Here is a 1,042,302-nt window from a genome sequence, read left to right as displayed (position 1 = left end):
TTTTCTCAGACAATTTATTGCTTTCAATGCGGATTTAGATTTTAGAAACTTAACTACACTATATCGTTAATATTTATGTATGAAAATCATGAAATAAAGAGACTTACCTAGTGAAGGTACTCATTGGACTGACTGCACAGATCAGAATGGACTGCTTCAAATAAATTAGTTACGCGATTAGACCTTTTAGGGAAAGGTTCATGAATTAATTTATTAAGGATGCAGATTTTACAATCAAAATTAGAAGGTCATTTTAATATTTTTAAGCCTTTAATATTACGCCTTTTAATAAAGTCCTTTATATTTTTCATATTTAAATGATCCAATATGCAATGCCATTTTTCAATATCGACACAGTTATTTTTCGAAGTATCCAGTGATACACTAACATGGCTAGCTAACATCTCGATTCAGATCGCTATCATTTCCATACAAATAAAGGATATCTTTTCTTTCTACTGTTCATTGCACTTTGATTGTTTCATTATTTAGAGTTGCAATGTCACTTTAAAAGTCATAGTACATCCAAGTTATTTTACATCCAAGCACATAGTTTGGCTATTAAGAGCAAATTAGTTCTCAATTCGGTCACATATAAAGCGTCTTTCACTTTGGCTTTGATTACCGCTTTACCAGTCTTTCACATCTGTTCCACTGGTGGCCAAATTCAACAATGTAATGTCCGTCTTCAATTGTGACAAATATGGATTCGTTGTTGCAAAGATGTCGTGTACATCTGCTATCGAGACCCTATTTATCCTAATTAGACGCAAGGAGTGCATCGTCTTAATTATTCCATTTCATGCTTGTCAGCAGATCAGCATTTTCTTGCTTACATTCGGCTGTTTCATTGTACTGTTTTCAGATTACCCCATTGCTTTCATTTGAAGCATTGAATTTTGAATTTTTTCCAAGGTTTCGTTTTGCTGATATGTCCTATCTTTTCTATACTGTATTCCTGCTTTTGTGATGACTCGTTGTAAACTCGTCAGAAGCAGCAGATGGGCCGGCGTCATGTCGGCTGGCTTTGCTCTTTTATTCAGAGACCATCTGCTGGAATCTCATCATGCGATTCGATTGCGCATAAGAAATTTTTGAACCTCGATGGTAAAGTGTACAGCAACATTTTCGACAATATATCTTCATTAATCTTGATTACCATTTCAGACAGTTAATCTTTTATATCAGATAATTTCCTTAAATGACCTCAAATACCTCCATCAGCTTTAGTGTCCTGCATTTTGTACTGGATAATATATTTCAAAAGTGTTGCTTTTTCGGACAGAGCCTTAAGTTAAATTTCCTCCAATTTAATCCACACGTCCCAAGATGGTGCATAATTTTTTAATTTTAGTTCTGTTGGTGATATACTCAAAATTTCCGCTTTCCTTTCTCGCCCACTTCTATCAACGTACTGCATCCTTCTACGGACTCTGCATCTCCATCAATGGGCTCTGCTTTTATTTTAATTCCTCACACAAAAGCCCACAAATCGTTTTTTTTTAACAAACAGATTTCATTTAAATTTTCGTATGTTTAGTAATTGCTTCTATTTAGCATTTCCATTGTCATTTTTCCAAACAATGCCACCTTTGATGCTTTCATGTCCACACCAGTTAAGAGTTCTACGCCGATAACCTGTTGATTATTGCAGAAACATTTATGAATTGATAAGAAACTTTGCAGGAAATTCATGTCCTAATCAGTGGACACGGACAAAGAAAAACATCCCATTATCCGAGTTGAATATCATTCGTAGGTAGGCTGAATATTTTTTCTGTCCAGTTCTACCAATACTACCTACGAAATATATTCAGCCCATATAATACTTTATACATGGATTCCATGTAATTTTTTTCATTAATTGGGCTCTAATTATAGTTGTAATTTAAAGATTCAGCCATTTGTTAGGGGTTTAATATTGTTGCACATATGCAACACCGACAGGATTCAGGGATATTTTATTTAAACTAGTTTTTAAATTAACACGCGAGAAAACGCGCATCAATCGAGAATATGAAGTTGAAAGGAAAATTAAAATTTTAGAATGGGTAACATGGATACTTAGAAAGATTTATGAAGCTCTGAAGAAATTAAAGACCCATATTGTTAAGCCAAGCTGCTTTACAACTGCTTATATTAGACATAGCTCTTTATATAACGAGCCGATTGGACACCTTCCAACGCCAGCATGTTTTTTTTATCCGATGTCATCTTGATAACACTCCTCTTAAGAGACATGCAAGATGTTTCTCTCACACCTCCATACTTAGTTACGACAAAACGATATAAAACTCCAATACAATTTCTGTCTCAAAAATGGCGATACCTAAAACTATTTAAACTCGTTTACATTCCAGAGGCACTGCATGTATACAACGCGAGTATTCCAACCTTAAGGACCATTAAAAAGGGCAACACTGTAGGAAAAGCAATAATTGCATTTGAAAACTTCCATTCAATACACTTACAAGTGTTCAGTATAAGCAAATATTGATCCTACAAACTTAAAACTAACCAACTTAAGACAGGCATACTTACAGATCTAAGAGTCGCATGACATCTGCCTAGAAAGTTTGAGACGAGTTACCATCTTCCTATCCGTAAAGATTCGAGTTGAATATAATCAAATAGAATTTAAACTTCCGATTGTTTTGATTTTCGATGAACAAGCTTATGTTGTTTCAATAGACCTAAAAAGTTGGGTTATTGCTTTATGTACGTCCTACATGAACATTGCCCAAATCTACCAGTACATAATCGGCAAATACAATTCTACTCCAATAACACATAAATCAGAGGCTAACGATGTCCTAAATAGGAAGCATCACGCAATTAGAATGCCAAATTCGTAACCCAAAGAATTAGATATCATTGCCTTAATTAGGTACGTTTAGTAAACACCGAAAGGAACTTGAAAGCATAAAAAGATCTAAAAACACCTTTTTATTTACTACCCATACAAATTCGATGTTCAACATCATTACAAATAATAGCAGCACTAAAAGCCAGTTTAGTATACAATAAAATATTTTTATGCAATTCAGAAAAAATTGCCATGTCACAAAATGCGTCTACAGAGGCATTGGCCGAGTATTCATAATACTCTAGCGTTACTTGGGAGTAGAGTCATGGAGTAAGAAATCCTTACCAGTCAGTTTTCAGAAGTCTTGTTAAAAGCCTCTGGAGATTTGTGCTGCGACAAACTCTGGGTAGTCTATGAAACCATCCATGTTCCTGTCATCCGAAGAGAGGATGGGGTCAATCATGAAGGCTAGTTCTTCGTGTCCGAAGATCCTGGTCGTGCCGTGGTGCTCGTGATCCTGTCCCATGGCCTTGCACTCCTCGACGTGCCAGTGGAGGAGGGACTTGACCAGCTCGCATCCGTCCAGCTTGTTATTGTCGCTGTCGTGCATCTTGAAGTAGAGGAACCTCAGCTCGTCTTCGGCCATCTGGTTGACGTCCACCTCGCGATCCATATGTTGCCCGATGTGCTGGCGCTCGTCTACGTGCGAACGGGCCGTCATCAGCTGGGGTTCGTTATGATCATGACTATGGTGGTGCGTGGTCTCGTAAGAGCACACATATCCCAAAAATGTCATAAAAGCGAAGACAGATACACAAATGTTGGCGTACATAACTGAGAGTTAAAATCGAAGCAGTTATCCAAAACAAGCTAAAATGAAACAAATAATGTTAAAAGAGCACGTCGAGAGATAACTCGTGGCATATATGCTTGAGATTTTATACTCATGCTTTGATGACGTGTCTTTCCGTTTTAAATTTAGTTTCAGACGTATGACTTAAATAATATTTATTAAATTATCCAAAAAATTAGAATATATTTTCTATCTTGCAGAATTACTTAATTTTTTTAAAATACAATCAAAATTTTATTTTGTCTAATTAAATTTGCATATTTAAGAACTTAGAATCGACGCGAAAATGTGCAGTAAAGATTTCCTACAACAAATGTTTAAAAGTATTGCAATGACGCTGACGTTCTGGCTCGCCACTTGAATGCTGCGTTGGATATTTTCTTCACATGCGATTGGTTCTTGGTTCGTATCTGAACTGAAGTAGGTAGGCGAATGATGTTCCACAGTAGGGAGAAATGATTGAACTAATTTTCACTTCTAAAACCAAGCGCTAAGACTTTTGAATCTCAAAAAATGAACTTGGTTTAAAAAGTCAAAATCCTAGAAATCAAAACAGGAGCAGACAGATTACAAGAACCGAATTTAAAAGGCGATGTTTCTGTTATTATTAATCTTCTAGTTTCAATCTATTTAGAAATCGCATTACACTTATTTTATACTTTTATGGACGATGTTATAATAATATTCTGTTGAAATAGCCACTTGTTTGCAGAAATATTTTGATTGATTCACAAGTGTTACTTTTTAAATAATAATTAAAAGTAATCTGCAATTTCAATCAGAATTTTAAAAAAAAAAATATCGCCTGATGTTAGTAGTTTAATTTATCGACAACTGATATTTGCCGTAACATAGTTTACATATTATATTAAGTAATAATTTTCATACAAATATCATAAAATAAGATTTTAGACAGTTTTAGCTAACTTCTCACTTCAAGTAGACATAGATGGCATTTTGTGTATTTGGAGTACATACTTCAAGTACATAAAGATGGAATTTTGTATTGGGATTCGCACTATCTTCGTAATATGCTAGAGGGTTAAAATTCTGCATCGTTTATTTTCGATGACAATATACTGCTTTCATTGTTCGAAACTGAATTATCAGTTAATCATTAATTAGATAAAATCTTGATTATGTATCCGTGGCGCCACCTGGTAATGATATTAAGAAGCTGTAGATTTAAAGACCCTGCTGCTTAGTTCAATGAAAAAAGTATATATATTTTTAAGATGTCTTTTTTTTTCAAATGAATTTATTAAAAAAATATTTAACAAACACGAGATGATTAAAGGACATAGAAATTATATTTCTATATCACTAAAATTTTTATTTTATATCACTTTATGTAATTAAACTTTTATTTTTATTTTATTATATAAATATATACTTTTGAAAATGTTAAAATAAATACAAAGTGTTTATAGATGTTTCATTGCATTAATTTAAATATTAACATATATAATTAATTAGAAAAATATTGAGAATTTTATAGTGTGAATATTAAAACTATATATGTACATGATTAGTGATGATGGAAGTTAGCTTGCCAAATCCCGCTTTAAAGAGACGTCAATTTTCAAAATTATAAGGCGTAAATTAGAGAACAAATGACTTTTTTGCTTTGATCCTCAATCATTACCAAGTATACATTTTTGTTGGTAGTATTTTGTTTATTTGATAAGTAGGCAATCTAATTCTGGTCTTAAAATTAAGGGAACCAACTAAAGAATATTAGAAAAACCCAACAACAAAAATCATTTAAACGAAGGGAAAAAATCCTTTATAGCAACATAAAAACTGCATAATTAAAGATAAACCTTCGTTTAATCCTTGAAAAGAAGATTCTTTCCCTTAATTTACGCCAAAGATTATCCAACGAAGACTGATACAGTAAGAAAATGCGTACATCGCACAATTTTTCTCGTTCTTCTACTTTTCTTCCTTATTGCTGTTTTCTTAATTAAAGTTTCTTCATAAAATTTACTATATCACATTCTTTATAAAAATAGCTGTTTACTTAATATGTGATTTTATTTTATTAATGCAAAAAAAGTTGTAAGTCATGATGCTGGAGATCTTCATAATTATAGGCACTAGTTCTTGCTTCTATATAAAGAAACCAGCAAAAATAATTATTTAAATTCTGTAATCTATAGTGGCCTTATTTGATCAAATTAACCAAATATAGGGGGAAACAATCATCTAGGAACATTGTCTTATAATGAGATGTGTTAATCAATTGCTCGCCCACTGTACTTTAAAAGAAATTACATATAGTGTGATACAGTACAGCACGTGCAGTACAATTTGACAGCCATGTAATTAGAAGCAAACTATCATTCTGTGGACTTTAGGTTAACTATTTTAAACTGTATTTGAATACAGAGATGGTTCGTCCAGCAGAGTTGCTGAATTGCTGCATCCAATGAAAGAGCTTCAAAACTATGTTTTGTCATTATCTTTGCTTACATTTCCACATTGAATGTACGATGTTCAGTGAATATGGGAAAAAGGATAGAAAATTAATCCACTAGTAAGAGAGATACAGGTTGGGGCTGCAAAACGAATAGCTTTAGAGAAAGAATCAAAATTCTATCATTATACAGTTCCAGGATGAATTAGAAAACGAAAAGAAAGCTTTTCTCTCGAGAACTGTGCTTTCTACGTCAATAGTTTGGCACGTGGCCAATTGAGATTCTCTCTCTCTTTCCCCCTTTTCTTAATGTTGATTCTAAGATGACTCTTATTCCATCAATATATTTTTCCTTCGCTTTCTCTTAATGATTGATTTCGGTTTTCGGCTTCGTTTCAGTTTGTTTCGGCGAAATATTCGTTTGTCATCTTTAGAAGTCTGCCTTCGAGAAAAGATGCGCAGATAATTTTTTCAAATATTCTAAAAATAAACGTTTTTCTAAGGAGAGATCAATTGTAATTATTAGTGGTAGAAAAAAGATAAATGCTGAAAATCTTTTTAAAAAATCATAATTTCACAATTTTTGCTGAGAGAAAAATTTAATATTAAAAAAATTGTAAGTCTTTCTATTCCGGTTGGATTGAAAAAAAAAAATGCCCATTTCGGTGGATGAATTTCAAAATCTTTTAGAATAACACTTTAAGTACTACTGTTCGTGATAAATATTTAAAAAGACATGTGAAAAGATTTCAATGATTTTAGTTTTCTATTTTAAATAACGCTTAAACTTTTTTTTCGTCTCTTTTTTTTTTTTTTTTTTGTATGTGCGTTTTACCATATTTATACATTTTGGAATTTTAATTTCGGATCTTTTTTTACCACTTGAATAAATCTATAGAACCACTGTTATTTTTGTTTTTCCTTTTACTGGAGTTTGACTCATTTTAGACATGCAAAATGTTGATTTGCAAGAATGTAATAATTTTATTGTGCGATTTTATCAAACACTGTTCATGCAAATATATTGTAAATGCTTTTTTTTGTTTGATTTTTAACTGCTGAATTCCCTACCGTATACCCACGCAATTTAGTCACAAATGGCTCATGCTCTTGCAAACCGAAATTATCACCTATTCATCCGGATTGGAATATTGCATTCTATAGGAAGATTACATATTGCAACGATTTTCATGACAAGTCTTCCTGAATCTTTCATGGTACCTAGAAACCAAAAACCAAAACCACTCTTCTTTCAAAAGTACGCACACACACACACATGTGACTAAACCTCATAATTTGTACTGCGTAGTATGTACAAATTACACGTAATATGTATCGCGTAATTTGTGACTAAATTACGCGGACACACACACACACACACACACACACACACACACACACACACACACACACACACATATATATATATATGTGTGTGTGTGTGTGTGTGTGTGTGTGAGAGAGAGAGAGAGAGAGAGAGGCGCTTTGCCCTTGTTATCTTGTAAACAGGAAAATTAGAGTAATTTTATTTGCATTTTAACTGACTTGGAATATGCTGTTAGAAATGTAAAAATCTCGGACGAGTTCATAAATGGCTCATCTACCTGAAAGAGGCTGGGAAAAATGGTATGAGATTGAAATCTTCATTTCGCTATAACTTCCTTGATATTAAAGATAAAAAAATAAATCGAAATAGCCAAATTAGCTCTATATTAAGACGAACAACTTTTGTATTTAAATTGTTTTGATAACTGAATTATCTTAAAAGTTAGGTGCTCAAAAGTGATTGTCACGCCCTCATTTTGACTGTTTCTAATACCAACAACTTCTGTTGCCAAATAATAACTCAGACGTGAAGGAATCTACCTTTGCTTTCCAGCTTGTCACGAGGAATTTTTGCAGTACTTCTTGCTTCAGAGCTGACAAACCACCAAAATTTGAGACAATAGTTCGTATTATACATAAATATACTTCGCAAACTATGCAGCAGATTATTTATAATGCAATAATTAATTTCAAAACAATACAGAACTTGCCTTTTTTTAATAGAATGGAATGTTGCATTAAAACTGTTATATCTTGGAATGTTCGGTTTGAAGTTAGTTCCTAGTTGCATAACAACGTCTGCCTTACGTCTTTCTGTCAACTTTAGTGTCATTGCATTTTAAACAGAAACGGGAGTAACCTCGTTTAATGGGAGTAAATGCGGATGGATGCATTAAGTTTTTTCCCATCTACACAATAATGGCTTTTCCCAGAAGCGGGAGAAGCGAAACTTCTGGGAACAATAACCCTGTGCATGACGAGGCAAGAAGAAAAGAAGAGAGAATATGAATTGCATTTCCGATTTCAGCGGCAGTTTTATTGGACATTTTCATTTTCAGCTACGAGACGGGATATCCCATCTTATTACCGGATGTCAAAGGAGAAGCGCTATTTAAGTAACAATCAATCGGTTACATAAAATATTCTTTCATTAGACCAGAAACGGACGCAGGAAAATGATGTTAAATGCTCTAGTTAAGTCCAGGATTCTGTGTTCGTAAACAAAAACAATCGTTCTCTTTGTCTTTTTTTCTATTGTGCTGCCAAGATTCATAACAAAAAGATATTCGATAATTATTTATTTTGTTGTGGATATTGATAATAAATCGCTCAGCTTTACTAGCAGACGATATTTGGATATTGATAATAAATCAGGCAACTTTATTCTCAGGCGTTTTTCTACATTAAGGTAAGAAATTGAAAATTTTGAATTCTTTTTTAAATAATAAAAGTCATTATTTTTATACAATATTTCCAAAAATGTACCATTTGAAAATTTAGAATTTGCAGCGTAATTTTTAATGGAATTTTTAGTAGTAATATAACATATAAATAATGATTTTTCTTACTTTCTTACTAGACTTTTATTTGTTAGACACAAATTGTCATCTGGAAAATAGAAGTCTATTTTATATGCAAAGTTTTCAGAGTTATTCATTGCTTTTTTTAAATTTAAAATGAACGATTTGTTTATAAGAATTGTTACAGAAATTCAAAATCAAGAAATAAATTAAATCGCTATTTGAATCACATACTTAACTCTTCTATTCTCTAAACCAGTGGTTCTTAACCTTTTTAAGCCGCGACCCAAATTTGAGAAATATGTTCATGTCGCGACTCAAAAAAAAGTCAAAATTTTTTCATTGCTTTATTTTAGATCGTATTTTTAAAAAATCTTCAATCCTACGATGATGATTTTTTTTAACTTACAAATTTTTTATTTATTTTTTTAATAATAAAGATAAACAAAAGTACTTTTCGATCCAAGGAAAATTTAACTAATAATCAAGTTTTTTTAATAATTTTTATTGACCAAATTAAAATATATTTATAACTTTTTGAAAATAATTGACATTTTAACTTATTCCTAAAAAAAAAAAAATATCAATACATATGTTAAGTCTTTTAAATTTTAAATGCAAGTCATACAGTTTTAATGAGAACCTTGTGCTTGAATACATTTTGAAAGATCTTCAAACTTTCTGTGGTACGCCCTCGCCAGCTTTGCTCCATTTAGTTCTCACCGTTATTATCATCACACGTACTTTTTTTGCTCTCGCTTTTTAATCAGCTGATATTTTTTGATCTTGTTAATCACATTCATTTTCGAATGTTGATATTTATTCAAGTCGTCATTTCTAAAATGTCTGAAATTTGGTGTATTACTAACTTTTTTGGTTCGACTCAGCGCGACCCAAGAAATATGCTTCGCGACCCATAGGTTAAGAACCGCTGCTCTAAACAGATGAAATTAAAGACATTGACGAACTTTGAAGAAAATAATTTAATTATTAAAGTTACAACAAGAGAATTTGACAGTTTTAAAATAAGTTATTCTTTCATTAAATTCGGACAGACCGTATCTAATTATTCTGGTTTTAATTGAAGCACTGAACATCTATTAAAAGAAAACAAGGCTTCTCAATTTGCTCACATTTTGTACTAGTTTGTAATCTTGTGAGTTTATTCTCAATTTCTAATTTCAGATTTTTTTGAATTTTGAATCGTGTCTCACGATGATTAAGAATCATGAGAAAAAAAGGACCCTACGCAATTATTCTGATTTCTAAACTTTTATAATTCATCTAACACTTCTTTGAAATTTAGCGTGGAGACGCTTGAATCTCTTAATTGTAATTGTTAAAGGCAATTGTAAATGCCTTTAGCAAAGTTTGCATAACGGATTTTTGTAAACATCACAAAAACTTCGCTGTAATGTAAACTTTGAAGATTTAGTTCATTGATTAAGCCGGCAAACTTATAAAATACTAGCCGCCTTTAACGATCAGTTGCTTCACCTGGATGTACCAGGTGAAGCAACTGATATATTCCCGTTTTTACTTAATATTACTGTTACTTAAATATTCCCTGTTTTTAAAAAAATTAACGGTAAATTATGTAAACAGAGGTAGGCTCCCAGCGCCATCTATTGAGTGATCCAATATGCAAGGAAAGTTCTATTTTTATTTAAGCCAAAGGATTAATCCCAAACCATACCTTGTTCGTAATTAATCTTTGTGCGAGCGATTTTTTTTATTTATTAAAATTTTTAAAAATTCCTCTTAAATGCATATTTTTATCCTCCAAGGTATATCTGTACCAAATTTTCTAGTTTTATATCAAATGGTTTATCCTATAGAGCGCAAACATACACATACACATGTGCACACATGCACACATTCATCTTCATTATAAGTGCAGACAAAAGTGTTAATTAAACACAGATTATGCTGTATATTTTATTTCTTAAATATAATTAGCTGATAAATTTTAAATATTTATCTTTTCTTATTTGGTATTGTTGTACAGTGTGCTTTATCTTCAGTCTGTTAGAGGCTACAATTTTATTCTTAAATATTCAGCATTTTGAAGTAAGCTTTCTTATTGCTCTTGACTCCAGAGTAGGCTTGCTCATTAATTTATTTAATTATTTTATTTTTGTCAAATAAATTACAATATATGCTCTTTATTATCTTCCATCCTTTTGTGATGTAATGTTTGTAAATTTGTAATGCGATGCTTGTAAGTCTTTCATTAATGAAATAATTTTTCTCTTCTCAGCGACCTTTAAGCTGTTACACATTTTCGAATAGGTGGTTGTCATGAAATAGACAAAGATGACGATCCTTTTCCATTAGGATCTAATCGGCTTCTTCCTTGATCTTTCTGTTGATAGTTTTTCTTTCTAATTCTATTGTCTCTTACGATTTTCGATTTCAAGATTTTTTTGCTGACGAAGAAAGTCAAGATCAATCAACAAGCAGTCAAAAAGAACAGCAGACCTCATCTTACAGTAATCTGAAAACTAGATAAAGAAAGTACCTGTTTCTAAAATAAATGCAATTTTAATTTTTAACTCAATGCAAATCTGTAAGCTACTTGTCTAATCGTATACACGGAGCCACAGTGGCCTGTTGCTAAGGTATCGTCGTCGGTATGGATGGACGACAGGTTCGAAAACCAATATCGCCCAAATTCTGTAAGGTTAAACCGCATCCAAAATCTGAAGGCAAAGGTCAAACATCTATAGTATGTTGATGTTGCACGAAGGTTTGGTGAAGGAATGCCAATTGGGATGTCACCCTACTTCTTGTGTACAGCCGACCACCCCGCCACCACTGAACGTAGCAGTATCGACAGGATTTGTTGTGGCCGACTGCTATCTTGAGCATTGTCCATCCTTGCATTGACCGATTTGTCAAGCTGACATTCTCCTCGAGGTAATTGGCCACAAAGTGGTCAATTACTGTCCTTCTTCCTTATCTACAAACTCTCAAATAGTTGGTAAAAAACTGACAATTTTTGATTTCATGTCCTTCAGAGTGTTAAGATTACCTGGTACCATCAGTACAGTACTTAAGTCATTATTTATAATTTTCAGATTTTTTCTTAACTCCGAAATTTCAATACATTCCTTTAAATAGTGGTAAACAGTGCCAATTCCTCCACAAATGTATTTATTTTCCTACATTCTTCCAAAGGGGGGGGGGATGTCACCCTGATAGCCTCGCGACGGTTCAAAATTATAAAGCCGGTTCCAAAATTACCTTTATATTTCCTGAAGAAAGGGAATAAATCGAACTAAAGAAAGCTGATTCAATAAATAATGTTTGTTTCGCACATTTTGTTCTCATTATTATACTGTCAATGTTCTAAAATTAATGACACTGAAAAAAAATATCATTAAAAAGATACTAGACTTTAAAATAAGTAAAAATGGATGAAAGAATGAAATTTTTTTAGCACCAAAATATGTTTTTATATTGAACTAACGTAGCATCATTAAATGTATTGTTCAATAAAATGAATGTGGGAAGGACCTAGAGAAAAAAAATATTTTAATGACTTTTTCTGAAAACGATGCTCTAAGATTTAAATATCTTTGATATGTTCCATGTATCTTAATTTTTGAGGAAATCAAATGATAATGATGATCCCGTTAAACATTTAAAGAAAACTAGGTATGCATTTTATGTTTCGAGGTTGTTGTTTTTTTAGATAGTTGAAAATCAAATTTTGTTTAGCAAAACAAAAAAAAACAAAAAATCCTACGGAAATTCAGAGCGTGTGCACAAAAGTATTTCTAAAAAATAACATTTAATTGGAATTGCTAAGTAATACACAGAAGGAAAAAATAATAAAAAAATTAAAAATTAAATCACCTGGAACATTTAAAAAAATTTTAAATTATGTATCTTTTGATTTAAAAAAAAACATGCACCGTTTTAAAGAATTTTTCAAAGATATTGCTCGTATTTATATTTGAGCACATATGCTTAAAAAATTTCATAATCCTAAGCGAATAATTCGCTGAAGTTCAGAGTTCAATATTCCTTTAAACTGATGTTTTTTGGGAAAGGTATTCAAATTTCAATTAACCCCTTAACTGATTGATTTTCTGTACTCTCTAATTAGATAACATTTTCCATTTTAAGGGTGTTTAGTTGTTTTAATTCAAATTAGAATCCAAAGAATACATAAGATATTTATGTATTCTATGTAATTTTCATATTATAACATTTATTTGTGACTTTATTGTTGTTTAAAAGCATAAAAATGCAATAAATCGATGTGCGTGCAACATATGGGCAAACTAGTGAAAGGGTTAATCCCGCAACAGTTTTGTTTTTCTTCTTTTTAATTAGGCTGACAACTTTCTTTTGGGGATTATGCTGTTATACGGATTTAACTAAAAATAAAAAGAATGCTTGCTAAGTTTGAGAATTATTTTTAATTTTTGTATCGAATTACAGCATCTTTGAATGATTTAATTTTATTACATAAAACTGAAAAGTGATCATTTGATGTTCGTACGAGGCGTTTAAAGAGTTAAAATTGTATTCTCTTTCTTATATAAATCTGTATGAAACACCTTTAACCTTCTTCTCATATTTAATGCGTCGTATTTTTTTTAAAAAAATTATCTCCATTAATTAAAAAATGCCAAACTATCGTATCAATTGTTTCGCATAACATGAAAAATCTGGCCGTTTCCGCAATTGCGTTTCCTGCTTACGCAAGGTCGTCTTTTTTTATGTACACGTGACCCCTGTTTTTGTTTGTGTGGCTAAATTAGATAAAGAATAGAAACGAGCTTTGGCGGGCGCTTCCAAAGACTTTTGTCGTGGCGAAGGAAAAGTTGTATTTCATCTTTTTACCTGTGTCTGCACCATTCAAGATTGGAATCTCTCGGCAACGAACAACTCGGTTCGTTGGCTTTGATTATTTTTATGTAAATATTGTTCTGAATGCTTTTACACTTGAATGACGAATTTCAAGGCCACTTCATTAAAGTGTGTTTCAACAAAGAAATGAACGAGAGAGTTTTTTTACAAAGCAAATATCGAATTTGCACTCGTAAGTTTTCAAACAAAATCACAATACCTCAAAAACTATTCCAAATAATATGTAAATCTATAACGAATTATATTTTATAGAAGTTCATGAACACAAATATCAAATTTCAATTAATTTAATGTGAAACAACAAAGACGTACTTAATTAAAATTGGTATGAGGAAATAAAGGATGTTCCAAAACTAACGCAGGATTTGAATTTGCCACCATTCGTGCAGAAAAGTGTTGACAATTCTATTAAAAAAAACATTTGACAACTAATAGTTTAGTGTTAGTAAAAATGAAGCATTCTATAATATAAGAATGTGTTAACGCAAGATTTGAATTAAATAAAAAAAAAAATTTTTTTTTAAACATTTGACAACTAATAGTTTAGTGTTAGTAAAAATGAAGCATTCTATAATATAAGAATGTGTTAACGCAAGATTTGAATTAAATAAAAAAAAATTTTTTTTAAACATTTGACAACTAATAGTTTAGTGTTAGTAAAAATGAAGCATTCTATAATATAAGAATGTGTTAACGCAAGATTTGAATTAAATAAAAAAAAAATGAAGCATTCTATAATATAAGAATGTGTTAACGCAAGATTTGAATTAAATAAAAAAATTTTTTAAAAAAAAACAGTTTTTGTTTCTTAAATTGCTATTTTTTATTGAATTGTAAAGTACACAGGATAGGGTTATGTATGGAATAAAAAATAGGGCAAATGACCTCCATCGCTTTGCTGGCACTTAACGAACTTTTTTGTTGAAATTTCCCATGGCCATTTTGCATAAATGTGGCTGAATTTCGTTGACGCAGTGTTGAATTTCCTCTTTCAATGCACGCATGCTTGAGGTTTTGTTGGCATTTACTTTTGACTTCAAATAACTCTATAAAAAGAAATTCAATGATGTTAAATCTCACGATCTAGGGGGCCAATCCTCAAATTTTTGAACTGTGGCCGCCAGACTTTCATTATTTTTGAAATATTGTTCCTCAATGAAAACACGTTGTTCTATCGTGTAACTCTCCATTTTTCAAACTCTGAGCTATCAGCTGTCAAATGTTTTTTTTTTTTTTTTTTTTTTTTTTTTTTTTTTTTTAAATAGGGTTTCCTACATTTTACCGCGCGAATAGTGACAAATTCAAATCTTGCATTAATTTTGGGATACCCTTCAGAAAAATAACAAAATTGCAAAGCTTGGGAGGAAAACAAAAACGATTTATTGCTTACATTTTATCGAAATTATGAAATTTAGCATATTATGAACATATTATGAAAATTAGCATTGAAACAATAATGGAAGAAGAGAGATGTTCGATCGTTTTATTTATTCCACCTGACTTGATCTTAGAAAACACTCTTTATTTCCGAGCAAATGTAGAATGCATATATAAATTTTCTTTAGTAAATTTAATATTACGACTTTTTTACAAGCATATATTGCAAAAATATTTAATCCGATTTTGATTAAAACACCAAATTTCATACCGATGTTTTAATTGTTGTATGCCAAAGAAAAGTCTTTAACTTCATAAAATGCAAACGATAATTTCTAATTTATGGAGAAATCTAAACTTATCCACTGCACTGACAAATCAAAATCGTGTGGAAGTTACATGTTGATATGGTTCTTTTCAGAATTTCAAAACCTGTCATTCTTGGATGATTTTTATCTTCAGTTTTATCGTTGTTATTTGTTTTCTTTTAATTTTTCTTCACTAGTATTGATTCTCATTTTTTTTTTTACTTTCTTGTGTGTGCAGCATAGAGGAAATATAGCAATAATCAAATATTTGAATTCGATGAACACCAAATTCGATGAATTCAACAAATCTCCACGTTTTAGACTTCCCTGAACTGGAAAAACAGATTTTCAGAAAATGTCCGTCTGTCTGTGACAAAGACAACTCTAAAACGCTTTGATCTATATGGTTGAAATTTGGTATATGATTTTAACACCAAATTTAGAGATTACTAAGAAATTTTGAGCAAACTCTGTTTAGAGGAAGTATGGGTATACGAATATAAATATCATAATAACTACAAAACGAAAAGAGCTGGATATATAAGATCTGATACGCAGATTTAACATCTATAGTGTAGATGTAGGAAAATTTTGAGATATATCCAACAGCAGGTTGAAATCTCTCCATCTGTACTCTCAGAAACATGTAAATGCGACGATTCAAAAATGCAATTATATTAATATTGTCGCATTGAAAATAGGTAGTCGACTCTCCATGGCCGAATGGTCATAGCACTGGCTTCTTAATCAAGAGATCGTAAGTTCGAATCCCGCTAGAGACAATGAGATTTACAATCTGTGTAAATATTTAATTCCTTGATTTTATGTTTCCCTTTATTTCATGTTCCAGAAAATTCTGGACATTTCTTTAGTTTACCAGACAAGTGTTCTGGACTTTTCTTACTGTCTCCAGAAAAGTATTCTGGAACTTTCCCTGTCAGTACAAAAGCAAAAGATCTGTCAGTCACTGTGTTCTCAGTTCTGAGTTCAGTTAATAAATTGGTTTAGCTCTATTTCTTGTGTGTGTCATTGAGTTCCACTCTAAAACACCTACGTGACAATATATCAAATTTGATATGGGATTTTGAGACTACAAGTGCAGTTTCCTGTCAATTTTTGTTTCAATCGGTTGCGAAAAACGTGTTTAAAAGAGAAATTCGTTTTTCGGATACTATTAACATACCAGGGATTAATTGCCAAAAATCTCGCCAAGGGTGACAGGGTAGATTCAATAGAAATGATAAATTCATGCCGAAAGCTAATATTTCTTAACTTTCCAGAGAACGCCAATGCCATTGTAAGGCGTTATCTGGCATGGCAAGTTTAATGCGAGAAAGTTCCGAGGAGACCACTCCTGCTATTAAATCATACTTTTTGTTTAAGTATGAAACTTGTATAATATTTCTGTATTTTAATTTAAAAGAATAATAATTTTCTCTTCCTTCTTTTATTTCGCCCTTATTCAGGTAGAATCAAAACAGACTGACTCATTCCAGAAAGGGAAGAGAGTTACTGCGTCCTTTAATATTATTAAATGACTATTATTTACTCAAAATAAAAAAATTGTTTTAATTAATTTAAATTTTAACATTGTAATATTTCTAGGTTGATATACTTACTGTAAATGTGAGATGAAATCGTACACTATTCATATAAACTGGAACGTTCTAAATTGAGCCGATTGAACCTAGAACTATCAAATCTAGAATATAGTTACTTTTTAGGGTTGCACGTGCCCACTAAAAATGTTTTTGAATAAAAATTTTAATTAGATTTTTAATTTAAATAAATTTAATTGAAATTTTAATGTTCTCTTTCAATAACTCACAAGCTTGTTATAGCACAAAAGCATCGTTCTTACACTGGTATAAAAATTTAAACAAGTGAGAATGGTCTTCCAGTAATGCTATCGCTAGTTCTTTAATAAAAATGCTATTTTCTCTTCTTTAATAAAAGTTCTATTCCCCTTTCTTTAACCCTTTAAAGGGCCCTTTTTTTCTAGCCATGTTATGTTAAAATATTTTTAGGCTTGAAATTAGAATAAGAAAAGGGATTCATTTGGCTTATTAGATAAATTTAATTTGATTCATTAATTAATTTGGTTCATTAATAATTAAGTGACAAACCAAGACACGTCATTTTGTGTAAGATAAAAAACTGAAGCCTCTAAGTTTCTGTCTTTCTAAAAAAAATTTGTCAGAACTGATGCCAACCTACATAAATTCATACAAAGATTGATAAATTTGGTGGGAAGCCTACTTCCCACGGCCCTAGAAAGGGTTAATAAAAGTGCTATCCCCCAACCACACAAAACTGTCGACGAAAGGCAAGACCGTGAACACCTCGAGTGCTCCAATTTTTATTTTCAGAGTCCCAAATACAAGAGGTCCTTCGTAGTAGGGCAAAGAAAGCCGGCGCTTGCGCTATAATTATATTCTTGAACAATAATAACAAGAGATCAATCTTTATCGCAAATCTAGCGTTTTTACTGAATCTAGCATTGGATTTTTTTTGGTAATTGTTTTCCCACTAATAGTTGGTATGTTTTTAATATATAAGTACCAGACAATCGAATATGTATTTTGCCCATCTTTTTTCTGACCATTTAAAACCAAATTGTTGTTCAATGACATAGAACTACAATTGCAATCACAAGATTAAATTTTATTTATTTAAGTCAATACGTTTTTCAGTTATTGCTTTTACATACATGAGAAAGTACAGACAAGCACTTGGTCAGAGTCTGGACGGATATGGCTCCAAATCTGATAAACATTTTAGATGCTTAATATATGTATCAAATTTAATCTTTCTAGCTTTCTATGTTTTCTAATTAGTGTGTTCTCTTATTTGTGATCAGTCAGACTCCTTTTGAGTGGAATTCCTACAGAATTTCATATAAATCTAAGAATTTAATGTTAATTACACCAAATTTCATGCGTCTAGCTCAAAGCCTTTTTGAATTATCGTGTTCACAGGCAGGCATAATTCCGACAATGTGTTTATCATACAGGACTGAAACGCGGAGATTCCCTTAGAATCTTGAGTTCGAATTTTTTTGACATTCTTTTTGTATATTTCTTATACGAGAAAGTAAAAATTAGCTTTACAGCCCTTGTTTTTATTTTGAGCCGGTTTCATCTCTGTGCAATTTATTCTTTAATTTCGTTAAATTTTCAAAATCGAGCCCAATTTCAGCCCAATTTGTAACAATGCCTTTTTCTATTATAATGGCATTTGTGTTGAAAGCTTATAAGCTAGTTAACAATTACGCTAAATGAGCAATTGCTTTTGTATTGTGGTTATGTTACTCGGCTGCGAACCACAAGGTCCCAGGTTCTATCCTCGCTCTTCACACTCGCTACATTGGTGACCTCGGACAATGATCCTTCAATCTTCGTACAGCTGCTGTGGCGTCATCTACCCACAGCAAACCAAAGTCGTCAGACTTGACGCAGCAACAGCAACCACCCACACGCGCTCGCCATAACGCTTGGCGCTGCTGAAATGGGTACAGGCATATTAGAATCAACAGCTAAAACATCCACACTCAACAGCCATATCGTTCGACTCACTGGAGGGAGAGTCTATGGTGAAAGCTTATAAGACAATTAACAGCTACGCTACACGAGCAATTGCTTTTGTATTGTGGTCATGTTACTGGGCTACGAACCACAAGGTCCCAAGTTCTATCCTCGCTCATACCAATTCGCCACACATTCATGGCAGATATGTTGTTTCATAAATTTCTCACATGTGCGGCTGATATTAAAGATAAAAAAAAATAGTCCTCTTTGGTCATTAATTCAAAAGAAGAATTTTCCCTTTCGATTTTATTAATATACTAGTTCTTTTATGTTGTAGTATATTAATTCTTTCTGTAGATAGCATCTTGGTGAAACTGATTTCTCTGAATCCAACAGCTGATGTAATCAAGCTAAAAAAATAGAAAACACATGAAGCATATCTTAAATAATATCATCTATAACATTTTAAATTGAGGGAGAGTTTCCAAAAATAAAACTTATCATGCATTTGTAAATTAATATTGATTACTATCCGCTTTTGGCGACCAGCTGGTTTCGCTGAAATATTTTTTTTCTCTGAGATATCTTGTAGATAATTTGATGCTTTTGACTCCCTCAACAAAGTGTTTTTCAAAGCATCAAACTCCGACAGATTAAAGCCATATTTTTTAATAGCCTTGCACCTGTTCTCTTTATTATGCACATGAACGTTTCTAGTAGAATCAAGTTCCATGACATCCAAGTGCCAATAGAACTTTAATGGTAATCTGTTTCAAACTGCACATGGTCTTCTGTAATGTAATTTCAATTTTCAATTTTTCATATAAGCTACTCAGTGGTATCAGGTATCAACGTCGTTATCTGACCAGGTTCAAAATTACTCTCCTTAACAACAATTACTTGTTATTGTTTAGGGGCGGCAATTGCTTCAATATTGGAGCAATTTAGCAATCTGATTTGTTTGTAATTTTTTATAAAATCAATTTTATAGCAAAATATGTATTTTAGAACAAATTTTAAATTGTATGAAGCTCTAAACTTATCTAATGTGACAATGTTTTTCTTATATTTAAAGTTAGTTTTTAATTAAAAATATGGAAACATGAAAACATTATGGAATTTGTATCTTTTATGGGGTATATATTGTAATTCCTACATAATTTGATAATATAAAGATCTCCTCGCATTTTGACATTTCTTGTATTTCTCTGTTTTAAAAGTGAAAACTATTCTAAATTACAAAAAAAAAAAAAAAAAAAAAGATTGTGAATTTAATTTAAAACTTTTGTGAATATAAATTTCATTTAGTCCCATTTGGTTCTTTCATAACAGTTCGGTAAATTTTCTAATTTTCTTAATTTCATATATAAAAATTGCATTTCAGTTTCATCTTCTAAGTTGTAAATTAAAGCCTGGGTAAGTCCAATTAACTATTTTTGTACATTTTATGGCGCCCAGGTACAACATTCTTTAAAAACCGCAACACTAATGTTTAAAGTGGGAGGCCAAACCTTGACATTTGATGAAAACGAGTTCAAACCTCCGTTTATATCACCTACTCAATAACTATTTACCGTGCCATTAAAAAAAATTAAAAAAATATTTTAGGGTAGTGGTTTATCTTTCTACCAAATATAACCACAAAAATCAATCTATTGTGCGGTTAATAAATAAAAGTTGCTCACGTCAAACATATACTCCCAAACAAAAAAAAATCGCTACACCCCTCTACTTAAATACAAGAATAGCCAGTAATCAAAACAGGTGTTTAGCATAATAATGGACTACTCATTCTCTAGAAGGACATACAGAATCCGCTCATTTATCAGTCGAATAACTACTCATTTAAACCCAAAATTTTGCTAAGTATGCAAAACACGTGTATGGGTATTTCCTACTACGCTTAAGTGGTTCTGCATGCTCATATATCAGAGGCGAGCCAAGAGGTCAATACTGTTCCATAATCTTGAAAGTTATCTGTGACGTTCTAGGGTGGAAATACGTGACACAGGAACGGCAGACAAGATAGTGATTTCGGAACTCTTACAATGAATGCGTTTTCAGATTTTCTCCGAAACTTTTTGACGTTTGATGCCGTCGGATGGTTCTTATATTACTTCGAGTAACAACGTTCGCCAATTTCAGTTAGTCTGCTGGGTGATGAGTAGCTCGGAGTAGATAATTGGAGAATTTTTGTAAAAACGTTTTAGACAGGTGAGAAATTCTTGAATTTTTTGAAAACTATTTGTATAACTTTCAGTGGCGTATTTAGAAAATTTGCGGGTCTATTCAGGAGGCCCTTCTTTTAATAATTGTCCCCAGATTTTACATTTGAATTCATTTTTAACTTAATCAACATGTTAAAAGTTTATTTTAGTTTAAACATTTTTTTTTAAAATTTTAGTAGCTGAATGAAAATATGTTTATATTATTTATTATATATTTATCATGAAAAAAAAAAATGCTTTCTTGAAAAGTTAACTATAATTATTCACTAATGATTTTTCTTACTTGCAAGTAAAAGCGTTTGACTATTATGAATGAATTAAAAAGAGGCATGCAAATTAGTTTTAACTAATGTAATGTAATAAATTATTTTGCAGAACCTACCAAAAAATGTAATATAAAAAGTTAACGAATTAATATTCCAATACATTAAAAATAGGTAGTTAATTAATCACTTTAATTAGTGATTTTTATAACTAATTGTGAATTGTAATCTCAATATTTTATAATTAAAATAATTTGTATTTTTTAAAAAAAATTTATTTGACAATCAAGCTGATCTGATAGAAAACTCTCATGAAGACCTGCCCACCGTTTATTTCAATTTAGCTGCCCTAGGTAGCTGCCTATTTTGCTTAGGTAGAAATCCACAACTGATAGCTTTTTGATATATTTTATGTAAGTGATTAATGTTGTTTGCTAGCTTATATTCCTTTATTAATTTAGTATTATTTGCAATATTTATAATATAATTGCTAAGTTTTATTTTAGAAATAAAACAATTATCGCAATCTCAATTTTTAAAAAATAATTTCATTTTTAAATTTAGATTTGGTGAGACAGTAGAATTATGAAATATTTTATCAATTATCGTTTTGTTTTGCAAAATTAAATTAGATTACTTAAATTAGGTAGTTACAAATATAAATTTTTTACAACGTTTGCACTCCACGGCATTTGTTCTCAACTATGTGGTTTTTTTAAATTATTTTTTCATTCCAAGTCTAACTTTTAATTACTTTTAATTTCGTTGTTTTCTATGCTTTTTTATGATGTTTTTTTCTTCTTTTTCCTTTATTATTGTACTCAAGATGAAAATAGAATTGTGAACAAATTACTAATTATTTATTTAGCTTGTACATTCAAATGATAGGTCAGAATTCTTAATTAAATTACTTGAATTTGATATTTTCAAAGCAGTCATTCAACTGCGATTGTTTTTTATTATTGTTTTTCGTTGCATGATTTTTAATACTTTTCTTTCCCTCTCAATATATTTTCTTATCAATCACAATCCCAGGTATTGCGATTTTTTTTAATAGCTGGTCAATTTAATTATGTATTTCAACGTATTTTTAATTTTATCAGTATTGGAATGATTTATTTAATTTAATTATTTTTATTTTGATAACTTTGTAAAAATGTATAGTTTTTTATATGTTTTTATCTACATTTTCTGGAAAAATTGTCAAAAGAATAATTCGTTCCTCAAAAATTAGCCATAGTTATTAGCTAACGATTTCCTTATTTCCATAACAAAGAATTTAATTATTATAATAGATTATAAGGATCTAATAATTTTAAAAAAATGTTAGATTAAAAATTATAGTTTTACAGGATTTGTCAAATGGAATACAGCTTAATCAGTTAAATGAATAATTGACATCGAAAATATATTATAAATAAGTATTTAATTATACCTTTATTTATTTGTCAAATTATTTTAATAAATTATTATAAACTGATAGTCTTGATATTTTATAACTCGTAGAATTTGTATTGTTTACAGATTATTCACTTGACGACTAAGTTGATAAATTTTTTTATAGATTTTATTGCGGCACTCCTCAGGTCAACATGTCCATGATGCTTCCTTATCTTGCTTATTTATTACAACATAATTTTTCATTTATTATAATACTAAATAAAAAATAATACATGAATAATTCATTAATTATATGCTTAATTTGCAAATTGAAATCGTGAATTAAACTAGATTAATTGGATTGCAAGAAATTTATTTTTTCAGCATTTGCATTCAGCCATCATTGTCTGCAATGAAACTTTTATGTGAAACACATGTGAAACTTTTATTACTTCCCTTTATTTCATTAATACAACTTCTTTCATGAAGTCTTTTATTTTATTATCATACGCACGAAATAAACAGAAATTAGAATAAATTACTTATCATCTATTAGCTTTACCAGTTCCAAAAATGGATGTTTCATGAATTGGATAGTATAGTTCATTTCAGTATCCCGAGACTAATATTTTCAGATGTTGTATTGCACAAAAGCATGATACGCATTAAGATGGATGCATTTCCAGAATTTTTTATTTAAGCTTCAATCTTGATTCTTGTTCCATTAAAGGCATTTTATTCGTTTTTTAATCCGTTTGTCATTTTGGCAGGTATTATTTTATTTTAATTCAAAACTTGTATATGTATTGCTCATATGTCTAGTCATTGTTAGATGTAAACATCTCTTCTCTATTTTGACGAAATCAACGCTTCTTGACGCATGCACAAAAGCCCGGAAGGTTTCTATATCTGTGAATTGACTGTATATATTTGATTTTTTAGGAATTTGTTCAAAATGAAGGGTTTTTTTTTTTTTTCATTTTTAACTTTTATTACATCTTATCTAGCTTTCTTAGTGCATCTTCTCTAGACGCGTCTTTTAATTTATAATTGGTTTGTATTCAAAATTTGTTGATGTATGGCTTCAATAGTATTCAAATATGATTCTGACCACTAATGAAATAAATTAAATCTACAAAATTGTTTTATAGAAATGGCAATGAAACATAAAGCTCTTTTTCACAGATATTTGTGGTTTCGAAATTGAATGGGTAACATAAATTTATTGCAAATTTTATTTACATTCTTTTTCTTTGTAAAAGTTTAGTTCTTCTATGTTTTTTTGTCTTTTTCATTTAAGACTTTATAAGAGCTGGTTCCTCAATAAAACAACTTACTTTTTAAAAAAGTGCATTTTGTTATAACAGCAAAAAAGATTTCAGGAGAAATATTTCTGAAATAAAAAGTCAATTTAATTCCTGTTCTTGCTGATTAATGTTGTTCAAGATATCCACATGTTCAACTCGCATGATCTTGCTACAAAATGGTTTATAACTCCGTAATTGGTGGAACTGATTAAAAGGTATATACTAACAACATTTGTATATAAAATTGAAAACAGGAATTTTCAAAGCTACATAAAATTTACAACCATTTCTGAACACTGATAATGCAGTTATTTTTATTTGTTACCGAATTCAGTTAATTAAATAATTAATAATTTACTTTCCGCGAATGTTAGACACTTTCCTAAATTTTATGACCAGTTGTTTGTGAATATGTTTCGTATCCTAAATTCACTGCGCGCTAATTTATGATCCAGCATTGCTTAAACTTCTAAGTTCATATAAGGAGTAATAAAGGAAATCCATTTAAAATACAAGGAAAGATTTTAATTTGATTATAATCAGGTTTGTTGCAACAGTCAAATCATAGCTTCAATATTTTTGAAAAAGAATTTGTCTTTTGCAATAACGGAAATTCATTTTGCAACAAAGTAAGATTTAAAATTTAATTAGCCTATTACATCGGCAGACGATAGCTTCCTTATTTTTGAAACGTATTTTGTTTTTTGTAATAATGGAGATCCATTTTGCAAACGAGATGGGATTATAAGTTCAGCCTGTTATGTTACCAAACGATTTGAAACATAGTTATCATTTGTGATGATTTTTATATAATGGCAACTCGAAACGCTACATCTTGTAGAAATTGTCACTGTCAGTAGATTTTTTTTCTTTCAAATTTTATTAACTTATACTTTTAAATTTGATAGATTTGAATCTGGCATCTTTACTAGGCGCTCTAAGTAGATGTAAAATGCCACTCTAAAAAGGAAAAAGAGTCGTATAAAGATATAGCGAACGAGGACAGTTTAAATAAAAATAAATGCTTAGCTTGCCCTTTTCTTTTCTTTCTTAAATCGAATTAAAGTGCACGTTGTTAGCACGAGCTTTTAAGATTTTGATCAGAGAGAACTATGAAATCAGAATTACATAACACAAGCTTCCGATAATATAAACCAATTTCTTATCGTGAACTAAAAAAAAAGTATTTTTTAAACAAATTCTGATGAAATTGGGTTGATCGCCTCCTTCATTTTTCCAAATAATTTCTTAAATTATGTCAAGAATAAAAAAGCTTTTATTTATCAGAATGTTTAATTTACCTCATATGCAATGTAGATAAAGAAGTGGCTATCTTACAAAATAGAATCTCTTTAGAATGTCAGGCTGGAATAGAAGAATCGATCTTAATTTCCAGAAATGTATCATTGAGATATATTCCTAGAACAGAAAAGGTTTCGTTAAGTATCATTCTTTAAGTTCTGAACAATTCAAATCCTCTTCATATGTTGAAACTGCAAGTAAATATTTATTTTTGTCAATGGGTAAAGTACTATTACTATTAGCTAGTATTATTAAAAGTTGCTTAATAACACCTATAGGTTTCAGTCTTGTATTAAAATTTGATTCAAAATTACTGTTATATATTTACTTTTTTTAGTTGAATTTGTATTGTTTTAAAACGTTTAAAAATTATGTATTATCTCTTAATTTCTTTAAATATTAATTTTCATGGTGATTTAGAAATACAGAACTAATCACAATTTGTAAACAAACCAAGACAGGGAAGCTCAAAGAGTACTAAAAAAATCAAAATGAAACCAGATTTTTTTACTTATGAACCTAGAATTTCATAATTTAAATCACCAAATTGTTAGGCTTAGTTAGTTACATAAGATAAAACATTGGTCGGAATAACAATTTAGAAATGTTCAATGCATTGTTCATCATTCAAGAATATATTTGTAAGATGAGAATCCACAATTGTTTTTATAGAATTAAAATATATTTATGTTACTCCTGTCCGTTATACCAACAGAAATGGCGGTAAATACAATGAAAAATATGTGTAGTCATCTGATAATTGTGCTTCTGAATAGTGGCCACACTGAATATTTTTAAATCGTTATTCCTCTCAGTATATTTTTCCCATTTAAATTCTAGATTAAATTTAAAAAGGCTGTTAATTAAGATTCTAAACTATATTATCAGTAGTATTGGTTCCGAGAAAAAATGTAAGTTTCATTTTCATTCATTTTTTACAAATGGTTTCATTCTACCGTCATTCTTTTGCGAATTGTAAATTTCTGAATTTGTTCTGAACTTTTCAAACACCCTGTATTAATTATTAAATAACGTTATTTTCTATATATTACTGATTTTCAATATATATAATTTCTATATATTACTGATCATTATATTCTGTCCCTTAAAGTAGAATCGTTGTAACTGAAAAAAGACACAGAAGTAAATTCATCGAAAAAGAAATTTCCATTGACAAAATTTTTGTAATAGTATCTGAAAAACACAGAAATCTTGCAAACGTTTGCAATTCCTACGAAGTATATACAAAAACATACATATTTACCTAAAAAATTTTCATTGGTTGCATAAGTTATTGATATAAAATCATTTCTATTTTGTATTGTATTGACACTTATAAAATCTTGTCTATTGAAGATTTCATTTCTCAATTCTTAGGTGCTCTAAGGCAGCATGGAATGCAGCCTAATCAGTCTTGCACGTTTTATCTACATAATTCTGTGCGTAGCTGTTGCAGTTCTTCGAGTGTCTTCAGAAACAGACAGTTTTGAAATATGGTCAAATGACAATGACACTTCAAATGCGTTTTACCATTCTTTACCATCACTGAGTGACTTGCAAAATGCAACGACGAGTGAAAGTGAAGTTCCATCGACTGACACTAACCAAAACTTTACAAATGTTGAAAATACAGATGCCAACATAAAAAAGCAAGACATTGAAACAAATGATGAGAGTTTCAATCATCACCAACGAGGAGCATTCTATTATGCTTCAAGCAGCGACGCGCGCCAAGAAAATACTAGTGTACATATATTTATAAAAAGTGACGAATCTTCTGAAAAAAGTAACACTAAAGTGAATTCTGCAAAGAACACAAATAATTTAACAACTAAAGATGGTAAATTATGTGTTGGAGAGTGTTTGGAGAAGACAGTTAAGTATTCTAAGAAAGATTCTCTACTTAATAATAGAATATCGAAAGTGGACCAAAAAGATGTCAACAAAAGGATCAACGATCGACCTGTTGATATGGAATCATCACAGAAACGCTTCTCTGTAACTGAATCAAGCAACGATTCATCTGTCATACACGAAGATTATTATGACCAGATATATTCCGATAATTCTAGTGATAAAAAACTGACAGATGATTCATTTCAAAATGATTCAGTGCAATTATCTAAACAAAACTCATCAGAAACATTCACTGGTGGTTCCGGGCCTATAATGTTCAGAAGTCGATCTTTCAACGAAGAAGATGATTTTCTAGAAATGTCTTCCGTGGAAAGCAAACCCCAACCATCACACATGAAAAACTCTTTTGAAAGATTTAGTGACAGTGGTACAGATTCTGAATCATATTATCCGCCATCTGGCATCCAAGGAAGGCGTTCGCGTTCAGATGGGAGTTCTGAAAATATTCCACCACCAACAGCCAATGGTATCAACAGGAGAACTGGTGGTGCATCTCGAGTTCCTCTCCTCCCCGTGTTTCCGATACCTCAAAATAATACTTCCAAAGAGAACATTGAAGAAAAGAATGCAACAGCTAATCAGTTGACAGAAATCATTAACCAATTAAGGCAAGCACGAGGTAAGTCAAGTTCAGTTTTTACTTTCACATATACATAGTGTAATGTCTTGATCTAGACTGATCAAATAACGAAGCAGAATTTCCAGACAATTCTTTATTTCCAGACAATTCAATATTTTACAGCCCTATATATACAAAAGAACAACTTGTTCTAATCTTGGTTAAATAAATACTTATTTACACCTGTAGTAGGAGGCACAACAGTCGAAATCGAAGGTTTTGTTGGAACTCAGTTCTCCATCAATACGGAGAAAAAACACCACAGGGAACTCACAGCTTGTTAGTCAACAAGACAACTCCAGGGGTAGTTCTCCGGACTCTGAACTCGTGGGCGTAGTCCAACAGTCTGCCTGCAATTCGTTTCTTCTCTTCTCTAAAAAAAAAAAAAAATATTCGCACTTTATTTCGGCGACAGTCTCCGCCTTTTAATTTACATTGATAATCTGAGCTCTCTTTCGGCCAATCGGGATTCAGCAATATGCTCTCTCAGCGGCGCCAGTCAGTCGTGGGAGGGTCCTTTGTGTGACGCACCTTTCACAACTCACTAATCTGGAACAAGGAGTTATCATAGTCCTTTCACAATGAGAAACATTTAGCATCCAGTTGTTTGGACACCCCTTTCTCTTCGAAGGTACGATCAATACCACTTCGACGAGGAATTCCACATGTGGTCTTTCACTGTAGTCGCTAATGAACAGATGCGAGACCACCGAGGTGAAAAGATCCACCATCTGGCTATCTCGAGGAGTTTAGTATTTAACAGCGTCGACACAGCTGGCTGTAAATGTCTTATCAGTACTGGGAAACGGGGAATGTTACAATAGTATACAGGAAATATAGTAAACGTTAAAAAATTCGAACTCTAGATTTTGACGAATCTCCACGTTTTAGACTTCACTGAATTGAAAATACATACTTACTGAAAATATACGTCTGTTTGTAGGTGACAAAGATAACTCAAAAACGCTTTGCGCTAGACGGATGAAATTTGGTATGTGGTCTTTACACTAAGTTTGCATATTTGTGCCAAATTTTGAGTAAAATCTGTTCAGAGTAAGTGCGTCTATATGTGTGTTTGAATGTACGTTAACACGATAATTACAAATCGAAGAAAGCTATATGGATAAAATTCGATGCACAGATTTAATATCTATAATGTAGACACTAAATTTGCAGCCAAATCCAACCACGGGTTGATTGACTGTCAGTCTGTACGGCCAAAAATATGGAAACATCTTAATTCAAAAACGCAATGACTTAAATATATCAAATACGGTATAGTATTTTGTGGCTGCAAGTACAGTTTTGTGTTACATTTTTGTTTCAATTGTTTGAGAAAAACGTATCAAAAATACAAATTCGATTTTTGGATACTATTAACGCAGGCCAGCGATTAATCGCCAAATATCTCGCCAAGGATAACACGATAGATTCAGTACAAATATTACATTCATACCAAAAGTTAGTATTTCGTACTTATTGTACGCCATTGCCATGTAAGGCTTTCTCTTGCATGACAAGTTCATTTGAGTGTATGCGAGAAAATTTTGGGGAGACCACTCTGGCTGGTTTTAAATGTGATACTATTTTTTTAATGTAGCATCTTTCAGATTTGTTATTTTTACTTTCTCATATATGAAATATATAGAATTTATTGTAATCGTCAAAAAACTGAAACTCGAGAATTACCGAATCTTCAAGTTTTAGACCTCTCCGAGTCCGAGAAACACATTATTTGCATTACGCTTGTCTATCTGCCTGTCTCTGAATATGATACTTCTTTAGCGGTATTGGGATGTGCTAGGACCTGGGACCTTGTGGTTCGCAATCCAGTAACATAACCAGGATACAAAAGCGTACGCTCGTGTAGCGTAGTTGTTAACTGGATTATATGCTATTCACCACAGTACTCTCCCTCCAGTGAGTCGGAGGTGAAACGAAAGATATGGCTGTTGAGTGGTGATGTATTGAGTTATTAGCTGTTGTCTAATGGGCCTGTACCCTATTTGAGTAGCGCCACGCGTTATGGCGAGCGTGTGTGGGTGAGTAGTTGCTGATGCTGCTGCGCCAAGTGAGTCTGACGGCTTTGATTGCTGCGTCAAGTGAGTCTGACGACTTTGGTTGCGGGTAGATGGCGCCACAACAGCTGTATGAAGGTTGAAGGTTCATCGTCCAAGGTCACTAATTTAGCGGTCTTGGGATGTACTAGGATAGAACCTGGAACCTTGTGGTTCGCAATCCAGTAACATAACCGCGATACAAAAGCGTACACTCGTGTAGTGTAGTTGTTAACTGGTTTATACGCTATTCACCACACTTCAAAAACGCTTTGAACTAGAAGATAAAATTTGTATCTGGTCTTTACATCAAATTTGTGACTTCTGTCGCATTTTGAATGAAATCTATTTAGAGAAAATCTGTTTATCCGGTTGTCCGATTACAAATGATCTCGATAATTATAAAACGAAAAACGCTCAATAGTTAAAATTTTGTGCATAAATTTAGACTCTAAAATATAGATTCTTACACCAGATCTGTCAAAGGGTTGACCTGTCTGTCGGTCCTTACTTTCGCATGCATATAAATGCAAGAAATCATAAAACTCACTGATTTGAATCAATGAAATATCGCTGTGGTTTTGTGTCAAATTTTTATGTCGATCGGTTGGCAAAATGAAATCCAAAATACATATTCTCGCGATAAATTTAGTAAAAATGCTAGATTCACATTTCTTAACTATGGTTCACCATGCAATTCAATAAAATGCAAGAAATTCGTGGTTTTACTCAAGGTTCACAATTGTATGCAAAGGAAGGGGGATGAAATCTTTATTAGAGAGTATGTGGGAAAGTTTCAGGGGGAACACCCTCGCTGGTTCCAGTGGAAATAACCAGAGGGAAATACTCTCTCCTTAAATTGTTATGAACTTTGGTGAGTTATGTACATATGTATATTATCACTAAGATGTAAATAACTACGACGTTAGTTTAAACAGACAATTAAATTTATTAGAATGAAACAATTCCTTACAGCAAGAGTTCTGACACGGCCGGCGTCCTGGCATAGGAGTAACGCGTCTTCCCCGTGACCTGGGCGTCCTGGGTTCGAGTCCCATTTTGGGCATGGTTGTTCTCTCTGTGAGGTGAGTGAATGAGCCCCCCCCCCCGCCTGTAAAAAGGGGTTGTGCAAGCGAGTGTGTGTGTGTGTGTCTGCTATCTACATTTGAGCTAGAAGTCAGATTTCTGCTCTCGGGTGCTTAGGGGTCTTTACCCTCAGAAGCTACTGCGCAAAAATTTGGCTTAAATAGTCACATGGCAGAAAAGAAAAAGAGACTGACAACTTGCCTATCACAGATGAGATTCAGTTTTCATACACATATAGTGTTCGTCAACGGATTCTAAAACCCTCCGCACTTTTGCGCATGCGTTAGGATGGGTTTAATTCATCAAAATAAGGATGAGAGGAAGGGTGAAATGTTTACATCTAATAATAAAGTAAATTCGGATTACTCGGAGACTAAATTAAAATAAAATAATACGGTCAGAAACGACGCGATGCTCATATACAAGTGAAGAAAAATAGGGCGTTATCAAGGTCAAAGAATGACGAAGAGTTCAGAAATGCGCTTATCCTTCCGCGTCTCACCCCTTAGTGAGATACAATCGCCGAAAAGTGGTCGTCTTAGGATATTGAAACTAACAGTAAAATGTTCGAAAACGACACAATTTGAATATTTAAGAAAGATCTAGAACCTTCCAGATCTTAAACAATAGAAAGCAATTTAAATAAAAGAATTCTAGACTTCGGATAAAACACAGTGGCTTGGATTCGAACCATGGACTAACCAATCTTAAACGAGATGCTGCGGCGACTGAGCCACGGCGATACGAGTTGTTAGTGTTAATACAGCAATATACATTAATTTTTATGAACATTTTAGCTGCTGGCGTGAAGTTCACAGATGAAAATTCAAATCAACAGGATTGCCGGACTCCCGACGGATCTGCAGGAACATGCACACCTTTACCGGAATGTCGACCTGTTATGGAAACTATTAGGTCGCAGATGCCTGTAATTTGCCGTTGGATAAGAGACATGCCAGTTGTTTGTTGCCCTAACCCGACTCTCTCTAGAAAATTCGATATTCCAGGTAAATGAATTTTACTTCCATTTACTAATTAGATTAGAGTTTTTTTAGATTTTGAGAGAGTTGGTGTTATGTTCTTGAAGCTCTTCTTTATTTTTTTATTTTTATTTATTTATTTATTATTATTATTATTATTTTACTAACCGTTTTGGTAATTAGTTGTTTCGCTTGAATTATTGATAGCGAAAAATTTCAATAAAATCTTTGAAGTATAGCCTAGTTTTAATGATCTTCTCAGCAAAGTGTTATCTGTTTCAAATTTTGATAAATATATAATTTATACCTTGCATCTGTTCTACTCATTGTGTTATGCATCTTCCTGTTCTCCTTATCCATTATCTCATCTAAAATGTAAACTTGAATCTGAAGCGGAAATGGTAATACTCCAATAAACTCAATAACTTGCTTGTTACTTGAAAAATAAATATAAATCAGGAAAACTAATTAAGGTTTTTTGTTGTTGTTGTTGTTGTTGTGTGTAGTACTGAATATGTTTCATAAATTTTGTAATATTAAAAAAAGTTTTTGCTAACATTTTTAATAAAAGATTTAATGGATTAAAATTAAAAATAAATAAAAGTTTAAGTTGAAAGATTGATCGTATATATATTTATATATTGTTTGACAACGGATTCTAAAATCCTCCGCGTTTTTGCGCATGAATTAAGACGGGTTTAATTCTTCAAAATAGGGGCGAGAGGAAAGATTAAAGAAGGAGATGTTTATATTTAACAATAAAATAAATTCGGATTACTCGCGGACTGAATTAAAATAACGTGAAAAAAATTGAATAAAAAGATATTTAATAAAACGAAAATCAAGGTCAAAGAATGACGAAAAATTCCGGAAATGCCCTCATCCTTCCACGTCTCTCCCCTTAATAAGATAGAATCGTCGAAAAGTAGTCGTCTTAGAATACTGAAACGAACAGTATCCAGTTATATTTTAGAAAGAAAGCAGCAGTGTTTAAAAATATATATGCTATCAAAATTTTCATAATTGCTTACTTTTGAAGTTAAGTCTTATCTGTAATTGCAACAAACCTAACCAAAAATAAAAAAATATATTAAAGTCATGCTTTAAAAGGAAATATTATGCTAAAAAATTGGGCCAAGGCTTCATGACTTGGCTTCTAAATACCGAAAGAAAAATTCAGAATAGAATATTTGTAGTCATATTGAAAATGATTTGCAATGAAATGATACAGTAACAGAAAAAAAATATTGTTGTAAAAGTAACTAAATATATTTTTAAATTATTTAAAATTTATTAAAATTAAAGGAAACGCACAGCAAATAAATTATTGTCACAGGTAGAAAAAGTGGTGTTGTTGGAAAAATTAATAATGTTTGGAATTTTGACACGGTATAAAAATCTTTTTTTGTGGTATAAGATTTTCCGAAATTATCAAAGAAAAACTATAAAATTTTCGTTACTTTTTTAAATAAATGATATTTTTAAAAATGTCCTTATTCCGACCCGGCAAATTATGTTTATGCAAAATTTCATAGCTCTAAATTCAGCTACCTTCCCTTTAAAATGCCAATACACATAGATACATTAAGTTTTATTAATAGTAATGATAGAGCTGAAATTTAGCGATTATTCTTAGAAGATTAAAAGAATGGTCTTTTTTCTTTTATTTTCTCAAAGAAGAGTCCTTTTTTGTCAATTTTCCTAAAACATATCATGAATTTTCTCCACCAACACAAAACATAATGCTTAAAATAAATTGGCAATGATGTTTTAAATAATATTAATATAAATTTAAAAATCGTCTGCAATAATGCAATGAATTGAGTGATTCAAAAAAATGAATAAACAATAAAAATGTATATATTTACCTGCATATTAAGAGGGTTTCTTCTTCCAAGAATATATTTAGGCTGTATGACCTGTTACGTGTGTCATATGACTGTGACGTCATATGAATTGACTATAATATGATGATTTTTCTTTGCACATCTTAATGAATGTGAAAATAGTTCTCAGACAGAAATATATGGAATAATTTTTGGGAAAACGTAACAAAGAATTAAAAAGTGCCAAAAGTGGTCTTCAAATATATTTTTGGAAATCTACAATATCTTTCTGAAATAAAAATTTTATGCGTTTGCATCTCTTTCTAGTAACAAAAGTGAAAATATCTTCTTTTGGTGTTTTACAAGATAGACTGTTTGGGAAAAATCGAATTTGACACTAATGTTCATTGGGAAGTGAAAATCCGCTCCTCGCATCGATTTTTTTTTCGGAATTTTAATTAAAATTTTGATTAATTGAAAATTAAGTCGCATATTGACATTTTTTTACTGTAACTTCCGTAAATATTATTAAACCAAAATAATTTTTACACTTTCATAAAATCCAAAAAAAATCAATCAACAAATTTAGCTGTTATACAGCTTTTATAAAAAATTTATTTTAACAATTTGTTAAAAACTTCAGTATTATTTGCATCAGTATTTTTCATTGTTATAATAAGAATCAAACCAATATAATTGCTTCATTAAATTTTTCAAAACTCTTTTTTTTTTACATAAGGCCCTCAAAAACGTAATAGCTTTTTAAAATACAAATTTTATAAATATTTTTTGCCTAATTTTAGCAAAAATCAAATCTGAAATATAACTTGTAACAATAAATTTATCTGCTGCAATGATTTCTATTTCCCCAAGATTACTTATCATAATTAAATTACAATTATTAATATGATGGGCTAACTAACTGGAATCTGAAAGCAATTACTATTTAATAAAAGTAAACAAACTAACAAAAAGGAATGCTTAAAATTCTTATTTTTTTACAACTCTAATTCTAATAACGATGTTATCAAATTATCATATAAACACACTAGAATCGTAAAAATGAAAATAAAAAGGAATTCGAATTTCTAATCCGAAACCTTGTTGCGTGATAATCTTTTAGGCTTAATTTTACGTCTAGTCTTCATCTGACTTGTTTGAATTAACAGCTACAATTTAAGAGCAACAATTTTTACAGAATCATGCAATATGCAAAAAAGAATACCGTGCTAGAAACATTATCAGTATACATTATCATCCACCGCCTTCTATAACACGGGCGGAGTTAAAAATAACCCCGCCCTGTTGGTCTGTGCCATTATCGGATATGGAATCCCAGGTGGCAACTAAGTCAGTGTTTTAATTTTTTTATTGTTCAAATTTATTGTTTATCGGCGTGCGGATAAACATAAGCGAGAATAAATAGGAAAGATGATTGAGCTGAGGTCTGCAATTTTTATTATTTTATATTAAGGCTGATTCATTATATTCTTCCTTCGTGGATCAAATTGAAGGTTATTTCTAATGTTTAATTTTAGCATTTTTGAAATTTTGTATTCGCTATTGCATTTCCTTGTTTTAGTGGATCATTTATTTCAATTCGATTTAAATGATTAATTTTGATTTAAGTTTTCTTGAACATTCTGCATTAAGAAGAGCCCTCTGCAAGAAAACAAAACTTTTAATGCTAAAAAGTTTTACAATATTACATATACATATTTACTACTAATTGTTATTAAAATAATATTTTTTTTATTTTATTTTTTAAGTACTCTACCAGTGTGTGTGAGTTTTTCTACTACAAGTTTCGTTAATTAATCTGTGACAAACATATCCGAGATATTGTTGAAAGGATAATAGACCGTCTAGACGGGCACATATTCTAGTTTTATTAATAAAAGTGAAAGTGAAAATTCTGTTGTGAAGTGACAGCACAAAGAAAGTTATTATCGTGAAATTAATGCACGTAAAATTACATAACGAAGATTTGATAAAATAATGATATTGGTTTGAATTGAATTAATAATGAAAATGATTGTAGTAACATTATTTTTGAAACTAATTCTAATTTAAAATTGGCATCACTGAAAATTACTTTTTTTTAGAATTTTAAAGTTTTTTTTTTTTAATAATATATGTTATTAAGGAAAAAGAACTTTATAAAATGTCTATTAATTCTTAATTAAATAAAATTTTGAGTTAATTCCCAGAGAACACATGCTACCCAAGAAGTAACAGTAATTTAGAAATATTCAATTTTAAAGCGTTCAAAACAATTTTTGTATCATGTTGCAATTTTTGCATGATCTAAATAATTTTGCATCGTCGAAAGTATAGCAGCTTAACAACATTTCCATGTTAAAATTTAATATTAACATGAAAAAATATTGTGTTTATGAAATTTGAGGAACGTTGATATTCCTTTTTATTTCTCATTTACTCAGTGTAGAGGAAGTAATATAATTGTCAAAAAATTCGAGGTCGAGATTTTGATGAATTTCCACATTTTAGTCCTCCCTCAGCACGAAAAATACATTTTTCGAAAAAAGGCTGTCTGTCTGTGACAAAGATAACTCAAAAACGGTTTGAGCTAGATGGTTGAAATTTGGTATACGGTCTTTACATCGAATTTGTAGATTTTTATCAAATTTCGAGTAAAATCTGTTTAGAGAAACTACGTCTGTCCATCTGTTCGAATATAAATTAACACGATAACTACAAAATAAAGAGAGCTAGATAGATACGATTCGGTGCACAGATTTAATATCTATAATATAGACATATGTCGAATTTTCAGCCAAATCCAACAATGGGTTGATTGTCTATACTCTCAGAAACATGTAAACGTGATAATTCAAAAACGCAAAGACTTAAATATATCAAATTTGGTATGGGATTTTGTGACTATAAGTACAGTTTTGTGTCAATTTTTTGGTTCAATTGGTTGAAAAAAACATATCTGAAACACAAATTAAATTTTTGGATAATCTTAACACGTGCCAGGGATTAATCGCCAAATAACTCGCCAAGAATGTCACGACAGATTCAATAAAGATTCTAAATTCAGACCAGAAGTTAGTAGTTCGTAACTATTGTACGCCAATGCCATGTAAGACGTTTCCTGGCATGACTAGTTTATTAGGGAGTATGCGAGAAAGTTTTGGGGAGACCATTCCAATTGTTTGTTTTTTACCAATGAAAATTTGTTTAAGCTTCCATTTCATAAAGTATTTTTTTTTTTAAATTTTAACTGTAAATAAATATTACACTTTTGTGGTATTACTCTTATGAATGTGGTATTCTAACATGTGGACAAACTCTTATCACAGTTCTTTCAATAGAAAAAATGATATTCCACCTGTTTTTTAGATTATATTGTGTTTTTCTTTATATCGACTTTCTTATCTGATTATAGATTCATATTTGAATCAATATTATTAAAGTTAGTTTTTATATGATTTGAAGATTTATACCTGGTGATTTTATATTCATATTCAGAATGCTTAAATTCCATTTAAGTTGGAGTTATCTGTAAATGACTCATTTCTTAAAATAGGCTGCGGTACTAGAACAATTCGAGGATTAAATCGAATAGCGAGGCAAGTTGCACGAACAATTCCTCTCGAATTCGGCGTCTCATCCGATAAAAGACCTTCGGTTGCTGGAGGAGAGGAATCCCAACTTGGAGCATGGCCTTGGATGGTAAGTTTGACGATTTTTTCATAAGAAAATTTTAAAAATTAACCCTAATGCAGAAATTACAAACTATCTTTATATATCCAACATCTATTTGCTAATTGCATCTGAATATTTCAGGCCGGCATTTACACAAGGAATTTTGGCATCGAAAACTTTTTATGTGGAGCTGCCATCATTAATAAGTGGCATGTAGTGACTGCAGCGCATTGTTTCCGTACAAGAGGAGGCGCGTAAGTGTTTTTTTTTTTTACTTGTAAAATTTTATAAAACATACAGACTTTTTTAAATGCAGTAGTAAGTGCGCTAAACTATCAAACTTTTGATCGGAACTTTTTTTATCAATAGCATTTTGAATAGAAGGAGTTTATACTTTTTATTATACTCTGTTTCACCCTAACTTGGCAGTATTGTAAAAGGCAGAAAATGTGACGCTCCGCGTTGGAAAAGAGTTCCCCATCAATTCCGCCTTTAAAATAGTTAAAATGCTCAGAAAGTTATCAAATAATATCATAAATTACAGAAATCCTTTTTTTTATCAGTATGTATTTAAAATTATTCTCAAGTTAGAAGTGTTTATCTGTTAAGTTACCAGGTTGCGAACGAATAAAACGAAACGATTGACATAATGAATTCCACTTTCGCTAGAACCGGTCTTCAAGGTCAAATATTTGGCGCACTTTTCTTTTACGTCTCCGCCAACTCAGCTTCATTTAGTTCCCAACCATTATCATCTTTCGTACTTTCTTATTCTCGCTTTTTTACCAGCTGATATTTTTGATACTATTAATCACATTAGTAGTTATTAGTTTTGATTGTTGAATATTTATTCGATTCGTCATTTCTATTCACTTCTAAAATGTCTGAAAAAGAAAAAGTGTTATCACCGAATACGCTTTGCACATCTTTAAGACGAGTGAAATCAACAAAAAGTGCAACATGAAAACAGAAATAAAGGCATCCAGTCCTTTAAGTACCCCTGGAAAGAAGCAACTTGGCTCAGTAGGTAAACATTCAGGTCATCTTATGAAAAAGTAAATATGATGATGTAAAAATGATGATTTTACATTATCCTGTATCTGACGAAAAATCCATGCATTTATTCGTAGAAATGAGATCCCAGCAATAGATAAAGTTTTAAAAGATGTGAACGATGATACAGATATCTTTTCTGAAAACATTAACCGAACTAAGCTTTACAGAATATTGAAAGATTTAGGGTTTTCTTTTGAGAAACGATGAAACGAAATGAAATAACTTTAATGATTTATTAAAATAATGCATCAATAATATTGAAAAAAAATAATGAAAATAAGGAAAAAATTAATTCTCTGGTTTAAAATGATAATATAATAAAGTAAATAAATATTTACTATTTGGCGAAAAATTGGCGAGATAAAGTTCCGCCAGCGATCTGCATTTCTAGTAACTTTATAGTTTAAAGTAACCCAGTGCCTCTCACAGCGACTGTGATTCGGCATACCTAGAATATACACTACTGCCAAGTTAGGGTGAAACAGAGTATAGCATTAAAATTTATACAATTACACGAATAAAATATAGTTGAGCGTATTATTTAATTAAATGTTGCGCTTTATGACATAATGTGCTTGGGTCTATCATCTAATGTACTATGAATGCCATTTGTGCTATGAGGTAATTAATCTCTCCCCCCCAAAAAAGCGCAAACTTAAAAAAAAAAAAAGCAGTGTTAAAAATTGTTTCTTTCTATCATTATAATGCTAAAAATAATAATAAAAAATTGCAATAATTATGTCAAAATGTTACAAGTTTCCTGCAATAATATTACATGATTAAAAAAAAAAAATTGTGAAAATTCGAAGTAAAATTTTTTAGATAATATCATACTTACTATCATGTTCTTTTCTGCATAAAGTTTTCTTAATTTATTGATATGCTTATTTATAAAATAGTTCATTAAAAATTAAAGTAATTTAATTAATTTTCAAATATTATAAATTAAAAAAAATCAGTGCAATTTTAAATAAACGCTTATAATGCCAATGTGTGTAAATGATTCTAGTGTGGATAGCACAAGAATTTAAGAAACCTAAACAAAACGTTTAGGAGATGAAAAATAATGAAATTCTTGATTAAAATTATAATCTTAAAACTAGAACTAAAATAAGTACAAAATAAAGAATAAGCATTTATTTTTGAAAGAATTATTCTTAAAGTGGGTTTACACCCTAGCAGATACAGATCATCCAGTAAGTCCACGCATACGCAGATGCTTGAATAGTAGCAAGTACTTGTCCCGTCGAGACAAGAACTTGCTATTACTTGCTCTCTCAGCGCATGCGCAATCTTCCTTCTGCTCATGCGTGACATACTGGAATCTTATAACTAGCTGAGTGTAAACCCATCTTACGAATCTTACGAATAATAGATGGACGATCGCTACAATGTTTTCTATGTGACCAGAAACAGCCACGTATAGAGTAATTATTACATTCAAATTAAATTTCCTACTTTATTGAGTTATTGTATTTTACTATTGTTTACAAGGAAATTACAGCTTTGTTATTCTGAGCAATTGTTTTGAATTATCCTGTATTTAATATGAGTGGTTTAATGTACCATAAAAATAAGTAAAAAAAAGGAAATTTATTTTGCAGCCGTGTTCTTCCAACCCGCTATACAGTCCGAGTGGGTAGCATCAAAGTTCTGGAAGGAACTCAGCATCTCATTGACTCCATCATCATTCATCCGCAATATTTGCCTCGAGAACATTACAATGACATCGCTGTCGTCCGACTCAAGGAGCCCATCAACTTCGAAAGCAATGTCCGGCCCATCTGCCTGCCCACTTCACCGGAAATCCGACGCAAGCAGTTGCTGGGCAAAGAGGTCACTGTCACTGGATGGGGAGATCAGGATTTTGGTAAGAAACAATCAAAACGAATTGAAAAGAATAGCAACCTTATTAACACAAAATGCCGAACAACATTGTTATGATATCTTTCCGACATCGACCGATATTCAAAACATTAAGGAAATATCGTACATTACCTTGTGCTAATGGGGAATATTATTTATGTAGGACTGGGTGGGACAAAATGCCCATTCAATCCCATTTGGATCAGTGTCTAGGGTACTGATTAAGAAACTTTTAAAGAAAAACAAATAGTTTATTTACAGTAAACAAAATTAAAAGGACATTAACAATTAGGACGGGAAACATTATTTACATTAAAGTTAGAAGTAAAATATTTAGATGGCACCAAGGGCGAAGCCTAACAAGATGTCTGCTCATAGCTAAGCTATGTAACGCCTCTCCTTCTCCGCTCTGCTCTGCTCTCGAGCTAATGCCAACAGCTCGCTTTTTCAAATTTATGGTCACGTGACCTAGCACCTTCGATTAGTAGAACCCGTGGTGCCATCTATTACAATACAATAAAACTAAATTGAATTGGATGCATTCAGTATAACAGTGGAATGGTAATGGCCACTAATTAAAACTCTACATTTATATATCCATATTTTCTCTGAGCCATACATCCATCAAATAATCATTCTGAATGACATAAATCTATGTGAACACATTCCTACTCAATTCCTTCACATCTATGTGAACTTATTCCTACTCAAATATTAACTCGATACTTCAATTTTGTAATTATTCGTGCATATTGCTTCTTATATTGTGCTGTTTTGATTTGAAAATACGATGCTTAAATGGTTCCAAACAGCTCTAAGAAAAGAACTTTACGCCTCTTGGAGCTACTTGAATGAAGATGACTATTTGCCGAGTTTCTTCTTGTTTTTAATTATACCTAAAGAAATACAATCAAAAAAGTTATAAGGGCATATAAACCAAACTGCTTAAGGTCATTTTGGACAATTTGTATCAACGCATCTTTTTTTAAAGATTTTTTTTCGTTTGATGGGTTTTTATGATATCAGATAAAGATGCTATGGTATATGTAAGATTACAGCCTGAACTTGTCCCGACATATTCAATAGTTTGGAATTTCCAAACACCTAGCGAAATCTTAAAGAAATTTTCGACTTATTTTTGTAGTTGACCCTTTGAAGTTGACCAAGTATTTACCCAAGTAATTCTGACAAATCATAATGTTAAGGCATTCCCCGAAATCGTTTTGGGGAAAAAAACTCCAACGAGCCTAATTCTGTGCAAACCAACAGGCGTTATCTTAATGTAAATTGAAAATGAGCTCAGTTGAATAGGAGATCAGTTGGATCTATAGGACAGTTCTTTATAGCTGAACTTAATTTTGAATTATTATTTTAAAATCCAAGTTTCCGTTAACACGATTTAATTGCCTACTTTTCTTTCGACAGGAGGAAAACGTGCCACAATCCTTCGTGAAGTGACTGTCAAAGTTATAAATATATCGTCATGTGACAAATCATACGAGCCGGTAAGAGGATCTACACTCCCAAGGGGAATCACACGTCAGTTCATTTGTGCTGGAGTACCAGAAGGCGGGAAAGATGCGTGCCAGGTAATTTTTAAAAAAAGTTTCTTGTTAAGACATAGTCACACTGGTTATGTAACTATGTCACACTATGTAAAGAGTATGGAGAGGCATTTTTTTAAATTTAGGAAACTGGGATATGGTTTCACTTCGCTATATCGAAAAGAGCATCCTCAGAGACATTCTCAAAATAGTATTTTGTTTTTGATTACTGGATTTAAATGGATTACTGGATCACTTTTACATTGCAGTGGAAAAATAAACTGAGTAGCTTAATTATTAGGGGCATCATTTGTTCAGAATCATCTTTGCAGCATGTGCCCAGATGAAATAAACTTCAGATGTTATATATTATAATGGATATAAACTTCGCTGTTAAAAAGCATATCCTTAACAAAAACACCAGCTAATGAATGCTCTGTTCACAGAGAAAATAATACAAATGAAGGGCTTTCAAAGCGATAGGTGTGTGGTCGCAAAAAGGGCCGATACCAGCATTTCGGAAATCTTCAAACTTCTTTTATCGCACAAAATGAATCAAATCTTTAGTCAATTAAGTCAAAATTTCAAATAAAACGTGAAACAAAGGGTAGAAATCATATGAGAATGAAAGAAATCTGAATCGGTCGAACGCGATATATGTAGAGCAACAACGAAACAAATTATAGCTCAATAAAACTCAAGGCTATCGCAAAATTAAGAGACGATTCTTTCAAATAATCCATCTAAATAGCCGGTGCCCAACAGAATTTCCTTTGATTTTGCTATGAAACAAACAAAAAATGATTGATTTGTGGATTGATAAGCACCAACATTTGATGAGTAGAAAAGGGAAGTCTGGTCTATCAGTTAACGTATGGCTAGGTCTATATGGCACATTTGTGGAAGAAATTGGGAAAATTCTGTTCATAGTTTTTCGAAACAACATCATTAAATTAGTTCAGAAAAAAACTAAGAATTTTGCTAGCATGGACTAATACGGTTTTAGCAGTTTATAGAGTGCTCCTTAAAAGAATATATGCTGTCATAAATGCCGAAAGATGGTTCAACAAGATATTAGTATTATGTAACAGCATGGTTTCTCATATTTTGACTTGCTGGTATATAAACAAAAACTGATTAAAAAATATGGATTTTTTTCCCCATTTCATCTTATTAAATGTTTTTGGTTTAAAGTACGGTTAAATATACATGTCTTTTCATTAATTGGAAAACCAAATAAAACCAACCAATATTTTAAGAATCAAGAAATTAAAAAAAAAAAGTGAGATTTTAATGTAGCATTCAGCCTTTTTTAAATAGTTAATTATGTTAAATTATCTCTTCGAATCAAATCTGCCATTTTGAAATTCGAATTAATGTATATTTAAACAAACATCGTACATCGATAGAAAATGCATAATATGAAGGATATTCGATAAAAACGCGCATCACCTTGCTGTAGACGGTTAAATAAATAATAATAATAATAATAAAAGGTCATTTTGCTTCGAATCGGAAAAGAAAGAAACTGTGCACATGTTTTGAAGCACTACTGGAGGCTATGTTCTTTTGAAAATAAACTTTTGAATATCCTCCTCCCCCACTTGAATGAAATTTATGTGTTAATTTTTAAGGGGGAATTCAGAATTCAAATTTTGAAATAATTTATAATAAATGGTTAACACTTCCAGCAACATAAATAAAACATTAAACTTCGACATCAAATTAGGCAATTCGACATAACCAGTCAATTCGACTTCGACATTAAATTATACCCATTTTAAATTTCTTGGGATATAAATATTGCCTAAACGAAATTTAATCACTCAAACAAAATCTTAAAAGTTATGCATTATTTCTTTTTCACAAAATAAATTTTTTTAAATATTAATCTTAGTGTAAATCAACCAGTGTAAAATGCATTTTTAGAGAATTCTTCACTTTAGTAAAATAATGCACACGAATTACAAATGAAATTCTAAATAATTTATTTTCAGTTCCATATTTTCTGTTTGAAAAAAAATCAAGATTTTATCTGATTAATTAATCGACATTATAAATCGGCATTTTTGTGAATTCCATAATTTTTAATTTTAGCTTTGCTTAATTTGTATTCCATACTCGTTAAAATAGACTAATACTCTTTATTTATATTATTAATATTAGAATTAATTTATATTAGAATTAAAGCTCCTTAATTATTTTTTGAATATTTTAATTTTTTTTTACTAATCACAGAACTAATGAAATAATTATTGTTTCAGCGTGATTCTGGAGGTCCATTGATGCTGCTAGAAAATTCCGTATGGATTTTAGTAGGTGTTGTTTCTTTTGGATTTCAGTGTGCTAAAGCAGAATATCCTGGAGTTTACACAAGGGTGACCGATTATTTGGACTGGTTGGAAGAAGTGGCTTCTGAGACTTAATAATGTGCAACAACCATGGTGTTTGAAACAGAAGAGAAGATTTTCAAAAAGAATTCATTTGGCAACTAATTCTGCTGAAAAGAAAATCAAGTTAACAGGGTGCGTAGTGAGAAACTGCTGCAAAAATTAAGTACTTTTAAGCACTTTTTAAGCATCTTAGGCTCCAAAATTAAGCACCTTTGTATAAGTATGCATGTATAAACTGCATATTTTCTAAGCATAGTATTTTTTTTTTTCTGTTTAAATGCATAATTTTTATCAAAAAAAAATTCTTAAAAATTAATTTTAAATGCTTATTTTTTGGCGCGTCAAATTCGTCCTGCTCTTTTCATATTTTCCGTTGATCGGACCATATCTCATATTCTTCTTTCGGAACACATAAATATTTAAATATATTCCTATCAAGCATAACTTAAATAAATTCTTCAACGTCTAAAACATTAAGAATCGAATGTTTTCCGATTTGCAATAGATATGACATTTTGTAATGCCCCTTCCAGATAACTATTCCAGTATTTTCATAAATGGCAATCCACATTGTTGAAGAAAAAGGGGGGGGGAGGAAAGAAAGAAAAGAAGGGAGGGGACATTAACCGTCATCTTACTACGTGCTGGAAACCTTAGAATGCTTCCCCTTTGTTGGTTTTCTTTTTTGATACATCTAGTAAACAAGCCTTTATGATCATGATTTCGAAATATCATATTCAAATTATGGTTAATAAAAACAAAAACAAAAGCTTTCTTCGTCTTCACGGGAAAATTAAGCACTTTTAAGTTGCTTAAAAATAGTTTTCAAATTTAAGCACTTTTCATGACGCTACGCACCTTGTAGTACTAATAAAAGCTAGTTTTCCAAATACAAGATCTTAAGGAGAATTATTGGAATGTTTTGCTTATAGTTTTAATTCAAACTGAAATAATTATATATTAGTCATTTGAAGTAAAAATATGAATCTTTGCAAATGATTCATTCCAAGTATACAAGTTGAATGTTTTTATATCTATCGATTTTCAGTGACAATAATTAGAAAAATAAAAACTGATCACTAAAATTAAAAATATCCAACATTATAATTTTTTATTAATTTGTCTCAACTAGATAATAATGTAGTGAAAACATGTTTACTGAAATTAAAGGATTATTTAAAATTAATGTTACAAATTGAAATTAAGCCATTTATTTAACACTAATTACATGAAATAATTAACTTAGTCTGAAAATTATGAGGGCACTAATTAGCTTTTGTAATTGTAATTGAATAAAATTGCATACTTCACATAAACAAAATCTCATTTCATTCTACCATTTTATTAACTATTATAGATATAATTATCATTCTTATTTCTTGAGTTTGCAATGATAGTAAGAGCTTCTGCAAAAGACAACCTCAACAAATAATCATTCATCTAGCATAGCAGTAGTTGTTACAACATTCGTATAACTCAATCCAACAATTATGCTATATTACCTCCAAACTTCTTTTTATAAGATATCTATTTTTCTTATAATAATGAAATGTTAAATTTAATGCAAGTTATCATACTCATCAAATCTCTGTAAATTCTCATGACATTGTTTATGTATATTTTTGATTTGTAAATAAATTTGTTTCACCTTATTTTGTGTATTTTTTTCTCCTAACAAAATATTGGTTTCAATACATTATTTACCATGTTTTGTAACATGGAAGGCTATGCCAAAATTTATTCAACTTCTTTCAACAGAAGAAAAATGAATTTAAGAAATATGAAGTCAAATATTGATTCTCTTATGGAGAAGCAGTTCTGAATTACTTGTTACTCATATAATAAATTACCTTTTTATTAGCATATTTTAATGAATATAACTTGGAGAAATTACTAATCTAATATAAATTATTGAAACAAAACTAATTTCCTAATCAGATATCATCATTCAAAATTTTTATTCAAGGAAAACTTACCTCTTGGGAAAAATGTCAATACAGCAGCACTTTAATGTTGAACCTAATAGTATCTTTAATTACACGATTTTCTTTCTTTTTATATTCCATATTATAAACATACTATATATAACTTAATGATAATATGAATGATCAAGAAATCTCTTGCTCTTAGCTGAAAAATATTTTGAACATTTAAGCAAAAAATTGTTCCATCATAGATCAAAAATATCCTCGCTTTTAATGGTCTTTCTAAAATGCACAACTTCATTTACAGCCTTTATCATTGTTCATTCCCAAAATATACATCTATAATGCTTATTTTATTACATCAGATAAATGAATAGAACAATATAAATTTTTTATCTTCATATATGTAATTCCTACTACTGAAAATTGTACCCGTTTTATTAAACACTAATTATGATCAGGCCTTGCTTTATATTATTTTTTTAATCGTGCTAGTTTCAACAATTTAATTTTTATACCCAGATATCTTTTCTATATTAAAATATATAGAAACATTTTTAAACCAAGAAAAACCTATTCTCGGCTTACATAATAATTATAAATTTTTAACAAAAACTCTTACCTAGATATAAGAGTAGTTAAAATGTATAATAAATTTTAACTCAATTTCAGTAATTTTAATTAAATACATGTGGTTAAAGAAAAGACAACAATTAAAATCAAAATCGGATTTATTTAGTTCAAAATTTCACAATTTTCTAGTAAAAAAAATTGGAATGAACACTTTAATGACAACGCATTAAGATTTCAAATTCCAGCTTGAAATCAAAAGAATTAAAATTCTTCATCTCCTTCATCTTCTCCACCTTCAGCAGAATCGATTCCAACCTCTTCATAATCTTTTTCCAGAGCAGCCAAATCTTCTCTGGCTTCAGAGAATTCACCTTCTTCCATACCTTCACCAACATACCAGTGGACAAAAGCCCTCTTGGCATACATAAGATCAAATTTATGGTCTAAACGAGCCCAGGCTTCAGCAATGGCTGTTGTGTTTGAAAGCATGCACACAGCTCTCTGAACTTTAGCAAGATCTCCACCAGGGACAACAGTTGGTGGTTGGTAGTTGATTCCCACCTGAAATAATAAAATGCAATTCTCAATTAGAACATTAAAAATTTTTTAAACTTAGAAACACCATTTAATCTTTCTGATCAAATTAAAATTGGATTACAGATGCAGTCACTTAAAACGTATCAAAATGACTAAAATATATTTTAGAATTGCAAGATTACAAAATCTTTCTTTAATGGAAACTATTTGCAGAAATATATAAATAATTTCATATATAAATTTAATATATTATATCTCTTATTAAGATGAAAAAACGTACCTTGAAACCAGTAGGACACCAGTCTACAAATTGAATTGTTCGTTTAGTCTTGATGGCAGCAATAGCAGCATTTACATCCTTTGGTACAACATCACCTCTGTACAAGAGACAGCAAGCCATATATTTTCCATGTCTGGGATCACATTTTACCATCTGGTTGGCAGGCTCGAAGCAGGCATTAGTGATTTCAGAAACAGTCAGTTGCTCATGATAAGCCTTCTCAGCAGAAATAACAGGAGCATAGGTAACCAGGGGGAAATGAATTCTAGGATAGGGCACAAGATTTGTTTGGAATTCAGTAAGATCTACATTAAGAGCACCATCAAACCTCAAGGAAGCAGTAATAGATGAAACAATCTGTCCAATAAGCCTGTTAAGGTTTGTGTAAGTAGGACGCTCAATGTCAAGATTTCTTCGGCAGATGTCATAAATAGCTTCATTGTCAACCATGAAAGCGCAATCAGAATGTTCCAAGGTAGTATGAGTAGTAAGAATGGAGTTGTAAGGCTCAACAACTGCTGTGGATATCTGTAAAAAATTGACAAAAATTTTAAATTTAATACACAGAATACATAAATAATAAACCTTTCAACCATTAAAATTATTTTTACCTGAGGAGCTGGATAAATAGCAAATTCCAATTTTGATTTCTTGCCATAATCAACTGATAATCTTTCCATCAACAAAGAAGTGAAACCTGATCCAGTTCCACCACCAAAACTGTGGAAAATCAAGAAACCTTGAAGACCAGTGCATTGATCAGCCAGTTTACGGATTCTATCCAATACTAGATCAACAATTTCTTTTCCAATTGTATAATGGCCTCTTGCGTAATTGTTAGCAGCATCTTCTTTACCAGTAATCAGTTGTTCAGGATGGAACAACTGCCTGTAAGTGCCAGTACGGACTTCATCAACAACAGTTGGTTCCAAATCCACGTAAACAGCTCTAGGAACATGTTTACCAGCTCCAGTTTCACTGAAGAAGGTATTGAAGGAATCGTCACCGCCACCTATTGTTTTATCACTAGGCATTTGACCATCAGGTTGGATTCCATGCTCCAAACAATAAAGCTCCCAGCAGGCATTACCAATCTGGACACCAGCTTGGCCAACATGTACACTGATACACTCTCGCATTTTTATCAAATATTAAGTATCTGAAAGAAAGAAAATTTTGAAATCAATTTCTAAAAAAAAGCAGTTCTTAGCACAGTATACATTTCCTGTAATAGTCATGTCATTTAATTAAAATACTTAATTGCAACTATTCAGATTTAAACCTAGTTTTAAAATTTTTAGTGTAATAACATTAAAAGCTAGCAAAAGATAAAAACTAATAAAGGAAGTTCCCAACAATCATACTTAAAAAGTATGAAGGATTTGCATAATAATCGACGCTCTAACAATATTTTAACAATACGAGAATTTTTTTAAACAAGTCTTATTAATAATAGAAAAAAACTTTCATACTAAATATTACCTAATTAGTCGAAAAACATTTTGTTTCACGATTAGATTATATTACAACATATATCTTTAAATAAAAAAAAATATGTCGAGTTTATTACAAGTCAACATGTAATTGATCAGAAATAAGACAGTACACATGCGGAATACTAAACTATTTACTACCTAAAATATAACGGCAGATGAAAAAAAAAAAAAAAAAAACTACATAAATTTGTGAGTATATATATATATATATATATTTAAGAGAAATTTGCTTTATTGAACGAAAAACAAAAATTCAATTCCCTGACCACACCTTAGAATTCAGAAACAAATTTAAAAGCCCGTTAGCTTTTGAACTTAGACAAAATAATCAATTAATTTTAAAAAAAGTACATTTTAAATAATCGAGGGAAGAATAATGAAATCAAAAAACGAAATTTAAATAAGCAAATTTTGAGCTTTAAATAAGCATTCGGATGGGATGACTCATTGTAGTTTTAAGTTGTTTCCCATTTTGCACTAAAAAGTCATACTCGCTGACTTGACAGATAAGTTTGTATTGATTTAATTCAAAAATAGTAGGCTAAATATTATTAAGAAAATATGGTACTAAAATTTTCTGAAGATAAATCTACTTGCAGGTTTTTACTGGTATTGTTCAAGGTGATTCACCTTGTGAACTAACATTAATGAATAAAATTTTTAAATATTTTAATTAGTACGTCATTAAAATACTCAAAAAGTTATAACTATCAATATATATCAGTAATATAAGAAAAATTTTAAAAAGAAAATTGACTTACATTCAGAGAATTACAAAAATGACAACAGATATTACTCGTCCGTCGATTGTTGCAATAGCTTCCGGAAATAAAAAGTAAAACCGTTTATAAAGCGGGAAACGCCTAAAAAGTCAGTTATGGTTACAGGCTTATTAACTTTGAAAGTTTCTTTGTTTTTCAAGGATAATCATTAAAAAGAAATCAAGCATCCTTTAAGAAAAAAATAGAAAAGGAAAAAGAAAAATACTTAAAAAAATTATCCTACATTAGCAAATTTTAAAACAAAACATTTTCAAATATGTAGCAGAAAAGTGAAATGGAATGAAGCTGTCAGTCACATGCTTATGTTTAAAGTTTGTTATGACTGTGAGTGTTCATAACGGTAGGATGTCAAAATTGCGAGACTATTAAATTGTTTTCTTTTGCTTTCAGTAGTAGTTATGAAGCTTTGATTTTCTGGACGTTATGGCTTTAGAAAAGTTGTTAGTCAAAAATTTTCCTGAAATAGGTGATAATATTGATTCAATTATTGCAACATCTGATTTAAATCTTCTCAGCATTCACTCTGTAGAAAAAACACTTTTAATCTCACTTCTTAAAAGACCAGGACATTACTTGACTTTTAACAATGTGGAAAAGTAAGTTGGAAATCCGATGAATAATATCTCAAGCTAAATATATCAATAGTATTTATTCATTTAGCTTTGAATTTTACTTCAAATAATATATTTTCGAATAAACCTAAATTCTTTTCTCTCATATACTCATATATTCACAAATTAGCAATGAGGAATCAAACAGTAAAAATTGAAAAAGTATATTATTCATTTATGTATTATAAAGGCTGCTATTATTCATTTGTAAATCATATCTTCTTTCCAAACTTTTATCGTTAGTCACGAAAAAGTAAAGATTTCTGAAAAACTTTAAGAAGAATCGCGGCAATAAAAACTTGATGAATCCAAAAAATATAATGAATATTGAAAAATATCTTTTGTAATATAATTTTGACATTTAGAAAGTATGTAGATACTTCATAAATATAATTCATCGATTAAGTAACTCCAATATTCAGCAAAACAAACATATTTTATAAAAATTTAATCATAATTAGTTCCACTTCAGAGTTATATAAAGTCTATTAACCAGTGAATTTATTTCCTAAAACATATCTTAGTAAAATTTATGGTTGGTTCATCAAATTGTTTAAATTCATTTCATTGCATAATGTTGGGCACTACTGGATATTTGTGAGTTCTAACTATAGGGATTATTTAAATATTAAAAATTAATTGTTTGCAACATTTTGATTTTACAGATTTGCATGGCAAGAAGATAATTACAGCCAAGAAGATTACAGACTGCTTGTAGTTAATGATCAAAAAGAGATCTGTTATCATTCAGTAGAAGTGAAATTCTGTTGTGATCAAGAGCCACCTGTACAGTTTTCCAAAAAACAGCTGGCAAAATGGAATTTGAAAACTGTCTTCCAATCTTTTCAAGAAATAGCAAAAAGTAATATGCTGTTTGAAGAAAAAAAAAAAATAATAATAATAAAATTTATTTATTTTGGAAAATAAATTGCAGTTTAAATTAATAACCCAGCCTCTTACATATAGTTTGTACCTTGTTGCAGGTCTTGCTGATGTATCTAATATTACCATTCTCAAATTTGAAGCCAAGGAAGCTGTGTTTCTGTTTGATGGAAAAGTTGTTGCATCTTTTTTTCCATCATCTGAAACTTATCCTCATATAATGTCAATTGTTGATTTACGTGATGATAATCCTTCTCATAAGAAAGTTTTACTTTCAAAAGAGAAACTGTTTGCTCTTAATGATTCTGGAACAAAATTAAGTATCCTTTTTTCTGTTATTTGTTTGAAGAAATTAATTTTCTCAAATCTGCATGTTCTCTAAATATATTTTTCATTTTACTCTTGCTTTTGATTAGTCTTGGCCTAATTAGTTTCAGTTTGCCTTGAATTGTTTTGTGCTTAGTATAAATATTAGCTCAAAATGTTATTTTGTATTAGACTGGCAACTCTATTATACTATATACAAATGCTTCATATAAATACTGCAAATTTATCAAAAAATAGCATATTTATTGAAATTGTCTTACATTTTTGCATACTGTTTGTCTTATAAAAATTATTAGTACTCATAGAACTAAGGTAAATTTGTTTTTAATGTTTATACCATTTGCTTATGGAAATGAGATCATAGTTGCCTGGTGGTAAGTTTAATTTTTTGTCCAAAAGTTTCTGATTCAAAACCTAATTTCATTGAAGAACAGCATAAATCCATTGGTGCTAAATGTTTTATTTCTGGTGTGACATGGAAGCTTGGAGAGAAGTGTGCCAGCTTGGGTTCAATTCTGATATTTTAATAGCTCAAAATTATAAGGTCTTTCCCTAATGGTTCTTGTCCTACTTTTAAATACAACATAAATGTATCTAAACCAAACCAAACCAAACCGTTTGTTGAAATGTTTAACAATTTTTCACAAGAAAAGAGGGGGAAGGGAGGACATTTTTGTTATCTTGAAATTGCATGAACTATATTTAAATCTATTGTTTCTGTTTCTGATATACTAAGTAGTAAATTAGTAATTTTTTACCTTCTATTCCTCATTGTAGTGTAATGACATAAGGACAGAATTGCAATTTCAATGAAATAATTGCTATTTATTGGAAAGTTGAAAAATTTCATATAAGTTGTGGAATGTGCATTAATACTATAAAATATTTATAAGATATAGGTATTAAAACCTCCAAAAATTACTTGTTTTGATAATGTAATTAAAATTTGTAAAATGAATGTCCATATGTTAAAACATTGAGAATACTATCGTAAATAATGTACATTATTAAGAATATAGTGTAATAATTTTCTTTGATGAAAGTATTTGACTTTTCTGTTTTTATTCCTAATTCAACTTTGCCAATATACTGTTAAGAGTAAATCTGCGAGAGTAAATAATCCCAGTAAGAAAAATGAAAACTTTTCTTTCTGTTAGAATTTTTTTATTATTATTAAATTTTGGCAATTTGGTTTTAATTATCTTTTACTTGTGATTCTAGTATAAGAACATTTTAAAACTTATTTAATTGGATTTTTTTTCTTGTAATTGCAAAAATGCAAAATCTCTTATCTTACTTCATTTAGTAAATCTCCCATCTGATATAATTTGAAAATCACTTGTCTTTCTCTAATAATTTAACGGTCATATATTTTTTTTAAAAAATTATCAAATGCTTTTGTATATTAAAAATGCTAATAATAAGTAAATTATTTTAGTTTTTTTAAATCCAATAAGTTTTTTTGCTTAAATACTTTATTTATTTACTTTATTACTTTTTTACGCTTATACAAATGTTTGTTCTTCTAAATATGAATTTTTAAGAATAAAATGATATAATGTATCGTAATGAACTGTTTTCACTCTGTAATAATGATTAGCAGTCATTTGTCACCTAAAATCAATAATTGTTACATAATAAAATGTAAAAATTGTTTTAACATTTATTTTAAAAATAAATCTTCTCTCAATAGTATATCTCCTTTATAATAAAGTTAGCCTTAAAATGATTCCATTGAATTAAAAAAAAAAATGTGGTTAATGAAATCCTAAATAATCATAATAAGATATCATTTTCATAAGTGTCATTTTGAGTTTGTTGTGTGTTAGTCATTTAAATTTGAATGCTTCATAAAAATTTTAAAATATTAATATTTGTCTTTGCATATTTATTTTACTTGTTTCTCAGAGAACATCCTTAACTTCTTCTTTAGCTATTTATTCTTTTCTGAACAACTCGAAATTATTTGAATTTGGATTCTCTGACTATGGCCTTAAACATGTGAATGGTGGAGCTGTGAAAAATTTCACTGTTAATTTGACTATGGATTTATTAATTTTTTATACAGAAGATGGACAAATATATTCTATGCCTTTAAATATATCTAGTCAATCATCAAAGACTTCTGCTGCTTATTCAACAGGAATAGTGACAGCCTTCACAAAGCACTTCCCATCTGTAAAAAGATTAAATAGTCCTAGACGTTACTCAACATCATCTGGATCTCTACTGCCATTAAGTTTTACTTGTAATACCGAAGGTTTAATATTGAAAGATTTGTTTGTAATAGAAAATAAATTATGCTTTTCATACTACAGTGATTCTGAATGTCTTGTAGGAGTTCACACATTTGATTCTGATCGATCAACTATGAGCGAAAGGTAACCATAAAATATTTTTTAAATATATAAAAATTTCTTTTTACTATTTTCTTTTTGATAGTAGCTTGTTTTGTGAAATGCTTTTTTATTCATAATTAGACAAAAGCTTTTGGAAGATTTTTTTCACCATCACCATTTGGAAGATTTTTTTTATGTTAAGTTTTCTTTAAGTTATTAAATTCTCACTTAATAGAAAATTAAGGGAAAAAAAAAAAAAAAAAAAAAAACTCATCATTTCAGAAATTTATTGTATATTCTTTTTCTCATATTGGCAAAATTTAAATTATCATACCTGTTTTAAAGCATATTTTAAAAAATCTTTTAGGAAGTAATTTTTATAAAGATTATTAAATATTTTTGCTATATTTTTATGTTATTATTAATTAATTAAACTCAATTTCTTATTGTCTAGATTTAACAAACCAGCTTTTTTTGTGAAAAGTGGATCTGAAGAAATTCCTTTCCCTTTATTGCTTTTTAATGAGAATAAAATTTTCTTATTACTCTATGATATTGAACAAGACAAACTTGTGAATGAGGTATGTTTCAAAGACTAATGCTCCATATACACTATGTATATATCTTATTCTCAGTATGTATTATGATTTGTCCTTACCTACTAGTAACTAGTAAAAAATGAATTAAAAAATAACTAGTAAAAAATGTGATTCATTACTGAAATAGATGTTTGTATCCCAGTATTCTGAAATTTTTAGAGCGATTGTAAAAATAAGTTACGTTTTATGATATTTTTTTTAAAATTGCATCCTGTTCTATTGTTAGTTAAATACAAATTTAAAATCAATGTCAGTTGCTTTGATTAATATTTAATATTTCAGAAAGTGTCCATTTAACATGACCTTTATATACTCAAAGTAATTCCTTCATTTATAACAATATTTTACTATATCTATTAACAAGTGCTATTTCTTTTATGAATGTATTCCATACAATACCTCATACTAATGCTATTAAAACATTTTAATGAACTGATTTTCTTAAAAATTTAAAAAAAATTATAGTGTGTCAGTAAATTACTTCAAAGTATTAAAATATTTGTAACATGTGATATTGACTTTTATTAAATTTAGCATTAGAAAATTTTTACTTAGTACATATAAAATTGTTTTAATTTTTTATCATAACTGGCAATTGAGTTTTTTTTTTATAAAAATACTATTATGCATCTGTAGAGTTATTAATATTTTGTATAATTACTATAAGGAATTTAAAAATTTAATGCCTAAAATTGTATTTCATATTAACATCTGAACAACAACAAAAAGAAGAGAGAAAAAAACCCATTTTTATTTTTTAATCATTGGAATAATCTGATTTTCATATATAATAGGATACTATGCTGTATTTAATTGAAAAGTGGGGGGGAGGATAGTATATATCTTTTTTTTTTTTTTCTTGTTTCCTACTATCATGCAATTCAATGGAATTCAGAGTGCAAACCTTCTAATTATTTTGTTAATTTTACTTATTGTTTCAAACTGTACTTTCCAAAAATTTAATAATTGTAATCATTTTGGTACTTTAAATAAAAATCAATTTACTAAGAGAGAAAAAAAAATAACTAAGCCATTGATTTTCAAAGTTTATTAATCATAAAATCATAGTAAAGAAATGACAAGTATACAAAAAAATAAAATAAGTATTGGGTGGAAATTGTATTTGACTTAAATAAAAAGCTAAATAGTGTGAATTGATGTGACTGATGAATAGATCTTTAATTTACATATGGTTTTCATTCATAAAGGATAATGCTTCTTCCTACAATATTTTTTATATAATTTTGCCCCCCCCCCCCCGATAAAAACAACTCATCATATGAGCCACATTGCTTTGGTGTTAAGATATCAGCCCTAAAGCCAGAGAATTCCATGTCTAAAACTTAATTCCATGAAAGACATATTGTTTTAGCAGATCTGATGCATGCTAGATACTTTGGGACCAAATATTTTTCTGCTTTTATGATGCAGTCTGATGCATGTTAGATTGATTAGTCCTAATGCTGGCTTGGCACAGGAGTTTGAAACGGGAGGGTTATCAGCTCAGATGTCGTCCTCGTTATCCACCCTAATTTAAAATTGAGGTCCATTCTAATGTGGTTTCAAAATAGAATCTTAATGTAATTATACTAAAATCGTCTGATTGAAACGAAAATTGAAATTAATCAATGCTCATAATGTTCTAGATATTTGCTGAAAACAGCTGATATATATCAAAATCAATTCTTAAAGTTCTGAAATCTTCTAATAAAGAATAAAATTCATAGATTTTATTATTTTTCTAGTTAATGATTTATCCAAGTAGTGGAACAGTAGAAATACTATCATCATTAAACAATTGGAGTAATATTCATATGGATATTGAAGTCCTCAAACTTGGTCTAAGTAACAGACAATTGTATACTGTTGAATTTTTTCTTAGAACTTTATTTGAAGGTAAGCTATATCTCTTATTCTTTTTCAACTATAATTATTTGTCTAAGCCAATTGTAATTATTAAGTATATCTTAATATCTCTTTTTAATGGATGTCTTTGATTACATGTTTACTAAAATTTCCATGATTTTCAAATTTGTTAATTTTATATCTCGCCTGCGATTTCATAGGTTGCATGTTTCTTTGTTGCTTTTGTTGTGTGTTGCTTTATAGAAACATCTTTCAATTTGATTAAAATTTTCAAAATACTTCATTTGATATGAATCCCAAATATTTAAATATGTTTAATGATATTACTGAGTTATTTTTTACTGTCCCTGTATAGAATTTTTTCCATCAAATATATTCTTTATTTTGTAATTCTTTGAGACATTCTTGAAATCAGACTAAAAGAAGTCTTTTGGTTTACTAATACAATTGATAAATTAATGCAATATAGTTTTTTTTATTTTATTCTATTATGATAACATTTTTTTTTATCTGTATATCTTTAGGATTCCATCAGTTGTGGAAGTCTTCATTTACAAAGCAGTGGATTTCAAAAATCGAGAAAGAATGTGTTCTCTGGAATGATATTCTAAATTTAGTTTTAGAAAATGTTAGTTCAAATTTAAAAGATAATTATTCTTGTCAGTATGCTGAGCAACTTCTTCAGGTAAATATGAGTTTTTTTAAAAATATAAATTGTAAATTACAAAAATAAATTTAAGTAATAAAATAAGCCATGAAATTATTACTGACTTGCTTGAATTATTAATTGATTTGAATTGCATTTTAGGTAGTTATTGCAATGGTAATTCAGATAATAGCGGTGATTGATAGCAAGGAGATAGATGTCTATTTTAATCAAGAGAACAAAAATGTATTTTTATCCTCATTTTCAAACATTCTTTTGAAAATGCGGGAATTTCTTCGTGATCCAGATTCTGATAGTCCCGCCTCATCAGATGACAAAGATATTGGTAATTTCAATGAAAATTATAGTCCTGAAGTTTTAAATCAATGGAAAAAATGGAAAAAACTCTCACCTGAGGTATGTAATAGTATAAATGTATTTCATTTTATTTTCTTGCTAAATATTTTTCTGAATATATTTATTACTTTTTTATTGATTTCTAAAAAAACAGATGGAGAATTAAAAAATGATTAACATTCAAAAAAGGATTTATGATTACATATTAGTGACTAATTACTATGTCAAAAAATGTAATTAAAAGTCTTACTTCTTTAGCTAATTTATTATGCTATTTTGCATTTGAAGGTGCTTATAAATTGAGTTGGATTTTTTTTTTATCTATGATGTTGAAATTCTAAACTGAGCAGAAGTGAGTTTTCATACAAAAAATAGGGAGCAATTTCTATTTGGCTCATCTTCAAACAAAATTGTAAGATATCAGAATTTTCAATTTAATAAAAAAATTTTACCTTCAGATATATTACAAATACAAATTTTACTTGTTTTCTTAAAATGTCCTCTATTCTTTCAGTTTTATTTAATGCTAACAATTTTTTTAGTCTATACAATTTAATATGTAGATTTAAAATTAATAATACAATTTAATCTTAAAGAGTGGTTAAATACTGTCTTTAATATTATTCAAAATTAAAATTTATTTAGAATAAACAAATTAAAATGAATGAAATAAATAATCTGAAATATGTAATTAAGGGAAAATTAACTCTCAGTAATCTGGCCACTCTTTATAGACCCAACATTTTTACTATCTTGAGTAGGAAATATGAAAAGGAAAATGCTACTGCATGTCGATATTAATGATCTTTTGAGATGTAAACAATAAGTTGCAGACCACATTTTAAATTATATTTGGTTTACAATAAATGTAAGATTTACCATTAAAATGATTTTTCATTGAATCTTCATTAACCTGTCACTTTCATTATTCAGATGGTTTTCTAATTTAATGTCCGCTAAATTATTGAGAATCTATAATGCATTATTGAATATTGTTTCAGAATTCTGAAAAAAAATCAATTTACCTGCTTAAAATTCTTGTTTGTGCTGCATAACTTATCCTCTTCAATTATTTATGAAATATCTTTTAATTAGAATAATTAGGAAGTTAATGAAATATTGTTGACAAGTACAAATATTTCATTAACTTCCTAAAGTAAACAAAGTCTTAGAATTTTGTAGATTCATAAAATTCTGTTTCTTTCTAATATAGTATTCAATATAATTATGTTAAACCTAAGCCCTTTATTTCTTTGGAAGTATAGGAAGTGATTCAGGATTCTATCTTGAATAATACAATTCCAATGGCCCAATCATTCTTTTCATGCTACTGTAAAGATGGATCAAATAGTTCTTACTCAGAATTTATAAACATTGCTGAAGACTTAGTTTTGCACTATTTGCATCAAGGATTGATGGAAGAAACTCTTACCATCTTAGTGAATATGGTAAATATGCTTTATTTTGTTATTGTCTTACTATCTATTACATAGATTTGTTTTGTTAATAAAACCAAGTACATGAGATAAAATATTTCTAAGATTCCAATAGCTGTGAAATGAGTTGTCAAATTTATCATTTTTGTATCTATAGAAGTCTTAATTTATGTTATAGTTTATATTCTTATTTTTCAAATACTTTTTTATTTAAACAAATTATATATAAAATATGTATTAAAAGAGTTTTTACTGATTTTATACAGTTACAATTTAAATTTAAGTGTTTCAAGCAGTGTTTGGTCATTAATTATTTTTTTATTCATAATGTGTCATTTATTTGATATATTATTATTCAATAAAATTTCATGATTAAAGAAAGCCACTTTTTTTTTTTTTGGCAGTAAAATAATTTTGAATGCTATTTTTTTATTTTAAGGTTTAATATATTTGTGTATGTATACTTGTAGAGTTTGTGAATGTGAGAAGTATACAATTAAAGGACTGAGTGTTGGAGAAAAAAATATTTTATTATTCCTTTTTAAATGAAAAAATGCTTATAATATCATTTGCTCCAAGACTATATGTACTTGAAGTAAAGTAATTATTTCCATATTTTAACTTATTGCTGAATTTTGAGAAGAATTTTGATAATTTAACTTGTTTAAAGTCATATAATTTAAGGATGGAAATGATAAAACTGAAAGTTTTATGTTTTATATATGGCTGTAAAATTTCTAATTTATGATAAATAATTGATTTAAATTTTAACTTTTAATCTTTTAGAATATTAGAATTTATATGAAATTGAAATTTCAATGGAAATATTTTACAAATATCACTAATTTTAAATGAAGTCTACACACTGGCAATATGAAATAATAAATGAAAATATGAAATTATTATAATCATTTCCTTCATCTCATGATTGTAATATTGCTTCTAAATGCTATATTTTCAACAATTTCTTGTTAATATCACGAGAGAATATTTTTGAGACTGATATTTTGAAACATGATTGAAATCATAAGATATCGGCAACACTAAAACATTAAATTTTTTTTTTTCTTTTTACAGGGCATTGATATAAGTTTTAAGCTATTAGATATTTTTAAGTCAACTTCTGAGAAAGATATTAGAGCTCTCATGGAAAAAGAACTTTTAAATCGAAATTTATTGACAGAGAGTGACCGGCACTCGCTACTGTTTGTATCACTTTTAGAGAAATTATACCCATGTACTTCCTTTGAACATGCTAGGCTTTTGTTGGATGAAAAACGGTAAGAATTTATTTGAAATATTTTCATTTTAAAATTAATATTTGAAATCTAAAATGTATGAAGAAATCTCTTATTTATCAAGATTGATTTTAAGTATAATATTACTGTATGTTGCATTATCTTTCATTTATTCTTTATTTTCTTTCTTAGCCATTCTAAGATAATTTAAAGGAACAACTAGATATTTAGAAATCACAGATTTAAATATATTATAATTTTACGGTAATTTATAATGAAGTGCAGAAAAAAAGGACTGAAATTAAACTATAATAAGGTTAAACTTTTTGTAGTATTCTTTCTATAGACTTTAATTGATTTTTTTACTTTAAAATAACTTTTCGTGTTAAATCAGTTGTTGTTGTTACTTTTGTTGTATAATAGTTTTTCTGCTGACATGATATTTGAATTTCTATAAGTAATTTACTGTTTATTAAATGATTTCTATTGATAAATATTACATGCTTTTTCAAATCATTTTTGTTGAAGTTTTTTTTTTTAAATGTTCTTTTATTTTTTTTTTATTTTTTGTAGATTCTAAATTTCTAGATTATTTACCATAGATTTATTTTTATCATGTGATAGCATAATGTTGGTTGGAGAGTGAATTGTGATCCAGAAAAAATGTGGGCATATATGTTAAACATGGATCATTGGAAGTTATAGACAATGGTGATTGGCTTTAAATCAGGATCATACGAAAAAATATCATAAAACATTCCAAATTCAAAATATCCAAATTTAAATGGTAAATTTCATTATTTTTATTTCTCATTGTAGCAGGAGTTGTGTAGGAATATAATAGAAAGAAGCTGAATCTACTTTTTTTTTTCTTTCAAAATATTTTATATGGTCAGTTTATCAATGTATTTTGTATAACCAAATATGGTTTGAAAATTCAACTGTCAATAAATTGTTAAAAATTTATTTTTAAAATAAAAATGTATTCCTAGTTACTTGAAATTTATGATAACAAATTTCAAAAGATTCTAAACAAGAGTCTATCTGTTTAGACATAAAAATTATTACTTTCAATGTGAGAAGACTCTTGGTAGAATTATTGTCAGTCACTTCAGACTCTCGGCTATCTGCGATATGTCTTGCATTAGAATTATTAATTTTAAGACCATAATTCAAGGAACTTGCATCATTTATGGCATTTGATCATTTGTATATATAAACTTAAAAATTGTATAGAAAAGACTTTTTGTATGACTATTTTAGACAATAGTTTAAAAGCAATGTCTGCCTTTGTGAAAACATGTTAAGATAAAGTGGATTTATTACATTTCTATACATATATATTTGCATTTAAAAAAATTATTAATTATCTAATTTCTTAAATTCGAACTTAAAAAGCATGTATTCTTCTAAGTTAATAGGTTTCAGTTTTCCCTCTCTATATCTTTGAGTGCCTAATTTCTATAACTTTGATTATCTAACATTTATCTGCTATGTCATATTGCAATCACATTCTTATAAAAAAATGCTGGGGGTACTATTTTTTAACAAAAGCCCTTTCATGAAAGTGTAGAAACTTTCTTTGCTCTCTGCTGTCTTGCTACTCAGGTTACTGCTCATGGTTTAGCAAAAGAATTCATAAAATCATATTAGAAGACAAAACTTTTCATTGGCAAGAAAAAATATAAAATTTTTATTTAAAGGATAATACTCCTTTCAATCTTTTAACGGTCTATATTTCACATATACAAGATGTGTTCATAACATTCAAAAATAAAATTTTATATGTCATTTTTGAGAATCATTATAAGGAAGGCTTCATATTTATTTATTAAAGGCATGAACAATTTGCCTTTTTTCTTTGTTAGGAACATCGTTACATACAGAAAAATGATATCTGATTATGTATATTTTTTATTTTAGAATGCTTAAAGAAGATACAATATGTGCAGTTACTGATTCCGAAGACAAATTAGAGGTGGGAGATTACATGGAGTTTAATCAAGACAACAGTGAAAGTGGTTCTTATTGCCGCATTGTCTTAAAATGGTTATCATCATGGGATAGTGATATTAAAGGAAGGATATTAGCACCACATTATCTGAAAAATTCCCCCATACTTGATTATTTTATGAAAGAAGGTAATTTTATGAAAATAATAATTTCTCACTCTTGTATTTGCTTAACTTAAAGTTGGAAATTATTATTATTATTATTTCAGGTAATGGAATTGAAATAGACAAATCGTCTGTTTGGACCTATTTACTTGAGCATGGAAACCTGTCTTATCTCATAAATTGGATTGATATTTGGTTGGGTGTTCATCCTCAAAATTCTGGGAGTGTTTCATCTTTGGATAAATGGCCTTTGTCTCAAGAAATGATTAATTCCATCCCGGAAAAGGCCACTATTTATGTAGCTGAAGCATTATTAAATGAATTGGCAAGGTGATGTCTTCTTTAAATGATTATAAATTAAATAAAAATTATGATATTGCTTAACATTTTGTGAATAGTTTTATATTCTGTATATTGAATTACTGATTTTATGTTTATAGTGTCTTCCACTTATTTTTCCATCTTACATTTATTCAAATTTAATATATATGTATGTATGTAATGGTGTTTCTTAATTTATTTTAAATCTTAGTTAATTTTTAAATTTTTATCTTAAATTAGCCCATTTTACTTTATGCAAAAATTTTCTTTTTTACTCATGATCCAAACCTCACTTTTTAATTTAATTATTTCTAACACACGTTGCAAAAAAATTGTTCACTCTCTGGTTCCCATGCTCCAAACGAAGAGATAAAAATCTGTAACACACATGGCAGTCTTTTAAAGATACCTAAGATACTTTTTCCTAAGTTGGCATGTGACAAAAAAAAATCCGTATCAGAATCTCTTGGTAAAATTACTTAATGGAAAAATTTATTGCCTTTTTCTCTTTAGTTCTGGTGCAAATATATGTGTTCCACCTTTCGTCCCATGTATGAAATATGTCACATATGGTAAAATAAGTTGTAAATTAATTTCAAAGGTTTCTTCCTTTTTGTCATGCATCTGCCAAAATTTTGTTACATGCATGTTATCTATTTCTGTTTAAAAGTTCAACATATTTTGATGTGTAAGTTTACTATATAATATTTCAGTAAAATCATTTTGGGATTCACTGTTTAGATGAAACTGATATTTAAAAAGATAATTAATCTCTGAGATATGAATATACAGATTTTACTACAATCTCCTCAGCAAAATGCAATCTTGACAAAAATTTTAAATTTGAACATTTATTTTTTTTAATTGATAATAAATTGCTTTAGTTTTTGCTTGAATAGTTAAGTGCTTGAAGTTGTTCAAAATTGCTGATGTAAATGTTAATTAAATTTCAGACATTCATTGTTTAATTTTTCAAACAAAATATTACAGAAGTTTTATTTTTAATGAAAATGTTTTGATTATATTTAAATATTTTAGTATAGTTTATTATTATGAAAATGCAAATTAAAGAAAGTCAATATCTTCATTTAATAACAAAACATTTTTTTTTATAGACATGGTATCTTTTGTGATGAAGAATTGGAAAATTTTCCATCGTTTCTCACTCGCATAGGACAGTCTCAGTGTGATGTAAATGATATATCAGTATTTTCATCTGACAAATCTTCTTTGTCATTTCATGATTTGTGTCACAGATTAGTTCATTACTGCTTGAAGCATAATTTGAATAACTTTCTTTATTCTTTTATGGCCAAAAATTTTAGCAAGTAAGTATACATTCTTTTAAACATTAGTATTGTTGCTAAAGAGATACTTTTATCTCTTAACTGATTTGATAAAGTACATTAATATCTTAAACACTTCAATCAGGATATCACATATTTCATCTCCTTAATTAACATTCTTTTTGAACAAAGTAATAAAAAAGAAGTGAAATTGTATTATCCAAGTTTGTTCCTTGAATATATTTATGAATAGGAAATAAACTGCAAAATATAAGAAAGGTATCTATAAAATTTACATAAGAGATCATTGTAATTTGCTATATGAATAGCAAAATTGGATGATTCTTAAATATTCTTTACAAAACAAATATGAAGTATTCCAAAGGTATTACATATAAAAAATATATAAAAATCTTATTGATATCGTACTAATATATGCAATGGACATTTAAAAATTTAGAGTTTGTTTTTGGAGACAAATACTTCAATATAAGTGTGAAGTTATTCTATTCTTTGTAGCTGTAGTTATATTGAAACTTATTTCATTCAACTTCTCTGGAAAGTATATTAAAAAAAAAGTCTATCAATTAAATTTTTTTGAAAACTGCCTCTTTATGCACTCTTTGTTATGATATTTTCTTGAAAGAGTTTTTCAAGAAAATATCGTAATGTTATTAATTGATATTGTCAAATAATAATTTATGATATTTTCAGATTAAGTGCCATATTAAAATTTTAAATACAGTGCACATTTTACATTATTCTGTCTTTTATTTGTAGCTGTATATTTTTCATTTTGATCTTAATTGCAAATTAGTTTTCTTGCTAATCTATATCTTTTATGATGAATAAATTTTTTAAGTGCCATTTTTGTGCATTTTGCATTAATTTGTAAATGAACATTTTGAAAAGTTTTGTACAAAACAAAAAATCTTAGTTATAATTACTCCTCATATTTAGCAGCAAATGGAATTTAAGTGGAATTGATAAAACAGAAATTTAAAAGATAGTGCATTTTTTAATGTGATTTTTAATTTTTTATTTTCCAGATTTTCTGTATGGCCATCTTGTCACTTATGCAATGTTCCCCTTTTAAATCTCACAAAGTCATTTTATAAATGGTCACAGAATCATAATGGTAAGAATAAAGTTAGATTTGATAATTCCTTTGACGAGCTATATAGTTATAAGTAGCTTCAATTGAAAAATTATTTCCTTTTTAGAATTTTAAACAGTTTTTTTTTTCAGTTTTAGTATTTGATTTGATTCTCAAATATCTAATTCAAAGATTATAAAAATGTCTTGATCAGGACTTATTTTTTGCTGAAAATTATTTCCAATATTTTTTTATTGAGTTACTAACTTGTTTTTCACTTAATTTGCTGTCTTTTACATATCCAAAAATTACCCCCCCCCCTTCCACAAACATAAAAATGCTTATTTTGGCATGGTAGGAATTATAATCTGTATGAATAATTAAAAACTGAAGTGCGTTATTAGAGGGTGAATAACAAGAAAAATATATTAAATGATCTAGTTGCAGCTGTGATTTAGTGCATATTTAGGCAGTATAATATATGATTAAAAAATTACAATAATAAAGCTAAGTAACTCCAACCTAATATTAAAATAAATCGTTGCTTAGTTTATTGTTTTTACTTATGAAATCTTTTCCAATCATGCTTTAGTATACTTTTAATTTTGGAATTTGAGATAAGAATAATGAATAATTAATCGTAAAATTAATTCTTGTATTCCTATGTAATTTAAACAAAAATTCTGTTCTTAATAGAAATTCTAAATATGAAATATTATTTATTTTATTATGAATGTATATGTATTATGATAAAAAAAATAAACATATTTTTTGATCAGTAATTACCAGAATAATGGATATTTTATCCCAACTTCTAATTGTGCAAAAATATATTTACAGTTTGACTAAATTTTTACAGCTGTAAATTATTGTCATGGATTTTAAGATTTTGTATCTGAAGTTTGAATTATCAAAATGAGATAGTTAATTAAAAATTTGCATTATTGGAATGACTTTTTTCGGAGAGAGAGGAAATTTCATCTACGTAATGCACTCAATATTAAACTTCTGTGAACACTTCTAGGAATGTTAAATCTTTTTGGAAGCAAAATTGTAATTCTGAAAATAAAATGTTAGTTTTTACTAGCAAAATTTTATAAGAGAAGGCCATTTTATTTAAAATATGCAAGTACTTTAAATTTTTAGGAATATTTTATGCTTCTAATAAATAAAGCAACATTTTTTTTTTCACTCTTAGTTGTAAGGAAGTCACTTATTTTTATAATTTTTGACAGAAATTAAAAAATAATAATTGCTAAACTACATATTCTACTAAAAGCAAGGAATACATTTTGCACCAATTTTGGTATTTTTTATTTTGCTCTCCAGATTCAGTAGTACTTACTTTGTGGTCTATTCCCATTCAATTTTTGTTATATTTCCAATCTTTTCTTTCTCTTCATTCTTCATAAATATGTGTATAAATATATACACATATGTGTATAAATACATATACACATTAATACATTTTATAGTGATGTTCATTTTGTTCTATTCAATGTGTCTATTTCAAAATATGTTTTGTAATATACTGACAGAGCCAGATTAAATTCTGTAATGCTGAAAGTTGCAGGGCATCTGAGAAGATGTCTATTTGATAATCTATTCTTGTATATTGAATGCACTCAATAACAAACTTAGTAACTGATACAATGAAAATGGTCACAAAGTTAATTGTGGCACTTACATCATTTCCTGACCACTTATTACAATACTCATGTTACTGGTGACTTGTATTTTACAAGTGTCTGGAACGTGTTGATCATTTAATATCATTTCTGATGTTTGGAATCATGTTACTGACTCTATTTTGATGAATATTTTTTTTTAACTTGCTGTATTTTCCATTTTGGTTTTTAGGTGAAGATAATACATAAAATCATTTTTTTAAAATTTAAAGTTTTTTTGTTTTTTTTTTAGATCCCCAGATTGCATATGATGCCATTGCAGGGGTTGCTCAATATATTTTCAGACTTCAAAACACATCTTCCACTGAATTGCTCATCAACTTGCCTCTTTCATTGGCACTTGGAATTTTATTGTTTAAGCCTCAGTCAATGTCTGAATCGATTTCTGAATTGATGAATTGCTCTGAAGAAAGTGTACAACTTGTTCGTGAAAAATTCTTGTCATATTCTATACTGTTTAATTTTTTGTTTAAAGTTCCAGAAGAAAGAACTCATCCTGATGTAACTGTCTATGAATTGTTGAAGGTAGTTTTCTTTGCTCAATTTTCTAACCAATTAGTTGGTCTTATATTAATTTTAACTCATAAAAATAATTTTTGCAACTAAATAGTTTCTATTAAGTGCAACAAGTTATTTTACAATATTCTTAAGATGCTATATAACTGAAGTTCATACAAATCTAACATTCAGTTTTAAATTATTACTAATCGTCTTTAGCAATCAGCTGTTCATTTTCTATTTATATGTGTCAAATAATTGACAAAAGTAAACAACCATCTCCCAGCCTCAAATACTGAATTGATTTCTCTAATTTTTATTTTATTTGGAAATTTATGATTCCTGGATGTTTTATTAATAGTCGCTTTGCTTCCTATGAGTTCTATCAATAGTCACATTTTTGAGAGAAATTTTTAAAAAGACTACTCCAGTAATTACATTAATACTGTTAATGTGGTGGGTGAATAGCTGGTTTCCAAAGGTGGCTTGTGTGAATAAGATTAATTTAGGTATAACTAACGAATTTTGCTGATTACAACAAAAACTATCAATTTAGGTTTTAATTGTATAATAACGTCAGAGCATTTTGATTGGTAGTTATGCCAGCTAAGTGATAAATTAATTGGCAAAGAAAATTTACTTACTTTTGAGGATATGTATCTATTAAATTTATAGTTTCTTTTGCGCCAATATTTGAAAATCGAAGTTTAAGTAAGATGACCATTGATATAGATGTTAAAAAATTCGATATTTAAAAAAAATCGCAAAATCGGATTAGTGTTTGGGACTGGTGGGACTTTTTCTTAAGTTTTCCTAATTACTTTAAATATATAGAAATTAAACTTGGAACTGTCTAGTGAGTTAGCTAAGCTTTCTATATGGTAAAATAAATTATTGAAATATGTCAAATTTCTGACAATGGCCTTTTTTTTTTTTTTTTTTTTTTTTTTTTTAATTGAAGGTGATAGACAACTGGTAACTGTTGATGCCTTATGTAAGGCTTGTAAGTTTTTATATGATATAAAAATTGAGAAAATTGGTCCAGTGGTTGGAGATTGGGAGGTTGTTTAATTTTGCCAATTATTTTGTTTTTATATTATTTTTTATCTAAAATAAAGATGACTAATAATTTTTTCACTTGATTGCTTTGATATTTCTCAATGTTAAATTACAGTAATTGCCACTTACTGCAATTACTTCGGAATTTGATTAGAATTATTCAACTCAGAATTCTTCAAAATTTTACAATAAAGTAGCTGTGAAATTTTCAACAGTGCCACAGCATTGCATTGACTCATTATAAGTAGATTTTCAGAATTGTTAAGAATTTTAATATTTAAAATTCAAAACAGTACTTTTCAAATTTCACTCACATTTAACTGTGGTTTATAGATGTTCAACAGATTTCAAACCAAACATGGTAGCATATCTCCCACTTTAAATCAATCTAGATCTTAATCCAGATGAAAGGATGTGAACTCTACATGATGAGAAACAGGATTTGCAGATATCTCCTTATAATTGGTGTAAGGAATTCCATCCATCAATCAATAATTCCTTGTAGTTGAAGCATCAAATGGCCTCTATTTCAAATCCCATAACATTAAATATATCAGTTTAGGAATAGAAGATTTTAATTATAAAATGAATAATAGCATTAACTTCGATTTGCATTAAATGGCTTATGCTGCACAAAGGATTTGTTTTTGAAAAGTTATAAAGTAATTTTGTAAACTGAAAATTTTATACATTTTTATGAAATGAAACATCTTAATTTCAAATATCTCTATTAAAATAAATGCTTACAAAGATGATTTCCAAATTAAAATGATTTACTTGTTTATTTAATCTTGATAATTATAAGCTGTAAATTAGCTTATATTGTTGATTTATGGTGCTTTGTTATCTTAGGGTAGTACAGTTTTTGATAGCTCCCAACTTTTTGGATGGCAATCCATGAACACATTGAAATCTGAAGGTAATTAAATTTCTTTATAATTTTTTTTATTTTATAAAATTTTCCCTTATAATTTATTTTTTCTCTGAGCAAAAATGACACAAATCACAAGAAATTATATTTTATTAAATTTTCTTAATGCAATATTCATAATATTAATCTATACTTATAATAAAGCTCAATGTGTGTGTGTGTGTTTTGGCGCTCTACAGGCCATACCATTCAACCTACAGCTACCAAATTTGGCGCGTGTACACCTTGGAGGCCGGGAATGTGCACCTGGGGGTTATTTTTTCGAATTTTTAATTAGAATTTTATTTATTTAAAAATTAAGCGAAATTTTGGCGTGTTTCTGCTATAACTTCCGAAAATATTACCGCACAAAAAAGATTTTTACATAAAGTTAAAGATCAAAAATTTATCTTTTAAATGATACCAATGTTTTAACCTTAAAATTAAATTTCTATTTTTAATGAATTTTTAAATAAATATTTTAACTATATTTTTCAACAATTTTTTTCGTACAAAATAAAAATAAAATTTAAGCTGCACGAGCACGTTTCGCATTCATGGGGAAAAATTAGCTTTTTTCAAAGTGTTGCCATTACATTGATTAAAGCTCCAACTAAAAATAAATTAAATCTTTTTGGAAATGAAATCTTCAAAAATATAATTTTCGGCACGTGTCTGTAGGAAATGAAACAAATATGAAATATTATTTTTTCTAAAAAATTAATTCAAGAAAAATTATTTTATGATCTTTTACATTCTCTATATTATTAATCCAATAAATCAGTTTTATTTTAAGGCAAGTTTTGTTTAATATGAACAGGATATCCAGTCAAATCAGGCCCACACAGCTAATTTGTAAACCTTTAGTAAGACACAGATCTGCTAAAATGGTCTAAATGGAAAATGATTATATTTTATGTAACTTGATTCAATAAATGCTCTAATAAATAACGAATTTTTGATTTTACATAAAGCTTCTGCTGTGAAAATCTCGAATAACAAAATGTTCTTGAAACACTAATATTTTAAATAAAAAGAGTTAATTTCCAATTAACTAAATCAATCACTTAAACTGACTGATTTATGAAAATTTGAATATCACTATTCAATAAAAAAAAAGGATAATTTTAGATTTTCCATCTGTAGAAGAAAATACGCCAATCAGCACACAGGTTTCTCAAGATTAATTATTCTAAGGTTATGAAAATGTTGAGTTTTTCTAAATTTTTAACATTCAAAACTTCATAAATAAGTCTTAGTTGATCGTGGAAAATAGAAACATTCATTCATTTATTTAAAATTTGGTGTGTCCAGAATATTTCTTAGAATATGATACCTTACTGCATTAAATTTAGACTTCATAATTTTTTAAATATATTTATAGGCCGGAACAAAATATTATTATTGATTTCATTTCAATCCTTTTGAAAACTAAACTAAAAACTGAATTTTATGCTGAATCTGAGAAATTTTTGTGGAATTATTGTTTGAGATATTACATAAATTATGAAAAATATTTTGTAGTTCACATAAGACTTAAATACCGAGCGATTCTGTTTGCAGTACTCATATTCAATAATAATAATAATAAATAAATAACAATAAAAATGATAAATAAAATAAAACGCTTTCTTTCATTAAAAAATATCTTTATATTAATTGCAATCTCAGCATTTCCACTTTAAATTAAAGTTGAAGTTTTACCGGAAATGACAACAAATTAGCAAAATATATATAATAAATTGAACGAAACGATCTAAACAACAGTATAAGTTTGGTATGACTATCAAAATTTCAAGATTGAAAATGTTTTGCTTGAGAATCTATTAAGAGACCAGTTACTTAAAATACTTAATTGAAAATTGTAGCGAGCGATAATACTGGCGAGCCGGCTGGTCGCCAAAGGCGGTTAGTAATGAAATAAAATACACATTAAAATAAGTACAAAAATCAAATATTATTTAATTATAATACCAATTTTATTGTTTAAATCATTTTGAATTAGGTTTTTTTTTTTTAATAATATTTAATTTTTTTTCCCTTCTTGTAAAGCTGTTGCCTAGAGAATCTATTTTCTTTTTTAAATAAAACGAAATATGTTCAACTTATGAATATGCATTAAAGAGAAATACAAAATATGTACTTACATATTATGAGAGAAAAAAAATCAAAATGAAAAACATAACAAACAGTATTTATAATGTCTAGTTAAATACATTTAACTGTGTATTACATTTTTATTTTTTATTGTTGTTGGAGAGGGAAAGAATTATTAAAACATTTTTAAAGGATTATTTTAGGATTCAATTTGATGTGAATTGTAAAAAATATTTTCTGTATTTGATAATTCTAAATATTAAAAATTTTTAGTTCAAAAGAAATACAAAAATTATAGAATTAATTCTAAGGACTTTTGAGAAATGAAGTAACAATTTTATAAAACTTAATTCTTTATAGTATTAACTAAAAAACTTCTATGCATATAATATGTAATTGTTGCATTTAATTTAGATTCCCAAAATGAACTTCCTCACTTTTCTCTGCAAAGTTTATCTGAGCAGTATGGACTCAAAAAAGAACTTACATATTTATATTACTTAATGGAAGGCAGACCAAATTATTCATATCTGAAATTCATTGCTCAAGAAGTTATTTTGGAAACTGGTCTATCTCTCTCCAGGTGAATGTAATTCTTTTTACTCTATTTTAATTTTTGTAACTTTATTATCATTTGGTTTTAAAAGATGTAGTGTGCTTATAAAATAGATTAAGTTTTAACTGCAGATAATCAGTTTTATATCTGAATTCGTATTGATATTATAATTATTATTTAAACATAGAATAATTATAAGTAAAGTTATAAATGTTAGAGTTAAATTCTACTTTCTATTATTACTACTAAATTTCTAAATTCTTTCTCAAAGGAACAATGTAAAAAATGTGTTTAAAAAAATTTATATATGTTTGTTTTTTTTATGTTTTTTTTAAATAAAGTAAATGTATGTTTCTTGAAAATCATAGACTTCTTTCCACAATGTTTTGAATTTTTGCTTTAAGACACAAAATGTATGTTTATTTCAAATTATTATATATAGATGAGAATAAGCATATTAAAGAGGAGATTTTTTCTTTGAACTTTCCTTATTTCTGAGCAGTATGGCAAAATGTTACATCTTTGGAACAATTTTGAAATTAATTATAAATATATTTTGTGCAACTATGACCAATAACCAGAGATATTTATTCTCATTAAAAACACCTAAGACAAAAAGAGACATTAGCATGGTCTAGGCTTTTATGCATTCAGGAGGGAATTTCTCCCCATTTGGAAACTGTAATTATGGAATAATTACTAAAATTACACCCAAAATAGAAAGTTGTAGCAAAAATATAATCTCCTAAAGTACATCCTATTTTAAATTTTCATTTTTGGTGGATTTTCCCATTCTGATTTGCCTCTTTTTGCATAGATTTTTACATAATTTATGAATTTTTTAATTATTGTAAGACATAATCTTTGACAATCATCACAAAATATTATTTAAAACTTTTACTGATTTTTTTAATGTACATTAATATATAACTGTTCAGTTTTTTAAAATTAAAATACATTTTTTGGTAGCATGATTTTATAATTTCATTTTTAGGATATTAATGTTTTTCACATACACTGTACTTTTCACATGCACTTTATTTTTCATATGTTTTTTATTATTCATATGTTAATTTATTTTAGTGTAAAGTTTTTGAAGCAAGTGAGTTTTGATTCTAAGTGTCTAATTCTTTGATTCTAAAAATTTTTATTTTAAATAATTATAGAAAGTAGAATAATCAATATTCATGTAAAATATCATATTAGTAAAAAAAAAAAAAAAAAAAATATTTTTGTTTATCATAAACACTGCCCTTTCCTTTCCAATTGTATGCTCATTTATGGTGATGGAAAATTTTCTTTTTCTTTCTTTCTTTCTTTTTTTTTTTTTTGTATTTGTTATTAATAATTTAAGGATATTTTATGATTGCAAGGACAAAAAAAAATCTGAGAGACCCTGTTCTAGTTTAATTTTGGTTTGAGTCAAAACTATAATTAATATATATATATATTTTATTTACTGAAAAGGAAATCTATCACTGTATTACAAAAAGTAGAAAATTGAATGAAATTTATTTTATGTGTATTTAATTTCATTTTTTAAAACTTTTGTAATTTTAATATTATATAATTTTCTTTGTTTTTCAAAATTTTTTAATCAATAATAATTTTTAGTGGTTTTAATTTATTACTTATAATTGTTTTAATATATGTTTTGTTTCCTTGTAGGGTGAGATCAGCTTGCAGAGATGTGACTGACTATGCTTTGTCTAACTACAGAAGTTCTGACATTAGTGCTGCATGCATTTGCTTTATTGAACTTCTAGGACAAGATTCTTTGCCTCTTAGAGCATGCTTAATTGCAGCCAACAAGCTTCATGAATCTCAGGTTGTGGAAGAGGATAAACTATTTAACCAAAGCTTGCCAGAAATTGGTTGGTTTTAATTATACATATTTTCTGTTTTGTTTATTTTGTTCTTAAGTTCTTACTCTGTTTTTACTTCCCAATAGTTTTTATTTTTTTCCATTTGTTTACGGAACATTTTCCTGTCATTGCATTTATTCTATTTAAGTCATGGTTTGAGATTATAATATAAGCATATATAGTATGTACCTTTTTAAAAATATATTCTCTTTAAACCTGTGTGTTATTTTTTACCTTCTAAATTTGTTACTTCTAAAATTGTTACTTTTTTAAATTTAGAATTTTTTTAAATACCTTTTTTTATATGTAAATTCTTTAAAGCCTGATATTCCTATGATTATACTTCAAATGAATTTTTTTCATTAACAATATGATTTTCATAAAAAAAAAAAAATGTAAAATTTCTGTTTAATGGAAAAAAAAACAACATATTTTCGAAATTATGTTTCAGAAGTTACAATGGAAATAATTGTATGGAAAATTATAAGAAACTTACATGGGCCTGACTTTCAAAACTACAGTTATAAATGTTACAATTAAGTGTGATATATTTTTAACTATTAAATATCAACTGAAATTTAATCCCTTCATATAATAAATCAGCTTACAATATATTTATTGAAAATTTTGAAGCTTTATCTGACTGAAAATATTTTTCACAAGCCTATATAAATAATGACTCTTATGTTTTATTACTTATGATTATTTTTCAGTAAAATAATTTTTGTAAAATGGAAAAAAGTTCTATGTTTAAAAAACTATATCTTTATTAAAACTTTCAATTTGTTCCATGTGAGACTGCATAAACAAGTGGCTAGTTATTTTATATTTCAATCTTTAAAATAATGATAGATAGGATTTTTTTGTATAATTAAGAATAAAAGGCAATTAGTCTCTTCATGGCTTGAATTTTAGAATTATTATATGATTTTTAGTAATGAAAAAATTAGTTTTCCCCCATTTTGCATATATTTAATATATTTACCAAAAAACAACTTTATTTTTGTCATGCAAATTATAATGTATATATGATAATCATAATGTATCTTTTATTTATATTAGGAAGGAAATTTCAACAAGCATATTTAAGTAAAGATTCTGCTGCATCCTTGATTGCTGAACTGGAAAGCATCACTTTTAACTCGTGGAACCCATATAACAATGATCTAAAGTAAGAATATGCAAAGGTGTTTTTTTTCTCTTTCATATATTATTTCTATTTTTTAAATTTTTCTGTGTTAATATTATGAAATTTCAGCATTTTGGTTCAGAGTCTACACTTTACATATGATACTTTATTTCTGTTGGAACTATATTCCACCAGCATATTTTTGTGCCAAAAAGTAAACTTTGTAAAATATACTTGAAAATTGGAAATTTATTAAAGTTATGAAAGTTTATACAATTATAATGACTTTTTTTGTAGAAAAATTTAATTTGTTTTTGATTAAATAACTTATAGTATCTTTATTGAGAAATTAATGTCTATTGATATGTCTATAAATAAATATATTGGAATATAATGAATTTAATTTTCTAGTGCATTATTTAAGGATATAATTTTGTGGATGCCTGTGATGACATTAAGTCATTTACATGAAGTTGAAGCTGGAAATCAATATTTGAATGAATGTGCCAGTCAGAATGATTGGTTGAAATTCCTTGTGTTCTCACAGATTTTCCAGATTCCTAAAGATCAAGTGAGTAAAATAAATAAAAATATTTGATGCATTTAGATTAACAAAATGTATTTAACACAAGACAATTTATGATGTTTTCAGTTCAGTTTATTTTAGAATAATTGATTCGAGTGACCTGTTGATTTTTTGGATTATTGATTATATGTGATTTCAAATAATAAAAGATATAACCATATCCATGATTCTGCCAAATTGTCTGCCTTCAAAGCTGTGTTATTTCAGTTGTATTACTGAAGTTCTGTTTATTATTGTACATGGATCTTTCTAAAGTAGATAATCCCATGATATCATAATATTATTATACAATGTAATTATTTGGTTATTTATCTTCAAAATTTTGCTATATTGGAACTTTACTTGTAAAATTTTTCTTGTAAATTCCGTAGATACCAAATAGAGTTCTTTTACTTTAATTTTAAACTCTAAAAGAAAATCACATTATTAAATATCTAATGAAACAATGAAAACAGTTTGAATTTCAGTTCAACAGTGTAATGTATTGCTGAAGTTTAATCAAAAAAAAAAAAAATATTTTTTAAAAATACTAAAGTTCTGGAAAAATTTAACTGATATCAATGCAAAGGCAGTTTTTTTAAAAATTTTGCAACATTGTAAAATTCTTTCTTGACCAATAATATCTAAAATTATCATGGGAAAATGATAAAATTCGATTATTTGATTGATTAAATTTTATAAAAGTTACACCGGGATGTTCCTTCCAACCTTCAAAAGTGTATATATACTAAATATGGCAGCTGCAAGTCAAATAGTTTTTCCTCTAAAGCACATATATGCATATATATTCATCTTTATTAATTGTAGAAACTAGCTGCCTTGGTGAATAGCTAGTTCACCAAGGATACTGGTTATATTTCTGTTGTATAGCTTGGATCTAAATTCATGAGCTTAATTCTATCAAAATGTCAAACTTTATGTTAATTATTATATGTATGTTGTGTTCATTGTGGACATGAAAATGTTTCTAATGGAGATCAGTCCCATGACATCATAGTGCTATTAAAAACATAAGTGTATGGTTAATTAATCTTCTAATTTCTATAGTATTTTAACTTCACTTTTTTTTATTTGTTTTTGTAAGCTACTTATATATTAAATATTTATACTTCCTTTTTCAATAATAGAAAACAATCGTGGGATTAAATATTTGATGAAACGATGAAAACAGCTTGAATTTCTGGGCAGAATGTAATCTTGTATTAGAAATTAGGAAAGAAAATTTTTATTGCCAACATTCATGACTATTAAATTGGAATCATTAAAAATTCATTTTCTTACATTTTGAAATACTGTAAAAATCATTTTTACAGAGTAATATTTTTGGAAGTTATAGTGACCTCCCCAAATTCATCTTAAATTTTAATAATTAAAATTAAAAAAAAAAACTTCCTCAGGTGCATGTTACTACCCTACAGAATGTATATATATATACCACAATCTAAAATTACCAACTTCAACAATAATATATATATATATATATATATATATATATATATATATATATATATATATATATATATATATATATATATATATATATATATATATATATATATATATATATATATATATTGCTAAAGTTGGTGCTTTTAGATTAAACAATATGGCCTGTTAAGAACTAACTTACATTACGAACACTCACACATACACTCATTTTTAAATATTAGTAGAAATATATTTCATCAAATGCTACATAAACAAAAGTTTTTGTTGTTGCTGGTAATAAATTTTTTTGTAAAATAAATTATTGCTGATTTATTTTTTATATCAAAATTTTGATATCTAATTCTGATTCTTCGATATGCTTTTAAAGAATTAACTTATTTTTTTGTGAAGTTAGTTTTTGTTATTGTAAGTTAAAACTAAATTTTATTTTTAAATGTTTTACTTTAATATTTGAAAAATCTTGTTAATTTTTGTGTTCATTTGCTCTTAAGTAAAATTTTTAAATTTGCCTTCATGTTTTTAGTATAAAAATATTAACTTGCATTTTATTTTAAAAATGAATTTTTGAATAGTTTATTTTATAGTGCTAAATATGTTTTTTTCAGTAATATAATTTTTGAAAACATTTAGGTTTTAAAAGCAGCATCTAGATTTGCCAATTCCTGCATATCTTATCATATATTGCATTCTCTTCATCGAAAATCATCTCTTTTGTATGATGTTGCATATGAGACCAAAAATATACCTCCTCTGAAAAGCCAAAAGAGGGACATGAGGAAATCTTGGTATTCACGTATTGGTGTTATTAAAGGATCACCACCAGCTGATACTAGTAAGTTTTGCCATCCTATTTTTTTTATTTTTATTTTTTTGAAATTGGTAATTCCGTAAAATTAAATTTTTATGACATTTATTTAAAATTTGGGCAATCAGTATATATTTATATTTATTAATTATGAAATTTTTAAATGATTAAAGTATTTTTAATTCTTTTTTTTTAAGAGAAAGAATCAAGTCGAGATGAGGATTCTGCTTCAATAACAAGTGAAGAAACAACTGCTTCATCAGATGTAGATTTAAGTGAGTATAACTTTTACTTATTGATTAAACTTTTAATTTTTAATTTAGTTTAAATCTTGTCAAACAATATACTTATCTAGAATTCAAAAGTATTGCATTGTTTATATTTTCTTTATTTTTTAAGGATCATTTGTTCTAAAAGATCTGTTCAGTCAGTTACTATTAGCTAATAGTTCAGATTGTCCATGGGATTGTTTGTTGCACACAAGCTATGAAATCAAAAACCCTGTTCTAGCACTTCTAGCAGCATCTTATCCAGTGAGTTTGTTTATTTGCTATGCATGAATTGTCTTTTTCATTCATAAAATGTATTTTTGGCTTTATATCTTTTGTGCATTACTTTGAGTTCAATTTTGATTGAAAACTTTTATCAAAGAAACAATTTTTGATTCATTTCTTTCTTTAACATTGTAACTTTCTTCAGTAATTAATTCCATGTGATTTTATTTATTTATCTTGCTATAAATTCCTGTAAATTCAAAAGTAAAAGTAATTATCCTAGGTTAATAACTTAGTTTTTTTCAACTTTTCATTTTAATTTATCACTTTTGGTTATTTAAATTATTTAACATTGGGATTTTTTGTAATAAAATTTTTTTTCACGTAAGTTAGCACAATATTATCCAGAATTTATACTTTTCAAGAAATCAGGGAAATAGAAGTCGTGGGAAGTATAAATTATAAGGAGCTACTTATATAAATAGGGCAAAAAAAAAGTAGATATTTCACTATTTATGAATATCAAAGTATATTATATTTTTATTCTTAGTACTTACCTCAAAGAAATATCTATTATAAAGTAATTGCTTATAGTAATACTTTGCCTTTGTGATTTTGCTTATCCAGTGGTTGAACGAATAGTAGCTAAATTATTGTCAATATATTCTTTTAATTTGGTTATCTTTAATAGTATGAATATGGAATTACCTAATATACAATAAATGTTCTTTTTTTACACGGAATAAACTAATTATGGCTCATAATTACTACTTCATACAGATATATGAATTAAAAACTGGACTCCGGTTTTCAAAGCATTTTTTTTTTTTTTAATCTTCAATTGGTCTTTCTAGCCCATAGAAATTACCAAAATAATTTACCTCAGTCCCCCTCTTCTAGCTCCAACGGTGCTAGAAGGGGGGTTGGAGCTAGAATTGGAGCACCGTTTTACTTCAATGTTTTCCTTTTGGAACTGTTTGATATATAATTTTATGCTTTCCTGGCAAACAATATAAAATTTCATTTATGTAATTTTGGGGATTTTAATACGTTGTGCACTGTATATACACTGTACATTCACACTGCATATGAAGTAAATTTATTATTTGAAAAATCAAAGCATAATAATTGTTTAAATCTTAATATTTGGATCATTATTAATTTTTACAATTACATCAATTAAAAAGACTTTTAACTTTTATTCATTCTTTACTTCTGTGATAATTTGTTATTAATTTTTCTTATCAGGAATAACCGTACAGTTCATATTCTTTTATGAAATGATTAATTTTTTTCTGATTCTTTTACAGGATGCTGGTCTTGAAAAATGTTTCTTTATGTGGCTGTATACGAACCTATATCGTAGTGAAAAAGTGCAAAAAGAGCTCGAAACAACTTTTGTAAATCTGAACATAACAAATATTATAAGTACTGATGATTTAGAGAATCTCATCATTTTAGCTGTTCGCAATCTTAAAATGCTGACTTTGTGGCAAGGAGCTCACTTGTTTCTCCCAGTAAGATTAGTTTATATTTTCCTTTTTATCATTCATTCCTTGTAATAATGATAAAAAAATACTTTAATAAAAGAAGGCAAACTGTTTATGAAATGTCTTCATATATATTCATTTTCCTTTGCTTTTATTCATTTTTATTGTCTTACTTTCTGAAAAGTTTGTTTTGCTATATTTTTGACAGAAGGATAGAATATGTTTTGCATATGACAAAAATAACACTTTTCACTTCGTTATGTGAAAAGCTTTGATATGATGTTATTCATGACTAATATTATGGTTTTTTAATATTATTTTTTTTTATGTCAGGACACTCCACTCCCTGATCTCATGGGTTTCTTGAGGAGCTTCATGATTTACAAGAAATTTAATTCAAGTATTGAATCTTTTCAGAATCAACTATGGGATGTAAGTTTTTTTTTTTTTTTCATTTATTGCTTTTGTTTATATGGCTTCCAATTTATAAAAGATTCCACAACCATAAAGTTACTAAAACATTTCTTTTTTAAGTTATCTAAGGAGTTAAAAAAAAAGGAACATTTTAAAATTATAATCTAAAAAATTTATTCATTTGCTCCCTTTAGCTGATTTTCTTATTGAATTTTTTTTTATAAAAATTCAGTATTTAGTTGCTAGTTAATAATTTTTAATAAGCTGATGGTTCTGTCATGGAATTTCATATGGACAAAAATAGAATGTAATTCAGAATAGTTATTATATAATATAATTTTTGATAAAAAAAAATCCTATTCTAGTTGTATTTAGAAATATTTCGAAAACATTACAATTTTTATCATTGCCAAATTGCTTTTTTAGTTTAATAATCATGTTGAAAATGGAAGATAATGTTTTAAATGTATTTAAAAAATTAAATGCATATTGCCCCTGTCATTAATTTTGATTATTTTGTTTTTATTGAAATGTTTAGAAACATACTGTGTTTCACAACTTTAAAAATCTTTTGATGTTTTTCATTTTAAAATCTTTTTAGTATCCCAAGCATTCTGAGAAACCATCTGTACTTCATTCACTACATTGGCTAGAAAATGTATCTGTATGTATTTTAAAAGAAGCTGCTATTGCCTGTTCTACACATTACGAGAGGCTTATCATGCTTCAACATTTTCATCACACCAAACTGGAAAAAACGTTTTCAAAAGATGGTATGGGAATTTCCTTTTGAGTTTTATGTATTATCTTTTAAAAAACAATAAGTTGATAGTAAAAACTTTTGTGCAAATAGAATATAAAATTAAATAAAGATTATTGTCAAATGTCAATTTTTTTAAATATAAAACATTATGGATTAATACATCTATTTGTACATTAATTGTTGAACAAAGCAAATTTTAACATTATTGATATCCATATGCCTTAATAATTTGCTACATAAAAGTACTATATTTTCTAATTTTAAATTTAATTTTAATTTAATTTAATATTTAATCTCTCTCTCTCTCTCTCTCTATATATATATATATATATATATTTATTTATTTACAGAGTGGTATATATTATTGTTAAATTTTGAGGTATTTACTAATTCAGAATAAGTGCCGATAAATGATATTTTAAAAATAATTTTGCAGTTGTAGTGCCTGAATTCACAAAAGTCTACAAAATGGTACACTGTCTTAGTGAATCAGATCTAGATATTGATATCCGGAGTCTCTTTCTGCCAGAAGATGAACCACTTTATGTAAATACTTGTTGGCATGCAATTAAAAAGTTACTTGAATCTTATTTGTATGATGAGGCTCAAATGTTTTCCAATGCTGCAAATCTTCCACAGGAGGATATGTTGATGCTGCAAGTAAGTTTTGAAAAATATGGATGTCATTTCAACTTCTTATCTTTGCTCAAAAAAAATAAATTACAAGTGTTTTCTGTTTAAATAGCTTATGACTTGCATTTTCTTATTCCAAATATTTAGATATAAAGAATAGTATACCATGATGTTTTATACTTTTTTCCATCTATAATTCTTTTAACATAAAATTTATAAAAAAAATTAAGATGTATTGATAGTCAGTTCCATTAAATAATATTTAATATATCTTTTCCATATGGAAGATGTTGATGTTGTACCAGCATAAATTGTTTTCTTTGCTTAAAGATGGATACATATATCATATGAGAAAAAAATTGTCTGCTCATTAAACAAACCTCTTTTCGCTCTAATAATTTAATTGCATGTTTTATCATCTTGATGTTTTTAGTTTCTATTTGTGAAATCTTATGTTTGTAATAGATCCTCAGCTAGGCAAACCTATATTACAAAATCAATTTATGTTTTTCATTTTTTTTATGAAGTTATTGATTTTTTTTTTTTTTTAAGAAAAGGGTGTCAGGAGTTAGTTATTTGGAAATGACAATTCCATTTTAATTCATTTTATTAGTTATTTGATCAAATTCTATGTCTTTTAATGAAAAAAAAAAAAAAAACCACTGCAAAGCATCCAAAAGTGTTGAATAGTTGAGCAGATGTTATTCTTTTAGGAGTGCTTTTTAGGAAACCTGGGAAAATACAATGAAAACAACGAAAATTGTGACATTTGAAAATCCTTATATTGAAACTAGTCTACAATATTTAATTAATGTTTCAAAAAATTCATATAACTATTAAGACATTTGAAATGTTAATATGTGGTGGTAAGAAAGTTCAACAAAAAGAAATCATAATTTAAATTTAGTTTCTATTTACTAAATTTTTCTAATGATTATTGTCCCACTCAGCTTGGATAATTAATGCTTTTACTACTAAGAGATAATAAGAAGAGAAACTTTATGAGAATTAAAAACACAGGTGATGGAAAGGTTTATCTGAGATATATTCATCAAAAATCCAGTAAATAATAGAAGATTTAGCTTTCCATTAGGCTGTAAACAAGAAATTAATATTTTCCACTGTTTGATTTCAATATGTTTGAAAACAAAATAATTATAATTAATAAAGGAATTTTTAGCTCTACAGGATTAAGTTATTAGTATATCATTATCGATCTGACTCTTTTTTTCTTATTTATTTATTTATTTTTACTTCAGAAAAAGCAAATATGTTTTATTTCTAGAATAGCCAATTGATAACAAATAAGTAACATCATTCCTATACAATTTGTTTTCATTAGAAGTCTTCATTCATTTTTTAAAGAAAACTTTTTAAGAAATCATAAAAATTTTAATATTATTTCATCAGAAGGTAATCTGTTTGTGTGCAATAAGTACAATTAGATTTAAATTAAACATGCACTTTACTTCAATTAATTTAGCACTTTGAGTGATTTTATATTCAGAATTTTTTTTCTTAGATAATTTTTTCCCTTTTGATTTAGATCAATCATGAAGTTAGTGAATCATGTAAAAGCCAGAATTGGAGCCATTTATCATACAGAGTAGAATTTTGGAAGGACATACTTTTAAGGCTAAAAGTTCTTAAACTTCACACTATCATTGATTTTCTTGAAGTAAGTAAAGACTATATTTTTCAAAGGATTATCTTTCAAATTTATTTATTTTATTGTTACATGTATAATTTTCTTCTTCAGGTTCAGTGCGAAATATCAGATAAGTATGGGGAGAAATATTTCCTGATGAAATCCATCATAGACATTCTCAAAGAGAATAAAAAGAGAGGAAATCCAGATGTCAATTCCTATGACATTGAAGCTCTTAATAAGAAGATGTGGCTTTGGTGTATTAAAGCAGAAGTCAATAGTGAGGTAATGGGTTTTTATTTTTAAATAGAGCTTTAAGTGAAAATATGCACATTTCTTATGAAAATAGTTTTTTTTCTTCTTTTCTTTTCTGAAGCTATATATTTTTAATGTGGCTGAGTTTAATCGAGAAAACTTAAAAAAAAAAAAAAAATGACTCTCTTAAAATGTGGATAAAGTTAATATTTATTAATAATAAATTAATTAATATTTATTAATAATTGTGGATAAAGTTAATATTAAGCTCTATATTTATTGTTAAAAAATTTATAAAAATTCAAATTAATAAATGCAATCATTGTCTTTGAGAGTGTTGATATATGGATTCATCCTATAAATTCAATTAAACAATAGCAATCTTTTGTACTATTATTAGTTTTGATCTTAGATCCATTATTTTGATTTTATAGATCAAAGCTTTCAATGAATTCATCACGCATATTGTTTTTAATTTGAGAATTTCTACTTTAAAAAAGCAGTATTTTAATAATTGGCCAAAATTCTTGGATCTGATATTTAAAAAATTCAGGAATCAATCGAAAGGAAATTCCTTTTGAATCAGATTCTGATCGAATGCTGAAATGAATGTCTTATTTAGTACGATTTATGATTTTTTAAAAAATAAAATAATTTAATATACTAAATAATAATAAAATAATAATAATATAATAAATAATAATATAAAGTAATAATAAAATAATAATAATAATATAAAATAATAATAAAATAATTTATTTTATTATTTTTAAAAAAATAATTTAAAATATATTTCCAATTGTTGATGCCTTTTCTATAGTTTAAGCATTATATTTCAGAGAAAATCCATGATACCATTTTATTGGGAATTCTGTGTCTGTGGTTGCTTTTTTTCTTTTTTAAATTAAAAAATAAATCATTTTTATTCTAAGTAAACAAAAAGATCAATGATTTTTAACTAGTTACAAAAATAAATATGCAATTTTAATAGATGATTATTTTGCAAATTAGCAATCTATTTCTGTTATCTAATTCTTGTTTTTGACTGTTTCAAAGTTTTATATTATATCTATCTTTGAATGTTAAAAATATCTTATAAAGCTGTTTTTTACAGAGAATTTTCATCAAATCAAGCGTTTAAATATGAAATATATAGAAAAATAAAAATATATCTTTGTTTTATTTAAATATAAACAAAACTGAGATCTATAATCTCAAGTGGGAAAAAAAATGATATCTGTTTATCAGAAGAAGTATGTTTTTATTTGCATTGTAACCTAAAAATAATAATAAATTAAATTCAGGGTACAACTTAACGACTAAATTCTAGTCACAATTTGTGACTTGGTATAATGTAATATCTAAGTAGGTTTTAATATTATAATTTAATTTCTGAGGTACCTAGGAGGGAATTTATTTATAGTATAATGATTTTACTATCTTAATTTTTGTAGTTACTTCCTGAGATTTTTGATGTTAAGAAAGTCCATGACTTTGATATACACAATGCCTTTTCCGATTCTTCTGCTGCTACAAATTTACAGCATCTTGAAAATGACAGTGTAAGTTATATTTATTTAATAATGTTTTTGTTTGTATAGTATTATCTATTATTGGATTACTTTTAGATATTTTAGTTTTTTTTGTAAAATTAAAATTCCTTAATAATTAATGCTTATAAAACAGATGATTTTTTTAAAAAATTTCTATTAAATCACTTATGTTGTTTATGATCCAAAACTAAATGCATATTTAATCAAAATATCATATTTATTAAAATTTATGGCATTGTGTAAGTATTTGTTTATTAAAGCATGCAGAAAATATTCAGTATATGAAAATCTATTTGTCAAAAAGAGGTTCTGCAAGAGAATAGAAGTTTAACTTAAATACAATACTTACATTAATTCAATTCATTTGAAAAAAAATGAATTTATTATTTTTGAAATTATAAAATTTTGCAGGAAATATTGATGTTTTGTCAAGTCCAAGGTAAAAATATAATCAATAGTTTATATCGTGAAATGTGTCCGGAGATATCTTTTTTAAAAATTTTAAATTCAATGAATCCAAATCAATCTTAGTAAGAAATCCTTTCTTATCAAGAATTTTTATGACAAAAAAATTATTCAAGAAGCAGTAAGTATTTAAGAAATGAAGATAATCACCAAAGAGAAGTTAACAGGTTACTATTTTTTTTAATTCCTTAATGGTTGTGACAATAATTCATAGACTCACATGTTTAGTCTTTTTAGGCTGTTGATTGCATTTGATGGACTATAATTTGACTACTTATATGACAAAACATATATGAAAGATGTACTATTAATAAGTAATTTTATCTAATAGTTTTTTAAGCTCTTATACACTATATGCAATTCATTTTCTTATGAATGTTTTGTAGGAAAAAGAAGCTCTGGGCTCTATAATTGGGCAGTTTTTGCTCAAGAAAGATGTACCAAAAGCATTTGAATTGGCTACAACATTTGGGTATCATTGCAGTGATTTGAAAATTATAAAGGTATATTATTACATTTTATAAATGTTAATTATTAAGAACTTATTTATTTATTTAATCCATTTTCTTTTCTCCATTATTTTATAATGAATATATCTTTGTTGATTTAGTTATTTATTTTGGTTTGTTTGTTTATATTTTGGGTTGATAACTTTCTAATTAGAGATTATTCTTTCTTATTCATTAACCAGTTTGTATCTTAGTCTGCTTATTAAGTAGTTTTTCTTTGTCATTTTTTGATTCAAAACTATTAAGTTCTTTGACAGGTTTAGAAAATTAACTTAATTCCAGTCTCATACCATTAAACAAATTATGACTCAAATTTTTACTACCAGCTGTTTTATAAACTTTTGTTTGTATGTGAAGCTGCTGCTGAGATTTTTTGGTTATATATAATCCGATAAATCTGGCAATTACTTTAGTTATAATACTTATGCATTTAAAATAAACACTGTTTATTTATTTATTTGTAAATTCTTATAATCAGGTTTCCTGTCATTTTCATCGATTTATAGCATATTAGAATGGTCTATTTTTAGAAGAGGAAGTGAAAGTTATGGTTTAGCTATCTATTAATAGATTCTTTTAAACAATTGCAAAAATGTTTGAGTTCTAAATGTTTTTATCCTTCCTTTCTACTATTTTTATACATTAACTACAATAACATGAATCATTTAGCCTTATGAAGTATCTTTGATATAAAGAAGCACATTATGTGCTCTAAAGTAATATTAAGATTTTCTGTATTAAATATTGAATTTAAGTATTTACTGTGATGTGATTACTACTAAGTATTTACTGTAAATAGAAATAAATGTAAATAAATATCTTTGAAATAAATATTTACAAAACTATTAGACATTGAATGCCACTTAATGTAATCACAGGTAATGTTATTATTTACTTTGTTATCAAAATCTTTGTGCCTGAACTGATATATTCAAATGTTCACTAAAATATTAGTTTAGTTTGTTCACTATCATTTTATCAGTTTTGAAATTAAAAATTGATTGTTCCTTCATTTTGCTATGGGACTTGTCATCCTTAGCAAATGACGGTCAAGGAATTTCTCGCTCAATTTGTAAGAAAATTATAGGTTTCTTTTTTTCCTCATTATCACAACACAGCATGTCAAGAATTTTGAGTTGGGAAAGTTCTTTCGTTATTGCTATTTTGACATTCTTTCATTCAATGGGAAGGAATGAGTATCATATTTGCTGTTATTGAAGTGGTCCAAACTGGTTTGCCAATGAATACCTTAAGAGTATGCTAAAGAAGAAGTGTGAAGAATAGATGCCCATTGATGAAACCGTTCTAGTAGTTGCTTCACTGATTAACTTAGAAATTTACCAAGCTGTTTATGAGCAAGACCAAGTGATAAACATAAATGGCTTGGACAGCAGCAATGTGTTAGAGAAAATTCTCCGATTTACACATAATTCAGGAAAGCTTTTTGTTATGTTGATTTGTAGTGTTCAGTTAATTTAGAAACAATTAGGAGTCTGAACAGTGAATAAATGATCTGTTAAGAAATAACTCTGGACAAACAACACTTAAGAATTTTTTGTTATATTTAAAATAAATTATAGAAAGCCCTCAAGTAAGTGTTTTCTTCCTATTTCCTTTCATTTGATAAAAATCTAGTTGAATTTAACTTATTTGGTTATTGTTATCAATCTATTAATGTTATAAAAATTATACAAAGTGGCTACTGTAATTAAATATTTTAATTTTTGTTTTCTTGTGATAAATGGAATTTATAAACATGTAAGAAATAAATAAAAAAAAAAACCATGGAACGAAGATAATTTTTTAATATTGTTTATGAAGATGTTTTTCTAAAAATATAATCTTTAAGATTATTTGTAAGAATTTATAAAAATGCAAAATCATTGTGTTTTGAAATATTGAAAACATTTTGGAAGCTAAGCTATGTTTGATATTTATGTGTGTTCTAATTGTTTTACTGTTTCCTTACAGATGTGCCTTGACTTAGCAAGAGGGGAAATTGATTTAAGCATGATTGACATGTCCTTGCCCAACTGTAATTCTGAAGTTCCTACATCCCGAATAATCAGGTCCTTACTTCTCTGGGTTACTAGCTCAAAAGGTTAATACCTACTTTTTTTATTTTATCAAATACAAAGTAATCAAAGACAAAATATTGTAAATGCAAAATTTCTTTTTGAGATATTATTTGGTTTTATATATTATTATTTATATTGTAATATTTATGTTGTTCTTTTTAGCCACACAAGATTTATTTAATTAATAACAGTTTCGATTTAATAAGGCATTTTTTTTGTAATTAAATTTTGTAAGAAGAGTATTTTTTAATTGTGTTCCAAAATAAATTACTTGGCCATTTATTATTTCTTCTAATAGGATTTACAATTTTTCAGTGCACTGAGTTTGAAATTTGTATGATGACTAGCTGATTCTGTGGCTATTAATTTATTAATAATTTGATCCTGAGTAACATGAGATGTTTTGGTGAATATACATCTTTATAGCTTCCATATAAAGACAACATCTCAAAAATTTAAGATATTTCATTTGTTGCAATCAAATAAGTTTTCTTATTTTATTTATCATTTATTTCAGCTTATCACTTTTTAATCAAATTGTATTTTTCTTTACTGCTGTAAATTTTTATTACACATAAGCTGTAAATAATGAAGTTCTCAAGCAATTTCTACTTTTTCAGTTTCTGGTGTTATGTTTATTTTGTAATTGAAAGTAATATCTCTTCAGCCAATTTTATCATTTTTTTGCTTAACAAGCAACACTACCTACTGCAAATGTTCGTCTACTAATCTTATTACATCTTATTTTAGTTGAATCTTTTTTTTTAAATACAGTTGTTTAAATATGATAAAATAAATTGCTCAAGAAGAATCATGTAGTTTTCGATTTGTTATTAATTTGTAGAACTATGAATTTTATGATTAAGGAAAATTGATTATCATATTGCAATTCAGTTTTGAAAATTATTGAAGTGGAGTTTTTCTTTTATCTAATATCTTTGTTTTAAATGAGAAATAGGATTGATTTTTTAAAATTTGTTTTTATTCATATTTACCTTTATTGTCTTAAACATATGTTTCTTTTTTCTTTAAATATTTATTTTGCGATTATCAATGAACAAATTTGGCATGAATTATTTCTTATTTTTTTCCTATTACAGTTATATCAGCTTATGAAAAAGATGTCATTCACTGCATGAATAACCTGAGCAAAAAATGCACTATTGCTGCTCCAATATGTCATCAAATTTTAGTGCATTATACTATTGCTGCTGTAAGTTTATTAAAATATATTATTTACAGTGTGCAACAGAAATGTTTGTCCTGTTTTCAAAATCTGATGAAGTCTAAACAAATGAAAATACAAGATATTTGAAAAATGATTTAAGAGATATTCTAAATTTCATCACTGAAGTAAATTGTGCACTATCATTGATTTCATACATTATTGCTGTCTTTCTATTTTCTAAAGCTGCTGACCAGTGTTGATACACTCATTTTGTTGGGAGGATAACTACATACAAAAAAATTACTCCTTGATAAATCCAATAATCATGGAAAGGACACCCAGTCTTGCCTCGTAGGAAAACAAAATAATTCTAAAGATTACTAGTGAAAACATTTTTAAATGTGAAATATAGAATGTATGTAGTAGTGTTTTAGTAGAAGAGATTGTTCAAATTTCGATCATTGAAGGATTCAAGAACTGCAGGATGAAGAAAATCTTCTAACTGTTCATAATAACATTCCAATTACATCATCCAAGAACATATTTTCTAAGCCCAGAAAATGCATTGTCTTATTGGGAAAAATGACTATGGAGTAATTCATGCTTCTTCTCTGCCTTAGTTTCCAAAAACCACAATTGTCCTATTCCCAGTACAAGCTGAGAAACCCCTCCATCAAATCAGGACAAACTTTTTGCTGCATCTGTTATTATTTTCATATGTATAAAGTAAAATGACTGTAATTTTTATTCACAAAAGAAATTAATAGTTTTCTAATTTACAGCTATGGAATATTGAATGTTTTCGTATTTTTTATTTCATTAGTTAATTAAAGATCAATTTACTATTCAAATTATATATTGTTGAGCCTCTTTATAATTAACTCGTAAATTTCTGGGAAAGTATGGATTTGATAAAAAATTTTAATATGCAGAAATATATATTGCAATTTTTTCAATATTTTCTTATTAAAAATAAATATGTATGGCTAATTTTTGAGGATTAAAGATGAATTAAAAGAAACAATTAAAGAGTTATTTTTAAAAGCCACAAATAAAGAATTTTCAAAATTGTTGATAATGTATGTGTTGATATTTTTTGCTTTTTTTGTTGCATTTTTAATCAAAGAAAGTGAGATGAAAAATAATCTAAACTTCTCATTACCCTTTAAGGTTTCCATTTAGAAGCTATATATGCTATAGGAAATCTAAAGCTAAACTGAATTTAAAATAAAAATTTATATCTGAATTAGGAGAGATATACTTAAAATTGAAGCTAAGAATGACATATATTGACATAACACTGGCAAATATTGTTTTTCATGAATGTGTTTCTGACTACTGTAAATATTTATTATTTTATGCATTAACTTAAGCTATCTTTTAAAAAGTATTCAATTTGCAAAAATTATTTTCTACATATTGTTCTATTTTCAGTGAAATTGCACAGTATCCTAGGTCCCCAAAAAGTTCTATATAATTAGATTTACAATACTTTAAAATTCAATATGTGGAAGTTCCACTATGTCACTTTTTCTGAGAAAATCTGCAATTTGCTGCAGAATGCTGCACACTTTTTAATAGTAGTGGAATTTAAAAATTAGTTTGCTTCTATGATCAATAGAGACTCTTTAAAAGATCTTAGCAGAAAATGGAATTTTCTTTGTGTAAATGAAACTGTGTTTTGTTTAAGATAGGAAAGGTAACATATGCTATATTTTGTTTAGGAAGAAACAATAATTGTGTTTTTGTTTCTTATATGCAAAGTATAGAGAAAGTAGTGCAGTCATTAAAAAAAAATCTCCACATATAGACTTTCTTTAGTTCGAAAAATACAGTTTTTGCATAATGTCTGTCTGTTTTCTTTTGAACACTATAAATCAATCAAGCTTTGAGCCAGATGTAAGATATTTGGTGTATGGACTTGTAGTCACATTTTGAATGAAATCAATAAGTCTGTCTGTTCTAGTACAAGTGAACTCAATAGTTACAAAATGCAAAGAGCCAGGTAAAGGATTGTTAAGCAGATTTAGATCTAAATTATCAATAGCAAATTTTGAATCAAATCCATCCACTGTCTGTCGATCTGTATTTCCACATGCATATAAACGCAATAACTCGTAAATACAATGACTTAACTCAGTGAATTTCGGCATTTCATCTTGTGACTGAAACTGTAATTTCATGTTAAGCCTTGATGTTAATAAGCTAGAAATAGATGCCAAAAATTAAACATTTTTCACCATAAATTCAGTGAAAATGTATTCTATGAGTTAGATTTGTGCAAAAGACATATATTTCTTAGCTATAGTTCACCAATGGCATGTAAGGCGTTTGAGGTCCATAATCTTATGCAGATGAAGGGGAGACAAGACACATATTGGATAATATGTGAGAAAGTTTCAGGAAGGCCACTTCAGCTGGTTAAAGAATAATAAACTGCAGTTTTTAGAAGGGAACAGTTCAACTATCAGATTTAAATTTTTTTATACTCTTAATATTCCTTTCTAACAATTAGAATAAAATTAGTTACAATATTTCAACAGTTTAATTATTAGTTCCATATAATAAATTTATATTAATAAACATTGCCAGAATCATATTTTTAAAAAAAATTTCAGACCATGTCCACAAATTATGCCTTAGATATGAAACATGGCTATTTTTTTAAACCAACAAAACAAAATTTGATGCAGCTAATTTATTTGAGCTATTTTATGAACTAAAAACATGTTTTAGCAGTATGATATCATGACTGAGGTAGATAAATCCTGGATGTTTATTTGTTTTATTATGCTTTTTTGTTGTTGTAATGTTATCATATTATACATATAAATTAAACCTTTGTAATGTAGGTGTTGGAAATGGGCTATATGAGTGTTGCTATGGAAAAGGAACCTTTCAATCTTCTGAAAAATATTCTAGTCAGCAAAGTTGATGATGAACATATTTTAGCTAAAAGTCTGATTATAGTGCATGATTTGGCTGATGCAGAAGTTGCCAAGTTCTTAAGTGAGGAAATTCATAGGTCATTGATAACTCTAATTGATTCAGATTTAGGTAAGACTCACACATTTAATTCTGTTTTATTTTACATTCAAAAACATTTTTAGTTTTATATTAATATATTCCATTTGTATTACAGTTATGATCCCAGAAGAAAAGAATGCATTTTCGGAGGGAGTAATCTATGATCCTTTGCGTACTAATGAAGGATTTCAGTTAATTGTCAAACTGTGCCAAGATCCATCATTATTGGGATATGCTTTGATGAATATCTTTGCTGCAGAATGTTCAGAATTAAATGACAAAAGTCCAGATAAGAGTAATTCTGAAAGTCTTTTAGTTCCATTACATAAAATCTGTTATCTATGGTTTTAGTCCCAAATGTTATTATTATTTAGTCCCAAATGTAATTAATGTTATTAAGAACCCAATCATTTATTAAAAAAAAAAAAAAAAAAAAAAACAGAATATCTTAATGACATTTTAATGAATCAAATATCTGTATTTTTTCTGTAAAAAAAAATTAACAGAAACCTATCATTTATTATATCATAATATTATATGTCTCTGAGTTATATGAAAATAATCCTACATCCATAGCAAAACTGCCAAATCTGTGCTTCACTTCCTTTACATGTACACTTTTTTGTAACATTTTTATTCAATTTTCTTCCTCTACGGGAAAACTACCTTTTGGTAATGTTCTTTCTGCCCAGATATAGAAAATTCTATAATTTTTTTAATAGATTTAATTAAAATGATATATTTCTGAAAAATAATTTAAGGAACTATATTGATGAAAAATATTATAAACAATCAGTTAAATCCATCACTACCATAAATTAATTATGTATTAAGATTTTTGATTTATACATAATTTTTAATCAGCCATAGAAGGCTTATTCGGAAAATAATTTTTATTTAAACCACAAATCTTGCCATTCTGCCTCAAGACTTTTTTTTAAAATCATTTTCACAGAGGCAAATCTTGCTACCTCCTTGACTTGATATATAGACTTGGTACAATAAATAAGCGCTGCACAAAAGCAGGTTTGGGTTGATTTGTGCCCTTCTTTGTTCACTTTGCAGATTATCTGTGAAACTCATTTTGCTCTATGCCACCTAGTTCCACAGATAATCTGAGTCTTGTGTATTTCAAGTAGGGATTTATGAAAATATCTCTCAATTAAATAACTGTTATACTTTAAAATATTGTTCATAACTTTTTATTAGAGTCACATTTGAATAAAAGGTATTTTTATAAATGTATTTATTAGCCAGTAAAGGAATGTTAGTATAAATTAAGTTAATTTTAAAATAATTACTAAATTAAAAGGCTCTTTTATTTATAAATTGCTACCTCTACTTCTGAAATCCCCTGGTGGGATTTTATTTTTTACCTTACTATATTTTAATCAGTTTATACATAATTATCTATCATCATCTGTAACACTGGGTGGAGTTAAAAATAACTTCACCCCGTCTATGTTAATCACCCTTTCACTCTATTTTACTATTGAAGGCTAAATGCCAACTCCTCTTTTGTTTTCTAGCAATTGAGATTTATTTCTTATGTTTAAATTGGTAGATTTATTAGTGTACGAATAAAACTAAGCAAGAATAAAAGTTAGTTATGGAATCATATAATTCACATTCTTTTTATTCTGGAGCAATGTTAATGAGGAGATCTGCAATTTTCATTATTTTTGTCAGCATTATAGATAGAGAAGATCTCACTATAAAGGAACAAAGCTTTTAATATTACTTTATATTTGTAAATAAAGTATTCTGCAAATTATATATATTTTTTCTTAAATACTCTGCCAATGCGCATGAGATTTTTCTCTTACAACTTTCATTATTTAATCTGTAACAATCATTCCAGGATATTTTTTACACAATAACAGCCTGTCTAGATGATTACATCTTTTAATGTTATAATAATTAGCAGAGGTTTATTGAATTTTTTCCCAACATAGCTTAAAATATAATCAGAATTATCAAAAAAAAAAATAATAAATAAGATCTCACTTTAATTATAAATGAGTGAGTCATTCATTTAGTGACAGCAGTTATATGTTAATTAATTAAAATTTGCTACAGTGAAATGTGAATTTAAAATAAATCTGAATTTATGAACACATTTTCAAAAAGTTTTGTGACTAAAATTACTACAATTTTAAAAATACTTATTTTATTCTTTATAAATCTGTTCCATACATTTTATTTAAGTGTCTATCATCACAGCAAGACAAAGTAATTTCTTAAAAAAAATTTTAATTGGAAAAGAATTTTGTGAAATATTTCTTTTATGTATCAATAATTTAACTCTTAAAACACTAGTATTTATTTATTTTCATAATGAGGCATTGTTTTACTTTAATTTACTGTTCATAAATTATATATATCTTTAATATATAAATTTCTTTTATGTGTATATAGGTTTTTCATTGGTAGTTGAGCTTTGTATTTGTGCCCATGAATGCTTCACAGCTGGATGCAACATGGATGGAATATCGCAAATACTTCATAATGCCCAAGCTCTAGTGACGCTTTTAGAGGAAGCAGATCAATTTCCTATCATGGTTTGATATTCTTGAATTTTTTAAAAAAAATTCTCTAATTATTGCATTATTTATCATGTGCATAATGTATTAAATCTTGAACTTTTTAAAGCATTTAATAAAAGGCACAAAAAGACTTTATAGAGTAATTTAATAATTTTTTTCTTTTGATTTTTTTTAATTATTTGAATTGCTTAAATGAATGTTAAGCAAACATTATTATATTTCAACAGCATTTGAAATGGAATAAATTTACATTGTTAGTTGTAATTTTTGAATTATGAAAATTCACAATTTTTTATTATTATAATCTATAATTGTATTGAAGAATTCTGAATGCAATAGTTTTTTTATGCATCATTTGGTATGCATAAATTTAAAAATTAAATAATAAAATAAATGGTAAATAAGTTTTTAAAAATATTTATAGAAAATGCTGCAACTTTGAAATCTCAAGGAACAATCTGTCACTTCTTACAGGATTCAAATTTCAAACTATGAATGAACGTCAGTAATGCTTATCAAATATTCAGCAGGCTTTTAATATGATGGTGTTTATAATTGTGTTAGCCGAAACTTTGATAAGTTATTTATTTTTATGCTTACATGTATATGTTATATAATACAGTATTTGATGTATGAGTTTTGAATTTCATATTTTGCACCTGAAATAAAAATTGGGAGAGAAAAATTAAAACATTAAATGTAATGTAAATATAAAATTCAAGACATTTAGAATAACAAAACTTGCTGCTATTACTTTTACTTTGCTTGCGGCTACTTTTCATTGTATATGTATTAATTTGCAGTATAGATACATATGTTATTTATTAAGAACTATATATTAAAACATGATTATGGCTGTAAGGAAAGTGTCATTACAAATTTAGTAATCTAATTATTTAGGTAGTGCCACCTTAAAACTTTGACATTTTTAAACAATTTATAATTTATTCTAATATGTATTTTAATTTGTACATGTTAGAATAATACTTTTGGGAAATAATGTTATTAATAATTTAACTATATTTTCTTATCTTTCTTTTTGTTTATCTTATTATTAACTGTTATCTTTATTAGCTGTATTATCTTGTATTAAGGATTTTTCTTCTATGTTTAAAAAAAAAATGTAACAATTTTTTGATTTTTTTTCATTTACAAATTGTGCTGGAGACTTTTTTTAATATTAGATTGTTTCTTTCAGGTCCATCTTTTAACTGGACTTGGAAGATACAGTGAGATGATGTATGTGTTTGATATATTAAAATCAAATGAGAAGCTGACTATGCTTTTCGAGAAAAAGATGGAGAATGTGAGTAATAGATTCTTATCTATTTGAAAATATACACATTAATGAAATTCTTCTACTAAATTCATATTTTTTATTGAATTATCACTGTGAAAAATCATCATTTTAAAATTGTGTTGCAGTAACTCTCTATTATATTGTGTTCATGTTTAGTTGTTATTATTTCAAGAGATGTTAATAATGCCAGTATTTTTTTCTAATATATACTTTATAATTTTTCATTGCAATTTTTTTTTATGTTTATGGATTGATCAAAGAAATAAATTCAAAGAAATAAGATGATAATATAAAAAGTAAAAAAAAAAATCCTTTAAAGAAAAAAAAAGTCATATGATATATAACAAACATATTCCATATATTAATTTGTTTTAGAATTCAGTTTTTTATCACTACTAATGAAATTTTATTGAGTGGTATTTTATTGATCTTATTTGGTCTGCTTCCAATAGTATATGATATCCTTTGACTCAGTAAAAGATCTGTGTAAGAAAATAAGTATATAAATTTATTCTGTAAAATAGATGACTCACAAACTGTAGAAATTCACTTTTTTAACACAATAAAAGTAAATAGCTAAGAGATGATTTCCGAAATATTTGATAATAATTTTCAAGAAATTAGCTTCTGAAAGCTATTCCTAATTTAGTGAAATGAATATCCCATTTTAAAGCTATGAGATAACTACATTGAGACAGATCTCGCAATTGTAGTCCGCAGTCAGATGCTAGGAATGGTATTTAAATTTGCATCTCCAATAAACTCTTCAATACTCATCATTCCAGCAGGATGATTCCCAGTGAATTTAATCTGATCCATGTATATAGAAAATCTTGGGTGAAATTAGTTCTCATATCTATGACAAGTTTTTGCAACTTGGTGGTAAAATCTTGGATGTAGAGAATGTAAGTTTGAAGCTGGATTCCATTATAAAACTATTATATAAGGGGTGGTGGGTCTGGTATATATTAAATCCATTAGGGACAAATGTCCTTCCACTGATACTGTGCAGAATTTTGAAAAGGGATTGCTGACTCAGATGTCATCTGACCACAGTTCAAAATTAAGTTTCTGTCCTATAATAGTCTTTGTATTGCTTCTAAATGGGATGTAAATATGATTTAATTGAACTCATATCTATGCTCTCAGTTCATGATTTTGAGATTCTATCAGCTAGACGTTGCTGTCTTGAATGCTAAACATTTGAAAGTCTGATTATCAATTCATGTCTAACATCTTTATCTGTCATTTAAAAAGCATAAAGTCTTTAGAAATAATTATTGATTTATTTTGTTTATAAAGAGAAACAGCATCAATCTGCATATCAAAAATGATGAATTATATAAGACAAAATACTATTAGTAGTTGAATTCTGTATAATATGAATACTGGAAATGGAATAAAATCATTGAATTGAATCAATCATATTTTGAAAGAGCATAAGAATTAGTCATTATTATCCTTTTATTCCAGTCAGTGATTTAATATATAAAACCATTATAAATATTTCTTGCAGCTTCCAAATCTGAAATTGGCATTGATGGATTACTTGACCAGATGTTCTCAATCTGAAGGAGACTATTTCTATGCTCTTGCAAGTCGATTTGGAATGCATAGGGAGAAAGCTCAAATTCTTGAAATGTCTGTACAAAAAAAACTGTCCCAGTTGTGTAAAAGAAACACAGGTATATAATTTTTTCGCCTTCTTCACAAATTCAATAAAAAGATTTTTTTTTATTTCTTTTAATACTCATTTGAAAATTTTAAAAAAATTTAATTGATTCAAAATATACAGATACATCTCGATTTTTTTATAAATTTATTTCTGAGCATTTCTTTAGTTTATTGTTAAAAATGAAAAGGTAATATGCCAGTTGTTATACAAACCTTCTTTTTATAAAATAAAAGAAGAAAATTTTAGTTCTGCATTGTAATAAATATAAAATTATTTTAATGAAGCTTTATTTCAAATTACTGTTAATGATGAATAAGTTTAAAGTATTTTCATTAAAAAATAAATGTATTAATTGAATTTTCTTTTTGTATGAGTTTTTAATATAGTGCTATTATATCTCGTATGAATGAAATAAACAGAAATCTATACCTACTTGTACTTGCATGTATTTGAGTAAAAACTTTGTAGCTTTTCATGTATTATTTTAAAAATCACTTTAGTTTTTATAAAAAAAATATTGCCTTAAAACTTTTTACATTTTTCATTTTTAAATTATTTTTTTATTATTATTATATGATAATATTTTTGGGATGTTCCTGGATTGCTGTTTAAATATTTTTATCCATCTAACTGCACATTTTTAATTCTAGATAATGATTTGAAAGAGGAATTAGAAAAAGCACTCCAGTTACTTTCAGAAGCTGCGAAAAGTTACTGCAAAGTAAAACTTTATTTATTTTCTTCTTAAAAAGATTTATGAATTTTTTTCCAAGTGCTCTAAGTGTATATTTCTTATTTTTTTTCATCTTGTTTCATAATGTATCAAACTCTACTGCCTGAATTCATTTGATATGATACAGTCAGTGTTATCAATTGATTTTTTTCTACCAATAATAAAAGTGTCTGTGCATGCGCATGTTGGTGCACCGTCACCTAAAGATACGAAATTTAGTACAAATCTGCTTTAAAAACTGAAAATCCATTAAAAAATCATTAAAATTTCATTTAATTTAAAACTAAGCTAGCTTTTTACTCCCTCCCCCCACCTACTCATAATACTTAAGTTTTATACCATTTTAAGTTAATAGAATTTTTTTTCAATGGTATCAATTTAATTGTTGTTTAGTATTTTGTCTAATTTTAATTATTTTTTAAGAACATTTTTAAGCTCATTTACAGTATGTTTCATAGTTGCTGCAAATATTCCACACTGGATTTTTTTAAAAAAATTCTTGATGTCAAATATATGAAGAAAGTTTTACATTTTTTGATGAGTAAATTTGTAAACCATGAAAAAGGTTTTATGGTCTAGAAATCTTTTTTCTTTGGGGGGAGGAGAGCAGTTTTTTAAGGAATTCTTTTAATAAGCTTTAGAAATTTTCTTATATTGATTATGTGAATTTTTACAAGTAAGTGATGAAGAGTTTTCAAAATGCATTCATTATTAAATGGTTTCAGCCTGGAACTTTTTGTTTTAATCACTTCTTATGCATATTAAATTCCAAAATTTTTAGCAAAATGCTAGAACATTAGTAAGATACAGAACACAACGAACAGAATGATGTTAGGCTTCTAAAACTGTCATTTTACATGTTTATCATAATTTGAAATTTAAAAATGCTTTACTGGTAAACATTAAAAGCAAATTACATAAAATATTTAATTTAAAATTGTAGCGACCAACAATCCTGGTAAAATAGCTTGCTGCTAAATGCAATTAATTATGCTAGCTAACATTACTTTTAAATGATTTAATATGAATAATAACTGCTTGTTATTTTTAATTCTAATTATATTTATTACATTAATCATAACAGGTGTATGATGATAAAGAATCATCCTTTTAAATGTATCTAATCTCCCCTTTGTGTGCAAACCACATGATAGGATGCTTTTCTTAATATTTTATATGTGATTAATGTCTTATATGTGTGTAAAAAAACAAAAGCAATTCTCATTGAACGATTTTTATCAGTGGGTTTTTATTTTTGCAATCGTTCAGACTCTTCAAATTTTTAGCAAAATGAAACTTTATCACAGCACTTTCTAGAATACTAGATCAACAAATTTGATTCTTTGTGGTGTCCTGTCTGTAGATATTGCCCTTTTTTGTAGAAAGTTGCTGTTATCATATGTCTAAATAAAACAGTTTTTGAGATTCAGTTGAAGATTGGTCGCCATTCGTATTAACAGTGGTTTCCATTAAATATGTGAATGTATTGACCATCTTAAGTTAATTTCTATTCTGATGATATTAGTGTATGGAAAATAAAATATTGCATATGTTATTTGGTTTTATTTATTTCCCAGTAAAAGATTTTTCAGCTTCAAATTTTGATAGATGTATAATTCATACTATTTTAAGAAGCCTTGCACTTGTGATGTTCATTATGTTATGCATTTGCTTAATTCTCTAGTCATTTCACTTGCAACTTCAGCATTGATCTAAAAATGGAAAACGATAAAGCTTCAATAAACCCAATACTTTGCATTCTATATCAACTATGCTCATGAAATATGTAAGGATAAGTTAATTCATTTTCAATCGGATTTTTTATGAATACTCTGTGAGAAAATATTGTAGGATTACTCAGAATTTTGACAAATCTTCCAATATCCAGATTCCCTAAGTCTGAAAAACATATTTTTGGAATAATGTATGTCTGTAAATATGATAACTCAAAAGCGTCTTGGGCTAGAGAGATGAAATTTTGTATACGGTCTTTAGGCCAATTTTGTAGATTTCTATCAAATTTTGAAAGAAATCCATTCAGTCCAATTAATAGAATGTAAGATAATATGATTACTACCAAACAGAAAAGGTCAAATAGATCAAATTCGGTATATAGATCTAGCATCTTAAATTTGATAAACAACAAAAATCGGCACCAAGTGCTGCAAGTTTGAATGTCTTTGAAAGATGTTACAAAATACAGTAGTAGTGAATATATATATATATATATATATATAATATAAATTTTTGTTGTTGCTTCCTTTGAGCTCTACCATTATCTCTATGGTTAATAAAATCTACATCTAGGTTAAAATCTATCATAAATTGGCAACATGTCTAAAAAATTGTACTATAATTGATTTACATGATAAATTTACTTATTTCATAGTTAAAACTTCTAATAGATCCAAAACTGGTATGTTTGCTGCTTCCAAATCTTTTTATCTATAGAAATTGATTTGCATTAATCACTTATTAAATTTCTTTCTAGGCTGATTGTCTTCACCAGGCTCAAACATGTACTCGCCTAGCTCAACTTGTTGCATTACAGATTTACTTTATTCCTTCGGGAGTTTGGATCATTGGACTCGATGAATCTTCTGTCTCAAGATTCATTACGGATCATGATAAATTTCCCCAAGTAAGACAATTAACTGTAACTGTATTTACATATTTGTTTTTATACACTAATTTGCATTTTAAGTATGTTTTAATAAACATTTCAACTATTAAAGTTCAAAAGAATGCTGCTGTTTAAAAAATAAATCAAGAAGAAGAAAAAATCTTTGAGCATTTGAATTAATTAAGATTGAAAACAAATTCTGTTACATATTTCTACATTACTTATTTAAATACTGACATAAAATATGAAAACAATAGAAACTAAATCTGATATAATTAAGATAAAGCTTGGAATGAAGGGTAAGACATTAATTATTAATTTAATAGTTAATAATTATTGTATTAATAGACATTTAGTTAAAATCATTAATTTTGTGAGAACAATGCTGTGGAAAACCATCATGTAATCAGAGATAAATGCATTAATTCCTCCCGCCTTTAAACATTTAGTAAATCTGCCATACAAAGAAAAGGGGATTCAAATTTTAAATTAAGCTTTTTTTTTATGATTGAATTTTTTTATAATGAAAATGATTATGAAATTCCTTGAAGTGATTTTCTTGATTAACAAAGTTATGTTAATATAATACTTGGAAATTTGTATTTTCTACAAAGCTGTGATGCAATTTTTAACTGTAAATGAATTAGGAAGGGAATTATCTATTAGGAATTAATATCCTTTCCTTCTGTTTGTAATGTTGGGAGTATCACTTGATTTCCAATTATCATGTATTTCTAAATTATTATTTTTATATATTTATTAAATTTAATATCTTATTATTATATCCTCTAAGATTTTATGGCAATAAAAAAAACCTATTTCTTACAGAATAATTTCATGGAATTAAATACTGTAGTTACAATGGAGAATCTTCACAATGTTTTGAAATGAAATTATCTTTAAGAACATTTTTTTTCTAGTGACTAATAAAAGTTTAGCTGTAATAATTATCAAAGTAATCTGAACTTTATGGTCATGGTTAAATAAAAATATAGATATAAGCCTAAAAATTTATATTTGTATGCAGTTTTATAAAAAAAATTCTGAGTTTACCTTATTAACCAAATACTCAGCACTTTTGGATGATTGCATTCCGCAACAGAGCGATGCATGCGAAGAACACATTTCCGAGATTCTTCGTTAAATCTCAGTCTTGACTTTCATCTTGCTTGACGCATTTTATTTCATCTCACTTCTATTTTTACAAAATAAAAGCCCCCTTGGTGCAAGTGCAAAACAGTAACAAATTTTAAAATGGATAATTGCTTAGGGTCACAAGTGGAGCAGTTAAAAATTTCATTTTCCAGTTTCAAATAAATAAATTTGTGAAAAAAATGCAAATTTCATAAATTTTAAAATATTAGAATCCTATTAAAATTTCATGAAATATGATTGACCAGGTTCCTATATGTTTTCTTACATTCACGTAGTTATTAAAAATTTGTAAACTCTGAATTTTGGTTTAATAATATTAAATACAAACGTGGATGCTAGGAAGAATGAAGTCATAATGTCCTCTCTATGTCCTCTTTTAATAAAGATGAATATGTGTGTGTTGGCACTGTAAAATCAAGTCGTTTGACCTACGGCTTCAAAATTTAGCATATATATCTCTTAGAGGTTGAAAATGTGTACATCTTGGCGAATTTTTTAAAATTGTAATTAGAATTTTAATTAATTAAAAATCAAGTTGAATTTTGGCATTTTAATTCGTTAACTTCCAAAAATATTATTGCAAAAAATGAGTATTACATCATTCCATAATTTTCAAAAATGTGTTTTTAATAATACCATTTTAATAGTCATGCAAATTTTTTTTTTTTTTTTTAAAAATTGTATGCCTAATTTTAAACAACAGATAATATTGGTATCCTGAAATGCAAATCGTATGTCTTTTGATTCCATAATTCAGTATGTAATTCAAAAGAAAATCAATAATTTTTGTTTTGCAGTCACATTTTTTCACTCCAGTACTTTTTAAAACAATATCATTTTGATGTTTTCTCAGTAATTAAAAATAAATGAATGAAATAAATAATTATGCATTTAATTATTTTTACAAATTAAACCAAACTTTAAAAGATGCTGATCAGTTACCTTATTTTAATCAAATATAAATAATCTAACAATTGCTGATTATTTTTATTTTTTGTCAAATAAATACAACAATGGAATTAACGTTCCTCCATGTGAAAAAAATTGAATGTAACGATTGAATGATATTGATAAACTTTATTTAAATTAACCGCTTTGTTTCTCACTAGGCCTATATTGTTGCTGAAGAATATGGGAACCATCAACTATGGAGTCAAGCATTATTGCATAATGTTGTTCTAAGAGGTGACAAAGAATATTTGAGAGAATTCCAGAGTTACATGGGTCTTAGTACATCACTTATTACAGATGTTGTTAAAAGGTAAAATGCCCCATTCATTTAAACTATGCTTTTAGCATAAAAGCATTACTTAATTATAGTTGCATTATAGTAATCGTCTTAAAGCTCTGTTAAAATTTGAATTATAATTTTTTACATGTTACATAAACATTATTACATGTCATCTGTTAACATAAAAAATGTTGTCAGCCATTTATCTGTTTAACTGTTTAAGAAGTGACTATCAAAAATCAATTCCTATCAGCAATTATTGGGGAAAATCATTCCAAGGTGATCAGTATAAAATGATTCGATCAGAATCCTATGTTGGTTTATTTTCGAAGAATCGTGATCAGTTATATCATTATAAAAGAGAAGAAAGAATAATAGGAATTTCTTAGCTTTGCTGTGTCCAAAATGCCTTCTACACGAGCCAAGGTTAAAAGAAGATGGGGGGTGGGGACAACAGAAATAGCAAGACGTTAGTGTTATAGAAATTATTTTAATGACAAGTTTTGCATGAGCAAAAAGATACATATTACTGAACGTTTTCTAAATTTGGATCAGAGGCAGTCACAATGACTCTACAATGGAATTCCTAACGTTCTAGAAGGTTATTGGTATATCTCGTATCTCCCCAGCATTTAGAGTGATCCGAACGACGAGATCTTCAACTGAAACCAGGGGATTTTTTCATCCCAATATCTTCATTTGATTCTAGGAGAAGTCAAGGTATGATAGGTCCGGCGATCTAGCTGGCCGATGAATTGGACTGTCACGACCTATTCAGCGCTGTCTAAATGTAAAGTTTAGCTGTTGGCGGATGTCAATAGTGCATGTAGGGGAGTACCATTATGATGGTTGACATTTAATGGCAACATGATTGAAGAAGATATTCTTTTTAGATATACTCTGGTAGGACCTGTTGTAGAAAATTTACGAATATCCTACTATCTAGACAAAGCAGCAGAAGGTACGATCTAATGAGATGGTCTCCAATGACGTCGGCACAGATACTGACAGGTAAAAGGTGTTGAGTTGCATATGATAACATATCATGGGAATTCTCCAAAGCTCACAGATGGGTGTCGTGTTGATTAAAAATCTCCCTTTTGAAATCTGAATCAATACAGACTTGGTAACTGCACTATCCATCGAACTTTATTGGAAAAAAAACCATGTAATAAAAAACCTTCGGGGTTGATAATCCGCTATTTCCGGTTTGTTGATAATATCTTATGCATACATATAGCCGATTGAAAAATAAATAGTCGTTGCCCTGTAGCTCAAGTACTTGTACTATCAAGGCTTGCAAGGCTTAGGACATTTTTCTCAATATCTTGCATCTTCTTTGTTCGTTCTCGTGAAACAAGCAATCTCGTTTAATTTTCTGTACACATGTGCGAAGATTGTAAGATGAGCACACCTGTTCAGGAAATATTCCTGGTACAAGCGCAAAGCAGCGCACTCGTTAATCGGTAGTTCCAAACGCGAAGTGCATGTCAGCCAGTTCAACATTTGAATAGTCGTCCATCTTGTTGCTTAAGGAACTAGTTCGTAAATACAGTAACTCCCGAGTTTCCGGCTCGCGATTATCAAGCTTCTGTATATACGGTCTAGTTTTCCCTAATTAAATGAAAAATTCAAGGTGTTCCAAAAGTAACACTCACTGTCAAGGCATTAGAAGCGGGAGTCTACTACGATTCTCCTACGTATGCAAAATACAAATCGTAACTGGAAAAATGCAGCGTTCTGCTCGTTGTTCATTGTTTCGTTAGCGTGTAACGGACTTCTTATATAATTATTCTTAGAATATTCTTAATGTTTGTTTGTTTTTGTTGTTGTTTTTTGTTACAGTGACGATTTCAAAATGGGTGATAGACGAAAACAGTTGTCTACTGCATTTAAGTTAGGCATTACAGAATTTATGTTAAAATGTGAACAATTTATACTCTTTAACTTACTTTTTCTTTTATAAATTCTTGAAATGTCAATTTATTGTATAAACTATCAGTATAGAGCCTTCTATTTTAACTCGACACGTTATAGGCAACTACTTCTATGATTCACCGAGACGCGTTCACATTCTACGTGACTTGAAATAAATGGAGGTCTTAGTACTCAATAAGAAGTGAGAAAAAACTTACTATAACAATGAGTTTTTGTATAAAAACTATGCTTTCTGGTATTGGTGGGCAGAGAAATGCGTTCATAAAACTGGCATCTCCTGCTTTTTTGTTATCCGGTCTGCCCTTCCGCCACATTACTCGATAGTGTGGATACTCGGGAGTGTACTGTACTTACCTCCAGCTTAATTGATGTTCATGTGATGGAGCCATTCGGACTCATCAAAGTTATGTGATTTCGATTTGTCTTTTTGCCCCTTACATCTCTTGCAAGTTTGTCGCTGTAGTAATGAATCAGCCTCATGTTTGAAATAAAGAAATAACTAAACTTTCAATCTTTTTTTCATCACGAACAGAATATTGTATATGGTTATTACTTTTTGTTTAAAAATATTTATATGCATACAATCTAATTTCCATCACATTATTTTCTGCATATATTTCCAGGTATCAGAAACTGGACGACAAAACTAAATCAGCGAATACAAGAGAAAACATTAAATTGTTGCTGACTTTGTGTTCCAATGCAAGAGCAAAGTATACATTAGCTCAAGAGTTAGAATTATCTCTTATGTTAGGTGAAATATTAATGGGTGAAGCATCTTCATATCTTCAAGACTTGATGGCAAACAATACACTCAAATAAGCTTTCTGATAAAGCTAAGATATTCATCAAATTTATATTAAATGTACAAATTAAATTGTAAATTATTTCTGTAATAAATATTTTTAATAATTTATTTGGTTTCATAATGATAAAAACATACATGAGGCATCCACATTATACTTAAGATTTCTTCATATTGGTACAACTTATTTTAAGTAAATGTTATCTAATTGTGAGTTAATATACAATAATACTTATTGTTGTTTATTGAACAAGGTTATTCTGGTGTGGTGCGGAAGTTTGGTGAAGGAGGGGGAGGGTGCCGGCTCAGGTGTCGTCCTCATCATCTGACCGTGGTTGAAAATTAGGAAGTCCGTCCAAAATAGCCCTATTGTTGCTTTAAAAATGGGGCGTTTAATATAACTAAACTAAAATCAATGAGATTATTTTCGACATTGCATTGCCATGTGATTCCTATTTGTCTTTCTTTTTAATGCAAGTTTGTTGCTTTGGTCGTGAATCACTCTATAATTGTTTCTTAATTACAAATTTCAAATGTAATTGTTCAGCTTCGTTTTCATCACAAAAAAGAGTATTGTATATGATGATTTAAAAAAAAAATTTATGCAATAATCTAATTTCCATCAAATTATTATCCAAATATTTCTAGGTATCAGAAACTGGATGAGAGAACTAAATCACCAAATACAAAAGAAAATATTAAATTGTTGCTGACTTGGTGTTCCAACTCCAAAGCAAAGTACATATTAGCTAAAGAGTTAGAATTAAATCATCTGGCAGAAGAAATATTAAAGGGAGACGAATCTGCATATCTTCATGACTTGATTGCAAACAATGCTCTCAAATAAATTGGTTGATAAAACTATATACTTATCAAATTTATATTAAATGTACATATTAAACTGTAAATTATTTCTATAATAAATATTTTTAGTAATTTATTTCGTTTCATAATAATGAAAACATAACACATAAGATATCCATAATTTACTTAGATTCCTCATATCTGTTCAAATGTTTTCTAATTTTAAGTTTGTATTGTAATAATACTTTCTTTGTTTGCTTTCTACTAACTCAAAGAAGTTTAAATTTTTCAATTATGAATATTTACTCTCTCGTAATCAATAAAAGGCTTTAGTTCTCAGTAAATATTTTAAGCATAAATAAGTTTAAAAGTTGGTGGTTGCAGTCTTTCAGCTAAATGGTGTGAATATAAAAAATAGTGATAAATCTTGAAATAGTACTATATTCCATTACCTTAGCATTAAACACATGAAGCATCCATTATTAGACTTAAGGGGATGTTAAAAATACACTGTTTGGTTAGAAAGTTGTATGAGTTTAAGAAAACAACTCACACACATACAAAAATAGAATAATATTGAATTACTCTACTTAACTCTGTGGTGCTCAAATGTATGTTAAATAACCATGTTTCTTAATTAAGTTACGATTAAATATTTCACATATATTACAATAAAATAGACAAATTATTTGAAACCTATAAACATTATTCTTAATTGAATTAATTAGACAGTTGAAAAAAATGTACAGTGAAGGTTTACAATTCAATGCATATTACAAATTTTTATCTTTTAATTTAGAAATTATACTAGCAGTAGTTATGAAGAATTTTCTAAATTCTTCACTAGAGAACTTTTCATTCATTAACATTTTGAAAAATAAAGGATATATGTTATCTGATACTGTTGCCAATCATTTTCTGAAAGTTATTGAAATTGATACAGAATGATCATTGATTTTAAGTATCCAAAATGCATAATCATATTTTTTTAACATATTTTCAAATAAAAGTAATTTCTTATTTCACAAGGTTTTATTTAGATGAATTAAAAAAACGTTTTAACTAGTTTCTTGAAACTTAACTTTAAAAAATAAATACTTCATACCTATATATATATTGAACTAGGCATACCTATACTTATTTTGGCAACCAACTGGTTTAAAAAGAATATTGGTTGTATTTACTTTCAATTCAATCTCATGTATGACTTGATTCATTCAAGAAAATATTTTTAAGCAACAAATTTTGACAGAATTTGAAACTGTGCCCATTTAATAGACTTATGCTCAGTATGTTTATAAACCATCTTAATACCCAAGGCATCGTAGCATTTAAAAATATTTTGGTCTAATTATGTCTCCTAACTTTCACAGCACTATACTTTCTTAATCTTCATATAAGCTATAATCATATTAAATAGAATCCTTTTCCCTTAGCTTTCAAAAATGGAAGAGCATCGCATGATTAAATATATAAAAATATACCAAAATCTCTCACAATTTTTAAATCAAGGTAATTTTATTAAAAAGGTTTAAAAATCATTCCAAGGTGCAGATCTTTATCTACCAAAATATATTTATGCTGAATTTAGCATTTCTGGTGTAATGATCTCTTCTATAAAGTTCCAACACATAATTTCTTCTTCATTATTAAATAAATACCAATGATTGACATAAGATATTAAAAAAAATTTCATGTATGAAAAGATTAAAAATACAACTTACTGATACTTTTTAAAGAAAGTGCCAATATAATTGATATCTGATTAAGACGGCGTACATATTTAAACTATTAAAATTTTTATACTCTTTTGTCAAAGCATTATTAAAAACTCAGAATCAAACTCACACTTTGTTTGGAAATATTTTTACAAATTTATTATTTCTTTTGTATAAGAAGTGTTTTGTGGATTATTTATATAAAAATATCACTCATAAATTGATATTAGCGTATTGAGAACAAAGAAGATGCAACACTACATTTGTTGTTCTGTTTTCAAAAACATCTGTCAATGTTGAGCAAATCATAGTTTCCCTGTTAGATTGATTTTTAGCCTATATAGCCTAACCTATATAAAGATAACTTCTGTGAAATTTCTAATTTTTTTAAACAACCAAACAGAATACCCCCCCCTCTTCCCATCTCATTTTAAAGTAAGTCTTAATCACCGATTTCTCCCAATTAAAAATTTAAAAAGGATTGACAGAAGTCTTTTTTTTTTTTTTTTTTTTTTTTTGACATCTTGGGGGATGGCAATGAAATATTTTCTAATATAGTCAATGCATGCCAAATGTACAACTATTTGAAAGAAAGACTTAATATTCTTTAAAAAAATTTCTGAAAAAGAAATGCCTCAGCAGGTAAATACCAGTATTATCTGCTTTTAAAAATAAAGACCTAAGTTCTATAATTCAAAATTAATTAAATATAAATTCTTAATTTTTAAAAAATTAATCAAAAATACCTTATTATTCATCAAATTAGCTTCATTTAAAATAACTTCTTAAAAATCATATGTCCTAGGACTACAATGTTGCTTTAAATAATTTTTAGAACTTAATATAATAAAATGGAATAATAATTCTCTAAATTAATTGCTCTTCCAATAATACTAATGAAGTTAATAAAAATTATCATAATTTGCACTTTTTTAACTCTTCTAATTAAAAGCATTGAAACTAGTAAGTTTATTGTACACATGCTTATACTATAATCTAATGAAAGACATTTTTATTAAGATCAGATTTTTTACAAATTTATTGAAAATTTACAAGCACAGTTTTTTGAGAGACAGATAACTCTACTATTAACAGTTAAATAGATAATAGAGAATCAAATGCAGTCTTCAAATTCATCTGCGTAATCTACTATTGTAAAGTCATCTCTACCTATATTTAGAGATGCCTTTTTAGAAGACTTCTTTTTGCCAGCTTTAGCCTGAAAGAAAAATTAAAATTCATAAGTGAAACAAATAATTATGTACAGAAACTTGTTCAATTTAGTATAACACCTTTAGGAGGAAAAATTTAATAAAGAACAAATTTATTCTAAATACAAGCATTTTCAATCAAACAGCATTCCTCAAAAATAAACTTTGATATTTCTATTGATTTAGAATAATTTGGCAGATTATCAAATAATTCCAACTCTTAGAATATAATCTGTATTTGATAACAATGAATGAAAATTTTTGACAATTATTTGCTAAAAACTTATGTCTTGTATATAAGACAAGATACATTTCATTTATGCAGTTATATAAAACATGCTTGACAGGTGTGCTTTTCCTAAAAAGCCATATTTTCCCAAACTTCTTATTAATTTTCAATCAGCATATGCTAAAACAATAGAATATTTAAATAAAAGGTATTATCATTTTGAAATTTGTTTATTGCTTTATTTTTGAGATGATGGAAAAAATTTAGAAATAATCTTTATTTTTAAAAACAACTTTTAAATTGTTAATCCTTAAAAAAAAAAAAAAAAAAAAAAAAAAAAACACTTTTAGGAGGTTGGGGGGGGGGGGGTAATTTTATGTCACTATTATTTCGATTTTGGTATTTTCAACTTTTAAAAAATTGCTGCAATCTCTTTAGTTTGGGCAGTGAGGAAATTAATTTGTGCTTATAAAGTAAAGGAAGCTTCACATTTTGCATAAAGCAAATTATTTTATAGCAGCAAATGTAAATTATAGAAACTGTAGATACTTTATTTATATTATAAGTATTCCAACAAGCAAATATTAGAGCTATACATGAGAAAAGAAAAAAAAAATATTGCACAGAACTATCATATTTTTAAACGTAAATAAAATTTACCTTTTGAGCTTTTACTTTTTCGTTAGCTAATGCATTAAGAGCGCTTGTTATTTTCTTTATATCATCTGGGGAAACTGAAAGAGAGAAAAAAAACATATTAGCAAAATACTTTACATAAATTGATTGGATTAATTTTTATTCAAGTTAAAATTCACTAGCAGAAATTGGCAATAATAATAAAAAAAGTTCTTACGATTTATACATAGGTCTCTACATAGATCTTCCAGGAAAATAATAAAATGTGGTGAGCTCTACAGGGAGAAGAAGAAGAAAAAAAAAAAAACACTTTTATTACAAATACGAAAAAAAAAATTAAATTTGATTAAATATGAATAAAAACAAAATAATTAACAATATAAAAAAGTTAATAAAAATGATAACAAAATAAATAACATTTTGATAGTTTTGGCAAAGGTTTGGAAACTTTAAGGCTGAAGAGCATGATTACCTCACTCTGTGTAATTTTTTCTACAAGAAGTTTCCTATAATTATCGAAATCTTCTTTTGAAGAAGGATTCATTTGGTCTATACTTGTGACTGTGTCTGTTGTTACACCTAAGAAATGAAAAAAGAAAAAAAAAAGTTATTTTACAATACTAATTTACAATAAAGATTTTGCTCTGTAATAAAAATATTCATTCTAAAAATTTTAACAAGAATACGAAAAAATGTAGAAATGAAGTAATACTGAATAGCATTGCATGATAGGAGAAAAATGAAAATATTACTATTAAATATTACTTATACATATTGAATGTATGCATTCAACAAAATTCTTACATAGAGAGCAGTAATACATCAAACTAATTTCATGCACATAAATGAATCAAATGTTTGCACAACAACCTTTATGTTAAGAGAAATTAAGAATTATTATAACGTTATGCTAACCTATAAAATAAACATCCCCCCCCCTTCATAGTAACTCGTTATATACAAATTTTTTTAACCTTAGGAATCTGCTAGAAAAGATCTTTATTTATTTATTTTTTTTTTAATTTTAGAAATCTTACTAAATCTTTTTTTTTTTTTTTCAAAATTAAGAGTTTTTTTGGAATTTGATTAGTTTGTTATTTATTTCTGAGTATATTGCAGAAAAGATGGAGACAATTTTAAATGGTAATTAGATAATAGATATAAATAACAATAAAGGACTATATGGATACACACTAGATCAGCATGAGAGTATTTGATCCACAATCAAATTTTGCATAAACAAGACTTAAATGAAATTAAGTTTTGACTTCAAGGTATTTCAATGATGAATCTAATCTGCCACCAGTATGATACAACTCTAAGAAAGTAAAATGAATTTAATGGTTCAATTAAGTTAGGTTATACTTGATAATTACTTCAAGCAGTTTTGCAACAAATAATTGTATAAAATTTGTAAGAAATGTAACTCTTAAATTAAGAAAAATCAAGAAAGGATGCATGAATTTATGTAGCAGACCACCCTTCCTTAAATAGTTAAAAGTATAAATATATAATTGTTACAGAGATAATTTAAAAACTGAAAAGAATCACACTTGTACTGTTTATTTTTCCAGCACGTAAACACTACCTACCTTCAGTTAGAAATTTAATTAAGGCCAAATATTACAATCAAGCTAAATAAAAAATCATAATTATAGAAATATTTTCAATAAAGAACCAAATTCTATTAGAGATAGACTTAAGATACAGTAAACAGCAAAACTTTTTTAAGTTGACCTTTAAAATAAAATGATTTGCTGTTACTGGCTTTCCAATAGTTGTCTTAGATACCTGAGATGTAAAGTGAGTAAGTACTCTCAGCACAGTTTGAAAAAAAATTTCATGTTCTGCACAACCAGATTGTAGAAATGCTATATCTGATTTCTATGCTCTATGTCACAAAGGGCACAGAACATGGGGGTCACTCCAACTCACTTAATGAAAATTTTACTTAATGATTATATTTTTAAAAATTATCTGATTTATTTTATTTCATTCTGTAGACCTATCTCTTATTTAAATGTATTGCCATATGTTTGATCGCTAGCTCTTTTTACAAAGGAAGGGGGAAAAAACAGATAAATATAAATGACTCCTAATATCATGAAAATAGAGAGGAGCATTTTACAGAAGTCATGTCATGTTTCCTCTTTATATAAAAAATTTGTAACTTCTTCATGTAGAAAACATAATTCCACAAAATAATTACAGCTCACTTACCAATTCAAATATAAGCAATCACAGGTATTTTAATTATACTCTTAAATATTAAAATCAATTCCTTAACACACTAACTGATATATAAAAAAATTAAGTGTTTTTCAAAATGAGATTAAATTTTCTCAAATCGGGATTATTTCTGTGATGAATACCAACTTATGGAAATTAACAAAATAATGCATTAACTTAAAATTTAAATGCTAATTTGCTTCCTCAAACATATATTCAGATACAAAAGCTAAGAATTCATATCTATAACATAATCAATAGGAAAATTGCTTTTATAAGAATCCTCATAATTTTGAGAACTAAATTTCATTATCAACAAAAGAATAGACTATCTATACTATCAAAAAGCTTTTTAAATTTGCCTCTTTGAAAACAATTTATTGTTTTCATACCCCCCTTCCCCCTATCTTTTAAAATCTGGAATGTTACACAAACCTTCATCTAAAACAGAAATAAATTAATTTGCTGGAATATATTAAATTTGAAGAATGTATCCTTAATACCATGAAGTTTCAATATTGTAAAATTTTATCATCAATATCAAACAATATATCAATCAGCAAATTTAAATAATTATTGTTTGTTAGTAAATAAAAATTCCAATGTTAGAATTTGAAAGTTCAAGAGATGTATAACACCAACTGTTCTGATTAGTTGTCCATTGTCTGCTAAATATCCTTTAAATTAATACAGGTTAATGGAAGATTCAGTTATTACAAATCCAAGAAATTTTGAATAAGTTTACAATACCAGACTATCGGATACAATGTTAATAGAATGAAAATATATTAAATTAATGAAAAAGTATTAAAATTAATCCTTTGCCACAGATCTTGACTTTTAACATATCCGAGTATTTCGAATAACCCATCACTATTGATGATTTTTTTTTATATGCAAGCTTTTGTAATTGAAAAGAAATGAAAAAGTAACTCATTAAATTTTTACCAAGTTTATATATTTATGAGTATAAGCTTTGTATAAACATACCAAACACATGACTTGCATATTTTCTATTGAAAGATGATGCAAGTGTAGTAAAAAAAATCACATTACTAACCAATTAAAGAATGGCATCCATTAATATAAGCTTTTCAATTGTAAATTGGTACTAAAGGTATGCAATTGTAGATATACCAAATAAAATATGCTATTGTAGATGCATAGTAATTTGGTAAAAACAATCCAAGTTCAAAATGAACATTTTAATAAGTTTATAAAAATAACTCAAATAATCTGTGTCCTTTTCCCACTCTGTAATTTGCATTCCTCTTAAAATAATTTAAAATATAAATTATTAAATGAACTTAATAATAATAAAAAAATTCCATAGTATAATACAATGAATATCAAACAGGGATGAATCAAATATACTCCAGATCAGAATAATTTATTTAATTAGATAGTAAAAAAAAATTTATTCACAATATAGCGCATTTGTGGAGAGTGCGTGTGAGGGGGGCTAAAGAGAAAATGAAAAACTTGTTGCAACAGGATTTTATATTAAGAGAAAAATTCTCTTTTTTCTGTGGAATTTGCCATTTAGTTACAATTTTCTTTTCTTTCTAATTAACAACCCAACTACCCATTGCACATTAGATGACTGAATGGGACACGAGAGAAATTATTGACAAATGATTAATACAGTGACAGATTAGTTCAAAAGGGGGCTGAAATGCATGTCTATTGAACATGCTATTGAAATGTCCATAACTTAATCAATGAATTATTCATTCCATTTCAATTTGATTATGGTTAGAAATTTTAATCGCATGAAACTTGCCTTCATTAACTCAAAAACTTATGAGTATAAATATGTAAATTACAACCATAAATTTATTTGTAAAACATTTTTTTTTAATATTGCAAATTATTTTCGTTTTGCAACAAAAATTTGAAAAAAAAAAAAAAAAACATGTGATTGAACATGTGAACATTTGATTAAAAGTAAACAGGTATCAATCAACCTAAACAAAATTTGTATGAACTTTGAATTTCACTGATTATTTTTTTAGCAAAAATAGTTTAAAATAAAATTGAAATATAATAATTCAAACTAGTATTTGATTAACTTTTTTTAATACTGAATTTTTAAAAATCAATTCAATATTGTAATAATGTGTACTTCTTCATTTCCTTATTAAACAGATTTTTTTTTCAATGTCACCTTTAGATAACTTTACATTTTGAAAAACCTTAGATAATATAACTGGTATGTTCTTTGGATATTTTTAAATTAAAATTTTAATATTTTGTGAAAAACAGTAAATTTTATTATAAACAAATTTAGAAAAAATTTATTTGTAGTTTCCTGGAAATGAATGTTAGAAGAAAGATTTCTTCAGATTTTATGATAGTTTGAAAAGGTAAATAAGTATTCATAATCGAGTATTTATAAAGAAAATGTATAAAAGTTTTAATACCTGAGAAACAGTTACATTAATCAAGTAAACGATAATATAATTTTGGCAAAGACAGTGCTTTTGCTGAAGAAGTGCTTGTGTTGAATGTCCCACACTTCCTTAAAAATTTACTAAACTTTTGTATTAATAATTTGACACAGAACCACATTAGTAGAAAAAAGATTTTAATGAGTTTACATATGAATGATACTTACATACATGAATATTAAATATAACAAAGCACTTCAACAGCAGAAAACATAGTCCTTATGTGACACATTTGTTTTTTAAGTATACAAAGTCAGAAGAAAACTAACCAAATGTCTCTTTTGCTAGTTGTAGATCAGCCTCTTCTTGGAGTTTTTGTTGCTTCAGTTTGTGCGCCACCCTTTCTTCTGGCGTTAATTCTTTCTTATTTACTTCTAACTGTAAAACAAATGAGAACTGTTTTTAAAGCTTGGATATGTTTAGCATAGCAATTGATAACACATATACATTGATAAATAGAAAGATATTTGCACTATACTTTAATTTTCAAATATCATAGCAGATTATTAGAATATATGATAGTTCTTACTAGGACAATTTTTATCCCCTCCCATTATCAATGAAAGTAAGGGCTTAAATCATAGCTTGTATAGTTTATATATAACTCTAGTTCTGCACAAAACATGGAGCAACAGAAATGGGAAACCGTCATTAAAATAAAGATTTTGACATAGTGTTACAGAAAAATGTTATGACCCCCCCCCCCATTTTTCTAACATACTATTGCATTATAAGCAATTATTGTGCAATGGATTAAAAGTGAAATTTTATATATTTGCTCAGAAATTGTTTGCAATAGCAAACTAAATACAAAAAAAATCATAATTGCTTTCAAATAACATCATACTTTCTAACATTGGTTACCTAGTCATCAGTAGCATTTCTTCCTGATATATTACACACAACATAATGTCAACAAATTATTGCAGAATAGATATTTCCAAAGAATTCTAACATGTTAAAACAAATAGTATTCAAAATTATTTAAAACATTTATCATGACTAAACACACAAAATATTTTTTTTAACAACACAAAATTTTGTTGATCAACAATTTATTAGATATTTACAATTTTTTTTATTAAGTAGATAGCATTTTTGCTTTTCTTAAGTTATCATTGGTCAATTTAACAGCATAACAAATTACCATATTTATTTTTATTATGAGAAGCAACCCAGAAGTTTTGTATTCCTGATAGAATAAGCTTCCATTTCCTCTCTACCCACAGTCATGCTAAAAATACTTTCACTATCTGCATTGCTATGAGCTGAAGATTCAGGAAAAAGATTTTTTTAAGTGTATTTTGCAATTTTTTGTATATATGCTTTTTTCCAGTTAACCAAAATTTTTTTATTATATATCTGAAATTTTATAGTTTTTCCCTAATTCCTGTAGCAACTATGGAAAATTCTGCAGCTGTTGGAGGGTATGTAACATTACTGTTCACACAATTTCTCATAATTACTCACTCACCTTCTACAAATGCAATTTTATGTTTTTTAAAGGAATAAAAAAAATTAAAAAAACTTCCTATAATTAACTACTTTATTAAATATTTATTAAGATGAACAAGTACTATTATCAACACTTTTGCTTTGATAGGCATAATATATCACTGCTAACTTGTATTTTACAAATTTTTTAAATGGTTCATTTCTAGGAATCACCAAGAATTTCAGTATTATTTGAAATTGAAGATTTGTACACCACATCAAGATGCCATTAATCATCTTGTTTATCCTAGATGCAACACCAAACAGAAATTATAATTACCAGTTTCATTTTCTCCTCCATTTCTTTTCTCTTTTTCTCTTCTTTTTCTGCTATTATTTGAGCTAAAGATTTCTTTTTCTTAGCCTGTACAGCAACCACTAGAAAATAAATAAAATAAACTTATTTATTTTCTATATAAATACATATATTTATTTATATCTTGGGCTTTAAGATATAGAACCTTATATATCATAAAGCCCAAGCCAGAAGCATTGTTTTCCAGAACAATACAATTTCAATTTACTATGCTTCAGATTTATGAAACTTGACATACATCAGACAAAATAAGTGATTTAAAGAAAAAATGTACTATTTGAGGCATTTATATGAAGAGAAAAAAAAGCATTAATAACTTCAATACAATCAATATACAGTAATGCTGAATTATCATTAGTAATTGATTCCATAATGTTGATTTGAAAAAAATATATACATTTTAAAACACACCCAACTTAAGACTGAATTCATACGCATAAAAAGTAAATCAAGAAATTCTATGTATAGAAATCAATTGTTTATTAAGCCATAATTGTGCTAATAAATACCCAGCTGTAAATAAAGATTTCAAAAGCATTTTCATGTTGATATGCACCCATTTTTGTACATTCTACAGATTATCAATAGAATTTATTTATCTGCAATTGCTGTGCTAGCCAATGTACAGATAACTGTAATTATAAAATTAAGAAAAAGGAAAAGCAATACAAATCTAATGATTTGAAATTAGTTATAAATAATCTTAAAGTATATAAAGGAATTTAACTTATATGCCAAGTAATAGATAAAATAATAAATTTAAACAATGAATTCAAATGTCACATGAGTCTTAATAAAGTACTGTCAGCTTAGTATAAATAACATACATTTTATTTAACCTTTACTAAATAAAATGCTCACCCTTTTCCAAAATAAAACTCTTAATAATTTTTTGTCACTTTTTTAGCAAACAATTTGAAGTGAAAATATTTGTATTTTATTATTAATTTTTTTTTTCTACTCAAAATTTTATTTTTAAAAAAAAGGAAATTCCAAAAAAATGCAAAATTTGTTTTTAAAAAATCCTTTTTTTTCTATGTTAAAACATACACTCTTTAATAATCATACATAAATTAGATTAAAATTTATGTACCTCAGATTCTTTAAAATCAACAAATTTGATAATAAAAATATTCAAAACTGAGCAATATAGACATCATATATTCTATTTCTAGATGATGTACACTAGATGATCATAATTAAAGTATTGGTGATTAAGATTCAATTACAAACTTTTAAGCAGTGGGATAAACAGAATACCATTTCATATATAAACTATTCAAATAAAAAAAAATCAATTTATAAAAAGGGAAGAATTCACATTTTTTCCGCAGAGGGCAAGAGTGGCAGTGCAAGCTGAATTTATATAGAAAATAGGCTGAATTAGACAGATGTCCTAAAAATGGGAGATTTTAAGTAACTGATTAACAATTAAAGGACACAAAAGTATATTTTTGATGATTAGATAAGATTTTTTAAATTTAAAATTTACCTTCCACAATCAGTTGTGTGGATATGAATTTTGTATTTTTTTTTATCCATATTACTCCATGTAATTTTTTATATATGGAGTCCTTTAAACTGACTTGAACATTCTGTAAATGTACATATTTGGCTGAATTAAAGGGCAATACAACATATTAGACAGATCAACGGACATGATGCTTTCTACAATCAACTGTGTCATTTTCCAAACCACCACAGTATGTATTCAAAGGAAATAAACTGAAGATATTTTGTAAATTCAGACATGACATTGACTTGAAAAAAATAATAATGGATTTCATAAAATGATGAATTGTACTAAAAAGAAATACTGAAAAGTAAAATAAGTATGAATGACTGGACAATAAAATGAATAAATTCATAAAAATAAATGTTTAAGATATTAAAAATATTCTAGGATTATTAGTTAAATGAAAATTAACCGAGCTCAAGAATGATACAATTTAATTTCAAAAATGCTGAAATTCACTCTTCTGTGGAAATGTGTCATATTTGCAAATTATAAGATAATAGAAACAAATTTTTAAAAAATGAATTACATAGTCAACAAGACAGTTAACAGCAAAGTAAAAAGTTAGCTGAATACCAAAAATGTAATGTAACTGTCTAAAATTGCTTTTATTTTATTTTGTCTACTTAGGAATCATATAAAAGAATTTTTCTATTTGGTTTTTAGATCTATTTTTATAACACAAATCCAGCCTGCAGAACCATTTTTATTTTTTTGTAAGTGTGCAAAAACTCTCATCTCTCAATATATATGGAATAATTCCAATTGATCTGTGCTCTTAAAACAATTATTTTTAGCACTTACATAATATAGCAGACCCTGATTTTACTTCATGATGTTAGGATTGCCTCAAACTCCATCATTATACATAATACAATCATGCAGCCCCTAGTTCTACTTGATGATGTTAGGATTGCATCCATCATTATACATAATGCAATAATCTTGGTGATATGTCTTATTTGCTAGGTAATTGAATCCAGAGGCAGCTACATTATATCAGCAACTTATTTTCTAATCACATTAATTCAAATTTCACTTTAACTTCTGAATTGTACGCATTTTTGATATTGATGCTTCATACATGTGACAAAAATAAATACTATGCCAACAAAAATTTAGGAAAAATTCCTTTCTGAAACTATATAAGCTCTGAATGCCTTTCCCCACACTGTCAGTTTTCTTATTTAGACTGCATCATTACTTGAATATGACAGGTTTTAAGAAAGAAATTTCAAATTTCTAAAAATTGATTCCCATGGTCTAAATTGTATAAATATGAAATAATGTTGCATTTATCCGAGCTTTTTCTTTACAAGTAAATTCTAAACATCTACACTTAAATCATGATCATATATATTTTTATGTGCGGGCATAACACATTGGGATCAACATTGTATTCAAGTATAGGAGAAAAAAATACAAAATAATGCTAAGCACAATAAATATAAATGAATTTCTCAGTTACTCAATGAAACCTTGAATTGTCACATTTATAAACAAATAGTAAGAAAAGGGTGAATGAGTCAGATCACTGTCATTTTTCTGCATTAATTTAAACCATTAATTGCTCAACTAAAAAAAAAAAAATTATAACACATGTTTACTTACTACCTATGAAAAAAATTATTTAAATTCTGAAATCATAGTAAAAAAAGGTCTATAGATTTGAGAAAATAATTAAATAATAGTCATATTACAGAAATAGAAAATAGTCATCTTACAGAAATAGATGTCCCAAGTTAAAATGATTAATGTTCAATGACTTTACGTGATTAAAATAACTTCAAATTTAAATTCATGCAAGAATTAAACTGATGATAAGAATTGTTAAGAAATTTCATCTTTATGGTTAGGAAATAAATAATCTTCGGTCACACAGCACTAAATGAGTTTTTTCCAGTCTAGTTTGTTATTTGTATTAAAAGCAAATTATGAATTTTGGTAGTAATATAGTATTTTCTTAAACACTTACTCTTTATATATTGCACGAGGTTTAATTATATTAAATAAGTATATGAACTTACAATAAGACAACTAATAATTTTAAAGAACACATGTGATATATGGTAGGATATACTCCCGAATTCCTTGGGCAGAGAGCTAAATTCGTTCAGGATGGTATAATCAAATGCTTTTTTTATACTAAAATGTACTACACAATAAAGATATTTTACAGATCTGAAAAGCTTAATTTAAAGCAAAATAACATAAAATTTCTCAAAAATGGTATTACTAAAGAAAAATAAATTTTTAAAAAATACTAAATTCATGAACAATATCAAAAAAAAAAAAAAAAAAAGGATGAAGGAATTGTTACAGTTCCAGTATCATAGTGGGCCACATCCTGTTTGGTTAAGATAACTCTTTAACTCAGCAATCTCAATGGATAAATAACTTTTAAAACTAGAATGACAAGAAACTATAAAATTTCAATTCACATTCTTATTATTTACTTATTTATTTTGTAACAATCATATCAAAAGCAGTACATGTCTAATCGAGCCAAATATTGCAACTTAATTTATACACAACCATGAAAAAGTTAAATTCAAATTAAAGTGATTGCTCATTTCAAACTTACTGTTTTGTTCAGGTTTTTCTTCTTTTCCTTCTTCTTCTTCATCGTCCCAGTTATCCTATAGTAAAAAGTAATAATAATAAATGAAAAAGTGGAAAAATCTTTACACAAAAAATAACTTGTCACAAAGAGGAATTTTTAATTATTAAAAATGGAAACTGATAAGCTTGAAAAAGCCACTCAAAATTCAATACAGAATTTTTATTTTTACAAAATGAAGTTTTCAGTAATTGTAAGTTTGTATATGACCTATACAACTTTACAATCACAAAATCTTCAATTACGAGATCATGACCAATTTTGAAAATGACAAGAAATTCAAGTAGCTTCATTTACAAAATTATTTCAAACAAAATTTAATAGGCAAGAATGGATTTCAACATGCTAGTTATAACAATTTAACATTTCATATAAAATATTTTAAATACTTGTAACCCCCCCCCCAAAAAAAACCCTTTAATTCTTAACAACTGAAAACATAGAGCTCTTTTTTAAAATTTTAAATGTATTTTTATTTAGGACAAATAATTTAGATGTAATTGAAAATTTAGACATTTACTATTAAAGTTAAATTTATAATAAGAGTTTTCAAACTTTTTCATATATCTTATATATAAGAACCTAAAATATGTGAATATATTAAAAATATGTACTATAAAACTATATATTAATAAATGTTACCAATTTTCATTCATTTTAATCTTTTATGTAAAAACTATATCACCAAAAATAATGTAATATAATATTTGTTCCACAATTTGAGAGAATTTGGTTTATCATATATTTTATATAATCCAAAACCACACTAAACATGCATATTTTAGATAAACCACAGTAAAATGACTGGTTCTGAATAAGCAACAATAAAATAAATTATTTGGGATAATTTTTAACCGGTCAGTTGCAACTTTTGCCATGTTTAAATTATAGCTATATTCTGTTACTAAATTATCTGAAAAGCTATTACTAGGGGACTTCAAATGGGATTTAAGAATTACACCATCAGTACATTTTATTCATTAATTCCAGTATTTCTTAAATGTTAAAGATAACAAATTTAAATTAAAGAATTTTAATGTAATTTAAATTTCTCATACAAGGTTCTATTTTCCAAAGTTTAAATAGGAATAAAGCAAATGTTATTTCAAACATTTTTTTTTTAATCTATCAAATATTTGTAGTATTTATTATCAAAAAAAGACAAACCAAGAGACAAGGACATCTATCATGAACTTTAAGAAATAATAAATAGAACTCATGAAATCTGAACAAATCATGTTGGACAATAATGAGCAGCATTTCAATTTAAATTGCAAGCATTTTCAATACAAGTTTTTTGTCTGACAGAAAAACTTCTAACTTATATGAAACAAATAAAACATTTACATATAATTAAGATTCTTTTATATATACTTGTTTTAATTGAGAATGCTTTTTGACATTTCTTTGTTTTAATGCAAATATACAGAGAAAAAAAAATACAATTTATCAGCATTTTTTAGCATGATAGCTAGAAATGTAATAAACAATTTTAATATTAATACAAGAAAAATTTATCTTTATAAACAAATAAATTTCCAGTAGATCATATAGAAACTTTCATCCTTCATTTTATTTAAACCTAAATTCTTACAAGAGGAATTATTAAACTTAATAAAAGCAATTAATAATTTTATGCCAAAATAAAATAATTTATATGGTAGAAATTAATATTTCAACATCTGTCAATTTATAGGTAAAAGATAATCTCCTTACCATTTTTTTATCCTTCAAATATTTCCTATCTTATACATTTAATAGAATAAATACATCTTCATTTACAATTTATTGAGCATCCATATCTTAAAAGTTAATAAAAAATATTTTCAAAATAAATCAGAACTGAAATTTGGCCAGAATTAATATATGCCATTTCATGACAAAGAAATGAAATATGCATGAGATCTATTTTTTAAGATCAACTGTTTAACAAGTATTTCTCACATTAAGTTTACAAAGAGAAAGAAAAAAAAAAAATCGGAATACAAATCTGGCATATTTTTCACGATTAAATTGTTACCGTAATAGGTTATAGGGTCACTGATTTCAAACATGAGTCATGGATTCTGAACTATCAAATTTCACAAGCATTAAGATTAAAGTAAAGATCAAAATAAACTTTTGCTTGGGTATATTAAATTTTGCACACAACGCTTAATTTATTAATTGACGGATAGCATATGACAAAGATTTGCGGTGCAAGTTGAATTTGCGCATTAATAATAACATCATTAGACAGATCTGAAATCGGAAAAGCCTAAAGCATTAAAATAATTTTTCAAATGTCACTTCATCAAAGCAGTTAAATAAACAGTATTGTCAGTGATCATTACCATATGAATTTGAATAAACAAGCAATGAAACATACCTTTACATCATCATCTTCGTCTTCACCTTCCCATTTGTCAGAGATTACTGGCTTTTTTAACACGGGCTCGAAATCCTCATTTTCTGAAACAAAAGAAATAGAGATGTCATTCAAAAGAAGTAAAAAAATTATTAACAAATTTTACAGATATAATTTTTAACTTATAATATACCCCAGTCAGCATCGGCGTCCGCCATGTTTGCAGAGATGAAAATAGAAAACCTGTAGCAGTTACAACTAACTTAACTGAAATATTGAACGTGCACGTTGCTGAGGCCTAGAAACTGGGTCAGCAATGAATAAAGTGAAATGAACTAATTTTAATGTTATTATTCGAATATTTTCCCGCTAGAACCGAGGAAAAAGGAAAAAAATTGTGATTAAATCCAAACAACTGAATACAAAGAAGATTAATTATTTATTCCATGGTTTACTTTTAAACCAATATCCGAGACCAGACCAAATGATGATAGCAATTCTCATTTTTAAGTGCTTCCTAATCTTGAATATCTTGCACGCTCTATGAATTACAATTTTCATTTTCTGAAGCTCATATGGAAATAATAATGTTTCAATTTTAAATATACCCATCAATGTAAATTTGAAATACCAGTATTCCTGTAAAAATAATAAAGTTTTGAAATCCTTTTTAAAATGGTCTACCATTCTAGTAGTATGGTGGATAATAAAAATTGCTATTCTTTGAGGTTAATATAAACAGTCTGGATTTGTTATTAAATTCTTAATTAACTTTGTATCAAAGCGGGTATCACTAAAATCGCAACACTCTGCATTCATTAGATCAACTCAAGATCTCATTTTATTTTTTAAATCTATCATTCTATATGGCACCCCCAGTTCTAGAGTCAATCCATATAATAACTCCACTCTTTTATAATCCAATGTATTAAAAATAAAGAAATTTTACAATATCCTTAATACCAAAAAAAAAAATCTCATAAGTTTTTAAAAAAAAAACTTAGGCATCTACAACCGTGTGGCGGATGGAGATAAGCGAAGATATAACCTGGGGCCTTGTGGTTTGTGGTGAATTGCATATAAACCAGTAATAGCGCTTCTACCCGGACAGCTGTTTTTGTATAATCGGTTAGTTACTGGACTGCTAACCAAAAGGTCCCAGGTTCTATCTTCACTCAACTCTTATCGCCAATGGTTCGTAGCCCAATAACATGACCATAATACAAAAGCAATTGTCGTGCAGCGTAGCTGTAAACTGGCTTATAAGCTTTCACCACAACCGTTACGAGCAAATATCCTAGGAAGGATGCGCAGAACCGTCGAAATTTCGTTTGGAGAGTGTTATCTGGTAATTGTTCAGGTTAGTTTGAATAGACCCTATTAAAAATGTCCCATTTTAATTTTCTAAATATCCAGTAAGAAATTAGAAATTTCTGACCTGCACTCTCAGACCGTAAATCTTTTAGGGTCCGCCTACTTCGAAACTTTGTTTTACAAATTTTGCAATCCGAAACCATCGTTGAATTATATCAGTGTCTGTGTAATAATCTGTGTAAGGCCTTTAATCAATGTAAGATACGGGGCTCCCTTTCACCATTAAAACTTCCAAACCAGACAGTTTTTTGCTCATTCCAATTTTGAGTCTATGTAAATGGGGTTTTAAGGAGCAAATGGTAAGGTAATCAGAAACGAGAAAAATCAAAAATGAAAGAAAAATTGATATCTGCTATCAGAAATTTGAAGTTATCGTGTGAAAACATCATTTTTTTAAATCACGTATCATCAATCCAACTGAAACACATCATGCTCTCACATGACTCATATTTCGCAAACACCAACATTTAGAAAAGCGATGGTTTTTCCACCATCTCAAAATCAATCGAGTTCAAAAATCTTTTCCTCGAAGTCAGAATATTTTTTCGTGAAAAACAAGTTTAAACCGGTTTTAAACAATCACGTGAAGCATGCGTCTATATTTAGATAACGATGTTTTTTTATGCCCCCCCCCCTCTCAAAATCGTTAGAGCTCCAAAACTTTTTTTTGCCAGATAGAAAAATCAAAAAAATTTTTAAAAAATGTATATATCTTTCGATACCTTCCCATGCTGCCTGGCACTAATTCCCATTTTCTTCTCTGTGCTTCTTCGGGCGACAACTTCTTACGACCATGCCCTTTATTGGCTGGACAGGAGAATCGAGTACATATCAAGGTGTAACTTTTTGCTGGCGATAAGTCGCCGAATGTGACAGCCTTATTTATCATTTATGAATAACCCTAAAACGAAAAATGGATGCCACGAAAACGGTAAATCACCAATCTTCTGCCCGTGCATTTTGTGGCTTCAAAAACCTTAAAACAAAACGCTTCATCTTGAGCAACTTTTATAAGAATCAATTAATATATGATGCATATAATTTAAAAAAAATTTAGATGTAATTTCAATCAAAATGCTTTTAAAAGCTACAGATCTTTTTAATGTATTTTAAATTCTCAAATTCAGAGTTTATCGAAATTGTTGAAATTATTCCATGAAAAAAAAAAAATTCAAGTTAATTTGGAAACGTGACAAAATATTGAGTAAAATTATCTGAAACTGTTAGAAGAGACAAGTTCCTAATTTGACATGGCCATTTTGAATCAAATGAAAGCAAACTATATATATATATTAGTTGACCCAGCAAATGTTGTTCTGCCATATAAATTATTTCTAGTGAATACTTTGGTGGTTAATTAAAAAATAACGAATGTATTGTAAGTGTGTGGGGATGGGATCTATGACAAAAAAGAGGAAGGAAACGCTGTGGACGATGATCGCCGATAAAAAAAAAAAAAAAAAAGCACCAACCATTTATTTTTTTTAATTTAATGTATTTTGTTAACGTAACGAACATATACATTGTTTGATATCTTAAAAGTTAAACGTAAAGCTATAAAAGTAATATATTTTTTATTCTAAAGTATAAAAATGAAATAAAGAAAATCAATATTCATTTCGAAGAGCAATTGAGTGTACGATATTTTTTGTCAGTCCGTCTTTAGACAATACAAATAAGCTGGATGGTTTGCCCACGCAAGAACATACCACGTTTAATTGTCCGTGTGAAAAACATGGTGTGCCCAAATCTAAGCCGCAAACATACATCGTTTGGCCTTGCGACTTATTGATTGTCATTGCGAATGCCAATCTAATAGGAAATTGAACGCGTTTGAATTCAATTGGCACGTCTGTGAGAATCATTGGAATTCGTGGCAGCAAAACATTTTCGGCTCGGAATTTGCCATTCAAAATGCTGGCTTCGATAAAGTTTTTCATCAGTTTTTTAATGACCAATCGCGTGCCATTGAACAGCCGTGGTGTGTTCAAATTCCCAAGTAAAATAACTGGAGATCCAGCCTTCAGTCGTTGAAGGTGTGGTGACATGCCTGGCAAATCCAGTCAGTTCAAAAACTCTGTTAGATAATTTACAGCTTCGTTAGCATCGCAAACTGTATCGATCGATTTGTATGATACCAAGTTGCCTGCCAAAGGTTGCTGTATCTTGAAGTTTAAATCGTTGACATCCACATTTTTTGCCGCCAAGATGGCTCTTTCTGCCAGTCACGCATGATTTATGTATTGTGTCCTTACATCGGGAAATATACGGTCAATGAGAGCATTTTGCGAATCAACGGCAGTGTAGAAATTAGTGGACAATTTTATGCATACAGTATTTTCATAGACAGCAACTTTTCCATCACCGATATCTAACAATTGGTCGGAGAATGTGTCAGCAGATGGATCTTGTAGCATTTGGAAGCGCATGTTTATTTTTAGCTGGATTTTTTCAACATTACGCCACAGTGGCGATGATTTCAAGCAAGTGTTGATCTCATCACCGTACCGTGAACGTGGATAGGGACACCCAAATTACCTAGCGTTATGAAATATACTTTACGACACCTATTCTCATACCTCCAAAATACACATAAAAAATTTCATAAAAATTGGTTGAGCCGTTTCGGAGGAATACGAACACAAACACCGTGACTTGAAATTTTTATATATTAGATGAAAAATCGCAAAAGGTGTTATCCTGGAAATACTTCAAAGATATCTCTAAGCCTTAGGACCCCTTATATTTGTGGATCTGATAGGCAGTTGTCAACTTCGTCTATTTAATAATATGATCCTATGCCAAACCCAAATAATTCTAATATGGATAACAAATGTTATTAGATAAATTAGACATAGTTGATGAACTAATAAGAAACACCTAATAGTTAATTAAACTTCTAATTGAGATTTAGTGTTAGAACTATGATTATTAAACTTATGAAAAAAAAATTAAAATCCAAGAATAAAAATTTATATTATCAAAGAAAATATAAATAATTATTTCAGACTGTTAAAGAATTATTCTTAACTCTGTGAGTAACAACTTGCAGGCTACGTCACATATTCCAAATATGAAACAGCTAGGCAATTTCTATGTGAATGCGAATTTCCATTTCGAAATTATGTTGTTGTTGTTGCTTATCCCCCTTGGATCGAACACATTTCGAATATATAGAACATATGTGCAAAATACTCCTTAAAAAATGAAAAGATTAATATAAACTTTTAAAACAAATAAATATTAATTTTTTTGAATGCATAAGCTACGTTTGTGCTTCCTCTCTTCCACTTATAAACATACTGAAGTGTATTATAAGCGTTTGCCATTATGAATAATAGATGGCGACACCAACAATTTTAGAATCCAGTTTAAAACTTTAAATTCTATGTAAAGATATTGCGACACATATAATATAAAAAGTCTTCTAAAATTAGAAGTTGATGTATAAAATGGGTTCACACAAATCAAGTTCAAAGTCATGGTGACTTTTGCAATACATTTTTTTTAAAGATTTTTTAACATTTATAAGTAAAAACATATTAGATCTCACCATGCATTAAAACATTTCAATACTTTATTAAATAATTGCTTGAGATTAATTTATATTTGCATTTATCATTAGTCAATGCTTATTTACATAATAGTGTTACATTTTCCATAGAACGAAAATGAAAATAGAATTGGGAGAAGAAAAGCTCAAAAATTTATATTGCGAAATAATGGTAAAAATGGGAAAAGGGAATGGACTTCATTTTATTGTAGGAATTGCAGGCGGTTTCTTCTCTTGACGGTTTGAATTTTTTTGTTTCAAAATTCTTAAATGGTTTATAAGACTGGAATAATTTTTCCCGTCCTTTTAAATTTTATTCGTAAGATAGAAAAAGCATAAAAGGACAAATAGCAAACAACTTTATAAAGTGCGTTACATAATAATTAAAAGTGTTATTAAATATCCATTGTATTTTTAGAATAAATCACTTGTATACTTTGCTTTGTTTCGAGTACAATTTTAGATTCATTTCATTATGCCACCAACTGCCTATTTACCAAGTCCTTCCACTTTAGTAAACTCAATCAGGATCTCGAACTAATCTGGCGGGACAGTGAGATGACAATCAAACTGTCCAATATCAATAAATAATAGAAATAAAAAAAAGCCTTTTGAGATTCTTAAAGAATAATAAAGGTTTGCATTTACGTATCCGCTAAATGAAAAAAAAAAAACTATTCTAAAAGTATTATTTTATGATTTCCTACAGTGTCGTAGTGATCAATATCTAAATAAACAAATCAGTAGGAAGTTAACAATTTCGCTCACATACTAGACCAATTTCGGAGGACTGTTTTGCTAGCGAACATTACTTTTTTTTTCAGAATAAAAAAAAAAAGTAATGCTATGAAGTAAGATTTTCTTTCCTTTCCCGAAGTTTAATTTCCATCATCTTTTTTTTAAAAATCAAACTGGACCATCATGATACATTTTGAAATCATTTAATAGCACTTTTAGAATAGGATTTTCTTTCATACCGCGAATTCTGACTTTACAGGCAGAAAAGTATTTTTTTCTCTCTTTTTTTTCCTACAAAGCAAACTTTTCTACAAAGAAAAAAAATATCTGGATATTAGTTTGAAATTACTGCATTAAAAGAGAAGCTAATGTTTCCTTTTAAATAGCAAGTATTTAAGTGGAATTTAAAAATTTTCGATTAAAACAAAGCATAAAAAATAGTTAGCCTTTTTTAAAATTAACTCCTGTTCAACTAAATTATAACATTTTATAACTTATTGTATAAATCTTTTTAATACTAGTAACTTTTTAAAGTTGTTGACTTCGTAGAAAAGTAGATTTTTTATGCGAAATTATAAATTTTTTTAAATTTAGTATTCTCAATGTTTCTGCAAATTTCTTTATAAAACCGTTAAAATTTTGTTCATTTTTTGGGAAGTTACACTGATTTTTTTATATTTGCATTTACATAGTTTTAACTCTATTTTACATCTTTAGATTCTATTTTCCCAAATTCTAATCTTTGGTTGAATTTTCTTATTGAAAAACCTCAACAATTAAAATCTAATGCCTATTTTGGTATTTAACGTTAGTATAATAATTTCTTAATATGTTCTGCAGTTCTTGAACGAAAGAATATGTAATTTCTTCATTTAGAAATATTTTATAGCTGTTTTAGTGCTTCACAACGCGAAAAACATAGAAATTTTTTTGTTATTAATCAGTCGAACATCAGTAATTAAAGAATGGTTTGAAATATAGCTTACTTTTTTAGTTCAAGGACTGGGTAATACATTTCTTAAGCTATCAGCAAAATTTTAAGCAAATAATTTAATAAACCACTAAACTAGAAGATAATTCCTTTATACATCTTTTTAGACAAAAAAAAAAAAAAAAAAAAAGGACTCTTTCCTTTATTTTTTTTTTTAAATTGCCACTTAACTGGTACATTTTGGTTCCACAGCCTTTTTTTTAATCTTTTTTTATGAAATTACATAAAAACATAACTATTTTCGGACGTTTTTAAAAAAAATTCATCTCGAAACTTAATTTAAAACACAGGTAAGGTAACAATCCTAAAATAAACTTTCCTTCTCAGATTAATAGCCTTTTACTGAAACGCAAAAAACCAACGTCAAAACCCTACTCCCTTCTCGAACCCGTATTTGGTTACATATCCGGGTGAAAGAGAGAGGAATGTCTTACCTGGATACTTAATCCCCCCGGGCGGGCACTTCGAAATGAGGATGAGATGCTTCCGGCATGGAGGTTGGATCTCGCCACCTGGAGGGTACACAAATAGGTGGGGGATCTGACTCCTCCCATCGATGACGGGACGTACTTCCTTCGGGGAGGGTTGTACCGTGGCCGGTGATGGCCCTTAGGACTCAACCACAATTCCCGCCAGTGTTGCTGTTGCGGCGGTCCGGTCATTCAGCCTTATGGTTTAAATCCGTGTGCCTTCGTGGAGGGTCGGAGAGTCAGTTGGTTGACTTACCCGGATACTTAGAGGCCTGCTTTGAATAGCCAGCCCAACAATTTATGCCAATAAAATAGTTGTTACCTATTTTTTTCCACATTCTGATGTTTTTCATGATAATTTGACTGAACTATGATTTATAGGTGCAATAGAGCTTTGTTATGAGAACATGATGTTAGAAAACAAGCCTGTTTCAGTCAAGTAGGTTCTTCTCCCTGATTAAGCATGCAACGCTCCAGAAATTGGCTACTTTGCATCTACTGTTTAGGTACTGTGTAGGAAGAGCAACAACGATAGTAGTGATGTATACGTGGAAAATGGTAATGCACTTGTTATTAACTTTCATATGAAACAAAATTTTTCGAAATTAGCACAGTGGTTTTGGTTGCAGAACTTTATCACATTTTTTTTTTTTAATTAAGAATGTAATATGAAACAGCGCTTGGTCCTTTGGCGAGTTCGAACCCAGTCAGCCGAAGACTCTCTCTCTCTCTGTGTGTTGGTACGGCTGGCGCACGTATAAATCTGTCGTGGTCACAAAGTACTCCATGTCGAGAGTAATACCGTACTGGATCAGGGGTGATCATTCTCTGATTCAGGTCTAAATTACCATCTGTGGATGAGTGAATGAAATGCATGAATGAAGTCCGTCCCGTAAAAAGGGTTGTGACGTGTGTAGCTAAGTTGTACTCTTGGCCCTAGATGGCGCTACTGAAAAAACAAGAGACCCACCCTTGGCTTAAAATCACTGACTTCTAAAGTCAGTGGACTTGTCTATGGCAAGGGCCATTAGAAACAACAACAACTACTACTACTAATTAGTGAGAATAAAATTACTTTTTAATAAAACTATCGATGACCCCGACCCTTGAATCCAATAGTGGATCTTGTATAAGGTTGCAAATGCCTTTCATAGCATTGGCAAACAATAGTTATAAAACACTGATCTTTGGCGAGAATTTTACTGGATCTATCGTACGATCCTCTGTAATTTTTTAGTGGTTAATCTCTGACACGCAATTAATACTTAAGAACCCAAAAATCGAACATATTTTAGATGCTTTGTTTTCCAGATAGACAGAAACCAAAATTTGACACAAAGCTACAAATGTAGCAATTATATCACGAATTAAATTTTATTTATTTGTTACTGCATTTTTGAGTTATTGCATTTATATGCATGCAGAAGTGCTTTGCACGATACACGATCAATCTTTTGACAAATCAGATTTTTAATTTAATAAGAAACAACACTTTTGATGCTAAAGCTGAGGACCAAAATTCATATCTCTAAGCTGTTATGTTTATTACGTTTATATTATCACCTTTACATGCGTGCAAAATTAGAGAAGCCGGCGTCCTTGCATAGGGGTAGCGCATCTTCCCCTTGATCTGGGCGTCCCGGGTTCGAATCCCGGTTCGGGCCTGGTTGTTCTTCATCTGCGTTCTATCTGTGAGGTGTGTGAATGTGCCCCCCTGTAAAAAGGCGTTGTGCAAGCTAATGTATGGGTTTCATCTTCATATGAGCTAGATGTCAGACTTCTGCCCTCGGGTGCTGAGGGGTCTTTACCTTCAGAAGCTACTGCACCCACTTTCCGTGGTAACGCAAGCAGGGCATCATTAAAATTAGAGAAAGTCAGATGGTCAATCCCTTGGCGGATTTGGTTTCCAAATCTGTGAACCAAATTTTCAAGATCTAGCTATTTCTGTTTTGTAGCTACTTTCATAACTTATATTCAAACAATCGGACAGCTAGATTTACTCTGAATGGATTTTGTTAAAAATTTAGTAATTACTCTTAAAATTTGGTATAAAGAGCATGTACCATATTTCACCAACCGAGCTCAAAACTTTTTTTGAGTTAACATGTTCGCAGGCAGACACAATTCCAAAAATTTGTTTTGATATCTGAAACTCAGTTATTAGCCAGAATCTCGAGTTTGAATTTTTTTTTACCGTTACAATACTTTTCCTTTGTTTCCTTCGTCTATAGGAAAGTAAAAGTAAAATGAAAAAAAAGCAATAAAAACGCCTATTTGCATTCCATTAACTGTAGGTCCTTAACATTATCTTAAACTTGAAGTTCGCTTTTAGAATCGGTTTCCATGGAAACAATGCAGTCTATCTTTTGTACAAAGAGATAAGAAGCTATTATTTGAAATTAAATACAATAGATATTGGGTTTCATGTATTCTGAATTGATCTTCTATGCATTTATTATTTTTTTCATTTCGATAAAAATTCTATGAAATATTATAAATATCGATAATTGATGGATTATCGATTCAATTGCTTATATATTGAATTATCAAAGGTTAATCGATTAAAAACTGTAAACAATGAATCTTCTTTACTAATAAGTTATGCAAAAAAATTTTCTAGATATATTTAAACACTTGATTCTTTTGTTGTTTCAATCGGAAACTTTTAATTTAATTTCGGAATTTTTTCATTTGCTGTTTCTTTTCTTTTGGTTAGATCATTAATGGAAATTATTCTTTTGTTGCAATGATTTTTTTATTGACATATAGCATATCTGTTCTAGAAGCAAGTGAACACGGTAAATAAAAAACATCCAGACTTAGATACATAAAATTCAAATGCGATAATTCAAAAAATAACAACTAGGCAAATGAAATTTGGTTCACAGTTCTCTTCAGACCAACGCCATAAAGTTGCTTCACTATTAATGTCTTTTTTTTTTTTTTTTTTTTTTTTTTTTAACTTTACTACGCAGCGTAGAACTCTCACCTGCGAGGCCCTAAAAATAAAAATTTGAATACTCGTGACACTCTGCTCATAATACTCGTGACTGCCTTACCCAAGATTCCAGTTTTACGCAGAGGGAGGGAAGATGAGACCTTCATGAGAGAATATGCAACCACTCCCCCTATTTTTTTACAAAATATATTATACTTTTCAATATATTATATGGAAACTATAAAAGCATTTTTTTTTTGTATATAAATATAAAAATACTTTCGATTTTTTACAGAACTGTGTATTAAATGAGCCACTCATTAAGGTAGAGAAATAACCATTGCAAACTATTAACAAAAATGAAATATCAATTAAAGATAAATCAGCCATCTAACTCTCCGACCCGCCACGAAGGCACACAGATTTAAACCATAAAAACTGAATGACCGGGCCGCCTCAACAGCAACATTGGCGGGAACTGTGGTTGAGTCCTAAGGGCCGTCACCGGGCACGGTACAATCCTCCCCGAAGGAAGTACGTCCCGTCATCGATGGGAGGAGTCAGATCTCCCACCTATTATACTCTGTTTCACCCTAACTTGGCAGTAGTGTATATTCTAGTCGTTGTCAGGGGAACTGGGTTACTTTAAAGTACAAAGTTATTAGAAATGCAGATCGCTGGCAAAACTTTATCTCGCAAATTTTTCGCCAAATAGTAAATATTTATTTACTTTATTATATTATTACTTTATCGGAGAATTAATTGTTTCCTTATTTTTTCAATATTATTGATACATTATTTTAATAAATCATTAAAGTTATTTCATATCGTTTCTCCAAAGAAAACACTAAATCTTTCAATATTCTGTAAAGCGTAGTTCAGCTAATGTTTTTCGAAAAGATATCTGTATCATCGTTCACATCTTTTAAAACTTTTATCTAATGTTGGGATCTCATTTCTACGAAAAAATGCATGGATTTTTCGTCAAATACAGGATAATGTAAAATCATCATATTTTACAAGACCTGAATGTTTGCCTACTGAGCCTGGGCGCTTCTTTCCAGGAGTACTTAAAGGACTGGATCCTTTATTTCTTTTTTTCAAAAGGAGAAACTGTTCATTGCGAAACACCCATAAGGTGCGAAACTTTATCGACGATTTGATTGATGGAATCTTGAGGGTTTTCTCGAAGTCGAGAATAAACATTTATGTTTCTGCATGCTGCACTTTTTGTTGATTTCACTCGTCTTGAAGGTGTGCACAGCGTAGTCGGTGATAACACTTTCTCTTTTTCAGACATTTTAGAAGTGAATAGAAATGACGAATCGAATAAATATTCAACAATCAAAACTAATAACTACTAATGTGATTAATAGTATCAAAAATATCAGCTGGTAAAAAAGCGTGAATAAAAGAGTACGAAAGATGATAATGGTTGCGAACTGAATGAAGCTGAGTTGGCGGAGACGTAAAAGAAAAGCGCGCCAAATATTTGACCTTGAAGACCGGTTCTAGCCAAAGTGGATTTCATTATGTCAATCTTTTAGTTTTATTCGTTCGCTTTATTTACAAAATAGTTAACAGATAAGCACTTCTAATTTGAAAATAATTTTAAATACATACTGATAAAAAGGATTTCTGTAATTAATGATATTATTTGATAAATTTCTGCGCATTTTAACTATTTTAAAGTCGGAATTGATGGGGAACTTTTTCCCAACGCGGAGCGTCACATTATCTACCTTTTACAATACTGCCAAGTTAGGGTGAAACAGAGTATAGTGTACCCTCCATACCCTATACGAGATCCACCCACCATGCCGGAAGCATCTCATCCTCATTTCGAGGTGCCCCCCGGGGGGAATTAATTAAAGATAAACCACCGAGAGTTATTCTTTCAACTTTTTCATACATTTGCATAATATGGGACATTTGTTTATCTTTGAAGTATTGTAAAGAGAATATACAATATGCATTTGGATCACTTTCTTTTGCCTATTTGTGTTCAACATTTGTCATACATATGCAATTTTGGTGTTCGAAATCCATACTTTTTTTTATCTCACCTGTTGGCCTTTTTCAGTTATTGTGTTCACGTATATAAGAATAAAAAGATGAACAAATAAAATTTAGATCTATGCCGGATTCGATCCAAATTTCGATGTAGATCGTATACTTCCAGTGATACTGTGCCAAATTTCATCTATCTGTCTCGTTGAGGTTTTAATTTAAAGCGTTCATGTCCACGAGTATGGACGGACAGACTTCCGATTGATGAATCTTCGATTTTGAAAGAAGAAGGTTAAGGATGTGAATTTGTTGTTTTAAATTTCCTACATTTCGTTTGATTGGCTCTTTCTTGTTCACAAACGAACTTGAAGAGAATAATGTGGAATCGTCAAGAAATCTGAGGTTGAGATTTTTGACAACTATATATATATACAAAAGTCATCAGTTTTCTAGAGCGCGTATTAGAATTAAATAGTAAAAAAGCGGGAATTGGATCAAGAAATAAGAGAACATTTAAGAATGAAGTTGACATGGGTTAAATTAACGTAAAAATTAAGAAAAGAAAATAATTAATTAAATTAACACACACATACGTATGTATACACACCGCTTTATGTATCGTAGAATAATGAAGAAAACAGATTATGAATTTTGGATGCTTTCTTCAAAGAATTGATTCCAAATTTCAATGTAGATCTACAATTTGGGTCACAAAACGGTATAAGAAATTTCATTTACCTAAGTTATTGCTTGGTTGAGCTATTGTGTAAATATAATTATGAATGAAAAGGTAGACAGACGGTCATTAAGTCGAGAAATTTCGTGCAAAATTTCATTCACATCTTCATTTCTGGTAATAAAATTATCTACCAAATTTCTTCAATAAAGTTCTTTACAGTTTTGGGTTATCATGCTCATATGTGCATGGATTATCATGCTCATATGTGCATGGGTTATCATGCTCGTATGTGCATGGGTTGTCATGCTCATATGTGCATGGGTTGTCATGCTCATATGTGCATGGGTTATCATGCTCATATGTGCACGGGTTATCATGCTCACATGTGCATGGGTTATCATGCTCATTATCATGCTCATATGTGCATACAAACTTCTCCACAACAGTTTTCTAATTAGGTTTAGAAACGATATTGCCGGCGTCCTGGCATAGGGGTAGCGCATGTGAGCCCGTGATCTGGGCGTCCCGGGCTCGAGTCCCGGTTTGGGCATGGTTGTTCTTCTGTTGTTCTATCTGTGAGATGTGTGAATGTGCCCTCCTGTAAAAAGGGGTTGTGCAAGCGAATGAGTGATGCGTGAGTAGCAAAGTCGTACTCTTGGCCCTAGTTGGCGCTGCTATAAAAAAAAATAAGAGACGTCCCCCTCAGGCTTAAATCGCTGTCTTCGTAACAGCGGGCTTGTCAGTGGCAAGTGCCATAAGAAACAAACAAACAACAAACAGAAACGATATTGGAGGAACATATTATTTACACATTTATTGTTGGAGCCATATTATAAGTTTTATCGCTTTATTCCAATGCATTTTTAAGTATCCTGTTCACAGACAGGCGGAAGGGTAAATTTAACTCTAAAAATGTGTTTTTCGGACTCAGGTAGGTCTGAAATGAGAAATGTGATCAAAATTTTGAGTTTGAGGATTACAATTGTTTTTCTTTGTATAATGTATTCTAAAAATTAAAAAGTTGTCTTTAAATCTCTTTTAGGAGAATTTGAATATTAACCGTTTTTCCTTTTTAAATTCTGTCTGCTAAGTTAGAATTTTTTGTATTTTTGTTTTTTCATCTGTGAAAGAAATTATGTTTCTTTATTTTACTTTATTTTTAAGTTTGTAAAAAATATATGCGATTTTATATAAAAAAAATACCAGACGGAAATTTTGGATCAATAGATGCTTTCATTTATTAAATATTTAGCGAATTGCTTCTTTGTTAAATTTATCTTTTACAAGCTTCAATATTTCTTTGTTTTTAATCAAAAATATATTTTAAATTAAAGGAGAAGAAATTTAATCATTTATTAATAAATTACTGAAAATATTACAAAATGTGTATTGGGGGAAAAAAAAGTAATTTTTATACTAAAAATATAAGTGGAAGTTTCTTTGTAAAAACAGTTTGATTTATTATGATTAATCTACTCTCAAAAAAAAATCTATTGCGTGTATTATAGTTTTCACAAAATAAATTTGGAAATTCCCTCTTAATTCCTAGTTAATAAAAGAATCAAGAACTCTGTTAGTTGGTTTTTAATTTTAGTATTGGAAACAATACTTTCCTACGAATTATAAAAGAAAAATCGAAGCTTCGCTATAAAGATGATACGAAAACGCTAATTAAATTTCTAAGCCTTTTGTTTATCATTTGTAACCAAAATATTCGAAAAATGCACACTAATTTTAATTGGAGATTAAATATTAGTTGTCATATATTGGGTAGTTACTAATTTTAATGCTAAATTTCATAAAATACAGAACAATTAAAATATAACTTTCTATTATACAATTAATGCTTTTCGTTAAAAAAAATAGCTAAAATTTTAAAATTAAATGATCAATAATCATAATTAGTTAATTTTAAAATTATTTATCAAGCATGGGTTTGTTTTAAATTATCATTATCTTTTAATGAAATAAAAAAAGAAAGTGATTATTATCTAAATACAAATTGGGAAAATAAATAAAAAAATTTTTAATTCACAACAAAAACAAATACATTTAATATTTTCAACATCTTTGTTTTTTAAATTCTAATCTTTATAAGAGTTAACATAATAAGAAATGATATGCTCAAAGCAGCGGGTCAGTTGTCATCGCTATGACTCGGCTAAATGTTGTTTCCATGTTATTTTTTAATAACACCTGCCACTTCGCAGTGTATTTAATTTATATTTACCAAAAGAATGAGAAATGGAATGAATTTCTAGTGAATTTGTTGATTTAGTACCTCGTTAAATAATATTGAAATTCTGGTTGCAATTCAGAAAGCAATTAAGTTTGCAATGAAAAATCTAATAAACATGTAGCTGTGAAAACGCAAGTTCGAAATCAGAATATTTAAGGTTTTTGTGTAAATGTATGATCTGTTGACATTTCCATTTTAACACAATCCAGTAACATTTTTGTTCATTTCAATAAGTTAAAAGGTATTTTCTTTCATTATATTTTTTGAGTTATTTTCGTTATATTAACACTAAAGTAGCGTTTAAGTCGATTCCAGCTTCGATTTGAAGAAAATTGCTCTTAAATTATAATTATTTCGATACTAAAATGAAAAATTGAAAATTTTCTAACTTATATCAAAGTACGTCACACATTTTGCTAACATTATGATAACTATTTCAAAAATAGAATTGTTTGGATTTCTATAAAATAATGACATCTTTGCAATTGCTTGCAAAACCAGCTGGAGTGGTCTTCCCACAGATTTCTCGCATATTGTCTAATAAATTTGTCATGCCAGAGAACGCCTTACATGGCACTGGTGTGCAATAGTTACGAAATATTAACTTTTAGCGTGGATTTAGCATTTTTACAGAATCTATCGTGTCACCTTTGGCAATTAATCCCTGACATGCCTTTATAGTATCCAAAAATCGAATTTGTGTTTTCGAGAAATTTTTCTCAACCAATCGAAACAAAAATTTGACACAAAACTACAGTCACAAAATGCCATATCTAATTTAATATAAGTCATTGTGTTTTTGAATTATCGCGTTTACATGCTTCTGAGATTAAAAACCGACAGATAGTTAACCCCTTGTTTGATTTGGCTCAAAATTTCGTAGGTGTCTACACTATAGATGTTAAATATATATACCGAATTTTATCTATCTAGCTCTTTTCTTTTTGTAATTATCGTGATTGCTTATATTCGAACAGCCGGACAGACGGATTTTCTCTGAACAGATTTAACACAAAATTTGATACAAATCTGCAAATTTGTTGTAAAGACCATATACCAAATTTCACCCATCTAGCTCGAAGTGTTTTTGAGTTATCTTTGTCCCAGACATACAGATGGACATTTTCCAAAAATTGTGTTTTTCGAACTTAGGGAGGACTGAAACGTGGAAATTTGTCACGATCTCGAGTTCGAATTTTTTTTTGACAATTGCTATACTTTCTCCATAATACTTATACCAGAAAGTGAAAAGCAAATACTTGTATTGTGAAAAATGAGCAAATGAGAAAAATGTGATATTTTAAGGAAATTATCAATTGTTTATAAACTTCCCCGTTATTTTTTATCTGTCATGCAAAAAGGAAGAATTGTAATAATTAAAAAAAAAATCGATCTTGAAATTGCGATGAATTTTTATGCTTCAGATCTTTCACATGCAACAAAAAAAAATTAAAATTTTATTTGTCCTTGAGCTCATTAATTCAAAAGCTTAACAAGTTACATGGAAGGAAGTTTATACAATCTTTGTAGATTCTTGTTCTATTTAAAAAAAGAAAAAAAAAAACCTGCCTTTCTCGAAGTCTGTCTATATGTCCGTGGATTTCAAAAACATAATAATTATATATCTTATTAAATATTATTATATTTCCGTACTAAATTATATATTATCTGTCTGTCATCTAAATTATATTTTAAGAAAACAGACAAATTTCCTCTGAGCCGATTTTGCTGAAAATGTGGCAGAAATTTATAAATTTGGTATAAAGGCCGTATGCCAAATTTCACCCGTCTAGATCAAAGCGTTTTTGAGCTATCTTTGTCATAGAGGAAACAAACGGACATTTTCCAAAAAAATTTATTTTCCGAACTCGGAGAGGTCTAAAACGTGTGGATTGGTCAGAATCTCGAATTCGATTTTTTTAAAATTTACTATACTTTCTCTATACTATGTATACGAGAAAGTAGAAAAATGTTTAAAAATTTGCATTGATTTTCTTTTCTCTATGCTGTAATTATGGTTACCGATATATTTAAAAACTTCTTTTTTTTTCGATAGAGATTTTTTTTAAAGCAAATGTTTTGGAATAAAAATTTCTGGTAACAATTTATTATTTGAAATGAGGAATATCGTCTGCTATTTTAAAACTTATTTTTCTTTCAAAATATTGTATGTAAACAAGCTGTGGATGGAAAGATACGTTTTTTGGACTTTCCGTAGATAATTATTCCTATTTTAAAATTCAAAAATGTTATGAAGTGCATGGTATTAAAATTTCTAAGTGTAAAATATGATACTTTATTAATCTTTTAGGGAAAAACTGTCAATCATTACTTCTACATAGAAAGAAAAGAATACTCGAAAAAGATATGTGCTGTTTCAAATATTTCTAAAGTGTAATCGTTTATAACAAGAAAAATAAATCCGCTGAAGCAGAAATCAACAGCAATAGTATAACTATATATCTGCAATAATAATAAATTAAGATTTACAACTTAAAATAGTAAAAAAACATAATGTTTTCCAGCTTTTGACGAAGCATGTAACTAAATGCAAAACAATTTGTATACAACCCTGTATGTATGAAAATTGTTTAATAGGAGATAAATGTAAATACATCGTGGCACTTGATGAAGCATAGATTTACCTAAATTATTGCAACAAAAACAGGTCCATTTAGAATCGAAAACGAAGAGAAAAGTATGTATAACCCTGCTGTATCAAGTAGTTTCACTAAAGAGGTTTATGATTGTTGCAGGGTTCTTTTACAGAGAGAAATCAAAAATGAGAAAAGTGAAAAAAAAAAAAATGTTAAAATTAACTCATTGTGATATCGAGAGAAAGTTTTACACCTGATATTTAGGGGGGAAATTCCATTTCTTTATATCAATGAATTTCAAAAAAGTGAAATTTCATAAAGCTACAAGTCATATTTTGAAAAGTGGATTCCTTAAATAATGATGTGTGACACAAATATTCCAAATATAACTTTATTATATATATACCTACAGAGATCTTTGACGTTTCACCAATGAACTATCGAACCCTTTTTCCAAACGCAAACTTTATCATGATTGGAAAGAATTAGAAATGGGATGGAAATCAATACTCCAAGAAATTTTACAAAAAGACTTCTATCATGGAAATCATGATGCTATTTATCACCTAGAAAAAAAGCTCTTTGTCGAGTAAAAGTCGAAAACGCATGTGATACGTGATACTCTAAACCATTAACAAATTAGCGATGAAATAAAAGCCCTTCCTTTTGTATTTTCTACTTCTGATCAGCATAGAAAATCTTTGAACTCATCAGAAAAGCAATTGATAAAAAAAATTCAATAAAGAAAATGTTTCGACCGTTTTTGTTTTAAATTAGAGCTAAGAATTCTAGTTTTAACTTTTATAAAAATTTGAAAAAGGTGGCAAAATTAGAATGCCGGAAGCAGGAGTTTTTATTTTAGTTGTAACGGATAATGCTGTAAAATCTAGTAAAATATAACAGATATTCAAACATAATTTTATTAGACCAACAATTATTTGTTTTATTCTATGGAATATCCTTTTTTTATCCTTCAGAAATGATTCTGTGGGCAAATATGTAAGAAAATAAATGTAAAAATATTAACTTGAAAATTTTAGTTACTAAATTTCAAAATTCGGACTTTGAGAGGCATCTAATCGCTTTTAAGACAATCTATGGCCAAATTCCATAGCCATAAGTGCCAGAATATTTCTGTACACCGTACACATACACCAAACACTTCCTTTTGTAAATATAGATTTCAGCTGCAAAATTAAGGACCAAAGAAAATGTCCCTTACTGTACGTTATATATACTGTACTTCCTTAAAGTTGGGCATGCGAAGTCCTTGAAGTATTCAATACAAGACTCCTTTCTTGTGCTTTGCCTTTGAGGAAAAAATTAGCAGATACATAAAAATTTCCCATAAATTTCCTTGAAAACTATTCATGCAAAACTGCTTCTTTTTATTCTAAAGAAAGAATCGTCTGCAATATACGTCAGCTTTTGTTCTGTCTCGAACAGTGGCAGGTGAAAAAGATTAATTTTTTTTCAAAGTGATAAAATCAGCCGACTTTTTTGACAGTTTTTTTGCACAATAATGCTTTATGGATAGTTCTGCTGTTAGAAATGTTACGCAAGAAATGAAACGCAGCTTTTAGTTCATTCAATTTTCCGATGTTTTTTTAATACTATTGCTACAGAAACTCACTCAAATTGCCAAAAGCAGCGCAAGTTAATTAAGTAGTAAATTAATACGTGGATACCTGATAAGTAATTAGAGAAATACAGTAATACTGCATTGCATCCGATTGTAAACGTTGCTATGACATTTGAGGTTTTGACGTTTCCTTTTCTATTCTCCTATGTTCTTTTGGAATATGCAAAATATTAAAGGAAGAATTGAAAAGATAATGTTAAATCATCTAAGTATATGATATTAAATATATGAGACGAGGGGGAAATATTACCAATGGCTAGTTCTGTTTGTTGAGACACACTGGCTCACTGGAAATGGATAGCAGGACTGCCAAAATTTCAGTTCCAGGTTAATTTTTATTCCACGTTGTTTATTATACCAAGGAATTTCGAAATTTTAACTTGAAAGAATTTTACTTAGTCTTGCGCAACATGGCCAAATCTATGGCCCTTGTGCCAATAAACCAAACCAAACCAGCCAAAATTTAATTAGTCTTCTGTAATTGGGAATTCAACCAGCTTTTGGACGACGATGAAAAAAATCTTGGTTTATTACGGAATTTTCATAACCACTTTATATATACAGTGGCTCAAACAATTGAGAGTACACCTTACTTTTACTTTATAAATCCAAATTTCAATGTAAATAACACATTACCGAGAAGTGCAAGCATGCTTTTATTTTTACAGATAAAAAATGGTTTAATTTAAAGAAAAAAATAAAGAACAAGCAACGAAAATTTTCTAAATTGAAAAGTTTCAGAAGCATTTTAAATTAACATATGCAAATTTTTGCCTCAAAAAATTGAGAATACAACCAATGAAATTCTTGTAATATCTCGCATAGAAAGAACGTGTCAGTATTTAGTTGCATGTCTTTTGGCTTTTATTATGGCCTCTAAACGTAGTGGTACCGATTTGACCAACCTTTTAGTGATATCTGAAGATATTTTACCCCATTCTATTTGCAACACGATTTAAATGGGATTTGTTTCTATTTTTGTGTTTTTGGACCGCTGTTTCGAGTATGGCCCACGAATATTCAATGGTATTGATGTCAGGGTACTGTGGTGGTGTGTGTAACTGCTGTTTACAAGGAAAAAGACACCACATTTTGACTTCACGTGCAGTGTGTTTAGGGTAGTTATCCTGCTGGGAAATTGAAATTTCCATCTAAATCCAAACTTTTAGCACCTCCCTTTAGATTGCTGCTACGTATATCCAAATAAACCATATGGCTCATAATGCCATCTATAAAAACTAAATTTGTTACCCCGGATGAAGCCATACAACCCCAAACCATGACGGAGTCACCACCATGTTTAACTGTGTGACATAAATTTTTTTGGATCCAAAGCATTATTGGACATTCTCCATACGATGCAACGGGTGTCACTGCCAAAAATGTTGAATTTTTTTTCATCACTAAATATAATTTCTTTCAAAAGTTATTGGTCTTCAATCGATGAGTTTTTGTAAACTCCAAACGCTTTTTCTGATTTTACAAGCTGATGAACGGTTCTTTCTAACAATTCGACTTTTATATTCAGCTTGTCTAACAACATTTTGCACAGTTTCAGCACTTACACTTCTTCCTATGATTTGAGAAATTTCTGCAGCAAGATTGATGTTCCATACGGTTTACTTGGATAAAACTTCACAGTAATCTAAAGTAAAGTGCTAAAAATTTGGGTTTAGATGGAAATTTCGTTTCCAGAAGAACAACGACCACAAATAAACGGCACGTAACGTCAACAGCAGTTTCACACACCACCACACTCTACCGACATCAGTGTCATTGAAACTCTGTGGGTCATACTCTTAATAGAGGTCCAAAAACACAAAAATAGAAACAAATCCTGTTTTAAACAAGTATTGCAAGAAGAATGGGGTAAAATATCTTCAGATACCACCAAAAATTGGTCAAATCGGTAGCATGACGTTTAGAGGCCATTATAAGAGCCAAAAGACATACAATTTAATAGTGACGCTTTGTTTCTATGCGTGATATTGCAAAAATTTCATTGGTGTATTCTCAATTTTTTGAGGCAAAATTCTGAGTATGTTTATTTAAAATGCTCCTGAAACTTTTCAATTTAGAAGTTTTTCGTTGATTTTTCTTTATTTTTACTTTAAATGAAACCATTTGTTATGTGTAAAAATAAAAACATATTTGCACTTCCCAGTAATGTGTTATTTATATTGAAATTCGGATTTATCAAATAAAAGTAAGGTGTACTCTCAATTGTTTGAGCCACTTTTATATATTAAAGTTACAGTTAATGTGATTAACCTGCTGATTATTCATAATCACCTAATAATAATCACCTAATTTCATAATTGACGATTATGAATATTCAATTGTTCATACATGCATACTTACATACATACATATAATTTAGCAGATGCGTGACCAAAAAAGAGGAAATTGTTGAAATTTCAATTTCTTTCACCACGGGAGTTATAATTTGTACAGGAGAGAAGCGAAGCGATGATCAAATGACGTCTGCTTACATCGCGATCTAAGTGCAGAGTGACAGAAATTTTTCCCTTCATTGATTTTACTATGAGATTTTGATAGAGATATCTTTCTCACGAGTCGACTTGGGAAAGTGAATATTAGGTATCTTTTTAAAAAGATGTACTGGTATTAAGTAGTTTTATCCCTTTTTCTCCTGGAGTGAGAAAATGGAGTCAGCGATTTTATTAATAGTGTGTTAGAATTAATTAAATAAAAAAAGTGGCAATTAGATCAGAAAATAAAGAGAACATTTTCGAATTAAGTTAACTTGGGGTAAATTATGATGAAAATTAGAAAATTAATTAGGATTTAAATTAACACACACACACACACACACACACACACACACACACACACACACACACACACACACACACACACACACGTGACTTCTATCTAATGTTTTCTATTTCAATATATTTTTAAAATATATTTCAAGCTCATTTTATCACAAGATATACAGTACACTCCCGATTATCCGCGGAATTGGGTGGCGCGGCCGCCGCGGATAATCCGAAAAAAGCTAAAAACGGATATAGCAAAAGAGAAAACAGTCATTCCAACTTTGAAAAATCGTTTTATGTACAATAAACCGTAAAATAAACAGCAGGAAATGTTTAACTAACGCTTAATATTTTAGTATATCACTCAAAACGAACCTAAAATGCATTTTGTTAATGAAAATAGAAAAGTGCTTTGTACTTACGAGAGGCGTCAAGGATACACAGAAAAATGAATACATATGTACTGTTTTAATACTGTAATGTATTATGTAATTACAAAAGCATAATTGTAAAACTGCACCTTTTTGAAGAAATCAGTCATTTGTGTTTGCTTCTTGCTTTGGAAGCATTTTCTCTTTGCTTGGAAGTAAAAACAAACACTTAGTGCGGCAGGCGCGGATAATCGGGAGTCTACTGTATCATTATTGATGTGAAATCGTCTTCAGCGTTGCTACTAATATTTCATGTAATATTCATAGCCCAATTTTTTCAATAGTTCATAATCAAGATATATTGATATTCTATATTCAGTAGACTTTACTATGAGTTATGCTTTTAATAAATTTTTGGAAATTTTGTTTTATTTTCTTGGAACATTTGTATTATTATGGTTTTATTTTCAGATTCAAGCAATGTTTAAAATTTTTTAAAAATGTGATTATTTAGCTTTGTTACTTTCTCTTTTGATATGACTGACGTATAAAGATATAGATGGAAAATTAAGGAATTGCGTAGTACAAAGTGCAGAAAAGCGTAAGGCTTTCAAAACAGTTTGAGTTATATGCCTATGAAAATGTGAAGTCAAAAAATATTTTACTGAATATGTTATTAAGATATAGTTACACAAAATATTGAATTGAAATTTTTAGCTGCCAAAGATTACGGTGAATCGGCAGGTCTTTGTAAAGATGAATGTTATTGTATATGTCTTTCATACAAATTCACGATTTTTGTACGATCGTCTTGAACTTTGACCATATATTCGTCAAAACAATAGATAGGTATAGTCGATTTTTTGAAAATTAGAATTAAAAAAACAAACAAATTAAATTAAAAATTAAGCATGTCCTTGGAGTTTTTTTTCTTTGTTATATTTTTTGAAAATAACGTCTAAAAATTTTTTTTTTCGTTCTCTTAAGAAATTATCTTATTAATGATATAAATTCCATTTCTGTACTTTTTCCAAATTTTCATAAATTGTTAATATGATTCTTATAATGATTATCATAAATTGTTAATATGATTCTTATAATGATTATCATAAATTGTTAATATGATTCTTATAATGATTATCATAAATTGTTAATATGATTCTTATAATGATTATCATAAATTGTTAATATGATTCTTATAATGATTATCATAAATTGTTAATATTATTGTTAATAACTTTTATAAAAATCCAAACTCATTCCATTGTTCTACTAAAACTATGCAACGCATGTTTTTACCAGTGCTATAATTTAAAAAAAAAATTGCTTTAATTGAACATTAACTTTAAAGCGGAACTTTCACTTAACGTTTTTCTAATGTTTGATAATGAAATGTTAATAATGAATGTTTTTTAATTTCTTATTTCTAACACTTTTTAATTTTCACTTGCGGTAGTCTGTAGAAGGTTTAACCCTTTCTAGGGCCATGGGAAGTGTGGTTCTCACCAAATTTATCAATCTTTGTATGAATTTATGTAGGCTGGCATAAGTTCTGACAAATTTTTTTAGAAAGACAGAAACTTAGATGCTTCACTTCTTTATCTCACACAAAATGATGTATCTTGATTTGTTACTTAATTATTAATTAACCAAATTAATTAATCAAATTAAATTTATCTAATAAGCTAAATGAATCTCTTTTCTTATTCTAATTTCAAGCCTAAAAATATTTTAATATAATATGACTAAAAAAAAATGGCCCTTTAAAGGGTTAATAAACCCATGGAATACTTTAATAATCAATGATATTAACAGGATTCCTTTTCTATGGATAACCTCAACATTTATTGAAAGCCCCTTACTGTCTAGTTATGCCATTAAAAAAATACTCATACATGTTATAATTAAGATTATAAACTTTTCAAAACGATATGAAATTGATGTAGGTCACTAACGATTCCCAACTATTAATGGTCGAAAAAATACCAACAATTCATAAAAAAATGTTTCTAGAGATTGAAAATAATAATTATTTTTGTTTTCTTACAACAAAAGAAAGATAACTGGCTTGAGTTTGATATTCGACTTTCTGAGGTTGTGTTCTCATTAATGAACTAGGAAGCATTCTCACAACTATGGTTTGTATTCAGTTATTTGAATTCTGTTCAGAGCCCCGTTCCGGGAATCGAGAGGGAGTCCGTAATCTTTACATCCGTTCGTTGCTCGTGGCTTTCGGAGTTCAGTGACATGGGAAATATAAGGTTTTTTACCAAAAGAAAAAGACGTCTCGGTCTCCACTTTTAATAAAAAAGTTTTATGCTTCTTATCGTTTTAAATGTTTCTTATTTTCGTTTGTTTATGAATGATACCGATTTTAAAATTCGAAGTAACATGTGAGTGAATACTATTTATATGCATCTTTAAAATAAAATCTTTTAATTCTGTTTAAGTTTTAAAAATAAATCGTTCCTAATTACATTTATGAGTCTTGAGAACCTTTCATCTTTCTTATGTCTCTCAAAATCTAATGACAATAATTTTCAAAGTCTGACATAGTTCAGAGTTGCTCGTTTTTAAAGCAACTCTAGGGCTATTTTGGAACGGACCTCGTAATTTTGAACAATGACCAGATGACGAGGATGGCCCCTAAGTTAGCACTCCCCTCTCCAACCGCCTAACATAGAATTCCAATGGTAATAGCATCCCGAATTCCATAAAGATGCTTATCTTGCAAAAATGAGGAGAATTGCCTTTTTGAAAACTTAAAAATCGTCTGCTTTTCCCTTTTGGCTATTTGTCGGTAATTAGCGTCATTCTATGAGAAGCATTTCTAAAATGCTCATGACTTAAAAACATTTAAAAATGTTTCATAAAATTCTTCAATTATCTTTCATCAAGTCAAGCAATGTTTGAAAATTAGTATAAAAATATTTCTGGATTTGACTATGACATCAATCTTCATTCAAATGTATTTATACTTCAAGTATAGATCTTTTACATGCATATATTTTTTCTCTTAATTTATTGGAATTTTCATTTTTCAAATTAGAAACTCTTTATGAAACCACGTGTACATTTCCTGTTTTCACACAATAGTCATGGCTCATGCTTCATTCGATAGAGGCGCTCATCTAGAAGAGTTTCAGGGACATTTGAATACAGCCAGCCACCCCTTACCACAGAACTTTGCCTTATAAACAGTATTAATTGTGACTGACTGTTAATATATTCACTATCTAGCTAAGCCGGCAGCCATTTCCCCAGAAATGACAATTTCTTTGAATGGATTGGACTCCATCAAACTTCTCCATAGGTACACTATGCCGAAACAATCGTATGCCCGAAGTCATCAACCACTACTTGCCGATGTCTTGTCAGCAGCGGTTGACCCCTAGCTACAAGTGTCAAATGAAGCCCTAAACTCCTCATCTCCCCTAAACCTGTCATTCCAGAAAACTGAAGCCAGACCCTGCCAAACTTCTCTTAATTATTTATACTCCAGATCTTACCAACAATTAACTTACTTAAACACTTGTTATACTTTCCTGTGTTGTTATCGACCACAGCCAATCTACAAAACTAAATTTTTATAAACGAACTAACTCCAACTAATTTATTCTATCCACCAAATTCATTTTCATCAATTTCTTTATGCCTGTCAAAACACATGGCTTTATTGCCAATCGGCCATCGCCACTCATGACTTTCAACGCTGCTTCAAGCAGAAGATTCACACCAAAATTCACTTTCCACTTACGCAGCAAAAATGTATTTTACCCATCCACAAGGGTCTCTAAATCCTTTTCTGTGGATTATTCGGCCCACCTACTTCCATTCTAACTTATTTTTACGACATACAAGACGTTCCCAACAATAAACTAACTTAACTAGTTGTTAAGCTATCCTCCAAAATAAATTTTCACGTTCTCCAACTAATTCTTTTCTACCATCAAACTAAGTTTATCAAAATCTCCCTACCTGTCTAGACACAAGCTCACCACTTACAACTATCAATGCTTCATTACGCAGGAAATTCAAGCCAAAGTAGAACACAACCTTTTAGTTCACTTCCCACTTATGTGGCAAAAATATACTTCCCCATTTTCATGGCTCTTTGTAATCTTTTCTGTGGGTGGATTGGGTCCAATTATTTACCAGAAAAACCACAAACTTCAAATGACATTCCGTACTGCCGAAATAGCGTAAAAGCTCTCTTTTTACCTATCAGAACTACAACACACTTTCTGCTCCGCAACTGATATCAACCATACAGTCGCCACTCATTCCACAACTTCTGCTGTAATTCCACATCATAGACCCACAATTTATTACATACCACATACGTGGTCAAACATTCACTTTCCACATCAATATGAGGTTTTTTAAGTCTGAAAGAATGGGTGAGTCCTACCAGCACCATCCAAAAGAAGAAAAGAGAACAGATCCCAGAGTACCTCGGGATTGGGACGCCCGTACTTACCATCCAGTCTCCAACTACTCCACAATTTCAGCTGTAATTTCATATTGTGGACCCACAATTTACTACATACCACATACGTGGTCAAAAAATTTTCTCTCCCCATCAGGGATTTGAAACATTCATGAATGGATGGGTCCTACTTACATCATCCAAAAGAAGAAAAGTGAAAAGATATCTGAGTACCTTGAAATTGGGAGGCCCGTACTCATCTAAATGAGTTTCAGTAACAAGGAGGGTTTCTGAGAACTTTCAAAGAATTTCTGAGCATACTGCTGAGCTGTATCTATTTCGCATACCGACCTGTTAAGAATGCGGGCTGTCTTTGGGATTTTTTTTAGAAGGATAGGGATTTTTTTCTTATTTCTTGCTTTCAAGTATCTGATTTCAAATGATCTTAGAAATGAGAGGGTTAATGACAAATCGACTTTGAGCAAATAATTTTCGCCTCGATGTGTCATATCACTGAAATGTTAACAACCTCCCCAAAGCATATCAGGTAGCTCATCTCCATTGCAAAGCATGACAGAGGCAAATAACTCTCATGATATTTCAAAAGTATAGATAAATTTCTAAAAATTTCATTTCTTTGAAATAAATAGATGCATTGAACTTTCATGATGTATTCATCCGATGATACTGTTTTAAAGATAGTATATTTGAAAGTCATCACATATTATGATCACTGATGAGAAAATCTTTGAAATTTATCATTCTCGTTAAAATGTCTTTGCACTTTTTCATAGATTATTTATTACTAGCCGCATATGTCGACTAGTTTGTTCGCCAAAATGAATGGTTGCTAAAAACTTCAATAAAATATTTTATGCATCTATGTCTTAATGGTTTCCTTAGCAAAATATTTCGGTAAACACATATCTCAAACTATTTTAGAAATCTTACATAATTTCATTATTTTTGTGTTTCGTATTTCCCTGATTTTCTCGCTATATCTTTACATATCAGTTATATCACAAAAAAAAGCAGCTATATAAAAAATTAAGTATACATCAAAAATTTTTTCGCCATCGCATGATTCTGAAGCTAAGCCTTAATTGTAAATACAATAACATTTCATAGTTTTTATTAAAAGATAACTTTATGTTGAAATCTATTTAGCATGGAAAAATAAACCGAATCTTCATATCTTGATTTAACTAACAATTAAAAATAGTTAGGATAAACACTAAAAATTTAAAAAAGTTAGGAAAAAGTATGAGTAGCAACAATGAAAACGATTTGAGTTTCATTTAAGCTATGGAATATAATGCTGTAAAATGTGCTTAAAATTTTTTTAAAAAATACTTAAATATAGAAAAAAAATCAAACAACAATTTATGTTATTGAAAATATGTATTTGTATTTAAAGATGATGTAAAAATCCTTTTTGTGACGTAATAATTGCTGTTTTCCCGGAAAAATGCCAAAAATTCTTTTAATTCTTACAAAATTAAATAGGGCCGAGATAGCCTAGTTGGTAGGGCGTTGGATTCACGTCCCTTGGGTTGCGAGCTCAAACCCCACCGACCGAAGACTCTCCGTGTGTGTGGTGGCTGGCGCATGAATAGATCTGTCGTTGTCGCAAAGTCCGTCGTGTCGAGATTAGTACCATTGGGGGTACTGGTTCAGAGGTGATCGTTCTATGATTCAGATCTAGATTATGATCTCTGAATGAAATACATGAATGAAGTCCGCCCCGTATAAACGGTTGAGATGTTTGAATAGCCACGTCGTACTCTTGGCCCTAGTTGGCTCTGCTGAAAAAACAAGAGAGGCTCACTTGGCTTAAATCGCTGACAGATAACTGCAAACGGGCCTGTAAAGTGCCATAAGTCACAACAGCTAAATTAAATTTTTATCAAAATTAAAAAAAACAGACAAACGATTCGTGTTGCCTATTTCATTTTCCAAAATAAATATTCAAGCAACTTGGCCTATTAATTGCCAATATACACATTATACGTACACTCATCTTTATTATTAGTGGAGGTAGAGACTGAGATTGAAAGACTGCATTAATGCAAGAAAGCTACCTTTCCGACTGCTCCAATGTTATTGCGATAAGTGAATTATAACAGTATTTGGCTATATCAAAAGCTTTCTTAGTGGACCCTTTCGGCTTCTTTATTGGGTAGTTTAAAATTTTAATGTTTGCCAATATTTATCGTTGTTTTGCATAAAAGCTAATTGTTAATGAGTAGTGGATCGTTCGTACAATGCGTGTAACTCCATAAGATTGCATAAATAAATCTTTATAATTTAGAAATTAATTTACTTTGCGAGCGGAATTTACTAAACAAAGCATATTTATAGTATACTGCTTCTCATCTATATCTAAACTTATAATGAAGAAGAAGAAAGTGTGTGTGTGTGTGTGTGTGTGTGTGTGTGTGTGTGTGTGTGTGTGTGTGTGTGTGTGTGTGTGTTTATTAAAGTTCTATAAGACAGACCATTTGATTTACAGATACTAAATTTGGCACATATATTTTGGAGGTCGGAATGCGCACCTCGGAACGATTTTTTCGAATTTTTAATCATAATTTTAATTAAACGCAAATTGCGCGAAATTTCGGAGTTTCTTAGCGATAACTTCCTAAAGCATTATCGCTCAAAATATATTTTTTGCATCAAGTTAAAATTCGAAATATTATCTTTTTAATTATATCAATGTGCAAACTTATTAATCAAGTTTCTATTTTCAATGAATTTTTTAAAAAGTATTTTAATTATATTTTTTTAACGATTTATTTCGCTCAAAATGAAAATAAAATTTAACCTGCACGAGCACGTTATGAATATGTCGAAAAAATTAGCTTTTATGGGCGCGTTGCCACTATGTTGTCAAAAACTGAAACTGATAGATTATATTGATTCTTAGTGCAAACAAAACCAAGGAAAATGTAATGTTCAGCTCATGCTTGTATTTTACAGTAACATTATGATGAAAACGAAGAAATGAAATGTCAAACGTGGGTCAGTAAGTTAAATTTGACTTTTTTGGTATCGTAAAACGCTATTCTAGGTTCATATTATGCGTAGGATATATTATTATTAGAGATATGTTATGTTATATTGGAATTTAGAAACTCAGCTCAGAAAAAAAATTTAATATAAACATTCAGTCAGTTACAGTTATGTAACTTGTTTAGTACAATAAAACTTTCTACAATGACTTGAGAGAATTTAAATGATGAAATGCCTAATGGAAAGCTACAATTATTGATAAAATGCCAACATTAATTGCCTTCAATGAAATAATTAACAAAATAAAAAAATATCGCAATTAAATGAGTAATTTAACTAAGGTATGAATTTTCATCCAAGTCCTTTTTCATAAGAATAGAAAGCATAAGTCCTTTCTTTTTCATAGCTACAGAGAGCAAATTTTTTACGATTGCAAAATATTGTCCCGATGTGCCTTTTATTTTCTACGACAAAATTCTTTTATATTGAATTTTAAAAGACTCCTAGGCGTTGAGATGAAAAAAGTGCAATTAAATAGAAATTGAATCAAAATATAAAATTAAGTAATATAAGGAGAACTTTTAAAAGTCACTAAAGTGAATATTCGCGTTTTATAGATCATATCTAGGCATACCGAATACCGGTATTTTGAGCCATTTGCACAATTTCGTAATACCGGTATTCACAAGTTTAAGTACCGATTTTTCGGTATTTACTAGAAATTTTTAAATTTGTCTTCACTGTATGTTCAGGGATCACCAACATAGTAAAATAGTATACGTTTTTGTTTTTATGTCTCCCTAACTGGCGAAATTAATTAGCTAATTAATGACTTAATTGCTTAAATCTAAATGAGAGAAACATGGATTATCCCTGAAAGAAGATATTGCATCCATAACGACTGATGTAGCAACAATTATGAAAAAAGTTGGAAAGTTGATTGGTGCAAATCAGCAGTTGTGCTATGCACATGGAATTCAATTAGGAGTAATAGATGTATTATACCAAAAAAATAAAGAACAGAAGAATCCAAATACTGTGGATATAGAAACTTCGGATTCCGACATTGAAGAGAGTGAGAGTGATATTGACAATGAAAATAATGACAATGTAATTGTTGAAGAAGATATTGCGAATGAGAATGAAATATTAACTCATCAAGAATTGCTTCCTATAATTTATAAAGTTCGAAAAATCGTCTAGATATTTAAACGTTCCGCTATAAAAAAATGACATATTACTAAAATATATATTAACTGAAAATAAAACAGAATATATGTTAATAATAGATTCTAAGACACGTTGGAACAGTTTACTCCTAATGATGAAAAGATTTTTGAAATTTAGAAATCCAATCCAAAATGCAATAATCGACTTAAACCTGTAAATTAATTTTTCGGATAGTGAATTCGACTTAATATTCAGAACTATATCAGCTCTACTTCCAATAAAACAGACTATAGAGGCATTATGTCGAAGAGATTTTAATTTATTAACAGCTAATGCAACAATACATTTCATCGTGCAATCATGAAAGAACAGCACACATCACTATCTGAAGAATTATATATTACATTGAAAAATCGCACAAAAGAAAGACATACCGAAATAGAATATGTCTTATGGTATTAACATAATTATAATGATTTTAAAAATGGAAATGAAAAAGAAGAAAAGAAAATAATCAATTCAAATCTGATCAAGTTTATAGTAAATTTTCTTACAATTTTTTACCCACAAACCTATCAACATTCAGAAGAATTCGGTTCAGGTATCGGAGATTATGATGACACTAATGTCGATAGTGAAAAGGAATTGTCTCTTGAACAAAAATTAGAATGAGCGATAAATAAAAAAAATTCAACGAACCAAAATACAATACAGAAATCAGCTATATCCAAAACCATCCGACGAGAAATCGATTTATTTGAAGATGAGGGATTTAGAGGTAAATACTTGGAAAAAGTATATCACGCATTGCTAACAGTATCACCAACTAGGGTAGATGCCGAAAGAGCGTTTTCGACAGCTAGTAATTTTTACACAAAATTACTTTTCAGGCTTAATGACAGTTACAATTGATCACATTTTAAAAATTTGTAATAGTACCACAGACTGAATAGTGATATTTACACTTTTTTGTGATTTAAATAAATAAGTTTTTCCTTTGCTTTTTTGTGATTCTTTATATAGTGTTATAATTTATAAGTTACATATTATTTTTTGTGGTATTTACACTTCCTTATAAAACTGGCAAAAAAAAAAAAAAAAAACTGTGTTTTCTTTTTTTTTCTAAAATTTTTAATACCGGTATTAAAACCGGTATCCCGGTATTAAGATCTAAAAAATACCGAATACCGGTATTGAAATTTTGGTCCGGTATTGCAATCCCTAATCATATCGAATGACTTAGAACTGCCAAAGTTGACGCACATATACTTTGGATGGTGGGAATGTACATTGAAATGCGATTTTTTTTTTGCAATTTTAATTACAATTTAATATAAAATAATAGGCGAAATTTTAAGTTTCCGAGATAATTTTCCAAAAAATTTAATTTTTACTTCATCTTAAAATGAAAAAAAATTTTTTTTTTCAATGATAACAAATTTTGTGTTTTATACGTCTTCTTTCTTTTAATTAATTTTTAAAAAAATAATTTGAAAGTAATTTATAACAATATATTTCATTGCTGAAGTGAAACTCAAATTGTTTTCATTATTGATACTAATATTTCATCCTACCTTCTTTCTATTGTTCATGATCAAGATATTAAGATTCAGTTAACTCTTCTTATTGTGAGTAGGTTTCAGTACAGGTAGTCTTCTAATAAAATTTTTGAAATGTTGTCGCATTTACAATGAAAGTTAACTTCCGAATTAGGAAATGTAACAAATTTTAAAATGCGCCAATTTGACTCATTACTGCTTTTATTGCAATTTGTTCACAATTCTAAATTTTAAAATATTCTGCCGAGGAAGTTATTAAGATAAAGTTACATAAAATCTTAAAGTAAAATTTTTAGCAATCATTGATCCGGCGAATCAAATGGTCATCAAAGGCGGCTAGTTGTTAAACTTAAAGATGGGAGTATGTTAATGAGGATATATGAATCCTTCTTCCGTATTTGAAGTTTGAGATAATTTTCCTTCACATTTGACATTGATGCCCAAAATGCAGTGAACATTATCAAATTATTGTTTCTGTATAAACAGTTCATATTGACTTAAATAATTTTTAGAGGCATTTTAACTTTCCCCTCAGCTAAGTAGAGCAAGATATATGGCGATTGAAATTGGTAGTGAATTTATAGAAGAGAATATTTAGAATGTAATATTGCTTCTTTTTGCAATTAGTTTCTTAGTAAGGAAGAGATATTTGCAGATATAAGAGCAGTTAATGCTCGTAACTGTAAACTCAGAGGTTCGCATTTTAATGGATCCTTTGTCACTCATTTCCACCTTGGGAATAAACTTGGTGATTTGGCGATGAAAATGATGATAATAGAAAATACAAACTTTACGGCGATATCTCTATTAGAAGAGAAGTTTCGAAGAAACTTCTAAATTTTTCGATGCCCTGTCGGAAAATCAATAAAAAAGCGAGAGGCAAAAGCCAGTCAAGTGGATTTTCTATCTAAAGTGTTAATCGCAGAGCGAGCTCTCTGGTTGTATTTTGGGCTTACTATTACTGTTTTGAATTAATGTTACTGTTAAGCTGTCACAGCGCTTCGACTGTGATTTATTATTTGTTTATTTTTGTGTGTATGTGTGGAATAAAGTGCCGTTACCCGTTATCGAAACTGTCGGACGTACCTTACACCCAGTGGACAATTTATTTAACAAAAGAAATATTATTTGGTTCACAACCTGTAGAATAAAATCGCTTCAAAAATACTTGTCGTCACCATCTCACACTGCTTAAGAAAACTTATAAAAATATAACGTTCCATCGTACCATAAAATTAATAGTACTAATTCGGTACATGTTATTTCCATTGTGTCGAAATTTTTTGATTTGTATTTTAAGCAGTTAGGTGCTCAAGGGCAGAGAAAAACTACCTAACGATCAGAATTTTTCAGTTATATTTATATAAGAACTATTAAAAAAACTGTAATATTATGACGGCAAAACTTTTTCTAGCATGTCAGAATGTAGTCTTGAATATACTGCATTTTAAAGAATACCTTGCAATGCGTGGAGGCATTCGAACTTAAACAGTGACTAGATAATATGTAAATTGTGATATGCAGGAAACAATGATAGTTTAAAACGCTTTACTTTGCAGAGGAGGGCACCTCGAAATGAGGATAAGAAGCTTCCTGCATAGTGGAGGGTACACGAAAAGAGGTGGGGGTCTGGATCCTCCCATCGATGACGGGATGTATTTCCTTAGGGAAGGGTTTTACCGTGACCGGTGAATGCCTTTAGGACTCAACCATAGTTTCCACCAGAGTTGCTGTCGCGGTTATCCTGTTATTCAGAATTTTCCATGCGCTTCAGAGCGGGTTGGAGTAGCCATTTTATAATTATTTTTCACACCTTTGAATTTAGAGCTATCAAATTTGCACATAGTTACTACTTGAGTTATAGGTGTGTTATAGGTGTTAATAAATGTATTTGTTCAAGTTTTAAACATTTTATATGGATTTTTTTTAGATAAAAAATGTTATCAAAGTGCTAAAGTTTTTTTTTTTTTTTTTTTTTTGAGTATGCAATTGTATAAAAACTATTTTTACAGTACTTTGTTATAAAAAAACCTTTCAGTAATATCAATTTTAATTCGAAACAACATTTTCTGTTATTTTAATATATAATTATCAAAATCATTTTTTTACAACAAAACTCTTAATTGTTTTAATTGCTGCATTTATATACAAGTACGTTGCCATAGCATTAAATACATTTTTGATGTAGATATTAATACAATAAGTATATAATTAAGACTGAATTTTAAAAGTAAAATAAACGCAGACGAATAAATCCTAAAACATTATTGTGCTTCGATATAGCTTTCTAAAAATTCGAATTTTCTTCAACATTTTTTTTTTTTCCCAATTCATTCTTCGTACTCAAAGTTAATAATGTGTGACCGCTACCGTGAAGTTTATTGCATTGTCCTCATCTTTTTTTCCAAGATAAAGAATTTCGAAATTTATTCCGTTAGTTCATCGAATAACATCAAAACAAGTCGTTAATCTGGAAAAACAAATCAAAATTGCGAAAACAAAAAAAAGTTCTTCTTCACAGAAGAAAAGAATTTGCTGTTTCATTATCGGAAATGAGATGAAATAAAAGATTTAAAAAATATATTTCGAAATATCGATTTTTACGGATATTTGCAAAATTCAGAAGCTTTAATTATTTGGTACTTATAAAAATTAATTTATTTTAGAAGCCTTAGTTATTTGTTACTTTTGAAAATTCATTTAGTTTAGAAGCTTTAGTTATGTGTTACTTGTGAAAGTTCATTAATTTTAGAAGCTTTAATTCTTTGGTACTTGTAAAAATTCATTAATTTTAGAAGCTTTAGTTATTTGGTATTTGTGAAAATCCATTTAGCTTAGAAACTTTAGTTATTTGGTGTTTGTGAAAATTCATTTATTTAGTAGCTTTAGTTATTTGGTACTTGTGAACATTAATTTTTTAAAGATAATTTTAGAAGCTTTAGTTAATTGGTGCTTGCGAGAGTTCATTTATTTTAGAAGCTTTAATTCTTTGGTACTTGTAAAAATTCATTAATTTTAGAAGCTTTAGTTATTTGGTATTTGTGAAAATCCATTTAGCTTAGAAACTTTAGTTATTTGGTGCTTGTGAAAATTCATTTATTTAGTAGCTTTAGTTATTTGGTACTTGTGAACATTAATTTTTTAAGATAATTTTAGAAGCTTTAGTTAATTAGTGCTTGTGAAAATCCATTTATTTTAGAAGCTCTAGTTATTTGGAGCTTATGATAATTAATTTATTTTAGAAGCTCTAGTTATTTTTTGCTTGTGAAAATTCATTTATTTTATACCAATTCACTTGAACAATAGTGTTTTTTTTTTAAAGGGAAAACAATTTGATGACTTCTTTTTCGACATAACTTTTTATCGCTGTGATTGGAAATAACAGAAAGAAGGAAACCCATTTGAAGCAATATCCATTAAATTAAAAAAAAATTAAAACAAAGAATTTATTAATTAATTCTAATTAAAAACTGAAGCATTGAGAACTATTAATTAAAATTATTTATTACTTCGACATTTCAAAATATGATATTATATTAAAAGCTTAAAAAAAACTTTGAAAATTCGACTGGTTTTGAAGGTAATCGCTCAATTTTCGAATCGTTTTGATTGGCTCGAATTTTACAATTGCACTTTCCTCATACATACAGAGGGAAGAAAATAAAGATTTTCGGAATTTTTCGTTCTTAGAACCAACGCAGAATGTTCCGTGAGTAACTTTTCAGCCGTCTTTCAAAACGAATCGCTAACAAACATAACAGTCGATTGCCAAATTTCTCGTTCGCCGCTGAGTCACCTGACGTTCCACGAAAACGGGGAAAAATACAGGGAAAAACTGTGAAGCGACGGCAGTTTGTCATCGTTTGGAACCAGCGAGACAGTTTGTCTATTGGCTCAGGTCCGAGTCGTTTGCACCTATAAAAATCAGAAAAACGAGAAGTAGAAAGAAAGAATTGCACGCGCTTCGAACTTCCGGTCTCATGTCATCCAGCAGAAACAAAAGCAAAAAATAATAAACCGCTACGTCCTGACTAATTCTGACGCTTCCGCTCTGAACGGGGAAATGGAGCGGAGAGGTTCCTAGGCTGAGTGGAGAATTATCGTCTGCTTTTTCAGTCGAGTAAAAGCATGGAGTGGAGAGAGTGGTGTGAATGAGTTGAAGGGGTTTTATTTACAGTTTTGTGAGTGTTTTTTTCATCTATGGATTTACAGTTCTCATGATTGGAAATCTTGTGCAAGTTTGTTTGTGCAACTGGGATTCTAAAATGGTAGGCTTATTGAATTTTAGGAAGACATTTTCTCATTTTATTTTATTTATTTTTTTAAAAAATTAAATGTTTTTTCAAGTTATTTTTTATTTCTTTATTGTGACTTGAATATTAATAATACAATTAAGCTGTGCTATTCATATTTATTTCTGTATTTTTATATGCATTTTGTCATAAGCTTAACAAATCAAAATATGTCTTTCTTATTTTAAAGAAAGCAAAGGGAGAAAGAGACAGAAAGTAGAACTATTTGCAGAATTTTTTTTGGTTCAGTTTCTTGTAATTATTTTCTTTAAAAAACTTTTTGTAAAGTCAACAATGGCTATAATTTATGTATATAATTTATTACAAGTTAATAATTCCTGCATTTGTTTACAACATTTTTAATAGTGAACTGAATATAAAATTGTAATCAACAATTCCTTTTATCTCTTTTTTATTCTTTTTATTCTGAAAAAAAAAAAAACTTGAGCAAATCGAAATATATTTTTTTATTTCATTAGGGGAAAAAAAAAAGTACTCTCGGAAAATTATTTTTCTTCTTAATGTTTATTTTACTTTTTAGTTTATTAACTGTTTTTCATTCAGTTACAATTTATTATTATTATTGTAATGCATTTTTTAAAAATAATTCTCCATTTTATATAGATTATTAATTTCCAATTGTTTCCTGGAAAAAAATCATTTAAAATGGTTTGCAAGGTTGTGAGTCACATGCTAATTTTACAATTTTTTTCCTATGCGTTTGAAAATCGTAACATTTCAATGTATATTTTTTGCATTAAATGAAAATGTATAAATATATATCATTATAATCAGAAGGAAAAAAAGAAGGAAAGAAAAGTTGCTATCGTAAATTCGAAAATTGCTCTCAGAATGCAAAAATGAAAAAAATGTGTGTTCTTTTGCCAATCGTTTTAAAATTTCGTGCTTTTTTTCCTTCACTTCAGTTGAACCATGACAATAGTGGACATTATATATTGCAAAATAATAGGGAAGTGCAAAGCAGTGCGTGACGAAACTTTAGAGCATGTTATTTAAGAGCTAACTGGAAACGCCAGGAAAAAATGCTAAATTGTTCATATACACCAAATTTAGAATTAAACACCTTGTACAAAAAGCAATAATTCGAAATTCTAACTTGGCATTTTTTTCGCAAACAAAGGTGTTTTTTAAAGTACTTTTTATAACAAAAAGGCAGATTGAATGCACATTGAAGTCATCACTGATTTCAAGATTAAATCGATTAAATATTGCAAATCTGGTTGGGTTTCGAAGGTTGAAGAAAACGATTTTATCATGTTTCTTACTTTAATCATTTGGATACATGAACGATTACAAGCGAAAGACGTTATCTAGGGATTGAGATTCAATCTCTTGTCAAGATGTGACACATTGTTAAGATGTCAATTTTTTTCTTATCTTGTCAAATTGTAAAATGCTCGAGGCATCGCTGGAATTTGTTGAAGAATTTTTCCCTCACCATGATAACCGGTTACAGATATTGGTTTTACGATTGATAAGTCTTTTGTGTATTTCCTGAATCATAGTATCTTTTAACATTTAATTTTCAGAGATTTCCTTTTTTCAAATTTTTCTTACCTTCATGGAGACTTATTGTTTAAAATTGAATTCTAAACACAAAATGCAAGGAAATGACAATAAAAATAGTTTATATAATCTTTTGGATTGGCCCCCTTCCTTTTTTTAAGTTTTCCCTCTTAAGAAGTATAGAGAAAGGATTGTAATTTTTAAAATATTTGAACAGATTTTGACTAATCTCCACGTTTCAAGCCTCCATGACTTCAAAAAACATATATCTGTAATTATGACTGTTAATCTGTCTGTGAATGTATTATTCAAAAACGCTTTGAGCTCGATGGATAAAATTTGGTATATTTAATATCCACCGAATTTGTAAATGTATATCAAATTTTGAACAAAATCCATTCACAGGAAGTCTGTCTGTCTGTTTAGTTGTTCGAATACAAGAGCTATCTATATAAAATTTAATACAAGGTTTAGCATCTAAAGTAAAGATAATTATCAAATTTTGAATAAAATTTGTCGAACGGTTGACCATCTGTCGGTTTGTATTTTTGCATGTATGTAAACGAAATAACTCATACACACAGTGACTTAATGGCATTCAGTATGTGATCTTGAGATTTCAGTTGATATTTTGGTGTCAGTCGATAGGTAAAAAGACGTCGAAAATACATGTTCTCGCAATAGATTAAGTAAAAATGCTAGGTTCACGCCAAAGATCTATATTTCGTAATTATCATTTGTTGATGCCTCTCAAGGCATTCGCTGTCTTACCAAAAGCTCATGATTTTATGCGGGGATAAAACCTTAAATAGAAAGAATACGAGAAAGTTTCAGGGACACCACTTCCGTTGGTTAGTATGAAATATTAACAGAGAAAGTATTATAATCGCGTAATATTTAATTTCAAGATTCTGAGGGATTTTCGGACTGGGAAGAAAACATTTTTAGTATTATATCTGTTTGTTCGGTATTTGTAGACACGATGCCTCAAAATGCAATGAGGGATCAATGAGATTTTGAACCTTGCATTAAATCTTTAGATCTATATCAATATTTGGATAAAATAAGCCAGCGGAAAAAGTTTTTTTCTTCCTCGTATACGTAAGTAAGCATAATAATCGTCAAAAAAAAAAAAAAAAAAAACACCTCGAACTCGAGATTTTGACAAATCTTCACGTTTTAGATCTACTTGAGTTCGAGAAACAGACTTTTGAAAACTGTCCGTATGCCTGTCTGTTGTTGTATGTCAAAGATAACTCAAAAACGCTTAGATCTATGCTGTTGAAATTTGATATATGATCTTCACACTAAATTTGCAGATTTCTATCAAATTTTGGTTCAGATCTGTTCAGAGAAATTTCGTCTGTCCGACTGCTCGAATATAAATTAACTGAATAACTGTGAAACGGATTCAGTACACATATTTAACATCTATAGTGTATAACCAGTCAGATTTTGAGCCAAATCCAATGACTGGTTGATTGTCTATCTGTCTGTACTTTCATAAACACGTAAACGCGATAATTCAAAAATGCATTGATTTAAATATCTCAAATTTGGTACGGAATTATACTAGAAGTGCAATTTTGCGTTAAATCTTTGATACAATCGGTTGAGAAAAACGTGTTTAAAGCACAAATTCAGTTTTTGGATACTATTAACGGTATGTCAGAGATGAATCGCCAAATAACTCGCCAAGGATGGCACGATAGATTCAATGAAAATGCTAAATTCTCGCCAGTGGTTAATATTTCGTAACTATTGTACGCCAATGCCATGCAAGGCATTCTCTGGCGTAATTATTAGAGAGTATGAGAGAAAGTTTAGAAGGATCACTCTAGCTGATTTTTAAATATTTTCTTTTCTAAATGAAGGACATTATTTATAGTTTTTCTTTTTAACACGCATGCTACGATTTTACCATCGAAAATATTTACATTTTTTTTGTTTGTAAGTTAACAATAACTAATAATTAATAATAGGCAATATTAATTATTAAGGCAATAACTAATAGGCAATAATTAATTTGTTTTTTGTTTTTTTATTTTGAAAATCAAAGAAAAATAGCATGGCTGTCAAAATGATGAAGTTTTAATTTATAGTTTTTTTAATGTTAGGAGAGCGGAAATACGCTTTTTCTTAAGTATGATTTCCAAATAAAATACTGAGTGCAATTTTAATTATCATACTTTTGCGCTTTGCCTTTCCACTCAGTGAAAGTATTTAAATACATGTATTATTTATTTGAAATTTACCTATTAATAAAAACAAGTTTTTTTAACAAATTTGGGAATAAAAAAGCGATTACGGCAATCAAACTGATAACATCTGAAGAAATATATTTTTTAATTAAAAAAAAAATTTCGTCATTTTTTAATGACTATTTCCAATGGTACCGTCGGAAAAAAAGCAGCAAATACGATAGCTTCTAAAATCTTTTGAATAACTATTTAGAATACTGACATATTTGGAAGTAATAACATGTAATTAATTTCATATCTGCGTGACTAATCCATTTAATTAAAATGTGAAAAATACATAGTTATTTCATTAAAAAATGACGAATATTATTGCTAATACTTTTCGTGTTTTAAAGAAAGGACATTTTTTTAAAACTTTTTTTTTCTTCCTTTTTGTTAGAGATCCTGCATTTGTAACTTTTTCACTGTTTCAAATATTTTATGAAAAAAGTCTTATGCTCATTCATATTATAGCAATCGAATGGCTGAAGTTTTATAGTATTATTTTTAATCAGAAATCATAGATAAAAGAGCTACTCTGTAAATATTTAATGAACTTTTTTTTCCACCGAAATTCCATTAGACTAAGAAAGCATTTTCGAGATAGCTATTAAAAATATTTCTACGAACTTGAAGGAATGAAGAGAAAAGATTTGATTACCCTAAAATAGAAAAATAAAATCTTTATATATATGCGGATTAAGAACGGATTCTTTTAAAGAATTAATTTATTCCCTTGAAAATTTGTTATTTATTAAATTTCTTCACATTTATTATTCCTTTAGTTATTTCAATTTCATTCTTTTTCGTTATACCTTAAGGCATGAAGAAATTCGATTTTCATTTTAGAGAGTTCTTTTTTTCTCCATGAAAGCTTATTTATTGAATTTCTTTATTTTTATTATTCTTTAGTCATCTTATTTTTACTTATTTATTTATTTTTCTCTCTGCGTTTTTTATGTATTTACCCCGAAAACAACTCAACTCTACACGTAATGAGGAAACTGACAAAGTAATTGAAATATTGATTACAAACAAACAAATAAATGGATAAAAGATGATATAGTTATTTAATAATATATGAAATTTGCAAGAAATATTTTAATTATTTTTCTGAAATAAGATTGTTTCTAATATTAATCTTTCAACAATGTCGTATTTTTAAATTATAATTTATTCGGATCTTATGAATATGTTATTATTTTTCTCAAGAAATGAATTGTTTCATACAAATGCTGCAGTAGTATAAAAGAATATAATGATGTCCTAATACGAAATACTAATGTGGTGTTATTAAATGATTGATAAAAACGCGATTTCTGCATTGTTCCTGTCAAAAGGGTATTAAAAAAATTGCAAAAAGAAAGCATTCTTCTGAAAAAAAAGTGTTTTCTCTTTATTCCATTATTTATTAGTATAGAAATATTTTTGTGAGAGCTTAGCATTGAAAAAATTTGTCTTTATTTCATCATAATTGATGGTCTGATGCAATTCGAAATTGTCACTGAAATTCCTGAAAATCCTGTTAAATGCAAGAATTTTCAAATTTTATTAAACTGTGGAAGTTTTTTTTCTCTTTGTTATCTTCTAGATTTTTTTCTTTTAAAAACTTGTTCAAAAGTACTTTAAAAAGTGTTTCCTAGAAGTTTGCATTTAGATTTGAGAAATGTTACTTTGTTTCATGATTTGTTTTTTAGTTTAAACAAATTGATTCGATGAAATTAATTAATCCGATGATATATTTTTCTTTTGAAAAATCATTATTTATACAAAAACCATATTTTAACAGTCTACTGATCCATTTTTCACATTGCGACTAAATTAATTTAAATGGAAGTCCGAAAACATGCCGCTTCTGCGTTTCAATTATGTAATGTTGAAGATTTCTGCTAGATTTAATCATAAAATTCAAACCTTCGAATTAATTTTCAGGAGAAAGTATATCATGTATAGGATGAAACACTTTAACATGCTGTAAAAGAAATATAAGATATCGAATGATTTTTAATTACCTTAAAATTTTTATTAATGTTGATTAGCAGTGAAATATTTTAAAATAAAATAAATCCACTATAGTTGTATTAAATTGTCATACATCATTGTTCAATGAAATAATACTTTTTGTACTGAATTATCTAGAAAAATGTATTTGCGACATTTTATCATGAATATGATCTACAATATTTGTATCGCTAACGTTTATTTTCTTTTTCGTTACAAAATTATCCTTTCAAAATACTGGATAAAATCTATACAATGGAACTCAGCTAACTCCATTTTCTTGGTAATTTCATTTCAATTCACATTCGGAAGTAACTCAATTTTTTCTTTATCTTTTAAATTTTTCATTAAATAACATTAATATATGATATATATTTCGAAATTATTACATTTAATACGAAGTTAAAATTAAAAATATTTAAAAAAAAAAGAATTCTAGAATTATTTTTGAAAATTAAGCACGTTTGCATGCAGTTTGTACAGTAGCCATTGGGGAATAAATTTTTATAACTTTACTTGAAAATAAGCATAAAAAAGTTTATCATTTTCTAAAAATCTTTAAACACATTAATTGTGAATAGCACAGTTTAATTTGAAGTTTTATTGTAATTTCCTAAGTGCTTTAAAACTATTTACTAAAATTATTTGCTTATTTAATCAAAATATTTTTTAAATTACTAAAATTTTAACTAAAATAATTATTATTTTATTTATTAAACTTACAATATTCTTTTGTTAATTCTATAAATTGTGAAATTTTGAAAAAAAAAAAGCATCACTATGAGTTTTGGTAAATATTAAACATCATATTCTTTTATTTTACTTTTTAAAAATCTACTCTTTCTTAATTCGAGGTTTTAAATTAACCGAATTTTCACTTGAATTTTTATATTCAAATTTCTGAATCAATCAAATTTTTACAAAAGTCTCGCTAATTTCAAATCAGACAAGATACATTTCATATGATAAGCTCTTCCTTTCCAATTTTACAACGAATAAAGGTTTTATATGATATTTTAAAAGATTTCATTATTTCATGCTATTGAATACTTTTTTAAAAATTTCTATAATAAGTCACAAAATATAAGAGTCGATATCTGACTGTCTGAACACTTCACGTATTTGTTAAAATATTTATTTTAGTTTATGATTACTTGATTACCATCGAATTATTTTAACATTTAATAACATTTTTTTGCGTTCTAGATAATAATAATTTTGTTCCAAAACACTAGGTCATAAATAAAATACGCACGTGAGCAATTCGTAAGTAACCGTAAATTTATCTTTTGTTCATGGCAATACCAATGAAATGTGAAATTGTCCTTTTGAATTTATTTAAATAAACTTTTTCCTCTCGCCTGTGTTATTTTATTTTTTATTACTTACGTATTGATGATGTCTGTTCATGCTGACGTCATCATTTGTTGCTTCAAATGGTGACGTCATAAGCGCTGTTCGAATTTATTTCCGAAATCTAAGGAGAAAAGACAGCGTAGTGTAAAATAACTTAAAATTAAATGGTTGATGGCTTTTGCAATTTCGATTGTCATGTGATCATGATGCCATCTAGATTGACTCATTTTTAAATTTCAAATCTCTACAATTGTGTGATTCTTGTTCAAAATGTGTAATTCGATTTCTTTATTTAATAATCGAAATTATAAAACATTTATTTTGCTTATAAAACAACTTTTCTAGCAATTATGCAATTAACAGCAAACGATATTTCCCAACAGCGTTGATATTCATAACCAAAGGATAATATAATGAAAGAATGATACCACCAAACTATAATATAATAAAAAGCAAAATGTAATTGTAATACGAATAAGTATAATTCTTCATGGATATACGTATATTTAATTTTGCTTGGCGTCTATTTTTACAAAAATTCTTTCTTCTTTGCAAGAATAAAAAAAAATTAAATAAATAAGGATCATATTGAAATGTTTTATGTGATGCTGCGCTAATAGATGCAACAAAACTTTGCTATTTCATCATACAATTTTATCCACATTTTATTTACTCATCTGCTTATATTTTTATTAAATATTGCATTTTTGTCATAGTTCCTTATTTTTAATTTCGTAAAGGTCATTTAACGGCGGTGCAATATTCAGAAATATACGAGTTTACGCTGGATATTGAATATTAATGTTGTAATATGCTGAACTGCGAAGTATTTGACGTTATGTTTCTTCAGCTGTTCATTTCTAAATATCTTTACTGAATCAGGTATTTCTTCCTGAAGCTTTTGTGCTGAGAAACGAGTTCGAAAACCTCGTGTCTTATTCGAAAATATTTCTGTTCGTGGCAGGTGAGAATTTTGCCTGACATTCTTTTTGCGACCTTTAATTTTTCTGTGAATAGTTCTTCAACCACCTGCTAATACGATATATAAAGAAAGAAGGCGACCGTGTATGTGTTGCAAAAATAACATGATGTTAAAATTGAGACCTTAATATGTTTGTCAATAATATTTAATGTAATTTCTATGAATCTGATTGATAAAAAAAACATGATAGACCCTTAAAGACCACTTCTTGTGATAGGTTATTACCGATGAAGATAGATACAGATTATGTATTTTAAAGGCTTTAGTATTAGTGAAACAAATCGCGAAAAAGATGGCGTACAATGATTTCTGTTCTAAGAAAATAAATTAAACTATTCTTCTCGTAAATTCTTATTCGTATTACAACTACATTTTGCTTTTTATTATATTATCGTTTGGTGGTATTCTTTCATTATATTATCCTTTGGTTATGAATATCAACGCTGTTGGGAAATATCGTTTGCTGTTAATTGCATAATTGCTAGAAAAGTTGTTTTATAAGCAAAATAAATGTTTTATAATTTCGATTATTAAATAAAGAAATCGAATTACACATTTTGAACAAGAATCACACACTTCTGATTTAGAAAAAAAAAGAAGTTTACTTAATAAGAATGTGTACGTTTGATTATGTTCTTACAGCAAAAAACATTCCAGTGAGTGCATGTTTCAAATTTGTCTTGAAAACAGTAAAAAACTAATTTTATACTTACATACTTACACAATATTGTGCATCTTGCATCCTTTATTCTTAGTATTTCTTTGGGCGTTTGAAATATTTCTTTTGTTTCTGTTTTGCTTAAGTTTTCAGCACTTGTCGGTTGTAACGGAAACCAAAAAGCGCCAAGAAAAAATTTCTCTAAATTATAAAAATATACTCAAGTGCCTTATTATTTATTACAGAAATTTTTGAACTTGTGAATCACATGCTATATAGTTTGACGATTAAAATAACCTAATTGGCAAAATTTTTTCTTGGCGCCTTTTAGTCGCTGTTATAACAGAAATGTACCATTTTTTCTTTTGTAATAAAATTTGGTGTGCAATATTTGTTATTACATATGTGGTTATACAGTTTAATCTAAAATTTGGCTGTATAAATAATTTGTTTAATGATGATGGTCAACATTATATGACCATTACAGTATAGAGAAAGTCCAGTTTCTTCAACCTCTTTTTAGTAATAACGGAAACGGAGTGTTCTGTGATTGATTAAAGGGATATCTATTGTAATTTTTTTGCTTTTGTAAATGTATAGGTTCATTCCGACCCTCCATATTTTTGTGAGATTTGGTTGAGGCGGATATTTGTAGGTTGAAGTCTTGAAGGAATACCCATTATGATTTCAAATGATGTCTAAATAATAAATTTACAGCCCACATAATTGAGAATTTTTCTGAGTGTTAAGTGTAAGAGTCAAGTGAAATAGGGTTAAAAGAATTGTCGAATACAACAGAGTTTTTTTCATTAGAATTTAAATGAAATTGCCTATTTTTTTCACTAGTTTTTATTTATCCAGTTAGTTTAATTTTTCGTTTTTGATTCACATCATTTTCATTACAATTAAATTCATCATTATTAAATTAAATCGATTCGAAATTGTGTTGTTTTTCAAATTTATAATGCATTTCATTAATCTAACTCAAATTATTTATCAGTTTTTTAAAAAAGAATTTATGAAGCGTTTTTGGTTTTTGAAAATTAATTATTAAATATGTGTAATGGGGTTTTGAAAAATAATTTTTATGTCTGCATGTATGTACTATACAATATGATGCTGGTTTTAAAAAAAATGGAGAAATTTTCCTATTTTTTTATATTAAAATCACTGTGAAAACATTTTTAAAAGTAGATCTATATAATTACGGTTATATACGGTTAAAATAAGTAGTTTATGGTGTTCTATTTAATATCTACATATTTCGTTCCTTTAAAAAAATATGTTCAATTTCCTAAAATAGAAAATATGTATTTATTTTTGAGATATCATGTATTTCGAGTTCGATCTGGGTGAGCTCTAGCGAAAAATTTTCATTTCTGACTTGAGGTCAAATTTCAAAATTCTGGTTTCAGTACATTTGAGCATCACTCAATACACGTGCAGTAACATCTGCCCTTGAGAAGAGATTGTTTTCAACCATTCTCTTTGTTCTCCAAAATTTAACTTTTTTAACTTACTAATGACTATTTCATTCTGAAATCTCTTACCAAATATTAAATTTCTGTTTACTTTCTAAAGGGAGCAATTAAATTATTCTGAGAACTACTTGCGCTCAAAACGCACCTTAAATGATCTACTAGTTTATTTATTTTTTTCTTTCATTGCTTTCCAAAACATTTTTAACTGAAATTGGCATATCTATAATTCCAGTTAATTGAATTTTTGTATTTATAAACATATTAAGAGAAATAAAATCATTAATTCTGAATACCTGATTGGAGAATTTCTGAGAATAATAGATGATAGTAAAATATTTTTTAAAAAGAAATTATCAATTTTTGTGGCATTTCCTAGATCAAACATTTATTTAAACAGATATGTCCTTCATTTTGTTCCGTAAAAAAGCAATTAGTCTTAATCAATTACAGGTTTTTCTTACGGTTGTTGCTTAAAACTAAAATAATTCTTTCCTGGAATGGTTCATGCACTTACAGTCGCTACAAGCCAAACTCGGACACCAAACAAAAGATACTAATACAAGCAAAATTTTTTAACTAATAACGATAGAAGCATAGTTAAAGGAATTTTCATATATATTTATTGCAATTATAAAAACAAATAATAAATATTATAAATTAATTTATTTTAATCAGAAATTATGTCAAAAACCAAAATAAAAATAATGCACAATCTAAATTCGACAGATACGAAGATTTTAAAAATTAATTAATACTTGAAATGAATGAATATTTTATATACAAACCTTTGTTTTTTATGATCACTTTAAGATATTTAGACATACATTGTATAAATTTTTCACAAGAATTATATTTAATATTTTCCTATTCCTGGAGCAATACTCTATCTCTACTGGTAACGACGTGTTATCGGGTTTAATTTCTTAAGGTATTTCTATGAATTTTCAATGGAATTTCTCGGGGCTTTGGTATGGTGTGTCCATGACGTGAGGACCATTATATAAAAGCCAGGAACGCGCTCAATTAACTTTATGTCTCGGATCATTATCCTGATAAAATCGCCAGTTGTTGCCAAGAGAACGTTTCTGCACACATTGTGACAAATTTTCTTTAAAATGTTGAGGTATACACCCTGATACATTCTCCTATCAATTAAATGCAGGGTTCTTGGGCCAATATCTGAAAACAACCCTTCAGACCATTACTGATCCAGCGTCATGCTTCATAATTGTTTTCAAATTTTTTATGCGCAATTCCTTTTTCGATTTCTCCAGATATAAGGCTTACCATCGGATCCAAAAATGTCGAATTTGCTCTCATCAGTAAAAAAGACATTTTAACAATAAGAAAAATCCTTGTTTTGACGTTTTCTGACGAATTTAAGTCTAAGATTTGATTTCGCTTATTTATGAAAGGCTTTTTGTCTCACTTTTCTTCCATTGAAATCTACTTTATGGAGCCAATTTCTTATTATTGATAGGCTGGCTTTTTTTCCTAATTCCTTTTCAACAATAATAGCTAGCTTTGATGTACTAAAGAATGGATTTGCTTTCATTTTTTTTTTTATTAAATGTCGCAGATATATTTCAATAAAAATTTTATTTCTGACTTTCTATCTTCAGCAGGCTTAATAATCAATTTTCTTAACTCAAGGTTCGTTTTGCCCCTTTGTCTTGACATTTTAATTAAAATAGTGTTTACTTTCACAGTAAATGAAAATAAAACTATTAGGAATTTCCCTAGAACAATTACAATGTTAACCATAAAACTATCAGTAATTTTTACACAGAGTTGCAATTATTTCGTACTTAATTGTGAGATGTTCGAGTTTGGCTTACGAGTTCTTTTTCACAAATTTTACTTTTAAGTCTAAATTGTTAGTTATAATTTATGAATGGCGCTATTTGATTTTGTTTTTAGCTGTGCAATAATTTACTATTTAAAAAAAAAAACCTTTTCGCTTTTTTTCCAATCCATTTTAATTAAAATATTTTGGTAGAACAAGTTTTATTTTCCCATGGTGCCCGAGTTTGGCTAGTAGCGATGTATATCTATCGCCAGATTTTGTTTAACTTATTTTATGCACAATTTGTCACAGATTCTCTTTTTCGCATATTTACTGATTATTTCATAATCTATTATTATATTTCTTAATATCTGATATTGAAAGTTAGATGATCTGAAGTAAATTTGAAACAATTAATATCAGCTTCGTCCCGTAACCGCATTGTGAAGTGAAAAGTCGACAATCGCTTGACATCAGAGGACAATAAAAAAGAAAAATTATTTGAATTGCAAGATTTCCAACACGAGAATGACGTAATATATCAGACAACAGACGCATGCGCATGATGCCAGATTGTGCAAGCTTCACTTACAGCTTTAGCTGATATCTGCATTTATATCATGTGACAGGTCACATGAGCATACTTCATTGTGCTTCTAATAATATTTGCTTTTTGTGTGTGATGGAGAAATTTCACAAAAGCAACACGTATTTTAATCCAAAGCATGATGCAATTCCGAAGTTAGCTAGTAGAGGCAAAGCCGACTTTTAAAAAATTTCGAATTGCTCTTGCTGTTTTTTCAGGAAATTCACACGGAAACAACGGATTGAAAAGAAATGAAATCAGATTCAAAACAGTAAACGATTCTTCCTCTGACACACACGCAAGCCTTTGTTCACGCAAAATAAATTTGGAATGACTAATGACATATAAAATCCCCTGTTTTGGAGAGTGAAACATGTAATAATTTTATTTTATAACAATCTCTTCCTTTACAGAGGTCAAATACCTCCGCTAAAAATCCGAAACATGCTTTTATTGACTGGATTCAGATTTATTCTATTCCATGAGTCATTTTGTACGTGTGCATATGCTAACATTATTTAAATGACAATTCTTCAATATTGATCATGTTTTGCTGGACGATAGTAAATATTTTCTGTCTTTATAACATACGAATAATTAACTAATTGATTGATACTATCTTACTACTATGTAATATTAAGGAATGAAAATTACATTTTTCTGAAAAAAACATTTTAAAAAATCGCTTGGTATTTAAATAAAATTAAATATATTTTCGTTACTTAAAATTATTCTGAAATTTAAGGTATGAAACTGAATTTTTATTGAATTCAATTACAATGTATAACTAAAAATTATTTTGAAGCAAGTTTATATTAAAGAATGAGCGCACAAATTTTTTTTTGTTAAGATTATATAAAAGTATGAATATCAAAAATTGGTAATTCATATTTTTAAGCATGTAAGCTACTTTTAATGCTTAAGAGAATGTTTATATATTAATAATAGTTCTGTGGTTCCAGTTGATGAAAGATGACAAGTTCTTCATCTCTTCTCTAGACTCGGAATATACAGGATGATCATAAAAAATCTCTGTCGATATGTGGACCTCTTGTGGCCGGTCCGTTCACCGAGCGAGATGAAATTTCAAATAGAGTTATTTAGAGGCGTGAGCTAGGGATTTTGTGAACGGCAACACAGTGGCATTTACGATTACGGTTATAAGTATAGAAATTCGAAATTTTCAAATGGCCATATTCACTTTTTTTCCTTTGCAAAATGTTCAGCGCATGCCAATACCCTAAAGATCTATGGACGGATATGCGTATCATTAAAAATGGATGTGCACAAAAAACGCACAAAAAAAAAAAAAAAAATCTGCGAAAGCTTTTTTGTATTTGTATTTCTTTTTTTTTTCACTTCCTACTATTAGCTCACACTCTCCCTATATATATTTATACATCTTGTTCAAATTTTCAATCGTTAATCAAATACTTTTTATTCATCCACTCAAGTTCAAATACATTTTTTTAAACTTGTAGTGGATGACACTTGATGTTAACACAGTTTTTTCAAATATTAATTCATTAATTATTAAATTTAATTCATTTTTAATACTTTAAATAAAGTTTTAGCAGTTTGTAATGAAAATTGAAGTTAACAGACAGTAGCTCAATCGGTAAAATGCAAGGATTTCAGTATTTTTCACGTGAAGGTGACATGCGAATTCAATTCGTGTGAAAGTAGGAATTGACTTAAATTTTTTTTATTTTTTTATATTACTTGTTTCAGCTTTTTTGTATACCAAGTGAGCGTTCTAACTATCTAAAAAGTCTACCTCGAGGAATTTCTTTGTTTCATCCCCTATCAAAATCCTCCTCCTCAAAAGAAAGCCCATTTTGGAATTATATCTGTTTATGAAAGCTGGAACGGAACGAACTATGCAAATGCAATTTAGAATCCTTTCTTTATACAAAAACTGTACATTTCATTTCTTATAAAATTTTGCTTGTGATTGAAAGTCTATCTATGTAAATATTTGCCTATGTATATGTGAACGGAGTACCTTACAACCACAATATGGTGCATATAATTTTTAAAAAATGGTTGCTAAAATTGTAAACTTATATCAAATTTTGAATAAAACTTTTCAATAAGAGAGAGAGAGAGGCAAGAGGCTAATTAAATGGAATTTAGTAATTGATCTTAGCAATATTATTATAAATCCGAATTAAATTTAGAGAGAAGTAGTGAGAGAGTAAGTTATTCTAAGAGAAGAAGAGACAAAAAGTGTCTATCTATTCCCTTCATTATATTATTGGAAGTTACGGCGGAAATATATGCGAGGAAGTTGAGGGTAGAGCACCACTGCTGGTATTCTTCATTGATATTTCTTTAATCAAACAAGTTAGATGATGGCTACTAAGTATGGATTATTTGATCAGGTATCAAAGAGGGCGTCAACGTGATTGTGCTGATTCATAGGAACCTTTAGCAATTTGAGATCAAAAGATGTATGAGCTGTATCAAGGAATTAGAATCGTCAGCATTATACAGCATGTACAAAAGGAAAAAAAAAATGTAACATTGCCATCCATAAGCTCCACAAGTCGGAAGATTATGTTGATTGCTTTCTCAGACGCGTTCCATGTGGGATCCAAAAAGTATAGATAGGTTTAGTTAGTTATATTAACGTACCGTTTTAAGCAACACTAGGGCTATTTTGGGACGGACCTCGTAATTTTGAACCGCGGTCAGATGACGTGGACGGCACCTGAGCTGGCACCCCTCCTCCCTCTCCATACCACGCCACACCAGCGGGAGGACGTTTGGCCTTGACGGATTTAACGTGCAACAGACCCCCTTACACGACGGTTCCTCGGTGGAATCGGGTCTCGAACATAAAACCCTACGGCTTATGAGCCGAGACCTTACCACCAGGCCACCGCGGCCCTTTAGTGTAGATAAATATAGTTCGTCAACGGATTCTGAAATGACTACATTTCGACGACTCCATCTCATTAAGGGGTGAGACACAGAACGATTAGTGCATTTCCGGTATTCCCTTTGACCTTGGATTTCGCCTATTAGATACTAGTAAATGTAAACATCTCCTTCTTTCATCTTTCCTTTCACCCCTATTTTGAAGAATTAAACCCATCCTAACGCATGCGCAAAAAAATGGAGGGTTTTATAATCCGTTGCTGAATTATACTGGCTTCCATTAACCACATGTGGATATTGGCGAACTGAATGTGTACATGGAATTTCTAAGAAAATTGCAGGTTTTGTTATCTGTGATTACAACCTTCACATAATATCAATATTTCAATGTGATCTTTGAAGAAACTCTGACCAGATACACGTCCAATGGACATTCAGCGGCGAAATTTCTGAGTTTTCAAATCCATGATCTGTCACCACTCATTGGGAGGAACGTATGTTGAGAACTGTAAATAGTATGTAATTTTATGTCAATAGATATTTACTTTAGACTCCTAAATATCTATTGTAGCTGAGTAGCAAAATTATTTTATTGTTATCTGTGGACAGTGGCATAGTATCGTTACGAAATTAATACTTTTATTTATGCTATGATTTCCATATCAAATACTTTTGTAGCACTTTAAATTTGCAAAATTTTTGCTGAGTATTCAAATAATGGTGTAGCCATAGGCAATCAAAAGGGGAGGGGGGGTATAAATGTTCGCGACGCCAGCTAAAAAGGTACCATGGATACCCTTTTAAGCTGGTGTCATGGTAAGTAAGTTCTTAAGAGCAATATAAGTTGGCGAAAAATTAAGGCCAAGCCTCAGTCGCCATCTACCTTCTCTATGCCACTGTACACAGAAAACGATAAAACCATTTTGCAACTCATCTATAGCAAATAAGAATCTGGAGTAAATATTTATTTACATAGCATACAGGGGTATTATTCAAAGTACTAAGCTTAGAGTTCATTATATTCCGGGTTTTATAAAACATAGAAAATTTTGCGGCTGAATGGTCGCTGTACATACCTTAAAACGTATCAACGTGAAATCTAGATATCCTATTTACAATTATAATCCCAGTTAGCAAAGTCTTCATTTTTTCATTATTTTCACTCAGCACCAATGTATCACCTACCTTTTATGATTGCTTGGCTGCCAATGGCCACTTGTACATTTGAATCGCATCTGGAACATATCTAAGAAAGCAAACGACTTATATTTCCCACTTATGGATTTCCGTTAAATGAATATGTTATAAATTTCTCTACCTGTATGATAAATAGTGGTGATGGTCCTAATACTTTGTCCCTATAAATCTGACTAAATTTAACAGCCAAGAATTCACGAACTTGGAAACTGTGGAACCAATTGCTATTCAAAGTGACCTGGGAGAACCTAAATGTAACTTGAGCTAAAAGCCTTACATAGTTCCGTAATATTGACTGTCTTTTGGTTGTTAAAATAAAACTGATTAACATATGTAATTGGTATGAAGGAAAATTGAAAAGTACTTAAGTAGTCTGTCAACTTTTAGCGAACAATCCATGATTAAAGCGTAGGTAGCTCTACTTTTTCGTATACGTAGTATAGAAGAAATTACAGTAATTGTCAAAGAATTCGAACTCCAGAATTTCAAAGAATTTCCACGTCGTAGACTTACCTCACTGTAACAAAGATAATTCAAAAACGCTTTGGGAAAAACGGTTGAAATTTGGTATTCGATCTTTACGCCAAATTTGTAGATTTCTATCAAATTTTCAGCAAAATCCGCTAACAGGAAGTCTGTCTGTCGGGCTACTCGAATATAAGATAACAAAATAATTCCAAAACGAAGAGAGCTAGATGTATAAAATTCGGCACTCATATTTAACATGTATAGTGTAGATACCAGTTAAAGTTTGAATCAAATCCAACTACGGGTTAATAGTCAGTAGTTGGTCTGTATGCTCAGAAACATGTAACCGCAAAACATTCAAAAACGTAATGACTTGTTGTTGTTGTTTATAATGGCACTTGCCATGGACAAGCTCGCTGACGATATCAGCGATTTTAAGCCAAGGGAGAGTCTCTTGTTTTAGTAGCACCAACTAGGCCAAGAGTACGTCTTAGCTATTCACGCATCACATTTGATTGCACAACCCCTTTTTACAGGGGGGGGGGCACATTTACACATCTCACAGATAGGACAGATGAAGAACAACCATGCCCAAACCGGGACTCGACGCCCAGGTCATGGGGAAGACGCGCTACCCCTATGCCAGGACGTCGGCACGTAATGACTTAAATATAGCAAATTTAGTATGTGATTTTATGACTTAAATTCTTTCTCAGTGTTAAATTTTGGTTTCATTTGGTTGGGGAAAGAAAACGCCTCTAAAACAAAAATTCGAATTTTGGATACTATTAACCACATTCCAGAAAGTAATTGTCAAAACAATTCACCAAAGGTGACACGATAGATTCAGTAGAAGTACTGAATTCACGCCAAAAGTTAATATTTCGTAACTATTGTACGCCAATGCCATGCAAGGTTTTCTCTGACGTGACAAGTTTTTAAGAGAGTATACGACAAAGTTTTGGGAAATCACTCCCGTTGGTAAATAATTTTAGTGGAACAACCAAAATATACACGTTTCTTCCTTAGATTCTTGTTATTCAACCATGATGCCTTAATCCTCTATTAAACAAGTGGACAACCATGGTTAATATAATCAACTTGCCTTATTACAAACCGCGTGAAATGGCTGAAAAATTTGTAACATTGGAAGTTCGTAAATGGAAATATCGTTACCATTAAAACTAGTTTCAGGTTACTAGGAATTTGTTCATACAGTGCGCATTTACTTTTATGAGTATTTCATGAGTCACTGTCGAGGTTGCTTTATATTGCTTAATTCTTTCTTTCATAATAATAATAATAATAATAATTCGAGTACTATGAACTCAATATCCCGGGACTATTTGTAAACAACTGCTAGTTTTGAAATGCCCATTGTTTCGCATTTAGTATTCATTTCACGCGTTTCATTGCATCGAAAGGATGTAAACGTAGAATCAAAGAACATCCGATCATTTGTAGCAAACGGCATCATTCGACTACGTAGCAATTAATGGAATTGCAAAAAGAGAAAGTCTTTTCTGCTTCCCGTATTCTTTTTTCCACCTCGGCAACACTTCCCGTGTTTTTCACCGTTTTCGTTACGTCAACTAGAGGAGTGCCAAAAAAACTCTTTTTTTTCTTTATTTATATTCATTGTGGTTGATTTTTTTTTGCTCTGTGTACGTGATCTGATGCACCCGTTTTTCTTCGGGATATTACCTTCCTCGCATACCTTAAAATAGGAGCCACAAACCTTCGTTTTTACAGCCTGCGTTGCCACCAAATGAAAGAATTTCGGGTGAGTGATTTTTACATTTAAATTGTGCGACATCAAAATGTTATCATTCGGTGTAAATTATTTGTTCAATTTGAGCTTACTGTTTTTACTTTTGCTATGCCGGCATCCTGGCCTAGGGGTGGCGCGTCCCCCCCGTGATTTGGGTGTCTCGGATTCGAGTCCTGGTTCGGGCATGGTTGTTTACCCTGTGTTCTATCAGTGAGGTGTATGAAAGAGCCTCCTGTAAAATGAGGTTGTGCAAGCGAGCGTGTAAGTGTCATCTTCATGTGAGCTAGAAATCAGAATTCTGCCTTCTGGTGCTCAGGGGTCTTTACCCTCAGAAGCAACTGCACCCCTTTCTCCTGTCTTGGTTTGAATTGGTGTTCAATCCAAGGGGGGATAAGCAACAAGAACAACTTTTTCTATATGCTTCGTCCTGTTAATTTACATGCTTGGTATTCCTTTGTTAATAAAATCACGTTTGTGGAATGATGTACACGTCTCTTGTGGCTTTTTTGTCTGTAATTTAAACAATTAAAAGACATTGGGCTGGATGAATATCATTTGATACTAACCACTTTTGACGACTAGCTGCTCTCCCACCTTATTAATAGCAGAATCTTTTATCTTAATCAAGTATATACTAGCCATGGTATATTTTCTGTGCTTTAAGTTCTTTGACCAAAGTTCGACTTGTTAATGTTGCACCGAAGAAGGATCTATAAATCACGTGATCAAAGCCTGTGCACTATAGCGTGAACACAGACTCAGATGGCCAAGAAATTGGATGTCTTTTGACGTCGAAGAACTCATAAAAATTCCAGTCATTAAATCTTCTATTAGGGACATTATGTCAATGCTTTTGTCTTTAGCTCTCTCTAATGTAAAAAGTTTACGCCCATTTAATGTATTTTAATTAAATAATTAATTAAATTGTATTAATTAATTTTTTACATAAAAAATGTAATATGTAATTTTTTTTTCTATCCTTTTTCTGTGCCAATATGCTTTTTCTCTAGAAGGTTCTTAATTGTTTGCAACAGTCCAATGTCATCAAGTGTAATTTGTCCCTTCGTGCTAGCGGGGTTGCTCTTCGGCGGCCCCATCTAGTTTCCCGCATGGCTTCTGGCTCGGTCTGGGTATCACACATAGGGATTGCAATACCGGACCAAAATTTCAATACCGGTATTCGGAATTTTTTAAATCTTAATACCGGGATACCGGTTTTAATACCGGTATTAGAGATTTTAGAAAAAGAAAGAAAACACAGGTGTTTTTTTGTTTTATTTGAAAGTTTTGTTAGAGAGTGTAAATATCACAAACAATAATTTGTAACTTATAAATTATAACAGTATATAAACACAAAAAAGTAAAGGAACATCTTATTTATTTAAATCACAAAAAAAAGTGTAAATATCACTATTCAGTCTCTGGTACTATTACAAATTTTTGAAATGTGATCTTAAAAATACATAGTGCATCAATTGTACTGTCATTAAGCCTGAAAAGTAATTTTGTGTAAAATTTACCAGCTGTCGAAAACGCTCTTTCGGCATCTACGCTAGCTGGTGGTACTGTTAGCAATGCGCGATATATTTTTTTCAAGTATTTACCTCTATATTCCTCATCGTCAAATAAATCGATTTCTAGTCGGATGGTTTTGGATATAGCTGATTTCTGTATTGTATTTTGGTTCGTTGAATTTTTTTTTTTTTTATTTATCGCTAATTCTAATTTTTGTTCAAGAGACAATTCCTTTTCACTATCGACAGTAGTGACATTATAATCATCCATAATTGAACCGAATTCTTCTGAATGTCTGAAGCAATTCTTGATGGGTTAATGTTTAATCCTCATTAGCAATATCTTCTTCAACAATTACGTTGTCATTATCTTCATTGTCAATATCACTTACACTCTTACTCTCTTCAAAGTTGGAATCCGAAGTTTCTATATCCACAGTATTTGGATTCTTCTTTATTTTTTTGGTATAATACATCTATTACTCCTAATTGAATTCCATGAGCATAGCACAATTGCTGATTTGCACCAATCAACTTGCCAACTTTTTTCATAACTGTTGCTCCATCAGTCGTTATGGATAGAATATTTTCTTTCAGGGATAATCCATGTTTCGCTAATTTAGATTTAAACAATTAATTAAGCCATTAATTAGCTAATTAATTTTGCCCGTTAGGGAGACATAAAAACAAAAATGTATACTATTTTGCTATGTTCGCGATTCCTGAACATATAGTGGACCATTTTAAAAATTTCTAGTAATACCGAAAAACCGGTATTTAAACTTGTGAATACCGGTATTACAAAATTGTACAAATGGCTCAAAATACCGGTATCCCGGTATACCGGTATTGCAATCCCTAATCACACAGTATATTATAGCAGAAATCAAACTAACTATAATGAATTACATTTTTCATCATTTCAACTGAAAGTACATTTTAAAATTATTATAGCTCACTAAATATACAGCATTCTGATTGGTAAGTTGTGCATGATGAAATCAATTGATGAAGTCGCTCTAGCTGTTGTGCAGGTGATTCTGACATAGTTTTATTTTGTGATATCTCTTGAAAATGAAGATCAGAGGGAGGAAGATGACGTATTTAGATGTGTTATGAGCTTTTCAAATGATAATTAAAAGAACAGGTGCTGCACTTCGCATGGAGGACTCTTTCGAAGTTTGTTTACGACAAACACAGAACAATACGTTTGTTTACGAATACATAATAAAGTAGTGCTTTTGTTTTTTCTCAAAAAATGATGATAATAGACGATAGGTAATAATTGATGAGATATCTAGATGCTGTAAGTAATAAGAAAGAATACCCTCTAATACAGGTATTAACCCAGAAAACGTCTTGCATGGCTTTCTCGTTCAATAGTTACGAAATATCAATCTTTGGTTTGAATTTAGCATTTTTATTGAATCTATTGCATGATCCTTTGGCGATTAATCCCTGGCATACGATTAATAGGATCCGAAAATCGAATTTGCGTTTTAAACACTTTTTTCTCAAAAGATTGAAATGAAAGTTTGACACAAAATTGTATTTGCAATCTTAAAATCTCATACTTGATGTATTTAAGTCGATGCGTTTTTCAATTATTGCATTTTCATGTATAAACCGAAAAACAGTCAAACAGTTCTCTGTTCCGGCTCAAAATTTGATAAGCATTGTATAGATTTTAAATCTGTGTATTGAATATTATATAGTTAGCTCTTTTCATTTTGTAAATCGTGTTAACTTATATTCGAACAGGCGGACAAACAGACTTCGTCTAAATGGATCTTGCTGAAAATTTGACAGAAATCTATAAATTTAGTATAAATGTCATATAACAAATATTTTTCTTCTAGCTAAAAATGTTTTTGAGTTATCTTTGTCATAGACTGACAGAAGGACATTTTCCAAAAAATGTCAAAATCATAGAAGTCTAAAAAGTGGAAATTCGTCAAATTTTCGTGTTCGAATTTTTTGACGATTAAAATACTTTCTCGATAATACGTATACGAGAAAGCAATAATATTTAGACGATCATGATTAATAGCAAATTTCAAGTGGTATAAGTATATCTGGAGATATTAAATCCACAAACATAAATTTAAATAATGCGCATAAAAAAGAAATTCTCAGGGTGGGAAAAAAAATCACCCTTTTTGCCATATGCTTCTAAATTTCATCACTTCCTTTTGTGTTTATGTGTCATTTTTTTCCCCCATATGCTGAAACACACGCCATCGTGGTTTTAGCATTTTCCTGCTACATTGCTCAGAACTGAGACGCCGGCTTTATGAAAAAGAGAAAATAATAATAATAACGGTGCTTTGTACAATAGGGTGTAAGACATCGTTTTTGATAAACAGCTGTTTCCCTCCTCAGAACAAAGGAAGTCCTGCGATCTATGGACAGTTTCAGGAAATAAACATCGGATATTGGCTTCTGAACCAGTGGGGCAGTAACCTTGAGTTCCAGAGTCGGTGTTTTTTTTTTGGGTTTGCAATGAATGAAGATTATGGGGCATATGTGTCACATTCCTATAATTTAATTCACTTAGGTTGGGAGGTATTAAACAAAGCTACTGATTATCTTGAAAAATCTGTTTAGTCTTATGTGTGTGAAATGATGCATTCGATTTTCAACAAACTTCTCGATGAACCTGACGACTTCTCATGGTGCCATCTGTTGGTAAAGAAAGTTTTTAATCGATTACAAAATTTGTACCGAATAGATAAACAAACACACAAACAAGAAAGTGATTTAATATTGTAATGCCATACAGTTCTGAAATATCTTTAAAGTTTCAAGTCTCTAGTTCATCGGGAAGTTAATTTAAAATCGATTGTAGCATTTGTACCGAACAGAGAGAAAAGAATGTAAATAAATGAAAACGTCTTAAAATCTATCTTCCTTAGCTTTCAACATTGAAAAAGAAATCAAGCAATTAAATATTTGATGACACAATGAAAATAGTTTGAATTTCATTGCAACAATAAATTCTATTTTTGAAAATTGTGCAAAATGCTTATTTAAAAAAAATTGTCAAAATTCAGAAAAATGGGCATTATTAAGATAGGATATGATTAATTAAGATATGATAAAATTTAAAAAAGAATTGTTCCAAGATATTGGCTCCCAAAATATATATTTATGCTATTTTGTAATTTAATGTCAAACGATTTATTCTGTGAAGCACTAACACAAATATACATTCACTGTTATCCTTTGCAGAAATAATGATTAACATTTATATAAATAACTGATTCTGGGCAACTGATACATTTATCATATTACTTTTTCGTTTCAGGAAATCCCATCAAGCGACTCGTTCGCGAACCCCGTCAAGAAAGGCCACCTGTTGAAACTGACGGGCCGTGGATGGTTGTACTCGGGGTCCTGGAAAAAGCGGTACTGTATCCTAGAAGGGTCTAAGTTTTACTTCTATGAAAATGAAGTAAGTGACTTACATTAATGTTACTTTCATAGCACAGTTTCTTATATTTTTTTGTAATCCACAATCTTTGTCTCATAATAGCTCTTTTGGAATAAAATGTTCGGGGAGATGCCAGAATTCGTAGAAATTTCTATTACATCAAAATACTAATTAAACATACACATTTCGTTAAAAAAAATCTATTCATTCCGTCCCACACTATTAGCTTTTACTCTTTTGCAAATATTTTACATTCAGGTTGTATATGTTCTTTTATATGGATTAGATGATGAAACGCTAATGTCTATACAGTACAACTTGCCATCAGTATATTTAAATTGGATATTGTGCTTCGGTGGTAATGGGTCATATTATCTGGGTGTGCATTGTTATAATTCCACATTACCCTTAAAAGTTTCTAAAAAAATAAATAAAAAGAAAAGAAAAATGTAAAATTAAAAAAAATTATATGAGTAAAAAGCTCATTGCTTTCCGCGTTTTAAATTATAAGTTGCTACTTTTGAATCAGATCGTTTACATCCCATTTTTACTATGGATTGCTGAAAAGAAATATTCTTAGTAAAATATTTCAATTAAATTTCTCGAATGGATGCTTTAAAATGATATTCTTTTTGTATATAATAACTATCGGTTTCCTGATTTATTTTTCTGTATCTAAGTAACAAAAGTTTTCTGGATTGTTATGGTGTTGAGATTATAAAACGGACAGTGATCTTTGAATCCATTACCCCATGTTTCAAATTTTTTAAAATATGTGTATATTTTCTTTTATGTCCATGCTTTTTTAAAACTGTTGTTGTAGCTTCTTCAAGAAATTTATTGTAGCCCCTTGTTACTGAAATTTCTCTCTGCCACAGTTTAAATCTAACACAGTTTGCAAGTACTTAACTTTATCTCGGCCCATATCCAATGAAATTTATCACATGGTGATTTTTGCTCGCATCGATATTTATCAAAAAGTTCCAGATTTGATGTGTTTATTAATAAGAAGGATTGAAGAAAATAATGAACTAAATCCAGAAATTCTTATAGCTAAAATTCATTGTTGGATATAGCTGGCGATTTGAAATTCGTAGCCATAAAACTTAAAATTTTGCAAAAAAAGGGGGAAGGGCGATGTTTTCTCTGAACCTTTCCTGCATATTCTTTAATGAACTAGTCATGCCAGAGAACGCCTTGGATGGCATTGGCGTACAATAATTACGAAATATTAATTTTTGCCGTGTATTTAGCAATTTCACTGATTTAATCGTGTCATCCTTGGCGAATTTTTTGGCGATTAAATACTGTCATGCCGTTAATAATATCTGAAAATCGAATTTGTGCATTAGAGACATTTATCTCGAACGGTTGAAACAAAGATCTGACACAAAACTGTACTGATTTAATCGTGTCATCCTTGGCGAATTTTTTGGCGATTAAATACTGTCATGCCGTTAATAATATCCGAAAATCGAATTTGTGCATTAAACACATTTTTCTCCACCGGTTGAAACAAAGATCTGACACAAAACTGTATTCGTAATCACAAAATCCCATTCCAAATTTGATGCATTTAAGTCATTGTGTTTTTGAATTATTGAATTTACATGTTTCTAAAATTACAGACCAACAAGCAATCAACCCGCTATTGAGTTGGTTCAAAATTTCGCAGGTATCTAAACTATAGATGTTAAATCTATGTACCAAATCTTATCCACCTGGCTCTCTTGGTTTTGTAGTTTGTGTGTTAACTTATATTAGAACAATCGAACAGATGGACTTCCACTGAACAAATTTTACTTAAAATGTGATAGAATAGATAGATAGAATAGAATAGAATCTCCAAATTTGATGTAAAATTAGTATATCAAATTTCATTCGTCGACCTCAAAGCGTTTTTAGGTTATCTTTGTCACAGACCGACAGATAGACAAACGGACGTTTTCTAAAAATGTGTTTTTTGTACTCAGACCTACTTGAGCACTTTGTATCTCAAGTTGGAATTTTTTGACGATAATTATACTTTTTCTATACTACGCATACGAGAATTTTTCCTGCTGCATTACTTAGTTTATATGTAAATTAATATTTATCGTCTATTTTTTGAGTTAGTAACCACATTATCAACTTTTATATATTATCTTAAGTTTTATTTGTTCAAGAATATAAAACTCACTCTTATAAAGTCATCATATAAAGTAAAACTCTCTCATACAAAGTTCATTCTTTTCGTCTTTAAGGTCCAAATAACATTTTGACTTTATCCTAATGTCTAGAAAATATTATTCAGAAGAGGATTTTAGAATTGATCAATCGTATATTTTTACCGAAAATTTGATAAAAAAATCTTTGGAAATTTAAATTCTAAATTCTTTGAGAGAAAAAAAGAGTAAAAAGGTCAATAGCTTTTATTTATAAATATTTGTTGATTAACTGTTAAAAACCGACAAAAAACACATAACATTATTTAGCGTTACTGAGAAACGACACTGAAGAAGAAATTTTGAGAAACATCTGTAACAATAAATGGCTGGTAATAATTGCAATATTTTTGCCATATTAAACTTAAATGAGCGATTTCTTTCGATATTCTTTGAATTCATTCGCCCATGAAATCCTTTTTTCCTGAAAACAGCGAGTTCTGAGATCTTTGTTGTTCAAATAGATGTAACCAGTTGACCGTGTCTGTCAAAACAAATAAATCTGACGTTTTGATGGGGAAAATGTTAGGGAAAAAACAAGTACATCTGCGTCATTTGCAAACATATTTTGTATTCTGTGCGTTGACTTTAAGAACAGTTAGCTGGCTGAAAATAATATGAAATATCTTCTTAGAACAATTTGGAAGTTGAGAAGATTATTTTCTAAAAGTTCAAAACTTTTTTAATTTAAATTTGGATTTAGTTTTACCGTACAGAATTAAATTATGTATTAAAATAGTTTTTGGAGTTACCAGTAAAATCTGGAAAAACAACAGTGCCTGTGGTATGATTGCTTTTTGATTTTTAAAAATTTCAAATAATATATATTTTAATAATGTTCGAAATCTTAATCATCTGAAATTGCTAATAACTTAAGTTAGTTGTCAGGGAAGTGCAATTTGAAAATTTGGTTTAGAAAAGAAACTGGAAGCTAGTTTAACATGTATAAATTGAATAAAAAAATTCTGCATAGTCATGGAAGATCAGAAACAAACGTGATGATGATGAAATAACAGCCAAAAGTTGCATTTTAAATTCGTTTTTTTTTTTTTTGTTTGTTTGTTTGTTCTGTAGTTTGCCTTGAATTTGTAGTTGTATAACTTTTGAAGTTTTAATGAGATCAATTAAAGGTGTTTTTTTTTGTAAAAAATTTGAAATCTTGTATTTCTGTACTGAATAATTTTAATTAACCTTGAAACATTTTAACATCTTTTTTAATATCAAATCTCCACGTCAGTATCTTGGTAGAATAGGGAAGGAAAAAAAATTTTAGGTTTACCTGCATAACAATCTCCTCTACATAGAAGGGCGCATTATCCTACCCCCTACAAGTCCTACCCCCTCTCCGATTGCAAAATATAGCACATATTATTTATATATTCGTCGTTTTTAGGGAAGACAATCTAGAATGTATTTTGAACCCTTTTTTCTCGTATATATAATATAAAGAACTTAGATAGTTTGGTTAGTTATATTAACGTCCCGTTTTAAAGTAACACTAGGGCTATTTTGGGACGGACCCCGTAATTTTGAACCGCGGTCAGATGACGAGAACGATACCTGAGCTGGCACCCCCCTCTCCACACCACGCCACACCAGCGGGAGGACGTTTAATGTGCATCAGACCCGCTTACACGGCGGTTCTTCGGTGGAATCGAGTCTCGAACATGAAACTCTCCAGTTCCGAAGCCGAGACCTAACCACCAGACCACCGCGGCCCATAATATAAAGAAATCGTAGCAATCGTCAAAGAATTAGAACTCAAGATTTTGGCGAATCTCAACGTTTTAGACCCCCCCCCCCTCCCTGAGTTTCAAAAAAATACATTTTTGGAAAATGTTCGTCTGTCTGTAACAAAGATAACTTAAAAACGCTTTGATGGTTGAAATTCGGTAGATCGTCTTAACGCTAAATTTGTAGATTTCAGTCAAATTTTGAATAAAATCTGTACGGATGAAGCCCCAAGTATCAAAATTTGAGCCAAAATTAACAACGGGTTTACTGTGAGTCGGACTGTTTTTTCAGAAACATGTAAACACTGTAATTCAAAAACGCATTGACTTAAATATATCAAATTTGATACAGGATTTTGTGATTACAAGGTAGTTTTGAATCAATTCATTATTTCAATTGATTGAGAAAAACGTGTCTAAAACACAAAATCGATTTTAACTGCATGAAAGAGATTAATCGCCAAAAAATTCGCCAAGGAAGTTACGGCAGATTCAGGAAAAATGCCCAAAAATTAATATCTCGTATCTGTTGTACGCCATTGTCATGCAAGGCGTTCTCTGGTATGACATCTTTGTTACAGAGTATGCGAGAAAGTTTTGGGGAAACTACTCACGCTGGTTCTATTCACTTATTGGATCCAAAATTTGGCACAGGATTTGTAGTAAAACCTTATTCGAAATTTCATTCAAAAAATTGTTACACTTTTGATTTATTGGAATATACAAACTAATGGACAGGATCGTGTTATACATTAATGGACAGAGATAGGCATATGCTTTGGCGAATTTTATCTAATGTTTGAATGTAATTTTACAAATTTCGTGTCAATAACACTTATGAAATTTCAATTGTCTGGCTTATTGTACTCCTAAATTTTATTCATAGTTAGAAAGACATATATAATTCCAAATGTAAACCAAGAAGTGTAAACCAGGAAACCTCATCACAAGAAATCAAATAATAATATTTTAATAAGATATTATTAATTGATATCTATAAGATATCAATTAATAAGATCTACAGATCACATATTCTTTTGACGATTACATTATTTTCTTCTTTTTCTCTTTTCTTCTCGACGAACTTAAAAAATAATTGATGTATCTAAACAGAATTAAGTTTTAAATACTAAGTTATCGAAAGAAATCGATACCAAATAAAAGAAAATAGTTAATTTATTGAGATATGTCCTAAGTTTTATGATTTGTAAAAAAATTATATCGTACAATGTGGACGGAGCAGAAGTTTGTTTTCTACATAAGTACTTCATTGGTATCATTGACTACATATTCACAACCTCATTAATGTCATTGACTACAGAGATTCACTTAACAGAAAAATCATCTTAACTTCTACTGATTTGTAAAATTTCAAATTACATCGTGTAAAGTGGCGCAGCAGAAGTTTGTTTTCTATATACTGACTTCATTGATATCATTGACTACAGATATTAATACTACATATTAATGTCATCCACTACAGATTCACAACCTCATTAATGTCAACCACTACAGTTTTACAAACTCATTAATGTCGTTGACTACAGATTCACAACCTCATTAATGCCATTTACAGATTCACAATCTCATTAATATCATTGACTACAGATATTCACGTAACAGAAAAATCGCCTTAATTTGTACTGACTTGTAAAAATTCAAATCACATCGTATAAAGTGACGCAGCAGAAGTTTGTTTTATATATACTGACTTCATTGATGTCATTGACTACAAATTTACAACCTCATTAATGTCATTGACTACAGAGATTCACTTAACGGAAAAATCGCCTTAACTTGTACTGATTTGTAAAAATTCAAATTACCTCGTGTAAAGTGACGCAGCAGAAGTTTGTTTTCTATATACTGACTTCATTGATATCATTGACTATAGATATTAATACTACATATTAATGTCATCCACTACAGATTCACAACTTCATTAATGTCATCCACTAGTTTCACAAACTCATTAATACCGTTGACTACAGATTCACAACCTCATTAATGCCATTTACAGATTCACAATCCCATTAATATCATTGACTACAGAGATTCACGTAAAAGAAAAATCATCTTATTCTTGTACTGATTTGTAAAAATTCAAATTACATCGTGTAAAGTGATGCAGCAGAAGTTTGTTTTCTATATACTGACTTCATTGATGTCATTGGCTACAAATTTACAACCTCCTTAATGTCATTCACTACAGATTCACAATCTCATTAATGTCATCCACTACAAATTCACAACCTCATTAATGCCATTTACAGATTCACAACCTCATTAATACCATTTACAGATTCACAACCCCATTAATGCCATTTACAGATTCACAATCCCATTAATATAATTGACTACAGAGATTCACGTAACAGAAAAATCATCTTAACTTCTACTGATTTGTAAAAATTCAAATTACATCGTGTAAAGTGACGCAGGAAAAGTTTGTTTTCTATATACTGACTTCATTGATGTCATTGACTAAAATTTACAACCTCATTAATATCACTGATTACGGATTCACAATCTCATCAATGTCATCCACTAGATTCACAACCTCATTAATGCCATTTACAGATTCATAATCTTATTAATGCCATTGACTACAGAGATTCACATAATGGAAAAATCACCTTAACTTTGCTGTTACTGTTGCTCTCACTCACTGTTTGCCTTGCCAAGCTTACCACGCATTCAACAAGGCCAATCACAGTTACAGTGACTTTCAAAACTGCACCTGCTAACTAATTGAAAAAAAAAAAACACTCGATTGCACGATAAGTAAGTTCATCGTACCCACACACTGAAATGACAATGCAAACTTCATGGAAGCAAGTGAACTATCTCTAAGAGGGAAGACGTCTCAAAAATCCCACCAGTATTGCATGCAGTATGTGTAGGGTGAGGCGACGTCCTAAAAATAGCGGGGGCGTCGGGGATATCTGCAATGGTATGTGGGGTGTCTCGAGTGGCATCTTGTTACCCAGACAGTGGCGTAAGGAAGCGGAGATTTTCAGAGCGATTTTATCTTTTCCGCCCGCGGAAGGACAAGGTCGCTTAAGTGCCGGCAGCACATCTCCATAAATTACTGCCTACTTAATTTTCGTTTGGCTACTGGATGGAAATCGCCCTGGCTGCCTATGGGATTGTTTTGGCTTGATAAGAGAGAGATACATCAGATGAGTGGTTGTTTGTTGGCGCGAATAAAGAAAAAAAAAGTTTTAAAAGCTCATTTTTATTTTTCTTGTTTTAAAATATATGCAAGGAAAGTTGTAATCTAAAAAAAAAAAAAAAAAATTGATATCATAGTTTCGCACCTCCTCGAATCAGGGGCGGTTATCAAAGACGTAAAACTAGCAACTGTTTAGGGGCTTTGATTCTTTTTTCTTTGCTATATTTTTTTGATAATTTTCGCCTTTATTTTTGATTTATAAGATTAAGCAACCGAATTTATTCAAATTAAAATCACATATCGTTTATTTAATCAGGATTTTTTTCTTGTTTTCAAACTCATTTGCTGATTAATGCGGACAAGTTTTTATTTTTAAAGTTGGCTGACCAAATCACAAATTAGAAGTCAATTCAACGTTTTCTTACTGTCATACAAATAAGGAAAGGAAAAAAATGTAACAATAATAAGGTAAAAAAATTTTGAGTTGTAGAGATTTACAAACAGTTGTTGAAAAACAAATGCTTTTTTGTTTTTTTAAAAATTTATATTGTAAAAATACTTACATATTTTTAAATTAAAATCGTTGTAAAAATTAATAAAATCAATTAATTGTCTGACTGATTCACAAATTAACAACTAATGCAAAAAAAAAAAAAAAACTGTAACAGCAATAGGGTAAAAAATATTCAGTTGTTGAGATTTACTTCTTTCACACGAAGGAAAAATTGTTCTTTTTTTTTTTTTTTTGCCTTCTTGCTTTTAATTATTAATATTTATATTTTAATTTTAGAATTTTTACGAATTGTGCATGCAAATTAACTTTATTGAATGAAACAATTGCTTTATAATTTTAATCTGTAGGAAAATTTATACTTTTAAAAATACTTCTATAGAATTTAAATTAAAATCGGAAGAAAAAAAAAAAGATATCGGAAGGAAAGGGGAACTTTTGAAACTCACATTATTTATGATCGCCTACCAGAACTAATCCAATCTTGTCCCGAGTAGAACACTAGTCCCCCCAAAACTTTCTCGCATACTCTCTAATAAACTTGTGAAGCTAGAGAACATCTTGCACGGCATTGGCTTGCAATAGTTACGAAATATTAACTTTTGGCCTTAGTTTAGAATTTTTACTGAATCTATTGTGTCACCCTTGGCGAGTGTTTTGACAATTAATCCCTGGCATGCCTTTAAGAGTATCTGAAAATCTAAATTGTGCTTTAGACACGTTTTTCTCCACCGAATGGAACAAAGTTTGACACAAAACTGATTTTGTAATGACAAAATCCCATAATTAATTTGATATATTTAAGTCATTGTGTTTTCGTATTATCGTGTTTACATATTTCTGAAAGTACAAACCGACAGACGGTCAACCCTTTGGGGGCTTTAGTTCAAAATTTGAACCGTTGTCTACACTACAAATATTAAATATGTGTACCGAATCTTATTTATCTAGCTCTCTTCACTTTGTTATCATCGTGTTAATTTATATTCGAACAGCCGGACTTTGTCTGAAAGGACTTGACTCAAAATTTGATAGAAATTTGCAAATTTGATGTAAAGATCGTTTACCAAATTTCACCCATCTAGCTAAAATCATTTTTTGAATTATCTTTCCCACAGACTGATAGACAGATAGACATTTTATTTTTTTTGAACTCAGAGAGGTCTAAAACGCAAAGATTCGTCAAAATCTGGGTTTCGATTTTTTTGACAAATACTATACTTTCTCTATAACACGTATATAAGAAAGTAAAGAAAAAAAAAAAGCCAAATTTTAGAAATCTGCCTGTCTGTTTGAAACGGTACTTAACAGATGTGTTACACATTATTTTCCTAAGGATGTATTTATTCCTAAATTCCATATAAAAGACAAAAATAAAATATTTCTCTTCAAAAAATGATACGCAATTTAAGTGAGGAACATGACAAATCTAAATTGCTTTCGAAACTTTATGAGGATGTTTTTATTTCTTAACACCATAACTAATGGATGTTTTGCTGAAATATCAAGCTTCGTTCTATGAGTCACAGTGAGAGGAATGTTTATGTTTCATTTGCCGCAACAGCCGTAGTCAACATTATTGGCACTTTTTGAAATATCTTTTCATAAATTAATTTATAAGCTTTTGCTTTATTAGTTTTAAATGTTGCCATTTCAAAATACCTTAAAATGGTTAGTTAAGAGCGGAAACTTCTGTAATGCTGAAAAATGATTTGTTTATTTTAGTAAGGAAAAATTTAAGTGCGACTTAGCTATGAATCTGTACGTAAAGTAAATAAATAACAATAAAAACATCCAAGTCACTTACAGACATTTTCGGCGCGTGTCACATTAGATAAACATTTACTGATTCCATTAAATATCTACATACTATTCTTTTATTGCACTTCTATTTATTACTGAGAAATATCATTGTAAAAAAATTATTAATGTTGTTCCAAATTCTGAAAATTTTAATAAATTATTCATTTTTTTATCTATGCATTCACTGTATATGCAAGGGGAAATTTTTTTAAATATAAAAGCAGTTTTAACAGAATATTTTATTTCAAAATACGGATATCAGTGTTTCATGTGTCTCCTGCTCGTCTGTATATTTTTGGTATCCTGCAATTATATTTTGTATCCTTTTTTTCAAAAAAAAAAAAAAAAGGTTAGGTTGCACATAAAGAAACGTACATTTTACCAACCCCGACCCAGCCTACCCGTCAGGGTATAAGACCTGAAAAAGTCGAAAACGGGAGAGAATTACCCATAGCACTATGAGGATAACGAGTACGCTAGCCTCGCTGGCAGGAAAGACACAATGAAAATATTGTGACATACTTCACCCATGGACAGCAGTGAAATTTAGCAAACCAATTTTTAAAAAATCCCAAGTATCAAATAGAAAGAATTTTGACAATTACTTATTTGGTACCTTGGGGAAATATAGTTCTTTTATTCCTGTTATAGTATACGAAAGTTTTTCTCAAAGCCACATCTGCTCGTATTTTTTTCGTATACTTAGTATAGAGAAAATACAGTAAACGTCAAAAATTTCTAACTCGAGATTTTGACGAATCGCCACGTTTTAGACAACCCTGAGTTAGAAAAAACACATTCTTGGAAATTTGCTGTCTGTTTATAAATTTGATATATGATGTTTACATCAAATTTGCACATTCCTATTAAAATTTTGTGTAAAATCGGTTCAGAGGAAGGCCGTCTGTCCGGCTGTTCGAATATAAGTTAACATGATAATTACAAAACGAAGAGAGTTAGATAGATAAAATTCGATACACAGATTTAACATCTATAGTGTATACACCTGTCAAATGTTGAGCCAAATCTAACTGCGGGTTGACTGTCTGTCGGTCTGTACCTTCAGAAACATGTAAACGCGATAATTCAAAAACTAGATGACTTAAGTATATCAAATTTGGTATGGGATTTTGTGACTGACTACAAGTACAGTTTTGTGTTAAATTTTTGTTTCTATCGATTGAGGAAAAACATGTCTAAAACACGGATTCTATTTTCTGGCACTATTAATCGCCAAATAACTCGCCAAAGATGGCACGATAGTTTCAGTAAAATTGCTAAATCCCCTCCAAAAGCTAATGTTTCGTAACTATTGTACTCTAGTGCCATGTAAGGCGTTCTTCGGCGTGATAAGTTTATTGGAGAGCATGCCAGAAAGTTTGAGGGAGATCACTGGCGCTGGTTTCTGAAAAATACTCCCCAAAAAAACATAACTATGATCGAAAAAATCGTAGATCTTCTTCTTTGCTATTTCTTTGCTTTCATTCCTTCAGTAGACTAGCAACGATGCAACTATTTCTTAACATTGCTCCTATAGCAAAGTATCTGTGGATTGTACGCGGAACTTTTCTTTAAAGGTTTCAAAAATTTCTTCTGTAATTATTTTGTGTACATTTTTTCATTTATATTTGATTTTATTTAAACTGCATGACAAATTTATCTGTAAATATTTATCGCCCCAGTTTCAGGAGGAAATTTAGGTTGTAAACAGTGGGCGGGTGAGGTAAACACAACTACATGATTAATTGCATATGCCAAACCTGTCTGCGTTGTGCATTTTTGCTGACATCTTTTTGCGACCGATCAATCACACGAAAGTGTTTCCCTTTTTCCCGTTCGTCTTTTTTATTTCCAAAACAGATCGTGTTCACATCTGCCTAGAAAGTTTAAAAACTGCCTTGAAAAAGACTCATTCTTTAGATTAGGAAAAGGATTAATGATGTTTCTTGAACTAATTGGAAGCGAAATATGCGCTGTTAAATAGCATTGGAGATAAATAAAAATACCAATTAAATAGAGCTAGACGAATGAAATTTAGTATGTGGCCTTTACAAAAAATGTGTAGATTTCTGTCAAATTTTGGGTAAAATCTGTTAAAAGAAATTTCTTTTGTCCGGCTGTTCGAATGGTTGTCTGAGGTGAAAACGATAACTAGAAACACAAAGTGAGCTAGATGTAAAACATTTGGTGCACAGATTTAACACTCATAGTATAGGCACATTTCAAATTTTGAGCGAAATCCAAGAAGGCATTGACCGTCTGTCAATCTGTGCTCTTAGAAACATGTAAATTTAATAAGTCAAAGTTGCAAGGACTTAAATATATGAAATCTGGTACGGAATCGTATGATTACAAGTGTAATTCTTTGCCAAATTTTCATTTCAATCAGTTAGGAAAAACGTGTTTAAAACACAAATTCGTTTTTCGGATACTATAAATTGCGTGCCAAGGATGAATGATAGATTCAGTAAAAATGCTAAATTCATGCCAAAGGTTAATATTTCATAACTTTTGTACGCCAATGCCGTATAAGACGTTCTCTGGTACGACAAATTTATTAGAAAGTATGCGAGAAAGTTTCGGGGAGACCATACCCGCTTATCATTAATTTGCATATTGTATTGCATTTTTTCTATTAATGGATCACTTTTTCTTTCAATCCGATTTCAGTGATTAGTTTTGACTTGAGTATTCGTAAACATTATCAATAGAGAATTAAACTTAAAACAAAACTTTTAAAGTTATTATTATATAGTTATATTCGAAATACATTGCAAATATTTTTTTTATCTCTTAAGCTCTCTGACAATGCGCATGAAATTTCTTATTATAGTTTCCGCTAGTTAATCAAATTTCATATATTATTAATAAGCTTGTCTAGACGGACAAAATATTTCTAATTTAACTGAAAATATTTTGTTGATAGCACGATCGATTAATTTATGAATAAATATCTGTTAAAACAATTATTCTACTGATTTTACTAGCAATGAATGAGCTAGATACTCTTTTCTGTGCAGCAACGAAAAAGCGATCAAAAACAGTGGAAGAGAAAATACGGAAGGGATTTTCCCTTATAGGGAAAATTGCGGGATTTTGTTTAAGCAGAGACGTAACTTTTGATCAAGACGGATGTTGATTCAGCGACTACTGATTGATTCATGCCCCGGGTTTGAAATATAAATTGTAAAAAGGTCAACGAAACGCGTTCGACTGAAGCACTTTATGGGAAAACGTTCGATTTTATAGTACTCAAAAGCAGACGTAAATTCATTCTATCGCCCGGAAAAAACGATCAAGGTGAGGTCACATTTCTGCTCGAACTTTTTTATGAATGGCATGTTAAGTTTCTTAATATTTTTGCCATTTGACAAATAAATATTACGTTTTATTCAGAATCAATTGACAAATAAAATGTTATAGTATTAACATAAAAGAACATATAAATTGTGTGTTATATATTGAGTTTTGAAATCAAATTTAGGAATTCAAAGCAGTTTTTTTTTTGTCTGATTAAAATATAGTTACACTAGTATTTTTTTTGCTACTTATTAGTGAGAAGATATTCGCCTTTTGTTTATAGTTGAAGAAATGAATGCGAAAGCTATCAGTGCAACAAAAAAATTTTTAAAAACTTTTTTTAAATGTCTGTTGAATCAATTCAATGTCAAACAATAATTTCCCCCTCTTTTTTTTGCAATTTTTAACATTATCATTTGAAACACAGAATTTATTTTTGCTTTATTTGTTCCATTTCCAATTAACATAGGAAAGCTGGTCTAAAAATGTATTCCAAAACAATATTTTTCTTTTCTGTAAAATAATGATCTTTATTCAAATAATCTATTTATAAAAAATTAAGAACAATTTAAATAATACATTTAGGAAGTGCAATCTTTCTGCGAATACTAAAGTAAAATGATTAAAGAATAAAAGAACAATCGGAGAAACCAAACGATTTTTTCTTAGTAATTCCGAAAACAAACTTTTCTTAGAAATCTATAACAGCTATAAAAAAATGTAAGAAATTACAGTTTTGTTGATTAAATCAGTCTATTATTTGCCCAATATGTTTTTATCCGGATACGAAATAATCTCTGTATTAAAGATGTTTTTTATTTTATAATATTTTTCATTATGAATTAAAGGGAAGAAAAATATCTATCTGTTTTTTTTTCTGGAAATCTAAATATTTTCTAATTGGCGAATAATTTTTTAATTCATTATTTTGTTTATTTGACATTTTCTTTTGTTACAAATCATTTTTATTTTTTATTTTTTTTATTTCTGCCTTATAGCAAATGTTGATGCGTAATTATGAGAAAAATATGTATTCAATGCGAATTTCTTTGCATATGGCGTTTATTCTTTGTTTTTAAAACAAAATGTTACATAATACAATAAAATTGAATTGTTTTAATATACAAAAATAAATCTTAATTGCTTGCGACAAATTTCACGAATCATCAATTATTTTTAGATTAATTTACAATTATTTTTGCAAATTTGCGTATGAAATTTTTTTATATATATAAAGATGCAATATATGTTAAATTTAAATCTAGATTTAAAATTCTTGTACTGCATTTTTGTACGCAAAATTCTTTCTGATTTTGTACAATGTTTGGAAGTTTTAAAAATTTTCTTTTTTTTTTATGCAATATTATTTACCCTCGAAATCTTTATGTAAAAGATTGTAATGATTATTTAGCAATAATGTTGAAATGAAATTCATATATTTATGTGTCACGGAAAATTAATTTTAGATAAAATGATTAAATATTCCTGATTAGATTAGGCGATTCCTGCTTTTGACTTTTTGCTCAGACTCAGATGTTTAAGGTTCAAAATCGCTTGCTCCTTCTTTATAATTAAACAACTTATTTAAAAAAAATGTTTTAAAGAATCAAGTATTTTTAATTTAAAATTTTAATGTCAAAAGCGGCATTCCAACTTATTCAGAAATATAAAATTTATTTTATATTAATCATACGGCATTTTATTTATAATTTATTATAAATTTTAAATTCTATGGCTATTGCATTATCACTATTAATATCCAATATTTCATTTAATAGTGGCTATTCAATTTGATTATTTCTTTGTATATTATTCATATCGTAGATATAATCGTCCAACGACGTCTGTAACGATGGACGATTCATACGCAGACTATTGTTGCATTATCGTATGCGGCGAAATGCCAACTTCTATTTAGGTGTCTAGCAAATGTGAGTTTTTATTTTTTTAAATTGGCAGATTTGTCGGCGCAAATAAACGTAAACTTGAATAAATAGTAAAGATAAATGAACTGAGGCCTGCAATTTTTCAATTCTCCCTTCAGGGACCAAACTGAATGTTACTGCTAATATTTTCTTTCAGAATTTTTTTGAATTTTTTTTATTTGGAATTACATGTTTTTTTATATGTGGATTTGTATTTGTTTCAATATGATTTTAATAATTAATTTAGATTTGAGTATAATAGATAAAGAAAATCCAATTCAAGATGCAAAACTTCTAATACTGTTATATATTGAAATTTAAAGAACTATTGCGAATAATAATCATTTTTTTTTATTTCTTTCAATGTACACGTGACTTTTTACAATAACGTTGGTTAATCAATCTATGACAATCATATCGGAGACATTCTTAACTAGGTAACAGCCCGTCTAGACTCTAAAGACAATGGATTCGTTGTTAATAAATATGCAGACATCCTCAAAATACTTGAACTGTATTTTAGAGTTTAATTATCCTTAAAGTTTCTTGCCTATCTTAGGTTAAAGATAGAAAAGTTGAACACTTTAGCATTGCATGAAAGATTTTTTAAATCATAATTTTTATTGCATTGAAGTGAAAAAAGGCAAAGATCTTATAAAATATGAATACATTTCTTTTTGTAGTGATATTTTCACACACAGAGAGAAAGCAACAACAATAACAAAACAAAAAAGCATGAAAAGTTAGTGCTACACGACAAATGTCTTGTATTTGTTAAGTTGTGAAAAGGGGGAACATTGTTATGGTGGAAATATGTTAGATTTTTACACATTTTTTTCGCCATTTGAACATCTTAATGCCTTTTTTTTCTTAGCGTGGGGTAGGGGCGCTGATTTGAAAAGAAAAAAAAAATCGGATTTTTTGAAAAGTGAAATTTTCGATTAGCTTCGGTTATCTGAGCTTATTAATAACAAAATGCAGTTAAAGAACTTCAAACAAAGAAAAAGAGAAAAATGAAAAGAATGATTTTAGCACACACGCACAAAAAAATCCCCAAAAAATAAGAAGAGAAAATGGATTTTTTTAAAGAATAAGCGAACTATTAAATTTATAAAACTACTTACACGCACACACGCACAAAAAAAAATGGATTTGTTTTAAAAAGAAACAAATTATTAAATTTTTAAAGCTACTACACACGCACAAAAAAAATCTTTAAAAAAAAGAAACAAATTATTAAATTTATAAAGCTACTGTTTATTTAATCATAATTTTTTATATAGATTCTTATCGTAAATAAAAATATTCAAATGCATTTCCGTACATTGTGTCATTTTTCGGTCATTTTGTAGATTATTTACGGAATTGCATCTCCACCGTCCCCATATTATGCAACTGAGTAAATAATTACTATATATCAGTTTTAAAACATATTTCTAGACTCGATTTGACTGAACTCAACTTTAACCCTTTTTCCCCTAACTTTGAATTTTTTTTTTACTCTCTTCATAAAGATGTCAGCTTGCAATATTTTCCTTCCACTCTTTATTTACGGTCAAGTTAAATTGACCAACACTCATTTTACGATGAGCCATGCTCAATTACAGATACCGTAAATAATCGAATCACGTCATTGCCATGACAACCGTCAGTTTTCTGGCAGTTCCGCGAACTCGAATGACTCAAGTCAGTGACGAATCGACTTGGAGCAAATAATTTTCGACGCGATCAAATGTTATTAACCCCAAAAAACACATCATCTCCTTCTCATTTGCATTGTAAAAGATGACTGGGGAAAATAGCTCTTACCATATTTCAAAAGTATAGATAAATTTCTGAAAAGTGCTCTTATTTGAAGTAAATAAATGCATTGAACTTATATGAAGTCTTCGTCTGGTTATACTTTTTTAAAAAAAATAGCATATTTGAAAGTCATCACAGATTAAGCTGCGATAACGAGTAAATCATAAAAAATCTTCATTCTTGTTAAAATGTCACTGCATTTGTTGGACAGATTATAAAGGGTGTCTCAAACTTAACGCAGAATTTGAATTTGCAAACATTTATGCTGTAAAGTGTTGAAACTATTAAAAAAACATTTGACAGCTGATAGTTTAGAATTAGTAAAAATGGAGTATTACAAGATAGAACAACGTATTAACGCTAGATTTGAATTAAATAAAAAAATAGGTTTTTTTTTCTTAAAATTGTTATATTTTTATTGAATTGTAAAGTACACAGGATAGGTTATGTTCGGAATAACACATAAGGCAAATGGCCTCCATGGCTTTGCTGCCACATATGCACTCTTTTGTCGACATTTTCATCGACCATTTTGGCTGAATTTCGTTGTTGCAGCGTTTAATTTTCCTCCTTCAATGCTTGTGGACTTGTTGGCATTCACCTTTGACTTCAAATAACCCTATAAAAAGAAATCCGATGGTGTTAAATCACACGATCTAGGTTGCCAGTTCTCAAATTTTCGAACTGTGGCCACCAGACTTTCATTATTTTTGAAATATTGCTCTTGAATGAAAACAGGTTTTTCTATCGGTTTACGCTCCATTTTTACTAACCCTAAACTCTTAACTGTCTAATGGTTTTTTTTATAGGATTGCGAACACTTTACTGCACGAACGGAGGAAAATTAAAATCTTGCGTTAATTTTAGGACACCCTTCATATAACTAATCGTATCTGGTGAACAATCGAATCAAAAGGATAACTAGTTGTTAAAAATTTCAATTAAATATTATAACTAAATCTTAATGCTTCTTCAGCGAAATTTTTTAAACGCCAACTTTTGTTAAATGTATAACTCATACTATTTTAGAAAGTTTGCATCTTTCTGTTTGTGTTACACATTTCCTAATTTTCTGTCTGTATCTTTAAACATCAATTGTATCACAAGAAAGAATAGCAGCGGACACACTTTAAAATTTTTAAAATTGCTTGATTCTAAAGTCAAATCTTAATTGTTAGTACAAACTCAGTTTTATTACGAGTTTAATCAATAATTTTATTAAAAATTTCTCGTATATTTAAAATTATTCAATAAGAGAAAATAAGCTGAATCATCATGTTCTGATTATCAACAGTTATAAAATGGGAATGCAGATATATAAATTACTTATTTGGAAAATATAACTAATTAATTAATTTATATAATAAATAGTTTTAAAAAATTAATTTAAATAATTATATATAAAATTGGCTTCTAACCAACGTTAATTATTGTACCATGTTTTAAAATTTATTTTCCAACTTTCAGCTTTGAGCTCAATTCTTCTCTCATTCAATGGATCTCGAGAAACAAAAATCTAAAAGAAATTCGAATTTCTAGTCTGAAATATCATAATATGTTAAGTGCTTCGACTTGATCTTTCTATCTTTATTTTATTTTTTAAAATTCACTCAAAATTATAGAATAACGATAAAAAAAAGTCACAGAAAATAATTTAATATAACCAGTGAACGTGAGTATAAATCCTGTAATAAAAAATGAAAAGCATTATTACAAAATATACTTAAAATTATTTTTAAAAAAACTATTAAAATTAAAGAAAAAATTATTTGAAACTAACCAGAATTTGAAAAAAAAAAAAAATTTATTCGAAAATAACCAGAATTTGAAAAAAAATTATTCGAAAATAACCAGAATTTGGGGAAAAAAATTATTCGAAAATAACCAGAATTTGAGAAAAAAAAATTATTCGAAAATAATCAGAATTTGAAAAAAAAAAAAAAAAAATTATTCGAAATTAACCAAACTTTGAAAAAAAAATTATTCGAAAATAACCAGAGAATTGGAGTGGATTCATAGAACATTTTTACATACTCTCTAATAAAGGTAATTGAGCACTTATAGCCTTATACCATTAGCGAAAGGTAGTTACGAAAGAGCTTGTAAGAGAGCGATCTTTAGCGGTTAACCGCTAGCATGCGGTTAATACAAAAGTATGTGTGTTTTGGATACTTTTTATTTTGCTACTGTTTAAAACCAAAATTTGACACAGAATTACAATTGTAAGCATGGAATCACATATCAAGTTCCATATATTTAAGATATTGCGTTTTTTAATAATCTGTATGCGAAATGTAATTTAATGCGTGCGAAAGTACAGGCCGACATATGGTTTAAACCCTTGATTGATTTGGTCCCAAATTTTATACATACCTACAGCTTATCATCCAATTCTCTTAGTTTTTTTACTTATCATTTTAACTTATATTCGGACAGCCGAGCAGTCAGACTGGAGGGATTTCAAGGAAATGCATCCAGAGATGATGGATTATGGATTTTCTTATGGATTTCTTTGAAATCCATACGAAAAACAACAACAACAATTTAAGTAATAAAGACCATATTCTACGTTTTATTCATTCTAGCTCAAAGCATTTTTGAACATATATGTTCACTGACAGACAGATTCAGGGAGATTTGGAATATGGAGATTCGCCAAGTCAAAGCGTTTTTGAATAAATGTGTTCACTGATAGACAAACAGAATTCAATGCTTTTCACGATCAGGGAGATTTGAAATACGGAGATTTGTCGACTCAAAACGTTTTTTAATAAATATATTCACTGATAGATAGGCAGAATTCAATGCTTTTCACGATCAGGGAGATTTGAAATATAAAGATTCGTCGACACAAAATTTTTTTGAATAAATATGTTCACTGATAGATAAGCGGAATTCAATGCTTTTCGCGATCAGGAAGATTTGAAATATGGAGATTCGTCGACTCAAAACGTTTTTGAATAAATATGTTCACTGATAGATAGGCAGAATTCAATGCTTTTCACGATCAGGAAGATTTGAAATATGGAGATTCGTCGACTCAAAACGTTTTTGAATAAATATGTTCACTGATAGATAGGCAGAATTTAATGCTTTTCACGATCAGGGAGATTTGAAATATGGAGATTCGTCGACTCAAAATGTTTTTGAATAAATATGTTCACTGATAGATGGGCGGAATTCAATGCTTTTCACGATCAGGAAGATTTGAAATATGGAGATTCGTCGACTCAAAATTTTTTTGAATAAATATGTTCACTGATAGATAGGCAGAATACAATGCTTTTCATGATCAGGGAGATTTGAAATATGGAGATTCGTCGACTCAAAACGTTTTTGAATAAATATGTTCACTGATAGATAGGCAGAATTCAATGCTTTTCACGATCAGGGAGATTTGAAATATGGAGATTCGTCGACTCAAAATGTTTTTGAATAAATATGTTCACTGATAGATAGGCGGAATTCAATGCTTTTCACGATCAGGGAGATTTGAAATATGGAGATTCGTCGACTCAAAACGTTTTTGAATAAATATGTCCACTGATAGATAGGCAGAATTCAATGCTTTTCACGATCAGGGAGATTTGAAATATGGAGATTCGGCGACTCAAAACGTTTTTGAATAAATATGTTCACTGATAGATAGGCGGAATTCAATGCTTTTCACGATCAGGGAGATTTGAAACATAGAGATTCGTCGACTCAAAACGTTTTTGAATAAATATGTTCACTGATAGATAGGCAGAATACAATGCTTTTCACGATCAGGGAGATTTGAAACATAGAGATTCGTCGACTCAAAACGTTTTTGAATAAATATGTTCACTGATAGATAGGCAGAATACAATGCTTTTCATGATCAGGGAGATTTGAAATATGGAGATTCGTCGACTCAAAACGTTTTTGAATAAATATGTTCACTGATAGATAGGCAAAATACAATGCTTTTCATGATCAGGGAGATTTGAAATATGGAGATTCGTCGACTCAAAACGTTTTTGAATAAATATGTTCACTGATAGATAGGCAGAATTCAATGCTTTTCACGATCAGGGAGATTTGAAATATGGAGATTCGTCGACTCAAAATGTTTTTGAATAAATATGTTCACTGATAGATAGGCGGAATTCAATGCTTTTCACGATCAGGGAGATTTGAAACATAGAGATTCGTCGACTCAAAGCGTTTTTGATCAAACGTGTTCACTGACAGACAAACAAAATCATATGCTTTTCACGTTCAGGGAGATTTGAAATATGGAGATTCGTCAAAAGCTCAGGTTCGATTTTTTTTACAGTAGTATCTCTTTTTGTGCTTCGTATACGAGAAATTAAAAACTGATATCTCTGAATAGTTTATTTTTAAAATTTAAAATGGTGTACAAACGTTGCTTATGCTATAATGTACTCCAAATTATTGAAAGGCATTAACATCTCAACGCAATTAAAAATTGAACTAAAATTTTGAAAAACCATTTCTTAGTGAATATTATTATACAAGAAATAACTGAAGATAACTTTGATATATCTAAGTCCAACTGTATGCTCTGTATTGCGTTTTTAGAAATATTTGGTTCATGTATGTGTATGATGCATTACAGAATTTATAGATAGTATTCAGGTAACAGCATTATCATGTAAAATGTCTTTGTTAAGAAAGTAGAAAAATAAAAAGCTTCCTAAAAACGAATGCCGCAAAAAAGGAATGCCCAAGAGGGATGAGGAATTGTGTCTAGACGGTCGCATGAGCACAACTTTGTTAACTGCGAACGCAAGAAAGTATGTTTGTGATTCTTTTCAAAGAAAGGAACAAAATACTTCGGCTGAAATACGTTGCGCCATTTTCTTTAAAAAATGTAAAAATAAACAAACAAAAAAAATGTTTTTTTTTGCGGTTTTGAAATTATTTGTCAAAGTTTCCGTCCTTTAAAAATCTAGCTTAAACAATTTTTTTTTTTTCATATTCAAAGAGAAAATATTATAATCGTCAAAAAGTATTTGCTTAGATATAAGTAATTATATTACTTAAAATTTTGACAAGTTTGCATGTTTCAAACCTCCTCGAGAAAAAAGAAAATCATTTTTCGAATTATGATTGTCTGTGGATACAATAACTAAAGAATAATTTGTGCTAGATGCATGAAATTTAGTACGTCATTTTTAAAAAGAAATTGAAACTTTTGCCAAATTTTGAATGAAACACACAGGAAGTTGTCGATCCGTCTAAATACAAGTAAACACCATAATTAAAAAAAACACAAAACGCTAAAGGGATAAAACTTGGTACACAGTTTTACATCTAAAATTAATTTCCTTATCAAATTTTAAAGCGAATCCATCAAATGATTGACCGTCTGCCCGTCTGTGCATTCGAATGCGTGCAAACATGAGTATTCAAAATTGTAAAGATTTAAATAAATTAAATTTAACATACGATTTTGTTACCAAAGTTGTAGCTTTAAATCAAATTTTAGACCAAGTCGATCAACAAAAGGCTTCCAGAATAGGTTCTGTTTGCTGTTTACTGTATTACGAAGCACAAAATGCTCATGTGCATGACTAGGAAAATAAAAATATGAGCCTTGTGACATACATGGCTTTGCTCAAAGTACGCAATTTTTATGTTGAGAAAAGGGAAAACAGCATCCTTATTAGGAAGTGTGCGAGGAAATTTATAGGAGAACTCTTATCCACTAGTTAGGATTCAAAAGTTCATGTCACGATAAATCAAATGCATACTGATGTCTGTTGATCCAATGGGCAGTACTGCTAGTTTGGCATCATTAATTGAAAAATTACTTTTTATTATATCGATAAATTGTTTGGCATTATTTTGAAAAGTATTAATATACTAATGTTTATAGGTTGGCATACTATTTGTAAATTGAAGCATGCATGTTTGAAAACCATGCTAAGTCTTCGCTGAGATGAACTAGAATACTAAATTTGGAATGCAGTTTACATCTTAGGTAGCAGGTGCTCACTAAGAAAGGGTTTTCGGAAATTTATTTAAATTTTTAATTAAAAATAAATCGAAATAACATTTTTACTCAACCCTTCGAAGCATATGATTGCTCAAAATCTGTTTATATTCTTTTTACGGTTAAAACAATTAGCTTTTCATTGACACCAATTTTATTTCTATAAAATTTTGTTTCCCTTATTTAATAATTAAAAAGAGAATTCTTATATTTTGTTATATTTTAAGCCGATACTTTTCATTGTTTTAATTGCTGCATTTATGCGATGTTAAATGTATTTTTTGTGTGCATGTTGTGTGCCGTTTGCTGTAGTTATGATTTTTAATAATATTATAAAGGCAAACAAATGAATCCTAAAATATTATCTTAAAATATATCGGGCAATTGATTCGAATTTGATAAATTTTTTCTTCTGGATATGAAATTAGAATACCAAAGGAATAGACATCCGTATTTCATATATGTAGCTTGTGATGTTTTTGAATTATCTTTTACGCATACATATGGTCAGACAAACAAACAATCAATCCATTGATGTGTTTTATTCCTATATTAGACACATAATTACAGTTTGGTTCAAATATCACATTCATTTAGCTTTTGACGTATTTCTATGACATAACTTAAATATTCATAATGATTAAGTCTACCCCTTGACGGATTGGCCCCAAATTTGGCACATTTCTAAAAATAAAACCTTAAGCTAAATTTCATTTCTCTAGCTCCTTAAGTTTTATAATTTTTGTCTTAAGATACAAAGTGAATTTGAAACGTGAAGATTGACCAAAATCCAGTATTTTATAAATATCTCTTTTTTTGCATACTTCATATGAGAGAAAGTTTAATACTCAAAAGTACTATCGTTAAAATAGTTATCGTCCGTTTCATGTAACCATTTTGTACTGCTAGTTATATTCATTCCCATGTAAAGCACAAGTGCACTGCTCCAATTTAATTTTAGAATCCCTTGTGCATTTTTGAATTTTGGAAGAGGAGAAAAAGGAACGTATTATCACAGCTCGTTATCGGACAATATATAACGAATTAGAAAACGGTTATGAAGTTTATCACATGACTTGGTCACACCCCCCCGGAGGGCACCTTAAAAATGGGCGTGAGAGACTACTGATGTGATTATTAGTTCTAAAGTGATTTGTTGGTACATAAATGGTGTAGAGTTGGCTATAGACTGCCTATGACAGACGTGCCTCCTACTGGCTGGGTTGTACCGTGGTCAGTGATGGTGCTTAGGATTTAACCATAGTTCCTGCCAATGCAGTCGCCGTATTCCAGTCATTCAGACTTATTCTTCGTTAAAATGTTTCCAGCGTCCATTTAATTTTGTATTATAATAATTATATTTAATTATGTATCATAATTAATATATTTTTCTTTTTTTTTTACAGCAAAGCAAAGGCAATGAGAAGACCTGCGGGGTGGTCAATCTGGACTACTACGACGTGTGCGAGGAGAACAACCCCAAAGACAAAAAGAACCCGTACGTCTTCATCATTGGGACTTCCGTCAGAGGATTCTTTGATGTAAGCTCAAACACATCTTTTTCAATTTGCTTTGTCTCTTCAATCTCTATTTCAAGTGACACGGAAGTTTATTTCACTCGGTTATGAGCCGTTAAGTGACTGTAATGAATTTCGGAAAATCTCTATTGAAATCAAAAGTGCTTTCATAATAATTTTTTTTTTAATATGCTACGAGGCTAGCCGTTTTTTAAATACTTTTATATTTTATTTATATTGGTGTATAAAAATGCAGAATACGAGATTTCGTTTCATTTTCATATTTAGATCCTAGGTCTAATTTATAAGTGTTTGTTGAAAAAGAAAACTACCTTGTCTGCTTTATACATGTTTAAAAACGGTCTAAAGGCCAGAAATAATAATAACATTTTATTAATGGGATGCAATATTTAATTCGATTCAGTTGCAATAGTTATTTTCTAAAGTACACAATCTTATTAGAATTCGAAACTGAATTCATTAAATAAGAATGGCTTTCTTCAAGCGCTGGTAATGCGCAGCTTCCTGTGTGGTGGTTGGTTCTCGCTTCCCTTACGAATACAGAAAGAAGGGGGGTTAGATACTTCCCATCGATGAAAGGACGTACTTCCCTAGGGAAGAGTTGTGCCGTGGCCGGTGATGATCCTTACGACACAACCACCGTTTTCACCAGTGTTGCTATCGGGATGGTCCAGTCAATTTAGATTAATCCGTTTACCTAAGGGCGGGTCGGAATAGTCAGTTAATGGTTATGGTTATTAATAATTTCCACAAAGGAGATATGAGAATGTGAGTCCGATTTCATGACTGACTCTCGCTTCTTGGATGGTAAATTAAAGCTGTGAAGTTGAATTATCTTCATTTCCATTACGGGTAGATCTGATAGAAGGAGTTATACCTTGTATGGTTATAACCATTAAGATTGAACCAAAGTTTCCCGCTTCCATGATGTTGTGACGATTCCCTGTCAGATTACTCAGGATGTTTAGGCAGGGCGGGAGTAATTTCGACATGATTATGATTATGGATTTTCAAATATTCTCTTTGGCTTCTTTATCTATATTCATAAGAAATGTTATTAACAGATTTTGCTCCACTCTACCGCATTTAAAATAGAAAAATGCTTATAAGATATTATCTTTTTTTCTATTTTACTCTCTAACTGTTTCTGTTACGAATTGATTTGATGCGATTTATCCGATTAACATCCAGTTTAAAAGTCTCGTAAGAACTATTGATAATTGATACCATAATTTTGAATCATTTTCAAAGACGATATCAGCATAAACGAAAATCTCATTTCCCTCATCCCTTGTGGCGAATTGAAATGAGCGAGGAAAGAACCTGGGATCTTGTGGTTCGTAACCGAGTAACATGCCCACAATACAAATGCAATTGCCCGTGCAGCGTAGCTGTTAACTGGCTTATAAGCTTTTAACCACAAACTCTCTCTCCAGTGAATCAGAGGTGAAACAAACGATATGATTGTTGAGTGGTGATGTATTTAGCTGTTCAGTCTAATGCGCTTGTACTCATTTGAGTTGGCGCGCGCGCGTGTGTGTGTGTTTGCGGTTGCGCCAAGTGAATCTGACGGCTGTGTGTTGCTGCGTCTAGTAAATCTAACGACTTTGGATTGCTGCACCAAGTGAATCTGACGAAGGTTGAAGAATCACGCCCGGGTCACCAATGTGACGAATTGAAATGAGCGAGGATAGAACTTGTGGTTCGCAGCCGAGTAACATGACCACAATACAAAAGCAATTGCCCGTGTGTAGCGTAGCTGTTAACTGGCTTATAAGCTGTCACCACATCCTATTTTGCACTAATATAAGAGCCTTCAGTGTTAAAGCATGAAATGGCAGATAAATACGATTAAGAAGAAGAAGTTATTGATTCTGTCCTCTACTATGGTCTTTATCGATATTCTATGAAACCTAATAGAAATACTTTATACGCTTTAGAATCGAATTACTCGTTGCTATTTAGTTATTTATATTTATGTCACATTTCGAAGCAATGGAAGTGTAGCTGATTAAGATTTTTATCCAATAAACAATGCTTGGTTGCCCTTTGGTTTTTATTTTTACAATTTGACATCACGCACACACATAAAATATGAACGAAAAGCACATAATAATTAGAATAACACAATGCATTTCAGATGCAATATTGCTGCTAACTAAGAGCGAGGTGTGCCAAATTCCATCAATATATTCCAAAACAGACACGGAAGTGACATACATGTGCCCGCCACTCACTCTCAAACTATATAGTTTAGAGAATATATGCAGCGCCATCTATTAATAACATTAATGAACCTATTTAGCATATAAAGTGCCCAAGAAACCTTTCCTCTACAATAGCTAGGATTTTATACTGGACATTTCAAAGGCATGAAGATCTCAGAAACCAATATAAAATCCTATCCCATCTGCAAGTACTGTCCCCATTCGCAACTCACTCCAGATCATGTTTTTGACTGCCAGGCCATTATCGGTTCCCTCTTTCAACTTTGAGCATCCCCAATCGAAATCCTCCATAGCCATCGGGCTCCAGAACTTGCAGATCTTGTCACCAAGGCTTTTGGAGGACTCTAATCTTTTGCACTAGCACTGGATGCATAGACACTGCTACAACAACAGCATGTAAATATTTACACAATAAAAATAAAAATTATAAGTAACATAATTACGTGAACAAAAAAAAAGTTCGAACAATGGCCAAATGCCACCTGAGCCAGCATCCTCCTCTCCTTAACTTCCGCTCTACACCAGTGCAAGGACATTTGGCCTGGCGGATTTAGTGTTCAAGAACCACGCTTACAGGTGGTTTTTCGATGGATTAAATTGTTGAATTGGAACCTAAATAACCGAAATTTATCACCAGGTCATTACTATCTCCTTGTTGTTTTTAGAGGTTTTCCTCCCCCCTCCCCTGGAGAAAAATACCTGTTCGTAACCTAGGGCTCACTTTGACCAACTGAAAATGCCAACTGAAGATTATAAATACGTTTCTGATTATATGATTAGATCATATGGACTTAGAGCCACTAACTACATCACTCCGTTTGAAACTGACGCATAACCAGGATTATATTCCAGCATACATAGTTGTTTTATATATGATTGATGAAATATCACATGATCATTCTTCTTCGAATTTTAAAGAACACCAAAAGGAACCTGCCATTTCACAGCTTAAATTTAGGGGATGTTCTAAAAGCATTATAATAAGGTCATAAAAATGATTTATGATCATACGACATAATTTCTTACATCGGTGATTTGAAATTCATAAATAAATTGATTGTATAAGCTTTGACTGATTTGTTAAATTATTGTCCATTTTGAAGCTACGTGAGAATCATTGGAGATGAGGCTTGCACTTTGAAACCTTGGTTAGATAATGACACATCGGAATTACTCCAGCCTTGCACAAGCATTCGGGTTAGTCAAAAAGCTGCTGTTCCGACAACAAGGAGTTTGTGATGAATACCTTATAAACAAGTTAACAGGTACGCTACCTGAGCAATTGCTTTTGTATTGTGGCCATGTTACTGGGCTGCAAACCACAAGGTCCCAGGTTCTATCCTCGCTCATTCCAATCCCCCGCATTAGTGACCTCGGAAGATGAACCTTCAACCTTCGTACAGCTGTTGTGACGCCGTCTACCCACAGCAACCCAAAGTCGTCAGATTCACTTGACGTAGCGACACAAAAGGGCTGCAGCAACTCAATGTCGTCAGACTCACTTAATGCAGCAACAGCATCAGTAACCACACACGCTCGTCATAACGCTTGGCGCTACTCAAATGGGTACAGGCGCATTAGAATCAACAGCTAATACATCACCACTCAACAGCCATATCGTTCGTCTCACTTCCGACTCACTAGAGGGAGAGTCTGTGGTGAATAGCTTATAAGCCAGTTAACAGCTACACTACCCGAGCAATTGCTTTTGTATTGTGGTCATGTTACTGGGCTGAAAATCACAAAGTCCAAGGTTCTATCCTCGCTCATATCAATTCGCTACAAGTTTAAAAACTAAGATTGTGTTTGAATGACCGTAACTGGCCCCAATACAGCCATCCTTCCCATAGAAGGTAATTTCAGCCATGGAAATGGAGGTAGTTTCGTCTCCGTTGCCTTTAATGTAACCATTTCAGGAAACATGAACAAAGTACCATACCGTAGATTCTCATTCCCATATTAATGGTAATTCTCGGTGTAAAACCTTGTTTAGATAATGAAACCGTAAGTTCTACCTTTCCATATGACATTTGACTTCCAAATGTTGTTGACTCGAACTCGTAATAAAATATTTTTCGATCTCAAAAGATGTTGCTTTATGAATTATTTTTTCTGCAGTTTCTGACATGGAACTATTTATGGAATGATAATTTTAAATACTGAAATAGTCTTCGAAAGAGTTTTGAATAATCCTGAAATGTGAGGATGTCTTATAATTTTAATTAACACGGACGAAATTATCTTAAGCTAAATATACCTATAAATTCAAACGAGTGCGATTCTGATAAGAGTAGCGGTCGTGCAAGTAACATAATTAGATATTGTCAGGAAAAATTAAAATTTTAAACCTGATGCCATTATTTTTTAAAATTTTTTTTCATTCTTAAGATTTTTTCTTTCTTTCTTTTTTTTTTTTGCAATTATTCCATCCATTTCTATTTATAGATGTTCTTCACCGAGCATATTATAATTCATATGCATGCCACATACAATATGCCACATTATTTCCATATGATATTGGCAATTTTGTTAATGGTGTTAATAGGAATGTCTTTACATAATGTCATTTTGTTTCTAGTCTAATATGACGAAACGCAAAGGGAAAAAAATGACTGAAGTTATTTAACTCTTTGTAAATACATTTATATGCAAAACAAACACAAACATACACACGTGTATGTGTGTATATATATACATATATCTGTGTGTGTGTGTATATATATATGTGTGTGTGTGTGTGTGTGTATTTGTGTATGTGTGTGCGTGTGTGTGTATGTATATGTGTGTGCGTATGTGTGTATGTGTGTGCGTGTATGTGTATGTATATGTGTGTATGTGTATGTGTATGTGTATGCGTGTATCTGTATGTATATGTGTGTGCGTGTGTATGTACATGTGTGTGTGTGTATGCGTGTATCTGTATCTATATGTGTGTGCGTGTATGTGTATGCGTGTATCTGTATGTATATGTGTGTTCGTGCGTATGTATATGTGTGTGTGTATGCGTGTATCTGTATGTATATGTGTATATGTATGTGCGTGTTTGTTTATGTATATGTGTGTATGTATATGCGTGTGTGTGTATGTATATGTATGTATGTGCGTGTGCAACTTTGTAGATAAGTGGCCGAAAAGAAAAAAACTTTTGAAATTTTAGCTCCGATTTATTTCACCATAGAAATCATAATTTGTACAGAGAAAAAGCGATAAGCGATGCATCAGTCTACAACGACACAAGAACAAAAGAGACTGAAATTTGTCCTTTCAGTTATTTTACTATGAATTTTGATAGGGATTTATTTGCCAAGTGTGGATTTAAGCAAGGGAATCTTAGGTATTTTTAAAATAATGTGGTAAATATTAGCAATTTTTATCCCTTCGCTCTGAGTGGGGGAAATGCTTAAGTCATCAGTTTTCCAGAGCGCGTGTAGAATTATTTATTTTAAAAAGTAGGAATTAAATAAAGTAATAAGAGAACATTTTTAGAATGAAATTAACATAAAATAATTTAAGATAAAAATTTGTAAATTAATTAGAATTTAAATTAAAATATATCAATCTAGAGAAAATGGAAATACCTATCTATTGTTTTAAATTGAGTTTCCCTGAAAAATTAATCTACATTTTCTTACCACTTTGTTGGTATTTTTAACAATCAGATTTAAAACAATAATTAAATAAAACGTCAAAATGATGCACCGTCTTCAATGGTGTCTGAGAGGAACCATCCGGGTACAAAAGGTTAATATAAGGCATTCTTTTATTTCCCACTCTCAATCTAAAACAGAAAAAAAAAAAAAAACCCTAATTGTTCTCTTCAGAAGAAATTTAAATTCGAATGATTGCCTCAAACGATAATTTTCCTTAAATGAAAAAAATAAAAATGTAATTGCCTTGTTATAAAGCTATAAATTAATCTAAAAACTATTCTAAGGAACATCCCACGCCTTGAGACAAAACAAAATGCATTCTTTTGCTCATTCTTACTTGTGAGTGAAGTCTTCACAATGAAGTTTAATTGCCACACTTCAAGAAATGAGACTGCTTGTAGGAGGCAATTCATCACAATTGTCGTTTTGTTGTGTTTTTCAGAATCGGCATCAGTTCGCCGCCGAATCGGCCGACGACATGCAGTCTTGGATTCGAGCCATCCAGACTGCCATTGCGGAAGCGCGGGTCAGCCGCCGGAAGCCGAGCAGGAAGCGCCACCTGGAGGGGAAATCTCCGGACCTCAGCACTTCCTCGCAGGTGAGGCGCCATCTTTGTTTTGAATGTCAAGATAATTAAAAGTTGCACTTTCGTTTTTGATATACTGAAAAATACAATAAATATTTTACAGATTTCTTTTTCTGATGTAAAAAAAGTTATAATTAAATGCATTGAAGGAAATGCATGAATTTTAAGCATCCTGTAGAATGCTTAGATAAAAATGTAAAACATTGATTTAATTCAAGACATTTGTATTAAAAGTAGCAGCAAATAAAATAGATAGCATCTTTGATAAGTTGTACAAAAAAAGAACTCAACCTTTTATTAAAAGGGTGCATTTGAAACAAATAAAATTTGCACAAAGAAAAATGTGAAATTCCTTATTATCGGAACGACAGTAAGGCCTTTTTGTTATTATTTATTGCTAAAAAGTAAACAGTAATGCTATTTTAAATTGCTGTTGAAATCATTCAATATTGGATTTGATGAGATCTTAAACTATGTAAGATATTGTGTCCTTTATACATTTAATATATTTGGACATTTTTTTTTGGAAGGGGGTCCCCTAAAAATGGCAGCTGTTAGCTATAACCAGTATAGCTTATACGTAAATCTAGCATTGAGATCAATACACTTCGACGATACATATAACCACACCAATTAAATTTTGGAATCCACTGGATTTAACTAGCAAGAATATTCTGCCCTAGCCTTGTTTACAAATATTCACTATGAACCGCGACAACTTGATCGTAAAGTCTTGTTTTCGGGACTAGAGGATTCCAGAAGAACAAACACAATTATGTATAAGTATATCTGGGGTATGCTAAGTCCGTCGGGGATCCAATGTCCTCCCGTTGAAATGATGCAGAAGTTTGGAGAAGGGGAATGCCTTATCAGATGTCGTCCTCGTTATCTGGTCGCGTTTCAAAATGACAAGATCAATCCCAAAGTAGCCCTGGTGTTGTTTAAAATGGAACGTGAAAGTCATACGTGCAAAATAAATTTCGAAAGACAGCAGTTGTTTGTTTACATGCAAAAAATCATCCAAAATAAAGCAAAACACTAAATAAAATCTTTTTTCAACAAATTTTAAAATTTTAGCTCCGAGGTGCATTGGGTCACTATTAAGATTACTGTGTGAGAAATTTCTTGACTTTAAGTGCTATTGATTTGTCTGGACATCGCAGGCACACACACGCTCATATGCTAAAGCACGGTTTATTTTATATAGATTATTCAACGTTTTATTTTATAAATATAGATAAAGTTTTCTCAGATAATTGTTAATTAATGTCAAGAATTGTTAATTAAAGCTTTGTTTTTTACTATAATAAATAAAAACCGCATGACATATTTCAAAGAAATGTTATTATAAATCTTCTTAACTTAGAACTTATGGAAAGTACATATTAACTTCAATATAAAGAGTTTGCATAGTTTAAGAAAATTTTGTTCAATTACTGCAGCAATGCCTTTGGTTTGAACATCTAAGAAATATATTCCTATAAATATACATCTAAGAAATATATTCCTATAAATATACATCTAAGAAATATATTCCTATAAATATACATCTAAGAAATATATTCCTATAAATATACATCTAAGAAATATATATATGAAATAGGCCTTTTTCTTTCATCATAATCTTAGACTTTCAACCTTTTTAATGATTCGAAAAAGAACCTTCGCTGCAGTGAAATTTTTACCTTTTATCCATGACGATTATTAATTTCAAAATCTTTTTTTATAGATTTTTATTTTATTTTCTTTTATAATTCCTGATTTCAAGTTGAAATTAAGAATAATTTAGGATAAAGCAACAAAAGAGAATGCATCTGGTGCAATTTCGTCATCATTAATAGAAGTGTACACTAAAACTGTATTATTTTTTTAGATTAATTATTTTAAAAAATTTTTTTTTTCTTCTTTAGATGTAAGCAGGTCTAAAACATTCAAATTCTTATTAACACCTTGAATTCTTCGGGAAAATAAAAAATTTAGAAGCAATTTTTATTGAATTTCTTCTTTATCGGTGAATGACTGACATGTAGGCCATTTATTAAAAAACAATGTTATAAGGACATAGAATTAAAAAACAATTATTCAGTATTTCTGTGTTGCATGAACTTGTGCCATTTTTGCTATAATACATTCAACCACTCGTGAACTCGTTCGTATCAAAAGAAAAAGGACACTGCTTTGTTTACACAACAATCTTTGCGGTCGAGTGCATGATTTCAAGAGAACGCGTTCATGACCGAACTAATTTAGGTGTCAAAAGATCGTTACTTTTTATCTTTCAGCTTGTTTCCGCTTAGTTCAGTGAGGCTTGAAATGGTCTCAGTGGGTAATGAACTTAACTAGAATGAAACATGATTAAAAAAGTATACTCCGTTAACTCTGCATACATGTGGAGGTGAACGCAAAACATGTTGACACGAATCAAGTTCACTTTATGAGGCGTTCTTGTGGAAGAAAGAGTTTAAATTTGAAATAAATACAATCCTTTCAGTAACGTTTCATGGGCATTGTTTCTAAAGTCATGGGAAGGGTAGCCAAGTGTATAGGAGCAAGTTATTTTCACAACAGAACGTGAGATTTGAAAACCAGAAGGGGTTTTCAGGTATCAATTATTTCTCTTTAACTGAATGCCGAAATTATAACTTAACAGCTACAATGAAACAAATAGATGCATTGTCAAAATTAGAATCAATTAACGATTTTAAATCAAATCAGAATTTCAAATTATTAAAGAACATAATTCCATACTAATTACGAAAGATTTGAAAGCACTTAATTTTTAAACAAACAAGAAAGTCAGCCATCTAACTCTCCGACCCGCCACGAAGGTACACGGATTTAAACCATAAAAACTGAATGACCAGACCGCCGCAACAGCAACATTGGCGGGAACTGTGGTTGAGTCTTAAGGGCCGACACCGGCCACGGTACAACCCTCCCCGAAGGAAGTATGTCCCGTCATCGATGGGAGGAGTCAGATCCCCCACCTATTAGTGTACCCTCCAGGGTGGCGAGATCCAACCACCATGCCGGAAGTATCTCATCCTCATTTCGAGGTGCCCCCCGGGGGTTAAACAGACAAGAAAGAATTACTTCAGATTAATTGAATTTGTCTTGTGTAGGCCTTGGATATTTCTTCAGAATTTAACTTATTCATCATGGTCAATATTATCAATTCACGTGATTTCAAAATCAGATGACCACTGTCACTACAAAGTCTTCAAACTATATGTGATCTTACGTTGTATACTAAAACTAGGCTTACACTCGGACAGTTATAAGACGGCCAGTAGGCAACGCATGCGTAGAAAGGCTGAAAAATGTTGTTCGGTCCATGGCAAGTACTTGTCCCGACCGGACACCAACATGCGGCTGTATTGTATTTTTTTTTTTTTTTTTTTCTTACTGAGCATGCATTTGTAGATTTTTTAATTTTTTTGGCGAGAAAAAAACTGATTACTTATCATGGATTAATTCCGATATTTTTTGCCCTTTTTTGTTTCTGATGCGAGGTTGTGTTTTTTTTCATTTTATTTGCCATTTCTTTTCTATAATATTCCACATTTATGTATGTTTACCTTTTTATTTTATTTTACCATGTTTCTTTGTGTAAATATCCATCATTTTAATATCCATCATTAAAAAGAAACACGCAGGGACGCCAAAACGGCAGTTTATAGCCAAGCATGAAATGCCTGAATCTATCTTATGAAATTGTGGCAAACATCAATCAGTCTCTTTCTGCGCATGCGCTGCCTACTGCCTTTGTATGCGCTGACCCGGCATAACACCAAGTGATTCTTTTTATTTCAGCAAAAAGCGCTGTGGATTCAAAATTAGACTGACATTGCGCATTTGACTTGTATCAGGTAACCATTTTGTACATTGATGACTTGATATATCCACGTAGAGTCAGCAGAACATCCATCCGAAATTTCAGTCAAACTATTTAAATTTTAAATCCCTCTGTATGATATCCTCTTACAACTCACTGATGGCCTTGATTTTGCTTCAAAATTATTATATAATGATGTAGAACACTTAATAATAATCAAAAAAGACAATCGAATTCAAAATAATAATCAAGAAGACATATTCACCAAAGCATGAATTCAAGTGTGTCATTATTTTACAATCCTGCGTTCAAATTTCCTTTATTAAAAGCTTTCAAGCACTATCGCTGTGCCGGGTTTCATTAATCACTTTGATACTGAGGCGGCCGTTTCAAGTGGATCCCGAAATAAACAATGAATGAAAAAAAGAGCAAAACCTTGGACAAAAGAGCGTGCTTCTCGTTTAACACATTCAAACGCAAAAACTGTTCTGTCATCAACTGATATCAAGTTGGTTGTTTCCATTTTTACACTGCACCGCCCTTTTTCTTAATTAACTCTCGTTGGCGAACATTTACATTGATAAAAAAAAAACATAAAATCTTCGAATTCCGGCGATATCGAACCTTTCTTCTCCTGACCCTTCATCTGTGGCTGACAAATCGGTTTTTTGTTTATCAGTAGTTCTCTAATAGAGATAAGGCCTGGTGGCGGTTTTATCTGATCGCCGCTGCGAGAATTCATGCGAGACTGGCAGCGTTAAGTCTTTATTTGTTGTGTTGTGTTTGTGTGTGTATTTGACCATGGAATCTTCGACTCTTGATCAGGAATCCGAGGGAACCAGCACTGCCTGCCTAGTCAATGCAACAAAGGATAGAGCACGGGGACCCCAAGGACGAAGATTACCTCAGAGGAAATCCATGATGCCTGCAGTGAGTAAATTCAGTTTTTTTACTTAACCCTTCAATGCCAAGAGTTGCTTTTCAGCTGCGTATCCCGTTTTGTCTTCTAAAACATGAGAATGAATTTTAAAACTTTAATGTTTGTTGTTGCCAATAGGATGTTAAATCAAGAGGTTGTAAACGTTAAATCAATTTACAGCATGTACGCGGCAGTGCTGACGGGAAAAATAAGTAAATAAATAATTTTTTTTCTGTAATTGCATGCCCCTTTTTGTTTTGTACTATTGAGAAGATCATATTTAATTCTATAAAGTTTAATTAAAAACTGCTATTTGAAAAAAAAAGTGTTTAAATCTATATTTGCTATTTTTATGATTTTTTTTTTAATTTATACAAATTCCAAGATTTCTTAGCCTAAATCATATTTTAAAACAAAATATAATTTTTAAAGTATTTTTCTCATGATTTATTTAAAAATGAAAATTTAAAAAAAGTTAAAATCACTTTTTTAAAAATCGGGTATTTAAGGGTTAATATAATGAAATATAGATTGTAATGATAATTGAAAAGAAAAAAAACATTATAACTTCCTGAATAAGAAATATGTGTTTTTGTCCTGTAAATTCTACTATTATGTCTGTAGATCAGATTTTCTTAAATTTTGACATGATAATATTATAAATTAACAAATTGATGTAATTAGCGGCTAGCATGATTAAAAAAGTTTCAATCTAAAATACTAGATGGATTGTTGTACTTAGAGTTGCCAAATTTGGCTCGTAGTTATTACTCCTTGGGTGCTACGTGTTCACTATAAAGAGGATTTTTTTCAAAAATTTAATTAGATTTTAAATTAATGAGCTATCGTTTGTTAATATTTTACTTTAATAGTTTCGAGACATATTATGATATTTAAAATAAAGAAATTCGGCTATTCCATAGTGGATATGCGAGTATATTACATTATGGTGTTTGTTATAATAAATAATATAAACTTAGTATTACTTAACCATAAGGAGGGTTTTTTTAGTTACAATAATTTTATTTTCATAAAACATTTAAATTTTTTTAAACTTTAGAAATATTGTGAATTTTTTTTTAGAACGGTAGTTTTAATTCTTTTACTGTACATTATTTACGCACATTATATGACGCTCAATAATTTTTCCGTATTCGCATTATCGTCGCTATGTAATTTAGCGTCAATTTTAAAAACAAAATAGAGATAATCGAATCATTCCTAAAAATTATTGTACTACGGTGTTCCGAATTAAAAGCTCGAATCGCCTTCAATTTTTATTTATTTATTGCAATCGTGGTTGTGTTTTTGCCTGTGAAACTTTGCCACGATTCGAAAGGTGGAAAATCAATAAGAAAGTGATATGCTGTACTAATTTTGACATAATACCTTAAAGCTAAAATCAAATTCCTAACAGTTTTTGATTTTTAAAAAAATTACCACTCTCGCCAACCAGCTTATCCTAAGGCCAGTTGGTAAAAGCATTAAAAAAATTAAAATATAAAATAATCGTGTATATAAAAAAATTAAAATATAAAATAATCGTAAATATAAAAATCTCCTCATTTAGGAGATGTTCTATATATTATCGTTATTTCTCCTTGTTAAACGCAATCCGAACACAAAAATCAACAATATATATATCAACGTTTAATACTAGATTAAAGAAAAGTTTTTCAAGCAGCTAAAAATAAAAGTAAAAATATCCATAATTATAATCAAATCTCACGAGACAGCGTCCTGTACTGGGATAGTTCATTGCTTACCCTATCACAGTTTAAAAATAATAGATGCATTTATTAACTACTTTTGACGTACTATCTTAAAGCTAAATTGCATTATTTTTTTATTAAAGTTTTAAATTATTCTTTTTAAAATTCTTCTGCTGGTCTATTAAATGAAGCTTTGCTTGCAAAGGGTAAAGACTCCCCCCCCCCAATGATAACTCCCTTAAGAGTGTTTGAGAAGACCCCGCAAATTTAATATACGACCCCATTTATGGCCAGGTTTGGACTGATATGCTAAATCGCAACTGGTGTGTGTGTGTGTGTCTTTAACAGATGTTTTACGCACTTTCACATTCAAATGGACTCCTTATTTACATATTATCGATGCTTCATTTTATTTTATAGCCAATAGCTTAGTTTGTTCTTTACATATTTTTGGTTAAAGCAATGCTTATTATTCGGTTTGACTAATCAACAATATCTGGAATTGTATTTTTTTATCCACTTGTTGCTACTGTAATCAATGTGGTTCGACTCTCATCTAGTGCTGTTGTTATTTTTGTCTTAATTTGCGATTGAGGAGTTTCTTCCTTGGATTAAGATTGGACTGAATTGAAAAAAAAAATTAAATATTCAGTTATTTTTGTGTTTTACTCTTTATTTACTAACTCTTTTATTTACTCTAAATCAGTTCATGGTAATTCTATCAATTTGTCTTCTTTTTGAATCGTATTAGAAGTGTCTACCAAAACCTTGGGATTCTATTAGAGGCATTTGAAATTCACATTTAACAATTTTAAAAACAATAATCTCAATAAATTCTATAGCTCCTGGGCAGCCAGGTGAACATGGAGTGAGTAGATCATTAATATTAGGATCAGATCGAGAATGGTGGTAAGAATTCTCATAGTCTTACACGGGAAATCAAGCGTTTGCAATCCCATCTGCATAGGAGAGGCTTTACAATTTTATTTTCATGGATACCAGCGCATGTCGGCATAACAGGTAATGAACAGGCAGATACTGCAGCTAAATTTGCTACTACATATCGCCCGCAGCCTCTTCATTACACTGATATAAAGAGCACAATACGTAAGTGGATGCTGGAGACTTGGCAAAATGACTGGAATCAAGAAGTAAATAATAAACTCCACGAAGTAAAACCGTATATTACGACATGGACTTCAACTTTCAACAGAAAATTTGATGTCATTTTAACTCGACTGTGTATCGGCCATTCACGTATCACACACAGACACTTACTATTCGGTGAATCTCCACCTGTGTGCGGTTCATGCAATGCTCCTTTGACTATACGTCATATTTTAATTGAGTGTTCGGACTTTTATAGAGACCGTATTAACTTTAACTCCTCTGATTTTAACTTGTCTTTCCTTATAGGAGAAAGACCCCATAAAAATTTATTTCCGTTCTTGAAGAAAATCGGAATTTTTAGTGAAATTTAAATTTACTATTATAGTACTTTTACCTACTGTTTTACCAGTTTTTTACGTTGGAACTTAAGGAATTAAATAGAAACTCGATTAGTGAACTGTGTTTTCGGTGCGGTTTCGATTTCCAGAGAATTATTACATCCAATCCAATCTCAATAAATTAAATGTTTATAAAAACAGGATTGCTGCACTTTGAATTTAATAAATAATAATCGCAATAAAGCTTCAAAATAAACAATACAATTCACATCTCGTGCATTCAAAGCTTTAACTAGTATATTTATTATTGTATATTATATACAATTATTACGAATTATTGATTTACGATATTAAGATTTTAGTATTATACAATATTATTATTATTATAAATATGTATTGATTTTTTTATTGGAAATATTGTTCACTTGTAAAATATGCGAGAGTTTGAAGAGCCTAGAAAAGGTACAGAGGCGTTTAATTAACAAAAATAATTTACAAATAAAAAATACAATTTTAATTTTGCGTTCGAATTAACGAAAATAAAACAAAATGTAGATCATATTTTATTATTTTCTTAATAAAAAAAATCCAACAATAAAAGAAAAAAAAATTAAAAAAATCTGGCATTTCTGATGAATTCGAATCAAAAACTAATCAAATCTATAAAAAAAAAATCCTAGGTTTGGATCCGAGTTTTTTGACGATTAGTGCCTGCCATGAAACTAATAGTATCCGAAAAAAGAATTTGTATTTTAGACGCGTTTTTCCCAGCTCGGGTGTCGTCCTCGTCATCTGACCGCGGTTCAAAATGACGAGGTTCGTCCCAAAATAGCTCTAGTGTTGCTTTACAACGTAACTTTAATATAACTAAACTAAACGCAATCAACTGAAACAAAAATTTGACACAGAACTAAAATTGTAATCACAAAGTCGCAACCAAAATTGATATATTTTAGTCATTGCGATTTTGAGTCATCACGTTTGCATGGTTGTAAGAGTACAGACCGACATAGATCTACTTCTTGTTGGATTTAGTTCAAAATTTGTAAGGTGTCTACACAATAGAAATTAAATCTGTTGTTCCGAATTTTATTTATCGAGCGCTTTTCGTTTTGTAGCTATTTTGTGAAATTACATTCGAACAGTGGGGCAAACAGACTTCCTCTGAATGGATTTTCCTGAAAATCTGATAAAAATCTGCCCATTTCACGTAAAAACCGTATACTAAATTTCATCTGTCTAGCTCAAAGTGTTTTTGAGTTATCTGTCTCAGAAAGACAGATATTTTTCAAACTCAAAGAGGTCTAAAATATGAATATTCTTCAAAATCTCGAGTTCAAACTTTTTTAACGATTTCAATACTTTCTCTATGCTTCGTTTATGAGAAAATAAAAAAGAGGCATATATATTTTTATTTTCTCTCTACTATTATTTCTAGAAGTATTACCACATCATTACATTTTGCGAAAGGTCGTTATCAAACAAAACGCGTTCCGTCAGCCCGGTGTGTTATCGAACGTTTAAACAATGCTATTTATTTTTCGAATGCAGTTTGTCATGTTGCACCGGTTGTTGATAAGGGACTTAAAAGCGACTTCGTGGGATTGTTTCATCGCTGATTGCTCTTCAAGGAAATGTGGGTTGGTTGAGTTCGAATTAAAAAATCGAAAACAAACATTTCATAACTTGATTCTTTGGAATAAGTTTAATGACTTCTTTTGTTGAATAAAACGATAAAGTAAAATGAGTTATATTTGTCTAAACATCTGAATGATAACAAATGCATCGCCGATTTTTGCGGTTTGTAAATTATTGTGATAAAGTGAAGTCGTATTATTTTTATCGCCTACATGAGAAACTTACCCCTTTGGTGACCAGTTGATTCGCTAAGGATATTGGCTGCATTTTTATTTTAAATGAAATATATTATGTATTATTTGATGTTTATGTTCCTCACAACCAAAGGGGTGTTTAACTATTGAAGTCGAGTCCCATAAAATCATAGTGATGTGGAAAACTTGCACGTATTTCAAATTGCACATTGTCTTTTACGGTAATGTAATTTCATCTTCAGATTTCTCAGGTAAAAACTGCTTCAAAAATTATCAGAATCTCTCTTTTTTTTTTTTTTTTGCTTAGTTTTCAGTAATGAAGAAAATGACGTGTTTAAGTATCTGATGAAACAATGAAAACTGTTAGAATTTCATTGCAACATTGTGATTTATTATTGAAAAATATGCCAAAAAATATTTTTTAATGGCAAAATTGAGGAAGAAAGTATTGATACTATTAAGAGACTTTTTACTTTCTTGTATAAATATAGAAAAAATGTTATAATTGTCAAAAAATTCGAACCCGAGATTTTGACGAATCTCCGCGTTTTAGACTTTCCTGAGTTTGGAAAATAAGTTTTCAAAAATGTCCATCTCTCTGTGACAAAAACGCTTTGAGCTAAACAGCTCAAATTTGGTATATGGTTTTTACATCAAATTTGTAGATTTCTATCCAATTTTGAGTAAAATCTGTTCAGAGGGAATCTGTCCGGTTGTTAGAATATAAATTAACACATATCTTCAACACGAAAAGAGCTTTGGGTTAAAGTTTGCGCATGAATTTAACTTCTATATCGTAAACACCTATCGAATTTTGAGTCGAATCCCATAAGAATTTGACCGTTTGTCGGGGCCGTGATGGTCTGGTGGTAAGGTCTTGGCTTCGGAACCGGAGGGTTTTAAGTTCAAGATCCGTACGGAATAAAAAAATGAACCCGTACATAGATTTGGCGCTGTATTTAACAGGTGTCTCCACTATAGATGTTAAATATGCGTACCGAATTTTACCCATCTAGATCTCTTCTTTTTCTAATTATCATGTTAACTTATATTCGGACAGACAGACTTTCTCTGAACAGGTTTTGCTCACTATTTGCCAGAAATCTGCAAATTTGGTGTAAAGACCTAATACCAAAATTCAATTGTCTAGCTCAAAGCGCTTTTGAGTTATCTTTGTCGCAGACAGACGGACATTTTCCAAATATGTGTTTTTCGAACTGAGGGAGGCCGTGGTAGCCTGGTGGTAAGGTCGCGGCTTGATTCGAGACCCGATTCCACCGATGAACCGTCGTGTAAGGGGATCTGTTGCACGTTAAATCCGACATGCCAAACGTCCTCCCGCTGGTGTGGTGTGGTGTGGAGAGGGGGTGCCAGCTCAGGCGTCATCCTCGTCATCTGACCGCGGTTCAAAATGACGAGGTCTGTCCCAAAATAGCCCTAGTGTTGCTTTACAACGGGACGTTAATATAACTAAACTAAACTTCGAACTGAGGGAGATTTAAAACGCGAAGATTCGTCGAAATCTTGAGTTCGATTTTTTTGGCGATTACAATATTTTATACTTCGTATACTCGAAACTGAAAAAGTGAGTTTATATCAATATATAAAATAAATTTTTAGCATTACTGCTTTCCATTTTGCTAAACTCCTTTATTTCATGTGTTTCACATAATAATATATTTAATTATAAACTTGAAAGTAAATATCCATATAATCTAATTCTTTGTTTTCATTTTATTTTAATCTTTTATTTAATCTGGCAGTTGAAAATTACTTGATTATCAATGTTTATTATCACCAATACAATAGGGAGCGCTAGAACAAAGCTATAATCATTTCATTCTAATTTTTGAAATTCTAGAATTAAAAATATTTCAGAATTTTTAATAATTATTCTAGCATTTTGACCAGTTTTCTTTTATTTAAATATTCTGTTATTGTTTAAAGCAAATAAATTATTTTAGATAAATAAGTTCCCAAGAAATTTGGAAAAATAGACACCTGTCTAACCTGTTAAATTTCGCTCTCAAATAACCCATTCATTATTATTCAGCTGTGACTACAAGACAAAAAAACGCGTTCCAAAAATTGGACATTTTCACAGTTGCCAGATTCTGTAATGGAATTCAATCCCTCGCCAAACGATTAAGTGGAGAGAAAAAAAATTCATTCTGATGTCATTGACGTCGTCACGTATTCTATAATTACACTTAAAGAGCGCAATTGTGATTGTTACGTACTAAATTAGCAAATTGAAATGCTGGAATTGTTCCAAAACCACCCTCACGGTTTTTTTCCCCCTCTCATTATTTCTTTCACTTCAATTCATATTTTATTTTTTTGTCGTATAGCAGGAATTCTCGCCGCTCTGTTTACGGTCATGAACTTTGTTGTCAACGCTCTTTATATTTCTTGAGACTCTAGATCCCTTTTAATTGCTACGTAATTTACTGAAATGCTTTCTGGAGAAAAAAAGGAAAAGAATGTCCACGTTGTTTTAATGATATAATTATTATCTTCTTTTCTTTGTACTTAATTTTTTACAGATTTCTAATTAATTTAGTCTTTTAAGTACTTAATGAATAAGAGAGGTCAAATCAAGGAGACGAAATCTTCGAAATGATATAATAGTGAAATAGATTACGAATAGAATAAAAATTGCAAATAAGTAAGATTTTAAATCTGCGAAGGATGCTCGCTTTGTTAGATTTATTTAGGTTTTTAACTTTCTCGTGTACGAATGAAATATAAAAAGATAAAAAATTGTAATCGTGGAAAAAAAAATCGAATTCAAGATGCCGATTCTTGATCTCCTTCACTCCGAAAAATATATTTTTGGAATTGTCTGTCGGTCTATTTGTACCTCAAAAACGCTTTCAGCTAGATGGAGGAAATCTTATATATTTTTACACTAAATTTATGGATTTCTATCACATTTTGAACTAAATCCATTCTGTGGAATTTTCATTTTATCCGAGTACAAGTGAATTCGATTACTTGTTGTAATCGAATTCAGTTGTACTCGAATAACCGAGCTTAAAGAATTAGTAGATAAAATTTGATGCACAGATTTAATATCTAATACGCAGAGGCGTATCAAATTTGAAACCATATCTGCCAAAGGGGTTAACTGACTTTCAGTCTGTGCTTCTGCAAGCACACAACTGCGATAACTAAAAACGGCAACGCTTCTAACAAAAAAAAAAAAAAATTATTATGTGATATTTTTATTAATATTGTAATTTCTGTGCTAGATTTTAATTTTTGATTTTTCGGGGAAAATAAATAACATATAAAACAAATTTTTTAAGTCAATTCCTTCTTAGATCAGCATTTTTTTTATTTTATTTTAGTTACTTTTTATTAAATAGTTACAAAATTGGTGACAAACTTGGCGATCATTTGGCGACAGGGCGATGGATTTGACGACCAAATAGAAATTACTGGATAAATTTAATTAATTAATATTTGAAAAAAACTGTATTAACATCAAGTGTCATCCACTACAAGTTTAAAAAAATGTATTTGAACTTGAGTGGATGAATAAAAAGTATTTTATTAACGATTGAAAATTTGAACAAGATATATATATAGAGAGAGAGAGTGTGTGAGCTAATAGTAGGAACTGAAAAAGGTAATCAAAATGAATATTTGGCTTTCTTTGCTATACTATAAATCATACAACTCTCATCTGCGTGTCTCTGAAAATAAAAATCCGAAACTCGTGCTGTTCAAGGTCATGTAAAGGCTCATAATTTTTATTCTTTTGGGGGGATATTACCTTTGTTAAGGATTATGCAAGAAAATTGCATGAAAGCCACTCCCGCTGGATTGGTAAATGATAATATAATCGACATAAACACATTGTCCATCTTTTATATATATATATATATATATATATATATATATATAAAAATCAGACCTTCAAACATTTTTCAAGAAAGTTCTCTGAATTTGTTCAATTTCTTTGCTTACAATGACGAGTCTAACTGAATTACAGAATTTTTAATTTTAAATCTGCAAGTAAGTAAAAGTTTTAAGTAATTTAAAATGCAAAAATCACTTAAAAGCGCTTCAGCACCTCAAATGTTTTTATATTATTATAGGAATTCAAATAATAATAAATGTCCAAAATAAGATGTGTCATCTAATTAGGAAGTTAAGTGGATTCGTAGGTCAAAAGGTTAAGCTTATAACCTAATATGGGCTTAGTTCCACATTTATCCTTGGATATTATTTTTCTGATGACGTAATTAACGTAGTCGTTTGGTATGCAACGAAATATCGTGACATACTTTAAAATATTACGATGCAATTCAGATCAAGTTACAAGGCCGTAGTTAGTTGATCGCATTTCGACTTAATTTCTAAATACAGTCATAATGAAAGGTTCAAACTTCAAAGGATGCATCATAATTTATGCGTACAGTATACCATTATCGGCTGCATTGTCTGAGAAATATGAAACTCACATACTTTCGTTTATTCTTTTGTATTTATAAAAAGTGTCCCAAAATTAACGTAAGATTGGCATTGGCCACCATTCGGCCAGTAAAGTGTTAGAAACCCTATTAAAAAAGCATATAACAATTGATTGTTTAGGATTAGTATAAATGGAGTGTTACACGATAGAACAACATGTTTTCATCACTGAACAAGATTTCAAAAATATTAAAAACTTCGAAATTGGCCCCTTAGATCGCGTGATTTAACACCATTGAATTTCTTTTCATGGGGTTATTTGCAGTCAAAGGTCTATGCCAACAAGTCCACAAGCACATCTCCATTGAAGGAGGAAATTCAACGCTGCATCCACGAAATTCAGCCAATTTATGCAAAATGGCCATGGTAAATGTCGACAAAAGAATGCGTATGTGCCAGCAAAGCCGTAGAGGCCATTTTCTCTATGTGTTATTTCATACATAATCCTATCCTGTGTACTTTACGATTCAATAAAAATATAACAATTGAAAGGAAAAAAATTTGTGAGCTTGTTGGTATAGACCTTTGGCTTCAAATAAGTCCATAAAAAGAAATCCAATGGTGTTAAATCAAACGATCTAGGGGGCCGATTCTCAAATTTTCGAACTGTGGCAGCCAGATTTTCACTATTTTTGAAATATTGCTCAACAATGAAGACACGTTGTTCTATCTTGTAACGCTCCATTTTTACTAACCCTAAACCATCAACTGACAAATGAAGTTTTTTTAATAAGGTTGCGAACACTTTATTGCACGAATGGTGGTAAATTCAAATGCGTTAATTTTGGAACATCCTTTAGCTCTTGAAAGGAATGGAAATTTGAATCATGCTCTGACATCTGACGAAAAAAGTTAATAAATGAGAAAAATAATTTTTTTCTTTGTTAAGAAGATTTCGAAGCAAATAAGGCTTGAAATGACCTATCCAATTATAATATAATTTTACAGCCTACTTGGCATGCGACAAAATAACTGGGAGCTTTCACGGTTTCTTAGCATTTGTCCTTTGTTTCATTTCGTCATATTCCTGACCGCAAAGCAGACCAGAAATGAGATACCACTAAATGCATGATCACATGTTGTAGGCGAACGTGTGATCACGCGCTGTTATAAACCACTAATCTTGTAGTTAGTAATGCAAATAGGAAAGCTGGAAAAATAAATAGTTTGGATTAGTGGAGTGTAGCTTGTTGAATCTATTCTTATTAACTTGTGCAATAGTGTAAAAACCAGGAAGTTCTTTTTAATTAATTTAAAGTATTCAACTTAAATGTGTTTGTTATAAATCTCGTTGAATTATTATAAACTAGCTACCTTTAGCGACTAGTTTGCTCGCCTAGATTATTGAGTTTTTAGGTTGTTAATTATCAATATAAGATGCATTTCTTAAAAAGACATTTCGCTTTATAATTTGATATGACAAAAACACATGAGTTTAATTAACCCTTTCTAGGGCCGTGGGAAGTATGCTTCCCACCAAATTTATCAATCTTTGTTTGAAATTATGTAGGTTGGCATAAGTTCTGACACATTTTTTTAGTAAGTCAGAAATTTAGATGCTTCAGTTCTTTATCTCACACAAAATGTCTTTATTTGTTACTTAATTATTAATTAACCAAATTAATTAATCAATCAAATTAAATTTATCTAATAAGCTAAATAAATCCCTTTTCTTAATCTAATTTCAAGCCTAAAATTATTTTAACATAATATGACTAGAAAAAAATTTCCCTTTAAAGGGTTAAAGTAGTTTACTACAAATTACAAAGTGTATATATAACGAAATAAAAAAGGAAGTGAAAATCCTGCAACTAATTTAATGATTGGCAAAAGCACGTGTTTGAATGTTTTGATGGAGAGTTTGAATTCCATCATAGCATTTAAAAACATTGCTTCAGATAATGTATCGAATTGAATTACTTTATTGCAGTTATAAGATTTCTTCATTCATGCTAGTCATTGCGGTCTTCATTTATTGTGTTTACATACAAGCGAGAGTAGATTCTGCCAGGCGGTCAACCCCTTGATGGAATTTATTCAAGATTTGATACGAAATTGCATTTTAGATGCTAAACCTGAATACCAAACTTTATCTATCTAGATCTTTATATTTTGTAGCTATCATATTTATTTCGAACAACCGGTTATATCTTTCTCTGCATAGACTTCTTTTAAAATTTGATAAAAAATCTACAAATGTGGTGCGGGGACGATGTATCGAATTTAATCCTTCTAGAAAAACTGCTTTTGAGTTAAAGGGCTTACAGGCAGATATAATTCCAAAAATGTGCTTTTCGGATTCAGGAGATCTTAGGCGTGGAGCTTCGTCAAAATCTAAAGGTCCAATTTTATGAGGATTACAGTACTTTTTCTTTGTACGCGAGAAAGTAAAAACAAAGCCACTTTACGTAAGCTATCGTGACATCTGAATATATACACATGCGATTAAGGACTGCGTATTTCGTAGTCTAATGTACTACTCTGTTAAAGAACACGTCATGGGAAATCCTGTAACCATAGTGCAAGTATTTCATTCATTAAAGGTGTCTGCCTACATTCATACATGCGAGTATAGATTAGTTCGGCTGGAGCGCAAAATGGCCGTCGGCGCCAGACTTTGGGCGTTTGGATATGAAAATGACAGGTGGGGCGCCCTAACAGCTTTGTGTCGGAAATAATTCTGTGGTCTATGTTAGGGACATCACGCCCTGGAATAGACAAAAGAATGAACTTGTTATAGGAGAAAATATCTTAGGTTAAATTTATATGTAAAAATTCCATTATTGGATGATATATGAAGATTAATTACTACAGAGAAAATTACGATATCAGTGAAAACCTTGCAAAATGGTCTGATTGATTAACAGTAAATTTACTAGTAAACATTTAATTTATAGAGTAGGCAATTTTTATTTTCCTGTATAAGAACAAAGAGAGAGAGAGAGAGATTTTTGGAAAATGTCTGTTAGTTTGTCTATCCTTTTTGTATCTGTGGGTTTGTGATAAAGATAGCTCAAACACTTTGAGCTAGACGGATGAAGTTTGGTGCATGGTAGTTACACAAATGTATAGATTTCTATGAAATTTTGCGTAAATTCCGTACACTGTCCGGCTCTTTGAATATAAGTTAACACGACAATTACAAAACGAACAGAGCCAAATGGATAAAATTCGGTACACATATTTAACATTTATAGTATTAGCGCCTATTAAATTTTGAGTGAATTCCAAGAGGTTGACCGTCTGTACTTTCAGAAGCATGCAAATGCGAGATTTCAAAAGCGCAGTGATTTAAATATACAGTGGCTCAAAAAATTGAGAGTAAACCTTGCTTTTACTTGATAAATCCGACTTTCAATATAAAAAACACATTACCGGGACGTGCAAACATGTTTTTATTTTTACCCATATCAAATGGTATAATTTAGAGTAAAAATAAAGAAAAATCAACCAAAAATTTCTAAATTGTAAAGTTTCAGAAGCATTTTAAATGGACATACGCAGATTTTTGCCTCAAAAAAAATGAGAATACACCAATGAAATATTTGCAATATCACGCATAGAAACAAAGTGCCACTATTAAGTTGCATGTCTTTTGGCTGTTAAAATGGTCTCTAAATGTCATGGTACCGATTCGACCCATTGTTGGTGGTATTTGAAGATATTTTACCCCATTATTCTTGCAACACTTGTTTTAAATGGATTTTGTTTCTAATTTTGTGTTTTTGAACCACCTTTTCGAGTATGACCAACGAATATTCAATGGCATTGATGTCGGGGTACTGTGGTGGTGTGTGTAACTGCTGCTTGCAATGAAAAAGACACCATATTTTGAGGTTACGTGCATTCTGTTTGGGGTCGTTGTCCTGCTGGAAAACGGAATTTCCATCCAATCCCAAGTTTTTAATACTTTCCTTTAGATTGCTGCTATCATATGGTTCATCAATCGATTAGGAAAAACTTGTTTGAAATACAAATTCGATTTTCGGATACTATTCATTTTACTCCTGGGATCATCACCAAGGATCACGCAATAGTTCTGTAAAAAAAATGCTACATTCACACCAAATGTTAATACTTTGTAACTATTGTACAACATTGCCATGCAATGTGTAAGGAACAAAAGCAAATCTAAATTCTGGAGCTGCATCTAACAGATGCCGGGCGCTGTTGGTAGTAATTCAGTCTTCAACCAGTAAATGAAAGCATATTTATTCAGAACAACCGCCGAGCATTCACACGTGATTGTTTCACTCTATCTATATGTAAATAATGACGTCACGCAGTAACGTCACAGTTACAGTTAAACAAACATGGTGGCATCCAGCGCCTTCCATTTACAAGAAACATTTTTCTTCAACACAAGCCGTTCTTTGGGTTAATATTTTTATTAGAGGATATGCCAGAAAGTGTTGAGGAAACTTCTCCCGCTGATTTTATTGTACTATTTTACATAAAAAGCGCCATTTTGTATTAACCCTTTCTAGGACTGTGGGAAGTATGCTTCCCACCAAATTTTTCAATCTTTGTATGAAATTATGTAGTTTGGCATAAGTTCTGACAAATTTTTTTAGTAAATCAAAAACTAAGATACTTCGGTTCTTTATCTCACACAAAATGTGTCTTGATTTGTTACTTAATTATTAATGAACCAAATTAGTTAATGAATCAAATTAAATGTATCTAATAAGCTAACTGAATCCCTTTTCTTATTCTAATTTCAAGCTTAAAAATATTTAAACATAATGACTAGAAAAAAATGGCCGTTTAAAGGGTTAATATAATTGAAAGTTGAGAGGGAAGCCTTTTCTGATCATTTGAACAGTTAAAACTATTTGAATTTCGTGTTTTCAGAACAGAAAACACTACGATCGCCAGAGAATTTTTGTTAAAAGCACATGCAGTTAGTTCATTTAGCAAAATTATCTAAATATTATCTTTTGCACTGTGGTTAATATAATTGAACAAATTGTGGTGTGATCCGAAATTCATCGCCTGACGCAGAAAAATTTTATCAGTTTAAACTTGATTTGTATGTTTTCTCAATCAGTATTGATTTGTTTGCACAAGTTAGAATTGTGAATAAATCTAATTTTAAAAATTGCCTTTCCATTCGAACCCTGTATATACTTGTTTAATTCACCTTTATTCATTTTCACACTCATTTTTTATGTGATAATTGTAAAAATATTTGAATAGATTTGAACAAAGTAATTAATTGGATTTCAACAAAATTGTGAAAAAAGTGCTGTATTTTATCAGTTAATCACGGAGTTGTTTAACGGAATTTTGAACCGCTTGATACTAGCAGATCTTCAGTTTCCAAGTTTCCTTTAATGCATTTATTGGTTATTAAAATTCCAAAATGTTTCTTTGGCATTTTTTCTTCTTCCTTTGCATTTAAATCACGTGAATTTCCACTTACAAAATAATAAATAAATAATAAATAAAATCTTCTCTAAGTGAACCTGACTTATTTATACAATATAACACATTTTGTATTTGGTATCATCGAATAAAAAAGAAAATCGGGCATGTATTTTGGAAGCGATAATACTTCCAGTTGATGGTTTCGAACAAAAATTGGATAGCGATATGAAAATTTCATAGAAAGATCCATTCATCGAATTTCATTTGTTTCAGGCATTGTGTTTTTTAGTTATTACTCAGATATGTACAGACAGAGAGACATACTACTTCCAGTAATGCGTTTTGAGATTCAGTGAGATCAGAATATGGAAATTCAAAAGTTTCGGAATTATATTGTTACGAAATTTCCGGGGGTTCGTTTGGATAGTGGGAGTTATATGGTGTGGAGAACGCTCAATCAGCAGTAGAAAATAAACAATGAAGTTTATTTACACGAGGACACACAGGACAGCACAAAGACGACACTATATACAGCACAGAAGACGATTATCTTCAGCCGGGACGTGCAGCATACAACAGTATACACAGCAGCTCTACTTCGTCGCTGCTCCGCTAGTCCCTGGAAGATGAGTTCTTCACCGTCGCTTCCGACTACTCTTCGACTCCACTGGTTCACCCTACTCTGTTCTGCTCTGCCGCTTCCGACTTCTTCTCAATTTACCGCTGCTCAGCAGGAGTGGTAGAGGTTAAAGGAGAGCCCGCTTCCAACAGAAGCTATCTCCTGTAGATGGCTGGAAGTTGATGAAAGTTGACTTGGCTTCACATGATTGCCGTGGTCTTTCAATGTCCCTTAGCGTGTGATGGTAGCACTGGAACTGGCGCTACTCTGCGAAGCAGAGTAGTCCCCTGATGGAGAGGGAGAGGAGGGTGGAACGCCGTCCAATAGGAAGTCAGCAGCAGTGGGGAGGGTGCGTTGGGTTGCAGTGCGGATCGGAGTGTGTAGCCGGCAGAGAGATTTGTTTACACTGTGAGATATACTATTATTTGTTCAGAGCCAGCCGCTGCGCAGCAGCTGCGGGTGCTTCCTTTTATAGGTCTCGGGGGGAGGGACTAGAAGCCTCTCAACCAATCAGGGACGTTCGAGGCGTATCTCCCCGTTCCTGCTGGACGGCTCGGGAAGATTCTCGATGTTTCGGGTATAATCTATTTTGGCGCCAAAGTCGCCAAATTCGTCGCCAAACTCTGGGATCTCCTATGGAACCCACTATGCTGGGAAGCCGCATCAAGGAATCGTAACAATACTTTTCATGATTGCTGTATTTTCTCCTTGCATAGCTCGTATTAAAGAATACCAGCAGGAGTTGTCTTTCCAAAACTTTCTCGCATGCTCTATAATAAATTTTCTATCCTTCTCCCCAGTATAAATTTGTGGGCATTTGTTCAAGGCTTGAATTCTTTGCATGGCATTGGCGAACCGTGAATTTAATATATAACTGAATCTGTTGTGATAATCACGTGATATTTGGGACATGTTATTGCCCACATATTGACACCAAAATTTCCCAAGAAACTACAACTGTAGTCACAAGATAGCATACCGAATTTCATTTTTTTTTAAATCACTGTATTTATGAATTAAGACGTTTTTATGCATGCAAAAACATAGATAGATAAACAATCAACCGCTTCGTAGATTTGGTTGAAAATTTAATATGTATCTATATTTTAGATGCTAAACCTATGCACCAAATCTTATTTGCCTAGGTCTTTGCGTTTTGTAACTATCAAGTTAACTTATATTTGAACAGCAGGACAGCCAGGTTTCTTGTGAATGAATTTCATCTAAAATTTGTTAAAAATCTATAAATTTGTTATCGTGAATTCATACAGCAAATCTCATCCTTCAAGTTCAAAGCGCTTTTGAGCTTTCGTGTTCACAGACACGTAGACATAATGCCAAAAATGTGTTTTTCAGACTTAGGAAGGTCTGGAACATGGAGATTCATCAAAAGTTCTAGCTCGAATTTTTCAATTATTACAATTTTTCCTCTATATTTCGTACAAGAGAAAGTAGAAAAAAAAAATGATATGGAGGAATATTGTTAAATAGTTGAGAGTTTAATACTTTGACTGCCGTGGGACTCACGGGCTTTTAGAAATTACATTGTAAGAAACTCAGTGCGGCAGTCAAAGAATTCAAATTGCAACTTGCTTTTGGTAAAAGTATTATTGAGTGGCTCATTTAATGACTATTGTTCTTGCATTGCTATACAGTATTATTCTAATTTTTATGCATTTCTGCTCATTTCCAGAGTCGTTCCGTAGAGGAAGCCGATATTCGGCAGAGGTCCATCAGTCTCTCGGATGCACAGAGGCCGAATGCGGCCGGCGAGGGCGATTCAAGTCCTTCATCCAAGTCGCCGCCGTGAGTTTCAGTTCATTCTCTTCTCATCTAATCTTCTAAATAGTTCGACAAAACTGTAAATGAAAAATGGTTTTGCTTCTGATTTATTCAAATAAAACGGATTTTTTTTATTAAAAATGTTTTTTTTTTCAATTTGTATTTTTGTTGATAATTGTAGAAAAGTTTTAATTTTACTATAAACCTCAATTTTTGAAACACTTTTCATTTCCAACCTTTTGGTAATGGCGTAGTGGCCAGTGGTTGTGGGTGGAAGGTTTAATTGTTCCAGGCGCCATGATACATTGGATCAGTGTGTTTGTCATATTTTAAAGTGAAATATTATAAGTGGGCGTGGAAATGCTATATTTACATTTGCTAAATCGCTGATAACAGCTGGTCGTAAAAAATCATATGTCCCAGGCGCCAGTTATTGTTTTTGTTGACTGGGGAAACAAAATTCGTAAGATGAGTTAATCATCGAAATTCAATCATCATTAAATGGATTTCTGGTTTAACCCTTTCTAGGGCCATGGGAAGTATGCTTCCCACCATTCATCAATCTTTGTATGGAATTATGCAGTTTTGCGTAAGTTCTCACAAATATTTCAATCAGACGGAAACTTAGATGCTTCATTTCCTTATGTCACACAAAATGGTGTGCCTTGATTTGTTACTTAATTATTAATGAACCAAATTAATTCATGAATCAAAAGAAATTTATCTAATAAGCTAAAAGAGTCACTTTTCTTAAGCCAATCACAATCCTAAAAATAGTTTAATATATCATGACTAGAAAAAAATAGCCCTTTAAAGTGTTAATGCTGTAAAATCTTACGTGTGCGGAACTTGCGGTACAAAATCGAACCAACTCCATCTTTTGCACAACAGGTAAATTATGATGTAATGATTCGTTTTAGAAGAAAGAATTATGTTCTGTAAAGTTTAGTATAAAATATGTAATTTGAAAATGCTATGCATAACCGTCACTGTATAACTGTTTTCAATTACTAATGAATGAATTTATTTGGATAGAAGTTTATTGAAAATAATGAATGAAATGTTTCCTATGAAAAATGACTTACTTGAATACCTATGCTTATTTGTAGCAAAGAATCGGAGAAAAACACACTTTGCCATTGTTTACGCAATTTTAAAACGATTCTTGTGATTACATAATTCTAAAACTATTCTTCTAAATGAGTAATTCATTACTGCTATGACCGTATGATCCAACCCTAATAATAACTATCCCTACTTAGATATAAGGGACGCGGTGGTCTGGTGGTAAGGTCTCGGTTTCGGAACCGGAGGGTTTCAGGTTCGAGACCCGATTCCACCGAAGAACCGTCATGTAAGCGGGTCTGGTGCACGTTAAACGTCCCGGCCAACATCCTCCCACTGGTGTGGAGTGGTGTGGAAGAGGGAGGGGTGCCAGCTCAGGTGTCGTCCTCGTCATCTGACCGCGGTTCAAAATGACGAGGACCGTCCCAAAATGGCCCTAGTGTTGCTTTTAAACGGGATGTTAATATAACTAAACTAAACTACAATTAAAACCCTACTTATATTTGCTAACAGTGAAGAACTAAAAGAACACTCTGTGTAACTGTTTGCTCAACTCTAAATTCAGGAACATTATTGAAATCAAAATCCAAAATCATCAAATTCATACGATCTAATCTTTGCCTAATATAATATCATTCATAGTTCATATCTTCTGTCAAATGGATGCGTGCCTTGGTGTTTGAATACATGATTTTTTTTAAAAAAAAATTACAGAAAAAATGTGTGATTTGATAGCTGTATATAATTTAGGAAAATTATGAAAAAACTGAATTATTTTTTTCATAAAATTTAAAAATATTACATGTCTCCTCAACGGGCCAACGGGCCAAATGACTATATTATAAATCAAACATTATGCTAGTGACACAAATCCCATTATAATAACTCTATAAAAATAAGTCCCTTGTTACCAATATGTTTTTTTTACAAGACGAGAAAAAATATTTTGTTAGAATTGTTCATACAACAGCCATCTTGGTGTTTTCCCAAGTTTCTAGTTTAATTCTAAGACCGCTCTTGTCACATATCGGTCTTTTCTACGAAAGTTTATCAAAAAGCGTTTAAAAAGAGATTTCCAAACATTCACTGTTGCTCTTTGGAACATGAAATGAGCATTTATGTGAAGTCTATAAATGGAAATAAAAATCTGTAGCCAATTGGCTATACGATGCATTGTAGGGTAAATATATTGACCTTCTTTTGTATTGCAGGGACGGCAAGTGGTTGAGTTTATCTATGGAAGAGGTGGACCGGGACAAGGAGAGTGGGTCGGACAACCAGAGGAGTAGTTCCGCTTTCGATCTGCCCCAACACAAGGAGGAGATCACACCCCCGAAACCTTACAAGAGGGTGGGCAACCTGCTGGGCCAGCACGCAGCCCTCACCAAGGAGCTGGAGATGAGGCTCAAGTCCGGAAGGACGCCGGCCCATGTCAGAGCTCCTTCGGAGGTGAGTCCGAGATTTCAATATCGGATTGTTTTTCAAATTTGAATTCACAAAGTTCAATGGGAATATGGAAAATCGAAATAAGTTTGTTCAGTGACAAGTTCAATAAAATATTAAATTTTGATGTAAGCCATAAGATTAATTGGAATTTCCATAATTTGTTATATTGCTTACATTAAAAACAATTTTAAGTTCTTTTACTTCATAAAAACAATTTATGAATCTCATAATTTTAAACGAGCAATTCTCGTGCATCTCGGAAACGATTCTAACGATTCGGAACAAATTTTAGATTTAGATAAGATTTTGTTTTTTAAGTTTATCTATATATGTGTCTATCCTGAGAAAAAAAAAAGCACGATTTTACACACGCACGCATACGCACACACACACACACACACGAAAAAACAATATTTTTTTATAACTAAACTATTAGAGCTTTTTTCTATCTGCTCTCATGCTGACAATGTCATATAGCACCATCTCGTAAATTTTTGTGGTACTGGCAGTGTTGCCATAGGATGATAAACTACTGATACACACGCACGCATACGCACACATACACAAAAAAAAACAATATTTTTTCATAACTAAACTATTAGAGCTTTTTTCTATCTGCTCTCATGCTGACAATGTCATATAGCACCATCTCGTAAATTTTTGTGGTACTGGCAGTGTTGCCATAGGATGATAAACTACTGATACACACGCACGCATACGCACACACACACACACAAAAAAAAAACAATATTTTTTTATAACTAAACTATTAGAGCTTTTTTCTATCTGCTCTCATGCTGACAATGTCATATAGCACCATCTCGTAAATTTTTGTGGTACTGGCAGTGTTGCCATAGGATGATAAACTACTGATACACACGCACGCATACGCACACACACACAAAAAAAAAACAATATTTTTTTATAACTAAACTATTAGAGCTTTTTTCTATCTGCTCTCATGCTGACAATGTCATATAGCACCATCTCGTAAATTTTTGTGGTACTGGCAGTGTTGCCATAGGATGATAAACTACTGATACACACGCACGCATACGCACACACACACAAAAAAAAAACAATATTTTTTTATAACTAAACTATTAGAGCTTTTTTCTATCTGCTCTCATGCTGACAATGTCATATAGCACCATCTCGTAAATTTTTGTGGTACTGGCAGTGTTGCCATAGGATGATAAACTACTGATACTTCAAAATTTTGTGAGATGTCGTTATATGACATTATCTGAATACGAATACGTTCGGTTCGCATCTAATAGCAGCAATGCAATTATTGTGTTAACCAATTCGAATAGCATGTTAAACTAAGTGCATTCATGATTTTTTCTTTATATGACCAGTTCTTTTGTAGGTAAGATGGGAAAATATTCACATGTAATCAGTATATGATTCATATCTAAATAATTTCTTCGAAAAAAAACAAGATTTTACAAAAAAAAAAAAAAATACTGCATGGCAAAGCTTGGTTTTCCTGATACTATTAATTTATATGTAACGAATTTGAAACGAATCAACTGTCTTAATTTTTACTCAAAATCAATATGAATACCAATAAACGAGAATTTAAGAAACAAAATGTGAAAAATTATAGAAATGATTGGATTGTTTCTGAAAAGTATGGATATTCGTCAAGAGATGAGCCTGTGTTACGCGAGTTGATTGTTTCTTTTTTGCAGGAGTTTGTGATAATCATTATTCCATATTATGTGTTGTTGTTTCTAATGGCACTCGTCATAGACAAGCTCACTGACTTCAGAAGGCAGTGATTTTAAGCCAAGGGTGCGCCTCTTGTTTCTATAGTAGCGCCATCTAGGGCCAAGAGTAGGACTTAGCTACACACACGTCACAGCCCTTTTTTACGGGGCGGACGGACTTCATTCACGCATTTCATTCATTCATCCACAGATCGTAATTTAGACCTGAATCAGAGAACGATCACCCCTGATCCAGTACCCCCAGTGGTATTACTCTCGACATGGAAGACTTTGACCTTCGTGTGCGCCAGCCATCACACGGAGAGTATTCAGCCGGCGGGGTTCGAACTCGCAACCCAAGGGACATGAATCCGACGCCCTACCAACCAGGCTATCTCGGCCCACATTATCTGTAAAATGGATATAAATAACAGAATCAGCATGCTAATCATGAATGGATAAACTTTTTTTTTATTTTCTGGTATAGTTACCGTCAAAAAATTCGAACTTGAGATGTTGACGAATTTTCACTTTTTAGACCACCCTGAGTTGGATAAACACATTTTTGGAAAATGTCCATCTGTCTGTCTGTGACAGAGATAGCTCAAAGGCGCTTTGAGTTAGTCGTCTACGGTCTACGTCTACGGTTAGTAATATACGGTCTTTACACATAATTGGCAGATTTCTATCAAATTTTGAATAAAATCCGCTCAGAGGAAGTCTATCTGTGCGATTGTTGGAATATAAATTAAAGCGGAACTATAAAACAAAATGAGCTAGATAAATGAAATACAGTACACAGATTTAATATTTATAGTGTAAACACCTATGAAAATTTGAGTCAAGTCCAAAAAGGTTTGACCCTCAATCGGTCTGTACTTTTCAGAAACATGTGAATGCGATAATTCAATAACACAATGACTTAAATGTATCAAATTTAGTATGGTATATTGTGACTACAAGGGTAGTTTTGTGTCAAAAAGTGTGTCTAAAGCACAAATTTGATTTTAGGATACGATTAACGCATACCAAAGATAAATCGCCAAAACACTCGCCAAGGATGGTACGATAGATTCAGTATAATTCACGCCAAGTGTTAATATTTCGTAATTATTGTACGCCAGTCCATGCAAGGCGTTCTCTGGCATGACAAGTTTATAAAAGAGTGTGCGAGAAAGTTTTGGGGTGACCACTTCCTCTAGTTTCAGGAGAAATATAATCCATCAAAATAATAAATGACTTATATTTCTACTAATCATCAAATATAAATCACTTATATAAATTACTATATTAAAATATAAATAATAAATGACTTAATATTACTTTTTATTTTAGAATGTACGTTTGGGCACAAATAGTACATAGAACACAAAAAGACAAATGCATTTAAATTCATTTCTTTCAGAGCGAAGAAGAGGAACCTGCAGAAGTAAGGATAGGCGCGAAGATGGAACAACTAGCCACGAGGGTGACCTCTGCCAACGAGAGTCTGAGCAACCTGGAGGAGAAGGTGGGTCTTCTCAACAGAAAAGTGGAGGCGACACAGGAGAAGAACGAGAAAGTGGCGTCTCAGATGGGCGACGCCATGCTTCAGGTCACAGTCACATTACAGGTGAGGATCGTATTGCTTGAGATTTATCACAAAGTTCGGATTTTAAAAGAAGAAAAACTGGGAATATCTGTTTCGAAACAGGAATTCTGGGAAAAAGTAGTGGGAAAGCATTTTTTTTTTTTTTTTTTTTTTTTTTAAGTTACTGAATGATCTGTGGCCCATTTCCACTGTCCACCAACTTATCTTTCTTGTATATCTCGCAAAAGAAAGAAAAAAAAATCTATCTGTCGTTCATGAAGAATCCCGATTGTATATGTAGTTTAAATTTGTGTGCAAGTAGTCAGTCTTCTGACAAACCTGTAACGATATTGTTACGAAATTTCCGGGGTTCGTTTGGATAGTGGGTGTTATATGGTGTGGAGAACGCTCAATCACCAGGCGGCAGTAAAAGATAAAACAACGACGTTTATTTACACGAAGACATACAGGACAGCACAAAGACGACAACTGTATACAGCACAGAAGACGATTATCTTCAGCCGAGACGTGCAGCATACAACAGCAGCATACAAAACTCCATTACAGACAGTAGCACATAGCTTAGTTCAGCACTAGCTTCACTCCGTCGCTGCTCCGGTTATCTCTGGAATGCCAGTTCTTTATCGTCCGTTCCGACTACCCTGCCCTAGCAGCTGCGGCCTCCTTCTTTTATAGGTCCCAGGAGGCGGGGCTTAGAAGCCTCTCAACCAATTAGGAACGTTCGAGGCGTATCTCGGTTCCTACTGGACGGTTCGGGAAAATTCTCGATGTTTCGGGTATAATCTATTTTGGCGCCAAAGTCGCCAAATTCGTCGCCAAATCGCCAAGCTCTGGAACCTCCGACGCGACACCGGGCTCCGTCCAGTACAGATGACTGTAAAACATTCTTTCCAATGGGGGAACCAACTATGCTGGGAAGCAGCATTACAGATTCGTAACAATATATAAATTATTTCTGCGGGAAGAATGGAATCTTTTATTGATAACCTGGTTGGATTTTTTCTATATTTATTGAAAGCAAAAAGTAGCTAGTATTACATTAATATTGATCTTTATGATAAAGTAAAATTTTGTTTTGAAGTATCCTCATCGTATCCATGTTTTCTGTTTCTATTAGTTAGTTCTCAGTCTTTTTGTTCTCAGTATCTTTTATTCAAAATTATATGAATTATCATTCTTCCACCAAATCCAATAAAATAATCTTCATTGCTTGCGATTCTAATTTATCTCACAATCCAGAAGGTGGTTAATTTACAGTTTTATGTACTTGCAGAAGTAAAGAATTAAGAATTAAAAAAAAAAAGATTCGAATCTTTAATCCGAAACATTGTAGCTCCATAATATTTAATTCCTCTGTTTTAATATTATTTTTAAATACAAATTTTTAGTTTTAACTACAATTACAAGCGCACAAAAAATGTATTCAATATCGTAGTAACAGTGTATATATGAATACAATTACTAAAACAATATTGTAAAATTTAATAATTTTTTAAAAAAAATATTATTCAAATTTCTGAAAAATTTGGACAAAATTAGAATTGATTTCTCGGAAAATTTAAAATGGCTAATAAATGATTTTACTGCAATAATATGCTTCGAAATTATTGAAAAATAACTTTAGCGTTTTCCATTAATCTTATTTACAAGAAATATGAAAATCCTTTACTCAGTGTATGCCCTTACTATACAAGAACTAACTACGTGCCAAATTTGGTAGCTCTAAATACAATGCTTTTGTCCTGTGGCATGTTTTGAATGATTTTTACTTTCTCTATAGATAGTATAGAGAAAGTATAGTCATTGTCAAAATATTTGAATGCCAGATTTCGACGAATCTTCGCGTTTTAGACCGCCTTCGAAACGCACATTTTTGAAAAATGTTCGTTTATCTATCTGTGACAAAGATAATTCAACACTTTGAGCTGGAAGGATGAAATTCGGTATACGGTCTTCATATCAAATTGGTAGATTTTTAGCAAAACCCATTCAGAGGAAGTCTGTCTGTCCGGATGTTCGAAGAGAACTAGATAGATGAAATTTTGTAGACAGATTTAACATCTGTAGTGTAAACACTAATCAAATTTCGAGCTGAATCCAATAAGGGGTTGACTGTCTGTTACCTCATGAACATGCAAACGCGATAACTCAAAAATGCAATGATTTAAATGTATCAAATTTGGTATGTCGTTTTGTGATTGTAAGTGTAGTTCTGAGTCGAATTTTTGTTTCAATCGGTTGGGAAAAGTGTGTAAAATCAAAAGGTAATTTTCGGTCAACAGTAATAGCAAACCAGGAATGAATCGCCAAATAATTCGCAAAGGATCCCACGATAGATTCAGTGAAATTGCTAAATTCACATCAAAGGTTAATATTTCATAATTATTGTACGCTAATACAATACAAAGCGTTTTCTGTGATAACACTTATTAGAGAGTATGCGAGAAAGCTTTGGGGTGACCGCTGGTTATATGATGTGTATCGCAATTTACAATAATATTCATTAAAAAGAATTTATTATTACATTTTAAACTGAATTTCGATTCTTAGAGCTACATTCTGTATAATACCATTCAATACTTGAATCCAAAGTAGTTTAATTTTTTTGGATAATCTTTAAAGGATGCTTAGAAACATAGAATACATCTGTGGTGAAAGCTTATAAGCCAGTTAACATCTACGCTACACGGGCAATTGCTTTTGTATCGTGGTCATGTTACTCGGCTGCGAACCACAAGGTCCCAGGTTTTATCCTCGCTCATATCAATCCGCTCACATTATTCTCTTTAAAAGTGGATTTTCTTAGTAAGAATCATGTAATTTCAACGCCAATTATCACTAACTGACATACTAATACTTGTTCTCAGTGAAAAACTATACTTTAGTTTTTTGACCTAACAGTGTGAATAATTTTTATATTCTAAAGTAATTAATATCTGGCAAATGCTAATTTCTTAATGCCATTTTTTTTAAATTTTTACAGGAGGCCGAGAGAATAAACGCCGAATGCAAGCGAGTCTTGGCAGATGCGAACAAGGCCAAAAGCGAATACCAGCTGTTGGCGAGAGAGTGCAGGGAAACTCTCGCCAAGCTTAACAGTGCCGAAACTCAGCAAAATGGTGCCTAAAACTCCACAACGTGAAAAAAGTGCCTTGATTATACAATATTTGAAACATTTTTTCATACTGTTCCTTTGAATGTTATTTGGAAAAGTTCTGGAACACTTCCATTCTAAGTGAGGGCAGACAGATTTATAGTTTTTATTCATATTTATTAAAGGATAGTATGTATTGTGTCGGTCACGTTTTGTTGCCACCCGTTTTGGCAGCCAAATTATGCATGTTGAAAATGGGAAAATATAGCTTTTTTTCCACGTCACGCATTTGACAATGAGTGATAAATGCACAATGATTTTCTACTTTTTCAGCAAAAGGTTGCAGAATAGCCATCCCTTAGATGTGCTATTTGACATTTCTTGGAAAAAGCTTATGAACTATAATACACTGTTGCGTGTTAACTACGCAGCAGCAAGAACACAGCAAAGCGCTTTGACCACAAGGACTGGGCCTCTTTGATAATTATATCTAGACAAATGTAAAAAAAATGCATTTTGTTATGAGAATTTAAAGAAAACGACTTGCTATTTTTTATTTATGCATACATATTTTCGCAGTTTTTTTTCATGTCTAGTCAGTGCCTTATCGTTTGCCATATCTGTGTGTGTTGCCACTTTGATAAAACTATTAAATGAATGCTTGTGTGAACTTTTTTACGGAATATTTGTGAAAAGATTACAGAAATTATTTAGTCAATATAAAACGATAGTTACTTAAACCTACGAATGATATATTTGTAATTTTACCCAATTTTTCATACTCTTTCACTATTATCAATAGAAGGGCCCTATAAAGAAAGGGAATTTAAGTTATATTTCATGCCCGAAAATTCATCTAGATATAATCTCTGCATATTTTAAGCAGAGATACATATTTCAAATTTGACTTTAAGCTTAGGAAGTTTTCGAGGTAATGAGTATTACTATATCTTATAAATCTATTCCAGTGTTTTTGGAAGATTAAAAAGCAACAAAAGTAATTTCTTTAGCAAGAAAATTAATCGAAGTACATGTTTATATATATATATATATATATATATATTTGAAGTATTATGGAATATTCCTGAAAAGATTACAAAAAATATTTTACCTTTTTTTTTTTTTTTTTTCTTCCCAAAAACTATATAAATCAGATAAAACTGTTTGTAAAACTTGCTTCAAGAAAGATGCTCAGTCAGTTTTCAAGCAGAAAATAAAACTAAAATTGTTTAAACATTGAGACTTCTATAATTTTCAAGAAATAAGAATTATGCGACTAGATGATGGGGGAGTGACCAAAATTGAAAATTTACCATAATTCAGTTGAATCATCTCAGTTTCTCCAAAATTAGACTAAATATGGCAACTTTTAACAGGGCATGCCTGCATTTAAAGCAATGAAGTTTTATAAAAGCCATTTTGATTGCATTTCCTTACATACTGAAATACAAACCAAACTGTATTTTTAAATACATATAAATAACGTTAATATTTCTTTTCTGCAACAAATCATATCATTTTCAAATTGTATTTAAAAAAATGTTTCTATCTAGTAAAAGGCTGAATAATTTCTGTATTCATGAAATTTATATGTAAAGCAAAAATAAAAAATGAGATGTAAATAAAATTTATAAAAGTTTTTCTTAAATTTGTAAAAAAAAATGTGTGATTGTGTTGTATAATAAAAGAATAATTCAAAACTGCCAACTCCATTCATATTTTACAAGATATAATTACAACATTTTATTAATATTTTTTTTGGAAATTATATTTACACAAAACATTCATTTTTTAAAATAATCCCATATTAAATTTTAGAATAGCAAACAAACATCTTTCAGAAAACATTTTTATTTTTTTACAGTTTATAACATTAAAATGTTTCTACTATATTTAATCAGCAAGGTAACTTTCACCATTATAACTCACAACTTTGCTACATTGACAGAATAAGAACTTTTTTTTTACGATTATGTACAAATTATACTTTTTAACTAAAATATATTGTGCATTCAAAAGCCAGTTCTCTCAAAAGATTTTTTTTTTGAGTTAATTTTTTTTCTGTACAATATTTGCTCTTTTTTTTTTTTTTTGAGGTAAAAAACATAAAACACTTTGTAGCACAATGGTATGAGTTACTATACAAATGACACTGATACACAATTCCAGCAATATAGGCGAAAAAATACATTTACGAAAAAACGTTTTAAAATGTGAAATAGGTGTACAATACATAAAAATTCACAAAGTCTTGGCCGTAAATGGAATACTGTATAAATGCGTCTCGGGTTGTATTTGATTTTACAACCAGGACTTTTAGAGTTGCCGCTGCCAAAAATTGGCTGCATAGTTTCTCTCTGTTTTTTTTAACTTATAAAAGTACTCAAGGCAACATTTTAAGCCAACATACATTTTTCAAGGCTCTGTTATTCCTACGAGTACAAAAAGCACACAGATCTAAGCCTGAAGCTCATGGTCACTAACTTGTACATGGTATTCAATATGCTTGGTAGTGACGATAAAAAAAAGGTAGTGCTTTAGCATAAAAAGCATGAAATACAATTATTTTGATGGATCAGTAAAGTCTCATGATATGAAAATGGACATTTTGTGATGGTAAGCAAGTACACATGGGTATTTCCATACTACAAATAAATAGGATTCTTCATGGTAAATAAGATCGTGTCTTACGATTTAAAAAATGAAACACAACCTTTAAAGAATTCACTGAAACTTAACAGTCGATGCACTTTTTTATAACAAGTTTCCCAGATTTCTTAAACAAGGAAATAAGACGGAGTTAATTTTAGTATTTCTGATGAAAATCAACGACGATCAAAACAGAATCCTTTTTTCAAATTATATATCTTTCATTTAAAAATAGATTTTTTTTTTGTTTGGAGATAATTATTTTTACTTTTCAGTATTTTCATTTCTATTCGTTTCGGAAATAAGTTATCTATATGATTCCAAGACCAACTTTATGACATAAGTCATATTATAAAATAATATTTTAAGCAGTTTAGGCTATGAAATATTCTTATTATTAAGAAATGAACATTTTGATACAATTTTAAGCAATCACAATTTATCAGATATATATAAACTACTTTAAGATAATATAAATTATAGGTTGTAAGAAATTTATTACTTGATACAAGTAAATAAACAAAAATAACATCACAGCATAATGAACCAATATGCAAAAATGAACTAAACTAATTTTTTTTTAAGTGCAAATACATTCAACTACATTGGCAAGAGCTGACAAAATTGTCAAAACCAAAATTCAGAGACAAATTCAATTCTTATGAATTAAGAAACCACAAACAATTTTTGTTCAGCAAAATAAAATTTCACATCATTCATAAGTTTCAAAATGATATGAAGACAAGATTTTTCAACACACTGGTAAGAAAACTTTTAAGTCCTAAATTTAATTACCATGAATTCAGAAACAAAATGCCCCCCCCCCCCCCCTCAATCCAGAAGTCTTTAAAATTTTCAAACTTTCATAAAAAAAATGTCACAACTGTGTGACTAAATAAAAATTAAATCCACGAGTACTTCTTTTATACCATGTTTAAAGAAACTGGGAATCCTCTGATGATGACATTCAGATCACTTATATGGCAAAAGTCTTGCACCAAACGAGAAATAAAAGTATTGGCAAACATGAAAGTAGAATTTAGATGGGTATTAGACTTCAACAGTCGAAGGACTCCCCCTATCTCTACCATTGTTCGATCTGCTATTCCAGTGGTTCTGCTTGGGCGTGGCGTGCAGATTGTTCGTGAAGTTACTGGATTTGCTCTTTTTCATGATCTTGCCGCTCATGATCAGCCTGCCGAAGCCTTCTTGGTGGGCGAAGGCGTAACCGGACCTCACTGACCGCCTGCTGCTGCGTCGGACGCTGGAGATTCTGAGCGTGGGCTCGGATGGCCGCGTCCTGAGGTGCGACAGCCTCTGTCGTAGTCTTACCCTGTCCGAAAGTGTCGGGTGGGTGTCTACATAGTAGAAGCGGATGGCCACGATGGGCACCAGGAGGATGACTATGGTGAGGAAGAGGGTGAACCAGAAGTGGGCCGTGCTCAAGGTCATGCGGAAGGTGCCGACGTAGGGATTACCGAAGAAGTTCATGTTGATGAGAATGGTCATGCCCAGGTAGAACAAGGCGCTGCCCCAGATGACGACGTGGTTGAAATTGGTCCAGTAGGCAGTGTCGATGGCGATCTGAAGAGGAATACAAAGATGTGTTTTCATATTTTATTCCTCGACAACCTTAGTTTTATAATATTATTCATGCAAAAATAAATGAATAAATTATGATAATAATAAGAAAAAAAAAATATATCTTCAGGAAATTTAAATATTACACACCAAAAAAAGATTATTTGTTTTTGTAAAAGAATTCGATCAAATAGTATTGCAAACATATTTGCGCATGGTCTCTAAATATATAATTAGATATCGATCTGTAAGACATAATAAGAAAATAGCCATGCCCTTTGAATATCATTATTTTAGAGTATTTCAATGATCGCCTAGAGAAAAATCCGTCAATTAAGGCATATCAATTTCTCGAGACAGTAGTTAATTGACACAAAATAATGAAATTCAAAATTTCACAACTTGGTTATTTTCTGCACTCCCCTAGCACAATCAGGTTGCTGAAGATATAATTTTTTTTCTCTTTAAAATTTTCGTGTATCAAAAATATTTTTCTAAACATAAATAACAAAATAAAGGGATTGAATAAAAATTTAGATTTTATAATTTTTGTCCTGCTGTACATTTATTGACTCAAACAACCTAAAATATCATTCTTTACTTCGTTTAGAATGTTCCAGGGCAAACTTCTCCTATATGACCTTCAAAAGTCAAACACTCAATTTTAAGATAGCTAAATGCTTAATTTTCTAGTGAGCCTATAAAATAAATTTCAGTCCAGTAAGGTAAAGGCACATAAGATAATATTTTTGCTCGGAGGTATTATAAAAACATAGTCCTAAAACACGTCCCCATGACAAACTTCAAATATGGTCAGTCTTACCGATTTTGGGACTTTTTTGGATAATAACTAACAAACTTCTAAGACACACAAACATTGACACGAAACTAAGACATTTCTACATTACAGATTTCGAAACTACCATCACACTAAATTATTATCCCATTATGTATATTATATATATAACATTCATACGCAACTGTACTCAGAATTTGATTACTTTCAAAGGACAATGGGTTAAATACATCTTTGTAGGGATTAGTTCTTTTTAATAACCACAGATGGCAGCGCATTGCCGTTGCCTTGAAAGTTGTGCAGAAAAGATTTCTTATTTGCTTGGTAGTCAAGAAAAGTAAACGTCCAAGAGAAGTGTGAGCGATCAGTAGCTCGAAAGGAAAAGAAGAGCAAAGTTATTTTAACGATCACGCGAAAACCCAGCGAGTTTCTTCTGAAATTAGTAGTTAATGAAGAAAAAAGTTTTTATTGTCTTGAAGAAATATTCGTAAGCGTGATATGGAATTGCTTATCGGAAATTGTATAAAAATACGTGAGTGGCTCGATGTGAATAAATAGATGACTAGTCAAGAAAATTATTTCCTGATTTTTCTTGCGTAGAATCTTCTATTTTTTGCAAACAGGAGCGCAGGATATGTGCTCACGAACAACGCAGAAATACTTCGTCAGGGAAATGTCCCCTATATTCGACAATGTTTAAAGTTTATTTTGAATTTTAAAAAATATTTTGTACGCATTTTTTCTTCTTTTTTTGGATCCGCGCCTTTTTATAGAGATAAGAGCTGGATATGCACTCGAATGAGATGATTTACCTGGGCAGTGACGACCAAGACGAGGATAGTGGAGACAGTGGTTCCGAAGAGCTGGTGGTCATCTATGTTGAGACCGTTGGGATCGACGGCGTAGCTGAAGGCGCCGTAAGGAATAAAGAACAGGATGAAGGATGAGAGTAGCCCGTGGGCTACTGACTTGAGGAAGATCATCTTATTGAAGAGCAGGTTCATGAGGCCGGGGGTATAGAGTTTCGGATACCGCAGAGAATTTTTGTCGCTCACATCCTGAAAATAGGTACAGGTTCATCGATTATTATACATAAACAAAGCTGGAAATAATCTATATATTTAGTATAAAAATGACAAATAATAAAATAAAGAGGATGTAACTGAATATAAGATCAAAAGATGTTTGAGAGTTATAAGAAATATGAAAAGCATGCACATTTGGTACGACCGGAGCTTAACCCCCTGCTTGGCGCAATTTTCAAAAATCGCCAACAACGGTTTTGCGCCATGTTTTGCGAAATGTTCAAAAGCGAGGAAGCAGATGTCCAATCATACCGCGTAATAAAGGCGAAAGATAATAGGTTTGCTAGTCTAGAGAAAACGTATTGCAACTTGGCGAGAAGGGAGTTAAACTCCGGTTCAACCGCACATTTTAATAATGGACTGTTATATACAGATGATTGATTTGGCTTAATAGTATAGGAGTCATATTTTTCCGCGCTGTGCCAAAATATATATTATGTATAGACAATGATGCTAAAATTATGCTATGATATTGTAGATATTATTGACAGTCTACAATGGGATGGTTGTTAATCCTTTAATTACATCAGCAGTTACTGGAACTACATCTCATTTTTTAGATTTAGTTTAGTTTAGTTATATTAACGTCCCGTTGTAAAGCAACACTAGGGCTATTTTGGGACGGGCCTCGTCATTTTCAACCGCGATCAAATGACGAGGACGACACCTGAGCTGGCACCTCCCTCTCCACGCCAAACCACACCAGCGGGAGGACGTTTGGCATGACGGATTTAACGTGCAACAGACCCCCTTACACGACGGTTCTTCGGTGGAATCGGGTCTCGAACCTGAAACCCTACGGCTCACAAGCCGAGACCTTACCACCAGGCCACCGCAGCCCCCCCTAATTTTTTAGAAATATAAAAAGATCAAATCTAGATTTTCGATTTGAAGTATATATAATTTCAATTTATTATGTTTTAAAAATAATATATATTTTTTAATCTTTTAACTCAGGCATTTCTTAAACTTCTGAGTTGTGCGGGCTTTCATATCACCACCCTGATTCTAGCATATGTTGAACTTAAAATGCTACTTCAACGAATTCCCTTCTAGAACTGTAAAAGTTCAAAATTCTTTCACAAGTCTCTTTTACCTGTTTTTTGATTTCCTTTTGGTTTTCTCACTAAATCAGATTTCTTACACAGAAATCTTAATAATGGAACAAAAATTGCACTGTTTACATAACTATATGAATATTTAAATATATTGCTAAAGAATTTCAAGCCTGCTTTTTCTGAAATCATTTTTTTTATATAGAGTATACTGATAGTATAATTGTCAAGGGATCATAAATTAAGTAATAATCCTTCGTTAATTTTCTAAGAAAAAAAATCTATACCATATTGTTATGATAAGAACCAGGCAACAAAAAGTTGAGCGAATTCAATTCTTCAAATATTGTTTGTCAAAGGATTCTAAAACCCTACGCACCTTTGAGCATGCATTAGAATGAGTTTAATTCGACAAAATAGGGGTGAGAAGAAAGATGAAAGGAGGAGATGTTTACATTTAGCAATAAAATTAATTCCGGAAATGGGCCCATCCTTCCACGTCTCACCCCTTTGCAAGATAGAATCGTCGAAAAGTAGTCGTCTTAGACTACTGAAACAAACAGTATTTGAGCGTGGGTAACTAATAAACTACAATTAGTATTAAAACTTTATTATTCTAGACATTTTCTAATCGTAATCTTATTTAAAAAATGATTTAAACTTACAGAAAATTTAGATAAACCTTTCCGAATATTTCAATACATAAAATCATTGAAAAAAACTCACCTGATCGAAAACTCCGAGCGCAAGAACAGGCAGCGAAGTGTAAAATACATTGTAGAAGGAGATGAATACAGGGTCATACAAAGTCTAAAATATGTAAATAAATAAAAGAGCAAATAAAAATTTGAGCACAAATGAAACATATTACTCGAATAAAGTTCTTGTTTTTTTAATTCGCAAAATACAACATTAAGTTTAGGACTACAACCAAAAATGGAAGATTATATAGTGTTCGGGATATGGATATTGCTTCACAACTTTTTCTTCTTGAAATTAAATACGACATATATCTTATTTGGTACCTTACAAGTTATTGGTACTTTTCCGTTAGCCGGGCGCAAATATCGCCAAATTGTGAACCAAACGCGATTTTGGCGTACAAAATTTGGCGGAATTATACATTATTTGGCGATTTTTCGCTTGCGCCCGGCTAACGGAAAAGTACCTTCTTAAGTTTTTCTAGTGAAATATTCAACCAAAATAATAATTTTTTTCAGTTATTCATATAATTTTATAGCTTGGTGCACTTATATAAAAATCATAATCCAGCATTACTATTAGATTAAATAAACTTTTAGAACTACAACAAAAATCTGCTACGGTTAATACTCGCCACCTCTGGCGGCCAGCATTACCTTAATTGTGAGTATAATAAAATTTTCTAAAAATGTAAGCGTGCTTGTACTAAAAACCTGTTCAACTTGAAAAAAAATGAGGGAAGAAATAGAAAGACAAACTACAATGGAAAAAAATTCAGTATAAAATATTAATAGCACCACTGAAAACGATTTTAATGTCACTTAAACAATGTAATGTCTCATTGTAAAATACGTTCAAAATATATTTTCAGCATTAATTATAAACAGAAAAAAAAGTTACCAGGTAAAAAAAAAAAAAAAAAAAAAAATTGGCATCTTTGGGAAAAATAATTTTTTGAATTCTAAGAACGACGAAAAAATCATTTTTTGCGCTATAATATTTTCCAAAGTTATTTCAGGGAAAAAAAAAAAAAAAAAAAGCTCCGAGATGCACATTTTCATTTACCAAAGTATATATATGCCAAGTTTGATATTCTAAGGTTCTGTCTTATAGAAAGCCAACACTCTCATACATTCATTTTTAACATTAGACGAAGATATGTAAACAATTTAACACGAATTTTAATAAGATAGCTACTTTTTTATAGATTCATTTTTCAAATATTCAAAAAACATTCTTTTTGTTAATAGAAGATTAAAAACATGGAAGAAACTATTTTGAATTAGGCATAATATAATACAATGGTTGATATTTAATAAAAACAATGATAAATAAGCATTACAATAATATAAATTTCCTATGGCATTCTTGCAAGTCAGTTTGCCAAGCAGACAGTACCATGGCAATAGCTTCATCTTCAAGTTAATAAACACAATTAAATCAAAATCCAATTTTTTAAAAATGAAATGCTACTTATAAAAAGAAAGAGCTTACCTGAGCAGAAAATCCGCAGAAGAATGCAAACCAGAAGTGGCAGAGAGTAAATGCAAAATTCTTGTAGAAAAAGTAGCGAAGAAACTTGGACATGCGAAAGTAAGACCAACGGCCATGAACTAGAAGCAGTCGTTCTAAGTATCGGAATTGGGCGAGAGAAAAGTCGCTTGCTAAGACAGCTTGCATGCCCTCCTGACCGCTAATGCCCACACCAATGTGGGCCACTGTAAGGGGAAAGGAATACATAAATTTTAAAACAAATTAACTCAAATTATTTAGTGTAATTTCATTAAATACTAATTAGTATGTTGCATATGCGAAATCCATAGGTGATATTGGTAAGTGCCCTTAGACGTAACTTATTTTAAAGAAGAATTTTTTTAGTAGCCTCCTCCCCCCCCCAAAAAAAAACTTTATCTGGTCAATATGCTTTACTTTTAAATTCCTTAGAGTTTAAAACTCAATAAAAATAATTTTTATAAATAATATAATGAATAAAATGGCTTTATTGAATTTTATTCATTATCAATTGCCAACTCAATTTTATAAATAATAAAAAAATAGCATTTCTAAAATTTAGTCACTATGTGCTAGTTACTTTATTATTTTTAAAGCTAACTGGAAAAATTTTCTAAGTAGGGCGTATCTACACAAATCTGTAGGTCAAAGTTTGTGTCTCACTGGCCAAGATGATTAATATATAATTACATGACTGATACATATATATCATGATAAATATTTAATTTAAAACCTAGTATAAAGCAAATATATTACACAAAAAGTTTCTTTCTTATTCTGCAATACAAGATTTTCGTTCTTCTGGCATCATAAATCAGAAGAAGAAAAAAATTAAAAGTTGTTTAAAGATAGTTAGAAAATTCCATTTTGTTTTCCTTCGCAAAAATTAAAAACATGGAACAACAGTAACTTCGAAGTTGATAATGTGACATTTTATAAAAATAAATAAATAAGTAAAATTATATATATATATATATATATATATATATATATATATATATATATATATATATATAATGTGCTGCTTCATGCAATTTTGAGAAAAGTGTGTTATTGATTGTCAAGGGGAAATGACAGAATGCTGCCCTACAAATTGTTTGAGCATAATATTATGTAATAGTCAGTGGTGGATTATTTTGTGGCTTTAGGTAGCATACATTATGAGGTCCCTCCTTTAATAAGATGGTCAATTTAGTTTTATATTTTTCGCAAGTCAAAGAACTATTTCAGGTTTAATCTCTTCTCTTATTTTATTAACTTTGTCTTTATATATATATAGTTTTAAAATATATTGTGTCTGCTGCTTAAAAATATTTTGCTTATAAATATTCTATCAATTAAATGAACATTATGAACCTGGCCAATTATAAATGATTAAGTGTTAATATCATCTTAATATTTTATCATTCACAAAATTTATATTTTCGCACAAAACTTATTTATTTGAAAATCAGGAAAACACATTTTTAAATTGATATAAATGTGACCTCTTTCTCAACCTAGTGATCCTAAGCAACTGTCTAATTAGAAATCTGGCAAAGGTAATAGCTAGATTAATACAAAAAATAAAATTTAATCCTTAATCATCTTATATTTATCCATTCATGTATAGAGTTTTAATTTTTCTGTAAATAATATATTATTTCTTATAAAAAAATACTACATTAAAGGAGGGGAAAAAAAGCAGCATATTTATCCTTCGTACTTTTGATCATGCTCACATCATTGGCCCCATCTCCAATGGCAAGAGTGACAGCATTTTTATGTCTCTTCACCAAATCTACGACCAAAGCTTTCTGCAAAGGTGTAACACGACAGCAGATGACTGATTTGCAGGCAGATGCCACATCCAAGAACAAAGTTTCCATCGATGACTGCAAAGCATAAACCTACAAAATCAAATCAAAAGAGAGGCTTTACTACGTGATATGGAAGTCCTTGTTCAAATTTACTTACATTTCAAACATAGTAAAATTTCATAAGCAGTTTTGTTTTTATGAGCATAAAAGAAAGATAATAAATACTCTTTGATTCGAAGGCAAACAATATAGAAATTGATAACCAAGTGTAGAAAGAATGATAGTGTTGCAGCAAAATAAATGCAATAGGTGTTTTGATCAAAACCAGCAGTAGTGGTCTCTCCAACATTTTATTTCACACTCTTCAATTAAAATTAAATAATTCAAATAGCTCAAAAAATAAAGATCATCCATATAGTCCAAATAGAAAAATGTACACTATACTAAAATAAAAGTACAGGAAAATATATCTTGGAGTCATTTATAACATTGACAGAAATATTATTGATTCAAATTATATGTTTTCCAGGATTTGAAAAAAGGGTTCACTCTAAAATTGAAAAAAGTTTCCCCAAACTCTGAATGCATTTATCAGTAAAATTTCATAACTTGATAATTTTGAAAATAATAATCATTTAGTAAAATCAAAATATTATGTAAAAAAATTAAACTTAAATATAATAAAAAAATGAGGATTGTTCAGATAATATGCTGAGGATGTGTATCTTTGAAGGTTAAAAACACATGAAGGAATATTTAAGTGCTACATTTAATTAAAAAAATATTAACAGTAGAGAATCCTTATCTCAAAGTTAATGTGTCTTAGAAAGAGCAAAATACATACACACACATCCATCAAATCTTTTTAGCCACTTACTTTGCAAAATTCATCAAAATGATGCAAAAATATAACAATAATTAAAATCACAGTAAAATAAAGTGATTGAAACTTTCAGCTGGAGTAAAGCCCTATTGATTTAAAAATACTTAATTTTTTCTAAACAATTTTAGGAAAGTGAAATATCAATTACTAAATATAATCATATATTCTATGAAACTTTTAAATGTATTTTTGAATCAAATTTACTCAATCAATTTCTGTGGAATCTATTATATGATTATCAAAATGCATTTCCATATAAAATGTTTTTTTTGTAGATAAGGTTTCATAAAAATAATATCTTAAGAAAGTTCAAGAAATTAAATATAATAACACAATGGTTTTGCAGGAATATGATCTTTTTTACTCACCAAACTGTGCCCATTAACAATTAAGGCATAACCAGATCCTTCAGGATTCTCAGACAAGGAATTCAAATCATCCAAGTAAGGATGGATCATGGCATCAGGCTGGACTCTGCTTTGCAAGCGAATGGTTTCCAGATATTTGTTCAGTTGCTGCTCTACCTCATTGTAATTCATGCCATCCACGACAAAGATGTCGATTAATTCATCGGTCAAGAGTTGACAGGAGTAACCAATGTTAATGGCAGTTTCTGCAACAAAAGAAATGAAAAATGGAGAGAAGGACTTGGAGGTAACAATTTGTAAATCCAGAAATTCGAGGTTTTAATATTGCACGATGTCTTGTTGAAAATTAAACAAGTTAAAAAGACAAATAGAAATCAATTTTTCAAATATTATGATATATCTTTTAAAATAAATGATTTGCAAGTTAAGATTTTTAAAACAAAAAAGAAAATTTACTGTATTTAGTTCTTATGTAATTTCAAAAACTGAGAAAATTATATAACCTACAGACAGAATATAGTAAAAATTTGCATAATATCAAGAAATGATAGTAGAAATGATGTAGATGCATACCGATGCTTGAAAAAATATCTTTCACAAAGACCATCATTATTCCAAGCAAAACAGGCCAGTAGCAAAGCTATTACTCTTTGTAATGTTATAAAAAGTGTTTTAATGAAACTTTTGCTCAGACTGATATATTTTCTAAAATGTGAACAATAATTCCTACTCTGCTTGAAATTTTCCAATAATAAAAATAAAGACATGAGCAAAAATTATAAATCTGGTCATATATTTTTTATGACATACTAGCTGGTAACCAGCATGTTGTTATCTCAGAAAAAATAATTTTGGAAATATCGTTTGAAATTTGAAATTGCTGTCTTACTTAACCCTTTCTAGGGCCGTGGGAAGTATGCTTCCCACCAAATTTATCAATCTTTGTATGAAATTATGCATGTTGGCATAAGTTCTGACAATTTTTTTTTACAAAGACAGAAACTCAGATGCTTCAGTTCTTTATCTTACACAAAATGATGTGTCTTGATTTGTTACTTAATTATTAATTAACCAAATTAATCAAATTAAATTTATCTAATAAGCTAAATGAATCCCTTTTCTTATTCTTAATTTCAAGCCTAAAAATATTTTAACATAATATGACTAGAAAAAAATGGTCCTTTAAAGGGTTAATTAGGAATGATAGAAAGAATGATATTTATTTTCTTGTCGACGATGAATACATTTATTGAAGCTGAATGATTTATAAAGGAGAAGTATACAGAAATTTTTTTATTTTTACTTTAGATATAATAACTGTACTATGCCTATAACCTTCATGTAAGTGCAAGCAATAAGTTGGCAAAGTTTTATTGCTGCTGGATGAATGGTACTGCATCACATAAAATATGAACACACAAAAATTCAATTATATATATTAGATTACTTGGCATACTTGGTATTTTGATATATTAGTACAAGTATACGTGTTGTGCCAAATACTCAACTATTATGAATCACATAGGATCCATAAATCAAAAATTTAATTTTAAAACCAAAAATAAAGAGTATAATATTTTCTCACACGCTTCATAATATTAATGTCATTATGGTTAATTAGTGCACCCACCTTGTTTGTCTCCAGTCAGAACCCAAAGTTTGATACCAGCTATTGCTAAATTGGCGATCGTCTGAGGCACACCATCTTGAAGTTTGTCTTCAATAGCAGTAGCTCCAACAAGGGTCATGTTCTGTTCGAGGTCTTCATATAATGCATTCATTCTTTCTTCTCGGTGCTCCATGGCAACACTGAAAGGCAAATACAACAAAACAGAAAATGTCAGCATGACTTTGTATTTAACTTCTTCATTCTAGTACATTTCTTATAGCACAGAAGCAAAATTCTATAGATTTCTATGGAATTCTATAATACGAAATTATATAAAAATAAGTAAATTTAAGAAAAACACACAAATGTTATTTTATTTCAAAAACTTTCATTTGATTTATCATTTCTCATAAACATGATGAATTTTTAATTTGGACAGATTACATTTCGTATTGAAACTAAAAAAATCTTTCATTTATAGAGTTACATATTGTAAATGATACATTTTATTTCTTCATTTTTAATTTACTAGAACATGTGTCCCTCTAGATGAGTTGTCTTGCTAACAATGTCTCAGATGTAACTATCACAGATTGATTTAGGTAAGCAATAGCAGAAAATCTCATGCAGACCAGCAGAGTGCTTAAGAAATAAAAATGAATAATATTATTTGCAGTATATTTTAAATGCAAATATAGAATATAACATTAGTTCTGTTTCCTTGTAATGAAATTTTCTCTATCTATAATGCTCATAAACACTTAAATCAAAACTAATTACTAAAATCGGAATGAAACAAATAGTAATTCAATAATAATAAAAAAAATGTTATATTAAATACAAAAAAAAAAAAAAAGCCAGAGCTCAGCTTATTGACTTTTGCTATTCATCTATTTATTCACACACTGATAAGTCACAGAATTTAAAATAAAACAAAACCTGTCTCAAATATTAAATGCCAAAACGTCGAAGCTGGAATTTTGTGCGATGTAAAGCAAAGCAACAGACAATTTTTAACTTCGCCCAACATTGCGGACAGTAGTGTACGATTATAAATAATGATAAATGAAATAAATATACTCAACAGTAAGCACAACGATTTGATCTAAAAATATTTCAATAAAGTTTTACTTACTATACAGCCACTAACAACAAAATTGTGCAGAAATAATAGTACTATGTTTCTATATAACAATAAAAAGAACAAATACTTACGATGCTTCATGAAATTTTTCGTTCCAACTGTTGTAAGTATTTTCATCTAAATCTTTAGAAGCTAAGCATAATGTTCTTAAACCTTCACTAGCAAATTTCTAAAAATAAAAAAGTTGAAAAACATTCAAAGAAAAAATTAACCCTCTCTCATACAATACGTATCTGATTCATGATGAATCGCAGCATCTTTGATATTTAAATCTGTAATTAAATCAAAGTAGCAATTCATTTAGAAAATAAAAATTAAATGAATACACATATTTTTATCCCTTTACGTTTTTAAATGGGTTGAATTAAAAATAAATGTGCCTTACAGCATGTGGAAGTATAAATAAATGTGCAGTTTGGTAGTTTAAACCATAAGAAATTGAGAAATGCATATTTATAAAAGAAAACATTCCTTAAAATATTATTTAAGGATAGTCTTTCAATGTAAGGTATTTATAAAAATAAGAATTTCTGAAAAAGTTATAATTTTTTAAATAAAAAATAAAATGTTGCGATATTTTAAAAACTAAAATGCTCTAATAAATAAGCAATACCCATCAATTTAATTAAATTTAATACTATTAAAACAAAATACAATTACAAATGTACAAAACTATGTACAATGAAACAATACAACACACTAATAGTAAATTATTGTATTGTATTGTATTATTTAAATTGAGTACTATTATTGAGTAAAGTATTTTAAAAGAAAAACACGAGAAAAATGCATCAAACTCCCATAAAAAGACATCTTTTTATATAAAATAAAATATCAATAAGCAAGATTTGAAATAATATCTTAAACTTTACGTATGAATTTATAAACCATTTTGATACAATATCTAAATCAGGAAAGATTCAACATTTGTCCCAAATTTAAACTTAAAGAGTTTTTAATTTATTTAATATATAAAATTCCAAGTACGAATATCTGAGCTTTTTTTAATAGAGATGGTTCAAGAAACTGAAAATTCATTCTTGCTTATTTTTCTATAGTCGCCAAATTTTTCAGGAAAATTGGTAGTGAAGCTATATTTATATATATATAATGTGAAGAATTGTATTATACTGTTTCAGGAAAGTGATCTTTTATAACCGAAGAAATTATTTATAAAAAAAAACGGCGCATTCTTAAGTGGTTCAATGATAATGCCTGAAAATTCACAAAACATGATAGTTTTTATATATTTATTTTCATAATTTCAAGCCTACAATGTTGAGAAACCTTGTTGTAAGAAAAGAAATCATAAGCATCTTTTATCCAGACTCATATAAGAGAAGATTCAATAGAGGCTAAAATGTAACCTATATTAAGTGTATTATCTTTTGATACCTGTTCCATTTATCTAGGAGTTTATAGTTGAAAATTCGGTTAAAAGTAATCAAATTTTGATTTTTTTATAACAAGATTTTCTAAAATTATGTAGTTAATATTCCTTACACAATAAGTAATAAATTATTTATTAATTAATTTTATCAGATAAACATTTATGCTAGTATACATATATCTAAAATATATATATCTAAAATATATACATCTAAAATATACCAAAGTAAAATTGCTCACATTTAAATGATCTGATGTTTTATTCTTTAAATCAGTTGAACTAGCTCCTAATCTCTCAAATATCACAGAATCAGCACCTTTGGAATATAATTTGATTTTTCCATTTTTTCTAATTATCACCTAAAATCAAAAGGAAAAAAATTGCAATAAAATGTAAGATATTTATTTATAAATTATACAAGTATATAAAAATATCATGATTTAGAACTATTCAAATACAAATAAAAAAATCAATTTATTTTATTTTCCTAAATTTTTACAAAATTAAATCATGGAAAAACTTACAGACATGCGTTTACGGACGTTATTGAAATCAAAGATGGAAAGCAGATCATAGGTTTCAATTGTTCCCATTACTTCTATCGTTATGCTAGTTGGTGTGCGAGACTAAAAAGAAGAGCAATACAAATGTTTAGTTCAAAAAAATCCCTTTATGAAGTTATATAAAAGTAAACTAATAGCAAGGCAAAAAATTTTAAGATTAAACTGTTACTGCCAAAATAAATAAATAAATGAAATAAAATAAAACAAATTATAAATTAAATTATGAGGTTGCATATTTCAGAAAGTAATTACTCCATTATTAATATTCTGCTGCGCAATGGATTGCACCTATTTCTTTTTTGTTATTGATTACACACATTTGAGAAGAGTTTTCAATAGCAAACTCTGAATTAATTATATGGTAGTTGGTTCTCAATGTAAAGATTGGTTTTTAATCTCAATTTTATGATTAAATTTCCAAAGATGTTAACAAGAAATCTACAATCTTAATAAATCTAAAACTGCTACATAATTTCTTTTACTAAACATGTTTTACATTTATTTTTAGCAAGCATGTTTCAGACTTATTTATAATAAACATATTTTAGAGTAGAAGAATTGATTCCTTCAAAAGTATATCTAAAATAAAATAATAAAATGGACATGAAGGCATATTGAACATTAAATAAATATCAGCATGAAGCTTAATTTCATTAAGAAATGTGCAGCTTTTTTAATGCATAAAGTCAATACATATAAAACCAGAATTATCACTTTTGTAGATTACAAATCATCCAATGAATACAAAATGTTTTAAATAAAATTTAAATTTAAAATTAAGAAAAAAATTATTATTTAGGTGTAGTGTTATCCAATAAAAAATTACATGCATAAAACTAATCACTTTGAACACAATACAAGAATACTAAATCATTGAAACAGAGGAATATATAAAGTATACAGTACAGTAACAGTTATAAAAGCAAAATGCATGAATATTTTACAGTAAATTACATGAGCAGCAGGAGTTTATGACTTAATACTTTAAAGAGAAATAATTTTATAATACTCTACCCGAAAGACAAAGCCGAAATTTCTGGCTGCAGAGGTGAGTGCAGCCTCATCAGGAGATTGGGCCTGATATTCCAATCGTCCTGAAAAAAATCAGAGTAATTGTTTTTCAGTTATGAAACATTACAGTTGTGATTATGCTCAGAGAAAAAAAAAATGAAATTTTTTTAACCCATTATTTTACTTCCCTATCATTTAGAACATTTCATCATCATAATTACACATTAATTTTTAATGATTAGTTATTTTTAACTCATTACTTTACTTCCCTATTATTTAGAACATCTTGCCATCATAATCATCTACTGATTTTTAATGTTTTAAAATTTCATGACAAAGTCATTATTTGATTTTATTATAATATTCAGCCGAATTACGTCTTCTTTCAGTACAGAATATAATGAGGTACAAGCAATTAAATCAGTCATATTTATTTTAATGTCGTTGTTCCTATTTGTAATTTGAATCAACAAAATAAAATTTGGCTGAATCTATTTCCTGGTACAATTGGTGAGGATGCTAATATCAAGAAGTAATATTAGCTATTAATGCAAACAATGCTTGGGTTAAGTTTTTAATATATTGTAATTGTAAAGATTCATGGCAATGCAACAATATTGGAAAATAGTTCGAACAAGAATTTTCATGTTTACTTCTTAATATTTTTAGCAAATGCAAAAAGGCAAACAAAATGATTTTTCTGGAATTTAGTTGAAGAGTATCCAGACTGTATGTATCATCATCATACAATAATATCAACATTTTAGCTTGATACATGTCTAAGTCTAAGTTTTTATGCAATATTATGAAAGTAATGGTTATTGAGTTATAAAAGTTCAATTTCATTTTTTTCCAATAATGTTAACAAATAACAGAGCATGTATTGCTTCATTCAGAAACCAATGATATTGAATAAAGCTAAAATAAGTTATATTATTATATTTAAAAAAATCAGGAAGTTATTTTATTACAACGGAATGACATAAACATTTTTTTAAGTGTGTTAGAAAATATTAAAATTATGATTCCAGAACTTCTGGAATATAGTGATATTTACTATCCATTTTCTCTAGATTAATTTTTTAATTAAAATATATTTATCATACGATGAATTAAGGTTTGAAATTTGTTCAGAAGGTACTCACCATCTTTTTCATCACACATAACAGTGTGGCATAAGGCCAAAATCCTGAAAAACTCATGCACATGTGGGTCGCCATTTCTTACTTGTTCTAAAAGGCTCTTATCATAGAACCTAAAACCAGGTTCATAGACAGGATTCAAAGAAAAATCTACAGCTTTGGTATCCTGGAAGAGTGAATGCAAGAAATAACTTTATATAAAAGACATGATAAATGTTTTTTTAAATAAAAAATATTATTAAATAAAATTTTCTAAAAATAATACATTTAAAATAATAATAGACAGCACAATTAAAAAAATGTAATTAAATTTCTCCAAAAAATTATTGATAAATTAGAAAAACTTAGGATGCCCCAAATTAAATTGAAAAGCATTTTTAATGTGTATTAAAAAAAAAAAGACAATTCTTGTATTAGAATATAATATGAAAAAAATAACGACATCAAAGCATATATAAAGAATGAGAGATTGTTAAAATAAACATGCTGAAAATATTAGAAAATGTTGAATATATGTTGAAAAATGATCGTGTTCATAAACAATAAATATATACCTGTCTCTTTTAGATGTAATTCATATATAACTATAACTTTTTAATGAAGAAATTTAAAATCAAACGATACAATTCAAGAATTTCATAACATTATTATAAATAATAAAATAATTTTAAAAATATTAATGATAAAATGCTAACACTTTTCTTCCAATATTAAAATAAATTTAAAAAAAAAACATTATTTGAACACTTAAAACTGAATGCTTTTAATTGCCAAGCAAAAACGGAACCAGTAAATTTAATTTAATCAATGCCTCGTTTGACGCTACAAGATGTTTAATCTGGAATATTCAAAAATTTAAAACCCAGCTAGATGGCGAAGTCTACATCAGCCACGTGCGCACCTTTTTCAATTTCGAACTTACAATCACATCTGCGGGAAGTCGATTGACCCCTATGGACTTAATGTGCACCACGCTAGCATACATGCAGGGTCATATTATTAAACAGACAATGTGGGCTAATAACTAAGGGCCCAACAACTTAAGAGACCTCAAGCCTTCGTGATTGTTTAGCGGTATTTTGAAAGATATTTAATTCGGCGCTTTCATTTAATTACAAAGGCCACGCAATCGAACCCTTTCTAGGGCCGTGGGAAGTATGCTTCCCACCAAATTTATCAATCTTTGTATGAAATTATGTAGGTTGGCATAAGTTCTGATACATTTTTTTTGTAAGTCAGAAACTTAGAGGCTTCAGTTCTTTATCTCAGACAAAATGATGTGTCTTGATTTGTTACTTAATTATTAATGAACCAAATCAATTAATGAATCAAATTAAATTTATCTAATAAGCTAAATGAATCCCTTTTCTTATTCTCATTTCAAGCCTAAAAATATTTTAACATAATATGACTAGAAAAAATGACCCTTTAAAGGGTTAAATCAAATATCGTTTAAATTGATCCCAGAACCTTATTCTACTAATATTTTTATTCTTTCGCAAGATTTATATTATTTTATTATAACATAAATAAATTTTAAAACATAAATTTTATTATAACATAAATGTGGTGCTTTATAACTTTAACAAAGGTTCGGTCCTATTAGTAAATAGCATTCAGAATGAGTTAAGAACTTTTTTCTTTCTTTTTACTATTTTATTTAAAATTACTTTTAATTTTCGAGTTGTCACATTTTTTTAATGTGATACACTGGAACTAACTTTATAGAGAGCGAACAATAATTAAGAGTTTCGCCCTTCCAGCTTGCAGAAAGTTGATACTAAAAATTATTTATATAAAATTAAATTAAACTGATAAAAGAATTAGGTTTGGAAAATTTGGTAGGAAAAGGGGACCCTGAGATTTGCATTGCCGAACGGCAAATAGAAGGTTTCATCAAGCCCTTTATACAAGGCAAATCTTAAGCCCAGTTCCGACTTCCAGTGCCAGGCTTGAGTTTGGCACATTTTATTCTATTTTCCCTCTCTTGTGGTTTTACGAGGTTCGTTGATACCTGTTCATTTTAACGATAATTTGCGTTAAGCTCCCGACCGACGTCCACAAGCGGGGCTGTTCAGACAATGAATCAGTTGGCAATGCCATATCCGTAAAGGAAAGGGTTGTCGGAATGGAGCTTTAGGTAGAATCCCGTCTCGAAACCGCGCATTTCTGCATGTGCAGATAATATACAATCACACCTGCCAACTGTTGGGGCGGGAATTCCTCGTGGATATGCCGGTTCGGCAGACAGAGGAAAGAATAGTTTCTCAAGAAGTGATGGGTATGCTGAGATGCAACATGCTAATATTTTACCCCCCCCCCTCATCTCAGAGGCATAAGGGTGGTATAGATGATCCGGGCGCCGTCTAGGACCGTCATGGTGACAAATCATATATGTAGAGGTAATGAAAAAATAATTACTTGCCCAGGGCTTCTTCTGCTTTAAAGCCACTGATGGCAAATGGGAGGGAAAGACGTAAAAAAATTCTTGACTCTCACTAATCTAACCCCCTTGGGCTCAAGGCCTTCTACTCAGTAACCAAACTATAGTGGAAACGTGACAACAGTAAAATAATTTTCAACCATTTCATACAAAATAAAATCCTATATGATCTCCCGCTGAACTTTGTATAAATAGTTTTTAAACATCAGGATTGTACTCACATCGCTGATTTCTATGGGCTCCCTGGTGACCTCGTCGAGCACTTCTCCGTAGACGCGCCCGTTGATGGAGCACTTGTTGAAGGTCATGATGTTCTGGGTGAGAGTGCCCGTTTTATCGGAAAATATGTACTCTATTTGTCCAAGCTCTTCGTTGAGGGTGGTGGTCCGCGCACGGGCAGGGGCGTCTTTAGGGGCGTAGTACATCTTCTCGTCCCAGTTGATCCACAGGCTGTGGCAGAAACGAATCACTTCCACGCTAAGGGAAAGAAAAGAATGGTTCGTTAAAAAGCTCCATGCATGTTACAAAAAATGTGAATCAATGTCATTTGGTTTCATTGCAGCCAAATGAATAGAATGAGTGAGAAATGAAAAGCGCTTATTTAGTATCAAAATTATGTCGAATTATGCAATTCTCGCAAGTTTATATCGTTTTTCATTAATTTCTATAGTTTACCAGATGGTTTCACACACTTTCTACGGTAACTATTAATTCCTTTTTCACAATAAATAAACAGCAAATTTTATTCGTAATTATTAATTTTAATTATTATAACAAGAAATTGAAAGACATTTTTACTTTCGCATATATATAGTATAGAGAAAGTATAGTAATCATAAAAAAAAAGTCGAACTGAGATTTTGATAATGTCTGCCTATCAGTCTATGAAATTTGGTATACTGTTTCTAGACAAAATTCGCAGATTTCTATCACATTTTGAGCTCAAGAGTATAATAATCGTAAAAAAAATTCCAACTTGAGGTACAAAGTACTCAAGTAGGTCTGAGTACAAAAAACACATTTTTAGAAAATGTCTGTTTGTCTGTCGGTCGGTCTGTGACAAAGATAACCTAAAAACGCCTTGAGGTCGACGGATGAAATTTGATATACCATTTTTACATCAAATTTGCAGATTTATATCACATTTTAAGTAAAATTCGCTCAAAGGAAGTTATACGCTCGACTGTTTGAATGTAATTTAACACAATAACTACAAAACGAAGAGAGCTAGATAGATGAGATTCCCTACACAGAATTAACATTTATAGTCTAGACGTCTACCAAATTTTGAGCCAGATCGAGCACGAAACTGACTATCTGTCAATCTGTACTTTCAGAAACATGCAAACGTGATAACTCAAAGGTGCAGTGACTTAAATGTATCAAATTTGTATAAATGTATTTAAATGATCAAAAACTATACTTATAGTTACAAAATCTTAAACAGATAAGTGTAGTTTTGTGTCAATCGGTTAGGAAAAACGTTTTTAAAACACACATTCGATTTTTGGATTCTATCAACCGCATGTCAGGGGTTAATCGCCAAATAATTCGCCAAGGATGACACGATAGATTCAGTAAAAATGCTAAATCCAAGCTTAAAGGTTAATATTTCGTAACTATTGTACGCCAATGTTATACAAAGTCTTCTCTGGGAAAACAGTTTTATTAGAGAATATGAGAGAAAGTTTTGAGATGACCACTCCTTCTGGTTTCATAATATTTTTAACAGCATAAGTCATTTTTCAATTATAAAATATTCACAAGAACAAATCATTCACATTCTTCAAGTCGCTTCTAGAATCAAAGTATTCTAAGTTTCGAATTATCAAAGGCAAAGTAAGCAACTGCGTAAGGGCTTTACGGCTGACCACAGGAGCCTCGAAATCCTTTGCCGAGCAATCCTATTTTGCGCTTTTATTTGCACACAAAGGCATTGTATTCAAACATATGCAAATTAAAATCAAGTGCCATTTCAATTTAAAAATATTACTTTAAGACTTTTTTTTCCATGTTTTCTAACCTGCTTTCAATTTGTTTTTTCAGTTGATTGAACAACTAACAAATCAATAGACCTAATAAACACTGGGCTAACATTCTTTGCAACTTCTTTACAATTTTATTTAGAATTTATTTTAATTTAAATTTGTTTTTTATATGCCAGATGCTGAAATTAACTTAGTTGTAGGTGGTCGGTAATTAAATGTTTGATTATTTCAGTAAGTTGTAATATTTGCTATTTAAAAACTGCTAATATAAATATTAAATTGAAATAAACAAAAATGATCTTGCTTCGGACTACGCAAGAAAGTGCCAAAGTTGCAATCCTAAATCCTGTTACAGGTTGTTACTGCTGAGAACTTGTAATAGTAATGGCAATATGGCTCTCTTGTTAAACCACCAACATTGCCATTACAATTACAAATACAGTAAACTCCCGAGAATCCGGTTCGCGACTATCCGGCCAAGTTTTCTTTTATCGTAATTGAATGAGGAAGGCAAGGCGTTGCATTGGAAACATTACCAAAGCGGGTGTCTGCAGCGATCCTCTTACGCGTTGTGTACAAAATACAAGTTGTGACAGGAAAAGAGTAAGGTGCTCGTTCGTCTGTGTGTAATGGACGTCTATTAAGGGCCTTTTCAAAAACTGAAAACAGTAAGTTTTCCCGCTTATCTCTTTGAGACAATTTTTTTAAGAATTAGGCCTACGATTTACATTAATGTCTTGTTTATGTTTCCTGCATTTAAGTTGGGCATTATAGATTTTATTTTAAAATGTGAACAGTCTATATCCTTTAATTTACTTTTTTTTAAAAAAAAACAAACTCTTGAAACGTGCAGTGCAGTATATAAGCATATATAAATTACCAGTACAGAACCTTCTATTTTAACTGAACACGTTACCGGCAACTGCTTTTATGATTCACCGAGCCGCGGCTGCGTTCACATTGAGATAAATGAAAGGCTTAGTACTCAATAAGAAGTGAGAAAATATGTATTATAACAGAGAGTTTTGGATAAAAACTTTGTCTTCTGGTATTTGTGGGCAAAAAAATGAATTCATAGAACTCTGCCCTATCCGGCTTTTTTATCTGGCCAGCCCCCATTAGGCCGGTTATTCGGGAGTATACTATAATAGCAATCTTTTTTAAAAATAATATTTGTTACTTAAAAACCGCTTATATAAATATTAAACTGAAATAAATAAAAACTACCTTGCTTCAGAATGGTCAAGAAAGAGTAAAGGGTGCAATCCTAAATCTCGTTACAGGCTGTTACTGTTAAGTACTTGCGATTGTAATGGCAATATGGCTCTATTTCTAAACCACCAGCAATGCCATTAAAAGTACAAATACTTATGAAAGAAATCGAAAGAAGAGAGGTCTTACCTGACATATAGGGAGATGGGTACTACAGTGTTGAGGACGATGGCGTACGAAAAGAAGACGAGCAAGGCAATGACAGTGGCTCCGCTCGTCACGTTGTTTGTAGGCACTGGTTGATCCCATGGGAGGTACATGCGGAAATGCTGGCCCGTCACCGTCTCCCACACGCCACACGCGATCGTACAAAAGAGGCACATGCTCAGCAGGAAGAAGACGATCTAGAAACACGCAGGGATATAGAAAATGATATATTAAAACAAATAGCTCAATATATTACAAAATGAAATAATACTGACGATGATGAATTCATGTGAAACATGATGGGTAAAAAAAGGGAATTTAAAACATATGAGAAGGGAAGATAATTGATATGTTAAAATTGGGTTGAACTCTTTTTTTTTATTTTCTCGTAAATGAGGTTTATAAAGCAGGGATGTGATTGACCCCCTTTTTTTTTTATTGACCAAAAGGCAAAAAAGAAGAGATCCAAAGAGGTGATATGAAACAATGTGCGAAGGAAAAACATGCAAAAAAGTATAAAATAAATAATAAATGTACAGAAAAAAATTATCAAAACTGTAGCTAAATTGCATTTTATGCTCATTCCAAATATGTATAAAAATAAGAAATCAGTAGCATACGATTTTCTCAAAGACATTTTAAGTATATTGTCTAAGACAAATTTAAATGCATCACAAATTGACTAATTCGACCTGTCCTGAGGTACACGGAAAAACGCCTGAATGATCGGACCGCCGCTACAGCATTGGCAGGAGCTACAGTTGAGTCCTAAGGGCTATCACTGGCCATGGTACAGTCCTTCCTGTGGGAAGCGCGTCCCGTCATCGGTGGATGTATTCGTCCCCACACCATTCTTGTACCCAGAGGGTGGCAAGAACCAAACACCAAGCCGGAAGCTTCTCAACCTCATATCTGGGCTACCCCCTGGTAGTATAAATTTAAATGTATATAGGACAACAAAAATAAAAGGAAAACCAATACTTTATAGTAAATATGCCTCACTGGCATATTTTAGTAAACATTTTTTTAATGCGCAATGCAATTTTATGGCATATCGCGGATGCATTACTGAATTTTTGCATTTTTGACATATCTTTAAATGACATAACTGAGTTGGCGTTTCATAGTTAGCTTTTTGAGCATCAGTTACAATGGCATATCTAGCAGCTTCATTTTATGTAAAAGATTCAAATGTGGAAGAAATTTTTGAAACCTGCGACCTTATTTTTTTTCAGATGAATATTTCTGGGCAATTTGGCAGCTTTGCAAGAAATTTTCTTTGTAGTTTCCTTTGACACTAATTTCTTTATTAAACTTGATTATTTGTTACAAACCTTTATTTATTTATTATTATTATTTGTCAAGAACTTCAGCTCGATAATTCCTTGCTACCCATGTTTCTACAGAGAATTCTACCCTCTTTATCTATAAGAGAGTACTTCTTTTTATAACAATTCAACTTCAGATTCCTTTCGAAGCCTAAATCCATATTTCAAAGTCTGAATGGCATCCAACAACTCTACATTTAGTCTATTTGCTTCAGAAGGGACGACTGAATCCATGATAATAAACACAAACTCAACTTTAGGCCAATGAAACAGGTGAGTATGATACATGCCCTTTAAAACACCAATGGAAAATGTCTGGAATTTTCATCTTCAATCCACTAGCTCCTTTTGCTGTGGTTGCTGTAAATTGGCAGTAGGATGCTTGTGTATCTATATCCAAGTCTTAAACACTTCTTTTGCATTATTAATGACATTACTTATCAATCCAGGAAGTTTTTTTTTCATTAATGTCAAAGAGAATGCTTCTGACAAATAGGATCAACTACCAACGCAGATTGAAACAGTAAATTATCTGCCTTGTGCAAAAGGAACCGACGGTTCATTCAAGTTGCGGGCATATGGTCAAAAAACCAAGAAAGAAAACCAAGGAGCCAAAATCTAAAAAGGAAGCATCTGTTTCACAGAAGAAAACAAAAAACCATGCTAAGAAAACGCCCAAATCGAAGGAGAAGACAGAGAAAAAGTAGATGCCTGCTGCTAAGAAAAACCACTGTTGGGACTAAGAAAGTAGCAAGATCAAAATCTCTAATGAAAGCAGACTACAAAGCTAAAAGCCCTCCCAAATTAAAAATTCCCAAGAAAGCCGAAAAACACTGAAAGAAAAAAGCTTCAAAGCTTTTAAAAAAAAAAGCTTCAAAGAAATAAAGGGACTGAAAAAAAATCATTAAAAAAATTCTGGAACGTTTGTAGGCATTCAACATATACTTTCAATATATTTTTTTGGAATTTCTTCACTATATCCAATTTTGATTTGGGGTATGAAATGAAAAGCATTTTAACACCACCACCACCCAAAGAAGTGGAAAGTGTGGGAAGATTTTTTGTCTAATAAGTTAGAGAATTTTTTTTTGTTAAAAAAAGCCGAAAAAAGATGGAATTTCACTGATCTGTGGAAGAATCATATCTCTGATAAAGAGAAAGTATTGCAATCGTCAAAAAAAAAAAAAAAAAAAAAAAAAAAAAAAAACGCGAACTTAACAATAATGATTTGACTTATGTTTCATATCTTTCTGAAATTAAAAACATTTTTAAAATTATGTCCGTCTGCTGCTATGTCTCTTTAGAAACATAATAATTAAAAAATTTTGAGCTAGACGCATGAAATATGGAATATGGTCTTTATATTAAATTTGTAAATTTCTGTCAAATTTTGAACGAAATCTTTCAAATAGAGGTCTGTTTGTCCGGTCATCCGAACAGAAGTTAACAGGATAACTACAAAACAAAAAAGAGCAAGATGTACACAATTTATCATCTAAAAAGTAAATCCGTAGAGCATTTTGAACCGAATCTGACAAGGGATGGACAGGTCTGTCGGTTTATAACTTCTCATGCATGCAAATGCAATAACTTAAAAATGCAAAAATTTGCATAAATTACTGATACACAGTTTTAGCATCTAAATTGTAGCTTCTTTAAAATTTAAGTCAAATCCATCCAAAGGTTGGGCACTTATATATCAGCATTTTTCACGTAAATGTAAAAACTATAACTCAAAAAAACGCATTGACTAAGAAAAATGAAATTTGTTATGTGATCTTGTCTACATCTGTGGTTCTGAGACAAACTTTGGTTAAAATCGGTCAGAAAAAAAAGGCCCGGATACACATTCGATTTCTTTTCTATTTGTGTATTAACCGCTCCCCAGCGATTAATCGCTAAAAAAATTACATACTGCTGATTCTTTTGTAGATATTGCTATCCAATGGCATGTCGTTAATAATAAACAAGTAACACTTTTTTTTCTTCTTTTTATTATACTAAAGTGCATGCAATTCTCTTATGCGGGTAACTCAACTCTCTTACTCGAGAAAATACAAAATTTGAGCCTTCGTTGATGCTCAAGGTTTTTCTCAATGATCCATAATTTTATGCGAGAGAGAGTAGGGGTTAATACATTTCTTAAAGAAACATAAGAAAGTATCCAGGATATCATTCTTGCTGGTTCTTACTGGTTGCAGGAGGGATTTACTAATAAGTCGTTAAAACATCAAGATAAAATTAGATTTATGATATCGAAGAATATGTAATGATATTTTAAACTCTGATTTCAATTCTAATTAATTCAATTGAAGCTTTGTAAAAATGATTACGTCAGCGGTTCCACGTGCCGAGTGAAGGGATAAAGTATCGCCGATGTAAACAGATTCTTCTAAAGGATCCCTTTGTTTCTCTTGTCAAGGTCGCGAGGTGTGAGAAATTATAATCATAATCGACACGTGTCTGAAATTTCATGTTATATAAGACCAGGTATAAAATGTTCATCAGCTTTCGATCAATTCTTCTTTTCGCTCAGTGTTGTTGTGTGTGCTCGTAGCTCCTGCTTGTAAATAATTATGCCTTCCCGGGATGGATTAAAGAGAATTCAAAAGTCCAAAGTGTCTTCACTATGGTCGAACCTACCTTCTGCCTCAAAATTTTATTATGAATATATTATATATATATATATATATATATATATATATATATATATATATATATATATATATATATATATATTTGAAAACTCTCGAAACCCGGTGTTTAACGTAGTATACTGATTATCTACCTGGTAAGTCAACCATCTAACTCTCCGACCCGCCCTAAGGCACACGGATTTAAACCATAAAACTGAATGACCGGACCGCCGCAACAGCAATTGTGGAACTGTGGTTGAGTCCTAAGAGTCGTCACCGGCCACGGTACAACCCTCCCCGAAGGAAGTACGTCCCGTCATCGATGGGAGGAGCCAGATCCCCCACCTATTAGTGTACCCTCCAGGGTGGCGAGATCCAACCACCATGCCGGAAGCATCTCATTCTCATTTCGAGGTGCCCCCCCCCTAGGGTATAAGGAGCGAAAAGAAGACGGCGAAAATGTATACTCGGTCCCCCCCCCCATTATATTTCGAAATACAAAACTTAGCATTTCATGCATTTACAAGCAAAAATAGATGGGGGGGGGGTTGCTCTATCTTGGGGACATCCAGTTTGAAAGTTTGTGCGCCCTATTTACCACCCCTAGCAATATGTTCTGTGGGCACAACTCTAGTAGGCAGAATTGAAAAGACTAGGCTACTATTTTGAATTTGTACATAAAGTAGAAGAGAGAATATTCCCACTGGTTTGTTGTGATCAGCAGTATGACGTTTCTTATAAATGAAAAACCAATAATCCAGTATAGAGCAGGTGAAATCTCATTTCATTTGGATCAGCAACTCTTTTGGATTTAATCCAATCACTCACATTTATGAAGGTCACCCAGAAAGTAAGTTTCCTACATTGTCAAAACACAGCAAAAAAAGCACGAAATGCGAAGATAGCTAGATTGCGAGTGTGGAGATCATATATTGCTGTTGTAACTTCCCGATCACTTACACTAACGTCGTTCTAATGAGCGCAGATGTTGGTTCTCATTTCTTTTCCTATCGACCGCGAGGTTAGAACTCAACTCTGAACTTTATTTTGCACCTCCGTAGATTAAGAACTAGATGCGTGGGGTGTTCAATATGTGTTGTGTTGATCTAAGATCCAAACTCTTCCGACAAATTAAAAAAAATGGCTATAGAAAATTTAGCGGGAGCAGTTTGATCATCCAACAATAGTTCCGATCTTGTTTCTAACGAATTCTACCGGTTCTTATACCAGAACAAATTCTTATTTGGACAGATGATTTTCCTTCAGATGAAAGTTTGCAAACAACTGTGACACGTTGGTACCATTTCCAAGCGGCAAACTTCCATGACATTGGACTTCAAAAACTTTTCCCATGGTTTGACAGATGTTACAACTCAATGGTTATTCGTTGAGAAGTAGCTGAAGTATTGCTGACCTTTTGCAATAAATGTTTCTAGGTAATTTTATCTTGCTTTCTTTTACGGGACATGACAAACTTACTTTTTTGTATGATCACCCTATTATAAGACTTATTCCATAAAAGATAATAAAAGAATATTGATAGAAAAATAGTTACCCCTATAATCAGCAAATTGAGAAGGCGGTCTAAACTGGTTCTCTTAAAAATGGTCTTTCCACTGTTCTGCATTAGTTTGGTGTCCCTGCCCGCAAAAATAACAACCCCGTAGCACCACTTGGTATTCCTCAGCACACAACCACGCAGGAGCATGTTGTCGTTGTCCAGCATGAGGCTTTTGCCTTTCCAGTTGAGGGTGCCTTCAAATTTGCTAAGGTTGTTGTTAGGGGCTTCACATACTATCTCCCCTGAAATAAAATAAATAACACGCTTAATATTTTTCTCATCAAAAATTCATTTTGTATACAAAAACAACATTAAAAAACAAATCTAAAAAAATATCTCGTTTTGTTGTTGTTGTTCCTTATGGCACTTGCCATGGACAAGCCCGCTGTTACGAAGACAGCGATTTTAAGCCGGTTGGGGAGCGTCTCTTGTTTTTATAGTAGCGCCATCTAGGGCCAAGAGAACGACTTAGCTACACACACGTCACAACCCTTTTTACGGGGCGGACTTCATTTACGCATTTCATTCACTCATCCACAGATCGTAATTTAGACCTGAATCAAAAAACGATCACCTCTGATCCAGTTCCCCCAGTGGTATTACTCTCGACATGGAGGGCTTTGTGATCGCGACAGATTTAAATGCGCGTCAGTCACCAAGCACGCGGGGAACCTTCGGCCGGCGGGGTTCGAACTCGCAATCAAAGGGAATATTTCGTTTCAAAAGCTTTTGGAATAGTTTCACATATAGTGCTTAGTTTCAATTACCATATCACATGAAATTAACAACTTGTGCATACACTCAATTTTTCATTACTTTTCCAAAGAATAATGTTATAAATTAACAAATTTCCAATTTATTAAATAAATTAAAATAGAAAACATTCAAAAATACAGAAAATTCTTCCTATATAAAATATTTTCACTTTTAAGAATGAAAAAAAAAATTAATGTAAAGATGGAACAGCATGATGAAAAAGCTACTATTTAAACAATTACTAAAAACATACCATCGAAATTTCCCATCTTTACGTTATCATCTCCCAAGTCAGCCGTTTCAACTAAAGCTTGTCGACATTTCAAATTCGTTTCGCTAAAATAAAAATATTGAAATTAACTTATACCCATAAAGAAGTACAAATATTTCTTGACATTTAAAAGAAACACCTTTTTTGGAATCAAGTTTTGATGTAATAAATGTACAATTTTTATAATATGAAATAATATCAATTAAATACACTATTTGCAATGTTTTTTTGTTACGTATCCACATAAAACTTTGTGGTGCTTTACACTAACGTATCAAAAGAGCATTTTTCATAAATTGACGAAAAATGAAAACGACATAAATTACAAGTAAACAATAAAAATGTGAGTATAAGAGTTTCTGATGTTTTCATCTGCTTAATCGTACAATTCTAAAAACAGGAAGAACAAACCAATAGTGAATAGTATACCAGGATAATATTCTTTTCTAAAATATTGCTAATATTTAAATTAAAAATTAAAGTTATGAAATTATTCATTAAAAATAAGTTAAATGGGAGCAGAAGATTTTTAATTTCGATATTAGATTAGATTAATTAAATTTTTTTTTCATTTTCTTTACATTTATGTTTTTGGCAATAAAATTTCCAAACGATTGTAAATGTATGGTGAATGTGCAATTTATTAACACATTCATTCTAGTGCCAAAATATTGGACTCATTTTTTTATTCGTTCAAACAAATTTTCATTTCTTTATTTTTCTGCAGATAATTTTAAAATAGGGGCGTTTCATTCCAAACAAAATGTATTCCAAGTCAGTAAACTTATATATTAGCAAATTTGTCATAGGATGGTAAAAGGTAATATACAGTTTCTGCGAAATTATAAAAAAAAGTCATTCATCATATTTTACCCATCTAATTCCGCTGTTTCTATGTAACACAATCCATTCGGTTCACTAGATGACAGTAATAACAAGTCGGCCTGAAAAAGATATTTCAATAATGTATTTAAAACAATTTCACTTCGAATAAAAATTGGTAATTGAAAATTTAAAGTTATATGAATATTTAAATATTCAATGAACGAAAATTTAATATGAAACTTATTTTCATGATAAACTGAAGGTCCTTTTCATGAAAAAAAAAAAATGTTTATCATGTGAATGAAGCATTCCCACACTTCTTCAATAAAATATATAAAAAAATAATAATAGAAAAAAAATACAATATCATAAAAAAATTGCACTTTAAATCTCCAATTTAGAATTTTTTTTTAAACTGCTATTTAGATGCAGCACTAGCAGATATTTTTGCAATGAAAGAATCTGTTATTAAGAAGTATAATGTATAATACAATTCGAAATTATAGTATCATAAATTGAATTCTTAAAAACAACAACAAAAAAAAAACAGTCAAATGCACAGTTACTGGATTTAAATAAATCACAAAAAAAAAAAAAAAATACAATGAAACAAATACATTTTTTGAAAGAAGTTATAGTACAAATAAATGAATGGCAACAAACACAAAAATCTAAACGAAATCTGTAATGAATTATAAAATACATCACAATATGAGAGATTCAGAAATAGATTTTTACCTCCCATCCAAGTTTATAAATTGCATAGATTTTACGAAAATTATTTAACCAAACGATTTCAAGAAAAATAAAATGTCATCAATTAATCTGAATAAATAAGAATTGAGTAAAAGAATCAAGCTTCTTTGTTTCATTTGTTTTCCTCCAAACAGTCGTTTTAAATAAGTTGGAAATTAAAAGCATATAAATTGAATAAAAATACCATCGCATGCGATTTCTAATTCGTGTTTGTGCTATATAAATAAGAAATCGAAATAGCCATTTTCAGTTCTGTGCCGCATTCTTTATACGAAAAGAAATCAACTACAACAATAAATTTAAAAATAAAAATTAATAAAGCATAAAAAACTCATGATAACAAGACCATTCGCGCTCATATTTCAGATAAACCGAATTCATTTTAAATCGAACTTTTTACTGATCTGGGTAAGTGTTTTCTTCGTCTAGATAGTACCATTGCAGTGAAAAAACCTTTACAGATTGTCACCCCCCCCTTTTAGTTTCTAATTTCTCGGATTTGCTTTATAGAATGTTATCTTTGGAAAATTTATGGAAGAGATCATTAGAAAGATTAAAAATTGTCTCATTCTTTCGATCAAGAAACACAGGAGAAAAAATTGGTGGTGTAAATGGATGTTTATGGATGCGTTTGCTTCATTTTGCATTTTCAAATTCTTATTTATCTTTTTCGATTGATTAACCACATTACATTAAAAGAAATGCAACATCTGAGTAAGATATAAATACTTATTTTATATCCCTTCGTATAAAGAAGATGACACAAAATAAATTCAATTATTTAACACATATTCAAAGAACTACAACATAAATGTAAAACTGAAGTTGCAAACTAAGATAACAGAGGAACAAAGCGCTAAAAAAATACTCACCGCTACAAACTGGTCATTTTCCATGCGGATAATGTCTCCCACCTGCACTTTGTGCCATCGCTCATCAATGAGCTTCCCTCCCCTCAGCACACGGGACAGACGGTTATTCACTTGACTATCACTGCGATGACGTTGCTGGAAAGGAATTGACAAATTGTTACATTTTTTGTATGTGTCAGAAACAGAATAATATTAAAAAATTGTCAATGGATTGATTTAAAATTATTTTTGTTTTAATCGTTATTTACTATAAATTGGCTTTCTTCACTTTCATAGGGACATAGGTAAAATATTTTGTTTCCCCCATTGTCATACGGACATACGTAAAGATTTTGTGTTTCCTACAGGGAACGTTTCCTAGACTTTCATAGGGACACACGTAAAGATTTTGTGTTTCCTACAGGGCACGTTTCCTCCACTTTCATAGGAACATAAGTAAAAGATTTTGTGTTTCCTACAGGGCACGTTTCCTCCACTTTCATAGGAACATAAGTAAAAGATTTTGTGTTTCCTGCAGGGCACGTTTCCTCCACTTTCATAGGAACATAAGTAAAAGATTTTGCGTTTCCTACAGGGCACGTTTCCTCCACTTTCATAGGAACATAAGTAAAAGATTTTGTGTTTCCTGCAGGGCATGGTTCCTCCACTTTCATAGGAACATAAGTAAAAGATTGTACGTTTCCTACAGGGCACGTTTCCTCCACTTTCACAAAGACAAAAGTAAAAGATTTTGTGTTTCCTACAGTGCTCATGCACTGTTACCCACAGAAAACAAAAACTTGAAGCTTGCTGAAATAAAAAAAATGGTTTTAAACTGGATGATATTACCCTTCATGACATATGCTTTTTATGAAATAAATAATTTCTGTTGGAAAGCAAATTTTACAGTGTTGGTCAATTTTCTACATCATAAATGAAAGAAGTTAGTCTATTTTTAAAGCTCAAAAATAATATTGACTTAGTTTTCTCCCTCAAACTGACTCCACAGGAAGAACTTAATACAAGACGAAGAAAACAAATGATTTATCTTCCATATTTTAGAATTTTAAGCAATTAATGTGTTAAGCAATTAAACTAGTCAGTCTAGAGATGTACGCCGGTACAAGCGGGCGCACACAATACGACGAAACACTGTTTCATACATTTCTCCGGCTCGACGGACCAGCGTTGTGTCATACTATGTGTGCCCGCTTGTCCTGGAGTACAGTTCTCGACTCGGAGTACAACTCTTTATTACAAACTTTTTTACAAAAAGCGCTTCAGGCCGCTTTTGCAATAATTCCATAATATAATATTCAGAATAACGAGGTAACATTGCTATTTTTGTTATTATATTCGAAACAATGAGCCTGATAAGAAAATATAAATGAAATGAGCTAACTATATAATTTATATCGATATATAGCTATATAGTTCAGGACGATATCGAGTTCGTCAGTGACGAGCACATCTGGATACACATTTTCAACACATTCCGATCGAAGTTCGGAACTTTGCTGTTGATTTCTTATTATTCTTGACTTTGTCAATGGGCATAAATGCCCAACAGCACTATTACGATATCATCACGATTTTTCCTGGCAATTAGAACATTGTGGAGACATCTACAATATCTTGTGTTAACCCCTTCAGGTGACATTTAACTCAATGAAATTCGGACTTTGGTAGGAGATGACGCGTGGCAAAGAGATCATACTGATTCTTTATCATTGCTTACATGTACACGTTTCACATCAGCCATTTCGTACAGGTTAAGTACATTTTAAATCAAAAATTTAAGTACAAATGTACTAGAACATTTGATTTGTAACACAGATTATAGGAATCGTGACCATATCTCGTGGCGTACTGGTAAGAACTAAAGCACGACTGTAACTGGCAAAAAAAAAAAAAAAAAAAAAAAAAAAAATCATTCCACGAGTCTGACTCGATCTATATATCTTTGACCCAAAATCTCCATCACGAATCGCATTCGTTAAGATACTTAAGGGAGTTAATAAGGTTTATTCATGTTTGTTAAAAAAAGAATACATGCATTATCTTTTTTTTTTAATGAATAGCTTGTAAACATCTACATGTTCTGTTAAATTCACATTTGCATTTTATCAATTAGTTTTTATTTGAAATGAACTCTGAACGTTAGTAAATTTTCAGTTACTGAAAAAAATTAAGAAACACATTGTGCATGATGCATACAAGCGTTTGGTGTATTTACTAGATTCACTTTATATTCTTAAGCAGTAGAAAAGGTTCGATGGTATCCTTTAAACATAATAAAGTACAAAATGCATTTTAAATATATACCATTCATACTTTTGGTAAATAATATTTTTTCGAAGATTTTATTTTGATTTATTTCCAGAGATAGTGAATAAAAGATAAAAATTATTTATTTATTTCTTAAATTTAAGGGTTTTGCCTAGATTTATTTCCAAGATAGTGAATATAAGATGAAAGCTATTTATTAAAGTCATTTATTTATTTTAATGCTTTGCCTAGATTTATTTCCAATTAAAGTTATTAAATTTGAGAAATGAGATTTACTAGAAATATTTTAAATTGAAAAAAAAATTCAAAATGGAATAATACCATACCATATCGGAATACCAAATGGAATACTACCATATAGTCAATAATAAAACAAGGATTTTACCAATCAGCTAAAGTATGATATTGTTATACGATTTATTGGTTTTAATTTGAAACGCAGAAATTTTCTAAATTCATTAAAAAGAAAGGCAACGATTAAAACCCTTTCATGTTACAATGAAAAAATTAGAAATAACAATGAAAAATTTAATAGTTTTAACTACACAATCGTTAAAACAAAAACTCAGTATTTAAAACTTCAAGAAATGTCAGAATTTCCGCGCTATGAGGAGAAGAAAAAAGCCTTTCTAAAGCACATTGAACCCTCAAAATCTTTAAATTAGTCAAAAATTCGAAAGTCATTTCTAATTATGGTAGGAAGAGAAAACAGTCAGTTTTGGTATCTAAAAAAATTGTTTTCTCAGATAAAACTAAGTTTTAAAAAGCGTCGAAACTTTCGCAACTATGATATTTCAAAAAAATAATTAATATCTAACAAAATATATTTCTTAAGTTATGAAACATCGAAGTACTTTTTTCTGAATTTTAGCTCTTTCCGATGAATTTCGTATATATAAAATAACGTATTAAATCAGAGTATTACTGAAAAGCAAGGCCATTTTTTGGTACATAATCATATGTGGCTTTTTTTTAATGCACTGAATTTGGTACTGTTGATAGCAGTACCAATGTACCGGGAAAATTTTAAAGGGAGGACACGGGTTGAAAAATTAAGTTCGGGATGAGATTTAATATAATGATAGTATACCTTCAGGATGTTCATTCATTAATACATTAAAGAGTAATAGGCTGCCCGATTCCGAGAAAACAGACTTCAAATTTTTGGCATAGGTAAGTAATCCTATTAAGTTTATATAGGTAAGTAATGCAAAAACTAATGCTAGTTTTTGCATTCAATGCATTCCCTATAGCAAGGGAATGCATTGAATGCAAAACAATGTGATTATCCTTAACAAAGCCAGTGTGGTAACAAAGTGATTATCCTTAAGATAATCACTTTGTTACCACACTGGCTACTCCGCCCCGTCTAAGTAAAGCATTCGGATTAAATTTGAATGAGATTAAATTGAATTCGGATTAAATTTGAATTAAATTTAACCGCCACAACAGCATTGGCGGGAACTAAGATTGAGTCCTAAGGGCCATCACCGGGTACAGTACAACCCTTCCCGTAGGAAGCATGTCCCGTCATCGACAGGAGGTAGCCATTTCTGCACTCAACAGGGTGGCGAGAACCAACCACCATACTGAACTTCTCATCCCCATTTCTAAGGTATCCCACAAATGGGAGTAATCGCTTTGTAAATGTGAAGCCAGGGTTCGTCCCATCTGCAATTTTCTCCTTCCTTTTAATCTTTTAAGAATTATTCAAATTAAATTAACAATTTACAAATAGTTTTTATCAAGATGTTTTTCCTTTTTTAAGTCAAATTAACCCATTAACTGTTTTTGACGAGTATACACATCAAGGAAAAAATACAACATTTTGCGTTATTGCGAGTTTATTCAATGGCGATTATTATATTTCTATAAAAATTGTTTATTATTAATTATTATATTTCTATAAAATTGATTATTATATTTCTATAAATTGATTATTATATTTCTATAAATTGATTATTATATTTCTATAAATTGATTATTATATTTCTATAAAAATTGTTTAATTATTATATTTAAATTAATTATTTATTACATATGTTTGTGACAATTTAGATACGCATTCTCAAAAGAGATCGAAACAGTTCACTGTTTAAATGCTTGCATTTTATTACTTGATAAATTTTTTTTTACTACTTGAATCATAATTAAATTTTTAAAAACAAAATAATTACAAATGTAGCTTTAATCATCATAAATATTTTAAATTACTATTATCATCCAAAATAGTTAAAAGTTTCACATTTTGGATTTTAATAATGAAAAATTATTTGTTTTAACTCAACGAAACTGTAAGGTATTGATTGTTCCCCTGGCAAGACAAATTTAAAATAAGTGAATCTTGTTATTTTATTTTTAATATGAATTTATGAAAAATAAAACTGTTTAAGGATTCTAACGATTTATACGTAAGAAACCATGAAAATTCATTTGAAATTTTTTGCCATAAAACGACAAAAGAGAAAGTTCGTAAAATTTCAGTCACAAACACCTTTTAGAGTTTTCCAACACATTTTAGATCTGCAAAAAATATGCTAAATATAAAAAGATCTAACAAAATTTGGGATGTTCGTTTTTTGAATTGTTTCCTTTGAAACATACACACGCACACACACGCGCGCGCGCGCACATTGTTAAACAAAGAATTTTGAAATAAGGAGGGGGATGGAGGGGGATCAAGTAACGCATTCTAGGAATTTTCATTCGCATTTCGATTCTATTTTTCATTTTCCCTTCAAGGGGGAAAAAAAAAAAACATTTCCTTTTATTATTCATATCGTTTGAAACCTGGCATCGGTAACAGCACATTTTATATTCTTTTGCGATTTTGCTGATATGACTTACACCCCTTGTATTGTTTTCATCGCACGCAGACTATATTTTCATTTTACAAGCGAGATGTTTCTACAGGTAGGTCATAAACCTTCCATTCGCTTGACAACCTGCCAAAATACATTTGATATGTAATACAAAAGAAAAGAAATACATCATCCTTAGCATGCCAGAACATTTTATTTCCCTTTTTTTCATAAATTCTACATCGTTTGTTTAAATCTTCAAACATATATTTTGTTTTGGTTAAATGCATGCAGAGAAATCTCACAAAGAAATATCTGATAGTATAGAAGGTAATGTTTGTAAATTAAATAAAGTTTCTCTACATAATTTTTTTTCTTAATTTATTAATTTAGAGGTTTTCAGAGTATTAAATAAATTTCAAACTTAGAATCTCTATCACAACGAAATAATTTTAGAATTTAAGCAATTTCAATTAATTAATGGTGTTTTTATAAGTTAGAACGAGTTTAACAAAGAAATCAATGCTTTCGTCCGTAATTGATTTATAGTATTATATTGAGATTCAAGCATAAAAATAATATAAAATGCAAACAAACATAACCCTCATTAAAATTTTGAGCATGATATTCAAAAGTTATGCTCTTATTTCAAAAATAACGACAGGAGAGAAAAAAAACTAAATTATTCAATTGAATTTGTTTCACAGGATTTAAATTAGAAACAAATAAGCAAATACATTTTCATACTATGCAGTGGTAAGGGCTCGCGTACGCACTCACACAAAAAAACATTAATTACAGTCGTATCCTAGAAAAACTTCAAGCGTAAATAAGTTTTGGAATGCCACAGAACAAATATTGTCGTGTACCTGTACTGAAACTTTTTTAGTCATTTGCATTTAAACTAAAATTGGTATGGAACAATCAAATATTTAGCTCAAATTTTTCTAAGGAAACACAGATCTTTTTTGTTGATAAAAATTAATTATTTAATTATTGTCACGAATCCTTGTTCAATACTTCTTAACGAAGAATGAATTTCAACACCTTATAACATAACACATACTTATTAAGTATAAAAGATGACAATTATCATACATCAAATCAGCTGTTGATGGATACGAGATATAAATTTTATAAGCGAGAAATATATTTAATATTAGTATCAATACCATTCGTACCTAAATAAATAAGTTTTCTTTTTTTTAAATATCCATATATATAAAATAATAATAGAAATCGCTCTTCTTATTTACTGTCGAATGGCAACAATCAGATGTATGACCACCGTATGAATTTCATATAATTCCATTGAATGCTTTTATTGCTACATTTAAAAGATAGTATTTTTTAGTTAATTAATGCTATAAATGGAAATAATGGCAAAACTTATTATAAATGTTTTGGTGAGATTCGCCGTGCAACTAAAAAGTCTATCCAATCAAAGTAAAGAAGACATAAAAGAAACAAGAAACAGGATTCAAACAGAAAGTTTAACAGAACGATAAAACAGGCTTACCCGTCGCTAAATAGGTAACGCAATGATTTGTCTATGGAAATTGATGTTCATATCTTCCAAAACAATTATCTTGTTAATTATCTATGTATTATCGTAGGACTAAAAGAAATTATCTTTTTAATGAGATAATTTCCATTTCCAAGGGATGTTTACTCTTTATTTTAATTATATATATATATATATATATATATATATATATATATATATATATATATATATATATATATATATATATATATATATATATTTAATTCGATACACAATTTGACACAATGTTCGCAATTCAATTTGATATACAACTGATTTGATACAAAGTTTTTAAATGTTATGATGGAATTCATACTTTTATTTCGTAATACGTATTCTTTACGAAATAATAAATTTAATTGAATAATAAACTTTAATAAATAGCAAATTTAATTGAATTTCTTTTTAATTTGCAGTAAAGTGACTCAATTCAATTCATGTTCTTCAGTATCCTCAAATAACAAGACGAAATTAAAAAAGAAGTGCATTCGATATTAAACATTTACTAGTCTGCAAATTCTATAATCTGAACATACAAACAGGTTGCTAAAAGAGGGTAGTATCTAATATTTTTATTAAAATATTAGGGGTTTTGCCCGTTGCACGCCAACCCCCATGTTGTACGAACAGTACCCGATGTTCGTCAATTCTAGTTAGCAAGTTTTTAAACTCCAGTGACCATTCGTTTAACGTTGGAAGCTCAACGATGACTTCATGACTACGATGTCCATGATGACTTCATACATATGCCAATCGGCCTATTTCCGGTATTCAAAACTAAAAGTCCCACAATAAGGTCATTCTTTGTTAATATCTCTAATACATAAATAATGATTCAGTTTTTCACGTCTTGCTGCCAATGTAGCAACTTTACGATCAGCCTTTCTTTTTAATTAGCAGATTCTCGCCCGAACTTTTCTTTGCATTTTTTTTTCTTTATATGATATCTTTGGACTCCTCATTACCGTTTAAAAAAACAATGCAGTGTTAGCATGTGTATTGTTTAGGTATTCAGACTGTTGTCAGTCGGGAGATAACATATTTACATTATTCGGTAAACAATCCGGAAAACTATTCATTAGTATTGCCACAAACGAGGTATTTAAAAGTAGAATTTACAAATAAAATTGTTTTGAACTCATTTGCTATTAATTTGGTGATGTTAAAGTTTTACTGTTCCTTTTTTCTTACCATTTCACCGTCAAAAGCTATATAAATATTTGCTTCGTTTTAATAATAATTTTCATTAAATATTTCAAACAATACTGGCAAAATAAACCTCATATGTTGGTCAGGTGACTTGTTGTCTACCAATCACAATGCCAATAAAACGCAATGTTTATATATATATATATATATATATATATATATATATATATATATATATATATATATATATATATATATATTATATAATAGATAGATAACAAGTGTTTTAATAAAAATATTATCATCAAAATCTAAATTTACAAAATCTGTGAACCGTTCATTATCTGAACACGAGTTCGCTGAACCGCTCTTCAATCGATTAACGTGTACATTAAAAAGTTTTGGAATTCTGACCGATAATTCATAATGATGCATAACAATCATAATATATGCTCTAAATGCTTTAGAAAAATTGAAATAAATAAATAATGCAGCGACATATTTCAGTCAAACTGTATAGAGCCAACAGATTTATACACTTACTACTTACAAATACAAATTACTACTTACAAAATCATCAATAGCATCTTTCAGTGCAGTAATGGACAATACAACAATCAAAGGCACAGCTGTAGTAATAGGAGTTAATGATGATATTTGAGGTATAAGCTGAAAGTACAAAATAAATTCGATTTTAAAGAAGTTATTATAAATAAACTTCAATAAACAAAACAAAGATTTTGTAATCAAAAACAACTAATACCGGAATATTCTTTGATAGTTTAATAAGCACGTATAAGCAGTTTTGATCGAAATGGGATTTTAAATTAAGGTACCTGAAAGTAATACGTCGACTTTTATTTCAAGCTAAAGTTGCGAAGATTGTGATAATGTTGAAAAAAATAAAAAAGCGCACATGGTATAAGAGCTATTTGCGTTCTACAAGTTTTTAAAAGAATTATTATTTTCACATATAATTTTCTTTTCCTTTTAAACTTAAAATTTCAAAAATGTTCTTATTTAGATAAATAAATGGTCAATGATTGTCATTCGGACACTTTGCAGTTTTTCTTAATAAATCCATTTGTACTTAGTTTAATCTAAATAAAGTAAAAAAAAGATAAAAAATACAGTTTCATCGTTTTTATGAACATTATTTATTCGATTTGAAATTCGAATGTAAATGAAAAAAAAAATCGAAAATAATCAAAAGGCTTGAAATTATCGTGACAGATATGGTGGTACATCAGAATAAAGAATTAAACAAAAGAAAAGTTATTGCTTTTCAAGGATTAAATAGCACATAAGTACTACAACTACTAACGACTTTGTTCTTAAACTATCGGTTTATGAAATCTCTTATGATTCAAGCAAGAAATATATTTATCATATTTCTTCAATTCAATAACTATTCCAAAACAGGAAAAACATACGAAATCAAAATCACTAAGAACGCTCTAGAATATAGATTTTTTCATCCGCATTCCTATGGTTCAGTGGTCGGCAAGCTCATTAGTCAACAGAGCCAATTATCTACAGCTCAAATATTTAAATTTCTTTTGAGGGCCACATTTCAAAAACTTAAATTATATAGGTATATATATATATATTGTTTTTCACTTAATTAGGGTATTCTTACGCTGACTTTTACTAAAAAAACTAAACTAAAGCTTAATTAAAATGGCTTGCGATCATTGATGCGGTTCACTCAGATTCAACCCATTCGCTCCTTTAATATTTTTTTCGATTTGTTTTCAAGATTGTAGAACTTTTTTTTTTGGCAAAAAATTTTAACTAACAATGTGAAAGTCAAGTGACCATTATTGCAGAAATGGCTGTATTGCCTTCTGATACTTTATTATTTCATTAACGTATTTAATTTTCTTATCAAATAGTAACAAATTAATAGCTGAATTCTATAAAGTTATTCGCATCACAAAAAATTAATGAACTAAATTTTATTTGTAAATATTATATAAATATCATTTTAACAGTACAAACGATAAAAAAAAATATGTTTTGAAAATCATACAGTTTAAAATTAAATATAAAGTGTTCATAGGAATTTTTCAGAAAGAAACATGTTATAAAGCGTGTCTTTGTTTAAAATAATACTTATTTTTTCAGTTTGCGAAAGTGAAAAAATAAATAAATAAACGTATTTATGAAGGGGGAAAAATAAACGTAATGAAAAAATAAGCAATTTATGGAAAAAAATAAACGTATTTATAAAAAAAATGAACGTATTTATATATAAAAAAAACCGAACGTATTTATGAAAAAATAAATAAACGTATTTATGAAGAAAAAACAAACACATATTTAAGAAGAAAAAAACGTATTTATGAAAGGGGAAAAAAAACCGTATTTACGAAAAAAATAAATAAGTAAACATATTTTTGAAAAAAATAAATAAACATATTTATGAACAAATAAATAAATGAATTTATGAAAAAAATACTTATGGAAAAAATAAATAAACGTATTTTCTGAAAAGTTTTCACATTAAGCACGAAACCCACTCACCTGGAGGACTAATAGGCAAAGGAAGTAAAAATTTGCCAATCTCTGAAACTGCTCGAAAAGATTTAGAGGAGCAAATGTCAGGAAGGTGTACTTTGATGTTTTGATGTAATTATTCTGAAAAGAAGCAAAATAAAAATATAAGTAAAAAACTCAATAAACTGAAAATAAATATTTTTTTTAAAAAATTTCATGGCACTCACCGCATAGTTAAACAAAGAATTGTAGGCAGGATCATTCGCACGGATCCGTCTGAGTTCATAATCTGAAAAGAAAAAGCAGATAATTTAGTTTAAAATACACAAATCATTTTGAATTGCATAAAAAATAATTTTTTAATTAAGTGCAATAGATAAATGCAATAAATAGATGTGAGATATGAATATATATATAATGCAGAATTGTAGACAATAACATTCATAGTAACATAAAAGTTCGTATTTTCTTTTTATTATTATTTTTCTTATTTAGGATTTATATTAAAATAGTCATTTGCTACCATTTGGTTTTCAGGGGTTAATAGTAGTTAAAAATTTCTATTAATATTTTTTGTAGATTAGTCTTAATGGCTACCTCAGAAAAATATAAACTTCACATTTCTTCAGACATATAATTCAGACATTTTAGATACCTAACACCGCACTTTTCATTGTACATCCCTAAATTTGTTTCCATGTCTTTATACATCCAATTATATCACGGGAAAGGACAGCAATGTTTAACATGTCGGACATGAAGTTGAACCTTAATGATAAGTACAACAAAACCTAAAAAAAAATCACTAAAAGATTCTTAACAAAGAAACGTACTTAGCATGGAAAAATAAGTCGAATATTCCCATACTGATCATCAAACACTAAGGAAAAGAGCCATAAAAGAATACCAATATAAAAAAGAATACGATTTGAATTTTGCATCAACAAGAAAATATTGCTGTAAAATATGAATTTTTAAAAATTAATTAAAAATAGAAAGAATTACACTGCAAAAAATTGATGTTGCATATAATTAAATTTTAAGATGTTGTAAGAATTCATTTTAATATCGATCAATGAAAAGTATTTTCGGAAACGGTCGCAGATAAAGGCCGAAATTTTGCTCACCTTTTAATTAATTAAAATTTTAACTAAAACTCCAAAAACAATCACTTTGACATGCGCAATCATAACCTTTATGGCATATATTTGGCAAATCTAATAGTTGCAGATAAACAATCTGGATAATAGAGCGAAATACTCCATTTTCAAGCATTCATCTTTATTATAAGTAAAGATAAAGAGTGGTAGTTAGAAAATTACTTTAAAAATTCACTTCAAATACAAAATACTACGAGCTTATACACTCAATTATGACTAATTATCCATATTTCATTTAAAGGGAAGTATCATGTGATATAAATCAGAAGGCAATAACATAAATCATTGATAGGAAAATAGAGAATGCATGTTCTAAATCTTCCTCCTCCCATTCCTCCTTCGAAAATAGGAGATCCCCCCCTTTTTTTTTGTATTTTACAATTATAAACCTTTATAGTTATTTCTAAACATTCTAATCATTTATCACACCAAAAAAATAAAAACCAGTTAAACTTCGTAAAATTGAGTAAAAACTCATTATAAGGAAAGGATGAAATTAATTGTCGGAAACAAGAATAAAACCTTATCTTCGCATTCATCATATCTGTTTCAGAATTCATACAGGCCTTGACATACATAAAAACGAGCAAGTTTTAATTTCTGTGTCAATAAAGCAACCATTTTCCTTTTCTTCATTCATCTATAAAACTGAATAATACCAAAAACAGCTAAAAATAAATGTATAAAAAAACAAATTATCGCTTAGTAATAATAATAATAAGAAAAATTAGCTAGAATGTTCCACTTTTAAATGAGAAGAATCTCATCAAAGTTGAAGATGACAAGTAAAAATGAAAAGAGCCAAACGATTTTTCATAGAACAAAATACATTTTTCTGAAGAGTTTTTTTAATTCGTCAGAAAATTCCAAACGAATCTAAAATACATGAACAACTCATTAATTGCCTATTTACGCTTGTTTTCAACGGATACGATCATTAAGTTTAATAGCAAAGGCAGTTTCTCCATCAAGGTTTGGTGTTTTATGCAAATGCTTACAACTTTTACAAGTCATAAAAATTGTGACTGTTTATAACATAATTTTTTACGAGCTTTTTGAATGGAGATTTGAGAGGTACCTCTTAACATTAACTTTAGTCTCAGTCAGAAAACATTTTTCAGCGTTTGTTGGGTTTTAAGTGTCTTCATAATTGTTCTTGCTTTTTCTAGTTATAGGAATTGTTAGAATTTTTTAAAAATATTTCCGTCGCTTATATTTATGTGTTTTAGTAACAGCATAACTATCTCTTCTTGCAGTAACAATTTTTTAAGAGCACAATAAAATACACTGGGTAAGCTAGAACGCCAATTATGAAGCTACAGACAAAATTTGTGGATGATAAATTTGCTTCATAATAGCACTTCTTTGAAAACTGAAAATTATAGCCTGAAGTTTTTCTAGAAAAGTAACGGATAATATACCAAAATAACAAGAATTTTCCTTTAATAATTCTTTGTTTCATTCCACAAAGGGAAGGATGTTATATTCTGATGTTGTTGGAAATTTATAGCAACACTAATAATCATTTAAATAAATGAAAATGAGAATAATTCATAGATTTATTTTAGTGATATTTATTTTTAGTTGATTCAATTTAAAAGTACTAGGTTGCTTGTGGAAATTCAAATAATTCATAGCATCATGTTTCTAATAATGAAAATAACCATTCCGCAGTTTCTCATATAGATTCTGCAGTTTTTACAGGCTTCTGGTAAATAAAATGCAAGGAAAGTTCTATTTTAGAACTTTTTACTTTCACATCAAGTTATTTAAAATGTATAATACAAAATCAAAGGATTTTAATTACATATTATACAAATTTCCACAAACGAATCAATAAAGTAATTTAATGCTATCCAAAATTCCCTCATCTTTGCTGATATATTACAACTATTAACTTCTTTTGGAACTAACTTGGTAAATTAATATCTGAAGAAAAAATTTACATTCCAATGAAATCAGTTTCATTGTATTATTATTATTATTTCATTTTTCTATCAATTAAAAAAATATATATTTTCACTTCTGGCTAGGCTAATTTGTACAGATATAAATGTTAATTTAATGTATCACTCAAATGAAATAATTCAAAATGTATAAAAAAAGGAATTGAAGAATTCGAAATGTATTAAGAAAAAGGAATTGAAGAATTCAAAATGTATTAAGAAAAAGGAATTGAAGAATTAAAAATGTATTAAAAAAGGAATTTTCATTGGAAATTGTCGACAATATGCGGATAAACAATCGTAATAACTTAAAATACGCATAATATTTCTATTTAACAAAGCGATTGCTAAAATTTCTATAAATGTACTGATTTTTTTTGTTTAGATTTATAGAAAATAGAAGAAATTGATCACTCATTTAAAAAAATTAGTTAGTTCCTTTTGACTTAAAAAAAAAGCCAAATTCCTAAAATTACAGTGTAGAAATGATGATAAGTTGAAAAAAAGAATGCTATGATCGAAAAAGTAACATTTCCATGATATTAATTAAGTTAATTGTAACAATACCAAAGTTCTCAAGTTTCCTGAAGCAAAAACATTTATGTTTTTGAATGGCAAAATCAATTTTCCAAGCGTCTTTTGTTAAATTAATTCCAGTTCTTTAAACACACTTATGAATTAGATTTTCTTTTTTCATTCTTCGAATAAATTTGTTCTTTTAGCTTTCCTTAAAAAAATAACAATGTCATAATTTTTTTCTTATTTCGAGATTAAACATTTAAATAACGGTTATTACAACCACATAACTTCCTCTTAAGATTTTTTATTTTTTTTTATTTTTAAAAAAAATTAAAAAAAAGATACGATACCTGTATCTGCTGAGAAAATTACAAATTAGTTTTTTTTTTCAATTCAAAAGGCCTGAAGCACAAAAATCATATCAATCATGCGAAAACTTTGATAAAAGTTTTAAATAAAACCTTTTTTATTACCGGAGGCTTATTTAGTTTATAAAAAGAATTCTTTTTCCTTATTACAGAATGGAAATAATTAAAAAAATTCAATAAGATGAAGTGATAAGAAAAGAGAGGTATTCAGTGTATATGAAAATATTACAAAATATTGCGGACAAAATTGGGAAATCTCAATACATTATCATCAGCATTTTTTAAAAATTAAAATACATATAAAAATGCTATGAGAAACAGAAAAGTAGAAATTGCCGACACAGTTTATTATGTATAAAAAATGTTGAAAGAAATAGAACTTTTACAAACGCGATTCATAAATTTTCTTCTTTGTATTTCGCTTTGATATTATGGCATTCGAATTCGCATTTTTTGTTTAGTATGATCAAGCAAACTGTGAAAACAATATTTGAATTTTAACTAATCACCATTAGATAAATTAAAATATAAATATAGTTAAGTAAAACAGAAAACACAAAATTTGGTAAGTATGGAAATTTTTTCCTACTCTGCAGATTTTCAATACATTTATTTATTTATTATTATTATTAATTAGTTAATTACTTCATTTTTCACTAAAACATGAATGGGATAAACTAGATAGGTACCATTTGAGAAAACTGATGAAGACTGAATTAATAGGTTTAATAAAAACAAGCGGCTTCCAAGGTAAAGGTTTTCATAAATTTGGAAGAACTTTCCGTGTAAAAATTTGCTTCCAAAGTTTGCATAAATTTCATCCTAATAAATATAGTTTTTATGTAATATTAATTTTTCATCAAAACATAACACTACAAACATTTTGAATAAGGAAGAAATGGTGACTAATCCACATAAAATGTACCGAACAGTACCGTCTAAAATGGGGAATCTATCTTTTGATGGAATGCATTCTAATGTGCATTTTCAGAATATGTAGAGATGATTCTGATGAAATCCTATCTCTTCCAGAGATCCTTTAGATTCTAAGAGCGTTCGTTCTTCATAGAGCATTATTTTCATTCTATAACGAACACTTTTAGAATCAACGTAATTAAAAAATTCAAAACCAATTGAATTAAAATTTTGAAACCGTAAGAAAAAATATTTATCATATTAACGGTTCCCGGAAGAAGTTCTTTGGAAAACTTCTTTATAATTTCAGCCCACTGTTAATTTATTCGTTAAATACTGGATTGCGTGACACCAGACGATAAAAAAAAATATGAACAGAGTTCAGACGACTGCAAAGCAGCTAAATTGCATGTTCTAGTATGAATTTTTTAAATAATTAATTAGAATATTTTTAGAGAAAATGATTCCCGACTTAGATTTTGAGCAGAACTTTTATTTAAAGTGTTGAAACGTATTATTTAAGGTAGAGATATTTTTACATATTGTCATATTCTTACTAGGAAAAACATCGCAGCTCAAAACTTTAAAAATATCTAATACCAGAAGTTTGTTATTGGATTAGTTCAAAAAAAGCAAGTTACAATAGATGTGAGATACAAAAAAGTATTTCATTTCGAATGTCTTTTTAGAAAATATTATTCAGTTCCTAAAGAAAGAAAGAAATCGATATAAATTAATTAATTATCGAATTAAATAATATAAATCGATATAAATAATTGCTTTAACTAGTATAACAATTAATTGTTGAAATACAGTTGCTTACATGCATTTCGCAATAATCGTATAAAACATGGTTCAATGGATATTTCACATTTTAAATACAATTAGAGCAAATTGTATTTTATTTGCATCTGTGATTTAAATAAATAATATAATTTGGTTAAAATCATAACCTCAAAAATTTTTGGTAAAGTTTCTATTAAATTAAATAAGGATTATTTATTGATGCCATAATGTCTATAATTGATACTGATAGAGGACAAATTATTTTTCAGTTGAAAAAGTTAGAATATTTTTCCTTTAGAATTTTCTTTGGATAATTAGCCATTTTTTTCATTCAAAAATCGAAACAGAGTTTAACGACACGATTAGGAAACTAAGAATAAGAATAAATGGCGACATATAATTTCAAAAACTACTAAACTATTACTTTAATACTTATTATTTAAAAAATGAATGAATTTTTAGTTGTTTTTCAAATTCGAATTCCTTTAAAATATATAAAAATGCTCCAACATTAAAAATACTATTTTTATAATCTCATATTAATATAAAATAATTCATATCTAAATAGAATAAATTTATTTTTACTCAATATACTGAACGTGCAGTATAAATTTAACTTAGAAATTCCTTTCGCATTTTGAAAGGAAGTAAAAATGATGTTGCGTCACATAACAGTATAAAATAATCAGTTAAATACTAAACGATAATTTTCAGTTTCGTTTGCTAGATAATGACTCATGATATGTGAATCGATTCCATTATTTCTCCACCAAAAAATGTTATTTTCGCTAAGCATGGGAAAAGGGAATAAAAAAAATCCCTAGTCTAATGAATGATTGCATTTGAGATAAAAACTTCTATTCGAAAAGCAAGAAAAAAAACTATATCAGACAAGTGATTTAAAAATAAATCTCATTTCTGAGAAGAACATCGAAATTCTCTGAACATGAAAAAATAGATCAGTAAATAATATACCGAGAAGAGTTAACAAACTGAAAATCAGTTAATTTCGAATTCAAGACATGTAGTGTGAAGGGAATTGACAACAAGGGGAAAAAAAGGAGAGGATTTTTCCATCAACATCAAACGTGTGGGTGACAACGATATCGATGTTTTCCTGAATCTAGAATAAAAGCCATAAAATAAGTTTGTAGAAAGAATTTTTTTTTTAGTATATACTTTATTGGAAATCATTATTTAGGGGAAAGCATGGAAATTCTGACTATTTAGAGAAGCTAAAAATATCGAAATATAACATTTAATGATAGAAACTTAATATTCTTTCCTCGAAGAAAAATAAATAAAAAAAATGAAGAAGAAAATGCACAAAGAAATTTTATTAATAAAAAGAACAGTCGATTCGGAATTTGTTAAGTTTATTTTTTCATAGATAGAAATTTTAGCTTAAAAATTAGATGGAAGATATGTTGGGTAAAAGATTGAATAAAATAAATTCTTTAATCTGTGGGGGTAATTTAATCCTATTTCGTAAGCATATCTAACCCATATATCTATATCCATGAAGAGGAGTTAAATCTAGTATTGGTGAAAGCAACCTTAGAACATCAGAAGTAAATGCCTAAATTAATTCCAATGCATGAGAAGGATTTTTTCCCCCTGAAGGAATATAAAGTGAAACCAGCCCACATTTGTGTTTCTCTTGAAACAAAAAAATGTCGACAGTCATTCCGATTGGCAGCGAGCAATAAGTATCCAGTTGTTGAGTAATAACGTAAATAATACTGGTAAGTATACGTATATAAATATACAATAAACACCACAGCAAGGAAAAAAAAGTCAAATCTTCTTCCTCATCCTCAATCATGTCATGCAATTCATACAATTGCAAGATATTCTTAAATAATACTGGTAAGTGTACAGATATAAATATATAATTAAGACAACAGCAAGGAGATTCAAGTCAAATCTTCCTCCTCGTTCTCAATCATGTTATGCAATCCATACGATTGCAAGATATTCTTAAAAATTACTGGTAAGTATACAGATATATATGGATACAATAAAGAACACAGCAAGGAGAAATAAATCAATTGTTCTTTTTTTATCCTCAATCATGTCATACACTCCATACAATTGCAAGATAAATAATACTGGTAACTATACAGATATAAATATACAATAAAGACCACAGCAAAGATATAGAAGCCTCATCCTCAATCATGTCATGCAATCCATTCGATTGCCAGATTTCTTAAATAATACTAGTAAATATTGATACTTTCTTATCTATACGAACCATTCACTTCCAACCTTTTACTTGGAATTCATACAGATTAGCAGCATAGAAATATTGAATGAATGTACTCTTCTCAAATGAGAAGATAATACCACACATAATATGTTATCTCTTTGATACAAATTGTATGCATTCTAGACAGGGATTAACTGATTTTATAAAGGATAATCTTCCAACACTAACACTTTAGTTCAGTCCTGCTTATAATTAACTGACTACTTCTTCAGCCACGGTAGAGTTTCTCCTCACCCATTTAATTCACAAACTAATTGGTTTCATTCTCAAAGAAGTTTCATCATTCCATTTTGTTGTCACAAGCAGTCATGATCCGCGCTCTAGATTCATTTTAAACCAGCAATTTAATATTCTAGATTAACGAATCCATTATGCTCCTCCCCATTTAATATGCTATTTATCTATGCGAATATGCTGTTAAGGCACCATAGCGTCTCATATATAATGCCCATGGATTATCTTCTTTCCGAAATGTTTAATATGAAATGTTGTTAAGATAATGAAGCAACCATTTGAATTTTGAACATGAGTTAAATATGTAATGAATATGCAAATTTATATTTTAGAAAAATTAATTTAATGCAAGTAAAGGTTCTGATTAATTATCTGTAATAATTCTTCCATAAAAATTACAAAATATGCTGCTGATACCATGAGAGTTACTGAACATATAATTTTATTTGGGTTTGGTATTTATGGTGAGAAAGGCAAGGAACATGTCCATGGAGAGTCATAACTTGGGAAATACATATAAAAATAATTTAAACATGATTATGTAGTTTCATAGTACAATGAATAAAAATCACGTAAGTTTAGAAAATTCTAAAACAAATTTAAAAACTTAAAATTCCAAAAATATGATTTTTGAATTCAATAAAGTCTAAAATGTTAAAATTTGTCAAAATTTCGAATTATAATTCTTTTTTTTTAAACTATTATTATACTTCTAAGTACATTAACGAAATAAAAGTATTTCTAAGTATACAAACGAAATAAAAGAAAAAAAAAATGCAATATCGTTATCTCCCTCGCAGATGTTTTATGTATGGTTTTGTTTACGAATAATATTCAATCGATTTTTAAAACTACTGAATAATCCAAGTTCTTCTGAATCACGAATTTTAATTATCACAAAAGAACAGTTAAATCTTCAGGAACAAAATAGGAAGTTACTGATTCTTAAGCCTTCCATACATACAGTTTCTAATACAAAATTAATAAAGAGAAAAATAGCGGTAAAAATGTTTTTTTTTTACAAATTCGGAAGTAATTAAAACAGATGTTCTGACAATTTGTGATCTAACATATTTATATTATGAAAGAATTATCAAAAAATTCATTAATTAAAAAAAATCGTTTGCAAAAAAAAAAAAAAAACGATGGCGTTATTGTTATCTTCAATGTTTATTTTAAAAATTTTGTATACTTTCAAACTCAACACGAAATAAAATTTGAAATTATTTAGACAATACCTGAAAAAAAAATACTAAGCATTATTGCACAAAAATTTAATAAATTTTACTTCTTTATGGTCTAACTTTTTTACTGAAGGACTAAAATAAAATTAAATTGCAATAATCGACATACATTTCTTCTATAAAACCAGCTGTTCTATGAATGGCAAATATTTTATGAGCCATTTTGGTTACACTGTCCTACGAAATGTCATATTGTCCTTTATGCCTTATCCATCATATTTTTGACAGTCACACTGTCGTTTGACCTTGGAGAAAAAAGTACTTTGAATTTTATTTGAAGAGCTTTTGTCATTAAACTGTCACTATGAACGTGGAATTTCACGATGAATTACTGGATCGCATGCGCAGAGAGTTTTTGGTATTGACACATTTAAAGAAAAAAAGACACCGGGAAAAAAAGAAGGAATTTATTAAAAATTTATAAGGCTCGCGTGGACGGGTAGTATAGAGATGGTTTTAATTCTTTTTTTTATGGATTTGGAAAATGTTTGATTTTATTATAGATAGGAAAAAGGTTAGTTTGCTTTTATCTTAGGAGCACTTTTTTATTATATCTTTCGTACGATAAAAGCCTTAAGATATAATCAGATAGAAGTTTTTTAAAAGAATTAATTATCTTCAAATCATAGTTTATGCATATGAAGCAAAGTAAAGGGAATTGGACAATAGAAAATTCACTACAGCATTATCACTTTTTAACCTCTTAAAAATGTAAAACCATTAAAAAAAAAAGCAGTAAAAAGATTTTTGGGAATGTGAAACGATCATAAAATTTTATAACATATTATAAATGATTATCAGTATCTTCTTCGGGTGATATATTTTTTTTACGTCTCAAATTAATATGCATCAATTGGTCTTCAAACTAGGGATATTAAATTTGTATTCCCGCTCTTTATTGTAGTTATGTAATTTTAAGAAATTGCCGTCTTTGCAGTAATTGATTCAATAATTGTTGTCTTTGCAGTAATTGATTGATAATTGTAATTGCAGAACAATCCATTTAAGTAATAGCGTCTCAAATCTTTAAAAACAATGGACCGTCGAAATCGATCCACCTAATGCCACAGTCACATGATGAATGCAACTATAGATGTCATTTAAGTGCGCATTGTTTTACGCTGCAATGTGAAATATCTTTTTTTTAATTTTTTTTTTATTTTCGTTCTAAAAGTTGGGTAATGAATTCGAAAATGAAATCAGGATGGCGCAACCTGAATCCGTAACATGTGAGAAAGAATATATCTCTTTGAGATACCATGCAAATTCAATATTCTTATAGCTGATGTCGGGGACAAATATCCATACTTCAAGAAATATACGATTTCCAAATTGACTCTTGATACTGATGAGTTAGTTTTACTATTAAAAATGATTCATTAAAAAACAATAATTGTTGTGATTAACTAACTAAAGGCAGGAATTCATGTTCTAAAACATGCGAGGAATTCTCGTTTCTAAAACTAATAGCGAAGCACTGTATTTATATTAATTTTAAATATCTTACATCTTGCAAATTATGGTTAATTTTTGGACATGGTCGTAGATACAGCCCATACAATCTCTGGCAATACTAATTTTATTTGTAACTAATGACAACTAATGACAAATTACAACTATAATAATAAATGGTAAGCAATAGCGAATTCCCAAATTGGATTGAAATGGCGATACGAAATGAGATGAATTAAGAAAATAATGTTATGAGCTGGTTGTGAAATAAATATGCAAAAAATTCTATATATAAATTCTATGATTTAAAATATTAAGATAATATTAACCCTTTATCAAATATAAACTGCTCAGGTTTCAATCTTTTTCAGTACGTTCATTTGGCTATTAGAGGCTTCTAAACACCGAACGACTTTTAAATATTAATGAGTACAGATGTGGTTGTCGCGCAGTCACGGATAATAATAAAAAATAAAAGAATATGACTTTTGAAAAAATTATTCAAATAAAAATAATAAATTAATAATAAAAAAAAATTAAAATAAATGAAATCATTAACATTTTAACTGAGCAAACAATTTGTTGAGATATGAAACAAAATAGCCCAGTTTATTTAAAGGCGGAGAGGGAGGGGCGTGTACTCATAATGGGTAATGCCAAAGCTACAAAATGCCTAAATTCACTCTAAGGTCAATAATTTTGTTATTCCATTTCGACACATTACACCACCTATTTTATGTATCCGAGAGCTATAATTAATCAGAAATCCGCATGTTGTCTGACATCAGATGACAATGAAAAATCACTAGTAAACAAACCACGCAACCTTTCTATTCTTAACTCACACTGTAGTAAATGATAAAAAAAAAAAAAAAAAAAAAACACGAGTAACTCGATAAAGCACCTAATCAGCAGAACTTTAGTTCGTTAAAAAAACGTCCTAAAGTACAAGTGCACTTAAAACTTAATGCCAAGTTGATTAAATTCTAAAACACGCTGTTAAGGCGAATTGCGCATATTAAGAACATCATTTTAGCGCATATTATTTTTTCCCCACATCAGTTGGCATAACGTTTAAAAGCGCAGGAAATAAGATTTTAATAGTTTGAGAGCTGGCATTTATTAAATGCATTTCAAAGTTTAGAGTTGTATCTTGAGAGGTGGAAAGATTACTTTTCCTGCATCCAAGCTACTTAAGACAATTATTTTTAAACGAAAATGAAAGCAGTTGCTTTTCTTTCAAAGGCTTTTAACAAATCTCACTCACGTGTAATGTCACTGATGAAGAACGTAAGCACATTTTGATTTTCTAAATGCCTTTCTTAACTTTAATTAAAATTCTGATAAGTTGCAGGATTTTTAAGTTAAAATAACGCGTTAAGTGAGTAAAAATTGTTTTGCCAAATCATCTTTTCGTAAATTATATGTTTTTTTTTTCAGAAATGTTGGAAAGGTACATTTAAAAGCGATGCCTTTGATTACGTTTCTTTTCTTGTTTATATATGTTTCAGGAAAAGTCAAGTATATTATATATATATTAAAATTTATGAATCGGAATCTATCAGAAAGCTGTTCAGATAAATAAAAGTAGAGCAATTCAAATTTGATTCATTTCTCGTAAATTATGAATAAAATTTATTTAGTCTTAAAGATCGTTGAATCATTTTATAAACAAAAATATATTTATTGTATCAAGAATTCTATTTCATTGTACCATAGTTCAATAGAACTTTTTAATAAAAAAGGAACTAATTTTCAATAGCCGAATGAAAACAAAACAAAACTATCACTCAAATAAAATATTTTAAAAGAAAAGCTCCTGAAAAACTATTATAAATAAAATATATTTATTGTATCAAGAATTCTGTTTCATCGTATACTAGTTTCATTAAAAAGAACTAATTTTCAATAGCGTACGAAAAAAAAAATCACTTCAATAAAATATTTTAAAAGTAAATCTGCTGGAAAACTAATATCAAGTTCAAATTTCAGATAGAACTGAAAACAATGAAGTATCCGTATCCATGTAGAATTTTCCTTTTATATATTGCAAGAAATTATCAAACCGACATTGAAAGTATGCAGTATATAACCTTGCTTATTAATGATTTAATTAAATAAATATCTATGGATTCACTCGATAAAAATTTTATTTTTGTATCGTTTAATAAAATTAGATTTGCATGCAAACATCATTAAGCAGTTAAATGAAAAACAAAAATTTACATTTTTAGCCCTTTTGCATTAAATTATCTTTAATTTCAAGAATCTAGTTCATTACCATGTTTATTTAGCTAATCTCATCAATGTAAATCACTAGTTCAAAAATAAAAATTGCATGCACCATCATTTTACTCTTGCAAGTCAGATTAAACACGATTTACTCGAAGATTGCGCTTTTTAAAATAAAAGTATTAGATTTTTAAATGTTATTTTTTTCAAATCAATTATGCAATGATTTCGTCTGTTTCAATGTTTCAAACGAAAACGAATTCTGAATAAAAATTATTTTTTATATTTTTATGTTTCGTAATCGTTTCAAAATTATTTAATTATCGTTTGGTATAAGAGAAAATAACTTGAATAACTTGAAAAAATAGGCAATATAGTTATTTGAAATTTAAAAAAAAAAAAATCTAAAACTGAGAACATTTTATGTGTGAAAAGAATACTTTTAAATCTATATCCAACTAAATAAAAATAATTAAATTAGTCTATATTTCAACATTACCATTGTTCTTCATTATAGCAACGTCAATGTTCAAGTAAAAAAATTAATTATTATCATTACAATGCGCATGCGTATAAATCCAATAACTAAAACAATGAAAATTATTGTTGTAACATACACATACTTAAAAAAATTTATTAAAATCAAAGAAAAACTTCTATTAGAAAATAAGATTGGTGTTCTTGAAAAACTTTTCGTTTAATTTTAAAATAATATGAAATTGAGTTTTTTTTTTTTTGCAATAATAAGCTTCGAAATTATTGATGATTATTTGATTAATTCTTCATTAAAAATCTATTTGAGACTTTGTAAAGCGCCTTCAGAGTACACATCATTATGTCTAATAAATAACTACTTGCCAAATTTAACAGATGGACGGTCTACCCTTTAAAACGTTTCATACGAGTTTTAAATCATACAATTATTATCACACACTTTATTGAAGGTAATCAGTCTTTTAACATCATTATGTAAAAAAAAAAAAAAACTTAGTGAATATAACTAGTGCAAGTTCGATTCAAATAATTACAACTCAATTCTTTTTTTCTGAGAATCTCGATATTTAAAAATTCAAAACACGATTAACTACGGCGACTACCTTCAATTCTTAAAATCTCAGATGGCTTCCAAGAATTTATTTACTATCATTCCTAAAAGATGTTAGGCTCTTGGAAATTTCGTTTATTTTATTCAACAAAATTGTTACATAAGAATTTAATTTCTGCTTTATCTAATTCTATAGTTGATACGAATATAAGAACAAACATAATTACAAACATCAACCAATTTATTTTGAAGTTTTCATTTGTTCTTGAAAATTACCATGCTTCGAATATAATTATGCTAACAAGTAAATTTTTCTAGACTTTCAACATTTTGTCGGATCTTATTCAAGAATCTGTGTTTGAAAATTCTAAACAGAACGAAAAGTTTTAAAAATTCTAATTTACCTAATTGAATCCAAGCTTAATGTAGGGATTCATATTTTGATAATGCTTTGACTATTAAAAGAGAACTAATATAAAAGTTAATTTTATATGGTCCAAGAAAGGAAGATCAGAAATCTAATAAATTCTTACTCATACTTCCACCGAGTTATTTGGTAATATTTAATGTACGTCTCGGATTCCTCTCCAGTTCATTTATCTCATTTTCTGTCTCCAGTCACCCTGGCAACGACACTTGGCTGTCAACCTCACCTATTCATTACGGCATTCATCCAAATTATTTGGCAACGAAAGCTCTCCTTTCTTTGAAGAGTGTTCTCGGTTCCATAGTATTAACTCTCGTTCTCAGCATGGCAAATATCTACTTTCAGATTATCTAGAGCAATCATTGTTTTGCTTAAATCTTCATCAGATACCGCTGTGATATGATAATGTTACATAGATGGAAATAAGATAATACATTTTCTGTTCGTCGGAAATATTTCAGGGTTTATGTTCTACTTGATTCAGTCAGCGATTTTATTTTATTTAGGATATGTTTACGTAACGTTGGTATTATATGATTCGTACGAATAGCTTTTCGTATTCGTATAGTTCTTATAGGGAATTGTAAATATACTGAATTAATCAAATTGTTCTTCTAAAAATAAAATAAACATATTTTACTAACAAAATAAAGTATTAAGCATTTCTTTAAAAAATAATTCATTCCGAAATTTTTTATTTATAAAATACCTTTTTTATTATTGTAGATACATACTGGAAATGAATAAAACAAAAGCCTTATGAAACGATTCCACGACCACAAAATTGGTCTAATGAAACAAAAAAACAACTTTTTCAGATGGATAAAAAAAAAAGAAAAAGAAAATCCATATATTTACTATTATAGAGTCTTTCCACAGCAATCAAATAAAATTAAAAATATAAAAAAATAAAAGAATAAAAAGATTAAGAATAAAAAAAATATAACTTCAATTTTTTCTTTCACAACCACAATATAGTTTGTTTTATTCTTAGCTACGTAATATAGTGAATTTTGCAAATGTTTTTTTTTTTCTGCTCACTTTTTTCCGGTCCAAAATTCGCAGCAGACTGCAATGTTGGAGTATCGATCAAAGATAATATTGCTACGAAAAAATCGGCAGGTGGATTATGGTAAAGCCCGACAAGTTCAATAACGGGTAATGGCGTTTTATTCTACATGAAACACAGCTAACAATACAAACGAAGCCAACTCAAAATAAACAACACAAAAACAGTAAATCGTTATTAAACAATCGCAACAACAAGAAGAGAGAGAGAGAGAATTCACTCAAATATTACTACTTTTTATAAGACTACTCCTCTGAGCTCTATCTCTCAAGTTTTTATAATTTCCATAATAGGGCATCGAATACTCTAGAGCAAATATTGGAATTCAATTCCCAATGGAGATATCGCCAAAATTTGAGTTGTTTCGGATATTTTCGTTTTTGTCGCAAAATTCGTCGCCAAGTAGTTAAATGATCACCAAGTATGTCGCCAAGGCCGGGGAAAATTAACCCGGAATCCATCCTAAAGCACTATCTATAAAATTTTCCGTTTTTCCATGAAACTAAGTACACAGGGAACTAAAATTATAAATACATAATATCCTTCACTTAATTAGTATCGATTTTCAGTTATCATATTTTCAGAAAGACAAAAAGATATTTTTTTTTGGGGGGGGACTTCATTTAAAAACACGATTTTTTTAACAAAATCTTGAGATTTTTGAATGAATACTACATCTTTTCTATAGACTCTTTTATTTCTCCTCTTATATATGAATATACACACGTTTAAATCCTTATTTTAATCCTCAATTATGAATTTATCTGTGAATTATTATTTTTAAAAAATCTGCAATTCAATATTTTTTTATATTTAATTAAATAATTTTGATGAATTTACAGTGTTCGATTTAATCAAATTATTTCAGACACGCCATAAAATTATTAATTATTCAGCGTACGTGAAAGAGGAGAAATTCTTTTAGTTTTCTGATTTGAGCAAAACAAAATAAAACAGTTGTAAAACTAGAGAAAATATAAAAGGAAAATTTGTAACTTATGCGAATAAAAAAAGCAGGATATTCCAAAATATTCTTAACAACTTAAGGCGGACTAATTGAAGGTAAATTAATATTACTGACACTTGAATGCTCTATTATAAATGCTTTAAAAGACAAACATAGATTTCCATAATAATGTACACTATTCTATCAACGAAAATAATTGCTATATAACAGGAAGCTAAATCAAAAATGGTTTTACTACAGCAAAATACGGCATCGAATATCGTAGCATCTTCATTCCTGTTTATAACACATATTAATTAAATAAATATGGAATATGTTTGCTCGGTAAAGAAAAAGAACTATTTGGGAAAAATAGTATGTTAATTCGCTCATTAATTATTCAATGTTCTGTGAGGTAATGTTATTACAGATGGTAATTAGTTATCTTCAGAAAATGCAATATCTAAAATAAAGCTGTGCTTATGAACGTTCATTAAATATCGCAGGATAACAATATAAGATTATGTTATGCTATGTATAATTATTACTAAATTAGTAACGTAATTATTAAACTACATGAGCTATTGTTTTCAGAGAGGAAAATAGAAAAAGGGAAGACAAAGAGCTAATCCATGTTACAGTTATTACTTTGAACATGCTATCATTATTTCAACCGCGGAACGTAAAAGATTGTAGATTTTTATGGCAGATCAAATTTGGCTGAAGTACACTCAGCAAACAATAAAAATTAAATTACGTTAAATTAAAATTCAGTAATTAAACGTTCGAAAACGAGATTGCTATATACAAAAGAATAAATTATCAGACGTCTCAAGGCAAGTAAGTTAAAGTACTAACGCCAAAACTGGTAAAATGTGAGCTTCATCAGCGAAATGTTATGAAATCAGCAGTCAGCTTTCCTGTGTGAGAAAAACGCAACTTAAACAATCAAACGATTTTTTAAATATTGAGATTATTAAGTCACGAACGTGGGAAGAATGAAATTATAAACAAAAATTCAATAATAGTTATTTGCAGAACGACTGAGTTGTATTAATTTGGAAGCAAACGATTTCAAGGTGAACCAGTTTACCACAGAGACATAAAATATCCGCTACAATCATCTCAACGTAAAATGTATGAAGTAGAACTTATGAATGATATATTTTATTAGTTAAACAAACTATAGGAATTAGAAATTTTTAAATATAAATTTATTTTAATTAATTATTTTAACACATATCACATTTTATTAGTTGATATCATTTATTCATTTCATGTGTCAAATAAAAGAAACAAGATTATTAATTGGAATTTTATGCGGAATGTTGGCCGCAAATGCAAGTCTCAGCAATACTCAATTTATCAAACTTCCATACCAAACTAATGTGAAAATACTCCATTTTCAAAAATATATTTAAGGTATCTGACTATGTTAAAAACATGAATTTGGATGAAAATTCGCATTTTTATTTATTTATTTATTTTGCAGTTTAAAAAAATAGATGCTCTAGACGTAGATTTAAGATTGTTTAGTTTAAATATTTTCGAAAAATAAGCAAAATATCATAAAGAATTTTAGATAGTAAGCACCAAAATTTTATTTTTGAATATAATTCTTTGATAATAGTTAGTTACACACTAAAATATGTCACAAAAATAATGCTACAAAGAGAAATGAAAAACAAATAATTTTTTTTCCTGTAAAGTATAATAGATTTTATAATTAAAAGCTAAATTTCACATCAAAATATGCTTTTTTTTCAAAAGACAAATACATATTTAAATAATTTCACTTTAATTCATCATTTTATCCTTATATTAATAAAAAAATTCATATAAACATTAAAATATTTGTTGTTTTCAAAAATCCCCTCCGAACCTAATTGGATACCTTAATGTACTCGTTAGTTTTTGGAGCTTCCTGCCTCGTTTGCTTGCTGAAGAGCTACTTGAACTTAATATTAATATGAAATCTTTAATATAATTTATAAAAACTTCTTTGTGCAAAGGAGAACTGGAGGATGTATGGTACGACAGTACGCCGTACTAAAAATAAATAAATAAAAAATAAAGATTACAGAGACAAAAGGCAGACAACAGCTATACTATACAATCGCATATAAACACATGTGTTTCATATAAAAACAGACGATATATCATCGATTAATTTCCTGTGTCAAATAAATGGAGCATGATAAAGAAAAGGAACCTAAGACAATGCGTTGCACTTAGGCCACAAGAAGAAGTCTCAACAATTACCCAATTCATCAAATTTCCACACCAAATCAATGTGAAAATGCCCGATTTCCAAAAATATATTTAATGTACTCGTAGAATGTTTAATTCTTTAAACGGTCATTTTTTTGTAGTCATATTATGTTAAAATATTTTTAGGCTTGAAATTAGAATAAGAAAAGGGATTCATTTAGCTTATTAGATAAATTTAATTTGATTCATTAATTAATTTGGTTCATTAATAATTAAGTAACAAATCAAGACACATCATTTTGATTGAGATAAAGAACTGAAGCATCTAAATTTCAGACTTACTAAAAAAATTGTCAGAACTTATGACAAAATTTCATACAAAGATTGATAAATTTGGTGGGAAGCATACTTCCGAAGGCCCTAGAAAGGGTTAATGCATTGCACACATTACACACTGTAAAATACTTTACTGATTTGTCAATATCGTTTATTAATTTCATGTGCCAAATAAAAGGAACATGATAATTAGAATCTGTACAGTACGTTGAACTGTGGCCACAAGAGAAAGTTCCAGCAACAACTCAATTTATCAAATTTCTACACCAAACCAAAGTGAAAATGCTTGATTCTAAAAGTATATTTAATGTACTCGCCAGATTTTTGGTGGTTTTCTGTCTCGTTTGTTTCCTCAACACGTATTTGACTCTACAATTAATATTAAATCTTTAACAATATTCATAAAAATTTCTTTATGTAAAGGGAGGATGAAGGATACGACAGTAAGGCGTACCCTCAAAAAAAAATAATAATTAGATTGATTAATGATTACGGAGGCAATAAAGGCAGGAAACCGCTGCACTATGCAAAAGCATATAAACACACCTGTTTCTCATAACAACAGATGGCATAATGCTATCAATGAAATATTAACCAAGTACTAACTATCGCGATGAGCTGTTATTAAATTAATTTTGTTTCTGAATTAATAGTATCGCGACAAGGTTTTAAATATTTATTAATGACTAGTAACCTGGATTATCCCCAGTCAAAGCAGGTTCCATCATAATTACGGCTTCGATAATGAGTTTACTAATTGCCATCTGTACTACTACGTGCTTAGTTGATAATTAAAGCAAGCAAACAAGAGCGGCGTTCATTCAATTTGTCAACTTGTTCGCTTCAATCGACCCATTCCTTTAATCTAATATTATAACGCATAGCAATCAAGTAATAATAATTTACAAGTTGCTACATTAAAGGCACTAAGTTTAAGCTGGCGGTGTTAAAATGGAACAATTCGTTTCGAAGAATTTGAAAAATAGAGGATTTCAAACGGTTTCGGTAAAACAAACAAACGACAAAAAATTAAATCTGCTATCGCAAATTTCAAATTATCATGTGAGAACATTATTTTTTTAAAGTCATATGGTATCAATCTGAAAGAACATCATCATGTTCCCATATGACTCATATTTCGTAATCACCAATATTTAGAAAAAGAATGTTTTAACCAGCTAAAAAAATAAAAATTTTAAAAATTTGTATAATTTTCGATACCTTTCCTCACTTTTTCGCGTCCATTCCCATTTTCCTTTGCGTGCTTCTTCGGGTGATAACTTCTTACAGCCCTGTCCTTTATTGGCTAGACAGGAGAATCGGGTACATGGCGGACATTCGCGTCAAGTTTTAACTATTTGCTCGCGATAAGTCACCTAATGTGACAATCTTTTTTATCATTTTTTCATAACCATAAAAGCGAAAAATTGATGCCTCAAATGCGATAAATTGCCAATTTTCTGCCCTGCATTTTGTGGCTTCGAAAACCCAAACCCAAACAACATCATGTTCTCACATGATAAAAAAAAGAAATAGATTGTATTAAAAGTAAGAATAAAAAATTCATTTTTAAAAAGTTCAACCAAATTTTGATGAAAATATTATCTACCAGATCCCTTTTTTTTATCGAACAAAATTAGACACAGATATTTGAACGAAAAAAGCTCAGTTTAACAACTGAAGTTAAAATGTTAAAAAATAGATGCTACTTCTCAAAAGTGTGACTAAATAACAGCTGAAATATTTCGAAAACTAAAAGTGCATTAAAATAAAAATAGTTTTCCACTTCATGTCGGAGTACTATGTTACAAATTTTATACCTTGCGAAAATAGTTTTTAAATATTTTTATAAAATATTCGAAAGAAATACACCAAATACATTGACATACCAAAAAATAACATTGGCTTTATTTTAGGTATTTCCAAAGCCTGTGAACAACTAAAAATATATTTCTTATTTTAAAAAAGAAAATGCAGGGTTAAAATATTAATGCAATAAAATAAAGTGAAAAAAAAAACAATGTGTAATAAATAAATATAAAGCTACAAATATTTAAGAGCGTGCCATTTCCACAATTCAAAATAAAATACAAAGAAAGAAAAATATGTTACACATAAAGCGAAATAACAAAGGATTTTTCATATAGAAGTTTCATTACATTGTTTTTTTTTTAATTTCTTATGGAACAATATCGAAAGTAAAATTTCCTATATATAGGAAAAATATTTCCATCTATAAGGTTTCTTTAATATTTAAATAAAATAGAAAAGTTTGATGCTACTTCCTTGTTTTTCGTGTTAATCATAATTCTAATTGTAATAAATATATTTATTTCATAAATAATTTTTAAACTGATTTGAAATATTTGATTTAGAAAATAAATATGGATCTCCAAATCTTGTATAAATGGACAGTGAATGGTAAAACAAATTAAAATGCATTGTTAAATATTGTCCTCAAGATGAAATGATTAAAAATTTCGAAGAAAATGATTTTGTCATTTTGGAGGGAAAAAACAATATGTAATAAATAAATATGAAGCTACAAATATTTAAGAGAGATATTTCCAAAAATCAGAATAAAATATTTTTTTTTTATTTATTTTATTATTAAATTTTTTTAACTTCTTTATTTTTTCCTTCTTTTTTCTTTTATTTTTAAAACAAATTAAGTAGGATTGTTAAAAATTGCCCTAAAGATGAGATGATTAAAAATTTCGAAGAAAATGATCTTGAAATTATGGAGAGAAAAAACAATATGTAATAAATAAAAGCTACAAATATTTAAAAAGCTAAAAATATTTTTAAAGCTACAAATAAAAAAGTTGCAAATATTTAAGTGCGATACATTTCTGCAACTCAGAATAAAATCCACAGAAAAAGATTATTTTACACAATGTACGAAATATATATATAAAAAAAAATAGATTTTTCATACAAAAGTTTCATTATATTGTTTCATTTCTATTTCTAATGGAACAATATCGAAAATAAAATTCACAACATAAGAGGAAAATATTTTCATCTACTGAGTTTCTTTAATATCTAAATAAAGGCAACCGAATTCCAATATTAAAGACAAAAGAATGCAATATGAAAAATAAGTTAAAAGTAATACAAGATGAAAAAGGAGTATTAAGAATCGTTTGGCATATTCTTGGAATATTCTTTTTGATATTCGCAATAAAAAAGAAAAAAACAGAACTTCCGAACTCGATTCACCTTATTAATTCACGAGAAAAGTAAAAATAGAATTTCCAACGAATACCTGACGTGTAATTCTTTCCATTAAATAAAAGATTACTTCTGTTTTGGGGCGATAACTCCGTAAGTCGACACAACTTCACAGTATTATCGTCAGCAGAGCCGTTAAAGAAAAACTAACGCTTAAAAAAAAGAGAAAGGGCATTTATTAAAAGATTCTTTCTAACACGGAAGCCGCATCATGAATATTCATTATAAAGGGTATCGATAGGATGTTGGAAATAAATTTATTTTGGTGAAAAAAAAATTATGAATTCACAAAGGCATCTTTTTCGAATTAGACGGCACTTGGGAAACAACAACAACAAAAAAGCAAGTTCGAAAAAGAATATGAAACAAGATGTTACACTATAATTAATTTAGAATTCTAATATAGAAAAAAATTAAGTAGGATTTATTCAGTTTCATTTAATTACATTCATTAAGATAGATTTATTAAATTACAAATTTCATTATAATTTATGAATATAATGAAATTTGTAATTATTTGTGAATAATGAAAATAAAAAAAAAGTCATGGAAGAACAATTTAATTAAATATTATTAACACCCAATTCTGATACCACAATTTTGAAACGCAATCAGATTACGAGGGCAACACACGAACCACTCCTCTCCTTTCAACTTATATGCCACAACGAAATAATGTCTCATACATCTATTTCTGCAACTATGATGGCTAATCAACTAACGTGAGCAGGATATGAGACTCTATACCACATTAACGAATGGATGTTTGATCCCACAGAGAAGAAACTAAACATTTTCTAAACAGACACCCATTTTGAATTCGAATTGTTCATGTAGCTAACTACCGCACTCATAATACCTTCTTAACTAGTAAAAATAAGTCACCTGAAAGTGATAAACACAGCTGTTCACTTATTACTTTTTAAGATTTGATGTAATCTTCTTTTAACAATCGAATGTTGAAAGAAAATATGCAGCTGTTTTTCAATAATTGCAATATTTTAGATGTTAGGGCTTAAAAATGATTTTAACATCCTAATTTTGACTGTTTGCAACCAACAATTTATTTGCCAGATAGTAACTTAGATGGGAAAAAAAATCTACTTTTGCCTTTCAGCTTGTTTTAGTATCTACCAAGATGGCAAACATTAATATTTACCATTTTTCTATTTATTTATTCAAAATAATATACTTCCCTTAAGTAATTCTCATTTGTTTGAATTAAATAAAAGAAATATGAAACAATATATGTTTTTTTTATTCGAAACTTATAAGTGTTAGTTATTTAGATTTAGAAAAAACGTGGCCCACGCATAATGGAATAGGTTTTGCAGCAAAAGCAGCAACTGACATTAATCAATCATGGCCGCTATGAACAGCTGTAATAAGTACTTTATATAAATTTCAAACAATACCATATTTTATTCAGAATGGATCTCACAATTCCGATGCACACTTAGAATTATGTGCTACTTACCAATATCTATATTTATGACAGTGCAAGATTTATCCGAACCTCCGCAGATTTTAAGTTAACTACCACCACGGTAGAAAAATTTTTTTTAATAGAAACCAAAATCAAATATATGATTTATAGCTCTCGAAACAAGGACTTTATTGAGTCTCGACTTCGGTTTAGTTAAATTGCGATAAACTGGATTGGGAATTTTTTTAAAGCAAATTTAACATGAAATTCAATTAATTTATTATTCTACAACCCTACAAAATATAAAATAATTTAAAACAAAATTCTACATTTTTTACGCAGACGATATTTTAAAAAAAATATTTTTTATTTTAAGCAGACGGTATTTTTTTAATATTATTAACTTTAGGCAAACGATGTTTTTCTTCTTCTAAGCATTAAGCATCTGGTATTAAAAAATACGAATTATGATTAAGATCCAAAGCAGTATAATTGTGACAAAAAAGAAATGCATCACAATCCTTGGCTTACAATTTTATTAAAAGCTTTTATTTAATAAAATTCAGTATTACCTTAAAATTTTAAATTAATATACCGATTTTCTTTCCTAATTTAATTTGATAATATTACATTTATTTACATTAATTTCATCGATTTTATATGTGTAGATTTTTTTTTTCAAAGTCTCTCTTTCTCTGCTTCTCTCTCTATATGTGCGTTGCGTGTGTAAACATAATTTTGCACAGGTGTGGCAAAAAAGAAGAAACTTTTGAAATTTTAACTTCGATTTATTTCACCCGGGAAACATAATTTGTACAAGGAAAAAAAAACCTATGTTAAAAAGACGTCTGTTTACATCGCGGTACAAGAGCAAAATGCCTGAATTTTTTTCCCTTTAGTGGTTTTATTACAAGACTACGATAAGGATTTCGTTGACAAGCGCCGACTTAAGAATGGTAATCTTAGATATCTTTGAAATACCTGATTAGGTGCTAGCGATTCTTATCCATTCAGTCGTGGAGTGAAAGACAAAGAAAAAGGAATTTTTAGAGCGTAAGTTGGCAATAATTAATTGAAAAAGTAGGATTTGGAACAGGAGATAAAAGAAAATTTTAGAATAAAGTAATATGAGCTAATTTAGGATACAAATTAGGAAACTAATTAAGCTTTAAAAATACCATTAAATGTAATGCATGTGTGTTCGTTTGTGAGTAGTAATTTTAAATCAATTATGTTTTTAAAATAATTCCCCAATCGCACGAACTCCATGTCTCACACACACCTATACATATATGCGCACGTAACAATGATATATTAAGTTTAAATTGTTCATTCTTTTGAGTATTTACAAAAAAAAAAAAAAAAAAATCAACAATAGATATACTCGCGTTGTTGATCTAACATTCATTTTTTAAACATTTATATAAACAATTTTTCCAGAGTATAATCAAAAGTCGAATTACTTTGCTTCATAAACCCTTCTATTTTAACGTCAAAGCCAAACACATTGAAAAAAAAAAAATAAAAAAAGAGCGCATACACTTGAAAAATTATCTACGACATTCAGCCGCAAAAATATTTACATTCGAATGATATTACAACCTTCTTAAGCAATTTAAAGACAACAACAAAGGAAAAGCTCCGACGGAATTCATAATTTCGTTTTTAGCTAATGCACACAAATAAAAGAAAAAAGAATAGAAAAATCGAATTTGAGCTTTTATTTTAAAGTATCGTGCCCCCCCCCCTCCACCACCACAAAAAAAAAAGACAATGAGATTAGAGTAAGCTCGAGAGAAACAAAGCTCATGCGAGGGATTTTAAGAATCCAATAACATAAGGTTAGAAACAGAGTTTTGCCGCCAGAAAAGACTTTCCTCGTCATTAAGGTGGGGTTCGAGAGCAACAAGACTTCCCAATTGGTTTTCCCCACTCTTAACTATCTCCTCCAAAAAAGTTGCTCATTAAACGAAGTTTATTTTTTCCCTTCCTTACTTTCTTTTACCCAGATAGAGTGTCTAAAAGGTGTTTCGGAGAGAATTTAATCCCAAAGAAACAAACCACTGTGCTTCAAGCCAGGAACTTCGAGATCTGCCTTAAGAGGATATAACTCATACTTAAGCAAAAGCTATTACATAAAAACTGTGTTAAAGGTTATAAGAAGTAAATAGCTTAGAGAATCTAGAATATTTCTAATATGGGAAATAAAATAAATTTCATATTTTATCAGCTTCCAAAAAATGCTTATTATGTGATAATCATATTATGATTATATCACAATCTATTTGTTTGGTTACATGTCGATTTACTGCTTGGAGAATATGAATGAACTAGAATGTTATACCTTTCAATCGTTTCGGTCACCAACTCCCAAAAATCACGCTGCGATTTTTTTTTTTGGGGGGGGGGATCTTTATGTGAAGTCATTTCGTTGCATTTCCTTCTTTTCTTTGTTGTTTTATAAAATAAAATAGCAGCTGTTAAACAAAATGTAACAGCTACATTATTCGCTTGCCAAACAATAAAGAAAAGCTACTTAGATGAAAATATTTAAAAGTGCTGGCACAAATGCTAACTACTTTACAAAGTAGCTAAAACTAAAAGTATAAAAAAAAAGAAAAGAAAAGAAATGCAGAACTAAGTTTGAAGAAATGAGCGGTATAGCATCGAAAAAAAGATGCAAATTTGCCAAAACGACAAGCACAATAGAATCACAAGGTTTAGTTGTGAGAGTTTCCAGAAATGTATATATTCAGAACATACTTCCTCGAACTATAACGATGCAATGAGATAAACATTAACAAGACTTCTTGTTTTTTTTACAATAAAATTTCAATTGCATTTTTCATTTTCTACAGTTTTGCATTATAGATATAAATATTTCAATGGAAATTTGGCATTTTTTTAAATGCTATTTCTTTAATTCTTTGGCTATTTTATATTGTTTTTGTGCTTTATGATTACAATGTTTCCATTCCTTTTATTGTTTAAAATATTTGTACTTATTAACTTTAATCCAATTACAATACAATTTTAATAATCACTCTCCTAAAAAAATTATATTTTATGATTATGTATCTGAGAAATACTCGCGAACTTCCATGTTGTTATAAAGAGTGCGTCCGCTATAAGGTTAAATAATAAACAATTTCTCATATTTGATCGAATTGTATTCAATATGATATGAAATTAAACTTTTAATTCAAATCCCTGGTGCTACTCTACGCCGTTGTACGATGCACAGATACATTTGAATGGAAAATAAGGAAAACTCTTAGTAGTACCAGAAACATCTAAAAAAATTCTTCAATTTTACAAATTAAGTGGTTTATTTTTTACCACCTGGATATCCTCAAATATTGCTTCATTCCTGCATTTCGTGCCTTTAACCAGAAAAGTGAGTTTGTCGTGTATATGTTACCTGCAAAGTATGAAACGCCGGCATTCTATAGAATGCTTAAGCATTGTATACAATGCCGGACGTTTTTTAAGCAAAGTATAAAATAAGAGAATTATTTCATATTTTCCCTAGGCATTGTATATAATGATAAATGCTACGGCAAAATATGAAAAATGTTTCTGATAAAGCTGTTATATAAATGGCGTGCGTTCTTCAAAATTCAAATTGCGGAAAAATAGTGAGAATGGCATTAAAAAGTTATTCAAAATGCGTAAAGAAAAATGAAAGTTGTACAAAACAAAATTTATGCCTTTCTTATTAAAGGAAACAGAATTTTCATATAAAAATTAAGAAATTAAAATTAAACTACTTGTTGCAACATAGTAGGCTTGAATGACATTATGAACTACATTCTTCGGGAAAAGACATTTCATATTTTGGCACTTTGTTTTACACATACATTTGAACGAATGCTTGGCCGCTACCACTGGAACCAGCAATTGCAACTGACAATCACTTTTTTTCTCTTCAATTCTAAGCAAGTTCTTAGAGCATAAAGTGAATTGTGATGTCGCATATACTTGTTTTAAAATTCCTTCAGAGGTTCCAAGTCGATCTTATGTCACACTCGTTACAACTGCCAATATACTGTGAGAATCAAATCTTCCCTTGCCGACGACAGGAATGGGAACTCGTACAGCAGTTCCCAAAGAAGCAGTGGTGTGCCACCCCCTTCCCCGAGTTCATTCTCATTTTCTCGGCTTGTGTTTCATGAATTCATTTGGATGTATTTTATACTTTACCGGTTTCTCATTTGGTATTCTATACAATGTCTAGGAAATGTATGAAACATGAATCTTTTCATACACTTCCGGCTAGTCTTAGGCATTATATTCAATACCTAAGCATTCTATAGAATTCCGGATTTCCAACTTTGACGGCAACATATATACATCAATCTAAATCTTCATTTTGGCGCTGTCGATGTGTAATATTTTATTTAATAAAAATATAATCTTTTTTTTTCGATTTATTATATATTTTTTGAAACATGTACAATGCAACAATTTGTATTGTATTCGACGTGTATATGCGTCATCGTTTTACTTTAAAAAAAGGGAACTAGAGGGACTATATCTTTCTAAAAATAAATGCGGAAGGTAATAAATGTAGGCAATAAATGATTCACTTAACAAATCCACACAATTGCCATTGATTTTCAATTTATGTGTGAAATGAAATAACGAAGTTTAACATATATTACATATAATAAATAAAATACATATAATACATATACATATAATAAATAAAACAAACAATTCCTTGTTATAGAGATGCCTATATTACCATAAAACTGCAGAAATTTCTATACTTTTAGTTTACTGCCTTTTATGAATTTTTTTCAACGAATGCCAGTAAAGGAGTTATTAGGCATGATTCAGCTCTTTTTTGATGCCAATAAATTACAGATAAGCATAACGCAATTCAAATAGAAAGGGGAAAAAAAGAAAATTTCCAAAACAATCCGAAAAAATACAAAGTTTATTTTGCCACATTTGACAATATACGATGCAGCATATAACACACTCGTTTATTTATGTTCGAACTTGCACTCAATAAAAAGATGAAATAACGTAAGCGTTGCTTTTAAAACTTCGAGCAGCTGCTAAAACTTTACTTAAGGCAGCACATTTTGATGCACAAACAATAGGCAAGACCTTTTTCCATATGCGGCAAGCTTTGAATTACGTCAGCAAAGATGGCTTTTTTATTGATGTTGTAGTATTGTTTGAGTTCGTTTATTATCCATTCATTTATTCAGAATCAGACGATATTTTATTTCAAGTAACATTCGAGAAAAAAATCATTACATAGAGTTTTAAGAATATTATCTCTCGTTTTTTTTCTTTTTTTTTTAAATTCAGAAAATGAATAGATGTTTCAGTAAACTTCAGTAGAAAATCAGCAGTAGATAAAAATGTTCCATTATTACACAAAATCAATCTTATTTTAAGAGATTATTGTATCAAATGCAAGATAGTTTTTTCATTAAGCAGTCGTTCAAACGCGAGAATTGCCAAATAAAAATGAAAAGAAATTCTAAAATCAAATGTGTACCAAACATTTTCTGAAACCACATTTAAAATACGCTTAAAATAAGAATGCATTTCTTACTAGATTAAAAAAAAGAAGAAAAGATTTCCATTTGGAATGAAATGGGAAAGGAACCCAATTTATTCGAAATTCCGAAGGAATGATACTTGAAGCATGTTACAGTAAAAAAAACCTACATTTCAGGTCTCTAGAAAAAACTAGGAAGACTAAGTTAAAAAAAAAGTATAAAAAAATAATTCGATATGCGGAGGGGAAAAAATTTATTCCAAATAAGGAAAAATGTGTAAGAATGGGCATTAAAACAGCAGCAAAAACGTTTGGTGTAACATTTTCACAAAGGATTAAATATTCTTTTGAAAACCTGTTAAATCCTTGCTTTCGGTATGACATGTTGAAATAATCTTAAGAGAGAGAGAGAAAAAAAAAAGAAGATTTTAAACCAGTTTTACAATAGAAAAAGAAATTCTGTTTTAAAGGTTCGTTATTATAATCCGATTAATCTAGCTATGGAAAAATCAAGAACAAAATTTTCATTAAGATGAAAAAAATGTAAAATATAACATCTGCTTTCAAGATTTTTCATTTTTAATCTCATTAGATTTCTTTATTTTTCTTATTTTCAACGTGAAGAAAACTTCATCTCATTGATATTCCATTTATTACAGATTAATTATTAATACTAAATGAGTTGCTTAATAAAACACGACACTTCAACATCTGTGGGAACTGCTGTTTCACTACCCACTATGTAATCTGGCCGGCAAGAACTTAATATTTCTTTCACTGCTCGAAAGAGCTACTTCAACTTCTTCTGTTATCTTTTCATGTTTTGTTCTTGTATAAAATAAGTAAAAACTTGTTCTTGTTAAAAATACCGTAGCTTTTCTTGAAGCACTGAACATTTTAAGTGGAGGAATCATTCCATACCTCTACACATCTATGTAAACTTATAATACAACAATTCCATTCTCCTTTGATTTTTTAATTTTAACGTAGACATAACACTGCTAATTATTACATACAATAAAAAAATATGAGAAGCGATAATGATATTTTAGGTACATGAAGATATATTTATTCAAAATCAAATTTCAGGTAGGTTTTTAAAGTAATAAAATATAAATCTTTTCCAAATTCTATATAAATTGTTAGCAGAAATCTGTAAATAACTTTTTTTTTTTTTTTTTTTTTGCAAAACAGTAACAGCGGCAAAACTCAAGAAAATGCAGGGATATTTGCAGAAAATGAATAAACGTATCACACAAATAGAAAGCAAATTCGGCTAAACGGGTAAAACGAAATTTCACGATAATTGTTAAAATTTTAATCGATTTTAAAAAGAAGTATAGTCTTCGTTATAAATCTAAGGTAATAAGAATATATCGAGATGACATTTGCATTATTTAGAAATTTGACAGAAAAAGTGTTTTAAAAAAATTCTTCTCGGCAAGGTGGAAGACAAAAACATTTCTTTTCATCTAAGTTAATATTTCATGAATTTAATTTTAGGCAAAATCAATTCTTGAAAATCTGTTTTTAGCCCCTAACTTCTAAGATATTGCATATCAAAATTTCTTCTTTTAAGATAATTTCTTCTTCTGTATTGACATCTTCTAAGATATCAATACAGAAGGTTTTCGTCTTAATGAAGCGCTAATTTGGGTAATTGGATTTATTCTTCTTTCTTCAATATTAAGGAAATTATAGCGAAATGAAAATTTCAAAACCTCCCCCCACCATTTCTACCCCTTTTTCTAACAACACATTCCAAACCGGTAACAATACAAACGAAATTACTGCAGTCATCTTGTTCACAAGATATTATATATATATATATTCGAATTTTAAGCTTCTCTTTTATTCCATCCCGGGAGGCATAATTTATGTACAAGAGGCACGTCCGCTCACAGCGAGGCACGAGCGAAAGAAGCGTAAAAGAGGCAAGAGAGAGAAAGTATTTTCCCCAGTGTTTATATATTGTGAGATTTTGATAGGGATTTCTTTACATGTGTCGATTCAGATAGGTGAATTTAAGTATCTTTTAAAAGGAATTCGCTTAGCCGGACAATTTTTTATGTCTTCACTCGAAGCATGTGAACTGCTGCTGACTTAAGCATTTTCACAAATCTTTAGTTGAATTAATTACATAGAAAAAGGGGAATGGGATCAGGAAATAAGAGAATATTTTAGAACGAAGTTAATATGGGTTGAATTAAGATAAAACTTTGAAAATTAATTAGGATTAAATTAAATTTATATATATATATATATATATATATATATATATATATATATATATATATATATATATATATATATATATATATATTGTTAAAAACTTGAAATGGCCCATCTAGCACAAAGGGGGGGGGATTGAAATTTTCATTTCGTTATAAGTTTCTTAATATTGAAGATAAGAAAATAAATCCAATTAGCCAAATGAGCGCCTCATTAAGACGAACAGATTATGTGGTTGAAGTTTTTCGTTAACTGCAATATCTTAGAAGTTAGGGGCTAAAAAGTGATTTTCAAGCCGCAATTTTGATTGTTTCTAACTTCAACAATTTATGTTATCAGATAGTAATTTAGATACACATGAATCTGCTTTTGCTTTCCAGCTTCTTAAGATGATTTTTTTAAAAAAAATATTATTGTGACATCTAAGAGAAATTTGAGCAGAGCCCGAATTTAAGAAATGTTTTCATATTTTCTTCAATGCCATGTTGGCAAATATGTATTCATTTCAGATCACACACAAAATGCGTATGGCAATCAAAAGGTGGTTCAATCTCTGATTAAAACATTTTCACTTTTTCACAGACATTCGTATAATTCTGTTTGTTCTAGAGAATATCAAGAAAAATTTTTCTAGTTCTTAAACCATTGATGTAATGACACATGAATACAATTTTCCATATCATTTTTGTATTATTTTTCCAGACACGGTTATTTCGAGAAGATTTAAGAATAATCCTTCATAAGCAATTTCTAAAAAAGCTATCTCGCAATATTCAACAATATTTTTTTCAAATCTAAATCGTTTGATAGAGAAAAGAAAAAGAAATGCCTTTCATTTTGAAATCAACGAAGATTTTATTTTTTTAGATGATTTCTTTTGGTTGTAAAATTTCTATTTCATTATGGTAAAAAATATTATTGCCATTTTATTATGATTCGTTATTGGAAAAATACTAATTCGTACTTTATTTTTTGAAACTACTAATTCGTACCTTGTTTTTCAAACTACTACTCTCCCATACTCTCTAATAAACTCATACCCTCTACTTTAATTTCTCCCACACTCTCTAATAAACTCACACTCTTTACTTTAGTTTCTCCCATACTCTCTAATAAACTTGTCATGCCAGAGAACGCCTTACATGACATTGGCGTACAATATTTACGAAACATTAACTTTTGGCGTGGATTTAGCCTTTTTACTGAATCTGCCGTGTCATCCTTGGCGAGTTATTTGGCGATTAATCTCTAGAATGCGTTAATGGTATCCGAAAATCGAATCTACTACTAATTCGTACTTTGTTTTTCATTGAAACACTTTCTTTCATCGTAGAAAAATATTTCGGTGATATAATAACTATTTTTTATTATTATTTCATTCATATATAGCATTTATACTACAAAATATGGAATAATAGTTTTCCAATAACTTTTGATGTATTGTTTCATGACAAACCCCAGTTAACTGAATATGCGGTTACAAGATGCTTATTCGTACGCGAAAACAATAATTTAAACTTCAAAATGGGATATAAATGACTGTTTTGATAAATATTAAATAGGGACTTTCATGTTTTCCTGAACAATGACCACTTCTATGTTACAACCGGATATACTTGATTGGGAGCTGAACAACTTTCTTAACAAATGTTTAGCTAAGAATGAAATGACCTCGCAGGTTTCATTTCACTCTACTTTTCATTTACCCAGGCATTCTGCCAAGTCCTCCTCCATAACATGAGATAAAATAGATAACTGCACGTGCATGCTTGACGTCAGAGCTCTTTTTTTATTATTTAAGTATCACAACAAAAGGGGAAAGTGGTGGTTGTACAAGTGGCAGTTTATTCAACAAATATGTAGTAGCAAATAGACTAGGTAGAGAGCAAAACATACACGAAATGTGCTTCTAGAATTGATATCGTATTTTAATCACGTGGTGTTATAGCCCGTATGAAAGCTCAAAACAAAAGTTTAAGTGCAAACCAAATGAGTAGGTAAAAACAAATTCGAACTAAGATATTTTCAACTATATACAATTTTGTTTTTCATTTAAATCGAATTTCATAAAGAAAAATAACTATTTAAAAATTAAATTTTTCTGAAATAATTTCATCGTGTCATTTATTTAAAGATAAATTTTGCTATCCATGCAAAAAGATATCTTTTATGTCAATATCTGTTTTTAGTCACTTGACTGATTTCTCAACATATAGGTAAGAAGCAGAATAAAATTGACTGTTTTTGCAATTCCATGAAAGGATGAGTTTCACGGTTACGCTCTTTTAATTTTTTTCTATTTCATATAAAAAAAAATTCAGATTACATCATGATTGGTGAAAATAAGTGATACAATTTACTTATTTAACCCTTTAAAGGGCCATTTTTTTCTAGTCATATTATGTTAAAATATTTTTAGGCTTGAAATAAGAGTAAGAAAAGAAATTAATTTAGCTTATTAGATAAATTTAAGTTGATTAATTAATTAATTTGGTTAATTAATAATTAAGTAACAAATCAAGACACATCATTTTGTCTGAGATAAAGCCTCAGCCTCTAAGTTTCTGACTTACTAAAAAAATGTGTCAGAACTGATGTCAACCTACATAATTTCATACAAAGATTGATAAATTTGGTGGGAAACATACTTCCCACGGCCTTAGAAAGGGTTAAACTAGCGGGAGTGGTCTCCTTAAAACTTTCTCGCATACTCTCCAATAAACTTGTCAGGCCATAGAACGCCTTACATGACATTCGAGTACAATAGTTACGAAATATTAACCTTTGGCGTGAATTCAGCATTCTTATTGAATCTATCGCCATGCTCGACAAGTTTTTTGGCGATTAATCCCTGGCATGCTAGTATTCGAAATCGAATTATTCCAAATTTGATATTATTCATTACGTTTTTGAACTATGGTGATTATATGCTTCTAAAAGAGCAAACTGACAGACAGACAACTTTCATTTGAATTTGGTTCAAAATTTGAAAGGTGCCTACACTATAGATGTTAAATCTGTGAACCAAATTTTATCTATCCAGTTGTCTTCACTTTGTAGTTATCGTGTTGACTTATATTCAAACAGCTGGACAGACGGACATCCTCTAAAGAGATTTTTATTCAAAATTTGATAGAAATATGCAAAGACCACATACCAAATTTCAACCATCTAGCTCAAATCGTTTTTGAGTCATCTTTGTTACAGACAGGCAGACGATCATTTTCCGAAAATGTGCTTTTCGAACTCGGGTAAGACTGAAAAGCGGAGATCCGTCAAAATCTCGAATTCGATTTTTTTTTTTTTTTTTTTTTTTTTGACGATTACTATACTTTCTCTACACTTCTTATACGAGAAAGTAAAAATAATTATAAAATATTTTATTTTGTGTCGTTAATATATTATAATGTTAGAGACTGGTAAAAGTAAACATTGTAAAAACAAATAACATTTGGAACTTTAGCGTAAGCGAGTGCAATTGATCTGATTCTAAAAAATTATGATTGTGTATTATAATAAAATATGTTTATATTAGCCAGATGGCTTACATTCGGTTTCAAAGAAAAATATTCTTGGTTTTTCTTTATATATTGCACTTTTCAGCACTCTCCAGAGTCTATTTTTGAACTTTTTAGTAGCACGCGCCAAGTAAAAAAGCAAGGCCATGTGTGATTATTATAATGCCTCCTTTCATAATACCGCCAGATTTATTATTATTATTTTACTGAGATTGCGGAACTAAATAAATATTTATTTCTCATTACATTTTTAGCTTAATGCGAAAAGGCTCGAGGTAGTTTTTCTTCGAAGTCTTTGAATGTAATCTTTCAGCAATATTACAGGAAAATGTATCAATTTTAAATGGCGACAAATAAGATTTGTATAAATGTTAATATTCTTGTCGAAAATATAAAATAATTTACATCTATTACGCAAAATAGTTTATCGTTTACATTTATAAAGACATAGTGATTGAAATGGTGAAAAGAATTTCGATTGAATGGAAATTTGAAAATAGCAATCTCCTTCGAAAGACAAGGATTTCAATTTTGCGTTTGAAAAATATGCATTATGCATATATTGAAGAAAATACATTTAATTTGAAAATTGTCAGATAAAAAACAAACAGAATCTATGAATTTATTTTATAGATCATTCCGAAATCTAATATTCTATCAGCATCACAAGCAGTATTCTATACATGTAAGTTAAGAAAAATTGAGCAAATCCAGGATTACGATAAAATTGAAAATCATCAAAGTATTTGCTTAACAAGAAGTATAAGATTCCATTTAAATTATAGGAATATTGCAACAAACGTTTCATCAAAATCGAAACTGTTTTCCTTTCGAATACTTTAAATACATTTCGATATTTTATTTTAAAGTAGTAACAAAAAGCGATAGGAATGTAACGTTTTTCTTTCATGATCAAATCCAGCAGAAAGAATTTTGCAATGGTAAACAAAGGCCAATTAATGAGATAATTACGTTTCAGGGCTGGAATAAATTAAAATAATTTTTATTTTTTCGTATACGTGCTATAGAGAAAGTATCGTAATCGTTAAAAAAATTCTGACACGATCTTTTGAAGAATCTCAGAAGTTTTAAGACATCACAGAGTTCGAAAAACACATTTCTAATAAATGTCCGTCTGTCTGTTTGCGACAAAGATAACTGAAAAACACTTTGAGCTAGATGGTTGAAATTTGGTATACGGTTTTTACATCAAATTGACAGAATTTTATCAAATTTTGAGCAAAATTCAACTACGGATAGACTGTCTGTCAACTCATTCTTTTAGAAATATGCGAACGCGATAACTGAAAAACGCAATAATTGAATACATCAATTTTGATACGTGATTTTGTGACTACAAGAGCAGTTTTGTCTCAAATTTTTGTTTCAATCGGCTGAGAAAAATATGTCTAAAGCATAAATTTGATTTTCGGATACTATTAACGCATGTCAAGGATTAATCGCCAAATAACTCGCCAAGGATAATACGATAGATTCAGTAGAAATGCTAAATTAACGCCAAAAGTTAATATTCCGTAACTATTGTACGCCAATACCGCGTAAGGCGTACTCTGGCATGACAAGTTTATTAGAGAGTATGGGTGAAAATAGAAAGTATGAGTTTATTAGAGAGTATGGGAGAAAGTAGAGAGTATGAGAGAAAGTAGATATTATGAGTTTATTAGAGAGTATGGGAGAGAGTACAGAGTATGAGTTTATTAGAGAGTATGCGAGAAAGTAGAGATTATGAGTTTATTAGAGAGTATGGGAGAAAGTAGAGAGTATGAGTTTATTAGAGAGTATGGGAGAAAGTAGAGTATGAGTTTGTTAGAGAGTATGGGAGAAAGTAGAGTATGAGTTTATTAGAGAGTATGGGAGAAAGTAGAGAGTATGAGAGAAAGTAGAGATTATGAGCTTATTAGAGAGTATGGGAGAAAGTAGAGTATGAGTTTGTTAGAGAGTATGGGAGAAAGTAGAGTATGAGTTTATTAGAGAGTATGGGAGAAAGTAGAGAGTATGAGTTTATTAGAGAGTATGGGAGAAAGTAGAGAGTATGAGAGAAAGTAGATATTATGAGTTTATTAGAGAGTATGGGAGAGAGTACAGAGTATGAGTTTATTAGAGAGTATGCGAGAAAGTAGAGATTATGAGTTTATTAGAGAGTATGGGAGAAAGTAGAGAGTATGAGTTTATTAGAGAGTATGGGAGAAAGTAGATAGTATGAGAGAAAGTAGAGATTATGAGTTTATTAGAGAGTATGGGAGAAAGTAGAGTATGAGTTTGTTAGAGAGTATGGGAGAAAGTAGAGTATGAGTTTATTAGAGAGTATGGGAGAAAGTAGAGAGTATGAGAGAAAGTAGAGATTATGAGCTTATTAGAGAGTATGGGAGAAAGTAGAGTATGAGTTTGTTAGAGAGTATGGGAGAAAGTAGAGTATGAGTTTATTAGAGAGTATGGGAGAAAGTAGAGAGTATGAGTTTATTAGAGAGTATGGGAGAAAGTAGAGAGTATGAGTTTATTAGAGAATATGGGTTTCGGAGCGACCACTCCCGCTGGTTTATTATTTCAAGTTCAAATATCGAAAAATCAATAGAAAATATTCAAAATTTATTTTTTTCATTCGCTAGAATTCAACTCTTAATAAGACACAATAAAAATCACATATCTGCATCAGAAGATCTGCACGTTTAAGAGTTAAGATTATATCACCAATTAATTTCAAGTAAAATTATTTCATTATTCGTATGATTTAAGATAAATTCATTTAAGTCATTAGACAGCAATTTGTCAGCGAGACAAAGAAAGATCTAGTTCTACTGAGTCATCGCTGTATTATTTATTTTTGCGCAACTGGTATCTGTGTTTTGTTCAAAACGCTGTCTCAATTAAATTTGATGATTACGGAAATTTCTATATTTAATCATATGTCAAACCGAAATTAACTGTACTGGACCGGTTTAAATTTTGAAACACGTTGTGATGAAACTATATTAATACTTGCTCCTGTCTGGTATTCGTTATGCTGACTATGGAATCTACATATGTTTTTAAGCTCATAATCATGCTAAAATTTTTTTCAATTATTTTAATTTCAAGTTCGAATAAATGTAGAGAAACAACAGAAAAGTTTTAAGCTACTCAGAACTTAAAAAGAGATTTTGAATAGCAATAATGGTGTGAATTTGTTTATGTCAAAATTTGAAAAAATCTAATTTTATGTTTGTTTCCGAATTTTGATAGTACGCATTATATTATATTACAAAAAAAAATCTATATTTCTGTCAATATTATTAGCCACTGAGTTTATTTAACGAATTTCCTGCTACTTAAAAAAATGTTACAAAATTGTTTTTAGTGAAATAAGGTATGTTTATATTATTCCCAATAACAAAGTACAAAAAGATTCTGTTTTGGAGAAGTTTGAACAGCTGAAAATACATAAAATTAAAACAATATTTTCAGTTTCAGTTCCATAATTATACAGGGTGTTCATTTATTATTCTCGGGGTTTCCGTACCTCATAACTTTCGAATAAAAATTATTACGCAAAAACCGATTAAGTATTCGTAAATTACAACTCAAAGAATTTTATTAATGATATTAAAATGTAAAGCAAATGCGCTAAGATCGCTTTGTCGCCAAGTAAAATTCTTTGAGTTGTAATTTACGAATACATAATCGCCTTCACCTGAATGCCTAAAAAGTACAAATTGTGCAAGCGTTACACTTTAATATCACTAATAAAATTCTTTGAGTTGTAATTTACGAATACGTAATCGGTTTTTGCGTAATATTTTTTATTCGAAAGTTATGAGGTACGGAAACCCCGACAATAATTAATGAACACCCTGTATTTATTTATTTACTCAGTTAATTCATAAGAAAAGTATCGTTTAAATATTGGTACTTATTCCGATAATTTCTCGTCAATATCTTAGTTTATACATATAATAGTTCATACATATTTAGTACGTAAAAAAGCCATCATGCTTTATCACTCTCTTTACACTACCAATAATGGACGATTCTAGCGTTGCTACATTTCATCATCGTAGCAAAATCAAAAGATTATGTTTTTTACATTTGGTGAATCGTAGGTCAATTTTCTATAAGATAAAGCTTGGTTTTCACTTATTCAAAGCCACCTTGAATTGGTTCACACATTTTAAAATATATCTTTGTATTTTTTTAAAAATCAATCTTTGACTTGTCTGTCGGATTATAGTCTTTAAAAGAGGGGAAAAAATCACAAGCAATCGATAAAAATTAATGAATTGTTTTCGAAACATATCTTGAATAAAATTAAAAGAATATTAAACCGAAACAAATTTATTATATTCACCAAAGTTTCTGACAATTTTTATTCTGAACATGAGCATGCGATACCTTAGATTAACTGATATGTAACTGATAGACGACGAAACCTTTCAACAGTAAATGAATAGAAACCCTTTTTTGAACAAATAAATTCGAGATAACTTCAGAATAGCTTATTGTTTAAAGTAAGGGAAATTTAAGAAATACAGATATTATTCGTTGCCAGCTTATTTTAGGATTCTTTGGTTTATCCAATGTCATTCCATTAAATGTGTTCTTTGGTAGAAAAGTAGGATGACGTATCAATAACGTATGTTTTCAAATTAATGTAAGTTCAAAAAAGTTGATAAAAAATATCACATAACTTCGTTCTTATATCACTAGGCAATCCATAAAGATTCAGCATTCTTTACGTAGGTTAGTTAACAATTCATAAAGCATGCTGCTGGCGTTTAATTAAAATTTAGAAAGCATAGCCTGAACTTTAAAAATTCGAAAATTATTTTTCTAAACTATTTTATGAACACATAGCAAACATCGGATCAATATAATAGAAATAATAAAACTATAAAATATTAAAAATCATAAGACACTAAAAAGAGAAATGCATATTATGTAAGTTTAGTTATATTACTGTCCCGTTTTAAAAGAAACATTAGGGTTATTGTGAAACGGACCGCAATTCTGAACACGGTCAGATGAAGAGGACGACACCTGAGCTGTCATCCCCTTTCCAAACTTCCACACAACACAAAGCGGGAGGACATTTGGCCCTGACCGATTTAGAGTGCACCAGACTTTCTTACACAACGGTTCTTCAGTGGAATCGGGTCTTGAACCTGAAATCCTCCGGTTCCGAAGCCGAAGTCTTACCACCAAGCCACCACAACCCCATATTATATAAGAAATTCCTTAACAACTAATGTAGGCGATTTATAAGGGTTTATAATTTTATATGGATGGACAAATCACAGATTTTCGTATATCACTGATCTTATAAAGATCTAGTATTTCTTCTGTTAGACTAGATTTTAAATATGTAACAAAATAAAAATAAAATAAAATTACAGATTGTGAAGCCACCCCAAAAATGATTACTGAAATGCCGACTCTTCTCCGAGTGAGTAGCCACAAGTCATCTGACCTAAATTGCACATAGCTGGATTAGCTGCTTCAGTCTGAACATAAATACGTAACAGAGACACCGTTCCACATCGCTTCCCAACACTAACGGCTAGCGACAGAAATAATCCCAGTAATAAAAGACTTCAGTGAAGCATGATTATCCAAGTTGCCATCCTCAATATCAGTAAGAAGCAGGAAAATTTTGCCAATGAAGTTCAGCCTAAACCGACCCACTCTTAGCATCAGGGTTCTTATAATAATTTTTCAAGAGATACGCATTTTGGTTTTTATATTCTCATTTATTAAGTTTGAAGTTCAATCACTGGAATTCACAGGCAGACAAGCACATTTTTAAAACATTGGAGAAAGTATAAAAACATTTAAACTAAACGAGCATCTTGTAGAAATAATATTAACTAAACACTAAAACTACCGATGTTAAATATTTATCTAGTTTTACCATACCCGTCAAATTGATTAGCTTTTGATCATCATGACTTTTCCTTTAACTTTTTGCTTAAATTATATAAATAAAAGAATATAATTAAAGAAAAGCAACATTTAATGTAATAATTCATTAATTATTAATAAAAAAAACCCCAAGAAACGTAGTTTGTATTTGCATTTATAAGATACCCAGTTAGAATTTTTAATTCTAAACTTAATTATAATCGGAATAAAATAGATTCTACTATAAAGGCTGCCGAACACTTTGGATCAATTTATATAATTTCATAAGAAATATATAATTCAAATTTTTCCAGGAAATGTCTGAAAACGATGTAGAAATGAATGTAAATACGTAATGATGTCTATCATTGCATAAATGATCCATAAAATATAACCTTTAAAATTGCTACAGCCGTCATTTTGAAAAGGGAATACGAATTTCGAAATTTTTTTGCGATAACAAACATAAGTATAGAAAGATCAACAAATAGTTGGCTAGTGGACATGGAATTATAAATTATGGCAATAAAATCATAACAAATTTCATACATCAAATTATTATGGTTTTATTTTTTTATTTATCATGTTCATATACATACAAATAAAGAGCAGACAGGCTTCAAGCGGAATTAAATCAAAATTTGACACAATTGTGTAATTTGGGTGAAAAAAATCACATACTGAATTGAACCTTTTTCGTGCCGGCGTCCTGGCCTAGAGGTAGCTCGTCTTTCCCGTGGTCTGGGAAAGACGAGCTGACCCGGGTTGAAGTCCTGGGTTGAAGTCCTGGTTCGGTTTACATGATTGTTCTTTACTCTATGTTCTATCTGTGAGGTGTGTGACAGAGCCCCCCCCCTAAAAAGGGGTTGTGCAAGCGAATGTGTGAGTATGTGTGTCATCTTCATTTGAGCTAGAAGTCAGACATATGCCCTCGGGTGCCCAGGGGCCTTTACCTTCAGAAGCTACTGTACAAACTCGGCTTAAAATCGCTAACTTCATCAGCTGGCTCGTCAATGACAAGTGCCATAAGTAACAACAACCCTTTTCGTTCGTTTCTGCTTCGAATCATCATGTTCACAAGCAAACCGACAACAACATATAATTACAAAAACGGCCTCTTCGGCAGTCTTAAATCATATAGATTCATCCAAATATTGAGGTCAGATTTTTGATGTTATAATACTTTTGCTTTGTATAACTTCGTATTTGAAAAGAGAAAATATAATTCATATAATTTTAAAATGATGTAGATTGCACCTTGTTCGAGCTTTAATTTACCTAACAACATATTGTGACTTAATAATCCCCGATTGTTCTTTGCATGATTTGTTTACACGCATTATTTTTGTCCCAGTTATGAATGGCGTGCAACCAAGACCTTCGAAATACACACTCCTTGACAATCGAGGGAGAAAAAAAGCGTTGTTTTCATATTGAGTAATGTCACAACACTTCAACTTATCCCTGGTATTGACTTAACACAAAACGGACAAAAATTTGGGTGATAAGTCTAAACGTTACACATTCGAAATCGATGAATTCTGTATAAATTGTCAATATTTGCTGTTGCCATGAGCGCTTGTCACAAGACTGTTTGATTTTAAGCATCAGTTAAAAACGAAATTTGCAATTCAGAGTAATTTTCCTCACAGTGGAACATGAAATAGCAATCCATTATTTGAATATATATATATATTTTTTTTTGTAGAACAATTTCAGCTTTGGACTAGTCTTAATTAGAACGCATTAATCGATTTCCTATAACCAAAGATAATGAACAGGAAAGCTAACATCTAATTACAGAACAATGGTTGTTTGAAAAGCATGTAAAAATACAGTGAAATATCTCTAGAATTATGCACTAGGTGATTATTTGAATACCAGATATTCCTAATACAATTATAAAAGCCTTTTCTCTGCCTCCTTTTAAACAGGTATAAAAAAAGTCGAAAATTCAACGCTGAAATTATAATGTTTATCATTTTTAAGAAAAGTCCTTTATATATTTCTTTTACACGAATTTTTTTAATTCGTACTTTAGTTAAATTTAGCTTTTTTATAAGAGTAGTTGCTATCAAATAACAATAAGCCAATAAAAAAAATTTTTAAAGCTAATTATATAAATATTAATATTTTAATTATAAAATCAAAAATTAAAATTCTATTGCATACATAGTTTAGTTTTATACATGAAGTTATCTTTATTGCATCCAACAAGTCACTGCATCGAGCGAGGAATATTAAATAGCTCGAAAAATGAATTTCTTGGAAAAAATAATGCTAACATATTTTTCCGTTTTTCTAAAAATGCAAGATAAGGGTTGGAGATTAATTAATTAATCCTTTAACTCAGTCATATAAAAAAAAAAAGAAAGAAAGAAAGGATAGAGTATATTTCCGTCTTTTCTCTTCCTTTTTTAATATTTTATTCTATGAAGTTACACATCAATTATTACTGACTGACTGTAGAAATAATTAAGCATAGAATAGATTAAGCGCAGATAAAAACTTTTTGTCAGGAGAAATTTAAATTAATATCAGCGGATGATGATATTTAATATTAAATATGAATAGATATGATTATAACAGCCATCGTCTAAAAATTAAGACTTTATTATTCTGCAGAATTTATGGCTAGCATTAATGAATCAAATTAGATGAAATGCAATATGCAACTCAAATTAATGCTTAAAATCTGTTGAAACTCATTAAAAAAAAGTCATAGTAATTTAGGGTTTTGTACTTTTCGACATATTATTTTTAATGCTGCCATAAAAAGAACTCAATAAAGATAAATACAAAATATCTCTGTGAAATACATTTCTTTTATACGAAAACTCTTTTTTAAAACATTAATTGAAAAAGGTACATTATCCCTCTTTCATACATTATCCATTGTTAATTAAAATAAAGAATCCAATTCATTTTAAACAAAGACAAATAAAATGAAATTAATTTACATCAGAGATGGTTTTCTAAGGAGAATAGTTTTAGAAATATTTAAATATTAAATAAAAAATAAATGCAAAAATTAATTAAAATTTAAGTCAATATTTCACCGAGTAAATAACAATCTATTTCAGTTTCGTACATTTATTTGCTCAGAAAATGGAAATATATAATTCATTTCACCTTTTAACATCAGCGTAATAGGCAAACCTATTTAATAATAGCAATTCCTGCCGTAATTTTATTTCTTGCGAATATGGTTCCAAAGCAAATAAGCTGAACAGTGATAATTTATTCTATTACAAAATCATTTGGCGCGTTTTCTCAGAAATTCTGAAAACGTCTGGGGAGTCGTACAGCAGTTTAAATGAAAGAATATGCTAACATTTTCGGTTGTGTAATTTTAATACCTTATTAATACATTGAAATACGACGACGTTGCATGGTGTAGCAAATATTTAAGAAGTTTTCGTTCTCAAGTAGGAATAGCAAATAATTATACATTTTGAACGAAATTATTTTCACGTCAAAAGTTTTCTGAAATTTAATAATTGAGAAATTAACGAATGCATTTTGTTCGAAAACTCTGTATTTCCTCTCTAGGGGGGGGGGGAACTAGATGTCGAATGATAAAAGACTGTTTTATGAGAACTGGAATATCATTATTAATTATGCATATATAGGTCAATTAGTTAATGGATCCTTCATCGGTGTTGATAGGCCTATTAACAAGTGCTATTTTGTATGTAAATCTAAAATTCGTGTTTGTAATACGAAACGGTCGGTCATTTAAGTTCTGCATATTTTTATTTTGAATGGGCAGAATAGTTTTTCTGATTTAGGATAAAATTCTATTGTATGTTTAGTTTAGTTATATTAAAGTCCCGTTTGAAGCAACACTAGGGCTCTTTTGGGACGGACCTCGTCATTTTGAACCGCGGTCAGATGACGAGAACGACGCCTGAGCTGGCACCCGCCTCTCCACACCACACCACACCAGCGGGAGGACGTTTGGTCAGGACGGATTTAACGTGCAACAGACCCCCTTACACGACGGCTCTTCGGTAGAATCGGGTCTCGAACATGAAACCCTCCGGTTCCGAAGACGAGACCTTACCACCAGGCCACCGCGGCCCTACAATTCTAATGTATGTGTTACCAGTAAAGAATGAAAAGTCGGCATTCTATAGAATGCCTAGGCATTGTATGTTATGCCGGACGTTTTTAGGCAAAGTATGAAACTTCAGAATTATTACATATTTTCCCTAGGCATTTTTTATAATACCTAGGCATTCTATAGAATGACAAATTCTCTTTAAGGAAAGTATGATAAAAGGTTCTTTTAAGGCTTTGATATATGTGACGTGCATTCCTTAAAGATACGAATGTTATTGTAAAAAAATAATGAAAGTGCCATTAAAAATGTATTCAAAATACGTAAAGAAAAATGAAAGTTGTACAAAACAAAATTTATACCTTTCTTATTGGGGAAAACAACATTTTCATATGAAAAAATAAATAATTAAAATTAGCCTACTTGTTGGAACATGATAATCTTGAATGGCATTTTTCGCGCAAAGACATCCAATTTAATTTTTGGCATTCAATAGAATGCCTAGGAAATGCTTGAAATATGAATAGGTTCATTCATTTCCAGCTAGTTTCAGGCATTGTATACATTGCCTTGGCATTCAACAGGATGCCGGATTTCATACTTTGCCCGTAACACATGAATGACAATAATAGATTAATCATAAAGGATCTGAAAGTTGAATTGATCTAAGATAACCTTTCTTTGCATGATGATGGAAATTTACATCATAACATTTAGTGAACAAAAAATTGTTCTCAAAACAGGTGTACTGTAAATGGGTTGTTGTTGGCAACTTTTTTCACGACTATTACATAATAAGGAACGTATCTGTTAAAATATAAAATCAAATGCCACAATCATTATAGCGGATTTGAATTGTCACGCCGCTGTTTGCTGTGGTCGGAAGAAACGTGCGATTTCTAGATTATTTTTTTAATAACTAATCTGAGATTTCTTTTGCTAATAAAAGCGATAATGAGTGGAGAAAAGATTTGTTCCTTGTGTTTCTGTTATTATCTGTGCAATTCATATCGAATGCCCCAAATAATCTTTCCAAAACCATGTGACAGGAATTTACATCATTATGTAATTGTTTCACTTCTAACGTATGACGAAAATGTTTTTTACTATATATTTATTTTGTTATTTTTGTAGAGAAATAGAAGAGAGGGAAATTGAAGATTAACCAAAAGTAGGTAGGTCACTCCGGTGAAACACCCTACATGCAAAGAGTACAATCTCATGCAGTAAATGTGGAATTAATTTGTGCCTAAAGAATAATAATTGTTTTTTAATTATTACCAGGAATAAAAATGATACAAAGACATATTATATATATATATATATATATATATATATATATATATATATATATTGTCACGTAGGTACTCTAGTGTGGAACTCAATGACACACACAAGAAGTAGAGCTAAACCAATTTATTAACTCAACTCTGAACTGAGAACACAGTGACTGACAGATCTTTTGCTTTTGTATTAACAGGGAAAGTTCCAGAATACTTTTCTGGAGACAGTAAGAAAAGTCCAGAACACTTGTCTGGTAAACTAAAGAAAGGTCCAGAATCTTCTGGAACATGAAATAAAGGAAAACATAAAATCAAGGAATTAAATATTTCACAGACTGTGAATCGCATTGTCTCTAGCGGGATTCGAACTTACGATCTCTTCATTAAGAGACCAGTGCTATGACCATTCGGCCACGAAGAGTCGACTGCCTCGTTCCAATGCGGCAATATATATTATTTATTTTGTACTAAGCTTAACATGTAAATTTGCATGATGATGGATATTTCCATCATACTGTTCTTTTTAATTATTTAATATTGTAAATTTATACTAGGATTCTTTTTAAACATTTTTTCTTTAATCTAGAGCATGAGTCATATCACCCTGATTTATTTCATAAAAAAAGAAGAAAAAATCAGGCAAAGAAGGGATAAATAATAATCTTACAAACTGTACCTTCACCCTTAACACAAATATTCATAAAGAAATCTGAATAAGAATTTGTTGTTATATAAATAGCAGCAATTTATTATATAACATTGTTGTTATATAATAAATTGCAGCACATGTAATCGCATTCCTACAGTTGAAACGCGATTGGGACAATTTTTACAGCTTCTATTTTAATGAAATCACTCTTCCAGACAGATAAAAGATGATTTCAAACTAAAATATTAAAAAAAAAATGATGACGCGACCGGGTATACTTTTTTGTTTCGTTATCTTTCTGGGTTTCCGAAAGATAAAGCACAAAAGAGGAGAGATGCTTTTGGTTTTTGACTAATACCACAATATGCAAGCATCGTGTTTTTTACAATTAAGTAATTTTTCGTATTTATAAAATATCTTCCATTTTTCACAAATTGAAAAAGGTTCTACAGAAGAAAAAAATACATTTAAATTTAAAGAAAGAACGAAGGTTGCATTTGCGAAAAATTTCCAAGAGCAATGTTGATGTCGAAGTTGAAGTAGCAAATGAGATGACAAGAGTCCAACTTCTGGCGGGTAAGATAACCGTGTGAAAAAATGTTTATCGAGATTTCATGTTAGATGCACAAATAAACAATATGTTATTTGGCTATTATGCAATAGATCAATGGCTTTACCGACTTTATGTTTTGATCTTATAATTAATAGAAACTTTTCTTTTTTTAAATAAAATTATGAGTCTGAAAGTATAAAAAGTTTTGTTTTACAATACTTAAACATTTTAATGATGCTATTTTATATATATATATATATATATATATATATATATATATATATATATATAATGTAGAAACAAGGAACGAACAGCGAATGAAAATTCTCAAGAGACAGATAAAATATTCTATGGTGATAACGAAGAGTTGGTAATGATTTATAAGAAAAGGTAAGTTTAAGATGTTGAATTGCAATTGTGACTATATAAATAAACGCACATGCTTCATTTTCTATTGAGAAATGCAATGAATAAAAATTCTCAAGAGCCAGATATAGAATTCTATGTTAATAATTTTTTACAAAAATATTCAGACAATTACAAAGGTGATATTGATAATGAAGAGCTGGTCATAATGTATAACAAAAGATAAGTTTAAGATGCTCAGCTGCAAAGTTGACTATATAATTAAAAGCACACGCTTCATTTTCTATTGAAAAATGTTAATTTTTATAAGAAGTTTAAAGCAAACAGCGGGTAAACAAACCTGAATTTGTTGAAAAAATATAAAATTGAAGAAAGGAAGACATTATTTAAAGGACGATATTTTTTGCATTGCTCGTTACTAATACGATGCTTTTCAAAATGATAAGAAAACAACGTTTTCTTATCATTTTTGCTTTATGATATCGTTTTTAAATTTTCCACAGATATCAAAGAATGGCACTGCCAGCAAAAGATTATAAATTTATTCAAATTATTTATTTAAATCTTTACTTACTTATAAGCAAACAGTTGGGGGGGGGGGGGAGGGAGGGATCCTACAGATTCCTATTCATCGACTTTAAAACTTAAATTTAATAATTTTGCTAGACCGTATTTGATTACTATAAAAATTTATTGTCAAAGTATAAGTAGAAAGAATATTACTTCAAGAAAACGCAAATATTGGTCTCTCCGCTTTCTTGATTAATTCGTTCTACCTATTCGTTCCACCATTTTTTAAAGTAAATGGCATGGATGACTAGAAGAAATATTGAAATCTAATATGATGTTACAAGCATATAGTTGGAAAACCATCTCCTGTCTGAACGGCGAAAGCTTTTTGCAATGTTACGACGTGCTGAAAAGTAATTTTGCGAAAACGTATTATTTGGTTTGCTCGTAGGAGATCTAAAGAAGTCATATTTTTTAAATTGTATCAAAATAATTTTTCTCGTGAAATAAAGCCTATCTGAAGAGTAATCGTCTCGAATGAGTTCATTTTGATAACTGATATAAATTGAAGATTAAAGATAATAACTTTTCGTCCAAAGATAAAATACATAATAAAAAATAGATATGAAGTACAAAAGTTTTGGATGTTGTGAAATATCATAGAAAAATGATAATTTATTTTGAAATATACGGAAATCTTAGTTTTTTTAAAAAAAATAATATTATTCTTCAAAACCAGAATAAAATACACTTGCTATAGTTAAAAATTTATATTTTCTCAATACACGATAAGAAATGTGAAACTGTAATATGTAAATTACGATTATATATATTATATATATATATATATATATATATATATATATATATATATATATATATATATATATATATATATATATATATATATATATATATATATATATATATATATATAAAACGCTAACGTACGTGGTACGGAAATCGTTCTTATTACTTATTGCCGAATGGCAACAATCAAATGTAACGCTCAGATTGATTCATTGAATGTTTTTACAGTTGCACTGAATTCAATGCATCGTTTAATAATGAATGGAATTGCAAAATATTATTAAAATTTCTCGAGTAAAAATTCGATTCAGTCAGAGGAAAGAAAATATAAAAGAACTCAAGATACAGACGTCAAACAAAGTTTAATCGAGCGCGAAGGTAGGCTTAACAGTTAGCAGATGAACTTGCCTATGGAAACTGTTGTCCATATCTTTCAAAACTATTAACTCACAAAATAATTTTTATTTTATTTTAAAATTAAAAAAACTCTTTTTAATGATATTAATTTCATTTCCATATATTTTTTTAACACATATATATCTTTTAATTTACTTTGACTTCAGTCTGAAACAATGCTATAATGAAATTCAAAGGCATCTATCAAAACCCTCAATCGCATGCTTAAGCCAGTAAATAAAATTAAGATTAAAACAATTGTCTTCTTTTGACATTACTTTGAAGTGGGATTTTCACTTCCGTTTTCATTTTGTAGCTTATGCATTTTTTTTCTTCAAAATTTATACACCGGTAATTTGTAACAAACTGATTCAATTAAATTCACGTCTTTTCTTTGTCTCAAATAATAAAATAAAATTTAAAAAAATACATTCTATATTATTCGCTTTTCTGTCAAAAAAGTCTATAGTCTGGGCGAACAAGCTGGTCGCCTAAGCCGGCTAGTATAACGATAAATCTAATAAATGCGGCATTTTGAATTAAAAATAAACGCTTTCTTTAATACTATGGTAATGTATAGCTTTTTTTAACAAGGCTATTTTTAAAATGGAAAAATAAAAGAATATCAACAAAAATTACAATAAAAAAACTTCATAAAACTAAATAAATAGTAAATAGGTGATGTAGTCAGCTGTTATCCCATGAAATGATGAATATCATCACAAGGAATCATGAAATAATGAATATTATCACAAGGAAATTTTTTTTTTTTTTTTTGTCCATTCGCTTTATAAACCCCTTCCGGTAAAAAAGATGAGTATAGCTCGTCACTGGTTTTTCATACCATACAGCACAATGACGTGCAATACTCGTCATGTGGCTTCAGTTACTGTTGAATGTGATAATAAATTTGGTTTAAGATTCCTAGTATACTGAATCCGGCAGCATTTTTATTATCTACATTGATATCATAGATCACAATCAGGTACTGTTTACCGTTATATTCACTTGATACAATATACGGCCAAATTGTTGTTAGTGAGTGGACTTCATTCTTATAAACATTCAGCGTGAACGTATGCCTTACTACATGCTGTGAAATAAACACCGTAAAACTAGGTACTGGTCCGAAGTCATTGGTGGCTTTTGAAAGAGTTTTGAATATGAACTTCCGAATTACAGTTATATCCATATCAATAATATAATTTTAATTAGCAATAAGTAAGAATTATAAAATGAACTAAATCTTTCCAATAAAAATTAAAAGGTTATTTCATGCACAATTGTTCATTATTAAATCTTACTGGAAGGGATTAATAAAACTAATATAGCCTAATCCTGAATACAATTTTGTTTGTTGAGATTATTGGATAACACATAACAGGCAGATCAACTCACCTTTTTGCTTGCGGTTGGGCAAGATACTTTGATACTTAGTTCCTTTCATGAGCACAAACACAGGTGCGCAGAAACAAAGTGCGCAGGTGCCACAAACGATAAGGAAACCGTAAAAATATCCGAAGGTATTCCAGATGTCTATATTTCAGGTCCAGTTACGACATTTCCCGTTGCATTAAAAACCGGCGAGAAAATCGAGCGTGTTTCAGACCAACGCGCACTTGATCTTTGCATCGTCGGGGCTGAAAGTGCAAAATCATAACCGGGACCGTAATCTTATCGGAATGCTTACGACATATTTAACATTGGAGATATCAATGTCGGGAGAAAAAAAAATAATAAAAAAGGTTTTACACCATAAAAATGTTCCGAGTTATCAACATTAGAGAATAAATATACTGAAAGATGGCGAGAGCTGTTGTGGATATATTTGACAATATAAGTGGCAATGCGTCCTTGCTAGATTTTTACGTTGCTGAACAACGTTGAATTCGAACATATAAAATCTCTTTTAATGGATCAAATAACGGATCAAATTTATAACATAAAAATCTCTATAAGTAATAAATTAGAATAAGTGTGTGAGTGTACATTGGCGCTTTACAAACCAGATTGTTTGATTTTGAGGACATAAATATGGTGCAAATATACTTTTGGGGGCATATTTTTTAAGGGCACTATTTGTGGGCATATTTTAATACTAAATATGCCCACAAAGCAATTCTTAAAAAAAAAAAAAAGTAAAACCATTAATTAAAAAATTAAGCGCTAAAAATATATTAATTTAGAATTTTAATTTTTTTAATTATTTAATTTGGCGCTTTTCCACGATTACTTCGAAAATTAAATGCACAAAAATGATTTTTACGCTGCTGAACAACGATTCGTGCATCTCGAATTTAAAATTTTACAAACTAAAATTTAATTAAAATTTTTTGAATAAGAAATCAAAATTATATCGATGCAATCTCAATAAATAATAAAGGAGAAGTTGTAGAACGCCAATGTGCGAGTACACATTGGCGCTCTATAAACTAGATAGTTTGATTTTGAGGATCTAAATATGGTACAAATGTATTTTTAAAGTATTAAAATACGCACCACAAAGCAATTTTTAAACAAACAAATAAAAAAGGTTAAAAGCGTTAATTGAAAAACCAAGCACTATAAATACATTAATTTAGAATTTTAATTTTTTTAATTATTTAATTTGGCGCTTTTTCACGATTACTTCGAAAATTAAATGCACAAAAATGATTTTTACGCTGCTGAACAACGACTCGTATATCTCGAATTTTTTCTGATTTAAAATTTTACAAAGTAACTAACTAACATAACTAAATTTTTTTGAATAACGAACCAAAATTATGTGATTACAATCTTCATTAATAATAAAGGCGAATATATGTAACATAACTAAACATAACTAAACGAATATATGAATATGAAGCGAATATATGAACATAACTAAATTTTTTTGAATAACGAACCAAAATTATATGATTACAATCTTCATTAATAATAAAGGCGAATATATGTGTGAGCGTACATTGGCGCTCTACAAACTAAATTGTTTGATCTTGAGGATATAAATAAGGTGCAAAAGTAATTTGAGAGGATGAAAAGGTGCACCTCAAATCGTTTTTGTAACTTTTTTTTAATTATTTAAAATCGAGCGCTAAAATTAATTAATTTGGCATTTTAAAATTTTGTATTTAATTTGGTGCTTTTTCACAATAATTTCTGAAAATATAATTGTACAAAAATCATTTTTATTCTAAATTTCAAAAAAGTTTTATTTAAGTAATTGTTTACCCACATCATCAGAATATACAGATGTATTCGCCCAATGATTAATACAATCGAATAGCAAGTTGCCACAAGCTAATTAGCAATTAATTCTCTGTTATGCAACAGCTGCAAATGTAAATATCTTCATAGTAAATTCTTTTGTTTTCATTTATTTTTATAATTTAATATGGAAATTATTTGTAAAAAATCGTAAGTTGAATTGCAGTATGGTAGTGAAGCAAAGCATCGAGGATTAATTTTTCTTTGAAAGGTAATCGAATGCTAGTATCTTCATTGAAGGCTGAATTTTCCTTATGGAACATTGTAAAACAGGTGAAAACTTTATAGAATTATTCTATAGGTGCTTACCAATCAAGAATAAAAGAACTGTCAACAATGAAACACTCCAATTGATTAAGAAATTTGAGAAAACTAATAGTTGTAGAAGTCTCAAATTTTTTTTTTAACTAGAAGTTATCGCAAAGACATAATTAAAGACCGTAACTACAGGCAATGACAATTTTATTTGCGTAATCCTTAGGTCTAATAGGAGTTGAATTCTTCTATCGTTTAGTGTTAGTACCAGGGATACCAAGCTCAGCTCGGCAGTTTTTCTTTTTCTTCCTTTCTTATTTTGTTTTGTAAAATCGAGTTTTTTCGATGAAAATATTTAAATACGAATCACATACTGATTACATACGGATATCTTTCAATCTTATCTATATATGAACACGTCATTTAAATAAATAAAAAAAAATCACGAATGCACTTAGTTTAACATGTGAGTTGAAAAATCTGCTACTTTATAGTATTCGTTTTACAGTTTATCTATCATTATTTATATTTTTGAACTTACACTCAGTTTTACCATGTGAATCGGGTCCGGTGATGTCCATACCATGTGAATCGTGTATATGATAATGTCAACATGACAGCAGATACAAAAGGGCTCTAATAGTTAGTTATAAAAAAATGATAGAGATTTTCCCAGATACGTGAAATCAATAATTTTTTATATATACAGGAATTATTTGTTTAAAGTTGTAAGATTTTTACTGAAGCACGGATGGTTGCTCTTGTTACTTTGGTTTGTTTAGATTCAGTTTAGTTTAGTTCTATTAACGTCCTGTTTTTAAAGCAACACTAGGGCTAATTTGGGACGGACCTCGTAATTTTGAACCGCGGTCATGACGAGGACGACACCTGAGCTGGTACTTTTTCTCCATACCACGCCACACCAGCGGGAAGTCGTTCAGCCCGGACGGTTTTAACGTGTACACAGCTTCGCTTACACGACAGTTCTTCGGTGGAATCGGGTCACGAACCTGAAACCCTCCGGTTCCGAGGCCGAGATCTTACCACCAGGCCACCGCGGCCTTTGTTTAGATTCAGCTGGGACTGGTAGTGTCATCTTTTGGATTATAATAGTAAGTTATAAAAAATGTTTTTGTGTAAAATCGCGTTTTATTAGGAAAGACACTTCAATAGATAAACTTAAAAAGCAAAACTTTATCTAAATATAAAATTTGATCCAAACCGTTAGAGCCATTTCCGAGATACACGAAATAAATATATATACAAGAATTGCACATTTAAAGATCTAAGATAAAAATAAAATTTTGAACATATAAACAAGTGCTGCAACCGGATATAACAATTCTTCTTCCTCTTTCTTAATGCAGATTTCTATACAATAATATCAACATCCCTTTTCTATTATGTTACCGCAACTGGAACCCTCCTTCAAAAGACTTCATCAACGTCCAAAATAAACCATCACACATTACCGGTTTCTGTTCCCTGAGTCATCCGAGCCACATTAACCGCTCGTGACAGACGAACCCATTCACAATATACAAGAGTGCGTAGAAAATAGAGGGAACACAAAACTTCCTGGCAGCATGCCCGGGTATGGCTCAGGCGACATCTCGTCAGCTGGCATGTTTCAGTCAGTTGTTTGGATTCTTCGTGAAAAACCCCTTTCTAATAATTACACAGGATTCCTCTGTAGGACGATGCAGATTTCTTTGGAAAATAATCTTGGTCGAACATAAGTAAGAAAAGGGAAATCTAGGTTTGTAAACCGCTCATCCTGATCTTTTGATAACGGGGATTAAAAGGCGATTAGTTGGGCTTTTTTTTTTATGTTTTTGGTTTCACTTCGGATGGAAGCTTTTGATGAGGACAATAGGATTCTATTAAAAAAAATGCATTCTTTTTTCCCTCTTATTCGAATGAGTGGAATTCCAGGAGTGCTTATTTTTCAAAAGATGCCAGATTAGAAGAAACAGAAAGAAATAATAAAATTACTTTATATCAGTAAGGATTAACTCCTCATACAATGTAGTCATTTCGTATAAGCGTAATGAATCGCACAAATTAAAAAAAAAAAACCCATAGGATATTGTTAGAGGAAAATCAAGAGACAATTTGCAGTTAAGCTTGTATCATAATTTTGATGCCATTAAGCGCACTCTGTTGCTGCAAATATACACTGAGGTGATAAAAAGTTACGGAATACCTCTTAATAACGTATCGGACCTCCTTTGGCCCATCGAAGTGCAGCAACTCGACATCGCATGGACTCAACAAATCCTTGGAAGTCCCCAGCAGAAATATAGAGCCATGCTGCCACTACAGACATCCATAATTGAGGAAGTGTTGTTGGTGCAGTGTTTTCTGTATGCACTGATCTCTCTATTATGCCCCATGGAAATGTTCGAAGGGATTCATGTAGGGCGATCTAGGTACCCAAATCTTCTCTGGGATTGTCCAAAACGTTTTTGAAACCGATCGCGAACACTTGCGGCCTAGTGACATGGCATATTGTCATAAAAAAAATTCATTGTTGTTTCTGTGCATGAAGTCCATGAATGGCTGCAAGCGATCTTAAAATAGATGAGCACAACCTTTTCTGATCAATGATCAGATGGACCTGAGGACCTAGTCCATTTCCATGTGAAAACAGCCCACACCATATGGAGCTACCAACAGCTTGCATAGTGCCTTGTTGACAATCTGGCTCCATGGCTTCATGGAGTATGCGCCTTACCTTCAACTTTTTCCGACTGAAAGCGTGACTCACGTGACGAAGTCACAGTTTTCCAGTCGTCTAGGGTCCAACCGATATGGTCATGAGTCCAGGAGACACACTACAGGCAATCTCGTGCTGTTAGTAAAGGCACACGAGTCGGTCTTTTATCCAATGCCATAGCCATTTAAAGCCATATTTCAAAGTACTGTCCAAACGGACATGTCTGTTACTGATTCCTGCGCCGCTAGTCTTCGACATTAAGTGCAGGCAGTCGGCCACTGCGTAGTCCATAATGGGAAGTTATGCTTGAAATTAGGTATTCTCGGTACATTCTTAATATTGTGGATCTCGGAATGTTGAATTCCCTAACAATTTCATAAATGGAATGTCCCATGCATCTAGCTCCAACTACCATTCCACGTTCAAAGTCTGTTAATTCCCATCGTGCGGCCGAAATCACATCAGAAATCTTTTCGCATGAATCATTTGAGTAAAAATGAACACGATGCTACTGCTGTTTGCAGATGAATCCCGTGAATTTTGTCACCTCAATGCATATATCCATATAAGCAAATTTTTTTAAAAAATGACGCCATTGTTGCTGACAGGAATGAAAAATGACATTCGAATCCAATTTTAAAATGCTATTTTGAGAAAGAATATTTTTTGAAATAGTAGCATTGCCATCATGAATATTTTCATCGCTAATCATGTCTCATTTAGAAAAATAAAAACACTTTTCTAAAAAAAATAATATTTCGAAACAAAAATATACAATTAAAAATATGAATTCCATTGATATTTTAATTATGTAGTTTAAGTCAAAGTATTATATTTCATATTCGACAGTTAAATAGGAAAACTTTTATAATTTTTTAAAGTCACTACTTTTGTCACATAATGGTGACTGTTATAAAGTTCTATTTGCGTCTGATTTATTACCTTTTTATAATTTCAACAGGCGCCGTTTAGTTTAAATGTATGTAACTGAAATTTCCCATTTCGGAAAATTAACAAGGAAACAATAGCTGAATTTCTCAAAACTTGAGACTTTGGAAAAAAAAGAAAAAGGAAAACGCAAACTTCATTTTACAAACAGAAAGCGAACAGTTTCCTGTTGACTAAATCATCCCATAACATCAAGACAAAAAAGAATATCGTCCATTTAAAGGTAAACTAAACGCAATGCATACAAACAAAAGAATGTCAATCATTCAAGGCCATTTCCTCGATAAAAAACCGACTCGCACAACACAAAAGAGAGATCTCCAATAATCTAGAGCCCACGCGCCGTGTCTCGCAAAACACGCACTTCCAAATATTCGATTGGCACATTCCAATCGATGACGCCAAGAAGAACCACCCCTCCCTTCTGCCTCGGACCAGCAATTAAAAACGAAGCGGCACTTAATAAAAGGTTGGCGGAAATGCCGGCACTAAATTGGAAATTTAATTGGAGCACTCAATAGTGGAGAAGTAAGGCGCAGACATCGTTAATTTAACGTTAAAAGTTACAAACCCTTAAAAGTTGGAGAGGACGGAATAATGAAGTGAATGGCTTTCGTCAGGAAGAACTGTAATGGAAACCAAATTATTCATTCCGATTCCTGACTTGAAGGTGAATCTCCTGATGGATAACAGAATATTTATTTTGAGAATTACTCAAACAACCCCTTTTGTTACGTTGTAGAGTAATGATGATGAACATTCCTAATGGATTAAAAAGCACCGACGGGACATCATCCTTAGAGTTACCAAACCATTTTCAATATTGACTCTGCTTTAAATAGACTATCTGAGTTAAATGATACATGCCGAAATTTCATAACTTCAGAAATCATTGGGATTATGTAATGACTTAAGTACCACTGATGTTATCAGGTTGGTATGATATATTCCTCTAGCATATGAAAATTTTATAATGTACATGATAACCACGAGTTATTCATTTGATTAAAACTTTACTATAAACAAAACAGAATAAGAGCTCAAGAAAAATGTATTGAATTCTATTTAGGAATTCAAAAATATTTTACATTGATACACTTTGAAAAGAGTATCATGAGTTGCGAGGGCAATAACAAAATGGAACAAAATAGGCCATACTTTGCACTTAAGCACCAGGTATATTGCCTAGGTATTCTTTACAAATTTGCTTTTCATATATTGTTGCTAATATTGCAAGTAAACATACAGTAAAGTAAAAATGGCATTTCTTGTCAAGTATGTCTATGCATAAGGACAAAACATAGATTTTGGTAAACATCGTTTGTCACCTGGAGCAGCTCAAATCTTGATATTAATATAAGGTTTTTGATACTAAATTTCGCATATTGCTTTCTAAATCTAGAACAGCTAGACAGCAGCCATAAATTTTGCAATAGTCATTTCCCCTCAAATCTATTACCTACACTATTCTGTGCTTGTAGGCATTTTTAAATTCCATCTTGTCTAGGAACAACACATCTAAAAATCATTTATAAACTGTATTTAATGTCATACTTTAGGCTTGATAGAGAAAAAGAAAATTATTCTTCATAAGACCATTTTGCCAATACAAATCTTAAAGAAATACAAAGCTGAAAGATTTCATGTATCAGTTATATGGCATCATAAGATTTATAATAAATTATATATTGTGAAGAGAAAGTTATTTCTAATAAGGCTTTTCCAAACGGAATTGAGGCTCAGTTGTGTTAAAGAAAATACTAACACGATTGCCGACAAAGCTCTGATAAAAAAAAAAGACATAACAATAAGCACATTAACGGTCTTTTTAGTTTTGTTTGTAATAATAATAAGAATTTTAGCTTAATAAAAATAAATGAAGTATTGATTGTTTTCCCACGGTAATTCCCTAAACATTACTACATAAAATTGATTTTCCCATTTTAAAATTAAAATTTTTTTTTCAATGAAACCAATTTAATTGCCGCACATTTTTTTCTCATGAATCCTGCCAGGCAAAAATGTTTTTGCGTAATTTTTAATAATTTATCTGAGTGTTGCAATGAAATTCAAATCATTAGTTAATCAAATATTTAATCGCACCATTTTCTTCCATTGTTATACAATAAGAAAGAAAGATTTTGCTAATTATCTGCTCAATTTACATAAGGAACCAGGAAGTGAAATCATACCGCAGCAAAACAGGAAGTGAATTTTGACATAAATTAAGTTTTTAATGCCACTAATATAATCACAGCACGCGCCTCTGCTAGGATGCTTTGTGTACACAATAAACAGAAAAGATGTAAAGTTACTGTGGTGGATTGGAATGCGCGAGGATAGAACCTGGGACCTTGTGGTTCGCAGTCCAGTAACATGACCACGATACAAAAGCAATTGCTCGGGTAGCGTAGCTGTTAACTGGCTTATAAGCTTTCACAACAGACTCTCCCTCCAGTCAGTCGAAGGTGAGACGAACGATATGGCTGTTGAGTGGTGATGTATTAGCTGTTGATTCAAATGCCTGTACCCATTTGAGTAGCGCCAAGCGTTATGGCGAGCGGTTGCTGCGTCAAGTGAGCCTGACGACTTTTGGGTTGCTGCGCCAAGTGAATCTAACGACTTTGGATTTGCTGTGGGTAGATGGAGCCACGACAGCTGTACGAAGGTTGAAGGTTCATTGTCCGAAGTCACCAATGTGGTGGATTGGTATGAGCGAGGATAGAACCTAGGACCTTGTGGTTCGCAGTCGAGTAACATGACCACGATACAAAAGCAATTGCTCGGGTAGCGTAGTTGTTAACTGGCTTATAAGATTTGATTACACTACCAAAACAAAGCGGTTTTAATGCCTATCGCAATTTGATGCTTAAATGTACAGCATACTCCAGAGTGTACGGCCTAATGTGGTGGAAGGGTAGGCCGGATTACAAAAAAGCCGGACAGGCCTGAGTTCAATAATTCATTTCTTTGCCCCCCCCATACCAGTTTTTTTTTTTTTTTAACCAAAACTCACTGTTATAATATGTATTTCCTCACATTTTTTGAGTACTAAGTCCACCATTTATCTGAAGCCACGTAAAATGTGAACGCGGTCTGGTGAATCATAAATGCATTTGCCGATTTTTGCAGTTACACCAGAGTCTAGTCTCTGTATAGAGCGTAATTTCTCCTCCATGATCACTACACCTTTTTTTCGGTTATCACCTATTTTGAAATCGTCACTGTGGCATTCTTAAAAAAAATATTAAGCATACCCAAAGAACAATTTACGAATACTGCATGTACTATGCAGTGGCAATAACTGAGGTCCGTTACACACTTACGAAACAATGAAGAATGTAACATTCTCCGTTTCCCAGTACTGACAAGACATTTACAGTCAGCTGTGTCGTCACTGTTACTTACTAAACTCCTCGATATAGCCAGATGGTGAATCTTTTAACCTGGGTGGTCGCATCTGTTCATTAGCAATTACAGTGAAAGACCACTTGTGGGAATTCCTCGTCCAAGAGATATTGTTAGTACCTTCAAAGCGAAAGGGGTGTCCAAACATCTGGAAGCTAAATGTTTCTCATTGTGAAAGAACTATGATAACTCCGTGTTCCAGAATAGTCAGTTATGAAAGGTGCATCACTAAAAGGACCTTCCCACGACCTACTGGTGCCGTTGAGGGAGTATATTGCTAACCCGATTAGCCGAAAGCGAGCTTAAATGACCAATGTAAATTAAAAGGCGGAGATTGTCGCGGAAATAAAGTGCGGTGATTTTTCTTTCTTTCTTTTTTTTTTTTTTTTGAGAGAGAGAGAGGAGAAGAAACGAATTGCAGGAGACTGTTGGACTACGCCCACGAGTTCGGAGTCCGAGAACTACCCCTGGAGTGGTCGTGTTTACTATCAACCTGTCAGTTGCCTGTGGTGTTGGTTCTCCGTATTGATGGAGAACTGAGTTTCAAGATAAACCTTCGACTTCGACTGTTGTGTCTTCTACTACAGGTGTAAATAACTAATTATTTAACCAAGATTATAACAAGTTGTTATTTTTTATATATAGGGCTGTAAAATAAAGAATTGTCTGGAAATTCTGCTTCGCTATTTGATCAGTCTAGATGAAGACTTGACAACAACAAACAGAACGCAGCTCTACTCTTATCACAATTTGTATTTTGCACACAACACGTAGGATGATCGTAGCAAACGCCCGTATCCAATGCCTCGGCAATGTTGCCAATGCAACGCCTGCCTTTCTCATTTAATTAGGACAAAGAAAGCTGGGCCGGATAGTACGGAAGCCGGATAATCTCGAGCCAGATACTCAGTATACTGTATTTAGAATTAAACAAAAGAGAAATGCTAAAGGACGAGGAAATTATAAAAAGTAAGTTATACGTAGGAGATTTAATTGAAATGAAACACACCTAATATCTCCAGCAAACCAACGAGTCATCAAAAAGTCCGTAAAAAAAGAAAACACGATGATGAGAAAGTATTTACTAAATAATTCCACATAGTGCAGGCAATGTTTTAAAATTACCTCGGTTCTCTAATAAAATTTTCCGATTGAGAAATACTATCATTAATAAATATCAAGTGCAAAACAAGCTTATTTTTAACAGTACCAAACAACAGATCTAAATGTCAAACGGAAGAATTTAAAACTCCAGTTTCGAATGAATCCATGGGAGTATCATTAAATCACAGACTGTCCAACTTCTTTCTTTTTATACGAAATAGAATGCTAAGGTCAGATTATCGTAAGTCACACCGGATTCTCAATTTACGCTCCAAGGTTTTCAAGGATTTCACTGGTTCATTAACCAAAATAAATGAACTAATAAAAATAATACCTAATACGAAATGCTTCTATTTTTTTAAATGGAATTCTTGGTTAAATATCGATTGCTGCCTGTTTCTCCACAGGAAGTAAAAAGTTTCTACTTTCTCATGCAAAAGAGGGCAAATAAAGGTAATTACTGAATTCAAATTCGAGATTTTCATGAAAAAAATCTTGCAGTTTTAAAGAAAACAAAGTATGTCTGTGTTTAATACTTGTCCATTGCATAGGGGAATGATAATTAAAGAGAACGAATTGGAAGATGTTTGAAATCTTCTCATGAGGCACTAAAATAGTTCAATATATATCGTTCGATATATTCACAATTGACATATCGTTCGATATATTCTTGCACTAAAATTGTTTGATATCAAATTTTGTACTGATTTTATAAATTGGAAAAAGTGCTTTGATGACTTTTATTGGTAATTGGCATTTTGAGTTCGAATTAAATTTCGTGATTTTTTTATACCTTCTTCCCTTTGACTGAATGGGCTTTTTGGTGACACTATAAGCGTTCATTCTCTACCAGCTGTGTTCAAAGAAGCAGTCTCATATTTGTATGACAGTTTGTTTACATTTGATAGTTGCCATTCGACATCTATACTTATAATAAAGCTCAATGTGTGTGTGTGTGCGTGTTGGCGTTCTACAGACCAGACCGTTCGACCTACAGCTACCAAATTTGGCACATGCATACCCTGGAGGTCGGGAATGTGCTTCTGGGGTCCCTTTTTTGAATTTTTAATTAGAATTTTAAATATTAATTAAAAACTAATTTTCCCGCCAAAAAATCCTTTTATTTCCCCACCGCCAAATGAGTAAGGCTTCAGATTTTTCCCCACGGTAAAGAGGTTAGGCTTAACAAATTTTTGGTCGTTTATTCGTTTATTTCAAACGATTCTGTTTATTTTCTTAATGTTTGATGCATTTAAAATTAAACAATGTTAATTAATAGATCCAACCTTCAGATTCATTCTGAAGTACTTTTAAATTAAAATAAAACAGTATAAAGGATATTAAAAATTTCGAATCTGCATAGCGTTACCATAATTGGCGTTGAAAATTCACGCATGCGCATTGTGTTCTGATTGTTGACAACTAATTACAACGGATACGGACTTGGTTTTTGAAGGTTTAATATGTTTTCAACAGATTATTTCAAACGACTCAGTTTATTTTTTAAGTGTTTGATGAATTTAAAATGAAACATTGTTAATGAATCGATCTGCTCATAATGAATCTAAGAAAATTTTGTTGACCAACTCTTGAGATATTACATAAATTAAGGAAGATATTCTTTATTGCCCATAAGGTTTAAATACTAAGCGACTCTGTCTTCAGTACTCATATTAAAAAAAAAAAAAATGCTTCGTTTCTGTAAAAGTTCTTATATTAATTGCACTTTAATCATTTCTACTTTAACTTATAGCATAAATTCGACGGGAGCTAACAGAAAATAAGAGAAATACATATTACGTTACGGCTGAAGACCTTTATAATATTATGAGTGAATTATATGACTATTAAAATTTGAAGCTTTAAAATATTTTGATGAAGAAGCTATTAAAATAGGAGTTACATAAAATATTTAATTATTAAAATTTTAACGAGCATTAAAATTGGCGAATCGGCTGGTCGCCAAAGGCAGCTAGTTAAGAAAGAAGAGCGATTACCATGCCACGTACATTAGCGTTTTATCTGATAGGAAATCTTAATTTAAAACTGATTAAAATGTTATTTTTCTTCAATAAATCATTGCATAAAATTCATTTTACACTACTTTAAAATTCCAAAAATTTATTTTGAAACTGTTATTTATTTTTAAATTTTATATTTTATTTTCATGCAATTTTTTTCCTACTTTAATAAATTGCTTAAAACATTTTGAAATGTATTTAACAATTTTTTTTTTCTTTTTCTTATTGTTTAATGGATTTATAAACACGTGCGTTGCAACGATATTTAATTCTTTTTCTTTTTTTTTTTTTTTTGCGAATGCGTTGTTATTGCAACATTATTAAAAGCAATTTCTAAAAATAAAATTAAGATGAATCAAACCTACAATATAATCACGTTTCGCTGTTTGGATCAAAGATTTCAATAACCTTTAATTCCCCTTTTCTCTCTTTTTCTTCTTCTTCTCTATGTGTGAACTGCATTTCATTTATAAGAATTAATCTATATATGTCAAGGAATTTTAATAAATCTTTACAAGAAAAAAAAGAATCCTCTAAAAAGAAACTAATAGAAATCAAAATTTAACGGAACACATTTTTAAATTAACTTCATTAAATCTATAAAACCCTCTAATCTTTATAATTTTCTCTTTCATCACTCTTTCAGTATCTCGTTTATATCACTTTTTCAATTAACTTTTTCATATTATGTAATGTTTTCAATAGCAGAAATATCATTATGCCATTATACTTTATTTCACGCGTCAACAGTAATACTTATTTACATCTTCTAACACAACTCTTTTAAAACCATTTTATAATCTTTTTTTTTAAATTCAATTTCTAAAGCGTGCGTTCGAAAATTGAATTTTTTATATCTCTAGTCAATAACATAGTATCCGCTACGGTATTCATTGTTAATAATTCAAATTACAAGCATTCCCATCGAATAATAGGCAAGCATTATTGATCGAGGATAAGACCAAACACGGGAATTTTCTTTCCTGTCTTCGAAATATTCCGTGTGCGAAATTCTTTCAACAATTTAATTGGGTTACAAGCGAACAGTAACTCCGTGGCAACCTTATTCAATGATATATTTCGAAGCTAAATTAACAATAACAAAGAAAAAGCTGTTTATTTGAAAACAAGACAGAATGACGATATACTTTTAGTCAGTTGTTTCGTTCCAAATTTTAATTTCCGTTACATTTTTTTAAATTTTTTTTAACAAATTTTAATTTTTTAAATTTCGTTACAATTTTTGGAATGTAGTTATCGTGGAAGGTTTAAAAACTAGCGATAGAAGAACCTTGCTTTTCATAATGATTAACATATTTCTCCTGTTCTCCGCATATAATGTTTTTTTTAAACAAATAAGACTTAACAAGCCAAATTAGTGAATGGTCATTTAAGTTGTTATAATAATTATGAGATAAATAAAATGTTTATTGTTCTGAAATTGAGAAAAGGTGGAAGCTTTTAAAAAATAGTAAAATATAAAATCATGCACGAATTTTCTTCTCTAGAATTCACTGCTTATTTCCACTCATGCATGTCTTCACTTCATTTCGTTACTTTTTTGCGTGTGTTTGAAAACTACGTGTTCTCTATTGATATTATGATATCAACGAAAATTCTCATAAAAACAAATACAGCACCTGTAGACAGATTTAGTAGTTAATTAAAAAAATGAAAACTAACATTAGGTATAAAGATCATATATTAAAAATAACCCATATAGCTTGTTGCGATTTTGAATAAATGTGTTTTAGTTTAGTTATATTAACGTCCGTTGTAAAGCAACACTAGGGCTATTTTGGGACGGACCTCGTAATTTTTGAACCGCGGTCAGATGACGAGGACGACACCTGAGCTGGAACTCCCCTCTCACCACACCAGCGGGAGGATGTTTGGCATGACGGATTTAACGTGCAACAGACCCCCTTACACGACGGTTCTTCAGTGGAATCGGGTCTCGAACCTGAAACCTTACAGCTCACGAGCCGACACCTTGCCACTAGGCCACCGCGGCCCGAATAAATGTGTTAACACAAGTATGAATAATAGATAGACAGACAGACAGACAACTTTTTGTTAGATTTGATCTAAAAAATCTAATACAAATCTACAATTCTAGCAATGAAACAGTGAAATAAGTCCTGGGGAGTGCGTATTATTAAGCTCTTTAATTAATAAACTGGCCAATATAATTTAGCATTTCAACACATTTTACACATAATAATCCGTTTATGATTTATTTTAGATTATTTTTTATTCTACTAATTTTTGAAATGTTTTCAATTTATTCACAACTAGCTTTTACCCGCGACTTCGTACGCATGGAAATAAATTGGAATTTATAGCATCAATTGCTTTATTTTTTGTTACTCCTGCGCATGCGTGAATTTTCAACGCCAATTGGGGAAACACAAATGCGTGAATTTTCTACGCCAGTTGGGGTAACGCAATATAGATTATAAATTTTTAATTTCCTTTATTCTGTTTTATTTTAATTCAAAAGTACATCAGAATGAATCCGAAAGATCGATTCATTAACAATGTTTCATTTTAAATCTATCGAAAACTAAGAAAATAAACAAAAGCGTTTGAAATGGTAGTCAAAATCATGTTAAGCCCAATCTCATTGGCGTGGGGGGAAGAAACCCTGAAGCTTTACTCACTTGGCGATTTTTGGCGGGAAAGCTAGTTTTTAATTAATAAACAATTAACCACTCAATGAAACGGAATAAATAGTAGCCTGTGTCCTATTCCAAACTATAATCTATCTCTCAGCTAAATTTCATCCAATTCTGTTCCGCCGTTCTAGCGTGATTGACTAACAAACATCCATCCAAACTTTCACATTTATAATAGTAGTATAGATGAGATAAGAGCTGCGTGGCATTGAAGTTCATACATAACCATATTTAAACAGACACCTGGTAACGCATTGGACATTTATAAATACTGTAATGACTAAATGAACGTAATCACGCTGATAGGAATCAATTATAACTAACCTGATCAACTATACTTGACAAAGTACAAGCATTATTCCAATATGATATAGCACATAGAGTTGGTAATTTCTATAAATGTGTTTACGTGGTAGTTAGACTACTAAACATTTTTAATCAATTCCCTTTGTCCAGCAGCCCTTGACAGCTGCTCCATAAGAAATCCGTTTCTGGGAAGGATTGTGGAAATGGATGACGGAAGAGCTATATTTTATTATTCTGTGCCATACATATTGGTATGGCACACGAGTATGACGACGAATATCATACTAGAACGAGACATATTTCAGTGGGTGTTCTGACTTCCATGTCACCTTATCAAGAGGACATTTGCCGCAAGAGAGTTTTAACGCGTAATATGATGGCAAGCATGACGGATCTTTGTGCAATTAGGATAATAGTAAATTTCTAATTTTCAATTCCAGAGAAAGATTTCCATATGGAAATGTTACAGTGAAAACCTGAAATCAGTCAAAACGCGAATTAACTAGAATTCAACTAATAGCGCAAGAAAGAACTCGAATTAACTAGGGAAAACGCGTTCTAATTGACAGCTCTAGGATGATCCGATTTTCTCTAGTTATTTCCAGTTTTGTCCAGTTAAAACAATATGAATCTAGATTTGTTGCATGCGATTTTTTTTAAAAGCAAGTGCAATCGTCTAGCTGCAGTGGCTGGACATGGGTTCATCAACAGTTCTTGTAAAAAAGATTGTTCTTCAAAGAGATGTTTCTGTATGAAAAATTTTTCTCTTTGCAATTCTAAGTGTCATAGTAAATTGTCTAGTCGAAATAAGTAATTTGTAATAACGGTACTGTGTTAAATAATATCCAAATAAAGTATTTTTTTTCCTTCAATGATAGGTGCTTTCCTCAAACACTGTTTCACTAAGTATAGTTTAATTCTTTGGCTACATTTGACATATAAATACGTTATGCATTTGTTTGGACAAGACGTGCATGACGTTCTGATACTTCATAAAATCTACTGCGCTTACTTGGCCACAAAATTAAATACGCTCCAAGTGCAAAAAAATTGTTCAAATATATGTGTACCCAAAGGGATAATACAATAATTTTGGACAGATACAAATAATAATGTCTAACACATCAGTCAAAACACGAATAAAACGGGTTCTCCCTAGCACTGTTAGTGAAAACGTGCTTTCCCTAGTTAATTCGCGCTTTGACTGATTTCGGGTTTTCACTGTAACAAATATTAATAGTTTTTTTTTTAGTTGTTTTCCACTAATATGGTATTTTTATAATAAACTTTTATATATATAGCTTTTATACCATTCCATACCTAAAGAGGCTGTTCCTTTTTAGTGCACAAAATATTTCAAAGTACTTGACAAAATAGTAAATAAACAATCTATATTTTGATAAATGTCTAACTCAGTTTATGACATTTAAAATTCAAACACTCGAGATATTTTCAATTCCAGAATTCATTTTCGTGCTCGATTGGCGATCAACAACACATGGCAAAGTCAATCGACCCAACCCCATCGGAGTAGCTGGTATATGAATTTGCAAGCTGTTTACGCCGGCGAAATGGCTCGGAAACCCAGTGTATGGAAAAGGAAAGTATATTTATTCTCTAAGTGGCATTTTATCGCACGAAAACAGATCAATGCCATATTTCAGCTTCGAGGAGCAGGTGTACGAGGGGTGAAAGGCGAAATCGATATACACTTTTGGTTCAGAGGGTGTTCGAAAAACTCATATATTGGAAGAAACGTTCGATCTAAAGGCAATGAAGAAGAAAAATGAACCAAATAAAGTGCCAGGCCAGAAATATTCATTATTAAATATTGCAGCGAGTTTGGCGTCTTTGGTATATTGTTAAGGGAGCCAGTAAAGAACTTGGCAGGTGTTTTGAAATAAGCATAAATTATTTGAAGAAGCAGGTTGGAGAAAAGATATTTTCGTCAGCCACACTAGTATTACACTTAAGAATAGACACCAAGAGTGGAAAAACAATGATATATGTTACCTTCACTTAAAAAAAAAAAAAAAAAAAAAAAATTGAATGGTCTACCCAAAACTTTCTCGCAAACTCTTTAATAAAAGTGAGTGTTATCCTAGAGAACGCCTTTCATAACCAGGCGTACAACAGTTACAAAATAATAACATTAATTTAGCATTTTTACTGGATCTATTGTGTCACCGTTGGCGAGTTATTTGGCGATTAAACCCTGGTATGCGGTCAATAGTATTCGAAAATCGAATTTGTGTTTTAGTGAACCAATTGAAACAATAATTTGACACACAACCACACTTGTTGTCACAAAATAACTTACCAAATTTGATATAACAGTCACAAAATAATAACATTAATTTAGCATTTTTACTAGATCTATTGTGTCACCTTTGGCGAGTTATTTGGCGATTAAACCCTGGTATGCGGTCAATAGTATTCGAAAATCGAATTTGTGTTTTAGTGAACCAATTGAAACAATAATTTGACACACAACCACACTTGTTGTCACAAAATAACTTACCAAATTTGATATAACAGTCACAAAATAATAACATTAATTTAGCATTTTTACTAGATCTATTGTGTCACCTTTGGCGAGTTATTTGGCGATTAAACCCTGGTATGCGGTCAATAGTATTCGAAAATCGAATTTGTGTTTCAGTTGAACTAATTGAATTTTGTGAGCCAATTGAAACAATAATTTGACACAAAACCACACTTGTAGTCACAAAATAACTTACCAAATTCGGTATATTTAAGTCACTGTGTCTCTGAATTATCACTACATGTTTGTCAGATAACACATCGACCCGTTGCTGGATTTTGATATGTGTCTAGATTTTAGATGTTAATTCTGTGCATCAAATTTTATCCATCTAGCTCTCTTCCATTTGTAGTTATCGTGTTAAATTATATCCGGACAGATGGTCTTACTCTGAGCGAAGTTTGTTCAAAATTTGATTTAAATCTACACATTTAGTATAAAAACTATATACCAAATTTCATCCGTCTAGATTAAAGCGTTTTTTAATTATCTTTATCACAGACAAACGGACATTTTCTAAAAATGTGTTTTTCGAACTCAGGTACGTTTAAAACGTGGAGATTCGTCAAAATCACGCGTTCGAATTTTTTGGCGATTACTTATGAGAAAAAGTAAAAAAATATTTGGCCCCTTTTAAGGATTTATATTTTAGAAGACAAAATAATTATTAAAATCAGTTCTAATGCATTAAACTTGACACAAAGAATTTTAAAGTTATCTAAAAAAATTACATTGATCAAAGGTTTCAAAATTAATTTCTTGATAAAAAAAAGCCATTCGGTTTTCTTAAGACTTTCAGTTTGTTTGGTGGAAACTTTGTATATTGAACTAAATAAGTTTGATTTGTAATTGGAAAAATAAATTCCAAGTCGATTTGTTTGCAAAATTAGAGGAATGATCAAAAACATCATCAGCGCCTCCCCCTCCCCAAGTTTCATGTAAAGTTCCACTCTTCAACGCTACGTCATGTGACGGCATATGCTAATGGCAGAAAGATTTATAAATTTCTACTCAATTTTAGGCCTACTAAGATTTTATTCAGTTCTTCGCGAATACGGCCATATTTTATTTTGAATATGGAAAATAGGATGTCGTAATGAATAAATGATTGTAAAATTAACAATTCAGCATTTTCCGATTTCAAAAGCTACACAGTTTCATTTAAGTTGCATCGATTGCCTGAATCAAATTAAAATCAAAACTGCTTTCCCATCTTTACAAACTACAAGTTCTCACGGTTAGGTTAAGTTAGTTATATTAACGTCCCGTTTTTAAAGCAGCACTAGGGCTATTTGGGGACGGACCTCGTCATTTTGAACTGCGGTCAGATGACGAGGATGACATAATAGCTAGTACCTCCCTCTACAAACTTCCACACCACACCAGCCCGACGGAATTAACATGCACCAGAACCGCTCACACGACGGTTCTTTGATGGAAACGGGTCTCGAACCTGAAGCCCTCCGGTTCCGAAGCCGAGACTTTACCGCCAAGCCACTACAGTCCTTAGAAGCTCTTACAGCATCGTTTCAAATAATAATAAATAGCTTTGACAAAAACAAAAATGATCTTATTACAGTTAACTGATACCTGAAATGGCCATAAACTAATTAAAACCATATAGTATTCGATTATAAAAAAACATCATTAACATAATCAAATTAATTTTTTTATCTAGAATTAACTAAAACTCCACTAATAGACGAAAAATCTCACCAACTATCAAAACAACGATGAATCAAATGTAATGTTTTACGTCTCTCATACTAAGGCGTGGCTAAACTATTCGGATTCAGAAGAACAAAGCTTTTTCTTTTCTTTTTCTTTTATCCCAACGTAAAAAAACTTATTTAATAAGGTGCCGTCAATAATATTAGATAGAAAATGATGCCTCTTATTCAACGTCAACGTTAAAAGCAAAACTAAAATGAATATAAGAAAAATAACCCGATCGATATCATGGGTATATTACCAGCGCTATGGATTAAAAAAAATAGAATGCCCAAGAATAAGAAGGGATATTTGTCATCCAAGAATTCGTCATTAGGCGGTGAATGAACTTCCCGGGTCAAAGAGTAGGCAGTCAGAAATCCTTTTTAAATTCAAATAAGTGGAAGCGGCGTGTTGAGAGGATTTTTGCGTGGAAGTGCCCTCTTTCCATGCAAATTTAGAAGTACAAAGACCTCCGCGAAGCTATTCTTGGAAAATAATTGGATCTTGGAGGAGACAAAGACCAAACGGATTTCAACAAGTGATTTACAAGCATATGCGGAGACGAATTCTTGACTAATATGCGAGTTTTATTTAAAGAAAAATCGAATAGGAGTTATCTGTGTGTCTTGGAATATTGATCGAGATAGAAGAAAACATTTTTGGTTAAGTGAATTCATTACGTAGGTCGCTAGCATTAGGAGCAGGAAATGGGTATTAAACTTTATCGATTTAAATAAGTCAGAAGGAAACAATGAAATAAAATGAAAATAATAACTTCGCAGAGAAGTACAATGTGGATTTAGAATTGAAATTTATTTATTTTATTTAAATTTTATAACATAAATGTCTTAGGCTCTGAATTTGGCACGACAATTGACCAAATTATTTCAAAGTTTTCCAAAACAACATCACTTTGAACAACTGTTTAGAACTTTCAACTCTTTATATGCAAAGAGTTTTGGTATCTCTTATCTTGTGAACTGCATTGCAACTAACTGGTAACATCAAAAACTTCAGCTCAACAAGTAAACAAGTTTTAAGAGTGTTATTAAGAAACTAAGCATGTTTATATAAAAAAGTTTTTTTTTAAGGTATGTTTATTTCATATCTCCATTATATATTTAAAACAAAGGAGCGCTTTCCTTTATTTTCTCAGAATAATACCGAGCGATCAGTTCATTTTGCATTGTCAGAGTATCTTAACGTACTGTACTTCGTAAGAGTATCTTAACGTACTGTACTTCGTAAGAGTATCTTAACGAAGTGTTACTGGACACAAGTATGTCATAAGCTAGAATGATTGCAACATGCCAGCAATGCAAATCGACACTATAATTTTGGGATTTGTAGTACAATAAAGGAAATCTAGTATTCATTTTGCTCGTGTTTCTTTCGACCATTTAAGTCGAATATTTGATTTAGGAGGATATAATTTATTTTTTTCCCAACTAATTTTTTAAAAAAAAGTGCAGAGAACAAAATGAATTTATTATCATAAGTTCTGAACAAACGAAGTTATTTTTGGAAGTAATTGTTGTGATAGATAGGATTGTGGGGTTTATTGGCGCAAGAGCCATATCTGACTATACTGCGCCAGACATATGGTTAAAAGATATATTTTAGCTTTATTTAAACAACTGTAAGATGTAGCAACTGATAAAATTGCGATGCAGTAATTGTTGTGATGATTCTGGTATTTACCATACCGATGGATTCAAATTTCCAATTCCCTTTTCAAAATAAAAAAAATGATGTAATGATGATGTAAGATAAATCTTAACGTCCCTTTGATGCTCCTCATTAGAGTGGACGTTCTTTGAATTTTATTTTTTTCCTAGGAAAGAATATGAACGAGACAGAAATGTCAAAAACATTCACACTCCAAAGTTGCATTTTTGGTATGCTGACCGATTTAGATCGTCTGTTGGGATTCAATTTATTAAGAACCACTTGATTAATTCGTTAAGCAAGACCTTCTATTGCGACTTTCTTACACACTAATCCCCCTTCCAAGGAGAAAGCGGTTTAGAGCCGAGTGGTTTCTATCTCTTCCAAGAATTGACGAACTGACTAGGATACTAAAATAATGAATCCAGGCTAATGAGGAACATCAAAGAAACGGTAAGACCTATCTCACATCATTAGCGGCAGCGTTTTTTTTAAAACGAGAATCGGAAATTTGTTCTACCCATATGACAAATGCCAGAATCTTCATGGCGATTATGTCGAACATTAATCATGTTTGAACGTAACTTTTGACAATAAATTCATTTTTAATGATCCATACGGAGTTTAGGAGAAAAAAAAGCTCTCGTATATTTATACATGTATTTACAATTCGGCATACCAAATTCGCTGCGTTTTCGTGTTATTGAGTAATAGAGATGACCGACAGATGCTCTACATTTAATAGGATTTGGTTCAAATCCATCCCCATCTATAATTCTGAAGATCCTGTAACTCTTTGTGTTTTTTAATCGCCATATTTGAACGCACAAGGGTGGTCAGATGTGCTTACCGCTAAAAGAATTCGTACAATATTTGCCAGAATTTTACAAGTTTTATGCTAAAATGATATACTAAATTTATTCCGTTCCAATTCGTCACATTTTTGAGTTACCAAGTTTAGAAACAGATATAAGCAGAAACTTTTTTCGGACTCATTGAGGGTTGAAACGTGTAAATTCATCAAAATCTCGAGGTCATTTTTTTTTTTAACGATTAGGATTTTTTTTCTTTATATAACATTTCGCATACAAGAAAGTACAAAATAGCTCTAAGGAGCTTTCCATCAAAAAAAAAAAAAAATGTCACTAAAAGTTACTTTGTAAAGGATTTGTTACTAAAGGATTTACTTTTTGATGTAACCTTCAACTGTCACCTGTCGCAAAGTAAACTGTAAAGCGAAGAATCACAAATATAATAACGAGTCTAGAATATGTGATCGTCATTATAATGAAGGGTGCTGTGATCTTTCATCGTCTGTAGCACAAATAATAAAACTATCTTTAAGAAATAATATATACAATTTTTGGTTTAATGGACATTTATTGACTGTAATTATACTAAACTGGAAAATAGAAAATCAGTTGAATAGGAACAAAAAATAACAGGTTTATAAATGGAAATTACATTTTACTGCTTTTATTTTAGTGTTTTATATCAACATCAACCATTGAAGAGTATGTCTAACGGCACACAACGGCGTTTACCAAAATACTTAATTTTGCACAATATATAAAATGTTATTTTATCTTCATATGAAGATTTCGCTAATAAATTTCATTGTAACACTTTTTACAAATTAAATAATTTTTTTAAATCTCAGTATAGGCAGTAGATACACAAGTGATGGATATATGTGCATTAAACAGAATTTTCTCATATATTTAGGCTTTTAATCAATCAAAACCACAGTTTCATTATCCATAATAAAATATTTATACAGACAAGTTTCAAACATATCCAACAATTTTTTTTAATGGCTTGCATAATCAACTTTTCAAAAGCTGAAACACTTAAAACAGAGTTAAATATATTACTTAAACATACCTTTTACTATATCTACTGCCGTAGCAGATTGAAAAACCCCGACAATTTTCTCTTAAAGGTTAAATAACAGATGCGTTCCAATTTACACGACTCATTAAATTAAAAACACTAATAACACACCTGCCGCCGGTAAGCGTTTTTCCTGTTTATGGCTTCTAGGTTCATAATTTATTCATTGGCAAGCCTTTTCACTCTCAACTCTAATAATAACCCCTCGATACTTTGTTTCTCGTGAGAGATAAGAATAAAGCGATCTAATGACATTGTAGTCTCTGAAGATTTTAAACAAGAATAACTGAGGACTAAATCTTCTAATTATGAGTTACTTGATTTAATAACAAGTTAAACTAAAGATAATTAAATAAAATAAGGCGATAAGGATTTTAATACGGATTATAAGAGATTAATTTGGGCGTAAAAGCTTGTATTTTAAATGAAATTTGTTTTACTACATCATAAATCAAGATTAGTTGCTTCGTAAATTAATATATTTTTCTTTACGGAAGAGTTCACGCCACATTAATCATACAGTTGACAAAACTAAGCTTTTCAGACAGACGATAATTTTCAGCTCGGTTCTAAGAAACATTTAAATTATGGAGGCAAAATCATTTTAAGAACTGATGAAAATTCGATGTGACAAAATCAAAAACTCTAGCTTCAAAATTAATATGAAATGAAATATTTATTACAGGAAAAGAAAAAGTAATCCTCAACTTTTAGTTATATTAAAATAGTTAATGATTTTAGTTCAGCGATAATTTAGTTTCAGCAATTCCATTGAAAAGTAGAAAGTTCTTGGTTTGTATTAATTTTCAACATAAAAAAAACTCCCCTTTTAATTTTTAACTAATATATTTTGGCTTTACAGATTTTTTAAAATTCAAAAATATTATATAGCGTTTTTTCTTAAATCATCCACAATATAATCACATGGCTTAAGTGAACGTTTTGTTTTGAAGCAAAATACAGGCTACCATAATACAGATCTTGTATTTTTAATCGAAATCAGACGACGAGGACGATATCTAAGTTAGCAACCACCTTCTATCAATTCACGCCACACCAGCAAGAATAAGATAGGTCCATATAGGTATAATTTATGTCAGGTTTGTGCACATTAAGGGTCATATGCGCAATTCGGTTTATAGCTAACAGTCTTCAGATCCCAAAACCGAGGAACCATTACGGTCAAATGAAAGTAATATATATATATATATATATATATGTATTCTTTAAAAATATTTTTACTTCATCTTTCAGTTTATGATTACTACTTACATATGTTTTTATAGTGAAACTCATATACATAACGCTTAATGCTTTTATTTCAGTGTTAATCAAACAGTATAAAAATTTGAAAGCATTATAATTAACGGAAAAGGTTTCATGCACGCGATATCTACTAAGCAATTTCCAGGAAAACTGATGAGAAATTACTATCTTAGTTTGGGTTATTATAAGTACAGATTACGATCTAATTCTGACAAAAAATTTACCAAGAATAAAGAAAGTTCAATAGATTTTATTTCGCATGTAACCACTTGATGAAGACAAAAAATCCAGATATTGCCAAGTCTTTTAACTGGAACGGAGTATCACTTATCTCCACTCTAGGCTTAGACCTCCCAATTTTTATTTATCCTTATCCATAAAAAAGAATCACTTTTATCTAGGGTTGTCTCGTCTCATCTCATCTCATCTCTAAAGCCCGAGGTCGTATTAGACAGTAGAAGATTTCGGAATCTACCAATGGCGGGTATACTTCGGGTAAATACTAAAATTTCACGGGGAAACCAGACCACTTGAAAGCCCCAAGCGCAACAATGTATCTTTCAGATTTTATGGCGAGAAATATGGCGCATTTATGGCCAGATCTATCGCACCATCAGCCATGAAAATACAAACCTTCAGTAAACTATTCAGCTAACTATTTTTTGAGTCTCAAACAATTCCAACTTTCCTAAGATACCTGACCAAAGCTCTCATTATGCAGGGACTGGGGAAGTTTAAGTGAATATCTATTTAATATAAATCTATTTTATACGCAATTTAACATTTAAAATTCCCATTAGTTTATTTAATAGATATCAACTAACACACGTTGCTGAAAAATGAATGGCAATGGATCACTTCGGGTGCTGGGAATAATGGCAATTGTGATGATTTGAATGCATTATAATGTATTAAATCGATGATTATATTTGAAAGCAAATAAAAAAAGAAAATTAGTTTTCGGATGAAAAAAGTTATACTGCTATATATATATAAGGTGACCATTTTTTTTAAAACCTGAAACCGGGACAACATGAATTTTGACCAGCCACGCTCAAATTTTATAAATTTTTATCAAAAATTCACCCAACGGCCAACCTGCATACCTAAGTAAATAAAAAACTTATAAAAACTAAGTAAGAAAATGTACTTCTACATTTTTCACAATATACTTCACTAGGATCAATATTATTACTTTCTTTAATAAATGTATACTTTAATTTTAAATCATCATTAAATACGCACTTTCGTCGTTTTGCCGCCATGATAATAATAATGTAGGTACATCACAGTAGTTAGTACATCAGACCACCACTGGCTTGTATGACGTCGTGGCGGTCCTGCTCATGCGACACCTGACGATATCACATGGAATGATCAGGGTTGCTAGTTCTAATTTTATTATTTTTATTTTATTACTTTTTTTGTTTTAATGTTTTCTAATCTAAAACCAGTACTTTTCGTGTACTGGTTTTGTTTAATGACTAACCAGGACTTATGTCCCGAAAACCAGTACTGTACTGGTAAAATCAGTACGAATGGTCACCTTATATATATAACATTGTTATTTAAGAATATATATAATTACATTTTTGAAATATAATTACTATGCACTTTATAAATAAAGTTGACCCATTGCGATTGAAAGTTTTATTAACTTTCATGTTTCCCAAGTTTCCATTCACCATCAACTCGAGATTGACTATCTAAATTGAGTCACATAATAAATTACTCCTTTTAGAAAACAGTTTCTCTCTTGTATTTCTAATTCAATATTAGATAATATTAAAAGATTATTTCGAAAAGCCCACAATAATTATAAGAAAATCATATTACAGACACATGGAGTGATTTTGCGTAGCAAATACACAGTTTCGCGCGAAATAATAATAAAAATTCTAATTCATCAATTTAAGTGAAAGTTTCTCTGACTAAAGAATGCAATTAAACAATTGGTAGCAATCGTAGACAGGGAATCTTTTTTCTCAAAAATATCATGCATTCATTAAAACAGAATGGATGAAAGAACGAATTTTCATATTCATGTTTTTATTTAATAATGAAATTTGAAAATGTGAGGGATAAGAGTTATGATAAAATACACGCATTATAAACAATCAAAAAATTTTCCCCAAACAACAGACAGCTAACTGAATTTTTGATACGCAGCTGATAAAGAATAATTCCTTTATGTCACACCCAGGAAATTGACAGAGTCTAATAAAGCTGCATCTCTTTGTAGCGACTGTTGAAGTTTAAAAGATTTAGAATCGATATGTTTAAATACAAAGTTCAATTGTAAATGGAATGCGATGTCACGGTGAAACCATTTACTCTAAGGATAATTAGACAAGGTTATCTTAAAAGATAACAAAATGCTTAGTTAGCGGAATTAAAAGCTACAAGAACAATTAGTTTTACTACTAGCTGATATTATGGTAGATAAAAGTACTGGAACATAAAGAAAGAATTTATCATGTATAATTAATGACATGATTTCATTTAAAAGATTCTTTTATGCAAATTTTTAAAAACATATTTTGATCCATTATATCAAGTTAATCGAAATAATCCCGGATATAACGATATAAAATGATTTAAATGAAATTTATTTTCATGTTAAAAAGAAATCCAATTAGCTCGGATAACACAGGATATAAAATAATCAGAATATTTTAAAATAAAACTTAATTAAACTTCTAATTCAATTATTTCATATTTCAATAAAAAATATAATAGAAATTACGGAATAAAGACGCCAAACGATAAATAAAATACTGCCAGCTTCCGCAAACAAATTGTCTGACAATTACGACAAATCTTCATTAAAATCACGTAGAATAAATAATTTTAAAATTCAATACGAACAGCCTTTTCCGAGCTACAGAACAGAATTTAATATCCTTAAGCAAACAACAGCTGACAGCTGGAAAATCATGAGCAAACAATTATTCGGAAGTTCGAAGGGAAAGTTCTAGAATTTGTTGACAGTAATTAATGATTTTTGCTTCTGAAGTTTAAATAGAGAGCCGGATGCGTCAATAAAATTTGACATGAAATCGATAAATACAACCTTAGAGAGGAATTTTCAACAGACGACTTTGAAAGCGAAAACTGAATTGTTCTAAATGAATAATTCTAAAAGTAATGTTTGACTGGACAAGTTTTCATTAGTTGTATTAAATAATATAATTTTAAAGTTTCTTTAATTTATTCATTTTTTTATCCATTAAAAATTTTATCGATTTTTGTAGCAATATGTCGTAATTAAAAAAAAAATAACACAATAAAATTGATTTGATCGAAAAAAAGAAATCAGAAAAGTTTTCCTAATTTCCTCTTATAAGAACATAACATTCAATATGATGCGCATTAATATTTTTCAGGCTTATGCAACAAAACAAATAAGGTGAGCGTTGATTTTAATGCAATAAATACCAAAGCTGTCAATAGCTTCATGAATAAATAATGGATAAATGTTACTAGAGCATATTCTCAGCTCAGTTTCCAAGCAACCATTGTGAAGAACCAAACTTTACATAAGTTATTATGAGCGATGAAACAGCAACTTTTTTCGTAGATTAACAGGCAGGTAAAAGTATAAATATCTCGCAGTAAAAATCAATAACATGCAATCAGAGTTCTAACCATTTTCTACATAAAAATATTAAGAATCACTGTGTATATGTGAAAGTATTAATTAATCATTACACATTCATTTTTTCATTTAATACTATTATTTAATGCTTAAAATTTGATTATATTTTTTCCCAACTCTACCACTTTGAAGTAAATTTAATATCTATGGTTAGTTGGTTCATTTTAATTATATTAACTAATTATTAGAAGAAAAACGAATATTATATTTTGAAAGACGTCATAACTTTGAACCGCGGTCAAACGACAAGGACGTTATATGAGTTGGCATTCTCTTTTCTTTGGGAGGACTTAGCACTTGCAAGAAACTACTGGAACAGAAGGTTCCAGTTTTGAAACTGAATATGTCTCAAGATAATTTTAAACCAGCAACTCCGACCCGCCCGAAAGTGCACGGAAAAACCTGAATGCCGCAACAGCAACACTGGTGGTAACTGTGGTTAAGTCCTAATAGCCATCACCAACCCTTCCCTTGGGAAGTACGTCTCGTCATCGGTGAGAACAGCCAAACCCTACCCTTTTCTATACCCACCAGGATGGCCACAACCTGGACTAACCACAATGCCGGAAGCTTCTCATTGCCAATTGCAAGATGCTCCGCGGAGGGGGGGGGGGTATGTGTCCGAAGATAAATCGTGCATGTAAGTTTGATGCCCATTTAAATTTATGTCAAAGGTGAAGTACCCCTCCGGCTAATGTGGCATGAAAGTTGGACAGAGCAGAGTCGGCTCAGTGGTCGTCCTCTGCATCTGAATATGGTTGAAAATTGCGTTCATTAAATCAATTAATCACTGCAAGTTAAATTAGTTATTAAATAAAAAAAATTAAGGTCACATTTTTCAGAGTTATCTAAAATTATGCTATTTATGAATAAGTTTAGCAAATGAAAATTATTCGAATAACCACGAACTTTATTTAGCTTTGTTAAAATGTTTTAAAAGAAAACTATCATGTTTTAAAACAAACGATCATTCAACTATCAATTTCAAACGTATTTTGATTTAATACAAGTTATAAAAATAACTTATTATATTAGACTTCAACGCGAAATAGACAAATTTATATAGGAGTATATAATTAATAGACATTCAAAATCTATTTCGTATATTTCATACTCTGCTTGAACAAGATAATTTTTGTACAATTATGACATGAATTAAAACGAAAGAGCAGATTCATTTAAATACAAAATGGCATAACGGCAAAGATGCAGGCTTAAAACAGATTCGTTTAAATGCAAAATGGCATAACGGCAAAGGTGAAGGCTTAACACAGATTCCTTTAAATACAAAATGACATAATAGCAAAAGCGAAGGCTTAAAACAGATTCATTTAAATACAAAATGACATAGTAGCAAAGGTGCAGGTTTAAAGCAATACATAATCCCGAAATCCTTCGCATGATGAATTACTTTGCCATTTCACAGTAAATAAACAATACATCTCCACTGTTTCCCTTATGTCTCACACATAGTTTGGGAAAGAAATACACACAACTAGATTTAAAAATCAAAAATTTTAAAATGCTTATGAGTGGCCTTGGTTACTTCCTTGTCTGTACATCTTGCCATAACAAGTTCAAGAAGTCTGCGTGGCCAGCAAGTGTATTATTTCACATGACCATGTATGTTTGATCACTTCTTTTATTATTTAACTGTTTTGTCTCTTCCTTGTTCTCAATCTGTATTCGGTTTTGTGTAAGTATCGATTTGTGGCAAGAGTAATTTTATCTTATTATCGTGAGAATTCTTTTCCTAAGTATCAAAGGATGTCTACGAATTATTCTTCTGAGGTTCTAAAGCAAAAGCGATGTTGCCAAAATCGACAGAACAATTTAATAATTTTTGTAATAGTTTTGCTTTGGCATTCTCTAGAGATTTATGCAGACAAAAACATGAGTGATTTTATATAATGAAATCTAGTGAGAATGTTTTCATTACGAGACTGCCAATCAGAATAAAGAGATATATAACTTAAAATTCAATATTTCGATACAAAAAAAAAGCACACACTTTCATACATAAAACGTTTTTAACCAGTTAAGTGTTTCCATTTCTTCGGAAAATGCGTATCTAAATTGTTCGAAATACATATATATATATATATATATATATATATATAATAAATAATTATAAATCTAATAATTAAACAATTATTATATAAATATAATATTTGTCACTGAATAAACTCGCCATAATGCAAAATGTTGTACTTTTTCTATGACGAGTATACTCGTCAAAAACAGTTAACTAGTTGATATTAGCTCTATGATTCCTACAGTCCAGACTACTGAACCGCGCAAGTCTCTCTCAGAAATAATAGAATCTTCTTATTGCTTAACTTCTCTTTCTCAAAAACGGCAAGGACAATTCGTACAACTGAAGACTTTGCTTAGCCAATGAATAGTAGGGAATTTGCACAAGGAAAGGGTTCGGAATTTCAGACGTGCCACTCTTTGGAACAAAGTATATGCTTTTGGTATATGATCAATCTATTATGCTTACCGACAGGAACCTTTTTAAAATATATGATCAAAAATGTATTATAGATTTGTAAAGGATGTCCTAAAATTGATGCAAGATTTCAATTTGCCACCATTCGTGTAGTGAAGTGCTGGCAACCCTATTTAAAAAAACCATTTTATAGCTGATAGTTTAGGGTTAATAAAAATAGAGCTTTACACGATAGAACAACGTATTAATGCAAGATTTGAATTAAATAAAACACAGTTTTTTTTCTTTAAATTGTTATATTTTTATTGAATTGTAAAGTACACAGAATAGGGTTATGTATTGAATAACCCAGAAGGCAAATGGTTTTGCTGTAACAAACACTCTTTTGTCGAAATTTTCCATGACTTTTTTGCATAAATGTTGCTGAATTTCGTTGATGCAGCGTTGAATTTCCCCCTTCAATGCACGCGTGCATGTGGGCTTGTTGGTATAGATCTTTGACTTCAAATAAGCGCATAAAAAGAAATCCAATGGTGTTAAATCACACGATCTAGGGGGTAGATTCTCAATTTTCACACTGTTGCAGCTAGATTTTTATTATTTTTGAAATATAGTTCAACAATGATGACACGTTGTTGTATCGTGTAACGCTCCATTTTTACTAACCCTAAACTATCAGCTGTCAAATGGTTTTTTCGATAGGGTTGTCAACACTTTACTGAACGATTGGTGGTAAATTTAAATCTTGCGTTAATTTTGAGACACCCTTTATTAACGATAGTTAATAAAGGGTGCCCCAATTAAATGCAAATGTTTATAATGTCTGAACAGACATCTTATGAATAAATCGTTTTTCGCCTTTATTAATGGAACTTCTGTCTTCTGATGAAAACATCAACAAATTTACGCCAGGAAAGTTCGGAACAAATCAATTACCAACAACTCAGCGCACATCCAGGTAAGGAACGCAAAATGGAGCAAGAAAACAAAAGCGGCGAGCGTACCGTTTCATTCATCATTATGTTCCTCACGTACGAAGAACGAAAATACCTTTCGGAATTCTCACGATCCAAATCGGGTGTCAGTCATCACGATGACGGGGTGGAGGGAGGGAGGGGGGCAATGTAGGCCAGGAGAGAAAGCAGGTCACAGAGATATGCCGCTCAATCCTTTACTCTCTATTATCCGAACTTTCTCAAAGTTTTTGATATCGAAAGCCTCTAAAATAGTACTGAGAGTGAAAGATATTTTTTTTCTTCCACTTTTGCTTTTTTAGTGAGTCAGTGTTATAATATCATTGTTACCCATGGGAATGTTATTATTTCTTAAATATCGTCACGTTTTTCTCACTAGCCGCCTATTCAATTCAACTATTCAATACTAGCCGCCTTCGGCGACCAGCCGGTTCGCCAATCTCAATGCACGTTAAAATTTTAATAATTAAATATTTTATGGAACTCCCATTTTAATTAATTTTTCATTAAAATATTTTAAAACTTCAAATTTTAATAATCATATAATTCACTCATAATATTATAAAGGCCTTCAGCCATAACATAATATGTATCTCTCTAATTTTCTGTTAGCTCCTGTAGAATTTATGCTTTAAATTAAAGTGGAAATGATTAAACTGCAATAAATATATTTTTTTTACTGAAACGAAGCATTTTTTTTAAAAATATGAATACTGAAAACAGAGTCGCTAAGTATTTAAACCTTATGGGCACTAAAGAATATTTTTCTTAATTTATATAATATCTCAAGAATTTGTCAACAAAATTTTCTCAGATTCAACATGAACAGATCGATTCATTAACAATGTTTAGTTTTAAATGCATCAAACATTAAGAAAATAAACTGAATCGTTTGAAATAATCAGCCGAAAAATCTTAGAAATGAATAGATTTTTTTTGGCGGGAAAGTTAGTTTTTAATGAATAATTAAAATTCTAATTCAAAATTCAAAAAAAGGGACCGCAGGTGCACATTCCCGCATCCAAGGTATGCATGTGCCAAATTTGGTAGCTGTAGGTCGAACGGTCTTGCCTGTAGAGCGCCAAGACACACACACACACACACGCGCGCGCGCACGCACGCACACACACACACGCACGCACACACACACACACATACACACTGAGCTTTATTATAAGTATAGACAAAATACAATTTCAGGAAAAAAATTATTTCAGATTAATTAAAATTAAAAATTATAGGCAGATTCCTTTTAGGCAGTTTATCTATTGCAAGATTGTCACGAAAATACAAATTCATTTCTAGCACCAAAATTCTTCCACACTCAAACATTTATAAATATGGAATAAATTCAATTTTTCAGCTTTCTTATAAAAAATTATTTTCTAACCACTTGAATTTAAACTTTATTTTAGCATCTGAATTGTATGGGCTTCCATATATTTTTCCCATTTCTCAAGGGTTTATTTTCCATACTTTCAACTGAGAAATGTTAACTGTGATAACAGTATTATGCGATCATCGCACGGCTGAATTTCAGTAAAATTCCCTTTTGAAGAAATATAAGTTTCGAATGCGTTCCTACATCCTCGTTTTCTCATTTCTGGGTTGCAATATTGAAAAAGTTGTTCTTTGTTTATGGATTAAAAAAAAAAAAAAAAAAGAAAAAAATTATAAAATCTGCAAAAAATTGAAAAATCGACAGTGATGTTGTGTGATGCGACATGAAAATGTGATGAGAAATCCTTCTCTGTTCATTATCATAAATTTTATTTCACACACATGCACATAACGTTCTGCCCATGTTATTTCTAAAACTGGAATCATTTTGACTGGATTTAAAGCGGCGAGGGACAAGTTACGAAGAGGGCGAAAGTCTTGAACGAGTTCGTAGATGAATCATCCAGTTCAAAAAATATGGGGGGGGGGAATTGAAATTGTGATTTTTTTATAATTCCTTGACTATTAACGATAAAACTAGGCAAATAATTGCCTGATCATTTTGAACAATTTTAGAATTAAGAAGTGTTAATTAAATAGCATTCAATATTAATTTCTTTGAATACTACTACTCCTTAGAAGTTAAGAACCAATAACCGTATTCGTAGAAATATATATTTATGCTTTCTTGCTCTTAGTCCGTCGTATAATGGTCTAGTGATAGTCCTGCCCTCGATATTGGAGATTTCAAGTTCGAAGATGGATATCGGGGAAGATCCGTAGTATTCTGTATACCCTGTTTAAACTCACTTGCAGAGCCAGCCCCCTGGGGCGGAGAAAGAGGGAAGCGTTCAGTTCAGACTGGGTTCTCGTGCGAGATGGATCAAGATGTTCCTTTACTAAGAAGGAAACGAAATCCTCTGATTTTTTATTGCTCACATTTACTTCCCATTAAACGAGGGTGTGATATAATATTGCAATTTTATAATGCTTTTTAATAATTTAATTAGCATTAATCAAATCATAATTTTATATATACGCTACTGGTCAAAAGTATTGCAAGTTTGAGAAATTTCCCGTTTTTCAATAATAAACTCCCCAAAGGTAATATTTTTTTTTCATGTAAAGTGATATTTTCTAGTATAAATGTGATGGAGAAGTTTCAAGATATTGCGTCATCCATTGTGAAGTAATCATCTGCAACGATTGTGCCATTCCGGTAGTTTATTAAAAAATCGCTCCGACTGCAAAGAATTTCATACGTTTGGTGAGCTGTCGAAGCGCGTTCGCTGTGCATTGCTTTTCCATTTAAGCTGTTTATTTCTTTTTAAACTGTGTGAATTAACTCATGAGAAGCGCCAGTCTGTTATTTTAATGCATCATGGAAACATTTCAAATGTTAGGATTGCTCATCGGTGAGACTGCAATTTGCCGACTGTTTCACGCCTCATAAAGTTATTCAAAACCGATAGAACCGTAGATTAAAAACCTGGAATGGATTTTCCGAGGTTATCTTCTAAACGTGCTGATGCTACATTGATACGATCATGCCATAAAAATAGATTTGCAAGTTCTACTACACTTGCAAGAAAAAGGAACGAGTCCACTTCTGTCATTGCCAGTCCCAGAAAAGTTCGCAGGAGGCTCTGTGAAGCTGTTACAAGATACAAGTACCTAGAAAAGCCTAATACTGACGAAAGCAATGTGGAAAAAAAACGATTGGATGGGCCAAGGTGTACAAAAATTGTATTTCGGAATGGAGACAAGCTGTATTCAGCTACGAAAGTCGTCTTTTTTTAATGTCTGGCAAGCTTGACCACGTTTGGCTTAAAGCAAAGAAGAGCATGAGGCCAGAATGTCTGGTTAGTGCATCCAAACCCCCAAAAGCTTAATGGTTTGGGAGAGTATGTCATATCAGTCAGCTGGCCGTCTTCAATTTGTACAGGGAACCATGAATGATGACAAGTATGTTAGTGTTCTGAAGGATTAATTCTTTCTTAGTGCTCGTGACATGTTCTCAAGGAAGAAATAGATATTTCAGCAAGATCTAGTACCCTTCCATGCATCAAAAAAGGTAAGACGAACTTTACAATTAATTTTTAATTTCATTTCAGTTCAATTTTGACCTCTATATCGAAACATTCGTTATTTTAAGTTAAGGCTGCATCTGCAAAACATGGTATTAACATTCTCGCATAGCCAGGAAATTCGAAAGATTTAAACCTCATTGTGAATTTATGGAGTATAATGCGAAAAAGAAAAAAAATAAAAAAAAAAAAAAAAAACTGAGAATCATCCCAGAACAAAACGAGAACTTCAAGACACAATGATCAAAGTTTGGAACCCTGAAAAACCCAAAGACGTGACAAAACCTTGTGGATTCCAAGCCTAACAGAGTGGCTGCTGTGATCGAAGCCAGAGGCGGCCCAACCAAATATTAAATGCTTTTCAGTTAACTTAAACTCTTTTATTATCTTTTCTGGTCAAAATAACTTGAATTTTTTTTCTTTATTTCATTTTATTCTGCGGAATCAAAATGGATTCCGATAATAATAGCCTGTGCATTTTGTTTGCATTTTATTCTTTTTGAAATAAAATAATTTTTTTGTTCAATAACTTAATTATATCTCCACTTTAGACTAATTTAACATATTGATATAAAAAAATATTACTTTAGATGAAAAAATATTATTTTGGGAAGGCTTATTCTTGAAAAAAAAAAACGTGAAATTTCTCAAACTTGCAATACTTTTGACCAGTAGTGTATTCGCTCAGTTTCACACTAACCAGTTTAAAAACTACAGTCCACTTCATTTTATTGAGCTATAGACACACCCTATAGTATATAAAATAGTAGCATTCTATATGCTATTCTAAATACACAAAAAGAAATCTATCTTCACCTCCTGGGTTGTCGACAGGAATTTTTATTTTTTTAATGAAACTACCAGTGTCCCCTTTTTATATGAATATTACCATTATTCGTAGGTTTTACAGACTACATAATTTTTATGCAGCAGAAAAAAAATTAATATATCTCTTTAATATTTAATAAGTATTTAAATATAGTTAGCGATGAAAAAAATACATTAAAAGTTCTTTAACATTGAAAAAATAACTTGAAAAGGAGAAAAAGTTCCAATTGTTCGAAAAATTTCGAATTCATTGTCAAAAATTCGGAAAAAAAAAAGCATGCAAAACAGAAGTGTAGTAAAGAAATTCAGTTGACATTTCGGAAACACACATTTACAATCCCCTGTATTTCATATACATGATTCACTATAACGAAATTTAGCTATATTTTGAATAAATAATTTATTGATATTCTTAAATCAAAATCTAAGAATATCAATTCGTTTCAAACCATATACAAGAGGGGATCTGCAGATCAGGCCTGTGTAGAATTCAATTGCAAAGAAAATTGTTTTTCCACACAATACTTTGAAAAATGAAACTGGCATTTCGAATGCCAGAGTGAAATGAAAATATTCTATCTTCTAAAAAGAAATATGAAGCTACTGTCAATTTTCTAAGGCACAAGAGAAAGGGGGAAAAAAAAAAAAAAAAAAAAAAAAAAGATTTCGCTGTCTTTGGTCTAGACATTTTGAACAACCGTCAGATCCAGAGTCGAAACAATAAATTGAGGAAAATATAAAAGCCGGAATGTGTATCTATCATCATAAGATTCTAACAAATAAGCAAATAAATAAATACCTGAAATTATTTTTATAGCTAAAATTTCTAAGGTTAGAAAAGCTGAAAAGGGTTTAAAAAAGGATTTATTAAGAAAAATACAGGATGGTTATAATTAAACTTCCCCTATAAACAGCATCATACAACACAAACGGATGAACGGATTGCAGCGAAATTTGGTAAACAGACTATACACAAGATGCGCTCACGTAATTTCAAAAAAAAAAAAAAAAAAAAAAAAAATTGTTCCAAAATGTCTACTAGAAAGCGCCTTTTCCGGAAAAATCTTAAATTTAACACAATAAACGTCCAAAACGGAATACAGAAACAATATTAACAATCCAGAACACGAATCATGAGTAATAAAATGTAAAACTGGGAAAAGCTGCCAATTCTAGAAAAAAAAAAAAAAAAAAAAAGTCGAGATTTGCAAGCTTGCGAAGAGAAAGCTTTACGCAAAACTGGATAAGAAAAGAAACGTTTGCAGTCGTTGTCGTGCTTTATGTCGATGTTTCCGACTGTAATGATGACGGTATGTGACAATGAATGACTTAAAGAACTCCATAATGCTTCATGAGCGAAGCATCACAACTGATCAGTTACGATCTGCTATTGAACACACTGTCCACCGACTTGACATTTTGCAGGCGAGTGAGGGTGGTCACATGGAGCACCTTTCCCTTCATCGTCCTGGACATGATTAACAACTGCTCCTCTTGTGCAATTTCGTCCTAATCTGTTCTTGTTTCTGCAGACTTAACTGTTTTTCTCAAACTGCGTACTGTTGTTTTTTCCTTGCCTTTACTTAATGTGGTTCGATGACAAGGTGATCAGAAACTAGTCACTAAATGTTAATATTGTTTCTGTATTCCGTTTTGGTCGTTTATTGTGTTAAATTTAATGTTTTTTCCGGAAAAGGCGCCCTCTGGTGGACATTTTGGAACTCCCCCCCCCCAAATTCCGTGAGCGCATCTCGTGTGTAGTCTAAACACCAAATTTCATTGCAATCCGTTCATCCGTTTGCGTTGTAGGGTGCTGTTTATAGGGGAAGTTTAATAATAACCACCCTGTATATAAAATCGTATATATATATTATATATATATATATAAAAAAAAGAAAGGTTCGGTTGAAATCTTAAACTCTTATTTTTAGCAATTAATTTTTTAAATGTAAGTACAATTTCAAATAATTTATAAAAAAATGTCAGTATAAATTGTGTTTTAAAATACATCGTAGAAATTTTCGAATTATGACTGAAAATCTAATTTTAAAAGGGTAGTCAATAGGACTTTAAGCCGAAGAATTTTAAGGTTCTACTTATAACTAAAGGCTATTTTTGTAATTCGTTCATGAAGTGAAGTCGCAAAGAAAAAAAAAAAATGTAAAACTTTTTCTTAACATAAAAAATGATAGTAGAAAGAAATTGAATCATGAATTCGGACCACGGAGATTTCTACTTAAGCATTTTTCTTTTCTTCCTTAAATTCGTAACATTAATTCAAATAAGAAATTTGGCGAAAACTGATAAATTATTTCATTTTTCTTTTAATCTAAAGAATGTTTTTAGAATTTCAACACTATTTTAAATAAGTTAGCGATAAACTAATTTTCCAAATTAAATATTTCGCTTTTTTTTCTTCTAAATATTAGCAAGATATTTATGAGAATTATTTTCAGAAAGTATAATTATACGCAGAATATTAAATTTACATAAAGGAAGGAAAATATGAAGAATATTTCGAAAAGCGAAAAAAACTTTCTTCAAACAGACTATTACTTTATTGGCCTTAAAGCATCTTCATAAGATTTGAGGTGGCTGTTAGATCAACATTTTAATTTGAAATTAGCGTCATCAAAAATTTTTTGTTATAATTTAGAAATTAAAGGCAAATAATAAGAGTGATACATGAATTCATACTCCAAGCTATACTATCTAAACTATCATATATACTAACGATGATAATCTACGAGCTCATAAACCTTTAGTTAGAGTAGAAATAATTAGATTCAGACTCGAATCCACGATCGTCTGCCACACGAAGCTGCAAATATACTGTTCGTTTCAGTATCCTGAGACGATCCCTTTTCGATTATTCTATCTCACGCGGAAGAATGTACGCATTTCCGGAATTTACTTTATTGTTAAATTTAAACATCTCCTCCTTTCCTCTTTCCTTTCACCCCTATTTTGCCGAATTAAACCCATCCTAACGCATGCGCAAAAGCGCGGAGGATTTTAGAATCCGTTGGCAAACAATACACAAATGATTTCTGCAGCTGAAATAGATAATAAAGCACACTGAAAACCTCTGTGTTATGTTTCTATTATGTTTCATTAGATTTTTAAAAATTATATCACAGATAAATGAGGAAAATTTAAAAGCGAATTTACATGCAAAATATTAATTTTTGAAGTTAAAATTGATATAAATGTTAAAACTGAAAAAAAAAAGAATAATTTGAATAATATCTAAAAAAATCCTAGTACGCAAACATTTAACATTATATACATATTATTTTAAAAAAATACTTTAAATTGGTAATAAAGAATTACAATTATATAATTTTAAATAAAAATGTGATTACATTTCTGCATTGAATGCTATAACCCCTAAAACTTTAAGATGAACAATCAGATGAAGAAAAGCAAATTGACTTTAAATAACATTTCAACCCTTACAAACCCACATTTGAAACTCATGTAATATTCATCGAAGAAAATTCGAAACTGCACAAAGCGACAGAGATTGCGAACTCACGTTAACAAAGAGTTCACTATTTGGCATTTGAGAATTGCCATTTGGCATTTCAATAGAGTCGTGTGTCGAGATTTCTGTCGAATAAAACGATTAAATCCCGTCACTGGCCACGCATTTTAATATCTGTTTTCGTAGGAAAGGTATTCTTGTTGCAACAGAGCTAGCGGAACGCCTCTTCGTGTCCAAAGGGGAGCTCCAAAAGATTTACCTACCCTTTCTCTCCCACTCTCTCTCTTTTTTTGTAGTTGATCAATTCCAATTTTACATAAAAGGAGAGGGGAAAATAATATCTAAGTATGTCTAGTGTAAGTTCTTCATTTTTTTTAAAAACTCCGATATTAATAGCCAAAAAGGATAATAAAAACCTTTATTTTGAGTTTCAAAAATCGTTCACCACTTTTGCTAATTGGCTTAGTTTGTCTGATTAGAGGGAGGGGGGGGGGTATTAAAGAGAAAAGATTTTAATCTCAACCATCATGGATATAGAGTACTTAACAAGTTGCTATAGTAACTGGATGATGCGTTTTCACTGGTTGCCTTATATTATTATTATTTAATTTCTGCGCCTGATTTCCAACGTCTTCAATTATCTATCAAACATACTCTCCTCAAAGGATGCATTTTTAGATAAGAAAATTGCACTAAAAATAGGATTTTTACTAATAATATATTAATTTGTATCAAAAAAGAATACATGAAAAATAATAATATTTTAATAAATAACTAATATTTGTTAAATTTTTAGTTTTGTTTATTTGGCGTATTCGTAAAATTGTTACCTTACTAAAGCAATCGTTTCAGCATATATGCAACAAAAACTGATAAAGAATATGGTGGTACTACGCATAAGGGAAAAAAAAATTAGAAGTTCTAAAATATGATGAATCACTCAAATATAATTTTATGAATAATTTCCGTTATAATGGATACCATTTGCTGTGATGAAATTGGCTATAAATTTTGTCCCTGATCTTTCAGATTCGAAACCCAATTCTACTGAAGAATATTCGTATTATGAAGTCTGGAACACGTCATCCATTGATGTGGTGTGGAAATTTTCAGACAAAAGAGCCGGTTCAGATGACGTAGTAGTCATTAGACCATTATTGAAAATTATATAGTCGATTCCAAAATATTTTACTTCAAATCGGGGCGTAAATATAAATTCTTATCTCCAAAAATAGCAGCTAATTCACTTTCATATATATACTTATGAGACCGATTTTATTACTTTCACATATACGCAGTATAGAGAAAGTATAGTAATCGTCAAAAAATTCCAACTCCAGATTTCGATTAATCTCCACGTTTAAGACCTTCTTGAGCTCGAAAAAGACATTTTTGAAAAATGTCTGGGACAGATAACTCCAAAACGATTTAAACTAAACAGTTGAAATTTGATTTATGGTCTTTAAACGAAATTTGCAGATTTCTATAAAATTTTCAGTAAAATCCGTTCTGTGGAAGTCCATTTATATGACTGTTTGAATATCAGTCAACACGATAATCACAAAATGATGAGAGCTAGATAGATGAAATTTGGAGCACAGATTTAAGATCTATAGTGTAGAGATCTGTCGAGTTTTTATCCAAATCCAAGGATGGGTTGACTGTCTGTCGGTCTGTCCTTTCAGAAATATGTAAATGCGATAATTCAAGAACGCAATGGCTTAAATATATCAAATTTGGTATCAGATTTTGTGACTACAAGTGCAGTTTTGTATCAAATCATTGTACCAATCGGTTAATAAAAACGTGTTTAAAACACAAATTCGATTGTCGGATACTAATAACTGCATGCCAAGGATGGCACGATAGATTCAGTAAAAATGCTAAAATCACGCCAAAAGTAAATATTTTGTAACTGCTGTACACCTATGCAATATAAGGCGTTCTCTGGCATAAAAATTTATTAGAAAGTATACCAGAAAGTATTTTTTGATCAATCCCACTGGTTAAAATAGCTAGAAATGCTTTCTCTAATTAATCCAGATGTTCTTTAAAAATTATAATTGATTCATAAATATAAACTATGATCACAAAATCGTTCTGAAGCTTTTGGGACCTCTTATCATTTAATGATGAATCTTTTATTTCTGATCGAATGATTCCAAAATCGATTTACAATACAAATGATATAAATTCATTTTTTTACACCTACTTGCGTTTTTTTTTTCTTTTTCTTGTTCATGTGCACATGGACGAATAGACAAAATTCTTATTGATGGATTTTGACCAAATGTAAAAACTTATCTACTATGTCCATGTACAGATCACATTCCGAATTTCATTCACCTAGCATGTTTAGTTTTTGAATAATTGTGGTTAAAAATATCTTTCAGTACGTTTTATGTCTCCATCAGTACATTTTTTACCCTCTGAACTCGAGGAGTTCCAAAAGCCACCATCAAATCAAATCAAATATCTATCAAAAAATCAAAGATCTATCATAAATATCTATCAAATCAAATCAAAAATCTATGAAAATATCTATCAACACAAATCAAACATCTATAAAAAATGTCTATCAACACAAATCAAATATCTACAAAAAATATCTATCACAACAAATCAAAGATATGTCAAAAATCTCAATCAAATCACATCAAAGATCTATCGAAAATCTCCATCAAATCAAATCAAATCAAAGATCTATCAAAAATCTCAATCAAATCACATCAAAGATCTATCGAAAATCTCCATCAAATCAAATCAAATCAAATCAAAGATCTATCAAAAACTCCATCAAATCAAATCAAAGATACCAAAGATCTATCAAAAATCTCCATTAAATCAAATCAACCAAAGATCTATCAAAAATCTCCATCAAATCAAATCAAAGATACCAAAGATCTATCAAAAATCCCCATCAAATCAAATCAAATCAAATCAAAGATCTATCAAAAACTCCATCAAATCAAATCAAAGATACCAAAGATCTATCAAAAATCTCCATTAAATCAAATCAAAGATACCAAAGATCTATCAAAACTGTCCAGAACGAATTTCCTGATGATTGCAATGTTTTGTATACAGATGAAAAATCGAAAAAAATCGAGAGGGAATTTAAAAAATCTACTCCATACTAAAACAATATTAGATGCCCTCTTATTGTACTTTCATGTAAAAAGAGAAATCAACTTCTAAAGCTTTAAAAAATTCTTTATAATAAATTAAAAATAAACATTTTTTTTATCCTTTAGTGACAAACATGCGGGCAAGCTGCCAAACTGCTGACCCATATTTAATGAATTTCCATTGTCAACCACAGCGCTAAGAGAGTAAGTACTACAGACGCTTGAACAAGAAATTTAACGAGAACGTTTTAATTTCTTCCGAAATACCCTTAAGTCCATAGCAGCATTTTATTAAAATACCATCACCCAAGCACGGGGAAGAAAAGAAAAAAAAAAAAAAAAAAAAAAAGCAAACCACTAGAAGTTTGCATTTTCTGGACTGAACTAACGCAAACAGGCCGTGGCGACGTTTTTTTATCGCCCCTTGGCGAGTTGACGCTCTTCCACCAGAACCAAACATCTAATTTCCGCTCTGCCGCGTCAAAGGGGCTCTTTTACATGACAGGCAATATCCGTCGAGTTGTTCGCTGTCAAAGCGAGCAGTTGTAACTCTTTTGTTTTGGGGCGGGATTACATTACTATTTAACTTACCTCGCTAACAAAGTTTAACATTTATATAATGAATTAAGAGATGAGTTTGGTTTAGAGGTCAAAAGATGATGAGTTTATTTGCATCAATTTGAAAGGTTTCCAAAAGAGATTTATTATTATTAGCAGGGTGTATGGGTGATAATTTGAAGGGAAATTATGTTTAGTATTTTTTAAAGCCAGAATGTATCTTTATATTATATTTAATACTAAATAAAAATGAAATGTCAAAGCATCATATTGTAATTATACATTCACAGCGATCCTGAAAAGCTACTTATTAAGCCCCCTTCCGAAGGGACCGTGTGAGTCTTGAGACAGGCGCATTTCCCCCTCTTTCCCCTCTCTTGTGGTTTTCCGGGGTTCTTTGATGTCTTTACATTTTACCGACAATTTGCGGGAAGCTACCAATCGACGCCAACAGATGGGGGTGGCCTAGAATGGTTCAGTTGGCAGATTTATGATTATATTCGTAAAGGCAACAGGTCGACGAAACGGAGCTTTAGAAGAGAATAATCGGTCGGTATTCGAAAAGCTATTTTGGAATTCATTCATTTTATTTAGTTAATCTCGAATAGATATTGCAAGTAGAGTTAGAAACTGTTTTACTTTTTTTAATAATAATTAAGAAAGGAAGACTTTATAATATCATTGAATAATTTATTTTAACTTAATAACTGTATTTTCAATCGAGAGAAACGTTCTAATAATTATGATACAAAATTAGGTCCTTCAAATTTATTATGAAATTAGTTTTAAAAAACAATTTAAAAACATATTTGTTACTGTATTTAGATGTAAAAATATTTTTCCAATTATTTTCCACTTTTTAGTCTTTGATTTATCATTCATTATTTCAAATATAAAATCTCTAAGTCACTTTTTTTTCTTTTGATATTTACAGCCAGTGAGTGGCTTTAATATGGAATAAAAATTTAAATAAAATAACTGATTAAGTGATAACTAATAGCTGAAAGTGTTAATATAGAATGCACTTATGAAAAAGAAAAAATTCTAAGCTTTGCGTAGCAAGAAGTGGGTAAAAATTCGAAACGAAAATTCAATCAATACAAACACAAATCAAGTGAAGTTAAATAAAACTGTGTAAAGAGTAAAAGTTTCAAAATCAGAAACTCAAATTTGTGAAATCTTTTCTTTCAAAAACGACTTATTGGTTTAACCCTTTAACGGACCATTTTTTAGTCATGGTAAATTAAAATTTTTTTAGGACTAAAACTGGTTTTAGAAAAGTGATTCATTTAACTTATTAAGTAAATTTAGTTTGATTATTAATAAATTTGGTTAATTAATAATTTTGGCACAAAATTTTGTGCGAGATAAGGAACTGAACATCTAATTGCTAACTTGACCCAAAGGCCGCTATATGATTATAAATTATTTGATAAAACGGTAAATGTAAACTATTTTAACCCCGTAAAAGACCATTTTTTTCTAGTCATGGTATATTTTTAAAGTTGAGATTGGCTTACGTAAAGTCATTCATTTAGTTTATTAGATAAATTTTATTTCATTAATTAGTTAATTTGGTCAATTAATAATTAAGTAACAAATCAAAACACACAATTTTATGTGAGTGAAGGAACAGCAGCATCTATCTTACAAAAAAATGTGTCAGAACTTATGCCAACCTATGTAACTTCATGCAAAGATTGAAACATATTTCCCATCGTCCTAGAATGGGTTAAAAATGGAATACTTCAGAGGTTCAGAATAATTCAAGAAAATTTGTATTCTCTTTTCCTAATTAAAATTGCAAGTTTTTATCTCTTTAGTGAATATATTTTTTCCATTAGGAAATACACATACAAAAAGAGAGAGAGAAGAACAAGCAAACACATAAAAAGTGATTTAAGCTTGAGAGTTAAACATAAGTTTTCAGTTCACTTTTGCTGTTGCAATATTACTTTCATTTAAATTTTTATTCAGGATTTTCAGAACATATTTGAAAATCATTTTTCATTGAAAACAAATATAAGTTGACATCAAGACATATCGAATATAGAGACACATTGTGCGTAAGTTACCGTAACTATTAGTAATAGTTATACTCCTCAAAAGCAATTAAATGAATATCAAAATTATGCTTATTCATATAACTTTTGAAATAGAATATAATACTGATATATTAATTCACATGAGAAAAATGGGTGGAAAAAAAAACATCTCTAGTGTTAATCAAAATTTAGAAATTGAAAATCATCACCGAAACTTTAATCTATACTTATTTATAAAGCTCAATGTGTGTGTGTGTGTGTGTGTGTTGGCGCTGTACAGAAAAGACCATTCAACCTACAGCTACCAAATTTGGTACATGTATACCTTGGAGGTCGGGAATGTGCACCTGGGGTCCCTTTTTTTGAATTTTTTATTAGAATTTTAATTATTAATTAAAAACTAACTTTCCCGCCAAAAAATCTTTTCATTTTCCCCAACGCCAAATGAGTAGGGCTTTAGTTTTTTCCCCCAACAGTAATGAGGCTAGGCTTAAGATTTTTCGGCTGATTATTTCAAACGATTCTGTTTATTTTCTTAATGCTTGATGCATTTAAAATTAAACATGGTTAATGAATCGATCTTTCAGATTCATTCTGAAGTACTTTTGAATTAAAATAAAACAGAATATAGGAAATTAAAAATGTCTAATCCGCATAGCGTTACACCAATTGGCGTAGAAAAGCTCACGCATTTGCGTTCCCGTAACTGGCGTTGGAAATTCACGCATGCACACTGTGTTCTGATTGTTGACAACCATTATCAACGGATGATTTAAATTATTTTTAGATTAGTTGCATGCTTTTGTAATTAAAGTGTATTTATGTCAGTTATATATTTTTTTGTATATGTTTATGGTTTTAAGTCCATAGTTTTTTAAGTAGTTTTATTTAAACCTATTATTTAAAACGATTCGTTTTATTTTCTTAGTGTTTGATGCATTTAAAATGAAACATTGTTAATGAATCGATCTGGTCATGATGAATCTGAGAAAATTTTGTTGAAAAATTCTTGAAATATTACATAAATTAAGAAAGATATTTTTTAGTGCCCATAAAGTTTAAACGCTCAGTGACTGTTTTCAGTAATCATATTACAAAAAAAATACTTTGTTTCAGTAAAAAATATTATTATATTAATTGCAGATTAATCCTTTCCACTTTAATTTAAAGTATAAATTCTACGGGAGCTAAAAGAAAATGAGAGAGATACATATTACGTTATGACTGAAGACCTTTATAATATTATGAGTGAATTATATGACTATCAAAATTTGAAGTTTTAAAATATTTTGATGAAGAAGCTATTAAAGTAGGAATTACATAAAATATTTAATTATTATAATTTTTAACTAGCATTAAGATTGGTGAACCGGCTGGTCGCCACAGGCGGCTAGTATAAAATAAACATAATAAGCAAGCAACAGATTTGCTGAGTTAGTTCATCAAGTTTCGTATGCTAAAGTAATTATTTTTCAATATATTTTTACGCACATATACTGATACACGACCTTTTCTGGCATTAGTTTCATATGTAGTTCAAAATATCTTAATACTGCCTCTTAATATTCAAAATTTAATATTCCAAATATCTTAATACTGCAAACTCTAACATAAAATAAAGATAATAAACAAGCGACCTATTTATTCAGTTCATAAGCTAAAATAATTATTTTTCTCTATATTTTTACCTAGAAATACTGATACATGGCCTTTTCTGGCATTAGTTTCATATATAGTTCAAAATATCTTAAAGCTGCCTCTTAATATTCAAAATATCTTAATAGTGCTCTTAATATTCCAAACATTTTAATACTGCAAACTCTAACACAAAATAAAGATAATAAACAAGCGACCTATTTATTCAGTTCATAAGCTAAAATAATTATTTTTCTCTATATTTTTACCTAGAAATACTGATACATGGCCTTTTCTGGCATTAGTTTCATATATAGTTCAAAGTATCTTATATTGCCTCAATATAGCAGAAACTTAAATCGCACTTACTTTTTTTTTTCTGCAATCTACAGAGAAATTAAACGAAAAACTTTCAAAAGCAATAAAAAAAAAAGTAAGAAATTAAAAAAGAAAATTGGACGAACTATATTTCCCGAAGATGTACTCTAGAATCGTAAAGACCAAGCTGAAAAAGTGATGAATTTTAAAAGAACTTATTAAAACTCCGGAAAAGAAAGTCAGAAACTTTCCGAAGTGAGATAGAGCGCTTTTCAAAGAAAATAGGACATCCTAAAAATCCATCACACGGTAAAGTGAATATTCTTCACGGTAGCCGTAACTGTAATCCGAACCTAATGGATCCTTTCACGTGGGGAAATACGACGTACATCATATCCGGAAAGCATCTCGAAGTTGCCATGGCAACGTTCTCAACAATCTCATCCTATTATATAAAAAAAAGAGGGAAAAAAATTCCATAGAAGGCTATGATTTCAAGTATGACAGATATGCTATACAAGATTTTGCTAAATTTGCTGAAAACATAGAGATAAAAGGTTCTTGTTCCCAAAATCATTTTTGTTTTGCGATTCTATCTGAAGATAAATGAAATAGGATGCCCCGTTTTATGCAGGATATCTGACCGATCGAACCATTTTCAATTGTTTGCAGAGGAATTTCAGTTTAGGATTCTATAATAATGGAACAAAGACAAATGCGATATGTCAGGAAAAGCGAAACATTGTATAAGAAAGCTTTTAACTAGGACATAAATACGTATCATTCGTCACATAAGACCATGTATAAGACTTTAAATAAGAAAATGTATACTATTTCATAAAATACGAATGGCACAGATGGAATAGATGAAAGCATTATTACATTTACTGCTCATCTATCTATAAATTATTTTACAGACATAAAATACTGCAGACATAAAGAGATTTCTAGAGTACCAGAATTCCTTGGTTTGAATTAGAATAGGACAATAGGAAAAATTCATCCAAAAACGACATCTTTTTTTTAAATTAACCTTTGAAACTTAAATATAAACACCTTTTAACTCTTTTCATACCCATGTCTCTGACCGCCATGGAATTGCCGCATTTTTTTTTAGATCGAAAACTACATTTTCGTATTCATAAGAATTTTAAACCTTCCAAGTCCCATGTCCCTGACCGCCATGGAATTGCCGCATTTTTTTTTTAGATCGAAAACTACATTTTCGTATTCATAAGAATTTTAAACCTTCCAAGTCCCATATTCCTGACCATCATGGAATTGCCGTATTTTTTTTTATATCGAAAACTACATTTTAGTATTTATAAGAATTTTAAACATTCCAAGTCACATATTCCTGACCATCATGGAATTGCCGTATTTTTTTAGATCGAAAACTACATTTTAGTATTTATAAGAATTTTAAACCTTCCAAGTCCCATATTCCTGACCACCATGGAATTGCCGCATTTTTTTTTAGATCGAAAACTACATTTTCGTATTTATAAGAATTTTAAACCTTCCAAGTCCCATATTCCTGACCATCATGGAATTGCCGTATTTTTTTTATATCGAAAACTACATTTTAGTATTTATAAGAATTTTAAACATTCCAAGTCACATATTCCTGACCATCATGGAATTGCCGTATTTTTTTAGATCGAAAACTACATTTTAGTATTTATAAGAATTTTAAACCTTCCAAGTCCCATATTCCTGACCACCATGGAATTGCCGCATTTTTTTTAGATCGAAAACTACATTTTAGTATTCATAAGAATTTTAAACCTTCCAAGTCCCATGTCCCTGACCGCCATGGAATTGCCGCATTTTTTTTTAGATCGAAAACTACATTTTAGTATTTATAAGAATTTTAAACATTCCAAGTCCCATATTCCTGACCATCATGGAATTGCCGTATTTTTTTAGATCGAAAACTACATTTTAGTATTTATAAGAATTTTAAACCTTCCAAGTCCCATATTCCTGACCACCATGGAATTGCCGCATTTTTTTTAGATCGAAAACTACATATTAGTATTCATAAGAATTTTAAACATTCCAAGTCCCATATTCCTGACCGCCATGGAATTGCCGCATTTTTTTTTAGATCGAAAACTACATTTTAGTATTTATAAGAATTTTAAACCTTCCAAGTCCCATATTCCTGACCGCCATGGAATTGCCGCATTTTTTTTAGATCGAAAACTACATTTTAGTATTCATAAGAATTTTAAACCTTCCAAGTCCCATATTCCTGACCGCCATGGAATTGCCGCATTTTTTTTTAGATCGAAAACTACATTTTAGTATTTATAAGAATTTTAAACCTTCCAAGTCCCATATTCCTGACCACCATGGAATTGCCGCATTTTTTTTTAGATCGAAAACTACATTTTAGTATTTATAAGAATTTTAAACATTCCAAGTCACATATTCCTGACCATCATGGAATTGCCGTATTTTTTTAGATCGAAAACTACATTTTAGTATTTATAAGAATTTTAAACCTTCCAAGTCCCATATTCCTGACCACCATGGAATTGCCGCATTTTTTTTAGATCGAAAACTACATTTTAGTATTCATAAGAATTTTAAACCTTCCAAGTCCCATGTCCCTGACCGCCATGGAATTGCCGCATTTTTTTTTAGATCGAAAACTACATTTTAGTATTTATAAGAATTTTAAACATTCCAAGTCCCATATTCCTGACCATCATGGAATTGCCGTATTTTTTTTATATCGAAAACTACATTTTAGTATTCATAAGAATTTTAAACATTCCAAGTCCCATGTCCCTGACCGCCATGGAATTGCCGCATTTTTTTTATATCGAAAACTACATTTTAGTATTCATAAGAATTTTAAACCTTCCAAGTCCCATATTCCTGACCACCATGGAATTGCCGCATTTTTTTTAGATCGAAAACTACATTTTCGTATTCATAAGAATTTTAAACCATCCAAGTCCCATATTCCTGACCATCATGGAATTGCCGCATTTTTTTTAGATCGAAAACTACATTTTCGTATTCATAAGAATTTTAAACCATCCAAGTCCCATATTCCTGACCATCATGGAATTGCCGTATTTTTTTTATATCGAAAACTAAATTTTCGTATTCATAAGAATTTTAAACCTTCCAAGTCCCATATTCCTGACCACCATGGAATTGCCGCATTTTTTTTATATCGAAAACTACATTTTAGTATTCATAAGAATTTTAAACCATCCAAGTCCCATATTCCTGACCACCATGGAATTGCCGCATTTTTTTTATATCGAAAACTACATTTTAGTATTTATAAGAATTTTAAACCATCCAAGTCCCATATTCCTGACCATCATGGAATTGCCGCATTTTTTTTAGATCGAAAACTACATTTTAGTATTCATAAGAATTTTAAACCATCCAAGTCCCATATTCCTGACCACCATGGAATTGCCGCATTTTTTTTATATCGAAAACTACATTTTAGTATTCATAAGAATTTTAAACCATCCAAGTCCCATATTCCTGACCATCATGGAATTGCCGCATTTTTTTTATATCGAAAACTACATTTTAGTATTTATAAGAATTTTAAACAATCCAAGTCACATATTCCTGACCATCATGGAATTGCCGTATTTTTTTATATCGAAAACTACATTTTAGTATTTATAAGAATTTTAAACATTCCAAGTCACATATTCCTGACCATCATGGAATTGCCGTATTTTTTTAGATCGAAAACTACATTTTAGTATTTATAAGAATTTTAAACATTCCAAGTCACATATTCCTGACCATCATGGAATTGCCGTATTTTTTTAGATCGAAAACTACATTTTAGTATTTATAAGAATTTTAAACCTTCCAAGTCCCATATTCCTGACCACCATGGAATTGCCGCATTTTTTTTAGATCGAAAACTACATTTTAGTATTCATAAGAATTTTAAACCTTCCAAGTCCCATATTCCTGACCACCATGGAATTGCCGCATTTTTTTTAGATCGAAAACTACATTTTAGTATTCATAAGAATTTTAAACCTTCCAAGTCCCATATTCCTGACCACCATGGAATTGCCGCATTTTTTTTAGATCGAAAACTACATTTTCGTATTCATAAGAATTTTAAACCATCCAAGTCCCATATTCCTGACCATCATGGAATTGCCGCATTTTTTTTATATCGAAAACTACATTTTAGTATTTATAAGAATTTTAAACATTCCAAGTCACATATTCCTGACCATCATGGAATTGCCGTATTTTTTTTATATCGAAAACTACATTTTAGTATTTATAAGAATTTTAAACATTCCAAGTCACATATTCCTGACCATCATGGAATTGCCGTATTTTTTTAGATCGAAAACTACATTTTAGTATTTATAAGAATTTTAAACATTCCAAGTCACATATTCCTGACCATCATGGAATTGCCGTATTTTTTTAGATCGAAAACTACATTTTAGTATTCATAAGAATTTTAAACCTTCCAAGTCCCATATTCCTGACCACCATGGAATTGCCGCATTTTTTTTAGATCGAAAACTACATTTTAGTATTTATTCATAAGAATTTTAAACCTTCCAAGTCCCATATTCCTGACCGCCATGGAATTGCCGCATTTTTTTTTAGATCGAAAACTACATTTTAGTATTCATAAGAATTTTAAACCTTCCAAGTCCCATATTCCTGACCACCATGGAATTGCCGCATTTTTTTTAGATCGAAAACTACATTTTAGTATTCATAAGAATTTTAAACCTTCCAAGTCCCATATTCCTGACCGCCATGGAATTGCCGCATTTTTTTTTAGATCGAAAACTACATTTTAGTATTTATAAGAATTTTAAACATTCCAAGTCACATATTCCTGACCATCATGAAATTGCCGCATTTTTTTTTAGATCGAAAACTACATTTTAGTATTCATAAGAATTTTAAACCTTCCAAGTCCCATATTCCTGACCGCCATGGAATTGCCGCATTTTTTTTTAGATCGAAAACTACATTTTAGTATTTATAAGAATTTTAAACCTTCCAAGTCCCATATTCCTGACCGCCATGGAATTGCCGCATTTTTTTTTTAGATCGAAAACTACATTTTAGTATTCATAAGAATTTTAAACCTTCCAAGTCCCATATTCCTGACCGCCATGGAATTGCCGCATTTTTTTTTAGATCGAAAACTACATTTTAGTATTTATAAGAATTTTAAACATTCCAAGTCACATATTCCTGACCATCATGAAATTGCCGCATTTTTTTTTAGATCGAAAACTACATTTTAGTATTTATAAGAATTTTAAACCTTCCAAGTCCCATATTCCTGACCGCCATGGAATTGCCGCATTTTTTTTTAGATCGAAAACTACATTTTAGTATTTATAAGAATTTTAAACCTTCCAAGTCCCATATTCCTGACCGCCATGGAATTGCCGCATTTTTTTTTAGATCGAAAACTACATTTTAGTATTTATAAGAATTTTAAACATTCCAAGTCACATATTCCTGACCATCATGAAATTGCCGTATTTTTTTATATCGAAAACTACAACATTCATCAACAAATCACTACAACGTTTATGGAAAACTAGCTGGCGTGTACCCGGTGTGTTTTGCCATAAAAGAAATAATTTCGGATATAAAAATGAAATTTGAAACAGCAGTCTTGTTCAATTAGGAATGATAGAAAGAATGATACTTATTTTCTTGTCAACAATGAATACACTCATTGAAGTTGAATGATATATAAATGAGAAATATAAATAATATTTATTCTATTTTTTGACTTTATTATTCAAGTATACTTAATGGGAGACCATATTTTTTTGTTTTTCCATTTTCAGCAAAAACAAATACATTTTCTGGCTGCCCGAGTCGCGAGAATCCAACATACAACTGGTCATTTGAAAGACATGGATTTTCTAAGTTCAAAGTAATAAGTTGCAAAATTTTATTGCCATCGGATGTATGATACGGCAGCGTATAAAGTACAAACAAACAAAAATTCATTTTATATGTTAGATGTAATAATGTACTATGCCTATGACCTTTGCGCAAGTGCAAGCAATAAGCTGGCAAAGTTTTATCGCAATCGGATGAACGGTACGGCAGCGCGTAAAATACGAAAAAACAAAAATGAATATTTAAATTTCGTTCATCAAAATAGCATTTCTCGTAGATGTGCATAGTCGCAGCAAATATGCAAAAGCCTTGCTTTTTGTTAATGCAATAGAATGAAGGATCAATAACTAATGCAATAGTCTTTACTACGACTACAACATACACAAAAGGCATAATTTTAAGCTTTTAAATCTATATTAACTGTTAGTCGCTCAGTAAATCTAATATTAATTGCATTCGGATTTATGAATTTCCTTTCTGACTTTACGAATTATCTGAATCGTCGAAAAGAATCCAAATGTGATCGAATAAATCAAATATCGCTTTTGCCTTTAGCAAGAATCAGTAACAGTACAACGGGGAAAACTTTATTTCACAAGATTCAGCTTCTTCCCGAGTCACTGAAAGTCATCAATACTCCCTGTGGACAATTTCTATGTGGGTCAAAAATATCTGCAGGCATCAAAAATGAATCGGAGAAGGGGGAAAAAAAGATACAGAAACTTGGAAACTCATAACATGGAAAATTGGGAGAGTCCAGCTTTTCAAGGGGGGAAACATGACCAGAAGGCACTAAAAGTAGAAAGGAAGGAAAATGATGATCTTCATCATTAGCTTGGATATCGAAATTTTAGAATTGAATACAAATAGCTTATTTGTTCGATATAATTTTTCTATTTATGAGCAGAATTCTGAAAAAAATAAAACGCAGCAACCTAATTATTTCTAATTAAATTCCAATTTCATGATTAATAACTGACAAAATAAAACGGAAGGAATATAGCATTTCTTCTTCTTTTTTTTTTTTTTTTTTTTTTATAAATTGTAGTGAATATTGTTGGAAATAAAATAATTCGAAAATGAAATTTTAAAATGAAAAAGGTTCTTCATCAACAAGAATGAATGGAAGGAAATTATTAAACTCACGCTATAATTTCGCATTGTTTAGACCAACAACTGTTTGAAGCTATACTAAATTTTCAAAATGTTTACTATCGACTGTCCGAAATTATACTACAAATAAAGACGCAGTAATTTAGTTAAGTGCCTCTGGCGCTGAAAGTTTAGAAAAGCTCATTTAGAACATCATAATATAATTCTCAATTTCGAATTGTAAGTCATTATTCGTTAATATATTATAATTTCTAGCACATTGAATTAATGTAAATACATTATAATAGGTGCAATAATAATAATTGGATTTTATACATACTATTGATCTTTAATAAATAGCTTCAATTAATTCTTTGTTGTTAATGAACATACTTTGAATTCATTCATTTGAATTATTTTTAATTTTAAAATGTTAGTTTAATTTTTATAAATTTAATATTTTAAATTTTATTCAATTATATAAAATTTAAAATATTTATAACTTTAATATTTTAAATTTTATTTAATTATATAAAAATATTAATGTATAAAAATCGTATAGATTAATATTTAAGAGAACATTATCGAAATAACTTAAAAGATTTATTGAGTAAAAAATTAAACATTTATTTTTTCCCTTAGCAAAATGTTTTTAAATATTATTTTTGAAAAATCAATTCATATCTTCAAAACTTCTTTAAATGATTCTTCCATTTCATATATAGTACCAAATTAAATATCGTAAAGGGACAAAGTATGAAAGGTAAAAATAAGAAAAGTGATGTTTCATTTTAAATTAAATATTATTATAAACTTGTATTATAAACTTAAATATTATTATAATCAAAATCGAATTTCCTAAATAATTTCTCAATTTAGCCCATATTAACTTGATTCTAATTTTTGTTTCTTATTTCCTGATCCAATTCCATCTTTATTTATTTAATTAATTCGATACGCGCTCTATAAAACTGATGACTTCAGCATTTTCTCACGCTCCGAGTGATGAGATAAAAATCCTTAATACTTACAACATTCTTTTAAAGATACTTAAATTTTCCTAAATCGATACGTGTAAAAAAAAAAAAGCCTATCAAAATCTAATTGTAAAATCACTGAAGGGAAAAATTTATCTTTCTTTTGCTCTTGTGTCGCGATGCAGACTAACTTATTTCTTACCGCTTATTCTTCGTACGTAAATTATGCCCCAGCGGATGAAATATATTAAAGTTTTGAAATTTCAAAAATTTCTTCTTCTCGGCCACGCATCTGTTCAAATATGTTTACATATATGTATGAAAGAAAAAAGCAACACACACATAAGCAATTTCACATCATACAGTTCTCAAGTTCTTCTATTCGATCCTTTAAGAGGTTGCGCAAATTTCAATCTTAATTAATAATACCTTGTTAATTAGTTCTCTAAGGCTTTCGGATGAAAGACATTTATAGTCTCATCGTTTGAAGCGTGTACTTGGGGTTTTCTCTCAAATATTTGACGATATATGAGCCGTGGGACAAACAAGAAATTTCTAGTTGATGTATGCAATTTTGAAGAGACTGCTAGCTTTAAAAGAAGATAACTTAAAAGGTTCTATAATCTTGGATACATAATATTTCCTTGATTTAATATTTGATACAATAATATATGCTGATATCAGTTGCTATTAAATTTAGTATTCCAATAAATACAAAATTTATATAACTAGCAAGAAAATAATATTCTTCCAGGAAGATATGCATTGTGAATGTGACGGAATGCCAACGTGTATGATAATAAACATATTTTTTTATTATTATTAACTGAGTATATTTTTCTATTGAAAAATAAATTCTATGCTCTATTTTAGGTTTTGTACAAATTTTGTGATATACATTCACACACGTATCATTTTACCAACCTTGATGCTTAATGAAAATATTCAAAATGTAATGTTTCGACTTTGAGCCCTGATTAGACGAAAGTAATGACTAACAGGAAAATATAAATGAATCAATTTTTGGCTACTAAGAAGCTAAAAAAAAAGAGGCCAACAATCTGTAGTTAGAAAATGAAAAGCTAAAAGGAATGTAAAGTAAAATGGTTTTAAAAAATGTCTAAGTCAGCGCAGTAAAATGTATAGCAATACAACAAAAGCGGACAAACTTATTGAATGAAATAAATCTTAATCAATGAACTCCAGCTTTAAAAAACAAACAAAGATATAAGGAACACAAACTGGCAAACTTCATTATGCTAAAGTATGAGAAATTAAATTAAAAATAAAATAAACCGCAACAATTTAACGTTATGTATACTATGAAATCAAAATGAAAGGGAAAACGTTAAAAGAAAACAACTTAACTTTAACATTATCAAAAGCTCCTGAAATAAATGCAATTAAACAGAAATAAATGTAGTATTATATAAAACATTGGTATAAATAATTATAATTTATTTGGAAAATTTGGTTAAAAATGAAATAATAGAATGAATGAGCAATTGGTGTTATTGAAAAGCTAATTTCTTCCTCGTATAGGAAGTATATAAAGAGAAAGTAAGTAATCGTCAACAAATTCACACTCGAAATTTTAACGCGCATCTCCACGTTTCAGTCCTGATTCCGAAAAATAATTTTTTGGAATTATGTCTGCTTCCTTTGAATTCGATAGCTAAAAAACACTTTAAACGAGATCGTTAAAATTTCATAGGTCTTTACACCAAATAAGTACGATGTTTATCAAATTTTGAAGGAAATCCATTCTGGGAAAATCCAACTACAAATGAACACAATAAATACCAATTGTAAAGAATTAAATGAAGGAAATTTGGTGACAGATTTGACTGTTTATTGGTTTGTACATTCTCAGGTATGCAAACACGATAATTCAAAAAACGCAACGGCACAGAGAAAAATGAAATTTGGTACATAATCTTGCCATTAAAATTGAAGTTTGAATGCCAAATTTTAATTTCATTCAATCGGAAAAAAAAAACCACACAAAATACATAATCAAGTTTTCTTCACTCTACTCCGAAGTATTGAGCACTCATGCGCGGGACTTTTTTGAACATTCGTGGCATTAACGATTTTGCACAGGAGTCCAATTTTTATGGTTTCGGTGGGGGATAACAATTTTAAAAGGGAGTATGGAAGAAGGCTTCGCAAAGTCCATTCCCGTTGATTTTAATTTTCAGCTGGTATAAAAATAATTGGCTGTGATGATATGTTCCGAAGATATGACATAAAATCCTTATAAATTACCCTCTTCGTCCCCATTTCACCCTCTTCCCTGACTTTAAGAAGGGCAGTGACTTTTTAATAGGTAGTTACTCCTTCAAGGCGCTAGAACATATGTGGCAATTCCATTCGAATCTGAAAAGAGGTATCGAAATGTATCGAGTTGGAACAAATATCAAGTTGGGTGAATTGTATCGAGTTGCAACAAATATCAAGTTGGGTGGATTGTGTTGAGTTGGAACAAATATCAAGTTGGGTGAAATGTATCGAGTTGGAAAAAATATCAAGTTGTGTCGAGTTGGAAAAATATCGCTGGGTAAATTGTGTCGAGTTGCAACAAATATCAAGTTGTATGAATTGTATCGAATTGGAACAAATATCAAGTTGGGTGGATTGTATCGAATTGGAACAAATATCAAGTTGTGTGAATTGTATCGAATTGGAACAAATATCAAGTTGGGTGAATTGCATCGAGTTGGAACAAATATCAAGTTGGGTGAATTGTATCGAATTGGAACAAATATCAAGTTGGGTGGATTGTGTTGAGTTGGAACAAATATCAAGTTGTGTGAATTGTGTCGAGTTGGAACAAATATCAAGTTGGGTGGATTGTGTTGAGTTGGAACAAATATCAAGTTGGATGAAAGGTATCGAGTTGGAACAAATATCATATTGGATGAATTGTGTCGAGTTGGAACAAATATCAAGTTGGGTGAATTGTATCGAATTGGAACAAATATCAAGTTGAGTGAATTGTGTCGAGTTGGAACAAATATCAAGTTGGGTGAATTGTATCGAATTGGAAACAAATATCAAGTTGGGTGAAATGTGTCGATTTGGAACAAATATCAAGTTGTGTCGAGTTGGAACAAATAAAGAAATTTATTCCAATGTATTAAAAGAATCATCATTTTTAGGAAAGCATCTGGAATATATTTAGGTTTTATTACGTTAATCACAATAAACACTCTATTATGACGTCATGGTAACTCCACTAAAGGGATGCAATAAAATCTGGGATATATTATAGAAAAAAAAGCACTATAATCCTATAGTTAAATTATTAATGCTGAATAGAAGATTCAAATAATTTCTTTTATATGGTAAAAAAATCCCTTTCTAATCAATATTAAATTGGATAACCAGAGTTTCAATGGCCCACACAACTTTCAAGTCTTTTAACCTGAACTTATCTGTCATCACATTTTGCCCCCGCATTATCTGGCTTCTCCTACGATTCGGCATCGAAGTATAGCTTTAACTACCCTTGTGGGCAGCTATTTTATGGGATGACGATCATACAACCACTTTGGGATGTGAAGTGAACAGTTTTAGACACTTGCCATCGCAATCCGCGCGCGTAAGCCCTAACTATAGAACAAACCATTGAGGAAGAATCTCCTCGCCTACGCTCTATGACGTCATCCTGTCCATTAGTAGTAAGAGCACGAATGCGGAAATCCCGTCTTGGGGCAGTGTGCCAGAACTCTCGGAGACCGGCTTCTAAGAAAGTCGAACGCCGGCACCGGTCCAGAAGAGTGCCTCAGCACTCCACGGCGTTTGTCGACAAGATATTTATTTATCGTCTGGTTGGTTTCTAATTATTTTACCATTTGTATAAGAAAACAAGCGAAATCATTATAAACCCATTGATTTTTTTCATGCACATGGAAATTACAAAGTTACAAAAGCAAATGCCAATTCTATCAACTATTTCAGATTGGTTACACATCACCACTTTTTGGCATTACTAGTGTTCAATAGGTTTGAACTTATAAATAAAACTTTGTTAATAGTAGTCATTTGAACAATTTGTCTGTTCAGCCATAAAGATGTAATTTTTTTTTTTAAATAATACAAAGCATAATAATACAAGATATAAAACAATTCTTCAGAATATCCAAACTTAACCCCTTCGCATACAATGATGATTTGACTCGCTCATCGAATAACTGAATTTAAATTTTAAATCTGTGATAAAGTAAAAGTATCAAGTAATTTAGAATGAAAAAAATAATGCTTCAACATTTCAAATGCCCTTATATTATTACAGAAAGTAAAATAATAATAAATGTCCCAAATAAGAGGTGTCACCTAACTAGGAAGTTAAGTAATTTCGTAGGTCAAGGGGTTAAATGTGATCTACATCTGAATATTGTATAATTGTAATATAAAAAAATAATATATGACAGTGTATATTGCATATTAATATACTAGTACCAGGAATTAATGTCTGTTTTCACATGTCCGAGGTCATTCTGGCATTTTAGGGAATGAAAGAGCCGATTGGCTTGCAAAGCAAGCTACAGAGCTAAACACCATTGATCCTCTGAGCATCCCCAAATCTCACATTCGTAATGAGAATCACAAAAAGACCAAACTCTTATGGAATGAACTGTACCAGAATTCGTCAACTGCCTCTTTAACTAAAGTATTTTTGCCCACAATTTCTCAAAGGTTAAATAACAAGCATTTCTTCAGTGATTTTAACTTAACAGAATTTCTTACTGGACACAGTCATTTCAATTACTATCTCAAGAAATTTGGATTATAGGACACTTATATGTGCTCTTGCAGCGTGGGTGGAGTTCAAAATATCGAACACTTGCTTTTTGACTGCTCCAAACTTACTGAAGGGAGAAGGGATTTTATTGTGGATCTCGATGCCTGTAATATTAAGTTTCCACCTCCGCTTCATGTTTTGGTCGACCACATAATGGCTTTTTTCTCATTCTGTAAATTTATTGCCTTTGCTGCTTCAATTTTTAATTAGTCGTTGTTTACTTTTTCCTGTTGTTTTTATCCTTATCTTTATCTATGTATGTAGTTGTTTCTACTTACTTCTGTAAGCCTTGTGCTGTACTTTGTGGTTCACAGGAATTGACTTATTATTAATAAAAAAATATATATACTAGTACCGGAAAGACAAGGTGTAAAAGGTGTATAAGTACAAGGTGTAAAATAGGAGAAAAAAAAAGACAAACAGTTTTCAAAATTAAGGACTTTCGAAGCCTTAAAAAAACTCCATTTTATAGGAATGAAAAGTGTTACTTATAATTATTTTCCCATCATCCGGTGGCATATGCATATAGTTGTATAACATCTCTTAAGAAACTGATGATATTTTTGCTGATGGCTATCGATTGCAATTATATCTAATGCAGTTTAAGTAATTTATAATGCAGTTTAAGTAAATGCATGTATGGATTTATATTCCATACATATTAAGTATATGTATGGAATATCTAAGTATACGTCTTTAGCAGATGAAAGATGAAGAGACGGAAGTAATTTTATGCATTGTCATTATGCTTTTTTTCTTTTCTTCAATCCCAATTAAGTAAACAAAAGAAAATTCCACATAATAATTGTTTCCATGAAATTAAAAAATCAGTATATAAACAGCGTCTTTAAGTATATTTCTATACTAACGTTTTTAACAGATGCTACGATTTCAACACTTTAAAAGCACAATTAGTTGAGACCATAGGAGGTCGGCGATTTTCTTATACCTATAGGGTTTTCTTTTCCTGTTAATGGCATTTTTCTATGACAAAAGACTTAGAATGTGAAATAATAATAACAAATAAAGAAAATAAACTAAGAAATAAATTCATTTTAAATAAATTTATCCAACACAATTGTATTCACCATTCATTAATATTTCCGGACTAAAATTTGTCGACTTATTTTTCCGCAAACGTCTTATATTTTCTTCTTCAAATATTTTATTCATACAGAAATAAATCTAGTCAAAAGAAAAAAAAAAGTCCAACACAAAAATTTTTTACTTCAAATTATAAGATATAGAAGCAACAAGGTATTTCAAAAGCCAATAGTTGAAATAAGATAATTAGTTTCTTGTCATTTATTATACGGTTATTAAAATCTAATGAATAAAATCTTTTATGCTTTCAATAAAATAATACCTAACAGGGATAGTACGAAGCAATTATCCTAGAAAAATCTTAAAGGAAAGATTTTTTCGTAGTTACTGAAATTGAAAATATAATAGTAAGTATTTATAACTATAAAGGAAAAAAAAACAGAAAACGGAAGAAGTAAACATTTACTTATGTTCGGTGAATGTAATTCCATGTACTTTCATAAACAGGAAAAAATGAAGATGGACCCCCCCCCCCCCCCAACACCACAACCAAGTTGTTCCAAATAAGTTCAAAAATGAAACAATCTTTTCGTGGGGTAAGAAAAAACATATCAAAGAACCCTTTTGAACAGTTTTTATTTTTATTTTAATAAATCAGACACACGGGGGCGTAATATAAGCTCTAAGAATTCCCTCCCCTTCGATCTCGCGAAACTCCAATCAATAAGGAGAAATAAAAATTGTACTCTCGAAAAAAAAAAGGATCAGTAAAATACCTACATCGATACAAAATCGATAATGACCGTACAGATAATGTAAAAATCGATACCGATATCGCTAGAAGTGTACTCCTAGATGAGTTTCAGGAAGAAAAGGGTAAAAAAAGAATGAAAAAAAAAATTACCCAGAATTTGTCACTGGTTCTATACCTTTGCCACTTTATAAAAAGAATGTATTAAGTTACCATAGGTGGGTGGTGAATTAGTTATACAAAATTTTATACTGGCGATGGTGATAAATATATATCTATAGTAATAATAAAGATAAATGCGTATATGTGTATGTGTGTTGACAGTCTACAGCCAGGCCGTTTGAACTAAAGCTACAAAATGTGGCGACTACAAATATACTTTGGCGACTGGTAACGTGTACCTCGGAGTGACTGAAATTTTAATTAGAATTATAATTAATTAAAAATGAAGCGAAATGTCGCCGTTTTTTTTACGATAGCTTCCGAAAATATTAAATGAATTTTACATCGTTATAAAATTTAAAATATATATATATTTTTAATGATGCTCATTTAATAGTTGAGCAAATTTTTTGGACATGTTTAAATTTTTTTTGACAGATTTTCAAGGCGTATAAAATTAACGTTTCAACATCACTAAATTTAGAAGATAATTGATCCAAACATTTAAGTTTTTAATAGTGCCTTGATGCCAAAGGATTAATTTTTATTCAAAAGATTTATGTCCACAGTGAGAGAAGCATGTGTAAGATAATTAAAATAATACGGCTTTAATGTCTGATAATTTGCCGGAATCATGGACATGTAGTTATGTTTATACGATTTAAATAAAATTAAATATAACCAATATTTCCAGCAAACCAGCTGGTCGTCAGAGGCGAATAGATCCCCCACAGCATTAGCCGGATTCAATAATGTCACGTTACATTACGAAAGACGATTTAAAAATGTTTGAAAATGAAACGATACACCATATAATATTTAAACTAGCATCTTTGAAAAAATAAGTATCTGCATTTTAAACTGACATATAAAACAGTTTTGTGTGATTACTACTTTGAAAGATGAAAGCTTTTATTGGAAAAGCTCATGTACGAAAGGGATACAAAATTACTTAAAATAATTCTTTTTAAATATCTGACAATTTAAAAGAATCTCAAACATGAAGTTATATCTAAGATTTAACTAAAATGAAATTAAATACAACAAATATCGCCGGCGAACCAGTTAATCGCCATAGTCGACTAGATCTTCCTTATCAACATAAAAGGGACTCAGTATTACATAACCTTATATTCATTTGGAGGATTTGAAAATCAGTGAAAATGAAACGATGTAATCTAAGTATATTTAAATCAAAGACTTTGGGAAGATAAGTATTTACACTTTAAGTTGCAATATAAAGCCCTTTATTTCCAAAAATTATTTCAGAGATTGCAAGATGAAGTGTAGTTAAAGTCGAGAAAAAGTATGACAATTTGACAAACAGTTTTATTGTTTAGTTAAATATTTTAAGTAATAATTAATAGAAATATCACTGTTACTCAGAAATGGACCGCAGATTGGCATGTGGACATTTCATGTCTTAAATGTTTAATGATGAAGTATATTATTGAAGAAACCATTAAGATACAGTTTCACTAAGTATTTAATTTTTAGCAACCATTCATTCCGGCGAACCAGGTGGTCGTCAAAGGCGGCTAGTAGCATATAATGACTTTTACCAATTAGCAATTGTTGAAGATGGTATATACTAATCATGGTGATTTAGTATAATGCGATTCAGTAAAGTTCTAGCTTCCATATAAATCTATAAGTTAGGTTTTTTATCAATAAGTTTTTAATTGAGGAGAACAGGCTGAAATAAATACAGAATGTCCTTCATCAAATGCTAATGTATGTTTTAAAGCTATTTCTGAAGAGAGCAGTCCAGCTAAGTATTAGGTACACATTAAGTTTAGAAAACGACTCGAAAAAAAAAATCTATGCCCCCCCCCGTTTGAACAAAGATCTTTTAATTTGAAGATTCATTCTTGTATTTGCTTTACTCCGTTATTTCCTCCTTTTGTCAAGTTGTCAAGACGCATAAAGCCAAAGGAAACATAATAGGGAAAAAATATCACACGATCAACTATAAACAACATAGGCGAATTCGCATACTAGCAACAGAAAAACACAATGCTGGGAGAAAACTTTGCTACTTTAAAATAATGGAGACTCAAAAAAAAAAAAAAAAAAAAAAAAAAAAAAAAAAGAAGAAGAAGAAGAAGAAGAAAGAAATCTTAATAGCCAGCAGGAAATCAGACTGCCACAGTCCAAAAAAAAAGTAATTTAAAAAAATAATTTTTTATATATATTCTAGCTGACCAAAAAAGTTTTTGAGATCAAAAGATTTTAAAATATATATTAAAAAAAAACAAAAAACAAAAAACATCGCTTTATTAAAAGTTGACGATTGCGTAATAGAATAGTCAGGTGATCATCCAAATCGGTTCAAACGGGATTTTCGAGGGGGGGGGGGATTTACCATAGATATAAAGTTCTGGAGCTCGAACGATTTTAAGATGGGGGAAAAAAAAAAAAAAACCATCACTCTTTAAATATCGATATATGCGTAATCTGATAATCACGTGATTGTTTACAACTGGTTTTTCACGAAAAAAAATTCTGGCTTCAGGAAAAAAATTTCAGAACTCGATTGATTTTGAAATGTTCAAAAATCCTCGCTTTTCTAAATATTGGTGATTGCGAAATATAAGCCACGTGAGAACATGATGTTTTTCAATCGGATTGATAACACGCGACTTAAAAAAAATAATGCTCTGACATGATAATTTGAAATTTCCGATAGCAAATTTCAATCTAAAAAAAAAAAAAATCTTTTTTCTAATTTAAGTAACATAGGTCAACAGCACTCATTAAGAAATTCATCACGTAATTAGCAGGAAGTAATGCACATTGCAGTAAAAAGACAACTTGTAAAGAAATATAAGACAGATAGCATGAACAATGACATAAGTTAGCCACATGATTCCTAAGTCATATGAAATAACTCCATTGTTTGTGAATTTCATTTCCTCTCATTGTGATGTCACAATGACGTCCAAATGAATGGTTACACTGACTTTCAGCGAGATAAAACTTTTGCTTGAAAGAAGAAATACTTTCAGTTTCAATTCCCGCTTTTTAACTGATTAAACAACATTACAACTGCCTGAAAAAAAAATAATAAAAACTATCAACCAAAAATTAAAGCAATCTTAAAGAAAATAACCTTAAAAGTAAATATTTCCAGAGCTAAAACTAATAAAAGATATATTGTATTTAGAGAGCGCTAATGCTGCTACAACTAAAGCACAAATGAGCTTAACCAAATTAGAAATAAATATTGTTTAATGTAAAAAGAACCAAAAAGGACATATGATGAATCCGGTCTGAAGACTTTTCAAGGGTCACCCTCAGGCAGGTATTCAATCCAGGGATTTTCCTGTGAGGGTCTGACTTTCGACCCCTCGTGACCCGAGAATCCCAAGGAGTTGAGGGTTTTGAAGTTAGAATTAATAATTAATATAAAAAAAATCAAATTGATATTAATTATTGATAAGTATTGACCCCTCGTGACCCAAAAGTCTAAAGAAATTGAGGTTTTTGAAGATAAAAATTTAATATCAATAAATCAAATTGATATTAATTCTTATCTTCATAAAATTTCTCGGGATTTTTCGTGTCACCAGGGGTCAATATTTGGACGAAAATCAAACCCCACACAGAAAAAAAATCCCTGGTTTGAATCCCCGCCTTCGGTGATCTTTGCAAAAGTCTTCAGGCCGGATTCATCATTTTTCTTTTTTTGTTGTTCCATTTAATTTATTTTTGCATTTAAATTTAATATTTATATCTAATTTGGTCTGCAAATAAAAAAAATATGCTTATTCTCAAATTATTATGATTTTAATCAAATCGCCTATATCAATATTTTTAAAAGCTCCAGTGAATTGGGAACTCGAAACCAACCAATGAGGTTGAAAATTTTTGCTAATCTTGAACGAAATTTAATCTTGCAAATTGTAGTAAACAAAAGTATTACGCCCACTTCATATTTTCTTTCTATTTCCTCTACTCTTAATTATTTTTATTGTTGTTGCTGATGTAAGCGCTTAGGTATAGCTGCCTCTGCTCTTCTGCTTTTTGCTTTGTGGACTCTTTTCTCATGTTCTGTCTCCTATTAATGCCAAAGTGTATTAGATTCCTCACAGAAAAATAATACTTCTCTGGCAAAGCGACAAAAATATTAAAAGTCATTTCACTAGACAAAGAAGAAAAAAAATTAAAATCTTCGGTAACATTAGATATCTTACTTTTTGCGGTTACAACAAAATATTAAATAGTAATAATATTCATTTATTTATCACCCAATTTATTCAGTAGTAGTTGGTGTAAACAAGTCTAAATCGCATTTTTTTAAAGATACTTGATACGGAAAAGATTTTCACAATTTTTCAGAAATAATCTCCGTGTGATTTCCCCAATGGTTACATTCGCAAGTCGTCTCCATTTTCCATAAAAGAAACCGAAAACTTGGATGGGTTCAGCGTATCATTTTTCAAAATGACGAGTCAGGGCGAGGAATAAATCCATATTGGGATGGGATGAAAAGAGAATACTGTTTACTCACATTTTAATGTTTAAACTGCAAATCTAGGAAACCAGAGACGCTTTTCCCAATATCACGTTTAACCCATGAAGCTCTCCGGTTTATTTCGAACGGAATCCTTACTATGCTGTTAAAGACTGTCGGTGCATTAGGCTTCAAAGCTTTGATCTGCAATTCCTTTGACAGTTTTTGAAGAAATAAGGATTCTTTCTTTGTTAATCCCTTGTAATCACATTCCAGAATGTTCAGCACTTTTTTTTTATTTTTCAGATTACAATAAAAATCAGTTAATATAATGGCTAACATAACGCTTACCATTTTTTTTTCTTTCATAAAGTTGTAAGTTTTGCGAATTTTGCTGACAATAAAGATTTGTCTATGTATGTATTTTTACAAATAAAACAAATATATATGAAGTGATTACCAGCAACGATAATTGAGGAATCTAGAATTCTTAAGCATACGAAGTTTAAAAACAGGATCTTCCATTTTCATAAGATATAATAATTGCAAATCAGTTGCCATTGTATGAGACGCAGGATAATATTTTTCAACGTACTTTTATTTTAAGTTTCAATTATCAATAACAACGTGGAATTATATTTCCAGAACTTATTTTAATAACAGATGAAATTATTAAATTTATCAAAATAAATTGTCGTCGAATTCTAACTTCCGACAATATCAGCGAAGAAATGTCAAGATTATGGAAGTAATGGATATATCGATACTACAATCAACGAAATTTCATAAACAATCAATAATAGGCAACTAGAATGTAATAAGAAAAACAAAGAGTAACATTATATATAAGTTAATGCTCTTATTTCTACTTAATAATATTTATCATGCAACAAAATAATATATATATAGATATATATATCAGTTTTTTTTCCCACGCTAAAGAGGATAGGTTTAAGAAATTTTCGACAGATTATTTCAAAGGATTCTATTTATTTTCTTAAGGTTTGATGCAATGAAAGTTAAACATTGTTAATGAATCGATCTTTCAGATTCATTCTGAAGTACTTTTGAATAAAAATAAAACAGAATAAAGGAAATTAAAAATTTCTAATCTGCATAGCGTTACTCCAACTGGCGTAGAAAATTCACGCATTTGCGTTACCATAACTGGCGTTGAAAATTCACGCATGCACACTGTGTTCTGATTGTTGACAACGGATACGGACTTGGTTTTGAAGGCTTAATATGTTTTCGACAGATTATTTCAAACGATTCTGTTTATTTTTTTAGTGTATGATGTATTTAAAACTAAACATTGTTAATGAATCGATCTGTTCATGATGAATCTGAGAAAATTTGGTTTAAATCTTTTTGAGATATTATATAAATTAAGAAAAATATTCTTTAGTGCCTATAAGGTTTAAATATTCAGCGACTCTGTTTTCAGTACTCATATTTTAAAAAAAAATGCTTCGTTTCAGTAAAAAAAAATATTATTATATTTATTGCAGTTCAATCATTTCCACTTTAATTTAAAGTATAAATTCTACGACAGCTAATAGAAAATGAGAGAGATTCATATTACGTTATGGCTGAAGGCCTTTATAATATTATGAGTGAATTGAAATTTGAAGTTTTAAAATATTTTAATGAAGAAGCTATTAAAGTAGAAATTACATAAAATATTTAATTATTAAAATTTAAACGAACATTAAGATTGGCGAACCATCTGGTCGCCAAAGGCGGCTAGTAATAAATAAATGCGCTTAATGGCATAGCTGAAACCCGCGTGAATGGTCTCTTCGAAACTTGCTCGCTTACTTTCTAATAAGATGTTATCCCAAAGAACGGCTTCTATAGCCCAGAGGCACAATAGTCATGAATTATTAACCTTTGGCGAGGATTTAGCATTTTCACTAAAACTATCGTATCATCCTATGGCGATTAATCTATGGTATGTGTTTAACAGAATTCAAAAACTACCCTATCAACCTATGGCGATTAATCTATGGTATGTGTTTAACAGAATTCGAAAACTATCGTATCAACCTATGACAATTAATCTATGCTATGTGTTTAACAGAATTCGAAAAATATTCGATCAACCTATGGCGATTTATCTATGGTATGTGTTTAACAGAATTCGAAAACTATCCTATCAACCTATGGCGATTAATCTATGGTATGTGTTTAACAGAATTCGAAAACTATCGTATCAACCTATGACGATTAATCTATGGTATGCGTTTAATAGAATTCGAAAACTGAGTTTGTGTTTTAGACGCGTTTCTTCCAACTGATTGAAACAAAAATTTGTCACAAAACTGCAGAAAATCCCATATCAAATTTGATATATTTAAGTCATTGCGTTTTTGAATGATCGCGATTACATGTTTCTGAAAGTACTGACAGAAAAGATGACCAACCTATTGTTGGATTTGGCACAAAATTTGATAGGGCCAATAATTTGATAGTTTCATTTGATGACACAATAGTTATTAAATACCTACATGTCGAATTTCATGTATCAAGTTTTCTTGCTTTTGTAATGATCGTATTAACATATATTCGAACAGCCGGACAGACAGACTTCTGAAAAGAATTTGCTCAATATTTGATAGAAATCTATGAATTTGATATAAAGACCATATACCAAATTTCACCCGTCCAGCTTAAAGCGGTATGTAGTTATCTTTTGTTGCAGACGGACATTTCCAAAAAAAGGGATATTCGAACACAGCGAGATCTGAAAAGTAAAGATTCCTCAAAATCTCGAGTTCGAATTTTTTAACGATTACAATATTTTCTGAGCAATACGCATATGAGAAAGTAAAAAAATAATTCGACAGTAAAATAAACTTTTATTCTTAATGACGAATTCTAAAATAAACTTTTTATTCTCAAAGTACCATTCATTTACTAGTTTGTATAAGTGCGCATTTATACCGCGTCCGTCACTTAATGAAATAAAAAGTTATTTTTTATGTCAGTAGAATAATAACATGATACAATTCGATGGTGAACACGCATTACACGTGTCAACTATTGCAATAACAAACATTTTCGTAACTATTGAGGATAGATATCATGGATAAAGAAACATGGAAGCATTTGGAAAATTATTATGCATAATTAGAATACAGGCTACTATTTTATGATGCGTGGGTAAAAAAATGACTCAACAGAATACTCATTGAGATGGTGAAATAATAAGATATCGTATATGATGAAGCAATATGCTTCAATTTAGAATTAATTTAATAAGTAGAAAGAAAAAACACAAAAACATAGACACTATTATTGATATAATTTTGAAAAAAGGGCATAATTTTATTTCGATAGTAATATTAAAAGACAGGAGAATAAAGAAAAACCTTAAGAATTAATTTTCATTGAAACGGACTTTATTGTTTTTATTAAGTAGAAGAAGAAGAAAAACACACACACACAATATATATATATATATATATATATATATATATATATATATATATACTATTATTGATATAATTTTGAAAAAGGGATTAATTTTATTTTGACTACAATATCTGAAGTCAGAAGAATAAAGAAACATCTTATTAAGAATTAATTTTCATTGAAACGAACGAAATTCTTTTTAATAAGTAGAAGGGGGGGGGACACAAAAATACAGATACTATTATTGATATATTTTTGAAAAAGGGATTAATTTTATTTCGACTATAATATCAGAAATCAGAAGAATGTAGAAACATCTTATTAAGAATTAATTTTCATTTAAACGGACTAATTTAATTTCTTCTTTAATTCTTCTATTTCTTAAAATTCTTTTTAAGAAGTAGAAGGTGAAAAACACAACAATATAGATACTATTATTTATACAATTTTGAAAAAAAGAATTAATTTTATTTTGACAATAATATTAAAATACAGGAGATTGAAGAAAAACCTTAGTAAGAATTAATTTTCATTGAAATGAACTTAATTCTTTTCCATAAGTAGAAGGAAAGGAACCCTACAAAAATATAGATACTATTTTTGATATAAGGATTTTTATGAAGAATTAATTTTCATTGAAGCGGACTAAATTCTTCTTAATAAGTAGAAAGAAAAAAATACAATAATATAGATATATTATTGATATAATTTAAAAAAGGGCTCCATTTTAATGCGACAATAATATTAAAAGGCAAGATAAGGAAGAAAAATGACTAAAAATTAATTTTCTTTTAAACAGACTACTTGCTCGATTTTTTCTGAAATAAACGTTTCAGCTTATCCATGAAATTAATATGTGCAGACGTCAAACGTTTTCTCAATTAAATTTTTGTAAAGAAAATGGACTGGCCATTTTTTTTTAGGAATTAGTTGAAAAATTTAACTATCGGTAAATAAATAACCGAAATTAATATATCTCTATAAACTAAATTCTAGCTCAAATGGCATACATCAAGTGCGTCATACTAATTAATTTCGGAATCCGTCGCGCATAAAAGGAGCCTGACTTCAGAGCACATGTAAGAAATCGTCCTGCAATAATTAAATGACATATCTATATGTTTGGCATGCGACTGTGATATCACGGAATCGACTCTATCAGCCAATTAAATAGCTAATTAAAGAGACTAAAATATTTTCGAGAACCTTCAGACGACAGTAGTACAGATTCAAAATTTTAAGGTTATGTTAACATTATTTTACTTCGTGACAAATTTCTATTGTTAGGACAAAATCAGAATTTCACATCATTAGCCTTAACCGCAACTTTTTCAAACTCTAACGATCAATGCTAATTTTTCCCCTTGTTAAAGTACATTTCAAAGAACTCCAAACCCAAAACACTCATTAAAATGAATTTTGAAACGGAGTTGGTTTCCATTATAGTAAGTACCCTAAGCAAACACAAAGTAAAAGAAATCCGGTTTTTTTCGACAATTCCCTTTTTGCATTTTAAAACGTAGCGTGGTTACAGTTGACCTTCAAACACGAACGGCGGATACAAAAGAAAACTTTTATCGTCGTCCCTTTTATTGTACTGATTTCCTATTAAAGACAGCTGTTTAACCATGCGCCACACGATTGAGGAAAAATATCCTAATGGATGGCATGATATTTGGAAAAATGTAATGATGAGAGAGCTTTTAAAGATAAGACATAAAGCGTTTTAAGGAATTCTTTAAAGTGAGCTTAGCGATTTATCAAAAGAAACATTAGACTTCTGGAGTATTTCTCCTACTGAATTTTGGACGAGGGAATTTTTTTAATAAATATATTCAAAATATAGGTCACTTTTTTTTTTTATCATTATTCTTTTTAGAATGTCATATCCCGCAGATGAGAAATATCTAGGTTAATATAATTTATCTGGACATTTAAGAGTAATGTTACTACATAAAATTCGGATTATTTTTAAAAGAAACGGGAGAAATAGCGAATAAGAAAATATTTCAGCTTTTTTTTTCTTTTAATGGGAAAAGAATTTATAATCCGTCATTCAATTAATGAAACAAAACAAAGAAATAAAAAACTTTCACAAATGTTGTTTATGAAAGCTAGTAAGCTTCGCACTTTCTTTTATTAACAAAAATGGACAAAAACATGAAATTTTATTTTTATCTTTTCATCACCAAAATATATGTTTATATTCAACTAAAACAGTGTTATAAAATGCACTGCACAATAAAATAAATATTTGAAGGACCTAGAGGAATCAAAAAGCACATCTTAATGATTTTTCTCAAAATGGTATTATAATTAGATTTAAACAATCTTTGGAAAGTTCCAGGTGTCTTAAGTTTTGAAGAAATTAAAAAGAATTTTTAATAAAGATTTCTTTTAAACATTAAAAGAAAAATGGGGTATTTATTTTATATTTCGAATTATTTTACATAGTTAAAAAATCAATTTTAGTTCAGAAAAAAATAAAATTCTTATGAAAATTCAGTAAGTGTACATAAAAATATTTCTAAAAAAAACAGCATTTAATTGGAATTAGAAATTTATACACAGTTTTATTCTAAAAAAAAAATTATATTGGGTAAAAAGGAGAAAAGAAAAGAAAAATTAAACACCTGGAATATTTTGAAATTTCTAAAAAATGTATATTTTTTAATTAAAAAAATATATTACGTTTGAAAAGTTTTTAAAGAAATTTGAAGTATTTATATTTTAATATTTATGCATAAAATATTCATAAACCAAAATGAATAATTCTCAAAAGTACCTAATACAATTCCATCATCCCATTAAAGATTGAAAGGAATTATTTACCATTTTAATACAGCGATTGATAAATTTTAAAGAAATGATCGCGTTTTCTTTTTTGCTTTTTTATGACGTAGAATGCCATGTAGGTCACCGGTGACGACCCCTGAGTTTGTTCGTTGGTCACCGGTGACCTTAGTAAAATAAATACATTACGAATGATTATACAAATTAATTTTTCTGTTGTGATTCATGTTTCACTAAAATATTCACCGCATAATGACAAATTCTGTTGGTAGACATGCCATGTGAAATTAGCTTAGCATTCTTTTTAGTAAATTGATAATTCTTTAAATATTATAAAGATATGATTGCATGAAATTGTAATGGCATGAATTAATATCTTTGAGAAATTATGATCAGAACATTTCATAAAGATGACATTATTTGTTACATTAAATTTATAGAAATCACACGGAAATTACTTCTTTGCTCTAACTCCTCTCTTCCTTTTAGTTTTAAATCACACGTGAGAGTGAATACATTTGCCCAAGATGAGATTAATTAATGTTTAGTTCTATTAAGATAATCAAGCATTCAAGAATCTTTTGTATGAGGTAGAATTTCGCGAGCTTTAATGTGACAAGTATAAATTTGAAGAATGTAAATATGGAACTCAAAGCGATTCTTTTAAAATTTAATTAAAATTTTGATTAATTAAAATTTAAGCTGAATGTTGGACTTTTTTACATAATAATCTCAGGAAATATAATTGCACAAAAAGGAATTTTACATCAGTTCAAAATTTTAAAAAGTATCTTTTTAATGATATCAACTTAACAGTCGTGTAAATTTTCCCTGATTTTTGGCAACTTTAAAAAAAAATATTTGTTTGCCAAATTTCCAACACTAGATTAAATTGTTTCATCAAATATTTAATCGTGTGATTTATTTCCATTTTTGAACACTGAACAAGAAGAATTCTACTTAATATATGAGCAGTTAATAAAATGAATAAAAAAATGAAGTTACAATACTATAAAATTTCGAAGACAGGTGAATCGCACATTTCAGTTTTTAATAGAGCTATGACGTCATGGGACTAGTCTCCATTAGAAAGGTTTTCGTGTACACAATGAACAGAGTATATATAAGACAATTAAAGTAACATATCTTTTATGTCTGCCAGTTTTATTGTATCATGGATATGAAGTTATATCTAAACAATTTCATTAAAATTAAATATAAAAAATAATTCAGATACACCAATTAGTTGCTAAAGTGTATATATGATATAGTCAATGATAACCTAATAACAAGCAGCAAGATTGTATCATCCATATACTTTACGTTTTTATATCGAATAAAAACATCGTGAAATAATTCTTAAATACATGAAATAATTCTTAATACATAATAATTCTTAAATACAATATTGACCAGTAATGTTGAGAACAAAATAAAATGTGATGCAGCATTATAATGATTTTACATCCCATCGTTTACAATGTTTTTCATTCGTTCTTTCAAAAATGCTTTTGACCATAATGCAAATCCAAAAGTCACCTTTAATGAAATTTTATGCTCCCCATCATTTACACTAAACCAGGGAATTCGGGTCACGATAAATCGAAGTTAAATGGCATAACAAACTAAATACGTTTCGAGTCCCTGCGGCGTTATGGCGCTCGAAGATATATGGCAGAATGGGTGACATAAATTCCAATAATCTTTATTAACATGAAAAGATAATGGTGGAAATAGGAATAATAAATGTAAGCAGAAATCTATTTTTCCATAAGAAGTTGCAATTGTGTGTTAGTATCGAATAAAGGTACGGTTATCATCATTGCGTTCTTCTTAAAAGAGGGAACTGAATATCTAGATTATTTTTATTTCATTTAATATTTTAGAACTGGCATCATTTAAGTTATTATTGAAGAATCTATCGAACGATTAATATATCGATATATCAAGTTTTAAGTGCGTTATAATATATATATACATGCCAGCTAGAATATTATAAATGCCCATGCTAAACATATAATAAATAGATGTTTATTAGGTTTCATCCATTCAAAATATGAGAGCTGCCACATCAAATTCATAACAATATGATATATTACTAGTTAATAAACTTTAAATGTTTCACGACGTGAAAGAACATTAATCGTACCTCAGATAACTTCATACCATTACTAAGAAAGAATCAAATTAAAAGGATATACTTCACAACATTTCATCTTCACTTATTCCTTGGATAAGAGTAGAATTATTGGCTCATTTGCATTGGATATTTATTTGAGGTAAGATGTGGGAAAAGAACGAGATATAATTAATGTTAATAATGAGCACTTGTGGAACGTTACTTCCTTCTTTTTCTGAGACTTATAAACATATGTTAAATGTTTACTCGGAGCTTATATTTTCTGGCATCTACAAAAATGTTCTCTGGTCTTTTAAAAAGTGTAAAAGCGGAATAAAACTGTAGTTATTTCAAAACACATAAGTATCATTATTTAGAATTAGCATAGCGGTATACCACCTTATTACTAAGGTGCTGCCACTTTAAATAGTCACTGATTTTATCAAAAGAATTTTGATTTAAAATAGTTGTATCAAATATTAACGTTGAATTTTCTTATAATTATTTATTATAAGTAATAAAGGTAACATTACGCTAATTATAAATTTCAGAAATTAAACATAATTTAAAAAGAGAAAAAGCATCTGAAAAAAAAAAAAAGCGTAAATATTTAAAATAGAATTAAAAAAAATAACTTTTCAAAATTTTATAAATGCTAAATGATGGATAATTTTGTATAAATAATTTAATAATAGCTTTAAAAGCTATAAATAAATAAGAACTATAAATAATCTTAAGTATACACTTAAGAAAATGTTATCACTACCTTCCTTTCGTTAATTGAAAATATCTAATAATTAGAATATACAAAACAATACTTCCAAGCTTTCAGAATAGCAGCAAAACCAAAAAAAGTAAATTTCATAGCACAAAAAAAAAAAAAAAAAAAAAAAAAAGTAAAAATTTTACATCGATAATGATGTAAAAATACATAGTTCAAATTCGATACATTAAATTCATTGACGATTATAAAAAAGAATTCTAATGGAAACAATATCAAATTAATGTTGAAACTAAGAATATAAACAAAGCAGCATGTTCTTAAAGAACTTGGTTTAAGAACATTCCATTAAATGTTCCTTAATTTAAAAATTAATAATAACTTCTTAATTAAAAAAAATTATCGCAATAAAATGGAATACCAGTTCGTTTAACGAAATATTATTTAAAAAATAAAGAAGGCAAATTAAATAAATTAAAAAATAATGGAAACAATATCAAATTAATGTTGAAACTAAGAATATAAACAAAGCAGCATGTTCTTAAAGAACTTGGTTTAAGAACATTCCATTAAATGTTCCTTAATTTAAAAATTAATCATAACTTCTTAATTAAAAAAATTATCGCAATAAAATGGAATACCAGTTCGTTTAACGAAATATTATTTAAAAAATAAAGAAGGCAAATTAAATATATTAAAAAATAATGGAAACAATATCAAATTAATGTTGAAACTAAGAATATAAACAAAGCAGCATGTTCTTAAAGAACTTGGTTTAAGAACATTCCATTAAATGTTCCTTAATTTAAAAATTAATCATAACTTCTTAATTAAAAAAAATTATCGCAATAAAATGGAATACCAGTTCGTTTAACGAAATATTATTTAAAAAATAAAGAAGGCAAATTAAATATATTAAAAAATAATGGAAACAATATCAAATTAATGTTGAAACTAAGAATATAAACAAAGCAGCATGCTCTTAAAGAACTTGGTTTAAGAACATTCCATTAAATGTTCCTTAATTTAAAAATTAATCATAACTTCTTAATTAAAAAAAATTATCGCAATAAAATGGAATACCAGTTCGTTTAACGAAATATTATTTAAAAAAATAAAGAAGGCAAATTAAATATATAAAAAATAAAATCTTTAAAAAAATTATATTCAACACATTTTTTTTAATTTGTTGTCTTCATTAATTAACCATTAATTTGTTCATTAATAAAGTTCATTAATTAACATTAATTTGTTATCTTCATTAATTAATAAAGTTACAATACGAATGTCAAATCCTGACATACAAAAAAAAACGAGAAGAACCGAACAATCATAATCAAATAATTTTACTGCAGATAAAGTACGTCAACATTCATTCATTGGTGAGTCACACAAAATCTTTTTCTTTCTTCTGGGCGTAGCACTCTTAAAAACGGAAATGTGACAAAAGCGGAAGACGTTCATCACTCGACCTTTGCTCGCGGACACACGCCAACATTCCGCAACTTCCAGGCGGCTGACAACAATCGCTGCCCATAATATTATTCATACGATTGTATGTTTTGATTTCATCAGAAGAACTGTTTGCAGTGAAGAAATAAATGACAACAACAAAAGCTCACTCTATGAGCATAACAAAGGAATTTCTAAAGTGACATCAGACACTTTATACTAAGCCGAAAAATTAATCATAAGATAGTACCTACAAAAGTACTTTCCTAACTACAATAATAATAAATAACATCTTTTCCAAAACAGATGATTATTAGAATGGAATAATTTTTGAAATTGATTGTTTTAATTTATTTACTAAGTTGGCAACCCGACATACTAAAGAAATGATAAATATAAGACTATACAACACAAATAGCACTATTTTACCTGGTTTGCTGTTTAAAATAATATAAAATCATCAAAAAGAAACAATAGCTTATAATAGAAGAATGATTATCTTAGAAATATGCTACTAATAATTATAATGTCAGTAAAAGAATATATTTTTCTATCACATCAAGCCGTGTTCCAACGACCCGCGATTCTTCAGATTTGGCACGCTTTACAATGTTTCCCCTCTCTTGCGGTTTCTTTGGGTTCTTTGATGCCTGTCTAGTTTACCGACAAATTATCGGTGAACTGAACAAGCACAAAGCAACCTAGAAAACCGCAAGAGAGGGTCAAGGGGAGAACGCGTGCTACGTGTTTACAGGCGGACAGGTTACAGGAACGCGGCTTTACAAGAATTAAGCTTCAGTTTAATTGCTCATAAACTGAGCACTCCAACCCGCTTGAAGGCACACGGAAAACTGGAATGACCGGACCGCCGCGACAGCAACACTGTGGTTAGTACTAAGGGTCATCACCGGCCACGGTACAACTCTATCTTACGGAAGTATGTCCCGTCATCGATGAGAAGTAGCCACCCCCACTCTTTCGTATATCCTGAAGGGTGGCGAGAACGAACCACCATACCCAAAGCTTCTCGTCCTCAATCACGAGGTGCCCCCTCCCAGAGGAACTTCAGTTTAATGATACAACTTCACTTGACCCATTCAAAGCTGTTAATTCATCTAATGTTTGATGATTATTTAAAAAAAAAATATTGCAACATTTGATACAAAACGGACACTTTTTCAATTATGGCAGCATTTCAAAAAAATACATTCTTCTTAAATTCGCAGTAAGTTATATTTTAAAGACGATAAGGGTGATAAGAGCACTCACCAATGGTCTCTGCTTCATCCCTGCAGCAGGGCTTGATGCCAGCCTCCATGGTCCCTCCTCAGCCATACATCGCATGCACGCACCCAGTGCTTACCTGCAATTAAAAAGAGAGAAAATCATACATCAGATTCTATGATGAATATTAAATCCGACATAATACATTAGTATCCGTTAACATAAATTGGAAAAAAAAAATAAAACATTCAACAATCAGCGATATGTTTCAACGAAATTAGAAATATAAAGCACATTGATGATACTGAGAAAGAGAATTTTTTACACCTTTTTGAAATAGCGAAATCAAGCGGAATTTCGTGTTTCGTGAGATCATAAAAAAATGTTTTAGCATATGATATAGTGACAAAAGGAAAAAAAATGATGAAAAGCCTTTAGCTCTCCAGTATATTTTGATTTTATAATATTTTCAGTTTTTTATATAATTGCTTTTTATCTATTATATTTTTAAGAATCTTGCATAAGTCTGCATCTCCTTTGCCCCTTGGTAAATAAATTAGCTTTTTTCCCTTTTGAAATTGGCATTCTTCTGAGTTTCTATTAAGAAAACATAAGATAGCATACTTTTTTTTTTACTACTTACATACTGTCACAAAAATTAAGAGTATCAAGTCATCTACCTGTTCATTTAACAAATAAAGTTTACTTAAATATAGAGAAATTAAACTGCTTCAATACTCAAATGTACTAGTTTCTAAAGTTGAGCATCCTTTTTCTTGAACAAATTTTGTCAACCAAACACTTCTAATAAAGATAAAAGTTCCGTAACAAATAAAGATAATTTGAGTTCCGTAACAAATGCTAACGGAAGATAAGTGACAAATAGATACCTCCAGAATGTTCTAATTCTGTAGTGTTTATGATCTCCGTAAAGCAATATAAGCGCCATTTAACGAGGTTCCAAAACTCATTTTGAGCATTAATGTAAAATTAGATGCATATGCACGAAAATAAGAGAGAGTATTTAAGTATTTAGAGTTGCAGTAATTCATCTAAGGCCCTTTATTAGCATACATAAATTCCATGGGGTTAACAAGTAGGAAGACATTTCATTATAAATGGCAATAATGTATTATTGCTACATCATGCAATTTATATTATTAGGGTTTCACATTTGTTTCATATAATGTAGCAATATTAAAGATGAGATGAAAAATTGTGACTTCACTTCAAATGAAAGTACATATGTTGATAAAAATTGCAAATTCGCCAAGCTAACTAATTATAAACGCAAATGTGGATACCTGTGAGTTTGTTGGCATTTTAAAAGGACATACCGTTTGGCTTAGATATACACCGAATTGGATACTAATACTTGATTGATAAGAATATGTGCATCACAGCAGTATGTTTTAAAAATTTAATAAGTTGCAATTAAATGAAGTGTTGGTTTCCTTATGCCATAATTTCAAAAAATCTCACTGACAAAAATTAACTTCATATCATCTTTAAAAAAAAAAATTTATATATTTTTAATAATGTAAATGTAGTTACGGAGCAATTTCTTCTTAATTTTAATAAATTAATTTCTTAAATAGAATTTGTAGCAATATTTCTATTGTTGCAATAAAAATTAAATTTAATTCATTGTTTTATCAAACCATGTTTTTTCCATGTTGAAAAGATCATTATTTCTCAGACTTTATTTTAGTTAAAAATACCACTTCACATATACATTACAATTTTATAGCTATGTTAATATCTTTTTCTGTCTCAAAAACTGCCTTGCCTACCTACTTATACAAATTAAATTACAGCAAGAAGTGGGAAATTGGGAACTTAAAATTAATACTAAATAGTGCGCTTTAGCTCATATTTATAGATAAATAGTTTTATTTCCTTTTTTATGAAACTTCCGCGAAGAAATTAAATTAAAAATCAAAGGGTCCAATTCTAATGGTCTAAATAAATTGGGAATATTTCAGATTCTATAAAAACAAAAAAAGAAAATGAAGTTTTGGGTTTGGCCAACGTTTCAATTATCAAGCTGCAAATGAACATGTATTATCAAAGTAGTGTTTCCAGAAACAGTATATATAAAATGAGAGCAAACATTTTTTAGATTATTACAGTAAAATAATCAAACCAAGCCTTTATTAACACGTACTCCAAATTTAAACAAAAGCGCTAATCTAAAGGTCTAATTCTAAGTTCTAAATAAATTGGAAATATTCTAGATTCTATAAAAATGAAAGAGTTTTGGGCTTCGCCAGCATTTTAGTTATCAAGCTGCAAATGAGAATGTATTGTCAAGGAATGATCCAGCAATTATACACAAATGAGAGCATATAGATTATTGCAGGAAAAAGAAGCCAAGCCTTTTATTAACTAACAAGGACTCTCAAATTAGAAAAAGCGAGTTTTCTTTTTCTTAGAAATGAATTCTCGCAACACTTGTGGTTTGCCTCAGGTTAAATTGCAGCAACAATGGTATAGACACTAAATACCAAGAAAGAAAGAAAGAAAAAAAAAAAAAAAAACTTTCTGCTTGAGTAGGTAAAGCCGTCGTCGTACATTCGGCTTAACACCAACTGGATCAGGGTTTACAGCCTCGGTTCGACAAAAGCACTTTGTTACTGTTTTCGATAACAGTATAACTGCAATTTGTGGCTTTTACTGACGGCGCCCGACAGCGATCTAGCAGCCCATAAATGTCTTTCTTGATCGTTTACAACGAAGCGAGGCCAAAATCGACACCAAAAATCTTTAAGAGAATGTTCACCGAACCTAATCTCTTCAACAACATTGGGTAAAAAAAGAAATCAGACTTCTTATCTGTTAAATAAAATCTTATCATTTAAAATGTCAATAGTTAGTTGGCATTTTCTTTTAAAAAAATCATCATAAATAACTTGCATTTGCAGAATATTTGACTATTCCTCTACCATACCCAACAAATTTGTCCCAAATTAAAAAAAGAATTTAAAATAGAATGCACAAATGTAACAATCCATCCAATTTCAAGCGTTATTTATATATTCATTAAAACTTTCAAAAAATATTTTTCTATGTATTGAACGGCTTTTTACGACTCAGAACATTCAGCAGTACTTAGTTCAATGCTATAACAAAATACAAACAGTTATTAAGAATTTTGAAAAGCAAAATTAAAACCAGAGGGAGTGGTTTAACCGAAACACTCTCGCGTACTCTCCAATACACTTTTGTAATATTCATTGAAAGGCATCGGGTGAGCAATAGAACGAAGGAGCGCATTAATATAGGATCTTCGGAGATTAATTGTTGGGATGTGGTTAATACAGAAGTATAAGAAAACCAAATGTATTCTGTAGGCCTTTCTAACTACTGATTAGAACTAAAATTTGATACCGAAATAGGAAACTGATAAAAAATTTTACATACTAAATTTCATATATCTAAATCATTCCGTTTTAAGCGGTGTTTCTACGACCTGTCCGCCTGCAGATGAGGCAAGATTTCCCGTTTTTCCTCTCTTGCGGTTTTCTTGGGTTCTTTGATGCCTGTGCAATTTACCGACAATTTGTCGGTAAATTGGACAGGCATCAAAGGGCTCATGAAAATCACAAGTAAGGGTCAAAGGGTGAACGCGTGCCTCGTCTGCAAGCGGACAGGTCGTAGAAACGCCGCTTTAGATTTATCTCATTTATATGCGTGTGAAAATACAGATCGAGAGGCCCCTTGATGGACTTGGTGCCAAATTTGATAAAGATGTACATTTTAGATGTTAAATCTGTGCACCAATTTGATTCATGTAGCTCTCCTTGGTTTGTAATTATCGATAGCCAAACTTCTTTTATAAATTTATTTCTATAAAAATTATACAGAAATCTAAAAATCTGGAATAAAGACTATATACCAAATTTCATCAGTCAAGTTCAACGATTTTTCGATTAATGTGTTTACAGACAAACAGAATGCCCCCGCCCACAAAAAAAAAAAAAAATTCGGATTCAGACAGGTCTAAAATCTGGATAATTTCGAGATTACAGTGCTTTCTCTTTATATACTTGGAATACGAAAAAGTAAAAATAATCAACTAAAAGAATGTTACATTAATTCTTTTAGATTTTGAACGTTTATTTTATAAAGGAATCACATGCCGCTCAAAAGAAAGGGTTCAATGAGGCATTCAAATAGCTACAATCCGACAAAACAAAAATTCGAAGTATTGAGTTGCTTTCATTTAGAAAAGGCAAAAAGAAAAACATTCACAGGCAAAAAATTGAATTGCAAGAAAAAATATCACTAAATACAATGCATAACTGTGGTGCCAGACTGCATGATTTAAAATACGGAATATTTAAAAGATTGCCATTTTTTTTTAAGACTATAGATTTTTATTATTCTGTAAGAAGTGGAGAAGACAGTAAATCTATGCAAATATTTTGAAATATGAGAGAATTTGTAAACATTTCAAAACACCGAAACAAAAAAAAAAAAAAAAACCGATGCCCGTGAATACGCTATTTTGAATGGAAGTGCTCCCCTATCTTTTGCAAGCATTCAAAAGAAAATTGCTGGTAACTGCCGTTTCGCAAGTTTTCTTCCCTGTGTTTACTGCGAGGATTGTTTACTGTTTGCTTTGAAGACCCTCCACCCCCAATAACAGATCCGCTCTTAACACATTCAGAGAGAAATACGTGAACAGAAGCTTGCGAGGCGCGCGAGCGAGCTATTTTTAAACTCGAGTCAGCTCGAGCTAAATTTAGACAAGCTACTGGGAGAAGATACTTTACAAAATCGACTACTGTGCGTACCAAACCTCGTAGTTATTTAACTTGCAAATTATAAGCGAATCCCGCGATACTTTTCGATTGCAAACCATTTTGGAATGAAATCACATATCGAAAAATAAAGCGCAGGTAAATAACAGAGGAATTCAATTTCACTTTTTTATCTGATGAATTTTAAAGAAATATTTCAAATCAATGCAAAAGAACTTTACTTTTGGAACTATATCACAGATGTTAACAGATGCTTGAATAGTAACCAATAGATTAAATTATCCAAACAATTTATTAGCAAATAATGCGTAAATTATTTATTAACAATTTATTGGCAAATTATTTATAGCAAATAAATCAGCAATTTATTTTCATGACATTATCCAAAACAATTTTCCCCCCATTTTTTTTTCTTTTTTTTTTGTAAATTCATTTACAAACGATATATTTAAAATTCATTTACAAAAGATATATTTAAAATTCATTTACAAACGATTTAAATTCATTTACAAACGATATATTTAAAATTCATTTACAAACGATATATTTAAAATTCATTTACAAACGATATATTTAAAATTCATTTACAAACGATTTAAATTCATTTACAAACGATATATATAACTCTGCACAAATGCAGTAATAACAGAAAAAAAAAGTATTCAATTAAATCCATAATAAGTAAACCAAAATTAAAGGAAACAAAAGTAGGAAATAAAAGCACTTCAAACATTTTAACAGCAAACATGGCAAATAGAATTACGGCATCATGCAACTAGGTAGATAATAATTTAGGCTTTTTCAATGCTATGAGTATTTCAATATTATTCAAAAAAAGGGGAATATTTTAACTTACAAGAGGGTTGTTTAAATTTGTTAAAATTTTGACTAAATTCTCAAATGATAAGTAGTCGTTCAAATTCTGTCTTCAAAGTTTGTGATCTTGGTTCAAAGATGATCCAAATGGAAAGTTCAATATTCTTTTCCTTATCTTTTTTTTATTCCTAAAGGGTAAATGACTTGATTTTGATTTTGAGTATAAAAAAATATATATATATTAGTGCACGTGTTTGGCATACAAAGCATTGTTAATAAATTAATATCTTTTATTATGAAAACTAATTTGTGATTTTACTTGGTATTTTATGGCGCAAAAACCTGGACTGCGCCTTAAAATTATGTATATCGCCAAGTGCATATTTATTCTTCACTTTGCTGAAACATTTACTACTTGATTAAAGACAAAAATCCAAGATATCTTAAAGGTTTAAAATGCGCTAAACAAATTAAAGGAATAATTAAATTTTTAATCATCACATAATTAAAAGCTGTAGAAAATTTCATTTAGGGAAATATCATTATTAACCAAAGGTTGCCACTCAAATCTGAAAGAAAAAAAAAAGGTTCGGGAATCTTATGGGTAAAGATCAATTGTCATCTATACAGAAGAAAAAAAGGGAGAGAATAGAAAAGGTGCGAGTTTCCGCATTACACAATCGTGAATGGTATTGCACCATTTTTGCAAGCGATGATTGCGATCTTTTAATTCTTGCAATCTTTAGAGATCTTTTATTCTTTCAAATTTCCCTGATTTTTTCCCAGTTTTTTTTTTTTAGTCAATTTTTAAATTTCCTGCGTCTTTCCGGTTTTCCAGGTTCTCCTAGTGTCCTATAATTTTCTACAGTTTAAAGTCAAGTAAATAAAAATCGGTATCGTTAAAAAAATCGGTAATAAAAATCTTTCAATACATACTGCAATAATGAAGGCACTAAAGTAATAAAAGTTGTAAAATCCCATTGTCATGGTAACGACGCAACAAAATTCTACATTCACGAAATAAAATTATTTAGGATCAAAACTTAGAAAAACACATCAAATACCAACTTATCAAACAAGAAGATATCGTCTTTCCGTGACTGTTCATTTCTTGGGAAAACAAGCACACGACCGGATATTTGTTGCTTATCTGCTCAAACAGTAATTCCCCAAAACTGAAAACTCAATTTTCCATCCCAACAAGCTTATCTACGCTTCCTTTTTACGAAACCTGAGCAAGAAATCTTCCAAAAATCCGATAATCAAGAAACGTGATGGATGTAAGCAAACTCTGGCTGTTGTCGCAGCCATAACCATCAGGCGGAATGTGCTGTCTCATCACGGCCACATCATTAAAATGCATGGAGACAACATAAATGGATATTTTTCATTCTGGTCGGATGAAATCGTGATGTGGAAATTCTTGTTGAAGACATTTGTTTGATGAGACAGATCGTATGAGATATTAAAACTGCAATGCAGTATGAGATGTTTTCATTTTGAGATAAAATGAGATCCGATCTAACAAAACTGTTTTGACCTTGACGGCCAAGGTCAACATTAAAATTTTTATGTGTGTGGTATTTTCAAGAGATCATATTTATGGGTAGATTCTGATGGGGATTTCTGATGCATGTCAATCACATGTAAGGGAAACAAAGGGATATTTTTTAAAAAAATGTGCTTACTGGACATTTTCCTATTCCTCCAAGCGGACCGTGAGAATGTGTCGGCGTTTAGCCGATTCAGCAATTTTCTAAAGTCTCTCCTGAATTAATTAAGTAGAGAAAGTGGAATCGGATTAAGAAATAAGAGAATCAACTTACTATGGGCTAAATTAAGATAAAATCTTGGAAATTAATTAAATTGAAATTAAGAAATTAAAATATCATTACATATATGTAAGCATATAATTTTTGAAGCAGAAGGCAGTTTCGAAGACAATGGACAGACTTTCGATTTTTTTAACTTCGTTTTATTTCCGTTCCGAGAGAATGATTTTTTTGCACAAGCAGAAGCGACGAGAACACAGAACGAAACAATACGACATGAGGAAAAGCTGATGAAAATTTTATCCCTGTGAATATATATTGTGATATTTTAATAGGGATTTCTAACACGTGTCAATCACAAGTAAGGGAATCATAGGGATGTTTCAAAAGAATATGCTTAGCTGAACAGTATTTTATCCCTTCACTCGGAGTGTGGGAACCGCTAAAGCATTTTCACAGAGCTTTTGTTGCATTCATTAAATAGAAAAAGTGGAATGGGATCAGGAAATAAGAAAATATTTTAGAATGAAGTTAATATGAGCTAATTTAAGACAAAACATTGGAAATTAATTAAGTTTAAATTAGATTTTTTGACCAATTACAATACACTTTCTCTATATTTCGTATACGAGAAAGTAATAAAGATGATATCAAAATATTTCCCTTTTCAAATAAGCTCTAAAAATAAAACAAAAATTCACTTTTTTTTTTTTCTAAAACTTTCTATAAAAGAATTTATTCTGATATAGGTAAGAGATTAAAAAGTTCGGCCAGTAACGTTTATTTCTGAATATAGTTCCAATTTAAGAAATCCATATTTATACATCTGTCTCAACTTCTTCTTCTTCTTCCTATGCTAATAACGGGATATATCTCTAACCCTTTTTTAAGATAAAATTCTTTTAAACCACCTTTATCACAAGCAAGCTAGACAAAAAATATTACCTATTCCCAAGTTGAATTGCAAATCGGTTTTAGCAAAGAAGTTTGCTTTTGTTGGGGGGTGATGGCATCATATTTTAAGGCGCATTTGAAAGAAGAAAAAAACGAAAAATGTATTTTTTTTTTCTCGTTGCATCAACAATGCAGTATCAGAAGTGAACAAACAAACCAGCTATGAAAGAAAGCTCAACAAGCGAAATCATATTCAACGAAAATCCGAAAGAATCGATTTCGCTTTCGGCGATGAGTACCTCAACTTGTCAAATCTGAAGTCGGGACCCATAAAAAATCGATGCCACAGAAACGCTAGAATCCTATCAAGGCCGACGGCTCAGGTGAATAAATCCCTTTGGGCAGTGCGCCACCGGCAGTAAATTTTACTCGCGACACTTAGTACTCGGACGGCGGAAAAAAGTCAAAAACCAATTGCACAAAATCGGAAAGATTTATTTTCTTTCTTTTTTTTATGTACCGTCTCCTTTTTCTCTGATGCATTTAGGAATTCTGCTAAAAGACAGAGACTAACCACGATAAATCAGCTCTCTCTGTAGTGGATGTGCTTAAATCAGGTTTAGTTTATTTATATTGACGTCCCGTTTTAAAGTAGCTTTAGGGCTACTTTAAACTATTTTGGGACGGAACTCGTAATCTTCAACCGCTGTCGGATGATGAGAACGACACCTGAACTTCCCCCAACACCAAACTTCCACACCACACTAGAGGGCCTCAAATCAGAATACGTTTCAATAGATGTATTGGATATGTTTCAATTTATACTACGATCAGCGGTATAAATTGAAATAAAAAGAATTAAGTGTAACACACCGTTAATAAAACGCATCGTTATATTAAAAAAAAATTAGGAAAATCAAAATGAGTACCTCATTTTAATTAATTTTTACAGTCTTTGCTTTATATGAAAGCTCATTGACCAAGATATGATGTTATTTGCTATATGATTTCCAGATTCTTACTTTCGAGAGAAATTACAAAAATACTAATTTATTGCACATTCTGTATTTAAAAAAAACGATGGTATGGCTTACCCAGCGACAACGATTGTAACGATTCCACGGATTCTCATTTCATATGATAGCTCATGACCTGATCTTAAAACACATCTTCCATGCTTGTCTATTCTCTAACCCAACCCCCTTTTTAAGGAAATACTAGAAACAATGCAAATTCCCCACCATCAAATTCTACGACATTCACCAGCTAAACTACTGCACCGATTTCATTAATTTTTATTTCGTTTTAAAGTTCTTGATGGTAAGATACGTCATTAATAGTGATATATCCTCCTTCGTCGTCCATATCCGAGATATTTCGAAAAAGAGATCTTGACACAGTCCTCAGTTCAATAGCTGAATCGATTTCGTCATTTTACATGCATAGTTTATCAATCAGAATAGTGTACGCTTATTATGCAAATATAGTTTTAAAATGCTCATCAAGTGTTTTAAGATATAGTGCATCAAAATTGGTTGAAATTATTAAATGAGTGCTATTAATATCACGGGCGAACAGCTGATGGCTGCAGGCGGATAGCAGCATTCTTCTATAAAAATTTCTCTCTCTTTTTTTTATGCGCCGTTTCTTTTTTCTCTGATGCGTTGAGGAATTCTATTAACAAGATCGGGACAAACCACGATCAATCTGCCTCTCTTTGTAATGGCTATGCTTAAATGAGGATATGCTTCAATGGATGTAGTGAACATGCTTCAATCAACACTAGTAATTGAAAAAAAAAATAATAACATATACTGTGAGATGCCATTGCTGTTAAAAAACATCCATATATTTAATATAATTAGAAAACCAAAAACATCGAGCTTCAAAACTCAATTAATTTTTAGTTTAGTTTAATTATATTAAAGTCCCGTTTTAAAGCAACACTAGGGCTATTTTGAACTGCAGTCAGATGACAAGGACGACACCTGAGATGGCAACCACTTCTCCAAACTTTCCCATCACGTCAGCGGGAGTGCATTTGGCTCCGACGAATTTAATGTCCACCAGATCCGCTGACACGACGGTTCTTCGGTGGAATAGGGTCTCGAACCAGAAACCCTCCAGTTCCAAAGCCGAGGCCTTAAGACTAAGCTACCCCGGTCTCAACTAGTTTTTACAATATTTACCTTAAATGAAAGTTCATACACCTATATATGTCGTTAATGGTTATCTGATTCCCCGATGCTTACATTTGAGAGAAATTACAAGAATACTATTTCATTTCACATTCCCTAAAACCCCGTTCCAACGACCTGTGCGCACCTGGCGACAGGCACACTTTCCTCTCTTGTAGTTTTCCAGGGTTCTTTGATGTCTATTCCTTTTACCATCAATTTTCGGGAGGCTTCCGACCGATGTCCAGAGGAAAGGAGGGTTATACAATAGGTCAGTTGGAAGATTTACCACCACATCCGTAAAAACGACAGGCCGTTGGAGCGCGGCTTAAGAGAGAGAGAGAAAACAGAGAAAACCTTAGGGCTTAACCAGTCACAACCATTATAACAATTCCACATATTCTCATTTCATTTGAAAGATCTGTCCCACGGGGGGCATCTCATAATTGAGGATGAGAAGCTTCTGGCATGGTGGTTGATTCTCATCAGCCTTGTGGGAACAAGAAAAGGTGGGAGTTTGGCACTTCCCATCGATGGCGGGACGTTCTTCCATAGGGAAGCGTTGTACCGTGGCCAGTGATAACCCTTAGGATTCAATCACAGTTTCAGCCCGTGTTGCTGTCGCGCCGGTCCGGTCATTCAGTGGTCAGTTTGTGATTTATTTGCAACCATGACGTTATGCTTCCAAACTTAGTCACATAGAAACAAATATCAAGGAAAGAGGGGGGGGGCAGGTAAGAAAAGGAAGTCAAAATATAAGGCAAAATGATCTCACATTTTATTTAATGTTATTATATTTATAAATAACTTAAACAAATGATTTTGATGCACTGAAATATTACAAATTCTCCCAAATCCGAAAATAATTTAGATGTAAAAAAAATCCCAAGGTAACGTGAGAAATAGCATACGTATATAGTATTATAAATGGCAGACCATCACAAAAAAAAAAAAAAAAAAAAAAAAAGAACGCTATAAAAATTTCATCCGACCTTCAACAGCTGGTAGGTTATTAGGTCACTAAATCCTTGATAAAAGATTTTGACAAAGTATCCATAAAAAATTTAATACTTTTGTCTATGATTTTTTTCTCTCTAAATTTTCACTAGTTATTACAATGGAGCCAAATGTTTATAAGCAATACTAAATTCAAAAAACAATAAAGATTTATTAGTTTTTGATGTTTTTATAATAAAGTTCAATGTGTGTGTGTGTGTGTGTGTGTGTGTGTGTGTGTGTGTTGGCGCTCTACAGGCCAGGTCATTTGACCTACAGCTATCAAATTTGGTACATGTATACCTTAGAGGTCGGGAATGTGCATCTGGGGTCCCTTTTTTTGAAATTTTAATTAGAATTTTAATTATTAATTAAAAACTAACTTTCCCGCCAAAACAATCTTCCATTTTCCCCACCGCCAACTTTTCCGCCAAAAAAAATCTTCCATTTTCCTCACCGCCAAATGAGTAAGGCTTTATTTTATATATTTTTTTCTCCCAACAGTAATGAGGCTAGGGTTAACATTTTTCGGCGGATTATTTCAAACGATTCTGTTTATTTCCTTAATGTTTTATGCATTTAAAATGAAACATTGTTAATTAATCCATGTTTCAGATTCATTCTGAAGTACTTTTGAATTAAATAACACAGAATAAAGGAAATTAAAAATGTATAATCTGCATAGCGTTACCCCAATTGACGTAGAAAAATTCACGCGTTTGCGTTACCGTAAGTGGCGAAGAAAATTCACGCATGCACATTATGTTCTGATTGTTGCCATGACAACCAACGGATGATTTAAATTAATTTTAGGTTAGTTGCATGCTTTTGTAAGTAAATTGTATTTATGTTAGTTATATATATTTTTGTATATGCTTATAGTTTTAAGTACATCATTTTTTAGGTAGTTTTTTTAAACCTGTTTTCGACCGATTATTTTAAACGATTCATTTTATTTTCTTAGTGTTTGATGCATTTAAAATGAAACATTGTTAATGAATCGATCTTTTCATGATGAATCTGAGAAATTTTTGTTGACAAATTCTTGAGATATTATATAAATTAAGAAAGATATTCTTTAGTGCCCATAAAGTTTAAACGCTCAGTGACTCTATTATCAGTAATCATATTATTAAAAAAAATGCTTTGTTTCTGTAAAAAAATATTATTATATTAATTGCAGATTAATCATTTACACTTTAATTTAAAGCATAATTTCTACGAGGGGTAACAGAAAATTAGAGAGATGCATATACGCTATGACTGAAGGCCTTTATAATATTATGAGTGAATTATATGACTATCAAAATTTGAAGTTTTAAAATATTTTGCTGAAGAATCTATTAAAGTTGGAATCGCGTAAAATATTTAATGGTGCGACCGGAGTATTCCGGTTCAACCTATTTAATTATTAAAACTTAAACGAACATTAAGATTGGCGAACCGGCCGGTCGCCAAAGGCGGCTAGTAAGAAATAAAGCTGAGGTAATCAAAAAATCGGTTTTCCAATATTATAAATTTGCTGATGCTTAATTTTACAGCATTTCCTATTATCATTCATTTAAAAGATAGGTGAACCGCAAAATATGAATAATTAAAAAAATATATCAGTCTTTCTGATTTGTAGCTGCTCTTGTAACACTAACCATAACTGACGGATGACGTCGAGACAGCACCGATGTCTTCTTGCGCTTTGACTCAGTTCAAATCTAGCGGTGGCATGTGCTGCATGATTTGATCCATACTCTTATATAGATATCTTAAAATTATTTTAAATTTTTGAATGTAAATTGTCTGTACATAAAGTAACCTGTAAATAAATAACTGCTACATTAATTCGGACATTATACTGAATCCCTTAACGGCCTCCACAGATTCACAAAGATATGTGATATTCACAAAGATATTGGTATTCACCTATTAACAATGGCCCTTCTTTATTTCTTCTGTAATAAAGGCTTTAGAATTTCCCAATTCACCTGATTTTTTTTTTTTTCCTTTTACCCCCTTTTTTGTAGTTTTTACAGAAATTTTGTATTTTGACGTATTAGTTTAAAATCCAAAATTTATTTCAAATTTCCTTGCAGAAATTCGTTCTAAAAAATCCATTTAAAATTAATTTTATCATATTTATCTCTATATTAATTTAAATTAAAATGTTTATAATTGAATTAATTTATCTTTCTTTGATTTTTTAGTAATTATTTGAACATTTTTAATATATTATTATTATTAGTGCCTGTACTTATAATGCTTGTATTCTTATTTATAATACTTGATATTATCATATATACTTAGATATAATTCAATTAATTAATCTTTGATTTTTTTTTGGAATCATTTGAATGTTTTTAATATATCATTATTAATACTGCTTGTATTTATAATTTTTACTTATAATACTTATATTCTTACTTATAATATTTAATATTATTAAATACATTTACTACTTATAATTCAATCAATTGATCTTTCTTCGATTTTTTTGTAATTATTTGAGAATTTTTAATATATCATTATTATACCTATACTTATAATTCTTACTTATAGTACTTAATATTATTATATATATTTACTTACTTATAATTCAATTAATTGGTCTTTTTTGTAACAATTTTAATATTTTAAATATATTTTTTATAAATATTCAAGAACTATATAAACAGGTTTCTTTCCAAATCAAATTAAACATTTGAGAACAGCGTTTTCTAATTTTAGAATTTAATCATAAACACGCCTAAAAATTTAACGCATGCCTTCTGAGTGATGAATGAATAAGAGATTTTAATATTTCTACTAAATTTCCAATAGAAAACCGTTACTCTACAAACAGATACATCTTTCGTAACAAATCACAAGCAAGAGACACTAAAGACGTGATTAGAATATCTGTAACATCCATCATGATAACAGATGGCATGTCAGGCATAGCTATCGGCTGAATTAGTCAGTCAGTACAGTGAGTAGCGCTTAGTATGTGAATTAATGGCATATTGCATTCGAAACACCTGTGGTATCTGCCAACATTCCGTTCTGATAAGGGGAAGATAACACTTTTGATACAGTATGTAAATGAATAAAATAATTATTGTTCTAACTTTCTCGTACAGGGAATACGAACATATAGTTATTATAATCAGGAAAAAGTCAGCATATTTTAATTCATTATAACAATTTCATCTCTAAAAGACCAAAATCAAAATTTAGACGAATTGAATTTTGTATGAGATACTAATATTTTAAATGTCTGTTAGATTTTAGAAGAATGAAAAACACATTAAGCTGGATCATTGCAATTAAGCATATTCTTTTATCACTAGAATTACAGATGGGTAATATTGATCGGTCTATCCGCAAATATGTGATGATTTAAAATCGTTCCAAACCAGATAAATTAACCCTTCTCTGCCTGATGACGGAAATTTTCATCATCACATATAATGAAGAAAAAATTGCATTCGAAACAGATGTAAGTCAACCAACTGACTCTCCGACCAGCCACGAAGGCACACGGATTTAAATCATAAGGCTGAATGACCGAACCGCCGCAACAGCAACACTGGCGGGAACTGTGGTTGAGTCCTAAGGGCCTTAACACCTTAACACCTCTCCATGCCCCTGCGAAAGAAGTCCTAAGGGCCATCACCGGTCACGGTACAACTTTCCCCGAAGGAAGTACGTCCCGTCATCGATGGGAGGAGTCAGATCCCCCACCTATTTGTGTACCCTCCAGGGTGGCAAGAACCAACCACCATGCCGGAAGCATCTCATCCTCATTTCGTGGTGACCCCCTGAGAGACAAAACAGGTGTATAATAAATTGGTTGTTGCTGGCAACTATTATCACGACTAGTGTGTAATAAGGAAATCAGCTATATATATATATATATATCCCAATCACTATAGCGGATTTGAGTTTGTCATTCCGCTGTTTGTTGTGGTTGGAAGAAGCGTGAATATTTTTCTTGAATATTTTTTTATAACTAATCTGAGATTATTTTTTTTGGTAATAAAAGCGATAATGAGGGAAGAAATTTAAAGGGATTTATTTAGAGGAGATTAGCATTGAATTAGATTTAGAGGAGAGAGGCATTGCAGAAGAGGAGAGGGGCATTGAAGATTGTGTGCTGAGCTTAACCTGTAAATTTGCATGATGATAGATATTTCCATCACACCGTTTTTGAATTTTTTATATTATATATTTATAATAGGAATTTTTTAAAAAACAGTTTTCCTTTAATCTAGAGCATGGATTACTTCACCCTGATTTATTTCACAAAAAAAAAAAAAAAAAAAAATCAAGCAAAGAAGGATTAAGTACGAAGTTCTAACACTAAAACTGTAATTGATGTAGGTCCCTTTGATCAGATCCATAATTTAGAGGTTAAGATTTCTAATAAAATTTTCATTTACCTATCTACCTGAATTTTAAATTTATAGCACTGACATACATGCATGAATTAATAAGCAAACAAACAATCCGTTAGCCGATTTGATACAAAATTTGATAAAGACCAACAATTCTGATTAGCATCAAATTTTATGTAGCTTATAACTTATGTAGCTTGATTTATTATATTCCAACACCAAAGACCAAGCAGATTTTACTTGAGATTAAACATATCTTGCAGTTTCTGTGGTACGATTGCATATCAACCTTCGTTTGTTTAGTATGTACCATTTTTGAGTTATAATGATCACATGCAGATAAATTTCATTCCAATTTTTTTTTCAACACTCAGGAAGATCTAATATGTGAATATTTCATCAAATCACGTCGCAACCCCCCCCCCTCGCTTTTACAACACTTTCGCTAGCAAAGAAGAAAATAACAAATATTAAGTCTGAATCATGAATTTCTTTATTTATTTCATATCGCAAATTTCTTTCAGCGTTGAAATAGTTAGCTGAGTACTATGATTCGAAGGATACAAAAATCACGAAAAACTGGAGCGACGACATTACCCAGATTTAACAAAGCGATATTTAGATTTTTGGCACATGGAGAAAAAACAAAAAAACGCGCATCACACATCATAAGCCATTACAGCAAGTAGTAATAACAGGGTAGCGAAAATAACAGGCTGTATACGGGAAAAAGATTACTAAGGATACTAGGGGCGGCGCTTCCTGGGTAGAATAGGCGAGCAACTCCAAGGTTAAAGGCATCACGAACTTCATTCTCCGAACAGCCAAGTAAAAAAGGCGCACTTCTAATAAACATTTAAAAATTAGTTATGTGAAGGGAAAAAAATTAGTTTTAGTTTTTCAACACGTTAAAATATTTAATTAAAAATGTCACCAACTTACTATTAAATTGGATTGTGTGTGTGTGTGTGTGTGTGTGTGTGTGTGTGTGTGTGTGCGTGTGTGTGTATAAAATTATTTTGGTTGAAGCAGAGTACAGGTTTGAAGACATAGACGAGACGTTGTATTTTTAATTTCGTTTTATTCTCTCTTTAATAGCCATCTTGAGAAAACAATTTATTTACAAGCAGACGCAGCGCGGCAGAAAATCAGAAGTAAGAAAGAAGCAAAAAAAAAAAAAAAAAAAAAAAGAAGGACGAACAGATGCTTACTAGTCTTATATAAGATGGGATTTCCGGCCACGAGCCGATGAAATACATGTCTTGACCTCAGACAAGGGCAACAAAAGTATCACTTTCATTTGATACTTAGTTTAACACGTTATTCGAAAAAATCCGCTATATTACAGTATTCATCTTGCAGCTTATCTATCATTTCTTACATTTTTGAACTTAGTTTTACCATAATAAAATCGGGTCCGAGATAGCGCTATATGACTTTGTCAGCATGGAAGCAGATAGAAATAGGCTCTAATAGTTAGTTATAAAAATGTCTTTTTGTGTGCGTAAAATTGCGTTATTTCAGGAAAGATGCCTATGCGGATAAAAAGCAAAACTTTATCTAAATATAAAATTTGTCCCAAGTCGATACAGCCGTTTCCGAGAAACATAATATATATAAAAATATATACTAGAATTGCTCATTTAAAGATATAAGATTTGCGAAAGTGGCACTCGTATGAGAAAATTCAATCAAATCAATCGATTAATTGATAGTAAAGATCTAAAAATATTAAAATAGTGTATTATCAAAGAAAACCCACAAGTTCACAAATTTGGAGAGCAGCAAATCAAGAAATCAGTGAACAATCGATTTCAAAGTTTCATAATAGAAACTCGGAACAGTTCACATTAAATAAAAGAATGTAAAAACCAGTGATGAATGGCAATGCAGAGATATCCATCACTAATATTGAGTATCTGACTAAATAAACACATTGACTAAATTTTCAGATCATGAAAAAAAAAAAAGCCTTACATTTTTTCTATGTAACTATTATTTCGCAAAGTATTCTTATCAGAAACACTTTAAACCGGATCTACTGAATCGGAAGTGGAAAAGAGTAGTCTGAAAAAGAAAAGGATGGATGTTACAATGGAGGAAGCATTGTCTCGTTTAAAAGAATGTTATTTTTCCACTGGATTCCCTCAGTAAAAAGGAAAGGAAAGGAAACTTGCATCGCATTTAGATAGCGGTAGTTGCTACGAAGTTACATGCCAAACATATTAAGCGAGAGGGAATAAGAATTCAAGGAAGCATAGCATAAAAAGCAAACGAAAATCATTTGTTTACTCTTATACAAATGTATTTTAGATTAAAAAAATTTACAGAGCTAATATTTCTTTCAAATTAGTAAATTATCAATAATTGAACAATACTGTTATAGCATCATTCTCTCAAGCAGAATATATAATTCTTCAAAGGTATTGAGTTTAAAAATAAAAATAACGCAATTTTTTAATAATAAAAGAGAATACCTAAGTACATATATGCGAATGCTTCAGCGCTCTAGAAAACATAGTTAGACCTAGAGATATCAAATTCGGCAAATTTATACTTCAGAGGATGGGTGAGTGCACCTCAGAGAAATTTTTTTAATACTATAATTAGAATTTTAAATAAATATTAATTAATATTTATGGCATTATGAAGTTTGAAAATTGATTTTTTTTTTACCCGGAAACTAGCCGATAAGATCACAGCACAAGCATAATTTCATGCCATTTTGAAATTCAAAATTTTTTTTTTCAAAGACACATATTTGCTATAAAATCTTAGCCTAATTTTATATAACATTTAAAGATATTTTAAAAGGGAATTTTACGACAATATTTTCATTATGGCAATCAAATTGTCTTCATTGTTGCTTTAAATGCTTTATCTACGATTTTCCTTTTATAGTTTACTAGCCGCCTTTGGCGACCAGCCGGTACGGCAATCTTTATGTACGTTAAAATTTTAATAATTAAATATTTTATAGAACTCCCGTTTTAATTGCTTCTTCATTAAAATATTTTAAAACTTCCAATTTTAATAGTCATATAATTCACTCATAATATTATAAAGGCCTTCAGCCATAACGTAATATGTATCTCTCTAATTTTCTATTAGCTCCCGTAGAATTTATGCTTTAAATTAAAATGGAAATGATTAAACTGCAATAAATATAATATATTTTTATTTTTTATTGAAACGAAGCATTTTTTTTTTTCAAATATGAGTACTGAAAACAGAGTCGCTGAGTATTTAAACCTTATGGGCACTAAAGAATATTTTTCTTAATTTATATAATATCTCAAGAAGTTTTCAACAAAATTTTCTCAGATTCATCATGAACAGATCGATTCATTAACAATGTTTAGTTTTAAATGCATCAAACACTAAAAAAAAATAAACAGAATCGTTTGAAATAATCTTTCGAAAACATATTAAGTCTTTAAAACCAAGTCCGTATCCGTTGTCAATAATCAGAACACAATGCGCATGCGTTAATTTTCAACGCCAATTATGGTAACGCAAATGCGTGTATTTTCTACGCCAGTTGGGGTAATGCTATGCAGATTAGACATTTTTAATATTCTGTTTTATTTTAATTCAAAAGTACTTCAGAATGAATCTGAAAGATCGATTCATTAACAATGTTTAACTTTAAATGCATCAAAGCTTAAGAAAATAAACAGAATCCTTTCAAATAATCTGCCAAAATTTTCTTAAGCCTATCCTCTTTAGCGTGGGGGAAAAAAACTGAAGCCTTACTCATTTGGCGGTGGGGAAATGAAAAGATGTTTTTGGCGGGAAAGTTAGTTTTTAATTAATAATTAAAATTCTAATTAAAAATTCAAAAAAAAGGAACCCTAGGTGCACATTTCCGACCTCCAAGGTATGCATGTGCCAAATTTGGTAGCTGTAGGTCGAACGGTCTGGCCTGTAGAGCGTCAACACACACACACACATTGAGCTTTATAATATAGATAATCAATAAGATTCAACCTATTTTTAAATATTGAATGGTTCTTATTTAAAGCTATTACTCAATAATTTTTTTAATTTTTAAAATTCTGAGGAAATTAATTTAAAAACAAAAACACGCAATGAAGATCTTTTAAAGTTCGTCCATTTTAAAACAATGTTGCTCAGTAATGTAATATCCTGTAAAAAATATATATTATCAAGTTTTGTTTTCTTATTGCAGTACACTAAATTTTTTATTGAATGTGGGAGATTTTAATTGAATAATCCTGTAAGATATTATGCAAATCATGAAATATATTATGATGTACATGTAAAATTTCGAAGCTAAATGATTATCTTTATTGTTCATATATTTTTGATCAACACGTTTCGATTCAGCTAGTAACTATAAGCATTTTCCATTAAAAGTCCATCTTTTAAATGAAATGATAGTGAATTAGATTGGCTTTCAGAACTATGAATACGTCTTTGGAAGGATTTTAAAATAATATATGTTTACAGTCTATCAAAATTGGAATTTAAAAAAACTTTCAAGAAAAAAAGTTATTAAGACTAAGTTGCGTATATATGATTTAAAGTTTTCCCAACTTGGTGAAAACTTGATTGCTAAAGTAGGCTAGTTAAAATAAAACTTTAACCTAAAATCAAGAAAAACAAACAAAAACTTGTATGCGGCAATTCCATGAATATGCAAAATGTTCTTTTTTACTCCCTTTGCAAGTAAAATAATTCCTATCAAAATTTAACAGTATAAAGCACAGATAAAAAAGATTCTGCCATCTCTTACATTTTAAGCAGTTGCACAATTTGATTACCAAGAAGCAAATTAAAAAAATCAAAGAGAAAAAAAATCAGATTATCAGAAAGCTTGATGTCTCTGCCTTTGGATATTTTGCTTTATTTAATTATTGTTTTTTTATTCATTATTAAAGCTCAGAATAAAAAAGCTTAAAAAGAAAAATGACAATTGAAAATTATTAAATTTCCTTTTCGAAAATTAAATTTTTTAAGATTTCCCTTTTTCAATTTTCATTACACATTGAATATGTCATCTTAATATAACTATTATGGAGGGGCTAATCTGAAAAAAGGAGTAATAAATTATACTATGATCTAACTTATTCTCTTTTTTCTTTAAAAATAAAATAAAATAGCATTTTCTTATTTCATAGGGTTCTGAATTCTATTTTTTATACTTAGTCCAATTTTGAACATATATCCTACATCTATATCTAGTCTACTGGGGAGAAATTCTAACGGACGATATGTGATTAGGTGAATTCAAGAGAAAAACTTTGCTGATACTTTTACACTAAAGGGGTCATATAAAAAGTTTATTTATATCTTTTAATTCTTAAAAAATCTTTTTAAAATCGCCATAGAAGCAAAAGCGTTTTCTTAAATTTGTCCACCTTATTGAATGAAACGTTTTAATTAAAATTATATGTCCAGAACAGTATTTAAGAAAATAGATACTTATTTGACTTCTCTTTAAATAACCTGTACTTTATTATATACGTAATGATACCTTTTAATTTAAGTCTTAATTAATTTCCAAATTTTTATCTTAAATTAATCCATAGTCATACTAAAATGGTCTATTATTTCCTGGTCCAATTCCCACTTTTTATTTCATTAATTATACATGCACTCTATAAAACTGCTCACTTCAGCAATTCCTGACGCTCCACAAGGGGCTAAGGGATAAAAAATCCATAATTCTCGCATCTTCCTTTTAAAGATGCCTAAATTTCCCTTTCCTAAGATAACACGTGCCAAAGAAATCCCAGTCAGAATCTCATTCTAAAATCACCGAAGAGAAAAATATGATTTATTTTGCACTTGTATCGCGATGTAAAGGGACGTCAGTTTTATCATCGCTTCTTGTACATAAAATGCCACCCGTAGTAAATTAAACAAAAGTATATATATTGCAGACAAAAAAATTTAAATGTACTTTAGGGTGGAAATATCCTTCTGAAAAAAATACACATGAAATGAAAAGGAGAAGCAAATTGTCCGCAAACAATATAAAAAATGACAGATCTGAATACAAAAGAAATGAATTTTCAAAAAATCATTCTTCAGCAAGAATAGTTCCATTCTATTTCTTCAGCTCCATAAAGAAATAATTTCTATAGCATTCCATATACATAGTCATGCACTGCAAACACAAAAGTGGCTTCCTATTCTAAACGCCGCGACCAGATAAACACGAGAACATGCTATAAAATATTCCCCGCCCGCACAGGGCTTGAGATGAATCCATATAAAATATGGACAGATAACTTACAAAACGCTGCAACGCAATGTCAGAGCGGACTTCTCTTACTGATTGTCCGCACGCAACGCAAATGCTGGAATTGTTTGACAACAGAACATTGACCTCTAAACCTCAAGTTCGTTAACCAAAGTTTGGGCAATACGAAATTGCGCCAGTTTGATATATATTCAGAAATATTGCAGTAACTTCTCAATGCTTCTCTTTTATCTTTTAAGAGCAGAATAATCCTTCATTAAAAGTTAACATTTCGCATTTATTATTCATATAACGATGAATATGTAAATCTAACTTTTCTGGGAGAAAAAATAATAATTAAAACTTTTTACTACTATTCGAAAATATAAATTACGAAAGGAATAGAAAATTAAATTTTCAGGCAAATCAATCTGAGCAATGATTTATTAACCCTTTTCACTCGTAAAAGTAATTATTCTATGCATAATTATTCACCAAATACAAAGATTTGTTGATTGTTCCGAAAAATAAATATACATAATTGTTTTAAGTTGAATTTCTTTGAAAAATGAATCCACATCTTTTTACCATTCTGCAAGCGTTTTTAGAAACAAATTGAAGAATAAATAAATAAAACGTCAAAATGATACACCGTTTTGAATGGTGAGTGAGAGACACCATCCGAGTTCAAAGGGTTAATTTTTCGGAAATTAAGTACATTGCTTTCATAAGTTCTAATTTAAAGCATGTAACCCACAAGAATAATGCAATTAAAAAACCATTACGAAATTTCTTTTCTCTAAGAAAATATAGGATAATGATTTTTAATTAATGCATGATTTTAAACATAATAACGATAAACATAATACTATTTGCAAGATTTTTAAACAGTATTATACTATTGTAAGTTTCAATAAAAATAATATTATAGAAATAAACAAAGGAGGGAAAATGTTTCATGGCACATTAGTGTCTCACGTTTTTCATGCTTGGCATCCAAATGCTTCTAAAAAATGAATGAAATAATGCAAAAGAACACTAATTAAAACAAAAAGGGGGACGTTACTTAAGTGAATACAAACAGTTTCTATAGTTTACATAAATTTATCACGTATTCGAATTAAAGATGCAGTTACAGAATAGTTCCGTAGAATATATTTTAAAATCTGATAAATCATTTATGGATGCAAGTTAAAGATTTAATTTTAAAGGAAAAATCACAGATTAGCCTGTTTCCGTATATTTTCATTTTTAAAAAAATCAAATTCGGAATATCTGTTCAAAATAACAATTAGAAATCAAGTTAACTCTGTAAAAGTGGTTCCTCAGCAAAGAGTAATCCACTGCAGGAAAGCGACATTTATAAAAGCAGTTGATATTTAACAGTGCAGCAAAAGATAACAAGAAAAATCAAGAACGGTAATAAAAGATATCGCAAAATAACATATTCACGTTCAAAAAAATACGTTATTCAGTATTACAAATCTAAAGAGGATTCAAGATAATAACTACAGTTATCAACTACAGATTCAAGATACAATTTACCCTCAGATATTAACTGTCTAAGATGAGGGAACATTTTAAAAGTCACAATAAAACCATACTGAGCTTATCTCAATCCAAATAACTAAAATAAAAGTTATTACATAATGAAAATAAATTATGGACAATGCTACTGAATAAGAGATTAGCTGGTTACAAAGCATATGCAATTAATGTATGTTAAATCTTATTTGAAATAATCTACGGTATTCAAATTAATATAGAATTTGTTTATACTTCGGACATACTCAGTAAATAATATTAAGTAAGGAATAGTAAATTAGTATTTCCTCGAAGAATTTCTCCGACATTTTCCTGCCAAAAAAACACACACTAGATTTTTACATATAGGATAATATAAAAGAGCAAACGATATTTAAACAATATACACATATTTATTAAGCTTAAATTTTCTTTTTACCATAAAAAGGAAAAAGAAAAGAACATTCTGAGGTCTAAAAAACATCTGTTTAAAAATGTCACCATTCAAAACATTAGAGGATTTTTGTAACTCGGAAAATGTTATAAAACAAATAATAAATCATTAATACCTCAGAATCAGGACAAATCATGGCAATATCTCGAAAGTACAATTAAAATAGGAAAGAAAATTTCTGCCCTATATTTCATTATAAGGAATTTATAATAATAATAATTACCAACAAATAATCTAAAGTTTAATACTGTTTTCATATCATTTCACAAATGGTCTATAGTATTCACACAAAAAGAGAGGAGGTGTGGGGAGGAGGAGGGCGTCTGTACCAATTACAAAGGATGAGCGTTTCTTATTGTAAATGTCTGCAACCTTTTGCATTCTACTTAATATCATTCAGTATTAATTTTACATAAAAGCATACAAATAAATGAACAGATTTCTTTTATAATTAATGTTTTTATATAACTATCAGCTTTCATGAATAGGGTTTACAGCTGATTTAACACAGGGCGTAGATTCTAAACATACCTCAATAACTACTAACTAAATTGTTAAAAATAGACATATTCTTCCAACTAGAATTATATTCCAAATTGCGTTAAGGTATATATAGCTTAAAAGTAATGATGAAAATATGAAGAAATTAAAATTTCTATTCGGTTTCCCGGTCCTATTAGCTATATTTTGTAAAATATTCTTGAGACACTAACATTTTAATCAAGAGAAATTCTTCTCTTTTGTGACTAAAACTGACCGAATTATGAAGCTTCGAATTTAAGCATTGGAGCCATTGAATTGCTACCTAGCAAAGAAAGCCGTGTATTATCTAGACTGCCGGATGTTCTTCAAATGAGTCGAAAAAGTTGTTTAAAATTATAATATGAATATAAGGATACATAAATTGTTAAGTTATATTTGCAGATGAAATTATCAATTTTTGTTTAAAATATAAGTGTATCAGGAATATTTTACTAAATATAATTGATTGAATAGAGGATAAAAATTTAGATTTCTTAATATTTTCAGCGAACTTTTTCAAAACTAAACAACATTTTTTTTTTTTTTTTACACATTATTCAAAACAATTTTCTAATTGGAAGCACATGCCTACTTCTGAAAATTTAGAAATTAGGCATTCGGCAACAATTAAAATAAACATAATCAAATTATAATGTATAATACAATAAATAATTTCATGACCAAAATTTAAATTCCAAAATTCGATTTCCATCAAAACTTTTAGAGACAAATTAAAATCTGAAATTTCTACTTGTCAATTACAATATTATTTCTCTTATATTTTTAAAATCTTATTATTAATTGATTCGCCGATTTAAGTTTTAAATAAAAAAGATTTAATCGTTTTCGATATCGTCATATAAAAGACGATATATTGTCATTTCGATATCATCATATAAAAGACGATATATTGTCATTTCGATATCATCGTATAAAAGTTGATGTTATTTCGATATCGTCATATAAAACACAATATATTGTCATTTCGATATCGCCATATAAAAGACAATATATTGTCATTTCGATATCTTCATATAAAAGACAATATATTGTCATTTCGATATCTTCATATAAAAGACAATATATTGTCATTTCGATATCTTCATATAAAAGACAATATATTGTCATTTCGATATCGTCATATAAAAGGCGATATATTATTTCGATATCGTCATATAAAGATATGTCGTTATTTCGATATCGTCATATAAAGATATATCGTTATTTCGATATCGTCATATAAAGATATATCGTTATTTCGATATCAGCAGTTCCTATAAAACAAAGATATCGATGCAAAATAATCAAAAGCAAGTTCATATAATGACAAATTCAGCCCATTCCCGCCATAGACACTTCCCATTCCTGATACTATATTCAAAAATATTCCTAAGAAACCTTTTCAGAATTTTCTCCAGCTAAGCATTTCTCTTCACTGTTATTATCGATTGCTTCGTTCATTGTTAAACAGGACGAGGGTTGATGAAGATTATACCAACCGATGAAAGGAAGACAAATATTTTCTTCCGTTTATATCGAGAAGGTCACTGCACTGCCGCAGACTGCAGGTTCCCGGGGAAGTTTATAAGAAAAGTATTCTCCGAATAAAGACTACGGAAATTTAATAGGATTTTAAAACCGCAACGTTATCAAGAGAAAATTCATTTGGAAGCAATGATCTCATAGTAAATGCCGGAGGGAATGCCGTGATGGGGAAATTACAGGGCTCACGCAATAGCTAGAGTTTCGCCATTCCAAAGAAATTATAGTTTTGCAGTTGGTTTCGATGGTCAGGAAGTAATGATGAAGAATGTTATATTATTTAAAAGCATTATGTAGATGGCAATTAATGAAAAATATTTAATATTCGAAAAGTAAAATTCAAGGAAGTCAAACTAGTTCTAGATGGCTATTGATTAATGACAACAATTAAAATAAATAGAAGGCAGATAACTTAAGATGGAATTAGATTAGATTAAATACATTAACGTTCAGTTTTTAAAGCAACACTAGGGCTATTTTGGGACGGACCTGGTAATATTGAACCGCGGTCAGGTGACAAGGACGACACCTAAGCTGGCACCCTCCTCTCCAAATTTCCGTACTACACCAGCGGGAAGATGTTTGGCCCCAATGGATTTAACGTGCACCAGACCCACCTACACGATATATATATATATATATATATATATATATATATATATATAATGATATTTTAACTCTAATTTCAATTTAATTCATTTTCAAGATTTTATCTTAATTTAGCCCATAGTAACTTCATTCTAAAATATTCTCTTATTTCGTGATCCAATTCTACTGTAGCTAATTAATTAATTCAAGAGAAGCTTTGTTAAACTGCTGAATCAGCTAAAACTAACTTTCCCACACTGCGCGTGAAGAGATAAAATACCGCTGATCAGGCAAATTCTTTTTTAAAATCTCCCTGTGTTTCCCCTACCTTGTTCACGCATGTAACGAAAATCCCTATCGAAATCTCGTAATATATTAGTACTATGAAGAAATGTTTTCCCTATCAAAATCATAGGTTATATTAGACCAGGATAAAATGTCCAAGAGCTTTTCCCCTCATTCTTTTTCTGTGTCGTTCTGTGTGCTCATCGCTTGTACATATGCTTGCTTCTTCAAAATGAAATAAAACGATGTCACAAAAATTAAAAGTATCTTCACTGTCTTCAAACTGCACCATGCTTCACAACAAATAATGTTACATATATATATATATATATATATATATATATATATATATATATATATATATATATATATATATATAAGCATTTAAAATTTATTTTCTGAAGTAAACGAATAATCTTCAATTAACTACACAAAATTAGTTGGTGAATTTTCTTTGACAACTTAATGCTCCTTTATACTTTCTTCTATAATATAAAATATATAAAGTATAGTAAATGAGGTATAGTAAAGTATATAAAGTATAGTAAGCGTCAAAAAATTCGAACCCGAGATTTTGACGAATCTCAACATTTTAGATCTCCCTGAATTCGAAAAATAAATTTTTAGAAAATGTCTGTCTGCCTGCGACAAAGTTAACTCAAAAATGATTTAAGCTAGACAGTTGAAATTTGGTATATGGCCTTTACACCAAAATTGAATATTTCTATCAAATTTTGTGTAAAATCTATTTAGAGCAAGTCCAGCAGTTAGAATATAGGTTAACACGATAATTAGAAAACAAAGAGAGCTAGATGGATAAAATTTGGAACATCGCGTGAACATCTATATGGTACACACCTGTCAATAACCACATCCAACTAAGAGTTGGTTATCTGTTGGACCGTACTTTCAGAAACATGTACGCGATAGTTCAAAAATACAATGACTTAAATGTATCAAATTTGGCACGTGGTTTTGTGACTACAAGCGTAGTTTTGTGTAATTTTTGTTTCAATCGGTTGAGGAAAAAAGTGTCTAAATAACAAATTCGATTTTTGGGTAATATTAACACATTCCTGGGATTAATCGCCAAATAACTAACCAAGGATGAGACGATAGATTCAGCAAAAAGGCCAAATTCACGCCAAAGGTTAATATTTTGTAACGATTGTGCGCCAATATCATATAAGGTGGCATGGCGATTTTATTAGAAAGTATGCGGGAAAGTTTCGTGAAGACCCTTCTCATTGGTTTTGAAGTGAATGAGATTTATTGAGGAAGGACAATGCAATTTTAAGTTAAAAGATGGCTTTTTTAAAAAATAAGAAATGTGATATGAATTTAAAAATGGAATTATGAAGCACGTGGCTCAAAAAAAAAATCCTAAATAAAAAATAAGGTGTAAAGCATAAAAAAAATGTGTTACAACATATTTAATAAAAAAATTTGAGAAGCGATCAAAAACTAATAAAGTTGAAATTGAGTAAACTTACATATCTAACTAAGGCTTCAAAGTAATCGAAAATCAGCTTTATCCGATCAATAGCCAATAAAGTATAAAATCTCAAACTAACTCCTCTGTAAAATTTAGTAATTACAGAAAACAGCATGGTATTTTGATATTGGCTCATTGTTAGATGTTGTAGAAATGAATTTCATTTCTTTGACGGCTATCAGTTGAAATGAGATTTCCTACTAAAAAAAAAAGATTCTTCAAATGATTAAGCATGTATCTCTACCTAGCAATTTGATAAATAACCATTGAATGCTTACAAAAAGTCATGCGGATACAGAATGTTTATAATAGCTAGATATGAAATTTTAATTTAAAAAAATTAATTCAGCATCGTTTATTTCTGTTTTGTTCTTCGGTGATATCACATAATTCATTTTACTCTGAAGTCAAACATTCACTTATCTGACGTGATTAGGACTATAACGTCCTTCATTTCATTTAAATATGAAAATTTTAGTTAATAAAAGTGCGAGCGGATTAGCGAAGTGCCCGAATTCAAGAGTTCCTAATCTCCAAGCACAATTATTGTTTAACTAGCCGCCTTTGGCGATCAGCCGGTTCGCCAATCTTAATGTTCGTTTAAATTTTAATAATTAAATAGGTTGAACCCCCCCCCTTTTTCGCCAAGTTGCGATAACGCGCCAAAGCTGGCAATCTTTATTATGCACTATAATTGAACATCTGCTCCTTTGCTTTTGAACATTTCGCAAGGCCGTTGTTGGCGATTTTTAAAAATTGCACAAAGCAGGGGGTTAAACACCGATCGTACCATTAAATATTTTACGCAATTCCAACTTTAATAGATTCTTCATCAAAATATTTTAAAGCTTCAAATTTTGAGAGTCATATAATTCACTCATAATATTATAAAGGCCTTCAATCATAACGTAATATGTATCTCCCTAATGTTCTGTTACCTCCCGTAGAATTTATGCTTTAAATTAAATTGTAAATGATTAATCTGCAATTAATATAATGATGATGATAATAATAGCATAACGATACCAATATATTAAGAATGTTGAATGCGATTGAAAATACTTTAGAAGTATTACAACATGCAATCTGAAAAAAAAAAAAAAAAAAAAAAAAAAAAAACCAAAAAAAAAAAAAAAAAAAAAAAAAACACCATCATTTATTTGTATAAGAGTTGTGACATGCAACAACATAATGGTAATGTAAATAATAATTAGAACAGAAAGCTGCGAATTCTTTATGCTAAGCAAAGAATCAATTTTAAAATGAATGAAAGAAGCATTAAAGATTCTAGGTAACGGAAAATACAATTTCCTGCCACTCTCAAAAATAATTAAGGAATACCCAACCATCCTTGAAATATCTCCTCATTAGCGAAAAATAAGCAGAAGGTTGGCTTTTAAATGGAAGCTGTGACTTCGATGCGTTTTGAAAAACAGATTTTCTAAGCGTTTAAATTAACATTCCATAATGAGATTACAAAATGCGAAGTTAATAAAACTAAGCATGTTAATGAAGGCCCTCCTATGAATTAAACAACTAACACTTTTAATTATTTAGACAATGGAAGCTTTGCTTTCGCTGCAAACTAAAAAGTTGTGGAAATACGGCCACGGAAGAGAAGGTCAAGTAACGCTGATAAAACAGATACTGAAAACAAATGATTATTTTTATTTAAAAAAATAGGTAATAGTGCAAACCAAAATTAAATTTTAAAAATAATACATTATGGTGGAATGAAGACCATTATGATCCGTGCAGTGTAAGCAAGAGGATGTATGTTTTCGGGAACATTTCTTTAAAAATCATATTTCACAGAAAACAAACACAAATACGAAATGAAAGACAAGACATTAACGCACGCACACCTTAGCAGAACAGCATCTCATCTCATTATAATTACAATCGCAATGCACTATGGGATGCGTGCCTAATCAGACATCGCCATCTATTATCCAAAAGAAGATAGAGTAATGACATTTTGATATATTTTGCTCGAATTTCCTTCTCATGTCACTTTAATTAACAAGAAAAGGGGGGCTATGGAATTAATTCAGACATCGTAATTCATTGAGTAATTTCTGGTTCGAACATAAATGCATGGGAAATTAAAAATGATTTCTGCCATCAATGTTGTTCAGTTCTTTCACCTAAATTCAATACCTACTGATTTGTCAGCTCATTTAGTACAATTAAATTCGTTTTCTAAAAATAATTTTCAATTTGCTAGTTTGGTGTTTACTCATTCAAGAATTAGATTTAGTTATAGCGCGCCGAAACTAGTTCAAAATTGGCTATGATACCAAATTTGTTTGCCCTACATTCGACAGATTTAAGTATCAATTTATTTACTGGTAATTCTTTTACTTGCAGTGGAACCTACATCAAATCTCAAGATGAAGAAGTAAAAAGACAGTAGAGAAATCCCGAATTCTGCTCTGTTTTTCGTTGCGAGTTTTTTGCCGTCAATGAAGGATTGTAATTGCTCATGTTGCTCACTCATAAAGATGAAATCTGGATTCTGTAAGATAGTAAAAGCTTAATTTAACATTTCGCCAACTGGCATAGTATGAGGTATATTGTGGGAGTGAATATACTCAAAAATCTAAAGCGACTTTCCTTGTCAAAACAGATCCACCTACAATGGATACCCTCTCATCGAAGATAATGAGATTGCTGACACCCTGACTAAAGCGGGAGCTAGTGATGCATCCGTGCCTTCTGAAACTCTTTACCCATTCTCGAGAGCTATATGCCAAAATAAAAATACTTGGCTTATCCCACCAGTGCATTACTGGTATAAGAGCAGTCGTCCAGGGTGCTCTGACTTTTGTTTGTAATAGACAGAATCGGACAACTCATACTCGCTTTCTCAGGGGGAACCTTAGAACTATGAAATATTTTGAGGGTTCTAAGCGCTTTGAAGTCTGTCTGAAGTGTTTTACGAAAGAAGCTTCTCCTAATCACATTCTTATTTGACTGGGCCTCTCCAGGCAGAATCTTATTGGCAAACCATTAGTAGTATTGGATTTCTTCTGGTTGCACAATTTCATAGATTTGATATAACTCTGCTGTTCTTGGGGATATGCAGCAACAACAAATATAAATTTGACAAAAGCATCATCATATGACGTGAAAAATATTAAAAGCCGTTTTTAGGATGGAAAAATTTTAATACGTTAAATTGCATTTAAAATTTTCAAGTTTACAGCCATCTAGGATACAACTGTATGTAAATTTATTGCAATCGAAATTCTGTTATATAACGGAATTTTTATGAAACAATTAACCAAATTAAAATTGATCATTAAATGCATATAGAACATATCAAATGAAGCAGAACTTAATACATGAAAAAAAAAGCAAATATAAAAGCATCCGGAATGACACAGGTGAGTCACTTCCTCAATCCGAACATCGCTGTTCCGATTTATAAAAACGGACGTCAGTTTCATAGGGAAATACGTAACCTTCCACTAAAGACGGATATTCAAAACGGAAATTTCACAACAAATATTCTCCTAGAATTACAAAGAATCCTCACAAAGCAGAAATAAAATTATTGTTATATTTGCTGAAATGGAAATAAAATAAAATAAACAATAAAACACATGCTTTCAACTCTCGACCTGATTGGTTCCCGTAAATAGGGCTTCAAATCCGCAGACGATAAATTCAAATTTCTGAAATGTTATTAACAATGAAAAATTATTAACAATTTTATTTTAGCATTTCTGAAAATATAAATTTGATCTTTCCCCAAATAGTGAATTGTATTGTTTAAATCCGAATAAAACTGAAGCAGTAAAAGAAAATAATTTTACTAACAAAGAAAATTGTTTTTATCTTTTAAATAAAAGTAAAAAAACTGAAAAGTAAGAAGAAAGACATTACATTTTTTAAAATATTTGATATCAAAAAAATTCTATCATGCAATTAAATAAATTTAACAAAATTAGTTTTCAAAACATATATAGAAGTGTATTAAAATTAATCATTTTATTATCATTTGAGCACATGATAATGTTTTGGTTAAGGGTTTTTGAAGCTCGAAATCCGCACAGGCAATGAATAAAGCATAAATGGCTAATTTCATCTTCACCTTTCAATCGCATATATTTTTTTACCTGCTTTTACCAGTATTGCATTATTTATTGTGTATGCTTATTTGAAAGTAGATGCGTTTTTAAAAGGTTGACTTGCTTTTACCAGTATTGCTTTATTATTACGTATGCTTCTTTGACAGCAGATGCGTTTTTAAAAGGTTGACGTAGAATTATAACACCATAGCAGTTATTTCATCTCAAAATCAGTTATCTGTGTTACAGACAGACAGATGGTCATTTTTCAAAAATGTGTGTGTGAGTTTTTTTTAACTTATTGAGGTTTAAAACATGAAGATTCGTCAAAAACTAAAGTTCGAATTTTTTGACGATCTACACTTTCTCCATACAACATCTACAAGAAAGTAAAAACATGGAATCTTCAAATAAATTATATTTGAATATTAATCAATTAATTCTTTGAAAATATTACGGGGATGTAGTACCCTCAAATATACACAAAAATACAAATTTGCAGTCTCTAATACATTAGATCATGTGTAAAAAAATTGATTGTATATCATTTTTAAAAGCATGAGATAATTTAAGTAAAAATACTTAAGAAAGATCCTTATTTAAGTTTTGATAATAGGTGTTAGTCACGGACTTCCAAAGATTCATGACCGTTTTGCATTAACGTTTCTTCGCTTCTGCATTTCCATTTTTAAAAAAATGGTAAAAATTTGTTATCTTGAAGTTACCTTTTTGTTTGGGAACAAAATAATTCCAGCAATATTCAACTATATCTAGTTATATTCAACTCTTTCGAAAATCAGTGAAAGTCACAGAATAATTTTAGAATCTCTTTGTAACAAACAGGAGATCCCCGTCTTACAACTATAAAATTTCATATCTTTTTAAATTTTATGATAAAAACGAATAAATCTTCACGCTGACTACAAGATCTTGGTTTTCGGAGAGCGTATTACCGGAATAATGAAGAGCTAATCTGAAAGTCAAATTTCAAAATAAAGCAAGAAAAGATAGATTGTCGGCATTTCACTGCAGAATGATTGATGAATGGCTACCCACAATAATTCTATTGCTACTTTCGATTTCATTTCATCAAAGTAAAATGATATAATTAATTACAAAGAAAATTATAAAGTATTATTTTCGGCTTTACAAGTTTCGTTTATTATTTTGTAACAAATAAATATAGCATTTAAAGGTATTTAAAAATGTTAGCTAAATTGCGGATTTTAGTTTCATCCTCTGTATAAGGATGATGCAATAAACTACCAATTAATACTACTAACCAGCCGCTTTCGGCGACTAGCAGTTCGTCAACTATTTAACAGTACTAATCCATGTCAATCAGCTTTCATGAATTACATTTCATTTCAACAAAAGAAAGTACTGTATTTAATTCAAATTCAACAAAACAATAATCTCTAATTAATCTATAATTTGGATGGTAAAACCTTTTATTACAGTCAGATGGCGACGTGACAATTCATAGCAATATTTATCTTTTTTACTTTATTATTATTATTATTATTAATCTTAACACATTAACTTCCTTTCTTGTCAGTTTGTTTGTTTGTTAGATCGGTGCAAATTTTTCAATCGATTTTAAACTAAATTCCTGATGAGGTTGAGGGAACTTTAAAAATAAGAAATGGATAATAAAGCAATATTAACTCGCTTTTTTTTTGTCTGTTTTGTATTGTCTGTTTGTATATTCTGTTCAGTGTAATTCTTCGGGAAGTTAGCTTAAAAATGATTGCAAAATCTTAGACACACCCAAGACTAAAAATTTAACTACAAAAATTAATAAACCACGTTTTTAAAAATGGACTAAAAAGCATAAAATAATTTCTCCTAGCCTCATACAAATTATCCTGAAAAATTTCAAAACTTCATAATCATTAATAATAATTTTTTTGAGTTTTTAAATTTGTATGGGACTAACAGAAATTATTTTATACTTTTAAGTCCGTTTAAAAACCTGGTACATTTATTACTTTTTTATTTAACCCTTTAAAGGGCCATTTTTTTCTAGTCATATTATGTTCAAATATTTTTAGGCTTGAAATGAGAATAAGAAAAGGGATTCATTTAGCTTATTAGATAAATTTATTTTGAATAATTAATTAATTTGGTTCATTAATAATTAAGTAACAAATCAAGACACATCATTTTGTGTGAGATAAAGAACTGAAGCATCTAAGTTTCTTACTTACTAAAAAAATTTGTCAGAACTGATGCCATCCTACATAATTTCATACAAAGATTGAAAAATTTAAGGGAAGCATACTTCCCACGGCCCTAGAAAGGGTTAAATAATTATTCTCCATTGAGAAAATACGTGAATTAGCATTTCTGAAACTTCTCTCCAAAATGAAGGATGGTTGAGGGTAGCCAAAAATTAATGGTGTTCCTACAAGTCATAAATGAAATAGAAATTATCGAAATCCAATCAATGGTTGAGGGTTGGATGATGGTTTTTTAGTTTTCCAGATTATTTTTAATCTATTGATAATTAACTTCTGTATATACCTGACGAGCAAATAGCAGAAAGGGGTTTAACGAGTTGTAACTTAAGCTTTTCACGAGCATTTTGTATACGTACAGCACTGTTTAAGAGTTAAAAATATATTAATCATTCGCATCCTTTAATGAAGATTGCGAGATGGATGAGTGCCTGCGTGACCTCTTTTTTTGGCTATTTAATTACATGTCTAATCCTCAACCGCTCAACCATCCATTAATCACTTAGGTCCTCTTAAAAGCCCGAACCTCATCCATCACATACAGAATAGGAAGCCGATACAGATACTGGAAGTTTTTAAGGGCTCCATTAAAACTAATTAGGAAAATCCATTTTCAGCAGATGGAAAACTGATTAAACCCTATCGCATGAAAATATCTTTTAAAAATTTTAATTGCCTGTTTCAAAAAATAAATTCTTAGCTTTAAAGATTGCTTTTATAATATACGAGGCTCGATCTAAAACCATCTACCGCTAAGTTTTTTTTGCGTAAACAAATGTAGTTACGAGGGCGTGGTTTTAATATAGGTGTTAAGGAAAAGCGTAAACAAATGTAGTTAGTGAAGCGTGGTTTTTGATACAGGTATTAAGGAAACCTATAATGTATACACCTGATTTTTTTTTATATGTCTGAAGCAGCTGCCAATCGGTATGCACTGTCATTAATTAAATGAATGAAAGTGCATGACGTCAAATTTTCATCTGTGGAATATATGAATGAAAAACTTGAATTACTCTACTTTATTAACACGTGAGAAAATGATATTGTTTTGGTTTGGGGTTTTTGAAGCTTAAAAATGCACGGGCTGAGAAAGTTGGAGATTAATCACTTTGCGACATCACTTTTTCTCTTTTTAAGGTTTATTAGAAAATGATAAAGGTTGTCACATTTGGCGACTTATCGCCAACAAAATGTTACAGCTTGGCGCGAATGCCCACCATGTTGGCCAATAAAGGGAAAGATCGTAAAAAGATATCGCCCGACGAAGCACAAAAAAGAAAATGGGAATGAACGCGAAACAGCGAATCCCTAATAAAACAGGAATAAATGGCAAAGAAATTTAGCATATTTGCTCCCTAATAATAGGACTATTAATAAACTTTTAAATAGCAAAGATATGATTTTTTTCGTTCAAATCTTTATATCTAACGAAACTGAGTTCCCTTGAAAGCAATCCTTCAGAATACTTCTAAAACTAAGTCAATCCTCATCCGCATTAGGTTCTGGATAACAAGAAGCAAGAACAAAAGAATGATTCTCAGTCTTTTCGAGAAATAAGCAGGTTTCGTGAGCTTAGCATTACTATCAGGCAGTCGCCTGGGACCATATAAACAAGGGAAACTGATGAAGAGAGTAATCCAATGTTATTTGACCAATGCGCCAACTTCCTTCCATAAGAACATAGAAATTTTCTGCTAATGGAACAAAAATTCATAGGGTAAATAAAAGATACGATATGTTCCAGCGCGGATTATACGCCCAGGAATTTATCACCCACATTTTTGTCAGCGAAATCAATCGGCATTATTTTTGATATACGACGAACGGAATTTGAACGACAGAATGCATTTATTTTACTTACAAAAATAAATAATCGTGAATTATACGCACAGCAAATTATTAGTAGGATTCTTGTTATTAAAAAAAATCCGCAAGATTTTCAAATACACTTTAACGGTAGAAATCATAACTTAATAAAACATATTTTATATGACTATTTCCATAAATGAAAAAAATATATATATCATAGTCAACATAATCAGACTAACACACACGAGGGGGAAATTTGTAAGCAAATATTTGTACTTACACGAAAAAAGTAAAATATGTTATGTGAAATGATTTGTATATTATACCGGAAAATACAAATCCGCCAGTGTGTTATTCAATGAAAAAGTCCAAATCGTTCAATCACAAACATCGATACTTATTCTACATGAATACACAGAAGCAAAACACAAACGAAGAATAGAACGGCAAACTGCTAGTAAACAGGAGCACACAAGTAGTAAATTACAATTAGAAACAATAACATCACAAAATGATCAAAGAAAACTTGCTGGAGAAACTTCGCTCAACTACTCTCTTGAGCCCAACTCAACTGATAACGCGTGTCTCTTGAATTGTCTACTTTAGTTCTGATTAACTCCTGTCGGTGAGCCGTTTTCACGACAAGATATCGAATGTTTTAGAATAAAAGGTGGGAATACAGACCTGATGGATCTATCGGTAAGATTCTTAACTATTCTGCATCCATCATTTCTGTCGCCAAATTGTCGGATTCGAACAAAGGTTTGTCGTCAAGACTGGGGATCATTGATTAGGCATTTATTCACAGTTATATTACATCTATAAAACAGAAGACTTACTGAACAGGGAATCAATGTTACAAATCCGTAACACACACACACACACACACACACACACACACACACACACACACACACACACACACATACATATATTTTAGGCAGTTTCGTGGCCGAAGAGAGAAAACACTTTTGAAACCTTTAAAAACTTCGCTTTTATTCCATGAGCCATGATTTAAGTATATGAAAAAAGCGACGAGGTACGTCAATGCACACAAGAGTGAAAAAGCGTAAAGAGAACGAAATAGTTTTCCCCGATCATTATATACTATGCGATTTTGATAGGGATTTCTTTACACGTGTCAATTTAGGCAAGGGAATTAATTATAGGTATATATTTTAAAAGAGTTTAGATCGGCAGATTTTTATCCCTTCACTCGGAGGTGTGACAGTGCAGGTTTAAGAATTTTTAGTGCTTGTGCAGCATGAATTAAATTTGGATCAGGAAATAAGAGAAACATTTTAGAGTGAAGTTAATATGGACAGAATTAAGATAAAATTTTGAATTTAATTAGGGTTTAATTTATATTTAAAAATATCACTACATATAAATGTAAACATAATTTTTTAAAGACAGAATCATGATCGAAGACACTTTCGAATTTTAAACTTCGCTTTTGTTTCATCTCGGAAGGCATAATTTATGTACAAGCAGAAGCGACGAGGCACATCAACACAGAACGACACAAGAGCGAAAAGCTAATGAAATATTTATCTCCGTGATTATATACTGTGAGATTTTGATAGGGATTTCTTTACACGTGTCAATTTCGGTAAGGAAATTATGGGGATTTTTATAAAGAATGTGTTTAGATCAACACATTTTTATCCTTTCACTCGGAGTGTGGGAACTTGTCGACTTCAGCAATTTTAGAACTCGCGTTGAAATTAATTAAATAAAAAAGGTGGAACTGGATCAGGAAACAAGAGAACATTCCAGAATGAAGCCAGCATGGGCCGATTAAGATAAAACTCCGGAAACCAAACAGGATCAAATTAAATTTCAAAATATCATTACACATATATATTTAAAAAAAAGAATCAGTGTTATTTGCATTTTCCCTATTTATTTTTTGGAAGAAAAAAAAAGAAGTGAATGCCCTACGACAGCAAGCGTAAAAAAAAATCTGAGAACATCACTTTCACTTTGAGAGAGTTCGTTATCTAATAATCAATCGATTGGACCTCGGCTGTCATTCGACGAGAGATGAACGAGGGATAAGAAATCGAAACAAAGGAAGTGGCAACATCTGAGAAAGAAAACAACAAGGAAGCAGATAAGTGTGGGCGTAGTTAACGATTTCAGAGATTCTTAAATCATTTCCGATTGCTGCATCAAGAGTGTAAAAGTGATAAATTATTTCTAAAAATAAATGCTGTGATTCAATTTTTTATTGCTGATTCATTATTCATATTCAGCATTTTGAGACATTTCTGCTGAAACACATATTCATCATGCAATGAGAATCGGAATTATAAATGAAACTGGTTGTCATTCAGAAACTCATAACTGTTACATAAACTTCAGATATATATACCTCGAGAAATGAAATGGTTTCTTCTTTCCATTTCTGATGTTCGAAAAATTCGAATGAAATTAAATCAAGAAACTGGCACATTTTTTTTTAATTTGGTTTATGATATTAATAACAGAGCTTTGAAAATTTCCATCCATTTGTTTCACTAGTGCGCAATGTAATAGAAAAAAAATTTTAAGACGCAGTTTTTTTTTTAAATTTTTATTATTATTAATGATGAATGAAAAGAATTTTATTTGAATCAACTTTCTCTGAAAATATTTATAAATGTTTTGATAAAAGTAAAACCTTTCTGATGATAGATAGGATACTATAAAGGTTGCCAAATGAAAAGTGGACACTTGCATTTGCATCAGAATAATTGCAGTTATAGCAGCATTACCAACATAAATAGAAAGGGTGGTGGGAAGTGCACACTGCATATGGCGTTCAATTGTTCGTGGTAGAGGAAACTGATCGAAAGTAAAGTCATGTTATACATGGATTCGGCCAGATCGGAACAATGCGTGGTAGTATGGTTCCTGATTCTCCGATTGCCGTGGCACTATTTGATTGATTTCCTGCCCAAAGGAGCACTATCAATTCAACACAATACTGCGGTATTCTGAAGAAAATACTGAAAGCAATGAAAAGCAAACGTCAGGCATTCTCACGCAAGTGATCCTTCTCTATGACAGCGGCCGCCCACACGTCTCCCGTGAAACTCAGACGACTTTTAAAGAATTCCATTGGGAAGTGTTGGAACATCCACCGTACAGTCTGTATTTGTTACCCTATGATTTTCACATCTTTGATTCACTTAAGAGAGCATTATAGAGGACACGTTTCCATTCGGACGACGAAGTGAAGGAAGCTGTGAAGAACTTCCTCAAGAATCAACCGCTATCTTTTCAACAGCAAAAGCATAGACCTGCTACCTAAATGATGGGATCTGTGTTACAATGCCCATACGATGTCTTTTGATTTCCAATAAAGATACGCTTTTCATTCAATTAGTTAATTTTTCATTTTGGAAAACCTTATATATATGGTTCATGATTTCAAAATTTGAACAGAAACCAAATAAATCCTTTCAAAGTTTTTTAATTTTAAGGCATTAACATATAGAATTTTTGAATTAAAAATTACTGAGCAGAAATTCCGTCTATTACTTTTATCTTTTAATCAAAATAAAAAAGCTCAAAACTATGTCTGATAAAATTACCTCGTATATGTTCGTGAAACCAAATATTGCCAATATTTTCATTCATAACATCAGGAGAAAATAAGAGTGTTTTTAATCGTCATTGTCCATTATAATTTACATTATGCACAAAACTGTGTTCCACAATAAATGGTTTAAAACTGAGAATAAACACATTTCAAAATTTAAAGCATGAAAAAAATGTAAACCCATCAAATTTCTAAAAGAATAGATTTTAAAAAGAGATTATATTTTTTTCGAGAAAGTATCCGAAATACAACAACAACAATAAAAAAAAAAGAAATGTTTCAGAACTCGTTGGGAAAAGAAAAGAAGAGTCACGACTTCCCAGCAAAATAAAAAGTTTTCTCAGCTCCGAAACAAAGTATAAGATTCGTTGCCAAGATAAAAAGTAAAAATTCCATATATAGTGTCTTTAAGCACATGTAAAGTGGCCAAGAAACTAGAGCAAAACAAATCGAACCCTCGGCAAAACGATACGGTGAGTAAAAGCGTGCCGAGAAAAGATATTTCGTCTTTTTTCTCGGGAAAGCAGCCAAAAAGTAAATATTTATCAAAGAAAGTATTCCTTAAATAGTAGAAAGGCAAAGCAATTTGGCAAGTTAATTTCATTTACCGAGATCAACGTTCTGTTTTGAAACTACAAAAGAGATATTTATAGAGTCGATTTCATAATCATGAAACACCGAATAAGGACACTCCATTCTCCAAACTTTGAAATCACATGGGTAGACGTTTAATGCAAGTTAACATGCATTAAGCCTAATTATATGATTGATTTTGAGTTGTGCAAAAATATTTGCAATGAGACACATGGCCATACTAGTATATCAAATGCAACTAAAATTAAAAGCATCGTTAATTACATGATAATTATTTTCTTTAGTCTAATCTGTAGTCAACACCTACATCTTTAGTCGATACTTATATAATCTTATATAATTATATACCATTATACGATACTTATCTTGTTTAAAGAAAATTGGGAAATTATTACTAATGGAATTATGTTTTCCAGATCCGAAAACAAATCTCCTTTTCAAGGTCACCACTGTTAAAAGTTTGGCAGGAAGTGATAATCTATCTTTGTTCTTTAGATTAACCCTAATTCTTTCTTCAGCAATTTCTAGTCCGTCTTCAAAATGCCCTCTTTATAGAATTTCCGCAGTAAAATATAAGTTTAAACATATTATTTAAATGGTCATAATTCAAAAGTATTTCATATAGCATTTCTGAAAAAAGTCGAAAAAAATGTGTAAATCCGATAGCGTCCAGATACCTTTGATTAAACGATATACTGTTCATAATTTCATTGATAACTTATAAAAGAAATGTTAAATAATTTCTTCACAGAAAAATAATCTCCTGGCTTTATTATAGTTATTAATATTAAAACAACTAACAGTGGCCTATTAACGCTTTCACAATTCTTAATCAGTAAGCATGGTCTCCTCAAACCTTTCTCACATATTCTCTAATAAATGTACTTGTATATTATTAACTGCACGCCACAGTCGAAAGTTATAAAGGAATCTATTAGTGTGAGAGCTTTGGTAATTTCTTTTGGAGATTAATACACAAGTATCAGGAAACCGAATATGCAATTTGGATCTTTTTCTTTTCCTCTTCACTGATTAAACTCAAAAATTAATAAAGAACAGCAATTGTAGTCACAAGGTCACATACTAAATTTCATTCATTTAAGTAATTACATATTTCCGTTATTGCGTTTACATAAATGCGAAAGTACCAGCCAATAGATGGTCGATCCTTTGACACAATTGATTCAAAATTTGATAGGATATTTTGGATACTAAACCTGTGTAACTAATTTTATTCATTTCACTTTTTGTAATTATATAGTTACGAATCTGCGATGCGGCTTCCCAGCATAGTGGGTTCCATAGGAGGTCCCGAGCTTGGCGACAAACTTGGCGACCGTTTGGCGACTTTGCAACGAAAGAAATGTATTAATTTTTTTTTAATATTTTCGTTTCAAGTCAGTGTCCCATTATAATGAAAGTTCGAGGTGTTCTCGGAAATTCCTTAGAGAGGCACTCAAATCCTCATTATGGGAAATCGATCCGGCGATGCGCCCTCCATGGGCACGTCGCTCAAAAATAAATCCAGCACCCATTTCCATTACACGATGAGATTATCTACTTTAATTCAGCAAATGCTTCTTTTTGCGAGAGAATCAAGTAGAAATAGAAAGCAATAGCAATTACTTTTTTCTGAAGATCACAGCTCCTCGACACCTTCCGCCAGTTTTGATTTAGGGTAATATGCTTTTTTTTTGTAATTTTATTGATGAATAAAAACATGTGGGTTGTACTCAAATGAAAAATGTGATTGACAGAAAAAAATAATATTAAAAAGAAAGGGAAATTGAAAAAAAATTGATTATAAAGGAAATTTATAGAATTTTATTCTTATAGCTAAATACTCTTACGAATCTGTGATGCTGCTTCCCAACATAGTTGCTTCCATCATCAGAAAAACTGTTTTAAAGTCATCGGTATTGGACGGAGTCCGGGCGTCGCGTCGGAGGTCCCAGTGCTTGGAGACAAACTTGGTGACCATTTGGCGACTTTGGCGCCAAAATAGATTATACCCGAAACATCGAGAATTTTTCCGACCCATCCAGTAGGAACCGAGATACGCCTCGAGGGTTCCTGATTGGTTGAGAGGCTTCTAGCCCCGCCTCCTGAGACCTATAAAAGTAGGCAGTCTGCAGCTGCCGGAGGTCAGAGTAGTCTGACTCTACTGCAGCTGTCAGAGTAGTCTGAATCGACGGTAAAAAGCGAGTCTTCCAGAGATTAGCAGAGCAGCGACGGAATCAAGCTAGTGCTGAACTAAGCTTTGCGCTACTGTCTGCAGTAGAGTCTTGTTGTGTGCTGCTGTGTGCACGTCTAGCGGCTAAAGATATTTGTCTTCTCTATGCTGCATATAGTTGTCGTCTTTGTGCTGTCCTGTGTGTCTTCGTGTAAATAAACGTTTTTTTTTTTTTTTTGTTTTTTTTTTTCCTACTGCCGTCTGCTGATTGAGTGTTCTCCACGCCATATAACTTCCCCTATCTAAACGAGCCCGGAAATTTCGTAACAATACAGTTTTGTATTAATGCGCACATACATCAATGCATACGAATCAATATATCGACAATCTACTCATTATTGCATTGATTCGAAATTTTCACACAGATCAATAATGTGAGTGTGAAGATGTAAATACGTTTATCTAGTTTAATACATTTTACGATATTGATATGCAAAAGACCTAGAAGCTGGATAACGTTCAAAATTCATATAGATCTATAAATTAAGTGCATCGACTTAATAGATGTATAGAAATTATTCATTTAAACACAAGAATTTAAACTTAAAAAAATAAAACAAAATACTATGAACGTTACTACTTAGCAAATCCAGTCGATTTGACAACAACAATTACACTTTTAAATAACTCCATAGCATTTTATTTTATTAGTCCTAAATACCCTATCATACAATTTTGTTTCTTGTGCGTGCGTGCGTGCGTGCGTGTGTGCGAATCTGCTTTTTCAACAGAGAATATACTTTTAATAAGACAACATATTGTTCCGTCACATAACTATAATATTAATATAATTCAGATATACTGTGCCCATCACAGAAACGACTACTTAGAATCCAGTGCAAGATTAGCAGTGAATAATTATGTACCGAGATATACAAGATTGGCGGGCAGTATGCAGACTAAATCTTCTACAAACTATATATACGAAAACTAACTTTAGATGAAAATGATTTATTTTTTAATGCATTTTGAATTGTTTGACATTAAATGCATCATTTCATATTATTATATTACACGCTTATTATGAGCTTATTACAAGCTTATTATGTATTAAGCTTGTAATATAATAATATGAAATGATGCATTATTATGTTTGTATCTTGCCATTATTTTTAAGTTTATAGTTAAATACGGAATATGTGCTTACCTATATATTATAAACTTTTAATAAATATTGTAGATGTTTTTTTTTAATTCATCATACCTACGCTACCTCATATTATATTATATATATATATATATATATATATATATATATATATATATATATATATATATATATATATATATATATATATATATATATATATATATATATATATATATATAACGGAGGGTGGTTTCGGATTCTAGAGACCATAATCGTTAAAGTATTGAACAATTTTTCCCGAAGTCTTGTCATCAGAACGATTGCAATAGGTAGTTTTGCTATAGGAATACACCTAAAATAAGAATTATGGGCCTATATATTGCAATCGATAAATATTATTCCAAACATTGCGTTTTCAAGGAGTCTTCTTTAGATGCTTCTGAAATTCAACAACAAAACAAAATCCACGTCTTTTGTTATATCCCAAAATTATTTGCAACCTAATCAAAACTGGCTGGAACAAAATAGATGGAGTATTAGACCGGGAAAGTCTTTTGGAGATAAATACATTTTTCATTTAGCTCAGAAATTCTCATGAAAAAAAAAATATATATTTCCAGGGCAGAAAAAAAAAATTACTTTCTCAATTCCCAGAGTATCCGTGACCAGACTGGATAAAACACAGAAAACCGATTTTAACCACTGAATAAACGGAGCAAATTCCGGTCGACTTTTCCAGATCCAGATGGTTGAATATGACATCCGGCTTCAGTCGGGCAGAAAAACGGATCAACCGGCTTAACCTTTTTGCTCCGCTCTGACGGAATTCATAACACAAGAGCACCCGAAGCGAAGATGAAGGCTTGGACAGGGGCAGATCCCGGTGAAAATAGAACGGAAATCGATTTCTGATGGAAGAAAGTTCCCAAAGATAAAATGTTCGACCAGACAGGTCAAATTCTGATTTTTTAAATTTTTTTTTGAGAGCGAAAACATTGGAAACAAAGTATAGTTCAGTCCCGAATATCCGGCGTCTATACTATCCGGCCTAGTTTTCTTTTATCTATACATAGTATAAAACGAAGTCTCCGGAAAGCTTCTGAAGTTTGAAACACAAGAAATACATTGAAGATATTTGTACCATTTTGAAAGGCATTTATTGGAGAAGGTTTAGTATATGGAAGGCATATCAAAATTAAAAAAAAAGGAATTCTATATTGCGATTTTAATTATTTTCCTACTACGATTCGCGCATGCGTAAAACAGCAGTATCTGCGCTTTACACTTATCCGCCCATGTTTGATAACCTCAAACTGCGCATGCGCAAATGGCAAGAGCTGTGGTATACATGTGTGATACATTTCTTGGTTTACATCTGATTTTAAACAGCTAGTCAACACTCATTATTCCCAAAAGAAGGAAATGCAACCTTGGCCGGAACACATTAAATGCCAAAACGCTTCGTTTGTTGCGCGATAATGAAAATGTAGAGGAAAGAAACGTTCGGTTAGCGAATATCAGAGAAAGAATGTTCACACTTAGGCAAGGAGAATCTTCTGTTGAGCGAAGTAACCGTCTCCCTTTAAATCGCACTACAATTCAATTACAGAGATAGAATGTATCAGACTTAAATTTAAAGCTAATTTTTCCTTTTGGATGTTATGCCACGGGTAACGCTGTGCGGGTACTGGTAGTCGTAATTAAACGAGGAAGGCAAGGCGCAGCATTGGCATATTGCAAGACATTGTGGGCATCTGTTACAAGCTAAAATGCAGAAGCAGTCATCTATTAAGAATTTTTTCAAAGCCTAAAAACTTTAAATTTTGACCCTTATCATTGGGTTACCTTTTCATATCTGTGTAATCATTTATCAGTAAAAAATAGAATCAGTTTCAGTCAATATTCTTAAGAAGTAGACCAACAATTCATATTCATGTTTTGTTTATGAATTTAAATTAATTATTACAGAATTTATGTTAAAATGTGAGCAGTCTATATCCTTTAATTTACTTTTCCTCTAATAAATTCTTAAAACGTGCAGTACAGTATATAAACATATATAAACTACCAGTACAAAGCCTTCTATTTTAACACGACACGTTACCGCCAATTGCTTCTATGATTCGTCGGACAGTGGCTGCGTTTACATTGAGATAAATGAAAGGTTTAGTACTCAATAAGAAGTGAGAAAATACGTTTTATAACCGTCAGCTTTGGCATAAAAATTTTGTCTTCTGGTATTGGTGCGCAAATAAATGAGTTCATAGGACTCCGCCGTATCCAGCTTGCCCTCCGCCACATTAGGACGGATAGTCGGGACTGTACTGCATTATCTTAGAAAAGGACTTCTAATTTTCAAAAAAAAAAAAAAATCTACTCGAATTTTAATTGAAATGAACCATAATAAGTGAACTGACATATTCATCGAATTGCCAGACCAACGTCATCTTTCAATTTACAATAACACCAGTTAAAGATGGTTAAATCACAGAAGTCGAATCTTTTGTAATTTTGAACCGAACTTTGCAATTCAAATTCCAACGTGGAATCAATAAACGCGAGGCACCAGATAAGCAGATTCAATTTGCATCGAATTTTGGTGGAATCGCAGTTCAAATCTGCAGTCCTTTTGTCAAGAAAATGAGATTCAACTAAACAAGACGCCTTCAGTCTTTCTCTAGCAGAAGGGTCAAAATTTAATCAGCAATAAAATTTTTGTGATTTTTAATATATTCTGTAATTTCACATCTTGGAAATTAATCAAGCATAGCCACGTGTCACAGATATTCAGTATATCTGAAAAGAATAGTAATAAGATAAGTTTCATGCAAAGTTGGCAAATATATAAGGAACAAGCAGCTTTTGGCAACAAGTTGAAGAGAATGGAATATTAAATATGTTAAATTTCAATAAAATCTTTTCTACATAAATCTACGTTCTTGACACTCCCAATAAATTATTTTTAAAAATTAATTAATTTTTTATTTTTTATTAACTATGACAAATCCTCTTCTTATAATATTCTTCGTAGCGATACTGTTTCTTGTCTATGTAATACAAAGTTTCTTGTGTACGTAATATAATCGATTCCATCTAATGCCATTAAAAATGAAATTTTCCGGGAAATCCATTTTATAATTGCGCATTATGTTTCAAGGTGTTGTAACTTCATTTTCTTAACCCTGAACAGCAAAAAAGAAACAGAATCTTTCTTCCTTGTCTTTCAAGAGTGGAAAAAAAATTGCACAGTTAAATATTTGACACAGTGACGATTTCCTTCAAAAAATAAAATGCATTGTTAAAAATTATATAAAAATATTTTTTTTTAAAAAAATTGTCAACGTTTTGGATGAACTTACCTGATATCTTAATTGGCACAACTAAGAATTCATTTTTGAAATTTTAAAATGAAACGAAATTCGTTGCTGTTCAATTATATTCCCGGAAATTATGGAGGAAAAATGTAAGTTTTGTTTAATTTACTTAAACGAATACACATATAACAAATACACAGCCGGGCCGTACATACGTAATACACAGCAGCCCACTACAACAAACAGTATCCCACAAGTAATAATCGGTAGTAATAACAACCATAGCACACAAAGCGGCCAAACAGAATTCAGCAGGAGAAGAGAATCTTCGTAGCTACCACTCTTCGGTCTCTCCAAACGTCTGCAATTTTCTACTGTCTCCTCGCTTTAGCTGTATCCAACCACCAACTCGCTAATACACGACTGGTTACTCCATACTCAACTCGATGCTGCTTCTATAATGAACTCCAGGATTCGGCACGTAGCTCAATTCAGCAAACGCTTGAGCTCCACACAACGCTTGTGCTTCGCTGAAGTGATACAACTATTCTGCCGTTGACTCGCTATGGGACTCTAAACCTCTCGACGATTTTTTTCCACGATTGTCTTTTATAGTTCCTGGAGCAGGGCAGAGAACGCTCTAGAAGAAGCAAGCATATCTCAGTTCTAATTGGCTCTATCGTCAAAATTCTGGAAGATTCCAGTATTATCCATTTTGTTGTCAAAGTTTCCAAATTCGTTACCAAGTCGCCAAATGATTGCCAATTTTGTCGCCAAGCCCTGAGATCACTGATTCGGCATCCGATCAGCATTCAACAGAGCTCATCGTAAAACGGTCTTTCCAGTGATTGAACTGATCATGCTGGGAAGCAACATTACATATTTGTAACACTATATATCCATATTAGCCAGAATTAATCCATCCATAATTATCCACATTAATATCCATTATGATCCATCTATATTTGACCGTTATTCATAGAACTTTATTCTATTATCACATTTGAATAAAGCTGCATTTATGAGCGAACATTAATTCATAATTCCTTACATACCCCCTTAAGATAATGCGCAAAAGTTATTTCAAAATAACATGAGTTAAAGAGAGAAATTTTGGAATGCAAATATTGGAAAGATAATTCATTATCCATTTGAGAAATTTGTAGAATACCATATTTTTCTTTAATCACCCTAAACTTAGATTCCCAACTGCATCCAAATTTCTAGGATCACTATAAACCAGACTAAGATTTAATTTCCTAATAGTTTCAAGGAGCTTAGCATCATGTGATGCGTTATAAACATTCCTTAATATCACATTATACGCCTCAGAGGATGGAATTTAATACAGAGAATAATTTAATCCGTCATTAGTCAAGGCCGACAGCGTAGTAATGGAATTTCTATTCGCTCGTAGCATAGCGTTGGGGAAAGCTAGTGCCTCGCGGCGAAGTACACATAGTTCGATTAGTTTAATAGAAATAAAGATTTAATGAAGATGTCATGTAAGCGAATCGGCTTGAGGATTGGCAATTAGTAATATTAAAAATCCCACACCATCAGTCTTGTCACGTAATTTCATAGAAAGCTGCAATAAAGGAAGCCTTCAAGCTGCTTATTTCTAATTCCATAAGATAAATATAATATTTGATTGAGTACTTTCTACAATACACCAAGATGTTATTCAAAATCATATATAACGATTATAACATTTGCTCGTAATATAAAACCAAACTGAAGAAACTATATACTATAATATTCCCAGGCAAATTAGCGGGAGTAGTATCCCTCAAATTTCTTCTTATATTCTCAGATACTAATAAACTCCCGGGGGGGGGCACCTCGAAATAAGAATGAGATGCTTCCGGCATGGTGGTTGGATCTCACCACCCTGGAGGGTACACTAATAGGTGGGGCAGCTGACTCCTCCCATCGATGACGGGACGTACTTCCTTCGGGGAGGGTTGTGCCGTGGCCGGTGACGGCCCTTAGGACTCAACCACAGTTCCCGCCAATGTTGCTGTTGCGGCGGTCCGGTCATTCAGTTTTTATGGTTTAAATACGTGTGCCTTAGTGGCGGGTCGGAGAGTTAGATGGTTGACTTATATTCTCTAATAAAGGTGTTATACCAGAAGACGCCTTGCATGGCATTGGCGTACAATAGTTACAAAATATGACTCTTTGGCGTGAATTTAGAATTTTTAATGAATCTATCATATCATCCTTGGAGAGTTATTTGGCGATTAAGTCCTGGCATGCAGTTAACAGCATATGAAAATCGAATTTGCATTTTAGATACGTTTTTCTCAAACGATTGAAAAAATAATTGTTAAAAAGCTGCACTTGTAATCACAAAATCCCATACCAAATTTAATATATTTAACTCATCGCGTTTTAGAATTATTGCGATTGTATGTTTCTGAAAGTACAGATCGACAGACGGTCAACCCCTAGTTGGAGTTGTCTGAAAAACTGATAGGTGTCTAAACTATGGATGTTAAATATATGCACCTAATTTTATCCATCTAGCTCTCTTTGTTTTGTAATTATCGTGTTAACTTATATCCGAACAGCCAGACAGATATACAGACTTCCTTTGGAAGAGTTTTGTACAAAATTTGATATCTACAATTTTGGTGTAAAGACCATATACCACATTTCATCTATCTAACTCAAAGCGTTTTTGAGTTATGTTTGTCAATAATAGACAGGCATTTTTCGAAAATGCACTTTTTGAACTCAGGCAAATCTAAAATCGAATTTTCCAAAGATTTCTATACCTTCTGTACGTACACAATAAAGTTAAAACGTTAATTTCTTTTTGCGCGAAAAAATACTATTGTCCCTCCCTTCATTTCTACAAAGGTTAAGTAATTCAAGAATAAACGGTATCTAAGAAAATTCTACCACAATTTTATTTTATGATTTTTTTAATTCGGGAATTTTAAATATTCTCTAAAAAGATCCTAGTTTATGTTTTCTTTGAATGCAAGCGTCTCTGAAAAACTTTATTCTAAACGCGTTGAAATTAATTACAATACTGAATTTCAAAACAAATAATGACAAGAAGGAAACTATTATTGAAAAATCAACGTTGTTTTTCAGAAACAGTCATTATCAAGCTTCCTTGTATAGCTTTCAAAAGAAATTATTTTTTCAGATTTGTATAAAAGAAATTTTCAGCCAGAAAAAAAAAATGTAAAAAGAAAAAAATCTGGTATTTAGAAAACGTCTAAATTTTCCTCAAGTAATTTATATAAAAGCTTCCTTTCGGCTTATAATGTTTTAGACTCTTATGTATCCGGAAAAAAACAGCAATTTTTGGTAATACCTATTCAAAATATACAATAACATATTGCATTAATATAAAGATCAACAACATATTTCAAATATGCAAAAAGAATCCGAGATAATTAGAAATATGCAAAAAGAATCCAGGATAATTAGAAATATGCAAAAAGAATCCAGGATAATTAGAAATATGCAAAAAGAATCCAAGATAATTAGAAATATGCAAAAAGAATCCGAGATAATTAGAAATATGCAAAAAGAATCCGAGATAATTAGAAATATGCAAAAAGAATCCACGATAATTTTAGATTTTATTTCTTTCTAATTATACATATATCAAAAGTTTAAGATCAGGTCAAGAAAAAAGACAAACTATTTAATTTTTTTTCAATTAGCAAAAATAAAATAAATCTATGAGAATTGAATTTTTAATAGACCTTGAAAAGTTAAAAAAAAAAAAAAAACAATAGTGTGACAAAATATCAAAAATTCCTGAAAAAACATCGAAGACGAATTTTACTGGGAAAAAAATACACCCGATAAATAATAATTGTTAATTAACAGAATTTAATATCTGTGTCAAATTAATAATACAAAATACACTACAAAAGTGTAATTAAACTAGCAAACTATATAAAAAATATTAAAAAAAAAAGAAAAAAAAAAAGAAAAAAAGAAAAAAGAAAACTGATTTCATTCAATCACTAAATTTAGAAAATTAGTTTAAAAGACTGGTTTCATAAAATCACTAAAAATAATTTTAAAAGTGGGAGCTGAAAGTGAGACCAATTTATATTTTTGGAACAGAATAGTTTAGTCTGCAAAGATTAAATTAGTTACAATGAAGTAATATACATTTCATTTTCACCGTATAATGGCTTCCGACATCGGCTGACGTCAAATGAAAGAGAAAAAAAAAATTAACAGACTTCAAATAACATTTCTCTTTCTATAACGCACTAACTCGATCGTTTGCTCTTCCAAAATAAATAGTTTTTCCAACGGATGAAAATAAATGAAACAAGACAAACTAATTATGATATGATATATAACGGTAAAGTTATTAAAATTGTAATAAATGCATTTATTACAATTTGTCTGCATTCTAAATATAAATATTTTTCAATCATTTGAATTCATGTTTCACTTTAATTTCTGAGTTGCGCGATTTCTATTTTCAAACGTTGAGTCTAATACTTGCAGAGATCAAAGTAACAAATAAGTTCAGATTATTATCATACGATTTCTTTTTTCCTGCTTTCTGCTTTACTATTTTGTAACACTACGTCAGTATTTGATCATTGTTCTAAGAATTTTACAAACGCATCTTAATGAATGAAGTCTTTTTTCATAATAAAGAAGAAAATTAATAAATTTGCGATCTCCAGTTAATCATGTCTGTTCCTTTTTCCCAAGAGCATCTTTTTTCAGGTATATGCCGATACCTAGATGCCAAAGATGATTTAAAAAATGAAAAAACATGGTAAACACTTTACAGGAGTTAGAGAAGTGCTAGAACCATATCAAATAACAGATTTTCGACTAACATTTCAGAAGTGAATTCTTGAATTATAATATTTCTTTATAAATTTTTTATTATAAATAATTCATCCATAATGAAATGATTAATGATTTGAGAAAAGAAAATAATATAAAAAATACTTCAGATTATAAGGAATTTCGAAATACATTCTTAAAATTTCTTACCAGAATCGAAATTTATTACGGAATTTTTATTTATTTATATTGAATGTATCTTAATTAGAAAATAGTAAAATAAGACTATTCCATACTGAGACGATATAATGAAATTGTAAAATCAAGTTCGAATATAAATCGATTGATTAAATGTTAATCGATAAGCTGACTACATTTCATAAAATTAAGATATCTGACTAATTTCGGAGACGATTTTTTTTTAAAAAAAATTATACATAAACATTTTTTATTGTACCAAATAGCTAAAACAGACTTGAAAAGTTACTATTAGAAGAAAGAAATACATTCATTGCCTTTAGAATTTGAAAAAAAATTTGCTTATTTAATGAAAATTTTGAAAAATTTTCAATGTTAGGAAAAACAGAGTAAGTTAAAAAAATAATGAGAATAATATGTCACCTATATATAACTCAAATTACACAAAATGTAACAGATTATAAAATAAAAATTATTTTAATAAATAAAAATTTTATGAGCATTTGAAGTTGCCATTAATGATTTTAATATTTTGAACTTAAAGTGTCTGTAAAACATGTCTAAATGAAGCCATCTTAAAATCTGCGGTCAATTACACCCACAAAGGTATACAATACACGCATACCAAATTTCATGAAATTTCATTGAATTGATTTTGAGTTTTCATGTTTTCCGTGAATTAATCACAATGAAATATTCATTCTTCTAAAAATGCCTTTAGATATTTGACTTATAAATGAGCTCACCTCTACACGCTGTAAACAAATGTAGTTTTCACACTTTTTTAACCCTTTCTAGGGCCGTGGGAGGTATGCTTCCCACCAAATTTATTAATGTTTGTATAAAATTATGTAAGTTGGCCTAAGTTCTGACAAATTTTTTTAGAAAGACAGAAACTTAGATGCTTCAGTTCTTTATCTTACACAAAATGATGCGTCTTGATTTGTTACTTAATTATTAACCAAATTAATTAATTAATCAAATTCAATTTATCTAATAAGGTAAATGAATCCCTTTTCTTATTCTAATTCCAAGCCTAAAAGTATTTTAACATAATATGACTGGAAAAAAATGGCCCTTTAAAGGGTTAACAGAAATGCCAAAAATAAGCAAACTACGGCTGAGTAGGTAGAGAATTAATATAAACATATCAAATATTGCTTTGGAGAATTTTACGGTAAAAATAAAATAAACATTCATTTTCGGTTAAAAATACATTTAATATTTATTATTTCGGTTGAAATCATTTTTATTTGTTGTGTATTATTGAAACTACTGTATCTATACTACTGTATCTATCTTACAAACAATAATATATTAAAAACAATGTCTTTTAATATATATTAAATTAATATCTATTAAAAACAATGTCTGTTTTAGAATCTACGAAGTTTGGACTTTTTCCGATCATTAAAAAAAATCGAATTTTTCTTGAAAAAGCATATTTACGACCTAGTCGGATATCTTAAAATAAAAATTATTATGCCTAGTAACAAATCGAATTTTTGCACTTTGCTTTCAAAAGTAAACACTTTTTGATAAAAGTTGAGCAATAAAACGAGCATTTTTAAATAAAAATTTCCTAATAAATAAACATATTAAAAAAATTTCAAACAAAAAAGGCATATCTTGTTCTCAGTAAATTAATCAATTAATGCAACAACAAAAAATGTGCAGTTAATGCTTTTCAAATACAGTCAAGCATGAAATGTACTCCACAAAAGTTCCAAACGATAAAATTTTAAAAACATAACAACCGCGCCCACTTCACACTAAGCCCCAGAGGCACAGGAACTCTCTATCTAAACACCACTCCCTTATCACCTGCATGGTAATTTCCCAAGGTTACTTTTAAACCCGTTAAGGCATATTCCTGATGTTGACATCTGCCTTTGTTTCCCAAATGTCACGCCTCACGGGGCACCGTCAAAGCAGTCCTCGTTTCCAGTACCAGAAGCAGCCATTCAGCTCCTTCTGGACGGCTGCAGGAAAGAAAACATTGTGTCAGCGGGACGGAGGAGTTCGAAAATTCCATTGTTCTACAAGCGACCTTGAAGATGAGACGGAAGCGTCTCCGTTAAGTGTGCCAGTACTTTGTGTTCCTGGCACACTTAGTCGCACCGCGTACGCCACCCACGATGGAGGTTGAACGAACCGCGATTCCGTTCCGCTAAAGGGTTTATTGTAGAAACAAAAAACGCCTGATGTCGCCAGGTTTCGTTCGGAAGTTAGTTGGAAATGGAAAAATTAAAAGGACAATTCATTAATTGCCCAGTATTATTTTTCTCCCATTTTTATCTTACAGAGTATCGAGCAGCCATTTTATTACACGTTTTTAATTCCACTTATCAGTTTCACATGGATGTCACAAAGAGTAACAATAAGAGTTTAGAAATACTTTTTGAAAAATATTTGGAGAGAAGACCGATATCTGGCAATAGCGGTACTAGAATGATATTTAAACTAGAAACTTGAGAAAATTCCAAGATGGTTGTTCTATGAATGGTTCTACCATTAATAATACATTCAAAGTGTATGTGTTTTGCATTTAAAAAATATAATGGTAAAAAGGGATTTTTACTTTTATTGCAGAATTGTTATAATGTGATTTGTGTCACCGAAACATTGTTTAATTCATAATGCATCCATTTAGAACATTGTTATTTTTTTTTTTTTAATTTCACGAAAAAATAATTAAAAAATTTGTTTAGTAATTTTCCTAAATTATATGCAGTTATTCAAATCATATATTTTTTTTTTGGGGGGGGGGCTAAAAAGTCATGCATTCTAGTTTATGGGTTCATATTATTCTTCTAAATACGAAGCATTTTTCAACTTCATATCGAAATGCTGTTTGCTTTAATGTCATCTTAAACAATATCCTTGTTATCTAGGATCACTTCGAAATTTTTAGAATATACTCATGAGCAAATTTACATATTTTGAGACCATAAGCAATGTACACAATAAAGACCCTCTTTTAATAACTTAATCAATTTCGCTTCGCATTTCAACATATTTTTAACTTATTATGCTAATGCTTTAAATTTAGATTAATTTCTAATTTAAATAATTTCTGATAAAAAAACTTATATATAAGGTTATTTTGGTTGAAGAAAACATAAAAGGTTCGAAGCAGTGAAGAGACTTTGTATCTTTAATTTCGTTTTATTCTCTCATGGGAGACAAGCATGATTATTTATAAGCAGACGCATCGCGGCACAAAAGCAGAAGTAAGAAAGAAGGGCAAAATGGCAGAAACAAATGATCACTAGCCTTATATAATCATCCAACGATGTTTTCCTAAAACTTTCTTGCATATTCGCTGATAAAGACCCTATCCCAGTGGAGGTCTTGCATGGCATTGGCGTACAATAGTTACGAAATATTAACTTGCATCGTGAATTTAGCAATTCTCCTGAATCTATCGTGTGTCCCTTGGCGAGTGTTTTGGCGACTCATTCCTTGGTATCCAGAAAATAGCATTCGAAAATCAAATTTGTGTTTCAGACGCGTTTCTTCCAAATGATTCAAATAAAAATTTCACACAAAACTTCAATTGTAGTAACAAAATCACAAACCAAATTTTATATATTTAAGTCATTGCATCTTTAAATTATCGCTTTTATATGTTTCTGAAAGTACAGACTGAGTGATGGGCAATCCCTTTTTGGATTTGGCTTAAAATCTGATAGTTGTCTAGATTATAGATATGAATTTTGTGTATCTAATTCTGTCAATCTAGCTCTATTTCTTATTGCAATTATTGAGCAAACTTATATTCGCACAGCCAGATAGAGAGACTTCCTCTGAATAGAATTTACTCGAAATTTAATAAAAATCCAAAAATTTTAAGCCTATATACTAAATTTCATCTATCTTGCTCAAAGTGTTTTTGAGTTATCTTTGTCACAGACAGAGGTGTTACGTAAGCATGTTGGCCCGCCTCTCACTTGTAACGCCCTCTAGCGGTATATGTAAAAAACCATCAGGCTTTGTTAATGTCATCGACGTAGCAGCACGCCGAAAGGCAAAGCTCAAAGAAACTCCCGAAAGCGGAGAAACAATAAAATCTCTAAAAAAACAAAAAAGGTTCGTCATCATTATTGAATCTCTCCAAGAGGTACATTTTCCAAAAGTGTGTTTTTCGAAATCAGAGATTTCTAAAATATGGAGATTCTTCAAATACTCGAATATACTTACTTCTTCAAATATACTTAATATAGAGAAAGTAAAAACTAGTCTATAATGGCATGTTTGAAGAGCAACTGAAAAAGAGCAGCCAGCTCGGTTTCAAAGTATGAAATTATCAAAAATTGTCACTTCTATTCAATGATTTTATTGCTTATTCCGAGTCTTGCAATTGACATCAACACAAATGATTGTACTTTTAGACATAAGTCTTATCTACATTAATAAAATAGTTGGACCGAATCTATATCCTTAATACGGAATATTTTTCAGAGAAAATAATTTTGTATCTTTGCCCTTTTCAATCTCTCTCTTGATACGACAATCTTTCCTCGAGATGAAAAAAATTTTGAATTCACAAGAGATCCCGCGAAATAAACTCTGGCACATTTTATTATAAGAATATTACATATATTAGCATTTATTCTTTATGATTATCGATCCTTCACTCAAGTAATTCTGAAATAGAATTTTGCAAAATAAAAGTAAAGCATAAAGTAAGAGACGGTGATTAAATGACAGAATAAATATTGCGAACATTTTTCAAAAGCCTTGAATAAATATGACAGTTCAAGAACTAACCAATTCTTGTTGGTGATTATATGGCAGATTAAATATCGCATTTCTCAAAGCCATGAAAAATATTACAGTTCAAAATTTAATTAATTGCTGTTGAATATTTCAAACATTAACAGTAGTAAAGAAAAAACAAATATCTGACAAAATATAAATGTCAGGTTTTTCCTTTTGCTTCATTGAAATAAAAGAGTATCTAATCTTTCTTTTATATGAGAGCAGTAGAGTGTAGAATCAGTAGAGTGACACTCGGAATAAGGATTTCGTGAATTTTACTAAATGAAAATATTCGACTGAGAAAATATGAAAATAAAGAAGTTCTAGTAAATGATTTTGTCATTAGGTTTTGTGAGGGGGAGAGAGAGAGAGAGAAGAATATTTCTAAATGCCCAATTTGAATAAAAACTATCTATCAAAGTAGAATTTCAAGCGCTGCCTCTTTAATTTTTCAGCTAAATCCTAGTGACGGGTACCGCCAAATTTGGCGCCAAACTTTAAAGATAAAGTCGCCAGCGTCTCTTGAAAGTAGTCATAATGTTGAAAAAAAAAATTCTGAAGATTACAGCGTCCGCGGGGCTTGGCGAGAAAATTTGGTCGAATTGGTAGAGAAAAAATATCGCCAAATGGTACCAATCCCTAGAACTGTACTAATTTTTCAGATACAAAATAAATGAGATTTTCCATTTTTTTCTAAAAGCACATTAAATGCAACAGAAGGAAATAGTTCGGTTTAGTTATATTAACGTCCCGTTTAAAAGCAACACTAAGGCCATTTTGGAACGGACCTGTTAATTTTGAACCGTGGTCAGATGACGAGGAGAAACCTGAGTTGGCATCCCCCCTCTCCAGACTTTCACACCACACCAGTGGGAGGACGTTTGGCCCCTAAGGAAGGCACCAGACCAGCTTACACGACGAGCTTACATTCTTTGATGGAATCGGGTCTCGAGCCTGAAAACATCCAGTTCCATAGTCAAAATATTACCACCAGGCCACCACGGCCTCAACAGAATATATCCACACATATTTTCCAGATTAACGTACAATTTTGAATAAACGCGAGATCAACTTTGGGACATGCCTTAAAATTTTCAACCGCGGTCAGATCACGAAAATACCTGAACCTATAAGATAACGAAAATACCTGAACCCATAAGATCACGAAAATACCCGAACCTATAAGGTCACGAAAATACCTGAACCTATAAGGTCACGAAAATACCTGAACCTATAAGGTCACGAAAATACCTGAACCTATAAGATCACGAAAATACCCGAACCTATAAAGTCACGAAAATACCCGAACCTATAAGGTCACGAAAATACCCGAACCTATAAGGTCACGAAAATGCCTGAACCCATAAGATCACGAAAATACCTGAACCCATAAGATCACGAAAATACCTGAACCCATAAGATCACGAAAATACCCGAACCTATAAGATCACGAAAATACCTGAACCTATAAGGTCACGAAAATACCCGAACCTATAAGGTCACGAAAATGCCTGAACCCATAAGATCACGAAAATACCCGAACCCATAAGGTCACGAAAATACCCGAACCCATAAGGTCACGAAAATACCCGAACCCATAAGGTCACGAAAATGCCTGAACCTATAAGGTCACGAAAATGCCTGAACCTATAAGATCACGAAAATGCCTGAACCCATAAGATCACGAAAATACCTGAACCCATAAGATCACGAAAATACCCGAACCCATAAGATCACGAAAATACCCGAACCTATAAGGTCACGAAAATACCTGAACCTATAAGGTCACGAAAATATCTGAACCTATAAGGTCACGAAAATGCCTGAACCTATAAGGTCACGAAAATGCCTGAACCTATAAGATCACGAAAATACCTGAACCTATAAGGTCACGAAAATAGTGACATGAGGAATGACATGACATGAAAAAAACAACATGAGGAATATGTGTCAACAAATGCACCAGGTCGACATAAGCAGTGGATCTTTAGCGAAATTTAGACTCGAATCTGAAAAATTGGAATTTTTGGAACTGAATAAAAATTTAGCAGCATATTTTTAGGTAAATCATATTACCAATTTGAAAATCTACTACCAGTTCACTGAAAATGCATACAAATTCGCAACTGTAAAGGTATTTAAATATTTTTTCTGCTGAAAATTGAGAAACTCACTGAAAATTACCACAAAGTAATATTAAATACTAAACATAAAATAATTCCTGGGCAACTTTCATATTCAAACGCCTTCGAAAAATCTTGGCAGATATATTTCTGAAGTATATTACAAGAAAGGTATTTTATATTCTAAACATGTGTATTCAGTAAGCCGAAAAATCCACTAAGTTATACAACGAAAAAAATATTTTCTATCCAGTTTTTACTATAAAGATACTTAAAAAAAATTTTTTTTAGAAAGAAAGACAACCGGAAAGAAAACGAAGTGACAGACTATTTTGAAAAAGAAATGCCCCAGCTGCGCAAGGCGGCGTTTCGAATCTCAAACGAGTTTGCAATTCTTACTTCCTACATCGATTTGGGAATTTACGTCCTGACCAGAGAAAAGAGTTCACAGAATTTGAATAGCTGTTGCCAACATTTATTTTGTAATTTCATCTGAAGAGGAAAGACCTATGAAATAAAGTTCGACTTTCAAAACATAACTGGGAGAATTCTGAAGCTATGACCATCGTTTCTTTGAAAAAAATTCGAATAATGAAAACATCTGAAAACGCCAGTAAAATACAAAATAAAGTATAATAAAAATTGTTAAACCATTCAAAAAGTTTCTTAAAAATCTTTTGTAAACGTATATTGTAAAGAACAGAAACGTTCGTTCAAATAAGTTTCAACTATAAAAACTTCAGGAATGACAATAAAATACGAAATAAAGTATATAAAAAATTTTTAAACAATTAAAAATGTATCTTAAAAGTATTTGTAAACATATATTGTAAAAACCAGAGTCGTTTCTCTCAATAATAAAAACATCCTAGAAAGCAAATAAAATATGAAATAAAGTATATTCAAAATTATTAAACCATCCAAAAAATTGCTTCAAAATCTTTACAAAAATATATTGTAAAATACAGCGTTTTTCAAAAATTTGATTGTGATACGCAGTTATAAATAATTTATTTTGAGTGTGCTGTAATTAAAGATATAGTAATCTTGACAAAACTTTATTTGTTACTAGCCGCCTTTGGCGATCAGCCGGTTTGCCAATCTTAATGCTCGTTAAAATTTTAATAATTAAATATTTTATGTAATTCCTACTTTTAATAGCTTCTTCATTAAATTATTTTAAAGCTTCAAATTTCAATCCACATATTTTTTACTAAAGAAAAGCATATTTTTTTTTTTTGTAATATAATTACTGAAAACAAAGTCACTGAACAATTAAACCTTATGGGCACTAAAGAATCTCAAGAATTTGTCAACAAAATTTTTTCAGATTCATTATGAGCAGGTTTATTAATTAAGAATGTTTAATTTTAAATTCATCAGACACTCAGAAAATAAACAGAATCGTTTAAAATAATCGGTCGAAAACAGGTTAAAAAAATTACTTAAAAAACGATGAACTTAAATTAACATAAATACAATTTAATTACAAAAGCATGCAACTAACCTAAAAATAATTTAAATCTAGTCAGCTTCCGTTAAAAATAGATGCAAACAATCAGAACACAATGCGCATGCGTGAATTTTTCTACGCCAGTTGGGGTAACGCTATGCAGATTATACATTTTTAATTTCCTTTATTCTGTGTTATTTTAATTCAAAATTACTTCAGAATGAATCTGAAACATGGATTCATTAACAATGTTTAATTTTAAATGCATCAAACATTAAGAAAATAAACAGAATCGTTTGAAATAATCAGCCGAAAAATCTTAAGCCTAGCCTCATTACTGTTGGGGAAAAAACTAAAGCCCTACTCATTTGGCGGTGGGGAAAATGGAAGATTTTTTGGCGGGAAAGTTAATTTTTAATTAATAATTAAAATTCTAATTAAAATTTCAAAAAAAGGGACCCCAGGTGCACATTTCCGACCTCTAAGGTATACATGTACCAAATTTGGTAGCTGTATGTGAAAAGACCTGGCCTGTAGAGAGCCAACACACACACACACACACACACACACACACACACACACATTGAGCTTTATTTATAAGTATAGATATAGATGTTAATGAAAAAGTTGACAACATTTACTAAAACTACGACATAGTTAAATTAAACAACTGTATTAAAATCTAGCCACCATACGTGTGCATTAGATTCCCCTATTATATGTACAGTTGGGTATGATTTCATTCCTTTATGAATAATTAGGTATTCACTGATCTTTTAGCAAAGTATTTTTAACCCTTCTTTGCATGATGATAGAAATTTCCATCATAACATTTAGTGAAAAAAAAAAAATTGCACTCAAAACAGGTGCATTGTAAATGGGTTGTTGCTGGCAACTGTTTTCACGACTATTGCGTAATAAGGAACGTAGCTGCCAAAAAAAATCAAATGCCACAATCATTATAGCAGGTTTGAACTTGTCATTCCGCTGTTTTTTGTGGTTGGAAGAAAAACGTGCGATTTGCTGAATATTTTTTATAACTAATCTGAGATTTTTTTGCTAATAAAAGCGATAATGAGTGGAGAAATTTAAAAGAGAGGGACATTGAAGATTTTGTATCGAGCTTAATATGTAAATTTGTAGGATGATGGATATTTCCATTATACTGTTTTTTAATTATTTTACATTATATATTCACACTAGGATTTTTTCAAACATTTTTTCTTTAATCTAGACTATGAATTATATCACCCTGATCTATTTCATAAAAAAAGAAGAAAATATCAGGCAAAGAAAGGTTATATTTCAAACTGAGATAGAAATTTAAGTAGCATTATTTTAGTTGTCTTACATATACTCTACTATTTTTTTTTCTGAAACTCCTTAAAGAAGTTAACAAAACACCAAAACTACATAAAAATTATAATTATCGGCAATATCGGACACCTAGTTGCACGTTGTAATTTTAACTCTTTCGCGGCGAACAGCGGCTTTAGGCGCTCAGCTATAGACGTTCACTCTGAGAGAACAGCACCTGCAGGCGCTCAGGCAGAGTTGCTATCTCCGAACGTACAGCGCCTTTTGGTGCCGCTCATTTGTGACATATCCCACAAATAGGTTTCTAAAAGGTTTTTATAGGTAGTTTTTTGACTTATATTATTGTTTGATCGGCATGCCGGCCAGCTGCCTCAGGAAAATGACCAGCAAAATCAGATTCGCACACCACGTTCAGAACACTCGCGCATCGAGTTATCTGCGCGGTAGATCTTCCACCGTTACGTCGGCCGCCTAAAGCGCAATTCCTGAGCTCTCCGTCGCGAAAGGGTTAACTTACGGCTCGTGCGCTGCTAATATATACGCATTATAAATACATTAGATATTTATAACTAAGTCAATATTCCAGGCGAATAAGCTGGTCCCTAAAAGCAGCGCACCATATAAATAGTTTATGAGCCAATATTCTGAATGGACAAGTTGGTCGTTTTAACCCTTCGATAATTTATAATAAAAATGCATGGTAAAAACAGTGCAAAATCAATTTTATAAATATTAGTTCAAATAAAAGAATATATATTTAGGTTTCAAACACATGAATGACATATTTTCTCAATTTATTTATTTAACCTTCATGCGTACAATTGAATTATGCCCATATAAATTATTAATACTAGTACAAGAAAAAAAAATACAATAAAGTAATATGTTAATAAATAAAACCAACGGACACGCACGCATAAATCCATTTCGGTTATTTTAATATCGACTAAAGAACCAATTTAACTCAGAGTTAATAATTCTTTACTTATAAATTAATCATGTTGTGCCATGAAGTATTATCTAATACACACACATTATATCCACTAAAACCAGGTACACACGTGAGCAGGATAAATTGAACACGCAAATATTTTGTAACTTTCAAAAAAGTTATTTGTCCACCCAGCAAGCTTGGTGAGCAGTCAACACTTCATAACTTATCCAGCTGAAATTCATTGCAAAAACAACAAATTCTTCAGAAATATTAAGTCTATTTCAATTATGAATTAGGATGAATTGAAAAAAAAAATGATTTCATTTTAATTTATTGTTTCTTACTTACATCAATTAGTCCCAAATATTTTAAAAAAAATAAATATAGTTTATGAAATATCTAATATCGGAAGTCCAATTTCTACAATTAAGCAAGGTAATAACAAGAATTGTATAAGATTGATTTATTGTGCTCTGGAATTCGGCAATTTAGAGAACTATTATTAAAAAACCAAAAAGATTAAAGTAATGGAACACTTTTCACAGTATTTCATTAATTCCTGCACATTGCTTTTTACTTTCTGATATACCTAGTATAGAGAAAGCATAGTAAGCGTCAAACAAATTTGAACTCCAGATTTTGACGATATCTCCAAGTTTCAAATCTGCCTGAGTTCGAGAAAGACATTTTTAGAACATGCCCGTCCGTCTGTCTGTGACAAATATAACTAAAAACCCCTTTAATCAAGATGTATGAAATTTGGTGCATAGGTATTTATATTAAATTTGTAGATTTCTATCCAATTGTGAGCAAAATCCGCTTAGAAGAAGTCTGTCTGTCTGTCCGGCTGTTCGAATATAAGTTAGCACAATAACAACAAAACGAAGAGAGCTAAATGGTTAAAATTCGGTACACACATTTAACATCTGTAATGTAGACATACATATCAAATTTTGCGCCAGATCCAATGAGCGGTTGTACGTCTGTCGGTCTGTACATTCAAAAACATGTAAACGCTATAGCTCAAAGACGCAGTGACTTAAATATATCAAATTTGGTACGTCATTTTCTGACTACAAGGGTAGTTATGTGTCAAATTTTGATTTTAATCGGTTGGATAAAACGCATTTAAAATACAAATACGAATTTCGGATACTGTTAATAACATGCTAGGGATTAATCGGCAAATAATTCGCCAAGCATGATATGACAGATACAATAAAAATGCTAAATTCACGCCAAAGATTAATATTTTTTAAATTTTCTACGCCAATGCCGTTCAAGGTGTTCTCTAGGATAACACTTTTATTACAGAGTATGTTAGAAAGTTTTGTGGGAAATCACTCACACTGGTTAGGAAATAAGATCAGACTAATTTCGTATACCGAAACCTAAATAAAAATACATTTGGATTTGGACCTAAATAAAATCTGGTTACTCCGAATTAAAAATGGCATCATAACAAAAAGAGCACATTCCGAAATTTGACACAACACCAAATCGAGCAAGTTAGAGCGTAATTCTAACTTAAAACAATTAAAATTAATTAATTAGGTATAGATGAATTTTTTCGTTGTTCTGCTTAAATGAATTCCAGAGAGTTGCACCATCTCAAAATGGAACAGATTTAATTTGGAACACCACTTTTCGAACTCTGACACCGTCAAATAAAAACGGCTGAACTTAAATATTAACATTTAACGTTCTCTTACAATCTAAAAAACTAATAAAAGTTTATAATGATTTTCTGGTCGCATTCGCCACTTAAAATTATTTAAAAGACAACGCAATTATTTTAATTATTGGTCAAAATACAAAACTGGTCGTCTATCTATATTGCTTGAAAAAAAAATTGTGAGACTGATTAAGTTCAATAGTTATTTAATCTATAGTTCATCAAATATAAATAACTAAGCAAGACTTTAGCAATGCAAAGAATTCCATCGCTCTTCTATTACCCCTTCGAAATAGATTGAACCTAGAGGTTTAATTTCCGAATTTCAAATTTCCACCAACTAAAAATGACTGAACCTAAATCTTAAATGTAGAGGAAACAAATCAATTCTTTCAATTTATAAATTTCTTAACTAGGAATTTATTTAACTAAAGAGGGTCTTCATAATTTAAACGCTGACGTCGTTAATATTAGAACATACCACAGGCGTAGCGACCAGGGGTCAAGGGGACGGGGTATTGATGTCTCGGCGGAAGGATAAGGAGACGCCAAGGAGAAAAATCATTAAAGCCACTTTATGAAGAGTCAGGAATATCAAGAGGGTAAAAAAAAAAATCTAAAAAATAATACCATACCCCAGGAACTATTTATCCTTGTTAAACCATTGATGGGTGCGAAAAAAAATCGTGTTATATCCCTGAAGGCACTTACCCTCAATACACCACTCTTTAATCATACGTAAAAGACACTATTAAGCAGTGATGTAGAAAAGGGGGAAAGAATTAATAGATGCCTAAGACATTAATCAAAAGGAAAAGGGACGTAAAAACGAAATTGATACATTTGCTTTAAATTTTAAAGCTAAGTGATAAATATTTCTTCATCCTGGGAATGATTTTTTAGATATATTCCTTATAAGAAGACTATCTATTGCAAAGGTTCGCATGACAAGACTCCTGAAAAATTTCTTCAGTTCTTTAACGATTATGGTCCCTAGAGCCTCAAATCGACCTTCGTTCAAAAGTTATATTATATATATACAGGGTGTTCATTAATTATTGTCGGGGTTTCCGTACCTCATAACTTTCGAATAAAAAATATTACGCAAAACCCGATTACGTATTCGTAAATTACAACTCAAAGAATTTTATTAATGATATTAAAGCGTAAAGCTTGCACAATTTGCACTTTGTAGGCATTCAGCTGAAGGCGATTCTTTGAGTTGTACTTTACGAATACATAATTCTTTGAGTTGTAATTTACGAATACATAATTCTTTGGGTTGTAATTTACGAATACATAATTTTTTTTTAGTAGTAATTTACGAATACATAATTTTTTTGAGTTGTAATTTACGAATACATAATCGCCTTCAGCTGAATGCCTACAAAGTGTAAATTGTGCAAGCTTTACACTTTAATATAATTTACAACTCAAAATACAAATTACAACTCAAAGAATTTTACTTGGCAACAAAGCGATCTTAGCGCATTTGCTTTACATTTTAATATCATTAATAAAATTCTTTGAGTTGTAATTTACGAATACGTAATCGATTTTTGCGTAATATTTTTTATTCGAAAGTTATGAGGTATGGAAACCCCGACAATAATTAATGAACACCCTGTATATTATTAGTGAATTTTATCTGGCTTAGAATATGTTGTTAGAAATGTAAGTCGGATGACTTCATGAATGGCCCATCTAGCTCAAAAAGGGTGGAAATGGTGGGAGTGACATTTTCATTTCCATATAACTTTCATAATATTGAAAATAGAAAAACAAATTAAATTATCCAAATTAGCCCCATTAAGAGGAACAACTTTTGTATTTAATTTTTTTCGATAACTGCACTATCTTAGAAGTTAGTGATTTTTAAACCTTCATTTTGACTGTTATGCCTAACATCAACAAATTATGTAGTCAGATAATAACTTAGATGTAAAGGAACCTTCTTTGTCTTCCAGCATGCTCTAGATGAATTTTTTCCCCTTGCTACAACTGCGCCAAAAAGAGCAATTTTTTTTTAAATCTTGATATATATTAAACCCTATAAGATGCTATTCATTCCTAAACAGAAGACGAGTAAAATGACATAACTGAGAGATGGGATCATAAAAATTCATTCTTACTTATAATAAAATTAAAATGAATAAATCCCAAATTTTATTTGAATGATTTTTTTAGCAAAAAATATATTTCTGTGTGTCAGAAATGTAATTAGGATTGATATTATTAGAATATATTTTTGGCTAATTATTAAATGATTCAAAATAAATTTTTAAAAGGCAAGAATGTAATACGCATGATTTCACATAATATGGTTAACACCTGTGCAAGTCTTTTAAATGCATTTAAACACAATTGCTTTTAACAGAAATACACCACTCACCCGATCCATTACTAAATACAACAGAAAAGAAACTTTTATCGGAAATTCTATTACTGCTTATGAATTATGGAAAACCTTTACATTATCACGATATGATAATAACATGTCCTTGCAAACAAGTAGGTTTCAAAAAGTGACCCACATTCTAACTGTCGCTGACAGTTCCATCTCCATTATTTGTAAAACACACACACAAAAAAATTATCTAACAGTGTTTCAGCGAATTGGAGGACAGCAACATTTCAACTACGCAAGACGCTATAATATAAATTACTAACAATCCACATCTAAGTCATAGTAACAGACGCAGCATTTAATGAAACACTATAGCGCGGCGAATAAAGCATTCACGCTTGAAGCATTTCCGCTCTTTTTTGACACCCCAGACAAAAGATGATTTCCATAAAAGCACCAGTGCTTCGAACAAAGGGAAAGGGGATTACCAAACACGAACAGAAAAGCAGAAAAACGGAGACAATGGTCTTCCGAATATAAGTGCCGCTTTTCCTTTTAAAATAAGAACGCGAGAATTAGGGTTGGAGCACGCATTCCAGCGATTTATCTTCGCTAGATGTGTTCCAGCGAGTGGTGGAGTTCGAGAATCGAGGGCTGAGTTATCTTCAGAGCAGAGGATAACAGACAATAAAGTGATTAAACAATGAGGAAGGTTAATTGGCGAACACTGAGGAGGAAAAAATGCTCAGTTGAACAACTAGTTAGAAAAGACAAATGTTTTGTTTGAATGAATGAAGACACACAAGCAGAAAGAACTTACACAAAAATAATAAATGGAAACAATTAGAAGTTGTTTGGGTAAATTTGGAATAATAAAATTTTTCCAAATACAATAGAATTAAATAACATCGAGACATCGGGGGGAAAAATACAATTTGAAAATAAGAATTATTTATATATTTTAAAAATATTTTATCCATACCAATTTCAGCGTTCATTTGATATTCGTAAATAAAACATTATCACTATCTATCTTCCCTTTATACTTGTAACAACAAAATACTCTCTGATTTCAGCTGGTTGCATTACCAGTAGCGGATTGCTGATTATGATTTGCTGACTAGACATTGTTGCTGACTAGACAGCTGCCTTGGGCCATTGGACTGAAAGAGATCGCAGGCAGATAATTTAAAAATACTTTTAGCTTAATTTCCAATTAAATATCTTTTATTTTTAAAAAAATGCAAATTCCATGAATTATAAAATGACTACAATGTCTTCCCATATTAAATAATTCACATTATTATTAAATAAAGCATAGGAATTACTTAAAAAAAATTTAGAATGTTATTTATAAATTGATTATCTTATACTTCAATTAACAGCCTCTGTAAAACAATAATTTGTAATGTTGCATCAAAAACATCGAGGTATCATTGGAAAGAAATACAATTTAGAAATAAGAAATATTTTTTATATTTTTTTAAATATTTAATTATTATTGGCATTTTCAGTGTAGTGGCCCAAGGCAGTTGACTAGTCAGACTAATCAGCAATCCGCTACTGGCAGAAATCGGAGAGCATTTTGTTGTTACAAATATAAAGGGGGGAGGGGAAATCAATAATAATGTTTTCGTTATAAATATGAAATGAATCCCTTAAATTTGGAATAACAACATTTTTCAGAATAGAATAGCATTAAGTAAAATTGAGGCAGCAGGAAAAAAAAAAAAAATTGGAAATAAGAAATATTTTTATGTTTTTTAAATATTTAATTACTATCGTGTATCGCATTCATTTGATATTTATAACTAAAATATTATTATTAACTTTTCCCCTTTATATTTGTAACAACAAAATGCTACCAAATTTCTGTTGGATGCATTTACCAGTAGCATATTGTTCATTATAACATGCTGACTAGACAGCTGTCTTTGGCCACTGGACTGAAGGAGATCTCAGACAAATTAATTTTAAAATATTTTTTAGCTTTTTTTTAGCTTAGTAATGCGGAAAAAATGTGCATTTTATTGCATGGCAATTTTTTGAAATGTTTCATACTTTATAAGTTGTTTATTTCAAATAAAGAAAAAGACTATTAAAAGTCAATTTTAAAATTAGAAATTAAAAATAACTCACTAGTGCAATTCTCTGTGGATAAATGTGAAACATTATATATAATTAAGAAAACTGAACCAAAAGCTCATCAAATGAATTTGAAAATGAGTGGGAGTTATAAACAACTTCCTTGAAATACGTTCTAAGTCCATGAGAAAAACTGTCTAAAATATTATATCCACGTCTTCCCTATCTCCAAAGGAATGGCAAAAGTCGGCAAACGGGTTGGTTGTTTGGATTCACAGAGAAAGCCAAGGTCAAGCATTTATCATTACAGCCTTCGTCATAAAGAAAGAGTAGGGCAGTGACAAAAATCATTTCATGCCCCAAAGACTTTTATTTTTTTCTCCCATTAGTCCAAACACTTCAGCACTCACTTCAACCAAGGAAAACGACAGAGAAAGGCTCAGACATACATCTAAAAGCACTTAAAAGGAATACAGAAGAGCTTAAATAAGATTATTGCTTTTATACGACAGAAATATAGTTGGAGCTTCATGTATCGAACTTGATAATCCAGGAAAAAGATTCGATATAGAGAATTTTCGATATATAGAAACTTTAGTATCTAGAAATATTCATTAAAAATTCTTCGGAGCGGACAGCGATTAACAATTTTATTACTAAAGACAATTATGCATAGTTAATTTTTCCAAGATTAAAAAAAAAAACCTTAAAGGCAACTAAAGTTTCAAAGGAATTAAATTAACAAGAAATTAACTCTAAATAACAAACAAATAATTTAAGTTAAATTGTTAAAGTAGAATTTCATACCTATGCTATCTTTAATTCTAATTCTTTAATTCTGCTTTCTATGTCTTTTATTAAGCTAAATCTTGCTTTCAAACTTAAAAAATGTCATTTTTAACATCACACTCAAAATAAATTTAAATTAAATTTAAAGTTAAAATTTCGCTATACTTAGGAAACGGATTCATAAAGAAGAAACGAAAAATAAGACATGACTGTTGCTTTTTTAAGGATAAGTCCAGGTGTTATGGAAATTTCTATAGCAATAAGAATCGATGGGGGGGGGGATTTCCTTTTCAAGTCATATATCTTATAAATGAAATAAACTTTTGAAATTTTATATTATATATATATATATATATATATATATATATATATATATATATATATATATATATATATATATATATATATATATATATATAAGCAGTTACATGGCCGAATGGAAGAAACTTTTGAAATTTTATAACTTCGATTTACTCTATCCCGGGAGACATAATTAGTATACAAAACAATCATAAAAGATCGCATCTTATGATCTACCTCGCGTCACAAGAACAAAAGAGGCCGAAATTTTTCCTTTCAGTGGTTTTATAATGAGATTTTCATAGGGATTTCTTTGACACGTGCATACTTAGGAAAGGGAAATTTAGGTAGCTTTAAGCAAATGTGGCAAGCATTAGAGATTTCTACTCCTTCTCTCTGAGTGTTTGCACCTGCTCAATTCAGCAGTTTTATACAGCGTGTGTAAGATTAATTAAATAAATAAAAAAATTGGGAATTGGATAAAAAAATAAGAGAACATTTTAGAATGAAATTAAGATGAATTTAAGATAAAAATGAGGAAATTAATTAGGATTTAAATTAGATTAAAAGATATAATTACACACACACACATATATATGTAGAGAGAAGGGGGGGGGGGTTCGGTATATAAAGAGTTTAAGACACCATTCTGTATGATGGTTCTACATCATAAATTGGCACGATTCTTTCACACACACACACACACTTTCTTACAGTTGATAATGATTTCAAATGCACGAAATATGAATTCAGTGCAATCAGTCATACTGTAGGACGTATGTAAAATATTAGCGTGCTAATTTACTTTAATTTTTAAATCCAATATGCCATAGAACAAGTAAGGAAAGGTGCAGTAATGTGGGTGGTTAAAAGTTATAGTTATACATATATATTACCTTAAAAAATCGAAAGTAATGCACAAATTTAAATTTATTCACCCCCTAGATAAAATTTAGATCCAATAAACTTCTAAAAGGCTAACACTACAATAGTTTTGAACCCGAATAAAGCAGCACTTTTCGACACAATTTTATAAAGAAAATGCGATTTGTATCAATGCAATTTGAAATCATTCATTTTTTAGATTATTTACTCAGTCATCTTTGATATGAGACTACTATATCAATGTTTGAATTTACTCCAACCTGTTACTCATTAATTTGACAGAGAGAACTCGATACACAATTAGATGCATTATCAGAACAAAATGCAAGCAGTTATTCTATAATTATTTTCTTCATCAATTATTAATTCAACCGGCACGAGTGGTCTCTCCGAAACTTTCTCGGATACTCTCTAAAACACTTGTTATGCCAGACAACATCATGCATGGAATGGGCGTAAAACAGTTACGAAATATTAACTTTTGGCGTGAATTTAACCTCTTCAGCGAATAAAATGATTCTTGGTAATTTTTTTTGGCGATTAATACCTGGCAGTTAATAGTAATCGAAAACAGAATTTGTGCTTTAAACACATTTTTCTCAACCGCCTGAAACAAAGATTTGATACAAAAATAGTTACAAAATTACATACCAGATTTCATATGTTTAAGTCATTCTGTTTTTGAATTATAGCGTTTACATGCTTCTGAAAGTACAAATCGATAAATAGTCAACCCGTAGTTGATTTTGATTCAAAATTTTACAGGAGTCTGGACTACAGATGTTAAATCTATTTACCGAATCTTATCTGTCTAGCTTTCTACATTTTATAATTATCATGTAAACTAATATACGAATAGCCGTACAAACGAAATTCCTCTGAACAGATATTACTCAAAATTTGAGATAAAAATCTACAAATTTGGTGTAAAGACCATATACGAAATTTCAATCATCTAGCTCAAAACGTTTTTGAGTTATCTTTGTCACAGACGATGGACATTTTCCGCAAATGTGTTTTTCGAACTCAGAATGATTTAAAACATGGGGATTTGTCAAAATTTCGAGTTCGAATTTTTGGAGGATTATTTTACATTCCCTATACTATGTATACCAGAAAGTAAAAGTCAAACTTTCTTTCTTTCTTTTTTCTGCAAATTATTAGAAAAATGATTATAACATAAAGCCATGAAACTTGTCAGCAACTCAGAATTAGAGCAAAGTTCATCGAGACTGATAAACTAGTGACTTTCATAATCAGTATCGTCTTTCCAGAACATATTTGATGACTTTTGCGATTAGTTCAGATCCTTACATTTGATATCTATTTACTCTTTATTTTTATTGAAAAATACTAATATTCAAACAACATTATATTTCACCTTATGGCAACGAACTAAAATTGTTATCTTTTAAAAGATAATAAATATATATTAAAATAACAAATTAATGAAAACGAAGTTATTTTTGAACGAGAAACTAAAATCAACCTCCACAATCTAAAAATAAACAGAATTACCTAAACAGAAAAGATAATTTTCCATACAAAGATAAAAGACTGCAAACTAAAATCTGCACAAGCAGCAAGGGAAGAATTTAATACCTGGGATTTTAATACGGACTACACTAGCCTCTGAGAAAATCCTCAAAAATATATGACAAGATAATGAACATGCCAATCAACAATAAATACTTTAGCGTTCTTTTCAAAAGTTAATGAAAATTAATGTTCTAAAAATATACTAAACGAAAGCGATGTTAAGCCTAATAAAAGAATAATTTTACCTTAACTTCCGTCTCTATGTCACAAACTAAATAATTTAAGCGATATTCAAGTGTTAAAGCAAAAAATATGCATAATTTTTTTTTAATTAGAATAAAGAAAATCACTTTAAAAAAACGAGCGCCAAACTTTTAAAATGGCTGAAAGGTCACGTCATAAGCTTGTTGACATCTAAAGAATAAATTATGAGCCAGTAAATATAATTTTCAAAATTAATGTTGGAAGTAAGCTATTGAGATGGTAAACTCTGTAGTAAATAAATTCTTATTAAAAAAGATCAGACGATAAAAATATCGAGGAAAGTTTCCGGAAATTCCACGGTATTTTAATTGATAATTGCATTTAAAGTTTTATTTCTGTAATCAAAATAATCAAATGTGTAATATATTATATATACATGGATAGATATCGAAAAAAAATATTTCTGTCCACTTATTATTATTTTTCTAACTCAAGAATTTTCGCTACAGACGGATTACTATATATTTTAACAGTTCAAACTGGGTGCATGCAGACAATATTTTTTTTAAAAAAGGCTGTTTTGATGAAAAAAATAATTATAATGTTCCATAAACTGATGAATAATTTTAATTTATTAAATATTTTTATCAATAAAATTCGTTATCTACAATTAAACGAAAATCATAACTGTAAGTAGATATTGTTTATCTGACAACAGTTGGATATTCATAAAGAATTTGCAAAAGTTTACTTCCCCTTTCTTTTCCTTCTTTCCTTTTGTCAATGAAAGAATATGTTTTATTACATTCATAAAGGTTGAATAAAATAATATACATTTTGTACAAAAAAGGTTTTTAAAATAAAGGATCTATTCATTCTATAGTTATTATGGACTTCAATATTTTTTATGGTCAAGTATCTAAATAATGATTTTTACGATTGTACTTGCCATACTTAAAATACGTAATACCAAACTTATTACGTAACAATACCAAAACATAAATACGTAAAGAAGCGTAATTAAAATGTACTTACACATTCTTTAAAACACATTGTGTGTGTGTGTGTGTGTGTGTGTGTGTGTGTGTGTGTGTGTGTGTGTGTGTGTGTGTGTGTGTGTGTGTGTGTGTGTGCGTGCGTGCGTGCGTGCGTGCGTGTTACTTTTAATCATAAAATTTCACAGTAATTTGATTCGTTTCATAAAATTTGTATAAGTTTTTTTTTTTTTTTTTTTTTTTGGAATTTTAACTCTTATAAACATTGTTTGTTTTGTTTTTTTCCCCTTCTTTAAAATTTTTATCAAAAAATCCTATAAAAGAATTATCTTCTTTTCCACGAAAATTCGCAGAGAAAATATACCCATTGTATTATATTGACTAAAAACGACAAAGTTACAGAGGCATTTTTTTTTGTGTGTGTGTGATGAATAAAACGATATTACTCGCCCGATTCGAGTCGATGTAAAGGCAACCGATAAAATCGGAAAGGATGATTCATTGTGATTCGTTAGAAATAAAATTTAATACACGTCACTTTCTCTAAGTGCTGAAATGAAAGAGTTTATGACCAGATAAAGATTACGCAGCACAGTCCGGAATGAGGAAGTTATTTAGGATAGAATAACTCCCACAGTTTCAAAACTTAAAATCTAATTAAAAAATTTATAACTTATACTACAAACATAATTTACTTGTAGACAAATTCAATTAAATTCAAGTTTTTCAATCTTATCAAACAATAAGAAAAAAAATTGCTTGCATACATTCCATATTAATAAATTTAACATCCTAAAAAGTCATTCTGGAACTGATTGGTGTCCAAAAGCAGTTCTTTATTATTATATTAATTTTTTTTTAAATATGCGTTATATATTAAAAAGTATACCCCCTTCCTGCATCACGTGCAGAATTTAAATTATTTCAATACTTTCATAATCAATCCAATAACAGCATACGTTCTAAAATAAAAGCAGCGGCTAAAGTAAAATGCCCATGCTGCTCTTGGATATATCAAATTGAGGGGAATGTCATGGAGTGCTTGAAATCAAGGTTCTTAACCTGCAGACATAACAGGAGAATAGACTAATGGCATGGCAATGAGATTATTTAGTAAGCGGTTGTGCTCTTTGAAGTCGTGATGGGCACGTTGCAATCTTTTCCAACACTGGAAACGAAAGAAAATGTATTTCAAAATGTCTCTAGCGATGATCGCCCTGGGGCACATCAAATATGTTGGTGAAAAAGAGGATCGCCAACTCAGATGATGTCAAAGTCTTCTGACAATGTTAAAAAAAAAGTAATGATAATTATTTCAAAAAAGTCTAACTGTATCTTCAATAATGTATGTTATTTAAATATAAGTTTAAACAAAACTAAAGGTTTTGGAAAATTTTCTGTTATTTCTTTCTGTACTTATGAAACTGGTGCATAATGGCAACCATTTTATAAATAAGAATAATTGGGAATTTTTATGTATTTTTATCAAGGAACAAACTTTATGCTAACCTGATACTTAAAAAAACATCCTTAAAAGATCTTAGCGATAATTTTCGAAGAATATTTGACGAGTACGTGAATTCGAATATTCTGAAGAGATAAAAATCACACGTAAAGATTAAGAGCCAACGCCATAAACTCGAGGTTTAGAGGCAATAAAAATGCCGCAAGGGGGAATTCTCATCCTTTACTTTAAGATATGTTGATGGAAATTTAACCTTTAAAAGTCATGTTGCTTTCAATTAATTTTTTTGGCATGAAAGTCGTGGATAAGTATTCTGCATTATCGAATATTAAACTGTAATCAAATGATAGATACATTTAGCACAGGCATTAGTCTGATCATTGGTATACGGAAACACAATTAAGTATCCTAACAGTTTACCCGACACAATATGAATTGCGGAAGACGACTTTGATCCTCATCGTAATGTCAAGTTTTCATTTTCCTAAAATGCAATTTGATAACCGCGCCACAGCACTGATTACCCACAATCAAGCACATGGCTTAGTTCGTTTTGATGATGTTTATAGGTGCAAAAGCCATATTTGACCATACGGTACCACATAGTTAAAATCGTTAAGTTAATAGCCACATAGTTAAGGCCACTGTTCATTTCAGATGAAGAATAGTTATCAGTGCGCAAATGCATTAGAAATTTTGTAGAATGTCTTTGTGTCACATCACTGTTGGGTACAGAGGAGTATAGAGGATATTTTCTTACGATTTCTTCTATATTTCCATTGATTGACACGTTTTGAAGTTTAAAGAGGTATTTGTAGGTAACATTTTATAAAAATACTAAATCCTATTTTCAAATGTTATTGTTTACTGTTAAATGCGTAAACGCAAATTCACAGTTAACCCTTTCTAGGGCCGTGGGAAGTATGCTTCCCACCAAATTTATCAATCTTTGTATGAAATTATGTAGGTTGGCATAAGTTCTGACAAATTTTTTTTTAGTAAAACAGAAACTAACATACTTCAGTTCTCTATCTCAGACTAAATGATGTGTCTTGATTTGTTTTTAATTATTAATGAACCAAATGAATTAATGAATCAAATTAAATTTTATCTCATAAGCTAAATGAATCCCTTTTCTTATTCTAATTTCAAGCCTAAAAATATTTTAACATAATATGACTAGAAAAAAATGGACCTTTAAAGGGTTAAACAGGTTTTTTTAATGAAACTGAAACGATAAGATTAGTAAAAGTTGATGTTATTTTATTCATATCATTTTTAGAGACGATAAATATTTGTTCCTAATACAGAAAAAAAAAATCAAAATACTAATTGAGCACAGTAGAAGCTAAAAAAGTAAATAAAAAAGACTAGCGGAAGTGGTCTTCCTAAAACTTTCTCGCATACTCTCTAATAAAGGTGTTATTCTAGAAGATCCTTATACAGTATTTGCTTACAATAGTTACGAAATATTAGACTTTGGCGTGAATTCAGCAATTTTACTCAATCTATCGTGTTATCCTTGGCGAGTTATTTGACGATTAATCACTGGCTTGCGGTCGGTAATATCCGAAAATCGAATTTGTGTTTTAGACAAGTTTTTCCCCAAAACGATTGAACTAAAAATTTGGCATAAAACGACGCTTGTAGACATAAGATCACATGACATATTAGACATATTTAAGTCACTGCGACTTTGAGTTATCGTGTTTACATGTTTCTAAAAGTACTGACCGATTGATGGTCAGTACTTCTGGCTGGATTTGGCTCAAAATTTGACTATGGATGTTGATTCTCTGCTCGAATTTTATCCATCTAGCTACCTTCGTTTTGTAGTATCGAGTTTTTTCAGACAGATAATTTTTTTTCTGAGCGGATTTTGGACAAATTTGATAGAAATCTACATATTTGGTATAAGAACCGTATACCAAATTTCATAAATCTAGCTCAAAGCATTTTTGAGTTACCTTCGTCACAGACTGACTGATAAACGGCCGCACATTTTCTAAAAATGTACTTTTCGAACTCAGGGTGGCCTAGAGCGTGAAGATTTGTCAAAAAATTACCGGCTCGAAGTTTTGGACGATTATTATACTTTCTCTATACTACGTATACGAGAAAGTAAAAAAGTAATGCAATCATATTTGTAAAATTACGTTAAAATGCTTTAATTTTGTACAATGTTATTAATTATTTTCGTTTACGCATGCAGAATAATTCAACTAAAGCAATTACCTTTTACATAAACTATAAAATAAAAGCTAATTGCACGTGAAACTTTCTATTCCCACACTGGTTTAGAATGTAACAGTAGCGGAACGATTGCAGGACAGACAACAGAAAAGTACATCAGTAGCAATGACAATAATTGAGAAATATTTACATGAAAATACATTTCACAGGGAGACAGCTATCTAAATCGCAAGCTGAAGAGAGCTTAGAAAAGTTTAAATCTAAACTTTGGCCATAAAGAAGCGTCTGAACTGTGTTCGCAGAGCTCCAAGGCAGATTTTATGAGTCTGGAACGGCGATCAAAGGTCGTAAAATTGACCCTAAAAATCGGTCAATAGGGTAGTTGCAAAATCTATGCGGAGAGAGCTTAAGTGAAGGAAATCTCCGAGGGTTTTCAAAGGATTTCTCAACCTGAAAGAGGAAACAAAGAAAAACAGGAAATGAGTGTCAGCGGAAGTTAATCATTCTATTATACAGGCTTCTTGAACAGTAAGGAAGTCCAAATGAAGTTTTTCAGCATAATTTTCAGTGTAAAATTGCATGCTTTTTTGTCAATCTGAATTTATATATATATATATATATATATATATAATATTACTTGTTGTGAAGCATGATGCAGTTTGAAGACAATGAAGATACTTTTAATTTTGTGACGTCGTTTTATTTCATTTTGAAGAAGCAAGCATATGTACAAGCGATGAGCACACAGAGCGACACAGAAAAGGAATGAGGGAAAAGCTCTAGGACATTTTATCTCTTCACGCGCAGTGTGGGAAGTTAGATTTTAGCTGATTAGACAATTTAACAAAGTTTCTCTTGAATTAATTAAGTAGAGACAGTGGAATTGGATCACGAAATAAGAGAATATTTTAGAATGAAGTTACTATGGGCTAAATTAAGATAAAATCTTGAAAATGAATTAAATTGAAATTAGAGTTAAAATATCATTACATATTATATATATATATATATATATATATATATATATATATATATATATATATATATATAATAATTTCTCTTAATTTCATTTCAATTTTAATAAACTTCCTTTTTTTGATTTTACATTAACAAATGTTATTTTATTCTAAATTTTTCTCTTATATCTTGATCAAATCCCATTTTTTTATTTAATTATTTACAACAAGTTTTATCAAAAATGGATGACAAAAGCTCTTAAAAATCAAGAAGGGATAAAATCTCCAACTACAAACGATTTTTTTCAAACATGCCTAAGATTCCCTTTCCTAAATTGACACGTGTCAAAGAAATCCCTAAAAGCATCTCTTAGTATGAGTACTAAGGAGAAAAACTTCGCTCATTTTCCTCATGTGTAACGATGTAGATAGACGCGTCGTATTATTGTTCTTCCGCATGTACAAACTAAGCCTCCCGTGGAAAAATAAATTGCAACTTGTACATTTAATTTCAGTTTCTACAAGGGGTGTTCAAATGAAAAGGTACGAAACAACACTGTTGGCATAAATGAAGACTTTATTCAAAGTCTACACCATAGGCCTGAGCACAACGATCCCATTGATTAACGAGCCGAAGGATTCCTTGTTCCCAGAATTCCTCTGTCCGTGACGGGACCCAATCCTTCACAACGTCCATGAGTTCGCCATCCGAGTTGAAGCAATTCCCTTTCAGATGTATTTTCAGGGAACCAAACACATGAAAATCGCAGGGCGACATTCCGAGCTGCTCCCACTTGAACTCGGCCAATTCCACGTGTGTGACCCTGGAGACGTGTGGACGCGCGTTATCATGAAGCAGAACTACACAGTCCGTGAGTAGCCCCGGTCTTTTGTTCTTGATGGACCGGCGTAGACTTCGGAGTGTCTCACACTAAACATCGGAGTTAATGGTTCTTCTGTGCCACGTCAATTGGACGGCGCTCTTTATATGAGCCTCTGCTCCCTCCTGCACATGCGGGCGCCCGCGCACGCTCCGATCTACGCCGGAGATTCCAATCTATCCCTAGATGTCTTACTACGATCTCCCATAGGGACATAGGCAAATATGTTAACGGTTACGTTCTTACGACGTTTCATACCTTTTCATTTGAATATCCCTTGTACTTAGATTACAATTCTGTTTTGAAGCAATATGTGGGGTGTTTGGAAATGGATCTCGTAATTTGTACTGTGTTGCAATGAAGAGCACGATACCAGAGTCAGCACCTATTCTCCAAACTTCAACGGCAAAGGAAACATTGGTATCTTATACAAAACAACAAATTTAATGTGCTCTAGGATCCACGGTAAAACTTAGAAAAAAGCGAATTTTGAATCTGTAATCCCCGAAGTCCGAAGCCAAGTTTAGTTTAGTTTAGTTATATTAACGTCCCGTTTGAAGCAACACTTGGGCTATTTTGGGACGGACCTCGTCATTTTAAACCGCGGTCAGATGACGAGGACGACACCTGAACTGGCACCCCCCTCTCAACACCCCACCAGCGGGAGGACGTTTGGTCAGGGCGGATTTAACGTGCAACAGGCCCCCTTACACGGCGGTTCTTCGGTGGAATTAGGTCTCGAACCTGAAACCCTCCGGTTCCGAAGCCGAGACCTTACCAACAGGCCACCGCGGCCTAAGTCCGAAGGCAAGCTCTACTACCAAGCTACACTGAATATTTTTCTTTCTCCTACATTTATATTAATTTATGCTTCTTGACATGTTTAATTTTCTCTTACATGTTTATATTTGAAGGACACATTTTCTGCATTTTTTTTGGTGCAATTCTTTTTTAAAAAATCTAAATCATCACACTTTTGACTTTTATAAATCTTAATTAGTCCTAATTTCTCCGCGTAGTAAATATGTTTATCTTGAAACTTTCTAAAAAGGGAACAACAATTTTGTTTACAAAACAAACTGCGTACAAAAAAAAAAAAAAAAAAAAAAAAAGACTGATAGTGAGTTTTTTTGGGGCAAGCTTTTCACAAGAATAATCAATCAGTATTTACTAATTTTTTTATTAGCTTCCTGAAAATGAGCTACTTAAAAACAACATACAACAGAAGTAAACACCACAACAGTGTAACAAGAGTCAATGGCGTCAAGGACACAGAATTTACTTTTCGTCGCTCTCCGTATTCATACGTTGACTTAATTAAGTTTTAAATTAAAGGAAAAATTAAAGCATAATAGATACTATGACATCACAAATAAACAATTTCGTCACAACTTTTAAAAAATAAAAAATTTACAAAGTTGATCTATATTAATAACGTAATTTAACTTTATTTCGACTAACTTAAATGTTTCATTTCAGAAATCTTACAAATAATAAATATATCATGAATGTTTTGTGGGCGAGGATGTGCGAAAGGTTTCGCACGGGTTTACTAGTATACAGAATTTACTATATCACGTTTTATTGCTGCAATGAGAAAGATGGCAAGAAACTTACAGATATCATTAGAGATAGTGTCTTTCGCCGCCAAGAAAATATTTTTGCTTTAATTTACAATTTTAATAGCTCTACACAAGTTTTGTTTACTGAATATCCAAGCCTCCCTTAGCGTAAAGAGTCTTATGACATTACATATCCATCAAAAACTTAAAAGTCTAAGTAATATATTTCAAACTGGAAGTTGTCTATATTTCAAACTGCAGGCAAACAATAAAAATGGTTTGAACTTTTTTACAACAAAGTAATTTACCTCTGAAAATTAAAACTTGTCTAGGAAAAGAAAAAAGAAACTGTATGGCAATTAAATTAATATATATATATATATATATATATATATATATATATATATATATATATATATATATATATATATATATATATATATATATATATATATAAATTTCAAACAACGTACAAATTATTTTTATGTAATATTAACACGAAAAAGTGCCAAAATGCTTAATCAAAATTTAATCGCCCTAATGCTTAATCAAAATATAAAAAAATAAACGTCCCGCGAACATATTTGCATCCTCCAATGTATGTTCCAAATTTGGTATTTCTAATAGAATGGTCTCAGCTGTAGGTTGTCAACGCATAGAGAGATACATCTCCTTTATTATTTCGAGTAAGACAGAGATTACTTTAACATGCACTTTCTTAACCGCTTAACTGTTTTGCCCGAGTGCCATATGTGCATCGATTTATCGAATTTTGATAGTTGTAAGCAAAAGACAAACCATTCATACTCCATTATAACTCAATATTAAAATGACTTCGAATACATAGATAAGTCAAGTATTCAATGGATTTCCATTTGAATCAAAATAATAAAATATTCCCAAAATGGAAGGTGTCATCTTATTAGATAGTAAAGAAAATAAAACAGTTAAGAGGTTCAGTTATATTCAATGCTTCATTAGTAACCGAACACATAAGATATTTGATCATTCTATGTCTTGTTTAACACACAAATTCTGTCAAAGATACTGGAATGTATCACTGTACATCTTTGCATATATTAACACATAAATATGAAACAATCAAATAATTTCCTAAGTTTAACACATTTCATACACGGCCGACATTTTTCCGACTTAATAAAATGTAAAGCAGTATCATTTTATTTGGTTGAATATGACAAATATGTAATTTAATACGGGTAAGGTGGGTATAAAGTTATAAGATAAATTCCGAAACAAAGATTAACCAGCATGGGTTACAAGATCTTTCTATGTGCGATTTAAATGTGACAAAAGTAAACTCAGATTTCACATTTAGAGACTACCACATTGATAGCCCCAAAATTTTATATAAAAATTGGTTGAAACATTAATATTGATTTTGAGACTTGTTCTGTGAAGATATATATTAGTATTTCATTATTTTGGTGTATTTTTTATAACAAAGTTTAACTTCTTTATGTGCGGTCACCAACGCCCATCAAGGCGTTAATTAATTAATGAGTAATTACTATAAATGATATAATGTGTATATACTCTTTCAAATAACAAATTTCAGGCTATATCACAGCAATATGCAGAAAGAAAACGCAATGAAATATACACAGAGATGTCCCATTAGCGCTGTGCGGTAGCTCAAAGATAGCACTTACGATCCCATGGCGCTATGAGATAAACTGATGACTGACTCCCTTGACGTTGACTGTAATCGTCACAAAAATATATAAAAGTTCCTATGACAAGGTTCGCGTGAGATTAAAGTGTAAAATTAATTAAGAACTGAAAAATTAATTATTAGTAAAAGATAAGACTTACAGAATTTTTCCGCTCACTGAACCTGTGAATTTTTTAACGAGGTAAACAATATGAGGAATTATTAAAAAGATCTGTCATGAAATTAATTTACTCAGATCTTTTTAGAATAAGCACAGCTAATAGAATAAAAAAAATAACAATAGTGCCTCAAATAAATTTCACAGAACTTTCCTATTTAAAATTCTTTCTTATGCATTTTCAAAAACAGTCGAAGTCACCTTGACTTAAAGTATTTCGTCAGAACTTGCTGACTAACTAGTTAAAATTTAGTTGAAGCAATTAACACTAATTAAAGCTTAATTTTCCAATTTTTTTTGGTCATGACAAAAAAAAAATTTCGAATGAAAACAATAGTGCGATAAATCAAAATAATAATTATAATAATAATAAACACTGAGTTAAGTAAAATATAAAAAAAAAAAATATCGCATCCATCTTATCTTAAAATAGTAAAGACAATCAACCAAATAGTTATAATACACGTAACGTTCATGTCAAGATCTAGAGCAATTAATAATCTGAATTAATAACACAAGCGATTCCATGTGTTCATGTGCTGATGTTCAACAGGTTAAACGTAGGCCTGCAGCTTTCTAAGTCAATGAAAACTTTAGGGGCATGCTGGATTTAAGCATCCTATGGTCTTGGGTAATTTTATGAAATTTCTTTTCAATAAACATGCAACTTTTTTTATATATATAATTTTGCTCAATTTGGTTTCGCATATTAACCTGATTAATATAAAATTTGATTAATAACAAATTTTGTTAGATGATTTTAGATTGTTAATTTTTAGTTTAGTAACTGTCAAATGTGCATGTGTAATGTTTATTTACTTATTTATTACGACACATGATTGGATGCAGTATTAATTAAGTAGAAGATTGGTGTTTTTATAAAGATATAAACGTAATAAAGCAGGCAGGAATCTGGTCAAACATTTCACTTAGTCGCCTTTAGCGATCAATTGGTTCGCCGGGGATATTAATTATATTTAATTCCAGTCAAACCGTTTAGATATAACTTCATGTCCATGATTTCGCCAAATTGCTAGACGTTAAATTTGTTAGTTTAATTGTTACATGATGTTGTTGCTAAGTTATTTTAATTATCTTACATATTTCTCTTCATGAACCTTTTTAATGAAGATTAGTCTTCTAACATCATAGCGCTATTAAAAACGTAAATGCCCGGTTCATTTATTTTTTAAATTTCGCGACATAGCAATTTCATTTTTTCTTTATTTATTCTAGTAAACTATACACGTATTCAACAGAATTCTTCTTCTTTAGCTTTTAATAAAGGAATAAAATCCCAAGGTTAAATATTTAATGAATTAACGAAAACACTTTAAATTTCAAGGTAATAATGTCATTGCTAAAAATTAAGCAAAAAAATAATAATTAAAAATAATTATTTTAAAACCATTGTCACGATTGAAGAAAAACTTACTTACTAAACTGGCATCAATTTTAAATTAATTTTTTAAATTTTGCTTGCTAAATATTGCCGTTTTTTTAATAACTAGTTGGTCGATTTAGTTAGAAATCTTTCACTGTTATGAAGATGAGAGCGTGTACCTCGTTACGATATTTTTGAAATTTTTAATAAATTTTTTAAATGTTTGCAGTAAAATTTACAGTAATCATTTTCATTGGTGCAATGAAACTCAATTTCTATTCATTATCGTTATATATTTCATCCGAGTATTTTTTTCTTCCATTGTCATTCAAGATATCAAGATTCTGCTTAGTTTTTCCCTTCTGAATAGTTCTTTTTCTTTTTTTTAATTTTTACCGAAATGTTTGAACTTTTTTTGTTGTTGTTTTAGTAATTTTAGTTTATTTTATTTAATTTTTATCTAATTTTTTTAGTTTTAGTAGGTTTAGTAATTAAAATTGTTATTAATTATTAATTATTTAGTACTTAAAATTGTTAAAATTTAACTTCCGAAGTAAAAAGCATACGTAACACAAACTTTAAAAAAAAAGGGGGGGAAAGGAACTGAACTTCATAAAACAATAATTTGTGCCAAATCTAAACATTTAGAAGTGAAATAAGTATGATAAATTGAACAATAAAATGAATACATTTATACAAAAAAGCTGAGATATTAAAAATAAATATAGAATGATTGCATAAAAGAAGACGAATCAATTTCAAAAATGATAAAATTCGATTTCGAAAAACCTGAAATCCGCATTTGCACAAAAATATGTTATGTCTGAATGAATATTAATTAAAAAAAAAAAGAAAAAGAATCTGACCCATCTTTGTATACACTGCTCTTTCCTATAATATAATTCAATATATAAAAAAAAATATAATATCGCTATTTAGTTTGAAGTTTCGATTTTCTATTTCACTACTAATTTTTTTTACTGACTTAGTAAATAAATATTCCTCGATATATAACGTAAACCACGAGGTTAAATATTTGATAAATTAATGAAAAAAATTCAAATTTCAATAAATAATGTAACAGCTAAAAATCAGAGGCAAACAAAAATATTATTTAAAAATAATTATTTTAAAACAATTGTCACAATTCAGGAAAAACTCATTTACTATATTAATATCAATTTTAAATTTCTTTTTTTTTTTTTTTTTTTTTTTTTTTTTTTGCAAGCTAAATGCCGAATTATTACTTGAAAGCTGAATTATTTAATTTACTCTTCTTTTTCTATGAGCATGTTTCGCTTTAATAGTCAAATTTATAGGTTAGTCTAAGTTGAATAGTTTTCATTTTCAAATTCTAAATACTAAATCTAAAGTTTAGTTCAATATTTAGGTCATAGAATATAACGGACGTACAAAGCACAATAGTCAAAGTAATAAGTCTTCTAAAAGTAGAACAAATTAAATGTCTTTTAAAGTATTTAAATTTTAAAAATATTTCGCCGAAGAAGTCATAGACTAAATGTATGAGAAATAACTGAAGTTTTTTCGCAACCAATCCTCCAGGCGAACAACTGGTGGCAAAAAAAGTTATTTTAAATTTTCTTAGCCATCAAAACAGTATTAATGGCAGAGTAGTTGCCGACCTTAGATGACGATAAAAATAAAAATTGCTTACAGGATGCCGGTATTGCCATTATAAACAAAAGTTTTGCACATGCATTGCACATTCTTGCATAGATGCCAAGAAAGACTTGGAAGTTTCAAAAGTCATTTGGTAAAACATTCTTAGACAAAACGATGATGTTCTATTCGTGGAGAATAGTGATAAAAAAAGATGGAGCGAAAAACAAATATAGTGAAACAAATAACTAAATAACGAAATGGCAAAATGTATGCACACATTTTAAAAATATCACATAACTTACTTTTACAGTTGTCACTTTGTTTTTATCTTCCCAACATTTGGGTGTTAAAGTATATATCCACAAAATATCCAATCACACTTTGAAGAAAAAAAAGCACACCACCAAAGAAAACAAATATCGATGGTTGCTACAGCAAAAAAATTCTCATCTCCGATGCACACGCGAACACCAACAGCACTTCACAACAATGCTTCTCTCTAAAATGTAGAGGAGAAAACAACAAACAAAAATAAAAAAGGAACTAAATAGCAGGTTGTTGTGAACTTTCACTCTACTTTCGTATGCCGCAGAACCGGCTTCGCACGCATAACAACTTGGAATGAGGACATGTTGGAAGTCGGCCGGTAGGTTGAGGCGAGTTGGCGGGAAGCTTGAACGCCAAGGCGATCGCCAAATCGATCAAATTTTCGCGCCCTACAATCAAATAGAAATGTTCTGTTGCGTAATGGAGAGAAACAAATGCAGGTGCTATTGATGAAAATGAGACTGAATTGGTCTATTCAGGGAAATGAATTCCAATACACGAAATAAACAGCAATTTTGGAATATTTCACAATGACAGCTGGTATCTCTTTCGTGTCGCTTTTCCTTTCAGCGCACGTGTCGTCAGTTGGGTAACACTTTCGATAGTACTCAAAACTGAGAACTTTTATGGATTTCTTTAAATTTTGAAATAAACAAATGAAAGAGATATCAAATGAATAAACATAGCATATAATGAAATTCCATAAATTGAAATTAAATTCCAGATACCATTTAAATTTTTTTTTAATTTTTTAATACGCTATTTCAAAGGTAATTTTCTTATATGCAACAGTGCTTATTTATATTAAAAAATTTTAATCATAATATGATAATATCTCGATTTTACAGTTATCAAAATAATAGAGGATTATTGATACAAATAGCGGCAAAGTGCAAATCAGCTATCACTTACATGGGTAAGAATGCTCAAGAAAAAAGAACTAGACGTTTCAAGAATGTTTATTATAAATATTTTATAAAATTCAGTTTTTATTCTGAATATGTACCTCAAATACCCAATGTAAATTAATAACAGATACTAATTTGCGCTTGCCAATTTGCTTATCCTCTAGTAAACAAAGAGTAATTAGAAATATTGTGTAATTTATTCTTCTGATTTGATTATCTTTTATAGCAAGGAATTATATATAATGAATGTGCTTTCTTTTCATAAAATATTTAAATCTTAATAACCAGTATTACGTTTATAATATTGACAGGCATTTATTCTAAATGAAACACATAATTACTCTCTCCATTAAAATATGTAATTCAAAATTTCTATTTGAATATCTTCTTCTAAATCTTTCAAATTTACATAAATTACTGAAATTATTTTTCATTTCTATTACGTGATGCCATAATTAATCGAAGCGTTTTTAATTATTATTTTACTTTATAGGAAATTCATTACTGCTTATAATGCAATAGCACAGTATTTTCCCGTAATATCTAAGAAAAATAGTTAAAACTCAGAATGCATTTGGTTTCTATTCGCACTGCTGTGTCAAATGAATTCAAACAAAATAGTAAATAGCACAAAAAAATCTAAAATTTAATTAAAAAGCTCATATTATTTTAACAGAAAAATCTTTAAAAAACACATACTTAAATTAAATAATAAATAAATTATTTAAATACAAACGATCAATAAATCATTCGAATGCAGAAAAAAATCGACTCGTTATAATAAAGAATGCAATATACCGATCAAAATCTTTTTGCACAAGTGAAAAAATAAATATTTAAGATTTATAATTCAATTCTAGAATTTCACGATTTCATTACACAAATAAACACAATTCATCAACCAATTAAAGCTTGAAATGATAATTAATTTACGGCAGTTAAATGCATAGACAGTCAAAACAAATATTTATGATAGCAAGATTTAACAGACGATACATTGAACGTTTTCACTGTTTTTAATATTTACATAAAACTTTTAATAATAAAAAAAAAGAAGAAGAAGAAGCTTCAAATATTTACTCCACCAGCTTATTTGATAAAATATTTTAAAAGGAAATCGAATTATTGAAAGAATATTTTCTGCATCACTAAAAATTGGAACTCATTTTTTTTTTTTCACTTGAAAAGGATAAATTCGATCTCCTGAAAGTATTTCTTTGCAAATAAGGAATTAAGGCTAGAAAGGAACATTCCTTTGGAAGAAATTTCTTTTTACCGTCAGCAAGAAATAATGTTTTGAAAAAATATAGGAATTCCGAATAACTTATTTTATACGCTTTTATTTAATTTCGTTTATTTCATGTTTGCAGAGATGGAATCTTGTAGTTGAAACAACATAATATTTTAAATTTTCAAAATTTAACTATCCAATTTTATTTCTCCATGATTCTGCATGAGAAATATCATACACACGTTAATTTGGAGGGTAAAAAATGCATCAAAAATTAAACGAAGTAATAAAGAACAGTGACACATATTTAAAAAATAAAGATAAATAATAATTTTTAAAGTACAATTTTATTAGTGTATAGAAATAGAGAAAACTGCACAATTCTTCTCCCCCTCCCCACCATTTTTGGTAAAAAGCAAGAGATCAAAACAAAAATCGTAAAAACGTGAGTTGCTGAAAACAAAACCATTAAAAAATTAATACGCAGTGAATATATAAAAAAGTAACTCCCAAATAATCATTAAAAATTGCAATATATTATAAATTGTGGTTAAAATTTAAATTTACTTACAGTGGCTCAAAAAATTGAGAGTACACCTTACTTTCACTTCATAAATCCGACTTTCAATATAAATAACACATTACCGGGAAGTGCAAACATGTTTTCATTTTTACACATAACAAATGGTATAATTTAGAGTCAAAATAAAGAAAAATCAACCAAAAATTTCTAAATTGTAAAGTTTCAGAAGCATTTTAAATAAACATACGCAGAATTTTGCCTCAAAAAATTGAGAATACACCAATGAAATTTTTGCAATATCACACATAGAAATAAAGTGTCACTATTAAATTGCATGTCTTTTGGCTCTTATAATGGCCTCTAAACATCATGCTACCGATTTGACCCATTTTTGGTGGTATCTGAAGATATTTTACCCCATTCTTCTTGCACCACTTGTTTTAAATGGATTTTGTTTCTAATTTTGTGTTTTTGAATCACTTTTTCGGGTATGGCCCACGAATATTCAATGGAATTGATGTCGGGGTACTGTGGTGGTGTGTGTAACTGCTATTTACAATGAAAAAGACACCATACTTTGAAGTTACGTGTATTCTGTTTGGGGTCGTTGTCTTACTGAAAAATTAAATTTCCATCTAAACCCAAATTTTTAGCAATTTTCTTTAGATTGCTGAGAAGTATATCCAAGTAAACCATATCATTTATAATGCCATCTATAAAAATTAAATTTCCTACACCGGATGAAGCCATGTAACCTCAAATCATCACGGAATCACCATCATGTTTAACTGTAGGACGTACATTTTTTGGATACAAAGCAGTATTAGGCTTTCTCCATACAGTAAGATGGTTGCCACTGCCAAAAGTGTTGAGGTTTTTTTCATTACTAAATATAGATTTCTTCCAAAGGTTATTGGTCTTCAATTGATGAGTTTTTGCAAACTTCAAATGCTTTTTTCTGGATTTGCAAGCTGATGAACGGTTTCTATCTAACAATGCGACTTTTATATCCAGCTTGTCTAATGGCATTTAGCACAGTTTCAGCGCTTACACTTCTGCCTATGATTTGGAAAGTTTCTGCAACAAGTTGGATGAACCATATGGTAGCAGCAATCAAAAGGAAAGTGTTAAAAATTTGGGTTTAGATGGAAATTCCATTTTCCAGCAGTACAACGACCCCAAACAAAATGCACGTAACGTCAAAATATGATGTCTTTTTCATTGTAAACAACAGTTACAAACACCACCACAATACTCTGACATCAATGCCATTGGATATTCGTGGGCCATACTCGAAAAAGTGGTTCAAAAATACAAAATTAGAAACAAAACCCATTTAAAACAAGTGGTGCAAGAAGAATGGGGTAAAATATCTTCAGATACCATCAAAAATTGGTCGAATCGGTACCATGACGTTTAGAGACTATTATAAGAGCCAAAAGACATGCAATTTAATAGTGACACTTAGTTTCTATGCGTGATATTGCAAAAATTTCACTGATGTATTCTCAATTTTTTGAGGCAAAATTCTGCGTATGTTTATTTAAAATGCTTCTTAAAATTTTCAATTTAGATATTTTTCGTTGATTTTTCTTTATTTTTACTCTAAATTAAACCATTTGTTATGTGTAAAAATAAAAACAAGTTTGCACTTCCCGGTAATGTGTTATTTATATTGAAAGTCGCATTTGTCAAGTAAACGTAAGGTGTACTCTCAATTTTTTGAGCCACTGTATATCTCACCATGGCAGTTTTAAGGTGAGCTGACTTATAAAAACGGTAATAATTGTACCACATACCTACGACCTGGAGAGCGAGACATTAAATTCAGACTGCAGCAATATCAATGAGTTATGGATTCAAATCTAAATTACCGAATATAACATGAATAAAAAAAATTCGAATCTAAATGTGCACACATACGGCTAATGAGCATATAAATAATATTTTGATTAATTTTACCCAAAAACAAGAAAATGCTAATTCCGAATTACTATTCTTTTCTTGAGTAACTGACAAAAACAATTTCCATATTCTGGCAAAATGAAAAAGCGAAAAGAAAGAAAAAAAAAAGGAGGGGAAAAACTGTTCAATTTAATATAATGAAAAGTCATTGTGATTATGTATGTACAGTGTCTCACAAAAGTGATGGGACACTTGTGCTTTACAAAAGGAAACTGTAATAAAATAAATTAAAAAACATGTACAAATTTTTTGTGGATGTGTTTCATACTTAAATTTAGTAACAATTATTACATAACATACATTTTGTCAAAATATTAAAATATTAATTTAATAAAAATACAATTGTTTAGAACGGAGCAAAAAATAGCTCTAATAAGTGATGGGACACCATTAGATATGCAACAAAAATCGTCTGAAATAAACAATAAAAATATTTTTTGGGTGGTTTTATTTTTACTCAAAAGCGATTGGCAATAATTTATAAAATCGTCTGCAGTATTTCTCTCCAGTTAGTTTTGGAATTTTTGTGTTTTTTAGCTCTGTGCAGCCATGAATGCTAAACGAAAAGAAACTTCGCCTGAAATTCGAAAATGAGTTATTAATTTGCATATTGAACGTGGAAAATCTATTAGAAAAACTGCTGAAACAGTTAACTTGAGTCATTCAACAGTTTTCAATATCATTAAACGATATAAAAAGAATCATATTATTCAGGATAAAAGAAAACCTGGCCGACCATCAAAGCTATCCAATGGAATAAAGCGAATTATCGTTCGAAATATTAAAAAAAAAAAAAAATCCAAGAAAGAGTGCTTCTAAAGTTGCTGCTGATTTACAATCATTATATGGAATAATTGTTATTCCTGAGACTGTTAGAAATGTAATTCGATCTGATGGATATCACGGTAGAATAGCCAGGAAAAAATTCTTCGTAAGTGAAAAGAATAGAAAACTCAGACTAGCTTTCGCAAAATCCAACATAAATAAGAATTCTGATTACTGGAATAAAGTTATATTTGCTGATGAGAGTAAATTTAATATATTTGGTTCTGACGGTAGAATCAGGTGTGGAGAAAACCCAGGGAAGAATTTCGCAAAAAGAACTTGGTGCCAACAGTAAAACATGGTGGAGGAGGAGTTATGGTATGGGGGTGTATGTCGTTCGCTGGAGTTCGTAATCTTGTTTTTATTGACAGTATAATGGATCAGTACAAGTATATCGACATTTTAAAGCAAAATTTGAAATCTTCAGCATGAAAATTAAACCTTCATAACGATTTTAAATTCTACCAGGACAAATTAATGTCAATTTTTCAAAGTGCAAAAGTTAATTAAACATTCAATTTATTAGAAATGAATTAATTTAATTAAACGAAATTTTGTCATTTTTTTTCTTTGTTACAGCAAATTATTCCATAAAAAATAATTTTATACCATCTAAAAATTCAAAATTTTACCATTTCAATAATGTCAATCTCTTTTCCGTATAGTATTTCTTTCAACTTTCAATAGTTTTTCAAACTTCAATACGTAATAGAACAGATGCAGACGATTTTGAAAGACGATGAAGACGATATTTTAAAAACTTGCTACGTTGACAGAGAATGGCGAAATTCCGATCTATTCTACGTTTAGTTTTTGAAATTTTTGTTTTTTTTAAAAAATAGTTTTGGCAATGTTTTCTATTGGTTTTAAAAGATAATTTGTACAATATTGTAACAGTTTTTCGTATTCTCCTTTGTTGGATATTTGGTTGAATCTTGGCGCCGGAGCACTTTTGCTCAGACTGAGTGTGATAAAACCATAAAGGACATTTTGTATCAGTACTAGTACTAGTGGTGAAGCATTGAAAAGCAAAAGAAATTGCTATTTGCGATGGTTTAAGAGATACAGTTAAAGTGAAGCAAAAGTACTCTGAAAATTATGAAAAAGTTTTTTTTTTTTTTTTTTTTTTTTTTTTTTTTTTAAATAGAAGGCTCTATTTAGTAGTAGTACATGGATAAGAATATTCTCCGGACTATCAAATAAATTGCATTTCATCTTTGGTGATAGGGTTTTTACTGTTGCTTAGTTGGCTGAAAATTTTCTTACAAAGTTTTTTAATCTGATAAGTGATTTGTAATATTTTTAAATCCTTATGGAGAAAAACAATGCGTATGAATCATGCTGTATTTGTAATTCTTCTTCTTGTTTTGTTTTGTTGTTGTTGTTGAAGAACAAGAATTCATATGATGAACTGTTGTCAGAATATACTAGAAAAATTCTGAAAGAAAACTAAAAGAATAGGTAAGAAGCAGACAATAAACATTCTATATCAGGAAAAATATTGATTTGATTTATTGATATTGTCAGGAAATTTCGGCATTAAGGTTCTAAATTCCAAATTTCTTTTGTCTCTCGCACTTAATTGTAAAATGATGCAAAGCATTTTGAACCTGCTATTGTGCGTCCTTAGTTTGGGTAAATCACTTCACTTGAGATTAAGCATACAGCTATTTAATCGGTATCGTATCTGAGATTTATTTAACGCGCTAACCATAGCTAATATGCAAATATAAGAATCAAGACATGATATCAATACGTATCATTATATTTGTAATGCGCGGTACGTGGTGATCTCGGGTCCTGTAATGACCGTCTATGTATTTACGTTTTTTTTCCCATCATATCTGTAAATAGTTTATCATATGTGTCATTTTATTTCCTCTTAATAAATTGTTTGATTTAAACCTTTCATTTGTCGGATCCAATCTTTGGAGACTTATTTGTCACCATTCCACTGCAGTTACTCTAATTCAAACGGTTGAATCCCCAGCCGTTTTATATCTCTTTAACAGATATGAAGAAAAAAAGCAATCGGTGATTTTTAAAAGTTCCATCTTTCAATTGATACTCTCATTTTAATTCAAAACGTTTCAGACGATAAAAAGATTTTCCGTATTATAACACTTTATACAAAAGTAATTTTAACATTAAAAATATTAGATACGAATTAATTTAATCAGCTAGTTCAAAATTAATTCCTTTTCAAAGCAACAGCATGGGAATTATCGTTAAAATGATTGCTTTAATAAAGGTAATTTATCGACAATGCATGAATACGACTTCCGCTTTAAAAATACAATTGTCGTTTGCCTGGAAAGCAGAATCTACCAAACGATTTTAATTAGTTTGCAATTGTATCATAATTTAAAAACTTACGTTTAATTAATTCTATAGTACTAATATCCGACAAACTCGAATCCCAACCGTTTGCGTCCCAATGCTACATTGTTAATTGAGTATGTATTAAACTAAATTAAATAATACAATGAAAGAAGGAATAACCCGAGTGAGATTTCAAATGAGATTGCAAAACGACCAATCCGAGAGGAAATGTCCCTTTAATGTTGCATGTATTTTATATTTCACAATAAAACGAATATTTTGTGAGGAAGGTTACTTTAGATAAAAGTTTATTAAGAGCTATTTTAATATTTTCAGAGGAGATTCATATATCTTTGACAAACAAAAGGAATGTATTAAATTTTAAAAGTTAATTGAAGAAAATTAGAAAATTCGGAAATAGAGCTTTAAAATAAAGGTCTGCCTTCTTTTACTTTATCACATACGTAATAAAGAGAAACTATAGTGATAGTCAAAAAAATTTGAAACTCCGGATTCTGCCGAATCTTCACGACCTTCTGAGTCCAAAATGGTGGTTTTAGACCTCTCTGAGACCGAAAACCACATTTTTGGAAAATGTCCGTCTGTCTGTGACAAGGATAACTGAAAAATGCTTATGAGTTAGACGGCTGAAATTTGATATAGGCCTTTACACCAAATTTGCAAATTTCTAACAAATTCTGATCTAAGTAAAATCTGTTTAGAGGAAGTCCGTCTGTCCGACTGTTCGAATATAAGTTAGCCCGATAATTACCAAACGAAGAGAGCTAGATAGATAAAACGCGGTACACAAATTTAATATCGTAGTGTAGAAATTTTTATAAATTTTTTATCAACCTTATCAAATTTTTAGGCAAATCCAATGACGGGTTGACTGTCTGTCGGTCTGTATTTTCAGAGACATGTAAAGGCAATCCTTCAAAAACGCAATGACTTAAATATATCAATTTTGGTATGAGATTTTGTAAATACAGGTACAATTTTGAGTCCAATTTTTGTTTCAATCCGTTGAGTAAAACGTGTCTAAAATACAATTAGATTTTCAGATACTATTAACTAGTGCGGGATTAATCGCCAAATAACTCGCCAAGGATGACACGATAGATTCAGTAAAGATGCTAAATTCACATCAAAAGTTAACATTTGGTAACTGCTGTACGCCAATGCCACGTAAGGCAATCTCTGGCATGACAAGTTTATTAGAGAATATGCGAGAAAGTTTAGGCGAGACAACTCCCCCTAGTGATGTCAAATAATATCATTGGAAGTAATCCGATTTTAACAATTAACCGATCTTGTCACTTGCACTCATTTGTTTCTAAACAGCAAAACGATCAGGATGCAAATGAATAATCTGAATAAACAAAATTGAAACGCCAAATTTTTTTACCATATAGAAATTAACTTACTGAATAGATTTTTATCGAATTTTGCTTACAATATTATGAAAAACAAGAAATATGAGATATATAATGAGGTTTTATGGCAAACCAATAGTTATTTTTTATATATATATTATTACGAAGTGATAAAAACGTATCCCTGACATGCCGACCTTGGCGACAAAAGTTGGCAACTTGGCGAGAAATTTGGCGACCTTGGCGACAAAAGGAATCTTCTAGAAGACTCAAGATGGTCCCAACATTATATCACCGAGACCAGTTTTTCCTTGAAACTTGGAGAAAGTTCTGGGACTTTCCCAAGATTACGTCACTTCCTGTAAATGACATTACTTCCTGCGGGAAGACTATTAAAAAAAAACAAGCAATCCAGACCGAGGGATTTTTTGGAGAGGATTAGACAGCAAGCAAGCAAGCTGTTGAACTAGCGGTTAAATGTGTTGCGATTGATTAGCGGTATTTGTAGAAGGAAAAATTTCGTAACAATATAAATTAAGAACCATGTTTTTTATGCAAGCAAACAACATGGCAGAATCTATTTTGAAAATTGAATTCAAAATAACCGTAACATGGGAAAAATAATGTTTCTAAAATAATTATAATATTTCTTTACTTTATTGATACTGAACAGTATTTTTCTCTAGAAAATTATTTTGATGCTTCAATGACTTAAAAATCGATCCGATGCTTGATTAATTGCTTATAACGATCAATAGAGGTATAAATGTCTGATCAAGATGGCTTAAAATAATAAATGTAGTAAAAAATTAGGTAGCACTCAAAATGATTAGAATTTTATATTATTCTGTGAAAACTATTATTACTTAGTAACATATTGACTGAATTTTTGAAGAGATTATGAGATTTTAAAATTCTTTTATTTAATAGAATATTTTATTTTAATTAAAAACAAAATTGCAGACGATAAAAATATTTTGCATTTTATACGATTTTATATAAATGAATATATTAAGTTAAAAAATATTATTTAAATGAATTATTTATAGATGTGATGGAAATTCCATCAAATGCTAAATCAAATATATTTTCATTTCCTAGCATAAGATCTTCAGACCAAAGCAGTTTTTAATAGCTGACACGATATATGATAATTTAAATTTGCAATAAATACATGTTATGCTATAAGAAATTCAAACTTTGTTCGAAAAATACTAAAATATTAAAAAGGTTTCATTAATGTTTTGCGACAATTAATTAAATAATTAATTTTTCTTTAGTAAATTAATAAGAAGATAATTTAATCTCAAATAACACTGGGTGTATCAACAAATGAATGAATAATTCTAAAATAATACCTGAAATTAGAAAAAGTAATTAATTTTGAATGTAAAATATTTCTTATTTGTATTTTTTTTAATTAACAAATAATAATAATTCGAATTGGTGAAGGTTGATGATTAAGTATGCGACTCGATTAATGCATTAATGGATTAATTATTAATTAATTGATAATAATTAATTAATAATACATTGATATTCTATTTATATTATGAAACAATTATTGTGCAATTTGTTGAAATGTTACATATAAAGTAGTTAGAAAGTTGATTAATAAATATTTAAATATATTTTTAAAAAATCGCTGCTCATTCTATTACAGGCAAAGGAAAGTAAATTTATTTAATACATTAAGAATGAAGAAAAATTAATATAGTATATGTCCAAAACCTTTTTACAAACATATTCTTTTATCAAATAAAATTTGTTCTTAAGAATACTGATATTTTAATTATTTATTTGCTTTTAAAATATTTGCAAATTGCCTTTCTTGCGACTTCCAATCCAAAATCATTTTCCTCCAGAACTTAGTTCCCAAAAGGAAGATGTATCGAAACTTTTAGACAGTTTGGAACCCTTTGAATTCTTAACATTTTTTCTTATTCCAAGAAAAAGGTCACCACACCCATTGGAAGAAGAAGGGGGAGTTAAAATTGAGAGGAGAAAGTTTCACCTCTAACAATAGGAAAGTCAAGGCATGCATTGAAAGGTAAAGTAAGAATGGAAACCTGACCAGAAAGAATTACTTAGCAGCTTTTGTCGAATGGGGGGGGGGGATGAGGGGAGAGTTCCACGTTAGTTGATAGGGTGGAATCTGGAAAAAAAATGCTGATAGCAAATAAAAAAAACACATTTGGAATCCAGGATGGAGTATTAGCAATAACACTGCAATAGAAACGCAAAAATCAATATTAAGTTCAAAGCAGCATTGATTAATTTGGATCATACTCGTAAATAACGAATCAACACGTTTCAGCTGCAACAATTTCGATATAGGTACAATTCTATACGAAAAATAATTGAAGGGACATCAAAATTCGAAACGACGCACTATGATCAAATTATTAATTACTAACCGCCTTTGGCGACCAGTCGGTTCGGCAATCTTAATGTTCGTTTAAATTTTAATAATTAAATATTTTACGCAATTCCTTCTTTAATAGATTCTTCATCAAAATATTTTAAAACTTCACATTTTGATAGTCATATAATCCATTCATAATATTATGAAGGCTTCAGTCATAACGTAATATGTATCTCTCTCATTTTCTGTTAGCTCTCGCAGAATTTATGCTTTAAATTAAAGTGGAAAGAATTAATCTGTAATTAATATAATAATATTTTTAACTGAAACAAAGCATTTTTTTTATAATATGATTACTGATAACAGAGTCACTGAAAGTTTAAACTTTATGGGCACTAAAGAATATATTTTTAAATTTATGTAATATCTCAAGAATTTGTCAACAAAAATTTCTCAGATTCATCATGAACATATCGATTCATTAACAATGTTGAATTTTAAATGCATTAAACACTAAGAAAATAAAATGAATCGTTTAAAATAATCGGTCTAAAACAGGTTTAAAAAAACTACTTAAAAAACGATGTACTTAAAACTATAAGCATATACAAAAATATATATAACTAACATAAATTCAATTTAATTACAAAAGCATGCAACTAACCTAAAAATAATTTAAATCAAGAATCATCCGTTGATAATATTATCAACAATCAGAACACAATGCGCATGCGTGAATTTTTCTACGCCAGTTGAGCTAACGGTATGCAGATTAGACATTTTTAATTTCCTTTATTCTGTGTTATTTTAATTGAAAAGTACTTCAGAATGAATCTGAAAGGTCGATTCATTAACAATGTTTAATTTTAAATGCATCAAACATTAAGAAAATAAACAGAATCGTTTGAAATAATCGGCCGAAAAATGTTACCCTAGCCTCATTACTGTTGGGAGAAAAAAACTAAAGCCTTACTCATTTGGCGTTGGGGAAAAATGAAAAGAATTTTTGGCGGAAAGTTAGTTTTTAATTAATAATTAAAATCCTAATTAAAAATTCAAAAAAAGGGACCCCATGTGCACGTTCCCGACCTCTAAGGTATACATGTACCAAATTTGGTAGCTGTAGGTCAAACGGTCTGGCCTGTAGAGCGCCAACACACACACACACACACACTGAGCTTTATATAAGTAGAGATATAGCAACAATAGTGTGCACACAAAAAATGCACTTATAATCGTAATACGCATGTCTATAAACACATTAATTAAAACAACGGAAGTTTTGTTATGAAATATACTTAAAAATATTTTTAAAGATTTACACAAAATTTAAAAAAAAATTTAGGGATATAAAATCAAGTTTTATTTTTCCAAGTTTGAAATACTGGAAAATAGAATTTGCATTATAATATGATTCAAAATTGTACAAAGGGAACAAACATGCCTAAAAACAAATACTAACAATAGGTTGAACTTGCTGATAAATGCTGATATTTACAGACGCGACTTCTTCACATTTTTGTGGCCGTTAGCCGTGGGTAAACCACATAGAGATTACAAATTAAACAGAAAAGCAAAAAGATTGATACATAACATCGTAAGCATCTATAGAACGTATATAAACATATAAACATTGTAAAATCAGAAATCTGTAATTACTGTCTGTGCCCCGAGGTTCTGTGGGATATTACGGTTGTGGGACAATAATTTAAGCTGCTTTTGATGAGTGACATTTTGGTCTTAGCTATTGAGTGGTCTTCAAGAGGAAGTATTTGTGAATAGGATTTACTACAACGTGAATCTTACCGCGAGAAAGGGTATCCGATGCAAGTGTCAGTATTTTTACATCAATTTTTTTTATAATCAGGAAATACTTTGTGATCAATCTATATATGATTTTAAAAAATTGAGGGCCGCAGTGACTTGGTGGCAAGGTCTCGGCTTCGGAACAGGAAGGTTTCAGATTCGAGACCTGGTTCCACCGAAGAACCGTCGCGTAAGCGGGTCTGGTGCATGTTAAATACGTCCATGCCAAACGTCCTCCCGTTGATGTGGTGCGGAAGTTTAGAGTGGGGGTGTGCCAGCTCAGGTGTCGTCCTCGTCATCTGACCACGGTTCAACATTACGAGGTCTGTCCTAAAATAGCCCTAGGGTTGCTTTAAAACGGGACGTTAATATAATTAAACTAAACTAAAAAAAAAAATGGAAATATTGAGAATTTCAGAACACCCATATCATTATAACATGAACTGAAAATGGAATAAGGCTTTCTTTATTATAACATAAAATAATATATTCGGACTTAGATTTAAACAAATGTTGCGAATTCGCTGGTTATTCTGCCAATACAACAAACAAAAACTTTTATGCTTTTTTTAAACCGAAGATTTTCATTCAGTATTTTATCTCTGCAGCTGGAACTTAAAAGAAAGAAAACACTACAGACCTACATGAATACGGTGAAAATTTCTTGAGAGGAAAAAGTGAATCTTTTATTTACTTCGGGGAGTTTCTAAAGGACCCAGTACTTCATCGAAGTACGGAATTCTTCGAATGAATTTTTAAAATCTTTTTGAAGGGGAAAAAAAGTTCCTGAGTTTTTGAAAAGGGCACCTTTTATTCTTCTTCTTATAATGGAAATTGAATCACGCAACCTAAACAGGTACCATGATTTTTTTTTTCTAGTCTTTTTTTTAGGGAGGGGGGAGGATATGAAAGTGGAATGAAATGTTTATACTACACTTCATGAAAAAGCAAAATAATATCTTTAATCTGAAAAATAACTTCGTGATACTATTTGGAATATAATACTTTATCATTTTTTATGTGGTCCTAAAGGGATTTCGTTCCGTGCTTCAATAGAGATAAAATACATTCTTATCTATTTTCGACAATAAAGTGAAAAATACTTACAGCATTCTATTAAAGTAAATCAAGAGGGAGCAATTATTTAAAACTAGCCGCTTCTGGCAACCAGCTGGTTCGCTGGAATTAATGGCTGCTACAATTTGCAATTAAATATATTACACAGCCCTGCTTTTAATGGCTTGCCTAGAAAAGTGTTTTTAAACCTCAACTTTTGACAGACATGTAACATGTGCTATTTTGGAAGCTTTACACTGCTCTACTTACAGCGCTGAATATCTCCCTAATTTTCTGTAATCTCACCAAAATTTTGAACTTTAATTTGGAACAGAAGTGATTAATCAACAAACACAAAAGTATATTTGCTGAAACTATTTATAAAAGGATGTACTTTCGAATCTTTTTATCGTTCCTTACTTGTGAATTGAAGCATTAATTGTATCAGCAAGAAGTTTTTTTATTTAAAAATATATATATATATATATTGAAAATCTATTTTAAACTGAAAGCCTATTCATCATGAAAAAATAAGCCGCATGTACATTCTTTAAACATTAACAATGGGACAAAAATTATGATATTGTTACAAAAATTTTTCTACAACAAAATACCGTCAATCAATCATAATAACTCAGTGCATTTAATTGCTATAGTTCAGCAGCTTGCTTGCTTGCTGTCTAATCCTTTCCAATTTCTTATTTTGTCGGTGACTCCGACTACTCTCACACACGACTTTTGACGATACATACGCCTTCTGACGATCCACACAACTTCACAGCAGCTACAGAGTGCCCGTCTTTTATAGTTCCGGGAGGCGGGGCTAGAATCTTCAGACCAATCAGAGCGTATCTGGGTGTATCTCGGTTCTAAGTGGATGGATCGTGAAAGTTCTCGAACTTTCCAGTACCATCTATTATCCATTTAGTCGCCAAACTCGCCAAATTTATCGCCAAGTCGCCAAATTATCGCCAAGCTCAGCACGCACAGGACAGATCTTAAACGGTTTTTCTTACGATGACACTAGTCGTGCCGGGTAGCAAAATGACAGATTTGTAACAATATACTCTTAACAATAATGAAAACAATTCCGAGCGTTTTTCCTATAGAAAAATAGACTTAAAAATATTTCTAAACATTAATCAAAAATAGACAAAAAAAAAGTGTATAACAATTAAATTGGTATAAATCAAAAGCTAATATTTTGAATTGCGATAACGTATACTAACGTATACGTTTTTTGCTATGTTATTATTATTATTATTGCAATAATGGTGGGAAAATATCAAAATTTCATTTCAAATATTAAAAATTCCAATAGAAATTACAAAATAAAAAAAAATCCTGAAGATACACAGTTTTACTGACTAAAATACATTTGTGCCAAATTTGGTAGTGCTAGGTCTGATTATATGTCCTTCAAAGCGCCAGTAATCATACACTGTATTCTTTATTAATAATAGATATTAAATTACCAAAACTGCCTGTCGTACTCATTTCAAACTCATTCGAGAATCATTTACACATATAGTAAAATCTATTTAAATCTACATTCAGAAGACGACTCCCAAATGGCGTACTATCGAATTATTCTTCAAGATACGATAGATTTCCTACTTTACTCGTATAGTACAAAAATATATTTTACTTTAAAATATATTTTACTTTAAAATATATTTTACTTTAAAATATATTTCATGTTCAATTTAGTATATCCATATCAAATAAAATTGATAAAGATATACTATCCTTATTGAATAAAATTGAAATCCGAATTCTTTCATAAACTGAGCAACATATTTTTATTTCAATCAATATAAATAATGGGAAATTTCAATGTTTATATGTTTGTTTATATTGGCGTTCTATAAGATAGTCCGTTTAACGTAGAGCTCGAAATTCGACCAGATAGATTTGGGATAAAAATATGCATATCGGATCGATTTTTCTTAAATTTTAATTTATTAGATATAGAATTTTAATTATATACAAATTAACCGAGATTTCACTGCTTTCAAACGATAATTTCCAAAAATTTCATAGCACAAAAATATTTTAAAAACTATTTTAAAATGCAAAAACTCATCTTAATGATTTCTATTTATCTGTTAAAAAAATGTCTAAATTAATTTTGAAAAGTTAAAAAAAAATATTTTTATGCTTAACATGCAATAATATTTTTCATCACTAAGGTAAAATCTGACGGAAATCTTCATTGTTCCGTCCAATGTTTAATAGCTTATTTTCCTCCCATTGTTAAAATCCAAAAAGATTATGCTTACATTTCAAATTCTGTGACAATGTCGTTTCTAAAAACAATTATATTGGATTTTATGTTCACATATACGAAATATATAAAGAATAAAACACGGTAACTAATGAAAAAAATCTGACAGTGTGATTTTGATGAATCTTATTGCCAGATTTCCTTGTTTTCGAAACATAAAAAGGGCCGCTGTGGCATGGTGGTAAGGTCTCAGCTCGTGAACCGTATGGTTTCAGGCTCGAGACCCGATTCCACCCAAGAACCGTCGTGTAAACGGGTTTGGTGCATGTTAAATCCGTCGGGTCCAAACGTTCACCCGCAAGTGTGGTGTGGAAGTTTGGAAAGAGGGAGGGGTGCCGGCTCAAGTGTCGACCTCGTCATCTGACCGCGGTTCAAAATGACGAGGTTCGTCCCAAAATAGCCCTATTATTGCTTTACAACGGAGCAAAAATATTGCTAAACTAAACTAAATCCGAAACATAGAAAAATGTGTGACAAAACGATTGCTAAAAAAGTAATGAGATGAAAATCGCAATGTGATCGTAACACTCATTTCGTGGGTGTTTTTTTTTATTTTATTATTTTGCGAAATACGTTTATGGGAGATTTTGTCTTTCCGCACAACCCCCTGGGGGGCACCTCGAAACGAGGATGAGATGCTTCCGGCATGGTGGTTGGATCTCGCCACCCTGGAGGGTATACTAAAAGGTGGGGGGTCTGACTCCTCCCATCGATGACGGGACGTACTTCCTTCGTGTAGGGTTGTACCGTGGCCGGTGACGGCCCTTAGGACTCAACCACAGTTCCCGCCAATGTTGCTGTTGCGCCGGTCCGGTCATTCAGTTTTTATGGTTTAAATCCGTGTGCCTTCGTGGCGGGATTTAAGTTGGCTGACTTGTCTTTCCGCACACGAGGATATAAAACTTCAAAAACGCAAGAGATTAGATAGAAATGAAATATAAGATATAATTTCGCTATCAAAACGGTTGATGCAATCCAATTTCTGGCTAAATCCGCCGAGGAGGTGAACGCTTGTCTGCTTATTCGTAAGAATAGCTGAAAACAATGACACAGATAAAGGACAATTTGTGACGAAAACTGTAGAGAAATTACCAAAATTCGAAAGATATCCAAATTTCATATTCGATTTCTGTTCTCATATTACAAATTGTAAAATGTTATATTGAGACATATGACATAGAAATCTAGTACAGGAAGAAGACCCATCTCTTGAATCGCCATGCTCCTGATGCGTTTGTTGCCTTTTTTCCCAGGCAACATGTGATGTCAGGCGATGACGATTTTTAAGATTAGGATTGATAAGAAGGTGTCATACTGTCTAATCAAGGTTCCCAAGCTTTTAAGCACTGCGATCCACTTTTTAGAAAATACCACTTTTTAGTAAACAAATACATCATAATTTATTTCGTTCTCGGCATTTTTTACTTTCTCGTATCCGTAAAAAACGTCTAGTAATCGTCAAACAATTCGAACTCGAGATTTTGACGAATCCCCACACTTTAGACTTCCCTGACAGGGATGAAGAAAAAAAAATATATATCCGTCGATCTGTCTATGACAAAGATAACAGCAAAAACGCTTTGAGCTAGAAATTCAGTATACGTGGTCTTTATACCAAATTTGTAGATTTTTAGATTTCTATCAAAGTTTCAACAAAATCCACTCGGAGGAAGTCTGTTTGTCCGGCTGTTCGAATATAAGTTAACGCAATAACTAAAAAACAGAAAAGACTAGAGATAATATTCAGTATAAAGAATTAACATCTATAGCGTAGACGCCTGTCAAATTTTGACCCAAATCTAACCAGGGATTGACCGTCCGTTGGTTTGTACTTTCAGAAACATGTATACCTGATAATTCAACGACACAGTGACGTAAATATATCCATTTTGGAATTTTATGACAACAACTGTTGTCCTGTGCCAAATTTTTGTTACACTCGGTTGAAAAAAGCACGTCTAAACATTCTCGGATACTGTTAACCGCATGCCAGGGATTAATCGCCAAATATCTCGCCAAAGATGACACGACAAATTCAGTAAAAATGCCATTTAAAACCAAACTTAATATTTCCTAACTATTGTATTCCAATGTTATGCAAGATATTCTCTAGGGTAATTAATTAGAGAAGATTAATTAGAGAATGTGTAAGAAAGTTTTAAGTGACTAGTCTTGCTTTTTTTTTGCCAGGTATCTTCTTTTTTATTGCCATCAGATTTGATGTAGATTTTAAGCTCACGTCATAATTTTGAAAATTGTGAAAAGATACATATATATTCAAGATCCTATCGCGACAAACTAAAAATTGACTCGTGACTCACGAGTGGGCCGCCACCCACAGTTTGGGAACACCTGATCTAACCATATGAGACAATCTCCTGAGACTACTCCCTCGAGTGCTTTCTGTTTCGTGGAGTTTATAAGTGAAATCTTCATATTTTGAGTCGAAAAAAAAAGGCCGACTTGTTACTAATATCATGACATTTCATTATGAACTCTAATTAGCTTCTCTTAAAAGATTTTTTTTTCAACATCGTGATGACACCATTCATTTCATATGCAGAGAAGGCGGAAAACTACTATACAGGGTGTTCAATAATTATTGTCGGGGTTTCCGTACCTCATAACTTTCGAGAAAAAAATATTACTCAAAAACCGATTACGTATTCGTAAATTACAACTCAAAGAATTTTATTAATGATATTAAAGTGTAAATCTTGCACAATTTGCACTTTGTAGGTATTCAGCTGAAGGCGATTCTTTCAGTTGTACTTTACGAATACATAATTCTTTGAGTTGTAATTTACGTATTCATAATTCTTTGAGTTGTAATTTACGTATTCACAATTCTTTGAGTTGTAATTTACGTATTCATAATTCTTTGAGTTGTAATTTACGAATACATAATCGCCTTCAACTGAATGCCTACAAAGTGCAAATTGTGCAAGCTTTACACTTTAATATCATTAATAAAATTCTTTGAGTTGTAATTTACGAACACGTAATCGGTTTTTGCGTAATATTTTTTATTCGAAAGTTATGAGGTACGGAAACCCCGACAATAATTAATGAACACCCTGTATATTAGCGACACATAATAAAGATTTTTTTTTATGTTATCGTATAGAAAATATAAAAAGAAGAAATATTTAATCGTCCAAAACTTTCGGATAAGAGATTTTTATGAATCTTTACGTTTCAAGTCTCCCTAAGTCTTAAAAAAAATAATTTAGAATTAACTCAATCTGTCTGCGAATACTATAAGTAAAAATTTCTTTGAGTTAGAAAGATGAAATTTGGAAAGAGGTCTTTACACTAAATTTGCATATGTCTAACTAATTTTAAATGAAATCTGTCCACAGTAAGCCTTCTGGCAGTGAGTATGGTCAATCCAAAATCTAAAAAGCTATATGTACAAAATCTGATACATAGATTTAGCGCCTAAAGTGTGAAATCACATCAAAATTTCAACCAAATACATCATGGGATTGACCATATGTCAGTAAGTATTTTCACATGCAAATACACATGATGACTAAAAAATGCAATAATCGATTGACAAAAACTTCATCCAAAATGAACATTTAGTTTTCTTTATTATACTACAGAACATAATGTGAATTCAAATGTGCTGGACTTTGAAAATAAAAATCAGAACAGTCATACACTTTCCTTAAGGCCTACCATTTTATGAGAGAAAGAAAGAGGAAGGGGTATATTACCTTTATTAGAGAGCATGTGAGAGAGCTTAGGGGTGTGGGGGGACTACTGCTTCTTGTTTTAACTTGAAATTGTATTTAGGCTGGCAAATTCTACAAACTGCAAAGGGAATGATGCAAAAATTGTTCCAAAGTCTCCAAAGAGTAGGCCGTTAGGTCGTGTAGCTAAGAAATTTGTAAGCAGTTACTTCGCGTAGAACACACTATGAAAAAGATTTTCATAACTTTTATTACATTTTCAATTAATTATCAAAATGTGAATGCTTTTCCACAACAACGTCGGAGCATATTATTCCACAAAGAACATTATTTGCATCATTTTAAAATTTAAAAAATTGGTTTTTCATTTACATAGGTTTTATTTCTATGCAATTCTTTCTCTAAAAACTTCATTGGCCAAATGTCTTTGAAAAAAGAAATGTTGATTAAAAATTATTTTTCATATCACAGTTCACAGAGAAATAATTTCTTTTAGCAGATGAATGTGAATGCTATCAATGGATATTTAACTTCATAATTCTGCATTTTTTTTTCAATGTTTGAAAAAAAAGTTAACACATTAAACTGAATTTTTTTTTTCAGCTAACACTGCTCAGACAGACAATTTGAATTTTTTACTTCTAAGTTTAGTTTAGTTACATTAACGTGCCATTTTAAAGCAACACTAGGGCTATTTTGGGACGGATCTCGCAATTTTGAACCTTGGTCAGATGACGAGGACGACACCTGAGCTGGCACCCCCTCTCCACACCACACAAGGGGGGGGGATGTTTGACGCAGACGGTTTAATGTGCACCATACCCACTTACACGCACCGTTCTTCGGTAGAATTGGGTCTCGAACCTGAAACCCTCCGGTTCCGAAGCCGAGACCTTACCACCAGGTCACCGCGGCCCTTTTACTTGTAAGAGCAGGAATTAATATAGAAGTATACGTTTTTTTTATGAAATTTTTTTCATGGATAAATTTCATTTTATAAAAAATAAAACGCTACTTTCTGGCGTGTACAATTCGTCATCGTCTGTTTGTTCAAGAAAGATCATGACGAGCTGGAATCGTCATTTTATTTCAAGGATTTAAAGGAAATTAGAGCTTTTAATCTGAAACATCATACCATAATATTTTAAGATTGATACATCTATTTTCAGTTTATTTTTAACATTTACTTTTAATTATATAGCGATGATAAGGCGCACATAAAAAAATCAATTTACTATCATAAAAATACAGATGAGTATAAATTAAATAATTAAAATTACTAAAAATATAGTAATAAAATATTCTTAAATAATTTTTAAAAATTAGATATTGAGTTGACGTCCCTTTAAAGCCTTTTGTTTTTAAATTTAAAGTGGCATAAAAATATGATTTGTGCAACAGAAAGTTGCTGTTAGTGAGGAAAGAAGGTACAATTTTAAATAATTACCTTCTCGCAAACGTAGTATAGAGAAAGTACAATTCGGATAAATTTAAAAAAAAAATTCGGACAAATTTGACGAATCTCCGCATTTTACACCTCCCTGAGATCGAAAAACACATTTTTGAAAAATGTCCGTCTGTCTGTCTGTGACAAAGTAACTCAAAAATGCTTTGAGCTGGACAGTTGAAATTCGGTATAAAATCTTTATGTCAAATTTGCAGATTTCTATCGAATTTTGTATAAAATCTGTTCAGAGGAAACCCGTCTGTCCGAATATACCCTAACAAAATAATTACAAAACGATAAAAGATAGATACATAAAATTCAGTACACAGTTTTAACATGTATAGTGTAGACATATGTCAAATTTTGAGGCAAATCCAACTACGATTTGACTGTTTGTCGGTTTATACTTTAAAAACCATGAAACTATGATAACTCAAAAACGCTATTAGTAAAAAATATCACATTTTATAAGAGATTTTGCAAATTCAAGTATAGTTTGTTCCAAAAATGTTTTCAATAGGTTGGGAAAAACGCATATAAAACAGAAATTCGATTTCGGATACTGCATACCAGAGATTAATAGCCAAAAATCTCGCCAAGGATGACACGATAGATTCAGTAAAAATGCTAAATTCAAGCCAACAGTTAATATTTCATAACTATTATATGCCAATGCAAAGTATGGAGTTTTCCGGCATTACAAATTTATTATTGTGCATACGAGAAAGTCTTGGGGAAACTACTCCATCTGGGTTTTAACTAAGATATTAAAATGCGCAATTAAGAAAACAAAAGTGTGATTAAAAACATTTAATACAAATTCATTGAAAAGATAATTAATAATATTAGATAAATAATCACTTGCATTAGAAAAATAATTATTTTAGAAAAAAAATCAATGCATTCTTTGAGCAATAAATAAATAAAATAATAATAAGAAGAAGAAAAAGCTCACAAATCGATTCGTCAAAATATTTCAAAAATACGAGCTGCAAACGTTTAAATTCCGATAAGTTGCGTGCTAACTTCCGTAGTGAAACATAAAATAATCGCCTTCATAAATTATTTACAAGGTCGATTAATCAGTAAAACGTTTAATGCTTTAATGCTTTCAAAAGTTAATGTGTTATTTCAAATAAATGCATTTGTTCCGGCGTTCGAATTAATGTTATTTTTGTTTCAGTGTTTGTCGAAAACAGTCATTACCAAGAAAACGGTTCATTCAATTAAATTGCGAAAACAGAGCATTGGCTTGCTCTCCAATTTCGTGAAATATCTTTCAACCAGATTTCGCACACATTTCAAACGATAAATTAAAAATAAAGTTTGTGGAAAACGATTTTTGTTTTTAATTCAGACGATTTACGTTTCTAACAAATTAAAAGCAAAGCAACAGTAATAATTTATTTTTATCGAAAAGAAATATTACCAAGGTTTTCACCCAAAACTTTAGAATTGGCAATAATTAAATTATATAAAAAAAATAATTTTTTTAATTTGTATATTTTCAGAAAACTTCTAACCAGTTCAGATCATTAAAACTAGTTTCACTTGAGCGTGTTCTTAATAAGAGGATAAGAAATAAGCAAGATCAACAATAAAATATACAATTTCTTTTTCTTTACATAAAAAAAAAAAATCAAAATTCAATGCTATAGTAAGTGTAACAAGGTTCTTGACAACTTTCGAATATACTTCCATAAAAGAAAATCACTTACAATAAGAGATAAATAATTATATAAGCAACCACACATATGCTGTCAATTAATATTTTCTAAAAATGTCTTTAAAAGAAGATGGAAAAATGAGAGTTCTCAAGATGATTTCTTCAAATTATAATTACCTTATCTAGCTATTATATCAAAAAAATTATGTAAACATTGCCTTTTATTCACTTTGTGATTTTTCTTAGTGATTTCTCGATAGTCAGTCACTTGACACATGACATTTGAGGTTTGTTTTACCAGCATTGTTTGAATATATTTAATAAAAATTATTTTCATGCAGTAGTAAATATTTATATTGAGCTTGAAAGTGAAATGGTGACAAAAAAAAAAAGGAAAAAAGGAAAGCTTTAATTAACGCGAGTTCGCAAATTGTACAGACTAAGTCTATGACAAAGGATACCGACGTGCTCTGATTGGTTTAAGCCTTGGCATCTTTTTGGCAATGTTTTGCACTCATAATAGTGTAGTTTTCGCTTATTTGGCTCAAACCTTGTACCTTTCATTAGTTTTATGGAAGATACGAGTGAATATCAACACGGTCTAATTTTTATTAATATAATTGTTTTCTCTAAATATTACTAGTAATAATACTAATACTAATTATTAATAATAATAATAAATATTACTAATAATACTAGTAATACAAGTAACTAATGTTGTTTATGAACAGAAGTATAAAAACTATATGAAATTAATTACTCAACATATGATGCAGCAATTAAATAATTATTATTTTTCTATGATTTTCGTGCTTTTATTAGATAATTTATGCAGTCATTGAAACTTTTTGCTGAACGTTTGTTACTCTCCCATCAACTACATATGGGGAGATGATTACTTAATGCCCAAAACGTATAAATATGTAAGCTTTAGCGGAATATGTGATTTCGTAGCTAATTTTTTTAGTTATATCAAAATATTATTAAGAAAAAACAGACACAAAAAATATTTTTAATAAATTGTAATTTTTATATTTTCTGAATTAGGCTTCAGGATTTGATCTTTTCTGCTGTATATGTGTTCCAGATTAATATTACATGTAAACCGTAAAAAAGGGGGGATCCACATATTTTATTTATTTTTATAAAAATATATTGCCAAAGATGCCAAGGCATTGCCAAAAAAATGCCAAGGCTTAAACCAATCAGAGCACGTCGGTGTCCTTTGCCATAGATTTAGTCTGTACAATTTGCGAACTCGCATTTCTCGATAGTGAGTCACTTGACACATGACATTTGAGGTTTGTTTTACCAGCATTGTTTGAAATATTTAATAAAAATTATTTTCATGCAGTAGTAAATATTTATATTGAGCTTGAAAGTGAAATGGTGACAAAAAAAAAAAAGGAATAAAGTAAAGCTTTAATTAACACCAAATTAACAGCAAGTGAGTGTAAAACAATATTATTTGTTAATTCTACTTTTAGATACCTCATTTGTGGTAACACTAATGAATGGCTTTCATATTTAATTACCTTTATAAAGGAACGGAAATTTTTCATTTCTCGGCTAGCAAACATCTGAATACTAAGCAATACACATGTTAATCCTGCATTGCTTTTTTGGATGAAGTGAAGAATAGTGTGCCTCCGAGTTTCTCGCCAATATGGCAATCCATCGGATGCTCTTCTAGCAACCCTCATGCTGTTTTGTTTACTACATTTTCCAATGGTTGAGTTGTACATGAACTACAACTATATTATGAAAAATGTTAAATTAAAAATATTAAAAAATACCGATTAAAGATTTTAATTTTGTTCGTTATTATAATTAAAAGTTTATTAAATAAAAAAAGTTTAGCTTATAATTAAAAGTTATTTTCTTCTTTATTTCTTTTTTTTTTTAATGTGAACACGAACAGAAAATATTTATTCTTTTGCAATTTTTAATTGTCAGTATGCGCTTTAAAAAATCGTCTGAATTCTTAATTTACGAAATCGTTTGCATTCTCACTTTAAAAGACAGCTGCAATGGAATTCTTCGCAGTTCTCGTAATTCTTTTGGTGTTCCTAACGGTTGGTTCCCTTCATAATTTGTTATGTCGGCAATTGTAAAAAATTGAATCAATATTTAGATATTGGAGATGTACGAAAATAATGTTCTTATTTTGGCGCTTTGATTTTGAAGCGGAAGTAAGCCAATAGAAAAATGTATATTTTAATCATGGAAAGATTAAGCTTCCAACATTGAATGAATGGCCTCTGGAGTTTTAAAATTTCTAACTGGAACCGACGAGCATTGTGCACAGCATCGGACAATATCGGGATTGGCGAGAGAAAGCAAAAAAGGGACAAAGATCCCAAGTCAAAAAAAAAAAAAAATCTGCCAAAATATTGCATGGATACAGAATGTCTCTTTCGGTTATCTGCTCTGAAATAATTGTGATGTGTGATGATATGTGATGGTTGCATATCGTCACCAATTACCATATGCCGTTATTCGTACCAGCTGCTACAACAAAATAATGTTGCAATAGCTGGTTTAAGTTTTGTTTGCTGTCTTAAATATATTTTTAATTCTTTATACAAGACATTTTGATGTAACAGCAATAATAAACTTAATAAATAAGATACGATTTGGATACAGTTTTGCATTTTAGTGAAATGAAACGGGCCGGCATTTTAAACCTATGTCTTTTGAGAAATTGGATTCAATATTTCATACAGATCAATAATTGCACTGATGCAAACAATTGTATTGATGCAAAATACTTTTAGCTAATTCATCTGCCGAATTATTGCATGTAATATGTAAATGTTGTCTGTTACCACAAGATGATACAAGTCGATAATAGTACTAGCTGTTACAAGAAAATGTTGGGTACTTTTCCGTTAGCCAGGCGCAAATGTCGCCAATTCTGAACCAAATGCGAATTTGGCGTAAGTAATTTGGCGAAATTCTACATTATTTGGCGATTTTTCACTTGCGCAGGGCTAATGGATTGTGAACCAAACGCGAATTTATCGGAAGAAATTTGGCGGAATTCTACATCATTTGGCGATTTTTCGCTTGAGCCTGGCTAACGAAAAAGTACCAAATGTTATTGGCTTATGTTCTGTTTATTGCTGTAAACGCGTTTTGCTGCTTATAATTTTTGGCATATAGCAGCGACGATGAATTTCAAATTCGTTGCATTTTAAATTCAGTTTATTATTATTGTATAATGATCCGAAACAAGTGAAATTCTGATCTATTCTTTGCGACGAATCGATACAGATCGTTAATTGAGAAATTAATAATCTGTAAAATTCATACAGAACAATCATTTGGGTACAAACATGACATACTAAAATCTATTCCACTACCTCGTTGCATTTATAAGTTCTCGCGTTAATTCACATACAAATAGGTAGAAAGTTACCAAATCTGGTATCAAATATGATAGTAATCTGCCATTTTGGTGTAAAGGTCTTATAACAAATTTTTTTCTTCTGTCCAATTCAGTTTTTTAGGTTCAATTTAAGACAGGCATACCCCCAAACTGGGATTATTCGAATTAGGAGCTATTAGAAATGTGGAAATTTGTTAAGATCTCAAGGTCAAACTTTTTAGAAAATTACAATAATTTCTAATTTATACTTGGAGTATAGGGAAGTAATATTCCAAATTAAATTTAAAATATGTACTTTTATAAAAGGAAAAGAAATTGAAAAAGAACTATCAGTGAAAACAAAACAGAAAAATATAGAGGGAAACGTACTACTACTTTAATATAAAGTAAAATTTTTAATCTAATGTTACACTAATTAATTACAAGTCACGACTGCATAAATGGCTGTACAATTTTAAAAAAATTAATGTGCACACATACGTCAAGTTTAATCCCTAGGCATGACTCTTTTAATTATGTAATCTTTTTTAAAAAACACAAAATACTGGTGAGAAAAGACTGACGTTCTTTTTTTATTCTACCAGATAGTGAGAGGAAAAAGAATTAAAGACACTTCAGGAAAAATATATGTGATATTATTTTTCTTTTTAATTTAGACATTCAAAGATAAATCAAGAAATAAATAGGCAATGCGCTTTTAAAAAACATCAACTAAGATTTCAGGAAAAGTCACAGTTTCGCCCCTGGGACTAAGTTTCAAGAATAGTTGTTTAATTATACACTGAAATGAAAAGATTTTGAAACAGACTTTAAAGGAATTTTAAAGTATTTACTTCCAGACAAAAAAAGAAAAGAAAATACTCGCAGAAATGTGGAATAATCAATTAAAAAAAAAGCGAAATAATGTTGGAAGATTTTAATATGTAGCAACTAATATAAAATTTGTAAGACAAATTTTCTTCAGAAACAGAATTTACTTGAAATTTGTAGCAGATCAATCATTCGGATTTCCAAATTGTAGAGCAGAAAAGTGACTTTAATATAACATTAGCCCTCTAACTGTGTAATTTTTTAAAATCACTATTTAGATGCGATGTTTGCAAATAAGTTCAAATATTTTTCAAACAAAGTGAACTGAAACTAGATGTTACAAAATAATAAGATATAATAAAAACCTGCACACTCTAAAAAATAAACATACATCTGTGGTGACGCTTTATAAGTCAGATAACAGCTACGAGACATGAGAAATTTCTTTTGTCTTGTGGTCATGTTACTCGGCTACGAACAATAAGGTTGCGAGTTCGATCCTCGCCTATCACCAATAGCAACACATCTGTACTCTAAATACATCTGTCTGTACTGTAATAATCATACAACTGCACATCGTAAAAATAAACACTCTAAACTGTGAAAAACGCGGGATGTAATAGAAAATAGGTTGATAACCAACCCGCGAAAATCACTAGATAAGCAGTTGGATGATTAAGAATCATACGACATGTATATTGAAAAAACAGTTCAAAATGTTATAAAGGGTGTGTCGTTCAAACGTAGACAATTCTTCGAGAGCAGATGTTCACAAGAAAGGAATTTTCAAAATTTTACCGAGGTTCTTTAATTAAAATTTACCCGAAATATTAATAATTTCCCTCCATAACATTAGAATACTACTATATAAAAATCGTTCTTATAACATCTTAAAATTCAGAAGCAAAGATAATTTTTATTGATAATTTCATTTCTATGTTTTATTTCTATAATTTTAAAATATTAAAAAAATATCTTTTTTACAACATTAATTTTAAATGTTTTAATAAATGAGTTTACATAGATGCACATTGTGACGATATTAATTACATTTCTTGTGAGCAACTATATCATTAAGAAAAATATTAAAGAAAAAAATAAATATAGAATAATTAAGTCTAAAACATGTGTAATGGCTCTCTGGCACCCTCCTGGGTAAGACAATAAATTTTTTTCTTTAACTTCAATTTCAAACTTGAAACATTATCGGTTGTTTCAGATTATATGTTTGTTGTGCGAGTTCGCAAATTGTACAGACTAAGTCTATGGCAAAGGATACCGACGTGCTCTGATTGGTTTAAGCCTTGGCATCTTTTTCGGCAATGTTTTGCACTCATAATAGTGTAGTTTTCGCTTATTTGGCTCAAATTTTGTACCTTTCGTTAGTTTTATGGAAGGAAGATACGAGTGAATATCAACACGTTCTAATTTTTATTAATATAATTGTTTTCTCTAAATATTACTAATAATACTACTAATACTAATTAATAATTATAATAACAAATATTACTAGTAATACAAATAACAAATGTTGTTTATGCACAGAAGTATAATAACTATATGAAAGTAATTCCTCAACATATGATGCAGCAATTAAATAATTCTTATTTTTTTTCTGATTTTCGTGCCTTTATTAGATAATTTATGCAGCCATTGAAACTTGTTGCTAAACGTTTGTTGCTTTCCCATCAACTACATATGGGGAGATGATTACTTTATGCCCAAAACGTATAAATGTGTAAGCTTTAACGGATTATGTGATTTCGTAGCTAATTTTCTTAGTTATATCAAAATAATATTAAGAAGAAACACACACATAAATATTTTTAATAAATTGTAATTTTTATATTTCCGGAATTTAGGTTTCAGGATTTGATCTTTTCTGCTATATATATGGCCCAGATTAATATTACATGTAAACAGTAAAAAATAGGGGGGGGGGGTATAAATTCACATATTTCATTTATTTCTATAAAAATATATTTCGGTTTGGCATCTTTTTGGCAAAACATTGCCAAAAAGATGCCAAGGCTTAAACCAATCAGAGCACGTCGGTATCCTTTGTGATAGACTTTGTCTGTACAATTTGCGAACTCGCGTTTGTTGTTAGATGCTACAATGTTTCAGATCAGAAGTTCAATGATTAAAAAAATGGCAACAAAACTTTTGTCTGCCAATATTTCTGGTATAATCAGAAAATATTTTTCCTTACCTTGCAAAGATGTCTTGGAGAAAAATTGCTGTCTGGCAACAGGATAAACCTCTTTGGAAAATCACTTTTATAGATTTTGTCTTCTTTCCGTTATCTCACCTTTAAAGAAACAGTTATCGTTTTTAGGATAAATAAATTTAATTAAAAACTGTTTTTTTTTATAAAAAAACATTTAGAAGTTTATAAAACAATAAAAAAAATTTCATTCGAATTACTTTTTTTAAATCGAGGAATTTATAACCTTTCGAACTCACTACTAGATGGCACCACAGGAAAAGAAGAAAAATTTTATTTAATTAATGAAAATGTGACAATCAAATTCTGAAAAATTTAAAAGTAATCTCTGATATCGATAGTACATAATAAAATTGTTAACATTTAAAGCGACTGAATGCGAAAAAAATCGTTTAAAAAAATTCCATTTTTACAATTATTAAACAAATTATATTAAATAAAACTGTTCAAAATGCTATCAATAGACATAATTATTGTAATCTGTTATATATAATACCAAGGATAGCTTTAGGATTATATATTTATATATTCGAGAATATATTCGTATCCAAGAAAATACAATTATTGACTTTCTTCACACTACGGAGATATGCATAAACTTATGTGTTTGAAGGTAATAAGCATTTTGTAAATATGAAAGCGACTAAAGAAGTAGATATTTGCGACACTGTCTATAATCTTTGATAATACAACTTTAAACCTGTTTTGTGTTTTTAGGTTCTTAAGTTATTTTTACTCTCTGGCATACGAATCATAAAGGAAATTTTTTAATAGTCAGAAATTTGAAACTCGAGATTTTGATGAATTTCCATGCTTCAGAGTCTTTGAGTTCAAAAAATACATTTTTGGCGTTTTTCTCTGTCTGTGAACACGATAATTCAAAAACATTTTGACCTGAAAGGATGAAATTTGACTTATGTACTTTAGACCGAATGTGTAGATTTCTATGAATTTTGAACGAAAACCATTCATAAGAAATCTGTCAGTCTAATTGCTCGAATACAAGTGATCTCATGAACTACAAAACACAAAGAGCTAGGTTAATAAAATTTAGCGTCTAAAATATAGACTCTTATCAACTTTTGTACCAAATTTCAGTAAGTCTGTACTTTTTTTCGCATTCATCGAGACACAATAACTCAACCCACTGGCTTGAATCAATGAAATGGCGCTTGTGTCTACAACTGAAGTTCAGTATCAAATTTTGATTTTAACCCGTTCTAGGGCCGTGGGAAGTATGCTTCCCACCAAATTTATCAATCTTTGTATGAAATTATGTAGGTTGGCATAAATTCTGACAGATTTTTTTAATAAGTCAGAAACTTGGATGCTTCATTTCTTTATCTCAGACAAAATGATGTGTCTTGATTTGCTACTTAATTATTAATTAAAAAATTAATTAATGAATCGAATTAAATTTATCTAATAATCTAAATGAATCCCTTTTCTTATTCTAATTTCAAGCCTAAAAATATTTTAACATAATATGACTAGAAAAAAATGGCCCTTTAAAGGGTTAATAAGTAGACAAAAAGGCATCCAACCTACATATTTAGTAAAATCAGTAAATTCAGTAAAAAAGCTAAATTCACCCTAATGATCTACATTTTATATAAGATATATTCGGTCTTATCAAAGGTCCACAATTTTATTGCGGGGGTGGGGGAGATAAGACCTTTATTCGAATGTACACAAGAAAGTATAAAAGAGATAATTCCCACTGATTAATTTTAGTATTCAGTTTGTGTGAGTGTTTTTTACTTTCTGGAATACGAGGTATAAAGAAAATATAATAATCCTCAAAAAATTTGAACTCGAGATTTAGACGAATCTCCACGATTTTAGTAGATCTTTGTAGCGGATTGTTACGAGCGAGGATAGAACCTGGGACCTTCTGGTTCGCAGTCCAGTAACATGACCACGATACAAAAGCAATTGCTCCAGTACCGTAGCTGCTAATTGGCTTATAGGCTATTCGCTACACCTTCCTGATTTGGAAAAAACACATTTTTTGGAAAATGTCTGTTTTTGTCCGTCCCTCTGTCTCTTTCTGTCTGTGGCAAAGATAACTCAAAAACACTTTGGAATAGACGGATGAAATTTGGTACATAAGCTTGAAACCAAATTTATAGATGTGAGTCAAATTTTGAGCAAAATCCGTTCAGAGGAATCCCGGCTGTTCGAATATAAATTAGCACCCTAATTACAAAACAAAGAGAGCTAGATTGATAAAATTTGGAAAACAAATTTATCATCTATAGTGTACACACCTATCAAATTTATGACCAAATTCAACAAGTTATAGACTGTCTGCCGGTCTTGTAAACGCAACAACTCAAAATCCAAATGACTTAAATATATCAAATTTGATACGTGATTTTGTAACTTTAAATGTAGTTTTATGTCAAATTTTTGTTTCAATCGGTTCGGAAGAAAGCGCCTAAAATGCGATTTCGATTTTTGGACACTCGTGGCAGCACGTCAGGGATTAATCACCAAATAACTCGCCAAGGATCAAATAATAGATGCAGCAAAAATATTAGATTCACGCCAAAGTTTAATATTTACGTAACTATTGCACACCAATGCCATGCAAATTGTTCATTGTGGTAACATCTTTATTAGAGAATATGCGAGAAAGTTTTAGGGAGACCCCCCCCATTGGTTCTTTTTAGCACACTTAAAAAATCCACAAGCTTGAAATTGTACCACCAAAACAAGGAAGTATCGAAACAATGAATACTACAGTCAATCTTAAGATCTTATCTCATTTTATTATAATTACTCTTTCATTCTTTAGAAACACGCTGCAAACCTTAAGCCTTATCTAACTCAGCATGAAACAAAACTCAAAGGGACAAAACAACAAAGCTTTCCATACTAAGCATGAAATCATTCACACGAAAGCAATATTCCCTTTCACGCCCACTCCCAGGCTAGCAATCACGGTTACAGTTATCGAAAAAGGGATTTGTTCTTCGCTTTCTACAAAAGTCGCGAGGAATTCTCAATGAGATACAGGAAGCGGGCGCAAAAGCACCATTCCGGTTTAAGCTCGTTATCTTACAGAATTCGCTTTCATCTTAACCTTCAACAACAATTCCGAGCTTCTCCAATGCAAATGGAAGGAACATCAGAAGAAAAAAAAGAATAATGCGATTCAGAATTCTCTTTATTCGGAAAAGTACACGGTTTTAAAGTGCGCCGCAAAAACGGAAATCGGGGAAGGGGGGGAGAGAGGATAGAAAAGCAGGCGATCTGGTTAAAAGAAATGGGAAATGGGAGGTGAAAATGGACATGGTTCCCCATCTTTAATGAGAATAAAAGTAAAATTTATTCAAAAGTAGTAATTCGATTTTTTTGGTGAATTCTTGGTACAATTAAGCCGCCATAAATTTTATTCAAACGTTGATTTGTTTCGTTTTTTTTTTTTTTTTTTTTCCTTCCCTCTCTTGATCTTTTTTACGAACATTATCTTATGATCATGAAAGAAAAAAAAATGAAATGAAATGAATTAGCTTGGAATGCAATTCCCTAAGGTCAACGTCTAAAACATTCTGCGGCATAGAATTCTCCGCTAGATATAATACAAAATACAATTATGCTCTTGGATAAGGCATCAAAATGGAATAATATAGGAATCATAGCAAACACATGCACAATAGTGGCACAATTATAAAACTTTAGTTTGAAAATGGCATAAGCTCGTTTTAAAATTAAAGTTTAAAAGCTACTATGCAGTCAATAAGAATTTCTATTTCGTACCTATAATAAGAATTTCGATATTTCCTTATTATACAATAGCCTCCCAAGAGTGGGGGGGGGGTATGGAAATAGTGGAGGTCATCTACCTTCTATCAATGAGGGGTTATGCTTCTTACGGGAGAGGTTGTATCGTGGCCGGTGATGGCCCTGAGGACTCAAACGTAATTCCTGCCACTGTTGCTGTCGCGACGGTCCAGATTAACACGTGTGCCTTAGTGCCGGATCGTTGTAGCCGGTTAAGGTTATTATAACCCCCCCCCCCATCCAATGCAAGTAACCCTCAACGAAATGGGAATAAGAAGCTTCCGATATGGTAGCTGGTTCTCATCATCCTGGTGGATATAGAAAGGCGTAGGATCGAGTTACCTCCTGCCGATAACGGACTTTATATGGGAAAGTTATAACATGGCCGGTGATGGCCATTTGGATTCACCCACAGTTCCTGTTGTAATAGTGTTCCGATCGTTCAAGTTAACTGTATGCCTTCAGATAAGTCGTGGTATATCTTTTGTGATTATAAGGTCGAGATTCAATCACCAAGAAACCGAGATATATCGCCAAGAGTGTGGTGAAATGCAGTCCTAAGAAATGCATGAGTTACTTCTGGGATATTGGTGTAATTCTAAAGTCTTTAAGTAAGTACGGAGGCAGCTATAATAAGGAAATACTTAATTTTCTTGCTTTATATTTATTTAATATAAAAAATTTAGATGCAAAAATTTTTACCAAAGACCCCGCATATAAAATACAATAAAGCATCGTTTATACGTTTCTCGTGCATAAGTAAGTTCCTTCACTTATCATTCGTTTTATCACAGCCGCACTAATCATTGTAACGATAAAGCATTCGTATATACAATGCAAAATATGCAACATTTCGCTTACACGTCACTTTACTGCTCATTTCGAAGTCCCATTGAGGAACATGTCAACAGTGATTCCGAAATCATTCACAACGGATGAATTGTTCAACACAAATTTTCTGCCTACTTAAGAAATGATAAAGAAAAATATGAAGAAATTCATTCCAAGTTTCTTTACACAGACGCAAATAGCTCCATTGAAAAACTTCTTACTTATTTTTGTTTGTTAAAACACTAATGAAATCATCACTCAATTGAGACAGTGCTTTCTAGAACTGGTTTTTGTACACTTCGCTTACATGTACGCAAAAACATTAAACAATAATAATCTGTAAATAAATTCGCATCAGTAGCATTAAATTTGCAATAATCAAAATTACTCACTGAAATTTCAGTTATATGCCTTTTTATTTACAAGTCATTTCCGAGAAAGATGCATAAACGGTACCTTACATACTTGATTTGCTGCATGATATACACATATATACTGTAAATCTTCGCTAAAGATATATATATGTTACCGGCAAAGTATGAAATCCGGCATTCTATAGAATGCCTAGACATTATATATAAAGCCTCAAACTAGCCGGCAATGTATGAAACGATTCATATTTCACACATTTCTTAGGGCATTCTGTAGAATGCCAATTGAGAAACCGGCAAAGTATGAAATACATCCCCGAACGTGCTATTACAGGTAACCATGCTGCAACAAGTTAATTTTAATTTCTTATTTTTTATAAGAAGATCTTTTTTCGCTTAATAAGAAAGACATAAATTTTGTTTTATACAACTTTCATTTTTCTTTAAGTACTTCGAATAAAATTTTTTAATGGCACTCTCATTATTTTTTTAGGAATAACAATCGTATTTTTAAGGAATGCAAATTATTTGTATAATAGCCTTATAAGGACCTTTTTTCATACTTGCCTAAATAGCATTTGTTATTCCATAGAATGTCTAGGTATTATATAGAATGCCCAGGGAAAGTATGTAATAATTCTCATATTTCACACTTTGCCTAAAAACGTTCGGTATTACATACAATACTAGGCATTCTATAGAATGCTGTCGTTTTTACTTTGTCCGGTAACGTATACATTGATTCTTCGCAATTCCTAAAATAGCAAGCAAGTAATTTCTAAACCATAATCAACTGATTGTATAACTCTATTATTAATTTCTGCTCGCCTAATAAAATTCTATGATTTTTTTTCTTCAGGAGTAACAAGCATAAAAGGAAAGTTTCCTTGATTTGTAGAAATCTGATTAGTCATAAAAGATAAGCAAAAATAAATATGATTAGTCACTGAAAGAGTAAAGTGAATCAATAAGATTACCAACTGATAAGATTACTCCGGCTAAAAGAGAGGATTAATACTCACGATAATGGCATAATCTGGTTGAAATCTTTGTTATTTACATTGCACAAAGTATAAGACAACAAAAGGCTTATTTGAAAGATAGTAACAAATTTACAAAAGTAGAATGCGGAGACGAAGTAAAACGCAATTCTTTATAAATATATCTCTGCAATACCAAAAAACAAATTATACGTCAGTCTTTTTACATATCAATAATACTATTTATTTGTGCAATCAGTCTGATAGTAAAGAAAAAAGATATACATCAATATTCAATGTATGCTAGATCAATCTTCCATGACATTGCTAATAAAATGACTGTTCTAGAAAATACAAGAATTATAACGACATCTCTATTAGTAGCCAAGATCCATAAATCCTTCTCGAAAATTCGAATGCTCTGTCATGGAACCTATACCAATGCGAACAAGCTAAAGCGAATTAGTAAGATTAATTCTCGCTTTGAGGTGTTGATCGCAGAGCGAGCTTTCTATTTGTATATGCTGAGCGTTTTTCTGTTTAACAACCTGCTGTTTCCGCGCACATTGTTGACTTCGGCTGTGCTTGGCTATATCTGTATTAGTATAGAATAAAGTGTCATTATCCATCGTTAAACTGTTCATGATACACCCACAGAACGAATTCTGTAGGAATACATTATTACTCATCTCGCAAGTGATTTAAATACTTTTTCCACGTATAGTAACAGTTAAAATCAATCAAAAGTCATTTTATTAGTTATCAACCATATCGATATCGCTTAATATGAAAAAGCAATCATTTATGTCAATTTTTGATGAAAAATGAATGTTTCATTACAGATCGAGATAACTACAAAATTTAAACTTGCTTGCTACCGACAAATTTGGAGGAAAGAAAAAACGAGGAATTTTGCAACGCTATTCTTTAATGTATTTAATATTAAAGTTATTTTTAAATGTATCCTAGCATCTTCAGAACTGAGCAATGAAATGGTAGGGAAGCAGTGGTGTCCATTCATACACGAGTGATTTTATTGCTAGCCAATTTCATTTTAGAACCTATGACGAATTTTATAGGATGAAAAAAACTGCATTGTCATAGTATTTCCCGGGTTTACGTTGAAACAATTAGACGTGAAATTAAATTTGAAGTTGATTTTCTCCACTTATAAGGTTGTCCTGGGAACTTAACTCATTCGCAATTAAAATTAAATAATTACAATTAAGAAGGTATGGGTGAAAATCAAACATATATGCTTCAAAATACATGTCCACTCACCAAATACGTTTCCAAATATTCGATGAATAATGCTTAAAAGTTGAAATTTAAAAGTACTTTTTTTTTCAATTCCTAATATTAGTTCACATTTTCCCTATATATATTTATGTATCTTGTTCAAATTTTCAATCGTTAATAAAATACTTTTTATTCATCCACTCAAGTTCAAATACATTTTTTTAAACTTGTAGTGGATGACACATGATGTTAATAAAGTTTTTTTTTTAATATTAATTCATTAATTATTAAATTTAATTAATTTTTAATACTTTAAATAGAGTTTTAGCAGTTTTTAATGACAATTTAAATCAACAGGCAGTAACTCAATCGGTAAAATGCAAGGATTTCAGTATTTTTCACGTGAAGGTTAAGAATGCGAGTTCAATTCTTGCGAAAGTAGGAACTGACTTTTTTTTAAAATTTATATTACTTGTTTCATATTTATAATTCTCAAGAGTCGTATGATCTAAAAGACATTTCTGAAATAAAACAAAACGAAAAAGTAGATTATTAAAGTACCATTTTTCAGGTAATGATCAAACATTAATTTTGTTATTTGCGGTGATCTTTTGAGAACGAAAACGAGGAAGGTGTCATATCTACAATTATCGAAGAGGCTCTAAAATCAAATTTATTTTAAACTTTTAAAAAAAATCAATATTTACACGAACAAAACTTGACAAAATGGAATTATAAAATGCTAATTTTCTCATTTTATAATATATTAAAATTTAAAATACAAACATTGTATGGCAAAAAACAGTTGTTTATTTGAATTTTGAAATACATGAAATTTAAATTGCGTCTGAAAGTACTTAGGATGTTTTATTATCAGAACTTTAAAAAAGTACAAAATTATTTATTTCTTCAGAAATATTAAAATAATGATGAAAACAGACCTTTATTTTAGCGAAGTTTAGTGTCGCATGAAAAATGACATTTATTTTAATGCTGAATAAGTAAAGAATATCTTGTAGAATACCATATTTAATCTATCCAGTCAAATTTTAAATCTTAATTTTATTTCAGGTACAGAGGACATGTTAAATATACAGAAATTACAAAAGCAAAATTTTACTGCTTTGGCGACGTTGTCATTTTATTTCTATCCTTTAACTAAGAAAAGGAGATTCGGCACCACTTTTAAGCAATTTCCAAATCATAAACATGTAGCGACCTCTAATAAGAGATGCGATTATAACAACAGACTAACGTAAACTAACAGGTAAAAGTCCTCTAAATCAGGATATAAAATCGTGTCATCCATCTACCGACGAACCAGAAACTCAGATTGTGTCATTCGTAAAAGGCGGCCATTTGAGACTGTGACTTTCGTATTTATTTAATTCTGAATATGAAGACGAGATTGAATAACAAAACTAAGGAGAACCACCAAACACGAAGACAATACTACACAGCAAGATTACTTTGTTCGAATAAACATGAAAATGAAGTTGTGATACTAGACTACAGCAGCCTATAAACTAAGTAAAAATAATTTGTCGCCAGCCTACAGAAATCTTCTTCATGATGAAAAGAAACAGTGCTACCAGGCTACAGCGATTTATTAACAAAGAGAACGAGTACCTTCTTAAAACGAAAAGAAACAGTGCTACCAAAATATAGCGATTTATTTATAAAGAGAACCAGTTTCTTTTGGTCATGAAAAGAAGCAGTGCTACCAGGCTAAGGTGATTTATCAACAAAGAGAACGAGTATCTTCTGACTACGAAAAAAAATAATACTACCAGGTTATAGCGATTTATCCACAAAGAGAACGAATATCTTCTCATCACGAAAAGAAACAATACTATCAGGCTACAGCGATTTATCAACAAAGAGAACGAGTACCTTCTGACCACGAAAAAAAAAACAGTGCTACTAGACTATAGTGATTTATCCACAAAGAGAACGAATATCTTCTCATCACGAAAAGAAACAATACTATCATGCTGCAGCGATTTACCAACAAAGAGGACGAGTATCTTCTGACCAAGAAAAAAAACAGTGCTACTAGACTATAGTGATTTAACCACAAAGAGAACGAACATCTTCTCATCACGAAAAGAAACAATACTATCAGGCTACAGCGATTTACCAACAAAGAGGACGAGTATCTTCTGACCAAGAAAAAAAACAGTGCTACTAGACTATAGTGATTTAACCACAAAGAGAACGAACATCTTCTCATCACGAAAAGAAACAATACTATCAGGCTACAGCGATTTACCAACAAAGAGGACGAGTATCTTCTGACCAAGAAAAAAAACAGTGCTACTAGACTATAGTGATTTATCCAAAAAGAGAACGAATATCTTCTCATCACGAAAAGAAACAATACTATCAGGCTACAGCGATTTACCAACAAAGAGGGCGAGTATCTTCTGACCAAGAAAAAGAAAAAAAATAATGCTACCAGGCTATAGCGATTTATCCACAAAGAGAACGAATATCTTCTGACCACGAAAATAAATAACAGTGCTACTAGGCTATAGTGATTTAACCACAAAGAGAACGAACATCTTCTCATCACGAAAAGAAACAATGCTATCAGGCTACAGCGATTTATCAACAAAGAGAACGAGTACCTTCTGACCACGAAAAAAAAACAGTGCTACTAGACTATAGTGATTTATCCACAAATAGAACGAATATCTTCTCATCACGAAAAGAAACAATACTATCAGGCTACAGCGATTTATCAACAAAGAGAACGAGTATGTTCTCACCACGAAAAAAAAACAGTGCTACAGTGCCCGAAAAAATTATAAGGACACGCGAAAAATCGCCAAATCTAGAAGCCTTGTTTACAGAATCGTATGCTAATTTTTGCAGCAAAAATAGAAGTAAAACTAAAATATTTTATGCGTAAAGTAAATAAAATTTTCAATTTTAAATCTACTAAAATTTTAATTTTAATTTTTAAACCTAAATGAAAACGGAAAAAAGTATAAGGACATTGCTTTTTTCTCCAGTAATTATTTAAAAATTTGAATATTTGAAAGCATAAAATGACAATTTCGAGTTAAAAGATTCATTTGCAAAAAGAATTTCCCATTCGGCGACTTTCAGTGTGAATTTTTAAACGATGCCCAAAGGAACTCAACTTTCTGACTCTGAAACAGGAAAAATTGTTGCTTTTCGAGAATGTGGATTAAGTGGATAGGAAATTTCAAAAAGAATCAAGAGATCTAAAACGGTGGTTTATAATTTTTAAAAAAATCCTGGGATGTATGGTATGAAAAAGCGAACTGGGGGACCAGAAATTCTCACTCGTCGACAAAAAAGAATGATTGTAAGGAGAGCTTGCGAGAAAAGAGAAACCGCAAATGAAGTTAGACAAAATTTGAGTTTACCATGCTCAACAAGGACTGTTCAAAATGTTTTGAGTAAACATCCTCAAGTTTCTTATGGGAAATTAGTGTCACACCCCCCTCTTACAAATCATCATAAGAGAAGAAGAGTTTACTTTGCCAAAAAATACATTTCTCTTGGTCAAAAGTGGGCTGATGTAATTTTTTCGGACGAAAAAAAGTACAATCTTGATGGACCTGATGGTTTTCGTTATTTTTGGTATGATCTGCGAAAGACCAAGGAAGTGTTTTCCAGGCGTCAATATGGTGGTGGCTCGGCTATGGTATGGGGCGCTTTTGCGGCAAATGGAACCACTCCAATTGTATTTATCAACCGTAAAATGAATTCGGACAGGTACGTTGATATATTAGGAGAAAGTTTGTTACCTGAAGCGCCACTAATTACTTCAGGGGACTATATTTTTCAGCAGGATAATGCTTCGAAACACATTTCTGCGAGTGCAAAACTCTGGTTTGAAGCTAATTCTGTAAATTTACTTGATTGGCCGGCGAGAAGTCCCGATCTTAATCCAATCGAAAACTTATGGGGACTTCTAGCCCGAGAAGTTTATAAAAACGGCACACAGTATCAATGTACACAAGATCTTGTCGTCGCTATCAAAGACGCTTGGGAAAAAATATCTGTGGATATTTTAAAAGATCTTTCAGGATCTATGACCTCTCGGCTTATTCAAGTGATTGAAAAAAAGGTAGTTTTCTTGATTATTGAAACATTTTTTAAGTATTTTACAACATGTCCTTATAATTTTTTCCGTATTTCCTTTAATGTTAAATTTTGTAAAATCAATATTTTGAAGCTAAATTATGTTTTTTATGTGGTATAAGTGTTATCACAAAATTATGCAGCAGAAGTAAGAAATATAGAAAGTTCATTTAGGTGAAATGGAAATAAAGCATATTTTCATGCAATTACATGTTGTCCTTATACTTTTTTCGCGCACTGTACCATGCCACAGAAATTTATCAACAAAGAGAACGACATTTTTAGCGTTAAACTAAAGAAGTTCTACGCATATTAAGATCATACTTTGCCATAGAAGCAAGTGCATGAGTTTAGTTCAATTATATAAATATCCCGTTTCGAAACTACTCTAAGATTATTTTGGAAAAGAATCTCGTAATTTCAAAAGACTGCTACCATAGGTTTCACCACCATGTTTAAATTATCACACTAATCTAACAAATGAATATACTACGACAGAGGTGCCTTTAGGTCAGGGGCAGACTGTTTTGTTTAGCTATTTTTTGTAATAACCGTAATACATAATGAATATGGAACAGAGACATAAAGTTAAAAATTCCACATCTCATTATTTTGAGATACCAAAAGAGTACGGGAGGATACCCGATAGGTATCACTGCATCACGTGCAACAGTATTTAGTGAACAATAGAAATAAATTATATATATTTCACAGCCACAGAAATAAAAGAGTGGGTACAGGGATACACAAGCAAAGGAATTAAGTCTCTGTAAGTAAGTACTCGACAAGTAATAGTAGTATTCCATATTCTTAAAACGTTCAAACAAATAGCCTGGTATTTTTCTAAATGCAGAATACAATATTCCTATTTTGCAGTCAATTAACTTCACCAGAAAGAATGTCTATAATTATTCGCTAATCAGATTTTATCTAAAACTCAATTATGTTAAACACAGTCACTCAAAGGAATAAAAAAGGAAAGTTGGAAAAACTGAACAGTGTTTAAGCTCCAAACTATAGCACCACTCATTCCTTCTCAAGTAAATAGTAACCAATTAAAGCACGTCACATTTCGTGACTCGCACAAAAAGAGAAAGTGGACCAATAAATCATTAGACCTATAATGGATTTCTTTTTCTTCAATCACGTTCATTCAAAACACTTATGACCATTAAAAATTTGATAGACTGATATGTTGTTAAAAACAATTATTTTCAAAATCTTTGCCGTAATTAAATATCAGCATTTACATACTAGAATTTGTGTTCATCTAGAACGGACTATTTCTGTCTTAATATCTCAGATAGGATTGTCACAGATCAACTAACGGAAGCTGTAAAAGAAAATTTCGTATATATTGGGAGATTGCCAAAGAAAGAAATTTAAAAAATTATTATTTATAGTAACTTTAACTGTAACTACAAAGTAACATTAAAATTTCGTTTCTTTACAGTTGGGTCTTCTCTATTTCATAATATTCAAGAACATTCAAGTCACAAATATTCACTCACGCACGCACACACACACACACGCACATTATATATATATATATATTATATATATATATATATATAATGCTAAATACAAAATAAGAACAATGTTTGAAGAAAAATGGTAGCAACGATATCCAAGGACTTAATATAAACATAAAATTATGAAAAATTTCAGATTTCGGCTCATTCACTTTTGCTGTAATACAGAATAAAAATTGTAAATAAAATGCAAAGTTTATCATTCTAAAACTAATTTTTTTCATGCTTATTTTTATTTGGAAACTAATAAATCAGCCTTTTAAACATTAAAAACCCTTCTGAGTTGCTTGATGCCCAAACAGAAATTAAAGATATGCGTGTCCAATAATGAAGCAGACTAAAGAATATATTTTTAACTCCGCCCAACGTTACAGATTTTGCTGGCACATTCTATTACTAGTAGTATGCATCGGAGTCTAAAATATCAACACAAACAAATGATCAAATTATACATACACTAATTTCTACAACAATTTAGAGAGTAGGAATTTTTTTCCCCAATAAACTAATCAGGAGCACAAATCGTGATTAGAAAGCAGCGTAAAAATTTGGTATCCTGTTAATTTGAAGTGCATTTTTAGGGATGATAGTCAAGGGATATTAATTTATTATGCTGCTCCAAAATTAAGTTACGAAAAAAAACAGTAAAATTCCATCGTTAAAAAATTAAAAATTTAAGCCAAAAATTTTATATTGTTAATTTCTGGTCAGGTATTTGAATAAGGTAAAAATTTACTTACCGAACCACCTAAGAATGAATTTTAAAAATTCCAAAGAATGAGAAACGAAAATTTGCGAAGACTGGGGGAAAAAATTAATTGAAAGTAAACATGAGTACGATGAAATGACCAATCAATGGGATCAATGTCGATTAATCCGAATTATAAGATTTCGGCAAAAACATCGCACATGTTGTACTTTAAAAGGCAATCCAATAAGATTTTGTTTACTAAGTGACCAATCAGTATCGTGATTGTCGATTAATCGGAGTTAAAAACATCGCAGAAGCTGGATATTAAAACGCAATTCAATAAGATTACCAGTGAAATCATACAGACACACACATGCAATTACAGTGGCAGCAAGTAGGAATTGATTTAACGAGCAAAACTGATGATTTGTGATTATAAAATGCCCATTACGAATTTTTAAAAAATAATTTCACGATTAGGATAAAAATTATATGATAAAAAATCAATGACAAGCTAAATACCACGAAGATTGTTTTTAAACTTTCAATCCCATTGCTTTTGGATCATTTGATTAACCTTCCATTCAGAATTTGCAGCTGACGCACACAAACTAAAAAACCTATAGGCTCATTTTGTCCATAGTGTTACGTTATCATTTTACTTTTTCTCTAAACTGTAAAGGACTCAAGAAGCAAATTGTAAGAAATTGGTTCTACGAAAACTTATGCAGGCAACATGACTAGTGTGTGATTATTTTGCAAAAAAAAGAAATACTCCACCTATCAGTTGAATAAATAAATCATCTTGCATGGAAACGTTTAATTTTTAATATAAGTAATAGCAAATTATTTAGAAAGAATGAAAAAAATTAATAAATATAAAAAAAAATGAAATCTACGATCGCAAATTTCAAGTTATCATACAACCAGTTCAATCCGGTTTACGAGAGCTCCAAAACTTTTTTGCCAGCCAATAAAAAATTTAAAATGGAAATTGCCATTTATGCTTTATTCATTGCCTACGCGATTCCGAGCTTCAAGCCCCCCAAACCAAAACAACAACATATTCTCACAAAAAGGAATGCCACATTTAGAAGTTGAATAACGAGCGTTTCCGTCGCAATACGATTTCCAAATGAAAAACTATTTACCAATAAATTTTTAAACATGTTAATTTATATAAAATTTTTATGAAAACAATATTTTTGTAAATACAAACTGCTACTTTCTAATTTCTGAGATCATAAAATAGTTACATAATGGATTAATCTTAGAACAGGAGTCAAATCATCCAATGTTTCCCACTTAAGAATGAATGAGGTGATATTTCCCCATTGGAGGAAAGAGAAAATATTTTAACCAAAACTGTTATTAAACACGAATGAAGTTTTTTTTAACATATTATAAAAATTAAATTATTTAATTTCCTCCGAAAAAAAATTCCATTCCTTGAAAATAACAGCTATGATGTCATAGTTCTACGTCAACCTTTTAAAAACTCTGCTGTCAAAGAAGCATACGTAATAATAATGCAATACTGGTAAAAGCAGGTAAAAAAATATATGCGATTATAAGATGAGGATGAAAATTGCCTTTTATGCTTTATTCATTGGCTACGCGGTTTCGAGCTTCAATATTCATTGCCCACGCGATTTCGAGCTTCAAACCCTCCTAAGCAAAACAATATCAGTTTCTCTCATGATAAAAATCATAAAATTGAATTAAGAATATTTTTAACGAATAATTCAGAATGCCAAACGATTTTTTTTATACGCGTTGAAATTGTTTATTTCTGACTGAAAGGTTGCCAGCAAGAGAATAGAAACTTCTTTTCGGATTTTAAACAGAAAAAAAGTTAAAGCACGACGGAAATTAAATGAGATTTTACTTGGGTATAAACACAGCCCACGGAGGATTGATTTTCACTGGTGGAAAAAATATCAAAATCAATATTTAATTTATTAATCAAGAAGTCCGCTTTAATTCAGTCCTCTTAATGAGGATAATAATTTCTTAAGCATTTTTCAAACAATACCAGCACGCAGATAATTTCATTCTTCGTCAACTTTCATTGGAAAGAAAAAGTTACATTCAAGAAAGTAACTAAATTACGTTCTTGAAATTTATAAAAGCCCATTCACATTGAAGCAATTTCAGCATACTGTTAATTAGTATCCAAGCTCAAACTTGAGTGGGGCATGTGTTCCAACAATTTCAAAAAGATTAAAAGGTCTGAGACTTAATGAATTTAAAAATTTCTTAATACTATTACAAGCGAGCACAAGAAGGAACAATGTAAAGAAGCTCAACATGTCTTCCTCTGGAATTATCGAACATTTTCTCTGAAGTTACTCAAATTATAATCCCATTCTCCATAAACCATTTAAATGTAAAAGCTTCGCGAGTCCTAATGCGTCTCGAAATTTAATGTGAGTTAATGAAGGCGCCCAAAGACATCAAAGGAATCACTGAAAGAGAAGTGCGTCATGCTCTCTTAATTCACATCGAAGAGGAAAATATTCAAGACGGTGCTAGCACAAAGACACTTTAATTTAATGAATATTTCTGAGTTCGCAGTTTTGAATTATTGTTGCAGTATGAAAATATTTATTAGTAATTCATTTAATTGGTTTAAGTCTTTCTTTCAAATTATTTATCCGCTTTCTAATTGCTGATATATTGTTTAGTATAAAGCCTTTAAGCAGGGCAGTACTCTTTTATTGCAGATGTATTAAGAATGATTTTTTTTCAAAACACAATTTTTTAGGCCATCGGAATTTACAATTAAAAGACAACAATGTTCATATTTCAAACAATGTTCATGTTTAAATCAGCGCCAAAGTGTTTATTTTCGTCTAATTGACATTAAAAATTCTGAAAATGATTGAAATAGTGATGTTAGCATTTAGCATTTCAAAAATTCAGACTTTCTAATCAATTACTGAATAATTCTTCATGCGTATTTGGAAAAATTATGGATTGGCTGAAAATTTGATAGGTGTTCGCCATATAGATGTTTAATCTATGTATCGAATTTTATTTATCTAGTTTTCTTTGTTTTGTAATTATCTTTCTAACTTATATATGAACAACCAAGCAAACTGATTTTCTCTGAACAGATTTGATGCAAAGACTATATGCCGTCGAATTCAGAATGGTTTTCATTTATCTTTGTCACGCAGGCAGACGGACAGGCAGCAAGCACATTTTCCAAAAATGTGTTTTTTGAATTTAGGAAGCTCAAAAACGTAAAGATTCGTCGAAATTCCGAGTTCGAATTTTTCGACGATTACAATATTTTCTGTATACTAAGTATACGAGAAAATAGTAAGAAATGACCATCATGATAATAAAGAGTAAGAAATGGAATTAAAATTCCCTGAGATTCTATAAATAGGAACAGTTATTCATGTTTTATCATCAATCAAAATTCAGTTAATTTTAAGAAATTGTCACAAATAACAAAATGTCAAAAATTGATGAATTGTCTTAAGATAATTTAATCATTTTTTCCTCTGCAGTTGAAAATCCAAGTGCAGCGAGGTCAATAAATGGATTTCAATCCATGCAAATTTATCAATATTATTATTTTGAAAATATAGCGTGGTTATAATTAAAGTTCCACTTTGAAATGGTCATAAAAGGAAAACTACTGGACCAAATGCTATCAAACTTGGTAATAGCTAAAAGAAGGGTATGGGAATTTCTTTCCTGCCAAAAAAGTTCGAAAATTCACCACCAGGGATGAAATTTTGTTGTATCAATATTTTTAAGCAAAATACAATATGAAGACACAGGTTTAAAATACGTTTAATCATTTCTTAAACGTGTTTCAAAGCATGTTCAATGTGTGTTATCTCAAAAGCACTTGTGGTGAAGCTTTATAAGCCAGATAACAGCTACGAGACATGAGAAATTTCTTTTGTCTAGTGGTCTTGTTACTCGGCTACGAACCCAAAGGTTGCGAGTTCGATCCTCGCCTATCGCCAGTAGCTACATTGGTGACCCGATGACGTGATACGCAAAAAACCCTTCATACAACTGTTGTAGCGCCCTCTGCCAGAAATAAATAAAATCAAAGCTGATAAATAATCAGCCAATAAAAAAAAATGAAAAAAATGAAGCTGATAAATAATCGGCCAATAAGAGAGAAAAAAATGCAGCTGATAAATAATCAGCCAATAAATAAATAAAGCTGATAAATAATCAGCCAAAAAAAAATGGATAAGACGCTACAGCCAATATATCACCACTAATAACAGCAAAAAACAGGACAAAAAAATCGTTCGTCTCACCTCCGACGCACTGAAGGGGGAGTAATGTGGTGAAGCTTTATAAGCCAGATAACAGCTACGAGACATGAGAAATTTCTTTTGTCTAGTGGTCTTGTTACTCGGCTTCGAACCCAAAGGTTGCGAGTTCGATCCTCGCCTATCGCCAATAGCAACACACTTTTTATGGTATAATCTAAACAATTTGGCGGAACTGAAAAATGTGATACACCGACATGTGCATAACATTCCTCCTGATATGCTAAGAGCTACTGTTGAGAATGAAATAATGCGATTTAACTTGCTTTAAGAAAATGGTGAAAGCCATTTTGAGCATGCTTTGTAACACGCTTAAGAAACGATTAAGCACATTTTAAACCAATGTCTTGAAGTCCTATTTTGCTTAACAACATTTCATACAACGCCATTTCTCCCCTGGTGGTGTGTTTTCTGGATTTTTTTTTTTTTTTTTGGTGGGGAAGAAATTTGTATGACCTTTTTTGAACTATTACCAAATTTGATAACATTTGGTCCAGTAGTTTTCCGTTTAAGACCATTTCAAAGTGGAATTTCAATTATAACAACCCTGTATTTCCCGAATTCTCAATTCAAGTGAGAAGCTGCGTTGGATTTAAATTCTCGAATAAATAAATTTCAAAGGAGATCAAAAATTATTGCAAAATTTCCCATTTGTCGGTGGTAAAAGTTTTGTATACAGAAGATCTATGGAATTCGGAAAACTGAACGAACCATTTCTAGAATAGCAGCTCCTGTCTTTAAAATTTTCCTATCGTTAATAGCACTAATGGTTGATTTTCTCAAATTAAGTTTAAGTGATAATTGACAAAAGTAGTTTCCCGTTATTACAGTTTTCACCATCTCACATTACTATTACTCTATTTATTAAAAGAGTGTGTAAAAGAGGTGATACTGGAGATAAGTGGAGATAAACTAATTATTAATTTCGCATTAGATAGAATTTATTTTATCACCCATGAAATTGAATTTAAAATTTAAATAAAATTTTAAAATTATATATTCTGTGATATTTCCTGTGGGGAAATCAAAATTCCCCATGAAACCGAAGGACATACTTTGAAAACCACTGGTAAAGAGGGTCAAAACTTAGTTTGAATGTTCGCCAAGTACAAATATTTTTGCAAAAATGATAATAAGAATGTGGATCTAATTTAAATGGAAATAAACAATTTAAACGTGAAACTATGACAAATCAATCATCACAAGTCTTCGCAATTTTAAAAGCAAACATGCAAATGTTTATGCATTCTGTCGTATATATGCCATATATCATTTTGTGGAATGAAATTTCACTTGCTCCCTGTTGTATTTTGTGAAACAAGTTGGCAACGGTTCTGTACTGTCCGTAAATGACGCTGATCTTGCCATCCAATAATATCCTAAGCATTTTCAATAGGAGACAGATATGGTGAACTTGTATATGTCAGAGCAACATGCCGAACCTCTGTAGGATAACTGGAACCTGTAGGATAACGAACTGGAGGATAACAATAGTATGGAAACAAAAATTATCTTACACTATTTCAACTTGTCCTGAGGCATACGCTAAAATCTGATGACCTTCAATTCTCAACTTTAATTCCAGCAGCATTGGCTGGAATTAAAGTTGAGAAATAAGGGCCATCACCGGCCAAAATACAACTTTCCCATGGGAAGTTCCATCAACAGTATGGGATAGTCTACCGCACACCATCTCTGCATCAATCCGGGGGACGTGAGCCAACCACCATGCAAGAAGCTTATCATCCTCATATCTGAGGCGCCTCCCAGTTGGAATGGGATGGAAGTTATACTGTTGGGAAATATTCTCTGGAATAGTGATAAAAAAACAGCAACACAACGGGTTAAGTCACAAATTTTCCGTCCTATTATGTGGGTAATAGTGACTTGCTCCTGCTATGATAGAAGACTGCATCCAGAATAAGAAAGTCCTAGTATAGGTGCAATATATTTAATCTGTAGACAACTTGGTCCCAATCGTTCATTCAGCGTCCTACTAATATATGGTCATCATTGACATCAAGACATAAAAGGCTCTGGTCTATCATCATCCGCCAATGATCTCAAGCATGATAGAACTAAAGCATGAGCAGTTTGAGTAATTGTGGAGCACCAACATACAACCACACACAAACAACCATTTATAATATCAGTTGAGATAAAGTTCTTCAAATTTTGTTTATCTAGTTTGATATGATTTGATGTGGTAACTATAGTCTCCACTAAAAGTATTTACTATGCTATACTTCAAATTTTGCTCATAAAAACTGAAGCATACAATAGCTTTTGAAAATTGTTTGAGTATTATTATTCCTCAAGACAATAATTTAATTTTTCTTTCAATAAAAGAAAAAAAAATGAAAATATTTTCATTTCAAATACGCCAGATACATCACCTAGTAATAAATATTCCAAAATACTAGGAAATTCTCATACTATGGCGATAACACCTTGTTATCGCCATTTCAAACCTAGCGATGTTAACAACGGTTCGAAACAACGATGCTCAAAAAAGACGACTTATTTCAAAGAAAAAGTACGCCCCCGGGTAGTTGGGAAATCGGTTTCATTATACTACGACGAATACATTTGACGGCGAGTGCTTGGAAAAAAGAAAAAAAAAAAAAAGGCGAAGCCACACGCAGAAAACAGGAAATGAAGACCTTTCACTTTCTTTAAAACTCTATCACTTTCGTAATGCTAACCAAAAGAAAGGAAATTGTGCTAAATTTATTAGACACGATTTTCACCTAAATCAATAGCTAGGCTTGAGAAACAAAGAAATTTCAAAATGAATTCGAATCGGAAACAATTTTAAAAAGTGATGTTGCGAAAGTTCACAAAAGGTTATTATCTTTTCATGCCATTCATTCATTCCAGTGGTAAAAGATATGACCTTGAGGAGAAAAAAAAAATCCACATAATGAGCTGTCAAATGAAAAATGACGCAAAATCCTGAAATAAATGATGATACTGATCTTACCAAAAATCAAAAACCGCATTAGAAGAAAGAATACGATCGCGGTTTTATGGCATTGTCTTTATAAACTTATTTACCAAAATTCTTCCTGCAAATATTTTTTCGATAAAGAACTATACATTTTCAACCAGCGGGAGTTGTTTCTCCGAAACTTTCCCGTTATAAAGATGTTCCTGATTTCGTTTTACATAGCATTGGTGTACGATATATAAAGTTAAGTTATATTAATTATATACTATATATAAAGTTAAGTTAGTTAAGAAATATTTATCTTTGATGCGAATTTAGCATTTACAGAATCTATCGTGCCATTCTTGGCGAGTTATTTGGCGATTAATTCCTGGCATGCAGATCATAGCACCCGAAAACCAAATTTGTGTTTTAGATGCGTTATCTCCATTCGATTGAAGCCAAATTTGATGTATTTAAATAATTCCGTTTTTAAGTTACCGCATTTACATGTTTCTAAAATACAGATCGACAGACGATCAACCCCCTGTTTGATTTAGCACAAACTTTGAACCCCCTTGGGGGGGGCACCTCGAAATGAGGATGAGATGTTTCCGACATGGTGGTTGGATCTCTTCACCCTGGAGGGTACACAAATAGGTGGGGGATCTGACGCCTCCTATCGATGACTGGACGTACTTCCTTCGCGGAGGGTTGTGCTGTGACCGGTGATGGCTCTTAGGACTCAACCACAGTTCCCACCAATGTTGCTGCGGCGGCGGTCCGGTCATTCAGTTTTATGGTTTAAATCCATGTGCCTTCGTGGCGGATCGGAGAGTCAGATGGTTGACTTAGCACAAACTCTGAAAGATGTATAGACAATAGATGGTAATTCTTCATACCGAATTTTATCCATTTAGCTCTATTCCTCTTTTAGCTATCGCACCAACTCACATTCGAACAATCTGACAGACAGACTTCCTGTGAAGAAATTCCTCCCTTCTACAAATTCGGTATAATGACTGTATACCTAATTTCCTCCTTCTAGTTCAAAGCTCTTTTGAGTTGTCTTTATCAAAGACAGACAAAAATGTGTTTTTCGAACTCATTGAGGTCTAAAACGTGGAGATTCATCAAAATTTCGAATTCGGATTTCTTAACGATTACTAAACTTTCTCTATATTAGATATACGAGAAAGTAAAAATAAATGTGAAAAGATAAGATTTCAGAGGGGAAAAAAAACATTTTTTTTAAAAAATGGCAGAGATTTTATTGTGGAGTGAATTCGAAGATCGATGATGGTCAGGATGGTAAGCAGGTGCAATTTCAATAAAAATGTTATGTTAAAATTTTAAAAATTGCACTATCATTTAAAAATTCCCGGTTACGTAGGCAATACAAAGGTGAAGTAAAATATTTTGTCTCACGATCATTTAATCAAGAGATAATCAGTTTACCCAAGCTAAATCAGAAATAAATAAATAATTTTTTGCATGTGAAATGATTTCTTGAAAAATATTTCTATTCTATTAGATTTATATCTCAAACATACATAGTTTCACTGCGTACTGAATTTTAAAATGATTCATCTATATTCAAAAAGTTCAGTTTCCGAAAAATGCTTTAACCCTTTCTATTGAATAGAGAAGAAAGATCATTTTATCCAACTAGATTCAAATCCGCAACCTCCTTATATTCAAAAAGTTTATTTTACGAAAAATGCTTTAACCCTTTCTATTGAATAGAGAAGAAAGATCATTTTATCCAACTAGATTCAAATCCGCAACCTCCTTATATTCAAAAAGTTTATTTTACGAAAAATGCTTTAACCCTTTCTATTGAATAGAGAAGAAAGATCATTTTATCCAACTAGATTCAAATCCGCAACCTCCTTATATTCAAAAAGTTTATTTTACGAAAAATGCTTTAACCCTTTCTATTGAATAGAGAAGAAAGATCATTTTATCCAACTAGATTCAAATCCGCAACCTCCTTATATTCAAAAAGTTTATTTTACGAAAAATGCTTTAACCCTTTCTATTGAATAGAGAAGAAAGATCATTTTATCCAACTAGATTCAAATCCGCAACCTCCTTATATTCAAAAAGTTTATTTTAAGAAAAATGCTTTAACCCTTTCTATTGAATAGAGAAGAAAGATCATTTTATCCAACTAGATTCAAATCCGCAATCTCCTTATATTCAAAAAGTTTATTTTACGAAAAATGCTTTAACCCTTTCTATTGAATAAAGAAGAAAGATCATTTTATCCAACTAGATTCAAATCCGCAACCTCCTTATATTCAAAAAGTTTATTTTACGAAAAATGCTTTAACCCTTTCTATTGAATAGAGAAGAAAGATCATTTTATTCAACTAGATTCAAATCCGCAATCTCCTTATATTCAAAAAGTTTATTTTACGAAAAATGCTTTAATCCTTTCCACTGAATAGAGAAGAAAGATCATTTTATCCAACTAGATTCAAATCCGCAACCTCCTTATATTCAAAAAGTTTATTTTACGAAAAATGCTATAACCCTTTCTATTGAATAGAGAAGAAAGATCATTTTATCCAACTAGATTCAAATCCGCAACCTCCTTATATTCAAAAAGTTTATTTTACGAAAAATGCTTTAACCCTTTCTATTGAATAGAGAAGAAAGATCATTTTATCCAACTAGATTCAAATCCGCAACCTCCTTATATTCAAAAAGTTTATTTTACGAAAAATGCTTTAACCCTTTCTATTGAATAGAGAAGAAAGATCATTTTATCCAACTAGATTCAAATCCGCAATCTCCTTATATTCAAAAAGTTTATTTTACGAAAAATGCTTTACCCCTTTCTATTGAATAGAGAAAAAAGATCATTTTATCCAACTAGATTCAAATCCGCAATCTCCTTATATTCAAAAAGTTTATTTTCCGAAAAATGCTTTAACCCTTTCTATTGAATAGAGAAGAAAGATCATTTTATTCAACTAGATTCAAATCCGCAACCTCCTTATATTCAAAAAGTTTATTTTCTGAAAAATGCTTTAATCCTTTCCACTGAATAGAGAAGAAAGATCATTTTATCCAACTAGATTCAAATCCGCAACCTCCTTATATTCAAAAAGTTTATTTTCCGAAAAATGCTTTAATCCTTTCCACTGAATAGAGAAGAAAGATCATTTTATCCAACTAGATTCAAATCCGCAACCTCCTTATATTCAAAAAGTTTATTTTCTGAAAAATGCTTTAATCCTTTCCACTGAATAGAGAAGAAAGATCATTTTATCCAACTAGATTCAAATCCGCAACCTCCTTATATTCAAAAAGTTTATTTTACGAAAAATGCTTTAACCCTTTCCACTGAATAGAGAAGAAAGATCATTTTATCCAACTAGATTCAAATCCGCATCCTCCTTATATTCAAAAAGTTTATTTTCCGAAAAATGCTTTAACCCTTTCCACTGAATAGAGAAGAAAGATCATTTTATCCAACTAGATTCAAATCCGCAACCTCCTTATATTCAAAAAGTTTATTTTCCGAAGAATGCTTTAACCCTTTCCACTGAATAGAGAAGAAAGATCATTTTATCCAACTAGATTCAAATCCGCATCCTCCTTATATTCAAAAAGTTTATTTTCCGAAAAATGCTTTAACCCTTTCTATTGAATAGAGAAGAAAGATCATTTTATCCAACTAGATTCAAATCCGCAACCTCCTTATATTCAAAAAGTTTATTTTACGAAAAATGCTTTAACCCTTTCTATTGAATAGAGAAGAAAGATCATTTTATCCAACTAGATTCAAATCCGCAACCTCCTTATATTCAAAAAGTTTATTTTACGAAAAATGCTTTAACCCTTTCTATTGAATAGAGAAGAAAGATCATTTTATCCAACTAGATTCAAATCCGCAACCTCCTTATATTCAAAAAGTTTATTTTACGAAAAATGCTTTAACCCTTTCTATTGAATAGAGAAGAAAGATCATTTTATCCAACTAGATTCAAATCCGCAACCTCCTTATATTCAAAAAGTTTATTTTAAGAAAAATGCTTTAACCCTTTCTATTGAATAGAGAAGAAAGATCATTTTATCCAACTAGATTCAAATCCGCAATCTCCTTATATTCAAAAAGTTTATTTTACGAAAAATGCTTTAACCCTTTCTATTGAATAAAGAAGAAAGATCATTTTATCCAACTAGATTCAAATCCGCAACCTCCTTATATTCAAAAAGTTTATTTTACGAAAAATGCTTTAACCCTTTCTATTGAATAGAGAAGAAAGATCATTTTATTCAACTAGATTCAAATCCGCAATCTCCTTATATTCAAAAAGTTTATTTTACGAAAAATGCTTTAACCCTTTCCACTGAATAGAGAAGAAAGATCATTTTATCCAACTAGATTCAAATCCGCAACCTCCTTATATTCAAAAAGTTTATTTTACGAAAAATGCTATAACCCTTTCTATTGAATAGAGAAGAAAGATCATTTTATCCAACTAGATTCAAATCCGCAACCTCCTTATATTCAAAAAGTTTATTTTACGAAAAATGCTTTAACCCTTTCTATTGAATAGAGAAGAAAGATCATTTTATCCAACTAGATTCAAATCCGCATCCTCCTTATATTCAAAAAGTTTATTTTCCGAAAAATGCTTTAACCCTTTCTATTGAATAGAGAAGAAAGATCATTTTATTCAACTAGATTCAAATCCGTAACCTCCTTATATTCAAAAAGTTTATTTTCTGAAAAATGCTTTAACCCTTTCTATTGAATAGAGAAGAAAGATCTTTTTTCAACAAGATTCAAATTCGCAACCGCCTTATAATAGGGATGTGCTTTGACATAAGCGGGATGGCCCTGTGACGTTTCTTAAGAGCAATAATGGACAACAACCTTTTAGTGCAATATTTTTTTAATAGGTAATTACTTGCACACATCACATGAACATATATAAAGTGGTTTCAGCATTTAAATTTGCTAACAGGAGGCCATATTCCTTGAAACACATCACAGACACCGTTTACCACACAACACCATTTGCGCATCACTCCATCATGCAGTCTTCCGTTCTGGTCTTTTTTAGAGTTCGTTCATCATAGAGGGCGCTAGTCAGTACAGCCCCTTCTTGCTCTCCCACACATTAAGCTATTTCTTCGGTAAAAGACAATTTATTCCAAAGGGATACACATAAATACTTTTCATTCTTGGATTATAAAACCAGCCGCGCTTCTGCGCATGCCTCAGGACGGATTTATTTAGTCAAAATAGGGGTGAGAGGAAAGATGGAAGGAGAAGTTTGCATTTAACAATAAGAGAAACTCGGACTATTCAAGAACTTAGGAGAAGTAAAAACAGCGGATGACTTGTAATATTGTTGGAAAAAGATAGTAATTCGCAATAAAAACTTTAGATCAATTTTTACTGTAATATTATAAGGGGCCTAAATAATAAATTATGAAGAATAAATAAAAGATCGTCGTCGTCCTGGCATAGGGGTAGCGCGTCTTCCCCGTCATCTGGGCGTCCTGGGTTCGAGTCCCGGTTCGGGCATAATTGTTCTTCATTTGTTCTATCTGTGAGATGTGTGAATGTGCCCCCTCCCCCTGTAAAAAGGGTCTGTGCAAGCGAATACGATGCGTGAGTAGCAAAATCGTACTCTTGGCCCTAGTTGGCGCTACTAAAAACAAGAGACGCTCTCCCGGCTTAAAATCGCTGAATTCGAAATCAGCGGTCTTGTCTATTAGAAACAACAAGTGAAAGACAAGAACGGCAACAAGAAAGAGCCATCAGAAACAACAACAAATAAAAGATTTCTGTTCTTAAAATTTTATAATTCACTTTAAAAAAAATAATAATTTATGTCAAAATACTTCTTTTTTTTATTATTTGTTGTTCAATTTTCTGATAACATCTTGAAATTAACAACGGTAGATAATCTCGATCACATTTAATGATATTATATAAAATATTCTTCTTGAAAACTTTTTTTGCCTCTTATTAGTTATATACCGAAGCAAATTTATTGGTTTATGTCATTCCTTTCTACGAGTAATTGGTGTTTACATGCATGCAAAAGTACATTTCGACAGACGGTCAACCATTGGACCGATTTAGTTCAACATTTCATAAGCGGGTTATGGATAATATATTTTAATATTTTAATTAAATTTAAGTCTATGTATAAAATTTGATAATATACTTTAGGTGATAAATCTATGCACCAAATTTTACAAACCTAGCTCACTGCATTTTGAAGTTATTCAATTCATTTGTACTCGAACAGACTGACTTCCTGCGAATGGATTTCGTTCAAAATTTGATAGAAACCTACAAGTTTTGCCGTAATTTTATATCCCAAATTTCAAATGCCAATCTGCTCAAAGCATTTTTGAGTTATTGTGTAGTCAGACAGACAGTTCGATATACAGATATACATAATACCAAAAATATGTTTTCACTAATCTGAAACATTTAAATTCATTAAATGAAAAGTTTTTTTTTTTCTTCTTAAATTAAAGACTACAATATTTTCTTTAGACCACGCATACGAAAAAGTAAAACATTAAGCGAAAAATTAAGTAAAAAAAGAAAGAAAATGCTAGATTCAGGGAGGGGGTGGTAATGGTTCTGGATGATTCCTCAAAATATGATTGCACGAAGCTTATTTTTACGCCATGTTAAAAAAAAAAAAAAAAAAAAAAATCTTTTGATTGGCAAGAATTTAATTAAACTTACAAATAAGTTATTATAATAAAACAATTTTAATGTCTATAAAATAATATTCCATATTTCAATTTTTTTTCCCTTGAAAGTTTCGTGAGCATCCCAGTTTTATACACGAAATTTAATAGAAATTAAACGCAATCAGTATTCCTGACGAATCAGATGGTCATTGAAAGGGCTTAGTTATCAATAAAAACATCTTAGCATGAAAAGATGAATGGGAAAGGAAAATATAACAATAGTACATAGAAATAAAACGATGAATCAAAGGATGCGGGAGGAAATAAAATTTAGAAAACGGCTGGTCTTGGTCATTCTATTTTTCCTTAATATCGAAAAGTCGTATCGAATCCCTTATGGTTTCCAAAAAGAATAAAAATATTTCGTGAACAGCCACAACTTAAACAATGTTCTTTTTTTTTTTTTTTTTTTTTTTTTGTAAAAACAATACTTAGAATGTTTGAAAAATATATACTCCTCAAAGGACTCGATATCAAGACTACTTAAGCAATTAAGTACACCTTTTCAAAGGGGAAAAGAGAGAGGGGGAAGGAGGAGAATACTTAATTGGCCGATATCTGGAGAACTTTTAATTGTGTGGTTATCAAAGCACAGGACAACATCTGAAAAAAAAAAAAAAAAAAAAGAAGGAAAGGAAAGGAAGCGAAGTAGGCTTCCCGAAGGCCTTATTGCAGTTCTTTCCCCAGAACATCCTCAATTTCCTGGAGAGAGTTGTCCAGAACTTTCCCGGAGAAGTTGGGATCATTCTCAAGAAGATCGATAGCACTCAGAAAGGGAGAAGACAGGTATTCATTGGGGAGGGACCTGCCACCTTAGTTTAATGCTTTGTTGGGATCATATATCGTTCTGGATCATACGATATCCGATAAGGTGGGAAGCATGAGAAGAGGGACTATTTTCAAACCAATTGTTTGATACGAAAGTTGGTCTTTTGCATATAAAAATTTAGTTTCTGAATCTAGGATAAGAAGAAATATTAAAAGAATTAATTAAATATTTACTTACACTTATATTTTTTCATCGAAATCGTATTTTATTCCGGGGCGGAGGGTGAATGATATAATATATTGCAAATGTTCTATTTATAGTAGCTAATTTTGCTTTTGAAAACGATTTTTTTTCTTCCAAATTTCTCTAGTTTTATGTTTATATAAACACAAAAATTATAATCGATTTTTTTTTTTTTCATTTCCTGATGTACTAAATATCCCAAATTTTATTCAGTCGTAAATTTTTGATGAAAATACAATATATTTACCTTTTCATAATTTATTTATCAACTAATCTCTTCACTCAAAGCTGAAAGGCTTTTTTTAGGTAAAATACAATAGGAAGACGACCTATTACAATGGTTCTCATAAGAAAATTTCGGGAAAATTTCTTCAGTTCTTCATCGATCATGGTTCCTTAGAATCCTAAGTCCATCTTCTTTCAAAAGATTTTATGTATACGTATAACGCTTTGCCCATGTTATCTTGTGTAATGGATAACTAGAGTAATTTTTTGGAGATTTTAATGACTTGGAATATGTTGCTAGAAATATTAAAATCTCGGATGAATTCGTATATGACCCATCTAGCTCAAAGGGAGTGGAAATGGTAGGGAGGTGAATTTTTTATTTCTCCATAACTTCTTTCATTTAGAAGATAGAAAAATAAATCTCATTAGCCAAATGAGCGCCTCATTGAGACGAACCACTTTTACATTTAAAATTTTTCGATAACTGCAATATCCTAGAAGTTAGGGGCTGAAAAAGGATTTTCAAGCCCTAATTTTCACCGCTTTTAACATCAACAATTTCTGTTGCCAGATAGCAATTCAGATGTAAAGGAATCCAGCTTGACGTGAGGAATTTTTCCAATTTTATAAGTTTCATGTTCGTATAGGTGAAAAATTATAATTGAATTTTTTCTCACTTCCTTAAGCATTAGATTTCCAAAATTTTATTTCATTGCCAATTCCTGATGAAAATAGAATATTTTAATCTTTTCATAATTTCATTCATACTTTCATTTCATTTTGATATGTTAAAAATTCCACCTAAAAGAGAATTGCGGAAGAAACGATAATAAGATTTTATATCGATAATAAGGAATCGCGAAATATATTAAAAATTTTAAACAATGCAATTAATGATAAAAAGCCATTTTTAAAACGAGCGTTTATTAATGCGAGTTCGCAAATTGTACAGACTAAGTCTATGACAAAGGATACCGACGTGCTCTGATTGGTTTAAGCCTTGGCATCTTTTTGGCAATGTTTTGCACTCATAATAGTCTAGTTTTCGCTTATTTGGCTCAAACCTTGTACCTTTCATTAGTTTTATGGAAGATACGAGTGAATATCAACACGGTCTAATTTTTATTAATATAATTGTTTTCTTTAAATATTAGTAGTAATACTACTAATACTAATTATTAATAATAATAAATATTACTAGTAATACAAGTAACTAATGTTGTTTATGCACAGAAGTATAAAAACTAAATGAAAGTAATTACTCAACATGTGATGCAGCAATTAAATAATTCTTATTTTTCTATGATTTTCGTTCCTTTATTAGATAATTTATGCAGTCATTGAAACTTGTTGCTGAACGTTTGTTACTTTCCCATCAACTACATATGGGAAGATGATTACTTAATGCCCAAAACGTATAAATATGTAAGCTTTAACGGAATATGTGATTTCGTAGCTAATTTTTTTAGTTATATCAAAATAATATTAAGAAGAAACACACTCTAAAAATATTTTTAATAAATTGTAATTTTTATATTTCCTGAATTTAAGTTTCAGGGTTTCATCTTTTCTGCTATATATGTGTTCCAGATTAATATTACATGTAAACCATAAAAAATAGGGAGGGGAATTCACAAATTTTATTTATTTTTATAAAAATATATTTCGGCATGGCATCTTTTTGGCGAAACATTGCCAAAAAGATGCCAAGGCTTAAACCAATCAGAGCACGTCGGTATCCTTTGTCATAGACTTAGTCTGTACAATTTGCGAACTCGCTTTATTAATAATCTGGAAAAAGAAAAGTTTGCAAAAAAAAAAAATACAGGATCGTAAAAACGTGAGGCAATAGCACTGTAAAGTAAATAAACCACAATAAAGTCAGGACTAAAAACTAAAAAAAAAAAAAAGGGGGGGGGGCTCTTATGAATTAAAAATTGTGAAAGAAAAATGTGTGTGTTTATGTGTGCGTGCGTGCATATACACATATGTACATTTTTCGTGTATATTAGTTTATTTTATTGCTTGCTTGTTTCCTACACGCAGGGCGTTTGTCCTGAAAGCTATCACATTTTGCACATATATGTTTTGAAGGGTGGGAGAACTCACACTGGACTTTAATTTTAATTACACCTTTAATTTATTAAAAAATAAAAGAGATTTTCGCGATAATTTCAGAAAATATGCTTGTACAAAAATGATGGTTACATTTCAAAGTTTAAACATATTAAAAATTATCTTCTTAATAACACTCATTTAATTGCTGTAAAGTTCAGTAGTTTAAATTTAATTAATCTTTAAAGATATTTTAAGAATATTTTAAAACAATTTCATAGTTTTGAATGAAACCCAAATCGTTTTCACTCTTTCATCAAATATTTAATCATATAATTTTTTCCCCATTATTGAGAACTCTTTTCAATATCTGTATTCACAACTTTATTATTAGCACAGTAAATAGGTCCAATATAAGATATGCCTTTAATAATTCTTTTTTCTTAATTTTGTTGTACTTATAATGAAAGTGTCACTTCAGAATTAAGTAGGACTTAGTAATTAATTTTAGAATAAGAACTATTAAAAGAAAGTGGGAACAAGGGGGGGGGGTCAGTAATCGGGCGAAAGTCAGACCCCTCAAAGAAAAAAATATCTGTTTCAATCCCTGCCTGGAGGGCTGCGGTGGCGTAGTGGTAAGTTCTCGGCTCGTGAGCATTAGGGCTTCAGATTCGAGACCCCATTCCACCGAAGAACCGTCGTGTAAGGGGTCTTGCATGTTAAATCCGTCAGGGCCAAACGTCCTCCCGCTGGTGTGGTGTGATGTGGAGAGGAGGGTGCCAGCTCAGGTGTCGTCCTCGTCATCTGACCGCGGGTCAAAATTATGAGGTCCGTCCCAAAATAGCCCCAGAGTTGCTTTACAACGGGGCGTTAATATAACTAAACTAAACAATCCCTGTCTGAGGGTGAATCCTGATAGCCTTCAGGTCGGATTTTTCAATTCCTTCATTTAATTCTTGTAATTAATTCCTTTAATTCTTTTTGCTTTTAAAATCTATTTATTTCTAATATTATAAGAGTAAGATGTACTATAAACATTTAAAGCTAAAAAATATTTTTCTGCGGAAACCATTAAAAATTAATTGCATAAAATGCTTAATTCAAAATTTTAGGAACCGCTGATGTTGGCGAGCCAACTGATCGAAAATACGACTAGTAATAAATATGATCCAAATACTTATATTTATTACTAGTCGTAATAAATGTAAGTCGTATATTTATTACTAGTAATAAATACTTTCCAAATTACGTAATATTTCTAACAGTACCTCACTCTTGGCCTTTATATTTTTGAAAAAAATATTTCAATTGTACAATCTAATAGTTTTAAATTCATTGTTTCTTAGATACTTTTATTGCCATTATTCCAACTTCTACGTATTTCAAATCATCAAATCTAGAGTCACTCAGAATATTTTATTCAGGAAAAAAAATATTTCATTTGAACAATAAAATTCATCAGTTTGAAACTTGAACGATTTTAAATACATATTTTACTGCACTGAACTTTAAAACTTTAAAGATCTAAAATTTAACAAATTCTCCATCAAATAATTAAAAAAAAAATTGAAATCTACTATCGCAAATTTCAAGTTATCATGTGATAACATTAATTTTTTGAAGTCACGTGGTATAAAACCAACAGAAAAACATCATGTTCTCACATGATTCATGTTTCGCAATCAACAACATTTAGAAAAGCGATGGTTTTTGACCATCTCAAAATTAAGCTAGTTCAAACTTTTTTTCCTCCAAACCAAAATCCCCCCCCCATGAAAAACCGGTTTTAAACAATCAGATTAGTCATGTGTAGATATTTTAAAAAACTATGGTTCCCCGTCCCCCGCCATCTCAAAATTATTTGAGCTCCTTAACTTTATCTCAAGGCCAAATTTTTTTTTCTTTCCTTACTTTTTTTGTTTGTGAACATCCTGTTTAAAGTGGTTTGGAATGATCACGTGATTATTGAATTGTGCAACTGTCAACTTTTAGAAAAACTACGGTTCCCCCCTCCCCCGCCTTTCCATCACAAAATCGTTCGAGTTCCAAAATTTTTTTCCCCAGCTAGAAAAATTAAAAATAAATTAAACAAAAAATTATTTTGTACATAACTTCGATACATCACCTCGTTGTTTCACGTTCATTCCCATTTTCTTCTCAGCTGTTCTTCGGGCGCTAACTTCTTATGACCCGGCCCTTTATTTATCAGACAGGAGAATCGGGTACGTGGAGGACATTCGCGCGAAGTTGTAACTTTTTGTTGGCGATAAGACGTCAAATGTAACAAACTTTTTCATCATTTTCTAATAACCCTAAAAGCGAAAAATTGAGGCCTCCAAAGAAATAAATCGTCAATTTTCTGCCCCTGTATTTTGAGGCTTCAAAATTCCCAAACCAAAACAACATCAAGTTTTCACATGATAATAACAGTAAAACTTTATTTCAAGAATTGAAAATGGCTCAACCAAATAAAACCAAATTCTTCTCATTTGTTACTAGAATACAAATCTAACACATTCGATGTGGCATCTTTGGTTCGATGAATGCCTTGCAATCTCAACGGAATCAGTGAAAGATAAGTTTTCTCCTAGGAGGGTCGACTTCATTAGGGCTGAGAGAATTCCTCCGATGGTTTTGGCCTTTAATGATGAGAAGGGCATTAAGGAACGCCTCCCTCTTAATCGCAGAGGGTAGTAGATTACAAATCTCCCTTGTCAAATGAGAGTTTCTGTGTTCGGACTAAAAGAGTGAGTGGGTAGTGGAATAAGTAGTTGAGAGAAAGAGAAAGAACATCTGCATGTTTTTGATTAAAGTGTAGATATTCTGGAAATCATTATACTATACTGCGCATTTTTCTGATTCAAAGAAAGAATTTTAAATTCATTTATGTTATGTATATGCAATATATATAAGAAAATTATAAATGGATAAAAGTAATAAAAACACAAGGATGATTCGTCAGTTTAAAAATCTATAGAAGTTTGTTTATATATATATATATATATATATACTAGCCGCCTTTGGCGACCAGCCGGTTCGCCAGTATTACCGCTCGCTACAATTTACAATTAAATATTTTAAGTAACTGGTCTCTTAATATATTCTCAAACAAAACATTTTTAATCTTCAAATTTTCATAGTCATACCAAATTTATACTATTGTTCAGATCGTTTCGTTCAATTTACTATATATATTTTCCTAATTTGTTGTCATTTCCGGTAAAACTTCAACTTTAATTTAAAGTGAAAATGATGAAATTGCAATTCATATAAAGATAATTTTTAATAAAATCAAGCGTTTTATTTTATTTATCATCTTTATTGTTATTTATTATTATTATTATTGAATTTGAGTATTTCAAACAGAATCGCTCGGTATTTAAGTCTTATGTGAACTACAAAATATTTTTCATAATTTATGTAATATCTCAAACAATAATTCAACAAAAATTTCTCAGATTCAGCATAAAATTCAGTTTTTAGTTTTGCTTTCAAAAGGATTGAAATGAAATCAATAATAATATTTTGTTCCGGCCTATAAACATATTTCAAAAATTATGAAGTCTAAATTTAATGCAGTAAGGTATCATATTCTGAGAAATATTCTGGACACACCAAATTTTAAATAAATGAATGAATGTTTCTATTTTCCACGATCAACTAAGACTTATTTATGAAGTTTTGAATGTTAAAAATTTAGAAAAACTCAACATTTTTATAATCTTAGGCCAATTAATCTTGAGAAACCTGCGCGCTGATTGGCGTATTTTCTTTGAAACGATCGATGGAAAATCTAAAATTATCCTTTTTTTATTGAATAGTGATATTCAAATTTTCATAAATCGGTCAGTTTAAGTGATTGATTTAGTTGATTGAAAATTAACTCTTTTTATTTAAAATATTAGTGTTTCAAGAACATTTTGTGCAACGTGATTTCCACAGCAGAAGCTTTATGTAAAATCAAAAATTCGTTATTTATTAGAGCATTTATTGAATCAAGTTACATAAAATATAATCATTTTCTATTTAAACCATTTTAGCAGATCTGTGTCTTACTAAAGGTTTACAATTTAGCGCCTGTACACAACACACATACACACATTGAGCTTTATTATAAGTATAGATATATATATAGGAGTTGTTTAACCGAAAATCCAGTCCATTTCCGAGAAACAACGGTGTTCACTAAATCCCTATCATTAAAATTAGAAACCAGCCTGAGTTGTCCCCTCAGAACTTTCTCGCATACTCTCTAATAAATTTTTCATCTCAGAGAACGTCTTTCATAGAAATGGCATACAATAGTTACGACATATTGCCTTTTGGAATACAATTTAAAATTTTTACTGGATTTAGCGTGTCATCTTTAGCGAGTTTTTTTTTTTTTTTTTTTTTTTTTTTTGCGAAAATTGGATTTGTATTTTAGACACATTTTTTTTTCCACCGATTGGAACAGAAATTCGACGGAAAATGGCACCTGTAGTCACAAAATCTCATATCAAATTTGATACATTTAAGTGATTGGGTTTTCGAACTGTCGAGTTTACATGTTTCTGAAGGTATAGACTCTGACAGATAATCAACCTGCAGTTGAATTCGACAGGTGTCTACATAACATATTTTAAATCTATGTGCAAATCTTATCGATCTAGCTCTCTCCATTTCATAGCTATTGTGAAAACTTATATTCGAACATCCGGGCAGACGAACTACCTCTGAATAGACTTTACTTAAAATTTTATAGAAATCAGCAAGTTTGGTGTAACGACCATACACCAAATTTCCTCTATCTAGCTTAAGCCGTTTTTTGTCGCAAGCAGACAAACAATCATTTTCCAAAAATGTGTTTTTCGAACTCAGGGTGGTCTGTCTAAAAGGCAGAGATTCGTCAAAATCTCGACTTCGAATTTTTTGACGATTACTATACTTTCTCTACACTACGTATACATAAGTAAAAAAAAAAAAAAATGTAGAAAATGCCTAAAGCATATTAACGTTTTATCCTTATTCTCGCTTCATCTATCAATATATGTTTAAAACAACTAGTCCTACTAGAAAAACCAATCCTCCATCTCAAACTATTGGTCCCATTTCGCAAATTTTTTATTTCATACAAAGGTTCATTCTTCAAAAATATGTCAATAATGATCCACTGTCTTCAACCACATACCAATTTCGGGAGATATCTCAAAAATATTATGAATTATGCATTGTTTAGGGAGAAAACAACGACAGAGACACCCCCCCCCCTTCGTCTCAATCATAGCATCTGTTTCGCCAATTCTTATTTCATGCAAAAACTTATAAATTCTTTAAATATCGTCTGTCCTTCACCCTCCATTTTCGATAGAAATATCAGAAACACTGTCTCAAATTGCATTCTCTATGAAGGGACAATATAACCTTCCCCTCCCCATTCGTCGGTGGATGTTCGTCTATCCACTTACTTTGTCTTCCATTTTCGAATCCTAACAGCTAAAAATCAGACTACTCAATACTTATTGAGCAAGTATATACTTTTAAATAGTGTTTTCATTTAGTTTGTTAAGATAAAGTTCATCAAAACTGATAGACATGAGAAAATTAATACTATTAATATCAAAAGTGGTATCAAAAAGTGTCTATCAAAAGTATATATTAATTATATAATATATATTACAAAAACACAGTCAAGATGTACGCGAAAAATAATACTTGTAAATGCGAAAAAAACATTAGCAGACAACAAATCGCAACCTAAATAAAATTTAGTATAGCAGCTCTCAGCGCAAAACAACTGAAAAGCTAGCGCTACGACTAACACTCCAAAGACGGAATCACTTGATTCACAAGCTTTAGCCTCTCACGTTTATACAGATTTTCCTACAGTGTCAAAATTTTTATTCTTACTTGAATCTACATTTTTGCCGCCAAATGGTCGTTAAAATCGGGATTACTGACTCGGCACCAATTAAAAATATCTGAAAATCTTTCTAATTTAGAAATAATGATGATAACAATACAGAAAAGTATCATTTGAAGATACGTAATAATGTGATCAAGTAATCAAATTGATAAGGTACGCCCTGTTACTAATCCTTTTATATATTAATTATATAGATTAATTCATAAACATCATTACTGTAATAAAATCAAATCAAAGGTAAACTTACTTTTCGATTTCAATCAATTTATCTTCTCAGTTTCTCAAAGAAAACACTCATATTCTTCAAAAAATTAGAAACCTGTAATCAAAAATCTTATTTTTATTTGGAAAAATCATTTTTAAAAAGAAAAAAATAAACACAGAAAATCATCGATTGTTCATAATCACAATAAAAGAAAAAAATGTATTAAATTTTATTTGCGTTAAAGAAAGATTTGCAACGCAATAAAAGGGGCTTTTGAAACCTCAATTACGATTACGATTACTGTTGGTTGGCTATTTCTGTATTGTTACAAACTTGTAATGTTGCTTCCCAGCACGGTTAGTTCTATTACGAGAAAGACCAATTTACAATCATCTGTATTGGATGCTACGAGCCAGTAATCCCAGAGCGTGGCGACAAATTTGGCGACATTGGTGACAAAAGAGATATTGCTGGAAACTTCGAGAATTTTAACGATCCGTCCAATAGGAACTGAGATGCGCACAGAACCTTCTCGCTCCGCCTCCCGATAACTATAAAAGGCCGGCAGTTTCAAGCTGCAATGAATCGTGAAAAGTAGTCGGAGTCGTAGATAAGTCACGAGTCTGCCAGTCACGGCGGAGTGCCAGTGTTAGTGTGGAGTTCAAACTAGTGCTGAACTGAGATGTGCGCCGAGTCCTGTTGTCTACTATGGAAGCAGCGTCATGTCGTGTGTAGAGTAGCCCTTTGGATACAGCTAAAGCGAGGATACAGTCGTTTGGACAGACCGTAGAGCGAAGCTCCGAGGATCCCCTCTCCTGCTGGATTCTGTCTGGCCGCTTTGTGTGTTGTGGTCGATTACTGCTTGTGGGCTACTGTTTGCTGTAGTGTGCTTCTTTGTGCTGTCCTGTGTGTTCGTCTCGGCTATACATATTTGTGGTCTGTGTCTTTGTGTTTAATAAACGTCGTTGTTGTTTTCTATTAAAGAACTGTTTATTTCAGCATCGACCATCAAATCGTAAAAGAACCCGGTGATCCGTAAGAGTATGCAGATATTTAATTTAGTCACACATGGGGTATTTTTGAAAGGCAAAACAAAGCGTTTATTAAATGATAAAACGTAATCTCAACTTATTTCACAATATCCCAATATCCATATCGCAAATTATGTAGTGGTGTCTTTTTTTTGTTTATATATATATATATTATGTAAATACTAGCCTCAACATCTGCGACTCTAACTGCATTTGTTTGCTCTATTTGTTTAAAAGAAAAGGCAAAAAACATATGCCTTTATGTTTAACAGTGTTCGAATTCTCCTATTTAATCCCTTAAGGGATTTTGGCGCTCTTAAATCTAATTAGTTATCACTCTAAGGCTTTGGAATAAATAATTTTAATTTCACGATTTGCCGTAAAATAATAATATAATAAAAGCTAACACAATTATCGACTAAAAGTCTTATTCAGTGAACTCAAGTTAACAAACAATAAACAAGTAATATATATAAAAAAAATAAGTCTATTCTTACTTAAATCAACAATTTTTTTTTATTTTAGTTACTTTTTATTAAATAATTACAGTTAATACAAATAAGTATATACATAAGACAGAATTACAATATTAAGTGACAAAATAGACTTTAGCGGCCATTTGGCGACGAATTTCGCGACTTTGGCGACCAAATAGAAACTACTGGACAAATTTAATTAATTAATTAATATTTGAAAAAAAGCTGTATTAACATCAAGTATCCACTACAAGTTTAAAAAATTGTATTTGAACTTGAGCAGATGAATAAAAAGTATTTTGTTAACGATTGAAAATTTGAACAAGAAATATATATAGAGAGAGTGATCTAATAGTAGGAATTGAAAAAAAGGCAGATGGTATGCCAACTGCACGCATTAAAATTTTTACAAATGTAAGAATATAAGGCAAAATTTAGCCAAACAATAAAAAAAAAAAAATTACAGCAATTTTAAACCAAAGAAAGTTTTCTCCCCCAAACTTTCTCGCTTACTCTCTAATAAAGGTATTATATCAGTGAACACGTTCTATGTTATCGGCGTACAATGGCTACGAAATATTAATCTGAAGAATGAAATTAACATTTTTCTGAATCTATCTCGTGATTCTTGGCGATTTTTTTGGCGATAAATACCTAGCATGCGGTTAATAGTATCCGAGAATCAAATTTGTGTTTCGAAAGCATCTTTTCCAACAGACTGAAACAAAAATTCGACACTAGTAGTCACAACATCACATAACAAATCTGATATATTTAAGTCATTGCGACTTTGAGCTGTCACGTGTACATGTTTCTGAAAGAACAGACCGACAGACAGTCGGCGCCTCGTTAGACTTGGCACAATATTTTATGGATGCATACCTTATAAATGTTAAATATTTTAAGCATCTTTAGTGTTAAATATTTTTGGCATCTATTATTGTAGATGTTATATAATGTTATCGATTTAACTCTGTTCGTTTTGTAGTTATCAAATTAACTTATATTCGAACAAACAGGCAGATAGACAGACTTCCTCAGAACAGAGCCGGCTCAAAATCTGATAGGAATCCACAAATTCGGGTTAAATTATTCCACATACCAAATTTCATTCATTCAGCTCAAAGTGTTGTTGAGTTATCTTTGTCACAGACATACAGATATATTTTTCAAATGTGTGTTTTCAGACTCAAGGAGGTCTCAAATATGAAAGATTCGTAAAAATCTCGAGTTCGAGTTTTTTGAAGATTACAAATACTTGCTCGATACTTCGTATACGAAAAAAAGGCAGGCAAAAGATATGCAGGCAGACAAATTAAAAGTTTTGCCTTTACTCTATATCATAACTAAAAACCAGCGAGAATAATCTCCGCAAAATGTTTCTCGCACACTCTCTCATAAAGAGAAAGTCTTGCATGGTATTGGCGTACAATAGTTACAAAATACTAACATTTGGCGTGAATTTAGCATTTTTACAAAATCTATCATGTCAATTTTGCCGACTTTTTCTTTTTTGCAATTAATGCTCGAGATAAGGTTAATAACATCCAAAAATCGAATTTCTGTTTTAGACACGTTTTTATTAACCGATTGAAACAAAGATTTGACATAAAACTGCACTTGTAGTCACAAAATCTCATACCAGATTTGATATATTTAAGATATTGCGTTTTTGAATTGTCGCTTTTATATTGTTACGAAATTTCCGGGGTTCGTTTGGATAGTGGGAGTTATATGGTGTGGAGAACACTCAATCAGCAGGCGGCAGTAGAAAAAAAACGACGTTTATTTACACGAAGACACACAGGGCAGCACAAAGACGACAACTATATACAGCACAGAGAAAAAATTATCTTCAGCCGCGAGACGTGCAAACAGCAGCACACAACCAGACTCTACTGCAGACAGTAGCGCACAGCTTAGTTCAGCACTAGCTTGATTCCGTCGCTGCTCTGCTAATCCCTGGAAGACCAGTTCTTCATCGTCGATTCCGACTACTCTACTCTGCAGACAGCCCCCTTTTATAGATCTCAGGAGGCGGGGCTAGAAGCCTCTCAACCAATCAGGAACTTTCGAGGCGTATCTCGGTTCCTAATGGACGGATCGGGAAAATTCTCGATGTTGGTCCCCAAATGGTCGCCAAGTTTGTCGCCAAGCTCCAGGACCTCCGACGCGACACCCGGACTCCGTCCAATACAGATGACTGTAAAACGGTCTTTCTAATGATGGAACCAACTATGCTGGGAAGCAGCATAACAGATTCGTAACAGTATGTTCTGAAAATACAGACCAACAGACAGTCAACTCATTATTACATTTGGCTCAGATTTTAACAGGTACACTATAAAAGTTAATTTGTGTGCCGAATCTTCTATATCTTGCTGTTTTTGTTTTCTAATTATTGAGTCAACTTATATTCGGACAGACAGACTTTCTCTCATCAGACTTTACCCAAAATTTGATAGAAATCTGCAAATTCTGTATAAAGATCGTATACCAAATTTCAACCGTCTAGTTTAAAGCGTTTTTTAGTTATCTTTGTCACAAACAGATAGATAGACGAACAGACATTTTCCAAAAATGTATTTTTCTAACTCGGGGTGGTCTAAAATGTGGATATTCAAAATCTCGAGTTCGAAATTTTTGACAATTACTATACTCTCTCTATTACGTATACGAGAAAAATAAAATGAAACCAACTATGAAAGGATATCAAATACCAAAAATGAGCTGAAATCCCAAGTTAATTTTAAAAGACACATAATTTGAATATGATATTGATTAACATACTATGCACTGCTATCAGGACCATTCTTAGGGGAAGCAGGAGTCATAGAAACATGTTAAAACATTGCATAAAACACATGGTTGGAAACGCTAACCGGGTGAGCTAGAGCGCGTTGTAGTTGAATTCCAACATTTTTTATTTAGATTTCTAACAACATAAGAACAACGTGCACTTATTTTCTGCATCAAATGTGAATGAATGCCAAGTACTGCAGGAAGCTTCCGATCCGCCATGAAACCCGGTTAACTGAGGAAACAAAGAACTGTATACAAACTTTTCTGTATTTGTTTATACAGTTGGTTCATGAGTGGGTAAAAGAAACATCTAAAATGATCGTGGAGGCCGTTTGCCGATGGATCTAGCTCCAAGATTCTTATATTTTCTGGAATTTTCGATTTTGTCACCAAAATTATTATTCGCCAAATGATTGCGAAATGCATCGCCAAGCTTGGCGTCCATTCAGCATCCATCAAAGATATAAAATTATTTTCCTTAACAGGAAAATAACAGCGCTGGGTAACAATATTACAATTCCGTAACATTATCCTAAAGATAAAAGAATTTCAAGTTTTTACGCATGAAGATTATCCAATTTAATGTGAATGAGCACAATTCCCTTCTTTGTTGCTCATGATCTTAAAATTTTTATTAAATATTGAAGGAGATACGTAATTACACTTTAAGTTATGTTGGAAACAAACAAGAAAATTCCATGGAACCTGAAGACTAATTTCCACCAATGAAAAATATCTTTATAAGCCATAAGGCAACGGTTCTAAAAGTCCGCAAATGACTCATAAAAGCGGCAACAGCTTAACTGAGACATGCCTTGTTCCAGGAGTTAATGATGATTGCAAATTAAGGATATCATAGATTGCTGAAGTTTGAATTTTCATACCATTTCGGGAAAGTTAAAAATTTTCTTTCATGAGGATGGAAAGTGATCAGGTACAGAAGCGTGAATAATTTATCTTTCAAAATCAGCAGGAGTGGTTTCCCTGAAACTTTCTCGTATACTCTTTAATAAAAGTCATCTCCCACTACATAAAATCGTTTAGTTAGTTTAGTTTAGTTATATTAACGTCCCGTTTGAAGCAACACTAGGGCTATTTTGGGACGGACCTCTTCATTTTGAACCACGGTCAGATGACGAGGACGACACCTGAGCTGGCACCCCCCTCTCCAAACCACACCACAGCAGCGGGAGGACGTTTGGCCCTGACGGATTTAACGTGCAACAGACCCCCTTACACGACGGTTCTTCGGTGGAATCGGGTCTCAAACCTGAAACCCTCCGGTTCCGAAGCCGAGATCTTACCACCAGGCCACCGCGGCCGCTACATAAAATCGTGGACCTTGGATAAGATCTTGAATGTCTTGTATGGTGTCGGTGAACAATAGTCAGAGATTACAGACTTTTCAAATGAATGTATTTTCATTGAATGGATTTCATTTAAAATTCGGTAGAAATTTACGAATTCAATCATAATTCCATACACCAAATTTCAGTCACCTGAATCACAACGTTTTTGAGTTATCGTGTACAAGACAAATAAACTGAATGAATAGAAAAATAATGTCGAAAATGTGTTTTTCGAACTCAGGTTCATCTGAAACGAGGAGATTCGTAAAAAAATTTTAGAGTTCGAAAAATAGTTCCTCTATACTTCATATACAAGAAGCAAAAATTTATTTTTTGGACCTAGGAAGATTTGAAAGGTGGAGATTCGGTAAATTATTTTCTTTTTGCATACTTCGCACATGAGAAAGTAAAAATAAACACAGAAAGATAAAACTATTTTTAAATAAAGAATTGTGTATAACAAACAGCACAAACCTTCTAGGAATTATAATTACTAATACCAAGTAATTAATTAACTAAATAATAGGATTAGAACAAGTCCCAAATTAATCAGATCATAACGCGTTTAATTCGATCGATAAACTATTTCAAATATCTCCCAATATTCAGCGACCCCTGTCCAAATTGCAGATGATGCAAACTATCAAACTAATATCAAATATTTTAGATTCTACAATTGCATTAATCTGCCCACTGATGGCGCTCCCTCTTCACTTCACGTTCCCTTTTGATAAACCTTGACTTTAGTGAATCGATTCAGATATGGCTGTGACCCGAATCATCAAAGTCAAGAGGGTTGAATTGTGGACAGATGAGTAGGCGGCTTATTGAAAATAAATTTCAGAATTATAAATCAAGATCAAATAATGCGCTAAGTTTTGAATTTTACGAAATTCGTGCAACTATAAAATTTCAAAACGCATATAAACATATAGTTCCATTGATTAAGTAACGCTTGTAAAATAGTAATGACATCGAAAACGCTGCTTAGCATGGACGAAAAAAACAAACTAGCAGGAGTTGTCTCTCCAAAACTTCCTCGCATTTTCTCTAATAAACTCGTCATGCTAGAGAAAGCCTACATGTCATCGCATACAATAATTACGAAGTATTTACTTTTGGCGTGGTTTTAGCGTTTCTATCGTGCCAACTTGGCCAGTTATTTGGCGATTAATACTTGGCATGAGTTTACACTATCTAAAAATCGAATTTGTGTTTTCGCCCCTTTTTTCTGAACCGATTGAAACAAAAATTTGACACAAAACTGCACTTGTAGTCACAAAATCCCATTCATAATTTGATATATTTAAGTCATTACGTTTTTCAATTATCGCGTTTACTTGTTTGTAAAGTACAGACCGACAGATAGTCAACCCATTGTTGGTTTTCATCCAAATTTTGATAAGTATCTACACTATAGATGTTATATATATGTACCGAATTTTATCTATCTAGCTCTCCTCGTTTTGCAGTTATCGTGTTAAATTATATTCGAATAGCGGGACAGACAGACTTCTTCTCAAAGGATTAACACAAAATCTGATAGGAATCTGTAAATTTGGTATAAAAATAGCATAAGAAATTTCAACCATCTAGCTCAAAGCGTCGAGTTATCTTTGTCAAAGGCAGATAGACATTTTGCAAAAATGTGTTTTTCGAACTCAGTGAGTATCTAAAATATGGAGATTCCTCAAAAGATGGCATCCGGAAATTCAAAATTATACTTATTAAATAAAACATTAAACAATGATCTACAAAAAATTTGTGTCTCTATTAGCAACCGGATCAGCCGATAAAAGCCAGCATAGCAGTAAAAAGAAAATGAAAGACCAACAAAATTCATACTTTCTCTTGACATGAAAAAGAACACAACATTTTGACGTTTTTTCACGTGAAAAAAAATAGTTGAGCAGGTTATCGTTCCAGCATATAAATCAACGGATCTCAGTTCAATTAATTCAAAGACTTTTTAAGTCTAGTGCTTTGCTAAATGTACAAGAAAAGAATTACTATTAAGTATAAAATGAACCTTTAAATCCTTTCTTACCCATTTAACTTTAGAATTCCGATAAAGACAATTATAACAAAAATCTAAATATAATAAAAAAAGTTTAGTAATAACATTCGATGCAACTACAATCGGCTCTTTTTTTAATAGAAAATTAGTCAGTTAGTCGAACTCAAAAAAAAAATTAATTAAAGATTAAAATGAAACCTACGATCGCAAATTTCAAGTTATCATGTGAGAACATTATTATTTTTAAGTCATTATTTTCCTACATTAATTTAAGTCATTAACCAGTTTAAACCGGTTTGAAACAATCACGAGACTTCTCTATCGGTCTCTATCTATCCCTGTATAATTTTTTTAAACTTTCATTTTCAATTTTTCTAGCTGGCAAACAAAGTTTTAGAGCTCGACCGATTTTGAGATGAAATAACAGCTATGATGTCATAATTCTACGTCAATTTTTTAAAAACGCATCTGCTGTCAAAGAAGCATACGTATTAATAAAACAATACTGGTAAAAGCAGGTTAACCTTTTAAAAACGCATCTGCTTTTAAAGAAGTAAAACATAATAATAATACAATACTGGTAAAAGCAGGAAAAAAAATATATGCGATTAAAAGATGATGATGAAAATGGCCATTTATGCTTTATTCATTGCCTAAGCGATTGCGAGTTTCAATATTCATTGCCTACGCGATTTCGAGCTTCAAAATCCCCTAAACAAAACAAACTCACAGGATAACAAGAAACAAACTAATTATAAGTGATCAATTGTAAGATACTATCTGTTATTTATAAAAGGACAGAATGCATTCAACACTAATTTGATTCCTAGAGATTTCCAAATCTCTTATCGCCTGAAACCAATCGAAATGAAGGTAACCTCATTTTCTGACCAACCTGCCACTCCTTCAATCAAAGAATCTTTCTTTCTAACATCATAGCAATCCTCTGCACCATATAGATAAGTATTTGCCCAAGACATCGAGCACTAAACTGCTCTCCATACCATTAGACTTCTGCTTTTGGAGACTGTCTCAAATTTATCAGACACCGACATGTTGCCAAAAACTTCATGACAGATATCTGTACCAATGCTTCCACAAATATTCCATAAAATGCGTCAAGTGAAATTCAATCTAAAGACCAGATACTTATTAGGGCTGATAAAGAACAGATTGATACTTGAAGATGTGCTTCATTGATAACTAAATGTTCATTTCTGATGCGTCTCATGACTTAAAAATATCGAAGATAAAATCAAATAAAGGTGTGGTAATCAGTATTAAGAGGACCTATTTTTAACTTTTACATGCAGGAGGTTCTTTCATATTAAATCGATGTTCTACAATTTTGAAATAAATTGTTTTCTTTTACTTTATAGTTCTCAAGAATTACGTTATGACTCCCGGCTTTCCAATTGTAGGCGCTGTATGGTGCTACATCAAATAGAACACCACTTTTATGACTATAGCCATCATCAACTGAAATTAAACCTTGTATTTTTTTTAAATAAAATCATGAAAAAAAAATTTCGAATAGCATAAATACATAGCTTGTTGTTTAAACGAATACATCAGAAATCTCAAATGTTCTACTTTCATTTTATATTTTTAATTCTGAAAGCATTTTGAAATAAGTATAATAATAATAAATTCTAGCATTAAGAACATAATAAATTTTAGCATTAAGTCACAATAAATTTTAGCATTAAGAACATCAAACCTGAAAAAAGAAATATCAAACTAAATTTAACACCTCATCTCCAAATTACCTAGATTTCAAATAAATACACCAAAATAAAAAAAATTAAAAAAAAATGTTTGCAAGCTGACATCTCTATAGCAACATAAGCGCAAAAGAAATACTTTTCCGCAGCTTCGCCCTGATGAGCAACGACCTTGCCATCTGTCGCGCACCATTTGGCGATTTATTCTTGCGCCAAAAGTAATTGCATTAGCAAAGAACAGAATGTTTACCTGGCTCTCCGATTTTTCCTGGATTAAGACGAATCGGGAATCAATAGGAAAGAAGGAGATAAAAAAAAAAAAACCTCGTCCATCAAAACAGTAATCCTGCTTGACATGCGGTGTATTGGTAGGAGCTTTTGCTCAGAGGGAATAGATAAAGCTTTTAGAAGAGAGACATACAAACTTATCCACAGTAGCATTTAAAAAGAAGAAAAAAAGACACAAATGTGATAAAGTCTTTACAATATCGCATATTCTCTAATAAACTTGACATGCCAAAGAGCGCCTTACAAGGCAATGGCATACAATAGTTACGAAATATTACTATTTGGCGTGAATTTAGCATTTTTACTGAATTTATCGTATTATTCTTAACGAATTATTTGGCGACTGATCCCTGACATCCGTTAATAGTATCCAAATATCAAATTTTTGTTTTAGACGTTTTTTCACAATCAACTGAAATAAAAATCTGACATAAAACAGCACTTGTAGTTACAAAATTTCACACTGAATTTGATACATTTAAGTCATTGCGTTTGTCAATTACCGCGTTTATATGTTTTTGAAAGTACAGACCAACAAACAATCAACCCCCTAGTTGGATATGGTTCAAAATTTGACAAATGTCTGCACTATAGATGTTAAATCTGTATATCGAATTTTATCTATCTAGCTATGTTCGTTTTATAATTATAGCGTTAACTCATACTCGAACAGCCGGAATGGCGGGCTTCCTCTGAATATATATTTTACTCAAAATTTGATTTTCAAATTTGATATAAAGACCGAATACAAAATTTCGTCCACCTAGATAAATGCATTTTTGAATTATCTTTGTCACAGACAGACAGGCGGACATTGTCCAAAAATGTGTTTTTCGAACTCAAGGAGTCCTAAATCGAGGAGATGCGTCAAAATCTCCATTTCGAAATTTTTTGACGATTACTACAACTTTACTAACATTAATATATTACTGATTGATATTAACATATATTGAGTCACTTGCCGTTGCTGCAACTATGTGAAATATTCCTTAACAGTAAGCATTTTTATAAGAGGTAGATAACATTGTAGCACGATTTATTTGCGCTTTATGCGTAATGCTTTGAGCAGTTTAAATGTGTATGTGAGTGTTTGAAATTCTCACGAACCAATTGTAGAAACCACCTGTAAAAATTATTCATTACGTCAAAAGTTCATCATGGCGGGAATGTAACGTTGTTTGATGTGTAATAATTAGAATTTTGCACGCTTGAGATAGGACAACAGAATGATGTAAAGCTTTATGAAACTCTCGAGACGACAAGACTCTCTTCTTCACGAACTTTCTAGGAAAATTCTTTCTCCCTTCCCTCACGCTTTATCAAATTTCGAGATCTTTTACAGAATTCACATTCTCTCTCAGAACTCCACCAATCAGAAATACCAACTGTAGTGATTGGTTGGGAAAAAAGAGGCTAGAGGAGAACCTGATATACATAAAAATACTTGATTTCGATTTCATTAATAAAGAAGCAACTATTAGTTTCAATAAATTCGACTGAGGATCGCTTTACTGAATAGTGATAATAACAAGTGAAACTTTGCAAGCGGACTAATTGGTTAGAAACCAATTACTATCACTATTCTTAAGCATCGTTCACAGGAGGTCAACTATTGCGCGCAATGGAAGGCCACGTTTACCTCAGGAAGATCACGATGCCGCGAAGGGACAGTAGTAAATGGTTGTCTCATCGGGATAAATAAGGGCCGCGGTGACCTGATAGTAAGGTCTCGGCTTCGGATCCGGAGGGTTTCAGGTTCGTGACCCGATTCCACCGAAGAACCGTCGTATAAGCGGGTCTGGTGCACGTTAAATCCGTCATTACTGGTGTGGTGTGGTGTAGAGAGGGGGTGCCAGCTGAGGTGCCGTCCTCGTCATCTGACCGCGGTTCAAAATGACGAGGTCCGTCCCAAAATAGCCCTAGCGTTGCTTTAAAACAGGATGTTAATATAACTAAACTAAACTAAACATCGGGACAATTATTTGCAATTGTCCCATTGAAATCATGTGATCTCCTTGAAGTAAGCTTGGCCTTCCATTGCGCGCAATAATTGGCCTCGTATGAACGATGCTTTAGTAAACTTCTTAAGAAGTAATTTAAGTTTTACTATTATTTAATATCTTTTTTATAAATAAAATGTTTTAAATGTATCTTTTTCCTATTCGTCTCTTTTGTTGGTGCTGTTGATGAAAGAAAAGTCGATTTCTTAAATTGGTAGTTACCGGTCATTTAATCCGCAATTCAAGCGACTGAGAAAATCGATTTTTTTTTTTTTTTTTTTTTTTTTTTTTATCTGCCGTGAACTACAAGGATCATTTTTTTGATCAAATGAAGAAAGAGATAGTCGAAATTCACCGTTAGCTATATCAAGAACAGAGTCTCAGAAGCCAGCAATTGATGGAAGGAAATTTTCGAGAGTTCTTAAAAGTCTATTCTGATACTTGATAATAGGTTGGCGGATTGAATTGAGCGATGATAGAACCTGGGACTTTGTGGTTCGCAGCCTAGTAACATGACCACAATACAAAAGCAATTGCCCGTGTAGCGTAGCTGTTAACTGGCTTATAAGCTTTCAGTACAATAACATTGGATCATGATCATATGATTACCTTGTGAAAACGATGAGGCATGTGGAGAGCTGTTACTTGGTGATTACGGAATTCAGCAGTCATTTCATGCAGGTAACTAAGTCCTTAATAAAGAAATTACCCCGATATAGTTCCAAAATAAATTGCCACCTGTTTTTTGAAAATTACGGACAGGCAAGATACTTTAGTATCTGAAACCTACTTGAAATTCCGATAGTCCATATCCAGTGGTTATAAATCCTAGAAGACAGACTTCACTAACACAGGAATACAAGTATTGATTCCATGCTACAACAAAGCGATGAAATGTCGCCAAATGAATACAGTAGCAGTTCCAATAAACGTTTCTTGTCACAGTATTTCTGATTATTCCTCTAGAGAAACTTATCTTATGCAATTATCTTATTATCTTTGTTATTTTCTCATTGTGTATCTCTAATAGAGTTACACAAAATAATTGCCCTAATTTCAAATGGCTAAGTTCCTTATAAACGTCGAGAGAGAAAGTTTTAACACAAAACAGAAGGAAGCTTACAGGTCAGTATGGGTACATAATAATTGCCTTGTGTGACTCATTATGTAACCAAAATAATCGGTATATCTGCTTTAATAATGGTGTAAAGGTAGTATTATCCCTTATGTTACAACGCGTACCTCTTTTTTATATTTTTCACATACAACGATATATGTTGTCATAAAAATCAGACAAAAAAAATCAAATGTATAAAATCTCTCCTTTTTTTTTTTCTTTTTTTTTTTTCCTTTTAAAAAAAAGATATTTTTCCGAATGGTGAAAAATTGTATATTAGCTCTAAAGGACATATTCATTGATCCTGTATTCACCAACACAAACTCTTATATTATGAGAAATGTAGCGATTTCCTTTCTTTCTTCCTTTTTTTTTTTTTTTCAGTTACAAACATTATGTGCAACTAATACTTTTTTTATTGCTATTATTTATGTATCCTTTTATTACAAACACTAAAAAATATTTGAAAGATAAAATTCTAACATAATAAATAAAATTTGAATCGGCAACTTACCAAACACTTCAAACTATAAAAATGCAGAAAAATCACGAATCGTACAGAGAGAAAAAAAAGAGTAAGAAACATCGATCATTCAAACGGGCACCTCTCCACGCAAATTCAAATTTTTAAAAATATTGCTTTTCAGTCAAATATCGAGATTCCAGTAGATAAAGCATTTTCTTTCAACAATTAATATCTTCGCAATCATTAAAACTCCTTCAAATATTTCATTTAAAATGTTTAACAGTTTCAATTGGATTTTTTTTTTTCCGTATGCGAAATATACAAAGAAAAAGTATTAAAATAAAAATTTTAGAAAATGCATTTCAGTTTATGAAGAATCTCCACGTTTCAGATCATCTTTTTCCCCAGAATCTACGTCTCTTTGAGGAAACGAAAACACAAAAAAAGTGCAAGGGCTACAGCGATAAAAAAATATCTTAATGCCAAATTTATAGATTTCAAGAAAATTTGGATAAGATCCGTCCGTCGATAAAAAATTTGTCTGCATGTATGTCAGTTCATGTGTGTGTGAAAAAGGTAATTCGAAAATGCAGGTTATAATGGATGGTGTTTAGTATGTAAATTTATAATCAGAACTACTAAAGCGTATTAAATTTTGGATAAGGTCAGTTAAAAATACAGGGGCATTTGCTGTTCTGCCAGTTTCCGATAATATGAACACGATAATACAATTAATTAGTGGGATTGGTCTCCCGAAAGTTTTCTCGTATACTCTCTAATAAATTTGTCATGCCAGAGAACATCTCGCATGTACAACAGTTACAAAATATTCACTTCTGGCGTGATTTTAGCATTTTTTCTGAATCTATCGTACCATCCTCGGCGAGTCTTTTCGAGACTCATTCCTCACGTGCGGTTAATGGCATCCAAAAATCGAATTTGTGCTTTAGGCACGTTTTTCTTAAACGATTGAAACAACGATTTGACACAAAACTGCACTCGTAATCACAAATCCCATACCAAATTTGATATATTTATTATATCCCATACCAAATTTGATATTTGTATAATATCAACACGATAATACAATTAATTAGGGGGATTGGCCTCCCGAAAGTTTTTTCGTATACTCTCTAATAAATTTGTCATGCCAGAGAACATCTCGCATGTACAATAGTTACGAAATATTCACTTCTGGCGTGATTTTAGCATTTTTTTCTGAATCTCTCGCACCATTCTCGGCGAGTCTTTTCGAGACTCATTCCTCACGTGCGGTTAATGGCATCCAAAAATCGAATTTGTGCTTTAGGCACGTTTTTCTTAAACGATTGAAACAACGATTTGACACAAAACTGCACTCGTAATCACAAATCCCATACCAAATTTGATATATTTATTATATCCCATACCAAATTTGATATTTGCATAATATCAACACGATAATACAATTAATTAGTGGGATTGGTCTCCCGAAAGTTTTCTCGTATACTCTCTAATAAATTTGTCATGCCAGAGAACATCTCGCATGTACAATAGTTACAAAATATTCACTTCTGGCGTGATTTTAGCATTTTTTCTGAATCTATCGCACCATCCTCGGCGAGTCTTTTCGAGACTCATTCCTCACGTGCGGTTAATGGCATCCAAAAATCGAATTTGTGCTTTAGGCACGTTTTTCTTAAACGATTGAAACAACGATTTGACACAAAACTGCACTCGTAATCACAAATCCCATACCAAATTTGATATATTTATTATATCCCATACCAAATTTGATATTTGTATAATATCAACACGATAATACAATTAATTAGTGGGATTGGCCTCCCGAAAGTTTTTTCGTATACTCCCTAATAAATTTGTCATGCCAGAGAACATCTCGCATGTACAATAGTTACGAAATATTCACTTCTGGCGTGATTTTAGCATTTTTTCTGAATCTATCACACCATCCTCGGCGAGTCTTTTCGAGACTCATTCCTCACGTGCGGTTAATGGCATCCAAAAATCGAATTTGTGCTTTAGGCACGTTTTTCTTAAACGATTGAAACAACGATTTGACACAAAACTGCACTCGTAATCACAAATCCCATACCAAATTTGATATATTTATTATATCCCATACCAAATTTGATATTTGTATAATATCAACACGATAATACAATTAATTAGTGGGATTGGTCTCCCGAAAGTTTTCTTGTATACTCTCTAATAAATTTGTCATGCCAGAGAACATCTCGCATGTACAATAGTTACGAAATATTCACTTCTGGCGTGATTTTAGCATTTTTTTCTGAATCTCTCGCACCATCCTCGGCGAGTCTTTTCGAGACTCATTCCTCACGTGCGGTTAATGGCATCCAAAAATCGAATTTGTGCTTTAGGCACGTTTTTCTTAAACGATTGAAACAACGATTTGACACAAAACTGCACTCGTAATCACAAATCCCATACCAAATTTGATATATTTATTATATCCCATACCAAATTTGATATTTGCATAATATCAACACGATAATACAATTAATTAGTGGGATTGGCCTCCCGAAAGTTTTTTCGTATACTCCCTAATAAATTTGTCATGCCAGAGAACATCTCGCATGTACAATAGTTACAAAATATTCACTTCTGGCGTGATTTTAGCATTTTTTCTGAATCTATCGCACCATCCACGGCGAGTCTTTTCGAGACTCATTCCTCACGTGCGGTTAATGGCATCCAAAAGTCGAATTTGTGCTTTAGGCACGCTTTTCTTAAACGATTGAAACAACGATTTGACTCAAAACTGCACTCGTAATCACAAATCCCATACCAAATTTGATATATTTAAGTCATTGCATTTTTGAATTATGACATTTACATGCTTCTGAAGGTGCAGACCGATGGATAATCAATCCGATGTTGGTTTTGGCTCAAACTTTGATAAGTGTCTAGAATATAGATGTGAGTTATGTGTATAGAATGTTATCTATTTAGATCTCTCCGTCTTGTAGTTATCGTGTTATGTTCTCTTATCGGACAGACGGATTTTTATAAAAATCTGCAATTTTGATGTAAAGACCATATACCAAATTTCAATTGTCTACACCAGAGGTTCCCAAACTTTTCTTTCTCGTGCACCACTTTCAAAGTTTTACTATTTTCGGTAGACCCCTGCTGTTACATTTCTACTGTATTCCCAAAACTCCTAAAGAATATCACCCTAAATTGGGGGGTGTTAAAAAGAAAAAAAAGTAGCACATTTTCTTGTGTCCTATTTATTAAAATAATACTTGTCGTTATACAAAATTATAAACATTTATTATTACAAACAATCAACAATTGACAAAAAATCAACAATAAAAAAATAGCCATACTTTTAATGAGACGGATGTACTTGATAAATTGACAGCAAATTATCAATATTTGGCTTCAGTTTTGTAAGAAGTAATCTCAAATCTCCCCGTTCTGTGATGTTCAATCTGCTCCTCTTTTTTTTGTTAACAGGTTGGTAACGGCACTAAAACTTCTTTCGATAAGATATGACGAGAAAACGCTATCAAAAATTTTCTCGCAATTTTCCACAGCCCAGGATATTTTTCGGGGATTTCTGATTGCAGCCAAAATGTTTGCTAGCCTTTTTTAAATTTCACTTTCAGTTCCTCGTTGGTGCTGAGCTCAAGTAGCTCCTCTTGTAATACCATATTCGCCTCTTCCGTTTCATCTAATGGGGTTATGATCCATGGTGGTGTTTCCATCGTCAGAATATCTTCAAATCTATTTTTGAAGTCATCATGCAGGGTATTTAAATGTTGAGCGTATGTCTGAATATCCTTATCAAGACATTCTATCTGTGGCAAATGCGAAAACTGGGAGAATTCGCGCCGACTAATATTTTGCTTCATTATTTTCAATTTACCAAGAAAAGCCGAAATTAAACCCTTTGTTTTTATTAAATTAAGGCTGTTCCCTTGTAACTAACTGCAAGTTAACGTCATTGAATTACGTTGATAGGTAAATCCAAGCCAAAATTTTTGTTCTTTATTATGAAAACCAGAAAATTTTTCGTGGACCCCCTCTTACAACTTGTGAACCCCTATTTTCTTTTCACGTCTACGTGGACCCCCGTGTGGTCTCCTATGGACATGGAGGTCCACCTGGACCACTTTGGGAACCTAGGGTCTACTCAAAGCATTTTGAGTTATTTTCGTCACAGACAGATGGACATTTTCCAAGCATGTGAACTTCGAATCAACGATGTCTAACACTTAGAGATTCGTCACAATTACGAGTTCGAATTTTTTGACGTTACTATACTTTCTCTATACTACGTATAAGAGAAAGTAAAAACGCAAAGATTTAGATAAATAAAATTTGGTATGTGATTTTTGTGGCCAAAATTATAGACGTATACCAAATTTTAGATCCAATCAGAGGAAAGAAAGATGTCTGAAACACTGAACCAGCATTGGGTTGTCAGTTGAGCCACCGACTGGAGCCTATTTTACCAAATTGGACAGTCTCCGACGTCATTTTTCTTTGATGATGAGTGGACGTGACTTGGTGTCTTCAGTTGGTTTCACCGTCATTTATCCACTTTGGTATACTAACAACGGTAGATCATGAACAACCCACCAGTCATGCAGTTACAGCGATACTCGTCCCGAATCTTCGGCCATTGCAATCTGCCCTCTATTAAATTCGCTCAGATCAGTAACCTTTCCTATCACTCGCAAAGGCAAGTGCAAGAATGATTCTTCAACTTTTCCAGCAGCAGCTAAATACCATTTCCACTAAATCACGTGTCCACCACATCATCCAGACGAATCATCGAAAAATGTGGGGATGATCCTAATGTTTTGTATCTTCAATACATATTGCTGTATATAGTGGATAAGAATACATAACAGAAAAAATATTGTTGACGAGGATTAATGCGACGAATGAGCTGCTCATTGCATTAATTTTCAACATGCAGGCGTTTAATTATCAGAGGGTGATGAAAAAGAAAAGTTGAGTTAAGCTACGGCTTGCTAAATTCTTTGAAAAGTGAATAGCTCATTTCGATATTAATAACTTAAGCATAATTAACGTACGGTCAGAATGACCACCCATATGGATGCCCATAGGGTTAGGAGCCGAAAACGGAAAAAAAAGTATATGTATCTAAACATAATTTGTTTTAAAAAAATGTTAAAAAGGGGTGCATTTTATATTAATTTTGAATCCTCATATAAATGCGTGAAAATTGATCCATCTAAAATAATGTAATTTACCATTAATGGTATGAATATCAAAGTTTGAGAAAGTCTCCTCTATATTTTAGGGATTGTATGGAATTTTTTTCCCTTACGAATTTTTCACTTTTCCATTTTTCGTTGTCCTACAGCGGCACTTAAACAGAAATTTTGCAAGACACTGAAAAACACAATATTTTATAGAAATATATATTGCTTCCCAATACTAATTTGTGGACCATGTTGCATATGTAGTCCAGTGGATCAAGAATTTCAAATAGCCTTTTCAATAATTTATTATTAAAATTTAAAAGTTACTTGAAATTATATACACTATGTAGAGTAAATTTACTTTCGAAGCAAATTATTAAACTACTTCGATGCCATCCAATAGTACATTCCGTTGCCTGCCACACAATACATGCAAGGTTTACATGAATTATAAGACGACCAACAGCGCCATCTGGAGGAACAAAAATCTATAACAGACCCTCGTATAAACTAAACATCATACATTTACTGCAACTCAAACCACGTCCATAATGATAATAAAGCAAAAGCACCCTTTATTGATTCTTTTTCTACTTTGCCAATAACTGCCTACTCACAGCAAGTACTCTCTAATGAATGAAAGACAAAGAACAAGAGAATGCTTTTTCCTCTTCCACCCAAAAAAAAAAATCATATTTAGAACATATTTATAATCATCATCCTCTTCCGGCTCTGGCTCCCCACCAAAACACCTGTCCCAAGCACAACAAGATGCCCGTACAGACAAACAAGACGTCACCATAAATCAAAAGGACGTTATCAACGACACGGCACACTTCAACAGAAACCATTAAGCAAACGATCAGCGTATGGAACATGAATCTTTAACTATTCCCTTTTCCTAAAACATATTTCTAATGACGAAATATTACTCCCCGAACGGACATACGAACAGACGGAATGACAAGCGACGCCCGACCCCACGTAGGGGGTGAGAACAGGGCGTAACTATGGCAACCATAACTCGTAATCCAAATAACGCCATCTTAATAAATAAACAACTTGCCTGGCATTATGGCAATAAAACGCCGACTCTTCAGCTTTATGACAGTTGGAGAGCGGATCGTGGCATCATTTATTACGAGAAAGCGCGTTGCCCCCTCCCCTACGTCTGCGATGCGCTTATTTCTGGTTTGGACAGTTTTGAAGCGTCTATTAGCATACATTTATACGATGCAAGGGCATCTCATATTAATTCCACGCTTTGCCAAACTTTATTAACTGAAAATATATCCTCGTTCATTTTCAAAGTAATATATTAGGGAATAGTTATATTAATATTGCTTATTCAGAATTTCCTTTTCTAGTTCATTAAATTCCTCACAATTCAGGATAGAAGTCAGTAGCAAAAATGTTCATATGCCGCGCCACCACAGTAGCGATCGCCATGGAAACCCAACCCATACGTACTCAAGAAGCGTAGGAGGGGGGGGGATCTATAGCGGAATTATTAAGATCAATGATCATTAACTTTAATTTTATAGATTTCGTTTTCAGTGCTATATATATAAATTGTACACAATTAAGTATAGTTCAAAGCATACTTATATGTTAAATATGGTTCTAGTGCAAAATGGAATTAAGGGGGGAAATCTATAGCGGAGTTATTGATGAAGATCATCAACTTCTATTTTATAGATTTCGTTTTCAGTGCTATATATAAATTGCACACAATTAAATATAGTTCAAAATATACTTATATGTTAAATATGGTTTTAGTGGAAAATGGAATTAAGGGGGAAAATCTATAGCGGAATTATTAAGATCAGTGATGAAAATCATCAACTTCTATTTTACAGATTTCGTTTTCAGTGTTATATATAAATTGCACACAATTAAATATAGTTCAAAGTATACTTATATGTTAAATATGGTTCTAGTGGAAAATGGAATTAAGGGGGAAAATCTATAGCGGAATTATTAAGATCAGTGATGAAGATCATCAACTTCTATTTTACAGATTTCGTTTTCAGTGCTATATATAAATTGCACACAATTAAGTATAAATCAAAGTATACTTATATGTTAAGTATGGTCCTAGTGCAAAATGGAATCAAGGGGGAAAATCTATAGCGGAATTATTAAGATCAATGATGAAGATCATCAACTTCTATTTTACAGATTTCGTTTTCAGTGCTATATATAAATTGCACACAATTAAATATAGTTCAAAGTATACTTATATGTTAAGTATGGTTCTAGGGGCAAAATGGAATCAAGGGGGAAAATCTATAGCGGAATTATTAAGATCAATGATGAAGATCATCAACTTCTAGTTTATAAATTTCGTTTTCAGTGCTATACAAATTGTACACAATTAAGTATAGTTCAAAGTACACTTATATGTTAAGTATGGTTCTAGGGACAAAATGGAATCAAGGGGGAAAATCTATAGCGGAATTATTAAGATCAATGATGAAGATCATCAACTTCTATTTTATAAATTTCGTTTTCAGTGCTATACAAATTGTACACAATTAAGTATAGTTCAAAGTACACTTATATGTTAAGTATGGTTCTAGGGACAAAATGGAATCAAGGGGGAAAATCTATAGCGGAATTATTAAGATCAATGATGAAGATCATCAACTTCTATTTTATAAATTTCGTTTTCAGTGCTATACAAATTGTACACAATTAAGTATAGTTCAAAGTCCAATTATATGTTAAGTATGGTTCTAGGGGCAAAATGGAATCAAGGGGGAAAATCTATAGCGGAATTATTAAGATCAATGATGAAGATCATCAACTTCTATTTTATAGGTTTCGTTTTCAGTGCTATATCTAAATTGTACACAATTAAGTATAAATCAAAGTATACTTATATGTTAAGTATGGTTCTAGGGGGAAAATCTATAGCGGAATTATTAAGATCAGTGATGAAGATCATCAACTTCTATTTTACAGATTTCGTTTTCAGTGCTATATATAAATTGCACACAATTAAGTATAAATCAAAGTATACTTATATGTTAAGTATGGTCCTAGTGCAAAATGGAATCAAGGGGGAAAATCTATAGCGGAATTATTAAGATCAATGATGAAGATCATCAACTTCTATTTTACAGATTTCGTTTTCAGTGCTATATATAAATTGCACACAATTAAATATAGTTCAAAGTATACTTATATGTTAAGTATGGTTCTAGGGGCAAAATGGAATCAAGGGGAAAATCTATAGCGGAATTATTAAGATCAATGATGAAGATCATCAACTTCTATTTTATAAATTTCGTTTTCAGTGCTATACAAATTGTACACAATTAAGTATAGTTCAAAGTACACTTATATGTTAAGTATGGTTCTAGGGACAAAATGGAATCAAGGGGGAAAATCTATAGCGGAATTATTAAGATCAATGATGAAGATCATCAACTTCTATTTTATAAATTTCGTTTTCAGTGCTATACAAATTGTACACAATTAAGTATAGTTCAAAGTACACTTATATGTTAAGTATGGTTCTAGGGACAAAATGGAATCAAGGGGGAAAATCTATAGCGGAATTATTAAGATCAATGATGAAGATCATCAACTTCTATTTTATAAATTTCGTTTTCAGTGCTATACAAATTGTACACAATTAAGTATAGTTCAAAGTACACTTATATGTTAAGTATGGTTCTAGGGACAAAATGGAATCAAGGGGGAAAATCTATAGCGGAATTATTAAGATCAATGATGAAGATCATCAACTTCTATTTTATAAATTTCGTTTTCAGTGCTATACAAATTGTACACAATTAAGTATAGTTCAAAGTCCAATTATATGTTAAGTATGGTTCTAGGGACAAAATGGAATCAAGGGGGAAAATCTATAGCGGAATTATTAAGATCAATGATGAAGATCATCAACTTCTATTTTATAAATTTCGTTTTCAGTGCTATACAAATTGTACACAATTAAGTATAGTTCAAAGTACACTTATATGTTAAGTATGGTTCTAGGGACAAAATGGAATCAAGGGGGAAAATCTATAGCGGAATTATTAAGATCAATGATGAAGATCATCAACTTCTATTTTATAAATTTCGTTTTCAGTGCTATACAAATTGTACACAATTAAGTATAGTTCAAAGTACACTTATATGTTAAGTATGGTTCTAGGGACAAAATGGAATCAAGGGGGAAAATCTATAGCGGAATTATTAAGATCAATGATGAAGATCATCAACTTCTATTTTATAAATTTCGTTTTCAGTGCTATACAAATTGTACACAATTAAGTATAGTTCAAAGTACACTTATATGTTAAGTATGGTTCTAGGGACAAAATGGAATCAAGGGGGAAAATCTATAGCGGAATTATTAAGATCAATGATGAAGATCATCAACTTCTATTTTATAAATTTCGTTTTCAGTGCTATACAAATTGTACACAATTAAGTATAGTTCAAAGTCCAATTATATGTTAAGTATGGTTCTAGGGGCAAAATGGAATCAAGGGGGAAAATCTATAGCGGAATTATTAAGATCAATGATGAAGATCATCAACTTCTATTTTATAAATTTCGTTTTCAGTGCTATACAAATTGTACACAATTAAGTATAGTTCAAAGTACACTTATATGTTAAGTATGGTTCTAGGGACAAAATGGAATCAAGGGGGAAAATCTATAGCGGAATTATTAAGATCAATGATGAAGATCATCAACTTCTATTTTATAAATTTCGTTTTCAGTGCTATACAAATTGTACACAATTAAGTATAGTTCAAAGTCCAATTATATGTTAAGTATGGTTCTAGGGGCAAAATGGAATCAAGGGGGAAAATCTATAGCGGAATTATTAAGATCAATGATGAAGATCATCAACTTCTATTTTATAAATTTCGTTTTCAGTGCTATACAAATTGTACACAATTAAGTATAGTTCAAAGTACACTTATATGTTAAGTATGGTTCTAGGGACAAAATGGAATCAAGGGGGAAAATCTATAGCGGAATTATTAAGATCAATGATGAAGATCATCAACTTCTATTTTACAGATTTCGTTTTCAGTGCTATATATAAATTGCACACAATTAAATATAGTTCAAAGTATACTTATATGTTAAGTATGGTTCTAGGGGCAAAATGGAATCAAGGGGGAAAATCTATAGCGGAATTATTAAGATCAATGATGAAGATCATCAACTTCTAGTTTATAAATTTCGTTTTCAGTGCTATACAAATTGTACACAATTAAGTATAGTTCAAAGTACACTTATATGTTAAGTATGGTTCTAGGGACAAAATGGAATCAAGGGGGAAAATCTATAGCGGAATTATTAAGATCAATGATGAAGATCATCAACTTCTATTTTATAAATTTCGTTTTCAGTGCTATACAAATTGTACACAATTAAGTATAGTTCAAAGTACACTTATATGTTAAGTATGGTTCTAGGGACAAAATGGAATCAAGGGGGAAAATCTATAGCGGAATTATTAAGATCAATGATGAAGATCATCAACTTCTATTTTATAAATTTCGTTTTCAGTGCTATACAAATTGTACACAATTAAGTATAGTTCAAAGTCCAATTATATGTTAAGTATGGTTCTAGGGGCAAAATGGAATCAAGGGGGAAAATCTATAGCGGAATTATTAAGATCAATGATGAAGATCATCAACTTCTATTTTATAGGTTTCGTTTTCAGTGCTATATCTAAATTGTACACAATTAAGTATAAATCAAAGTATACTTATATGTTAAGTATGGTTCTAGGGGGAAAATCTATAGCGGAATTATTAAGATCAGTGATGAAGATCATCAACTTCTATTTTACAGATTTCGTTTTCAGTGCTATATATAAATTGCACACAATTAAGTATAAATCAAAGTATACTTATATGTTAAGTATGGTCCTAGTGCAAAATGGAATCAAGGGGGAAAATCTATAGCGGAATTATTAAGATCAATGATGAAGATCATCAACTTCTATTTTACAGATTTCGTTTTCAGTGCTATATATAAATTGCACACAATTAAATATAGTTCAAAGTATACTTATATGTTAAGTATGGTTCTAGGGGCAAAATGGAATCAAGGGGAAAATCTATAGCGGAATTATTAAGATCAATGATGAAGATCATCAACTTCTATTTTATAAATTTCGTTTTCAGTGCTATACAAATTGTACACAATTAAGTATAGTTCAAAGTACACTTATATGTTAAGTATGGTTCTAGGGACAAAATGGAATCAAGGGGGAAAATCTATAGCGGAATTATTAAGATCAATGATGAAGATCATCAACTTCTATTTTATAAATTTCGTTTTCAGTGCTATACAAATTGTACACAATTAAGTATAGTTCAAAGTACACTTATATGTTAAGTATGGTTCTAGGGACAAAATGGAATCAAGGGGGAAAATCTATAGCGGAATTATTAAGATCAATGATGAAGATCATCAACTTCTATTTTATAAATTTCGTTTTCAGTGCTATACAAATTGTACACAATTAAGTATAGTTCAAAGTACACTTATATGTTAAGTATGGTTCTAGGGACAAAATGGAATCAAGGGGGAAAATCTATAGCGGAATTATTAAGATCAATGATGAAGATCATCAACTTCTATTTTATAAATTTCGTTTTCAGTGCTATACAAATTGTACACAATTAAGTATAGTTCAAAGTCCAATTATATGTTAAGTATGGTTCTAGGGACAAAATGGAATCAAGGGGGAAAATCTATAGCGGAATTATTAAGATCAATGATGAAGATCATCAACTTCTATTTTATAAATTTCGTTTTCAGTGCTATACAAATTGTACACAATTAAGTATAGTTCAAAGTACACTTATATGTTAAGTATGGTTCTAGGGACAAAATGGAATCAAGGGGGAAAATCTATAGCGGAATTATTAAGATCAATGATGAAGATCATCAACTTCTATTTTATAAATTTCGTTTTCAGTGCTATACAAATTGTACACAATTAAGTATAGTTCAAAGTACACTTATATGTTAAGTATGGTTCTAGGGACAAAATGGAATCAAGGGGGAAAATCTATAGCGGAATTATTAAGATCAATGATGAAGATCATCAACTTCTATTTTATAAATTTCGTTTTCAGTGCTATACAAATTGTACACAATTAAGTATAGTTCAAAGTACACTTATATGTTAAGTATGGTTCTAGGGACAAAATGGAATCAAGGGGGAAAATCTATAGCGGAATTATTAAGATCAATGATGAAGATCATCAACTTCTATTTTATAAATTTCGTTTTCAGTGCTATACAAATTGTACACAATTAAGTATAGTTCAAAGTCCAATTATATGTTAAGTATGGTTCTAGGGGCAAAATGGAATCAAGGGGGAAAATCTATAGCGGAATTATTAAGATCAATGATGAAGATCATCAACTTCTATTTTATAAATTTCGTTTTCAGTGCTATACAAATTGTACACAATTAAGTATAGTTCAAAGTACACTTATATGTTAAGTATGGTTCTAGGGACAAAATGGAATCAAGGGGGAAAATCTATAGCGGAATTATTAAGATCAATGATGAAGATCATCAACTTCTATTTTATAAATTTCGTTTTCAGTGCTATACAAATTGTACACAATTAAGTATAGTTCAAAGTCCAATTATATGTTAAGTATGGTTCTAGGGGCAAAATGGAATCAAGGGGGAAAATCTATAGCGGAATTATTAAGATCAATGATGAAGATCATCAACTTCTATTTTATAAATTTCGTTTTCAGTGCTATACAAATTGTACACAATTAAGTATAGTTCAAAGTACACTTATATGTTAAGTATGGTTCTAGGGACAAAATGGAATCAAGGGGGAAAATCTATAGCGGAATTATTAAGATCAATGATGAAGATCATCAACTTCTATTTTACAGATTTCGTTTTCAGTGCTATATATAAATTGCACACAATTAAATATAGTTCAAAGTATACTTATATGTTAAGTATGGTTCTAGGGACAAAATGGAATCAAGGGGGAAAATCTATAGCGGAATTATTAAGATCAATGATGAAGATCATCAACTTCTATTTTATAAATTTCGTTTTCAGTGCTATACAAATTGTACACAATTAAGTATAGTTCAAAGTACACTTATATGTTAAGTATGGTTCTAGGGACAAAATGGAATCAAGGGGGAAAATCTATAGCGGAATTATTAAGATCAATGATGAAGATCATCAACTTCTATTTTATAAATTTCGTTTTCAGTGCTATACAAATTGTACACAATTAAGTATAGTTCAAAGTCCAATTATATGTTAAGTATGGTTCTAGGGGCAAAATGGAATCAAGGGGGAAAATCTATAGCGGAATTATTAAGATCAATGATGAAGATCATCAACTTCTATTTTATAGATTTCGTTTTCAGTGCTATATCTAAATTGTACACAATTAAGTATAAATCAAAGTATACTTATATGTTAAGTATGGTTCTAGGGGGAAAATCTATAGCGGAATTATTAAGATCAGTGATGAAGATCATCAACTTCTATTTTACAGATTTCGTTTTCAGTGCTATATATAAATTGCACACAATTAAGTATAAATCAAAGTATACTTATATGTTAAGTATGGTCCTAGTGCAAAATGGAATCAAGGGGGAAAATCTATAGCGGAATTATTAAGATCAATGATGAAGATCATCAACTTCTATTTTACAGATTTCGTTTTCAGTGCTATATATAAATTGCACACAATTAAATATAGTTCAAAGTATACTTATATGTTAAATATGGTTCTAGTGGAAAATGGAATTAAGGGGGAAAATCTATAGCGGAATTATTAAGATCAGTGATGAAGATCATCAACTTCTATTTTACAGATTTCGTTTTCAGTGCTATATATAAATTGCACACAATTAAGTATAAATCAAAGTATACTTATATGTTAAGTATGGTCCTAGTGCAAAATGGAATCAAGGGGGAAAATCTATAGCGGAATTATTAAGATCAATGATGAAGATCATCAACTTCTATTTTATAAATTTCGTTTTCAGTGCTATACAAATTGTACACAATTAAGTATAGTTCAAAGTACACTTATATGTTAAGTATGGTTCTAGGGGCAAAATGGAATCAAGGGGGAAAATCTATAGCGGAATTATTAAGATCAATGATGAAGATCATCAACTTCTATTTTACAGATTTCGTTTTCAGTGCTATATCTAAATTGTACACAATTAAGTATAAATCAAAGTATACTTATATGTTTAGTATGGTTCTAGGGGCAAAATGGAATCAAGGGGGAAAATCTATAGCGGAATTATTAAGATCAATGATGAAGATCATCAACTTCTATTTTATAGATTTCGTTTTCAGTGCTATATCTAAATTGTACACAATTAAGTATAAATCAAAGTATACTTATATGTTAAGTATGGTTCTAGTGCAAAATGGAATTAATTTATTTCGCTAAACAATAGACTATTTATAATATAATAATTCAATTTAGAAATATAGAGTATTTAAAATTTTTCAGTAATCTTTTACGAAAGAATACCGAAATGTTGAAAACTCAACTGCACATTTTGATAGATTATGTTTTGTGTCTTGCGGCAAAAACCCTATTTAGCAATGCTTTGTCAGACACATGATGTCGGAATAAGTTCCCAATTACATAACTAAATCCAATCGCCAATTTGTTGCCTACGTATTTTGAGGGTTCAACAATTTGTTGCCTACGCATTTTGAATCTTCAAAAACCTCAAACCAAAACAACATCATGTTCTCACATGATAAAAAATTAACATGTAGACATGAAACAAAGTTTAATCTAGTACGAAAATAGATTTAACCATTGCCAGATGAGTAATTGGTATGATTTCGCTATGGACATGGATTACCATATCCTCCGAAACAATTATCACACATAAATGGATTTTGCATTATCGTAAATATATACAATGAAATCAATTTCATCTTTATACAGTGTTTATCTTTATAAACATTTTTAATGTAATATACACAAATTGTAGCAATAAACTTTTAATATTATGGTGAAATTAAAACTCACTAAAAAAAGTATTCAATCGCGCGCTATTGTCAAAGTTAAAATTAAGATATTTTAAAAATACTCTCTTTGGACATTAATTCCGAAATAGAATTTCCACTTCCTCTCTTATTTCGTAATATATGCACTCTCTAATTCGTATGCGTTTTGATTTATTTAGTTAAATTCGTGTTTATCGGTCTTATCGAATAACGAAGTAAGTTTAATAAAATACGCGCTCTATAGTGATCTTTAACAGTCTAAAAGGGCCGTGGTGGCCTGGTGGTAAGGTCTAGTTTTCGGAACTGGAGGGTTTCAGGTTCAAGACCCGATTCCACCGAAGAACCGGCGTGTAAGCGGGTCTGGTGCGCGTTAAACGTCCTCCCGTTGGTGTGGTGTGATGTGGTATGGAGAGGGGGGAGTGCCAGCTCAGGTGTCGTCCTCGTCAACTGACCGAGGTTCAAAATTACGAGGTACGTCCCAAAGTAGCCTTAGTGTTGCTTTAAAGCGGAACATTAATATAACTAAACTAAACTTAACAGTCTAAAAAATCAATCATCTGGATGAACAAGTTGGTCGCCAAAGGTGGCTAGTTGTGCATTACTTCAAAGACACGATATGGGTATTATAATTTACATATTGTTTGAAAATGATCTCTGCTATCACGCTATTCCAATCTCCTTCAATACAAATCGTCTTTCGAAGCTTGCATAGTATAAATGAAGCATTTTATCATTATAATGGTAATGATTGAATTGGAACTGTGACGAAATGACATTTAAATGCATAACCTACAAATAATGCTATCCCGTATTTACATCAAAGAAAGCAGGAATACACATTGGCATCATCATATCATTTATAAATTAACATTTTGCATGCTTAAACTGGAAATTCAGTGATTAAAATAGTGTTACATAATTTCCGGGGTTCGTTTGGATAGTGAGAGTTATATGGTGTGGAGAACACTCAATCAGCAGGCGGAAGCAGAAAAAAAAACAACGACGTTTATTTACCCGAAGACGACAACTATATAAGTACAGAACACGATTATCTTCAGCCGAGACGTGCAGCATACAACAAGACTCTACTGTAGACAGTAGCGCACAGCTTAGTTCAGCACTAGCTTGACTCCGTCGCTGCTCCGCTTATCTCTGGAAGGCCAGTTCTTTCCGTCGATCCCGATTACTCTGCTTTAGCAGCTGCGGCCGCCTCCTTTTATAAGTCTTAGGAGGCGGGGCTAGAAGCCTCTCAACCAATCAGGAACGTTCGAGGCGTATCTCGGTTCCTAATGGACGGATCGGGAAAATTCTCGATGTTTCGGGTATAATCTATTTTGGCGTCAAAGTCGCCAAATTCGTCGCCAAGCTCTGGGACCTCCTATGGAACCAACTATGCTGGGAAGCCGCATCACAGATTCGTAACAATAGATTAATTCGTAATTCCACTGGATATTATATGCCTATAATTTAATATAATTTCCATGTAACAAATTCATGTTCACAAGGTACACATTAAATAAGCAGCGTCAGTCTGAATTCTATAGTGAATTTTGCAGAAGGAAAAAAAAAGTAAAACTGCGAGGATAATGTGCAATTAGATGCCAGACGACATGCGCAGACAGGTTTTTTATAGACTGTAACGTCATGGGTATTGACTTATTTAAGTTCATCTTTTAACCATAATGAAAACTAAAGATTCTTGTCAAAAAATAACTGATAACAGAAATTTTGTTGCGACACATACAAAATGACGTTTTTATAATTCCAAAAATTTATAAGCCGCCATCACATAGAATTCTGAATATGAGAGTTGTTCAAATCAAAGTATTGTAAAGAAAACAAGTACTTGTGCATTAATCGAATGCCATTGGCGAAAAACAATTAAGAACATGCCTACTATCGCGCAATCTTGGCGGGTTTTTTGGCGATTATCATACAAGTATCGAAAAGCCAATACGTATTTGGATGTCACTTTTTTTTTACCAACTGAAAACCAAATTTAACACAGAATAACAGTTATAGTCAAAAGATGACATACCAAATTGCATTTGTTATTGGGCGTTTGAATTATCAGGGTTGCACGCTTTCAAAAGTACAAACTATCAACCCTTTGAAGGACATGGTACCAAATTTAATACGTACCTACATTTTAGATGCTAAGCATGAATACAAAATTTCATCTATCTAGCTCTTTACGTTTTGTAATTATGCAATGTTCACTTGTATTTCGAAAGCCAAACAAGCAGACTTCCTAAGAATAGATTTCGTTTAAAATTTGATAGAAATCAACAAATCCGGTGTAAAGGCAACAAAACAGATTTTATCTATCTAGCTCAAAGCGTTTTTGAATTATCGTGTTCCCACACAGACAGACAACAAGAATATAATTCCAACCAGCGGAGTTGTCTCCTCAAAACTTTCTCGCACATTCTCATCATCCTAGAGAACACCTTGAATGGCATTGGCGTTCAATGGTACGAAATATTACCCGTTGACCCATTTTTACTATTTCTCACATGTGATATTTGGCGAGTTTTTTGGCGATTAATCCCTCGCATGCGGATGATAGTCTGCGAAAATCTAATTTGTATTGTAGACGCGTTTTTCCCAATCGGTTAAAAGAAGAAGAAAAAAATGACACAAACTACCCTTGTAGTCACAAGATCGCATATTAAATTTGATATAGATAAGTCATTGCGTTTTTTAATTATTTCATTTACGTGTTTCTGAAAGTACAGACCGTCAGACAATCTACTCCTTGTTGGATTTAGCTCAAAATGTGATAAGTGTCTAAACTATATATATATATTAAATCTGTGTGCCGAATTTTTTCAATTTAGATCTCTTCTTTATGTAGTTATCTTATTAACGCACTCGACAAGCTGGAAAGACATTTCTGGACTTCCTCTAAACTGAGTTTGCTCAAAATATGATAGAAATCTACAACTTTGGTATTAAGACTGTATACCAAATTTCATTCATCTAGCTCAGATTATTTCGGGTTCTATTTGTCACAGACAGATGGACATTTTCCAGAAACGTGTTTTTCGAACTCAGGAAGGCCCAAAACCTGGAGATTAGCCAAAAACATGAGTTCGGATTTTTTGGCAATTACAAACATTACTTTCTCTATACTATGCATACGAGAAAATAAAAATGTGTTTTTTGGACTCGTACCTAATAGGTATAGATTCATCAAAATCTATAAAGTGCTCTAATCTAGACGATTAAAATACTTTATCTGGATATTTCGTATACTAGAAAATAATAAATAACAGATATTATAAATTCCATCGCGAAACTTACAAAAGCCATTTCAAAGTTTCTAAAAATTTTATATTGATGCCAACGCTTATAAAAAATAAAAGTCTTATTCAAAAAAGCTTGCACCATAAAAAGCTGACTTAATCTTTATGAATGACAGCGAGTGGATAAGCAGCAAAAAGGAAAAGTCGGAGGGGTATTTATCTAAAAGCTTGGAAATACGAAGCCAGGGAATAAAAAGAACTTTGACTCGATTATGTAGAATCTTTATTGTTTACTCTCAATTAAGATGGCTCCGAACCGTCCAGAATTTTCCTCCTTCGTCAGCCAGGCCTTTCTGTAGGGGCATTAAGGATCCAACAAAGGTGCGGCCTGTAGCCTCCATTGGTGTCCCGGATCGAATTCCAGTGATAATTGAACGGGAAGCGAAGAATTAAAAAACAGAAAGGACAGGTTTAATTGCTTGATGGAAGGGAATTTGATTTTTATACTTTGCTAAAGACCACCTGGTTCGTACTAGTAGCTCGTTCTTGCTATAAATATAGGGAATGTTAATCGATTGGATAAAAAGAGTATGATATAATTATGACTATAAAAAAGTCTTTGGTAAGCAAAGAAGGGAAAATGAAATATCCAATTGGTATAATTTTAAAACAGAGCTATTAAATTTCAAGATGATGGATTGTATATAATGAAAGCTATTTCAGACTAAATGTGGACAATTATGAATTTTAAATTATTCAAAGAAGTTTGGTTATCTATAATAATGTTATTAAAATCTGGAGAACCCATTTTTAAATTCTTGCTTTAATACTGATGCAAATAAATATGATATTTTTTACTGTTAAATATAACTTTAAGTATGACTTTCACATAAAGGAGCAAGTAATTCGGATCTTTTATTTTTTTCAAAATAACTACTATAAATCCAAGTAATTAGAAACAGATTTTATCTTTAATTGTATTATTGGTCAAATAAAAAATAATAATTCTTTGAACAAAAGCTCATTAAATTCACTTCATACATGTGAACTCAGAAGAGATATTAGAAAAAGTTTTGTTTCATTTCTTTACTAAACACCTTTGCGATCTGCAGATTTGTCGAGAAAATGGATTGCGTTTAATTAGAATCAAATCTCTTTTGCATAATATTATGTTCAAGGTTATCTCAACAAAGGAGGAGTTCGCCTAATGAAGTTGTGCCCATGGTATTATAAAAAAACTTGACCATCAGTGTAATTTGTTTTAAATTGCATGTGTTGTTTTATTTTAAGGTAATGCAAAAAAATTTTATTCTGATACTTTATGCAAAACTGAATAGATAATCAGCTGAATCTTTCCTCCTTCGATTTCAATACTGGAAAAAAAATCACTCGATAAAATATTTAATGACCAATGAAAACGATTTTAAGTGCGTCACAACAACAATCTATTGTCGAAATCAATTTTTTTTCAGGTTGTCGAAATTTCGACAAAAGTTGCATTACTGTTAAATTGGTACCATTAAAAAGAATTTTTAACTTTGTTTTATTTTAATTAATAAAATTCTAATTAAAATTTCAAAAAAATCGATCTGAGGTACACATTATCATCTTCTACAGTTTATTTGTTCCGAATTTAATAACTGTCTATTGTGTGTCCTGTAGAGAGTCAAAACACTTCTTCTTATAAACGAAGATTTTAAAAAAAAAAAGAAAAAGACGACTTGCAAATGCTAGACTGAAAACAATATTACGAATTGGAGTTGATTCATACAACGTCACAATCACATGATAAATATAATTGCGCATGACATATCTAATTATATGGCATCATTATACTCTATATTGCGTCGCCATATTTTCTCGCACAATATAAGCAATGAATTTCAAATTTTAATTTTTGCAATGCATATATCATGAATGAAACCCAGTTAAATTTACTCCATCCTGACACAAAAAAGCTTTTCTGATGACAAAATGGACAAATAAAATGCAATCGCAACATTTATGCCCCAAGAGAATAGGTTCTTCAGAACTGTGCTTCAACTTCAAAATTTGATCGACGAAATAGCTTTCACATATCTAAATATAACCATTTTGAGTAGTCTTTACGAAACTTTCTTACATATTACCCAATAAGGATGTTATCAAAACTTTACACCCGAATATTATTGTGGAAATTAAAGTCGTAAACGCCATAGGTTCTCAGATTTTTATTTTCAGAGTCCAGCACATGAGCGTTTTGTGCTACGTAGTATAAAGCAGAAAACCGAATATGCATTTTGGCCGCATTCTTTAGGACCAACTGAAAACGGAATTTGACACAAAACTATAATTGTAGAAATAAGATCACATGTCAAATTTCCTTCGTCCAAGTCTTTGTGTTTTTGAATTATCGTGTTTACAAGCATGAGAAAATACAGACAGACAGATGGTTAATCCCTAAATGCCATTGTTTCAAAATTTGATACATATCTACATTTTAGATCCTAAAACTAAACATCAATTTTTATCTGTCTAGCTCTTTACATTTTGTAATTCTCGTATTCACATATACTCTGACAGGCACACTTCCCCAGAATGGCTTTCGATCAAAATTTGATAAGTACCTATAAATTTGGCGTTAAGTCTATATATACTAAATTTCATCCAACTAGCTCAAAGCGTGTTTCAGTTATCATGTTCATAGACAGACAAAATTCCAAAGATGTATTTTTTGGACTCAAGGAAGTCTGAAATGTAAAGGCACGTCGTTTTTTGATGATTCTAAAATTTTCTTTTTGTATCTTATAACTTTAAACGAGCAATTCTTGTGTATATATGTAATATATTTTTGTTTGCAGCAGAAGGCAGGTTTGAAGACATAGACGAGACGCTGTATTTTTAATTTCGTTTTAATATCCATTCCGGAAAAGCATAATTATTTACAAGCAGAGACGCGGACAAGGCACGTCCGCCACAGCGCGAAACAAAAGCAGAAGTAAGAAAGGGGCGAAACAAATGATCACTACCCTTATATAACATGAGATTTCCGGCCACGTGCCGATGGAATACATGTGCTGATCTTTGACAAGGGCAACGGAAGCATCACTTTCATTTGATACGTAGTACTGATGGCGCATTATTTTTACAAAGGAATTAATTAAACCGAAAGTGGAATTAAATCAATAAGGCAATATTTTACTATGGGCTAAATTAAGATAAAGTTTTGGAAATTAATTTGGTTAAATTAAGAGTTCAAAATATCATTACATATAAATATATATAAATTTATTTCGTGTATCTCTGAAAAGGGTCTTCCGCTTATTACTTTAAATGAGTCATAGGATAGGAGTTTATTTATGATTTTACAAAAACCAAAAAAGAAAAAAAAACTGTCATGCGAAGCTTGGCCTTCCAGGTACTATCTCATATGAGAGAAAATAAAAAAGCAAATATTCAGATATGAAATGATTGCCAAAAAGTAATATAATCATAGAAAGTCGAAAAGAAAGAAAACCAAAAGATAAAAATGGTTGCAAAATGTAACGACCTGCTGTTATTTTAGACATTTTCAGAAAAAGCAAACGATTTAGTAACATTGGAGAAAAAGAATGAAAGTTTCGCAAGTCCGTCAGTCTACAGGTTAGCAATGAAAGGAAAATCAAGAACTTTGTACAGAAGCAATAAAATATTTAATATCTTCCATAGAAACAGAGCATGTGGAAAGAACATACGCATAATAACAATTATCGCTCTCAATTCACTCCAAACATATTAGATCTGTTCCCATTAAAACCCGATCTTATAAAACTTAGCTCCATAGAATAAGTTCAATGATTGAGTTGAAAATGTCATCCTTTGGAAAGGTTATTTATTACTAACTGCTAGTTTTCATATAAATTAATACGAAATTATTTCAATGCAGTCTGCATTCTCTAGAATTTGGAACTAAAACTATTAATGGAAAATAATAATTAAACGAGGTTTCGATTTTATTTTGAAGTATAATAGCTTAATAATATTTTAAACCTAATTCGCATTCTTTATTTTATTTTTAAATTTTTTTTTCTTAGTTATAAAACAGTAACAGCGCTCAAAAAAATGTATGTAACATCATAACAGGATATGCGAGTAAAAATCTAATAATTAAAAGGAAAAAAAAGAGTATTGCAGTCAAACAAATTTAATTAAAATATTTAAATAAAAATTTAATTAAAATATTGTAAAATCCTTTCTTAATGATTAGCAATCATCCAAAAGATGGTTACTAAATATATAGCTCTAGATTCAACGGCATGTTCTGTACAAGGATTTGAACGTCTTTTTCAATTTGTATTTAGCAATAGTGTGCGTGCGTGTGCGTTGAGAGAGAGAATCATTTCGAATTAATCTAGTCTTTAAAAATAATTTTTATTCACTCGAGCTCAGGCACCACTATAACTTCTGCTTTGATTGAGCTATAAATTTTCTCACCTAGTCAAAATGCTGAATCGACAAATTCTTTTCTGAAACTATATAAAATCCAAGCACGTTCTCGCGGACTCTCTTTCCTGTTTTCTGCCTCCCTATTCAGCGTGCTACATCGTCTTCATTTCTTCGCCAGAGAATCTTAAAAATTAATAAAATTTGGCAATTTTCTTAAAATGATGAAGAATAAGGAGTGTCAAGGAACGAAATGGTTGCTTCATTGTTTTACATATTTTACTTTACAAAAATTATGATTTCGAAATAAAAAGCAGTGTGTAAAATCAAAAATAAGTTCTACAAATGTTATTATGTTTATTTGAGTCGCTAGATTCTTAATCTAATCTAAGCCTTTAGCATCCCTAATAAAATCTTCTTTTGCGAATAAGGGTGAATCAGAAGGGAGGAGGAGAGTGTAGGATAAACAAAAAGACCAATAAAAGGGGTCCGCGAATTATTTAAAAAGTACAAAATATCTACTCTAACACTCATCGTGAAGTTCATAAATTCCTTATATCATGATAACAGAGAAGTGAAGCATCTTCTACTGTTGTAAGGGACCTTTGGCTAAATACGTAGAACCAGTAATAAAAATCTAAATTATAAAATATCTAGAAATGTAAGCCCCCATCCAGCCTTGACATCAAGATTCTATAAAGACTTATAGAGAGACAGATTTTAAATAAGATCACTAGACGGATATAGTAAAGCTATCTTAATATAAAATTACTTTCAACCTCAGTAAATTGCCATAGTCTAGTACAAAAAACATCAGTACCGACCCTATATCTCTTTTTCCATTATCAGAACTGAATTATAGAACTCCTAAAATAGATAAGTTGATTAAATTGACAAAAACCCTAAATATTCTATAAACATTTACAAACATACAAGTTGCATACAAGTTCAGTCATGCAGACAGTGAACGAACAGTACGTTCAAGTTTCTTCTTTTGGTATAGTGATGAACCACTATTTCCAATAAAGCAAGTTGGTGGCAGAATTTCAGAAAGCATTCTTCACGTTAAATAATAAATCTGAGGCATTCTTAAACATAGAATGTTACAGTACCAAAATATAAAGCACATCTGCAGTCTTTTTACTTTCCAAGAATATGCTTTGATAAAGTGAAAAAAAAAAAAAACATGATGCAAGTATTTGATTTAAGTTTTAAAAAAAACCACCCAAACTCAATACAATACATCATAAAGTGACTACTCCAATCCACCTTGAGTTAAGCGGAAAAATCTGAATGATCGGATCATCGAGACAGTATTAGCGGGAATTAAGGTTGAATCCTAAGGAATATTACCGGTTACGGTACAGCCCTTCCCGTGGGAAGCATGTCCCGTCATCGAAAGAAGGTAGCCAATCCCCATCATTTCTGTACCAATCAGGGTGGAGAGAGCCAACCACCAAACCGGAAGCTTCTCATCCTCATGTTTGAGGTGCCTCCCGTGGGACCTAGCTATAATATACAAAGGTAGACTGCTTTAGTAAACAATTTAAGAGGAAAATGGTTCATATTTTCATTTTGCTTAAAAAACATGACTCGCCACAACCAGCAATACGTAGCTATAGTTAGATCAGTCAACCAGTTTTCAAATAATTCTGGTTAAGAATACAGATACAGGATCGAATTTATGCCATTCTTCCACCGATTCATGCTTCTAAACTACAATTCAATCCATCAAGTCACTGGTAGGCGTATTCTAGTAAATATTTTGCATTTCATCGCATATATATATATATATATATATATATATATATATATATATATATATATATATATATATATATATATATATATATATATATATATATATATATAACGCAGATACAAACGAATTTAGACTTGGTGAAAGATAATAACAAAAAGATATACGAATAATATGGGAAAGTACAGTTGTCTGAAAAGCACACGAGTTCAAACAAGTCGTATAATTAAATCGCACACGCATAATGACTTTCAATTTAAATCCGTTCCATATACAAATCAACATGCAGGTCCCATAATTCAGAAAAAGAAGCCATTAATGACCTTTAATTAACTATCAGTTCATATATAAAATCAGCCTTATCGTCAACAAGAAAAACCCACATAATGTTGCCACGGCATAATGAATTTCAATGAAATAAAATAAAATTTGGAATACGAAGTTAAAAAAAAGTGTTGATTTCGCAATGTTTCTTTTTTTTTCTGACAATAATATCGCATAATGAGTTACAGACGATAAAAATCAAAATAAATAACAGAAAATGAAGAAGTATAAACAAAAGAAAGAAAGAAAGAATAAAATTACAAATTCATTCCAAACGATACATTTAGGATTTAAATTACGTAAAATACTTTTCATTATTCTTGATTTTCAAATTTAATAATTAGCAAATAATAATAATAATAAAACCTATCTTCTCATCTCAGCGATGAAGATTGTTGAAGGAGAACAATTAAATAAAATTTAATGAAAAAAAAGTTATTTTATTTTGATTGTTTTCGTTTTAAATAAGAAAGAAATTTTCAAAAATAAAGCTTTAACTAACTGATGTAGATATTTTAAAATTCTTAACATTTTTCGGGAACAAGACTTCTCTTTTTTTAAAAAAAAAATTAATCAGAATTTAATAAATTATATCAGATAAAATATAATAAAATATAAAAATCCAATAAATAAAAGAAATAATAAATTATAATTTAATAAATATAAATTTAATAAATTATATCACAAATTTCTTTAAAACGATATTTGGTTGTTTGCTTCGATTGCTTGACTGATTTTTTTTTTCCCAGTCTATTATATTATGAACATATTATGGGCAATCGCATACGAAAAGTCTTTCAAAACAACACTAAATTTTTAAATGGTCTCCGAAATGCAATGAATCTTCTTTCAACTAACTACTTGTATGCCTTATTTCATGACTATAAGTGACACTTTTTTCCCCAAGTATAAATTATTTCCTCAAGCCAACAGGTCGTTGAAAACTACAAAAGCTCCGAGAAACTAGCAGAGAATCTAAATGTAGCGAAAAAAAAGTCGCTTTTCTAAATAAACTCTTTCATTGATTCAAAGGAAAATGGGTTTAAATCACGTCTCGTTTGGAGGAATTTAAGTGAATGAAGTGAACTGACAGAGCTTGGGAAAGTTTTGTCGGCTCTCAATACACGCCCTATTCATGCTTGTTTAGCACAATATGTAACACGGTCCACTTTTCCTGCATAAGCATGATTGGTTAATAGTGGGAATCTGTGGTTTAAAGTGAAGCAAGTCCCACAGGACGAAATAGTTACTCCAATATTGGAAGATTTCTAAATTGCTTAAACGTTAGATAATAAGGATGGTCCAATAGGCAGTGAAAAGGATGCGTGGTTTATTGTGAAAATGGGTGTTATTGAAATAAGTTACTCCTAATACATTCTGAATAAATATGAAAAAGTCACTAATAGAGATTTTTACTCTCTTGTGGTATAGAGAAAGTAGTCAAAAAATTCGAACTCGAGATTATGATGAATCTCCTCGTTTAATACCGCCCTGAGTTCGAAAACACATTTTTGGAAAATGTCCGTCTGTCTGTGATAAAAATGATTCAAAAACGCTTTGAACTAAACGGGTGAAATTTGATATGTGGTCTTTACACTAAATTTGCAAATTTCAATCAAATTTGGAATAAAATATGTTCAAAGGAAGTCCATCTGCCCGAATATAAGTTAACACGATAACTACAAAAGGAAGAGAGCTAGATAGATGAAATTCGGTATACAGATTTAACATTCATAATATAGGCAACTTTCAAATTTTGAGCCAAATTTAACTCCTGGTTGACTGTCTGTCAGTTTGTACTTTCAGAAACATGTATTACGCGATAATCCAAAAACGTAATAACTTAAATACAACAAATTTGGTAAGAGAATTTCTGACTATAAGTGCAGTTTTGGGTGAAACTTTTATTTCAATCGGCTGTGAAAAACGTGTCTAAAACCTAAACTTGATTTTTGGATGCTATTAAACCACATGCCAGGGATTAACTGCCAAGTTTAGTTTAGTTTAGTTATATTAACGTCCCGTTGTAAAGCAACGCTAGGGCTATTTTGGGACGGACCTCGTCATTTTGAACCGCGGTCAGATGACGAGGACGACACCTGAGCTGACACCTCCCCTCTCCACGCCACACCAGCGGGAGGACGTTTGGTCCTGACGGATTTAACATGCAACAGACCCCCTTACACGACGGTTCTTCGGTGGAATCGGGTCACGAACCTGAAACCCTACGCCTCACAAGCCGATGTTACCTACGCCACAAGTATGTTACCACCAGGCCACCGCGGCCCCGGTCAACATTTAGAGAGATTTGGTTGAAAATTTGATTAGAATATTTATTTTAAATGCTATAACTGTGTATTAATTTCATTTATCTAGTTATTTATGTTTTGTAGGTATTGAGTTAAATTATACTCGAACAGCCAGATGGACAGACTTTCTCTAAAGGAAATTCAATCCAAAATTTGATAGAAATCTATATGTTTGGTCTAAAAGTTCAAAGCTTATTTTTTTTTTTTTTTTAACTATTATAACAACAGACAAATTCAATTCCAAAAATAAGTTTTTGGAACTCAGAGAGGTCTGAAACATGGAGATTCGTCAAAATCTCGAATTCCAATTATTTTACGATTTGATTACTTTCTCTATATTTGCTATATGAGAATCTAATAATGAACTCATATTATGATTTTTCTTTATTAAACGTAATATCTTAGATCACGTCGGTTATCTATCAAACGTGTCGTAACTACACTTCGATTAATCATATGCAAAAAAAAAAAAAACTATGCCACCATATAGCTGATGACTCCAATTAGAATTTATTTTAGGAATACAGCTTATATTCCAAGTATCCAGAAATTGTATGTTATGGTTTCATTTTTTAGCTTATGTCCTATTTTGGGGGAAATAGAACACTGAGAGCTTTGTATTTTACTAGTCGTATCTAACGAACAGTTGGTTTGTCGGGAATACTGGCAAACCAGCCTGTAGTAAATAAATCGCTAAAATATAACTTCATGTCCGAGGTTCCGCCAAATAAACAGACATTAAAACCGAGTTATTTTAATTATCTAAGTTAAGTGTTGTTTATTGTGTACATGGGCTTTTAAACAGTTCCATAACATCATAGCGCTATTAAAAATATGTATCCGGTTCACCTATTGTCTAAATTTCATATAGTATTTTAACTTCTTAATTCGCCTCATAAACAACACAGAATCTTTTTTCTTGATTTTCAACAATGGGAGAAATTTAAGCGTTAAATATTTTATGAAACAATGAAAAGGGCTTGAATTTCAGGGAAACAATGACATCTATTATTTAAAATGAGTCAAAAAAATTTTTTCAATAAATTGCCAAAATTCTGAAAAAATTGCACGGGTATTTAATTGGTATCATTAAAAGGATAATGTGTTTAAATTTCGAAAACGGTATAAAATTTATTTTTTGGGCAATAATATATGTACAAGTTACCATGGGAAAAGATCAAATAAAATATAATTTTAATTAATTAAAATTTTAGTTTTAAAAAATCGCTGCGCGGTGTATATTTTCACCTTCCGAGATCTATATCTATTAATATGAGCCGAATTCGGTAGTTATAGATCAGCGGTCTGACCTTTAAAGCGCCGGTACAGACACGCACACACATTCATCATTAAATTTTGAAAACGGTATAAAATTTATTTTTGGGAAATAATATATTCACAAGGTTATCATGGAAAAAGATCAAATTCAATATAATTTTAATTAATTAAAATGTTAGTCTTAAAAAATTGCTGCGAGGCGCATATTTTCACCTTCCAATATCTATATCTACTAATATGAACCGAATTTGGTACATATAGATCAACGGTATGACCTTTAAAGCGCCGGTGCAGACACGCACACACATTCATCCTTAAATTTTGAAAACGGTATAAAATTTATTTTTGGGAAATGATATATTCACAAGGTTATCATGGAAAAAGATCAAATTTAATATAATTTTAATTAATTAAAATGTTAGTTTTAAAAAATCGCTGCGAGGAACATATTTTCACCTTCCAAGATCTATATCTATTAATATGGGCCGAATTTGGTAGTTATAGATCAGCGGTCTGACCTTTAGAGCACCGGTACAGACACGCACACACATTCATCATTATTATTAGTAGTACAGTCTGTCTGGACCCAGCTCAATAAATCAGCATGGTGTACAATAAAGATCACGAGTAAAGAAAATAAATTCAAAGTAGAACATTCGAATAAGAAAGAAGAAGACAATTACCAGAAGAAGAAGACAGAGAGCAAAGTGTCACCGTAGAAACAGACAATTCAGAAGGAGTGGGATTAACAAACCAAGGGCGAATAATGCACCTTTTTGTGAACTGCGATCTCATAAGACAGAAAATCGCCGTTAATCCTTAGAGAATCAGCAGTTAATACTTTTCTGATGAGTTTCTCCCACTCATAACATGGGAATGGTACTTTCCCACGCAACAAGAGGATGAGGAAACGGTCTCAACGGGCATTCTTAAAACCATGTCATCAGGAATGATCGATCAGACAAACTGGCCATAATCCTAGTCTTAACTGGTGCTGTCTTTTGTTTGCAGATCAATGTTTTAGGATAACATCTCACTTTTAAATCCCTTACAACTTGTTAACCTATGAAAATATCGATGTAAATACTACAAACACTTTAAAGCCCTTTTCGCATTATTGGTTATTGATCTAATCCACGAAATCTCACAAAGGAAGAGAGCAGCTAAACATTTTAACATGATAATCTTTATAGGCTGATACATTGTCTGCAAATTGTGTTAAAAATAGTTCAAAACACTTTAAGCAGCAGATCTTTGGATATAGAGCTATTAAATTTGTCATGTAGTTTCTCTAGGAGAATATGTTCTCAAAATTACGAAACTTATCTTCGCTCGACAAAAATTGTATTCAACTTTAAAATTTTAAAAATTAGCATTCAGTGGCATCATTTTTTTCCCCTCAGCAATTTTTTCCTATTGTTCCAATAAACTTCCCAAAATTTTAAACACAATTTTCTAACATTTTTTAAAATTTTCTAATCAAACTGAAACTATTTTCTAAAATTAAATTCATCGAATCTTTCACTGGCTTGCTTTTTTTAAATCAATATCAATGTTTTAACAAAAGGCAGTGCAGTATTTCGATTTTTTCTTAAAATTGCTTTATTGAGGTATTAACTTTAAAGCAACATTTCCAGTTTAGCTTTTATTTTCGCGGAAATACCTTTAACCCTGGTATTTTTTCAGTTAACCGCATGGCACAAAATTCATTACACACAGAACGCAACGGCTGATGTAATAAAGTCAAAAGAAATAAGATAGACATCGGGTTTAAAGCATTACCATGCTACGAAGTTTCAGTTTAAAGCTTTGATCTATATTTTTTAGACATTAGACACATTTGATGGAAAATTAAAAAGAAAAAAAAATTCCCCGAAATAACTTGATATTAAAAATTCAATATAGTGTTATCAGACGCGATCTTTAGAAACGTTTCAATTCATAAAACGCAAAGATGTCCAACAAAATTATTAATATGTAAACTAATTTCTAACTATTAATAAAGGGGAAATTGTAAGGAGGGCGTGAAATATTAGAACGTTCACACCATTTTAACACAGTTCTGTTTAATCCGTTACAGTTCACATGCGCACTGTTCTTAATGCGCATGCAGCATGCTAAATAATCTCTACCACATCGAACATGCATATGTTGATACACGTGACACCGGCACCAGAGAAGTTGAATTACTGCAGCTCAATGTTTTAAGTTTATAGATTTTCGATGCAACTGTTAACGCCCAATTTAATTTAAAGCAATTTCAGCACATTTCTTTAAAATTTTATTGAAAATGCTGAGAATAAACAATAGTAAAATAAAATTAAATATTAAAAAATTTAAGAAATATTATAGGAAAGTCGATAGAAAATCGTTTTAAAAAACTTTTTGTAAATATACAGGGTGGTTATAATTAAACTTCCTCTATAAACAGCATCCTACAACGCAAACGGGTGAACGGATTGCAGCGAAATTTGGTTTATAGACTATACACGAGATGCGCTCACGGAATTTAGGAAAAAAATTTTTACTTCCAAAATGCCCACCAGAGGGCACCTTTTCCGGAAAAACTTTAAATTTAATACAATAAACTACCAAAACGTAATACAGAAACAATATTAACAATCCAGAACAAGAATTATGAGTAATAATTCAGCTCATTATAGCTGTCATTTGTAGGAAAAAAATGTCGAGATTTGTATGCTTGCGAAGCAGAGGAAGCTTTATGCAAAACGGGTTAGGGCAAGAAACGTTTGCTGCCGTTGTGGTGTTTTATGTCGATGTTTCCAGCTGTAACGATGACAGTATCTTGTTGCGACGGGTGTTGCAACGCTGATTGACTTAAAAAAAACTCGGTAACGCTTCATGTGCGAAGCATCACAACTGATCAGTTACGATCTGCTGTTGAACACACTGTCCATCGACTTGAAATTTTGCAGGCGAGTGAGGGTGGTCACATGGAGCACCTTTCCCTACATCGTCCTGGACACGATCAACAACTGCTCCTCTTGCGCAATTTCGTCCTAATCTGTTCTTGTTTATGCAGACTGAACTTTTTTTTTTTTTTTCCTTTACCTTTACTTAATGTGGTTCGAAGACAAGGCGATCAAAAACTTGTCAATGAATGCTAATATTGTTTATCTGTTTCATTTTGGTCGCTTATTGTTTTAAAATTAATGTTTTTCCGGAAAAGGCGCGATCTAGTGGACATTTTGGATTTTTTTTTTCCGAAATTCCATGAGCGCATCTCGTGTGTAGTCTATAGACCAAATTCCGCTGCAATCCGTTCATCCGTTAGTGTTGTAGGATGCTATTTATAGGGGAAGTTTAATTATAACCACCCTGTACAATAAAATATTTTCCAGCCAGTGGGAGTGGTTTCAAAGAAACTTTCTCGTATACACTTTAATCAAGTCTTATCCCCCCCCCCCCGCTTAATCCCGGACAAAATTGTGGAACTTCGGTAAAATCGCGACTGCCTCGCAAAGCGTTGGAGAAAGGTTGTTACGAAATATATATCTTTGGCGTGAATCTAGCATTTTATACTGAATCTATGGCGTGGGTGCATATTTTGGACGCTTTATGACGACCGAAAGAGACCAAAATTTAATACGAAACTGCAGTTGCAATCGTAAGATAACATACTGAATTTCATGGATTAAATCATTGAGGTTATGAACTTTGCGTTTACATGCGAAGTACGAAATAACAGATCAACAGATGGTTAACTTTTTGGCAGATTTGATTCAAATTTTATTCAAATCTATATTTGAGATGCTGAACTTGAATACCAAATTTTGTCTATCTAGCTCTTTGGGTTTTATAATTATCGAGTTTACTTGCACACGGATACACCAGATAGACATATTTCTTATGAATAGATTTAGTTCAAAATTCCATATACTAAATTGTTCAAAATTCCATATACTAAATTGTTCACAAGTCCATATACTAAATTGTTCACAAGTCCATATACTAAATTGTTCACAAGTCCATATACTAAATTGTTCACAAGTCCATATACTAAATTGTTCACAAGTCCATATACTAAATTGTTCACAAGTCCATATACTAAATTGTTCACAAGTCCATATACTAAATTGTTCACAAGTCCATATACTAAATTGTTCACAAGTCCATATACTAAATTTCATCCATCTAGCTCAACTTTTTTTTTTTTTTTTTGAGTTTTCGAGTTTATAAACAGATGTACGGACAAACGGACAGACAGAATGGTAAAAATATGTTTCTCGAACTCAGGGAGGTCTAAAATGCGGTAATTCGTCAAAATCTCGAATTCCAATTCTTTAACGATTACAATATTTTCTCTAAACTTCGCATACTAAAAAGTAAAAATATAATAAAATATCAAAAAAAAAGTTTATTTTCGAATTCTCTATATTACCTAGAAAATAAAATGTAAAAAAGATCAAAATGACAATATTCTGACATCAAACTCTAGCCCATTTAAAAATTGCTTAACAATTTGGAGGCATAAATTAATTTACTAAACAAAACAAAAAAGAGAAAGAATATAAGGCGTTCTGTAACTCTCTTATAAATAACACCGGGCGTTAACAGGAAAAACTATTAAATTTAATGTAACAAATTTGTTGAAAAGAATGAAATGGAAGAACGTAGTTTTAGTTTAATTTAGTTTAGTTATATTAACGTCCCGTTTAAAGCAACACTAGGGCTATTTTGGGACAGACATCATAATTTTGAACCGCGGTCAGATGACGAGGACGACACCTGAACTGGCAACCCCCTCTCCACACCACACCAACGGGAGGACGTTTGGCCCTGACGGATTTATCGTGGAACAGATCCCCTTACACGGTGGTTCTTCAGTAGAATGGGGTCTTGAACCTGAAACCCTACGAATCACAAGCCGAGACATTACCACCAGGCCACCACAACTCACATGGAACAACGTAGTAATATATTAAGTTAAAATCCTTTACAAATCTTTGACACTTTCCTAATTCGAAATAATGAGTCGAAATTCTTGGCGTTATGGCTAAATACGGACCGTTAGGTCATTTCATTTCACTAGCCTAAAACAACCGAACAGAAGTTATCATAATCCAACCTAACCTAAGGTAAAGTAACTCAATATAGCCTAACCTAACCTAACATAACTAACCTTTTGACATGCAGCACAAATACTGATATTCAATCAAACAAAGATCTCTGTAAAAGGAGTAAATTTTAAAAATATACATGATTCGATTTAATTGTACACTTACAGAGTCAGAACAATAAATCTACGTTTCGCTCAATACCTTTCAAATGCAAGTTTTTCTTTTTTGCATACTTTTCGCCACAACTTTTCATCGTTGCAATGACCTTCAAACTGCTTTCATTGTTTCGTCAAATAATATATTAAGATCTTTTACAAATATTTGCATTTTTCTGATTCAAAATAAGGAGTCGAAATTCTGGGCGGCATGGCTAATCCGGACCGTTAGGTCATTTGATTTCACTATCTTAAAATAACCGAACAGAACTCATCGTGATCCAACCCAACCTAAAGTAAAGTAACCCAATACAGCTGAACCTAACCTAATTTAACTAACCTTTTGACATGCCGAACAAATATTGATATTTAATCAAACAAAGATCACAGTATAAATAGAGCAACTTTTTAATAAAATATTTTCAAATACTAAAAAATTGAAATCTGTTATCGCGAATTTCAAGTTATGCGAGAAAATTATTTTTTAAGTCACGTAGCATCAGTCCTGCAGAAAAATATCATGTTCTCACATAACTCATATTTCGCAAACACCAACATTTAGAAAAGCGATGGTTTTTGATCATTTCAAAATCAATCGAATTTTAAATTATTTTTTTTCTCATTCCCATTTTCTTCTCTGTGCTTATTCGGGTGATAACTTCTTACGACCCTGCCCTTTATCGGCCAGACAAGAAAATCGGGTACATGGCAGACATTCGCGCCACATTTTAACGTTTTGTTGGCGATAAGTCGCCAAATGTAACAACTTTTTTATCATTTTTAAATAATCCTAAAAGCGAAAATTTTCTGCCATAAAAGCGATATATCCCCAATTCTCTGCCCGTGCATTTTGAAGCTTCAAAAACCCCAAACCAAAATAACAGCAAGTTCTCACATGATAAAAAAAAAGAACATATTTCGATTCAAATGTACGTTTACCACAGAATGAGAATAAGAAGTCTACATTCCGCTCAGTGCCAAACTTTAACATTTTCACCGAGTGAAATAATATTTGGACTAAATCTAAATAAGATAACAACGCTTTAAAAAAGATTTCTGGCACTAAACCATCAGTTACTTTACATAGAAACGGATTTCTTCTTCTTAATGTTGTTGTTACAATCAGCTCAAGATTCTAGCGAATATTTTTCAGGATGAAAGGAGGTGAATTATAAGCGATTAGGTTAGTGGGCAAAAAAAGAAGATTCTTTCAACCGGAAAAGTGTAACAAAAGTAAAACGTCGCACAGTAACCTAGTTCCGGGAATAAGACAGCAATTTACACGACTCCTGGTAGACAGTGAGGCAAGTTCAATAGGTTGTTGTTACACAACTGGTATGCTCTCTTGGTTTCTTTCCAACAATTTCAAGCATCGAAAAATGAAAGTGAAAAGCAAAATATGTTGTCCTCCTGCCCAAAAAAATTCACAAAACATTCTGAACACGTGTTATCAGAACATGCGCACGTGTATGTTCCTGTCTGTCTACCTTTTGGCGCTCTACAAACTAGACCGTTTTATAGAAACACCATAATTTGGTATAAAAATAATACAGCACATTTTTATCTTAGACAGCAAATATTTTTTTGTATAAATTACTTATATCTCTCTACTAATAATAAAGGAGAGAAATGTGTACGCGAGAGTGTGTACAAAGCGATGCCAAATTTGGTACAAATAACTTTAAAAGATGGCAATGTGCACATAAGAACCTTTTTTTAGGAATGATAATTAAAATTTTGATTAATCAAAAATTAAAAGAGTTTCGTTGTTGTTTCGCGGCAATTACAGAAAATTAAAAAATATCCGTTAAATGATGCCATTTAATTGACATGTAACTTTTTCTTGTATTTTAATAATCTTTCTTAAAGTTTTTCTTTTTAGCATACTTTGTGACAAAACTTTTCATTGTTGCAATGTCCTTCGAACTGCTTTCACTGTTTCGTCAAATATTATATATATTTTCCATATCTAAACTCTGTAAAAAGAGAAAAAGCTTTTGCAAATTATCAGCATCGATTGCACTAGGAATCAGTAATTGATGTCACATTGCTATAGAAGACGGCATGAAGTATGAAACAAATTATTCAAACACTAATCTTTAATGGGACGATGATGTCATGGGACTCGAGTCCATTAAGAATGTTCATATGTATAAAAAACAGAACAAGATTAAAGTTTTTAAAATAACAGAACTTTAATTTATGATACAGTTTGTGACTAAAAAATATTTCGTTGAAGAATCATAAACACCAAACATTACATACGAAATGTATTCTCAATTAAGTATAATCAAAATACTCGAACCCACAAATCACCAAAGACAGCAAATAAATCAATAAGAGTAAAAGAACTCAACAATGATTTTTAAAAGAATAAGCCAACAAAGACTATATCTACAGGGTGTTCTGTAATGGATGGACAAACTGGGAGGGTTGTTGGCTGACTTGAGAAACAAAAATTGCAAAAGAGCAAAAATCTGCAATAGAACATACTTTCACAAACCACGTTGAAATCAAAAATTGTGAAAACACAAGCAGATTTCGATGAAATGATGGAACAACCAAAAATATAATAATATCTACAAAAGAATCTTTTTATTCAAATTATTTATTCATTATATGTATATTTTACCAAATTTCATTTAACCCTTTAAAGGGCCATTTTTTTCTAGTCATATTATGTTAAAATATTTTTAGGCTTAAAATTAGAATAAGAAAAGGTATTCATTTAGCTTATTAGATAAATTTAATTTGATTCATTAATTAATTAATTTGGTTAATAAATAATTAAGTATCAAATCAAGACACATCATTTTGTGTAAAATAAAGAACTAAAGCATCTAAGTTTCTATCTTTCTAACAAAAATTTGTCAGAACTTATTGCAACCTATATAAATTCATACAAAGATTGATAAATTTGGTAGGAAGCATACTTCCCACGGCCTAGAAAGGGTTAATTAATTAAATCATTTTAATTAATTTAAAACATTCCTTCTTTCTGTATTTATTATATACCAAAACTAAACTAATGGTTCAAAAATAAATTCGAAAAATTGATGGTAAAGTAATTCGGTAAATAAAGGATTAAATGCTAAAATTATGAGCCAAATTTCATTTAACTAGCTTTTATATTTTATAATTATCATGCTCCCTTGTACCCGGAGAAGCAGAACAGTCTTCTTGAGAATGAATTCCGTTCGAGATTTATAAACCGCCGTGCTTGACTCCAGAACAAACGTTTTGCCATTAAAGATAGGCGGAACACGCCTCTTATTCGAGTTCCATCTGTTCCAACCGTCGGCATTCCCTTAAGTGGAATTGAATGTGGAAATTATACACATGACTTGTATCACTCAAACAAAAACACTCTGAAACTCGCTATGTTTTTGGCACCATCAATGGCCATCTTCAGACGATGTTTTTCCTCGTTTCAACGCTCCATCACCCTTCTGTGCATGCAGTGACGGCTTCAAGGTCCGAGATCTGATGTTTGAAGGGCGGGATGAGACCGCGAAGAAAAAGATTCTTCACGCAAATGGTAAGGGAATGGTTTCGTAACAACAAATTACATACCAAGCTTCCACGAACCTTTTTCTTTCTTTAAAATGTGAATTTTCACTTGAAAATAAAATTGATTTACTCGGATATGTATAGGCGGTACGAGCTCAGCTTAGCTTAGTTATGTTAAAGTCCCGTTTTAACCCCTTGCCTGCCGCGGGCGTATATATACGTCTCCCTAAGTCAATGTGTTAACTGCCCCTGGCGTATATCTACGTCTCGCAACTAACTATATACGTATATATACGTGGCACTGGGGACCGAATCTCGCAAGTCATCCTCGGCAGGTAAAGGGTTAAAGCAGCGCTAGGGCATTTTTTGGGATGGAGCTCGTCATTTTGAACCGCGGTCAGATGATGAGGACGACATCTGAGCTGGCACCCCCTCTCTAAACTTCCGCACCGTGCGAATGGAAGGGCTTTCCTCTCCAATGGTTTTAACGTGCACCAGACCCGCTAACAAGAAGGTTAATCGGTTCGGTGGAATCGGGTCTCGAACCTGAAACCCTCCTGTTCCGAAGCCTAGACCTCATCATTAAATCACCGAGACCCTATAGGCGGTTCGAATAAATGTTATGTTGTTGTTTCTTATGACACTTACCATGGACAAGCCCGCTGTTACGAAGACAGCGATTTTAAGCCGGTGGGGGAGCGTCTCTTGTTTTTATAGTAGCGCCATCTAGGGCCAAGAGAACGACTTAGCTATACACACGTCACAACCTTTTTTACGGGGCGGACTTCATTCAGGTTTTTCATTCACAGACCGTAATTTAGACTTGTATCAGAGAACGATCACCCCTGATTCAATACCCCCAGAGGTATCACTCTCGACATGGAGGACTTCGTGACCACGACAGATTTATACGCGCGTCAGCCGCCAAGCACGCGGGGAATCTTCGGCCGGCGGGGTTTGAACTCGCAACCAAAGGGACGCGAATCCAACGCTCTACCAGCCAGGCTATCCCGGCCTATAAATGTTACTAAAATATTTGCTTTGATCTCTCTATTATTAAAATATTATTATTATTGAAATGGATAAATTGGGATTTTTACGAGCAACGGCTGTTATCCCCTAACGCAGGTGTTAGAGCTAATAAATTTCAAAAAACTTAAGTGAACGACGAAAAATTTGAAGAAAGCGCTAATGAAAAACAGTTTTTTTTAAATCAAAATTTTAAGAGACGAAATTTCATTGTGACTGAAAGTCAGCTTGCTTTAAAGATAGGGTCTTTGAGTTGAATAATCAAAGAGTGCCCAAGGATATGTTTAACATCATTTTCTTGATTACAGAACAGACAGAGATATTATAAAGTCCAAATTTATACAGTAGCGAAGGATTGATGATCATCAGGATAATTAAACGTGCTGTAATCATATCTTCTCTTCTATTTTTAAGTCATGTGGTAAGGGAAAGAATAGAAGGAATATCGCCTAGAGCTTCTTGATATTTGCTATTTCGACAAATTTGATGCATATTTTTGATAATAAAAGATTAAATCTTCAACATTTACCTCTATTATTATATAAAAAAAATTATGTAAACATAGCGGTTTATTTGATAAATGTCGAGTCACTTCACCCACGACATTTGAGGCTTGTTTTGTCAGTATTGTAATATATTAAAATATTTAATGAAAATTATTATTATGTAGTAATAAGCATTTATATTGCAACTTGACAGTGAAATGATGGCGAAAAAGAAAGAGTAAAACTTGAATCAACACCAAATTAATGGTAACTGAATGTAAAGTAATATTATTTGTTAATTCTACTTTTAGACACACTGTTTATGGCAACACTAGTGAACAGCTTCCCGGTTTGTTTACCTTTTTCGAATAACGGAGATTTTTCGTCTCTCGGCTAGCAATCCTTTGAATACCTAAGCAATATCTGTATTAACCCTTTCTAGGGCCGTGGGAAGTTCCCACCAAATTTATCAATCTTTGTATGAAATTATGTAGGTTGGCATAAGTTCTGACACACTTTTTTAGAAAGACAGAAACTTGGATGCTTCAGTTCTTTATCTCACACAAAATGATGCGTCTTGATTTGTTACTTAATTATTAATTAACCAAATTAATTAATTAATTAAATTTAATTTATCTAATAAGCTAAATGAATCCCTTTTCTTATTCTCATTTCAAGTCAAAAAATATTTTAACATAATATGACAAGAAAAAAATGACCCTTTAACGAGTTAAAGGGCTGTGTATGTTCATTGTTTTTTTAGGGAATTCATCCCTCAGAAAAAAACCCTAACTAGAGAACATGGATGATTCGAGGACAACATCGGAGTTGGCGGACGAAAGAGAGCTGGGAGCGAAGCTCCCTAGTTAATTAAAAGGAAATAAACATTGCAAAAGACAACAACAAAAAAAAACACTTACTGAGTGTACTACAAAACGAACATACACAGAAATAAGAGGTATAAGTGGTGAATAATAAGAATATTATAAAACACTAGCCACCTATAGCGACTAATTTGTTCACCTAGGTTATTGACTTTTTAAATTGTCAAATAATTTATGGAATGTACTTTTTTAAGAATAATAAAATAATTTTAATCATAATTAATTTTTAATTTTAAAAGTAATGGAATAATTTTAATAATTTATGGAATGCACTTTTTTTTCCTTCAAATAAAAGAATATTTCATCTTATTCGATAACGACTGAAAAACATGAATTCAATTGAAGTAGCCTACTGCAGAATAAAAAGTGTATATATTGCGAAATAAAAACAAATAAAAATTCTGCTATAAAATTAATGATTGGCAAAAACATGTGATTGAAGTTTTGATGAATGAATTCGAATTCCACCATAGCATTTTAAAAAATGGCTATAGATTGTGTATTGAAAATATTATTAAAATTTTGAGAAAAATGAACGGAAATGAAATTCATATCATTAAAAAGGTAATATTTTTGAGTAATAAGATGATTTTGTAAAAGGTAATTGCTTTTGAAGATATGAACATCCATTTTCATAGGCAAATCAAAACTATTATTCATTTGGCGACGGTTCAATCTATTTTTTCGCTCGATTAAACTTTCTGTTTGAAGCCTGTTGCTTGATTCAGCTTCTTTCTTCTGGCTAAATATACTTTGGTGATAAGTCGAAACATCTCCTGAATATTTTTAATAATATTTTGCAGTGAAGCGTTGTAGCACTGTAACTGTAAAAACGTTCAATAAAGCAGTCTACAATTAGTATGAGGTTTGTTTACATTTGACTATTGCCAATCGAGAAAAAAAAATATGAACGGTTTCTGCGACGTACGTTAGCGTTTCATAAATATTGATATTAAATATTTAATATGTGTATATATTGCAATCAAAGTTATTAATCAGATATTATATATATTAACTGTGATCAATTTAGATATAACTTTCAATAATTTAAATATAACTTGATGTCTATGATTCCCCAAATTGCCAGACGTTAAAGTCGTAAAATCCTAATTGTCTTACATGTGCTCTGTTTACATGAACCCTTCTAAAGCAAATCAGGCCCATGACATAATAGAGCTATGTAAATAACGTTAAAAAAAAAAAAAAAAAAAAACGTTAAATGACCGATTCCTCTATCTTGTAAACTTCGCGGTATTGGAATTCAATTTTTTATCCGCCTCTTAAGTTACACAGGAAAATAAAATCCTTATTCTTAAACTTTCAACAATGGAAGAAAATCACGTGATTGATACTTGAGGAAATAATGAAAATAACTTTAATTCCAGGACAACAATACAATCTATTGTCAAAAATAAAGCAAAAAAATAATTAATTACCACAATTCAGGAAAAATTTACACCCTTATTAGCTAGACAGATACATAAATAAAATTAGATGCACATATTTAACATGTATAGTGTAGACATCTATCAAATTTTGAGCCAAATTCAACTACGGGTTGTCTGTTAATCGTTCTGTATATTCAGAAATAAGTAAATTCAAAATTAATTCAATTCGATAATTAAAAAACGTAAATATGTCGAATTTGGTATGGGAATTTGTGAATACAAGTGTAGTTTTGAGTCAAATTATTCGGTTGAGAAAAACGTGTCAAAAACACAAATTGTATTTTTGGATACTATCAAACGCATGCCAGGGATTCATCGCCAAATAACTCGCCAATGATGACACGATAGATTCAGTAAAAATGCTAAATTCACGCCAAAGATTAATATTCCGTAACCAATGTACGCCAATACTATGTAAGGCGTTCTCTGGCATGACAAGTTTATTAGAGAATACGCGAGAAAGTTTGGGGGAGACCAATTCCTCTGGTTACTTTCGCTTTTGTTATGTAGATTTTTAGGTGAGTTTGGGTTGAATTAGTTACGCAGAATCTTTTGATACGTGTTTCAAATTCTGTCCTTTAAAATTTTACCGATTTCTTTACCCATCAGACCCATTTTGTCTCATACATTAGTCCTATTAACATTTTAATCCTCCCAATATTATGCATCTTTTTATCATGGGAGAATATGATGTTTTGGTTCGAGGGTTTTGAAACCTCAAAATGCACGGGCAGAAAATTGACAATTTATCTCTTTTGAGGCATATTTTTTGCTTTTAGATTTTTAGAAAATGATTAAAAAAAGGTTGCACATTTTGCGATTTATCCACCAATAAAAAAGTTACAACTTGGCACGAATGTCCGCCATGTACCCTATTCTCCTGTATGGCCAATAAAGGGCAAGGCTGTAAGAAGTTATCGCCCGAAGAAGTGCAAAGTGTGTGTGTGTGTGTGTGATTTTAAATTTTTCTAGTTCACAAAAAAAAAATTTGCGACTCGAATGACTTTGTGATAGGGAAGGGGGAAAAAAACCATCGCTTTTCTAAATATTGATGCATGTGTAATCTGATAGTCACGAGATTGTTTCAAATCGATTTAAATTGGTTAATGACTTAAATTAATTAAGAAAAGCAATGACTTTAAAAAATAATAATGTTTTCACATAATAACTTGAAATTTGCGATAGCAGATTTCAATTTTTTTTTTTTTTTTCACTATTTTTAGCTTGACTTTATTGAATTTGGATTGTATTTCACTTGTTTGCAAGTTCTAAATCAAATCACTACATCTTGAATATTTGATTAAATGTTATGAAAAAAAATCGAACATCAAGACTTTTCATTGCATATATGTAGAACAAATAAACGGCCAAACAAAAACATAAGCGCCGAACAGTAACAGTTTCCCCCTTGCTTATCGGAATAAAATAATTTCATCCGGAACAGTTTTATGCACCAACAAACAATTCTATGGAACTAGAGGAAAAAAAGAAGGATTATTCAAGTTTCGCTTGAATAAAAAAGGACAATTCATGGAACAAAGATCGTAAGCATTAGGAACGTCCCATTTGTAAGAACCTACATTCATGTTCGTGCCTTTGTTATTGTTTAATATATAGAGCACTGGTCATCTTTTTTATTTAACTAATTTTTAACAAATATTTAACAAAAATAAAGTCATAATGAAATGCTCCAGTTAAAACGCGTGTTTGCATAAAAGCAATATAAATCTAATGCTTCATGCAAGACAAAAATAGACTATTATAATTATTCTAAAGCTTCTTATTCAAGGATTTTACAAAATTATGAATAAATTAATATAATAGTACCTTTTTCCATTAAATTTCGATTTTTATTACCTTGATTTAATTTTAACTTTAATCGTCACGAAATTCAAACTCCAGAGCTAGATGTATCGCCATGCTTGAGATATCGCAGAATCTCAAAAACACATTTTTCAAATTATGCATGTCCGTCTGTTGAGAAGGAAAACACAAAAATGTTTTGATCTAGTAACCAAAAATAATTCCATACACCGATTAGTATCATTTCAAAATGTATAAAGGTTAAACGAAACATCACTTAGTGTGAAATTAAAACTATTGGATTACTGTGCTTGTATGTATACTATGAAATAAGACACTGTTCGTTCTGAGATTCGAAACCCTACACGCTTTTACGCATGCGCCAGGATAAGTTTATTCAGGCAAAATAAGGATAAGAGAAAAGATGGAAGATGTTTATATTCAATAATAAGAGGAATTCGAACTATTTATAACTAACGGATGATTCATAATATTGTCGGGAAAAGATACTGATTGAATACTTTGAAAAAAAAACTGAATAAAATACTTTAGAGCAATTTTGATTTACTGTAAGACCTTTTCAACATCCTATATGGACTACAAAGCTAATAATCCATTTCTAATCATAAGAAAATAGAAATTGGCACTATGCCAATCTCTTCTCTTTTTCCTCTTTCTACTTCCGCCCTTCTAAATAGTTTTCTGTCTTTAATTTTTCAGTTATTTTTTCTATAATACATGGACATAGAAAATCTCTGATTAATTATTTTTAATACCAATAATTATGAATTAACTATTAAAACGACATTTTTATCAATAGAAAAATTTTTATATGTTCATTTTTAAACCAGAGCTCCAGCGTTAAATAGGAGTCTAACCGATTAAACATATATTAAATACTACTCATTTAATGCTAACAAAATACAGTAAATGTGGCAACAGTCATCCAATGTAACCAAAGCTGTGCGTTACAAATTTAAAGGACACTTTTATTAGAAAATATTTTTTTTAATCGTTTGCAGGTTCCCGAGTCGCCTTTGGAACAGTCATAAATAATTCTGATCTTTCAGATGGAATTTTGGCGGAGCCTTTGCTTATAACTAACGTCAAAACCCTTCTTCAAAATGACTTATCCAGAACAAAAGGAGCCGAACCGAATATGAGGAGCGGGTGGTACGTCAAAGAGAGCGCGCGCTGTCTAGACGGTTGATTCAATTAATATTCATGATGTCAAACAGAAGTTAATAAATTCATAATGACGCTATTAGTTAAAAGCATCAGGTTGTAAATCTTGTCCCCTTTGTAAATAGCAACACAAGTTAATGGTTATATATGTATATATATATATATAAAGGACGAAAATAAATACTAAGTATAAACAAATATAAACATAAAAGGACATAATTTGAATAATTGATGTTCTGTAATACAAATCCATTGTATTTCTAAATTCGAACCTTTTTATTTTTGATAATGTCGAATATTTGTATTTGATTAAAGAAAAATTGTAACAGCAAATATAAGCCCCACATCCATTTTCCTTTAAATACTTCATCGGAAATTTAACTGTGAAGGTCAGTTTTCTCACATTCCATAGAATTAACAAATACTGTGATTTTAAAGAATGTTCGTTTCAGTGTCCTGAGACAGTGGATGTTAACCTTTTTAAGCCGCGACCTAAATTAGAGAAATATGTTCATGTCGAGACCCAAACAAAAGTCAAAATTTTTTCATTGCTTTATTTTAGATCGTATTTTTAAAAAATCTTCAATCCTACGATGATGATTTTTTTTAACTTACAAATTTTTTATTTATTTTTTTAATAATAAAGATAAACAAAAGTACTTTTCGATCCAAGGAAAATTTAATTAATAATCAAGTGTTTTTAATAATTTTTATTGACCAAATTAAAATATATTTATAACTTTTTGAAAATAATTGACATTTTAACTTATTCCTAAAAAAAAAAAGAAAGAAATATCAATACATATGTTAAGTCTTTTAAATTTTAAATGCAAGTCATACAGTTTTAATGAGAACCTTGTGCTTGAATACATTTTGAAAGATCTTCAAACCTCGGTTGAATGCTTGTCAAGGAGCACCTTATATCTATTTCAAGATTTAACTTGTTCCGGTAATTGTTTTTGATTACACACAGAGCCGAAAAACCAGCCTCACAGATATATGTTGTTGAAAAGGGCAATAATACAGCAAAGGCAATTGTTTGGCAGAATTTATAAAACCACTACTACTTGGTGCATCCAAACGATTGTTGATATTTATTCAAGTCGCCATTTCTAAAATGTCTGAAATTTGGTGTATTACTAACTTTTTTGGTTCGACTCAGCGCGACCCAAGAAATAGGCTTCGCGACCCAATTTTGTGTCGCGACCCATAGGTTAAGAACCGCTGTCCTAAGACGATCCTTTTTCGACGATTTTATCTCACTAAGGGGTGAGAAGTAGAAGCATGTCCGCATTTCCAAAATTTACTTTTTTTTTTTTTTTTGTTAAATGTAAACATCTTTCTCCTTTCGTTTTACCCATATCTGATCGAATTAAATCTATCCCAACGCATGCGCAAAAGTGCGGAGGGTTTTAGAATCCGTTGGCAAACAATACGTCAGCTCGGAAATAATTAAATACTCGTCCATAAAAAGATAGATTTGAAGAATATTAGAAAAAAATGCATCTTAAATTTTGAAATGCGCTCTTACCAATTATATAAAATGTCCCCTCTAATCGTGGCCCAACAATTCATTTCTAAAAGAGATTGGCATCTACTTCCAGTTGGAAAAATGCTCTCGACGACGTAAAAAATTATGTCTTATAATGTTTGAATCCGTAAATGTACTGCAGAAAAAATTAATACTAAAATTAATTTTATATTAATTCAACTTTTTATATAGTTCCATGTCTTACTTAGTTAAATATTCCTGACGCACAAACATTTTAAACAAAAAAAAAAAAAAAAGAATTCCGCATTTCTGTAGCCAAAATGAACTAAATTTTGAAGATAAGATTTGAAGTTTTGAATTTCATTATTTTAAACTAATCAACGATTACCTCGCAGAAGTGCCATGCGTTTGATCAGTAGAACTTCTTTGAGACGGCGTGATGTTCAAAACTTCATAACTTAATCAATTTTAAGCCTATAACTGTGAAATTTTGTTTAAAGTATTAGTGTCATGAACGTTTCACTAATTATGTCAAATTGGACTAGGGGACTGAATAATTAATTGATTGATAATTGAAATTTCTTTAGAAGGACATTTACTGATTCAGATGAACACAAAACATAATCATTTATGTCATTAAAAGATATTTATTCAATTGGAAATGTATGCTATCTTTCATAGTTTAGATATAAGTTGCAGAATCACAATTAAATTTTATATATATATATATGAGCAGCTTCATGGAAACTTCGCTTTATTCCATCCCGGAAGGCATACTTTATGCAAAAGCAAGAAGAGAGGAGATAGTCAGTCCACAACACAAGAGAAGAGCAAAAGAGCGCGAAATAGTTATCCTCAGTGATTTTATACTATGAGATCCTGATAGGGATTCTTTGACACGTGTAGACTTAGAAAAGGGAAATATAGGTATCTTTTAAAAGAATTTGCTTAGAATGACAGATTTTTATCCCTACGCTCGGAGCGTGTAAAAATGCTGATTAAAGCAGTTTTACAGATCTCCTGAAGCATTAATTAAATTTAAAAAAAAAGTGAAATTGGATCAGGAAATAAGACAGCATTTTAGAATGAAGTTAATATAGGCTAAATTAAAATAAAAATTAGAAAATTAATTAGGTTTAATTTATATTTAGAAATATCATTACATATATATATATAATTATTACACGAAAGAAACTATAAAATAATATTTCTAAAGATTATTATTTTCACATCATAATGTTAACTGTACCTTCATTTTAAAATTTTGCTTGATTAAAAATCAGATTAATTTTGTTTTAAATTCCTAATAATGGAGTATATCTGACCCTTCTAATTACAAAGAGGCATAAAACCATGCAATAAAATAACAAAAAAAATGTAAAGGCACAATTCAGCAAAACAGAAATGGAGCTTTTGAAGGTCTTCATTTTTATTTTGGTCCTTGAGCTGATGCACCTGCTATGCATCGTTCTAGACTGACAATTCAATTTGTAACTGCAGTTTTATTTGCATTATTAGAATTCCACAGCCTGATTTACAATTCAGATTTATTCAAACAAACAATGACAGTTTTTAGAACGGAATTCCACAAAATAGTCACACATTATTTCTGCAACATTTGTTATTTCCATTTTCGGATTTAGTGCTGACACGTCATCGGTTTTTTTCAACATAAGCTACTGCAATTACTAAAAATAGCTTATTTTAGGTACAATACAAGAACTCCGCATTTGGAATCAGCAAAAGCATTCAGTGAACTTAGGCTTAATTAATCAGCAAGAAAGAAAAAAAAAAAACAGCTATACAATGTTTGAAAATAACCAGGGAGAGTATTCTCCCTTCGATTTTTCAGCGTACTTAGGCCTAATTAAGCAGCAAGAAAACTAACAGAAGAATTAGTTTTACAATATTTGAAAATAACTAGCGGGAATATTCTCCCTTCAATTTTTCAGTGTACTTAGGCCTAATTAAGCAGCAAGAAAACTAACAGAAGAATTAGTTTTACAATATTTGGAAATAACTAGCGGGAATATTCTCCCTCCGATTTCTCAATGTACTTAGGCATAATTAAGCAGCAAGAAAAGTGACAAAACAATTAGTTTTACAATATTTGAAAATAACCAGCGGGAATATTTTCCCTTCGACTTTTCAGTGCACTTAGGCCTAATTAAGCAGCAAGAAAAGTAACAGAACAATTAGTTTTACAATATTTAAAAATAACCAGCGGAAATATTCTCCCTTCGACTTTTCAGTGCACTTAGGCCTAATTAAGCAGCAAGAAAACTAACAGAAGAATTAGTGTTACAATATTTGAAAATAACCAGCGGGAATATTCTCCCTTCGATTTTTCAGTGCACTTAGGCCTAATTAAGCAGCAAGAAAACTAACAGAAGAATTAGTTTTACAATATTTGAAAGTAACCAGCGAAAGTATTTTCCCTTCGACTTTTCAGTGCACTTAGGCCTAATTAAGCAGCAAGAAAAGTAACAGAACAATTAGTTTTACAATATTTAAAAATAACCAGCGGGAATATTCTCCCTTCGACTTTTCAGCGTACTTAGGCCTAATTAAGCAGCAAGAAAACTAACAGAAGAATTAGTTTTACAATATTTGGAAATAACTAGCGGGAATATTCTCCCTCCGATTTCTCAATGTACTTAGGCCTAATTAAGCAGCAAGAAAAGTGACAGAACAATTAGTTTTACAATATTTGAAAATAACCAGCGGGAATATTTTCCCTTCGACTTTTCAGTGCACTTAGGCCTAATTAAGCAGCAAGAAAAGTAACAGAACAATTAGTTTTACAATATTTAAAAATAACCAGCGGGAATATTCTCCCTTCGACTTTTCAGTGCACTTAGGCCTAATTAAGCAGCAAGAAAAGTAACAGAACAATTAGTTTTACAATATTTGAAAATAACCAGCGGGAATATTTTCCCTTCGACTTTTCAGTGCACTTAGGCCTAATTAAGCAGCAAGAAAAGTGACAGAACAATTAGTTTTACAATATTTGAAAATAACCAGCGGGAATATTTTCCCTTCGACTTTTCAGTGCACTTAGGCCTAATTAAGCAGCAAGAAAAGTGACAGAACAATTAGTTTTACAATATTTGAAAATAACCAGCGGGAATATTCTCCCTTCGACTTTTCAGTGCACTTAGGCCTAATTAAGCAGCAAGAAAAGTGACAGAACAATTAGTTTTACAATATTTGAAAATAACCAGCGGGAATATTTTCCCTTCGACTTTTCAGTGCACTTAGGCCTAATTAAGCAGCAAGAAAAGTGACAGAACAATTAGTTTTACAATATTTGAAAATAACCAGCGGGAATATTCTCCCTTCGACTTTTCAGTGCACTTAGGCCTAATTAAGCAGCAAGAAAAGTGACAGAACAATTAGTTTTACAATATTTGAAAATAACCAGCGGGAATATTTTCCCTTCGACTTTTCAGTGCACTTAGGCCTAATTAAGCAGCAAGAAAAGTGACAGAACAATTAGTTTTACAATATTTGAAAATAACCAGCGGGAATATTTTCCCTTCGACTTTTCAGTGCACTTAGGCCTAATTAAGCAGCAAGAAAAGTGACAGAACAATTAGTTTTACAATATTTGAAAATAACCAGCGGGAATATTCTCCCTTCGACTTTTCAGTGCACTTAGGCCTAATTAAGCAGCAAGAAAAGTGACAGAACAATTAGTTTTACAATATTTGAAAATAACCAGCGGGAATATTTTCCCTTCGACTTTTCAGTGCACTTAGGCCTAATTAAGCAGCAAGAAAAGTGACAGAACAATTAGTTTTACAATATTTGAAAATAACCAGCGGGAATATTTTCCCTTCGACTTTTCAGTGCACTTAGGCCTAATTAAGCAGCAAGAAAAGTGACAGAACAATTAGTTTTACAATATTTGAAAATAACCAGCGGGAATATTCTCCCTTCGACTTTTCAGTGCACTTAGGCCTAATTAAGCAGCAAGAAAAGTAACAGAACAATTAGTTTTACAATATTTAAAAATAACCAGCGGGAATATTTTCCCTTCGACTTTTCAGTGCACTTAGGCCTAATTAAGCAGCAAGAAAAGTGACAGAACAATTAGTTTTACAATATTTGAAAATAACCAGCGGGAATATTTTCCCTTCGACTTTTCAGTGCACTTAGGCCTAATTAAGCAGCAAGAATAGTGACAGAACAATTAGTTTTACAATATTTAAAAATAACCAGCGGGAATATTTTCCCTTCGACTTTTCAGTGCACTTAGGCCTAATTAAGCAGCAAAAAAACTAACAGAAGAATTAGTTTTACAATATTTGAAAGTAACCAGCGAAAGTATTCTCCCTTCGACTTTTCAGTGCACTTAGGCCTAATTAAGCAGCAAGAAAAGTAACAGAACTGTTTTACGACGTATGAACATAATCAGGATGAGATCTTGAAAACCAGGACATAAGTTGATAAAATGCAAAAAAGACTGAATAATATATAGCATCTTCTTTTCATTTCTCCTTATAAAATGTGTGTCACCCTATCGTATCATGGTAACAGGAGTGGGCAGGGATGTACCAAACCCTCAGAGGTCAAAACATATCCGTAAAAGCAAGAATCCTCTCAATCCCCCCCCCATTTTATGTTTCATATTACAGTGTAGAAAGATGAGTATGAACTTGTAGTGAATAGCATATAAGCCATTTAAAAACTACGCTGCACGGGCAATTGCTTTTGCATCATGGTCATGTTACTGGACTGTGAACCATAAGCTCCCAGGTCCTATCCTAGCGCATCTCAATCCCCTAAATTGGTGACCTCGGACGATGAACCTTCAACTTTCGTACAGCTGTAGTGGCGCCATCTACCCGCAACCAAAGTCGTCTGATTCACTTGACGCACACACGCTCACCATAACGTTTGGCGCTACTCAAATGGGTACAGGCGCATTAGAATCAACAGCTAATACATCACCACTCAACAGCCATATCGTTCACCTCCGACTCACTGGAGGGAGAGTCTGTAGTGAACAGCATATAAGCCAGTTAACAACTACGTTGCACGAGCAATTGCTTTTGCATCATGTTCATGTTACTGGACTGCGAACCGTAAGGTCCCAGGTTCTATCCTCGTACATCTCAATCCCCTAAGAACTTTATAGATCTTTTTTTCGAACAACTGGATTCTATTTCTAATGAAATTTCGGTCACAAAATGGCAAAACAAATTCCTTTATCTAAGTCGCTTTTTTTTTTCCCCTGCTTTCGCGTATACGAAGTATAAAGAAAGTCTAGTTATCGTCAAGAAATTCTAACTCGAGACTTTGACGAATCTCCACGTTTTAGACCGCACAGAATTAGAAAAACAACTTTCCGAAAAATGTCCGTCCGTCTATGACAAAGATAACTCAAAAACGTTTTGAGCTGGACAGTGGAAATTCTGTATACTATCTTCATACCAAATTTGCAGATTTCTATCAAACAGTGAGAAAAAAATCTATTCAGAAAAAGTCCGTCTGTTTGTTCGAATATAAATTAACACAATAATTACGAAACGAAGAGAGCTAGATAGATAAAATTCGGTACACACATCGGTACATTAACATTTATAGTGTAGATACCTATCAAAATTTGGGCCCAATCCAACTACAGATTGGCTGTCTGTCGGTCTGTAATTTCAGAACCTGTAAAAGCAACAACTCAAGAATGGAAAGACAATATATCAAATTTCGCATGTGATTTTATGACTATAATTGTAGTTCTGTGTCACATTTTTGCTTCAATCGGTTGAGAAAAAATTCGCCAAAGACACAAATTTGATTTTTGGATACTATTAGCCGCATACCAGGGATTAATCGCCAAGAATGTAAAGACAGATTCAGTAAAAATGCTAAATTCACGCCAAAAATTAATATTTCGTAACTATTGCACGCCACTGCCATGAAAGGCGTTCCCGGGTATGACAAGTTTATTAGGGTATATGCAAGAAAGATTTGGGAAGACCACTTTCACTGACAATTATCGCGCATCCATTCACAAGTATAAACAAGTAGGCATATGTCCCCTTCCCCATTGGCAGAAATGCTCGCCATTTTAATATACATCTACATTTCTAACGATAAACATTCATTAACACTAGAGCTACTGGTGCAGCCAAAATGACTGGTAGATCTGTGTCTATGTCGATCTCTGGTGGTTCTAGTGTTTCATTGACACTAGAGCTACTGGAGCAGCCAAAATGACTGGTAGATCTGTGTCTATGTCGATCTCTGGTGGTTCTAGTGTTTCATTGACACTAGAGCTACTGGAGCAGTCAAAATGACTGGTAGATCTGTGTCTATGTCGATCTCTGGTGGTTCTAGTGTTTTATTGACACTAGAGCTACTGGAGCAGCCAAAATGATTGGTAGATCTGTGTCTATGTCGATCTCTGGTGGTTCTAGTGTTTCATTGACACTAGAGCTACTGGAGTAGCCAAAATGACTGGTAGATCTGTGTCTATGTCGATCTCTGGTGGTTCTAGTGTTTCATTGACACTAGAGCTACTGGAGCAGTCAAAATGACTGGTAGATCTGTGTCTATGTCGATCTCTGGTGGTTCTAGTGTTTCATTGACACTAGAGCTACTGGAGCAGCCAAAATGATTGGTAGATCTGTGTCTATGTCGATCTCTGGTGGTTCTAGTGTTTCATTGACACTAGAGCTACTGGAGTAGCCAAAATGACTGGTAGATCTGTGTCTATGTCGATCTCTGGTGGTTCTAGTGTTTCATTGACACTAGAGCTACTGGAGCAGCCAAAATGACTGGTAGATCTGTGTCTATGTCGATCTCTGGTGGTTCTAGTGTTAATCCAATTCTTTGCCTTTTTGAGTTATCTTTTTTACATGCACATGGACAAACAAACTTACTTTCGATAGATTTTGCTCAACATTTTATAGAAATACTCAAATGTGGTATAAGGACTCACATATTAAATTTTTTTCCAACCATGTCTTTGTAATTTTGAGTTGACATGTTCACGGACAGAAAAGCAAAAGTCCAAAAGTATGTTTGTTTGTTTTTTTGGTGGAGGGGGAGAGGGTTCAGGGATATCTAATACTTGAAGATTCACCAAAATATTGAGGTCAAATATTTTTTACTATTACAATATTTCGCTCTTGGTATACTTCATATACGAAAAAGTAAAAAATGAAAATTACTTAACTTGCATCAAAAATGTGTTTAGTTAGCTAAAAATTTACAATATAAAGCCCTATATTTTGTATTACATTATTTTATATGGAAGTAAGTGGAATTTTGGTCACTTGTATATTAAACTTATACATAAATCTATATATCACCACACAGGCTACTCCTTCCCACCTAATTAAAGGAATTCGGATTAAATCTGATTGATCGGACCGCCACGGCAGCAACACTAGCGGGAACTATGGTTGAGTGTTACGAGTTCACCGGCCACGGTACAACCCTTTACGTGGAAACCACGTCCCATCATCGGCAGAAGGTAGCCGACCCCCACCATTTCTATACCCATTAGGGAGGCAAGAACTAACCATAAGCTTCTCATCTTCATTTCTGAAGTACACATTTAAAATTGTTTTGAACAAAACTCCAGCTCTTGAAATTCAATGAATTTTTGAGGGGGGGATTAAGCTTTAATGTAGATATTTTTATAGAAACTAAAATTTGGCATAATAGAAAATATTTTATTCTCACAAATAAGAAGAAAAAAACTTTTTATTTATGAAATAAAGTTTTTAATAGAAATGCTCGAAGAAATGGTTCATACCAACAATAATTTTTTTAGTAGCTGCTTAATACTATTGTTAAAATGTTTTCACTAATTATTCAAATATCAGTTTCATAGAGACATCAATTATTGTCAATACTTTGTAGATGAAAACATGGTATGGCACAATACGAATCAGAAGAAGAAATGTATAGATTCTACCCTCTGTCTATACTCTAACAAAGTATGACACACAATCTGACAGAACAATATGCAGTTCAGTGATGAACTGGTTATGTGGTCAGGCTAATTTAGAAAATTTTCTTGCTTTTCCTCCAATCAAAACATAAATGTGGATCACTTTCCTTTAAAAAAAAATTAAAAAAAAAGAAGGGGGGGAAAAACTTGATTCAGAGACGGCTAGATAACTAAGCCAAGTGAGATTGTAAACACTACCGTAATGATTATACTAAACCCAATGTCTGACATTTTTAAAATCGAATTCTTTAAAATTGTTCTTTAATTACTGTTGTACACTCAATCACATCAAACACAGTATCAAAATGTGCAAAATTGAAGGAAACTAGATATCTGCACAACACTACACCGTTTAAAAAGGGGAGAATATTTTTTTCAAGTAATTAAAATACCCACATAATTTACCATTATATTTAAATAATTCTAGAAATACGAGAATGAATGTGAATAATTGCTTCCTGGAATTGCGAGTAAACGTTACATATTTTTAATAACTAATTAATTCTTCCTGTTTTGATGGTTCAGAAATATTCTCCAATTCTCTTCACAGATTAGAGGTCTAAAATTCATTATGAAAAGATGAAGGTTGTCTTCTCTATATTATATGAAATAACACATTCAGCTTCAGCAGTATAGCAAGGCAGATGTGTCCTAGCACACAGTTTTTTTTTTCTTTGTCATATATAGTTTTAAATACTTAAGTAAACACATTTATATTTTATTCTCATGTCATCCTTCAAAACAAATATCTAAGAATACCTTCTAGTCAGCATTGTCACTATACATACTATACATTATAATTAAATGTTATTATTGTTTTTGCTTTTTTAATTCTGTTTTTTTTTATAAATAAAATTTTATTGCTTTTATTAACTTAAAAAAATTGATTCTTTTAACATCAAATATTTGAAAACAATATTGTACGATATCCTCAAGTAACATTAAAATATATAAATATTACTTCCAAAATTTTTTTCTAATAAATTACATAAAGCAAGACAATATATTTCTCTAAAATAATTTATTGAACTTTCTCATTCTGATTTTTAAAAAAATCATCTTAATTTTTTTTATTTTTTACAATAAGCCATATACTTTAATAATAATACAATTTCCTCAAAAGCAGGCAGGATATTAGTAAAAATTCATTATTTGTTCATAGTAGTCATCAGATTTTATACAATAGCTTAGTAACCTCAATAATGCCAATATATCTTAACTTGGTTTACTTTTTTTAAAGCATTCTTCGAGTAAATTGTTTACAATTTGTAACTATTTGATTTCTTTCAGAAAAAAATAATTGATACATACAAACTAAATATGAAATATAAAAAATATTATTGAAGATCAATATATCTGTAGAAAGGGTATACAGTATCATTTAATTTTTACATTTAATTTTTTTAAATGGGAAATAAAACACTTCAAATAAATTAACTATTTGAATAAAGGTTAATAAACATATAGCATAAGATAGAAACAAACAAATACATATTGCATCCTATAAAATAAAGATACAAATAAAGAATTCAAATCTTTAAAGACCAAGTTTTAATTTAAGAGCCACTGTCAATTACTAAAGCTCTTGTATTATAAAACATATTTATAAAAGTTATTTAAACTTTATAATTAGCCATAGCTTCTCAATAAAAGCAAGAAAATACAGTCACATATTATTTGATTCATTTAGTATAGGAATGTCAATGATTTTAGTTCTCAAATATACAACATGAACTAAAATTTAATTAATCATTTCAAAATTATGAAACAGCAATTATTACAGCAAATTGGAAGAAATATTTTTTTAAAACGTGAGAAATTAATTCGAAATACAGAATGCTACAGTTAAAATACTACTTACTTTTAGAAGACAAAAACCACTTCAGAAATTATAATTGGATAAATCTTCAAACTAAATCAAACGCCGAAAATATTATAATAATTCTTTCAATTAAAATATAAACGAACTGTTAAAGTGAATTTCATATTTAACGTAATGATAATTTTTACATGTAAGAGGTTAAGAACAACTTTTTACTGTAAACGCAGAGAAACTTACAAAAATAAGTAACTGTCAAAAACAGCACATTAACGCCAACCAAAGTGTAAACACAATCCAAATACAGCAGAAAACTTTTATTGAGCAACTTGTTGCCAGTAATTTGAAATTGGATTACAGTTCCTTTGAAATGTTTAAATATTTTCTAGCAAGTGCAAAAATCGAGGAAAGATGTATACATCAAGATCGATTAAATCTTTGACATTTTCAAACATTTTCAGCATTATATGCAAATTTTATTATACAATATTATTATTATTTCATTTCGTATATCACATGTGATCTTTCTAGGTCTTACGGCACATGCGCAACGCTCTTCACTCAAAAGTAAACTTGTAGATTTCATTTGGCGTGTTGTTTTAGTTTCATAAATCTGTTTCTTTATGATGTCTGTGGAATGATTGATATTCAAACTTTCAATGTAATTTGTGTTTTAAGCTATAATGCCATATCTCTTCACATTATTGTGAAAACAAAACAGCAATAAGATTAATTATATAATAATTACATCCGAAATACGATTTTTAAATTATACCAACGTATGTGGATTTATTTATTTTTTTTTTTTTTTTGCGAAATTTTAATTATTTTCAAATAAGTAGATTGCTAAATTTTTATATCACGTAGCGAAAACAGTTTAATTATAAGTGATTTTAAATAAAAATGCAATTTATGCTATAAAGATTTCGAAAAAAAGCGAAATCTTCAGTCGGGCATAAAAACATTTCTATTTCAGTTAAATTAGAAATCGCTTGAGATTAAATTGTATAGTAGATCTTTCAAATTTAGATCATCATTCAGATTAAGCGACATTGAATTATTCCTACAAATGAAAGGGCTTTTAAATGTGATGTCTGCTACAAATTGTTAATAAAAAGAAAAAAAATGAGTTATTTTTGTATTTACATATATAAAAACCATTACATTAGAAAGTGCGTAATAAATTTTGTTAGTCATTAAACTATTTTTAAAGACCATACTTGATACATTAAAACAAAACACTATTTATTTAAATGTAATGTTTGTAATAAAATATTTAAATAGAAATCTAATTTAAAAGAACATTTGGTAAACAACCAAACATTGTATCAACCATACAAATAATGCACTTTAAGTTTGCAAAATGTGTAATTGTATTCTTTTATCAGTTCATATATATATAAAGTCTTTTGAGTGTGAATCGTGAAATAATTACTATACTCGCAATGAAATCGTTTGACACAGCTTTATTTGCTTCATTGTTTGTCAATTGTGCAATAAAGAATTTTAAAATGTGTAACAAGACTTTTAGTGCTAAACAAATTTTTCTGTTCTTTTATCAGTTCATATATATATATATATAAAGTCTTTTGAGTGAATCGTGAAATAAATACTATACTCACATTGAAATCATTTGACACAGCTTTTTTTGCTTCAATGTTTGTCAATTGTGCAATAAAGAATTTTAAAATATTGATTGTTACAGAAAGAATAGTCTTACTGGATACTAGAAAGCTTAAGCTGAAAGCAAACCCAAATTTTAGAGATGCCAACTGTAATGAAGAACATTCTTGAGTATAAAAGTGCTGTATAATCTTAAAAGCAGTTATACATTATCAGTTAAAGAATCTTTTAAAAGTGATTATAAGTTATTAATTAAAATACCTAAGAATTGTTAAATGTTATAGGCTGAAACAAAATCACATAAGAAATATTTGAAATTTTTTATAAAATGAAAATAGTTTGGGATTAAGGTATATTTTACCTTTTACTGATTTGTTATAAAAAATTTTGGAATTAAGGGCAAACAGATAAACATATACAAACTTATATATTTGACAACTTCTGTATCCATGGCTTGATTATCTAATATGTAATCATATTATATCTTTTTCATTCCAATATTTATAAATGTATTTATATTAGCTTTAATACTTTATTTACTCAAATATACAATATTATCACCAGATTAGCATCAATCGATTTTTTTCATTTTCAACAATAATCCATATATTAATGAAATTACTATCACGGAAAATTTCAAAATAAATGAAAAGTTGCCAAAGAAACAGTATTGTGTTCTTTAGGATTACTGTTAATGAATACTGCAAAGTATTAATTTTTTTCTTAATACAGTAAATATATTTGTCTCCTTCGAAAGACATTATTTATCATTATTTCCCCTGAATCATATAAAAAAGATATCTAAATTGCTATGCATCATGCCTGCAAATGTTCATGCATAGAATATTTGATTGTAATAAAATACGTTTTTAACAAATGAGCTAATTAAAGATCTTCTGTTTTTTCTCATTTTTGCAATATCGAATAATTGAATACTTCCTTTGTAAATTATGTGTGTAATGGGATAGGATATTAATAAAATATTGATCCACAAGAATTAAATCATTTTTAATAAGTATCAAAAGATCTTTATTAAGAACATATTATAATTCTATATGGTTCATTATTTTATTACAATAAAATTGCTAAAATAAAGTGTTGCTGTGATTTTATTTTTTGAAGGATAAAATTCTGTTTTAATGATGAAATAAATTCTATTCTAGGATTTCTATTTCTGAAAGTAAATAGACTTCCATAAAAAGCATTTTTATTAAATTTTAAAATTGCATCAATGAATACTTAGAGATTTGAGTACTACTCTTAAAAAAAAATCCAGTCAAGCTTTTTGAGTTTTTTATGGCTTATTTCTCAACTTAGTTTATGTGTTCTGCCCTCATATTTCTTTGGTATATAAATGCAAGTTCGGTGATTTTTGTATGTATATGTTTGTTCCCAGCCACAAATTAGCAGAATGGCTCTTATTACATCTATTCTGAAATTTTACAGTATAAATATGAATTTATCCATTAAATAAAAAGCATACTTAAGGGATTTTATTATTTTGAGATTAAAAATGTGTATTTTTTTCTCTTTTTTTCACACTTCTGTTATATATTTTCATGACATAGTTGTATATTTTTGTAATTCTAGTATAAACTCATTATAATTTCGTTTCAAGTATTTATATGTATGAAATTTTCTGTTAAAATCTGTACAAATCGGGAGGAAAGATTTTTTATAGCTTTTAATTATTGAATTATCTATTATTTCCAATAAACTTTTAGTTATTGAGAAATATTTCATGTCATATTTCCCCCCACCTTTTGTCATGCAGATGTTCTTTTTTATGTTAGTTTGTTTTATTTAAAAGAAGTAAATTATCAGTTTATATTTTGCTAATATTTATTAACTGAAAATACAAATATTTCTTCTTTTAAAAGTTATGTTCTTAAAATTTATTTTATAAATTAAAATTGTTTATTTTTTATTGGTTATAATGGCTAGTTCCATGCACCATTTCTTTTTTTTTTATGTTAATAACTTTTTATTGAATATATTTTGTTATGTAATCTTTCCTTGAGAATTTTTAATTATATATTTGTAAACTGCTAACTACTAGAAGCATATTAAAATTTTATATTTTTTCTTATATATATATTTTTATATTGTTTCAGATAATATACAATAAAAATTATTTGGGGGGGAGGGATCATTATATCTTATTCCTTTTGTGTCAACTCTTTGTTCCCTCTTTTTAGCCTCTACTTTTTTATATCCTTAAGGTATTTAAAAAAGAGCACTTTCTTCAATTTTATTTTTCTGAAATCAGTTTTAATAACAGAACACAATTGTCTTGTTTTATACTTAAAATATATTAACTTGGTGTTTCTAATGGCTTGTTTATAACTCTTTTCATATTTAACCATTCAAAATACATTGCTGTATTGCTTATTAAACACATATTTTATGAAATAATACATAACAGCATCTCTTTATTCTTTTGAAAAATAATGAAAACAATGATTTAATATAAAGAAGCAATTTTATTGATATACATAAATAAACTTATATATATATATATATATATATATATATATTATAATTTATATTCTATTAATATTTATCTGGTAATATGTTTATTAATAAATAAATTTTAATAAAATACTGCCCTTTATTTTAATATATTCAATTAGGCTAATATAATTTATATTAATATCTTAATAAAGTAGCAAAATGAATGCATATTTCATTATGTGGTTGCTACAGAATTACATATTAGAATTATGAAATTTTAATTTTGCTAATTTTTAACATTTATTAGAATTTCCTTTCTTTATAAATGTAACTGAGTATTATGAAATTAAAATTAACAACAAGACAGTTACTAAACAAACAATTATTTTTATTATCTGTTAAATTTATAGCCAAGATTTTATTTTTTTTTTTTAATTTTTAGTACAGATAATTATTGTCTAAGAAAGATTAATTTTGAAAGTAAATTTGAAGATTAAGTTCTTTAGGGCCTTAGTCAGTGCAAGTTTTTAACTTCTCCACTTACTTCTTATATATATATATATATATATATATATATATATATATATATATATATATATATATATATATATATATATATATATACTTCTCCACTTACTCCAAAGCCGAATATTTTTTTTATTTTTTTTATTAATATCAGAATAAACAGCGTTTAAATGATAAATATTACGATAAACTAAAATAGCAAAACATTTAATTGTACCTAAACATTTAAGTGTATAACCTTCAAAGTGATGGTTTCAATATTTTGGATATGAAAATTAAAAAGTAAATTTTAATAAAAATAGCAAAATCTATTTAATAGTTCTAATACAAAGTTCATTAGGGCTGTAAACTTTGGTTAATCAACCAAATGAAAATGCAAAAAAAAAAAAAAAAAAAAATGTTTATACCGATTTGAAAACGAAACAAAAAAAAAACACCGAAATTTAATGTTATGAAATTTAAGAGACACTTGGCTTCAATTTGAATAAATTCTAACGCATGGAATTTATGAATCAAATAAAACCACACAGTCAGGTTACATTGAAAATACCGCAAAAAACTTTCCGGTACCCTTAACCAGTCAGTGAACCTAATTGATTTATAAATCCACATTTCTTGCTGTAAAAGAAATCTATTAAAGGTTTTAAGTTTGTGGCGCCATCTGTTAGCCATAAAAAGAAACAACATAATTCGATTTCATTTTTTTTAGTTATTGCGCAAAATAATATTTTCTTTTTTCATTATTAACAAATAAAATGGAGGTCTTTGTCTTGACAACGAGTGAGCTTGGAATCCAATTTTACTATACAAATGGGCTGGATGCACATTAAATCTGTTATGATATGTCGAACATCTTGATGTGATGGAACATCTGGTGTTCTATTTATCTTATCCTAAAATTTAAAATTACGATTTCTGTCCCACAAGTCGGCATGAAACTTCAAATTTGAACATAGTTATAACAAATCAATCATAAACTAATGCTGGAATTTCTGTTGAAGTTAATAATCCTTCTAGGGTTTTGTGTGTGTGCTGAATTACGTTATTGTGAAGAACTATCTTTCAACTCCCAAAATTTGAGTTTTATTTTTTTTATTTAAGGTACTAATTTGATCGGAAGACTGACCATTAAAAAATAAATTATGTTTAAAACAAAATCTAAAGTTGTATGCTACAGTTGAAATTATGCTAAATGGCATAAATGCAAAATATTTAACCATTCGAGCAATAGACATGAACGAATCTACATGTTTCAAACCTCGAATCCAAAACACATATTTTTAGTATGCCTGTCTTTTAGTAAACATAATAAATCAACAACGAATTGAGCTAAAGTGACAAATTTAGAATTTACAATGAAACCTGTAGATTTCTGTTAAATTATGGACTAAATTTGCCGGAAGAACAACTGCCTGTCTAACCATTATTCAGCAGTCTTTCATCAACAATTCATCTTGAACTAATATTTTGTAACGGTGCTGCTAATAAAGTGCACAGAGCGTATTTCTTATGGTGACATGCTTTCAGTGTATATTTAGTATGTTTCTGACAAGACTTTTCTTGAGCTGTGCTTTCCTTAGCTCTTATTAATCTGCGAGATCATATTGGATGGAATGTGTAATCATTTGACTAAACGCATCAATTTCAGCTTCCAGTTCTTCTCCTTCTGAAGGCAGTCTTTTGGGGATTTTAGATAATGCATCTTGGGCCAATAATTCTTTTCTAGAACGAGCAAAACTGTATAGGGACAATTTTTGTTGTTGTTGTAAAATCGAGGTTTTTTTTTTTTTTTTTTTTTTTTTTTTGTAGAAAATATTTAGATTCGAATCACATACTGAATACATATGATAATTTTTCAATCTTATCTAATGTGAACTGATAATTTAAATTTAAAAACATATACTGGATGCCCTTAGTTTAACATTATATAACACTCTGATATATTACAATATTCATTTTACAGTTTATCTTTCATTATTTATATTTTTTAACTTACACTCAGTTTTAACATGGTGAAATTGGATCCTAGATGGCGCTATATGACATTGTCAGCATGAGAGCAGATAGAAAAAGGCTCTAATAGTTAGTTATAAAAAATTGTTGTGTGTATGTATGTAATATCACGGGTTTTTTTTCAGGAAAGACACCTATATAGATAAAAAGCAAAACTATTGAATATAAATACATAAATAAAATAATAAAACTGAAAGTGCGATTCGAAACGAGAACCTGAAACACGCGCATGGTGCATGTTGTTCTAATCACTATACTGCACTGCTTACGCTTCGAAGCGGAAGTTGAATATACTTAATGTAATAGTTATAATTTGTGTGTGTGTATGTGTGTAAAATCTCGTTTTTCCAGGAAAGACAACTATATAGATAAACTTAAAAAACGGAACATTATCTAAATATAAAATTTGATCCAATTCGTTAGAGAGTTTCTGAGATAGACGAAATTACTGTGACTCAATTTACTGATTGCATTGTTCTGAGTACTTCAAGTCTTTATGGTGTGGCGAATTGGTGACCTCAGACAATGAACCTTCAACCTTCGTACAGCTGTTGTGGCGCCATCTACCCACAGCAAAACCAAAGTCTTCAGACTCACTTGACGCAGCAACAGCAACCACTCACCCACACACGCTCGCCATATCGCTTGGCGCTACTCAAATGGGTACAGGCACATTAGAATCAACAGCTAATACATCACCACTCAACAGCCATATCGTTCGTCTCACCTCCGACTCATTGGAGGGAGAGTCTATGATGAACGCTTTTAAGCCAGTTAACAACTACGCTGCACCAGCAATTGCTTTTGTATCGTGGTCATGTTACTGGGCTGCGAACCATAACGTTCCAGGTTCTGTCCTCGCGCATTCCAACTCGCCACAATGGTTTTTACTTCGCTCTCCAGAACATAATTTTAATTTAAAAAAAAAAATTCTACTTTTCAGTACAATAATAAAAGTAGTTTTTCTTGCAATTACTTTTTATTGTTTAGTTTACCCATTTTTTTTCTATATAATATTTCATAATTTATTATTACAATTACTATGGAATTTCAAAATCAATTTTTAATCTCTTTCACTTAAAAAAATGACATCTGCCATATGGTTATTAATTCATAATTAAATTCTCATGATATTAAAATATCATATTATTATATAAGAGCATACATTTGTACAGAATGTTTGAATTTTGACATCTCAAAAGCATGAATGAAAAATCAATTGCACAATTACATACTTACAAGGAAAACAGGAGTCAAATTAAATATTAGAGTTTGAAAATAACCCAAACTAGTATTATCACCTGAAAATATTTCTTATCAGGAAAACAAACAATAGATTTCAAAAGATTATTTTAATTTAAAATAATTATCAATTACATTGCTGATAAATTAAAAATCACATAACTTAAATGCATTATACAAGCACATTCAATAAATAATCTAAAATAAAGAATGTTTTTGAAATAGAAACTGCTTCTTAAATTTATACCAATTCTTTTTGTGGTTACAGAAATAATTCTAATTATAATAATTTCAATCAAAAAATCATTCATCGATCAATTACCTTTTAAAATAAAAACAGTACAAAATACAAATTAAAATGGAAAGATAAGTGAATTGTATTTGTGTTTAAAAGAAAGCTTGTAGTCCTATCTGCTTCTGCAGCACTGAATTTCGACGAATGACATGGAATATTGACATGAAAATAGTCGGAAATGTCAACAAAACGAAATGGGATGGTATTAACACAATGGATTTCAGATATCTTGGCCTGAAAAAACAAAAGAGCAGCTGGTTCAATTCGTAAAAAGAAATCTACTGGTTGAGATTTATTTTTGCAATTTTAAATATCGTTTGCATTTTTAAATAAATGTTGATTCATTAATCCCTTATGACTATCACAAATTTTTTCTTCCTTCCATGTAATAAATAATGAAGATTCCTGTTAAATTGTCAACAATGTTAAATGCTTACTGTTTTGAATGTCACTCAGTATGATATAAAGAAAAGCAGTAGAAGTATTCGCCGCAACACTTTCTCGAATATTCACTAATAAAGATGTTATCTCCGAGCATGCCTTGAATGACATTGAAGCACAATACAGGGTGTTTATAAAGTCCCGGACCCATTTTGATGTTTAATAACTCATAAAATAATAAAGATATAAACACACTTATGGCATTTATTGATGGAATAACTTATATATTTTCCTTTTCATTTTTGAATATTTTTACTTTTGTAAATATCGTCTGCGCGTGTGGTTAATTTCAAATAATTTCATTTTCCAGTCTAAATATCTGTACTTTTCTAAATATTGTCTGTTTATTAATTGCATTTTTCTTTCTTTTGTTTTTGGCAACAATTGCAATGTTATGTTTACTTTTGATGTGTTTGTTCTATGTAGTACTTTTGTATGTGATGTTTTATTCGAGCGGATATTAAGGAGAATACATACACCACAAGAGAAAGCACAGATTTTATGGTGGTTCATAGAAATGAAATCGATAGTGCAGGCACAGAGAAATTTCAGAAGAATTTACCAAAAAGATCCTCCATCCAAAAACAGCATCTTGCGGTGGAAAAAGAATTTTCTAGAAATTGGAAGTAGCGAAGATAAGAAACGTTCCAGACGTCCTTGCACAAGTGATTTTGATGTTGAGCGTGTCAGAGAGACATTTTTACACAAACCTAGAATATCTGTGAGATCAGCGGCAACAGAATTGGATATGCCAATTTCGACGATGTACAAGGTTATTAAGAAAAAATTATGACTGCATGCATACAAAGTTCAAATTGTTCAAGTTCTGGAACCGAACGATAGGCCTAGGAGGATAAGCCTTTGCAACAGATATGCTAAGGAGGATAGAAGATGCTGCTGATTTTCTGAAGAGCATAATGTTCTCCGATGAAGCATCCTTTCATGTTTCTGGCATTGTTAATCGCCATAATGTGCGCAAATGGCTCTGTGGATGCCGACATGCTTGTCGCTACCTGGCGTGAAATTGACTATCGACTTGCTATTCTCCGTGCGACGAAGGGGGCACACGTGGAAGTTCATTGACAAGGGTCATGAAACTTTTTGAGTCTATTTAACCATTTATGTTATTAATTTAAATCTATCTTTATTATTTTATGAGTTATTAAACATCAAAATGGGTCCGGGACTTTATAAACACCCTGTAGTTGCGCAAATAAACCACCTTTGGTGTAAATTTAGGCATTTTTACTGAATCTGTCATGTGAATCTCGATGTATTTTTTGGCGATTAATCCCCGGTATGCAGTTAATAGTATCCGAAAATCGAATTCGTGTTTTAGACGTGTTTTTCCTAACCGATTGAAACAAAAATTCGTCACAAAGCAACATTTGTAGTTACAAAAATCACATACCAGATTTGATATATTTCATTATTTTTTCGAATTATCGCTTTTACATGTTTATGTTAGTACAGACCGACAGATGGTCAACCCAGTGTTGGATTTAGTTCAAAATTTAATAGAAAATAAATTTGTGTACCGCATTTTATCTGTCTAGCTCATTTCGTTTTGAACTTATCGTGTTTGCTTATATTCACACTTTCTGACAGACCGATATCCATTAAATGGATTTTGCTCGAAATTTTATAGAAAACAATAAATTTGGTGTAAAGATCATATACCAAATTTCATCCGTTTAGCTCAAAGCGTTTTTGAGTTATCTTTGTTTCAGACAGACAGCGCACATTTTCCAAAAATGTGTTTTTTGAATTCAAGGAGTCTAAAATGAGGAGATCCGTAAAAATCTCGAGTGCGAATTTTGTGACGATTTAAAAAATTTCTGTATACTTCGTATACTAGAAAAAAAGCGATTCATTCATGCATTTCTTTTCTTCTATTGAAACAGATGGGGTCTGGAAATATGATGCATTTTGCATGAAGCTTTGAGAGATTCAATGACTTTTTATACGTATAAAGGAATCGCTACGAATATTATTTGAATATCTTTGATACTGTTTTTAATTTTCATAATTTCTGTGAAAATAAACATTTTTGACTTCAACATTTCGAATATTTTATTTAAAAAAAATATGAATAAATTACTTTTTTAAAGGAATCTCACAATGCTTGAACTGATTCACAAATATTTCTGTATTTAGACAGAAAATGAACTTATTCTTTCTACTAAATAATATTAGGCAAGCGCTTTACTATGTATACTTATGTTTATATCAAATGTAATCACATTATACTTACATCAAATCGAAATGCTCTTGTAATCCTACGACGAACAACAAGAGATCTGCGAATTCATTTTTGTAAATCTTGTTCGTGTACGTGCTTATGAAATCGATGAGAGTGGGGGGAACGTAAAATAGCTGAAAGAATCGAAATAAAAAAACTTTAAATTATCAGAAAGTTTGAAATAAAAATACGACTTTTGAAATAATTTTAGTTCTTTGCTCTGTTATTTGCATTTTTCATAAAATTATTTGCAGTACATTTAATTCAGTTTCATTTTTTCCTTCTGTATTTCTCTAAACAAACGACTTGCAATACAAAAATATTAACTGAGTAACTAATAACTTCCTAACGCTGTTTTGTCATCATTTCAGTATAAAGTTAACAAAAGTACAAAACCCCGTTAAAATCATAAAATATATAAGTACATTACATTTGAAACGCCAGTGGGCAAACGAATTTCGAAAATTAAATATTTCTGAAATGTAAATTTCTTCTTCTTGTTTTTATTTTAACTTTTTTTTTTCTTTCTTTGATTTTTCTTTTTCTTTCTTTCTTTATTTTTAGGAATTAAAAATTATTCTGCTAAAATCCTTTTCACAATGAAACAAATCTATAAGCTATTCACATGCGAATTAATCGTAAACATCCACTGCATCGTCTTGTACACATTTAATTTTGAAAAATATTTTCTTCAAATTAGAGAAAAAAGTTGCACAAATAAAGGTGATATCACAGAAAAATTTATATTTTTTAATTTAAATCTAATGTGAAAAAGGTTTTGTAACATTCGCCGAAATTATTGAGGAAAACGTCAATATTTCGATTAATTTTAATTAACAAAAATCTAGATAAAACTTCGAAAACCTATTTTAAGAAAAACTTATATCCTAAATCCTGACTTCGGGCCAATTTTCGAAATTCTAAATCCACTGATAAGCTGGATAGAGTGTTTAGAACAACTTTTGCAGATTATAGTTGATACTAAATAAGTTAGTCCAAAAATATTATCGTATTAACAAATTTTTCACGTGACACATGTTAAAATCAAAGCACCAATGGGTTTTGTGAAAAATTACACACTTATTTGGCGCGCTTTCGCTTTATGTTTGCCAAGGCGATTTTGAAAATTACGCCAAGCAATGGGCGATTCTTCACTTTTTTCGCACCAATTTAGTAATAGAAAGTTGCACATTTTTTTGTAGAAAAAAAGGTGAGACAGCACAACATAAGTTAGTGCTCGGTGAGACGTTAAGTCATATATTTAATTATATGAGTCATATGAATTGATCCTATTTAAAGAAACGTTTTAAAAAAAGGAAAAGTCACATTTTTAGGTATATTATTATAATTTTACATCATTATCATTGTGAGTAAAATAAAGGCAAGAATCTTCACCTAATGTTAGAATATTTTCGTATTCTTAAAACTTTAATTTCTGATAAATTTTCTTTATTCCGTGAATAATAAATTAATATCGAACATTGTATCGGTTATTTACAATGATTTATTAATGGCAATTGATAACTATTCGGGATAAAAAGTACAATTCATTTAATGAAAAGTCGAAAAAGTATGTTCATTTCAAGTTAAATAATTAATTCAATATAATTTGCATTGAGATAATATCTTAAGGTGTAAGTACACACTAGAAGATTTTTTAAAATTTTAACTTTAAAAATCCAGCTTTTTCGCAATGGTTCATTAATATGTGTTTAAACCCATTTCAGTGAGAAAAAACCATATTATTACCACTAATTATTAATTAATTAAAAGTTATTTAATAAGCTAATTAGCATGTTTTTTTGAAACGATATCTTAAATTCTAATTTGCACAGGCATACAATTCTAGTTGGAAATGATACCTAATATTAGTCTTCATGTTGTCTGCCTCAATCAAGTTATAAAAATATGCAGTTTTTTTAAACAATTTTTTCATCAACGATGAATGGAAAAAGCGAGATTTTTTTCTGTAATTCTAACTTTTAAATAGTTATTAAAAATTTATTTCTATAAATATAACTTTAATGGCGGCAAAAAACAACCACTGTTTCATACCGATTGTTTTGATATATAAATCACTGTATTTGGTTCATTTCTTGTTGAGTTATGATTGTTTGAATGAAGCAAAGTAGTGGAAAATTATCATTCTTCATAAAATGAGTTTAAAAAAAACCGAAACTAGAGTTTTTAGTGAAAGAAAGTACCTCAAGAAAAATAATTACAACTCGAGAAATATTCCGAATATGGACATCTTGGTATCGTTTGAAAACTAAAGGATCAGAGAACATTTTGAAGCAATAAAAAAAAAATCGATATTTTGAACGTTTTCGAAGTTTCAAGTGTGTACGTACACCTTCATAACCCAGTTGATGCCACACAACAAGCCTTTGTTTTATTTTTTAATGATTTTCTGAAAAGGGTGGTTCAATTTTTACATTCATATATTTTTGCTAAAATTATTCTTACAATATTTTTTAAAACCTTTTGCGCTGGCAAAAGATTTACAAGTTCGTGTGCCAAAACAGTTCCACTGTTTTGCATCCAGCGAGGCCACACAAAGTATCCGATACATTATAGAAATGGGAAAACGTTTTATATCTTCTAAATGAATTGATTTTCGACTTTGCTCCTACAAACTATGTTATCAATCGACGGAAAGTGAACATCAGTTTTACTTCTGTGATAATTGCCCGCCAATGTGTATAATAAGTAGATGGCGATTTTGTGCCAAAAGTTTCTCGGCATGCGTGGCACGCCTTTCCAACGCAAGTGGTTAAAATAATGCTTCTGAAACTGAACCATTACCATTGCAAAAAAATTTTATCGACTGGAAAGTTGGAAATAACTGGAAAATCTATAATGATGCAAAGTAACTAAAAGGAAGTTCAGTTCATTTAGTAAGTTTTAATCAAATATTTTGAAACAGGATTATATAGCTGTTTTTGAAAAAATAAAAGCTATAAGTAGAATTTTTCATCACTCATATTTTCACAAGTTTTCCTTTTTTCTTCATGGTCGCGCCTTACTGTTTATGAAATCCTGATTCAAATAAAAACAAGATTGTAACATTTCATGCTGAATTGCTTAGCTTGTGAATAGAAGTATACAAAGAATATGCATTTTCGTCATGGTCCACTTGGTAATTTCTAAGCTTCATAAACTTATACAACTAGTTCGTCAGAGGGCTTATAAAGTGCCATAAGTAATAACAATAACTTATACAACTAATTTGAAAAATGCTCTGTATGGAGTAAAGAGTTATATTTCAGTTTGTTCGAATCTATAAATCTATTACTGGAAACATTTTTACACGTCCTCTGACCCTAATAATCAGATTTAATAAAATATTCATTAATGATACCGAAAACAAAATAGTTCCATTTTTTGTGATCAAAACTGTACTGCAATGATAAACTGAAAATTCCACTGTATTATTCAGAACAGCAAATTTTTTTTATTGGTCACAAGTGCGACAGTTGCCGTTTATGATCGTAGTCCTTTGGCTAACAAAACGCCATAAGTCACCAAAACTCTCCAGAAGTTGAGAGGAATAACTTTTTATCTACATAAAACATGCTCCAGCCTGAAAATCTCAAATTAAATTTTGAACCGTCATTTAAAAGTAGTAAAAAAAGCAATTGCCGTTTATGATCGAAGTCCTTTGGCAAACAAAACGCCGTAAGTCAAAAAAACTCCAGAAGTTGAGAGGAATAACTTTTTATCTACATAAAACATGCTCCAGCCTGTAAATTTCAAATTGAATTTTGGACCGTCATTTAAAAGTAGTAAAAAAAGCAATTGCCGTTTATGATCGAAGTCCTTTGGCAAACAAAACGCCGTAAGTCAAAAAAACTCCAGAAGTTGAGAGGAATAACTTTTTATCTACATAAAACATGCTCCAGCCTGTAAATCTCAAATTGAATTTTGAACCGTCATTTAAAAGTAGTAAACAAAGCAATTGCCATTTATGATCGAAGTCCTTTGGCAAACAAAACGTGGTAAGTCACCAAAACTCCAGAAGTTGAGAGGAACAGCTTTTTATCTACATAAAACATGCTCCAGCCTGTAAATCTCAAATTAAATTTTGAACCGTCATTTAAAAGTAGTAAATAAAGCAATTGCCATTTATGATCGAAGTCCTTTGGCAAACAAAACGCCGTAAGTCACCAAAACTCCAGAAGTTGAGAGGAACAACTTTTTATCTACATAAAACATGCTCCAGCCTGTAAATCTCAAATTGAATTTTGAACCGTCATTTAAAAGTAGTAAATAAAGCAACTCCTTGTTTCTTTTTTGTCTATGACCAATGCCTTGAACAGAGACGATATCCTGCGCCAGACTTTTTAGAAGCCTGGCAATGCTATTGATTTTAGATCCACACAATGTCAACATCACAAACCATATCAAAGTCCACAGGAAGATATTGATGGAGTATATGCACCTCAAGATCTTCATGGACGCGAGAAAATCATTGGCGTAAATGCATACCAAATTCAAAATGTGCACAAAAGTCAACACATACGCCAAGAAAGCAAGGAAAGATACTGAATTTTCTATTTCACCATGAATATGCCTTGCAGTTGTGAGAATGTCCAAAGTCTCTGACAATACTTGCCGTGTCAAGTCTCTTAGTAGTTTCTCTCTAACATCCAGCAGGCGGCGCTTCAAGATACTTGCATACGTTGAATATATTAAACTAAGAAAAGTCATGACAAGGGCAGGAAACACAAAGCAATGTAGCATTGAAAAAACCTGAACAAAGGAAGAAGCTGCAAATATCAGAGCCTCGGGTTGTCCAGACATATTTCGGAAAAAGTAGACTTTTTCATACATTACTTTGTGTCTATCGAAATCTTTCATTACAGTGATACCTGAGATGGCACCCATACTAAAAGGCAACAGAAAACTCAAAGTGCAGGCCAAAATGGAGTATTTTCTCAGTAAAGACAGAAGCTCTTGTTGGTGAAGTTTTGCCATATTCTGGAGTTCGCACATGACTTTCCATATCCGAATTCTTTTATATAACAAACAACATCTCATAAACAAAAGGGTCAGACTTATCGAAACCGAAGTCAGTTTTAGAGTCGGTATTTCATAATACATGAATTGGATACAGACATAAATTGTGTAAACGGCAAAGCCCATATAAAAGATTTCAAAAAACAATACTATTATTTTTTTCAAATTCATTTTGTTTCTAAGACGCGTGTGGGTTTGTTTTTCTGAAATATTTATACCTATGAGAGCGAAAGAGAATAATATCGCTGAGAAGGGTTGAATGGCTTTCATTTCCAATTTATTTTTCATTTTACCAAAAAGAAATTAATGTCAGATAGCAGTTTCAGATTTATAATGTTAAGTCAGAGATTATCTTTATCCTCAGGAATGATCCCTTGATTTCATTGATTTCTACAGTTGTTTTCAGATTTTAATATATAAAAATCTTCGAATATCTTGTACGTTACCATCAAGAATGAATCCATGATTTTATTGATTTCTAGAGTTGTTTTCGGATTTTAATATATAAAAATCTTCGAATATCTTGTACGTTACCATTAAGAATGAATCCATGATTTCATTGATTTCTACAGTTGTTTTCAGATTTTAATATATAAAAATCTTCGATTATCTTGTACATTACCATCAAGAATGTATCCATGATTTTATTGATTTCTAGAGTTGTTTTCGGATTTTAATACCTACAATTTTTTGAATATCTTATTCGTTACCTTCAAGAATGAATCCTTGATTTCATTGATTTTTAGAGTTGTTTCCAGAATTTAATACATACAAATTTTCAAATATCTTTTTCGTTACCTTCAAGAATGATCCTTGATCAATAAATGATTTCTAGAGTTGTTTTCAAATTTTAAGACATAAAAGTTTTCAAATATCTTATTCGTTACCTTCAAGAATGAATCCGCGATTTTATTGATTTCTACAGTTGTTTTCAGTTTTTAATACATAAAATATTTCGAATATCTTCCACTTGAAGACCACTAAAACTTGGAAAATTATACATAAGAAATGAGGTCGAGATAGAAAGTATGAATATCATCTATTCAGAAGATTTTAAAAAAAAGCTAGAAAATTTATTTCCTTTATATTAATTCTTATTATTAAAACAAAAGTTAGTCTTTAACTCCATAATTATTGATATTGATAATCATATACATCAGTGCGATTTTATATAAAAAAATGGCACCAATCTGTTTCAAAAAGTCGACTGAGCATTTTTTTTTTTTTTTCGTCTCCAAATAAATCTCTGTATAAATATCACAGAAATTTCGTTATAGAAGAGCACTTAACCAAATTAGTTACTTTAAGATAAAAGGCTTCAACACCATCAGTTACTATTCAGTTACTCAATATGTTCAGTTTGTGATTGGACTTGCATAAGAAATATAGATTTCAATATATTATCTGGAAAAACAATACTTGCTTAATATTGGTAGAATAATTTATTGGTCCAAAATATGAGTCATACTTTTTCAATCACTATATCTGTTCAAAAAGAACTGAAGACGTAAATAACATACTGCGCATGTCTTACATCCTAAAATAATAAGCAAAAATCAAGGACGGCGGGTGGAATATTTTTTTTTTCTGCCAAAGCAGTTTCAAGATCAATATTGAATTAGAAAATAAAACTCTCCAATCAACCAATAGAATAAAAGGAAAATCTCAGAACCTCCTCACCGAATTTAGAGTGACTGACAGCAGTTGAAAGTTCCTAAATGCACGTCAATCCGGGCACTTTGTTTTAAAGAACAAAAAACATAAACATGCTTTTAAAGAGTTTGAGAGGAATCGAAGGTAACATTTTATTTTAGGGAAATTCGTCTCACTGTGTTTTATGCTTTTTATTCTTCATTCTTAGTATGATTAATGTGGCAATTAAAAAATTATGGTCAGATAAGAAATTGCTTTTTGCATTTTATTTATATTTAAAAATATCGATCAGAATCTACCTCTTCTATACTAAACCTATATGAGTTCTTTATATAATAAAAAATGAATCCACATACATTTTCAGTTTCTTCCATTTATTTTTTTATCAATGGGTTTAAAATTCGATATATATTTAGAGTGTTAATGGCAACACCATACACCAAATCTCTTGTCTTATTTTTTGCGTTTTCGTGTTATCGTTTGGCCTTATTCGTAAAAATACAGACAGGCGCCATTTTAATAGATTAGATCCAAATTTGATATATAAATCCACAATTTAGATGATAAATTTACCATATACATATTTAATTTCAGCCTTATGGCTATTAGCGTATATGATGCTGACATAGGCTTTGACAGATAAACAGGTAGACTTGCTGCTGACGGAATAGGTACAAAATTTAATATAAATCTGCAATTTTACTGAAAAAAATCCACATATTCCACTATACATCTGTACTTTTTATCAATCGCATTTGCAGATGGACAGAACTAATTATAAAAAATGATTTTTTTCCGATTCAAAGCAGTTTGAAATAGACAGTTTCATTAAAACTTCGAGGTCATATTTTTATGATTGTAATTCTTTCATTTTATACCTCTCATATACGAGAAAATAAAAGGTGCTGAATTATTTTTCAGCTCGGGTGTTAAAATCAAAATTATTATCAAATTAAGTTAATTTTCATTGTTAAGGAGCTTAAATTATTAATGAAATCTATTAAAATAATAAGTGCATATATTTTTAATCATGGGTGGGCTGAGAAGACTTGAAATTCTCTTCCTTTTGCGATTCATTTATGAATGAACAAAAAATTTAGAGATTTGATTTCCATAAGAATGATATTTAAAAAACATCTATATATTTCAAATAATTGGAAAAAATAAAGAATCAGTCTCCTAAACCCAAATATTGATTACGATTTCTCCATTTTTCATTTCATACGAAATCTCATGGCTCCTAGTATGTCATCGAGATTGCCTGTTTCCTGCCGTCGATCATGTTTAAGAGAAATTTCAAAAACACTACTGTGAAATTATCTATAGGGAAAGCAAACTACGGCAGAGTTTAAACTAGCCTCAACCCATTTTGCTAATTTTTATTTTATATGAAAGCTCAGAGCAGAATATATAATCAATGGCCTTCCCAACCTCCGTTGTCTTCTATCTTCAAGAGCCTTTTTAAAAAATTAGTTGTTATAAAAACCGATAGAACTCTCTCCAACAATTAGATTCATTTCAGCAATTTAATTTCACCACTTTAGAATCATAGCTGGACATTTAGAATTCTCTAAATTTATTATGTGTGTATAAACTCAAACAATAATAAAATAATGTGCGTGTGTGTGTGTGTGTGTGTGTGTGTGTGTGTGTGTGTGTATTGGCGCTCTACAAACCAAACTATTGGACCTAGAATTATAAACTTAGTATACATATACATACTTTGTTGGATTCGAATGTGTAACTTGGAGTGATTTTTGTTTTGAAGTTTTAATTAGAATTTTAATTAATTGTAAATTAAGTGAACTTGTAAAGTTTCCTCGTAGTACCTCGGTACACTGTAATATTAATGTTACAATGTTACAGTGCAAAAGATTATTTTTACAAAAGCTAAAATTTTAAAAAGTTTTCTTTTCAATGATACGAATTGTTCTGCCGTATAATTTTTTTTTTTTGAATCAATTTTTTTTTCTTAAGCGCATCTTACAACAATATATTTCATTGTTGAAGTGAAAATCAAATAGTTTTCCCCTATTGCTACCAATGCTTTCTCTTAGCTTTTTTTCCATTATTAATCATCAAGATACGAAGATCTGATTTATTTTTCCAATACAATTCAATAAGTTTCAATACAAGGCATGTCCTTAATAATTTTTTTTTATATTTGCAATTAAGGCTTAACTTCAAAATAAAGCAATGGTAAATTTTTCAATTTAATTTCATTGGTAAACACTGTTTCTCTTTTCTACAATATAATTAGATTCATTCAGATATGGATAGAAAGGGAAGTTCATACCATATTAAAAGAACGACGTAAGTCTCCTAAATTTAGTTGCATATCTATTGAAACTTGAGGTTTATTTTGACGAAGACGTCCTTAAAATATAATTACACAAAAAAGTAAATCAAAAGTTTTTGCTACCATTCATCCCGGCAAGTCGAAAAACTGGATGTCGAAGACTGTTAGTTTAAAATAATTTTTCTTCTTTGTGATAAAATTTACTTCATCAAAATCCCCCGATGTGATCAATGGTTAATAGTTTTAACATGGTTAATAGTTTGTTAATACATGATCGCTAATATACGATCGCTATGTTTGTTAATATATGATATATAGATTAAAGAAAAGAAAAAAAGAAAAGAGCAAAATGTTGATTAAAAAGATTGGAACTGAAATAATTATAAAACTGAACCAGCCCGAGTGGTCATCCCGAAATAAAAGTGCACACTTCCCAATAAAGTGTTATCCAGACAACGCCTTACATGGAATTGGCGGGCAATAGTTACAAAATATTAACCTTTGGCGAGAATTTAGAATTTTTACTGAATCAATCGTGTCATGCTTGGCGAGTTATTTGGTGATTAATCCATGGTATGACGTTTAATAGCATCCGAAAATCGAATTTGTATATTAGACAGGTTTTTCCCAACCAATTGAAATAAAAATGTGACATAGAACTACAACTGTAGTTACAAAATCCCATGCCAAATTTGATTCATTTAAGTCATTGCGTTCTTAAGTTTTTGCTTTTACTTGTATCTGGAAGTACAGACCATCAACCCTTTGCTGAATTTGGCACAATATTTTTTTAAGTGTCTGCAATATGATGTTAAATCTGTGTATCAAATTTTATCCATCTAGCTTTTATTCGTTTTGTTGTTACTATGTGAAATAATATACAAATATCCAGATAGACAAGCTTTCTCAAAATAGACTTTGCTGAAAATTTGATAGAAATCTGCAAACTTGGTGTGGAAACTCTATGCCAAATTTCATCCGTCTAGAGCATAGCGTCTTTGTCATAGACAGACAGACTTTCAGATGGATAGACAAACATTTTCCAAAAATGCGGTTTTAGAACACAGGGAAGTAAAAAACACGGACGTTCATCAAAATCTCAAGTTCGAATTTATTATTATTATTCATTCAATTCATACTATTAGTTCACACTCTCCCTACATATGTTTATATATCTTGTATATTTGACGTATCAGTACGTTATGCATTTGTTTCAGCAAAGACGCGCATAGCGCTCTGATACGTCATTGAAATCTACTGCTCTTACTTGCCCACAAAATTAAATATGATCCAAGTGCAAAAAAGAAATTTCAAATAAATGTGTATCCAAAGGATGAAATCAACATTTATATATGATTTTCAACATTTATTATAAGCATTTTATCACATTTAATCATTTAAATTATCTTTAAAGAATGGTTAAAACATTTTCATAGTTTAATATTGCGGTCACTGATTTCTGCAATTCCGGTTAAAATTCTGAAAGAACCATTATTCAGCCATTAGATTTGTCCAGTTTTCAATTTTCTTCTTTTCCTTTTTTTTCTTTCTTTTCTTTCTTTCTTTCTTTTTTTTTTTTTTTTTTTTTTTTTTTTGTTGAAAGCAAAATATTATTAAATTAAAGAATCAAAAACTAATTTTACGAATACATTTGTACTAATGCACAAAGAGTATTTTTTAAATTTTAATAAATTTCTTTTTTTTTTTCCTTTATTGTGCATTATTATAAATATTATAGTACCTGAAATCGTCTTTTTTTCCCAATTCGCTACTAAGAAGAGCAATTTTTATGGATTAAGAATTCAATTAAATTTATCGATTCACTGATAAATAAGTTTTGAAAATATTAAAATTCCGACAATACACAAATATACAACTTTTTAAATCTCTAACTTATCAATAAGTCAGCTAAACAGGGTTAAGAAACTCCATTTTCCCAATCATGAAACAAGTTGGGAAAATGTTTAAAAAATGGAAAATAAAAGACTGCTGTAATCTTCAATTTACGATAAAAAAATTCACGTTCTGAGGTTTCGTCTTAAGATAATTATGCGCATAGCTACATTGAAAAAAAAATATCCACTAGTTTTCTTCATGTCGATTCAACAGCTGACACCAATCTATAGTGGTTCTTCTCATGGCAGTGAATTGATACACCGTCATAAGATTACATAAAGAAACAACCAAGCAGCAGGTGGTTCCATGGTGTAATGGTTAGCACTCTGGACTTTGAATCCAGTGATCCGAGTTCAAATCTCGGTGGAACCTGGGCATTGTTTATTTTTCTCTCTTTTTATTATTATCTTTTTCAGTTCCTACTATTATTTCACACTCCCCCTATTTATTTAAATATCTTGTTCAAATTTTCAATCGTTATAAAATACTTTTTATCATCCACTCAAGTTCAAATACATTTTTTAAAACTTGCAGTGGATGACACTTGATGTTAATTCAGTTCTTTTTCAAATATTAATTAATTAATTAAATGTGTCTAGTAATTTCTATTTGGTCGCTAAAGTCGTCAAAACTATCGCTGTGTCGCCAAGTTTGTCGCCAAGCTCTGAGATTACTAACGCGACGCCCGATCATAAATAATATAAGAAAATAAGTAGGAATTCAATTTAAAAAAATTTGCCACTTAATATTGCAATTTTGTTATATGTATATACATATTTATATTAAATGTAATTATGTAATAAAAAGTAACTAAAATAAATTTTTTTTTGTTGACCTAAGTAGGAATTGACTTAAAACCCTTAACTGGGGAGGTGAAATTTTAGGACTTAAACGGGGAGGTGCGGTCTACGAGACCGCATTTCATTTACACTCAAATTAAATTTTCTAATGAATGTATTAGTATGAAAAACTGCCAATATATTTTGCAGATATTTTTCTTGACATATAGATATGTTTTAGAAATTTTTCAAAATATATAATCATTGAAAAAAGCAAATGTGTTGGAACATACATTTTCTTCTCAAATTACATGTTACAATAATTAATATTCTTTAAAAAGCATATTACTTTTTACTTTTTTAAATCATATTTATTTTTACAGTATATAAAGGTATATAGAAGACAATATAATGTAAAATTCAACAATTATATGAAAAATAAAAAAAATGACAATGGGTAAAATTGGCCCTTTTTTATTTGCTTGTGTGACTTTCATAGAACGGTTTTCTAGGGCATTTTAAACATACAGATTAAGAACTAGTATAAAAATCAACCTATAAAGTATGTATATATATATCTTGGTATATTAATATATTTTATAAATTTTTCAAAATGCATTATCACTAGGAAAATTAATTATGTTTGAACATACATATCAAAATCAGCTGAATGCGAACTTTCATCGAAAAACTTTTCTGTACAATTAGCCTTATCACTAAAATCACTTTATTCTTCATTGAAAAGTGTCTGGAGCACTGCTTCATAATAGGATCAGTAAACTGGATGATATTTCGGAGCCCAAATTTTAGCGCCATCTGCTAAGCCTTGTTTATCACTGGGACACTAACAGGGAGATGTGGTCTTAGAGACCGCTCTAAAAGATATAACCGAATTATTTTTAAAAGCATCTGCTGAAATCGGTTGAAAAAGTGCACGTGTATTCAAGGTCATAAAACAGGAAGCTACAGGGTCAATCCATTCAATTGAGCTAAAAATAGAATAGGGGTGATAGAAAATCCATCGCTAGCGGTCTCACAGACAGCACGTTCCCAGTTAAGGGTTAAAAAATTTTATATATATATTACCTGTTTTTGCTTTTTTTGATGAGTACTTAATTTTCTCTATTTTACATATACGAGAAAGTAAAAATGTTCTTTGTAATTCTTTTTGTTTATAAATATTGCAGATTTTGAATGAACAATCATTGGCGTTGTGAGAATATGCAACACCGCGGCTCCTATTTAACTTGCCATTTACGAAGAACACCAAAAAATAAGATTGTAATCGTCAAAAAATTCTATCTCGAGATTTTGACGAATTCTCTAGTTTCAGACTTTCCTGAGGCCAAAAAGCACATTTTAAAAAAAATTATGTTTATCTGTAGTACTATAACTCAAATCGAGGTAGAAAGATGAAATTTGGTATATGACCTTTACCCCAAATTTTTAGATTTCTATTAAATTTTGCACGAAATCCATTCAAAGAAAGCTCATTTGCTCGGCTGTTCAAATTTAAATTAACACGATAACTACAAAATTAAGAGATCTAGATGAATGAAATTTATTACACAGATTTAATATCTAAAGTTTAGATATGTGTCAAATTTGAAACCAAATCTCTCTGGGATTTCACCGTCAATAATTCTGTACCCTCACAAGCTTGTAAACGAGATAGTTAAAAAAACGAATTGACTTAAATATATGAAATATCGTATAAGATTTTATACCTACAATTGTAGTTCTATGTCAGAGTTTAGTTTCAGCCTATCAAAAAACGGCATCCATAACGCACATCAGTTTTCTGGTATTTGTATATTAACTGTATCCTAGCAATTAAACGCCAAAAATCGGAACGCTCTTTCGTAACTATTGTCCGCAATTGGTTTGCGATTAATAATGCATAAGTATGTTAGAGATTATGCAAGAAATCTCAGGATGGCACTGTTGTTGGTTATATTTGAGGCCATTAATGCATTTAAAAAAGAAATCTTTCCGTTGTTCTAAAAGATTGACATCTGGAGCATCCGCATTTTCTCCCATGTTGCATCACTTTTAAAAATTTATGATCCACAGTTTCAGAAGTCATTACTTGCAGCTTTCCCCAAATCACACTGTCAGAGATATTTGTTAAGTTCAGCAACCTTTTTATGCTCAGAGGTTCTTTCTTGTTTAGTGTTTTTTTATTTTATACTTTCTGTTTGTGAAGGATGTTTTTCCTTTTGCGTTAATTGGCTAACTGTGACCTAACATTTTACATTGCATCGAATTGCCTCGAGGACATTTCTCCAATTTAAACAAGTTTCTGGAAACAAGAAAAAAGATTTCATTTAAGTGATTTTTGTTCTAGGGTTTTTCTAACATTCTTTCGTTGATTCCAAAAATGCCCAATTAAATTAAGAACTGATTAGAATCATATCGCCTATGGTCCAACGAAAATACCTATCGGATAAAATAACTGAGGTTCAAAGCAAAAAAAAAAAAAAAAAATCTCTAACACCTTATAATTTTGAAAACTGACATCTTTTCAAAGTGGGACTTAGTAAATTAACTTTCTTTACCCTTAATCACTCACAGAAGTAATTTTAACATATTTTAATTAACTACACATATCTATTTAAAACAAAAATAAAATAATATAGTTAATATTTAAATGAATGCTATAAAACATGTGCAAATACTTCGTATTTTAACTAACACTATTAAAAGTATTTATTTAATTGATGTAAAAATAAAAGTTTATATTACATAAATTAATAGAAAAGAAAAATGTGCATTTCAGTTTATAACAATAAAACTGAACTTACTTCATTAGATATTAGGAAGTACAGTGCGGTTGCCTACTTTATCATTTATAACATAGTTAATTTCTATTGTACGAATAGTTTAGTTTTCTCTCTAATTGACGATTTCCTGAAATAATTTGCAATTTTATATAAAACTATACAAAATCAGTGGATTTCTAAATGAAGTTTGGAAAGGCGGTACCAGCACAGTTATCATCCTCATCGCATGATCGCGGTTCAAATATGCGAGATCTGTCCCAAAATAGGTCTTTCGTTACTTCCAAATAAGATGGAAGAGGGAAATGAGATGGAAAAAAATGATATGTGATTACTTAGTTTTCAAAATCTAAATTAATCTAAAATCTTTTTACTGGCGTATGATGGACTCCAGATATCATTATCTAATCGCAGTTCAACATTATTAGGCTTATTTCAGAATAATTCTTCTGTTGTTCCAAACCAAGATGTAAATATAATTGAAACTTTGAATTATTCTGTTTTATCTTTTGGCGAGACAGAGCAGCGGATAACAGAAACAAACTTTATTGTATCTTATATTTGATTAAACTATTTTTGACGAGACATATAATTTTACGATATTACTCTAAAAACAAGTATCAAAAATGCTGCACAGCATATTTAAATTTCCCTTCTTCTTTTTAATATTTTAAGGTCAGTTTACGATTTATTTAACACCTTATTTTTTCATTTTCTAACTAGCTTAATAATTTTCCTCCAAAAAAGACAAAAAATTTAATCGTTTATTTTATGACAGAAGATTAGAATGTGTACTTTGAGACTTATATTTGCGATTCAACTGCTTTTTTTCTTAATTCAAAATAATAGGAAATCAATTCCTTAAGATTCAATTGTAATTTCTGTATTTTTTAATCATCTCATACTCTATAAATATATATTTTCCGACAAATTTACTGAAAAAAAAGGCATTTTAAAAAATACATTTTTTTCAATGAATTAAGCAGCAGAATTTTTTATTTATTTTAATTGTTATCCATTTTTAAATCTTAGACCCACTCCCAGGTGATGTCATAGATACATAATCAAAATTTTGTCTAATTAATGATTACTATGATTAAGTTTTGAAAATATGAAAATAATGTTTTGTCACCTAAAATACAAAATATAGAATTTAATTATCCAGCATATCACGAGAATAGTGAGAAGTCTATTATAAAATTCAATCTTTATGTACCTGAACTAAGTCAAGTTAAATAAAAGCATATGAAAACCTTATTTTTAAATATTTTTATGAAATCTATTATTTACCATAATTTGTAAACTATATTATGGCAAATATCAATAGTCGATGAATATAAACCACTAACATTAGGCGATTTTTTTATAATATTCTGAAATCGCAAATTGTTTTTAATTATCATTTTAAAGCAACACTTGAAAACAAATCAAAATACTTTTCCAATATTAGAAATAAATTGAGTTTTCAACAGCTTACTCTAATAACATCATTCATGAAACTGTATGGAATGAGGGAAATACGATTTCAATGTAGAATGAGAAGTGAATAAATTATGAATCAAGCATTGGCTTTTAAATTCTTCCTTGTATTCTCTACGCAGCTGTTTTGATTTAAATCTCAGCGTATTTCTTTAAGATTCAAAAACTTTACAGAGAAGATATTTAAGCAGCATTCTTTTTTAATTAGAAAACTAAATTGGTTATTTTCCCCTCAATCGAAATCATCGTTCTTACTGCCTGCCATCATTCAGATACGAACCAAGAACCATCTGAATGCGAAGCAGATATCCAACGCACCATGCCGGCAGTGAGATAAAATTCGAGCTCACTGTAAACATTTGTTGCTTGAAATTCTCATTTGCTGCTACTTTTTGGCATCGAGCCAAAATCCTTAAATATGCAAATTTAATTAAAAAAAATATAAATCTTGATTGAATTTTCTTAAGCTATAATTGTTTTAATAAAATAGAGAAATATTTCTTTAATTTAAAAAAAATTAATAAATATTATTTAAGTCATACGTCTGAATCTAAATTTAAAACCGACAGACACGTCATCAAAGCAGTGGTATAAAATCTCAAGCATAGATGGAACGAGTTATCTCTCGACGTGCTCTTTTAACAGTATTTGTTTCATTTTAGCTTGTTTTGGGTAACTGCTTCGATTTTAACGTTCAATCATGTACGCCAACATTTGTATATCTGTCGTCGCTTTTATGGCATTTTTGGGATATGCGTGCTCTCATGAGACCACGCACCACCACCATAGTCATGATCACCACGAACCCCAGCTGATGACGGCCCGTTCGCACGTAGACGAGCGCCAACATATAGGGCAACATATGGATGGCGAGGTGGACGTCAACCAGATGGCCGAAGACGAACTGAGATTCCTCTACTTCAAGATGCACGACAGCGACAATAACAACAAGCTGGACGGATGCGAGCTGGTCAAGTCCCTCCTCCACTGGCACGTCGAGGAGTGCAAGGCCATGGGACCGGATCACGAGCACCACGGCACGACCAAGATCTTCGGACACGAAGAACTAGCCTTCATGATTGACCCCATCCTTTCTTCGGATGATAGGAACATGGACGGTTTTATAGACTACCCAGAGTTCGTCGCAGCACAAATCTCCAGAGGCTTTTAACAAGAATCCTGAAAACTGACTGGTAAGAATTTCTTACTCCATGACTTTACTCGCAAGCTTTTCAAGTAACACTAAAGTGTTATGAATGCTCGCGAAATGCCTCTGTGAACGCACCTTGTGACACGGCAATCTTCTTGAATTGCGTCAAATATATTTTATTGTGTACTGTCTTTCAGTGCTGCTATTACTCGTAACGATGTTGAACATCGAATTTGTATGGGTATTAAATAAATATTTTTAGCTTTTTTCATAATTTGAAGTTTATTTCTGTGATTTGTATAACATACCGAATTGTTATTGATAGTCAATTCAGCTTATTTAGGACATTGTTTTCCCGCTTCATGTAATAAGGGTATGGGACCTCTTCTGATTTAAGCGTATCCAACCGACTCTTAAATCATTTTAGACTTGTATATCGCACTTATTAAACATGAGATAGATACTGATCGTCTGTTCAGAATTTCCTGAGGTGCTGGAAATCGGTACTTAACTTTATTGATGTTATAGATGGCAGACTTGTTAATTTTGTGGTCTATTGAATCAAGGTACAGCCTTGCTATAGATGCCATTTGATTTACAATGAGTAAATTTGAATATTTATTGAATGTGCCCCTCTCCCAGAAACGCGAAGGATATCGGAATACTGGAATTCATCTAATTTTTTACTATGTGTGGTTTACTTTTACCATGTGTAGTGTATGTACTTTGAAAGGCTACGTACGTGCGCGTCTTAAGTAGGCTAACATGTGGAAGCGGTAAAATAAACGCATGTAACTGAATTTAATCAGTTTTCAAATATGTTTTGATCTCGGATAAACAAAGCTGTAATTTTCCTTTAGTATCCTTGTAAGTCGAGAGTCGCCCTGTATTGCCGTAGTTCCTTTGAAGTGTATTATCCTGTTCAATGATTTTAAATGGTAGATAAAGGAATGGTCTTTCATTATTCTTTAAACTTGGAACTGCACATGAAGCTTATGTTGAAACTGTCTGCAGACTTGTTTATCCCAATTAAACTTGATTATGGAGGCAGCTGAAATGACTTCTTGCTTTCGATTTTTCTGGAGAACTTAACAAGATGGCACGGGGGCAGGGTTTCTTGGCTTTGGAAGATGCAATCTCTTAATGTGATCAAACGCTGATGGCTATATACCTAATGGCGTGGCTTATCTCGGGGTTTTAAATTCTTTAGTTTATGAATGAGATCTGTGCAACTCATTTTAATCAAACTCCAATTTTGGCCCTCCAACCTAATACTTAACATTAGAGAAAGCAATCAGTCTAATTTAAAATAAGTTCAAGAACAACATCCTCAAAATATGTCGATATTACACATAGGCAGTATAATATATAAAATGGTGCAAATAAAATTACATGAATCCTTAAACAAAACATTCTATTAATTGAATCTTTCCTAAGAATATTGGCTGAACAAATTGGGTAAAAAAAAATCAAATATGGAAAGTTGCTATGACTGTTAAGACTAATCGCACAAAATTCAAATTGGTATAAATTCTAAAAATGAGGTTAGAGAATTTTTATTTCAAGAAATAAACGCTTCAATCTGTCGAATAGATTGACCAGAAAATACTGAAATAGCCGATTTCCATTTTCTGTTATAATTGCAAGGCCGGAAGTTCTTTGCAAATCAGAGTGCGGATCTAGCAATCGTAAGTCCCCCATAAGTGTTTATGGTTGTCACTGTTTTAGAATCGCACCTCAACATAAAACTCGATTCCAGCTGAGATCCACTATGTACGTATGTAGATTGAAATAAAATTGAATGCTAATCGAATGTTTTGCTTGTCATCTATATTGAAGAATTGCGAGTTCAATCGTAAAGTAACCGTCGTGTTGCTCCAAAACGGGGTTTTAATCGAATTAAATCTCTATTTTAATATTAATCCATTGCGCTCGGAAAAATAATTGATGCATAATTGTTCACTAACATAAAAACTTGCTTATCACTCCGAAAAATCAACATTGAGTTGTTTAAAGTTGAATTCTCTTGTAATTTGCGTTTTCTTGCTATTCTACAGGTATTTTTAACAAAATTAAATAAAACGTTAAAATGATGCCCAGATTTAATATCTAAAGTTTCAAATTTGGAGCCAAATCCTTCGAACAAATAAACAGATGGTTAAGCATTAACTGGTAATTCAAAGACATAACACCGCTTCAAGCCTCTGCAACTATAATCTACTGGTTATTTAAACAGTGTAATGAGCATAAAGTGGGAGAGACATCGGAAGATTCTCCTGTACTATCCATCGCTGTGACTATCGCCCAAATGGTTCGACGTCAGACATTTATTGACTAAAATTTGGTATGGGGATTTTAACATAAGTTAAACAAATTCGAGAGTAATGAGCTGGTTGAGATTTAAATGAGGAATAGCAGTGACTTTGTGAACTAACTATCAAAGAGAGACTGAATACTTATGCTATTCTATATAAACATACAGTTTGTGATAACAAAATTCAGGAAGTAATAATAAAATTATTAAAATAAGACTGCTAGAAATAAGGACAGTATATATTTGAAATTTAACGTTATTTCGAAATTACAATTGTAGTACTACATCAAATTTTGGCTCCAATCAGTGAAACGAAATACACCCAAAATATATATTCGATTTTCCGTTATTTGTACATTAATCGCAAAGCAGTGATGAATCGTTAAAGATCGAATGCTAATAAGTTCTTCCGTAACTATTGATCAACAAGGGCATTTTTAGACGGTATGCAAGAAAGTTTTAAGAGGATCACTTTCCTTGGATTTTATTTGTTGGCTTATAAATTTGAACATAAATTATAAAGACTAACATTAAAATCTGTACAGAACTACAGAAAAATACATTGAAATGTGAACGACCGTGTCGACACCGTAGAGGGATGATCCAACTCAAAGGGGGATGAAGGATTTGAAATTTTCATTTCCACACGCCTGAAGATTCCAGTCAAAAGAATTATCCACTTGTCCTAACCAACAAGTGCTGTGTTAAAAGCTTTCGAAAGCTGAAGTTGCTTTGATTTCCAGAGGCTTAAAAGTTCATTTAAAATTGTAACTTCAATCTTTTTTTAAATTTATACTTGTGACTCCTCGTTGGATTGATGAATTGATTGTCTTCATGACACAAAGACCAGTACTTTAGATTAGCATGTCAAACGCATATTAAGCTTGAGTCCAAATCTTAATATAGTATTGATATAAAGGAACAGCATAGAAATACCAAAAGCAAAAGAAGACCGCAAGTAATAAGAAATTTAATTCTGCTCATAAATCTAATATCAGAATTGTCACGACCAAATGAGGAACATTGGTATGATAAGATTCGCCTATCAACTCTCTCAAATTAGGATAAGCCTTTCCGAATATTTTGCTCTTAATAATTGATAGGCAGGAAGAATTGTCATATCTTGAACACGTTGGAGTATACCTCGTTGGAAAGTTCTTAGTTGTCTCCTCTTTAAACCTTATACCTCTTAGCCTTAAAAAATAAAAGAAAAGGAGTGACATTTTCCCTCCTTACACCTACAAAGATTAATTCATCTTCATATTGTAGTTGGAATTCATAAAGTAAAGATGTCTAAATGATTGCTGAGGAGAGGGCCAATTGATTTGTATAAAAAAAAAGCTAACTAATGAGAAGTTTCTACGAAATAAAGAATATCTAATTATGGTTTACTTTTATTTCCTGAATTAATTTCCATCTGGACAAAATATGAGTATTTTTTTCATTTACTTGACACCAGTTATCGCCAAGTATTGAAGACAGGGTGGCATAGATAGTAGCAAAATATTAACATTAAACATTGGCGATGTAGAGCTAATTCCAAGCAAAAAATACTGGTCTCCAAGCGGTGCGCTGTGCCCAATACAGGCGGCAAATATCATAAATAGTAGCCAAATGTAGAAGCCAAATATGGGAATGAGACATTGGAGTCTTAATGCTGATGCCGTGCTAATGGGAAAATGCCAAAATATGTTTCCGAAATGTTAAGTTTTATTTAATATATTGGCACAATTTTATTTAATATATTATTATGATTTGGCATCATAATGTGTATTATAGGGTTTAATGTATTTATAATAACGGTTTTAAATTTAACGAGAAATAAAAATAATCTTAATAATGGTTGAATAAATAATGAAATTTAAAATATATGTATTTGAAGAAATGGAAAAAAAATGAATAAATAATTATTTTAGAAAATTGTGTAGAAATAAGAACTGTTTCGAGAAATACATTTTGTAAAGATTAAGTATCAAAATATTAAAAGTTGTAATTTCTTATTTTTACATAAAATATTGAATAATGGTATTATGATAACAAATATTCGACAAAGTTAACATTGTAAATCTTTTGGCAATTTATTCTGTCGTCACTTTTTCCTCTGTAAAAAGAGTAATGGCTTTCAAAATTAAACAAGTGCGGTGCATTGAACGTTTATCATGGGAGCATGAAATGGCTTCATTGCCGAGAACAATGAGAAAAAATAAACTTACCCAGTCCCTTGCCTCGATGCAGCTTTCTTTGAATTCTTCAGCAGACCGAGTCGGTCGACTAAAAATAACAATTTTACACTAAACATCATTCAAATTGAATTTCTAAATTATCTCTGTATTTGATATTTAATATTCGTAATATTTTATAATTACATATTTTTATAAATTTTTCGGATTTTTTTAGTTTGTTACAAGTAGCTAATTCAAATTTAAAAAAAAACGCACAAAATTTAAATTCTTCGATTAACTTCTTAAAATAATTTTGTAATTCAGCAATTCATCAAAAAGACAGTGAAATTTTTTTTTATTCTGTAGAACGAGTGAGAGTGTGTTATGAAAGGTGAGAATATGCTTCATTTAATCGTTATTTAGCATGATATTGCTTTTAGATTGATATTGTTACGAAATTTCCGGAATTCGTTTGGATAGTGGGAGTTATATGGTGTGGAGAACACTCAATCAGCAGGCGGCAGTAGAAATAAAACAACGACGTTTATTTACACGAAGACACACAGGACAGCACAAAGACGACAACTATACAGCACAGAAGATGATTATCTTCAGCCGAGACGTGCAGCATACAACAGCATACATAGCAGCATACAACAGCATACACAGCAGCATACAACAAGACTCGCTACTGCAGACAGTAGCGCACAGCTTAGTTCAGCACTAGCTTGACTCCGTCGCTGCTCTGCTAATCTCTGGAAGGCCAGTTCTTTAACGTCGATTCCGACTACTCAATTCATGACCACTCTTCTTTATCGCTTCCAACGACGACCACTCGATCTGGTTCACGACTACCCGGCAGCTGCGGCTGCTTCCTTTTATAGGTCTCAGGGGGCAGGGCTAGAAGCCTCTCAACCAATCAGGAACGTTCGAGGCGTATCTCGGTTCCTACTGGACGGATCGGGAAAATTCTCAATGTTTCGGGTATAATCTATTTTGGCGCCAAAGTCGCAAAATTCGTCTCCAAGTCGTTAAATGGTTGCCAAGTTTGTTGCCAAGCTCCGGAACCTCCGACGCGACACCCAGACTCCGTCCAATACAGATGACTGCAAAACAATCTTTCTGATGATGGAACCAACTATGCTGGGAAGCCGCATCACAGATTCGTAACAATATACTTTTTGAACAACTTATAATGCAAAAGTTACATAAAATTATCAACAAAGCAAACCTTTAAATTCAGAGGTAGCAAATGTGACTGGAAGTTACTTCTTGGGTAGTAAGTGCTCACCAAGAAAATGTTTTCAAAAGTTAAATGAGATTTTTAATAAAATAAAACAATTAATTAAAATTTTTATGTGCTTCAATTATATTTCGCACAAACGCAATTTCTATACCATTTTAAAGTTTAAAAATTATCTTTTAACTGATTAAAAATTATCTTTTATTAATTTTATTTCCATTCAACTTCATTTTTAATTTTAAAAAATTCTTAAATGTTTTTTGTTACATTTTAAACCATTTGTCAAGGTTTCAGATTCTGCATTTATAAATAAATATAATGTGATGAAATTAAATACTTTTTGAACCATTTTACCATTACTAAAATTGTTTTTTAATAATTATTCTTAAAAGCAAATGCATCAAACAGTCATACGCAATTTCAACGAAGAATCGTACCTTTAATTGTTTTATTTACATGTCGACTATACTACTAACAATAAAATCTCGCAACTCATAATTATAAGCGTACTACACTGTTAACAGTGAAATCTCTCGATTTATAACTTGATGGTAACCCATAAACTGTTGGATTTTCGCAGTTAGTCATACGAATGTACAAAGCAAAATAAATTTTTAAAAAACGCGTTGGCACTTTTCACCTTACATGGGGCCATTTTAACACTTTACCGACCGGTAGCGGTTCGAACATACTATGCCATTTCACCGCCCGCTCAGCTGCACCCAGCTGCACTCGAGAAAACGACAGCTGAATTTTTTTCAGGGCATGCTGAATTGGTGGAAAACGTAGTCACCACAGATCGGTCAAAAGTCGATTAATCGACGACCGGTCGGTAAGCGCTGAGAACAAAACGTCGAATAATCGACGACCGGTTGGTAAGCGCTGAGAACAAAACGTCGATTAATCGACGGCCGGTTGGTAAGCGCTGAGAACAAAACGTCGAATAATCGACGACCGGTTGGTAAGCGCTGAGAACAAAACGTCGATTAATCGACGGCCGGTTGGTAAGCGCTGAGAACAAAACGTCGATTAATCGACGGCCGGTTGGTAAGCGCTGAGAACAAAACGTCGATTAATCGACGGCCGGTTGGTAAGCGCTGAGAACAAAACGTCGATTAATCGACGGCCGGTTGGTAAGCGCTGAGAACAAAACGTCGAATAATCGACGACCGGTTGGTAAGCGCTGAGAACAAAACGTCGAATAATCGACGACCGGTTGGTAAGCGCTGAGAACAAAACGTCGAATAATCGACGGCCGGTTGGTAAGCGCTGAGAACAAAACGTCGATTAATCGACGGCCGGTTGGTAAGCGCTGAGAACAAAACGTCGAATAATCGACGACCGGTTGGTAAGCGCTGAGAACAAAACGTCGATTAATCGACGACCGGTTGGTAAGCGCTGAGAACAAAACGTCGAATAATCGACGACCGGTTGGTAAGCGCTGAGAACAAAACGTCGAATAATCGACGGCCGGTTGGTAAGCGCTGAGAACAAAACGTCGATTAATCGACGGCCGGTCGGTAAAGTGTTAAGATAATTGAAAAAAAATTACTGCAAATTGTTAACATAAAGTAAATATTTTTCCAGAGAAGTCTCCTGAAATTAATTGCGTCTTATTTTCACAATAAGTCAATCTCTTTCTCTACAGAATGAAGAATATGTGCTTGTATGTGTTGACACTGAATGGGGCAAACCAGCTTATCTATAGCAACCAAATTTGGCGTAAAATTATTTTCAAGACAGCAATATGTGCATAGGACTGATGTTTTAAATCTCAAATGAAATTTGAATTCAATAAAAACCAAGCAAGATTTTGGTGTTTTATCATTAAGCAAAAATAATCATTAATGTATAAGAATTTTTATTTCTTTTAAAACAAAACAAATTTCTTTTTTTAAAAAAATACTAATTTAATTGCTGTGTGATCTTTTTCGAATTGTGGCAATATGTTTTTTTTTTAAAGTTTCATTGTATAATTTTCAACAGTATATTTCATCATTGTAATGAAATTCAAACCGTTTTACTTGCTTCAGCAAATATTTAATTGCATTCCTTTCTTCCATTGTTCGAAGCTAAATAAAAAAAATTCTGTTTATTATATGAGTAATTTGCATAAAGAATAAGAAAACGAATTTTCAGAACCACGAAAGACTCCTTGCAATAAGAGGATAGGTGATAGGTCGAGTTATATATTTTAATTGAACTGAATTTTTAATTACTTATGGAGCTTGTTTCCATTATTAAGGTTCATGTGTGCAATAAACAGAATGGGTGTAAGACTATTAAACTAATATAGCTTTAATATCTATCATAATTTGAAACTTAAAATACCTTGTTGAGGGAATCGCAAGAATACATAAAGGATTTGATTAAAATTAAAACACAGCTAATACGTTTGGAGAAAAGGCTGGTCGTCAGTGGCGGCTAGTATTAAAAGAATATAAAAAAAATGTCTACAAGGTGCAGATGAGTAATATAGTTTATACAGTTCATTCATTCATTTCCGAAATGTTGTTTGATTTAATCAATGATTAAAATGCCGACGTCCTGGCCTAGGGATAGCGTGTCTTCCCTGAGATCTAGGCGTCCCGGGTTCGAGTCCTGGTTCGGACAGGGTTGTTCTCTTCCTTGTGTTCTTTTTGTGAGGTGCGTGAATGAGCCCCCCTGTAAAAAGGGGTTATGCAAGCGAGTGTGTGTGTGCTATCTTCATTTGAGCTAGAAATCAGACTTCTGCCCTCGAGTACTCAGGGGTCTTTACCCTCAGAAGCTACTGCGCAAAATTTGGCTTAAATAGTCACAAGACAAAAAAAATGATTAAAATTTAAACAGGTGTAAAATTAATGCTTTTTTATCGATGCTTCATTCAAAAGTTTTACTCTATTATAGCGTGCTCAACCTCATATGTATTGTTATAAACAAGTATCAGAACGTTTTCAAATTTCAAAATTTTTGCTAGATGTTCTAAAGAATATTTAATTAAATACATTTGATTATTTATTGTATCGGTTGAAACAGAAATGTTTGAAAATACAATTACTTTTGCATTTTCGAGTACTTCTTTTTTTTAAAACTTACCTAGTATAGAATGTGATTTTCCTTCCGACTTGCAGTAAAAACTGGAAGCGCTTATTAATATCCCAGAAATATGGATGCCTACAAGAGATAAGTTCCACGAAATAGTTTACAGAATTTACATTTCAGTTTACTTAAATGAAATATTTAAAAACTATTCAACATGGCGATAGTCCACAAAGAAAAAGCATTATTGTTACTAACTGTTCCCATAATTTATCAAAATTCGGAGCATTCTTTACTTTAACGACAATCACAAAATGCTAATTTGTCAAAATACTCAAATTCGAGATTTTGAAAAATCTCTACGCTTTAGACCACCTTGAGTTCGAAAAACACAGCAGACTTTTATCAAATTTTGAGCCACATCCAACAAGGGGTGGACCATCTGTCAGTCTGTACTTTTAGAAACAAGCAAATGTGATAACTCAAGAACATAATCACTTAAATATATCAAATTTAGTATGAGTTTTTGGGTATGAGCCTTTTAGTATGAGCTTAGTTCTGTGTGAAATTTTGGTTTCAATCGGTTGGAATAAAACGTCTAAATTACAAATTCGATTTTCTGGTAATATTAACCGCACGCCAAGCATAAATTCAAAAGAATCGCCAAGAATCTTGCGATAAATTCAATAAAAACGCAAGATTCGCGCCAAAGATCTATATTTTGTAACTATTGCTCGCAAATGCCCTCCCTACTAGGGTTTCACAGCCTTGCCCAAAGTCCACATTTTAATGTGAGAGTAGAGAAGTATGTAAGAAAATTTTGGAGAGACCATTCTAGCTGGTTTAATAGAACCAGTCTAAATCCAGTTCTATAAACATATGGCTCTCTCCCCTGAAATACCCGGATATTCTACATAAGCTTGTGGTGAAAGCTTATAAGCCAGTTAACAGCTACGCTACCCGAGCTGTTGCTTTTGTATCATGCTCATGTTACTGGACTGAGAACCATAAGATGCCAGGTTCTATCCTGGCTCATACTAATCCGCCACAAGCTCCATACCCATTTTGCTTTAAATGTGACACATTGAATACCACGGATTCGTGTCTTATGTGTTAAAGTGAACACACCGAAGGATATGTCCCATTTTCTTGTACTTATTCTTCTAATTGACTATTCAAAATTTTCGTTAACCGCAGCTTCTAAGAATACGATTGTAATTATAGCTTTCGAGGGAAGTTTTTTTTGTAGTCTTTGAAAAAAAACAAGTACTTTATAAAATTCTGATATTCTAGGAATCAGACGGGGAACTTTGGAGAATCCCACCAACCTGGTAACAAATTGGTGGTATCCAGGAAGCACCGAATTTTTCTGCAAAATTGCTTTTGCCAATTAACTTACTTTGCAACGACATCTATCGTTGGTCTGGCTGAAGCATCGCCTTTTATGGTTTCACATACGAGATCCCTCGCTTCAGTGTCTTCTAGGTAGGAGCCCATCACCGGTTGGGCCTGCTTGATGTTTTCTTGACACTCCCGTTCAGAGGATCCGAAAGGATGCTTGCCACCGGTTAAGATGTAGAAGATGAGCATACCACACATCTGTAACAGAAATTGAAGAAATGCAAGATTGTTTCATTAGTTTATCTCCCATTAGTGCTTTCATTTGATGGTACGTCGTCGTCCTGGCATAGGGGTAGCGCATCTTCCTCGTGATCTGGGGGTCCTGGGTTCGAGTCCCGGTTCGGGCATGGTTGTTCTTCATCTGTGTTCTATCTGTGAGGTGTGTGAATGTGCCCCCTTGTAAAAAGGGGTTATGCAAGCGAATGTGTGAGGTTCATCTTCATATGAGCTAGAAGTCAGACTTCTGCCCTCGGATCCTCAGGGGTCTTTACCCTCAGAAGCTACTGCACTCCCTTTCCGTGGTAACGTGGACAAGACATCATCATTTGATGGGACTTATTCGGAATGAACCAAGTAAAGAAATCTGGTTAAAGAAATTCCTATAGTCTGGATTTCCTATGCAACAATGGATTTAAAGATATCATTCATATTGAATATTAGTGGTCATTTATAATTAATTTTATACAAAGAAGAAGATTTTTTCTTCTTGTTTATGGGCAATCATGGGGAGTACATTTTATTGATCAAAACGAGAATGAAAGCGATTCAGGAAGACTACAGAAAAATGAAAACATTGTAATAGCTTTTTACTTTCTGATATACGAAGAACATACAGAGAAAGTATTGTAATCTTCAAAAAATTCAATCTCCAGGTTTTGACGAACCTTCATATTTTACATCTCTGTGAATCCAAAAAAAATGCATTTTGGGAATTTTGTCTATCGGTCTGTGAACACGATAATTCAAAAAAGCTTTGAGATAGACGGATAGACGGATGAAATTTAGTATAGGATCTTTACACGAAATTTGTAGATTTCTATAAAATCTTGAACGAAATCCATTCAGTGAAAGCTTGTCTGTCTATCCGGCTGTTCGAACATAAGTCAACACACGATAACTACAACATGAAGGAAGCTAGATAAAATTTAGTACTCAGATTTAACATCTATAATGTAGGCACCTATCAAACTTTGAGCCAAAACGAACAGCGAATTGATCATCTATCAGTCTGTGCTTTCAGAAGCATGTAAACTCAATAACTAAAAAGCGCAACAGGTTAAATAAATGAAATTCAGCATATAGTTTGGTAATTTCTCTGTCAAGTTTTGATGTGCGTCGAATCGGGAAAAGATGTCCAAAATACATATTTGATTTTTTTTTTTTAAATTATTGTGTTAACTGCATGCTAGAGATTAATTACCAAAAAGTAACCGCCAAAGATAAAACTCTAGATTCAGTAAAAACGATAGATTCATGGCAACGATCAATATTTCGTTACTTGTTTGCCATCCAATTGATGCACAAGTAACAGTTTTCTTTATTATGAATGTCAAAAGCTGGATTGAAAATAAAAATTTGTTCACTCGTGTTATTCGCGGCGTTACACAAGATCAATAATTTTATGCAGGATATACTTATAAGAAAGTATGTGGAGACTTTTGAGATGACCACTCCTGCTGGTTACTGTTGAAAACAATTTGGGTAAGAGTTATGAATGTTAAGTGTACAAGATGGTAAAAATTAAAACACCTCTGTGAGCTCTCTATAAAGCGAACTACTCAGTGTAAAGGCTCCAAAATTGGTGGCCAACAAAACTCTCGAAGTGCAGCTGCAGCATTTCCTTCGTTTTCATAAAACAACTTCACAAGGAAAGCGCGAAGCCATCGCTGATAAGAATGGAATTTTCCCAGCTTAATTCCTAAAGCAGTAGCAGCAAACAAAGCATTTATGCAAATTTTTGTGCTTGCAGTGCGTAATCGCAGTTACAGTTTCTGACTAACTGCGATTGTTTGTTTCTGTTTTTTAACTTTTTTTTTTATCTTTTTCATTTTAGCAATAGAAACTAGACAGGAAAAATTCCATACTGCATGTTTTTTTTTTTGTGTGTGATTATTTGTATCTTTTTAGTGCTTTCTGTTGTACAGCACCATCTAACTGTATTTGTGGAACTAATTTTTTTTCGCACAATTCATCTCCCCGTGTCTTGAATAGTATATTCACCAATTTTGGAGCCTTTGTACTGAGTAGTTCGTTGTACAGAGAGTTCACAATAGAGGTGTTTTAATTTTGATCATCTTTTATTTTAGTGTGAAAGTTAATAAGCTCTAGTTTTTATTCTATTGCTATGGCTGTGAGTTATATTTATTTGTTGCTCTGTAATGAATGTTTTTGACGCGAAATATTCTTCCATAGAAAGGAGACTTTTTTGCCGGTTCAAAATTTGCGATTTGGAGCAACTCTGTTTTTATTCCAACTAATACTCCCACGTGTTTATAAAAGAAGAAAATCATTTTTTTCCTTCAGCTGTATAATTAAAATATCAAAATCTTTTGTAGAAACATGAAGATAAGTGAAATAAAAATAACTCCCCCCCCAATGTCAAATGCATTGTTCTTTTTATCATTTTGATGATAATTTTAATGCTTTGATAATTCAATGCTTTTTTTAGATTATACTTGCATTTTGATTCTGATTTCTTTTAAATTGTAGCTTATAAGCTGACATGACATGGTAAAATTAAGACACACATGATGAAAAAAACTGTTCAAAATTCTCTAAATGGTAGATCGATGAATCTTGAGTTACCAAAATACGCAGGTAATTGCATTTTGGGTAGTAGACAGTTATTAAGGAAGAGTTTTTGCTAAATTTTAGCTTTTATCCTAAGTAACTTAGCATCAAACTCACAAAAGCCATGAGGATACTACAATGAAGATATAAGCATGGATTATGCTATATGCATATCGACTATATTTTACAACACTTTAAAATTCGAAAATTAGCTTCTTAGTTACATCAGTTTGATTTCCGCATAATTTTTTCTCTAATTTTAATAAATTCTTAAAAAATATTAAGAATATTTTGCAACAATATTATTCGGAATTAAATGTTTTAATTATCACGTTTATGTACACGCATATTTTAGCGATATTAAATGCATTTAGCTAAGATACAGACAGCCGAATCAAACCTAACGCACTATCAATCTTTGATGTTGAAATTTTAAGTTCAAATATCCTTCAAATTTATTTATTTATGATATAAGCATTCATTTATTTCACTTAAAAACATTAAATCTTTAAAAAGGGAGAAAGACTGAACACAATTTTCAGGTAAAAATATCAAAAAACAATTGCAATTTTAAAAAAAAATATTAATCTTAATTCTAAAAAGATCATGTTTATGATTCTATCAGCACCAAACCCATAACACGTCACAAATGTCAAAGAAAGGACATACAGATTATAGTTTTAAAAAGGCAAAGAATATCATCTTTGAGTTATCAATTCGATACAAAGATTTTTATGTTAGTTTTTTTTCATTGCCAATTGTTTATTGTTTCCAGTGTCGTTTTGCCTACATCAGCCTTTTTCAACCAGCGAGAGGAGTTTCCCAGAAGCTCTCTCGCATTAGCTCTACTAAGCTTGTTATGCCAGAAAACGCTTTACATGACATTGGCGTACAATAGTGACGAAGTATTAACATTTGGCGTGAATTTAAAATTTTTACTGGATCTATTGTACCATTCTTGGCAAATTATTTAGCGATTTATCCCTGGCATGCGTTAATAGTATCCAAGAATCGAATTTGTATTTTAGATACTTTTTCCCAACCGATTGAAACGAAAATTTGACACAAAACTGCACTTGTAATGAACTAATATATTTAAATCAGTGATATATATTTAAGTCATTGCATTGTTAAATTATCGCATTTAATATTCCTGAAAGTACATACCGACAGACGGTTAACCAATTATTGGATTTGGCTCGAAATTTTACTAGTGGCTAGACCATAGATGTTAAATCTGTATACCGAATTTCATCTATCTAGCTCCATTCGCTTTGCAGTTCTCATGTTAACTTATATTCCAACTTACGATTGTCCAAACTTCCTCTGAACAGATTTTACTCAAAATTTGATAGAAATATGCAAATGTGGTGTAAAGACCGTATACCAAACTTCAACCGTCTAGCTCAAAGCCTTTTTTTGAGTTATCTTTGTCACAGACAGACATTTCCAAAAATGTGTTTTTAAAACTCAGGGAGTCTAAAACTTGAAGATTCGTCAAAAAGATATGTAAAATCTAGTAGAAGTCTGGCTGTCCAGTTTTTCGAATATAAGTTAACACGATAATTATAAAACGAAGAGAGTTAGATGGAAAACATTCACTACACAGATTTAACATCTATAGTATAGACACTCGTCAAAGTTTGAGACAAAAACTGTCAACTGTCGGTTGATACTTTCAGAAACATGTAAACGCGATGGAAAGGATTTAAATTTATTAAATTTGTTATGAGATTCTGTGATTACAAATGCTGTTTTGTCGCATTTTTTTTTCTCAATCGGTTAAGTAAAAGTGTTTAAAATACAGATTCGATTTTCGGATACTATTAACCACCTGCCAGGGATTTCTCGCCAAATAATTCGCCAAAGATGACAAGATAGATTCAGTAAAAAACGCCAAAGTTACTATTTCGTAACTGTTGCACGCCAATGTCAAGTAAAATTTTCTCTGGCATGACAAATTTATCAGAGCAGGTGAAAAAGTTTTGTGAAAACCACTCCAGCTGATTCTTACTGTTTTGGAATCAGTTTTCTACTTTAAAATTATAGCTCTATTGAGTGAAGTATATTTATTGATTTAGCGATATTCCGAATCGACTTACCATTGTTGTAATGAAATATAATTAATTTTCGAATGCTGCTTATTATTATTATTATTATTTTGTAGTTGCGAACCATTTTAACAAATGTATTAGAAAAATTAAGAAAGCTATGATAAAAAAAACCTTTTTATTATAAAAAAAGATTTTTAAAATTTCACCAAAACGAGAAACTAAAAAGAAATGGCAGACGATAATTTTATAAATTTATTCGAAGATTTTTCGTTATATGAAGACTTTGCGACATGCTTTATTTCTACCTTCTTGCATTTTCTATTTTTATTAAAAATTAAATAATATAAAACCGATTTTTTTTTCTAGAGGTATGAAAAGAGACACGTGTAAATACTGGAGATATGAAAAGAAACATGTGTATGAAAAAAATACTGGACTTCCATTTGAATTCGATTCCAGAATACGGTGATTTTTCTTATTACTTCAGAAATATACGATGCTTTTGAATGACAAAGTGCTTCTTATTGTCAGTGTTTATTATTTGATAAATTTACGACACGTGCGCGTTGATCCATTCAAGTAGTGAATTTCGAAATCAGATAATTCTTTGCGATTATCGCTCGAGCTGAATTTCCTCTGGTGTTCTATCATGATATAGATGTGATTCTCGAATAAACAATTTGACAACCGCTAAAAGTTGCGCGGCTGTGTAATCAACAGATGCAGAAGTTCAAGGAAACTTTTGTTTGGGCACGAAATGTTTTTTTAGAAGCATTTGATAACCAGAAATGATCAAATGGCATCGTGGTTCCATGGTGTAATGGTTAGCACTCTGGACTTTGAATCCAGCGATCCGAGTTCAAATCTCGGTGGAACCTAGTTTTTTTTTTTTCTTTCATTCAAATCATGAAAGTGAATAATCAATACAGAATGAAAAAAAAAAAATATGCTAAATACTCAAACTCAGAAGAAAATTTTTTTGCATGAGTTAAGATAATTTATTTAAATTTTTTATTTGATATAAAAATTTGGTTTTCAGTGAATTTCAGCAGAATTTTAAATTTAAGTAAACTTATAACTTAAATACAAATGTGCCAAACGTTTATTAAATGAAAGCTATAATTATTTTGTTCCATGTTTGTTTATTCTAAGTATAGCTTTATTATTATTTTTTAAATGTGTTATTCAAAAAAAAAGAAGGATTAGGTTTGAAATATTTATTTTTAAAGAAAGACGATAGATAGAGACCTACGATGTATCACTGAATTGAGAAAAATTCAACATTTCATTCCAAAAATATAAATATAAAGTCTTATAATCTGGTGATGTGAAGAAAATATGTCTATAATAAATTTTTTCAGAATACATGCTGCGTTCATTTTTACTTTCTCTTATTCGTGGTATGGAGAAGGTATAGCAATCGTCGAAAAATTCAAACTCGAGATTTTGATGAATCTTCATGATTCAGATCTTCCTGAGTTCGAAAAACATATTTTTGGAAAGTTTCTGTCTGTGACAAAGATAACTCAAAAACGCTTGGATCTAGATGGATGAAATTTGGGTATACGGTCTTTATACCAAATTTGTAGATTTCTATCACGTTTTGAGCAAAATTCTCTCAGAGAAAGTCTGTGTCTGGCTATTCGAATATAATTTAACACGATAACTATAAAACGAAGAGAGCTATGTAGGTAATATTTGGTAGACAGATTTAACTTCTTTAGTCTCGACATTTGTCAAATTCTGATCCAAATCCAACGAGGGATTGACAGTTTATCGGTCTGTACTTCAGAAATATATAAAAACGTTAACTCAGACGTAATGGCTTAAATATGTCAAATTCGGTAGGTGATTTTTTGACTACAAGTGTAGTTTTGTATCAAAATTTTCTTTCAACTAATTGGAAAGAATGCGTCTAAAACACATAATCGATTTTAGGATACTTGTAACCGCATGCCAGGGATTAATAGCCAGATAACTCGCCAAGGATGGTACGATAGATTCAATAAAAATGCTAAATTCAAGCCCAAAGTTAATATTTCGTAACTATTGTATGCTAATGCTATTGTAGCGGATTGGAATGAGTGAGTATAGAACCTGGGACCTTGTGGTTCACAGCCCAGTAACATGACCACGATACAAAAGGAATTGCTGGAGTAACGTAGCTGTTAACTGGTTTATAAACTTTCACCACAGACTCTCCCTCCAGTGAGTCGGAAGTGAGACAAACGATATGGCTGTTGAGTGGTGATGTATTTAGCTGTTGAGTCTAATGTGCCTGTATCCATTTGAGTAGCTCCAAGCGTTATGTCGAGCGTGTGTGAGTGAGTGGTTGCTGCGCCAAGTGAGTCTGACGACTTTGGTTTGCTGTGGGTAGATGGCGTCACAACAGCTGTACGAAGGTTGAAGGATCAGCGTCCGAGGTCACCAATGTGGTGAATTGTGTGAGCGAGGATAGAACCTGGGACCTTGTGGCTCACAGCCCAGTAACATGACCACAATACAAAAGCAATTGCTGGTGTAACGTAGCTGTTAACTGGTTTATAAACTTTCACCACAGACTCTCCCTCCAGTGAGTCGGAAGTGAGACAAACGATATGGCTGTTGAGTGGTGATGTATTTAACTGTTGAGTCTAATGTGCCTGTATCCATTTGAGTAGCTCCAAGCGTTATGTCGAGCGTGTGTGAGTGAGTGGTTGCTGCGCCAAGTGAGTCTGACGACTTTGGTTTGCTGTGGGTAGATGGCGCCACAACAGCTGTACGAAGGTTGAAGGATCATCGTCCGAGGTCACCAATGTGGTGGATTGTGTGAGCGAGGATAGAACCTGGGACCTTGTGGTTCACAGCCCAGTAACATGACCACGATACAAAAGCAATTGCTGGAGTAACGTAGCTGTTAACTGGTTTATAAACTTTCACCACAGACTCTCCCTCCAGTGAGTCGGAAGTGAGACAAACGATATGGCTGTTGAGTGGTGATGTATTTAGCCGTTGAGTCTAATGTGCCTGTATCCATTTGAGTAGCTCCAAGCGTTATGTCGAGCGTGTGTGAGTGAGTGGTTGCTGCGCCAAGTGAGTCTGACGACTTTGGTTTGCTGTGGGTAGATGGCGTCACAACAGCTGTACGAAGGTTGAAGGATCATCGTCCGAGGTCACCAATGTGGTGGATTGTGTGAGCGAGGATAGAACCTGGGACCTTGTGGTTCGCAGCCCAGTAACATGACCACGATACAAAAGCAATTGCTTGTGCGGCGTAGCTGTTAACTGGCTTATAAGCTTTCACTACAGACTCTCCCTCCTGTGAGAACCTGGGAACTTGTGGTTCGCAGCCGAGTAACATGACCACAATACAAAAGCAATTGCTCGTGTAGCGTAGCTGTTAACTGGCTTATAAGCTTTCACTATACTATAAAATGCGTTCTCTGGTGTAACACCTTTATTAGAGAATCTGTGAGAAAGTTTTGAGGAAACAACTCCCACTGGTTTGGGTTATATCATCCAAAAGGGATAGTCTTAGGTTCCTGAAACAAACAGAAGTTTCTACTTTTCGGCTTTCCTTATAAAAGTATGTTTATTTTGAACGTACCATGGGATAGGGGTGGAGAAATATTTAGAAAATCATCGACAGAAAGGAAGTTCGAGTGTGCGAGTTAATTCTCCAATCTAATTTCGGTGTTAAATGGCTCAATATACGACGTTTTGGGTTTTGTTGACTAATGAAACCAACTGGAGTGTCCCCGAAAACTTTCACGCATGCTGTATCTAAATATATAATTAAAGAAGTTAATTACCTCCCTAAAGCTGTATAAGATTGTGAACTTTGAGCTTTGCTGTGAAAGCCACAACTTGGAGTCCTGCAAATGTTCTTCGTTGTATAGTAAAGAAAGCAGGCACTGGTGTATGTCATTGGCGAACAATAGTAATAAAAGAACATGTTAACATGCAGACTTTGGCGTTTTTTGGGGGGTGGGCTGATTAATGGCTAGTATGTGGTAATTAGACAAGTATCAGAAAGCCCAGTATGCATTTTAGACATCTTTTTTTTTCAACCAATTGAAATCAAGTTCTGACACAGAACTAAAAATGAATTCTCAAGGTTACACAACAAATTTCATTTACTTAAATAACTGCGTTTTTCATTTACTGCGTTAACGTGCATGCGAAAGTACAGACCGACAGATGGTCAACCCTTTGACAGATTTGGTTCTAAACTTGCTATGGATCTACACTTTTGACGGTAAATATACGTACTAAATCTTATTCGTCATCTTTTTTTTATATTTCCTAGTGATCACACTGACTTATATTCGAACAGCCTGGAAGGCAGATTTTTTTCTGAACGGATTTCGTTCAAAATTTGATAGAAATCTACAAGTTTATATTTAAGATCATATACCAAATTTCATCTGGCTAGCTCAGAGGGATTTGAGTCATCGCATTCACGGATCAACAAGCATAGTATTATGTTTCTCTTCGTATTAATAAAGAAAAACAAGTATGTATTTTGAACTCTTTCTTCTAATCGTGACCAAATTCTTTACAAGTATGTATTTACATTTTTGGCGTCAGGATAATATGGGAAAGTATAATTTACCTTCTTTGTTTTATCTTTAGTAATCGTATCCACATATACGATCCATTCATGATATTATTTCAAAAACACAGCACACATCCACAATCTGGTTCAAAGATTCATGAACCAAAGCTGCAATGCTGGTAATAGAAGATTATGTCAAATCTCATCTCATTTAGCTCATTGTTTTCTTCTTGAGTTTTCTTTGCGTCAGTTTGTTTACTATTGTGTTAATGCACGAGGATAGACAGAGAGACAGGTCGTTAGACAAATTCTTCATAAATGTGTTAGTACAAAATTTAATTTAAAAGATCTAAGATTTTTATGAGAAAAATTCTGAATTTGTATTCGAAATTTCATAAATTTAGCATACTGAATATTTGACTTCTCATGCTCCTATACAGTCTTAATTATAGTTAGACAGTTCTTATAAGAGATTTTTTTTAAAAAAATAAAATTTAAAATAAATTTTAAAAATAAAAATTTATACGTGTACTAAATAGCAGATAATTAATTATTTTTTAATTCTGCATTTTCAGATATAATGCTTTTCAAATTCACTACCAGATGGAACTACTGATGCGGAATCAAAATTTATTTTAGTTAATGATTAAAATGCAATTACATTCTGAAAAATATTGAAAAACATTTTCATCAAGAATAGACTCATGTATAAAATGTTAAGCTAGTAACACTAAGAAAGAGAATGAAAAATCGATTATAAAATTTCGTTTTTATAGACATGAAACTGATCAAATTAAATAAAATGTTAAAAAAAATCTTTTCTTTTCGCCTAATGGCAATCGCAGTGATTTCTTTTTGCCTACTTCATATGCAAGAAAGTGGAGAAGAGCTGAAAACAAACCTGGTACATTTCTGCACGATTCAATGTGAGTATATGGTGGTACGTAATGACGAGAGAGGAATATCAACGAAAAGTTCTCTGGCTTTTACGTGATAACGAACATGGAATTGTTATTCTGATGATAGTGTAAACAGCCGATCTCATTCTCGAAAGGCTCATTTATTCTTCTTGTGCGTAGTTGTTATGTTAAGGCATCAAAAAGAAGCAACCAAGCAGCAGGTGGTTCCATGGTGTAATGGTTAGCACTCTGGACTTTGAATCCAGCGATCCGAGTTCAAATCTCGGTGGAACCTGAGTTTTATATTTTGTACTTTTCCTTGTCTCTTAAGGAACAGTTCAAGTTTTAAAATGTAAAATATGATACTGATAAGTTTTCTATTTATTTTAAAAGTTTTATTTAATAATAGAAAAACTTTAAATTATATTTCCTGTTTCAAATATGAGTTAATTAATTTAAGATATTTTTTTTTAATTTATCAACAAAAAAGAAATTGTCGATTTACTATTAAAAATTTTAAATCTTGTTGGATGTAGTAAAAAAATTATTAAAAATTTATTAAATTTATTTATTAAATCCTAAAAGCATCAAAAAATTCGGATCAAATTTGTAATATAGTTTTAATTCTTTAATAGAAGTTTTCTTACTTCCGATATACGTTATTTGATTTTTTTTATATTATTGCCTCTAAAGCTCTACTCATTAAAATTTGGTTATGATCTCCATATGTTTGATAAAACAAATTTTGCACTTGATATATAGACATAAAAGATTGTTTTTAGTAACTTTACAATTTTTCTATTTTGTGTATTTTAATTTTTACGCTTTTCTGATGTTTCATGAAAAAAATATTTGTTCTGAATAAAGGTTATTTTTCAACTGTCTTTAAATTATTTTTTATACTTAATATAGTTCATATTACTTCATCATAACTATTATGATATCTTAAAGTCATTTTTTTTCTCAAATTCATAGTCAGATAATGCCAATTATATAAAATCAAAATGTGAATTGTGTTTATCAAATCTGAAACTTAAAAAGACTTTCTTCAGGAGGCCACCAAAACCAAGCTACATAAAATATTTAACTGAAAATTTTAAACATCATTATTCTTGGCGAATCAACTGATCGCCAAAGATGGCTGCTAATGGTAAATTAAGCCTGCAAAATTATCTGTATATAGCTTCTAAATTTCTGCAAAATGTAGACAATAAGTCCAGAGAACTTCTGAAAGCAATTGAGAGTTTCAAGAAGCATTATTATTTCGCATTCATTTTCCATTGCACGCTTCGCTTGATAGTATTCAAAAGAAACAAATTAACATTTTGTTAAACTTTTCTGAAAGATTTTTAGTGTACGAAGGAAAAAGTATTTAAACTGAATATTAAAGGACTGAATATTAACTGAATTTTTAAATCTTGTTGTATAAAATAAAAAATAATTTTCTTAAAAAATGGAAAAAGTTCTTAATGGAAGAAAAAAAAGGTAGAACAAAACAGAGAAAAACAAGTTGCGTTTTAGACAGTTATACATTTTTAGTTAAGGAATAAAGCTAATTCCAAGCATAAGCAGCTGGAATTATTTCCCTGAAACTTCCTCGAAGGGAGATAATTCCAGCTGCTCCAATAAAGGCCTTATCCCAAATCTTACCCTACCTTTTTTCTCCAGACTTATTGTAACCAAAATTTGACGTAGAACTTCAATTATAAATACAAGACGGCATACGGAATCTCATTGATTTAAGTCATTACACTTATGAGTTACAGCTTTTATATACATGCAAAAACACAGACGGACAGATAATAAACTCTTTGAAAGATTTAGATCAAAATTTGGTAACAATCGATGTTGTAGGTACTAAACTTGGACATCAAATTTATCTATCTAGCTTTTTACGTTACGTTTTACCTTCTAAATCACACTTCTGTCTGTCTGTCGAGTGCATTTGTACACAAAGAGCCAGACAGATAGACTTCCTCTAAATGGAGTTCATGCAAAATTTCAGAGAAATATACAAATTTGATTAAAAATGCATGCTAAATTTCATCCGTCTAGCTCAAAGCTTTTTGAGTTATTATATTCACAGACAAACTGATATACAAACATAATGCCAAAAATGTGCTTCTCGAACCCGGGAATGTCTGAAATGCGAATATTTGTTGAAATCTTGATTTCAGTTTTTTGAAGGTTACTTTCAGAAATTAGTACAGAAAAACTTTAGCGCAGAGAATACTTTCTCTGTACTTCGTATACTAAAGTAAATATTGTATATGTGATATTGTATATTTTGTATATGTGAAAGCAAGAATAAACCATTTTAACATATGGGTGTTACTGCTTAAAACATAGCTTGTCGATGCAAACGAATCTTCAAAGTGAATGCGATAATTAGAAACCAAATTTGATGTAAAAGTTGGAGGCATTCCTAATTTTAGATCTTGTGTGACAATTGCGTTTTCAATTTAGAAAACTAATTTTTGGAATCCCCGTTTTCCAGTAATATATATTACAAATAACAAATATTTTTATAACTAAATAATATCATCACAATGTTTAAAATGGATTATTTTAAATTATTCTATATTGAAATATATATCAGTCAGTTTCGAACACATGCTTTTATCTGAATAGAATTGTTTTAGCACTTCATGAAAAAGATTTAAAACAAGTAATGTGAAAAAAAAACATTTAATTCAATTCCTGCTTTGATCAACAAAGAAAATTTTTATTTTTGTTACTTTTTATTAAATAATTATCAAAAAATTATTAAGTATAAAAAAATTTCAGATTAAATTGAAGGCATTATTTTATAGAACCTATCGATTGTTTTTTTAATGTAACCATCAAATTTCTAGAACTCCGAAAAAAAAGGGGAAAAAAATACTTTGAGAAACTTAAATTTACTTCGGAAAATACTTTGGGATTATACCGTCGACCTGTCAACGCTAACGAAAATACGCCAAAGGATTGGCGAGAATGTGGCAATCATAATGAATAATGCGCCATCATAATGAAAAGTAATTTGTGGTTATTGGCGCAAAGCTACCTTTTGGCGATAATATCAGGTTTGGCGAAAATGGTCGACGGAATTAATTAAATTTAATTAATAAATTAATATTTGAAAAAAAACTGTATTAACATCAAGTGTCATCCACTACAAGTTTAAAAAAATGTATTTGAACTTGAGTGGATGTATAAAAAGTATTTTATTAACGATTAAAAATTTGAACAATATATATATTATATATATATATATATATATATATATATATATATATATATATATATAGGGAGAGTGTGAACTGATAATAGGAATTGAAAAAAAATAATTAAAAGGGAGAAAAATAAATAATGCCCAGGTTCCACCGAGATTTGAACTCGGATCGCTGGATTCAAAGTCCAGAGTGCTAACCATTACACCATGGAACCACCTGCTTCTTGGTTGTTTCTTTATGTAATCTTATCACGGTGTATCAATTCACTGCCATGAGAAGAACCACTATAGATTGGGGTCAGCTGTTGAATCTACTGGAAGAAAACTAGTGGATGTTTTTTTAATGTAGCTATGCGCATAATTCAGCAATCTTTTATTTTCCATGTTTTAAACATTTTCCAACTTGTTTCATGATTGAAAAAATGGAATTTCTTAACTGTGTTTAGCTGACTTATTGATAAGTTAAAGATTTCAAAAGTTGTATATTTGTGTATTGTCGGAATTTTTATATTTTCTAAACTTATTTATCAGTGAATCGATTAATTGAATTGAATTTTTAATCCATACAAGTAGCTGTTCTTAGTAGTGAGTTGAAAACAAAGGCGATTTCGGATACTAGGATATTTACAATAATACACAATGGAGAAAAAAATAGAAATTTATTAAAAAATAATTTTAAAAAATATGTTCTTTGTGCATTAGTACAAATATATTCGTAAAATCAATTTTTGATTCTTTAATTTAATAATATTTAATTGCTTTCAACAAAAAATTGAAAATTGAAAACTGGACAAATCTAATGGCCGAATAATGGTTGTTTCAGAATTTTAACCGTGATTGCAGAAATCAATGGACTTGCAGCAATATTAAACTATGAAAATGTTTTAACCATTCTTTAAAAATAATTGAAATAATTAAATGTGATAAAATGCTTATAATAAATGTTGAAAATCATATATAAATGTTGATTTAACCCTTTGGGTACATTTATTAAAAATTTTTTTAACACTTGGAACATATTTAATTTTGTGGATAAGTAAGAGCAGTAGATTTTATGACGCATCAAAACGTCATGCGCGTCTTTGCTCAAACAAATGCATGACGTACTGATACGTCAAATGAAGTCAAAGGATTAATGAATTTTTCCTTTGCTTTAGTATCAGAAATCTTTTCCTTTATTTTATTTATGTAGTATTTTGACAATATAATTGAAAATAATTGTATTATTTTATGATATTGTGTTCCTTGCAATTTTTTACTGATTTTCTTTAAGTTTTAGGAAATTATTAAGACCCCAATATATCTGGTGAAATATTATAACTACCTTGCATTTTATGAGCTAGTTTTTAAAGATAGGGTTCGATAGCTACGCGTTTCATAAGAAACACAGTATTGACAAGGGGGGGGGGAAGCAGAAGTGAAAGCATTTTATCACCTGAATGTCCGAAGCCGCAGTGACGCAAGCCCTGGCATCGGTTTCATTTTCAGCCAAGATGAGTTCCGTCGGTCTCCAGCAGAATTTCGAAATCGCTGATCCTATAGCTAAAAATGGAGAAAAAAAAAAATCACTATAAAATCAATTTACACTTCAGTTTTTAAATTGATTTTGAATTTTGATTTCTCACTAAATAAATAAAAGGCAGTTGATATAGTATTAAAAAATTTGTGGAATGTTCTACCTATAGCCAAACATAAGCCTGCGTGGATTGAAACAGCTGGGCTTCGGTAACCTGGTGGTAAAGTCTTGGGTTTAGAACTGGATGGCTGTTAAGTGCTTAGAACTGATGGCTTAGTGTTGTTGTTTTAAAACGGGGCGTTAATTTAACTGAATTAAACTGGACTGTTGAAAAGCTAAAGATTTATGCTCGATTCCGCCAAAGAACCGTCGTGTAAGCCGGTCTGGGGCACGCTAAATCCATCAGGGCCAAATGTCCTCCCTTTGGTGTGGTGTAGCGCGGAACTTTGGAGAGATGGTTCCAGCTCGTGTGTCGTCCTCGTCATCTGACTGCAGTTCACAATTACGAGGTCCGTCCCAAAATATCCTTAGTGTTGTTTTAAAACGGGACGTTAATGTAACTGAATTAAACTGGACTATTAAAAAGCTAAAGATTTATGACAGGAGAACATTTATAAGACGAGATGGATATGATATGTGAACAACCATTGCAATTACGAAAGTATTATTATGGTACCGCGGCAATACAAACTTCACCAACATTATCCACAACATTTTGATGCAGTTTTTTGTCAATTTTTGCTTCAATTGGTTGATAAAACAGTCTCTATATATCACAGATTCGATTTTTGGGTATCATTAACCCCATGCTAGGCATTAATCGAATAAAAATTCCCCCAGAAACACTCGATAGATTCAGTAAAAATCTAACTTCACGCCAAAAAATATTTCGTAATTATCATACGCCAGTGCTATGTAAGGCGTTCTCTGCCATGACAAATTTTTAGAGAATATGCGAGAAAATTTTTGGAAGACTACTCGGCTGGTTAGTTATTACAACAAGGAATTGGAATATTATACCTGAAGAGAATTGATTGTGTAAAAATTTTAAACCCTCTTATTGAATGAACTACTATAAACATTCAAAACACCGTTAAAAGCGATTTAAATGTTTTAGAAATTTTATTTTAAATTTTATCGAAATCCTCTAAAACAAACAGATAATCAATTTACATAAATGGAGGAACAGTGTGATATTTTTTTCCTAATTTTCATACATATTTTCTTCCATTTTCATTCTGGATATGAAAATTTGGTAATTTCTATATTTTGATGTAATAAATATTTTTATAATTCATGAAAATCTTGCTAAAACAGTATTTAAACGTATAAAAACATTAATTTACATTATCATTTGATACTCACGTCGAATTTTTGGATCCAATATTCTAATACCCCAGCTCAATGAAGCGATGTCGAGCAAGAAATAATCAGATAGTTTCAGCTTGTAATCGCTGGTCACCATGATATTTGATGGCTAAATAAATTTTTAAAAAAATCATTTTTAGTAATGACATAAAAACCCCTCAAATTTGGCATTATATCTCACTTTACAGAGGGATTATCATTTTAGTTCATAACAGCAAAAAATTTTTAAAAAATGTTAATTAATTTTAATATAACCTCGAAAATTCCAATTATGTGTTAATTTAGAGAATAAAATAAAGCATAATCATGACTGAAAAAAACAATACTTTTACAAACTATAAAGCGATACAAATTTCGACTGCTTTTCAATAACAATAAATTATTTTTTTCCCAATGCTCTGAAGCACGAGATCTGAAATATAGTAAATAAGTAGAATTGTATTTAAAAAAATATTATTATTATCTTCTTATTTCACTTTATTAATAAAGCTTATTTTGACTAAAATTTTAAAATCAGCGAACTTAAAAACCAGTGGAATTGGTCTCCCCAAAACTTCCTCGCCTACTAAATTTGTCACTCCAGACAACGTCTTACATTACATTGGCGCACAATAGTTACAAAATATTATTCTTTTTGGCGTGAATTTAGCATTTTTACTGAATCTATCGTGTCCTCTTTGGCGAGTTTTTGGGAATTAAACCCTGGCATGCAATTAATAGTATCCGAAAATCGAATTTGCAAATAAATGTAAGACAAATGCTTTAACTCACTCTTAAAACGTCTACATAATTAATTCAGTAAACCAGCTTTATTTAAAATAAAAACATAGTTTAATATATATTTTTTTTCAATTCAGGGTCCAACGGCTAATTTACAAACCTTTAATAATAGAAATACGTGCGTTAAAATGGTATAAATGATCATATTATATTTAACTATATTTAATAAATGCTCTAATAAATTACGAATGTTTAGTTTTTATCTAAATCGTCTGCTCTTCGAATCATATTTAATAAAATATTCTTGAGACACCAATATTTTTTTAAAAAATGTTGCGCTCCAATCAACTAAATCAGTCACTAAAACTAACTGATTTATGAAAATTTGAATAACACTATTCAATAAATACGTCCGATTTTAGATCACTTCAACGACCGTCTCAAAGATGATACCCCAACAGTGCCCAGATTTTCTGAAGACTGATTGGCTTAAGATTATGAAAATGTTGATTGTTCTAAACTATTCTATTCAAAACTTCAAAAAATGGATCAGATTTGATAGAAGAAGATAGAAAAGTTCATTGATTTATTTACAAGCTGAAGTGTTAAGAATATTTCGCAGAATATTATTCCTTAAGACCAAAAGACTGCATAAAATTTAGACTTTATAATTTTTTTATGTACATTTATAGACCGAAACAAAATAAAATATTATAATTCGCGTCATTTAAATCGTTCTGAAAATAAAACTAAAAAATGTATTTTATGAGGAATATGAAAAATTTTTGTTAAATAATTCTTGAGATGTTACATAAATCATGGAAATTATTTTGTAGTACACATAAGACTTAAAAGATGAACGACTCTGTTCTCAGTATTCATATTTTTAAAAAATATTTGGTTTCAGTAAAAGATGTTTTTTTAATTGATAGCAGTTTAATTATTTCACACCTTATAGTGAGTGTGTTGCGATTTTCTACTGAACTGCCCGGTTTTAAATATAATATTTTTAATCAACACAAACACAGGTACACTACAAAATTTAAACACACATAGACAAGTAAGTTAAAGTAAACAGTATGGTGGAGGGATTCCACCGTTTCCAACTGAAAACATTCAGCGTTAGCGCAAGGGTTGCGCACAGGAAAAAGTCGACCTCAGGATGCAGGTCTCCCGTTCAACTGCTTGTCGGTAAACGCGACAAGAGGCTTCTGTAAAACGCCACAAGGGGGCGTTCTCAGCTCAAGGGGAAAAAGAGATGCTACAACGTAAAATTTAAAGTTGAAATTTTACGGGAGTTGACAGAAAATTAGAGAGATACATAGTACATTATAGTTTAAGGATTTTATAATAGTAGAAGTGAATTATATAACTATCAAAATTTGTAGCTTAAAATATTTTGATGGAGAAGCTATTAAAAGACATATTACATCAAACACTTAATAGAAAATTTTAACAAGCATTCAGATTGGTGAACCGGCTGGTTGTCAAAGGCGGCTAGATTTATCTTAAAGATAATTCATTTTAGAGAAAAGAAGTGGCTAACCTACTTTGAGATGTCCATGCACGATTCTCATGCGATGCAAATATCTAATGCCATCCACGAGATCGATGACGAAAAGTTTTCTGAAAAAGTAAGCCGGAACTCTTGATTGAGAATGACATATCTTCGCCATTTTGAAATACTGCTGCAATGAATACTCGCAAAGTTCTGAAATCAGGTACATTTTAAGGTCCTTCGGATTTATTATTGCGTCCTGTAGAAATTAAGATATATCATTTCAAATTTAAAGGAATGGATTCGAGCTTGTCAGTGACTTAGATTTATTTTTAGTAACTGTTCATAAAACATCAATGTAAAATTTACAGTAAATATTTATTGATTACATTTACAGACGTAAATGATTTATTTCCTGGTAGAAAGGAAAAAGAAATCATAAATTGTAATTTTTGTTTTAAAATTCTTAGATACTATTTAAATTTTACCTCAAAATTGACCACATTACTATGTTCATATGGATTTTTACTTTCTCTTGTATTTAATACAGAAAAAGTATAATAATTGTCAAATAATTCTAACTCGAAAATTTAACGAATCTCCACGTTTTGGGACTCCATGATTTCGACAAACACATTTTTAGAAAATGTCCGTCTGTGACAACAATAACTTAAAACCGCTTTGAGCTAGACCGTTGAAATTTGGTGTACGGTCTTTACATCAAATATTCAGATTTCTATCACATTTTGAGCAAAATATGTTCAAAAGAAATCCCGCTCTTCAAATATAAGTTCACAAGATAATTACAAAAGAAAGAGAGCTAGATAGGTATAATTCGGTACACAGATTTAACATCTATAGTAAAAGCGTTGTCAAATTTTGAGCCAAATCCAACTGTGGGTTGACTGTCTGTACTTTCAGAAAAATGTAAACGCGATAGTTCAGAAACGCAGTGGCTTAAATATATCAGATTTGGTACGGGATTTTGTAATTACAAGTGCAGATTTATGTGACAATTTTGTTTCAATTGGTGAAGAAAAACGTGTTTAAAATCCAAATTTGATTTTCAGATACTACTAACCGCATGCCAGGGATTCACCTCCAAATATTCGCCAAGGATGACTCGATATATTCAATAAAAGTGCTAAATTCAAGCCAAAATTTTGTAACTATCGTTCGCCAGTGTCATGTAAAGCGTTCTTTTCTGACAAGTTTATTAGAGAGTATGAGAGAAATTTTTGGGTAGATCACTATCGCTGGTTCAATAAAGGTTCAGTGTGTGGAAAATCAATATAAAATTTCACTTAGATTGTAGCAAGCACTGGTTCCAAAAAAACATCTATTTATTAGTCAACAATGTAACATCAAGTACACAGGCATGAGAAATTCTTTAAATAATGGAATTCGGAGCTGTATATTGACCAATGGCATTTTAGTGTCTCTTCTTTCTCACGTGCTAGGCATGTCAACTCCCTTTCTAGACATATTAATGTGACAAACACTGTTTCTCTGTTGCAGCAGTGACTCTCTCATCATAAAGGCAGTTTTAGAATGGGCCATCATCAATACCCAAATTCTAGTTTAGAGGTATGACACACGGGGGGATAGAGCCTGGGGCCTTTTGGTTAGCAGTCCAGTAACGATCCGATTTTACCAAAACAGCTGTCCGGGTAGAAGCACTGTTACTGGCTTATATGCAATTCACCACAGTGAGACGAAGGGGGGGGGGACGAACGATACGGATGTTGAGTGGTGATGTATTGAGTTATTATTATTAGTAGCTGTTGTCTTAATGGGCCTGTACCCAGTTTTGAATAGCGCCAAGCGTTATGGCGAGCGTGTGTGGGTGCTGATGCGCCTAGTGTGTCTGGCGACTTTTGGGTTGCTGCGTCACGTGAGTCTGACGACTTTGCTGCGCCAAGTGAGTCTGGCGACTTTAGTTGCGGGTAGATGGCGCCACAACAGCTGTATGAAGGTTAAAGGTTCAGTGTCCGAGGTCACCAATTTTAGAGGTATGAGGCGCGGGAGGATAGAACCTGGGACCTTTTTAACAGTCCAGTAACGATCCGATTTTACCAAAACAGCTGTCCGGGTAGAAGCGCTGTTACTGGCTTATATGCAATTCACCACACTAGAAATCTTAAATCCATTCTTTTACTGAAAACTCTATGCTTAATTAAATATGATAATAATATATTTTGTTTCACAACTAAATAAATGATTTGGAAGTATGACACTCAAAACTCTTGTGTGACTCAGAAACAGAGCATATTTGCCTTTGTTTCAATAATTGTCTACTAATTGAATAAAATTTGGTTTAGAGAACAATATCAAGATCAATAAATTAAATAATAACTTCTGTTTTTATTCAATTATACTAGAAATCAAACTGAATTGAATTTTAAATTCTGTAATTCATTCAGTCTTCAAATATCTGAAAATTAAATTGTATTTAGACATTGATTTATATTTTATGTCGAGCACTTTGATGTACTGAATACATCAGAGAATAAAAACAATTAATTAAAATTAGATAATAAAACATTAACAAATGATTCTTCGTAGAAGTTAAAATTAAATACTCAATAATCTGTTTCCAGATTATTTTAAAAGATTTCTAATTTAAATTTCACAAACCTTACTGGTTTTTCGATTTCTTTGTATTACTTGACTTAAATTATATACCGCATATGTTCAACATTTTCTTACATTACATTAGCATTATTTTATAACTTCTGTAACATATTTTTAAAAAATGAATATTCATAAAATTTCTTACATGAAAAGCAGCCAACTTTTCGTGCTTCAGAAGTCTAGTTTTAGACAAAGACAAAGCCGCTCTGTCGGTAATGAAAGAACTGATTCCAAACTGACGGATACGAACTGGAGTTCCGGTGTTGACAATCAAACCTGTGTATGTTCCAAAAGTGCTGAAATTCAAAGAAGTTATGATTAATGATTCAGTTCTTACATCGTTTCTATTCCAAGCTTTTTACTAATTAAAAGAGATAATTTAAATTATAAAATGAAAATAATGTAGACATCTTTTATAATGAAAATCAAAGACAGCCACTCGACGTGCCCGAAGGCCACATATGAATCTGAATCACCAGCATTGGCGAGAACTTAGGTTGAGTCCTAAAGCCACCGTTCTTGGATAGTGAGAAAGAGATCAAAAAGGAAACAAAGTAGTGAGAAAGAGATCAAAAAGGAAACAAAGTAGTGAGAAAGAGATCAAAAAGGAAACAAAGTAATATAAAGCAATTGCAACGCCTACAAATTGATATAACAATTTGTAAACAAAATTGGATACAATATAGAAAGTATTTTTCATGCCTAATAATTGCAATGGCTGATTTCCATCTAATCAACCTAAGAGATATTAATCTCTTAATTGATCGGGAGATGTATAATTAATGTTTCAGATGTAAAATTAAATTAAAAGAGCTTAACTACTTTTAACCCTTTAACGGACACAAGCCGTTTTGTTTCAAAATTTACATTTTACGCTATAATTAGAGAAAAAAATCATTTATGAACAAAAAAAGCATTTTTTAAATCTTGTTGCTGTGGCTGTTGTTTATAAAAGGAGTGATAACCTATTTACCGCCTCCCAATACTAGCAAATGACATTTTACTGATTTATTCAATAGAAAAAATATGAAATACAAATAATTTCACATTTAAATATTCATTTTTGTAAAACTTTTTATTAATAGTTATTTCAAAATTTAAAATATATTAATTATACATGAAATAAGTGGTAGAAAAACCGAATGCAATATAAATTACTAAATGCATTATTTTTAATTATTCTGGTGAAACAACATAAAACAAGGAGATGAACACGATGGATTTGGTTTGATTTGATTGTTTTTTTATGGCGCAAGGGCCAATACTGGCCAAACTGTGCCAAACTGGTGTTAACTTAAAATACAAAAAAATTTACTCATTACAGTAAGGGGATGTAAAGTTAAAATAACAAAGTGAAAATAGAAATTTGATATTATACATGAAATTTATTTCAAGTAAAATGAAAATACATTAATATGGTAAGGTTAGCCAATTATATCTTTCAGATTTGGATAATCTCTGCCGAAATATTTTATTCTTAGAAAGCGGTATTTAGGGCATTCACAAATGATATGCCGAATTGAAATTATAGTACTACACTTTGCACAAATTGGAGCTGTATCTGAATGAAGTAAATGTTTGTGAGTAAAATGAGTATGACTTATTGGAAGTCTTGTTAACACAACACTCATTCTACGGCTGAGAGAGTCATTCTTAAAACCAGAAATAAATGGTTGGATGGAATGCACTTTATTATCAAGTTGCGAATCCCAAGTAAGCTGCCACATACGAAGCGAACATTGCTTTAAAATTTGATCTAAGTCTTGAAACGGAACAAAGATTTCTTCATTGGAATTATCTGTTTTTGCGGCAACATCAGCTTGATTGTTCCCAGGGATACCAACGTGTACAGGAATCCAACAAAATAGAATATTAAAACTACGATGCAGCAATTTAAAATATAATTTTACTGTACTGTGCAGCAAAGGAGGGCTTTGTCTGGATAAGTTCAAAATTGCTTCAATTGAACTTTTTGAATCGGTATATATGATCCAGTCTTTCTTTGATAATAGTCTTGTCGCTCTTAAAGCAGTGTAATTGGCAAAAATCTCCGAGGTAAAAACAGAACAATGTTTGTTTAGCTTCCTAGAAAGTACAATGCGGTCAAATATAACAGCTGAGTAAACATGGTCACCGATTTTGGAACCATCTGTAAAAGCAGTGCCGTATTTTTCAAACGATTGCCTATGATCACAAAAAATTTGTATGTAAACAGATGGCACAGTTGTAGATTTTGGCAACTTATTAAAATCATTGATATTAAGAATGCTTTTGCATGTCCAAGGGGGAACTTCATCTTTTTTAGTTAAAATGTCAATGTTCTTTAGGTTAAAACTATCTAAAAGAGAGTGGATTCTAAAACCAAATGATGGAATAAATGAAATCTTTTTCTCATATAACTGTCCATAAATCAGATTTACGATTCTGTTATATAAAGGATGTGATGGATTCTGATTTATTTTTAAAAAGTATTTGTGAGAAAATCTCTGGCGTCGTAATTGTAAACCTGGTTCTTTAGTTATTATGTATAAGCCTTGAACAGGAGAAGTTCTAAAAGCCCCTGATGCAAGTCGGAGCCCCTGATGATGTATTGCGTCAAGCTGCTGCAGAATAGACTTTGCTACTGAGTCGTAAATCACGCTACCCTAGTCTAGTTTTGATAAAATCACACTTCTGCAAATTTTTAATGGAGTTGAATTGTTGCAACTCCACTTTTTATTTGACGAAACTTTAAGAATATTTAAAGACTGGGTAAATTTTTTCTTTAGATGAAGTATATGAGAACGGAATGTTAGTTTAGAATCAAATAAGAGGCCTAAAAATTTAATGACCGACACAACAGGAATGGCTGTGCCTTTTAATTGGATTTCTGGGTCGGGGTGCAAGCCACGAACTCGACAAAAATGAGTGCATTTTGTTTTTTGAGTAGAAAGAAAGAAACCTTTTTTATCAGACCATTCCATTATGCACACGTCCGTTCACACGATGGAACTTTACATGTTGTTCGTTTCTGGTTAGTTTTGGTGCTACAATGTTTACAAGATATTTTAAGGCGATGGCAAGATATTTACCACCGCCTTAAAAAGTGTTAATATGATGAACTGATAATATTTGTCAGTTAAAATTATCACTTTGACACTAATTCTAATAGTATTAGAAATTATCTTTATATTAATTCATAACGGCTCAACAAATCTAGAATCAATTTTAGAGAACTGAAATTCTTACCCTTCTCTCAACGTACATTCCAATTTAGTAGCAAACACAATTTTTCCAATTGCTGAATCAAGACGACGCACATTTGCATCTTCCATTTCTTCTGGAGGAAAAGAATCGGCAAGAAACTGACCAAGTGATACGCAAGACTGGAGACCTTTCAACGCGTGGTACCACTTACTGCTGCTTTCGCAATTTATAAAATGCGGCAGGAAGCCGGAATCAAGATTATAACGATTCTTACTCGCACCGCTGTCGATATAATTTTCTGACATAAAGGACGCTCTTCTTTTTATCAAGGTTTCTTCTCTGGCTGTCTTTCTTTTGATTTCAGTATCGTTCAGTGGTGTAAGCTTCTTTGTCCTTAGTTGTGAAAAATCTCTGCAATGTTTATTAATTTTTGCCGTGGCCATTTTTGACAGCTTATTACAGAATTTAATATAGTTAGAATCTTCCGAATTATGAGCTCCAACACCTACCGCGCTCTTCTTCCCTATTTTGATGACAATGTTTGGATATTGACGATTGTCTGTAAACACGGTGATTTTCTTTTTAATCGGTTTCAGAAATGGAGGCTCGGAGTTGTTGACAAACTTCTTGGAATCTATTTTTGAATCATCTGGCCCGTTTTGTACACCTCGATTATAGACACTATGAAGAAACATACGTTGATAAAGTGTCAAATACTTTTGTAATCTCAACAATTTGATCTGGGACGCTACTGGAGATATGTTAAGATCTTCAATGGTTACGATTGATTGTTTGATTGATTCGAAATATGTTGGTATGTAATTATTATTTAAATTCTCAATTCCATAATTTTCATTAAAAGAAGAATCAGAATTTTTCACCACTTTCGTATTTATGGTGTTACTTTCATCCAAATCATCCAATGCAATTGAAAACTGATTAAAATTTGAAGCAGACGTTTCATTTTCTTGATTATCAATTTTTAACTGAACTAAATTCTTTTGAGAATCAACTGGTTCAGATTCAGAATTTTTACAAATCGGCAAATCTGGATTGTTAACTTGTATTTGTGAAATGTCTTCTGACTCAAAATCACTCGTATCTTCTAAACTCATATTGAAATCAGTCTGTCCAGTCTCCAATTTTTCACCGTTGTCCTCATTATCGGAACATGGTTTTTCAGAATTCATCTCCACATCCATTATTTTGCAAAAATTCATGAATTCTAAACTTTCATGACTGCTGTTCAAACTCAAATCGTCTTGTTCTGTCTCCCCAAATTTATGTTTATGTTCATTCCTTTCATCTTTTGGTGGAATGTTGATGATTTCAGCTCTTTTATTTATGCTCGTTCTAGCCACTTCACAATAAGTCCTGTGTGAACCTTTTCTATATCTTTCATCAATGCGCCCATTTTTATTAAGCCGTTGTGAGCCCACCTGTGGGATTTCGATTTGCAGAGTATCGCCAGTTTCGTGATTATGTTTAAGAGTATTATCATCCCTGATCCCCAGAGTATGATTCCCAAATTGCTCTTCGTCGTCAAATCTTTCAAAATCCATGTCGCCTCCAGAATAATTTACAGTTATATTTTCAGAATTCTTTTCTGTCAGGTTAAGACTTTCAAATAAACAAAAGAGATTTTCAGCTTCCACTTCTACGTGTTTCTCTTTGGATTGAAAATCCAAAGAATAATCTTTTATGCCCTGTAATGGATTCAGCCCCGTGTTGTACTCTGAATACTCTTTCTTTTCCGTGCTAGTGTCTTTTGAAATATCGTTTTCTTTGAAATCGACATCTTTATCATAAGAACAGGTTATTTCATTGCCCATTTCTTCTTGGTCCAGAGGACTATTCAATAGTACAGGAAATTGCCTTTCATCTTCGTAAATCGCATGCGATGTAGCTTTCTGGTCATCTGATGTATTATTTGAGGATGGATATAATTTCGTGATGAAAGAAAACAGTTTATATGGTTCTTTTACTTTGTTCCAGATATTGCTAATTTCATTTAGGGTACCACTTTTTTCTTCTCCTGTGATCGGGTCACTTTTCACGTTTTTCAATGCATTCATGGATCTGGTTTCACTGTTTTTACTAACTACAGAAGCATATGATTTCGATTCACTCACCATGTTCTCATTGATATCGCTTTCGACACTTAAATGAGTCTTCTGTTTTATACAATCAGTTTTATTCACATGTTTAATAACGCCTGGAATGTTTTGTTTCATTGAAGAGTCCTTTTCTGTATTTATCTGAAACAGAGAAAGTTTAAAAAGTGTGTTAATCTTTGTGGTAACAGTAGCAATTCAAAATAAATATATTTTTAAACTAAATATTTTGAGATTTATCCTCTTAATAACCAAAAGCATATAAAATATGTCTCAGAAAAATACACTTTTCAACAGTTGATTGCTATCCGTATAACAAAGCTCTTTAATTTGAAGTGTAACACTTTTGGTTTAACCCAGGCAAAGGAATATCTCTTATTACATATTGTCGAATGGCAACAGTCAGATGTAAACAAATCGCTATACGAAGGTTTCAGACTGCTTCAATGTACGCTTTTGAAGTTGCATGTAATTCAACGCTTCACTAATTAACGAAGTTACAAAATATTATAAAAAGTGCTCTGGATAATAACATAATCGAATATGATCTTAGAGAAAATGTATAAAAACTTAACAAATAGACATGAAACAAAGCTTAATCGAGTGCGAAAATAAGCTTAACTGTTGCCAGAGAAGTAATTGCTATGATTTCCCTGTGGAAACTGATTACCATATCTTCCAAAACTATTATCTCACAAAAATGGTTATCACATTATCTTAAAAATCAAGAAATTACCTTTATAATGAAATCAATTTCATATCTATATAATGTTTACTTTATTTAGTGATTTATTTGCCTGGGGCATGCCTATGTCTTAGAAAAGATGAGGGAGTTATTACTGAAAGGGTGACGATAAACTTGGATCAAGTGGCATTGCTAGAGTAAGATTCCTTCTGCAATTAAGGATCAAATTAAAACTATGTGCATATATACATAATATTTTTCGATTAACCCAACATATATACAAAAACATCACTTGCATTTCTGTCTTGAAACTATAAAAACAACCCAGTTCAAAAAGATAAACATTAAGTTAAGAGTATTGGTTTCGGAAATTCTATCTTTTAGTATTCTGAATGAATGAATAACATTAGGATTTATTTCTAAATAATTGGATTATTTTATTCGAAAAACCTCTGAAGGTAAGTCATATAGATTAATAAGTCACATTATCTAAATCATAATACAAAAACGAATTTAAGACTTTTTAAATTAATTATCTAGTTAATACCAAAATAATATATCTTTCTCAACAAAGAATTCTTAATAGTTCTTAATTTAAATAACTTTTTTGTTTTAAAAAACGTATCTGATTTATTCTCTTTTGTATGTTTGACACTAATTGGTTAAATTTGTATATATATATATATATATATATATATATATATATATATATATATGTAATATTATTTGTGGTGAAGCATGATGCAGTTGAAGGCAATGAAGATACTTTTAATTTCGTGACGTCGTTTTATTTCATTTTGAAGAAGCAAGCATATGTACAAGCGACGAGCACACAGAACGACACAGAGAGGAATGAGGGAAGAGCTCTTGGACATTTTATCCCTGGTCTTATATAACCTATGATTTTGATAGGGAAAATATTTCTTTACAGTGCTAATGTATTATGAGATTTCGATAGGGATTTTCATTATACTTATGGACAAGGTAGGGGAAACAAAGGGAGATTTTAAAAAAGAATTTGCTTGATCAGCGGTATGTTACCTCTTCACGCGTAGTGTGGGAAAGTTAAATTTTAGCTGATTCAACAATTTAACAAAGCTTCTCTTGAATTAATTAAGTAGAGACAGTGGAATTGGATCACGAAATAAGAGAATATTTTAGAATGAAGTTACTATGGGCTAAATTAAGATGAAGTTACTATGAAAATTAATTAAATTGAAATTAGAGTTAAAATATCATTACATATATATATATATATATATATATATATATAATTGTAATAATAATTTCAAATTAAGCAAGAATCGCTTCTGGCAAAAATTTTCGCTTATTCTTCTCAAATTAAGTCTAAACAGAGAAGTCTCTAAGAGACAGAATTCTCAGTGTTCTAATCGCATCACAATGAATGCAAATTAAAACTTACAGAGAGCATTTGAAGTATAAGGCGTGTCCAAATAAACATTGTATAAAATTCCAATGAGTTAATGTGTTAGCCGATACATGGCATGATGAAATTCCAAGTTGCACATGTATAATTAACGGCTTCGTATCACTATCCTCATTTTTGGATAGTTTTTTTCCTCAATTTACTGCATGATGAATTCCTCTAAATCAGAACAAATAACAGTTATCCAATTTCTTTGAACTGAAGGGAAACATGCTTCACGAATTTTTGAGAGAGATGTAAGGGGAGTAGTGTCTCGCACAGTATGCTATATTCTGGTGGTGTCAGCAATATGAACGGGGCGCGTGAATATCAAGGACTCGTCACGTCCTGGGAAGGAGCATGTTTTGACCTGCCCAAGACGTTTCTCTTCAGCCCATTTCGGCTGAAGAGGAACTTATACCGAAGCTCCGATCACTACACAAAAAACTACATTGAATTGTCAATAAGCAAAGAAACTGTGCATCATATAATCTACTAAAAGTTTGATTATGGCCGTGTTTGTATACAGTGTGTGCCCAAGCATCTGGACTTGTTAGCAACTCAGGAGGTTTTAGAATGAAGCCATCCCTTCCCATGCTACGGGCTGGAAGCAGATGTTTCAATGCCAATGGCGATTATTTATAACTGTACTATTCCACATGAATTATAATTATTGTTATTAAATTTTTTTAATGTAATTGTGGATTCCTTTTCATCTTTTCACTTCTTATACCTCATAACTTATAAAGATCAATTCTTGTATATATACAAATTCATTTATTTCGTTTATCTCGGAAACGGCTCTAACGATTTGGATTAAATTTTATATTTAGATAAGGTTTTGCTTTTTAAGTTTATCTATATAGGTGTATATCTTGAAAAACGCAATTTTACGCTTAAAAACGATTTTTATAACTAACTATTAGAATAGGTATATTCAACTTCAGCTTCGAAGTGTGGGCGGTGCAGTATAGTGGTGGTCGGAACAACATAAATAACGCGCATGTCGCGGATCCTCGGTTCGGTCGCTCTTTTTGTTTTATTTTTTACTTATGTATTTATACCTAATATTTTTGCTTTTTAAGTTTATCTGTATAGATGCCTTTCCTGAAAAAAATGCGTTTTTACACAAACACACACAAAAAAAAACATTTTTTATAGCTCTTAGAGTTTTTTTTCTATCTGCTCTCATGCTGACAATGTCACATAGCGCCATCTCGGACCCTTTTTTCACCGTGGTAAAACTGAGTGCCAGTTCAAAATTCTAAGTAATGATAGATAAAGTGTAAAATGATTGCTGTAATATATCAGATTGTTTCGAATAACATGTTGAACTAAGTGCATTCGTGATTTGTTTTAAATTTAAATGACCAGTTCACATGTAGGTAAGATTGAAAAATATTCATATGTAAACAGTATATGATTCGTATCTAAATGTTTTCTCCAAAAAAAAAAAAAAAAGAAACACGATTTTACACACGCATACAAACTGCCGATCGATGTTCGGTCTTCCAAATATTAACATCAATATCTTACAGAACATATAACAAATTCAGTTAAATCTACAAATATATCTACCTTTCCAAGCAAACTTCCACTGAGCTTTTCCTCTAAGTGCTCAGCTTTCATTTCACTCTCAGTTTTATGATTCAGATTCCTTTTTAGGGCATCTGCGTAACCAGTCTGTGAGTTTAATGCCGGAAGATTCAATCTCTTGGAAGAGTTTTGGAAAACTTCGATTGGGAAATTCACATTAATCTTTTGTGAGGTAGTGTTTGTTTTGCTCTTTTTCTCAAATTTTGTGTGGAATTTTATGTTCTTCACTTTCCGAGAAATCTCAGCTCTCTTCTTCACTTGGGTACTGGCAGACGGTAAAGGTGCAGAACTGGCTACTCTCAGAGGCTTAACCTCCGTAGGGATCGGTGCACTCTCAAAACTGTCAGCAACAGATCCACTTTCCAAAGAACTATCAAAACTGTCCAGAGAATCATTGTATGTCGCTGGCAAAGTCTGGTGAATAATTAAGTCTTCTTTTTCGGTTGTTATACTTTTGATTATCATTTCAAAATGGTCATAAACCACTTTAGCCTTACCGAATTCCTCTTGATGCCATAATTTGAGGGATGGTAAATTATTCTTGAATTCATTTACATGTTTCCGAATTCTGCAAAAATTTTCTTTTAACCACAGTCTTCCTTGGCAGCATTCGATACAACAAGCCTGGACTGGTAGAAAAGCAGCATTTTTTATTTCGGAATTGTTCTTGAAGCAGCTGAAAGTTTTGAGTGAGAAATCCAACCCTTTGGCTTCGACATAAAGTTCCGCCATGTTTTTCAAAACGAGTGTGTTGTTAGGGATGCTGTCGTACATAAGGCAAGCAGCTAAATGAAATGCTTGCCATACAAGTTCAGAATCGATTTTATTCATTTCGATGCACTTCAGTAAGGCAAAAAAGATTTTGTATTTTATAAGGAACTCGACGCCATTTTCCAGTCGTCTCTTTATAGACAAAATAACTCTAAAGAGAACGTTCTTATAAAAATAGCTGATCTCAAAGCTGGAACAAGCTCTTGGTCTGTACAGTAATTCGATACGTTTCTGGAAGAAAAAACAGTATAAGTAAGTTATCTAAAACATTTTATTCATTTTTTGATGCACTAGTCCATTAGATTATAAAAATTTTCTGATGATAGATTGAATTATTTCTAGGTTTTATTTGCTCATTTTCAATATTTTAATGAAATCAAAATGTCGAAAATTCCAGGAGCCCAACTGAATCTATTAAAATAATGAGCAATATGAAATTTCTTTATAAAAAATCAATACCTTCGATTGAAAATACAGGCTTATAAATAGTCTAAAATAAAAATGTCCTTTAAATATAATTACAGTCTTGTATATAGTCTAAATTAAAAATGCCCTGTAGATATAATTACAGTCTTGTATATAGTCTAAATTAAAAATGTCCTGTAGATATAATTACAGTCCTGTAGATAGTTTAAATTTAAAAAATCCTGTAGATATAATTGTATTTCTTTAGATAGTCTAAATTAAACATGTGCTTGTAGTCAAATAGTCAGATTCTAACTCTTTTATTTACATGAAATGAATGAAGTGTTCTAATACATTTAAAACTATTTCTGCCCCTTTTGAATTTCATTGTTATTAATTACTCGAACATATTCTCTTCAATGAACTCCTAGCGCACATTCTCTACTTTTACTGTACTATTCTCCATAATAAATCCCATTTCTCTGCTTTCTGAGATTTCAGTTAATTTCTAATAACTGAAGAATGGTAGTCATTTGGGTGAAATTATGCCTAATACCATAAAATTTAAGTACCTGTTCTAGAAAACCTGTACCTATACGTGTTTATAATATAAGAATTTTATTAAAACTTTAGAAAAACATTTGAGTACGTGATATATAAAAGGAACTAACTGGGAATTGAATCAAATTAATGCCTGCATCATTTTTTGAAAACTCACCTTTGTTGAAAGAAAAAGGTTATAGAAAAAATGTCTATAAGTATTTTCCTATAAATCAGAATCTGCGATATGAAAAAATAAATCCTATCCTATTATTTTACGATTTCAAATGACATCATAATGAATGATTTTAAAAAAAATCTGTGAACGTAAGCCGGTGAAAATGAATTCAGGTTGAAGAATTAAGAAAAATATCAAAACCAGATTTAATTTTACATTGGTTTTTTTTTTTTTTTTTTTTTTTTTTAAATCATGTATTATATTCCCATTTCAAATCGCAAAATAATACTTGTAGAATAGGATTTTTTTTTTTTTTTTTCGATTTCGAATTTTGATTGATAGAAAAGTATTCATAGCCGCTTTCAGACGGTTGTATTATTTCCAACAAAGTCGAGTTTTTCAAAAAGATACTGTCTACATTGACTTGAAAATTTTGCTAATTCTTCTATATAATACTTTCCTAAGTGAAATTCCAAAAAATTCTGAGAAATTAAAGAAAAAGGAAAAATAAAAATAATATTTAAAATTTAATCTTGATTAATTAAGCTATTATTACGTACTATAGCTCATTTTATAAATCATTTAAATAGCTGCAACTTTTTAATTTATGAATTTTCTTTCAGATTAATAATTTTTTATTTAAATGCGAAAACAAATTTTAAATGTGAGCTACCACCCCTTCACCATCTTATCCATTATCATATCTAAATGCAAACTTAGATGCCTGTTTTGGTATCAACTCAATAATTTACATCAAAAAATGTTTATTATGTATTTTTCAAGGTCACAATTCGACTGGTCTAAAGGATGAAGCCTTATAATCGTCAAAAAATGTGTCCTCGAGATTTTGGCGAATTTCAACATTTCAGACGACCCTGCGTCCAAAAAATTAACTTTTTGGTGTTTTGTCTGTCTGTCTATGAACAGGATAATTCGAAAATGCTTCGAGCTATGCGAATGAAGTTAGATGTGCGGTCTTTACAGTAAATTCATAAATCTCTATCAAATTTTCAACGAAATACATCCTCAAGAAATTTATCTATCTGTCTATTCATTCACCTGAGTACAAATGAAAATGATAACTACAAAACGCAAAAAGTTAGATGGAAAAAAAAAAAATGGTATACTGCTTTACAATCTAAAGTGTGAAGCCCTAATAAATTTTGAGTCAAATATAACCAAAGAGGTGACCGTCTGTCAGTTTGTATATTTGCAAGCGTTTGAACGCGATAATTCAAAACACAATGACTTAAATGAATGAAATTTAATATGTGACTTTATTACTAAAACTGTAATTCAGTGTACCATATCTTAAATTCAATCAGTATATAAGATGCAGTCTCAAAGTTATGTTCCTCTCTCTCTCTCTATCTATCTATCTCTATCCTTTTACAATATACAGTACACTCCCGATTATCCGCGGAATTGGGTGGCGCGGCCGCCGCGGATAACAAAAAGCGCGGATAATCCGAAAAAAACTAAAAACGGGTATAGCAAAAGAGAAAACAGTCATTCCAACTTTGAAAAATCGTTTTATGTACAATAAAACGTAAAATAAACAGCAGGAAATGTTTAACTAACGCTTACTATTTTAGTATATCACTCAAAACTAACCTAAAATGCATTTTGTTAATGAAAACAGAAAAGTGCTTTGTACTTACGAGAGGCGTCAAGGATACACAGAAAAATGAATACATATGCACTGTTTTAATACTGTAATGTATTATGTAATTACAAAAGCATAACTGTAAAACTACACCTTTTTGAAGAAATCAGTCATTTGTGTTTGCTTCTTGCTTTGGAAGCATTTTCTCTTTGCTTAGAAGCAAAAAAAAAAAAAAAAAAAATTAGTGCGGCAGGCGCGGATAATCGGGAGTCTACTGTACTGCGAAATACAAAGGGCTCATGCATGGAACTTGGAAAAATAAATTGAGCCTTTGTGGCGTTTATGCCTTGTCCAAGAACCATGGTTTTATGAGTTTGATTCGAAGTGAGCAGTGGATTGTACTTTTGCTTAACTTCTTTATTTACAACTATATGCACTCCTTTTGCAGGGAGTAGTTCATATAATACATGGCTGATTGCGGTATTGCACAGCTGTTGGCTTTGTTAAGCCTTAAAAGGCGTTCCTACGACCGGAGAATCTTCAGACGAGGCACGACAATCATCGGTAAAGTAGACAGACATCAAAGCACCCCAGAAAACCACAAGAGGGATCGAGGGGGGAACTCGTGCCTCGTGTGAAGATTTACAAACTGAAGTTGTTTACAGCTTCTGCGGTGGCTGGGGAGCCGATGCGGGTCAACGTTCTAATGAACCCCTGAAAGATTCCACCGGAAGGGCGGGTAAAGGGGTTGCCGTAACTTTAAGATTGCCAAATTTGGCGTTAAGCTACATTCGAGTGAACAATGAGGGAGGGGGGGGGTAACTCTGTCATTAGGGAAATTGCGAGGAAGCTTCGGGAACGTCAATCTCACTGATTTAGAATGACCATGGCCACTTTTGATTGAACTTTAGAGCCGGTTAAATCGAACTACGTAAATGTATTTAAAAAAAAACACGTTTTATTATTCCCTAAATCATGTTTTAATCTTTAAAATTACTGACAAATCGACATTAAAAAAAAACACTTAATAAACTTAAATGCAAATTTTTATTTCTAAAATACAAGATGCTTATATATTCAGTCTTTGAAATATATTAATTTTTTTTTTAATTGAATGCAAATCAAGACTTGAAAGAACAACATGCATGCGTAATTAAATGAAAGATAAAAAAAATTGTATTAATTATTTCTAACCATTCTTTTTTAAAATGAATTTTTCATTTTTATGACAGAATAAATGAATGGATGGATTATAATCTATGAGTGAATTTCATGAATCTATGCAATTCCTCAAAGTGTAGAAAATGAATCGAAAGATTTTTTTTTCACCTCACCTTCACATAAATGTCTCGATCTTTTTTGTTCAAAGTCTCAAGAAGCATTTCTGCAATTTCTGGCTGATCTTGAACGAAAGCTGCACACAAAGCAGTGGTTCCAATCTACAAAAATAACGCACTATCTAAGTCATAAGACGAAATTTAAAAAAAAAAAAATCCATACAGTTTTATTCATCAAAGCTTTCATAAAATAAATCTTAAATTAATCTGTTTATCTTACCATATCTTCCAAAAGGACACTAGCGCCGCGCTCCAGAAGACATTTAACGATTTCCGATTGGCTTCTCATGGCAGCCAGCATCAAAGAAGATTTTCCTTCACTGGTTTGATGATCCACTTTCACAACGTTGATACCCGAAAAAAATTTAGCATATTCCACGTATCCTCTCTCCACGGCAATGGTCAGAATGGTGTAGCCATCCTAAAATCAAAATGAAGAGTAGTGTGGCGAATTAGTATGAGCAAGGATAGAACCTGGGACTTTTTGGTTCACAGCTGAGTAACATGATCACAATATAAAAACAATTGCTCGAACAGCGTCTCTGTTAACTGATTTATATGCTTTCACCACAGACTCTCCCTCCATTGAGTCGAACGATATGGCTGTTGAGTGGTGACGTATTTAGCTGTTGAGTCTAATGTGCCTGTACCCATTTGAGTAGCGCCAAGCGTTATGGCGAGCGTACGTGGGTGAGTGGTTGCTGTTGCTACGCCAAGTGAGTCTGACAAGTTTGTGTTGCTGTGGGCAGATGTCGCCACAATAGCTGTACGAAGGTTGAAGGTTCATTGTGCGATGTCACCAATGTGGCGAATTAGTATGAGCGAGGATAGAACCTGGGACCTTGTGGTTCGCAGCCGAGTAACATGACCACAATACAAAATCAATTGCTTGTGTAGCGTAGCTGTTAACTGGCTTATAAGTTTTCACCACAGTAGCTTTAATAACTGCACACACAGGGGTGAACTGACTAAGTTGCCAGTTTGCATATGGGCAAGTGAGCTCCTTACCATAAGAATATAAGGGCCAAAATATGTATAGGCTTGATCAAAAGATTTTTAGCTTCAACTATTAGAAATTTATATTGAGGAAGAGTGGCAATGAATGGAGAAACAATAAAGTTCTTCTCAGACAGTTTATCTTCTACATGTCTCCCAAAAACTTTCTCGCATACTCTCTAATAAAGTTGCTATGCCAGAGAACGTCTTACATGGTATTTTTAAGAAATATTAACTTTCGGCATGAATTTAGCATTTTTACTGAATCTATCGCATCATCCTTAGCGAGTTCTCTTGTGATTAACTCCTAATATGTGATTAATAGCATCCGAAAATTTGTTTTAGGCTCGTTTTTTCCAACTAATTCAAAAGAAAATTTGACACAACAATATAATTGTAACCACAAAATCACATTTAATACATTTAACTCATTATATTTTTGAGTTATCTTGTTTATATGGTTCTGAAAGTACAGATCGTCCGACAGTCAAGCTTTCACTAGCTGTGACTCAAAATTTGATATGTCTCTACTATATAAATATCAAATATGTGCGCTAAATTTTATCCATCTAGCTCTCTTCGTTTTGTAGTTATCGTGTTAAATTATATTCCAACAGCTGAACAGACAGATTTCCTCTGAACCAATTTTGCTCAAAATTTGATAGAAATTTCTAAATCGTATACCAAATTTAATTTATCTAGCTCAAAGCGTCTTTGAATTATCTTGGTCACAAACAGATAAACGTACATTTTTCAAAAATGTGTTTTTCGAAATCGAGGAAGTCTAAAACGTACAGATGCGTAAAAATCTCGAGTTCGCATTTCTTTTGACAATTACTATACTTTCTCTACACTACATATACAAGAAAGTACAAAGTGTTGCAATCAAGTCCAAATTTGTATTACATGTAGATGTCATATATAAAATTTTATTTCCACATTATAAGTCTCAATTGTATTGGAATAAATTTTGGAAATTTAAAGAATAAATTGATGAATCATTTTATTGAGGCTATTCCCCAAACGTGGCCAAGCATTAAAAAATTCTTGCCACTCATTTGTATATCTAAAAGATTTCTGAATGCCATATTCGTCAGAAATATAATGAAATTTGGATTCATTTTTCTCTATAAATTTATACGTCGAATGAATTTGAGAATCTCTTAATTACAAATAAGCATTTAATTATCCTTGTAAGTGATGAAGTACCTTTTCATATTTATTGGCATTTGACGTAGCTAATAGTCATAATTATGTCAGATAATTTTTCGGTAATGCTAACAGCTATGCTTGTTTCTATTTTTCTATTCAATTTTTTTCCCGTTTATCTTAATACAGATTGAAAATGTCAAATTTGATTTAAGTCATTGCATTTTATATTTATCGTGTTTGCATGTTTCTGAAACTATAGACAGACAGATGGTTAACCCCCTTGTTGGATTTGGCTTAAAATTTGTTAGGTATTTTCACTATAAATATTAAATCTATGTACTGAATTTTATACATCTTGCTCTCTTTGTTTTATAGTTGTCATATAAGCTCATATTCAGACAGACTTCCTCAGAATAAATTTTGTTCAATATTTGACAGAAATTTGCAAATTTGGTGTAAAGATAGACAGACGGACAGATATATTCCAAAAATGTGTTTTCCGAACTTTGGGAGGTCTAAAAAGTGGAGATTCGTTGAAATTTCCAGTTTGAACTTTTTTGACGAATAGAATAATTCCTCTATTTTTCTCAGACAAAAAAATAAAAATTTGCAAAATTCGAGAAAAATGCGTACGGATCTTAAATTTATACCATATAAAAGAACATTTTTGAATCTTAATATGAACAAAAATTATTTTGTTGTTGTAATAGTTTTAAAAGTTATGGTGGAGTCCACCGCCTAGGTTGTTTTTTTTTGTCACGTGACTATTTTAAGCCAAATTTTTTGCGCAGTAGCTTCTGAGTGTAAAGACCCCTGATCACCCGAGGGCAGAAGTCTGACTTCTAGCTCATATGAAGTAGAAACCCGCACACACTCGCTTGGCCAACTCCTTTTCACAGGTGGGCTCATTCAGGCACTTCACAGGTAGAACACAAGGTAAAGAACAAACATGCCTGAACCAGGACACCTAGATCACGGGGAAGACGCGATACCCCTAGGCCAGGACGCCGGCACCTTCTAGTATCCAGTGTAAATTTGATCAATTAAAATTCTATTTAAATTATCAAAAATCATTCTACGTTGCGAATTTCGCAGTTTCGAAATTTATCTGTATCAAATTGGTAGCTGTAGATGAAACGGTCTGTCCTCTAGAGTGATTTTTATTTATTTATTGCACACACATACACACATTCGCCTTTATTATTCGAAGACATGATTCCAAATTGCTGGCCATCCACGTTTGAATACAATATATTATAGAAACAAAGATTCGGTTTTATAAATATTCTATTTACTAGGTGAACGCAGGGAAACATATACTAGCCACACTAATTTATACTTGATAAATTGTTGATATTATCCTAATATTTTATAATTCATGGAATTTGCATTTTCTTAAAAGCTTATTTATTTGGCAACTAAGAAAATAAAGTTTTTTTAATCGATCAACTAAGAAATCCGTTCTTGAAAATAAATGATGATGCTTGCTATTCTTTATCGCATTATTTTATTTTTCTTTTCCTTTTCATGTACTGTTTTTGAATGTAAAAGAAAAAGAATGCGGCGAAACGAGTTTTCAAAACTATATAAGCAAGCATTGTACGTTCACAAAAAGCAATAAACATTGTCATTATTTTTTTAGAAACGCTTCTAGACTAGTAATTAGTTTTTAAAAATGTACAGATTCGTAAATGTTTGAAAGACTTCTTTGCAGCTGCCGCTTATTTGTAAAGAATTTCTATTTCAGATAATTATTTTCTTGAATGTTTTTAGGAAAAAAATGTTCGAGGATTTCTGCGTCTTGTAAAAGGGAATAATCGAGGCACATTTTAGATAAATAATTTAATGAACCGACCAGATAAATATCTGATTAAATTCTATTGTAACAAACGATGTTTTTATTTTCTTGAATATGAAGTATACAACAAAGTATTGCAATCGTTAAAAAATTCGAACTTAAAACTTTGTCGAATCTGGACCTCCCGTTATAAAAGTTATAAAAACATATTTTTTGGAACTATATTTGTCCATCTGTGAACACACTAAGGAGAACGCTTTAAATTAGGTGGCAAGGGATCAGGTCAACAAATTTCTATCATATTTTAAACGGAATCCATTTCGAGAAAGCCTATTTGACCGAGTTTCCAAATACAAATGAATAAGATAACTACAAATTCCAAAGAGCTAGATATGTGAAATTTGGTGCACAGATTTCGCATCTAAAAATGTAGATTTGTATCGTATTTTTAAGAAATCCATCAAGGAGTTGGCCGTTTGTAGTTCTGCATTTATGTAAACGCAATAATTCCAAAACTCATTGTCATAAATTAATGAAATTTTGTTCACACGTCTAGCTTTTAAAGTGTAAATTCTAATCAAAATTGGGATCAAATTTATCAACGAAATGGTTGCCTGTAGAACCATACTTTTCGCTTGTATATAAACACACTTACATAAAAATCTGTAACTAAAATAAAATAATTTGTAATCTTGCTACTATAATTGTAGTTCTATGGTTTCAATCTTCTTGTATCTAAATTTTGATTTCTGTGGTTTCGACCTTCTTGCAGCAAAATTTTGGTTTCTATGATTTCAATCTTCTTGTATCGAAATTTTGGTTCCTATGATTTCAACCTTCTTGCATTTAAATTTTGGGTTTTTATGGTTTCAATCTTCTTTTATCTAAATTTCGGTTTCTATGGTTCCAATCTTCTTTTATCTAAATTTTGGTTTCTATGGTTTCAATCTTCTTGTATCTAAATTTTTGTTTCTATGGTTACAATCTTCTTGTATCTAAATTTTGGTTTCTATGGTTTCAATCTTCTTGTATCTAAATTTTGGTTTCTATGGTTTCAACCTTCTTGTATCTAAATTTTGGTTTCTATGGTTTCAATCTTCTTGTATCTAAAGTTTGGTTTCTATGGTTTCAACCTTTTTGTATAAATTTTGGTTTCTATGGGTTCAATCTTCTTATATCTAAATTTTGGTTTCTATGGTTTCAGTCTTCTTGTATCTAAATTTTGGTTTCTATGGTTTCAATTTTCTTGTATCTAAATTTTGGTTTCAATCGGTAAGAAAAAAGGCGTTCAAAATATCTATTCGATTTTCGGTATTTGTGTATTAATAGCATGCCAGGGATTAATAACCAAAGACCAGATTCAATAAAAATACTAGATTCACGCAAAGATCATATTTCGTAACTGTTGTTCTCCAAAGTCATGCAAGGCGTTGACACCTTATTCAAGATTCACAATTTTATACAGAGGGACAGAGATAAACGCCTATTAGTGAGTATACAGGAAAGTTTTAGGGAGACCATTCCTGCTGGTTTAAACTAGAAATAATTGAAACTACTAATATTATGCTTTCATTGAAATAATAATTAAAAAAATTTCTTTTAGTTATTCGAATTTCTTATCTTGCAACATCATAATACGATAGTGTCCTAGGCCTGTGAATTAACATCATAATATGATAGTGTCGAATTGCCTGTGTCTGTATTATTTTTAAGAATTTACTCTTAATTAAAGAAATGGTGGTAACATGAACGCAAAACAAACATTTAATAACGTTTGAAAGCCTGTCGGTTTTAATACAGTAATTAAAATAATAACTATTACATTGATGTTAAATATACTTAATTTTTTTTGAAATTTGAGATAGGCGGTTAACGGAAATAAAATTGATATCTCTAAAATAAATTACTTTTTAAATTTTAAGTTTGCAGAAAAATTGTTGTTTTTTTTTGGTGTGATAATATAATTTAAATTTATTGTAAAAAAGGCATTTGTATTTTAATTTTTAGTTAATAATCTATTTAAAATTTTGATAAACACGGTCCATTTAGGATTGTAAATTTTAAAATGTACAAAAGTAAACCATATTTGTTTTAAAAAATAACTAAACATTTATTATAAGTAAATAAATTGTCATTTTGACACTTAATTACCTCGTAAAGCAACTTGAAGTCAAATGTTTACATGCCTTTGCAATTGCCATACAACTAAAATTTCATGCAAACTCTATACTTTTCCAAGAAAAATTATTGTAAATGTATTATTGTTCTTGTTAAAAAAATTATTGGTGATGTGAAATTCAGTTTTACACTATATGGGATGCGAAACAATTTCCAATGGAATGTCCTTGATGATTGAAATACCAGATGTGGTGGTCTCTCCAAAAGTCTCTCCCATATTCTCTAAGAAACTTGTAGTGCCAGAGAACGTCTTGTATTATTCATACGATATACCTTGTTAGTATTTCGTACAATAATTACAAAATTCTAACCTTTGGCGTAAATTTAGCATTTTTACTGAGTCTATTGTGTTATCCTCGGCGAGTTATTTGGCGATTAATCTCAGGCATACGGTTAATAGTATACGAAAATCGAATTTGTCTTTTAGACACGATTTTATTAACTGATTGAAACAAAAATTTGACACAAAACTGCACTTGTAGACCATACCAAATTTGATATATTTAAGTCATTGCGTTTTTGAATTATCATGTTTTCATATTTGCAGACCGACAGACAGTCAACCCATTGTTGGCTTTAGCTCAAAATTTGGGCAGTTTGTCTGCACTATAGATTTTAAATCTGTGTACGAATCTCATCCATCTAGCTCTCTTCGTTTTGTAGTTATCGTGTTGGCTTATATTTGAACTGCTGGACAGACGGACTTTCTCTGAGCAGATATTGCTAAAAATATGATAAAATTCTACAAATTTGGTATGAAGACCGTATACCAAATTTCATTGTCTAGATGAAAGCATCAAAACGTTTTTTAGTTATCTTTGTGACGTACAGATGGACATTTTTCAAAAATGTATTTTTTGAATTCAAGGAGGTGGAGAAGGATTTAATTCTAAAACGTGGATATTCAGCAAATTCTCGAATTTGAATTTTCTGGCGATTACTATACTTTCTCTATACACTACATATACGAGAAAGTAAAGGGGAAACACTTTTCTCTTATTCGTAAAAGATGTAACATTTAAGGGTATTCTCCTGTTAAGTTAAGTTTTTCCAATACACTTACCGAGTTCTCTTGATTCAGAATCCAAATGTCATTCTTGTCGAGATGATTCCACAAAAGAGAAAATATTCTGTTGTCGTTCTTTGAAACAGCTAACATTAAAGCATTCATCCCATTCTGCAAAAAGATAAATATTTTCGATCAATATATTTAAATAAGAAAACTATTTTGAGTATAATTAATATCAGTATTCAGCTGTTTCGAAATATTTCATAAAATTAAAAAAAATGCCCATCTAAGGCCATTTTAAATTAATGTGAGTACACAAGATTGTACCTGTGTACATACCTGCAACGATATGTACTTACTATATACCATTCAATGCAACTTAAAAATTTTTTTAAAAAAACAAGTTGCACCAGGTGCTACCCCAGTGAATTTAAAGTTCACTTGCTTTGAAATCAATGATGTCGTATTCCTAGAAGCATTGCGGAAATTTAAAAAAAAAAAAAAATGTTTTGCATGTAAAGTGTAAGAAGCGTCTGTTTTTACGTAATGTTACAATAAGAAAAATAACTTTTTCGAAATAATTATTATTTCTCACATTTTATGGAATGCTTTACAGATTTAACTATAATTCTGACGTAACTGCAATATTTCCTTTCCCTAATGTTTTTACTTTAACGTAATCGAAGTATACAGAGAAAAAGTACAATCGTTAAAGAAATCGAACTTGAGATTTTGACGAATCTCCAACTTTCAGAATTCTCTGAGTTAAAAAAATAATAATAATAATAATAATAAATAAATAAAAATGTAAAACATTATGTCTGCTTGTGAAAACGATAAGGGAAATGTTCGGCATTAGTAATTTCAGTAGTATGCTTATTTGAATTAAAATTTCTGTTAAAATTCACTTTAACTTCGGATAATATTTCAATTTTTTTAAATAAATTATTTAAATTTAACTAAAAAAACATTGTTGATGCTTTTGCTGAATTTATTTCTTTTTGAAATAAGCATAACACCTCAACTCGTTTTGGCGATTGTTCTTGTTCGTGTTTCAATAAAAAGAATTCGTTGTAAACAGTCATGTCGATCAAAAGACTTGATTTCTGGAACACCAGGTCAATAAAATTATTAAAAAATACCAACTTATTCATTTTAAAAATAAAAATTACTCTATTTAAAATGCAGTCCACTAATTAATAAAGATTCAGCACAATGATATTGGATAGAACCGGAGAATTATATGTAAAAAAAAAAGTTAATTTTTAAAGATTCGCAATGAAAAAAAAAAATTTTTTTAATCATTGCCTTGGCAATCTGGGGAAAAAAAAAGAAAATAAAAGTCCAAAAAAAACTTCAAATTTTTTTGAAGGATTCGGATTTAAACGCCAAAAAATTGCAGCTTAAAAGTAAATTAGAAATCATATGTGATATCTCATGTATACGGAAACTTGAAATTATAACATTATAGTGTGTTCAGTAACGAATTATTATCAGATGTAGATCTCCAATTTGAAAAAAAAAAAAAAAAAAATGAAAAGAAAATTGATGACACCAAGCTAAACTCGTAAAAGTTGCGATTAAATTGTAAGCTAGTTAATAATGTTTCATTAAATATTTTATTACATTTCGAATATTTAATACATCTAACATTCACATTTTGAATTAATCATCTTTTATCTTGAATGATAAAAAAAATAAACATAGGTTCCACCGAGATTTGAACTCGGATCGCTGGATTCAAAGTCCAGAGTGCTAACCATTACACCATGGAACCACGCACGCTCCGAATGATTTTTAGACATAATAATTACAAAAAAATCATCCACTGCCCGGCTAAAATCAGCATGAACTTTGTGATCAGCTATTTACACAGCTGCGGAACCTTTAGAGATTCTTTTAGTATTTATTCCAAAACCACGAGCTATAAATCATGAAAAAACACAACATAGAATTTGTTCAAACGATTATGTCAACATTGATAGAGAATTGATTTCAAATTTTTGTTTTTGAATATTTTGGCTTTTATTAGTTTGTGATTGATTATAGTATTTTGTTAATAAGATTAAACTACAATAGATAACTTTTTTCTAAGCGGATTGCACGCAACTGTGAGTTACATTTGATTTAAAAATATTAATATAGACATTTAAATCACTCGAAATTAACATTCTAGAACTTTTATACATTTGAAGTTATTGATGCTTATGTGCATTTAAAAATGTAAAAATGAATTACATTAGTTAAATTTTTATGTAATTGTGCAGGATTTTCCTGTTAAATCATGCCAAATCATCTATATATTTAAAATAATAAGAAAAACCATTAAGCCAATCGCAATTACTAATCCGATTTCGCTGTTTCACATGAAAGCTGAAGACAGTGTAGTGATCGTAGTGCCATCTTTCATTCATGTTATTCTAAAGCGCTACCTATTTATTTTACCTAATACAATCTATGTTAATACTTCGCCCGGGGAATTCCCGTTCTTTGTATACGTGCGCTAAGCGCTGATGTTCCGATAGTTGTTAGTGAAATAAAGAGTTTATTTTTCTAATAGCGATGAAATGCTTTATACAACATTCTACATGAACATCACCACAACAGCTAGATGAAGGCTCATTTACCTTCCACCACGCTCCATTTTAGAGAAAAATCCAAAACGCAAAACTTTACTGCACATTCTTCATGTAGAAATCCCGCTATAGAGTTCACCAGCCTCAACCACTGAACCGATTTCATAAATGTTTTATTTCGCATAACCTCTAAATTTCCGGTCTCTCTTTTTTTTTAAGTCATGAAGAGTCACCAGCCTCCATTGTAAGGTGGAAAAAATACCATTTTTATTGTACATTGTTTAAAATGAAAACCCGTTACAGAATTCCCAGCCACAATTACAGTACTGATTTCGATTTCTTTTTTCTTCCTATAATTGTTCATGATTTGTCGATACGTCATAAATAGTCATCTACCCTTTTTCACTCTATTTCGAGATTTATTGCATAATAAAACTTAATTTTGAAATAGCTGTCTATCTTAAAACTGGAAATTTTTCTCCAAATTTCATTTCAAGTTTGGTTATTGAACCTTGACAGTCAAATATAAACAGCCAATTGGAATGTTTTTTCACTATTGTGCAACTTTATGTATATTATTGTAACCAGACGTTTGTAGTGATAAAATGTAGTTTGTCTAAACTGATTAATATTGATTTTATTATACTGTAGCGGATTGGAATGAGCGAGGATAGAACCCGGGACCCTTTTGGTTCTCAGCCGAGTAACATGACCACGATACAAAAGCAATTGCTCGTGCAGCGTAGCTGTTAACTGGCTTATAAGCTCTCCCTACAATATTATTATCCGCTTTCGATAACGTTATTAATAACTTTAGTACATTTATATCTACGAAGTTTGATGCCGACGAATTTTTCTTATCAAAATAGAAGAAAGCTATATTTTAATACATTACTATTCTGCATTATAACGATGAAGTATTCTAATTGGTTAGCTATGCTTCAAAAGCTTTGAAATTAATTTATACGAAAATATGATTCATTTTTCAGTATCACACGAAATTAAGAACATTTTTTAATCTGCTTATTGCATTAAAAATTAATAAATTCTTTCTTAAATGGAAGACATAAATATGACAAATGTATTCAACTAATATTGTTCATGACGTTATTACATAGAACAAACACAACAACGAATTACCTACTTAAAAGAACTTAAACTTGACTTTCAACATAATAAGTCGACTCAGACTTTATATAAGAAATAATATGCATTTTATATGGATAACAATATTAATCAAATTTTTTGTATCTTACATTGCGAGCCAATCTCAAATCTGCACCGCCTTTCAGAAGTTTCTGCAGGATCGTAATGTGCCCTTTATCCACTGCTATCATAACAGGAGTGCTACCATCCTATTAATCAAACAGTTTTTGTAATGAAAAAAGTACAATATGTAAAAATATACAATATAAAAAAATATACAGCTATACAGAATTCGTTGAAAAATTGGTTGAGATCTCTTATCAACTTTATAGCATGTTATTTGGTTTTTGCTAGTGTATCACCATAAAATGAAGATAATTAAATTTGTAATTTGAAAATGGATTCTTGTACTTAGAAGAATTTGGTGTAAAATTTGACACTTATTTATATAAATACCAAATATTAAATTTCAGTCTTTTTGGCATTGTTCTTTTAAGTTACGATACTCACTTATAAGTTGTACAGGTAATCAGGCTTGCAATGGATTTAATCCAAAATTTAGGATGAATCTATAATTCTGGTACAAGGATCATGCACTAAATGTGATTGGTCAAATTCATTGAGTTTCTGAGTTATCATGTTCATATGCTTGCGGATAGACATATTGTTTTCCTGCTGTGAGACTTTATCCAAAATTTGACACTAATGTACAATTCTGATTAAATAAGTACATAGCAAATCTCAAGTAACTACGTAACTCTCTTTGCAGTTTTTTTATCTTCATCATATGCATTCTAACAGACAAAGCAATAGTTCCAAAAGTGTTTTTTCGAATTTATTGAGACCTAAAATGTCGATATTTATTGAATTAATTCTTTTTCTTTGAATGCTTCGTGTTTGAGAAAGATTCAGATTAAGAAAAGAGCTGAAATCAAGAGGGGATGCCAGTCTGTATTCAATTCAGCATAGAATTTCGAAATTCCATTTTAAATGTTTACCTTTGACCTAGTATTTAAGTAGTTTTGCAAATTTCCTTGGTAATGAAAAGAATATTTCTTTACTAAAGAGCATTACTTACAACCACTGAGCTTTATTCAAAAATTGATATTAACATATTATATTGGCATGCATGAAAGTACATTATGCCGTTTGGACAAATATCTATATGTTAATCATGTTAACTTTCATGGAAAAGTAGCATAATTCTCGAGAAATGGCACAAATACATTTCTTTAAATTCTTTTGATTAGATTCTTTTTTTACATTTTCATAGTTCTGCACTTATAGTATATAGAACTATTGTACATATGGTCGTTGGGAGAATTTTTCTATAGTACTTGAGGATCGATCCTTCAGGATTCGAAAAGACTAATTTCAACAACAAAATACCTCTAGTAAACCCTTTTATGCTGATTGAAAATTAAAAAAAGTTAATTAAATGTCATAAATCTATGAGAATTCCCACTTTAAATGCATTTTTAGTGATAGTCTAATTTAACAACGTACAACTACATATATCCATTTCTTTGAGAATTTAAGAAGGCTCTCTTTAGATTTTTTAAGTCCAAACAATCATTACACTTTTCACACGTGTGACCCTCTCCAACTGGAAAATTCATCAAATCACATTTCAGATACAAAGTGTGCAAATATGTTAAATAATTCTGTAGCAAAAGATTACATATATATGTGGTATATTTATATGCGTCTCTTATCTTATCTTAAAATATATCATTCAGTGTTACAATGGCGTAAGAGCTGAATCCGCTATCAAACGAGAATTGCTGACACAAGGGAAAATAAGATACTGCAGCAAGGGCGGAACATCAATTGAACGACTAAAGACACACGATATACTAAATCAAAAATATCATTCGCGTGACCTCACATTCCATCATTTTGATTGTCGAAAGTTTTTTTTTTTAATTTTTTTTAAATGATAAAATAATTTTCATCAAATGGACGACAATATATAATGTAAAATGAGACGATAATGTCCATTTCAGTTCCAAGTTTCTGATGTTTTTAGAAATTTTTACAGCTATTGTATTTTCCTCTAGAGCAATGCATATCAGAGAAAAGTGCTTTGCAAGAATTAGTAACATAAACTTGTATGATTATTTTCTTGGATTTTTGTGAGATGGATTTCTGTTCCATTGCTTGCTTCATTTCGTGGAGCTGTTTACATCAGAAGAAAATGTTTTGCAGTAAACATGAATATAAATTTAGATTTTTTTTATATTTTATACGTAAATTTTTATGGGTTCAGACTCGGGCTTTATGTTTAATTTTTTTTTTTTTTTTATGGAAATGTTTCTAATACTTGCAAAATAGAAATTTGGATTCGATCTTCCAAGAAAGACGCAAATCTCATATTTTTTTGTGTGGACATTTAAATATTACATACACACACACAAAAAAAAAAACCCATTTCAATATCCACAATATTTAAGACTTACGACTGACAATATAAAATTCATGATGAATACATGAAATATTACGATTATCAACGGAATTGATTAAATATATTTAATATATTAATTAATTAAATATAATAATATATTTAATGATTATTTATTTATTTATAATTTTTATTTATGAGTTGGGAGATAGATATTTCTACTCATAAGTTGTTGTTTTATGTTCATACAAAAAAAAAAGTCTTTTTTTTATTTGGGATTTAAATTTTGTTGATAATTGTTTGGACTTAACAATCGCGGATAATGAATAGCTTATTGTGCATAAATCTCTTTCTACATGCAATAATAATAATAAATAAATAGAGATTTTGCATTAATTTCAATAAATTATAACCACAAAGACAAAAATTTGAGAAGAAAAGGTCACATAATAATTTAATAATAAATATTTCATAACAAGCACTTTATAATACAGGGTGTTTATAAAGTCCCGGACCCATTTTGATGTTTAATAACTCGTAAAATAATAAAGATATAAACAAACTTATGGCATTTATTGATGGAATAACTCTTATATTTTCCTTTTCAGGTTTGAATATTTTTACTTTTGTAAATATCGTCTGCACGTGTGGTTATTTTCAGATAATTTCATTTTCCAATCTAAATATCTGTACTTTTCTAAATATTGTCTGCTTATTAATTGCATTTTTCTCTCTTTTGTTTTTGGCAACTATTGCAATGTTATGTTTACTTTTGATGTGTTTGTTCTATGTAATACTTTTGTATGTGATGTTTTATTCGAGTGGATATTAAGGAGAATGCGTACACCACAAGAGAAAGCACAGATTTTATGGTGGTTCATAGAAATGAAATCGATAGTGCAAGCACAGAAAAATTTCAGAAGAATTTACCAAAAAGATCCTCCATCCAAAAACAGCATCTTGCGGTGGAAAAAGAATTTTCTAGAAATTGGAAGTATCGAAGATAAGAAACGTTCCAGACGTCCTTGCACAAGTGATTTTGATGTTGAGCGTGTCAGAGAGACATTTTTACACAATCCTAGAATATCTGTGAGATCAGCGGCAACAGAATTGGATATGCCAATTTCGACGGTGTACAAGGTTATTAAGAAAAAATTAAGACTGCATGCATACAAAGTTCAAATTGTTCAAGTTTTGGAACCGAACGATAGGCCTAGGAGGATGGCCTTTGCAACAGATATGCTAAGGAGGATAGAAGATGCTGCTGATTTTCTGAAGAGCATAATGTTCTCCGATGAAGCATCCTTTCATGTTTCTGGCATTGTTAATCGCCATAATGTGCGCAAATGGCTCTGTGGATGCCGACATGCTTGTCGCTACCTGGCGTGAAATTGACTATCGACTTGATATTCTCCGTGCGACGAAAGGGGCACACGTGGAAGTTCATTGACAAGCGTCATGAAACTTTTTGAGTCTATTTAACCATTTATGTTATTAATTTTAATCTATCTTTATTATTTTTATTGTAACAACTCAACTTTAGCTCTGACAAGCAACAACTCAACTCATGTTTACCCAAGAATCTTTACTTTGTAGAATTCAGTAATAAAAACGGTTGTGTTGCTAGCTCCCAATATTCATTTTGTTTCTTTTATTTGTACTTAATTAATTGCTTTTTGTTTTTACCAGAATTTATCGATAACCTTAACAGGTTATGGGCTCAGCGTGTTTAAATCTGCGTGAATTTAATATCTGCTAAAATTTTTGAAAAGCGAAGTGAACTGCGTGCTAGGCCTAACAGCGAGACGCTATGGATTTGAAAGTACAAATCGACAAACTAGAAGGTGCGGAAAATTGGAGCAAGTGGAAGTGGCAAATGAAAATGCACTTTGAACAATATGACCTCACATCAATTATTGATGGAACTAAAATTTGTCCGGTCGCTGTAAACGGCGATGTTAGTGCGGATGAGCACGTAAAGAAGGTGGCTGAATGGCGGCGTGATAACGCTAAGGCAGCCGCGCTTATTGCAAGTACGTTGAGCGCTTCTGTAGCCGATTTAGTGATGACGTACTCGAATGCAAAGGACATTTGGGACAAATTAATTAGTGTTTTTGAACAAAGCAGTATTCAGAGACTTAATTTATTGATGACACAATTTTTTCAAGTTGGTAGAGATCCTAATGACAATGTTGCTACACATGCAGCTAAAGTTGAAAGAATCTACACGGATATGAACGGTGAATTAAATCGTATTGGATCAAGTAATATTCCAGAAGAATTATTGCATGGCAAAATATTGCTTACTGTGGGTCCAGAATTCCAAGAATTCAGCAATGTTTGGGAGTCTCTAGACTCTGATAAACGAACAACGAAGAATCTTGTTGAAAAATTGTGTACAATTGAACAGCGTGTTAAATCTAACGCTGCTGTGGATTATGGCGCATTTGCAGCTCGTGTGCCTGGTTTTAAGCAAAAACCTGTGAAAAATGGGGAAAGACTTCCTGAAAGTACTCCTGTAGGTAATAAATCTAGTAATTTCAAGCAAAAGAACTGTTTTAAGTGTGGTTCGAATACACATCTTTGTAAGGACTGCCCTAAGAGAAGGTCAAATGTCTCAAAGCATAATAAAGGTGCATTTGCTGTTAGTGCAGACAGTACACATCCTGATGTTTGGGTCTGTGATTCTGGTGCTTCACATCACATGACTGCTAACAAACAGTACTTTACTTCGTACAAACATTTTCCTGTGCCCATTGAGGTATCACTTGCTGATAATAACAAGATCTATGCATATGGATCTGGCAGAATAAACATTGAAGTTTGTATTCAAGGTAAATGGTATGATGCTCACATGGAAAATGTCTGGTATGTCCCTGATGTGAAGCGGCATCTCTTCTCTGTACAACAGGCTACCAAGCATGGAGTTGAAGTAAAAATGACCAAAAGGTATGCTGAATTTTTTCGTAATGAAGAACTTGTTGCAGTTGGATCCTGGAGAGATGGCACATACATTATGTCTATGAGGGTTGTTATCCCAGCAAGTCCAGCTGAGATAAGTATTGCTACAGAGACTGAATCTTTGCAGCTATGGCATGAACGCCTTGGTCACCAAAATAAGCGGCATGTTCGAAAGCTGCTAACTGATATGGGCATATCTGTAAGTCATGCAGCGACAAGTGAATTTTGTGATGGATGTGCTCTTGGAAAAGCTCATCGAAAACCCTTCAAGTCACGTCCCTATAGAGCGATGTCAATTGGGGAAATCATTAATGCTGATGTTAATGGCCCTATGTCTGTGGACTCTTTTAGTGGTGCGAGATATTATGTTTGCTTTAAAGATGACTATAGCAAATATCGTAGAATCTTCTTTTTGAAAAAGAAAAGTGATGTTAGTTGTTGTCTACGTACGTTTCTCAATCAAGCGACTAATCTTGGCCATGTTGTGAAAAGTTTACGTTGTGATGGAGGAGCAGAATTTGACTGTGGTGAAGTTCAAAAGATACTTGCTGAAAAAGGTATAGCACTAACTCTTAGTGTACCATACACGCCAGAGCAAAATGGTGCAGCAGAGAGGGAAAACCGAACAATTGTTGAACTGGCTCGTTCTATGCTTGCAGCAAGTGCATTGCCTCGGTCACTTTGGGCTAACGCATGTGACACCGCAGTGTATCTACTAAATCACACTGGTTTATCCCCAGATGAAAGCAAAAGTCCTCATGAGCTTTGGACTGGTGAGCCAAAAACTAAACTTGACCACCTGAAAGTATTTGGAACCGAATGCTATGCACATATACCAAAGATCTTCAGAAGTAAGTTTGAAGACAAAAGTGTTCATGGTCATTTTGTGGGGTATGTAAACAAGAAAGATGGTTATAAGATCTATCTGCCTTCTCGGAAGAAAATCATAAAATCTCGAGATGTTGACTTCAAACCAGAACGTTTGTGCACCACTCCTGTGACAGTGGAGGTGGAGGAAGACTTAAATGAAAGGTATGAAGAAACTCGGAGTGAAGAACGTAATCTATCCGAAGAACAAGAGCCTGTTAGAAAATCTGGAAGAATCCGAAGCTCTCCTGCATGGATGAAATCCGGAGAATATCTGATGGCAAACATAGCTGCAGTAGAAGAATTTGAAAACAGTGAAAATCCATCCACATATTCTGAAGCTCTTTCGTCAAGTGAAAGTGACCTGTGGCTAGAAGCAATGAAGGAAGAAATAAAAGCCCTTCATGAAAATGAAACATGGGAACTTGTTGAGAGACCCAAAGGTTCCAAAGTTATCAACTGTCGATGGGTGCTGAGGAAGAAATATAATTCAGATGGTACTGTGGAACGACACAAAGCTCGTCTTGTAGCCAAGGGTTATGCCCAAAAAGCAGGCTTTGATTACGACGAGACATTCAGCCCTGTTGCAAGATATGACACTGTGAGAGCTGTTCTTGCTGTGGCGGCAAAAGAAAATTTGTACTTGCAGCAGTTTGATGTAAAGACTGCATTCTTGTATGGAACCCTTAAGGAGGAAGTGTTCATGACACAACCAGAAGGCTTCAATGATAATAGTGGGAGAGTCTGTAAATTGCATAAAAGTTTATATGGACTCAAATAAGCACCACGTTGCTGGAATCAGTGTTTTGTGAATTTTATGAAAGATCAGGAACTGAAAGTCAGTACAGCTGATCCCTGCTTGTTTATCAGACACAAAAATGACAAGAAACTCCTTGTTGTTATCTATGTAGATGATGGCCTTGCTGCTGGGACAGACAGAGTTGAAGTGGAGGAGTTCATGAGTCAACTTGGTCATTCCTTTCAGATCACAAGGGGTTCATTGAACCAGTTTCTGGGTATGAACATAACAAGATTGAATGATGGTTCAATTTTTGTGAATCAGTGTGCCTATCTGAAAAAAGTTCTCTCAAAATTTCATATGGACTCCGCCAATTCAGTGTCAACTCCAAGTGACAAAAGCTTTGTTTTTGATGACACAGAAAACAAACTGATAGGGAAAGAAGTCCCTTATCGCCAGGCGGTTGGCAGTCTCATGTACCTTGCAACTGCTACAAGACCTGATTTAGCTTATGCTATAAGCATTGTTTCTGAAAATCTTGAAAATCCCAGAACCTCAGATTGGAGTGCTGTAAAGCGAATTTTTAAATATCTAAGAGGAACTGTAGATTTTGGCTTGTCATATCAAGCAAAGTGTCATCCCAATAAGCTTGAAGTGTACAGTGATGCTGATTATGCAGGGGATTTAAAAACAAGACGCTCAAGAACTGGAATGGTCTCTAAATTTTCATGTGGAGCCCTCTCGTGGATGAGCCAAAAGCAGAAGAGTGTGGTGTTATCTACTACAGAGGCCGAATATGTTGCTGCGAGTGAGAGTGCTAAAGAACTAATCTGGCTGAAACATCTGCTCAATGACATAACAAATCTCGAAACTCCCTCTCTTCTGGTAGATAATGCTAGTGCTGTGAAACTCGCCAAGAATCCCGAATACCATAAACGTTCCAAGCACATAGATGTCCGTTATCACTTTGTGCGAGAAAAATTCATCGATGGTGAACTGTTCATCAAGCATGTTCCTGGTGAAATGCAATTAGCAGACATCATGACTAAACCATTGCCTAGTGTTAGGTTCAAAGAATTGCGTACCTTGTTGGGACTGTTTTCATTCAATAGTCTTCTGAATGAATGTTAATTTAATCTTAAATAAGTTGTGGCTTGTGGAGGAAGTATTGTAACAACTCAACTTTAGCTCTGACAAGCAACAACTCAACTCATGTTTACCCAAGAATCTTTACTTTGTAGAATTCAGTAATAAAAACGGTTGTGTTGCTAGCTCCCAATATGCATTTTGTTTCTTTTATTTGTATTTAATTAATTGCTTTTTGTTTTTACCAGAATTTATCGATAACCTTAACAATTTTATGAGTTATTAAACATCAAAATGGGTCCGGGACTTTATAAACACCCTGTATGATATGATCCTGCAGAACAAGATTATTTTTACCACATAAAAACAAAAAAAGGGGAGAAATATATAAATATACAAAAGAAGAAATAATATTAAAAATTCAGAAAGAAGGAAAAATACAATTAATTTTTAAGATATTTATTAAAGCTAATGTTGTCTTAAAGAATATTCTATAAAACTTCATACAGTGATTGTGCGAAAATGAAAACTTAGTCTTTATTACAATTATTGCTCACAAATATTAAATTTAAATATGTTTATTTATGTCATAATCATGTCTTACTTGTATCCTTTCGTTCACGTCTTCTCCGGCTTCTAACAGCTCATCGACAGCCTTTTCACACCCAAGATATACAGCTCTAGCTAATAAAGGATAACGCTCCTGTAAGAAATGTCATATTTTTACAAAACTTGTTTTCACTGCAAAAAAAGAAAGGGCGCTAGAAAACAATATTTATAGAATCGTTCGTTGCATTTGATTATGGATTCTTATGAAGAACAAATACCCTTCTTCTACGTTATTACTTTCCCAACTACGAAGTGTACAGAAAATATTGTAATTGCTAAAAATATCCAACTCGAGCTTTTGATGAATTTCCATATTTCAGACTTTCCTGAATCAGAAAAGCACACTTTGGACCTTATGTCTCTGCACAGAAAATGCACAGACGGAATTTGATATATGGCCTTTTTACAGAAGCTGTAGATTTCTATAAAATTTTGAACGAAATCCAACTCAGAAAAATTATGTCTGCCTGCTACAAAACGAAGAGACGATAACGCGATAATTACGAGTGACCTAGAGGTATAAAATCTGGTAGACAGACATTTAAAATTCAAACAACTGTCAAATTTGGAATTAAATTCATCGGTCAGTTAACCGTTTGTCGTTCTGTACTTTCACAAGCATTTAAACGCGATAACTCAAAACTGCAATAATTAAAATATAGGAAATTTAGCATTGAATTTTTGACTGTAATTTTAGTTCTGCTTCAAATTTTGTTTTCAATCGATTGGGGGAAAATGCGTCTAAAATACAAATTCGATTTTCGAGTACTATTAATCACATCCCAGGGATTAATAGCCAAAGATAGTCAATATTTAGTAAAAATTGCTATATCCACGCCAAAGATTTAATATTTCATCAATAATGTCCGCCAATTCTATGTAAGGTATCCATGCCTAACCTAAGGTCACAATTTTATACGGGGGAGAGATGACACCCTTACTAGAGTTTGTACGAGAAAGTTTTTGTGAGAAGAAAACTTTTCCCACTGCTTTCGAAGAAATGCACCTTCAAGTAGTGGTAACTCTGAAAAAAATAAAGATGGTCTTAGATTGCGCGCGCAAAAATTGGCGTAGTGGCTTGTCAACTCATTATACAGTAGTGCTGCAAAGAATATTTCTCAAGGTCTGAAATACTTATATATTCAAATCATTAGGAATGTTTCTCTTTCGAATGCTTACACAGTATGTCGTCGTACTTTGTGTTTAACTTTATATAGAGCAGGGAATTAAGTATGCACTTTGGAACTCTTCAAATGGTCTATTAAGGTTTCGATATCAAAACTACACATCAAAATTAATTTATCATGCTTATTGTGTTTGGGAGTTACCATGTTCATACACATCCTTATTTTTAAGTACTATTAATTTTATTCTTAGCTGGAATTATTGAAAATACAGAAACATTTGAATTTTTGTAAACAATACTAAAATTATACTTTTATCTACTAATTTCTCCCGATTATATCATTTGCACAAGTTTTATTGCTTAATTTGTTATTAATTTGTCTTTTTTATTCCTTAAAAGTAACTTTTAATCACTTCTGATGCGATTAATTCTAGAATTTTTATACTTTACGAATATTTTTTTTTTTTTGTTGATTGAACATTAAAATTCAGAAAGCTTGATATCTACAAAGCTATTTTCTAAAATATTTTCAGTTCAGGTAGCTTACCAATTCCTTCCGAAATGGCTTGGTCAACTTTTTTCGCCAAGATGCAAATTCGATTTCTTCTTCAATAAGACGTTCAATATTTTTGCCATTTGGTCCAACTTGTAAGGCAGGAGCAAATTTCGACGCTTTAGCTTCCCTTTTCTCGATTTTCTTTGGTGCTGCTTGAATTTTCCGGAAACCTTTTTGTTTTCCCATGCGATCTTCTTTTGTTTTATATGAAAAGTACAGATTAAATCACGAATATATTTTTATTAAATCACAGCAATTCATCTGGATGAGCAATGGTTTCATTTAAAAGAGATTTTTGAACAAAAATTTATGTGCGTGATATAAATATTTACTTTTATAAACATCGTTTCACGCGGTTTCTCAAAACGGGAAATAATTTAAAGTTTTGATTTATGTTAAATGAAGTTCAGTTTAAAAAAAATTATTCATATATTAAAGATTTAAAAAAAATGGCAAAAAGAACTATATTTTTCATTTTAATTTGATTTTAAATTCATTTGTTTAATGTTATTTATGTAATTTTCTAAATCCTTATGTCTTCCCTAGACTGTTATTTTATTTTATGTTCGCATTTAATCCTTTCCATTTGTTAAAATGAGAAACGTTGATAAATACTAGAGATTTCATTTAATCCCATACTCAACGATCAGTTCTAGTTTAGTGACAAAATTCATATTATTTTTATGACTTGAGATTTGTTCTCTACAGATCTGTAGAAACATTTTTTTATTCCTTTTATTTCTAATTATTTAAAAATTATTGGACTAGAATCCATTTATTTGTTTTACGGGTTGATCTCTTTGCTTTCTGTATCCTGACAATGCTGCTTTTTCCTCTCACTTTTTCATATACGAAGAAAATAATGCGATCGTCAAAACTTTTAACCTCACGATTTTGATGAATTTTCATATTGCAGACTTTCAGAGTCCAAAAAATATCTATACATTTTTTGGAATTATGTCTATAAATACAATAATCCAAAAATTATTTGATCTAAAGGGATGAAATTTAATATGTGGTCTTTATACAAAATTTGGAAATTTCTAAGAAAATTTTAAATTAATCCATTCACAGGAAGTAGTTTGTCTTTTTGTCTTAGAGAAAGTAAATGCAATATCTACAAAACATAAAAGGCTAAACATATAAAATTTGGTAACAGTTTTAGAATCTGAAATAAAATTCATATCAGTATTTTAAACCAAACCCTTAAACGGATTGCATTCTTTGTGCATTTGAGTATATTTAACCACGACAATTCTAAAAGGCAATGATTTAAACAAATGCAATTAATTTAATATGTGAGTTTGCTACTAAAATTGTAAAATTAGATCAAAGTTTGTGTTCAATCGCTCGGAGAAAAAGCTTTCAAAACACACGCTTAATTTTCGCCACTGTTCTGCGAAACAAACAAATAAACAAACAAAAAAAAATGCTCATATGCGAAACTATAAAAAAAAATGATTATTCTTAGAGCTTACTATTTTCCGCAATATCCATAGTTTTTAATTTGTTGGGATAGAGACATCTTTATTTGAGGGTATACGGGAAAGTTTCAGGATGAAATTACTCCTATTGGTTACCAATGCTTTCGATTCGCGTATCATGTGGCTTATATTTTACGATTTTTTATTGTTAACATTATTATTGGAAATTGATATTGCACTGAAGAATATTTACAATAATTCGATTCAATTTTCCAAAAGGATTAGAGGACAGAATTAAATCCTGAACATCGTTCACTATATCAAATGAGTCACTATATGTGAATGTAATGATTTCACTGATGATAAATTTTATAGTTACAAGTAGATAGATTATTATATTTTTTATTATTTGTATTAGAATTTAATTTCTTTAACTTTCTTATTTTCTTTCATGAAAGTATTATCAGTAATGCTGACATATTCCGGCAGGCCTCTGATATTTCTGTCAGAACGTGACTTTAGACTCAGTGCATCTGGCTTGTTATGCGGTGCTCTCTTGCTCATTTCTTAATTTCTTCAAATTAAAAGAAATTTGTAAACATGGCTGATTCACGGGAACCACCTCCTTTCGAAGAAACCCAAGGCGATGCAGAAAGTGAAGATATTTTCAAATCTGCTGTCGAAGTAAGCAAATAATGAAAGTATTACATATCTTCATATCCATTGACTTAGTTTCATTTTAATTTAAACTCATGAGATACTAATGTAGTAGTTGTGTGGTTCGAAGTTCACTTATACTCTATAATAATGTCACTCAGTTTCATGTCATTATATTTAACAGTTATGTTAAGACTCGCATTTCTGAGAAATTTGAATGCATAAGTTAATTTTTTTTTCTTCTGTGAACACAAGCTTGGTATTAAACGGAGGTCGATGATCGAGGTGTTCCAGTAGTATTGATATTACCGGTAATTAAGTAATAAATACTTGCTAAAATCTGTAAATCATATGTTATTAAGTATTAAGATAAGAATTCTGAAACACATAATTTCACCAGTTTGCAGCTTTTATTTCCTCTTTGTTGATAGTTTTTGCTTGCGATCAGAATGATAGGCGTTAACCGCTTGACAGGAAAATGAAACGTCGGTTTCTTCCCCCGTCAAAGATTTTTTGATGTTGAATAGTCAGTCGCTGTTTTTGAATTTTTCTAATTACCCAATATTATTCATTTATATAATTTTATAAACTTGATATCGTTAGATATCATTTAATATTTTTATTTTAAATGTAAAATAGACCATTGATGTAAATTTTTATTTTAAATCTTTCAAGTGAAATAGAGTAAATATCAAAACCGTTGATTTGAAAATAATATGCTTAAAATAACTAAATTATTATCAATCCCTTTGGACAAATTAAGAATTACCTTTTAAAAATACTGAAATGCTCTATATCCTGGAGTATATTTGTTAATATTTGTCCATTACACACATTGTTATAAATTAGAATCTAAGAATTGAGTTTGGGAATATGCAAGAGTGATTAGTTATTTTATAGTTTGCTGACTTTAATAGTAAAACAATTGGCAATGTAGTTTGCTGACATTAATAGTAAAACAACTGACAATGTAAATAAAAATTCTTGACGGCTATTGTCTTGAATTTTTAATTAAAAAGGTAACTGCTTTGAGCTCTATTTTTATAAAGATTTTTTTTTGATAATATTAGACTGAAATTTATCAAAACAAAATGTAGTTAAAACTAATAAACAAAATTATGTATATCTTTTTAGCTAAAATATTTTTTGTTATAAAAATGATAAAAAATAGATTAAAACTGTATTTATGAAAGAAAGTTTAAAAAAATGGTAAAAAAAAAAATAGTTATCAGTGAATGCATCAGTTATCAGTACTATAATAAAATCACTTCTTGGCCTTTTGGCTAAAATAAAACTGTAGAACTCTAATAAATATTAATGTCTTCAGTTGCCAAATATTCATACTCAAGAAGTCATGAGCATTAGCAAACATGAGACGAAATTGAGTAAATTCGACCATTACAACTGAGGGACTGTTTTTATGGTTCTTTCCCCCTTATTTAAATATATTTATTCTTTATTAAAAATCAAGGTTTGTCTAAGCATGCCTTTAAAATTAATAAATCTTGAAGCATTGATAGCTGTTGATAATCTTAAATTTATTTTGCAATTTTTTCTAAAAGAGTGATATTTATTATTACTAGTTGATAAACCTGATATTCCTCAGGATTAAAATCCTTTGTTGTGCATATATATACAAATACATTGCCTTTTTAGCATAAAAATTACTTTTTTTATAAGCTATACAAAATCATTTTATTACCTGAATCTTCTTAAATTATAATTTAGAATTATTTTAAAACTAATTAAAGAAATGTCAAAAAAGAAATGAGCATCAAAAAATTACAGTGGCCAAATGTCTCACTGTTGCCTAGCTGTAAAAGTTTTTTTTTTTTTTTTTTTCATATTTCAAAATTGTATGCAACTGTTTTTCTACTTAAAAAATTGATAAAAAGGAAGAAAGTACATTGCAATTCATTTGCTATCGTTGGAAAGATTTACACGCTTGTTCTAAATGACCCCCTCGTCCATCTTTCAATTACTCTGCACACAGCATTTCAGTGTGGTCCCTTACAACCTGAAATAATTGTTTGACATTTGTTGCAATAGCTTGTAAAAATTTTACTTTTCTTGTCTTAGTTTCAGTAATTTGATAAATCATTACTTTAAAGCCAATTAGAAAAATGTTAATTGTTATGTGTTAGAGAAATGAACAACTGTAAAGTGCTATTACTTAGTAAAGTATATTTTCTTATTTTAAAATTGGCTGCATTAATTTTTTTAACAAAATTAGACAAAGATATTGTATGGAAATAAAATTGGTATCATTGAAAGGATTTTTTTTAATTGGTGTAAAGATATTTTTCTGAAATGTCTTGTGAAATTATTGTATAAAAAGATATAAAATTTTGAATTATTTTCTTATTAATTAAATATTTAATTAATTTTTGCACTTTGAAAAGTTAACAGTATTCTTCCTCTTTTTTTTTTTTTTTAAATAAGTATGCAAAATTTGTTTGAATTTGACCTAATTGTTTAGAAGGAGACAAATAGGAAAATATATACATACATAGCCACTATGACTTTTATTTATATTAAGTTAAAACTTTATTTCTGTAGAAATTGTTATTTGATTTCATTGCATTTCTCATTCCTTAAATTATTTTTATTTATAAGATTGCCTTTATTTTAAGAAACGATGAAAGAGTTGAAATGAATAAAAGGAAAATTGATAGAATATTAGCAAATGAGGTGCATGCTTTATATATAATTTTTTTTTTTTTTATAGTCGCAACCAAAAGAAGAGCTTTCAAGGAATGGGATTGATGATCTCATGAGTGGTAAGTTTAAAAATTTATTAAATAAGCTTAACAAAATTAAAAATTCAAACATATCCGGGGTTTATTTTCAAAATTTGGTTATTTTTATCTGAGATTTTGTTTTTTTAATAATTTCTTCAATATTCTTTAATATTTTTGTATATGAGCAGTGTTTTTATTTTTAAGATATATTTAGGAAAAAAATTTCTGATTAAATTTTAAGAATCAAAGGAGGAGAATGAAATTGGATCTCTTAATATCTAAGATAAAAGTTTAGATTTGTCAGTTATCAGATTTTTAAAAAATGTTAAACTAAATTGAATAAAGATATGTTATATATATCTTTTTATTCTTATTTAATAAATTATGATATGTGTTATTAAAGCAACTGTTAAATTTAGTAAGACAAAGGATTTTTAGTCTTTAATAATGCATTTTACAAAAAAAAAAAAAAAAAAAAAAAAAAAAACTAATATTGAAAAATTTTCTTATTAATAGATTAGCAGTCAAGATAATCGTAAATATTCAAAGTAACTTTGATTATGAAATTGGTGCAAAATTCCTTTCACATTTTTATTATGAAGGTTATCTAGAAAATGTTTCCTTCATTTTCAGCTAAAGACAAATTATATATTGCTTCAGGCTATTAAGTTCATCTAAAGATTCTAAATGCGGTTAGCATATGTGATGGTTGGCACTTTTCTAACTGTTTAAATTATCATAGTTGAAGTGTCTGAAAATGTTAGCTTGTGTTTTTTCTTCCACTAATTGCAGGTATGGGCTTATAATGAAAGTTTTGAATGTATAGGTAAATAGCTATTAAAATAGGATAGCTATGTCAAATGTTTGGACTAACATCAATTTTCTGGGAGGTTAAAATATGTACATTGAGAATCTTAATTAATATTTAATATGTCATTAATAACTAGTAGAATAGCAACTGTGCTTATTTAATATATATATAATAAATCCATTTATAGGTGGAGGTGAAGAAGTTAGTTTAGATGATGATACTCCTGCAGCCCAACCGGCTCAATCTAAACTAGAATTCCGTACCCCAGAAGAAGAATTTAATAAGTCCAGTCCTGTAGCCACTTCCCCACCTGCTGAGATGAAGATTTCGGATGCACCTCAACCACAGCCTCGTAAAACTGCAAATAAAAGTTCTGAAGAGGTATTGGATTAACTATATTTCAAACATAAAGTTTTGTTTTTTGTTTGTTTAATGTTGATAAAAATAGCTTCAATAGCTTATAAATATTCTTCAATATAAATATTCTTATTGCACCAGAGTTTATAAAAATTGCTTTATTGAAAATTGTAAATTTATTAAATGCTATTTGTTAGATGAATAAGTGGCACATAATGTTTTGAATTAAATTTTTTCTAAAATAAGATGCATTTACTTAGAGAATTATTTTATGCTAATTTGTCAGTGATTACCATTAAATCAGTATTCCCATTGTATTGTTTCATTTTAAAATTTATCATTGATAAAATATTAAAGTGCTTCAAGAAATCAATTTTATTAATGAAAAAGTAAGTTTGTAAAATTCTTGCATGTCATCGCAAAAATATATCAACTCAGTCTTGAATGATTAACTTTTCATTCACGGAACTTCTGAAGTTAAATAGTAAAAATCAATGAAATCATCCAAAATAGATTGAAATTTATTTCTTCTACTGTAATGAACTACTCAAAAAATAAAATGCTTTTTTTTTCTTACTGAATTTGTTCATTTAGGAATTACTTTTTCATATTTCATTTTATAAATACATCCATTAATTTTGTCTCGATGCTTATAAAAAAATTTACTTCTGATATTTCTTAGAAGAAATAATGGCTAACAAAATAACTCAAATTACTGTAAATCTTTGCATTGAAATTACAACTGGTTGAAACGAAGACCAAATACAATTATGATTTTTAGTGCAACAAATCAGCTTTTTGATTTTTATCATTTTTCTATATCTCATTATAATTTAGCCTTTTTTTAAAGGTATTTAAGTAATTACTAAAATTATTAATTGCAGATATTTAAGTTTTTTCCAACTTCAAATTCGTACCAATCATAACATATTTTTATATTAATAGAAATTTTTATGTAATATAGTGTAATGAGACTAATGCTTTTTTTTCAGCAGGAAGATACTTTTCTCAATATATCTGTATCTGATCCTCAAAAGATTGGTGATGGAATGGGTGCTTATGTAGTCTACAAAGTTCATACTAAAACAAATCTTCCATATTATAAAAAGAAAGGGTTTTCTGTCTCCAGGAGATTTAGTGATTTTCTGGGCCTGCATGGAAAGTTGGTGGAAAAGCATTTACATTTGGGTCGCATCGTTCCACCTGCCCCTGAAAAAGATATGATAGGTAATATGTCTTTATCAGATTTACGCTTGATTTTTACTGTGATTTAAATCTTAATGGTATACAAATCATTCTTTTCAAATTTACTCTATTTGCTTATTAACTTTGAATAACTGGTCTTCATTAAAACTTATTAAATCCAATGAGCAGAATTGCCTTAGTAAAAGTTTGAGTTTATAAAAAAAATTCTTTATAACATAAAAAAATTTTGATGTAAATTTCATAGAAATAAATTCATTATAAAAAAAATAAATTCTTTATAAAAAAATTATTATACACAAGACCTATTGGCAAAATCTCCTATAAATAACATTCAAGGAAAACTGTATTGTTGTAAAAAGTAGTTTTAGTATGTATACATAGAAAACTCTACTATAATAATAAAGCTTTGGCTTTATGGCTAACTAACGAGTTTTGACATCATACATACATTAAATAAATACTATGAAAATGATCATTTGTATGAAAGAATATATCACCGATACTACGTAAGATATACTACATAAAGGCAAATTTTATACTGTTAAAACCCGGTTAATTCCATATTTTATTTTATTTATAATTTACATTTTCTCTAGCCTCTTGTATTTCCTCTGCAATATAATGGTAAAATATTATCTACAATTATAATTTATTTTCGTTAAGTCAGTCAAAACTAAAGATCATTAAAACTTTATTTCTGAAATGTTTTTATTTCAATTTTTTTTCTTTTTCTGAGTGATTCTTTTCTGGCATTCTTTTCTGAATGAATGGTTTTAGCTGGTAATTTAAATATAGTTTTTACTATAATTTGTTTTTTTCCTCAACTTCCTTTTAAGGTAGGGTGGTGTCCTCTCTTGAGGGTGCCACCTATCTAGAGCAATCATTTTGTAAGAAATTACCAGTTATGATTGTTTCTGATAACAGTAATATCTCTTATGAATATCATCAGACATGATGCATTGTCACAGATTTCAGCATGTTTTAAACCAAATTTTGATTCTTTAGATTGATGTGTTTAGATTCCTTTCCTGTAATTTTTTTTAATATCTCAGGCTCTCTTATTGTAAATTTACTTTGTATAATAATCATACTTATCTTGTATTTCGGTGTTTATGTTTGTTACAATTCATTTTTGTTATGAATTTTAGCTTTATTTTTTTCATTCCAAGCCTGTGTTATGTCTATATCTTAGGTTTATAAACATTTTTATTTATGTTCTAAGAAATTTAAAATATTTAAATACACAAGATTAGGATAATTTTGTTGAAGATTTAATTGTTGATTAAAGTGTGAAAGCAAGTCAGTTCCGTCCTTCTTTCTAAAATGAGTCTTTAATTCACTGAAAATAGGATTTTAAAACACAGAATATTTCTGAAAAAGATGTTTTTGTTTTAAATTCATAGTGCCAAATATTTATTTTGAATATATTAAAAAATAGTTAAGTACTTTGTTTTAATCTATGAAAATTAACTGACTGTTATAACAAATTGAAAAATGTAGTTTCATTTAATGGAAATACAGCATATAAAAAAAATGAGTGATTTTTTTATTTGATTCTTTTTGAAGTGTAATAATATCAAATTCTTCAAAATGTTTGAGATATGGTTGATCTGAAACAATATTGATTTTTGTGTGCGTATGGCTATTTAGAAAAAGTGAAAAACTTAACAAATTGTGGAAAATGAGATATTTTTTTAAAGAATCGAAATTGAGATATTAAAATAACTATGTTTTATGGCTTGATGAAATAAAATTAATTATTTGAAATATTTTTAAAACTTACCTTTTTTTTAAAAAAATAGGTGTGAATTTGTATTTTTTCTTTTTCTACATAAATACTGTTTATTTATTGAAATTAAATTATAAGTTTTTTTATCGATTTGAATTGTTTGTCATTTTTTTAATTTAAAAATTGAAATGGCATTGTCCTGTCAACTTTGATTAGCTTAGTCTCACTCTACTGCATACAGTCATATAAACATGTCTTTAACTGATATCTTCCCTTCGTCTTTTTCTGAAACTGTGCAAATAAATTTATGAAAGAATTTTTATGTGAAATATACTTCTGGAGTAGAGCAAAAATTGTGCCTGTGACAAACTTATGTTGTTTTTTTTTTTTGAAAATTATTCTATGCAATTTTATAATTATTCTTCTATTAATAGTGCTTTGACAGTTTTAAGTGCTTTTAGTCTTTTTAGCTAAAGTAATATTTTAAATGTATTTTTTTCCATAATCAGGTATGACAAAAATTAAGATGTCAAAGGATGAAACAATTTCTTCAGCTGAGTTTGTAGAAAAAAGGCGCATTGCTTTGGAACGTTACTTAAACCGTACTGCTGAACATCCAGTTTTAAGGATGGATCCAGACTTTAGGGAATTCTTAGAGATGGAAGTAGATTTACCCAAAGCTAAAAGTACGTCAGCTCTAAGTGGTGCCGGAGTTATGCGGCTTTTCAATCGAGTTGGAGATTCTGTTAATAAAATGACATTCAAAATGGATGAATCGGATCCAGTAAGAATAATTTGACCTTTTCACATATTGTATCATAAACATGTTTTATCATTTTTTAGTTTTGGATATTCAGTTATTTTTATTTGCATTTATAGCTAAGTTTTTTTAGTTCTATATGTTTAATATGATTTTCATTCTTTTTCTTTCAAGCTCATGTAAATATTATTTCAGATGCATACAGTTTTATTAAAAATTAAATTTGTCGACTCATTACTAGGACCTCTTGTCTGTTTCTCTCCTAGCTTTGTAATTAAAAAACCTAGTATTGTTTGTTTTGTAAACCATAAATGTTTGTTATGTAAATCTAACAACAAAATTGAAAGAAAAAAAATGAAGTTTCAGCATTTTTTAGTTTTTAAATTTTATTAGAATAAAATATGTGCATTACATGCAGCTAAATATCTTATGATTCAAATGATTAATTTGCTTTGGAATCTTTTGTTAGATCTATTAAATATTTAATAGTATTTTAAACCTATTTGGTATAAACACAAACTTCATCTTCAGTAGTACTGCGTTAGTAAAAATGCATTACAATAAAATTGGATACTTTATCTTTTGAGCCCTTAATTCCTATTTAATTGGACTGAAATATGTAATCAAGATTTATTCAATTTAAACAATGTGTATTATTTTGGTTGACGCTAGGTAACAATTTAAATTGTGCTCGTTTGATATGCTATTAATATAAATTTAGTCTAAAAAGGTGAATTAATTACATTGCTTTTTTTTATTATAGTTGTAGATTTCCATTAATCCTGTCTTGACAGCTAATAACTGAATAATTTTCAAATATCATATCAAAATATATCTACCATTAAAATTAAATAAATTTTTAATAAATATTAAAATTTCTTTAATGTATACAATTGCTCTAATTGTAATATATCTCATTCTTGACAAGTACTATAGGCTTTTTTTTCCCCGTAATTTTTCATATGATTATTTCTTTTCTTGCAAAATTAACTACCTTTATAATAAATATAAACACTAAATATTTTAAAAATTCATTTAGAATTTTTTTAAAAATAGTAATTTATTATATATTTAATGGTTTGCATGCATATTTTACAATTAAGAATAACACTCACAATTACATTTACATTGTGTTAATGCACATCAATGATTTATAATCTGTTTCTTGAACGTGTAATTATTAAGTATAAGTTAAGCACATAGTCAAAATTAAATTTAATTGTTAGAAATAAAAATCTTAAGACAAAATAAGCCTGCGATTGTTCATTATTCTAAATTTCATCTATTATTTGATACTTTAATACTACTGCAATTATTTCACTAGGAAAATTGTAACAAATACCTCAATATAAAACTATAACATGATTTGATTTTTAAAAAATCAAAGAATTTATGTACCTAAAATGTTCTATGTGAATTTAAAATTCCCCCCATATGTTTCATTGCACAATCACCTCATTGTATTGTTTCTGTATTAAATCCTTGTTTGTCTGATATTTTTCCTTTGTTGCTTATTTTTTTCTAAAGATATTTCTTGATTTATTTTCCTTTCATGCTGTCTCCTTCTCTCATCTTGAGGATAGGTTTTAATTACAAATCCACAATATGCTATTCAGGTAGGCTGTGATAGATCTACCTATTGCAGAAATTTATTGTTATTAATCATTAAATTTATAATTAATTGTTATATATACTTTACTTAATGATGAATTTTAGTGGTTTGAAGAGAAACAACACCAGATAGAAAACCTAGACCAGCAATTGAGGAAGCTGCACACAAGTGTAGAATCTCTGGTGGTTCATCGCAAAGGTTTGTGAAATTTATATTTATGTATACAGGATGATCAATAAAGTCCTTTTACACTTTTTATAATTAAAATTGTGCTTTTTTAAATGCATTTATTAAGACTGATTACAGTGCTTCTTTCTAGCAGCAGAAAAAAAAGTTTCTAAAGTGAACTAAAAAAAATAAATGATATTGATCCAAAAGTCATATTGGAAAATGTATGCTATATCATAATAAAAACACAGAAAAAAAGTTTCATGGAATTATCTGTAAAATTGGCAAAGACATGTGCTATTAAAATAATGAGCTTTCCATGACTTGATAAAGGGTTCGTCCTAAAATTGAAAAATGCATTCTCCGTTATTTAATGTACAGTTTTCTGAGTTAAACAGTTAATTGTAATTTAAGCAATAGAGAAAGAAATTATAAAAAATCTGGAAAATGTACTGGGGGGGGGGTTATACCAGAGAATACATTTTTCAATTTAAGACAAACCCTCTTTCAAGTCAAGAAAAGTTTATAAATTTAATCGCAAATATTACTGCCAATTTATTACAACTTATATACTTTTTATGCAGGCATAGCAGCTCATATTCGAAGAATATTAAACAAAACTTTTTTTCTCTTGCAGAATTAGCCTTAAATACTGGAGCTTTTGCAAAAAGTGCAGCCATGTTAGGCAATTGTGAGGAACATACAGCCTTGTCTAGGGCTTTATCCCAATTATCAGAAGTAGAAGAGAAGATAGAACAGTTACAAAGCCAACAAGCTGGACAAGATTTTTTCCTGCTTGCAGAGTTACTTAAGGATTACATTGCTCTTATTGGTGCTGTCAAAGTTAGTATATTCTTATCATACAAAAAGAACCAGTTTGATATGGATTGAAAGTATTATCAGACATTTGAATATTTAATAGCTTATTTCTTTTCCACTTCTATTCAGATAGCTTACAATAGTTATATAGGCCTAATTTATATTTTTTGTCAAACTAAAATTGTAAATCTTTTTTATTAAATGTCAATAATTGTTTAATCTAAATTATTTTTAAAGTCATTTTTATATTATACTTAATTTTAGATTTAGGAAACTTGTAGTTGCAAACTTATTCTTAATATATTCGTTTAGTATAAAGAAATAAAAACCAATATTTATATTAGTATAACTAATATTAGTATAGGTTAATATCAGTTGACTCAAGAAAATATAATTCTTTATCATTTCAGCTTATCGAGTTGGGAAAAATGCTCCAATAACTTAAACATTAGCTGTTGGGCTATGATTTTAGAGTAGAAGTCATTGCTTGTGAATATAAATCGTAAATAAGTAATGGTAAAAGGTGCATCAAGGCAGTCATTGCATTAATTGTTCATTTATATTTTCTCCCCTTTTTTTCATATATCTTTTATCCTAGTTTTTGTTTATTTTTTTTTTTTTTTTTTTTGTTATATCTCTTCAAGGATATCTTTTTTCATGTGTATACAAGATACCTTAGCACTGAGGATGCAAATTTCGTGGAAAATAGAGTGCCTAGAGGATATAGAATTGTATAATAATGCTGTCTTCTGCCAGACATGGGATATATATTTCTGCGTTTTACAGCAAGATTCAATGATCATAACTGACATCAGCAGATCCAGTATTTAAATCCAAAATACTTGTTTATATCAAAGTTATGAAAAACGCCTTCAGTTCAAAATGCATCACACACTTTGGGAGAGTAATAAAATTCCTGTATGGAGTTCAATCCGCACCAAAAAAAATGAGTACAAACAAGTGAATGTTATATATTTTTAAATTAATAACAAAGTATTTGTCAGGTCATCAACGGAAATATCAGTAAACATGTGGGAGAAAAAAAAATATTTTTCTACTGATAAACTGGATCGAAATCTTAGGTTTATAGACATCATTGGTGTGCTCTGTTTGTGTGGATGCCCTTGAGGTCATTGGATTTTACTATGAAATGCTCATATGCAAGGACATCTATCATGTCTTGCAAGCATTTCTGATCTAGTATTGCTGAGAAACTTATATATATGGCTAAATGTTACAATTCACATTTTTTGACGAGATATATTTAGTTTATTAATTAATATAAATTATTTGTTAGTTTTTGGTAAAGGAACTCATTATTTAAGAGTTTAATCTAAGTTTATTTCTAAATTTTGCATTCTTTCTGTTATCAAATCAAACAGTATGAAAATAAAATTCTTGATCCACAGGATGTCTTTCATCAGAGAGTCAAAGTATATCAAACATGGCAACATGCTCAGCAGGTGTTAACCAAGAAACGGGAACAGAAGGCAAAACTTGAGCTTGTTGGAAAAACAGATAAGATCCCTCAAGCTAAAGAGGAAGTGATTGAGGTAATACTGTCCTTTTAATCAAATTATATATTGACTCTCGCTCTCTATATAGAAGATTCTTAATAAAAATATTTTAACAGTGGGAAGCCAAATCAGAGCGAGGTCAAGAAGAGTTTGAAAACATCTCCAAAATGATTAGAAAGGAAGTAGAACGTTTTGAAAAAAGTAGAGTGCATGATTTCAAAGTCAGCATAATAAAGTACATGGAATCCCTATTGGAAACTCAGCAGCAGGTTAGTAATTTCTATATGCATGTAATTTAACCTACCATAAAAATTTCTTAAAATAGATTGCCTATATAAACTTTATTAATCTAGTTTTTTATTGTAGCAACATTTTTAATATGAACTGTATTCATTCTATTATTAATATTTTAAAAAAACCTTGTTTCTCCCATTTATAATATGCCTGTGTATTCTTTATAAAAGATGTAAAAAAAAAAAAAAATTACAACTGAGTGTTAAAATAATAAACTATTAAAAACAATATTTAAATGTTTATGCCATTATAATTAGTGAAGACAAATACAAATTAGTTAATTATCATTTTCATTCATTTTATATATGCTTTAAAAATGTAGAGTAGACTATCAGTAAAATTTAAATTATTTAGTAATTTTTGTCTTTATATAAAACAGTCCATTCAACAAATCCTGTATGAATGTTAGGAAATCTTGCACATACTTTTAGTTTATTATCACTACATATTATCTTTAAATTTTCAATTTGACATTATGAATGTTCCATTAAATAAAGATTTCTATTATTTGGTATTTTGAGTTATAAGTTTTATTAGAAATCAATGTATTTTTTTTTATATTAGTTTGAATTTTCTTTTAATTGTGCATTTGTTTCAGCTTATCAAACACTGGGAGGCCTTTTTACCTGAAGCCAAGGCTATAGCTTGAGGCAGTATTTGTTATTTTCAAAGTTCATGAACAAGTTATTAAAAAATTTGCATATTGTTTTGGATCACTAGCTGGTACCAGTGATTTTTGAAATGTTTGTTGGAGTTGATTGTTCTTGAATATAAACTCTACGAATTTCGCTCACATTCCCAAGTCATATGCATCTCTTTATATAGAAATTTAATTTAAATGAGTTAGAAATGTTATGTTTTAATTTTTCTCATGACTCTTGAAAGAATGATTTACTTGTATACCACTTATGAAAACAATATGTACAGTTAAAGTATTAAATTGTAAATGTTGCAGTTTTACAATTAAAATTGTTATATGCTTTCGTATGCCAATTTTATTTCACATGTATATAGAGAGGGTTGTACTGAATTGAACAAGTCTTGAAAGATGGAATATGCATTTTATTTAGGTATAAATTAACTTATAATGATTTAATATGTGCATACAGCAAAATGAGGTCTTCCTCATCAAATGCTAAACATAAGTTATGAAATTGTATAGTTCTTGTAATTTTTCAATGAAAGAATTTGGTGTTATAATATCATCTCCACCTAAAACCAAAGAATTGAATGAGATAATTCATTTTTAAAATGTTATAACTTTTGAGAGAAAATGTTGGCTGGAATTTAACAAATACTTATATTGCTATATTAATAAGCATAGCATGTCGTAATTTTAATGATATTTTCATTGTTAAATTTTAAACTGATAATTACATATGTCTTAATTTTTCATATCTGTAAAAATGTCTTGTGAAAAAAGTTATGCAACTGGAAATCAATCATAATTTTCTGGATTTCTAGTTGATTATAAAATTGCATCTGTTTTTCACTAGACGAATTATAATACATGATTTTGAAATCTTGCAAAACTGTATCTAAATAAGAGCTGCAAATAATATCTTAGATTAAGTATTAATTTGAATAAATGTCTTTTATTGTATTTTTAAAATTCCAATAATTTTGATAAGTAGAACCATGAAATTTACTATTTTATGATATTTTATTCGGTATATGAATAGATAAGTTAAACTGTTCCTTAAGCATATATGAAAATCAAAATTCTATAATTTATTATATTTGCTTTTTTATGTAAAATAAAATGTTATAAATATATATATATTAACAATGCATTCATGCCTCATTTATATGAAAGAAATATAATAACGCTGATGGGTATATTAATCAATGAAAAATGAATACATCCATGAACAATCCACATATAACAAAATAGTAAGGGGTGTGGATTCTGTAAATCTTCAAAAGCTATGCCAGATTGCAATTTTAATGTATCAATAATTGAAAACAGCACTGAAGATAGCAGGAAAGACTTTTACTGTAATATATACTTCAAAATTCAATGGTCAATTGGTTTCTAGAAGAACTCTAATTTGAAAATTCAAGAAGTTAAATGTTGCAAATCAATTTAACATCTTTTTTCTGAATTGTACTCGTGTAAGCTGCCACTTTTAACCACATGTGGGTGGTTTGTGTGGCATGTTATTTTTTGGCCTTAGCTGGGCAGAATTATAGTATATTGTTAATGATGTATTTCTGAATGTGTTTAGTCATAGCCAACATTTATAAATCTTTCTCTCCTTTTGGATAACCTGGATTGAAATGAAATATAATATTGAAGTTTCTTAAAAAATCTATTATAGGCCTATTTTCCTCCATTTTTAACAAATATTAAATGTATTTTGTTTTCATTACCTACAAAAATCTCCCAACCTGTATATTTTTTCATCACTTCATAGGCACAACGCATTTCTGAATAAGTCACACCGCCAACAATAAAGACAAATAACCTCGATGCCTTCTCATTTTTTTTATCCACACACCAGTAGCCAGTTCTAGAAGTAAAGAAACAAAGTTATTCATTGAAAGTAATAATTCCAAAAAATTCCCAGCCTTCAATTTAAAAAAAATTAACAATATGGATATTAAATGAAACATAAGGAATATACATTTGATTTACTATACTTTAGAATTCATATTTAATTGTTGAAAAAAAAAGGAAGTTGATTGTTGCTATATCAAATCAGTGTATCCTCCTAATCAAGGATGTTAATAGAAACCATACTTCACAAAAATGAATTGTTTCGAAAAAAATTTGAACAGTCATGATAATAACACAAATTGGAGATAACTAAATCATAATGGTTATAAGAACAAATATAATTAATTCGCATTTCAGTAATAAATAAAATGAGCAAAAGAACTAATCAAAGTAAAGCTTTTAAAAAAATTTATATTTTACGGATAGTTATTCACTATAAAAAAAAAATTGTAACATTGTATACAATTTGTTTTTAATTGTGTATATCTTTTGTGATTTTAGTTGTTAATAATTCACTCAATTATATATGTTATTCTTTTAATGTTCTTCTTTTCAATAAACCATTTCAATACAATATCCGAGATGAGTGAAAAAAATACTGATATTTTTTTCTTTTTAATTCTAATAGATTAAATACAGTAGATTTGCATTTATGTTAAGATAACTAGGGTTCATTTTGATAGGCTTGTTTTAGAGAAAAACAATTAAAGAAAATATTAAAAGTACTTTTTATATTAGAAAGATACATTAATTAAGGGAGATTTTTTTTAATGAAAATGTTACTAAAAATTTGCTATGTTCATCAAATATTCATATGAAATATAAAATTTTGGTCAAATAATTAAAGAGATTGGTACCTTCTTTTTTCCTTCTCAAATAAATTTTTTAAACTTGATATTAAAGTACTTTCAATACAAAAACGAATAACACCACTACTATTATCATATACAATGTTGTAAATTCATAGCAGTAGCTATACAGCTACTGCTATTATTTTGTAACATTTGAAATAAAGCTTTATGTATTCTGAAAACTTTCAAATCGATCTGCTGTTATATATAAAAGAGCATAATATTTTTAAAAAATCCTATGGGAGGTGAAAAAAAAATTAACATGCAGTCAATTTTTATATATTAAATTTCAATTTATATTATAATGAATACGTCCCTGAAAATTAAGCATTAGTAATTGTTTATGATTTATCATAACTAATTTTTATTTAATCTAAAACATTTGTACATTTTTTTGGCTATTATCATTTAAAAATATATGCAGCCTAATAACTGGCAAAAAAAAAAGTTTAACTATCCTTGTGCTTTATAAATGGTGAAAAATTAGATTTCTCTCCTGCTTGATTAATCAAATTTTTCATTTATCATTTCTTGGGGCTTATGTTTAACAAATTTAATTTTATTTAAAAGATAGTTTTCAAATAATAATAAACATACATAAGTGATAATATAACTATACCTTTCAACTGGAGTTAGCTGTTGTCCTTTTTCATTATCTAAGAAGGGATAAAGATCCTTGCTCAGTGTACCATCAATAGCACTCTGTAATTAAAGTTAGTAAACTGCTGGATCATAAGAGAGGGGGAAGTAGGGAAAAAGAGAATTGAATAGGCTTTATTTCACTCAAGTATATTATTGCCACATACAAATACATAATACTGATATGTTTGCATGTGGTACACTAAATATTACTGGTTATCTCATAATGTTAATTCTTATGACTACATTGTAGAAGAACTTCGTATTTATCCATTAATGAATATATGCTGACCATAATCTCCACTTTTATTCATGAAAAGATTAATGTGAAAACATTTTACATATTGCAGTTTAGATTTTAATGATTATCATATTATATATGTTATATGAAATCAGTTATTTCTTAAAAAGAAATATAAGTTCTCACAATTCAAACTGTTCTAAATTAATCCAGATTATTGAAATATATTGTACATTTTTCAATTATTATTTTTTGCACATATTATATTGACCTTTTAAGTTTGTTTTATTTTTGCTTTTAATGTTTATTGGCAGATTTAATTTATCCTGCATGCCTTACTAGAATAAATAATTGATTTAACAATCTCAGTTCGATTGTTATTATGGAAATAATCCTTGAATGTTAAATATTTGTTTGTACAATTATTGCCTAAAAAAGTATTTATATTCTAATGAAAGGGTTTTTAATAACTGTCTGATTCATTGATCAATCATTCTTCTTTGGTTTTATACATAGTTTATATTTTTAATGTAAAAAATATTGATGCTTCTATTATCATCTCAATTTATCAAATGGTATAATTTTTTCCCCCAAAATAGTTTCTTTTAAAAGTAATACTGGTAAACCAATATTGGAAACGAATGTTAAATTTAAGAAATAAAACTAGTTAACAATCTGTAATTCAAAGAAATACAAAGTATTAAAACTTACAAGAATGACGTTTTTTAATATAGGGCTCCAGCGTGACTGCTTGTACTTAACTTTTGAGGGATCTGTATATTCAGCCACACTAGGGTCAACAGGTTCACAGTAATTCTGACAGAAGAGTTTTTTTTTTAAATTAATGTCATAAAATTTAAACTTTTGCTAAATGAATTTGATAAAAAATTTATATAAGTAAATTCAAAAGTAGCAATATTTTTATTATAAAACAAAATAATGAAACAGTTGCAAATAATAAATAGAAATTAGAATCTAGGATATTTATAACTTACTGGCCTGAAGATATCTATGTCCAAATGCAAAATATTTGTGATAGTACTTGCTGCAGCTAAACTGATACCACTAGTTCTGACAATATTATCAAAATTTTGTTTAGTGACCCCTTTAAGAAAAGAAAACATTAAAAGAAAGAAAAAGTAAATATCAGTGTTAGTAAAATTACTTCTCAAAAGAAGGACAGAATATATGTGCGTGTGTTTGTAAAACATATTTTAACAGTTGTGTGGCCGAATAGAAGAAACATGAAATTTTAACTTCAATTCATTTCACAGGAGGCATATTATGAACAAGGAAAAAGCGATGATAAGCTGATGTCTGTTTATATCATAATCTAAGAACAAAAAGAGACAAATTTTTCCCTTCAGTGATTTTATTATACAATTTTGAAGGGGATATCTTTGGCATATGTCAATTTAAAAATAGAATCTTAAGCATTTTTAATAGAATGTTGTAAGCATTGGGGATTTGTATCTCTTCACATGGAGCATGAGAAAATACTGAAATCAACAGTTTTCTAGAGTGTGTGTTAAAAATAAATAAAAAGTGGGAAATGGATCAGGAAATAAGAGAACATTTTAGAATAAAGTTAGCAAAGTCAAAATTAAGATTAAATTATCAATAGATTGAAAAAAAACATTCAGTAAAACAAATAGCTAATTTATATACTATCACACACGCAAAAATACAAAAATGATGAAAAAAATTTGTGTATTGTACTTATGCAGAAGCACAATTATGAAGTCATAAAAATGAAAACTGTATCACTTTTGTTGCTTTAAAATGGACAAAATTTGAAAATTTACTTTTCTCCTGAGATTTGTCAAGAATTAGAAGTCAAATTGTTGTTTATAGATTCGTATCACAAGGTGATTTTTATTTTTGAAGACCTGGTAGACAATGAAATACAAATGATGATCACTCCAAATTGCAAAGGGCTTACTATCAACAAAGATTACTATGACAAGTTTGCCATCTAAAATATAACAGGGACTCAAAAGTTACAATTCATCATCATCTTAAAGAAAACCAAAATGCTTAATTCCAAAGAATGCACTGTTACAGGAGCATACTATAATGTATAATTTTATGGCCCAGAAAAATCAAGCATTGGAAAGAAAAATCAGTCCATGTTATTGAGTAAGAGTGTGGCATGATCTATAACAATAGTCTCATTCATTTTATAGCAAGCAGAATGGAGGCAATTTAAAGTGTTTTGTATTAGAACAGCCAAATTACTAAAGCTGGGTTTAAAATTCAATCCCCATAATTTTGAAAAAAATTAGGGGAAAAAAAAAACACTTTGTGGAATTTATGACAATTTTTTTAAAAAATTATCTGAAACTGGTCAGCAAAAATAAAAACATAACCTGTCTTTATATATTTGAAACAGCATATATTCTCTATTTTTCTTCAACTTGATGAATATGATATGTAGTTGAAATATTTTATAATATTTATTTTTCATCTTATATAAATATGAAAAAAAAGTTCTTAATCTTTCAAAACTTTTATATCAAATATATTAATGACTTTATATTTATGAAGTGTATTTTATTAATTTGCACATTTTCTTAAGATATATTAAATAAAAAAAATCTTCATATTGTAAAGTGTTTCAAACATATTGTGTGAAAACATGGTTTATCAAATTTTAAATCTCAATTCTCTCACCTAAAAATTTTTAATCTAAAATAACTGGCCATTTGGTGCATTAAGATCTCTCATCCTTAAATAGACAATTGTTTGAACCATAGTAAAATAAATTAATTTAATACATTTTAAAACATAAAGACATTTTATTTTTTTCATTGAATTACTATATGAAAAAGGATGAAACTAAAAATTTGATAACCATTTAGAAACAGATACTAGCTCAGAAAGTGAGAAAATAAATTAAAAAAAATACTTTGATATATACTTTTTAACAATCAAATATAATATCATAAAAAATCAAAAGATTTGAATAAAAATTTATAAAATGAAGGAAACTTTCAAGATTTACTTCACATAAACAATTTTACTAAAATTAATATTTACATAATTACAATTCGTAAAATATTTTCCAAACTCAATGTAAATGTCTACAGGATTTTAAATTCAAGACAAGATAAATTACTTTTTTTTTTAACAAATCAACTACATTACCTTTTTTATAAAAAATAAACAGAAGTAATAGTCTTAGTTTCTCCATGATGTCATGAGTCTCATTTGCAAGTGCGGCCATGACTGGAGGCTCAATATTTTTCACTGGTTTTTCGTTAGAATCCTTTCTAATTGCTAAATCCTTGACAAAAAAATACCAATGGAAATAACAATTGTAAAGCTATTTCATGAAATCTAAATTACTCTAAGTGTTGAACGTTTTATAATTCATACTTGCAGGAATACCATATCATGTAATTAAAGCATTTTTAAAAAATGCTATTACTTTCTTACATATAATATGGACAGAAATTAATGCCCTAAGCTGTAAAATCATAATAATTATTTTTTTAGCTCTTTTTAATTTTTAATAAATTTGTAAATTTTGCTATTAAAGAATTTCAGGGACGATACACAATTAGGTAAATACAATCCATTTTGTGGAAAATACTAACCAATAAACTTTTTTTACAATCGAAATATTATAGTCATATGCAATATTCCATTTCATATGCATGCTTATCCCAATTCATATGCAAATTTATAAAATTTAGATGAAAGCTTTAAGCCTTAATGATTACTCTATTTTTTAATTTAATAATCAAATTATAAAACAAAATTTTATTTCACAAATAAAATTTTGTTTTGAATCAATCAGGAGAACAATAACAAAACTTTCACTAAGTATGTTACTTAAATAAATTTGGAAAAAAAATTTATGAATTTATAAAATCTTTTGATTGAATCAGTTCAAAGAAGAAAACCCATTTAACATGTAAATTAACTAAACACCTTAGAGAATAAATGTTTTTTTTTTTAAAAAAAAGAAGTAACCTGTTCCAACTGGGACAGTACATTAATTCCAGCACAATAATTTTTCATCAATTCATTTGCCATGTGTCTGTAACTATAAAATGATTCATTAGCTTTCTGCAACAAATGCTCTTTGATAGCATCACCTAATGATGGAAGGCCTTTATATTTTGTCTTGAGGTCTGTAGCTGCTTTCATAAGTGATTCAGCTTCAATCATATTTTGGACAATTCTGGAATAAATGGCAATAAAAATAAATTTTTAAGAAACTTCATCAGTTTGATATCAAATACAATATCACAACATCAACAGTAATTATATGAAATATTAATTTGTCAAGTAATCTATAATTTATTAGATACATTTTCTATTCTAATCATAAAAAAAGTGATTTTTCATCCTCTACCCCTTTACCCACTGAAGATGGAGAAAAGTTATATCTGCAGTTGAGGCAAACCTCTTTCAATAAGATGAACCATCATTCTTACTTTCTTAAAAATAGAAATCTTCCCAGAAAACTTGAAACCCAGAAAATAACTTAGCATAATAAAAATTGCAACTATTATTATTTTTTTACAATTTTAATATTATATGATATTGAAATTAGAAAATCGTCAGTGTAGCAAGAAATGGTTTAAAAAAAAAACAAAGGAAATAGATTTTCAACATTAAAAACTGGATGTATTTGTATATCTACTATCCAAAAAAATATAAATGCATGATTTAGAGAGCAATTTTATTTTTATGTATAATCAAGCTAAATCCAAGGTACATTGACACCCTAAAAAAAGACAAAACACAGTTATCTTTATTTATACTTGTGCCAAATTTTAAGATTAGAAACAAGAAGTTGGCTACTAAATGATGTTCAAGTGCAGTTGGCAGTGACTCAAAAAAACCAAACTAAAATAAACTATATTTAGTTATCTTGCATAAGATTTTGTAACTTTGTTTATTTATAAGTCAAATTTAATGAAATCATCTAGTAAGAAAGAAAACAGAGAGGCAAATAAACAACTTCAAGATACAGGTAATTATTCATCATATAAACTAATATGATTTTTAACTTTTTTAATTTAAGTATTTGAACATAGTTCCATTTTAGAAACTATTTTCACAATATCTTTTCATTATAACTTCTTCATTCTTTGTCATTTTTAAAATGATCCTATTTTTCATGTTATTTAAAAAAAATGAATAATAATAATAATAAAAAGGAGCAAAATGCACTTAAAAACAAATAAGATATTAATGAAAATTATATAACAATAGTTAGTAAAATAAATGCTTTCTTTAAATACCTTGCAACATTTGCTATATGTTCATGTCTCAATTTACACCACAATGGGTCTTCTTCAGTTAAAGGAGTAGATTGAATTTCAGCTTCCATCCTTCCTACTTCTAAAGCATATTCATAAATATCTTCTGAAAGATCTAATAAGTCATATGCCATGGCTTGGAATGTAAATTCATGTATGATTGGAGATATACAATCGAATCCTCGATCCAAAATCAATAACTGGGATTTATTTCTCTTTAAAAGAATGGAAAGAATAAAATTAAAATCCCTGAGTTACCAAGATCATAAAATTTTTTATATACATATAAACTAATTCTTTCAATCAATCGATGAAACAACGATTTTAACTTGTAAAGTTCATTTACTCAAGACAAAAAGAAAAAAAAAAAACATAAAAGTAAGACTATCAGAAAATAAAGTCAATACAGTACTGTTTAATTAAACTTTATCATCAAGCCAAATGATAATAAAAATTGAGAAAAGTTTTCATTAAAGAAATGCTTAATTTAATATTAATAAAAGATCAGAGGAAAGGCTTCTTACAGTCAAATCTACTTTTAATTCATGAAATGTTAAATATTTGTTAAAATTTACAAATTATTTCTAAGAAATGATATTTGAAATTAATACTAAAATATACTAGGTGATAAAAGTAATTTATTATTTTTTATTTTAGCATCCATAATCCAATAAATGTTAAGAAAATAATTGTATGGTAATGATATTCATTACAAAAATATGGAGCAGTTCTACCATAAAGCTATCTTACTTACAAAAATGTGAAATAGTGAAGGTCACAAATTTTAACAGGACTTTTTTTAGTGAGTTTTATTGGATTTTATTTCACATTTTACTCAGTTTTATCTTGATGTAATTTATTTATATAATTTCACACCGAAAACTTTACTTCATAATTAATAGAAGAAAAAAACATTTATTTGACAAAATTCAATAAAACATTTAATATAATAAATCTTACTTTCTAAAACTTTTTGAAAAGAAGATTTATGTGAAATGAAGTCAAATTCCTTTACTCTTAGTAAAAGATTTTTTAATTTCATTATATGGATTATTAAATATTTTTTACTTAAAACTACACTTCATCTTAATTCTCAAATGGCACAATAAAAATATTGGCATAAAAATAATGATAAATAAAACATAAAAATATATTTAGAGAAATGAAATATTTTATTTATTTTTGCTTGCAAATGTTGAAGAGTCTGAAAGAAGACGCAAGAATTTTCACAAGTGTTAAGAAGTTCTGTTTTGTTATATTAATGCAATAGCAATGTTTAACAATTTTTATTTGAATTCAAAATGAATATGTAAATAAATAACAATGATACCTTTGATTCAAGAACCTGTTTAAAAGAATCTTTTTGAAGATCTAATTCTTGCTGAATTGTTTCAGCTAAAATAAGATTTTTAACAAAGTTCCTGTAAAAAAACAAAAAAAAAAAATCAGAAGAAGAATGGATTATAATTTCAGTGCAATTGTATGTATTATTTTATGGCAGGATAAACTGAAGAATTTGATAAGCTTTAATCTTTTTCTTTTCCTTCTAAAATTAATAAAATACTATATGCATAATCTTAAAAAAGTAGATGCAATCCTTAAATTAATATTCAAAATATATGCAAGATATTTTTTTAAGGATTGATTTTAATAAAATTAATACATTCAGAAAAAAGTAATATCAAATGGCAAACAACTTTTAAAAGTATTTTTGAAAATTTTTAGTAAATCAAAAAAAAAAAAAAAAAAAAAAAAATCATAAATTGCATTACCTTCTATACCTTATCAAAGGTATTTCTTCTAGAGTGGAAAATAAACTAACTAATTTCTGAGCTATCTTTTTATACTGATTGATATCCAGATCATGATAAGCATTGTAAAATGCTTTAAAGAATTCAGGCTCTTTTAAGGAGTAAACCTTTGAAGAAAAATAAGAAATAAAATAAATAGATTTACAGAATTAATTATTAAATACACAAAACAAAAATAATTATGCTTTTTTCTTCTTTTTTTACATAAAAGCTTAAAAGATGTTTATTGAATTATGACCCCAGTAAACCATGTAAATGTGGAACAAATGCACATTTAACATTAACCATCTACAAATGATTTTTTTTTTTTTTTTTTGTAAAGCTGATGAAATTAAGTACTCATCAAAATATATATTCAAATAAGCAAAGACTAAAGAGATTTGACCTATCTAGCAGCTTGCAAATTTGGGGGCTTTAGCCCTAAATGTTTATTTTTTTAAAGAATTAATTAATTAATTAAATTAATTAAATAATTTTTAAATAATTATTTAAAAAATAATTTTTAAATAATTTTTCTTATATAAAACTCTATTCCAAAAATACTAGTAGTTATACTGACATTCAAGGCAAAAGATAGCTTATATAACCATCTTGCTGCACTGCTTATAGTCATATTGGTAACAAATTATATTGCACTAGAAATTCAATTCCAATCCCATACTGTAATCCAATACTGTGGCTACATCATCAGAAGTTCAAAGTTGCTGTAAATAACGAAAGCAACCAATGTGAAAACTTATTTCTTGAAACCTTTTTTGGAAGGGCAGGTATCCTAACAATTTTTTCTAAAAAAATTTAGAAATAAGATATTCTACATTATCAGATTATAACTTAAAATATGCTAAAGTATTTTAATTTATTAATATTTTTAGAGTAAAATTGAAATTCATAAAAAAATTATGATAGATGGAAAATTTTAATTTGGAATCATTATACATATTTATTGACACACTATTTCATTTTTTTTTGTTGTTTTTTATTTAGATTAGAAAAGACATTTTTTTCCAATATACAATGGATTGCACTAAACAGGAATGTTGTTAACAAATTATCAGTTACTTCACAACTTTAAAAAAAAAAATCATATACACATATTTTTGTAATATAGCTTTAAAATAAAGCAACATTTTTTTGCATCTAAATAAATGACTTTTGGCTAAAAATAATGAATTTTTTAATTTTTTTACCTGTGATTCCACTGGTAGAAAACAAATATCAATTTCTTTTAATGTCAAAATCATTTCTGGTTCTATATTTTCTGCCATATCATTGAAAAGGTTACCTGGCACAGCTAAAAAAAAAAAAAAAATGTCAACAGCAATAACAACAAAAAACAATAAAACTCATTAAAATTCAATTTTACCTGACAGAAAAATCAGATGAGCGTTTTTATATTTAGGCCTTTCAACATGCAAATCTTCTTCAAGATAATTTACTGACTATAAATAGAAAACACATTCATTGTTTAAGTTACATTTGAAACTAAGGTAATTTACAACAGGCATATTGTCATTTATAACAATTTCTTGTCTACATTGCCTCTCAAATTGTAGTTTTCATCATAAAATTATTTACTCATTTAATTACGAATTTAAATAAGTTAAGAGAATTTAATAAAAATACAATTCCATGATTCATAAAAAAAAATCCATTAAAATAACAAGTTTGCAGATGCTCTATCTAGAAAGATAATTTCACTGAAGAATTTTAATTTTTTCTCAAAAGAAATAAAACATTCTGAAGTAATTTAAAATATTTAATAAAATATGATACACATAATCACTTCCTTTTTTTCAAGATAGATTTATGCAGAAATTATGTTAAAAAATGAGTTGATGTTATATTGCATTTAGAGAAAATATTTTATCACTCTCCCATTATTTTACAAATTACTTTAAACATTCAGTGAATATATTTCTCATTAGTCATGATAAAGCTTCAAAATTTCATCTTTCCCTTGCAAAAGTAATTGATTGGAAGGCATTTTTAGTGATTAGAAAAAATAATGCATATTGCAAAGAAAGAAGAAATCCATATATATATATATATATATATATATATATATATATATATATATATATATATATAAAAGTTTTGAGAATTAATTTCAAAATAGTATTTTTAATGCAATTATTCAACATTCTTACCTGAATTGATGGTGTAATCATATAGATTGCTGCAAGGTAAGGAATTCTTTCCCTGATATCATCTAGATTTTCTATCACTGAAAGAAGAACATTTCCCAACATGTGTAATTAAATTTCAATATAAATTCAAAAACAATTCATGCACATTAATTTAACATGTTTATAGTCAAAATGGAGATAAAATATTTTTGCAACATAATCTTGGCTGCAATTATTAATTTTTAAAGCATAATAACAAAACTTCAGAGATTATAATTTTGCCTGTACAATTTATTTAGAGAACAGCTTTTTAATTTAGATGATGTATCATCATCTTGATAATTTAGTAGCAACAAGTATATACAGTGCATGAAAATAAGTAGCCATCCTTAATTTCAGAATCAATCAAACCACAAGAATATCAATGAAAATCTAAAATATTATTACTTTTATCTTTCTTTTTTTTTTATCAAAATAAAATTTTCCTTCTTTCTCACATATACAACAGAAAAAATATATTATATAATTAATAAAAATTGAGAATTTTAAAATTATCAATTAATAATTTTGATTCTTAGCATTGGAAACATAGCAGCAATTATACCAAATATTGCACTTTTCCATCATATACAGTAACCAACATATATTGCAAAATTTAGAGTCTTCAGCAAAAATGCAGTTTCAGTAATTAATGCTCTAACAGAAACATAGCATGTTTCATATATTTTATGCTTGTCAATAATACAACTACATTACGGCTAAGGATAAGGAGAAGTATCAGAATGCTTGAAAGAACCTTCAAAAGCTTTTAGAAATTAAAATTTGATACTTATTTCTTAAGAGATAAATATAAACATTTATATTTATAAACATATTGATTTAGACAAGATATAAAAAAATTATGAATCAGCTTGAACTCTGTGTCTTAAAAAATTAAAGATGATTAATTTATTCTATGTATAAGTAATGATGAGTAGAAATAGTATTCTGAATAATAATTACAAAGGGAAAATGCTTATTAATCAAAGGTATAAAATAACAGGAGATAACATATAAGTCATTCACAATAAGTTTGGTAAAATAAATACATACATGCAATGTTGCATGCCATGACTTCTTCAGTTTTAAAGCAATGTGAAATGACTTTCATAGCAAATTCATCAACAATCAAAATCTTCCATTCATTTTCTTTTTTTAATGGCACCAATATATCATCCATAATTTCTAAAGAATAAAACACCAATAAATATTTTTAAAATATAAAGATGAAAGATAAGAAGTTTACATTCTATAATTCAATCTCTATCAATTAAATCCGAAAACTCTAGCTAAAGTTTTTAATTGTTCAAGAACACAAAAATCTTTACTCTTCTCCATATAAATTCCACTTAACATCTTCAGAATATAATTATCAATTGAAAATGCTTGTTATCACAATTTTAACAAAACTTTTAATTAATAAAAATCAGTTAGATTTTTATCTAGCTTTCATTGACTATAAATTTTACAATAAGCTTACAATTTTTAATTTTGTTGAAATTTCAAGGAAACTATCTAAAAGTGTATTCCACTCATCTAAATTTTACCTCATATCAAGTTTAGGATATTTGAGGATGAAAATAAATATCAAACCCATACATAAAAAGGATTTTTGATAAAATTGAATATAAACACCAGATTCTATCATGAGATGACTGATTCTCAATGTTTTAGGAGAACAGGAAAAGAAAAGTCTTGCCAAAGGTATAATAAATGACGAAAAAGAAATCGATAAAAATTCAATTATTCCAATCCTTTTTAAAGTCATGGATATTGAAAAAAGTTTCAAAAGAGACAGAAAATCAGTTAAAGCGTTTTTCACCTCCAGCATGTTTTAATTAAATATATTTCATAAATCATACAAATTTTACGAAGTATTTTCTTAAAATTTACATACAAATTTACATTCCAGATTTTTATTTTTGAGAAATTCTAAATTTATTACCTTCTCAAGCAAATTCTAATTATCGAAATTAAATAAAAATATTAATTAAAAAGTAATTATAAAAATTGTATAGTTTCTTAAAAACTAATTTTCATTTAAATAGAATCACATTTCAAAATACAGAAAGAAATTCTCCAAAATTATATAGTATAAATATATATATAGAATTAGCATTATTATTATACTGCATGTTAAAAGATTCTGTTCATTTAACGATACAATAAAATTATTCATCTTCACATAATTATTCTAGAATCATACTTTTACGACAAATATTTTTTATCCCACTCTGTTCTATAGCTCTTTTATTCCAAGACATTTGAAATGCATTTAATTGATGAGTTAAAAAATAATTTAATTATTTATCTCAATATTAAAAGAAAAAATATTGAAAAACGAAATCAAAACTCCCGGATTCAACAAGCAAGAATCACAATTTCTGTTGCCAATCCTTGTAATCATAGAAAGAAAATCTTGAAGGACAGAATTTTTAATCAATCGATTGATATATGTTCTTGAAAATTATCAAATGTGTATTATATCATACACTAGTGACTGCTAATTATGAAATTAGACTAAGACAGTAATTATGGTTCCCTTGTTAATTTTCTGAAAATATTCTAAATCTTGCATCAGGTTTGCTGATGATTCACTTCATTTCATTTTATAATGGCCGGCTGTTTGTAGAGAAATACATGGTTGTGGTTTTTGTATGTGTCCGTGTGGTCCAAGTGCAATTGGATTTTCTTTGAATGTTATTTATGTTTACATAATCAACATTAGTTTGATTTCTTTATTATTTATATTTAAAGATTAGTGAAATTATGAACTTTTATCGTACCTTCCGAGCGCAATGTATAGTGCACATGAAAGTTTTAAAAATATTAGAAATATAATTTCAGTTTCCGTCTTATAAAAGTTTAGTTCCACAGAACGCGCAGCTCAATCCAAAAAAGGTAAGAATTTTTTTAATAAAATGAAATCACGAAATTTGTTATGAAGCGTACAATAGATGTCGGTACATTTAGTTCCTTTATAATTCTTTTTATATACATATTTCACGATTTTTTTCATTTGAATTATTTATGGATTTTTTGACAGTATGTATATGTCTAAAATTATGTTTTAAAAAATCTATATTTTTAGAAAGAAATATGGGTCCAAGAAATGGAAGGAAAGATGTTAGAATTTTGTTACTTGGGGAACGTAAGTTTAACATTCATATGTATTTTTCTGTACTTTAAAGTGCATTATACATTATTTTGAATAAAGTCCAATAGAGTTGTATTCATGAGTAGCTTTAAATTAATGCATAATTTTAAAACTGTTAATCGAATTTAGATTTTGTAATTGTTGTGTCTATTTATTTCTGCATTTTTTTTCTTATTGCTTAGCAATTACTACAAATGAAAAGTATTTGTATGAAAGCAACAAAAATTATTGAAATAATGGTTAAAGATTAATGAAATAAAATTTAATTGTGTTCTCTTGCAATAGATATTGATTTTGTTACTGATTGCATTCATATAATAACCTGTATGTATATTTTCTGCATTAATTGGATTTTATGGAGTTAACATTATATATGTTTCCAGTTTGTTTTCAAGCCCATCAATCTTTAAAGTAAATTGAGAATAACATTTTAGAAGTATTTTAACCTGAATTAATAAAATTCATCAATATTGTTTGAAAAATATTAAAAAAATTGTCTTAATTCTTTTATATAATTATATTTCTTGCAATTATTTTAGTTCTTACAAATTTGTGTCATAAATGACTAATAGTTTGAAATGTTAAAATGTTCTATTTATTTATAGATTAATTTTTGTATAATTGAAATATCTCTTACTTAGTATTCATAAATCTTAAGTTATGGAATCTTCCCTACTTAAACCAGTTATGATATCTTCCTCTTCCTTTTATAATTAAGCATTTGTTTTGTGTTGCATTCTTTAAATAATTTGTACTTTGATATATTATTTAATTCTATTCATCAATAAGTGAATGTTATCCTAATTTAAGAAATGTATTTTTTTTCTTAAAAATTTGCATAATTTTTACAATTAATATATTTTATCCTGAGATAATAAATAAAATTCCTTATAAAAGATAAAATAGTTAAATTTAGTAAATAAAAATTTTAATATTATTGATTAAAAGCTTATATAATGTTTCACCTTCATTGATGTTGATATTAGTGTCATGTATTCGAATGTATTATAAACTTGGTCACCAGTTTATGTGAATTGGATTGTCATTAATCAAACTTACTGTTAAGGATTTATATTTATTTGGCAAAATTTGCTCTGTTTGTGTATATTGAAATTCGGTGTGCTTGTGTTTTTACTGTCATAGATTTTTGAAATTAGAAAATTCATATTGTATATGATTGCATTTAAAATGACATATTTAACTGTATTTAAAACTATGAAATATAAATTTTAATACCAATTCAATTTATTTAATCTAATCTTTGTTTTCTTATTATTTAAAATTTTGCGATTGCAAGAAATTTTTTCACCTAAAAAAGAGATCTCTTATATTGATTTTTATTACTTGTATTGAATTATTGATGATAATGCTAAAATTAAATTTATTCACTGAAAAAGAAGTGTTTTATTTCATATATACAAACAGCATACAAGTATAATTTATAGTTAAGAAAAGATGAGATGTTTTTTAGTTTAACTGAGTTAAAAAATTTATACATATTAATGTGTGAAATATTATATAATGCTTAGTAAATTTTGAATAGATTTTAAGACAAAGTATTTTTATTTTATGTAAATTTATTCCATGTTAATTAAAAAGGGGATAGCTACATGATATTTAACTGCTTATGATGTGGCACTTTCCTCACTTTGGGCAAACATTCAGCAGTTTGGCATACCTAGTTTTATTTAATAATTTGTAAATTTTTGGAAATAAAAGCAGCTCTAGTTTATGTCGCATTGTTTTGAGAATTTCAGTTGTGGTAGATTTGCATTTTTACATTCTCATTTAGAATATCAAATAGTTTTGCCAGTTTAAAAAAATATTATAAGTAGAAATATGGACAGATTTAATTAAGTGAAATCATTGTCTAATTTGTTTAAATGAAACTAAATTAGCTGTCATCTAATGGAATCTTATATAAATATAGTTAAGTGTGATCAAAATATATTGCTTATTATCTTGGATCTTTAATCTGAAAACATGTGAATTTCTCTGTGAATGCAATTATTTGATATTTCATTTTTAATTAAGACATATTTCTGTCTCTCTCTCTCTCTCTTTTCATTAAGTCATATTTCTCACTTTTCTAATTTTTTGCTAAAATATAGAATGTTTTTGTAATTATCAATAACTTTTCTGATTGTATTCCTTTCACCTTATTATTGCAATCCATGTCTTATATATAAGAGATATAAATGTATAAATATATTCTGACTGTAATTTGCTCAACCCTAAAAGGTCCCTAATTCCACTTTTGGATTATACTATAATTCAATATATTTCCATTTTATTGAAGCTTAAACTTTTAGTATTAATGTTATAATTTTATTTATCTTTGATACAATACTGCAGTAGCTGAAAATGCTTTATGTTGCTCTAAGGACATATGCCCAAAGCTTAAAATTAATGACAGATTTATATATTTTGTGGTCTTGGCATTGCTCTTTATGAAATCCTTAAACTGATCAATTTAGTTTTACATTTTAACACATTTATCTCTCTTATAAATTAATTTTGCTTTAATATTCTATTTTAGTTACTTATTGAAAATGAATGTATATTATTTTTTAATAACATGAAAAAAATGATTAAAAATGATAAAATTCTTGAAAAATAGCCTAATTATTTTATAATTGCACCAATTCCCCTCCCCCCCCCAAAAAAAAAACTGCATACTTTTTCTTTTTTAATTCTTTATTTTGATTATGTTTTTCTGCCTTTCCTGTTTCCCTTAGCTAACTTCCTACAAAAAATTTTTTCTACTCAAACTTAACAATTGATAGCATTTTTTTTTTAAATAGGCTTTGTAAAAGTGATATATTCTTGAATATTAATACTTTAATGTATTATATTGATTAAAAATGCTGTGCATAACAAATTAAATTTATTGCTGCTGTAAATAGATAACAAATTTTACATTTGTAATTTATTTCTCATGCACCCATGTTTTTTAATCAGCTTTAGAATGCATATTCTTGATTTTTTTTTCACACTGCAAATTATATCAATCTAATACTTAAGCTTTTTAATAGCCATTGTGTGTGAATGTTGGCACTCTACAAGGTATATACCATTTGACCTACAGTTACCAGAGTTGCCACAAATATATTTTGAGAATGAAAATATCCTCAAATTGATTTTTTTGCTATAAATTTTGAAAACATAGCATGATAAAAAGAATTTTACATGATCATAAAATTAAAAAACATATATCTTTTCAAGAGTTTTCGTTCAATTACTGTAATTATTTCTTTTACATAGATTTAATTAGATTTAAAGATGTTTTTAAGTATATTTTACAGCAGCATTTTCAATGCTGTTATTAAAACTGAAATTGTATTTCATAGTTTATGCTAATATTTCATATTGGTTTTTATTTTTTCAGCCATTGTAAATAATTAAAATTTGATGATCAGTTTATTCTTTTCATATTAAATAAGTTTCTGCTTTAAAACATGCATTTACTGCTAATGTTAAAAAATAAACAGTATTGAAATTTTTTTAGTTTGTTCATTTTTAAAGATTTTTCATGTTATTTTTTTTTTTTATAGATTTATCCTCTAATATATTATGTAAATCTTGAGATATATACTACAGAGCATGCAAAATTTCAACGCTGAATGATTCTTCTTTCTGTCTATATATTTTTTAAGAATGTGCTTTGATTCTGCAAGATATTATTGGATTAGTTGAAGTTTAATCTCTTTCCATTTAAAATTAAATTTCAAAATTTATGTGAAATGGAAAAAAATTAGAAATGTTTATAGTAAAATGAATATAACCATAAAAGGATTGAAAAATATGCGAGTTACATGACAATCAAAATTTGAAAATATTTTGTTGAGGAAGATATATAGATTAAATTACACTCAAGGGTTTTAATTGAAATTTTTATGTAACCAATAATTCTAAAAAAACCCAGTTGCTCCCAAAAATGATGAATGTATCAATATATTATAATCTGTGATTTGATGGTTTGCATGGAATCATTATGAGTCCAATGATATCTAACTATGTGTTTCATTTTCAGCTGGGGTAGGCAAAACATCTCTAATATTATCACTGGTGAGTGAAGAATTTCCTGAGGAAGTTCCTCCTCGTGCTGAAGAAATCACAATACCAGCTGATGTTACTCCTGAAAAAGTTCCAACTAATATTGTGGATTATTCTGGTTAGATTTTTTTAAAATTTATTTTGTTCTTTTAAAAATATAATAATTATATTTTTAATGAGCCACATGTCTAATATGTGATAAATGTAGTGTTAATCACTTACACTTTGTTTTTAGCTCTATAGATATGAATTTTCGTAACTTAAATTCAAAGAAAATTTTATTTTGCCTTTTTTTTTAAGCAAATATGGATTTTTTAGCAAGAAATTTATTTTGAATAACATTTTTTTTTTTAATTGAAGTTGGTTCCAAATGTTAATATATATATATATATAATTTGCTGTGCTTCAAATACTTTTTGCCAAAAATTATAGCATCATATTCATTATATAATGAAAAAAAAAAATAGAAGTAAAAGATTTTGTTTCCATTTTTAGCACAAGAACAAGGAGAAGATTCACTCATAACTGAAATTCACAAGGTTAGTATAATAGTTTTATTTTTTGGAGGATGCTGGCCTCCTTGCAAATAAGCATAGCTTCTTAAGTGTTTCTGTTTCAAATGTTAAGAAAAATTTCTCATTTAAAATTCGCTGATTGTTATTTTGAAATTTCAAAAATGCTAAATTTAAATACAAAGTTATAAAATCAAGGCTGTTGATGGACATATTCTTTTTTCCGGCAGGGAAGTTATTGACTTTGCTAGTTTTAAATATAATCTTTCTTTTAAATATATTTTTTTGATTTGTTCCTTTTTTTCTTTCATAAGAGTAGAGTATTAAAATATATCTTTTTATATTGTTTAATGTGTTTTGTTATATTATAATTATTTGTTATATTATATTATAATCATTCATTGAAAAATTTATCAGTTCATAGTTTTATAGCCATTTTACATCATTTTCTTGCTGAATCAGAAATAAGTAGAAACTTTTACTGAGTATAAATGGAATTCCATAAACAAATTTTTAAAAAATAAGAGACTGTGATAGGTAGAAAACAAAAATTGGCTTTTAGGAATTTATTTTTGATTTTAAATATTTCTAATTTTTTCAGGCTAATGTAATCTGTGTTGTATATGCTGTAGATGATGATGAAACCATAGATAAGGTAATTCTTTCAGTGTGTTAAATCTTAAATATTTGGAAATTAGATTTAATAATCTTTTTGTTGTAAATTATTTTTTTAAATATTTAATGTTTTATGATTTTTTGATGATAAGTTATTTATAAATGCTTATTCTTTTTTAATATGTATATAAAATTATTTGAATAAATAACAGACAATTTAAAAGACTTTAATTACTGTTTGCATTCTAAGAATATAAGAATGTTGTAAGCGTTTAAATTCTAAATATAATTGCTTATAATATTTCAGTTCCCTTAATTTATGAAATATGATGTAACTTTTTAACTCTGCGATTTTAATGGGGAAAAAATTGTACTTTTGACACAGTTAATTATTATTTTAAAAGATTTAATTTAGATTCATTATAATATTTGAAATTGCCTTCTAAAATGTGTAAGTTGTCTTAATTTTCAAATATTTCAGTCATTTTTATTTGTTAAAAAAGTATTTTTTATAAGTAATAGGGCATTTATAGAAGTATTAAGTTCATCATATGATTAAAACAATCGTATTAGATCATTTTTAAAAGTAAGTTTCATAATTCAGATATATACTTTCCCCTGTTACTACCTTAAAACTTTATTCAAAATTATACAGATGGCTATTATGATTTTCATTCAATTAGTTTGAAATTCCAGCAAAAATGAATGTTAACTTTTTTTTAAATAATAAACTTGAAAATCATATATTATTGAATGGTACAGTAATAAAATTTTAAAGTTGTCTTGTTAAAGTTAAATATCGCAATTCTATTGTTTGAAATAAGGTAAAAATATTTAAGGAATTTGCCAAATGATTATTTTCATTTATATCGAAAATTGTTATTTAAAAAAATTAAATTAATTTCCCCCCCTCTTTTTTAAAATCAGATTTTGTTTTCGCTCTTTTCAGATCACATCCTATTGGTTACCTTTCATACAAGAGCAGCTTGGGGAAAATCATTTAGTTCCTATAGTACTAGTTGGAAATAAAGTAGATCTTGTGGAATATAGCTCACTTGAGGTATATGTTTTTTTACATTATTATTTTCATACAGTATTCCAAATTATAGTTTATTAGAAAAGTAATAGATTAGCAATGATAGTAAAACAAAAACAATTTATTCAATTGTTTATATTATGAAAGAAATCTTGTTTTTGTTTATCTGAACTAAGAAAAATCAATGTCTGCAGGTGTTTACAAAACATCAGGTTCTTATTATTTTTAAATTTCCTACCTATGTGTTATGTTTATTAAAACAGTAAATACTATATTGAAATATTTATTTCTCCATTTAACAGATTTCCTTTAATCAAGGCTTTTATGTATTTTATTTTTTAGAAAAGATTTTAAGCTTGGATATTACAAAGATAAATTAAGAATCTGCTTAATCTGTTAAGTGATTAAATTGATTGCATTTCATAGTTTCTTTTCTTTTTTTTTTCTGTCTAACTAATCAGTATGTATTCTAAAACTTTTAAATATATTTCAATTGATACTACCCATTATTCATATTTTGAAATAAAAATAATTTGCTTTTTAAGTAATCCGGAGAATTTGAAAATAATCTTTATTTGTTCATATATTGTTTTATATTAAAAATCTTTTCATATGTAAAAAAGAAAGTTCATAAAATAAATGATTTCATATTGAAGAAAGAAGCAACCAAATTAATATATATAGATATATATAATGATGAAATTCTACTTTATGGTTATCATAATATTTTTTGTATAATTTAAAGGAGTTTTATTTCAATATGTACTTTATATAATGGACATTCATTTATTACGATATCATTAAATTACAAATTTCTTGATAGTTTTTTTCTTCATTTTATTAATAAAACAAGTATTAAATAGATATTCTTCTTGCAAGTTATCATAGATAAATAAGTAGTAATTAATTTTTACTGTACTCATTCGGCTTACTCAACATTTAATTTTTTAAATTTCGTTTTAAATCCTATTTATAAAATCTTTTTCAGATTATTCTTCCAATAATGAACCAGTATGCTGAAATTGAATCCTGTGTTGAAGTAAGTAGATTATATTAAGAAAAATATTGTAAGATAAAGTTTGTAGTTATGAAATAATTAATTCATTATTTTATAAAAGAAAAACAATAGGATTTAATTCACAATTAATATAAAATATTTTATATAAAGTTTTACCTTATTAGTATTTTGCATAAATTTAAAATTTACATGAAAGTCTACAGTTTTTAAAATGTGTTTCTAAAAATATTTGGTATCATTTTTCCTTCTTAAATCTGTTCAAATGAAGTTGTAGTGAACTTAATTATTAAATATTGGCTTTCTGAGACTTGAAAGTATTAAAATGCATTACTCTAAAACTTTGTGGACTGTATTTTGTATAACAATATTATAGTTTTGACTGTTTTTATTAATAGCTTTTGTATCTCAGAGATTCTAAATATATTAAAATTGTATCTTCCCTTGCAATTATAGTATATATATATATATATATATATATAGTTTTAGCTTTTTTTAATTAAAATTTTTATGGTTTGGTCGAACACATTTATTTATTTATTTATTTCTGTAGAAGGGGTGATTACCAAAGAAATAGGGAACACTTAAATTTATATATTTTTTATTTAACTTTAATATATATTAATGTTATTAATAATTGTTAATAACATTAATATATATTATTTATAATTAATATAATTAATAATTAATATTATTTATCATTAATATACATTATATATTTATTATTTATATATTTAACTTTATATATTTTACTTGAAAGTGTTTTTATACAAGCTGTTCAGTTCCTTCTAACATTTTTAATGTTGATGATTAAGTACAACTGTTTTTAATGTATTAATCTTTTTTTAACTTTATTCATTTATTTTTCCATAAGTTTAAATGTAGCTATGGTAATATTTTTATGAGTATCCTTGATGCAGTTTTTATTAGCGTTATTTATAAACTAATCACCTTTACATCAACTGGTTCGCTGGAAATGTTTGAGATTTGAGTTTAATTGTTTATATATAAATTCATGTTCATGATACTATCAGACATTAAAGTTTTTTCAGTTGTCTTATTTAAGTTCAGTTTACTATATACATGAATTTTTCCGCTGGAAATCAGCTCTACTATATCATAGCATAAATTAAAATACAAATATTCAGTTTGTCTATCTTTTAATTTTTGTTATATTTCAATTTTTTTTCCATCTTATAAATTACTTAAATATTAAACAATTCTTCTTTGGCTTTCAACAGTGAAAAACAGTGAACATCATGTTATCAAATATTTGATGAAACAATAAAAACAACATAAATTTCAGGACAGATATGTAATCTATTGTTGGAAATAATCAGGAAAAATGTGCCTGATTTTTAAATTAGCATCAGTATGAAAGACAATTTTTAAAATTTTCAAATGGTACAAAACTTATTCTTGTGAAATAATATTTTCAGAATTTGTTATTGGAAAACATCCAGATTCAGTCTAATTTTTAATTAATCTTTAAAAACTTCTGTGAGGTGCACATTTTCTCCTTTCAAGGTATATATGTGCAAAATTTTATAGCTATTAGAGCTATTATTGCATTTTAACTATTAATTTATAGCTTGTTTGTAACTTTTAACTATTTATAGCTATTATTGCATTTGAACTTTTTTTCTTGCATATTTTATGTTGTTAATATTAATATTAAAATTGAATTTTCAGTGTTCAGCGAAGACTCTTAAGAACATTTCTGAATTATTTTACTATGCACAAAAGGCTGTGTTGCATCCTACCACTCCATTATATGTTACAGAAACCAGGGATGTAAGTAAAGTTTTTATTTATTCTTTTAAATTTTCTCTTGATATATTTTAATATTAATTATGATATATAATTTTATAGTTGACAGAAAAGTGCAAAAAGGCTTTAACAAGGATATTTAAGGTAATGTGCTTTTTTTTTTTTTTCTTCTTTTTTTTTTGTGTGTGTACAAGTGAATTATATTTTAAAGCTAAAAGATTTTTTTTATTTTTTACAAAATACATTTTGATATTGTAATATATATTTCATTATTTTAGATCTGTGATTATGACAATGATGAAGTTCTTAGTGATTATGAGCTAAACCAATTTCAGGTAAGAAAAAAATTAATTACCTGTAAGTGTGTCTGGTTTAGCTGGTAATTTGAAAACATTATAAAATTTAGAAGTTTTAAAATTAGCAACTTAAAGTAGATAGTTTGGAATTACAAAAAATGATGCTAAACACATGTATAGAATTTAATATAATGCTAAATTAAAAAATTTTAATACTATATTACAAATTTTCATCTATATTTTTTATATGAAGAGAGTAGATATTTATTAGAAATGTAATCATAATACCAATATGTGGAAATATATATTTTTATGGTATTGATTCAAAAAATATAATACATTCAGAATTTAATTATAAATGTTTGAAATTTACATATAAATATGTTTTAAAAAAATGTTAGGTTGTGAATCAGCAATGAAAATATCTTGTAGTTCAATTTATTGAAAGTTCTAGACTTTCCTTTCAAATTGATTTTGAAATTTATGTATGCTAATATATTCCAAAGTTGAACATATGTTCAACACAAAACTGAAAAGATTATTTGTAATAATAGTTTGTATCTTAAATGTTATAACATTTAGTATCAGATTTGCTGATGTATAGTTTTTTTTTAAAAAAAAAAATTTAGATTTTGTATTGAAAATTGTTTCATTTTACATCCAAATATTCACAATATTATAAGATTTATTAGAATTTGACTATATTTGAAATATAGTTTTTGTTTCGAATATCATATTAAACGCTGTTCTTTGTTATTGAGAAAATGCAAAAAGTTCTTACTTTTTTATGAATATTCTCTGTGAATATATGATAACTTTATTTTAAAAGTATTTATATTGTTTATTATCTTTTCTTCAGCGTCGCTGTTTTAATACACCTCTTCAGCCCCATGCCTTAGAAGATGTCAAAAACCTAGTTAGGAAAAATGTTGAAGATGGCATTAAAAATGACGGCCTTACATTAAAAGGTGCTTAATTTTATTATTATTCTAACTTTCTAACATTTATCTTCATTAGTTTATCCTTTCATTAGTGAGATTAACTACTGTAGATTAGTCATTAAATTAATATTGTATAAAAAAAGATTGTTAAAATTAATTAAGGTGTACGTACACACTTGAAGATTTTATTTTTAATTTTAACTTTAAAAATCCAGTTTTTTCACAGTAGGTTATTAATATATGTTAAACTCATTTCAGTGCGAAAAAACCATATTACACTAATTATTAATTAATTAATATTTAATGAGCTAATTAGCCTACTTTTTTGAAACATATCTTAAATTCTAATTTGTACAGACACAAAATTCTAGTTGGAAATTATGTCTAATATTAGTCTTCATGTTGTCTGCCTCAAACAAGTTATAAAAATGTATAGTTTTTTTTAAACAATTTTTTCATCAACGATGAATAGAAAAAGCAAGATTTTTTCTGTAATTTTAACTTTTAAACAGCTATTAAAAATGTATTTCTATATATATAACTTTGATTGATACACAAAACATCCGCTATTTCATACAGATTATTTTGATATATAAGTAACTGTATTTGGTTAATTTCTTGTTGAGTTATGATTGTTTGAATGAAGCAACATAGTGGAAAAATATCATTCTTCATAAAACGAGTTTTAAAAACACCGTAACTAGAGTTTTTAATGAAATCACCTCAAGAAAAATAATTGTAACTCGAGAAATATTTTGAATATTGACGACATCTCGGTATCGTTTGAAAGCTAAAGGATCAGAGAACATTATTAAGTAATAAAAAAACATTCGATATTTTCAACGATTTTCGAAATTTCAAGTGTGTGCATACACCTTAAGAGTCTTATATCTGAATGGCTGTCTAACAGAATAATAAAATATTTCAGGTTTCCTATTTTTGCATATTTTATTTATTCAAAGAGGTAGACATGAAACCACATGGACAGTATTGAGGAAGTTTGGATATGATGATAATATGCAGTTGAGCAAAGATTATTTGTGCCCAAGGTAAGAGAATAATTTTGATTAAATTTTAATTTATTATTTTAAAACCCTTGACACTATTGCATAAAATATAAAAGGAAAAATGAACTAAACTCAAAATATTTGTTTTTGTAATAAATTTCTTCTATATCATTCATTTCCATTTACTAATTTTATGCAGTTTTGCTACTTTTGTTGCAATTTCTTCAAATTATATAGGATATATTATATGAAATGTGGAATAATCTTAAAGTGGTAATTAATGGCCAATATGCAATAACTTGTCTCAAAGTGTTATTTTTGTCTACACTATTTTAAAGTGTAAAAGGGAATAAGACTTTTTTTTTTTTTCTTTTTTGCATTTAATCGAATTTCTGAAATTCTAAAGATGTTTTGTCTATGAAATTTTATGAAAATATACATATGACATGAACTATTTGCTTTTCAATTGAAAACAAAAAGGAGGAAAGATAAATTCTGGCACTTAGAATATTCAGTTTAAAATATCCTGAAAATAATTCATAGTGAATAAATCATGACTGAAGTCAGAACATTGAAAATTAACAAACACAAATTGTAATTTCTAGCTTTGTTCAACATTTTATTTTACTACTTTAATCTTAGTATGTTTTGTGAGCCAACAATTAGATGCCACTGTATTAATTTAAATCTTATACATCGAAATATTTTCGGCAGCAATATTTCTCATAATACACTTTTTCCTTGAGTTATAATCACCACTGTTATAAATTTTAAAAAAATCAAGTCATATTTAATTTTATTATGTACAAACGAGTATATAATGGGCATTTTTCCATATTATGTATAAGAATTATACGTGCATGAACTGAATTTTTCTTGAGATAAAATTGGCCTAAATTAATAAATTGCACCTATCTATCAAGAAAGAGATCCACACAATGATGATTACAGGATAACTTGAATATTTATTAAAACATGGTCAGCATATCGTAACCAGAATGAAAGAGAAGAAAAAGACAAACATACTTATTGAAGATGCACATCACTTGTACAATCGTAATGACTACAACATCTCAATCTGCAACTCCAACATTACCATCTTATTTATATGCGGCGATAAACAAAAAACAGCATCTTCTTCACTGATAAGTTAATTAGAGTCATCTTATTAGCATATCATACTAGATATTAGCTTTTATGTGACTGCTTTAAATGAGATTGATTTAAAAAATTTGCATCCAGCAGATGTTGCCGATAAAAATGGATGGAAAATTTTGATTTATTCCTGACAATTTTTATTCCCAGTTTTAACCAAGATAGTTTGTAGAAACATATTTCTGCTTAATAACATGTCAATCTGAATGGAATGTGATTGAAAGTTGAAGACAAACCGTAGCATATAGATTGGGAATATCTATTTAGATATATGAATTATTCTTTTAAAAATATGCAAGAGTAATGTACGCTTTTTTATTTCTATGTAAGAATGATATTTAATAAAATTTAGAAAAATTATATTGCATCAATCTTTTTTCTCAGCAGCAGATTTTCCAACATTCATCTTCAACTCTTTTGCATACTGTTTAACAGTTTCTGATAATCCTTTTAAATTATTAATTATTTAAATTTTATTGATTTCAGGTTAGTGGTTCCACCTGGTTGCACAACTGAATTAAGTCATCAAGGCTATCATTTCCTCACAACACTTTTTGAAAAATATGACCAGGTAAATTACAGAAATATGTGATAAAATACTTCTGTAAATTTAGAATAAATTCACCAATCTCTTAGGAGCTTAAACTATTTGTTTCTCAGTTATTTATTGCCATATAAAATTGTAAAATCAATAATGGAATTTCCAATACAATTCTGAAAACTGCTTTTTTTTTTTTGTAATTTAATGAAACCAAAAGTTATTTTAATTTTTGCATCACTAACAAGGGAACTAAACATTCTGTTTCCATAACCTTGTTATGTATGCACTAAGAAATGTTAGCTTTAATTAAACACTTTTAAAGAAGGATTCCTTAATCACTTTATGGTATGAAAAAATATTGAAGAATGTTTAAGAATTTTATTAAAAAATTGTAAGTTTTTCACAATTCAGAAGCTTTACAAATTACAGAAATGGGTTATAACTCATAGTTTAACACTTTCATCGCGGCAGTGGTGTATCTTTATCCCACCCTCTGCTCTAAGATATATATATATAAAATGTGCTGCAATAATATAGAAAAACCTCGAGGAAAGGCTGAGTTGTCTCATCCTGCACACGTAGCAAATATTCCTTGAAGACGAGTTATCTCGTCCCCCGCGACGAAAGGTTTAAGAACAAAATATATGTAAAAAATAATTTGCTGATTTAAAAAAAAATGATCTTCTTGGCCAAAAAATAATGATGATAGATATTTGGGCTGAGTATAAATTGAAAATGAATTTAATGTTTCCAGTTTGTGTATTAGTAATTTATAATTAATTTTAATATGTTTTGATTTAGGATAAGGATGGCTGTTTATCTCCTACTGAAGTTTCAGATTTATTTAGTACTTGTCCTGTGATAGCTTGGGGTCCAGAAGTTGTTAATGTTGTCCCTACGAATGACAAAGGCTGGATTACATTGCAAGGCTATCTAGCTCAGTGGACGTGAGTGCAGTGTTGATACAGTATTATTTAATCTATTAATTTCTTTAGAATTAGATTTTGTAAATATCCTTGAAGAGTATATAGAAATATCTTATTCTCTCAGATTAATTGCTGCCTTAGATGTTTGTCGTCTGATGGAGTTCTTAGCATATTTAGGATATATGTCTACTCCTGATGAAAATCAGTTAACAGCAATTATAGGTAAGGCATTTGACTTTATTTTGGTGAAAAACTGGTTAGTTTAATAATTTTGATAGTTTAAACTGTTATATATAATAGTTGCCATTTGAGTAAAATTTTGAGTGATGTAATTTAAAAAAATCTGTCATCTATATGTATTTAAAGTAATTAAAAAAACAACAACCCTCAAATATTGATCCAATTTCATTTTTTTTTTCTGGGGAGGGGTCATGACATGCTTATTTATCACCCCTACTCTTTTTTTCAAGAGAAATCTTAAAATTTAGTTCATTGTACATTATCTACAGAGGTGGAGGGCTCACAATAAAGTTTATTTGTTCCAACTTACAATAAAGTTTACTAGTACTGATTTTGCTCAATATTATTTCATGATAGTTCATGATGTTTAATTAAGTCATCAAGGGTTATTGTCCACTACCAATTTGTGCTCCATTTTTGAAAGGCCTCACAAATGAAACTTTTGCTATAGTTCTTAGCATCAACAACTGATTTTACCAGTTAATTTTGCTGCTTTATGTGGATACCTGTTGATTATGTTACGTTTCTATAGTGAAAGTAATGCATAGTATCAAATAATGCAATCACAAGTTATATATTATTGGAATATTCTGAAAGCCATTATATATGTAGTAAAATCCAGTGAAAATAATGCAGCTTGATTAAAAAAAATTATTCAAATAATATTCAAAATACTCTTTGCTATTGTCAAGTATAATTTAAAATACTACTTTCATGTTGAATGTTTAGATGCAGTTCATCAAAATTGATTGATCGTATTTAAATAATGCTATTAATATTGTGGGCTAATAACCAATCTTCAAGGGCAACTAGTGAAAGATAATTTTAAAAAGCCCTTTCAATCCGAGCTTCATAAAATGGGTTACTGTTGGATCAGACACCAATTATTGTAAATTATTTATCTACTGCTGCCTTGTATTGAAAATATAAAAAAACTCAATACTTTTTCATTAGCTTGACTATGGTTGGTACTTGACAAAAATATGAGCATAAAGTTAATGTAACAGTTACCTGTTACTCTTCTGTTAATGTAACAGTTACCAAAATGGCCACTAGCATCAAATATTTATATTGTGTGATAGCTCTCCCAACCACTCAACTGTGAAGCATATGACTTTTGTAATCATTGTATTTGAAATGTATATTATCTAGTATGTGAAAAGTACTGAAAATTGTTGTGGATATCCTTTGGACTATTTTCTTAATTTCTTGTATTCTATTGTTAGTTACTAGGGAGAAAAAATTAGATCTCCAGAAACGTCAAACAAGTAGAAATGTTTTTCACTGCCAAGTCATTGGCCCTCAAGGTGCTGGGAAAGTAAGTTTAGTGTTAAGTTTTCATATTTATTTATTTTGAAAAAATTGCAGTTTTAATGCAAGTATATTTTACAAAAATTAAATCATATATTACATTTTTGAAACACAAGAAGATATTTTGTATTGTATTAGAATGAGAGATCTTAATTTCTTTTGAAACATTATCATTTTTAATTATTCTACCATTTGAATTTAATAAAAAAGTTATTTCTCCATCTTATTTATTTTCTTCTGGAAATTATGTATACATTTATATGGCAATCTTTGTAAAATACTTGTATAAATAGTAGTACCTCATTCAGTAATAAAACAATTTTTCATATCTTTGTACTTTAAAAATTTAGTAGTTTTATATGTGTATTGTGGGGAAAAAAATTCCACCATCATATTTCTTTAGTTATATTCAGTATTAAAAAGTCATGTTCTAAATATTCTAATTATTGTTATTTTAGTAAAATAGTCTTTAAACATTGCTCAGAAATACCTATAGTTATTAATGGATTTCTTATTTAATAACAAAAATTTTTGGATTGAATTTTTAAAAGTTAAAGATTTGCTTAGTGATTGTTTTCAATATTGAAGAACTGTAAATAATTATAGCCGATGCTCTCAAAGGTTGTTGCTTTCTCATCGTAGAAAAATATATATATCTTCAAATTTTGATGACTTACATATAAAATTATTCAAGATTCTGTTTTGACTTTTAGTTATTCTAAAATTCTTAAATATGATTTATTTAATCATATTTAAGTATGATTTATACTTGAATATGAGTTTAAGTCTAATTTATGTTAATATATGGATATGAATATGTAAATTAAATATTTTAAAAGCTATGCATTTTTATTTCTTTAAAATAGAAATTAGTAGTTTAAATAGTTTAATGATTGTAATCAGTAGTAACAGCGTAATGACTTCTTAATTACGTAATGGCTTAAGTAGAGTTGATGTGAATTATATTTTATTCTATTAATTTATTCTGACAATGGCAGTCAATTTGAATCATTTTTATGTGTTTATTATTATTTATCTGTCTTTTAAGGATTTTAGAAGGTATTATTGTAATGAACTGCAAATACTTTTAATTCATTCTGCCATTGCTTGTTGTTCAAAACTTTGATTTCCTTTCATTTATTTTATTTTCATTATCAATAAAGACTTACTGTATGTGATTAAAAATAAAAATATTTATTTTCTTAAAGTATATTGTGTAAAATTTTTCTTTACTTAAGGTTTTTAACAATGTTTTTAATTCATTTTTTCATTTCCCAGTCTACCTTCATGCAAGGTTTCATTGGGAAAACTTTGCAAGCTCAGGCTTCCATAAATAAAGCTCATCTAACACCATACACCATCAATTCACTTCAAGTCTATGGTCAAGAAAAATATTTATTGGTAATTTTTTAACTACTGGTTATGAATATAGTAATTTTTTTTAAAATTTTGATTATTATTAAATTTGATTATTATTTGCTTTAAACTTGTTTATTATTTATTTTTCAACATTTAGCTTCATGAAGTTGATATATTTGGGATGAATGACACATTAACACCACCAGAGTTGTATTGTGATGTTGTATGCCTAATGTTTGATGCAAGTCACTCTAGGTCATTTGAATATGTTGCAAGATTATTTTTAGTATGTATTTTTCCCTTTGAATAATAAATTGAAATGATATATTGAAATTTTTTTTTCTGTATTGTTTGTTTTTTAATTAAATGATTCAAAATGATAAATATTAAAATATACAAAAGTTAGTAAAAGAGATTTATATTAAATGAGACATTATAGATTTTTAAAATTGCAGTTTTATTATATAATTTTAAGATGCTGTACAATATTTTTTTTCTCAAATAATGCTTTTTTAACTTGCAAGTAAATGCTCCTTAATTCATTACTCTCCTTGACAATTAATTGAAATTAAGATGAAATTTGATTTCTGCTACATTTTAGAGCTTAATATATAATCATTGGAACAAATTTAATGTATAATTTGTAAAATATTTTTATTTTCTGACAACCTTTAAGACAACAGTTGGTTTCTTTGGATCGATGTATAAAGAAGTTTATTGATATTAAGAAAGCTAGGCAAACATATTAACCATTTTTATATTATAAAAGTGTAAAAAAATGAGTGACAACTCCACTTTTTGTAATGCATATTTTCATGTACTTCATATTTCTGTTATTAAAATGAAATTATGTTTGATTTTTAGTTTTTGTTTTGATTAAAACATTTTGTCAAAATATGAATTTTATTTTTTATGATTGTGTAGAAACATTTTTTTTCCATCGAAAATTAATTATTGTAATTAATTAATCAATTTGGATCTGGCCAACAAAATTAACTTTTGAGTTTGAAATTGGTGTATCTTCTGTCCCATTTACTTAAAATGGCAATATTTCCTTATTTTTTGTATTTGTATTAATTTATGACATTCTGTTTCCAAATGTCATTAATTTGTTTCAGCATTATAAGTCTAATCCAAATTATTTCTTTTAATTATTTTATTTATTTTATCATTTTTTTATTTTATTTGTTTATTTTTTATTTATTTATTTTTGTTAATCTATGCTATTAGATAGATTTTATTCTTGAAATATTTTAATGAAACATTCAAAAAGTGTAATTTTACTCAATAAATATTACAATTTGCATTCTTTTCAGAAATATTTTAGTGACAGTAAAGTTCCAGTACTGATTGTTGGATCTAAAGCAGATCAACCCATTGCTGTGCAGGACTATGGTCTTCAACCAATAGCTTTCTGTAGCAAGCATAAGCTTCCACCTCTTCAGGCATTTTCAGCGAATGGCACAATTCGGAAAGATGCTTATGTTAAACTTGCTACAATGGCTGCATATCCGTAAGGATTTCCATTGCTCTTTTACTTTGTTCTTTATTCTATAATAAATGTTTAAAACAATATGAAAATTGTGTATTATGATGTGTAAAGTTATTTTCAGGTTATTTAATATTGGATGAATTTGAATGTGAAAATTGGAACAAGATTTTAAAGCCCGTTAGTGGTTACGAGAAAAAGAAAAGTCCTCAGCATTAATCTAATCTTTCAGATATATCTACATTTGTTATTTTATTAAGAATAAATTTTCTTATTATATCTTCAATATCTGTCCTGTTTTATTTATTAGAATGTTTTTCGACAAAGTTAATACAGCGGATTTTTATTTTATCTAATCTTGTTTTAAAGTATAAGCAAGGAATTTGTAATTCTTATTTTCAGTTAAATTCATTATTATTGTTAATAAAATATCTTTAAATTAGTAATGAATAAAAATGCATTTCTGAGTTTATGAAAATTTTATTTTAGAAATTAATTATTAGGTAAATTGTAGATTCATATTAGATATATGGATGAAATAAGCCTTACATATATAATATATATATACATATAGCATGATTTGAAACATTAATTATTGTGTGCAATTTAACATTTTGTGACTAAATATTTTAACTCTTCTTAGTGTCTACAAACCTGCTTGGAAGTTGCTTTGTCAGTCCAGGTGTGTAAGAATTCTAACCGCTTAAGCATGTTGTAAATTTTAGAGTTCTTTTATTTTCACTAAAATCAACATACTAATTTGTTTCATATTAAGGTTTATTATTATTATTATTTACTATATTTCATTTGTAGTCAATAGATTTTTGAATATATTTTCTTCTGCTTCTACCTAACCAGCTTAAAGTCATTTCAGGCATTTACCAATGGCACAAGATTCTACAGTTTGGGTGAAAGCAGGTATTGGAATGGCTGCAGTTGCCTTGGTTAGCTTGTTTCTTGTAAAAATAATCAAAGCTGCATCTGATAACAGGTAAAAGAATCTTCTCTGCCAATCGTTAAATAATAATAAACATTTTCTGCAAGAGGTTTGAAAATTCATTCTTAAATACTGAAGATTAATTTAAATTTGTGTTACCATAGATGTTGAGTGATCATTTTGGATACTATATCATATAATAATGATATTATAGTATCTCTAAGTTACTGCAACATGTTTATATTTATTGCTTTTGTTTGTTTATATTTGTTTTTGGTAAATTATTATTTAAATTAAATAATCTTTAATTTCGAAAATTGATTTTTGTGTTATTTTTTGTAAATAGAAATTGTATCATTGTCATAGAAAATGTTAAATAGATTTTGAACATCATATTCATAAATTTATTTCAACATTTTAAGCTCTCACTTTATCTTCTGTTATTTTATTTATACCTTCTGTATTTTTACTGTCTTGCAATTCTCTGTTAAGCATCTCTGAAATTTTTTTAAAAAAACTTTTTAATAGTATTACTACTACTATATAAAAAAATTTCATTATGGCATCTGTTTCTAATGTAATTTGATAAAAATATGGAAGTAAATGTCCTTTTAATATTTAAGTATTTGCATTAAAAAATAATATATCCAATTTCATTGCTGAACAGCAGTTAATGATTAGAAATTCATCAAAAAATTTTTTCTTAAATAAAATTAGGGATTTTCAGTTCAAGATAAATTATAAATGTTGACCAATCTTTAATCTGTAATGTAGTCATCTAGATTATACATAATATTGTTAATTTTGAACAGAAATATTTAGAAATATGGAGAAATATTTTGCATCTTGTACAGTTGCATTTTTTAAAAAAAATTAAGATTAAGTTGGGAATTTTTTTTCTTAGTGCTATAATAATGCTTTTCTGTCTTATGGCCAGTCTTTGCAAGTTTCTGTGGAGAAAACTGGCCATTTGGATAATTATTTAGGAAAATTGAAAACTATTTGAATTTCTTTTAAAAGAAGTTGAAAAAAAAATCTCAAAAACATAAAAAATTCATCCAATATCATCCTCTGAAGTTCATTTTCAACTAGTACACCCCCTTTTTTTTTGTTTCTGTGAAAATTTTGTCCCTATGTGATAGAAGGCTCTCTTCTTTTTTAAAAAAATTTAAATGATAACTTTTTAGGATTAATTTATTCATTTTTGAAATTATTTAGAAATTTAAACAATTGATCTATTGGTATCGAATGACAATTGTTTTGACATAGTGATGCAATGAGGTACCAACATCAAAGCTAGGTTTTGAGTTGTGTCTGTTTTTATATATTCATACAGAAAAGAAAAAAAAATTCTGATATTGCATTTTCTAGTTATGGAGAGAAAATATTACTCATTAAAGTGATTTTTTAGCTGTAAATCCATAAAACAGTAATTGGTTCCTAACTGCATTTTGAATTTGATTGCTTTTTTTGTATGTGTGTGTGTTGCTGAATTTCTTTTACTTTGTGATTGAAGCATGAGAAAACCTATTTAATGATACATCATTTTGTAACCTTATAGTAATAATTTTGATCCTTTCCCTTAATAATTGGCATGAGGCATTGATATTTTATACATTTTTATTTTCTTTTGGAGTTAATAACTTAGCACTGAAATTTTTTTAACCTAGATTTATTTCTTTTAATTAATGCTTATTCATCTACGTTCCTATTTTTTTTAAATCTAAAAAAAAAATCAATTTAATAATGTGTTTTATATTCTGTAATATTTTAAATATATTTTCTTCATGTTTCAACATTTAAAGCATTTTTTTTAATGATTTTAAACATTTATTCTGAGACAACATATTTCTGAAAGTTTTGTTAAGTCTTGTTTCTTATTGCAAAAAGCAGCTAAATATCAAATCTTGAATTTTGGATTTCTTTTGTAATTTTGTCCTTTATTAGAAACTGTGTAAAGAACTATAAATTATTAAAAGTTTTCTGAGCAATTCTGTCATCTACTTTATGAAAGAACCTGAACTTATACATTTATTTCTGTGCATCTTGAATAGCATCTGATAAAAGGTATTTTATTCTTAGCATCTTAAACTGAAGTTGTCTTTGAAATTTATGTTTGCCTTCCATATAAACTGTTAAGCTCTGAAAGAATAGTTAGCAAAATTTCATTTTAAAAATACATCGTGCATAACCGTTTTAAGTAAAATACATTCTACAAAAAAAAAAAAATGTTTTAAAGTTATTTAACATTTCAGTGTCATCAATTATTAGATTCAAACCAGAAAGAAATGTTGATAGACATTTGTTTGCTGGAATTTAACAGTCAAAATTTAACAATTTCTTTGACTGTCGATATCCTGAATTAAATTTCAGACAAAAGATTCCATTAATTTTAATAATTTTCGTATAATGATTTCAGAAAGAATGGAGTGACCAAATGACAGCAACTTGATGTATTCTTTTTACTACTGTGCCTTCTCTCTCCTGTTTCCCCACAATATTAATGCTCTTTTCTTTTTAGATTTTTTTGCTCTTTAAAAGTGTTAGAAGTTTGATGAACAAATATAAACTCTAAAAAAATTAATGCAAATCAAAATTATACTTTAGAAATAATAAAATTCTTAACAATATAGTTGTTTAATGAAACAGAAAAATAAAAATATGTATAATCTTTAAAAATTTTGCAATTCTTTTATTTTAAAACTGATTGAGTGTTATGATATCACAAATTAATAAAATATTCTTTTTCAGCAAATAGCAAATTAGTTGAAAATATATTGCTGTTCTTTATTTTTGGTGTCAATTCATCAATTCATTTTTTTTTACATTGATGTAATTTAGATTGATAGTCGCTGTTGCAATTTCAAAGAAGTGTGCCCTTTGTGCCTTTTGCAATGCAAGCACTTGAATTACTACTGTGATTTTTAAGCACCTGCTTTTGCTTCAAAGCCACCTTTCCTGAAAACCTGCTGTGCAAAAAGTAGAATTATTTGAAAAAAAGTTAGAATTATCCAGGAAAAATGATACTGGGTTTTCATTTACAGATTTATCGAACTTGTGTGTATTTAATTTACCTGCTGCACGATGTAAGAATATTTTCATAGCATGAGGTAATATTTCTTGTGGGTTTTACAAATATAGTAATTGAAATAAGATGTAACTTCTTTTTTAAAGAGTGTTTCTGACATGATTTGCTACTGTTAGTGAAATAGAAAGATTTCAATAAATGTATGATATACACAGAATCATTTGCATTCATAATATTAAATAGTCAGTGCTTAAAATTATTTTTCTTATTAATTTAGAATTATTTAATTTCTTTTTTTTAAAAAAATTTGTCTCTTTTTTATCTGTTTATGAATTTATTCAGATTTATTGTCTCACATTAGAATAAATGATATGGAGCCAAAATGGTACAATTAGCAACTGTTATTGTTCCTTTATTTTGTGATATATGCTATTCTCTTTCTTGCAGTCTTATGAGTATAAGGATGTCCTTCTATAATATTTTCATGATCTTGACCTACAGTTTGTTTCTTTATATCATTAATGTTCTTATAATCAGATACTCTAGCTGCTTTTGGCATATGTAAATATTAATTTTTCCATTTTTTTATGTATAAAATTAGGTTGATGGATAATTTTCATACTTAATGTTAATAAGCTTTGAAAGCCATTATTATTGTTTGGTACTTTGTTTTTGTGATTGAAGTGTACTTTTGCATAGTTGTTCCCAAGCATTTTTTAAAAGTTATTCTAAAGCATCGAGTTTACTCTGATGAAGAAAAAATTTGTTCTAAGCTAATTTATTAAAATTATTGGCCTCTGAATTTATTTGGTTATTTATATTAGTATTACTTCTCTTTCTTCTGACATTTGTCTTCTTGTGAATGCAAAAATATAAAGGCATAAAAATTTTGCATTTTCTTGTAACATTTTGTTATATTTTTCATTTGGTATTTTGTAATCAATTTTTATAGATTTTTTTTTACCTACTGATGACTGAATTGCATTATCATGCAATTATATTCTTCTTGTTCTAAATTTGTTTGCCATACAAATAAGAATCTAACACTGTATTTGCTACTTATAGAAATAGTTGTGAATAATTTTGTATGACAATTTACAAGTTCCCATTTCTTTTGATCATATTTTATATATTATATTGATCATATTTTATGATTATATTGATCATATTTCTTCTTATCATTGGAAAATGTAGTGTCTGTTGTAAAAGTTTAATTTAGACATTGTGTATCCAAATATTATAAACTAACAACATTTATTATATTACATAGTAGCTATTGCATATATTCTTAATAACTTTGTAAAATAAAAATAACATTTCTGTTCTTGTACTTTGAGGGTACTATTTGACTATTGACCCCAAAACATCTTTTGCACTCTGATCATACACCACTTTGTTATAAATGTAATTGTATTTTAACGGTTAAGCATATTCTGTGTGAATGCCAAGATTTAAGTACACAACAACTAGTTTATTTTGGCACGGCTGTTTTTAACTTAAATGATATTTTTGGTGATAACCCTCATTTAAATATTTTTGTCTTTTTAAAAAATACTCAAATTTTACATCAGATTTAATTATATCTTTTTTAAAGAATACTTTAATTTTTAATGAAAAAATTTTATTTTTAATTACAAATGTTTGATGCAGAATGACCAAATCTGGTCCTTGTGCCATAAAACCAAACCAAACAAATAAATCAAAGCATTGAAATCCATGTATGAAAAATTGGCTGTGTTAATCTCCGTAACAGAATGAATAGAAATAAAGGCTTGAAAAATACTTTTATATCTTGTCAAATTGATTTGAGTGCTTTAAAATAGCTTTTATTCAAAACAAATAATATGGGCATTAACCTTTTTCTATCAAAATACACATATAATTGATAATGCTATAATTTTCCCCCCATTCTCATTTGGTTTCTTTTCTTTTCTTTGCAGGTAGCATTGTAAATAACTTAAAAACTATTTTCATTTCTTCATGATAATATCTTCTGATGCTGATGAAAGCATGTAGACAGAATGGCTCCTTTCTTGTCCCTCATTGGTTTTAGGTTGTTCCTGTAGGAACTGCATGTGTTTCTGTGGAGAATAGGTGGAAGTATTTCCATTGACTTTTATTTTGAATCTTCTGTACCATATATTTAATAAGCTCCAAGTATCTATTGTGTATAGTTAATTTGTAATTATGTAATATATACAAGACTATTTTTATGAATATCCATCATGTAAGCTTCTTAAAAAAATATTTGCAATCAAATGAAATGGGTTGTAAGTAGTAACTACTTGTGCTATTGTAAAGTTAGCAGTGATTTTTCATATTTAATAATGTATGTTATTTAATTTTAAGATAAAGTAATTTTGTAGTTTTTCGTAAAACTACAAAAATATTTTACTGTGGGTTCATTATAAAATAAAGCCATATTTAATTTTTTCAAAGATTTGTAATAAAATATATTTTCATCATTATTGTATAATTATAAAGCTGAAATATTTTTATAATGTCTATTTTTATTTTATTCTTTAGGTTTGTTAAAATATGATGTTTTCTTTTAAAGCTTTTTTTTTTCATAATTAGTGTTTTCTTATTAAATTAAATTTATGATTTTGTTGAATTATAAATCCTTTAAAGCACTTCAACAGTTTTTATGAAATATAAGAAAAAGACTTTGTAAACTAAAATGTATTTGGTAAAATGTTGGTTAAGTTGAGTTTAATATATTTGTTAACAAGAAATTGCATAAAATAAATTTAATCCTGCAAAACTGGCAATCGGCTGCATAATTTTTTCATTGATGGGATTTATTTTAACAAGTTGTGTATGTTTCAGTAGATTCAGGTTATGAATTCTACCAATTGCCATTTGATAAGAAAGGTTTTACTGTTGATCAGTTTTCATCTTTCTGCAAATGACCATATGGTTTTTATTTTTGACTTATATTGCTAGAATGACATTTCATAAAACCACTTATGTAAACATTGACATTACTTTGATCAAAATGCTACCCATTTATTGTTTTCACTAATACTTCACCTACTGTTGGAGTACAAAATATAATTTCTATAGTATTTTAAACATTTACATCAGTCACATTGATGCAGTTATGATAATGCTGTATGGATATTCTCATAGGAATATTAAACTTTTATATGTTTGCGGATTATTTACTTTTGCTAATTATTTTATAAAAACAAATGTATCTAATTTTATTATTTTCTTGCTATGTATGTTTCGATGAAAATGTAAGTTTTGCTGAAATATATATTAATCATATGTTCTATATTAATCTTCATTGAATTCAGTTAAACTGTCACAAAAATATTTTTTTAAATAATTTTTGTACCACATATTGCTTAAAATTTTATTTTGATGCTTTAAGAATTAATCAATTATTCAGATTGGTGTTTCACGAACTGATTTGAATTCTGCAAAGATGACTTTATCTGATAAGTGGTGGCATTTGAACATTTTAATCAGCATTCATAATTAGTGTGTTGTTGATATAAACATCATCTTACGATATGTGCAATGACTTCAAAGTACAATTAACTGTTGTGACCAACCAGTGTGTTGAACTGAATAATTCTTTTGTGTTTAGTAAAGTTTAAATATTCATTCAAAGTTAAAGAAGGGACAAAAAAATGTTGTTAACCCTATTTTTGGTTTATACATTTTCGTGTGTGCAAAGTGGAGGTGACATAATATTCATTTTTTTTTAAAAAAAAAATAAGATATAAAGAAGAATTATGTCGGTATTCATAGCTGAATTTGCTTTTTTGAATTTGTTGCTGAAAAGTATTTTTTTTAGTGATCCTATGCATTTGTAAATAATTGAAATATTGTTTTAACATGGATCTATAATAAAGGTTTTCTCTTCACCGTCATGTTTTTCTTTCAGTATAATAAAGATTTCCCCCTAACATTTTTTTTGTGTATGTGTGTGTGCGTGTGTGTTTTTCTCAGTTTTGTCCTCAGTTAATTCAGGATAAGTTTTTGACTTCTGAGTTTTAAGATTACAGTAATATAGTAAAGGGGGGGGGGTTAAAATTTTCAAATTTATCTGGTATCAGAGCAGAACTTCTATTATAAACATGTTAATTTATAAAAAATAAAAATCAAAGCTTTATTTTTCCAATTTTGCTAATAGCAATAAACTGCAATGAAATAGTGCATAAATAAAGAGTTATAATAACACTCAAAAGAAATTCAGATATTCCAAATTAACAGCAATAATGCTCTGAAATCAATTCTCAATTATAAAGTTCTAGATATGCATTCAATTTTTTTGTCATTTAAGTTTTTTTTTATTATTATTTCCTTCTTTGAACATTGAAATCAGCTCTACGAATGCAATTTATTTTGATAAACAAAATCCTCAAAATTAACCTTTTAATTATTACAAATTATTAGATCTTCATAAGAAGTTTTACAAAATGCATCTTGGGTAATTTTTAGCGTTATTGTCAATCAGTATGATATACCTTAGGTATATTTCTTATATGTGTGAGTGCATGCGTGTGTGTTTATCCCTAAGTTATCTATACTTAAAAAGTAATATTTGTTTGTCACCAGAATGTCCAAACAAAATCTATTGCATTTATAGCCATGAAATTTGAAATTTAGTTAGGTGTAACAGTGACTGTTTCCTGAATCTCAACTTGTAAAATTTAATGTAGAAATTTTTTATTGTTTTATGTTGTTAAGAGCATCATTTTTAATGATTGTTGGGGGATAAAAAAATTCTGTGTAAGAAAGTGTAATAATACTTTTTTAAAAATTTGAAATGAACCTTTTATGTAAGTTAACAGTTTGTCTTAATTATAAAACTTAAACCCATTTTCAATTACCGTTACACTCGCGGAACTAAATATTTTATTTTATGAAGAACTAGTCATTTCTAAATTATTATTATTATTATTATTATTTTTTTTTTCCAAATTTAATTTTCAGCATTTTTTTTTTTTTTTTTTTAAATCTTCAACTGTTATAATACCATTTGAAACCGAAGAACAACACTCTTAGAATAAAGTTATTTTTCAATCTGCAGGATCTGAGTAAGAGGGGTATTTTTCAATTTCAATGAAGTCGAATTTTTCCACCAATAAAGCAGATATCTACCTGAAATTTTTACCACATACTCTCTCCTTTGTTATTCATACTTAAGTGAAATTTTAAAAATTCACTGCTTTGCACTTTTTAAAAAGTTCTTAAACTATTTAAGCTATCATAACGATTGACAGTTCAATGTATAGATCTTTCTAATACCTGTAGCTTTTAATTTCCACTACACAAAGTATAAAGAAATTTCGTAATCATCATAAAATTGGAACTCGGGATTCTTGTCTTCGTGTCTATAAGTGACAAATATAATTCAAAAACACTTCAAGTTAGATGGAAATGAAATTTGGTATATTGTCCATTTCTATCAGATTTTGGGAAAATCCAACCAAAGAAAGTTTGCCTATCCAGCTGTCTAAATACAATTTAACATGATAACTACAAAACGAAGATAGCTAGATGGATAAAATTTGGCTTACAAGTTTAACATCTAAAAGGTAGATAGATACCTCTCAAATTTGGCACCAAACCAGCCAAAAGGTTGATTTTCTGTTGTCTATACTTTCACAAGCATGTAAACGCGAGAGCTTAAAAATGTAACGAGTTCAGTATATGAAACTCACAACTCACTATAGGATTTTATATCAACAATTGTAACTCTCCATGAAATTTCTGTTTCGTTTAGTTGGAAACAACGCATCTGAAACACGAGTTCGATTTTCAGGTATTATAAACATTATGCCAGAGATTTATCGCTTAGAATAGTACATTGGATTCAACAAAAATGTTAGATTCACGCCAAAGATCAAGATTTCGTTACGATTGTTTGGAAATGCAATGTAAGTCAGCCGTGCGCAGTCTTATCCAAGGTCCATAGTTTTATGCGGCTGGTGGAGGATAGCACCTTTAGTTTTATTAACGTCGCGTTTCAAAGTAATACTGGGGCTGTTTTGAAACGGACCTCGTAATTTTGAACAGCGTTCAGATAACGAGGACGACATCTGAGGTGATACCCACCCTTCTCTCCAAACATCCGCACCACGGCAGCGGAAGGATGTTTGACCTTGACCGATTTAATGTGCACCAGACCCGCTTACACGATGGTTCTTCGGTGGAATGGGTCTCGAACCTGAAACCCTCCAGTTCCGAAGCCGAGACCTTGGCGCCTTTAATAAAGAGTATACGAGAAAGTTTTGTGAGTTTAGTTTTCTTTCTCAGAGTTTTTTTTTTTTTTATTTAAACGCGAAAAATGGATATTTCAACTCCTCTCCTTATCTATGTGCAAATTTAGACAGTTAATTTTGGATAACCTACTCAATAGCTTACATCAATAAAATTGCTGTCATATAATTTTTCCAATAAAAAAGTACAATTCTGTAGAGTTGAACTTGAAGGAAAAAACGGGATGATGCTACACTGTATTAACCGATGCACGCCTTCTATCATATCTTGCACGTCACGTGGTTGCTACTAATCATGTTACTATGACGTCACTGGATTTGACAACATTGTAAGATAAAAAATATATATATATATATTCCATCGGGAGTTTCATAAATATACGCTTTCTTCCCAATTGAATCGGATGACGTCACGATTTACTGTTTGGAGTTCGTATGAGTAAAATTATATTTATAGTAACTGCACTCATTCATTCAATCGTCTGCAACCTTTTAAATTATTTTTGCGATTAGCATAAAGAAACTTATCAAACTTATTACTTATCATTAAGCAAACGAATATTGCTGCATGGTGTGATAAGAGGAATAAGAGATAGATTTATGCGTAGATGTTTTTAAGTCACATTTATAGATAATAAATTGTGTAATAGACAAATTCACGAGTGTGGTTTATTGGTTTATTTCATATATTTGATGACATTTAAAATTGAATGACTCAGTATTGTACCCCCCCCCCCCCCCGAAACTTAGTAACTTGTGAACACGGTTATCATAATTTAGTTACTTCATTGATATTTAGTGTAATCAAATTCGGTTGGGACTTGCTTGATTGCTTTTGATTCCTTCTATAATACATATTCGACTACCCGAAATTTAGTGAACAATCCATAACATAGAAACTATTCAAAATGCGCAATCTATTTACGACTCAATAGTAATTTTTAAACGATTAGAGACAGGTATACAGTTAAATTCAAAAATATTTTAATATTTAAAAGATTATAGGAAAAAAATAATATTTAATATTTTTTGAGTCACTGAATAGATTTCTGAAAAAATTACAAAGTTCGAAATTTTTATTGTCTTCTGGTCCTATTAAACTTATTTAATTCAATTACATTCTAAACAGAAAATGTATTTCTCTTCTACAACCAAAACGATGCGAGTTATGAAATTCATTAATAAAGACCAATCGACGATCGTCTCGAGGAAACAATGTTCGTTCATTCGTGATTTTTTCTCAACTGTTGAAATAGTCTAAATATCAAAATTCAAATTCAAAATTTTATAATTTGAGAAAAGTAATAAATTTATAACTAATAATAATAAAAAATAATAATACTAACAATAATAAATTTATAACTAAAAAGTAATAAATTTTATAACTTTTATATAATTTTATAATTTATTAAAATTTTATAACTTTTAACTAGCATAAATTCAAAATTTTATAACTTGGTCAGTTTTAATCAAATAAGAGTGAAACAATTTTTATTTAAAATGATTACTGTATGAAGAACATTTTGCTAAATATGTCTATTAGGACGGGGAACTGTATAAATTCATGCTTTGTAAATTTTTAAATGGCACTTTCTTTGATGAAAATTTTATTTAAATCATTCTACAGTTGCACTCCAAGCATTTAAACATAATTTTTTTACATCAGCAATTACTTTTTACTTTCTCGTAAACGAAGTATAAAAATCGACAAAAAATTCGAACTCCAGATTTTGACGAATCTCCCTGAGTTTGAATAACACATTTTTGAAAATGTCTGTCTGTCTGTCTGTGACAAATATAACTCAAAAACGCTTTGAGATGAAAGGATGAAATTTGGTATACGGTCTTTACACCAAATTTGCAGAAAGTTTTGGAGAAACTATTCCCGCTGGTTTTTACTAATAAAGTTGCCTAAGAAGTTTGGGCCGGCTTCCTGGCATAGGAGTAGCGCGTCTTCCCCGTGATCTGGGCTTCCCTGGTTTGAATGCCGGTTCGGGCATGGTTTTTCTTCTGTGAGATGTGGAATGTGCCCCCTGTAAAAAGGGGTTGTGCCAGCGAATGTGACGCATGAAGTAGCTAAGTCGTACTCTTGGTCCTAGTTGGTGCTATTGAGAAAACAAGACACGCTCGCTCGGCTTAAATGTCAGAGAGCTTGTAAAGTGCCATAAGTCACAATAACAGCAGAAGTTTGTGAAAAATGCTTATTGTATTAATTATAAAACACAGTACAAGTGTTTTGTCAAATATAATTAGGCAGGTCCTTATTTGTTTCATTACAGCCGCTTAAATATTTCTATATTTATAAACACTGGATATCTGACTAAATAATACTGGGTACAAACAAGGAAATCCCATAGTCAGAAATCATAAAAAAAATATATATATATATATATTTACAAAGTTAAATGAAAAATAACTGAATATAGATAATAAAAATATTGAATGAGCGGAAATGTCAAACTAAATTGATCAGAAGGAGATGCCTCATAATGCCTTAATCCACTAACAGAATCTTTGATATTCAAATGAGTAAATCAGGCGCATTTATATTGCCTTTTCACTTTCAATTTCTGAAATATTATGGACAAAGGGAGTAAACTGTGCTTTTAAAAAATCCATAAATCTGTCATCTCTAGAGATCCAGCGGCAGCATATAACGTTAATTTGACTAGAGTATTTTGCATATTATGCTCCAGAAACTTTCTTCATAAAAATGTTGAGTGACGTCTTAATGACGCAACGAAATCTCATGACTGACTCGCTTGATTCGGAAATGGCATAGTCGATGCTTGAAAAATATGCTTGTCAATAAAATGATGGCAGGATGAGAAAATTAGGAGAGCACGTGTTGTCGCAATGTGAAGTAAATATGCACATTTATTTGTGACTATAATATGCACATTTGTGACTATTTGCCCATTTAGATAATTCTGAAAAAATTTAAAAAAAAAAAAAAAAAAAAAAACTGAAGAAATATTGAAAATTGATGATACCAACTGCATAGCAGATCACAATATATATTCATTAGAAAAAAATTTCCCAAACTGAAAATTTAAAAAGATAAAAAAAAAAAAAAAAGTAAATTATGTTCAAGAAAAAGAAGGAATAACCTACCAATTTGGAAAGTTTTGACGAAAAACATTTTTTTTTTCATCTTATTGACAACTAAATACAAACTTATTATTGCAAATTAAATACAAACACTTTAAATCTACTTTTCTTGAAATTCCACGATTTTTTCATTTTTCAGATACGATCACAAAATGATTCTTTAAAATATTAAAGAATAATTTGCCTGAAATTTTCCTGAATAATTTGCTTTTATTATTTAATATTTTAAAATATTAAATAATAAAAAATAATATAATAAAGCTAAATGCCTGAAATTTTGCATGCATTTAGTTTATAAACTATCTACAGAGTGAATAAAAATATAAGTAAAAGAATGAATCATTGCAATGTTATTCACGTTTTAAACTTTTAAAAAAAATTCCCAACAAAAAATCTTTTTTTTGCACTTATAATTCGTAACAATTTTTAGTTATTCGTGAATTTTGCTTCAGTCCCTAATCAATACATCAATTATAACATATTCCGAAGTAAATACCATTCCAATAATTTGTTTTAAATTGAGAGTTATTGAAACTAGCTGGAGTGGTCTCCACAAAACTTTCTCGCATATTCTCTAATGAAGGTATTATCCGGGAGAACACCTTGCATGGTATTGGCGTATACTTGGTACAAAATATTAACTTTTGGATTGAATTTAGCATGTTTACTGAATCTATCGTGTCCTTATTTGGCGATTAATCCCGTTACGCGGTCAAAAGTATCCGGAAATTGAATTTGTGTTTTAGATGCATTTTTCCCAATCGATTGAAACAAAAATTTCACGTAGAACTACAATTGTAGTCACAAAGTCCGATGCCAAATTTGATACATTTAAGTCATTGCGTTTTTGATTATCACGTTTGCATGCTACAACAGACGGTCAATTCGTTGTATCTAGTTAATTTATGTTAATTGTTTAATTAATTATGTTAATCCTGTGTATCGAATTTTATCTATCTAGCTCTTTTCGTTTTCTAGATATCATATTAAATTATATTCGAACAGCCTGACAGACAGATTTTTTTCTTAGTGGAGTTTGCTCAAAACTTGATAGAAATCTACAAATTTGGTATAAAGACCGTATACCAAATTTCATTCATCTAGCTCTAAGCGTTTCTGAGTTATCTTTATCACTGATAGACAGATGGATGGACGGTTTCCAGAAATGTGTTTTCCCAACTCAGGAAGGTCTAAAATGTGAAAATTCGTCAAAATCTCGAGTTCGAATTTTTTGACCATAACCGTACTTTCTGTACATTACGTATACGAGAAAGTAGAAACAATTCAATTTAGGATAAAACGTTATTCCTCAAATATTTTTAAAAATCAAGAAATTATAAAATATTTATTAAGATATATTAAGCCCTTGCATAAACGTCATTTCGTAATAGAAAAATATTGCTTCAAATATCATTATTTTAAAAAGCTCGAACATAGTGAGATACTTTAAGAATTGTCCCTTTTTCTAAATTTCTATTTTATTAATTCATTTTTTTATGTAAAGTAAGTTTAAAAGGAAAGAATAAATTGGAAACATGTAGCTGCAACTATGTTTCACTAAAAATGATATTTTTACATTGATTTGTCTCATACGCCTGTTTCTGTCTTATGTTTCGGTTTAGGCAACAGTAACTATGCATCAATGACTCGCGTGGCTAACAGCAGTTAATATATCATATTGTTACTTATTCTGCAATTGCAATTATATATTCTTTATTATAATTGCCAAGCCTTTGACACATAAAAAACATACAATAAATAAAAAAAAAAATCATCAAAATAAGTGAGCTGTTTATTTTGAAAATGGGACAAGTCCATTTTTTTGTTATTGCGAGATATATAAAGGTTTATATTTCAATAAATTTTAAAATGTTGGTAAGTATTAATAGATATATATTTTTTTGTATTTTGTATACCAGATAATGTAAGTTTGTAACTCAATAGTGTTTACAGTGCTGACTAAAAAAAATATGGGTTTTATTATAACTAAATGAACTTGCCTCACTTTCAAAATTAATGAATTATTATAAACGTTCATTTAATTGGGAAATATTTCAGTTACATCAGTCTGTTTTTTTTAATAATAAAAACAAAATGCTATTCAAAAATTTACAATTATTTATTCATTTGATATTCAAAGTGAAACAAAACAAAGAATATTCTTGTAGAAAATATAACAACAAAAAACAATTCAGTTTTATTAAGAATTTCAATGAAATTATACATTTTCAGTTTATACGTAGGTATAAATAAATTCAATTTCATTCAGGATTTAACATTTTAAAATGTAAATGATGAACAGGAGTTATATATGGTAACAAATCCATCATATCCTTACATTTTTCAAATATAATAGATCTCCTTTTTTTTCGTACATAAAAGATAATTTTATATTTCTGAAATTACTTGGTCTTTCTCGTTGTGGTGACAAATCGATAATTTTAATTTCTATCTCGTTCTATCGAAGTTTTGTAGAGCATTTTGTATGGTGCATCCCTTGTAAATCTGATCCAGCATATAGTTAAACAATTCACGGTTTCTCCATCGGTATTTTTATTTCTTTTTAAAACCGCGTTCTCCAGAGGTTGGGTTGAAATTAAATATCCGCGTTTCGTTTCATGCATTAAAACATTTATTATGTTTTCGACAATTTCGTATTACTTTATAGCAGTGGTTCTTAACCTTTTTAAGCCGCTACCCAAATTTGAGAAATATGTTCATGTCGCGACCCAAAAAAAAGTCACAATTTTTTCATTGCTTTATTTTATCGTATTTTTAAAAAATCTTCAATCCTACGGTGATAATTTTTTTTAACTTACAAATTTTTTATTTATTTTTTAATAATAGAGATAAACAAAAGTACTTTTCGATCCAAGGAAAATTTAATTAATAATCAAGTGTTTTTAATAATTTTTATTGACCAAATTAAAATATATTTATAACTTTTTAAAAATAATTGACATTTTAACTTATTCCTAAAAAAAAAAAGAAATATCAATGCACATGTTAAGTCTTTTAAATTTTAAATGCAAGTCATACAGTTTTAATGAAAACCTTGTACTTGAATACATTTTCAAAGATCTTCAAACCTCGGTTGAATGCTTGTCAAGGAGCACCTTATATCTATTTCAGGATTTAACTTGATCCAGTAATTGTTTTTGATTACACACAGAGCCGAAAAACCAGCCTCACACATATATGTTGTTGCAAAGGGCAATAATACTTTTAGGGCTTCTTTAACAATTATTGGCTTTTCGGTTTTTAATTTTAACCAGAAAGCACTTTGTATTTCTATTAATTGTTCTTGAAATTGATTAATATTAACAAATTCCTCATGCAAATCACTTACATCAAAATTAAATGGCATTCAAATATTTGGAGCGCTTCTCTTGTACGCCCTCGCCAGCTTTGTTCCATTTAGTTCTCACCGTTATTATCATCACACGTACTTTTTTTGCTCTCGCTTTTTTAATCAGCTGATATTTTTTGATCTTGTTAATCACATTCATTTTCGATTGTTGATATTTATTCAAGTCGTCATTTCTAAAATGTCTGAAATTTGGTTTATTACTAACTTTTTTGGTTCGACTCAGCGGGACCCAAGAAATATGCTTCGCGACCCAATTTTGGGTCGCAACCCATAGGTTAAGAACCGCTGCTTTATAGCAATCCTGGGGAATATACAAGGAACTTTTTTTCCAGACAATCACGATCGTTCGGTAAATTGAATGTCCCGACAACAAAAATTTGTGATCAATAATATTTATTTCGTTGTCACTGGACTGAACAATCGGTGTTGGAAGTAAACATATTATTGTCGAAGCATAAAATTAAGATACACTTTTTATTATTTATGAAATACTGTATAACAACTGATTTTCATTATCAGAGACAGATAGATAGAAACATCCTAGACATTTCAGACATGATATCAAGCGGCCACATTTGCTTCACCATAGAGCAACCGGAGCTAAATTTTGCCGTAATATATTCGGTCATAAATAATTTCAATCTAAGATGGACTTTCCATTTTCAAAATAAACAGATTTTCAATACTGTTAAGAGCTAAAACTGCCATCTCCAAAATACTAGAATCTGATTTTTTTTTATATATTTTTTTTTACTTTAAATTGTTTACGTATGAAAAGATCATAACGAGTTTTATCTATAACTACCATTATCCCTATTTTTTTTCAAAAGTGGACTTGCCCCACTTTCAAAATAAACGGCTCAAGTAACAAAATATCAAAAACTCTTTTACTTTCTAACAAGCAAAGAGAAATGTATAGTAATTATTTTTAAAAAAAGTGCAATTCTTAACTATTGAGGGTATCTTCGTGTTTCATATATCTCTCTCAAGTTTGAAACGACCCTTTTTGGAATTTATGTCTGTCGATTTAAACAAACAAAACCATAAAAATATTTTGCACGCGGTGTTTACACATTAATTATAAAATTATGATTCGTCAGTGCATCTATTTATGGGCATGATAAATAAAGAATGAAAGGTACTATTCTGTTTTAACGGCAACCATAAAACGCACAAGAAAAAAAATTCGCCATATTACAAAAATATACCCAAGTGCATTATTACTTATTATGAGAAATTTTGGACGTGCGAATGACATGCTATATAGTGTGACGATCGAAATCGCCAAATTGGCGAAATTTTTTCTTGGCACTTTTGGTCGCCATTACAACCGAATGCAATGAGTTGGAATGATGAAAGATGGCCTACTGCCTTCTCACCATATGGATATATCTTTATCCAATTTTGGACCTACTCCATCAAAGATAAGAGTTATAAAATACATACATTTTCTTTGTTATATTGTGAAGTTAAATGCAAAACCAGTCATACTGCGGAAATGCATGAAAACTATTGTAATAAGAATGCTTGTCCTGCTTTTCATTTTATTTATGTGCTAAATTTAGATTTGCTAACTAATTTTTTTTTTTTAAATTCTTAATAAATTAAAATAAAAAATTTCTTTGACCTATAAACACTCTAAATCCTTTAGGTGAATAACCCAAAGGATTTAACAGAAGAGTAAGAAGAGAGAAGAATTGCATATGGGAAATTAAAAAAAATGGAAAATCCATAAAAGTTATAATCCATGCAAGCAGAGGACTTTTAAATATCTTCAAAATGTTTATATTTAATTCTGAGCAATACAATAATTGCGACGCTATTTTAGGTTTTGGAAATTTATAGAAACTCATTCTTATCCCTTTTACTTTCTCGTATGCGAAGTGTATAGAAAATAGAATTGCCGTCAGAAAATTCAAACTCGTGATTTTGACGAATTTCCATGTTTAAGACCTCCCTAGGTTCGAAAAACACATTTTTGGAAAATGTCCGCCTGTCTGTCTGTGACAAAGATAATTCAAAAACACATTCAGTTAGAAATGAAATTTGGTACGCTTTTTATACCAAATTTGTAAATCTCTATCATATTTTGAACGAATTCCACACAGAGGAAGTCTGTCTGTCCGACTGTTCTAATATAAGTTAAAACGATAACCACAAAATGAAAGGAGCTAAATAGATAAAATTTGTTACAGATTTCCACAGCCAAATCCAACAAGTGGTTGATCGTCTGTCGGTTTGTATTTTCAGAAACATGTAAATGCAATGACTTAAATATATCAAATTGGCTATGTGATTTTGTAACTACAAGTGTAGTTTTGTGTCAAATTTTTATTTTAATCGGAAAAGCACGTCAAAACACAAATTCGATTTTCGGATAGTATTAACAGCATGTACAGGGATTAATCGTCATAAAAATTCGCCAAAACTACCCGATAGATTCAGTAAAAATCCTAATTTCACGCCAAAGGTTAATATTCAGTAACTATTGTACACCAATGCTACGCAGGGCGTTTTCTGGATTTCTTTATTACAGATTATACTATAAAGTGTTGTGTGGTCACCTCCCACTGATTTCTTTCCCCTCCCCTTCTTTTCTTCTTTTTCTTTGAAAAATAATATAATTTTGGCTGTATTTTGCGATGATGCTGTTTTGTGAATATTTACGATGAATAATATTTATTTCGATGTTCATATTTCAAATGGAATTTCTATAGACCTTGATATCACACGCACACCACGCACGCACGCACGCACACACACACACACACACACACACACACACACACACACACACACACACACACACACACACACACACACACACACACACACATATATATATATGTGTGTGTGTGTTGATATTTTCAAATCTGATTTCAATTCTAATCAATGTCCAAAGTTTTATCTTAATTTAGCCCATATTAAATTCATTCTAAAATGTTTTCTTATTTCCTGATCCAATTCCACCTTTTGTATTTGATTAATGCTACAGACAGAAGCTCTGTAAAATTGCTGAGATAGACAAGTTCCCACACTTCGAGTGAATGGATCAAAATGTGTCGATCTAACGCATTCTTTTAAAAGATCCCTATAATTCCCTTACCTAAATCGACACGTGTAAAGAAATACCTATTAAGATCTCACATCATATAATCATAGGGATAAATACTTCATTAACTTTTCCTCTTCAGCTTTTGTGCCGCACTGTGAACGGACGTGTTTTGTCCTCGCTTCTTGTACATAAATTATGCCCCCCAGGGATGGAATAAATGCGAAGTTTAAAATTCGAAAGCGTCTTCTCTCTCTTCGGCCACGAAACTGCCTTAAAAATTATGTTTACATATGTATGTGTGTGTGAGAGAGAGAGAGAGAGAGATTTAAATTTCTTTCAGTATTATGTTAGGAAATTCACTAGCACTGGCAGATTTGGGTATTTTGCGTTCCAAGACAATGCACATTATGAGAGACTATTTTCAATATACTAGTCGATGCAGTTGCCGCTCACGCCACTATAATGTTCTTACAAACTAAAGTGAACTCTTGTTCTGCAGCAATGCTCATCTGATCGTCTCGTCTCTTTCTCTTTCATAAGCTACAATGCACACCACTTCACCTCAAGCGTCACTTTACCAAATCAGAAAAATCATTTTTCCAAAGATGTTTTTCCACTTAGGCTCCACCAAATCTCCCACTGAGTAGAAGCACTCAATAATAGATCGAGTTTCAATCAGGTCACTTTAGTTTCACATTTTTGCAATTGAAGGCATTTTTTATGAATCATATTTTTATTTTATTGAATTTGTAAAAAATGCATTTTTTTTTATTTATTGTGACTGCGGACTACCTGACGTTCACGTTTGTAAACAATATTAATGAAGCAAATTATTGTCGTCTACAGTTATTCTAATAGCAGAGTGAACATAATGAAACATATCAGTGTCTAACCAATGATATTTGAAAAAAGTGTTAATATTATTCTAATATTTTGATTTAAGGAATTTATATTTCTTACAAACATATTTAACTGATAACAAGAAAATAAAACTCTTTACTTCACCTGTTGTGGCCCTTCTCAGCCTAGCAGTCATAGGCAGCTGTCTGGAAATCCACCACTGTTCACTAATAATGAGATAAGTGTATTATATTTTAACATGATAATGCTGTCATTTTTTAAAAATAGAATAATGTATAAATAACTCAACACAGAATGCAAAATCGAATATCGTTCTTAAAACATTTTAATGTCTTGAGTTGCTTTTATTTGTTGCTCCATTAGAGCACTAAGAATTTGAATACTATGGCATAACGAAAATATTTACTTGATAAATTAATTAAGAAATTTTAAAAAATCCTCTTCATCTGAATAACTGCTAGACAATTTTTCAAACCAGCGGTTTTCAAAGTACGATTTCTCAAGACATTTTTCACAACCCCTGTTTATACAAAATTAATCATAAGTTGCATTTAAAAACATTTTTCATTCTCAATTCTATATATTCATTAATACAAAAAATAACACACTTAATATATAAATTAATATTTGAAAAAAAACTGAATAAGTATTTTGTATTTTATTTAACTTTTTAACCCATTGACCAGCGACTAATCTGTATTTTAATCTCCTTAAAACGGTGACACTTGAAAATACAAAGAACGACGTTTTACATTACAGCCATTACTGGTGAAACTCATTGGGACGACTTTTTACTTTCTTCCAATTGAAGGGTCAAAGGTAATATATTCAATTGTAACAAAATGCTCATTTTAATTTATAGTATAAGAAAAAGGTTAAACTAATATCACAATGGCTATATATATAGTAGCAAACTTTCAACTATACTGATAGGCAGCTGCCTTGAGCCTTTAGGCTGTGACAAGACCAAAAACAGCTCGATTAAAAAAAACTAATTTCCCTAGTCACCAAATAAATAATTTTGTAAAAGTACAAATCCTATGAATGTTGAAATAGTAGGATAATATTAATACTTTATTCAAGACTAGCCGCCTTTGGCGCCCAGCCGGTTCGCCAATTTAATGTTCGTTTGAATTTTAATAATTAAATATTTTACGCAATTCCAACTTTAATAGATTCTTCATCAAAATATATTAAAACTTCAAATTTTGATAGCCATATAATTCACTCATAATATTATAAAGGCCTTCAGTCATAACGCAATATGTATCTCTCTCATTTTCTGTCAGTTCCCGTAGAATTTATACTGTAAATTAAAGTGGGAAGCATGAATCTGCAATTAATATAATAATATTTTTTAATGAAACAAAGCATTTTTTTAATAATATGATTACTGATAACAGAGTCACTGAGCGTTTAAACTTTATGGGCACTAAAGAATATCTTTCTTAATGTATGTCATATCTCAAGAATTTGTCAACAAAATTTTCTCAGATTCATCATGAACAGATCGATTCATTAACAATGTTTAATTTTAAATGCATCAAACACTAAGAAAATAAAATGAATCGTTTAAAATAATCGGTCGAAAACAGGTTTAAAAAAACTACTTAAAAACGATATACTTAAAACTATAAGCATATACAAAAAAATATATAACTAACATAAATACAATTTAATTACAAAAGCATGCAACTAACCTAAAAATAATTTAAATCATCCGTTGATAGTGGTTGTCATGACAACAATCAGAACAATGCGCATGCGTGAATTTTCTTCGCCAGGTAGGTAACGCAAATGCGAGAATTTTTCTACGGCAGTTGGGGTAACGCTATGCAGATTATACATTTTTAATTTCTTTTATTCTGTGTTATTTTAATTCAAAAGTACTTCAGAATGAATCTGAAACATGGATTTATTAACAATGTTTAATTTTAAATGCATCAAACATTAAGAAAATAAACAGAATCGTTTAAAATAATCGCCGAAAAATGTTAAGCCTAGCCTCATTACTGTTGGGAGAAACAAAAACTGAAGCCTTACTCATTTGGCAGTATGGAAAATGGAAGATTATTTTGGCGGGAAAGTTGGCGGTAGGGAAAATGGAAGATTTTTTTGGCGGGAAAGTTAGTTTTTAATTAATAATTAAAATTCTAATTAAAAATTCAAAAAAGGGACCCCAGGTGCACATTCCCGACCTCTAAGGTATACATGTACCAAATTTGATAGCTGTAGGTCAAATGACCTGGCCTGTAGAGCGCCAACACACACACACACACACACATTGAGCTTTATTTATAAGTATAGATATAAAGATAAAATGATGAATAAAAATGAAATTATTTAAATATATATGAGCCGTTTATTTTGAAAATGGGGTAAGTCCATTTTTTGTTATTGCGAGATATTTAAAGGCTTGCGTTTCAATAAATATAAAAATATTGGTAAGTATTAACAGATATATTTTTTGTATTCTGTGGTACCAGATAATGTAGTATAATCCAATAGTGTTTATAGTGCTGACTAAAAAAAATAAATAAATAAAAATAAGAGTTCTATTATAATTAAATGAACTTACCACACTTTCAAAATTAAAGAATTATTGCAATCATTCATTTAATTGGGAAATAATATTTCAGTTGCTTCAGCCTTTTTTTAAGAATAAAAACAAAATACTATTCAAATTTTTATAAATATTTATTCATTTGATAAAAAAGGAAACAAAACCAAGAATATTCTAGTAGAAAATATAACATAACAACAAACTATTCAGTTTTATTAAGAATTTCAATTAAATTATACATTTTCAGTTCATACGTAGGTATAATCAATTTGAATTTTATTCAAGATTTAACATTTTTAAAAATTCATGATGAACGGGTATGTATTTTTCAGGTGTAATAAACCTCCTTTTTTTTCTTACATGAAAGATAATTTTATATATCTGAAATTACTTGGAATTATTTACCTTCCTCGTTGTGTTGACAAATCGATGATTTTAAATTCAAAATCTCGTTCTATCGAAGTTTTGTTGAACATTTTGTATGGTGCATCCTTTGTAAATCTGATCCAGCATATAGTTAATCAATTCACGGTTTTCTCCATCGGTATTTTTTCTTTCTTTTTAAAACCGCGTTTTCCAGAAGTTGGGTTGAAAATAAATTTCCATGTTTAATTTCATGTACTAAAAATTTTCGACAATTTCATATTACTTTATAGTAATCCTGGGGAATATGCAAGGAACTGGTTTCTGGATTGAATAGTTACTGGATAGTTCCACTCCAAAATCACGATCGTTCGGTAGAAATGAATGTCCTGACAATAAAAATTTGTGATCAATGATATTTATTTCGTTGTCACTGGACTGAATAATCGGTGATGCAAGTAAACATTATTATAGACACACAAAATTAAGATACACTTTTTATTATTTATAAAATACTGCACAACCACCGATTTTCAATATCAAAAATGGATAAATAGAAACACCCTAGATTTCAGACATGATGTCAAACGGCCACATTTCCTTCACCATAGAGCAACTGAAGCTAAATTTTGCCGGTCAAATATATTACGGCAATCTAAGATGGACTTGCACCACTTTCAAAATAAACAGATTTGCAATACTGTTAAGAGCTAAAACTTCCATCTCCAAAGTACTAGAATCTAAATATTTTTTTACTATAATTTTTTTACTCATAAAAAGATCATAACAAGTTTTATCTACAACTGCCATTATCACCATTTTTTTCAAAAATGGACTTGTCCACTTTCAAAATAAACGGCTCAAGTAACATAGCTTTCGAAGAAAAACGATATTTTGATGTAAATTTTAGCATTTATTTACAAAAACTAGGATTGTTATAGAGAAAAAAAAATTGTTGCAATTTTTTTTATTTTTCTTTGTAACATGTGTAACACATTTCTTTGTGACATACCTTAGAGTGTAATTAACTATTATCTAAGAATTATATTTAAAAATAAAATTTTTGGGCTTTATATATGAAATTACCTATAAAATTTCAGAATTTTTTTTCAACAATATTTACATCAAATAATCATAAATCCACTTCTAGAGCATTCAACATCAAGTCCACAGTTCATTACATTCTGCATAACAGAACGAGTACTAAATATAAATTCCATTAAGATATCTTGATTATTTTTTGAGATATGACAATACTTGTACAGTAGAATTATAAAAAAATTCGTTTTTCAGAAAATGCATTTAAAGTTTTTAAATGCTTATAAATAAGCATTACTTATATGTCAATAATTTGCTATACCTTGGCTTTTAAGATAGCTATAACTTGATTTTGACATAGAGACAAAATAAAGGTATCACTGGAAACAGAAACGTACATAGAGGAAACGTACCTATTTTTTTTAATAAAAAAAATGCGAAAATAAAAATGCGAATTTTCATCCAAATTTATATTTTCAATCTAGTCGAGTACCTTATCTTTTAACAAGCACAAGCCATTTTCTTTCAAAATTGACATTTTACGCTATAATTAGAGAAAAAAAAGCTCATTTATGACCAAAAAAATTTTGTTGTTGTTGTGGCTGTTGTTTATAACAGGAGTGGTAACATATTATCACCGTCCAATACAAACAATGACATTTTACTGACTTACTCAGTAGAAAAAATATGAAATACAAATAACTTCTCAAATTAAATATGCATTTTTGTACAACTATTTGTTATTAGTTATTTCAAAATTTAAAATATATTAATTACATATGAAATAAGTGGAAGAAAAACCAAATATAATGTAAATTACCAAATGCATTATTTTTAATTATTTTGGTGAAACAACATAAAACAAGGAGCTGCACACAATGGAACATTATTTGTTGAACATGACGCTTTTGTTAGTTTCTGGTTAGTTCTGGTGTTACATTTTAAGGCGGCGGTAAGATAATTTACAACCGTCTTAAAGAGGGTTAAAAAAATATGAAATACTGATATTCCTTAAAAAAAAAAAAATTAATTTTTGAAAAAGGGAAAAAATAGAGGACTTTACAACGGACTTTCAAATTATATGATCTAATTTGTGTTTGACATTGACTGGCAATACATATATAAAAAAGGAATTTAATTTACACCACCTGCGTTATAGATATAATCATAAAAATGTGTTTTTTTTCCCGCTCTTGGGATTATCTAAAATGTGGTATCATTAAAACTCTGAGGTTAGTTTTTAAAATTACAATTATTTCTCCCCGATTACTTCGTATACGAGAAAATATAGGCGTTCTTTGATCCCATCTTTATATCAACATTTATTAATGCATGATTAATACCGCTTGAGATTTCGAAATTCCTCTTTGAAACGATACATTGTTCATATTCATATTTTGAAAAACTGAAAATAAATAAACAGAAACAACACAATAATTAAACCAGAGATTTAAAAAAATTCTTGTAATAGATGCTTCAGGATTGTCCCATGTAAGGAATGTTGGAACGCTTCGTCTAAGAGAACACGAGTCCGAGTCTGTTATTTCCGAGAAACGCGAAACTGACATGTGATGATGACACAACCACTTCGTATTGCCTTGTGGGACACTCCGCTCAAAAAGCGGATAGGCGGAGTTTCGGAGCTATCGACATCACGTGATTTGAAGTAAATTCATCCCCTCCCCCCCTTCCGTTAGTTCGCTCTCACATCAAAACAAGCCTCACTTGCGCTCGTGTCACAGAGCAATCGCACCCTAACCGAGCCTCACATATCTCGCATGTTTCTCACCAGTGGGTTTTATATCTGCGTGTTAAATTCGCGCTGAAATCGTCTGCTGAGGTAAAAGAATAAAAGTTTTCATTACGGAATTCCAAACTGCTGTACCGGTTGGTGGCAACATGGACGATACGCGGTTTATTGAAGAAGATGCTGTAGTGAAAAATTCGACTGGATATAATTCATCAAGTATGTTGTTATTATTATTAGAAGAATACTCTCCCCCCCCCCCTAAAACAGAATATATTATTATAATGTAAGCATGTTAATTATAGCAATGTTGCAGTTTTTCACAGTTTTGCAGTAATTTTAATGTCTTTTTTCTGCTTCCTCAGACATAAAGTTTATTTTGTCGGCTGTGACTGAAAAACTGGTTTCCGTTTGGTCACTGAGATAACAGTTATTTTCGAATTCGTTGGAATGGATTCAGAATCACAGAATAGTTTTTATTTATCTATTTCAGAAATATTTTAAGAATAGATTAATCAATTTAACAATGGAATTGTCAAGTTTCTTAAAATTAGTTACGAGTTTTTATAATATGAAATAACTGTTAAAACCGTATAACTAGATAAGCTATATTTTAAGAATAGATTGTTAAAATTAACTGTGGAATAAGTACATCAATTTTTAAAGGGTTATTAGTACTTTTAAAGTGAAATAATTTGTTCAAACTGTAGATTAACTCTTAAGATCGGTATGAGGTTCAGTGCCTATTTATTTTCTGCATATATTTATAAATGTTTAAACGTTTCAAAGCTAGAACGAATTTATTTCTTGAATTCCCTAATAAAGACTTACAACGACTTTAGAAAAATTATTCAGTCGGCGGTAGCTTTTTACAGAGATTACTTTATGAGAAGACAAATTTTAATGGGTTATGAATTTGCTCAGATGGAAACAAAGAGAATTAAGTTATATTAATTTTATTTTCCTTTAATATTAATTTCAAAGTGTGATAATTTATACATTTCTAGTTAGGTAAAAATGTATTATATATAACCCATCATTGCATTAAAATGTTAAGATTTTATTTATTTATTCTTTTCATTTACTGGAGGTGCAACATATTTATTTGTACACTGATACTGCCGCACTTGTTCTTCATTTATAAGTATGTATCAAACTAACAACTAATTTTTGATAATTATTTCACAAATGCCAACGAAATAACAATTATAACTCTAACATTTTTTATTTTGCAATGTATTTATCACAATTTTTTTTTAACATTTTACACTGCATTTTATCACAAAATAGTATTACATGCATAATGTCATTATTTTCTGTTATATAATTTCGTTGAAATAAATTTTGAAAAGAGGATTCAATTTATTTGTAGATATTGTTAAAATAAATGCTGTCAATCATACCGCTTGCAAAAATACATTCTTCCTATATTTCTCAGAATCGTCGGTCTAATTTTATGTTGATTTAAATCATTTATAAAAAGGAAAAGGAGATAAAAATATTTAATCTATTTTAAGAGCTACTATATTTTATAACCGTCTTGAAACGTAGATATATTTTTTATTCTGACCAATTCAACTGAAAAAAAAATGTTTGTATTTTATTTTACAGTGTACACTACAAAGGGGCTACTTTTATTTTTAATTTATAATTATAGAATATAAAAGAAGGTATGTTTAAATTCTGCGTTGTTTATTAGACAAAAAAGTTTAGTTACAATATCATGAACATTTGAAGACACATGAAAAGGACATTTATGTTTTAAGTAGTGCTATGATATCGGGGGATTAGTCTCCATTAAAAAGGTTCATGTACTTAATGAACAGAACATGTGTAAAACAATTAAAATAAAACAGATTTAATGTCTAGCAATTAGACGGATATGAAGTTATATATAAACAATTAAATTGAAACTAAATATAACTATTATTTCAAGTTAAAATGTAAAACATATATTTTTGTTACAACTGGACATAAACGGTGACTGTTAGTATTAAAAAAATATGTTTTACATTTTCGAAAATTGTCAACAGTTTAGTTAAGTTTTAGATTAGCAATTCGAGATGGATTACTTTAAAATTAACTTACATTAAGATAAAATTTTTATCTAAAAATTGATACTTGACAGATTTTCTTTTTCATTAGACTCTAACGGTAATATTCACCTAATGTCATATAAAAAGTCCTTTAATATTCTTACGATATTCTCACGATATTCAGAATATTTAACAATATCCTTACGATATTCTCACGATATTCAGAATATTTAACAATATCCTTACGATATTCTCACGATATTGCACGGTATTCAGAATATTTAACAATATCCAGAAGATGCTGAACAATAATTTGTGCTAATAGGATTTGAAGCTAAATTTGTTTATTTAATGCAAAAATGAATTAAAAATAATTAAAAGAAAAGAAAATTCCATTCTATGTGCATAGATATACTGCTTTGCACATCGTTTGGTATTCTATGATCAAGCTAAAACTTGCATTGTAGAAACTAGGAGGATTCCATAAGTAAAATAAACTTGCGTGTCAAAAGTATATGAAAAGACTTTCATCAGTATATATTTAAAATGGTATGAACTTTTTTTTTCCATTCATATTTGCGACGGAAGTATTAATTACACGCCCTTTTTTACGCTCTTATCTTACTTATCGCTGAAAAAAGGACGCTCTAGATAAGAGGCGAAACCATTTTGGATAATTTTTGTTTTAGATAAATACTTTAGATTCCAAACCATCTGACTAAAACTGGTGGAATAATAATAAAACTTGGAGTTCTAAAAATTTTCCCTTTCTATCCTATTCATGCTATGAAAAATGTTCTTTTTAGAACAAAACAAGTTTTATTTAAATTTTATGACTTTTCAGCGCAGGTCAGTACTTTATAAATATTTAAATGTTCCCTTTCTATCCTATTCATGCTATAAAGAAATGTTATTTTTAGAACAAAACCAGTTTTATTTAAATTTTATTATTTTTCAGCGCATGTAGTACATTATAAATATTTATTATGTACTGTCACTTTCAAATATTAATTGTAAATAAACGAAGTTCGAAATTAAAAATATTGGACGTATTTTAAGATATGTTTTATGTCTAATTTACTCGCCGGAAACATAAGAACATGTACACTGTACAGTATAAATACATATTCTTTTAAAATAGACAAAACATTAAAATAAAAGGTTTGCTGAATTATTTCAAAAATTATATGAATTTATTTTACTTTTTATTGGTAAATGATTACATTAAGGTGACAAGTTAAGACAAGAGGAATGAGTCAAAAGTAATAGTTTTTACTTTTTGTAAAAATCCAGCACCTTGGGAAGGGAAATTGTTTCTAATCTATTAAAGAGAATCATTAAAAAAACCTATGCTGGATAACACCTGACAACAATACATGAGCTTAATGATGACATGCTGCACTTAAAAAAAATGATAGTTCGAATAAATGGAGCGAAAAAAAGATTAAATCAGAAAGGATAATGCTAAGACAAGGACGAATGAGTAAAAAGAAACAGCTTTTAATTTTAAAAAAAAATCCAGCACCTTGGGAAGTTTCTCTATTATAGAGAATCATAAAGAAAAGGCCAGCCTGGATAATGCCTGGCAACAATACATGAGCCTGATGATCGAAGGCATACTTCATTTAAAAAATTTATTAATTCGAATAAATGAAGCGAAAAGAAGATTAAATAAGGAAGGAATTGAAGGAAGGCTAATTGTTGAGACAAGGACGAATGAGAGTAACAGTTTTTAATTTTTGTAAAAATCCAGCACCTTGGGAAATGAAATTATTTCTCTTCTATTAAAGAGAAACATAAAAAGAAACTAGTCTGAATAGTTGTTATTGTTACTTATGATACTTCACAAGCCTGCTGAAAGATCTGTCAGCGATTTAAGCCGAGTGAGCGTCTCTTGTTTTTTCAGTAGCGCCGACTAGGGCCAAGAGTACAATTTAGCTACTTCATGCGTCACATTCGCTTGCACAACCCCTTTTTACAGGGGGCGGGGCACATTCCCACACCTCGCAGATAGAACATAGAAGAAGAACAACCATGCCCAAACTGGGACTCGAACCCGGGACACCCAGATCACAAGGAAGACGCGCTACCAGATGCCAGGACGCCGGCTGTTTGAATAATACCAGCCGACAATGCAATGGCCGGATAATCAAGAGCTTACTGCATTTAAAAAAATGCATTTAAATTTTACTGCATTTAAAATGTGATAATAAATGAAGCGAAAAGAAGATAAAACCAGGAAGACTAATTGTTAAGACAAGGACGGATTAATCGAATGTAACAGCTTTTAATTTTTGTAAAAATCCAGCACCTTGAGAAAGGAAATTATTTCGCCACTATTAAGGAGAATCATTAAAAAAAAAAGACTTGATAATACCAGGCAACAATACATGAGCTGTATAATCGAAAGCATACTGCACTGAAAATATTTGATAATTCGAATAAATAAAGCGAAAAGAAGATAAAACCAGGAAGACTAATTGTTAAGACAAGGACGGATTAATCGAATGTAACAGCTTTTAATTTTTGTAAAAGTCTAGCGCCTTGGGAAAGGAAATTATGTCTCCACTATTAAGGAGAATCATAAAAAAAAAACAGGCTTGATAATACCAAGCAACAATACATGAGCCGGATAATCAAGAGCATACTGCATTGAAAAAATTTGGTATTTCGAATAAATGAAGCGAAAACAAAATGAAATCAGGAAGGCTAAATAAATTTTTATCTGCTGTTTCCTTTTGGAAGCCACGTCGCAGTTTTTTTTCTTTTTCTTTTCGAAAATTAATTCTAATTTGAACGCAAATGAAAGCAATGTGATCGGATTTCTAAACTTTCAGTCAATAACATGTATATGCCTCTCAGGACCAGATAAACCGAGAAAAGAGAGGAAGGGAGTAACTCGCCCACTCTGAATAAAGAAGGGATACGTTCATTTAGGAAAATGGTATGAGGGCATAGCATGTCAGTATTTTGCTCTTAGGAGCCGGTTCTCCCTGGAAACATGTTACTTTAAGAGGGAATATAGTGTTGTTTTAAATAAATAAAGAAAGTAAAACTTTGAAAAAGTAAACTATTTAAAATATGGAAAAACAAAGCTAAAAAAGATAATTAACATTAATAATATATTTTATTATTACTTTTGTTAATTGTTTTGAAATTGAACCACTTACATTTGTTTGATTGGGATGATTATATTCTATATTATAAGTCAAAAATGGCAATTCACCAGAATCAAAATTTAAAAACATTTAATTTCCCTAACTTTTACAAAAAAAAAAAAAAAAAAAAATTAATACGAGTTTCTTAATTATAATTAAAACTTAGGACAATCTAGGGCATTTTATTCAAAGTTGAGACTTTTGCTGTTGATCCGCAAAAAATACCTATAAGATTTTAAAAAATAAATATCTACATTATGAATTTAACCATTTCTGCTAATTAATTTATCTTTACGAAGTGAATCAATCATTACTTTCTTTCTCTTTCATGAACTAAAAATGTCAGTGAAAGCAAAATGAAGTCATTTTTATCAATCCAATTTCGCTAGTTACTAACTGTGACTGCGACGAGGAAAAAATACATTCTTTAAAGAGAAAATAAAAAAAAATAATTTAAATGACCAGATGTCTAGTATTTGAGTTTAATGTTTATATGAAAAATATGTAAGTATTTATTTGGATTATATTAAAAATTTAAGAAAGAATTTGTTGTTTAACAGCATTTTAACTTTTTAAATTAAAGTTAGTTTTTGAAAAAGTTCTTCCCACTTTTTTATTGCGGTCTTTTAAAGTAAAAGGAGTAAGACGGTAATTTTTTTTTCCTCTTATCAATTTATTTATAATTTTATTTTGTAAACTGAGGAGAAAGAATTTCGAGGCACAAGTGTAATGATAAGAAATGAATGACAAATGAAAAATAATAAATTAATTAATCGTTATTCCGAATTATTTCCTTTCTATTAATGCGTTGTTCGCTTCCAGAGATATATCTTTTCATTTTTTAAACTTAGAAATAAATAGTTCATATTAAGTGTATTATAAAAATTAACTAAATTTAATTTATTTAAATTAACTTCTGAAGAATTCTCCACCTACGTTTTTTTTTTTTACTTATCGAGTACATTTTTTCGGTTTTAGTACATTCTGGTAATTCAGTATCGTAATTATGTAAAATTTCATTAGTTCCTACCTTGCTCAAAATTATTATCAACTCACTTAAAAACTCACTTACTCACTAACTTATTAAAACCTCACTCATTTCCATTTTGTATATTTTGTTAGTATTTCATTCATTTCTGTTGTGTGTAATTTCATAGTATTGTAACGTCTCTTAAGAGCAAATAATAGTCAACAACCTTTTAATGCAATATGTTTTAATAAGTAATTAATTGCACACATCGCAGGTACACATATATTAAAGATATAAAGTTATTTCAGCATTAAATCGGCCGTTTGTTAAGTTTTTCTGAGGCCATATTCCACGAAACACATCACACACACATCGTCTTGCCACATAACACCACTTATCCTCACGTCACTCCAGCATAGCTTTTCTCCTTCTGGTCTTTTTTATTTATTTATTTATTTTTGAGTTTGTACACAGAGGGCGCTAGTCAGTCCAGTATCATTTGTTTCATTTTAATGCAGATGCAAACTAATAAAATATCCATTATTATTTGAAGCTTTTCTATTTTTGATTCGAATTTTCCTGGCTCGATCCCTTCCCTGCCCAGTATGCAGAAAGTTCAGACTACTGTTCATAATATGGGCCACTTTCAGGATGATTTAGTGTGAAATAATGGCATTTGAATTAAGTAGTTTTCGATTGATATAATTTTTGCAAAAACTTTTTAAATTGTGACTTTGGTAAAATGCACAAACGAAATAATTTCTTAGTGTTTCGTTGATTTCCGTTTCCTCCTAAATTTCCGTTTTGTAGAATTTCTTATTACCGCATAAATTTCCGTTTGTTTCATTTTAATGGAGATGTAAGCTAATAAGATATCCATTATTATTTGAATCTTTTCTATTTTTGATTCCATTTGTCCTGGCTCGATCCCTCGCCCAGTATGCAAAAAATTCTTGATTAATATTTATGATATTGACTACATTCAGGATGATTTAGTGTGAAAAAGTGGCATTTGAATTAAATAGTCTTCGATTGAATTAAATACAGAAACGGAATAATTTCTTAGTGTTTCAGTAATTTCCGCTTCCTACCTTCCTTCCTTTACCTTTTGTAGAATTTCTTAATACCTCTAAATTTTCCGTTTTGTGTGATTTCTTAATGTCGCATAAATTTTCTTTTTGTGTGGATTCTTAAAATATTTTAAATTTCCATCTGTTTTAATTTAATGCGAATGTAAACTAATGAAATATCCATCATTAGTTGGAGCTGTTTTGTAACCACATTTGTTCTGACTTGATCCCTTGCTCAGTATGCAGAAAGTTAATGACTAATGTTTATATCGGTCACTTTCAGGATGATTTAGTATGAAATAGTGACATTTGAATGAAATAGTTTTTGATTGAGCTAATCTTTAAAATACTATTTGAATTGTTACACTGAAAAAAAAAGGCACAAACAAATTGTATTGTTACAAATATATAATACAGCTTTCCTGCCATGTTTCAAAGAGAGCTTTGCAGGGTTTCTTTTTAGATGTTAAATGGATGCCATCAGTGATTCCCTCTCTTGGCGCTGGTGGAGTGTGGAAGTTTGGAAAAGGGCTACCACCTCAGGTGTCATCTTCGTCATTTGACTGTTGTTCAAAATTACGAGGTCCGTCCCAAAATAACCCTAGTGTTGCTTTAAAACGGGACGTTAATATAATTAAACTCGACTAAACAAAACTCGATCTGGGTGGCGACAAAAATTATCTGAAAAATGCAAGATTATAACACTATGTTTATTACGAACCGAGATCTAGAGAGTCTTCTAGAGAATTTTATGTAATATCACACCTTATCAGGAGATTATAAAGAAGTGAAATACTCACAGGTATATTTTTTTAGAGTGCTTATTACATTGTGAGCAAGTGACGCCAAACGCTGTCGATTCGACCATTAAGTAGTAATTTACTATGTGCTTTCGTTGTTGTGATTTGTAAATGCTGCTCTTTGCACATTTTCGCTATGTTTTTGTTCTCCGTGCTTTCTGGAATATTCGTCGAATAAAGTATCGTTTTTTATTATCCAATATGTCGACTTCCTTTCATCATAAGGCTCCAAACGATTTCCGCAACAATATTTATTTTCAGAACTTCATGCTGTGAAAATTCCTTGTAATCAAGTGTGTCAAATCACTTGCGAAAAAAAATTTTTTTTTAACTGCATATCCTTGAACAAATTGAATCTTACAAAATTAAACAAAAAGAAAACTTTTAAAAGTCAATTGATAATTGTCCGTATAACAAAAACAATCCTATAAAGAAAATCATCTTGGAAAAAAATTCCTTTTAAATTTCATATTCTCTAAAATGGAAACTGAGTAGACGAAAGTGATAAAAGAGAATTAGTAATTACCTTTCTACTAAAGATTATCCAATAAATGACAGTTGAAATATTGCTGTGATAAATTGAGAAAAATACCGTTTTAAATTGCATGTCACTTGAAAATTTGTAAAATTATATGAAGGAGAAGTGATAGAAAGCAATTTATAATTATCATCTTAACAAAGACGATCCAGTTAATCAAATAATCATGAGAGAAAAATCTTTTTAAACTGTATATTCTCAGAAAACAGCAAAATTATAAAACTGTGCGACAGAAAACTGATAAAAACAGATTGATAAGTATTTTCTTAACAAAGACAAAGATAATAACACAATTTAGCTCTCTCGTAATAGTGTCACCCTTCAAATGTTCGTTGAGTGATTAACTACTTTCTTTTTCTTTTATAACTACTTTCTTTGATAATATCTTTATTAAGGTGACGATGGACTCTTATGCGAATGATTCACTTAGGGTTATGAAATATTTTATGCATATGTTTTAAAATAAAAATACGTCAAATTTCTTTAAACAATGTTTTTTAAGACGAAATATATTATTTTTTTTATTTAAAAGATATATGATTATGAAAGATATATAAAATCTTAAAATATTTCAATCGAATTAATTTGTAATTTTTTTTCCTTATTTCCCAATGTAAATTTATTTGGAACAAAGCTACGTATGATTTTGTAATTCCAATTAAATGCTAAATTTTTAGAAATTTTTTATGCACACTTACTGAATTTTTCATAGGAATTTTATGTTTTTCTGAACTAAAATTGACTTTTAACGAGCTAAAATCCTCGAAACATAAAATGCATATCCTTTTTTCTTTTAATGTTGGACCGAAATCTTTATTGTCGATTGCATTTAATTTCTTTAAAAATTAAGATACCTGGAACATTTTAAAGATATTTAAATCTAATTACAATATCATTTTGAGGAAAGTAATTAAAATGTGCTTTTTTTCCTCTAGTCCCTCCAAATATTTCTTTTATGGAACAATACATTTTATAACACTATTTTAAATTGAATATAAACATATATTTTGGTGATGAAAAGATAAAAATAAAATTGCCCATTTTCGTCCATTTTTGCTTATTTGAAAGTCCACTGTCCGTTGCGAGAAAATTATTTAACTGTTTTTTGTGTATGCCGTATATATATATATATATACTCATTTCAGATTATGGGGAATTGAATTTAAAAATGATTGGTTGAAACACCTCTTGCTCAATTTAGCGATTTTTTTCATTGGAGTGTAACAAATTATTCTTTAAAAATTGGACAGTTTTGATTTAGTTGTTAAAAGTTGGAAATTGAATGATGGTTTAAATGATTTTCCTTTAACTTTGTCTTGTGCTATTTTTTGGTATGTTGTATTTATATCTATAAAAATTATAAAAGTTTACAAAAATTTTATAATTCATGTGTTACAAAACAAATCAAGCATAATATTCGAAATCTAAACAAATCAGAATTTTTTTTTCCAAGCCTGAACAATGGGTTTGAAAAAAGTAACAAATTATGGCCAATCTGATTTACAACGCCTTGTTATGGGGTCGTTGAGGCCGAAGGTGTAATAGTTAAATAGTTAATAGTTAAAAGGTCCGAATTAGTGTAATAGTTATTTATTTACAGGTTGAGTTACACACTAGCAATTTACATACAAAATTTTAGAATAATTTCAAGATATATATATGTAAGCATTATTTTATGTGAAGCAGGATGCAGTTTTGAAGATAATGAAGAGACTTTTTATCTTTTTACGCGCCACAGCGCGGCACAAAGCAGAAGTAGGGAAGAAGGGACGAAATAAATTATCCCTCGCCTTATATAACCTTAGATTTTGACAGGGAGAATATTTCTTCATAGTGCTAATATATTAATAAAATTCTGATAGGGATTTCTGACGCATGTCAATCACATGTAAGGGAAACATAGGGATCTTTTAAGAAAGAATGTGCTTACTGGACATTTTTACCCCTTCACGCCAAGCGTGTGAAAGTATCGGCGTTTAGCCGATTCAGCAGTTTTATAAAGCTTATCTTGAATTAATTAAGTAGAGAAAGTGGAATTGGATCACGAAATAAGAGAATATTTTTAGAATGAAGTTACTATGGGCTAAATTAAGATAATATCTTGGAAATTAATTAAATTGAAATTAGAGATTAAAATATCATTACATATATATATGCAATGATATTTTAAAATCTAATTTAAACTTAATTAATTTCTTAATTTTTAACTCAATTTAGCCCATATTCACTTCATTCTAAAATATTCTCTTATTTCCTGCTCCCATTCCACTTTTTCTATCCAATTCATTCAACAGAAGCTTTGTAAAATTGTTGAATCGGCTAAAGACCGATGCATTTCCACACTCCGAGTGAAGGGATAAAATAATGCTGATATAAACAAATTCCACTAAAAGATCCCTGTGTTTCCCTTGTTTGTGTTTGACATGTGTTGGAAATCCCTGTTAAAATCTCACAGTAGATATTCACAGGTATACAATTTTAATGAGTTTTCCCTCATTTCATTTTGTGTTGTGTGTGTACTCGTCGCTTGTACATTACTTTTATTCCTTTTCTTTCAGGTTAGTTCAGCCGTAGTGGTCACTATTCGATGTCAATATTCTGTAAATAATAATAATAATAATAAAAGAGAGAAAAGAGGAAATCTGTATTTTTTTTTTTTTTTTTTACTTTTAAGTCGTATTACTTTTTTTTTTAAAAAAAAAAATTCAACTCTTCTCTGATAAATTTATTCCGATCATTTTATTAAAATCCGGAGCACTTTATCACTCAGTATTACGAGTTTAAAATTGAGATTGTTTTCCTTAATTTAGCACAATTTATCATTTTAAGTGTTAGAAAGAAGAATTCTTTAAAAATTTAATTTTTAAATGAATATTAGTATTTTATAGAAAAATTCAAATAATTTGGGGCACATATTCAATGTAAGATAAGGAATAATATTCTAAAATGTCCTTGCATATTCCGAGGTGTCCCTTCGCAGCCATCACTCCAAATTTGTGCAAAGTTTAATATAGAAGCTTAGTGAGAATCCTTGCTAGGAAATATTCGAAAATTGCCTCCTTCTGAAATTTAATTTAAAAATAAATGAACGGAAACCATAATAGAATATGTTTACATATTTTCCCCGTAGCCTTCGTGGCGATATCTTTATAGCAAAAAATCTATAAAAAAATTGCAAAGCTTCTCAAGAATTTATCGTCTGCTAGTAGCTCTCACAAATAGAGTGATTTGATCAAAGCAGAAAGGCACTTAACCGCGCAAAAAACGGGGAGATAATTTTGACCTTGGAGACCAATGTAGGTGAGGCCCGGCGTTCTGCAAGCTCCGCACGTGTGTCGTTGCCTTGTTTTATGTTTCACATGTGCGTCGCTCCGTTATTTTTTTTAATCAAAGAACTTTTCTAAGCGTAAAATAATACTAGTTCGAATGAAGACGAAACTGTTTCGAGTAGTATATGGTTTAATTGTTTCGCATAAAATCCAAGAAAACTGTTTGATCGTGTTTTGTCGACTGGATTTGTTTGTTTTGAATGACAAACGATATAGACGTCAGGTGAATGACAACTGGTTACACCTGCGTTGTTCTACTGCTTTGTGCGGTTTTTGTTTACTTTGGGTTTTCAGACACAATGCTCGACTGAAAAGCTTACTTTAAGCAAGCTTCTTCTGTTTGTACTAATTAAACAAAGTATATGAATTTACGAATGATTTTGAAATTTGTACTTTCGTGTGCTTATTAGGGGAGGAGGGTTCTTACTTTGATAATTAACTTACAATTCGCTTACTTTACAAAAGCTTATTATGTTCATATTGATAAAGCAAATGAAGCATGCAAATTTATGTATGATTTTGAGAATTGTACTTTCGTGTGCTTGTCAGAAACGGAGGATTCTTACTTTAAGAATTAACTTACAATTCGCTTACTATACAAAAGCTTATTATGTTCATATTGATAAAGCAAATGAAGCATGCAAATTTATGTATGATTTTGAGAATTGTACTTTCGTGTGCTTGTCAGAAACGGAGGATTCTTACTTTAAGAATTAACTTACAATTCGCTTACTTTACAAAAGCTTATTATGTTCATATTGATAAAGCAAATGAAGCATGCAAATTTATGTATGATTTTGAGAATGTACTTTCGTGTGCTTGTCAGAAACGGAGGATTCTTACTTTAAGAAATTAACTTACAATTCGCTTATTTTACAAAAGCTTATTATGTTCATATTGATAAAGCAAATGAAGCATGCAAATTTATGTATGATTTTGAGAATTGTACTTTCGTGTGCTTGTCAGAAACGGAGGATTCTTACTTTAAGAAATTAACTTACAATTCGCTTATTTTACAAAAGCTTATTATGTTCATATTGATAAAGCAAATGAAGCATGCAAATTTATGTATGATTTTGAGAATTGTACTTTCGTGTGCTTGTCAGAAACAGAGGATTCTTACTTTAAGAAATTAACTTACAATTCGCTTATTTTACAAAAGCTTATTATGTTCATATTGATAAAGCAAATGAAGCATGCAAATTTATGTATGATTTTGAGAATGTACTTTCGTGTGCTTGTCAGGGACGGAGAGAACTAAGACGTATTGAGCTGTATCAACCTGATATTTTGTATCCTGTACAAAAGCACGTTATATAAAAATATTAATATAGATCATAATTATCAGGTACTCATTATAAGTACTCAGATTCTATTTATACTGATAAATAATCTTTTCGACATCGTGCATTCCGGTCGGATAATATTGTTTATTCTAAGCTAGCTTCTTTTGGTTATACTGATAAAGCAAATAACTTGACGAATAAATTTGAGATTTATACTTTCGTATGCTAATCAGGGACGGAGGGAACCAAGGCGTTTTGATGCCTATAGTTAAGGTTGATTGATGCTGTATCAACCTGATATTTTATATCAGGCATGCAAAAGTATCGGATAATCAAAATTAATTTAAACCAGAATTATGAGGTACTCATTATCAGTTCCCAGACTCGATTGATACTGATAAATTATCGCTTCGGCCTCGTACGTTTCGGTCGATAATATTGTTTCAGCCTGTTACATTATTTCTTACCATTATTTGGAAAAAAAGAGTAAAAAAATATCCTTTGTTGTTTGTGTGTGTTGGGACTTATGGTACTTTACAAGCCCGCTGACAGTTATCTGTCAGCCGAATGAGCGTCTCTTGTTTTTTCAGTAGTGCGAACATTACAATTTAGCTATTCACACGTCACAACCCTTTTTACGGGGCGGACTTCATTCATGCATTGCATTCACAGATCGTAATTTAGACCTGAATCCGAGAACGATTACCTCTGAACCAGTACCCCCAATGGTATTACTCTCGACATGGAGAACTTAGAGACCAAGACACATACGTGCGATTATACGTACGACAGCCACCGCACAGACGGAGAGTCTTCGACCGTCGGGGTTTTAACTCGCAACCCAAGGGATGCGAATACAACGCTCTAACCAACCAAGCTATCCTGACCCCAATTTTCTTTGTTTTTAAATATACATGACTGATAAGATTTTCGATAAGTAAATATATGTACTTTAAACTTTTTTTTAATCGGGAACAAATAAGTAACAAACAACAGAATTATTATTAGTAAAATAAGTCGAACATAGATTCAAATTGAATGTTGATCATGAACAAAATTTAAAAATATGTTTAAAATGAAATATTTATAATCACAAATACATATTTTTTTTGTTAAATATGAATATAACAAATATAATTTATTATTTTAATAAATATTTTCTATATACGAACTTGACGACGAAAATTAAACTCTTGCTATTAGTCTTTTGAGTATTATGAAGTCTTTATTTTTTACTAATACTTTAAAAGCAAACGAAGTGTACAATTAAAATTAATAATCAAAGTTCTAGGTTATGAACAACTGTGATGGAGAGTTAAAAATTTAATGTCTATTAAATCGGTTTTGAAAAGAAAACAATTAAAAGGAATCTTTATTTTTGAAAAGCGTCCGTTTCCTTAATTCTCTATCTAAATTCTTATGCATCCAATTATGTTACTGGAAAGAACTGTATTGTCTAAAAATTCTTCATCATTGCTTCATTCTAAACTTGCACCATTCCTTAATTTTAAGTGTAACAAAATTTTAAAACTTTGACATACTTACGCTGAGACCTACTTAAAATACAAAAATAAGCCGAATATTTATATTTTAATCATGAAAAATAGACAAACGATAGATTTAAAAAAAATGGATGAAATACTAATAGCAATAATGAAAAGGATTTGTGTTTCAGTTCAGCAATGAAATATATTGTAATAAAATTCGCTTGAAATATTTTTTTAATTAAATAAAAATGGGAAAATATTGTACGGCAAAGCATTGGTATAGTTGAAAAGATAATTTGATAAATTTTAAGAGGATAAAATTATTTTTGTGCTGTAATATTTTCAGAAACTATCTCTAAAAAGCGGGAAAATATTGTTTACTTTTTTACTAATTGGAATTTTAATTAAAATAAAAAAAAAGCTTTATAAAATATCTATATGCTAAATTTGATAACTGTAAGTTAAATGATCTGCTCTGTAGAGCGCCAATACACACACACGCACATTCATCTTTAATATTAGTAAAGACAGAAATAGATTTTATTTAATTTTTAGTTCGAGATCCAGATAATTTAATTTATTTTTAGTCCGGAATCGGTGTAAGTACAACTTAATTGGGATTGAAACGGTTACCAGATGTAGGAACAAATGCATCAGGTACAATCGAATATTATAATCAACCTGATTCTAATATCAACCAATCATCCTGGTACAGCAATTTTGGGTTTCATCCGGACTCCACTGCAGTGCTAATTACCAGGGCCATAATGAAAGCAAACTGTTCTCGCAATTATTGTGTGATACAGATTTAGCGATGAAAGGGGGGGGGGGGAATTATTTGCCCCTCTCGTACCTAAAGTGATCGATTGTCTTGGAACAGTTGGGGATTTACAGAATTTGTGATTTATTTTAGAAATGAAATGAGAGCTAAATGTGGCATACATATCTCGATTTTTATTTATCTCAGGATCTATGGATCTCAGTTAATTCAGTTTTCTAATTTGCTTGTATGCAGCTTTTTTATATTATTATTCTGTTTATATTAACCCTTTAAAGGGCCATTTTTTCTAGTCATATTATGTTAAAATATTTTTAGGCTTGAAATGAGAAAAAGAAAAGGGATTCATTTAGCTTATTAGATAAATTTAATTTGATTTATTAATTAATTTGGTTAATTAATAATTAAGTATCAAATCAAGACACATCATTTTGTCTGAGATAAAGAACTAAAGCATCTAAGTTTCTGTCTTTCTAAAAAAATTTATCAGAACTTATGCCAACCTACATAAATTCATACAAAGATTGATAAATTTGGCGGGAAGCATACTTCCCACGGCCCTAGAAAGGGTTAAATAATATGTCCAGTTGATTGGTTTGACTTCCATTTTTTTTATATCTTGCGATAACAAGTGTAACATTTATAAATTATATTAGAATTCTGTAAAATTTCCTACGCTGCATTGTGGTGCTGTTAATTTGTGGAAACACTTGTTCTGCAAATTAACAGTCTCTTTTCTTATGTCTGCTTTTTTTTACTTTAAATTAACGTTTTATTCCCCGCCTTTTTTATGCTTATATAATTAGACCTTTACGAATTTTTGAGCCCCTTTATTTTTTCTTCCCGCCCAGACTTTCTTTGTGAGAAAATTTCTTCCTTTGTTAAAATTAAGCTTTTATTCTCTTTCTTATGTTTAGAACTAGTAATTCTGTTTAGTTTAATTCTATTATGGAGCTCTCATTAAATCAGTGGAACATTGGAAATTCCTTTCAGTTGTCGAATTGCCTCAATGCTTAGTTAAATTGCGTTTTGTTTTAAATAATACAAAAATATTTCACGCAAGCTGTTTGTAATGTTAGTGACTTTTCTGCTGTTTATACTTGTATATGAAAACTCTCTTGAGTTTTGCGCATGCGCCAGGAGGCGTCGATTTCATCAAATATAAAAAAAAGCCTTCAACGATTAACTTGATCGGTCAGAATACTAACGTTTCTGGCTGTTAAACTATTAATATAGAATGCATTTATTAACATTTCATCTTATTATTTGACTAGATAAAATATTTGAATGTAATGGAATCAGTTCTTTTTACAAATTATTATTCGAATGAAGTTTAAAAAATATATATTCTTCTGTTAATGAGTATAATGCAGTTATTTTCTTAGAATTCCTTGTTATTTCATGAAATAACTGATCACATTGTATGAAATAGTGAATTTCATGCTTTCACGGTCAAATATATACAAAGAGATAAAAGCAGAAGTGAAAATCCTATTTCAGACTTAATGTACAAGGAAAGCAAGATCTGCATCTTCTTTCCTTTGACTGAACTTAGGTTTCAGTCAACCTATGAGTCCTCTTCTGAACATTTCTAATTATACTTTGTTGCTCCATTAAGTAGAAAAGCGGAGCGTTAGATTAAGTATAGTTGTAAAAACTTTCAGTATAGTTATCTGGGTCCCCTTACGGAGGTTTATTTACATTTTAACTGCTGCAATTCGTCAATAAGTCATAACACTGTTTTCTTTATCATTCACGATAGCGTTACACACACGCACACACACTCATATATGTAAGCTATTTTCGTAATTGTTTATATCAGTAATTCTCAACCTTTTTTTTTTTTTTTTTTTTTTTTTTTGTCACGGCACACAAAGAAAAAGATAAGTTTACACGTTGTTTACTTACCTATAATATACTGTGTGAAATAGTTTATGATAATAATTTTGAATGTAAAATAAAGTAATATAATATGCACTACAAAAGCAACAGTACGTTTATGAAGGGATTAATTACACGGTAATAATAAGAATACTTTTATTGACAAATTTGAGCTTGATGTTTTTTGATAATTTCATTTATATGTGGTCGTAAAAATGACAATGCTACTCTCATATCGTCTTCTGCATTTAGCAGTCTCGCTCTTTTTTTTTCTTTTTTTTTTATGTTGGTTCATACTGAAAATCCGAATTCACCCAAATGAGATGTAGAAAACTGTAATAATATTTTTAAAGCTCTTTTGGCTATCACGGGATAATCGCATCTCATGTTAATCCAAAATGAATTAAAAGATTCTTCCGAATATTTTGAAATTAAATCTCGATAAGCGAAATTAGTTCTACCTCTTCATCCAAAGTTAATTCAAATATAAAAGTACAAATGGATTACGAACCCAATCAAATTTTTTTACATCTGAATTTGGGAAATAATGAATAATTCTCTCCTCTAATGTTATCAAATGGTCAATAACAATTTTATGAATAGTTTTATTAAAATCTTTTGGGACTGACTCAAATTTTTCTAAATTATCTTTCTGAGCTTTACTCTTCCATAAAGCTATTTGTTTTTGAAATCCCACCAGTTTAGCTGTCGAGTTTAATATATTTTTAAATTTCTTCACGTGGGGCAAATATTTCACTTTATGAAAAATTCACGAATTATTATTTCACGAAGATAAAAACAGTTAAAAATTGTTTTTCTAGGAAACAGTTTTTAACTGTTGTAAAAACAACAGTTTTCTTTTACAATGTACTTTTCTTTAATTTAAACAAATTTTACTGGTAATAAAAACAAAAGCATTATAATTTTTACTATATACATTTCTAAAATTTGGTGGCACACAGAAGTGCCGCGGCACAGTGTTTGAGAATCACTGGCATTGTTAATCTGAACAATATTTTCTTTGTGATATAATCTTCTATAAATAGCAAACTTGAAAAACCATTTGTGCTAAAAGTGAAAATCATTTCTTACTTACTTAGATTAAACACTGTTCACACTTAAGAAAAATTTATAAGCGAATTTGTCTCAACTCCAACAGAATGAAATGACGTTCAGTTTTATTTACATTTCACAATAACATATCCAGCACCCGTAAGAAAATAGTAATAAAAACCACCTAAGCATATACTGAAGTGCATATATTTTTTTACATTGACCGAATTTGATAGTAAATTTGTCATCTTGACGTAATATAATGTTAAATAAACCCCGAATTATTTTGTTCTTTTATTTAAATGAATTAAATAATTCATAAAAAGATTTCGATTGACAATGGAACGCTTTTATGCTACAGAGAATCAAAATATAAATTGAAATATAGTTGTTGTATTTGTAAAACAATATGTAGAAAAATTATTATCCCTTTAGCGTTTACTATCCAAGAAATGTCTATTTTTGTCTATGTTTTCGTTATGCATACCGCAGCATACATTTTGAAATTTATAGATTGTATGCCAGCTTATAAATTTCATTTTCTTAAAATTCGAAAAATACACTTTTATTAAAGTAATTATTGGATTATAAAGTAGATTGTTTATCTGCTGCTGTAATTCTATAATTCTTGCGAAAAAATAAGGTTATTCAGCTTTTCTTAGAAAATACATATCCTTATTAATAGTTTGAAATTGTAAACCGAAAAAACTATTAAATAATTGTATTAATGTTCATTTAAAATATTCTTTATTGCAATTAAAATGAACCATGAGTAGAAATATTTGAATTATATGAAAAAAAATCGGTTTTTGCTATAAACAGCTTCTAATTTTAAATCGAAAATCCATAAATTGATTTTATCAATGTCTAATTAAAACATTCCCTTCTTCAATAAAAGTAAATCTTGAGAAGGAATTTTTAAATTTTAATGGAAAAAAAATTGATTCAGTTTTTCTTAGCAAACTACATATTAAAAAAACAACAACTTCCAATTATAAACAAAAAATCCATTAAATAGTCCATAAATTTCCAATTAAAATATTCCTTACTTCATCTAAAGTAAACCTTAAGTATATATCTTCTAATACTATAAAAGACAAATTTATACAACTTTTCTTAAAAAAAACAAACTTATGGCCAAACTAGCAATTGTGAACAGAAAATTAATTAAATAGTTATATTAATATCCAATTAACATATTCTGTACTTCAGTTTAAATAAGCCTTTTTTGAATAATATAAAAGACAAACCAAAATATTTGGTAATCATTTAAAAAAATATGGTTGCGCATGCGCCTTTCTTTGCTGTAAAAAAATCGTTTGCTCACCAGTCAACTGCTGCAAAATTCTCTAAATAGCTGGAACTCTTAGATATGAAAACTGGTCTAAGAAAAGCACGCACGGGCACTTGAAAAGTCACCGTTTAAGACTAAGTTATTTATAGAAATATGTAACTAAGAGTCATTATTTATTTTTAAACGTTTTTGACATTTCAGATGATTAGCGGTGATTTCTGTCATACCGTTGAGTTGAGGAGAAACGTATATAAAAAATACGACGCAAGGCCCGGCAAACAGATGAGTTTAGCGATGGATTTGAGTTTTAAAAATATAGCTTAATGTATTATATTTCACGTTACCCTCACGTTTATATAATTTTTTTAAAAAAAGCTTTAAAAATATGAAGTTTTTATTTTCTTTTTTCTCATATACATTTAAACAAGGTTACATCGGGCAATGTATAATAAAGATAATTAATTTTTACTATATCCAACCAAATTTTATTATTTGCCATCAATAATAAACTTCAAGATATGTGTCATCGATAACCAATTAACTCGTCCTCCCCTTATTAATAATATTCTTTTATAAAAATAAACCAATGTTGATTAACTATATTTTTCTACACCAAATAAAAATACTATTTTAAATTGTACTTACTCAATAAGCATAGAATATTTTGATTGATTAGCTATGCTCTTAAAATGGCGAACTTAAACCAATTTTTATGAGTTGGGGTTATGTGTTTTATTGTGAAATATGTATCGAAAATAGAGAGAGACGAGGTCAAATCGTAAGTGATGATATCTCTGATCATCATGAGTTTTCAAATAAAATAAAAATTGGCGAAATTAACACAATGACTGGGACTTTTTGTTTAGAGAAAGTATGGTTAAGTAGAAGTTTTGATATTGTTCTCAGAATGAGAGATGTTCGAGTATAGACGGTCATTGATGATTTATTAAGGTCATGAACTTTCATATGAGGTAAAAATAGAAGAAATCGGACCAGTAGGTGGAACTATGGAACTGGTTCTTTGGTTTTCTCTAATAGTTTAAATATATTGTCACATAGGTTCTTTAGTTTGGAACTCAATGACACACACAAGAAGTAGAGCTAAACCAATTTATTAACTCAACTCTGAACTGAGAACACAGTGACTGACAGATCTTCTGCTTTTATATTAGCAGGGAAAGTTCCAGAATACTTTTCTGGAGACAGTAAGAAAAGTCCAGAACACTTATCTGGTAAGCTAAAGAAATGTCCAGAATCTTCTGGAACATGGAATAAAGGAAAACATAAAATCAAGGAATAAAATATTTACACAAACTGTGAACCGCATTGCCTCTAACGAGATTCGAACTTCCGATCTCTTGATTATGAGATCAATGCTATGACCATTCCGCCGTGGAGAGCTGACTGCCTCTTTCCAATGCGGCAATATAAATAATATCAAAATTTATCTTTTTTTTTTTTTTTCTTTTTTAAAGTTTAATTTTTTGCTTCTTCATTTTGTAATTCTATGTGATAACAATTGCAGTATGAAAGGTAACGATTTATCTTTTGATCATCCTTTCGATTTGATTACCGTTTTATTTATTTCTATCTTTACATTTAAAAATGTTTTGTTTTGTTTTTTAATTCTGGTGTTTGGAATGTAGACATTATAAAGAATTTGCGCCTTTAAAATCCAAAAATATTTTTATTTTTACTTTGATGTGTTTGATTAAATTGTTGAAAGATTATATTGAAATTTTTAGAAGACATTTTTGAAGTTTCCAAGCCACGGATATTTTGGAAATATGAAGTGTCGAACTTAGAAAGTTGATGGTATAATTTAATACATTAGAATCTAATTTATCAGATACCCCATATTAACCGACATCAATTCTAGATTAATTAATGACCCTAAACGCATTGTAATATCAGGCTTAAAGATTATCCGTTTGTATAAAAAAATTATTTGGATATTTACAAAAAGAAGACGAGAAAATTTGAAGAACTACCTTTTTAAGCTGCAAATCTTAATTCAAATTACTCATAAAGAAACAAAACATCTGTAATATAATCGTACAGTGCCGTCTGTAACGTTGGACGGAGTTAAAAATAGCCCCACTCCTTTGATCTGCGTTATTATCGGATGCTAAATCCGGAATTCTGTTTTGATTTCTTATAAGGAGTAACTTTTTATAGCTATTTAGGAAATTTGTATAGCTTCCATCGTTTAGTTCTCTCTGTTTTGTACCTATCGTGTTAATACATATGGCTGAAAGATAGATTTCTTCTGAATGGATTTCGGTACAAATTTGATATAAGACGATATACTAAATTTCATACGTCTAGCTCATAGCGTTTTTCCTTTCTCGTATACGTAGTATGAAGAAAGTATTGTAATTGTTAAAAAAATTCGAACTCTGAGATTTTGACGAATCGCCACGCTTTAGACCTTACCAGGGTTCGAAAAACATATTTTTTGAAAAATGCGTCTGTCTGTCTGGGACAAACATAACTCAAAAACGATTTGAGCTAGACCGCTGAATTGTGTTATACGGTCTTTACAACAAATTTGCAGATTTCTTTCAAATTTTGAGTAAAATCTGTTCAGAGGAAGTCTGTCTGTCTTTCCGGCTGTTCGAATATAAGTTTACACAATAATTATAAAACAAGAGAATTATATAGAAAAAAATTCGGTACACATATTGAACATCTATAGTGTAAACACATGTCATATTTTGAACTAAATCCAAACTGGGGTTGACCAGAAAATTGTAAACGTGATTACTTAAAAACATCAAATTTGGTATGCGAATTTGTGACGACAAGGGCAATTTTGTATTTAATTTTTGTTTCAATCGGTTGAGAAAAACGTGTCTAAAACAGAAATTAGATTGCTATAATCGCATGCCAGATATTAATAGCCAAATAGCTGACCAAGGGTGACATAACAGATTCAATAAAATTGCTAAATGTTATTGAAAAGTTACTATTTCGTAACTATTGTACGCCAGTTTCATCCAAGGCGTTCCCTGGCATGACAAGTTTGTTAGAGAGTATGCGAGAAAGTTTGGGGGGGGGGCAACTTTCAAAAATGTGTTTTTCGAACTCAGGGAGATCTACAATGTTGAGATGCGTCAAAATCTCGAGTTCGAATTTGTTGACGATCCCAATATTTTCTCTTTATTTATTTCATATTCGAAAAAGTGAAGGAAAAAAAAATTGGGAAGCTAGAAAAATAAGTATGTAGTCAAAATTGTTGATATGTATGAGTTTTGGTCTAAAGGGAAATGGTATCGATTCTATTTGATTCTCCCTTCGATGAAGCTCCACTCAAGGCGCCTGATGGCCGTGGTTTATTGGTGGTAAGGTCTCGGCTTTGGAACTGGAGGGTTTTCGGTTCGAGACTCGAGTTGACCAAAGAATCGGCGTATAAGCGGGTCTGGTGAACTTTAATTCCTTCAGGCTAAACGTCCTTCGACTGGTGTGATGCAGAAGTTAGGAGTGGGGGTTCAAGCCTGGGTGCCGTCCTCGTCATCTGACCGTGGTCTAGAATTACGAGGTTCATCCCGAAATAGTCTTAGTGTTAATTTAAAATGGGACTCTAATGTAATTGAGCTGCGCAAAACGATGCGCACCGTGTGCGAGAAAGTCAAATGCAGAACACTTCCACAGTTTTCCTGTATTTCCAAATTGTTCATTCATGAATCGTCGCTTTCAAAATGATAAACAACGCACTTTTTGTGTGAAATAACAATAAGAAAATTACATAACATCAAAATGATCAGGTATTCTTAACAACGCAACTTCGCCGCCATTATTATCTCGCTTTTTATTTTCTCTCGTTTCCCATTTTTCTTTTAGTGGCAGCACTCAGTTTCTTTTCTTAATTTGTATTCAGAAGATACGATTTCGTTTGTCAAGATGTACAGGAATATAGATAGATATGTGGAACGTAGTTTCCTAACCATCCCGTTGCTTTACGCACAGTCACTGCAATGGTGAAAGAGCATCTACATTGCGAAAGTAGGCTTAAATCGTTCATGAAGTAGCATTTCGAAAGTGAAAAATCTCGCATTCTAAAATCAATTGTATTGAAATCAAGTTTTTAGAATTCTATTTTCTTATTTTTCCACCTCCCCCTTCCTTTTTCTCTTTTACTGCGTCATAATAGTTAGTAAGACCTCAGGAAAGCTATTCGTGGATTTTCTATTGCAGAAATTTTGTTTCGCGTTTTCAGTTTCGCCTAATCTTGTGCTGGCCTGGCATGGATAAAAATGGTATGCGTTTAATATTTACTTATTTTGCATTTTCATTTGGTAAATTATTGTTCGATTGGTCATTGGCAGACTAAGTGGTAGTAAGATAAATTCATTGGTAGATTAAATAATTGTTAGAAGTTTTTTTTTAAAAATAGATTTTAACATATCGGATGGAACTTATTATTTTGAACTTTTGTTATGGAATAGCTGTTAACGAGCAAATTTTATCGCTTGATACGGAGTGATAAACTTCTTAACTTAGAATATTTCTATTGAGTATTTTTTTTATTAACTTAGAACATTCGGGTTTTTAAAAAAAAATTTTTCCTTTTTTCCTTTGTTTTTTTTAATAATGTATTGGGAAAACAAAGAGTGTGAATTTTCAGAAAATTATACGATAATTAGACAACATATTAATGCCGGCGTCCTGGCATAGGGGTAGCGTGTCTTCCCCGTGATCTGAGCATCCTGGGTTCGAATCCCGGTATGGGTATGGTGTTCTTAATCTGTGGGGTGTGTGGATGTCCCCCCCTGTAAAAAGAGGTTGTGCAAGCGAGTGTGTGCGAGTTTCATGAGCTAGAAGTCAGACTTCTGCCCTGGGGTGCAACTGAAATAAATGTTTGCTTAATTAAACGGTAAAAATCCCTCTTTTTTTCTTGAAGCTTTAAAAACTTTAAATGGTTTGTATTATCCATGTTAGGTTTCTTAATTTCATAAGCACAAAATATATTCCAAAAAAGATGAGCAAAGTTAAAAATAAAGTAAAATTTACAAAAGAATACTATTAATTTTAAGATATACGTAGTCTTAAATTTAAGAGTCATCTTACATAATAAGTTTCAACCTTAATAATGTAAATTTCAAAATTTATAATAGTGAGGGAAATCAGAAAAATGTCTTTGAAGTTAACATAAAATTATGTCAGATTTTCAAATGTAAAAATTTAAAATTTCGTAATCTTAAATTTCAAAAATTAAGGTATCAAAAAAAAATCGACACAATTAAAAAAATTAATATATTATTTTTAACATTACTAAACATTTCATTTTTATTAATTTTATTTTTAAACACAAAATCGTGGAATTTATTTTCGAAGATATTCATTGATTTATTTTATTTTATTTGTTGTTATTATTACTCACTTATAACAGCAATAAAATTCTGCAAAATTGAAGTCTGATGGCGCACAAAATAATTCGAATATCTAAACTTGAAGAACACTATAATAAAAATTGGTGATGAGCAGTCTGAACTGATCTTGAAAATGGTATCAGAAATATATACTAAGCAGTGATTTGATGCTATAGGTTTTTTTTTTTAATTTTTTTTTTGGGGGGGGAGCGTATGGTAAAGAGATCGGAGATGAGAAGCATCCGACATGGTGGTTGGTTCTCGCTACTCTTTTGGGTATAGGGGGTCTGAGTCGTCCCATTTATGACGGGACGTACTTCCTATGGGAAGGGTTGTACCGTGGCTGGCGAAGGCCCTTAGGATTTAACTACATTTCCCGCCAATGTTCCTGTGGCTGCTGTCCGGTCATTCAAATTTTTCCGTTTGCCTTCCGGGGGTTGGAGTAGCCAGTTTGTGGTTACCCTACCGTCTAAATTTAGATGTAACTTATACCAAATAAAATTTATAATGAATTTTTGTATAATAATATAAATTTTATTGTGAAATATGATAACCAACACTCGAACTGACTAAACTGTCTCCTTTGGAAAGACCATTCAGTGTTGCATCAACGTGATATATAAATGATATTGTTTCTTGCAACGTGATATATAAATCTGTAGATTATGTCTAAACTTATATGCCATATGAAACACATAACGCGGCATATCATCCATCATATAATTGCTTTTTTCATGAAATGTTCTGTGGCCCCAAATCATTTTTCCCCCTTCAAAATGTGCAATAGCTTGCAAAGTTAATATGCCACAGGGCATTTGACGTGTATCTGGGAAGCATGATTTGACATCATCAATTAAATTAAATAATCTATTTGTGAAATTGAAAATTTTTATAATTTAGCATTGCTAGACCCCCTTTATTTATCGTCAAACCCATTGCAAAACTAAAACATTCACACATCGTCAGTAGAAGTTATGTAAACAAACAACATATTACTTTACGAATCCAATGCTTCGAACAGCTGAACTAAGTTATTAGAATTCTAAAGATTGACACGAAAGTGACAGCTCGTTGAAGCTTTAAAATAACTTCCCTCCCCCGTCCAGAAGTGTTGAAGTCAAAATATGTGACAGGTGGACGCGTGCATTCCCGGGGTGCTGCAGATAACGGCGTTCTCAATATAGCCTGCAGGATGAGGGTGTTGACCGAATTTTTCTTATTTTTTTCTGCCCATAATTCACCCCTAAAATCTGCATATATATATAACTTTCGTCTCGTTATGTTCCTTTCTAATTTTAGAGGTTGTTTCGTACTGGAGTTGAATTAATTTGAAAGCACTGTTTGCTGAAAATTCTACTTTCGAAATATTTCATAAAAATGATTTGGATCTTATATTTGTGAATTGAGTACATTTTTCTGTTTTTATTTTCTTTTCTTTCTTCATAAAAGTATTCTCAAATATCTTTATATTCACTTTGCTCAGTTATATTTTGTTGGTCCGAGACGTACTTTGTAAATTGCATTGCAAAAAAAAAAAAAAATCTTAACTTGAATTAAAATTTTAAAAAAAAAGCCAATTTTTGCTGACTCACCAAAATTATATGCTGAATTTACTTTATATTATAAAAATAATTTATGAATGACAAAAAACATACTGCGTTAGTAAATTAAACAATATTTATCTGTAATATATAGTTTAATTTTTATGCACTGATTTGATTTATGTGAATCTACAGTCTTAGTGCAGAGTTTCTGTATTCACATACAAATAGAAATAAATCCATAAATCCATTTTTTAAGACTCAGGTATGTCTAAAATGTGTAAATTCATCAAAATAAGGCGAATTTGTTGATAATTTATTTCGCTTGAAAAGGCTTTTTGAGATTTCAGTGTGTGTTTGTGAAACATATTTTAGCAGTTGCGTGAACGAAAAGAAGAAACTTCTAAAATTTTTACTTTGATTTATTCAAAATTTTGATTTATTTCATTCCAAGAGACATAATTTGTACAGAGGAAAAAAAAAGGATAAGAGATATATCAGTTTACATCCTGACACAAGAGCAAAAGAGACTGAAATTTTTCCCTTCAGATATTTTACTCTGAGATTCTGATATATTTTTTTTTATAGGAAAGATAGTCGGATTAGGAAAGTGAATCTTAGGTATCTTTAAAAGAATGTTGCAAGCATTAGGGATTTTTATACCTTTACTCGGAGCGTGAGAAAATGCTGAACTCATCAGTTAACTAAAGCGTGTTTTAAAAATAATTAATTAAAAAGTGGGAATTGATTAGGAAATAAAAGACTATTTTAGAATGAAGTTAACATGGAATCAATTTAGATAAAAATTAGGATATATATATATATATCCAATTTAGATAAAAATTTCAATATATATATATATATATATATATATATATATATATTGAAAATTGCATATTAAATAACGAAAAAGCATGTTCTTCAGAACAATAGCAAATATCCAGTAATTATTGTGTAGTTTAAATAAAACTTTGAAGTCTCCATTGAAAACTAGGAGGCATGGAAACCAACTTATTATTGTCAAACTACAGATATTTTTTAAAAGATATATTATTCGTAATAAAAATGAACGACTCATATTTCTATTCTTTTCTAATTTTCCTAGTTCGATTGATGGAATTCTTATGAGCTTAAATAGTAGTTATAACAATGCCAAAATGGAGCTGTAAATTGACTTTCGCTGTAAAGTTTCCTGACATTCATTTTAATTTTCTGCAATCAGAAACAAACGCCGCTTTAAAACTTATTGATTATCGCTTTTCTTAACGAAGCCATTCAATATTATCAAACTTTTAATGGCTTTTCTTTTCCGCAGTTGCGCGCTTTGTTTATTGTTTTTTCCAATGGAAATTTTTCTCTTTTTCGTAATTACTGTTAGCAAATATTTCCTGTGATTAGTTCGGGAAAATGGAAAATATGCTTTCTGTAGTAGTTTTCAGTGAATTTGTTTTGCACTGCAATGGTGACAGCTGTTTGGACTTCTGATAATTTGCTATAGTGAAATGATATAGGGATTTATTAGTGCTAGTAGCCTATGATTCCAGTAGTGTTAGGTTGTACGAATAAGTTCTAATTTAAGGCCAGCCGATCATTTCTTGAAGATGACTAGCGCAAATAAGCCGGTAATTATTTATGGTTCAGAATCAAGTCGTAAGTTCAAAATTTCATTTTTTAGCTATTTTTTTATTAATTTTATATTATTATTTTATCAAATGATTGTTTACCAATAAAAAGAAAGGAGTCTAGCTTTGTATTCTATAGTGTTTGAAAGTCATTTTTAGTATTCGTTATTTAAAATGGATATTCCATTAAAAACTGAGTTACTTCGATGACACTGATGTCTTATTGTCTTCTTTAAGATGGGTCAAATTTTGATATTTCCGAATAAAGATTTAAATGGTGTTCTTCCTGAAGGGATGGGGAACAAACTTCAAAAATTATGTGACCGAAATTTCAAATGCAAAGTCTCCATCTGCATTGGATTATGATACTGATGGAATATCACCATTTGTATTGAATTATGTTGCAGAGGAAATACCATCATTAGCATTAAATCATATGGAGCATCATAATATGCATTGTATTCTCTTGCAAATAGAATGCCTCCATTTGCATTGGACTCTGTTGCAAATGGAATACCATCATTAGCATTAGATCACAGTGCATTTGATTCTGTAGCAGATAAAATGCCACCATCTGTATTCGAATTATGTTGCAAATGCATATAAATAGAATACCACAATCTGTATTGAATTATGTTGCAAATGAAATACCATTAGCATTAAATCTAGTGAAGATGGAACACCATAATATGCATTGAAGTTTGTTGCATATAAAATGCTATCATGAATTCTGTTGCAGATAGGATGCCACCATCTGCATTGGGTTATACTGCAGATGGTATGAAATCATTAACATTAGATCATAGTGCAGATGAAACATCATCATCTGCTTTGGATTTCAATGCAGATAAAATGCCACCATTTGCATTGGATTATATTATAGATAGAATGCCACCATTTGCATTGGATTATATTATAGATAGAATGCCACCATCTGCTATGTGTTATGTTGCAGATGCATATAAATAGAATATCGCCATCTGTATTGGTTTATGTTGCAGATGCATATAAATAGAATATCGTCATCTGCATTGGATTACGTTGCAAATGAAATACCATCATTAACATGAAATCTAGTGCAGATGGAATACCATAATTTGCGTTGGAGTCTGCTGCATATAAAATGCCACCATCTGAATTGGATTCTGTTATAGATAGAATATCGCCATCTGCATTAGATTATGTTGCGTATGAAATACCACTACTAGTATTACATCATAATGCAGGTAGAATACCATCATCTGCATTAGATTGTGTTGCAGATGAAATACCACAACTAGCATTACATCATAGCGCCGATGGAACACCAGCATCTGCATTAGATTCTGTTGCAGATAAAATGCCACGATTTTGAATTCTGATTGAGTTTTGTTGCAAATGGAATGTCACCATCTTCATTGGATTATGTTGAAGATTGAATTAATGACACCACTCGCGTCGGATTAAGTTGCTGTTGAAATATCACCACTCTCAAAACTACATTACAATTCGAAAACCATTTAAAGATCATATTATTTCATTTTATGTAATAGATCGAGTTGCTTGGCATAAAGTCAACCGCATGATTTGGCGCTTTCGCAGTGCACAGCAATCTTTATCGATGGTTGTCAATGACGGATCTCGTTTTTGACGGATTGGGGGGGGTTCAAATGGCACTCTCAGAAGCTGAATTACGCCATTCATTGAATATTGCCGAATATTCCAAATGCTATGCATATGTTAAAGGAATTTTTAATAAGTGCATTGGTAGACGGCATAGATATTAGCTGCTGATTAATTAATTAACCATCAGTAATTTAACCCACGCACACTAATGAATCTGTCATCATAACCTGTGCCCTATTGGAACTGTCTCCATAATTCAGTGGAGATATTACAGAATTAAAAAAATGTGTTATACAGTTTTTAATAAAATTTAAACAAAAAAATTAAATTAAAATTAAAATTTAAAAACAAATAGAGAAAAAAAACTATAAAGAGCAATTTTTGGCTTTCAAACTGTATTATTTAGAAATTAATATTGTTTGCAAATATTATTTTCTGAAATCTTAATGTCGAATTTTATTTTAGACACACAAATTGCTTTAATATGGAGACAATAAATTTTGTAAGACATCTCATAATTAAGTTCATATTCTTTCTTATTAATAAATAATAGCATTTCAACAGCTAATTAGAAACAAAATGAAAAGATAAAAAATAATGTCTATTAATTTTTTTTCTTTCTGTGTCGCAATATCAGCCAAGGTTACGAGTTATGTAATCTCATCAGTACTTGCTTTTAATGTCATAACCGCGGTTAAATTATTGCTTCCAAAGAACAATGGACATCACTACATTTTCTCTTTTGAGAATCAGCACAGAACAACTTTCTGCTTGCTTTTATCTTTACTACTTATTTCGTGATAACGATTTACTTCAGCTGTTACTTTGGAAAAAAAAAATCTCGAATTTGAATTTGCTTTCGACTTTTTTTAAAACTTTTCTTTTTCAATGCGTTGATTCCTGTATTGTAACTATATTTTGAGAATTATTCCAATATTAATTTTTTATTAAATATACCAAATAGTCTTTCGTTGGGAATTCTCTACTTTACATAATCAGTAATTTGTTTATTTTTGCGACAACAAGACATATCTATGCTTTTATGAGCCAAATTACGTTGAGTACTTTACGAGTTAATTTACTTTGACACGAATTAATATATATATATATATATACACAAAAGTATTAGAATCAAGTTAATAGGAAAAACAAAAAATCAAATAAAAATTAAACCAAAAAAATTATAAAAAATATAAAAAAATATAAAAAAAGAATCCAGCCTGAAGACTTTTTCAAGGGTCACCCTCAGGCAGGGATTCAAAGAAAGGGATTTTTTCTGTGAGGAAATACAGACATTGTCTAATAATGATTCCTCGTGACCCGAAAATCCCCTGAAATTATGCTCAAGAGATATACCATTTTAACAGAAAGGAAATATAAAACAACAAATTAGAAGAAATTAACCAGAACAAAGTAAAAATACAATAACAATAAAAACAAAAAATAGCACTAAAATTAAAAACGAAAAGGCCAGTACATACCATCAACAGTCAAGGAAACTTTAAACTATCGATTGTGATTCCCTGTTTTTAAAAAACTAGCGGTAAATTATGTAAACAGATGTAGGCTCCCAGCGCCATCTATTGAGTGATTCAATATGCAAGGAAAGTTCTATTTTTATTTAAGCCTATATATATATATATATATATATATATATATATATATATATATATATATATATATATATATATATATATATATATATATATATATATATATATATATATATATAACACTAGATGTAAATATATAATAATAACTCTAGAAGCTTGGTTTAGTTTGAATGAGATCTTTTAAATGATGTTCACGCACCTCAAATCAAAACTTATAACTAAAATCGGATTGAAACAAACACTGATCCACTAACAGAAAAAAAAATGCAATAACGAATGTGAAATAAAAAAAAATGCTGAAAGATAATATTAGCAGTAATCTTCAGTTTGGTTTGTGAATGAAGAATATAAAGAATCAGCGTTTGTATAAAATAATAACAGAAAATATAAAATATTCTGTTATTATTTATATAAAATAATAACAGAACTCAGCTCATTGTTCTTTGCTATTTATTGAAGTTTTTCTGCTGCGGTTTATTCGCACATCGATAAATAAATCAAGTTGGGATTTTTCGCATGCGATAATAATGCAAAACAAAGGAACGAAGATATTTTTAACTCCGCCTAGTTTTACAAACAGCAGTGGACGATTATATATTCTGATATTTTATAATTCATAATTTTTTTAATTTTTTACGGACTAATTTATATGGCTACTCGAAAAATAAAATTCCTTAATTGATTTGCTTACGACCCCTGCCAGCTGCCTATTGGGCAAAAATATCATTTCTACATAGCATAACACAAAACGCATATGCTAAAAAGTCGAGAGGAGAAAATCCCCACTGTTATAAAGCATCATACATGAAATAGAGCGAACTTATTGTGCGTGTTATATGGCATTTTTTATTTGCTTTAACTCTTTAAAAAGAAACATGCTCGGCTGTTTTTATTATCACAACAAAATGGATTTATTCGTTTTTCATGCTATAAATATAAGCAAAACACTATGAATCGTAAAATCTCGGGAAGCAGTTACATTTTGCTTTTGTTTGCGATCGATGACAATGGAAAAACCTAAAGCGGAGAAAAATTTAGAGATAATACTTTTTTGCTGACACATTTATGCGAATTGTTTCATTTTAAATGTATTTCAAGGGGAAGGAGGGGCGGCTACTGTAAAATTTATTGATGTATCTTGATTTATATGGGAAATCAAATTCAGACCATTGACGTTAAGTTGAATAACCAGTTCACAAATTACATCTGCCGCTTTTTTTCGAATTGAATATGTAATTTCGTTTTTTTATGAAAAATGAAATCGATTTGAGAGAATCCGTTAAAAACTAATCTTAACAAAAATGTAAAATGTTTTGGAGGACAAACACATTTGTGATGGTTTTTACATTTTGAAACTTATTTCTTAAAAAAAGAAATTCGTTTAAATTGTAAAATGCATTTGATAAAACTAAGTACTTTAAGAAAGTATTATAGTTATTTAGGAGTTGTAAATTTGTATATGAAATCTTACAACGACCAATTACAACGAATTTAAACGAGCAATTCTCCTTGTGTGTGTGTAATGAAATTTTAAAATCTAATTTAAGCTTAATTAATTTCCTAATTTTTAGCTCAATTCAACACGTATTAACTTCATTCTAAAATATTCTCTTATTTCCTGATTCCATTCCGCATTTTCTATTTAATTATTGCAACAGAAGGCTCTGTAAAAATGCTTTCGTCAACAGTTCCCACGCTCCGAGTGAAGAGATAAAAATTTCTGAGCTGAAGAAATTCTTTTAAAAGATCTCTATCCCTAAATTCGACACATATAGGAAATCCCTATCAAAATCTTATACACTTCGTAAAAAAAGTAGAAGGACACTTAATTTTGTAACAATAACCGAAAAATATTTTATTTTTACTAACATTTTTTATTAGACACTTTTAACAAATATTTCAAAAATACAATTTTAACATCAGAATTATGATGTTCAAACATAAAATATTAATGGCAACAAAAATAGTTTCTCTTTTTTGAAACTTTGTAAAAACAGTAGAAGGACAGCATTATAATGAATGAAAAATAGTGACTTTAATAAGGAATGGTCTTCCCATTGGCCTTTATAACTTCAAATATTCTGTTTGGAAGTGAATTGTATAGACTTTGAATTTCAGTTTGACAAAAATTGTCCCACGAGTCATTCAATGCTTCTCGAAGCTGAGTTTGCAAATCAAATTGCCTTCCATCAGCATAAACTCGACGAACTAGCATTGCCCAGATGTTTTCCACTATATTAAGGTCACGACTTTTGGCTGGCCATGGTAAAACATCCACATTATTTGTTAGGAACCAATTTTTGACTCCAGTCGCGGTGTGAATGGAAGCTCCGTCTTGCTGAAACTTCCACTCTTCACCCCCCATGTCAGAGGCATAAGGAAGAAGCTCGGAATTCAGCACTTGAATGTAGTCTGTATGTTTTTGCCTACCATTTAAGAAAACCAGACTTGTCCTTTCTCCGTATCCAACAGCCAACCAAACCCTTAAACTCCCTCCTCCTATTTGTCGTGTTGAATAGTATTCGCCTTCAGTCCCCAGACAATGCCAGTAGTGCTGATATCCGTCTGGACCAAGTTAAATTTCTTTTCATCGGAAAATATCACACAAGTCCATTCTGTAGTCCAGGACATGTGCTCCTTAGCCTACGCTAAACGGTTATCAATATGAGCTTGTTTCCACTTAGGATGATGTTTCCGTTTTTTGAAAATGAATTTTTTTAAATCTTTTAATATAGTTGTAAACTGTTTGTTTCGCCACATGATTAAGTTCTGCTTGATTTCTTGCCTTTGAAACACTTCCTTTGTTCTTCTTCAGCACACGAGCAAGTTTTCTTTCATCACGTGATGTTAACTTCTTCGGTCTACCAGTCTTCTTTTTATTTCCATTTTTATAAGGATTTCTGATAAAGTTTGAAACTGTATTGGGGCTCACCTGCAACAATCGAGCAATCTCTCTGACAGCTTTACCATCATTTTGATATGCGGAAATTTGCCCTTTTTGCAAATCGTTCAAAAGTATTCCTTTAGGCATTTCTGAGAACGGAGAAACAACGTAACTTTTAACCAAATTAGATTTTTTTGACAGAAAAGGATAAACAAAGTACAAAATCACTATTTAAATAAAGAACAACTCACTAAATTAAATATATTCGCAAGTGTCCTTCTACTTTTTTTACGCATCGGAAATTATATATACTAATTTTCTTAATAATATTAGTGGTAGATGTTTAATTTTTGCCTAAAATGAAAACAATTAAACTAAATCTGCATAAATATCTGGTAGTTAGGAGAAAATAAGAGATATTAATTGGCAAAAAGACACTGTCCTTCTACTTTTTTTACGCGGTGTAGTATGTAAACACTGGGAAAATATTTTCCCTCTCTTTTATGCTAATCTGCTCTTGTATCACGCTGTGAACGGGCAGGCCTTGTCCGCGCCTCTTTTATATAAATCATGCCTCTTGGGATGAAATAAAACGAAGTTAAAAAATCTTCCCTGTCTTCGGCCACGATTTTGCTTAAGAAATTATGCTTATATATATATATATATATATATATATATATATATATATATATATATATATATATATATATATATATATATATATATATATATATATATATATATATATATATATAAGAAATGATCAAAAATATAAGCATTATGAAGATTCCAATTAAAACCTATTTCTGAAACAATCTAAAAAAAACTAAAAAATTTTCTGAATCAAACTAAAAAAGCACAATTATATTTAGAGAGCGCTAATGCTGCTACTACTAAAACACAGATGAACATAACCAAATTAGTAAAAATAAAAAGGAATTAAAAGAATAAAAAAGAATAAAAAAAATGAAAAGGAATAAAAAAAAAAGGAATTAAAGAAAAAGAATAAAAAAAATGAAAAGGAATAAAAAAAAAGGAATTAAAGAAAAAGAATCAAAAGTGTAATCAAAAATAAAAAAGTAAAGTATTTTACATAGACAATATTTTTATAACTAACTGTTAGAATAAGTATATTCAATTTCGCCTTCGAAGTGTTTGCAGTGCTGTATAGTGATCAGAAACGATGTGAAACGAGTGCGGGACCACGGTTCGAGTCGCGTTTTTTGCTTTATTTTTTACTTATGTATTTATATTTAATATTTTTGTTTTTTAAGTTTATCTATATGATTGTCTTTTCTGAAAAAACTCGATTTTACATACAAAACTATTTTTCATAACTAACTATTAGAGCCTTTTTCTATCGGCTTTCATGCTGACAATGTCATATAGCGACATCTAGGACCCGATTTCACCATGGTAAAACTGAATATAAATTCAAAAATATAAACAATATTAGATAAACTGTAAAATGAATATTGTAATATAGCAAATTCTTTCGAATAACAAAGCTAAACTAAGTGCATTCGTGATTTTTTTTTTATTTAAATGACCAGTTCATATTTTGGTAAGATAGAAAGCATTCGTGATATTTTTTATTTAAATGACCAGTTCATATTTTGGTAAGATGGAAAAATGTTCATATGTAATCTGAATGTAATTTGTATCTAAATATTTTCTCCGAAAAAACACGATTTTACGAAAAAAGAAAAGAAAAAAAAATGCCGTGAGAAGTTTGGTCTTCCAGGTATTATAATTTTTAAGTTTGTTGTTTAGTTCTATTAAGGTCCTATTTTGAAGCTAGAAGTCATTTAAAACAAACTTGTGCTTATGTTCGTGTACTTGTGTACTGTCTCAAAATGGGTTCCAAAGGTGATTAAAACAATACCGATTTCAATATGTCGTCACTGACATAATGATTATGATGATAAAACAGAATCGTATAAAATACAATAGGAAAAAATATGCATTAAATACAATAAATATTTGAGACAAAGGAGCTTGGATTACCACCTATTGATAATTTGTGATAAATATTGATTATCAGAAATAAATCAACTTAGCGATAGGATTGATAAAACGAAACGTTATACGAGAAAAATATAAGTTGTATAATCAGATATAACTTGGAATTAGTTCATTTTCTTCGTTAAATTGTTTATGATTTCGCTTTTAATAGCATGTTAAGAGGAAGTTATGGTATATCACATCAAAATGGTACAATCTGAATGACCATGGTACATCAGATCAAAATGGTACAATCTGAATGACCATGGTACATCACATCAAAATGGTACAATCTGAATGACAATGGTACATCGGATCAAAATAGTTCAATCCGAATGGCCATGGTTCATGACATCAAAACGGTACAATCTGAATGGTCGTAGTACATCATATCAAAATGATACAATCTGAATGGCCATGGTACATCAGATAAAAATAGTGCAATCCGAATGGCCATGGTTCATGACATCAAAATGTTACAATCTGAATTGCCATGGTACATCACATAAAAATGTTAAAATCTGAATGGTCGTAGTACATCATATCAAAATGATACAATCTGAATGGCCATGGTACATCAGATAAAAATAGTGCAATCCGATTGGCCATGGTTCATGACATCAAAATGTTACAATCTGAATAACCATGGTACATCACATCAAAATAGTGCAATCCGAATGGCCATGGTTCATGACATCAAAATGTTACAATCTGAATGGCCATATTACATCACATAAAAATGTTAAAATCTGAATGATCATAGTACATCATATCAAAATGATACAATCTGAATGGCCATGGTACATCAGATAAAAATAGTGCAATCCGAATGGCCATGGTTCATGACATCAAAATGTTATAATCTGAATAACCATGGTACATCACATCAAAATAGTGCAATCCGAATGGCCATGGTTCATGACATCAAAATGTTACAATCTGAATGGCCATATTACATCACATAAAAATGTTAAAATCTGAATGATCATAGTACATCATATCAAAATGATACAATCTGAATGGCCATGGTACATCAGATAAAAATAGTGCAATCCGAATGGCCATGGTTCATGACATCAAAATGTTATAATCTGAATAACCATGGTACATCACATCAAAATAGTGCAATCCGAATGGCCATGGTTCATGACATCAAAATGTTACAATCTGAATGGCCATATTACATCACATAAAAATGTTAAAATCTGAATGATCATAGTACATCATATCAAAATGATACAATCTGAATGGCAATGGTACATCAAATCAAAATGTTACAATCAACAACACCAACAATGAGGCACGTCTCGTTGTTGGTGCTGACTTTCACTATCATTATTGTATTCCCTAATCAATAGAAACTGGGTTACTTAATAGGGCAGACTTCCAAATGTCCCTGCTGTGTGGGAGGAATAAAAATTATTGATGTTCTTGACTGTAATCTGAGGATGATTCAACGATGAAACATCATTTTTTTTTCTTTTACCAAATTGAAAGAAATAATGATTTTCTATGTATTAATAAATGAAAATATTTGAAATATAATTTCAAACGAAAGTAATAGTCCAATGATTTTATTTGCTGACGATGTATGATTTCTTCCCAGGGACAGGAGAACCTGCAGGCATCTGCGACATATTCCTCATCGGCATCTCCTACCTGCTGGTCGTCTGCACTTTGCCCCTCTCACTCTTTTTCTGCTTCAAAGTGAGTACTTCAAGGTTTAGTAAATCCAAAACATAAAACTAAAAGATTTCACTTATGAAAACAACCATGACCTTTAATAGAAGGTTGAAGGTCATGTTGTTTTCATGATTGAAATCTTTTGGCTTTATGTTTAAAGATTTGTTTTTACTGTAAGATAATAATTTGTAAAAAATGGTTGTACATTGGGAGGAATGAATTTTTACAATTTTATTCATGAATTGAATAAAATTGTAACGTTCTAGTTTCCTTTCCGAGAAGCAATTTTTTAATATTTGTGTTTTTTATATATTTTTTGATTCTTTGACAGATAGAAAAAGTAAAACCAGTTGAACAAGAAATATTATATAATGTTGTTGAAATCGTAAATATCATATACGAAAATACAATAAACTTTTTTATTTTTTTTTATTCCCTGCGTCACATTTTTTGCAGTTTTTTTTTTTTTCTCTCTTGACTTACAAGTGGTGATCAAAATAATGGAAACACCTTAGATTTATAAAGAATCCTTTATTACTATGGTGTAGGACCGCCTTTGGCATGTCATACAGCTTGGATTTGCCTAGGAATCGATTCATATAAATGTTGAATAGTGTTTAGAGGAACATTGCACCATTCTTCCTGGAGATATTGTGAAAGTTCTGGGAGAGATGTCGGCGGACGATAATGATTCCGTATCGAACGCTCTAAAATAGACCATAACGGGAACAATTATATTGAAGTCGGGTGACTGTGCGGGCCACGGAAGATGTTGAACTTCACCCTCGTGTCCATCAAACCATGATTGGACAAGTCTCGCTGCATGGAGGAAAAAATCATGAAAAAAAATTAGGGAGCCGTTGGAGGGGGGATGGATTTGTAAAGATAACTTTCATGTATTTTTCACCTTAAATGTTATTCTCAACTCAATTTGACTTTTGTTTATTTTTATTGAATTCGATATTACATTTCCTTTAAGGAATTGCAGAATTTATCACATTCTGTGAAATAAAATATTTTTACAAGCATTCATTCATTCAACACCTGGAGGACAAGCACAGCCAATTGGTTTTAGAGCATTCATTGTTAATGTTGCCACACGGTGTTCTCAAATTTTTATAAGCATTAAACTTAGAAGGCATCAAACTATTTAAAAGTGTCGACAATTTTGTCCCCCTACAATATGTTTGAATTAAAAAAATAATTTTTTCGACCCACTTAAACTTTGTTTATTTGTCTCGTGAATTTGACATCCTTAATGCAGATTCATCATCATGAAAGAAATTATAGCTGTAAGCTTCTTTGACTTTTTATTTTCAAAACAGAAAAAAAACAAACATTTTTGACAATTTGTTACTTTATTATTTTTAATTTTTTAAAAATAAGTTTTTTTTTTTGATTTTGTTCAACGCTTCTTCCTTTTCATAGCTGGCAACCCTATTGAAATTCAAGAAATCCGATCTCTCCCTTATTTTTCCCTCTCTCTATGGCTTTCATATAAGTTTTAGAATAATGATGCAAAACATTCTTCAGAAAAAAAGGCCATACTTTCCCAAAATACTCAGGACTTATTTATTATAAGTTTGTTTTGAAAGATATTTTCCTGTAAATTATTCAAAAGCAGTGTGTATATATTTGAAAGAGTGTTATGCCTATGATATTCAAATAAATTAAATTGTATTTCTTTACAGGTGGTTCAAGAGTACGAGCGAGCAGTTATTTTCCGATTGGGACGTTTGTCTAAAGGTGGAGCCAGAGGACCAGGTAATGAAGTTTTCATTCGCTTATTTTGTTTACTCGGAATAAAAATGCACTGCTTTTTAAATCATAAGGAAACGGGAGTTTTTACAGAAGAAATGGTTTTGTTGGTACACAAACAAAGGAATTATTTCACGTTCACGTGACACACGTCAGAAGTGACGAGCTTAATTAATTTTGGAATCCATTTCTCATTTTAGATGAAGAAAATAAGCATCATATTGTATTTCAAAGTAGATCAAAACGCAGCTAAAGGTAGTGTAATACTAGCATTATAAATGGCATGCGCTGTGACCTTAGTCATTTGATTATGATATCATATGAATTGATTCCATTGTTATATATCTATATCTATACTTATAATAAAGCTCAATGTGTGTGTGTGTGTGTGTGTGTGTGTGTGTGTGTGTGTGTGTGTGTGTGTGTGTGTGTTGGCGCTCTACAGGCCAGGTCATTTGACATACAGCTACCAAATTTGGTACATGTATACCTTAGAGGTCGGGGATGTGCACCTGGGATCCCTTTTTTTGAAATTTTAATTAGAATTTTAATTATTAATTAAAAACTAACTTTCCCGCCAAAATAATCTTCCATTTTCCCCACCCCTAAATGAGTAAGGCTTCATTTTTTTCTTCTCCCAACAGTAATGAGGCTAGGGTTAACATTTTTGGCGGATTATTTCAAACGATTCTGTTTATTTTCTTAATGTTTTATGCATTTAAAATTAATTGTTAATTAATCCATGTTTCAGATTCATTCTGAAGTACTTTTGAATTAAAATAACACAGAATAAAGGAAATTAAAAATGTATAATCTGCATAGCGTTAACCCAACTGGCGTAGAAAAATTCTCGCATTTGCGTTACCTACCTGGCGAAGAAAATTCACGCATGAGCATTATTCTGATTGTTGTCATGACAACCACTATCAACGGATGATTTAAATTATTTTTAGGTTAGATGCATGCTTTTGTAAGTAAATTGTATTTATGTTAGTTATATTTTTTGTATATGCTTATAGTTTTAAGTACATCGTTTTTTAAGTAGTTTTTTTTTACCTGTTTTTAATGATTTAAATTATTTTTAGGTTAGTTGCATGCTTTTGTAATTAAATTGTATTTATGTTAGTTATATATATATTTTTGTATATGCTTATAGTTTTAAGTACATCGTTTTTTAAGTAGTTTTTTTAAACCTGTTTTAGACCGATTATTTTAAACGATTCATTTTATTTTCTTAGTGTTTGATGCATTTAAAATGAAACATTGTTAATGAATTGATCTGTTCATGATGAATCTGAGAAAATTTTGTTGACAAATTCTTGAGATATTACATAAATTAAGGAAGATATTCTTTAGTGCCCATAAAGTTTAAACGATCAGTGACTCTATTATCAGTAATCATATTATTAAAAAAAATGCTTTGTTTCAGTAAAAAATATTATTATATTAATTGCAGATTAATCATTTACACTTTAATTTAAAGCATAAATTCTACGAGGGGTAACAGAAAATTAGGGAGATACATATCACGTTATGACTGAAGGCCTTTATAATATTATGAGTGAATTATATGACTATCAAAATTTGAAGTTTTAAAATATTTTGCTGAAGAATCTATTAAAGTTGCAATTGCATAAAATATTTAATTATTAAAATTTTAACGAACATTAAGATTGGTGAACCGGCTGGTCGCCAAAGGCGGCTAGTATCTTATACAGATATATATACCCAACAACCACTTTCTAAATTGTTAAAAGTATTCTTATAATTCCAATTAGAAAAAGCTTTGAATTGATATAAAGAGTTGTATTTTATATTGTTTGAGTCAACAAATGTACTGCTGACGAAAAATACGAAACCTAAATATTTTTACGGTGTCCCTTTTCTATGAATCATATTTAGTGAAATATTATTGACCATAATATTTCAAACTGCGATATAAATGACCAAGTTATGGAACTTTGAATATTATTGTTTATATGAAGACCGTTTTGTTGGCAACACTCAGCAATTAAAAAAAAAAAACAGCATTAAATCCGAAATTTTTAACACTAAAGTGTAAAAATTGGGCATCTAATTTTGCTGAATCGATTTCGAAAGAAATCGATTCAGCAAATAAAATTGAGGAGTATTAAAAATGCTTTTCAGAAAACAGTTAATTAACCATATTAATTAATTCGGTTAATAAGTTAATCAATTTGAAATGGCCGCGGTGGCCTGGTGGTAAGGTCTCATCTGACGCGTTTGGCATCTGACCGCAGTTCAGAATTGCGAGGTCCGTCCCAAAGTAGCCCTCGTGTTGCTTTGAAACGGGACGTTAATATAAGTAAAACTATCAATTTGAGAAACTTGTTCCCTGGATTCATATCTGTTGATTCGATCGTAAATAACATTTAATTATGAATGTTGAATACAGATTTTAAAAAAGAGTGTTTGAAGTTATTTTCTTTTAAAACGTCTTTACGAGAAACATGCGAAATATTTCTCGATTCTGGAACAGTTCTATCTGTGTTTACGATACGCATCGTTATCTACGATTCTTTCATAACTGTTGAAAGAGCAAAACTGCTTACCCGAAAGAAGATATTTGGGAATCTAATATTAGATTGTTGAAAAAGAAATGGATTTTTTCCCATATCATAAAAATTGTTTGCTTTTTTTTATTGCATAATCGCGTCCAACTAACGAATCAAAATGCTCGCTTTGACTTAATTTGTTCCTGATCCAGTACGTTGATCTTTCTTTAATTAATTTTTTAATTCAATCTTGTTTCATAATGATTGACACTACAGTATATTTTTTGCAATATTCATTATCTCTGCGATCGATTTCAATTACTAGGAATTACTATCGATTTCAATTTGCCAAAAATTCTCCTTTCCTTGTAGAGTTTCATTCATTTTTTCCCCATAACAAACATAGCAATCTTGGATTTATCTTATGGAAAGGATTAATTGGGCTTGTAACCCAAAGAGCATTAATAAAATTATACTAGGTATTCAATTTATTTTAATTTGAATAAAGTAAATTATTTAGTTATATTTTAAAATTATTTAGTTATAAATTAGTAATTTATTAGTTATATAGTAAATTATTTAGTTATATAATTATATTTTTTTTAAATATAAAAATATTAAGTAAAAATACAAAATAATTTTATACGATTTATTGTATTATATATTAAGTCTATTAATGTATTATTTATTAAATAGATATATAGAATAGTATATCAAAGAAAAACATTTTTTATATGTTAGCTATTAATATTAATCATGTATATGACTGGAAAAGCATGAACATAGAAAACCTTACTTTGGAAAAATGCCAATTAGAATATTAATGCATTAATCAGATAAAAAGTTCTTTCCCTCTCTCTTTTTTAATTATTTTTTGTAGATATTTTTGTTGGAACATGGGTGCTCAAATTCCTCTGTTTGACTTACTCTCGAAATTTTAATCTGATGAAACAATCCTGTAAATCTGGGTGGTTAATGTCTTATTTAAATATGAGCTTCATTTAGATACAAAGCAACACTCCTCTTCTCTTTAAAGATATTTAAATTTAAGTAAGCATGTTAAGATCATTAAATCCAACCAATTTAATCCATGAAATTTCTTCTTTACTTACAATCTCTTTAGTATAAATTCTACATTTTATCATTATCTGTATCTTATACTTTATCTTTGTCTTTGTTTTTGATGCTACGAAAAAAAATACATTCATTAATAAGTAAATTTAGTATTTCTTCTGCTTTTTCCATGTTAAAAAGGCGAAAGTCATGTTTTATGTAGTCAAAAAAATGTTACAACTATGTACAACAAAAAATCAAATAAATTTGTAAAGCTTCTCACATTAACAAATGTAATTATATTTTCAGTACTTTTTCTTTCAAATGTTTGTATAAATTCATATTTTGAAAAAAATTATATCTGTCTTTATTAAATATTTCAATTTGAATTTGATTTAAAAATCCACGATTGTTTAATCTAATTCCTAATTTTTAACAAAAACTAATTTCAAAATCTTGCAACCAATTTAGGTATACTGCTTATTTTTTTTAGGCTAGAATTGAGATTTAATCAAAGCAACGAAAATTATTATTTTTTGATAAAAAGGTAAGATCATTGTCATTCAAAAAGCCCTTTTATTCGAATAGATTCTTTCGAGCAGGTGTTAGCTTCTATAAATCTTCGACAATTAGCTTTCAAAATATTGATCTTTAATTCCTTCTAATAATCATTAAACTGCAAATTAGAAATTAGTAAAATAAATGTTAATTTTATTTATGAATTTTAAATTTCAGATATACAAACAATGATATCGCCTTTTTCCTTATACTGCGCTGTACATTTGCTTCGCTTTCATTTTTATTTTTCAAAATTATTTTTTGATATTGTACTTTCTAATTGTTGCAATGAATAAGTTAATATTGGTTTCGATGCGAAATTGGAAAGATTTTATTGCAATAGTTTTCAATACTGTTACGTCATGGCATGCAAGAGCGCCACCTACAACAAATGTGATCTTGTACATTCGAATGCTGTAACCCGTTGAAAGCGGTTGCACAAAATAAAGCCTGAATAACTACATAACGTCATCCGTATTTTCTTCTATTACATCCATATTTAATCGACGATAACATTGGTCCGTCGAGCCGGAGCAAATACCATGGATAAAAAAGTTGAAAAAAGCGATGACCGAGAAGCGGTTTCAGAAAAGAAACTAAATAAACTGAAAGGCTCGATAAAAACTACTTTGAAAAGAATCGAAAGTTTTAGTGCCGAAAAGTCAGCTTCGAAAGACATTAACGCAATGGAATTAGAAGTGAAATTAAGGAAACTTGGACAATTGCAAGCATAGTTGGACAAGATATCCGAACAATATTGCGGCATTGAAACGTCGGAAGATATAGAAACCATCCTAGAAGATATTGATCAAATAAATATACGGATTGAAGAAACAGAGGTAGGTCTGAAATTGCTATTAAATTCAATTAAAGATGAATTTAAAATTAACCCTGTTTCAAAGGATAATGCAGTAACTAAAATCCGACTACCGGAAATTCCATTACCAGAATTTTCTGGAAAAATAGCTGATTTTGCAAATTTTAAAAATTTATTTGTTAATTTAATTAGCAACAATGAGCAATTAAATGATTCTCAAAAGCTGTATTATCTCCGTGCATGCTTAAGAGGAGAAGCTAAATTATTAGAATCGTCTAGTGATAACTTTCAATCACTCTTTAAAGCATTATCAGATCGTTATGAAAATCAACGTCAATTGATAGAATCTCATATATTAGAAATAATAAATTTTGAGAAAATTCGTAGTGAATCTGCTAAAGAACTGTGTGCCTTAATAGATTGCGTTAATAAAAACATCAGAGCGTTAAAGGTTCTTAAATTCGAACAAAATAAGCTATCTGATTTAATGCTAGTAAACATCATTCTACAGAAAGTAGACAAAGAGACAAGGAAGCAATTCGAGCTTTCTCTAAATACGGCAAAAATTCCTACATTTGAAAATTTGATAAAATTTCTAGAAACGCGAAGTTCTTTGTTAGAAAGTATTAACCGTATTCCAAGTAAATACGAACGTCCACAAAATACGAGCATATTTAAAAGAGCGAAAACACTTATAGTTAATAATAAAAATTCCAATGCTAAAGCTTGTATTTTATGCAAAAACTATCACGCACTATTTAGATGCGTTACTTTTCAAAATATGTCTATCGATGACAGAAAGAACTTTGTTAGGAATAACAAATTATGCATTAACTGTCTTAAACCTCACCCGGGGATCTGCAAATCAAAATATTCTTGCAACATTCCAAGTTGCGGTAAAAGGCATAACTCGCTCATACATGATGAGTCAGCTGAAAATCGCGCTACCACTTCAGATTCAAGGGCACGGGCGAGCGAAAGCCAAACAGATGCAGAAACGAAACCGAAACTAAACGTACTAACCGAAGTATCTGCTTTGATGTTGAATCCGAGAGAGACTAAACAGGCGATAGAAGGGAATAAATCAGTAATATTAAACACTCTTCTTATTTATGTGAAAACTGCAGATGGTCGGAGAGTTCAATTAAGAGGGCTCTTAGACAATGCTTCGACTTTATGTATTCTTCGAGAAGATGTAGCTAGAAAATTGGGAATCAAACTAAAATCAATAAAACAAGGTATAACTGGTATAAATGGAATTACGCAGTTTATTAAACACGCTGCTAACATTGAAGTATCAAATCGAGATTATTCATTTTCACACATGGTGAAATGTTCTATTCTTCCTAAAATAACCGATGAGATTCCTGTATCGAAATTAAATATATCTGCATTAAATATTCCCTGTTCAATTGAACTAGCTGATTTCAATTTCCACACACCAGGTCAAATTGATATACTATTAGGAAGTGAGCTATTTTTTGAGATTTTAAAACCTGAGCAACTTCGTCTGCAAAATGGAGATGTAATATTACAAAATACTAAGTTTGGTTATTTAGTTACAGGCATTCTTCCCCAGTTACCTCAAAAAGCCAATTGTTATCTCGTAAATGAACCAAATTTAGATGAAGCAGTTAAACAATTTTTTGAATTGGAATCATTGCCGGATAATGTTAAAGAAATAACAAAGAGTGAAGAAGAAATTTATTGTGAGGAGCATTTTGTTAAAACCTATAAAAGAGATAAAACGGGAAGATTTATAGTTCAGTTACCCATAAAGGAAAATGCCGAATCATTACTAGGAAATTCCAAAGAAAATGCAATCAAGCGCCTAAATGGTATCTGGAATAAATTAAACAAAAATAATACTATGGAAATCTTATATAAGGAATTTATGCGAGAATATGAGAGTTTAGAACACATGGAGGAGATAAAAATTGAAGATGATTGCAATGTGAACTATTACATTCCCCACCATGCGATATATAAACCTGAGAAAACGTCAACTCCCTTAAGAGTGGTTTTTGATGCAAGTGCAAAAACAACAAGTGGATATTCTCTGAATTCCATTTTACTAAATGGAGGTATTATTCAGCAAGATCTTTTTTCCATAGTAAGTAGATTCAGAAAGCACAGATATGCATTTAGTGCAGATATTAAAAAAATGTACAGACAAATACTGATCGATCCCACTCAAAGAGACTTACAGCGTATTGTCTGGAAATCAAGTGCTGATGGTCCAGTGAAGATTTACAAACTGTCTACAGTAACCTATGGAACAGTTTCTGCGCCATTTTTGGCTACCAGGACCTTAAGAGCTTTAGCAGATGAGGAAAAAAAGGACTTTCCTAAGGCTGCAGATGTGATTTGTTCTGATTTCTACATGGATGACATTCTGTCAGGTGATGCAACGCTAGAAGATACTAAAAATCTTCAAACCCAGATTTCTGAACTCCTCGGAAGAGCTGGATTTGAGCTTCACAAATGGGTCGCTAATAACTCTAATTTACTACAAAACCTGTCTACCACATCCTATTCATTTTCGAAAGAACAAGGTGTTAGTTCTGTAAAAACATTAGGTATGTTTTGGGATCCAAAAGAAGATTGCTTTACATATAAGGTAAAGATCAAGCCTAAGGACTCTTTTTCAAAAAGGGAAGTGCTGTCAGAAATAGCGAGTCTTTATGATCCACTTGGACTTTTAGGCCCTCTCATTACAAAGGCAAAAATATTTATCCAAGGACTTTGGAAGATAAAATTGGACTGGAATGAAAAATTACCACCTGATGCAATGACAGAATGGAAAAGGTTCTACATAAAACTCTGGGAAGTAAACAACTTCAGAATTCAAAGGTTTATTCTACTTCCTGATGCAGTTCGCATTGAGATTCATGGATTTTCTGATGCATCAGAACGTGCCTATGCTGCTGTTGTCTATTTAAAGTGCTTCACCCAATCTGGACAGTTTAAAACTAGTCTAGTATGCAGCAAATCCAGAGTGGTTCCATTAAAGTCACTTACCATTCCCCGACTTGAACTGTGTGCTGCGTTGCTGTTATCTAGATTAGTGAAAAAGATAGTTCCAATTCTGCAATTGCCCATTGATGTTATCTCATTGTGGACAGACTCTACTATTGTTTTGGCATGGATCAAGACTGAGCCCTATAAGCTAAAAACATTCGTCAGCAATAGGGTTGCGGAGATCCAAACACTTACATCAGATTGCCATTGGAAACATGTAAGTAGCAAAAACAATCCTGCAGACATTATTTCTAAAGGATGCAGTGCAGATGAACTCATAAGAAATAAAATGTGGTTTGCTGGTCCAGATGAACTTACTGATGAACCAGTAGACAGTCCATGCAAGATTTTGCCTTTGCTGATGAACTAAAATGTGTTGTGACTCTGAACATTAATGACTCTAATTCAAATTTTTATGATGAACTCTTTAATCTTACAAATAATTTCATAAAACTAATTAGAATAGTTAGCTTTATTTTCAGGTTTATTAACAACACTAAAGCAAAAGAGTCTCGTAATAAAATAAGTAAATATTTAACTGCTGAGGAGCTGCAAAGAAGTACTGAATATTTAGCTAGTTTAGCACAGTTGAGTGAATTTAAATCAGAAATAGATGCACTAAATAAAGGTAAAAATATTTCAAAAACAAGTAAGTTAAGATCTTTAGATCCATTCCTAGATGAAAAAGGATTACTTAGGGTTGGCGGTAGACTTAAAAATTCTAACTTGCCATTTGAATCTAAACATCAAATAATTTTACCCAGTAAGCATACATTCACTAAGTTACTTTTTAAGCATGTACATAAAAAATGTCTACATATTGGTGCACAAGGTTTGTTACATCAAATTAGACTACAATACTGGCCCTTAAATGGTAAAGGTATTGCAAGAAAAATTGTCCATGATTGTATTAGATGTTTTAGGCAAAGGCCTATGGTGTTAGACCAGTTAATGGGAAATTTACCTTCAGAAAGAGTAACTCCTAGTTCTCCATTTTTAAATTCTGGGGTAGATTTTTGTGGTCCTTTTCAAATAAAGTTTAAAAAACAAAGAAAGGGAATATATTCAAAGGTTTATGTAGCGATTTTTGTATGTGTGTCAACCAAAGCTATTCACCTAGAAACGGTAACAGATTTGACGACTGAAGCTTTCATTGCATCTTTAAAGAGACTCTGCGCCCGTAGAGGCCGCATTGCAACATTGATGTCGGATAATGCATCTAATTTCAAGGGTGCAGCTTCAGAATTAAATCGCTTAAAAAAACTAGTTTGTCAGACTAATGAGACTTTAGCCAATTACCTATCCGCAGAATCAATCCAATGGAAATTTATTCCCCCTTGTTCTCCCAATTTCGGAGGTTTATGTGAGGCAGGAGTAAAATCATTTAAACACCATCTTTATAGAACTTTAGCTAATAGTAAAATAACTATTGAAGAATTTGAAACAATAGTAATTCAGATTGAAGGTATACTTAACTCACGTCCCTTAATTCCATTATCAGATAATATTAATGAATATGAAGTTTTAACTCCTGGACACTTTATCATTGGACGCCCAATAACTTCAATACCTGAACCGGAAATTGTAGACATTTCTGACAATAGGTTGTCGCGCTGGCAATATACTACCAAATGTGTACAAACAATTTGGAAACGCTGGAAAATTGACTAATTGAACCACTTACAGCAAAGAAATAAGTGGAAATTCAAAAAAAAATAATGTTAAGGTCGGATGTTTAGTATTGTTAAAGGAAAATGATTTGCCTCCTTGCAAATGGGCAATGGCTAGAATTTTAGAGATAATTTATGGAAATGAAGGCAGAGTAAGAGTTGTTAAATTAAAAACTAACACAGGTATTTTTACACGCCCTATTTCAAAAATTTGTCTCTTACCAATAAGGGATAACTTTGAAAATTAAAATAGTTAAGATAGTTGTATATATTGTATGTACATAATAATTGTATTTATATCATGTTTAATATATAAATTTAATATATATAAATTAATTAATATAAATTTAATATATATTTTGCAATTTTGTTGTTCACTTGTAAATATTTCATCTAAATAGTTTATTTGGTTTTAGAAAATGTAAGCTAATTGTATAATTAAAAGTGTTTTGAAATCTTGCATATTTCAACGCCGGGCGGAATGTTACGTCATGGCATGCAAGAGCGCCACCTACAACAAATGTGATCTTGTACATTCGAATGCTGTAACCCGTTGAAAGCGGTTGCACAAAATAAAGCCTGAATAACTACATAACGTCATCCGTATTTTCTTCTATTACATCCATATTTAATCGACGATAACAAATACATAATGTTTTTTTATAAATTTATTTTACTTAAAATATTTTGAAAATTAGTTTTTGAAATTACTTTTCTTACTTTATTTATTTTAAAGTAAAATCCCTACATATAAAACGCTAGCGTATATGGCACAAAAATCGCGCTTATTACTTACCGTAGAATGGCAACATTCAAATATCAACAAACCATCATACGAATTTCAGTCTGCTTCATTCATTGAATACTTTTACAGGTGCATTAAATCCAACTTTAATTAATGGGGCTGCAAAATATTATTCGAAATATTCTGTATGTGTTTCGCCTTCTCGCCGAAATGTGCATTCAATCAGAGGATAGAAGATATAATTGAAATACAGAAATAGGCTTCAAACAAAAAGTTTAATCGAACGCAAAAATAGGCCTAACTATCTCGAGATAATTAATTTTATAAGGTTTCCGATTAATTAATAGTTTCTCAGCAAGCTCATAAAAATCGTGCCAATCATCCAGAAACTCGCCTAAAAACTGCTATTCTGATTGGATACCAGAAATGATAACAAATGGCTTTTAGAGACTGCAAAAAAAATTGGCGACAAATCGCCTAAAAATATTTCCATTTTGGCTACCGTACATTAATTTTAAGTCTAGCCATATCGTTATGACTTATTAATTATGGAAATTGATATTCATATTTTCTAAAACAATTATCTTATAAAATATGATTTTTGTATTACTTGAAGACTCAAAAAATTATCTTTCTTTACGATATCATTTCTGCATAATTTACTCTTTAAAAGAAATTATATTTTTAATTCAATTTGATACATTATTTGAATAAATGTTTTTAAATATATTAAAATATTAAATATATTAAAACATTAAATATATTAAAATATACAATGGCATGTTTTTACCAATCATTAACTCAGTAGTAGAATCTTCACTTTCGTAATATGTATACATTTTAATTTGCAGTAAATTGATTGAAATATATTTTTCGGTAATATGAAACAACAAATTAATCGTTTTACAGCCTAAAATGTCGATAAACTGGGCAAACGAATTGGTCTCCAAAAACGGCTAGTTAGTTATATTACTATTAAATTAATATAATTTTAACTATAACAACTGCTGTTAAAAACACACACACACACACAAAAAACAGAGTTGACTCTTTATTAGAATTTGTTAATATTGATCAATTGTGTCTGAGTACTTTGACTCAGTTCTTCAAACGACAGAAAAGATGGCCCTCAAAAGTCAAAAGTTAGATATTTCGAGTTCGTGTACCTAAAATTTCTGCTAAATAGGCGTTGCCTTTACTTTTACCTCTTCCCGAACGACGCGATCACACAGGTACGCCTGTCACCGAATAGCGTTCTTTGTGCACGCAATTTATCGTTTGCGTGTCGAGTATTCCATTCCGAACAGAATAATTAGGCATTCTTTCTTTCTCATTTTGGTAAAAAAAAAATCGTTTTGTTGCTGTTGTTGGCGGTCTCATATTGTGATTTCTTTCTACTACATTACATTTTCAATTATATATTATAATTTAAAAACTATTTTAGAATTTGATTCAATATTGATTTAATGATATACAACTAAAAGAAATATATGAAATTTATTTGATAGTGAGTCTTACGATATTATCTAGAATATTTTGGAACATTTCTTTTATTCTATTTTTAAATGGAAACATACTAGGGAATTTAAATTATATATTTCAAGTTTCTAAAGATTTTTGTTCTAAAGATTAACATATTTTTTCATTTGTATGTTTTGTTGTTTATTTTTAAATGCTTTTACATTTTTTATGTAACTGTTATTAACTTTTTACATTTAGTTGCTCTTTTTTTTATTAATGTTTCATTCTTACATATATTGTTGTTTTAACATTTGAATTACTATTTCCACGCTTATTGTTATATAATTTATACTTGTGACGCAAAATTTTCATTGGCTTTTTCTATGGAGTTTTGAAAAAATATATTTAGCCAAATAAATTATTTATGTAAGAATAAACTTAATAACAAACTGCTCATGCTATTAAACATTTAACTGCATTTATTAGACGCTGACATCATATTCCTTTTTTTTTCAATATATTCTGTGGTTTCCAGTATTAAATTAACACACTTTTCACGTGCATCAGTAAATTCATTAGCATAATTCTTAAAAATATTAATTTTGTTCAAATAAATAAAAAAAAAACTTTTGTTTTGTTTTTCTTTATAGCTGAGGTGAAAAAATTCCAATAACATTATGTGATATTATCGTTTGGTGAATAAATATGCTTCTAATAAAAATAATTTTTGGAAATGGCAATACATTTTAACGATAATGGAACAGTATCTTTTGCAGTGGTATAAAATTATGTTCCCATGATGAACGTCGAGTGTATCATTCCAATTTAATAATAAAATCCTTACTCATCTTGTGTTTGCTTTCTTCTAACGTTCCATAAGAGGCGTCAGTAATAAAATAGCGTGCAGTTAGGTGATATAAACCATCATCTGAAATGATTATATTACTTAGAGTAGCAAACGATGATCAAAATTGGTTCGGAATAATTTTTTATATTAATTTATTTATTCGTATATTTAATATCGATATATTTAATTATCGTATCGTTATATTTAATCGTTTATATTAGTATCGTTATATTTAATTTATTTATTCGTATATATTTTAAAAATGAAATTTGATCAAAACGGAAGATCGAGCAATCTTCGTGAAATTGAAATAAATAGTAATGGCGTCATCTCACAGTCACGTGACACACATAACTACTCCTGAGAATTTATATCTAACTATGAACTGCATATGACAATTTAAAGCTGTATTAAACTTGACTTTAAGATTGCAGATCAAATCAACTTAAATTATACAAAATTATTTTTAATGTCAATAGTCGTTAGAACATTTACAGATAACGATTAAACTTTTACTGTAATTTATAAATTTTAGAAATGAGAAAGTGGAAATAAAGATTGAATCCGAGCATGAATTCAAGTCTGTTGTACTGTTTTACTCGCTACAAATTTACACGTTTTTTTTTTACGAGTATCATATTTTTAAATTTTTGTGTAATAAGATATCTTTCATTATTTCAGGATTGTTCTTCATTTTACCATGTACTGACAACTACTGCAAATGCGATTTGAGAACTGTGTCCTTCAATGTACCCCCACAGGAGGTATGGTGAATATATTTGTTCGATAGATTGTGATTTCATTTTTAAATGTAATGGGAATGTTCTGCCTTCAGTTTTCTCATACATAACACAAGTTAGTTCTATTCATTTCACCTTGTACTTTCACAATATGTAACTAAAGAAACGCCAATGTCTCATAGTGAGTCACGCCATACATGATTATTTTTAAGCTTTTGTCGAAATTTAAAATCGAACTTACTGGTTCCATAGGAAAAGTTAATTTATTACTAATTAATACAATTATTTTGGAAATTTAAATTATTTATTCATCAAATTAATGAATTAGTTTTGATAATTCACTAATACTATTTGATTTGTAATTCAGTGTTCCATATAATATCTCAATCCTTTAAGATTTTTCTATTATATAGCAGTTTTGAGATTGTTAAAATTTCAGAAACGATTAAAAGTACATTTATTATGAAATATTTTATCTTTGAGCTGATAAAATTTGAACAAATGTATTAGCAAAGTGAGAAGTTCTCGGGTTTATCTACGTTTCTCAATGTTTCTTATTTGCTTCAAAAATATCTTTATCTTTTTTCCAATTAATTTCCAATAATTTAATTAATAAAATGATTTACTTGCTATATTTTTTACTTGAAGGAAAACAGAAATTATTATTAATCAATGAATTAAATTAAATAATGAAGTTCAGAATTAAATTTTTGATAATTTTAATGCATTATTTACATTAACACATACATTTTTGCAACTTCATTAGCATATTTTTAAAAATCCTGCTATGTAACGTTAAATAAGAATATTTCAAGACGAGATTAAGAATATTATTAATTATGATTATATTTATAATTAGTTAGAAAAAGGATATTATTAATGATTTTTTACAAGCAATGAATAAAATTCTATAACAAATTATTATTTATAAATAGTGAATAAATTGTTATTAGAAACGATTACTTATATATATAGTTATTGTTTTTAATATGATAATGCTTTGGGGCCAGCGTACTTTGGTAAATTACTTGATAAAAAAAATCATACAAACTCAATGACAACATAATATGGAACGAACTGAACGAAACGTTCTGTAGAGCAAACCGTTGGACTTAAAACTACTACATTTGTTACGTAGCTGCTTCTTGAATTAATAGAAATTCACTAGAAAAGTTTTTAAGAATTTTAATTAGATTTTGAATTAATTAAAAATCAATTTAAATTTTAATGCTTTTTCTCAAAATTTCTTTTTTCTCAAAAATTTATTCTATGTAAATATTAATAGGCAAAAACTGTATTTTCGCCATAAATCGTTGATAAACTATTTACTGTTTATAAAGTAATGGAGCCATTCTAAAATTTGCTTTTCTATTATCACAGTTTTACTATCTTGCGTTTTTTTTAAATCCGTTAAAACTTTTCTAATTTAACTTTATTCATACTTTATAGCATTGCTATTTTGAAGCCAATTTATGCTCTTTTTGAAATTAAAGTCAATGTTATTGTTTCATAAAATCGTTACACGCTTGCTTTTAAAAAAATATTAAAATTATGATTAAAATTATTTTCTTTGTACATTATCTTTAAATAAGGAATTTCCATTTTCAGTAATATGAAAATAGTTTAGAAAGAAATTATTCTTTATAATATGAAAATAGAAAGTCATTCTTTATAGAATGACTTTCTTTCTATAATTTGCGTGAAATAAAAATTGTTTCGCACAGAATGCAATCAAATTAGACGAAGGCAAGACATAAAAATCAAACCTAAGACTTTATCATACTATAAATTTTGAATTAAAGGTTCGAAATATCTAATGATATTTTTAGCGTAATATTTTAATTCTTGTATATTTTACAATAAAAATTTTATTTATTTGAACTGATAGAATTGTTTCTACAATTATTACAACTGTTTTTATGTAAAAAGAAATAAAACTATTTTCATCTTTGATGTTTAATTATTGATGATTAAATAAAGGTTTCGTATTACGCATTCTTTTTCCTTCTAGGTTCTGAGCAAAGACTCAGTCACCGTATCTGTGGACGCCGTTGTCTACTACCGAATCCAGAACGCCACGATCGCCGTTTCGAATGTCGCCAACTATGATTCCTCCACTCAGCTTCTGGCTGCCACCACCCTGCGAACTGTCCTCGGCACAAAAAGCCTGTCCGAAATACTCTCGGAAAGAGAGCATATCAGTCACGTGATGCAGGTGAGATGAAATATCTAATAAATTTTAGTTTTCGTTATATTTATTTACTAGCCGCCTTTGGCTACTAGCCAGTTCACCAATCTTAACGCTCGTTAAAATTTTCTTCAATTCACGTGATGCTGGTGAGATGAAGTATCTAATAAATTTTAGTTTTCGTTATATTTATTTACTAGCCGCCTTTGGCGACTAGCCAGTTCACCAATCTTAACGCTCGTTAAAATTTTCTTCAATTAAATATTTTATGTATCTTGTCTTTTAACAGCCTCATCAAAATATTTTTAAGCTTCACATTTTGATAGTTATATAATTTCCTCATACTATTATGTAATATATATATATATATATATATATATATATATATATATATATATATATAATTTTTTGTCAACTGACGTAAAATTTAAACTTTCAATTAAAGTGGAAATGATTAAACTGAAATTAATATAAAAAGATTTTTTACTGAAACCAAAATCTTTTTAAGTATGAGTATTGAAAACAATTCATTTAAAAGTTTTATGTGCACTACAGAATAATTTTTATAATTTGTGTAATATCTCACGAATTATTCTACAAAAATTCCTCGGATTCATCTTAAAATTCAGTTTTTAGTTTTACTTTCAAAAGGATTAAAATGAAGTGATTAACAATATTTTATTTTATTTCAGTCTATGAATAAACTTCAAAAAATTATGAATTCTAAATTTTATACAGTCTTTTGGTCCTAAGGAATCATATTTTGCGAAATATTCTTGACATTTCAACTTTTAAACAAATAAATGAATTTGCCTATCTTTTTCTATCAAATTTGATCGATTTTTGAAATTCTAAATAGAATAGTTTAGAACAATAAACTTTTTCACAATCTTAGGCCAATCAGTCTTGAGAAACCTTGGCCTCTGATTTGAATATCATCTTTCAAACGGTCGATGAAGTGCTTTAAAATCGTCCGTTTTTATTGAATAATAACATTTAAATTTTCATAAATCAGTCAGTTTTAGTGACTGATTTAGTCCATTGGAGTGCAACTATTTTTATTTAAAATATTAGTGTCTCAAGAATATTTTATTAAATATGATTCATAGAGCAGAGGTTCTAGATAAAAACTACAATTCGTGCAGGCTGGTAATTTAGTAGAGCATTTAATGATTAAAATTATATAAAATATAATTATTTACTTCTTTTAAACTATATGAACACATGTATTTCTATTATTAAAAGTTTGCAAATTAGCCGTTAGTCTTTGAATTGAAAGGATATATATTAAATCATGTTTGCCTTAAAACAGATTTGTTGAATTAATAATTGTAAAAAAATCATAGAAACCTGTTTTGTGTTTTTTTTTTTAGAAAATATCATATTTCACATTTATTTCATTTCATTTAGACATATGCTGAATATTATACTTTTCTTGCTTTTATTTCCTGTAACAGTTAGTTAACCTATTTTTTAATTTGAGTTTTTATCAATGTGATAGCGACATGTTGATAAAAGCTAATTTTTTCCCCATGTAACGTGCTCGTGCAGCTTAAATTTTATTTTTATTTTGCGCAAAATAAATTATTAAAAAATATAATTGAAATATTTTTTTTAAATTCATTAAAAATAGAAAATTAATTTATAAGTTAAAACATTAATATAATTAAAAAGATAATTTTTTGAAGTTTAACTTGATGTAAAAATTATTTTCACTAAATCAGTTTTTAATTAATTAAAATTCTAACTAAAAAAATTTTAAAAAATCGACCCGAGGTGCACATTGCTGGCCTTCGAGGTATTCACGTGTAAATTTGGTAGCTGTAGGTCGAACGGTCTAGCCTGTAGAGCGCCAACACACACACATTCTGCTTTATTATAATTATAGATATAGATATTTCGATATATATATATTAGTTCGATATATATAATTATAGATATAGATATATATATAGAAATTTCAGATTAGACTCGGTTGTGTGTTTGCAGTTGTTAGGTGTTTACATTCCTGGCGCTTTTGAATTTTTTTTTTTACTATTTAGCCTATCGTTTGGTCAAACAGTATAAAATCTGGAAATCGTTACAGATTTTGTTTAAATCTTTCTTTCTTTGCTTTATTTTGGAGATTGGGAGAAAATGTTACTCAAATGGACCTAATATATATACCGATAAAAAAACATGCATAACAATTGCTCTTATAAGCAATGCTGCTCATATAAATAAGAAAATATATTTTAATATCATTTTATGTAATCTTATTGAAAAAAAATACATTGGATCTAATGATCCCGGGGTTTTTCCAAGAATATCTGATACCAATTTTTATCATCTTATCGCTTTTATACGTCGACTGCATCCATTGTCATTCCATGAATAAAAATGTCTCATTAAAAAAAATCTTTAAATCGGTAAGACTAATAAACACAGAAGAATGTAAAAAATACATTATTTTCTGAAGAAAAAAAATTCTAACCTTCACATTGCGAAAGCATGAAATATCTGAATAGCTCTTTTTTTAGAAGAAATTCAGGCTAAGAAACAGGAAGTGCATTTGTCCTTTTCAGGTCATGGGACGATTGGATATGCCATCTGTTATCTAAATGTGCTGTTATTTGTTTTATTTCCCCTACTTTTGCTGTTGGTTTAAGATGAATTAATACAGTTTAACAATAAAGTCTTACTATCTATATGGTGATTGGAGATCAAACAGATTAGTTCCACCTAGGAGATTGTGAAGTCCTACTTTTTTAATGGTGCACCATTTTTACCACTCGCAGGCAGAAAAAAAAATCAACAGAAATACTTTCCCTTGCTTTTTTTTCTCATATACTTTCGCAATGTGACGCATTTTGTGCTTAACTTCGCCGTATAGCTAAGAGAATGGGGTATGCCATTTGCACTTCTTCAGGGTGATTAATCGGGTTTAAAATATGAATTTGAACTGCAGTTTTGTGATATATCATGCCAAATTTCATTTTTATAGTTGTTCTTTATTATCCTGTTAAATTACTTTGTTTGTTATCCTAACAATAACAAACAAAGTAAAGGAACAAACAGATAATCAACCTATTGACTGTTCAAGTGTAAAATACGATACAATTTTATAATTTTAGCGATAAACCCATTAGCCAAGTTTAATACATCCAGTTTCTGTTGTTTTTCAGTTATAACGTGTTTAGATACACAAGATTGTCCAGCTATATGTATGGAAAATATTGTAGACTGTATGCATTTGGATTTGTAGACAAAGTCTACAGATCCAAATGCATACGTCCAGTCTACAGTCCAAATTTGTAGTTTTATTTACTGGTCTACAAATTTGCCGTCATGACGACAAACCAAATTTCATTTATCTAGTTATTCCATTTTTATCTTAGACAAACATTATACCAAAAAATGCTTTTATTCCAACTCGGGTAGATATCAAACGAAGGGTTTCCTCCAGATCTGAAGGTCAGATTTTTTGAACGATTACAATGCTTTTTGTCTACAACCAGATAAAAGTTGCATTTCTCTAGTACTTATTTATACAGTTCATAAGAAAAAAAAGTTTGAAAATTTAGCATTAAATATTAATAACACAATCATTGCGATCTCTTGCTTCTACATTTCAAAGCGTATTCTTCAAATATTTAACAGAAATTAACCCAAAATATCATTTCAATCGATCATTCCAATTGTTGAGCAGACATTCATTTCTTCGATCCGGATCAGCTGTTTCTTTCTATCGATCTCTAAATGTTCTTTTTAATATGCTGATGATCTCCCTTATGGCTATGATTCTGTCCCAATCACGCAAATGATGGGCTGGCTTCGTATATCGGATATTAATAACAATTCCGGTCGTATCTCTTGACAACAGGCCACAAATTGGTAATGACATCGGAATAGCAAGAAAAATGTGGTTTTGATAATTGATGGATTGGCTTTTTTCCCCCGTCTTGTTGCTTTATTTTTTTTATCTGATTTATGATGATGTTCACGAAGAAGAACTGATTTATGCATTAGCGTGTACTAGAAGATTTGACATTGATTTATTCAGGCAAGAAAGAATTTGGAAAAGTTCCCTGTTCTGACAGTGCGGAAATTATATCCAAGAAATGATTCGCACCTCTTCTTGTTTTTAATGCAATTAAAATATGTAAAGAGATAATGGTGATCGGAAAAAATGGTGGCAGCTTAAGTGCTGGTGTCGAATTTTAGTTCGATCGATGTTTTTTTTTTTAATCTGCTGTAATCATGATAATGATAGGTTTATTGTGTTATTTAAAGTTGATATACTCCCAAAGTAAAGAGAAAGTGTATTATTAGATACTTTTAATTCAGTTAGGAAATTTTGAAAAGTTATAATTGAATAGATGTAAAATTTAATGGATTTCAATAGATTTAAACAAAATTGAATCGCAATTCAATATTGTGCCATTTTTATTGTTTTGTATAGGATGTCCCAAAATTAACGCAAGATTTGAATTTGCTACCATTCGTGCAGTAAAGTGTTGACAACCCTATTAAAAAAATCGTTTGACAGTTGATAGTTTAGGCTTAGTAAAAATGGAGTGTTACGCGATAGAACAACCTGTTAACGCAAAATTTGAATTAAATAAAAAAAAAATCCTCACAATTTTTATATTTTTATTGAATAGTAAAGTATTCATGATAGGGTTATGTATGGAATAACAAATAGGGCAAATGGCCTCCACGGATTTGTTGTCACATACGCACTCTTTTGTTGAAATTCCCATGATCATTTTGCATAAATGTGGCTGAATTTCGTTGATGCAGCGTTGAATTTCCTCCTTCGATGCACGCCTGAAGAAGGAAATTGTGGGCTTATTGGCCCAGACCTTTGATTTTAAATAACCCCATAAAAAGAAATCCAATGGTGTTAGATCACACGATCTAGGGGGCCAATTCTGCTCGAATGGTGGCAAATTCCAATCTTGCGTTAATTTTGGGATACCCTTTAGTAGTACATTAAGAGGGTGGCAAAGGATTTATATAGTCTCAGAGATCGCCATTGATGCAATGTGTTTGCGTGTTAGTGTTAATTTTTAAAGCCGAATATAACAAGAGTACATAAAATACCATACCATAGGCGTCATTTATACTTTCTGAGCTTGGTTAAAAACTAAGGAGAAGTGAAAAAAAAATCATATTATGCCCCGGGTGCTACTTATCCTTGCTACGTCATTGCTTTCTTTTATGCGAAAGAGAAGAAGTAATCTTAAAAAAAAATCGATTATGATATTTTAATGAATTTCTGTTTTAGACGATCTTGAATCCCCCATCCTCCAAAACACACACGTATTTTTAGATTCATGATTTGTTTGGGAACATGATTATACAAGAATGTAGCAATCTAGGCAAATGAAATTTGGTATGGTACCTTGACGCTTGATTGTAGCTTTCTATTAAACTTTCGATGAAATTCATCAAAATAAAGTTTCTCTCTTCCCCCAGGAAAGTAATATCTAAAAAAGATGGGCTAGGTGAATGAAATTTGGCTTTCGGTTTTGTAATAAGAATTATGCATATCAAATTTTGGACAAAATCCGTCAATGGACCGTCTGTGAGCACATGGCTACAATTAACCAAAGGCGCAAAAAATAATTAAATGAAATTTGTAGTTTAGATTTGGCGTTAAAACTATAGATAAGCATAAAATGTACAGTAAAATCGGTCTAAATAGAAAAAAAAAAAAAAAAATTCAAATTCTGAACTTGTTTTTTTCTACACTGTGCGATGAAGCTGAGCACAGATAATAAATGATTATAATAAATTGATTAAAAATAAATTATAATAAATAAATTGATAGTAAATAGATTAAAATAAATTGATTTTTCTTTTTGTGTGTTTGTTTTTAATCTCTTAATACAGAATTATTGAAAATAGTTGTTTACAGATGTTATGATTTTCGACAGGAAGGAAACAGAACGCAATACAGGAAGAAGCTTTAAATGTGTTTGCTGTTCTTTTTATATATTGTAGTATTTCCTATTTATATAATTATATTTCCGGACTATATTCATTTCACCTCCATGTGACCCCCCCCCCTATGTGGACCATCATTTCGCTTATAATTTTTAACAAGAAGATATTAAGTTTACGACATATCTCAATGAAGTAAAGACGCATGAAGTAATTTCTGAAGATTTGAACATCCATATATATGCAGCTATCGAACGCACATTTGATTGCTTATATATTTTACAGTGTCTTGCAGAAATGGTCTACTACAAACAATGATTTTGTTGTTTATTATTATCTAGCATAAAAATGCGTGTAAAATGTGAAGTTCATGATCCCATAAATAATTTTTATTAATGCATGGGTTTATTCTCAAATAGGTAAATTAGTAAATTTAAACATTAAAAAAAATATATATTTGAATTGCATGACATCAAAACAAAAATTTGGATTTATACATGCGACAATGATGCAGGCCAAAAAGGCGCAGATATTTTTTAACTCCGCCCAGTATTACAGATTTCGCTGCCCTTTTCTAATGACAATTACGTTTGTTTAAAAGGAGAGCACGATAGCTTCCTGGATATTAACACAGAGGAAGCTGGTGCATGTTGAAGTAACATTACTAGAAAGCAGCACATGATTTTAAAAAATGCATTGAACTACAGATGTACAATTACCAAGGATGCATAACAATTTTAAAAAAGGAAATAATTTTTTTGGTTGAAGAATGTTTATTATATTTCTAGTGCATATGAAATTTGAGAAATACGAATGCATGATAAATAAGATTTTATTTCATTTAATTCGACGGTTTTTTTAATGCTTAACTTTTATCAAAATAATCAGTTTGAATGTTTAGAATTTACATACTTATTGTCATATCTATGATGTTTAACCATTCATCATCTTAAATAATCGATTAACTATTCTTGGATGATGATTAACCATTCATCGTCCCAGTGGGCTACAGTTTAGTTTTGGTTTCCACGTTTTTTTTTTTAAGTGTAACCATCACAAAAGGAATAATTTTGAGTACTTTTCATGACAAATGTTTATTGCATAACTTGTATTTATGATGACTATCCATTCTTTGTCTTACATAATGAGTCATAATGACTCGAGGGGTGGGGGTGTTGTATATTTTTTTAAAATATGTAGTATGCATGAAAATTAATTTTTCATGTATTTTTTATCATATGTATTGATTGGGCATCTCGTAATTATGTTCACCATTTTAAATTTCATTGATTTGTTATGTATATTTTCTTTTCGCCAATGTATGATGTGAGTGTAATGCAAAGTGTAAAATGGTAATTTTAGGTTGATCTGACTGGAGAGTAATATTAACGATTTATTTTTATTTCTTGCAGTCGAGTTTGGATGAAGCTACAGCACCATGGGGAATCAAGGTCGAAAGGGTAGAAATGTAAGCTCACAAATGATAACTTTTTAAAAATTCAAATTGGTTTTTGAAATTATACTGTTTAAAGCAGCGATGTTAACATGCTTGATTCAAAAATCATGCGCATTGCTCTACTGGGAAGATCGCTTGATCTATCAGATTTGACAACAGTTGCTTCCAGAGCAGTAAATATTTTTTTAAAAATGGATTTTTCTAAATTTTTATTAAATTTTTTAATTAAAAATTGATTAAATTTTTAACTTTTTTGCGTTAGTAGCTTTAAAAAGTACAATCACTCAAAAACCATTTTTTACATGATTTTAAATTTTAAAACATTACCTTTTCAGTTATACCAATTTTATTTCCATGTATTTTTTCTCTAATTTTAATAATTTTTTAAAAATATTTTTTTATATTTTACTACAACAGTTGTTTAGTGTTTTAGTAAATACGTTTATGCATAAGCGCATTACAATATCGAAGACTTTTACTTATGCTGTTGTATAAGTAAGAGAATTTTTTTAATTAATCGATAAAAGCAATTGATTTCAATTTGTCAATCAATGAAATGTAAAGATTTTCATTACTTCATTTAACATGTCATTGCGTGATATTCTTCCATTAATGAAAGTAAGATAGAAAGCTTACTAAATATCTGCACAGGTTGTACGAGGAACCACATAATGAAGTTACAATCTCGCGTAAGACAACATGCAATTAAATAATAGATTACCCGAATAGTTACGTTTTCTACAGCGGTATGATATCATAGAACTTAATTCCATTAGGAAGGCTCAGGTACGCATAAACAGAGCAGGTGTAAGATTATAAAAGTAACACGGCTTTAGTGTCTATTATAATCTGTTAAGAATATTTCATTGAAATGATCATGAAGATCAACTTGTGTATAGGAACTGTAATTAAAATTAAATACGATGAATATTTCCAGTGAAATGCTTGTTCGTCAAAAAACGGCTACTAATAATTGAAAACTTAAAATTGCACTGCCATATGTTTGACAACGTATATTAGGCAAAATTTGCTCAATTTTAATGATGCCAAGCATTTCTCGCTAACATATAGCTACAATAAAATCTTCCCAAAAATACCCTCTTGGCATTTCTAAGGTTGTATTATTGTTTGCAGACGCAACATTGAGTAATTGTTGCAAACATTGCTTCATATAGAAATGTTTGCCAATGTTGCTGCGAGGTAATGACTTTATAATTACTTTCATGAATAGTGCATCGGTTTGTGTTTGTGTTGCGCTGCTTGCTAAAAGTGGCTACTAATAAGTGAAATCTTAAAATTGCACCACCACGTGTTTGGCAGCGTAAATTAGACAAAATTTACGCAATTTCAATGATGCCAAGCATTTCCTGCTTACGTACAGCCACAATGAACTCGACTCAAAAATACCCTCTCGACACTTCCGAGGTTGTGGTAGTGTTTGTAGATGCAATCTTGAGTAAATGTTGCAACATTACTGTATATAGAAATGTTTGTCAATGTTGCTGCTTATGATGTAGATGCAATCTTGAGTAAATGTTGCAACATTACTGTATATAGAAATGTTTCTCAATGTTGCTGTGTATGTATATTGCATCGGTTTATGTCGCAATGAACACTTGTGCCAGTACATTTCTGAGCAAAAAAGATGCTTGTTTTATGGTACTCTTCCAATATTTAAAGTTTTGTTCATGAATTCTTATTTCACCCTGTATATTTTAAAACTCATTTGTATCTTAAACCATGCTTTTCTCCTCTACAGCAAGGACGTACGATTGCCACAACAGATGCAGCGAGCCATGGCTGCTGAAGCTGAAGCACAGAGAGAAGCTAGAGCAAAGGTACTCTCACAAATTCGATACTGTTATTCGCGATTCTCATTAAAGGATTTTCGATTAGGTATATTAGGCAGCTGCCTAGGGAGGCTAGGATAACAAAGAGTCTCAGTGGCCAGGTTGATTAGAAATATAAATTGCCCAGCAGCCAAATAAATTTCTAGAAAATACAAATTCTGATTTGTAAAATATAATAATGTTGTGAGGACTTTTTCAAGCGCAATTGCGCAAGTTTCTATTTAATTAATTGCACACACGATAATTAAGTTGAAAATTTTATACATATCGTTAGTCTGCTTGCATAACATTACTTTCAAACGTAAATAAAATAAATTATAAGTATTAATAAATAAGCAAATAATAAAAATCACCAATTTATGAATATAAAAAAATAAATTAAACTAAATCATTGTTATATTGTTAAATTAAAAAAAATCGTTTATTTGTGAACCCATTTATTGGAAAGAAATTGCCCCGTAATACAGAGTTATTATAAATAGATATCGCTAATTTGCAGAGCTATTAAAAGAGAACAAAACAAAGTATAACCTTGTTCATCAGAAATTGCAAATAGCTATTGAAATTTTAAATCTGACTTGGTTATAGAAGTTCATTATAAGAACCTCCAAAAACACAAACGATAAGAAGGCGATACGATAACTCATATCATGCTCTTTTAGCTTCTCTGATGTCATGCTTTGAAAGAGGCAGATATGCATATCTTAAGTTTATCAACATTATTTGGTTTTGAGGGGGGGGAGACAAACACCTACTGTTAGATGTACTACCAGAAAAAAAAAATTAAGTATTACCATTTACGCATATATATATCCTTTCAAAGCTTCACACCAAATATACAGAAAAAAGTGTAGGACGAATTATCATACTGCTTCTGAAAATTATTTCTTTTCATGATTACACAATAATTTATTTGATAGTGAAGATTGTTGTCTGGGTGAAATGACTTGAAGACACATGTTGTCTTCTATGTGGTTTATTGGTAACATCAACAACAAAAGGCACATGATTACGTCAAAGTGTAGTAGACTTAGAGAACTAAAAAAATAATAATAGAGAACTAAAATAAATATAAAATTTCTACGGACGAGAGAGAGCCGAGATCACACTCCCCCTGGTACAGGACTCAAGTTCGCTTGTACTGGAAAAAAAATATACTAAACAACAATAGGGAGACCATGTGATACATGATTGGCAGCTAGCTCCGCCCAGGAAGATCACGTGGTTAATTGAAAATCTTAACAGTTTCAATATCCTTTGTATTTCTGGAAAAGCTCAAATTAAATACTTATAACTCACATAACACTTTCAACTGTTATTTTTGATTTCCGATGAACAGCAAGACTGTACTTTTTTTTCTTTACTTTTAACAGACCTGCAAAATTGGAATATCCATTTATAGTCACCCTGTATTGCCTAGAACTGCTGAAATTTCTAAATCCGCCTCTGACCATACCCTTGTTATTTACCATTTAAAGCTAAATCATAGTCAACATTAATATTGTTACGAAATTTTCCGGGGTTCGTTTAGATAGTGGGGGTTATATGGTGTGAAGAACGCTCAATCCCCAGGCGGCAGTAGAAAATAAAACTGCTATATGAAAATAAAACGTTTATTTACACGAAGACACACAGGACAGCACAAAGACGACAACTATATACAGCACAGAAGACGATTATCTTCAGCCGAGACGTGCAGCATACAACAGCATACAAAACAGCATAAACAGCAGCATACAACAGACTCTACTACAAACAGTAGCTCACAGCTTAGTTCAACACTAGCTTCACTCCGTCGCTGCTCCTCTTATTTCTGGAAGGCCAGTTCTTTACCGTCGGTTCCGACTACTATTCGATTCCACTGGTTCGCAACTACCCGGAAGCTGCGGACGCTTCCTTTTATAGGTCTCAGGAGGCGGGGCTAGAAGCCTCTCAACCAATCAGGAACGTTCGAGGCGTATCTCCGTTCCTACTAGACTGATCGGGAAAATTCTCGATGTTTCGGGTATAATCTATTTTGGCGCCAAAGTCGCCAAGTCATCAAATAGTCGCCAAGTTTGTCGCCAAGCTCTGGGACCTCCCATGGAACCAACTATGCTGGAAAGCCGCATCACAGATTCGTAACAATATTGTAGAAATATAAGTTCAAACGAATATCTAGTGACACTTCATAATATCGCATAACTTATTCGAAGAATTTAGAGTTTCAAAATTTATTTTCTTAGGAATTGATAACTCTATTAATATAGAAATGCATTCAAGCCGCTCTGAATTTCTTACAGTGTAATTTATATAGGCCCGCCGGTCACCGGTTTTTCTCACGGCAGTCTGTGTGTTAATATTAAACGATGTCCTGGCTTAATATATGAGTTGAAATTTACAATCTCCTAAATAATTTAATGTAGACTTTTTCTGAATATAAAATTCCTTTTAATTATATATTTATTTATTAATAAAATTAAGTAACAAAAAATATAAGAGTATTTTTAATTTCATATATTATTATTTTAAGCTGATTCCATTTTACAGTTTCGAATTCTTTATTTGTTGCAGTCTGATCTCTATTTCGATTATAGAAATCTTGACGTCTTCATCCTCGTCTTAATTTCCTTTGTCCAACTAATAAAACATAAAAATCGCTTTTTTTTACATTGAAGTTTTCATCTTGAATTCCAAAAGCGGTTTATATATTCTAAACATACCTTTCATACTATTATTTTACCAAAGAAATCATTTTATTTTTGACTTGGAAACGTTCCTAAAATATTTAAAAAATAGCCTGCCGGTCTCAAAGAACTTTTGACAAGCAGACCTTGTTTTAAAAAATGAGCTGTATAAATCGTTTGACTTCGCTATAACTTCTCAGCGATGAAATATTTCTGACCTAGATAGTGATCACTCAAAAGTCGTTTTTTTATTTAAAACAAACGAAAAACATATAGGAACCAGCGGAAGTGGTTTTCCGAAAACATTATTGTATTTTCTGTAATAAACCTGTCATGCCAGAGAACGCCTTACATGATTGGCGTACAATAGTTACGAAATATAAACTTTTGGCGTAAATTTAGCATTTTTACTGAATCTATAGTGTCTTGGCAATTTTTTGGCGATTAATACTTGGCATATGGTTAATAGTATCCGAAAATCGAATTTGTGTTTTAGACATGTTTTTATGAATCGATTGAAGTAAAGATGTGACATAAAATCGCAATTGTAGCTAAACAATCTCGTGCCTAATTTCATACATTTAAATAATTCCGTTACATGTTTCTGAAAATACCGACTGACAGACGGTCAATCCATAATTGGTTTTGTTTCCAACTTTGACAGGTGTCTGCACCATAGATGTTAAATCTGTGTACCAAATCTTATCTGTCCAGCTCTCTTCGTTTCGTAGTTATCTTGCTAACTTATATTCGAATAAAGGGACGGACGGACTTCCTCGGAACAGAATTTATTCAAATTTTGAAAGAAATCTCCAAATTTGGTGTAAAGACCGTATGCCAAATTTCATTCGTCCAGGTCAAAGCGTTTTGGAATTATCTTCGTTACGTACCAAAAATGTGATATTCGAACTCAGAGATTGTCTAAAACGTAGAGATTCCACAAAAATTCTAGATGGGTTACTATATTTTCTCTATACTACGTATACGCGAAAATAAAAATACAAACGGATTTTTTTTTTTTGTTCATTTCCAGTTTGCCTTTTATGAGTAAAAATTAATTTCATGATTTCAATTTTCATAACAGGAAAAGAAATATTTTGCGAATTTTGTTTTATTTATTTTATTTTTATGATGAGAATATTCCTTCTTTTCGACTGTCATTGGTCTTTCTATTTTAAAGTATTAGATGAAAAAAAAAAATTAATAGATTTGGACTTAGTCCCGTTTATCGAGGTACAGATTTATATTGCAGTAATTGGTGATTATTATGCGGTTTTTGTAATACAAATGGAAGATAACCATTGTTCTGTTATTGTTGTGGTTACGATCTATTTCCTCTATGTTGTTATGTTTCTCTCCATTTGAAATCTTTTACCATTATTCAAATATCGGGGGGAAAAGTCGTTAAATGCTAAATATGCTTTCAACCTGTTATTGAGGATACATTAGCCTTGTTCAAAAAATCTCGTGCGACCAAAACAAGGGGGGGATGCAGATATTTCTAATAAAAGGAGGATTATTCCTCAATATTTCAGACGTAAATTTTGTTATCTATTATGTAGGCATCGATATATAAAGGTCTATATTTCTGAAAAAAAATTGAAATCATACCATTTTAGTTGGAAATCATGGTGTATTATATGATAATGTATTTTTAAAAACTTGATATGCTATTGATTTTACCCAAATAGAAATCTCATAAAATTTTATAATATTTATTTCTTTTATCTACATTTATGCCTATCTGGTTCTTCTATAGGCTCGGGCTAAATCTGCGAGTAGGGGATCTCAGTCCCCGCAGCTGGCCTGATTATCATGGCCAGTATCATCTAGTTAAGAGCAAACTCAAACACACATGTTTATTGTATTTGCAGAAGTGCAACGTACAAGTAACGTTATTGCTATATACAAGTTCGTAACGTTCGTAATTACGAAGTATTGTATATAGCAACGTACAAGAAAGAGTATATAAAGAATATATATATATATATATATATATATATATATATAAATGAAAGTGAATACAAATAGCGTCACTTACTCCTTAGACACTGTAGTTCGTAACACTGCGATATAGTGCTACTAGACTGTATCGTGAATTTTTTTAGCTGCCAATAACTCTTAAAGCATATCACACCAAGCTGTATTTAAGTATATCTATTAGGCTGTATTTGACGGTGATTTGAATCGATTGAAAACAGTGAATCGTGAAAGATGGAGGAGAAAAAAATTTCATACATCGATAAAACAATTTTCTAAAAAGAGAAAAAGCATGAGAAACCAAGGCTAAGCTCGGTAAAACTTGTAGTGACTTTTCTTTCGATTAAACTGTTCAGGAGTGATTTGTGACTTCCGCTGTGCACATACGACGAGGAATGTGCAGTATGCTGCTTTAAGGTTATTGTTAAAAAAAATCATTTAAAATATCTACGGTATAGAGATTGAAAATAAAAAGAGTGAAAAATGTATTAAATTGCTGAAATTACGGTCACCTCGAGATATGCATAAGAAAACTTTTCACTAGGTGGATGCTGTGATTTCTGACTCTGAAATAGATATTTCTAAAAAATTATGAAGCTTTTTCAATAGAATTTTGAGGGATTTTCTGCTACGTGTAGTTGGAAGGAACTTGAATTCATCATTATCAGCCTGAAACAAGAATAAATTTAAGCAATGGTGTTCGGCCCCCAAAGGCGCGAAAACCATTTCTTCATTTGCTGTTATGGTTACAGTTGTCTATGATACTTGCAATGTAATTTTTCGAAATAGCGAATATTGAAGAAGCTTTGACCCTAAAATTCAACATTATTAAAAACAAGTGCATTTTGAAATTCATTCCTTGTGTGTGTGTGTGTGTGTGTGTGTGTGTACACTGTTACAATGTGCTATTTTAAAACATCTAAATGGTTGATTATTGTGGAAATTTTTTCATATCGATTGTTGAAAAAGCATTTTAAGACGGCTTCCAAATTTCTGCCCATTTTTTTAAATACATTAAAATATTATTTTATACAGCAATATCTTCGAATTACATGTAGTGAACAATATTTTCAAAGCACTAGAATTCTTGTTCACAGTTAAAGGCATCAATTCATGTTGATATTATGAATGTTAAATTAGAAATCTATTGCATTTCTTTCAAGAGGCAGTGGATAAATGGCAGAACAAGTTTTAACCCGATCGCAGAATATGTTGTAACAGACATCGTTAGCTAACGTGCAGTTAGATAATAAATTAGCATTGAGCAGTTTGTTACCTATATCAGTTGCCGTAAAATCATTTGAATTACATCATTTTGTAATTCTTTAAAATAGATTATATTGTTATAGTATTCTAATTGCACTAATTGTTCATTCATTCTAACATCTCTGTTGTGTCATATGTTCATTTGTACTGATCTCCCAAAGATACTAATTGTTCATTTGTCCTGATATCTCGATAGCATTAATTTTGTTCCGATATTCCAATGACTTTAATTTTTCCAATGACACATCGTTTATTCTAGTGCTATTTCTTTTTTAATTTTAACATTCTTTGTTTTTTAGCTTTATTTATTCATTCGTTTTGATATTCTAAGGGTACAAGTTGTCCATTTGTATTGATATCCTGAAGGTACTAATTGTCCATTTGTACTGACATCCTGGAAGCACTATTTGTTTATTTGTATTGATATCCTGAAGGTACTAGCTGTCCATTTATATTGATATCCTGAATTTGTCAATATCCTTGTATTGATATCTTGGATCATTTATCATCGTGTCCCGATGGCTTTGATTGTCCATTTTGTTAGATATCAAGACAAATGTTTCATTTGTTTTAATATCTCAGTTGTACTAATTGTTCATTTGTTTTAATATCTCAATTGTACTAATTGTTCATTTGTTTTGAAATCTCAGTTGTACTAATTGTTCATTTGTCGTGATATCTCAGTTGTACTAATTGTCCACTTGTCTTAAAATCTCAGTTGTACTAATTCTTCATTTATCCTCTTACATTTTTTTTTCCAATTTCAAAAAATTTAGGTGATTGCAGCTGAAGGAGAACAGAGAGCTTCTCGTGCACTCAAGGAAGCCGCTGACGTCATCTCCGACTCTCCTGGCGCTTTGCAGCTGCGTTATTTGCAGACCCTCACCTCAATCGCAGCTGAGAAGAATTCAACTGTTGTATTCCCGCTGCCTATGGAACTCATGCGTGGGTTAGGAATGGGCAAATGAAAGCGCAGGTTCTGTCATTTGAAATTCTATTGCATTAATGGAAAAAAAACCAAGTCAGAATGATTATAAACGTACGAGCAGTCTTATGCTATTGATAATGTTGCAAAGCTTGTGATTTTGAAATGACAATTGTTTTGGAAGATTTTAAAAAATTATTTTTGTCGCTTCATATACGGAGCACTAGCATTGATTCAAATTTTGCTTGTTTTTAATTTTTTTGTTCACTTGCTTGTATATGTAACCGTGACTATCATTTAAAAAGATAATTGTACAATTACGAACTTTTCATTTGTAAATGTTCTAAAGACTGAGTATATTTTTTTTGTGTTTGACGGTAAAGATATTTGTATTTCGAAATCATCCAGTGTGACAATTTTATGTAAGCATGTCGCTGAGTTGTGAATAAAACATTACATTTTTATTTTGTGTTTTTGTTTTCATAAATTTTATTTAGTTATACTTAGTTATGTATATACGAAGCAACTCCAAAAGATTCACTTTAAGATATCGACTATAGGTAGTTAAAAGTTAATGCAATCAAAAGAAAAATTGATTAATATGTTCAAGTTGCTAGAAATGTGTGCTTTCTACTAGAAAAATTTGCTCTTATTATTACATGCGCAACATTTGTTTCATATTAATATATTGATATCCGTTATTTTTTTTCTGTTACAAGAGTGACAATTTTTAACAATTTGAATACATTAATTCGATTTTAGTTTTCTAATAAATTTTAGTTTTGAAATCTCTTTTGGTCATTTTCATTGTAATCGGATATAATTAAATTCATAACCAATTACACAATAAAATCTAATGCCACATATTTCCTAACTTAATCGCCTTTTAAGTCGTCTATTGTGCAATGATGTGCGGTGCCCTGGTAATAAAGACTAGGTTTGACCTTTTATCAAGGCTATGCTGAGCTAAATAGGATCATCAGGATTCACTCCTTCAGAATGCAACTAGGAATTTGCCGTTCATCAGGCGCTCAATGATGCCGACCTTTTATCAAGGCTATGCTGAGCTAAATAGGATCATCAGGATTCACTCCTTCAGAATGCAACTAGGAATTTGCCGTTCATCAGGCGCTCAATGATTCCGACCTTTTATCAAGGCTATGCTGAGCTAAATAGGATCATCAGGATTCACTCCTTCAGAATGCAACTAGGAATTTGCCGTTCATCAGGCGCTCAATGATGCCGACCTTTTATCAAGGCTATGCTGAGCTAAATAGGATCATCAGGATTCACTCCTTCAGAATGCAACTAGGAATTTGCCGTTCATCAGGCGCTCAATGATGCCGACCTTTTATCAAGGCTATGCTGAGCTAAATAGGATCATCAGGATTCACTCCTTCAGAATGCAACTAGGAATTTGCCGTTCATCAGGCGCTCAATGATGCCGACCTTTTATCAAGGCTATGCTGAGCTAAATAGGATCATCAGGATTCACTCCTTCAGAATGCAACTAGGAATTTGCCGTCATTCAGTGACAGATTTCCAGTTAGGCATCTGCCTAAGGCCGCAAGCTTGATTGCCAATTAAATTGATAAAAAATGCATTTTCAATATTAGCACTATAAATATAACCAATTGATTATCTATTTCATTATATTCACTTAATTATTCATTTTTATCAACCCTTTGCTACATTTGACGCATCAGAACGTCATGCATTTGTTTGGCCAAAGACGCGCATGGCGTTCTGATACGTCATTGAAATCTACTGCTCTTACTTGCCCACAAAATTAAATATGTTCCAAGTGCAAAAATTTTTTTCAAATAAATGTGTATCCAAAGAGTTAAAACCTGTCTGTTTAAATAATATCCGGTGAAGATGTGATTGTCGTTTAGTCGGGAATCATAATGAATAAATTAATAATTCCTAAAATAAAAAAATTAATTAATTATTAACATGCTTATTAAAAAAATGCGTTGAAATATGAAATTGATTTGACCAGTTTATTCAAAGACAGCGGGCGTTGTCTGCTGTCATAAAACATCTAATCATCTACTGTTCATCTTGGTGTGGCAAGGACGTTCGGAAAATGGATTGCTGGTTCTGGCATGATCTTCGTCATCTAATCATTGTGAAAAATAAAAAGTGGCATCCCTATTCGACCCTTTTGCAGTTTCAAAGTGAAATCATAATTCAACTTGGCATATATTTGATTCTTAAAATATGTTATTACATCAATATTTTCTTAAGCAAAATGGGACAGTGAAAAAATTTTCATTTGGAGAAAAAGACCACAAATAGAAAAGATTTAAGATGCCTTATTTTTATCATTTTAAAAAAATTCAGCCATAAGGCATTTCGTTTATGTCAGGGAATAATAGCAATGATCTGATCTGACAATATCTGCTTCATTTTAAAACTTCTGTAAAACTTATTTCTTAGATACTCTTCTGAGATATTGAGGTTATCTTATTTAAAACATAAAAAAATAATAAACATGAAATATTCAGAATAAGCTAAACTTAATATCCCAGTCTTTTTTTTAAATACCATGGAATACTTTGTGTAGAAACATTGATAAACAGAATATGACTGGATGAATTTCAGCTTCAGATCTCCGTTTGTTTTCTTTGAGAAATTTAAAATTACCTCTGAATATTTTACTTTACCTCGGTTATTTCCATAAAGTATCATATATAAAGTCCATGGAAGATTAATAAAACACATGAGAATACCTGCCAACTTTTCCAAAGAAAACTTCGAAGTGAAAAGTTTTCTTTTTATCCATATATCATAGTTTAGTTTTTGGCTTTGCACCAAGCATTTTTCTCCAAAAGAAATAGGTTATGGAAATCACGTGCCGAATATTTTGGTTTGAAATGAATCTTGTTTCATCTTTTCTTAATAGTGCTCTTGTTTACTATCTTTTTTTTCATCTATAGATAATAGGATTTCATTATGATTGATATTTAACTTTAATTCCTTAAAAAGTATTTTAGATAGGCGTTATTTTTTTTTTAAGTGTAGCGTTACTTGGAATTTTCGTACTCTGTTCAATATAAAAAGATCCAAATATTCAAATGAAGTCAATAAAGTAGAAATTCTGTGAAATAAATACACAATTTTCTAGACATTTTTTTTCGTAAAATGATGAAAATGACATATTTGCGCATTTTTGTCATTGAACTAGAGAAACTAGATCTTCCCTTTTCATCAGTGTGATTATACTACTTAATACAGAAATCTTACTCAAAAGAAATCTATAATGTTTAGTTGGAAGGAAAAAAAATACGCAAAATGAAGTAGTTTGCTAATAAATTACGCAGTTATCTCATATTAACTCCTTGAACTGAAATGACAAACTGCATTTGCCATAATTTGTTTTGTTGGATTTGTTTAGATTTTATTGATGCAATAGCGAAACTCGGCTAAACTGCACCATATATGAGCCGTTTATTTTGAAAGTGGGGCAAGTCCATTTTTGAAAAAAATGGAGATAATGGTAGTTATAGATAAAACCTGTTATGATGTATTTTATGTGTAAACAATTTAAAGTTAAAAAAAATCAGATTCTAGTATTTTGAAGATGGAAGTTTTAGCTCTTAACAGTATTGCAAATCTGTTTATTTTGAAAGTGGTGCAAGTCCATCACCTTAGATTGAAATTATTTCTGACCGAATATATTACGGCAAAATTTAGCTCCCGTTGGTGTATGGTGAAGAAAACGTGCCCGTTTGTGGTACCAGATAATGTAAGTTTATAGCCAAATAGTGTTTACAGTGCTGACTAAAAAAAAATATATATATATATATGAGTTTTATTATAACTAAATAGACTTTCCTCACTTTCAAGATTAATGAATTATAAACGTTTAAAAATTTAATTGGGAAATATTTCAGTTACATCAGTCTGTTTTTTTAATAATAAAGACAAAATGCTATTTAAAAATTTACAATTATTTATTCATTTGATAAAAAGTGAAACAAAACCAAGAATATTCTTGTAGAAAATAAAACATAAAAAAAAACAATTCAGTTTTATTAAGAATTTCAATGAAATGATACATTTTCAGTTTATACGTAGGTATAATTAAATTGAATTTTATTCAAGATTTAACATTTTAAAATGCAAATGATGAACAGGAGTTAAATATGGTATTAAATCCATCCTTTCCTTGCATTGTTCAAATGTGATAGATCTCCGTTTTCATACATAAAAGATAATTTTATAGTCCTGAAATCACTTGGTCTTCCTCGTTGTGGTGGCAAATCAATAGATTTTAAATTCAGCATCTCGTTCTATCGAAGTTTTGTAGAACATTTTGTATAGTGCATCTTTTGTAAATCTGATTCAGCATTTTATTACGGCAAAATTTAGCTCCGGTTCCTGTATGGTGAAGAAAATGTGGCCGTTTGTTATCATGTCTGAAATCTAGGGTGTTTCTATCTGTCTGTCTCTGATAATGAAAATCGGTGGTTGTACAGTATTTCATAAATAATAAAAAGTATGTCTTAATTTTGTGTTTCAATAATAATAATATTATTATCGATAATATTATATTCGATAATAATAATATTATTATTAATATTATAACTATATTATAGTTAAACAATTCACGGTTTCTTCATCCGTATTTTTATTTCTTTTTAAAACCGGTTTCTCCAGATGTTGGGTTGAAAATAAATATCCGCGTTTCATTTCATGTATTAAACATTTATTATATTTTCGACAATTTCGTATTACTTTATAGTAATACTGGGGAATATACAAGAAACTGATTTTCCGGATAGCCAATTCTACCACTCCAAAATCACGATCGTTCGGTAAATTGAATGTGCTGGCAATAAAAATTTGTGATAAATGATATTTATTTCATTTTCACTGAACTGAACAATCGGTGTTGGAAGAAAACATATTATTATCGAAACACAAAATTAAGATATACGTTTTATTATTTATGAAACACTGTACCACCACCGATTTTCATTATGAAAGAGAGATAGATAGATAGAAACATCCTAGATTTCAGACATGATGTCAAATGTCCACATTTGCTTCACCATGCAGCAACCGGAGCTAAATTTTGCCGTGATATATTCGATCAGAAATAATTTCAATCTAAGATGGACTTGCACCACTTACAAAATAAACAGATTTGCAATACTGTTAAGAGCTAAAACTGCCATCTCCAAAATACTAGAATCTGATTATTTTTTTTTTTAACTTTAAGTTGTTTACGCATAAAAAAGATCATAACAAGTTTTATCTATAATTAACATTATATAATTTCTTTTTCAAAAATGGACTTGCCCCACTTTCAAAATAAGCGGCTTATAAGGATTTAATTACATGCATATCTGATGCAGACCTAATTAGATGCAGACTTGAAGCAGGCCTAATTAGATGCAGCTCTATTTAGATGCGGATCTAATTAAATACAGATCTGATGTGGAACCAATTAGATGCCGATTTGAATATATCTAATTATTTACAGTTCTAAATAGATGCAGATGTAATTAGATGCAGTTCTAATGTGGGCCTAATAAGATGCAGACCTGATTCAGATATAAATAGATGCAGATCTATTTAGATGCGGTCCTAATAAGATGCAGTTCTATTTAGATGCTGATCTCATGCGCGCTTAATTAGATGCAGGACTGATGCTGGCCTAATTAGATGCTGACCTGATTCCGATATAATTAGATGCAAACCTGATGCAGATTTAGATGCTGATCTAATTAGATAATAGTTCTGATGCGGGCTTAATTAGATGCAAGTCTAATTAGATCAAGTTATATGCAGTTCTACTTAGATGTAGGTCTGATGAAGGCATAATTAGATGCAGATCTCAATAGATATAGTTACATGCAGTTCTAATTACATGCAATTTTAATAAGATGCAGGTCTGATTCGGGCCTAATCAGATGCAGACCTGATTCAGATCTAACTGAATGCAATTGCATTTAGATGCGGATCTAATTAGATGCAGACCTGATCTAGATCTGAATAGGTTTGGGCCTAATTATATTCAGTTCTATTAAGATGCAGGTCTGGTGCGGTTCTAATTAGATGCAAACCTGATTAAGATCGAATTAGATGCAGATCTATTTAGAGACGGACCTTATTAGATGCGGATCTGATGCCGGTCTAATTATATGCCGGTCTGATGAGGGCCTAATTAGATGCACACCTGATGCAGATCTATTCAGATATGGATCATATTAGATGCAGACCACATACAGGTCTAATAAGATGCAGATTTGATGCAGGCCTAATTAGATGTACTTCTACTTAATGCGGATCTAATTAGATGTAATTCTACTTAATGCGGATCTAATTAGATGTAGTTCTACTTAATGCGGATCTAATTAGATGCAAATCTGATGCGTAGCTCATTAGATACAGATCTAATTAGATGTAATTACATGCATATCTAATTAGATGCATGTCTGATGTAAGTCTAATTAGATGCAGACCTGATTCAGATCAATTTAGATGCAGGCCTGATGTAGATCTATTTAGATATGGATCTAATTAGATGCAGATCTGTTGAATATCTATTTAGACATGTATCTAATTAGATGCATATCTGATGCAGGCCTAGTTAGATGCATATCTGATGCAGGCCTAGTTAGATGCATATCTGATGCTGGCCTAGTTAGATGCATATCTGATGCTGGCCTAATTAGATGGAGACTTGATACAGGTTCAATTTAATGCAGATTTCATGCAGGCCTAATTAGTTGCAGTTCTATTTAGAAGCGGATCTAATTTGATGCAGATATGATGCGAGCCTAATTATCTATTTAGGCTCGCATCATATCTAATTAGTTGCAGAATAATTAGATGTATTTACATGCAGTTCTAATCAGATGCAGGTCTGGTATACAGACCTAATTATATACAGACCTGATTCAGATCTAATTAGTTTCGGTCATATTTAGATGCAGTTCTATTTCGATGCAGATTTGATGCCGACCTAATTCGATGCAGACCTGATTTAGATCTAATTAGATGCATACCTTATGCAATCTTTAAATATGGATCCAATCAAATGCAGATCTGAAACAGGCCTAATTAGATGCAGACTTGATGCAAACCTAATTAGATGCAGACTTGATGCAAGCCTAATTAGATGTAGACTTGATGCAGGCCTAGTTAGATGCTGTTCTATTTAGAAGTGGATCTAATTAGATGCCGGTCTGATGCGGGCGTAATTATATGCAGACCTGATTGAGGTATATTTATATGCAGATCTATTTAGATGCGGGCCTAACTGGATGCAGTTCTATTTTGATGCATATCTGATGCGGGTCTAATTAGATGCAGATCTGATCAGAGATGCACACTTGATACTGTAATATTGTCGAAACATAAAATTAATTTATACTTTTCATTATTTATGAAACACTGTACCATCAACGATTTTCTTTATCAAAGATACACAAATTGAAACACCCTAGATTTCAGACATGATATCAAATGACGACATGTGCCCCTATAGCAACAGGAGTACCCATACAGCAACCGGAGCTAAATTTTGCCGTAATATATTCGGTCAGAAATAATTTCAATCTAAGATGGACTTGCGCCACTTTCAAAAGAAACAAATTTTCAATACTGTTTAAAGCTAAAACTGCCATCTCCAAAATACTAGAATCTGATTTTTTTTAACTTTAAATTGTTTTTGCATAAAAAGATCATAATAAGTTTTATCTATAATTAACATTATATATATTTTTTTTTTCAAAAATGGACTTGCCCCACTTTCAAAATAAACGGCTCATATGAATCTAATTAGATGAATACCTAATCAGATGCAGACTTCATGCAGGCCTAATTGGATGCAGCTCTATTTAGATGCGGATCTAATTAGATGCACATTTGAATATATCTAGTTATTTACAGCTCTAAATAGATGCAGTACTCTTGCGGGCCTAATAAGATTCAGTTCTGATTCAAATGTAATTAGATACAGATCTATTTAGATGCGGTCCTAATAAGATGCAGCACTATTTAGATGCGGATCTCATGCGCGCTTAATTAGATGCAGGACTGATGCTGACCTGATTCCGAAATAATTAGATGCAAATCTGATGCAGATCTAATTAGATAATAGTTCTGATACGGGCCTAATTAGATGTAGATCCAATTAGATCAAGTTACATGCAGTTCTACTTAGATGCATTCATAATTAGATGCAGATGTAATAGATCTAATTAGATGCAGTTCTAATTAGATGCAAATTCTAATAAGATGCATGCCTGATTCGGGCCTAGTCAGATGCAGACCTGATTCAGATCTAACTAGATGCAGTTCTATTTAGATGCGGATCTAATTATATGCAGACCTAATTCAGATCTGATTAGGTTCTTAGGTTCGTGCCTAATTAAATGCAGGTCTGGTGCGGTTCTAATTAGATTTAGACCTGATTCAGATCTAATTAGATGCCGATCTATTTAGAGACGGGCCTTATTAGATGTGGATCTGATGCCGGCCTAATTAGATGAAGGTCTGGTGAGGGCCTAATTAAATGCACACCTGATGCATATGGATAGATAGATATGGATCGAATTAGATACAGACCTCATACAGGCCTAATTAGATGCAGTACTACTTAGATGTAGTTACGTGCAGTTCAAATTTGATGCAGATCTAATTAGATGCATGTCTGATGTGGGTCTAATTAGATGGAGACGATGCAGATTTTTTTAGATATGGATCTAATTAGATTCATCTAAAACAGGCCTAGAATTAGAAACATCTGATACAGGCCTAGTTAGATGTAGACTTGATGCAGGTCTAATTAGAAGCAGATCTAATTTGAGGCAGATATGATGCGAGCCTAATTAGTTGCAGATCTAATTAGATCTATTTACTTGCAGTTTTAATCAGATGCAGGTTTGATGCTGCCTAATTAGATGCGGACCTGATTCAGATCTAATTAGATGCACACCTGATGCAGATCTGTTTAGATATGGATCTAATCAAATGCAGATCTGAAGCAGGCCTAATTAGATGCATATTTGATGCAAGCCTTATTAGATGCAGTTCTATTTAGAAGCGGATCTAATCTGATACGGGCCTTATTAGATGCAGATTTAAATATATCTAGTTACTTGCAGGTCTAAATAGATGCAAATGTATTTAGATGCAGGTCTGATGCGGGCTTAATTAGATACAGACCTGTTTGAGATATAATTATATGTTATATTTTCTACAAGAATATTCTTGGCTTTGTTTCACTTTTTATCACATGAATAAATAATTGTAAATTTCTGAATAGCATTTTGTTTTTATTATTAAAAAAACAGACTGATGTAACTGAAATATATCCCAATTAAATGAACGTTTATAATAATTCATTAATTTGGAAAATGAGGCAAGTTCATTTAGTTATAATAAAACTCTTATTTTTTTTAGTCAGCACTGTAAACACTATTGGGTTATAAACTTACATTATCTGGTACCACAAAACAATATATATATATATATATATATATATATATATATATATATATATTAATGCTTGCTAATATTTTTTAATTTATTGAAATGCAAACCTTTAAATATCTCGCAATAACAAAAAAATGGACTTGCCCCATTTTCACAATAAACGGCGGCTCATATGGTTAAAACACTCTTTAGAAATTACTGAGAATTGATAATTTTCATGACCATACGTTTCTGTATCACCGTTAAAGTTTCCATAAACGTAAGTTTCTTTAATAATCATTCCTCTTTAAAACTAAAAAAATTAAATTGTCTGCCTGAGCGGGACTGACTAAAAATAAATTTCAGTTCAAGAGGTTAATATCAGATTTTCCAAGCTACTTTTAACTTAACTACTTGTTACTTTTTAACTTAACGATCCGATTTTCTACTCTAAATAATCCACATTTAATACTACGTTCCTTATAAAATTACAGCAACTCGATTTATTTTCATGATAGATATGAAAAATACCGAGGAAGAAATTATGAAACAGTAATCTTAAAGATATCAGAACCTTTTTCATCACGCATAAATGATGTTTACATTGTGATTCGAGTTAATTTTTTGGGGAATCATTCTATTTTATCTAAAACTATTTGTATAGTAAATTTAAGGAGAAAATTGTTAGTTACAAACCGGACGATACTTCTCTTGCAGCTACTTATTTTCAATTTATTTTAATGGATTAGGAGATCCAATATTTACATATTGATTTTTCTGTTATTTTCAAGATAATTTATTTGTATGCACTTGAATGGAATAACAACATTCTTTTCTTTTTATTATTGATTTGAAGAACGAAAATCCAGGAAAGCCATCGTACGTAATGTCGACTTCAAAGAACTAATTCTTTCGCAATGTGAATGCAATTTCAAAAGAATATTCTCAAAATTTGTCTTTGTTCTTATTTTTCTCACTAAGTTATATATCATTTTATACAATATATAAGTGAACAAGAGTTTGCCAAAAAAATTAAGATTTACTCTCCTAATAATTTCAACTAAATCTCAAAAGAAAAAGCTACCAACAAATCAAAATTTTAAAAACGACATTTTTAACGTAACATAATTCATGATTTTATTCATTTTAAGAATAAAATCATAAATTATGGGAATTTTTTTCATTTTACTAAAGTACTTAATTCATTTTTTTATTCTTTTCTTGCTAAAGTTTTTACAAAATATTATATATTTTTCTAAATAATGGAATATTTACTACTGCTTTTTAAAACAAGTAATATTTTAAAATCGTAATAAGAAAAAAAAAACTGATGGAACGGATAGATTAAATGAAAACAACCTACAGTTTCTGCAGGAAAAAGTATATATATATATATATATATATATATATATATATATATATATATGAGAGAGGGAGAAAGTAATTATCTTTATCGATTTATTGATTTCATTTTTTTTTCTGTAAAATAAAATGCAAACATCACGCTCAGTGGTATGTCCAAATCAAATGCATTCTTTGGTAAGTTTGTTTTTAACACACGCAATTTTTTTCTTTCTACTTAGCATAATGGTTTACCTTACTTGAGAATTGGCATTTTTATTGTATGATGTAATTATACAATATCAATCCATAATAAAACATTTCAAAAGTAATTGTCCTTCCGTATAAAAGCCGCATGTCATGCAGTAATACATACAATATGTACAAAGAAGTGAAGTATTTTCTGTTGTTATTGCAAATATCTATTAATGTTTTCTATGCACCCCAGGATAAATTGTGGAAGAAACAAACTTATTTCACAAAATAACATTTATTTACATCACAATTTGTGTAGCGTTCTTATAAGAACATTTTTACACAAATATGCATTGGCAGTGATACTCTAGTTTTAAAAAATAACTTTACATAACGACAGCAAAAATACAACGCGCAATTGAAATATAAAATGTATAAAAACTGTTTATAATAGCACTTTTAACTGTGCTACAAAGCCATTTCGCATAATGAATACATATTTTTAAATTCTCATATTATTTGAGATCATTACAACAAAAAGCTTTTGTGTTTATTAATATAAACAAAGTATTTACAATTAAAATGATAAAAGGTAACGTTATTAACACCAGTTTCAAAATTCAACAATAGTAAAAGAGAAATATAAAAATCAGAATTCACAAAAGGATTTTTAAATTTATAATCTTTAAATAGAATATTTTTTAAATCATACGTAAAAATAATATTAATTATAATTTTTTAATTTTAGAAAAAAAAAACACATTATACTAAAGTTAAAATTATATTAAGATTTAATATGTTAAAATTTATGTTTGTATAAAAATATAAAGAGTTCTAATGTTCTTTTTTTTAATTCTAAAAAAAGTTTCATTTAAAAATCTTTTATTAATCTTTTATTAAGTAAAATAAAAATGGCAGAAATCCGAATTACACAATTATATTAATCATTACGACACAATATAATAAATATTCTAAGGAATTTAATAAGCCATATCTTCTTACTCAGCAGATGACTTCAGCAATGCTAACATTCATTTAACCAAATGTGATAACGAAAAACATTTAAGAAGCGACACCACGTGAACGAATCAAATGGTTTCAAAGACATATGATGTCCAAAAAAATAACAAACACTTCACACGACATTTCAAAATATTGAAATAATAAGCAAAATCGATATAATTTAGAGTAAAGTAACAAGCTGCACTAAAACAATGCTATATCCAGCAAGTCCGTTGGGGTTTTGAATTGAATGCGATGCCTCATCAATTGAAGCAGAGGGGTCCGACGTCAAATCCGAACGCCTGTTCAGACGATCCGTAATCTTTTGGTAAGAAGTCCACGAGAGGCAATCGTTCCAATTTGGTTGTTCGAACTTCGAACACCGATTTATCGGAATCTTTGCGATTCTGAAAAAAAAGTTACAGAAAAATATTTAATCAAATATAAATAATCATTTATTTCACAACTACAAGTTGATAGATTTCGATTGTATATTTTCTCTTACAGAAATTACGTTTCATGAAATGTTTCAAATTATTAAAAGATTTCATTAAAATGTTATTAGAATAAAAAAAGAAGAAAATTATTTTCAGAAGTCGTATCATTTTCTTTTCTGTCTTCTAAGTAGAAAGAAAAGTTGATCGTAAATAGACTTTACAGAATCCATTTTTTAATAAACAAATGTTTAGATGGTATGTTGAAATATCTCGATTTAAAACAGGCACGATTTCTATATTGTTGTAAATGCAAAGATTTCGATATAGTTGTTTAGAGTTACAACTATAAATGGTACAAAATTTAGAACTATTATGAAACAAAAAAATTAGCTCTATTCAATCATTTTTCTTTTCTACAACTTCTAAATATTACAAAGAACTATGATGGTTTGATCAAAGCTTTTCTAATATTCTGATTTATTTAAGAATGTTCATTTGGCATCAATATTCTGTTATATTTTGCTTAGTGGAAAAATTTCTTGGACATTAAATATGCGAAAAGTAATCCAAAAAAAAGTATTTTTGAAAATTGCATCTATTTTGAGAGTTTCAACTTTTAAAGAAAAATCATTCCTTTTCCAAAGATAAGATGAGTCATTATCTGAGTTACTAATATGTTATACAAATTGAAGCTCTTAACATGAGAATACTTTTAGATTGAGCTACTTTTTGTAAATTATTTGATATAAATTATAAGATATCAAATGTAGCTCTCTACAGGTAGAATTATTGCAGGTACGGAAGCTACAAAATGTGTGTAGTAAATGCTGCAAAAAAAAAAAAAAAAGATTTTTTCCAAAATTTTTAGTTATACAAATAATTAAAAATAATTGAAATTTTAAATGCTTTCCAACAATGACTTCCTTTCGTATTATTAAACTCATTTATATACCACTTTAAAATTTAAAAAAAAAATATTTTTCAGGCATGCCTGTTTTATTTCTGCATATTTTTTCTTTCTAATTCTAAATATCTTGTTTTTTTCTTTTCAAAAATAATTTTAAAAACAAATTGGAACAATATTTTTTTTAATATTGTAAGAAAATTCAAACAAATTTTATTGTTTAGTTAAATTTTTCATTTGCTTGCTCCTGCCATTGTAAAAATTACAATAAATAGATTCACGCTTTCAAAAATTCACATTTTTTTGCACATAAATTCCAAAACAGAATTTACTTTTTCGTTTTTTTTTATTAACATAACAACAGGATCGAATTTTTACAAGTTTTTACACGAATAAAACAAAACCTTTTCTCAAAAAGTTCGAAATATCCTCAATGATGAGCAGTAAAAACATAGATCATATCAAATGAGTGAAGATGAATACAATATTACCTGTAAACAATATATAACTTACATTTGCGTTTAAAATCTGAGAAAATTTCTAAGTAATTACAAAAAATTTATTTTACTATTTTGAAAACATTATTTAAAAATTCAAAGTAATAAACAATATTTTTGAAATGTAACCTAAAATGTTTTGAAATATTAAAGACATCGTTCAAATTTTTTTGCTAAAAATTTTTCAATAAAAAAAAAAAAAAAAAAAAAAATAGAATTTTTTTTTTCTTTCAAAATTTGAAGTTTCACGTTAGACAGAAATATTTAAAAAATAACTTCGCAACGGTATTATTTTTACACTGTAGTTAGAAACTTTACCTCCCAGTCCTATACACAATTAAAATTGTCATTGAAACTGATTAATGGCCGTCATTTAAAAGAATCTGATAAATCCTTTTACCTTGCAGCCGTCTAGAAGTATGAGGGGTTTGGGCGGTTTCGGTCCGAATATCTGACCATTTTCGCCCATGATCTGAATGGAGAGATCGTAGTTGTCATTCTCTTGATCGTACCATCCAACAGCATTCGTGCACGAGTAAGTGAAGTTTTGATATGCTTCTTGACTCAGAAGTCTCAAGAAAGTCAGCTGAATAGCGCCAACGCCTTCATAAGTGATCTGAAAATGAAGGAAAAAATGCGAAATTAACTTTAACATCGATATTTAAGGAATGAATATCCAACATTTAAAAAGTATCATTTTTTTACAAATAAAAGCAGACCAGTAATGGCCAGAGATACCATCACTACCACTACGTGTGATATGAATGTTGGAACAATTTGATTTATTCCTTTTTATTCTCTTCAAAAAAACCATCTTTCGATAAATTTTAAAAATATTTGTAAAAGAGATAACTATTTATTAATATCATGCATTGCTGAAAAAGGGATTAAAGAGCAAATCCAGCGATATTATATATTGGTTTTTTGAGAGTTCAACATGAAGGAAAATTATAATTGACATCTTGCTATTTTAGATATATAACCAAATATTTAATTATTAATTAAAGAAACGCTTTGTGCTTAATTGAAACAAATATTTCAAATCTGTTTTTAATCTCAATAGCACCTCGTACCTTTCGGCCTAAATATTATGTTCCATTTGTATATCAAAGAAGTATTTTGGAATGTATAAGAAAACGAGCTGAATTTGCTGAATGACTGATTAATGCTCTAAAACTATATTTAAATAGAATATAAAAATCTTAAAAGCAGAGGTTTACAATTATATTTTTAAATATAGTATTGTTGGTTACTTTGTAATATATATTATTTCATTTCTTCGTTCTTAAATGTTTTTAAAACTTATATGCAAGTATGTACATTTTCAAGTTTCTTTTCATCTATTTACTGACTGAAAAAAATTATATTTTGTTTTTTCATAATAACAGGAGTGTCACTGTTGTGAATTACAAAAAAAATAAAACGAAGAATCTGAAATGTTAATTTTTTCATGTTTGGATCACAGCATACTTTTGATAAGCAAAAGTTATTCATTAGTCTTAGTATATAAACATACATTAATCGACAATTTTTAAATCAGTATATGCTTAAGTTGAATGATATAGTATGAAATATTTTCATTGCCTCGCAATGGTGATTCGACTCTCATCTTTTTTTAAATTCAGACAAGGAAAAAATTACTCTTTCTGAAAATGCAATATTTTTTTACTCATTTAAAATAATTTGTACTTGGTTATCTCAATGCCAGAAATTTCACAAATTCCATACTATATACATATTTAAAAAATTTATATTTCATTTTATATGAATTCTTGAACGGAGTTTTGTTTGAAATTTCTTTGCTATCGAGATATCTCGGCCATTTAAATGCAAAGATTAGATTTTTCTAATTTATTTATAGAAAAACTAAATATTTAAAATTACAATAAAGTTCTCTGCAATTACAATATTTTCCCTTCATACTTTAAGCCATATATTGAATCACATTTTAAAGAAACGTGTCTCTCCTGATTTAAAAAGATATCTCAAAACTTGTTTTTAAAATCTTGATAGAAGCTCGTATTTTTCGATTCAAATATTAAGTTTCGTTTGGCAAGGTTCCATATTGTCGCTGTCCTTGGAGGAAACTTGTGCAGACCATTTCCTCATTTTTTATTTTTCTTTGGAAAGTGCAAAACCCAATTAGAAGAAATGTTTCAGCAACAACCTTGTAGATGATTACAAGACTGCAAATATAGCATTACGAAATTTACTGAGGGTTGAATTTCAGAGCAGAAAACAGTTAACGCATTTTCGAAATTGTCTATGGCTTTAGTGTACGTATTAATAAGGAATTTTAAATTCATAAATTTCATTGCTATTTCCATATTTTAATAAAAAATTGGCATCTCTAATAAAAATATGAAGGAAAAATCCAAGTATTTTTTAAAAAGTTTTCTTTTATAAAATAGTTAAATTTTGTGACATAAAATTATCTGAGAGACTGCAAATAAAAATAGGAAAGAAAAAGAAATTCTTCCCATTGATTTCATAGTTTCATATTTAAATTTAATTAATAAATCTTTTTTAAGAAATAAGCAAAACTATACATTATACTACAATTATCCGGGACTTATTTTATTTCGGAAGATTATAGATAGAACTTGTTTATTTAAAGTTTTCTTGAAAGTAGTTACAAAGTGCAAATAATTGTTAACCGTCGCTCATATAAAGATACAAATTTTTATTACAAATCAGCATTTTTCCTCTCATTCAATGCCTTTGTCTCTTCATTTCTTTGGAATTTGAGAATTGTTGATTGCAAATCAAATTTTTACGCGAAAAAAGTTTTACATGGGGAAAAAAATAAGCAGAATAAGCTGGTTATGGAAGTGTCTGAATGTAATGCTGTAACGGAAATGACTGGAAACGGTGACTTGATAATAAGGTTGGCTTCGGACACGAAGGGTTTCATAAATTAGTATACCCGATTCTATCAAAACTCCAGTTTGTTTGTAGGTTGTTAGATCTAATGACGAGGGGCAAATACTTTGCTGAATACTTTTGAACTGATGTAGAAGTTTGGAAAAGGGATCACCAGCTTAAATATCGCCATTGTCATATGACCTTAATTCAAAATTACGATATCAGGCCCAAAATAGCGCTCAAATTGTTTTAAATCGCTTGAATTTAATATACAACTCACTAACCTTGATTTTCTATATCAGGAAATTCAATCATTATGAACAGAATTTATAAAGGTATTCAAAAGAAGTTATCAAAATTATTGTTAAGAATTAATCCAATTTTCTAAATACATGCATTTTTATTTCTTACATTTGAAACAGCATTCAATGTAATCAGCATACAAAAAAAAACTAATACTTCAGATAAAAAGTTTTTGATGTATTAAAATTTATCGAAATAAAACATTAAAAAAAAACCCTCTGAAATTTAGAAAATAGACAATCCTCTCCTTCCCCGAGTTAGCAAATTAGAGAAATAAACAAAATCAACAAGATCTGAAAAGCAATTTTGCAATAAGATTAACAATTTATCATTAATTAAAAATTTTTAACAAAAGTTTTTGCTCTTCAGTAAAATGAATGCATAAACTTATAATGTGTAACATTTTATGTCGTCGGTTGCTACCATGAAATGATAGTTACCTTGAAACCGCCACGCAGAGAGCTGAACCAAACTTCTTTATTTCCATCATCGTCATTCTTCCACTGAATATCAGGACTCTGAAAAACATGATTTGGATGATATTTAGCGAGAAATAATAAAAGAATAATTATCATTAAAATCTCTATATAAGGGTGTTGAGGACGAAGTGAAAAATTGTTCATGATAATGATCATTGAATTTATTTGCATTTCTTCCAAAGAAATTTTATAAATCACAACAGTTAGTTGAAGAAATTCAGAAAATAATAAAATCCTTTAAAATAAAATATTTATTACAACAAACGATTAATTAATTCTAAGCATTATAAGTTTCAAATTCAAAGTACTCTAGAAATAGAGTCTGCTATTTTCAATAATACTCTTCGTCCTGTAATCAATAGCAATCAAAAGAAACCAGGTGATGAGGGTGGGTTCGCATTTTTGAACTAAAAGCGAGATTTGTTACATCCACATTTCAACAAGTATGCTCTACGTGGAAATTAAATCGTTCGAAGAAATTTTTTGAAAACTTTATATTTAGTTATTTTTATTAGCATAAATTAAGGTGAAACGCTGCCAACGTTTGCACAATCTATCCATTTCTTCAAAAAAAAAAAAAAAAAAATCACGCAAAGCAGAGTTTTATATTTTCTTTTAATATTGAAAATAGTTTTTGTCATGATAATGAATAGGAGGATCTTGGGTATTCCCTGCAATTTCAAGAAGCTTTTTTTAATTAATTTTAAAAATGTAACTTATTTATTTCACGTTCTGATTACTTACACTTCTGGATGATTAGATTTAAATCATATTTGATATCACAATTATGTATTTCTTTAATAAATTTGACTTTTCGAATATGTTTAATTTTTATTCAATCTCACGTTTTAGTTGTCATTGCATTGGAAGGGGAAAGTAAATGTTGAGTTATATTCTGTTGTTTTATTTATTTAATTGAGTATTTAATGCTTTGAACGGCTTATTGACTATCCAGACATTTGATTAACCAAATAAATAAATAAAACAACAGAACAAAACTTTTATCCATACAAATATTGTTTCTCCATTTAATATTTGACAAATACTACTGTTCTGATGAAAGTTAGAGGCAGCATACCTAATTTATTGCATTTTTCATTTTATTTACTTGCTTACAGTAAGGCTCTTTTTTATATTGTGTACGTTATATGAAATTTTTAATCGCATTTTATATAGGAAATGGTGAACGCCTATTACCGATGCCGTGTGTTTATCTGGATAAACGCAAGTCTGTCCTCTAGCAGTCATGTTGCAGAATACATGGATGGCGTCGTCTATCATGCCTAAGTTGGGATCCACCCAGAACCAGCCTGCGAGAAAAAAAAAAGTGCAATATTTTATAAAAGGATTTATGGTAAAAATGAGAGAGAAAATATGCAATATTTTATGAGAGTTATAGTAAGAATTTAATGTATATTTTACTTTAATATAAATGTTATTACCAACCCATTCACTGTAACGTTAAGAAAAACAGCGAATTGTTAATATTTAGAGTAGCAAATGAATTTCAATATAAAGCGGTTCACAAATTAACAAAGAATTTAAAGAAAAGAGATTGATAAATCAACGAGTCGATTTTGTACGCATTTCGAAGTGCTCTATATGTGTAAATAATATGTAGGAAGTATGTAAACAGGAAGTTTAATTCTCTTGACCTTGCACATCATGTTGTCGCAGATAAACGTATAGATAAATATAAGGTTTTCTATGTGTTCTGTCTCTAAACAAATATATTAAGAAGCACTTAAAAGGCATTTCTGAAGTCTTCATTTTGCAGATTTTTAAAATAACTAAAAATCCTTTAATTCAATAAGCCTTCCATATTTTCAATTTCATACCATAACTCCCGTCTTTGTAGTTTATATAGCGTTTATTGGCTTTGATACAGATGATATGAGATATAATTCTAATAATTAGATTAAAATATATAAAAATAACAAATAAAAATTACCAAGTGAATACAAGAAAGACACAAAAATTTAATAACAAAAGTAAATACTGAAAGACTTTGAAGCATGAGTTAAACACCTAAAAATTCTAACCCTCCCCTTCTAAGCACATTTGCCTTTCATTAAAGTATCCGAACACATTCGGAGAACTATTTTTGAAAAACATGGTGTAGACATACTTCAACCATATTTCTGGGTTTTAGACTATTCAAAATTAATAACAGGATGTCAATATTTGAAATAAACATTAAACCTTTTTGAAAATTGGCATTTAATAGCATAAATTTAAACAAATTCTTTAAAATTTTCAAATTGGCTACACCAAAAACTATTACTCTCATCCGAACAAAACTTATACCAAAATAAACTACATAGTTTTCTCTAGAGAATGAACTACAATCTTATGGTTATAATAATAAAAAAAAATTTTTAGAACAAGTTGAAGAATTTATCATGAAATTTTTAGTAAATTTATGACGTTATTGTTCAAACAATAGGTTGTAAATTAAAAAAATATTCCCTCAATCTAAATTCTTTTAATTCATTGTCTAGAAAATAGTATAAAGACAAAGTCCATCAAATTTCATAGTAATATGATAATTATATTTTGAGTTATTTGATTTGAAGTGAGCAAAAAATAAGAAAAAAAATCAATTTTGAGAAAAATGCATTTAAAGTACACATTAACATATTTTAATAATAAATTATGTGTGTACATACTAAAATTGGCCACATTTATAGGTTATACCTTTTTCCTCCTCAGCATTTAATATTTTCCCTTTTTTAATCATTTTTTTTTCAGGCAATTTTTGTGTTTGGCAGTGAATGCCGCCTAGATTCGCATATTCTGATTTTGTCGAGTTCAGCAAATGCTCTAACTGCATTTGCACTATTATACACTCCAATAACCTTAAGAACATTCAGTAATCCTATAAAACCTTCGTTAAAATGTATTACAGACATAAATGCCCCTAATCTGAGGATTCGGAGCTGGCGCAAAGACATTTTTAGGTACAAATTTCCACAAAACATCATTAAAACTCTCATTGTCATTTTTCATTTTGCAGTGCAAAAAATGTTCCATATTTAAAACTAAATTTGTGTTTATACAAATTTTTAACATGTTTTGGGTCCTTTAAATCGGTACTTCCGATTATTCAAATGTCCACTGTCAGTTTACCGATCATTACGAAAATATTAATATCTTGACTTCTAATTAACGTGGAGATAAAAGTAAACTTGTTTTGGATAGCTGAAAGACTTGTCTATCCAATAAAAGAATTTTTTAAATGTCATTTTTGGAGAAAATTGACTTTTTTAATGTGTTCGGATACCTTAAACCAATATGAAAAAGTAATTCCATTATTTATACGATAAATCTTAACACATTTGAAAGATGGCATTTCAGTTTCTTTAGAGCTTCTTCTAAGTACTTTCTTTGATCAAATTTTTCAACCATTATTTATTGTTGTTCTAATCATGAAAAATTATCCTACCGTCTTGGAAATCTGGGTGTCCCAGGTAAAGATCTCTACAGGTCCTTGCCGGATTCTTTCTCGTTCCCAGAGGTTTCTTGATCAAAACTATCTCCTTTCGCATGATGTAGATGTTGGCATACATATTGAGCAATTTGTCTTGAAGGGTCTCTGGCTTATCGTCCTCCGTTTCTTTCTTTTCGTCTTCTTCTTCCTTCTTTGGTTCGTCTGCAGGCATGAGATCCCCCCGAACACTTCTTCTTTGTCGATAGTAGGGATAATCTCTTTGGAACAGAATTTCCGGCGGAATTTGAGGACCTTCGCCAGGCGGTCCCTATAATAATTCATTTCCTTCATTATTATTTACAGTAATAAATGAAGTGATCTATGGTATTTTCTGTAATAAACCGAGAGAGATTTCTTTGGTTTTTAGCATTTTTTCTTATTAATAATATAAAAGATATTTCTCCGAAAAATGCCGTATTTCAAATATGATCTTCCTTTTTTTTTTCTCATGAAATGATTACTACAGATTGAACTTGTTTGATGCTATTTAATTCGGTGACATTATATTAGATATTTTTTCTGCGTTATTACACATATTCGATTTTGACACTATTTTGGGGTTTATATCCCATTTATAATCTATGGAATAATAATTTTATTTAAATCATCCAAAAAAAATTTTTTTTTCTTTAAGCCAGTAACATTCTCGCTACTATCCATCAATACCTGACGATGTTATCTAATGCTGATAGACCCATTAGGTTGTTAATTACTCTGTGTATCTTTATTCTAGAACATTTCTCACTTGTAATGTTATTCTATTTTTGCAATTAAAGATTTTCAACTGATAAATTTTCCATCAGATCTGAATTTTACTGATACCGGAAAATGTAATTACAAAACATTACAAATTCCTTAATTTTAGGGGGAAATGAAAACTTTTATCTACTTATCTTATTTAGTAACTATTATTTGATGATTTTTTAAGAAAAAATTTGTAATTTGATACTTCAGAATTTAAAGGCGATTTATTCTTCTAAAGGTTTAAAGGATTATTTCTTCATCTTTCTACAGGTCATTACACTCATTATTTTAAAGATTTCAAACAGTTTCATTATCAAAATGTTGTTAAGAAAATTCAGAATTATGTTAAAATATATTTTTATTTTGATAATTCTATATGAACTCGTTTATGGACCCAGTAGTAATATTCGAAATCTTGAACAAGTTTACACTCCTTTATTAGTGACTGGATTTAGAAGGATTGCACTGAAATTTTGAAACTTAAAAAAATTATGTAACAAATGCCAATATTTTGCCAGCCAAAGTGTCAACTCTTTGTTCTCCTGTGATGCACCTGTTTGTCAGATGCAACAATATTTTATTTTGATACTCTTATATACTTCGAATGCTTTATACCAAACAGCCATTATTTTATTTCATACTTACATCATACAGTACCTGATATATAAATCTTTTTTACACAAACGTTGATATCCAAGTTTCACATTATTTGAAAGAGAGTAAGCATATTGTTTGCATATTTATCATCAAGACTTATTCCTGTACTCTCTTATTAAAAAAAAGAATACATTTTTTTATTCTATTTTTTTTCTGAAAAATCCCCATTATTATTATTGTTTAAGAAAGTCTTAGCTAAAAAAAGAAGAAAATGCTTATAAGTGAGTATAGAGTTGTAAGTGATACAATAGTGCAAATAATTCCTATAGAGTCAAGTATTCTAGATTCCGAATATTTTAATAGAAAACTAGAATAATTTTAATATTATTTAGTAAAAAATAAGGTTTAGTTTCGTCCTAATCCGTTTGAATATTCTAAAAATTGGTACTCAATTATGACAATGTTTTAGAAAAGTATTTTGAAATGCCAAAAACATAATCCAAATAATTCTAAAAAAGTTATGAGTTATATATTTCAAATATCAAATACCTATTCGGTTAAATTTTAAAAGCAACTCTATTGTTGTCAAAAAAATTTCATCAACATTCTACCCCATTCGTAAAAATAGTTCCTTGATATTTCTGTATTTTCCAACAAACGACGGATTGAATTATCCATCACATGCGTCACAAAATGATGAATTATTAATAAACATTTTTCTATAATCCAAACAATGGCTGGAAATCCAATATTTTCATGCCACACCCATTAATTGACCACTCCCTGTTTCTAAAGTTAGAAACAAATGAATAGCATGTTGATGTAGCATCTGTTTGATCAGTTTTAGAAGGGACGAAAAATTCTGCTATCCTCACAATGAAACGGAAAACATTACGTTCTTTTTTAATCTTATCTAAACAAAGAAGTATATAGCTTTATTTATTGAGCAATTTCTAAGATAAGAGAATTATAAAAATGATAGGGAACGATAAAGTGAAAGTTAATTTTGTTTAAAAAAGATTTTAGCAGCATGTTTCCTACAGTAGGTTTAGTGAAATAAAAGGATTATTTTTTTCTCAATGATCATATGAATAAACTTATCTTTGGAAGTCACAAAGATCTGAATTTCTGTAATAAACTGATTAATATTTTAATTGAAAGATCCTCGTTCATCCTTAGTTTGGAATATTAACAGAAAGGTTCAATGTCCTGTTTCTGAAAATTTCGATCGAACTACAATGGAACATTTTTTTAATATTTTTTTTCTGAAAGCAGGATTAAGAGAGATCGATCTATTAGATCCAATACTGTCTTTCATCTAAATTAGAATCCTCTTATTTCGTTGTGGTTTTGCTGCTACAATATTCATGACATGGCTTCTGTTAGATACTGCCAAATGAATAGGATGCTTTTGAATTTTTCATACTATCATTTTTCATTCTTCCTACATAGTAATGAGATAGCTAAAGAAGTTATAACAAAATTGAAATAAAAAATTAAAAGTAAATCATTGAATGAGAAAAAAATAATCCCTCACGTAAAATGATTACCATGGATTATTTCATAGGCTATATCAATTAATAATGTGTTCAAATATCTGGTAATAAATGAGCATTAAATTTGATGGTATAAAGCATTTTTACATTTGTTTTACAGAAGAAAATGTAAGGGAGAAAAGTAATTAAACAACATAGAGATATCATAACAATAATACATCCATTTGAAAAAAATATTTTTCTAAACAAATTCTACAAAAAATGTCTACAAAAATTCAGATGTTCTGAATCAGTTTCAGAATGTAGAAAAAAAATTTCTTCAAGAAACATAATACAATATTTTCTCGTAATATGGTTCAAATCTAAAAAAATTATTATTTCAGAAATCTAGTAGTTCAATGTATTAATCGAAACATTTTATCTATATATAAGTGAAAAATCACTTGCGACAACATAATTTATATCTGAACAGAGAAATAAAAAGAAAACATTTTTGAATTATTTTTTAATTGTAAGAGAAATTTTACTTTATGATAGAGTATATCGATATAAATGTTACTTACAGGTGGACCATGTGGACCCTAGAAAAAATATATAAAAAAAAAGAAATTAGTACAATTTTAAAATCAGTAAAATTCATATCACATGCAATACTATACTGAACATGATGGTAGAGAAAGATGACTTAAAGATGAAAGACTATGAAATATAAATGGATTATTTTCCTTTTAGTTGACAAAATTTTGAAATTATTTATAGAATTTTGTAGAATGTATTTAAAAATAAATAAAATGGTGCTTGAACTCTACTATATTAAAGTGGGAAACAATCTAGATTTTAAGTTTTTACACTTTTACATAATTTAATAATGGCATTTTGTAAGCACGTTTTTATAAAAGACTTCGAATTAATTCAATCTATTTAAGACTAAAATACATACAATGAAATATTAATTAGAAATATGTAGAATTCGCATTAAATAGGTGAAATTTAAAAATATTCATTTCTATTCTTTCTATAGAAAATCATTTGGTAGAAACTGTAGTATATCACTTAATTGATGATAAAACTTAAAACTTCAATAATTATACTTACTGCTGGGCCGGGGTCTCCTTTAGGGCCAGTCGGACCCTATAAGGGGAAAAAACCGTTATTCGTATGAATAAAGACAAATACAATTTATTTCAAGAAATAAGCTGTAAATATATTTCTGCTTATTAATGAACAATGACTACATCTTTTTCCGTTTAGAAGGTAGAGAACTTTTTGAAGATTCAAGCAGAAATTTTTTCCTATAGAAGATACGTTTGGGATATTCTCCGTTATACTATAGATGAAATCATAATGAAACTTGATGCGAATATTAGTGATATGTAAAAATGTACAGTTTAAATAACGTGATTACACAATTTTTTTCAATACTGCTACCAATTACTTTTCAGTAATTAATTTTACCAATTCTGATTGCTTTTCAGAACTGATATTCAATTGAGAAGAAAATTAAAATACATTTCGGAAATAAATTTTAGTTTGAATGGTTGTTACAATCGATTCGACAAAATTCCTTATTAATTTAGATCCTTATAATTCGCTTTGCAGTCAATCGCAATTTCCTTTTTCTTTTTTTGTCAAATGAGAAATATTATCCTATTAATCTTACATAATTCACAAATATTTTCTACTTTCTTTGCTTTATGATAACATGTTTTTTACTTGTAATTTTTTAAAAATTTATGTTACTATTTAATTGATGCATATGTTTGTATTAGAGGTTGAATAGTATTGGGTTATTCAGAAAATTTACTATATTCTTTTAGTGATCATTGTAAGAAAACTGAATTGCAATCATTAGCAGTTTTTTATGATATTATGTTGACATTAAATTCATTCAGATTGAATATCAAATTGCATAATTTTGTAAATACTCTATTTTATTACTTTTTTTCATTCTTTTCTTTTCTTATTGCTTTTATTTTTTATATCAATGTTATGTTTTGTGAATCAGTATTAATTATCATCTTACAATCTGCCCGTTTTTTTTCTTTATTTTATGATTGTTTTCGTCATCTGCATTTGTGTAAGTTTGTGTCTTGTCAATAAAATGCTCATGTCAAACTTATTATACAATACACAAGAGCATTTCAAGTTAATGGACTTTTTATTAATCAACTTTCTTTAAATTTCTCTCCCTTTAAACAATTGCATTCCAACATTAGCAGACTGGCAGGACCAACAAAGAAGTCATTGTTTTTAAAGGATGTGATTTGCCTCCCACTTCATGCTCGTGACACTATTTGCATAATCTTGAGGTTATAGTTGCCAAAGTTATGTCTTCAAACTTTGTAGTATAATATTTTCTGATATGTAATGATTTAACTGAGCTCCAAGTCAGAAGCGAAGAATAATAATCTGCGGATTTGAAGTTATATCTACAAATGCTAAAGCAAATGCAGCAGTGTAAATTTTAAATAGACATATTCTGCGGCTGACAAGGTCGCAAATTCAAGAATGTTTTTACTTATCCTACTTAATGTTGCAAATTCACCACTGATTTAGCATTGCAAGATACGTTGAGGTCCTCCACGTTTTCGAGGTAAGAGTCAAGTACTTCTACCGCCTGCGCGAAAAACCACCACTCTATATATTTTAACTACAAAAAGGGGATGTGGGAGCATTATTTCGATAATTGTTATAAGCTTGGAAAGAAATAGAGGGCATATGGAATAAAATACACTAATACAAAATCATTTTGAATTATAAACTACAGCAGAAAGCAATAATTATGACTGTCATTTGGAATAAATGTTTGCTGATATTCTATATACAATACTAATTATTAAATCTTTGATTATCAAGCAGAGATAGAGTTTTTCTTCAAACTCAGACAATTTCCATACCTATACTATGAAAAATAATGAAGTTAAATGTACATGCAATCTAACATTTTTATTACTCTTCTTCTAGCGCGTGGGTAGGCATAACCACAAAGGCAACGTAAAAGCAGCGGTTAATTTACTTTAAATATTTCTTGAGTTCAATTTACTCTGAATATTTGAGAAAAATACTAGGAATATTCATAATCTGACTGAAATATTCAATAACATTCATAATGTACATTTCTGTTTCCCTTTATTTTTTTATCTTTTAACATTTACCTTTCTACCAACATAAGTGATTTACTTCGGTTACCTCCGCCCAATTTACTATTCTTCTGATTCTTTGAATACTAAAAAAATAGGAAGAATATTGTAATTTTGTATAAACATATTTTTTTTCTGATGTTTCATTAATTTGTCAAACTATGCCTTCAAGGGTTTTTTTTTCTCTTGCTATTTTCTATGTATTGCTGGATTTTTTTTATTCAATACCATTTTATTCATTTGTTGAATCCTGCTTTTTGCTTCGAATAATATAATGCCTTTGATTTATATACTATGAACATATCATATTTGCAGGCCATATTTTGTATGAATATCGAATAGTTTACCTGCGCTCCTTTTGGACCAGGTGGACCTTCCAAGCCCTAAAATTATATGTATTATTAGATAGATGACAATTCCTTAGTAAAACAAAGCAAGGTAACACATTCTTATAGCATTTAAGAGAGAGAAAATAAATATTAACTTACTGGTTCTCCTGGAGGTCCATCATTTCCTTTCGGTCCTTCCATTCCTGGTGGACCCTAAAAACAAACAAATTAAGCTTCAACAAACCTTATTTCTAAACTTAAAATCTACATAATTAAGACAACGATTTCATTTGGTACTTCAGATTCGTCAAATGCAGAATTTTAATAAGTTGAGCCTACATAAAATTTATTTAAAGACAGGTTGCAAACTATATTGATAAACAATGTAACAATTTAATTTCAAAGAACTTTGAAGCAAACTTCAGAAAGTTCATGCAATTAATAATCAGTAAAATGCTAGAAAATAGTGATTCATTTCTCTTGATGAGCGAAACATGTTATCAATTTGATTTAAAGAGAATCATCATGATTACATTGAAGTTTTCATTTATTTTAATAAATTTGAAATTAAATATAACCATTGCATATCCATAGAATTTTTGTGGTATTTAATATATGACTAGATATGACAAAAACTCAGAGAAGTCATTTTTGAAATCAGATCGATCAAAAGCTTATCAGGTATGTAACTCGTCGAATTCTTTTTATCTTTAACTGTAAGTATCGGCCCATATTTAAAATCTTTTGATCAAATATCACAGAAACATTACATTAACTTTAATTAAAAAGAAGGTACAAATCGATTATTTTTATTTAAGAGAAGAACAATACACGATAATATCTAACGCCCAGTTTCTATATCCTTTTTTTTTCTTTAACTTCAAAGTCAATACTTGTAATAAAATACTTTATCATATTACAGGCAATAGAAATTTTCTTATAAGATAGCACTTACAGGATCTCCTTTCGGTCCTGGTGGACCTTGAGGACCTTTTTCACCACGTTCTCCTTTGTCTCCCTGCATGCCTTTCATACCTGCCCGTCCCATAAGTCCTCGATGGCCCTAAGAAAAACAAAAGCATAAGAATTTAACTTTAATTATAATTACAAAATTTAGGATATAAACGTTTTAGGAGCATAACTGCATAAAACTAAATACGACTGACATAATCCAGTTTTTAGGAATTAGATGAACAATCATTAATAAAAGCGAATAACACACTTTTTCTTGTATCAAAAATCCATATTGAAAAACTTACCTATTTATGCAAATGGGATTATAACAGTAACTCCATCACTTTCTTTTCTGCTTTTATCATCAGTTAATTAATTCTGCTATTTTTTCTCAAAAATCCATATTAGAAATAGAAGCACATATTTTATAAGTTTGAATATGGATTTACAGCAAATTCTGTCTTGATTTCTGCTATCACTGTCCTTGTTTTACCATCATACTCTATTCTACATTATAGGTTGTCCATAAATCAAAACTTTTTGATATGCAGCTCAGGGACAGAAAATTCCAATTTAATCTTAATCGAATAGCATTTATTAGAAAGTTGCCTTTGTTTTTACAAAGCTGGGTTAATAACGTATAATTCTTTAAATAAATTCAAAAAGGGAAAAAAAGGAATTAATCTTTTTTTCTTATTTCAAGTTTTTATTTTATTTTCTAAACATTCATCCTTTTTATCATACATATTCTTTTTAACAAGTGCAATAGTTATAAGTTTGCTTATAAAGCCAGAAACTTAATAACATTAGTTATCTAAATTATAACATAAATAAAAAATTACTATAAAATTTTTCAAGATATTTCAGAAGCAGAACGGTCCATATGCTGGAAGACCTTACTGCTAATTTTAAATAAGAATTTATGATTCTCGCGCAATAAAACGAAACAATATTGGAAATTATCTCACTTATTTATAAAAAAAAACATTGACATGATTGATTGAACTTAAACGTATTCTATCTTTTGTTGAAGTTAAATTGCCAACTTCACTTACTGGTAACAAATTTAGACAAAAATATTACAATAAAATAAATTGAATCCCAAATGAAATTGGATTAAAACAAAATTTTAATTGAAATACAATATTTTTCTAGTTTCACACTCACTTTAAGACCACGTTTCCCTCTTTCTCCTTTGGCACCTTTATCTCCTTGAGGCCCCTGAAATACAAAAATTTCATAAATAAAAATCTTTCATTTAATTTTTTTTTTCAAAATAGTGACAATAATATGAAATAACGTGGACTTAATCAAATTAACTAACATAAAATAAAAACGTTTACAAAAACTTAGGAAATTATGTTGTTTTTAATTTAATATATGGCTGCAAAAACTACATAAAACAATATATTAAAAAAAGAACTATTGAATTAAGCTAGTTTTAGCCGCAATCAGTGAAAAGAGAATTAAAAAAAAAACAGATAAGATAATGGTTTTACATATAAATTCGGTATTCAAAAGATGAAAATCTTGTCTCTTTCTAGAAAATCTGTTTTTAACTCGTCTGGTCGTTTAATTGACGTAATGTCTTTTGTAACATGTGAAAAAAAGAAAGTTTTTTGCATTACTATAGTTTTAATAGATTCTTAAAGAATAAGGCAAGAAAATCTTTCTACACTGAGAAATATTTCTTGTAAAATATTTAACTTATCTATCATTGTAAATAAAAATAAAGCAAAAGCTCTGAATTTTAATACAGTTTATTGAAAAAAAATATTGAAAATTAAATCAAAAAGGCACGCCATTTGAAGAATTCAACCAAAAATGTATCGACTTAAAAAAAAATTCTGTAAAACGAGGGTACATAATCTGCAGGAAGACTTATTTCTATCTAATTTTAAATTTTAATAGAATATTATGATTCAATTAAATTGAAAGCTCTCTACAGACCATAAAAATTATTTAAACACTACTTATTTCTAAGAAACTTATAATTGCATATTGAAACACAAAATGTATATAATTTTAGAAAAATAATCTTTACTAGTACATGTAATTTTTGTTTATCCGTATCATTTATGCATGCTCATATTAAAATTTAATTCATTTTTTTTTCAAATGGTAATGCCTAATTCGGAATGCAAATTCAAACTCTGTAGATTATATCAATTCGATTATTTATAAAAACCTTGTCATGTCAAAGAAGGTGGATATTGAGCTCCTAATATCTCAAACTTAATCATCCTAAATATTTTAAAATATAATGAGCTGATTACTAAAATTTTATTTTCAATTAAGCTGCCATATAACAAATATAAAATCTGTGCACATTTTTTTTATTTAGAGTAAAATATTTTGTGAGTTTAACAAATTTTTTATATAAAAAAAATTGAGTAAACAAAAGCAAAAAAAAAAAAAAATTATGTCAATAGAAAAAAAAGTTTTATTTTCTACCGAAATACTTCTCTGCTTGTTTTGCTTTATATTACCTAAAATTTCATATTCAGAGTATTCAGTAATGTAATTGTTTAAATAAGAAACGAAGTTTTTTTGTTAATGGAAAATTGGTAAATAATATGAAAATTAATAAGAAAACAGCCTTTATATTAATGCGACTATAATGTGTTTAGAAAAGTGCATTTTAAAATCCAATGGCATATGTTACTTGATTTTAATATCCAGAGATTGCAAGCAAAATAGGTGTTCGGATACTGAACATGAATTTTAGTTAGTGTAATATATTAACTTATTAATATGAATTTTATATAACATATGTTAACATACTAATCGTTTTTTGATTAATAAAACACTTATTAATTGAGAATTTCAGCAGGAAAATAGGAAGAGAAACTTACAGTATTTCCTGGCTGTCCTGTTGGTCCAGCAGCCCCTGGAGGTCCAACGTCTCCCTAATGAAAAGAATTAATGTTTAAAAAAATAATTAAATGGATATAAATATGATTTTCAAAACATCTATATTAGTCAACGTAATATAGGTTATGAACGTACCGCTGGACCAGGCGAGCCTCTCAATCCTGGTGGACCTGGAAGCCCTGGATTACCCTGAAATAGTATAAAACAAAAAGAGTCATTAATACAACATATCAACGCTGCTAAACCATACTTCAAAACAATATATTTTATAACAGTTTACAAAAGAATAATTCTGTTTGGAATAATAGTTGAAAATTATACTTTATATTTTAAAAGAAGTATTGAACATCCTTTGAGTATAGGAAAAAATGAGGAATAATTTTTTTAAATGTGAAATAATTTTAAACAAATGTTCCAGATACGAGTTCCTTTCTTAGACCGAATGTCAAAGCTGACTTAAAGCGTTTAAAGATTTCTCAATAGTTAAAATTCTAGGTCTATGAATACAAAATAACATTAACCCAGAGGAAAAATAACCATGTGAATACATGTATAATTGGAGATGGCGTGATAACCCAGTTAGGGGGGTTTATGAAAGTAATGTAAATCATAACAAAAAACAAAAACACAAATGATTAAAATTAAAGAGCAGCTGTAGAATTTGGCTTTCTTACGTTCGTCTAAGTTGTGAGAGTTATGCAATCGTAAAACTGCTGGATTGCTGTGAAAGAACAATATAACCAACTGTTAACTTACTATTAAAAATATTTCTTTCCCGAATTCAGAATTTGCAGTAAGAATATATTCACCTTCAGCGCATATTTAAAACATGTTTCACAACAAACTTTATTGCCACATGTGAGATTACATTTGTCTTCATTTGAACCAATTTATATAAAATTATAATCCATGAAAGAAGCTCGAGGATTGCATTGAAATTATTATAAATCTGAATATAATAGACTCTCTCTAATCCATCACATATGAGACTGGACACCTGCTGGATCAAAGAAATCGGCTGGACTATAGAGTGTCATGTATAGACATCACTGAACTATACTATAATACATTTTTATACTTTTAGGAAACGAGCCAACAATATACTAAGGAGAAAAATATTATATTAAAGTGTTAAGAGGAGCTCATTAAACAGACAAATCAGGTACTAAGAAGTGGAAGGAATGGTTCATCACTAAATAACATGTTCCAACAGATGCGTCAGACTGGTAGGAATGTCGGAGTAACGAATGTGGGATTAGTAAGAATGTACTGCAGTTGATAAAAACAAGGATTAATTGTTGTAATGTTATGTTGTGTAAATTAAGGCTCAATTATTTCAATGAATAGTTAATAAAAATAGAATAAAATATAAACTCTACAAATGTGCCCTAAAATAAACCCTATATCTATTATTATATTGATTCTAGTCATTTGATTCTTAATCTAACCTAGTTTCTGGGCATTAAAATAATGAATATTTCTTTTCGTGGAGGGTTGGAGGGGGTACTCAAAAACTGTTCTATGGGGAGAGGGGCGCTCATAAACTGCCCAATGTGGGAGAGGGCATTCAAAAACAAAAAGATTTAGCAATTGATATGGAAAAAATAAAAACTGGTTATCACTTACATAGAGGAATATAAAAGTTATAAGAATAAAGTTTATATCATTGCAATTATGGGACAAAACATCTATTATTCTGAGAAAAATAAAGCATCTCTGAATTATGGTATCAATGCAACTGTCAAAAAATCTGGGTCGGGATAATTTTCTTTCATTTTGCTGAATATCAGATGTGCGACCGTAAATCTTTGCTAAATCTGTGTATCAGAGAGTTGCAGTTTGGAAAGAAGAATTGTAGAGTGTTTTATGCAGTTAAAAGTTGTTATTTATAGAACATAAATGAAAATAAATGAGAAAAATTTGAAGTTTTATTACGAAAAAGAGAAAAATGTGATATTAGCTGTTAAAAAAAACTCTTTATATTAAATGCTGCAATATTTGAAACAATATCATAAAGCTTTTTAATATATATATATATATATATATATATATATATATATATATATATATATATATATATATATATATATATATATATATATATATATATATATATATATATATATATATATATATTTCTATTTATAAATTTCAGCATCAAAGCGGCAATTATCTTGATATGACAAAGCATTGAAAAAAGTCTTGGGAAAAAATAAACCAACATTGAGACATCTGTAGTCAACACAATACTAGAAATAATATTTACCATCAAATAGTTTTAAACATTTAAAAGTGTTTTAAACAAATAGAAGCCCAATGCTTAATGTGAAAAAATTTGACAGTGGAAGATTTCATGCATCAAATTTCCATATAGGTAAACGGATTGAAAAGATATGTTTTTTGGTATGTTTCTTCGTGGATGACTAAAAAACAAATCACTTGCAAAAACAATATTCGTGAATTATTGTGATTGAAACAAGATATTTGAATCCTGGAAATGACTTAAGCGGCAGTCATAAGCGGCTAAAAAGATGATGCAATTTGTATCAGGAGATTGATAGTGCATCATGATATGCTTTGCGATTTGCAATACTTTATGCATTATTATGAACAAAAATAAAATTTAACTAAGCATTTCAAACAAACGTAATTGGTATTTATCGCAGAAAATGCATCCTATTTAACCCTAACTTTTAATTACAGGACATGTATCGCTGTAAATCCGTTAAAAAACTGAGACAGATTATCTAAATAGCTTGGTTGTAATAACATCTGATTCTGATCATGAACTTTTAGATAGTTCTCTCTCTGTAATATTTTCTTACTGTTTCAAAATTGGTTCTAACAAACGTATGAAAAAAAAATTTATTCAGCTCAAGTTTCAATATAAAACCCCGAGAAGCTCATGGTTGACGAAATTATGATTTTATTAGAAGGATATAGAAAAACGATTATCAATCAAAATGGCTCGTAATTGCTACAGAAAAAAAAAAGCATTAAAGGCTTAAAAAATAATTCTTTACGCCAGTTTCCTTTTTAAATGTTTACGGTTTCTTTTTAAGCACTTTAAGGATCTATGCGGTCCGGCTGACCGAGCAATTTAATTGAAAACACACAGATTTAAAAATTGAGATTGTTCAGAAAATTTGGGATATATGTGTTTTAGTCAAAGAGGAAGGTTATAGCAGTTTTTATATTTTACTCACTTTATTTTCTAAATTCTCAAAAGAATTAGCCAAAAACATTGAAAAATTGATCATATTTCGCATTCTATCAGAAAACAAAACTGAAATTCGAGCGGAATTTCTGTTTCTTTTCTTCCTTTTTCTTTTCTTTTTCTTTTAGGTATTACATAAATAATTTGCACATGGAAACAAATATTCTGCTTTAAAAGTTGAAAACACACAAAAAAGTATTTTTGTTCCAAAATCTTTCATTCGGAAATTATCTTGAACATTTGCTAATGTCTCCGAAAAAAATATAAGGTGAGAAAATCTGATTTGCTTCGGGTTAAATGAATACTTTAAGTAACAATCTTATTTCTGTGTGAAAGGAAACAAAATGCACATTTATAAGTAATAAGAAAATATTTCTTTTTTATTTTGAAATTCAAAACAATCATTCGACAATTAAAAAAATTAACTTACCATCTACTGATCGATTATATAAATTACCGGAAACTAATTATAAATATATACTTAGAAAAAAAAGGAATAGTTGTGCCAGCGAAAAGATCTCATAACAGAGAATCATTTATATTTCATCAGAGAGCTTCATAAAGCTTACTAAATTGTAATGAAATGCATTCGAGGCTGTATGAGTATTATTTACAAATTGTCGACAATAATTAAAACTACTTACCGATGACCCAACAGGCCCTTGATCTCCTGGAGGTCCAGCTGGACCTTTGTCTCCCTTTTCTCCTGTTAATCCTATTTCACCTTGCTTTCCTGCTGGTCCAGGAGGGCCCTGAAAAAGAAATTATTATTAGTAGACAGTATTATTTAACTATATACATATATCTTTCTCATTATAATCTTATGTCGTATAATAATTATAAAAAATAAAACAAATCCATGAAATTATTCATTTTATATAAATAAAAAATGTACACCATTCAGAACAAAAAAATTTAATAAACGCTGCATAAAGCGATTAACATTTGCATTTATTTTAGATTGTAATACGTTGCAACAGTAAATGCATATTTTTCTCCAAATAATGTAGCTAACATATTGATACAAATTTTAAACTATATAATATTGTAGCATATTGAATAAATCCTTTGAATTAATTACGTATTAAACTACAATAAAACCACACATTAATGAAAAGTTATTCCAAATCTATAAATAAAATTTTCATAAAAGATAAAAATTTTGAAATCCAAAACATGAGTTAACACTGATTCAGAGCATTAAATTCAATCAAGTGTGAATTATGACCAAATGCCATGTTTAAAGTATGAAAAAATTCCTAGCTTCTGATTTTTTTTCAATTGTCTGTTTTCAAATAAATTTGAATACAAAATTTCGTTTCAGCCAGATAAAAATTATTTATTTAATGTAGAATACATGAATGTTAATTCTATATTACCAGTTTCCCTCTGGGAGTGTGCGCACCACGAATATGAGGACCAGAAGTTGACTAATAAATAATGGGTTCTTGTTTACTATAGGATATATAGCACTGATGACTTGGGATTGTCAGCCATATTTCCATGACTTGTCTCTCCTCTTACGAGAAGTATTGGTCATGGACCATTAATTTCTATTTTGTATTTAATTTTAGAGCCCGTAGTATTATTTGTGTGGACTGGTCATTCAAATGGATCCGATAACCTAGAATTAGAAATTCGTTAAAGTTATATGAACTTATTTGTTGCTTTATTTTATCTCGAAGCTGTCTTTTCATAAAATTAGAATTAATCTCTTTAATAAATTTAAATTTCATTTGTTGAAGTATTTAAACAAGTATGACGCGTAAGATAAAAAGCAAAAAGCCATTCGCATTTTTCAAAATACCGATGTAAAACACAATGTCTTATTAATAACTGCATGTTCCAAATTTATGTGAGGAGAAAGCTATGAAAAATATTTAATGCTATTAATTAGACAAATTACATTTTGTATTTTTAAATTTTGTATTTTTCAAAGCAATAAAAATTTTACTTTAAAAAAGATTTAAAATAAATAATTTCACATTTAAAATTATTAATAAACAAAATATCAAAACAAACTTACCGGTTTCCCAGGAGCACCAGCTACACCCATTTTCCCAGGCTCACCGGGAGGACCCTATTCAAATAAAAAAGAAAACGTAAATCGTTTTCTAACATAATATTTAATCATTTAAAACATTCTTGAATGACATTTGAGATTCTAATACTGAAACGCTTACAGTTATTTTAAAGGGAAGAACTTACTATAGGTCCAGGTTCACCAGGACTTCCATCGCTTCCATCTTTTCCTGTGGCACCCTGTAAGAAAATGAAACAGATAAGACTCCCAACGAAATCAACTGTATATGAAAGTTTGAAGGTAACATATAAAATATTTTCATTCAAGTCTTTATATACTTCAACTTTTTGTTGATGAATTTTTGTAATAAAATAAGGTAGATTCATGATTTCGCTATCCATTCATTTGGGAATTTGCAATTGATTTAGTCGCTGATGTTTAAATCAAATCGATTGAACAAATGTTATTGGTCTGTTATTCAATGCATTTCTGTATATAATTTTAATATCATTGTAGTTGAATCAATTTAAACTTACAACAGAGCAAAAAAAAAAAAAAAAAAAAAAAGGCGGCTAATAATTTTTTACACTAAAAAAAGCGATTCAATGTTGTTAAAAACTTTTAATGCATTCTGATGAATAATATCTATCTTCTTTTTATCATGACAAGTGATTTAATTCTAATGATCTAGATGTATAGATTATTTAACACTGTATATATTCTTTCAGCGAAATCTATATTCATCTTTACAAACGAACATTAAGTTATCTATTAGCTATATTAACGTCACGTTTAAAGCAACACTAGGGCTATTTTGGGATGGAACTCGTCATTTTGAACCTCGGTCAGATGACGAGGACGGCACCTGAGCTGGCACCCCCCTCTCCACACCAACGGGAGGACGTTTAGCCCTGACGGATTTATTGTGCAACAGACCCCCTTAACGTCGGTTTTTCGGTGGAATGGAGTCTCGAACCTGAAACCCTACTACTCGCAAGCCGAGACCTTACCACCAGGCCACCACGGCCCTGGAACGTTTGGACTGTAAAAAATAATAAACAAAACTAATTGATCTTATTAATTAAAATTGTTTAATTACTTAAAATTACTTCACAAAAATAAAATTCCTTCCCTTCTCCTAATCAGAAATTTAATATGTAGATAGGTTTGAAACTACCTATTAAATTATTAACAATTTTTTGAAAAAGAAAAAAATACAGTGATCGCTATCAAATTATTTGTTAATTTTTGTCTCCAATCGATATATTGTTTTCAAAAGACTATAAACAGAAGTAAAGTGATAGTAGTTAACTTTTGAGGTCTATTTAAATGCGTTTATGTTTCTAGTTAGAAGACAGTTGAAAGGCAATGAGACATACTGATAGATTCGTAGTTCCGAACATTAATTTTACTCAATAAATGACCATAAGGTATCAAGTTCTGATAGATAGTTCTGTTTACATATTCATGTCATATGCGCAAAATTGAATCACTGACACGGCAACAAGAATGTATTGAAGATTTATTCTTGTTGTAATTCTCTTTGCCAAACGGATAGTTATACGACAGAAGCAAAGCAAAAGATGATTAACTTTGACATTACTTATAATATGCATAAAGTAACAATTTAACTATCAGCATGGGAAATCATATTTTCAGAATAAAGGAAAGCAAATGGGAAAATATTAAAACATATTTAATTTCAATTTATTTTACTAAAAATAATCCAAATGAAAACTTTAATGATTTTAGAGTAAAAAACATTCTTTCACTGTTTTATTGTCAAATTTTTGTTGTTTATGAATAAGGTAATTTGTGTTTTCCATCATTTCATTAATATGTTTGATGTCTATATTTATAGAGAAATGTGAAAATATGACTATAGGAGAACATAGATTCCATAACTCCAGTATAATTTCAGTACATAAATTGTTACATATAGTTACTGCAATAAATGCCTTATAATTCCAAAGATTGTATTTACTTAAATAATTGTTACAATATTAATCAATATAAACAATATTTTTTTTCTTATAATATGCCGTTTTATCAAAAAGTAAAACTCTAACGCAATAACCTTGATATACTTGCTCACTTATCATTTTAATATATAATATTAAATATCTTAATAAAGATTATAAATAAAGAACAATTCGAATAAGAGCCTAACCTTCGGTCCTGACAATCCTGGTTCACCTGCAGGGCCTGGGAATCCTGGATTTCCCTGTTAAGAAAACAAATAATATATATATATATATATTCATAGACAAGTACACATTCTATACAATTTTTTTCATCTGAATCCACATTAATATTTAATCAAACTGTGTCAAGGACAATGATCACGAATGAATTAAATAATTAATTGTATACAGGTATCAAAATAAATTTTAAAAAGAATTTATTTTGTCACCATGCTTGCTATATCGAGAAAATGTGATTGAGGATATATCAGGGTCAGAATATATGTATTTATAAATTTACGAATTAAACATAAAAAAACATTTCTTTGTTTCAGGAACAAAGAAAAGTTTTCATTTATAATATTGACGATAATGCTAAAACTCGATCTAGTTATCGATGATTTAGAATGGAAGAAATTAATTTACTATATTTAACACTTTTTTTTAATCTTTAATCAGCTAATTTTCCCATCTAAGTTTTCAAAATTTATAAATGCAATTTCATCGCAGTAAAATGCAGCTCTATAATGGGATTTTCTCCTTCTTCATAAAAATATATTTTATTTAATTTAATATTTTTAAATAACTAATCATTATTACTGAATGAAGATTATTTTATATAAATATTAAAATAGTTTTATCACTTTTTATGATAATCTAAGATTAAAAAGAAAAATATAATATTTTACTTAATAAATTAAAAGTTTTACATTAAGAATAAATGAATAAAAACCAAATACTTTCAGAAATTGATATGAAAAGAAAAAATAGTTAAATTGATGAAAATGAAATTTTACATACAGGTAAACCTTTTGGCCCTGCTGGTCCTGGCGGTCCTCTAGGTCCGGGTGGTCCTTGTAAGCCCATTTTTCCGTCCTCTCCTTTAGGTCCTGGTGGACCACGCGGTCCCTTAAATAAACATATAGATATTTAAGTATTTTATAGTGTTTCATAAAAATAATCGAATTAAAAAAAAATGCTTCTTACATGTTCGCCATCTTTTCCTGGTGGTCCTGGTGTACCTGGGAGTCCATCTTCTCCCTTAGGACCTTGCTTGCCTTCTGGACCAGGTGGTCCAGCTATGCCTTCCCCGCCCTGGATAAACATTAGTAAAATTGGCACATTCAAATTGAGAAATTTAATGCATATATGTTTTATGGATTGAAATTTTATCCATAAAACATTTTATGCACCATAAAAAGTTTCATACAATTGATGATTCCAATATTATGAATCAAGAAAATTTGACCTTCCACGAATGACCTTAAACAAAATGTTGCTTCAATTTCTTGCGAACTTGAGTGCCACACTTTTTCTATAGAATACTCGATAAGTGCTTAAAAATGTGACTTGAATTAAGAAAATTTAGCTTTTTTGTCGGCATTGATTGCCAAAGAATAATTCTAATAAACCTATGCAAAAAAAAAAACACGAGAAAAATGGCTAGTTTTTGATATTAATATTAGAGATATGATTTTATGTTATTGTAAAACGTCATAAAATGAACAAAATATAATTTAAAAAGTAGAAGTACATAGAAAGGATTCCTATAGAATGATCTTCGATCCGATAAATTTATTTCATTCGAAAAATATAAATATTTTATGTATCCAAAGTAATTTTTATAACAAAGTACTTTTTCTTCGGCGTCAGTTAAGAAAAATATTCTAATAACAAACCTTTGAACCAGGCGGTCCTGGTTCTCCAGGTTGCCCAGCAGGTCCAGGTGGTCCAACTTTTCCATGGTCTCCTCGATCTCCCTTGGGTCCGGCAGGTCCTGGTAGTCCCTACAGATTTATAAAATATTAGAAATTATCAACTGTAGAAACATAGTATTCAAGAAAGAAAAAGAACTTTATATCATTGTCAGAAAATCGTATGTTAATTTAAAAGGAAATCATTAAAATTATAAATGTTAATTTTTTGTTAAATGATGCACATGATCTTTGAGATTAAAATATCTTGAACTTGAGAAAGAGAACATTGTTTTTAACACTTTTATTTAACTTGATATGGTTCGCATCTGTAAAGATGGAAGTAGATAATCGAATTTTCATTTACTTTCGGATATTGCTAGGGTATTAAAATTTTGTATACTAGTATATTTTTGATGAAAATAAGCGAAATAAATATTTTTAAAATTTAACCCTCAGTTAATCATTTATAAAATTATATTTTCATTGCATACCAGTGACATCATTCGTTAATAAGCTTGAGAAAAATAAATTCTATGATTAAAAAATTGAAAATAATAATTAAAATAAAGAACTCGCCTCTTTACTTTAATAATAAAGTGTATTTTTAAAATTTAATTTCACAAATGTATTCAATAAATTTTTAAAACCGTGTTTAGACACAGTGAGTCAAGCGCTTTATCATCCCTACTGATTCAATTCTATAAAACAGCTTCAATATATACAGTAATATATTCTGCAATCTTTTGTACAAACAAAGCCTTGTTTTTAAAAAGTCAAGATATTTGTCATTTTCATTTGGAAAGGTCCAATTTTCTTACCCCACACAAGACCAGTATAAGCTTGTGGCACTTGTTGAAATCGCAACAAGAATCGTGATTAATATTTTTGTTTAAAAATCCATTTGAAAGATAAAAAATTAATACTGTATAATTTTAAAAAATGAAGTGTGTAGACGTTCTTCATTTTGAAATAGTATCACAAGACTTTTTGTTCAATAAATGTATTCTAAAAAACAAGATGTTTTCTTACCATTTTTTTCTGCAATCTTTGCTGTTTTTAATTTTAAAAAATGTCAAAACGTATTAAAATGAAGAATTTTTAAAACAAATAAATTTAATTAACCGTTGCATGCTAATTTTAAAAATTAATTTACCTTTTTCACTTTTTTGTAATAATGGATATAATATTTAAAATTCAATGAGTCGCAAAGCATTCATTATTTATCATGAATAACATTCTATAACATAAATTATAAAATGCAGATTTTTTTTTTAATCATTTTTACTCACCTGTAACCCTGGTGGCCCTGATGGGCCTGGAGGACCTGTGGGGCCATCTTCACCCTAAAATTGAAGAACTAATTAATACTGATGTAATTAACATAATAAAAAAATTCTATAAAGTGCGATTTCAAAAGGGGACTTCAATTTGAAAAATTATTTTACTTTTCACTCTAAAAACTGAGTTCCACATTTCAACCGAAAAAATATATTCAATTGTAAAACTTTTATTTTAAAATTCAGGTAGTCTTTAAGATTTGGATTTCAATTCATTTAATGTAATGATAAATTTCTAGTTAATATCTGAAAAAGGCTTTTCCAGTTTCACAAATAAAAATTATTTTTAATAAATACATTGATTTATTGATCTTAAATCAAATTTCATCACACATTTTGGAATTAAATTCACTCATTTGAAGGATTTTATTAATACTTTTAAAAATTATATTACTGTATTATGCAAGATATTTGTGCCAAATTAATATTTAATATTTCTTATTTTCTTATTCAGGATACATAATTTAACGTATTTAATATACTTTTCACTCTTTTATTTTTGTAACAACGAATTATTGTTTTATTAGCTATTGCCAACCCTAAAATTTTAGACACTGACATTTCCTTTTCCTATTAAATACTGTTTTGTGCGGAGAGAGACGGAATGTGTTATAGAGACGGAATTGTCTTACTTTTGTTCCTCTTGATCCTCTAAGACCTGGCATACCTCTTTCGCCTTTCGGGCCCTAGAAAAATACAAAAGACATGCTTTGAAATGAATAAAATATTTATCATGCATTTAAATATTTAATGAAATATTTAATATCATACAATATTCAATATTTAAAAAACTATTTACAATATTCAAAATAGCATTCAATAGCGATGCGGTGATTTAATGAATATTTTATTTCAGACAACTTACGGCAATTCCAGGTTCTCCCCTGAGTCCTTGGGATCCTGGAGATCCTAGAGGGCCCTGTATAAGAGAAAATGATCGGCCTTTACATATCTATTCCACCAAAAGAACGAGAAAATTTTATTCAAAATGTATGTAAAAAATGCTTACAGTGTCTCCCTTAGCACCTTTCAATCCTTTCTGACCAGGTGGACCAATGTCGCCCTACATGTAGAAAAAATAAAAATAAAATTAATTTCAATATCTTTTGCATTTAAAGTAATGGCATTCATTCCACATTTTAATCTCATGGTACCTACGTTTTTTGTGCAAATATCATTTGTTGTATCTGCAATATACTTAAACATATTATATACCATGTGAAGCCCCGGATTAAGTACTTTAGTGTTATACTATTAAACAAATGATGTTAATGCTATTATTTTAATAAAAAGAAGTTTATTTGTGAATTTTAAAATTATTATTCAAGAATTCCAAAAATAAATTTATCGATGATAGTTATATCTTAAATATAACTATCACTCATTTCTGAATATAAAATCTATTAGAATCAAGATAGCATCAAATAAATCAAATCGTAGACGTTGTGAGAAAAATAATTTTTTTACTCTGTGAATATAAAATTTATTAGGCATTAAGATAACATTACATAAATCAAATCGCAAATAATGCGAGAAAAGAAAAATCTTCAATTGATTAGAATCGTTGATTTATAGATTCGTGCGATTTTTTTAAATCTCAAACTCGTTAAAAGCATTTCAGTTTCTTTTTTTTATTGTCGACCACAAAGTTAAATTTCGTAAAACTATATTTTGAAAAAAAAACAACAGTAAATTAAGAATTCAAAACAAATTAATGTGATATAACTATGTATAAAAATTCTTCGAAATTACCGTTTGTCACTTAAGTTGCTAAGTTAAGCTGTTATAACTCAAATGTACTTTTAAGCATATAAATATAATGTCATCTTTTACAAGTAAATTCCTTTAAAAATCTGATTTAATCTCGAAAGATATATAATCTTTAAAAATGTGTGACATCCAGTTCTAATATTTAAAAAAATTATCATTTTAATCTCATTAAAATGAAGAATTTGGTATCAAAACAATGGCACTCTCAGAAAATTTTTATTTCCGAGAGTGCTGATTATTTTTACAGTATTTCATTGCGAAGATAATTGTTCTAATTTTGGTATCAAACTATCGATGAGTGCGCTACATCAAATTCATCTTAGAAAGAATGATTTCAACGGTCTGAAAGTCAGGATTTCGATGCGCTTATAGTGTTTGGAAAACCAATAACATTGTTACAGAAAAATTGAAATTATTAATCTATAAAGATCGTTTCAAAACATAACCGGAATGTTACTCGTCCATGCATTTCGCAGGGTCTACATGTCATGAAAAAAGCTTTCTTTATACCTTATCTCCATCTTCTCCTGCAGGTCCTGCGGGCCCTGGTGGTCCAGGTAGACCCTAGGAGAAATAAAAAAGAAACATTTGAAATATCAATTGCAATTTAACTTGAATATATATTTGTTACGATTTTAACATTTTTAGAACAGAATAATTTAATGTATTATGAACATAAGAATTGATGTTAGAAGTTTTAAAATCTGTTTTATTATTTTTGTTGGTATAAAGAAGATGATTTGAAAGAACCTTGTGTGATATTTTTTTACATTTGTGAAAGTTAAAACGGGTAAACATAAAATGTAATTTCATTCGGATCTTTATTTACTAATGATAAACATGCTTTTATTTTTCTCCTTAGAAATTGTCAGTGTCTAATATGTAAACTTTCAGAAGATAAGTCAACCAACTGACTCTCCGACCCGCCACGAAGGCACACGGATTTAAACCCTAAGGCTGAATGACTGGACCGCCGCAACAGCAACACTGGCAGGAACTGTGGTTCAGTCCTAAAGGCCGTCACCGGCCACGGTACAACCGTCCCCGAAGGAAGTACATCCCGTCATCGATGGAAGGAGTCAGATCTCCCACCTATTTGTGTACCCTCCAGGGTGGCGGGATCCAACCACCATGCCGTAAGCATCTCATCCTCATTTCGAGGTGTCCCCCGGGGATACTTTCAGAAGATAAATATGCCTTGTGCCTAACTTCCAATAGGGAGGCTGAGTATATTTGATTGACGTTACATATGTTAATATCTATTATTGCAATATATGCAATCCACACAATATTTTAACAATCGCAATATTATCTATGTAGTCAAACATGCAAAAGATATATCTGTTAAAATCTTAATGTTTTTCTTGCATCTGTCCTTAAAAATCGCATGCTATCGCAATCTAGACTTCATCTTTCTGCTAGAAAATGAGTAGATAATTTCTTTTTTCCTTCATTAAAACCCATTTATAGTCTAAGAAATTATTTATTGAATGCTGAATTGAGAATAAAGCTGCTGACTTTTGCAAGATAAAAACCAGACGACCAAAGAGATTTGAGATTCATACAAACTAAGAGAGGTGTTCTCGCCTATAACTAACTGATTAGGAATTGAAGAATGAAGTATCCTTTGACAGTTTGCAGTAGAAATGATGAAAAATATTCAAGCTTTAAGTTATTTTCAATTAAATAAAGTTATCGGCGAGTCCACTTAATAAAGTCATTTATCATGATTAGCATTATTTAAAATTTAAAATGCAAAACATTGAGAATTCTTTCCATGTATTACCTGAGTCTTACAATATTAAGATAACACTTATAGTTTTAGATATTTAATTCCTAAAGCATGCAATAGAATGATTAAGCCTAATAAAATAGAAAATATTATGTATAAAAATAACAGAGATTCAATATGATAATAGTTCATTATGGGGAGAAAATGCTTTCTTTAAATAAACACTCACACGATTTCCTGGTAGACCATCTCTTCCCATTGGACCTGGTAATCCAGAGTCACCCTGAAAATATCAGATGATAAGCATTACTTCGATCAACATAAAAATATATTAATGCATACAAGGATTATTATTTCAGGAACATACTTTATCTCCCTTAGGTCCAGCTGGCCCTGCAGGTCCTATTGGTCCATCTCGTCCCTGTAAAGAAGACAATTTTGAGTCAAGATCATAAAATTTAAATGAACAGATGAAAGACGGGTTATATTAATCTAAAAACTTACCTTATCTCCTGGTGGACCCGCATCTCCAGGCAATCCCATTGATCCTTTCTCGCCCTGAAATGAGTAAAAAAGTTGCAAAGTCATAAATTTTTTTCCAAATTATATGAATTCAAACTAGTTGAAGTTTGCAAAAAATCAAAATTCTTAGTTTCTTTTATTGAATAATTATTGTTAGTTATATGAATAATTTTCAGTTATTTTACAAAGAAAAAATTATAACCCATGGGCCCATTTATATGATATTTGGCAAGTAAGTTATTTTAAATTTTGAATCTTGATTAACTGCAAAAAAGAATACTGCTTGAATAGCTGAAGGAAAGAAATATTTAAAAACGGTTATGCTTTCTACAATGTGCAAACCGCAGTGATCAGATAGTAGGACCTGAACAGAGGATATGGAGCTTATGAATTGATTTTATAAAATATTAATCATTTGTTACAGCATGATACACGTTGAATCATTCATTGAGAACAAAAATATCGTAATATTATATAGGGTGGTGTGGTGATATTTCCTTTTAATTCGGACAATAGAATATTATCCTTTGTCATCTAACTCTTCTTCAAAATTATGAAATAAGCCCCCAAAATAATCTTTTTATGTAGTTTCAAAGCAGGATTAAACTAAATTCTTGTGTTATTCCGTAAATAAAGCAATGAGAAATAAAAAACAAAATAGATATAAAGTCTTTCTTAATATAAGCGATCAAGTCTTTGAATGATGCCATTTGAATATTATACATTGAATTCATTTAAAAATTAGATACATTTTATCTCTAATAATCTGCTATATTTGATGGATTATAGTTTAGCCATAATAAAAATTTGAAAGAAATTCTATAAAATTACATTCTATGATGGAATTTCGGATATAATGATACTTACAGTTAAATTATTTTAAAAAGTATGAATGAGTATTAATTAATACTTACAGGTGATCCAGGTGATCCTGGTAATCCAACATCGCCTTTAGATCCTGGAACACCCTAGAAAAAGAAAAAGAAAAAATTAGCAGTGAATCACATCTTATATTTTAACTAACGAAAAGACACCATAAGAGAAAAATTCACTAAAAATGTATTTTTATTCAATACAATACAAAATAAAATATATTTTATTTGAATATCAAATAAATAATATTATTAATTATTTCTTTTGAAGTGGGAGAAATAATGCATGTTATACGGACAGCATAATTCGGAATGATACGAAAAATTTGCGTTTATTAAAATAAGATAAAGTATTTGTGCATGTCCCATTAATTTAAAACTAAAGGGAAAAAATTACAATTATAAAGAATTTTAAACAGAACTTTATGAGAATTTCTAAAATTCATATTTGGAAACTTATATCATTATGAACTAGTTCCAAGTCGATTTCTGCGATAACAACCATAAAATGAAGAAATCAGTATTTTGTTTTCTGTTAAAATTCAGGCTCAGCATTCTCTTGAATAAGCTCAAATTGTAGTATATGAGATACCTCTGAAATCAGACATCTCTTCAAGTTTGGAACAAAATGTACAAATCGATTATCAAGCGTTTTAAAACAGATTTTATTTACAAATTGTTTTAATAATCTGAAAAAGCATTATCACAATGGCGAAAAGCAGTTTGTGACATGCAAAAATTATATTAAAATATTAACTATAAAAGGGAACAATCCAGTGCTAAAAGTAAACATTTGTCGCAAATTCAATCTCCTATTTACTGATATTTACAAAATTTTGTAATCATATATTTAGAAAAAAAATATTTTTATTTTTCTGGGAGAGATTCATTACTTACGGGAGGTCCGGGATGTCCTCTGTCTCCGGGAAATCCAGGAGGTCCGACAGCTCCCTGAGGACCTCTTTCTCCAACAGGACCTGGGGGACCCTGCAAAAAGAAAATAAATGAGTATGCTGACATTTGAAAAGATAGGTTGAGGGTTGAAGAGAGGTTTCTCGAATGAATATATATTCTTACATTCTGAAATCATCAAGAACTTGAAACAACTTACCGGTGGTCCTTCTTTACCTGCTGGTCCTGGTAAACCAGCTTCTCCGGGAACTCCCTGAAAAGAACAATAATCAAATAAATTGGAAAAATTTCAGAAATTTTCATAATTTTGAGTTTTTTTTTAATCTTTCTTCGATGATTCAAATAATATTAAAGTATTTGTAACCAAAATTATCAAAAAAAAAAAAGAAATGTTATACTCTTTCCAATATTTCAATTTCTAGTTACATTGAGTTATATTTAAGCCAGCACTTCTTTACGGATGACAGCTAAGTGATCTATATTTTATAAGAAACTTTTAAAGGCATTATGTAAATATTATTGAGATAGAATTTTAATTAAATGTAAAATATGTTTTATCAAAGATGGAATACATTAAATGATGACTCTTGAGCTTGAATAGAATCCTGAAAGCTTTGAGAATGCGAATCCATCAATATGTATTGACATGGTTTTTTGAATTAGGTTTTATCTACATTTAATTTAACGTTGTTAGAACTTCGAAATTTTATTTTAAAATCATAAATCAAAATCCACAAATTATAAAATTATAATATTTATATTTATTTTATTAGCAGATCATAGAGCCACCTAATTTGTATTATGTTACTTATCTTTGTTTTTGATTAGTTGAGTTATTAATTCTGTCCTCATTTTGTGCCCTAGTATTTAATGCCTAATTATTTTCTAATAATTCTACCAATCATTAATTAAAAATGATTTTATTTATCGCTTATTTATCTTCATTTGCTCATTCTATTTTTTTTTCAATCTGTGAACTTGGGGGCGCAAAAAATAAGTCTCAGAAAATGGGATCCCAATTTTTTAAGGGAATGAAAATTAGGAAAAGCAAAAAACGCACAGAATTCCGCTCTTATCTGCATAATATTTCCTTGACATTCCACATATGAATTCTAGAGGAAGTTTATACGATCACATCATTTAAGAACTCAGAGTTAAGTTATTTTAATGTTTTTCACTGTTATTTCTACTGTAAAGAAGGTATAAAAATAGTTTTTTTAGCAAGAAATAAAAATATGTCTCATCTGTCAGGGTGGGCACTCAAATCCGGAAAATAAATTCCCTGTTTTTTCCCTGCACGTATATTCAAGATACGAGGAAACGCGCGAATAGCACTCATGTGCTAGTTATAATGGAATATAGCCTGATGAAGTGGAAGCATGGGAAATAAACAACAATTTAACATTATTAAATTAACATTTAAATAATAACACATTAAAAGAAAAATTTTGTCTTTACATACAGAGAAAAAGAATTTATCTTTATTCATTATCTAAAATTTAGCAAAACAAAATTTATATATTAAGGGGGCAGTTATATTACCTGTCATGCTCTTTAATTGTAAATCACACAAAATTAAGGACTCGGGGGAAATAAAGCATGAAACATTTTTATTATCATGATACAAATCATTTAATGATTACTTAACAAAAGGCGTTACAAAGCAAGATTGCTTTTTTTTAAATTTATTTATTCATTTTTGAAATTCATGTATTTGGGCATCCATTTCTGCAAATTTTTCAGTCATCAGTTTCATGAAGTTGAGTATACCTCTCATGTTCTTTAAAGAGACATAAAAAGAGACATTTTTCTACAGCCCGATGTACATTTTTTTAGCTATTTCACTTTCAGTGAACATATGCAAAAATATTTCAGGTATATCATTTAATGCATTAGAGAGGACACAACAAGTTTTAATGCCCATAGAAATTCAGCTTTACTTAATTGTGCTTGAATTAAAAAATTTGAAATCGGTTTATTTTCGGACATTGACGTTTTTGCATTTGACGTGTCATCTATTCATGCATTCCTCTAAAGCTCCGTTCCGACGTCCCGTTACCATTACAGATATGGTCATATATCTGTAATCTGACCCATCGTAGGATCACTCTCGCTTATGAATGTCGATCGGAGCTTTCCGCAAACTCTCGATAAAATGAACATACATCAAAGAACCCCGGAAAACCACAAGTAAGGAGAAAGAAGACAAAATGCGCCGGACTCAGGACGCGCACGGACCGTAAGAAGAGGATTCAAATTCCTTGTGCTTTTCCAGTTTTCCGGGTTCTCCCAGTGGCGTGGCAACCCTGATCTGTAGATAACAGCCGGAAATATCTTTGAATAGCCTCAAACTCGTACTAACTCATTTCCCTTTCTTTATTTGCAAATTTTTTAGCCGGTAGTTCATGAACAGACAATGATGGCTAGCACAATAGACTTTTAACAAAAGTTAAAAGTCTATTGTGAGGAGAGTGGATGAAAGGATGAGCCTGCCATATGTTGAAGGGGATGAGATTCGTCTCATATAGTTTTAAATTGATTTTGATGCCATTAAGACATGATATTTCAATTATGTATCGAACTTCAGCCTACATGCGGAAAAAGGTGCTTATTCACATTGTAGGATAAAAATATTTCAAAGATAAACTTACAGGAATACCTGCTGGTCCTATATCTCCAGAAGGCCCAGGTTCACCAGCTGGTCCCTATTAATACAAACAAATTTACCAAAATGAAACAAATTTTTATGTTAAAAATACGTTTATGCATCTAAGTTATCCCACTTTTAAAATATGTAAGATTCACGAAACTGAATTAACTTACTTGAGGGCCTACGACTCCAGGAGGTCCTGGTGGTCCGGGAGGGCCAGGTTCACCCTAAATGAAATTAAAAAAAATATTGATATTTAACAATCTCAACATTTTTGCAATACATTTTATATCGCTCAATTTAATTCTGAACTTTAACAGAAATTGTAACTAAAAGCATATTATTGAATATTCTGATGTTTTAGATTTCTTTGTACACATAAAAACTTTAAAAATTCTTGGAATTATAATTTATTTGAAATTACTGTACCCAAGAATGCTACATTCTTTCTGCTTATTTAGGAATACATATAATGTATAATATATGAGTCAGTTAAATACCTTATTTTTTGCAAGAAAATTTCTTTTTTTAAGGGGGGGGGGATTTAAGATAATGTATTTGGAATAATCTATCTACATTTAATTTCATTCTTTCAGAATTTTAATTGTATAGAACTTGAAAGAATAATTCTTACCGGGGGCCCTCTTTCTCCTGGCATCCCTGGTCCTCCATCTTTTCCTCTGGCACCCTAGAATAAAAATATTTGTAAGGCTCAAACCAACTATATCAACATGAAATAAGAAAAATGTTTCGCTGCAATCATTTTTTAAATAATCAATATTGAATGTTGAACTAACAGTTACAATTGGTGCTGCATTATAAAGAAAAAAAATATGTACCTGTGGTCCTGGTGGACCAGCAAAACCTCTTTGTCCTTGAATACCTTGCGGTCCTCTTTCGCCTTGAGGCCCAGGTGAGCCTGGTTCTCCTGTACTACCCTATCAAAATTTATTAAGCTTGAGAATAATAATTTCAATTGAAAAATGATAACTTGGCAAAAAATAATGGTATAAATAATGAAAAAATTAGTAATCTTTTGGGTTCAATAAAAATTTCTATTTTAGAAATAGAAAAATTATAACTCCCATGCTGAAACTTTTGTTATAGTTTATAATCATACAATCGTTACAAATAAAATTATCTCGAGGAAAAAATGCAGTTTTATTATAAAATTACAAATAATTTTTTTTCAACACTGTGATGGCGACAATTTTTCTACTAAATATTCCCTTCAATGTACAAGAATTTTCCATTTAAAAATTGTAGAAACAATGACAGAAAATAATGACGCGCGTTTCTTTTTAGTTTAGGTGTTAAAGTCCTTATTTCTTAGCTGTACTGCATTTTAGATTAATTTTAACTATTCCTAAATTTTTTCTAGACAACTGTTTAGAGGACAATAAAAATGTTTCATATAGATTTGTATAATAATGTATTGAACTATTTATTAGAAACAAGAATTTACAAAAAGTTTAGTTATCCTCTTTCAATAAACGATATAATTAAATTGTTCATATACAAAAATATTATATGGAAAATACAAAAGATTTTGTTTAACAAAAATAATTTGGTTTAAATTTCCTTGAAATCTGAAAGCCCATAATTGCAAATTTAAAACAATACAGAATATGTAGACTAAAAATTTCTGCAGAATATAGTTTTTAATGCAACTTTGAAAGAATGTAATTGTGTGCTGAAATTCTTATTAAAAAAGTTTTACTGAACACATACATTTTCAGAATTTATTCCCATATTAATGGTAATACAATGAAATTTTAAAAAAACTCGTAAATTATGTGATTAGTTTAAAAGCATAAAAATATTCATAGTCATATTACCTTATCTCCAGGTGGCCCAGGTTTACCCTGCCTTCCGCGAACTCCACGATTGCCCTGAAAAATAAATTCTTAGAATTATAATAGGATATTGGCGAATTTTAAAATATGATAATATAATTTCTGATAAAATCATTTTTCTTAGTTACTGATCTGTTAAAAAGTAAAAATTATGTATTAAACAATTCCTGATCATCCTTTCAAACAATTTTGCGAAATGTATTGGCGACGCAACGTGTGGATCATTGTTAATTAAAATCGATATTAAATTGGTAAAAGAAAAGTCAAATCAACCTTTTATCACTATTTTATAAATGTGAAATAAGTTGTTCAGAAGCTAAAGTGATTAAATCAGGTAAACAAGAACTGACTGAGAAAATTAATAGTTAAATGTATTAATAACTATTAATTAATATATAAAAAGCATTAATAATACATCCTGATCTAAAGATAGAAAAAATCGGCGAGTAAAATCATTAATAACTAAAAAGAATATTATTTATTTCCCTACTTTAAAAAAATCAAGAAATAATCTTAAATGCATTGGCTTTTGAGCTATTTAATTATGTTCCAGGAAAAATAGAACTTTTAACTCACCCTGGGACCTTGGGGTCCTCTATCACCTTGTAGTCCAGTATGACCCTGAGAAAATACAAATGAATGACAAAATAATTTTATAGATTGGAAATATTATTTTGTAATTACAGTTTATTATTATTATTATTTAACGTATGATTGAATGAAGCATCAATTTATTTAATATTTCAAATTACTTACCCTTTCTCCTTTCTCACCTTTCTTTCCAGGTTTGCCCCAGAAACCTTTCTCCCCCTGTGAAAAGGAAAAAAAGCATAAGAAATCAGTTTCAAAACATTTATCAGTCAAATTTAATTTCAACTTCTTTCTTAATTTACTTTTAGAATAATTTTAAAACTATTCTAATAATGAATGTGCAAAATCGTTAATTTTATGACCTAATTCTAATGAATCAATTAAATAGTTGATCTATGACAGAACTAACAAAATTTAGCATACAATTTTTCAGTTCTAATTAGATTTATTTATCATATAAATAATTAACATAAAATGTTTATATGTGATTAAAGAAAAACCTCTTTGTATTTTATACAGAAATTTTGAATTAATGACATGAATAATGAGTCCTGAGTTTGTTTGAATGAATGAGTAATGACTGAATGACTAATAAACATTTATGATGTAATGACATTTTTTTTTCTTTTACAAGCATTTGAAATCAGAATCAGTTTTGCTGAATTTCAGTATCAAATGGATAGCTATCCTTCTCAGTAGTGATACAACTAGAAGTGGCAGAGGAATATCATAGCTATCTCGAATGTTATTTTTTGAAAAGGTTTTAAAATTATGAAATTATTATACTAAAAAGAGAAATTGTTGCGTAAAAATTGTTATTGAGTCCTCTACATAGAAATTGTAATATAGAGTGCTGTGAGTATTAATTTTTATACTTTATTGTATCGATGATGATTACTGTATTGCAAATTTATCATATAGTTGCATTCCCTAGTTACAAAATTATGTATTTAGATCATTGTATGCCTTTAACATATAATTACATTACTGGTTTGTAATATTTTTGTCCTACTGGACTTAATTTTTTTTTATCTGTCATACTCATGTATATAATATGTTTAAAAAAATTTTTTTTCTTCACATATGCATATATAAACAAGCATTTTCTTTTTCCTCCTGTTTCTGGAGAATGGAAACAATGTCACTTTATGTTTCTTCTCATCATGTGTTGTTCGGAATATTTGGACGCTGAGGACCTCTTGATTACTGATTGCTGCATTCTTCCCCATCTCTACAACCTATGAGTGACTGCGTCGACTTGAGTACAGTAATTCAATAAATTTATTACTAAAAGAAGCGTCGACTTGGGTAACGTAATTTAACAATCTTATTACTAAAAGATACGTCGATTAGAGTAAAGCAATTTAACAATCTTATTACTAAAAGATACGTCAATTTGGGTAAAGCAATTTAACAATCTTATCAGTAAAAGATACGTCGATTTGGGTAAAGCAATTCAACAAGCTTATTACTAAAAGATATATCGACATGTAGAACGTCAAAGTTTAAAAAATTATGTAGTAAAGATAATCAATGGAAATGGTTTGGATATACTCTCGTAAATCAAATTCCAGGCATATTACACAAAACTTTAGTTATAATACATTACAAAATAATTTGAATTAAACAACTTCTATACAATTACTGTTGTATACCAGTAGTTTCTTCTCGTACTGGAAACTAGTTAGGAATTACAGATCTTATTTTTATTAATCATCACAGGAATTTCAGTTTCCAATTTTCTTCAGGAGAAAAACTAAATGCAAATAAATATGAAAATAAAGTTTTTTTTTGTAAAGATATATTTGAACTATTTAAAAATTGCATGAAATTAATCTTCACAGATGCATATTTTTAATTTATGTATGTATCATGTATGACTTCAAAATCAACAAAAATATTGAAAATTTAGCTGAAACTTTTCGAAAGAATATTTACTTGAACAATCGTATAGGATATTGGAACTGAGGTTGTTTTAAATGCAATTTAATGTTTTCTGTACTTTGATTTTAGCTTTTCTATTTACCGTTGCAGCGAATGGAAAGGATCCCTTTGAACTTCGGTGCATTAAAATTCTTTTTATATCAAAAATAAAAAATATAATCATAAAGTAGGAACAACTTCACAAAAATGTCTCAGCATCCTGGGGCAGATGATATAGGAAGTAAAGGTGATGAACAGGCACATTTTTTTCCAAAACAACCAAAAATAATTCTTTCAAGTAATGAAAAATTGCTTTCCCCTTAAATCAAAGATACAGAATGCTAAGACATGAAAATCTCAAAAATGATGTGGAAACGAAGGAAATATTTTTAAAAAAATCTACTCTAAAGGAAATGATTTTATAAGGATTGAAACTAACATATCAAATGGTTGAATTCATTTTCAATCAAGATTTCAGTAAAACCCTTATAACAGTCAGCTGAAACAGTAAAATCTGAAAACTGTTAGCTGAAACTGATTTAACATTATGATTGGTAAGGAATTAAATGAGCAGAACTCAAATTCATACATACTGTCAAGAAAATTCAAAATAAATTAAGCAACTAACAAAATAAAGAAAATTTTATTTTATTGAAATCATTCCTTTAAGTGGGCCCTTAAATATGATCATAAGAAATCAATGGGCTTATCGCTTTCCTGCAGAGCACACCGATAGTGATGTGGTTGCGTCATTTTTCGGATGAAGGGATACCCGCATTTTCAGGAGAGGTTACTGATCATTTTGTAACTGATCATAGTATTCATGTTACTATTATTTGCGGCATCATGGTCATTTAGTCACTCAGCAAACTTAGGCTGGCAGTCGGTTACTTTCATTTTGATTTATTGAAGTATTTTTATATAAACACACTCACCTTTATTCCAGGGTGACCAGGATAACCTGGGAATCCGGGGATTCCTATTTTACCCTGCAATAAAATTAATTAGAATATTTATAATTTATATTGTTATTATTCAAATGAACAACTTATAGTAAAATACAAATCTTTTAAAAATGGGTATATTGAATTGAAATAGTACAACGTAATTTTTAAATTTTAATTTTAATCACATAGATAAAAGCATAATAATTTTAAAAAGTGAAAATCTGTTCTTAATATACCTTCTCACCAGTTGGACCAGGAGGACCCATCTCACCTCTTGGACCTTCAAATCCCTAAATATACAAAAATCATAGATATATTAATATAGTGCTAGCATTTTTATTAAATTTTATTAGACAATAAATTTTATTAGTCATAAAATTTTATAACAATAAATTTTATTTTTTTGTTGGAAATAAAGAAACGCTACGAGCTGAATTTTGTTTATATCTTTAAAATCCAAGGATTTTAAAATCCATAGTGAATTCTGGTGTTTTACTTCCCAAATAAATTGTGCTTACTTTTTAGAAACAACAACTGGGATTTAATATTAAGTATAGAGTTAATAATAAACAAAATAAATTTAATAGAAAATGAAATTGAGTTAGAAAATAAATTAAGCAAAATGTATAAAGAAAATATTTGGAATCAGCAGTATTTAAAAATATCAATCAAAAACATAATAAAATAAAACATTAAATATATAATAATGTTTATCAGTTTATATCAGTTTGGTTTAGGAAGAGAAATGATACATGAAATGAAATCCCTAAAATTCGTTCAAAATGCTTAAAAAAGAATGAAAAAAAAATCATAAAAAGAGTTAAAGCTATGCATCTCATATATAAAGGTAAAGCATAGATCTTGAAAATGTTCCTCTTACTCAGCAATAAATATACAAAATAATACAACAAAATCCAAAAAAAAATCAATTTTGACATTATCTACAACAATCCACAGCAAACTTAACTGTTAAGCAAGCATTGCAACTGGAAAGAGTAATAAAATTTCTATTTTTCAAACAAGTAGTTTAAATTTTAATCTTAATTTTAAATTGAAGAAACAGCTATTTGAGGCCGTGAGCAAAATACTAGTATAAATCTAGTGTAACTTTAACAGGCGGCTACGGCTAATCAAGATCGGAATGTAATGAAGCTTCCAAGATGTCATCTGAAAAACATCCTCCAAACCGAGATGATGACAAGATGGCAAAAGGAATGGGAAGAAGGCGAAACAGGCCGGTCTACATTCAACATAATACCAAAAGTTTCTCTTTACGCTGCCAATTGGAACAGAGAGGATGTTCTTTTCTTCACTTGACACGGCCCATTCCCAATATACCTACACAGATTCCATCTGACCAACTCTGCTTACTACAGCTGTGGGGAGATAGGATCTCCAACTCACTATGGCATCGAATGCCTACTGACTCTCTCATGACACACGAGAAAGCCAGAAGCAAGTCTCGTGGAAGAATGGTACAGGAGAGTTGCATCGAATACCCTTTCACGCGACAAAATCTACTCCATAGTAAATCACATTCATAAATACCAAGACCTCTTCAAGACTACATAATAACTGAGATCAAAATTCCACTTGTCAAAATCAACTAAATTATTTATTCAAAAGTGTTTTGAAAAGTCCCTCAAAAGTTCAGTTCTCATGAAGGAAATCAAAACACAGGACCCAGAGGACGCTACAGATTTCTCACTCTACAATGTTTGTTTATGTGTTTATAATGTCATACAGATGTTCACAATGTAATTTATCATTTTTTTCTTTTTCAATTAGTAATTTCATTTCCCTCTAAGTTCAACCCATAGTCACCATTTGTTTAAGTGTTCTTGTCCCCTCCATTGAGTAATTACTTCACCAAAAATTGAATACAGTCGTGTAGGATTTGACACCGATGAGATTCTCTCTGGAGATTCCTGGATAATTTGTCGTCTCTTTATTTCTTTTAACATTTTTTTTCCTTCCTTCCATCTTGTGCTCATCCAGTTGGTTAGATAACTTAGTGTTATAGGCGCCGGGACACAGGATGGCATTATATTATGTAACTTTAACATAATCGATAGGGATTTTTTCGCTTTTAAATTCTATTTGGCCTTACCTTTGGACCCTCAGGGCCTTCAATACCCGGAGTTCCATCTGGACCAGGAACGCCTTGGTCTCCTTTAGGTCCATAATCTCCTTTTTGACCATCATTACCCCTCGAACCCTATAAAAAATGTATAATTTTTTATATAATTTTAACTGCATTTTTTAAAAAAAATACTTTATTAATGCTGAACGTAAAATACATTAAATAAATACAGATTAATCTTACCTTTTCTCCTTTTTCTCCAGATGGTCCTCTAACACCTTGATCCCCCTAAAATATAAAAACAATAAACAGAGATGAATTTAAAATAATTTTATTGAAATTATGAATTTAAAATAATTTTTAAAATCTACACCATTTGCTCTCATATTTAAGAAGGATAAAGATAGAAATGGCTAAGTACAACAATGTGGTAAATTTGGATGAGCTATCAGAAATTCCGCTTCGAAAATAGAAAAAAAAAATCATTAAATTGCATGGGAAAATAATAGTTAAATAAGATGAATAGAATTTTATTTCATTTTAGAGAAAAGATATTTTCGTCATATTTATAAAACAACACTAAGCATTATTCATGAATGGAAACTTCAAACCTTCGTTCCAAGCAAAGAAGTATTTTTAAAACATCGTAATGTTTTAAATTAAAGTGAGAAACCGAATTAGGCCTCTTGAAATGCGTTAATTACTTAACACAGAAAAATTATCTTTTTAGTAATCAATATATTATCACTTATATTCAAATAAGAAAAGACGCTTTATTTATATAATTTATTTTAAAGTATTAAAACATCAAAAGAATGCAAAAGAATATTATTTTTTAATAAGTATTTTGAATAATTTTTCTATTGTAAAATGCATCATTTAGATACATAATTATATAATCAAATATAATAGCTTCGGTGTTTTTACAGAAAAGATTATTTCACGAAATATTGATATAATTATTACCATTTACATAGTTGCATGATTAAAACTCTAGATTAAAAAGTATATTACAAAATATATTAAAATTACCTTAACTCCTCGTTGTCCTGGAAATCCCATTGGACCTTGAGGACCAGATCCTCCCTTCAGGAAAGGAAATAAATTTCATGAAATAAAATTGTAAATGCATCAAAAAATAATTGTCATCAAAATTTGTTATCATAAACTGGAGAGAGGTGCACTATAGGAAATTTTCATAGTTTTCGACAATTTGCAAGGTATCCCAAGGTATCCCAAAGATTATTAAGGTAACGTTTCAAAATCATATCTTTTAAGACTTGTACTGCTCATTTTTTGACTGACTAACATTTAACAACAATAATAAATTCTTCACAGCTTTGTTTTTTAAAAAAAATGATTCAATAAAAAATTATTTTGATGAATAGTTCATCATTTATTTTATTTTTATGCAGTTTTAAGAATTATTTTACTTCAACTTTTACTTCTTCTCAATTTCTGTGAAGGTTTTAAATGATATTTTATTCCGGAATAATTAAACAATACCTATAAATTATTATTAGTATTTATTTCCATAACCCTTCTCTTCGATTTCCTCAAAATCTGCTGCAATTTAGCACTGTCTTTAGATTTTTGATTTCCTATAAAAATTAAAAATTCTGAATTCATTCATTATTCTTATTTTGTTTTTTAATTTCAGATCTTTAAAGTTGACTCTATTCTCTTCAACATTTGTAAGTTATTTTTACTCTATGATTTTTTTCAGAGAATATTAATCATAACTGAGAACTTTTATCAAATAGAAAGGTAATCTTATAGAGTGGCGTATGCCTTATAAGAGATTTCGATCCATCTTAAACAAAAATTGCAAATCGAGTACAAATTTAGTAAACCATCGTGGATATGAAAAAAGGCAATAAAAATTTTTAAGTAATAAAGAAATTGTTAGTTGAATTACAATTAATTATAAATAAAAAAATTGCAATTTTCTCAGCAGTTGATAAAAAGTGATTATTTTTGTCTCTTAAAATAAATGAGGTTTACAATTTGGCCTCATGTTTTTTTTCAAACTGTGGCAAGGCCCTACATAGTTTTTTTCTTTCTTTTTTTTAACATACTTTTTAGAGAAATATATCAAGTGAATTTTAATCAGTCATTTCCATATGGTATTCTAAAATTACGGAATATGTAAAAAGATTTTTTTTAATTCTCCAAGCTAAAGATTTGATGCAAGTTGTAAACAGAGATTATAAATGCATTTGTTTTTTCGCCAATTAATTAATTCCCAAATTTATCTGAAAAGAGAAAAATATAAAATAATTTTCAAAAGAAAATATTTTTATATCTCGATATGATAAACGGCGTCATTTGTTTCAACCAAATATTTTAATTTATTATACTCTATCTAAATATAGCGTAAATCGATTTCACGAAAATCATAATGACTATAGCCCAAAATTAGTAGTTCCCAACTCGTAAAAGTTTGCGAACAACCCTCATCTCTGATTTGGGAACCCTCATTCTAGGGGACCCTCATTTCTAGGGGAAGTATACAATATTCTCAGGTAAAGGGATATCTGGGGTTTCCTCCCCTCCTCGAAAAATTTTTTGAAAATTAGGATGCTATAAAATTCATCTTGAGACACTTTTAGAGTGCATTTATCTGTTAACAAAGGCTTCCGAACATTATCCCCCGAATGCATCTTAGATAACAAAAACGCACATCTTAAAATTAATTTCTTCGCGATGCTTGAAATCGACAAGTAAAAATCACATCAACTCTCTTAAGCGAAAACATTACTTAACAATAAAAACATGAAAATAAAACTGTGAATAAAAAATAATGTATCATTATTTAAAAAAATAACATCATTAATAAAAAATAATATTATTATTTAAAAAGATGTTCGAACCATAGGAAACATTCCGCGGGAGACCGTTTTTAAAAAATCGTATTTTTTTTAGCGAATTTTAACTTTTTTATAACAATACATCGCAGAATGTAAGATTCCTATATGCAATTTCTGTTATCGATATTCCATTTTTCAACTAATACAAAATCCCACAGTAAGAAGATTAAGTGGATCGAATTTGTTATTTACATCTGATATGGCATACTCAGTTTACAATGTAATCCTTTATTTATTTAAAATTTAAGTTAAAAAAAATTAAAACAAGCCATTTAAATTATGTCAATAGTGTCGATGACTTTGACAACACATACTTTTTATTATGCCACACAATATTTCTGCTAACAATTTATCTTTCCCACAATTAATACAAAACCTATAGAGTAACATGAAGTATCGGTAGATAAGGTTTTTCTACTTCTTTAGATTTCTGATACAATATATTGTGTTTTCGTCAAAGCAAATCGTTTATTCAAAATTTAAGCTAAAAGAAAAATCTAAACATCACATGCATTATGGTGAATGGAAGATCTGCTAATAAACAACCCAAAGTATACAAGTGAACATCACTAAGCTGTACTTTTTCAATGCCATTTACTCGCGCATTTTCATACTTAAAGAGCTTTCGTCAGTATAAGTTGAACATGGCAATAATTCTTGCTGTCTTTTTTATGGAATTTTTAATAATAAAATCTAATGTTTCCAATAAAAAAATTTCTTGTTGACATTTTCATAAACACCATAGTCATTACAGATACGCAGCTCTCTCATATCTTTTTTTTTTATTTTATAAAACTGAAAGATATCAATAATATGAGTAGCACAATCTTTTCAAGAATTTCTAAAGATTATAACTATTAGCTTCAATTTCATGATGCTGCACTTACAGGATCTCCTTTCGCTCCAGGAATACCAGGCACTCCTCCTGGACCCTAAAAATTTTTAAATAGTCAGAAAGATTTTTAATGTAGAAACAGCATTGTTCAGCAAAAAAAAAACACACACACATATACAGTCATAACCAAAAATCTTATTTCATATATTTAAATATATAAAGATAGATATGTAAAACAAACCCTGAAGTTTATAACAACTGAAGAGTTATTAATGATTGTTCATTTCAGAATCTAGAATGTTTAATTAGCATAAATATAGCAAATTGCTTTATAATGTTTCAAAAACTTATTGATGATTCTGTTTCTTTTATAAGATTCTTTGAATTAATATATATATCATTAATCTATTTGATTTTTGATCGCAATTAATTGATATTTCTGTTCTATTTCGCTATTTTTGAGTTAAAATAACTTTATGTCTGTCGTCAAGCAAAAGCATGCTTTTTTCTCTGTATCAAGAACGAATGAAAACTGACTTTAATGTCTAAGCAATTAGAATTTCAGCCTTAAAAGGATTTTTACCTCTTTTATTAATATTTTCGGTAATTATGAGAAAAGAAATTCAATGAATACCGGAACATTCTAAAAAATATTCTGATTTATTTTCAAATTTAAACTCTTATTTTCTTATCTTCAAATTATGATTAACAATGTTGAAAATTCATAGCTTCTTCAGATTTCTTGATTGAAAAAGCTTCTATCTTTTGATATAAATATCAGAATATCAAAAATGTAGCTATTTTGACGGGTTTTTTTTCAAAAGTTAAGTTTTAATTACGTTAAAATTTATTAAATATTGAAAACTCTGGCATTTACTTATTTTTTCTTTGCAAAATCTTTTTGAATATATATAACGTTTGCAATCACGTTCTGATTTTCCATTGAAACCTTAGAAACTAGTAAAATTGTAAATAAATCTACTTACTGGGAGTCCATCAGCACCAGCTAGACCAGGGAGTCCAGGTTTGCCACGAGGACCCTGATTAAAAAATTATTGTGATAAATTTGACAGCCAATTTGTAAATAAATTTTATACACTCTTTTATATTTTATTATATGAATGTTTTTTATCTCATTCTATGATAAAAAAAGATATATATATAAGTTACAACAAGAATTATGTTTTAATTATATTTTGAAAGGTGACAAAATGAGTGTATGAATTAACCTTCAAAAATTTTCTAAATTTTTTCAAAAAAAATATTTTTATTTGTTTATTTTAGTTAATTGTCTCTGATATTTTATCATCAAATCATAACATCTGTGCATGAAATAAAAATTTATCAAAAATTATTGTTTTCGAAATTTCCCCAGGAAAATATACAATTGACTGCCTCTCTTATTCAATTAATATATGAATAAGTGCTTGGTATATTTTAGAATACAAATACCACATCTATTTCCTAAGACGTAATCTTTAATCCTCAAGCATGAAATTTTAATGATGTCTTTCCATTAAATGCAATGAGAAAATTCTTAACTTGGAAAATAAATTTATGAAAAGTTAAATTTTTGATTTTAAATTATAATAAGGGAAAGTCATGCAGAAAATATTTTGCTGCTTGGGAATTTTGTGAATTCATGAAATGTGTTAACTATTAATATGTCATAGGTTTTGTATAATAGGTCTCAAAATTGGTTTTAATATTTGAGACTGAAAGTACAAAAAAAAGTGATGAATCTCTCTGTCAGTATATAGAAAAGGAAAGAGAGGAATATAAAGTGCTTTTCCTTTAGATAAAAATTTAACAACTGAATACGTATTTTTACGAGAATTTTTACTTTTCTTTTCCAGCATTTTTACTTTACTTTTTTTTTACATTTACTTTTCCAAAGAAAATTATTTCACATAAAAATCATGTTTATTTTATAAACATAATTTATCAACGGATTAAAATTAAATTTTCAAATATGGGTGACTAGAATGCGAATAAAATAGAATTTTATTTATTGAAATCGTTAATATTTGCTTAAGAAAAATGAGAAACAAATTTTCCAACTCAGTAATGCTTATAAACTGGCATATTATCCGTTATGAAGTTGTATAGAGCGAATATTTGGGCACGTAGTAAGGAAATTTAGTATGTAGTTAATTTTCAAGTAGTAGTGTCCACTAAAAATGTTTTTCTAAATTTTAATAGGAATTTTAATTAATTAAAAATTAATAAACAATAACTTCAATGTATATTATCATACAAAATAATTCCTGTAATACTTTAAAATTTGAAAATTTTATATTTTTTAGTCTAAATGATTTAATATCTGACGCAAATTTTATTTCATTTTTTTTAAAATTTTAATAAACTATTTAAAATCTACAGTGCAGCAGCGGATGCAATATATTTTTATTTTCCATTTGCAATTGAAGTGTTCAATAATTTGATTAATTGCAAAACCGACTTCCACTTTAAAGTCTTTAATTTAAAAAATAGCAAATTTAAAAATATTTGATTATTAAAACTTGTGTGTTTACATTTTTAAAAAATTTGTTGGAAATATTTCGCAATTTATGCCACTTTGATATTATTAATGAATTTGTTAACTTGGTTTAAAACGATCTTGAAATACTCGATAAGAAAAATAATGCTTGCTTTTCAAAATGCTAAAATTATAATATTATACGATTTTCAGGACTAAAGATTTGAATTTCTTTTATTATTCCGCATTTAACTTTGAATATTTATAAAACAATTTTCAAATTGAAAATTAAGCTGCATTTAATTGGATTTCTTACTCAGATCTCTTCTGTTATTTTTAATAAACAAAGAGATTAATAAATAAATCTAAAACAGGAACATCAGCTATCTAAATTACAAAATGTGAGGAAATACATACCGTGAGTCCCTGCGGCCCTAATGGTCCTTGAGGTCCCGGTGGGCCCTGGAAATAAACATAAATTTAGAAATGAAAACCATTATAATTTTAGCGGCTATATTAATTATGCAGAGTGAAAAATAAATCGAGTTCACTTTTATTGCAGACATTATCAAAACATTTATTTAAGGCAACACTTCATGATGTATAAGCTTTGTTATTAAGAATTCATTAACGTCATTACTATAAGTTCGACTGCAGTTTCAATTTTTCTCTTTTAATATAACATATTTTAATAAATCATTTGAGGTATAGTTGTAAATTAATAATGCTTCAAAGATGGTTGAAACTTATTACAGGACAATTGGTTTCTTGTAGATCTGGAAAGAAAATCCATAACAAATTTCAACTGTCTACAACTTTTTTATTACAATTTATTTGTTTCAATATATGCATATATGTGCTCGAATATTAAAGGCATGTCACATTTTAAATTAAATTAAATGTTTATAGAACTCTCTTTTTGGATATATTGAAAACTCTTGCAAAAGCTCATTATCTGAAAATTTAGTTATATTATATGGTTATCAGTTAAATGAATCGGTTTTATCATTCAATATAAATCATTCAAAAAGCAAAGTTTTTATAAACATTCCATTTGCAACAAATAAAAATAGGCTAATTTTTTTTTAAAAAAATTGCATGTAACATTTTCAATTTTATTAAAAAAATCCTCAACTTTTAATCAAAATTTTTCTTTAAAATTTTAAGGAAAATATAATATTTAAGTACTAAAAAAATACAGAGTTCAGGATTTCTAGAATAGAACACTGCTTACAATGCAAATATTAGTTGAGATGTTAAAAACGTTTTCCTCCATCTGTGAGCTATCAATATCTTTTAGAAGTGAAATACGTCACTCTGTATATGACTTCGAAAAATGTCAAAAAAGAATCATCCTAATTTTGGTCCAATAGCTAATTTCTAAGCCATTAGAGAGAGACCCACACTTTCAAAGGGAAGAATGCTTTAATATATATTATAATTCTTTTTTGTCTTATTTTGGTCAATAAACACACTGATTAAAATTTATAAAATCTATATATTTATATAATTCTCGGTTCCATTAGTCAAATATATTAAAATATCAGCCACCGTTGAAGATCAGCTAGTTTGCAGAAATAATGGTAATATTTCATTCCAGTTAAATCGTTTCCGATACATTTTCACATCTATAATTCCACCAAATTATCAGGAATTAAAGTCGTGTTACTTTGATCGTCTCACATATGTTCTATTCATTGTATACATGAGCCTTTTTTAATCGAGACTATGATATTATAGCCCTATTAAAAACGTAAATGCACGATCCGTCGATTTTCAAAATTTCGCTGTATTATAACATCATTTTTTATTCATCTTAAAAATTACTCGGGCATTAAATGGAACCCAACCCTTTAGCTTTTAAAGATAGCAGAAAATAATGCGTTTAAGTATTTGATGAAACAATGATTTGAATTTCAAAGCAACAATATAATATATTGTTAAAAATTAAACAAAAAATATTTTTTTTTAAAAAAACTGTCAAAATTCACAGAAAATTTTCGCGATTATTAAATTGGTATAATTAAAAATAAATTTTTAAAATTTTGAAATGATGCAAAATTAATATTTCTTTAATAATATTCCGGAAATTATAGCGGAAAAGGGTAAAATTTATCTTATTTTTTCATTGATTTAAATTCTAATTAACATTTCAAAAATCATTCAGAGGTACACATTCCCATTTCTCCTTTTCCAAAGTATATATGTTTCCAAATTATATTTGATAGTTGTATGCCAAATTGTTTGTCATGAAGAGCATCAACGTACACATACATATTCACCTTTATTATATGTAGAGAGTCTTGATAATCTAACGTTTTATACAAAGAAAATTAACTATTCTGAGATTAAAACGTATCAGTACATCCAATTTCACTATTTTATAAAAATGTGAACAATTTCAAAGGTCGCCTTGAAAAAATTCGCCGATAAAAGAGAATTGCTTGCTAGACACAGCAGTTGATTCGCTTAAAATAAGGATTTTCAAAGTTTCATAACTTACTCTGTTTTAGTCGCAGAAAAATTGAACTTTTTTTTAAAATAATGGTGTAGCAACAATATTTTATTAGGCGACAAACAGGATAGAATCCTGTACTAAAATTTAGATTTCATAATTTTTCAAAAATGCATATAGACTCAAACATCATAAAATACAATTATTTAAAGCCTTTTTACAATTGAAAATATATGCCTATTGGCCGAAAATATATAGATTAGAATGAATTCTCACCGAGTATACATTTAAATACTTGGGATAATCGATACATAATTTTGAGAAAAGCATTCATAATTTTCTCATGAATGTTTTCTTCAACCACGCTGTTCCAAAAAAAAGCAACAATGCACTGGCAACAAGAAACGACATTTTCAGAATTATCAAATTTAAATACAGTTTCATATTATTTATGCACTCAGTGTGTTAAAACATTTCCTGCGAAAATAAACTATTATGTAACCCACTCGTTTGATTTTATTTTTCTTAATAAACGGATATGACAGAGCGCCTTATCGTATCCCGGAATATAAATATCATGTTTTGACCTTGAATATAGCGAATTTCTACTTTTAACCAAAACCAGTTATAAAAGTTTCCGAAAAAAGCTCGTTGTATGTGAATACACGAAAAATAGACAGCGAATGACGCAATAATTGGTATTTACATATCATAAACATCCGAACATGCGCTTCCAAGGATCGATAATGTTTGGAAAAAAATAGAACGGCTGATAATGCCTAAGCTAAGTTCAAAAGTTCTTATTTATTAAGAAAATACAAGTCACTATATACAGAATGTATATAAAAACTTTCCGAAGATAGCTACTTCTGAAACATGAGTTTTCAAAAGAATGGTAAAAGGAAAATATCAGTCTCATAAGTAAGGACATATATCATATCGATTTTCTTTCTCTTAAAAAGGAATAAAGAAATTACTTTGGTATTTTTAAAACACAGTCACGTAAATTTCCAGTTATGAGGTAGTTAATAGTTATACATTTATAGTAAATATGATACAGTTTCATAGAGCTATTTCTGAAATAGAGAGAAAAATAGTAAAAAGATTTAACTCATTTAAACATATATTTTTACGTCTTACTTACTTATTTAACTGTTACTTACCTGTTACTAAAATGACGCTACCAAAATTTTAAAGATAAGTTGGAAATATCTATATCACTAGCATAATTTAAATAAAATCACATTTAAAAGAAATAGCACTAATTTATAAACAAATTACATAACGATTATCATATTAAAATGATCCAAAAATAAAATAGGACAAAATAAAGTTTAAAAAAGCATTTGAAAAATTATAACTATATTAAACGCCTAAATCAGAAATAAAATTTTAAATTTTGAAATTCGAAATATATATCATTTGTTGAAGAATTTCAAGTTACTTAAGAAAAGATTAAGAAGAAATGTTATTTCTTTAAATAACAGTATACTGATTGCTGAACAGTAGCTGAAAAAGTATTTAAGAGGACTACAAGAAATAAATACTTCAATTATAATCACTATTAACATATTGCTGAAAATAGTCAGAAATTTAAAAAAATAAATATGACTGCATTTTTTAAACGAGGGTTACTGATTTATTTGGGCAATTTCATTTTTGAAAGTTAATTGGTTTCTTTTTTGGTTTCAATTTTGAAAGATTTTGGTTTCGCATCATTTAATGAAGAAATAACATAAAAACAAGAAAATGCATTGAGAATATTTTACATTTACATAGTGAAGGGAAACAGAAATATTTATTGCAGTTTTAGATTTCCGTAAGCCAGATGTATTTTACTTTTTCTTATTTAACGAGGTCTATTCGATACAATCGATAAGACTATGTATAGAATTACATAATTAATGTTCTTCCAGTTTAAACGTTTTATTATCGACTCCGTTTTTAGTTTGGCTTTCTACAGGCAATTGTTCTTTGTCTAATTTTTTTTCTAATCATATGAGGATCATTAAAACAGAACAAACAGAAATAAAAAAAAATCAAAGAATTAAAATTGGTTTCAAGTTTCTCTAAAAGTTTTCGGATCATAATAATCCTCCATATTTTAAACATAGGCACCTGTCTGCTATTATGTTTTTCAAATAATGAAAGGAAACAGTCTGTGTTACAAATACATTTAGATGCTTATTACAGTAATGCTAAATTTTCCAGTCTGAATTCTCGATAATGATTCGATGAAGCATGACTTCTAAAAGGGATGTAATTTTACAGATCATTCAACTGAATCGATTCTTTTAAATTCAGTTGTATACGAATTTCATTCAATTTGAACCAAATATAGAAGAGAAAAAAAAATTTAAAACATCAAAACCTCTACTCATAAGAATGGTGTGTGTGTGTGTGGCGGGGGGGGGTCTATAACCTAGACCGTTTTACCCACAACTACGAAATTTAGCATATGCATGCATATATACTTACCTAAGAGGGTAGGAATGTGCACTTCGGAGCGTTTTGTTAAATTTTGATTACAAGTAATTAAAAATTTATCTAAATGTTGGCATTTTTGTTAGTTTTCTCAAATATTATTGCACAAAAATAAATTTACACATTTTTTTTAAATTTAAAAATTTATCTTTTCAATGATATCAGTTTAAAAGATGTGTAGAATGTTTACATATTTTGGCAATTCTTTAATTTTTTTTCAAATTTTTAACAATAAATTACATTGTTGCGCTAAAATTCAGATTGTTTTCACTGTTTCATGAAATATTTAATTGCGTGGTTTTCTGATATTACTGAAAACTGAAGAAGAAGAATTCTGTATAATATCTGTGGGATAAGAAAGAAATAAGAAATTTAAATTACAATATAGCGAAATTTAGAATATAGATGAACCGAACAGCTACATTTTTAAAACAATAAAACTACATTTTTATTGTGTAAAGATGGTTCATTTACACAATAAACAGAGCAAGTGTAAGACTTTTTAAATAACCCGGTTATCATGCATATGACAATTCGACACTTAAAAACCATTTTTTTGGTTAATCATTAACATCAAAACTATACATTTGAGATTTAATGGAAATAAACAAGCCACTATTCACGGCCAGACAGTTGATCGCTAAAGATGGCTATTGAGAAATCAGAAAGTCAAGTTACAATACCGTAAAAATTAGAACATAAACGAACCGTTCAATTATGTTTCTAATATAAAATATTTTAGGAATATTTTATTCAACAATTTATCACATTGTTTGCTTTTAGTTCGTGATACGTTCATCAGATGTAATTTGCAATGAGAAATATGTCCCGTTCTTGCACAAGTGCTGAAAAATATTTAGAAAATTAAATTATATCACAATGCTGCTTTGTATCGAATTTGAGACTATTATAAAGAAAAGTTGAAAAACACAATTAAAACTGAGTTTCCCAAGTACTATGATTTAGTACGACTAATAGACATGGATTATTTTAGAAAATTTTTGGGTCGTATGAAAAATCCTAAAATTCATATTAACGCAAACCCAGAATTAGTTCCCATTTTTTTTCTAAAATTTAGATTTGGCTCTTAGCAGTTTTTATAACTAGTTGCTTTCATGTCCATTTAACTGTAATTCAGCTTCTTCTTCTTCTTCTTCTTTTTTCTTTTTGTATATCTTATAGGCTTATCTCTTTTAAATAAAATTTTGCTTGAAATAAATTGCGCATGCATGTGTGTAGCTAATGGAAATACATCTACATTTTTTTTTCTTGTGGACAAAAGAAAATTTTTGAAATTCGTTTAATATAAATCAATTTATTTCCATAAATACAAAAGTCTTTCCTAAAGAACGTACACTTATATTTGATTATAGCAAATTCTACCACAAAATAATGAGTCTCCAAATTTTTATTACATCGGCTTTTTTTTGTTCTATCAATTTTTTTAAATTATTTTTTGTTGCTTTTCTGAGTAAGGACAATGTAGCATCCAAGGTTAAGTAGCACCATCATTCACCGAAATTAGAGCACGTTTAAATTCTATTCTTGTTTTGCGCCGCACTCTTTGATCAACACGTATACACACTGCTGGAAACTTCATTGACATGTTACCAAAATCCAACCTTTCTGCCAATATCGTCACAGAAGATTAGGAGTTACGTACGATTCGGAGACGATTTGGAATGGTATTAATGGCTGAAATGGTAGTCGATATACATAAAAGAGCTTTTATAATAGGAGTCCAGAATCTGGATATTCTTAATTGCGTTTTTCGACTGCAACGATATGATCAGCCAAGAGTTATCAACAGAATACAAATCATCAACGGCTAAGTCTACCAAGCTGTAAATAATCGATTACTGTTGGGCCTCCAGTATATTTGTTCACAAATGTATAGGCGTGAAAGGTGGAGTCTGTTGCATTACAATGCATGCTCGCATACTACGATCCGGATGCGTAACTTATTAACTCAACGCCATTTAACTACTATCGCACTCGATCTGGCACCTACAGATTTCTTTTTGTTCCCTCGCTTTAAAGAAGTCCTGAAGACCACGCGTTTAGCAGACTTACTAGACATTCAAATACGTGTGACATCTTTGCTTCAATCCATCCCCAAAAAAATCACCGCTATGCGGTTTTCGTTTATCTTTAAATCGAACAGAAAATCTTTTTGTCCGACCAAATCAAGTCTAGTTCTGGAATTTAACTCAGCGCGACAGGAAAATAAAAACCTGACTTCTCTAATTCCCAGGCGGAATGGCCCTTGTTTGTGCTCAGTGTGTATCACGAAGTGTGGCTTAATTTGAAGAGAATAGGCCTTTTCAGAGCTGCTCTTGGTTTAGTCATTCTTTGATTACTTATAAAATTAAATATGGGAATTTCGTTCTAGGAAAATAAAGTGTGTTGAACTTCAAAAAGGTGTTATCTTAGAATATCACCAAAGAAACATACCATTGGTCCTGCAGCACCAGTCTGCCCGGGTTGTCCAGGTTGGCCAGGAGGACCCTTAAAAAAGAAGAAAATATTGACTTATTAAAGAAAATTTTTATTTACTAAAGAGATACAAATGTTGACTGACATTTAATCGATTTTTAAATTAAAGAGCTTTTGTTTCCGAAAAAATATTTTATGGGATGCAGAAATTGTATTTCACAAAGTAATTTTTATGGCATTAAGAGAACTACGTAAAATTTCAGCTTTCTTTTTTATTTCTTCATGAACTTTTGGCTAAATATAAATGACACATATCAATTCGAGAAACTTTTTAGGAAGTTCAGGAATTAATCTTTAATAGTTTAATTATTATATTTCAATTTTTTAACTAATTTATAGACATATTACTATACCTCTTTTCCTTTTGGACCAGTAGAGCCTTCTGCTCCAGGTATTCCCTAAAGCAAAAAAAAAAAAAAAAAATTATGATATCAGAATTTATTTAGGGCAAACTTTTCAATGAATCTTTATTATTTTAGTATTTAGATTAGTAAAATGAGAATGATTAATATATGTTTATTGCTGAAACAAGGTATACAAAATGTTATAAGTAAGCAGTAACTAAATATAAAAGAAACAAATAAATTCAAGAGGGGAAAAGGACTATAGTTTTGCTAATGTCGACGGAAATGAGAAAGTATGAAGCAATGTAATTATTGATAAGTGTAAGACACAAAATTGTTGATACAATATTAGGCACAAAGTTGATTAAAAAAAACCTGGTTATTTGGTTTTATAAAGCTCTATTATTTTTACACTTGTATTGACCTTACAAAATATCGATTCTTACGAATTGAAAGCTGACCTTTGACTTTGGCTAGATAAGTGCTTTTATTGAAAGAGGGAGAGAAGCACGGAAACTGAGATCAAAATATACCAGAAGAAAGAAGATAATAATAAATAGGAATGTGCTAATGTCTCCTAACTTTTCAAAATAGGCTTATCTAAAATTCAATATACTTAACTTCTCAGTAATTTTTTTTTTAAATGTCAGAGCTGAAAATATTCAATTTTCAATACAAGTGAATTGAAATCGATTGAGACTTTTCATAATTCCTTAAAATGTGAGGAATTGAATCTGTCGTTTTTGCTTCTCCGTTTTTGGTCAATCAAAAAGAAAAAAGACGAAAAAATTTTTTAAAAAAGGCTTTGAAATCTCGCTTGTTAGTTGCAAAAAAGGGAACAGAACTTTTTTTAATAAAGCTTATTTATTAAAGCAGCAACCAATATTTCGAAAAATTGTAAATTGGGAAATTTTGCTTAAGAATGTAAAACTCAAACTTTAATTATTGTCAAAAAGCGAAGCTTGATTCTCTTTAGAACCACATACACAAATGGAACAATAAATAATAAAATTAGATAAAAAAATAATAAAGGTCTTAGTAAATTTTTAAAATAAAGTCTTAGAGGCTTCACTTACTGGAGGACCTGGCAAACCGGGAAATCCGCGTGGTCCTATGAATCCTCTGGGACCCTGCAGATGAATAAAAGTTTATTTCATTTGTTGTTAGAATCAATTAATTTTTAAATAAAAAAAAACATTCTTTTAAAAAGTAGAAGATTTTATGGAATTAATTAAAAATACTCACCACAAATAGACGAAAATTCGCCTATTTTGCCACATTTTTGAATTAAAGAAAACTGGTAAAACTTAACTTACGTACAAAAAATTAATTACATATTAATTAAATGTGCTTTGTATAAACACAGAAATACATTTTTTCTGTTTTAGAAAAAAAAATTAATTTTTTTATGAAAAAGCATATTAAAAATTAATCAGGCATAATGTATGCGCAAATATTTACTGCAATCTCAAAGCTCCAGTTCCATGAGTATTACGCATAAATGAGTATATTTTATACATATATAAATGGATAAAATGCTTCATATATTTTAAATAGACTGTTATGATGATTATTAACATAAAAACCATACCATATCTCCAGGCAGGCCAGGTTGTCCAGGTTGGCCTTCTTCTCCCTATATGCAAAATGTAAAGGTACCATAAGAATAATCATAGAAATATGCATAATGATAGACAATAATAAGTAGCAAAGACAATGCAAGTTAGTTCCATAAAGGGATAGCACAAAAGCGAACTCTTTTTTCTATGGGTCAAATATTTATTATTTGTTCAAAAAATACGTTTTTGTTTTGCCAAAATTACAAGAATTCTCTTCTAAATATGATTTAGAAGAGAATAACTACAGATTTAGTTGATTGCTATTCTGAAATTATTCTTCAATACCATATTTTTATTGAAGGTTGTAATTAAGGAAATTAGATAAGGCTAATTTCAAGGGTAATTTGACTTCATTGAATGTTCATATTTGTGTCCATTAATGTATGAAGATTAGATTCATACATTAGAAGATAGAACTGAAGGCTAGATTGGTAGCATTGACATGCTATATCTAATCCGTTTACATGATCATGTAATCTGCACACAATATGAGCAGGGAATATTAATGAGAATTCATACCAATCAAATGTCATTTTAAATATAAATGACAGAAAATGAGAAATGAATTACATTTAATATTTAACTCACAATTAGTTTGAAAAGTATTTTAAAGAAAACGATAATTTGTTGTTGTATTTAAACTAACGGTTAGTTGTTGTCTTTTCAGCTTTTTGAATCGTTCCTTATCATTTTAAATTAAACACTTAACTTTAAGATGGTAAATTAATTTTCGATAAATCATAAATATTTTTATTTTTGTTAGGAAAATTTCGATTACTTAGTTATTTTCTACTTATAAAAAAAGATGTAATTTATACCATTGTTTACATTACTTTTTAATACTTTTATCTATGAATAAAAGGCATTTAACTGCTATTTGTATATGTAATTGAAGGGTGATTGCTTTTTATTAAACATGATTTTTTAAGTCATGCTATATTTAATAAAAATTAATCATATAAAGGAACTTACTTGAGGTCCATCATGTCCTATTAATCCTGGTTCCCCTTGAGATCCTGGAAATCCCTAATAAACAGACGATAATAAATAGCAAAAACTATGCAAGTTAGTTTTATAAATGGATAGTATAAAAATAACTAAACCACAGTTTACAAAAGTAATGTAAGTCAGATTTTCTTTAACTAGAATAAGATATATTACAAAAATTTCAATTTTTGTAATTTAAAATCATGACAGCACGTCTGACTTCTGAATAATATGATTGCTTCCATTTAAAAATAAACAAATCCAGAACTAATATAATCGGGCACAACATTTCAGAAAATGTAATAAAATTCCAAAGCCAAAATATCTTCGTACTTTTTCTGCAATGGAAATCAAGTCTGTCTCTAGATGAAATACTCCAAAATTAATAAAATTCAATTTTTGAAATTGCAGAATAGAGAAAGTGAAAATTTATCCATCTTATCAACTAATAAAAAAAATTCGATAAAAATTTATCTCAACATCTATTTTGTAGCTTTATTTGATTAATTTAGAAAATTTTAAAAGGTTTCATAGCAAAGCTTTTATAATAACCTTTATTTATGAATATAGCCATCTGATGTTATAATCAGACTTTCTACTAAGAAATTATTCTATTATTTAAAATCATAGAAATTTGAAATCCATTTTTAAAAACTAGCTCTTTAAATCCAATCAGATAAATACAAATTTTTTTTAGTGTAGAAAAATTCCTAATCAGTTGTTGACTTTTTTATTAATTATTGAATGAATTATTGATATTAAAAGACTCGCGAAAATATTTTCGATGGGAATATAAAATCTATTCTTAAATTAAAAGAATTAATTGTTTAAATATTTAACTTTTTTCAATTTTAAATCGATTTACCTGAAATTCAACACCCCCAAAAGAGAATGAAGTTCAATCATTTGTATGTAGGTAACATTTTATTCAAAATAAAGAAATCAAGGTAAGTTATAATATAGAAGAAATCATTTCTCACCCTGTCTCCTTTTTCTCCCGGTAATCCAGGCATTCCAGGTAATCCTACATCACCCTAAAGAAAAAAAGATGGGACATCATGAGACGTAAAAAAATAGTGAATAAAATGGAGAAATTCGAAGTTCTTCATTTTAAATATTTCATTTCCAATATTCTCATAATAAATGTTTGTTAATTTTTTTTAAAAAATTCTAATTGTTACACGTTATTCGAAAAAACTTTCACCTGTATACCGTATTCTTATTTTTCTTCTGAAATTGTTACGAAATAAAATCGGAATAGTAAAAGGTAAAGCAGACATTTGCTCATCATTGATTTATGAACATTATTTATTTATCACAATTTGATGAATAGCCTCAGAAACATAATAATTATAATTTTTCGATGTTTCGGAATTAATGCTTCAAATTAAAATTTAAAACAAAAAAATTCAGATTTGAATTATTAAAAAAACAGTTTCTTTTTCAGTAATAATATCATATTTTTACTTAACTTGTTTCTCTAATCTTGGGAATGTTTTGAAACTATAATTAAACTTAATAAGGATCTAAATGCGTATTAATTTTAATAATTTTCCATATTTATAATTAAAGCTATCCTATAAATATGAATGCGAAATGTAATTTCGAAGCAGTTAATGTAAATTGCGCAGATTAAATGGAAAAATTAAATCGTTTGAATGGTAGAACAAATATTTATATTAAATTATTTGTTTAATTATTTGTCTATAATTAAACAGTTTGATGTTATCGTACGATAAATATTTATATTAAGTCTACAATTATTTCCTTAAAATTTTGGCACAGCTGAAAATTTCTTATACCTTTTTCATTTTCATTACAATTTATTTTTAATTTCAGCTGTTAAATTTTTTAGACACAAAGTCATCTGCATCAGATTCATATTTAGATGGCTGCTCAAAAATATTTATTTATCTTCATTGATTTAAGTTTATTTTTATTATTTTACATTATTTTCTTCTGAAAAAATCATCAATTGTTTAACTAGAAATTTCAAACATGATATTATTGCAAAATTGTTTACTTTAAATTTCATTACCACGCTAATACAATAAATACTAAAATCGATTTAATAGATTCTGTAGCAACACTTATTAGTTTTTAATGACATAATTGCAACATTGTATGTAATTTTAAAATTTTAATATTTTCGCTGATTTATTTTTGAAAACACTTTCACTATTTACTTGTATTAGTAAATATTTTATGTAAGTTTGATAATACTTATGGCTATTTTTCAATATTTACACAATTTTTATATATTTTTTATAACCATTATTTTAGAAATATTTGTCACCATTATTGCAATAACATTAAATATTTTTAATTAATATTATTTCATTTATATATTCAAAGGGAACAGTTTATAACTATCCATTACCTTAGATCCGATGGGTCCATGAGGTCCTCGAGTTCCATCTCTTCCGCCGGTTCCCTTAAGGAAAAAGACCATTATTATTAAAACACCTCTTATACAATTTCAATAAAAATAAAATATTTTTCTAAGAATAAAACTTAACTTAACTTTCTTATTTTGAATAGATTTCTACTTACTCAACTTACCCTTCGACCAGGTCTACCTGGATGGCCCATCATGCCTCTTAGTCCTCTTGGTCCCTTACAAAAAAAATATAAAGCACCGTATTAGTACGAATACGAAAAAAGAAAGAAAAATTGATCATATGAAGCAAATCTCATATACAAATTTAAGCTTTACAGCTATATCTACTTTAATAAAAATTTTATTATCTTCATTAGTTTTAAAGTTTAACACTTTTTGATCTCATAGCACATACTATACATTTTGAGACTTTTAAAGAATATTAATTGAAAGAGAATTTGAGACTATAAGAATATTAATTGAAAGATACAATGACATAACCTCTCCAATTTAATTATATATTTTAAACATAAAATTCCATATTGAAAAGATAAATAAATTGTTATATTTGAGAAACTTTAATAAGTTACTTATCAAACCAATATAAAATAATGTAAATATTTTACAATTATTTTACTAAACTATTATTTTTATTAAAGTCTTTATAATCGAGACATTCTTGAAAATACCCCGTATTCAAAGTAGTTCATTAAAATTAGTTGAATCTTTTTAAATTGTATTTGTTTTCATTTTACATTAATTAATACTCCATATTCTCCATTATTTATTAAAATTTTCTCAGTGATTCTTGCATTTTGCAGACGATTTACTCAGTGTTGCCTTTTATAAAGTGACTTATAAACCCTGTCTATTTCTTTATGTTTAATTTAAATGTAATGAAAAAATACATTTACAGCGAAAACAATATATAGCTGCGAAACAATCATTAAATTTTTTCTATCATACTTAAAATTAAAAAAATAAAATCTAAAAAAAGTAAAAAGTCTTTTTCAAAATGAGAAATGTTTAATAAATATTCTTTCATGTAAAAATACTAAATATGACTTTCTCATTAATCAGCATCTTTATTTCCTCAATAGCCATAATTGTCAAATATAAGTAAGATTTATCGTCCTGTTTCGAAATTCTACTAAAGCTATTTGGGACGGAAGCTGCAATTAAATTCAGATGAAGTACCGTGGAAACATCTTTTTTCACCAAATCTTCACACATCATCAGGGGAAAATGTGTACTCTCAAAAATTTAATTTATTCTGGCCCGTGTTCATACAGAATGTTCATTTGTATTCGAATTTAAAAGTGCAGCTCTCCTATGCAATATTCTTCTACAATTACTGTCCTTCAATATATCTAAAGTAAATTCTCTAAGCAGTGTTTTATATCCTAATCATAAAGTAAGATATGCGGATGAAATAATTTTTTTATAATAATGGAATACTAAATCGATTGATTTAGTTTCCATTTTCGATGTAACCACGTGACTGAATGCAAAACAAAGCTCCCATTGATTCGTCTTTGTTTCGGGATTACTCACTGGGATTACCATTTAATAAAAACTTACACAGAAGCGGAAATTTTAGCAATGTTATTAAAAAGTCGTATTAAATTCTCATTTTTATAATTAATTCATGTTATTTATCTTATATCCAAATGGAAAGATATATTTAAAGTTGCGACTCTTCTTCTGATATATATTGTATGTTGAAAACACTTAATAATAAGTTAATTTAAAGATAATAAATTTCGATCAGAAAGATTATGGTATATATCCAAACATAAATGAGAGATTAACTGTACTAGGAAGAATTTTTGTTATTTGATATTTTTCTTTTTTTCATTCTATATTTATTTTCCAAGAATTATCAGTAGTTAAATTTAAACTGGTCAATTGAAATTTTACCTTCCAGCAGCCAAGATACCCACCTTCGGTAAAAGCCAGAAATGAATGTTAATGAAATAAAGTTTAACATAGTATTTATTTGATAGTTATGTGGTTAGTTTACAATCCCTCGAAAAAGAATATATGCTTTTTTATTTGTTTATAACTCAATTTATAATTCCGAAAAAATATATGTTCTGTCAGAAAAAATTAAAAAAAACAGCCAATTATAAATTAAAAATGCAATTTCAAGCATTGTGTTTATTTTTTAAAAATTTTTTATCAAATTTATTTTTGCATATAAAAAAATAAAAATTCTTACTTCTTCTCCAGCTTCTCCTGGCTCTCCTTTAGCTCCTTGAAGTCCAGGTGGACCCTTGTTTTTTAAAGAAAAATAGAAATATGTATTCGAATTAATAGTAGCATAGATATTAAATGGAAAATTATAGTAGTTAGCATTTTAATATAATAAAACGCTATTTAAATTTTGAAAAAGCCTTTTAATAAAAGAGTGATTAACTAAAAGAAATTTAAAAAATAAGTTCACTTATAAAGAATTCATACATTTTAATAAAATAAAACAGAAGTTCCATTATTATTTTACTAATATATTAATTATAGACTTATTTATAGACTATTATAGACTTATTTAATATAGACTTATTTATTTAAAAATACTCGGCATATAAAGACAAAATAAAATATCAGAAGAAATTGAAAACAAATAAAAAGCTTAGAATGTAAATTGTCTTGCGGAATTTATTGAAAAATAAATAAATAAGATTCATAAAAAAATGTACAATTTTGCTCTGTAATTAATAAGAAGTAATGAGTAAGTATTGCTATATATGAGTAAGTATTTTAAGGCTACGCACTTTATACATGCATCATATTAGAGATTATATTTTCATGCTTTGCGAACCGGGATAGCATTAAATTAAAAGACAAAACTAAAGCGTGTGAAAAAAGGCATCTTTTATACATTCTTCTGCTCAAATTATTTGCATTTTTTTTGACAAAGCAAATCAAATTCCTATTTAAATGTAGAATTAAATTAAATTGTATAAAATTGTTTAAGTTCTTGTATAGTGAGATAATAATTTCGTTAAAGGAAATATGACTTACCACAGGTCCAGGTAACCCTGTTAATCCTACAGGTCCAATTGCACCTCTCATTGCTAACTAAAACGATGTGAAAAAGTACTCATTTAGTTTATAAAAACAAACGAAATTTGATATCAAAAGTTTAGTCGAATTTCCAAGCATAAATATTCTAAAATTAAAATATATTTGTAATTCCTCTTAACTGCTTTAAAATTAATTAAAGCCTTTTTTTAAAGAAAACACCTGCATAAAAATCTCTCTGTATATAAATTTGCACCTTCAATATTATACAAGAACAAAAATTTGCCAAGATTTCTATTTTTGAGCATACAGCTTGAATTGTATGAAGAGCCTATATAAAGCTTAGGGTGTTTAGGTGGGAGTATATCAATAATTACGAGCCTTATATTTTCATTATAGTAAGGAAGTGTGTAAATTATGATTCCACTCAATTTGAAAAACTCAAAAATTGTTTTGATTTAGTGATGCATAATATCAAAAGTTTTAGACATAACTTTAATGATGAATGCATTGAGGTCCAAATATATATCACTAATTTACTTGAATAATCTAACCAAAACTTTCTAAGCAGTCTTTTCCGGCCAGTGTAATGAAGTATTTATGATTCAGATATTGCGTCAATATAATCGCATTTTACGCTCTTAAATATTTAAAACAAGGCTGTACGGAAAAGCAAATAAGTGAGTGAATACACTAGAACTTTTGTAATTTTTTCTTTTATTTATTTATCTTAATTTTTATGGCAATATTTTTGTAAATAAATTATTTTTGTAGAATGAAAATTCAATTGATTGGAAAAAAATCTTGGCTTGCGCTCTTTTTAATTTGATTTGAAATGAATTATTTAGAAGTTTAAGGAATTCGTTAAATTTCTTGAAAGCAAGTCATAAAGCCCTTTTAAAATCCATAGCATTGACCTTATAATTTCTTCGTCAAATTTTAATAAAAAATCAAAACCTTATTAAAAGAGAATGCAATCCAATCTTGAAATTTTGTTTATTCGACTGGATGGACAGTTATGGAATTTAAAAAAATCATGGTTTATTGCATAGTTATTAATCATTTAATCATCGTTATAGATATAGATTACAAAGCCTAATATATTTTAAATGTATTGAGTTGAGTTTAAATGACATGAAGAGTAATTTTGTAGATTTCATTGTTTTCTGAAATTTACAAACCTTTCTTTTTTCCTAATTGTTAAGATTTTTCATTGTTTCATAAAATTATTACAATGCATTCTTAATAAGTTTTATTCACATATGATATATAAAATATGACATTACTCCCAGACAATGTGAAATATTTCTGGAAATGATTAAAAGCTAGAAAAATTCCTTTATTTTTTGGTGCGTATACATAAAGATGTTTGAAGGAATTCTGATCCAAGAACATATAAAATTCTATATAGTTTCTGTACTGGCATTAACAACTTTAAGACATTGTTTATGATCTTGAAATAATCTTTATTTCAAGTGATTTCGAAAATGACTAACATTTCTGAAGCAACTCGTTCGCTGACTCGCCTTCGAATTGGTCCTACTCGTTACACTCACAAGCATTTGTTATTTAGAGACCCGGCACCGATATGTTCCTCATGCAGAATACCAGACTCGATAGATCATATTTTAACAAAGTGTCCTGATTTCAATCCCTTTCGCTTATATTTTTTTGGCACTACTGATGTATTTCTGAAAGATCTGTTGGGGGAAAGACCCCACCTACAGTTGTTTGCTTTCCTTAGACGTATTGGATTTTTATCAAAAATTTAAAAAAAATTTCTTCATATTTTAGCCTTTTTTGTATTTGAGATGTTTATATGAACTTTAGATTTCATTTGAAATTTTAATATTTTGCTATTTTATTACTTATTCTTCGCTGTTTAACATTTGTTTCATGTTTATCTTGTATCGTAGCGCGTATGTTTAAGAATTTTACATACATGGTTTTACGTTTTTTAATCAATGTTAGGCTCAGCTTAGCCAGATTTGGCTCTTCTGCCACTAAAATTCAAACTCAAATTCAAATTCTGAAGCACTACTTTCCTTCGCCAAGTTCAGTTACTTCTAAGATTACTATTATCAATTTTTTTGTCCTGCGAAAAACCAAGGGCAAATTTCATTTAAATTTAATTATACTAGGGTTCTCATATTCTAAATGTAAAGAATATTTCTTCCACAAAATCTTCCAAAAAATTTTAATCGAAATGAATAAAAAAATATTGGATTTTGTTTCTATATCCTAAAATTAGTTTGTTGTATTGCTCTAAAATTTTATTATAAAAATTAATTACTAAATAACCATTAGATTGGGAAATGATCTCGCTTTCAAATATGTATTGCAACTTACAGTAGAAGGAAAAAGAATCAGTTTAAAATTTTATTTCCAGGCTTTTATTTTCCTCTTTGAACCTCCTACTGCAGGATAAACCAATTCGTAAATTCAGTAGTAAAAGGGGAAAAAAAGATATGTAGTTTCGGCATCGCAAAATGGCGAAAAACGAGTAGAAGGTTATTGAGTGGAATGCAAAATTTTCATCACTTGCTTCAAGAATAACGAACATTCTGAAAACAAACATGGAATGGACAAGTGCTGAGTTGGTTTCGCCAATTTAAGGTATAAGCTATTGTGTAAAAGACCAAATTGTTTTACAGGGAGTAGTGGAAAGAAATAGCAAATAAAATTAGAATTTGAATTGTCTGTATTCAATAGAAATAAAAATATTTCACTAATCATAAAATAAATATTTCACAATGAAATGTTTGGAAGATTTTTACATAAATAATCCTTCCACTTTATCCTTCCATTTTTACATAACCAATCCACATCATACCACTTCCTTCCAAGAAGGAGAGGACTTTTCGTATTATAGTTTTTCTTTTAAAGTTGAAAAAAATTAGTGCTCTAAATGTATGAATACGTCGATGGCTGTTGATTTGTATTGCATTAAGACACACATATTTCCAGGTATAGATATTTTCATCAATCATCAATTTTACAAAAACTAGTATTCAGATTTTTAAGGGAAGTGAAAAAAAATGTGTTGAAATGGCGTACCATGTGTTGACTAAGCATTTGTCTCAAAGGTTCAGCTGCATCAGGGCCTTTGTTGTCTCCTTGAGGTTGATACTGGAATAAAAATGAATCAGATAAAAGTTAATTTCAGAATTTAAATTTAGTCTCAGTAACCGTATTTAGTAAGCAATAATATGAATTTGAAAACAACATGAAAAAATAATTATTAGGAAAATACAATTCATTATTAAATAAGCTGTCGCCACAAATTCTTTAAACCATTCAACAATAATCCCCATGGTAGTTTGAGGAATTTGGTAAGGTCTATTTAAAGATAAATATTACTTTAAAAAACCAAGTCATTTAAATCTCTTTTTTAAAACAGTCTTGCTTTTTTTTATTTGAATAGAATATTTTAACAATAAATTATAGAATGTTATTATAAATGAAAAATTACCTCAAAGATTTAAAACTTGACAGGTCAGTGTAAGAATAAATTGCGAATAGTTTTCAAAATTAAATCTGCTATTCCCTTATGATCATGAAAATGTTTAATTCTTTAGTAGAGAATTACTACGAGGAATTAAAAAAATTGAATCAGTCACAATACCTAGTACTTTGTTTTTAAATCGTTGAAAAGATTAAAATTGAAATAATTCAAGTTTAATATACAGTTTAATCAATGAAGAAACTACTGAAGGAACAAAAATCTTCGTTATTTTGATCATACTCACAGGTATCATAAATATATGACCAGGAGGCCCCATTGCACCATCTAAACCACTAATTCCATCTCTTCCTTGATCTCCCTGTACGAACAAATGACAGCATTAAAACTAATTAACATTTTAATTTTAAAATTAGAATAACAGAATGGTTTTAGGCTAATTGTATAAATTTTACCTTTTCACCTTTAGCACCAGGTGGGCCAGGTGGACCTTGGTAACCACGAGGTCCAGGCAAACCCTTTAAAAAAAAGAGAGAATCAACTTTATTCTAAAAATTAAAATTATCAAACCAGTAAGTACAGTGTATACAGTACAAAAAAATATGAAGATAGTTTTTTATGAAATGAAACCGATTTATTTTAGATTAATTCTGACTTATTCATTAACAGATTAATAGAAAAATATATTACCTACTGTGCCTTAAATTTATAATTACATCCCACAATTATCTAATAAACAAACCTTTTTACCATCATAAGTTAGTTTAGGTTCCCAGAATTCATTTCAGATTGTGATTTTGGATCAATTTCGAAAAATAGACGAACAAGAATAAAATATTCCAAATTTGAAAGGAATTCGAATAAGTGAAAAAAAACGTTATTGAATAAATTTAAAGATCTCATTATTTTAAATTTTAAAATTACTAATTTACATATTTTTGGTGAACTTTCAAGTTCAATACAAAAAATTTCTAAACTATTTTTTTTTTTTTTTTTTTTTTGTAAATCTAATAATTCTAAGCTTGATTTTGAGTAAAGTCTAAAATTTTGAAAATTTAAAAGCTGGATAATATTTAAAGCAAGTGAATAGAATTTTTCATTCATAAAAAAACATGCATACGCATTGAAAACATGTCATTGTTTAAGTTTTTAAAAAATGACCAGGTTTTACCTCCCTGCATTATTTTATTAATTAGTTTAACAATATCTACTTGAATAATTAATATGAGAATAAAAGCAGTCATATTTCATATTCCTTGGATTCTTTGCCAACATATAAAAGTATTTTCGGGAAATTGAAAATGGGCTAAGGATACCCCCCCCCCGTTAATAAACATGAGAAAACTTTATTGTAACCATTTCGATTTATGATAGGCAGGTTGTAATAGTTACAGCATTTCCACAATTTTACTTCAGCTGTAACGATCGATATAATAACTTTTAGTACTCTTTACCTGCGCATGCCAATGAAAATGGCGTGTAGAATAAAATGCAAGTCATGGAGTATGTTTGTTTGCCACTCTTTCATTTTTTCATTCTTCTATTAGATGTTTTATTATGTTAATTACTTTCAGTTTGAATTTTTAGTTTTATTTATGTTAAATATGTTTTTTGTTAACTTGATTTTTAACTTTTTAATTGAGCTCGCAATAATGACTGTTAGAACGATGCATATGTTTACCAATAACACAATATTAGTGACTGGAACGTGATTTGGACACGCAATTCTCTGACCTAATATCAGATAACACAATAACATAGAAATAAATAAACTTTTGTGAAAGAAGAAAGTATTTAGTAGAAAAGCTATCTGAAAGCGCTTCTTTTATATGCATCCAAAAAAAATTTATAGTTATGATAGATAATATCGAGTAATCATGGTAAATGGCTCGGCTAAAAAAATCATGTTTTTTTCTCCTGCGAAATGAAGTATTGTTTGTGGAACAAAAAATGAATGAACTTTCATCAATAATATTTTTTCCATTTTCTCGATAACAATTTTTCCTCCCCTTTCTCAATTTCATAATATCACATTCACATACCTTCTGATCCTTATTAACAAAATACTGAGCCAAGCGCAATCTCACCGATAATAATAGAGTGAGATTAACACAATATTAGTGACTGGAACGTGATTTGGACACGCAATTCTCTGACCTAATATCAGATAACACAATAACATAGAAATAAATAAACTTTTGTGAAAGAAGAAAGTATTTAGTAGAAAAGCTATCTGAAAGCGCTTCTTTTATATGCATCCAAAAAAAATTTATAGTTATGATAGATAATATCGAGTAATCATGGTAAATGGCTCGGCTAAAAAAATCATGTTTTTTTCTCCTGCGAAATGAAGTATTGTTTGTGGAACAAAAAATGAATGAACTTTCATCAATAATATTTTTTCCATTTTCTCGATAACAATTTTTCCTCCCCTTTCTCAATTTCATAATATCACATTCACATACCTTCTGATCCTTATTAACAAAATACTGAGCCAAGTGCAATCTCACTCTATTATTATCGGTGAGACATTTGTCATCATAAAATCACGATAACAAAAAGAAACGATAATTTGAAAAAGCAAAGTAGTAATGCATTGGGGAGTATAATATAATTTCTCCAGTAAATTCTAAAGATATTTAACAGATCACTAAATATATGCATAATTTTCTGTTACCATGGAGAAATATGATTTCTGAACAATTTACCATTACATTTTTCTTCAATTACTTCACTTAATTTCTTTAGTTTTAACCTAGTATATATTTAAACTGATCATTTGGTGTCTTATTAGAAGCTCAAAATACAAAATATCTTTGTAATTCTATCAAACTAATAGCATAACTTTCTTTAAATTGATTCAGCTTCCAATCTGGCTGATGCGTTAGAATCATGATGGAACCTGGATGAATTGTGATAATAACTTATCACAATTCATCCAGGATTTCTTCAGTTAGTGCTACAGCAAACAATCCGTTTTTCATTACCATTTTAAATATATCAGTTAAAAAGGGAGTACTTTCTATACGCAAACTTCATGCTCTGCAAAACGGCAAATCTTATACTCTGTATTCAAGGAATTTCTTTCTATTTATTTTGCACTCAGATATCAAGTTTTTAAAAAATTTCCACTTTTGTAAATGCCTATTGAAGGTTTAGAAATGAACTTGGCATGTTTATCTAATGTCTTGCGGTAAATTATACCAATCTGAATCGTTTATGCCAGTCATTTGGTTATCATTTTGAGTTTGTCGACCGAAAGGTTGGTTATCTTTAAGTAAAAATTGAGGAAAAAATTAAATAAAAATTAGTTTTGACAGATGATTTATTTTAATTAGCATCACCTGAAACTCTAAATGATAATTGGCATTGTGTTTCCTTCAAGGGAACACAAAAATAAAATGCTAGGAAAATTCTCTTTTTCTCACTCTATGTTAAAATAGGCAATATATAAACAGTGCGAAATAAAGATATTGTAAGTTCTATCAAAAATAAGTTAAAGTATCAGATAACTAATATAAAATGAATAAATCGTATTAATTATCTGATAATTTAATTCCAACCTTATAGAAATCACTCCAAAACACAACTAATCTACTTGTTTTTAAAAATCGCAATTATTTTTGGATCAACCTAATATAATAAAAATGGTCTTCTTATCCTTTAAAAAAATTGAACAAATAGTCAATAAAAAATATTCACAATATAAAATAATATATCCAACAGTTGAAAAAATAAATTTCCCATACGTCTTTTGGCATTCAGAAATTTAATTCTGTTTTAGTGGACGCGATAAGAAACCTATATGTTAATTTATATATCATATCGTTGTATTTTCCAGAGCATCCAAGAAAGAGAACTAACGTTTCCTTACCTGTACATTATAATAATGGTAGCCAGGGTTTTCGTTTACGTTTACCGATCCGCTTTCATCCTGAAAATAAAAGTTAACTTTAAAAACAAAAGTGCAAAAATTGTTAATTTTTTAAATTAAGATTCGAATTTCTCTCCCCTTTTTCCTCAACTCCTCGAAAAACTGCACACAAACGACTTTCATTCTTTATCTAATTATTTTGTTCCTTTGTTAGAAATATTATTGTCGTATATTAGTCATGTCTCTGATAATATTACTGTTTCCTTACGTTTATAATTTCATTTGTTAATGAAATTATATCCTACTTCATACTGAAATCGAGTTTTATAATATATAGTTGCAGAAATCTCTATTGGATTTCGTTAGTAGAAATAAGTCATTAAGTCATAGGATGTGACTAAATTTAAACGTATATCATACCACATAAAACTTTCTTAGAAAGAAAGCGCAGAATGGATTAAGTCTCAAGAATTTTGTATTAAATGCATTCTCATACAGCATCATTATGAAAATGTACAGCTCAAACTATGCATTTAATTACCTATCTCGATAGCACAATTGACAGCGCGGAGTCTTTTTTGTTTTTTTACCATGCTCAAATAAACATGAGAGATTCAGTTTTTGAAATTTTGCAGGAAAGAAATACTTCTGTAAATAATCAAAAGTATTCCTCTAATTAATGACAAGTTTTACACTCTTTGTGTAAGATGAGGCGGAATGGGAAATGGGAAAAAATGGAATAAGAAATACCTATATCAACCTGTTAACCGCCATATCCACGACTTCGTCTATATCTATCAGTTCAATACGTTTGTAAGACATCTGCTTCTAAGTCGTACAGTTTATTAAAAAAAGTGAAATTGATAAAAATTGTGTTTAAATTTTGGAAAATAGATTGAAAATCAATGAAAATTTTACTTTATACAACTGACATCACTATACAGTTAAATTACTAAATTTTAATATGTTGCTGTTTGTACTGTGATTTGTTCATAAGTTACGGTGGGGAAAAACCAATAATCTTTTAACCATCATTTCACCCCCTTAGAGGGGCCTAGAAACATTTTAATAATTCAGTTAATCTTCTAGGTGCTAAAAAACATGTATGCTAAAACGCATTTTAATCCGTTAAGGGATCTGAATTCGTATAGGGTTCAAACAAACAAACGGACATTCAATTTTATAGAGAGAGATTACACGCTCTGTTACAAAAAAAGTCATCACTTTTTCCCTTCTGATGTAATTGAATACCTCTAAAAGTGAAAACCGAAAGTTATTTGTGCAAAAAAGATATTCGAAAAGATTTGACTCTTTAAACTATGTCATAATGTCAGATGTTCTTGTCTATTGCTTGAAATGAACACATAAGATCTTTAATGTACAGCGAGGATATTCTATCCATAGTTATCTGATATTTGAACACAATACACGCGTTATGTGTTAAACTTCCTAGTCGTTCATTTGGATTTTTTTTTTTTCTGCATGAGATCATGTTCAGATTTTTACACATTTTAATATTTTAATAAGAAGATGCAAGCGTTTTGATTACTGCAATATTTAATATAAGAAAAAGTAAAATTGTATATGCCAAAGTAGTTCTTATAAAATCCTTAGAATCGATTGTTTTATTGCAAAACAAATAAATTGAGCTAACCGGTTGAGAGTAATTGGTGAAAACCCCTGGGAGTGATTCAGGATACAAATAATCAGTAAATTCGTCATCATCATCATCTGTTCTCGAGGAATTCGTGATACCAGGGAATTCAGGAAACACAGTATCTTCTGGTCCTTGGGAATAAGGAAGAGGAAACTCACAGTCAGGCATATAGTCAATGCATTGCTCGTAAGCTGCTTCAGGACTAGGTACAATCTGGAGCTGCTGGATGTCGCCCTAAACAAATGGAGGGAAAAAAACTAATTGAACTTCAGTTCTAAGAAATTAAATTGAAGGTACCAGAAGTATCAAATGATCAAAAGTGCTAAAATTATTTATCAAGAATACATTTCCACAAAAAAAAATTGTAAAGTAATTTGAGAAGAAAATATCTAACCCGGTTCTGGATACTTATAATGAATATGTCATTCTGTAAAAAATAAATGTTCATTATTTAAAATAATATAAATTAAAACGATTTCTGATATACTTTTATTTTGACTTCAAAAAATCATTTTCGAAAAACAGTTAGCTTAATATAAACATTATATCTTATTATAGCTCCATCACTGTTATGCAGCAATTATAAATTAATGTTTAAAATGAACATACTTTTAAATCTATTTCTTGGTGATAAAAAGCCATATTTATTAAAAACAGGATTATCTATCACATTAAAGACTCATGATAACAATCATCCTCTTTAACTCGAAAATTTGTTACTGACCAATGTGCTATAATTTCTGTATGATCAATTTATAAATAAAAATATTTTTTTATTTAATAATAAAATGAGACTATTTTTAATTAGAAAAAGTGAAACAATAATCAATTTAAAATTGGCTAATATAAGTTACATCAAAAAAAGTTCTTAAAAATTTAGCAGATTTTTTGATAAAACAAATTTTATTTTATAATTTATATTATAGCAATCATGCTGTAATAATTCTAATATATTTCTTTCAGACAGAAAGCGCAACTTAGATATATTTACAAGTATTTTCATCCACAGAAAAGTTCATAGCTCTGTAAGTTATATTATCTTTCTACCCTAGTTATTTTATATAAATAGGCAATCATAAAACATAAACTGCATTTCGGTTTAGTACAACGAATTAGTACTCTATAAAAATAGCGAATCCTTCCATCCCCCCCCCCATTTTTTTATATAATGTAAAAATGGATTAAACTTAGGCCTGAAAATATACTTTTTCACAAAACTTGAGCTATCTATATTTAATGTTGAAGGCAGATTTTAATTTAATAAAATTTTAAACTACAGTTACAGTTTTTTTAATTCCTTAAACTAGCATCCAAAAGAAAATATTATTTTTGTCAGAAATTCAAATTGTCATTGCAATAAAGTTTATGCTGCATTTCTATTAAGAACAAATTATTCAGTATTTGAAATTTTGATAAAGTAATCGGAATCTAATCAATGAGAAAGTTAATAAATGAAATCTATAGTAATAAAATATTTGAATTTTAATATTTTTTAGTAATAAATGAAATTCTTGAAGAATGAAATACTTCCACGCTATCCACAAAATCTTTTCAAATGTTTAAAATATTACATACGATTCTAAAAACAGGATGGAGCACATGGTATTTTTTTCATGGCTTTCTGAATAAAACAGTAAAATCTCTAATCCCAGTATTGTTGAAATACTGTTGTATGATCGTTTGAATTATTTCTAATATAATACACTTCAAATTGTTTTATTCTTTCAACCTTTATGAAAAATGTGCAACTCATTTATCCAGTCATATATTCCGAATTTAAGATAGTTTTAATGGAGAGGTGTTAATTAATCCTCTTATCAATTTTTACTAATTTTGCTATATTAGATGCTATGTACTATATATCTATACTTATAATAAAGCTCAATGTGTGTGTGTGTGTGTTGGCGCTCTACAGGCCAGACCGTTTGACATACAGCTACCAAATTTGGTACATGTATACCTTGGAGGTTGGGAATGTGCACCTGGGGTTTCTTTTTTCGAATTTTTAATTAGAATTTTAATTATTAATTAAAAACTAACTTTCCCGCCAAAAAAATCTTCCATTATCCCCAGCGCCAAACGAGAAAAGCTTCAGTTTTTTTTTTTTCTCCCAACAGTAATGAGGCTAGGGTTAAAATTTTTCGGCGGATTATTTCAATCGGTTCTGTTTATTTTCTTAATGTTTGATGCATTTAAAATTAAACATTGTTAATGAATCAATCTTTCAGATTCATTCTGAAGTACTTTTGAATTAAAATAAAACAGAATAAAGGAAATTAAAAATTTCTAATCCGCATAGCGTTACCCCAACTAGCGTAGAAAAAATCACGTATTTGCGTTACGTAACCGGCGAAGAAAATTCACGCATGCGCATTCTGTTCTGATTGTTGCCATGACAACGTTATCAATGGATGATTTAAATTATTTTTAGGTTAGTTGCATGCTTTTGTAAGTAAATTGTATTTATGTTAGTTATATATTTTTTGTATATGCTTATAGTTTTAAGTACATCGTTTTTTAAGTAGTTTTTTTAAAACCTGTTTTCAACCGTTTATTTTAAACGATTCGTTTTATTTTCTTAGTGTTTGATGCATTTAAATTTAAACATTGTTAATGAATCGATCTGCTCATAATGAATCTAAGAAAATTTTGTTGACCAACTCTTGAGATATTACATAAATTAAAAAAGATATTCTTTAGTGCCCATAAAATTTAAACGCTGAGTGACTCTATTTTCAGTAATCAGATTATAAAAAAATGCTTTGTTTCAGTAAAAAATATTATTATATTAATTGAAGATAAATTCTTTCCACTTTAATTTAAAGCATAAATTCTACCGTTTTCAACCGTTTATTTTAAACGATTCGTTTTATTTTCTTAGTGTTTGATGCATTTAAATTTAAACATTGTTAATTAATCGATCTGCTCATAATGAATCTAAGAAAATTTTGTTGACCAACTCTTGAGATATTACATAAATTTAAAAAGATATTCTTTAGTGCCCATAAAGTTTAAACGCTGAGTGACTCTATTTTCAGTAATCAGATTATAAAAAAATGCTTTGTTTCAGTAAAAAATATTATTATATTAATTGAAGATAAATTCTTTCCACTTTAATTTAAAGCATAAATTCTACGGGTGCTAACAGAAAATGAGAGAGATACATGTTACGTTATGACTGAAGGCCTTTATAATATTATGAATGAATTATATGATAATCAAAATTTGAAGTTTTAAAATATTTTGATGAAGAAGCTATTAAAGTAGAAATTGCATAAAATATTTAATTATTAAAATTTTAACGAATATTAAGATTGGCGAACCGGCTGGTCGCCAAAGGCGGCTAGTATTCTATAAATTTTCGCATTCATGGAATGATGATATTTTTCTTATTACGTAATTTCTGCACAAACTGTTATTTATTTTATATAGTGATAAAGTGCATTAAATCCTGTTGTTATTCAAAATTTGTTTTTCTACTACTGTATTCAGCCTGTACTTTAAAATTATTTTAAAGAATAAGGCATTTTTATAATTTTCAGAACCTCATTTCTCAGTTGGTTTATATAATGAGTCAATTTGTAGAAAATGCGAAAAGTGCGCTTTTCCATAAGTTTTTCAACCAAAGAAACCGTTATAAAAACAGCATTAAATGAGACATTTATAAGTTAAATTCATCGTATTTTAAAATTATGATTTTTATTTACCTTGCAACGTCTAAGAATCTATTTTGTAGTAATTCTCTTTTAGCCGTAAGTAATAAAAAAATTGTATTCAGATACTCAATTTTTCATTCTACATTAACTCGAATAATCGCTACTATATCTTTTCTAGTTGTCACCATTTTAATAAACTAATTGTTTTAAAAGTGTTTAATTGATAAGAATATTTTTATTTTAAGAAGTAACTTTGTTATTTTAATATACTTCGCAGAAATATCTTCTAATTAATATTTATATGCAGTATTGTCTTTCATAAAAAAATAGGTCAGTGCATTATTGTTTTACCTCGTAATACACACCGTCTACAAGCTGCGATCCTAGAAGCAAGATACCCGTTGTGTCTATGTAAGCTTCCTCGCTCCGGCTTAGAGATTCAGTGAGTTGTCGACCACATTCACTCAAAAGGGTCACTGAATTACCTTTGATACTAAGAGCTAATCGGTGCCATCTGAAAAAAAATAAAATCTTACTGTTATAGTCCTATGAGAAAACAATTTAGATATCTTCATTCTAGCATATCATAAAAGAAAAAAAAATGAACAAGCCTAAAGCTTTAAGTGAGATTCAAAATAAAATTTATTAAGGCAGGATATGTAGAAGAAAATAAGAGAATGTAAATTATTTAAAGACAAACATCGCTTTTCAAATGTTTAAATACCATCTACTGAAACGAATATTTCTTTTCCTTTTTTTATATGCATAACTAATTTCCAATTTTTCCATAATCTCTATTAATAATAAAAATGTATATGTGTACTGGCATTCTGCAGAACACACTGCTTAGACCTACAGCTACCAAGGTGGGAATAGGAATGGTTTTTTACTTTTAATTAAAATAAAAATTGAGCAAAATTTTGGCTTTTTTGCAATAATTTCAGAAAATATTTCAGAACAAAATCATTTGTAAACCTTGTTAAAACTAAAACAATTATCATTTTATGATACCAGCTTAATAGAGGGGAAAAGTTTTTAATTTTTTACAACTTTTAACAGTACTTTTTGCTTAATTTTCAATAAGAGATTGCATTGTTGCTCTGAAATTAAAATTGTTTCCATTTATTCATCAAATATTTAACCATCTGCTTTCCTTTCATTGTTTAAAGTAAGGAAAACGGCTCCGTTTAACATCTGTGTAGAATCTGTAATAAATAAGGAAAAAAATGAAAACATTGTATTGCGAAAACAAGAAGATTATGTTTTTAAACTCTATAATCTCATTAGATTTTATTAGGATAACTCATATACAAAATAACCAGAATAGATTTAAGGCCTATTATTCTAACATGGCTTTAATTTCTATCACAGTTTAAAGTTTAAAAATATTTGGGGGTGGGAAATCATAAGTATGTAACTTTGCCCAAGAGATTTTATTGAAAAAAAAGAGAAAAAAAAAACATAATCAGTATTCTCAGCACTGCAATTAATCTTCAAAGACGACAAGTCTTTACTATTTCCATTATATCAATTTGCTTATGGTAATGTAGTTTCCTTATTATAGGATCTTATTAAACAAGCTCGGATATTGTCACATTAGGCCTGCGATCGATTAAATTACCATTTTCCAATTTCTTTGACATTGTCCCAATGAAGTCTTGGTAAATATAGTGTTACATTTTCATAAATAAACATTTCCATTTTGTGCATGTTTTAGATGCACTGTTCCTTTTTATATCTTAATATTTAAAAACCTTTACTCTCTTTTTTTTCTATTTTAAGAAATAGTTTTCATAATTTTTCAAATTCCAATCAATAGATAAATTTATTTATTACATAGAAATATGCTGTTTAAATAAAGATATACAAATATTTGGGTAACCATTTATGCTTTGACTAAAGTATCTAAATTTTGATAAAGATTAAAAATGGTTCAGAATAAATCTTTTCATCATATATTAAAATGATTTTATGCACTGTACTATAATTAATTAATGCACTATAATTATAAAAAGCTAATAAATTAATAGGGATTTAATAAAATAGGGATTTTAAACCAGATTTCAAGGCTATTATTATTTGTTTTCTGTGCATTTAAAGATCAAGTAATCACTCTGAAAATATGCAATCATGTGCATTTTATCTATTTTTTTTTTTTATATTCAACATATAAAAATAAATGATTGGTGAAATATTATGTAAGTTTTTCTGGCAATAATCCTTAGCGAAACCAAAATTAAATTCTGCTTCTCTAGATTAAATTATTTGAACTAAATGCATAGTCTAACCAACAAAAATCTATTAATCTAGATCAAAATTCTGCAAAAGCCCGTTTTTAATTACTTTAGCTTTAAAAATTTAACCCGTAATTTAAAAATTTAAACTCGTTTAAAAATTTTAAAAAATCCCGTTCACATTAAATGCTATTAGCATTCATATTATGAAAGTATCAAGTTGTTTATTACTACAACAATTAAGTTATGATTGATGAAACTTTCCAAGTTGAGAAGGATTGTTCGGGTAATGATTCTCACTCTCCTTCGTGGCCTAATTTTTTCGATACAGTAATAGCGCTTAAATCTCTCTACATTTTTAAGAAAGAATCAGGGACACTTACTTTCCATCATTGACTGGTACAGGGAAAGTAGCCTGAGCCAGTGTTGGTTCATCTATACTGTCCCTGCACATGAAAGTGACATTCTCTCCGATTCCGAGAGCCAGCTGCTCCTCACCGATGTTATTATAAATAGTGAATAGGAATGATTCGGTTCCCTGGTTGGGACGGAGGGTGGCCAGCACTGAGAAATCGTACGGGAAAGAGCCTGAAAAATTTCATAATTTAATAGGATGAAGGAAAATGTATTGATCTTTAAAAGCAAGTTTTTTATGGTTATATTTGGGAATTAATCTAAATAAATGCAGAGTGTTCCAAAATATTTTAGGTGCTCAGTTTAAATTATTATAGTAATAATCATGGCTTTTTTACGATATAAATAAATCATAAGCATATTTTCATAACCCAAATGAATCAATAGAAATGTAGAATGTGTTTGTAAAGACATCGTTGATAAAATAATTATGAACACCACTAAGTGCACCAGTTGGTATCTGGGTACTTTCTTTTTCAATAGTTGTTCTAAGCTTTTCTACTATACATGATACTGAAATATAAACTTTATGTTTCAGATTTCCCACAAAAAAAAATCCGTGAAGATGATATCTTAGGAATTTGGAAGGAACTCTTCTTTTTTTTTTCCTTTCTTCTTCTTCTTCTTAATTTTAGAAGGAATGAATTCATGTTCTTTAAAATACATATTCCTCCATTAATTTATAACATTTTGAAACACCGGAGGTCACAATCAAGATTTACTGAAATTTAAGAGTGATACATTCGTTTCATTTACACATTAACTTCCTATAAGCATATTCAATTTAAAATATATATAGAAAATATTCAAATCAAAGTTATCTTTAATCGGAATAACAAACTTCACTTAAAGAAACTTCTTTCTTTAAGGAATTTTCAACATTTTAACGAATTTGTACGATTTCCTTTCAAATTTGTTAATTAATTTTTTTTTTTTTTTTCAAATTCTTTCGTTTAAAATTTTTCGACGGCAACAGATTAGTAAACTAAATAGTTGACCTGTCTGAAATTACAGAGAATTGCATTTGTTATCAATATAAATTGATAATAACAGATAATTTAATGTAAATTAAATAATATAAATGCATAAAAAATCTCGAATTTAAATTTTTAAAATATAATTTCTATCAGTCATACATTATTATAAAAAATGTAAACTCTGTTGTTTCATCTTCTGCACTTATTTTTATAAATAAAACTCAATATCTGATGATATATTTGAAAACATTTACATTTATATAGGTACACTATCTTCTCTCTTTCTTTTTGGATTCATTTTATATATATTTATGATGAGATGAATAAATGAAATGACCTGAACGAACATCTTGACATAGATACTTATTAAGAGTATAAAAATCCAGAAAATTATTTATAGAAGGTTTTTTTTTTTCAATGTATCTTTAAATAGAACTTGAAAAATCTTTTATTGGATCAAATTAGTATTTGCATTATTGTAATAATTAAAGAAAAATAAATCATCTCACCTGTGAAAAGTTGTGATGTGGTGACTGTAAGTACAGCCGTCTGTGTGATGCTGAAAGCTACATCCGGGGCACCGTACACAGGATTGCCTTCATCGTCTATCCTGATTGCCCTGTTGTCGCATATTCCAATGGATTGACTTACTCCTAGGGGTTCTTGGGCTATATTTACAGCCTTTAATATATCTACCGAACCTGAAAATAATAAAAAGATATTAATTCAACCGCTTTTTTACTATACAACAAATTATTCCCAATAATTTTTTTCAGAAAATTTGATTATAATAATCATGTTTGAACTATTGAAAATCATTTTGTGCTTGCAAAGGCATAACAGTTTCTTTTGAAATACAGTTAATCTTTCATCTAATCTATAAAAATGAATATTCACGTTTTAGAAAATTTTACAGGTTCAATTCCTTGCTGATTTTCCCCTTTGCTTATTGAATAAATATTAATTAATTATAATACTGGAACATACAGCAGCATTATGTTTAAAAAATAAAGCAAAACTATCCTTATACCTAACTTCCATGCATTGAAAATCTATATACATAGTACGTTTTTTTTTCGAAAACCTTGAATTTTCATGGGGAAAATAATTTCTACGTTTAGAATAAAAATTTCCATACCCACGATGAAGAAATAGATCATACCATAATGATATATGGTTAATTTGTAAACAATTGAACTAAAATCCATTTAGATAAAACTAATCAAGTAGAATTGATAGAAACTCGATAGGTGTTACAGTCTAATAATATAAAAAATATAAAACCGAATTTAAATACATTAAAAGAGACTTTATAAAGTAGGAAATCTAAGATTATAATAGAATTATATTTTGCTTAATACATTTCTATTATATTCTTGAATGTAATACAATTGTCGAATATTAAACAATAATGTCTAAAAATATAAAATATTTAAGACTCATAAAAATAGTAAGATTTTTCAGAGAAAAAATAAGTAGAAAATGATAGAATAATCTGAAATAATAATAATAATATAAAACTTATAAATAATGCAAATAAATATCGATGATACAATTTAAAAAGTCATAAATAAAATAATGATTTTTAAATAAAAATTAAGAATATATGTAAGAAATATATATAGTTATATGTAAGAAAGCTGTCTACACATCGGATAAAAATTTTCGGTGCAAGCAATTATGTATAATTGTTATTTTCAAAAAACGCCCAGTGAATTTGTTCTGAAGAGGGCATCTGAATTAAACAAGGAAAAACTTTTTCACCAGTTATTATTGTTATAGAAAATCACAGAAGGTAATTTATAAAGATGTAATAAACACTTTCCAATGAGGGATTTATTATTCTCTTTCTTGATCTATGAATCTACCTTAATTTGGAGGGAGATTTTTTATATTAAATTCAATTTCGCTTTAGATTTATTGCAGGGAATATGGCCCTTGAATGGAAATCATTAAATGTGAAACTTAAAAGTTCAGCTTACCAAAAGATATAAAAAGAGGAGTAAAAAGATAAAAATGGCAAAAAATATGAAATTTTAAGCACGGTATAAATAAATTTGAACGATCATGAACGGTTATTAAAATATTTGCAAATATAGGAAGAGATCAGAAGCATAGTTTTAGTTCGGTGTAAACAAATTTTATCATATTTGTGCATCTTTTAGTATAAATTTTTTGGAAATTTAATTTTTTAATTCTAATTAAATTTTTAAAATTTAGCTATGAGTAATTTTTTCAGAAGATAAGAAATAAAAAAAAACTGCATTATGTATTTCTGTACATCGAAATTTCTTTCATTTTTCATATTTCGTCTGGAAACCTTGCAGCCAGAATGAAGAAAATCTAAATTCATTTTGAAGTCAACTTATTCAAGATAATTTCCTTTATCTTCATTCATTTATATATAATTTTTAACCGATAAATAATTTTAAATCTTCTGTCAAAGCGAAACACCTAGGAAAATATAAATTATGATGGTTCTAAAAGTCTATTAAAAATGATCTTTATTGGATAATTTTTATAGAGATGTGGCAGAATTGGTATGGCTCACTATTGGACTCAAATTCGCAAACAAGTTTCATGCCTAATTGTAATTCCTTTTAATATGTATATATATGTGTGTGTGAGTTATTTAGAAACAAATTTTTTTACAATATTTAATTCTATTGGATTTTGACCTTATATAATTAAAACGGACCTCTTGTGTATCGAATCTTAACCAACATGCTCTTGACTTGTTGCGCAAATCTTTGAAATTGAAAATGTCAAAATTAATATCTTGATAATCATTTTGATTTAGAAAAGAGAATTTTTCAAAAAGCAAATTTTCCCTGTATAAAATTCTAAAAGTTTAATATTTCACATAGTAAAAAAAAGAAGTTGCAAAGAGCTTCTTTCTAAAACCTTTCGCTAATATTTTGTGACTTGTTGATAATAATGGATCATAATAATTTGTCTTTTTTTCCTATCACTCCAACCACTGCAAGCCTTCTCGCATAACCTTCTCGCAAGATTTATGAGTGCCAGCCTCCGTCGGCCACTTGAAACTTGCCGGCGAAGTTAAGAACATAAAAAGCTTAGAAAGCCATCTTTAGTTACTACTCGCTACTGCATTACATCCGATAAGAAGACAAATAGTCAGTATATTTAATTTTCAGTCCGAAAAAAAAAACAGTCATTTTCTTAAGTGTTTCCTCTAATTCAAGAGCAATTAAAGGACACTTTTAGACTTCTTTCACAGGAAAAATGAATAACGGGCATTCATAATGCGAGTCATTACCATCTTCCATTTGCTTAAAAGCTTAATCATAAAACAGTCGAATGAAATTAGATATGAAAGAATTTAGTTATGACTTTTATAATTTGATATGAAGATGACTGAAAAATTTTAGTCTTACTAACAGCACTCTTAAGAAATTTTAGTTTTTCAAATTTATTCCTTAATAGTGTTTTTTATTGAATTTGTTTTATTGCAGTTACTCTTTAAAAGATACAGATTGAAGTCTGTGACCTAGTTTCAGCATCATAAATATTACTTTCTTATAGGGAATAAATCCATAATTAGTAGCAGTTCAGAAATATGCACAGTTTTATGCACTTGCACTTAATAATATTATCACTTCATAGCAATCATTTGCAATTTAAGTTCTCTGTGTACTTGTAAATCAAAACCAATAACGTACAGTATGATAAAATTTTAACCAATTCCAATTTTTCAATGTTTTTCAATGCCTATATTCATACATATTATATTCTTCCAGATTTAATCAGCTACTCATGTCACTTTTGCTGTTGTTTTACCTCACACAATTTCTACTTTCAAACTTCCTACAACCTGTACAATTTTTTATGAAGAAGTAAGGGCTCTTTTATATGCTTTAGAAAAATATAAATATTTTATAGAAAAATTATTATTTAGATGGATAAATATTTTATCATCTACACGGATTATCTGGGCGATTTAATCACTAAAATCATTTTATTCTCATCCTCATCCATTGGTTTTAATGCTCTTAGAATATTTTTTTTTTTTTTTTGATAAAGTGATATTTTGCAGTTACAATATTTAATTCTGTTAGTTTGCATTACATGTTGGCATTTTAGGTAACGAAGAGGCAGGCAAGGTTGCTAAATTGGCGACTACTTCAACCGCTACTACTATCAATATGAGCGATATAAAGAAGCAGAGCCGGCCTTCTCTTCAAAGGGTCCTAGTTGCAAAAAGTCATTTGGGTCCTAATTTTTTGTAAAGCAAAAAAAAATCTCAACATATATTATTAATTCATATTTATTTAATGTGTGATTTTTTTTTTTTTTTTTTTTTTTGCTAATACATCAATTGCTTTAGAAAAATTACAATTTTTTGCAATTTCTTTTTCGATGCTTAATACAGCAAATGCTTTAACCCTTCAACCGGCTGGAACGTAGAAAGTCGCTTCAACGTGTCACTTGAAAACCGGCTGGAACGTAGGAAGTTGCTTTCCGAAAACTGCTTTAAACCCGGCTGGAACGTAGGAAGTTGCTTTCCGCAAACTGCTATTAACCCGGCTCCAACGTAGAAAGTCGTCAATGCTTTCCCCCTTAAATGCAATAAACGGGGTGGGTCATCTGCTTGTTAAGGTCATTTTATGGTTTTCGCTGACAGTTAGAATTTGGGTGGTCTCTCTAATTAGGGGAATGAACTCCCGAGAAGAGGAAACAACCTTTTTCATGAGAATTCACGATTGCAGGATCGATTGGTGATATGAGCTGTATACTTCATTCCTGATTTGAATATTTCATTATTTCGCCACAAATTTAATATCCAAATGAAAACTATTATACTTATTAAAGGTAGGGAATCCCTCATATTTACATGTCATAATCATGTATAACAGTGAATGATTGTGATTAGTTCGCAAAAAAGTACGTTTGAACTTTTAATAATACTTTTATTAAATTGCAGTAAAATATTAAAAAAAAAATCCTTATATAAAATTTTTTAATTTATTTTCATCCCGATTATTAAGCTAAACAAATATTTATTTATAAATGTAATTTTAACTATTGCTTAAGCTTTGTATATAGATTTTGGCCAAGCATTTAATACGTAATAAAAGGCAAAATTGAAAATTTTTTGGATCTAATTATTTATTTTTTACGGTTTAGAGTGAGTTTTTAGTAAAAGCGTTTTTAATTATTTTAATAGACGTTTTTATTTAAAGTATATTGATAAATGTAGTTACTATTATTCTTTTTTACTGCTTAATATTATTTTTTATTTCATTATTTAAATACAAGCGTTCTTTACTGCTTTTTGCAAATCATATTTGTCTTCCTTTTTTTTCGGGGGGGGGGGGCTCAGGTAGAAAAAAAAACCCGCTTCTTTTATAAATATAAAAAATATTTTTTAGAAATTATATCTTTAAAATATATAATTATATTATTAATATATATTTAAAATCTCTATAAAAAATCAAAGCACACTCAAATGGGAGGAAGATTTGTGTCTTGTGACGAGCTGCGAAAAACGTAAATGAAAAAAATTACTTAGTAATAATAAGGACTATTAAAAAAAAGTTTAGCATATGAAAGAAAGAAAATATATTTAATAAATGGAAAACATTTATTGACATTCAACAAAATTCGATGGTGAGTATGATATTGCTTTGAAGAATAGAATTAATAAATGTATCTGTGCAATTATAATTATTGCTTTGCATTAAAACAGCATTAGCTATTTAATGAAATTAAATAAATGCATTAAAGGCTGATACGATTTCTAACTGTTTGAACGTATCACAAGGCTGTGGATTCAGAACTTTTTTTTATCAATGGATCTAGGTTCCTTTCAATTGCTAGTATTCGGTAAGAAAATCCATGTGTTTCTCTATGTGAAAGTAGTTTTTCGGCTTATCCGTATTGTTAATAGAAGTTTTACGATCAAATCAAGCAGTAAAATGTCGGTAGGTTTAGTGCTTAAAATTGCCCAAGTTACGTTACAAAGTGAAGTGTTATATCTAGTGACAACAACCTATTCAATAAAAATTAGTGTCTCAAAATGGGTTATATAGAACATGCGCCAGGCAGATTGTACAATAGAAGTACTTTTAATATGAATATCACATTGAAAGGGAGGATATTTTCCCTTGCTAGGCATTCAGCAAGACAAGAATGAATTCTTGAAAGATGTTCTGAGTAGTTCTTTTAATCTTTACCATTTTTGAAATTTATGAGTCTTGGATGTAAAAGATTAATTCATCACTCCTGAAAGAGCTGTTCTTTTTTATAAAATTAACGTGGATATTATGGCAATAATCTATGAAATAATTTTTAAGCTTTGCTCTTTAATCAGTTTTAGATTTTATGTCAAACAAAGTGTGTGCTCTACTATTTTTGATTTTCATATCCATTAAAGTTTTTTTTTCATTTAACATTTAAAGACGTTTTTCTTAATATATTTAAAAATAATTAATGACTATAAAGTAAAATAAAATATTCGATTTCTCTGTTCACTAATAGAAGGCAAGTGGATTTTCTTACTAAATTTGTTTATATTCTGGTTGAAATTCGGCTATTGATCAGATACTACTGAATATTGTTTCCAATAGAAAAATTGCTTCCTTTAGGAAATTTATTTCTAATGTACCTCATACGGCCAATCCTAATAGCAATTTTCAAAAATGAGCTAAAAATTTTTCACCAATGCTTGATTCTGCACTTGAACTTTATCTAAAGTATAACAAAATTTTTAACAAAAGCATACCACTGAAACATACTCAACATTAAATAATTAGTTGGATCATATCTTGATATCAACAATGGAAAAAAATTAGGTTGAAATGATAGAAGCAACAATGAAAACAATTTAATTTCACTTCCATCATGAAATATATTGATGTAAAATATACTTAAATCCGATAAATTAATATACAAATGTCAAATTAATTAATTTACTTTCCATCGAATTACCAAGGGAAAATTTTAATTAAAATTTTTATTATGCTTTAAAAATTAATAATTTACGAAAATATTAGCTTTTGCATTTTTTAAAAGCTATTTATGAATATTATTTTTGCTTTGATAAGAAATGGTTACAGATGCTAAGAAGATTTTAACATCATGAGACCTCAATGAGTCATCTGTGACTAGACTACCAATAACTTGCTGTTTTACCACTCCAACATGACTCCCAACCAGTCTTTGCCAATTAATTATATGACGTAAAAATTCACGCTTTTCTCTATTTTTCTTATATATATATATATATATATATATATATATAAAATAACTTATACATATATTATTTCTGATTTAGCACAACCTTCTTAATATGTAATGTCATTGTTAAGCCACTTTTCTTCCATCCAATTTTTGTGATCGGAGGATAAGGTCCTTTAAATGAAGAACTCTGCCCTTCCTCCACAAATTGGCAAAATTATTACAGATTCATTAATATCTATAATTTGTTTTATTTTAATTAATGTGCTAAAATTTGTAGCAAGTATTTTTATTGTTGCAATGAAATAAAAACCTTTTTTTCCAGTTACGAGTTTTAAAAGTTGCTGAAGTTATGATTACTTACTCTAGATTGTTTTTCTTTTCTTTTATTATGCATCCATCTTTTGAAATTCACATGCAGTGAAATACCTTATAAATATTTCTAATGAAATTTGTTTGAATTGTTCAGAAATGAAGAGCATGGAAGCAACGGTATGAAAGGGCAATTCTTAATTGTTGGACAAATGCAGCTAAGTCTCGTTTTTATCTACGAGATAATTTACGAATTTTCATAAAAAAAATCATAATGTTGTAACTTCATAAACTGGGTACAATTGAAATTTTGATTTCATTGTTGGAGTAAGGTGAAGGAAATATTCTTCGCAATATTTGACAGCAGAGAAATGCATGGATTTATGAAAATATTTCTGCACTGACTATGTCATTTTTACCAAGATTTGCGTCAAGATTAGGAATGATCTAAGAAGTTGACATTCAAAATATTCTCTTATTAAAAATATGAATGAAATGATTATTATTATCAGATATAAGTCTCGTGAGTAAATGGATACATTAATATGTTTTCTTATTTCAGTATTAAAATTAACTTTAAAAATTTATTATTTCAACTTATTCTTTTAATTATTTCAAAATAAGATAATAAGTCAAAAATATTCAAATTAATAATATTTTCATCAACATATTATCAATAAAATATTCACCCACTATATATTGACAAAAGATTGCTTTATTATTTTCAGAACTTAAAAAAATGGAATGAAAAACAAAAATCTAAAAAAAAAAATAATACAAATATTTATTTATAATTTTCAATAACAGATTTATATCCGAAATGAATGTAGTATTTTTAAATTATTAATAATAAATTTTTATAATTTATTTTAATCAGACAACTATATATTCATCCATTATATATATAATATGCGAGTAAAATGCTTACAACTAAAAATTAGTAAAAAACTTAATTAAAATTCACTGAATGTCAGTAAAAAGAATGTATTATATTCGTAATGCAATTTGATGAATGATAATTCCTTTGAAATAATTTATTAAACAAATGTTTCTATTACTAATAAAAATTTATAAAATCATATTGAGGAATTTTTTAAAAATTTATTTTTGAACAAATTCTATTTTCTGTTGCAGATTAAAAGACAAGTTCTTAGTTCTCAGAGTGAAAACCAACTTCTTAGTTGAAAAACCGCATGGCAATTGCCCTGCGTCGACAGATTTATTACTTGATTGATCAGTCAGTACTATTCAAAATCCCCGGTGTTTAGGGGGTGGTGATGGTCGAGACGCGGGAAAGTTTACCCCCTGTTGTTAATGGTCAGGGGAAAGCAAAAACATACCAGGCCGGTTTACGAACGTTCTGCCAATTTCTTTTCTAGTAAATTGTGTTCAACCTTTATTTTGACTGCGGCCGTTTTAACCCATCGAGCGTCGGCTGTCCAGCTTAAGAATGTTCTTAAAACGGCCGCAGTCAAAATAAAGGTTGAACACAATTTACTAGAAAAGAAATTGGCAGAACGTTCCTAAACCGGCCTGGTATGTTTTTGCTTTCCCCTGACCATTAACAACAGGGGGTAAACTTTCCCGCGTCTCGACCATCGCCACCCCCTAAACACCGGGGATTTTGAATAGGACTGACTGATCAATCAAGTAATAAATCTGTCGACGCAGGGCAATTGCCATGCGGTTTTTCAACTAAGAAGTTGGTTTTCGCTCTGAGAACTAAGAACTTCTCTTTTAATCTGCAATGTTTGCAGAAAATAGAATTTGTTCAAAAATAAATTTAAAAAAAAATCCGCAGTATGATTTTATAAATTTTTATTAGTAATAGAAAAATTTGTTTAATAAATTATTTAAAAGGAATTATCATTCATCAAATTGCATTACGAATATAATACATTCTTTTTACTGACATTCAGTGAATTTTACTTAAGTTTTTTCTAATTTTTAGTTGTAAGCCTTTTACTCGCATATTTGGTATTCGAAATGAAAATAGCATGATTTATAGCTCCCTGATTGAAATAAATTATAAAAAATTATTATTAATTTAAAAATACTACATTCATTTCGGATATAAATCTGTTATAATCTGTTATTGAAAATTATAAATAAAAATTTATAAAAAATTTTTGTTTATTTTTTGATTTTTGTTTTTCATTTCATTTTTTTAAGTTTTGAAAAATAATAAAACAATCTTTTGTCAATATATAGTAGGTGAATATTTTAATGATAATATGTTGATGAAAATATTATTAACTTGAATATTTTTGACTAATTATCTTATTTTGAAATAATTAAAAAATAAGTTGAAATAATAAATTTTTAAAGTTAATTTTAATGCTAAAATAAGAAAACATAGTGTATCCATTTACTCACGAGGCTTATATCTGATAAAAATCATCATTTCATTCATATTTTTAATAAGTGAATATTTTGAATGTCAATTTCTTATATCATTCCTAATTTTGTCACAAATCTTGGTAAAAATAACTTATAGTCAGTGCAGAAATATTTTCATAAATCCAAGCATTTCTCTGGCGTTAAATATTGCGAAGAATCTTTCTTTCATCTAACTCCATCAATGAAATCAAAATTTCAACTGTACCCATTTTATTAAGTTACAACATTATGATTTTTTATGAAAATTCGTAAATTATCTCGTAGATAATTTACGAAAAATGAGACTTAGCTGCATGTGTCCAACAGTTAAGAATTACCCTTTCAGACTTTTGCTTCCATGCTCTTCATTTCTGAACAATTCAAACGAATTTCACTGGCAATATTTATAAGGTATTTCGCTGCATGTGAATTTCAAAAGGTAGATGCACAATAAAATAAATGAAAAACAATCTAGAGTAAGTAATCATAACTTCAATAACGTTTAAAACCAGTGAGTGAAAATTAAGGTTTTTATTTCATTGCAACAATAAAAATACTTGCTACAAATTTTGGCACACTCATTAAAATAAAACAAATTATAGATATTAATGAATCTGTAATTATTTTATTATTTTACCAGTTCCTTATTTTTCCAGTTTGTGCAAGAAGGGCAGAAATTCTTCATTTAAATGATCTTATCCTCCGGTCACAAAAATTGGATGGGAGAAAATTTGCTTAACAGTGACATTACATATTAAGAAGGTTGTGCTAAATCAGAAATAATATATATATATAAGTTATTTTATATTTTTAAGAAAAATAGAGATAAGCGTGAATTGTTACATCATAGAATTAATTAGCAGACAGGTCGGAGAATCATGTTGGTGTGATAAAGCAGCAAGTTATTGGTGGTCTAGTCACAGATGACTCATCGTGGTCTCATGATGTTAAAATGTTCTCATAATGTTAAATGTCTCGTGATGTTCTTATCATCTGTAACTACTTTTTATCAAAGCAAAAATAATATTCACAAATAGCTTTTTAAAAATTCAAACGCTACTATTTTCGTAAATTATGAATTTTTAAAGCATAGTAAAAATTTTAATTAAAATTTTTCCGTGGTAATTCGAAGAAAAGTAAATTAACTAATTTGACATTTGTATATTAATTTATCGAATTTAAGCATATTTTACATCAATATAGTATTTCATTATGGAAGTGAAATTAAATTGTCTTCATTGTTGCTTCTATCATTTCAACCTAATTTTTTTCCATTGTTGATATCAAGATATGATCCAACTAATTATTTAATGCTGAGTATCTTTCAGTGGTATGCTTTTGTTAAAAATTCTGTTATACTTTAGATAAAGTTCAAGTGCAGAATCAAGCATTGGTGAAACATTTTTAGCTCATTTTTGAAAATTGCTATTAGGATTGCCCTTAGGAAGTGCATTAGAAATAAATTTCCTAAAGGAAGCAATTTTTCTATTGGAAACAATCTTCAGTAGTATCTGATCAATAGCCGAATTTCAACCAGAATATAAACAAATTTAGTAAGAAAACCCACTTGCATTGTATTAGTGAACAGAGAAATCGAATTTTTTATTTTATTTTTTAGTCATTACTTATTATTGAATATATTAAGAAATACGTCTTTAAATCTTCTATGAAAAAAAAACTTTAATGGATATGAAAATCAAAAATAGTAGAGCACACACTTTGTTTGACATAAAATCTAAAACTGATTAAAGAGCAAAGCTTAAAAACTTTTTTTCATAGATTATTGCCATAATAACCACGTTAACTTAATAAAAAGAACACCGCTTTCAGGAGTGATGAATTAATCTTTTGAATCCAAGACTCATAAATTTCAAGAATGGTAAAGATTAAAAGAACTACTCAAAACCTCTTTCAAGAATTAATTCTTGTCTTGCTGAATGCCTAGCAAGGGAAAATATCCTCCCTTTCAATGCAAGATTCGTATTAAAAGTACTTCTATTGTACAATCTGCCTGGCGCATGTTCTATATAACCCATTTTGAGACACTAATTTTCCTTGAATAGGCTGTTGTTCACCAGATGTAACACTTCTCTTTGTAATGTAACTTGGGCAACTTTAAGCACTAAACCTACCGACATTTTACTGCTTGATTTGATCGTAAAACTTCTTTTAACAATGCGAACAAGCCGAAAAACTACTTTCACATAGAGAAACACATGGATTTTCTTACCGAATACTAGCAATTGAAAGGAACCTAGATCCATAGATAAAAAAAGTTCTGAATCCACAGCCTTGTGATACGTTCAAACAGTTAGAAATCGTATCAGCCTTTAATGCATTTATTTAATTGCATTAAATAGTTAATGCTGTTTTATTGCAAAGCAATAATTATAATTGCACAGATACATTCATTAATTCTATTCTTCAAAGCAATATCATACACATCATCCAATTTTGAAGAATATAAATAAATGTTTTCCATTTATTAAATATATTTTCTTTCTTTCATATGCCAAACTTTTTTTAATAGTCCTTATTATTACCAAGTAATTTTTTTCATTTACGCTTTTCGCAGCCCGTCACAAGACACAACTCTTCCTCCCATTTGAATGTGCTTTGATTTTTTTATAGAGATTTTAAATATATATTTATAATATAATTATATATTTTAAAGATATAATTTCTAAAAAAATATTTTTTATATTTATAAAAAAAGCGGTTTTTTTTATAACCTGAGCCCTCTCCCCCCCCCAAAAAAAAACGAAAGACAAATATGATTTGAAAAAACCAGTGAACAACGCTTGTATTTAAATAGTGAAATAAAAAATAATATTAAGCAGTATAAGAGAATAATAGTAACTACATTTATCAAGATACTTTAAATAAAAACGTCTATAAAAAAAATTAAAAACGATTTTACTAAAAACTCATTCTAAACAGTAAAAAATAAATAATTATATCCAAAAATTTTCAAATTTGCCTTTCATTACGTATTAAATGCTTGGCCAAAATCTATATACAAAGCTTAAACAATAGTTAAAATTACATTTATAAATAAATATTTGTCTCGCTTAATAATTGGGATGAAAATAAATTTAAAAATTTTATATAAGGATTTGTTTTTTTATATTTTACAGCATTTTAATAAAAGTATTATTAAAAGTTCAAACGTACTTTTTTGCGAACTAATCACAATCATTAACTGTTATACATGATTATGACATGTAAATATGAGGGATTCCCTACCTTTAATAAGTATAATAGTTTTCATTTGGATATTAAATTTGTGGCGAAATAATGAAATATCCAAATCAGAAATGAAGTATACAGCTCATATCACCAATCGATCCTGCAATCGCGAATTCTTACGAAAAGCGTTATTTCCCCTTTTCGGGAGTTCGTTCCCCTAATTGGAGGGACCACCCAAATTCTAACTGTCAGCGAAAACCACAAAATGACCTTAACAAGCAGATGACCCACCCCGTTTATTGCATTTAAGGGGGAAAGCATTGACGACTTTCTACGTTGGAGCCGGGTTAATAGCAGTTTGCGGAAAGCAACTTCCTACGTTCCAGCCGGGTTCAAAACAGTTTTCGGAAAGCAACTTCCTACGTTCCAGCCGGTATTCAAGAGACACGTTGGAGTGACTTTCTACGTTCCAGCCGGTTGAAGGGTTAATAACATTCTTAAGCTAGACAGTCGGCGCTCGATGGGTTAAGCGTTTTGAACACATGCTTGACCGAAGATAATTCTTTATTAATTTTAATTTGCTGAAAGAGCGCTCAGCACTAGCTGTAGTAACTGGCAACGTAAGAAAAAGTTTTAACACAGTTAATACATTTAGAAATAACTCATTATAATTATTATTTAGTATACATTGCAATATGCCTTGTGCGTTATTTACATCTCTTTCAATCAAAATCAAATCCCATAACAAATTTCTTGGATTAGGTTTTCATCTACATCTGTGTTATAAAACTTCACAAAGTTTTTGGAACATTTCTCTAATTTATATTTTGTGTCTTGTGACAAAGCCTGACGACAGATATGCAAACACCTTCAATAGCTCTTAATCTCTCACTTAGAATAAATTTCAGTTTTTCTGGCGTCTTTGTGGCTTCTAAGGGTTTAAGACTGAAATCATGTATAAAGCTTAAAGGATAAATGTAGGAAGAAGGTATATAAATTATTTATATCATAAGTTTTCAAAATATTGTTTTTTCATGTATAAAACAGATTCCTAATTAAAGATGAGTTTAACAGAAAATGAAAAAAACTACAGAATACTAATTATATTTAACACATTCCATATTATTAAATTTTCACAAAATGAATGATTGCATTTCATTTTCCCGGTTTTGAACATTATTTGGGCCACTTGAAGCTTCAATTCAGTTTCTGGATACTTTTTATAGTAAGACATAGTAATTAAAGGTTTGATAAGACTTAAGATTAATGTCCCGTCACTTGCAAAACATGAGAAAAGCGTGCCAACTTTCTGAAAACTCGTCAACAGTCAATCAAATAAGAATGGGTTGACGGTGTACCTAGCCAGGACTTATAATAGTTCAAAAATATAGTTTAAACATAATAGTTTAAGTATAGTTTTATAGTTTGCACTTATAATAGTTTTTTTTTAATTCGAACTCCATATTTTGACGAATCAGCACGTTTTAGATCTCCCAGAATCTGAGAAACTTATCTTTTAAAATAAAATCACGCCTATGAGTAAACACAATAATTATTCAAAAGCGACGTTTTCAGCTTGATGGATGAAATTTCGTATACGGTCTCTACTTCTGATTTTTGAATCTCTATCAAATTTTGAGCGAAGTGCATTCAGAGGAAATTTGTCAATTCGGCGGTCTGAAAGTAATTTAACACGATAGCAACAAAACCAAGCACGCTAAATGAGTAATATTTGATTTAACATTTGATGATGTCGTGTCCGCGTTACAACGGAAAGAGGAGTCCAGTAGCTTCTAAGGGTAAAGACCCCTGAAAACCCGAGGGCAAAAGTCTGACATCCAGCTCATATGAAGATGCCATTCACACACTCGAATGCACAACCGCTTTTTACAAGGGGACTCTTTCACACACCTCACCGATAGAACACAAGGGAAAGAACAGCCATGGCCGAACCAGGACTCGAACACGGGATGCCAGATCACGGGAAAGACACGTTACCCCTAGGCCAGGACGCCGGCGATTTAACATCTAAAGTATTTCAAATTTGGATTGACTGTCTGTCGATCTGCTTGTTCACAAGCGTGTAAACGTAGTAACAGAAACTTCATCTGACATTTGATCTTATTATTAAAATAGTTTGAAGTGGAGTTTTGAGTTTCCTTTGGTTGACATATGAGCTTCCAAAATGCATATTCGGTTTTCTTCATTATTCTACGAAGCACTAAACGCTTATGTAGGGATTTTGAAAATTGGTGCTTCTTGAATTGGTGTTTTTTTCTGCCTTAGTTTCATGTGAATTTTATCTTTCAGCATATTTTTGTGCGTTTCTTCTCTTTTTCTTTACTTTTACCTTCCACTTCCTTTGTTTAACTAATTACTACACTAATATGAGATTGCAATTTACACAGGGCAGAAACTTATTTCTTAACATATTAAGTAAAAAGGAAATTTGTTCTCAAGTTTTACTCAACACATTTTTTTACAAATTTTAAACAATTTCAATCTTGATAAATAGTATTCGTTTTAAATCCTCATAAAAAATCTAGTTAATATTCGAAAAAATATATATAAATTAAAACCCACATAATTTAATTAAATATTACTCCCCTCTTTCCCTAGTATTCTATGCTTGATTATTAGAATTTATTTCATTATTAACTTAGTAATAATCATTGGTTATATTTCAGTTGTTACTAGATGCAGAAGGTTTCAACAATCATTCTTTATTATTGTTTTTAGCATAAATATTACTGTTTAATGTTAAATAAACTCACAAAATACAAACAATATAATAGATGAAACAATGCATCCACCTTCTGCTGCTCTGCTAAGAATCATTTCTCTTTTTGCAACTGATCGTTGTGTGACTTTTTTTTGCTGAGCTATGGCTTGGTGCGTTTTGTAAACATTTCAATGAGGCTACAGCCATCGTTGGATGGATCGTTCTATGGACGATCTGGGAACTGTTGAAATATTACATGTTCCCTCATTTACCCTCAATCGGTGATCTGTTTTTCGATCCCGATTTGGATCAAGATGTTGATAAACCATCTAATCCACCTGCGACTAGAGTAGAATCCGTTCCAGTGGTTCGCTCCTACACGGTATTTAGGATTTGCCAGGCTTTAGAACTTCCAGCGAAACTGACTCCATCTGCAATCCAGAAGTCAGATATCCCTGTTGTAGAATCCTATACGGTCTACAAGCTGTGTTCTGCTCTGGGTTTGCCTGCACTGATGGCTCCTGTCGGAGTGCCAGTTGTAGAATCCTTTACGATCTACCAGTTCTACTTAGCCTTGGATATTCCAGTGAGATACCTATCGCAGAAGGACGCAGTTTAACATCAAAACTGTCGTCGGCTGCCCAATGCAGTTTTTAGATCAGAACTGTCTTCGGATGCAGCGATGGTGGGTGCGTGGGCAGGGAACAAAAGTAGCCCACCTCCACGTGGTGTTCCCTGGGCAACGATGCAGTTTTTTGGATCTGCATCGGCTAAGAGGCTACTCAAGTATGAAACAAATAATGAACTTTTTATTTAATTTGACAAAACTTCACACCTAATTTTTGATTTTGCATTTTAATGCCCCAAAATTTCATTACAAGCATCAAATTCAAAACAAGCAAAACGTGTATTTATGGTAGCAACAACTGCAATGTTTTTTTTCAGATATACGTAAGAATTATATATTTTTTATCCAAAAAAATAAGAAAGAATTTAAAATATGTATTTGACAAGGAATTGTTGTAGAACTCACACACGCAGAAAATCAGTAACGCTGACAATCATAAATCTGATGGAGGAATCTTATAATAACTTGAATTTGAAAAATTATACTGACAAAAATTTACAAATTCATTCATCTAAATCAAAATAATCCGTCGCCATATATTTATGGCCGGTTATGACAGCGTAGATTAAAGGTTTTATGGACCATAATGCTTTCTCTTCAATGAGGCCTGGTTGCAATAAGTCAATTGGGGCCCTAATTTTTTGTAAAGCAATATATATATAAATCTGAACATACATTATTAATACATATTTATTTAATGCATGACTTTATTTTGCTAATACATCAATTACTTCAGAAAAATTAAAAAATTTTGCAATTTCTTTTTCGATGCTTAATACAGCAAGTGCTCTAAGCGTTTTGAACACATGCTTGACCGAAGATAATTCTTTATTAATTTTAATTTGCTGAAAGAGCGCTCAGCATTTGCTGTAGTAACTGGCAACGTACAAAAAGTTTTAACACAGTTACTACATTTAGAAATAACTCATTATAATTATTATTTAGTATGCATTGCAATATGTCTTGTGCGTTATTTACATGTCTTTCATTCAAAATCAAATCCCGTAACAAGCAAATTTCTTGGATTAGGTTTTCATCTACATCTGTGGTATAAAATTTTACAAAGTTTTTGGAACATTTCTCTAATTTATATTTTTCTAAAGTTGTTATATCAGTGATTAATTTGAAATCAGAAATAATATTTGATATACTTTTTAAACCAGGTATTTGGTATTCGGATACCGTATCTATTTGTACAATAACAGTATCAATTACAGTGTTAAAAAAATAACATCTAAATTCCTCTACCGGGTTTTTTTATAACTTCGGAACATATCTTTTACTTTTTCGAATTCGTGTTTCAGGAAAATGTTCAAATTATCTGCCAGCACTTTTGTTTCGTCGTAAAATGTGTTAAAGTTTGTTCTTAAATTTTTTCAGTTTTAATTTTATTGACTAAATTGAAAACCGAGGCAAGAACAATTATTTTTATTTGAAATAGTTTATTGATAGTGTTAATTTTGGAAAATATTGCAAACAATACTATTAAACATAAATAAATGGCATTTCTTGCACCTAATAAACTTTTAAATTCGGATACCGTTGTATTATCGTTACTTACATCATTTAAACATCAAAAAATTCTTCTAAGGCATTACAAGTTTTTTCAAACTGTGTATGCACTTAATTACCTAATCTATTTTGGCTTCCCAACGACTTTCACATAATGGTTTAAGAGTAATGTTTAAATGCTTTGCAGAATTTCCCATCTTTTTCCCATTGCAGAAAATAAGCAATATAAAAGTTGCAATATCCCAAAAAGTTTTTTTAATATATATACTGCTGAAAGCGGCATCATAAATTAAAGGAATGTGGTAGGCAAGAAACATAAATTGTATGCGGATTTAGAGAAGGTATTCTAGATTGCACTCCTTTCATGTTACTACCATTGTCATATGCTTGCCCTCTACAATTCATAATCTCTAAATCAAGCTTAGTAAATCTTTTCAATAGAGTTTTTGTTAGTCCTTCTCCAGTCACATCAGTTATTTCCTAACCCTATAAATGACTCGTTTATAGCTAACATTTTCTCTTCAAATTTTACATACCTAATAACGATTGAAGTTTGTTCCTTATGGGAAATATCAGGAGTACAATTCCTTTGAATACTATAGTACATGGCTGCTTTTATATCATATTTAATTTTGTTAAGGTCTTCATTTCCTAATGCAGACATAATTTGTTCCTTTGAACTATGTGCACAATTCTATTTTTAGAATTTATTATTTTGTTTATATGATCCGTAAGCACAGGTTCGAATTTAATTAATAATTTGATCAAACATAAAAAATTTCCATCCTTTTATTTCGTGATTTCCTCGAAGTGGAAGATTAGAAAAATAGAATCATTTAACTTGATTTGTTTCACCAATAGTTGGACGTAAATTTAGTCGTTTTAGTAATTCTTATCAAACAATAAACGAAATAAAATGACAACTAGAACGCTCATGATCTTGAATTACAGTTGACAGCTTTCTCCAGTTATTATAGCCACCTATAAATCGTGTAGTTTGGACATCTCTTCTTCTTTTGGAAAACAGTATATAACAAAAACAAAACACGGAGTCTTGCGTTTTTGAATAAATTAATCATCTGCAAAGTTGGGTTTCACCATTTGGCATTTTTTTAAAGTTGTACATAGTGGAAAATGATCTATCTTCAGCATTTTTGGCAAAAAAAAAAAATACGTGTTGTACAGATCTACTTTAACACAAAACATTCTAAATTTATCAGTCATAATACTTGGCCATAAACCAGGATCATTTATACTCCTTTCATCGTATTTGCTATTGTCATTTCCGTCATTATTTTCTGATTCGGTCATATTTGTATAAACACACGGTTCTTCAACAAATTTCACCTTTTCAACATTTTCATTGCAAGACTGTGTAATTGAAGTAGAAATTTCTTCCCCAGTTGAAATTTGAATTGTAATTTCTGAAGTTGAAGCAATTTCTTTTCCAAAATTACTTCGAAGCCAAGAAAACTGATCTACTTGTGACTTCTTGTGAAGTTTAGCTTTTCTTCTTTTCTTTTTTCTGATAATTTCCTTTTTTGACACCCAGAGCGATATTTCATTGGCATGGATATGGTTATATCTAACAGTATTAAGCAGTTTATAGAATAAATTATCAAATTAATATATGCTATACTATACGCTATTACCTAGTAAGTGAGGTAAGTGACTGTAAATCCACTTACCTTATATTAATAATATTTGCACATTTGTACTAGACTATAATGTATACTGTAAACTTCGTATATTTCCAAATCCATCGACTGCTGCATTTAAATTTCTTCCTTAATTCTTCTTATTCCGGTCGTGACCGGTGAAGAAGTAATGAAGTGTGCATTGCTAGAAGTTGATCGTTTAATTTATCTTCGTTTTACTTTTTGTTTCAACAACTTAATATCAACAAATATGCACAGAAGTAGACATAAAATATATTACATTAGATGTAGAAAAAAAGTAGATAGTTTATGATTTACAAGTCCATTTGAATCCAGCCTCATCCTCGACTTCTGGGAGCCACATGCGCCCAGAAGTCGCGCCGCTCTGTCTTAACATGTCTGAATGGGATCTCCTTATTCATAAATGAACTCCCCCCCCCCTTTTATAGGTATCACTGCGATCGTTGCCCAATAACAGCGTAAGTCGAAGCTCAGCCAGCCACATGGAAACAAACGTATACTTTCAGTATGCGTAAACGCTATTATTGTTCAGGACACTATCTTAATTCTTGATCACAGAAGGGCCTCTCAATCGCGGGACCCCGGTGCATAGCATCCACCGCACCCCCCAGATGGCCGGCCCTGTAAAGAAGCATACTAAAAAGTTTCTTTATTCTAAATGGCACACATAGTGGGACCTTGAGATAATTAAAAAGTTCATGCTATCAAACCCCATGTGCAACCTTGGTCCTCATTAACTAACAGAAAAGTAGATACTATTGTAACTCGTTTACGCATTAGGCACATTAGATTCACTCATATCCACTTGTTGATTGGGGAACACCACCACTGTGTTCACAATGGCATTGTCAAATGTCTGTTCAACTTATATTGACAGATTGCCCAATTTCAATGACCAGCGTTTGCAATTATTTCAAACGGTCAAGCATTCCATTATCTTTCCTGCTTGATAAGGCATCTCATATCCAACTTTTTGCATTTTTTTTAAACATAAAGTTTTATCCATTTATTTAAATCTTGATTACATTTTAGAATTTGTTCTCACATTCCCTTCTATGACTTTTTTATATATAATTTTACCTATTCTTTGGCGCAGCATGGTCAACATCATGGCTCTTTCACCAGAAAAACCGGAACAAATCAAATCCGAGATTTAATTGTGTTTGACATCTACTATATTTATATTCAAACCTTTTATTACAATAAAGATTCATTTCTTGTTATATCAAAACGGATTACATCAAAACAGTGTTGTCGAATACCGAGTTGTAAGTCGACTGAGAGGGTATTTCCAAATTTAGTTGGATTATAACACATGATTTGGTTTTTTTTAAAGGAAATACATTCATCAAATTAGTTCCACTGTTTGGATATAACTTTAGTCACTGAGATTGTTCAGTTTCAAATAAAAGTAAAACTGCAAAAAGCCAGATGCTTTTAAGTATGTAGTTTCTGATCCAAAAAAAAATCTGACATAGAAAGACTGGCGAAGTCCTGATCTGGATTTCCTAAACCTCCAGAAAGTAAAGAAATTTTAATGAGGCTATGATAATAACATCATTCACTCATAATTTATTTGAAGTGATATTTTGTTTTGATTTTCACTAATTAGGTATTTTAAAAACAGTGAGGTCATTTTAAGACGGAAGTTAATGTGATGCTGACTCAAAGAAAAAAATACATCTCGTATCTTCCATTGCTTTCCGTAAAAAGAGTTATTACTTAGATTTTTCGAAATTATCAAGAAAGACAGATAAAAGATTGCAAATTTAATTAATATTATTTATTAGAGTAAAAAAGTTTCTTCATTAATCACAGTTTTTTTTTTTTTTTCGTTCGATGCAAAATTGATTACACTATGGATATTTAAGCATTCTGTTTATAAATCATGTTTTTCTTAGCCGCTAGAACACTTCATTAGAAATCATTTGCGACTCCGCAGATATTCTTAGAAACATAAATATTTTCTCTACTGAATAATTGTTTATAGCTAAGATAAATAAACAAACAGTCATTTACTGAACTATCTCAAGAAAGGAAATTTGTAATAAAATTCGCTTACTAATCGCACAAGAGAAACAATAATCAGAACCTAATGCTTTGAAAGAATAATAATTATGGATAAAATCACATATTAATTAAGAGAAATCTAAATGCAAGCTACTTGATGAAATTAAGAATGAAATAATATTTTTAAATTAATATGGTTCAATTAATTGCAACTGCAATGATTTTATAAAAAACGGTTCTGTTGAACGAAGTTAATGAATAAGCCTAGTAAAATAAACATAATATTTGACTGATTGAATTATAGATTGCCTGATATTTTCCTTATTTGTCTCTTCAAGCGACCAGCTGATTCACCGGAAATATTAGTTATATTGGATTTCAGATAAATCTTCGAGATAGGATAAATCGTCGGATTTCATATCCATGATCTCTCAAAAATGTCTGACATTAAAATCGTGTTACTTTAATTATATTTCTTCTGTTTATTGTGTAAATGAACCCTTCTAATGGAGGGAAGTCTCATGATATCATAACACTATAAAAAACGTAAATATCCGGTTCATCGATCTTCTATCTTTCGAGGTACAGTGACTTTTTTTATTTGTCTTGTAAGCTATACATATATTAAACAGAATCAGGCATATATTAACTACACATACATTAACAGAATCTACACATACAGTGAAAGTCAAAAGAAAGTAAACACCAACTTTTCATGTATAAAATGCTTTATTTCAAATGCATTATTGACTTATAATGTAAAACAAATACTTAAAATTAAATGTTCATTTAATTAGAATTTAACAGCTTATAAATGTTAAGCTAAAACAAAATACAAAAAGAAATAGCTCAATTTAAACAAATGTCTAGCCAACTTTCTGAGTCAAAAAAAAGTAAACAGATAACTCTGATAGCAAAATAGAATGAAAAAAATTAGCAATTAATACTTTGTTTGCTTTCCTTTAGATTTTATTACAGCTTTTAACCTTCTAGGCATAGATGCTACCAATTTTTTCGTCAGTTCGATCGGGATTTTCTGCCATTCTTCCAAGATAGTTTTTTTCAATTCTTCTTTATTTGAAACCGTTCTTTGGCGTACCTTTTTATCTAAATATGCCCATAAATGTTCAATGGGGTTGAGGTCTGGAGACTGCGGAGGATGGTCTAAAGTCTTGGGTGTCCGATATAGTAACCATTCTTTTACAATTTTAGATGTGTGTTTTGGATCGTTGTCATGCTGGAAGATCCAAGTTCGTGACAGTCCTAATTTCTCAACACTGGGGCCAACATTTTCTTTTAAAATATTTAAGTAGCCTATTTTATCCATCGTAGATTCGATAAATACCCAATTTCCGACCCCTGCTGCCGCCATACATCCCCAGACCATAATAGAGCCACCCCCATGGTTAATTGTTTTAACTGTACATTTATCATCAAATTCTTCGTTCTTCGATCGCCATATTTTCGACTGCTTTTTAGGGGCCAAAATTTCAAATTTTTTTTCATCACTAAATAAAATATTATTCCAAAAATTTAAATCATTTTTTTCGTACTTCCTAGCAAAATTCAGGCGCTTATTTTGATTTGTTTTCGATATGAATGGCTTTTTACGCGGTATCCTACCATGTAACCCATGATCATTAAGAGTTCTTCTTATAGTACTTGCGCTTACTGATTTTCCTGATGTCTGAGATACATTTTGCGCTATCTTTACAGCACTTTCAGCTGGATTTTGTTTTATCTCTCGTACTACAGTTCTAACTTCTGCATCAGTAAGTCTTCTTGGTCTTCCTGTTCTTTCAAAATCCTTAATCTGCTTATACTTCGTATATTTGTCAATGATTTTTTTGACCGTGCAATGATTCCTTTGGACAATTTGTCCTATTTCACGTAATGATTTTCCGTTTTTCTTCAAATTTATTATTATTTTTCTCGTTTCTAGTGATGTTTGTTTCCCCATATCCAGTTTTCTAAAAATGTTCCAGAAAATTTCAGAAATTAACAGAAGAGCGAAATGTACATCAAGAATTCACTTTTGTTTAAGATTCTGTGAAAAAAAAGTGGTGGCACTTACAAAATTGATAACGTTATAGTGAAAGACTTGTCAGTGTTTACTTTTTTTTGACGCTCAAAAATGGGTGTATTTTTTGATTAAGCGGCTTATTTCTTCTTGTAATTACAATTTGTTTAATATTTATAACGATTTAAATATTTTAATATTAATTATTTAACTATGCAATATTAATTTATGTTACAAGTCAATAATATATTTGCTATATATTGTTTCACACATGAAAAATTAGTGTTTACTTTTTTTTGACTCGCACTGTATATTAACAGATTCTACATATTTATTAATAGAACGTGTGGTTAAGCTTAAAGTTTGCCAATGACACACAGTCATGTTAAATACAAAAGCGCCGAAGGATATTTTTAAAAAAAACTAATGATAAATTTCCTTTTACTCAAATTAACTATTATACCTGAAATATTTAAATGCGCAACAGATAATATCTTGATTATAATATTAATTAAGAAAAGCGGATGATTTTTTCCCCGAATATAATTGAAAAATCAAATGAAAAATTCGTACTTACTATCATTTGCCTGCATTTAATTGAAAGATGAATATTTCAAACGATAGTTAAGTTCTTTAAATCTGTTTAAAATGTAGAGATAAAACACAGAGAAAGAGATTTCTCCTTCTCTGTGAGATAAACGTTAGATTCTTGAAATTAATATAAACTTTTGGCACGTTAAAAACTTCAAGCTGTTCAATAAAATAAACTTTGTAACAAGCCTAGATTTTAATATTATACTTATAATATTTACTTCGATATTATTTATTTTGAAATAAATACGAAATTATTGGATAGCAATATAAACATTACTGATGGTTGCTTCAAAATGCAATATTTCATTTTCATTTTATCGTAAACGTAGTATAGAGAAGATATTGTAATCGCCAAAAAAAAAAAATCAAACTTTCATTTTCATTTCAAAACTCTTCATTTCGGCTCTCCATGAGTCCGAAAAACATTTTTTGTTTGTTTATTTTGTCTTTTTGCTATTGTGGCTTGCTGTCAGTCACTCTTTGAGGTAGACAAAGGAAATTCCATATACGGTCGTTTCACCAACTTTGTACATTTCTATCAATTGTTGAGCAAAATCTGTTCGGAGGAAGTTTGTCAATCCGATTGTTTGAAATGAAAATAAAATTTGGCAACAGGTTTAGCATCTAAAATAGAGATTTGTATAAAATTTTGAACCAAATCAGTCAAACAGTTGACCATCTGCCAAACCGTACTTTCTCCAATGATTAAAATCAGTGAAATTCATTATGTTATCTTGTAACTACATCTGCAATTCCGTGTCAAATTTTGTTGTTAATCATCGGTAAAAAGACGTCCAAAACACGTATTCTCAAAATTGATTCATTAAAAATTGTAGATTCATGCCAAAGATCTGTATTTTGAAACTATCTCTAGATATGTATTTTGAAACTATCTCTAGATATGAATTTTGAAACTATCTCTAGATATGTATTTTGAAACTATCTCTAGATATGAATTTTGAAACTATCTCTAGATATGTATTTTGAAACTATCTCTAGATATGAATTTTGAAACTATCTCTAGATATGTATTTTGTAACTACTTTGATGGCGTTGGTGAACGTCATGGAAGGAATTCGGGGCCTTATCCAAGGTTCATAATTTAATGAAGGGAAGGAGGGATTCATTGGAGGCTATGACGAAGTGTTTCTGGAAGACCATTCCCATTGGTTTTTGTCTAAGGATTGAAAGGAATTGGAAAATAGTAACTTAGATTAAAAGGAATATACCTTTGCTTTCCAGCTTTTTCCAGGGAGAAATGTTTTTATAATATTAATATTTTTGTGAAAATATCTTGTTAACTTATTGAGTTAAAAATAGTTCGATTATTTTGCATGTCTTTCAAAGCCTGTGCTAATAAATCTTTTACTAATCATTTATACAATTAGTATGAAAAAGGGATTCCTGATTTTACATTTTCTTATTGAAATATTTTTTATATCTGAGAAAAATTGTGAAATTTTCTGTAAATTTGAAGGTGAGTTGTCTCCGAAATTCCAAAACGGTAGTGGTCTTTCTGAATTTTAAACAGCAGCACGAGGCCTTTTTTTTCAGATCTTTAACACCAAATGATATAAAAGGAGTAATCTGCTTTTAACAATCAACAAATGTCTTATTATTTATACTCCTATTGCTCTTAGACATTCTTAGATGACGATGAATAATAAAATTAATGAATAATGAATTAATAAATCATAATGAATGAATTAATGAATAATGCATTAATGAATCATAATGAATGAATTAATGAATAATGGATTAATGAATCATAATGAATGAATTAATGAATAATGAATTAATGAATCATAATGACTGAATTAATGAATAATAAATGATGAATAATAAAATTAATTAATCATTCTGATGAAATCAATTAGTTAATTATTTTTGAAGGAATTAATTAGATAATAAATTTGAATGAAATTAATAATTTTAAGCATTAAGTATTTCTTATTTGTTTAACCAATATTTAATCTTTCTACTCACAAATAATAATTTTAACTAAAGAATGTTGATTGTTTGCATTTCTTACTTATCGGAAAAGCAAGAAAAAAGTGAAAAATATTACTTGATGATAAATAAATGTTCAGATATTTAATGAATTTCTAAATACGTTTTTAAGATCTAAAAAAATATCTGATAACCTTCAAATCAACCATCAGTGCTAATGTCTAAGAAATGGCAAACATGGATAACCTTATTTATAAGATTAGTAACATTTTCTATCATTTGCTGATTAGGAAATTATGGAGAGATTTTGTTTTCTTTTTTTTTTTTCGAATTCATTGAAAAAATAAATACCACAACAAAATTCAATATAAATTATTTGAATTATCTTGTATTCTCCGAGGTCGACTTGAAGCATGCAAGTACATCGAAACGTTTTCAACATTATCATAATTAATATATCACTCATAGAGTATTTGTACAAAAATTACTGAATAGTTTTCACATAATTTAAATAAATTTTATCATGTGTGCTAAAAAAATGTGATAGATTCTTTATCATTATTGTGAATTTCTATTATGAAATAATAATTAATTCTGCAGTTTTAAATGAGGTGCATTTGATTCCTCTTTTAAAATTAAGATTGCCACTGATGAAATATGTAAATATCAATATACAGTTATTTTAAAAAACAAGTTCTGAAGACTAAATAAAAGGATATGAAAGAAATACTCAGGAAAAAATTAAGAGTAACTTATCTAATCAATTCAAAACAACATCGGAAAAAGTTTGATTCTGAATTTTAAGAATGTTATATAAAAATTAAAGTTCTCAAACAGCAGATATTAAATTATATGGAAAATATCCCCTAAATTTAAAATTGAATGAAATATGAAAGACTCTTTAAAAATATATAAATATTTTAAATTTTGCTATGTCATAGTGTTATTGAAATACGACACGACAATGGTGGACGTCAGTAAAATGTTACCATTTGTTTACAGATTTTTCTAAAGAAAATATGAAAATTTTTGCACAAATATTTTGCATATTTAAAGTTTACCGAGTTTTACATATTGTAAGTTTTCTATTTATAAAAAGAATTTTAACTTATCATTCCTTCTTTAACAAAATCGATTTTCACCTGCACTTTGAGCTAAATGTTTCTTAACATCTTCTGAATTGTTATAATTATTACTAGTTATATACAGGAACAAAAGAATGTTTTAAATAATTGAATAAATGCTATCTTAAAAAGATAAAGAAATCCAATAAGTAAATATGGATATTTTAATTTTTAAGATTTTAAGTGATGGATGTAATACTGTAACGAAATTTCATCAAAAATCTAAAAATTTTTCGCCTTAGAATATTAAAGAAAAACTATTCTTAAGAAATTATATTTTAGTATACCATTCACATCGTTTTCAATGGAGTAGAAAAAATATTCAAAATATGCCCTAATATCTTCCTCGACTCTCAAATGGCAATGAAAGAGAACAACCAAAAATGTTGTTGAAATAATAATTTTAATCTAAGTAAACAAAACACAGACAAAAATTACGTTTAAAATATTTTTTTTAAATAAGTCTAGTGGACTTTTCAAGTATTCGTTGAAAAATACTAATGAATGCAATTCCTTAAATTTTGCTCTTTTTCACGATGCTTCGATTTTATTTTAACGGTTTACACATCCACCTGGATTTTCTTTCAGTTCTTCAAGTAGAAAGTAAAAATATTACATTGAAAACTTTAGGGGGAAAAAGATAATAAAATAACTGATTTAGTTATATGCAGTCAAATAATGTCGAGCGCCACTTTCACAGTAGAAAAAATTAACTAATATTAATTTAATAACATTCACACAAACCTGCAATAAAAAATTATAATTCCTCTTCGAAATGGATGATAAATATTATCTTAATTATTATGTCTAAATATTTAGTGCCGGTTTTTTTTTAGTGAAAAAGTATTAATCTATTAAATTTATTATACTTAATTGAATATTATACTATATTCATACCATTACTATATTCAACAGAGATATAGAGATAAATAAAAATTCAAAAATCTCCATATGTAAATTTAATGTTTCATTGTTTCTCAAACATTAAATATTATTAAAAATCCATCAAATACGGAGATAGGATAATAGGTTTTGCACATACTTTGTATCAATTTCATCATTTTTCAGTAGAAGAAGTACATACTTCAAAATAAATGCGAGCATAATTTTTTTTCATAGCCCTCAAATTTCTATAGCAATTACAAAACGTGTATGACGTTATACATTAAACTTCCCAAAAATACTGATGAGCATTCACCCACGCATTGAACTTAAATTAACAGGATATGAAGAACATATGCTACAATTCTGGTCACCTACTTCAGGAAGTCGGGGTTACTTTTTTTATTCCATGTGTACTTGAAGAGTTCTAAAACACATTCTTTAAAGACAAATGCGATTTGTCATTTTACTTGTTCCAAAAAAGAAACTTCGCCATTTTCAAATAAATCAGCCGGAAATAGTATTTTTTTCTACAGCTTTATTTTGCTTAATGGGTATCTTCCGTTTAAAAAAAAACAGTTATAAAGAAGTATTCAAAGAACTTTCAGTTCCTTTTTTTACTTCTTTATAATCTTTTTAAAAATAGTATTTTTTTAGGTTCCTAAATGTGTTTTATATTTATAAAAAATAAAAATAAATCTAGAAAATTTAAGAAAAAATTTATGTTTAATTAAATAAAAGGTCAAAAAAGGGATCTTTGAAAAATCCTTTTTATAAAATTTTTCTTACATCAAATGATTTGAGAAATCCAAAAACTTTAAATATAATTGGTGAGAAAATTTTGAGTCATTACTTATCAAGGTGTTTCAAATAACTAAAATACAAAGAAGCCTTGTCAATTTTGAATCGTCACATAGATTGGACTGGTTTTGTAACTTCAATTCTAATACGTATTTCGATTGCAAAATAAACAACTTATGTTGCACCGATGTAAATGTGGTTCATGGAATTTTTTTTAGAGAACGAACACATAATTATAGTTTGTTAATATGCATTTACAGCACTTAAATTTTCTAACAAAATGCTAATGCCCCTTGCTCTATTTTAAAGTAAGTAATAAAATTTGTTATTTTATCTTCAGAGAGGAAAAACTTGTATGTCTACAATTTGCTATAACCATTTTATGAAAAATAGTCTAAATATTAGATAAAAGTTTCGTAGTTAACCAAAAATTGGTTAGATTACACAAAAAGTAGTTCCTAGATTAGACTGTTTGAATGAATGGAGAAAATACTTCGAAATAACCCAAAAAGATTTTATAAATAATATTATTCATCGTAAATTGAACAAGTCGAAACTAAAAAAAAAAAAAAAAAAAACATTAAAAACATCAAATGTTGTCCCAACAAGGCCAAAAGCTAACGCTACGTGGTTTTGTATTACACTCCGAAGTATCTGGTTCGCGACTATCCGGCCTAATTTTCTTTCATCGTAATTAAATGAGGAAACCAAGGCTTCGCATTGGTAACATTGTTTATGTTTCCTGCATTTAACTTAGACATTGCAGAATTTATGTTGAAATGTAAGCAGTTTATATCCTTTAACTTACTTTTTTTCTCTAACAAATTCTTGAAGCGTGCAGTGTAGTATATAAACATATATAAATTACCAGTACAGTGTCTTCTATTTTAACTCGACACGTTACCGGCAGCTGCTTTCAAGATTTACCGGCCGCGTTCACATTATACGTGGCTTGAGATAAATAGAGGGTTTAGTATTCACTAAGAAGTGAAAAAATACGTATTCTAATAGTGAGCTTTGGTATAAAAACTTTGTCTTCTGGTATTGGTGGGCAAAGAAATGAGTTCATAGAACTCCGGTTTTTTGTTATCCGGCCTGCCCTTCAGCCCATTAGGCCGGATACTCGGGAGTCTACTGTATATGTGAAGAATGAAGGAAGAAATGAAAACAACACAGAGTATACAATATCGTACTTTGAGTCGTACATTGTGTGCTGACGAGAAATTAAAAATCACAGACATTTTTGCTTTAATTGTAATAAAAAAAATGGCGATTCAATTTTGAACCTGTTTCTTTAACTGAACCAACGAAATAAATTTCTATGCTATTACTTTTTACTACTTTAAAGCTTATGCCTTAAAAAGTTTTTTGTTTTGAAAAAAATAGATAGGAAAATTTAAAAAAAATAGATAGGAAAATTTTAAAAAAATAGATAAAAAGTTTAAAAAATTTTAATAAAATTCCTTTTCTATCTTCCTTGCCATTACTATTAAAAAATGTTTAAGCGATACAAATATAGACTTTCCTCTGCTTTGCACATATTTAATAAATCGGTTATTATACACTTTTATGTAAAGCAAAAGAAATTTTTGGTTAAAAAATATTTAATTTTGAATGCAAAGTAAAATATTGAAATAAAGAAGATATCATCAAGATTTTGCATTATATTACATATATGAATAAAAAAATAAATTAAAAAAAAATGAAAGAGTAATATTCAATGGAGTTAATATTCAATTTTACCAATGTTTCTAGATAAAAATTTTGCTATTCAAATTTTGATTAAAAGAGGAAAATAATAATCTTGATGATACAGAAACATAATACAGAAAACCGAAACATAATAAATACTAAACAAACGAACAGAAAAACATAAAACTAAACACTTCAATAATAATAATAGAAATTTTATTATTTAATAACATCCATTGATTTTAGCAAGAAATTTGTTATTTATATTAAAATTTTCTAGGTATGCAGGTTATATAAGGAATTCATCTACTATTAAATTAAAATGAATTGTCATTAAAAAGAAATTTGCATAAATGTTAAAAATATTAGGTGAATTTTTTTTTTTATTTTAATTAAAAACTGTAGAAAATTGAGGAAAAATTAATTCTATTATTATAGAAAATGCCTATTTGCTGATTAATATCATGGTTCGTGTTAACCTGAATAGTATGTTCCTTTCACTTTTTAACATGTGAATAGATTCTTAAAGTAAAGGAGGTCGATTCAATGGCGTCACAGTTGTATGACAAATGTGATTGTTCATGTCACCTAACATCTAAGTGCATATGGTCCCATACAATGCTTTACATCAAGCTTTTTAATTTCCACAGCAAGAAGTGTTATATATTTTATAAATTTAAACTGGCCCAGACATTTAATGAGTATCTCGTTCAAGAATTAAGTTTTTCCTAATTGACATATTCTAAACATATTACTTAAAATTCGAAATAAAAGTTGCATGGAATCCATAAACTCAAGTATTTCATGGATTCTTAGTTGAATCATCACGAAAAAGTATTTAAATATAAGTTGTTCTCCAATTACATAGTAGATAAAATTTTTAAAAATATATATGGGATTGAATATATTTGAAACATCATTGATATTATAAGAAAGGTAATATTTTAAACTACAAAATAATATGAAACCAGTGCTTACTGACCAGCGAACAATTTTATATTTCAATCATTTTCATTTACTAAACTCCCTTATATAAATAGTAATTCTCATTATTATCATTATTCACACATAATTTCCCCATTATCCACACAGTAAATAATTTTTTTTTTTGAATCCTCAACTTGTGCAAAATAACAAAGTAACTACCTTCATGATTTGAGTTTCTGTGTTTGTTCATTTTATTAGTAAAGCTATAAAATATAGATAGGTAGCTGATGGTATCTATAAGCTGAAAATTTAGCCTCCAGATCAGAGTAATTGTTTTAAATTTCAATTATTATAACTTAAAATTTGAAAGAGCTCCTATTTTACCACAATAATAAAAATATCTCAGGATTTGCCTGAATCTCTAAACTTGTTAATTACATAATTATACTTAAAAATTATTTGAAAAGAATATTCTAAACATCAGTTGTCCTCTAGATTTTTTTTATCATTATTCCTCTTAGCAATCCGTGGCCAAGAACAATGTCAAAGAGATGTGAACTTCATTATTTTTTAGCAAAATATCTAATTAAGGAAATATTTTTTTTTAATTTCATAAATCCGAAGAAATTTTATTACCATAAGCAATAAGAATACACTGACCTAATTCATATTCTGTCACCACTGAAATCTGATTTCTTAATTAAGTGAAAACAAACATGAAAGAGAAAAAGAATAAAAACTAGAAACTCTCTTGCAAAGTCACAACAAGAAAACTACTGGCTTTGCCAGTACACTTAACTGAAATAAATATTTAAATAAATAAATATTAATTGCAAACGATATTTTCCAGTTGAAAATCTTAATTATTTCCAAGTTTCTTTTTCTTTTAAAAGACTTTGACTGGAAACAGAACAGTATGTTCTTCCGCATCATAAGAACACTACGAACAAAAAATATATTCATTTTTATTAATTCATCGAATTCTTAACTCAATTCTTAAAAATGAACAGTACGCTTATTTTTGAGAAAATAAAAATATAAAAATGGAAAATAATTTTTTTTTAAATTTAATTTGCGAAAAAGAGAAGCACCTCCTCAATCAATAAATTTTAACATAATGTACTTTTAATCATGGCTTTTCAAATAAATTTATATCTAAATATGATTCATTGCTTCTGGAGGTTTTAAATCAAAATTTGTTAAACTTTATGATTCTAGATATTTCTGTTTGAAAAAAAAGAATTGGGAAATGATAAAAGCAAGCATTATGCTATCTTTGAATCGAGATTTTAAAAGGTTGAATAAAAAAGAGTGAAAAATACTTTCGTGAATCCTACATTGAAAAGGTCGCAGTTTTCGTTTTCTAAGTACAACTCAAAGGACAACTTTACTTTATACTTTAACACCCAGGTTCCCTATGACGACTTCAAACCAAAGTAATCCCTAAAAATGAAAAAAAAAATCTAGAGAGAATCTTCTCTATGCGAAAAGGAATTCATCCAGTTTGGATAAAAACGTAGCTGATTGAGTAAGGAATCGGTAATAATAATTAAAATTGAATCTGAAATTATTACATTTTTGTGTCTGGTACTTTTATATGTTGTATTCGTGTCGTCCAATATTGATAAAATGTGTGTGACGTAATAAATAATCAAAAGGCAGAGGATTGATTATTTGGTATACGTAACAACAGAAAAGTGAATCTGTCACAGTCCCATTTATATGACAATTATATTTCACTTTTGAAACTAAATTATACAGTATTTTTTTACTTCCTTGTTACTTTTCTTGGCAAATCCTAAACCCAAATTTTTGTACAATTTTCAAATACCACCTATTTGTCAAAGTTTAAAAGACATTATTTTGATTTTTTGTTCGTTTGTTTTATCTTTTGATTTACTTTCGACATAATGCAAGGAATTCACATGTAATATTTATTTATTTTTGTTTTCGATATTTCATTATATTTTAAAAAATTATTATATAAATATAAAAAATTTACAATAATTTTCTAATAACTTTTCAATTTATTTTCTATTTAAAAAATTTTGGAATTGTGTTTTTCTTTATAGTTATCTTAAGCTTAATGTTTAAAAACAGCACAAAAGAAATTTTCCTACAGTCAGAACTTTAAATTAAATTGTGTATTTCAGTTTGCAATTTCTATGGGAAAAAGGGTAATGACTCATGGTTGTTGTTTTTGCATTTATACATAAAGAATTATAGCAATTTCTCTTTCAATTCGATGTTTAATGGAATCAATATATCACAGTCAAATAGCAAGCTAAACTACGAAGGTTATCTGGTATTCAAATATGATTTCCTGTCAAATCGGTGATGTCAAGTCACTTTTTTCCCTTCGTTTGCAGGATTTCCAAAGAATCCAAGAATAATCTGAATGGTGATTTTAGTGTACAATTTAAGCATATATTAACTCTGTTACGAAAAAGTGAAATAATTTTTTTAAAAAACTCAAGGGTTATATTAAATTTCACATTCTGCATATATATTACATTCATCCTCTGCATGTAATGCATCATGGAAAAATTCTAACAATTCAATCGCATAATAAAATGTCTGTTTTTAATTTTTTTCAATAAATTAATATATTTTTTATTTTGCACTTAAAATTTTTCTTCGACCTATTTTATGGATATTTCTGCTTTTAATACGAAGAACAGAAATAAAAACAAATATTTACATAAAGGAAAAACTAAAATTATAATGTACTCAGCAAATATAGATCTTGCGAACCAAAGAAAACTTGCATGCCTTGTAAAATCCATTTCTTCAGTACTTTCTATGTTATAAAAAAAATTGACATCAATAAGCCTGATCTATTATGAAACAAGCATAAAGCAATTTAAATATTACATTAGCTTTCATTATTAAAATATTCCATACAGTTAACATCATAACTTTTATATGCTTTCATGCATCAATCAGTGAATTCATGCGTGATGAAAAAAAATGTTCAAAGCACTCTGCAGAGCAGACCATTAAACGGAAAATATCTAAATAGAGAATCCTATTACATCGTAGATAATAGATGCTTTTTCAGAAATCGTTTTCTGGTATTCAATTTTTAATTAAAACTGATCGTAATATTAACGTTGTTTTTTTCTCATTAAATCCTGCACATATGGTTACGCAAAAATAATTTTTACAGGACTTAATAATTTAAGATAAAAGTTTTTCGTGAAACGAATTTCATTTTTGTACAATTCTTTTCTTAAATAAATTTTTTAAAAATATTTTAAGTATATTTTACAATAATATGCTTATTGTTTAAATTGCTGGATTTGAACTCAAGCGAATTGCATATCATATATTAAATGCATTTTTGTGTGTGTGTGTGTGAACACGTTATCGCCTCTATCTAATTAAGAGCATATTTTGAAATTAAAAGAAATATTAGACAAATCAAAAATAGAAAAAGTAAATACATCAAATATAATAAAGCCTTTTTATGCTATGATATTACGGATTAAGGATTTGAATTCCTTTTAAGTTTTTCTTCCATGACCGCTAACGTCTATACCGTGATTCTTTTTTATTCATTATATCCAACATGTACATAGAAAGAAATGTTACTTTTCTTATACCTAAATTCTTTAAGGCAGACGATATTCAATAAATATTATTTTTTCCAAAACTTTTAGTCATTTTAGCTTGTAACGGATTCAGTTTCTGAGAACAGAAATTCATTTTAAAACAATTGTGGAAGAAAGAGTAAAAATATTTAAAAAATTTGAATGCATATATTTGTTTCAATGATAAAAACTGCTTTTCGTATAGCATTTATCCCATCGTGGCATTAAAAGATATATATATATTGAAAATAAATCAACCATATTTCTTAAATTTCAACTTTTGTACCAAAATGAAAAGCTGAGTCTATTAATAAAATTATTAAAAAATTATACTAATATAAAAAATTAGATTAATTAAATCTTTTTAACATAAAATTCTTTGGAAAAATAGTGCACAAACTTAATTGAAAATCGAATTTTTTTAAAAAGAAAAAAGAATGCTATTTAAAAAAAAAAGAATTAGTGCAAGCATTTTCTGAAAAGAAGCATTACGAAAAAATTATTTTTATCACAAAGTAATATCATTCTGCCAAAAGATTTTTCTTCCGATTCTGCCAAACGAAACGAGAGTAGTAGGATTCATAAAATGTTTGAATTCGATAGTTCTAACCTCCATGCTTTGATATTATTTTGGAATTACCACTTTTGTAATTCAAGTACTTAAAGAATATGGAAGTGCCTTGAAAAAATTTTAATGAATATATAAATTAGAAAAACGTTTTAATTACAAAATATAAGAATATAAAAAAATGTAAAGAAAGAATGAAATAGCTCAAACAGATTGGAATTATCTGTAGTAAAATTAATCTATAATTTTTCACAGAATCATAAGAAAAGTTACACCAAATATAAAATCTTCGAAGCACAATAAAAAAATCTCTTTTCTAAAATTAAAGAATATGGTATAATATATACAACAGCCGTTATCCATTGCGTTTAAAGCAAATCGAATTCAAATATCAAAACATATTAATATCAAGAACTTCAGAGAGATATTAAAACTTACTACTTTCGATAAAATGCAGAATTAAGAATAATAAAATAAATAAAATGCATTCACTTACTTAAAAAGTTTAGCAATTATTTTAATACTTCTTATGCAATTAATACATGCTGGTTTTAAATGAATTACGTCTTCGTACCAATTAAATCAGACTTATCATTTATGAGTTAAGAAGAATCAGAAAAATGAAGAAGCAAACGATTTTTGCAAAAATGTGAAAAGAATATTTAAAAACGTTGCCAATCAAAAATAACGCAATTGAAATAATTTAATATGTAAACAAACGACGCTCTAAAATGAAAAATTGATGAACATTTTACAAATCGTTTTATTTTATTTACAAATAATTATGAAATAATAGAAAAAAATGATGGTACTTGATTTTGCTATAAGATAGTAACGGGCTCATAACAAGCAATAACGCTGCTTTTGATAAATAAAAAAGAGAATAAGAAAAAATGTATGAATTTATATATGTACCCATTAAAATAGATTTTTTCCCTCCAATTTTGACAGTCGCACGCATTTTATTTTTCAGAGATAGGGTTTGACGATTTTCAAACCCGGTTTTAAAAACCAGTTTTTTAAAGTAAATTCATCACATTCGAAAACCGGTTTTTAAATTAAGAAAACCGGTTTTAAGAATTCATATTATTATGTAAAAATTAATTTTGAACTTATTTTATTTGATATTCATTCTATGCAACGGGCAGCAAACACATTTTTTCAACGTTGCAAGTTGCATTGCCCTGTGCTTGTGCACTGCACAGTTGCACCTCGAATTCGTCAATTTATGTTTTTTATGAACATCCCTTTTCACTTTTTTTTCTAGGTGAAACAAAAGTTTGATAAAGTTCATCTCTAGCTTCTCGTCGGATTTTTGTCTATCGGTATGAAGTCGGTGCTAATAGAAACGTCAGCAATTTGACTGGCTCGTTTTGAAGAACGTGTGAAAGGAATAAATAATTCCCCGTTTTCTGCTTCTTGATCACAGTATTTAATGATATCATATAAAATTTTCTTCGTACCACTCCTGAAAGCTTTTTTACACCACTTGAACTAGCCATATCAATACAAAATATTCAGTTAAAATAAAATGCTGTCAGAAATGACATAACACTCACATACACGTGAAAAAATATATATAACTAAAAAAGTATCTATTGCGAGAAATCCAAGTGTTCAAATGTGTTCATCGTTCCGCGTCTCACCCCTTAATGAAATGGAATTGTCCAAATGTGGTCTGAGAATCCGATCCGTTTCGAGTCGCGACAGGTTTGCTTAATATTGTGAAGGTGAAAACTGGAAACACAAATATAAAGTTGTTATATTTGGTAAAAATAACGTAAGTATTATGTTTAATTTTTATGTTTATAGTTTCTATCTTACATTTTAAAATTTAAATTTTATTATATAAATTTCTTCTATCAAAAATTAGTGTAAAATAAGAAGTTTTGGCTTCTGTTTAATGGAATTTTAAATAAAACACAGGGTGTTAAAATATTCCATATTTTCTTTCGTAACGTTTTAACATAAATTATATCTTTAGCGAAACATCGGAATTAGATTAAGAAATGCTTTTTTTTTTTCAAAATTCCTAGAAAATGTGTAGATTAGATTATTTTAAATTGCATTAATATTAATAGTTAAAATAGTAAAATTGTAAAATAAACTTCAAAAATATTTATTCAATAACTTTAATTTCATTTTTAGATAAAAATGAGTAAGTCGGAAGTTTGGGATAGTTTCAAAAAGTTCGGGATAGACAAGGCAATCTGAAATCATTGTAATAAAATGTTGAGCTGCAGAGTATCATCTACGAGCACTCTACATAATCATTCAAAAGCAGTTCATAAAATAACTGTCGGAAATAATATAATTGTTTAGTTTCTTGAAGACCTTGAAGAAAAACTTACAAATCCAGAGACACTGAAAGCTGAATTTTCATTATTTGAACAAACGAATAAAAGAACAAAAAACTTTGATTTGTAATTTGATGCCAAACTCAGTAACTAGTAAACGAGTATTTTCAATTTCAGGCAATATTGTGTCCAAAATAAGAACGAGAGTTAGCCACCGTTCAGTGGATATTTTATGTTTTTAAAATCCTATTTTCTTAGGAGAAATTAAAATTCGTGAGAATAATATAAACATTATTTGAAATTTTTGTTTGAGTTTTCGTTATTCTGTGTAAGTAATATGTATATGTAATCTTTAATTTTGTTTTTTATATTTTGATTTTGATATTGATTTTGTTTTTTGTTATTTTATATAAATTAAAATAAAATAAAATAGAATAGGAAAAAATATTTTATTTTTTCCTATTCAATTTTTTTGACAAAAATTCGAAAACCGGCTAAAACCGTTTTTTTTTTTTTTTTTTTTGGAAATGTCGAATTCGAAAACCGGTTTTTCAAAAAGTCGGTTTTTGTATAAACCGTATTCAGAGAGGTCTGAAATTTGGACAATGTGTGTTGTAATATCCAATATTCTTTTGAATAAATTAAATTTTAAAATCGAAAAATAATAATTTTCGTTTCAGATATCACACTGAATCACAATTATTTGCTTTTCTTTAAAATCAATACAGGAAAACAAGGCTCCCGAAAATCAAATTCCGGGGTATATGGGAAATAGAAAAATTCGTGATTAATTAATGAGCGTGGTCTTACTCATTTATGTATTAAGGTTAAAAATTTGTCAAATATTTGATCATCAATGCCACCAAGTTGTGTGTGCTTTCTTCCCTTTTCCTTTTTTTTTGGGGGGGGGGGGTAAAGTAAGATGAAAATTAAGTCTTAATTAATGATAGTTCTTAATTCATAATTGTTTCATTAATATTTGTCCTTATTTTCAAGTAAGAACTAAAATTATATGACAAAATGGCAACTCTGTAAGTAATGAGAAAATGGTTAAAACTAAAATATTATTAGTTTCAACATTTCTTAATGCAAATGTGAACATTTATATTTCTTATTTTGTTTTCATGATACATTAACAAATTCGCAAAATATAATGTCACCATTTGAATTAATATCATCAGATATGCTAAAACAATTCTATTTTATGCAAAAAACATTAATTCTTTCGCAATTTTCTGTAATTTTTACTCTACGAAAAGAAATGTCACCTAATATTTTTTACATTTGAGCAAATTTCTTTTTTATGACGATTCATTTTAGTTAATAATAGATCAATTCATTGTATAATCTTCATACCTTGAAAATTTTAATACCAACAACAAATTTCTGACTAAAATAAAGGGATGTTATCAAATTATAAAGTCTCCAGTATTGTTATTGAAGTGTTTAGTATCACTGTTTGGTACAGATTACTTCCCCAGTTAATTTCCTTTTAAACAACCAAAACTTTAGAAGTAGTAATATACTAGAAGCATTGTTATAGTTGAATATTAACTCTAAATGCAAAAACTTTGTTTTTCTTTTCATTTCTTTTTAATACATTCTTATTAATACATGTGATGTAATGCATATTTATGATTATTTCAATATTTCAAATTGCATTTAAAATTAAATACCTTTTAAGCAATTACTTCTTTAGCTTTATATAAAAATGTCTGTTAGCCGATTTAGTAAATATACGCAACATGGGGGAAATTGTTTTAAATTTTATTTAAGAGCTCATATATTTGTAAAAGTTGCCTTTTACAGAACTTCTCTCAGTTTAGCACCTAACTGAAAACATAGTTTTGTTTTGACTTAGCTGAAAATAATGTCCTTCGGAAATTATTATATTATTTAATCCTGTCTTCATGGTTAATCACAAAATATATAATATTAAAACTTATGTGTTTCTTTTTACATTATACAATGTTAATAGTTACAAAAGAATATCATCTTCCTAATCTCTATTGGAAACAGCCAGATGTACAGTTGGGAGATAAATAAATAATGTTTGTAGGGAGGTGTAAATACTAACCTTATGTATCGATGTCAAACCATTAAGCTATAGTTCATTATGTGAAACTAGAGTATTTATAAAATTTATCATTTATTGTTCAGGTAATAAAAAATTAATTATATTGATTTAACTATTCAGCAAAGATTGATAAAGCTAAAAAAATATTATTTCAAAGTAAATATGAATTTAACAAGATTAAAAAATAAAATCATTCATTTTAAATTAATAAAATAGCTTAAGAAAAATTTTCATTTTTTATAATTAGCATTAAGAAGAAATATAAACATTTAAAAAAATTTATTTTTAATCAAACATGCAATCACATGCAGGATGAGATACTCTTAACATATTTTTAAAATTTCAAAAATTATTGAGAAGTTTTAAACTTTATTGATTATGTAGGCTTAATGATGGTATCCGTGTTTATTTTATTTAAATATTTTAAAATATGAAATAAATAGACACTTCTTGCGAATTCCATCAAATTACAGAAAAAAAATTAATTAAATTTTCCATTGTTTTTATTTTAATTTCCCCTGTTTATATTTTAATTTAAAGCAAAAAACAGCGACTTGTTTTAAACTTATATTTCTAAATCAATCATAGACTTTATTTCTTTTTTAGTTGCTACAGAAACCCACTGTCTTCATTTTATTAAGTTTCTATTTATTTATTTATTTTATTCATTTATATATATATATATATTCTTGAAGTTATGCAAAAATAACATAATAAAGCGAATGAATAATTTATATATATTAATTTAATTAACAAATATTTATGCTGCAAGAAATGCTTTCTATTTTATTGATGCGTCTACGTGCATCAGAACTAATACAAATAGAAAAAATATTGTTTTAAAAAACAAAGATAAATTTCTATTAGCTCTTTTTTTTTTCCTTCCTTTTCCTTTAAATTTTTTTAATTCTTTTTATTACAATAAGAATTTTTTTAACATATATATCGAAAAAATATATTTATCATTTAACGAATTCATAGCAATTATTTTATCATATATTTCTTTAAATTGTGATATCACAAAATTTATATTTAAGAATTTAACAGCTTCCTTTTAAAAATATATTAAATTAAATTAAATTTTTTTTTATGAAAATGTCAACTTAGTTTTACATTTTTACGTCAGCACGCATAGAAAAGTTTTCCAAATAAGGATACAATCACTTTTTATATATTTTTCAGTATTTAAATTTTAAATAACTATCAATTAAATTTAATCAATTTCATTTTTTACTTTGACTTTATGAAAACTGTGTTTTTAATTTGAAAGGGTCAAACATAATTCTTTATAACACCTCTACGTCAATTACTAATAAGTCTCAAAAATTTTAATCGTAGCGAGGCTTTTGAACTTTTCGAGAAAATTCTGAGTACTATTTATTTTTAGACACATAATCATGATAGGAGAAAAGTATTTACATCTTCAAGCAAAACATAATAACAGATGGTGAAAAATGTTTTATCCTTGATTTTTTATTAAAAATATATAATGATATAATTATACATTTCAGAAAAATATTTTATGCATTCTTTTTCTAATCCTATTTGCCTCTAAAATATTCGTAGTTCATCACCATAAGTATTTCCAAAGACATGGATATAATACAACACTATTTTTGATATAACGGACTGACAGGTATAATATAGATATATATTTTGATTGATTGATATAATACAACTATATTTTGATTTTATAAAAGAGGCGGATATAATACAACACAACAAACACTATTTTTGAAAAAAATAAATCAAAACCAGTGTTATATTTAAATGATCTTCTTAATGACACTCAATATGCCTAATACTATTAATTTATCACATAAACTATATTTTTTGTAAATATAATAGCATCATTAACATTAAGATAGTATAGAATTAAATTTTCATGTTAAATAAGTTCAATTAGAAACTGTATTATAAAAAATTAACGTTACAAAAATAAACTTTTCCAATTCTGATATCATATTGAATTAGTTTCAAAACGGAATTGGTGCAATATAGATGTAATAGAAGACTTCCTTTTAAAATTAAATAATTTTTTTAAAAAATTATTTAATTATTAAATCATAGAAGAAAAGGCATATCAAACTTACCTGAGGGCAGCTGGGCTCTAGATAAAAGGAACACTGACCACAAATATAAAAGCCATGTAGATATATACAAACTAGTCCGTCCCAACCACCCATTCTTAGCCATCTTCAGCAAACTCACCCAACAAAAACAACAACAACAACAATCGTCACTTTAGTTTACACCATTCTTGCCTCTCCAGCGGTTCAAGTCTTCTAATCAGGCAACTACTGAAAACAGCTTGACTGCCACCAGTTGCAGACGATTCACAAGGTCCTCCACTGCAACCGCATCCGCTGTTGAACGGATCACGGATTCTGACAGAGCGTGGAAGTTGAGGATAAGCAAAAAAGCTGAGGCCCGCAGGCAGAAGTGGTGACAAACGTCAACATCTGGTAACTATCAACATCTTCCATCGCGCGACTGTCCGGTGCTTTATGGGTAGAGGCGAGTGGAGTTAATGAAAGCAAGGGGAGAAGAAAGAATAAATCTCACGCCTACGCGAAAGCGTTGATTCCTGGTTCCACGCCTTCAAATTAGTATATGTCTGGATTTCCCTTCAGCTCAAACTTCACGCCTCGAATCTCCAATGACGCTAATAACTGCACATTTTGAGCAGTACAATCAACTTCTCAAGGAAGTGAATTCCTCGCCGAATTTTTGAATAAATCCGTGGCAACAAAAGTAAACTTAAAAGGCCGAAACTTGATTGCTAAGTAACCTCTTTTTTAATTCACAAGTGAAAAAAAATAACACAAATGTTTAAAAAATTCTCCAGAGGAAAAATTTAATTTATTTTGCTACAATAAAGAAATTTTTTAATTAGATAACATTGAAAAGAAATTTTTATAGCAATATTCATTTTTATTTATTTTTTTTTAAAAAAAGGATATGTTGTCTGAACAAAAACTTGCTCTTTTTTGTTGTCCTTAATGTGAATTTCTCAAAGTGGATTGGTGTGACAAATTCACAGCAAGGTTATTCCAAGGATAATAAACAGCTCGTTTTTATAGTTACAAGCGAAAACTTTCATTGGAATGTTTTCAGAAAATAACTGTAAGTTAGCGCCATTTGATATTTTCTAAATGTATTCGCCTGCTAAAAGCAACATAAAGCGTAACTGCTCACTTTTGTTGTATTTCTTACCATATATAATAATTCCAAAATAGAATGAAAATTCAAAATATGAAATTGCCATACCATCAAATTCTACAATCTTGACAGAAATATCTTCATTACGGCAATGTAAAGCTACATAGATTTCACAACTTATAATTATTCAAGCCTTCAATTCTATGATCAGATATACAAAGTAATTTAAAAGTGTTCCAAAACTTTTTAAGAGTTAATCAGAAATTCGAAAACATATCAGTTTTACCAGAAACATATAAGTAAAAACACCATGTATGAGTGATTGTGGCAAATAAGGAATGATTAATATCAGTTAGATCGCAATTCATGAATTGTTTACCGAAATGAGCTTCAATTATAAAATATCCAGTATTACACAGTTATCGGTAGAAACTTTGCCGTCGTTTCAGATTTTTGGCATGCATTATCTAGGAATCTATCACGATACAAATGTCTCGGTACTTTCCATTAAATGTCCCGTGCACTAAATGCATAGCCATTATTTCAGTGTTGCTATATAACTCCATCCTATTTTTTCTATATTTTTTAATCCAATATTGATAATATTCTATTAACTTCAGGTCAAACAACGCTCTCTAATATTCAACTTGTATATTCCTAAGGGAATTTAAAAAGAAGAGTAGCAATATTTAGTATATTTTTAAATTCATATGTGAATTATTTTAGTATGTCAGATAAAATCCAAAAATTCTTCGAAATTTTTTCGAATCGCATTGCATACATTTCAGCAAGTAATAATTTTTCATCTAGTAATCGTGACCCAAAAAAATTAGAAAACTAGAAATAAATAATTTTTATTTTAATATATGAATTTTCTTTAAAATACAATAAAATAAATACACGAATTCTTTTTATGTTAGCTTGGTCATATAACAAAACTACTCAAGTCTCTAGAAACATTCTCGCTTTTTAACGTGAGCTCACATGATCAAGTATTTTGGGCTCAAGTCTCTGAGACTCAAAAAGGCAGTCGGTGTGCGTAAATTTATTCTGACGGGTAATAAGGAAGTGAAGCGCTTGAGATGGAGGGGGAGGGGAACTCAGGTACATTTTTAAACTAACCCGGGCAGGAATTCACGCCGGTTAGCAGAGGCGCTTATATTGTGTGTGTGTGTGTGTGTGTGTGTGTGTGTGTGTGTGTGTGTGTGTGTGTGTGTGTGTGTGTGTGTGTGTGTGTGTGTGCTATAGTAAAAACTCGAAATCAGTCAAAAGCCGAATTAACTAGAGAAAACACGTTTTAACTAACAGCACCAGGGAGATCCCGAATTAACTAGGGAAAACCGTGTTCTAACCGACAGCTAGGGATAACCCGTTTTGTGTTTTGACTGATTAATTAGATAATATCATTTGTATTTATTCAAAATTATAAAAATAAACTATACTTAGTGAATCAGTGTTTGAGAGAAGAACCTATCATTGAAGAAAAACTTATTTATTTCAATATTGTTTAACACAGTACCGTTATAACAAATTAATTATTTCAACAAGGTACACTACTGTGACACCTAGAATTGCAAAGAGAATTATTTTTCATATTGAAACATCTCTTTGAAGAACAATCTCTTTTTACAAGAACAGCGGACGAACCCTTGTCCAGTTCCTACAGCTCCTTTTCTTGCTGCTGTTCTCAGCGAAATTTCTTGATTCGATACTCTTTCTTGAGTCAAGAAATATACATCGAATTCAGATCTGAAAATTGAATATGATAAACTTTTATATCAAACTTGTGTCCTGATTAGCTGCAGTCCATACAATAATTTTGGACAGATACAAATAATATTGTCTAACAAATCAGTCAAAACACAAATAAAACGGGTTCTCCCTAGTACTGTTAGTTAAAACGCGTTTTCCCTAGTTAATTCGGGTTTTGACTGATCTTGGGCAGCCGGCGTCCTGGCATAGGTGTAGAGCATCTTCCCCGTGATCTGGGTTCGAATCCCTGTTCGGGTATGGCTGTTCTTTGTTCTTCAACTGTGTTCTATCTTTGAGGTGTGTGAATGTGCCCCCCTGTAAAAAGAGATTGTGCAAGCGAATGTGCGAGTTTCGTCTTCATATGAGCTAGAAGTCAGACTTCTGCCCTCGAGTGCTCAGGGGTCTTTACCCTCAAAAGCTACTGCACCCCCTTTCCGTGGTGACGCGACATCATCATCACTGGTTTTGGTTTTCACTGCAACATATATATACAGCACTTTCTAAATGATATCCATGTAGCAATAGTTATGAAGATGGGTCTAACGGCCTTATTAAGGTTTTCTCAATATCGACTAAACATTTAATACTTTCGTATAAAAAATAAAAAACTTTATATGGAATTTTGATTTATGTTCACAAAATAATCTTGTCTGACACATCACTTTCTCTTAATCCTCCTCTTTTTCTGGTGTCTTAACAATCTGGTAGCCGACAACTTACTCAAGACCCTGATCAAAAGCATCAACCATCTTCCTTTCAGTGATAAAACACAGCTGAAATCTTTTGCTTCTTTAGAAAAAAAGAAGAAAAAACTACCAAATTACATGTTTTGAGGACTTCTGAAGAAATAAGAAACGATCTGTCGAACCGTGTTTCCATAACGCGATATTCGATCGCGTCGATAATGCCTGGACATGATAAGGAACTAATGGCACTTTTAACTAATTTTCATTGAATCATCTGTCTAAAAAAGTGCGCAACTTGATCCATGCCTTAGATCCAAGGATCTGCCGCGACCTTGGTATAAAAAAATATTTTATTTGCAGCCATCTCTTCTTCCCCGCTTTTTTTTTAAACTTTCGAAGGTCAATGCTCGCTTCCGAACACAGGGAATGATGGAAGACTTTTTCGGACATGTTTTTCCTCCTCTGCTTTGATGCATGGTTCTAGAGAACTAATGCGAAATACTTCTGTTTAATATTATCTGTTAAGCAATATGAAATCTCTACTAAGTGTGTGTGTGTGTGTGTGTGTGTGTGTGTGTGTGTGTGTGTGTGTGTGTGTGTGTGTGTGTGTGTGTGTGTGTGTGTGTGTGTGTGTGTGTGTGTGTGTGTGTGTGTGTGTGTGTGTGTGTGTGAGAGAGAGAGAGAGACAAGACACACTGTTAGGTCCAGAGCTACTAAATTTGGAAAATTTAAATGTGCATTCAGGAGTAATTTTTTTGTTTTAATTTAAATTTTAATTAAATAAAAATTAAGCTAAATGGTGACGTTTTCCAGCAATAACTTCCAAAACTATTACAGCACAAAAATTATTTTTGCACCATTTTAAAATTCAAAAACAAATTTTCGTAATGATACATATTTTATAATCAAGCAAGTTTTTTTTGCTTTATTATCAAATTTTTATTGTTAAATAAAGTATAAATTTGTATATCAATATTTGACAATTTTTTAAAAATATTTTTTTTTCTTGCTTTAAACAATGAATACATCGTTGATCTGAAATTCAAACCGTTTTCATTAACTCATCAAATATTTAATCGCATGATTTTCTTCCATTATAGAAAGCTAAGGAAAAGAAAGAATCTTACATTTGTGTAGTTTTTATTACAATTTAGAAAGTGAAATTACAATTTTTTTCATTTTGAAGCAGTTCCAGTTTTACTCCAGGTTTTACAGTTTCAGTTCTTTTTAGTAACATAAAAGGGTTTATAAAAATTATTCTTTAGCTGAGTAAGCCTATAACTTTCTATGGCTCTGTTAGCCCAAAATTTAGCTTTCGTGTAGTACGACACTAAATTAATTGTTGAATCAGTCAACACAAACTTTCTGATATACAAAAAGGATGATACATATTAGGGATTACTCAAAACATTCTAATGCTGAATAATTGCTCTTGTTTTCGATTATATAGTTTATGAAAACTTTCGAATCAGCTAGGAAATTACTAGGCAAGTTCTTTATTCATTCCTCGTTTCAAATTGCAAGTTTAGATGAGTGTGGCGAATTGATATGAGCGAGGATAGAACCTGGGACCTTATGGTTCGCAGTCCAGTAACATGACCATGATACCAAAACAAATGCTCGGGTAGCAGAGCTGTTAACTGGCTTATATGCTATTCACCACAGACTCTCCCTTCAGTGAGTCGGAGGTGAGAAGAACGATATGGCTGTTGAGTGGTGATGTATTATTAGCTGTTGTCTAATGGGCCTGTACCCAGTTGAGTAGCGAGTGTGTGTGGGTGAGTGGTTGCTGATGCTGCGCCACGTGAATGTGACGACTTTGGTTGCGGGTAGATGGCGCCACAACAGCTGTACGAAGGGTGAAGGTTCATCGTCCGAGGTCACCAATTTAGGGGATTGAAATGAGCATCCGGGTCACCAATGACGCGAATTGATATGAGCGAGAATAGAACCTGGGACCTTATGGTTCGCAGTACAGTAACCTAAGCGAGTAGTGTAAAATACGAAGATAAAAATGCATAGCTATATTCCAAGGAATGTGAAAAAAGTGCAGTAAATCTTTATACTTTAGCTTTCAACAATAAAAGAGCAAAAAAAAGCTATTAAGTATTCTCATAAACAAAGAAAACAATTTTATTTTATTTCAGTAATGAAAACATTTTTCTAAATTGGAGGATTTGTTAAAATTAAGAGAAAAAATACTGGACAAACAACTAAAAGGTGGGTTTATTCTTTTTTAGTTTCAAGATGTCTTAAAAGCTACTTTAGCGCAAGTTTCTTAAGGCCACAGAAATTAACATTTTATTTAGTTTGAATTAATTTAAATTCTGATTAAAATCTCAAAAAGTTGCTAGGAAGTTCATATAATCATCCTCCAAAACATGCTTATGACTCAGTTGCTAATTTCAAGATAAAGAGTTTATCAAGTAGATAAGCAATTTAAAGGACATATACACGCATTCGCTTTTATTATTTGTAGACATTCAACAGCAAAGTTTTCAAATGGAAAATGTTATATTTAGCATAATATTCCACCATGGCACTTTCTGGATGGAGCATCCACTGGAGAAAAAAAAAAGAATGGTCAATTGCTGTCTCAGTTTCCATTCCTATCTTCAATGGATGCTCTATCAATTTCAATTACTATCTATTATTGACATAACTCTGATCAATTCTTTAAGGCTACCCAACGTCTCGTGACTGTAACATCATATGAATAAAGTTTGCTAGGATCTCCGCTTCTTCATTATCTTATTTAAAGACCGAACCGTTTAAAGTCTTATTGCAGTTGTTATACCTCCAGGGTAATTTGAAAAAAAAAATCTAAATTTCATTTATTACTTCCATATTTTTGGATTTTAGGCTAAAATATAAGACTGTTATCATGGAATGACTGAAATATTTGCTGTCTTATTATTCCTTTTAGAATAATAAAATGTTTCTAATAAATAATTGTAAGTAACTGCCAGCATAAAATGCAAATGGACACAAGAGACGAAACTAACACATTCCTTTTCCACATAATCATCAAATCTATTCAAGAATTTAAGAAGCGCATTAAGCTTTACACTTCAAAGAGAGACCGATCTTCTGAACACGTTTCAAAACGTTTAACAAGTCACAAAAACAGGGAAATCGCAACAATTCTATGATGTTCGAAGAGAAAAAAGAACAGATAACAAGCTCACACGCAGAGAAAAAAAAGTTAAGAGTTATAAAAGGCAAATCTGAAAAATATTGCTGAACATAGGAGGGGAAAGACTTTTCAAAAACTTAGCCTCGGAGTCTAAAAATTAGCAAAAGAAAAAATTTCCCGAAGTTTTAAATTAGAGGGTTGAAACGAAAGACTGTCTAAAAAGAGATTGCTCGTATTATCGAAAACAAATTTGGTGAGTTTGGATTTCACCACTTGTCCATTTATTTGTAATAGCTTGATGTATTGTCATATTTGGTTTTATTTGACTCTTTAGATGGTACAAAATAGAATATGCAAGAATGTAATGTGTAATATTAGCATTGAGATCCTTATCATATCAGCAACTACAGCTCGAAGATTAAGATATTATATTCTGGATAGAGCCAAGGGCGAATCAAAGACAAAGCTACTACCAGAGATCTGGTGCTGAAAGAGAGATCCGAAATAGAAAGTAATGTTTGCTTTTGATTGTTATCGATTCGGTTATTATTTCCAAAACTTTCAGTTTCAATTTAACAATTTAATTTATTATTAAAAGCCTAATGCAGAAAGCCTACTATTAAATCAATTCTAAATAACCAGATATTTATATTTCGTGTATTGAAAAAGCAAACATTTGCTCACTTAGCTGTCATTTCAATGATTTAAACAAATAAGGAGTTTGTACTTTCACAGATTATTAACATTTTCAAAATCAATGATTTTAATGGATTGGATTTGTCGATATTTATTCCAGATAATAATATTATTTATTCCAACAACAACTGATGTTATTTCCATATAACAATAACCTTTCAGTTAGCTGTTTCAGATAATCGCCGTATAGAAAATGGGAAAACAAATCTGCTACCATCTTGCTTACAAGAGAATATCCTATATATTTTGCTAATTGATGTGACTATTGATTCCCTCCTCTAAAATACTTGTCATAGGAAATCACAAAGAATGCTATTGCTGAGTTTCTCGTCTTTTTGAAGCCTCATAATGACAAGGATAAAGCAGATGATACACATATCTAACATTTTAAGAAGTATTTGCTTATCGCCCATTTCCTTTTGATCTGAACATCCTGACACTTGAATCAGTACATTCGAATAATAACTTGTCGTACACTAATAACACAAGATATTGTACGCTATCTCTAAGATGTTTTTCGATATTCTAAATACCGGCCAATATCGTGAAGACATCGTAATAATGTCATTAGTCATTCTGTGCCAATCGGGTAACTACTTTATTTCAAATTATATTCTTATTTATTAATCAGTCACATTACTGTGTGATGAAGAAGTGAGACGGAAGGGTAGATAAAGTGGATAAGGGGAGATTTTTCATTTTATTAAGTCTCAGAAGTAAAAAACCCCATCCTAAAACAACTGACGTAATGTTTCTAAATAAGGATTCAATATAACTGAATTATGTTTGTGTCCAGAAGACAATTCTGTTTTTCTTAGACCAACGACATTGAACGATTTAAGGATTTTAATTTTTCTTTAAAAAGCCTTCTGTTATCTATCATTTTTCAAAAGTCTGAAAATCCCAAATTCGACGAAAATTATTTTTAATTATTGGAAAGATGCATACGTTGGGATATTAAATAACCTTAAAAGTAATAAATCGTTTTTCTGGTAAATATCATTGCTAGTGTGTGTGTGTCATTTTAAAGATCGTAGATTTTGTTACGGCCTTCCAAACAATCAGAAGTCTGATATTATAAGACTGCAATAATTTAAATAACATCAAATTTTAAACGAAATTTAATTTGCAATTAGCCAATTTTCTGAGAAGGTAAAAGAGCTTTTTTGTTTTCCATTGGAATGTCATATTTTAACAATTTACTTCTGAATATCCACTAGTGAAGGGTTCCAATAAAATACCCCTCCCCCCCCGGACAGAGGTACTTATTTGTTGCAGCTTGCAAAATATATATCTATTACTTATACACTTTATTTGCCTGACCACCACAAATGCATTAGATGTGAATCCTCTCATACAGGGTGCGGCAAAAAAACTCGGACAAAGTTATTACATCATAGAATAGAAGTTAATTAATTTCTTTTTAATTTTTGTACATTTCTTTTTGTCTGTCACTTCAATTATAACATATTTCATGATGTATCTTTTAGTTTACGTATTATATATATAAATATATATGTGTGTGTGTGTGTGTGTGTGTGTGTGTGTGTGTGTGTGTGTGTGTGTGTGTGTGTGTGTGTGTGTGTGTGTGTGTGTGTGTGTGTGTGTGTGTGTGTGTGTGTGTGTGTGTGTGTGTGTGTGTGTGTGTGTGTGTGTGTGTGTGTGTGTGTGCTTATAATTCTTAAGGCAGAAGGCAGGTTGGAAGACATTGAAGAGACATTTTACATTTTTAAATCCATTTTAATCCATCCCGGGAAAGCATAATATATTTACAAGCAGAGACGCGGACAAGACACGTCCGCCACAGCGCGACACAAAAGCAGAAGTAAGGAAGGAACGAAACAAATGATCACTAGTCTTATATAACATGGGATTTCCGGCCACATGTCAATTCAATACTCGTGTTGACCTTAGCAAGGGCAACTGATATCACAATTATTTTTATACAGTTTCAGTTGAACTAAAAAGTGGAATGAGATCAGGAAATAAGAGAATAATTTAGAATGACTTTAATATGCGGCTGAATTGGCAAAAATTTAGGAAATTAATTTGGATTAAATATATATATATATTGCTTTTTTACAAAGTCAAGCAAAAGATCTGCTATTTTAAGCAAGGGTGTTGTTTAAGCAAGGGAAACGACAGTATGAAATCGTTCGTTTGCTTAATGTGCCTCGGCAAACAGTATCTGATGCAATCTATCGTTTTAAAGAGCTTGGCAATGATGGTTAAAGTACAGGAAGTGAAGGAAAACATATGGTGAACACTTTCAATAGCCGTGAGGTTATCAATAAGCGAGTTCAATGAAGTTCGATGGTTTCCATGAGAAAGATCGCTCGTGATCTGGGAAATAACTGTCCGATAAGTACTACGGATGGCAAAAACAGAACTTGGACTGAAACTTACAAATTCCAAAAAAGTTCAGCTTCTCACAGAAGAAAGCAAACTCTTGAGGCTTCAAAGACGGTGAAAACTTTTGAAACGGGCCGCAAGTCAGCGCTGAGAGAGGTTCATTTTCACTAATGAGAAGCTCTTTTCCGTTCAAAAGCTCATAACTCCAAAAGCTATAGGATTTAGTCTGTAGACACTCCAAACCCTTCAGCAATTGTTGAACATCGCCAAAATCCAAAGTCGTTCATGCCCTGGTGTGGAATTTGAGCCAGCGGCAAAATATCTCTGATTTGTGTGTATGATGGCTTTAAAATAAATAAAAAAATGTACTAGCGGGTCATTCTAGAAGCTGTTGTATATTCTTAGGCCAAAACACACTTCGGCAATGTAAAGTGGGAGTTTCAACAAGACTCCGCACCAACTCACAAAGCTAAAAAGTTAGAAGAGTGGTGTAAGGAGCATTTTACGAAAGTGATATCATCTAAAGAGTGGGCACAATACTCTCTGAATCTCAATCCCATGATTACGGTGTATGGTCCATTTTGGAGTCTAGGGCTTGCAATAAACGACATAAAAGTTTGGACTCTCTAAAGCTATGGCTTCGGTGGAAATGGGATGGATTAAAGGTAGAAGATTTGTGGCCCATTGCTGAGCATTTCAATAAACGTTTGCACCTCTGCATTGCTGCAAAAGATGGCCACTTTGAAATTAACTAAATGTATTTATTAGTAAAAGTCTACTCTTATTATTATTCATTATATTTTTTCATTAATTTATTTTTAATTAAGTTATATTAAAAACTGTTCGTCCGGGTTTTTCTGCCGCGTCCTGTATTTATTGCTTTCCATTTTCTTTGCAAAAACTACATAATCATTTCATTTCAATTTTTATTGAACACAGAGATTTCCAAATAATTATCGATATTTTTTTAAGTGAATGCCTTGGTTTCTCGATCGTATGTTTCTAGAACCGCGATGTTCGTTTCGATCAAGAACAATGAGACAGTGCCATTAGTAGGCTGGTGTACTTAGCGAATAAAGTTATTTTTCGATTTGATTTCTGAAGAGCTTTCAGCACACTTATATTGCTCGAATAAAGACTAAAAAAATGTGTTTAATTATTCTACTTTTTACTGATAAGTACCCCATTGTGATAACATTGAGCTTTGAATGGAAGGAACTCTAAGCTTTGGCTATCGATTTTGAATTGAAAGTATTTAGGGTTTTTTTGCAGCTTTAGTATCTATCTATTGTTTTTACACCTAATACACATAATATGCATTAGATCTCAATTGTCTCATATTCATTTCTTTCCATTTTCTTTGTCAATATTTCAGAGTCGTTTCAATTCTATTTTTATTTAGTGTTCAGAGATTTCCAGATGATTATCAATACTTTCTTATATGAATATCTTGGTATCTCAGTCTTACGTTCCTATAATCGCGATGTGGGTTTCGATTAAGAGCAATGAGAATGGTGTCGTTACAAAGCTGCTATACTTTTTGAATATAGTTATTTTTCAGTTTGACCTACAGAAAAGTTTTCAGCACACTTACATTATCCGAATAAAATCGTAAAATTTTGTTTAGTTATTTTACCTTTGCCTTATTTGCGCTTCTTTGATAACAATGAGTTCTGGGGGATATTGGTTGTGCTGAAAATCTTCAGACATCTGCAAGTGAAACCCATAAAAAGCCGTTCCAATTGTTTCTGTTTTAGAGGCATCAGAATGAATAGCAAAGTTTGACTTGCGGAGCATCCCACTGTATTTTCTGTATGTGACTAGGGTAGATATAAATAATGTTTGTCCATTGTCGAATATTCAAAGATCTCGGTAAAGAGAGTGACAGCATTTCCATGGTTCTTGAGAATATATCTAGAATCCTTCCTTTTTACCCACTGGATCCGCTGGTTATACTTTACAACAATTTACATTGTCACTCTACCTTCAAAATCGCTAGAAGAAGCTGAAGCTGCGCTAATGAGATTATGGGTTTGTTTATGATAAATGTAAAAAACATTTTAAATTTTGAGTAAATAATTCCAATTTATTTTCAATAAATTTTTATATATTATGAATTATTTATTTGGCATTAAATACATTATAGCATTTGCCAATTATGGATAATCATTTATCAAAAAGAATATCTACTGTGACTCCTTGGCTTTTTCAGGAAGAAAATATCGCATAGAACAACACCATTTAGCAATATTTCTTAAATATAAATTTTGATAACCCATGAAATACTACATATTGCTTTCATGTACGGTGTATGAATATCCGCTTGAAATCCGTATACCATATACTGCATCCATATACTTGCGAAGTATACCCGTATCCAAGGACCGTGTGTGAATATCCGTACCCTGAAACTCTTGTTTACACAAAGTTGTTAAAAAGCGGTCATAAAACATAGATTTATAAAAAGAGAGTATTGAAATCGGTGAATTTGAAGCCTTTCCAAGAATAATGAATCAGTTTTTAAATTTTATTTTTTCAAATATCAGTTATGCTACTCAAAGCAAAGAAAATACTTATGAAGATGAGTTAAAATATTTTGATCAATAAAATTATAATTTTAAGTTTTATAATTAAAATTTCGTAATCAGGTGAATGAATATCCAGAGAATAAAATTTATAGCATTCAAATATTTCTTGTAGAATTACAAAGTTTGACGATAATTCTCTTTAATAGGATGCAGCTCTAAATCGAGCACTTACAAGCTGTTAGCACATTAAGGAAAGCCATCAAGGGCAAGCTTGAGTTTTACTCTCCCCAAATAGGTTTTTGACTGCCGAAAGGGCATTTTCACACAAGTCAAAAAGAACTCGCCGAAATATTCGATTCTTTAAAATGAACCAATCATTTTCAATATAGTCGACGTCATCGCTGGCGCGGAAAATCAGAAATTACCTTCCTTTTGAATTCGGATATACAATGGATGCCGAACTATAAATATAGTAGACAAATTCACAAAGGCTTTTTTGGTTTCTATGTGCAAAATATTGAAAAATTAAATTGCAAGCAATAAAAGCTACATAAATTTTATTTGAAATGTTTCTACATGATAAAATTTGCAATATTCATTTATGTTGTTCAAATAACTAATAATTTATTGAGTTTCAATTAACTTTTTTATACATATTGTTAGTTTGAGATTTAAAAGTCCATTTAATAAACAGAGATAGAAAGATGTTTTTGTAAAAATTCTTTTCGCAAAAATTCTTAATTGAAAAATCATTTGAATTGTTCTATCTTTTTTATAAAACAATTCAAAATTAAGTTTTCAATTAATTTTATAGAAAACTGTAAAAAATTATATTTTTAATTTAATCGAAATTGTTTTTAATTATAAAGCAATATTTTAAAGTTTAATTCAACTAAATGCCAAAAAATGGTTAATTAGGAATAGTGTTGAAATATCGTTATAAAATTTGAATGATGCTTAATTTTAATTTGAAAAAGTTCATAAGTACTTGTAATTTAAACAAATGCATCATATTAAATTACTTTGAAAGTACCACAAAAAATTTTTGGGACCTCAAACTTGTTGATTACTTTACCTGTATAATAATCCAGCACTGAATATAATTGCTTAAAATCAATGGAATTAAAATACAGGGTGATTATAATTAAAGTTCTACTTTGAAATGGTCATAAAGGAAAACTACTGGACCAAATGCTTTCAAATTTGGGAAGTCATGGAAATTTCTTTTCTGTCAAAAAAACGTTCAAAAACTCACCGCCAGATGTGAAATGCCGCTGTATGCAATACTGGTAAGCAAAATAGGACATGAAGACACAGGTTTAAAATGTGTTCAATCGTTTCTGAAACGTGTTACAAAGCATGCTCAATGTATGTTATTTCAAAAGCACTACTTATGGTGATAATCTAAACAATATGGTGGAACTAAAAGTAGCGATTCACCGATATGTGCGTAACTTTCCTCCTGCGATTTAACTTCCTTTCAGAAAATGGTGGACACCACATTGAACATGTTTTGTAACACGTTGCAGAAACAATTAAACACATTTTAAACGGATGTCTTCATCTCCTATTTCGCTTAACAATATTGCATACAGTGCCATTTCTCCCCTGGTGTTGAGTTTTTTTTTTAACTTTTTTTTTGTTGCGAAAAAGAAATTTTTATGACCTCCTTTTAACTATTACCAAGTTTGATATTTGGTCTAGTAGTTTTCCTTGTATGACCATTTCAAAGGGGAACTTTAATTATAATTACTCTGTACATTGAGAAAAGCGATTTCCTCGAATAAACAAAAATTTATATTTTGCATTGTTTCATAATAATCAACTTTCTTTAAATCAAGCATTAGCAGCAAATGAAGCATTTTTTCTCTTTGCGTAAGAATTTATCACATTCTTTTTTTTTTTTATCACTTAGATCAGAAAACTGGGAAAGTATTTCCTAATCTATAGCTCTGCTAAATTTTAGGATCTTGTATTTTATTTCGTAATTATTAATAGCAGCAAAAAGTAATAATAATAATTGCGCTTTACACGTCAAGATTTTTTCCTGTGTACAAAATGAAAATATGTTACAATTCAAATCTGTAGCTAAGATTATACAAATAGCTAAATACCTTAAAAGCTACTGATGGATGGAAGACCCAATTTCAAATGCAACAACAAAATGTAGAAACTAAGTACAATGTACAATCAAAAGAGAAAATGGAAAATCTATAAAAAAAAATTTTTAATGCAAAAAAAAAAGAAAGACAGTTAGATAGATCGCCTAAAAAGCAGTAAAAAAAATTACTACAGTGAGCCTTTCATTTTGAAATTGCCAGATTGAATTTTGGTATATTCTCAAATTCAGATCCATATTCCAGAACGGTTCTCAGATCCGAATCCGAGAAATGACTTGATCCATTATATTTCTGGCAGACGATATCCGCATTTCAAACGCAGATAAACCGTCTCTGCATTGAAAAAAATGTAATAACGTTAGCATCAGAAACTTCAGAGATTCCACATAACAAAATATATCGCTGTTCTTTTTTCTACCTGTTCTGATAAACATAAGATACTTATGATTTCTCTATAACGATTTTCTTTGAAGCATCAACTTGGTTTTATGCATTAATAATTGATGCCGAATTTCGTGTTGTGTGTAATCATAACATCCAATGAGTAAAGAACTTATCTTAAATATTTTCTGCTCATGTAAACGTTAAAAATAAAAGCACCGCGTCCTTTCTCAGAATTTTTTTAATTAATCTCTGCTATTTTATACATTGTGTTACTTCTTTCAAAATACTTCATTTCTAATTGATAAATAATTTATTTTATTTATATTTTATTCTCAACATATAGTGATTCAAAATAAAAAATGTTTTGTAAAAGAGAAATCACAGAAGAAAATGCAAGCAAAGGTTCTGAAAATATTTATTCCTGCATTGCTTGCAACAAGTCATTTAGACCTAAACATGCACTAAGCAAGAAACTATTTTCGTTCTCATCTAAATATTCTTAGAACACATGTGTGAAACAGAGCATTTTATCAAAGGGAAATAATGAGACATTATAACACTTACATTAAAGTAAAAAGTCATGTGTGTAATAAAGCATTTAATTGTTGCAGTCATTTGCATCTTCATGCTCTCACTCATTTTAATGAAAAGTCAAATGTGTGTTAGCTTTGTAATACAGCATATTCTGGTCCAGAGTTTTTCAGAAATAATGAATTTTATGCATTCATTGTGCTACTCGCACTAAGGTAAAGACTATCTAAATAGACATTATCTCATTCACACATGCATAAAATCCCATGTTTGTGAGATATGCTGCAAAGCCTTTTCTATACAACTCAACTTACAATCACATTATCAGTTTATCTATACAGGAGAAAAGCCTTATATTTATGAGGTATGTATTAAGGCATTTATATAAAATAGCAGATTAAAAGTGCATTTGCACATACATATCAAGGAGAAATCTTATATTTGTGAAGTATGCAATAAAGTATTTGCTTGTCAGAATTATTTGCAGAGTTATTATTGATGTTATTCTGATGAGAAACCTTATGCATGTGCAAGAAACCATTTCATACAAGGCTCAGTAGGGAATAGCATGCTCAAATTCACAGTAGTGAAAAATCTTATATATGTGATATTTGTTAACAAGTTTTCATCCAAATGTACTTTAACAAAACATATGTAGCATGTTCATAGTAATGAAATATAAAAATGTGTAAAGGACAAAAGCATTTGAAAATTTTCATCTGATGAAATACTAATTATCTATTTTTTTCTAATTATGATTTTATTTATTTATTCTGGAAAGGAGAGTTTTTTTATGTGTGCACCGTTCTCATAATACTGAAGCTTCCCGCAGATTATATTATACTCATAATTTCAGCTGCCAACTAAATATTTAAAAAATTTTGAAAATGTTTATAAAATGATATGACAATGTTAATTTTTATTTCAAAATTACAATATTTTTTTCCTTTTAAATTGATTTAACTTTGATTAAGAGTTCACTCTACAAATTTAGGTATAAAAATGATGACATTTAAAAAAAATATTATACATGGAAAGAATTATTTTAAATTCGTTTTTTCCCCCTAAAGTTCTTTTAATTTCCTATTAATGTAATGATAAATAATCCGCTACAAATCAAAGTCAAAACCAAGAATAATTTTTTTAGTGAAATATATTCCAACATTGTATTCTCAGTTATTGAAATTAAAATATTTGTTTTGTGAAGATATATAAATTTATTTTTGTGGCAGCCCAAGACAACTTTTTTTTTATATCTGAAATTTTTCATAAATTATCTTGAATTAATCATTCTTTCCTTATGTGAGTATAACTATGCTATCACCATTATTATTATTATTATTGAGGATATATGTTTACTCCTTTTTTAATTGATAATAAGCTCTTGAAAGTTGATATATTTCTAAATTCATAAAATCTACAGAAAATTTCATAAATAGGAATATTTAAAGAGAAATTTGCACATAGAACATTAATATTGTTGTTATTAAAATATTGTCACAGATGTATTAAAATACAAATTCTATAATAAATATGTATTTTTTAAAAATTTTAATATGATGTTTATGCTTTGTGAAGAATGTTTACTCAAGATAAATAATAAATAAATACAAATTTCTAATTCAAAAACAGAATGATAATGTGACCAATAAAATTCAAAAAGAGCAAAATTGGAATTTATGTATCTTTATTCTTGCAATAATAAAAAAATAGAATGCATAATATTCTGACTTTATAATTATCATTTCAACAATTTCAACTTTTTAAAAAAATAATAAAACAAAACATCATGACAGTATTAAAGCAGATTTGTGCTGTTTGCACTAAACTACATTTTAAAGTGCAATGGGTCGATGAAATTTTTGAACACAAAGGTTCTTCACCTTATTGCTGGAAGAAAGTGACACTCAGATATCCAATAAATCTGAAATTTGTAACAAGCATAATTTGACAATAAGATTGTAACTTATTGCTCCAAAATAAATGATGAAAAGGAAATATGATTAAAAAAAATCTCACTGATATATTAGAAGTTTTAACATGCTAATAAATATCATTAATTTAATATTCATATAAAATAAATATTTTAACATTTATATAAAATTCATAAGAGAAATTTCAAATATAATAATTAAATACTAAAAGCAGAAAATAATTCATGATAAAAGCATTTATAAAATATATAAGAATTTAACAAATTGATTATTTTCTGCCTTTATGTATAATACAAGAATCTTGACAAGTGACATAATCCAAGTACTTGGACATTTTTCAATAAGCTCTAAATGGGATTTATTCCCTGAAATGTATGATTTTATTTTAAATACAGCTCTTCAAAGAAATGTAAGACTTCAAATTCATTCAAATCCACTCATTTAAATAACAAAATAAGGATTTTTAGATATAATAATGCAATAAAAACAAAATTTAAATATACAGATGTTTGAAAGTTTGAGGTTAATTAAACAAAAAAAAATGTTGAATAGTAGAATGGAAAGTTTATTTTGAAATTCTGATACTGAAAAAACACATCAAAATTTTAAAGGAAAGTTTTATTTCTAAAACCGATCATTATATGAAAAAGAGATTCCTAAGCATTTAATAGATAAAAGAAAAAAAAACTATATTTTAGTTTATTATACATAAACAATCATGCTTAGATATTTAATTTCTATTATTGAAAAACTTTGTGCATCAAATTTTTTTAACAATCTTAAACTTTCAATTGAAAACAATTTCGATACATTTAATTAAATTTCCATATATCAAATAAAAATTGCCACATAAAAAATTATGTACACATATGGCAATAAAAAAATAATTGATTTCTTTCATGCTTAATTTATAAGAAACAATATGATGAGAAAAAAGTTATTAAACAATATTAATGTGAAAAAAGTTGTTTCGCTGATTTTCAATTGCAACAGAAATTTTTGGAAATTACTTCTTTATAAGATCATTTCAATTTCCTCAGAAATTGTTTATGAAGAAGCAATGAACATTTAACAATGAAAAAAATGTTATATCATATGTTATTTTTAGCTTACAGACTTTGAATACTTCTGATATATATATACATTACTTAACTTTTAAAAATTAACTATTTTTAATGTGAGAATGATAAAAATTTTAAAAAATATATTTCTTTAAACTAAACTTTTTTACATTGAATTATTTCCCAGTAAATCTTCAAGATGATTGTGCAGAGGTATATCGGTATTAAAAAAAATCTTCAAAATAAAAAAGGAAATAAATTTGACAAATATATAATATGAAATACATATCACACACTCTTTTGGACGAGTAACTAAAAAAAAATCATCTTAAATCAGTCTTCTGAAACAGTACTTTTTTGCAGACGTGATCCACAAGATATTTTTCTTTTATATAAATGCCTCCTTAAATCTGATTTTTGAGAAAAATCTTTATTGCATATGTCACATACATAAGGTTTTTCTTTTGTATGAGTTGCTAAATGTCGCCTCAAATGAGCCTTTTGAGTAAATTCCTTACTGCATATATTACACACATGAGGTTTCTCTTTTGTATGAGACAACATGTGCCGCCTTAAATGAAGCTTTTGAGAAAAACCCTTGTTACAAATATCACACACATGAGGCTTTTCATTTGTATGAGTCAATAAATGTTGCATTAAGTTACCCTGTTGAGAAAATGCTTTATTGCAAACATCACAAACATGAGCTTTTTCTTCTGTATGGATTAACATATGCTGCCTTAAGGTGGCTTTTCGATGAAAACCCTTGCCACATATTTCACAAGCATGAGGTTTCTCCCTAGCGGGCAAAATAACTTCCAAATAAAATTGAGGAACTAATGTTTCACTACACATTTTTTATATATATATATACAAAAATTTTCTTGCGTATCGAACAAAATACGCGATTTCAAACACAACCCTTTGGAAACTTCGTTAGCACAATAAGTACAACCAATGATAACTTTGCAAAACAAAACTATGTATCATTCATACATAACAGTTGAAACAGTCAATAATTACTGATGTAAAGGAATAAATTTCTTGCGCACCCAATTTTTCTTAAAATTCGATAACTTTCATGTGTTTTCTTTCATCTTTTGTAGATTTATTTATAAAATACCATTTATCATCAATGTAATAATGCTTAACAACACTAAGGTAATTAAAGTAAATAAACAAATTACTTTCCTTTAACTGAGAAAACAGACAACCCAGCATGTAATGAAAAGCATTAACGATAGAGACTGGTGTAATCACCTCGTTCATTCCGGAACGTATTTGAAGAACGGATTGAATAGTTCATTCTGGGACGGTCAAAATTAATGTCTGCATCTTGAACTGAGTAGAGATGCATAATCCACGATTTTTTGAATAATAAATAATATTGCTATTGTTATTTTTAAATATGCGTTCCAAATATCTGTTATTTCAATCATATTATTAATTAAAAATTATTACTTAATATTAAATATAAAATGTATTAATTGTAATTAATACTTAATTTACTTATTTAAGAAACGTGTGATTGAATTAATTTATCTGTTTCAGCTTACTTCTTAAATTTTATTTTTTGTCTCAAAACTATTTATTTAATTTATTTATTAGAGTGAACCATTTTCTGGAAAAGGTGAGTTAAAAATATATGCAATTTCTTTAAAATGTTTACTTTAGTCCTATATTATACCAATAGATGGCGCCAGCAGTACACAGAATACGTGTAATCAAAGTCAATCATGTCACGAGCAATTAAAAATGATCTGTATGGAATAGTGCATCATCAAATACTAATATCGGTCACTCCCGTAAAGTGGAGCGGTGACTTCGCAAAATTTCGATATGCAATTCAATGATACGATACGATAATTCCAATAACCGGTCCGTTTACTTTTCAATCCAATCACAGATTTCTTTCGAGAGCTTCCATTCGACAGATCGTATCGATTGTTACTTTCCAGTGAAGTCACCGCTCCGGCAAATTTCAGTGATATCGTATCGATTGTTACTTTCTATCGTGATCCAAAACCTGTAATCGAAATATCACCAGTAAGATCGTATCAAGGATTTGAATCACACCCCTCTTTGAACAGTATTGATCACTTGTATTTGTGACTTTTTGATATTGGTTACGTAATAACCGCTCTTAAAATATTCGTCATCCCTAGAACTGAGACCTGATTTGATGTGTACTAAAGTACGGAAAAGGCTCTGTATCGAACCACTTTACCCTAGAATAATTTTTGTATGGCTGAAAAAGTTCTGCAATAATAGTAATTTGAAATAACTAAAAACTTAAAAATTTCATGCACATTTTTTCTTTATTATTTGTAAATTTAATTTAATAATTAAAATATTTACATTCAATAAATATTGACACAAGTTAAGGTTGTAATGGAATTAAATAGCAATAAATATCGATTTACAACACAAATGTTAAATTGTATATAAAATAAATCTTACTTATTTACTTTCTCGTATAAGTAATACAGAGAAAGTAATCGTTAAAAAATTTGAACTCGAGATTTTGACAGATTTGCCCGTTTTGGCTCTCTTCCTCAGCTCGAAAGACACATTTTTGAAAAATATCTGTCTGTCTGTGACAAAAATAACTCAAACCCTTTTTTACTTAGATGGTTGAAATTTCATACATAGTCTTAGTACCAAATGTGTATTTTTTTTTTTTTTTTCTTTTTTTTTCAAATTTTGAGCTAAGCCCGTTTAGAGGAAATCTGTCTGTCCGGCTGTTCCAATATATGTTAGCATGATAATTGCAAAATGAAAAGAACTGGATATATAAAATTCGGTACACAGAACGACTATAATGTAGACATCTATGAAATTTTTAGCTAAATCTAACAAAGGGTTGGCCATCTGTCGGTCTGTATTTTCAGAAACATGTAAACGGGATAATTCAAAAACACAATGACTTAAATATATCAAATTCGGTATGTTATTTTGTGATCAAAAGTGTAGTTCTCTGTCAAATTTTTGTTTCAATCGGTTGAAAAAAATGACTCTAAAATACAAATTTTATTTTTGGATATTATTAATGCATGCCATGGAATAATCACCAAAACACTCACCAAGGATGACACAATAGACTCAATAAAAATGATAAATTCAAGTCAAAGCTAAATATCTCGTAATTATTGTACACCAATGCCATGTAAGGCGTTCTCTGGCACAACTAGTTTACTAGAAAGTATGCCATAAAGTTTTGGGAAGACCACTCCTGCTGTTTTTACTGTATACATGCAGCTGTCTGAAATTTTTTGAAATAAATGTGGCATGCATACTAACATATTTTGCTTTTTCATTATACAGTAAATTCCAAAGCTTAATATAATATTTTAAGTATTTTTCATAATATATCATGAAATTATGAATGTCTTTAGTCCCAGGTGGGTTTATCATAAATTTACAATTTCCCTTATCGATTTATTAGATGGAAAGACGTTTTTTTTCCCCCTTATTTGAATAGGTTTTGGTATTATGCAGTTCCAATAACAACAACAACAACAAAACCTGAATAGAAAAAAAACGCGAAACTGAAAAATTCCGTAAAAATAATTCGGGTAAAACTAAACTCTATTATGTATTAGTACATTTTGAATATCTAAATATACTTGAAATAATTAATAAAAAACTATCAAAGTTTCCATTTTTTTTTGTTACATTTTTCAAACTGAACAACTGCTTTTTTGGGCAGAAAAATTGTTTGTTTTTAGCAAAGAACTAATCAGTTTTTGTTATTGTTTCAATAACCCTTCTTCTCGAATTAAAAAAAAAAAGTGAGCCTAAAGTTATTTCTCTCTGGTTAGCTTTGATATCCAAAATCATTGCCCTATCCTAAGTAGAAATCAAAATCGCCTACTCAATGATCGAAAAACGAAAATATGGCCATTCTTATTAAGAAAAAGAGAAGAGAAGGAAGAAAAGAGAAAAGAGGATTGTAAGATATTATTCAAAAATATTTGGCACAATACATAATACTGGGTAAAAAAGGCCACAAAACTTTAAACAATTGTGTTACAACATGAGCTTAAAAGTACACTTTCTACATTTTCACCTTGAGTACTTTTTTGATAATAATAGAGATCTGATTGAGACATTCCAGCAACATTTAAAAATGCATGGATAAACGATAGCAAAGACATTGTGATTGTGACGTCAAACAGATGCTCGTGGCTGAAAATACATTAAACTGCTTTCAAAGAC

General features: G+C 29.9%; 14 protein-coding genes, 1 long non-coding RNA gene and 5 other non-coding genes across 32 annotated transcripts; 10 read left to right on the top strand and 10 right to left on the bottom strand.

Annotated features, from left to right (window-relative positions):
* Positions 1-2,927: 2,927 nt before the first annotated feature.
* LOC129972458 (multiple coagulation factor deficiency protein 2 homolog) lies at positions 2,928-3,712 on the bottom strand. The gene has a single exon (XM_056086600.1). It carries the CDS (start codon positions 3,636-3,638, stop codon positions 3,174-3,176), a length of 465 nt encoding a protein of 154 aa, XP_055942575.1. The 5' UTR covers positions 3,639-3,712; the 3' UTR covers positions 2,928-3,173.
* Positions 3,713-8,393: 4,681 nt separating this feature from the next.
* LOC129972102 (uncharacterized) lies at positions 8,394-46,171 on the top strand. 2 transcript variants are annotated; one of them, XM_056086087.1, is made up of 8 exons: positions 8,394-8,812; positions 26,878-28,036; positions 31,977-32,186; positions 37,542-37,687; positions 37,802-37,914; positions 40,321-40,586; positions 42,008-42,171; positions 44,391-46,171. In XM_056086087.1, the coding sequence occupies exons 2-8, from the start codon at positions 26,893-26,895 to the stop codon at positions 44,550-44,552; spliced, it is 2,205 nt and encodes a 734-aa protein (XP_055942062.1). In that variant the 5' UTR covers positions 8,394-8,812; positions 26,878-26,892; the 3' UTR covers positions 44,553-46,171. The 2 variants fall into 2 exon arrangements, with proteins under 2 accessions (XP_055942062.1, XP_055942061.1); XM_056086086.1 differs by lacking the exon at positions 8,394-8,812 and adding an exon at positions 21,012-21,234.
* Positions 46,172-47,157: 986 nt separating this feature from the next.
* On the bottom strand, positions 47,158-50,219 carry LOC129971397 (tubulin alpha-2/alpha-4 chain). Its single transcript, XM_056085132.1, has 4 exons — positions 50,092-50,219; positions 48,446-48,993; positions 47,835-48,362; positions 47,158-47,578 (listed from the first exon to the last, which is right to left on the bottom strand). Exons 2-4 carry the CDS (start codon positions 48,971-48,973, stop codon positions 47,279-47,281), a joined length of 1,356 nt encoding a protein of 451 aa, XP_055941107.1. The 5' UTR covers positions 48,974-48,993; positions 50,092-50,219; the 3' UTR covers positions 47,158-47,278.
* A 207-nt stretch (positions 50,220-50,426) lies between these two features.
* Positions 50,427-107,318, top strand: LOC129971396 (spatacsin-like). 3 transcript variants are annotated; one of them, XM_056085129.1, is made up of 42 exons: positions 50,427-50,708; positions 51,389-51,585; positions 51,707-51,925; positions 53,866-54,313; positions 54,726-54,852; positions 56,616-56,766; positions 57,261-57,421; positions 57,545-57,799; positions 59,005-59,187; positions 60,253-60,455; positions 62,337-62,554; positions 62,635-62,860; positions 63,967-64,179; positions 65,187-65,275; positions 67,154-67,446; positions 69,331-69,397; positions 71,900-72,068; positions 73,710-73,915; positions 74,969-75,077; positions 75,447-75,606; positions 77,701-77,902; positions 78,073-78,150; positions 78,275-78,408; positions 79,680-79,886; positions 80,193-80,291; positions 80,875-81,046; positions 81,473-81,696; positions 83,216-83,347; positions 83,429-83,602; positions 85,027-85,134; positions 85,977-86,093; positions 88,071-88,200; positions 89,278-89,390; positions 92,198-92,402; positions 92,488-92,667; positions 94,791-94,933; positions 96,117-96,224; positions 97,735-97,903; positions 98,544-98,614; positions 101,118-101,267; positions 103,514-103,665; positions 107,027-107,318. In XM_056085129.1, the coding sequence occupies exons 1-42, from the start codon at positions 50,536-50,538 to the stop codon at positions 107,223-107,225; spliced, it is 7,134 nt and encodes a 2,377-aa protein (XP_055941104.1). In that variant the 5' UTR covers positions 50,427-50,535; the 3' UTR covers positions 107,226-107,318. The 3 variants fall into 3 exon arrangements, with proteins under 3 accessions (XP_055941104.1, XP_055941103.1, XP_055941105.1); XM_056085128.1 differs by lacking the exon at positions 107,027-107,318 and adding an exon at positions 106,197-106,489; XM_056085130.1 differs by lacking the exons at positions 50,427-50,708; positions 51,389-51,585; positions 51,707-51,925; ... (3 more) ...; positions 57,261-57,421; positions 107,027-107,318 and adding an exon at positions 106,197-106,489 and having other exon boundaries at positions 57,667-57,799; positions 59,000-59,187.
* Positions 107,319-109,921: 2,603 nt separating this feature from the next.
* Positions 109,922-124,251, bottom strand: LOC129971734 (eukaryotic translation initiation factor 3 subunit J-like). Its single transcript, XM_056085711.1, has 9 exons — positions 124,142-124,251; positions 123,970-124,052; positions 121,566-121,620; positions 117,430-117,527; positions 115,925-116,033; positions 111,449-111,555; positions 111,194-111,251; positions 111,001-111,074; positions 109,922-110,119 (listed from the first exon to the last, which is right to left on the bottom strand). Exons 1-9 carry the CDS (start codon positions 124,164-124,166, stop codon positions 110,015-110,017), a joined length of 714 nt encoding a protein of 237 aa, XP_055941686.1. The 5' UTR covers positions 124,167-124,251; the 3' UTR covers positions 109,922-110,014.
* Positions 124,252-160,378: 36,127 nt separating this feature from the next.
* On the top strand, positions 160,379-247,659 carry LOC129972405 (pleckstrin homology domain-containing family O member 1-A-like). Of its 2 annotated transcripts, none has more exons than XM_056086528.1 (9): positions 160,379-160,771; positions 184,553-184,699; positions 208,522-208,656; positions 214,974-215,129; positions 219,778-219,882; positions 237,028-237,140; positions 239,393-239,630; positions 242,748-242,954; positions 245,917-247,659. In XM_056086528.1, exons 1-9 carry the CDS (start codon positions 160,721-160,723, stop codon positions 246,058-246,060), a joined length of 1,296 nt encoding a protein of 431 aa, XP_055942503.1. In that variant the 5' UTR covers positions 160,379-160,720; the 3' UTR covers positions 246,061-247,659. The 2 variants fall into 2 exon arrangements, with proteins under 2 accessions (XP_055942503.1, XP_055942505.1); XM_056086530.1 differs by lacking the exon at positions 160,379-160,771 and adding an exon at positions 179,607-179,743.
* Positions 247,660-247,745: 86 nt separating this feature from the next.
* On the bottom strand, positions 247,746-641,137 carry LOC129971335 (probable phospholipid-transporting ATPase IM). Of its 3 annotated transcripts, XM_056084997.1 has the most exons (25): positions 640,917-641,137; positions 572,231-572,302; positions 535,234-535,332; positions 419,397-419,490; positions 290,662-290,723; positions 290,462-290,575; positions 288,506-288,604; positions 280,172-280,306; positions 278,592-278,662; positions 277,701-277,783; positions 276,686-276,933; positions 271,149-271,363; positions 267,981-268,236; positions 265,320-265,482; positions 264,178-264,257; positions 263,125-263,226; positions 262,840-262,959; positions 261,282-261,379; positions 260,088-260,266; positions 258,458-258,702; positions 257,113-257,296; positions 255,390-255,613; positions 253,920-254,003; positions 251,866-252,111; positions 247,746-250,260 (listed from the first exon to the last, which is right to left on the bottom strand). In XM_056084997.1, the coding sequence occupies exons 4-25, from the start codon at positions 419,443-419,445 to the stop codon at positions 249,727-249,729; spliced, it is 3,591 nt and encodes a 1,196-aa protein (XP_055940972.1). In that variant the 5' UTR covers positions 419,446-419,490; positions 535,234-535,332; positions 572,231-572,302; positions 640,917-641,137; the 3' UTR covers positions 247,746-249,726. The 3 variants fall into 3 exon arrangements, with proteins under 3 accessions (XP_055940972.1, XP_055940971.1, XP_055940973.1); XM_056084996.1 differs by lacking the exons at positions 535,234-535,332; positions 572,231-572,302; positions 640,917-641,137 and adding an exon at positions 505,321-505,641; XM_056084998.1 differs by lacking the exons at positions 419,397-419,490; positions 535,234-535,332; positions 572,231-572,302; positions 640,917-641,137 and adding an exon at positions 341,448-341,659.
* Positions 641,138-662,876: 21,739 nt separating this feature from the next.
* On the top strand, positions 662,877-662,948 carry Trnaq-uug (transfer RNA glutamine (anticodon UUG)). Its single transcript has one exon. It is a non-coding gene; the product is annotated as a tRNA-Gln (tRNA).
* A 5,291-nt stretch (positions 662,949-668,239) lies between these two features.
* Positions 668,240-669,038, top strand: LOC129972415 (multiple coagulation factor deficiency protein 2 homolog). The gene has a single exon (XM_056086550.1). It carries the CDS (start codon positions 668,315-668,317, stop codon positions 668,783-668,785), a length of 471 nt encoding a protein of 156 aa, XP_055942525.1. The 5' UTR covers positions 668,240-668,314; the 3' UTR covers positions 668,786-669,038.
* Positions 669,039-684,552: 15,514 nt separating this feature from the next.
* On the top strand, positions 684,553-684,624 carry Trnaq-uug (transfer RNA glutamine (anticodon UUG)). Its single transcript has one exon. It is a non-coding gene; the product is annotated as a tRNA-Gln (tRNA).
* Positions 684,625-689,405: 4,781 nt separating this feature from the next.
* Positions 689,406-689,477, top strand: Trnaq-uug (transfer RNA glutamine (anticodon UUG)). The gene has a single exon. It is a non-coding gene; the product is annotated as a tRNA-Gln (tRNA).
* Positions 689,478-692,539: 3,062 nt separating this feature from the next.
* Trnaq-uug (transfer RNA glutamine (anticodon UUG)) lies at positions 692,540-692,611 on the bottom strand. Its single transcript has one exon. It is a non-coding gene; the product is annotated as a tRNA-Gln (tRNA).
* A 30,203-nt stretch (positions 692,612-722,814) lies between these two features.
* Positions 722,815-722,886, bottom strand: Trnaq-uug (transfer RNA glutamine (anticodon UUG)). Its single transcript has one exon. It is a non-coding gene; the product is annotated as a tRNA-Gln (tRNA).
* Positions 722,887-737,103: 14,217 nt separating this feature from the next.
* On the top strand, positions 737,104-750,254 carry LOC129971583 (sorting nexin-2-like). Of its 3 annotated transcripts, none has more exons than XM_056085484.1 (11): positions 737,104-737,284; positions 739,986-740,037; positions 740,997-741,190; positions 742,162-742,393; positions 744,611-744,885; positions 746,445-746,477; positions 746,578-746,671; positions 747,279-747,484; positions 748,870-749,013; positions 749,094-749,246; positions 749,870-750,254. In XM_056085484.1, exons 1-11 carry the CDS (start codon positions 737,201-737,203, stop codon positions 749,918-749,920), a joined length of 1,518 nt encoding a protein of 505 aa, XP_055941459.1. In that variant the 5' UTR covers positions 737,104-737,200; the 3' UTR covers positions 749,921-750,254. The 3 variants fall into 3 exon arrangements, with proteins under 3 accessions (XP_055941459.1, XP_055941458.1, XP_055941460.1); XM_056085483.1 differs by having other exon boundaries at positions 737,105-737,284; positions 742,159-742,393; XM_056085485.1 differs by lacking the exon at positions 746,445-746,477 and having other exon boundaries at positions 737,106-737,284; positions 742,159-742,393.
* A 120-nt stretch (positions 750,255-750,374) lies between these two features.
* Positions 750,375-762,094, bottom strand: LOC129971908 (syntaxin-binding protein 1-like). Its single transcript, XM_056085886.1, has 13 exons — positions 762,086-762,094; positions 761,953-762,028; positions 761,777-761,880; positions 760,551-760,696; positions 760,109-760,199; positions 758,761-758,993; positions 757,481-757,691; positions 756,650-756,788; positions 754,498-754,607; positions 754,214-754,318; positions 753,242-753,324; positions 751,663-751,784; positions 750,375-750,483 (listed from the first exon to the last, which is right to left on the bottom strand). Exons 1-13 carry the CDS (start codon positions 762,092-762,094, stop codon positions 750,407-750,409), a joined length of 1,506 nt encoding a protein of 501 aa, XP_055941861.1. The 3' UTR covers positions 750,375-750,406.
* A 642-nt stretch (positions 762,095-762,736) lies between these two features.
* On the bottom strand, positions 762,737-765,101 carry LOC129971233 (uncharacterized). The gene is made up of 3 exons (XR_008784782.1): positions 764,961-765,101; positions 763,808-763,939; positions 762,737-762,813 (listed from the first exon to the last, which is right to left on the bottom strand). It is a non-coding gene; the product is annotated as an uncharacterized LOC129971233 (long non-coding RNA).
* A 276-nt stretch (positions 765,102-765,377) lies between these two features.
* LOC129971588 (mitochondrial Rho GTPase 1-like) lies at positions 765,378-791,982 on the top strand. Of its 5 annotated transcripts, none has more exons than XM_056085492.1 (22): positions 765,378-765,655; positions 765,846-765,905; positions 769,945-770,085; positions 770,463-770,506; positions 771,081-771,134; positions 772,044-772,154; positions 773,119-773,169; positions 774,838-774,939; positions 775,018-775,059; positions 775,194-775,250; positions 776,071-776,179; positions 777,081-777,201; positions 778,801-778,885; positions 779,657-779,802; positions 779,906-780,003; positions 781,248-781,339; positions 782,611-782,733; positions 782,849-782,977; positions 784,008-784,204; positions 784,824-784,862; positions 785,055-785,171; positions 790,086-791,981. In XM_056085492.1, exons 2-22 carry the CDS (start codon positions 765,854-765,856, stop codon positions 790,087-790,089), a joined length of 1,914 nt encoding a protein of 637 aa, XP_055941467.1. In that variant the 5' UTR covers positions 765,378-765,655; positions 765,846-765,853; the 3' UTR covers positions 790,090-791,981. The 5 variants fall into 5 exon arrangements, with proteins under 5 accessions (XP_055941467.1, XP_055941466.1, XP_055941469.1 ...); XM_056085491.1 differs by having other exon boundaries at positions 785,046-785,171; XM_056085494.1 differs by lacking the exon at positions 784,824-784,862.
* Positions 791,983-810,448: 18,466 nt separating this feature from the next.
* Positions 810,449-882,405, top strand: LOC129971196 (stomatin-like). The gene is made up of 8 exons (XM_056084750.1): positions 810,449-810,711; positions 848,420-848,520; positions 850,188-850,260; positions 863,624-863,706; positions 865,694-865,897; positions 873,211-873,266; positions 875,014-875,092; positions 881,793-882,405. Exons 1-8 carry the CDS (start codon positions 810,645-810,647, stop codon positions 881,982-881,984), a joined length of 855 nt encoding a protein of 284 aa, XP_055940725.1. The 5' UTR covers positions 810,449-810,644; the 3' UTR covers positions 881,985-882,405.
* Positions 882,406-893,724: 11,319 nt separating this feature from the next.
* LOC129971415 (collagen alpha-1(XI) chain-like) lies at positions 893,725-1,020,242 on the bottom strand. Its single transcript, XM_056085168.1, has 65 exons — positions 1,019,836-1,020,242; positions 978,096-978,287; positions 976,579-976,783; positions 974,313-974,475; positions 970,303-970,539; positions 968,649-968,708; positions 965,230-965,292; positions 965,061-965,135; positions 964,369-964,440; positions 961,312-961,368; positions 960,509-960,562; positions 958,470-958,523; positions 958,288-958,341; positions 956,888-956,941; positions 955,893-955,946; positions 954,893-954,937; positions 954,378-954,431; positions 953,311-953,355; positions 952,916-952,969; positions 945,940-945,984; positions 944,030-944,083; positions 943,096-943,140; positions 940,371-940,424; positions 939,582-939,626; positions 939,366-939,473; positions 937,492-937,545; positions 937,244-937,297; positions 934,551-934,604; positions 934,371-934,415; positions 933,777-933,830; positions 932,778-932,876; positions 932,573-932,626; positions 932,112-932,165; positions 931,940-931,993; positions 929,488-929,541; positions 929,274-929,363; positions 928,419-928,472; positions 927,487-927,540; positions 927,350-927,403; positions 927,212-927,265; positions 925,761-925,814; positions 924,490-924,543; positions 924,346-924,399; positions 924,113-924,166; positions 923,433-923,486; positions 922,126-922,233; positions 921,434-921,541; positions 921,248-921,355; positions 920,434-920,487; positions 918,449-918,502; positions 918,267-918,320; positions 916,885-916,992; positions 913,159-913,212; positions 913,005-913,058; positions 911,317-911,370; positions 910,151-910,258; positions 909,355-909,408; positions 909,214-909,249; positions 906,822-906,857; positions 906,290-906,307; positions 902,845-903,157; positions 900,597-900,709; positions 899,361-899,438; positions 896,153-896,368; positions 893,725-894,321 (listed from the first exon to the last, which is right to left on the bottom strand). The coding sequence occupies exons 1-65, from the start codon at positions 1,019,936-1,019,938 to the stop codon at positions 894,178-894,180; spliced, it is 5,070 nt and encodes a 1,689-aa protein (XP_055941143.1). The 5' UTR covers positions 1,019,939-1,020,242; the 3' UTR covers positions 893,725-894,177.
* Positions 1,020,243-1,038,209: 17,967 nt separating this feature from the next.
* Positions 1,038,210-1,039,292, bottom strand: LOC129972582 (zinc finger protein 22-like). Its single transcript, XM_056086774.1, has one exon. The coding sequence runs from the start codon at positions 1,038,937-1,038,939 to the stop codon at positions 1,038,418-1,038,420; it is 522 nt and encodes a 173-aa protein (XP_055942749.1). The 5' UTR covers positions 1,038,940-1,039,292; the 3' UTR covers positions 1,038,210-1,038,417.
* Positions 1,039,293-1,042,302: the final 3,010 nt, after the last annotated feature.

This window comes from Argiope bruennichi, chromosome 6 (genome assembly GCF_947563725.1).
Source record: "Argiope bruennichi chromosome 6, qqArgBrue1.1, whole genome shotgun sequence".
Taxonomy (NCBI): Eukaryota; Metazoa; Arthropoda; class Arachnida; order Araneae; family Araneidae; genus Argiope; species Argiope bruennichi.
This window is presented reverse-complemented; position numbering and strand designations above follow the sequence as displayed.

Coding starts and splice junctions, on each gene's coding strand:
- LOC129972458 (XM_056086600.1), bottom strand. CDS start 3,638: ATGTACGCCAACATTTGTGTATCTGTCTTCGCTTTTATGACATTTTTG.
- LOC129972102 (XM_056086087.1), top strand. CDS start 26,893: ATGGAATGCAGCCTAATCAGTCTTGCACGTTTTATCTACATAATTCTG. Junction 28,037..31,976: donor CCAATTAAGGCAAGCACGAG/GTAAGTCAAGTT, acceptor TGAACATTTTAG/CTGCTGGCGTGAAGTTCACA. Junction 42,172..44,390: donor GCGGGAAAGATGCGTGCCAG/GTAATTTTTAAA, acceptor TTATTGTTTCAG/CGTGATTCTGGAGGTCCATT.
- LOC129971397 (XM_056085132.1), bottom strand. CDS start 48,973: ATGCGAGAGTGTATCAGTGTACATGTTGGCCAAGCTGGTGTCCAGATT. Junction 48,363..48,445: donor CTATTTATCCAGCTCCTCAG/GTAAAAATAATT, acceptor AATTTTTTACAG/ATATCCACAGCAGTTGTTGA. Junction 47,579..47,834: donor GGTGTCCTACTGGTTTCAAG/GTACGTTTTTTC, acceptor TTATTATTTCAG/GTGGGAATCAACTACCAACC.
- LOC129971396 (XM_056085129.1), top strand. CDS start 50,536: ATGGCTTTAGAAAAGTTGTTAGTCAAAAATTTTCCTGAAATAGGTGAT. Junction 75,078..75,446: donor CCATATAACAATGATCTAAA/GTAAGAATATGC, acceptor TTAATTTTCTAG/TGCATTATTTAAGGATATAA. Junction 79,887..80,192: donor GAGCTCACTTGTTTCTCCCA/GTAAGATTAGTT, acceptor TTTTTATGTCAG/GACACTCCACTCCCTGATCT.
- LOC129971734 (XM_056085711.1), bottom strand. CDS start 124,166: ATGGCGGACGCCGATGCTGACTGGG. Junction 111,556..115,924: donor ACTAGCAAAAGAGACATTTG/GTTAGTTTTCTT, acceptor TTCATTTCTTAG/GTGTAACAACAGACACAGTC. Junction 110,120..111,000: donor AAAAAGTAAAAGCTCAAAAG/GTAAATTTTATT, acceptor TTTTTCTTTCAG/GCTAAAGCTGGCAAAAAGAA.
- LOC129972405 (XM_056086528.1), top strand. CDS start 160,721: ATGATTGGAAATCTTGTGCAAGTTTGTTTGTGCAACTGGGATTCTAAA. Junction 208,657..214,973: donor CCGTCAGAGGATTCTTTGAT/GTAAGCTCAAAC, acceptor TGTGTTTTTCAG/AATCGGCATCAGTTCGCCGC. Junction 242,955..245,916: donor AGGTCACAGTCACATTACAG/GTGAGGATCGTA, acceptor AAATTTTTACAG/GAGGCCGAGAGAATAAACGC.
- LOC129971335 (XM_056084997.1), bottom strand. CDS start 419,445: ATGGAGGCTGGCATCAAGCCCTGCTGCAGGGATGAAGCAGAGACCATT. Junction 276,934..277,700: donor AAAGATGGGAAATTTCGATG/GTATGTTTTTAG, acceptor ATTTTATTTCAG/GGGAGATAGTATGTGAAGCC. Junction 252,112..253,919: donor CGCTCGGAGTTTTCGATCAG/GTGAGTTTTTTT, acceptor ACCTATTTTCAG/GATGTGAGCGACAAAAATTC.
- LOC129972415 (XM_056086550.1), top strand. CDS start 668,315: ATGTACGCCAACATTTGTATATCTGTCGTCGCTTTTATGGCATTTTTG.
- LOC129971583 (XM_056085483.1), top strand. CDS start 737,201: ATGGCTGATTCACGGGAACCACCTCCTTTCGAAGAAACCCAAGGCGAT. Junction 740,038..740,996: donor GATTGATGATCTCATGAGTG/GTAAGTTTAAAA, acceptor ATCCATTTATAG/GTGGAGGTGAAGAAGTTAGT. Junction 746,672..747,278: donor TCTGGTGGTTCATCGCAAAG/GTTTGTGAAATT, acceptor TTTCTCTTGCAG/AATTAGCCTTAAATACTGGA.
- LOC129971908 (XM_056085886.1), bottom strand. Junction 757,692..758,760: donor CATATAGCAAATGTTGCAAG/GTATTTAAAGAA, acceptor CATTTATTCCAG/AATTGTCCAAAATATGATTG. Junction 756,789..757,480: donor TACTGTCCCAGTTGGAACAG/GTTACTTCTTTT, acceptor TTTTTTGTCAAG/GATTTAGCAATTAGAAAGGA.
- LOC129971588 (XM_056085491.1), top strand. CDS start 765,854: ATGGGTCCAAGAAATGGAAGGAAAGATGTTAGAATTTTGTTACTTGGG. Junction 781,340..782,610: donor GCCCTCAAGGTGCTGGGAAA/GTAAGTTTAGTG, acceptor TTCATTTCCCAG/TCTACCTTCATGCAAGGTTT. Junction 782,978..784,007: donor ATGTTGCAAGATTATTTTTA/GTATGTATTTTT, acceptor CATTCTTTTCAG/AAATATTTTAGTGACAGTAA.
- LOC129971196 (XM_056084750.1), top strand. CDS start 810,645: ATGGACGATACGCGGTTTATTGAAGAAGATGCTGTAGTGAAAAATTCG. Junction 810,712..848,419: donor GACTGGATATAATTCATCAA/GTATGTTGTTAT, acceptor ATTTCTTCCCAG/GGACAGGAGAACCTGCAGGC. Junction 848,521..850,187: donor CACTCTTTTTCTGCTTCAAA/GTGAGTACTTCA, acceptor ATTTCTTTACAG/GTGGTTCAAGAGTACGAGCG.
- LOC129971415 (XM_056085168.1), bottom strand. CDS start 1,019,938: ATGGCTAAGAATGGGTGGTTGGGACGGACTAGTTTGTATATATCTACA. Junction 934,416..934,550: donor AAGGTGAGAAAGGAGAAAGG/GTAAGTAATTTG, acceptor GTATTTTCTCAG/GGTCATACTGGACTACAAGG. Junction 927,266..927,349: donor CTGGACCTAAGGGAGATAAA/GTATGTTCCTGA, acceptor TGATATTTTCAG/GGTGACTCTGGATTACCAGG.
- LOC129972582 (XM_056086774.1), bottom strand. CDS start 1,038,939: ATGTGTAGTGAAACATTAGTTCCTCAATTTTATTTGGAAGTTATTTTG.